At 38.7% G+C, this 1,153,433-nt stretch overlaps 11 protein-coding genes and 2 pseudogenes across 23 annotated transcripts; 6 read left to right on the top strand and 7 right to left on the bottom strand.

Moving 5' to 3' along the window:
* The first annotated feature begins 12,032 nt into the window (after positions 1–12,032).
* On the top strand, positions 12,033–37,301 carry EDNRB (endothelin receptor type B). Of its 3 annotated transcripts, none has more exons than XM_045978320.1 (8): positions 12,033–12,346; positions 13,183–13,718; positions 30,093–30,205; positions 30,348–30,552; positions 32,148–32,297; positions 32,700–32,833; positions 33,375–33,483; positions 34,918–37,301. In XM_045978320.1, the coding sequence occupies exons 2-8, from the start codon at positions 13,233–13,235 to the stop codon at positions 35,050–35,052; spliced, it is 1,332 nt and encodes a 443-aa protein (XP_045834276.1). In that variant the 5' UTR covers positions 12,033–12,346; positions 13,183–13,232; the 3' UTR covers positions 35,053–37,301. The 3 variants fall into 3 exon arrangements, with proteins under 3 accessions (XP_045834276.1, XP_045834275.1, XP_045834277.1); XM_045978319.1 differs by having other exon boundaries at positions 12,034–12,346; positions 13,172–13,718; XM_045978321.1 differs by lacking the exon at positions 12,033–12,346 and having other exon boundaries at positions 13,013–13,718.
* Positions 37,302–223,311: 186,010 nt separating this feature from the next.
* On the bottom strand, positions 223,312–224,019 carry LOC123925278 (annotated as a pseudogene).
* Positions 224,020–236,345: 12,326 nt separating this feature from the next.
* Positions 236,346–298,223, bottom strand: SLAIN1 (SLAIN motif family member 1). Of its 2 annotated transcripts, XM_045978487.1 has the most exons (8): positions 297,414–298,223; positions 282,207–282,346; positions 253,739–253,888; positions 252,479–252,628; positions 250,061–250,402; positions 243,788–243,943; positions 239,074–239,359; positions 236,346–237,428 (listed from the first exon to the last, which is right to left on the bottom strand). In XM_045978487.1, exons 1-8 carry the CDS (start codon positions 298,013–298,015, stop codon positions 237,353–237,355), a joined length of 1,902 nt encoding a protein of 633 aa, XP_045834443.1. In that variant the 5' UTR covers positions 298,016–298,223; the 3' UTR covers positions 236,346–237,352. The 2 variants fall into 2 exon arrangements, with proteins under 2 accessions (XP_045834443.1, XP_045834444.1); XM_045978488.1 differs by lacking the exon at positions 253,739–253,888.
* Positions 298,224–326,966: 28,743 nt separating this feature from the next.
* On the bottom strand, positions 326,967–650,056 carry SCEL (sciellin). The gene is made up of 31 exons (XM_045978345.1): positions 649,922–650,056; positions 494,003–494,091; positions 484,410–484,689; positions 418,820–418,881; positions 417,716–417,833; positions 414,928–414,987; positions 411,453–411,521; positions 406,229–406,297; positions 405,398–405,436; positions 403,251–403,331; positions 400,960–401,025; positions 383,845–383,925; positions 381,627–381,692; positions 378,585–378,644; positions 371,037–371,081; positions 370,012–370,071; positions 369,653–369,712; positions 362,942–363,001; positions 358,864–358,923; positions 358,167–358,226; positions 356,866–356,925; positions 354,359–354,421; positions 350,725–350,784; positions 350,525–350,584; positions 342,404–342,466; positions 336,810–336,902; positions 336,033–336,104; positions 334,137–334,211; positions 331,512–331,620; positions 329,358–329,460; positions 326,967–327,897 (listed from the first exon to the last, which is right to left on the bottom strand). Exons 3-31 carry the CDS (start codon positions 484,520–484,522, stop codon positions 327,881–327,883), a joined length of 2,004 nt encoding a protein of 667 aa, XP_045834301.1. The 5' UTR covers positions 484,523–484,689; positions 494,003–494,091; positions 649,922–650,056; the 3' UTR covers positions 326,967–327,880.
* LOC123925158 (V-type proton ATPase catalytic subunit A-like) lies at positions 538,006–541,358 on the top strand. Its single transcript, XM_045978346.1, is given in 1 exon segment — positions 538,006–541,358. A coding segment is annotated over 1 exon segment (1,857 nt). The 5' UTR covers positions 538,006–538,049; the 3' UTR covers positions 539,907–541,358.
* Positions 589,521–623,086, bottom strand: LOC123956077 (annotated as a pseudogene).
* A 122-nt stretch (positions 650,057–650,178) lies between the features above and the next one.
* On the top strand, positions 650,179–925,237 carry MYCBP2 (MYC binding protein 2). Of its 6 annotated transcripts, XM_046028196.1 has the most exons (86): positions 650,179–650,752; positions 680,866–680,941; positions 689,007–689,222; positions 697,223–697,376; positions 701,351–701,547; positions 707,408–707,650; positions 707,877–707,948; positions 709,366–709,462; positions 713,440–713,513; positions 713,650–713,788; positions 715,588–715,664; positions 716,542–716,746; positions 718,179–718,343; positions 720,735–720,893; positions 723,049–723,253; positions 725,272–725,417; positions 725,742–725,843; positions 734,143–734,250; positions 740,576–740,695; positions 742,267–742,348; positions 749,891–750,008; positions 755,544–755,748; positions 756,354–756,507; positions 763,995–764,167; positions 765,228–765,353; positions 765,447–765,574; positions 771,065–771,156; positions 773,749–773,883; positions 775,715–775,798; positions 777,121–777,217; positions 779,685–779,877; positions 780,394–780,668; positions 784,206–784,427; positions 788,705–788,896; positions 790,949–791,155; positions 791,962–792,093; positions 795,180–795,358; positions 797,448–797,590; positions 799,075–799,175; positions 799,865–800,083; positions 812,685–812,910; positions 813,963–814,081; positions 814,749–814,836; positions 817,196–817,245; positions 818,952–819,124; positions 820,553–820,697; positions 823,973–824,188; positions 827,662–827,717; positions 830,699–830,814; positions 833,842–833,939; positions 834,638–834,754; positions 835,691–835,831; positions 845,861–845,935; positions 848,782–849,006; positions 849,872–850,004; positions 852,597–852,719; positions 855,415–855,570; positions 864,806–864,907; positions 869,012–870,655; positions 871,733–871,902; positions 872,642–872,886; positions 875,048–875,215; positions 880,304–880,461; positions 881,798–881,997; positions 882,830–882,979; positions 886,646–886,806; positions 888,362–888,518; positions 888,701–888,925; positions 892,209–892,274; positions 893,908–894,147; positions 894,457–894,555; positions 901,264–901,344; positions 902,356–902,622; positions 903,108–903,391; positions 904,777–904,873; positions 906,812–906,931; positions 908,444–908,545; positions 909,257–909,385; positions 909,760–909,892; positions 911,122–911,225; positions 913,065–913,253; positions 914,072–914,179; positions 915,412–915,621; positions 918,584–918,691; positions 919,345–919,510; positions 924,410–925,237. In XM_046028196.1, exons 1-86 carry the CDS (start codon positions 650,451–650,453, stop codon positions 924,523–924,525), a joined length of 14,370 nt encoding a protein of 4,789 aa, XP_045884152.1. In that variant the 5' UTR covers positions 650,179–650,450; the 3' UTR covers positions 924,526–925,237. The 6 variants fall into 6 exon arrangements, with proteins under 6 accessions (XP_045884152.1, XP_045884157.1, XP_045884154.1 ...); XM_046028201.1 differs by lacking the exon at positions 864,806–864,907 and having other exon boundaries at positions 894,457–894,546; XM_046028198.1 differs by lacking the exon at positions 864,806–864,907.
* Positions 925,238–937,188: 11,951 nt separating this feature from the next.
* Positions 937,189–938,252, bottom strand: LOC123956076 (proline-rich protein 2-like). The gene is made up of 2 exons (XM_046028323.1): positions 938,170–938,252; positions 937,189–937,978 (listed from the first exon to the last, which is right to left on the bottom strand). Exons 1-2 carry the CDS (start codon positions 938,250–938,252, stop codon positions 937,189–937,191), a joined length of 873 nt encoding a protein of 290 aa, XP_045884279.1.
* Positions 937,277–958,071, top strand: FBXL3 (F-box and leucine rich repeat protein 3). Of its 3 annotated transcripts, XM_045978105.1 has the most exons (6): positions 937,648–937,786; positions 938,974–939,175; positions 942,109–942,457; positions 945,041–945,163; positions 948,478–948,649; positions 955,569–958,071. In XM_045978105.1, exons 3-6 carry the CDS (start codon positions 942,110–942,112, stop codon positions 956,210–956,212), a joined length of 1,287 nt encoding a protein of 428 aa, XP_045834061.1. In that variant the 5' UTR covers positions 937,648–937,786; positions 938,974–939,175; position 942,109; the 3' UTR covers positions 956,213–958,071. The 3 variants fall into 3 exon arrangements, with proteins under 3 accessions (XP_045834062.1, XP_045834061.1, XP_045834060.1); XM_045978106.1 differs by lacking the exon at positions 938,974–939,175 and having other exon boundaries at positions 937,277–937,786; XM_045978104.1 differs by lacking the exons at positions 937,648–937,786; positions 938,974–939,175 and adding an exon at positions 937,801–938,391.
* Positions 958,072–961,492: 3,421 nt separating this feature from the next.
* CLN5 (CLN5 intracellular trafficking protein) lies at positions 961,493–971,600 on the bottom strand. The gene is made up of 4 exons (XM_045978378.1): positions 971,380–971,600; positions 968,459–968,624; positions 967,050–967,275; positions 961,493–963,487 (listed from the first exon to the last, which is right to left on the bottom strand). The coding sequence occupies exons 1-4, from the start codon at positions 971,532–971,534 to the stop codon at positions 962,976–962,978; spliced, it is 1,059 nt and encodes a 352-aa protein (XP_045834334.1). The 5' UTR covers positions 971,535–971,600; the 3' UTR covers positions 961,493–962,975.
* On the top strand, positions 971,533–977,039 carry LOC123956075. The gene is made up of 3 exons (XM_046028321.1): positions 971,533–971,601; positions 971,712–972,290; positions 976,591–977,039. The coding sequence occupies exons 1-3, from the start codon at positions 971,533–971,535 to the stop codon at positions 976,762–976,764; spliced, it is 822 nt and encodes a 273-aa protein (XP_045884277.1). The 3' UTR covers positions 976,765–977,039.
* Positions 977,040–981,463: 4,424 nt separating this feature from the next.
* On the bottom strand, positions 981,464–990,551 carry ACOD1 (aconitate decarboxylase 1). 3 transcript variants are annotated; one of them, XM_045978164.1, is made up of 5 exons: positions 990,525–990,551; positions 987,078–987,239; positions 986,104–986,193; positions 984,087–984,292; positions 981,464–983,179 (listed from the first exon to the last, which is right to left on the bottom strand). In XM_045978164.1, the coding sequence occupies exons 1-5, from the start codon at positions 990,534–990,536 to the stop codon at positions 982,234–982,236; spliced, it is 1,416 nt and encodes a 471-aa protein (XP_045834120.1). In that variant the 5' UTR covers positions 990,537–990,551; the 3' UTR covers positions 981,464–982,233. The 3 variants fall into 3 exon arrangements, with proteins under 3 accessions (XP_045834120.1, XP_045834121.1, XP_045834122.1); XM_045978165.1 differs by lacking the exon at positions 986,104–986,193; XM_045978166.1 differs by lacking the exons at positions 987,078–987,239; positions 990,525–990,551 and having other exon boundaries at positions 986,112–986,133.
* A 46,791-nt stretch (positions 990,552–1,037,342) lies between these two features.
* Positions 1,037,343–1,043,912, top strand: KCTD12 (potassium channel tetramerization domain containing 12). Its single transcript, XM_045978126.1, has one exon. The coding sequence runs from the start codon at positions 1,038,359–1,038,361 to the stop codon at positions 1,039,340–1,039,342; it is 984 nt and encodes a 327-aa protein (XP_045834082.1). The 5' UTR covers positions 1,037,343–1,038,358; the 3' UTR covers positions 1,039,343–1,043,912.
* Positions 1,043,913–1,153,433: the final 109,521 nt, after the last annotated feature.

Below are 1,153,433 nucleotides of genomic sequence, written 5' to 3'. Positions count from 1 at the left end.
ATGGGTTTTCCATTGGTTATTGTGGAGTTGGTCATAAAGACCTCGACCAGTGGAATAATCACTGAAGTGGTCAGTCTTGATTTCATGATTATCATATAGTTGCTCATTAAAAGAAGGCAAGCCAGCACAATAGCCAATACCAATGATTGCACAGATTTAGCTATCAATCAGTTCATAAATATATCAAGCATATATAAGCAAGCTCTTGCTAGAGACTCCTTTATACAGTTTGACAAGTATTAGAAATTGTATAAATAAGAGTGATCTCTGGAATTTCCTAGACAGTCATTTGATTCCAGGCACCATACTGAAAGTTTTACAAACATCATAGAATTTAAACTTTTCAACTGAGGCACTAGTCTTTTTTGTCTTTTTTAGAGAGAGAGAAAGAGCAGTGGCAGGAAGTGGAGGAGGACAGAGGGAGAGGGAGAGAATCTTAAGCAGGCTGCATGCTCTGTATCCCTCCATGCCACCGGCCAGGTCACCCGCCATGCGACCTACTATGCATGGGGCTTGAGTTCATGAGCCTGAGATATGACCTAAGCCAAACTCAAGGGTTAGACATTTAATCGACTGAGCCACCCAGGTGCCCTAGTGGAAGCACTGGTCTTATTCCTCCTTTTACTTGAGAGATATATAGAGGTAAAACGGTTCACATGAGGCTTCTCAGCCAAGTGAATGACCAGGATTCAGAGTTGCCACAGTTCATACTCTTTTCCCTTTTCCAGGCCACGTACCTTGAAAAGGGGCATACATCTCTCCTGTTTCTAGTCCAGAGGTTAAAAAGGAGGGTTTTTATCAGAAAGGCATTGGAAAATTGGCCTGCCATATACAAATCAGTTTTAAGGGCCTTAACAAATATCTAGCCCACATCTCTTGGAACATTGATGTCTCATTGCTCCAAGATAGATAGATTAGTCCAACAACTTAATGGCAAATACTAGCCACAGAAAGGAAAGTCCCATAATATGTCTTTAAAAAAATAAAGGTCGCTTAAGAGAACAGAAGGTATATCATAAGACCAAGCAGAAGCCAATCTAATGCTAAATATCAAAGAATATTCATACATATATACGTATGGAAAGGTACATCCTACCACGACCAGACTTTATGTGTTTATCTTACCTTCTTCCCTGACATCATATTTGTTACCGGGAAGATAGAGTCCTATATATTTTGGTCCTCTCACTCACATGCTATAAGAATTTCTAATAATCAAAACACTTTGTGGTATTGGGCCCCACATTATATTTGCTCGTGCCACAGACAAGACTTTTGCTTGATTATTTCCCTTGTCTGCCACTTCCAGAAATCTGCTATTAAGAAGCAGCATAATGACAAGGACAGGAAATGAATCACTAACCTTTTGACCTTTGTCATTGTTTGCACCTAAAATTTAAAGCTGTTGCATGTTGAAATATAACTGATTTTTTCAACTAAAAATGCTTGTTGCTGGATGGATCATTATTGCCTTGGATCTTATTTCATCATTGCTAATGGACAACCTCTAAGTAAATTGACACAGAAACTAATTTAAAAGTTGAGGGCTCAAAAATGGTTGTCATTGTTCAATTAAGCATTAGAAATATTTTAAGGAATCCTTAGGACATTATACTTACATAATTTGGTGAAAATGTTACTAAGGCAATGACATTTTTGCCGTTGCTTGTTATCCCTACAACAAATTCAGCTTTTCCCTGGAGTAAAGGTAAGGACAGCATTGTTCTCAGACTTTATTTTCTCTTGATTTCCCCAGAAGCTGTGCTATGTCTGGAATTCCAAAGGAAAAAGGGCATTTTTGTTTTTCAAGCAAATTCATTTGCATTTATATACTTCAGATTAAACAATTTAAATATGTGTTTTTAGAGCTAATTTTAAGCCAAAACACACTGTTGATGCCTCCAGTGGTAAACATTTTCAGGAAAAGACATTCCCCTTGAAAACAAAGCTGCTTAAAATATCATGTGCTCTAGCTAATTTTACACCAAAAAACAAAACAAAACAAAACCCTGTCATGAAAAAATACATATAAAATATTTGGTAACAATACTGAAGCCACTCTGTGGTAACAAAAGAGATGAAATATTTCCTTAGAATATTTCTTGTTGGTAAATGAGGACCACCAAAGATCAGGTCACTTAGTTCTTGACGCAAGATAGTGGTTAACATTAAAGCTTTGAAAATATGACACACTACAGCAATATACAGTATCAAATCCACACATATATGTATATATAAGTGATAACTTATTTATCACCCAAATTTTTATGAAAGATTAACTTAATTGCTTGTTTACTTGCTTGCATATAAAAATTAAATATACCTAAATAACACTATTGGTTTTTTTTAAATAAATACTTGACTCCCTCACAACATATGGATTACTCATCATGAATATTTACATGGATGGAGGGATAAAAGAAGAAAAGAAATTATGACAGTCTTAGAATATTATAGCTTTTACTCAGGATAAACTTTATCCAAAGCATCCCAGTGATGATAATCATCACCTAGTTTTTCAACTACCTTGAAATTGGAAAAATATTATGAAAACTTTTCTATGAAGTTCCTGATTGTCAAATTTACTAAATGCCAAGTCTCTTATCAAATTGTCCAAAAGGGGGAATTTGTCCTAAATTTGCCTTGAGGACCCTCTGTGCCACCCCAGCCCTTCTGTGGCCCTTGACCTAGTTCATAGACACAGACTTCCCCATTCCTCACCCCTCCCCCCAGATGGGTCAGCTAACACCCTTCCTGTGCAATTTCAGGTCCATTCAGTTCCTACATGAATCCAGAACAAGGCAAGATATAGTTTAGGAGTCTAATCCTCAATCTAAACCTGCCTCAATTTAGAAATCTCTGAAGTCACTCCAGCTCCCAGATCAAGGACACTTGATCACTGCCCCCACAGTGATCCTTGACTCTCAGACTTCTACCACCAGGAATGGAGAACTAGTTAATGAAGAATAACCTTTCTTTTGAAGATGAGAGACAGATAGATGATAAATAGATATTTATCTTACATGTGCGTGAATATATTTAAATTAGCCTGAAGCTGTCAAAGTGTTACTAATGCAATGAATTTCCCAGTTCTCAGAGAACTGGGAAATTCAGAGAACTGAGCCTGTCATTTTGAGATTGCTTTTGTTGTCCCAGGCATTCAGTCCTAAAAAGAGGCAGGGCCAGGAGGACAAAAGTTGGAGTCCAGGACACATTGTGGGTGGGAGCCCTGGTAAAATGGCACCATTTGGGGTTGTAACTCCGAGGTGTTCTTTCTTAAGAGTCAGAAGTAAATAAGCTCTCACAAGGGCTGAAACTCAACTTTAAATCATGTGTCAGCAGCATGCACGTAGAACACCAGGGTCTCCACCTGCCCCCCACCCACGGCCCCCAACCAACCCCAGGGAAAGTTTTGTTGAAACCCTAGCAAATAATTCCTGCTCATAAGTTTTGGTCCAAGGCTTTTGCTCCCCAGTCTCTACCTGTGTTTTCCTTCTTGCCAACCTCAACCCATCTTCTCCCCAGCAGGATGATGCTTCCTGCTCACCAAACTTGGCCAGAGGTTGTGGGTCATCTATGGCCCAGGATGATGCAGTGAAATTCTCCACCACCCAGTGAGCCACAGCGACACTCTGCACCTTGGGGAGGAGCCCTCCTTTCTTAATGTTGACCTATGTTTGGTGCTATTTCTCAGCCATAGAGCATTCTTCAGAGTTATCTTAGTAGTTGTCATAGCAGCCTTGAAAAAGGCTCTAAATCATCCCTACCTCTTTGTCCATACCCTTGTGCAATCCCTTCCCCAAGAGTGTGAGCTGGACCTAGTGCCTTGCTTTAATAAATAGAATACGGAATAGGTGATGAGATGTCACTTGCAATATTAGCTTACAGAAAGACCGTGAGTTTCATATTGGGCACTGTCTCTCACCCTCTGGCTTGCTTGCTCTGAGGAAAACGAGGTGCCAGGCTGTGAGCTATGCTATGGAGGAGTCCACATGGCAAGAAACTGATGTTTCTGACCAGTGTTGGCTGTGGCCTGCCAACAGCCCCATGGGTGCCCTTGGAAGTATATCGGGGGTGGGGGGGAGACACTGAGTGAGCTGGAATTGCATCCCCCTCCAGTCAAAACTGGAGATGACTACAGTTCCAGACAGCCCTTTTGTGGGCCTGGTGAGAGACTTGGAGCCACAAATGAGCCATCCCCCAGTTCACCTCTACTGTATCCTCCCAGCCTGCCTGGTCTATGGCACCTAGCATCTCGAGTATTCTTCTCCAACTCCATTCTCACATCATTCGACCACTGTCTAGCTGTAGAGTGGAATTAATTTTCTACCCAGGCCCCCATCCAGCAGTTCTCTTTACTTTCTCAATAGGAAAAATCTGGTCTCAAGAAAGGTTCATAAGTGTCTTAGTTCATGAATGTGGAATTCCAGACATCAGGAAGTCAGAAGGAAAGGTATGCATTTGGATGGCTGTGAGGAGAAGTGGTAAATCTTCTCAGAAGTCTTGATATTATCAAATCCATCACAGGCCACACTGCCCAAGGGTAAATCCCTTCCCATTGCAATAGCCAAAAGATTTTCTTTTCTCATGAAAACTCTGGAAGATCCTTCAGGACTGTTGCTACAATTTACATTGGAAATTAACTTACTGATTTGTTCATTTGTTTGGCATCAATCTTTCCCACTGTATCAGAGTAGGAAATAAGAGGGGGGGAAAGAAAATCACAGTTTCAATCCTGATACGTTCAGAGATAGATTTATTATGTCATTTTATATCTTAACCATTCACATTTTTCTATTTGATGATATTATAAGCTATTTTCTGAAAGGATGTTTACTTTAAAATATAAATATTACAAATTTTTTTTGCAATTGGTAAAATTGCAAAATGGTACACTGCTATGGAAAACAGTATAGCAGTTCCTTAAAAAATTAAAACTTCTGTATTATCAAGCAATGCCACTTCTGGGTGTGTCCAAAAGAATTAAAAGCAGGTACTCAAAGAGATGTTTGCACACTCATGTTGGAGGTATTATAACAAAAATACCATAGACTAGGTAGCTTTTAAATAATAAGACATTTATTTTTTACAGTTCTAGAGGCTGTGAAGTCCAAGATCAAAGTTTACAGATTCAATGTCTTGTAAGAACCTGCTTCTTGCTTCATAGACCACTGTCTTGTTGTATCCTTAGTTGGCGGAAAGCACAAGGGAGCTCTCTGGGATCTCTTTTATAAGGACACTAATCCCATTCATAAGGGCTCTACCTCCCAAGGGTCCCATCTACAAATACCATCACATTGGGGATTCAGTTTCAACATGTAAATTTCAGGGGCACACAAATATCCAGTCTATAACATATATTGATTCTAACTCTATTCACAATAGCCAAGTGGTGGAAGCAACCCAAATAGCCATAGACAGATGAATGGATACACAAAAGGTAGGAAACACGCAGATGATGGCATATACGGAATATTATTCAGCCTTAAAAAACGAGGAAGTCCTATCGCATTCTACAATATGGGTGAAACTTGAGGACACGATGCTAAGTGAAATAAGCCAGTCACAAAAAGACAAATACTGATAGCTCCACTTACAGAAGCTATCTAAAGTATCCAAATTCATAGAAACAAAGTAGAATGGTGATTACCAAGGCCCACAAGGAGGGGCAAAAAGGGAATTGTTAATTTATAAGTACAGAGTTTCAGCTCTGCAAGATGAAAAAGCTATGGAGGTCTATTACCCAACAATATGAACATACTTACCACTACTGATCAGTATACTTATAAGTGATTAAGGTGGCAATTTTTTTACCACAATAAAACAAGCAAACAATACCAATGCAGGTATTCAAAAGATGAACCACGCATCTGGATTCGCTATTGCTATCCCTGCCTGCTACGTGGTACCCAGTATCTCTGCAGTACCCAGTATCTCTGCAGTGGCCCCTCAAATACCAGCCTCACACCCCCTGGTTACCTTTGGCGGAAGCATATCTCCTGTGCATTTCCTGTAAGATCATGTGAACAATTTCATTTGGATAATCCACACGCTGCTGAAGCCTTTTCAGAATCTGTATCTCCACGGGTAGCAAAAAACATTCTTCCTAGAAGGCCTGAAAGAGAAGAGGCATTTTCCTGTATATGCATCTCTAAGAGACATCCCTAGACAGTCTGATAAAAGCTTGGCACAGCTTTGAAAGCCCCTGATGATCCCTCACCTTGATAAAAAGACACCATAACTCTGAGTTACTTGTTATGAAGCTGGACATCAAAGTACTTGTCTAATGTACAGTAGAGAAACTTTCAGGAATATCACTGGTTCCCTTGACATTTTGCTTCAAGTAGATCTATCATCCTACAACTAGATCTTAAAAAATAAGGAACTTTCTAAAGATGTCAGCAGATTTTGACTAAAAAGATTCCATTAAATTCCAAAACTTAACTATTGGAGTTATTAAAAGTAACTCACTGATGGGGCGCCTGGGTGGTTGAGCTGGTTAAGCATCTGCCTTCGGCTCAGGTCATGATCCCAGGGTCTTGGGAGCCAGCCCCAGGTTGGGTTCCCTGCTCAGTGGGGAGTCCGCTTCTCCCTCTCACTCCATCCCTCCCCCCATGCTCACTCACTCACTCAGTCTCTCTCAAATAAATAAGTAAAATCTTTTTTAAAAAACCTCATTGATAAAATAAAATTTTTTTATTATTTTTAATTTAAATTCAATTAGCCAAGGTATACTACATCCTTAGTTTTTGATATAACGTTCAATGATTCATTAGTTGAATGAAATGCAATGTTTTTTTTTTAAAGAAACCCATAGTGACAATTCTCCCTTTTTGTGCCTTCTAGCATATTCTATGTTGTACTACAAAGAAATTTTCCTTTCTTTAAAGAAGTAGCAACTCTCCTTGATTCAATAGCAGATTGTTAAATCTCCAAGTTTCTCCTTCTCCTCCATTTCTAACTTCCTCTGACTATTTCACACCCTTTTGGACACTCCCTTAGGATATTAAAAGAGTGGCAGTAAGAAAGATGAAATTAAAGAAAATAGTTAGGATGACCCACAGATTCATCATAAATCATTTCCGATATAAAACCACAACCCCTAGAAGGACAGCCTTACATATGATAGAACTGTTCTAATAAAAAAAATACTGCTGTGTTTGGTCCTTGATTGAATGGCCTGAGAGTAATTTACTTAAGTGTCAAGGGTGCGCTGATGGAGCAAGAAAGCCAGGTCAGACTGCCTGCTTAGACTGGAATTCCTAATTCATTTTCAAAGTTGTGCCAGAGAGCTCTTGTGACAGGTTGAAGGAGTTTGCAGGCCACGTTATGCTCTTTTTTTTTTCTTTTGTTGATGCTGATATTAAAAAATACATCAAAGGAGGAAGTCTAAAAATTATTTAAGCTATAAGCAGGAGAGCAAATTCTTTAATTAAATCCTTAATTAAAATAGACCATGGCATGAAGTAGCTGAACTACGTTTCCTTTCTCAGACAGAAAAAAAGAAAGTGTGACCTTCCCATTTCTCATATTCTCTATAAGCAGAAAATAACCAATTACATCTTATTTCTAATTACTATAAGTCTATCAAATTTTCATGACTATGGGGGCGGGCATGGACTAGAACTAGGCACTATCAAGCAGTCATTGATAAAGTTTCAAGTCTTAGATTCTTTCTTTTATAAGCACACCTCTAATTTATGAACTTTGTTTCAGTTACAGAACCTGATAATATGTATAAACCAGGTTGAAAAAGTGGAAAGAATGTCTTAATAAAAATTTTAATAGGAACGGTGACCAAATCCAAACATTCAAATTTTGCTGCGTTAGAAGAGTAAATACATTTTCAAAAAGCCACACTAAGTACGGGTCCCAAGGGTGTACACTTTTGTCAAAACCCTTCAAGCTGTGCACTTACGCCCTGTCCATTTAACCATACCTAAAGTACACCTTAATTTAAAAAGAATTGAAAAAGCATCCTCCACCCTAAGCCCCAAAGAGCTCCAGTCACATAATATAAGAGAAAAATCCAAGAAAAAGAAATGCTCAGGCTGTTTGCCATTGATTGGTACAGTCACTTTAAATCTTCTTTATGCCCTTACTTCAACCACTATTTGATCACTGGATCTGTTCCTAAGGGAATGTGTGGAGAAGCAATTGAACCAACTCTTTCTGTGTTTTTCACACACCTTGTCCCTCAGCATTCATGATTTAAAGAATGCAAGGTAGATTTCGAGGGGTACATTCATATCAAGGGGATTACATGAAAGTAGTCACTTTTTTGTGGCTAAAAGGGCTTTTCTTTGTTCTCTTACCAGGGGAAAAGATTTGCTTTAGGCAAGCTCCCCATGGCAAACCACTTTGAGGAATGAATTCTGAAGTGCATTCAACCATGTCTTCATGACCTTGTAGTTAAAGCATTTAAAGGGGATAGTGGAACATTGTCCTTCGCCACCCTTTCTGTCTTTGATGGGTGATTTTAGCCAATCTGGGATTTTTATATACTTCCTAGGACACTTGAAAAAGTATCTTTGTAAAAGCAACTTTGTAAAAGATTCCACATTTACTAAGTAAACAACAAAGACAGAAGTCCCTAATAAATACTAAATTCAAAATTAATTCAGACGCAAAAATTTTCAGGAAAAGCTTCTTAAATTTGATACATTTTTTGCTCATATTTACAAATTAAGTTCACACAGTGCTATACTGGTAAACTTACAGTTTATCAATAAGCGATTTTAAGACATAAAGTAAAAAAACCTCGTATATGTAGTAGTATGGCCCAAGGCATGAGTAGAAGTAAAAAGAAAAAGGAAAAAAAAAAAAGTTGAGTTGAGCACAAGATCTCACTCTGCTGCTTGTCAGGCTGCTCTCCCATCAGACTGACCTATGAGAGGAAGAAGTATCTTAAGACATCACCTGATCCTTTCCCTCCATTTTACAAAAGGGGAAACAGACTCAATTTCTGTTATTTGATTAAGGTACTTCATGAGGATCAAATAATAAATTGTTGAAAAGGTCACCTTTACATTTTCACTCAACTTAAGGTTAAACTTCAACTGAGTATTAGGATATCTAAAAAAAAAAAAAAAACTTTATCAAAATAAGGAAAAAACTCTTCAGACTGAATGCAATTACTTTAATCAAAGGTACAGTCTGTGTAACCTGATAGTCTTGGGTCCAAATCCTAGTTCCACAACTAACTAGCCATGTGACTTTCAGTGAATTTCTGAAACTCTGTTTTATTTCCCATAAAATCATGAAAAATATGTATCTCAAAGACTGCTAGTGGGGAGGGTGGCAAGTGAGATCCTATGAAATGAGGTTTCTAGTCCAGGTAGTGGGACCCACACATAATATGTAAACAATATTGTATTTTATTTTATTTATTTATTTATTTATTTTTAAAGATTTTATTTTATTTATTTGACAGATAGAGATCACAAGTAGGGAGAGAGGCAGGCAAAGAGAGAGAGAGAGAGGAGGAAGCAGGCTCTCTGCCAAGCAGAGAGCCTGATGCGGGGCTCGATCCCAGGACCCTGGGATCATGACCTGAGCCGAAGGCAGAGGCTTTAAGCCACTGAGCCACCCAGGCGCCCCAACAATATTGTATTTTAAATTCCAGATAAGGAACGTGTATGTTTACTTTAAAATTATTTGGCTCTGCTCCTGACACTTATGACTACAATACCAAAATATAACTGAATAACTTGAAATGTAATTATCAAACCTATAAAAATTATTTCTTGAGCACAATGGTGGCAGGTACTGCGATGGTACCAAAAGAACCTGTCATTCTGTTCCTGTTCTGAAAAAGAAATCAATTCACATGAAACCAGTAGTGACCCATCAAAGTCTCATGGGATCAAGTGCTCTGTTGTTTTTAACAGTCTTAAAAGAAAAGAGAAAGATCCCAATGAGGCTCAGATCACCAGCATACCTCGTTTTACTGCACTTCCCTTTAGTGCCCTTCCCAGATGCTATGTTGAAGGCAACCATACATCGAGTCAGTCTATTGGCGCCATTTTTCAAACTGTGTTTCCTAAATTCCTGTCTCCCTGTCACATTTTGGCCATTCTCACAATATTTCAAGCTTTGTCATTACTATTACATTTACACTGTTGCCATCACATGATAGAATTTTATCAGGTGAAGAGTTTTTTCTTATAGATGAGCAAAGAAAGTGCTTCTTGAGAAGGAATTGACTCCTGGTAAAGATGTGGAAATGACAATAAAGGATTTAGAATATTCCATGAACTTAGTTGACAAAGTACCAGCAGGATTTGAGAGGATTGACTCCAATTTTGAAAGAAGTTCTACTGTGGCTAAACTGCTGTCTAACAGCATCTTACACTATCGAGAAATCATTCATGAAACAAAGACTCAAGTGATGTGGCAAACTTTATTGTTATCTTATTTTTAAAAATTGCCTCGGCTGCCCCAGCAGTCATCAGCTGCCATCCTGATCCGTCCACAGCCACCGACACCTCCACCAGCAAAAAGACGACTATTCGCTAAAAGCTCCAGGGTTGACTAATATTTTTAGCAATAAGGTATTTTTAAGTTAAGATAGATACACTTTTTATATATAACACTATTGCACACTTCATAGACTACAGTATGCTATAAACGTAACTTCTATATGCACCGGAAAACTAAAAATTTCATTTGGCTCACTTTATTGGAATATTTGCTTTATTGAGGCAGTGGGGGGGTCGAACCTGCAATATCTCTGAGGTGTGCCTAGGCATCCAGGATGGAGTGCATGGAACGTGAGTGAAGGTGCTGGTGAAGATGGGAGAATGAAAGGGACTTCATCTGCGGGAGCTCCATGCGTAATGTACGAGGAGAAGGCTTGTGCAAGAAGGACAAATCCCAAGCAGCAGAACAGTCATACTCCAAATGCACCCATATGATTCTTCATTCACATAACACTTTATATTTTTACTTAGCTATGAAGCAATTGAATGCTGACCTTTTTTTCCCAGACAGGGAGGATAAGTACTATGCCCAAAATAGCCAGATTTGGAATTAGCACTCACACCCCTAGACCACATTTCTCATTCCTTTAGCCTTACGCTTTCATTATGTTCTTTAGACCATATTTCACACTTAAAGTTCACCTTTTTAAATAGAAATTGACATTCCGCGTCTGCTTTCTCAGAAAGCATTGCATAGAAGGCAAAAATCTAAAATTCTTATCCCGTCTATAGTATTAATTGGCTATGGAGCCAAGAATGAACCCCCCAGTCTCTGGGTGAATTACTACATGGAATGGTTCCTCCTGAGCATGAAATTTTACAATCAGAATAGGGATTTAGCCAAGTAGAGGACAGCAGAGTAATATTCAACGTTCATTGCACAACCTGAATCTGACCCACTTTACACAACCTTTGGGTAAAACTGCCAGTCCCCATTGTTTCTCTCTACCCCATAAAAACTGAGTTCAAAAATGGATAGGAAGAATGGATTTTATTGCCCTACCTGATAAAGAAAAACCACCAAGAATGTGAACGGCAGCTTTCTGATTATTTATATGTCCCCTATAGGTATCCAATCCCTCAACAGTATACAAATTCCTGAGAGGGCCTGACAAAACACTTGAGGACAGAGCAGGAAGAAAGGAGAATGGCAGCTGCTAGAAGAAATGAAGGAGGGATTTTAGTCCTCTCCTAGGGCAGTGACAGGGCTTGAGAAGGAAGAATCTTGCCCTCCTGTGTTTGGTGTGATGTGGACTTGAAATCTGCGGGCAAATCAAAAACAGCAAAGAGCAGAGTCCTCAAATCTACCAGGTCTATATACCAGCCCCGGGGTACTTAATGGAAAGTGAACTCACACTTCTCATTAAGAGTCCAGGTTAACTTAAATGCAGAACCCTGCTCCGGTCTGGAGCCCCAGCGCGTCTCCGGGTGCGTGAAAACTTGCCCTTGGTTTAGGCGGGTCGTTTGAAGAACTCAGAACTCCGACAACCAACAGGCTCTCGGGACGCGTCCCTGGCCAGGGACTGCCCTCTCCAGCCGGCAGCTCCTGCTGATGCTGTCCAGGCATCGCCCAGGGGAAAGGTTGCAAAGCGGTCGGAAGGCGCGGGAGGAGTCTGGCGGTGATTGATGGGGAAGGGACGCATGAATAAAAGTACTTGTCTAGGGACAGCAAGGACCCCGACCGAGCGAGCTGTGGAGGCTACTTGGTCTGGCATTCGCTCCGCGTTTCGTCAGAGGCAGACCCGCCCGCGGCTGGAGGGAGGCGTGCTCGCCCGCGGAGCGGGCTGCCGGCAAGCTGCGAGCAGAGCTTCCCGGGAAGGAGGTCACCGCTGGTCGCTCTGAATCTGGTGCTCCCGATTCGAGAGGTAAACACTCTGGCTTGGTGTGGAATTAAATCAGTGATTGAACCTTGGGTTAGTAGTTTTCAGTAGATTCAGCTTGGGTTAGTAGTTGTGGATATATATTTTTTATCTAATTTTTTTAAAAAAGATGTATAGAATACAATGAATTGTATTGTTGGAGTAAAGGAGGTTGGAAGAGGAGAGCACATGAGAGTCAGAAGTCATTTTGAGGGGACAGACGCTTGCGAGTTAATGCTGATACTCCCCCAAGCCGGTCGACTGAAGTATCTGAGTCATTCGGTGCACTCCGGGGGGCGCGGGGGCACTCCAGGCGCCGGCAGCTGGGAAGTAGCGGCTTTCACTCTCCTGGGGAGTCTTGTGGTTTAGACACCTGGTATCCGCGTTCCCTGGGGAGCAAAATGCAGATTGGCGTATGCGCTTGGCCTCTAAATGCCTTGATCCCCCAGTTCCCACGCGTCTGTAGCCAGAACGTACGTGCTTCCTCTGGGCACATCAGGGAGCTCAGAGCTCTGCCTCGGACACCCATCCTTCTCCTCCTGGCACACCCCTTCCAGAATGCCCCCGCGCCACTGCGAGTCACTTATCCCGCAGGGGAACGCCAGGGAGGAAACACACACATACACACACACACACACACACACAGGAATAACTGGAGCTGGAAGGACAATCGACGGGCGCAGGAGGGTCACGCGCACCAGCTCAGCACTGGCGCGCAAACTTAAGTTACATTTGCGCGCGGGTAGTGGCCGCGCGGCTGCGCTCTGCGGGAGCGGTTTGCAGGGGCGTGGCTGGGGTAGCTGACCCAAGCGTCCTGTCTTTCTTCCCTAGCTGGTCTCCAGACTCAAAGCTGCAGAGCAGCCACCGGACGCCCACTGGAGCAGGCAGCAACATGCAGCCTCTGCTACGCTGGAGCAGACGCGCCCTGGTGGCGTTGATCCTCGCCTTCGGCGTGGCGGGGGTCCAGGGAGAAGAACCGGGATTCCCGCCGGCCGGGGCTACTCTGCCACTTCTGGGGCATGGAGAGATAACGACGCCCCCCACTGAGGTTTCCTGGCCGAGGGGTTCCAACGCCAGCGTGCCGTGGTCCTCTGCACCTCCGCAGATGCCTAAAGCAGGGAGAACACCTGGAGCCCCTCCACGCGCCTTCTCCCCTCCCCCCTGCGAAAAATCCTTCGAGATCAAGGAGACTTTCAAGTATATCAACACGGTGGTGTCCTGTCTAGTGTTTGTGCTAGGCATCATCGGAAACTCCACACTGCTGAGAATCATTTACAAGAACAAGTGCATGCGAAACGGCCCTAATATCTTGATAGCCAGCTTGGCTCTGGGAGACCTGCTGCACATCATCATTGACATCCCCATCACTGTCTACAAGGTAAAGGGTTAATATCTTTGGGAGGGTGCCTAGTTAGGAGGAGGGAGATGGGACAGCCTTTGGGAGCCACTTACTCAAGAAGATCCATCACCTCCTAAAGTTAGTGTCCCTGGAAATAAATTCCCTGCTGGTCTTCAGTAAACTTAGGCTAAGCTTAGATCAAGTGTAGTCCCCAACCCAGCAAGATCAGCCTCACTTGGGAACTTGTTAGAAATGACATTTTAGGGCTGGACCTCCAGCCTGCTGATTCAGAAACTCTAGGATGGAGTGCAGTAGTCTGTATTTTAACAAGTCCTTCATGTGATGATGATGAACTGTAAAGCTTGAGAACCACTGGTCCTGAGGTATCTAGTCCCTAAGCACAGCTCACTGGGTCCATTCTCTCTGCAAAGATGTGGTCCGTGGACTGGCAGAACTGATATCACTAGAGAGCCTGTTAGAACTGCAAGTGCAGGCCAGGCTTAGAAAAGCAGAATCTGTGTCTTAAGGTACCTAGGTGATTCATATGCACACTAGCCTTGGGAAGCACTTTTGTAGAGGGCCCTGAAAGAAGAGGGGCTGGAATGGGTTTTTGGGAAACAAATGGGTTAGAAAAGACCCAAACTAGTGAGTACACTAACACAGTTCACCTGCTGTGAATGACTGTATTGTACCGACTCTTTATCGCATGCCTACAGGGGGCCAAGCACTGAAATGGACTTTTGACAACCCACAAGTAGGTATTTCTCCGTTTTTACAGATAACTGATAAGATCCTCAAGGTCTCATAGTTAGTAAGAGGTGGAGGTGGGAAACAGACCTAAATCTATCAGGTCCAGAGTACAAGTTGTACCCTCCTTCAATTACCTTGTGAACAAACCGAAGGGGGGGTGCTTTCCATGTGAAGTCTCTAAGGCTTTCAGTAGCTAACATTACTGTGATTACTATGGGCATCAGAGGAAACAGGCAGGGAGAGCTAGGGCAGGACGTACACCCCCACATTATTTGACACCAGGTTGCTTTGGAACTCTAGACACATCCCAACGTCTCTGGGCCTCAATTCTCTCGAACCTACAATGAGACTGTTAGAGCCAACTTACTGGGGTTTTGTGGTACTAAGAAAAATAGCCTAAGTGAAAGATCTGAAAGATTCTAAAGACCCATGCAAGTATGTGAAACTCTCCTTACCCATTATGATCAGCAATAGAAAGCCATAAAGAAGAACAGAAGCAAAGTAAAGGAATGGGAAGGTGCTTTGGGAATTTTTTCCTGAAGGTAGTCCAGGGCTCAGTACAAGGGGAAAAGATGGCATGGAGGGCTAGAAAAGCATGGGGAGGGAGTTTCAATTTTTGTTGAGGAGTCATCACCATAAGCCGTGCCTTTAAGTCCTAATCCAAATAGCCATTCTTTAAGAGAATTTTAGCAATTTCTGAAGTTTAGAAATAGGATTCAAATTAAGATCCAGGCTCTAGAAGGAAACACTCCCACAAATGGGGGATAAATAGAAGAAATCCTAAAATCCTGCGTGGCAACTTGTTCTTCTGAAGTCTGAAGTTTCCTGGGAGAAACACCATCTGAAATGGGTCCCTTGAATGCAGTGACAGTTCTGTTAGAGCCAGAGGTGACACCTTTACTTCGTTAGGGAGTCCCACAGACCAAGTGTTAGCATTCCAATTTGGCAAAGGATTCCAATTCAATTCACCAAAATGAACTTGAGAAACTGTAGAGTACAAGGTGTTGAGAAATATTTAAACAAGTGTTGAATGAGAGCCTTCTGAAAAGGGAGATTGCAGTCTAGGTTTGCTAGGCTTGCATTTTGTGAAGGGTCTCTCTGGGGAGGTCTCAGAAAACCCCACATGTCCAGTTCAGTCTCTGAGTCAGAGACCTTCCTAAGTCAGCCAGCAGCTCCAGTGCTGTGTGGAAGATGGGGTTGAGGACATTTTCTTCTAGATGGGTTGCTTCTAGGCCAGATTAAATGAGCTCTTCCAGGACCATCTTACTTTGTCTGTGTGGTCAAATGCTTATGCTCGATCAACCGGAGGATATCTGATTCCCAAGGGGGCACACAGCTTTTACTTCCATTTCAGTTTTCTTTATGATTTCCCTAGGAAATTACCTCATTTTGCCTGAAACCATTTTGTCCGTTAAAGCTGTGTTTTTACTTCTGAAGTAAACAGACTAATGAGTCATTACAAATCTGGCCATCTAGTCATTTATGTTGGTCATAAACAAATCCATCACAGAGAGTAAGGTCCCATTGCCATGTTTGCCAACATGGAATCCTATGTGGGAGCCTTTGGTTTATTTTTATGGCATTCATAAATATGTGTCACTTGAAGCATAATATAATAATAATGGATGCCAACTATTTTTTTTTAAAGATTTATTTATTTGACAGAGAGAGATCACGAGTAAGCAGAGAGGCAGGCAGAGAGAGAAGAGGAAGCAGGCTCCCCGCTGAGCAGAGAGCCCAATGCGGGGCTCGATCCCAAGACCCTGAGATCATGACCTGAGCTGAAGGCAGAGGCTTAACCCACTGAGCCACCCAGGTGCCCCTGGATGCCAACTATTATGCACAGGTTCTTGGTTTATCTCACGAAATCACTGCAAGAAACCCTCTGGAGGGGGGCGCCTGGGTGGCTCAGTGGGTTAAGCCTCTGCCATCAGCTCAGGTCATGATCTCAGGGTCCTGGGATCGAGCCCTGCATGGGGCTCTCTGCTCAGCAGGGAGCCTACTTCCTCCTGTCTCTCAACCTGTCTCTCTGCTTATTCGTGATCTCTCTCTCTCTGTCAAATAAATAAATAAAATCTTAAAAAAAAAAAAAAAAGAAAGAAACCCTCTGGAGGATATATTGTTGTCATCCCTGTTTTATGGGAAAACTACACATTGGAGTGAAGAAATAACTTGCCCAGTGTCACACCACTGGATAGTGATGAAACTAGGGCTCCAATGCATCCATCTGGTCCTAGAAACTGTGGTCTTCCCTGACCCTCTGCGCTGAGTGAGCTCAGACCCAGCATGCCGTTCTCCCGCATGGAGTATTGCTAGAACCTCATTTGAGTACACTGGCGGGATTATACAATACACTAACACACAATAGGATACTTGGCATAAGTTTTCAGTTCTCATCTGAGTCATTTGAAGATTTCTCTTTTTTAAAGATTTTATTTATTTATTTGAGAGAGAACACTAGTAGAGAGAGGGGCAGTGTAGAGGAGCAGAGAAGCAGAGAGAAGCAGACTCTAACTGGGCAGGAAGCCCAATGCAGGACTCTATTCCAGGACCCCGGGATCATCACCTGAGCTGAAGGCAGATGCCTAAGCAACTGAGCTACCCAGGCACCACCACCCCCCCATTTAAAGATTTCTATCTCCTGAAATCCTCTTCAAATGTTCTTCAGTATATAATATGGTTAATATCACTGTTTGTTATTCTGGAGCCTTTATTTACCAAAACACCCAATTCAGACTAGTTAAAAGCCATTTATTCCCCTAAATAACTGTGAAAACATTTAAGTAAGTTTTTAAAAATGCATTTAGAATTTCAGCATGCTAAGGTATGATACTTAGCGCAAAGTAACTTAAGTGAAATCAGTGAGTTCTAATTTTGTTTTTGTGGGGTATTACAATTCTCTTTCAGAATTCAATTCACTGTATATATTATATAAAATATATATTATAATTAATATGGAATATTAATTTTATATATCTATATATAAAACATAAACAAATTTTCATTCTTATTCATACACATACACACACACACACACACACACACAACCAACATTCACAAAATTCTGGGGTGTTCATAGAACCCACCCAACCCATCTGTTGGCACACCCAAGGGACCATAAACATCAGTGTGAATCTATTACATTAATCTGGGGTTCAGTAAATCCAGTGCGCAAAAAAGTTGGCAAACCCCAAACTCTCATAGTCATGAGAGGCTATAGGTTATAGGCTATAGATCTGTTCTTGACTCCTTCAAGATACTGGGTCTGGAAACTTCCAGGTAGAGTCAGTCTTCTTATCAGGTCTCTTGTGTCAGAGAGGAAATTCTGACAAAGGCCAGAGAAGTGTTGGAGGACACCCAGCAGAGAGAAGCTGTTGAAGTGCCTCACATATTTACCTGAATACGCTGAAAAGAAGAGCCTGGTTTACCCTTCTCAGCAGTATATGCTAGGCTCTGACATGGACATTACATCAGGCTATCCAGGTGAAAATGAAAACTGCAGTCATCCGAAGAGGATATTCAAAGGTCTCTAGGTCTATTTATATATGTATGTATGTGAACACATACATACATATATAAGTGGATAGGTGAATATCATTTGGCACACTGCCTGACACTAGTAAGCAAAGAATAAATGTGTGTGTGTGTGTGTGTGTGTGTGTGTATGAATAAGAATGTAAATTTTGGGGTTTTTTTCCAGCTTTTGCCATTATAAACCTAACTATGAAGAATATATTTATACAAATGGCTTTGCATATATGTGTGACCATATCTGAAGGGCAAATTTCTAAACTAGAATTCCTGAATCAAAGGATATGTGCATTTGTGATTTCGATAGCTATCTCTACATTGCGCCCCAGAGGCATGATAGTCCTCTTAGTCTGAATCACCATTTTATGTAACATCTCCATACAGATATGCATGTATTAATGTCTATCTCTAATATATACATGGATCGCCATGCCAGCATGTACATGGTCTATATCTATACCTGAACCAAAAGCCAGGATTTATAAATATCTGATGTGAGGATGAATCTCTTCTTATTCACAAACTAATTGTGCCCTTCGGGTGTAGACTACAATGAATGCGGTAACCTAAATGTCTGTTACTGATGAGAGCCTAACTAACTACTAAGTTGTAGTAACACTGATGTCAAAGTTGCTAAAGCTGTGCAAAAAGCAAAAAAGCTGGCTGTACTTGCAGATGCTGTGAAGGTTTTATGTTGTGGTTGGTTGGTTGGTTGGTTGGTTGATTGGTTTGGCTTGGTTTGATTTAGTAGTGATATTTAACAAAGCTTGGTGGCAAGTTGAAGCTAAAATTTATTTAACTTTTTTTTAACTTCTCAAGCAATTAAAAATTCTTGAGCAAATAATGGGTTTTTAACTTATCTCTGGATTTTACTTAACACTTTCACTCTGTGTTATATTGGCATGGATAATTAAGTTAATACAGTTAATTCTCAAATAGAACTTCCTTTATGTGTAAGCAAACTGCATTTGCAAACAAATTGGCTTGTGAACTGTAAAGACAGTAACCGATAGGAACATTAGTTTGATAAAGATCCATATTTAATTATGTCCAGTGATGGTGGAGAGCCATTGGATGGCTTTGCTATTAAGATTTTATAGGTGGGGCACCTGGGTGGCTCTGTCGTTAAGCACCTACCCTAGGCTCTGGTCATGATCCCAGAGTCCTGGGATCAAGCCAGGCATCGGGCTCCCTGCTCAGTGGCAAGCCTGCGTCTCCCTCTCCCATTCCCCCTGCTTGTGTTCCTTCTCTCACTGTTTTTCTCTCTCTGTCAAATACATAAAAATATTAAAAAAAAAAAAGATTTTATAGGCTCTATTAGAAGCAAAGAGCCTGCCTTCATACCTCTGAGAGGCAAAATTGCTGATCTTTAATGTTTAACTAGTTAAAGTAGGGTACACCTCACATTTAAATGCTGGCATGTAAAAAGGTGGAATTGCTTCACTGAATCCACCAATGAGTTTTGAGTGAAGTGACCTTGTCAGGTAATCAGACATTTCCTGCTTGCAACACTATCTTTCTGAAAAAGCTTACCTTTCTCACTTCTAGTCTTATACCACTTCTAGTACTTAACAAGTTTGTGTGTGTGATTACTAGTTTCATAGCTAGAAGTCAAAGTCAATCGAACACCATCAAATTTAACTTTTGAAATTATAATTTTCTGGTCAGTAAATGAGGATTTATGCATATAGAACAATACATGAAGTACAAGTATCACTGGTTAGGAGAGTCTGATTCCTTCCAAGATAGTAACACCAATTAAGTTACTGAGATATTTTACTGAAATTTTTGTAATATTTAGAGATGTTCTAGGAGAAGTTCTTGAACCCAAATAGAACCTAGACACCTTGAGATTCATTTACTTAATGTGGAAAAAAAATGTTAAGGAGCACCAATTAAACACATTTAAAGTATTAGCTTTCTAAAAGTACTAATAAAGAGTTAGACTCTTAGCTCTGAATGACCTAGAATCAACTAACAAATAAAACTAACACCCCAATATCCACCTAGCTTAATGTCCTCAACAGTCAATACAGGACAGATGCTTTTTTTTTTTTAATTTATTTACTTAACAGACAGAGAACACAAGTAGGCAGAGAGGCAGGCAGAGAGAGAGGGGGAAGCATGCTCCCTGCTGACCATAGAGCCTGATGCGGGGGCTCAATCCCAAGACCCCGAGATCATGACCTGAGCCAAAGGCTTTAACCCACTGAGTCACCCAGGCGCCCCATGACAGATGTTTCTTGACAAAAGATGTTATGCATAAATGTAAGGACAGTGGACTTTTTTTTTCTTTTTTTTTTCAGATTTTATTTATTTATCTGATGCAGAGAGAGAGATCGCAAGTAGGAAGGCAGAGTAGGGGGGAAGCAGGCTCCCCATTGAGCAGAAAGCCTGATGCGGGGCTTGATCACAGGACCCTGAGATCATGACCTGAGCTGAAGGTAGAGGCTTAACGGACTGAGCCACCCAGGTGCCCCAGGACAGTGGACTTTTCTAATCATATTTTTTATAACTGCTTAGATGGAAAAAGGAGGGTATTTGCTCCTTCTCTTATATGAGGATATAAGTCATAGTCTTATATGAGGATAATTAGTCATATTAGGGGTGCCTGGGTGGCTCAGTGGGTTAAAGCCTCTGCCTCCGGCTCAGGTCATGATCCCAGGGTCCTGGGATCTAGCCCCACATAGGGTTCTCTGCTCAGCAGGGAGCCTGTTTCCCTTCCTTCTCTCTCTCTCTGCCTGCCTCTCTGCCTATTTGTGATCTCTGTCAAATAAATAAAAATAAAATCTTTTTAAAAAAAAAAGAGGATATTAGTCATAATTAAATAATAAGTCAATAGCATAATTCAAATAACCCAGAAACTTGAGATTTCATATTCCCAATTCATTGTTCCATACGTGGACTCCTATAACAAAATGATTGGCAAACTCTCGGCCTTGGGCAATGAAAGTTCCCTAGGTTAACCCTATGGTACTTCTTGCATTTGCCTTTGATCTGCCATTTGGTCACTCCATAAATCCAAGCCTCTTAAAATATCAGGGCAATGTTCCTTTCAGTAAGGGAAGGCTTATCTATCAAAGGCTTTACATCTTTTCTTTGCTCACTTTAAATGAGTCGGTCAAGATTGAAGACATTTCCATAGCTATACAAGAGGATGACAGAGCCAAGACACTGTTGTTTCAAGGCCAGGGAGCCACGTTCTTCATTTCTCAAAGAAAAACCATATAAGGTTATCTCCGTGTGGCTAATATGCTATAGTTGATTATTTTTAGAGAAACATGCCAAATGCTAATAAGTGACTAAGTGCTTTAAAGGGTGTTGACAGATAAAGCCCAAGTTGAAATAAGATTCAAGATGTAATTTATGATGTGAAACATTCTCTTTCAGGACTTCGCAGAGTTAAGACGAGGTTGGTTATGTTTGGGAAATAGCCGAGTGCGGTGTATTGGATATTGGATATACCTTAGCCAACAAGTCCTCTCTTCTTAGACTTCTGTTCTTCCCAGTGTTCTTATTTTAGGGATTGATTATTTCTCTTCTCCTATAGACCCTCTGGTGAAAATGTAAACGAAAAAGAAAACAGCCAAAGTGTGGTGGTAAGAGAGAAAGAGGGTCATGCTTGAGTCAGAAATGTATTAGCAAAGTGGATTGACGCATTTCTTGCCCCTTCTCTGACCCTAAGACTCTCAGCCATACCCAGGCCCTCTGACTTGTGTCCTCTCTCTACTTCTTTCCTCTTTAACTCCTTTCCTCTTTAACTCCATTGTAGGTTCCAGAAAGGAGGAAAACTATTCTCTGGATGTTTACATTGTACAAATCTTCTCTCCCCCCGACACTCAGTATTTCCAAATTATTTTAAAGAGCTTTTAGATTCCATAGTAATCAAGTCTTCCCATCATAGCTTACCAGTGTTCCATAAGATAGTGTCTGGATAGAATTCAGTTTAAGACATGAAATGATTTAATAAAGTTTGTGGACTTCACAAAGTTTGCAAATCTCTTTCTAAGCCATGAGATCATTGAGTTGTAATTCTTGCTTCTTCAGGTGTCCTAGGGATCCTAGAAGATATAGTTCAGATAAGTGAATCTGTTAATAAGCTAGGTGTGGGAAAGAGCATTTCTTATGCTCTTTGTTGAATTCTTCAGAATGTGTAATGTGTCTGAGTTTTTAGGCACAAACTATGGATATGTTAAGTTCAGATAATAGGAGAGTAGCAGTCTATATATTGACCTGTCACAGACTTGGAAATAGATTTCACTGTAACACTAGTAGGAAAATGTGTTTAAAGTGAACTTAAATTTCTCCTAAGACATTTATTTTTTATCTTTTTTTTTTCTATCTCTTTGCTTCTCCTGGAGATTTTGTTTCAAGAAACTTAATTCATCTTCATGGACTCATCATTCTATTTCGGCAAGCCATAGGAATGTTTCCAGAATGGGGAAAACCCTCTGTTTTGTTGGTGGGCATGCAAGATTCCCAGAAACAGAGCCTCCATCTTACACAATGCCAGGAGGCACTGCTCACATTGTGGTCTGTTTAAGTGTCATCCCTGGGGGATAAGCCAGCATCATTTCTGACCCACATATTTCTAATCCACATGACTTAATTTTTAAGTGTATAGTACATTTTAATGAGTGGAGGATGGAATTTGCAATTGATATTTGTCCCTAAGGGCACAGGTACACTATAAGTCAAAAAAGTATTTTCTACATATTTGACCATCAGCTTACTTTAAATTCTATCCCTATGTGTGATTTTAAAAAGAAATGGAAATCCTTGAATGAGGCTGCTCTCTCTTTAAAAAGCCAGTTCAAATCCAGAAAAACTCTTACCAGCTCTACAAAACATAGAAAAAAACGAAGAATACACCCTTCCCCAAAGTTGTGAAACACAACCGCTCCATTCTTTACCTCTTTTGACTCTTGTTGTAAAAACATTTCTGTTATCCAGCCATTTGAAGGCAATGTTCACAGCTTATCACAGCAATCAGGCCAAATAACCCCGGTGTTTGCTAATATGCTGCTCACCCAGCCTCTGAAACAATCATCTCCTACAGCATCTCCACGCTTAAGTCACTCATCTCCATCAAATTTACAACTAACGCTCCTTGTAGGATCCCATGAGATAGTGAGAAACGGTAGGTTCTGTTTTATGTCATTCATTTCCCTGGCAGCTTTGAGGAAGAGAGGACAGCAAGGAGTTTTTGCTTTTCACATTTTCTAGCCTTCTTGGAAGGCAGAACTCTGAAAAGAGAAGAGCCACCCATCATCCTCAATCCCTTAACGACCCTAGCTTCATGTGTCGACCGTACCTGATCTGGAAGGAGGAAGGAAGGGCAGGGACTGGACGATACAAAAAAATAAATGCATAGCCCTCTCCGTTCTCTAAAGAATTTGTTTCAAATATGGGAACTGAAAGTTCATGACAAAAATGTTAATCATGAGATTTCTGCCTTACGATCACATTCATTCTTTTAATCTTTCCACGTGCTCATTCACTGCTAACCAACAAGCTTTTAATGACTCGCTACTGTGTGCCAGGCACTATGCTGGACATTATAAATGTTACAGAATATCTGAAACAAATAAACAGTTAAAGCTCAGTATATCCTCTTAAGTAAAAAAAAAAAAAAAAAGAAAATGAGAAGATAAGAAAATAGTATATACATGGTTAATGAGGCGATTGAACATTTATTAGTGTAAGACGGTTAACTTTCAAATTTCCTGACTTTATGGGGCTTGATTCCTTCAGGCATTAACAATGGTATGTATTAACAGGTTTTTTCTTTTTCCATTTGATTTCTCAAGAATGTAATTTTTAATTAAAAAGAGAAATGAAAAATGCAAATCCCTCAGTTGGAGACTTTATAGGACTTACTTAACAATACTTATAAAGAAAATGTATTTATTTCCTGTTCATGCTGTTTACCCTTTTAGAAATTAAGAAAAAAACTCCATAATATAAAAATAACTTTTAAATATAATATAAAAATAATGTATTGGATGCCATGGACTTTTTCCTTTCTTAAACCGCTATTGCAACATAAAGTTATAAAGTCATGGTCATCTTTGAGTAGAAACCTTATAATCAGTATGATCACGTCTTTTTTCAATCTAGTGTTGATTCATTTATTTGTTTTTATTCATACAAAAGAAATGTTCTAGGGGAGCAGTATATGCCGTAGGGGAAAGGGATCAGCACAAGCGTGGACTCTCATTTGTCAAATGGACACCACTTTTCTCTAGGACCTAACGGTAAAAAAAATCTCTTCGTTGGATGAGCCATCACAATGTGAAAACCAGTAACAGTTAATGGGAATATTTTCTAACTGGCTCACATTTAATAAATAGTAGGTAATATGTATTCAAATTTACTTTTAAGCAGGACCTAAAAATTTAACTCATGTCACAGGGACCTAGAAACAATACAGAACTCTAACATTGACTTTGCAATTAAGGAGACTTGTTTGATTGCATGCTTGATTTGTGTTCAGTATTCAGGTCTTGCCCTTAGGTTTTGTCATTAAACCGGGTAAAGTCTCAAGAAAAAAACAAAACATAAGGAATAAGAGTGTGTTATTGCTGGATTTAGAGTTAGATTTGTTTCCACTTGCAATAAAGGGAACCGGTTTCCCCTACAAAGAGGAAAGCTATATTGTTGGGCTTCACATTAGGTATTGGATGTTGATTTTTGTCAAAAAATAGTGAAATAATTAATTTTCAGTTATAAAAATCTCTAAGAACATTTTTTTTAAGATTTCATTTGTTTATTTATTTGTCTGAGAGAGAGAGTATGCACAAGCAGGCAGAGTGCCAGGCAGAGGCGGAGAGAGAAGCAGGCTCCCTGCTAAGCAAGGAGCCCAGTGTGGGACTTGATCCCAGGACGCTGGGATCATGACCTGAGCCGAAGCAGCGGCTTAAGGGACTGAGCCACCCAGGTGTCCCCTGTAAGAACATTCTTTCACCAAATGTAAAGATGCTATCTTGGTTGAGAGTGATTTTTGTTTTTAAACTTAAGTAGCTTTCCCTCACCTTCATTCAGGGTTTTGTTTACCTCTGAACAAAAGGTTGGTGTCTTTGCATTTTAAATAAGCTGCAGCACTAAATTGTCCAAGACTTATTGGAAGCCATTAAGACTAAGATGAGCGTCAGTAGTGGGCCTGGTTCTGCGACTGGGTGTCTGGCCTCTCAGTGTCTCCAGAAGGTCTTCTGATTGGAGAGAGGCCGGGGTTGCAATGTCACCTTTCTCATTATGAAATAATAGAAGTGATATCTGGCGCTTTGCTGCTCATCTTTTGTGGCTCTCAGGAGCCACAAAAAGTGATGAAAAGCCAAAAGCTGATGAAGGTTAATACTCCCTAGTTTACAGTTCCTTTCTTTTTGGAGGGGTAGATTAAAAAATTGTAATCCCTCAGTTATGATTAGGTTTCTGACTATCTCCGTGCTGAACCTGAAGAGAATGGTTACAATTTTCAGTTTGTGTTTCCCTGTGTCCTATGATAACTTGGGTCAGAGGTTGGGCTGCAGGCCTCCCAGTGGTATGAAGAGCAATCACCCAATTTCTAGGCTAAGCCAAAAACAACAGTAACCTCAAAACAGGACCTAGATTCAGTGCAGAGCCCATTTCCATTGGCCAGACTTTTTCCCTTCAGTGGCCTGGACACGCATTCATCTTGATTCATTTGATGGTTGTACCTATGGGAGACCAATATTTGCATATTTGCATATAGTTTAAGAAAACAGGATATTTGAAAATTTCCTAAGTTTTAGATATTATATGAATAAAATAGCTAAGTGAGGGCACCTCGGTGGCTCAGCTGGTTAAGCACCAGCCTTTGGCTCAGGTCATGATCCCAGTGTCCTGGGATCAGGCTCAATCCCTGTGTTGACTCCCTGCACAGTGAGGAGCCTGCTTCCCCTCTCCCTTTGCTGCTCCCCCTGCTTATGCTCTGTGTGTGTGTGTGTGTGTGTGTGTATGTGTGTGTGTGTGTGTCAAATAAATAAAATCTTTAAAACATTGTTTTTAAATTCAAAAAATAAAAATATCTTAAAATTAAAATAAAATCGCGAGGTAATTAGGAGAAATTTGCTTCTGCATCTAGATATTTTACCATTGTTTGACACATAGCTGTGGGTTAACAAATACGAAAATTGATTTGATTCTAAACCATACTTTTTCTGTGGTCAGTTTCAGCAAAACTCTGTATAGACTCTAGAATCAGACCATGTGGGTTCAAATGTGGATCTGTTACTTATGTGAGTAATAAACCAAGTAAACCAAAGCCAGCTGTATTACTTGTCTAATGAGGAAAAGCAAATAACCACAAAATTTAGTGGCTTGAAACAATAGACATTTATTATCTCACACTTTGTGTGTGGGTCTTGAATTCCAGAACCAGAGTGAATGGTTCTGACTCAGAGTCCCTCTCTCATGAGAGTGCAGTCAAGATACTTCCCAAGGGCTGCAATTTTCTGAAGATTTGCCTAAAGCTGGAGGATTCTGTCATTCCTACACCTGGCACATTGGTGAGTCATTTTCAGGAGACCTCAGTTCCACACCTTGGCAGTCTGTCCATAAAGGGGTTTCAGTGCCCTCCTGATACGGCAGCTGGTCTCCCCAAGAATGAGTGATTCACCAGACTGCAAAGAACAAGCCACAGGCCTTTTGTGAACTAGTCTCAGATGCCACACCTCATCCCTTTTGCCACATTCTGTTCACTGAAAGCAGGTGATTAAAGCCAACCCACATCTCCAAGGGAAGGGAAATAAATGAGCCTTCACCTTTTGACGGGAGGGGTAGCGAAGAGCTTGTGGACACACTGACAACCAACAGAGCGTATTAATAAACTTCTAAGTGCCTCAGTTTTCTTATCTATGAAATACACATCGGTAGTACTATCTCATAGGATTTCTTTGCAGATTTCAGGCATATGATATGTGTAAAGTGCTTAGAATCCTATCATTATAAGTGCCATATAAGCATCAGGTTTGTTTTATTTATTTATCTTTTTCCCAATCGGTCTAAGGACAACCAGAATTAGCAGAAGGAATATCATCTAGGGATGCCTGAGTGGCTCAGTTGGTTAAGCGTTTGCCTTCGGCTCAGGTCATGATCCCGGAGTCCTGGAATCAAGTCTCTCATCGGCCTCCCTGCTCGGTGGGGAATCTGCTTCTCCCTCTGCCTTCTCTGCCTGCTGCTCCCCCTATCTCTCTCTGACAAATAAATAAATTTTTTAAAAATCTTTAAAAAAAAAGAAAGAATATTGTCTGGATAATTTCTAACAAACTAGTCTGATAGAGTCCTTGGAACTGTTTGGAACCTTTTTATTCTTATGTTTCCAAGTTCTTTTAAAGTATCTGGAGTTCATAGTTGGTTCAGACCTGAGGTAGCCTGAGTCTCCCCTCATTTCAGTAAATGCCTCCACCATTCATATGCCAAACCTCTTAAAGTTTCCTGACTCCACATATCCACCCCATAATAAGTCCTGCTGGCTCTGCCTTTCATCTACAACCCATTCTGTTCAGCCCCAGGTCACCACAGGCTCCAGCTTACCACAACGTCGTATCAAAATTTCCTTTCTAGACCCCACATTCTATTCCACATTGAGCAGCTACAGAGATCTTTTTAAAAACATAAATAAGAGTGTGCCATTTCCCTGTTGAAAAACTTGCAATATATTTCTTTAAAAAATTATTCCAACTCCTTTCTCTACCATTTCATCTCCTAGACACTTGGCCTGGATCACCCCACTATAGCCTTGATAGCCTTCTTCCTGTCCTTTCAGCTCACGAGGCTTATTTACTTATTTTTACCCCAGGACTTTTGCACTTGCTCTTTCCTCTGACCAGAATGTTCTTTGCATGGCTTACTGTCTTATTTTAGTCTTGTCCCTTACTCACACATTGCCTCTTCAGAAAGACCTCGTTGAGAATCCTATCAAAAAATTACTCCAAATCCCACCATATTCTCTTCATATGACAATACCTATGTGACACCATATAAAATATTTATGTTTCTTTTAATCTACCTCCCTCACTAGATTATAAACTTTATGAGAGTAGGAAGTTTGCCTTGTTCATTGATTGCACCCTATACTCAGAATGGGGTCTGGCACATATTGAATGAATGAATGAATGTGCAGAATTCTGAGTTAATTGATTAATCCAGAAGTCACGAGTGGGTACTAGTTGGACCACAGATATAGTTTTGTTAATACAATGTTATATGACAGTGATTTTTTTGAAGATTTTATTTATTTATTTGACAGACAGAGGTCACAAGTAGGCAGAGAGGCAGGCAGAGAGAGAGGGGGAAGGGGGCTCCCCGCTGAGCAGAGAGTCCAATGCGGGGCTCAGTCCCAAGACCCTGGGATCATGACCCGATCCAAAGGCAGAGGTTTTAACCCACTGAGCCACCCAGGCGCCCCTATGACAGTGTTTTTTTTAAAATGTGAGTTAATTGACAACTTTTATAATTATGAGGTTTTTATATAAACTCCAACTTTTTTGACTAAAATCAAGAGGATTTTTTTGTTTTGGTTTGGTTTTGGTTTTTTGTTTTTGTTTTTGTTTTTTTATTTCTTGGCAAAAATTGCATCTTGCTTTTTAGCAGCTTCTCCTTTTAGATGTGATTTGCCCCACACCCCGCCACTCTCTATTACTGACTGACACCACTAACCTTCCTACACCTGGCTCCCTCTTCCCCTCCTGCCTGGCCGTATAGATTTCCAGGATCCTAGATTAAGCATATCTGTGTAAGTTTGCCAACATCTGTCCTCCATGACAGTGTAACTTTTCATATCTAATTTAGAAATTAAATGGGTCTCGTGTTGGAGCTCCAAGGCATATTCATACTAGACTCATTTTAGCCTTTGGTGCCATAGTATAATAATCACCCAACTTGACACACTCCACAAAGAACCCTCTCACTAGTGAAAGGATGGAAAGACCCATTGTGTTTCAAAATAATTTTCACTTTGGGAAGATTATTCTTTAAAACATTTTTTTAAAAACATCAGTTTGAAAAACTTTTCTTTATTTTCAAAACCTCATGAACACTCAATCCAGATGTTTACCTAAAGTGATTCATTAACCAGTGTGAGGCACACCCAGTTGTACTAGGAAACAAAATAACTGAGTTTAACAATAGACGATTGCAGAAATATATGTATAATAGCAAGAACTCTTGTCTTTTGCTCCTTGTAGAGCTCGTGCTTCTGTATTTGGGGGGCTTGAATATTAAGCATCTGCTACACGGCAGGAAGTGTGTTAGGTGGTTGCACAGACCTTATTCTGCCTTATACTGTAGGGATGCTGGAGTGCAGAAATGAAACAAAACAAACAAGTAAATGTTATAATCCATGCAATAATTGTTGATAAGTGCTGTAGATAAAAAGAAAAGTAGAGTAGGGCAAGAGAGATGGGTACCGGACACTTTGCCATACTATCAATGTGGCTACCATAGGTCATGTTGAAAATACTAGCCTTGAGCAAAACCTGAAGAAGGCAGGGGAGTTCGCCGAGTAGATCTGTGGAGAAAGAGCCTTTCAGAATAAGGAGACACCGAGAGTAAAGCCCTAAGACAGGAGTGTGTCTGGGGCGTTCACGGAGCAGGGAGTAACTATTACTGCTGAGCTACTGGGTGGTCAAGTTGACTACAGTAAATAGAAGTATACAGATGCCTGCACTGTTCCCTGTAGGAGTGGTCTAGTCTCCCCAGCTGAGAAACGTTTACCATCTGTTTTTAACATTTATAGTCTCTATTTTGGTTTGGCCATGACCTGAGCACGTGAGACTCCATGGCAGTATAAGAGATGTTTGCGGGCAGCAGGGTCTGTCTTCTAAGGGGAACTTACAAGACTCACCCCGGTTGGCCCCATGGTCAAGATCCTGATCCTGTGTATGCATAACAAATTCTCATGAACTGGCTGCGTTTTCATTATTCCCAACCACTGTCCTAATCCATATATCGAACACTGGTGCTTTTCAAAGGAGCAGTCCATGAGTAAAGGAGTAAGAGCTGGAATTGCTTATCTTACTCCCGCATGCTAATTACGGTCCACTAAGTAATGCGGTTCAGAGGGCACTGTGTGAGTATCTCCCTCACAGAACTTCATGTCTTCTCATGCAGCTGCTTGCGGAGGACTGGCCCTTTGGAGTTGAGATGTGTAAGCTGGTGCCTTTCATACAGAAGGCCTCCGTGGGCATCACTGTGTTGAGTCTGTGTGCCCTAAGTATTGACAGGTAAGAGTGGATATTTAAGGCAGCTATATCCTGAACACGAGCTCAGGATACGAGCGATTGCTTTGTTACTTAGAAAATAAACTATGTAATTCAATGAAACAGGCTCTGTCAGCTTTACAGATAATTCTATTTTGTGCTTCAGATATCGAGCCGTTGCCTCTTGGAGTCGAATTAAAGGAATCGGGGTTCCAAAATGGACAGCAGTAGAAATTGTTTTAATTTGGGTGGTCTCTGTGGTTCTGGCTGTCCCTGAAGCCGTGGCTTTTGATATTATAACCTTCGACTACAGAGGACGTTACCTGCGAACCTGCTTGCTTCTTCCTACTCAGAAAACAGCCTTCATGCAGGTGAATTTTGCCTTTTCCTTTCCTTTCTGTTCTTGCCTTATAAATATTTAGCTACTTTCCCCCAACCCTCCCTTCTTGGGAAGCTATTGATTTATGACTGTTCTTGGCATAAATTAAGAGCGTAAGCCCCAGGACTGTGGGGGGAATGGTGACTAATGACCCATGCTGCAGGAAGCTAGGTCACTACTTATGCAAGAACCCCTGGTGCCCAGGGATACAGATAAACCAAGTTCACCTGAGAGAATCGATCTGCATTTATAGCTTCTCTACTCAGCTCGCCCAGAAGGACTGACAGCTACTGCATATTCTGCGTAAGACAGCACAGCGGTCATCAGAGGGAGTGGATGGTTCAGTGAACGATCGAGTGGAAGATGGCCTGATGTGGGTGGATTCTGCACGGCAAGGCTGTCCTCTCTCTAAAAGGAGAGCTGCTGTTGCAAAGAATTTTTCATCTTGGCCATTTATTCAAGAATGTTTATTCAGGAAATAGGGGGAAATGGCAATGCTGGTATTTGTCAGCATATTGTCATTTAAGTGTAAAATGCTATTCCCACCAGAATGGGTCAGGAAAAGTTAATGCACTTGGTCCAGGTATCACAAGGATTATTTTCTATTTTATGTATAAGACCACATACAGGGTGCCTAGGTGGCTCAGTGGGTTAAAACCTCTGCCTTTGGCTCAGGTCATGATCCCAGGGTCCTGGGATCGAGTCGCACATTGGGCTCGCTACTTAGCAGGGAGCCCGCTTCCTCCTCTCTCTCCCTCTCTCTCTCTGCCTGCCTCTCTGCCTACTTATCTCTGTCTGTCAAATAAATAAATAAAATCTTAAAAAAAAAAAGAAGACCACATGCAAGTTTAGGGATTGCATATATCATGGTAATGAAAAGAAATGTGAGACATTAATGTGAAATTGAGAATGAGATTGCTGACTTCTTGTTTATCAGTTAAAAGGGAAAAGTACTGCACAGATGACATAAATTCTACTCCAACACGGATATATTTGGAGCAAGAGTTTAAAAACAAAGCAAAAAGATAGAGCAGAAATAGAATAAAATAGAATAAAAGGCATAAGTCATAAGCTTTGATTTTCCAATTATAAATTAGATTTATACATTTCTTAGCAAAATGATTTGTACAGACTTTCCACATCAAGTTTTTTCCAGAAAACAGACTTGTTAAAAAGTGAAACCTTCTCTTAAACATTAGGACATCTTTACATATTCAGATATGGTATTTCACATGAATATATTATGGATTATTTTGCTTATGTGAAGGCAAAAATATTTGGAATACCATATATTTTTAATTTTACCCAACTGCTTAAATTTTTGTGCATAATTACAGCACACTGCCTTAGAGAATTAAAATGCTCTTTAGGGAAAGTTTGTTTCATTTAGTGTGAGTATTTAATTATTTGTTCAGTAGACGTGGCCTCAAAGATTCTATACAGCCTCTATGAAATGGATCTACTTTAGAAGATAATTATTCCTTGATGAGTATGTTGACTTTTTTTTTTTATTTAGCCCTTGACATATAAGATTTTTTTTTTACAGAGGAATGATAATCATGCAATTCTCCTTTTTTTTCGCCATAGTTTTACAAGACAGCTAAAGATTGGTGGCTGTTTAGTTTCTATTTCTGCTTGCCATTGGCCATCACTGCTTTTTTTTATACCCTGATGACCTGTGAAATGTTGAGAAAGAAGAGTGGCATGCAGATTGCTCTAAATGACCACTTAAAGCAGGTAAGAGAACAGAAATTTGTGCTGACTCATGATTACAATGATGATTATGAATTAGAAAAATATTATGGTGATAAAAATTATGATATAGTAAAGTATATTTCCTTTTTCTTGCTTCTGGCATTTTTTGAATAGACAAAAGAATATCTTTTCTATTCTCTATCTAGAGATATTCTATTCTATCTAATCTAAAAGGATCTAGAAAGAGCCATTACTCTTTGAAGATGAATCTGAGGTCAATTTAGTTCTAATTCACAGTGACTATTCAACTTAAAACTCTGTGTTCAGGATTTTTACAAATACCACTGACTTTCTGTAAACAATATTAAAGGTTCTGTTTGGTAAGAGAGACCGCTGTAATTATCTGAACCATCTATTTAGTCTCTGGCTCTGGTTTTATTTCAGAGACGGGAAGTGGCCAAAACAGTCTTCTGCCTGGTCCTTGTCTTCGCCCTATGCTGGCTTCCCCTTCATCTCAGCAGAATTTTGAAGCTCACTCTTTATGACCCGAATGATCCTAATAGATGTGAGCTTTTGAGGTAAGAAACATAAAGTAGACAAAGTTTTTGTAGATAAATGCCATTCAGAAGTTTTGGGGTTTTTTTTTCCCCATTGATCCCTTTCATAGGCAGAGAGAGTGCCATTTTGCTAGTCTTTAGGGAGCAATTAAGATTCCCATTTTTGGTCTTCACCCGTTGTAGGGGAAGGAATCAAGGGGACTTGTGAGAACACTGGAAATGAAGAGGCAGAGCTGTCAAAATGATGAGTGGGCGCCACAATTGGAAATTCCACCTCGGATTGTCCTTTGCACACTTTGAGAAGCCTTCTTAGCAGCTGGCCTCCACACTTCAAATGAGATTTTATTGTTAGAGAGAGAACTGGGCACGGGCGGAGGGGTGTGCTAGCAGAGACCGAGGGAGAGAGACAGAGAGAGAGAGGTCATCCTTAGCAAAGACCAATGATAAAGCCAAAATTAGGGATATGAATAACTTTTTCCTTCACGAAAACTCCAGAGTTTGCCAAGAATACATGCATAAAGCAGCGTATTATTCACAGACATATTTGGATTGTTTTTTGCAGCTTTTTGTTGGTATTGGACTACATCGGCATCAACATGGCTTCCCTGAATTCCTGCATTAATCCTATAGCTCTGTATTTGGTGAGCAAAAGATTCAAAAACTGCTTTAAGGTAGGAGTATTTCAAAATAAAAAGCTCTTTTTGACCTAGCATCAAATATAGCCTTCCCAAACTATTCATACTTCTATCTAAAGAGATTTAGTAAATTGGTTTACTGTTTTCCCTTGCATTACATCACAAATGATTTTTTTTAATATGGGTTCTGCTCATAAATCCTCTATTTGATTTCCACCTGTAAATCCTCATCAGCTAGTCCTTACTGCCTGAACCAATCAGTGGTACTCCTAGAAATGCTCAGAAAATTAGCAAAAAGTACATATAGTGATGTCTGACAGATATCATCTGATAAAATAAGAGCTAAACATGAATTAAATGCACTGTTCCCATTTTTTAGGGGTTTGGGACTGCACAGCATGGTTTGGATTTTAACTCATTTAGTTATAGTATTCATTTGGATGTGAGAATAGCAAGCCAAATGAAGACATTTCATTGAGATTTTACCTCTTTCCACCTTGTTTGTATAGTAGAGATGTGCTACTTGATGTGGAATATGTGTCATTATTCTTGATTTGGCCACTTGCACTGTAACATCCATCCATCCATTCATTCACTCCTTTAACAATCTAACATGAATGAAATAGTCCCCTTCCCTGATATGGACATGATCCATTTGTCCCTGGGAGTTCATTCCTGGAAAGAACTTAGCTTCCTTGTAAAACTAAGTCAGTCTCATAGACTCATGGATCTCAGAGTGAGAACATTCATCAAGATCAGCTCCCTCATTTTATAGCACAGAAAACAATGGACCTCCCACTTTCTTAGACATGAAAATGGTACAAACAAAGTTTTGGATTTAAAAAAAATCCAAGAAAAGAAACTGGACAAACAAAACTGAGACACTTGTATACTTTGTAAGTTTATTGTGTGATAATGTTGAAAAGGCACATGAGCATAACATGTGCCTAACACAAACTGGCAATCCAATACTAAGTTCAATGACATGGGAAGATGTTTGTGACACCATCAGGTGAGAAAAAGCAGGTTATGGACTAGTACATACAGCACAGTTATATTCAGATAAATTGTACACACACTTCTACAAACACACATATACAGTCATGTGTATGAATGTGTGTAGTATTTCCATATGCGTTGGAAAATGTCTTGAGTTATGTACTTATCAGATATTATGAGAATTTTTCAAGTAATCAAGGGTAAGTATCAAGCTTTAAGTGGCTTTTCCCTTTAAATTTAATGAAAAGATGAGTTTTCCTGATAGACATTTTTCCTGTATTTTGTGGTTTAAAAAATTATCATATATGACTTACGTAATTATATATTGTTAAAGGGAAGAATAAGAGAGAATGGAAAGAAAGGGGCCAAGAACTCCTGACCATGCCAAGAAAGTCAGAACCCCAGAAAGTAGGAGGAGTCAGCCCAGTGTCACTGGTGTGAACGTATAACGAGTTCTTTTGCTTTATACAGTCATGCTTATGCTGCTGGTGCCAGTCATTTGAAGAAAAACAGTCCTTGGAGGAAAAGCAGTCGTGCTTGAAGTTCAAAGCTAATGATCACGGATATGACAACTTCCGTTCCAGTAATAAATACAGCTCATCTTAAAAAGAAGACATATCCACTTAATGCCACATTCTCTATTGTGGACAGAAGTCATTAAATCAAGGAGGACTTTGCCAAAACAAAACAACTGTGTGCTTGCACAAAACAATGTAAGAATGTAAGAGTGATTCTTCTCTTAACACTCACAGTGACACATGACATTCCGTGAGCTGTTTACAGCAGGAGAAGAAAAGCAGTGAGAATTGGGAAAGCCTCATCATGGAAGCACTTAACTTTTTACAATCAGCACTCAGAGTAGCTCTTGATAGCTTCCAGTATATTTTGCCCCACTTACCTTTAAGCTGAGCTCACTCTGCATTCCTATTAAAGAGGTTTATTTTTTAAATTAATGTGAGTCTGATATAAAGGAAGAGGTGTCACTGTAAAATGGCATTTTTAAATAAAGTTTAAATGACTCAACTTAAATTTAAAAAAAATCCTTCAAAAGAGCTTTTTTATTCATGGTGTCACACCATTGGTTGGGTTATAAAATGTGAAAGCAGGTTAGCTGGTGTATTTTTGTGACATGAGAAACATATTTGAAGGGTCAGGAGGTAGTATCAGAAGGAGAGATTGAGGTTTTCAAAAATCATTAGCCTTTCTACGTCCAGATAAGATCAAATGTCACAAAGGGAAAGAGAGAGGAGCTATGGAATGCGATCTCAAAAGACTGCTTTGAAATCTCCCATTCATGTACTCTGCAAAGAAAACGTTACCCACAATTTTGGGGGGATTATTAAAACATTCTTCTTCTTTCATTATTGTAGTTCAAACACTATTTGTTTAGTTTTGTCATCTGTCAATACTTAGCTACGATATAGGACATGCAGATGATGACACAAAGGGCTGGCCCCAGCGTTCACACCTTTACGATGGAAAATGCCAGCAACGCCATCGTGGACAGCATGCGTGGTGCCCGGAGCCGTGTCCACACAGCCAGGAGAAAGCAGCATTCTCTCCCACAGACAGTAGTTAAAAGTCTCTGGCATAGGTCTCATACGGTAATGATAATACTGTCTTTTTAAATCACGCAGATTAATCAATTTAACAGCTAACTGTAAAGCTTATTACTAATTTTTGTATTATTTTTGTAAATAACTACTAGAAAACAGTTCTCAACGTGGTGCTTTTTTGTCACATACAGGCAAAACTGCCTTTTGGGACTGTAAGAACTCCTTGTGCCTTCTTGCCTCATTCTTTCATCTCCCCAGCAAAGTGCCTTAGGTTAACTTGGGATGATATGTGTGTGAAAATATGTCCAAGAGAGAACGGAAGGGAGAGGAAATGAGGTGGGGTGGGAGGAAACCCGTGGGGACAGATTCCCATTCTTAGCCTGAAGTTCGTCATTGCCCCGTCACATCAATGTAAAAGGTCCTGATTCTGTTCCAGCAAAACACAGCTCAGTGTTCTCAGAGTGGCTTCAGGAATAAATTGGGCCCAAGAGCTTTAGCTCCATCTTAAAATATAACAGTTTCTACTTTTTTGGTTTTTTTTTCCTTTCAGTAACCCTGGGCCACATGTTGGAAATGAGCTAGCAGCGTGGTTCTCTGCCAGCATTTACTGTGATAATACAGTAAGCCAAAACCCAACAGTGTGGCCAAAAAAAAATTCACATGCCACATGGATTCTATTTACAAATCACTCATGATCTTGTTTATTAGCTTCTTCCTAATCACTTTTTCAGACGCTTGTCAACACAAAAGACATGTCAAACTTTGGATTTTAAATTCACTTTGGGTGACTAATATCTTCACGGTTCATTAATATATTTTTTTTATCCTACTTAAGTTTTAGCTCCTTTTTATTACATTACCATGGACTGGGTTTTGGTTCTTCCTCCTCATTTACATCCCAGTACGCTTTTCTTCTCCAAATCAGACTGTGGTCTGTAATCATCTTGCCAAATTTTGGAAACTGCACACGAAGGGTACATACATGTACTATTTATCATGAAGTTGCATCCAGTAGCTTTTCTAAAAATGTCTGATTTCAAAATTTTAGCATACTGATAAAAGTTGGTAAGAAACAAACATGATCTCTTTGACATGATTAAAACCAGTATGGCCAAAGGAATACAGTTTATAGCAAAACATGGAAATGCTGTAATGAACTTTATAAAATTGTAATATAAGCATGTAAAATAATTATATATTTTGTTTTTCTGTGGCCACTTAAAGTGGCAACTACTGTAGTTGCTGATTCATTATTGTGTAAACAAAATCAATAAAAATTTAAATTGTTAAACAAAAAAAGACCTGCTTATTTTTTTTACTGCACAGGAATGATTTCTTAAATACTAATTGATTAAGTATTGGAAGGTAATACAAATGTTACAAGTAGACATTATTTATGTTAAACATACAATAATCAAGGAAATATAAAAGTTGTTAAATTAAAATGCCAGGTTTCTGGTCTCTGGACTGCATTGGCATTATTGTCATTGTTGTTTTATTGTTGTGAGTAACCAGATATGCATACAGACATTCAGTGTTCCATAGCTGAGTATCTGGATGATAGTTTTCAATGGCCTCTCCTGTCTTCCTATCTCTGGTTGCCTGACTTTGGAGCATTTCACCAGTTAATCATTATTGTACCAAAGATGGAAAGTGAAAGGTTGAAATGAGATTTGGGGATTACTCACTTCATTTCACAAGCTTCTTTTGAGTGTTTACTATGTGTAAGGTAGGATGAGATTAATAAAATGCAAGTTTTCTAGGAGACAAAGTAATAACAAAATTTTAATATAATCCAAAAGGAAACAAGCATTAAATAACCATCTACTGAATGCTCTCGAGGTTCACGTGCTATGTCTCTTAGCACATAGTCCCTTTCTTTGTCTGACAAAATCCAGCCTAGTGTTCCAGAGGTTTCTATGAGTGACCCCTGACCTTTGCTGGATTTCAGCTGAGGGTTAGAGATAGAGGAATTCGGAATTCCTGTGCTCTGTGAGATGGAAAGGAATGGTAAGCACAGACAGTATCCTATGGGTCACCAACAGGAGCCTCACTTCTCTTGAACAGTTAGTTGTGAAGTTACATTAATAATGATAATGCATGCACATTTTGTTACAGTAAAAGTAGGCTGAATAAATATAGTTTAGATCTTGGAAGAAAACCAAAAGATGTGGCAGACCTGTGAAGGAAATATCCAGAAACCATAGAGGCCAAGCTTGTGAAAAGCAGTAATTCTGGATGACTTGCTTCCAGTCATTGGCCTCAGAAGTGACTACATGAAATAATCAAGTTGAATGAGTATATACAAATTGGAAAATCCCAATAGATACTTCCAGGATTCAAGGTTCATGTGAGCACGAGGAATAATTCCACCATGTTAGGAGGGCAGCAAGTGTAATGGAAAAATCACCAAAAGAAAAGGTGAGAGAGGGCGCCTGGGTGGCTCAGTGGGTTGGGCCGCTGCCTTCGGCTCAGGTCATGATCTCAGGGTCCTGGGATCGAGTCCCGCATCGGGCTCTCTGCTCAGCGGGGAGCCTGCTTCCCTCTCTCTCTCTGCCTGCCTCTCTGTCTACTTGTGATCTCTCTCTGTCAAATAAATAAATAAAATCTTTAAAAAAAAAAAAAAAAAAGAAAAGGTGAGAGAGAGAAAGAGAGAGGGAGAAAGAAGAAAGGAAGGAAGGAAGGATGGAAGGAAGGAGAGAGAGAAAGAAAAGAAAGAAAGAAAGTAAAAGAGAAAGAAAGAAAGAAAGTGAAAGAGAAAGAAAGAAGGAAGGAAGGAAGGAAGGAAGGAAAAGGAAGAGAAGGAGGGAGGGAGGAAGGAAGAAAAGGAAAGGAAAAAAGTATATCTTTGGGCAATATAATTGACCTCAAACGTGTCTGTGAACACCTCAGAGCCTCAATTTAATTATGTCAGGTTAATATTATAGCTATAATATTATAAAATATAGATATTAATATCTCCAGCCTAATTCTTAAATCAACAAATCTCTAGTGTACTTACCAGTGTACCCTCTAAAATATATAGGCATATGCAAATGATGAAGACATAATCCCCACCTTCTAGAAATTTACAATCTGACGGGAGAGACAGACAAATAAATCAAGCAACTAATATGTTATAGGTCCTGGTATATAAATACATACATAGTGAGAATTAGGGAGTTTAAGGAAACTCACCACAGGAATTGGTACTTAGGTTGAGCCTTAAAGGAAATTTGCCAAGCAAAAAGTCCATGGCACAGCTGGCCAAATGATGACCGTGGGGGAGAACTGAAAGGGGTGGACCAGCATGGCCAGTTCAGGGAGAGGGCTTGACCCCAGCATGCTGAGGGAGGGCTGTGAGAGGTGGGGCTGGAGAGACAGGCAAGCCAGAGGGGGCCTGTGTTCCATGTAGTTGGGTTCGCCCTTCCCCATGGCCAGTGTTCCTCAAATATCTGAGGCCTGCACACCGCAGGCTTATCCAGAATGTCTGTTTACAACACAGACTCCTGGCCTCCAGCTCTGATTCGTATCATCTACACCTCTGGGGTGGGGCCCAGGAGTATTTAATTTAACATCGATTTCAAGTAGCTCTTATGCATCTAAAACTGGGGAAGATTTGCAGTGTGGATATTTGTGAAGCGCTGGGTATTTTAGACAAGGAGTAACAAGATGAGTTCTGTTTTCATAAGACTACCTTGGAAGCAGTGTAGAGCATAGATCAGAGGACCCGGAGGCAGAAAGCAGGGAAACAAGATAAATAGCTCCTGCGTTTGATGGGTCAGAGCTGAGGGTCTGAGAGAGGAAATGTGTGGGGATATTGGAAATTGGGCCTGTCAGCTGAAAAGATAGTCCTCCTGACATCCTGACGGGATTGATGTTGGAACAAAGCTCAATTTAAAGGTTTCTGTCTAGAACCCATTAACTTAGATCAGAGTTTAGCAAACTATAGCCCAAGGGCCAAATCTAGCCTGCTGGCCTGTTTTTGTAAATAAAGTTTTATTGGAAGACAGTCACACCCATTTGTTTACATATTGGACTAGAGTTGCCTTTCACAACAGCTGAGTAGTTGTAGCAAAAACCCTGTAGCCCACAGAGGCTAAAATATTTACTATCTGGTCTTTACAGAAAAAAATGTGCTGACCCTTGACCGATAAATAATAATAAGGAAAAAGAGAGGCAGCAATCGAACTGGAGAGAAGGAAAGAGTTCTGAGGATGAAATGAATTCTGTTTGGGATATAATGAGCTTAAAGGTATCATGGAGCTTCCACAGAGACACTTAGGGGATCTATCTGGGTTAAAGAGAAAAATGTGCTTAAAGTGATTTCTAGATACTAATTAAACAACAGGATGAATGAAATGTTGAAGGAGAATCAGAAAAAGGGAGGGCTAAAGGAAAAAAGAGATGGAGAATAAAGCAACAGGGGTCACAAAGGCAAGAGGAACGGGCAGAGATGAGAAATTCAGAAGAGGCTGCAGGAAGCAAGGGTGACCAGGGCCACAGAAGTCAGGGGGAAGCCAAGCACAAACACGAGTGGGATATGACTCAGAGCAACAGGAGAATGAAAAGCAACTTTTGAAATGGGCAATTCCAGACACATGGGAGCCCTCCTCCCAAACAGCTAGTGCACATGTGCGTGATGTACAGGGACGATGTACCTTTGGCTCCTCAGCTCCCATTCACTTGGCACAATTTTCTAGATAGGTCATGTCACTGTAGCAGTAGAGAAGGCTAAAGCCTTGGTTAAAGATAGTATTTTAAACATGTAAGCTTTTTACCTCATCCTCCTTCCCAAACTCCATTAGAATACAAAAAACAAAAATGGAAAGGTATAAACGCACAAAGAGATGAAAGGGCCGACACCAGCTGACTAGAAATATCAACAAATTGTGTAAGATAAACACCAGATGATAAAGGACAACTTACTCAGATTTCGGTTTTCTTTACTAAATGTCTGCCTGGGAGGCAGAAGTGACAGGATTATAGCTCAGAAGCGACACAGGAATTCGAGGTGGCAGGTACCCTTGAAAGCTAGGGACTGAAGTTAGGGCAAAAACAAAAGAACTGATTAAAAGTCTAAAAGATCAGACTCTAGCATCCATCTCCAGCCTGTACAGTGGATGATTGTTCCCTAGTCAGCTAAAAGACATCCAGCTAATTCTCTGGAGAGCTGTGCCAGATTTTCCAGGGACTTGGTCACAACAAAGACAGGCTGAAGGTGGAAATGAGGCCCCTTAGTGGAATCAAAAGGATTAAGCAAAGATCTGCCTGACAGACAGTGAGAGCTTAACCCTCATCCCGTGCCAGGCCAGGCGCTCAGAAGGGCAACAAGCAGCCTTAGACATCCCTGGCAAAAGATTGAAGATTCTGTTCTAAGGAAATAATCAGGTCAAGGTATTGATATAGAAATCAATATTAGGATGAGGAAGGTTCTCAGCCACATGGGTTGTACGCCTGCTCCATTCCACCCAAATAAATAGAATTTCCAGTTTACCTCTTAGTGCTACACTTTTAAATATGAATGAGCAAGCTAAAGACAACAGACAATTTAGGAAAACTTCTGAAGTGAAAGACAAACCTGGAACAAACAAAAAGGTGGGGGAACTGAGGAAACAGAAAAAGTGCAGGGAGCCCAAATAAAATTCAAGAAAACAAAAATTAATTTTCCCAGAGCAATAAGAAATGAAGCAAAAATGAAATGTTATATGAACAAAAGAAGCATTCAAAGATGAAGAAAGTGCTCTGGGAATTGGAAATACGTTCGCAGAAATAAAATACAATAAAAGAAATTCAAAGTGAAGTTGAGGAAAGTAGAATGCAAAGCTACTCTACCAAAGTAGGCTTATGCAAACTAAGGAAGGAAATTAAGAAATCCAGGAAACAGGTGAATCCAGGACAGGAAAAACTCAAACACAATTCCCAAGGTGATGGGGGGGAGGGGTGGATTATGTTCAACCTGCCCGTCTACAAGGCACTAAATCTAGTTAGGAGTTGAAGAGCAAAGAAGGCATATCTCCAAGAAAACAGTAGAGCAGAGAGATTGACCATTATATTTCACCATATGTATGGGAGTTTATAGTTCCATGAAAGCATCTAAGGATAAATGAATGATAGTTCCATAGAAGGGAAACTAACAAAAAGTAATTAGGCCATTATTAATATCCCCCAATTATTATTTTCTTGTAGAGGAAAAATATATAAAATCATAGATACATGACTTGGATGTAAGAAAAATTTTCTTTGCCAAAATAAACACGCAAGTTTGTTTTAACCAAGATTGTGATATAAATAAATTGGAAGAAAAAGGGGAAGGATGGGGCACCTGGGTGGCTCAGTGGGTTAAAGCCTCTGCCTTCGGCTCAGGTCATGATCTCAGGGTCCTGGGATCGAGCCCCGCATCAGGACCCACATCAGGCTACTTCCCCCTCTCTCTCTCACTGCCTGCCTCTCTGCCTACTTGTGTTCTCTATCTGTCAAATAAATAAATAAAATCTTTTGAAGAAAAAGAAAAGAAAAGGGTGAAGGAGAATAGTACCTTATGTCAATGATACAAGAAAGCTAAATCTTAGTTTTCTATGATAAAAATCTAATCCCCACTTTGGAAAACAATCAGGAACCATCTAGGAAAGCTGAAGATATGCTAGCCTAGGGCCAAATTTCTGCCTACAGAGAAACTGCTATATGACCAGTAAATGATACCAGAATATTCATAGAAGTATTGTTTGTTTCCACAAAAAATAGAAAAACCCCAATTCCACCGTGATCATTTAAAGAGCCAAATTTGGGAATGTGCCCATACAATGGTGTGCTCTACAACAGGCTTCTCAACCACAATGCTATTGATATTTCAGGCCAGAAATTTCTTTATTATAATTATTTCTTTAAGTTTACATATCTCATGACCTTTTCTGTATATGTGTTACATTTCACAACTTAAAAAGCAAAGAGAAACAGGAAGCTTATAGAAACCATCCAATGGAAGAATAAAGAAACAACTGGTTATTTATCACAAAGATACAAATGTAGTGAACCGAAGGGGCATCTGTACCCCAACGTTTATAGCAGCGATGTCCACAGTAGCCAAACCACGGAAGAGCCCAGATGTTCATCAACAGATGAATGCATAAAGGAGACGTGGTATATATACCTGGTAGACTATCACTCAGCCATAATAAAATAATGAAATCTTGCCACTTGCAGCAGTGTGGGTGGAACTAGAGGTTATTATGCTAAGTGAAATAAATCAATCAGAGAAAGAAAATTATCATATGATCTCACTGATATGTGGGACGTAAGAAACAAAACAGAGGATCACAGGGAAGGAGAGGGAAAAAATAAAAGAAGACAAAACCAGAGAGTGAGACAAATCACAAGACTCTTAATCATAGGAAACAAACTGAGGGCTGCTGGAGGGGAGAAGGTTAGGAGAGGAGGATGGGGGGATAACTGGGTGATGGACATTAAGGAGGGCATGTGATGTAATGAGCACTGGGTATTATATAAGACTATTGAATCACAAACCTGTGCCTCTGAAATCAATAATATTAATTAAGTAAGTAAGTTTAATAAAAGAAATCAAGAAATAGTAGTAAAGGGGCACCTGGGTGGCTCCGTGGATTAATAGGCCTCTGCCTTCGGCTCAAGTCATGAACTCGGGGTCCTGGGATTGAGCCCTGCATCGGGGGTCTCTGCTCAGCAGGGAACCTGCTTCCCCCTCTCTGCTTGCCTCTCTGCCTACTTGTGATCTCTGTCTGTCAAATAAATAAATAAAATCTTTTTAAAAAGAAAAAAAAAGAATCATTCTTTAACCTGCTTCCCCCTCTCTGCTTGCCTCTCTGCCTACTTGTGATCTCTGTCTGTCAAATAAATAAATAAAATCTTTTAAAAAAGAAAAAAAAAGAATCATTCTTTTAAAAAAAGAAATAGCAATAAAAATATGTTCTTTAGAAATGGAAAGGGAAAACTATAAAAATATATGAAAAATATAAAAAACTAAGAATAAAATGAGAAAGAAGTTATTATTTTAGGGGTGTGGGATTCATGAGAACAAAGGAGTTGGGTTAGGATCAGGAGGTTATTATTATTCTTTATAAGCATCTTTACAGTAAACCAGGTATATGTATCGGTTTAATAAATATAAAAATTAATTTAAGAATCTGGAATAGTAGCACAGTGAAGCAGGTGGGCACATTTCTGGATCATAAGCTTGGTGGACCTGCTGGCTAGATTTTTTCATGCTTCTTATTAATCACAATGGTGTTTTTTTTTTCCATTTTATTTATTTTTTCAGCATAACAGTATTCATTCTTTTTGCACAACACCCAGTGCTCCATGCAAAACGTGCTCTCCCCATTACCCACCACCTGTTCCCCCAACCTCCCACCCCTGACCCTTCAAAACCCTCAGGTTGTTTTTCAGAGTCCATAGTCTCTTATGGTTCGCCTCCCCTCCCCAATGTCTATAGCCCGCTCCCCCTCTCCCAATCCCACCTCCCCCCAGCAACCCCCAGTTTGTTTTGTGAGATTAAGAGTCATTTATGGTTTGTCTCCCTCCCAATCCCATCTTGTTTCATTTATTCTTCTCCTATCCCCCTACCCCCCCATGTTGCTTCTCCATGTCCTCAATGGTGTTTATTATATGCTGAATATCTGGATTCCTTGGGGTTAGCAGAAGTACAAACAGGTTATTTAACTAAACAGGCAATATAGTGCCATTTATGTTGACTAGAGAGCTACTAAACAAATAAATTCCAAAGCAGATTTTAAAGCTACAATACCTTCAATATAATAAGCAGGCAAATTCAAATGCCTTCCTAAATTAATTCTTGCAAGTTTAAACTTGTTAGCAAACCTAAAGGAAACAAGGTAGAAGGAAACAATGGTGGGTAGTTGAAAGTGAATTTCACCTCCATGCATTCTAGGTGGTACCACGAAAACTATTTTTTTCAAGAGGTTGAAACAGTATAACTAGCAATCCATGGATAAGCATAATCCTGGGGCATTTCCAGACCAGGGAAGCTTGAATTCAATTGCTTAAATTGACACTGTAGTCCAGTTTGGAAATTCATTGTCTCAGTACTTCTTTAAAAGGTTGTGGAGAAAGCCAAGTGATAAATCTGAAATAAGCATCACTGTTCATTTATTTCTGTCAACAGGCCAAAAATCTAACACAACATGGAGTCTGGTTAGGAACTCTGATAGCAAAGCACAGAGGAACCCAGAATCTATGGTACTTAGGGACGGCTTCCTAGGGTGAGTGATATGTAAGTAAGCTGAAGTCTGAGAGTGAGTAGGCGCTTGCCAGAAGAGGGCAAGAACAGGGAAATTTCTTCCAGGAGAGAAGACAGAATGCACATAGCCTACAGATGAAAGAGGACATGACCTCCGAAGATGTGTATGTCTGTGTGCGTGTGTGTGTGTGTGTGTGTGTGTGTGTGGTATCAGAGAGGCAAGGAGAAAATGACAGGTAAGAAAAAAAACAGTTCAGATAGGGGTTTCCACAGTGCAGTAAGAGCTTTAGACATGGATAGCGCTGGGGAGACACTAGGGGCTTTTAATCCAGGGACGTGCATTTGGAAAGATCACCCTGGATGCGCTGTGGACAATGGAGCAGAGCATAGCTGAAGTTCCAAAACCAGTTAAAAGGCCATAGGTGATTTAAGTAAAAGATATTCTGCCCTAGACTGGGGTAATTGTCCTGGAAAGATGTAGCTGGACTACAGAGATGTATAGAAGATAAATAAACTGGACCTAGTAATGTACCAAAGGGAGAGGAGAGAGTCAGTGATACATCCCAAGTTTTCAGCATGGATGATGCCATTCATGAAGAAAAGCCGGCCTACAATTATTTAATTATTTTTTTCTTCAAATTTTTATTTAAATTCCAGCTAGTTGACATATGGTGTAGTATTAGTTCAGGTGTAGAATTTACTGGTTCATCACTTAAATACAACTCCCAGTGTTCACAAGTGCCCTCCTTGATACGCATCACCCATTTAACCCATCCCCTGCCCACATCCCCTCCAGACGCTTAATTATAGAGAATAAATTAAGGGTTCCTGGAGGGCAGCCTGTAATTACTTTAAAGGATGTGCATGTGTGTGTGTGTGCATGTGTGCCAGGAATGAAGAGAGAAGTATTTACATGAATTTGACTTGGCACTTCTTAAAATGAGAAGCTTGTAAAACATTCATCTTTTTTTTTTTTTTTTTTTTGGATACATGGGATCTTAAGAGAGTTCACACTAATGATGGAAGCAAACTGGAGAGGCTAGAGAGGGAGAAGTCGGAGATACAGAAGAAAGGAGATATTTGAGAGAAGAAAATTCTGAGAAAGTGTGACGAGATGGAATCATAGAAGGAGAGCTTGGGTTTAGACAAGAGGGGAAAGACAGATGATGAGGAGGAAAGAGACAACTCTCGATTAATTTTGGTTCGAGTTGCTGTTTTCTCATCTTATTGCTTCTAAAAATTCGTTATTAAGACATATATAATCACATATTTACAAAATATACTTTGGAGTGCTGAAATACATTATATTTAATTTGTTAGTTATGCAGGATCATTTCCTCATACATAAAAAACCATTTATCATAAGAAAAAATGACTTAATTGCTTTCTATAAATATTGGGTAGCAGCTTGAGTTTAAATTGTAAATTCCTTGCAAGTTTGTGATAATGCCTCTGCCTCTTTTGTAACCTCACCAGTCACTTAAATGTAGATTTGAATTTTTGTATGAGATGATTGGATAAGCAGGCAAACTCAACAATTAGCGACTGGTGACAAATTTTAAATTCTAGGTCACATAACATAATAAATATTAGTAACTTGGTTTTCCATTAAGCATTCCAGATATATCAAGAGTTCAGTAGCTTAAAAATTCTTTGGAAGAGGGAGAGTCTATATTTCTTTTAAAGAGGAAATTACTTTTGACTATCCTAAAATTATTCCATGTATCAAACATGTCGAGTCTTAAGAAAGTAGGACAGAAGGTTATCTTCCATGACCTTCCTTCCCATTTAATTCTTCAACTTAATGCAGATGGTCTTCCAGCTCTACCATTCCAATGAAACACTTGTGTGATGATCACCCAGAACTCAGTGATGTTAAACTCAATAGGCATTACTCTGTCCTTGAGACCTCTAACAAGCAATCAACATGACTGACCATCTCCCCCTCCTTTAAACACTCTTCCAGTGACTCCTGTGCCCCATGTCCCTGTTTTCATCCTGCTTCATTGACCATCCCTTCTTCAGTTCCTCCGGCTCCTGACCCAGGCTCTATCATGCAGAAACCTCGGTCCCTGACATGTTCTTTTCTCTCCCTCTTTCTCTTTGTAGCGGATTGAATCCATTCCCACAGCACTGAAGCAGCTGCTGACTTCCACGTTTATATCATTAACCTAGCCCCCCACTCACTCACATTTCTCTTTACCACAGCCTCTTTGACATCTCTGTGTGGTATGTGGGTATCCCATGAACATAGGAAGCCTGACATACCTAAAATAAAACTTTTCATTTTCTCACTATACCTGCTTTTCCCCCACCACTCTCAGTATGCTCCGTTATGCAAAGAGTACAAGCTACCCAGTAATTCAAAGAACATTGATTCCTTCCTTTTCGTCAGTTCTCACATCCAATGCATTAGGAGCTCTATGCCTAGGTTCTACCCCAACATGTCTCTCAAATCCTTGTACTTTTCTCGTTCCCTTGCTTCTGCCTGGGTTGGGGGAGGAAATGTCATCATCTGGAAATCGGATCTATCTATTGATTGGTCTCCCCACTCCCATATTTGTAAAACTTTAGTATTTTAGATGTATATTGAATTCATGTCACTACCCTTCAATAAATTTTCATTATATTTGAAATGAAATCCAAAGTCTTTAACATGAGCTATGATGTCTGCATGATATAGATTTCTCCTGTCTTTCTAACCACATCTTGAGTCACTCTTCCTTTTGCTCATCTAAGCATAGTAGTCTTTTTAGGCATTCTCAAAGCCAACCACTTTTCTGCCTCAGGGCTTTTGCACATACAAAATGGTTAGAACACTTCCTCCTCAACACCCCTTGCCACTTTCTGCATGGCTAGCTCCTTCTTTTGCTTTCAGGTCTCAGTTTAAATGCTACCTTCTCTAAAGATGATGTCCGGTCTAAAGGGACGTTTATATTGAGACTAGGAAGAAAGGACTCTCCTATTAGATTCATTCTCTCATTTTCTACCTGAACACTTTGCATGCTTCCTTCACAGCCCTCATCACAATCTGTGATTACTTTATTGTTTGCTTACTTGATTTGAGGGTGGGAGGCTCTCCCAGGCAAATTTTTCTCAGGGCGGAGTCCTTGCCGACATTATTTCCCAGTTCATGGCCCAGTAATATATATTGAGTGGGTAAAATATCTGTAAGAAATACTCTCTAAAATAATTTTAAGGCAATTATTTATTCAACCTTGAATTTTCTCTTGTTCTGGACAAAGGTTTTCTGAAACCTTTAAAAAATTTTTTTTCTTCTAACAAATTTCTTGATCTTATAATTCTTTCCTGAACTGATTTCTTTTCTTTTATCCATAGACTATAGTCGGTGAGAGCAATGAGAAGAGACATTCCAGTAGTGAATTTTTTCACCTTTCCTCAAGCCTGGAGGCGCTTCTGAATTCAGTGGCATAGGGAAACACCACATTTTATTTGTGATAAATAGAGCAACATGACCTGAACTCAGATCCCCTCTGTGAATAAATGGTCTTCTTTTATGGAAAGGCAAAGTGATTGATATTATAATGAAATAAGATATTTCTATTTTCTTCTGTAGAACACTGTTTGCTTACTACCCAGACAGATATCTTGTGTAACAGGCATGTACCCTAACAGAACATTTTAAGTTTGTCTTTACCGAGAAAATTGTGAGCCAAGAGATCATTTTAGAGAAAAGCATTAAACGGTTTGTTTCCAAGACTATTGCTTAAGAAATCATTGTTTGAATGTCAACTTTAAATTTTCAATCTGATGTAAACCAGTATCAATAGGTCAAGGCATCACAAAGAGAATAATAAATTCAGATAAACCCCAATACATCCAAAACAAATTAGAGGCTATTCAGCTCACAAGCAGCAGTTGGGAACAAATAAATCAGTTTTGTGTCAATCCAAAGAACCCATCACTGTGTGTTATAATAACTTCCCTCTAACGCAATGACCACTTAAGGACAACAAATGAAATAGCCTGCTTTTCTTACCCCCAATGTTTACCCCAAACTGCAGAATATCTTCAAAAACACTTCCATGAAATTATCTAGTCACAATCTTCAACTCTATTGCTGAGAAGAGTTATGAATTAGTCAAACGGATTTCAAGTTTATCTTTTTCCAAATAAATTCCCAAGAAACCATCTGTGCCAGAAATAGGGGTGAGCATTAAGATCACATGTAGTATCAAAACAAAATCAGGTTACTGAATGTTTTGTTTCTCTTTAGATATTGGTAATAAATATGTGGTGTGCAAAGGGAGCTAATAAAAAGTGAGTGTGAAGAGGGGAGCCTGGGTGGCTCAGTTAGTTAAGCGTCTGCCTTCGGCTCAGGTCATGATCCTGAGGTCCTGGGATGGAGTCCAGGATCAGACTCCCTGCTCAGCGGGGAGTCCGCTTGTCCCTCTTCCTCTTCCCTCTCCCCTCTAGCTTGTGCTTGCTCTCTCTCTCTCTCTCACTCTCAAATATGTAAATAAAATCTTAAAAATAAAAAGTTAATACAAAGAAATACGTCCCTTCCATCCGATCTGCAAATCTTAATAAGTTAGTCTCATAAAGCTATTAACCACCTCCAGCCAGGGTCTGCACATAATCATGCCTTTTAAACTGTGGTGCTTATAAACTGAGCAGTGAGAGGAACATTTTTAACGACCTATCCTGTCCTGCTTCTGCCTCACTATATACACACTCACACACATGCACACACATTCACATACTGTCACTCCAACCTCCAACTCCTTAAACAATTTTAAAACCCAGTCCTGGATGAGAAAACATTGCTCCCCTCAGTAGCTGCCTCCTTTATCCCGCAGGCTGCAACATGTTCATAAGTCTGATTTTTCTGAGGAAGAAAAACCCGTGCAAATCCTGTAAAGCCCTCAGCGTTTGATAAGCAGCAAATTTTCCGTTCTTTCCATTCATTCAAAGTAAGGCCTTTCCTTCTGATATAATCCATGAATTTCAGAATTAAACTGGCATAAGAACTTACTTAGCTCCAAATGCTATCAACAACCCCACACTAACCTGGATTGTGTCATTTAAAATTCTCATTGGACCCCCTCAACGGGTATCTCATTTGACATGCCCCACAGTGCTGTGTATCCCAGAGTCCTCAAATCACCTAAGCCCCACAGTGATCTGTAGAAAGAAGGCCCTTTAAGCTTCACTTTGGAACTTGAATACCTTGTCCCCTAATGTCAATGTCATTGGAAAACATGATTTTGGGGTGAAAGAACAGATAAAAATATTAAAGCAAAAAATTAAGTAGAAACTCTGCAATCCTATATTGAATTCACAATATCCTTATGAACCCACAATGTATTTTCTCTTAAAAATATGTATTTTCTATTTTTTTCTACTAAAAAGGTCTAGAAAAAATGACCAAACATGGTAGCAAAATGTACCTCAAGTGCCCAGATAATAATTTCTAAATATTAGCCACTGGGAAGAATGAGGGATCCCTGGAGAAATGGATGACTCCCCGCTCTGAAGCAGGTTATGTAAAGGTGGGTCTGGTACTTCTTGTAATACCAGAGGGCAAGAAAATTATCAAAGAATTAGGAGGCAGCTTGAAACGTTCCCCTTAACTAAAGAAGTAACTACCTGAACAATAAAGAAAGTAATGACTACAATGGGTCACAGCACATCAAATATATTAAAAACCAATATATTCAAAATAATACCATAAAAACAAAAACATCAATGGTTCTGTTCCACTTTGCATTTGTATTATATCACCACATAATTGCCTGTTTGCGGTTCCTGATTAAATGATGAGCTCCTGACGTGGAAATATCATGTTGCATTCATTACTGTGTCACTGAAAGAAGGTAAAGAACCACTGTCCTGTAGAGGATGACATTTTTACAGTGTCCAGCAGTTAGCTAGAATTTTTCACCCCAGAACTTCACTAGATCTACTCTTATCAAGGTCGCCTGTGGATATAATGTTGTTAAATCTCATGGTCAATGTTCTGCCCTTTCTAAATCTATCAGCAGTATTTGACACAGATGATCAATCTTTCCTTCCCAAACACTCTAAACATTGGAGTACTCCAGGGCTCAGTGCTCAGACTTCTTCTCCCTATATTCACTTCTTCCCCCTGGCTTTACATTTTCTTGTTACATTGCTTGTCTCAACTTCCTGTATGAATTTTAGATTTGTATAGCCAACTGCTTACTTGATAAATCCACTTAGATGTTTAGTGGGTGCCTTCATATCAGCATGAACAAAACTAAAGTCCTGATATTGCCAACTCCCTTCTAAAACCTGCCTTTCCCATAGTTTCCCCATTTCAGTTGATGACAACTCCATTCTTTTAGTTGCTAACAACAAAAATCTTGAAGTCATTGTTGAATTCTCTCTCTCTCTTTCTCTCTCTCTTTCTCTTACATAAGCAACTTATAGCCTATTAGCAAACCTACTGAAATTACCTTCAAGATACATCTAGAATCTGACCACTTCCCTTCATACCCAATGCTAGTGTCATGGTCTAAATCATTATCATCTCCCCCCACTGCATCACTACAATAGCCTCTCTGCTTCATCCTTACTTCCCTAGAACCATTTCCTGGGATAAATCAGATCATCCTTCTCTGCTTAGGTCTTTGCCCCTAACCCCAAAAGCTTTCTATATAGTTCATAATAAAGCCAAACTATAATTTTTACTCTCCAGGACCTCACTAAAACCACTTTTATTAAGGTTGCCCATGACTACCACCTTGTAAAATCTGAAGGTCAGTTTTCTGTCCTACAGGCACTACATCTTGCTACTGACGCATTCTCAACACCTTCCCTGTCCTTTCACTCATTGTACAGTAGCTACACTGTCTTCCTTCCTTTCTTTGAACATGTCCTTAAGACTTCTGCCCAGGGCCTGTGTACCTGTTCTCTCTGACTCAGTATTCTCTCTCACATCCTTGAGCCATCTACTCAAACGTCAACTTTTCCACACCACTCTATATGATATAGTAACAGCCCTTCACCTGGTATTTTTGATCCCCTTATTTTAGTTTGGGCTGCTCTAATAGAATACTGTAGGCTGTGTAATTTATAGAAAGCAGAAATTTGTTTCTCAGAGTCTGGTGACAGCCCTCTTCCTGGTTTATAGATGGCTACTTTCTTCCTGTCTCCTCACATGGCAAAAGGGGTAAGAGAGCTCTCTGGGACCTCTTTGAAAAAGGTACTAATCCCCGGCATCAGGGTGACACCATTATTACCTATCATTTCCTAAACACCTCACCTCCAAATCCCATCACTTTGGAAATTGTTTCAATGTACGACTTTGCAGGGAACACAGTAACCCTAAAACCTACAACAGAGTCTGGAATATGGTGGACATGAATAAATATTGGCTGAGTTAATCCATTTGCTCATCAAGTGTTGTTGTCTAGGATCATGCAACTGCTTGGCCATAGAGCTAAAATGAGAGCTCAGGACTCTCAAGCCCTTATCCTATACTCTCTCCAGTAGATATACGGTCTCCTGCTTTGGGACTGCTGTTTCTGGAAATTATTTAGATGAATGAACATATTCTCTACAACCTGTGTACCTTAAAAGACCTGAGGTAACATCTGCACCATATGTCATATTCTTTTAGATTCTTTGAATTAAAAATCAAGAAGGCAACAACTATATAGTGAAAACAATTCTACATTTTGAAGTGCATCAAAGAGCAAAATGATGACAGTGACATTCATTGTTTGCATTTTAGACATGGATTATGGAATATTGACTAGATCCCTTTGAAAGGTGTAAGACAGCAACAACTCAGAGATAGGAAACAAGGTATTTTTTTTTCCTGGTAATGTTTTTCAGTTGAACAAGTAAACATGTGTATGAGTACCTCCTTAACATTCCATATTTTCAGCTTTCAAACTGCCTGCTGAAAAAAAAACATAGATATCCTTTTATGGCTAGTCTAAGCCATGGGATAACTTCAGTTCCAAGAGGTTAGTTACCTTAGTAATAAGCAACATAACTTAAAGGTAATAATAATAGTAGACTCTACCCTAATCATTTTTTTCTGTGAGTAATTAAAAAAAAAAACCAACCTCATGACATCTTTATGAGGTATATCAGGTAAGAAAAGTTTATTATTCCATATTTATAAGGAAAGAAACAGGGACACACATTTTATGTATATTTTATGGATAAAATATACATTTTATTGAACCCTCAAAATGCTATTGTACTTGACAAAGTTTGAGGCACAAGAGATAAGGGTGAGAATACAGAAGACAGTAAAGAGAATTCAGATCCCTTCTCTAGAATTTAGCCCCTTTCTCTTATAAAGAAAATATAAATGTAAGCTTGTATAAAAATACCATTCTATGGGGCGCCTGGGTGGCTCAGTGGGTTAAAGCCTCTGCCTTCAGCTCAGGTCATGATCTTGGGGTCCTGGGATTGAGCCCCGCATCGGGCTCTCCGCTCAACGGGGACCCTGCTTCCTCCTCTCTCTCTGCCTGCCTCTCTGCCTACTTGTGATCTCTGTCTGTCAAATAAATAAATAAATAAAATCTTTTAAAAAAATGCCATTCTAACCTTTTTTGGACTTTAGTACACCATAGATGATCAAACTGCACTAATGGAAAGGACAGTTACATTTGCTCATGAAATTTAAAAATGTGCTTAAGATAATTTCTCAGCACATGTAAAATCGTGTTTAATCATATTTTCAGTTTGCTTACTTTTTTTTCTGTTCTCAACATCTTTCCATTTAGTCATACCCATTTGCCCATAAGGGAGTGCAAATCACCTCTTATTCTTACTTTAGCTGTGATATTATCAGGTGTTCTGGGTTCCCAAAGAAATGTTCCCAGGGTAGCTGAGTGTCAATGTCACATAAATAAAGGATAATTATCATAACTCTAAAAATCTGAATTTATTGTTAAACAAGGCTAGATCTTTTCCAATAAATCCCACTACAGTATTCCTCTAGGATAATTTTCCTTACATAAAAGAAATCACAAATCAATTAAGTAGACTCCCCAGTACCTGGCTCAGTAATGGGTGTGTACTAGCTTTCAAAATTTGTTTGGTGAATTTATGAAAGTCTACTCCTTATGAGAATGATGTGTTAAGAGTGGATTTTCCTAGGGCGCCTGGGTGGCTCAGTGGGTTAAGCTGCTGCCTTTGGTTCAGGTCATGAGCTCAGCCCCACATTGGGCTATTTGCTCAGCAGGGAGCCTGCTTTCTCTCTCTCTCTCTCTCTCTCTCTCTCTCTCTCTCTCTCTCTCTTCCTGCCTCTCTGCCTACTTGTGATCTTTCTCTGTCAAATAAATAAATAAAATATTAAAAAAAAAAAAAAAAGAGTGGATCTTCCTAAGAGATTTTATTACAAAAACTGTAAGCACTTGTTTTAACACTTTGAGTTAAGTTGGATAAAAATCTCTCAGCCTTTTATGGAACAATTTGTGCCTTACAAAATAATCCAGATTATCAGTAGCATTATATACTTCGAATTTTATGCAAAATCTTATTAAGTTATTTTGAGCTTATCAATTTGTGTTTAATTTGAACCAGTTGTTTGAGCTTCCCTAATACCAACTGTTTGCTTACAGTGATAAAGTCTACACAACATAGCAAAAGAAAACTTTTCCTAAAATTGAAAAGCTGTGTATTGATAGATTCCTAGCTGCTAAGTGGAGATTTAACAGATGATACAGTTGATGGTTTCATTACTGCTGATTTCTAGAGATCTCTAATGGCACTGTACCAAGAGAAAGCAAAAGTTTAGTTAGAGTTGAGCTTCTCACCTCATTTCTAACAGAACAAGTGTTCTTATTTCTAACATATTGGGCTTCTAGGTAAGAAAGTTCTTCAACAACACAAGTATGAAATCCTCTGATTATTTTACCATTCACATTGTACAAATAAGGCAACTAAATCTGAGAACCTGCTCAAGGGTCCAATAAATAGTGATCCAAAATGAATAGAGATCCACATTCTGACTCCTAGTTTCAACTTCATTACACCAACTTCTTTCCCCATTAACAAATCCATTTTGAAACACAAATAAACTCGTCTAACTCTACCATCTATACCTCCCAAGTACTTCTGCTACATGCTCCAATTAACTAAGGACAACAAGGCAAAAGTAATTAATTCTGATATATTTACCCATCGCATCATTTGCCAAAGATGAAGCTTGAAATAAGCACTTACTTTCTCTCTATCATACGACCTTTTCATGACCTTCTGGTTAGATGCAGGGAATCAATAGGGAAATGCCCCTCACAAGTTCTGGGACACTGCCAGGATAGTGAGCAGGTACAACCCCATTTCCCAGAACAAAATGGCTTTCCTGTAAGCTGGAGAACAAGATCCAAGACAGAAGGTAATATTCTTATCTCAGGGAAGAGAACTGACTTCTAGTCAATAAAGTAGATGTTGATGTTGAGTAAAAAAGATGTTGAGTAAAGATATATTACAAACACACTGTCAAATCAATACTAAGAAGTAAATGTTCACACATAGCACTAAAGTGGATATAATCCAAAAGATAAACAATAACAAAAGGTAAAGATGTAGAAAAATTAGAACTCTCATATACTGCTGGTAGGAATATAAAATGATGCAGCCACTTCGGAAAATACTTCAACAATTTATTAAAAGTTGTACATAAATGTATTATATTTGTATTTCCCTGATGACAAGTGATTTTTCATCAGGGAAATATAAATCAAAACCACAATGAGAGACCACCTTATACCAGTTAGAATGGCTAAAATTAACAAGACAAGAAACAACTAATGTTGGCAAGGATGTGGAGGAAGGGGAACTCTCTTACACTGTTGGTGGGAATGCAAGCTGGTACAGCCACTCTGGAAAACAGTATGGAGTTTCCCCAAGAAGTTAAAAATAGAGCTACCTTACAACCCAGCAATTGTACTGCTGGGTATTTACCCCAAAGATGCAGATGTAGTGAAATGAAGGGGGAACCTGCACCCCATTGTCCATAGCAGCAATGTACACAATAGCCTGACTATGAAAGGAGCTGACATGTCCTTTGACAGATGAATGGATAAAGAAGATGTGGTTTATATATACAATGGAGTATTACTCAGCCATCAGAATGGATGATTACCTACCAATTACATCGAGGTGGATGGAACTGGAGGGTATTATGTTAAGTGAAGTAAGTCAAGCACAGAAAGACAATTATCATATGGTTTCACTCATATGTGGAATATAAGAAAGAGTGCAGAGGATCACAGGGGAAGGGAGGGAAAATTAAATGGGAAGAAATCAGAGAGGGAGACAAACCACAAAAGACTCTCGATTCTGGGAAACAAACTAAGGGTTGTGGAAGGGGAGGTGGGTTGGAGGATGGTAACTGAGTGATGGACATTAAGGAGGACACAGGATGTGATGGGTGTTGCATGCAACTGATGAATTATTGAACACTACATCTGAAACTAATGATGTACTATATGTTGGCTAATTGAATTTAAATTTAAAAAATTATGCTATAAAATTGCATTTCCTGTGTGATTCCAATTGGTATATAAATATTGCTGTGTATAACACATGTGAAAAGTCTAAAATGATATATTCTCCAAAATGCAAGTAGAATTATCTCAAGGTATAGGGATTATGTAACATTTTTATTTTCTTTACACATTTCTGTATTTTGCACTTATTTAATCATATTTTAATTTTAAAAATTTGCTTGTTATTAAAAAAAAATTTGCTTGTTATTAAAAAATGTATAATATGACTAAGTAATTCCCCTCCTAGATACGTATCTAAAAAAAATGAACACATATGATGGCATAAAGATTTCTATACAAATGTGCATAGCTGCCTTGCTCATAATATCCTCCCCTGGAAGTGACCCAAAAGTCCCCCAACTGATGAATGAATAAACAAAGTGTGATATATCCATACAATGGAATTCTACTCATCAATGAAAAGAGAACAAAGTACTGATATATGCTACACCATGGATGAACCTCAAAAACATTATGTTAAACCAAAGCGAGACACAAAATCCAGATGTAAAGACCACTTATTGTATCATTTCACTTATATGAAATGTCCAGAAAAAGAAAATCTATACAGACAAAAAGTAGATTAATGGTTGTCTAGGACTGGGGTTGGAGAAGAAAGCTGATGACAAGTGGCCTCAGCAATCTCTTTGGGACCATGGAAATGTTCTAAAAATGGATTTTGGTAACAACTGCAAAATTCTGTAAGTTTATTTAAAAAAATCATTAAATTGTATACTTAAATCAGATAAAAATTATGTTATGTAAGTATGTCTCAATGCAGTTGTTTTTAAAGAAAGAAGTAGACATTCACAGGGAATCTGTAGAGAGATACAGCCTGCAGAAACGCATGCAGACTTTTTGAACCAGAATCTGAAGTAATTTTGATACCTTATTTTCTCTTTATTGTGCACCTTGCAGAACACTTGTGTATAATGGGAATTTGGTCTTGCCAGAAACCAGTTTTTCTATTCCAGAGTTTCTTTAATACTAGCAAATCCTCTCATACACCTGCTATACCTGGTATACAATGCTGGACACAGATGTCACATAGTTTCTTTATCTTTTAAATGCTGTCTTGACCTAGTTTTGAGGTTCTGAGTAGTTAGAGGCCAATCATTTCCCCTTCTTGAACAGCTGATTAAGCTCATACCTTAACTAACCCCCTTGCTGGGCTCTCAGATTCTAGGCTCCTTATAAGAGACCTGATTACCTCAGGGCCAGGTAGGTACTCACCAACTAGGAACAATCCTTATAATCCTGGACCTGAAACTGTTCCAATTAGCCAATCCATAGGGAGCCAAGAAACCTAGATAATCCTACCCCATTGCCACAGTAAGCTCTCCTCTACAGCTCCAGCTAGCTGGTATCCCATCCCCGGGGGGAACCCCTTGTACAGCTCTGCTTAGCAGCCTGCTCTCCTTTGGAGCTGTAAGCAGTGGAATTCTGCCTTTCATCTAAGCATCAGTATGTTGTGTCCTGCCATCAAAAGGGTCTTCAAATCCTGAAACAGAGTAAATGCTTGATGGTTTATTGGGGAAGGAGATAACCACATGGAATCATGTGATATCCTTTCCCTAAAACTTCCTATTTGCTAAACACTTCATGAGGTCAAACTAACTAGCCTAAAAATATCTACCATTGATTTTCCCTGGAAATCTTGAAGGTTAATGTGACTAACAGTTCTCTCAAAAGTATTTTTGACTGTTTTCTTATTCTATTTTCTTATTGTTTTCTTACTCTAAAACAGAAAGATAATCACTAAATTGATTTTGAAAAAAAAGCCTAATAATGCATTGATTTTTTTTTAATATAGTCCCCACTTTCTCCAGGTTTTTATTATATCCTAGAAGACTTTGCTAAAATAAGGTATCACTGATGTCAAGGCAGTCCAGTTTAACTCTTCTCTCCTACAACTCAAAAAAACAGCATTATCATGCTTATGAAGTTTAAAGCTGAGTTATAGACAAGGACTGACAAACATCATTGACTTCAATTCCTTCATGACTGGTGCATCTGCTATTCAGAGGTTCTTGGGATAATTTAAAATATTTCACATCTTGCTTCTTTCTTTCTTTCAAGAAGCTGAATGTTATGGTTACAGGATACTGGTTGAGCAAGTAGCATTTAGTGGTTCCAGATTTTCTTTAGTAAACTCCTACATGCAAGAAATCAGCAGTGTGACGTACTTGAACAGAGAGGAATGCATTGTTTATTCTCTTTTCAAGTTTGCCTGGGAGATAACATCACTCTCCTTTTTCAGAAGCCAGCTCTTTGGAGTGCTCCCCGTCACAGGAGATTGAACAGATGCAGTATATGGCAATAAGGTGTGTCTTAGAAGTTTGTCTCTTCCTCCATGATCATGCACTCCAATCTCCCCCAGTGGATTTGAAACTGTTCTTAACCACTTTTCAGTCTAGCTATCCAAACATTTGCAATGATTCCAGGAGCTGTGGGTTGAGACTGGATAGACAGACTTTCAAATAGAAAAGGGGAAGCAGTCAAAGTTAAAGACAATAAAACCCATTCAGATTAGAAATTAGACTTACAGAGATTTATTTCCTCTGCCACACAAAATTCATTTGTCTTGCCACAAACAAGAATCATACACATTGTTATAGACTTCTGAAGACCCATTTAATTAAGCCATTAAATAAAGGATCAAAGAGAAAACTACCTATGGAGATAACTTGAGAAGTAATACAAAGTCCCTGAATCCTAAAATGCCTCATTTCTTAATCTGCAAAATGCTAGAGAATTTTTTGCTGGCATCATAATTTGGATGTAGTATTGTCTCCACAAATTCCTTGCAATAAGTCACCACAGTAGGATGTAAAGAATAGAATGATTAGTGCAGATGGGTTAACTGAATCTCCTTGTGACAGAGAACAAGTCTTGAAAGACCATGGCCCCGCCAGGCCTGGTTATCCTAAAAACTTCTTTGAGAACAGCAAACATTAAAAGGCCTTGTCCATGCTTATATTCATTTCTTGGTATAAACACTAGAACTTTACTATGACTTGGCCAACTAGAGTAAAAAATTTGGTGTGACCCAGCTATGCCTTGACATAGATCCTGAAAAACTCATGGATACTCTACTTACATCAATTTCATTTCTACCTGAGATTTAAGTCAGTCCACAACAAAGAAAGTAAGTTTTAAAAGGTGATAATTTAGAAGTAAGAATATATGAAAGGAAAAAAATCTATAAAATATGAACAAAAGATAAATCTAGATCCTTATCTTTTCAATGAATGGGTATAATTGGTTATAAAGTAGTTAAAATGCTGATTTATCATTTTTCAATATCAGGGAGCAAAAAAGATCCTAAATTATAGGAAATTTTTCATATGGAGCATATTCAGGAGACATTCTAATGGGACAAACAATCTAAAAGTAAGTGCATAATGGGGGCTCATATAAGTTTCATGTATGGATCCTTAAGATTATGACTCCAATATTTGTAAAAGAACAATTTCCACAAAGAACTATCACTATTCTGAATAACAAGACAAAACAGGCTAACTATCCACATATAGCCACCATAAAAAAAGAGAAGTATGCACAGTCACATGGAAATGTCTTCAAATCTATTTGCAAAAAAATGTTTAAGTATTTAGACTAGCTACAAATTTTACATGAGTTACATTTCCAACATCATGACTTTAAGTCCATCAATCAGCCAGTAATTAATGGAAATTTGTCATATGCAATGAGAAATACCAGTGTCATTGGTTTAAACGTTCATACTGTATTACTTAGTGCAATTATGCTGTCCTAGCAGCCTCATTCAAAGAAATAAAATTGTAATCTGCTTGACTCATCTCTATCAAAATAAAATATAAAAAGAAGAATGATATAAGAAAAACACATCAACAATCTGCTCACAGCAGTGACTCAGTGAGCAACATTGTTGAAAATGAGGTAAAACACAAGATTCCTTGTGACATCCCCTTCACTATAAAATGATTTTTATCTTTTTCCTATCAACTTTCACCATATTCTGATTTTGGATGAAATTAATAGAGTTATATGTTTAGTATTAAGAGGACTATGCTTTCAGCTTGAGGCTATAGAAGTTCATATTTTGTCTAACCACCATAAGTATACTTGAGCCAAAATGATTCACCTGGTTCATTTCAGACATTCATTTCAATCCCCTCTTATAACAGGATATTATTCACATTCTTTTGAGCCAAAACAGAAAAGCTCAATGAAAATCAGAATTCGCCTCCACAGTATTTTGTAGACTTTAACTTCCTTCCTGTTCAATTTGAGAAAAATTATAAAACTTCAATCCAGTTTATTTTCATTTAAGAAAAACATGCTTTTAACGTCTTTATTACTAGACTCCTTACTGCAAATATAAGTAGGAGAATATAACTTGAATACTTATAAATATATGTGTATTCAATGTATATCCAATATGTGTTCTTATACATATATATGTATTATATATGTACATTATGTGCTTTTCACAGGGTATTTGTGTAATTCATATATCGATGGCCACTAAAACCTAGATTGGTTAGAACCACAGGGCTCAAAAGAAGTGCTCAAATCCTGAGGGCAAGCTCCTGCCATGTGGATATTCTTAGTAGAATTCTTAGTAGAATTCTTAGTAGAATTCTTAGTAGAACCCATCTCCTATGGGTTACAACTGCAGGAGTACATTTGACACCGATTCAATGTGGCGCTCCTTTAAGTCCACACAGAACACCTGCTCTAAAAATCAAAAAGAGAATTCAATTTTATCAAGTGTCTGAAAAAGGTTCCATTTTTCTGAGAGTTGAGCAAGAACTGACATCACTTAGCTCCTTCAAGTTCTTGCTCAAGCTCTCTTGTTTTGTACACCAATGCTCTGGTTGCCTACTATTGGCTTGCTTTCATTTGATTCAACGGTCCCCTCTGAATTTCCAGGCAGCCAGTCCCATCGGGATGCACCACAGATACTGTTAGTTCCTCTCCTCAATGATGATTAAGAAAAAACATTAGCTCCCACAAATCCTAATCTAATTTTAACTTTTCCCCATTCCTCTCCCTTGCACGTGTGCATGTGTGTGTGTGCACATGCACACACATGCACACACTTTTCCCTTCGAGTGATCCATACTGAGGTAATGGAGAGTGGGGAGGAATCTTGGAAAGACCATCTCTCAGGATTAACCCCATCTACTGCTTCCCCTGGCAGTTCTGATCAACAGGTCAACAGCTGCTGCCCTCGCAGTTAGCACCAGGGCTTGGTGCTTTCTCCCTCCTTTCATCTTAGGAAGACAGTTTCAGAAGCTATCTCCTTGCAGCAGTTCTCCCCAACACACAGGTTTTGTGTGTGTGCCTCATTTGTTCAGCTGTTTTCTTGAGCTGATTCCTCAAGTACCATGTCAACAACACCATTGCGAGGAACTCACAGTGCAGTATCCATTCCAGTGGGAATTCCAGTGGTGCACATCTCTTCTAGAGAAAGGAACTATTGCAGATGCAACTAACCCGAGAGTTCTCTTAGCCATCATTTCCCAAAGTTTCCAGGAAAATTCCACTGATGGCAAAAGAGAGAGGGTGCATGACCTCTGAGGTTTTAAGGCTTAACATGAAGTTGCACAGATTTATGAAATTTTCCAACTATAATTTTCTTTAATGTATCATATTCTAGCATAAAAATCCATGGGATTTTTGGAACTTATTTCATAATACAATTATGTTTGTTTTAAGGAAAAATGTTTCTCACCCCATCCTAACTCATTCTTCGAGTAAAAGTGATACTCCAGAAATAAGCACAATATTTTATTGTCTTGCCTACCTGAGAAAACTTTGCATTCCACTCCAGGGATATTGCAGATGATGATGATGATGACATCTACGATGACCACGTAGGTAGTTTTTCCTGAGAAATAGCTAGTTTTTACTGAGCGATCACTGTGTGTCAGGAATTGCGGAATGCCTTGGCAAGCATTATCTTATTTAATTCTTAAAAAAAACTTTACTAGTTAATACAATTATTTTTTTAAAGATGTTATTTATTTATGAGACAGACACAGCAAGAGAGGGAACACAAGCAGAGGAAGTGGGAGAGGGAGAAGTAGGCTTCCTGCCGAGCAAGGAGTCTGATGTGGAGCTCGATCCCAGGACCCTGGGATCATGACCTGAGCCAAAGGCAGACAACAACTGAGCCACCCCGGCACCCCAGTTAATACAATTATTATCCTCATTTTAAATAAGTCAGATGAGGCACAAAAGATTTAAATAACTAGCCATTTAACAAACTTTTTCCTAGAAAATTGAGGTTTTTACAATATGAGCTCTCACAGTGGTGGAAATTATTTTTCTTATTCACTAAGAGGAACTAACAATTGACTGCCATGAATCCCAGCAACCAACATTACCAAGAGGACTACTGCGGGACAGAACTCAAGAACGAAATAATGCCAAAATAAACTTGTCTGTTAGATTCTTTTTCAACTCTCACATATTTTGAACCCTTAAGTGCTGATTGGAAGTGATTTCATGAATGGATTCTCTTGGCTGTAGCTATAAAGGGAATACTCTATATTGGCTACAATAAGAGCTAGGTGCTCTGAGGCACATGTCATGGTAAGGTTTAGTGTCACACTTCTGCATGGCCACTCAGCCTCAGTTCTCTTTTACTTATGTCCTAAGGCAGGACTCCTGTCCCTACAGATCCCACCTCTCTCATGTCCCAGAGGTAGCATTTCCCTTAAGTACTCGACCTATTTTCATCAGCCCACTCTTCCTACCTCCCAAAGGCAATGGATGAACTTCAAATTACTAGGCAACTTGGCCAAAGTTCAGATATACCCTTATATTATCTCTTCATGGAACACTGAAGTACTTGTGCAAGTCAAGTCTCAGGAATATTCGTGGGCAGTCGATGATTCCCCAAGCTAGTTAAGCAACTTAATTCTAATGGAATAGCTGGACAAAATCTAAATCAAGTTAATAATAAAAGACTTTCTCTCAGGTCTCCTTGCTTCTTTAGCTAACCAAAACTTTCTTCCCAGACCCATTTTAAGGATATTTCCTCTATACCATAATAGCTCTCTACAAGAAATATTTATTTAAGCAATAAGCCAGTGTCTTTTGTGAGGATTTGGTTGAAGCCCTAAGTCACTACTCAAGACCTTACATGAAGATCAATCCAGGAGAATTCTATTTTAAATTCTATTTTAAATTCCAAAAATATGCCATCTCTGAAGAAGAACTTTGTACAGTTCATCCAGAAAATGGAAACTCGGTAACATGTCTCCCCTTTGAATCAGTTGCCAGGAACTTTGAACTCAACTTAATGATTTATTGAGGTAATGCGTTTATTTCAGGTGCTTGGTAGCATCTATTTGAATTGCAGTTTGCTGGAGCAGTTCTGAAGCCTAGCTGCACATTAGAATCTTCTGTTTCAAAAATACTATATGTGCAGAGTACAGCCCAGATCTAAGGGTGGGGGTCAGGTACTAGAATGTGCTCTGAGATGATTCACATGTAGAAGGGAGAGTTCAGGAACATTTCTATAGATGTTCTAAATTTGTTGGGGCTATTGTTGTTTTAAGTCCAATTGTCTTGGTTGTAACTCACTTATTCACCCTAACTCAAGTTCTTTTGAAAGAAAAGAATCATCATACACAAATACTTAAGCCATCAATTTTACCATACTGAACAGGTCTACAAGTAACCACTCTCTCCACCTTGGCTGTTCATTGGTATCACTTAGGAAGCTGCTAAAAATCCTGGTGCTCAGACCATACCCAAACCAATAAAACCATAATCTCTGACCATGGTACTGAGTCATGGGTCATTTTTAAAATACCTCAGGTAATTTCACTGTGCATCAAGTTTGAAAATAACAGATCTATACTCTCTTCATCCTTATCTGTGACTTAAAACATGCTTTGTTCGTGAACAAAATTATTAAACAAATCAGGTGTATGTTTTGTTCCCAAGGCTTTTTTGGCCTTCCTCTTTCCCAATCATCTAGTATCTGCATCGTGTTTCCTGACACACCTGAAGCCTGCTCCTCATGGGCACTTGCCTACCTCACCCTGGATCTTCTTCCTTCTCATTGAGTGTGTTCCAAACAGAAACTGTGCCTTGAGTCTCTCAAGATCCAACTAGATCAGTTCAGTGATGTCCACATACAGAGAAACCCTACTTATGCTAATAAAAAATGACAGAACATTCCATCTTCCCTTTCTTTTCAATTTCCTTCCTTTCCTTTCTTTTCAGTTTTATTTTTTCTGCACTAACCCCTCCTGAAACCTTCTGGGAGAGGGTTTTGGATATGTCTTCTAGTTAACTGAGCTTTCACTGGCTGATAAGTTTTGCTCTTTAATTCATTTGTTGACTTCTTTACTCAAAATTCTTTACTCAGAATTTCTAATTTACTTGTAACAATATAAAAATCATATTAAGATTACCAATATTGTTTGATATTCTAAAACTAGTATTGACTAGTATTGACTCAACTGCATAAGATTTCTTTGAAATTTTTAATCACTGCAAAACATCTATCTTGAACAATTAATTGTTCTTCAAACCCTGTCATTTCCCTAAACAGTTATTTGTCATGGCTGTTATAGAAATGGAGCACATTTCTATAAATGGAGCACAGATTATTCCCAGGGAAATGAGAAGGTGGTAGAAGCAAGAAAAAAGTGGATAGGTCTATTAAAGAGCTTCGGAGGACATCTCTTTGTTGATGGAAATCTTCTATACCTTGATTTTATCAATGTCAACATCTGGTTACAATGTTGTACTGCAGTTTTGCAAGATGTTATCATTGGGGGAAACTGGGTAAAGGGTACACAAGTTCTCTCCATATTATTTCTCACAAATGCATGTAAGTTTACAATTATCAGTTATCAATTTACAATTATCAATTACAAGTCAAATTGTACAATTACCAATTGTACAATTTGTAATTATCTCACGTTGAAAATTTTAAGAAGTCATTTGCCTGCCTTACAAATCTCACTGACTAATACCAGCTTACTCCCAGCCTCACCTGGGTTACTACTATTTTCCTTCACAATGAACACAATGTCTTTGAAGACACCATTCTGTTTCAAAGACATTGTACACATTCCCTCTGTCCCCAGTGGGAGCACAGATGCCCTACTCTCCCTGACTCTCATGTTATCATGTTATCATTTAGATCTCCCTTCCAATGCCAATTACCCATAGAAGGGAGGGATTCATTTCCCCATATCATGGGTAACATTTCCCCATACCATAGGTAAGTCAGAAGATCTGCCAGCATTCACTACACAAGGCCTACAGCTAGCCTTCTCAAAACAACAGAGAGCCTGGTGTGGGGTGCAGATTGTCAATGGAGACCTATGATTCCCTCAAAATAAATTCTAGTCTTCATATCTCAGACATTACTTTATACATGCATATACATTTATAAAGTATACATGTATACATATACATACATGTATAAAGTAATGGCTAAGATAGATATAGATACATAAATATATATAGAGATAGAGATAGAAATAGATGATATATAAATAGATAGATATAGATATAGATAGATATAATATTCCCCCCTGCTTCTTTTTCCCTCTCCTCTCCTTTTGGTACTCCCATTACATGTATGCTGGTATGCTTAACAGTGTCTCACATTTCTCTGAGACCCCATTCATCTTTCTTCATTTTTAAAATCCGTGTTCTTCAGATTGAATAATCTCTATTGATTTTTCTTAAAATTAGTTTATTCTTTCTGCCAATTTATTCAATCTACTGTTGAGCTACTATAATGAAGTTTTCATTTCAGTTATTATACTTTTCAACTCCAAAATTTCCATTTGGTCCTTCTTTTAAGTAATAATTTCTAACTCTTTCTATGTGTTCTCTGAATACGAGCCATAATCATCATATCTTTTTTTCTATCTTAAGCATGGTTTCCATTGTTCTTGGGCCATTTATATAATGGCAGTCTTGAAGTTTTTGACTCTTAAGTCTAACATCCAAGCTTCTCACTGGCAATGTCTTTCGCCTTCCTTTTTCCCTGTGTATGGACATTTTAGATAATATACTATGGGCATTTTAGATAACAATAATTGCATAATAATGATAATTATAACAAATGTAGGCACTGATCTCCCCTAGGGAGTAGATTTGTTGTTGTCTGCTTATTTATTTGTTTAATGATGTGGCTGTACTACTTTAGCAAAGTCTCTTTCTCCCATAGCTGATGTTGTCCCTCAGAGGGCAAGGCCCTAGGCATGGCTTAGCCACCCTGGGATGACAATAGTTCTAGCTGGGCTCTTTTTGACTGTCTCCCCTCCCTCACCCCTACCCAATTTCTTTGTTTACTGTCTGCCTCTGTGATATCACAACAATCTGTCTGGGCTCCCCTAATTGCTGACTGATTGTGCTGTTGCTTAGACTATGCCTTGGGGCATAAATTGCTCTATAGACTGATCCAATTAAATTTAAGCCCCTTTGCAAAGGTAGTTTTTGAGAGCAGTCTTTGAGGTTTGTTCTGGCCTCAAGAGAGCTCTTTTTATCTTTCTCTGATTCTCTTGGATGAGGTAGATACACTCCCCATATTCTGTTACAAATAGGTCAGTTTTTCTAGGGAGATTGTCAGTGCCGTGTTTGCCATCCTATATCTTCATCCCAGGTGAACTCTTTGAGCCACTGACCCAGATCTGGGAGTCAGACAGTCCTGTGACTCTCAGAATGACACCTCTGTTTTATGGTCAGCACAGCATGCAGACAACTGTAGCCTCTGGTCTTCTCAGCTTCTCATTCCTGGTGTGAGTCCTCCACACTCTGAGCAAGCCATGACAAGGGTGATGAGAGTGCCTGTGTTCTCAGTTTGTCATGCCTAGTGTAGAGCCTCCACCCCCAGAGGAGGCTGGGTGGGCAGAAGGTGAGCCTCCCACCTCTCAGCCACACCCACATAGAATTTCTCCCTCTGTAGCACAAAGATGGGGGGAATGAAAAAGCCTAATGACCTCCCTGTCTTGGGGGACATACTTTAGCCCTTGACTGGAAGTTATAGGGAGCAAGGAAGAACTGTCTTTTTGGTCATACCCATCCAGAGTGGAGCTCCTGTCATCATGAGCTAAAGGGGAAGGGAGAGAGGGAACAAGTCATAACTTAAGTGCCACAGACTTTTACTGTTTTTACTGAGATAGTAGAGTTTCTTCAATAAACCATTCTTCATTTTCTGTATAACTTTAAGGTGATGTACAGACTTCCTTTCTTTTTTTCTTTAATTTTTTTTTTCTAATAAGTTTCTCCAGTTTCACCAGTAGTAGCAGGAACAGGCCTGTGAAGCTCTGCATACTGCCTTTCTGGAAGCAATTCCCTCTAAAACCACCTGGATTCATTAGAGAGGTTCTGAAGTGATTCTTAGAAGAGAAAGGCTGAAGTTCTTGATCCTTTTTCTTCCATGAGGTTTCTTAGACCTGCCTGAAAAATTCCCAATGCTTTTATACTATAATACTAAGAATATGAAGAGAAATAGCCTTTGTGAAGCCAAAAGTAAGTAAATTTTCTATTCTTCCCACAAGAGAATTAGTATCTGTTCTCATTATAGCTAGATGTCCAAAAATTTATATTTTCCTTTAAACAGAAAAACTTAAGAAGTAACTTGAGATTTTCACAAGTCATAAAACTGATAGTCAATAATTCAACTACAATATTACTAGTTTAATTTTTTCCATCTTCTGCATTATTAGTCATGCAATTATATCAGCCTTACTACATCAGTTTCATAGGCCTTCCCACTAGAGTATCAGTTCTATAATGGTAGGAACCACTTTGTCTCTAGCACCTGTCACAGAATATTATAAATAGCATATACCCAATATTAGTTGAATGAATAGTCACAGATAGTACAAATTAGTATTAGGACACTGACAAACTTGAATATTGGGGAGAAATTGACAATCCTCTTAACATTCAATTTGAAAGTATCTTAATGATTAGGCCATCCCTAGGAATGCATGCAATCTACAATATCTTCAAGGAGTCTGGCTTATTATGGCCCTATTTTTACACTTTCTTTCCCCTCCATCCCTCTTCTCTCCTTCAGGTGAAATTAGGCTACAATTAATATCAAAGTTTCTTTTGAAAATGAAAACAATACCCCATAACAGAAGCCTAAGAAGACAACAAAAACACTTATCTATTGCCTTGATAATATAGACCTTATAGATTAATTGTATATTTAACAAATAATGTTTTTCAAACTATTGGCTGATTGAATCAATTTTTTTTCCATCATAAGCTCCTTTCTTTTTTAAATAAAAATTTTCAACTGAATAAATTTACATGTAACATTGTATAAGCTTAAGGTGTACAGCATATTATTTTAATATATGATAGCTCATGTAGAATATGTATCACATTACATAATTACAGTTTAATATTATTGTCTGTATTCATTAAACAGTGCATTAGAATTCTCTTCCTTCTTTACTACTCATTTCAAGTTTGTGCTCTTAAATATCATCACTCTTATCCCCCCACCCCCAGCCTCTGGTAATCACCATTTTATGGTTTTTTTACAAGTTTAACTTTTTTAGATTCAGCATGTAAGTTATATAGTGCTTGTCTTTCTCTGACTTATTTCATTAGCATACATTGCTCCATCCATGTTGTGGTAAATAGGACTGAAGAATATTCTCCTGGCTGAATAATATTCCACTGTGTATATGTACCACATCTTTTCTAGCCATTCATCCACTGAAGAGCATTTTGGTTGTTTTCATATCTTGGCTTCTTTCATATCTTGGCTTTCATATTATACATGGGAATGCACATATCTCATTGAGATCTTGTTTTCATTTTCCTTGTTCCTTCATTTTCATCTTGTTTTCATTTTCCTTGGGTATATAACTAGAAGTGGAATTGCCAGATCATATGGTAAATATATTTTTAATTTTTTGAGGTGTTTCCATTTCATTTTCCATAGTGGTTACACCAATTTACATTCCCACTGACAATGTATAAAGTTCCCCTTAACACTACATCCTCTCAAGCACCTGCTGTTTCATCTTCCTGATGATAGCCATTTTAACAGGTGTGAGATGATATCTTATTGTGGTTTTCATATGCATTTTCCTGATCATCAGTAATGTTGAGTGTCTTTTCATGTGTCTATTGTTCAGTTTGATGTCCTCTTTGGAGAAGTATTTATTTAGTTCCTCTGCCCATTTTTAATCAGATTGTTTGGTTTTGTTGTTGTTATTCAGTTGACTGAGTTCTTTATATATTTGGATATTAATCCCTTATCTGACATATGGTTTGCAAAAATTTTCTCCCATTTTATAGGCTGTTTTTCATTTTGTTGTTTCTTTTTATTGTGCAGAAACTTTTGAGTTTGACATAGTGCCATTTGATTTTATTTCAGTTTTCTGTGCTTTTAGCATGACACCCCAAAAAATATTGTCAGAACTAATATTGATTTTATTCCCTACATTTTCTTCCAGAAGTTTCATGGTATCGGATCTTTATATTTAAGTCTTTGATACATTTTGAGTTAATTTTAATGAGTGATGTGAGATAGAGGTCCAAATTCATTGTTCTGCATTTTTCTTTAGTTCTCCAATTTTCCCAGCATCATTTCTTGAAGAGACTATCCTTTCCGCATTGGGTATTCATGGCTCCCTTGTCAAGTACTAGTTGGCTATATATACCAAGGTTTAATTCTGGGTTCTCTATTTTGTTCCATTGGTTGATGTATGTATTTTTGTACCAATTCCATACTGTTTTTTATTACTATGGCTTTTTAAAAATTACTTTTATACTAATTCTAGTATGCTAGTACAGTTTGAAATCCAGAAGCTTGATGTTTCTACCCATGTTCTTTTTCTCAGGATTACCTTAGCTACTAAATTTGTTCACCTCTAAAAATTTCCTCTAAAAAAGAAAGAAATTGAAGATCTAGGCTCCAATACTAGCTACTTAATAAAATGAAAAGGAAAAGAATGAAAACTTTCAAGATAAATTGTAAAAAGGGGAAGAAGAGACAGAGATCAAAAACTAGATATGTCAACTCTGGACTTCCTAGTGTCATGCTTCAAAATAACAGCTAAAGTATTCCAATGGAATCTCTTTCCAAAGGACCATGAATCCTGTTTCACTTCTCTGAGATATATATTGTTTTGATTTCTACTCTGATACCAAAGCTAGCTAGCTGATACTGAAATAGTCAGTTATTATAGTTTCAGTCAAACTCATGGATGGGGATGACAGAACTAAATTACGCATCGCCACAACTGACTTGTCGAAAAACCGATTCAGAACAGATACAGAAGCATTCATAATATCACAAGTTAATATTAATGTTTAATAAGAAAACATGAATTTTAAAAATACATTGGGGGGCGCCTGGGTGGCTCAGGGGTTAAGCCTCTGCCTTCAGCTCAGGTCATGATCTCAGGGACCTGGGATCGAGCCCCGCATCGGACTCTCTGCTCAGCAGGGAGCCTGCTTTCCCCCCTTTCTCTCTGCCTACCTCTCTGCCTACTTGTGATAGCTCTCTGTCAAATAAATAAATAAAATCTTTAAAAAAAAAAATACATTGGGCACTTGGGTGGCTCAGTTGGTTAAGCATCTGACTCTTGATCTCAGCTCAGGTCTTGATCTCAGCATTGTGAGTTCAAGCCCAGTATGGAGCCTCTTAAGAAATAATAATAATAAAATAAAATATAAAAATATATAAAGAAGCTTATTGTCTATAAAGACTTTTGGTGTGAGCAAGGTACAAGGAAAGTCACATATCTATTTTGGAAGCAACACAAATTACAGACAGACTATAAATTACTTCTAAGGAAAATAACTTGCAAAACAATTCTGTCTTTAAGAAAGTCTCCATTTCAGGGATGCCTGGGTGTCTCAGTGGGTTAGGCCGCTGCCTTTGGCTCGGGTCATGATCTCAGGGTCCTGGGATCGAGCCTCGCATCGGGCTCTCTGCTTAGCAGGGAGCCTGCTTCCCTTCCTCTCTCTCTGCCTGCCTCTCTGCCTGCTTGTGATTTCTGTCTGTCAAATAAATAAATAAAATCTTAAAAAAAAAAAAAGAAATGAAAAAAAAAAAAAAAAGAAAGTCTCCATTTCATCTTTCAGGATTATCCCAGCATTAACAAGTCCAAATTTTTTACTGCTTCCATTTCTTTCAGCTCTAAAATACTAAACAATATTTTCTAAATTGCTCCTTCCAATAAATGTTGTTTATTTATATTCTGAGATAATCAACAAATGGCCAAAAACTGTTATGAAAATAACATTATAAAAACTTGTTGTAGAGAACCTAAATTATCTGTCACCACATAGAATACTGTTTACATCAAAATGACTTTATAATTAAACTGCCTGTTCTAATGAGACTTTACTATTCCAGTAAATTCTTGACCAGGAAGATGAAGTTGCAAATAATTTAATTGCTTTTTGGAGGAACTTTCCAAAAATCCATTTTTTCCAGTAACAGTCTACTCAAATAGCCCTTTGTAGAGTAAATACCCTTTCTCAGAACATAGGATTGCTCCACTCAGCTCTTCAAACAACTGTTCACGCCTCAAAACTTATTTTCAGATCTTCACTTCACTGTGTCTGCTGATTCTAAACTATTTTGTTACAAACTTCGCTCAGTTTCAGTCAGCCCCCTAGCCCACATTGAAAGATATGCCTTAAACAAGAATCCTCAAAATCTTATAAATATTCCACCTTTCGTTGTTCTCCTGAGAGAATATCAAGGTAGGAGTCTTTCTTACTGAGGTAATAACTTGGCTTTGCTTTATGAACAAGTTGTTTTTGTTGTTGTTTCTGGGATTCATGGAATCAGTCATTGGCACTATAAACTTTAAATAACCCTCCTTTACATTATATAACCAATGATATTAATTATATCTCTTACTTTCTTTTTTTTTTTTTAAGATTCCATTTATTTATTTGACAGAGAGAGATCACATGTAGGCAGAGAGGCAGGCAGAGAGAGTGAGAGGGAAGCAGGCTCCCCGCCGAGCAGAGAGCCCGATGCGGGACTCGATCTCAGGACCCTGAGATCATGACCTGAGCCGAAAGCAGCAGCTTAAACCACTGAGCCGCCCAGGCACCCCATATCTCTTACTTTCATTTAAGTACTACATTTATAACAACTCCTTAGTAAATAGTTTATTGGACTAAGTGGATAAATTTAACTTAGAAGCTTAAAAAATGCTGCATGAAATCTTCATCTAACTACTTTGTACAGGATATAAAGTAAAACATCATAAAACCATTGGAGGCTTTTCATGGTTTTAGCATTGGGCTGTTCTGTCTAATATTCTTCTACCCTCTATTCCCACTATATTAAGCAATCTGCAACATCTCTAACTTGATTAACATCATAGTGAGCAAAATCCCTGTGCTTTCAGAAAGTATACAGGGCATTGGACTCACCCCATAACATAAGTCACAGCCTAGAAAAAATTTTAAACATTTTCTGACATAATATAAATAGAGCAAGTCTTTTGTCTTCTAAAACTGAATGTCAAAGTCAACTGGATATTTCTATTCTGCAAGTTTGCTTTGTCATGTAACTTTATTCTGTAATCAACTTGATTTCTAGTAAGGCATTCCTAGAACATATCTTACTAATTGGTGTTAAAGTATGCCAACATCATTTAATGTATTTACATATGGAAGACTAATACAACAGTTCTTTTTTTGGATCTAGAGTCTGAGAGACTAATAAGTAATTCCTCTTTTTCTCACCCATGCTCTAAACCATTTGAGAGATAGATGAAAGCAATGGAACTCAAAATATCAGCTTTATTACTAATAAAGCTCCTGGAAAATGGAGCTTTAGGTCTGTTAGTCCAGTGGACTTCACTGACAAAGCAGATAAATGAGATAAATGGTAGCCTTCTCATTTGTAGTTCTTTTTTTTTTTTCTAAGATTATTTATTTATTTATTTATTTGATAGACAGAGATTACAAGTAGTCAGAGAGGCAGGTGGAGAGAGGGGAGGAAGCAGGCTCCCCGCTGAGCAGAGAGCCTGATGCGGGGCTCGATCCCAGGACCATGAGATCATGACCTGAGCCAAAGGCAGAGGCTTTAACCCACTGAGCCACCCAGGCGTCCCTCATTTGTAGTTCTTATCCCTACGAAATCTCTAAAGTGAAAATAACCAATCCTAAAGCATACCAGGAAAAGGGGATTGAGCAACGTTCCTTCTGAATGTTGTCCAATTTTTTTCTTCCAGTCTTTCTAATCAGAAAAGTACATCATCTCCCTTAGTGAGTACTGAGTAAAGGGGTGGGGAAGACAGGAGGGTTTATTCCCAGTGGAAACCTTCCTATGCAAACACAAAGCCTTGCCAAAGGGAAAGGAGTTTGTCCCTAAGCACACAATAGCTAGATATTATGATTAGAGAGGTGACAGATAAGTAACTACTACTTATTGTCCTACAAATTATTTCCCCTGCTGTTTGGGGGAGATGTCTGAGATCTCTATCATCACTCATAACAGTAAATAAAATAAGTTAATATGTCTCCAGAAATGTTCTGTTCACTGAAATGTATTTTTAAATATTTTTAAAAGGGTAAGATCATGACTCATACACAAATAAGACAAAAATGTGTCAAAGAATTTGTTTAATTCAGCAGTAAATGAGAGAACCAGTAAGATGTTACAACCAATTCAAAAAAGAATTCAAAAAGCATGTACATATATATAGGCAATCAGAAATGCTGAAATGAATGTATAAATAGATTCAAAATTAGTTAATATCCACAGGAAAATAACAAATTGCATTTCCATTGATAAAATGCATTTGCATTTCTATGGAAAAAAGTTATTTCAATCTGTATACAATTTATATTGCAAATTAGCTTAAAGACAACAAAAGGCGTACATAATCCAGGAGAGGGCACTAGACAGGGTACCCAACAGCTTTTTTGTACATTTCAAAGCCTTCCACAATGTTCTTTGACATATCCTATTAATGGAAAAAAACTAGTAAACTCCTCTCTCTTAATCTACATTATCACATTAGCATATACTATTTCACAGGAAAATACAAGATGTGCAAAAAATACATATGAACTTTTGGGTTTTTTAATAAATCACCATGATCTCCACATTTCCTTTGGAATCAGGTTGTCAGTGTCCGTCCCTACCAATGTGAGCTAAAGTGTGTTTTCTAGCCGGAGGGAAGAAGTGGGGCTAAATGTGGGATTCCTCCCTATCTCTTATCTTCCCCAAAACAATTCTAGAACCAATTAACTGGCTCCTCATCTCTTCTCTTCCTGAACCCATTAACTTTATTTCCTAATTCCTCCAGGACTTGACTCTGGATACCCAAAATCAGGCTTCCACTGCTCAAAAATCTTGGGTCTAGCAAAAGCCAGTTATGGCAAATCAAAAGCCTTGGCATTCAAAATTGTTTTCTTTGCTTTTAGTTCAAATCACTATTTTAAAACTGAAGTGATGAATCTCAACTATTATTTTCCTCTTGTCACCTCTGTTGCAATGTTTGCAATACACCCCACGATAATGGATGCCTCTGTGAGAAAAGGAAGACGTTTATGCACATGGGATGTAGTTTTAGAATATAAATGAGGTTCAGTGGGGTGAAGCCCAGAGACGACAACCAAGAAAGAAATCTTGAGACATCTTTGGTGCAAAATGGTGGTTTATTAAAGCACAGAGACAGGACCTGTGGGCAGAAAGAGCAGCTGCACCAGGGTTGTGAAGGGTGGCTGATTATATACTACAGGGTTGGGGGAGGTAAGGAAAAAGGAGGCTTTAAAAGAACTTTCATATGCTAAAGAGGACCTATAAGATAACCAAGGCCTTGAGGCCTTGCCCTTGCCAGATTAAGGTTGTTTTTCCCCCCCCTCTAGCAAGGCCTTAACATTATAGGGAAGAATGTCACACCTGTCCCACCCAAGAGTGCTGGTGGTGGGAGGTTGCCTGGTGTCAGCTTGTGCTGTCCTCAGGTTGCCTTCTGTTCCCTCATCACATTAAAATGTAAGACCTGATCTCAATTGCAAGGTTGCATCTAAATGATATATTGCACTTGAAAGTCTGCAGCAAATTATTACTTTATGGATGACATAAAATCTAAGCCAAAAGAATTTAGGACATGACCAATAGATGTATAAGATACTAAGACAGTTACAAAAGGAACAAACATGTTCATATCTTTTTTAAAAAGCTTGAAATAAAATCTCTGCGCTTGTTAATTCTTGTGATGTGTTTGATGTAGACAAAAAAGGTCTGCTAACGTGAAAGGGAAATTTTTATAGATTCAAGTAGATGTCAGTGATAGTAGTCTGCTACATTGTCCTCAGATGAGAAAATCATGTTCAATTCCTCTCTGAAAAACATTATTTCCAGCCTGGGCTTGGGAAGCCATAGGGGGGTGGTGTTGTTTTTTGTCGTTCCCCATCCCCACCCTTTCCCTTTTAAATGGTTTACAGTTGGAAACGCTACCTGAATTAACTGTATTGATGTTAGTGATGAGGGAACAGAAGCAAGGCTGGCTGAGGACAAAGCAGAAGCTTCCCCCATTCCCACTCCTTCTTTAGGAATCTCCCAACTATCTTAATGTTAATTCCTTGCTAGAGGGGGAAAAACCTTGACAATGACAAGGCCTCAAGGCACCCAGTATCTTATAGGTCCTCTATAGCATATGAAAGTTCTATTGAAACCTCCCTTTTTCCTTACCTCCCCCAACCCCACCATACAGAACCTACCACCCCTCACAACCCCCGGGCAGGAGCTCTCCTCTCTGCCCATGGGTCCTGTCCCCATGCTTTAGTAAACCACCATTTTGCACCACAGATATCTCAAGAATTCTTTCTTGGTCATCAGCTCCAGACTCCACCCCACTTAGAACCTCGCCTGATTCTAAAACGTCATCTTTAGACTTTGATCCATAGTATCACCTAGCAACTGATAATCACAATGTCATTGCTGTGATTTACAAAAACTGTTCAGATTTTAAATTGCCATCATATCTAAGGCACTTTGGGCAAAACAGTTAAGGTAAAACAGGAAGATGGAGTTTATGGTTTCAAAGAAGCAACAGCTGTTGACTATCAAGGAAGAGACTTAAGGACAAAACAAACTTCTTTGGTCATGAATGCAAGCAAGAGAGATAAATGGCTCAGTGTAATGACTCACTTTATTTTCAAGTAAACTTTGTAACTGTTTTTCTTCTACTACTGTGTTAAATATTTAAATTTACCTGTAATTACAGCTGAAGACTAGACATCAAAACGTAAATTCTTTCAATCCACTGCAGAAAAGACATTTAATGCTTACTTCCAAAAATAACTGTTAAGTGCTTTAGTAAGACATAGATCTGGCAGAAAATCCCTTGAAAATAAATACTGCTTGAGTCAAATCATCTAATTATTTTAGACAAGCTATAAATGTGTTTTAATGGGCCCAAACTAAAATTGTTAGAGGTGCTGCATAGTTTGTGTGTGTGTGTGTGTGTTGGGGAGGGTCGATGGGGTTACATTGTTGCAGAACCTGGACTGGATCCTGGCAGAAGAACCCAGTGGTACTTGGAGACTTTGGACATTGGTGGGCTCAGATGAGGTTGTTCTCCAAAGGTCTGAGCCCCAAACACAATCAGGGACGGGATTTATACCCTTCTACTTACGCATATTTGGTGCTTTTGGCACACATGGGAAATGGGGTAGGAAATAACTTGGAAGGGCTTTGAGACAAGGACTGGAATTCCTTTGCTGGTTTGGTCGGCCATCTTAGAGTACAGTTTTTCCTTATCATTCGCCCCCTTTGATGCCCCTTTAAACACCTAGTTTAGAGGCATCATTATCATCTATTACCATGGCCCTGCAAGGCTACTATTTGGGCAGTGGCTTACCTGGTAACAGTGTTTTCTGTGAACTTAGTAATCCATCATAAATTTCCTAAGGCTGCCCAATAAGCAATAACAATAACGAGTTTCTGGGAGAAAGTCCAGTCAGAAGGGAGAGAAATGTAAAGTCCAACTCCTGAGGTGAGGGTGTTGTGTTGATGTCATGCTGACAATAACCAGGGACCATGGTGAACAGATGTCCATCAGTCAGTGGGATCTCATTGAAGGTGGAGACGGAGCAGTTCTGTAGGATCTGGTTGGGCTTTCCACTGGTGTGATTCATCCAACGGGTGAGAGTCTTCTTTACTTCAGAGCAGTGGACCCATTCGGTGACACCTAAGACACTGAGGGCAGTAGGGGGGTTAGAACAACAGTGTGGGGCCCTGGCCACCATGGTTTGAAGGGGTCCTTTCTAAAGCTTCTCGGGAGATGTGCCTTTGAGTTTTTCCCAGGTTTGGAGGTGTTGGGACACTTCTAAGTTTCCAATCTGTTTGAGGTCTCCTCTAAGCCTATTTACTACAGGGGGTGGCCTGCCATAGAGCCTTTGAGGTGATTATAGCTGTGGCAATCTTTTAAATCCAGTTGACTAGAATAAACAATATCAATGACCTCCAACAGTTATGCTCTACAGAAGTATGATATTCAGGTCCAGGCATAAGGGTAGTTGGATTTTAAAGTATGACAGGTTTTAGGTATTATTTCAGGCATATCTATCAGTGTATCCTGGTATTTAATAAGTGTGCCTCCATCATCCATCAGCAGCCTTTGGTTTCTAAGACAAATCTGGACCTGATGTGAAGTCATTACAGTTGGGAACATTATGAAGCCCCATAGTGAGCTTTGAGGCTCCTTTTATGAGGAGGGCTGTTCTATTCTTAGCTAAAGTCTTTGTTTGTAATTGTACCTCAATAGAGGTGACTTCTAGGATAAACGTAACTAAGGGATGAAACCATTAAGAAGCTCTTTTCTTGAGTGATCCAGCCTTAACAATATCCTAATTACAAAGGATCACTGGCAAGTGGGAGAAAGCTTGTCAAGAGATAAGGGGAATCCACATGCATCATCTAATCCAATCATAAAGAAAGTGGGGTAAGCTATTATCTCCACAAGTCCATAGTTAATCCTATGGGATGGGGTATGCTTCTGGCTTTTAGGCAATTTCATTATCCTAGCCCCACAGAATTGGTTAAGGTGATAGTTAAGTTATACAATTGTTGGGGGAATCAATCCCATTTTCCAGTTGTTTAAATAATTATGTGCCCATGGGGTTCTGTTATTATCCCCACAGAATAATCAGCAGAAGATTGTCTATATATGAGTTACTGTGGTAATTTCTCTTAAGTTTACCTCTAATTGTCTAGCTTCGGTAAACAACAAACATTTAAAGACAATCAAATCTAGAACTTAACGTCCACAAAGGTGTGTTACTGAAACATAATTTCTCGCTCTAAAATAACCCTCATTTCCAGAGGTAGCCAAATTAGGTCTAATTTATTTGAAAAGCAAGTCCAGTTTAAACAGATTTACATAAGAACAGCAAAAACAGTGAGTGATCATACAGACCTTTTATAATCTGCTTTGCCGGAACTTCTCATAAGGAATCTCTAGGTTGAAATTTTAGTAGCCTCTCCAGGCTAGAAGCCAAGCCAAGTACTTGCCATCAGACATGTCAGCAATTTGGGTGAATTCCTCTTCCTGAGGACCCCAAGGTATCCTGAGGTTCCTGCACCTGCCAGGAAGTGACATTCTTTACTCACCTGGTGAGGCTGCTGGGAACTCTGTAAGCAAGGTACCAGGCCAACAGTTCCAAGGGGCTTAATGGCTCCAGGTTTCATAAAGTCAACCTGAGTTCCTTAAAGCTGGTCATATCTGAGTCTATGCATGTCTTTCTCAAATATGACATTCCAGTCAAAGCCTTGGTGAAATAACCAATGTTTCCAATGGTGTCCTGTAACAAGGAGAACAGATGTTTATTGAACTTATGCAAATCAGTGATTGCCATGGAAGAATACTTACTGAGACTATTTGGGTTTTAGAGGATTCAGATAGAGAGAAAAGTTGAATGCTTTGATTTGTTTACAAATGAATATTTTTACATTTCTGTAAGCCACCAATAACTTAAGTAAAATTTTTCTTAGTCTGGAAGAAAAAACATTAGAGAACGAGCAATGTCTAGAATAAGAGACATAACATTATAATCTTTTAGTCCCACGTTACTAATTTTGGTTTAGTTTGAATGCAGCTTAATTAGTTCTGGAAATTCTTACTCATTTCAGTTCTGATCTTAAAGATATTGAATACCTGTGTTGTCCTGAAAGTCCTTTTTATGAATCTCCCTTAAGGTGAAACCCATTTTACAATAGAATCAAAACAATTATAAATGACAAAAACTCAGAATAGATATGGTTAAAGAGCTGCTGAGATGAGAGTTTACAATTTAGCTGGCAAGGAAATCAAGTTATTTCTGTGACACATAACACTTCAATAATTAAATATCAAGTGATGACCTTATCAAAACATTAAAACTTTAGGAAATGTAATGAACCTCTAGAATCATTATAGCGTTTACCCAAGTGTAACCCAAAGTTTATTATTCGTTTAGCAGTACTTCCTGATTAACTTAGCATACCAAGGAAAAGCCTAATGAGTTAAAGAGATTTCATTACAATTTAAGTCTTGTCAACATTTGCTAAAGTCTTAGAAAGTTTTAAAGAACATGCCTAAGTATAATTAGGGATGTTAAACACCTGATACAGGTAAAATGTGGAAGATGGTTTTTCTGGACAGGCAAAGAAGAAACAACTGTTTGTATTTTCTTCTTAACAGCAGATCAATTAACCTAAGAAAACTTTGTGCTTTTAAACAGAGAGAAAACCAGCTTTGTATACCAGTGTCTTTTTTTTTTCTTTTTCATTTCAATCTTAATCCTTCATGACTACACTTAAAATTCTTTTTCTGAAGATTTCTCTTCACAAATCTTCTACAACTTTCCTTTGCATTTAGGTTTTGTCCCAAGCTAGTTCCTTCCAAACAACCATCTCATTTGGGACAAAATTACTTTCTTTTCCTTTAACAAAATGCATTCCCATTCCTTATCTTTCTTACATATCTCCTAGTTTTCCACGGAGTTGTTTCCCTTATTTCCATCAGTCATAGTTACAGTCAGCAAAATTTTGTACTCTTAGAAACACCTAACATCTAATGATGGCTAAGTATTAACCATTTGTGAACTGTTACAACAGAATTCTTTAGATAGCAAATTTATGAATCAGTTAAGCACAAGACATGTTTACCAACAGATTTAAATATTCTTAGTTTCTTTGCAGTAGGAAGTCAAAGGCACAAACCTATGTCCAGTAATCAATGCTTTAGCATTTTATTCCATTTGGAAGAGACCTAGATGTTCACAATTTAATTCCATTTGTCATCCGACCAAAACTTTAAAGTTTCAAGTTACCAAAGACTTTGAACGCTACTTTAACATTACCCATGAAAACTTTGAGACAATTAACCATCAGTTTAGTCATCACTTTGCTAACAAATTTCAACAGAGATAACGAGCTTATTTGGCCTTCAGTAAACCTTGATAGAATAAAAGTTTCATGTTTACCACTGATAACTTAAGACACATCTGTCTGAACTAAACCAAAAAACTTAATTTAAATGCTGAAATAGTTTCCACCAGGATCTTCCCCAAGGTCAGTTTTCACCTGAGACACATGGGGAAATCTGGAGTGGGTGGTTCCTGTGAGTGCTCTTCTTGCTCCTTGACAGTGGTGCCTGGGGCACTGAGGATGGTCTAGAAGCCGGTAATGCAGGCTGCACCCAAGATGGTGCAGAAACAGGAAAAATGGGGATGGTGAGGCAGAAGAGACAAAGTGCTGCCAGAGGGCAGAGAAAGGGTTCCCAGGTTCAGATGATCATCAGCTCCAGAGGAGCAGGCACCATGTTTTCCCACCAACAAGGGCAGGGATAGACAATCCATACTGGGCCAGACAAGACAGGGAATTTCCCCGAAACAAAGGAGGTTTGGCAGCTGCTTGGGAATATTTCTAAAGTCCCCATCCTGAAGGATACCTAGGATCCTGACCGGAGAGGAAGGCAGATGCTTTGACCTATTGAGCCACCCAGGCGCCCCTCCCACTTTCTCTTAAAGGTAAATATGAGAGCTCCTGTTATTTTATAGCCTGTTTCTGTCTGGATTAAGTTTCCTGTGGCTGTCAGAACAGCTAAGTTGGGTATCTCCCCATACATGCCACTTATAAGAAGCAGGAACACTGTCTTCCTGCAGCTCAGTTTTAGACCCCAGGTTAGAGGAGGACTCTGGCCCCCATACTTTCTGACGGGGTCATCCTTGTCCAGAGCTCATCCACGTTGCTGCTCCTGATGTCCCCTGGCCAGGACCTCCCTAATAGTCTTTGCTTCCTTACAGACTTTGGGCTCTTTTATTTGGGTTACAAATGCCCATGCCCTACTTTGGTCCTTCCTATTAGCACAGAATCAGACTCAGGGTGGGGGCAGAGTTTGTTCTATCTGAAGCTGAGAATCAATATATAGGAATTGGTCAGTGTGTCTGGGAGTCCCGACCATAATTTTGTAAATGATCTGGATAGTGGGTAGGTCTTAAGGACCCGTTGGAGGGCCAGTCAACCCCAAAGGTGGCCCATTTCAATTTATATAATGTGCCTAATTTTCCAGATGTTTTGATCCCATAGTCTCCGAGAATTTGCTTCTCAAAATTTTGAGCATACAATCTAAGACCATAGGTTTTGAAGAGCCTCCACCATGATGAGCAAGGAGGCTCCCTTGGCCACCCTGTGTGTTCCCTTCCTATGTCATTGGAATGAAGACAAATGAAGGGTGGGTGTCCCTCCAAAGGAAAGATGCCCTCCTGTTTGCCATCCCAGAGGACACCTGGGTGCCTCTTGGCCTTAGCGAATCCATATGAGCCCCAGAGTGGCATCCCAAAGGGGCTTACCTTAGACCCTATGAGGTCACCACAGAAGCAAGTTAGGGCCACTCAGACTCTGGTAGGCTTCTGGGGACCCTAAGGGTGCCTACCTGTGGAGCCACAGAATCAGTCTGCCCCACGGGCCAGGTCAGACTGCACATTCACTCACGCATTCACACCGAAGTTATTACAGTTGTTCCCCTCCAGGAAGCCCTGACCTGTGGAATTCCTTTTGGAAATTCCTTCCTGTCTCCCCTTATGGGTGAGGGTTCCTGACCTGAAGGACTTCCCCCCACCCCCCTGGGAAGCCCTAGACCTCTAAGAGGTCTCTGGGAGGTGATCAGTCTCCCCAACCACCCTCAAGGGTGTGCTTGACTGGGTCCTGGGGCCCCAGGTCTTTCTAGAATTCAAAGTCAAGACCAGGTCCTCACCTGCCAAGTCTCCTTTGAGTCCGGGTGGGAACAGTGGGGTGGGCGGGCCTGAAGCAACCAGGCAGGAGACTGCTGAAAATCAGGCAGGGCACGCCTTCTCCCTGACGATCCCTCATTCTGCCATTGCTCCACCATTGCCCCAAACCGGTGGCAACAATGGGCCAGCGCCATTGAGTTTCCTGATCAGGGAACCAAATGTTGCAGAACCTGGACTGGATCCTGGTGAAAGAACCCAGCGGTGCTCAGAGACTTTAGAGGATTGGAAGTTTATTTAATACCAATGGGCTCAGAAGAGGTTGTTCTCCAAAGGTCTGAGCCCCAAGCACAAGCAGGGAGGGGAATTTATACCCTTCTACTTCCGCATACTTGGTACTTTTGGCACACATGGGAAACGGGGTAGGAAAGAAGAACCCGGAAGGGCTTTGAGGCAGGGACTAGAATTCCCTTGCTGATTTGGTCAGCCATCTTAGAGTATAGTTTTTCCCTATCATTATGAATCCAACTGTGTCATTGTATCAGGTGAGAGGTCTTGTACTAGGCCTCCAAACATCCCAAGGTTTGAAAGTTGGGGCCATTATTTAGTTATTTTATGTTTACTTGTCTACTTTGTATTGGCCACGTAAAATGCTTTCAGATTGGAATGAGGGTCAATAATTTAGAGCAGGTAAACTGTGCTATTTTACTTTGCTTCTATATTTGAGTGTAAGGACAAACATGATAGGACAAGTAAGTAATTTCCATGGGGGAGGGTTTTGGGGGATGATGATGAGTGATGGAGGTTTCTTCGTGCCATCAGTGGTTTTTGGAAAGTGAGGTGGAGAATGAAATAGAATGACGAGATCTGAGAGCATGATCAAATGATAATAGGGACGATAGGGTTAATTTTTTTTGTTTGTTTTCTTTTGTTCCTTTGGGGTTTTTTTTTGTTTTGTTTTTTTTGTTTGTTTATTTGTTTGGTGGTTGGGCTTTTTTTGACCATTACATACTAGGGCTAATTTTTAATTAGAAGCAAGACTCCATGAAAGCAAATTGAAAACCTAAATGAAAGAGTCAGTCTACCCGATGGTAGTAAATTCTCAGTGGAAAGGAGAGTTGGTCTAAGAATTCATTCTTGTGTCATTGCCCTATTATGTAGTGGAATATTCACTGGAGCCAAGGCCCTATTTTCTATGGCTTTGCATATTTCTTTTCAGGCAGCAACTTGGCCAAAGCCTTTTTGTTAGGTGTACACACACTTGAGAAAAAGACCATTTTGTTAGATGACTTCTTCCATTTAATTAGGAATCAAGTCATCAGTCTTATTGACGACTGTCTAAATATGATAAAGATAGGAAATACTTATTTTTTAAAAAAGACAAATTGCTGGCGACAAGGAAAGACTCCCTTTGCTTCAGTTAAACCTCCATTAATAATGTGTGAAGAAGCAACAACAAAGCCCCCAGTGTTCCCTTTAGAGGCTCCTTAAGAGCAAGTCTGTCAGTAAGAAGCTTTCTTTTGCTAATGTGGGCTGAGTCACTGACAAAGGCCAGTGTTAATGGTGGGCTTCAAAATCTAATCTCTGGAAGGGAAGCATTTCCTTGGCTAGATTTGTAATGTGCTTGTCAAACATTTTAAACCATTTAACAGAAAGAAGGATTGTGATGACAAGACACAATGTGGCCAGTTTTTTGGATGTATCTGCCAACAGGGTAATGCAATGATCCTTTCCCGCTCCAGTGGCTCAAGCACAAAGGCAAACTCCTGTGTGGGGTTCATCTTGTGTGACTGGGTTTTGATGTTTTGCTTGCAAATAATTAGTTTTGACGATGCTGCTGGGCTTCTCTTGCATCCATTTCCTCAAAGAATGTATTATTTATGTTTTTTTCTGAAGAATATCACTTCTGGTTAATCTTGAACTTCTTATAGAAGGCTAGTAAAGTCACTATTATAACAAGCTTGTCTTTTTGCAATCTCAAAACAACATTGGGACTTTGAAAAATAAAACCGTCTGGAATTACCCTTTCTCCTTTTGCCCATTGAAGTACTGTACAAACGGTGTTAGTTCGTTTCCAGCTAGAATACTGAATCTAATGCTAATTTATTCGGGGTGTAAATGGACCTTTCGTTGTGACTTCGCAATGCATTTGCTTTCTGACTGCCAAGGACTGACCTATAAATCGCACTAACCACACTATCCATGATGATTTCTGGGCTCCAAGATGCAACTTGCAGTATCAAATGGCACTCATTCTCAAGAACCAAAGATGATAAACACTTTCATTAATCTCTTAAATAAACTGAAGGAGAAGGGTGGTAGAAAAAAAAGACTTTAGGTTTATCTCAGACCAGCAATGATGTTCATTAACATATTCATTAACTTGTTTATCCTCCCACCATCTGCAAGAACTTGGAGGAGGAAGGTAGTATCTATGACTTCTTGCTGATGGTTACAAAACACTGTTTACAGTGGAGGGAAGGAGTCGGGGCTGTGGGAAGAGCCACCCGTTCTCAGAAATGCTCCAACATCTGCCTTTCTTTTCTCTTTCCATTTTCTTTTTCCTTCTTTTTCTCTCCCTTTCTGTTAGGTCCCCCAATAATGGGTCCATGATTAAAGGAGCGAGACTGATATAAAGCGAAGGTCAAGCAAAGCTTTATTTCGCACCAAGCATCAAGAATCAAACCGACCGTCAAACAGACTGGTCAGGGCCCCCCTTACAGAAAGGACAACCTCTCTCTGCCTCACAGACTAGCTTTTAAGGGCAAAGGCCATGTGGTTGGGCCTGGCCATGCACAGGTAGCAATGAAATTGTAACACACAGAGAAAGCTGCACAGTCATGTTAGGTCACACATAAGTGACCAATTGAATTACAATTTACTCTAATAGATATTTGAACCAGCCTATCACCTTGGTCAGAATTGGCACCCAAAAGGCACCCAGAGAGCAGGGCCCATACTCTTTGGTAGCTAGGGAGACAGTATGCATCCCCGCCCTGATCGGGTGTCTCCACCTGGCCTGACCCACCCTTGTACTTGGGCTTTGTTACCTGGGACCAATTTCTGGGACTTGTTTTTAAGTAAGTCCCCTGAGGGAAGGGGGCAGGGACAGTTTAAGTGTTAAGCAACAAGGTAATTATTTAACCTGGATGGAAGCGCGCTGACTAAATAGGTCCCTACACTTCCCCTATTTTTTTCTTGCTTTCTTCTCTGACTTTCTTGTGTTCTCAATGAAATGTTCCTTCCCCTCCATGTTCCTTATGGGTGGTGAGTATTGCTTGGGCCTTGGGAGCACTTAAGACTCAACTGGCTACCAGCCTCCCTTGTCTTAGTCTCATAACCTGTCAAAATTCCTCCCTGCCCTAACAGTTATCATTCTTGGAATTGAGAGCTGAAGGAAAAAAAATTGTTCTAGTGTCTGGTATTGCTAATACGAACTTAATACAGATGTTTGGAAATTATTAACAATTCAGAATTATTAATGTGGCATCAGTCACTAGCTTTCTCTTGTTTTTCTGAATGGGGAGAAAGAACTAGAGCTTGACCACAATTCACAGCTGATCTTATCTACACTTGCAATCTTTAGAGAGGAAGTTACCAATCCATGGCTTTTGGATATCATATTTAAAAGAGAAGTCTGCAGATCTATTAGATTTATTCTCCAAATTTCATAGGAATATTTTCAAAACCATAGGAGAGTGTCAAGTAGGTATTCCCAGTAGCTGGAATAAGCTTGCTTCAAGTTGTAGGTACTCAGTACACAGTGTTGAAGCAACACAAGGGGGTCATTGTTCATGTGTTTTGGGTGAGAAATAAGCATGGGGAACTGCTCTCTGTCCTGCATCCTAATCACACTTGACTTACATTCATATCAACTTAATATTCCCACACTACACTGAAATTGCAGTTTTTCAAAATTCAGTTGATAGCTCAGTATAGGTGTCACTTGAGGATAATGTCCCCATCACCCACCAGTGTGTGTGTGTATCTGTGTGTATATGCACACATGTGTGTTTGTGTATGTTTGCAGGCTTGGTTCTTATGCACAGACATGGGAACTGTATTTATCTCTTCCATGAATCCTTTAATGTGTCTTTGTTGGTTTCTTTTGTGAGACTTGGCAGCAGCGTGGGGGGCTGGAGATATGTTATTCTAGTCTTCCCAAAGCTTACAAGACTGGACAAGCTGACCTCAGTGGTTCATAAGCATTTTACTTTTGGAGTCACTTTGCCATGTCATTTCAAATGCATTTCAGTGCACTCATATCCTACATCAAGACGGGTTCTTTGTTGTTGTTGTTATAAACATTTTTATAGAATTTAAAATTACTTGACGATAAACACTTTTAATTTATGATTGGCTGATAATTCTCAGCAATCACTGTAAACTGTCAGTGAGCTCTGCGAAGTAGTGAGGTATGAAAACCTAACCTGCAATTCTTGCAACTACCATGTCCTCAGGCATATAAATTTTATTGAACAGTTAATGCTATTGAATCACAATAGAGATTTGATAGGAATAGGCATTAACTTAAACATTTACTACTTCATCTTTGGTTTTTCTTTTTGTATTTTGGAGCTCATGAGCTTTTTTCAGCTCTCACACATTTCTGTAGGCCCATGACAAGCTAACTTGGCATTAGACACTGAGCCCAGGGTGCTTATGGGATACAGTGGTCCAACGGAGCAGGGCCCAACCAACAGCTGATATCCAGGTAGTCAAATGGCTATCCTCCGAGGCGGAGCACCTCTGTATGCTTACTGCTTTTGAGGCACGCCTTTGGTGTGAGGGCTTCTGTCTTCAGTGCCTTCAAAGCCAGAAGGAAGAGGTAACAATTAGAAATGAGGATAGAGACAGACCTCACCATCCAAGGAGACTGGCACAATTGCTGAACAAGGATAGAATGAATAGGAAGGGGGTGTGGGTGGGCTTTTGGATGATTGAATGGAAATAGTCATGTTACACATGGAAAGGCCTGTCACAGCTATTGCTGTTTATTTTAGCAGCATCTGCTAGGTTCAAGGTTGGGAGAACTGGATAGGACGTTTACACAGACGTCTTGGTGTGCTTAGGCTTTATTTTATATAAACTCAATGACAAATATTAACTGACTCATTAGAAGAAATGCAGTTCCGTGGTTGAAAGCTCTTTGCTTCATATCTATCTAGAGTGATGTCAGTTTTCCATTCTTTTTGTTTGGACTATAGATCTTTATGTACATGGTACAAAACGAGTCATTTTAATAACTATCCAATACTTACTAGGGGCTAGTCATCCTAACATGCATTTCACATGTACTTATTTCAACATCACAGCAAACCTACGAGGTAAGTAATATTATTCCCATTTTACTGGTGAGTAAAATAAGGCTCAGGGAGATTAGGTGATTCGATAAAGTAAAAAAGAACTAGCAGTAGGTTAATATTGCATCTGCAATTCCAGTTCCTTTAGCCTGGCTGTACTAATACCAAGACACCCTTTGTGGAAGAGTGTTTTTATTTTTTTTTTAATTTTTAATTTTTTTCATTAACATATAATGTATTATTAGCCCCATGGGTACAGGTCTGTGAATCACCAGGTTTACACTTCACAGCACTTACCATAACACAAACCTTCCCCAATGTCCATAACCCAACCACCCTCTCCATACCCTCCTCCCCCTGGCAACCATCAGTTTGTTTTGTGAGATTAAGAGTCTCTTATGGTTGATCTCCCTCCCAATCCCATCTTGTTTCATTTATTCCTTTCCTACACCCCAAACACCCCACGTTGCCTCTCAACTTCTTTATATCAGGGAGATCATATGATAATTGTCTTTCTCTGATTGACTTATTTCGCTCAGCATAATACCCTTTAGTTCCATTCACGTCCTCACAAATGGCAAGATTTCATTTCTTTTGATGATTGCATAGTATTCAATAATATATACATATATATATATATATATATATATATACCATCTCTTCTTTATCCATTCATCTGTTGATGGACATCTAGGTTCTTTCCACAGTTTGGCTATTGTGGACATTGCTGCTGTAAACATACGGATGCACATGCCCCTTCAGATCACCACGTTTGTTAGGGTAAATACCCAGTAGTGCATTTGCTGGGTCATAGGGTAGCTCTATTTTCAACTTTTTGAGGAACTTTCATGCTGTTTTCCACAGTAACTGCACGAGCTTGCATTCCCACCAACAGTGTAGGAGGGTTCCCCTTTCTCCGCATCCTTGCCAGTATCTGTCATTTCCTGGCTTGTTAATTTTAGCCATTCTGACTGGTGTAAGGTGGTATCTCATTGTGGTTTTGATTTGTATTTCCCTGATGCCAAGTGATGTGGAGCACTTTCTCATGTGTCTGTTGGCCATCTGGATGTCTTCTTTGCAGAAATGTCTGTTCATATTCTCTGCCCATTTCTTGATTGGATTATTTGTTCTTTGGGTGTTGAGTTTAATAAGTTCTTTATAGATATTGGATACTAGCCCTTTATCTGATATATTCAATGCAAATATCTTCTCCCATTATGTCAGTTGTCTTTTGGTTCTGTTAACTGTTTCCTTTGCTGTGCAAAAGCTTTTGATCTTGATGAAGTCCCAATAGTTCATTTTTGCCCTTGCTTCCCTTGCCTTTGGCGATTTTCCTAGGAAGAAGTTGCTGCAGCTGAGTTCGAAGAGGTTGCTAACTGTGTTCTTCTCAAGGATTTTGATGGATCCCTTTCTCACATTGAGGTCCTTCATCCATTTTGAGTCTATTTTCATGTAAGGAAATGATCCAGGTTCATTCTTCTGCATGTGGCTGTCCAATTTTCCAAACACCATTTGTTGAAGAGACTGTCTTTTTTCCATTGGACATTCTTTCATGCTTTGTCAAAGATTAGTTGATCATAGAGTTGAGGGTCTATTTCTGGGCTTTCTATTCTGTTCCATTGATCTATGTGTCTGTTTTTGTGCCAATACCCTACTATCTTGATCATGACAGCTTTGTAATAGAACTTGAATTCTGGAATTGTGATGCCCCAACTTTGGCTTTCTTTTTCAATATTCCTCTGGCTATTTAAGGACTTTTCTGGTTCCATATAAATTTTAGGACTCTTTGTTCCATTTCTTTGAAAAAATGGGTGGGATTTTGATAGGAATTGCATTAAACATATAGATTGCTTTAGGTAGCATAGACATTTTCACAATATTCATTCTTCCAATTCTTGAGCATGGAACATTTTTCCATTTTTTTGTGTCATCCTCAATTTCTTTCATGAGTACCTTATAGTTTTCTGAGTACAGATTCCTTGCCTCTTTGGTTAGATTTATTCCTAGGTATCTTATGGTTTGGGGAGCAATTGTAAATGGGATTGACTCTTTAATTTGTGTTTCTTCTGTCTTGTTGTTGGTGTATAGAAATGCAACTGACTTCTGTGCATTGATTTTATATCCTGACACTTTACTGAATTCCTGTACAATTTCTAGCAGATTTGGAGTAGGGTCTTTTGGGTTTTCACAGAAAGTGTCCTATCATCTGCAAACAGTGATAGTTTGACTTCTTTGCCAATTTGGACGCCTTTAATTTCTTTTTGTTGTCTGATTGCTGAGGCTAGGACTTTTAGTACTATGTTGAATAACAATGGTGTTAATGGACATCCCTGCCATGTTCCTGACCTTAGTGGAAAAGCTCTCAGTTTTTCTTCATTGAGAATGATATTTGCGGTGGGTTTCTCACAGATGGCTTTGATGATATTGAAGTATGTACCCTCTAACCCTACACTTTGAAGAGTTGTGATCCAGAAAGGATGCTGTACTTTGTCAAATGCTTTTTCAGCATCTATTGAGAGTGTTATGTGGTTCTTGTTCTTTCTTTTATTAATGAATTGTATCACATCGATTGATTTGTGGATGTTGAACCAACCTTGCAGCCCTGGAATAAATCCCACTTGGTTGTGGTGAATAATTCTTTTAATGTACTATTGGATCCTATTGGCTAGTATTTTGGTGAGAATTTTTGCATCTGTGTTCATCAAGGATATTGGTCTATAATTCTCCTTGTTGATGGGGTCTTTGTCTGGTTTTGGGATCAAGGTAATGCTGGCCTCATAAAATGGGTTTGGAAGTTTTCCTTCCATTTCTATTTTTTGGAACAGTTTCAAGAGAATAGGAAATAATTCTTCTTTAAATATTTGGTAGCATTCCCCTGGGAAGCTGTCTCACCCTGGGCTTTTGTTTGTTGGGAGAATTTTGATGACTGTTTCAATCTCCTTACTGGTTATGGGTCTTTCTGCTCTGGTCTTTATGATTTCTCTTCTTCTGCTGGTTTTAGGTTTCTTTGCTGTTCTTTCTCCAGTTGCTTTAGGTGTAGGGTTAGGTTGTGTATTTGAGACCTTCCTTGTTTCTTGAAAAAGTCTTGTATCACATATATTTTCCTCTCAAGACTGCCTTTGCTGTGTCCCACAGATTTTGAACCATTTTTCTAAGATTTTTTTTATTTATTTGACAGACAGAGATGACAAGTAGGCAGAGAGGCAGGCAGGCGAAGGGAGGGGAAGCAGGCTCCCTGCTGAGCAGAGAGCCCAATGAGGGGGCTTGATCCCAGGACAATGGGGATCATGACATGAGCTGAAGGCAGAGGCTTTAACCAACTCAGCCAACCAAGCACACTGAACAGTTGTGTTTTCATTATCATTTGTTTCCATGAATTTTTTCAATTCTTCTTTAATTTCCTGGTTGACCCATTCATTCTTTAGAAGGATGCTCTTTAACCTCCATGTATTTGGGTTTTTTCCAAATTTTCTCTTGTGATTGAGTTCTAGCTTCAGAGCATTGTGGTCTGAAAATATGCACGGATTGATCCCAGTATTTTGGTACCAGTTGAGACCTGATTTGTGACCCAGGATATGATCTATTCTGGAGAAGGTTGCATGTGCACTAGAAAAGAATGTGTATTCTGTTGCTTTGGCATAGAATGTTCTGAATATATCTGTGATGTCCATCTTGTCCAATATGTCATTTAAGGCCTTTATTTCCTTGTTGATCCTTTGCTTGGATATCTGTCCATTTCAGTGAGGGAAGGTGTTAAAGTCCCCTATTATTATTGTATTATTGTCAATGTGTTTCTTTGATTTTGCTATTAATTGGTTTATATAGTTGACTACTCCCACATTAGGGGCATAGATATTTAAAAGTGTTAGATCTTCTTGTTGGATAGAACCTTTGGGTATGATATAGTGTCCTTCCTCATCTCTTATTATAGTCTTTGGCTTAAAATCTAATTGATCTGATATAAGGATTGCCACCCAAGCTTTCTTTTGATGTCCATTAGCATGGTAAGTTATTTTACACCCCCTCACTTTAGATCTGGAGGTGTCTTTGGGTCTTAAATGAGTTTTTTGTAGACAGCATATTGATGGGTTTTGTTTTTTATCCATCTGATACCCTGTGTCTTTTGACTGGGGCAGTTAACCCATTTGCATTCAGGGTAACTATTGAGAGATAAGAATTTAGTGCCATTGTATTGCCTGTAAGGTGACTGTTACTGTATATTATCTCTATTCCTTTCTGGTCTACTACTTTTAGGATCTCTTTTTGCTTAGAGGACCCCTTTCAATATATTCTGTAGAGGACATTCTCTGTCATTTGATCTTCTAATCACTAATTCTCTCTTCTTTCTCATTTATCCCAGCAGTAAGAGCCTCCATTTTTTTTTATTGCACCTCATTAATAGCTTTTTAAATTTCAGCTTGGTTAGCTTTTAGTTCTTTTATTTCTCCAGAAAGGGCTTTTATTTCTCCATACAGGGTTTCTCTAATATTTTCCATGCCTTTTTGACCCCAGCTAGCACTTTGAGAATTGTCATTCTGAACTCTAGATCTGACACATTACCAATGTCCATATTGATTAGGTCCCTAGGCTTCTGTATTGCCCCTTGGTTTTTGTTTTGTTTTGTTTTGTTTTTTGTGGTGGGTTTTTCCACCTTGCCATTTTATCCAGATAAGAATATATGAAGGAGAAAATAAAACACTAATATGGTGGCAAAGATCCCAGAAAAATGTGAGTTAACTAAATCAGAAGAGACCCCAAATCATGGGGGGAAGAAAGGTGGTATAAAGAAGTTTAAAAAAATTTTTTAAAGAAAATATTGATATTAGACTGGTGACTAGAACAGAACCACCCACTTAATTTGGGGAATACTTTGGTCTCTTAGAAGAAACTATCTCCCAATATTTTAAAGAAAGAATATATATATATATATATATATATATATATATATATACACACATACACACACACACAAATAAGGGTAAACACAATGAAGGGATGGAATATGACTGTAAAGATGAAAACTTTTTAAAAGTTCTAAAAAAGTGAGTTGATAAGTTAGTTGGGAAAAGAAAGAAAAAGAAAGTTGAGAGATTTTGCTCAGGCTGGAGACTAGAACAAAGCCCTGTGCTAGATTTAGGGTATGTTTTGATCTATTAGAAGAAGTTTTATCCCAGAATTTTTTAGAAGAAAAAACTTTATGTGTATACAAAAAATAAAGTGAGATACAATGAAGGATAAAATATGACTATAATAATGAAGTTTCAAAAAGTTTTTTTTTTAAATGAAAGGTATTGTTAAGATAAACTAGTTAAAAAACGTTAAAAGAGGAAAGAGTAAAAGTTAAAAAAATTAGAATAATAAAAAAATAAAATTAAAAAAATTAATTAACTTTGCAAGACTAAAGAATTGTGGAGAAAGCCATGAATTCCATGCTTTGCTTTCTCCTCCTCTGGAATTCCGCAGTTCTCCTTGGTAAGTGAACTCAGTCTTGGCTGGATTTCTTGCTGATCTTCTGGGGGAGGGGCCTGTTGTAATGATTCTCAAGTGTCTTTGCCTGAGGCAGAATTGTACCACCCTTGCTAGGGGCCGGGCTAAGTATCCTGTTCAGGTTCGCTTTGGAGAGCTTTTGTTCCTGGAACACTTTCCACAGAGTTCCAGAGGATGGGAATGAACATGGTGGCCTCCCAGTCTCTGGCCCAGAGGAGCGTAGAGCTCGGGGCCCCACTCCTCAGTGCACCCTCAGAGAAAAGCGCTCAATCACTTCCGTCTCCCTGGCTTCCAGCTGCGCTCCAAGCTCACCCAGCCTGTGACTGAGTGTCTCTGTCTCTGGGACTTTGCCCCGCTTGGAGTCTACAAGCAGACTTTTAAAAGTTCTGATTTTGTGCTCCGATGCTCTGCCACTTGCTGGGAGCCGGACCCTCCCGCCACAGTCTATCTTCCCGTAGCTTCAGATTCACTTCCCCGCAGGTGCTACCTTTCAGAAAGTGGTCAATTTTCTGTTTCTAGAATTGCTGCTCTTCTCTTTGATCTCCTGTTGGATTTGTAGGTGTTTGGAGTGGTTTGCTAAGCTATCTAGCTGATCTCCTGCTACCTGATGTCGTCTCAGCCTGCTACTCTTCCACCCTGGAAGAGTGTTTTTAAGTTAAACGGTGTTACTTAAGAGATCTCCTACAAAATAACTTTCCTTTTCATTTCATGGTTTATTATTAGCCTAGTCTTTTGTTCATGAAACTTTCTATGATTCAAATATTTGAAGCTAAATTTTTGAAAAGACACACTACATGCAGTTGCTTCTAAAATATTTAAAATGTATGTAAAAACAAAGGTTTTAATTTAATTTCAGTATAATTTTTAATGTATTAAGATAACAGAACACCTTTTAAATTTGGAGCCCATTAATTTTAATTGCATGGATATTTCATCCAGGTTGAGTTGGAGTTTCTCTTTGCATGATCCTTAATAAATAAATAAATAAATTTAATAAATAGTGCAATAGAAAATGCTGCTAGAATCTTTTTAAGAGCATTAAGTATTTTAAGTACACTCAGTATAATATATTTTTATATTATTAAATGAACAATAATATAATTATTCCATGCAGAGTTGTAGAAACCCCAAATTTGTGGGCATTTAGTTTAATTGTTTGCATGAACAAAACAGAAGTGTGTTTCTTTAAAACACAATTTATAATTTAGATTAATGTTACAAATTACTCTGTTAGTCATCACATAGAAATCCTTTTAAGACAAGTTTTCAATGAGAAGGCATATCATTTACTCATATTCCTATTTAGAAATTATCCTGAAGGAACACTTGGGTGCTCAGTTTGGCTCAGGTCATGATCCCAGTGTCCTGGTGATGAGGGAACAGAAGGCTGTCTGAGGACAAAGCAAAATCTGACACCCTGAAACCCTCCCCCACCCCCACTCCTGGATGGAACATATGTGACATTTGTTAGGAATCTCCCACCTATCTTAATGTTAATAACTTGTTAGGAAGGGAAAAATGACCTTGACAATGTCAAGGCCTCTGGTATCAGGTATCTTGTAGGTCCTCTTTAGCATATGAAAGTTGTATTGAAACCTCCCTTTTCCTACCTCCCCCAACCCCATCATACAGAACCTACCACCCCTCACAACCCTGGGGCAGCAGCTCTTTCTGCCCACCTGTCCTGTCCCTGTGCTTTCATAAACCACTATTTTGCACCAAAGATGTCTCAAGAATTCTTTCTTGGTTATCGGCTCCGGAATCCACCCCCACTGAACTTCACTTAATATTCTAAAACTTCATCACTGGGATGGAGTACTGTATAGGACTCCTGGCTCAGCAGAGAGCTTGCTTCTCCTCTGCCTGCTGCTCCCCCTGCTTGTGCTCCCTCTCTTGATCTCTCTTTTTTGACAAATAAACAAATAAAATCTTTAAAAAAAATTATCCTGAAAAAATGTGGTTTACTGATCTGTTTCCTGAGAAATAACATCCTCTACCTCATCTTAGATCATCCTCATTTACCCCTCCCTATCCTCATCCTGCCAAAAGAAACATGTATAAGTCTCCAAAAGGAGGAGCTTTAATTTAATGGGTGGACAACAATTCATTATTGGGCACCTGGGTGGTTCAGTCAGTGAAGCATCTGCTTTTGGCTCAGATCATGATCTCAGGGTCCTGGGATGGAGCACCCTATCGAGCTCCCTGCTCAGGGGGAAGCCTGCTTCTCCCTCTATCTCCTTGTGCTCTCTCCTCCTGCCTCTCTCTCTGTCAAATAAATAAATAAAATCTTTTTTAAAAAGATCATTGTTGTTTCTGGTCATTATTGTTTTCTGGTCAGGGTTATTCTTATTCATTTCTTTCTCACTTCTTGTGGCATTTTACTCTCCTTTCTCCATTCTTTCAGTGGTGCCATCTTGGTGAGTGACAGTCTTCCTGCATCCCTTTTAGCCAAGTGATATGCACTGATTTGAAATAGGTGGGTCAGACTCTCCAGCTCTGGTGTCTCTACCCAGGGCACAGTGATGGAAGGACATCATTGGAACTGATTTTTCCCACCTAAAAGAATGTGGCCATTTGTTTCTGCTCTTGTTCCTGTCCCTTGTCTTAGATTCTAAGCTTTATCACCATTCTGTGAATTACTATACTTCCAGTAAGTTGTCTTTCTGCTTAGTTAGCTGAAGTCAGTTACTGTTGCTGACAACCCATAACCCCCAACTCATCCACCACTCATGGACTGCCTGTTTTGCTTCCCTTCCTATTTCTTCCCCTTTCAGCCTTCCTCTTCCATTCTTCCTATTCTCAGTTTTTCTTTCTCTTACTTGGAGGCTTTCAAACATGAATGAAAAATGAAAAAAGCTAATTCAAAGTAGAAAAACGAAAATGTCTTGAAAATATTTAGTTTGGACTGCTTTATTTTTCTTTTCAATTTACAACCGAGTGTTCCTTGACCATATATTGTAGATAATTCCAGGTCTTATCTGAATATATACAAATACAATCATCAATAACAAAAAAATAATACACAAAGCAATGTTGATAGGGAAAAACCTGTACTCTAAGATGGTCGACCCAATCAGCAAGGGAACTCCAGTCCCTGTCTCAAAGCCCTTCCAGGTTCTTCTTTCCTACCCCGTTTCCCCACGTGGGCCAAAAGTACCAAGTATGCAGAAGCGCCACCCCTTGTGCTCAGGCCTTAGAACTTTGGAGAACAACCTCCTCTGAGCCCGCCAATGTTAAATAAACCTCTGATCCTCCAAAGACTCTGAGTGCCACTTGGTTCTTCCACCAGGATCCAGTCCATGTTCTGCAACAGTAGATCATTATTTGTTGAAAAAGTCATTTAATGTAAGAAATACACGTGCACATACACATTGTATTTTAGCTTAATATTGTTGTACTCTCATTTTCTAGTCTTCTTTTCTTTAAAAATATTTTATTTATTTGACTGAGAGAAATCACAACTAGGCAGAGAGGCAGGCAAAGAGAGAGGAGGAAGCAGGCTCCCTGCAGAGCAGAGAGCCCCTTGAGGGGCTCAATCCGGGGACCCCGGGATCATGACCTGAGCCGAAGGCAGAGGCTTTAACCCACTGAGCCACCCTGGCACCCCTTTCTAGTCTTCTTATAAAGAACAAAGGTCTTGTGAATTTTGAATTTGGATGTGCTATTTGGACCTATTTCCTGAAAAATTACCATAAAACCTTAACTATGAATTTCAAGGTCCTTTTTTAAAATTTTTCAAGTGAAACTAGAACTTACCAGTGATTAGAAAGAGCAAACTTAATACAGAATTATACTTTGTCATTTTCTCCCAATAGGTTACAAATACCCCATCCACCCATTTCAATATAATCTTGAAAATCCCTCTCCCCTGTGATATCTTTCCAATATGCTAAATTTATTTTCCACAGAAAACTTTTCTTTTCACATTTCATCAAGTTAAATGTTTAATTGAATTCTCTAACAATAACAAATACTTCTGGAATAAACAGTTTGGAGAATTTGCACAACTGACTCTTGCTAGCATACAATTCAAGTGGTGAGAACAGAAGTGGGTATGGCAGAGAATGTCCTGTTTCCTGTGGTTATTTCACATGTGGTGAGCAATGGTCAGCCTACTTACAGAGGTAACAGAGAGTCAGCTGAACCACAAGCTCATATAGTGGAAGTCAGTTAAGCAGTTATGGCCTTTTTAATGTATTATAGAAGTTAAAAGGGCACTGGCAAAAAATGACTATTTGCAGTTAAGACTGCTAACAGAGTCATTCTTTTCCAAGAAGAATGCTTAAAATGCCCTTCTGCTCCCACAGCATGCAGAAGAATTCTCCCTGAGATGTAGGTAAGAAAGGACACAGTCATAAGACAAAGACATTCGGGCTTGAGGGGAGGGGAAGTCATCACAGCAGTGGGCAGCCACTCCTGGTACCCAAAATCTTCCAACTAAATTGATTTAGAATATACCAGAGACAAGAGATCAAGGGTCCTTGGAAATCAACTGTTACATGACTTACTTTAAGGAGGTATTACACAATTGTGATGACACCTGTGATACCAAAGAATGGAAAGAAGCAGCAGCATATAAAAAGAACTGTACAACACAACCAAATGAGATTTATCTCAAGTACGTGAGGTTGGTTTAAAATCTGAAAGTCAATTAATGTAATATACCATATTAATAGAATAAAGAATAAAACTGTATTTGACAAAGACCAACACTTACTCATGATATAAGCTCTTAACAAGGTGCACCGGGGGTTGGGGTGGGGGGAGGGTGCTGAGTCAGTTGAGCCCCTGACACTTGGTTTTGGTTCAGGTCCTGGGATGGAACCCTGTGTCCCACCCTGCACTCAATGGGGAGTCAGCTTTTGGATTCTCTCTCTCCCTCTGCCCCTCCCCTTGCTTACCCTCTCACTCAAAAATAAATAATCTTTTAAAAAATTCTTAACAAATGAAGAGAGAGCAGAAAGTATCTTCCTCCACCTAATAAAGGGCATCAAACTAATAAAACTGTTATCAGACTTAGTGGTAGAAGACAAATGCTCCATCTAAGACTGGAAACAAGGCAAAATGTCACCATTCCCATTTAACATTGAACTGGGTTCCAGCCATGACAATCACATTGATAGGGGAAAACTGTACTCTAAGATGGCTGACCAAACCAACAAGGAAATTCCAATAGCTGCCTCAAAGCCCTTCCAGGTTCTTCTTTCCTACGCTGTTTCCCGTGCACACCAAAAGTACCAAGTATGTGGAAGTAGAAGGGTACAAATTCCCCTCCCTGCTTGTGCTCAGGCCTCAGACCTTTGGAGAACAACCTCCTCTGAGTCCACCACTGTTAAATAAACCTCCGATCCTCCGAAGTCTCCGATCTGCCAGGACCCAGTCCAGGTTCCGCAACATTTGGTTCCCTGACCAGGAAACCCAGTGGTGCTGGCCCATTGTTGCCACTGGTTTGGGGCAATGATGGGGCAGTGACAGAAGAGGGAACATGAGGGAGAGGGTGCACCCTGCCTAATTTTCGGTCTCCCACCTGGTCTCCTCAGCACAGCTCACCCTATTATTCTCACTTGGACTCAAAGGAGACTTAGCAGGTGAGAACCTGGTCCTGACACCAAATTCTGGTAAGGTCTGGAGCCCCAGGACCCAGTCAGGCCACCCCCTGGGGGCAGAAGAGGTCACCTCCCAGAAACCTCTTATTAGAGGTCTCACAGGTAGGGCCTCCTGGGGGTGAGGTCCTTCAGGTAAGGGACCCCCCATAAGGGGAGACCGGAAGGAATTTCCAAAAGGAATTCCACAGGTCAGGGCTTCCTGGGGAAGCAACTGGGGAGCAACTGTAATAACTTCAGTGTGAATACGTGAGTGAATGTGCAGTTTGACCTGCCTTGTCAGGCGGACTGATTCTGTGGCTCCACGGGTGGGCACCCTTATGGTCCCCAGAAGCTTATGGAGTCTGAGTGGCCTGAACCTGCTTCTATGGTGACTTCATAGGGTCTAAGGCAAACCCCTTCAGGGTGCCAGTCTGGGGTTCATACGGACTCACTAAGGCTAAGAGGCACCCAGATGTCCTCTGGGATGGCAGACAGGCAGACATTTGACTGGTCTCCCCTTTGGAGGGAAACCCACCCTTAGCTTATCTTTATGCCAATGACACAGGGAGGGAACACACAGGGTGGCCAAGAGAGCCCCCCTGCTCATCATAGGTGGAAGCTCTTCAAAACCTACGGTCTTAGATTATATGCTCAAAATTTTAAGAAGGGATTCTCAGGAGATGATGGGATCAAAACATCTGGAAAATTAGGCACATTATGTGAATTGGAATGGGCCACCTTTGGTGTCAACTGGCCCTCCAAGGGGCTCTAAGACCTACTCATTATCCAGGTCATTTACAAAATTATGGCAGGGACTCCCAGACACCCTGAAAATTTCCATACATTGATTCTTGGCTTCAGATAGCCCAAACTCTGCCCCCACCCTGAGTCTGATTCTGTGCTAATAGGAAGGACCAAAGTAGGACATTTGTAACACAAGTAAAAGAGCCCAAAAGCTGTTAAGGAAGCAAAGTCTATCAGGGAGGTCCTTCCCAGGGGACATCAGGGGCAACAAGGTGGATGAGCTCTGGACAAGGATAAACCCATCAGAAAGTGTGGGAACCACAGTCTTCTGACCCAGGGCCTAAAGCTGAGCTTCAGGAAGACAGTGCTCCTTCTTCTTATAAGTGGCATGTGTGGGGAGATACCTGATTTAGCATCTCTGACAGCCCACAGGAAACTTGATCCAGATAGAAACAGGCTATAAAATAACAGGAGCTCTCATATTTGCCTTTAAGAGAAAGTGGGGGAGGCGCCTGGGTGACTTGTTATGGAACCTGGACTGGATCCTGGAAGAAGAACCAAGTGGCACTCGGCGACTTTGGAGGATCAGAGGTTCATGTAACACTGGCAGGCTCAGAGGAGACCATTCTCTAAGGGTCTGAGCCCCAAGCACAAGCAGGGAGAATTTATACCCTTCTACTTCCGCATACTTGGTACTTTTGGCACTAGTGGGCAACAGGGTAAGGAAAGAAGAACCCAGAAGGGCTTTGAGACAGGGACTGGAATTCCCTTGATTTGGTCGGCCATCTTAGAATACAGTTTCTCCTGTATCATTTCCCCCTTTGATGCCCCTTTAAACACCTGGTTTAGAGGGCATCACCATCATCATCTACTATAAATTGGTAGTTTTGCAAGGCCAATATCTGGGCAATGGTGCACCTAGCAGCAGTATTCTCTATAAACCTAGTGAGGGTGTTTATTATACAGGGACAACTGAGATGAGAAGGAGGATGGAGATCAGAGGTCCAGTCAAAGGGAGCAACCAGGTAGTCCATTGGCTGAGCCCATTGATTCCCCATGTTTCTGATTCCTTTTTTCTGGTTAATATTCTTTCTTTTAATTGTTTGATTTTTGTGGTCACCACACCTGACTCATTTACATAATAGCAACATTCTTCTCCTAGGAATACACATGTCCCCCCTCTTTCAGCTGTGAGTAGGTCAAGGGCCCATCAGTTTTGTAGGGCCACTGCAGCTAGGGAAGTTATTTGGCTCTGTAATGAGAGGAGAGATTCTGCAACCCTGTCCATATCCTCATTTAGTTCCTGGGAAAGTTTGTAATAGAACTGGAATGGTGTACCTATGTCTGCAGTCCTGCTACCAAGCCTGAAAGTACCCCTGCACCTAACGGTGTCATAGCTAGTGCTGCCCTTTTTGGTCTGCCTGGGTAGGGGCTGAGAGCTCACTTGACTCTTGATCAGATTGGACAGAGATGTCAGGGGTAAAGAGGACAGGCATACATAGACCTATCCAATTTTCCTGGAGGCACATGTAAGCTGAAATCACACATAAGAGAAAAACTCTGGATGGGGTATAATAAGTCTCTGAATGGTTTATAGTGTAATTACTGGCACATAGCTGAGCTGGGACTGAACCATAGGTAGTATTTCCTGTTCTGAGAGTGGTGAAACAGGTAATGTTGTCTCTACTTGGCTGGAGCTAGACATTGAAAGCCACTGGACCAATTAATATTGTGGAGTTCTGGGTCTTGTTATAGAGGTCCAGCTCCCAATAGATAGAGGCAAGTACAGGGGTTCCTATATAGGCTCTGCGTACTAGAGGTAGACATAACCAGAGTGCTTGCATGTTTATGCTCGAGTTTCGCATTAGTGCATAGGCTCCTGTAAGGACCTGGCCAACCTCGTGGATGGGGGCAGGACCTGGGTTAACTGTCAGAGCCCAGTGAGGTCGATCCCGCAATAATCATGTTTTAGGATTACCAATGCCTTTAAGGCCTCCTTGGCCCTTTTGTTTTTTTCTTTAGTGCCTGATCCTGGGCCCCTCCTCCATCTGACATTCCAAAGTGGGTGAGATATGCCCAGTAGACAGTGGCGCCCTTGTTACCCCTGGTTTAGCAATCCCATTAGGTATTAGTTATTTGCCCAGCCTAACATTTTTTCCCGTCATATGTACATAAGGTGGACCTTTGGTAACATTTGGCTGGCATGTAAGTATAGGCACTGAACCCGGTGCCCCATTGCTTATTTTTACATAGGGACATTGGGCTCTCTGGAACTATCAGGGAGGGAGACAAGTGTGTGGAAACCCATAATTAGGTAAATGTAGCAATCCATGCTAAGATTCCGAAGGTGGCCCAGTAAGCAATAACAATAGCAAGTCTCCAGGGGAAAGTCCAGTCAGAAGGGGCAACAGTGTAGAGTCCAACTCCTAGGATGAGGGATATTATGCTGACAAGAGCTAGGGACCACGGCGAGCAGATGTCTATTAGTTGGTGGGGTCCTGTTGAAGGCGAACCCGGAACTGGTCTGTGGGATCTGGCTGGACTTTACACTGGTGTGTCTCCTCATCTGAATGATGAGCTTTCTTCACTCTGGAGTGATGGACCCACAGAGTGACACCTGTGACTCTGAGGGCAGTAGGGAAGATTAGAACAACCATGTGAGGCCCTGTCCACTGTGGTTTGGGGGGGTCCTTTTTCCAATCCTTGACCCAAATGGAGTCCCCTTGGAATGCGTGTACCTGCAATCCTAGAGATATCGGAGCTCTCTGGATGGTAAATCTCTTCAGCTTAGGTAGGACAGCCCCCAGTGCCTGAAACTGTTCCCTTATGTCTTTATCTCCAATCTGATGTAGTTTCCCTGGAAGGCTCCCTAAGCTTGGGGGAGGCCATCTGTATACCAGTTCAAAAGGGGAGAAGCCTAGTGCTCCAGGCTTGCAACAAGCACGTAGGAGGGCTAGGGGTAATAGATCTGGCCATGGAAGTTTAGTTTCCTGGCAAAACTTTGCTAAGGTTCACTTGAGGGTGCAATTCATTCGTTCTACCTTCCTTGAGCTTTGAGGCCAGTAGGCAGTGTGAAGCTTCAAGGTGATGTTGAGAGATTTGGTTGAGGCCTATACAGTATCTGCTACAAATGTGGGTCCATTGTCACTATGGATTGTTAATGGCAGACCGAACTGGGGCACAATCTCTCACAGGAGGACTCTAGTTACTTCCTGGTTCCTTTCCGTTCTGGTCAGGAAGGCCTCAACCCAACCAGAGTATGTACACACCATCATTAGGACATATTTGTACCCTCTACTTGGCTGTACATCTCAAGTCTATTTCTAGGTCTTCAAAGGGAGTTGCTCCTATGCTCTGGACACCTGGTGGGGGCTGTGGTGCAGATCGAGTGTTATTCTTAGCACACGTTATGCACCATTCACTGGTTGCTTGGCATAGTGCTGGCAGCTGGCTGATGTAGTTGTGTTTCTTGAGGAGGGCCTCTAATGCAGTTTTTCCTAGATGAGTGAGTTGGTGGTACTCCTTAACTAGATGCCCTCCTGTTGCTTTTGGAACTAAGACGTGTCCATTTGGCATCACCCACCATCCCTTTTTAGTCAGGGTGGTCCCCTCAGTCATAGCCCATTTTCTTTCTTTTCCAGTGTAAGTGGTAGGAGGGGCTTCTTCGAGAGGCTTCAGGGCCATGTTGAGGGAAAAGACTTTGTTCATGTCCTTACTGGCTTCAGTCTTAGCTGCCTCATCTGCTAGGCTATTTCTCCACATCATGGGGTCATCTTTCTGGTGTCCTTTACAGTGCAGGATTGCTACTTCCTTTGGAAGCCAGACAGCTTCGAGCAATTTTAGTATCACCTCCTTGTTTTTGATAGCTTTCCCTGCAGCATTAATGAGGACCCTTTCCTTACAGATGGCCCCTTGTACATGCACAGTAGCAAAGGCATACCAAGAGTCAATGTAAATGTTGACTCACTTGCCTTCACTGAGGGAGAGGGCTCGAACTAAGGCATATAGTTCAGCCCGTTGTGCTGAACATCCCAGCTGGGAATGCCTTAGCCTCTAGGACTTCGCTGGTTGTGGTCACTGCATAACCTGTTTTCCAGGTACCTTCTTGTAGATAACTGCTGCCGTTGCTGAACAGCGTGAGCTCTGGATTCTTTATGGCTTGATTCCATAGATCTGGACGACTTTCATAAACTTCATCAGTTACCTCGGAGCAGTCATGGTCTGGTTCCCCTTCTTCCGTGGGGAGAAATGTCACTGGGTTTAATGTCCTTACTGTCTCAAGGGTGACCCGTGGGTTTTCAGAGGAGCTCTTGGTATTTTACTAACCAGGAGTTGGAAAGAAAGTGGTGCCCCTGTGTGTTCATGAGGGACACAACCACATGAGGGACTTGGACATTAAGTTCTTATCCTAGGGTGAGCTTGTCTGCCTCCTTGATGAGTTGGACTGTGGCTGCTAGCACCCTGAGACACGGTGGCCATCCTGCTGGCACAGAGTCAGTTTCTTTGACAGATATGCAACTGGCCATTGCCAGGGCCCAAAAGTCTGGATGAGTACCCTGAGCGCTATCTTTTCTTTCTCATGTACAAAGAGATTGAAGGGTTTTTCTATATCTGGCAGGTCCAAAGCTGGAGCCTGCCCCAAAGCAATCTTTATCTCTGTGAAGGCAGCTTCTGTTTCCTCAGTCCAGTCGGGGGGGGGGGGGGTCGGGGGGGGGGGGTCGGGGGGGGGCGTGGTTCCCGATCTGGATGTCTTAAGTGATCATAGAGGGGTTTTGCTATTCCTGAGAACCCACAGATCCAGATGCAGCAGAATCCTGCAGCCCCCAGGAATCCTATAGGCATTTTTTTGTTGTTGTTCGAGGCTGAGGCAATGAGACGATGACTCTCTTTCTTTCCAGCCCTAATTCTCTCTTCCCTTGGGTGAGAAGGAAACTGAGGTATCAAACTTGTTGTTGGCAGATCTGTGCTTTCTTCATGAGACCCTGTATCCTGAGTCAGTCAGAAGCTGTAGGAGGGCCTTGGTGCCTTTAGCACAGTCTTCTTGTGTGTCACTGGCAAGGAGGAGGTCATCCACATATTGGAGCAGGGTACACTGTGTAGCCTCTTTTGGGAACCTGGTGAGGTCTGTGGCCAGTGCTTCCCCAAAGAGGGTTGGTGCGTTCTTGTGCAGGAGGCACATCCATGTTAGTTGCATCTGATGCCCTGTGTTGGGTTCAGTCCATTCGAAGGCAAACAGTGGCTGGCTCTGGGGAACTAAGTGGAGACAGAAGAAGGCATCCTTTAGGTCCAGGCAAGTGAACCATCTGGTTGATCCTGGGATTTGGCTGAGGAGGGTGTATGGATTTGGGACTGTGGAGTGCAGAAAGATGGTCACCTTACTGATGGCCTGCAGGTCCTGAAATGGTTGGTATCCCCCTCCTGGCTTCTTGCCTGGCAGGATTGGGATATTCCAGGCCGACTGACACTCAACCAGAATGCCTGTTTCTTTGAGCTTGATCAGGTGTTCTTGGGTGCCGATCTTAGCTTCTTGCAGAAGGGGATATTGCCTTTGTCTTTGGGGTTGAGCTCCCAGGATCAGTTCAACAATGACAGGAGCCCAGTTCTGGGCTAGTCCAGGCAGGTTGTCTTCAGCCCATACTGTAGGGAAGGCAAGTCTGAATTCCAGTGGGCTGTTTGGTTGGGCTTAAGTACAAAATAGCCTACATTCATCTTCTCTCTGCATGGTGATTGCTAGTACCAAAGACCCTGCTTCTTCTTGTCTTGGGTTTAATCGGAGGCTGGTATGCCTGGTGGATTCAAAAGTTATTTGAGCCTGAGCTTGGAGAGTATGTCTTGGCCCAGGCGGGGGATGGGGCAATCAGGCAAATAAAGGAACTCATGCTGGACCTTGTGACCCCCAAGTTCACGTTGTTGTGCCTGGCAGAAGGGCTGCTGTATTGCTTTCATCCTGATGGCCCCAAGGATGGTCACAGTTCCTGTGCTGAAGGGGGCCACCGGGGAGGTGACAACAGAGTGCTCAGCCCCAACACCAACTATAAAATTCATTGATTGGCCCCCTACATTCATTCTGATCATGGGCTCATGGGGGCCGAGGAGGAGTGAGTCTGGTCCCCCTCAGTCAGAATCTACTTCTGCCAGGCCTATGAGGTCCCTTCCTTGTGGTTCTTCCTTGTAGCGACTGGGCTTTGGAGCCTTTTCCCAGTTGGGACATTCATTTTTCCAGTGTCCTTTTTCCTTATGGTAGGCACATTGGTCTCTTGTCAAGGGAATTCTGGGCTTCTCCCCTTTCGGGTTTTCCTGCCTTTGCATCATCATTTTCCCTCAGGGCAGCAGCAAGGAGACTGACCTTTTTCTTCATCTTCCTTTCATCTTCCTTCTTGGCTGTGATCTCCTTATTCATGTAGAACTTATTAGCAACCTCTATTAGCTGAGTGATGGTCATCCCTGCAAACACCTCCAGTTGCTGGAGTTTCTTCCTGATGTCTGGGGTGGCTTGAGCCATGAAGGAGGTATTTAGCATTTGTTGGCTCTCCTGTGCCTCAGGGTCAAACGGAGTATACACCCAATAGGCTTCACACACTCTTTCGTAGTAGTCTCTGGGGGATTCCTCTGGCTGTTGAGTGACTGTGAACACTTTGGTCATGTTCATGGGTTTCTTCGCTCCTGCTCAGATTCCCTGGAGGAGGGTCCCTTGTTATCAGTGGATGTGAGCCTGTCCCATGTAGGACACTCCTCAGGTGCTGGAACACTAGCCCACGCAACAGGATCGATAATTCCCACTGGCGCATGTTTTTCTAGATACTGTCTTGCCCCTCTTATTCTTCTTCTTCCCTCCGTGTTGAACAGGATGCAGATTAGTTGCTGGCAGTCCTTCCAGGTTGGTTGATGGGTTTGGAAAAGGGACTCCATTATGGCTACCATAACTTGTGGCTTTTCTGAGTAAGATGGAGTATCGTGCTTCCAGTTGAGGAGGTCAGTGGTGGAGAAAGGCTGACAATACATCATAGAGCAGCCAGGTTAGACCATTCCATCTTCATTGTGCCTTTTGGGTTCCCGTGTTTCCCATACTGGCATCTGGAAGGTGCTTATGCCTGCAGTCTGACTGTGGGTCCCGGGAAAAGTGGATCCCTTGGGCTTGGGGGCATCAGTGGATTCTCTGGACCTGAGAGCTTTGGAGAGACTGATGGTGGTGGAGTGTCTGAAACTGGAGGGCCAGGTGTGGATGGTCTTGGGGATACACAAGGGGGGGAGGTGGTGTGGGCAGGATCAGATCATCCTCAGGATCTCCAGCCAGGACCTTTGGAGGCTGGGACTTCTGTCAGTTCCGTTTGGGCCCTTTAGATGAGGCTACTAAGACTCTAGCCTGTCCCTGCCTATTGTGAATGAACCACACCCTTGGGGGAAAGTTCTGGGCAATTTGAGCCAGGAATCAATGTATGGGAACTGGTCGCAATGTCCTGGATCCCCTGTGATGACTTGCCATACAAGACGGATAGTAGGGACGTCCAATGTCCCTTCTGATGGCCATCCAACCTCAAAAGTCGGCCACTCTAACTCACACAGGGTTCTCAACTTACTGGAAGGTATCTTAACTCCATAATCTCCTGAGAAACCTTTTTTGAAATACTTGATCATGATCTCCAGGGCTGTAGGTTTGCTCTGTCCTGATACCATGGTGGTGTTTCCCGTGTTCGGTGGCACAGAGACAGACAAAGGACAGGTGTCCCTCCCAAGGAGAGACCAATCAGATGCCTGCCTGTCTGCTCTCCTGTAGGAGACCAGGGTGCCTCTTAGCCTTAGCAAGTCCATGTATACCCCAGACTGGCACCACAAAGGGACTCACCTAGACCTTATGAGGTCATCATGGAAACAGGTTTGGGCTCACTCAGACTCCATAGGCTTCTGGGGACCCTATGGGTACCCACCCGTGGAGCCACAGAATCAGTCCACCTGACAAGCCAGGTCAAACTGCACATTCACTCACACATTCACGCCAAAGTTATTACAGTTCCTCCCCCTTTGGAGGCCCTGACCTGTGTAATTCCTTTCAGAAATTCTTTCCTGTCCTCCCTTTCCAGGGTTCCTGACCTGAGGGACCTCCTCACTGGGAGCCCCTACCTGTGAGACCTCTGAGAGGTCTCTGGGAGGTGATCAGTTTCCCCTTCCACCTTCAGGGGTGGGCCTGACCTGGTCCTGGGTCCCCAGGCCTTACCAGAATCTGACATCAGGACCAGGTCCTCATGCTAAATCTTCTTTGAGTCTGGGTGAGAACAGTGGAACAGAGCCAGTCCAAAAGGCGATCCGGTGGGAGACTGCCGAAAATTTGGCAGGGCGCACCTTCCCTGTTATGATCCCTCATTCCGTAATCACCCTACCGTTGGCCCAAACCTGTGGCAACAATGGGCCAGCGCTGTTGGGTTTCCCAGTCAGGGAACCAAATGTTACCGAACCTGGACTGGATCCTGGAAGAAGAGCCAAGCGGCACTGAGTGACTTTGGAGGATCAGAGGTTCCTGTAACACTGGCAGGCTCAGAGGAGACCATTCTCCAAGGGTCTGAGCCCCAAGCACAAGCAGGGAGGGGAATTTATACCCTTCTTTTCCTGCATACTTTTGGTATTTTTGGCACAAGCGGGCAACAGGGTAAGGAAAGAAGAACCCAGAAGGGCTTTGAGACAGGGACTGGAATTCCCTTGATTTGGTTGGCCATCTTAGAGTACAGTTTCTCCCATGTCAGCTCAGTCAGTTAAGCATCTGCCTTCTGCTCAGGTCACAATCCCAAGTGTCCTTCAGGATGGGGACTTTAAGAATATTCCCAAGCAGCTGGCAAAACCCCTTTGTTTTGAGGAAATTCCCTGTCTCCTCTGGCCCAATATGGATTGTCTATTCTCCTCCTTGTTGGCGGGAAAACATGGCATCTGCTCCTCTGGAGCTGATAATCTCCTGAACCGGGAATCCTTTCTCTGCCCTCTGGCAGCACTCTGTCTCTTTGGCCTCCCCATCCCCCTTTTCCTGTTTCTGCACCACCCTGGGTACAGCCTGCATTACTGGCTTTTTGACCATCCTCAGTGCCTCAGGCACCATGGCTCCTCCTTTCACTCTCAAGGAGCAAGATGAGCACCCCCAGGACCTAACACCACCCACTACAGATTTCTCCATGTGTCTCAGGTGAAAATTGACCAGAGGAGATCCTGGTGGAACATAATTCAGCATTTAATGGTTTAGTTCAGACAAATGTGTCTTTTAAGTTATCATTAGTAAATGTGAAACTTTTATTCTATCAAGGTTTACTGAAGGTCAAATAACCTCGTGTTATCTCTGTCGGGTTGTTAGTAAAAAGATGGCTAAAATGGTTAATTGTTTCATCAAAGTTTTCATGGGTAATTGTTAAAGTAGCTTTCAAAGTCTTTGGTAACCTGAAACAAAGTTTTGGTTGGATGGCAAATGGAATTAAAATTGTTGGACATCTAGGTCTTCTCTAAATTGGATAAAGTGCTAAGACATTGATTACTGCACGTAGGTTTGTGTTTTTGACTTACTGTAAAGAACTAAGGATATTTAAATCTGTTGGTAAACATGGTTTGTGCTTAACCGATTCCCAGATTTGCCATTTAAGAATTCTAGTGTAACAGTTCACAATTGGTTACTCCTTAGTCTTCACTGGAGATCAAGGTTTCTAAAGAGTGCAAAATTCTGCCAACTATAACTAAGACTGATGGAAATAAGGGAACCAACTCTGTATGTAGAAAAATAGGAGATATGTAAGAAAGATAAGGAATGGGAATATGTTTTGTTGACTGTAAGAGAAGGTAGTTTTGTCCTAAATGAGATGGTTCTTTAGAAAGAAATGGCTTGGGACAAAACCTGAATGCAAAGGAAAGTTGTAGAATATTTTTGACAGGAAATCTTTGGAAATGAATTTTAGGTGTGGTCAGGATGGACTAAGATTGAAATGAATTTTAAAAAGACACTGGTAGAGAAAGTTGGTTTTTTTCTCTGTTCAAAAAGAGAAAATATTCTCAATTGTTGGTCTCCTCTTGATAAGAAATTGCAAATAGGGGGCACCTGGGTGGCTCAGTGGGTTAAAGCCTCTGCCTTCGGCTCAGGTCATGATCTCAGGGTCCTGGGATCGAGCCCCACATCAGGCTCTCTGCTCAGCGGGGAGCCTGCTTCCCCCTCTTTCTCTCTGCCTGCCTCTCTGCCTCTGCCTACTTGTAATCTCTTAAAAAAAAAAAAAAAAAAAAAGAAATTGCAAATAGTAGTTTTCCATCTGCCTGCTTAGAAAAACTAGTTTCTATGTCTTCAGTTTATCAGGGCTTTAACATCCCTAATGCTAGGTGGCATATGCTCTAAAACTTCCTAAGGTTTTAACAAACTTCCCCAAGATTTAAATCATGAACAAAGTCTTGTTGACTAATTAGTCTTGCTTGTTTGGTGTGTAACATTCTGGTTCTGGCTGTTGAAGTGTTATGTATCACAGAATAACTGAGTTTCTTTGTCAATCGTATCAGAGTGAACTTTCCTATCAGATCATTAACCATGTCTATTCTGAGTTTGTCATTTAAAATTGGTCTAATTCTCTTGTAAAATGAGTTATATCTTCAAAGAGATTCATAGAAAGGACTTTTAGGACAGATATATATGTTCAGTATATTAAAATCCTTAAACTGAAATGAGTAAGAATTTCCAGAACCAAGAAGCTGCATTCAGACTGAACAAGAATCAGTAACATGGGACTAAATGAACTAAAAATATGATTATAGTTTTGTGATCCTTGTTTGAAAAACATTGCTGGTTCCTTAATGTTCACTCTTCCTGATTAAGGAAATGTAAGATTTCTATGAACTACAGAAACATGGTAAAATAATCATTGGTAAGCAAATTAAAGCATTCAACTTTTCTTTCTATCTCTACCCTCTGAAAGGTCTCAGTAAGTATACTTTCTTCTATGGCAATCCTAGTCATTTGCATAAGTTCAGTAAGAATCTGTTCTCCTTGTAACAGGACACCATTGGAAACATTGGTTATTTCACCAAGGCTTTGACTGGAGTGTCATATTTGAAAAAGACATGCATAGACTCAGATATAACCAGACAGCTTTAAGGAGCTAAGGTTGAATTTATGAAACCTGGAGCCATAAAGCCCCTTGGAACTGTTGGCCAGATACCTTGCTTACAGAGGTGCCAGGAACCTCACCAGGTGAGTAAAGAATGTCATTTCCTGGAAGGTACAGGAACTCAGGATATTTTGGGGACCTCATGAAGAGGAATCTGCCAAAATCTTAGAGGTATTTCAAGCATGTCTGATGGCAAGTGCATGGCTTAGGACATGGCTTGGCTTCTGTCTTGGAGAGGCTACTAAAAGTTCAACCTAGAGATTCCTTATAAAGTTCCAGCAAAGCAGATTCTAAAAGATCTATATGATCACTCACTGTTCTTGCTGATCTTATGTACATAATTAGGCCAGGTTGGTTAGAACTGGACTTGATTCTCAAGTAAATTGGTCCTGATTTGACTATCTCTGGAGAGAAAAATTTCTTACATAATACCTACCTTTGTGGATGTTAAATTCCAGATATGATTGTCTTTAAATGTTTGTTGTTTACCTAAGCTAAACAACTTGAGGTAAACTTAAGAGAAATTACCACAGTAACTCATATATAGACAATCATCTTGCTTATTATTCTGTGGGGATAATAATAACAGGACCCCATGGCACATGATTAAACAACTGGAATATGGGACTGATTCTCCAACAATTGTGGAAGTTATCACCTTGATCAGTTCTGTGTGGCTGGGATAATGAAATCGTTCCCTAAAATCCAGAGCATACACCATTCCATAGCGTTAACTATGGACTTGTGGAGTTAATGGATAATACCACTTTCCTTATGTTTGGTTGGGTAATGCACTTGGAGATAGCTTTATCTCCTAAGACAATTTTCTCCCACTTGCCAGTGATCCTTTGTAATTAGAATGTTAATACCTCAAACAAAGAGCTTAATGGTACTTTTCAGTTATATTTATCCTAGAAGCCACTTCTATTGAGGTATAATTGTAAACAAAGGCTTTAGCTAAGCATACAATGCTCCTGGTTAAAGAGCCTCAAAGCTCGCTATGGGATAGCTCCTCACTGTAATGACTTCATATCAGGTCCAGAGTGTCTTAGAAGCTAAGATGGATGATGGGGGCCAACTTATTAAATACCAGGCTACATTGATAGAGATGTCTGACATAAAACCTAAAACCTGTCAAACTTTAAATCCAGCTACCCTTATGCCTGGACCTGAATGTCATACTTCTGTAAAGCATAACTGTTGGAGGTCATTGATATTGTTTATTCTAGTCAACTGGATTTAAAATATTGCCACAGCTATAATTCACCTCAAAGGCTCTATGGCAGGCCACCCCCTGTAGTAAGTAGGCTTAGAGGAGACCTCAAACAGATTGGAAACTTAGAAGTGTACCAACACCTCCAAACCTGAGAAAAACTCAAAGGCGCATCTCCCAAGAAGCTTTAGAAAGGACCCCCTCAAACCATGGTGGCCAGGGCCCCACACTGTTGTTCTAACCACCCCTACTTCCCTTAGGGTCTTAGGTGTCACTGAACGGGTCCACCACTCTAGAGTGAAGAAGGCTTTCACCCATTGGATGAACCACACCAGTGGAAAGCCCAACCAGATCCTACAGAACTGCTCCATCACCACCTTCAATGAGACCAGACTGACTGATGGACATCTGTTCACCGTGGTCTCTGGTTATTGTCAGCATGACACCAACACTCTCACCTCAGGAGTTGGACTTTACATTGCTCTCCCTTCTGACTGGACTTTCTCCCAGAAACGTGTTATTGTTATTGCTTATTGGGGAGCTTTAGGAACCTCAAGATGGACTACTAAGTTCACAGAAAACACTGTTACCAGGTGAGCCACTGCCCAAATAGTAGCCTTTCACGGCCATAGTAATAGATGATAATGATGCCCTCTAAACTAGGTGTTTAAAGGAGCATCAAAGGGGGGGAATAATAGGGAAAAACTGTACTCTAAGATGGCCAACCAAACCAGCAAGGGAATTCCAGTCCCTGTCTCAAAACCCTTCCGGGTTCTTTCCTACCCTGTTTCCCATGCACACCAAAAGTACCAAGTATGCGGAACCAGAAGGGTATAAATTTTCTGCCTGTGCTTAGGGCTCAGAACTTTGGAGAACAACCTCCTCTGAGCCTATCAGTGTTAAATAAACTTCTGATCCTCCAAAGTCTCCGAGTGCCACTTGGTTCTTTCACCAGGATCCAGTCCAGTTTCCGTAACAGCATAGAAAACAAATTAAAAGTATTCATATTTGAAATGAATAAACAAAACTTTTTTTTGAGGATGATACCATCTTGAATGTAATATATACATTACATTGAATTCTACTTGTTTGGTATGTATATATATACCTTGAATTCTACTTGTTTGGTAATTTTAAAGATTTTTTTTAAAGATTTTATTTATTTATTTGACAGAGAGAGATCACAAGGAGACAGAAAGGCAGGCAGAGAGAGAGAGGGAAGCAGGCTCCCTGCCGAGCAGAAAGCCCGATGCAGGACTCGATCCCAGGACCCTGAGATCATGACCTGAGCCGAAGGCAGTGACTTAACCCACTGAGCCACCCAGGGGTCCTGTTTGGTAATTTTAAATACAAATATAAGAAATTCACAAGTTAAAAGGTCAACTTACATAAATTGTGTTTTTATGTACTGGTAGCAAACAATCAAAAGTAAAATTAAGAAAACTACTTTGAGTCAAACTCTCTCTCTTCGCAGATGACATGATTCTTTATATGGAAAACCCCAAAGACTCCACCCCCAAACTACTAGAACTCAAACAGCAATTCAGTAACGTGGCAGGATACAAAGACAATGTACAGAAAGCAGTGGCTTTCTTATACACTAACAATGAAAATACAGAAAGGGAAATTAGAGAATCGATTCCATTTACTATAGCACCAAGAATAATAAGATACCTAGGAATAAACCTAACCAAAGAGGTAAAGGACCTGTACTCGAGGAACTACAGAACACTGATGAAAGAAATTGAAGAAGACACAAAAAGATGGAAGACTGTTCCATGCTCTTGGATTGGAAGAATCAACATTGTTAAAATGTCTATACTGCCTAGAGCAATCTATACTTTTAATGCCATTCTGATCAAAATTCCACCGGTATTTTTCAAAGAGCTGGAGCAAATAATCCTAAAATTTGTATGGAATCAGAAGAGACCCCGAATTGCTAAGGAAATGTTGAAAAACAAAAACAAAACTGGCGGCATCATGTTACCCAATTTCAAGCTTTACTACAAAGCTGTGATCACCAAGACAGCATGGTACTGGCATAAAAACAGACACATAGACCAGTGGAACAGAGTGGAGAGCCCAGATATGGACCCTCAACTCTATGGTCAAATAATCTTCAACAAAACAGGAAAAAAGACAGTTTTCAATGGAAAAAAGACAGTCTCTTCAATAAATGGTGCTGGGAAAACTGGACAGCGATATGTAGAAGAATAAAACTCTACCATTCTCTTACACCGTACACAAAGATAAACTCAAAATGGATAAAAGACCTCAACGTGAGACAGGAATCTATCAGAATCCTAGAGGAGAACATAGGCAGTAACCTCTTCGATATCAGCCACAGCAACTTCTTTCAAGATGTCTCCAAAGGCCAAGGAAACAAAAGCAAAAATGAACTTTTGGGACTTCATCAAGATCAAAAGCTTCTGCACAGCAAAGGAAACACTCAACAAAACAAAAAGGCAACCCACGGAATGGGAGAAGATATTTGCAAATGACAGTACAGACAAAAGGTTGATATCCAGGATCTATAAAGAATTTCTCAAACTCAACACACACAAAACAGATAATCATATCAAAAAATGGGCAGAAGATATGAACAGACACTTCTCCAATGAAGACATACAAATGGCTATCAGACACATGAAGAAATGTTCATCATCACTAGCCATCAGGGAGATTCAAATTAAAACCACATTGAGATACCACCTGACACCAGTTAGAATGGCCAAAATTAGCAAGACAGGAAACAACGTGTGTTGGAGAAGATGTGGAGAAAGGGGAACCCTCTTACACTGTTGGTGGGAATGCAAGTTAGTGCAGCCACTTTGGAGAACAGTGTGGAGATTCCTGAAGAAATTAAGAATAGAGCTTTCCTATGACCCTGCAATTGCACTGCTGGGTATTTCCCCCAAAGATACAGATGTAGTGAAAAGAAGGGCCATCTGTACCCCAATGTTTATTGCAGCAATGGCTATGGTTGCCAAACTGTGGAAAGAACCAAGATGCCCTTCAACGGATGAATGGATAAGGAAGATGTGGTACATATACACAATGGAGTGCTATGCCTCCTTCAGAAAGGATGAATACACAACTTTTGTAGCAACATGGACGGGACTGGAAGAGATTATGCTGAGCGAAATAAGTCAAGCAGAGAGAGTCAAGTATCATATGGTCTCACTTATTTGTGGAGCATAACAAATAACATGGAGGACATGGGGAGATGGAGAGGAGAGGGAGTTGAGGGAAACTGGAAGGGGAGATGAACCATGAGAGACTATAGACTCTGAAAAACAACCAGAGGGTTTTGAAGGGGTGGGGGGGTGGGAGGTTGAGGAACCAGGTGGTGGGTAATAGGGAGGGCACATACTGCATGGAGCACTGGGTGTGATGCCAAAACAATGAACACTATTATGCTGTAAATAAACAAATAAAAAAATATTTTTATGCAGTAAAAAAAAAAAAGAAAAGACAACGACTTTGACAGGAGAATCAAAAATAATAAAATACTTAAAAATAAATCTAATAAGAGAGAAAACATGTCACCCGAGAGGAGTCAAGATGGTGGAGCAGTAGCAGGCTGAGACTACATCAGGTAGCAGGAGATCAGCTCGATAGCTTATCTAAACATTGCAAACACCTACAAATCCAATGGGATATCGAAGAGAAGAAGAACAGCAATTCTAGAAACAGAAAATCAACCACTTTCTGAAAGGTAGGACAGGCAGAGAAGTGAATCCAAAATGACGGGAAGATAGACCGCGGGCAGAGGGGCCGGCTCCTGGCAAGTGGCGGAGCAATGGAGCACAAAATCAGGACTTTTAAAAGTCTGTTCCACTGAGGGACATTGCTCCAGAGGCTAAACCGGGGTGAAGCCCACGCGGGGTCAGTGTGGCCCCGGGTCCCGCAGGGTCACAGAAGGATCAGGGGTGTCGGAGTGTTGCAGAGCTCACTGGTATTAGAACAGTGAAGCCAGCTACAGAGACATAGCCAAGGACTGAGCTCTCAGCTCGGGGTTACCTTGGGCCAGTAGTGAACTGGGTGAGATCGGAGCAGGGGGAGTGATTGGGCACTGTTCTCTGGGGGCACACTGGAGAGTGGGGCCCCAGTCTCTCGGCTCCTCCGGGCCAGAGACTGGGAGGCTGCCATTTTCATTCCCGTCCTCCAGAACTCTACAGAAAGTGTTCAGGGAACAAAAGCTCCCAAAAGCGAACCGGAGCGGATTACTTAGTCAGGACCCCAGTAAGGGCAGTGCAATTCCGCCTCAGGCAAAGACACTTGAGAGTCACTACAACAGGCCCCTCCCCCAGAAGATCACCAAAAATCCAGCCAGGGCAAAGTTCAACTACCAAGGAAAGCAGGTTCAATACCAAGGACAGCAGCGGAATTCCAGAGGAGGAGAAAGCAAAGCACAGAACTCATGGCTTTCTCCCCATGATTGTTTAGTCTTGCAGTTAATTTAATTCTTTTTTAATTTTTTTTGTCTTCTGTTAAATTTTTTTAAACTTTTACCCTTTTCTTTTTTAGCGTTTTTAACTAGTTTATCTAATATATATTTTTTTCTTTCTTTTTTATATTTTTTCTTTCTTTTTTTTTTTTTTTAAGATTTATTTTTTTGACAGATAGAGATTAGAAGTAGGCAGAGAGGCAGGCAGAGAGAGAGAGAGAGAGGAGTAAGCAGGCTCCCAGCCAAGCAGAGAGCCCAATGCGGGGCCCGATCCCAGGACCCTGGGATCATGACCTGAGCGGAAGGCAGAGGCTTTAACCCGCTGAGCCACCCAGGCGCCCCTCTTTTTTATATTTTTTCTATATTTGTTTTCTTTTTTTAATTTTTTTCTTTTTTTTTTTGTGAACCTCTTTTTATCCCCTTTCTCCCCCCCCCATGACTTGGGGTCTCTTGTGATTTGGTTAAAGCACATTTTTCTGGGGTCTTTGCCACCCTTTTAGTATTTTACTTGCTCCTTCATATACTCTTATCTGGACAAAATGACAAGGCAAGAAAATTCACCACAAAAAAAGAACAAGAGGCTGTACCAAAGGCTAGGGACCTAATCAATACAGACATTGGTAATATGTAAGATCTAGAGTTCATAATGACGATTCCGAAGGTTCTAGCCAGGCTCGAAAAAGGCATGGAAGATATTAGAGAAACCCTCTCTGGAGATATAAAAGCCCTATCTGGAGAAATAAAAGAACTAAAATCTAACCAAGTTGAAATTTAAAAAGCCATTAATGAGGTACAATCAAAAATGGAGTCTCTCACTGCAAGGATAAATGAGGCAGAAGAAAGAATGAGTGATATAGAAGACCAAATGACAGAGAATAAAGAAGCTGAGCAAAAGAGGGACAAATAGCTACTGGACCACAGGGGAGAATTCGAGAGATAAGTGACACCATAAGATGAAACAACATTAGAATAATTGGGATTCCAGAAGAAGAAGAAAGAGAGAGGGGAGCAGAAGGTATGTTGGAGAGAGTTATTGGAGAGAATTTCGCTAATATGGCAAAGGGAACAAGCATTAAAATCCAGGAGGTGCAGAGAACCCCCCTCAAAATCAACAAGAATAGGTCCACACCCCATCACCTAATAGTAAAATTTACAAGTCTTAGTGACAAAGAGAAAATCCTGAAAGCAGCCTGAGAAAAGAAGTCTGTAAAATACAATGGTAAAAATATTAGATTGGCAGCAGACTTATCTACAGAGACCTGGCAGGCCAGAAAGAGCTGGCATGATATATTCAGAGCACTAAACGAGAAAAACATGCAGCCAAGAATACTATATCCAGCTAGGCTATCACTGAAAATAGAAGGAGAGATAAAAAGCTTCCAGGACAAAGAAAAACAAAGAATTTGCAAACACCAAACCAGCTCTACAGGAAATATTGAAAAGGGTCCTCTAAGCAAAGAGAGAGCCGAAAAATAGTAGATCAGAAAGGAACAGAGACAATATACAGTAACAGTCACCTTACAGGTGATACAATGGCACTAAATTCATATCTCTCAATAGTTACCTTGAATGTAAATGGGCTAAATGCCCCAATCAAAAGACACAGGGTATCAGAGTGGATAAAAAAACAAAACCCATCTATATGTTGCCTACAAGAAACTCATTTTAGAAGTGAAGACACCTCCAGATTTAAAGTGAGGGGGTGGAAAACAATTTACCATGCTAATGGGCATCAGAAGAAAGCTGGGGTGGCAATCCTTATATCAGATCAATTAGATTTCAAGCCAAAGACTATGAAAGAGATGAGGAAGGACACGATAGCATACTCAAAGGGTCTATCCAACAAGAAGATCTAACAATATTAAATATCTATGCCCCTAACGTGAGAGCAGCCAACTATATAAACTAATTAATAACAAAATCAAAGAAACACATTGACAATAATACAATAATAGTAGGGGACTTTAACTCTCCCCTCACTGAAATGGACAGATCATCCAAGCAAAAGATCAACAAGGAAATAAAGGCCTTAAATGACACACTGGACCAGATGGACATCACAGATATATTCAGAACATTCCATGCCAAAGCAACAGAATGCACATTCTTCTCTAGTGCACATGGAACATTCTCCAGAATAGATCATATCCTGGGTCACAAATCAGGTCTCAACTGGTATCAAAAGATTAGGATCATTCCCTGCATATTTTCAGACCACAATGCTCTGAAGCTAGAACTCAATCACAAGAGGAAAGCTGGAAAGAACCCAAATACATGGAGACTAAACAGCATCCTTCTAAAGAATGAATGGGGGTCAACCAGGAAATTAAAGAAGAATTGAAAAAATTCATGGAAACAAATGATAATGAAAACACAATGGTTCAAAATCTGTGGGACATAGCAAAGGCAGTCCTGAGAGGAAAATATATAGCGGTGCAAGCCTTTCTCAAGAAACAAGAAAGGTCCCAAGTACACAACCTAACCCAAACCTAAAGGAGCTGGAGAAAGAACAAGAAAGAAACCCTAAACCCAGCAGGAGAAGAGAAATCATAAAGATCAGAGCAGAAATCAATGAAATAGAAACCAAAAAACAATAGAACAAATCAACGAAACTAGGAGCTGGTTCTTTGAAAGAATTAATAAGATTAATAAACCCGTGGCCAGACTTTGCAAAAAGAAAAGAGAAAGTACCCAAATAAATAAAATCATGAATGAAAGAAGAGAGATCACAACTAACATCAAAGAAATACAGACAATTATAAGAACATACTATAAGCAACTCTACGCCAACAAATTTGACAATCTGGAAGAAATTGATGCATTCCTAGAGACATATAAACTACCACAACTGAACCAGGAAGAAATAGAAAACCTGAACAGGCCCATAACCAGTAAGGAGATTGAAACAGTCATCAAAAATCTCCAAACAAACAAAAGCCCAGGGCCAGACGGCTTCCCAGGGTAATTCTACTGAACATTTAAAGAATTAATTCCTATTCTCCTGAAACTGTTCCAAAAAATAGAAATGGAAGGAAAACTTCCAAACTCATTTTATGAGGCAAGCATCACCTTGATCCCAAAACCAGACAAGGATCCCACCAAAAAAGAGAACTACAGACCAATATCCTTGATGAACACAGATGCAAAAATTCTCAACCAAAATATTAGCCAACAGGATTCAACAGTACATTAAAAGGATTATTCACCACGACCAAGTGGGATTTATTCCAGGGCTGCAAGGTTGGTTCAACATCCACAAAATCTGCAAATTAATAAAAGAAAGAACAAGAACCATATGGTACTCTCAATAGATGCTGAAAAAGCATTTGACAAAGTACAGCATCCCTTTCTGATCAAAACTCTTCAAAATGTAGGGGTACAGGGCACATACCTCAATATTATCAAAGCCATCTATGAAAAACCCACCATGAATATCATTCTTAATGGAGAAAAACTGAAAGCTTTTCCGTTAAGATCAGGAATACGGCAGGAATGTCCATTATCACCACTGCTATTCAACATAGTACTAGAAGTCCTAGCCTCAGCAATCAGACAACAAAAGGAAATTAAAGGCATCCAAATCGGCAAAGAAGAAGTCAAACTATCACTCTTCACAGATGATATGATACTATATGTGGAAAACCCAAAAGACTCCACTCCACAACTGCTAGAACTTGTACAGGAATTCAGTAAAGTGTCAGGATATAAAATCAATGCACAGAAATCAGTTGCATTTCTCTACACCAACAACAAGACAGAAGAAAGAGAAATTAAGGAGTCAATCCCATTTACAATTGCACCCAAAACTGTAAGATATGTAGAAATAAACCTAACCAAAGAAGCTAAGAATCTATACGCAGAAAACTATAAAGTACTCATGAAAGAATTGAGGAAGACACAAAGAAATGGAAAAATGTTCCATGCTCCTGGATTGGAAGAATAAATATTGTGAAAATGTCTATGCTACCTAAAGCAATCTACACATTTAATGCAATCCCTATCAAAATCCCATCCATTTTTTTCAAAGAAATGGAACAAATAATCCTAAAATTTATATGGAAGCAGAAAAGACCTCGAATAGCCAAAGGAATATTGAAAAAGAAAGCCAAAGTTGGTGGCATCACAATTCCAGATTCAAGCTCTATTACAAAGCTGTCATGATCAAGACAGCATGGTACTGGCACAAAAACAGACACATAGATCAATGGAACAAAATAGAGAGCCCAGAAATAGACCTTCAACTCTATGGTCAACTAATCTTCGACAAAGCAGGAAAGAATGTCCAATGGAAATGGTACTGGCACAAAAACAGACACATAGATCAATGGAACAGAATAGAGAGCCCAGAAATAGACCTTCAACTCTATGGTCAACTAATCTTCAACAAAGCAGGAAAGAATGTCCAATGGAAAAAAGACAACCTCTTCAATAAATGGTGCTGGGAAAACTGGACAGTCACATGCAGAAAAATGAAACTGGACCATATCCTTACACCACACACGAAAATAGACTCAAAATGGATGAAGGACCTCAATGTGAGAAAGGAATCCATCAAAATCCTTGAGGAGAACACAGGCAGCAACCTCTTCGATCTCAGCCGCAGCAACATCTTCCTAGGAACATCACCAAAGACAAGGGAAGCAAGGGCAAAAATGAACTATTGGGATTTCATCAAGATCAAAAGTTTTTGCACAGCAAAGGAAACAGTTAACAAAACCAAAAGACAACTGGCAGAATGGGAGAAGATATTTGCAAACGACATATCAGATAAAGGACTAGTGTCCAAAATCTATAAGGAACTTAGCAAACTCAACACCCAAAGAACAAATGATCAAATCAAGAAATGGGCAGAGGACATGAACAGACATTTCTGCAAAGAAGACATCCAGATGGTCAACAGACACATGAAAAAGTGTTACACATCACTCGGCATCAGAGAAATACAAATCAAGATCACAATGAGATACCACCTCACGCCAGTCAGAATGGCTAAAATTAACAAGTCAGGAAATGACAGATGGTGGCGAGGATGCAGAGAAAGGGGAACCATCCTACACTGTTGGTGGGAATGCAAGCTGGTGCAACCACCGTGGAAAACAGCATGGAGGTTCTTCAAAAAGTTGAAAATACAGCTACCCTATAACCCAGCAATCACAATACTGGGTATTTACCCTAAAGATACAAATGTAGGGATCCGAAGGGGCACATGTACCCGAATGTTTATAGCAGCAAAGTCTACAATAGCCAAACTATGGAAAGAACCTAGATGTCCATCAACAGATGAATGGATAAAGAAGATGTGGTGTATATACACAATGGAATACTATGCAGCCATCAAAAGAAATGAACTCTTGCCATTTGCGATGACGTGGATGGAACTAGAGGGTATCATGCTTAGTGAAATAAGTCGATCGGAGAAAGACAACTATCATGTGATCTCCCTGATATGAGGAAGTGGAGATGCAACATGGGGGGTTAGGGGGATAGGAGAAGAATAAATGAATTAAGATGGGATTGGGAGGGAGACAAACCATAAGTGACTCTTAATCTCACAAAACAAACTGAGGGTGCTGGGGGGAGGGGGGTAGGAGAGGGGGAGTAGGGTTATGGACATTGGGGAGGGTATGTGCTATGGTGAGTGCTGTGAAGTGTGTAAACCTGGCGATTCACAGACTTGTACCCCTGGGGATAAAAACACATTATATGTTTATAAAAAAATAAGAAATAAATAAAAATTTTTTAAAAATCTTATAAGAAAGTATAACAGGTATGCACTGAACTACAAAACATTATTGAAAGAATTTTTAAAGATCTAAATTTAAAAATATTTCATGTTCACAGACTGAATGATTTAATATTGTTAAAATTATAATTCTTCCCAAATTAACCTATAGATTTGATGTAATCCTGAACAAAATCCCAACAGGACTTTTTTGTATAAATTGAGAAACTGATCCTAAAATATATATGGTAATGTAAAGGTCCAAAAATAGAACTATTTTGTAAAAGAGGAAAATTTGGAAAGAATTGGGATTATGCTATTTCAAAACTCATTATAAGGCTAAAGTTATAAGACAGTGTTTTTAGGCATAAGAATAGATCAGTGGAACAGAATTGAAAGTCCAGAAATAAATCCAATATTTATAATTAATTTACTTTTGATAAAGATGCCAACACAATTCAATGAGGGAAAGGATATTGTTTTTAACAATGCTGTTGAGACAAGATATAAATATGTAAAAAAAGAAAGAAAAAAGCATTTAGAATCTTACTTCACACAAATGAAAATTAACTCAAAAGGGAGCATAAATGTAAATGTAAAAACTGAAGCTATATAACTGCTAGAAAAAATGAGACTTTCTATAAAAGAAAAACCTAGGCTTATTGTGGTGATCATTTTGCAATATATATAACTATCAAATCATGTTGTATACCTGAAACTCATATGTTCTATATCAATTATATCTCAATAAAAGAACAAAGAATAGTCTTTATGTTATGAAGATTAGTAAAAATTTCTTAGATATGACATAAAAATGTATTTAAAAGTTGAAAAACTCAACTTTATCTAAATTAAAATCTTTTGCTATCCAAAAGACATTATTAAGAAGCTGCTAAGCTATAGAAAATATCTAAAAATCATCTATCTCATAGAACTTGCATACAGAATATTCAAAGAACACTTAACAACTCAATAATTACAAGATGAACAACCCAATTTAAAATGGACATCTTGTGAATGAATATTTCATACACAAAAAAGACATACCTAAAACTAAAAATATATTTAAAAAATTCAACATTATTAGTTTTTAGGGAAATGTAACTTAAAACCATAATGAGACACAATTTTACACAGACCAGCTCTAATATGAAAAGACAATAATGTGGTAGCAAGAATGTGGAGAAACTGTAATCTTCAGACTTTACTGGTGAGTACATAAAATGGTGTAGGCACTTTGGAAAACAATTTGACAGTCTCTTAAAAAGTTAAACACAAACTTACCTATCATTCAACCTAGCAGTTCTCAAGAGAAATGAACATACATATCAAAGTAAATAACATGTATGTTCACAGCAGCCCTATTCATATTATCCCCATATTGGAAACAACCATCAAATGATGAATAGCTTTTTTTAAAAGACAGCACATGGTATAATAGAATAAAAAGAAACAACCTGCTGATGACTGCTATGACACAGTTGAACTTCAAAAATATTAAATGAAGTTAAAGAGGCCAGACACAAAAGACTACTTATTGCATGATTCAATTTATACACATTGTTTAGGAAAATAGAACTCTAGAGAGAGACAGGAAGCACATAGTATTTATCTGGGCTTGAAACGGGAGTGAATGTCCTAAAACTACCTTGGGATGATTATTATGCAACTCTCTAAATTTCTGAAAAATTACTGAATTATATACTTAAAAGGATTTTATGGTGTAAATTATACCTCGGTGGTGCTGTTTAAAAAATAATATTTATTGAGCACTTACTAAGTGCTAAGCACTGTGTTGATTACTTTGCATCAATTATCTTATTTAATCTTCTCCAAAACATTATCAAGGTGTAATGTTTATACATTATCAATGTATAAATTAAACATTCATAGTACCTTGGAGAAGATTAAATAAATAAGATAATTTATTAACATCCCAATTTTATGGATAAATCAGATAGGACTTACATTATTTGCCCGACAGTATATGGTAAGTAGGAGTGGAGCTAGGACCCAGTGGCCTGACTTCGGATTCCTATCTGTAAACCAGTGCACATAGGCTGTCTCTCAGTTAAACAGCCAGCCTGATTACTTAGATTAATGTGATGCAGAGCATTTTTTAAACTTTCCCATATTCCTGATAATATAAGTTTTCTAACACCTTGTATATTTAATTGTATGAAATGGCTGATAGCATGATCTCAAAAATAGCTATTTCATATAGTTCAATCTAAGCTAATTTTATTTCTTTTTTAAGCTTCTGAAATAAGAGTCTATGGCTAGGTACGAGTTATTTTACTTATTTATTTTTTAAAGATTTTATTTATTTATTTGACAGAGAGAGCACAAGCGGAGGAGTGGCAGGCAGAGGGAGAGAGAGGGAGAAGCAGACTCCCTGATGAGAAAGGAGCCTGATGCAGGGCTCATCCCAGCACCCCGAGATCATGAACTGAGCCAAAAGCAGGCGCCCAACCAACTGAGCCACCCAGGCCCCCTGGTATGTGCTATTTTAAGATTCTAAAACTTTCCCATAAACAGATTTGTGCATTATCTTCCTATTAGCACCAACTGCTTAGAGCCTTTAAGCTTTTAACACAATGACTGCAAAGGATTCAGTCTATTGAAATCCGTTAGCCCCAACATCACCGCCCATATAACCTGCTATTTTTAATCTCTTGACTATTTTTTCTTTTCCAATTTCTTCACTAGTATGTCTGTAGTATTTCTGAAGACACCTGCTTTGCCTCTTTTCATTCCTTTCAACAAAGTGGATGGGCAATTGCTAACTAGAACCCATAAAGACTACAGCATTGAGAGTCTTCAGTTTTGATGACATATTATTTGGCCACCATTGTTTCATTGAAAACATTGGATGTTAACCTTATATAAATACAAAGCTATACATGAATTCTCTTAGTTCTGGATCTGTTTTTTGTGAACTTATAGATGCACAGTAAGTAAACAAACCTTCTATTTTGTTATGCTTCTCCACGGATACATAGAGAAGTACTGTGCTATGTTCTATTATTGATAAACAGTTCAAAATCCTTTCGTAAATAACCAAAAGAGGGTCCGTTTTTCTCTCAAATGCCTTCACATTTTTGGAACAAGCCTTTCAAGCTTCATTTCACATTCCCATGAGACTTCCCCAAACACCTAAGTATATACAATTTTTTTTAAAAATCCACTTCAGAAATACATGAAATTTTTTTCTGTTTGTTTACACCAAAATGACACAATGGTCAAGATTCAGTATCTGTCCTATCAGGATGGGCACCCTCTTTGCAACACCCCTCCCTCCTAGCTCAAGATGGAGACTCCTTAATGAGATAGCCTAGGTTTGGTTTTCTCTCTTCAGGAAGTCTCTCTAAATTCACCCCATTTTCCCTACAGAATAGCTTAGCTTCACCTTGAAGATGTGTTTCTAGACTACCTTTTCTTCTCTGTCATCCTCTCAAGGTTGGAGGTTTACTCTAGACCTGTGTCTTCCAATGCTGTGGCCATGAGCCATGTGTGATAACTGAGTACTTGTTATGTGTTTGGTCAAGATTGATACGTGCTTTCAGCATAAAATATTCACACAATCTGAACTGTTAGCCTGAAAAAAGAATGTAAAATGTTTCATTCATAGTGTTTATGCTGGTAACTTGCTGAAATGGCAATATTGGGCACCTGGGTGGCTCAGTCAGTTAAGTGTCTGCCTTCAGCTCAGGTCATGATCCCAGCATCCTGGGATTGAGTTCCATATTGGGCTGCCTGCTCAACAGGGTGTCTGTTTCTCCATCTCCCTCTGCCCCTCCCCCTGCTCATGTTCTCTCTCTCCCTCTTGCTCTCTCTCTTAAATAAATAAAATCTTTTTTAAAAAAGAAAGAAAGAAAGAAAGAAAGAAAGAAAGAAAGAAAGAAAGAAAGAAAGAAAGAAGAAAGAAAGAAAGGCCATTGGAAGGTATCTAATAGTCTCTCTCTCAAAAGATTGCAGTAGAACAAGCTAAGCCAAATGCATTTACTTATTAAATAGTTATTGAGGGTTGATGAAGTACTTGTCACTGGCCAGTAAGATTTCAAAGAAAAGTAAGACATGATCCCTGCCTTCTTAAGATCTCAGAATATGGCAGTCAAGCAGAAAATACAGTAGTATGGGCTGAGTGTAACACAAGCAGGTATGTATAGTGCAAGGTAGCTCAGGGAAAGCTCTTAAGAGGAGGACAGAGATAAGCTGAGTCCTCCAAGGACAAAAACATCACAACTGGGTAGAAATGAACTGCCATATTGTTGGGGGACTGTAATCATTTGGAACGGTGTGATCATGGTGTGTGAGGAGGAGAATGACAGAGAGAATTGGATTGGACTGGAGGCCTTTCATTCTTTGCAAAAAAAAAAAAAAAAAGGAATTTTAAAAAAGGATTTTTACATGTATTCTGACAGTGACTTAATTTTAAGCAGATTTATATAAACATTCAGATTGATATTGAGGTTTCATATATGCCCTGAAAAACTTGACAGTGAGAAAATTTCATAGAGTAAATTTTCTCCTTAAACTTGGGGAAGAAATTTGTCAGAACTGGACCTCATAGGCAGGCATTCCTTTGACTTTGGTGTCTGAGTTTATGTACACACTGAGGGCTACCATACTTAATCTTATACACAGATGTGAGTAACAACTGATGAGTTGATTATTGTCCTTCAGTTATTTATTAAGGATCATATCTTACTGGGCATCTTCTTTCTCATTTGTCCACACTTGGGGTACTTACACAACCTTGTGCCTTAATTGAAGGAAAGACGCCAGCTCTATAGATCAGTCTGAATGGCTTCAAGGATTTTCGATTTTTAACCCAGTGTGTACAAAATGAAACCAAAGAAAGTCTTGGTATTGTAATTGAGTTATTACTATTATATTTTTATTGTTGTGGATATTATTGTAATGATTTGGTTTTCTCTCCATTTCACCAATCTTGTGCATTACATTTTATCACCATCCCTTCATTAGCTGATGGGTCTTAGGAGAAAAAGAAAGGCCAGGCAGATGGTATCTGATTTTCCTCTTGGTTGTATCTTCACATAGTAGGTGCTCACTGAATATTTATTGAATAAGTAGATAAAACTCAATTCTGATCTTCTCAAACATGTATTGAGAATTTTCAGGATGTTTGTTTGTGTGCTGGTAGTACAAACATGCATAAGAGGTAGTCCCTGGCCCACATTTTAAATTATTATCAGGCACAAATATTTATTGTAATACTAACCTGGTAAATGCAATAAGAGCACCAGGGGAACATGGTTTGACCAAGCCCTGTGCATAAAAAGATCAGAAAAGATTCCTGACAAGGTGAAGCATTAGCTAAGTCTTAAAAAAAGGATCAGAGTTAGAAAAGCAATAGGAAGATGAGGGCAGCATTGGGGGTGTACCTGACTGGTAGTCATCTCTCTCAACTTTCCAGAGACAAAGATTTAGTACAAATTCACTCGGGTGATGGTGCATATCTCACCTGCCAGCCCCTGGAGACCATCCCATTCACTGCTCAGTCATCCTCACCCACCTGGACATGTCCAGGGAGTTTTAAGTAATCATAAAGAAACTGCTCACATTGATGAGATTTGGTATGAAAGTTAGACTCCTACAAAACAAGCTAGGCCACTGGCCTGAAAAAAGCCTTTCTTCTGTGTGTCCTCTTCCTCCACATCTCCTATGTAAGACAGAACTTCTTTGGATCAAAGAATCAAAGAATCCTGGAACATCCGAGAAAAGAGTTCCTTTTGTTTTTGTTCAAAGCAGTTCCGGTAAACCAGCCTCAGGCTGCAAATCTCCAGGTCATAAATAATTGCTACGGTGTGCAGTGAAGTGTTGGTGCCCGGGGCAGTCGCTAATGTCAGAGCAAGGGGAAGACCAAAGTCTGCAAAAGTATGATGATAAACTTGTCTAAGGATTCAAAAAGTTTGTTGTGGATACTTCACTGTGAGCAGAGGATTTGCCCAGAGAAAAGGGCTAGGGCTGTGGGGTCAGATACAAGTGGACTGAATCTTGCCTCTCCCACTAATAATTATGTGGCCTTGAGCACATCACTCAACCTCCTTCAGGGTCCACATCTACAAAATGGGAATAAAGAAACCTTTCCTGTAGGGTTGTTCTGAAAATTAGTGAAAGTATATTTTAATCTTCCAGCACAGTACCTAGCACAAAGTAAGTGCTTAATATTTGATAACTCTTAGTAACATTCCATCTCCATCCATTGCCTGTAGCTTTGGAGGAAGGTAGTACCCCCAGAGTCTTCCCCGATTGCCTCAACAAACTAAGCTTCACCATCCTCGGCCAGAATCCCGCCCCCCTTAGAATATTCTCTCACACTCCAACATAACCCATCTTCATCCCTCAAATCCTGACACAGCATTCGCCTGGCTTGTTTGATTAGACGTGACGTCAGTCTGTCCTTGAGAAAGTCTCTTCTCCCTGCCCAAACTGACCACATCATGGCTTGAGGTCTCACCATAAGATTACTAAGACAATTGATGGAAATTTAGTTTATTAGAGCAAAACTTGTTTTTAAAAACCAATTAATTAAGTTAAGCTAAATAGAAAAAGACAATTTCAATCAAAAGTTGGTTTTAAAATATTTTGTTTAGTTTCGTGTTTGCTTTCCGTTTCACTGAATATAGAATTTAATAGTCAAAGCACCTGCAAGGGAAAAAATGCATTTGAGAAGACTGGGCACACTCTAGATTATATATTAAAACAGAGCTCAAGTCCTTTTATGGAAAAGTAACTTCAATATTTACTTTGGTCTATCTTTTGCCCATTAAATATTTCTGTGTTTCTGAAGCACCCTGTGCTGAAGAATATATATATTTATCTTTGGGTGAAATTTTCTGTAACTTGACACATCACACAGAATTTCTTCCTACACTGTTAGATATTTCTATGAACGAACCCTAAAACAACTGTAAAATAAATGGCTTGAGGTATTTTCTGCTCTATTACACATCTGGAAAATTTTAAGCTTGTTTTCTTTTAATCAATTGGAGTCACTTTTGGAAAGAAGATTAAGTGCATTCATATTATATTTATGTAATATAACAAAGGAGGAATTTATTTTATTTATCTATAATGTAGTAAACCAAGTTAGACAATTCAGATTAAAAGTCATGTTAGGTTTATCTGAGTCAGTTGTCTATACTGATGAAATTCAACAGTTAGTTGTCAGATTGGGACATTACCTTGTATTTTAAAAGCAGTCTAAACACTGTTTTGTAATTTAAATGTTCACCATTGGTGTAAGATACATGCCCTGTTCTTGAGCAAAAAACACAGCATCAGAGGTTTTCTTTGCAAAATGAGGGATTTTTTAATGATTGCATTTCTTGTCTTTTGGACATTCCACCATGCCATGGATTGTGGTAAAGCAGGCTAGCTGTTCTGCAAGATTTCATGCTGTCTTTCCTTAGTGAGGAACAGTTGCTGGGAAGTGGGTGCACCACTTGAGACCACACTCCCTACTCCCCTCCTCCTTTCATCTATACCTGGGCTTGATGAGACTGACTTGCCCCAGTGATGTACATCACTGCTCTGCTCAGGTGCGTAAGAAATGTGTGTCACTTTGCCACCTACTCTCTTTCCCCAGCAGATGTCAACATGTAAGGAGATCTGGGAACCCATGTGTTGAAGATGGCAGATCCCCCATCCACTTGAACATTGTATAATTGAATGGAATAAGACATCCCACCTTCCCACCAGAAATATCTGCACTGGAATGTTATGAAAGAAATGTATTCTAATACATTCTAATACATACATAGAATTTTGAGATTTGTACCTGATAGCAACTAGCATTATCATAACTAATAGTGTTGGGTCCCCCAAAAACTGGGTACCCCAATAATGGGTCCGTGATTAAAGGAGTGAGACTGATATAAGGCGAAAGTCAAGCAAAGCTTTATTTCGCGCCAAGCATCAAGAATCTAACTGAACGTTCGGGGCCGCACCCGTTACAAGAGAGGGCGACCCTTCTCTGTTTCACAGACTAGCTTTTAAAGGGCAAAGGCCATGCGGTTGGGCCTGGCCATGCACAGGTGGCCAATGAAAATGTAACAGACACAGGAAACTCCACAGCAATGCTAGGTGACCAATTGAATTACAGTTTATCTTAGTAGACATTTGAACCAGCCTATTACACCTTGATTAGGATTGGCGCCAAAAAGGCTCCCAGAGGGTGGGGGTCCCTACTCCTTGGTAGCTAAGGAGACAGTATGCAACCCCCCACTGATCGGATGTCTCCACCTGGCCAGACCCACCCTTTATCTGGGCTTTGTTACCTGGAGCTGGTTTCTGGGGCTTGTTTCCAAGTAAATCCCCTGGGGGAAGGGGGGGCAGGGACAGTTTCTAAATAGGTCCTTACAACAGCAGCTAGCATTATCATAAATAATACATAACTAATACATGAAAGACAGGTTATAATTATTCAAAGAGAGAAATTGATCTATGAAACAAATTAATTATACAATGTACTTACAATAGAAGTCAAAGCAGATAGATAAATGGGATTACTACCAACATAAGAGAACAATGTCAAAGAGGTCAACTGGGACCTCAGGCAGAGCTTCTCATTGTGTGGTGTTTTAGTAGATTCGTCATGATACAGGTTCTGGCCCTTTGTATTGTGGGTCCAAAATTAACTTTTCTCAGATAACCAAATTCACATTAGTCAAACTCATAGGAGATGAATTTATAAGCCCAAATGCCACTATATTCATTTACTAAGACACCTGTAACTAATATCATCTTGAGGACGAAAGATAAGTACTCCTAGAGACTAACTACTTCTAGAAACATACTCATCAATCTTAGCTTTTCCAGTTCGAGTTCCAGTTTCCACCCTGCAATTCAATGGATACCACATTTCTCTTAACACAATTACTTTAAATAGTCAACTTACAGCACAAAAGAGTAGATAAATGTTAAATCACTATCTCCCTACAAATAGATCTGAGTCACTTGGTTGACACCTGGAAGGAATTTGTGTGGAAACCATTTCTTAAAGTAGATTGTTCCAAGTGACTACGTGAATCTGTTTTGTATGAGTATTTTCTAGTTTTACTCTAAATGATTGCCCTTATCCTCCTTTTTGGGTACCACATTGTGCTAAAAAGAGATACATGTGACTTAACATCATAGAAGACTAGAAGTGGGAATGAAGAAAGAGAATTGAGCAATTAGGTAGTGAAAGATGAAGAGCCCCTGAAGAGAGATGTACACATTAAGGTACTAACTTGAGAGGATTGTATTGTTTACAGAATCATTGTATTTATTCTTGTGATCTGTAAATATATTACTACACCATTCTGCCTGCTTCAAGAAAATGGACCTCCAGGATGTAATTTATAGAACACCTCTGAGTCAAAATTCAAGCAAAAAGTATCCATCAAAAAGTAAAATTTACTGAGCCAGGGGATTCAAAGGCCAAGTTTAAGTAAACAAATTTTTCAGAATAGAAGAAAAAGAGAAAATTTAACATGATAAAAATAATATTTAATATTAAATTTAATATTAATTTAATATTTAATATTAAATGAGGGTGGCTCAGTGGGTTGAAGCCTCTGCCTTCCCCTCACATCATAATCCCAGGGTCCTGGGATGGAGCCCCACATCTGGCTCTCTGCTCAGCAGGGAGCCTGTTTCCCTTCCTCTCTCTCTGCCTGCCTCTCTGCCTACTTGTGATCTCTGTCTGTCAAATAAATAAATAAAATCTTGAAAAAAATATTAAATAAGGGTGATTCTAAGAGAACAGAGTGTATGTACTGCAAAGACCTAAGTGTGATTGAACTCATTTGAGCATAAGAAATATTCTACTACAAATCAAAGGTTGTAGAGATTGTATTATGTTTTAAATTTTGTGTTTTCAGGAAAATTTTGTTCAGGATTCTCTTCTAGTGCACCTTGCCATAAAAATACCTTCTCTAGGGGCGCCTGGGTGGCTCAGCGGGTTAAAGCCTCTGCCTTCAGCTCAGGTCATGATCCCAGGGTCCTGGGATCGAGCCCCGCATCGGGCTCTCTGCTTGGCTGGGAGCCTGCTTCCTCCTCTCTCTCTCTCTGCCTGCCTCTCTGCCTACTTGTAATCTCTATCTGTCAAATAAATAAATCTTAAAAAAAAAAAATACCTTCTCTATTACTGTACTTTTTCATCTGGTCTACCAAATTAGATATAAGCTCCCCAAAGCAGGGACATTTTATTCTTCTTTTACCCCTTGTAGCCTAGTCTCCAGAAAGGAGACAAGAGAGGTGAGCAAGATAATCTATTAGAATACAGGAATAAAAATATTAGAACTTCTATTAACTTACTTAATCTCCTTCTTCTACTTATTAAGTATGTTTTATAACATAACATAATGTTTTATTTATAAAATAGCTATTTGGGGAGTGTATGCACAAAACTTCCTCATTAATAGTGATGTAGGACTAAAAATTTTATAGAACACTGCCTATGGAAACTAGCATAAGAAGAAAAAAAGAAAAAAATTATTAAAATAATGTGCTGACTGGGCTGTTGCCATGCCGATGGTGTAGCTGCAGAGAAAATGAAATGGATGCCCTTGAGATTGAATTCATTCTTTCATTCAGCAATTATGCATTGGGTATCTACCATATGCCAGAGGCTGTGTGGGTCAGCAGCCACCAGAGAAGTGATTGGGTTGTTAAAAATAGAGTGAAGTGACAGTAAATCCATGACCATTTCCCCCACCTGGGATTGTCCTTCCCTTTCCGAAAAATGCTCTGATCCTTATCTTCAGGTAAGGACATCCCTGGAGGAACAGCACTATCCCTCTATGGCTGAGAAACTGTGATCTACACTGTGGTCACTTAGTGAATACTTATCCACCTTGACAGTGGGATTGCCAACACAGAGGGAGGAAAAAACACATAAATTAATTCAACAATTCTGGTGTTGCTCAGGATTGTCAATGCATGCACTTTTCCATTACATAGGCCCAGGGTCCCAAGGGAGTAAATATGATCTATATACTGTTGTTGTGAGTGGTAAAGAATAATTTCTCACTATATCCTCACAACTTTCCTAACAGATACCTAGGGAGCTCTTTGCTGCATTCACATGTAGCCACATAATTAAATAGATATAAATAAATAGAAAAAGACTCTGATGCAAGACTAAAATTACAGTGATCCCTGAGTTCAGTACACAAGGAGAAAGTCATAATTGACAAATTACAAACATAAGGCATCCATATGATTTGAAATAATGTCAGCAAAAAAGGAAAATCTGACACATGTTTGTTTTTCCTTTTCTATTTTTTCTCTCCTTCAAGAATATTCACATGGCTTGCTTAGTCATGTGATTTTCTGTCTTGCATACATCTGGCCAAACCTATCATAATGTTGTAATGTGTGTTGTTTCTCTCAAAGTAATAAATCTCCAAAATTCAACCCCTATTTAAATGAAAGTGACTTTCTTTCTCTATATTAAAATTGAGACCCAAAGAAATAGTTTGGAGTATTACAATGGCCACCAGCATTTCCCATGTCTATAAGGAAACTTAACAAGATTTGCTTCTTCTTCAAAAGACCCCCAATACTCAAGTGAAGCCTACTTATATAGTGATCACAATGTTAAAACATGCACTTGATTTGATTACTTCAGTGATGGAAAAGTAAGAACCAGCCAACCAGTGGGGTCTGCTCTACTCCCTCCAGACATCTGAAGGATGAGGTCTCACAGCAGGTTATTGCCCTTCTCGGCTCACAAAATCTGTCACTAACAGGTTCAGCTTCTGCCATTTTAAATGTCACTGTCTTTCCTCATTGTCCTTTATTCAGCACGTCTGACAGAAATTTTCAATAAATTCTTCTTTACCCAATAGTGTTATTTTATTTGATCCCTAGAAATAGGATCTGATCTGATTTTAATTTCTGTATTAATATTCAGAGATACTGAAATAATATCGTTAGTAAAGTAATTAAGAATTGAGCTCTTAAATGTAAAAGAAGACATTTATAAAAACATAAACCTTTTTTTCAAAAGTATGAGCATAAATTTCAACACACCCTGATGTACGTGTGTTGTATGTGTATAAAACAGTGATTGTGTGTGATGAAAATAACATATAGACAGTATACCCAAAGTTATTTCATCTTAAACTCGCAGCCACGAATAAAAAAGCAGCATAGTCTTGAAGAAAGGAAAAGTGGAAGCAAGCCAACTTAGGAACTGATTGAGTATTCAGCAGAGAATTTTCTGTGGCTCTGTCAAAAGACTATGTGAGAGCATTTAACTATCTGGACAAAAGGTTGTTGAAATCACACAAAGGATTTTCCCAATTCAAATGCTGCAGATGAAATGATATTCACATAGAAGGACATCAGATCCTCAAAGGCCATGTCTATTCATTTTATGACTTTAACTTACAAGTGGAGTAAAAAAGTGATATAAAACAAGTATAAAGAAATCTCTTTAGGAATGGAATTCCTATTTTTAATTTACACATTTACTTCAAGGCCCACATTCAGGAAGAGGGCAAGTGCTAGGTCAGACACAAAGAAGAAATATGAGCAGGTTATTTTGCCCCAATGTAAGAATAGCATCATTTGTATCAGGCCTAAAAAGCTTCATTATGTGGAAAGTGGGCAAACACTTTTGTGTTAGAACGGTTGTAAAGAGACGGGCAGAGTTTAGCAGAGCAATCTGAATACTTACACCCACAGCAACCACAAATCAAGATCTGGATAAGGCCTGAGAAGTAGAAAAAATGACTTCACATATTTAATGGCTCTCTGATAAAAAAAAAAAAAAAAACAAGCAAGCAAACAAACAAACAAAAAAACTCCTTTCTCGGGTCACTGGGGACAATAGCTCATTCAGTATTAACTCAACAATAAGAGAGAGAAAAAACAACAATCCTGATTGCCTCCACGAGTTAAGTGTGAATTCTGTGATCTTCCTGCTAAGAATCTGTGCTCAGCCTTTCTTGGAATCATCTAGAGTTCCAATCAGAAGGAACTTGATAACATTTAAGAGTGAATTTCTCTCTGTCTTCAGACTTGTCGGTTGCATAGGGGCTGAAAGAAGGTTGAAGAGACAGGCAAGTTACAGGAACCCCAGGCTGGACATTGGATCCAGGACCAGAGCAGCTCTTTTTTTTTTTTTAAAACCACTTTACTGAGATATTATTAAATCAAAAAGTTGATACTTAATGTATACAGCTTGATGAGTTTAGGGATACATATATGCTGTGCAACCATCACCATAACCAAAGCCATAAAGAGCCACCACCTCGGAAAATTTCCTCCCATTCCCTTTATTTATTTGTTTGTTTGTTTGATTTTTTTTTAATTGTGTGGTAAGAGTACTGAACATAAGATTTACCCTCTAGCAAATTTTCAGATGTGTAGTACAGTATTACTAACTGTAGGCCCTGTGTTGTACAATGAATCTCTGGAACTTACTCATCTTCTGTAACTGAAATTTAGTACCCTTTGACACCTTTGCATTTTCTCCTCCCATCCGTCTCTGGCAATCACCATTCTACTTCTGGTTCTATGAGACTGACTATCTTAGGTCTGTCATTAAAGTGGGATCATGTTATTTACCTTTCTGTGTCTGGCTTATTTCACTTAACATAATCATACCCAGTCCCTCATGATACCATAAATGGTAAAAATTTATTTTTTTAAAAGCCTGTATAGTATTCTACAATATAAATATACCATATTTTCTTTATGTTTTCACCTACTGATGGGCATTTGGATAGTTTCCATATCTTGGCAATTGTAAATAGCATGTCAGTGAACACAGGAGTACAATTTCACTTTGAGATCCTGATTTTAATTCTTTTGAATATATAACTAAAATAAGATTGCCAGATCAAATGGCAATCTTATTCTTCATTTTTTGAGGAAACTCTGTACTGTTCTCCACAGTGGCTGCACCAATTTTACATCCCCACCAACATGCCCAAGGGTTCCCTTTTCTGCACAACCTGGCCAATAACTCATTTTTGTTTTTTTTGTTTGTTTTTGTAATAGACATTCTGACAAGTGTGAGGTGATATTTCGTTGGTTTTGATTTGCATTTCCCTGATGATTAGTGATGTTAAACACCATTTCACATTCCTGTTGGCCATTTGTGTGTCTTCTTGGGAAACATATCTAATCAGTTCCTCTCCCCATGTTTTAATTACATTGGGTTTGTTTGTTTGTTTTGCTATTGAGTTGTATGAGTTATTTATATATTTTGGATATTAACCCTTTATCAGATATATGATTTGCAAATATTGTCTCCCATTCCATAGGTTGCCTTTCCATTTTAATTTTTTTTCTGTGCACAAGCTTTTTATTTTTATTCTTTTTTAAGATTTTATTTATTTTTTGACAGACAGAGATCACAAGTAGGCAGAGAGGCAGGCAGAGAGAGAGCAGGAAGCAGGCTCCCTGCAGAGCAGAGAGCCCAATGTGGGGCTCGATCCCAGGACCCTGGGACCATGACCCGAGCTGAAGGCAGAGGCCTAATCCACTGAGCCATCTAGGCGCCCCTGTGCACAAGCTTTTTAGTCTGATTTTATTTTTGCTTTTTTGCTTTTGTTTTCAGAATCAAATCCAAAAAATCATTGCCAAGACCAATGACAAATTATGTCCCCTTCACTGTTTCTTCCAGGAGTTTTACGGTTTCATGTCTTCCTTTCAGGTCTTTAATTCAATTAGCATTAATTTTTGTGTATGGTGTAAGAATAGAGGCCCAGTTTTGCTCCTTTGCATCTGGCTGTCCAGCTTTCCCAACACCATTTGTTGAGGAGACTGTCCTTTTTCTCATTGTATATTCTTGGCTCCTTTGTTGTAAATTCATAGACCATATAGGCATGGATTTATTTCTGGGCTCATTTATGCTCCGTTATCTCTGTGTCTCTTTTTATGCCAATACCATGCTATTTTGATTACTATAGCTTTGTAATATAGTTTCAGATCAGGAGGTGCGATGTCTCTACTTTGTTAATCTTCCTAAAACTTTGGCTACTTGTGGTCTTTTGTGGTGTCATACAAATTTTGTTTTTTCTATTTCTGTGGAAAATGCCTTTAGAATTTTTATTGGGATTACATTGAATCTGTACATGGCTCTGGATATTATGAACATTTTAACAGTCTGGTACTTCTAATCCATAAATATTTTCTACTTATTCATGTCTTCTTCGATTTGTTTTATTAATGTCTCATAGTGTTCAGCGTATAGATCTTTCAAACTCCTTGGTTGAATTTATTCCTAGGTATTTTGTTTTTCTTGATGCTCTTGTAAATGGTGGCATTTTCTTAATTTCTCTTTCTGATAGTGCATTTTTAGCATGTAGAAACTCAACAGATTATTGTATATTGATTTTGTATATTGCAACTTTATTGATCCTTTATTAGTTCAGACAGTCTTTTGGAAAAGGCTTTAGGTTTTCCATACATAATATCAAGTCATCTCAAATAGGGACAATTTTACTTCCCCTTTTACAATTTGGATGCCAATTTTCTTTCTTTCTTCCTTTCTTTCTTTCTTTCTTTCTTTCTTTTTCCTTCTTTCTTTTTCTTTCTACCTAACATTCTATGTTGAATAAAAGGGACTAGGGTGGGCATCTTTGTCTTGTTCCTGATCTTAGAGGAAAACTCACTGAATGTGGTAGCTGTGAGCTTGTCATATATCATGTTAAGGTATACTCCTTCTATACCCATCCTACCATGGTTAACATACGTTCCCTCTATAACCATTGCTGAATTTTGTCAAATGCTTTTTCTGAATCCATTGAAATAGTGATATGATTCTTAACTTTCAATCTATTAATGTGGGTTCACATTGATTAATTTGTAGGTATTAAACCATCCTTGTATCTCTGCAATAAATCTTACTTGATCATGGTGAATGACCCTATTTATGTATTATTGAATTTAATTTGCTACTATTTTCCTAAGGATATTTGCATCTGTGTTCATCAGACACATTGACCTATATTTTTATTTTCTTATAGTGTCCTTGTCTGGTTTTGGTGTTGTGGAAATGCTAGTCTTGTAAAATTGGTTTGGAAGACTTTCAATCATTTTTTATTTCTTAGAAGACTTTGAGAAGGATCTGTGTTGATTTTTCTTTAAATATTTGGTGGAGGGGTGCCTGGTTACCTCAGCCAGTAGAACATGTGACTCTTGGTCTTGGGGTTGTAAGTTTGAGCCACATGTTGTGTATAGATGTTATTTAAAAATAAAAACTTCAGGGGCGCCTGGGTGGCTCAGTGGATTAAGCCGCTGCCTTCGGCTCAGGTCATGATCTCAGAGTCCTGGGATTGAGCCCCGCATCGGGCTCTCTGCTCTGCAGGGAGCCTGCTTCCTCCTCTCTCTCTGCCTGCCTCTCTGCCTACTTGTGATCTCTCTCTCTCTGTCAAATAAATAAATAAAATCTTTAAAAAAATAAAATAAAAAAATAAAAACTTCAAAAAAAATAAAATAAAAATAAATACTTGGTATAATTCGCTAATGAAGACATCTGGTCTTGGGCTTTTTGTTTGCTGGGAATTTTTTGTTTATTGTTTGATTTCCTTATTTGTTATTTATTTGTTTAGGCTTCCTATTTCTTCTTGATTCAGTATTGTTAAGTTGTAGGTTTCTAGGAATTTATCCATTTCTTCCAGGTTGTCCAATTTATTGGTGTATAATTATTCATAATAGCCCCTTATTGTCATTTTTATATCTCTGGCATCAGTTTAATATCTTTCTTATTTGAGTCTTTTCTCCCTCTTTTTTTAGTCTGAGGATTTTTTGATTTTATCTTAAAAAATAACAACTCTTAGTTTTGTAGAAACAACTCTTGTTTTTTTTTTTTTTTCTATTCTCTATTTCATGTATTGCTACTCTAATCTTTATTATATCCTTCCTCCTATGAAAGCTGGGTTTAGTTTGCTCTTCTTTTCCTAATTTTTTGAGGTATAAAGTTATGTTGTTTATTTGAGATCTCTTCTTTTTTAATGTAGGTGTTGTTGCTAGAAAATTGGTCTTAGTTTCGCTTTTGCTTCCTCCCCAAGTCTTGACATGCTGTGTCTTTCCTTTTAGTTTGTCTCAAAATAGAAAAATTTCCTTTTGACCCAATTATTGCTTAAGAGTATTATTTAAATTTCACATATTTATGAATTTTTCCATTCTCCTTATATTATTGATTTCTAAATTTAGTCTAGTGATCAGAATAGACCCTTGGATTGATTTATTGTCTTAGTAACCTAGCATATGATCTATTTATTCTAGAGGCTGTTCCATGTGCACTTGAGAAGAATAAGCATTCTGCTGCTCTTGGATGGAATGTTCTATGTCTCTTTGTTGGGAACATTTGGTCTATGATGTTGTTTGATTGTGCTGCTGCTATTTCCTTACTGATTTTCTGTCTGGGTGATCTATCCAGTGATACTTACAGTGAGCTATTCAAGTTTCCTCCTACATTATTATTATTATTATTGCCTATTTTCCCCTTCAGATCTGCCAATCTTTCCACAGCAGCTCAGCTTTTTATGGGTCTAAGTTTGAGAGTTCCATGTAATAAGCTATTTAAAAAAAAGAAGGGAGAGCTCTGACAATTTCTTTTAAAACAAAAATTTTCTCATCCTATTGAGGAGAAAACAGTAACTTTAAGAAACTACTTTCTCAAAGACCCAAAGCTAAATAGCAGCAGAACCAAAGCCTAGATATTCTTTCCAGAACATGCATGACAGATAGTTAATCAACCTCCACTTGGGTATCTCTGGACACAGAAGATCACTTTCTCAGGTAATAATACTTTCTAAAGTAGGGAACACCTCTAATCAAAAGTGTTTCCAGATATTAGAAAAAAATATAATTGGATTTTTTAATTTCAATTTTTTAAAGTTCTAACACTAATTGGAACTTTCTCCTGTAGTCTAACTGGATTTTATGAGCCAACCAAAAGGATAAACTATCACAGAGATGATTATTTTAGTGTTTGTATCTAACACATTCAGGCAAAGCATATATCTTCTGCACATTCATGAAGTTCAATGTGTTAGGAAAACTTTGAGCCACAAACCATAGAAAATTCAATTAACAGTGCCCCACCCCAAAATCAATAACAGCAACAAACCAAAAAACCTCAATTAACAGTGGCATAAAATATAAATATAATTTTTTAAAATATTTTATTTATTTGACAGAGAAAAATCTCAACTAGGCAAAGAGGCAGGCAGAGAGAGAGGAGGAAGTAGGCTCCCCGCAGAGAAGAGAGCCCGATGTGGGGCTCGATCCCAGGACCCTGGGATCATGACCTGAGCTGAAGGCAGAGGCTTTAACCCACTGAGCCCCCCAGGCTCCCCCATAAATATAATTTTTTAATTTTCTTTTTAAGTGGTTTGGAAATAAATGGTCCCTAGATGGATGCAGTGGTTCAGTGATATTACTGGGGACTCGGGCTCCTTTGCTCTGCCATTTTCAGGACCTCAGAAACATCTCTCCTTACCTAGTCTGAAGGACTATTGGTTTAACAAAAACGTGGAGCCTGAAGAGGAAAAATCTCAAAATATTTCAAATTCTATGGAGGTAAAAGAGTTCTCTGACTTATGAAACTAAACACTGGATTTCCTTAGTAGATATATTTCTTTAGACAAAGTAATATTATTCATCTAAGCTGCTCAGTTTCAGTAGCCCTGTATTGGATCATTCAAGGTATCTCTCACTCTGATTTTTTCTATTTTTTATTAACATATAGTGTATTATTTGCCCCAGGGGTACAATCGTCAGGCTTACACACTTCACAGCACTCACCATAGCACATATCCCCCCAATGTCCATAACCCAATTACCCTCTCCTCCTCCCCCCCACAACCCTCAGTTTGTTTTGTGAGATTAAGAGTCTCTTATGGTAAAAAAAAAAAAAAAAAAAAGAAAGAAAGAAGAAGAAAAGAAAAGAAAGAAAGAAGTCTCTTATGGTTTGTCTCCCTCCCAATCCATATTGTTTCATTTTTTTCTTCCCTACCCCCGGAACCCTCCACGTTGCCTCTCAAATCTTTCATATCAGGGAGATCATATGATAATTGTCTTTCTCTGATTGACATATTTCTCTCAGCATAATACCCTCTAGTTCCATCCATGTCATTGCAAGTGGCAAGATTTTATTTCTTTTGATGGCTGCATAGTATTCCATCATATATATATACTATCTCTTCTTTATCCATTCATCTGTTGATGGACATCTAGGTTCTTTCCATAGTTTGGCTATTGTGGATATTGCTGCTATAAACATTCAAGTACTTGTGCCCCTTCAGATCCCTACATTTGTATCTTTAGGGTAAATACCCAGTAGTGTGATTGCTTGGTTGTAGGGTAGCTCTATTTACAACTTTTTGAGGAACCTCCATGCTGTTTTCCAGAGTGGCTGCACCAGTTTATATTCCCAGCAACAGTGTAGAAGGTTTTCACTTTCTCCAAATCCTCACCAGCATCTGTCATTTCCTGACTTGTTAATTTTAGCCATTCTGACTGGTGTGAGGTGGTATCTCATTGTGGTTTTGATTTGTATTTCCCTGATGCTGAGTGATTTGTAACACTTTTTCTTGTGTCTGTTGGTCATCTGGATGTCTTCTTTGCAGAAATGTCTGTTCATGTCCTCTGCCCATTTCTTGATTTGATCAAATTTTCTCTGGGTGTTGAGTCTGCTAAGTTCCTTATAGATTTTGGATACTAGCCCTTTATCTGATATGTCATTTGCAAATATCTTCTCCCATTCTGCCAGTTGTCTTTCGGTTTTATTAACTATTTCCTTTGCTGTGCAAAAGCTTTTGATCTTGATGAAGTTCCAATAGTTCATTTTTGCCCTTGTTTCCCTTGCCTTTGGTGATGTTTCTAGGAAGAGGTTGCTGCAGCTGAGGTCGAAGAGATTGCTACTTGTGTTCTTCTCAAGGATTTTGATGGATTCCTTTCTCACATTGAGGTCCTTCATCCATTTTGAGTCTATTTTTGTGTGTGGTGTAAGGAGATGGTCCAATTTCATTTTTCTGCATGTTACTGTCCAATTTCCCAACACCATTTTTTAAAGAGACTGTCTTTTTTCCATTGGACATTCTTTCCTGCTTTGTCAAAGATTAGTTGACCATAGAGTTGAGGGTCTATTTTTGAGCTCTCTATTCTGTTCCATTGATCTATGTGTCTGTTTTTGTGCTAGTACCATACTGTCTTGATCATGACAGCTTTGTAATAGAGCTTGAATTCTGGAATTGTGATGCCACAACTTTGGCTTTCTTTTTCAATATTCCTCTGGCTATTTGAGGACTTTTCTGGTTCCATATAAATTTTAGGACTCTTTGTTCCATTTCTTTGAAAAAATGGATGGGATTTTGATAGGAATTGCATTAAACATATAGATTGCTTTAGGTAGCATAAACATTTTCACAATATTCGTTCTTCCAATTCTTGAGCATGGAACATTTTCCATTTCTTTGTGTCATCCTCAATTTCTTTCATGAGTACTTTATAGTTTTCTGAGTACAGATTCTTTGCCTCTTTGGTTAGATTTATTCCTAGGTATCTTATGGTTTGGGGAGCAATTGTAAACAGGATTGACTCCTTAATTTGTGTTTCTTCTGTCTTGTTTTTGGTGTATAGAAATGCAACTGACTTCTGTGCATTGATTTTATATCCTGACACTTTACTGAATTCCTGTACAATTTCTAGCAGATTTGGAGTAGGGTCTTTTGGGTTTTCACAGAAAGTGTCCTATCATCTGCAAACAGTGATAGTTTGACTTCTTTGCCAATTTGGATGCCTTTAATTTCTTTTTGTTGTCTGATTGCTGAGGCAGGACTTTTAGTACTATGTTGAATAACAATGGTGTTAATGGACATCCCCGCCATGTTCCTGACCTTAGTGGAAAAGCTCTCAGTTTTTCTTCATTGAGAATGATATTCGCTGTGGGTTTCTCACAGATGGCTTTGATGATATTGAAGTATGTACCCTCTAACCCTACACTTTGAAGAGTTGTGATCCAGAAAGGATGCTGTACTTTGTCAAATGCTTTTTCAGCATCTATTGAGAGTGTTATGTGGTTCTTGTTCTTTCTTTTATTAATGAATTGTATCACATTGATTGATTTGTGGATGTTGAACCAACCTTGCAGCCCTGGAATAAATCCCACTTGGTTGTGGTGAATAATCCTTTTAATGTACTATCAGATCCTATTGGCTAGTATTTTGGTGAGAATTTTTGCATCTATGTTCATCAAGGATATTGGTCTGTAATTCTCCTCGTGGATGGGGTCTTTGTCTGGTTTTGGGATCAAGGTAATGCTGGCCTCATAAAATGGGTTTGGAAGTTTTCCTTCCATTTCTATTTTTTGGAACAGTTTCAGGAGAATAGGAATTAATTCTTCTTTAAATATTTGGTAGAATTCCCCTGGGAAGCCATCTTGCCCTGGGATTTTGTTTGTTGGGGGATTTTTGATGACTGCCTCAATCTCCTTATTGGTTATGGGTCTGTTCAGGTTTTCTATTTCATCCTGGTTCAGTTGTGGTAGTTTATATGTCTCTAGGAATGCATCCATTTCTTCCAGATTGTCAAATTTGTTGGTGTGTAGTTGCTCATAATATGTTCTTATAATTCTTTGGTGTTGGTTGTGATCTCTCCTCTTTCATTCATGAATTTATTTACTTGGGTCCTTTCTCATTTCTTTTGGAGAAGTCTGGCCAGGGGTTTATGAATCTTATTAATTCTTTCAAAGAATCAGCTTCTAGTTTCATTGATTTGTTCTACTGATTTTTTGTTTTGATTTGGTTTGGTTTTTGGTTTCTATTTCATTGATTTCTGCTTGATTTTTATTATTTCTCTTCTTCTGGGTTTGGGCTTTCTTTGCTGTTCTTTCTCCAGCTCCTTTAGATGTATGGTTAGGTTGTGTACTTGAGACATTTCTTGTTTCTTGAGAAAGTCTTGTATCAGTATATACTTTCCTCTCAGGACTGCCTTTGCTTTGCCCCACAGATTTTGAACTGTTGTGTTTTTATTATCATTTTCTCCATGAATTTTTTCATTTCTTCTTTAATTTCCAGGTTGACCCATTCATTCTTTAGTAGGATGCTCTTTAGCCTCCATGTATTTGAGTTCCTTCCAACTTTCCTCTTGTGATTGAGCTCTAGCTTTAGAGCATTGTGGTCTGAAAATATACAGGGAATGATCCCAGTGTTTTGGTACCAGTTGAGACCTGATTTGTGATGCAGGATATGATCTATTCTGGAGAATGTTCCATGTGCACTAGAGAAGAATGTGCATTCTGTTGCTTTGGCATGGAATGTTCTGAATATATCTGTGATGTCCATCTGGTCCAGTGTGTCATTTAAGGCCTTTATTTCCTTGTTGATCTTTTGCTTGGATGATCTGTCCATTTCAGTGAGGGGAGAGTTAAAGTCCCCTACTATTATTGTATTATTGTCAATGTGTTTCTTTGATTTTGTTATTAATTGGTTTATATAGTTGGCTGCTCTCACGTTTGGGCATAGATATTTAAAATTGTTAGATCTTCTTGTTGGATAGACCCTTTGAGTATGCTATCGTGTCCTTCCTCATCTCTTTCATAGTCTTTGGCTTGAAATCTAATTGATCTGATATAAGGATTGCCACCCCAGCTTTCTTTTGATGTCCATTAGCATGGTAAGTTGTTTTCCACCCCCTCACTTTAAATCTGGAGGTGTCTTTGGGTCTAAATGAGTTTCTTATGACAGCTTATTGATGGATTTTGTTTTGTTGTTGTTGTTGTTGTTGTTGTTGTTTCCATTCTGATACTCTGTGTCTTTAGTTTGGGGCATTTAGCCCATTTACATTCAGGGTAACTATTGAGAGATATGAATTTAGTGCCATTGTATCACCTGTAAGGTGACTGTTACTGTATATTGTCTCTGTTCCTTTCTAGTCTACTACTTTTAGGCTCTCTCTTTGCTTAGAGGACCCCCTTTCAATATTTCCTGTAGGGCTGGTTTGGTGTTTACAAATTCTTTTAGCTTTTGTTCATTCTGGAAGCTTTTTAACCTCCTCCTATTTTCAATGATGGCCTAGCTGGTTATAGTATTCTTGGCTGCATGTTTTTCTCATTTAGTGCTCTGAATATATCATGCCAGTTCTTTCTGGCTGACCAGGTCTCTGTGGATTAGTCTGCTGCCAATCTAATAATTTTACTATTGTATGTTACAGACTTCTTGTCCTGAGCTACTTTGAGGATTTTCTCTTTGTCCTTAAGGCTGTAAGTTTTACTGTTAGATGACAGAGTGTGGAGCTATCCTTATTGATTTGAGGGGTGTTCTCTGCACCTCCTGGATTTTGATGCTTGTTCCTTTTGCCATATTACAGAAATTCTCTACAGTAATTTGCTCCAATATACCTTCTGCCCCTTTCTCTCTTTCTTCTTCTTCTGGAATCTCAATTATTCTAATGTTGTTTCGTCTCATGGTGTCACTTATCTCTCGATTTCTGCCCTCATGATCCAGTATTTGTTTGTCTCTTTTTTGCTCAGCTTCTTTATTCTCCATCATTTGGTCTTCTATATCACTAATTCTCTCTTCTGCCTCATTTATCCTAGCAGTGAGACCCTCCATTTTTTATTGCACCTCACTAATACCTTTTTTAATTTCAGCTTGATTAGATTTTTGTTCTTTTATTTCTCCAGAAAGGGCTTTTATTTCCCCATACAGGGTTTCTCTACTATCTTCCATGTCTTTTTGGAACACAGCTAGGACCTTGAGGATCATCATTCTGAACTCTAGACCTGACATATTACCAATGTCCATATTGATTAGGTCCCTAGCCTTCTGTACTGCCTCTTGTTGTTTTTGTGTGTGTGTGTGTGTGTGTGTGTGTGTGTGTGTGTGGTGAGTTTTTCCACCTTATCATTTTATCCAGATAAGAATATATGAAGGAGCAAATAAAATACTAAAAGGATGGCAAAGACCCCAGAAAAATGTATGATAACCAAATCAGAGAGACCCCAAATTGGGGGGAGATGAAAGGGGGTAAAAATAAATCTAAAAATTTTTAAAAATAAATAAAAAAATACCCCCCCACACACATAAATATATATATATATAAATATATAAATATATACACACACACACACACACACACACACACACACACATATATATATATATATATATTAGACTGATGAATAGAACCACGCCACCCACTTGATTTTGGGTGTATTTTCGTCTCTTAGAAGAAACTACCTCCCAAAATTTTAAAGAAAAAAAACTTATATATATACAAAAATAAGGGTAAACACAAGGATCGGATGAACTATGACTATAAAGATGAAAATTTTAAAAAATTCTAAAAATGGAATTGATAAGTTGGTTGGGAAAAGGAAAAAAAAAAAAAAGAAAGTGGAGAGAATTTGCTCAGGCTGGAGACTAGAACAAAGCCCTGTGCTAGATTTACAGTATATTTTGATCTATTAGAAGAAATTGTATCCCAAAATTTTTAGAAGTAAAAGCCCTCTATGAATACAAAAAATAAAGTTAGATACAATGAAGGATAAAATGTGACTATAATAATGAAGGTTTAAAAATATTTTTTAAAGAAGGGTATTGTTAAGATAAACTGGTTTTAAAATGTTAAAAAAGGAAAGAGGAAAAGTTAAAAAAATTAGAATAAGAAAAAAATAAAATATTTAATTAACTTTGCAAGACTAAAGAATCATGAGAAGAAAGCCATGAATTCCATCCTTTGCTTTCCCCTCCTCTGGAGTTCCACTGTTCTTGATCAGTGAACTTGGTCTTGGCTGGATGTTTTTGCTGATCTTCTGGGGGAGGGGCCTGTTGCAGTGATTCTCAAATGTCTTTGCCCAAAGTGGAATTGTGCCCCTCTTGCCAGGGGCCAGGCTAAGTAATCTGCTCGGGTTCAGTATTGGGAGCTTTTGTTCCCTGAACACTTTCCATAGAGCTCTGGAGGATGGGAATGAAAATGGTGGAGGAGGCAGAGCTTGCAGCCTCAGTCCTCAGTACACCCTCAGAGAAAAGTGGTCAATCACTCCCATCTCCCTGGTTTCTGGCTGCGCTCCAAGCTCACCCAGCCTGTGACTTAGCATTTCTGTCTCTGGGGCACAGCCCCATTTAGATGTTCCAAACCCAGCAGATTTTTGCTGCGCTGCTCTTCCAGGGGAGGAAGGTGGGTCTCCCCAGATCGGCCACTTGTGGTGTCCCTGCTCAAAGAGCAGTGGCCCAACTGTGCTGTGGATCACAGTTTAAGGTAACCCCAAGCTGAGAGCTCACTGCTTGGCTCCATCTCTGTAGTTGGCTTCCCCGCTCTGGTCCCTGCAAGCTCTACTATACTCAGATACCCCCGATTCTTCTGTGACCCCACAGGACCTGAGACCACATTGTCCCCATGAGGGCTCCACTCCGTTTAGCTTCTACAGCAACATCCCTAGTAGAGTAGACTTCTAAAAGTTTGGATTTTGTGCTGTGTTGCTCCACCACTTGCCAGGAGCCAGCCCCTCTCCCCATGGCCTATCTTCCCGTCGCTTCAGATTCACTTCACTGCACATCCTACCTTTCAGAAAGTGGTCAATTTTCTGTTTCTAGAATTGCTGCTCTTCTTCTCCTCAATCTCCTGTTGGGTTTGTAGGTGTTCAGAATGGTTTGATAACTCTCTAGCTGAACTCCTATGACCAGATGTCATCTCAGTCTGCTATTCCTCTGCCATCTTGAATTTCCCCCCAATTTGAGCATTTTTAGAGGCTTCTCATCAGCAGTTGAAGGATAAAGCAGATCTCTATGCCTGTCCATCAGAATCTTAAAAGTTTACATGAAGGTCTTATCAGGTTCAGTCAGGGATGGAGACGTTCCAAAACCATATTGCTTTTTCAAAGCTGAGTCATCGAAAATGGTCTCTCACTCTGTTTTTAAATACTTCCGGTTATAATACAGTTCTCTATAAAGATAATCTTATAGGGAAAGAAGGCAGTTAATGGACTGAAAATAATGTTTTTCAATGTGATAAATATAAGTAAATAAACCAGCATTAGTAAATTTGAAGCTACACAGACTTCAGTTCATGGCTTGGACTATGCTATATAAATGACCTGTGTGTGTGTTCATTCAATATTTTTTAACTTCAATTTCTTCATCAATAAAATGGGGATATCATATACAAAAAAGATTATGTAAAGTTTCAAATAATAGCAATTTACTAGATGGATTAGGAAGGAAAGTCTAAATATATATTTTTTCCATTATTTAGTTGTTATTCTGACTTACATATGAGCATCATATGAGGTTGGTAAGGGTAAGTCAGTTAAAAATTACCTCTGAGGGGATTAAGGAGGACACTTGTGATGAGCACTGGGTGTTGTTTGGAAATGTGAATCACTATATTGTACACCTGAAACTAATATTACACTTATGTTACCTAATTGGAATTTAAATTAAAAAATTTTAAAAACTTATCTCTAAAACCAGGCAAATGTTTATTTGGGACTTAGGGGCTACCCTTCAGCTCTTGTGCCCCAATGAATAAGCTACCCCAAGATTCTCTTTTCAAGCAGCCACAAGCATCTCAAATGAGAGCTCTGGACTGAAAATTCTAGACATCACATCCACTAGCTTTAACAAGTGCTTCATTATTCTTGCACAAAGAGTGACATCAACCAGGTCCCTGCCTTCCAGTTCTCCTCTGAGTTAGTCAACAAAGACAGGCCCATAAGAGGCATGGAGACAGCAAAATAAAACCGAGATGCAAGTAGCTCTAACATGATTTAAATTTAAATAGCATATTCTTCCACCCCAGCATTTGAAATCTTATTTTGCCTTCATGGTAGAATACAGATTAGGAGTCCAGTTCTCTTCCTTCATTTTGTCACTGACTATAGTCACAGGCAAACAAATTCTTTTTTAGAAATCCCTGAATGTGATCAACATGACTCGAGCATATGGAAACTATTTTTAAGTGTGATAGAACACAAAATATTTTTCCTTAAGCTAAAGAACTTTACCAAACATCATTTCCAGGTTAAAACAACATACATTTTGATTGAAGCTGCAAAGAGCATATTTTGTTTGCAATCTGGCTGGCAGGAGGTGGGTAAAAACTGCCCATCATTGGGAAGAAAAGGAGGGCAAACTCTTCATTCAGCCCACAGCACTTCTGCAAATAGCTATCAACCAGGAGCTGGGACAGTACGTTCACAGTTTACTAGAGAAATGGAATTTATTGGCCCTAACTCAGTCCCTAAATAAAATGCACCTTTAAAAAAAAGGAAATGATAATTAGTAGGAATCAAAATTATTTACACAAAGGAGTGTTTCATTCCAAAATGAAAATGACTTTAGCATGAATTCAATATTTTACTAGTTAAAACAATTATCAAAGTTGCATTTTTCTTCAAATGCTTTTCACTCCATTACGTGAAAAGTAACAGATGGCATTACAAAGAGATAGTAGAAAGATCCTTGTGGGATATAAGCTTTAAGAAACAGCATGTATTGTTGCACACAACAGTAGTTTATTATATCTAAAAAAGTATCCTTTGTAAATTATGACCAGGACTAAAGCATCATGATTTCACCACCGACTCCGCTATTTAACATGCCATGTCCATGAAACTACACTTGGCCTGTGGCTGTCCATTTCCTCTTAAGAGTTAACATTTAGCAAATATCAATAGATCTATCAGTCTGTGTTGGGTTTCACCTTCTTAATATACTCATAGAAAATATCAGTGCAAGTTCATCCCCAGAATTCAAACTTCTTAGAATGAAAAGGAAGCTGAATAAACTCTCAAATAAAATGGGGAGGTTTCATGTAATTCTGCAACAAGAGTTTTTCATGACAAACATCAGAAACCATTGTTCTCTATTTCTAAAAATAGTATTCCTGTCTTTAGGCACATTTAACTGGAATGTTGAGGAATTTGAATATAGCTAGAGCAAGACACTCCTCTGATTTAGAAAACTGCTACTTGATTATGTGTGTTCATTTGTCCATCCTCTCCTGACACATTTAAATATTCAATCTATCACCACCCACCTCCCTGAAGCAATGCAAGCTGGTGAGGTGATTTTTTAAATTTGGATAAAAAGAGAGTGGTCTAGCCACACATCTCCTCTTGTCTTCATTTATGAAATATGCTTGCTTAATAAAGTAGAAAGGCTAGGAGAGATGACAAGTTCAAGCTGCATGGCAATTTGGCCAAATCTCAACTTCAAGGGGAAGGTGTGAAAAGGTGGTGAATGAATAAACTGGATGGGTGATTTGGGGAGAGTGCTTTGGGAGCACCACTTGCTAAACACAGAAATCTATAGAAACATTGCTCGTGTGGAGAAAGAAGGAGGGTAACCGTAGAGAAGAATTAAGAATTGTAGATGAGTCCACTGGTTGGAGACAGTTAACAGAGGGAATACACTGAAGTTACCAAAGTGAGGACAACTGTCTTGTTAGCACTTAATTAGGATGATAGGTATATCCCTGGTACCCCATCAGGCCTCTTTCTTACTTTTAAATTGTAAGAGTTGGGTTATTAGGCATGGTCTCTTTAATTACCTTTATATTCACTTGTCCAATAAAACTGATAACAGTCATAGTGTCCTTCAGAATCAAAACATTAACTCTACCAGCAGTGCAAATGAGTAAGAGAGAGAGGACCCTGTTCACCTCTAATGGGGCTTTCCCACCAGCTTGCTCATCAACACTACAGCCTGCCTGCCTTTTACTGTGAGTCCTGAATGTCGGTAACAATCACATGAATTCTGGAAAGAAGACTACTTTTTGTCTCTTTTGCCCATTTGGAAACCCAAGCTCACCCAATACCACATGTGTAACCTATTCAAGAGACTTCTAGAAAAAGAATGGCTTCTAGACCTGGATTCAGTATCCAGCATCAGTCTACCCCATATACATACCTTAAATCAAAGTCATCAGTTCTTTTCACAGTCAGCATGATAGGGCTACACTAAAAGTGCCTCGTAGCTCTGGAATCCTAGAACCAGAGAGATCTTAAATAATCTAACTTAAACCTCACCCCACAAGTACTGTCCTCCTCAATTACATAAAATGGAAAATGTTTTGTGCTCAAAAAGAGAAAAATTGATTCCATTTATTTCTGCCAGCGTTAATGTCTACAGTGTAACCTTGACTAATTATGAGTCATTTATAAAAAATACATACATCAAGCCCCTCATGAGATGCTATGGCAAATTAAAATAAAGATCTAATTCCTGACCTCAAGAAATATACTGTGGAGCCAGAGAGGCAGAGAAAACACAGAAAGCTGGACACACCAGTCATAAAAAGAACTTGCTACCCTCAGTACTGAGCTACTGATCTCATTAGTTACCCCACTGTTATCCTGTGGCCAGGTGGCTAGACACTTCACCTCTGCCCAGTCCCTATTAACTGATATTGGGTTATTGGTCATGTTTGTCTCTCAGGATGAGCCCCATTGAAGCCCGCAGCCATGCCTGGCCCAGAAAATGTATTGAGATAGAGAAACGAAGTGCTTGGGTATGAGAAATTCCAACCAAGGGATCAGAGAGGAGTTGAAACAGCAGAGTTTTAATTCATGTTATTCCCACAGTGGAAATGAACAAACTGTACTTGTCATCCCATCAAGCATTTATTTATTGACCCCTCAATCTGCTATTTTCCTTTTATACTATCCTAATTCTTTTCAAGACTCCAGGAAGTTTTCCTACTTCCAGGCATTTTTTTAATATATTACCATTAGGCTTTTTTTAAGGGATTGATTCTTAATCATTTTCAGATGTTTACTGAATGTTTGCTAAACTGAGCTAGCCAGTACATGCACAGTCTGAATGTGTAATTGAGTACATGGCTTTTAATCCTTATTAAAAAAATACTCTTTAAATCTTCTATACAACTCTAACTGTATAATAACATATTTTTATAGCAGAAAAATAAAGGTCTCACTCTGCCTGACATACTTCTTGATTGATTAATGCATTGAGTTACATCATGTTTTGAGAAAATCCAAATGAATAGAAATCTAGAAATTCATTCAATTAGGCCTCTGTCTTTAATTCTATGGGTGAAACACATAATGAGATTAAATAAGATGAATATTTTTTTACAATAACCATTATGGAAAAATATTGAGTAAGCCTGTGCCTAGTTGAAAATCTAAGACTTCAGTTCAAACAAAGAGTACATCATTAAAAGTAAATATGTTAATGAATGTCTGGGTCACTAAACATATGTCACTGGAAAGATCTTTCAGATTTTTAACTATCCTATGTGATGTTTGTTGAGTGATTATATTGTCAAATAAGGTAATTAACTTTTATCTCAGACACAATGTAGTTCTCAAGTATACTCTCACCTTCCTACAAGTAGAAAATATAATAGTAAATCTGGGTACTGTGTTAGATGACCTATACCTATATTATCAAATTTTAGAGCCCCTTATACCAGGGAGTAGCTTCTGTTCAAAACTTGGGCTCCTATGGATGTGAAATCTTCTTTGGAGATAAGGGTATACTGGGGGCAGAATCCACCTGTCCTTGGGACAACTGTGTCAGTCAAGGTCCCAACAAGAAATAGAAGTCACTCTCCAGATTGTTCAAATGAAGATACTTAATAACAGAAATAATTACAGGGGTGAGGGCAGAGTTAAAGGAACCAACAGGGGATACTGAGGCATTGAGATATTAGCAACAAAAGGAAGTTTTCATTATCATTTTGGTAAAAGAAGCAAAGAGAGGAAATAGTGTTATCAAAGCACAATAAAGGCTGGAGCAACAGAGGAGGACACGCAGGGCAAGAGCTGTATTTCAACTACTGCCAGACATGCTACCAAAGAATGGAGGGAGTGGAGATGAAATGCCCTGATTATAGCTCCTTCAACCCTTTCATCTCTTGCCAGTGTTTTCCACTGGCTGAACCCAACCAGAATCCAGAAAAGGAGCAGTCCTTAGGCATTAGCCTTCTGTGGCACAAAGCAGGGCAGAGAAGAGAATAGGTAGCAGGAAGGACAGAGGACTGGCATAATCACCAAGAACCAACAAAAGGTAAAAAGCAGTGTAGAACCTCCCAGTCTGTTTCCTCCAAATTCTTAGAAACTTCAGAGTAAGTTCCTAAGGAAGCTATAAATGGCTCCAGTTCTCAATAGAAAATTCATCAGGCCAAACCAAATGGCTCTGGTTTGTACAGGCTGGGAAAAAAACAGCCGCATGTTGTAGACAGAGTGTTTGGAGGTGTCAGCCAGGACTGACAAACAGAAACAAGCAACAAATCTAGTCTACTCGTGGCTGAACATGGAGCTCAGACTCTTAGGAACCCTTACCAATTGTTAGGGTCCGTGATCAAAGGAGCGAGACCAACACAAAGCGAAAGTCAAGCAAAGCTTTATTTCGTGACAAGCATCGAAAATCAAACTGACCAGTTGGGGTCATCTCTTACAAAGAGGCAACGACGACCAGGACACCGACCCCTACAATGCCACTCTCAACTCCCCTACCCGATGACTCTGCTACCGACCACAACCCTTCCCCACGACCATTGCTCCAGATGACGATGACTACGCTCCCTGCGAGGCCGCTCCTGACAACTACTCTGCTCCCGGTGAGGCCACTCCCAGTGGCGCCGCTCCCAACAACTATGCTTTCCAGCCTCACAGACTAACTTTTATAGAGGTGGGGTTGAGCCCGGCCCACACACAGGTGGCCAATGAGATTGCAATACACAGGGAAAACTGCATAGTTATGCTAGGTCGGCAATAAAGGTGACCAATTGAATTTCAACTTACCATAGTAAATATATGCGTGCCCCACTGATTGGATGTCTCCATCTGGCCTGGCACGCCCCTGTATCCGGGGTTTGCAAGTAAGTTCCTCGGGCTAACCAGGACCTTACACCAATAAGGACTAGATGAAGATACAGGTGAGGTGAGGTGAACCATCAGCATTTCAAACTCAACACGTACCTAAACAAACTTAAACTATTTTCCTCTACCTAAATGCTCTCATATCATGCCTGACCTAAGCTGACCACCAAATCTACACACACATACTATCAACCAAACACCTGGTCTTCTTTCTGTCCTCCTCATTCCTAATAATGGACTTCATAATACTATTATCTGAGGAATGTATTGTCACATCATCATCCTGCATTCCTCCCTGTGTACTACCTTTGAGCCAAATACTTGTCAGAGACAACCTGACCCTGCACGAGCACCCAACAAGAGTTAGCACCACACACTGTTTGCTCACTCCTTTATCCTGATGAGGTTTTGTTCTTCTCACCTAAAATTTTCCCTCATGATCCCTCTGGATCCCATAGCCAGTGCTGCATCCATTAAGGTAAGACCCTACTTCTTTGGCAATGACTTTGGCTCAACTGAAGGCATCATTTACACCTGCCATCTGACTACTCTTTGTTTCCAGCATCTTCATAGAAATAAACACCTTGTCTGATACTGCTTAATCCAGCAACCTACTCAACTGCTCCTTGCACCAGTTTTGCTCTAAGCTCAAATAAGCAAAACTGAACAATTGCACTCCACATCCACTAACTCCTAAATTCCACAAAGTCTGCAAGTATTCTATCCATTTTTTCTGTATTCTCACTAATTATTCTTCTTCAAGACTATGTTGCTGTATTTCTAGATTAAAGCAATAGTCTGTTCTCTGCTACTTTTTCTGACTGCATCCAATCATCTAACATCATAATGCTTGTGTATAAATCTCAAATGAAGCCCAGCTATGAACACTGAATCCTCTGTTCAAATATCTCTGAAGTCTTCTCAGCTCCTAAAAACTGTAAACAAAGTTACTTAACATGGTGGTCAAAGCCTGGCATCTACTTTCCTCTCCAACCTTATTCTTTATTGCTTTTCTTTCATCCACATAATATTCCAACCAAATTCATTTTCCATTTATTTCTGAAATACACCCTGTACTTTAAGACTTTTGCTTTTAAGACTTTCTTAATACTAACTTCTTTCTTATAATAAATATCTATTATCATATGTCCCAGTAACTCTATTTCCTTTTCCCAAGGCATCATTCTGGCCTTGCTTCAATGCCACTTCCTTTTCAAAACATTCTTCACTATCCTTAGATTTTATAAAGTTGTAAGGTATCTGGCATATGGTAGACCATAAATGTAAGTGTCCCCTATCCTCTACCACTTTCTTCTATCTGAACAAAGGATGTTATATGTTCCTTTTGTGGAATTCATTACTTTCTAGATTACATGATAGTAACTACATATTTCATATTTCTCACAAGCCGATGTTCATAAGAGCTAAAAAATAGATGTTATTCAATTGTATATATTTCATAAAATCTAGAAGGGAAAATGTTTAATAAGTGAACTTTATACTTTACAAACATCAACAACAGCAACTGGTATTCATACCCCCCATTTTATATACCAGAAAACTGATCTCAGAATGGTTAATTGGCTTGCACAATTTAGAACCAGGATGACAATCAATATCAGACTGCGTAAAGCTCTCATTCTTTTTTTAAAAACTCCACAGCATTATGTGGAAGGCCTCTTCATGGTACTGTGATGACTTCTTTTTTTTTTTTTTAAGATTTTATTTATTTATTTGAGAGAGAGACGGTGAGAGGAGCATGAGCGAGGAGAAGGTCAGAGGGAGAAGCAGACTCCCCGTGGAGCTGGGAGCCGGATGTGGGACTCGATCCCGGGGCTCCGGGATCATGACCTGAGTCGAAAGCAGTCGTCCAACCAACTGAGCCACCCAGGTGTCCCACTGTGATGAGTTCTAAGGAAGCTTAAGGCCATCTGGTCTGAAGGGTATTTCAACTTACTAATTATCTTCAGATACACTTCATCATCAAAGAGTTTAACACTGGGGCGCCTGGGTGGCTCAGTGGGTTAAAGCCTCTGTCTTCAGTTCAGATCATGGTCCCGGAGTCTTGGGATCTAGCCCCACATTGGGCTCTCTGCTTGGCAGGGAGCCTGCTTCCCTTCCTCTCTCTTCTGCCTGCCTCTCTGCCTACTTGTGATCTCTGTCTGTCAGATAAATAAATGAAAATTTAAAAAAAAAGAGTTTAACCCTTTTATCAATCCTAATGGAAGCAACATCAAGATATATACTCAGAACCAAAACCTGAGTGAAAACATTATAGACTTCAAAAGATATGCTTTTTTAAAAATCATCCTTATTCAAGAATAACATACACACAGAAAAAAGCACAGATCATAAGTGTCCGGCTTGGTGATTTTTCACAAAGTGAACTCACCTATTTGTCAGCACCCAGATCAAGAAACAGAACATAATGAGCATCCCTGAGTCGCCCTTGGGACCACTTCCTGTCCCTACTGTCATCCTCCAGGATAACCGCTATCATGACTGCTATCACCATACATTAGCTTTAACTACTTCAAACTTTATTCAAGTTAAAAAAGAGGATTCACTCTTTTGTGTCTGTTTTCTTTCCTTGAATACTGTGTTTCTGAAATTCATGTGTGTTGTTACATATAGATGTACTATATTCTCATTGCTGCATACTACTATATTACATTGATATACTTCAACTTATTATTGATTATACTATTGAGGAATAATTGGGGAAATTTCTAGTTCAGAGCTAATATAAATAATTCCACTAGGAACAATTTTGTACCTGTCATTTTATGAATATATATTTGCATTTCTTTGGAAGACTATAAGTAGGAGTGGAATTGTTGCATCATAGGATATGCATATTGATATGCCAAATATTTTTTTTCCAAAATACTCCAGTGGTTACTCCTATTGAAATTCTAACCAACAGTGTACAAACATTCTGATTGCTTTATTTCCTCACCAGTACTTTATATTTCTGGCATTTTTTCTTCTCTCTGCTTTCATTTTAGTCATTCTGGTAGGCATATAGTGTGTTATCACATTATGGTTTTAATTTGCATTTTTAATGACTAATAAAATTAAGCACTGTTTCACATGCATATTGACCATTTGGATATCTCTTTTGTGACATGCTTGTTCTACTGTTTTGTCCATTTTTCTATTGGTTTTCATGCTTATTTCTTATTCATTTGTAGGCTTTCTTAATGTATGATTGCAAATATTTCCTCCCACTCTGTAGGTTGCTTTTTTTCTTCCTTAGTGGTGTCTTCTGATGAACAGAAGTTAATTTCAATATAATCTAACATCAATTTCCCCTTTATGTCTTAGAGTTCTGTTTTTGTTTTTTGTTGTTGTTTTTTGTCCCTGTTTTAGACATTTGCTTGGACCTCTGCTCCAAGGACATAAGGAGATAGGCCTATATTTTCTTCTAAAAGTTGTATTATTTTTCCTTTCATATTTAGACCTTGGTGTGGACATTGATTTTTGTGTAGGTGTGAGGTAAGGTCAAGGTTCACTTTTTCCCATGTGGATACCACGCTCATCTTGAAATGTTTATTCAGAAAATCATTCTTTGCCCATTATATGGCAACGTCACCTTTGTCATAAACCAGGTGACCATATGTAAGTAGGTCTATTTCTGAACTCTATATCCAGTTCCATTAGTCCTTTTCTTTTCATCCTTATGCCAGTAACACATTCTATTAATTAATTTTGGTAAGCATGAATGTTTAAAACTGAAAATGCTTTTTCTTTTAAACAGAACAAATAAGGCAAACCTCTGTGTCTTTTTTCCCATGTCTGTGAAATCTACATTCACCAATGAGTTAGTGAAATCTACGTTTGGGTATTTATTATTATTAAAGGTTAGCATAGAAGGACCACCATTGGAAATTGTAGCTCAAAAGCCAGTCTTGTTCCTCCTTGTCAGAATGATATTGATATGCTAAGTCAGCTTTTTCTTTGTCTTTTAATGACTATTGATATAGATCAAAGCAGACAGACTGATAAAAAAGGAGTTTTTACATAAATATTAGAATCATTTCCAAGATAAAAGAACACTGTATGAAGATTCAGATTTCTGCTATCTTTCTAAAATATTCCCACAGTAAAATTTTCCAAGAGAAGACATACATAGAACTTCAAAAAAAAATTTTTTTTAATGAAAGAGAGAAAAATAAAATCATTAGCTCTGCAAAGCAACAAAAACAGGATTGGATCTGTCTGTTGTCATTATTGTAGCCTTAATGCCTTCAAAAATGCCTGGTACGTAAGAAGAACTGCATTAGTTTCCTAGGACTGCTGGAACAAATTATCCCAAGCTTAGAGGCTCAAAAAACACAGGCATTTCTACTCTCACACTTTTGTAGGCCAGAAACCCAAAATCAAGGTCTCAGCAGTGTTAGTTTCTTCTAGAGGCTCTGAGGGAGAATCCATTGCACTCCTCTCTCCTAGCTTTCTGGTGGCTGCCAGCAATCTTGGTGTTCTTTGACTTGGGGGCACATCCCTTTAGCCCCTGCCTCCGCCTTCACATCACCTTGTCCTCTACATCTTCTCCCTCTCTTCCCACATGAGAAACTTTTCACTGCATTTAGGGCTCACTATAATTCAAGATGACCTCATATTGAGATCGTTCACTTAACTACATCTGAACATACTCCCCCTCCACACACACCAAATAAGATCAAATTCACACGTTCTGAGGGAACATTTTTTTTTTTTTTGTAAGACGGTTGGGGATGAGTCACCATTCAACCCACCACAGGTGTCTTCAAATATCTGTGAATCATCAGGTAGACATCCTTGTATGTTTCATTATTATTAAAACATCCTTGTATGTTTTACCTAACATGTTAAATATTTCAATAAAATTTGATTTGCCTGTTTTTTAGTCTGAGTATAGGGATATAAAAATTATGTGGAGATGAGCTGTGCTAACACTAGATGGCAAGTTTTTGTTTTGTTTCGTTTTTCCATGAGTTGTTTTTCTTTTCTTTTTTAATGAGTGAAGACTGGCAAAAGTGGTATTTAAAAGCTGCAGAGAAAATTAATTTGATAACATTCGACACCCATAATGATAAAAACTTTCAGCAAACTAGGAATAAAAAAAATTCTTCAACACAATAAAGGTCATTTATGAAAATCTTATAGCTACTGTTATATTTAAAGAAGACTGGATTTTTTCTCCTTAAAATCAGGAACAAGGCAAAAATTTTGCTCTCTTTATGGCTATTCTACAATGTTGTAGCCAAAGAAGTGAGACAAGAAAATAAAAGCAATAAAAATGTTTATTTTTCGGGGCACCTGGGTGGCTCAGTGGGTTAAAGCCTCTGCCTTCGGCTCAGGTCATGATCCCAGTGTCCTGGGATCGAGCCCCACATCGGGCTCTCTGCTCCACGGGGAGCCTGCTTCCTCCTCTCTCTCTGCCTGCCTCTCTGACTAGTTGTGATTTCTCTCTGTCAAATAAATAAAAAATATTTTTAAAAAAATGTTCATTTTTCATAAACGTGACTTTTTCATATAACAAAAACCAGACAGAATCTACAACAACAAAAAAGAATACACAAGAGTTACAAAAACAAATAAATGGAATTAAGAAAGCTGCAAGGTGAAGATCAACATAAAAAAAATTGATTGTACATCTACATATGCAGAATATGACATTATATAGCCACTTTGGAAAACAATAAACATTTGGAAAATTATTTTTAAAATACCACTTACAGGAGTGCCTGGGTGGCTCAGTGGGTTAAGCCCCTGCCTTTGGCTTAGGTCATGATCTCAGGGTCCTGAGAACAAGCCCCACATCAGGTTCTCTGCTCAGCAAGGAGCCTGCTTTCCTGTCTCCCTCTGCCTGCCTCTCTGCCTACTTGTGATCTCTCTCTGTGTGTCAAATAAATAAACAAACTCTTTAAAAAAAAAAAGTACATAAAATACCATTTACAATGGCTTCCCTAAACATAAACAGCTTAGGGACAAATTTTTAAAATATGTGTAAAATCTGTTCAATGTTACAAAGTATTGCTGAAAGAAATTAAGGAAGACCTAAATAGATGGAAAGGCTACCATGCACATGGATCAGAACATTCAGTATTGTTAGATGTCAATCCTTCCCCAAAATAAGCTATAGATTTGGGGCAATAAAAATATCACCAGTTTATTTTTTAGGAATCGACAAGGTGATTCTAATGTCTATTCTTACAGATAGCCCAAACGACTGTGACAAAAAGAAGAACCAACTTGGACTGCTTACAGTGCCTGATTTCAAAATGAACTCTGAAGTTATAGTGGTCACAACAAGTTTGATATTAGTATAAGTATAGAAATTTATATCAATCAAACCAAAAAGAAAGTTCACACCCATATAAAGTCAATAATTTTTAAAAGAGACAGATAGTGTGGGACGCCTGGGTGGCTCAGTCAATTGGGCACCTGCCTTCAGCTCTGGATATGATCCCAGGGTCCTGGAATTGAGTCCTGCATCAGGCTCCCCGCTCTCCCCCTGCTTGTGCGTGCTCTCTCTCTCCCTCTCACAAATAAATAAATAAAATCTTAAAAAAAAAAAAAGAAGAAGAAGAAGAGATAGCTAAGTAACTCAATGGGGAAAGACATACTATTTAAACAAATGGTATTGAAATGACTGGGTATTCACATGGAATAAAAACACATGAGCCTTGGATCTTAAACTCAAAGCAATCAATAAACCTCTGTGTAAAGCTAAAATTATAAAATTCCTAGAAGAAAATACAAGCAAAAGTATTTTTAAATTTGAGGTAGGTAATATTTTTAAGAAATGACAAAAAAACCATAAGCCATTAAAAATGATAAATTAGGCCTCATCAAAATTCAAAATACCTCTCTAAAAGAGACCAAGAAAAAAATGAAAAGACAAGACACCAACTAGGAGAAAATATTATGCATTATGTAAATGTGAAAATGAGTTTTAACACAGTTTCTCATCTGAAACACAAAGGACAGAAATTTATTTGTGTGACTATTTTCTCTATTCTCCCAAGATGTTCTCCCAAGAATTGTATATCTCTTGCACCATTATAGAAGTACTGGAGTGCAGTTAATGTGTTACATATAATACATGTCTTTGGGCATAAATGTTTCATTCTTTCAGGAAATCCTACTGAAAAAGAATGCCAACTCAGTATTAAAGACAATGAACCCAACTTAAAAATAGTTAAAAGACATTTTATAGTTTAAAGACAATATTAGTATGAAAAGTTCCTCAACATCATTAATCATCAGAGAAAAGTGAGTTGAAATCACAATGAGATAGCACTGAATAGCCATTAGGATGGGTAATATTAAGGGCCTTGATTATACCAAGTATTTAAAAGGATGTGGAGTGACTGGAACTCTCATACATTGCTGGTGGGAATGCAACATTGTACAGCCACTTTGGAAAAGTGTTTCTTATAAAGTTAAACATATTCCTGCTATATTACAGTGCTATTCTATTGCTAGGTACTTACCCAAGATAAATGAAACCATATGTCTACAGGAAGACATGTATACAAATGTTCTCTTCAGCTTTATTCATAGAACCAAAAAAATTGGAAACAATCCAAATGTCCAATAACAGGTTCATCCTCACCACATATGTATCTATTTTGACAGGAACCTAGCAATTCATCTGCACAAAACTCTGAAACACAACCCTTCTAAAATTTCTGAGTCAATAATTTTATGAATTCCTTTTCTTTCATATTAAAATATGAAGTCTAGAGTTTATAAAAAGTACCATTTATATCAGACAGATGAGTTTGCTCTCACACTTCCCTTGTAAAGCAGGTATAGCAAGGATATGAGATCTACATTTAGATCAGTGGTTCTCAACCTGGCTGCACATTGGCCCCACCTGTGGAGCATTTAGAATAAACCAATACCTGCCCCACCACCACCAGGCTGCAATTCCATTGTGTCAAGAGTAGCAGGGGAAAGGGATTTTAAAAGTTCCCTCCACCCCCAGGAAATTCTCATGTGCAGCCAAGGTTAAGAACCACTGTTGTAGGGGTGCCTGGGTGGCTCAGTGGGCTAAAGCCGCTGCCTTCGGCTCAGGTCATGATCTCAGGGTCCTGGGATCAAGCCCCGCATTGGGCTCTCTGCTCAGTGGGGAGCCTGCTTCCCCCTCTCTCTGTGTCTGCCTCTCTGCCTACTTGTGATCTCTGTCAAGTAAATAAATAAAATCTTAAAAAACAAAAAAAACCACTGCTGTAGGCTCAGCAAGCATCTCTATCTCTTCACAGTGAGAAGGATAAACTAGAGGAGTTCATGGAATTATTGCAATAATCAAATCAGTTCACAAATATAAAACTGATTTGCACAAAGCATGGCACATGGTAGGTGCTCAATAAATGTCTTTTTTCTAAGCTTCTGCTTCCCTTCCAGTTACCCCTCTAAAATTGTCAGTCTTTCTGGAGGAGGTCACATTCTTTCTAAGCAACAGCTTCATTATCAAATAATACTCAGGCAAGAACCAACCACTAGAAACAAAAATCCTTTAGGAGTCAGAGGAAGAGCAACAGCAAAAATGAAAAGAGGGTTGTTCAGAGGGATGGTGGATAGATACCAAGAAGGTTTTGCCTAATTCAGACTCCCTATCTCCTCAAGGAAGCCAACACTGTGATGCACAGAGATCCTTCCTTAGTAGTCGTTTTGTTCCTCAGAGAGTCTAGCATCGTGGACTTAACATTGACCATTGATGGAAACATTTTTAAACTGTCATTAAGGAGTATCAGAAGATCCTTCTTTCTATATCTTTCCCATCTGCCTGCTAAAGTCCCCTTTCACCTATCAGGGCCAAGTCAAACCTCAGGTCTTCCAAGAAAATCTTATAGATCCTCTGCGGTGGAATTACTCTGGGAATTACAATTCCAATTGTAATTACAATTGTAATTACAATTACAATGGGAATTACTCTTCCCATTGTAACTGTTCACTGAGGAACACAATGTGACTTATCATTAAATTTGTTCATGTGTGTAACCGTCTCTGACAGATCACCTAATCCTAGAAGGCAGGGACCGAAATGGCCACCATTGTATCCTTCACCATGTATGCAGCATTGCCTGACATAATAAGTGTTAGTTAACTATGGAGCTTAAGAGTGTGATAATCTGCATGCCATGTAGGGTTCTTTTGTAATGGCCTATATGCCTTCCTAGAAATCTGTACTATGTAATATCTTGCAACATGAACCACAGACTGTATGGAAAACCTTGGGGTTAGGTGTACAACATTTATCAGAGACACTTAAAAACAAGATAAGAAACTTGGTACAAACAGCAGCACACATTTAAGAATTGAACAGTTTACTCATGTTAAATAGTTATGGAATATGTAAATACTACAGTAAATATGGCATTTTACTTGAAAAAGACTTAAAGTTGGCTTGCAGGAGTTGTGTCTGGAAGGACTGCAGCTTTTGAGTCATTGTGGAGTGGTGGAAGAGGATTTTTCTAAAATTGGTGGGGACGTCACCATAGCAGATGTAGATAGAAGTGTCATAATGCACTCAGTGACCACACAGTTGGTAGATGTTTGAGGTGTATGGGGTGAGTTCTGTGTATTTCTATGCTGCCAGGGCCTGCTGAGTGCAGTTTTCTCTGTTTACCTAATGCTTCTGAGGGCAGAATTATACCTACAGGAGTATGAAATTCATTCATGTTCAAACTGTTCTCTAATATACTAATTATGTTGGAAGCAAATTCACATTTGCAGAGTAAGCGTTACAGCAGAATTGACTTCTATATTATATATACAGTGTGAAATATCGTTAATTTATATTTGCAAATAGGCAGAAAACTCTACATGAAGACACATTCTTTAATGTTTCCAAAGAAGGTGAGAGTAGAATGACAGTGTGAGATTGTGAGCCATAAATACAGGTTATGATCTCCTTGCTGGATGTAATGTAGGCAAGTCACTTACGTTCACACAGCCCTTCTCTTACATTCTCCGGAATGGGGATGATATTTTGTCTCCTTACCAGACCGTACAGAGTAAAGGTTGCATGATATTCCACAGACCACTCATGATGAATTTCATTCTGACAAACTGAGGAATGAGCTCTTATAAACTTCAAAACAAAGTTATATTCCTCACATATCAAAGACTGACCTTAGTCCAGAGATAAATTTTGTAATCTCTAGAATAAGCCTAGTAGTTGAGTGAAAGTCAACATTTTCATATAAAGTGTACCAGTCTTGTGGTGCGATGTTGAAAGACAAATTGTTGGTCATATAGGAGTCAGTGTCGCTTATGTCTTCACAGTGACCCCGAAGTGACTTAAAGGCATTTGCTTCTCTAGCAGTAAAAAACTTAGAGATTTGGACTATCATTTATATATTAAATTTGCCTTTTAAGACAAATGTCAGAAAGGCAACTTCATTTTCTCTTACTATACTGAGGAGATGACCTGATGTTCCTCAAAAATGACTCAAGGCAAAAGACATTAATGGCTCTTCTATTTTCAGATTAGAAGACAGTAGACCACATGAATCCCACATGAAATCAGCTGGTCATTTCCTGAGATGCTGGCTTAGATTCATGAATGATAAAATGGGAAATAACTATTTTTTTTCATTTATTGACTATGATGAACCCATTTGTATATATTTTATATAATTTACCATATATCTACCAGGAGGTTATTTCCTACTGAAAGATGTGACATTTATAATTTTCCTACAATTTACTGTTTGAAAACTGAGCCCTTCTTTTGCTGTATATTCATTCCATATTTCTGAGACACACATCTGTACTTACTAAACAAAGCTAGAAATTTTATAGTGGTTCTTAAAATCTTTAATTGATATATGTTTCAGAAGTTATTAATTTTGATACTTTGAATTGCTACATACAGTCAATATGTTTACATTCAAATTTTCATATGACTCCTCACCAATTTTGCAGAGAGCTATAGTAGCAATAGTAAATAATGAGATAGTGCTTACTAAGTATTTAACTTTTCTTGCCATTGTATTATTATTTATTTATTTATAAAATCTTTTTATTTCAGTGTAGTCAACGCACATTGTTGTATTAGTGTCAGGTATGCAGTGTAGTGATACGGCTTCCCTACTTAATGAAACTGAGGTTCAAAGAAGTTAAGTTAGCTCAAGGTCCAAAAGTTAGAAGTTGCAGAAACTGGCATTTAAAATTAGAAGGTCTGTCTCCAGAGTTCATGCATTTAACCACTATGCTATGCTGCCCTCGTATACAGTGTAAAATAGTGTATCTGATTAACCTTATGAGAAGAAAGAAATTTATAAACTTCTCTGCTGCCAATTCAGGATCTCCATCATGTTCCAAATCAGCTTCAACTGCTCTTGCGTCAAAACCTACCTACCCTCACCCCTTCTTGCACATGCTCTAATTTTATAGCTCTTGTTTCGCCTGCACTTTAGTTGATTTTGATGATTAAAGAGAACTGCTCATCTGCAACGAAAGCAGACATTTCTGCCGATAGCAATAAATGACAGCTGAAACAGCATTTAAAGTACATCTTGAATAAATGTTCAAAAGCATGGCCTTAGGGCAATTTCCTGTTTTACTGGAAAATCTACTTTGCTAGTGTCTGATAAAATTGAATGAACAGTGGAAGCTTAATTCTCCAAGGCATGTTCTATGAAGCATTTGACAGTTTATCTGATGAAATCCACTCTACCACCGGTTCAGAGACCATGTGCCCCTCACCAAGGAAGCCCAGTCTGAATGGCTCTTGTAGCCTTGGGGCTGATGTTATTAGTTCCTAAATGAACTGATTAGTGTTTCCTTGACTTATTTCCCAGCAACTGTATGGATGCTTGACACACCAAAGGTTTTCCTTCTTGTATAATCAATCCACTGTTGAAAGTGACTTGCTTGGATGTGGAAATCTCATTAGAGCTATTTAATATTTTGAGCCATCCAGGTGATTCGATTAACTTAGCCAAAATTAAATCACTGTTTACATGAGATTAGATGAAGTGTCAGTTCAGGCTCACAGTTAAAGGTTCCACTTTCCCTAAACTAGGGCAGGAATAAGCAACCATTTGTAAGTGGAATACCAAGTGGTTGCCCCCGATGGCTCAATCTGCCAAGAGGTGGTAGAAAAGAGTGTAACACAGAAATTTGTTATAATATAGTCTCTATTGCACAAGCAAATAATGCATTAACATTAATAACTCTTCAAATTAAAATACAATTCCCAAGATTCCAGGGCTACTAGCCTCTTCTGAGTTTCATAAACTGTCAAATTTTATGATTACACACAAAACCAGTATCAGAGTTAGAGTCTTTGGGCTCCAGATAGTTGCCAGAAGTTGTGTGTGTGTGTGTGACCCATCCTCCTCCCATCAAATGCTGATCAGCCTGGTTAGAAAACAGTATTAATGACTCGACATAAACCTGATACTTCCAACATGGCCCAAAGCGTATCCTTTGTGTTAAGCCATCCAGCACTGAGCTAGACACCCCAACAGCATTATTTTAGGGGTCCCTATAGAATTGTTTTTAGGGTCCTGAAAGGATTATTTTCTTTCCTCAGTTAAGCTTTGAAAATTTTAGTTATATCTACCACATAGATTCTTACAAGAATATCATTCCTTACATAACACAATGTCTTCATTATGAGAAAAACCAGGGACACTTCTCTGGGGTCTCAAAATTCTTCTGCTTTTGAATCACCCATTAATTTTTGCTTACAAGAACACTGAAGAATGTAGTTGTTCTTTCTCCTCTGGAAAATGTAAAGCCAAAGTTGTGAATGACCCTTTCAACATGCACCCAATTCTGATGAGCATTTTAGGTACTGATCTCATTCCTGGCTTCATCCTACATTTTTAATCTCCTCTACTTTGGGGATGTTTTTCCTCTTTTACTTATTTGACCATGGATAGTATCTTACTTCAGGGCATGTGTTTCTGAGCCACCTGAAATTTTACTAGAGCATGTCAGGGCATAAATGAATAAATGAATAAATATACTAGGGGTAAGCACTTCAGTCTTCACTCTCTAAGGTGATTCTTGTGATGCTATGACAAGGGCAAAGAGGAGAAGGAGGATACCTTTATTGATGCTGATGAAAATCTGAAAAATTCAGTGACATAGAAAATTCCATTTGTTGGCTCTGCATCATCAAGGAAATTACTTAACTTCTCTGACTCCCATTTCTTTATTTGTTTAATGAGATAATATTTCATATAATTGTTATAAATATTTGATGAGATCATTCATTTATTCAACCAACAGAGCAGCTGCTATACCATATTCGGTATACAGAAACAGTACCACAGAGACTACAAACTGTTCTGCATGTTGAGGATGGAGGGGAAAACAAGTTAGGCAAGGTTCCTTCTCTTTGGAAGTGTATAGTTTCAGGGGAAGCAGAAAATCAGCATGTAAGCCAACAAATGAGATCATTTCAGATGATGGTGCATGCTATAAATGTCACAGAGAAGTTCATCATCCAAGTCTTCTTGAGAAGGTAACATTGAACTGAAACCTGAGTGATGGATAGCATCAAGTACATGAAGCAGAGGGAAGAGCATCTCAAAAGTGTCCAGGAAAAGTCATGGACAAATTCAAATGCTGTGAGATGGAAACCCACCTGTTGCCATCAAAGAACAGAAAGGTCACAAGGCTGAGCACAGTTCATGAGGACAGAAGGGTCAATAAGGAAGAGGATACATATGGCCCTTGCTCTGTGCTTGGTATATAGTCAGCTTTCTTCCAAGGCAGCTATTACTTACTATGCTACAATATTTGTAAGCAAATGCCGGAACACAGTGATTCCTTCAGGTTATTTTTGCCACTCTTGAAAGAAAAAAAAAAGAAGTCCTCCACTTATTCCCACTGTGAGCCAAGACATAAAACAGAAAGAAAGAAAGGTGACAAAGTGTGGCAATGTGAGCTTCCTAAAGAGACAGCCAGGGTTGGTTCTCTGAGTACAAATGTAAAACAGGAGCTGTGCTAAAAAAGGCCTAAAAGCATCACCAATGGACCCCCAGAGTCCACACAAAGTCCTGGATCTTGATGAGGGTACAGAACTAGGAGTGAGAGCTGAGGAGGGTCGTCCTCAGCCCCACACCCTCAGTAGTAACCAAATCCCCAGTGTGGAGCCAACTGAGCTCCGTTTCCCCTTCTGAAAGAGGTAATGAAAAAGAACCATAATACAGCCTCTGCTTTTCCTGTTAACTACTGAGACAAGATAAAGGCACAGAAAAAATGAGAAATTACTACAGTGCAATAGCACAGTTACTATTCTGCAAAAGCTGAATAATATGCAGCACATGCCATGTTTTACTAAAACTCTAATTTGGGGGGATATACAGGAAAAATGTCTGGAAAATTCTATGTAAAATAATCCTTTAGGAAAGCAATAGCTATTTATTCCATCAATTAACAATTATAAAGGAGCTTTGGGAGAACAGGAAGCCTTTTGATCATTTTAAACTATTTAAACTATAGCCAGCATCCTGAATAGCCACAAATTTTCCAGAGGCTTTTTATTTTTAAGTGAGAGAAGTCCAGCATCCAAACCTGTGTGACTAAACTATCAGAGGCATTTAGGATTATGTTGGATTCTTTCTTTCTGCCATCAACATGGTGGGCTTACCCAATGATGAATATGCTCTGTGTCAGAACATTTCCGATCTCAACCCAGAAAAATGAAGCAACAAATAAAATGTCGCTCCTCACATATGGTTCTACTTCAGGTTCCAGAAGCTTGTATCTCCCTGAGAGCCCAGAGAAGTTCATCATAGAGAACACTTCGAACACTCTTTCCTCAACAGTGTCTCAGGGGCCAAAATCAGCACTTGCTGCTGGAGTTTAGTAGAATCTGATGCCCGGGAATGGAGTGCTTTCATCAGCCTTCACATTTCATAGTGGCAGGGGGAAAAAATGGCAGGATTCCCCTCAATTCCTTGAGTAGATACAAATGTGGAAGGAAGGATCCTATTTATTTCCCACTCTACAGAAAATTTATAGTTAAGATAACAAGTGATAGAAACAGGACAAAGAACAAAAACCAACAGGCCTGTCTACTGATGTGACTTCTTGAGATCCATGTGAGTTTTTATGAGATAAGAAGCATCTGGCAGTTGTTGGACAGTTGGGTTTGAGATTTTGGTCTTATTTCTCTATTGTTGTTTACTGAAGTTCATTTTATGTAGAAAATTAGCAGCCAAAGTGACCCTTAAAATCTTGCTTTTAACATTCTCCTTTAAAATTTTAGCACTTTTGTATGGACGACATGAATTTGATTTATCATGGAGTTCTGAAAACAGGCAAGCCTTTGTTGATTAGCGTACTGTAAAGACTTGGGTAGATTTGCTTTGGATCCTTAAAACTATTGGTATTACCTTAAAAACACCAAACCTAGTTTTCACATACTTCATGTGACCCCACAATCCACCTAGAAAAATAAATACATTTGTTTGTCTGTGCTACAAAATATTAAGAGGCTGATACCATCAGGGTCATGTTTGTCAAAGGATGTAACTTTTTAAAAAATTCAAAATATTTCCTAATTTGTTGTAGTAATAAAAAAATAATTTCCTCCAAAAAATATAACTCATCTTGCAAAAATGGGCCTTTGTGATAAAACTTGGTGGAAATCATGAAGTCAAGCATTTGCCACTTGAATTTCCCTCACCATTCAATCTGATGAGAGCTCCAGGATCTAGTAATGTGGATGGGCTTCCGTGGCTGATACCACAGATACTTCATTTTGAAGCTTAAATGAATAATGACATGAAGATTTTTCAGAGTTCACAAGTTTCTCCCAGCCAAATCTGCTCCATAGCCAAGATTTTCAATACCGAGTATCTGTTTCTAGAACTTCATATTTCCTTCATTTAAAAACAACTCAGAGCAATTGCACATCAACCTACACCATGTGGTTTTCAAGTGGTCTTCTCATAGTAAACTCACAATTTCTCCAATAGACGGAACCAAAAGTGTGCTGCACAAACTTGGGCAAGATTCAAAATATAAATCACAGGTGCCTGTCAAGTTTATATAAGCGCTGAAAAGCTCCCTGGGAACACATGCACGGAAAACCTGTTTGGCTCCAAGAAGCAGTCCAGCTCTAGTCAATGTGTGGGTCCCTTTTCCTCCTGTCCCTCTGAATCAGTCCTAAGCAAAGCCAGTCTCCTTCCTCTTTTCAGAGCGGCAGCTGAGTGTGACAAACACAATTTCAGCAAAAACAGAGGCTTGCAAACTTGTTCAAGGGACATCTTGTAACACATTTTGTCTCTCAGATTCATTTACCTCCATGAAACAATAAACAAAAGAGGCAGGCCAACCCACAACTCTCTTAGGAGAGGAATTGCTTCCCCAAGTGCTCCAGGGCTCAGCTTCCTGAAAGCTGAGTCATTTGTCATCATTCTCCACCAGGCACAGAAGTCTTCTTTCTGTCTCCTGGGCAATGACTGTGAAGGAGCCATACTGGGCAGAATGGCTCCTGGGAAGCGTCTGGGAGCTGGGTATGGAGGACTAACACAGCTGAATGACCCCCCTGGTCAATCAGGCAAGAAGGGTAGGACTCCCCAAGTAGTTGATGACTCCAATTCCCCAATTACATAGATACCATGCAAAAAGAAAAATGTGCCGGGGGAAAGGGATGTGTCTGAAGTATATCATGAAGTTAAGATCCATAGAAGTTTCCATGGGCGTCTTTTATCATGCTTAGTCACTCTCTGCCACATGAGAGCAAGAATGAGTTCCCCTTGCCCTCAACATCATGAAAGCAGGAGCAACCAGAGGAGAGTCAAGAAATCACCCGTTGGGAAATTCCTAGGGAAAGATTACCTGGCACTGCCATCACTGGTTAAAACCATCTCCTTAAGACTTAAAAAGTATCTCCTTCCCCCCAAATAAATGTTATTTGTAAAATCAGAAAATAAAACGAAATAGAATACAGGAAGAAGAAAATAGAGATGTACAGAAGGACCAAGAAAAGGATGAAAGAAAGAGAGAGGAAGGGAGGGAGAGAGGCAGAGGTTGCTTCTCTTCAAAAAGGAAACAGTAGAATAGCTCCCTCCAGGAAAGAGTTTGAGCACAGCCATGATCAACTTCACCCATACTTGGATGAAGCTGGAGCTGCCTTCTTTTAAATTGAACAATTTTTATTTCTCTTTTTTTAAATTGAACTATTTTTATTTCTCTAAGATAAAAGAAATCCAAGTAAATAGAGGCCCTTTGGTGTGAATTTCAGCATTCAATGACATAGAATGTTCATGAGACTTTTCAATAAGTCCTTAGAGAAGGAAACTATGTAACTGTGCTACTAATCCCTTTGTATATGTTATTCCAGTTAGTTCTTGCAGCCATTTCTTGATGTAGTTAATATTATTCCTACTTCGTATAAAGAACCCAAAATTCAAGAGGTCGATTGAGGGAAGGTTGTGCAGCTGTGAGAGCTAGGATTTGAATTCAGATCATGAGGTTCTGCGAACTGCATACAATCTTTATCCCGCCCTGTCTGTGCACCTGAGCACCCATATCTCAAGAACCCTTCCCGTGTGTTCATTAACTTTATGAATTCAAGTTTCACTCACCTTAACAAAGACCTTGAACTCTGACAACCTTGGCTATTCAAGTGTTTACATTAGAATATTGCTAAATGTAAGAAGACTATTGGGTTTTGTGGAGGCTTTTTCACTCAATGTATTTCTTAGTCAGCTGCTAACTTGCTAAATAATATCAACTGGCTCAATTTAACCCCAACACTACACCTAGGTTACTCTTGTCAAGGTAAACACTTGGTGGTTCCATCTTGCCAACTCCAGTTGTCAGGGCAGTCTTCTCGCTTGATATGGTTGACAGCATTTGACACTACTGATTATTTCTTCTATTTTGGAAGTCTTTATTCAGTTGATTTCTAGAACATTACACAGTCCAGTTTCCTTCTGCCTCAGCTGATGGTCTTCTACAGTCACCCATGCAGACTGTTCCTCTTCTTCTGCCCTCTTCTTTCACCACATCAGTTCTCTAATTGATTTTATCCCCTGCCTCAGCTCAAATACCATCCAGATACCCCACTTGAAAAGTTTCCCATAAGCTCCAGATTTACATTTTGAATTGCCAAGACATTTCCAATGGACATCTTTATATAAAAGGCAGCTCAAGCCCCACATATCCAAAACACAACTCTGCCATCTCTTCAAATCATGACCCTCCCTCAGTTTTCCCAATTTTAGTAAATGGAACTTTCATTTACACAGTCGTTCTGGCTAAAATTTCCAAAGTCATCCTTAAGTTCTTGTTCCTTTTACACTATCAAATCCAATAGTAATACTTTTCACTCAACCTTTAAAATTTATTTCCAGAATTCAAATAATTTTCCAGAATCTATAGGTTTTTTTTTTTCTAATCCAAGATCCTATTATCCCTCACCTATACAACTGCAACAATCCCCACATGTATCTCCTCCCATTGGCTTCCTTTCTTACAATTTTAGAGTCTATTCCAAATCAAGACTACAAGTTCTTACATGATCTTGCCCTACCTGTCTTTATGATCTCATCCCCTGTGATCCCCTCCCTCAGTCCCCTCCACTAACATTCCTCTTCCTGCTGTCCATCAAACTCACACACTAATTTCTACCTCAGGACATTTGCATTTGCTATTCCCTCTGCCCAGAATGCTTTCTACATCATTTCATTGATGTTGTTTCCAAGACGTTATCTCCTTAAAGAGGTCTCCCTTAACCACCAAGACAAAGATATCTTCTTCCATCTTTGCCCTGTATACCTGTTGTATTTGGTTTCACTGGATATATCTCCGATATATTACATATTATTTTGTGTATTATCTCTCCTCCACTGTAGTACTGATCCCATATGGGCAATACCCTTTCTCAGTGGTATTTACAATGTTTATAACAATGCCTAACACAGATTATGTCCTCCAAAAATAATTGCCCAAGTGAATAAATAAATCAATGAGTCAGTGTAAAAGAATGTAGTAAGCAAAGAGAAATCGGTGAAAGATAATATTGCAGAGGTGAGCTAGAGTCAGATGATACTGGGTTTTAAAGGCCACAAGAAGCAGTTTAGATTCTCTTCTAAATACAATAGAAAACATACATAAGATCTTAAAGGGAGACAAGAATCATCTAATGTTTTAAAAGATGACCACTTTGTGGAGAATGATATGCATGATTTCACACCATTTCTTAAAAATCTGTGTACAAATCATATTTTGGTAAATCAAGTAATATTCTTAAGGCATTATAGTAATCATTAGTTGTATAAAAAGTCTTGAGGGCAGTGGAACTGTTGCCTGATTTATGAGCGTAGATTTTCCCCTTGAAGTGGAATAAGAGCAGAAACAATTCCAGCTGTGAACTAAGTAGATTTGAAAAAAAAAAAAAATTCTTGGGCACCTGGGTGGCTCAGTAAGTGAAGTGTCTGCCTTCAGCTCAGAATGTGATCCCAGAGTCCCAGGATCTAGCCCTGCGTTAAGCCCTGCATCGAGCTCCCTGCTCAGCGATGAGCCTGCTTCTCCCTCTGCCCCTCACCCTGCTTGTGCTCTCTCTCTCTTTCAAATCAATAAATAAAATCTTTAAAAATAATAAATAAATGAAAAAATCTTAATATAGAAGAGTTACTCCTCATTTTTATCCCTTGAAATTAGGGATCTAAGTATTTTTTATTATTTTTTAGAACAAGGAGAAAAACGTCACTGTCAACTTTGGAAAGTTACTTTCCCCATGAGCAGGTAGAAGGAATATTTATCTCTCTCTCTCTCTCTCTCTCTCTATATATATATATATATATATGGATACAGAAGCAAAGCCCTGATGTGAAAGGAACAAGAGAAGAAATCACTAGGCATCGGGAGTTATCTCCACAAGTTGGACTTGTTTAAGTTTATTTTATCTCATCAGAGCAATATAACCTCCCTTCAGAATGAGAATGGAGGCACACAGCTGATAAATGAATTCAAAACAAACACTGAACTACACCGAGTATGAAACATTGCATCGTCCTGCTCTGTAACATGGCAGCAGGGAACCATATTTCATGACATTGCACAGCCTCAAAAGCAGATGAAACCTGGATGGCAACTTTGCATGCCTAGATGTGTAGTCTTTTCTTCTCTCCAATGTCCATGAAATGAACAGAGCCATTACTTGACCCAATTTGGGAAACTGAGGCAAAAGCATACCTGAGTACCTGGGATACCCAGCCAATTAAAAGTAAAATGAGAGGGGCGCCTGGGTGGCTCAGTAAGACTCTCTTCAGCTCAGGTCACGGTCTCAGGGTCCTGGGATCGAGCCCCACATCGGGCTCTCTGCTTGGCAGGGAGCCTGCTTCCCCCTCTCTTTCTGACTGCCTCTCTGCCTACTTGTGATCTCTGTCTGTCAAATAAATAAATAAAATCTTTTTTAAAAAAATTTTTTTAAATAAATAAAAGTAAAATGAGGCCTGGGGTGCCTGAGTGGATCAGTCAGTTAAGAATTAGATCTCCATCTTTGGCTCAGGTGGTGATCTTGGGGTCATGGGATCCAGCTCCCCCTTGGGAATCCATGCCCAGTGGGGAACCTGTTTAAGATTCTTTCTCCCTCTCCCTCTTCTTCTGCCCCTCCCACCCTCAAATAATATATATATATATATATATATATATCTTTTAAAAATAATAAAATAAACAGTCTTCACACTCAAAGTTCTTACCTTCCCTTGCACAATTCACATTTCCCTTCAAAACGTTTACATGCAGAAGATGGATTCAATGAAGATAATGGAAGAAACCAACTCTAACCCTTGGAGTGGTGCACACAGAAATATAAAACAGATGAGAAGCTCACTTGTAGTCAGCTGTATTCCAGGCGAAAGGAAAAGGAATGTTCTCCACAAAAAAAGAATGGGCGGGTTTGAAGCAGACTTCCAAATTAAGGACGAAGAAACTCAACCCAAGAATGACACATCCCTCTGTGAATAATTAAAGGGGGATTGGACAAATGTGGGTGGCATGTGAGTTGTAAAAAATAAATTTGGAGGGCTTGTGTATGATGACGACAATGGTTTTTTTTTAAGATTTTTAAAATTTATTTGTTTGAGAGAGAAAGCACGTCAGGGGAAGGGATAGAGGGAGAGAGAGAAAGGGAGAGGCGAGCTCCCTGCTGAGCAAGGGAGCTGGATGTGGGGCTTGATCCCATGACCCTGGGATCATGACCTGAGCCAAAGGTAGACACATAACCTTAACCATCTGAGCCACCCAGCTGCCCCGATGACAATATTTTTGCACAGAGACAACGTGGAAAAGAGCACAGAGGGTACAATTCTAAATGCAGAGGAAGGTGAAAGGTGAAAATCTGGGCCTTTTTGAAACATTTTCTCCTCTCACCTAAATAATAGCCTCTGAGTAAATGTTATTGTATTGACTGTAAGCTCCTTGGAGACAGGAGCTATGTCTTATCACTTTTTTTTTTTAAATATCAAATATCAAGGACTCAATGTATGAACGTTAATAGTTGAAGAGGATGGGGAGCCTGGGTAGCTCAGTGTGTTAAAGCCTCTGCCTTCAGCTCGGGTCATGAGCTCAGGGTCCTGGAATTGACCCCCGCATCGGGCTCCCTGCTCATCAGGAACCTGCTTCCTCCTCTCTCTCTGCCTACTTGTGATCTCTGTCTGTCAAATAAAGAAGTAAAATCTTTTTTAAAAAATTAGTTGAAGAGAAGGAGGAAGAAACAAAAAAAAGTGAAGGAAGAGAGTGAAGTGTTATCATCATAAGTTTATCCCTATCTTGCAATAAGAAGTAAACCCACAAAGACAGGAATCCACAGAATTTGGGGGATTTCTTCATTTAAGTATTTTGCTTGAATTGCTAAATCTAAACCACTCTCTTTATAGTGAAGACAACAACCTAAACCAAAGCAGAGATTTTAAAGTGTATATTCAAAGAGCAGCTCTGCAAATTGGCACAGGATCACAATTCCTTTCAGATGTCAACAGAATTGGGATTGGGTTTGCAGCTTGCAGACCTAAGCAAAGGGAGGAGACAGGAGACTTGCTCTGCTCTCCTGGGCCCTGTAAGCCTTCCCAGGGTCCTTACTGGTGCCCTGGATGCATATTTTCCTGGCCTTCCCTCTCCACCAAACCCCTGCAAGGTGATAGAGGGGAGCTGTCATCTTCACCTCTGATGACTGTCTTCACATCTTCACCGTCTTCGCCAAAGATGCTTTACACACTACTAAGAAAACAACCAGAAGGAATGTTTGATCCCTGTGAGCCAAAGACAGTCCCCTTTCACCGAACTGCAAACATACACGAGAGCAAACAGTGTAGCTGACTGTCTTGTTTAAGAAAGATTTGGCAGTGGGGTCACCTGGGTGGCTCAGTGGGTTAAGCCGCTGCCTTCGGCTCAGGTCATGATCTCAGGGTCCTGGGATCGAGTCCCACATCGGGCTCTCTGCTCAGCAGGGAGCCTGCTTCCCTCTCTCTCTCTCTGCCTGCCTCTCTATCTACTTGTGATCTCTCTCTGTCGAATAAATAAATAAAATTAAAAAAAAAAAAAAAAAAGAAAGAAAGATTTGGCAGTGTAACCTTCCAGAAGGTCGAGTTAGTCTGGCTTCTGTGTTTAAACACAGATAAGTGTAGTCTTCTATAGTGCTTGGGGATGCTTTGACGGTAATAATCACTCAGAGGGTTTGGTTAGGCTAGAATAATAATTCTATCCAATGAAGCATTACTCGTGTCAGGAGAGACAGGACTGATCAAAAGATTCTGAAAGTAGGAATCCGGTTCAACAGGTGAGACTGGCAGATACCACAAGTCCGCCATGGCTCACGATACGCAGCCAGCTAATATGTGAGGGAGGAAGGCTGATGGGTGTAAAATGGCTGAAATGAGTTCTGTGAAAACAAGGAATATGGTGATCTGGGCTAACATCCTCAAGCAGAGATTTCCAGCTGAAGGGACAGGGTTAAACAAGTGTATTTATCTCTAGCACCCACTAAGCCCTCAAATTTAGAATGAAGGATAAAAATGTTATCAATTAATTACAACAAAAAGAATCGTGGATGAAATGATAGGAAACAACATATGTTAATAACATTTTGGAAGGTGGCAATCCCAAGGCCTAATTACAACAGACCCCTCAGAGCGCAGATAACACTCCTCTCTGAATGAAAACAATCCCCACCAGACTGGCGGGGATACCGGAGGGGTCTGGTCAAACAGGATCCATTTAAATCCTGGTAAGAAAAGGTCAGACTTCCAAATCTACTTCCCTGCTCTTACAGCTGGCTGAGGTTTCCCTCCAACACAACCTGAAACAGGCTTATTCTCTGGTAGTGTTGGACCAGAAAGGCTCTGCCAGGGGCAAAGGTGAAGCACCTCACTGAAAACAAGTGGATTGTATTCATTTTGTGTATTGAATGTTTTCATCTTCTTCCCTGTAAGTGAACGAAAGTTCCCAGGCCTGAGCTTGCAACCTGGGAGCTGGGAGAAGAATAATTTATAGAGACCAGTAGATATAAATTATCATATGGGCAGAGGGCTCTGTTCTCCTGGAGATCATACAATGAAGCAATTATACCTCTTTTTTCGTAGTCGATTATAAAATAAAATAAGGAAAACCAAAATGTAACATCCAAAACTGTTTAGCAGGAAATTTTGCAATAAACATTTTATTGTGGAGAATTTCAAACATGTACAAAAGTAGGGAAAATAATATAATAAACCCACTACCCACATTTAAGAATAACAAACTTCATCATTTATTAACTTATGATCTATTGTTTGATGTTTTCTCCCTTCCTTTCCTGGAGCTTCCTTCTCTTCCTCATTATTTTGAAGCAAATCCCACATATCATGGCATTTGATCCTCAAAGAGTTCAGTGCATGTCTCTAAAAAGTAAGACATATTTTAAAACTTCACAGATTAAGAGCCAGCCTATAAATAGTCACACTTATCAAAGACAATGTTTGGTTGCATTTTCTATACTCTCCTCTTTTAAATTAAAAAAAAAAAATAAGAAAAAGGTAAATCTTAGAGTCAGGACATCATGGTGTTGGAAAGCCATTTAGAGATACGAGCTGAATGCCCTTAATTAGCCAATGTAGTATCTTAAGGTCAAGGTGTTTGGGTGACCTCCAAAAGAGAAAGTGCTGGTCAGAGGTGAAGCCTTGACTAGTACCCAGCTCTTATCTGGAATCAATGAGCTTCAAAGAAATACATATTTTTGACTGTGTGGATTATATATAGAGTTTAGTAAAATCTACCACCTAGAGTGGTGACTTAGTATTGCGTAAAATCAGCTAAGCCAGAACTGTTTTCCAGCATGGTTTGAGTTAGGACTGGCCAAAAGAAATTTACTCAAGACTTAGAAGGTGGAAGAGAGGCACCAGCCATGTTTACAAGAAGGGCCGGTTGAGAATAAGGCATTGTCTCGGCTCACGTCATACACATTGTCACGGGTCTGCTGGATCACCTCCTTGGCAAGGGGCAATATCTAGGCCTTAATTCTTCCAGCTCCTTCTAGATTTCTCCATGGCCAAGCACACCAGCTCTTTTCCAGTCACCTACAGCATCAAAGTCGGAAGTTTGGAAGCAGTCAGGGACCACCCTGAGTTCCAGTGAGAGATGACACAAGTTCCAGCTCATCCACCTGGTTTCCCTCTGTCTGTGGCCTTCCGTGTCCCTTTCTCTTCTTCCCATTCTGACTTCCCAGCTGACGTGGGCTCAGCACTCAGCCACAAGGACAGCATCCTCATGGAGCAGCTTCCCCAGCTCCCGTTGCTACATAAACTTAAATCCCTACAAGAAATCCTTTTTATCATTCAGTGGGGTTCTCCACTGATCGCTCCCTTCCTGACACACCTGCACAACTAATGACACTGAAATCAATTAAAAATGTATGATTTAGATACATTTGAAAAATTGTTATTGACTACCATTTTGTATCTCCCTAACCTATTTTAAAGTAGCACAATTCTCAAAATCAATAAAAGAAGATGTCTCTGAAACCCACATGTGATCTTAACTTGCACAGCACCATAAACTTTTCATGGACTGCTGCTTCCATTTTTCAATTAGATGCATCTGTAAGGATTTGCAAGCATTTAGCAAAGAAAATTTTGGAGGCTTCTCATTAGTAATTGTGGAAACCTTAATGGTATGGAAGTTTCTGTTAGCACTTTAGAATAGTAGGACTATCGAGTTGAGTTTTCTGTTTGTAGAGATGTGGTTGATCTTGACATCAAAGTCAATTTGGGGGGTTTTCTGGAACGTATAATGTGGAATCTGAGGCTGGACTGCAAGGATGAATGCAAGAGCACATGGAGATGAAAAAATGGTGGAAGAAGTAGTGGAGAAAACTAGCCATTGCCTCATTACTCAATCAATACTTTACCCAGAAGAATTTATTGAAAACATATCTCTATTGTCTGAACGTGAAGCAGTGAAGACGAATGAAGTTCGCTTCCATGGAATTTCTCTCATTGGAAAATGGGTGTGAATAAATACATGAGTGGATTATAAGTAAATAAATAAAATGGCATAAATGGTATAAATCACACACATTCAAAGAGTAGTAAGTGCTATGGAGACAATAAAGTAGGGAAATTGGGGGAAGAGAGCGAGCAGTCCTTGGGGATATCTATTTCAGCTAGAGTGGTCAAGGAAGACTTCTCTGAGGAGGCCTCAATTGTGCTAAGACATGGCTGATGAAATCGAGGCAGCCGCACAACTATCTTGGGGAAGAGCATTCCAAGGATGAGCAACTGCCAAGATCCCGAGGTAGAAATGAACATGGAAGTCCAACGGGGCCAAAGCACGGGGAGCGCAGAGTGTGGAGAAGCAGGCAGAAGTTAGATTTCACAGGGGTTCATGAGCTCCAGTTACTACTATAGGGAACCAGGAGAGATTTTAATGAGGGAGGAAATACAATCTGACTTATGCATTGAAGGACCTGTCTGGCCGGAGCGACAAGAGTGGAAGAAGTGAGACCAAGGACAAAATCCAGCATCTTCTGGGAGGCATTCTTCATGGTGTGGTGAATCTTTACAAGAATGAAAGGGAGAGGCACCTGGGTGGCTCAGGTCATGATCCAGGGGTCCTGGGATCGAGCCCCGCATCGGGCTCTCTGCTCAGTGGGGAGCCTGCTTCCCGCTCTCTCTCTCTCTGCCTGCCTCTCTTCCCTACTTGTGATTTCTCTCTCTGTCAAATAAATAAAAATCTTAAAAAAAAAAAAAAAAGAATGAAAGGGAATGAGGGTAGTTCCTCCTCAAGGCTGTTCAAACCAAAAGCACGATAACCATCCGCGGGTGTCCTTAACATTTTAGGAGGGGCTGCTGGGTCAGCCCCACCTCCATGTAACACTGTAGAAGAATCGGGCAGCACCGCTGTGTTTCACGGAACTGATTGTACAGCGCAAGCGGGCATTCCCCTATTTGAAGATCTTGACAAGATCCTGTCAGGTCTGGGGTTTCGACGCAAGCCATGGTCTCCACCGAGTAGAGGAGTCACTGTTGTGGGAAATGATTAATCTCTGATGACTGTACACTAAGAGCATCCACAGCTCTTCGCGACTCCTCCGTCCTGTTAGGAACTCCAGGAGGAACTGGAATGACAGCGGCAAGATGCTTCATTATTTGAGAAATGTCATATCTGTGACTGATGTATCCCATAAAGTGGTTTGTTCTGTTACCCTGCTTATTTCAAATATTTGAAGCTCATATTCTACTGCTCAGGAAGACTGCAGGCAAAAACCTTCTGCTTTTGAGGTGCCTGGGTGGCTCTGTGGGTTAAGGCCTCTGCCTTCAGCTCAGGTCATGATCTCAGGGTCCTGGAATCGAGCCCCGCATTGGACTCTCTGCTCAGCAGGGAACCCACTTCCCTTCCTCCCTCTCTCTCTCTCTGCCTGCCTCTCTGCCGACTTGTGGTCTCTGTCTGTTAAATAAATTAAAAAAAACAAACAAACAAAACAAAAACAAAAAAACAAACAAAAAACCCTTCTGCTCTTACTTGCAAGGCAAGCTAGGGACCCAAAATGGACCGTCAGAGGAACAGAATTGAGTGTGGATCTGAAAAGAATGTGCTAGAGGCTAAACTAGCTACGAGGTTAAGTCTTGCTGGAATGTTTGTGTGTGCAGAACGGGTGGGGGAGAGACACCATACAATTGGAACAGGATATTTGTATGTATAAGGTCATGCCTCCCAGTTACAAAGTATCCTCAACCCTAGCTTAGTAGATGGTGGTTGAAGCTTTATCCCAAAGGGGCAGCAGAGAACAAATCTGGACCCCAGGCAGACCAGATCCTAGAATTACTCCAGAAACTTCCTGTTGGCGGGGTTGAGGCCACGTTGGTCAGGACTGACTCAGGGCAACTAGCAAGCCTGAGCTCACAGCTGAAATTCTGAACGTCCTGCTGCTCAGTATATTGGAGGGGGTGTGCAAGAGAGCCCCATCTCCGGCAGGTAGAAGCACGCTGGCTTTTATAGAAAGTATCCTTTTTTGTTCATTATTGTACATTTCCCTTTAGTTTCTCCGAGCTGATTCTTCAGCCAGTTCAACACGACCTATTTTACAAAAATAGGTTGCTAAGGTGCAGGATTTCAGGCAACGTCATATCAAGCACTAACTTAAAAGTTGATTCATGATCATTGAGATGAGACAGTAGGTTCTATCCGCTTCTAGGCAGGGCAGTGATCGAATACCAATTTATATTTAAGGTCAAAGTTTTGTTTCAAAACTTAATCATCTACTTCTACTTCATAGTAAATCTGAGGTTGGCAAACTTTTTCTGTACAAACCACATGGGAAACATTTTAGGTTTCGTGTGCCAAATGGCCTGTAATGCAACTACTCAGCTCTGTTATAGGCAATGTGAAAGCAAATGAGCATGGCTGGGTTTCATTAAAATTTACAAAATCACGTGATGGGTCAGATTTGATCCACAGGCTGTAACTCCCAAACTCTGGCTTGTATCAGCACTCTCCAAACATTTTAAGCATGTATCTCATACATGCACAAACACACAAACACACACATCATATATCTATACATGTATTATATATGATATAAATAATGTATGTAATATAGTATATGTACTACAATATATATCCAAAGTGGTAATTTTAAAAAACTGAGATAAAAGTACAAATGGAGGTTCTCACGTTTTCTTCCCATGCTCTCAACTGATCAGCCTGTGTACCCCTTAGGGGACATGCAGCCCAGTTGGGAAATCTCTTGTGTAAACACAATGAAAACACGTAAGTGAATGTTGTTTGTGCACGTGGATGCTCTCATCTGTGTTATAATCCACTTTATGGTCCAAACGTTCCATAGTAGAATAAACATAGCTTGGAACTCAAGTACAAACCTAGATTTAAATTCTATTTCCCCCATTCACTAAACATATGACCTTAGAGAAGGAAATCTCTCCGAGTCTGGTTTTCTCCTCTAAAAAAATTACCATAATAATGTACAATCATATGTCTGACAAGTACATTTAAAATTTATTTTTTTTAAGGATTTGTTTACTTTAGAGAGAGAAAGAGAGCCAGGGGTGGGGTAGGGGCAGAAGGAGAAGGAGTCAAAGAAGCTCAAGCAGACTCCACGTTGAGCACAGAGACATGTGGCTCAATCCCACAACCTGAGGTCAGGACCCCTGACGAAATCAAGAGTAGGATTCTCGGGGCGCCTGGTTGGCTCAGTGGGTTAACGCATCTGCCTTTGGCTCAGGTCATGATGCCAGGTTCCTGGGATCGAGCGCTGAGTCAGGCTCTCTGCTCAGCAGGGAGCCTGCTTCCCTCTCTCTCTCTGCCTGTCTCTCCGTCTACTTAAGATCTCTGTCTGTCAAATAAATAAAAATCTTAAAAAAAAAAAAAAGTAGGATTCTCAGCTGACTGAGCTGCTCGGGCACCCCTAAAACTTGTTGCTTTTTTTTTTAAAGATTTTATTTATTTGACAGAGATCACAAGTAGGCAGAGAGTCAGGCAGAGAGAGAGGAGGAAGTAGGCTCATCATTGAGCAGAAGAGACCAGACCCAAGCAGGGCTCGATCCCAGAACCCTGGGATCATGACCCGAGCCGAAGGCAGAGGCTTTAACCCACTGAGCCACCCAGGTGCCCCAGCCCTAAAACTTATTTTTAAATAGTCAAGTGCCAAGAGATCATGAGAGCTCACGAACGAAGTCACTTTCTCTTTCCTCTCAACGAATATCAGAAGTCAAGTCTGACGAATGTCACATCTGGAGGCATGAGTGACAGTGGACATCTCCCATTTTCTTCCCTCCCAGTCCCTGTCCACCAGGCCACCTGGCCCCATCCTTTAGCTCAGAAGCCTCACATGGTCCTGCCACCACAAGGGCTCCAGGGTTCCACTCTTCATTTCTTCCTCCTTTGCCCCCACTCTGTCCCCACAGAGAGAATTTCCCGCCACCCACAAAGAGATGAATAAGTTTAATTTCTCTGCGTTCTTTAGAATCATTATTTTCTTAGTGAGGTGGCAGAGCGTACCGTGTGACCCACATCCGCCTGCCCACCATCACCAGCCTCAACAAGCCTGACAACTTGCATTATAATATCCAGGGTATTTTTCTTTATCCTTTGGGGAAAAAAATCAAGCCATGCACTAAGAATCAAGAGATAGTTATCAGAAATGAGGCAGAGAATGACAGAACTGTCTCTGCAGAGTAAACTGCACGCGGGTCCTCCCTGGCTCTCTCATTTAATAGCTAATCTGGGATATAAGTACTTAACTCTAAGGAGACAGTGTGGAACCTGAATGCTGAAAACCCTCAGAAACTTGATGCCAGGCCCTGAGAGAAAACCTGCCCTGTCACAGTCAGAAGTAGCCAATGCAAGGTTGTGTTGTTGTTGTTGTTGTTGTTGTTGTTGTTGTTGTTGTTGTTGTTTTCCGGTAAAATCAAACCGAGAAACACACAGTCATTGTTCCCGACTTTCATCCGTCCAGGACGGAGATGAGCCCAAAGCAATCCAGAGTAACAGATCTCAGAAGGACTTCCCAGGTCATCTTTCTTAGTCCAAAACACTTCTGCTTCCACACTGAACAGGACAAGACCACGGTGACTCCGCAGAGTGGTGCGGGTCCTAGGATCGGAATCCGACTCCTAGGATCGGAATCCGACTCCCAGGACCCCAGGGAAGCGACATGAGGAAGTGCGTCCAGTGGTATGAACGTGCTTCAGAGTCCCGCGGAAGAACCACATTACTGATTTTTTAGTGGCTTTTGTGTCCCTGGGGCTCGGTTGGATGTGCCCCGATTGGTACAGGAAGATGGAAGGCTATCCTTGCGTTGGAAGAGTTCCCATCTGGGAGGACATAGAACACCTGCTGGTGGCCAGATTCGCATTGCCCTGGTCCTGCAACCTCTCCTTTGCTCTGATTCTCCCCCAAGCAGAGGAGGCGCGGCCTCAGTCAGGCACAATTTAACACAGTTTCTACCTGAAAGAGCTAAGAACTGGCAAACTGAGTATCTGGACAACAGTTATTATCCGAGACTGTTTTTGGATCTTTACTTTTGCATGTGTCCTTAATGTTATTTTTATATTTCAAAACCTCCCGAAAGAACAAAATACACTACAATAAATCTTTATGTGCCTGTCATAAAACTTTAAGGAATTTTAACGTTTTGCTGGATTAGCTTCAGAATTCTATTTTTTAAAATATGACATTAGAGTTCCAGCTACACTACCTTCCCCTCTCACCCCCCAGAAAATTCATATCCTGATTTGGGGTTTATCCTTCCTTGTAAGTATTTTCAAGTTGTGTGATTGAATATATATAATTTATAATTTTTTTAATATTACCCTTTACATAAATGTTCTCATTTTGTATATGTCCTTTGCCACTTGCTTTCTTCATTAATATTATTTTCACTTTATGTTAATTATTCCTCGATAAACCTGAAGAGATATTATGTTTTCCAGACTTTTCCATGTTATCTCATATAATTTAGCTTATTCAGTTTAACCCCCATATAGTCTTCCACCGTGTCCCATGGTTTTTTCACCCAAATTCCACATGATGCTCATCTAGGTTATTTCCTGATTCTTACTATTATAAAAATACTTCAGTGAATGTTCTTATATTTGGATCTTTTCGCCCATCATACATATTCCTTGCTTTTTAGGTATTTATTTTATCACTCTCCTCCTTCCAGGTATAGGAAAATAAAATATAAAAGAAACTCACAGGAGAGATGTTCTGGGCTTCTGGATGGCTCAGTGGGTTGGGCGGCCCACTCTTGATGCCCCTCAGGTCATGACCTCAGGGTCCTAGGGTGGAGTCCTGCATCAGTGGGCGTCTGCTTCTCTCCCTCTCCCTCCCCTTCTCCCATTCCCTCCTCCACCTATGCATTCAGACTCCCCCCCTCTCTCTCAAATAAATAAATCTTTAAAAAATAAACAAGAAGAAATGTTCAACTCATCCTTCATCCTGATGCTCACATATGCATCTGTAAAAATCTGTCCCTTCCCACTTATTCTGAATTAAGAAAACCTCCGTTGGTTTACGTCAGCTGAAGTACCAAGTGTGATAGCAGCGTCTGTTCATTAACTTTAGGATGGTTGATATTTTCTAGGGCTCTGCTATCCCATGACCAAAGGAATAGAGAATATCTGTATTCGAGATATTTTATCCAATTTCCAGAAGATGGCTGGATTTCTGGGTTTTAGTAATGAGAGGGTTTGTTCCAAGCCATCTTTAAATGGCCCAGTTTAAAATGGTTGATTCTGGGATTCGAACTGCGGTTCCAACAGTACAGTGGTTGAATCTAACTCTAGAAATATGTGCTGTTTTCTGTTCCTGTAGCAGTCCTGAACCACTCTCCTCCAAAGGTCAGCTACTTCCATTTCAAACACTCAAGTAACAGTCTTGACGCACGGGTTGCTCAGACATTCCGGCTCAACAACCCTTGTCGCCAGGTCACCTCTGAGAAAGACTGAGGGATGGGCTGGGTCTGACTGGGCTGTTAATGGAAACCAGCCTCTGCGTGACTGGGTGGAATGAGAGTCTGGGGTTGCCTTTTCACGTTCCGGGACCCGGGAGAGAGTGCGTAAAGGGAGGAATGTGAGGCTGAAGAGTTACAATAACTTTGTTATTTATGTGTTTTTTGAAGAATGTGGAGTTTTATAATGATATTTTTTTTAAAGAAGAGAAAGGAAAAGGGAGCATGCATTTCGGAGTACAATTGAAACCAGGAACACAGAACTCTATCATAACTGGTAGTTTTGGGTTTTTTCCACCAGGCAGAGTTTTACTCCCCATCTCTTTCAAAATATGAGGCTCCCCCCTCCAGATTCTGCTCAGCGTCCAGGCCATGCGCCGACGGTGCAGTGTGAGTCCTCTGTGTTCTTCCAGTGCTCATACCACCACGCTGTAAATAATTCACTTAGAATTCGCACTCAGCTAGAGAACAGCTAAGTCTAAAATATACCTAGAACACATGCTGCCCTCCTGTGGACTGTACTGGTATTGCCATTTGTCTCGGGATAATCAGCAAACTTGAAGATTATTGCTTACCCATCCGCATGTATTAATTTATTCAGAAATAATTATTTTGCATAAATATACTTGAGCGTTTCTTACTACAAAGAAGACTTTGAAGATTACTGATTAAAATAAAATATGTCGATTAAGATCTTGTTTTTCAAATCATGGATCGTGAAATCTATTTTGTGAAATCCATTTTTTGAGTTATGATCAGCTTTTGCTAAAAAAGTTATAAAATAGAACAAAAAGAATAAGAAATATTAGAAAGGACTGCACGGATCCTTAGCAAGACCCGTGCACACTAAGAAATGGTCAATTGTGAGGTGCAAGTGATGTAAGTTTCAACGGACAGAATAATGTGGTAAAGCCATGTCTTAGCCAGGGAAGGTCATTTGATCTTTTCTTCACTAGTTTCTCACTGGATTTTCCGGGCATGTAATAGTTAATTTGAGCATCAACATAATAAACCAAGGTGGTAAGCAGCATTCCACGGTGGCCCTCCAGAACTCGGCTGCCCCCTAATGTACAGGCTTGGACTAATTCCCTCTTGCTTGCATTCCAAACGCTTGAGAATCACTCCGGTAATTTGACTGCTAACCTGTTGACTTCTGAGCTAATCAACAGGGAGATTATTCATGTGGCCCAAATCTAATCAAGTTCGCCCTTAAAAGAACCTGAGCTTATCCAGAAAGATCTGAGGCCAGGTAGGACCAGGTCCTACCACTAGGTAGGACCTTCTAGCTAACCCTAGGCTGACAGCCCACACGCAGAACAGGGGCCTCAGTCCTATCAGTGTAAGAAAGTGAATTCAGCCAACAACGTGAATGAAGGTGCGAGACACCCTGAGCTTCAGAAAGGAAAACAAACCACCAAACACCGTGATTTCAGCCTGGAGAAGCTCTGAGCGGAAAACCCACTTCTTCCAACCTGGACTTTTGCCCGGGACAAGCGGTAAGGTAATAAATTTGTGTTGTTCTAAGGCCTTAAGTTTATGGCAATTTGTCATGCCTGCAGCAGTAGAAAACTACTGCAGTTAATGTCCACGACTTAATTATATATTTTATAACTAATTGTGAAGGAAAATGCAGCATAACTTTATCTTGCCTGCAAAAATGTCTGGACTTGCCGCTGAGTTAGGGTTATGTCAGTATTACTTTGGGCTACTCACCACATGTTCTAAGTTCTTGACAGTTGTATCTTTGTCGTGAACTAGTCTAATTGTCCTTTAAGATGATCATTTGTTTTTAGAAGGTAAAAAGAAACATGGCATGTAATATACAGAGGTCTGATCAAGGTCAAACATCACTGCTGGATCTGAAAGTATAAACAAGGTATGAGAAAAATGTTGACTCTACTCAGCAAATTATTTCATGTGCGTCTCCTAAAAAAGATAAAAAGTGGAATATTTTATAACATTATCCTGTTTTTTTTACTGAAGTATAATTAACATACAACATTATATTAGTTTCAGGTGTACAACATAGTAATTCACCAATTCTATACATTGTTCAGCACTCAACACAAGGGCAGTCGCCATCTGTCACCATTTAACGTTATTACAATATTACTGACTACATTCCCTGTGCTGTGCTTTTCACCTTTGTGATTTATTTTATAACGGGAAGTTTTACCTCTTAATCTTCTTTATGTCCCCCATCCTCCTACCACCTCTGGCAACCGCCAGCTTGTTCTCTGTTTTTAGGAGTCTGTTTCTTTCTTTCTTTGTTCATATCTCCGATTGCTTCACTGTGCAACGAAAATAACAAATCGAGGTGTGTAAGCTTTAAAACAGTCTTAAAACTGAAAGCTTACCCACTTCAAAACTAACGAGACACCTGGAAACACAAAACGTGAATTTATTAAGTCTCTGAAATATTGCTTAAGAAAATAAAAATAATGAAGCTCCTGGAACTATTTCCTAGTTACAGATATCAGAAAGCCTCCGATTTACCCCGTAGCAAAGGAAGACTTAGCAGCTAGCAAGATAAAATTATTTTGACACATATGGATGTGTTTTCTATGACTTTCCATGCTAATATGTGAAAATCTGTACCTCCTGCGAGTAACAAATACAGTTGGTTTGTACTATTGAGTAATAATCAAAACCTATTATGCTGTTATAGTCTGCTCTAGATTTTTGGGATCCAATTTGACGCTTTCACTGAAAACTGCAAAACTTTGAGTTTATGTCAGATAAGTGCGGCAAAATTATTTTGTTAAGAATTTGTTGTGTTATTTAAATTTTACAGTTCACAGAATTTTAATGTATTTATAGAGTTGGAAGCAAGCCCTGTTGGTCAATTTAAACAAATTTTAAAGGAATTGCAACTGATTGAGTAGTAGCTACTTCTGTACTAATTTATGGTTTCGGTAAAATTGCTCTAATAAGGGTACCATTTGGAATCACTGTCTTATACAGAGTTACCATTCCTTCAGCATCTAAAGGAATTCTGATTGTCAAGGTCTTTTGAAAGCCAGCGGAATTTGCTGATTTTATTAAGAGATCCACTGAATAGCTCTCCTCCCCTTTTTCTTCAGAGATTGGCACTAACCATAACCATTTGCTGGTTATGGATCTATCAGGTTTTGGTCATCATAAGGGACAGTAGAGCATATGAACTCAATTTATGATGCATTTTTTTATGGGAAAACAAAATATTTGGGTGACAAAGTGGACATATTTGATGTCCTTAATGAATAAGGAATGTCCTTGATGACATCAATGACATCAAGGATGTCCTTGATGAATTTGATGTTCTTAACGAATAAAATTTGAAACTGTAAGAGAGAAACGTCTAACATGTTCAGTGGTTCCAAAAAAGTTTGTGGTTATGTCAGCCAAGACTTAGAAAGTCATTTCCTTACATACTCCCATTTCTCAACACTATTGCAACATATCATGAGAACATTAGTAATGAGGAGAAGGTAACCAAAATGACACAGTGTCCAATCTCACTTCTCAGTCTCAAACTTTTAATCCTTACTTTTCAGGACAGAAATCTAATACTAAGCTAAAAATCCATTTTCCTTTTCAAAATCTAAAATCAATTATTGACTTAAATTTAAGTTTTTTCAAGGAAGAAAATAAACCATGGCAGCTTATTTATTCACTTTCGTGGCATCACTAGGTTATTCATTTATATTGAATAAATGTACCTCCTAATTATTATAACAGTAAGTTTATCATAATTTTAGGTTAAGAGTAAGGAAAGTTCTGCTAAATTCAAAAGACTACAGTTACCTGATTAATAAAGAAATCAGTATGAATGGATTGGAATAAATTTTTGAACAGTCCTATTTCCCTATTACATCAAATATCTCCTAATTTTTATTCTTATATTGGATATTTTATATTCATTATTGAAGTATAATTGACATAAAACATATTAGCTGCAGGTGTGCAATATGATTTAATATTTTATATATTGTGAAATAATCACCACAAGAAATCCAGTTAGCATTCCTCACCACACAGTCACATTTTCTTTTGTTGTGATGAGAACTTTTTTTTTTTTGAGATTTTATTTATTTATTTGACAGAGATCACAAGTAGGCAGAGAGAGAGAGGGAAGTAGGCTCGCTGCTGAGCAGAGAGCCCAATGCGGGACTCGATCCCAGGACCCTGAGATCATGATCTGAGCCGAAGGCAGCGACTTAACCCACTGAGCCACCCAGGGGCCCCCAATTTTTTTTTAAGTATTTTATTTATCTGACAGAGAGAAATCACAACTAGGCAGAGAAGCAGGCAGAGAGAGAGGAGGAAGCAGGCTCCCTGCGGAGCAGAGAGCCCGATGCAGGACTCGATCCCAGGACCCTGGGATCATGACCTGAGCCAAAAGCAGAGGCTTTAACCCACTGAGCCACCCAGGCGCCCCTGATGAGAACTTTTAAAGTCACTCAGCAACTTTCCTTTAAAAACAAACAAACAAAAAAAGATTTATTTGTTTGAGAGAGAAAGAGAGAGAGCATGCATGTAAGCAAGCACCAGGCAGGGAGGGAGAGAGAAGAGAGAGACTCTTGAGCAGACCCCTGCTGAGTGTGGAGCCCAAGGCAGGATTCAGTCCCACCACCCTGAGAAGAAAACGCAAGCAACTGTATTTATAATCTGGAGTTGGGAGGAACTTTTTAAAAATTCAGGTCATGTTGTTGTAGAACAGTATACTAGTTTCAGTTATGCCGCACAATAATCTGATACATATACTACAAAGTGATCGCCACAATAAGTCTAGTTACCATCCGTCACCATGCAATTGATCCCTTTCACTCTTCTCATAACCCAGCCTTCCCCTCTGATAAACACCAGTCTGTTGTCTATATCTACGGGTTTGATTTTATTGTTGTTATTTGTTTTTTCACATTGCACATTTAAGTAGGATTGTGCCTTTCTCTGGTTGACTTATTTAACTTAGCTTAATACCCTCAAGGTTCCTCCATGTTGTTGCAAGCTTTCCTTTTTTATGGCTAAATAGTATTCCATTGTGTATATCTACCACATCTTCCTTATCCATTCACCCATCCATCAGTGGACAGTTAGGTTGTTTCCATATTTGGGCTATTGTAAGTAATGCCACAATGACTATAGGGATGCATGTATCTTTTCAAATTAGTGTTCTCATTTTCTTTGAGTAAATACCCAAAATGGAAGGGCTGAATCATACAGTAGTTCTATTTTTAATTTTTTGAGAAACCTCCATACTGCTTTCCATAGTGATTGTACTAATTTGCATTCCCACCAACAGTGCATGAGGCTTCCCTTTTCTCCACATTCTCACCAACACTTGTTTCCTGTCTTTTAAGAACAGCCATTCTAACAGGTATGACGTATCTCATTTTGGTTTTCATTTGCATTTCCCTGATGGCTAGTAATGGCAAGCATCTTTTCTTGTACCTGTGGCCATCTGCATATCTCCTTTAGAAAAAAGTCTGTTCAGATCCTCTGCCACTTTATTTTTTTTTTAAGATTTTATTTATTTGACAGACAGAGATCACAAGTAGGCAGAGAGGCAGGCAGAGAGAGAGAAGAGGAAGCAGGCTCCCTGCTGAGCAGAGAGCCCGATGTAATGCGATGGGGAGCTTGATCCCAGGACCCTGGGATCATTACCTGAGCTGAAGGCAGAGGCTTTAACCCACTGAGCCACCCAAGCACCCCCTTCTGCCACTTTCTAATCAGATTGTTTTTTTGCTATTTATTGTATGATTTCTCTCTATATTTTGGATAGCAATCTCTTCTCAAATACATGACTGTAAACATTTTCTCCCATTCTCTATGTTGCTTGTAATTTTGTTGATGGTTTCTTTTGCTGTGCAGAACATTTTAAGTTTGCCATACTTCCAATTTTTTTATTTTTTGTTTTTGTTACCTTTGTTTTTGGTGTCTAATCCAAAGAAAAAAATCAAGAATGATGTCAAGCAGTTTAGTGCCTAGGTTTTCTTCTAGGAGTTTTATGGTTTCTGGTCTTATATTCAAATCTTTGTTTTTGTGGATAGTGTAAGATAATGATCCCAGTTACATTCTTTTGCATGTGACCACTCAGTCACATGTATTTCTGGGCTCTCTTCTGTTACACTGTTATCCCTGTTTTTATACCAATACCATATATTTTTGATTGCCATAGTTTTTTAATGTAGTTTGAAATCAAGGAGCATGATGCCTCTAGCTTTGTTTTTTCTCAATATTGCTTTGGCTATTTGGGGTGTTTTGTGGTTCCATATAAATTTATAATTATTTGTTCTAGTACTATTGGTATTTTGGTAAGTACTATTGGTATTTTGATGGAAAATGCATTGAATCTGTAGATTGCTTTGGGTAATATAGACATTTTAACAATATTAATTCTTCTAATTCATGAGCGTGGAATATCTTTCCATTTATTTGTGTCTTTTTCTTTATTGTTTTTCACATACAATCCTTTCACTTCCTAGGTTCAACTTATTCCTAGATATTTTATTCTTTTTTATGCCATTGTAAATGAGATTGTTTTCTTAATTTCTCTTTCTAGTAGTTTGTTATTAGTGTGTAAAAATGCAACAGATTTTTATGTATTGATTTTATATCCTGCAACTTTATTTTTTCTGACCATTTTTTGGGGTAGTCTTCAGAGTTTTCTATATATAATGTCATCTGCAATTAGTTTCACTTCTTTCCAATTTGAATGCCCCTATTTCTTTTTCTTGCCTAATTGTTCTAGCTAGAATATGCATTATTATACTGAAATCAAAGTTGTAGGAGTAGGCATCTTGCCTTTTTCCTAATCTTAGAGGAAACACACTCAGCTTTTCACTACTGAGTAAGATCTTGGCTGGGCTTATCATATATGGCCTTTATTACTTTGAGATATGTTCCCACTATACCCACTTTTGAGAGTTTTTATCATTAACAAATGTTGAATTTTATTACATGCTTTTTCTACATCTATTGTAATGATCATAGGATTTCATCATTTTATGAATGTGGTGTATCACATTGATTTATGAAGGTTGACCATTTTTGCATCTCCAGAATAAATCCCACTTGACAATATTACATGATCCTTTAAAGTATTGTTGAATTCAATTTAGTAAGATTTTATTGAGAATTTTTGCATCTTTGTTCATCAGGGATATTGACCTATAATATTCTTTCTTGTATCTTATGGCTATTTTTGACGCCAATGTAATGCTGAAATCAAAAGAATGAATTTAAGTCTTTCCTCCACTGCTATTTTTTGGAAAATTTGAGAAGGATTGGTATTAATTCTTTAATTTTTTGGTAGAATTCACAGTGAGGCCAGCTCTGGACTTTTTTTGGCGGGGGGAAGGTTTTTAATTGCAGATTCAATCTCCTTTCTAGTATTTGATCTATTCAAATTTTCTTTTATGTTTTAGTCTTGGTAGGTTTATATAGCTAGGAATTTATCCATTTCTTCCAAGTTGTCCAGTTTGCAGTGATAATTATTCATAATAGTCTCTCTCTCTTTTCAAGATTTTATTTTTTTTATTTATTTGACAGAGATCACAAGTAGGCAGAGAGGCAGGCAGAGAGGCAGGCAGAGAGAGAAAGAGAAGGAAGCAGGTTCCCCGCTGAGCAGAGAGCCCGAAGCGGGGCTGTATCCCAGGACCCCTAAGATCATGACCTGAGCTAAAGGCAGAGGTTTTAACCCACTGAGCCACCCAGGCACCCCTCATAATAGTCTCTTATGATCCTTTGCATGTCTGAGTTATCAGCTGTAATGCATCCTCTTTTATTAATGATTTTATTTTAATCCTCTCTTTTTTTCCTGGTGAGTATAACTAAGGCTTTCTCAATATTTTTTTTATTTTTTCAGTGGACCCAGCTTTTAGCTGCACTGACTTGTTTCATTGTCTTTTTGGTCTCTATTTATTTCTGCTTTGATGTTTATTTCCTTCCTTTTACTAACTGGGATTCATTTGTTCTTTTTCTTTTCTAGTCCTTGAGATATAATGTTAGATTGTTTATTTGAGATTTTTCTTTCTTTTTTTTTTTAAGAGTTTAATAAGCTTTGGTTTAGTTTGTTTTTTTAATCATTGAAGAATAGGTGACATACAATGTTGTATTACTTTTAGTTGTACAACATAGTGATTTAACAATTCCACACGACTCAGTGCTCACACGGAAAGTATAGTCAACCTCTGTAACCACACAGTATTATATTATTGATTATACTGCCTATCCAATATGAAAATTTGCATGATTTATTTTAGAAATGGATATTTGTACCCTTTAATGCCTTCACCATTTTTGCTGATTTTCCCACCCACCTCCCCTCTGTTAACCACTCATTTTTCTCTGTATTTATGAGACTTTGTTTTCTGTTTACTGTGTTTTTTTATTCTACATCTAAGCAAAATCATATCATATTTGTTTTTCTCTGATTTATTTCATTTAGCATAATATCTTCTAAGTCTATCCATATTGTCATAAATCACAAGATTTCATTCTTTTTCATGGCTGAGTAATATTCCATTGTGTGTTCATACTACATCTTGTTTATCCATTCATCTATTGATGGATGTGGGTTGCTTCCATATTTTGGTTAGCATAAACAATGCTTCAATAAACATAGGGTGCATGTATCTCTTTGAAATAGTGCTCTTGTTTTCTTTGCATAAATACCAATAGTAGAATTATCGAATCATATGATAGTTCTATTTTTAATTTTTTGAGGAAACTCCAACCTGTTTTTCACAGTGGTTGTGAAATTTATATAACCACCAACAGTTTGCATGACGGTTCCTTTTTCTCTCAAACCTTGCCAACACTTGTTATTTCTTACCTTTTCAATACTAGCCATTCTCACTGGTGTGAAGTAGTCTTGATCTGAAAATCCCTGATGAGTAGTGATGTTAACTCTTCTCATGTGGCTATTGGCCATCTGTACATCTTCTTTTTTTTTTTTAAACTATAACTAGAAAGTCATTCCTGATTGATTATGCTAATTAGGTATACCCAAAGCATTTACAAGTTCTTTTTTTTTTTTAAGATTTTATTTATTTATTTGACAGAGAGAGATCACAAGTAGGCAGAGAAACAGGCAGAGAGAGGAGGAAGCAGGCTCCTGATGCGGGGCTCGATCCCAGGGTCCTGAGATCATGACCCGAGCCAAAGGCAGAGGCTTTAACCCACTGAGCCACCCAGGCACCCCCATCTGTACATCTTCTTTGGAGAAATGTCCCTTTAGGTTCTCTGCCCGTTTTTAAGTCAGATTGTTGGTTCTTATGTGTGTGGGTTGAGTTGTATACATTCTTTATGTATTTTCGATATTAACCCCTTATCAGATATATCATTTATCTGATTATCAAATATCTTTTCCCATTCAGTAGATTGCCTTTTCATTTTGCCAATGGTTTCCTTTGCTGTGCAAAACTGTTTTTGGTTTTTTGTGTGTGATTCCATTTTGTTTGTTTGTTTGTTTTCTCTGCCTAAGGAGACATATCCAAAAATATGCTGCTAAGATTGATGTCCAAGTAATTACTGCCCATGTTTTTCTTGTAGGAGTTTTATGGTTTCAGGTTCCAGGCCTCACATTTAAGTCTTCAATCCATTTTGAGTTTAATTTTGTGTGTGGTGTAAAAGTGATCCAGTTTCATTCTTTTGCATGTAGCAGTCCAGTGTTCCCAACACCATTTATTGAAAAGATGGTTTCTCCCCATGGTATATTCTTACCTCCTTTGTTGAAGACTCATTGACCATGTAAGTGTGGGTTTATTTCTGGACTTTTTATTCTGTTCCACATTGATTATATGTCTGTTTTTGTGCCTGTACCTTAGTGTTTTGATTACTACAGCTTTGTGGTATATCTTGAGATCTGGAATTGTGAGACCTCCAGCTTTGTTTTTCTCTTTCAAGATTGCTTTGGCTATTCAGGGTCTTTGTGGTTCCATGACAATTTTAGGATTGTTTTTTCCAGTTCTATGAAAACTACTAGTGGTGTTTTGACAAGGGATGCATCAAAGCTATAGATTGCTTTGGGTTATATGGTCATTTTAACAATATTAATTTTTCCAATTCATCAGCATGATGATCAGCTTTCTGTTTGTTCCTGTTTTCAAATTCTTTCACTAATGTTTTAATTTCCAGGGTTATAGGTATTTCACCTCTTTATTCCTAGGTATTTTATTATTTTGGGGACAATTGTAAATGGAATTATGTTCTTAATTTCTCTTCTGTTACTTCATTATTAATATATAGAATTACTATATAGAAATGCAATCAACCTCTGTATATTTTGTATCCTGCAACTTTACTGAATTTATTTATTCTAATATTTTTTGGGTGGAGTCTTTAGGGTTTCCTATATGTGCTATTGTGTCATCTGCAAATAGTAACTGTTCTACATCTTCCTTACCAATTTGAATGCCTTTTATTTTTTTCTGTTTGATTGCTATGGCTGGGACTTCAGTACTAAGTTGACTGTAAGTGGCAAGAGTAGACATCCTTGCCTTATTCCTCTCTTACAGAAAAGCTTTCAGGATTAACCCAATGAGTATGATGTTACTATAGATTTATCATATATAGCCTTTTTATGTTGAGATATATTGTAATCCCACTTCACAGAGAGTTGTTTTTTATTCTCTGTGTTTTTTAATCATGGACCAATGTTGAATTTTGTCAAATGCTTTTTCTGCATCTATTATGGTTTGTATTTTTCATTTTGTTAATGTGATATATCATGTTGTTTGATTTGCGTTTTGAGCTATCCTTACATCCATGGAATAAATTAAATCCCACCTGATCATGGTGAACAATTCTTTTACTATATGGTTGAATTGGATTTGCTAATATTTTCTTGAGGATCCTTGCATCTATGTTCATTAGGAATATTCGCTTTTATTTTCTCTCTTTTGTAGTTTTTGTTTTTGTTATCCAGGTACTTTTGGCCTCATAGAATGAATTTGGAAGTTTTTCTTCTTCTCCTATTACTGGAATAGCTTCATACAAATAGGTATTTTTATTTAAATCTTTTGTAGAATTCACTTGTAAGCCATCAGGTGTTAGATTTTGTTTGTATATTTTTTGACTACTCTTTCATTTTTGTTACTATTAACCAGTCTGTTCAAATTTTCTGTTTTTTCCTGATTCAGTTTTGGAAGATAGTATGTTTCTAGAAATTTTTCCATTTTTTTTCCTAAGTTGTCTGATTTGTTGGCATATAATTTTTAATAATATTCTCATAATCTTTTGCATTTCTGTCATGTCAGTTGTTAATTCCCCTCTTTAATTCTTTAATTTCTAATTTTGTTTGAGACCCCTCTCTTGTTTTTGTTGTTGTTGTTGTTGTTGTTATTTGAATGAGTCTGGGTAAATGTTTATGAATTTTATTGATCTTCTCAGAGAACCAGTTCCTTGTTTCATTGATCTGTTCTATTGGTTTTTTTGTTTTTGTTTTTGTTTCTATTTCACTTATTTCTGCTCTAATATTTTTTTTCCCATTTTATTTATTTTTTCAGCGTAACAGTATTCATTCTTTTTGCACAACACCCAGTGCTCCATGCAAAACGTGCCCTCCCCATACCCACCACCTGTTCCCCCAACCTCCCACCCCTGACCCTTCAAAACCCTCAGGTTGTTTTTCAGAGTCCATAGTCTCTTATGGTTCGCCTCCCTTTCCAAATAATATTTATTTCCTTCCTTCTGCAGGTTTGTTTTGCTTATTCTTCTAGCTCCTTTAAGTGTAAGTTCAGGTTGTTTATTTGAGATTTTTCTTTCTTCTTGTGATGGGCCTATATTACTATAAACTTTCCTCTTAGAATAGCGTTTGCTGCATCCTAAAGATTTTGGACCATTGTGTTTTCATTTTCATTTGTCTCCATGTATTTTTTTATTTCCTCTTTGATTTCTTGGTTAACCTGTTTATTGTTCAGTAACATAGTATTTGACCTCTGTGTATTTGTGCTGTTTCCAGAAATTTTTCTTGTGGTTGATTTCTAGTTTCATAGCATTGTTGTCAGAAAAGATACATGGTATAACTTTGATCTTTTTTAATTTGTTGAGCCTTGTTTTGTGGCCGAATATGTGATGTATTCTAGGGAATGTTCCATGTGCACTTGAATAGAATGCATCTTCTGCTTTGGGATGGAATGTCCCCAATGTATGTGTTAGATCCATCTGGCCTATTGTGTCATTCAAAGCCATTATTTCCTTGTTTATTTTCTGTTTGGATAATCTGTCCATTGATTTAAGTGTGGCATTGAGTCCCCTACTATTATCACAATACTGTTAATTATTTTCTCTTTTTTTGTTAGTAGTTTCTTGGGTATTTGGGTACTCCCACATTGGATGCATATATATTTATAATTGTCATATCTTCTTGGTGATTGTTCCCTTTATGATTATATAGTATCCTTCTTTGTCTCTTCTTACAGTCTTTGTCTCAAAGTCTGTTTTTTCCCTTACAAGTATTGCTATCCTAGCTTTTTTTCAACTCCATTTATATGATAAATGCTTTCACAGCCCTTCACTAATAATCTATGTGTGCCTTTAGGTCTGAAGTGAGTCTCTTGAAGGCATCATATTAGATAGGTCTTGCTTTTTTATCCATTTCATCAACCTTTGTCTTTTAATTGGAGCACTTGATCTATTGACATTCAAGATAGCTTGTGATAGATATATACTTATTGCCTTTTTGTTACTTATTTTATGGTTCTTTTTTCTTCTTCTGTTTCTCCCTCAATTAGTTGGCTTTCTTTAGTGATATACATGGGTTCCTTTCTCTTTATTTTTAGAATATCTATTACTGCTTTTTTTTAATCTGTGACTATCATTAGGTTTGTGTATAACATCTTCTGCACACAGCAATCTATATTAAGTTGATGGTCACTTTAATTTTGAACCCATTCTTTCCTCCTCTCCCACCTATGTTTTAAGTCTATCGTGTCATACTTTACATCCTTGTATTTTGTGAGTCCCTTGACTGATTTTTACAGATATACTTATTTTTAGTGCTTTTGTGCTTCCTACTTTTCTTACTCTTATGGTTTTTCCACTCAAAGAGCCCCACTTAACTTTTCTAGTAGGGCTGGTTTAGTGGTCATGAATTCCTTTATCTTCCATCTTTTCTGGGACACTCTTTATCTCTTCTGTTCTGAATGATAACTAAGGATAGAGTATTCTTGGTTGCAGGTTTTTTTTCCTTTCAGCCCCTTGAATATATTATGCCACATTCTTCTGACCTGCAAAGTTTCTGCTGGAATTTTCCTCTTATGTAACTGTTGCCTCTCATTGCTTTTCAAATTCTCTATCATTACATTTGGCATTTTAATTATTACATATCTTTGCGTGGACCTAAGGTTTAGGTTCTGTGCTTCTATTTAGGGTTCTGTGCTTCTTAGACCTAGATATTTGTTTCCTTACCCAGATTAGGTAAATTTTCAGTTATTCTTTCAAATAAATTTTCTGCCCCTTCCCTCTCTTCTTCAATCCCTATAATGCAATTATACACGTAATGTTTTGTTTGATGATGTTACAGTTTCCTTAACATATTCTTATTTTTTAGTGTTCTTTTTCTCTTTTTGATGTTCAGTTTAGTTGCTTTCCATTACTGCCTTCCAGATTCCTGGTTCGTTCTTCTGCATCCTCTAATCTGCTGTTGATTCCCTCTAGTATATATATTTCTTTAAATTTCAGTTACTGAATTTTTTTATCTCACTGTTTTTTTATATTTTCTATTTTTGTTGAAGTTCTCACTGAGTTCATCCACTCCTTTCTCGAGTTCAGTACCATTTATGACCAATAATTTGAGTTCTTTATTAGAAATATTGCTTATCTCCATTTCATTTAACTCTCCTGCTATGATTTTTATCTTCTTCTTTCATTTGGAACATATTCCTCTGTCTCCTCATTTTGTCTAACTTTGTGTTAAGGATGTTAGCTCTTTCCTGGTCTTGAAAATAGTGCTATTGGGTAGAAAACATTCTTGGTGCCCTCTAGTTCAATCCTCCCTGGTCACCAGAACCAGGCATTTCACAGGTGTCTCTTATGGGCCTACATGTGACCTGTTGTAGCTGAGCCATGATTGCTATGGGCATGCTGGTAAGTTGGGCTACTTGAAATGACCTGCCTTGCTTATGCTGGGGCACTAGGCAAGGTTTTCTCCCCCTGGTGTTGAAAGGTCTGGCTGCAGAGGATTTTGGTTTGCTTGTGGGTGGGGCTGGCATTCAGCCTGTCTCTTCGCAATTAGCCTCTGTCACAGCTGCATACACACCACAGGGCAGGGCTTGCTCTCTGTGCAAACAGCTAAGAGGCCTGGTTGCAAGAACTGCATGTGTCAGTTATCTCCCCCATTCCATAAGGTAGGAGTACTTTGGAGTGACACTGGTCCAGCCTGTGCTGCTTTACTTGTGTGGCAGGGCAGGAGATGCTTTGGAAGGATGCCTGATATAATGGGCATGTTTGTTGGGACAGGTCCACAGGGGAATGCTGGGGTAGGGCAGAGAGAACTAACAAGGTAGACGTAGAGTGTTGGAAATGGCTCTGCAAGCATCTGGCTATCTAGGCAAAGGAAGGGCACCCACAAGCACTTTTGTGCTTAGAGAAATCTGCAGATCCCTTGCCCCTCTAGTGCATGTTCAAAGATTAGTTAATAAATCTCCTTCACATATACCCCAGGCATTTTTCAAACTGCCGCTTCTGGGCTGTGTCAGGCCATTATTTGGAGTGCTGGCTTTTTAAAGGCTGGCTACTCAGTTTCCTATATCCCTCCAGCTCTCCCAGAGTTAAGCCCTACTTATTTAAAGCCCCAGGGCCAGGGGTACCTACTGTAGGGTCTGATCTCCCTTGCTCATTCATGCTTATGATGTCCTCCTCTCTGTGGTTAGTCACGCCAGGGACCTGTTTCCTAACTGCATTTCTGCCACTCTTATCCTTTAAGATGTGACCTTCTTTCTATAGGTAGCTGTGGAAGATGTGTTCTGTTGATCTTTAGGTCATTTTCAGAGTTACTTGCATAGATGTAGTTGTTGCCTTGGTGTATCCATGGGTCAAGGTGCACTCAAGATCCTCCTACCCTGCCATCATATCTATTTGAGATTTTTCTTGAATCTTGATAAAGAATTTTATTGCTATGAACTTTCCTCTTAAACTTGCTTTTGTTTTATCCCATAAATTTTTGTATGTTGTTTCCATTTTCATTTGTATCAAAGTTTTATTTCTTTTTTATTTCTTCTTTGACCTATTTGTTGTTGGTAGCATGTTCTTTGATGCCCATATATTTGTAAATTTACCAAGTTTCTTCTTGTATAACTGATTTCTATTTTTACACCATTGAGGTTCAGAAATATAGTTGATATAATTTTACTTTTTTAAAATTTATTGAGATTTGTCTTGTGTCCTAACATAATCTAAACTGAAAAATGTTCCACATGCACTTGAAGAATGTGTATCCTGTTCCTTTGGATTGAGTGTCTCTATGTAATTGTTAAACCCATCTGGTCTAATGTGTCATTTAAGGTTGGATGTTTCCTTACTGATTTTTTTCTGTCTGGATAATCTGGTCTATCCTTTGATGTCAATGGAGTATTAAAGTCCTCTACTATTATTATGATATTATATTATTATTTTATTATATAATTATATGTAATATAATTATATAAATTATATATATATAATTAAATAACCATAGAGATAAAATGCATAGAATAACAAGCAATCAAACTTTCTTAGAAACTAAAACTTGATTATCTCAACCACTAAAAGAAATGGATAATTATGTAATATGATAGAAGGGCTAAATATTGTTACAGTAGCAATCATATTGCAATATGTAACTGTATCAAATTAACATGTCATATGCCTTAAATTTACATAACAGTATATGTCAAATATATTCAATAAAAATAAGTTTAAAAAAAGGACAGTAAAAAGAGAGAAAAACAGCATTATATAATAAGGACATCTATTTGTAAATATTTATATGCATTTGTAAATATTTATACACCCAATATAGAAATACCTAAATACTGGCATTAACAAATGTAAAGGAGGAGAAAGAGAGCAATCGAATCATGCATCCCAGGGATAATTCCCACTTGGTCATGATGTATAATCTCTTTAATGTGTTCTTGCAGTGGCTTGCTAATATTTTGCTGAGAATTCTTACATCTATATTTATTGTGGATATTGGTTTATAACTTTGGGGGGATCTACTTATCTTGTTTGGGTATCAGAGTAATACCAGCCTTTCAAAATGAGGTTGGAAGTGTTCCCTTTTCTTCAATATTTTGAAAGCATTTTAAAAGGTTTGGTATTAATTCTTCTATAAATATTTGGTATGATTTACCAATAAAGACATCTGGTCTTGGGGTTTTCTGTGTTGGGAGATTTTTGATTACTGATTCAATCATTTTGGTTTTACTGATTTGTTCATATTTTCCATTTCTTCCTGATTCAGTTTGGTAGGTTGTGTGTTCCTAGAATTGTATTCATTTCTGCTAGATTTTATTTGTTGGCATATAATTATTTAAAGTAGTCTCTCATGATCTTATGCATTTCCACAGTCTTCATTGTCATTTCTCTTCTTTCATTTCTAATTTTATTAATTTAAATCCTCTCTTTCTCTCTTTTTAGCCTAAAGGCCCCTTTGTCAATTTTATCTTTTTGAGGAATAAGGTCTTAGCTTCTTTGATTCCTTCTATATTTTTCTGATCTTTTTAATTTATTTCTACTCTGATCTTTATTATTTCTCATCTGTTAACTTTGGACTTAACTTGTTTTTTTCCTAGTTCCTTTAGGTATATAGAGTTAGAGTGTTTACTTAAAATTTTTTGATATCTGAATATATATGTTTAATAGTATATACTTTCCTCTAGAACAGCTATAGCTGCATCCCATAAGATTTGATATGCCATATTTCCATTTTTATTTGTTTTGAAATTTTTAGTTTCTAAATATTCGTAAATCTCACTTTTTTTTTAGATTTTATTTATTTATTTGACAGAGAGAGATCACAAGTAGACAGAGAGGCAGGGAGAGGAGGAGGGGATAGCAGGCTCCCTGCTGAACAGAGAGCCTGATGAGGGGCTCGATCCCAGGACCCTGAGATCATGACCTAAGCCAAAGGCCAAAGCTCAACCCGCTGAGCCACCTAAGCACCCCGTAAATCTTCTCACTTCTCACTTCTCACAAACAGGGTGAGGGGCAGAGGGAGAGGGAGGAGCAGACTCCCTGCCGAGCAGAGAGCCCAACATGGGGCTCAATCCTGGGACGCCAGGATTATGACCTGAGCAGAATACCAATGAAACCATACAAGTGCCCCCAGAAAAGATTATTTACTTTTATTCTAAAAAGTTCAACAGGTTAGTAATTAGAAAAATTTTGTTTGTTTTCCAGAAGGTGATACTTTAGAACAAGTTTTGGTTTGTCTTACCAGACTTGACTTACTGCTAAAGTTGGGAGCATGTGTGTTGGTGTATTTAAAAAAAAAAAAAAAAAAAAGACAACACACAGACACAGAAATTGGTTGCATTTCTATATGATAATAAAGAAGTAGCAAAAAAAGAAATTAAGAAAACAAACCCATTTACAATTGTACTAAATAGAATAAAATACCTAGGAATAAACTTAGCCAGCAAGGTGATGCACTCTGAATACAATAAAATATTGTGTCTTCTTCACTTTTTAAAAATCAAACAAATGGGAAACTATACCATGCTCCAGGATTGAAAGAATTAATATTGTTAAAATGTCTACACTACCCAAAACAAACTGTGAACTCAATGCAATCTTTATCAAAATACCAATAGTATTTTTCACTGAACTAGTACAAATAATAATAACATTGTATGGAACTACAGTAGACTCCAAATAGCCAAGGCAGTCTTCAGAAAGAACAAAGATTGAGGTCTCACGATCCCAGATTTCACGATATACTACAAAACTGTAGTAATCAAAATCCATGGTAGTGATACAAAATTAGACCTATAGATCAGTGTAACATAATAGAGTACCCAGAAATAAACCTATGCTTATATGGTCCATTAATCTACTGTAAAGGAAGCAAGAATATACAGTAGGGAAAAGACCATCTCTTCAATAAATGGTGGTCGGAAAACTAGACATCTACATGCAAAAGAATGGCACTAGACCACGTTCTTATACCATGCACAAAAATAAACTCAACGTGGATTGAAAACCTAAATGTGAGGGGCACCTGGGTGGCTCAGTGGGTTAAGCCTCTGCCTTCGGCTCAGGTCATGATCTCAGGGTCCTGGGATTGAGCCCCGCATCGGGTTCTCTGCTCAGCAGGGAGCCTGCTTCTCCTTCTCCCTCTGCCTGCCTCTCTGCCTACTTGTGATCTCTGTCAAATAAATAAATAAAATATTTAAAAAAAAACTAAATGTGAGATCTGAAACCATAAATCTTCTAAAAGAAAACATAATAAAAAAATCTCTTTAAGTTTGGCCCTTAAAACATTTTGATAGATAGGTCTCCTTATGCAGGGGAAACAAAAGAAAAAATAAACTGTTGGGACTACACTGAAATAAAAAGATTTTGCACAGCAAAGAAGATCATTAACCAAATGAGAAGGCAACCTACTGAATGAGAGAAGATATTTTCAAATGATAAATCCAATAAGGGGTCAATATCAAATACATATAAGTAACATAAACCTCAACACCAAAAAAAAAACCACAAAAAATCTGATTTTAAAATTGGCAGAGAACATAAATAGACATTTTGCCAAAGAAGACATGTAGATAACCAAAAGACACATGAAAAGATGATTAACATTACTAATCATGAGGCAAATGCAAATCAAAACCATAAGGAGATATCACTGTACACCTGTCAGAATAGTTAGAATCAAGACAAGAAATAAACATTGGTGAAGATGTGGGAAGAAAGCAACCCTTGTGCACTTTTGTGTGGGGGTAAATTGGTGCAGCTACTGGGGAAAACAGTATGGAGGTTCCTTAAAAAATAAAAATAGGAATGCCATATGATCCAGTACTTCCACTGCTGGGTATTTAACCAAAGGAAATTAAAACACTAATCCAAAAATATAAATGCATCCCTATGTTTATTGCAGCATTATGAACAGTAACCGAGGTATGGAAGTGACCTAAGTGCCCATCAACTGATGAACTGATAATGTAGAATATGTACTAATATACATACACAGAGGAACATTACTTGGCCATGGAAAAGAATGGGCTCTTGCTCATTTATGACAATGAGATGGGCCTAGAAGGAATTATGCTAAGTGAAACAAATCGGACAGAGAAAAATTAATACCATATGATATCACTTATATTTGAAATTAGAAAAACAAATGAATAAACAAAAAGCAAAAACAGTTCCATAAATACAGAGAACAACCTGATGATCGCCATGGGAAAAGGGGCAATATGAGTAGAGGGGAATGGAAAATACAAGCTTGCAGTTATGAAATGAATGTCACAGGGTACAGCATAGAAAATATAGTCGAAGGCATTGCAATAGCATATGGTGAAGATGGTAGCTACACCTGCAATGAGTGTAGTTTACTGTATAGACCTGTCAAATTGCTCTGTTGTACAGTTGAAATTAATGTAGTATTGTGTGTCAATTATACTTCTATTAAAAGAAATCTGGATTTAAAAAAAAATCCTTCTGGCTCAGTAGCTCTCCGTAGATAGCGGTGTTTCAACATCTGAACTATAAACAGAAGTGAGAAATAAAAGAACTTTCCATAAGGGAGAAAATTCTGTCACACAGTGAAAGGGAGGCATGGGCGTGGCACCTGGGGCTTTGAGTGTGCCCACGGCCTGATAGGAGGATCTTTGAATTGGCACTAGAGGTTAGTTGGCAGAACTTCCTGTTGAAATCCTGGGGCAGATGGCAGAAGACCCATTTCTTCAGTTCCCTTGTTTGCCTTTTTCTCTCTCTTCCTTTCCCCCAAAACCTAGAGGTTTCTCTTCAGAAAGAGCAGTGGGTCCCCTTAAATTACAGCCCCTGTGCCCCAGTAGACTTCCACTCCCCACTGTCACTCTCCACTTCCTTGTTAAAGCTGTTGCCACCACTCTGGTTTCTTTGGTTCTGTAACCTCTTCTGAGGTCCAATCCATGTGGTTTCTGCACACGGACAGATGGTCTGGGGTCCTGATGTGTCAGGCAGAAGCAGTTCTGCTCAATTATGGAGGTCCACTTCATTGTAGATCAAAAGGAAAGAAATAAGGAACCTCTTGGGCTACCATGAGGCAGATATTACCAACAGTCTTTGTTTTAAAGTATATTTTTCTGAAGTCTAGCAACCCTAGCTTTCTCTTGGTTTCCATTTACAGGGAATGTGTTTTTCTAGCTCTTCACTTTCTGTGTGCAACCTTAAATCTGAAGAGTCTCTAGTAAGCAGCATATAGATGTTTTAAAAATTCCTTCAGCCACACTGTCTCTTTTGATTGGAGAATGTAGGTCCTTTCCATTTATTTTTTCCTATTCAAGCATAGTAGACATGCTAATATTTCAGTTGTACAACATACTGTTTCAGCATTTTTATATGTTAGAGTTACAAATCTAGCTACCATCTCTCACCATACAAAGTTGTTATACCTTGTCATCCCTATACTGCATTATATTCCTGAGTCTTGCTGGAAGTTTGTACCTTTTAATCTATTTTACACTTTCCCTCCACCTTCCCTCTGGTAACCACCCGATTATTCTCTGAGTCTCTAAGTCTGTTTCTACTGTGTTTCATTTTTTAATTTCTACATATGAGTGAAATTATGTGGTATTTGTCTTTTTGTGATTTATTTCACTTAACATAATACCCTCTAGTTCCATCCATGGTGTTAAAAACGGCAAGATCTCAGGTCATGATCCCAGGGTCCGGGATCGAGCCCCGCATCGGGCTCCTTGGCGGGGAGCCTGCTTCCTCCTCTCTCTCTCTCTGCCTGCCTCTCTACTTGTGATCTCTATCTGTCAAATAAATAAATAAAATCTTTAAAAAAAAAAAAAAGGCAAGATCTCATCTTTTATATGACTGAGTAATATTCCATTGTATATGTGTCTGCTACCTTTTTTTTTTAAAGATTTTATTTATTTGACAGAGGTCACAAGTAGGCAGAGAGGCAGGCAGAGAGAGAGGGGGAAGCAGGCTCCCCACTGAGCAGAGAGCCTTATGAAGGGCTTGATACCAGGACCCTGAGATCATGACCTGAGCTGAAAGCAGAGGCCCAACCTACTCAGCCACGCAGGCACCCCATGCTACCTTTTTTTATCCATTCATCTATTGATGGGCACATAGGTTGCTCACATATCTTGGCTTTGTAAATAATGCTTCAGTGAATATAAGTGTATATACATATTTTTTGTGTTTTTGTTTTGCATATGTATTTTTGAGTTAGTGATTTTATTTTCTTTGGATAGATACCAAGAAGTGGATTTGCTGGATTGTATGATAGTTCTGTTTTTTAATTTTTTTTCAATGTGGAGCTTGAACTCATGATGCGGAGATGAAGATCTGAGCTGAGACCAAGAGTTGGATGTTTAACTGACTATTTTTAATTTTTGAGGAATCTCTGTAGTGTTTTCCATAGTGATTGCACCAGTTTACATTTTCACCAGGAGTGCATGAGGGTTCCCTTTTCTCCCCATCTTCACCAATACTTGTTACTTCTTGTATTTATAACTAGTCGTTCTAAAAATGTGAGGTGGTATCTCGTTTTGGTTTTCATTTGCATTGCCCTAATGGTTAGCGATGTTAGCCTCTTTTCACATATGTGTCGGCCATCCATAGGTCTTCTTTGGATAAATGTCTATTCAGGATCACTGCTCATTTTTTAAATCAGTTATTTGTTTTTTGATATTAAATTGTGTGAGTTCTAGATATATTTTAGCCAATAATCCCTTATTGGTTATATAATTTGCAAATATTTTCTCCCATTCAGTACGCTAATTCTTTATTCTGTTTTCTTCACTGCGCAAAAGGTTTTCAGTTTGATGTAGCCTCATTTATTTATTTTTGCCTTTGTTACCCTTACCTGAGGAAACAGATCCAAGAAAAAATTGCTCAGACCAATGTCTGGGAGCTTACAGTCTGTTACTTTTCAGAGTTTTATGGTTTCTGTCCTTACATTTAAATCTTTAGCCCATTTTGAGCTTATTTTTGTGTATGATGTAAGAACATGGTCTTTCATTATTTTGCATGTGGCTGTACAGTTTTCCCAACACCATATATTGAAAAGACTGTCTTTTTCCCCATTGTGTATTTTTTGTTACATTGTTGTAAATTAATTGAATATATATGCAGCTTTATTTCTGGACTGTATTCTGTTCCATTATCATGTGCCTGTTTTTATGCCAATAATATTTGATTTTGATTACTAATGCCTCCAATTTTGTTCTTCCTCAAGATTGCTTTAGCTATTCAGTGCTTTGTGTTGCCATACACATTTTAGAATTATTCTAATTCTGTAAAAAAAAATCCATTGGAATTTGATAGAGACTATGCTGAATCTGTAGACTGATTTGGGTAGTATGGATATTTTAATAATTTTCTTTTACTCCATGAACATGGTATTATCTTTCCATTTGTGTTGTCTTGAATTTCTTTTATCAATGTCATAGTTTTCAGAGCACAGATCTTTTCATGTATTAGGTATTCTTAGGTATTTTCTTCTTTTTGATGCAATTGTAAGTGTGATGATTTCCTTAATTTCTTTCTCTGATACTTCATTAATAGTGTATATCAATGCAATAGATTTATTTATGTTGATCTTGTATCCTGCAAATTTGCTGAATGCATTATATAGAGAGAGTTTTACTAATGTTTTGGTTTGGTTTGGTTTTTGCTGTTGTTGTTATTTTTTTATTTTTTATTTTTTCCATTTTTTTATTTGTTTATTTACAGCATAACAGTGTTCATTGTTTTGGCATCACACCCAGTGCTCCATGCAGTACGTGCCCTCCATATTACCCACCACCTGGTTCCTCAACCTCCCACCCCGCCACCCCTTCAAAACCCTCTGGTTGTTTTTCAGAGTCTATAGTCTCTCATGGTTCATCTCCCCTTCCAGTTTCCCTCAACTCCCTCTCCTCTCCATCTCCCCATGTCCTCCATGTTCTTTGTTATGCTCCACAAATAAGTGAGACCATATGATACTTGACTCTCTCTGCTTGACTTATTTCGCTCAGCATAATCTCTTCCAGTCCTGTCCATGTTGCTACAAAAGTTGGGTATTCATCCTTTCTGAAGGAGGCATAACACTCCATTGTGTATATGTACCACATCTTCCTTATCCATTCATCCGTTGAAGGGCATCTTGGTTCTTTCCACAGTTTGGCGACCGTAGCCATTGCTGCAATAAACATTGGGGTACAGATGGCCCTTCTTTTCACTACATCTGTATCTTTGCAGGAAATACCCAGCAGTGCAATTGCAGGGTCATAGGAAAGCTCTATTCTTAATTTCTTCAGGAATCTCCACACTGTTCTCCAAAGTGGCTGCACTAACTTGCATTCCCACCAACAGTGTAAGAGGGTTCCCCTTTCTCCACATCTTCTCCAACACACGTTGTTTCCTGTCTTGCTAATTTTGGCCATTCTAACTGGTGTCAGGTGGTATCTCAATGTGGTTTTAATTTGAATCTCCCTGATGGCTAGTGATGATGAACATTTCTTCATGTGTCTGATAGCCATTTGTATGTCTTCATTGGAGAAGTGTCTGTTCATATCTTCTGCCCATTTTTTGATATGATTATCTGTTTTGTGTGTGTTGAGTTTGAGAAATTCTTTATAGATCCTGGATATCAACCTTTTGTCTGTATTGTCATTTGCAAATATCTTCTCCCATTCCGTGGGTTGCCTTTTTGTTTTGTTGAGTGTTTCCTTTGCTGTGCAGAAGCTTTTGATCTTGATGAAGTCCCAAAAGTTCATTTTCGCTTTTGTTTCCTTGGCCTTTGGAGACATATCTTGAAAGAAGTTGCTGTGGCTGATATCGAAGAAGTTACTGCCTATGTTCTCCTCTAGGATTCTGATGGATTCCTGTCTCACATTGAGGTCTTTTATCCATTTCGAGTTTATCTTTGTGTACGGTGTAAGAGAATGGTCGAGTTTCATTCTTCTACATATCACTGTCCAGTTTTCCCAGCACCATTTATTGAAGAGACTGTCTTTTTTCCATTGTATATTTTTTCCTGTTTTGTCGAAGATTATTTGACCATAGAGTTGAGGGTCCATATCTGGGCTCTCCACTCTGTTCCACTGGTCTATGTGTCTGTTTTTATGCCAGTACCATGCTGTCTTGGTGATCACAGCTTTGTTGTTATTTTTAATTTAAATCTTAGTTAGTGAACATACAGCATATTGGTTTCCAGAGTAGAATTCAGTGATTCATCACTTACATACAACAACCAGTGCTCATCACAACAAGTGGCCTCTTTAATACCCATCACCCACTTAGCCCATCTCCCATGCTCCTCCCTCCATCAACCCTCAGTTTGTTCTCTATTATTAAAAGCCTCTCATGGCTTGTTACCCTCTCTCCATTTTTCTTTCCCCCTTCCCACATGTTCATCTGTTTTCTTTCTTAAATTCCTCATATGAGTAAGATCATATTATATTTGTCTTTCTCTGACTTATTTCACTTAGCATATTACACTAATTCTTTTCAAAATTAGATGCCTTTTATTTCTTTTTCTTTTCTGATTACTGTGGTTAGGACTTCCAATACTATATTTGGAAAAAAGTGGTGAGAATGGGCCTCCTTGTTGTGTTCCTGACAATAAAAGAAAAACTTTCAGCTTTCTTGTTTATTTGTTTTTAAAGGCGTCCCAACTTTAAGCTTTTTACCCTTCAGTATTATGTTACCTGTGTGTGTGTCATATATAGCCTTTATTATATATTAAATTTATTATATTAAAATATGTCCCCTCCACATCCATTTTTAAGAGTTTTTATAATAGATGTTGAATTTTATCAAACGCTTTTCTACATTTATTGAGATAACCATATGATTTTTGTCCTCTTAATGTGGTGTATCAGGCATTGATTTGTAGATACTGAACTATCCTTGCATCTCTGGATTAAATCCCACTTGAGGGGCGCCTGGGTGGCTCAGTGGGTTAAAGCCTCTGCCTTCGTCTCAGATCATGATCCCAGGGTCCTGGGGTTGAGCCCCGCATGGGGCTCTCTGTTCAGCAGGGAGCCTGCTTCCCTCTCTCTCGCCTCTCTGCCTACTTGTCTGTCAAATAAATAAATAAAATCTTTTAAAAAATTATAAATCACACTTGATCATGGCATAAGAACCTTTTAATGTATTTTTCAATTTGGTTTGCTAATATTTTGTTGAGGATTTTTGCATCAGTGTTTAACAAGTATATTGGCCTGTAATTCTCCTTTTTGTAGTGTTATGGTCTGGTTTTTAGTAATTAGAGTACTTCTGGTCTCCATGTAACTTGGAAGTTTTCCTCCTCTTCAATTCTTTGGAATAGTTTGATAAGGATAAGCTAACTCTTCTCTAAATATTTTATAGAAGTCATCTATGAAGTCATTTGGAGCTGGACTTTTGGGGAGAGTTGGTTGATTACTGATTCAATTTCATTACTAGTAATTGGTCTGTTCAGATTTTCTATTTCTTCTTGACTCAGTCTTGGGAGAGTCTGTGTTTTAGGAATTTATCCATTTCTTCTAAGTTGTCCCATTTGTTGGCACTTAATTGTTCAGACTAGTCTCTTACTGTACTTTGATTTCTGCAATGTCAATTGTTACTTCTTCTCCTTCATTTCTGATTTTATTATTTGAATCCTGTCTCGTTTTTCTGATGAATCTGGCTAAAGGTTTATCAGTTTTGTCTTTTCAAAGAAGCAGTTGATAGTTTCATGGATTTTTTTTTTCTTTTTGTGTTTTAGTCTTTAGTCTTTACTTATCCATGCTACTATTTATTATTTCCCTTCTGGTAACTTCAGGTTGTATGTGTTCTTCTTTTTCTAGTTCCCTGATGTTTTTCCCTGGTTTCTTCAGGTGGACCTCTGTCACTATAGACATCCTTCTTAGAATTGTTTTTGCTACATTCCTTAGATTTTGGAATCTAAGGTTGTGTTTCCATTTTCATTTGTCTCCAGGTATTTTCTTTATAGCATTTTTAATTTTTTAATTTTAAATTTATTTATTTATTCAGCGTTAACAATATTCATTGTTTTTTGCACAATACCCAGTGCTCCATGCAATATGTGCCCTCCCTATTACCCACCACCTGGTTCCCCCAACCTCCCACCCCCGCCCCTTCAAAACCCTCAGGCTGCTTTTCATTTGGCTGTTCTGATTAGATGATTTCCACTATGCTGTCTTCCTAACCACTGATTAAGTATTTTGCATCATCTAATCTGCTGTTGATCTCTTCTAGTGTATTTTTCATTTCAGTTATCATATGCTTCAGCTATTTGTTGAAGTTCTTACTGTGTTTACCCATTCTTCTCCTGAGTTTGGTAAACATAATTATGACTATTACTTTGAATTCTTTATCAGGTAGCTTGCTTATCTCCATTTCATTTAGTTTTATTTCTTTTTTTTAAGATTATATTTATTTATTTATCTGAACGCAGAGAGAGAGAGAGAGATCACAAGCAGACAGAGAGGCAGACAGAAGTTGGGTTGGGGGGAAGCAGGCTCCCTGCTGAGCAGAGAGCCTGATGCAGGGCTTGATCCCAGGACCCTGAGGTCATGACCTGAGCCAAAGGTAGAGGCCTAACCCACTGAGCCACCCAGGCACACCTCATTTAGTTTTATTTCTGAGATTTTTGTCTTGTTCTTTTGTTTGGAACATATTATTCTGTCTTCTCTTTTTCCTTAATGCCTTTTTTTCTCCTATGTATTAGGTAGATCATTTACATTTCCTAGTCTTAAAGAGTAGCTTTATGCCAAAGATATTTCATGAGGCCCAGTAGTACAAACATCTTTGGTCATCTGAGCTCAGTGACTCCTATGTTGGCTGTGTGCACCCTCCTCTTGGCTCACGATTACTGCAGAGTAACTAGTGTGTGGGTTTGTCTGAGTTCTGGCTGTGACTTATATGACTGTTCTGGTGAACATATGTGGCCCCTGACCTGCCTCATTAAGAGGCCCAGCCATGACTTTGTAGGCATGCTAGCATATCAAATTAGTTCCACGTTTAGCTGGCTGTGAGGCCCAGCTGTGAAAGCTGCAGTTATGCTCGTGGGCAGGACAGCTGTGGTGTGGCTTGCTGCAAGTTCCTGTTGTGACTATTGTAGGTATTCTAAAGTTACAGGGCTGGTCCCTCAAGACAGGAGAGCCTGGGAGGAGCTCTAGTTCCAGCTGAGGCTGCCTGCCAGGAGTGGTGGGGTGGAGGGCTAGTTGGGGTGGGCACCAGCACCAGCAGGGCAGGGGCCCACTTGGGATGGTCTTTGGGCTGGGTGGACCATTTGTCAGGATGAGTTTGCAAGAGAATGCCAAATGGGGTGAGTGGTGCTAGCATACAGATGGAAAGTGTCTGAAATGGCTTCCACCAACATCAGTGCAGCTAGGTAGAAATGGTAGAAATGGGAAAAAATAAAACAGGTATTCACCAATGCTTCCATCCCCAGAGAATATTCCAACAGATATCTCCCCCACAGACACACACCCAAAAATTGGTCAGTGATCTTCATGTGTAACCAAGAGTCTTTTCAAACTGTTGCCTCTGCTAGGACTTGCAGCCAGTGAGGTAGTGTGTGCACTCTGTAAGAACAGAGTCTTGTTTTGCCATGGCCCTCCAGCTCTCCTAAACATAAGCCCTATTTGTTTTCAAAACCAGAGGTTATGAGTGCTCCTCTTCCTGGTGCAGGTCTCCCGAGCCTTGGAGCCCAGTGCGGGGCTTGAACCCTTGTTCCTCATGGAAGTAACAGATACTCCTTCCACTTGTGTTTTGTTGTTCCAGAATATGGGTCCTAACTAACCCATGTCTCTGTCCCTCATGCCCACTTCAATATGCATTTTTCTCTATATTCTTAGTTGTGTATGATCTGTTAGGATACCTTTTGATTAATCATCAGAGAGAGTTGTTGTTAGGTGTAATTGTGTCCATGATAGATAGTTCCTCTTTTCTTGCCTTCTTACTTCGTGATTTAATTATTCTTTCTGGTGGCATATTTAGATTCTGATGTTTTTATCTTCTGTACATCTACTATATGTTTTTGTTTTGTGGCTACCATGAGGATTACATATAAAACACATAAAACAATCTTTTTAAAATTGATAACAGTTTAGGTTTGAATGCATTCTAAAACTCTACATTTTTATTCTCTCATGTTTATCTTATAATTATAAGTTTTAAAGTTATAAATTTTAAAAAATTACTTCTTTAATAATTATTTTATTTTGTGTTTTAACCTTCATATTAGCTTTGTAATGATTAATTCACCACCTTTACAACATTATTCTAAATTTTACTATGTATTTGCCTTTACCACTGTGATTTATATTTTCATACATTTTCCTGTTACTAATTGGCACCTTTCTTTTATTTTCTACCTAAAGAAATCTCTAAAACAAGTCTTATAAGGCTTTAGTGTTTAGTGTTTAGTGTTGATGAATTCTTTTACCTTCTGATTGTCCAAAAACATTTTTGACCTCTCTTTCAATTTTGAATGATAGTCTTGCTGGGTAGAATATTCTTTTTTTTTTTTTTTTTTTTTTTTTTCAGAATTTTGATTAAGGACTACTTTTTAAAATTTGTTTTAATCTTTTTATTAACATATATTATTAGCCCCAGGGGTACAAGTCTGTGAATCTCCAGGTTTACATACTTCACAGCACATACCTTCCTCAATGTCCATAACCCAACCACCCTCCCCGCCCCACCCCCAGCAACCCTCTGTTTTGTGAGATTAAGAGTGTCTTATGGTTTGTCTCCCTCCTGACCCCATATTGTTTCATTTATTCCTTTCCTACCCTCTAAACCCCCCACCTTGGTTCCTCATATCAAGGAGATCATATGATAATTGTTGTTCTCTGATTGACTTATTTTGCTAAACATAATACCCTCTAGTTCCATCCACGTCATCACAAATGGCAAGATTTCATTTCTTTTGATGGCTACATAGTATTCCATTGTGTATATATACACGACTTCTTCTTTATCCATTCATCTGTTGATGGACATCTAGGTTCTTTCCATAGTTTGGCTATTGTGGACATTGCTGCTAAACATTTGTGTGCACACACGCCTACGGATCACTACATTTGTATCTTTAGGGTAAATACCCAGTAGTGTAACTGCTGGGTCATAGGGTAGTTCTATTTTCAACTTTTTGAGGAACCTCCATGCTCTTTTCCAGAGTGGTTGCACCAGCTTGCATTCCCACCAACAGTGTAGGAGGGTTCCTCTTTCTCCGCATCCTTGCCACCATCTGTCATTTCCTGACTTGTTAATTTTAACCATTCTGACTGGTGTGAGGTGGTATCTCATCATGCTTTTTTGATTTGTATTTCTCTGATGCCGAGTGATGTGGAGCACTTTTTCATGTGTCTGTTGGCCATGTGGATATCTACTTTGCAGAAATGTCTGTTCATGTCCTCTGCCCATTTCTTGATTTGATCAAATTTTCTCTGGGTGTTGAGTTTGATAAGTTCTTTATAGATTTTGGATACTAGCCCTTTATCTGATATGTCGTTTGCAAATATCTTCTCCCATTCTGTCAGTTGTCTTTTGGTTCTGTTAACTGTTTCCTTTGCTGTGCGAAAGCTTTTGATCTTGATGAAGTCCCAATAGTTCATTTTTGGCCTTGCTTCCATTGCCTTTGGCGATGTTCCTAAGAAGAAGTTGCTGTGGCTGAGGTCGAAGAGGTGGCTGCCTGTGTTCCCCTCTAGGATTTTGATGGATTCCTTTCTCACATTGAGGTCCTTCATCCATTTAGAGTCTATTTTCATGTATGGTGTAAGAAAATGGTCCGGTTTCATATGGCTGCCCAATTTTCCCAACACCATTTGTTGAAGAGACTGTCTTTCTTCCATTGGACATTCTTTCCTGCTTTGTCAAAGATGAGTTGACCATAGAGTTGAGGGTCTATTTCTGGGCTCTCTATTCTGTTCCATTGATCTATTTGTCTGTTTTTGTGCCAGTACCATACTGTCTTGATGATGACAGCTTTGTAATAGAACTTGAAGTCCGGAATTGTGATGCCACCAACTTTAACTTTCTTTTTCAACATTCCTCTGGCTACTCGAGGTCTTTACTGGTTCCATATAAATGTTAGGACTACTTGTTCCATTTCTTTGGGAAAAAAAAATGGATGGTATTTTGATAGGGATTGCATTAAATGTGTAGATTGCTTTAGGTAGCATAGACATTTTCACAATATTTGTTCTTCCAATCCATAAGCATGGAACATTTTTTCATTTCTTTGTGTTGTCCTCAATTTCTTTCATGAGTACTTTATAGTTTTCTGAGTACAGATTCTTTGCCTCTTTGGTTAGGTGTATTCCTAGGTATCTTATGGTTTGGGGTGCAATTATAAATGGGATCGACTCCTTAATTTCTCTTTCTTCTGTCTTGTTGTTGGTGTATAGAAATGCAACTGATTTCTGTGCATTGATTTTATATCCTAAACTTTACTAAACTTTACTTTACTAACACTTTACGAAATTCCTGTACAAGTTCTAGCAGATTTGGAGTGGAGTCTTTTGGCTTTTCCACAGAAAGGATCACATCATCTGCAAAGAGTGATAGTTTGACTTCTATGTCGATTTGGATGCCTTTAATTTCTTTTTGTTGGCTGATTGCTGAGGCTGGGACTTCTAGTACTATGTTGATTAGCAGTGGTGATAGTGGACATCTGTGCCGTGTTCCTGACCTTAGCAGAAAAACTCTGGTTTTCTCCATTGAGAATGATATTCATGGTGGGTTTTTCATAGATGGCTTTGATTATACTGAGATATGTACCCTCTATCCCTACACTTTGAAGAGTTTTTATCAAGAAAGGATGCTGTACTTTGTCAAATGCTTTTTCAACATCTATTGAGAGTACCATGTGGTTCTTGTTTTCTTTTATTAATGTGTTGTATCACATTGATTGATTTGCGGATGTTGAACCAACCTTGCAGCCCTGGAATAAATCCCACTTGGTTTTGGTGAATAATCCTTTTAATGTACTGTTGGATCCTATTGGCTAGTATTTTGGTGAGAATTTTTGCATCTGTGTTCATCATGGATATTGGTCTGTAATTCTCTTTTTTGATGGGATCATTGTTTGGTTTTGGGATCAAGGTAATGCTGGCCTCATAAAATGAGTTTGGAATTTTTCTTTCCATTTCTATTTTTTTGGAACAGTTTCAGGAGAAACTATTTGGTAGAATTCCCTCTGAGAAGCCTTCTGGCCCTGGGCTCTTGTTTGTTGGGAGATTTTGGATGACTGCTTCAATCTCCTTATTGGTTATGGGTCTGTTCAGGTTTTCTATTTCTTCCTGGTTCAGCTGTGGTAGTCTATATGTCTCTAGTAATGCCTCCATTTCTTGGAGATTGTCACATTTGCTTGTGTATAGTTGCTCATAGTATGTTCTTATAATTGTTTGTATTTCTTTGGTGTTGGTTGTGTTCTCTCCTCTTTCATTCATGATTTTATTTATTTGGGTCCTTTCTCTTTTCTTTTGGATAAGTCTGGACAGAGGTTTATCAATCTTATTAATTCTTTCAAAGAACTAGCTCCTAATTTCGTTGATTTCGTTCTACTGTTTTTTTTGTTTCTATTTCATTGGTTTCTGCTCTGGTCTTCATTATTTCTCTTCTCCTGCTGGGTTTAGGCATTCCTTGTTGTTCTTTCTCCAGCTCCTTTAGGTGTACGGTTAGGTTGTGTATTTGAGACCTTTCTTGAGAAAGGCTTGTATTGCTATATATTTTCCTCTCAGAACTGCCTTTGCTGTGTCCCACAGATTTTGAACCATTGTGTGTTCATTATCATTTGCTTCCATGAATTTTTTCAATTCTTCTTTAATTTCCTGGTTGATCCATTCATTCTTTAGAAGGATTCTCTTTAGTCTCTATGTATTTAGGTTTCTTCCAAATTTCCTCTTGTGACTGAGTTCTAGCTTCAGTGCACTGTGGTCTGAAAATAGGCTTTTGGTACCAGTTGAGAACTGATTTGTGACCCAGGATTTGATCTATTCTGGAGAATGTTCCATGTGCACTAGAGAAGAATGTGTATTCTGTTGCTTTGGGATGGAATGTTCTGATATATTTGTGATGTCCATCTGATCCAGTATGTCATTTAAGCCCTTTATTTCTTTGTTGATCTGTTGCTTGGATGATCTGTCTATTTCTGTGAGAGGGGTGTTAAAGTCCCCTGCTATTATTGTATTACTGCCAATGTGTTTCTTTGATTTTGTTATTAATTGGTTTATATAGTTGACTGCTCCCACATTAGGGGCATAGATATTTATAATCTTTGGCTTGAAATCTAGTTGATCTGATATAAGGATTGCCACCCCAGCTTTCTTTTGATGTTCATTAGCATGCTAAGTTGTTTTGCACCCCCTCACTTTAAATCTGGAAGTGTCTTTGGATCTAAAATGAGTTTCTTGTAGACAGCATATCAATGGGTCTTGTTTTTTTTAATCCATTCTGATATGCTGTGTCTTTTGATTGGGGCATGTAGCCCATTTACATTCAGGGTAACTATTGAGAGATATGAATTTATTGCCATTATATTGCCCGTAAGGTGACTGTTACTATATAATGTCTTTGTTCTTTTCTGGTCTACTATTTTTATGCTCTCTCTTTGCTTAGAGGACCCCTTTCAGTATGTCCTGTAGGGCTGGTTTGGTGTTTACAAGTCCTTTTAGTTTTTGTTTGTCCTGGAAGCTTCTTATCTCTCCTTCTATTTTCAATGATAGCCTAGCTGGATATAGTATTCTTGGCTGCATGTTTTTCTCATTTAGTGCTCTGGATATATCACGCCAGTTCTTTCTGGCCTATCAGGTCTCTGTGGATAAGTCTGCTCCCAATCTAATAATTTTACTATTGTATGTTACAGACTTCTTGCGCTGGGCTGCTTTCAGGATTTTCTCTTTGTCACTAAGACTTTTAAGTTTTACTATTAGATGACGGGGTGTGGACCTATTCTTAATGATTTTGAGGGGGATTCTCTGTGCCTCTGGGATTTTGATGGTTGTTCCCTTTGCCATATTAGAGAAATTCTCTCCAATATACCTTCTGCTCCCCTGTCTCTTTCATCTTCTTTTGGAATCCCAATTATTCTAATGTTGTTTCATCTTATGGTATCACTTATCTCTAGAATTCTCCCCTCATGGTCCCATAGTTGTTTTGCTCAGCAGCTTTATTCTCCATCATTTGGTCTTCTATATCACTAATTCTCTCTTCTGCCTCATTTATCCTAGCATTAAGAGCCTCCATTTTTTATTGTACCTCATTAATAGCTTTTTTGATTTCAGCTTGGTTACATTTTAGTTCTTTTATTTCTGCAGAAAGGGTTTTTATTTATCCAAACAGGGTTTGCCTAATATCTTCCATGCCTTTTTTGAGCCCAGCTAGCACCTTGAGAATCATCATTTTGAACTCTAAATATGACATATTACCAATGTCCATATTGATTAGGTCCCTAGCCTTCTGTACTGCCTCTTGTTCTTTGTGTGTGTGTGTGTGTGGTGAGTTTTTCTGTCTTGTCATTTTATCCAGATAAGAATATATGAAGGAGCAAATAAAATAATAAAAGGGTGGCAAAGACCCCAGAAAAATGTGCAGTAATCAATTCAGAAGAGACCCCAAATCATGGGGTGAAGAAAGGGGGTAAAAAGAAGTTCAAAAATAATTTTTAAAAAGAAAATATATATATTAGATTGGTGAATAGAACAGAGCCACTCACTTAATTTGGGGAGTATTTGGTCTCTTAGAAGAAACTACCTCCCAAAATTTTAAAGAAAGAAAAACATATATATATATATATATATATATATATATATATACATATATATATATATATATATATGTATATATATATATATATATACTTACATATATATAAATAAGGGTAAACATGATGAAGGGATGGAATATGACTGTAAAGATGAGAATTTTAAAAACATTTTTTTAAATTCTAAAAAAAGTAGTTGATAAGTTGGTTGGGAAAACAAAGAAAAAGAAAGTGGAAAGAATTTGCTCAGGCTGGAGCTAGAACAAAGCCCTGTGCTAGTTTTAGGGTATATTTTGATCTATTAGAAGTTGTATCCCAAAATTTTTAAGAAGAAAAAACCCTTTGTGTATACAAAATAAATAAATAAATAAATAAATAAATAAATTTAGATACAATGAAGGATAAAATATGACTGTAATAATGAAGATTCAAAAAGATCTTTTTAAGGAAAGGTATTGTTAAGATAAACTAGTTAAAAAAACATTAAAAGAGGAAAGAGTAAAAGTTTTAAAAAATTAGAATAAGAAAAAAAATTTTTTAAATTAACTTTGCAAGACTAAAGAATAATGGAGAGAAAGCCATGAATTCTGTGCTTTCCTTTCTCCTCCTCTGGAATTCCGCTGTTCTCCTTTATAAGTGTGCTTGGTCTGGGCAGGATGTCTTGCTGATCTTCTGGGACAGGGGCCTGTTGTAGTGATTCTCAAGTGTCTTGGTCTGAGGCAGAATTGCATCGCCCTTCCCAGGAGCCGGGCTGAGTAATGTGCTCCAGTTTGCTCTCGTGAGCTTTTGTTCCCTGAACACTTTCCCTTTCCGTAGAGTTCCAGCTGATAGGAATGAAAATGGTTACCTCCCAATGTCTGGCCCAGAGGAACCGAGAGCTCGGGGCCCCACTCCTCAGTGCATCCTTGGAGAAAAGCGCTCAATCGCGCCCATCTCCCTGGTCTCTGGCCACACGCCAAGCTCATCCAGCCTGTGACAGAGCATCTCTGTCTCTGGCACACAGCCCTGCCTGGAGTCTCCAAATCCAGCGGATCCCGCTGCTCTTCCAGCAGGGGTATCCCTGGATCTGCCACTTTTGGGGTCCCTGCTCAAAGAGCAGTTGTCTGACTGTGCCACGGATCACAGTTTAAGGTAACCCCGAGTTGAGAGCTCACTCCTCAGCTCTGACTCTGTAGCCAGCTTCCCCACTCTAACACCTGCGAACTCTGTGACACTCAGACACCCCTGATCCTTCTGTGACCCTGCAGGACCTGAGACCGCACTGTCCCTGCGAAGGCTCCACACCCAGTTAGTCTCTGGAGCAATGTCCCTCAGTGGAGCACACTTTTAAAAGTTCTAATTTTGTGCTCCATTGCTCCACAACTTGCAGGGAGCCGGCCCATTCCCTCGCACTCTATCTTCCCATCACTTTGGATTCCCTTCTCCGCAGGTTCTACCTTTCAGAAAGTGGCTGATTTTGTTTCTAGAATTGCTGCTCCTCTTCTCTTCAATCTCCTGTTGGATTTGGAGGTGTTCAAAATGCTTTGATAAACTATCTAGCTGATCTCCTGCTACCTGATGTCGTCTCAGCTTACTACTCCTCTGCCATCTTGACTCCTCCCCCTGGGTAGAATATTCTTGGTTGTAAGGTTGCTTTTTTTTTTTCTTTCAGCACTTTGAATATGTCATGCAACTTTCTCCTACCTGAAAATTTTCTGCTGAAAAATCTGATGGTTTTATGGAGATTCTCTTATATGTAGTAAGTTGTTTTTCCCTTGCTTGTTTTATGATTCTCTCCTCATTTTTTATTTTAGACATGTTAATTATAATGTGTCTTGGTGTGGGTCTCTTTGGGTTTATCTTATTTGAAACTCTCTAAGCCTCCTGGACATGGATATCTATTTCCTTCCCCAGTTTAGGGAATTTTTCAGAAATTACTGCTTCAAGTAAGATTTCTGCCTCTTTCTCTCTCCTCCTTTTGAGATCCCCATAATGTAAACGTTATTCTGTTTTATGTTTGTCTTAGAAATCTTTTAAGCTAGTTTCACTTGGGGCGCCTGGGTGGCTCAGTGGGCTAAGCCTCTGCCTTTGGCTCAGGTCATGATCCCAGGGTCCTGGGATCGAGCCTCGCATCAGGCTCTCTGCTCAGTGGGGAGCCTGCTTCCCCCTCTCTCTAGCTCTGCCTGCCTCTCTGCCTACTTCTGATCCCTCTCTGTCAAATAAATAAAATCTTAAAACAAACAAACAATGGTTGCATTCTGGCAGCAACATGCTACTTCTATTACATAATAAAGTGAATACTGGAACTACAAAGGCAGGAGGTGTAAGTGAAATTTATTGGGAAAAGACACTGTCAACCTAAATAGCAGCAAATGAAGAATGAATAAGGAAACTTCTTGTTGTCACAAATACACAAGACCATATATGATATGGGGAGGCATTTCAGTTTGGGAGCCCCAGTGCAGAAACGCCAAATGCTTTGCCATTCAATCTAATATGTCTGGATTCCTACGTGAAAGAAATACATTAAGAGCATGGAAAAGTTCCACACTGAAAGGAAATTCCCAAAGAAGTGTGAAGGAATTTAGAAATTAAGAAGTTACATAGAACACTTTAAATTATAATGAACTAAATTTCCTAATTTCACAGTAATCCAAAACAGTCCCTTGCAGAACTGGTTCAAATTACTTAAATACAAGATACATTTTTAGTCCTCTATATAAGTGTTTGGAAGTTACTTATGTTTATAGGAAATGAAGCTATTAATACTTTTCTACAGCAGTAACTGCACACCAGGAAGGCCAAAACAAACACAAATCAAGGAATGGAGTTTTCCCAAAGCTGCAGTGTAAAAAGACTATAAACAGTTGATTCCATACACATGAATAGGTTTCTTTGCTATAGGAAATCCAAATGGAATAAGTAATGGAGATGAGTAAAAAGGTTTCTTGAAGGGGCACCTGGGTGGCTCAGTGGGTTAAGCCTCTGCTTTCGGCTCAGGTCATGAGCTCAGGGTCCTGGGATCGAGCCCCGCATCGGGGTCTGCTCAGCAGGAAGCCTGCTCCCCCTCCCCCCCCCCCCGCCCCGTCTGCCTCTCTCTGCCTGCTTGTGATCTCTGTCAAATAAATAAACAAAATCTTTAAAAAAAAAATTCTTGAAGGGAAGAAGAATGACACCCTGTACGCATTTAGTTTTCAGTCCCTTCTGACACATCACGTTCTTCTCCTGAGTTATCCGAGGTCCATGAGTTAGGTTGTCTCTAAGCAAATGCGTGATGAGGGTGCTGTCTTTGTAGGAGTCTTCATTCAGTGTATCATGTTCTGCAGTATATCAGGTGTGCAGCAAGCTCTGGGTTAGTAAGGCTCTCATAGTTAAATACAGAAGACTTAAGAGCTAGCCCCAGGCTAGTTGGGTATGTGGGTTGCATCTCTTTCTTGCTTATATCAAAAGCTTCTTGGTAAGCTCCCTGGGAACTATCATTTGTTTTCGATCATCACCACATTCACCTTCAGCAAGGTACCAGAAGTAATTTCCCTTCAATTTCATATAGAAGACCTTACTCTCTGGATTAGTTGCATTGGCTCTTAAACACTTATCCAACAATTCCAACACCGTGGTACAAATGGACCTCAGCTCAGACCCCACTTTTTCCCAATAGTCCTTAATCAGCTGCAACTTCTTGTTGAAAGTGTTGGTTTTCTGCTCCGTGCTCAAGATGACCCTCCAGGCTAAACTGTGGCCCCGACCATGTTCTTGTAGGCCACTGAGCAGGTTGTGCTCCTCATTGGACAGTTTAATGCCTGCTCAGTCATAGCCTTCATGCAGGTGGCCATGTCTCATAGCGCTTGGCCTGATCTGCCAGCTTCACCTTCCGGACCAGCTCCATCTTCTCCATGGGGTTGGGAAGAGGAGAGTGAGCGTGAGCAATGACCTGGATAGGGAGGAGGCATGAGGAGGACCACACATCCATGGCCACAGTGCAAGTCCCACCACTTTGATCTGCTTTTCAGATTAGCTTTATACTCTTCAAGTCTGTGACCTCTATTAGGTACTTTCTTATATTTTCTTTGTTGAAGTTTTCACTGTGTTCATCCATTCTCCTGAGTTCGATGAGTATCTTTATGACCATTACTTTGAAGTCTACGAGGTAAATGGCTTATCTCCATTTCACTAAGGACCTTTTCTGAGGTTTTATCTTGTCATTGATTTAAAACATACTGTTTCTTCATTTTGCTTGATTGCTTCTGTTGGGTTGTGTGCATTAGATAAAAGAGTCACCTCTCCCAGTCTTGAAGTAGTGGCCTTGTGCAGGAGATGGAACTTATTGTATATCCCTGCCCTAGCTCTTTGTTGTCTCTCAAACCTCTGTGATTGCCCAAGCAGAGTGTTGTTTTTAGTGGTTCCCCATGTTTGAGGCTTTGCCAAGACCTGATCCTTAGGAAGCAGTTTTTAAAGTATGCACATATAAACAGCCTGTGGGATCACAGGCATAAATCTCCCTGGCCACCAAATCCAGGTGGTATACAGATGTTCCCTAGATGGCAGCCAGCAAATCAGGATGACAGAAAGTGTACAAATTCCTTTTTGGGACATACTGGTAACCTGGAGTAAGGCAGAGGGAGAGCACAAAGATGGCACCCACCACCCTTTGTCACCAGGGAACTCCTCGGTATGTTCCTAGATGTGTACAAAACCAGATCTGCCCCTCATGCCCAGTCTAGAAAGACTGGGGTGCTTCAGTCTGAGGTGTGTGCAGTGCCCCGTGGGTGGTAACGTGCCAAAGTACTATTTCTCTACTTGTTATAGTCCCATTGGATCCAGGAATCCATGGCCCCTGGCCAGCAGAGCTAGGCAGTCAGGGGTTTCCCCTGGGCAAAAGCCATAAAATCTGTGGTTTCAGACATAAAAACCAGAGCACAGATGTATGTAAAAGCTCCCCCCTGGGAAAAACTGGCACTCAGGATCATGGCAGAGGGAGAATGGGAAGATGACCCTCCCCACAGGGTACCCCAGCAGACTCCTACATGGGCAGCAAATTAGAGGCCTTGTCCTCAGATCAAAGCTTTAAGGTACGAAAACAAGACTGGGTGCCTTTCAATCAGCTGCTTCTGCACTGATCCCTGGGGTGAGTGAGGCCAAGGGTGAAAGTCCTATATCAGCCATTTCTCAGAGTTGGTCCCATGGGTATAAACACTGTTGATTTCCAAAACCAAGATGTTTTGGTGGCTTGTCTCTGTGATGCACGTCTTTGGGGGTACCCAATGTGGTGCTCAACCCCTTTACTCCCCTAGTGAAAAGCTCTCTAGCCACTGGCAACCACTTTATATTTGACTAATCTAGGTACCTCATTTAAGTAGAATCATACATTTGTCTTTCCATGACTGGTTTATTTCACTTAGCATAATGTACTCATCGTATCCATGTTGAAGCATGTGTCAGAATTTTTGTTCTTTCTAAGGCTGAGTAGAATTCCATTATATGTATATACCACATTTAATTTACCCCATTCACCTGCAGATGAACACTTGGGTTACTTCGATTTTTGGCTCCTATGACTAATGATGCCACAAACCTGGGTGTACAACCATCTGGTTGATCTGATTTCAGTCTTCTCTCTCAGTATGTTATTGGCTTAGCAGTCAGCAGTGAGATAAGGAAAATGGCATCTGAGCTAGAAAAATGGAGATACCTGTTATGCCGTAGCAAAAGATCTGGTCCAGCCGTAGCCTCCAATAATTTTTCTTGCTGGATACTGGAGAAGAGCACCTCACAGCCCTCACTCCCCTCCAGTCAGTCAGTGGACGTGGTGTTCACTAAATGAATTTTTCCAGCCCAACCTGATAAATTGGCTTAGCTCTGTTTAATCCAAAGCCTACGTAAGTCACTAAATCCTATCTATTTTACTTTCTCTGTGTCTCTCCAATTGTTTTCTTCCAGTCATTCTACTATCCACTAGATGAATACAGTCATCTCCATGGTCATCATGGGGCTCCTTTGGGTATTTCTCCCTACAGTGTAGAGAAATAAAGCTAAAAACCTCATCTTTTAGACTTCCTTGCTGAATGGATTCTGGAAGCAACTGAGAGTCCATGAATCAGATGTACTTGTAGTGAAAGGTGAGCATTCAGGGAAGTCTTGTGTTTTTGTTAACAAGTACAGCCAGAGAGGCACTGGCTTTATTCGTGGCAGCATGAGCAGCCCCCATCTGGTCACTGTTTTCACAGGTGAGACACACGAGACCCATGGCCAATCTATTTTTTGTTAGTGCGGATCTGGAAGGCGTGATGACAGCCTGCATGCAGCCTGATCCACAGACCAAACTAAAGAGTGTGTTAGTGAAGCCAGTGGTTCCAGTTCCCTATATCCCAGTCCCTTACCACCTCCCTGTCTCCTGGTTGGCAGTGCTAGGAAAGCCTTTCTGAGAGGCCCAGCCTGGCCCAGCCAAACCATTCTCCCAATAATTTTGTAGGTGCTAATTTCTACCATCAAAGACTTTTGCTTCAAAACAACTAGAATAGTTTGTGCGATCTGAATTAAACCCTGGCTAACAGAGTATTAGATGATATTCTCCATTTATGCATTGGATAGGATAAAAGGACATCCCAAAACTACATCCTGCCCATTCCTGAGCTTCTTTCTTCTAACACTCTCTGGCACCCTGCAGTGTAGTTAATGAGACAATCCTGGATTTGCCAAGCACTGCCACTTCTATAATTTGTACATACTGTTTCTATGTACATACAGCTCCTTTTACAAGATACGAACCTGTGCTCGCTTCCAATATTGCACTCTTTAACCCAATATAAAATGACTTTTTAAATGGAATTATTGACATGTTCTATTGGTGTCAAGTGTACACATAAAGATGTAAAAATTGTGAACATTAGTAACCGCTGATCATAAGTGTAGTTGCCAGCTGTTACAAAACATTGTTATTACTAGATGATTGCCTATATTCCCTGTGCAATAATTTCCACATACCTAGTGTTTGTTTCTTCACTGGAAGCTTGCAACCCTTGATAACATTTATGCATTTTACCCCGAACCATGCCCACCATCTCACTAGCGACCACCACTTTGTTCTCTGTATTTAGTAGTCTGCTTTCGTTTGCTTCTTTGATTCTTCTTGGCAGGTTGATTTGTTTTGTTTTTGAAGTTCCAAACATGAAGATAAGCCTATGGTACCTGGCTGTGGAAATAATGGATCACGTTATTTCTCTGCAATTTTGAAAGACTATTCAGACTCTTTTCCCCATAGGGTGCCCCAAATTATGTTCTGCCCAGCAGTGCATGAGGGTTCCTGTTTTCTTTATACCCTTGGCAACTTTTGATATTTCTATCCTTTGGGTTATACCATTCAGACAGTTGTCAGCTGATACCACACTGTGGATTTGATTTGCTTTTCCCAGATGACTAGTGATATTGAGCACTTTTCCGTGTGTCTGTTGGCCATCTGTATGTCTTCTCTAAAGATGTCTATTGAGGGCATCTGCCCATGTTTTCATCCGATGATTTGGTGGTGGTGTGTTGACTTGTAAAAATTCTTCCAATACTTTTGATATTAAACCCTTATGGAATGTAGCATTTGCATAAGTTTTCTCCCATTCAGTAAGTTGTCTCTGCATTCAGTTGAGGGTCTCCTTTGCTGTATGAGAGCATTGCATTTTGGTGTGGTCCCAGTATTTGATTTCTGCCCTTGGTTCCCTTGCCTAAGGAGACCTACCCAGAAAAAGAGTTGCAAAGGCCCATGTCCAAGTAGTTACTGCCAAATGTCCCCTTGCAGTTTTATAGTTTCAGGTCTCACATGTGGGTCTCTAATGCATTTTATTTTTGTGTAAGGGGTCAGAAAGTGGTCCAGTTTTCCAAACACCATGTGTTGAAGAGACCGTCTTTCCCCATAGCCTATCCTTGCCCCCTATGTTGTAGATTCATTGACCATGTAAGCTTAAGTTTGTTCTGTGGCTATTTACCTCCATTCATCTGTGTTTATTTTTGGTGCCAGTAACATTATACACACACACACACACACACACACACACACACAGAGGAAAATTATAGCTTTGGAGTATTTCTTGAAATCTGGGACTATGATACCTCCAGCTTTACTCTTTATTCTCAAGATTTCTTTGACTGTGTGAGGATTTTTGTGGTTTGGTACCAGATTTAGGATTATTCTTTTAGTTCTCTGAAAAAATGCTATATTTTAATAGGGATTGCTTCATATATGTAGCTTGCTTTGGGTAGTATGACCATTTTCACAGTATTCATTCTTGCAATTCTTTAACATGTTTTATCATTCCATCAATATGTGTAGTCCTCAAATCCCTTCCTCCATGTTTTTTCATTTTTAGAGCATGAGTCTTCCCCTGCTGGTTTGTGTAATTGATAATGGGATATTTTCAAAAATTCTGTCTGTTTCTCTGTTATTAGTGTATAAAAATTACATGTTTCTATATATTTTATATCCTCTGGCTTTCCTGAATTTATCTATCAGTTCTAATAGTTGGTTTGTTTGTTGTTTGTTTAAGATTTTATTTGACAGACACAGCAAGAGAGGGAACATAAGCAGGGGGAGTGGGAGAGGGAGAAGCAGTCTTACCTCTGAGCAGGGAGCCCAGTGTGGGGCTGGATTCCAGGATCCTGGGATCATGACCTGAGCCGAAGGCAGCCGCTTAATCACTGAGCCAGCCAGGTGCCCCAGTTCTAATAGTTTGAATTTTGTTTATAAAACATGTACTATGTCATCTGCTTAATGAGTTTTACCTTTTTTTTCCCCCCAATTTTGATGACTTTTTTTTTCATCTGACTGGTACATTTAGGACTTTTGGTACTGTGTTGAATTAAACTGGTGATAATGGATTTTCTTGTCTTGTTCTTGGTCTTTGAGGGAAAAGCTTGGTTTTTCTCCATTAAATATGTTTTAGCTTTCTGTTCATCCTATATGGTCTTTATTATGTGGAGGTATGTCTCCTCTCAACCTACTTAATGGAAGTTCTTGTCATGAATGCATGTATTATTGTGTTAAGTGCTTTTTCTGCATCAGTTCAGATGGTTTTCACCCTTTGTCATGTTAATGTGATATGTATGTATCACATTGATTGACTTGCAAATAGCAAACCACACTTGCATCCCTGTAATAAATTCTACTTGATTGTGGTAAATGAATTTTTAAGTTTTTTAATTGTTTTTGCCAACATGTTGATAATTTTTGCATCTGTGTTACTCTGATTTATTAATATTGAACCATTCTTGCATTCCTAGAATTGATCTTACTTGATCATGGTAAGTGCTTTTTATTTTTTAATATTTTACTTATTTGACAGAGCTCAAAATTAGGCAGAGAGGCAGGCAGAGTGGGAGAGAGAGGGGGAAGCAGGCTCCCCGCTGAGCAGAGAGCCGGATGTGGGTCTTGATCCCAGGACCCCAGGATCATGACCTGAGCTGAAGGCAGAGGCGTTAACCCACTGAGCCACCCAGGTGCCCCTGGTAAGTACTTTTTTTTTTTTTTTTTTTTTTTTGACAGAGAGAAATCACAATCACACTAGGCAGAGAGGCAGGCAGAGAGAGGAGGAAGTGGGCTCCCTGCGGAGCAGAGAGCCCAATGTGGGGCTCGATCCCAGGACCCTGGGATCATGACCTGAGCCGAAGGCAGAGGCTTTAACCCACTGAGCCACCCAGGCGCCCCTGGTAAGTACTTTTTAAATATATCTTTGGATTCTGTTTGGTAAGGTTTTGTTAAGAAGTTCTGCAACTCTGGGCATCTGGGTGGCTCAGTGGTTTTCGGCTCAGGTCATGATCTCTGGGTCGGGAGATGGAGCCCTGCATCACACTCCATGCCCAGTGCAGAGACTGCAGCAATATTTACAATTGTTACACCTTTTATCATTGCGTAGTGCACTTAACTTTGTCTGTTGTTGTGGCTTTTGTTTTAAAGTACATTTTTTTTCCAACATAAATATTGCTACCCCAATTTGCTTTTTGTTATTACTTTCATTTGTATGGTAGATGTTTTTCCAGCCCTTCACATTCAGTCTACATGGATCTTTAGATCTGAGTTGTGAGTCTCTTGGGGGCAATATATAGACGGGTAGTGGGTTTTTTTATCCACTCTGTCATCCTGTGTCTTTTGATTGGAGCATGTAGTCCATTTACATTTAAAGCAATTATTGATAGGTATGTATTTGTTGCAATTTTGTTAATTGTTCTGATTATTTTTGTAGTTCTTCTCAGTTCATTTCTTTTCCTGTGGTTTGATAGAGGTTTTTTGATTTGAGGATACCATTAAGTTCATGTACAGTGTCTTATGTGTATAGCAGTCTTGTGTTCAAGTTCAGTAACTATTAAATTGATGGTTAAAGTTTGAACACATTCTAACAGCACTAAACTTTTACTCCCTTCTCCATATTTTATGCATATATTTTACATTTTTTTGTGTACTCGACTAATTTTATAGATATAATTGATTTTACTATTTGTGTCTTAATCTCCATACTGGCTTTATGACTGATTAATCTACTACTTTTATTAATGTCTGCTTTTACCTGTGAAATTTTTTCCTTTCATACTCTAGTTATGTTCTTCCCTTTCCAAAGAATTTTAATATTTTGTGTAAGGCTAAGTCTGTGGTGAAGAACTCCTTTAACTTTTGTCTGGGAAACTACTTTCCTTTTATTATTTATTTATTTTTTTTAAGATTTTATTTCTTTGACAGAGAGAGAGAGATCACAAGTAAGCAGAGAGGGGAGAAGCAGGCTCCCTGCTGAGCAGAGAGCCAAGTGCAGGGCTTGAGCCCAGGACCCTGAGATCATGACCTGAGCTGAAGGCAGAGGCTTAACCCACTGAGCCACCCAGGCGCCCCCTCTCCTTTTATTCTTAATGATGGCCTTGCTGGATAGAGTACTCATCCTAGTGGCTGCAGGTTTTTTTCCTCAGCACTTCAAATTTATCTATCTTGCCACAGCCTTCTGGGGTTTCCCTTGTATGAAACTTTCTTCTTTTCTCTTTCTGCTTTAAAATTCTCTTTATCACTCCTTTTTGCTATTTTAATTATGTGTCTTGATGTGGACCTTCTTGGGTCAATGTTTTAGAGGTTCTCTGTGCTTCTGAGGCCTAGATGTGTTTTTTCTTCCCTAGAGTAGGGAACATTTTAGTTATTATGCCTTCAAACAAGTTTTCTGTCCCCTCTTCTCCTTCTAAGATCCCTAAATTGCAAATGTTGTGATACCTGCTGACGTCACTGAGTCCCCTTAACCTATTCACATATTTTATATTATTTATTGAGCTCATCTTTGTTGCTTTCTATTACTTTTTCTGATTACTGATCCTTTCTTCTGCATCTAACCCACTGCTGATTCCATCTAATGTAATTTTTATTTAGTTATTGAACTCTTCACTTTTTATAATGTTTTCTGTCTCTTTGCTAAAGTTTTCAGTGAGGTTATGCACTCTTTCTTCAAGTTCAGTGAGTATCTTTATGTCCATTATTGAAGTCCTTTATCAGACACCGTGCTTATATCTGTTTCAGGTAGCTCTTCTGCTATGATTTTTGTCTTGTTCTTTCATTTAGAACATTTTCCTTTGTCTCTTTATTTTATCTGACTCTGTTTCCATGTAATAGGGAGGTCAGCTACACCTGGTCTTGACAGTAGTGGCCTTGTGTAGAAGAGGTCCTGGGGTGCCCTGTAGTAAATTCCCCAAGTCACCAGGATGACACACTCCACAAGCATCTCCTATTTTGGTTGCATTGTTTACATGGCTAACTCTGTTTTCTCAGTTTCAGAGAGCCCCCAAATCTACATATGATCTTTCTTTCCCAGTCTCTGGCTGAGACTTGAATTGCCTATACAGAGATTAGGAGTCAGGAGGCTAATGTGTAAGATGATACCAGATTATATGTAACAATGTCCTTGTGTTGCCTACGAGGATGGTAAAAGTTAATATTTGATAGGTGAAGGATGGAAATTTTAATTCCTAATAGACAACAAAATAGCATTAGGGTATAATTTTCAAACCACTAGGAGAGAAAGCTAACAGATGTAACAAACGCTCATAAATTTATTTTTAAATATGTCAGTCATTTTATATACTATTGGCTTAAATGCTCAAGGAGAGGGGCAAAGATTTTCATACCAGGTTAAGAAGTGAGCTATATGCTGTTTTAATATAAATGATAAATGTCTGACAGCAAAGGTTTAAAAAATATATATCCTACAAATATTAAAAAATCTATTGTAGCTACTTAATATCAGAAAAATAGATTCCTAGTCATTAAAAAAAAAAGTATTTCCAATAACAGGTTCACTCTGTGAGAAAGATAAAACATATCTACATATATATATATATATATATATATACACCAAATCCTACATCCTCAAAAGACATGAAGCAAAATTTGGCAGTGGTGTAGATGTCCATCACTGAGGTAGGTTTTCTTATAATGCTTGTGGAAGTACAATAAGTAGACACAACACCAGATTTTTAAAACATGACCTGGGTTCTAGGCCTCAATGGCTTCACCAATGAGATTTATCACCTGTTTTTAAAGGAGAAATAATTCCAATATCATACAAGTTTGTCCAGATAGAACACAAAGTACTTCTCAAGTCATCTTATGAGTCTAACATTATCTTAAATTATCTCTATCAGGTTTTAGAATTAAGAAAAATTACATCAGGGCTCCTGGGTGGCTCAGTTTGTTAAGCAATTCCCTTCGGCTCAGGGCATGATCCTGGAGTCCCAGGACTGAGTCCCGCATCGGGCTCCCTGCTCAGTGCAGATTCTGCTTCTCCCTCTCCCCTCTCATGCTCTCTGTCAAATAAATAAAATCTTAAAAAAAAAAAAAATTACAGATCAATTTTATTCAAAAAATTGGACAAAAATTCTAAACATTAATAAATCAAATCCATCTATCTTTAAAAGGGAATAAAATATCCAGGCCAATTTGGATTCATATCTAAATCATGGTTGATTCAATATTAAAAAAAAATCATCAAGTTGGCATATTAAGACTAGAAGAGATATTTTAATAGATCCAGAAAATGGCTAAAATTCACTTTTGTAATTAAAAATGCTCTTAGCAAATTTGAAAGTTTAATGGTAAAAAAAGCTTTCTTTTTGAAATTAGCAAAAAGAAAAATATCATTTGTATTTAATATTGCATTGACGACTACAGTCAAGATAAAGCAAAGATAGGACAGGAAAGGAAGAAATAAAACTCACTCTCATACATTTGACTATGTAAGTAAAGACTAACAATAAATTATATATAACTGATATAAATTTTAGGTTGAATAAAACTTTCAAGAAAATGCTAGAAGTAAAATCTTTAAAAATATCCCTCACAATAGCATAAAAATATCAAATACCTAGAAATTAATCTGGCAGAGTACAAAAGCGCTCCATGAAGCACTCGGCACAATTAAGGGATGAAAGAATTCTTCAATCAATGAAAGATTTAGATCAAGTTCATGGATTATAAGACTCAATATTGTAAATCCATTTCCCCCAAACTGATTAAGTTCCATGCAATTCCAATCAAAATTCCAACAGGATGTTTTTCTGGAATGTCACTGACTGCAAGTCCATGTGTATTTTTGAACAAGCTAAAGGGACAGGAATAACCAAGACACTCCTAAGGGAAAACACGATAGCAAGATGGCCTTGCTGTTTGGCAAAACTTACTATAAGGCTACAGTGTTTAAAAAAAATACGGTTCTGGGATTCTGCGAGAACAGACCATTGCAATTGACACATACACACAAAGGCATTTGCTCTATGACAGAAAAACTGGGGTAAGGATGGAGTTTTCAGTGTTATTAAAACAACTAAATCACCACATGAATAATAAAAATATAGGTGGAAAGCAAAATAATAAAAACCCCTCACCCTGAAGGAGGACTGGACCTAGTGACTTGCTTCCCACGAACAGAATATGGCCAAGTGATGGGATATTGCTTCCAAGATTAAGCTGGGCGAGACTACCTTCCGCATTTCTGGTTCACTCTCCTGCAACTTCTCACTTGGGCATCCTGATGAAGCCAGCCCCAGTGCTGGGAGCTGCCCCAGGACAGGGCCCTGTGGAAGAAAGAGAGGGCGGCCTCTGCTCAGCCGCACACACAAGGAGATGAATCCTGCCCACGGCCCTGTGAGTAAACGTGGAAGTGGATTCTTTCCCAGGCCAGTCTGGGGCACGACCCTACGCATGAGGACTTGGCTGGGCTGTGGCCAGACTCCAGCCCCATGGCAACTGTGAGAGCTTGTGTGAGGCTGCCAGGCTTTGTGATAACTGGTTACACTGTGACAACTAGTACAGATTAAGTTCCGCTCAAATCTATTAACCAGACACCATCTCTGATTCCCCTCCCACCTGCGGAAAACGAAGCTCTCGGAGGTCTTTCCCTGCCTAAAACCAAACCAAACCACCGGGATGAAGAACTCCCGTAAGCTAGGAGGCCCACATGCCCGGCTCCCAGTCCTTAGTCCTCTTCTCCATCTAGACTCGCTTTGCTGATCTCAGCCATAGTCCCGGCCCTCCTTGTCTCCACCCTTCTACTTGCCAGCCAGAAGGGCTTGTTTCCACTTGTGAACAGAGTAGATCCAGTCCATTAAGAAATCCTGATGGCTCCACTTTCAGCATATACCCCAAAGCTGGCCACTTTGACTACCCCCCGTGCAATCCTTCTGGTCCAATTCCACCTCTCTTGCCTGGATTACTCAAACAGTTTAATCTACATTTGCCACCTTCTAGTCTAGTCTCCCCCAAGTGCCAGGGTGATGTATTTAAACCTAAGTCAAATCATGAGCTCTGATGCTCAGAACGGCACACGGCTCCCCTTGCAGAGTACCGTGAAACTCCGCACTACGGACCACAGCACCCTTACCTCTTTGCTACTGTCCTCCTTGTCCGTCTGCATGCAGCCACGCTGGCCTTTCTGTTCCTCCAGCTCAGCAGGCCTGCTCCATCCTAAGCCTTTTCAGGGGTGGTTCTGGAGGAAGTTCTTCAGATCAGGAGGGCACTTCCAGTAAGCCTGGGGGGTGGGAAACCTCCATTTCTAGTAAGTTCCCACGAGATGCTATGCGAGAGGCTGCTGGTGTTCTGGAGAACTCCAGGGGAAAAGTCTGAAGTAACTTTAGGACTAACTCTCCATCTCCCAAGTCTGCAAGGGTCAAGTTCTTAATGAGATCTAGGCAGGTGACATTTAATAGTGTGAGCTCTCCGGGACTCGAGTTTTCTCTTGCTTTAACGACCTCCCCCGCCTTACTCTGAGCACCTTTTGTTGCCTTCGGGAGCAGTAGGGATCTACACTGCAATTCACTCACTTGATCGTGTACTGTGTCTCCCGCCAACTGGAATGTGAGATCCAAAGCACAGAGCTCTTTATCATCCCAAGAGCTAAACAGACTTTTTTGGATAGAAGTAATTGAAAATGAAAATGAAAATGAAATTTAGTCCTTTAATTTCCTTAGCAGAATAGAAACCCGTTTTTTAAAAAAATCTACTAATTACATGCGCTCATAGGAGAGCACAGCAGTGGGGAAAACAGATTTTTGAGATCCGCTAAACCTGGATTCCTAAGTCAGCTTCACAACTAGTGAAACGTTTGCATAAGGTTAACATGCTACCTTGGACTCTGTGTGTTTATTTTATAAATGGTGAGAGCAGCAGGTGGTTTGGAATAGACAAATGTACGTGAAATCTCTAGGACAGTTCTCACTAAAGAAGTGCTCAAAAAATATTCCTTCCTCTTCAGTACCGCACACCTCCTCTAGCTCACATTTCATTTCCTCGGCGAGTTAACTAAAGCCGTTCTGGATGGGATTATATGTAAGTTTCTATTAAAACCTTTGCCTAACCTTTCCATAGTACCTTCAGGTGAAAAGTTTTCCTGTAACATACATCAGACCTAACAGAGAATAATAGTTTGCTGATACTTCAACTCAAACCCCCACGAAATGTTCATCACGGACAGTGTTCATCCACAAGTATTTCTGGGCAAGAGGCTACCTGAGTTGACGGCCGTTCTAAAAGGGACCTACACCTCACTGCAAAACCGAAACCTCCCATTCTTACCAGGGGTATTCTAGAGAAACAGTTTTCAAACGTGAGTGTCAGCTATAGATGGCCCACCTAAGAACAAAGCGACAACACCTGCTTTCACAATGACAGTGAAACAGAGATGGTGTTTTTACTGCTCATGCTGCACAGCCATGCGTGACCTGATATTGCTGAAATAGTCTTTATTTCTGAACATTCCAAAAGAGCAGTGTACACAGTAACAAATATTAAGTCATATACCATAAGAAAGCATTCATTAGTGCAAATGGGTTTTGTAAAAGGTCTATCAAAAAGATTTATTTGCTTTAAAATGCATCCATTTGCAGAAGCATTGTTAATAAAACATTACAGTTTCTCATCCTCTGTAATAAAGTAGTGAAAATCAATCGTGGCACAGTAGCAAACACTGCAGGTATTAAGTGCAATGAGCCCGTGATGCCTTTGTAAATCGGAAACCCATGTATAACAATAAATTAACAAAGAAAACGACAAGAGCCTCTAACTGCTGTGTGGCTACCTCCTTGCGATGCTTCAGCTCAGGTTGTGCTCATTCAAAATAAAATTAGGTCTTTCAAATTGTATGGTGGATTTTTGCTGATCTATCCCTAGAGCTAAAAAAATAGTACCTTACCACAAAAATATTTTTATGGCACAAAATTTAAGTTGTTCCATAGTGGTTCACATAGGTGTAAAAAGAAATAGGCACAAAAAATAAAATTCCTGTAAACTATAAAAAAGTAAACTTCGAAGCATAAATTATAGAACCTAGTTGTAAATATGCAATGTATTAAAACACCAAACATGTAATGGGAAGATGTTTAGAACACGTAAGTAAACTGAACAAGGTACTTTAACAAACTCATGACAAAGCATTATCGATACATCTCAATCCTCTCGAAAAGTGTTCAGGTACATAGCAGTTCTACAAAAACCCCCTAGATCTAAGTGTCACAATACCACGACCACGGCTCCAAGACCGGTGCGGTATTCTCTCAGGCAAATATTTAAGTGCAATCATTAGTCTCTGGCGCTTGGTCCGTTGAAAAACAATGTAGTCAATATGTTAAAATGCAGAAGGGAAAGAATATCCCAACGTTCACGGTTACCTAGCCAGCTAGGTAACTCGACCCTCATTTCCACTCCTTTCCCGTGCTCCAGGGCACGTCGAACCGCATCAGTAGCAACCGTCTCTCCAGCTCCCATCCCTCAGAGCGCTGAGCGAAGACAGAGGCTTTGGAGGCTGAAGGAAACTGTGGGGATGGAAAGGGACCCATGAATACACTCCCAGGAGTCCTGACACTTGGTTAGCAGCTACTAGCATGTTCCAGAGCACGCCAGGCGCCGTGCACTGGACCCTCGCCACGCACTCGGCGGCTGGAAACGCCAGTCTCAGCATATTCGCTGCCACAGGTGTTGTTACGCGTGAACTGCAACATATCCTTCGTGGACAAAGGGTATTTTCAAACCAGAAAGAGAAAGATAAACTCTGTCTAAAGACAAATGGGTACTTCCTTGAATGCAAACAGCAAATTCACATGAAGAAATCTGCAGCCTTACAAATAAAGATGTGCCTAGCATATTGGCAAAGAATAATACCCAGTGTTGGCCTAAATCTGGGAGGACATCCTCGCCTACAGCCTGGCAGTGTCCACCATGAGACGAGCTTAGCTTGGAGACCGATTCAAGGACCAATGGAGGGTCATGGTAACCTACACCCATCAAATAATGTGATTCTATTCTGCCATGAACGTAACACCATCTGCATTTACAGGGGGAGAATAAGCTGGAACTTATTAAACACGCAACAAAATGCTTTCTATGTGAATAATGGGATTAGGCGTTCACTCACTTTTGTTTACTTTTAATAGTTTCTGAATTTTTTTACCTGAGCACCTATTCTAATCGGAAAATAATTACACATATTAACACAAAAGAAGGGAAAACTGCTTGCTCGTACAACACCCCTTTTCATACCGTCACTGTGACCCATCCAGCCCCCCGTGTCCACAGCCTCATTCCTGGTCGGGAGCGGTCTGCGGTTACTGCCTCCAGTCTGCTCTTCCAAAACCATCCCTGATGTGCCATTCTCATTGAGTTAAAACACTTCAAGATCTCCAGTTCAAGAAGGGCACATCGTGACCATGAGCTTGTCTGATATGTGCCTTGCAACTAATCTGAAATTTTAAAGAAGAAAAGTTCCAGCTGGACCACACTCACCTTACCAGCATAAGCGAACAAAGGCCCAGCTCCGGATCACCAAGGCACCGTCCCCCAGCCAGGCTGGGGACGGGGTGTGCATGCACATGCCTGCCTAACGCGTTTGCCTATTTTGACAAAAGATTACTATTTTGACAAATATTTACAATTCTATCCTGTGTTAGGCACAGTCCTTAGCCTTGGGGTTTTATATTCATTACCACCCTCCCCCGTCCCCATGAAGCTTACATTTCTAGAGAGGACAGTCAGACCGTGAACTAGGAAGTCAGGAGACTCTGTAATCCCTCAGACAGTGATCAATGCTATGGGGGAAAAGGGGAAGGAGGAGGGGGTAGAAAAGGAGCTACAACCGCCCCTGGACTTGCACTTATGGACAGAGAGGTCATCTGAGCAAGGTCCTGAAGGAGGGGAAAGGCCCTGCGAATTACTGGGGGGAAGGAAAATACACAGAAGCCCCAGAGACGGAGCTTACCTGGAGAATTAAAGCGAAGGTGGCACAGCAGGAGTGAAGTGAGAAGGGAGGAAGGGACACCCCCCGCCCCAGCACTTTCCAGAGGAAGGGGGTCAGCGGTCAGGTCATGAAGGGCAGCGTGCAGGAGACCCCAAAAGGGAGGATGGTTGCTGCGGTTTCCAATTTCAAACTGCAAAAGTGGCTGTGGAGCAGACAAAGGTTCCTACCTTCTAACAGGCTGTGCAATTTTGCTTCGAGGCAGGTTGCTCCCGTTTATTGCCAGTGAAGGTCTGGGCAGGGCGCTGCGGCCCACGCTCCCGGCCGGGGCGGCTTTGTTTGGTGTGGGGATGCCGGAGCTGGAGTACAGCTGGAGGCCGTTGGACAGAGGCGTGCTGCCGCCGCCACCCTGCACGGTGGGGCTCACGTAGGCCGTGGCTTTCAGCGGCTGCCGCACAGACACTGGGAAATGCCCCACGCTGTGGATTCTGTGCTGGAGCTGTCCTGGGGAGGGAACTAGAAAGGAAGAGGACAGGGGCGAGAGAGAAAACTTACGCGGCTACCCAACTCGGGAAAGGTACCTCCCATTCAAGGCCACTAGAGTCTGAAAGGGAACACACAGAAATGAAATGTGGGTTCCAGACAGTAGTGAGTACTAGAACATTCTAATTCTTGACACATCACCTGTCCTGTCCATTAGCAACATTTCTGAGTACCTAACTCTATCTCGAAGCCCCATCTAACAAGTTTCCTTCCTTTTAATGAATGGAACCAGCCCTGAGTTCTCACAGGACAGTTTCTTCCATGCTTGCTGGGAAGACATTAGGATGTTGATGGTCGCTCTGGGGAGGATTTCATGAAAATAAAATGAGGGACAATTAATACTGTGATGACAGGAAGACAGAGGTGACATCAATAGGTTACGAACAGCTTATTACAGGTTAAATATTTTCGTCATGGCATTGACCAATGTCCTAGAGTTGGTGGGAAGAGTAAATGAGTTAATCCACATGAAGCCTTTGAGTGGTGCCTGTCACTTAGTAACCACCCAACCAGCACTATTAGTACCTTGAGAACAACAGCTCTCCGTGTAAGAATACGTAAAAACTACATCAATATACTTACACACCCAACATTTTCTAAAGTAGTTTAACCGATTTTGAACTTAACCATAAAATAGGAAGGGAGAAAGACAAAATATGTCCCTTGTTTTATTTAATGTCTCTTGAATTATTTCCTTAAAAAAATAGTTTTGCTTAAGTGTCTGTCAGGTGAAGTCCATACACAGGAATGCTGACGCTCATGTACGCAGGCAGTCAAAACTCAACGCAGACTAAGGTCCACACAAGATTCTGGGATAGTTTTGATCCCAGCAAGTTTTCGTGACACTGTAAAACTTCTGTCAGTGGACAAATAATCTCTAAATTCTTTTCCAACCAATTCTACAATTCCTTAATTAGGTAGCTTTTAACCATGAATATTTCGATACGTTGGCTAGTCAGGTGTAACAAATGCACCAAGTAACAAAAGCAACATAACTAACGCGAGAGGTTCACAGGGGAATCCAGGAAAGGAAAGGATAGAGATGGATATATAGGCACTCCATACTTCTTAACTGCTCAGTAAGCCTAAACTGCTCAGGATGAAAACAAAGCCTAGATTTTAAAATCCAATGTGAATTTGGCTCAGTCGCTTTTAAAAAACCTAGTATACATAAAGTACATAAATCTTACGTCTAGCACTCCATTTTCAAAGCGAACACGTTGTGGAACCACCAGTCACACCAAGACGGAGCCTTACCTGCAGCCCAGAAGGCTCTTACCCCCCTCCCACTCACTGTTCCCATAATGGTGACAGTTATTCTCACTCTGTCACCACAGATTGGTTACTCCTACTCTGAACTTCATAGAAATGGAATTACACAGTACGTTCTCTGGCTTCTTTCACTCAGCATCATGTTTCTGAGATTCAGCCATGTTGTCCGCACTGCTCCGCAGTGTTTGGTTATAGGAATGTCACAGTCTGCTCGGCTGATGATGAAAGGCTGGGTTATTTCAGTGTGGGGTTTGGGGAACATTCTTGAACAGGTTTCAGTGTTCATATCCACTCATTAGGTAAGGTATATTCCAAATTCTATAACCATCAGGATAAATGAAGTTATTAGCGAAGTCACTGAATACAGTATCAAAATACAAAAAGAAAAAAAAAACTATTTCTAAATACCAGCAAAGCAGAAACTAAACTTTAAAAGAACACTGCCTATAAAAATATTTAAAAAAATCAGATACCTAGGAATAAATTTAACTATGAGGCAGAAAACTTCCACCAAGAAGCTACAAACACTTTGGTGGGAGACATGGAAGATCAAAATGAAAAGGGGTTCCAGGGTAATGAGTTAGAAGAATATTATGAAGATTCCAATTCTAAAATTTATCTACAGTTTCAGTGACCCCCAATCCATATCATTTGAAATGAAATTACACAAGTTACTCAGGAAAACATCTTATAAATTCTCCTATATACAAAACCAAAAACTATTGAAGATAACTACTGGAGTATTTTAAAAGAAGTGGAAAAAATGATGTGAGTTAAGACAAAATCCCAGTTGTACAAATAAAAAAACAAGAATCAGAAGGACATATAATTTATTCAAGAACTTATGATTAAGACCCAAACTCAGATTTTTTTTTTTTTTTTTACTGCAAATCCAATGGCCTTCCTTCTGTATCACATTGCCTTTTCAACATTATCTTACCTTTGTGTTTCCCAGAAAGTAAAATGGCCCAGAACTAGGGATCGTCAAGATATAAACCCAGAACGTATACATAATAATCACTTGGAACACTTACTAATAAAAGTAAATGGGAAGAGAATCCTGAGATTTGAGAAGTGTATGACTGACCTTCTCTTACATAGCAGTGCTCTGAAGGGTTTTTCTTCTCTCGTTATCCTGCTTGATTTTCAAACATTGATTTTTCTATTTTTTTTTTACATTGATGAATTGGAAGTCTCCTATAAAGAAAAATTTCCCCTTCTCCATTCATAAATTTTATCCGTTAAATATGGACCTGTAATTGTTTGCTCTACCGGTTAGAATCTTTTTGAATTATTTTTTTCGGTGGCCTCAAACTGTCACAGATTTGGTCACTGGGCACTTCGAGGCGTTTTCTACGTCCTGACAGATCCCTATCAGCTTCTGAGCACTTCAGTCAAAACTGGCCACTTGTTGTTGTGGACATCCTCAAATCATGCTGTTAACCCACACGGAGTCAGAGTTAACAAAAATTCCTAATTATTACATTTGCTACTGTCAGGACTGTTTTCCCATTCTACGCTAATACTATCGACTGCAGCCCTCAACTAGAGAGCTGTCTGCTCACCTCAGTTAAACTTCATCATGCTCTCTGGCCAGCTTCCCCGGCTGCCTCACAGTAAAGTCGCAGCTCTCCCTCCACCCCGCCACCCTCAGCAGATTCCGTAGGTTGTCTTCTGTGTTTTGACACAAGTCGTTAATTCCAGTATTAACCGATCAAGGCCTAAAATAGCCCTAGGGCATTCACTTACTCATACATTGAAACCTTCCCAGCAAACTCTTCAAATACCAGGCAGGGTGCCAGGGACAGGGAGCAGAAAATCAGCTAAGCTAGGGCCCAAGCTCAGAGGGAGCCGATGAGCCAGTGTGGACGATAAATACAAAGACTGAAATATGACACACTGAAAAAGGGAAGCACCAAAAATCGAATCCATCCTAGATCTGTTTTGGAACTTTATGGGGAAATCTATTGAGGTCATCAATGGAGCCTTTTCAAAGGATGTGTGGTGTTTGCACCGCAGGATAAAAGTAAACAGCAAAGACTGCATAAAGAAAGGGAAAGAACAGCACACGGGAGTCAGAATATGTTTGCAGTTTAAGGCATAAACTCCGGGCTAATCAGAACAGTTTCTAGCTCTAGTCCTTCACCTGCACAGCTTTTACTGTTACTTTTTCTTCATCTGCAAAATGGGAGCAAGGACAGAAACCACCTCATAGGGTTTACTGGCAGAACTAAGACAACAGATAAAAACCGGTTAGCACCGTTCCTCGCGCTCAGTAAATGTTCCCATTTTGAAATGAAAAAACAGTCACAAGGGGCAAAATACCACTTGAGCCCCAAAACTGCACTCAGGGAGGAGGGCTTCAAGTCATTCTGGGTACAGATTTAGACATCTGGCTGATGACTCTTGGTCAGCCCACTCTGAACACACTTTGTGCCTCCTGTGTTTGGGGCGAATCATTATTGGAACTGTGACCCTCAGTCCACCTGCCAGGGGTATTCTCAGACTTAATCCCAACTACCCACATAAACAGCATGAGTCGGAATGGGAGGGGGACACCTGAACCACCACATCCGCACAGAAAATAAAAACACGTGCAGATGAGATTTCACGCTCACTGCACTGCTCACTGCTGGGTAAAGCATACAGAGAATGAACGACAAACTGTAGGGAGCTGAAGGGGAGCAGATAAATACTACTCTACATGCTAAAACAGAGCTTCATTTTGGGAGGAACAAAGCTCTGGACTGGTGAACAACAAGACCAAAGTAACAGCGAGACTGAACAAGTGTGCTTTCTTCAGAAGAAAGGCATCGAGCAGATAGAGCTAGAAAGAGGCAGCCCTGCGAGGAAAACAGAGGTTATCTTTGTTTAGACAATGAGTGAACAAATGAATCATCCTGTAGTACTTCTACTGCTATCCTTGGATAGTGAAGATTAAATATAATTTACTAATTATTAATTTATTAACATATGCACTAATGAAAATGCTAAATTGTATGAAGTGAAAAAATGAGAAAAATTTCCTGCTATGTTCTCAAAAGAAAAAAATGGAATAGTAAGATATTTTTCTAATTGTGTTACAAATGAAACTTACCAAAAAAAAAAATTACAAATCTCCATACTTACTGCAAGACTGTATTCTCGAAATCCCGTTTCCGGCTCCATGCAAGCTCGAGTCAAAACTCTGACTACTTCTCACGGTGACTGGAGAGATGGCATTGCTGGTGGCGGCAGCTGTACTTGGCATCCGAGCTAGATTAGGCATACTTCTCCGGAGCTTGTCTAGAAAAGAAGTTTAGTTAAAAATCATAAGGCTTATGCCAATTAAAATAGCAGCTTTCAAAAGTAAGCATAAATGATATATGCTCATAAACGGATTAAAAATTGTCACGTGTGTTATGAACTGTAACAAGCTACCATGGAATTAATCATCTGTATGAACATACTCAGTAACTCCAGGAAGGTTCTACCAAATATACGGTTTAAAAAAAAAAAAAGTGTTCCATAAAAAGAAGTAGGGATTAGCTAATCAATTAGCTATTTGTTTCTATACAGTAAGTGGATAAAATAGTATCAAAGTGAGGTTAGAGAATCCTCTTACAGCCACTTAGTTAGAAATTGTTAATATTAATTAACCAAAAAAAAAAAAAACCTGGAAGAGTCAAAACCAGCACTTACTTTATCTTGTTAGCCTATCAAAATGTGAAGAATGATTACAATTCTACCCTGATGTGTTTTGAGATACCCACTCATCACATCTCTATGACCCCATTAAGTTCTGTAAAGTTTTAACTAGGAGTCTGCCTCTAAACCTCCTGAGACCTGAACCAGAGACAGCTTCCAGTCTCCTTGCTGAGTCCGCGTTCTGCCACAAAGGGGCAGCAGAGAGCCGCCTGCAGACCTCAGTGCCGCTGAGCCTGAATTCAATGCAGGACTGCAACCTGGAAAGACAGAGGGACCCCAAACTAAAGTACGGGTACCAGGTCACTCACCCAAGCTCAGAAAACAAAGCATCTATTTGAACACCAAGCCAAACCACCCCCCGCCCCATTCAAGTACGAAACTGGATTCATTCTTCCTCCCCTTCACCCACAGCTCCTTCCACACTTCCTCGGACCTGCTGGCTGCCCTGACCAGCAAGCAAGCAAGTCAGTCCTCTAATCCTGAAATTGAGGCCATCTCCTCCAAATCGCCCCCCCTTCTATACCCTCACCCCCAAGTCCTGTCAATTCTGCACAACAGTTAATGAATGTTCCACTACATCTGGTTCGGACCTATTTACCAGCCACATTATCACAAAACCCTCTTGCTTGGTCTCCAAGCACTCTGTCCTGTACCTCCAACCCATCTTCCACACAGCCTGCTTTCTTCCTAGAGCACAAGCACACACCCAGACACCCACCTAAAACCTTCTGATTACTCTCCCACCTTCATATGAAAGCCCCTGGGCATGGCCAACGTGAGACCCTTCGAGGTATGGGCTCCTGTCCTCCTTCCCCAGCCTTATCTCCTGCTACTCCCACCCCTCAGCCTACTTGCCTCCCACAGTGGATGAGCCAAGTTCCCAAATGTTCCACACTCTCCAGCACCTGTGACGTGCTGGTCCCTTCACTTGGCCACGTTTCCCCACTTCGTGGAGGGAGCGAATGAATACGGGCACCAGAATTCACTGTGTACATACTCTGTGCCAGGCACGGTAGCTGTTGGAGGAACGGACAGTGTATGACACGCACAGTCCCTGACTCTGAGTTTTATAGTCTACACCAGGGTTTCATCATCTTTTTTTTCCATTATTGATCCCAAGAAGAAAACCTATAAATTTAACGTTAACTCTTTTTTCTCCCAAATGGAATAAATATTGAAAATAATATTCTGAAACTCCGAAACATTTTAAACTTCGGAGGACCACCAACCATTATAGTATCTCATGCTTTTCACACATGCCCCACCCGCCTCCATAGTTTCATTTTTATTGGTATAGGCCCTGAAGCACAAAGAGACACTTGTCAGGACATTCAGGTTTGTGGTCACTTTCTTTCAAGCTAAATCAGAAAACAGATGATGTACTTGAACACTCATCCAAAACGTGTCCGAACCAAACCCATTTGCACTGCTCATTCTACATCACTTATACCCAGCCTCTGTAGCCCTATCCAGCAACTTTTGCCTCCTTGGGACAGTCTAGGGAAAAAACAGAAAATTAAACAAATATAGTAAGTATATTTACATCACACATGTGAAAAAGTATAATAAGAAACTGTGAAGAGGACTAAGATAGGAGACCAGAAAGAATTATATTGACCTCACTAACTTCTATACAGCCCCGAGCTGAGGGATCTACCACCCCACACCATGTCCTTACTCCCTGTGCATACTTCTAGAGTAATTATGCTCAGACACTGCCAGTGACTGTTAGATTTCTCGACCATTTTCCTCATTATCTCCTTGAGGCCTGTTTTTAACAACCATAGGCCTCGTATTCCCAAATTCTTGTTGAAGTTGCTAACCCCGGGCAGGAGGCATTTAATACAACATTCTACAAATGTTATTTATGTGTATGCTGGCCAAGGATGTGTGGTAGGAGAAAGGAGAGAGAATGGATAAATCTTAGAGTCAACGCTTAGATCTTCTGAATATCACGATAACTGGCATGAAAGGTGGGCCTCTCTCAGTGCAAGACTACATTACTTTGACTATATATATTTAAGCTGAAGGGAGGCACCAAGAAAGAATTATATGCCATTATTTAGAATATGAATTGTGTTTCTGTAGTTCTAAGTTTCCAAACTATTTACTATAAAAGTTTCCATATATCTAGCTGAAAGGTAGATAAACATCTACCTTGTATCATAAACATCTGTTTTCCACCTAGATATACCAGTTGTTTTCATTCTGCCATAATTAATTCATCTCCATATATAAACACACACTTGTTTGTAGTGGTTAAACCATACAAGAGCTGCAGACATCTTGACATGTGACCCTCTCCCTCAATTTTAATATGATGCCATGACTTCCATGAAGCACACAGGATACATTTTCTTCCCGATATTCTGAACTTTAATAAATTAGTCCCTAACTATGACATTCCTTAACTGCCACTCTTTTCTTTGAAATTTTAAATCTGAAAGTACTCAGGTACTTTGAAATCTTAGGATCGCCTAAGAAAATTCTGTAGAATCACAATACTGTCATGAATGTAAACAAATTAACAACAGTTTTTAATAATCCATACACAAAATTTTCCAAACATCAAGAAAGTCTTTCTTAAGCTTCTCCCCCTAAACCATGATCAATCAAGGTTCACGCATTCGATGTGGTAGTTAGGTTTCTAATCTGTTCATCCAGACGCATCTGGCTTTCAAAACCAATCTTTATTCATGTGAGCATCAAGTCAGTTTCACAAAGCTTTAAACGTGAAATACGCTCTTAAAAATAAAGGCTTCCAAGTGTGAATATTTAGAACATGACTCCTCCGGGAGCTTAGCTGTGACCTCCAAGCTGTGTCAGGGACCATCTGGAAATGAAGTACCCTTTCCTGTCCAATTTGGAACATATTAATGATCATATAATCTTTAATATTCAAGGAATCAAAAATAACACTCTATTTCTATCTTCACAAGAAATCAGCAATTTACCCTCAAGTACTGAGATGCAGCAGGAAGCTGGAGGAATAGACCAAGGCAAGAATTGAATGAGTTTTCTCATATTAAAGTGGCGCCAGGACTTACCGCTCTAGGAAAACAGAGACTAAAGAATCTTTGGGAAGGGAGATACTCAGTTGCCCACCAATCCGATCTGGCCTCCCAATCAATACGGGGTGCAAGGGAGGGCCTCGAGCCAAGAGTGCTTACATCACGCCACTGACAATCCCTGCCCAGTAGACTCCCTTTACGCTGAGCAAATATCCTACAAGAGTTCGTCATTTTTCACATCTAGCAAATGATTCCAAATATGCTCCTTTTAATTCTTTACCCCTATAAATACTCTAGTAACTTTTAATAGCCCTCCCTTCTGAATCTAGGCAGTGTAGGAGCTATGGAAGGAATAAACATAAACATGCATTTCTGGTTTCTTTTTAATTACTTTAAAATGAATCAATGATTAAACAATCATTCTCTGCTATCCATATTATTTTAATTTAGAAAAATATTTGATAGTTTCCAAGTTATCATTCTTATTTCACAATTTTGTTCAATGATACTCTGTGGTAAGAGATGAAGGCTCAGCTGAGTCACACACATACCCACACACATATATATGTGCAGGGAGCAGGGGCAGAGGGAGAGGGAGAGAATTCCAAGCTGGCTCCACACCCAGCACAGAGCACAACGCGGGGCTTAGTCTCATGACCTAACAACCTGAGCTGAAATCAAAAGTTGGACCCTTAACTGACTGAGCCACCCAGGCACTCCAGTGAGTCCTATTTTTTTTTGAAAAGTGGGTGGGAGGGAAGAGAGACAACCTTTATTCCTTTTCTTCAGTACTTCTACTCCAAAATAACAGTAATTATTTCGTTTCTTCCTTAGGTTGGGAGAATATGCACCAGGTGGTTTGATGCGAAATTATACCTAAGTTTTCTAAGAAGACGTATTATTTGGCCACATTAATAGCCAAAGAAATCAAAGTTCACAGACCTGAGAAACCTTTAAAAGGTGTCAGTGGTAGGATGGGACTGGACTCCTGAGCCTGTGCTCTCACTGCTAAGTGGCACAAGTCCAGTCCAGATGACTGCCACTGTAGTCCATTTTCCTTTGTATGTGGAGACCAGAGCTTTAAGGAAAAATAAAACTACCACAGTCGGGACACTAAGCGGTGATATGTCTCTGCTTTCCTAACAGGAACCATCATAGCACAGTTCCAAGGAAACCTAATCCTTGTCACCGTGGTGTTTGGTGTAAGGTAAAACCACTTTTCTAAGGTAAGACAACAATCCACTGACCACACTGATCAAGACGCGGAGCTGGCATCTGTGGGACGGCTGGGCTGGGCTGTTCGAGGATACCTGACAAATAACCTTTAGGGCAACAATTCTTAGGGTGCTTTTCCTCAATTTTATAATGAGGCTGACTTTTGGGGTGCCTGGGTGGCTCTGTGGGTTAAAGCCTCTGCCTTCAGCTCAGGTTGTGATCTCAGGGTCCTGGGATCGAGCCCCGCATCGGGCTCTCTGCTCAGTAGGGAGCCTGCTTCCCCACCCTCTCTCTCTGCTTGCCTCTCTGCCTACCTGTGATCTCTGTCTGTCAAATAAATAAATAAAATCTTCAAAAAAAAATGAGGCTGACTTTCATTGAGCACATGAAACACATTGCTTTTTCTGATATTATGAGCTTTAGTAAGTTAAGACTCAACTCGAATCTATGACATGACTTAGCTGCCAATTTTTCTTTAAATCTGGAATCTAAAGGTCCTCAAAGGGAAATTATGACTAAATGTTCAATATTTTCAAACGATCTTTCAGTTAGCATGAAAGGTATATGTACAGAAGAAAAGGTGAAAACTAAAAAAAATGGTAATGGGTGATCACAAATACGATCTGTATTTGGCCTTGCAGTACTTTGAAGTAAGCTGTTTAATCACTCCTGAGCCCAGAAATGGTGCTATATAATAATTAGAAGCTGTAATTATAATTATATCTGGTTTATTTCTCCATGCTGTACGGGATCTGTGGATGAAGTCTGGCTGGTCGTTACCGTAAAAGCATACCAGGCTTAGAAGAGTTCGGGACTGTTCTCCCGAAGTTTGTTGGAGGTCAAGGACTGTAAGTCCTGGAAGACAAATGACGAAGTGGGAGAAAGGAGAAAGTACAGAAGAGAGGACATGTGCTCTGACCCGCCATTTGGCACTGGGGCCGACCAACTTCCAGTTAGCAAACCAAGTATCAGCCTCCTTTTCCCTCCTGCTCCACAGACCCCACTTCTAGATGTCAGAAGGAGAGACACATCCTTGTCCTTAATATGGATGTGCATGAGCATCACTGTGCACCTTTCCCATTCCACACTCCATGCCGGGAACAGGCTGGGAGACTCAGCTGGTGGGACAGGTAAGGAGCCACGGCTCGGCGTGGAGGTCTCCACGGGACTCCCCTGTGAACTCCACCAGCAGCCCCTGCCTGTCCTGCCCTGAAAGAGCCACCGCACAAAGATGCCCCCCACGCATGACCCATTCTGTGGTGGCCACATCGCAGTGTTTTTTTGAAGCCCTAAGTCTGTAAATCTGGGACACGTCATCAGACACTCGTCAGTTTTAGATTTTAACTTAGACCAAACTGATAAGGTCCTAAAGACTTACTTCGTAAGTTTGGGAAACATTTTCTAATTATTTACATTGACCCTAAAGCCATTTCCTACTACACATGAAAGCTCAAAGCCCATTAAAGTCCAAAGGGCACATATAACCTACCTCCACTGGTCCGATTTGGTTGCTGATCTGGAGCTTGGGCTTGAGGTGAGTAATACTGTTGCTGCTGGTAATTATTTGAAGGAAAATACTGGGAACTGGGGCTCCTCCTACAGTCCCGAATGCTGGAGAAAGTCTGTGAGTGGGGAATGCCTCTTTGGAAAGGTGAACATCTTGGAAGACGAGGCTGCGGTGGTGGCAAATGATCAAATTCTTCCTCGTCCTCCAGACTGAAGCGGTCATACTCTTGATCGCTACACGTCCCTTTTTTTCCTGAACTCAGTGACACACTGGAGCTATGTCTGGACACAGATGCTGAGGTGGAAGCGTAATCTTGCCTGAGACCTGGGACAACAAGAAACAGTATTACCTACGGAGATAATTCAACCTAGCAAAAATTAAGTGGCAACGAAGTACCAGAAGAAAACATGGGCCAGGTAAACAATTCAAATGAAGAGCCATTATCCTGCTCATGGTTTATTAAATCCCAAGAAAACAAACACATTTACCTACCTACCAAACAGGTGTCCAATATTATACTGTTCTGTTCTGCAAAAAGACCGCCCCAATTCCAGAGAAGACTAGATACACTGCCACAGTTCATCAGTCAGTGTCTGTCAATTTCCCCAAATGATCCCTTCTGAAATCTGGAGATACTTAGGAAAAGCTATGCATCATCATTATGAATAGTATGTTATGGGTTAGACAATAAAAATAATCACATCTCCTACCAGGGAGGAACTCCTCCTGTCCCTACCCCCAGCTTTCCAAAGTCAAAGCAAAGTTCAAAACCCAGGCTACACAATATTTTCTTACAAGGTCCCTTCTCTGTCCTACTTATTACTATCTTTTTCAAAGCATACTGACACTTCAATAGCTTTGGGTCATCCCAAATGACAACGATCTAAAAATAGTCAAACTGGAAGTTTCTAGTTATTCACCTCATTACCAATACCACAATTTCTTAAAAGCAGGAAGTGACATTAATCATTTAGTCATATGTCTTCAGAATAAGTTGCTGTTATCTTACTACTACTGAATAGTAACATAAAACCATCTCTTTGCCCCTCAAAATGTATCTTCTGAAACTCTCCATAATCATTACACTGTATCTCATAATAGCCTTGACTAATTCTGAAAGCAGGAAATGGTCATGCTTCAATGAACGGATTGTTGGCTGTTTCTACTTTATGCTGACCTGAAAAGATAACTCCAGAACACGCCTCGCCCCGTCCAATGCTCGACAGCTCACTGTGCCTCTAGATGCCTTTATAATAAATACCCTTGCCGTAGATCACTCCTAGATGACGGGTTACCTTTACTGCAGAACCAGTGATAAACTGTCCCATTTCTAATTATCTTCTCTTCAATCATTATTTATCCTGAGAAGTTTATTAATGCATTTCAATTGAGCTTCTATTAAGATAACTATACGCTTACATGCAGTTCAAAGAACTGACACCGAGACTGCTTGTGCACTCTGCCCAGCTTCCCCCAACAGTCGCATTCTGAAAAATTACAGAATAATACGATACCTGGGATATGGTGATATAAACCCAACTTTTTTTTTTATATTCCCAGTTTTATTCAGTTCATGGAAGTATTAAGTCCTCTACATTTTGTCACCTGTAGGATCAAATATCTACCACCAGTGCCAAAATATCGAACAGTTCCAAAAACTCACAAAACACAAATATCCCTCGTGCTGCCCTTTCATCATATCCACCTCCCCAGAGATCCCACATCCTGTCTGTAAACGCGCTCAACCACTAATCTGTCCTCCATTTCTAAAATTTTCTCATTCTAAAATGTTATAGAAATGCAATTATGCAGTCTGAAATCATCCTTTTTCGCTCAGCATCATTCCTCAGAGCGTCATCCAAGATGCCGCTGGCACCAGCAGTCTGCCCCTTCCTGCTGCGGAGTGCACGGTGCCACTCCGGGGTACGGGGCGCCGCAGCCTCATGAATCATGCACCACCCGGAGGGCATCTGGGGTCACGCCAGTTCGGGGCTATTACAAATGAAGCACCACAAACATGTACAGCTATTTGTGCGAACACAAATTTCTGCTGTTCTGGGATACGTGCCCAAGCCTACAATTTGCTGGGGCCTATAGAAATTGCGTGTTTGGTTTTTTAAGAAACAGACAGTTTCCATAGTAGCTACACCACAATGTCTTTATATTAATGCATTCTGATCCATTTCTTTATATATAATATATTTGTACATCCTAACACCTTCCAATGCCCATGAGAGCCTGAGAAGCACTAACTGGCCCATGTCCAAGGTGGGGTGGTATGAGAAAAAGCATCGAATGTTTACCCATTGCCTGGGGAGAAATGCCTGAGCCTCCCTGCCTCCTTACTTTCCAAGCAGAAGCCTCTAGTTCAAGAAGTTTTCTAATTTAAAAAGAACGTACTTTCTTCTTGGAGACGAGCCATGATCTGAACGTCCGTGAGATCCTGTAACTTATATCCCATGGAGATAGAATCATCTTCCAATTCCGAAGTGCTCAGCTCACTGTCTATAGAGGACTGGGGGCTGAGAGGGGAGCCCCTGGAGCTCTGACCTAAAACCCAAAGCAAACAGGTTTATTATTTAGCCTGGAGAACAGGTGTCTACATCATGCTTGACATTCCTGTATCAAGTCAGCCATTTTTTTCTCTAGTTTCATGTCACCCAAAAATGACCAACATATCACTATTTAACAGGGAGACAATATGCATATCTTTCACATGTCCATAATTCACATAAATAAAACAATTTGTTTTTTCAAATACAATTTTCAGTTAAAAAAAAAATCACTCTGTACTATACACCAAGAAAAAACTGTTAAGAGGGTAGAAGGAGTTAAAATTAGAAAATATACATCTATCACCAATGCTGAAATCTGCATCCCATTAGATAAGTATAGATCTAAAGGCATTATATACGAATACATATCCATGTTCGCTTTCAATTAATAATCAGATATACTTATCTCTAGTAGTAACTGATTTTTTAATTATAATCAAATAAATTTTTCTCAAACAGGTACAAGCCGTGCTCTGAATACAAGTACCACACAGAAAAGACCCGCATCGATACACAGAGGCATACACAAAACCTTAATAAAAGAGGGAGCACAGCAGTCACAGGAGACTTGTAGTCACCCACAAAAGTAAAAAAAGCAACAACTTGGGTAAGAGAACAAAGGAAGAAAGGACCCAAAGGGAGAAAAGCTATAGGAATGGCATCATACCAGTGCGGACACAAATAAGGAAAGGAAGAGAACATCATCTCACAAAAAGGTACTGTGGCTATTTTTTCTGTGTAGCCCTGGCTTCATTAAAAAAAAAAAAAAAAAAAAAAAATTATCAGAAAAATAAAATTAAAAAAACCAAAGACACAAAAGCCTTATCTTCCTGAATCCTAACAAAATACCTGACTTGTGTTCAACATTGAATGTTAAAAGCACGTTAGGCATTCAGAAACATCACCAGACATATATGCCTTTGCTAACGAGGGAAAACTGCCTTACGACACACAATGGAGAGCACGTTACTGATGCTAAAACACGGATTGCTGGGCTCCTCTCTGTACCCGAAGTGTGCAGCACGCACTGTCCAGGGAAGAGGATATTTATGCTGTTCTTATGGACTGACAAGGCAAGCAGCTAGTCAAGAAGTTGAAAGATTACCTGTTCTTTCAGGTGTTAGTATTGCTTTATTTGAGGTTTTAGAGAAGCTGGGAGTATTAATGCCATTGCTATAAGGGCTGAGTCTTGCAACAGGACTGTAAGGAAAAGCCAGTGAGACCTTTGAAGAGAAGGGATTCCGCCATCGGCTCGCTGTCACAGAAGCAGAAAATAAACAGCAGCAGTTAGCTATCCGGAAGCAGATGTTGATTTGTCAGAGGGAGAAAGGGAAGAGGTTAAAAAAAATGAAAAGACAAAGCAACTTTTCATAAAGATATCTTAAATGACTTCCATTTATTATGGCAGAAATATATAAGTATAGGCCATTTGTGAATTCCTATGGATACCTTCATTTAAGAATTAGTAATCAGCAGGCGCCTGGGTGGCTCAGTGGGTTAAGCCGCTGCCTTCGGCTCAGGTCATGATCTCAGGGTCCTGGGATCGATCGAGTCCCGCATAGGGCTCTCTGCTGAGCAGCGAGCCTGCTTCCCTCTCTCTCTCTCTCTGCCTGCCTCTCTGTCTACTTGTGATCTCTCTCTGTCAAATAAATAAATAAAATCTTAAAAAAAAAAAAAAAAGAATTAGTAATCAGCTTGATTAAAGCCAATATGCCTGTGTAATAATGAAAACGTGTTTTGAATTTCTACATTAGAAATGCTTTTTTCTACTCTGTATTTCTGCACAAGGATTTAAGCGTTTTGTAGTATATATAAAAGGTCAATGTCTTAAAAAGGTCAAAATTAGAAATTGTGGGGAATGTTAATATTAACTATATATGCCCTGAATTTTTTTGTTCCTAAGATTAATTCCCAACCCATTTAGTATCAGAAAATGTTGGTCAAAAAATTCTTATGGAAACCTGCTCTTGGCTTACAGGACAAACCTAACAGGACGACTGCCTTTCTGAATGGCTGCCATGAGTCCAAAACAAGACTTATGGAAAAACAATACCAAAATCACAGAAGGATATAAAATTTAATGACAGCTATTTCTGATGGCAGGTGAAAAGATCAGCTGGTGACTTGCTGTTTATTTTTTTATAAAAAATATTTTCCCAGTTATCTGCATGGAACATGTGTTACTTGTATAACATTAAAGATAGGATGATACATACTATTACAACAATACTTTAAAATAAGGAACAAAAAGGAATAATACCTATAGTGGGCAAATGATTTAATTCTTACATTATTTCACCTGGCCTATTTAATTTACTTCCCTTCTCCCAGACTGCCAGCCCCTGCTATTTCTAAGGCCTAGTGATCATGAAAAAGACCTCAAATTGTAAAAACCTAAGTCACAACAAATGTCACATACTCTCCCTTCAAGGGATGCAAATTACGGTGCTAGGAACATCTGTTTTTCTGAAAAGCAATCATTTCAACACGTACTAATAAGCAAGACAGGAGGGAACACCTAAGAAATACAGATGAAGTTAAACTTCACTTAAAGCAATAACAGGGTTTGTATCTGCTGGAAATGGGACAAAACCTGGAGAAGCAAGTGTACAGAGGACTGCTGTGACAGGCATGCCCCAGACCACTTTTAGCCAGCACTGCTAATGCACAGACAGCTGGAAAGTGTTCACAGATGGGCAGTGGGGTGAAGAGAGAGAGACTGTGCGATGTGGGGATCGAGAAAATAATCGTCTTCCAAACTGGGATTCTTAACATCCTTGCAAACTATCACCAAGGTGGTCTAAAAGAGCACAACGTTTCCTCTTATTTCAGCAAGAGTTTTTGAGATAAGTACCATCCTATTCCAACAACTATGTAAAACAAAATCATTTTCTTCTGTAGGTGAACGAGCTAAGTGAAGAAACTGCATTCACAGTGACCCCACTTAAGACTCGCGAGTGTCTGGAAGGGGCCACTGCAGAGAAGACTCACACCAGTCACCTCACTTTCCCGATATGTTACTACACCAGAGCGCAGACCCGTGGAGCCAGCATTCCCAGTCCCTTAACTTCTAGATACGTGAACCTCATCCCCAAATACCCTGAAAGATGGTGGTTAACACGAGAGGTAGCCGCTCTCACACCTTCAATCTCTAGGACTCCAAGTTTCTCATTAAAATTCTATATTTAAAGAGGAAATCAATAGCTCTTTGTGATGGCTACCTTGCTTAACAGATGATGTTTGATCACTTGCCAGGCAAATTACAGTAACTGCGTGTTCTCACCCACAGATGCAGGCAACAACGCATCCCAAGTAAACAGCATTCACTGCTCGGCACAGTAACTACTGTGGCCCAGCCTCCCAGCACAATGGCACAGTGATTGTGGCTCTGACAGCAAGATCCCCACTAAGAACACAATTAGCATCTATTGCAAGAAAGAATGCTCTACATTGTCCTTGGCAGGGAGGGTTAAGAAGAGGGAGGAGAATTACCATGGGGGCAAGCTAACAAAACAACAAACGTTAGAACAGTGCCCAAGGCTGTGGCGGAGTCGGTGAGGGGGAAAGGAGCGGAAGCCATCACATCCTAGTTATTCTTCACCGTGCAGCCGAAGGATTACACGAATTATAACAGGACGCGTTTTTATGTTTGCTTGTTTGTTTTTTGAGGAAAACTCTACACCCCAATGTGGCGCTTGAACTCATAGAGTCACATGCTCTACTGAGGGAGCCAGCCAGGTGCCCCCAGGAAGCATGAGAGCATAAAACAAAAGAACCTTCTAAAGGGGCGCCTGGGTGGCTCAGTAGGTTAAAGCTTCTGCCTTCGGCTCAGGTCATGATCCCAGGGTCCTGGGATCAAGCCCCACATCGGGCTCTCTGCTCAGCAGGGAGCCTGCTTCCTCCTCTCTCTCTGCCTGCCTCTCTGCCTAGTTGTGATTTCTGTCAAATAAATAAATGAAAAAGAACCTTCTACAGGGCTATTTTATCTTTTTCAATTAATTTAATGGACTTTTCATATGAGGATGGTGTTATTTGAGAGGCTCAGTGATGGTTGCAATGACCCTAAAAATGGAATAAGACAATGCTGTTATAGGAGAAAATTGCTAATAACGTTCTGAACAGCAGTTATGTTTCCTTATGCTCCAAGTCCAAAGTGCTACCTGTAACTCAAATGCTTTTCAAACTTGGAGGTGGCATGGACTCCTAACTTTTGGTTCTATTCCAACCCTCGAAGAGCAGAGCTGGGCCCAAACACCAGGACACACTGAAGGTTTTCATTCCCAAACACCTTAAGTTGGACTACCTCCCGGGATGCTCTCTTCCGCATGCTCTCCCGTCCTACTGCAGCTTCTGGATCGAGATGCTCGCCACCCTGCACCAGATAAACGACCATCTATTCCTCAGCCAGCCTGTGGCTGCCACCACTGCCCCCGCCAGCCTGCCCCTCGCCAGCCTGTCCCCCACCACCATTAACCCCCACCAGCCTGCCCCCCCGCCAGCCTGCTCTGAGCTCACAACCACAGCTGCGTCTGTCAGATACTACTGAAACTGTATTTCTTTCCTCCATTAAAGTACCGCGGTGGCTCTTCACAGCACACAGGACCTGGAAGGCACACAGGATCATCTCGCCAGGACCCTTCCCCGCCACCGGGCCCTGCTGCCCACCTCCAGCATTTCCGGCTTCCTTGCTAACACCCTCAGACAGCAAAACCTTCTACGGTGCCTCCCTCCTCTAAAAAGCATCTTCTACTGAAATAAATCCGATAAAGTACTAATGTACGGACTGGTCCCTCATCGTTCTGCCAAAATAGTGTCTAACGGTCAATTATTTTTGGTACATCTCTAAAGTTGCCAGACTTAAAAAATAAATTACAAATCTGTGAAGCTATTTTTGTACATCATTCAGTATAATACACCCCCCAAGAAAAAGTTTAATTTGATAAATGGTCCAGTGATGACAAAGAGCAAATTCACAAAGGACAGGATAGATTTAAGAAAGAATCTAAATTTAAGTCTCTACACTGAAAACTATTCATAAAAAAAGTGGCCAGCAACAATGACATTCCTTCCATTCTTACCTAGATTCATAGCAAACACAGTAAATATTCAAATTTTCATTGAATATATAGGTCTCTGCATAGAATCAAAATCAAATTTAAGAAAGAATATGACTTCATTTATATAAAAGGAAAAAGAGTAACTGATCTAATGAGCTCAGTGACAACCCTCAAAAGACTGGTGCTTCATGAAGCTATGAGCTCAACAATAAGGCAGGGCTAGAATACTTTCCAGAAGATTCCTTCTCACACTTTCTTCTCCCTACAGAGAGAGCCATTCGGTACCTAACACACCGTCTGGCATATAGTAAACAGTCGAAGCCGAGTTTCCTAAGATTTCCTTACTTCAAACCACTCTACCATTCCTACCTTAACGTCTAAATGATTCTGCTCAACTTTTTAAACTTGTTAACTATAATTCAATATACACAGTATCTTTGAAGACAGAAGTTAGTTTTGACCTATCAGCCTAGCTAGATAGAGACTCCATGAAGAAAGACACCTATAGGAGCACAATTTTTTAATACTTTCTAATAACTACTAAGTTGTTGAACTTTGTGTTCATGTTTGTGTGAACTTTTGGTTTCCAGCTAAGTGATTTTATATCACTGATGGCCAGGCGCTATGACTGGGGTCACTGACACATCAAGATAAACGGGTCGCGGTCTCACAATGAGCTCATTCCTGCAACGCCGCGTGGCACAGCTAAGGTGAAGGGTTGTGCCGAGAACACGAGGTGGCAGGAAACCATGCAAGAAGGCAACACAGCTTCCTCAAATTCTTGAAATGCTACCACTTCTTACAGTCAAAGAAACTGTTCATCAACAGCTAAGAGAGCGTTTCGTGGAATTTCTATCAATCCTACTTCCAACGGTGTAGCCTCTGAGTTAGGTGAAGCAGTCGGTCCTGGAGGGCAGCGCTCTTACTTCTTCTGCAGGCTTCTAACGGTGCAGCAGCATTCCTAATCAGGCCCTGTGGTCTGAACGTCTATGTCCCCCAAAATGTGTGGTGACATGCTAACCCCAAAGAGGAAGATATTACAGGTGGGGCCTCTGGGATAAGCTTACGTCCGGAGGATTGAACCCTCGTGAATTGGACAAGTGCCTTACAGAAGCTGCCCCACAGAGCTCCCAACCCCTTTCCACATGTGAGGGCACAAGGAGAAGTGTGCAGCCCTGCAGAGGGCCCTCTGAGCCCGAGCCCGGACCCCACCAGCTCCCAGAACTGTGAGCCATAAAACCACTGCCATTTATAAGCCGCCTCCTCTGTGGCTTTTTGTTACAGCAGTGGGAACACACTAGGATACGGGAGGAGGTTTCTCTTGGAAACAAGCCCTCATCTTTCCTACTTCTACCCTTTCACCCCTCAGAGGAAGACTGTAAAAGGCAGAACCGCAGTTCGTAGGACGGTGGCTCAGTCTTACCCGCCACATCCTCTTCTCCCTCATGCGAAGCAGAAGACCCAGGGTCATTGCCTAGAAGGCCAGAAAGATCCCAGAAAGTGTGAAGAAATCAGTCTAGAGCAGCCCTATATGACATGTTTTACTTCTTCAGTTCTTAGTAAGTCTGATGAAAACTCATTAAAAACACATTTCTGATCTGTTGTATTAAAATTCACAGAACTGCTGTCTAAATAAGTCATAAGTTTGTATCTCCTTGCTCATGGCTCCTCACAGCTACCCTAATTTATATTCTCCTCCCTCATTCCCTAACCCAGGATCTTCCCTGAGAGACTGGCCAACTCTTACTGGAATCTTCACAGGCAAGACCCTGTGTACTTACCCTTGAGCCAAAAATTTTAAAAAACATGAAGTTCTCCAGAATGCCGCAGACACCCGATATTTACAGAGCACCTCCAGAGTCATTCCTTCATTCAAATTTATCCACAAATATTAAAAGAACCAAAACCCAAAAACATGAAAGGTCAGTCTCCAGCAATGATGCAAATATCTTTCAAAGACACACACAGCACATAGTTATCTCCCTGCTCCACAGTTGTTCTGAGAAATCTGGCCCCAATGCTCCAACCTGCTTTTTAAAATTCATTTCTCGGGGCACCTGGGTGGCTCAATGGGCTAAGGCCTCTGCCTTCGGCTTGGGTCGTGATCCCAGGGTCCTGGGAACGAGCCCCACATCGGGTGCTCTGCTCAGCGGGGAGCCTGCTTCCTCCTCTCTCTCTGCCTACTTGTGATCTCTGTCAAATAAATAAAATCTTTAAAAATAAAATAAAATTCATTTCTCTATTCATTCGAGCAGGCCCACACCATGGGGCCCTAACGTACCAGATGCTGCCGATACGGTGATGGATAAAATATGATTGTTCACCTCCCCTCTACTCCAATTTCTGAAGACCAGCTAGTGCGGAAGGCAGGCCAGTCAGATATGCACGTGACGTGACAGAGTAAGTGGAACGAAGGCACCGTGAGGTACGCTCACACAGCAAAGATGGGACTCACTTTCTGAGGGAGCCCAAAGAGTTCACCAGAAGACTTTATGTTCAACATGGCTCAACAAGGTTGAGGGGTTTATCCTGCAGGGTACAATGCCATTCCAGGCAGAAATAACTTATGTGAAGCCAGGGAAGCAAGACAAAACTGTGCACGGCCAAGGAATGGCGAATGTGGTTCTAACTGAGGCACGGCTCAGGGGAGGAGAGCTGGGGCTGGAGGGCGGGGGCCAGCAGCTTCTTACTGCCCTTAGGAGGATGCACTTTAATATTAAATTCGTGTTCTGACTGAGAAGCGGAGAGGCCTGGTCAGATACGCGCTTTATAAAGAGGACATAAATCGTCATTTAGAAGATGGACGATACGGGCAGAGAGTGATGACGGGAAGACCAGTTAGAAGGCTTCACAGCAGAGCTGGTGAGACATCACAAGATAGCAAACCAAAAGATCAGCAAAACGTTCGATGAGAACTATGTTAACTAAGCCACAGCTGAGCTGAAGAGGAGTCACCAGTACCCTAAATACAGGGAGTGGAGGAAAGGAAGCGGCCAAAGCTAACGCCACAGTTTTGAAGACACTGATGCCATTGGCTAAGACGGGCAATGTGAGACACGCATGCTTCATGAGGAGAGATGAGCTGTCTGAGACAGTTACAGGACATGTCTACATGCCGGTGATGTAGGAGTTGAGAGGCCGGGAAAGACACTAGAGAGGAAGAATTTGGGACACATGAACAAGCAGGTGTTAGATGAAGCCACAGGCAGGGATGAAATCACCCACGGGGAACGTACATAAGGAAGGGACTTAGGAACATTTACGAGTGGATGAAGGGAGACTCAGTAACAGAGACCAAGAAAGGTCACTGAGAGAATTCAGGAGTTTAAGAAGAGCCCCCAAACACTAAAGGTAATGAGGGAATGCAACCTGGAAAAAGCAGTTAATGTGGGAATTACTGCAGAGAGGTCCCACAGGATAAAGACTAAGAAACAGCAATTCACTGGACAACTGGGCCACTGAGGGGAGCAGATTCAACAGAGGAGCTAAAGCCGAAATCTGTGTTACAAGGTCAAGCAGATGTAAGATGAGGAAGAAAAAAAATCACTCTTTCTAGAGAGATCCAGCTATAAAAGTAGGAAGAAACAGGGTTGTATTTTGCAGAGCATGAAATTCAAGGGAGGAGAGTTTTAGGATAAGGAAAAGACCAGCATATTAATAGAATGAGAACAGAACAGAAACAGTGGAGAAAACAAGAGTCTGCAGAAAAGGAGATGCACTGATGTGAGGTCCTGGACATCAGGAGGAATGGGACAGAGAGCGAAGGTGGACCAAATGGCCTTGGGAAAAAGGAGGGTTAATTCCTCCCCCGCAACTGGGAGGCGGAGCTAGTGAGAATACAGAGAATGCAATAATGGCCTCCTGGATCTGTAAATTAGAAGGCAATAACCGTGCTCACAGGCAGAGGCTAGAATACAGAACCAGCGTAGTAGTAATGGCCTGGTCCCCAATGGGAGAAGTCCAAGAGATGGCCAGGGGGTCTGTAACAAGGGGTGAGCCTAAAATGTCACTTGAAGGTGTTTCTGTTTAGATGGTTGACTACTGTACCCTACTGACTGCAAGGTCATCTGCCACTGGGAAATTTTAGAGGTCTTTGGTAAGATCTTGGTAAAGGGGGTTAAATGAAGGGCTAGATGGCTGTATTCAACGCCGGTGAAAATCAGAGATCACAGCAACAGGCTAACACAAGGGTGGGCCAACGTTTCCTGTAAAGGGCCAGCTAGTCCTCATTTTAGGCTTTGCTGGCCATTCAGTCTCCGTTGCAACTACTTCATTCTGCAGCACAGCAATATGGCAGCCAAAGGCTACACATAAAGGAATGTAACCATGCTCCAATATAAATTTATATACACTGAGAGTTGAATTTCATAAAAATTATGGGTCATAAATTTTTATTTTTTTCCAACTATTTGAAAACATGAGCAGCATTCTTATCTCACAGGCCATACAAGAACAGGCTAAAGGCCAGATATGGCCACAGTTGGCCAACCCCTGGGCTAACACACAAACCAGTTCTATAATATTCACTCTGGAGAACACACAGGATTAGAACTGCATTGTAAGGGTATTTCAGGTGTTGGGATATAGCAATGACAGACAACAGTTACTTCTTTATTATAATTTTTCATAACTTATTAAAGACCAACAAAAGATTATAAGGAGATTGGCCTAAGAATCCAGATACCAGAATTCCAGTCTTACCCTGCCACATGCTGGCTCTCCTATGGAGCAAGTCATGTAACATCTTGGTGCTTGCAGGATTCCCATGTGACAAGGCATGTTTGTGGGACAACAGTAAGTAGGGCTGTGGCAGGCACAGGAAAAAAGTTTGCAGTCTGTGGCATGCATTCACAAACTATAAAGCTTTTTTTTTTTTTTAAGAAGCCTATGGAAAAGTTACAGCTAGCTGGAGGAAAACCATACTCTAAATCCAGAGGGGGAATGTTCTAGAAGCTAACTAGGAGAAAGGAGAGTTTTTAAAATATTCTGCTCCTTAACTCTGAATTCTCAGGCATTTTAACCTGTCTTCTCAAAACACAAGGGCATGCTTTCTACATCATACCTTCTTATCTAGACAATTTCACAGACTGTCTTTCCCCAGCTCATCAGAGGCAAAGTACTAAACCTTGAACATTCCACAGTTTGATCAGGGTAGGTCAACAGTGCTCACTTATGTATCCAAAGTCTCATCTCAGAGGAAACATATGTCCCAAATGCCACATTTTAAGAAGTACGGTTTCTTCAAAACCACAGCCTCCTAAAGTCATGTCTCTGACACTTAAATAGTGGTGTTCTTTACCACTGAGTCCTGGAAAATAAGGCCCGAGGAGGAAAGGGGAGATAAACGTTCAATCCTCGGCTTGCATTCCTTCTTCACACAACAGGTGGGCAGGCCTCAGTACTAAGCCAAACAACCGGAGGAATTCCATACATGGTCTTCCACTCACACCAGCAACAGAGTGGTCTCAGATCAGGGAAAGGGTGGGGGACACCACATCTTTTAGTACCTGTTATTCTCTTACGTTGGCAGGAGGTTTTATCTAGACCACACCGTTTTGACCTAAACCCACACAACACCAGGGCAAGAAGACTGTATTTTCACGAACCAGCCTCTCGGTTATAAACTTCCCAGATGATCACATTATGTTTGTCCATACCCAGAGGCCAGAGCCTACAGAAATGCTTGCATATTGATGTGCTCAAATATTTGCGCTAAAGGAATTAGGAAGGAATTCCTTAAAGGAATTAGGGAACGTAGGTAAAGATAGCATTTTACTGGTTCACTCTTATAAACTGACTGCCCAGACTGAAATACAAGTCTTCTTAAGGGGCTCTACGTTCACATTAAGTAACCACCGCGGACTTGGCCCTAGCTTGAGCAAACCCCCCGGGGCAGGAACATATGGCTTGCAGCTTATCTGATCCCTTACTTTTACTGGGTAAACTTGAGCAGCATTAATTTCTCCGCCATTCTCCATGACCTAATGAATATGCACATGGGGGCTGGGAAGGCCTACTACTTCTCCAAACCAGGTGTTCTCAGCACTCTCTCCCAGACAGTCACAAAGTAAAGGAGATTCAACTGTTACGCATGTGCCAGTATATTCACATAAGGAGAAAGGCTATGGAACTAGTAAACCTCCCTCCCTAATTGCTATCCTTAGTGAACATTTGTTCAGGATAAGTTAGTTGCATCCATTAGTATACTTGTCACATGTCCATATATGTACCTGTGTTTGTTACATGTTAACACATACTTATGCTCATAAATGTGTTTGTGTTACATGCTAATATATATTTTATGTGTTTCAATATATATTTATATAAACACATTGCCCCAGAACACTGTAATACTCAATATTTAAACTTGCAGTTGTATTCAAAATGTAACAAGTTACAAAAACATGACTTACACACCATCTTTAAGAAACATCAATAAAAGAGGTCATTTACCCCTATAAATAATACCTAGAGTTAATTAATTAGGATTAAGTTTCAAAATGTATGAGGTTTAAAAGAAACTAAGGGACTGTATACATGCAATGGCTGGCAGATAAACATTTATAAATGTTTACTACTTGAATGAGTTATAAAATTTCACCATGAAGGAATATTATTTAACCGCATTTATTCCATAGGGATTCGACTTTTATAATTATTCTTATCTTGAATTTAATGGGTCAAACGTTTTCTAGGTCTTAGTAGTAAAGTAAGACATGCTGGTTCAAGTGTCCAGTCGTCACCATGTAACCACTGGACTTTTTCTACTTCTCAGACCTTAACCAGTCCCAAGACCACATGCCAAACGCTCTTCCCATTGCTCTGCTCTGTGGGTCTTTTCTAACCAGGACAATGGTCTAAGAACTGAAAAATGAGGGTTGGAAAGGGGATATTCTCTGAACTGTCGGCTAACATGTTTTTACTTCATCACTGGTCAAAACGAAAGAAAAGCTGCCAGTTCCAAGCACACATGGACCAAATTCAGTGTTGCCCATCCCCGGAGTGAGCTCTATCTGCAACCGCACAAATGATCAGACTTCCCATCTCCAATTAACGGGGGAGATTAAAAAACACATCTGACTTCAGCAGTAATTAGTCTTCCAAGGCAAGTTTACAAATGCCCTTTTAGAGACCCCATTTTTCCTTAGACTGGATGACTATGGCTTTAATCAAATGTAAGGACAGTGAAAATAGTCACAAAATGTGAGAAGTCAGCCTTTGTGAAAGTCCTAATTTAATCTGAAAAGAACAAGGGAAAAGAGTGACCTAATCATCTGCCAATGATGCGATGTTGTCATGCAGATTCTAGACAGCTGCTCCCAATTTGGACAACAGCCACCGTCAAGCCATGACTGCCAGCCAGAGTGACTTCCAAGTTCCACACGGCTATAACGAGGTAAGTCGAGGAAGACGCTACAGTTCAGTTCTACAAGAAACAGCCTTGATTATCTCATGTCTGAAAACACTGGGCTTCCTCTTCTGAAAGGACAGACTAGATCACCAGTTAGAACCTCCCTGCCCTTGACCATGTCCAGTATGTTAGGAAATGCGAGCCCCACAAGCTACTAGAAAGCCCTGTGCGCTCCTGAATATGAAGAGTAATGGAAACAGAATTTGGATATTCCTTCCTCTTCAGCATCTCCTGGGCTAAAATACTCTTCTTTCAGTAAGGGACACAACACATGTGCTTATAGTCCCATGGGAGAAAAGGCCTCTGACCCCATTAGTCTTGACAAGCAGTAGAAAGTAAGCATATATAATTAAGAACTTAGATGAGGAAAAAACTATTTTCTTGGCCCTAAAAGTAATGGCTGCATGATTTTATTAAAATGCCTGCATATCGGGGTGCCTGGATGGCTCAGTCAGTTAAGCACCCAACTCTTAATTTCGGCTCAGGTCATGATCCCAGGGTCATGAGATCGAGCCCTGTGTCGGGCTCTACATGGAGCTTGCCTAAGATTCTCTCCCTCTCCCTCACCACCAACCCCCCAAATTTAATTAATTTAATTTAATGCCTGCACATGGAAGAATATTAAAATATATACAAAGGTCTAAAACAGGAATCTTTTTCCCTTTCCCACCCAGATCCACTTTCCCGAAGTTTTTGTTTGGGAACTTGAGGACAATTCTGTATTGTATAGTAGTACTATGTGACTTTCAGCAGATAAACCAATATCACCTTGTTGCCCCCTGATTCGTGACTGTGAGAAAGTCACGAATTGAGCCCATGCTAAATCCCTCTTCTCTTTCACTCCTAACTCCAGATCTCACGGTTCTGTTGTTACACTGTCAAGGACTACTAGTTGCCCATTCTGTTGGACAGCTGTGAACAGGACTTTTTTTTTTTTTTTAAAGATTTTACTTACTTATTTGACAGAGATCACAAGTAGGCAGAGAGGCAGGCAGAGAGAGAGAGGAGGAAGCAGGCTCCCTGCCGAGCAGAGAGCCCGATGCGGGGCTCGATCCCAGGACTCTAGGATCATGACCTGAGCCGAAGGCAGAGGCTTAACCCACTGAGCCACCCAGGTGCCCCTGAACAGGACAACTTTAAGGTGATCATTAAGCAACACAGAGGTGGCATTTCAGTGTTCTGATGGAAGATTCGCTCACTTGAGAGCTGAGTATGGTCAGAGGGGCCAGGGAAAGGAAAGGACTTGTCTGGCACCAGACCCCAACCACTGAGCGAAGAACGTCACAAGCTTGAGAGCCTACCCATTTCCTCATCTCCTTGCTCCTGGCCTCTCCTGGGGCACCTCCACAGCCACTCTGTTCCAGACTCATGGATCTCGTGTCCCTGTACTTCCTCTGCCACTGAAACAGGGTACAGATGGTACATTTTCTAAATCTTTGCAGAACCCAAATCCCCTTCCATTTGTCTCCACAATCTATGATATGCCTGGGCACAACATCATAGTTTAAAAATACCTTTCCTCAAAACTACAGACACTGTATTCATTTCCCAGCTAAGCAGTTAGCATTCCTCATGAAATGCCTGAGGTCTATTACACTGCAGATAATGTCTCTTCTTTTTGAACATCTATAGGGTTTTAACCCTGGAAATTCAACCAGGATGTCTGGATTTAGGTCTTTTCTCATATACCTTAGTTCATACCAGGGAGCTGTCTTTGAGCTCAAAGAAATTTTCTTCTATTATTTATTCTTCCTTCCTCTTCACTGTCTGCTGTTCCTGCTTATAGAACTGTTGAAGATTAAAGGTTTGGAATCTGCCCTCCATGTCCCCTAATTTCTCTCATATTTTCTCTTTTTGAGGGGGATCTCTTTTGACAAATATGGATAAGCAGCTTGGTTCCTAGCCCTGTCCAATTTCATACTGCCAAGAAGTTAAAAATGACTACAAATAATGATTTGCTGTTTTTTTCCAGTAATCTCTTCTTACTTAAAGGTGTAGTATTCATTTAAATTGAAGCACGCGGAGCTATTCCCTTAGCTTCTTGTTTCCTACGAAGTCAGCTGATCTGTTTATTTTGTTCATGCTATTAACTTCCCCAAAAAACAAATGAGACTCGGTCCACTGGTCTCTATTTTTGAATACAGACTATGCTTATCTGTATATATAAGTAACCGGCACGAACTACTTCTGCACCAGTATATAGGTATTACCCCGATAGGCCTCCAGCTTAAAAGATGGACAACAGACACTACCTAAACACCTGGATTATTCCATAAGCAAACTTCCCATGAGAGGCCTCAACATGCAGCAGCAGAATGGCTGAGGGTTCCAACGGTGCAAAGGAGGGTGGTCTTTATGCAGGAGTGGAATGCTTTATGAGTTCATCTACAGTCCCCCAGCTCAGTCTACCGTTGGACATCAAAATTTAAGTTCTCTCAAGCTCTGCTTCTCATCAGGGGTAGGGATCCCACGATTAGATCTCTCGGTCTTCTTGAAGAATAGGTATCTGGTTTCTCCGGAAGACTAAACATCCAACTACTTGCAATCACCATCTTTTAGCACACGCCAGCGACTCCTACAGTTGAGTATCCTTTTACTGATCTAACTGAGCTTATTTAAAACTGCCATAAAAATGAACGCTCAGACTGAGCATGCACAGGCACGCGCACACAAACGCACATGCATATATGAATACAGACACGTGTATAATGAGGACGTATCTGAATTTCACTCACACACACACACACCCACACATACCCTGTTCCTCGAAATAAAATTTTACAGCTACAAAATAAAGAAAAAAATTAAATTCACAAATAAAAGCTGACAAGAACTCCAAAACTCCAATGTATGAAACCTGTTACTATATAAGTTTAAAGCGCCATGTATTTTAAGTAATCAAGAAGACCAAAGTTTTATATATATATATATATTTTTTTTTTTTAAGACTTTATATATTTATTTGACAGAGAGAAACAGCAAGAGAGGGAACACAAGCAAGGGGAGTGGGAAAGGGGGAAGCAGGTTCCCCACTGTGCAGGGAGCCCAACTGGGGATTGAGTTTGATCCCAGGAACCTGGGATCATGACCTGAGCCAAAAGCAGAGGCTTAACCACAGAGCCACCCAGGCGCCCTCAAAGTTTTGTATTTTCAAAGTAAATTAAATATCATGAAGAGTGTGGCCATATTTTAAATGACCACTTCTCACAAGAAGTCACACAAGAAATACAGGGTATTAATGGAAGAAAACATTTCTTTTTTTTTTTTTTTTTTTTAAGGATTTTATTTATTTATTTGACAGAGAGAGAGATCACAAGCAGGCAGAGAGGCAGGCAGAGAGAGAGGAGGAAGCAGGCTCCCTGCGGAGCAGAGAGCCCGATGCGGGGCTCGATCCCAGGACCCTGAGATCATGACCTGAGCCGAAGGCAGCGGCTTAATTAATCCACTGGGCCACCCAGGCGCCCCGGAAGAAAACATTTCAAAGTGTATCTAAGTTAAAGAATTCCCTCAACACACACACACACACACACACACACACACACACACACACACACCCCAACAACAACCACCACCACCACCAAAAAAAACCCAACCATGCTCAAAAGCCCAACTTCACTCACATGGCTAATTTCTAAAATTGCCATTTCATTCTCCACATCTTGCCAGACTTAAGAAAGGCTAGTAAAATCAACAGTTCACTTAACAGTGACACTTTCCGTTCAGGGTCATGTCACTCTGCTGAAAACTACGCAAAGGCCTCTGAGCCATCTTAAAGCCCGAAATCCTTAAGCGCCCTGCACATGCCGCATACCTCCCCCGTTACACGCAGAATCCCTGGGCTCCCTTCTTCTCCCTTCACCTCCCTCTACTACACTCCCACCACTTCGGCCTGCCATCTCCTCCCGGGTCAGGAGTCCCACCCCTGCGCCAGACCTTTGCGCTGCCAGCCTGCCATGCTGCGGTCTGGGTCGCCCTCCCGCACCCCCACCACCCATATTAACTCTCTGTACAGCCTAACCCCTGCTGACGTCGCATGCATCCCTGGGAATGCAACTCCTGGCCATCATACCCCTCAGACTCAGGTCCGCCAGCACCATCACGCCTGTTTGAAAGGAACGGAAGAAAAAAAAGAACAAGAGCAGCTACCTGCGCAGTCGGTGATACTAGATTGTTCCTTCTGAAGGAAAAGTCCTGAGCTCGCCTTGCGGCGGAGCCCTCGTCCCTAGCACTGCGCCGGCGTGCAGCAAGGGCCCCGCACCTTTACTGCACGACAAAGCATCTGAATCGTCTCTCCGATCGAGGCCCAGTGTTGCAGAAAATGAGAGGCTACGAATTCTTGCCTAAATGGACAATTTATGGAAAGGTCCCAAGACACAGGCATGAACATCCACCAGAATAAAATTTCACTGCTGTAGAAACAAATTCAGTCAATCGCTAGAACACTATGAAAGCAGCAAACGACTACCGTGGGACTGTCTATTGCTTTATCTGTTCTTCACTGCGGGAAGAAAACAGCGTGTCAATGACAGAGAGTCACTGTAACAAACATTATATGCACGGTCATAAGCTACTGCTTATTTGAATAACTTCCTTGTGCTAGAAATGCAAAATAAAAACAGAACAACAAAAAACACAGAGAAACACATGTAATCGGCAAAAGAAAGGAAAGGAAGAGGGCTGTTCAGGAGTGTCTGGCAAACACATGCCCATGTTGCTGGATATAATGGAACAGAAACCGCAGATTTCATAGGACCACAATCCTTATTGATTTGCTACTTATTGTACCAAGCATCATTCCTAAGACTGAAGCCCACGCTTTGCAACTATTCTGAACATATGAGAAAGCAAAGATGCCATCAAAGGACACAGCCATGACAATGTGTCTTCCATTTCTAGCACACAAGAATAATAAATAGTGGGGCACCTGGGTGGCTCAGGTGGTTAAGCATCTGCCTTCAGCTCAGGTCATGATCCCAGAGTCCTGGAATCGAGCCACACATCGGGCTGCCTGCTCAAGTGGAGAGTCTGCTTCTCCCTTTCCCTCTCTGCCTGCTGCTTTGCCTACTTGTGCTCCTCTCTGTCCAATAAATAAATAAAATCTTTAAAAAATAATAAAAAAAATATCGAATGTCAAGAGACCCCGTCTCTGCAGATGTTGGTATGATTCCAGATTATTCTTCTGATTAGAAAGGGACTCCCTTACAAAGTTTACCTAACATGAACTGCACAGAGTAAGTTTTAATTTTGCGTTCCCAATTTGACAGAACACCTCGAGATTGGAAACATGAGCTGACGAAGATAGCATCTCAGGCCAGGCAAGGAGAGGCTGGATGGGGTCCAGGAGACAGACACTCAATAACTTCCTAATGTTTCAGTTCAATCTGTGCGGCTTTTAACAAATGAAAAGACCACCTTGAGAGCACTGGATTAGTCGACAACTTTCTTTTCCATTGGCTGAATTTAGAGAGGAATGCTACATCATAACAACCAAGGCAAGCACAGGAACTGGTATCATAGGAAGATAAAAGAAAAACTCAGTTAAGAAGCAATATCTAGGGGCGCCTGGGTGGCTCAGTGGTTTAAGCCGCTGCCTTCGGCTCAGGTCATGATCTCGGGGTCCTGGGATCGAGTCCCGCATCGGGCTCTCTGCTCGGCAGGGAGCCTGCTTCCCTCTCACTCTCTCTGCCTGCCTCTCTGCCTACTTGTATCTCTCTCTGTCAAATAAATAAATAAAATCTTTAAAAAAAAAAAAAAAAAAAAAAAAAAGAAGCAATATCTATTTCCATGTGCTTAGCATATAATCCCGGAGGAAATGAAAGATGCTCATAAGGAAACATGACCCAAGGCAGTAACTGTGTAGGGCTACACTCTTTGTGAAAACTATACCCACACTCCTCAAATGTGACCTGTCCTGATTCAATAGTTATGGATATTCAAGGATCTTCAGGCCAGATAAGCTTTTATTAACTGGCCCCAAATTAACTAAGCCACATACTGGGTGCTTCAAATTACTCAGATAAGTTTTGTTTTTTTTTTTTTTTTTTTTTTTATCATTATTTGGCTATTTAACATCCCAGCCTCATGACATGGACTCACCAAAGGCTCTCAATTAGCCTTATTTCAATTTAGGGTGTCACGTGAGTTAAGGCTCATGAAATTTCTATGGGTGTTTGTTATATACAGTCTACAGGGTGGGGGAAAGGGCGCCTGGATGGCTCAGTCAGTTAAGCATCTGCTTCCCGCTCAGGTTGTGATCCTGAAGTCCTGGGATCGAGCCCCCAAACAGGCCCCCTGGCTCGGTGAAGAGTCTGGAGTCTGCTTCTCTCTATGCTGTCCAATCCCCCCCACACCTACGCCGTGTTCTCTCTCGCTCTCTAATAAATCTTAAAAAAATAAAAAAGTGGGGGAAGTGATGAAGAACAGAGAAAAGCATGTCAGAGATGGAATACATATCAAAGAAGAAGCAGAAGAAAAAGGAATAGTTAATGAAGTTGCTTTACACTTTCTACTGTTCTTAAATGATACTCAAAACTTTCCAATCTGGGATCCCAACTCTTAACAGATATGTTGATTTATAGGTAGAGAAAACAACCCCCCCCACCCTCCCAAAGAAAATAATGCTATTAGTTTCCTATAAAGTATAAACAGCCAAACTAAGATGATTCCTTTATGTTCTGGTTCACATTCTGAATAAACAACTGCACAGTAGGATTGTGTCCACATAATCACATAGCATTTCACACTTATTGAAGTAATGTTACTTTCAACACTGCCTGAAATCTTTCTAATAGCCCTGTGAAATCTGTTAAATGTCCCCACTTACTAGGCAACAGGCTAGAAACAAGTGATGTGCTTTCTTTCTTTCCTTAACTAAAATGTAACAACGAGCTAATACTTCACACCTGTCAGATTGGCTGGCGTAGAAAAAACAAGAAAAAACAAGTGTTGGCGAGGATGTGGAGAAAAGGGAACTCTTGTGCACTACTGGTGGGAATGAAATTGGTGTAGCCGCTGTGGAAAATATCACGGAGATTCCTCAAAAACTTAAAAATAGAAGCATTATACAATCCAGCAATTCCACTTCTACATTGCCCAAAGGAAAAAACACTAATTCAACAAGATATATGTACTCCTATGTTCCCTGCAGCATGATCTGCAAAGGGCAGGACATGGAAGCGATCTAAGCATCCACGGACAGATGAATGGATACAGGAGACATGGTGTGTGTACACACATACACACACACACACACAGATACTACTCAGCAATAAAAAAGAATTAAATCCTGTCATCTGAAACAACATGGGAGGGAGGGTATTATGTTAAATGAAATAAGACAAAGACAGACAAATACTGTATGATTTCACTTATTATGTGGAATCTAAAAAGCAAAACAAATGAACAAAGAAACAGACTCAAATACAGAGAACAAACTGCTGGTTGCCAGGAGGAAAGTGGGGGGAGGGGTGGTTTGAAACAGGTAAGGGGATTAAAGAGGCACAAACATTCAGTTATAAAATAAGTCGGGGGACCACGACCTGCTCTTAATCAGAGTTAAGGAACCGGAGGCCTAGTGAGCCCGATGTCTAACTACTAAATCAAAATGCCTCCCACCATATTCATTCACTCAACAATTATCACTCAATACGGACCACGGGGCAGGAACTGTTCTAGGCACAGGGTGGGTCAATAGCAGCGAACAAAACAGACTCAAATATCCACCCCCAACACTAACTTTTTTTTTTTAAGATTCTATTTATTTATTTGACAGAGATCACAAGTAGCCAGAGAGGCAGGCAGAGAAAAGAGGGAGGAGGCTCTGTCGAGCAGAGCCAGATGCGGGGCTCGATCCCAGGACCCTGGGATCATGACCTGAGCTGAAGACAGAGGCTTTAACTCACTGAGCCACCCAGGTGCCAACACTAACATTTTAATGAGCACCATCAGGTAATTCTTTCTAGCTGGGCTAGTTGGATGTCATTTACAACAACGATGTTCAATTAGATTCTTTGCTCACATAAGAAATTTAAAAGTATTCAAATTAATAAATCATAAAAAAAAATTCAGAACTTAAATCATGTTTGAGAATGTATTAAGCTTTGGTAATCCAAAAGGAAACTGAAGGGCGGGCCCCTATCATCAGATGCTTCTTCATCAAGTTGGAAAGAAGGCATAGATACATTAAAAATTAAGTAAAAAGATGCTCACAAAACAAGACACTTCCAAATGGAAAGTAACATTGTTAGGACCATTTTCAAAGAGCAAAACCAACCAAGATACTGAATATGTCTAAGACTGTATATTCTAATCAGGGTCCAATGCAGATTAAAAAGTACTGAAAGATGGCACCTGGGTGGCTCAGTGGGTTAAGCATCCCCGTTCGGCTCAGGTCATGATCCCAGGGTCCAGGGATTACATCTCCCAACCAGCTTCTTCCTCTGACCCTCCCCCCTCTCTTGCTTTCTCTCTCTCTCTCAAGTAAATAAAATCTTGGGGAAAAAAATACTGAAAGATTTAACTTTCAATGATGAATTATTTTAACATTACTTTCTGTACATTATCCAAAAAAGCTATTTACATTTTCAAATGTATTAGGAAACAGATCTGATATTTAAGCCTTTCTTATGTCTGCTATATAAACATCCTTAATTATTGCCTGACAACAACCATAGAAAACAAACATAAAAGTAGAAGAGGGTGAGAAAGCTTAAGTAACTGGACAGTGTCGACCACTTGATATAGAGGACCTTATAAATTATGAAATTTGGTAAGAAAAGACCACTCTGGAACAGCAGAAAATAAGTTTTGGATCTCATTCTTCTAATAAACTTCCAGTTTAATTAAGTTTCAATTAAAATATTAATTGACCTAGTCAACTGAGAATTTGGGGGCATCAGATACATATTAGTCGTGTGTGTGTGTGTATACACCTTATACAGAAAGTAATCTTTCAGCAATATCTTTAAAAAGCTCTTAAATGCAGGTGCTGTCTTCCAATAAAATTAAATAATGAAACATTCCTTTCTGTGCCTCGTTTTCTCCAGAAAAACAAACTTTCTTCAGAAGGGTAGGATTTTAATAAGCCTGTTCTCACAACCTCAACAAAACATGAACACTTCCCATACATACTCCCATAATTTTACCAAGTTTTGTTACCTTCCCTAGATCCAGGGTCACGAGGCTGTCAGAGCGTGAAGGCTATGTGAAGACCCTCCCGGAGAAGGCTGACAGCAAGAAGAGAGACAGGGGCCCTTCCCAAAGTCACAATGCACGTGAACTCATTAGCAGCTGCACAATTAGTGACAACCTTGGAAGAAACGCTATCCAACGTACCCACAGAAACCGAGGTTGACAAGCCCGACCTCATATGTGTTCCCAGGGAAATTTACTTCTTAAGCAGGGAGACCGCTAACTTGCTCTCTAATTAAGGCACCATCTATTTTTGAATGCCCAGTGGAGAAACTCTCCCTACCCCTTGGTTAAGAAGTGCTAGAGACAGGAAAAGAAAGACAAAGGGGAGAAAACTATCCTTTCAAAAAAATCTCATCTCTCATCTGTCCTGGTAACAGCAGTGGAGGTCTTACCAAAGGTCTTTAAATTCCAGGAGGGGGAAGGGGGCAGGGAGCATATAGGCACTTATCATTTTGCAACAAAATACAGTAAGATAAGTAAAAACTATTTCAAGGTAAACAAGCTTGTGAAGGGTAAAACACGGCCGCAAACTCATGCTTCACAGGATGCTGATAAGCGAGAGATGGCTGGCGACGAAAGAGTGCAAAGACTCCACCTCACCTTAAAATGTTCAAAACCAAAACTGAAAATGTAACAGCAGTAACTGTAATGTTTAACTCAAAAAGAATTAAACAAAAATTTATTTATTTTAGCAACAGCATCCGTTAAGGTGTCCGGTTCCCTTCTGGCCAGTGTGACAAAACAAAGTCACTGTCCTGGGGCAATTTATATTAAAATGAAGGGCAACAACTTGATCTCAAAGAAAATGCTCAATATTTGTTACTTGGAAATGCTGATTAAGAGAGACATGAGATCTAAACAAGTGTTTTATTAGAATTATTTGAAAGTTCTAAAATACGGAATGCTCACATTATCCCAATTAAATATTTATGCTATAATAGGAATAAAGTTTAAACCACAATTTCTAGTATCAGTTAATTAGCTGTCAGGGACGAAGGACTCCCTTAACTGGAAGCCAGTAAGAATTGGTATTGAAGACTAAATATTAAGTCCTCCCTATTCTCCTACAAAACCACACAAGACTTTTTTGAGGACTCTATACTCTTCCCCCCAGTGGCTGCACCAGTTTCATTCCCACTAACAGCACACAAGGGTTCCTTTTCCTCCACTTCCTTGCCAACACTTGTTTCTTGTGTTTTTGATTTTAGCCATTCTGATGGGTGTGAGGAGTTTAAGGTTTAATTTGCATTTCCCTGACTATGAAGGATGCTGAGCACCTTTCCACGTGTCTGCAGGCCAGCCATCTGTCCATCTTCGGCAAAACGTTTATTGGGGTCAGTCCTCTGCCCGTTTTTAATTGCATTATTTCGTTTCCTTGGTGTTGAGTTGCAAAAGTTCTCTATATTTTGGATATTCACCCCTTACTGGATAGATCATTTCCAAGTATCTGCTCTCATTCAGTAGGCTGCCTGTTTGGTTGATGGTTTCCTTCACTGTGTGAAAGGTTTTCATTTTAGTGTAGTCCACTTTGGTTTTTGTTTCTCTTGCCTGAGGAGACATATCTAGAAAAATGTTTCTACAGCTGATGTCAAAGAGACTACTGCCTATGTTTTCTTCTAGGAATTTTATGGCTTCGGGTCTCACAGTTAGGTCTTTAATCATTTTGAGTTTATGTCCATGTTGGTTTAAGGAAGTGGCCAGTTTCATTCTTTTGCATGTAGCTGTCCAGTTTTCCCTGCACCATTTGTTGAAGAGACTGTCTTTCCCTCATTGTATATTTTTGCCTCTTTGTCATAGATTAATTGACCATGAAGCATGGCTTTATTTCTGGGTTCTCTATTCTGTTCCATTGACCTACACACCTATTTTTATGCCACTACCATACTGTTTTAATTCATACAGCTTTGTAGTGTATCTTGAATCTAGTATTGTGATACCACAAGCTTTGTTCCTCTTTTTCAAGATTGCTTTGGCTATTCAGGGCCCTCTGCGGTTCCACACAAATTTCAGAATTTTTTGTTCTAGTTCTGTGAAAATACTGTTAGTATTTTGATGGAGATTGCAGTACATCTGCAGATTGCCTTGGGTGATATGGATAGTTTAAAAACACTGGTTCTGTATCCATGAGCATGGACTATCTTTCCACTTCTTTGTCTCATCTTCAATTTCTTTCATCAGTGTTCTATGTTTTCAGAGTATACAGATCTTTCACTTCCTTGATTAAGTGTAGTCCTAGGTATTTTATTATTTTTGGTGTCAATTAAAACTGGGATTGTTTTCTTCTCTTTCTGCTACTTCATTATTAGTGTATAGAAATGCAACAGATTTCTGCATATTAATTTTGTGTCCTCCGACTTTACTGAATTAATTTATCAGTTCTAGTGGTTTTTGGTGGAGTCTTCAGGGTTTTCTATATATACTATCATGTCATCTGGAAATAGTAAAAGTTTTCCTTCTTCCTTACAAACTTGGATGCCTTTTATTTCTTTTTCTTATCTGACTGCTGTAGCTAGGACTTTAAAAATAGAATTACCCGATGATCCAATAATTCCAGTAAATACTGGCTATTTACCCAAAGAATATGAAACCACTAATTTGAAAACATATACACACTCCTATGTTTAATGCAGCATTATTTACAAAAGTCAACATATGAAAGCAACCCAAGTGTCCACTGATAGATGAAGGGATAAAGAAGATATGGTATATATACAATGTAATATTACTCAGCCATAAAGAATGAAATCTTACCATTTGCAACAACATGGATAGAGCTAGAGAGTATTATGCTAAGTGAAGAAACTCAGAGAAAGACACATACCAAATGCTTTCACTCACATAGAATTTAAGAAACAAAACAAAAGAATACGGAAGAGACCACGAAACAGACTCTTAAATACAGAGAACTGGTGATGATCAGAAGGGTGGGGGTATGTGTGAAACAGAAAAAGGGAATCTACGAATACACATATCTTGATGAATCTTGAGAAATTACAGAATGGCTAAATCACTATATTGTACACCTGAAACTGTCAGTTATACTTAAACAAACAATACAATTAATCATAAAAACACACTAGAATGACATCTAAACTCCAAGTCTTCTAAACCTGCAAATGAGATGGAACAGGAGAGGAGTCACTATCAGTCTGAGAAGTTCACTTCATTTCGAAATGGAAAATGGATAAACATTAGGTAACGGACTTGGGTTCTGACATTCTCTGCTCTAGGGGCCCACAGTGGGGACAAGCCAACAAGAGCTGGAATGTTCTGGAATTGGATGTACAGCCTACCGCTGAGGGCAGAGAGCTTTATAGTGAGGCAAAAACAGGATGACTGTTTAGGAAAATACTTGGACCCTCAGCTTCCTCCCCCCTCCTCTCCAAGCAGCTGCTCCTCTCTCGCTTATATTGCTTAAATAAGACAAAATGAAAACCTACTACATTTAAAATACCTTACACAAATAAGGGTCCCTTACAAACATGGGAGGATTAAGTGAAGGTCTGGGTACGAGAAGGCTAACTCAATGAGGGCATGGACTTCTCATCTGTTTGGCCACTGCTGCATCCCCATTCCCTACAAAGTGTCTAGCACACAGTGTGTACTTAATAGACATGCAGCAGAGGAGTTCAAAGAGGAGTTGTTGGTTTTTTTTTTTTTTAAGGTTTTATTTATTTATTTGAGAAAGAGAGAATGAGAGAGAGAAAGAGCATCAGAGAGGAGAGGGTCAGAGGGAGAAGCAGAGTCTCTGCTGGGCAGGGGGCCCAATGCGCGACTCAATCTCAGGACTCCAGGATCATGACCTGAGCTGGAGGCAGTTACTTAACCAACTGAGCCACCCAGGTATCCCTCAAAGAAGAGTTTTTAAAATCTCCAAGAAAAGAGAACATCAGTAGCATGGATAGGAAACAGGACAGAATATAAAAATCTGAACATCAATCCAGGAGATTCAACATCTGACTAAAAGGAGTATCTAGAATGAAAGAAAGGGGAAAACTGGAGGACAGGAGGGATTTACAGAGAAAGAAATCAGGACATTTTGCAGAACTCAAGCTTTCTGCTTAAAATGCCCACCAGCACAAAAAAATTAAAATGTCATGTACTAGAAATTAAAAGATTCTGAGATTCTATCTAAAAGGTATTTTATTCTTGAATAAATCCTTTAAAAAATCTATTAATCAATTTATTGATTTATTTTGAGAGAGAAAGAGATAGAAAGAGAGCACAAGTAAGGAGAAGAGGGAGAGGCAGGTTCTACACAAACAGGGAGCCTGATGCAGGGCTCAATCCCAGAACCCGATGATCATGACCTGACCTGAAAGCAGATTCTTAACCGAATGAGCCACCCAGGAACCCCTAAAAGTTATTTTAAAGAAAGCTCACAGGAATCAGAAATGAGAATGGTTCAGGACCTTCCACAGCAATCCCAAAGCTGAAATATAATGAAATAACATCTTCTATACTCTGTTGGACATGGTTTCCAACCTAGAATTCTACACCCAGCTCAAAGAACAATCAAAACTGAAGATATAATGAAGACATTTTCAGACACGTGAGGTTCTCAAATTTTCCCTCCCCCATTTCCTCTTTCCTCTCCTGTTCCCTGAAAAGGCAACAGGATTATGCATTCTACACAGAGAGGAAACATAAGGAAAAGGGAGCCCTGGCATCTGAGACACAGGCAGGCTACACTGAGGAGTGGAGAGAATTCCCAGGAAGAGGACAGCAGCTCTGGGGGCGGGGAAGGGGCAGGTGGGCATCCTGCAGAGAAGCAGTTCAGAGCCAGGCAGGGGATCAGAGGGAGACACCAGCAGGAACAGTTAAAAAAAAAAAAAAAAAAAAAAAAAAGGGAAATAAAACAATAACACCCTTGGTGGATTTGTTTGCCCTCACTGTACCAGTGGTCAGTTCATTTGGAGAATCTGGGGGTAAATTAATGACAAAAACCAAAAACAGTAAGTAAGTGTCTTTCCACGATTAACTCTAGGAAAAATAAAAGGTTAGACCAAAAAAGAGAAACATAACAATAAAAATACAGCATGGCTGAGATATGATTATTTGTATTGTGATCAATATTAATGTATCCCCAAATTGGTAAAAAGCTACATGGGAAGGAAGATAGTGCAGAGAGAAAGTATAAGGGGAAAAGAGTGTTTGAAGAATTAAACCTTCAACATCCAAAGTAATAAGCTGACAACTCAAGCCACAGCCACATGGGCATGGGAATCATGAGAGATAAATAGCAAAACCACAACAAATAGCTCTTGTTAAGTAACCACATCTGGGTAATCACATGGGCATGAGAGCCGGGGTAGCAATCTGCTATTTTCCTTACAATATCCGTAAGATTAATACTTTCTAAACTATAGACAAATTGCCCTATAAAAGTTAAATTTCAAAAAAAATTTCATCCAAAGAACAATCTATTGTAGACTCTGACTTCTTATCTCATGAATGGATTAGTGATTTTCAGAACAAAAGCATTTAGTCTCACGGCAGGAGAGGATTTAGATGTAGATACAAATTTTGGAAAACACTAAGGTAGGTTTTGAAAAGCTAGTTTTCTACTTAAACTCTTACATGAAATTGAAATACATTACATTATGAATAAAACTACAGCACATTAATGCACGTCCTCATGACCTCACCATTCTGCTTTAGGCCCTCGTCAATGAAGGGAAAATTAGCTAATCAAGCACTTAGTCTCAAATCTCAAAAGCAGCCACCAATAAAAATTAATTACATTAAATTGAACAAAGCCTCTATTTTTTAAATCAACTTTGTATATAACTCTTCCTGTGTGCAAATGAAACAGAGGTCACAAACTGTGGCCTGGGAGGCCCCAATCCAACCTCCCCCCAGCTCTGTAACACCTACCAGCTAAAAATGGTTTTTATGGGTTTGTTATTTTTTTAATGGTTAAAAATATTTTGTGACACATGGGGAAAAAAAATCATGAGAACTCAAATCTCAGTATCCACAGATAAAGGTTTATTGGAACACAGCCTTGTTTGTTAATGTTTGCCTCTATGGCTGCTTTTTACTGATGGTAGAGAATGCGTGGCCTGCAAAGCCTAAGATACTTGCTATCAGGTCCCTTTCAGAAAAAATATGTTGACCCCTGAACTAAAGGATTCTAGTTCTGAATTTCATTTGAATTTTATATATTCAAATAAAATTGAGCAAATTCATATATTAAAATGTCCATATAAACAGTCCTTGAATCAAGAGATGTTAGAGACAGTTTATACAGCTATTAAATCCAGAGGGATTTAATGGTTCTCTCAGGGTCAGTCGGGTAAAGGGGAACAGAGTGAAGGTTGGAGTTTGCTGCCTCACAGGGCTGCTCTCTTAGATAAGCACGTGTTGCCAACATTTTTACTCTAATGCTACTCCTTTGTTCCTACTCCACCCTTCAACTTCTTACTAAATCACTCATTTTGCTTTAGTTAAAATGTCAATAAAATGTGCCTTTTGGGGTGCCTGGGTGGCTCAGTGGGTTAAAGCCTCTGCCTTCGGCTCGGGTCATGATCCCAGGGTCCTGGGATCGAGCCCAGCATCGGCCTCTCTGCTCCGCGGGGAGCCTGCTTCCTCCTCTCTCTCTGCCTGCCTCTCTGCCTACTTGAGATCTCTGTCTGTCAAATAAATAAATAAAATCTTAAAAAAAAAAAAATCATACAATTCTAAAATGTGCCTTTTAATTCGACGTTTCCCAAATATTTAAAACTAATTTCTGCTGATACTTAATTATGACTGTGCCAAAAAAGCAGCAGAGACCACTGATGAAGGATAGTCTTGAGGGTCGGGGAGACCCAGCTTCCGGTTCAGTCCCTGGGATATCACTCTGGCCCCAATAATCTTCCGACCTTCTCTCAACTTCACCTGTCCCTTCCCTAAAAGTGAGTGTGTCCCTGGCTCAGAGGCGTGTGGTTAGACTGAATAAAAGGAAGAAGGCAAGAATCGAACGCACTGATGGTCACAGAATTCAGAGCTCAAGAAGTGTTACCTATTACCCTCTGTCTCATGTCCAGATTTTGATACCCATCATTATCCCTGAAGGGCTTCACAGGTAGTGTTCGCAAACTTTACTGTGTGCCACAATCACGGTGGTGAACTTGTCAGTGCAGCTTCCCTCAGCCCTATCCCCAGGGACTCTGATTATTTAATCTGGAAAAGGCAGGAATCTGCATTTCCAAGCTCAAGTGTGATTTGGATACAGGGAGTCCGTGGAATGGAAACAGTGCCCCTAGGTAATGAAAAAGATACCAAGAGGTTAAGAGATGAGCAAAAGCCTCAGTGATCATAGTCTTAATTAAATACAAAATAACGAAAAGCTAAGGACTATAATTCCTTTGTTATTTTTCCTTCCACAACAGTACTCTCTTTTTTTCTTTTTTGGCCTTAAACTTATGTTCAGCCCTGTAAGTTAACTAATGTTATATACAGTATGAAGATCATTCCCCAGTATATAAAGATTAGGACTTCCAGTTATGCAACCAATTAAATACGTATGGAACTCAAAAAGGTCAATACTCAGGTCTCAGTGAAACTTCCCTTTTTCTATCTTGGATTTCAGCCACACCACCTGTTGCTGTCCCCAGAAAATTTAAGGCTAAACCATTTTACTTATTGGTATATTTGCATATAGAAAGAAAAAAAAAACACAGAAAAATAATATGCATTCCTACCTTTCACTACAAACTGAAACAAGCTAAGAATGTAGCTAAAAACAAGCATGAAACTATATTCTACCTTGAGAATGTCTGATGTGGGATGAGTGTGGAGCAAATCGCATGCAACAGCTGCCCCTCTGGGTAAGGCTTTTCCTTTGAAGTGTCAATTCCAAAACCAGCAACTAACAGAGCTGACAGTGGCAAGAATCTGAGAACATAGATATACAGGCTCGAAATTACCTTGCTCCAGTCTAAAGCACAGGGAACGCCTTGCTGCTTCCATCTCCGGAGTCGGGTTATCTAGGACGTGTCTACACCACTGCAAAGGGCTCAGGGATTTCTCTGATGATGTGAATGTCTTTGAAGAGCCAACGTATAACCTTAAAAAAAGAAATCTACATTATAGGTATTATATAGGTATATGGACATGACCTCCCTTCTAGGGAAAACAACATGTATTTCACAGTTTCTACGGACACAAAACTCACATTGGATTACTTCAAATACCAAAATTATTTTTTAACAGGCAAATACCCCCAAATAAAATGTAATGCTTTCTGTAGCTAGGTGGGAAGGAGGACTTCAAAACCCTATGAGAAACTATGTCTCAGAGTCTGAGATCGGAGGCTTTTGCTACTGAACTAGCCTGGAACGGACACCATGATGACCTGACTACCTCACTTGTGTTTGTAGAAATGAACACTTTCATCTCTTTCTTTGGTAGCAGAGTGTTACGTGAACTGGGCTAATATATGTAAACATGACATGACGAACTAGACAAATTTTATGTACTTTTAAAAAAAAGTCTAAAAATTAGTGAAAGTCCATTGATTCTCTCAACCCTTAAATAATCAGGTATCTACCCCCACCCCATCTCAAATCTGTACTAAACTTGGGATGTGCTTCTTTCTCACAAAAGCCAAACAGCTTTCAAAGATGTTTTAGGAAAAATTCGCTTTCATCATCTATAACATTACACAGAATTCAAAATAACCACCATGAGGCACTTTAAGTTAAAGATTTTCTCTCTGACATATGGTGCTGAGGTAAACTATAGCATATTTTCAGTCACAGGGTTATACAAAAAAAGTTCATCTTTTTAGCTGACTTAAAAAAGGAAGAGAAATAATTATAATCACTGCTTCTAGTAATTAACTTATTTATGAAGCTGGATTGTAATTATAAATCACACTAAAGTAACACTCCTTTGAACAAAGTTACCATAATTCTAACGAGTACATGTTCTTAAAATACCATACTTCACTATTCACGCTCATGCCAATGTAGTCAGGATCCCCACCTGTCAAAATAATTTCTCAGTTACCCAAGACAGTTGGGGAATGGTACTGTTCAGTAATTATCCTCACAGATCAGAGGCTGGCAAACTTTTTCTGTAAAGGGAGAGCTAGTACACACTTGGCCTTCATGGGACACAGGCTCTGTCACAACCACTCAATTCCACTAGGGCAGCCCCAAAGCACCACAGAGGGTACGCAAGGTGAATAGTAGGCTGTGTTCCTATAAACCATTTATAGACACTGAAACTTGAACTTCCCATAATTTTCAATGTCATAAAATAGTAGTCTTTCGCCTTTTTTTCCCCAGTCATTTAAAAATGTCTAGCTGCCAACCATACAAAACACGCAGCAGGGCCAACTTGCCCCAAGACACAGTCTGCTAACTCCTGTTACAGGTGCAGATTCTAAAACACCGTTTCATCCATTCAGGAGTTCCTCGGTGGACCACAGTGGTCCTCCTTTCATCAGGAGTATATGGATTAGTTGAAAATTCTTATTCTTGGGCACACCTCAGTCTACTATGACAAGATTAATATCCACCTATGTAAATCCATCCTTTCCACCACCACCACCACCCCCCCCTTGCTAAAAGACCCCTGAAGAGTCCAGTGTTGCGTAGCTCACGCTAATTCCCCAAATTCAGGCTAGCCTAAGTCAGCTGTTCTCAACCTCTGGTGCATCGAAGTCTCTTATTGGGTTGTTAAAACACAAATTGCTAACACTCAACTGCAGACAGGTCTAATCTACCTGATTCAGAAGGCTTGGGCTGTGGTCAAAGAACGTGACTGTCTGACAAGTTTCCAGGTGATGCTCATACTGCTGTCTGGAGACCTCACCTGGAGATGGATGCACCGGGCTAAGCCAATCTGAGTCATTGCGGCATTCCTGTTTGCCCCATCACTAGCTTAGGCACAAGTTCTGGATACAATTCTAGCCGCTAAAAACTAATGGGAAATATTCTGATGGGCACATGGGCAAGTTTCTCACGTGTAAGGTTGGCACAAAAGACCCATTTATATGCTTGCCTACAGCACACGCACGTATGTTGTAATACCCACAGTGAAAAGTCTAGGCCCATAAGGTTTCACTGCTGAATTCTACCAAATACCACAGAGAAAAGAAATTGAAGACCAATATCCCTCATAAGCACAGAAGCAAAAATCTGGATATTTTAGCAAATTGAGTCCAACCACATATAAAAGGGATACTTCATTGTTACGAAGTGGGGTTTATCCCAGGAATGAAAGGTTGGTTTAACAGTCAGTGGAGCTTACCATAGAAAAGGCATGATAATCTCAACAACAAAAAAGCATCTGACATTCACCCCTGATTAAAACAAACAACAACAACAAAAAAAAACAAAAAAACTCTCAGCAAATTAAGAAGGAAACACTTTCTGATGAAAGGTATGTCCAAAAACAGCATTCTTAACAGTGAAAGGCTGAATGCTCTTCCCCTAACATCAGGAACAAAACAAGGACTAGAGGTTCTAGCTAGTGCAATCACACAATAAATTAAAACATTTAGACTGGAAATTAGTCAATCTATCTTTATTCAGAGATGACATGATCATCTCTGTAAAAAATCTGAGGAACCTACAAAAAAGATACTCAAACTAATGATGGAGTTTAGGAAAAAAGACTCTAGCATACCAGATTAACACACTACAGTTAACTGTATGTCTATGCTAGTGACAATCAGTATTTTTGAAATTCCACTTCCCATTTACACCAAAACCACAAGATGCCTAAGGATAAAACTGACAAAGGATGTCAAGCCCCATATGCTAAAAACTACAAAACACTCTGAGAGAAATTAAAGACCTAAATGGGAAGACAGACCATGTTCACAGATCAGAAGACTAAATATTGTTAAGATGTCAATTATCCTTAAATGTATCCATTTAATAAAATCCCAAAAGTTCAATAAGCTTCTTGAAGAAATTTGAAAGCTGATTCTGAGATTCATATGGAAACGCAAAGATCCTAGAACAGTCGAAACAACCTTGAAAAAAACAATGAAGTTGTAGAGCTACCGCTGAGTGGGACACATTACAAACTCACAGCGGTGAAGACAGTTGAGGAAGACATGCAGACAGACAGATCAATGGGGAAACAAGATGGTCCAGAACTGCACACGTATGGAAAACTGATTCTTGGCGAAGTATAAAGACAATTCAATGAAGAAAAGATAGTCTTTTGAGCAAATCATGCCGAAACAAATGTCACAACCACTCAATTCCACTATGGCACCCCCAAAACACCACATGGGAGTGCTCAATGACTTGACCTCCCATGCTAACACTGGGAGGACAGGAATTAGTATACAGAATTAAATGACTGCGTTTAATTCTATATACAAAAAATAAATTTTGAGCCATACATTACACAATACCCAAAGTTAACTCAAAACAGAGATATAAAAACGTCAAACCTGGAGCTATAAAATTTTTAAAAGAAACCATAAGAAAAGACTTTGTGTCCTTGGATTGGCAAATATTTCTTACATAGAATTTCTTTTATGGAAAAATATGATCCATAAAAGAAAAAAATTTTTTATCAATTGGACTTCACTAAAACTAAAATTACAACTTTGCTCATGGAAAGACACTAATAGGAGAACAAATGATAAACCACAGAGTGGGTAAAAATTTTGCAAATCACATATCTGATAAAAAAAAAAAAACTTGTATGTAGACAGATGTAAATACTCTGCATACTCGGGATGCCTGGGTGGCTCAGGTGGTTAAGCGGTCACCTTCGGCTCAGGTCATGATCCCAGTGTCCTTGGACTGAGTCCCACATCGGGCTCTCTGCTCAGCGGGGAGCCTGCTTCTGCCTCTGCCTGCCTCTCTGTCTGCCTGTGCTCACTCTCTCTCTCTCTCTCTCTAACCAATAAATAAAGTCTTTAAATAAATAAATTACCTCTGCATACTCAATATACATACTCAATATACTCGATAAACAACCCAATTTTTAAAAATGGACAAAAGATTGAAATAGACATTTCACCAAAGAAAATCTATGAATGAACAACATATAGAAAATATGCTCATCATGTGTCATGAGGTAAATGCAAATAGAACCACTCTGAAGTACTACCACACACCTAGTAGAATGGCTAAAATTAAAAAGCCTGACCGTGGCAAGCATGATGAGTGCAAGTGAAACTCTCATACGGTGCTGGCAGAAATAGGAAACAGCCTAACTACTTTGGGAAAGATTTTGGCAGCTTCCTTAAAAGTTAACATACACCTATTGCTGTTCCAGCCTCTCAAGAGCCATTAAGTATTTATCCAAAAGATATGAATGCATGTGTCCACACAAAGACTTATTTGTAATAGTCAAAACTTGAAAACAGCCCAAACGTTCATTAAAAGATGAATGGATAAAAAAAAAACATAGTTACGTGCATACAATCTAATAGTTCTCCCAATAAAAATGAACTATTGTTTCATGTAACACGGAAGAATTTTAAAATAACTCTTGATCCTAAGCAGCCAGACCAAAAACAAATGAAAAAAAAACGGTACATACTATACAGTTTCGTAGATATGAAAGCATAGAAAGCAAAAACTAATCTAGACTGACGGGGAGAGCAGACCAGTGGTTGGTGCCTTGATGGAAAGTAAGCAGGAGCAGGAGGGAGGAAATGCAAAGGGCCACAAGAAAACTTGGAGCATTAAGATAGGGTTCACTCTCCTGACTCTAGTGAAGGTTTTATCATATATTTCACATATATATATGTCAAAGCCTATCAAATAGCACATTTTAATATATGCAGCTTATACTTCACTTATACCTCAATAAAGCTTTAAAAAAAGATTTCACGAGAGCAATTATTTTGTCCTTCAGTGTCCTTGAGACTTGAGTAGCCTTTCCAGGTGAATGGAATTCAGGTGGAACCATAAGCAGGTGCCACAGCCCTGACATAAATGGGCCACTAAACTAGTCAACTATGGAACTTTATTTTATTTTTTTTTTTTTAAGAGGTTGGGGAGAGAGAGATTGCAGGGAGAGAGAATCCTAAGCAGGCTCCATGCCCAGTGCGGAGCCCAACACAGGGCTCGATCTCAGATCCTGGGATCACGACCTGAGCCACAATCAAGAGTCGGATGCTTAACTGACTGAGCCCTCAGGTGCCCCTTTTTTCTTATTTATTTAGCGCCTTTTTTTAAAAAAAAGAGAGAATGGAACTTATCTTTAGACTTCTTTAATAAGTTATCCTTACTGTTTTATACACACACAAATTCATGCCACTGCCAGTCTCTGCTTGTTCTCAAACCCTCTCACTGCCCCAAGAAGCCACTGTGTGAAGCACTGTTCTGCTCATTACCTCTAGCAACCTAAGAACTGCTCTTATCTTCTATTACAAAGCTTCCACCAATCAGGCTGCCTCAGGATTTTAGGTACACCCACGAGCTGGATTTTTTTCTAGTAGTTTTTTGTGGGGTTTAATTTTGTTTTGTTTTGCTTACAGGGGAATTCTGAAGATTTCCTTTATCCGTTAGGGTCTATGTACTATAGTTTTTTCACTGGACCACACAGACTCATAGCATATTCAAAAGCAGCACTTGCCCCCACCACCTCTTCCCAACCACAACCCAAGACCAGAGGCTGGCCCAGAAGCTCTGACTTCAGGCACAAATTCAACTGAAGGAGGGATGAAGTACTTTACTGAACCAGAGAGGTGAAATGAACGCCTCCATGTTCACTGGCTCAAACTTTAGTCCCATTTTCCCTTTACTATTCCTAGAACTGATTGCATTACTCTTATTTCCCAGGAGTATAAAAGCTTGTGTCCAGAGACAGAGGAGCCCAAGAGAAGACCGAGGAATCCTGAAACTTGAACTGGCCGCGCACCCAGTCACTTGGTGAAGAGCTCCACCCACGGAGAGCTTTAGATCAACTTCAATGCCCCCCTCTTTGGATGCAAACAGATAATGAGTGACACCAGAAACTTAGAATATTCCTTTTAAATTGAAAGCTCAAACTAAAAGTAGAGGGAAAGGAGAACTGAGAAAACAACACAGAGAACTGATGAAAAATCTAAGACAATCATAACTGGTATCATCTGAGAGAAAAAGTTACATTCACAAAAATAATAATAATAATAAGATATTAAAAAAGAAATATTCTTCATTCTTGGAAAATGAAACTTTTAGCATATACAAAAAATTCAGTGAGTTTGAAAGATCAAGTTGAAGCAGTCTCCCAGATGCAAAACAAAGACAGACTTGCAATGAAAGAAAACCAACAAAATTAAATGACTGCGTCAGGTGGGCCTACATCTGATTATTACAAGTTCCAAAATACAAACATACTTATGCACATATGCGCACACATGGAGAGAAGGTTATTTGGGGGGGGGCAGAAAATTTTGAGAATTGAAGGCAGGCCATTGAATTCTAAAGTGAGAACACCATAAATGTCCAGTACAACAAATAGAGAAGCCCACGCCAAGATACAACATGGCATTTTAGAAAACTAGGGATAAAGAACACTAAAAAAGAAGTCAAGGTTAAATATCCGAACCATAGTGCACTTCAATATCTAAAACCTAATAAAAATTAGAACAAAATGAAACAATGCCTTCAAACATAAGAGAAAGTGACTTAGACTTATTATACCCAGCCCAACTATGAATCTTTCATGAGGCTAGAAAAAGACAGTTTTAAATAAGCAGAATTTCACACTGTACTTCTCATAATAATGCCCTTTCTCAGGAAACTACTGGAGGCTATGCCTCCTCCCACTAGATTAAGTAAAATATATGAAGACAAAGAATTTAAGAAATGGGAGGTCCTACATAAGCAAGAAACCTAAGAAATTCCCATTAACGCAGCACTGTGCATGCAGCCTAGAAGCAAACAGTAAAGACTGGAGCAATGGGCTTAAAAGTTCCAGAAGGGATGGCATTACAAAGTAAATTGTTAAAAACATATTTAAAAGACTGTCAAGTATGTATGACCTTATCAAGGAATTTATGGTTCCAGGAGAGTATTTGAAAAAGTAATTAGTAATAGGGATTAAAGAAATTGAAGGGGGAAGAGAGGTCATTAGTAACTCTTAGAGGAACAAAGGGATGAGAGAAAAATAACATACAATTAACAGGGTTCAGTTAATAACCATTATAGGCATAATACAAGTGTTACTAGCGTTTAACACAAAAATTATGAAAACCATTATGAGAAGGGAAAGATGACATGGTGGTGTGGGGGTGAGGAGAGCTTAGTCTTCACCTCCCAAAACAAGTCTACAGACGTCTAAGATCATATAGTACAAATGACTGCTCAGAAATAAAGAGCAAAAGAAACAACCATATAAGAATCAAGTGATGCCTGTGCAGAGGGCTCAGAGGTCCAAGTGATAGAGGGTTCCTGCTTTCTGTAAAAAGCCTCGCGATTTACATCCTGTTTATTGCATTACTTTGATACAACTTTAGAAGCACTGGGCAAAGCATGGTGTGAAGACAATGGATCATTTTCAGAGTCAGTCTCCAAACAACATACCCAGGATAGCTCTGAGCCTACTATTTCTATGGGGAGGCCTAGAGCTGGACCTCAAGAAACAGCAAGATGGAGATCACAGAGCTACAAACTCCTTGAGTGCGACATAACACCAAAATTAGATAAGCAGGGTAAAACTTGTATTCACCCCAAATGGTTCCAATCTTCCAAAAAGTCATAAAAATCACCTTATTTGTTGTCATTACAATATTCCATTTTGCCATCATTAATGCCACATACCTCCTAGTGAGTATAAACTGCTCTTTCAACTTCTCTAGTTCCACTGATAAAACTATATTAGAATCTAGCAAGATACAAGAAAAACCTTCACCTAAAACTTGAGAATTCTTCAAATATTAGGAAAGCTATCTTTGAAAATGTCACACTCTAATTTTCTTTAACTTGGCATCAAGACCTTCCAAAGGCACATGACTAGAAACAATCTGCTTTCTCGAAGAATCTCTTCTCCATATATTTCACATTCTGGATGCCCTCACTAAACTCCCATGCTAACACTGGGAGGACAGGAACAACATCAAACCTGCCATCAGAATAATCACCTGATGCTGGGAAAACTGGACAGAGATATGTAGAAGAATGAAACTCGACCATTCTCTTACACCGTACACAAAGATAAACTCGAAATGGATAAAAGACCTCAACGTGAGACAGGAATCTATCAGAATCCTAGAGGAGAACTTAGGCAGTAACCTCTTCGATATCAGCCACAGCAACTTCTTTCAAGATATGTCTCCAAAGGCCAAGGAAACAAAAGCAAAAATGAACTTTTGGGACTTCATCAAGATCAAAAGTTTCTGCACAGCAAAGGAAACAGTCAACAAAACAAAAAGGCAACCCACGGAATGGGAGAAGATATTTACAAATGACAGTACAGACAAAAGGTTGATATCCAGGATCTATAAAGAACTTCTCAAACTCAACACACACAAAACAGATAATCATATCGAAAAATGGGCAGAAGATATGAACAGACACTTCTCCAACGAAGACATACAAATGGCTATCAGACACATGAAAAAATGTTCATCATCACTAGCCATCAGGGAGATTCAAATTAAAACCACATTGAGATACCACCTGACACCAGTTAGAATGGCCAAAATTAGCAAGACAGGAAACAACGTGTGTTGGAGAGGATGTGGAGAAAGGGGAACCCTCTTCCACTGTTGGTGGAAATGCAAGTTAGTGCAGCTACTTTGGAGAACAGTGTGGAGACTCCTGAAGAAATTAAGAATAGAGCTTCCCTATGACCCTGCAATTGCACTGCTGGGCATTTCCCCCAAAGATACAGATGTAGTGAAAAGAAGGGCCATCTCTACCCCAATGTTTATAGCAGCAATGGCTATGGTTGCCAAACTGTAGAAAGAGCCAAGATGCCCTTCAACGGATGAATGGATAAGGAAGATGTGGTACGTATACACAATGGAGTATTATGCCTCCATCAGAAAGGATGAATACCCAACTTTTGTAGCAACATGGACAGGACTGGAAGAAATTATGCTGAGCGAAATAAGTCAAGCAGAGAGAGTCAAGTATCATATGGTCTCACTTATTTGTGGAGCATAACAAAGAACATGGAGGACATGGGGAGATGGAGAGGAGAGGGAGTTGAGGGAAACTGGAAGGGGAGATGAACCATGAGAGACTATGGACTCTGAAAAACAACCAGAGGGTTTTGAAGGGACGGGGGGGGGGGGGGGTAGGTTGAGGAACCAGGTGGTGGGTAATAGGGAGGGCACGTACTGCATGGAGCACTGGGTGTGATGCCAAAACAATGAACACTGTTATGCTGTAAATAAACAAATAAACGAATAAAAAAAAAAAAGAATAATCACCTGAGTGCTTCAAAGGACTATTACAACTATCTAGGAAAAAAAAACAAAAAACAGTTATTCTCAAGTAAATGTTTGATTCTAAAGTCATCCTTCTGATAACACAAAAACAAATGATACGGCAAAACATGCATATGTTTTACATGCCTGTCACTGAGAAGGAATATGTGGCAATTTTCAGATGTGTAATTTAAGAGCTTTCAAGCATCACAAGTTCTATTTTAAGTAAAGCTGAAGCTGAAGCACTGATAAGCAATCAATCAGTCTTCGGGGAACTGAAGCGTCTGATTCACCAGCGCCCACTAGAGTCACACTCGGCAGCCACCGCAAAGCAAATTCACCACCACTAAGCTATTAAAAGGACACTGGAAGCCCAAGTTGGAGTTACGGAATTGTCCTACAGCAGACTCTCCCCCCGTCCCTCCACAGTTAGAGCTGGATTCTATTTTGGTGTCTCACTACAGTGTTTCAAAGACCTCAGCACATACTTCACTCGACTCCGTTTGCCTCTAGAAAACACTGCGGTTTTCAATTAGCATTGTCAGAAAGTGAAGCACCCTCTGGTCTTTTCACTGAAAATCAATTACGGGGGAAAAAAAAAGACCAGTTCAGGTGGTCTAATTTCGCTGTGCCATATGTACAGTACAAGGTGTTCAGCAGCTTTGATGGAAAATTGGCAAGGATTTTAGCCAGCTGTCTAGGGTCGTGGTGTTACACTCGAAAGATGAATAGCTCATTCATTAACTTTTCCTTAATTTGTACGTAGCACTCTTTCCCCCTTTTGTAATTATGACTTTTCTCTTGTCCTTTCCATTGGGTAAGTTTAAAATCTCTGCCACATCCCTTTTACATAAGTTTCAATATTCTTCTAATTCCCACTCCACTAAAATAAAGGCCCTACAGGACTGTATTTTCTGTTAGCTGGCATATCATCTTGACATTTTCTGAATATAGACTTTTCTCCCTGACTGAGGTGAGCAAACCTGACTTTCCCCGGTGCTACCCTATTTTCAGAGAGCTGGGCTTTTCCACCTGGTTTCTTCAACACTTTTTGCTTTTGCTTTCAAATGGTGTAAAATGGAGTTTTTCTAACTGTGACCTTAACGCACAAATATATTTACTATTTCAGCCCAGGGCACACACCTGTAAAAATGAAATAAGCTCAGTCGATACCAATTTGTATCAAAAGATATGCTGCCTTCTGATTTTATATTCTACTGCTCTTCTTTTTTTTAATATTTTATTTATTTGACAGAGAGAAATCACAACTAGGCAGAGAGGCAGGCAGAGAGAGAGAGGAGGAAGCAGGCTCCCTGCGGAGCAGAGAGCCCGATGTGGGGCTCGATCCCGGGACCCTGCGATCATGACCTGAGCTGAAGGCAGAGGCTTTAACCCACTGAGCCACCCAGGTGCCCCTACTGCTCTTCATTTTTAAAGAAGAAATGCCGGTCAGGCCACTAAGCTGACCTTATGACACGCTGACGGTCATAACCAAGCTCGGGAAGAACAGTCGTGCTGTACACACTTGGGAATCGGTCTCAACCATCTGAACTGTGGTTTTAACCTTTCCGTAAATAACTGGAGGAGCTTTTTAAGTCGTTTCACCGCACACTTCAGTCCCTCAGTCAGGAAACAGGGGAGCTGAAATAGGTCATGGGCAGGTCTAGAGTGAAGTGAACAACTTACTGCTCCTCTGGCCACTTCACACCAATCTGCTCTCTCTTCCTGATACCCTGCGGCTTCTCAGCTTGGTGACACGGGACAGTGATTTTGAAAACGTCCTTCCATACCCACTGGCAAATCATCCAGGCACATGTTCCAAGTACACATCAAAGTCACCATCCTTGGAGCTTATTTGCTCCTGAAATTCAGAGACAGCCCCCCTCCCCCTTCTAGCCTATGGTTTTCTGGACAGCTAAGACCGTCAAATTAGCAGCGATCCCTGAAGAACCCATGTAGCAGGATGTGAAGTTTACTATGGGATTATAACAATTGGACTTAAGAATTAAGGTTCTAGGGGGCGCCTGGGTGGCTCAGTCAGTTAAGTGTCTGACTCTTGATTTTGGCTCAGATCATGACCTTAGGGTTGTGGGATCAAGCCCAGCGTGGGGCTCTGTGCTCAGTAAGGAGTCTACTTGAGATTCTCCCTCTGCCCTTCTCCCGGCTCATGTCCTTTCACTCTCTCAAAAATAAATAAGTCTTTAAAAAAAAAAAAAAAAAAATTAAGGTCCTGGAACCACAATCTAATTTTCTGAGACATTTACTTCTAGCAGCCCTATGCTAAGATTAAAGAAAAAATAATTTAAATTCAACTGAGATAGATATTTGAAGAAATGAGACAACTGTTTTATTTCAAAGATTTTCATCAAAATGAAAAGGAGAACACACTATCCTTCTCACAAAGTTTTGCTGTTTTATAAACAGAAGATACTTATAGGTTAATATAAACAGAAGGTACTTATAGGTTAAATAATTGTTTGGAAAAAAGACCTAAGAGACCTGATTGACCATTCATTAACTAATGAACTATCATCAAGCAAATACTGATTCTACAATTAACGGTTTTCCTTCTACACATAATTCTTGAGCCAAGCATTGTCGGGGTTGTTAATAAAAAGTGAAGAGTTACAGTACAAGGTTTTATTAGAAAAAAAAGGGACTTACATGAAAGAACTTCTAGAATATTCAAAGATTAATCTATATCTGTGAACTTTCTTTCCTGAAGATAAGACACCTTGCAGGAAATACTGTTCTAACTAATCAAATATCAATTTTAAGTCACTAGGATGAAATCATGAAAAAAATGCATGAAAAAGTATAGGGCAGACAGTCAACAGTACACTGGTCCTTCATAAATATGGTTACTTTAACAATGATGCAACTATTACAGGGAGACAAAGATGCCCGAGATAGGTTCAGTGAAAGGCAGGTTAAAAAAAACTGAGGGGCACCTGGGTGGCTCAGTGGGTTAAGGCTCTGCCTTCAGCTCAGGTCATGATCTCAGGGACCTGGGATCGAGCCCCGCATCGGGCTCTCTGCTCAGCAGGGAGCCTCTTCCTCCTCTCTCTCTCTGCCTGCCTCTCTGCTTACTCGTAATCTCTCTCTGTCAAATAAATAAATCTTTAAAAATAAATAAATAAATAAAATAAAACTGATGTGCATTTAAGGATCTGGATAATTATGTTTGTATCTTGAAGGATCTGCAGAATGTTAACAGTTAAACTCTGAATCATGGTAATGAATTCAGAACAAGAGGAAAGACTCCTGTGACTTCATACTCACATCTGTGAGGGCTTTTTTCTTCCACAGTGAAAATGTAAAACTATTTTTAAGTATTTTTAGAATAATCAGGTACTTATTATCCACTACAGTTGTTTCCCAAAGGGGAAATAAAGGTAAGTTGTCTCCCTGCAAACATACGAGGCAATCAAAATGAAAAACACCCTGTCTGTGTGACTACAGGACAGGGACGTACACAGTTTACCGCAATGAAGGAACATCATCAGAGCTTTGCAAGCGTTAACAAGTAGGTTCAACTTGGAGAATGAGGCCTGCTATTTGTTCATCAATAGGCCAAGATAATGTAATGCAAAAATATTTTAATGTATAAGGTGTCAGGATAGAAAGTTTTCTGTAAATCAGGTGACCTTAAAAATGTTTTAATTACATTCCACCAAAGAGTAATTATCCCTCCATTTTTCCACATGGGATTCTAGTCCTAAATTTCTTCTGAGAAAGACATGCTGTAAAACAGTGTGCCACTTGTCTGTGGAAACATCCATAAAGTGTCGGGGCATTGATTTATGTACTCCCCTAAATATTTGATGAGTGAAATTAGTAGAACCTGCTATACTTTACATTCACGTCAAACCATATCAAGTGCTAACAGAATAATTCCATTAAGCAGGTCATTTTTCCCCAAAGTTATTCCAATACTATTTTGACAAAAATTAAACTATGAAAAGCCTGCATATCAAAATTCTAGCAGTAGCTGGATGATAACTAAATGGGTAGAAGCCCATTCAATGGAAGAAAATATTACAATTCTATTAGCTATGTATATACCACCCCAATTGAATACACTTATAAAATCATAAGCATATCACAGGTTTAAAAATGCTAACATTTTTAATGGATAGGATTGATGCCCATCAAAAATACAAATAAGTTGCCTTCTACCATCCACGTGCCTCCAGAAAAGGCCAAGTGGGCCCTAAATCAAGGTAACATATTTTGAAAGTAGCATAAGGGCTTATAGTGACTATAACCTAAGAACCGCCATGAGAGCACTTTCTAGTACCATGCTCAGGCTGAAACTCAGTTTACAACACAGTTTGGGCTCCACAAACACAAAGGTGTCATTTCTAAAGAATAGCTCAAAGCTAGGCAGAGTGGTGAGTTGTTCTGAGCTTTACAACTTGAGCAACCAGCACAGTTGCCCACAGGTGGAGCACTACGGAGGAGGAAGAGAAGGATGCTTTACTGTAGCTCCATCCATTTTGATTCTCCAAATCAGGCCAACTAGTTAATGCACGTTACATCGAGAGTTCTGAGAGTATAAGGGAACACCACAGGTCTCAACCGAAAACCAGTAGGGTTCTCCATGTGTCATTCCCTCTGTGGGATCATGCAACAGGACCACAGAGAAAGTAAGGAAAACCCAGCTTGCAAAAAACGGGAAGGGTCAGAAGTAGAAGGACCCAAGGTAAAAGGACAACTGTCCTTCATGCCGCAGCTACAGAAAGGTGAAGGCTGTTCATTTTTCCTGCAGGAACTTAAGTCTGACCTCCTCTGAGGCTTCAACTCATCTTACCATGTCCCACTACCTCTCCTGATGGAGGAAAGCAAACGAACCAACCAGAAGTCAGTCATGAAAGGACTTACTCCACGAGAAAGCAGCATGAAAAATAAGGGAATCAGACAACCCCCCCCCAAAGTTACTCATTGGTGGAAAATAGAGCTAGCCAGATTTCAAATGAAAAGATGCTGCCAACCACAAGTCTTCTGATAACCAACTCACGGTTTCTAAAAAAATAAAATAAAAAGTTGCTTCTCACTTTTCTTCAATCAACGGTTCAGTTTTAAAAATTAAAGAAAGATCCTTGATTTCTAAGTAACAATACTTTCATGCTGCCCACTCCATTTCCTGAAAAAGCCCTCGTTCTTGACACCATTACTGACAGGAAAGCCAGAGAGGGCAGCATGTTTCAAAAAGCAAGTCAGTCTTTGAAACGAGAAGCTATCAACGAAAACGCAGCGCATGAGGACACGCGACTGCACAACTCCAACTGCAAGCACGAATCTCTAAGGAGAGATCCATCACTGGGCGGCTTGGGACGCCGCGGGACGAGACCGCAGAGCACGCAAATCCTGCCCAGCGTTCCTCTGGGAGGAAAGACGAGGAACAGTCGCAGACTGAGGCCAACACCTACCCATCCCCCGCTACTCCCAAAAATGACGGGGGGAAGGCCGGACTGAGTAACAAAAAGATGGCACGGATTTTTCAGTTAGTGCTAACAGGGAGCTGGGGACCGAGTCATCAGCGCAGAGCAGAAGACAGGGAGATGGAGGGGACCCATTCATCCCCAGCTGGTTCAGCCTGAGCTATGAGAAACAGGTTTCCGCCCCCGTGAAAAGCCTCCGCTCCTCGCCCAGTTGGGCACCTGCCAGGCCTCCACGTCCGGGGGCAAGGACGAGGTCCCCCTCTCCTTCCTTGCCCACGCCCTCCCCGCCGTCCCAGGGCCTCCGAGGCCGGGGTTCCCGGGGAGGGAGCGGAGCCCGGCAGTACCAGGTGTAGTCGTCCTCGTCCCGCCAGGCGGCTACGCTCTCCAGGTCCAGCGGCTCCACCTCGTCCAGCAGCGTGGGGGGCGGCGAGGGCGGCGCGGCGGCTCCCCCCGGCGGCGTCCCCGCGCCCCCCGGCTCCGGCCCCCCGCCGCCGCCCGCGCCGAAGAAGCCAGCCGCCGGCTTGAAGTAGACGAAGGGCGCCTCGGGGGGCTGCGCCAGGCTGCAGAGCAGGGAGGGCGCCGGGCTGGGCAGGCAGTAGGTCCCCGAGAACGCGGGGCTGGAGCCGCCGCTGCCGCCGCCACCGGCGCCCAGCGCCAGCCCGAGCCCCAGGCCCCCCGAGGCGGCAGCAGCCGGGGGGCTCCGCGGACCCAACGGGCTGCAGGCCCCGGCGGGGGGCGGCGCGGCGGGCGGCGGCGGCGGCAGGAGCAGCAGGTGCGGGGCGGCGGCCGCGCTGGCCGCCCGGCTCCGCAGCTGCTCGTTCTGCTTCTCCAGCTTGCGCACTAGCTCCTGCAGCTTCTTCACCTCCAGCTCCGCGTTCACCACCGGCCCGGAGCCCGCTCCGGAGCCGCCCCCTGCCGAAGCGCATTTCACCTGCTCCGCCATCATCTTGGGCCCCGAAGGCGCCGCGGCCGCCGAGGAGGTGCGCGCCGCCGCGCCCGCTCCTCGGGCCGCAGAGAGACTATGGCTCCTTCCCTGCCACCCGGGCCCGGGGCGCCGACCACGCTGGGACAGAGGCCGAGCCGGCTGTTCGCATCAGCACCCGGGCCCAGCCTCCGGCCGAGGCAGCCGCCGCCAAACAGCTCTGCACATGCTCAGAGCGTCCCTCCAGTCCCCTGGGCGCCGCGGCGGCTCCGGGTTTTAGCCGCGGCCCCGGGGCGGGGCGGGGCGATGCCGGGTGGGCGGGGCCGGTGGAGGACCTGCCGCTGGGAAAGAGGAACTCGGGAGGGCGGGGCAGGCCGCGGAGGCTGGGGTCCAGGGGCAGCCGCTGGCGCTACCTAGCCCTAGGTGCCTGATTGGACCCCGCCTGAACTTTCCCGCCACTGGCGCTTCCGCAGCTGTGCGGAGAGCTAACTGCGCGGATCTCTGAGCCGGTTCCAAAAAAGCCGCTGCAGGTGTCTGCCCTGGAGGAGTGCACGCCGCGCCTTCTGGTTTGCTACGGTCCAGGAGCTTGTGCTCAATGGCCTTAGCCACTAGCCACTGGCTGAGGAAACCTGTAGAGAACCAGAGGGCCAGGGAACGTTATCCTAAGGGCTGGAAAATGAGAAAGTGGAACAGAAAGACTTGGAGACCATGCAATTAATCCACTAATTGGTAACACAGAGACAAAATGGTGGGAGAGGAGGGCGAGGAGAAAGAAGAAATCTGAGAGTGGCCTGCTGCTGAAGAGCCAAAAGAGTCGAATTCAAATTAGTCTGTTACCACTGATGTTTGTCATAATAATGCAAAAGCATTTTCCATACTATGTATATTCTTACATTTATCAGACAAAAGATATTTGAGCACTTAACCGTTTCGGACACGAGTCTAAGAGCTGGCCATCGAGCATTGAACAAAACAAGCAAAAATCATTATAGGCGAAACTTGAGTAAAATGGTGTAGTGCTCCATCTCTTCAATAATTGACAAGCTGTTAGGTCAGACTTACTGGGTGGAAGGGGACAGAGAAAAAGAAAACCTTAGAACTCTATCCCAATATCCCTAAACTCACCTGCAAGCCTGCTCTTTTTATACTTTTTGGGAACTACTGGCAAATCTGCCTTGGAGAGGGGAGCGGGGGAAGCTTTTCGGCAGAAGAATGGAATTCAGTTTCAATCAGTCAGTATTGACCTAGCATTGCAAGTATTTAACACAATCGGAAAAAAAGTCTGAGATTTTATTATGAGAAAAGTCCACACAACGGTTCTCATCCTCAGATGATAGGCTATCTAGTGAGAGTTCCTGCTCCAGGACTTTACATACTGGTCGTTGTGACAATGTTCCACATCCCTCTGGAACTGCATGCACATTGTATCATTGGTTTTAGATTTGGCTCTGTGCCCTCCTGCTCTGAAACACTTGTGTGTCAGTCATTTTACTGAACTTTAAGAGAAAAAATAACTTTTTTTGATTTGTATGTTATCAGTTATCAATATCTGTGGCTTCTGTCTGGAGGGTGGATGATCTGCATTTAACTTGCGTGGTGAGGGCTTCCATAAATTGGAGAAGTATGTATGACAACTACCCAGACCCTTCCTATCTGGAGTTCCTGCTTGCTAGACCACCTCTGAACCACCTGTATCACCTTTCCAAGTTTCGGTCTATCTTCTGGATATCCTGGTGACTACTAAAACCTGGAGAAGTGGAATAATACTCCTGAAAGTCCTAAGTAAAGAATCTATTGAAGGATTTTTCCGCATGCTCAGTGGCAGATGCGGGTAGCAGGAACCCTGCAACACAAAGAAAGGGAGACAACAGACACAATGAGAACAAAGAGCTGCTGGCTTCCCCATTAGCAAAAGAAATTGGGAAGAGACACATAATAGTGAAGACAGCAAGAATTCAGACATAAAGAAAAGCAGTCATTTCACTACAAAATTTATATACTCTAGAGAAGCAGTGAAATAAACAGCCCGCTCCTCCCCCATTTACTCACTACGGTCTCCAAATACAGCCAAGCAACCAGTAGTCAAGTCTTAAAATTGTGTCTTCTAAGTCACAATTATTAAATAAAACATCAGTGTTTAAAAAGTAAGTGTTCTTTGAAATTTAGACGTAGAATAGAGATGACATATTCTGCCCTAAATTTCTTTTCTTCATTCTTCTGAAAAGACAAATTTGCCCTCTTCACAACTGTTTTAAAAAGTATGAAATGACTCATGTCCAGAGAAATTTTAAACAATTTCTTTTCCTTTCTATTAAAGCATCTCTTTTTTTTCTCCCCTTCTGTGAGCTACTCATGTACACACATCAGAGAGGACCAGAATGTACACAGATTTTAACTTGGTATCCCCAGGATGCCTGTCTCTTTAACACGTAATTAAAGAGGTTGATGGTGTCAAGGTTTTAATTAAGCAGTCTTGATTTTTTATTTTGATGCAAATTTGCAAAGCTTTATGCTTTGAAAGAAATTGCATGCATAGTTGCTCCACTTTAAATTATTTTTATTTTAAATAAAATAAATGATTTCAGAGGCTTATGAAATATGAAAGTGCACCTCATTAAGAACTTTGCTTTAACAATGCTTTTGAAATACCGTAAAGCGATGAGAAACATCCATGTATCACACAATCAAACCAGATAAATAAATGCATATTTCTCTATTGCTTCCCATTGCTTACGCTTCAGAACTATGGTCACTAAGTCATTTTACTGAACTTTAAGAGAAAAAATAACTTTTTTTGATTTGTATGTTTGCATATATCTTTAACAGTGTCTATGGACATCAAATTGACCTCGCCACAGAACTGAAAAGGCAGCAGTTTCTTCTTGAGTTTGTAAATCTAATTCTCTGAGGGAATCTAGGAACAGCTTGTTATTATCCTAGTTTTACAGATGGGACCTAACAAGGTTAGGCAACTCGCCCAAATTCAGGCATGAAAACAATGACGGCTCTCAGCATAGTTTTTAGTGGTGCAACCACTCTTTTCCTTACATCCTTGTCTTAGGGTAAAAGTCCTCTAAGAGGGAGCCCCATACATTTTAAATGTAGATTTTCCATCAGTGCAATGGACATACCCTAAGATGGGCACCACATTTATCATGCTCATAGATCCAATTACTCTAAGAAGAGGAAATCACTTCAAGTGTTGAAACTAAGATCAAAGATCCCCAACTGTGTTTTCAAGTTCAATCAGACTATGGTGTTTGATTTTGTTTGCCTCTTAATGAAGATTCCTGTTTGTCCATACAGAATAGACTCGAATACTGTGGGTCCCCGCTGCCCTGATACAGTTCCCCGCAGAGTGTCTAGCACATAGCAAAGACACATAGAATTTTTTTAAGAATAAATGAATAAATAAATAAATCCCCAAGTTTTAGCTGGAATTTAGACAAAAACATAAGTAGATATTTCCATAAGCCTCATTTATTATGTGGTAACAACATGGAAGGATTAGAAGGCTTTTTGCAACCGCATAATAATTGATTATTTCACATCTGGCCCAATTAAAAGCTAGAATCATACTTGCTGCATCTAATGGGTTCATTTTAACATGCAGGGATAATGCAGAGAGAAAACAAAAATACACAAGCCACATATTATATAAATAATCCCAGTGTGGGTTGCTCCGTTCAAACCCCACCCAACTCTACCTCTCGAATTCAGGCCAATAACCCATTTAATTATACCCTGTAAAGTTACATATAGTAGTAGTTATAATAGTAATAATGATAGTAATTCTGTTTATATGGCAAGCTATATTTGTCAGAGACCTCTTTAATAAACACTTATTATACATCTCTTATGTTCAAGTCACAATGCTAGATGATTTTTAGATGTGAGTAAGACGGTGTCTACACCACCAAGACCTTTATCTGGCTGGAGAAAGAAGCACATCCATAATTAACTATAGTACAAGACTTAGTGTGTTAAGTGTCATGGCAAAAATACAAGTCAACCGCATAGGAAGTGTCCAAGAAGGGGCAATTAATTTCAGCTAAAAAATTTAGGAAGAAGCTATGGGGCATTGGGACAAGTGTTGTGACATTCATTTTTCAGACAGGATATCAAAGCAATAATAGAACTAGGGTTCGGGCGCCCATCTCTAATTTCTGGTCAGTATTATTTCCTTTGTGGTCACTTTGTTTTGTTTTTGTAAATAGCTCACATATCTACCACTCCCCTTAAAATAAAACTTTTTACAATTTACCTTAATAGTAGCAATTGGTGTTCACTAACTGCTAGTACATGTTCCAAACCCTTTACTGGCCTTAGTGCATTTAATCACCCAACAGCCCTTTGAGGTAGTTTCTGTTATTATCCCTGTTTTATAAATGAGGAAACTGAGGCCCAGAGAAGTCCAACACTCTTAGCTAGCCAGTAAGCAGGAGAACCAGGATTTGAAGCTAGCAGTCTGGCTGCAAGGTCGGGGCTTATAAAATGGAGTATTTCCCTTTCAGTCTTAGGCAGCACCGACCAGAATACCTGCTCGGGACCAGAATACCTGCTCGGGTCTCCGTGGCTTATCAATAAAAACTACTGACTAGTGCAAAATCAATAGCAAGGAACGTCTTGAACAAAGTCTGATACATTAATAAGCAAATATTACTGGAATTTACAAAGCTACCCAGCACAGATTAGAAAACAGTAAGTTTCCAAGATCAACAAAGTTGCCAGTACTGGTACAACCTTTCCAACAATACATGGGTACTCATTCTATGCTTCTTTTTTTTTTTTTTTTCCCTTTTTATTTATTTTTTCAGCGTAACAGTATTCATTCTTTTTGCACAACACCCAGTGCTCCATGCAAAACGTGCCCTCCCCATCACCCACCACCTGTTCCCCCAACCTCCCACCCCTGACCCTTCAAAACCCTCAGGTTGTTTTTCAGAGTCCATAGTCTCTTATGGTTCGCCTCCCCTCCCCAATGTCCATAGCCCGCTCCCCCTCTCCCAATCCCACCTCCCCCCAGCAACCCCCAGTTTGTTTTGTGAGATTAAGAGTCATTTATGGTTTGTCTCCCTCCCAATCCCATCTGGTTTCATTTATTCTTCTCCTATCCCCCTACCCCCCCATGTTGCTTCTCCATGTCCTCATATCAGGGAGATCATATGATAGTTGTCTTTCTCCGATTGACTTATTTCACTAAGCATGATACGCTCTAGTTCCATCCACGTCGTCGCAAATGGCAAGATTTCATTTCTTTTGATGGCTGCATAGTATTCCATTGTGTATATATACCACATCTTCTTGATCCATTCATCTGTTGATGGACATCTAGGTTCTTTCCATAGTCTGGCTATTGTAGACATTGCTGCTATAAACATTCGGGTACACGTGCCCCTTCGGATCATTCTATGCTTCTTTCTGCACAAATGACATAATAGCGTTCATTGTCACTGCATTGTCCTGCGTTTCTAGCCATATAGCTTCTTCTGTCAATTCCACTCTGAAGAATACTCAAAAACGAACAATGTTGGACTATGTCCACCTGAACAGATCCCATCATGATTGTTGAAAAACAAAAACAAAAACAAAAATTCAGAAACTTTTTTCAAATTTAGAAACTTTTTTTGAACCACAAGATGGTTTGCATTTCTTGAAAACTATTGTGTGAGATAACTTCAACCTTGAAGGATAACATCAGGCTGAAAAGCATCTTGAAATTTTTTTTCAAAATGTGTTAACTTCATAAGAGAAAAACGAATCTATAGGGCTTGAATCTCACTGGCAAAAATCAGTCCGTACACTACCCACCGTCACACCGGTATCTGCCCTAGAGGTTTTGAAAGTATTTTGATATAGAACAATCTGTTTTCTTGTTTCCCTCAAATGTTCCTGTCATCATAAAAGTCAACGTGGTAGAGAGTTTTCTTTCTTTAATTCAGAAGAGTTATTCTTCTTTGATAATTTCCAGGGTGTTTGTAAAACTCCCTTGCAAAAAGTTGCAGTCATACCAGAGTGTTGCAAACCAAAGTCAGAAATTATTTAAAAGACTGTGTGACATTCAGGGCAACAAGCCCTCCTACGATAGTGGATTCTTCCATCCTCCTTCAAGGGACTAGCCTGGTTTCAAGGACATGACTATCCAAATCTAAGTAAATGGCAGTGAAAGGCAGCATACAGAAAATACCGTAGCTTTCTCTCCAGCAGATATCTGTTCACATTCTAGAGGTCGGAAACCAGTCTGAAAAAAAGTAGTTACAAGTTTATCCAAAATAAATAATCAGCGAGTGTCTAATGATGGTCTGTGCACAATTAATTTTCAGAAAAGAATAGTATTTATACCAGAAAGGGCTGGTCTGTGTTTCAACTATAAAATCTCATCCTAAATGTTTCCCAGCGACAGTGGTTCTAATCGTGCCCCAGAGGATTGTGCCATTATGATTATAGATATGTTCTTATTTCTGATCTCTAGAAATATGATCTGTTTGTTTTCAGAAAGGAAGATGTGTCAATTAGCAGAAAATACTTTATTAAAGGTATGATTGCCTTCACCAAAACAGAATGCAAAAAAGCTTAAAGATGAACATATTCTTGGCAACTGAAGAAAAGCCAAATGGGTGGGACAGGGACGAATTAGCCACCGAGCAGTTTTGCAAGATCTATAACCAGCTTAAAGCCTCTGTTTTCAGACTCTGGGCTTTATTTGGCGATATTTTAAGCACTTTTTTTTAAGGGGATTGGGGTTTGGGGAGGGCTGAGAGAGTGGGAGACTCTTAGGCAGGCTCCACACTGGGCTTCCAGCATGGAGCCCAATACAGGCTGATCTCAGATCTCATGACCCTGAAATCATGACCTGAGCCAAAATCAGGAGTCCGAAGCTTAGTGGACTGAGCCACCCAGGCGCCCCAGCACTTTTTCTCAGTTTGTGAAATACAGTCTCTGAAAGCTCCCAGATGCTACTAAAAAACTGGATACAGAGCAAACAAGAAATAATAAAACAGGCTGATGAGGCGATTAGGCCAATAGATTGCAAATGCAGTGCCAAAGAAGAAAATCGAAAATAATTCACCTTGTAGAAGACAGAAACCCAGAGAGTAACTGGAACCCTAACTTGGAAATCATATGGTGGCAGTCCGTCCCTTTGATGCCTTACACATGTGGACAGACAGGAAGAGAGTCAGAGGAGGCCTCAGAAGAGTGTCAACCTCACTCAGGTACCTGGGCTCAGGGAGGCTCCATCTCCATGCTTTCTCACAGCCAGCGTTTAAGAACAAAGGGTCTGGCCAACTGTACCCTAATTCAAAAACGTGGCAAAAACGCCTTCTACTTACGTTTTATTGACCTAGGCAAGTCAGGTGGCTACACATAATTTCACAGCACCACGGGGATGCAATCATACCACATGACTAGAAGAACTGGAAATATTTAGTGTACCACACCAAATTATAATTCACTCTTATAAACGTAAATGTTTCCTGCTACTAAAAAAAACTTAAGGTTAAGATTTACCTCAAATATTTTGGCAGATTCCCATAAATCTTGCAATCTCCTGTTTTTGTGGTTGTTTGCCTGTAAATTTATTGCAATCATGTCAGGTTCATTTGTAATGTTAAAGAAAATTTTTGTTTGTATATATATATGATTTTTAAATCACCTTTTACAATATCGAGTCCTAATTTAATGGCATGGTGACTAGAGGTTATGATCTGTATTAATCTGATTCTCTGAAAAAAAAATTCTTGAGGTATAATTGACATACAGCATTATATTAGTTTCAGGTGTAAAACATAATGATTTGATATTTGTATATATTGCAAAATGGTTTGTATATATTGAAAAATAAGTCAGGTTGACACCCATCACCACACACAGTTACAAATATTTTTTTCTTGTGATGAGGACTTTGAAGCACTACTTTCTTAGAAGTTTTCAAATATATGATACAGTATTATCGATCATGTACCTCCTGCTGCCTGTTATACCCCCATGACTTATTGGGCCTATTATACCCTCATGATTTATTGGTTTTATAACTAGAAATTTGTACCACATTCATTCATTTTGACCTCCTTCATCCATTTTGCCTCCTCTCATGTCCCTTCTTAGCAACCACCAATCTGTTCTATCTACGGGTTCATTTTTTAATTTTATTTTGTTTTTAGATTCCATGTATCAAGGAAATCCTATGGTATTTGTTTTTCTATGTCTGATTTATTTCACTCTGGTTCATTGAAATTTGATGAGACTTCCTTTGCACCCTGCACACTGTCAATATTTGGAAATATTCTATGAGTATTTGAATAGTATGTATATGTTTAATTTGTTGGATACATACCCACATAAATAATTTATATACCTATAAATATTAAATTTATTTAAACTTATATTTATAAAAATATATAATTTATGTGTATTTCTTTGAAATCATGTTGCTTATATTATTCAGATCTTCTATGGTCTGACTTATCTATCAATTACTGACGGAAAAGTGTTTAAATGTCCTATTGTAATAATATACATATAAATACATATATATTTGTTGTATTATATATTTTATGTATTCACAGTCATCATTTATATATTTGTGGATAACTCCATTTATTATTATGTGATGTCTCCTTCATCCTTTAATGTTTTTTAATGTTTTTTTGTTTTAATGTTTTTTTGCCCTAAAATATAATTTACTTAACATTGATAATATTAATATTGCTATACCAGCTTTCTTTCAGTTAGTATTTTTAATCTTCTCATCTTACTATGTTGCTTTGTTTTAGAAGAGATTTGCATGAGGTACATATAGTTAAATTTTGTTTTATCATCCAATCTGATGGTCTCTGTTATTTATTAAGTGAATTCATTTATTGTGATTATTGGTATTTCTGGACTTATTTCTATCATAATATTTTGTGGCTTCTGTTTACCATATTTTTTTTCCTTTCTGCCTTTTCTTGGATTTATACATTTTTTTATAGTTCATTTTTTTACCTTCTGTTGATTTAGAAATTATGCATTTTACCAATTTAAAAATTGGCAGAAAGGTGCCTCAGTGACTCAATTGTGTTGTTTTATGTTAGTTAAACACCCAACTCTTGATCTCAGTTCAGGTATTGATGTGAGGGTCGTGAGTTCAAGCCCCATGCTGGGCTCCATGCTGTGTGTGGAGCCTACTTAAAAAAAATATGGGCAAAACACATGAACAGACATGTCTCCAAAGAAGACATCTAGATGGCCATAAGACACATGAAAAGGTGGGATATGCAAATCAAAACCACAGTGAGATATCTCCTCACACCTGTCAGAATGGCTAAAATAAAAACACAAGAAACAACAAGTGTTGGTGAGGACATGGAGAGAAAGCAACCCTCATGCACTGTGTTGGGATGCAAACTGGTGTAACCACTGTGGAAAACACTATGGAGTTTCCTCAAAAAATTAAAAATAGAACTACCTTGTGATCCAGCAAAGACCCTACTGGGTATTTACTCAAAAATATAAAAACACTATCTCAAAAAGATATATGTACCCCTATGTTTATTGCAGCATCATTTACATTTGCCAAATTATGGAAGTAACCCTTGTGTCCATCAACAGATGAATGGATAGGGATAGCCTGGATGGCTCAGTTAAGTATCTGCCTTCCACTCAGGTCATGATCCAGGGTCCTGGAATCGAGTGTCACGTTGGGCTCCTTGCTCAGTGGAGAGCCTGTTTCTCCCTCTCCTTCTTCTTGCCTCTCTCCCTGCTTGTACTCTCTCTCTCTGTGTCAAATAAATAAAATATTTTTAAAAAGAGATGAATGGATAAAAAAGAGATATTTTATATATGTGTGTGTGTATATATCTATAAATGGAATGTTTCTCAGCCATGAAAAAGAATGAAACTCGCCATTTGCAATAACAGAGATGGAACTAGAGTGTAACACTAAGCAAACTAAGTCAGTCAGAGAAAGACAAATGCCATATGATCTCATTCATATGTGGAATATAAGAAACAAAACAAATGAACAAAGGAAAAGAGAGAGAGACAAACCAAGAAACAGACTCTTTTTTTTAATTTCATTTCTTTATTTTAGAGACAGAGCTGGAACAGCGGTAGGGACAGAGGGAGAGAGGGAGAGAAGCAGACTCCCTGATGAGCACAGAGCGCGACTTGGGGCTTGATCCCACAACACTGAGATCTTAACCTGAGCTGACATCAAGTCAGATGCTTAACCAACTGAGCCACCCAGGTGCCCCAAGAAACAGTGTCTTAACTATAGAGAGCAAACTGATGGTTACCATAAGGGAGGTGGGTGGGGGATGGGTGAAACAGGTGATGGGGATTAAGCGTACACTGATCACGATGAGCACTGAGCAATGTACAGAACTGCTGAGTCACTAAATTGTACACCTGAAAGTAATATAACACTGTATGTTAACTACTGGAATGAAAATTCTGAGTAGATAGATATTTTCCTACGAACTTCAAAGATAAAATTTTATCTCTTCTGTCATCTCCTGCTAATGTGAAGTCCAGGTGTAGCTACTCTGTCTTTTCTTCCTGGTACATTTTAAGAATATATTTGCATTTTATTGCTTTATGTTAATGTGTCTAAAGGTGCATTTACTTTTAGTCTTCTGAAGTATTCTTTCCATCTGACAGCCCATATTTTACATAAGCTTTGAAAATTCCCAGTTTTTATCTCTCCTCTTGTTACTTCTGCACCCATTCTCTTCTGGGATTCCGTGGGGGGGGTGTGAGTGTGAGTGCACATGTGTGTGCATGTGCACGCATGTGTGTATGTGTGTTTGTATGCTCCTGTGCATGTGTTCACTCATTCATTCATTCATAACTATCTCCATATCACTCTATCTCCATATCTCTTAACTGATCTTTCATACTTTTTTTTCTCTTTGCTTCTCTGCCATATTCTTGGTGAAGTCCTGTGAATTTCTTCCCAATTCATTTGTATTATTTTGATTATCCCAGTTTAGTGTTTATCCACTCAACTAAGTTTTAAAGACCATCCTTTTTTTGCATCATTTCTCACTTCTTTTTGGAAAGATGCTAGCGTTTTTTATATCTCTTTGATAACTGTGGATATCGTGAAGTCTCCTTAAGATGGCATGTTTATTTTTATTTCATGCAGAATGATTTTATTTCTCAATATTTGGTTTTACTTGGTGTCATTCTTGGTTCTAATATTCTTCGTATGTTTTGAAATTTTGGTTTTTTGATCCACCTGGATTTGGTGCTACTTTTCTTTTTCTTTCTCTTACTTTTCCTTATTTAAAAGGTTTTGTGGTTGCCTCAGCTCAGCCCCTACGACCCAGAGTCCAACACCAGATCTCCTCTTGATGTCCAGGTTCTTATTCCACCATGACACTGGGAATAGTATAAAGTCAGATATCTTGGCTACGTTTGGTCGTGAAAGTTGAGTCCATCCTGATGTCTGTCTTGGCACTCAAACTTTTATCAGCTGTTGCTCTGGGAAGCAAATGGCAGCACCTTTTTGCAGCCTCTCTTCCCCGGATGGAGACCAAGGATGGAGGAAGGAGAATGACTTGCCACTCCACCCCACTGCTCCACAGGCCTAGGCACTTGTATCTGCGCTGTCTCGGCCACACGGGGTGCTGAGAATGGCAGTCCTGTGGCTTCTGTCCCACATTTCTCTTCTGTTCCTGGTCCATACAGAGAACTTTTTTCTCCCAGTTTTATTCCCTGGGATATGGAATTGGTGGGTGGTTCAAAATACGAACTTTGCCACTTTGATAAGAGGTCTACACTCTTTCATTATCTGATTAAAAAACAAAAAACAAACCCTAGTGCATTCATCCTAGCCCCACTCCACAGCAGATGTCTGGCTGTGCGCTAGCTCTCTCTGCAGGTCACAACCCCACTTGGTCTCTAGTGTGCCATGGACGGTATGCCATCTCAATGGTATGTTGTCCCCGATCACAGAATGAGAGGAAGCTACGGTGATTTTAAATTTCTCTCTCTGATGTAAAAACCAGGAGGTAAATTGCATAAAGCATCTTCTCACAAAAAAAAAAAAAAAAAAAATCACATGCATTTAGGTATAGTGATATGTTCTCTTGTGTCAATCTAGAAGAGTCACCTGGGCTGTGGGGGCAGCTTTCTCTCTGTCGGTGCCTCCTAGAAACTGTAGTCTCATAACTCTTGTGCTCCTACCTCTTGGTCACGAGTGAGGGAAAGCCGATAAAAAGCAAGCACTGGCTCGCCAAAGAAACCACAAACAGCCCACTGTTTAAGATGAGTTGTAATGGATTTTGAAAGCTAGGATAAATGATACATTTAAAATAAACATCTTAGAATCATACTTGTGATGTTTTTCTCCCCTTTCTTGGCAAAGAGTGGGATGGAGAAGAGGAGGGAGGTTTACATTTGGATTTGTTTTAAAATTTCAAAAGCTGTTCTTTTAAATTTACCATCTGTTCCTTCAGTGCTTCTAAGTGGCTACGGTTAAGGTAACTGTTCGGGGAGACCAGACAGAAGCGTGGTGTAATCGGGTATGGCTTGACCCCTACTGTGCCTTTCTAATGGAGGGAGACCAACTCATTGTGAGTCCCGTCACATTACAAGAGAGTTACTCTGCAAATATGTTAGCACTGGCATCACACACAGCAGAGATAAGAATTAGTTATAGACATGCTTGTGAATCATCTGAATATGAGGTGCTAATTCTCTCTCTCTTTTTTAAAGATCTTATTTATTATTTGACAGATCACAAGTAGGCAGAGAGGCAGGCAGAGAAAGAGGGGGAAGCAGGCTCCCCGCTGAGCAGAGAGCCCGATGCCGGGCTCTGGGATCATGACCTGAGCTGAAGGCAGAGGCCTTAATCCACAGAGTCACCCAGACACCCCTGAGGTGCTAATTCTGAGAAGAAGATTCTACCATCCTCCGAGCCAGACTTCACACATACACAGTACCTCAACTGATCTTACATAACACCAAGTAAACTGCACTTAAACAATGTGATTTGTCTTTGCTTAAGAGTCATCCATAGTGTCAGTTTTCAGAGTCCATCCTTTTTCTAGAGATACTTTTATTTGAACTGAAGAAATTGCGAGAAATATATTGTTGATCGTGGCGTCGATATGGTTCTTTAGAGATTGATGTGTGCACTCTGGCATAAAGCAAATGAGCGTTGCATTTGTGTCCCTGAGAACTGGTGTTAATAGCATGAGAGAAAAGAGGTCTCCACTAAGGTCATGACTTTAACTTCTTATCCTAAATTGAATTGAATTGGAATACCAGTTCAAACTCATTTGCAGTACAAAATGTTTATTTTTAGCACTAGTCACTGAAATTACTTAGAGATACTGACCAACACAATAGCAATGAGTTACCCTAGTGCCTAGATTTTGGTCTTAAAATACCTTTTTTTTTTTTCACAAAAGGAGATCAGGGTTCTTGAAAAAAAGGGGCTGGTTGGAAGTCTGAGGTAGGAAATGTGCTAGATGATCTTGAAACTTTTTATCAAGAGCTAGTAGGATTGTGTCAAAAAGACCCAGGAGCCAACTTCAATAAGTTCCCACTGTCTGAAGATTACACAACGCAAGCGACAGTAAGGACAGTGACTGCCATAATTAAAGCACATCAAATATACTTACTGACACTGACCCACATAGATCATCTTTGGAGCATAGGAAGGGCTTTGGGGTATCATTTCGAAAACTAGTAAATAAAGGAGAAAGACTTTATTCTATCTTTTTATACAAATTATGGGTAACCAAATTAGTGATGAGAGAAGGTATCTTTCAATGGCTGTGTTCTGGCTAACAAATGAACAAGGAACAATAGAAGGAGAATATCGCTTTTTATAATCTCAGACAAATTGCTAATATCACAAAATGAGAGAGATTTTGCACCTCTCGTGAAAGGACCCAATACCACTTCCTAGGTAGTCTTCGTATACTCACACCACACCACTACCAAACCTGGTATCTCAAGACATGGGAATAAGGCCAGGAAACACGTATAAAATACAACAAAAATATAAACTGCAGGAAACTATAAGACAAGTGATCCAGCTTCTTTTCTTTCTCCCCCTTCTCCCCCTTCTCCTTCTTCTACAAAAAGTACAAAATTCCTAAGGTGGGGGAGAGAGAGTTGGAGACAACATGTACAGATTAAAGGAGACAAGAGCATGTTAACCAAATGCAGTGTACAGAGTTTTCTGAACCATGATTCAAAAAAACTAATAGAGAACATTTATGGCATAATTTGGGAAATGGGAGCACTGATTGGATATTTGAGGGGATTAAGGAATTGTAGCTGATTTTGGAAATATATTGGTGATATGGTGCCATGTTTTAAAAGTGTAAGGATAGTAAATGTCATACAGAAAGCATTTTATTTTAACCACCATTGAATCAGTCTCCTGAGGCCAGAAGTAAGGAGGAGGTGGGTCACGGGAGGTAGGAAGGAAGGGTTGCTGCCTCCTTTTTCCAGAAAAATAAACAATAAAATGTATTTCAAGCTTGGTTTTAGTTCACCCTGAAGCATGAACATAAGTCGTTTAACAAATGAACCCATTTGTTATATCTATGTTATAACTGTTATGCTGTTAAAACACATAGATGGTGGGAAAAGTTTTCTCTCTGGCTCATTTTTCTCTAGTAAAGAAAGTGTATTGAAACTTTGTCACAGACTCAAACATCTCCATGTATACTAGAGAATAGAAGTCAACATTTCATGAGAGAGTTAAATATACAACATATGCCTGCATTTTAGAATTTTGTGTTTGTTAGAGGCTGGTAGAATCCTAAGATTTTCCCCCTGTTCTCCCTAAATTAACCATCCAATACGGAGTAGAAGATAACCATTTAAGAGTATGGAATAATAAAGAAAAAGGAGTCTTTGAGGCTGAATATTTTGATACTTACATATTTTCTTCCCATGATACATATTTCCTTTTCCATATTAAAGTATCATGAAATCAAGCCCTTGCTGTATACACCTGTAGCATTCCTTAAATGGTTTTGCCTTCACTTTCCCCAAGCTGCGACATCTCTGAAACAGTGAGATATTAGACCCAGAAACATATGCATGGAAAATGAAACAGTTGGTATGCAGTGACTGGAAGTTACTATTATTGTATCAGAAAAAAAAATAGTATTTCCCCCATTTTCCTGACTGTCAAAGAAAATTTGCATTGGGGAACCCAATTTTCCACCTCTTCCAAGTTCCTAAAGGGATGGATAGTTTTGTGCTGAATTTAAGACTAAATACTAAATAATGTTAGGAGAAAGAGGAGAGAGAAAAGGAGGAGGGCAATATTAAGATACTCTGGGAGTATAAGAGGCTTTTGAGGGGCAGGAAAGGTTGGGAATGAGGGGAGCAGATTTTAATAAAAGTGGATGTGGAGTATGTATTTGGATCCCCTTGAATGTCCTTTGAGAGTCACTAGTTAAAGACAGAATTCTTTTTAATTACATTTTAAGAATTGAACTATATTTCTTAAGTGTAGCATTGTTATGGGAATGAATCCCAAGTGTCTCTGAATTTACAAGCTTATATTATTATATACTTGAAACTTATATACAGTAAAAGATTGACCTTGCCTAAGGAGAATAAGCCTTTGCCCCTGCTTCTTGGAGGGCGGGGGGTGGGGAGTGTCTTTAGAATGTTCTGCCTGCTATGTGTATCTCTGTTTAGTTGGAGGTCTTGGGCCACTGCAGATATTCTCAGCTAACAATGGTGGGGCTTTGGGTCTCATGGTATCAGCTCCACCTCTAGTGGGGCTGGAGATTAAGGTCAACGACATAAGCAGTCAACCAAGTCTACATGACTGAACCCCACTAAAAACTCTGGACACCACGCGGGGATGGGGTTCCCTGGCTGTCACAACTCATTGCCTATCATCACCTATCACTGCTGGTAGAAGCAAGAGCAGTCCCCACAAATCCACTGGAAGAGGACACCTGAAGATCTGTGTTTGCTGTTTCCTGGACACTGTGCTATGTGCCTCTTGCCCTGGCTGATATTAACCTGTATGTTTTCACCATAATAAACTATAAGTATGAGTATAATAGTTGTTCTGAGTTCTAGGAGTCTTTCTTGTGAATTATGGACATGAACAGTGGTCTAGGAGAATACTTGAACTTGTGGTAGAAGCCAGAAATGAGGATGGTCTTGGAAACCCACACTTTGCAGAAGCACGTGGCAAAATATATCTCTGCAGAAAATGTAAAGTGAAGTGTTTATGGAAAAGCCTTAAAGTGAAATAGAAAATCAGACTTCAAAGGGACTAAGTCTAGAATTGGAGACTAATCAGCTATATTTCTAGAAGAAATATGGGAATACATATACAAAACAGGAAACTGTGGAAAATAATGTGGCCTTTAAAGTAGTAAATCCTAATCTAATTTCTTTTTTTTTAGTAACAGGAATAAATATAGTAAATTGGGGGGTATATAATGGATATAACACATAAGAATTTTAGTAAACTTTTTATTTGGTCCCAGGGTTTGACTCTAAAGCATCCATATTAAATGGGAGCCAAAGGACTATAAATTTAACTAATTCAATAATGACACATGGAGAGCACAGAAAGCAACTCATGGAAGAAGAAATCTACACAAATGCAAGCTGAGACAGAACTTATTTTTCAAATGTATGGCATAAATTGATTTAGAATCATAAAAACCACAAGATCAGTAGGAGTCAGCAGTGTGTCACTGTAATTCTAAAAGCTAATAAACACTGAATTCTCTAAATAGGAGAATGGCAAGGGAGGCTCAGTCTGCCACTGTGTTCTATTCTGGTGAGATCAATTTTAGATTATTGTATTCACTTTAAAACCCCACAGTTAGTGAAAAACACTTCAGCGCACTGGTCTCCAATCCCAGTTTTGCCACTGACAAATTCAAGCCCCCAATTTTCCTCATCCATAAATCCTATAAATTGAGGGCATCAGGCCAGAATTATTCTCAAAATGCCACACAAATCTAAAATCCTCTGTTCATCAGGAAAAGACAATATTAGCTGAGATGCCCTTCAGCAGATGAATGGATAAAGAAGTTGTTGTCCACATATATAATGGAATACTACTCAGCCATCAGAAAGGATGAATACCCAACATTTTCATCAACATGGATGGGACTGGAGGAGATTATGCTGAGTGAAATAAGTCAAGCAGAGACAGTCAATTATCACATGGTTTCACTTATTTGTGGAGCATAAGGAATAACACAGAGGACACTGGGAGAAGGGAAAATTGAAGAGGGGAGAAACTGGAGTGGGAGACGAACCATGAAAGACTATGGACTCTGGGAAACAAACTGAGGGTTTTAAAGGGGAGGGGTGGGAGGATGGTCGAGCCCAGTGATGGGTATTAAGGAGGGCAGGGATTGCATAGAGCACTGGGTGTTATACGCAAACGATGAATCATGGAACACTACATCAAAAACTAATGATGTATTGTATGGTGACATAACATAATAAAAAATAACAATAGTTAAAACAAACAAACAAAGAAAAACAATGGCATGGAGAATCTGATTACAATGCCTTTGTATACAAAGCAATGTTTATAGGAGAATCTGTGCTCAGATCCACTGATAAGATGTCACAGGGGCTGGAGGAAGAAGCCCTAGTTCATGGGTGACTGTGCAGAGACGACCACCTGCTCCCACAACCCATGGGTCCATCCTCCTTTAGGAACAGAAATCTCAAATTGTCTTAGCAGGCACATGGCTAGGGCCAACTTGTCACCTGGCAGTGAGGTGTGGCTGATGAGACATGAGTGGTCAGTTGGGTGTGACCCACAGGAAAAGGGTGACTTTTCATTGCTTTCTTTTCCTCTCCCCTCAGATAGGGCCATGGTTCTGCGGCCGGTGAGCCGGCTTTGATGGGGAGATGCTGGGGGACGGCAGCGCAACGATACGCTCTAGTCAACATCACGACTCGGCATATTCCTGTTTTACTATGAGAAAGGGAACAAAGCATCTTGCCTGAGCCACTGGACTTTGTTATAGCCATTTAGCTATCCCCTCACTTGTTTAGAAACTGGGGCTAGAAGGAGTATGCTCTCAAACAAAAGCCTAAAACGTGTGGTGTTAGCTAATCGCTCGTGCAGGAGGGAAGGAGGAATGACATCCTGCAGGCCCAGAATCCGGGAACCCTCGTTACACCAGGGTCCAACATCTGGCAAAGTTCTCACTTACCTTAGCTACGGAGTCTGTGATTCTTGGCGAAGGGATAAAAAAAAATTCAGAAGATAGAAACTAAAACTAAACCCTAGATTTTATTCAGAACTCTTCAGTTTTAACCTGTTTTGTTGTTGTTGTTTGTTTTTTGGGGGGTTTTTGGGGATTTTTTTGGTTCCAGGGTCTCATCCATAAACCACACTACATTTAGACATCAGTTCTCCCAGGCCTCTTCTTGGCTGTGAGGGTTCCTCAGACTTTATCGTATTTGATGACTGACCATTTTTTTTAAAGATTTTATTTATTTATTTGACAGACAGAGATCACAAGTAGGCAGAGAGGCAGGCAGAGAGAGGGGGAAGCTGGCTCCCTGCTGAGCAGAGAGCCCAATGTGGGGCTCGATCCCAGGACCCTGGGATCATGACCTGAGCCAAAGGCAGAGGCTTTAACCCACTGAGTCACCCAGGTGGAATAACTCAAAACTGACTGTTTCGAGGCATGTTGGCTCTTCAATTAAGATTGTCTCATGTGGGACACCTGGGTGGCTCAGCGGGTTAAAGCCTCTGCCTTCGGCTCAGGTCATGATCCCAGGGTCCTGGGATCGAGCCCCACATCCGGCTCTCTGCTCCGCAGGGAGCCTACTTCCTCCTCTCTCTCTGCCTGCCTCTCTGCCTACTTGTGATTTCTCTCTGTCAAATAAATAAAATATTTAAAAAAAAAAAAAAAAGATTGTCTCATGTGTTCCTCATGATTAGATTGGGGTTACAGGTTTTTAGGGAAGAAAATCAGAGAGCAACTGTGTCATGCTTATCACACTCTATCACGGATGCCTGTTAGCAGGATGATTTCTTGTCATTGACGTTAATCTTGGTAACCTGAGGAAGCACTTATCAGGTCTCTCCACTGTCAAGTCACTCTTTTCTCTCATCCCACACTGTACTGTGGAAGGCAGTCACTGCGTGCAGCCCACACGCAAGAAGGGGACAAGTATGCTCTACCTCCTTGAAGACAGAGCAGTTACAGAAATTATTTGAAACTCTTCTGCATGGGAGGTTTGTGTCTCCTGCTTTATTGAATTTATTTACTCAATCATTCATTTAAACCAGCATCGACTTGCAAATGTTCACCTTATACATTGGGTCATAATTCAGTACTACATTATTTATTTAGTTACTCAAATTGTTCCAGCCTTGGGCATTGGAAACTCTTTCAGTTGAATCCTATATGGCTTTACATGTCCACATTGAGGGGGGTGTGTGTGTGTGTGTATGTATTTATACGTGTATATTTGAACACTTCCTTATTTTCTAGCACTATGCTCCAGATTCATCTTACATACATCCCGCTCCAGTCCTAGAATCAGCCATATTTCCAAGAAGCCTTAGTCCCTTATACTGGAGAATGGCATTAGAAGTCAAATCTAGATACCAGCTATACTCATTGCTATGGGAGTTTCATTGCTTGTAGGTGCTCTCAGTTGACAGAACAATACATGCAGGTACAGCAATCCGTGTATATGTACATATCTGGAAATACTTCTATATTCGATTATTTGTATCCATGTTAAACTAAACCTGAATCCAAATGGATGTACTATCACACAGATCATTCTAGCCTCCTCCCTTTGCTTATCTGTAATCTCCCACTCCAACCATGAGATATCTGACCCCCTCTATCCATTATTTACTTAATTGTTCAACTCCAGCATACAGTTATAGTCGTTAAAAAATTGTTAACCTGGACCCCTCAAAAAGCAACTTTATCAGCTAGAGTACAGTGTTCATATACAGATATTTTTATCATTAATCTTGTAGAGGCCACTCATTTCCAAAGTTACTTAGGTCAGCATTTTTCCATTCAGCCCCTTCAGAGAGATGGTGTTATACATTTTTAATACAGTTAGATTCTTTTGCTACATTCTGAATTCTATCCTGAGATCTCCTGTCCCTGGCCACATAAATGGGATTCTAAATCTGCTTATAATAAGGTTCCTTCTTTGTACTGTGAAGTTCCATGGGTTTGGACAAAAGCATAGTGTCATTTATTCACCAGTACAGTGTCACATAGACTAGTCTGCTCTAAAAAATTCCCTGTGCTTCACTTACTCAACTCTCCAGCTTCCCAGACCCAGTTTCCCTTAACCTCCAGCATTCACTGATTTGCTTACAGTTTCTATGGTTTTGTCTTTTCCAGAATGTTGTATAGGTGGAATCATATGGCATGGAGCCTCTGTCAGACTGACTTTGTTCATTTACCAATATAAGAACATTTAAGAAGGATCCATGTTTCTGCAAATTTGATAGTTTCTTGTTTTATGAGCCTAAAGGGCCTTTGAAGCTCATGAATCCCTTTTCTCTTGAGAAAGGAGGTAAAATTAACAAACTGTGATTGCCAAGAAAGTTATACCAAGATATGAATGTTTCTTTCCACCAGATATATTATTCATATCGCAAGAAGGGAAGAGAACATGTAATGTTTATAAAATTCCTAGGAGAAGTCTCTCCCAGATCAGAAATGATGCTGGCTGTTTCATGTTTCCACTTGGAAAACCAAAAGTGACTTAATCCTTAGTGCCTTGAATGAAGTGAGGAAAGGTCAAACCCAGCCCATGGTTTCCAATCCATCTGAGGGCTTGTTCAGACCTCCCTCTCGCCCATCATCACCTTCGGCAGAGTCACCAGAACATGCCCTTTGGCTCCTTTATCTGAGTGAGCACTTCAGCCTGAAGACTAGGATTTCCAGAGCCATTTGGTGTAATCCACCCCTTTTTGAAAACTATTTGAGTAATATTTGAATATTGTTTTGGATGAAGACCAGAGGAAGCTCAAAAAGTTTTGGTTGATCTCTGCCTCCTGGCATCTTTGAACTTCTACCTTATTATGTTTTAAGGGGAAAATGCTCTGACTTTGGCCAATTCTAAGATCTGGTCACTGTGTTTTATTTCCTTCATGGGTCTTACTCAGAGATTACTGTGTTTATTTTCCGTCTTTCGAACTGCTCCTTTAGCGTATAAATCTCATGAAGCCAGGAACCTTGGCGGTATTGGTCATCTCTAAGATCTGGAATATAGGATTAAAACGAAGATTTTTAAGTTTATTTAATAACAGAACAAATGACTGACTGAATGAATAATAGTAGATTATAAGTCATGTGTTTTTTTATATAGCACCCAGAACAGTTCAGCAATTCAATTTTATAAGAAGAATGTATTAAAGAAACTACAGAGGCAATGATGTTAAAACATCCTTCTTATTGTATCATTCATAAGGCAATCAAAATGTTTAGTTTCCTCTCTTCTAGTGAAAAACTGAAACTGTTATCTGACTCATGTCTTTGAACATTTCCGTAATGTCTCTGAGAGCCATACTTTTCAAATGACAGGACAAAGATCCAGTAAATAAAGTTCAGATGGAGACGTGTCTTGAAAGAAGTTGCTGTGGCTGATGCTGTGGCTGAAGAGGTTACTGCCTATGTTCTCCTCTAGGATTTTGATGGATTCCTTTCTCACATTAAGGTTCTTCTTCCATTCTGAGTTTATCTTTGTGGATGGTGTAAGAGAATGGTCAAGTTTCCTTCTTCAGCACATAGCTGTCCAATTTTCCCAACACCATTTATTAAAATTATCTTTTTTCCACTGGGTATTTTTTCCTGCTTTGTCGAAGATTATTTGACCATAGAGTTGAGGGTCCATATCTGGGCTCTCCACTTTGTTCCATTGGTCTATGTATCTGTTTTTGTGCCTGTACCATGCTGTCTTGGTGATCACAGCTTTGTAATAAAGCTTGAAATCAGGCAACGTGATGCTCCCAGCTTTTTCTTTTTCAACATTTCCTTGGTGATTTTTTTGGTTTTTACTGGTTCCATACAAATTTTAGGATTGTTTGTTCCAACACTTTGAAAAATGCTAATGGTATTTTAACCAGGATGGCATTGAAAGTATAGATTGCTTTCGGCAACACAGACATTCTAACAATGTTTATTCTTCCAATCCATGAGCGTGGAATGTTCTTCCATCTTTTTGTGTCTTCTTCAATTTTTAAAAAATATTTATTTATTTATTTGACAGAGAGCGATATGAGAGAGGGAACACAAGCAGGAGCAGCAGAGGAAGAGGGAGAAGCAGGCTTCCTGCTGAGCAGAGAGCCAGACGTGGGGTTCAATTCCAGGACCCTGGGATCATGACCCAAGCTGAAGACAGACGCTTAACAACTGAGCCACCCAGGCACTCCTACAGTTTCATTGTTAGCGCAAGGGAAACAAAAGTGAAAATGAACTTTTGGGACTTCATCAAGATAAAAACTTCTGCACAGCAAAGGAAACAATCAAAATCAAAGAAGTAGCCCACAGAATGGGAGAAGGTATTCACAAATGACATTACAAAGGGCTGATATCCAAGATCTATAAAGAACTCCTCAAACTCAACACACAAAAAACAGATAATTAAGTCAAAAAATGGGCAGAAGACATGAATAGACACTTCCCCAATAAAGACATACAAATGGCTAACAGACACATGAAAATATGTTCATCATCATTAGCCATCAGGGAGATTCAAATCAAAACTACAAGGAGATACCACCTTATACCAGTTAGAATGGCCAAAATTAACAAGGCAAGAAACAACAAATGTTGGATAGGATGCGGAGAAAGGGGAACCCTCTTACACTGTTGGTGGGAATGCAAGTTGGTGCAGCCACTTTGGAAAACAGTGTGGAGGTTCCTTAAGAAATTAAAAATAGAGCGTCCCTATGACCCTGCAATTGCACTACTGGGTATTTACCCCAAAGACACAGATGTAGTGAAAAGAAGGGGCACAAGCACCTCAATGTTCAGAACAGAAATGTCCACAATACCCAAACTGTGGAAAGAGCCAGGATGCCCTTCAACAGACAAATGTATAAAGAAGATGTGGACCATATATACAGTGGAATATTACTCATCCATCAGAAAGGATGAATACCCAACATTTGCATCAACATGGATGGGACTAGAGGAGATTATGCTGAGTGAAATAAGTCAAGCAGAGAAAGTCAATTATCATGTGGCTTCACTTATTGTGGAACCTAAGGAATAGCACGGAGGACCTCAGGAGAAGGAAGGGAAAAGTGAAGGGAGGGAAATTGCAGAGGAAGATGGAGTATGAGAGACTGTGGACTCCAAGAAACAAACTGAGGGTTTTAAAGGGGAGGGAGAATGGGGGGATGGGTGAACCCAGTGATGGGTATTAAGGAGGGCACGTATCACATGGAGCACTGGGTGTTATACATAAACAATGAATCTCGGAGTATTACATCAAAAACTAATGATATACTGTATGGTGACTAACATAACATTAAAAAAATAAAGTAAAAAAAAAAAAAAAGTTCAGATGGTGCCAAACATTTGTATGGTGATAAAGCTAACACACAATTCTAAAGTACAAGAAGATATAACATGTAAATATTCATGCAACCAACATAGGAGCACCAGAATATATAAAGCAAATATGAACAGACCTACAGTGAGAAATAGACAGCAATTCAATAACAGCAGGGGACTATAATAGCCCACTTACATCAATGGATAGATCATCCAGACAGAAAATCAATAAGGAAACATCTGCCTTAAATGGTATCTTAGACCAGAAGGACTTAACAGAAATATACAGAACATTTCATTCAAAAGCAATAGAATACCCATTCTTGGGGTGCCTGGGTGGCTCAATTGTGTTAAGCCTCTGCCTTTAGCTCAGGTCATGGTCCCAGGGTCCTGGGATCGAGCCCTGCATCAGGCTTACTGCTCAGAGAGGAGTCTATTTCACCCTCAGCCTCTCCCCATGGCTTGTGTGCTTGCTCTCTCTCAAATAAATAAATAAATAAATAAAATATTTTTTTTTAAAAAAGAATACCCATTCTTTTTAAGTGTACATGGAACATATTCAAGTAGAGATTGTATATTAGGCAACAAAACAAGCCTTAATAAGTTTGAGAGGATGAAAATTATATCAATCATCTTTTTCAAGCACAATGCTATGAAACTAAAAACTAATTACACAAAGAAAAATTCACAAATATGTGGAGATGAAGCAACATGCTATGAACTACTAATGGGTCAAAGAGAAATAAAAAGAAATTAAAAAACACTTTGAGACAAACAAAAATAGAAATGTAGTATACCAAAGTTTGTGGGATGCAACAAAAAAGTTCTAAAAGGGAGGTCCATAGTGACAAATGCCTACGTTAAGAAATAAGAAAAGTCTCAAATAAACAATCTAACATTACAGCTTAAGGAACTAGAAAAAAGAACAAAGTCCAAAATTAGTAGGAGAAAAGAAGTAACAAAGATTAGAGTGGAAGTAAATGAAATGGGACTAAAAAGACAATCGAAAAAAAATTCAATAAATTGAAGAGCTGATTCTTTGTGGAGAATAAAGAAAAATTGTTTGAAAAAATTGACAAGCCTTTAGCTAGACTCACCAAGAAAGAGGACTCAAATAAATTAAATCAGAAAAGAAAGAGGAGATGTTGCACTGATACCACAGGAATACAAAGAATCTTAAGAGACTACTAAGAAAAATAACACAGCAACAAATTGCACAACCTAGAAGAAATGGATAAATCCTAGAAACATACAACCTAATAAGACTGACTTCAGTAGGGAGCCCCCTCTCTCTGCTGTTCGCTCTGCTTGTGCTCTCTCACTCTCGCTGTCAAATAAATAAATAAAATCTTTATTAAAAAAAGACTGAATCATAATGAAATAAAAAATCTGAACAGACTGATTAGTAGTAAGATTGAATCAGTAATCAAAAACCCTCTAAAAAACAAAAGTCCAGGACCAGATGACTTCACTAGTGAATTCTACCAAACATTTGAAGAAAAATTAATACCAATCCTTCTAGAACTCTTTCAAACTCGTTTATGAGGCCATTATTATCCAAATACTGAACCAGACAAGGATCCAAAACTTATATGCTGATATCTCTGCTGAACGATAGATGCAAAAATCCTCAACAAAATAGTAGCAAACTGAATTCAACAATAGATTAAAAGGATTGTACATGATCATGTGGGATTTATTCCAGGGACACAAGGATGGTTCAACATCCACAAATTTATGTGATACATTGTCTTAACAAAATTAAAGATAAAAATCATATGATCATTTCAATAGATGGAGGAAAGCATTTGACACATTCAACACCCATTTATGATTAAAAACTGTCCACAAAGTGGCTGTAGAGAGAATGTAATAAAGACCGTATATGGTAAGTGCACAGCTAATATCATACTCAACGGTAAAAGCTGAGAGTTTTTCCTCTAAGATAAGGAAGAGGAAAAGGATGCCCAGCTCACCAATTTCATTCAACATAGTAATGGAAGTCCTAGCCAGAGCAATTGGACAACAGAAAGAAATAACAGGAATCCAAACTGGAAAGAAGAATGTGTCACTATTTGCAGATGACATATTATACACAGAAAACCCTAAAGATTCCATCAAAAAACTGTGAGAACTAAAAACAAAAAACAAAAAAATACCCACCAAAATCCTGTTAGAACTAATAAACTCATTCAGTAAAGTTGCAGGACACAGAATTGATATAGAAAAATCTTTTGCATTCCTAGATACCAGATAACCACGATGAGATATCACCTTACACCTGGTAGAATGACTATCATCAGGAAGAAAAGAAATAGCAACTATGGATGAGACTGCAGAGGAAAGGAAATCCCTGTTGGTGGAAACGTAAACTGGGGAAGTCACTGTGGAACACAGTATGGAGTTTCCTCAAAAAACTAAAAAATAGGAGCACCTGGATGGTGCAGTTGGTTAAGTGTCCTGCTCTTGTTTCGGCTCAGGTTATGATCTCAGCAATGAGATCAAGTCCTGTGGCAGGCTCTACGCTCAGCACGGAGTCTGCTTGAGTTTCTCTCTCCCTCTCCCTCTGTCTGTCCCCCACCACCTTCTTTCTCTCTCTCTCAAATAAATAAAATATAAAAAATAAAAAGAGACTACCTTGTAGGGGCCCTTGGGTGGCTCAGTCAGTTAAACATCCAACTCTTGGTTTCAGTTTAGGTCATGTTCTCAGGGTCATGAGATTGAGCTCTGCATCAGTCTCTGTGCTCAGAGGGGGAGTCTGCCTGAGAGTCTATCTCTCTCTCCCTCCCTCTCCCTTTACTCCTCCCCTACTTACTCTGTCTCTCAAATAATACATAAATACATAAATCAAACTGCCCCATAATCCAGCAATTCCACTTTCTGGTGTTTATTCAAAGAAAAAATTGCAATTTGCAACAACACAGATGGATCTTAAGGTCAGTACTAGGTGAAGTAAGTCAGAGAACAACAAACACAAAATGATCTCTCTTATATGTGGCATCTTAAGAAACAAAAACAAGGGGTACCTGGGTAGCTCGGTTGGTTAAGCATCCAATTCTTGGTTTTGACTCAGGTCATGATCTTGCAGTTGCAGGATCAAGCTCCACATTGGCTCTGTGCTCAGTGCAAAGTCTGCTTCAGATTCTCTCTCCCTCTTCCTCTCACCTGCAATCTCTCTCTAATAAATAAATAAAATCTAAAAAAAACAACAACAACAAACAAAAAAGCAAAAAAGGAAAACCACCACCACAACCACCACCGAGCCCACAGACATAAAGAAAAAATAAAAATATAAAACATTCAACAACCCCTAGGCATCTAATGAAAGAGATCATCTCAGAGTGAGATAAGCAGCAGGTTCACAGATCCATGCAGTGTTGGAGCTGGTAGGGTACATGTTCTAAGCATTCTAAGTCTCACATTTTATTTTTATTTAAAGCTTTTTTTTTAAATTAAGCGAACTCTATCCCCAATGTCGGGCTTGAACCTGCAACCCCAAGATCAAGAATCACATGATCTACTAACTGGGCCAGCCAGACTCCCCTGAATCTCACATTTTAAGTAGTGATTAGGCCCACAGGGGAAAGGGCATGCTCCAAGTAAACAGAGACATTTAGGGGTTCCCATGGGAAATGCTGAGTACTGAAGAATAGGTAGAACTCTAAAACTAACTTATTTACATTGTTACAAAATAACCAGTAAATTCAGTAGGACACACACATACAAATAAAAATCAACATCGGCATTGTCAGTTTGCCATAACATAGACCAAACAGTCACTTGTTTTGTTAGAACTCTGAATCAAGCTGCGGAGGAAAATGTTCCAAACACTCATGATTTTCTATGGTAGTAAACAAGTCAGAGACCACACTGACAGTGAGCACTGGACCATAACTCATCACTCATATTTAAGGACAGGAGTGGTTGCAATCAAACAATTAGGGTGTACAAATTACTTCCTGACTATGTTTTTATTTCTTAGCCTTTTAAAAGAAAGAATACTATCTTAACAAACCCTATTTCTGAGATTATTATATTTCTTCCATTTTGCTTTTTTAGAAGGATATTGTCATGTTGCAGCCATTCTTTTCAGAAGTATCTCTTAATTAGCAATAGAATTCGGAACCTGGTATTTGAGATTTAGGCAATTGTGTCCAGGAAAAGAATGGAGTAATAACACAATTAATTGGCTGCAAAAAAACCCCCAAAAAACAAAAAAACTATAACCTTCCAAATCGTCTTAGAAATCTGTATTCTGAAGGTGCAAATAAACCCAGACATAATGAAGTGGTCTTAGTGAATTGGAAGCCTTTCTCTCTCCACTCTGCATTCTTTCCATTTTTACAACAGATTTTGGTTTAATTTAATACATTATTATAGAAGGAAGGGTCCATTAAACAGCTACAGAAAAGTGAGAAATATGTTTCTTTTAAGTTTTTTTAAATGAAGCATTAAAAATTAGAATACTTCTAAAATGATATTCAAATGATTTTTAATTACTACAAAGGCATTGAGATGTTAATAGACTTTATATAAAAGGGAGGGATATTCTTCCATCCGTCCTTTTCTGCCACAAATTCCTACCCTAAGAAAATTATTTCTTTTGATCCACTCTGATAACATGTAATAAAAGAACAATAAAACATATGGCCCAATTACCACTGCTTCTCATCAAGCATGAATTAATGAATATCAAATTATTATTAATTGTTTTTTCTGGCTTCCTCTCCATAGGACAATTATACATTGCTGTGTTTTGATAAGGGTTTTGTATTTAACACTTTGCAGACCAGTCTCTAAGAGGAACAGATGCTGATATCATTACACAGAAGAAGAATTCTTTAAATTTATCAACATTTGGAAAATACATGATGATCATTTAATCTCCCTAGTTGATGTCAGTTTTTCACAACTACCTTAAGCTTCCCTAAAATTCCACCCTCTCTTCAATGTTCTGTATGCCTTCCTTTGAGAAAGCAGTTCTATGTGCATATAAAATAGTTTATAAGAACAATTTCTCACAAATATACTAGTTCCTCATATAGGATTATTGAATTTTCAATTCCTCAAGAAAAAGTTCTTGAAAAATAAATGTTATAGGGTGCCTGGGTGTCTCAGTCAGTTAAGCAACCCCACTCTTGATTTCAGCTCAGATCATTATCTCAGGGTCTTGAGATGGAGCTCTGTGTCAGGATCTGCACAGGTCATGGAGTCTACTTGGGATTTTCTCTCTTCCTCTGCCCCTCCCTCACTGCACTTCTCTCTCTCTCTCAAAAAAAAATAATTATAATAAAATAAAAACTATAGTTCAAGTAGTTAAAGAATTAAGTTAACCAGTATGGCACAGAATATAATAAATTGTGATCTCTGTAACTGATGACATCAATGTCCGTGAATATAGACATTCCACAAAAAGATTCTGTGTAACTGGTAGTTCATTTTATTTTTATTTATATGCTGTCTGTAACTGTAAAGTGCTATGTAGTATGAATAGATATGCAACAAGCAGAAGAACATGTCTTTGTAATCCACAACCATTATTTCTCGGAGATTATTCATATACCTGGTTTTTGAAATACATGCAAAGAAAATTGAACAATTTATAATATGTAAACTATCCACATCATGTGATTTTTCCTATTACCCATAAATCCATGTCTATTTTTAAAACATTCTACAAAAATTGTATCTGTGGCAAATTAAAGGATAACATCAAATTGTTTAGAATGTACTATTTAGTTCAATATGCTTAACAAACACATATTCAAATGTAGTTTTGAGAAGAAAACAACACTTGCTTTAGAATCAGATAATTTGGGGAGCAGAAAGGGACCTTAGAAATCATTTTGTCTGGAGGTCAAGTGATTCTCTGAGATTCATACAAATTTATATGAAACATCTTTCTGCCAAACTTCATAAAAAATTTCTATCAACATTTCTTTTGAGTGTAAAAGAAACATATCTTGCTTTTTTGACAGTTTATCAGGATGTCAATAATGTCTGTAAATCCAAATCCTTAGAGAAACAAAGATGAGAAAAAGGAAACTTTTCTATAACGGCAACCACAATGTCCACACATATATGGGACAGACATGGACCTAGTTAGGGTTGACACAGCTCACTGCCCTCAAAATGATCATTCCTTGGACATTGGTAGCTGGAACCTCTTGAATTTTTCATGGCTAAATCTAGCCAGACACCAGATGGTTTCCTTTTTGTATATGACCTTATTGAGGGCAATTAGATTATTTGTGCAATAGCAGAATTGTTAGATACAAGAGTCAATCTTCAGTGTAAATGCTTTTCTAGATGACATATTCTTAAAATAAAAGTGTAACTTCTTAATGTACGCTTTTCTCTTGATTTCCATGTGCCAGAATTATTGAATCCACTTTGCTGAAAATTTGAAAGAAAATAACAGTTAGAAATACAACTTCAGTACAAACATAAGCCTATAATTTAAAAAATTTAAATAACTATCATTGACGGGGTAGTGGTGGATTAAGCATTTAATGTTTTCTTTCTACTGCATTCATTACTATGGCTTTTGGTCAGACACCATAAACACAAAGTTACCAATGCCTGGTACTTGTACTTATGAGATGTCTTGAGAGTTGTGTCTTGACAACTGATACGTACTATAAAAAAGGCAATGCCTGTGGAGTGCACCTAGACAGGGAGGAAGACACAAAGACTTCTGAGTATTCTGGTAATCATATCTCCCAATCCCTGTCATGGATTTCTAGAAGACTGAAAGTTTCAGATTGTCACCATGCACACCAAGGCCTTTGATACAATACTGGATCATAATAAGTCTGCTAAATTAGGAAGAAAACAGAATATGGGAACTGGCTGGCGAAAGCAGAAAATAGAAAGCAAAGTGTGAATATAATTAGGTTTGTTCTTATAATTGATACTGCAGCCTGATGGAACGTGGGTTTCTGAGTATTTCTCAGAACACTTTCCAGATGCAGTCTCCCAATACCTCATTAATGTCACACATTTGTCATTAAATTCTATATTTTGGATCCCATGGAAGAATTCCACATGCTCCTCTTTTATTCACCACACCAGTAAGACGTCAGGGAACTTGCCCTCATGTAGGGCTGTTGACCTGGTATTCAATATCACCTTGGTTATTCTATGTATCATTGAATTAAAAAATAAAATGCCAACACTGGTTATTAAAAATTACTCAAGTTTCATAGGATTTTATTTTACTATCTTAGTGCACATTGTGCATAACTTTAAGATCAACTTTTAAAGTTTTCACACTGTTTAAAGAAAATGAGTTAAAAATGCAAGTCCTTAGTGTTTTCTTCTCATATCATTTGTCAATTAAGAGCGCATTAAAAAATACTTAGATGCTATATTAATATAAAATTATATAGAACTAGCTCTAAACCTTGCATTTAAAAATAACATTAAAGGATTTGTGTAATAACCAAATTAGGTACAAAATTATATTTCAGTGCAAAAATAATAGGTCATTCACAGAAATGGACTTCAAGTCAAGCAATTATTTGAACAAAGAAGATCTTTATTTTTGTTTGGAAAAAATAAAAAAAACTTCCCGAATTAAGTGGCTTCATTATTTAGTTGTATTATGCCTGGTCTGATAACAGGTGACAATAATACATGTTGACTGATTTTATACATTAAAACACTATGATAGTATAACTACCTTCAGCTGAATTCTTAACTAAATATAATTAATAAAATATTTTTTACTTTATTTAAATATTTTTTACTTTATTTACTTTACATTTATTGAAATGAAAATCTTCATTTCAACAACATCAAGTGCTCATTATTATTTGTAAAAGTGATCATTTCTTAAAGTGCTTGACACTTACCCATAACTTTAGAGTAGCAAGGTTCACAGTGTATTGTCCGTCTATAAATCCAAATACTGTCACCTGCTTGTAGGTTTTCCAAAGGCTGTTGGCATATTTCACACTAAAAAAAAAAATATATATATATATATATGAAGTTAACATGTATTATGCATGACGTCTAGATTCTTAGTGCAACAGGATAGAAAAGCCCTTTCACTTCATTCAGTACCGCCCTACACAGTAACGCTCAGATGAAAGAGAACCCACAGGGATTGTGAGAATGTACTTGTCCAGGATCCAAACATTGAACCTTTCAAACAAACTGTCACAACATCTCACTATTCCAAAAATGTACATTTCAGGGCATATTAGCACCGGAACTTCAATTTAACTCACAGCAGAGTAGATATAATTTTTCAAAAATGGGTTAATTCCAACAACAAGATCACCACTCAATATCTCAAACAAAAGCACAAAGCTTATTTGCTTGCTTACTAAGGGACGAGTTATGCTGTCTACTTAGAGTCTCACTGGACAAAACAGACCTGTGATCTTAAATAGGCTTTAGGGAACAGTTTGTTTTGCATTGTGTTGGTTATGGAGGCAGAAAAGTGTTGACCTGTGTTCTTTGGAAACAAGTTCACTGCTGAATGGCTGACTTTCAGGCATGAGGCTGTTACTGATTGGATGGCTTTCAGAGGTGAGTTCACTGCAGCAAATTGTCACTGATCAATTCAACATGCTTAAACAAGTCCAGGTGGTTCTCTATTATCATGGCTATAAGAGTAATACCTCTTTTCTGAGGAGTGTGGTGACATTTTTATTCTCAGTAGTATTTTATAATTAAACCAAAAATGGAAATAAATCATCCAAAATATAACAAATGGAAATTATTGTTTTTTACTAAAAGAAATAAATGGGAGAATTATTTTATTTTAAAAAGTTTTCTGCATAATAACTTTCAATAAAGAGCTGCGGACTAACTTTTGTTTTATTGAGTAAATCTTCATAACTAAAAGGAAATTTCATTTTCCCATAATTAATTGTGCAAATTTCACATTTTATTTTATATGGAATTCTATAAATTGTGGCCTAAAATTTGACTTTTCTTCTCAAAATGAGGCATCATAAATCTTATTGCTATGTGTCACTGTCTAAAAGCAAATTGAAGGAGAAGCCATCAGTTGTCAAAGTATTACAGGTGCTTGACCATGTTAGGTCATTTATATCAACCACAAAATGTCAGCACAGAAAGGACACTTGGAGTTAGGCAAATGATTCTTAAATTGGTTGCACTGGGATCTATCCAAGGAGCTTTTAAAAATACCAATGCCCAGGAATCTTTGAGAGCTTTTTATTAAACTGGGGCTGGTCCTAAGCAGTCTATTTTTCTCCTAACTGCCCCCAGGTGATTATAATGTACAACCAAGTTGAGAACCACTGGTTTAGTCAGCTACCTCATTTAACAGAAAAGGAATCTGAAGCCAAGCTAAATAGGGACTGGTCCAAAATGAGAGCCACAGCTTGCGGAAGCGAGAACTTGTACTCAGGCCTTCAGACTCCCAATCCAGTGCTCATCCAGTTATACCAACAACTGTCATGTTGACCTACCCAGTATTATTGTGAGAAGCAAAAGAAATGGCATATGAGCACAAACTGAAGCATTCTTCTACATAAGCTTTATTTTTATTACACTAAGCCACAATTAGTTATAACTAACCATGTTCTCAAAAGCAGACTGAGTTTCAACTATTAAGCCTATCAGTCCTAACCGCATGCCTCAGGTAAAAAGTTGCTAGGTTTCTTCTCAACACTTTCTTTTTCTTTTTGGATTTCGTGACTTTTTAATGCAATGCATGATTCATTAAAATGTTGCAAAAAGCTTTTATAAAGAGAACAAGTGTTTATATTTTTACAGATTTAAATCTCTAGGGTAAGAGTAATAAATGTGTCAGTAATCAACTCTAAGCCTAAAGCCAAGATAGTAATTATAAACCTTTGAGGTTCAGGCTGCAGAACTCAGAGAAATATTTAAGTAGTGCATTATTAATGTGGAGAGAGTGTTTCTGAAAGCCTTAACTTCATCTCATGTATTTCATTAAATAATTATTTTTGTTCCAGTCATCATTATGCAGTTTTATATTTCGTTAACTACAATAAACATGTCCTTACCTTGAAGCAAGTGGAATGGCAGCAAATTTGTAATTCATCTAAAATCATTTTTGTTTCTGTGCCCAAAGGTTTCCGGCAATAAGTACACATATCTCTTTCAATGACAGACCTATAGGGATGTAAGGAATTACAAATAAATTTGTCATCATGCAAGAGATGGATATATCCCCCATAAAGTCATGTAGAAATGATATGTTAATTTTGTTGATACTTTAGGAAATTGTGTGAAAATCAAGGAAAGTTTGGGACTTACTTATTCTATTGATAGAATTGATTCTTCTAGTTACCTCAAAATGATATCAAAGAATTAACATGAAGGAAAGTCTCAAATTATTAATTCATTAGCAATCAAGGGTGCATCTGGGCAGGGCAAAGATGTTCACAGTTTACTAATTGAACTAGGTCATGAGTACCCCTTGAAGCTAGAAGAGGTTTTGAATTATTAACTTGCATGTATCATAGAAAAAATTATATGGTAGATTAATATAAAATTTTAGCTCTCAAAACATTCAATAGGACAAAAATACAAATCCACTCAAAAATATTTTGGTAAATTCACAAATGATGGGTCCGTGTTACCCCAGACTCCAGGGTCTAGAGTCCCCAAAATGCTCCCCTACAATTGCCTATAATCTCTTGGTGTCTTTTAAGACTCAGATTTCCCCTGTAAGACTGCAAGCTCTTGAAGAGTAGAAAACTGGCACTCTCTATTCTACTTCCATTCCAGAGGCACTGAGGGAGGAGCTGGGAATATAAAGAAGAGTGAGACGGTCTCCTTCTTTTCATGAGGGCAGCCAAGTGTATGATTCGATGATCACAGCAGGGAGAGAATTAGGAGACCGTGGCCCACGAAGCAACTATTCCCCAGGGTGGAGTCAGGGAGGTCTTGCTGGAAAAAGTGTCACATGAGTTAAAGCTTGAACACAGTGGGGCCTTCAATGTGAGTTCAGCGAGGTGTAGAGGGGCAGGAGAGAGGAATTCAACAGAGTGAACAGGATATACCCAAGAGGGTATCTGGAGTCATTAAACATCAGTCAATATTCAGAATGAGCAAGTTCTAAAGGCCCTTAAATAATTGTGCAAAGGAATTAGTCTTTATCCTGTAAAGGGGGAAGCCACTTTAAATGGGATTGAAATGCTTAGATAAGAACTCTGGGGATTCAGCTAATTTCACACAATAATCAACAAAAAAAAGTTGCTTGGCTGTTCTTACAGAGAATTGACTTTTGCTCTGAGGATTAAGAAAAATTTCAAGGACCACTTGAGTAACAGAACTCTAATTCTTCACATTAAGAGCAATGCTTTTGTGAAGAATGTTTTCCTTCCTTAAGTTAATAATAATATGAACCAAAGGAAAGCCCTGATGTTGGTATTGTCCTTATTAAGATCATACTGTTAGTCAAAGACCTTTTTCAGAGCATTATGAAAAAAAAAACAAAAACCCAAACCTCGTTTTTTTAAATTTGTTTGTTTTTAGTTATCTAGACAGTATTTGTAGTTCTAATGCCTGCAGGGATGACTTTATTCCTCAAGGCAGTGTGACTTAAAGGCAAGACGCTAGAAAGATCACTTGTACTACAAGATCTTATAACAGAGACAAAAAGGATATAATTTTGATGGCTGGCCTATCTGTGTTTTTTGTAGCAAATAGAGCATTAGCGTTGTTGTTGTTGTTTTTCTGAAAACATTTACTGAGTACCTGCTAGGTGCCAAACACTGCATTACAGGCTGAGGCTGTGCATAAAAATAAGATAAGCCCTTACCCTCGTAAGTCATATGTCCAGCCTCTGCTATAAAGAAGTATCATGTTTACATTTGCACTATATGTTGTACATTTGCACTATAGCTGGTTTCCAGTGGTTGGGCTGCAATGCTAATTATTTTCATTTTGTCCACTGGAAATCTGCAGGCCATATTCTCATGAGCATCACCTATGTGCCCCGCTGAACATTAAACAGCAAAAGCCTGGCATCTCTTTCCCAGAACTAACTTGATATGCACTGTAACCCCTGCCTTGAGAACTGAGAGTAGGCCCAGAGTGGGCCATAACAGCATACCCACGCAGCGGTGGGTAAGTGAGCTGGCTTTTGAAAACCAGAAGGAGGGAGGGTTGAGGGCATAGTCAAGTGATGCAATGAAGCCTAGACACTAGAAATGTGGCATTAACAGGGATTCCTGGGAATCAGCAACAGCCTAGGGGCTGGTCTGTGAAGAAGCTGGAAGGTGTGCAAAGCTCTGCTGGAATCAAGTACATCAAAATCAAAGAGCAGCAACAGCCAGGAAGTCAAAGAATTAATTCCTGGCTGCAGAGGTTGTCGTACATTGTCCATTCGCACACGTATGTAACAGTCACTGTCAGGAGTGCCCTCTCTAAGTACAACGGACAACAAGAATCACATATTTCAATAGTATATATATAATAAAAATGCATCAAATGTGAATATAAAATATCTATGAACGTATATGTATGCATACATACACATATACATATACAGTAAGATACATAAAATATATATTATCTCTAAAAGTGTATATACACACATATATGTGTATTTAAGTGCACATATGTCCATGTAAGTATGTGTGTATACATACTTTTAGGTGTGGAAATACAGACAAACTCACCTGTCTGAAGTCGAATAAACAGTTTGTATGTATTTTCCGGAGATATTCTCCTGATACCCATCCTTCAGTGATTTACTAGAAACGAACACACATGGACATGTGAGAATTGGGCTATTTCCATAGTCTTGTTGTACACACCCATATGTCACACCCAGGTGACAAAGCACACACACCTCCTCATGCAGCCTTATTATTCTTCTCTGTGATGTTACCAACATTATGTACTAATGTCTTTTTTTTTAATACAGAGAAGATCTAATACACAAGCCACCTCCAAGATGACATAAGTTGACATACCTACGGAAGTAAACAGAGAATAGAGCAAGAGCACAGGGACAAGGGTGAATGGGATAAGAAGTTACTGCTTCTCATGGAATTTATACTTGCCCCTCCCTTATTCATTTACGAAAAGAAAGCCACATGTAATCTAACAGAGATAAGGAAATACACAAAGTGTGAACCAGTGTAAGCACCTACAAACATCACCATTCAGATAGGGAAGCAAAGAATCTTAGGTAGATATGTTGTTTTTACTTGAAAACACCCAAAAAAGAATGGTCCAGAATGAAAGCAAAAAAAAAAAAAAAAGTAATTTTAAGTCCTCTTTGTTCCATTTCTCAGACTGCCCCAATTTGTAAATGTCAGTCTTTCCAGGAGACAAACAGAATCTGGCAATGCACTAACCAGCTGGCTGCTCATAATTGCTTCCCAGTACTTACGCTACCGGGAGTATATTACCGCTGGAAGCAATACATTCCTATTACTTCATAGAGTGAGTGGTAATTCCACAACCTTCCCTTGGGATTTGTAAATAGGAACTCTCTCTCCCTTCAAACTGCCCACAGGCAGACTGTTGTCAGAATACATAACCCACAATGCTAAGTAAGAGTTTGCACACATTTGTGCAAGATACATACATATATTATTACTCCCATTTTACTGATGAGGAAACTGAGATGTGAAGAAATTAAGAATCTTTTGCCAAGACTACATGGTTAGTAAATGATAGAGATTCAATCCCAAATCTGATGCCAGGATCTCCACACTATACTGCAACATCAGTGTACAATTTAGGGAGAATTAGATTCAACAGAAAAATCAAACTCGAAGCTACATTTTACAAGGTAACTTATGTGTGGTTTGAAAAACCTTTTTTGGAAAATTGTCCACTTTCTGACTATAATGAAGTTCCTTGAGTCCTTTCAGGGACCCCTCTCCACAGATGCTCTCCCTTCTTTGAAATGGGCTCTGGTTAACACACATGTCACGTAGATTATATTTGTAGTCCCCATCAGTATATTACCCCAGAGTTAGGCTAATTCTTATTTTTGAACTCCCTGAAATGGAATGCGTTATGAATTAATGATCTTGTTTGATGTTTTCCTCAACATTCATCACCCTAAGCAGCAGATTTTTGGAGATATCAATTCTCTGAAATTTGAGCCAGAGTATATCTACTAAAAGTAATACCCCCTATTTCAGATTGGAAGTAAACAAGAGGAGATAGAACTAGAGTTATTTAATTAAAGTGGGACTTAAAATTACCATAGATATAATGGAGTAATTTTGTATTGCACGATTTTATAAAGCTTGTTATAGACAAATAGTTACATACAATTATGTGAGAACTGACAAATGGTTATCCTAATTTGTATACAGTTGTTATATTCAAGTATTTGGTTCAACCAATGACTATTTATGATTATTTGCCAAAAACTTAACATTGGGCTATTATAAAGAATTATATGCCTAGAACTTAATATACTCTTAAATGGTCTTCTATTTGAAAAAAAAAAAAAAAAAGCTTACTCCAAAAGAATAGCATCTATTCTTACACACAGATTATTTCAAAATTGAAATAAACGGAGCAAAATATTTTAAATAAATTTCCAGTACCTGTTCTCCACATATGTCCTTGTATACACAAAGGTATCCTTTGGTCCTGCATGCCTGGTTTCAGCATTGAAGCTGCAATATGAACCATTTATTTAATGTTTAAAGTTTAGTTACAAGGATAATGAAAATAATTAGGCTGTTATCCAATTCAGTGCGAACAAATAGTGCTTATATATTCCTTTTAAATTATAACTTTTGAAATGTAATTGTTAAAAGGGTATTAACCCACTTCTGCAAAATGTCTGCATATCTCCTATTTTATTCTTAGCTTCCACTGTCTTGGCCTACTTCTAGAATGCTATGAAAATTGGTCACTCAGAATATCTGCTGTAGAGCATGAAGATTATTCCGAGTATCTGTATCATACATTTTGGTGTTTGTTTCCCTAGTGTCTCATTCATATTTCCAAATCATCTCTTTCCCCACAAACCTCCAAAAGTTGACCTTAATGAACTAACATGATAACATCCAATTTAATGAAAACTTTCAATCTACCTAGAGAATCTCAACACCACTGTCACAAAGAGGCTCTTCAAAAAAAGAAAAAAAAAGTAAAAATTTCAGGGAAAAATCACATTTACATTTTCTTATCCAGATATCAAAACTTCCCAATGACTACGTTTCTGACTTAATGCCTCTGTGAGAAGCGGTTTACATACAGCCATTGATAAAATTAGAAACTTATGCATTTCAAAGGAGAGGTCAGGTTATATATTAAGATGATTTTTAAAAACAGGAGAGTAGTCCTGTCATTTGTTTTATAATTGGCTACAGTACCTGAGATTCTTCCTGGCTTCATAAGAATGGGCAGGAGTTCCAGAGAGCTGGTCGTTCAAAGCAGCCGTGGATCCATTGACTTGGCCATCTAGCCTGGGGAAGCAAACACAAATATTAGGCATTTTGAAGGCCACTTAGAAGTTTTTTGTTTTTTTTTTTTAATTTGTTCAATTAACATTCTTTACATACAGTGAACCTCATTATATTTGTCTGGTTTCTGTGCAGATACACGAATAGAATTACTCTCCACAGCAACCACTAGACAGAATAAAATTTAAGAATAATCCTCAGGCATGTGACATATTTTCTAACACTAGGACAGAATACCTTTTCACCAAGGGCAAAAACCATCTGAAATTGGTTCCAATAATATTGTCACACCAAATGTGCCACTGTAGAAATCTTCTCTTGTATATCTTGAGCTTATCAACTTGATGAAAATTATCCAGGGATTGCTTTTGGAAATTACAGTTTCCATCTTGTTTTTAATGGAAAGCAATATTTTGAGGATTACAGAACCCTGACCTAGATTTCTGTTAACTAAAACATGTCACTACGCTTAACAAAGTATAGGCATATTTTCTTTTTCCTCTGGAACAGAGGAAAATTTTAAAGCAGGAAAAGCTTCAGAATTTTAGCCACTTTTCTCCCTGCAATTTAGTAAACTCTGATATAGAAGAGATGTGAAAACCAAGAGAATAGTTTTGATCTTAATCAAGCCTTATCATTTTTAAACATGCTGTTTCTTCCATTCCCAGATAGCTCTTAAAGAAGAGGAAAACATTTGTTCACATATTATCTCTGGCATACAGAAGATCATCTTCTAGTTTTAGGATGGATGTTTCACAAAACATATAACTACATTAAAATGATACTAAGTAATGAGAAAGTAGAATTTACATTAGAAGATTTTCTAACCTGATTATTAGAATATGTCATTCCAGGAATTATTAATCTAACTCGCAGTTGTTTAGAAATATTCAAATCATATCATATACAATACAAAACCCAATTTTAACAGATAAACTGCTTCAAAGAATGAAGGTTGTCAGTAAGTTTGAAATGTGTTTGTACCATCCTCCGCAGGATAAAATCAAGTATCACCAGTTAGCAAAATCAGCAAATAAGAAAGGGAAGTAATTTGCAAACAGTATTGCTATGGGAATTGTCTCCCCCCAAATTTCATATGTTGGAACCCTAACGCTCAATATGATTTGCTGACAGAGCCTATAAGAAGGTAAAAAAGGTTAAGTGAGGTCATGGGTGGGGCCATAGGACTTGTGTCCTTTTAAGCAGAGGAAGTGACAGGAGAGATCTGCGTATGTTTGTACAAATACAGAGGAGAGGCCATGCAAGGCTGTGAGAATGTGGCCATCTGCATGCCAAGGAGAAAGGCCTCAGGAGAAGCCAAACCTGACACTTGGACTTCTAGCCTCCAGAGTTGTGAGAAAATAAATTTCTGTTGTTTAAGCCACTTGGTTTGTGGTATTTTTGTTATGGCAGCCCTGACAGAGTGATAATATGAGTAGCATTTCCTAGTTCTGTTTATGAGATTAATAACAATGCCTTCGTGAAGATTTAATTTTTATAATTGTGAAGAAAACCCAAACACTAGTAAACAAATTTGAAATGTGGAACAACAAACTCTGATGGATTTTGCTCTGCCAGTAGGTTTGGAAGATGACAGATTAATAAAAAAAAGAGAGAGATCTTTTATTCTCGAGTAACTTTGAATGTATGGAAAAAGTGCAAAGACGATGTGGCCAAGCCGTGTCACCCCTTCACCTAGCTTCTCCTAATACTAATATCATACATAACCGTGGTACATTTGTCAAAACTAAGGAATCAACATCAGTACAATACTGTTAATTAAACTGTAGACTTCATTTGTATTTCATCCATTTTTCCACTGATGTCCTTTCTCAGTTCCAGAATCAGAACCAGGATATATCTTTCACAAAATCATCATGTCTCTCTAGTGTTCTAGGGTCTGTGATTGTTGCCAAGTCTTTCTTTGCTCTTCGTGAGATGGTGATAGATGTTACACAGGAAATTCTATCTTGATGCCAATAAGTGGTGATCTTTTTTTTTTTGTATTATTATTTAGAACCATAGAAATAGTTATAAAATACTTTGGCAACCAGTGAAATCACCTGTAGTGCTTTTATTAATTCTACTGGGTCTTACCACCAGATATTCTGGTTTAATTAGCTTGAATTGCATCTTAGGTACTGGGATTAAGTCTCTCTGGTGAGTCTCATACGCAAGTGAAGGTTAAAAACCAACACCTTAGAGGTTGGGCAGCCCAACATCTTACCCAAAAGAGCACTGGTTCTCAAAGTGTGATCCCTGGGTCAGCAGGTGGTTGTGACATGCACTAAAGTTTAGGAACTGGTACAAATCAAGTATTTGTCTCAGATGCCTTGAATAATCCTCATAAAGGAGAACTCATGACTCACAATGTTTGTTGTTAAAAAACAGTTTTATGATTAAGAATCTATTCTTCATTGAAACAAATTGTTGAATTATAACTTACAATTAATGGTCATAATTTTGTCTCAATTAAATAACAACTCTACAAAATAGAAACTCAAAACATTGCGTAGGATCTTACAGAATTCCTAAAGAAATTGCTCTTGAGAAAAATGTTTCCTGCAGTGGAAATTCACCCTCAGAATTTACCTATCTGGAACCCTCATGCATTGCCAGTAAGAGTATAAAATTTTACAGCTGATCTGAAAAGCAGTCTGGCGGTTCCTAAGATAGTTAAACATAGATTTACTATACAATCTAGCAATTCCACTCCTAAATATATACCCAAGAGAAATGAAAAGATACCCCCCCAAAAAAGCTATGTATATACAGCATTGTTCACAATAGTTCAATACAACCCCAAAGTCAAAAACAATTCAAATGCCCATCAATTGATGAAGGGACAAAATGCTGTTTAGCCATACAATGGAATAAGTACCATTTGGGAATAAAAAGACAAGACGAATCTTGAAAACATTACAAAGAGTGAAAGAAGCCAGTCATAAAGGACCACATTCTGTATGACTCCAGCAGTCACCTAGGATGAAAGGGTGGGGAGAAAATGATGTGTGACTGCTAACGATATGGGGTTTCTTTTTGAGGTAACAAATATGTTCTAAAATGGATGTGGTGATGGTTGCACACCTGCATGCATATCCTGATTAGGAACATATTTTACTCGGACATCCAGTTGCTATACAAAGTGAACGCATTCCTAAAGTGAATCAAGTCTGTTTAGCACATTGGCCCAAGACTCTTATTTAGATTTCCATCGTCTTACTAGATTAAACTTGGCAGCCTGACGTTAAATACCATAAAGCAATTTCAACGGATAAACATCTATGCCCCTACAAACTTTATAAATCCCTTTTGCATAAAGAATAAAATTCTTACTAAAAGCCCACTACTTTGTATCATATGTGTTGGGGTTTACTTCTACAAAATGTCAAGGTCTTAAGCGCTTGTAAAAATTTCAAATTTTAAATATTTTCTTAAAAAGTACTCTATTATAAAAATTGTAAGAGAGGATTTGCTGCCATAACACTTGGATTCATCCTACCTCTCTGATTTAGTAACCTTCCGCACTTAGTCAAGTCTCTTACTCTCTGTGAATTTTCTCAAATTTTTTTCTATTCGAGATTTACCCATTCACCCATTTTGACAGTCCTTTTTGCAGCCAGAATCCATTCCATGGGCATAAAAGTTGGGCCTAGAGATTTCTTCTTTCCACTCTTTTCTGGGTGAAAATTTTTATTATGATGGTTGTGTCAGGGCCAGGGTGGGGGTGAAATTTTCCACTTCATTTTTAGAGAGCAGAACCATGAGAAATTGTATATACACAGGATAGTAATAGAACTGAAGGAGAATAAACACCACCTGAAAACAGAATTCAGGGATCAACAAAGTCTTGTAATGGTGGTGTTAAGGCATCTGGATGTAGACACGGATTGTGCTGATTCCCATCTCCCTGGGGAAAGAGTGGGTGTGTTTGCAAATGTTTCTGTCATCATTGGATTATGGAAGGCAGGAGACACAGATGAAATTGCAGGAAAGGAAAGGAGACTGTGTGCACCTTATTGTCAACCATGGTGTTTTCCATCTACAAACCATCTTTAATGCAGATGGCCAAACCCATACTGCCTTGCTTTAGGAGGCCAGACAGACCACAGAAAGCTAAAGTAAGCTCCAGGTATGAGGAGGCAGAGACTGAGGGGGGGGGGGGGGGGAGGCCAGCAAAGAATCTTGGTTATCAAACAGATACAGAGTAGAGAATAAGGAAGCCAACAGGCAGAAGGAAGAGTGGGGGAAAAACTGGGATGAGCCAAAATTCAGGGAGTAGCTGAGTTACAGTAATGATAAGGAACTAGGGTTAGTGTTCAGTGATTCCTGATGGAATGTTCCCTGGGCAAGAAGGAACAACCTTCCAGTTCAGGCCTCTATGAGACCTGGGCATGCTGCTACCATTCCTGCTCTTGAAGTTCCATACAATTTCATTTCTTCATTAATCCTTCCAATAAAACCCATTTTGTGAAAAAGGCACACTGAAATTGGACCATCTTTCAAATCATATTAAATGAGACATTCCTTAAGCATACATGATCATTTACTTGTAATTTTTTTTTTACCTTGATCACTTCCATATAATACTCAAATTATCTGGAAGACTGGTTAATTGTAAGCCCATCCTATTCTCAAACTAAGAGATGTTTTTCTAAGATAAACAGGTCCTCCCTCATTTTATCCAAGGCTTTTGTGTGATCACAAGAAGAGAAGGCAGAAGATGATGTAGGGAATTAAGGGACAGAAGGAAACTACCCATTAGATGCAGTCTTTTGTAGACATTATGGGGAAAAAGTGACCCAGATCTTTTTTGCTTTTCCACTCTCCACACACAATATTGACAATATCATTTCTTTGCATAAAAAATTTTTACTAGAAAAGACAACTGTAACTTAAAAAGGTAAAAAATAAGAACCTATGGGTTTTGGGTCTCCTATATGTGTGTGGGAGGATTATAAAACATGGAAAAAAATTTTAATTCTTTCTTAAACAGTCTGTAACAACAATGAAGTATAACTTCTATAAGCTATACTTTCCCTTTTAAAAAATGTACAACAGTTTTAATGTCATTACACTCTGTGGTATAAAGAAATTTCAAAACTAGGTCCTGTCTTGTAGCTGTGATGAATTTGTGCATTCTTTTAGCACTAGGTATCTAAGGAAGAGAGTCCCAGAGTGCTTTCTGCACCACTGAAAAACTACCAAGCAACAAAAAGTAAAAATAAATCTTCACAGCCCAAGTGCAGAGCTTTGAATTTCCATGATGCCTTTTACATGAAGGAATTGAATAGAAGGCTCTTTGACAGAAATTCCAACAGAATTTGAATTTTGTTAACTTTTTTCCATATCAACTATTAAGTACCCTGTATATTAATTTTTATATTTCAGTAGCATTTATAACTAAATATCATAACTCCTCAGCAAATCTAAGATTTAAGATTATATAATTTATATAGACATATGGGATTGATAACAAAAAAGTAAATTATAATAACTCTTACCTTCCATTTTTATTTTTAGGCACATTAGAATTTACTTCAGTTACATTTTTCAGGTCTTGGTCTCTATAGGAGAAAAATATATATAATTAACATGTATTATATATATATAAATATAACATGTATATTATATGGGACATTGGAAATCTGATATTGAGTTAATTGATCTATACAACTCATTTATAAAAGCATTGATTATGTGTGGTAGAGAAATAAAGAACTAATGTTTTAGTAGTTTTAAGAAATCTGGTATGAAAATAGACAACCAGTTTATAGTCCCATTCAGTTAACATTTAATGATTACTAACTTTGTATCACAAAGTACTAACTATGTATTTTCACATGGATGATTTCATTCAGCTCTCACAAAATCCTGCAGGACAGCATCTGGGGCTCAGGAAGGCTAAGTGAATTTTCCAAGGTCAATTAACTAATTTGTAAAAGAGTCAAGATTTGAAGCCAAGCCACCTGCCCATCTGAAATCAATTCTTGGATATTTAATTAGAGACTTCATTCCAGCTTTGTAGATTGCAGAAACATGAAACCCAAATTTTAGTAAACAATTTATAATGCGGAGGATAAATGGGACAATTAGATTCTTGAATTTTGAGCTGCAGTAATGATCTGATATACTTTCATGATATACAATATCCTCTAGTATGTTATTTATACATTAGTTATTCATATATTTGGTTACAACACTGGTGGTTCTTGATTTTTTTTTCCCCCATGAGTTTGGAAAAGCCTTTGTCCTGAACCTGATTGATTAGGGGGCTTTTAGGAGTCAAAACAATGAAGTCATCTCTTTCCCTATTTCCTTGTTAATCAACCTTCCTAATCTTCTTTTTGTAAACTAGACTAATCATACCTAATTTCATCAGGTTGTGGTGAGAATGAATGAGCTAATGTAAATAAGAGTCATGGCACAATGCCCCCAGTCGTGAGTGAACTGAATAAGCCTAAGTAAATAATTACTAGAAGTTCGGTGACACAGCCGTAGGCACCATTGAGTCCGATATTTTGATGGACAACCTCTTCATTTTTACCTCTGCTCTAATTTTTTCAGCTTTTTAATTAGCATTAGTTTTCATAAATCTCCCTTCTCATGATTATGAATAGTAGATTTAAATAAGATTATTATACATGGGATCAGAGTACGGATTCTCACTCCCGAAATTAATATTGATAAGGATGAAAAATACTATAAAAAGTTCTTACAGTGTAACATGATAAAATGTTCTTTTTACATAACATCCAAACCATCAATAATTGATCAATCTGCAAATTATACAGCATTCCATAGCTCCACTTAAAGTTCACATTAAAAATACTAGCTGCATAATTTTGAAAATGTAGAGATTAGTTAGATTATTTTTTCATGCAAATTATAGTCAGGAAAATATGCTAATTAATACATGTCAAAAGCACAAGATTTCAGAAGTAGCTCAGAAGTGTCGCAATCCTTTGATGCTGCAGTCTGAATGATGTAAAATTCAGAATTTACTCCCTCAATATAACTGCTAGAACCATGTAAGGAAACCTCCCAGATCACATTATTCAAATTTGGAAATGGAGACAGAAGGCTTTTGTTGACACCCTGATGGTCCTTGGCCCCAAATTATTAGAGCTACCTCCTTGGCCCCAGGGACCACTGATTATTTTAATAACCTGGCATTAAGTGGTCCTCCTTTTATCATTTTAAAATAATACTTTACTAAATACTTGGGGGATAATGAAATAAAATGAAAAAATGAACCATAATGTTATATAATCCACTCCCTTAGGAGTGCCAACTGGGATGGTTGGCAGTAGTAAATAGTGAGATCACCAGAACTGTGAATCTTGGAGGAATTAGAATGTTGTCCCAGCAAATGACTCTCCTTCCACTGCTAACATAGGATGAACTGAGTGCCATTTTTTAAGGACACTGGTGGTTTTCACTACAACTTGGGAGTAGAGTCTCATTACCATGGCCTTACATGGCCTTGTACATGGAAGCTTCTCCAAACATACTGAAATAGGAAATTGAGCTTAAATTCTCTTTTTCTACTTCCCCAGGAGAAATCTTTAACTACCTTACCTAGCTCTGGGAAAAGATATTTAAGGGGCCCGAAGGGGAAGACATTAGACTCTGAATCTTTAAGGCAGTCAGCTCTACCCACATCTAGACACAGTGTTCACCCTGACCTTGTAGAAAAAGATCAGTAAAGGCAGTGATGGATATTTTATCTCCATTGGTGTCAGTCACCCAGAACCTGCCTTACTTCACCCCTGAATTACATATATTTCTTTTTTATACACAGCTTTCAACTCTGGCTTTGTTTCCTTGTTTTGGGATGTTGTTATGGGTCAAATTGTGTTCTCCCACCAAATTCATATGTTGAAGTCCTAATGCTAGTATGGTCAGAAAGTGACCTTCTTTAGAGATAGGGTCTTCACACAGGTCATCAAGTTCCAAAGAGGTCATTGGAGTGGGCATTAATCCAGTTGGACTGATGTCTTTACAAGAAGAGGAAATTTGGTTTAAGACACACACAGATGAAAGACAATGTGAAGATACAGGATAAAGGCAATCCTCAAGAAGCCAAGGAGAAAAACATAGAATCTTCTTTCTCAATCTTCAGAAGGACCCAGTCCTACAGACATCTTATTCTTGGACTTTCAGCCTCTAGCACTGTGAGAAAATTTCTATTTTAAGCCATTCTGTTTGTGGTATGTGTTATGACAACCCTAGAAAACCAACAGAGATCTGCTTCTGCCCTCAAAACACAATTACATTTAGTTTGTTAGTCTGATCCTGGACATCCTCACTTTTGCTGGTACTTTCCATTTGTTCCTGGCTGCTGCAGATACTGGATCTTTGTGTATCCTCCCACCCTTGCCTCAGGACCCAAGCCTTTTTGGATCCCAGCTATCATGAGGGAGAGCAGGAATGAGTTTGGACCTGAGGAAGAATAAGAAGTTAGCTTCTAATAACTACAAGTAGGTAACTCAATAACTCTAATAACTACAAGTAGGTAACTCAAAATTGGAACCTGTGCACATCTTCAAAGAAGCATGCTCCCAACTACAAGTAGGTAACTCAAAATTGGAACCTGTGCACATCTTCAAAGAAGCATGCTCCCAAAGTGATGTAACTACGAACCATCGAGTAAGCCATATTATTAGTGGTTTCATAGAATTTTTGGTGTTTTTATTAAACAGCATCACATATCAAGTTTGGTAGAGTAAATTATAAGATTTTATTCTGAATAATCTATACCAATATTTAAAGCAAGATGAAAAGTTCCAGATTATGAAAAGCACAGAATGTGTATTTGCTGTTTGTTCACCCTGATTGATGTCATCAGCTAGATCTGAAGATCCAATAAAAGAAGTTCAGATTGCCCATAAACTTCTCAAGTTGAAGGATATAGAAATAAATTTGCACTCTTTAATTAAGAACATATCTACTGCATCCTGTCTTTTACACTATGGTGGAAAATGAAACACTGTGAGTCAAAGTGTGACAAGAGGATTTTTATAGAAGCCCGGAGCCATGCAGCAGGGTGGAGCAAAAGCTTGATTGTGAACCTTTCCATGGCAGTTGCAGTGGAAGGAAGACCTGTGTACATTTATGAGCAGTTGGAATTAGCTCCAAGGAAAGTTCTCTGTGGACACAGTGAGAAATGCTAAAAAGAAATTTTAACCTTTGCAACTAAAAAGATTTTTTTAAAATGTAGATTTGAAAATTTGGGGGAGGGGGAATGAGTCATCTGTTACGTTGTGTCATTGCACAACTTTTGAATATAAGCCATTTATCCTTGCTATAGTAATGTAATTTGTTTTCCACTCTCTCATTAAGGAAGATGACACGTCCCTTACAGATCAGATTAAGAAAAAAATAGGTATTACTATGTCTGGTGTTATACAACTTCTCTTGAGATAAGCTCTGCCTGAAAGTTAACAGCTCACTCACCACTGCTCTTCCTCTCTCATGAGGGTGTGGGAGGTATTTATTAAAAGCTGCAATATGTTTCTCTCTCTACAGCTTACTTAAATTGCTTTTGTAGAGTACCAAACACATTTGCAAAATTAAGAGCCTCCATATAAAAAATTTACTATGGCAGTTCTTTTGTGCCAAGAACTAAATCTTAGGCATTAAGCTTTAGTTCAAAGGGAATATTTGGCTCTCTGAAAGGAGTATAGAATACAGTGAGATAACTGGTATAATTCTTCAGTTCTGTTGACACAGCAAAATGGACTCAATTTATAGATAGTTCTTTTCAATGAGAGAAGCGTTAATATTTTATATTTAAGAAATTAACATGTCCATAGAGAAATTGGACAACATAGGTATTTTAAATATAAGATGTAACCAAGAATTTTAGTGACTCAAATTCACCACGGTTGATTGAGATTATGTCATGAGCAAGAGATAGTCATTGGCTTAAGCAAGCAGACCAATCATAAGGTATCAGATTCCTTCAACCTGATTTCACTCCTGGGGGCTCAGAATGTTAGACCTGGAAAGCAATAAGCTTTAGTAGCTGGATGATCAGAGGTCCTCTATTAGTTTGAGATTTTGGCCTTTGAGTCACAAAGTATTTGTTAAGCACCTAATTGGGAGCAAGCATTATATTCTGCATTGCAAATAAAGAAGGGAGTAAGACAGACCCAATCCTTGGAGATGATTAAATAATAATTCCCTCTATGAGACAAAAGCCATGGGACAGGAAGTTCAGAGAGCTTGAGAATTTCTAGAGGAAGCACCTGAGACAGGTGTGGTGGGTCCAGGGGACTTCCCAGAGCTAAGTAAGAGACACCTATTTTGAGACCTAAGGGATAAGTAGAAGTTAGTGCAATACAGATGAAGGATGGGTGGGGTTTGCTGGTGGGGGGAGTATGATGGAGGTAGGAGTGGGAAAACCTGTGGAGGCAGGATAAGGTAGACTTTGGAAACCATGTTAAGGAGTATGGTCATTGTCCAATGGCAATGGAAAGCCCCTGGATTTGATCAGAATGACATGATCAGATTTGTGTTTTAGGAAGGTCACTCTATACTGCTGCCAATGGACTGAAGATCAGGAGGCAAAACTGACAGCAGAGGGACCAATTAGGAGACAGATTTATAATCCGGTTATGGTAGTATTAGGGAAGATCAAGTGTCTTAGTTCCTGAGATAGAAACATCCAAAATAGCCTACTGATTTCGTGGGGAATGAAACACTGGAAAGAGTCGAGATTATCCCTCCCCCCCCCACCCCCCAGCTTTCTTTCTTGAGCAGATATATGAGAAATCTGCATCAGGAAGATAGCAAGAACATCTTCTCTTGTTGGAATACTAAAACTTGGAGGTGTATATGTTTTAGCCAATAGGAAGCCCTTAAAATATGGAAGTGCAATAATACAAATACTTCAGAATATTCTTTTCACTTCAGATGAAGGATGCCTTTCCTAACTGTACAGGCCTAAGTGGCACTAGCTGCTTTTCAATCCTCACTTGGGAGCAGCAGTTTATAGGCTACAGATGATTGAATGTCTTCCTTTTATGTTGGTCCCATGAAAATGTGAAACTGTCCCTGCTAAAAGCCACGCAGTTTTTCCCTGAATAAAGGAAATTCTGTGCACATCTGCATTTGTTCAAGTTGTTGTGTTCCTAGAAGGAGCTCAGAGATACCTGCTTACATTCAGATCGATGACCAAAGTTTATTCTGCCGCTAACTGTGAATTAAATATGCAGCTGCTGGAAATGTCAGCAAAGTCACATAAAAAGGACTCTGATTCACGCTGTTCTACTATTAAATAATCGGTGCTCTTGTCACATTGAATTGGATGTAAAAGTGCCTGTGGCTGTTATTCCTCTGGGAGACGCTTTAAAATGCTCCTTTCCCCCGCCCTCACCCTATCCTCCCCCAGCCCTGCTAAAATCAAGTGGGTATGATAGATACATTATAGTTGCAGGTGGCTGTGCCAATTGAATGAAGTCACTTTTTTCAAATATGTAGCTTTCCTGTTCGTCTGTTCTGCTCTAATGCTTGGACAGCCTGGCTGGTCATAATTAAATCTGGTGTCACCCCTACAGAACAGTGAGACATTGCTTAGGTTACATTCATGGAGCAAGCTGCCTTCTGAAAGCAACATGATGGCCAATATTTCAAAATTTCCTTTTCTTAGGAATCTCATCCATATAAGGAAAATGTCTTCTTTCTACAAAAATTGTTCTAGAAGTGCTGAAATACAAACTACCTTTTTATAAAATTAGAGTCTTCTAATAGACAATAGGCAAAGAAATGCTTATGAGAAAGTTGCCATTGTCTGTCAACAAAGCACATTTGCCAGAAGGAGGGAAGGAAGGGAAAGTGAGATAAAGGGGAAAGCTTGTGTGTGCATGTGCGTGTGCGTGTGTGTGTGTGTGAGAGAGAGAGAGAGAGAGAGAAACAGTAGTACATTTTGTGGAATCTGAGGGAAGAGTTGGCTACACTAATCACTGTTAGTGATTCTGCATGTGGTTAGTAAAGTTAACCACTTCCAACATGGTGGGGAACCTCCTCATACTGTTACTAATGAAAAGAAAAATCTGTCCCAACCAAAACCACTATGAAGAAATGGTTTTACTTAACAAAGATATTTCCATACAATTCTCAGTAGCAGGGTCAGCAGAAGTCTGCTATCATTTCAGCTATCAGGAAACCTCTAGGAGACTACTTTCTCTCCTTCCTGTCACTTTCATGATAACTTTCTAGAATAAATGTTTCTAATTGTAGTCCTTTGGCTGCAGAGTGGGAAGTGGGGACTTAGAAGGGAAGAGGCTGTGGGGAATATGAAGGGTGGACAGAAAAAGGGGGTCTGAACTGTTTTGGCCACAGATTTTTTGTTCTTCTTCTAGACAGTGACATCAGAAAGGTGTAAGTTTAGATGTTTAGATCTGGGATGTGTTTTCTTTCTTAATAGGTCATTTAATGTCTTTGAGCTACAGTTTCCTCTTCTATAAAACAGGGTTTGTGAATAAATTTCTCTTGGGTAGTTGTAAGAATAAAATGTATAGAAATTGCCAGTCACACAAGAGGTGCTCGATAAATGCTACTCTCAGTAGGGATGGCTCTTCAAACCTCTTTATGCCCGCCTACTCCAAAGACCCCAGCAGCACAGTGATAAAAACATACAAACAGAAATGGCAAAATAATGCACGAATGTAGACAACAAACTAGGAGATAGAAGAGCTGGGCCAGTGAGTGTGTATTACAGGTCTTCTTTCTCCCAGCGGGTCCGCAGCACTTTTCCCTAGGTTAACTTGCTTTCTTGATCTTAAAATATTGAGACTACAGTTCTCAGCTCTGTGTTTATCATGATAACATTGCAGACAATTTGAATTTGAATTTCCAATATAAGGTACTCTGGGGCATTAGCTCATATTATCTTATTAGCTTATATTATCTTATTGTTTATAAATAAAGGACTTTAGGTGAAAGACGTCACATAGAGATAGTAAATTGTAAGATATTTGTAGAACTCAAACTGGAAGTTCACAGACAAAATCTGCTGTAATATTTTGTGAGCCCACACAGACTGTGAACCTGTGATTTTGAGGACCCTAAATATCCTTTCTGATGCTCTACAGTCATCCATATGAGCCACCAGTTTGGTTCAATTCCTCAAAATACTTTTTCTCCTGATATAACACTCTATTTGCTACAGAGAAGGAACACTAAGCTGTCTTACTGCAAATTAAGTTAGAACTGAGTCAAGAGTGGTTTGATTGTTGATTCCAGAAGAATGCAACATGTTTCCTTGCTGACAGGAGAAACATGAGTTATAATTGTGTCTTCACTTGAACACTAAAGAAAAAGAAAAGAAAAACTCTCTTTTTTGGGAGAGAAGGAAACAAAATTCCTCACTAGAAGGTTTGGATCTATCAAGATACTTAGGCAAAGTCATTTACTGCTCAGGGTTTCTGAGAACTGAAGATTTCACTTTAATGAGATTGTCCAAGCCTTCACTGTTTGAAAGAGGGGAAAAAAAAAAAAAGTTCAGATTAGGGATAGGTTTTTGGTTGGGCTAGATCAATAAAGCAACATTATAAATCCACTCCACCCAGGGGCAACAGACAGATGAAAACATGAAACAACTGCTTTTATCTGATTACCTCTGATTGCTTCTGGTCACTGCAGGATTCACTTTGATGAGGTTATCCAGATCCTGGTTTCTTTAAATAGAAAAATAAAAGGAGAGCAGGTTAATGATAAAGTTTTGGCAGGAGCATTCGGGTTACAAGTCTGTTTGAAATAACAATAAAACAAAACATTCTTCCTGACCAAAGCACAAAAACGAATATAGTTCCGTTACCTCTGGTTGTTGGTGAGAGTTTCAGGAGTCACTCTGATAAGCTTATCAAGATCTTGATTTCTTTAAGTGGAAAAAAAAATTAAAGAAGTTTGTGTTAGAGAAAATGCAGGTTCAAGTTGGCTGGAATTAGAGGAAAAGATTAGCTCTCTTATCGTTTAGTATTATACATACTGGTTTGGCATAGAACAGCCTTGAAATAAGATTTCCAGCTAATTTAGGGGGACAAATTATGCTGGCTTAGAAGAGAAGCTGCTCTGACTTTACATACTTCATAGCCAGAGCACATCCACAGGGGCACGCTGGCAGGCATTCACAGCAAACATCTGGTGATTAACAACTTTGCACTCTGTAGTGTTTTAGCATTATGAAGATACATGCTGATTTTCATGTCCTTTTCTTTGTTATTTTTAAGATCACATTCAACTGAAGATATTTTTTAATAAGCTCTAAAATTGGGATTATACTTAGCCTAAGGCTTGGCATGGAAAATCCCAGCAATCCACTAAATTGGTGACTTTTTTTTCCTTTACAATAACTAAAAAGCTGAATTAAACGCAGCTGTTCATGGTCAAATGACTTACGACTCTGAAGACTGTCCACTTCCTACTGTAAGCCCCACCAGTTCCTTTTCTCAGTCATGAACAGTATTTCTTCCTACATAGTTTGCTGCCATTCACTGCCTCAGTATAATACCTTGTTTTAAGTGATGATTTTTCAAAGTGTTCCCTTAAACCCCTTTTTAATATTTATTCCGGGAAATAAGATAGCCTGTCATGGCAAGAAATTGCAGGACTGAGAACACTGGCTTTTCCATACCCTCTTGGACAGCAACCTGTCTGTCTCCCTTTTCCCACTCCCTCAGCAGCCCTTTTTCCTTATAGAAAAATAAGAGACATTTTACCCATCAAAAAGATTGAAACAAAGTTAAGAACTGAAGGGAAGGCATTTAGAGCTTCATCACCAAAAAGTTCTAAAGAAAGTTCTGCATTTCCCTCCCTCAGCCCTAATGTTTCCATGAATGTGCTTCCCAGCTCCTGGCTTCACTCAGTTTCTTCTCAGATTTTCATGGTAGACAGAAAGCCACTAATTGAATTTTTACTGTTTTGAATTATCTCCAATAATAGTACTTGCAATTAAAGATAATCAATTGGTATCTACAAATACTATTAAAGGAATGATAACATATGACAGCTATCCAAAATACAATTTCCTTGCATGAACTGACTGCAAATCTTATAAAGCTCAACTGTGCCTAAAAGACAATAACCTCTGAAGTGAGGTTATTGTATACCTCTAACTACACTGGAATTAAAATAAAATAAAGTGAGGTTAATTTCACATATTAGAAGAAAAAGAATTCAAAGGCCATAGTCTTTTAACATATAAATTAATCACCATGTTTCTCAGTATAACTGCATGTAATATTCGTGTACCAGCAAAATTAGAATAAGCTACACACACAACCATGAGAACTTCCATTTTCACTGTTCTGATAAGCACAGAAAAGCTGATTTATCTAACAGCCTGGACAGTGATATTCAAATTACTGTTTCATAAAGCCCATGAAGAAATACGTTTTGCATCACATCCCAATACTCTCTTTTCAGACAGACAGACATACAGAAGCAAACACAAATTTCATTAAATAACACCTTTACTACATAGGAACACTCATATTCTCCCTTCTATTTAATTAGTTTAGTTAATTGAAAAAAAAGCTGATTGCCACTTACTACATTAATTACAAGACCTTTTAACGGGTTTTGACCTACAGTTTGAGAAATCCTAGCTTAGAAAATATAGAAATAGATGCTATGTTTTACCACTACTCCTAAAAAGACAGCATGGTGTTTTTAACAAAATAAAGATCTTGGTGTCAGTTCTGAATTGCCTTGATTGATAGCATCATGCAGTTTATCTCAATGAACTAAAAATAACAAATGTATAGACCTTTTTTTTTTTTTTAAGGCCCTGGATCCCTGCACACAAAAGAATCTTGTATCTAAAGTTTATCCAGGAAATGTAACATTCTTCCTACTCAAGTGACTGCTTTCATTTGTTTGGCTTCAAGGATGTAGCAAAGAGATAATATCCGAATATTTGGCCATTATTGCCACCATGTAGTTAAAGAGCTGTAAAGTTTTGCAGTCATTTGCACATTTGTGCCATTGTCATGTATGAAGGCATATTTCAAGAGACTCTGAAGAGCAGTACAAGACATTTCTGGGCCATCCCATGGCAAGAGCAACAATCCTCGCTTTATATTTCCATAGGTGCTTAATTAACTTTGATTTATTTTAAGATCAAAGTTTGTGTCTGTGATTTTGAGACCAGGAGTTGGCCTGGGAGTCACAGGAGACTATGAGATTTTTGTTCCTGGCCTCACTATTCTCATCTGTTAAAATAAGGAGATTGGACCATTTCTAAGAATCTGCCCATCCCTAACATCTACTCCTAGGAATCTATGAATATGAAGTTGACTGCCTGTCATGTTTACTAAATTAGCTAGTCAATGTCACCTTTTCTTTTTAAATGCAATGTCCTGACAATGCATTCTATATTCAGCAAGCAGAATATGAGTGTTCCAAAATGTAATATATTAAATTGACAACCTATTATTGTCTTGGAGTAACATCTCTGTGCCCCCAGTACATAATTAGCTTTAATCCATGATAATTGCCTGCTGTTAATAAGATTGAGTATGTCTACTGAATTCTCTTTTTGGCGTCCATGGCCTATAATTATACCTAATGTGCAACTAATGATACCTAGTTGTAAGCTTCAAACCCAGTAGGTGCTCAGTAATTATTCTCTGCTTAGCATATCACAGAACTACTACCAGTCTCCCACCAGTTTTCTCTGTGTTCCTGGTTAGCTCACTTAGCCTTTGTGAGTCTGTTTCCTCTCCTGGAAATGGAATAGATTTGCCTGGAACAGCAGGTTTCAAACTATTCAGACTAACAGGGCTGGGAGTTCTCTTTCCTTCATCTCTAAAATTTCGCAATTTTATATGTACCAGCTAAACTCAATAAGGGAAATCATGAGAACATTCTTAAGTGGCATGTGTGTATATATGTATATATATATTATATATAACATGTAATCTTATATATATTATCTATATACTCCTTTAGTGTGAAACAGTATTAAAAGTCCTCACGTAACCAGAGAAAACATGATTTTTAATCATCTTATATATACCACCTAAAGAAATAACAGATTTTAGGTCCATCACTTGGCTGGAAGCATCAAACAATCTAAGAAACAATATGGCTCATAATATTTCTGCTGACTAGCAGAGAACACTCCTTAAAAATGAAGTGCATGGTATTGTTGATGATGAATCTAATAAAATGTTCTAGGTCTTTTTAAACATTAACTATTATTAATACATTTTCATCAGTTCCAGAAACAAAGAAGGGAAGTCACTACCATATTATTTTCTCCAGCTATCACTCTTTCTTGCTAGTAACAAATAGATTTTTTTTTCTGGAACATATCAAAATTGTGATGGCTTTTTAATACCTACATGCAGTTTGCCCACAGAATGTCTATAAACCACTTATGTTCGTACTGTACTAAAAGAGGGGGAAAAAAAGCCAAAACAAACAAGCAAATAACATCTCTCTCTTACCCAGCCATGTTTTTGACAGCTTTGGGGCTTACACTGATAAGTTCATCAAGACTTTCTTTCCTGCTAAAAACAAAATAAAAGTTTAAATTCAGCTAGAAATCTGCAAATTTTATGACTGACATTTTTTTCTTTTGATACATGTGGATCATACAATGGGATCCTGGATAAAAAGTAATGCTTGCCAAGTTTCTACTTTACGAAGTTTTAAAAAAATCCCCAAAAACCTACTGAGGTAGATACTACCACGCTCCCCTTACAAATAAGAAATTGAGCTTCATGGAGTTTAAGGCTCTTTGGGGGCAAGTAGGAAGAAGTAACAGATGATGAACCAGGTTTTGAAACATAGCAACTGGACCCCAATCCTCACACTCCTTTCCACTATCATCTTCCCTCTATGCTCAGCGTAATTCCTTTTATCTGCACCATGTTTTGCACTGTCATCATAGTAATCCTGAGAGAGGTACCTTGGAGTTACTCTGTCATGATTTTCTTGACCTTTGACCCCAGATACAATGAGTTTTAACTCCTCAAGAAGACAGAAATACAGTCAATGTCACACGAAGATATCATGGTCAAGTGTAAGAATGCTATGTCACCAATTTTCTTGAGTCATTTAAAAACTAATCCTTGGGTTTATGAAGGGGAGAAAGTCAATATTCTTTGGTTTACTCAGTTTTATGAACGAATGATTTATTAACTATAAATTTACAGTAATGCTATGACTGTGTCAAAGTGGATTTCTTAAGTAGTGATTGTACAGCATTCACATTAATATTGTAATGAAATAAATTGAAACAATGAAAAAAGAAAAGTCCATCCAGCATCACTACACATCAACAAATCAATTTGTTCTCAGTTTTTTCACGTCCCCTTTCAGAATGCCCTTAGCCAAATGATTGATCTTATTTTTTGGCAGAAATTGGAGACTTGCTCAGGAGTCTTCAATAATCTTGATATATCTACCTTGTGTTTGCTGAGGTAACATGTTTGGATCTTAAAAAAAATGATGCAAGTTGCAACAGCTGGTAAAATAATTCAAAATCAATAATTATCTATGCATTCTTTTCAACTTTAATATTACATTAAGAGAAATTATTGCTAACTTAAAACTTTATCAGGGGTGTCTCGGTGGCTCAGTTGGTTAAGCACCTGCCTTTGGCTTAGATCCTGATCCCACAATCCTGGCATTGAATCCTGCATTGTGCTCCTTGCTCAGTGTGGAGTCTGCTTCTCCCACTGCCTGCCGCTCCCCCTGCTTGTGCTCTCTCTCTCTCTCTGACAAATAAATAAACAAAATCTTAAAAAAAGAAAACTTCTTCATTACTTGAATTCCTTTTAGCCTTATGTAAAAGCAGGTGGCTATGAATTCATATCTTATACCATTATGTATATATGAAAATTTAATTTAGTTTTATTCTTGTTTCTTTCAAGACAACCCCAAATTTAAATTGCTCTTAAGCTTCTTATTTTCCATATCATATTTTGTTTTTAGGATATTTTTGGAGGTTATAATGAACAAGAGAAAAATATAAAATTGTTTATCACTTACATGTACTCCTCTCTTCCCTCTCTAAAAAATAACAAAAACAGGGGCACCTGGGTGGCTCAGTGGGTTAAGCCTCTGCCTTCAGCTCAGGTCATGATCTCAGGGTCTTGGGATCAAGCCCCATATCGGGCTCTCTGCTCAGCAGGGAGCCTGCTGCCCCCGCCCCCACCTGCCTCTCTGTCTACTTGTGATCTCTCTGTCAAATAAATAAATAAAATATTTTTTAAAAATAACAAAAACAAAAACAAGCAAACAAAACAACAAAACTTGGGACTTCTAAAAAACAGTTATTTCCTAATTCCGAAGTGTGCAGGTAATATATATGATATGAATGTGTAACACTGAGGCTACTCTACGATAATAATTAAATCACTTCAGAAATGCACTACATGCAAGGCTAAATCAGAACAAGAAGACTTTTGGATTACATAAATTACTTTTATTCTAAGCACCCAAACGGGCAATCATACCTTTAAAAAGAGACTTTCCTATTATCACAATGGGCTTTCATACCAACGCTAACCCCAAAGGCCTAAACAAGTTGCCTAATTGGATATGCATTATTATTGGACACTATGTCATACATTCTGAAGAGTAAAAAGGCCAGAAAGGTTTGTATCACTTAAGGAATCTTTAGAATTAACTTGTAAACTAATTTTATCATGTGTATATCCTTTCATGTAAATTATTACGTTGACCTATTATGCTGAAATAGAATGATGTTGAAATCCCAAGCATGGAACACAAATCGCATACTGACAAGAGATATTTTAAGAAATTCTTCATCCTCCATTGAAGCCCACAGTCCGGGAGGCCTGAGCAAGGACTTGAATACTAGGTTTATGACACAAAGCTATTGATTCTGGGTCCCATCACTGGTTGTCTCAATGGTAGAACAGTAAATTACATTTTTTTAAGGTTAAATAGAAAAAAACAGACGGAAGAATTCCATGAACCTCACCTTTGGTTAATTCTGTTTGTTTCAGGAGACACTCTGATGAGGCTGTCAAGACTTTGGCCCCTTTAAAATGTGGAAGAAATGATTAGGTCAGTGGTTGATTTCCATCATGTGGTTGCAAATATTAAAACCAAGAAATATTTTTTGTTATAAAAATATTTTGTTATATAATATTTATGAATACAGAGATCATCTCAAAGGATTGGAGATTTCCAGTACTATGTATATATATATATATATATTTTGGACCTAATTACTGTGCATAGAAATAATAAACAATAACCAATGGCTTTAGAAAATTCATGATGTGTCAGGCAGTGTTCAAGTGATTTATATGATATATATAAGTGAATCCTCACATTTATTCTTGTTTCTTTCAAGACAACCTCAAATTTAAATTGCTCTTTTTTTTTTTTTAAAGATTTATTTATTTGACAGATAGAGATTACAAGTAAGCAGAGAGGCAGGCAGAGAGAGAGGAGGAAGCAGGCTCCCAGCTAAGCAAAGAGCCCGATGCGGGGCTCGATCCCAGCACCCCGGGACCACGACCCGAGCCGAAGGCAGAGGCCCTAACCCGCTGAGCCACCCAGGCGCCCCTCAAATTTAAATTGCTCTTAAGCTTTTTCTTTTCCATATCATATTTTGCATTTAGGATATTTTGGGAGGTTGTGATGAACAAGATATCATAACAATCATTCAACATAGGAAGTATTATCACCCCATTTTTTCCAAGGGAAAAACTGAGACACAGAAAGATTAAGTGAAAACAAAGTAATCTAACTCAAGAGCACTTGGCTCTGTCCATGATACCAACCATCGTACTGGTACTGAGTAATTGTGTTAGCATTGAAGTGACTAGACAGCACCTGGTCCAACTTCCTTACTGTGAGGACAAGGAAAGTGAAGTCCAAATAGGGGAAGTGGCCAATCTCATTTGCACAGTTAGTGAGGCCAGAACCAAGACCTAGACCCACATCTATGGTCTCCCATCTCCCATCCCATTTCTGTGCCATCCTCTGTGTAAGAAGAATAAACAAATCAATGCACATAAGCGTCTTGTCCATTCTTGGAAATCAATTGTTCATCTAATTAATCCAAGGTCATCTCCATTATATTAAGAATTAGTTGGCCAAAATGTCCAACATTTCAGATATGAGGTCATGAAGGTCAGCATGACTTTTCTTGAACTTTCTTGAACTATTAATTGAGTTCAGTGTCAGTCTGCTACAATCGTTAATTTAGTTATGCTTTTAAGCATTAGTATGTGTGAAACAAAAAAAAATCAGAAGCATATTAAATCTTACCCTTGCATACTTTTTCCTGTTCTTGGAACCACTTTGATGAGGTTATCCAGATTTTTGGAACTTAAAAACAAAAAGCAAAAATGATAAGTAAAACTGGAACTAAATCAATTAAGTATTTACTTAAAAGATATATGTGCTCAAGATGAATTTTACTATTAGGTTTTGAGAAAAGTCAATAAAGGTACAATAATAAAGGTACAAATTTTGATGTCCATACAAATCATCAACATATAGCTCAATTCCTATTTACCCTCAAAATAAAACCATAACATTCAGACAGTATTGAGTTTTTAAAAAATCAATCAGCAACTATGAAATGATTTGCCAAAAACTTTCACCTGACCCCCAACAAGTATTCCATCTAACACTGTAGCTGTTACTAAACTAGATTTTATTAATAATTTCCATTTACAGTGCCTTCTTGCTTTAAAGGGATTTTATATCCATTACTTTGCTTGATCCTTGCAACAACCAAGTGACAGAGGTAGACCAGACAGTTATAAATGATCCTCATTTTATAACTAAAGAAGCCTCAGCTCAGGGTGTTCAAGGGACTTGCTTAAAGGCATCCCACTGAGAAGTAATGGATTTCAGACTTTCTGATTCCAACCCAAAGATTTTTTCCACACAGTTTCTCTGATGAGTGCCACAAATTGATGCAGGCGGGGATAGAAGAAAGATAATATGTAATCTTCACCCTGTGTTACTGCTGTTTACTTCAGGAGTCACTTTGATGAGATTGTCAAGGCTCTGGCCCCTTTAAAACATTGAAGAAAAATGATGAGGTTAATGAGAGATTAACACCAAATGAATAAAGCCATTTATTAAAACTCAGAAACAGGATAAATACTGAGATCATGCCAAAGAATAGAAGATTGTTAAAAGTAACTATGTAGAAGAATGTAGGGATTTGTACATCTCTGAGACTCAATGAGACAATAATTTAATCTTAGAGGCTTTAGGCCAGTCACAAACACTGTACTGGGATTCTGTCTCAAATATGAATTATTTAATGCTATGCTCTTAACGTTTGCTAGGTGCACTGAACATTTTGTAATAGTCTATAGATGCATCTCATGGAACATTCCAGAAAGTACATCCTCTTAATATCAACCTCCAACATGCTGTGGGAATTTAAAATAAACTTTGGAGAATCTATATTTTGTAAGATTGACATTCATGAGCAGGTTTTCTACTCATAACACCGGATTAGGATTAATATACCAATTTGTTGAGGTCCATGTTATACAACCTGGTATCTGCATCTGGTGCTTACAACTATGTGTTTGAACTACAAATTTTGACTAGTTCTGTTGGCAACAAATAGTAGTAAAATCTATAGAGCTCTGAAATGTAAGCTATGTTTACTATAATAAAAACTCCATGTAGTCACTAAAAACTGTCAGTATCTTGTTGTTATCCTTTAATGTTTCTGTTTATGATCTTAATGGAAGTTTACTTTTCTTATTGTTTCTTTGTGTTTTCTTCATACATAGCACAAGCAAATGCCCCTCTGATCTACAGAGGATGCCACATAGGTAAAGAACCTCCACAGAAGATAATCCCTGTTTCTCCATGTCCTGTGGCCCTACTAAGATGGTATCACAAAGTCTCTGAGGTTGCATCTATACAACATCAAAGATAGGGATATTTGGAAGCAATCAGATGTTGACCCAAGTTTTGACTTGTATTCAGATATCTGAGACTGTATATAACCAGGCTAAAAGCAGCAAGAAAAAAATGCAGACATTTTCTATGCAAAATGAAACAATTAACCCAACAGAAGCAACTATTCTATCCCAGACTACTCCTCGTTGATGTTTTTTACCTCTCGTTAATTTTTGCCTAAATGCAGTATATGAGATTTGAATGCAAGAGTCTGAGAAAAAAAATTCCCAGAATTCTATTTCTAGATTTGAATACTTAAACACACACACACACACACACACAATAAGCATTGTAACCCCTCATTACAATTACATTACAATAAGCATTGTAACCCCTCCCTTGTAATGTTTGTGTTGATTCTGGCCTTTGCTTTGATTATATTGTCAAGAACTTAATCTCTTTATACATATTAAATAAAGCACATAACTAAGAGGAAGATTATTTAAATCTCAAAGTAAATAAAATCAATAAAGCAGAGTGTGCTAATTAATGTAGTCATTTAAAATAATATTTTGAGCTAAACTGTGAATCAATGCCTCATAATGCATATATCCTCATATTCGATCATTCTTTTAATCCACAAATAGTTATGGAAACCTATGAATAATACAGACTTAGGCTTAGCCCCCATTCTAACTTGGTTAGAGGCAGGGAGCATATAATCAAACAAACAAATGTCACAATTCCAGATAACAATATAAACTCTGAAGAAAAGAAGAAGGAATGCCTGGTGCCTGTGGTGCTGGGATTGGAGGAAGGGGTGGTGACAATTATAGTCAATGGTCAGAAATGACAAGTTGGGGGTAAAGCAGTCCCAAAGTGTGAAAAGCATATAGAGAACATAAAGCAGGAACGAAATCAGGAATAGAAAAAAAGATTAATTTGGCCATACTGTATGGAACAAGTACGAGACCAATACTGAGGGTTAGAATTGTATTCTACCTGAAATGGAAAAGCCCTGTAATTTTTTAATAAGAGAGGGAGCGTGATTTAGTTTTGTTTTAAAAGATCGACAGGACTTAATTACCTGTAGTGAAAGAAAAAGACAACTACTGTCCCCAAAAGTTCTCACAAGGCACATGCACACACACACGCACACTGTGCATACTCTGAAATACATGGACATGGATGCACACACATAGACATCCATGTACATATAAACTCATATACACACAAAAGCCTACAGATATATGTGTATCCATGTACATGCAAGCATGTGAGCACTTTCATGCAATCACACACAGGACCTCTGCGAAGACATGCACACACCTGTATGCATGTGCACTGACACACACAAAGGCACATATACACACACTCACACAAACACAAGTACACACATTAAAAAACATTTATTTTCATGCATACACAGGGGCACACATAGACATGCACACACACCCCCAATGTATGAAAAACAATGAGATGATTTAAACTATTCACAAATAAAAATTAAGAAAACAAGAATTTTTCTTGGAGAATCAAAGTAAATTAAGTATTTGAACAGTATCTAAATCATTAACAGAACATAATTCACCTAAATCTTCATTATTGCTAACAATTACTTGTAGTTATTCTGTGCCAGGCACGACAGTGTGATGATCTCTATTTTTGTGGATGAGTCAACTGAAGCATGAGGACACAGCTAGCACGTGACCAAGCCAAAATTTGAACCCAGAATTTATACTTCCTGCTCCGGTAACCATCCCAGACCACCCAGGTAGCCAAGGAAATCAATGCTTTCTTCTCAGTCTATTGGGGCAGACACGAGTGTCTAACTTGCTGGATTGCTGGGCCTTCGACCATGTCATGCTGCTAGAACAGGACAGCCTGACAGTGTGCACGCCAGCTTCTCAGCTAGCTGAGCCCCTGCTCTGCTGACTGGGCCTGCAGGCATAAGTGACGCATTTTAGAATCAACTAATAATATCATGTATGGAGTTAACTGAATGGAAAGAAGTTCAAAGGAAACCACATGGAATTATTTGGTGTACTGTTTTCAGCAACGTACCAACAAGCTCAGTTTTTAAATATATTCCATCTGCTTTTTAAAAAATAAAAAGCAGGAGGACATAAGCTTTCCAGATTTACTTGACAGTTCATGGGTAGCGGAACTCTTTTAATGAAGTACACTCTGTTAAGCTCTTCATCTTTAAATATATACCATGTATACATACATATGCTACACACAAATACACTAGACATGCACACATCATTCACACATGAACACATCCACATATATCCACATACACTACTTACCCACCCACATACATACACTTATATATTTATACTGTGTATACATCCACATACATAGTGTATATATATGTGTATACATATGTATATACATTATTCTGCATATGTCCGGGAGGGTGTTTGGGGTGAGATTAACATTTACATGTATAGACAGAGTAAAGTAGATGGTCCTCCTGAACATAATGGGCCACAACCAATCAGTTGAGGATGGGATAGAGCAGAAAGACTAAGTCAGAAGGGAGGTTGCCTGATTGCTTGATTTAAGACATCTCCATCTTATACTACCTCTCCAGATCCTTAGGCATTTGAATTTGAATAGAAATTTTATTACTGGCTCTCCTAGGTGTCCAGTTTGCAAACTACAAATCTTGGGACTTCTCACTTTCTATAAGATCATGAGCCAATTCCTTAGAATAAATCTCTTTTTCTCCCTATATATATACATATCCTATTGTTTCAGTTTCTCTGGAAAACCTTGATCAGAACATGTACATACTCTTATACCCAAACCCTTATACATACACACTATTTATATATACAGAAATACATTTATACAAACACACACTATTTACACACACACACATACACACACACACACGAGATATCATTTAACTCAGTAGAGAAACTGAAATTCCCATTTAATTTCTCAAAATCTACCTGATAGTAAATGTCACTCAAAAAATAAAAATGCAAAAGATCACTTCTAAGCATCATTTGTATAAAACTGCTTAATATGATATGTTTGGGGGAAAAGAGAACTAGCTTTGAATTTCAATTTACTCTCCTGAATACAACAAACACTCAGGGTTCCAATGTGCTTGTGAATGCCAAAGGGAAGGGGGAAAGTTTTAAATGTCTTACCTCTTGATATTTTTATTTGTTTCAGGATTCACTTTAATAAATCCATCAAGGTCTTGTTTCCTTTGAATAAAGAAATGAGTTTTAATGAATGCTATTAATTAAAACACGAATCAAGTGAATGATGATTGGAGAAGTAATGTAAGTCAAAGTTCTGTACTGGATCCAGACAGAATATAAATTTCTACTCAAGAAATCAGATATAATTGCCTATTCCATTTTTAAATAATAAGAACAATGTCAATAAAAATAATAATGATAATAATATTTTTTAAATAAGAATATATGTTTTCATATAAAGTCAACAATTTCCCTAACCCATGCTTTTAAAAAATATAATTAGATTATGACAAATTACAAAGAGCAAGAAAAAAACACCTTGTATAAGAAAATTGACTCATTTCTTGGGAAGACACATGTCACCCTCATTAAAACGCACTAAGTAGTATCAAAAGGAGATCATCTGAACCCAGTAAAGAGAATACTATAGGGGTTGGCAGAAGTATTGTGACTTCTTGCTGCTATGGTGTTGACAGAGCCAAGAAGAGGAGGAAAAGTGGTGGAATTTCCTTCCTCCCAGAGGGTATACCTGCCCAGCCTCTCTCTTGGGCTGCCTTCTGAGACCATCATCCTTAGAGAAGCTGACTTACAAGAGTTTTAGTCAAGCCTTGCTTTTGGCTATCTTTGTTAATTTAGAGATCCACCTTGAAAATGTAGTCAAGACCATGCATTCTTTAGATACAAAGAAACTCATTTCAGTAACTCATGGGTAAAACAAATCCAAGCCTAAAATCTAGGATAAAAGGCAACTTACTATCAAACGCTAGGACAGTTCTTCAAAAAATAAGTGATTTTATTAGGAACAAGAAGGGAAAGTCATGTGGCCCACTATTATTGTCTATTTCTATGCTAATAAAATACGGTTATGAACTTAAAATGCTGAGTCATTTTATCTTATTGTTACCTACAGAGATCAGACTTAAAGACACTAATAATTCTTTTTTTTTTTTTTTGACACTAATAATTCTTAACCCAATGGCATTTTCACTTCCTTTGGGCTTTGCTTTGATAAGATTATCAAGGTCTTTACCTCTTTAAAAAAAAGTTTTTTCACTAAGTATTCTCACAGTATTATATCTAAATAGATATTCCATATTATTGATGATTAACTGAAAGCTTTTGGAGAAAATTATTATATAGGAATTATATTAATTTTATTATAAAAATTGCCTATCAGGGGCGCCTGGGTGGCTCAGTGGGTTAAAGCCTCTGCCTTCGGCTCAGGTCATGATCCCAGAGTCCTGGGTCAAGCCCCGCATCGGGCTCTCTGCTCAGCAGGGAGCCTGCTTCCTCCTCTCTCTCTCTGCCTACTTGTGATTTCTGTCTTTCAAATAAATGAATAAAATCTTTAAAAAAAAAAATTTGCCTATCAATAACACAGTCAAATTAATCTCTGGGATTTTATATTAGCCAAGGGTAAATTTAGATAGAATTCTCCAAAGAGATAGAGCCTCCAAAGTGAAAATCAGGGTGGTAGGGAACAAACACAGAAGACAGAAAGGAAACTCAAAGATGTGACCCTCTCAATGTCACTAAGAAGATCACACAGTGAAATCTGGGAGAATACAACCAAGATTCAGAAACATCAAAACAGTTCTCACCCTCTCCTAGTTTTATCTGTCCTGTCATTCACTTTGATAATCGTTTCAAGATCTTGGCTTCTTTGGAAAAAAACAGAAACGAAAACTTTGTGTTACTTAGGTTACATTCAGTTTTCTCTGAAATCTGTATAAACAAGAATGTTCTGGAATAGATATCATATGTTTCCAGGCCAAATGGCCAGAAAAACAGAGTTGTTAATTTCCCCAGGAGTACTTGGTTTAAATCAGTTGAGAACTTCCCAGCGTACCTCTCACTTTGCAATTTTGTCCTTTATATTTCTTAATTAAATGTGAGACTTGGCTCATGTTTAAATTGTTTAAGAAAATACAGAATAAGAGATTATGTAGCCGATTTCCTACACTTACTTCAGTGTAACTCAAACATGTGATTCTATGGAACCAGCATGCATCATATTCTTTTGCTTACTCTCTCTGATAGGCCTATAAAGTGCAACAGTTCATCTGTGATCAAGGAAAGCATAACACTCCCATTTCTAACAAGGTGTGAAAAACTAACTAGAAAAAAGAGAGCCCCAGCAAGGTAGGACCTTACCCTTTCTCATTTTTGTCCATCCTTTGATTATCTTTAATAAGACTTCCAAGGCCTTGGTTTCTTCATAACATGGGAGCAAGGAGGATAGAAGAGCCACAAAAGAGAGGAAAGAGAGTAATTCAATCTCTTATGACAACAGCAGTCTCATGCCAGGAGTAATATGTTAGCAGTACCTAAAGCCTCAGAAGTCTTTAGAAATGTTTAATACAAGTGGCTCTTCTCTGTGCAAAATGCTGAATAGATGCCAACTATTCTAATGATAAAGTCTCAGTCATTACTCAGTTATGATTAAAGCATTTTTTAAAATTTTATTTATTTATTTGTCAGAGAGCGAGAGAGCGAGAGTGAGCACAGGCAGACAGAGTGGCAGGCAGAGACAGTGAGAGAAGCAGGCTCCCCGCCAAGCATGGAGCCCAATGTGGGACTCGATCCCAGGACGCTGGGATCATGACCTGAGCCGAAGGCAGCCGCTTAACCAACTGAGCCACCCAGGCATCCCTGATTAAAGCATTTTAATGGAATAATTCTTAATAAAATAATAAACATTCCTGCTATTTAGAACTGAGTTGTTGTACTGACAGTTTATACAATGTTATAATCTTCAGGTTACTTTTATTACCATGCATCATAGCGCCAGAGCTCGATATCAGTATAAGGAAAACTGGATTCAAATCTTTGTTCTGATTTTAACATGGTTTGTGACCATGTTCTTTCACATCATGCACTGTTTTCCTCACTATAAGGGGATTAGACTATCTATCTTAGGGTCATTTATTACTCTGATATTTTATCCTTCATATTCTCAGAAGACCTAATGGTCAATGAGATTGAGGACAAATTATTGCAAACTCTTTATTTTTTTTATTTTTAAAGTAAGTTTAATGGTTTTATTTTAAGAACTATTAATTTATTTGAGGAGGGTGAGAGAGTGTGTGCACGCATAAGTTGGGGGAAGGGCAGAGTGAAAGGGAGAGAATCTCAAGCAGACTCCTTGCTGAGCGTGGGATCCAATGTGGGGCTCCATCTAATGAACCTGAGATCATGACATGAGCTAAAACCAAGAGTCCCACAGTCAACCAACTGAGACACCCAGGTCCCCTAGTAAATTTAATGTTTTTAATTAAAATAGAGTCAAGGGACACATGGGTGGCTCAGCTGGTTAAGCATCTATCTGCCTTTGGCTCAGGTCATGATCCCAGGGTTCTGGAATGAGCCCCACATTGGGCTCCCCACTCAGCAGTGAGTCTGTCTTTCCCTCTCCTTATGCCAGCCACTCCCCTTTCTTTTGTTTTCTCTGTCAAATAAATAAAATCTTTGAAATAGAGTTGACACACAATAGTCACATTAGTTGTAAGTATACAACATAGTGCTTCGACAACTCTATATGTGTACAATGTTCACTACAAGTGTAGCTACCATCTATCACCATATAATGCTATTTTAATTTTTTTCACTTTTTTAAAATTTCTTTTCAGCGTAACAGTATTCATTGTTTTTGCACCACACCCAATGCTCCCTGCAATACGTGCCCTCCCTATTACCCACCACCTGGTTCCCCAACCTCCCAACCCCCACCCCTTCAAAACCCTCAGGTTGTTTTTCAGAGTCCATAGTCTCTCATGGTTCATCTCCCCTTCCAATTTCCTTCAACTCCCTTCAATTTTAATTCCATTGACTATATTCCCTACAGTGTATCTTTTATCCTCCTGACTTACTTATTCCATAACTAGAAGCCTGTTTTCCACTGCCCTATACACATTTTGTCCATCCCTATACCATCCTCCCCTCTGGCAACCATCAGTTGGTTCTCTGTATTTGTGTGCCTATTTCTGCTTTTTCTTTGTGTGTGTGTGGAGGGGGGGGGTTGTTTGTTTTTTGGTTTTTTTTAGGTTTTATATATAAGTGAAATCATAGGGTATTTGTCTTTCTCTGTCTGACTTATTTCACTTATCATAACTCCCTCTAGGTCCATCCATGTTGTCACAAATAGCAACATCTCATTCTTTTTTATGGCTAAGTAATATTCCATTGTGTGGGTATGAGTGTGTGGATATAAATACACATCACATTTTCTTTATCATTAAACCATTTTAAAAGTAAAAGTTCCCTTTAGGTATCAGTCTGTGCCTTCTTTGTCCTTTCAGGGACAATTGGTGGGAAGCTAACTTTAATACATTTGTTGATAGACTGCCTTCTTTAAACATGAAAATCATTCATATCAGGGGTGGAAATCAGATGGTCAATATTTTAAATCTAAATGCTTTGGAGATTTTTTTTTAAAGGATTTTATTTACTTACTTGAGAGAGAGTGAGGAGAGAGTGAGAGCACGAGAGAGGAGAATAGAGGGAGAGGAAGAAAGACTCCCCGCTGAGCAGGGAGCCCAACTCTGGGCTCTATTCCAGGACACTGAGATCATGACCCAAGCTGAAGGCAGATGCTCAACCAACTGAGCAGGTGTCCCAACCTTTTGGAGATTTAGACATGTCATTTTTAGCAAAAAGTTCAAGGTTCTGAAGTACCCTTGGAAAGGTAGAAAGAACTCTAAGATGGCTCCAGTGCTTTATATAAACTGACTACAGACAATAAACCTTTTCCATGCAAATGGTTTAAAGCTATTAGGGAACATTGAAGTTAATCCCTCTAAGTCACCCAGTTGCCCTGGTGTAGCTTTGTCATTTTCATCTGTCTCTGATTTCACTGTGATAAGACTATTGACATCTTAGTTTCTTGCAATATAAAAAAGAAGACAAAGAGGGAAGGCTAAAAGAAGGATCAGGGACTACAGACTGACCCTACCATGTCAGTGAGTTCAATCATTCCTGCAACACAAAGTCCGTTTATTACACATTATAAACCACATCTCTTTTCTCCTTGCCAGTCCAGAAATGATTTGCTTCAGATGCTCATCCTAATTTTTCCGTTTTCTACCACTTTGATGGACCTTTCCCAATTTCATTTTTTAAATATCTGAAATCTCATCTTCTCCTATAAAGCTCATATAACCACTCAGACAGAATTGCCTGTTTTCCCACTTCATCAGTTCTCCACAAGAAGGAAAATTTTTACCTGTAATAATACTTGCACATTGACATTGTAATAATACATTCTTAATAAGGATTCAGTATCTGTGAAATTATGATTGCCAATTATTTCCACATTATGATCACATAGACTTTAAGTGTTCTGTATCAGAGACAGTTGAGAATGCATCTGCCAAGATTGACTTGGAAAGCTAGAATCCCATTTTGGGCACAGACTGGCACAGATAAATGGTTTTAAAAGATAATCAAGACAATAGAAATAATTACCACGTTAGGAAGGCAAATCTAATGACTAACCAAGTACAAGGTAAACAGCCAATCTGGGGGAAAAACAGTAGTGATTTCCTAGATCCTTACACTTTGTCATTCTTTACCATTCTGGAATTTTCTTTTTCTTTTTTTTAAGACTTTATTTATTTATTTGTCAGAGAGTGAAAGAGAGAGAGAGCACAAGCAAGGCGATCAACAAGCAGAGGGAGAAGCAGGCTTCCCGCTGCATAAGGAGTCCAACCAGGGCATGACCCTAAGAGCACGACCTGAGTCAAGGGCAGATGCTTAATCGACTGAGCCACCCAGATGTTCCTTTTCTGAGATTTTCTTTAACAAAACTGTCAGGAATTTGATTTCTTTCCATGTAAAAAATAAAATCAGTCATGTAAGTCAAGTTTCTAGGACTTCAGTATGTCTAGAACTATAAGTCAACCTCTTAAGTGCTATCAGTTTAGTTACAAATCATTCACTAACTCTTTTTATGATATAGAATAAGTAAAGGCATGACTCTTGACCCTGAGATATTTAAAAATATATGTAAGATATACATATGAAGTGACTCAGCTGAGATTCTAACTGAGAAGTACCTTAGAGCATTATAAAGACTTCAGTGAAGGGGCACCTGGGTGGCTCAGTGGGTTAAAGCCTCTGCCTTCGGCTCAGGTCATGATCTCAGGGTCCTGGGATAGAGCCTTGCATCGGGCTCTGTGCTCGGCAGGGATCCTGCTTCCTCCTCCTTCTCTCTCTGCCTGCCTCTCTGCCTACTTGTGATCTCTGTCTGTCAAATAAATAAATAAAATCTTAAGAAAAAAAGACTTCAGTGAAGAAAGACTAGCTTCCAGCATCAAAATGTCTTAGAGTAAATATAATTAGTCCATAAATCAGCCTATTGTTCACTACTTGTAACAGCCAACTAGAGTTACTTCATTTTTAAATACAAAAGGGAACTTGGAGATCATCTGGGTCATGCTCTTCATTTTATGGGATGAGAGCAGAGGTCTGCAGAGGTTAAGTGACTTGCCCAGGGTCATCCAGATAGATGTGGGAGGCAGAGCCTATTACCAAGATTTCTACCCATCTCCTGAGCACCCCCTACCCAAGGCCTGTTCTACCAGCAGGAGGTCAAACCTAGGAAATGGCATATAGTCTAGGATTCAATCAATGGGGCCTGTAAGAGCCACAGCTTACCCTTTGCTGTCTTTCTCTGTTCGAGTATTCATAAAAATGAGATTTTCAAGGCTTTTGGCTCTGTAAACACAAAGAAATTCAAATAAAAGACTACATATTGAAATAAAATTGGGTGGTATCTTGAGAGGTTAGATACAATAAACATTCTTCATGAATTGCTCATTTACTCTTATTGAATGGAAGAGCAGAAATCCTTTGGGGCAATTATGTCTGAACTAAATGTATAATTCTGAGAGCACACTCCATCTGCTCGTACATTTCCATGCCAGAGGATACAACTCCCTTCCAGCAACTGTCTGAAAGTATAAAGCAAGCAATCTGGGAGATCATATTTTCAGGTTAGGGACAGATGCACTTACCTTTTCTCTGTTTGCTCTGCCTTTGGATTTGCTCTGAAGAGACCATCAAGACCTTGATTTCTTTAAATGCATTGAACAAAAAAAAAAAACCTCATCAGTGGTAATAGCAGATATGTAACTCTAGAAATATAGACCAGTTTATATTTCTATAGATAGACAGGAAATAGAAGCTGGGTAGGAAAGATGAGCAATAATTCTTAAAATTACTTTTTTTCAAATAGGTATTTTCATAGACACTACATTGCAGTAGACCTTCGAAAAAATAAGATAGAAAATACAAACTGGGGATCCATACACAGCCAATAGGTCCGTGATGCACTGTATGGATTTCACAGAGTGTTTTGTTTTTAATGTGAGCCAATGTTGACTTTCTGTCTTTATAGATGAAGAAACTGAAAAGCAGCACATTTAAATGAGTTGTTGACAGTAAGTCACAGTAAGATCACTGTTGTCGGACAGGGTATAAACACCACATCTTTGGATGCTCCACACAATGATCTCGTTTGACACTTACCTTATTTCTCTGTCTCTCTAGTCCTTACCCATTTAGTACGTTAGGCAGAGTAACAGAGAGATAACAAAACTGCATACACTTCCAACACAGACCTCAACTAGTATAATCTTTAAAGTGTGCAATTCTAAATGATTCAAAACTAAGGAGGTAAGTTTAACTAAGACTGTACGTGGCTTTTGTAAAGTATAAACCTGAGAACATTCACTGACCAAACTAAACTCTGCCCACATAATATATATTAATATTTCAGGAAGAGAACTGTGGCTTTCTATGTGACTGCCTTACTAAATAGTGTGAACATCAAAGATACTTTAATATTAGTATCTTTAGATTGTAATAACCATTTATAGCAGTGACGAAATGATGATAATTCCTGCAAGCTTTTTATTCAAGACTTGTAGGCTATTTTTTAACTTATGTGGGTCCTCATACTCAAATACTAAAAAGACATAAGAAGCCATAATATGCAACTCAGTAATAAAGGAAAAAAATGGATGTTTTCAAATCTTACCTATTCAAGCTTTTGTTCATTTTGATGAGATTATCCAATTCTTCACTTTTGGAATAAACAAACAAACAAAATCTCATATCAGTAAAAGCCAGCCCTGAGTCAAAGAGCAGGTCCACCTTAAACCACTGTTTCTGAGTTCCTGGAATACAATACATGCCACCAAAATCCTTTTTTTTTTTTTAAATTTTTTAAAAGATTTTATTTATTTATTTATTTATTTATTTATTTATTTATTTATTTATTTAATTTTTTTCCATTTTATTTATTTTTTCAGCATAACAGTATTCATTGTTTTTGCACAACACCCAGTGCTCCATGCAATACGTGCCCTCCCTATTACCCACCACCTGTTCCCCCAACCTCCCACCCCTGACCCTTCAAAACCCTCAGGTTGTTTTTCAGAGTCCATAGTCTCTTATGGTTCGCCTCCCCTTCCAAAATTTTTTTTTTAATACACATATAATGTATTTTTATCCCCAGGGGTACAGGTCTGTGAATCGCCAGGTTTACACACTTCACAGCACTCACGATAGCACATACCCTCCCCAATGTCCATAGCCCCCTCCCCCTCTCCCAATCCCACCTCCCCCCAGCAACCCCCAGTTTGTTTTGTGAGATTAAGAGTCATTTATGGTTTGTCTCCCTCCCAATCCCATCTTGTTCCATTTATTCTTCTCCTATCCCCCTAACCCCCCATGTTGCTTCTCCATGTCCTCATATCAGGGAGATCATATGATAGTTGTCTTTCTCCGATTGACTTATTTCACTAAGCATGATACGCTCTAGTTCCATCCACATCGTCGCAAATGGCAAGATTTCACTTCTTTTGATGGCTGCATAGTATTCCATTGTGTATATATACCACCTCTTCTTGATCCATTCATCTGTTGATGGACATCTAGGTTCTTTCCATAGTTTGGCTATTGTAGACATTGCTGCTATAAACATTTGGGTACACGTGCCCCTTCGGATCACTACGTTTGTATCTTTAGGGTAAATACCCAGTAGTGCAATTGCTGGGGCATAGGGTAGTTCTATTTTCAACATTTTGAGGAACTTCCATGCTGTTTTCCAGAGTGGTTGCACCAGCTTGCATTCCCACCAACAGTGGAGGAGGGTTCCCCTTTCTCCACATCCTCTCCAGCATCTGTCATTTCCTGACTTGTTAATTTTAGCCATTCTGACTGGTGTGAGGTGATATCTCATTGTGGTTTTGATTTGTATTTCCCTGATGCCGAGTGACGTGGAGCACTTTTTCATGTGTCTGTTGGCCATCTGGATGTCTTCTTTGCAGAAATGTCTGTTCATGTCCTCTGCCCATTTCTTGATTGGATTGTTTGTTCTTTGGGTGTTGAGTTTGCTAAGTTCCTTATAGATTTTGGATACTAGCCCTTTATCTGATATGTCGTTTGCAAATATCTTCTCCCATTCTGTCAGTTGTCCTTTGGTTTTGTTAACTGTTTCCTTTGCTGTGCAAAAACTTTTGATCTTGATGAAATCCCAATAGTTCATTTTTGCCCTTGCTTCCCTTGCCTTTGCTGTTGTTCCTAGGAAGATGTTGCTACGGCTGAGGTCGAAGAGGTTGCTGCCTGCATTCTCCTCAAGGATTTTGATGGATTCCTTTCTCACATTGAGGTCCTTCATCCATTTGGAGTCTATTTTCGTGTGTGGTGTAAGGAAGTGGTCCAATTTCATTTTTCTGCATGTGGCTGTCCAATTTTCCCAGCACCATTTATTGAAGAGGCTGTCTTTTTTCCATTGGACATTCTTTCCTGCTTTGTTGAAGATTAGTTGACCATAGAGTTGAGGGTCAATTTCTGGGCTCTCTATTCTGTTCCACTGATCTATGTGTCTGTTTTTGTGCCAGTACCGTGCTGTCTTGATGATGACGGCTTTGTAATAGAGCTTGAAGTCCGGAATTGTGATGCCACCAACTTTGGCTTTCTTTTTCAATATTCCTTTGGCTATTCGAGGTCTTTTCTGGTTCCATATAAATTTTAGGATTATTTGTTCCATTTCTTTGAAAAAAATGGAGGGTATTTTGATAGGGATTGCATTAAATGTGTAGATTGCTTTAGGTAGCATGGACATTTTCACAATATTTATTCTTCCAATCCAGGAGCATGGAACATTTTTCCATTTCTTTGTGTCTTCCTCAATTTCTTTCATGAGTACTTTATAATTTTCTGTGTATAGATTCTTAGCCTCTTTGGTTAGGTTTATTCCTAGGTATCTTATAGTTTTGGGTACAATTGTAAATGGGATTGATTCCTTAATTTCTCTTTCTTCTGTCTTGTTGTTGGTGTACAGAAATGCAACTGATTTCTGTGCATTGATTTTATATCCTGACACTTCACTGAATTCCTGTACAAGTTCTAGCAGTTTTGGAGTGGAGTCTTTTGGGTTTTCCACATATAGTATCATATCATCTGCGAAGAGTGATAGTTTGACTTCTTCTTTACCAATTTGGATGCCTTTAATTTCTTTTTGTTGTCTGATTGCTGAGGCTAGGACTTCTAGTACTATGTTGAATAGCAGTGGTGATAATGGACATCCCTGCCGTGTTCCTGACCTTAGCGGAAAAGCTTTCAGTTTTTCTCCATTGAGAATGATATTTGCGGTGGGTTTTTCATAGATGGCTTTGATAATATTGAGGTATGTGCCCTCTATCCCTACACTTTGAAGAGTTTTGATCAGGAAGGGATGCTGTACTTTGTCAAATGCTTTTTCAGCATCTATTGAGAGTATCATATGGTTCTTGTTCTTTCTTTTATTAATGTGTTGTATCACATTGATTGATTTGCGGATGTTGAACCAACCCTGCAGCCCAGGAACAAATCCCACTTGATTGTGGTGAATAATCCTTTTAATGTACTGTTGAATCCTATTGGCTAGTATTTTGGTGAGAATTTTTGCGTCTGTGTTCATCAAGGATATTGGTCTGTAGTTCTCTTTTTTGGTGGGATCCTTGTCTGGTTTTGGGATCAGGGTGATGCTGGCCTCATAAAATGAGTTTGGAAGTTTTCCTTCCATTTCTATGTTTTGGAACAGTTTCAGGAGAATAGGAATTAGTTCCTCTTTAAATGTTTGGTAGAATTCTCCTGGAAAGCCATCTGGCCCTGGGCTTTTGTTTGTTTGGAGATTTTTGATGACTGTTTCAATCTCCTTACTGGTTATGGGCCTGTTCAGGTTTTCTATTTCTTCCTGGTTCAGTTGTAGTAGTTTTTATGTCTCTAGGAATGCATCCATTTCTTCCAGATTGTCCAATTTGTTGGCGTAGAGTTGCTCATAGTATGTTCTTATAATTGTCTGTATTTCTTTGGTGTTAGTTGTGATCTCTCCTCTTTCATTCATGATTTTATTTATTTGGGTCCTTTCTCTTTTCTTTTTGATGAGTCTGGCCAGGGGTTTATCAATCTTATTGATTCTTTCAAAGAACCAGCTCCTAGTTTCATTGATTTTTTCTTTTTTTTTTTTTTTTTTTTTTGGTTTCTATTTCATTGATTTCTGCTCTGATCTTTATGATTTCTCTTCTCCTGCTGGGTTTAGGCTTTCTTTCTTGTTCTTTCTCCATCTCCTTTACGTGTAGGGTTAGGTTGTGTACTTGAGACCTTTCTTGTTTCTTGAGAAAGGCTCGTACCGCTATGTATTTTCCTCTCACGACTGCCTTTGCTGTGTCCCACAGATTTTGAACCGTTGTGTTTTCATTATCATTTGTTTCCATGAATTTTTTCAATTCTTCTTATTCCTGGTTGACCCATTCATTCTTTAGAAGGATGCTGTTTAGTCTCCATGTATTTGGGTTCTTTCCGGCTTTCCTCTTGTGATTGAGTTCTAGCTTCAGAGCATTGTGGTCTGAAAATATGCAGGGAATGATCCTAATCTTTTGATACCGGTTGAGACCTGATTTGTGACCCAGAATGTGATCTATTCTGGAGAAGGTTCCATGTGCACTAGAGAAGAATGTGTATTCTGTTGCTTTGGGATGAAATGTTCTGAAGTGTGTCATTTAAGGCCTTTATTTCCTTGTTGATCTTTTGCTTGGATGATCTGTCCATTTCAGTGAGGGGAGTGTTAAAGTCCCCTACTATTATTGTATTATCATTGATGTGTTTCTTTGATTTTGTTATTAATTGGTTGATATAGTTGGCTGCTCCCACGTTAGGGGCATAGATATTTAAAATTGTTAGATCTTCTTGTTGGACAGACCCTTTGAGTAGGATATAGTGTCCTTCCTCATCTCTTATTATAGTCTTTGCATGCCACCAAAATCTTGTTTAGACTTCAAGGCTCTCTTCAGATGCCTCTTCTCTAACACATAGTCCCCAGTCCTTCAACGGAATACAGTCCTCTAAATATTTAGAAACCTTGCTACATTTTGTTTTGTTTTTGTTGTTGTTGTTGTTGGGTTTTTTGGCATCTCCTTTATGGCACTAACACTACTGTACTTTGTGATGTAGCAGCTGCATACTTCTCTCATGTTAGTGTCCCTGCTCCTACCTCTTTCTTTCACACACACACACACACACACACACACACACATGCCACTTAAAATTTACAACTGTGTTTTACATTGGATCTTCTTCAGTTTTTTAATACCATATATTTTAAACAGTAAATATTTAATACAGGTTTTTATTTGAATCAACATATATAGGCACATTGACTAATTATAGATTCTATCTTTATACAATGTACCTACACAAAGTAGCTATAGGAAAATACCTGTTCATCAGTATGTCTGGCTGTTTTTTTAAACTGTGATACTACTTCATTCCAAGTCCGCTAAATTTGTGATCTTTTGCCTGTATTTGAGAACAGCAACCTTCTGGTTGCTTCCTGGGGAGCAATCTATTTAGGCTAAACCCCTGTGTTCTAGAATATCCTTTAGCATCACCTGAGCATAGGTCTCTCTCCCAAGAAGGCAGTTTCGGTGGGTTTCTGGTTCCTGTTTGCCCCTGATAGCATTGTTTCTCTTTAACATTTGTCATCCCTTTGCCCCCATTTCTCTTGCCTTCCTAGTCCAGTTTGTAGATCTCACATCATGGTTTTCCCTTCTTCCTGCTCCAAATAGCACATTTTCCACACTTTCTCAATGTTCCTTCCTCTTTGTTCTGAGCCATCCCTGGTACTTACCGGGAGGCTATGAGTAGTTACATTCAGGGTCTCAGGTCAGGGATACATAGATCCCAACCCAGGATCCACCACTTATTAGCTGGTGACTCTGGGTGAGTAACCTATCCCCTTGCCCTCTCAGTTTCTCCATCTGTCCAAAAAGAATGCTAATTGTACCCACCTGAGAAGAGAATCAATACGCTAATGAGTATAAAGTGTGTAGCATGATGTCTGGCAAGTCATAAAGTCTCAATTAATTTTGACCATTATAGAAAACAGTTCCCAGTCTACTAAAATTTTCATCTAATAAATGCTTGCTATATTTATTTTTTAAACTGCTTTTAGAGACATCAAGACCTTGGCTTTGGCTAGACAGGTATAGTTGCTGAGTCATTTATGGGCTTTGAAGATGTCTGGCACAATGTACTGCCATATAGCTTAGAGACCCTAAAAACATGTTAAATTCACATAGGTGAATTCTTTCAAGAAATGTTACATATTCGGTGGTAGGATCAAAGGCTGAGGAAAAAAATACTGAAATACAAATGCTGCTGACCCTGACAAAAAATAGATTAACATACTATCTAGTCCCTTGACACAATGCCTCATCATTGTTTCTTGCTTGAAATTCCTCTGTCCAGCTCTGAGAGTATGAATCTGTCCACGTCTCCAAAGAAAAGAGCAAACCTAAGAATCCGCTAAAATGATAGTCTCAGACCTTTCTGACTAGTATGAGTCACAGTGAAGTGATGATCAGAATTTGGGGTTGCTCATGTTTATCACAAATGAATGGGCATAAATTATGAGAAGACACTCTGCGGTAAATTAAATAAAATGGAGACAATATTCTCACTAAGAAGTTGGACTTTTAAAATGACCATGTATTGAGGAAAGCTTTGGATATTAAATTTCACCATCTCATGTGCAGTAAATTAAATGTTCTTAATCAGATAGAGTCCACTTCACACAGGAATATCACCAAGAGCAGCTCAGGGGATTAAAAGTTATTTCTAGTCCCCACAGATGGCCCACAGTGATGGCGGTCGGGTGTGTCAATCCAACGGACACTTCCCCCGGCCGTCAGAGCAGTAACCTTTCCCAGTGAGGAATGCATCTTGCTGTGGAATTAGTTTATTGTGCCTACACAGAAGGGACAGAACTAACTGTAGTTCTTGGTTTTGTTAGCTTTGTGCCAAACCGTAATTTTTCTTCAACATCACTCATGTCTCTCTTTCAAACACCCCCATCACTCACCAAAAAACTGTTCAATCCCTCTTAAAAACAAAATATTACCTCAATAAATGTAAATAGATAAAATAAGAGATCCAGGCTCTTAGACAAGAAAAATGGAAATGAAACATTTAGGATACTTTCTGGAGTCCCCTCCTGGATTCAGAGCTCCATTTAGTTTCATTTAAACAGAAGAACTACCTGTCGCTTCTGTTTCTTCTCTCGGGTCTTTTGGCTGAGACTGCACTACCTAATCACACTTAGCATTGCTGAATTCCACTGAGCGAGGAGGATTTTTGTAGGAATGTGATTTAAATTATGGAATGTTTATACTCCAGGTTTCCTGCTGTTCATCATTCTTTACCGTAATCTATTATATAAGCACCTACTTTGCCTAAAGCATTGTGCCAGACTTTGCAAATGACTTATGGTCAATAGGACAAAATATTTGCCCAAAGAGATTAAAGAGATGATAGAGAATATGAAGTATTTACATAGATACCATGAAATAACAACAAATATGATTAGTTGTTTTAACACATAAATAGTGGGGCTCTAATAACTTAGAGAAACAGAAGTCACATCTCCCTGAATCATTCTGAGAAGACTCAACAGAGGAAGTGAGATCTGATCCAGATCTTGAAAAATAGCTAGGGCTTGAATGGATTTGAACTGGGGTGAGGCCATGTGGGCAGGAGGAGAATTTTAGACGTTTTACGCATATATACCTGATACTACATTGAGGGGAAAGACATGGAAGAATCAAGAATGATTCCAGAAAGGTGAACTTGGCTGAAGGAGAAAACAGAAAGAAGTTAAGAAAGAGCACACTTGGGAAGGAAGGTAAATACGGCCTAGGACATTCTAGTGAGGGTTCTGGGAAGACAGAGTTGAAATCTGAGCCAGCAACACAAATACAGGACAAGGACTTGGAACAAGGTCAAAACCACAAACAGCTGAGGTGAAGGAGATGAGTATAATCACCAAAAAACAAAGCAGAGGAAGAAGAGTATTGGTAAATGTCCATCTGACCCACTTTTCAGGAACACTTATCTAAAGAGACTGATTCTTTCTTCTTTTAAATTATGTATAGTAAACAGCATGGGGAACTTGTTTATATCTGGAACTTCTAAAGGTACTGGTTAAGCTTTTTTGAAACACGAAGAAAAGAAAAACATAAGCTCAAAAGCTCTGAGCCCTTACCCCTTGTTAGTTTTCTGAAGTGAAGTGGCCACTTTGACGATGTTCTCGAGATCCTGACCCCTTCAAAGGATGAAAAGGAAACACAAGTCAATGATAGTAGAGCTATCTTTGAGGTTGTCTGAAATTTATGTTTTCAGTAAAGAAAACACAGTCCCTGTGTTCAGGAATTATTGAGTTTAGCTGCATACTGAAATACTTCTATCATATCAGCTCATGGGGTTTGTAGGTGTGGGTGTGCGTACAGGTGCACACTCCCCCCCATCTCCCCAAACCCCCGCCCCACAGCAGTGATTTCACTGGGCATTTGTTCTGCCATCTAGTGCTCACTGAAATAACTACAGTTTCTCCTGAACACATTGGCTTCTCTCTAGTTCTATACTTAGAGGATATGGAAAAGAAAGCAGAGTTAATTACTCAAGTAAACACAGAAGTGTGTTCAGAGATTTTTTGACCAGAGCCAAAGAGCATTAAGCAACATGTCCAGATGATTAATTCATCCCTCACATGTGGTGAAAGTATCTGTCTTCTTAAGCTTTCAAAGGGAAAGTACATTTTAAACTACAGAGTATTTGGAAGCACCTGACACAGAGGGGTTGAATCCACATGAATCTCCCTAGTGATCATGGAAAGGAATAATTGGGAACATTCTCATTGATGTTCCTGTAATTAGGAACTCTGTTTCACAGCAAGGGAAACAGTCAACAAAACAAAGAGGCAACCCACGGAATGGGAGAAGATATTCACAAATGACACTACAAAGGGCTGATATCTAGGATCTATAAAGAACTCCTCAAACTCAATACACATTGTCAAAAAACGGGCAGAAGACATGAACAGACACTTCTTCAATGAAGACATACAAATGGCTAACAGACACATGAAAAAAATGTTTATCATCACTAGCCATGAGGGGGATTCAAATCAAAACCACATTGAGATACCACCTTACAACAGTTAGAATGGCCAAAATCAACAAGACAGTAAACAATGTGTGTTGGAGAGGATGTGGAGAAAGGGGAACCCTCTTACACTCTTGGTGGGAATGCAAGTTGGTGCAGCCACTTTGGAAAACAGTGTGGAGGTTCCTTAAGAAATTAAAAATAGAGCTTCCCTATGACCCTGCAATTGCACTACTGGGTATTTATCCCAAAGATACAGATATAGTGAAAAGAAGGGCCATCTGTACCCCAATGTTCATAGCAGCAATGGCCACAGTTGCCAAACTGTGGAAAGAATCAAGATGCCCTTCAATGGACGAATGGAAAAGGAAGATGTGGTCCGTATACACTATGGAGTATTGTGCCTCCATCAGAAAGGATGAATACCTAACTTTTGTATCAACATGGATGGGACTGGAAGAGATTATGCTGAGTGAGATAAGTCAAGCAGAGAGAATCAATTATCATATAGTTTCACTTATTTGTGGAGCATAAGGAATAACACTGAGGACATGAGGAGATGGAGAGGAGAAGGCAGCTGGGGGAAATTGGAGGAGGAGATGAACTATGAGAGACCGTGGACTCTGAGAAACAAAATGAGGGTTTTGGAGGGGAGAGGGGTGAGAGGTTGGGTGAGCCTGGTGGTGGGTATTATGGAGGGCACGTATTGCATGGAGCAGTGGGTGTGGTGCATAAACAATGAATTCTGGAACACTGAAAAGAAATTTAAAAAATAAATAAAAATTTTAAAAGAAGAACTGTTTTACAATGTCTCATAGAAGGTTAATAGGGTTCCATGAAGAAAGAATTTTGCAGTCAAGTAAATTTGGGAAATATAACCAACTTTTGGAGATTCCGAATGTATATAAGCACATTGAAGGTTCTGAAGAAGTCCTGTGGTAGAGAACTCTACTTTTTTGTGTCTCCTAAATGGGTCGGCCATGAAATCCTTCTTTCACAGAACATGCATTGACATCTTGGACACAGCTTGGGAAATGCTGAGATGTGGTTGTACTTGAAGTTACTAAGTACAAGGTAAACATGATTCTCCCCAAAGGTAAGGTATCCATGTGATGTATGTTTCAAACTCAGACTTTTCTGAGAATCAGGGGAGATAATAAAAAAAAAATCCAAAAGTATAAAAGTTTTGAACTTTGAAAAATCATTGGTCAAAATGGATAAGATGGTAAATTTAATGTTATATTTTTACCATAATAATTAAAAACTGGTTTATCATACTGATAAACCTATAGAATAGCATCATTTAAAACCAATTTTAAAAATAGGGGGTTTTGGGGGGTACCTGGGTGGTTCAGTCGGTTAAGCAGCTGCCTTTGGCTCAGGTCATGATCCCAGGGTCCTGGGATCAAGCCCCACATAGGGCTCCTTGCTCAGCAGAGAGCCTGCTTGTTCCTCTACCTTTGCCTGTGGCTCTGTCTACTTGTGTTCTCTCACTATCTCTCTGTCAAATAAATAAATAAAATATTTTAAAAAATAAAACATAAAAATAGGGGTTTTTTTTCTAAAAAATTTTTAAAAAAATGATAAAAGCAGGATATAACCAAATTCTATACTGAACTAGATGGGATGAGTAAGACAATATGCATAAATCAGGACTGTTATGGGGAAAGCTTTCCCAAAGATCAATACTATTTGTGAGCCTTTTTCTGATGATATGGGTAGAGCTGGATATGGCCTTATTATACAGCCAATTCTAGCAAAGCTTTTGTAGAACAAGTTCAGTAAAATGATTATATTTACACCTATTCATTTAAACATCAGCACAACTGTATCACAGACCTTAGGACCTGATTCCCAAGTGCTGGGAATAAAGAGGTATTTTCCCTTCTTAAGGGGTTTATTTTATTCTGTTATCATGTTCAGACAATTTTGGTTGCTTTCTTAATGTAAAGCTAAGAATAGAAATAAAAGGAACAAAATTCTGTAGGTACATATAAAAATATTAATTACCCACTATATTGAAGCCAGCTGAAGGACTCATTTTGTCTATTTTATTATTAATTGTCTTGCATTTTTAAGTATTCTAATAAGACAAACATTATCATTTTAACAATTACATAGATATAAATAGAGATCATTTTACCTTATATTTCTTTCAGCAGATCTGTTGGTTTCTGTATTTACACCTGGTTTAGGTGGACATATTTGCCTGTATTTTCAAAGTTAAAGATAATATCTGTTACATAATAAAAACACTTCTCTGCTAAATATAAATTTTTAAGGAAACATTCATGTTCAAAAAGATCACAGAGTGTTGGATCAATAGCACTACTTGAGATAACAAACTTCACTTTAGCTCTTTTGGTTGGCTAGAACTCAGCCATTTCTTATTTGAAATTCTGAGGTCTATTGTAATTTGTAATTTAGCTTATCTCTTTTAATATATTTTCAACCACTAGATATATCTAGAAATATCTGTCCTAAATATGTTTATGTTCATTTTATTTTAGTCTCCAATCATCAATAAAGCATTTTCATACTTCTCTCTTAAGGCTCTTTTTTGTTATTAGGCATCAAATGAAAGATTTTTTTCTTAAAGACTTATCCTATTTGAATACAACCCCAAAATACATTTGCTCAGATAAGATGGGAAATATCTTCAGTTTCTAATACACAAAGTTAATAAAACAAGTTTCTGATATTAGGTTCTGTCACAGTTTATGATATGAGGTTTTTCTCTGTTATTTTCCTAAGTATCTGATTGACCTACTTATATATTCTTGCTTGTTCTCAAAAACCTATATTCAACTATTTTTTGTCCTCCTGAGGACATGTGTTAATTACATAGGAAACACTTCCCTTTCATATTCTTTCATTAAAATCATCTTGCTGTGATTAAAGTAATCAGAGTTTAAAACATGCAAGTTGTCCTAATTTTATTTTTAAGATCACTGGTAGAAGAAAGAAATTAAAGTAATAAAAATGGATTAGACCAATTCCCGTGAAATTTAGCCTTTTTAAAAATTTACACAAGATTACACAAGATTAGAATTTAGATAGTACTAAAGCCAATGTATTTAAGGCCCTCTAAAAATTCCTATTCAACTTAAAATTTAATTGCTCAATACTACAAAAGGAAAAATAACATAAGATAAAAAACTCAAGTTATTTTAAGAGTATAATTATAATCATTACACAAATAAAAAGTTATAAATTTGGTCTATATTTTTCACTAATTCAATGAAGAAATATTTTCTTGGCTCATTAAAAGGAAAAGTAATATCTTCTCACCCTAAGGACAAAATTTCAAAGATTCTGCAAGTTTCATTGAATAGAATATATACATAGTTATATATTCTATGTATATTCTAATATACATCGTTCTGCTGACCAGTCAGCATTTCCTAGCTGAAGTTACCTTCTTCCCGAAGAATAGTTCTAGAATTTTCCTTCATGTTGTCAATAAAAAACACCATCAAAATGTAAAAATACAAAAGAATCAAAGGCAGGCAATCAAGTGGATCTAATGTATTCAGTCTTCAATGAGATATTTTTTAAATCTCACAATGATAATGGAAATGTGTGACATACGTCTCGAAAAACAGCTCAAGATTATTAAACAGTTTAACAGAAACACGTGGGAAAATTTTCAGATCTTTGAATTTGTTTCTAAGTATTAATTATAGAGTATCAGGATTCAAAATGAAAAAAAAAATTCTGTCTTTTTTCCCTTGATTCAGAGAACATTTTTTCATTGTAATAGTTTTGAAATAAATTGCAAATTCCTTAGCTAAAACAAGACTAAAAACCTACCTAAAAGTATTTCTAAAATAAGGAGTGTTTGAGCAGTAATACAAAGTTTTAAGAACATCTTTCATCAGAAAATATAGCTTTTTTTTTTTTTTAGAAAATATAGCCTTTAATGGGAAACTTAAGTGTGTACACACACACACACACACACACACACAGTTTCTATCTAGATTACTACGTCAAATACTATATGTGTATACATAAATATCTATGTGTGTATATACACAGGGACAAAAGGAAAGAGATTCCTTATATAATGCTTCCTCATACATAAATTAGAAGAAACCAGAGGATGAACATTTCCTGGACATGAATAAAGCTCAGCTTCTATCTTGAAGGTGTATCCCTAAGACAGGACGTGGCTATAAGTATTCAAAGGCAAACATAAATACGCACTTGTGCTGGCAATTAGAAAAGCTTTACAAGTGCTTCTTCTGTGAATGTGTGCACAAAACATACCCACGCTTTGCACAAAACAGGTCACAATTCATTTGCTTTCATTTCTTTAACTTATTCATTTGAGCAAGAGATTCTGGAAGGCCAGGTCTCACCTATTCTCCTGTCTCAGCTGGTTAGGAGATGAAGCAGGAGAACTGGGCTTTGGAGGTATTGGAGGGTGAACAGTTGGTTCCCTTCAAAACAGAAAACAGCAGTTCATTTCACCATGGAGACACGGCAAATTTTAGCATCTATTAACCGAATGTACTTATGGCCTATATGGAAATAACTCATGCATCTTCCCCACCCCACCCCCCCACCTTGCACGAGGTAGCTGAAAGGCTAGAGTCCTACAGCACTAAACTGAAGAGGAGTCAAATATTTAAATTACGGGTATTTTCAAAGTTCATTTAATCAGATTTTTGGAAACCCCATCCCCTCTCACTATAGTTTGAAATATAATGTGTCCTTTTAAAAGCTTAATATTTTGCTAGACTATCTAGCTCAAGCTGTGGCATTTTGGGTCAGCAGCGCGTGAGCGTAGTAAATGGTTCTTGGGCATTAACATATAATCTTCTTTAAGAATTATGTCAACCTTCAGGCTGCTATGGAAACAGCAAGAAAGGTTTTCAGTTTTACAGACCTCAAGATAAAGTTGATTTGAAGCTCTTAACTAAATCTGACTTAAATATTGGCAGCACAGGCCAGTTTGCTGCTAGCAAAGCAAGTATACACTGTCAGCCTAAACTTTCCAACTAAGAGCCAAGGCAGACGCTGAGCCAGTGTGATTTGATAACTTAGGAACTGCAGACAGGCAATTATGTCCATCATTTGGATGGAGTCAGTACCTTATCCAGGTCATGTCACCCCCCCACCCCCACCACTACCACCCTAGTAGCTCCCTATTAAATTCCATACCTATTAAAGTACATTTGTGATCTCGACTCCAGGTACCCCTCTGGCTTCTGCCACATGCTAAATGAGCACATAGGCTCTGGAGTCCAGCTGTCTGAACTGTCAGAGCTATGTGATAATGGGTCAACCTGATTCCATCTCTTCATCTGTAATGACCTTCCTCATAGGGACTGCTGAATGTTGTCAGGACTAAATTAGACCATGCTCTTATTTAACAAACATTTATTGGCAGTTTTCTACATACAGGTACTCTACAAAGTGGATAATCTGGCTCCATAAGCACTCCATAAGCACCACTTCCCCCTAACCCCACCAACTTTTGCTACGAATCCTTGGGCAGTATCAGTAGCTTAGCTACTGGTTTGTGGTCATGGTTCACGGTCATGGAATTGAAGCTTCCTGCCATTGTTTTTCTATTGACATATTCAGCAACTTAGGGGGCAGAAACAGAGGAAACTGAGAGTTGGATTTAACTAAGTTTATAATTCAGCCAAGTGAGGGCAACAAAGAGAATGATGGTGAAGGAGGGGAAGAGGGATGTGAGGAAGTGATGATAAGGAAGGACCATGGGATCTGAGATGGACATGGAGGGAACAGAGGATATGAGGGGAGAGGGAATGTGAAGAGTCAGTGGATTGGTGGTTGGTGGGGATAAGGCTGAGAAACTTCTGGAATCAGAGGACTGGAGAGAATGAGCTGAATGGAGTAGATAGAAAGTGGAAGCAGAATGGGAAGATTTTGAAATGTGTATGGTTATTCAGAAAAGCAAGATCTATGGGTGGCTAAGGTAGGGCAAAGGACAAAATTATTGAGAGAAGATCAAGAAAGTGAGAGGTCAAGGTGAGGAAGGATCCTCCACATGGATTTGGAAATCACCAAGCATTATGACAGGAGACACATGGGAGATAGACAATGAGCCTGGTGCCAGCATCTTCAAAGAGTGCAGGTGAGTGACTCTGAGACCTACAGATGACTGCAATGAAGAAGCGAAGTTCCTGATGCCACGATTTCAAGAAGATGGAGCAGTTCTAGGGAGGAGAAAGCTAAAACTGGTAAGTAGTAGCAAAGAGGAGCAAACAAGACCTCTCCTCTTCCTCTGGATCCTGTGGAAGCAGAGTCCTCTGGGAGAGCCCAACAGAGCAGAGTGCCACTGAGCCAAAGATGAGACTGCAGAGCAGCCAGTTGTGATGAGAACAGCGGACACATCCAGGGTGGTACTATGGAAGGTTTGAGAGGTTAGGCTACTGTTAGGTCGGGTCAGGCTCCGTGACGGACAAAGCTCTGTGGGGCTAGTCCTGGTGACAAGCAATGATCAGACTGGGCTTCTCCTGGGGGATCTGTAGCCATAGGGATGGAGGACATGATGCAATTAGTTCTAAATGTTTCTTGGCAAAGTGTGGGAATGATTGTCTGGGTGATGGGCAGTGGAGCAGCAGAGCTCAGAGCATGGTGGGTCTCCTGGCTCTTGTGTGGACGGCAGCACTGAAGCCTGGAGAAGGGCCCACAGAGCATTCAAGCTCTTCCTGGCTCACAGTAAGTGCTCACTCTATGTCTCTTCCTGTAGTTGTTGTTACCCCATGTGAACCCAATACTTAACTGCCAAAACTCTTGCACTCCTAACCACCCCACCACCATATGTTCTCTGCTCTTTGGCCTACATACTTCTCCCTTTCCCCTGGATACTTCCTCCTTGCCCTTTAGACTTGGCTTGGGCATTACTGTGTCTGGTGGTACCAAAGCTGTGCTGGATATATCCTTTTGTCTCCCCATAGCACACCCTCTTTATGGCCTATATCTCACTGCTTTGGATTACAAATAATTTTCTGTCTCTATACTGGGCTGAAAGATCCTAGAAGGATAGTTATATCCCAAGTACTAGGATTGTGTATGATTTTGGTGCCCAATAAAGATGATGTTGGAGGGGGAGATGAACTATGAGAGACTGCGGACTCTGGGAAACAATCTGAGGGTTTTGGAGGGGAGGGGGATGGAGGGGTTGGGTGAGCATGGTGGTGGGTATTATGGAGGGCATGTATTGCATGGAGCACTGGGTGTGGTGTATAAACAATGAATTCTGGAACACTGAAAAGAAATTTAAAAAGACAAATAAAAATTAAAATAAAGATGGTGTTGAAAGAGGGAGTGATTGACTGGATTTCTATTTGGTGAGGAAGGAAATGAGTAGTGAAGAGGGGTTTGAAACTTCTAAAATCTGTTCAAATTTAGCAAAAACAATTTATATAAAAACAGTTCCCTGTTCTAGTTTAGCGCTAGATTTTACAATTAGATATTATTTTATTTGAATTACCATTATCTCCTCTTCTCAAAAAATATCCTGTGTTGCGAATAGTGGGATATCACAAGTGATAATGTGTCTTTTGTGTATCTGGATGGATTAGCTGATTATATGCTTTTCTTCCAGGGGTAGAGGAAAGGGGTAAGAAGGTGGTCAGTCCTGGCTAGTAAATCTGCACAGGACACTGGATATCTGTGAACAGGCAGGAGAGAGGTAAAATGATGGGAAGGAGGATTGCAAAAAGAAGAAAGAGGATGGTGGGGTGCCTGGGTGGCTCAGTGGGTTAAAGCCTCTGCCTTCAGCTCAGGTCATGGTCCCAGGGTGCTGGGATCGAGCCCCGCATCGGGCTCTCTGCTCCGCAGGGAGCCTGCTTCCTCCTCTCTCTCTCTCTCTCTCTGCCTGCCTCTCTGCCTACTTGTGATCTCTGTCAAATAAATTAAAAAGAAGAAGAAGAAGAAAGAGGATGGTGCCAAACTTCACTTATGCCAGAATCACATTGATAAAAAGCTACATTTCTTCCATGTTACATCTTTCATGAGGGCTAAGCCCTCAGAGAAGTGGATAAATATTAACCGCGTGTTTCTAGGAAACAGATACAGGTAGAGAAATAGATCTGGGGACATGGTGCGGATATGGTTTGGGGGTGACCCAGAAAGAAAAGGTGGGCAAGCAGTTGTGAAGGCCAAGGGAAGCAGAGGAACACATTTATTTCCGAGGGTGCTGCATTCAGACCCTCGCTGGGCCAGGGCTAGGCAATGCCACATTGACTTCCGTTCACCTCAAAGGAGCTTTCATTTGCATCTCTGCAATGACAGCCACAGATGACAGAACCCAAACCCTTAGGGGCAATGAGAGAAGTCATTCATGCCATGCCAGGAGCTTGATGGGATGCCAAGCAGGGGGATTAAAATGCAAGAGCGAGGCAGGAAGCTGTGGCCTGGAATGTTTTGAAGAGAAGCAAACAAGAGACATGGATGTGGAATGATCCTGTTTGAATACTGCTTTGAGATGCAATGTTTAAGCTTGGATAAGTTGACCCTTGGCTCTATCCTCTGTCTTTCCCTCAAGCCCCCAAGACCCTTTGCAGGGTTGACACCACCACATTAGTGGCTATTATTGTTAAGAATAACTTCCAGGAATAAAAAGGCAGCATTCACAAGAAATGGGAAAATTTGTAGATAATAGCCCAAAGGCCAGAACTAATAGAAATAACCCTGTGAAGCAGTTTATGTTACTTCATTTGCACATGCTGCTACAAAGATCACTTCTTTCCATTATGGCTTTTTTGCACAACATGCCTGGCTCTGTGACTTCTGTTTGACTGTCTATGTGAAGAGCATTTCATTACTGCAGCACACACCCAGGTTTGAAACAAGAATAAATAACTGTAATATTTAACTCTGAGTTTTGTTTTTACTTCCCATTACGCTTAGTCTTTGTTACCCACACACAGAATTTTTAACAAGGACAAAGGAGATGGAACTTATATTTTTTGAGTTTTAGTGCCATGCTAACTTTTCCAAGCTTTCACAAACATTATTTTAGTCCAATCATACATCTATCCCCTGGAGTATGTTTTTTTCCTAATGAGTCAAAAAGGTTGAGTAATTTCTTTGCATCATGGTGCTCGTAAGTAACTCAGCCAGGGTTTCAACTTAGTTTTTCTAATGTTGAATCTCATGTGCTTCTCTATAAAGTACTGCATTAAACCAATAATCTTTTCGATATTCCCAGTGAAAAATCTAATAATGATAGATTGTCCTGCATTGCTTCCTTGCCCAAGGACGGCATTGTTAATGAGCGTGTATACCACAGATGCCCCAGGTATAATGTTAGGACACATAGCAACATAGAACAAAATTTAAAAACTAGAAAAGGGGCAGTCCCTGCTCCCAAGGGCTTATTGAATGTGTGGCATATGTTCAAAAGAATGATTACTGCAATGAAGTCTCATTTCCTGGTGGCCATAGGCCATTTCAATAAACCATAACCCAGCAATAGAGCATGTACTGGACTTAAATTTCAGAGATCTAGCTTGTAGACTAGCTTTGCCACTAACTCAGTTTGACCCTAGTAAGACAGCTGATTCTCTCAACATCTGCTTCTTTATTAAAGGAGAAGATTGGTCCTGATCTGTCCCACGTAACTGTGGGAAAGCAGAGTTATTGCAAGGTGTCTTCAGCTCACAGAGCCGCGAGCACTTGCTGTAGACTAAGCACCTTCATATTTATATACTGCACTTCTCAAATGTACGTAGATGTAATTGTGATTAATACAATTTCAATTAGCATAATTCATCTCAGCTTTATAACAAAATATGTCAATATTTTCTGGTAAATAGACATAAAGTGTCACAAAATTTTAAGTATTGTTGAATTCATAGAAGCTTTTGGTCCTTAGATATTTTCTCAAAGACATAAAAAAAAAGAACAGCCCAATTATTATCAGGTGAAGTAAAAAATCATAAACATACATAAAACATACAAGTATAAGACTTTTAGAAGAAGTCTAACATTGTAACATGGGTTAGGGAGAGGGTTCTCAGATATGACACCAGCAGTACAATTCATTAAAAAAAAATAATTTGATAAGTTAGACCTCATTAAATTAAAAACATTTGCTCTGGAAAATATATTATTAAGAGAATGAAAATACAAGCCATATTGGGAGAAAAATATGTGCAAATCACATACCTGACAAAGGACTTGAAAGCAGTATATAATCTTTTAAAAACTCAAAAGTCAACAGTAAGTAAACAAACCACCAAGTGAATAAAATAGGCCAATGATTTGAACAGATACTTCACCAGAGAAGATGTATGTGAGAAGATGTAGCATGTGAGAAGATGCTTGACATTGTTAGTCTCTAGGGAAATCCAATTTAAAACTAGGATGAGCTACACTACACACCTATTAGAATGGCTAAAATAATTCTTTTAAAAGCTGACAATACTTATGCAGCCATCAAAAAACCTGAAATCTTGCCATTTGCAGTGACGTGAATGGACCTAGAGGGTATTATGCTAAGCAAAATAAGTCAATCTGAGAAAGACAGTTATCATATGATCTCTCTGATGTGAAGAATTTGAGAGGCAGGGTTGGGGGTGGTCATGGGAGGAAGGAACGGAAAAAATGAAACAGGATGGGATCAGGAGGGAGACAAACCATAAGAGACTTAATCTTGGGAAACAAAATGAGGGTTGCTGGTAGGAGGTAGAGGGGTAGGGTGGTTGGGTTATGGACATTGGGGAGGGTATGTGCTATGGTGAGTGCTGTGAATTGTGTAAGACTGATGGTTCACAGGCTGTACCCCTGAAGCAAATAATACATTATATGTTAATTTAAAAAAAGCTGACAATACTAAGTGATGTTAAAGAAGTGAGACAACTTAAAATCTCATGCATGCTGGTGGGGTGCAAAATGGTACAGCCACTTTTCAAGCTGGCAGTTTCCTATAAAGTTAAACATATGCTTACCATATGACTGAGCAATCCCACTTGTAGGCATTTATTCAAGAGAAATGATCATGCCAGGAAACATCTATGCACTAAAACCTGTATGAGAACATCTGAAGCCCCCCCCCCCAACAACCCAAATGTCCTTTACCAGGTGAATGGATAAATAACTGTGTAGCTCCATATAATACTCAGCAATGAAAAGCAGCTGATGCATACAACAGCATGGATGAATTTCAAATGCGTTATGCCAAGTGAGAGAAACAAGATCGAAAAGGCTACACATACGGTGGGACTCCATGTATTTAATATTCTGTATATTCCTTACAGAGGAAGAGGAAAGATCAGAAGACAAAGAAGTGCCACCACGTGTGCAGACAGTCCTAAGTAAAATGGGGTCCTTGCACCCCCCCACTCACTTTTCCCACTGCCCTCCGCCTAGGCTCTTGGAAGCCCAGTTCCTACATCACAGTATGCTCCTGTCACGCACACTGCGCCATACCAGGATGCCCTGTCTTCTTGCTCCAAAGCCATGCCCTGTTCATGAAATTCAAGCCACCATACTTCAGCGTGTCCCAATTCTGCCCAGTTCTAACAAGAAAGAAACATGATTTAGGTCATTAACACTAAGGTTTGGATGACCAGAGACAGCCCCTTTAACCTCTTAGAATTTTCATGCTTTTCTCTGAGGTGAGATTTATAATCTCTAGTTGATAGACCTTCAAACAATACTACTAAAGGGTGAATTTTTTTTTTAATCAAACTGTTTGCTTTTTATGGTTGGGGCAAAGGGAGCTGTAACTTGGCAGGGCGCTTGTCCCTAGGTATCCTGATTCTCACAGCTTCTTCCTTGCCCCTGCTTCTGAACCTGAATATCCCCCCACTTCATCATACTTTGTACTTCTAGGGGCTCCCCCAGCAGCAGGAGAAGCAACAGGGGATCCAAGGGATTAGGGGTGCTGGAATCTGGACTGTGGGAAAGCAAGGATGACTTTGTTGGTTGTTGTTTGAATGTATGAGTCACTTAAAGCCAGTGTTATGAAACCAGAAACTGTTGACCTCACAGGACTGAAAAAAGTAACTAACTCAATGCTAAAGTTTAAGCCCTTCACTGACACATTTTGAATTAGCTTTCTCCTCATTCTGTTCAAATAACACTATTCAAAAATAAAGCTTTTCAAAACCTTATTTCAGGTTAATGTTTTAATTATTTTGAATGTCTAGAATGGGTATTTCTTTTCTTTCTTTCCTGTTTTCTTTCTTTCTTTTTTCTTTCTTTCTTTCAGAAAGAGAGAGTACTTGAGTGTACGTGCGAGCAGCAGGGGGAGGGAGACAGAGAATCCTAAGAAGCCTTCACATCCAGCCTGGAAACAAAGAGGGGCTGGATCTCATGATCCTGAGATCATGACCTGAACCAAAATCAAGAGTCAGGACGCTTAACTGAGAGCCATCTAGGTGTCCCTACAATGGGTATTTCTAGGCATTCAGATAAAATTTTAAACTCACTGTACTTAGACATTTTATTAATGGTCTTAGAATCTTAATTTCTATGAAACAGATTCCAGTTAATATAAGAATTTGGTTGAGATAAAAATAAAATATATTGATTTAATACCGTGACAGAGTGTTTGGTACCAATAGAGTTAAAAATGTAGCAGTATAATTAGAAAGGTTACATTTTACCATTTATAGTTACAGACAGAAAAATATAACTAGTGCAAAGTTGCCATGGCAACTCACATCTCAATCAGGATTTTCTTTCCTCCTTCAACTCCACCAACCAGCTAACTGAAAGTGAAAACCACTGAAGAAGAAGAGATTGAAACAAATATGGATGAGAATTTATAAAAGTACATAGCAAGACTTTAAATATATGGTAATTTCCTAGACAAATTTGTTAGGTGAGTTTCCGCTATTTTAACTTTATCAGAAGCTATGTGTTTTATTCTCTATCTTTGGAAATGATTCCAGAAAAAAAACACATTGGTGTTTTGGTAGTGATGGTGCTGGCAGTGGCTTAACTGCTGGTCTTGAATCACCATAATGGGTAACACCATAAACATTCATATTGTCTGGTAAGCAACTACCTTAAGTCAGCTTCAGTGAGTTTCTTAAATGAGCTCCACATGCCATATAACCACTAAATCTCTAAGTCACTTTAACACATAGAAGCCCTTAAATGTATCATAAAGAGAATACATTTAATGGTCGGTACTGGAATCAGAAGCAACTTCAACATCAACTTCCTAGAAGTTCTGTGTCCACATTTCATTGTGATGTGATTGAATATTTCTCATGAAGGGCAACTATTATCCACATCCCAGCTCAAGCTTGGCAAATGCAATCACTCTTGAGGAACTCAAAAATGAGGAAAAGTTTAAGGACTTGAAAACTAAAGACATATCCAAATGATTGGTGACAATTAGTTTTGCGTCAAGCTTTCTGACACATCCTAAAGCAAAGGAAGTGGGAAAGGCAGACTTCACTGGCTCTTACCAAACAATTACCCATAGTGATGACATTTGCATTTTCTATTACATATTTTATAATCACTAGCATATACTCAGAGCTCAAGTCACCTAACAGCAAAGCACCAACTCTTAAAAAAGAAATATGATATTCTGAAAAGGTATTTAAACTTATCACAGATTATCTACAAATGGGTATCTAGACATTTTTCCATATGATATTGAATTTGCAATTACTAGATTTCCTGCTACCACTAAACATAACTGATAGAGGATGAATGCAGATGATACCTCTTGGATAGAAGTCCCATAGTTTCGCACACATGAACAGATACATGGGTGTGTGTGCACACATGCATGCACGTGCACACATACACACACACACCACACTCTCTGGCATTAGAACCTTTGTCCTGCTATCCTTTCTTCTTGGAAAGGGGCTCCATCCCCCCCTTATCTCTGTACTTGGTTTACTGTTGCCTATCCTACTGTACCTCAGACATGACCCCTATTGGCTCCCCCTCTATGTCTTCACATATTTTGTGGCTATTGCAATCTTTGTGTTTATTATATCCTCAAGGACTTACTCTACGATTCACTGATAAATTGATATTAACATATACTTATTAACAAATTACTATGGATAAAACTGTATGGATGATTCAAAGAATTATAAGATGATGTCATCTAGTTAATGAGTATACCATGAAAATAAGTAATGTTCTAAGGTAATGGGCAATTAATTGCCAAGTGAGGATTGTACACAATAAACTCTTTTATTTCAGATGACAGAAACAACCCCTTGGACTGAGAAAGCTGTGGTGGAAGTGAGATTCATACTAGACTTTGAAAGTTGGGCTGGTTTGGGATGTAGACAGCATCCACTCACTCTGCCTCCCTGCTACCGATCTCATATTATACTTCACCTTTACCATGCAATTGTAAGAGAGTCTCATTTTCTGGTTCCTCCTTCACCACCTGATGTGTAAGACCCACATCAAGCTTCAACTTTCATTCTCTTCTCATTTAATATTTTCTCCATTTCTGAAGTATTTAAATCTCTGGTATCATTTCCAAACCTGGGTCTGTGGCACAAACGTCTTGCCTGGGCACCTCCCCCATCTCCCACTGTTTGGTAGTTACCTCTAAAAATAGATACTACCTGTTAAAATCAAAGCTCAGCCTCTTAAAACCAACCGTGTATTCCCCATTCTACTCCTGTTTATTCCTATGCTGATTGGTGGCATCACTGGGCTTAAAATCACCCTGTATTTTAAAACTTAGTATTATGTAATTCCTCTCTTCCCCCCAAATGCCACACCTCTTTCAGGACTTCTTCCCTGAATCCTGTTAGGAACTTTCTTTACAACATCAGAATTCCCAGAGAATGCTGATGCTTTTCTCATGATCCCACAGCTGATCTTGTGTTGTGATTTCTTCTGCGTCTGTACTATACAACTTTGGGAGCCATAAAAAATCCCAAACTACTGCTTTCATATCACATAGATATGAAAGCCTCCTCTATGAATCTTCCTTTCACTCATGAGTTCCCTTGCCCTCTTCTCCTTCTCAGTGGTGGGCCTTGTGCAGTAGCTTTAGGAAAGTCTTATGTGGGAGTGACTCCCTCCCCAGACTAACCTATCAAAGTGCCATTCAAATAGGGCTCAGAGTATGCAACTACACCCGCTGTGGTTATATCCTTTTTCTTGAATGGCACCCAAGTCCCTCACCTTCATTACAGTGACTACTGAAAAAGAAAAAGGAGATAGGTCAATGACAGTTTTGATGTTTAAGTGTGGTGACTGGATGTTTATATTATGGTGACACAGGAAAATAATTTTAGTTTTAAAAGTAGCATAGAATATTTCTCAAAAAGAGAATATATCATCATGTTTGGTTATGGGGATGAGATTCTTTAAGAAGAGCCTGGCACAGCAAAGAGAGAACTGAACTGCCCACATAAATAATTAATAGAAATTTGAAGGGTGGAGGGAAGAGGGGAGAGGAGAAGGAAGGGGTAAGCGGGGAGAAAAAGAAAGATGGAAGAAAGAAGGAGTGAGGGGCTGTTGAGCAAAATAGCAACAAGATCAGGCCTGCAGAGAAATCTCAGCCAAGAAGAAATAACCCCTAACAGGTGTGGCCAAAGAACTACCAAACAGGAATTTCTAACATTACATTTGACCTTGTTTGGGCTGGGCTTCTACAATGTATTGTTGGCACTTTTGCCATACCATGTCTTTACTGAAATCTTATGCAGGTGGTATGTGGACAAATCAAGGGGGGAAAGCTGCCATCTTCTATACCTGAGTGAGTATGAAGCAGAGAGGATAGAACAGACAGAGTGATATTTTGAAGAGAAGACAGATGAAAAACGTGGCCTCAAGAATGTAAGTGCCTCCAAATGGGGGGAAAGATAGGATTCTGAACAGAAAGGAACTTATATGCTAAGAGTGGGATATGGTGCATTTAGAACAGATTATGTGACCAGAACAGAGAGCAAAGGGGAATTATGAGGGATGGAAGCCAGGTAAGGGCAGTAATCAGTGCTAAAGATTTGGGTCTTTATTCTAAGAAAAATAAAAAGTCATATTTTTATTTAGGAGGGTGATATGTTCCAATTATCCTTTCATAAATATCGCTCGAGCAGCTGTGTAGAGAAGAGAGTAGGGGAGTGGGTCTCAGGATGGATGAGGGGAGAACACCTACGTAACTACTACTGTAGTCCAGAAAAGATATGATAGTAGAAATGGATGGAGGCATATGGATTCAAGAGGTATCATGCAGATAAACTGATAGGATTTACTAAATGGATTGGATATTGGTGATTAAAAGAAAAAAATGTAAAAAATAACTTTAAGTTTTCAAGGGTCAATGTGCTGAAAGATGGTATTATTAGTTGAGACAGAGCACCAGGTTAGTGTGGAAAATTAGGAATTTCATTCTGAACATGTGAGGTTTACAAGACTTTTGAGAAATATAAGGGAAGATGTTGAGCAAATAGTTAGCTGTCCAAAGTCACTCAGAAAAGAGGTGTGGAGTGGCTATAAGTGGAGTCAAGAGGTCAAACGTGGTCACTGAGGTCCTGGGCATGGATAACCTGTGGAGGGGCAGAATACAGAATGAGAAGAGGGGAGGAACTTTGGAGCTTTAGGAGCATGAACAATTAATGGCTGGTGTAGGATAATGAGGTGGCAAAAAGAATGGTTAGAGGAAAGAAACCCAGGAATATGTTTGGGGGGTGGAGTAGGGGGGTTTCTCAAAAGACAAGAAGAGAGATTTCCGAAAGGCATGATAGCCAATAATGCCCTTTGAAGGGTCAAGTAATCACAGGGACTGAAGTGTCAACAAGAATTTATCAGCAAGGTCATTTGTGACGTTGAGGAGAGCTGCTTCTATGAATTTATGGTGGTGGGAACCAGAGAATAAAGATGGCAAGTATCATCAACTTTTCTGAAAACTTTGGTTGCAGTGGAGAGATAAGGTGCCAGTTGAACTGAATTGTGTAATTTGGCTATTATTATTATTATAATTATTTTTAAGTAGGCTCCATGAGCAGCCGGTAACCCAAGGTGGGGCTTGAACTCAGGACTTGAACTCAGGATCAAGAGTCAGATGCTTAAACAGTTGAGCCACCCAGGAGCCCTTAGGCTATTCTTTTTTTTTTTTCTGAGAGAGAGAGAGAGAGTACTTGTGCATAGGGAGGAGGGAGGCAGAGGGAGAGCAAGAGTGAGAATGTTACGCAGGCTTCAAACTCAGTGCAGAGCTTACCCAAGGCTGGATCTCACAACTCTGAGATCATGACCCCAGCCAAAATCAAGAGTCTGACACCGTCAACTGAACCACCCAGACCCCCCAGGATATCAATTTCTAAGAAGCTGTTTTTTAAGATGAAAGGGGTTTGAATATAGAAGGGAGGGAAACCAGTGAAGCAAGGATTTGATCACAGAGGTAGGAGGAAAGACCGATGACAGTAACAAGGAACAGCAATTATAAAAGTTAAATCTTATGGATTCCTTTCTATGTCAAAGAGACCAATTTGGAGTGACATATTCTAGTTTCCTTCATGACAAATTACTATATGGCCTAGGGCCTAAAATATTTACTTTCCAACCTTTTATAAGAAAAGTTTGTCAATTCCTCCCCATACCCCCTGAAAGAATCTCCAGTGTTGGGGGCTCGGACCCATGTGCAGAGCCATAGGTGACCCTGTATGAAGACATCCACTAAAGACAATACGAGCACTTAGGACTTTGGATTTTATGAAATGGGTATTAGTTAGTGTCTTTTAAATCTTTAAGCTTTTAAGATTCACAGTACTCGTTCAGTTCCATATAGATTTACGTCGTCTGGCTGTGCCATCCCTAGGTTTGAATAGCTTTCATTTTATTACTGATAACTGTTTTCTCTTAGTGTCTCTTTCTTTGTTCCTGTATATTACGTATATCAAAGGTTGGTAAACTATTGTTCGAGGGTGAAAAAAAAAAAAGTTAAATCTTGATTCAGTCTTAATTAAAATGAAAAGAAATTTTAAGTTCTGGGGCATTTGATAAGAATATTTCAGAAGAAATAACCTTGTTGATGTAGGGGGTCATTCAAACATGATGCTAGATTTTTCCCTTCTCAGCAAGAAAAGGAAGAGGAGGTCAGAAAATATTTCCATCCCAATGACCAAGGAGCTGCCTTAGAAACCAAGAAAAGGTTTTATTTAAGTTTCAAACTTTAAATGCTATATGTCTTGTTATCATGAATCACAGCTTCTCTCCTTAACCTTGTTTTATTAAAAAAAAAAAAAAAGGCAAGAGGCTTTCAAAGATGTTTAACTCTTAACTCCAAAATTCTGTTTGATCACCCAGATCTCAACCTCCCATCATAAGACTAATGTATATCATACATAAAAGGATACCTGTTTTAAGAAATTGCTTTTTTTCTTTAGCTATAATATATGGTTATTTTAGAATTCTCATTTAATCTCTAGTTGAACTCACCAGCCTTGTGTTAATTGTACCCAGAATTAGATGTAGATATAGTTATAGGTATATATACAGAAAGATACAGAGTTGTAAACACAGTCCTATGTAGTCATAGGTATAAGTCTACATATACATGTAAATACAGATAAAGTTATGATAGCATGAGTTCCTCTGCTGGTAAAAGAGCCTGAGACACTTTGTAAAGCCACTTACATCATGCCTATAACAGATTTTAATCCAAACATGACGTCCACACAAGTTTTCAACCCAAACACAACTAAGTTTGACTTTCCCATATTCTCTAAGAAAGGAACAAGTGAGGGATGACGTGATCCGTGATGTCGAAGGCCATGGAGAGGTCAAGGGGGAGAAAAGTTGAAGAAAAGGACTCACTCCAACAATGGCTGGGAAGTCTCATGGTCATTTCGATTGTGCAGCACAGACAGGGGTGTATGAGAGAAAATGAAATCTCTGGGAATGCTCCGGTGATGGGAGAAAGGAAGGTTCACAAAATGAAGAAAGGAAGGAGAGCAAGAGTACCAGTAAGTAAGGGGAGATTCTCTTGCAGGAGACATGAGAATGGGAAAAGAGAGAAGGAGACCAATGTGTAAGTGAAAGATGAGGGAAATATGCTTAGCATCGAGCTATTAGCTAATATTAAAAAATCATAGTCCTCCATTTCGTTTTTTTGACCTATTTCATTTTCTTTGTGTTCTTCTGGGGACAAAGATATCTTTTTCAAGTCTTTGGTTCTTTTTATCATTTAATAATTGCTTCTATTTTTTTCAGCTTTCACTAAAAAGGCTCTTTTTCAGCCCTAGGAATGCACTGGCATTAAAGGTGAGAAACAGAAGCTGTACTCTGAGCTCTTCCAAAGAAAAGCACTTTAGAAATCAAAGGCATTGCTATATTGTTATTATTCGCTCCTTTCCCTGAAAGCCTGGTATGACATTAGCTTGGATCCTCAAAGAGGAGTCTTTCAGTTTAGCCATTATATTAATAATCTGTGCCTCTAAAAAAGGAAAGGATATCTAAACTGATCAACCTTCTCCAATAATCTTCTCTTTCCTTTAGTTTTGGTGCTATGGATCTGATCCAGGAACCAGAAATAGGAGCACTGTGACTCGTTTTATCTTCCATGTAAATTACATCCAGCAATGCTTAAATTGTAAGGGCATATAGCCAAGCACTACCAGTTCTGTGCAAACAGAGATCCACAACCTCAATGGGCATTGAAAGCATGAGCTATTAACTCATGAATAATCCTTCTGTATTCTTACACAGTTACACAACCAGTTGCTTATTATAATGACAATTTACATTAATATCGAAAAAATAAATAGAAGATGAACATAAGATTTTAGAAACAAGGAATAAATATTCCCAAGTACCTGTTATCATCTATCAAGGCAAAATTGGATGGATCTTAAAATACTCAGGAAACAACAGTAACTAGCAAAACTCCTAGTTATTATTTTCCCCACTCAGGTAGCTCCATGAAAGGTGTCACTCATAGAGACATACCTAAACACTGCCTGGGGGGAATGAAGGTTTTAAAATAGAAACATAATCCATACTTGGCAGTTCATATCATTGGAAGTCACCAATAGATGAAGAGGTTTAAAAAGAAAATATTTTAATAGAAGGGAGATACAATTCTAAGTTGTGATTATTCAACAAGTTTAATAATTATACATGTAAAATATATATATATATATATATATATATATGCAACACGTGTGAAAAAGTTTATTGACATCCTTATAGAACCAACCTAAATTGTAATAAAGGACACTGGTTTCCAAATATATCTATTATTTGGAAATAAAAGAGACATCAAAAGCCTACACAACAGATGACAATTTTAGGAAATAAAACAATCTACTGCTAAACAAGCATACTGTTTAATAACTCTTTTCCCAATGGTTGCATTGGGAAAATAAGTCCCACTGGAACTTGTTCACTAAATATATTCTGGGGGTTGAAGGCATAAAAACAATGTTGGATACTCTAAAGCAAAACCAAATCAGAGACTTATTTTTCTTTGTGTGTTAGAGATGGCATAGAATATAGGAGTTCTGCACATATGTCTGCTTCTCTGAAGATCAGAGGGTAGGCTCCATGTTTTGCTCTCTGATACATCCCAAGATATTAGAAAAATATCTGGCATACAATAATCACATATAAAATCAAATGCTTGTTGACATTCCCAGCATGGATTTTGTAGAACAAAGTACCCTCCATGTAGTCTATCATTTTAGTTATAATTATTGATCTCAACAACAAAAAAATAAAAGTAGAAAACACTCATTTATCTCTTAAAGTTTACAAAGAGCTTGCAACTCACATCCCCATCTAGTTGTCTGGGTTCATGGCTGCCTGGAAGCGGTTGATGTACCAGGAGCCCATAGTGGCACCCTGCCTGGCTGATTCATTCCATTCTCTCTTCTGCCACTTGTGGGTTGAACTGTGCACCCCAAAAATTCATATGTTGAAGCCTTAACCTACACGGCCTCAGATGTGACCCTACTTGGAAAGAGGGTCATTACAGATGTAATTAGATATGTTAGAGGATGATAGGCTGCATATCCAATATGACTGGTGTCTTCTTAAGAAGAGCAAATGTGGAAACAGACACACACTCAGGGAGAACATCATGTCAAGATGAAGGGAGAGATCTGGATGATGCTTATACAGACTGAGGGATGCCAAAGGGTGACTGGAAACCACGAGAAATCAGCAGAAAGTATGAAACAGATTCTCCTTCCCAGCCCTCAGACGGAACAAACCCTGCCAACACCTTGATCTTGGACTTCTAGCCTTTGAAACTGTGAGAAACATTTTTGTTAACCAACCCCCCCCCCTTCCCAGTTTACAGGATTTTGTTATGGCAGCCCTTAGTAAACTCATACAACCACTGACTCCTCACACCTCGTCAGATTTCCTACCAGATTTCAGGCACTGGAAGCCTGACCTCACGCCCACCCAGCACTGTCTTATTCAGTGGTCAGAATTTACAAGATCTCTTCCAATTTATTCCAAGCTCCCACAATTATACACTGTCAATACCCAAGGCATTCTTCCATTAAGTTGCATAGCAATTACATCTGACACCTTTCCCTTACCTTCTGGTTGTTCCCGTGCTTGGGGTGGAACTGTAACCTGGAGGAGGAGGCGGAAACCAGGACTGTCTGTTAGGAAACAACATCAGTTATAAATGTGGTGCTTGAAGACCAGATCTCATCCACATGTCCACCAGGAAAAGCTGAAAATAATTTGACACTTAAAAGGCACTGAGATGACTTTTCTAGAGGTCTTGGAAAGAAAATGAAAACTTTTTCATAAACTTAAAAGGAAATGACTATACTACAATATAGGCTCTCCACTCCCCAAGTAAGCTCCTTTCCCCATTCTCTTGACACCAAAACGCGGAGGTTTCCTTAAAGAGAAATATGAAGAGAATCTGGGAAATAATATTTGTTAAATGAGCTAGTGGGTTCATGGGTGTTTATCATCAATATACCTCTTTTTCAATTTTCTCATATCTGAAATATTTTATAATCAAGACCAGTCATATGCTCTATTCTACAGAGTTTTTAAAAAGCTGTGTGATTAAAAAAAAACCCTAAAAGTAAGAGTATTGAAAACATAAGTGAACACCCCACTAATGCTAACCTCAATTATGTATACATATGTATGTACCTATATGCATATATACAATCACATATATATCCAATTAGAAAGATGTCTTCACATTACTGGGACTTAATTTTAATTGATAGAGATAGCTTAGGGCTCTGTCAGAAAGATTTAGATATGGATCAAAAATGAAGATATGGGGGCGCCTGGGTGGCTCAGTGGGTTAAAGCCTCTGCCTTCAGCTCAAGTAATGATCCCACGGTCCTGGGATCGAGCCCCACATTGGGCTCTCTGCTCCACAGGAGCCTGCTTTCTCCTCTCTCTCTCTCTCTCTCTGCCTGCCTCTCTGCCTACTTGTGATCTCTGTCAAATAAATAAATAAAATCTTTAAAAAAAATAAAAATAAAAATAAAAAATGAAGATATCTAGAAGAGAGTGACATGTCAGAGGAAAGCCCAGAGAGGGAAAGGCTAGGATAAGGAGGACAGGAGATCTGGCTTTAAATTCTTGAAGCAGGTCTGTTCTCTGCGGCACCATAGGTGCCTAAGAAGAGATGGGCATAAATCAAAGTAGATTTCAACTCAATGTAAGTTGTCAGTGCTACTCACAAGAGCTAGTCCAATATATATCACAAAAGTAGAGTCTTGTTGCTGGCTTCAGTGATCCTGATTTATGCCTAATCTGTCAGAGGAAAGATTCTTGCAGTGGATAGGAGATGTGAAATCTGGGCCCAAGTGAGAAAGGTGATCACATTTCCTGAGATGTCACAGACACAGCCGGAATTCTGACTGCGGGAGTGTTTTGGCAATCAGCCAGTCATTCAACAAACATTGGCACCTACCCAAACTAGGCACAGTTCTAGGTGCAGGCAAAGAAAACATAAAAACATTTTAAAAACACTGAGGTTTGTGAATGCTTGTTTCCCTTCTAATCATGATTCACGAGCACTGTGTTCTCTCCAACAAGCAAAAATTGCTTTGAACATCACATTCTGTCTCATGAAGAATATTCTGCCACCACTGGTCTAGCTGCTTCTCTGTGCCTACTGCATAAATAGAAGTCTCAAGTCGGGGCTTTTGACTCTGTACTTGGAAGTAGGGTCAACCTAATCTACAGAGCAGAGGAGACCCCAGTGATGCAGGCAGATTTCAGGAGCATGGCAATATTTGGCCATCCCACAGTCATAATTATTTCAGGGTAAAGCATTCCCCACAGTAGGACTCTACTGAAGGTGTTACCTGAAGTAGCTTATCCTTTGCTGAACTCTGTTGTCAAAAGCATTACCTAGATATTCAAGACCCCAAGGGACCTGGAGAAAAGACTGCATATTTGTTTGTTTGTTTAAGATCATATTTATTCTTTTATTTAGAGTGTGAGCAGGGGGAGGGGCAGAAGGAGAGGGAGAGAGAATCCATAAACAGACTCTACAATGAGCGAGCCCAGAGCTCCCACCTGGGTTGGATCTCACAACCCTGAGACCATGACCTGAGCCAAAATCAAGAGTCAGACACTTAACTGTCAGACACTTAGCCCACTGAGCCACCCAGGTACCCCAAGACTGCGTGTTTGAAACAGAAAAGAGGAGGAAAAGGAACAAAGTTCGAGGACAGCAGAATCCAGTGGAACTGGATCCCTGGAAAGGGAGGAGGGAACAGGGACGAGAGACCAACTTCTGAATGCCGCAGGGCATCTGGATGGATGGTTTGGTTCAGAAATTAGTAAAGGACAATCCTGTCCAGAACATCAGCAAGAAACAGATGCAACCAGCCCATCGTACCTCTTTTTCTTTACAAGAGCTGTCACAGCGGTGGGAGCCGGGGTGCTGGTAGAGGTGGCACAGAACGAAACTCTGGGTTGCCTGTTCAGTCACAGCCACACATCACACGCTTGAAACTTGGATGCTGTCCCACCTTTGAAAGGTCTTATCATCTACTCATATTCCCACCTTCTCTTTACCCACCATAAAATGTTTCAAAGGACAAAAGAAGAACATAAAACAAGTCCGTCCTTAGTTTAGCCATTTTATAAATCGTCCGGCCTTCCTCTAGGTAACCAGAACTGAAGAAACTGAATGAAACCGTTCACTATATGACATTGTGTGTCTGAAATCCAGAACAATGAATTCTGATATGCTCCAGATTCATATTATATATAAATAAAATCCTGTATATACTGTGATTAACAGAATTATATTGCATCTCTTTTGCAATTAATAGCATTAAATGGTTTAAAACAACATTTAAAAATCACACCATTTTGGACGCCTGGGTGGCTCAGTTGGTTAAGCCGCTGTCTTCGGCTCAGGTCATGATCCCAGAGTCCTGGGATCGAGTTCCGCATCGGGCTCCTTGCTCGGCAGGGAGCCTGCTTCTCTCACGGCCTCTGCCTGCCTCTCTGCCTGCTTGTGTGTACTCTCTCTATCTATCTCTGGCAAATAAATAAAATCTTTAAAAAAATAAAATAAAATAAATAAAAATCACACCATTTTAAATCTCTATTTAGCATTTATTAATACACATAGACTTTAAAAAAAAAAAAAAAGGAAGTAACCCAGGTCTGTTTCAATGACTGAGAGGTGTGATCCAAGGTGAAAATTACTTTATTTGTAAATAAAAATTTAAAAGCCAATTCTGTTTTCAAAAATCCACCTAATTTGGCTGTTTATAATCACCAGCAGTACATTTCTGAGAAAATGTACTTCACTTAAATCGATTGCTAACAAACATATGATTTCATGACTCACTTGAATTGTAATGTGATGGGTGTTTTGAAAGACAAGGGAAATGTAGGGGAAGAAAGTTAATGGCCATAAGAACAGGGAAAAATAAAGATCTGTGGGAGAAAAATATTAAAGAACAAATGAGTGATGGGCATTAAGGAGAGCATTTGTTACAATGAGCACTGGGTGTTGTATGTAAGTGACAAATCACTAAATTCTACTCCTGAAACCAATATTACACTGTATCCTAACTAACTAGAAGTTAAATAAAAATTTGGAGCAAGAAAAAAATAAATAAAAAGAAAAAAGGGGAAAAATAAGACAAGAAAAAAAGAAAAGAAGAAAAGAATGACTTAGGATGAGAGGTTTGGTTAAAACAGAGGTTGGGGGGCGCCTGGGTGGCTCAGTGGTTTAAGCCGCTGCCTTCAGCTCAGGTCATGATCTCAGGGTCCTGGGATCGAGTCCCACATCGGGCTCTCTGCTCGGCAGGGAGCCTGCTTCCCTCTCACTCTCTCTGCCTGCCTCTCCGCCTACTTATGATCTCTCTCTGTCAAATAAATAAATAAAATCTTAAAAAAAAAAAAATTAAAAAAAAAAAAACAGAGGTTGGTACGGGGGAGATAGGTAGGGAGAGGGTGGTGGGGTTATGGACATTGGGGAGGGTATGTGCTATGGTAAGTGCTGTGAAGTGTGTAAACCTGGCAATTCATAGACCTGAACCCCTGGGGCTAATAATACATTATATGTTTGTAAAAAAATTTTTTAATTATATATTAAAAAGAAACAGAGGTTGGTAAACTTTTTCTGTTAAAATCCAGATGGTATGGGGCACCTGGGTGGCTCAGTGAGTTAAAGCCTCTGCTTTTGGCTCGGGTCATGGTCCCAGGTCCTGGGATCGAGCCCTGCATTGGGCTCTCTGCTCGGTGGGGAATCTGCTTCCTCCTCTCTGCCTGCCTCTCTGACTACTTGTGATCTCTGTCTGTCAAATAAATAAATAAAATCTTTGAAAAAAAACCCAGATGGTAAATATTTAAAGGTTCATGAACCATTTTCTTATTTCTACTAAACTCTGCTTAAGCAACAGGAATGTGGCTTTATTATAATGAAACTTTGACCTGAGGGACATATACCCTGGTTTGTCTTCAATGCATACAAAGAAATACACTTTATTCTTAAAATGTAACTTCCATCAGAAAAATACATACGTCTTTGCTGCTTCTGGCGATCTAAACGTGGACAAGTTTCTGGGGAAAAATACAAGAAAGGCAAAAGTTTGAGCAGCAATGAAGAATGAATACTTGCATCAATTTGCAATTGTCCATGAATTTAGAGTTTCTATTTAAAGGGAGACATTATTTGAGAGAAAGAGAAAGAAAAGCATCACTATTTGAATAAATTTGTAAGGTGATTTCATGATCTTTTTGTCTTGTACTAGATTCTAAAGGAAATCATTTTATTTCAGAAAATCCAGTATCATTTAAGCCCAATGTTTTTATTTATTGAGTTCAGTAGTTTTCTTTAGCAAAAAGAACATAAAATTGGCATTTACATTATTTCATACTCTTGCCACCAGGTTCATTTAAAACAAAAACATGAATGCGGTAAGAATGATGATCTGAAGCAATGAACTCTCTCAATATTTAAGCAAGGCAACAGGGGCGTCTGGGTGGCTCAGTTGGTTAAACATCTTTCTTCAGCTCAGGTCATGATTCCAGAGCCCTGGGATAGAGTCCTGCATTGGGCTAGTTGCTCAGCAGGGAACCTGCTTTCTATCTACCTGCTGCTCCCCCTGATTGAGCACTCTCTGACAAATAAGTGAATAAAATCTTTAAAAAAATTAAGCAAGGCAACAAACATTTTTTTCTCTAACCATGAAGAAGAATAAAGTTATATACTCCAGAATTTATATATTTAAAACTAGAGGATAATAATTTACAGAAAGATAATCAAGTAGGACAGAAGAATTGTAAGTAAATAAGTAATGCTTAGAAAATTATTGTATTTGGGTCTTTCCCAAAGTCAATAGATACCGGTACCTATTGGTTAGTCGGTTATCCAAGGTATTGGCCTTATATGTTTTAGTGGCATCATTTCTGTCTGAGATCCTTTATAAAGAAACAAGACACAAGTTTGGATGAACATTTAGATCATTAAAGTCCTTTCATATCTATGTCATGAATGAATAACTCCACAATAAAACCTTTTGTTGGTAAAGAGATTTGTTTTCGGGTGTTATATTTTGGAATATTTTTCCATTTAAAAAAAATCTACTTAAGACAAAATCTATTTACGAGGCTATTTTGATACACTTTGGAATTTTTAAGGTTTATGCTTTCTACTAGACTGTCTGATTCACGGAGCATTTAACCCACCATTCTATTTTCATTATTTAATAATACAGTTAACCCTTGAACCAAATGGATTTGAACTGCACAGGTTCACATACATGCAGATTTTTTCAACAAATACAGTATGATATTGTAAATGTATTTTCTCTTCTTTATGATTTTCTTAATAACATTTACTTTACTATAAGAATCCATTTATGTATAACATACACAATATGTATTAATCATCTGTTTATGTTATCAATAAGGCTTCCAGTCAATAGTGGGTTATAGTAGTTAAGTTTTGGGGAGTCAAAAATTATATGTCAATTTTCGATTGCATAAGGGTCAGAACCCCTAAACCCTGTATTGTCAACTGTATATCCAATCAATGATGGTACTTCCCAAGTCTGGAAAAGGTATCAATGAAAGACAAGTATTTTTTTTTTTTAGATATTTTGTGGCATAGACAATGCTATATGTCTGCCAAACTAATTTTCTTTTCCTTCTGAGCACACAGTAAGACCACATTTCCCACTGTTCATTGAAATTAACTTGGGACCATGTGGTTGAATTCTAGACTAAAGAATGTGGGCAGAAATGTTGTTTGCTGCTTCTAGATCCATCATAAAACCTCTTATGTAATCCTCCTTGTTCTTTCTTTCTCTTCCTACTCTGGTTTTGTTGTACATGGATTGAAGATGGCTGCATCAAAACATGAACTTGGGTCCCTGAGTCACTTCAGGGAGTTGATACATCCCCTATCTTCCAGCCTGGACCCTGAAGAGAGTGAACAGTAATCTTCTATTGTGCTAAACCACAATAGATTTGGGGGTAAGAGAAGGAACTTGTTAAAAGAGTTACTCTACCCTGGTGAATTAGTTTACTTTGACTAACACACTTAGCGAATAGCCTCTACTGGCCATCAAAGTTTTAATCCCTCAGATCTCAGGTCTCCTCAAGGAGGTCATATATGGAAAAGGTGATTTGTCCCTTGTGTCAGAAAAGACAAGTCAGGAATCCTGTGGTCTCCCTGCCAGTGGTGGGCTCTCATGACTGCAGAGCCTCCTTCTCTTCCGCCCCCCCACATCAGATAGGAAGGTTCTTCCTAAGACATAGGACTATCCCCTGGAGCATTCTGCAGGCTTGCACAACATGAGGATGTAGCAAAATTAGGCTCAGGAAAACAAAATGTCAGCAAAACTTTTCTGTTGATCCAATACTATGTGTCTACTATAACTTTCTCTAAACTGTCAATTTTATACTTTAGTACATGGCTTCACATAAACTATTCCTGGAAAGATGGGAACTAACTTTTCCTCACTCTAAAAATAATAATAATAATAATGTGGGAAAAAATGTGACTTAACTGTCATAAGTTTAAAATGATTTCAATTCCTGGGGCGCCTGGGTGGCTCAGTGGGTTGGGCCGCTGCCTTCGGCTCAGGTCATGGTCTCGGGGTCCTGGGATCGAGTCCCGCATCGGGCTCTCTGCTCAGCCGGGAGCCTGCTTCCCTCTCTCTCTCTCTCTGCCTGCCTCTCTATCTACTTGGGATCTGTCTCTGTCAAATAAATAAATAAAATATTAAAATAAAATAAAATAAAATGATTTCAATTCCTAATGTCATCTTGATATGTGTGACTAAAATATTGGGTAAATAACTCCAATATATTAAACTGTTATACATCAACTCCTAACAAGTTTTGTTTATAGCACATAATGCCACAAACTGATTAACTCTTGAATGCAAAAAGGGAGAGTTAAATCTTCCAGAACTTCATATTCTCAACAAACCATTCACAATCCAGGCATTAACTTGTACATGGTCCTAGAATTCATGTATAAAAAAACTCATGTCTAAAGTGATCATCAGGCCAAGGACTGTAACTGTATTCCTGGCACTAACTGCTACTGAGCCTCTGGGATGTTTATATTTAAAGGGCTCTGCAGTAAACCACTGTGAGTACTTTAAGAGGTCAGATGACCTTAAATTTTAAATCTTAAATGTTCCTTAGAAACTCTACTCATACTTTATAGCTGTCTATGAGACCCTAACATGAGTTAAAAATAATCCTAGGAAATTGCTACTCTGGTTCACTGAAAACAACAATCTGTCTAAAACAAACAGGACCTTAATATCAAACATTCCCAAGGTGTGTATCAAGGCAAGTTCTGATGTTAAAATTAAAGGAAGTTAATAAAAATTCTACAGTGTAAGCCTATGTGGGCAATACTGGATATAATAATAAAAACAGCCACCTACTCTTTGCTGTTTCTTGTATACATTTTCCTCTACTCTTTAAAATATCCTTACAAGGGAGGTGTAATTATTTTCATTTTATAGATGAGAAAATCGAGTCTCAGAGAAGGTGAGTGACTTTCTCTTGACCACGCGACTAAGAAGTAGGGTATCTCTGGAATAAAAGTCTTTCCAGGAGGGCCCAGTGTCATATATCTGATTCTGTAGTGGGATTGTTTTAACATTCCTGTATTAGGTCAAAATGTCCTCCTGCGCTATTCTTCAACCTGCACTATCTCTTCTATGCCACTAGGGGGATCAGTCTATGAGTAACAATGGAGAGAGCTCAAACACACCATTCCAATACATACGTGAATTTCTTATTACTTAGGGAGATTCTTTGTATTTCTCTTGAAAGTTAAGTTTCTGCCAACTTGTGATATGAAATAGGTTGTTTTGATAAGTGTCAATCTTGGAGACAGGAAATACTCAAATATAGCCATTTAGCAGTGTGATCAAAAGTACCAAAAGGAGGGGTGCCTGGGTGGCTCAGTGGGTTAAAGCCTCTGCCTTCGGCTCAGGTCATGATCCCAGGGTCTTGGAATCGAGCCCCGCGTTGGGCTCTCTACTCCACAGGGAGCCTGCTTCCTCCTCTCTCTCTGCCTGCCTCTCTGCCTAGTTGTGAGTTCTCTCTGTCAAATAAATAAATTAAAAAAAAAAAAAAAAAAGTACCAAAGGAAAAGTTACACTTCCATGACTGAACACTAGAGGGCACCACAACCTAGGTTATCCCAATAGTCACTAGCCCACCTTGAGGATTTGGACCCTATTGCATGCTGCATACATAAGTATTTACTCATATTCCTCTAGAACATCTCATGCTTTTACCTACATATATATATTTTTAAAGAGAATTCCAAATATAAAGTCAGTACTTATCTCAAATTCATTTAAAAATAAATGCATTATTATGGGCCACCATAGTGGATCATGCCACTCTTGATCTCGGGGTTGTGGGTTCAAGCCCCACATTGGGCAGAGATTACTTAAAAATAAAATCTTAAAAAAATAAAAATAAAATAAATGCATTACTGAAATACATACACACGTGTATACCAAATATATTTGGTCATCTTCCTCCTAAAATTACTTCCTATCTCGCATTTGGTGTGGCCAGCATTCATGAAAAGTGTGACTCCTGATAGGGCTTGGCTTTCTTTACTGATTCCTGAGTTCCTTCCCTCACATCTATTTCCACCCTTAGAAAGACATAGCATACTGCTGGGACTCAGGACTGCCTTGGAAATGAACTGACAAACATGTCACTAAACCTCTGTGTAAATACAGCAAGTCATCTCTGGCCTCATTTTCTAGGGTATAAAATGAAGGATTTGGGCCAGATTGGTGATTCTGAATTCTGGCTACACGATGGAATCACTTCATAAGCTTTAAAAATGCCCAAGTTCCACCTCAGATTAATTAAATCAGAATTTTGAGGGCAAGAGGTGATGGGGCCAAGTTATCGGCAAAGTTTAAATGCTCTCTTAGTAATTCTAATTTGCAGCTGAGGCTGAGAATGACTCATCTTGTTAGCCTGTGAGGTCTGGTCTAGTTCATTGTTAACGTTCCAGGGCTCTGTCTTGACTGGCCCAATGTAGACCTTCAGATACACAACTTACAAAGGCTTAGATCTCCCACATATTTACCTTTCTTGAGGCATAATTATCTCACTTTCAGATTCATTTCTAGAAAAAGCGTTTCTGTCTCCAATTAATGGTGCAACAGGACAGACCACAAGGCCAAGGTGAATGGACAGTTATTTTGACTCCTCTCTCCACTCAGTTCTGTAGAGATGAGATCTTTACAGATACTTCTATAAACTCGGGGGGTTTTTTTGTTGTTTTGTTTGTTTGTTTGTTTGTTTTGAGGCTATTACAAGAGAGAAATTAACTCCTTAGGAATACCAGTGTGGATTATCCTCTATTAAGGGAGACTGGCTTGAAAACCTATGAATGGTATAGAAGTATGTACATTTCCTACATGAATTAATGCCAGTAAATGCTGAATATAGAATATATTAGAGAAATTAGATAAATTTCAGCTTGTGTGCTTCAAATACAGCAGGTGGTATTTTTGTCTAGAATAGCAGCATATCTTTAGCTATGGGGAGTGACCTAAACTGTCAATAGCCTCAGGTGACCGTTGTCTAGACTTCAACTAAAAATTCTAATTTTGCACTTTATATATGCTTACTGAGTATCTCTACCAAATATAAGATAAAAATGTGATTTGTAGCATTTACACTCCTTCAGTCTAAATAGATATTTCTCAGGGAACCTGGGTGGCTCAGTCAATTAAGTGTCTAACTCTAGATTTTGGCTCAGGTCTTGATCTCAGTGTTGAGTTCAAGCCCTGCACCGGGTTTCTCAATTTTCTCCATAAAGATGAGCCTTTTTCCTCCGTGTAGGAAGGAACTAACAATAGGCACAGCAGGATTTTAAGAAAATAGCATGTTGAGTCAAGATTTTGTGAATTTTGATGATAATTCAATCCAAATAGCCCTTCTATCCTAGGGATAAGATATCATGGTTCAAAACTTACTTTGGGAAACATTTAAATACCTCATAGGTGATAAAAAATGGGATTTCATAGACATTTTGCATTCTGCTTTACATGGTTCAACAACACCTTACCTGTCTAAAGTATCATCAGATCTGTAGCGACTAATCGTAGCTTTTGGCTCATCTCTCTCATTTGCTTTCCTGTAGCAAAAAGCAATCACAGAAAGATCAAATAAATTACAAAAAAATTTTTAAAATCTATCATGCTTTTGGTAAAATTTTGGCCTATTTAGGTAGAAGATGTACATGTTGCAAAGGAAAGACAGATTCAGAGTATCTAAATCTTCCAAGGTTTTGACCTGGATAGAATAAATTACAAACCCAACTCCCCATGCTAATAAAGGAATTCTTCTCTAGGTCCAATTATTTCTAACTACAATGTAACATATTCAAAGTAGGGATAAGGAAAGGCAAAACAACACGACATGCAAAATGATTAATAACTAATATGTACTGTTAGCAATACTGTTGGCTTTTACATCATAAGAACTCAATCCCTTAAAAATCAGCTATGTTTTGTTTGCAGAATTCTAGTAGTACCTTAAGCCAGCTTAACAGGCTGAATACAAATACCTTTATTTAAAGTTCAGCACCGTGGACAGGGTTGGGGGGAAAAAACTTGCTGACTGAAGGAAGAAAGAAAGGAAAAGAAGGGAACAGGAAAAGCTAGAAAGACATGAAGAGAAGAGAGTGCAAGAAGAGAGAAAGGAGAGATGTAGAGGGAGGAGAGGAGAAGAAAGGGGGAGATGAGGAGAAGTAGGGAGAAGAGAGACAGTAGGCAAGGAGAAGTTGAGGAAGACAGGTAAGCAGAACAAAGGGGAGAGGAAAGAAGACAAGAAAAGAAGGGAAGAGAGGATAGGAAGTTCAATAGCAGGAATCAAGATCATCAAAGCAAATGGGAATATCTTGATCAGACTGATCAATCAACAAAAACAGGTTGTTTAATGCCTTATATAACTCTGTAATACAAGAAAAGCAAGCTCTTTGATGAATTATGCCATGATTTACTCTGTTTGCATTTCAAAGCATCATTTGAAGCAGACAGATCAAAGATACAGAATCTAGAAAAGCACTAAAACAGTACATGCACTTAGAATTTAATTTTTAACTTGATATAGTATATTTTTATTGAGCAAATATTTGAAGGTAAACAAATTACAATTTACTGTAGCTGATGACTACGAGGAAGCCAAGAGTAAAAAATTATGGACTTGACTGACACAGAACTAGAGAGACAAATTAGATATGTACACCCAAGGGCAGACAGTGGCCAGTGTCATAAAAGAAGTTCAGGGAAAGTGCAAGGAAGTTCTATGGCAAGAACATTTATTTCTAGGTAAGAGAAGCAAAGAGAGCTTCAGGGGTAAAGTGCAGTTTGAGCTGGGCCTTGGAGGATAAATAGCTGTGAACATTTTCAAACAGGAGCAGAGGGAACAGTGTCTGTTGATGCAAGAAAAAAGGAAAGAAAATTGCCTAATGAGATTCCCTAAGTTTTAAAGGAACCTCAGAGTGAAATCCTGGTCTAGCCCATCATTGTGTTGAAGGCGTGAATGCAAACAGGCACTGCGGGGCCATCTGACTCCCTTCGGTCAAACAGCCCCTTCTCAGACAGCATCACTTTATGTCTCATCAGCTGCCTTTATTCTTCCTCACGCTTATGGCCACACAGCACATTATATTGTTTATTTATTTTCAGTCTCTCCCTCCTCCACCTTCAGCTGGGATGCAGGTTCTATGGAAGCAGGGACTTTGTTTTATTCCCAGTCCTCAGGCCAGTGTCTGCTCACAGGAGGCCTCTCTCCGGGTATTTGTGCTGCCAGTCTTGTCTGACAGATTTCAACAATCAGGCAGAAGGACACAGCGGAAGTTCTTCATTCATGCCTACTGTAAAGCTGTTACCTAAGGTGAGGAGGATATATTGTTTATCTTTCCTTCCCTTTGGTCTTTTCAGTCTCTGCTCACGTGGAGCTTTTTGCACACATTGCTACTTCTGCTGGAAGCTCTTCTCTCTTGCTTCATGCCCACCAGCAGCACTTACCGACTCAGAAACCCCCCCTCATCCTTCAAACAGCAGTGCCAACACCAAAGACCACTTTCTGGGTGCCATCTCTGATTAATTCAGGCAGAGTTAGGCTCTCTCGTCTCTTCTCCCACGGCCCTGTCACACACTTCTACAATAGCACCTCCGTGGTAAATTCTAGTCTTGTAGTCTATGGATCCGTATTTTTCCAGCATATAAGGGCTCTCTAAGGTCAAGCGTGGTATTTTATGCATCTTTGTATTCCCAGTACCTACTGCTATGGCAGTACATAACAGATGCTCCAAAATGGGGTGACATGTCCACCAAAGTGGGTGGACCAAAGTGGCTATGTGAAAGGGCAGAAAAGGGCTAAGGGGGCATCCATTTGACCAAGTACAAGGAGAAAAGTCACCTTCACTACCCTTCTAGGAAACTGTGTTTTGAGACTCTATCTATGGGTTATGGGGAAAACATTCTGAGTTCACACACTTTTGTTACTAAAGATAGAAGTTCAATGTACTGTGTTAGCCAGTATATCTAGAGGGGAGTTGGCCAGTAAAACGGAGGGAGCAATTTTCACTGGTAGCTGGACTGAAATGATCAGACTCCCTTTGGTGAGATGAGACTATCTGAGAACAAGGCTGTAATCTTCAAAATCATGAAGACCAAGGAGAGGGCAAAGGTAGTCACAGAACAATGAGTCAGATGAACTAAGCCTGAGAACCAGAAAACCAAACAGATACTTTGTGTAGAGGGCTCTAAGCTTGGTACCCTTAGAACAGGTCAAAATTATGAAGAAGTTTAAACGGGTTTAGAAAAATACATAAATAAAAGTTTCTAAAATACTCGAGGTATCTACTTATAAAGTCCATGCCATGAAAGACAATCACACTCCTTTACTAAATACAGTTTGGTGACAGACAGACACAGGCTACTAGACTGAGTAAAACTTGTGTCTGAAAAATACTCAGGTTCTTCTGGTAGGTGTGGTTGCTTGCATGTGTGTGAGCATAAATGTGTTTTAACAAGAGTATTATCTATTTATTTTATCAATCTTAGATTATTCCCATTATTATGATTATGAGTCTTGTCTAAATTTTTCTACTAATTTTTCCACTCAGTATCATTTAATGATTTTCCACAAACCTGGGAGTTTCTCAAAAGAAGTATAAAGTTTACTTGCCCATAAAGCAAGTAAACTCTGGGACTGTTACTTCTGTATTTTAAAGTTCCTTTTCCTAAGATTCTGAGATAGCTTATCTGGTCCCATTTCTGTGGAAGCCCTTTCTTTTTCCCATCCAGAGGGCTAGCTCCATGGATTGGTTATTCTATACCTCCAAGCTGTGGTTCTGGAAGCATAGAGTTGGAGAAGCACAGACTTTGCTCTAATGATATCACAGAGGCTTCCAGAATGCCAGGGAAAGCCTGAGACTAGCCACAAATATTCAGCTTGTCTTGAACAAGTCTTCTCTCAAAACTATTGTCTTTGTGTTTCTGCGAATGATGTAACTTGTCTGAAACACCCACCTGTCCAAGGCATCATGAGAGTTATGTCGGTTGAGCACCACCCTACCATAATTTTCATCTCTGTAAAGAAAGAACAAAACTAAGTCACGTGGAGAGTTACCACAGTATTTGGTACGCATTAAATAAGGGAGACAGCAAAGAACTCACTATTTAGAGCAAGGTTAATTCATTTTATTTCAGGCATTAGAACACAACCATACATTTATTTTTATCAGTCTCCCCTTGAAAGAGCATGGTGAAAAGAAACAAGTTTGTCAGTATAAGTGATCATTATTCTCATATATCCCATGAGATTTCCATATGATTCAACAATGGAATGAGTGGGGGTTTTTTTCTATCAGAGTGTGGGAACATGTATGTGGATATCAACTTTGTGTACATTATAAGTCAGTTTCTGCAGGAAGGCAAAAGCTTTCACAAACATGTCTTAAATTTAATTAAGTCCTTTATACCTATACATTTTCATCTGAGGGACCTCATGGTTTCCCTTGACAAAAAGCAGGAAAATAAGTACCAATATTTATGGTTATGAAGGCCGATCATTCACAGGAGATTTGGCCCATTTTTGAACCATGAGAACTGTTTGGTCCTTAAAATACTACGAATTAGGCAAAGAAGACCCTGTCATACCCAATTCACAGAAGAAAAAACTGATCCGAGATTTTGTGGTTTTCTTAAGACCAAAATGTTCGTAAGTGAAGGCATGGATGTAGGACCCAGATCTTTCTATTTCAAACTTGCTTTTTCTCCTAGTTAACCCTTACTACATACATAGAGCTCCATACATAAAATCCCAAACCCTTTCTTTCTTTGTACAGCAGACCTGAAAGTACAGGCAACTTTAGGAAATGTCAAAACATGTAGTAGAGCTTTTGGCCTTGAACCAAGTACCTGAACCTTTTTCGTGTTAACCCAACCAAACCTGAAATACCACATTGCTCCTGGTTCTGCTCCCCTAATGTTACTCAACACTCTGGAACTATTTGTAATAAAGCTATGCAAGAAACTGTGGTAGATAATTAAAAAGAAAGATGAACAGTGAAACTGAAACAATTCCAGCAAATTTACACCCTCAAAAATCCCAAGAGAACGTTTCCGTCTCTCTTGGTATCCATTCCCTAAACTTGTGAGAGAGTAGCAGACACCAGACACATTCTGACCTGAAGAAGAATCAGAACACACAGCCCAGACCTGGGCCAGTAGGAGTGGGGAAAACATCAGAGCCCATTTTCCCTTCATTCAGCAGCTGCCATATCATCCAACTTGGCTTCCCTGGGCCTTTATAAATGAGGCATCCTTGGCATAAAACCATCATTCCTACCAATTATAATTTGTCTTGGACATCTCTATCTTCACACATCTGTGCAAATATTCGCAACACAGAATTTATGATTCACATTTGACATCACTCCACCACTATGGAAAAATAGAAGTGCCGTATTAGGCTTTGACAAAAGTAGTAAATGTGTGTTACTAAAGGAAATGGTTGTTGTCCAAGAATGTCAACTCCAAAAGTCAATGTGAGTCTCTAAATACCCCTATATTCCCTTAAAATAATAAGATTTAGTAACAGGAATTAATAGACATCTTCATTTAACAGTTATAAGTATGTTCCTCAGATAACCATATATGGGCAGGTTCGTAGAAAGTTTAGAGTAAGTATCTTGAAATGTCGAGCTTCTCAACTTTAGTGCTAGGACACTATGGGCTTGACAATTTTGTGTTTTGGGGAGTGCCCTGTGCATTGGGGGATGTTTAATGGCATCCATGGCCTCTACCCACTAGATGTCAGGAGTACTCCCTAATTTTGATAACTGGAAATGTCTCCAGCTCTTACCAAACATCCCCTGGGGATAAAACTGCCCTTCAGTGAGAACCACTGGTGTAACAAAAAGACAATGGGTCATGTTAAAAATCTCAACTCCATCGAGATTGAGATTGGACAAGTTACTTAACTCTTCTGAGCCTCAGATCCCTCTTCTATAAAATAGAGGACGTAATAATACCTACCTTGTGTGATTTGTGAGATTTAAAGATGCTTTTTATGTAAAGTATGTACCTATATGTAAGAGGGCATCTTAAAACATATGCATATGTATATGTGTGATTTATAATAAATACATCTGGGCTGGACAAATGTTTATTGTAAATCTATGCTGACAATGAGACAATACGCCTGTAATTGTTTTCAGATCTATAACACCGAGTTAGTAGAAGCAATGCTCAAAACAGACAAAACATTCTTGATGGTAAATGTTTTCCCTTGCAAAGTAATACCACATTTAGGACCCACTTGATATCTAGAGATACATGACCATGGGGACTAAAATGAGTTGAGAATGTATTGATTTCACTTGCACATATAGGAATTTTACATAAATTATTATTAAATTTGTAAATTAGGAATCATACTATTGTTTGTTTATTTCAACTGACATGATGAATATACATGAGGAGACTCCCTGCCATGGATTAAATAGTACCTGTTGGGAAACTGGAAAGTCATGTTCTTTTCAATTTGTCAAATAGACACAAACACCCATGCTAGTTGTAACAATGAAACTCTGCTTTTTCTTCCTAATGACTCACATGCTCTTTGTTATGTAAATCATAAAAGTGGTAGAAATATTCTTGAAAATCTGAAAGCCAATGTATGCCTATTACACCAAACATTAGGCTATGCAACAAAGTGTTTTAAGGAAAGCACCTGCTTTCCAGATGGCCACTAGCTTCCCAGCTAGAGAACAGCTCTACTTGTCCACCCACCCCCCTCTCCACACTCTCTTACTTCTCTTCTTCCGGACGTTTCTTTATCCAACTGTTGTCCTGTAAGAAAGTCCTTCTTTTGTTCACGTCATGAAAACCCTGTTGCCTCAGTGTTGTCCCCTGAGAGGTACTCTTCATATCTATCAACAGAAAAATGAAAAAAAAAAACTGAGAGATGCAATTGTATGGGGTCAAGTGTGAGTTTGTTAACTTGGGTGTCTTGAGAGGCACATCTGATTGGCCATCATTCACCTCCTAGGCTAACAAGTTCAGCACTGTTTCAAAATATGATGCTCTGGTAGGAGACAACAAATCTCACACCCCAGCATCAGAGATAACATATAAAACTGCTCAGGTGCCAAGCGAAACTGCCAGGGCAGCTCATGATGTCCTGAGCTGCACCCAGGAATATAGAACCATGGGTGTGGGATAAACAAAGCCATGGTTTGGTAGGTTGGCCATTTCATTCAAAAAAAAAATTATATATATATATATATATATGTATATATATATATATACATATATATATATATATGCTACAGAAGTACATACAAGGAAAAAATGTACACACAAGACTTTTTTACAATGTACCTAGTAAATGATAGTCAAGAAGTCCTGGTGCTTTTGATTATAAGTAACTGAATTCTTTTTCTTTTTTTTTTTAAGATTTTATTTATTCACTTGACAGGGTGAGAAAGATCACAAGTAGGCAGAGAGGCAGGCAGAGGAAGAGAGGGAAGAAGGCTCCCTGCCAAGATGAGAGCCCGATTCTGGGCTCAATCCCAGGACCCCGAGACCATGGCTTGAGCCAAAGGCAGAGGCTCAACCCACTGAGCCATCCAGGTGCCCCGTAACTGAATTCTTTAACCTCAGGAGAGTCAGAAGCACAGAATGTCCCACACACAAAAGAACATTTTTATTGATTAAAAAAAATCTTTGCATTGCAATTACCTGAGTAAAAGTTATAGCACTCCTACTTTTCCTCTAAGCCTTACATTGACCAATGCTAATTAAGTTAGACTGTTGCTTCTAAGCATACCATATCTGTATAAAAGAATTAAGAGCTGTGCGTTGTTTTTCTCAGATTTTTAAGTTTTCTGAGTAAGGAAAATATTATCTACATTACCATTTCCTGTGGAAGAAATTTTTCGCGAGGTAAAGTTGGACATGCTGGCTTCCAGTAAGGATCTACAAGAAGAATAAGGAGGGGGAAAAAATACAACAATGACTCCAAGAATCTACAAGTGATTCTTTCATTGGTAATGACATTTTCCAATGACATTAAGAAAGTCCCATGACCTGGTATCAGGAATACATGACATCAGGTGTCCCCTAAGAACCTGAGAGTTCTTCTATTCCAATGTGTTTATTTTAAAGATGTAGAAATTGAGGCCAGGAGCAGCTGATATCCCCTATGTCACTGTAACAGGCAATCGGCTGAATGAGGCCATCAATGAACTCATTTATTCAATCAATAAATAGGCATTGGGTGCTTAGAGTGTGGTTGACCCTAAGCCAGGAGCTGGAGACAAAAAAGATGAATAAAAGAAATGTCTGGTCAAGTCTATAGGGAGATAGAGACATGGAATTCACAGAAAAATACGCAGAGTACCTCTGGGGAAGCCAAAGTGAACTCAGGGCTGCATTGCGACTTTGTGAGTCCTAGGCACTTTTGCTTCCATAGGCTTCTTCTTTCACAAATACAGACACACACAGACACACACAGGCACACACACAGACACACACACACACATGCCCACACAGTTAAAAAATTATATTTTATGATTGTTAGTATAAAGACGAAACGTAATTCAGTCTGGCTTACTTAGCAGACTTTCATTATTATAATAATCATTTTTTTCTTCTCGTGTTAAAAGGAATTAAAATTAGAACATTTTTGTAGGCCCCCAAAAGTATCATAGGCCCTAGGCACTGCTTTTTCTATTTAATGGTTAAGTTGGTCCTGGGTTTCCCTGAATGTGAGATTTTCAGTTTTAAAACTGAAAAAGTCCTGAGTAAATGGGGATGGCCGGTCCCCTAGGTGGGGTAGTATGTTTTTTGCAGAATCCGTCCAACTGTACAATGGATGAAATCACAGAGGGACATTAGATCTCAAGTCAGAGGCAAGTCATAGGCTGAGCTTTATCACATCAAAGTTCTATAATGGGGGGGGGGGTGCCTCGTGACTCAGAAGGTTAACCACCTGCCGTTGTCTCAAGGGCTCAAGTCATGATCCTGGAGTTGGCCTCCCTATTCATCCAGGAATCTGCTTCTCCCTTTCCTCCTACCCTTCCCCCATGCTTGTACACATGCAGTCTCTCTCTCTGTCTCAAAAAAATAAATAAAATCTTTTTTAAAAAGTTCTATAATTGAACCACATAATCTCCCTGTAAAATGGGTTAATGAAACCTGCCATTATAGGTTTGTGATGATTAAATGAATAATGTACACAAACATCAATCATTAAACTTTAAGTGCTTGTCCAGTTTAAGACCATACTCTCAGGAAGCTGTTCATAGGTATAACTCAGGGGTTCTAAAAGCCCCTCTCACATTCTGATGCAAAAGTATCTCCTACAATAACTTGCCATAGGACCTGAAGTGGTGAAGACACATTCCTTTGGATCATATCATCGTTTTTCTTGGGACCTTCTCTTAGAATGTCCATACCTCTACCCTGGAGTAGGTGAGAAGTGGAATGTATTGGTGCCCAGACCAGGTCCCGTATACCTATCTCATGTTTGGCATTATGGACTCATGATTACTGGTGGGGTCACCTGGTTACACACCCTCCCCACACACTACAACTTAAAGCCAATGGTTGAATGACCTAGGTTAAATGTGAATCTGGTGCTCCAAGGTAGAGCCAATTTCTGCAGGTGATTTGTGCTTCAGAGCTCACTATGGGATCAGACTGAAGCTAGACTAACAGAGAACATATCTTTGCTCACACCCTTCCTCTGCCTCTACTTCCTGTTCCCTTTCTCCTCTCTCCTGAGAGCTTACCCTCAGTAAGTTACAGGCACCCACATTCCTCTCAGGCACTCCTTTTAGGAACCCAGCCTAAGACTAACCACCAGTGTAATCAATCATGGCATTATCTCCTCAGAGATCAACCACTGTTCACATTACTAATAGCTAAGAGTCTGAATGTCTTAGAGAAGTTAGAAAGATCTTCATTTAAAGGATGCTATTTACTGATTATTACCTTGAGTGTGCCATAGTTCAGCTCCCTCATCTATCAAATGAGGTGAAAAAGCTGTTTTGAAGATCAAATTAGAAGACATTTGTAAAGTGTTTAATTATCGCCCAACACACTGAAACAACACACTCAATTTTTTAGAAGATTTATTTATCTGAGAAAGAGCATGAGCAGGGGATTGGGCAGAGGGAGAGGAAGAAGCAGACATCCTGTGGAGCAGGGAGCCTCCCAATATGGAACTTGATCGCAGGACCCCTGGGATCATGACCTGAGCCAAAGGCAGACACTTGACCAACTGAACCACCCAGGCACCCCAACAAAATGCTCAGTTTTTAACCTCATGCCTCTATCATCTTGGAAGCAAAGAACAAAGACATAAGGCAGGTGTATTTGGGTGTAGGGAAGGGAAGGAATAGCCTTAAACTTGGGACACTGGGCATGCAGGGAGTGTGGGCAGCCTCTGGCTGGCTGTGTTTGAAGGTCACTAAAATTTGGCAGAAGGGGGTGGGAAAGAGGCATGTGAAAGCAAACTTCAATCTCAACTATTTGTTCATTTCCCCCTCGGTCTGGCCCAGCTTATCGGGGATCTTGGCTAAACTTCTTCTTCTCAGTGGACTCCAATGGAGTCCTGAGCTTATAAAGACCTAGAGAGCTCATAGCTGATTAAACTGAGATTCTGCAGTGGAAGAAATGCTGAATGTGTATTTGATGATACATTTGCAAAGACTGAAAATTACATGTAAGACACAGAGCAAGGTAAATGGAGAAAAGGCATTTTCATAATTGTCTATTTGCCTATCTCTACCAAAAGATTGAGTGTCCCAGGGGTAAAACATCTTTCCCTTCTGTATATCCTGGGTCTGGGACAGAGTAGATGCTCCTCAGGTGCTTGTTATGGGCTGAATATGTCTCCCCCAAAGTTGATATGTCGAAGCCCATTACCCAGTACCCCAAGTTATGACTGTGTTTGGAGACGAGCCTTTAAAGAGATGATTAAGTTATAATGAGGCCATTAAGTAGGTCCTCATCCAACCTGTCTCGTGACCGTATAAGAGAGGAATTTTGGACACACACAGAGAGACACCAGGGATGTATGTGCACAGAGAAAAGGCCGTGTGAGGACATGGAAAGTGGCCATCTGCAAGCCATGGAGAGAGACCACAAGAGAAAGCAAACCAGGCGGCACCCTGATCTTGGACTTCTAGCCTCTAGTTCTCCTCTAGAACGGTGAAACTATACATTTCTGTTGTTTAAGTCAACAGTCTATGGTCTTTTGTCATGGAAGACCTAGCAAAAAAATAGAGGGCTTATGGGAAAAGTGATTTAAATATTCTTAAAACAGATCATTCAAAGAGATCTGTGTCACACTGCCTCTGACCTGTGCCCTTTGTGTCGTCAACTGTCCTACTGCCGGGGCCATAATAGCACCTGTTCTGAATGCGGCACTCCCCAGGCATTGCCTCATCCTCGTCCTACACTCTGTGAGGGAGCTATTATTATCTCCATCTCCCAGACAGGACATCTGAAGCTCAGGGAGAGGATGTAACACACCTAAGCTGGGAAGAGGCAGAATCTGCCTTCTAAACCAAAGCCACCTCTTTCTACAGAAACTGGCAATAAGGCTCATACTGAGTCACTGCAAGACTGGACCAGTGCCCCATGAGGGTGAGAGGAAAGGGAGACCCCAGAGGCCCCCACCTGACTCCTGACACAGGCTTCAGGAGTGCTATGAGCTCTGCCCGCAGTGCCCAGTAGGAGAACCTGGACAGCGTCTGCAGCAGACAAGGCCTCACAGAGCAGGTTTCTCTGGGTGCTCTCTGATATTCTCTTGGTTATGGACAGACGTCTATGCAAAACTTGTATAGGAATGATCATAACAGCATGCAAAACAGCCAAAAAGTGGAAACAGCACAAACATCCACAGATGGATGAATGGACAAAGAGCACGTGCTATACAACAGGAACATGCTGCACTCATACATTTTACTCAGCAATTTTTCCAAAAAATGACATTTTGATACATACTACAACATGAATGAAGCTTGACACAGGCGAATGAGGGAAGCCAGACATAACGGACCACATGCGTATGGTTCTACATGGATGTTATCTTTTAGATTTTCTTTGCGGTTCTATCATATCTCACCTCAATTCTCTCCCAAGCAAGTCTTCTGCTGCCCCTTTAAGTTCTGCTGGGTAAGGAGGAGCACTCAGACAAGAATAATACTTTAGATGCTTTTATATTAATATATAATTTATCCCATTTGATTTCCACAACATTTAAGAGTGATATAATTCCACGACAACACGGATGGACTTAGAGGGCATTATGTTAAATGAAATAAGTCAGAGAAGAAAGACAAATACGATATGATTTCACTTATACGTGGAATCTAATACAAACAGACAAAGAAACAAAGAAACAGAGACAGACTAATAAGTACAGAGAACACACTGGTGATTGCCAGAAGAGAGAGGGATAGAGGGATGGACAAAATAGGTGAAGGCCATTAAGAAGTACAAACTTCCAGCTGTAAAATAAATAATAAGTCACTAAGGTAAAAGGTAGAGCATAGGGAATATAGCCCATAATACAGAATAACACTGTATGATGACAGATGGACTGCACTTATGGTGGTGAGCACGAATACAAAGAATTGTCAAAATCACTACGTTCTATACCTGAAACACATTGTAGGACAACTATACCTCAGTTAAAAAAAAAAAAATTAGAGGGACGCCTGGGTGGCTCAGTGGGTTAAAGCCTCTACCTTCGGCTCAGGTCATGATCCCAGGGTCCGGGATCGAGCCCCACATCGGGCTCTCTGCTCCGCAGGGAGCCTGCTTCCTCCTCTCTCTCTGCCTGCCTCTCTGCCTAGTTCTGATTTCTCTCTGTCAAATAAATAAAATATTAAAAAAAATTAGAGTGATACAATCCCTACCTCGCAGAGACAGAAGCAAAGACTCAGATCGAGTAACTAATGAGTGGCAAAGCTAAGACTCAACCTGAGGCTTTCTAGCTGGAGGCTCATCATTTCTTCCTCTATGCCAGGGACTCCCACATCATCAGTACTTTCTGCAAAGTTGTATAGAGAAAAGCAGGTATCTCCTCTTTACCTTGTATTTAGAGAATGGCTCTAATCAGATCCAACATTCTGCTAGAGGGACTGACATTTTCATGCCTCCCATAGCTAAGTATTCTCCAGAAGTTCTGGTTAAAGTGGAATCAAGTAAGATAAGACACGCATGAATCTCATGGCCTTTTACCTCATTCTCCCTGACAATGAGTGGCCTCAGCTGTCCTGTAAACACCTCTCTGGCCCCAGAGCCTCTGTAATACTTTCTAGGGAAGTTTCCTACAAACCCACTTGCTTCCTCTAGAACACCTGGTTCTATCTCATTGCCTCTTCCATGAAAGTCCCCAGAAGAACTTAGCCTTTTGTTCTTCATGCTTCCTCTTTTCTCAAACTAGAATGCATGCAGAAGTTAGGAGCAGCCATCATGGGACCATGAACCAACCGTGAGGACTAAAGTTACATACTAAGCATAGCAGAGCGGGAAGCTGAAGGAGCCTGGGCCTTGATAGAATCACAAAGCTGCCACAATAGCCCTAGATGATCTAGCTCTTGACTTCTTGCAAGAAAAAAATAAACCTCCTAGTTTGTTCAGAAGATTGCTTTTCCATATTTTTATTATACAAGATTAATGCTCTTCCTATCTGTTAGAAGGTCCTTATGGAGCAAATAGAAGGTGTAAGATGTAAAAAGCCCATGGTGGGGGCACCTGGGTGGCTCAGCGGTTAAAGCCTCTGCCTTTGGCTCAGGTCGTGATCCCAGGGTCCTGGGATCGAGCCCCGCATTGGGCTCTCTGCTCCACAGGGAGCCTGCTTCCTCCTCTCTCTCTCTCTCTCTGCCTGCCTCTCTGCCTACTTATGATCTCTGTATGTCAAATAAATAAATAAAATCTTAAAAAAAAAAAAAGCCCACGGTGGTCTACAAAATATAAGATATCCGTAACTCTTGGGGTATCTGGGTGGCTCAATCATTATGCGTCTGCCTTTGGCTCAGGTCATGATCTCGGGGTCCCTGCTCATTAAGGAGTCTGCTTCTCCCTCTCTCCCCCCTCCCCGCCCACTGCTTGTGCTCTCTCTCAAAGAAATAAAAAAGAAAAATCTTTAAAAAAAAAAGAGAGAGAGAGATCAGTGACTCTTTTATTGGTAAAACACTCTTAATTGCAATATGTCTATGTGTTCAGTGTTCCTAGCAGAAAGGATCACTTGTTGAGTCCCCACTATTGCTTCAGATTGTGCCACGTACCTTATGAGTGTTATTTTATTTAGTCCTTCCAAATGAGTACTATCAGCTCTAATTATAGGAATCCCAAACTCAGAGAGGTTAAATAACCTGCCCAAGGTCACACAGCAAGTGGCAGAACCAGGAAGTGTAATTAGGTCCCTATGACCACAACACCAAGGCTCTTTTGAGTACATGACACTACCTGTCACCCTAAGTACCATGTGATATGACCCACACCAGACACAAGGAAATGCCCTGGAGTTCTGAAAAATGGAAGATAATGGAAGAGGAGCTGGGAGGAGCAGCAGCAATGAAGGGCTGCCCCAACATCTCTGGACAGCTCAGCCTCGAGCCTCACTCTGGCCTCTACACTGAAGCCATGAGTGGTCTGGCAGGATTCCTGACCGGACTCCTTGCCTGGATCTATCTCCCTGTTAGATGACTTAATGATGCTTCATATTCTTTCTTAGCCCCGGGCCGTCCGTTGACACAAAGTAAATGAGAAAGGAAAGTGTAATATATTCCATTTTCAGGTGATGGTAGTTTAATAAATATGCAAGAGTTTTTTTTTCTTATGAAAGTGACTAATATTGTGAGAAAATAAATTTTTCTCATTAAATCTACATGTGTTCCTCTTTTTGTAAGATTTTATTTATTTATTCATTCAACCATTTATTTATTTGAAAGAGTGCTTGACAGCAGGGGAAGGAGCAGAGGGAGACGGACAAGCAGACCCCATGCTGAGTGCAGCTTGATGCCATGACCCTAAAATCACAACCCGAAAAGAAACCAAGAGTTGGCTGCTCAACTGACTGAGTCATACAGCGCCCTGCTTGTTTCTCTTATACCTCCCACATAATCTCCCTACGCCCACCTTCTCCTTTTCCTCCTTAGGACCTAGTGGGCATGTTGCCCTAACCATTTCCCCATGTCAGCTCCTTTGGTGGCCCAGAACCATTCCTAGAATCTCCAATCCAAAACCTCTGAGGTGTAAGACCCTGTTTCATCCCACCTTTCATGCCTTGGAAAGTTTACTGCAGTGGAACTCTTTCCATCTTACCCAGAATATAAAGCAGTATTTTGTATATATGAATATTTCTTGTACTGTTATTAAAATAGATCAACAACACATGTCTTTGTGAATAAACTTTATTAATAATTAATATTAATTAAATATCCTCTTGTCAAGTGAACTAGAGATAATAAACCTCTTAAATTGATAGTGTCAAGAATATCTACAGCCAAATTTTATTTTTACGGCATTTTTAAAAGAAATTACTTATTTCAGGGACTGAAGTTATCCTGAGTTTCAAACCTACTCAGATACCTTTGTGTCTGTATGTCTATAAAGTGTCTAATAACGACATCTTAGTAGCCTCGGTTTGGCCAATTAGACTTATTTCTAAGTGCTGCTCTTCAGTTTCATTCCAATTAAGTTTGTAACTTTTCAGGAGAAAGATAGACTCTAACGTCAGCTTCTCAAAAAGCCATTACCAGTACATATGCCTAACAATGGCAGATAACCAACAACTGTTCTTTAAATGTGGAAATTTTATGGGAAAAGATGTGGGAAAGCTGTCTGTCTCTATTACACTGGACACTACAAAAGCTTTTCTCTTTAAAGCATCGAATGCGTAAGTTGAAAATTCTGATGTGAAATCATGACATCAAATCAATAAAGATAGAGGAAAAAACTTCTCAACCTCTGGTCCATCTTTCATTTCCTCTTTGTGGCCAAACACCAGAAAGAGCTGATTTTTACCCCATGCCTACAGCTTACACACAAAGACATCTATCTGTCTTTAGGTTTTAGGTGCGCTCTTCTTAAGCCCTGAATCACAAAAGCAATCACGTTTCTTCATTCTCTTTGGGTGTATCTGAAACTATCAAACATCTCCTATTTCCTAAATTATCCTCTTTTCAGTTTCTCTTTATTTCCTTATGGTCATTCTCAATTCCCTTCACTGTTTTTTTCTATTTGTAATAATAGCACTTTCCCAAGAGCCTTTAGGTCCATTAGGTTAAGCCCAATCTCTGTTCCAGCTCCTCCTGTCCCAACTCTAAAATAATTTTCTGGACCACTTCCTAACTGAGCTATAGTCTTTTCCTTCATCATCTGGGTCTTCTTGTCAAAAAGATTGTGTATCTCACTCTTCCCTTCCACACAAGGACAAAATGTCTCTTGGCTTATGTAACAAGGTCTTTACTACTCTCTGCTAATGTTCTCTCAGAAAGATTGGGTGAGCAAAGAAACTGGAATGGGGTGTTGCATAGAGGAAAGACAATAGGAAAAGTGAGATAGAAAAGGGGAAATAGGGGCTCCTGGGTGGCTCAGTGGGTTAAAGCCTCTGCCTTCAGCTCAGGTCATGATCCCAGGGTCCTGGGATCGAGCCCCACTTCGGGCTCTCCGCTCAGCAGGGAGCCTGCTTCCTCCTCTCTCTCTCTCTCTCTCTGCCTGCCTCTCTGCCTACTTGTGATCTCTATCTGTCAAATAAATAAATAAAATCTAAAAAAAAACAAAAAAGAAAAGGGGGAAATAAGCTGACAAAATAGACAAGAGAAGAAAGGAGTTAAAAAAAAAAGGAAAAATCAATGTGACTGCTGGTATTTGGGTCATGTGATAGTGTCAGCTGCATGGAGCTCTGTTTTTATATTTATATATAATCCATATATATATATATATACATATATATATATAAATATTTTATCTCATTTAAAACCCACACACTCAAGGCTTTAAGGTTGATGTTATCATCATCTTCATTCGACACCTAAGTGAAACTGTGTGATGAATGATTTCAATGGAGTCAGAGTCTTTTTTCAGAAGGTAGGGCAGGAGTTGGAAATGTGGGCAGTGGGTGAAATTACTTGTTTCTGGAAAGAGGTTTTAGGATGAAAAGTTTGCCTGAGGCTCCATAGCCGGTGCACAAGTTGGGATTTGACCTGGCAACAAAGTTCCTGTCCCTAGAAACCCAGGAAACAAAAAGAGGCTGGCAGGTGGAAAGTAACAGGCTAAAAGAAAGGGTGAGAAGAATGACATTTCCTCCACTATGGATCCCTGATGGACCTCAACTGAGAAAGAGATCAGACTAGGCTTTCTTGGATCATTTTACCAAAGTATAATAAGATCAGCACTGAGTCATAATTGATTATTTTAATTGCTCCAAAATCTTCCAATTTACCAAGCTTCTAATATACTTAGGCAAACTGATATCTTTACGAAAAAGAACAAACGTGAACACTCACCTAGGGCACATCACTATGGTGATGGAAAGTATTTAAAAGCTAACGTAGGGGCGCCTGGGTGGCTCAGTGGGTTAAGCCTCTGCCTTCGGCTCAGGTCATGATCAAGGTCCTGGGATCAAGCCCCGCATCGGGCTCTCTGCTTGGCGAGGAGCCTGCTTCCCCCTCTCTCTCTCTGCCTGCCTCTCTGTCCAATTCTGATCTCTCTCTGTCAAATAAATAAATAAAATCTTTAAAAAAAAAAAAAAAAGCTAATGTAAAATAAAGAAATAAAAACAGCAGAAAAATGGGTAAAGACTGGCAGAGGTCCACACCCTGGTGGCATTTACCTTTGTGTATGAAAGTCTGGGTGGCTCCACAGCCCAATGATTGTGCCATACTCACTAGTCCCTGTTTCCCAGAGATCACTGGTAAGCAGGAAAAAAACCCTAGAAACTGGCAAAGAACAAATGCCATCAAACAGTTCTCTGTAGAAGAGTAAGAGGAGGCTGGTAATTACAAACCAATAAACACAAGCCTTAGCTTCTGGAAGACAAATAAAAACAAACAACCCATTACCATCCAAAAGATCATGAAATATTATGTAAGAAGAAAACAAACAGGTCTTCGTGAAGTGCAAACATTAACAGGTCCATTTAAATTAATGGATTGTGTTTAGCCTTCACATGCAGTGTAGAAGCAAATCCAGTAATTACCAGGCTGGTAAGGACTCATTTAGCCTGCTGCGATGGTTGGAAATTTGCTATTTCTTTAGTCATGCAATCTCACAGTCTGAGCTTAGCACTGAGAAACTTGCTCACTGGCGGTGAAACAGTTCTGAACGTATGCGAGTGAAATCTTTCAGCCAGCCAGAGGTCTATAGGCCACTGGTTTTCCGGTACCCACCATAACATTTTCTGTTTGTTCTATTTTTAGTGTGAGCCCGTCATTACCTCTTTTCCACAGAATGACAGCATCGAGTTCTAGCATGAAGAGTTCTACTCTCTGGGACAATGATCTGTTTCAGTCTATAGAAGACACTGATTTAGGGCTGCCTGGGTGGCTCAGTCATTAAGCATCTGCCTTTGGCTCAGGTCATGATACCAGAGTCCTGGGATCAAGCCCCATATCGGGCTCCCTGCTCAGTGGAGACCCTGCTTCTCCCTCTCCCACTCCCCCTGCTTGTGACCCTGTTCTCACTATCTCTGTCTCTGTCAAATAAATACATGAAATCTTAAAAAAAAAAAAAAAGACACTGATTTAATACTCATTAATAAAAATGCTATGGAACAAAAGTTATCTATCACCTGAGCCCTTCATGAGCTATTTTCAGTTTTAGCTGAAAACATTTGTTAAATGAGTGAAGACCCAAATTCTTAACCATGGACTATGAGCCAAAACCCCATTCGTTACATAGGACTTTACCATGTTTCATATTCACAACGGCTCTGTCATGAGGTCATTCTTTATTACAATCTTACACTGTACCATCTTTTTTATTATACCAGTAATACATGCTCAAAAGAAAATGTGAAAAGTCAAGGAAAGCACAAAGAAAAAAAATGAGACACCTTTTGTCTATATCATTATTTTCTTCCAGGGTTTCCTTTGCCTATTAGATCCTACTGATCGACATTTTTTCAGTGTCATTAAAAACAATTAAATGATCATTTCTTCTGCAACTAAAATATATTTCATCTTATGTGTCTATGAATATAACGTAACTCCTCTGGTGTTTCCAACAAAACCATACAAAAATCTTTGACCACACCTCTCATTATTTTCTTTGGATGAATCCCTAGAAGTGAAATTGCTTGCCAAGAGGTATAACTTCTAAAACCTTTCTGATTCCTATTGTCAAATCTCCTTCCTTAAAACCCGTACCAGCTTATAATGCACCAGCAGTATACAAATGTCCACACATTCACCAGCATTTAGAATTGTCACTTATTAATCCTTTAACAATTTAATAATTGAAAGTGGAATCAGTTTACCTCAATTGCATATTTTCATAATTGTATCTGTTATTTTATTTTGTGAATTCTCCATTGATTTATATTATGTGCTTCTTACTGTTCTCTTATTCTCATCATATATCAGTAATGGGAATTTTTACTTTTCCAATTTTCACTTGCCTCCTAATTCTGATTGTTTTTATCAGCAGCTTTCACTTTTCTAATTATCTTTCCCCTTATGAATTCTGTCAGTCTTTAAAAATTCCTGTAGACCATGCATGAAACTTGTTTCTGACTTCAAAATCCAAGCAATCACTCTGCTCCTTCCTATATATCCCTTACAGGATTTCTTTCCCTATTCACACTACCAACTCAAGCTACCGCAATCTGCTCACTATTTTAACAGCTTCCTCGATATATTCCTGGTCTCTAGACTTCATCTTTTCTAACCCATTCTCTGCCAGAGAGTCACCATCTTGCTTAAAACTTTTCAGTGGTGTTCCATTTCCATCAGGCTAAAAGCCAAGTTGTTAACAAGGCTTACAAGTCCACACACCCTCCTATCTCATCTCTCCCCACTCCCCATTCCTCATCAAGGTCTAGTTTCAGTAAATCTTGCTAAATCACGCTAATTCCCTGAAGGCTTCATCCATTTTATCACCCTTAGGCTGTTGCTTATGCTATGCATTAGGCCCCAAACAGTCTTTGTTCTGAACCCTTCCTCACTCCTTAATTCTCTTTTCAGGAAAGGCTTCTATTCATTCTTTAGGTCACATAACCTCCCAGAAGTATTCAGTGACAGCATTGCAACCTGGCCCCCACCTCCCCAGGATGACTTAAGGGCCCTACTAAGTGTTCAAATAGCAAACAGTATCTCTCGGTAAAAACATTTACCAAACAGACTGCCTGTTTGTGTGACTGACTATTCTTCTATCCCTAGAGCAAATATACGTGGGCACACATGTGCACACATGCTCACACACACACACACACACACGTACACACACAGACTAAATCTTGAAAACTGTAAATAAGACCATCTTCTCTACAGTTGTGTTTCTAGAAACTTATTAGAGTATCTGGCACATAATCAGTTCTAGAGGAATATTTATTAGACAGACAAATGGGATTAATTAAATGTGTATGCATGCTTTCTTAAAATTTTTTAAAAAGTATTTTATTGTTACATGGAAACTGTATTACATATGGATTGACTCTGGTAATGGTGGATCCCTTTCCTACTGACATATGACTCTTCCTTTGTCACATATAAAATTCTTACATATTCTAGAATGTTTCATGACTGTCTGTCTTGTTCCAGAAAGTTGTTTTTAGTTTCTTGCAACAGAAATAACATTTTAATTACTGTCTTTTTTATAATACATTTTAATGCCAATGCAAGCACCTCTCATTAATTTCCGTTGTATAAATTTTATCAACTATTCTAACCCACTTATTTCTTTCAGATAAAGTTTAAAATTATTCCCTCTAGTTCCAAAATAAATATTTTATTGGAACTTTTGATCAGAATTGCATGAGTCCTATAAAATGAATTCAAAAGAGCTGACATTTATGATATTCAATCTGTCCATCTAGGGACAGTACTCAAAGAAGCATTTACTCAAGAAATTCTTCATGTCTTACAATAAATTTCTGTGGTTTTTTAAAATTGGGTCCCACATTTTTCTCATGGAGATTTTTTCTTGATTTTTTTTAAAAGATTTTATTTATTTATTTGACAGAGAGAGAGAGGAGGAAGCAGGCTCCCCGCGGAGCAGAGAGCCCGATGCGGGGCTCTATCCCAGGACCCTGAGATCATGACCTGAGCCCAAGGCAGCGGCTTAATCCACTGAGCCACCCAGGCGCCCCTTTTTCTTGATGTTTTATATATCTTGTGCTATTGTGAAAGAAATACTTTACTACTTCTGTATATATTTATACAAAATATATTTATATATTTATTTATATTTATTTCTTTATATATATAAATTTCAATAAAAATTCTAAATTTGGGGGGCACCTAGGTGGCTCAGTCAGTTAAGGGTCTGCCTTCAGCTCAGATCATGATTTCAGGGTCCTGGGATCGAACCCCACATCGGACTCCCTGCTCAGCAGGGAAATCTGCTTCTCCCTCTGCCCGCCGCCCTCCCCCGCCCCCCCCGCTTGTGCACGCACACTACTCTCTCTCTCTCTCTCTCTCTCTCTCTCTCTCTTTCTCTCTCTCGCAAACAAATAAAATATTTTTTAAAAGATTTTTAAAATTTTTTTAAAAGAATTCTAAATTTTCTTTGTATCTCCTGGTGCTGTGAGACATGCATGATCAAACAAATTACCCTTGGTTCAAAGTAGGATCACAATTCAGCCCAAGTCTCTCTGGATTCCAGCCTCCCACAGGTTTTTCTATACAAATTCCTTTCAAACTTTTACCTAATGACAAAAGCAAGAACACTGGGAAGGAATGGGGGAAAGGGCAGAGTTATAGGAGGACATTTTTCTGCAAAACCTTTTAAGTAAAATTAGCTCTTAGTGCATTTGTACCACATGGCATCTGTGCGTTTTCTCAAATACCACCAGTCTCTGGGATGTGTATGTTCCAGTTTGAAAAGTATGGTCTACAGTTCACTACCTCCCCCCAGGGGTTCCATAAAAGGAGACTTAGATACATTTTAGGCCAGGGGAACTTAGGTCTAGAAATGCAGAATAAATTATTTAGATGCTTGGAGTTCTCAAGTATACAATTACGATGAGGATTCAGCACTGTTGGTTCTCATGTCTAGAAGTAAGCTAGTTGTCATTTAATGGGGAGCCATAAAAGGCACTCTTCCAATTAATAATCACAATAAAAGGATGACTTGTATCCTTAATAAGTTTAGCAACTGACATAAAATGCAATCTAATAAATATAGCTGTCATTTGAGAAAGTGTCCATTTGAAGAAGGGCCTCTCCCAAATTCTAAAATCACACAGATTTTTACAGCGATAAATGAGAAACACTTAAACATATCTGATGAAGACTCGTGATTAAAAAGTAAACTCTGAGAAACTAATGACAGTACACAGAAATTTTACATAAAACCCTTATTCCAAGGTTCTCCGCAAGAGAAAAGGAAATTTGATCAACCAATGGCCTGGAAGCAGATAATATCAGAAGATACGCTGTGTGGGACAACAAAGATTTCCCTTGGCCTCTTGGCCAAGGATCACAGGGATACCCTCAGTTAAATCATGTTTCCTTAAGTTGACTGCTTAGTGAATTAGATACCGCAGTCTGAGTTTAGTCATTCAAAACATACTCTCTCTGTTTTGTTTACAGAAAAAATAGTTTTTTAGGTATTTCAGTCAAAACTCCAGTGGTTAGGGAAGATATTGCAACTACAGAATGGTAGCTGAGGTAGGGAGCACCACAACTTCCAAACACATACCACATTGCCTTCCTGCAGAGGGGCTGACTGCTCCTTGGATTAAAACCCTGAGAATACAATGCTTAACAGGATGGATCCCATAAACCACAAATAAAAATGTATCTAATTATGTAGTAGTCATACCATACGCACAAGTATTACTGGATAAGGAAATTCTTGTTTCCATATCATTTTAGCTTTTTTATAAAGCCAGAGGAAAGCTCATTTATTGCTCCTACATATTTTATGTGAAAGAAATTTGAAAAATCATCAAAAAGTTCAGTAAGACGAAAGTCAGGATTCTCGTTCCGATTCTGGTAACCATGTCTTGACAAGTTGCTCGACACTGATATGTTTTGTTGTCCTCATCTAAAAAATTAGACTAGATAAGGCTATGCTCCATTCTTATCAGAAATTTCTGTTGCTGGAATCAAAGATTTACATGAAGCTAAAATTTAAATAAAAACCCTGACCTGTTTATCTGCCTTCTGTCTAACCTGACATTTAAAATCAACCCAATGCTTTTCTAAAATTTTTACTGATAACATCTCTCAGTTTTCTCAAACTGATTGTTCCAATAAACCCTAGAGTATGACAGAGATCAGGAAGACCACATCTGCTTTATAAACTGTGGAAGCGATAGCCAGTTTTAAATTTGATCCCCTTTACTGAAAAGTAAACTTACAACCCACAAATGCTGTACTTGAGCTCTCTGATTACTATAAATGTTTGAAAGCCAGGTTATAAAATTCCTCAGTAAACCTTTGGGAATTGAGCTCTAAACCCCTCTGAGACACACATGGCCTGGTCAGCAATGGGAAGCAATGAGAAGGCTAGAACTTAAGGCAGAGCCTTAAGGCTCTTGGGAGGGAGACACTCCTCTAGTGGGCAAAGAGCTACTACTTGCAAACTGCATGTATCCCCAAGTTTGAGTCCCAAGGCTCTATGTCATAAATGGAAACAGTGGAGAAAAAAAACATGAGTCAGACAAGTCAGCTTTGTTATCAATTATAAAGAAAAGCCTGGTTAGAATAATTTTTCTAATCCTAACAAAGAATCCGTTTCTAAAGCCAATTTTCAGGACTAGAATATGAATAGAGGTTGAAAATTGCCCCCCATCTACATTAACCAATTCTTAGGTTAGAACTCAGGATATAACATAGACAAGTTGGCCAAATATCATGAATCCCTGGAGGACATTATGTGCCCCCCCACCTGCGGCCAGTTCATGCCATCCTGCTTTATTCCTTGGTACACTTGTGCAAGAAATGTGGTTTTTCTTATTTGGGGAAGATGGGGTAGAGGGGGTATGGGCTTGTCATCTCCCCCTCACAGCTCAGTGCTTGCAATATTTTTAGCAGTCAAGAAAAACAAATCCGTAAAATAATGGAGTACACCATAAAAGCATCATCTGTGAAAACAGGGAGGTCCTCTTAAAAAATGTTTTTATAGTCACTTGCTAAATAGAATTGCCTTGAAGAAGTTACTATCCTTATGGGTGATCGGATTCACCAGCTGACAGCTCCCACACAGAAACTCAAAGAGGCTTTCATTTCTCTGCTGCCCGTAATTGTGATAAGTTGCAGAGAAGTTAAAAGGCAATGCCATCTCAAATCACAAGAAGCAGCAGAGCTGTTGACAAGCGAACAGCCCCTTGGGAGCTGTCGAAATTTAACTGGAGAAACGACAAAGTTAATACAGTAAGTTTTCATTGCAGTCATTTGCAAAAAACACAGGGAAAGTAATACAAGAAAAGTAGATACATTTCTGTTTGCAAATATCATTCAACTTACCTCTCTTGAGGCAAAAACCAGGACTTTTTGTCAGAACTGTCTACAGCGATTCCCCAGGTGGATCCTGCTGAAACTAATGTGTACCCGGAGTTAAACGAGTGTCCTTTCCACCTCTACTTGACTGTGTTAGTGAATAGTTCGGCGGCTTCTCCCTCAGTGGCTGAGTCACCCAGGGAGGAGGTGGGTGGTGTGAAAGAGGGTGTCACCTTATATAAATACCAATTCAATTAAAGCAGGCTCACTCATGGACCTACTGTCTCTGTTTGGCGAATTCTTGTTCTAAGTTATGGCCTCGTTATGCCAAAAAGAATGTACTCCTGTTATCACCCTTTTAATTGATATCAACAATACACAGAACTGTATCACTAACAAGGAGGCATAGTAACCAACCCATTTTGGATTCTCCTAAAAAGCAAAACAAAAACTTAAGGTAGGGAGAGTTTTACTCTATTTACCCATAGTGGCTAGAAGGCTGGGGCACTGAGGCACAACACAAGAAGCACACTGCTCACGGGAACCATATCCTTTAGCAGAGAAAAGGCCTTTAAAAAAATTCTGAAATCAGAAACTAAGAAAGGACACAAATTCTACACATGAGATATTTTATAAAACCATCCGAGGAAACAAGCATTATGAAATGTAAGAATCCTGATCCTTTTATTATTTCAACGTAGATAACAACGTGAAAAAGACGCTTGGCACGTCTTTCACATCTAAGGGCAGAAGTAGACTCTCGTGTCAACACCTGCTCTGGGGAGAAAGCAACAACATAGAAAAGCCATGCTTGGTGGGGGTACCCATTACAGGGTCTGAAATGTACCTTCCATCGTAGCCAGGGAGATTTTACAAGAAGCATACAGGGGTGCCTGGGTGGCTCAGTGGGTTAAGCACCCACCTGTGACTCAGGTCATGATCCCAGGGTCCTGGGATAGAGCCCCACATCGGGCTCCCTGCTAAGCAGAGAGTCTGCTTCTCTCTCTCTCCTACTTCCCCTGCTCATATTCCCTCTTTCTCTGCTGCTCCCCCTGCCTGTGCTCTCTCTCTTTCTCTGTCTCTCTGTCAAATAAAATCTTTTAAAAATTAAAAAAAAAAATAAAAGTAACATATATATACATGTCTATTCCATCCTTCCACAGAATTTTATAAATGTAAAAAATTTTAGAAATATGTTCTGAACTTCTGTGATGCCTGTAAGTGTTGGTTAGATTGAGGCTGGATATTAATACTATAGATGAGAAAGTTGAAAAAACATGTTTGGCTCAATTCAAAAAATAAAAAAATAAATTAGAAGTTATATTCAGCATTATAAAGAAGTTACATTCAGTAAAATAAATTAGAAGTTATATTCAGCATGATTCAGCATTCATTTAGCCAAATGAAGGGCTAAAACAGTTTCAGAGCCAGCTTGTAGGGACAGGCAATAACTTACATTACAGAATGTTTAAATGTATGTTTTTGTCCTCATAAAATATAGAACCAGAAAAATAAGTTTTTAAATTTTAATGAAGTAAAATATACTGCCCAAGATACATCTTGGGCTTATGAGCTTCCAAGCAATTATTTCTGCCTGTAATTGACGGTTCCTCTCATGCAACAGGAATCCATACCACTAAGCCACACTAGTGTCTTTTCATTTAGAACCAAATCTTTGACTCAAGAAGGGGTTCATTCTAAACACTTGGGGAAAATTCACACCTCCTCCTGGCTGAGCAGACATTCAGCGAAAAGACTGCTAAGAATTAAGAATCTCAAAGTTTAAAGAGGTCAGTCAAGAATGTGTTAGGGTCTCATTTATTCTTCTCCTATCCCCCTCCCCCCCCATGTTGCTTCTCCATGTCCTCATATCAGGGAGATCATATGATAGTTGTCTTTCTCCGATTGACTTATTTCACTAAGCATGATACGCTCTAGTTCCATCCACGTCGTCGCAAATGGCAAGATTTCATTTCTTAAGATGGGATTGGGAGGGAGACAAACCATAAATGACTCTTAATCTCACAAAACAAACTGGGGGTTGCTGGGGGGAGGTGGGATTGGGAGAGGGGGAGCGGGCTATGGACATTGGGGAGGGGAGGCGAACCATAAGAGACTATGGACTCTGAAAAACAACCTGAGGGTTTTGAAGGGTCAGGGGTGGGAGGTTGGGGGAACAGGTGGTGGGTGATGGGGAGGGCACGTTTTGCATGGAGCACTGGGTGTTGTGCAAAAAGAATGAATACTGTTACGCTGAAAAAATTAATAAAAGGGGGAAAAAAAAAAAAAAAAAAAAAAAAAGAATGTGTTAGGGTGTGGAGGTGGCCAGATAGGTTTGGTCTTGGTTTCACTCAGGCCTTGAGCATGCCTGGAATTGGTCCACCGGGCTATTTCGCTGTGAGTGTCTGAGTCCTCGAGGTCTCTTTAGAACATGAGCTCCGAGGCTGGAATGTTTTATTGCAGGTGCCCAATGCCAATTGCTTCGTAGTGGCTGCCTGGAGGGATATGATGAGATCTGTAAAGCAACTTTTGACTTACTCAGAAGTGCCATAATTTTAATTAACATTATCTGCCACGCATCTCGGGGGGGGGGGGTTGCTGAATATAGCTCCTAAAATAGAAGAGTGGTTTTTCTGTTTTTCCCTTTTTCTAAAATAAAGCAGTGATTTTTCTATGTATTATATCCAATGAAACAATCAGCCAAAATGAGACCTTACTACTACATAATAATGAAAATAGCAAATACATAGCACTGTTAATGTGTTAGGCATTGTTCTAAGCATTTTTCATACATTAATTTAATAATTGTTTTTAAATGATTGTCACCTTCTGCAATGATTTGAATGTTTGTGTCCCCCTGAAATTCATATGTGGGAATCCTAACCCCCAAAGAGGGTAATGTTGGGATGTTGGGGCCTTTGGGAGGTGCTAGGTTATGAGGGTGGAACCCTCCTGAATGGGGTTGTATTCTTATAAAAAAGACCTCTCGGAATTTTCTAGCTTCTTCCTTCAGGTGAGGCCAGAGTGATAAGGCACAGGCTTTGAACCAGGGAGAGAAGCTGCCCCCCCAACCATGCTGGCATCTTCATCTCAGGCCCCCCAGCCTCCAGAACAGTGAAAATTAAATTTCTGTTGTTTATAAACTGCTTAGTCTGTGGTATTTTGTTATAGCAGCCTGAACGGACTAAGATATCTCCTCACCCCAGATAGATTGCAAAAATGATGTGGAAAATGAAAAAAAAATGCAAATGGGACAAATAAGCATCTCAAACTTCTCTAATCTATTACACAGGACATGCTGGGGTTGAAAAAGAGTCTCCCTTTTTCCTCCCAGATGGAAAAAATGTTATGTGCATGTTAAAACAAAGATACAAAGATATATCATTAGGATGATGATAAGTTCAGAGCCAATTTCTCTTTGGCTGCGAGTAGACAGATGTCAGAATTCCTACGTTACCGCCAGTGCAGCAAGACCTGGTACATTGCTTCATACACTCTGATGGGGCCAGGGTAATATGGGCCAATGGAGAGCTCAGCGGAGGGCACATGGGAGCCCAAGTGCCATTTTCTGTACAGCCCCTTTCTTCACTATGGGCAAATCACTTAACCCTCATGCCCGTGTCTTTCTTGGTGCAGCAAGACTGATGAGACCTCTTTACCAACTGCATAAAGGTCACCATGAAGATGTCAGGTTTTTTTAAACAAGGACTCCAAACCTTTGGTCTACAAAAAAACATCAGGAAGAACCAGAAGGACTCTGCTCTGAGTCCTTTCTGACTCTTCATGCTACAAATAGGAATTCCCCTGCCCAAAGAAAACAGCGGAGATTACGCGTGGTTGATGGTGATTATAATGATGATGATGAAAATAACAACAATAGCAACATTAACCATTTAAATATGTGCCAATCACTGCTAACTGCTTTACCTGTATTATTTCATTTGATATTCACAAATACCCTACACAATAGGAACTGCTGTTATGTCCATGATAGAGACAAGAAAACAAAAGCCTAAGACAAACACAGCTAGGAATTAGATATGTCCCGAATTCCAGTTTAGGTACACTGACTGCAGAGCCCACATTCTTGGATATGAAGCTCCACTATGTCTCCAAAATTCCAAAAAGGAGCATGGGTGCTACTTGATCCAAGAGACCGTGGCTAGACCACACGATGACCTAAATGTATAGCAGGCCTGAGCCCTGACTAGTAAGTGACAGAAAAGTACAACGGCTTTTAGCAGGAAACGTATGTAAATCTTAAACCATCATAGCCCACATGTTTTGCAATGTTAGATGAGAGAATGGCCTTGACTGGCGTCAGAATCCAGGGTCCCTTAATGACAGTGTAAATCTAACTTATCAATAAGTTATTTCTCTTTATTTAAAGAATATTTATTTACTTGTTTAAGACTATTTTTAGAGCAGTTTTAGGTTCATAGCAAAATAGAGAGTCATGTACAGTGAAATCTCATATAACCCCTCCCCCACACGTAGAGCTTCCTCTATTATAAAAAACCCCCACCAGGCGCATACATTTGTAAAATGGATGAATCTACACTCACATGTCATTGTCACTCAAAAGTCCATAATTCACATTAGAACATCACTCTTGGTGCTGTACATTCTATGGATTCAGATGAATGTATAATGACATGTATCTGCCATTATAGTATCATATAGATCCTCTCACTGCCCTAACGATCCGCTGTGCTCTGTCTAGTCATCCTACCCTCCCCACAACTCCTGGCAATGACTGACTTTATTATTGTCTACATAGTTTTGTCTTTGCAAAATGTCATCCTGTTAGAACCATACAGTATGCAGACTTTTCAGATTGGCTTCTTTCTTTTAAGGTTCTTCCGTGTCTTTTCACTGCTTGATAGTTCATTGCTTTTCAGCTATTTCACTGTCTATACCACAGTTTATTTATCCATTCGTCCAATGAAAAACATCTTATTTGTTTCCAACTTTTGGCACTTATGTACAAACTTGCTATGACCATCCACAGGCAGTTTTCATTTTAAAAAAAATATTTACACAATATATTTTGAACCAGCCATATACTTACATTTTCAGAAATTAAAAGTATAGAAAGGTGTATAATGAACAGTCTTTCACTCCCCCCAAACTTTGATCTCCAAAAAAGGGCAGTTATTTAGTTTCTTCTGGGTCCTTCCATAGATATTTATACATATATGAGCAAATGGAATATACGGATATTTCCTCCATTTTTTTCTGAAATGTTTGCATATTATATTATTCTGAATCCTTTTTTTTTGCTTTAACGTCATATCCTGACGATCTTTCTACATTGTGTTTTTTTGTGGCTGCTTGGCCTTTCATCCTATGGATATGCCATAATTTACTTCATCAATTCACTATTCATGGACGTTTCCATCATTTTGAAGCTTCTGCTAACGAGCAATGCTGCAGTCAGTAACACTGTACATAAATATTTGGCATATGTGTGTATATACCTATAGGATAAATGCTTATATATGTGCTAGATCCAAGAATTCATACATTTTAACACTGGTAGATAAATATTAGCAAATCGTCCTCTGTAATGGGTTTACCAATTTATCCCTCTTACTCTCATTTGTCTTCTTCAATCATTTGCTCACTTAATAAATATTAAGTACTACTTATCGGCACTTAATTAAGTGCTTCTAGTACCGTTTCAATTCAAAGGACAGGAAAATTAATGAGACCCAGTACTGGCTCTCCAAGAATTCATCATGTTTGGAGAGATGGACATTGAATTAAAGAACTGTAATACACAGGATAAAGTAATACACAGAAATATTATGGTCATAGTTACATGGTAGAGAGACTGAAGAGTTCTACCTGGGCCTGGGGGCTAATGTTGATATTGAGTTTCGAAGTTTGTATGAACATTGATTAGATGGTCGAAGGGGAGAAGAGCCATCCATCCACTTTGCCTTCCTAGATTTGCTCCTTAAGGTCTTCCAGATTCCTGCTTACCAATATAGTTCAGGATTTGGCAGTCTGAGGCAATGTGAGGCATGACTGGTCCAATTAATGAGGGAAGTAGGAGCAGAGATCTAGTTGGGTAAACAGGACTTACAGCCAGATTCTCCTCAATAGTGCCAAAGTCAAGAAAGCCTGCTTGGAAGTTTTGCTACTTTCCTGCTCATTCCTGTACCTACCCAAAGCAGCATTTCTGCAGTGACAATAACAGTTCCTCAGAGTGGTATATGTCTGTCCACACTTTGCCAGTCATATCATCTCTTATAGAAAATGTAAGCTACACCACAAACAAAGTGCAAGCCTCCTGCTCCAGAATGAAATAACCAATTCTGCAGGGATTAGAAGGAAGAGTTGCTCTTCCTTCCACTGAAAAACCTAGAATGGCAAATCAGCTTTTTAAAAAAAAATTTTTTTTTTTGGCAAATCAACTTTTATAATTAAAGTCGTTACTTTTAGATTGTTATTTCATAATTTCATGATCATCAGGTCTGGGATTTTTTCTTTTTTCTTTCTTTTTTTTTTTTTAGCTCTGTTTTTTTTCAATTCACAGTCAGTGCTTTCCACTTTATATCAGTCTCTCCATTGCCAGCTACCTCATGGTATTTTATCACAAGCCCCTTGAGATCAGAGAGCAGGGCTTAAATGCGTCTTATTCTAAACGTGTAGCACAGTTCCTGACTCATAAGAGCCCTCACTAATTGTTGACTGAATGAAGGAGTAATGATCATAAGCAATAAGTGGGCATACACAAGGGATATTCACCATTTGCCAAAAATCTGGTTTATCTGTCTTGTAAGTCTGATCTTCTTATGATATTTTTCTATCCCTGCCTGAACTATATAAATTATAATAGGTTGAACTACAGACTAGCCTCAGTTCTTCAACTCACCAGTAATACTCACTGCTCTCTTAAAGCAGGAAAAGATTTCTCTGCATTTTATAGAGATTGCTCAAACAGTAATTATCATAACTGAACTTATTACCTGAGGTTGGAGCCTCCACAAGCATTGTGTCTCCTCCCTTGCTCTCTCCACATCCACATCTAATGAAATGGTCCCTGACCCATCACTGTCAAATCTACCACCTGCTTCACTCTAACCTTTCCCTTCTACTTGACTCCCACCACCTGTGCATGAGTTGGGAACTTCAACATCCTGAGGGAACACCATTTCCACCACCTGCTAACTGGCCTCTTTCCTGTTCGGACCTGTCCCCTACTGAGTCACTCAGGTTCTTTCAGGATGTAAGGATCAGAGATAAACTCCAGAAATCTCAGTCAACGGAAACACACTACCCGTGGCAATTAAACAGGAAAGAGCCACAGTACCCTCAAATAATGATGCTCAGAAATCTACAACTTAATACAGGAAAAAGACTCAATGTAGCAACTGCATTGAAGTAAAGATAGGCATTACAGGAAAAGCTTCATAGTAAAGGGTCAGAGAAGCCTCTTGCAAGCTCTAGTTGTTCTCCCTCTGAAAAGGGTCTTTGCAAAATCTGCTTTCTCCCAGAGAACCACTGACTTGTGAGTGGATTACCCAAATGGAGTGTCAGCTGGAATTTCTTTATACCTTCCTAGTCATGTAAGGCATATTCCTGCCATGTGACCAGGCCTTCTGGGGTCTCACCAGGCACAATTCATCAGTTTTACTGTTAACAAGAAACAATGCTGACCAGCTGGTACAAACCATCCTGAAACTTTTAGGGCACATGGTTACAAAGTAATGCTATTAATACATTTCAGATGAATGCTGTGCATGCTTATTTTTTAGTGTAGTAGAGTAACTCAGGCTAATCCCAGGCTTGTTGCAATTAACCCTCACAGCACAGGAGGTTTAGTACAAAGATTCGGGATGCTGACAGACATTGTCAGCAGCCTTTTTATTCTCTTCTTGCTTCTTCTTTCTACTATGTTACCATTTTATCACAGTTCCTGTAAGCATCAGTTTGAATCCTCTGAGAGAGAACTGCTTTGAGTTGGGCGGGGCCAGGGGTTGGTAGTCGCCTGGGTTTCTACAGAGAGAGCCTCTACACCAGTTTATCTCCTGGGCTTCTGGTGAGCCACAGAGGATGGTTTTGCTCAGACACCTACCCCATCTCAATCACCTGTGACCAACACCAGCGCAGCATGGTTCAAAGCACAGTTCCTCTCAACTGCTCAGAAGTGGGCTGAGTCCATAGCACACACCAAGTTATTACTTTCTCCCCAGTAAAGACACATCCCCCTTTAATATTATTTTTCCAAAAGAGAGGCAATCATATCATTCTCCAGCCTCAAACATATCATAAATTCCTGTGTCCCATAAAATTCAAACACCTTACATTCATATAGGAATATGTTATCCAATATGGCAGCTACTAGCCATCTGTGGCTATTCAAGTTTAAATTAACCAAAATTAAATAAATTTAAAAATTCAGCTCTTCCGGGGCACCTGGGTGACTAAGTTGTTAAGCCTCTGTCTTCGGCTCAGGTCATGATCCTGGGATCCTGGAATCAAGCCAGTATGGGGCTCCCTGCTCCAGGGGAAGCCTGCTTCTCCCTTTCCCACTCCCCCAGCTTGTGTTTCATCTCTCGCTGTCTCTCTCTCTCTCTCTCTGTCAAATAAATAAATAAAATCTTTAAAAAAATTCAGATCTTTAGTTGCACTAGCCACTTTTCGAATACCATATTGGACAGGGCAGATAAGAGAATCAGGAAGGTGGTCTGCCTTATTGAAGCCACTTTCGGCTATTCCAGGCTCATCCCCCACCACTTACCCTGTGCACCCTAAGCTCTAACAACATCAAAATCCTTGCTGTTGCCCAAACTACAGTGCAGTTTATGCCTTTACTATTTGTTCTTATGGCACACCTGTGACCTGAAATATCCTCACCTCTTGTGCACCTGGCTATGTCTTATTCACCTTTAAAGGCCCAGCAAACACATAGCTTGTTCTGTGAAGATAGTCCTACCATTCCACTCTCCAAACATGGGCAGGAACCCCCCTATCTCTTTGCTCCAAGAACTCTGTATGTGCTTCTACTGTAGTACTCAACTATGTTATCTGGTAACCTAGCTGTACTCAGCGTACCACATGCATTCTGGACTTTAATAGTGGAGACAATATAGCTAGTACTTAAGAGGCCAAATGGCCTCAGCCAGTGACGAATTGTGTAATCTTGCAAAACTCTTGTCTCAGTTTCCTCATCTGTGAAATGAGGATAATAAAATAATACTTCCCACATAGGGTCATAATGGTGATCAATTATGTTCCTATCAACAAGCCCTTAGAATGGGGCCTGGAACTTAGGGTGCTACCTAAAAGTAAGCTATCAGTGAAATATTAATCCATTTTGTTTATTTACATATAAAATATATCTGAAAAGAACAAGAGTGTAAGTGCAATTAACGACCCCACTAATCTAGACATATTTGCTGTGTCCAATGGTCAAACTCTAATGAGCAAGTTTAAGTAGTTGTCTACCACTAAACATGGGTTTTGGAAGGTGAATGATGATCTTCTCAAGAGTCAGTCCCTGGGATTTATTGAGAAACTATTGATAGATTTATAAAAGGCTTGTCATCCAGGAAACTTTGGTCTTTTGAGCCAGAAAGGATTATTTATGAACAACAGAATGAGAGGTGCCCGTGTGTGTTCAGTATTCAGCGTCGTGCTCCACAATTCCTTCTCTCCAATTGCAGTTTGTTATTATGCACACTCTCTTCATGACTGGCTGGATGTTTCTCTCTTCTCAATCCCCATCTCTCTCTTCTGCTGCAGTATTCCCAAATCCAACCACCATGGTGGAGTTTCATTTCTCTCTTAAAATCTATTTTCTCATTAAAGAAAAAAATCTACTTTCTCGGGGGATCTGGGTGGCTCAGTGGGTTGGGGCCTCTGCCTTCAGCTCGGGTCGTGGTCCTGGGGTCCTGGGATCGAGCCCTGCGTCTGGCTCTCTGCTCAGCGGGGAGCCTGCTTCCTCCTCTCTCTCTGCCTGCCTCTCTGCCTACTTGTGATCTCTGCCTGTCAAATAAATAAATAAAATCTTTTAAAAAATCTATTTTCTCTCTCCTCTAATAATTCACTATCGTATATGTTTCCTATTGTTGCTGTAACTGATTACCCCCAATTTGGTGGCTTAAAGCAATACACTCCATTATCTTACAATTCTGGAAATCAGCAGCCTGAGTCAGTTTCACTGTGGTGGCAAAGTTGGCTCCTTTTGGAGGTTCCAAGGGAAAAAAAAAATGTATTTCTGCCTTTCTTAGATTATAGACAATGCTGCCTGTTTCCCTTGGTTCCTGACTCCTTCCTTGCCTCATTCCAACCTCTTGCTCTGTCATTATTTTCCCTCCTTCTGACCGATCCTTTGTCTCTGTGTCAGAAGGACACTTGTGATTACATGGGAGCCACCCAGATAATCCAGAATAATTTCCTTATCTCAAAACCCTTAATTTGATCATATCTGCCAACTCCCTTTTGCCATGCAAGGTAACATGTCCCCAGGTTCTGGAGATTAGGATGCGGACATCTTTGGGGAAACATTATTCAGTCTACTGCACCTAACACATGTTTACAATTTCTCGGCATTCTCTCTCGTTTCCTCTATTTTTACAATTTAAAAAACTAAATATTTCATTAAGTTCAAAATGCATGAAGTCCTTTGATTTAGTAAATAAATTGAAAAAATCTATACTCTTAAAATAGTTGACATCCTTAGGATTGCATCTAAAGTTTTATACTTAAAATCTTGTGAACAAATGTTAGAAACACATGCAATTTTTAAAACATTCTCTCCATTCCACTCATGAGTTATATAAACAATATTAACCTAACAGGCATGTTTCCAGATGGTCACTGGATGTTCAAATATGGCTTGCAGTGATCATGTGAAATCTATTCCCAGCTGAACTTGGGGAGAAACTTACCGACCTAGTCTATACTATCTATGCCATGCACACACATGTATATACCTCCATATATATCTCTATGTGTTCATATTTACACATTATAATGGATATGTATTTTTAATGTTATTTATTTATTTCAGAAAGAGAGAGCACAGGCGATGGGGAGCAGCAAGGGAGAGGGAGAAGCAGGCTCCTTGCTGAGCAGAGAGTGGGGGCATGGGGCTCAATCTCAGGACCCCAGGATCATGACCTGAGCTGAAGGCAGACATTTAACTGACTGAGCCATCCAAGAGCCCCTGCATATATTATATTTATACACATATCTTATATATTAGATTTATACATATATAGCACATATATATTAGATTTAAACATCTAAACACACACACACACACACACACACACACACACACACACACACGTCAATAGCTCTGTGTTTGTCTTCCCTATCAGGAAGTAAGCATTTCCAGGGCATAGCTCAAGCTTACATTCCCTCAAATCTGTAATGTCTACAATAGGCCTGACTTAGCCAGTTCTCAGTGATTATTTCTTAATGGAATACATTTGTATTACCATGTGGCACAGGGGAAAACCGAACAGAAGTCACCTGACAAGAAAATGAAATCATCAGACCCTTCCTTCTGTGTCTTCCTTCTCAACATCTCAGCCTTCAAAAGGTTAGACCAAAGAACCGGGTTCAAGCAGTCCCTCACCTTCATGCTTGGTTTTTTGCTGCTATTTTCGCGTGCTATATTTTGCTGCTACCTCCTACACATTCTGAGTGAATCTCTCAAGCCACTTGGTTTTCCCACATTGTGTCCTTGCTCCCGCCCCCCACATAATATCTGAAAAGCCCCCACTTCCTACACCTTCAGCCCCTCCCACTCACCTTCCCCACCTGGGACTTTATTCCTTCCACCCACTTGTGTTTCTCCTCACAGCTCATCTTTGGATTGTCTCCCATGTCCTTTACTTCAAAAAATCAAAGGATACATTCTCAGAAGAGAGCAAAGAATTCTAGAAAATTTTTGATTTCCAAACATTATCATAAATTAATGGATAATCCTCTGCCGAGACAAAAATCTATAAAATTTTTAATAATGTCTCTAGAAAAGAGGGAGCTGCAAGTATTTTGGAATTGGTATGTCTTATTATTTGCTTTGATTTTACAACAGTTCCTCTTCTCATCAAGTCATTTAAAATTATCAAAAAGTAGTTGGTCTCAATAATTTAGGAGTGGGGTGTGTGTGATAGAAGTGGGGTGGAGAGAAAGAAAAGCCTTGAGATCATTGAGAATACTATGAGGTAATTTGCTTTTTATGTAATGCATCTCATGCTCTTTCTAAATTTTTGATGTTTTTCATTTTCTTTTTTTTCCTGCGGTTGGTTTACTTTTTATTTTCCATTCTCTCTACTGAATATTCAGTTATTTCAGGAAGAAAAAAATTTTATATTTTATACATTCAAATGTCTTCTATTAAAATAAATCTTGACTGGGGAACCTGGGTGGCTCAGTGGGTTAAGCCTCTGCCTTCAGCTCAGGTCATGATCTCAGGATCCTAGGATCTAGCCCCCCATCAGACTCTCTGCTCAGTGGGGAGCCTGCTTCCTCCTCTCTCTCTGCCTGCCTCTCTGCTTACTCGTGATCTCTCTCTGTCAAATAAATAAATAAAATTTAAAAAAATAAAAAAATAAAATAAATCTTGACTTTTACCATTTCTACTATTAATACCTAAAGAAGAAGAGTAAAGAGGTATGGAAATTTAATGCTACCTAACAATCAAATTCCCAAGGCAGGCTAAAAAGTAACCTAAAGACTTGATTAAATTCATATTTATATATTAAGTATGATACTGACCCATAATTCCAAAGTCAATTGTTTAAAACACAGCAGTTACAAAAATGCATCTTTCAGAATATTCCTTCCCTATCATGGAAAATTTCCAAGAAACCATCGAAATCAATTTTCACGAATTTTTCATTAGCGAATAAAATGTGACATCTCTTGGCTCTGAGTACAGATAGAGGCGAAGGTCATTATGAAAGTATCAAGCAGAATACAAATGTTGTAACAGCTTTCACTATTAACATAATTGATGCAACTTAAAATCAATCCTCTTTTTTGTTCTTTGTTCTATGGCCAGAAGTCGGCAATCTTTTTCTTAAAGGGCCAGATAGTAAATATTTCATTTCAGGCCTTGTGGGTCATACCTCAAAACTCAACTCTGCCGTTGTACCAGAAAGCAGCTGGAGACAATCTGGTCAAGGACAAAGCATGGGCAGAAGGGTCTGCAGGAACGAGAGCTCACAATGCTGGGCCAACCTCTGGTCCATGCTAACTGAATCCTACTGAGAAAAACATGCCTCCTTCTTTTCCTCCTCCCCATGGAGGGGGAACACTAGTAAGAAAAAGATCATAAACATCTTCTACAAACCTCATTTTCCGGACAAGAATACAAGAATACCGAAGTTCTGAATGGTTGGGTGACTTGCCAAACCTTCAACAACTCCATTTGTGTGCAAGTGAGACCAGAGCCCATTCAAAATTATGGAACATTCCTTGACAACTTATTCTCTTATTCTCAGAGCACTTAAACCTTCTCTGACTTCATCCTCACAACCTCTTTCTAAAGTACTGTTATCATCTTCATTTCACAGATGAAAAAACCAAGATTCAGAGAGGTTAAGCAATATGCCTAGGGTTTCACAGCAGGGAAATGGTCCAGAGAAGAGCCAGGGCTTTTCACCCTCCACTACTTCCTGTGGCTGCTTCTGCTGCTGCTGCAACACACCCACCCCTCCACTTTCCATTGTGTACTATTCTGTGTCCTCTGGAAAGCCAACACTAGATTTCCCACTGTCACATCGGATCCAAGATGCCATGGTTAGGGTTTTCTCCCCCTCAAAAGCACTCCTGTAACCTGACTCGCTGATCCAGTCTAACTGTAATTCTGCAACACAGAAACGGGGAGTGGACCCTGACTTCACACACCCATGGCCAACCCCACGTAGAAAGGCTGGGAAATGTAAAGTGTTTGATCTTTGCTTGCGCAACAACCAACCCAAGGAGACTTGATGAGGAAGTTAACTTCAGGCTCCCTCCCTCTCTTAGACTCCTGGAGCAGTTCCAGTGTCCACTGCCACTGGGAGTCCAGAGAAGGGCCCCAGGAAAACTGGACCGGAGTTCACTTTCATTTCACAGCTGAAGTGTGTGACTCTTCTAGAAAGTTGGGCCTTCCCAGCACCTAACACTGCCGGCATTAGCATCCACCCACTTCCCCTGCTTTGTTTCTCCTAATCCCTGTAAAACAAGTAGGTATAGAAAATGTAGGAAGGGGGAAGACAAGTTCAGTGCCCACTTCTTTTCTGAATAAATGTATTTCCTTATAAAGTTTTGGTGTGTCATACCTAAAGCCTCCACTGTTCAAAGATAAAGCCATCGCAGGCTAAATGACAAGCTATGAGCAGAAGAGAAAAGTTTTCTAAGTTGATGTGTTCATGTTACAGAATCAAATATTCTTCACACAGCCAATGCATGGATGTAAGCCACTGCTATTTGTCATTTACTTCAGAAGTTTTGTGGTCTACACACTTATTTTTATCTCAGACTCTAGAAAAAAACATATATAAACTGTACTATCCTCAGATTCCTGACACCTGTATACACATATTCCCTCTCTGGCTCTCCTTTCCCAACCAAGTCCCATTTTACCTCTGTAAAAAGAGATAGGTTGAAATGAAAAAATTACAAGGGAGCAAACTCTGTCTTGCAGCAAGAATAATTCCTAGTGGGTTTCTAATGAAGCTACTTAATAAGGTCTATGGTCCTTTACTTTTTCACCCAGATCTTTATCTCTCCAACAGTAAGAAAAAAGAATCTGGATCAAATTGGATAAGGCAGTAAGAGAGTAAGACAAGACTGGGATAGGAAAGCAATGGGTTACATCATAAAGCAGAAGCATTAAACACCTTCCTCTCTCTTTTCACTCACTCAGTAAAGTCCACAGCAGAGAAAAGGAGCGGGGCTCCTTTCAAGGCTTCCTGAGTAGCCTGCACAGATTAGAAGGAAGGAAAGCCAACATAACTCACATAACTGTGATTTACCCCAACGGCAACAAAAAATCGAGAAATGTTAAAAATTATGTCATTGAAGTCATTTACTGAAAGTAAACAAAGTCATTAAAAAATAACAAGGAAAAAAAAGATAATCAAGAGGACCTCACAGAAGTATTTCAGATACCTCTGGGCAAATGCCTAACCACAGATAACCTTCTACTGAGGCACCCGAGGATCCCACTGCCCTATGTATGAGTGGCTGGGTAGCCTCCTGGGTCTCCCGGGAAGGTATGCAGCCTGCCCTGTGGGCTCACCCGCCCTTCAAGCCCAATCTGACAAGGCCCGAGCAAACACACTCTCAAAAGCAGAGACATTCTTTAGGGATTGTGCAAGGAATTTGGCCGCTGCACCTTCCTCATGAGGTGTGGCATAAAGAGCAAGTTCCTCAGCCAGGGGCAGAAGCTTATTTACAGCTTCTTTAGAGGAAATCAATACTACATTGTCTTATCTAAAAATTCACATTCACATTAAAATTCCTGTAGACTTCTTCTGCTACTGATCTCTTTAACATTTTAGCACAGAAATCATAACAAAACAAAACTTAGCCTAGCTAATATTTCTTGTAATGAACCAAGGAAAGAGTGGAACTCATACAGGACATTTTGCATAAATATGATTTCTACTTCTGTCTTTTCTTCCCTCCTTCCCTCCATGAGCTCTGGTGAAACAGCTTCTGACGTTCTTGGTGCATTCTGACAGCCCAGGAAGGAGGAGAACTCTAGTACCTTCCCAGGAGGGAAGAGGCCTCTGACCCAAAACAGGCCCTCCAGAGGGCTCTTTTTGAATGCTAAAGAACACTATGTGTGCAGAGCAATATTAATGTCTTTTAACCATAACTGTGTTTCCACAGGCCACATCAATCATGGGAAAAGTCAAAGGCTTGAGAGCAATTTGGTTCCTGCCCCCATGGTTTTATCTCAAGAGTTCCTACCAGACACAAACTGACCTCACTATCTCTCTATTTGGATGTATGGTTCTGGCTTACTTTGGACAGAATACAATATCAGGTGAGAAAGGTGCTTTTACTCTGCTGGCCTGCAACACATAAAACTACTCCACTGGAGGGGACTGAGAGAATGAGGGAGACTGCTTCCATGAGCTGAGCTGTCACCCTGGGTAAGGGCTGAGTCTCTTGTTGATTCTCGGTGGGAGTCCATTGTCATGGCCCTGTGAATCATCTGTGAACTAGGCATGACCCTCGTGAATGCCAGCATTGAGTGGGTGGGGCACTGAAGGATACTTGTTGTTATTATTTTGGTTTTTGCACTAAGGAAGACTCTCTGACTTGTTCATGGGTAGGGCTAGATGAAATAATAGGCCAGTTTCCTGGAGGCCAGGAAGACAAAAACTGAAAGACAAGAGGATGCTGGGAAGGGAGAAGTCATACAAATGTGTGGGATGTTATCAAGACCCTTTGGGACTAGACCAGAGGTGCCTCACGGACAGAAGGCTGTACTGTCTGTGATCATTTCTGCTGGTGTGTCCTGAAGCAAAAATTACTTGCAAATGGCAGTTTATAGACTGCCCCTCTCCCCAACCACTATTAGAGCATTTGAGAATTGCCCACTCAGCATTACCCTCTAAAGCCTGTATTTCCTATGTCCGTCTTCAGGAGGAAACTCCTCGGAGCCAAAGAACATCTGCATGCCAGAGGACCTGCCCAAGACAGAGGAGAAGGAAATTGATGTGTCTTAAACGTTTATTGCACAGTAAAGAAGAAAGTGATCAAAAATCAAGACATCAGGGAGAAGGGTTGTGAATTCGAGAGTCGGTAATTGGGGTTAAGAGAGTGAGGCACTCCTTAGGGTCAATGGGCACGAGGGAAGTACCATCTCAAAAAATTGATTACATCTCCTTACCAGCATAAAAGCACTTTGAGCACATTCCACTATCTAATATTTGATGTCCTTTTTGCACTTTTGTATATTTTGTGTTGTGCAGATTATGCATGGATAACCCAGCACTATCGACCTTCCAGGATGTCTTATTCACGAAGGCTAGAAGACTAGGAAATAGATTTCTCAGAATTCCCTGCCAGCAGGGTTTTGCATTACATTCTGCCTCCAAGAGAGACTCACACAAGCTTTGGACAGTGGGAGAGAAGCAGAACCCATAATATTTTCCTTGCCACTGACCAGCATGTCATGTGCTCTGGCAAATTAGATTTAAGATGCTTCCAGAAGCTTCTGGTATTCCTCCTGTGAATTATTTCATTTCAGTGGTGAATATGTAGCTGAATCATGGTCAGCCATTTCCTGCAACTCCTGCAAATCCTGATTCCCTGAAAGCCATCAGCAACTTTGTTTAACCTTCATTCTCAAGGCCTTTCTGTTTCCTTAGCAGAAATTTGATTGACACATATTCCTTATAAGGCATAAAACCCATAGGAGAAACTTAAAAAGAATAACATAAATACTAATTTAATTATTTTAGTTAATAAGTAAAATTTTTCTTAATAAAAATATTTGTAATTAATTCTTTTCAATTAATTAGGATATAACTTAAATATCTGGTACTAAATAATTTTCTTTCAATATTTAGCTTTAATTGCTATAAGGACTAAAAAAAAGACACCTCACAAAAATTGTAGATAAAAATAGAAGATATGGGCACCTGGGTGGCTCAGTGGGTTAAGCCTCTACCTTCAGCTCAGGTCATGATCTCGGGGTCCTGGGATCGAGCCCCACGTCGGGCTCTCTGCTCTGCAGGGAGCCTGCCTCCCCTTCTCTCTCTGCCTGCTTGTGATCTTTCTCTCTCTGTCATATAAATAAATAAAATTTAAAAAAATAGAAGATGTACCTCATGAACTATGCTTACTAAATAACATTATGCAAGAAAATTATGATATGCAGAAAATTATGAAACTTTCTAGAAGGACATTAAATAATACCTAAATAAAATGGAAACAGATCTTGTGTTCTTGGATAGAAAGGTTTAATATTATAACGACTGTAATTTTCCCCAAAATAATCTATAGATGTAATGAGGTTCCAATCAAAACATCAATAGAACTTTTCATGGAAATTGATGCATTGATTCTAAAACTTATATCAATGAGAGAGAATACCCAAGAACTTTCTGAATTAGAAGGCAGTGGTAGGGTGCAGGACTAGTCTCACCAGATAGAAAAACTTGTTATAAAGCTGTAGTAATTAATATAGTGGTGTATAGGGACAGATACATTGATTAATTGATTAATTGGACAAATATCACAGAAGGTTCACACAAATATTTAACTTTGATAGGTAACAGAGCTGTGGGTATTAAGCCACCCAATCTTTGGTACTTTGTTATGGCCACCCTAGTTAACTAACACAGTCTCTAAGCCAGAATTCCTAATAGTCACTCCTTCTTGTTTCCAATTTTACAAGAGAGTACAGCAAAGCCTAGAACACACTAACACCTTCTGCAGAATCACTTTTGTGTAGCTACCCTGGCATCAGTGCAGAAGAAGGAAACTGATAAAGATTATTAGAGTCCAGACTCACCAGATTTTCTTTTGACCTCATGACTATAAAATCAAATTTCACATGATGGTACAAATGTATGCACCAAGCCTGCATTTTGCTTCTTTTTGGTGATTATCACATGTAATTATTTATTATACTGACAACAGCCAACACACTTGTTGTTATTAATAGCTAAATAAAATTCCTTTATGTCTATGAAATTTATCCAATGGCTGACATGAAAATGTTATGGTGCTGTTATTCAAAATGAATACCAGGGAGATGACATGAATCACAAGACTGGGAGAGACACTGGAATCCATCTGAAAACCACATGTCCTATCAAAGCCAGCCTGCTCCAGACTGCTCCTCTCCCTTCCATTCAAAGCCAATAGAAACCAATGGAGCAGAACATCAAGGCAGCTAATCAACAAGGACACAGAGTCCCAGGTAGCTGAGACTACCTAGAATGAGAGAAGCCATTTTCCAAGTAATAAGTAACTGGCACAAAGATTTTGCTGAGGATCTTAGAGCAAATGGACTTTGATTTAATGCAGGTGATCAAAGGTTACTATCCTGAAGATGCAAAGAAAGAGAATCCTTTGCCCTGACTAATACAGGCCCTGATACAAAGCATGACCCATCTGTCAGTGCTCTCTGAGTTGTGTTTCCTATGCCTGCAGAAAGGTAATAAGACTGCATATCTTCCCAGAAGTCAGGCCCAGGGGCATGGCTGCTCCCCCACAGTAAGAGGACCAGGAGGCTCAAGAAAGAGTAGGCATCACCATGAAAGAGCAATTTAGGAGTCCGCTAATCTGAACTCAGATTCAGGGGGTTGGCCACTGAGAACAGTCCAGAAAGTCTTCATAGCGTTGTAATTGTAGGGGGTGGGGTGGGGGGCACAATGTAGAAGGAAGCTGAGTAATTCCAATAGGATTTGCCGTAGTAGATCTCTGAGAGTTTATTTTAATGATGGCTTAAAGATCACTGAAAGCCAAATAAAATACAATTATTTTCAACCTTTAAATTTTTCCAAATGTATTATAAATCCTAAAAGGCAGAAAAAAACCTGATCAAAACCAAAAATAACAAAAAGTCTTTGCCAATATTTAGGTCAGCTTCTTAGATGATAATTAATGACTGTGCTGGTTGTGTTCTAGAAGCTCACAGTAACATATAAGCTCTCTGTTTCTCTAGTTAAGTTTTTTCTAGATTTAAAATTTGTTATTTTTTAAATTAATATACTATTTATTGGAGAGGTTTTAGGTTTACAGAAAAATTGGGTGAAAGTTTAGAGATCCTAAATAATCCTTGAACATCCCACCTTTCTAGTTTCCTCTATTATTATATCTCTTGCATTAGTATGGTCTAATGGTCTGTTCCTGGAATAGGTGCCATTAACAACACATGACAATGATACATGGGTGTCCTTTGAAAGCTCCAGGCAGTATATACATATTTTACTCTGTAATGAGCCAATACTGATAGATTATTATTAACTTTATTATCAAAGTCCCTAGTAAGATTCCCTGTGCTTCACCTATTTCCTCTCCAAATCCCTGGCAACCACTAATCTGTTCCTTATCTCTAGAGATTTGCCTCTTCCAAATGACATATAGTTGGAATCATAATACATAGTTTTTTCCAAACAGGTTTCTTTCATTTAGCAGAATGAATTTAAGGTGCAACTTGCTATTTTTCTGTAGGGAGTGATGAAAATAGAAAAGGATAAAGCAAACAGAAGCAATTTTAAAAGAAATACTCATAGTGCTCTACCAATATTTAGTGTGCACAGGACACACACACACACACACACCCCACTCATTTCAGATTTACATTCGACAATATGAATGTGCCAAGGAAGGAACCACAGAACTTTAGAGTAAAGACTATTTCCACATACACTGTATAGTCTCGGGTCGATAGTAGATGGAAGTCTCACATTGGTGAACATTAAAATTTGTTCTCCTATTAAAATACTATTTATGGGGGCGCCTGGGTGGCTCAGCGGGTTAAAGCCTCTGCCTTCGGCTCAGGTCATGATCCCAGGGTCCTGGGATCGAGCCCCGCATCAGGCTCTCTGCTTAGCGCAGAACCTGCTTCCTCCTCTCTCTCTCTCTGCCTGCCTCTCTGCCTACTTGTAATCTCTATCTGTCAAATAAATAAATCTTTAAAAAAAAAAAATACTATTTATGGGGCGGAAAGTGGGGATAGAGAATTTGCAAACAAGTTCTGAAGTCTTTTTTGTAGATGCACTTGTTGTAGTGGCATGAAGGAAGTGATTCTGAAAAAAATGAGATATTTTATAGGATTAAGCAATGAGTAAATATGTTTATGCTATTGAGAGGCAGAGTTCCCACTCAGGAAGAAGGGACATAGAAATACACAATGATGAATGACAAGAAAGAACCTCATAGGAATGGACTGGAATTGGAAGTATTGATGTGGACTCTTAATTTCTAAAATACATGGGAGTGTGTATATGCATGTGTTTGTGCAAGTTTATATGCCTATGCATCTATATGTTTGTGTGTATACATGCATATGTATACATACATACTTCCTAACTTTGCATACCAAAAGGGTGAAGAAGCAAAGACCACACCAAAGTAACCATAAGCAGCAAACCTAATCCCAAAATTTGGTCTATAATACTATTCTAACTAAAGGAAAGGAAAAAAGGGAGATATGTTGAGCTAAATACTGAAAACAAAATACCTGAGCCAAATTTATCTGCACAGATGCTTGCCATATCAATTGGGCTGAGGGTTCAAAGATATAAGTGCTCTTCACTAATCACCCACAAACTAGATTCTTTATAGTACAAGATGAATCAGGAATATATTGTTATGCCAGAAAGTGAAGAAGTGCTTCAGAAAAAACAACAACAACAAACAATGGGGGTTTAAAACAAGAACAAGGAACCCACTTGAAAAGGGCCTTCAATTGTCAAGTCAAACTAGGGATAATATGAGCACCAAAATATTAAGGACAGGAATGACTTACAAACCACTGAAAAATATGAGCTAATATGTTTGCTACTGATGTAAGTAAATAAATAAATGAGACAGGGAGGAGGTCTCATGCTTTTAAGGCAGAATGCTGAATGATGGCTGGTTAATGTGGAGGGGGTGTTGGAGTTGAATCATTTGCAGCATTAGAATAAAGACTAGATCAGGCAAGAATCATCAATGAATGATAACTAAATCCAGAGAAAATTTTGCTGAAAACCAGAAACTCGCACTGGACTTAAAGTGCCTTGTCACAAACGGTCAATTAATTTCAAGTGAAAAAAAAAGTTAATTGTACAGGGAGAAACTGGATATCACCTTCACTGGTGATTAATATTAATGTCACCAGTGAGGAGCAGATGGCCATTGTGTGCCTCCAGATGGGATACCTTGATAAAGACACACATCACCTATGAAGTATGTGGGTGAGAATGTGTAACCTGACTCTAATTATGAGGAAACATCAAACCAATGAGGAATTCTATTAAAAAGAGGGGAAGATTATAGTCTTCAAAAATATTATTGGCATAAAACATAAGAAACAGTTGTGAAACTGTTCCAGATTAAGGACACAAGACTTTTATTAATATGTTCCAGGCTGAAGATGCAAGACAACTAAATGCAATATCTGACCCTGGATTGGATTCTAAATTGGAGGGGGAAATGCTATAAAAAACATTATTGGGGCAATTAAATAAAGACAATTGCTTAGATAAAACTATTGCACTAATGTTAAATTTATTAAAGTTGATGACTGAACTATGCTTATGAAAGAGAATATTCTAAGGAAGTATACAGTGAAATACTTAGAAAAGTGGCACTGGGTTAAAGGGTCATGATGTATACATTTTAATACTGGTAATACAATGCAAAAAAGAGGGAGGCTGCAAATGAAAGAAAATGAAGTAAAATGTTAACCACAGATAAATCTGAGTAAAGAGTATACAGGTATTCTTTGTATTATTCTTGTTCTTGCAACTTTTTTGTAAGCTTGAAATTATTTTCAAATCCAACAACCACAATGTTAAGGAAAACGGTATCTAATGAAATAAATAGTGATAATGAATACTCTTCTACTGAAATCCTCATCAGCTATCACCTGTAAACTCCTATCCATCCTTTAAAATAACCTGCCATGGCATTTCTTTCTCTATGTTACCTTCCCCAATACCTTTGTCTCAAAATGAAACACAACAAAACACTACACATTCCATATCAGCCCAAATTGCATTCAGATTCTACTAACACAGTGAAAATAAAAGTAGCGTAAATAAGACAGAAATGCATTTCCACCCCAAAACAGGAGAGGCAATCCGCGTTTCACTCTGCTGTGTCATTAGTGATCAGACTCTTTCCCTCTTCCTTCCTTGTCATCCTTTTTTTTTTTTTTTTAAGAGAGAGAGTTGGCGGGGGTGGGGGGTGGTAGAGAGAGAGGGATAAAGAGAGAATCTCAAGCTGACTCCATGTTGAGCACAGAGCCTAATATGGGGCTCAATCTCCCCACTCCCTGAGATGATGAACTGACCTGAAATCAAGTCAGACACTTAATTGACTGAGCCACCCAGATGCCCCACTTGTCATCCTTTAAATTGCTTCAATCGTTAAGGTCACATTACCCTCCAGCATTGTTCCTGGAGCTCCAGCTGTCACATCCACAATCCAGCCTGCAAGCCCCAGCCATTTGTCCCCACTCTAAGAAGAACTCAGAAGTTCAATCCCAAACTTCTTCTTGCAAAACATTAACAGAAATTTAGTCCTATGGCTACATCTCCTGCAAGGGAGGATAGAAAATAGAGGCTTTAGCTGGACCTCTTGCCACCTGGAATAAAATTGGAGTGGTTTTATAAGAAATAATGAGCAAATTAATATTGGGTAAGTAATTATCAGTCTCTGAATACATCCTATTGTGAAATCTGCCATTATTTTGTCCATGTTCTATTATTACTTGTATCAGACCATATTTTGTTTGTATTTATGTCACTATCCTAAACTATAGCATATAATTTTTGGATAGGAAATATCTATGTTGGCTTTTAAATGTACCACTGCCCGGCTCAGAGGGTCCCACAGTCATTGTTCATGTAAGGTTCGTGAAATTAAATGAGTTGATAGGCAGCCATCTGAGATATTGAAGATACACATATTTGATATTCCACAGGATTACCCTGCCATTGTGGAGAGAATTTAAGGACCCAGTTCTTTAAGTTTTATGTGGTTATAAGACTTAAGTGCGGACAAAATTTGCTGGTGATTACTGGCCATAGAATACAGAAGATGGTAATCATCTGAAGGTTTTAATAGTAAAGTGCAATCCTTTTTCCTTAAGTTTTGATGACTTGTGCCTTTATAAGCTCCAAAGACTGGGTAGTTCTTCATTTATTAAATACTTTTAAACATAAATGTTATGAAACATTTATTATTAGATATGTTTCTGATCTCATTTAACCAATCAATAAGGAAGTAGGTTTAGAAACAATTTTGTTAGCATGCTCAACAATGAGCAACAGAATAGGAAACAGGAAGCAAGAAATGTCAGATTGCTGAGTGATGTTTCATCTTCTCAAGCATATAAGACCCTGCAGAACCCAAATGGTCTTAGGAAAGAGGAAAAGAGGAGTCTTTTTATATAAAAACAGTTACTGAAAAAGAATTATCATGCATAGAAAAACAAAAAGCCCTTGTCACTCATGGAGTCACCAAATATATTTGAACTTTCACTATATGTCAGGCAATTAGCTACACATGAAATGTTTAGAATAGCATAAAAGAAAGAAAAAGTTCGTAATTTTGTGGAGTCTTTTCCCTCAGAGTTCTCCCAGCTAGTAAGTGGTAGAATACATTTTCAACCTCAAGGTTTTGTGTTGTTGTTGGTTTGTTTTTTTTTTCCAAAATCCACACATTTGGCCACTATATTTTCACATTAAGAATTAAATCTTCTTGGGGCGCCTGGGTGGCTCAGAGGGTTAAGCGTCTGCCTTTGACTCAGGTCAGGATCCCAGTGTCCTGGGATCAAAGAGTCAGGCTCCTTGCTCAATGGGGAGTCTGCTTCTCCCTCTCCCTCTGCCCACCCCCCACCTCTGTATATGCTCTCTTGCTCTCTCTCTCCCTCTCTCTCAAATAAATTTAAAAACCCAAAAACCAAAAAAAAAAAAAAGAAGAAGAAAAGAAAAGAAAGAAAGAAAAGAACTCTTCTTGAAAACCTCTATCTTAAATTTGGGGTCTACAGTCAAGTGATAGTTGAAGATCCTAAAATGTTGCCTTTATTACTTATTTCCATTAAAAAAATGAAGCTGCTGATAATGGGTAAGAGAACTAAAACAATTTTTTTTGAGTGAAGTAAAATGTTCATTGATATTTTATTTTGATAGTCTCACGTTCTGTATAAATGAGTTGCCAAAATTTTGCATTGTTCAGATTGATTTACGGCTGTCTTCACATAACAACCAACACTCCAAACTGCAAAGCAATAGTTTGGATAATATTTTTCTAATTGATGCATAAATGTAAATTACTGGAGTTTTTCCCTAAATTGACCAGATAATTTGAAACTGTGAGCAGCCTCAGCACAGCTGCCAAAGATATCAGATAAAACATTACCCGAAATAAAAGGTGGGGCTCCAGAATGAGTAAAACAGAAGACATGCCAAAAAAGATAAACACACACCCTCCTTTGAAGACTACTGCCAAGTATCTTTAAAATCATGCCAAAGAAAAGTTCTCATCCAGGTTTACTTTATCTCCACCTTCCCTTTTCTAATTCGAAGTACCCAGGATATTGCTTACAACTCAACACTTCTATCTTGAGCTTTAAAAACATGTCAGGGAACAGACTGAAATCCAAGTAATGCTTTTATTATGTCACCTGATCATCATCTGAGGGAGAACAGGCAAGGAGTGTGAAGTTGAGGCGCCTAGCCACATATTTGAGATCACAAAAGGGCAGGGTTGGACAAGCTCATGGGGCATCCAAGTGGCTCCCTGCTGGTCTGTCCAGTACCTTCTTTTTTGAGAAGAGGACAAAGGCATCTCTGACTGGTTGTCACACCTAGATTCTCTGATTAATAAACCTGTCATTGTGGGAAATTGTCCAGCCTGAACTGTGAGATCATCAAATCCTAGAAAAGCCTTAAAAATATCATCTGACCATATATACTCTGCCTCCTGCCAAAAGGAATTTTAAGGGCTCTGAATCACCCTTCCAGAGCACTGGCCCAGAATGACCACAGAGCCTTTTCTTCCTCGTTTAGAGTATCAACATGAATTCTCTTTCAAAGTAGTAACTCTTACTATGGTAGCAAGCTTTGATTATTGTTCTCTTTTTTAAGACACTTACTGCCTCAGGTGCTCAAGGATGACCACAAATATGATCACGATGATGTCTCCGGTTCAAACGGAGCACTTGACACCTGAAATCCAAATATTAATTCAATTCCTCCTTGTAAAAAATTACTGTTATAGCACAATAAAGTCAAAATCTGGTTGTATTAAGCCTATAAGCTGATTTGATTATTAACCTACCAGCTAAAAATGGTTCCAGCTTAAGCCTAAAACCTGCACATCACCACATTTGTAGAATTATTAAATTTAGGAAAATATCAGGTCCAGCAGAAGACAGAAACAAACACAAACATGTGCTTGACTCCTTGAAATCTGAGTATTATCTAAAAGAGAGGTGTTCAGTGGAGCTGGTGAGTTCATGAGGAAGAGGGAAATCAGATTTATGGGCCACACATGGCTTCAAAAGGGGCGAATAGTGGGGGCACCTGGGTGACTCAGTCAGTTAAAGTGGCTGCATTTGGCTCAGGTCATGATCCCAGGGTCCTAGGATCAAGCCCCACGTTGGGCACCCTGCTCAGTTCTCTCTCCATGTGCCTGCTGCTCTGCTCACTTGTGCTCTTTGTCTATCTCTCTGTCAAATAAATAAATAAAATCTTAAAAAATAAAATAAAAGGGGCAATAGTGTCCAGGTTCTAAAAGAGACTATAATAGTGAAATCCCAAGTTTGTTTGTTTTTTAATGAACAAAGTCCTTTGAGTTGGACATGTCTCCATATAAAATACCCAGGCATATTTCATTTGGGGGCATTAGAGGGAAACAAAGCAAGAAAGTTTAAAAAAAATGATGAACACTATTCTTTTCATTTCATTATTGTATTCTTCTATAATTTATGGGGGAAAGGCTTTCCAATAGTAGCTGGTTTCAAATAATCCAGTTTGGATTTTTTTTCACAACACTTCAAAATCTATAGCTGGACAAATCTATAGTTGGAAATCTTTAGCTGGAAACTCAGAGAATCATCATCTCGCATGGAGTCAGAAAGCAACGGTGAAGCAGTGAGTTTTTGGGCTACACTTGCCTATTATTCAAGGCCTATTTAAATTCTTTTTAGGAAATTACTTTCCCAGTTACATGTAGGAGCACATTTTTTACTGTCATTTTTAACAGGAAAACTACAACCCATTTCTGACTTCTGCTTCCTTTTTAAGGACACCAGTAGGAAGGCCATGGCTTTCAGAAACAAAACAAAACAAAAAGGAGAAATATTGCAACTGAGTGCACACATTTTATCACCATCTTTCCATAAAGAAAATATGTTGGGGATATTTGTTATTGGTAATAAGTGTCATTAAACCCTTCTGGAGTTCCTAGTCTTTAACCCTTTATCTGCTGTTCATTTCCACTTTCATATGGAGCAAAATTTCAGGTGAAGGAAACCTCATCTTCCAAGTGCTACCCCAAAATTGTTTTTAATCATATTTTACATATGGATTAGCTTGATATTGAGATGATAATGTTTGAACTTGAACTTGTAACTGGTTTCAACAACTATACTTCAAACTTAGGGGTTATTCTTACTGAGAGGAGAAAAAAACACAAAAAAAACAAAAATCGTGTGTCCTGGTACATTTACTCAAAGTATTTGGTAAGGTAATACCTGATTTTAAAATATATACATGTAATGTGTATATGTGTGTGTTACAGTTTATCAAGAACCAGCCTTTGTTAGACTAGCAAAGTGACAAATGCTAATTTGGCTTATTTGAATTATCTTTGTAAAATCAAAATATATGTATTTTGAGTGCTGGTTTATATTTGGTCTTTATTTGCAAGGAAGAATGAGTATAAATTTAGTCCTTACTATCTTCTTGGTCCTTAAAATCTGAGGGTTTATAAGTAAGTGCTGTTTGGTGCCTCTAAGTTTTTCACATAATAATGAGCCTGAAAAAGTGACATTACACCTGTCTTTCACTTATTCCTAAGTTCCAAAACTTAACAGCTCTCATAAATCCTATACGTTATTAGAATTAAAATAATGATGATAATGAAGATGATGATTATAATGGCAGCATTTTTTTGACTTTCATAATCTTTAGGTTTTATATTTGCAATACTCAAATAATAGTTCTAGAAATGCAGTAAGCCATGCCCTAAAAAAATTTTGTCTGAAACAGAAAGGGAAAGTAAATGTTGTAATAAGGTATTGTAAACACATTTAAAATTTGTACAGTTATTACTAGAATGTAAGCCTGATGAGAGAAGCAGCTTTCTTTGCCTTGCTCAGTATGATGTCCCCATCACTGGATAGTGCTGAACACAGGGAGGAAGTTCAGTCTTACCTGGATGCACGTAAGTCAGCCTTGGGGAATGGGGATGAAAACTGTGTCTTCACCTTGAGACTGAAATCACCACTAATAACTAAATAAAGTCAAAAGGAGAGTTTAAATTGCAAAAATTCTAAATATTCTAACTCATGTACTGGCTAATCTGAGCTAACCAATCAAAGTTCCCAAGAAAATGGACACAGATACATAGATACATAGATACATTTTCCATACATGTCCAAGGAAACGGACATGGATACAAAGCCTCTTCTCTGACCCTATAAGCTGTGGGAACCACTAAGAAATTAAGTGGGGGAAAGAACCATCACTCTTATGCCCATTTTATACATGAGAAAAATGATTTACTCCAGTTTTCATAGAGGTAACTGGCAGATATGAAATAGTCTCTGTCTCTCTGAACTCAGAGTTTGCGGGCTTTACCACTATTCTAGCTCAAGAACATTTACACCAAGGTGAGGAACAAAATATGGAGTATAGAAATTTAAATAGTGATCGCCCATGTTACTTTCTTATGCCAAGACCAAAGGTCATGACTAATGGATAGAAGAAAAGACAGGGAATATGGAATTTTTAACAAATTGATTGAAACAGAGTAAGATCCATCATTCCAGTATAACTATGTCTAAATAGTAAATGAAATACATGCTGTCAAATATTCTTCACCTCAATACTTCTCTGGGCACATTGTCATAGAGCAGATTCTGTTCAGCTGATTTGAGGTGGGGTTCAAGATTCTGCCATTTCTAACAGGTTACTGAATGATGCCCATCTACTGATCCACAGACAACTCAATAAGTAGGGAAGCTTTTTACCTGATATTTATTTGAAATATGAGGTGAGGCCTGCATCTCTCTGCCTTGTCAAATGAAGCAAGACCTTTTCAGGTTCCACCAGCTTGAAACAGGTATGGTAATAGCCAGTTGTACCAGAAATCATAGCAATCACAACAGGCTTAGAGTGAGATTTTGGAGATTAAAATTGGGGTTTAGGTGGAGTAATAATTATGCAAAGATTCTAGAACACCACCCTTTTGGTTTCCTTATTAAACCTGCTGTATTCCCTGAACTTCTCATCACTCAAAGAACTAGAATATAAACACCAGAGTAACAGAGTTCAGTACAGCATAATGGTACAACATGTTAAGAATCATGATTTTTTCCAAGAGATCAGATTTGTGGTTCTCAGAAGCAGAAAGTGGGGAGAACAGGGATTGGAGGAAGGTGGTCAAAATGTACAAACTTCTAGTTATAAGAGAAATAAGTACTAGAGATGTAATGTACCACATGTTGACCACAGTTAACTTTGATATTATACAAAAAGCATTGTTTTTTGTTATACAAAAGTTAAAAAAGAAGATCCTAAAAGTTCTCATCACCAGAAAAATTTTTTTCTTTTTTGTATCTATATAAGATGATAGATATTAATTAAATTTTCTGTGGTAATCATTTCATGGTGTGTTTAAATCCAATCATTATGTTCTGTATCTTTCACAGTGCTGTATGCCAATTATATTTCAATGAAACTGGGGAAGAAAAGTAATCATGAGTTTTCCATGAAGTTTAAAGTACTATGGAGGATCACACTACGTTATTTCTTTTTAATCTGATGTGTGGTTCCTCACCTGATTTTAAAGGTAGCAAAGAAGATATAGCTACATTAATATCTTTCTAGCTTTTATGATGATATTTATTAAGGACATACAATGTGTAGATAGTATACCAAGTATTTAAATGAATTATTTCCTTCCTCTGCACAATATTCTTAAATATTTTAAATATGAAAAAACTGTGGTTTAAGGAGATGGTGCAGTTTACGTAGCTGATGGAAGATTACATAGCTGAGAAGTGGGAGTTGGGGTTTCCTGATATCTGCCAGAATCCAAAGCCAAAGCTTTTATCCACTATCCTGATGGTTCCTTCTCTGAAAGAAAGGAGTAATTTTCTTTTGAGTATTTGCAAAAGGCAAGTTTGAGGATCCTTTCTACAGATCCTGTCTACAAGTCATTTTCAAGCCAAGAAGACATTTTCAGCTTGCTGTGGGAAGTCCTGCTACTCATTTTAGACGGGATTACCAATAATCTTAAGTGCACCTGATTTTGATTTACATCATGATACATTCTGACAGTGGGCATGGTTGTTCTTTGGGGGTACTTGTTCTTTTACATCATGCATCATCAGCTCCAAGTTTAATTTGTAACTGCAGCTACCATAAGCAATGTCCTCCCACTGCCAACTATCCCCTTCTGGACTGTGTCTCTACAATGGTAAGTGAATACATATATAGGGGTTTATTTTTGTTTTTGTTTGTTTGTTTGTTTGTTTGTTTTTCATCATGCAAATCCAGACTTCTCATCTGGATCATCAGGCATATGAGGTCATAGGCTTCCAGAATGGGCTGGATAGAGAAGTAGAAACCCAGAGAATAAAGACATCTCAGTAGAATAAGCATTTCAGAAAGACCCAGGCTGTGTCCAGAAGCCCAGAGTGGCATAAGGGTTCAGCAAAGGGTAGCAAATGGCTGTTTCAACATCATTACTCCTGTGAATGTAAGATTGGATGTGGTTGACATCAGAGGTAGATGCTGCATGACCTCAGAGGAAGGATTAGACACTTGTCCTTCAGAGGAATGAAAAGAATTTGGCATCCTGTAGGACCTATTAATGAAGTTCAAGACAAGGGCTTGTTTTAAAAACAACAACAACAAATTTTAGAATCAAGTAAAGTGTCTGAGAGGAAAATCGTGGCATGTGAGCCTTTAAGCCATCGATATAAATTTTCTGAAATTTCTTCCAGCTCAGAATGGAATTACTCCTTTAGTAAAGTATGCACCTGACCCTGTGGGGAATCTGCTATGGGAATTTAGGAAATATGGGTTTAGGAAGCCAAGCAGATGACTAAATTTATACCTTATTTTTTCAAACTTCTAATTCACTACTTGAAATAAATGAGCTCCTTTGTGATAATTAAGTACTATATTTTGAGAAACTGAGCAAATGGAGATGGTTTTGAAATACCTACATAAACATTTAAGTGCATTTTGCAGTGTATCTCATTTTACAGGTTGATTAACAGTTACCCTGGACCCAAGAAGGTAAAGGCTGCTATTTGTTGTGAAAGAGCTCATCTCCCTTCTTCCTGGACCCATGACTGTATAGAATAAAGAGAACAATTCTCAGTTTCCTTTACAGCTAGGCATAGCCTTGCGACTAAGTTCTGGCCAATGGAACGTGACTAGAGTGTTGGGTGAAGCACCATGATGGGTCCCGAAATGATGGGAACATGCCCTTCTCCCTTTCTTCATTCCCAATGTCTGGATGGAGATATGCTGGCTTGACTTGAGAAAGGGGGCCAGGGGATGGAGGACCACCAAGATAGAAGCTTCAATCCTTGAGACTTCAAGAAGCAGAGCTGCCTCCCATTACAGCCATAGAATGCCCACATCCAGGCATTTATGGGAGAGAAATGAATTTTGTTGATTCAAGTGTTGTCATTAAGTTTTACTGAAAGTCACAAACAAATGCAATTCTAAGTTATTCACAGAGCCATCTTCTTTGCAAAAGTCACATCAAGACTAAGTGGTCATAGAGGCTATCAATGTCCAAAGTAGCAAGATGAAGATTATCAGTTCTTAGCTTATTTAACGTTCCACTCAATGAAACATACAATAGAGCAGTGATATTAACAGTCCCAGAATAAATATGTTTACTTCCATCACTATTCCTTGAGAAATTTTCACAGTCACCAAATTTTTTTTTAAAGATTTTAATTATTAATTTGACAGACAGAGATCACAGGTAGGCAGAGAGGCAGTCAGAGAGAGAGGAAGGGAAGCAGACTCCCTGCCGAGCAGAGAGCCTGATACAGGGCTCGATCCCAGGACCCTGGGATCATGACTCGAGCCAAAGGCAGAGGCTTTAACCCACTGAGCCACCCAGGTGCCCCCACCAAATTTTCTTACATAAATATAAGATTTACCTTGAACAACCTTTATACTCTTATTGTTTACTGCAAAAAAAAATTGTTAAAATAAATGGAACTGAAGGGGAAAAAATAACTAGAGAATGATGAACAAAGGAGTTAGTGGCCTATAAGATGAGAGAGAAGAATTATACTAATCTTTCTCTGACAGCCACCATCATAATGGTGTTTTTATTAGTAGCTGGATGGATGATTCTCTGCAAAACTGTGAAAAAAGGAAAATTAATAATTGATGTCCACTGCCCTTCTGGGTGGGCTCTTCACATTATTTTCTAGTACTTCTGTTTTTGGTTGTCTGGTTTTTTAAAAAAAATTATTTATTTGAGAGAGAGAGAGGGGGGAAGGACAGAGGGAGAGAAAGAGAATCTCAAGCAGACGCCACACTGAGCACGCAGCCTGACACTGGGCTAGATCTCACAACCCTGAGATCATGGTCCAAGCTGAAACCAAGAGTTAAAGATTTAACTGACTGAACCACCCACGGTGTTCCTAACATTCTTTATGATGTTCTTTGGCTGCCCCCTACACGTACATACATACATACATACATACACACACACACACACACACACACACACACACACACCCTTCCCATTAAGGCATAATTCTATTTTCCAGACTTTTCCTCTCACCTACATTAACATAATAGGACTTGATACTTATACAGTCTTTAAATATAGTTCATTCAACCTTATGAAGTACATAACCGTGAGGTACCCTTATTATCCCATTTTAAAGATGAGAGTGTGAGTCATTAATGTAATAAATTGTGGAGTTAGAATCCAAACACAGGCAGTCTGGCTCGAGGTGAGTCTGTCCTACAAACACATTCTATTCCCTCAGGAATATTTGTGAAATAAATATGATTGGTATTACTTATCAGATAGCCATATCTTTCACAAAACACAGCTCTTTAGCCTAGCTAAAATGTGTCTTCTCAGGGCACCTGGTTAGCTCAGTCAGTTAAGTGTCCAACTTTTGATTTCAGTTCAGGTTATGATCTCAGGTTCCTGAGATTGAGCCCCATGTCAGGCATCATGCACAGTGGGGAGTCTGCTTCTCTCCCTCTCTCTCTCCCTCTCCCCCTGCTGCTACACTGGCTTGTGTGTGTGTGCTCTCTTTCTCTGAAATAAATAAATAAATCTTTTAAATAAATAAGTAAATAAATAAGTAAGAAGAATCAACAATCTATTGGAAGATTATTTTGGGAAGGGGGCCTTGCATATCCCTCAAATCACACTGTAGACATTCAACCAGCTGGTATAAGCTGGTTATCCATCAGAATCCTATGTGTAATCATGATTGAACTACTAACAACATGAACACTAGAAAGTAAGTTAATTTTGCAATTTTTTTAAAAGATTTTATTTATTTATTTGACAGAGAGAGATCACAAGTAGGCAGAGAGGCAGGCAGAGAGAGTGAGAGGGAAGCAGGCTCCCTTCAGAGCAGAGAGCCGGACGTGGGACTCGATCCCAGGACCCTGAGATCATGACCTGAGCCGAAGGCAGCGGCTTAAACCACTGAGCCACCCAGGCGCCCAATTTTGCAATTTTTAAAATGAGGTTAGTAAGATTGAACTCTGATATACCTGAGCACAATATATTCAAATTTTCCAAATTGTTCTCTTTTCTCTTTGATGATGCTCAAGTCCTTCATCTAAAGAAACTGCTGGAATTATGTTATTTTCAGCTTAGTATTGAGCTGCTGTTCTTCAATATTACTTATGCTTTATTGTTATCTTCCCTCTACCATTGATTTTTTTTTCTCTTTGCTGCTAGCCTTTTGAATCTGGCAAATACAGACATTAAAAAGACTTTTTATCTATTGTGACCATGCTGTACTCTTTATTTCTGAGCTCTGATGCTGAGTTTTTCAGTAAGGCAGTATCTAGGGAGGCTACTCCCTATAAAGTAGTATATTTATAACAATAACTGATATTTTACATTCTGTGAAACGGATTTTTCATTCCAGATGACAGAAGAAGAAAGTGATGTTCAGAGAGATACCATGCATTGCCCAGGATTATCCAGTGGGTAAGAGCAGAAATCAGAACTCATCCTGATTACCTGACTCCAAACTTTGTTCTCCTTCCATAACACTATTATGTCTTTACCAGATTTAAAGGGTCCACCTTAATAATAGTAAAAAGTTTGAATTATATCTTTGAGGTTATAAAATCAATGAAAATTATGAAACAATTTATAAAAACTCACTAAAATCCAATTGATATTTGCAAAAACATATTCACTTACATCTCTGGCCAGTATCTGTTGCCTACCCTCTCTTCCACTGGAAACTGGGAAAATGACTGGCCATACCTGCTGAGAGACAGCACCCATACCATGGAACAAGGGATTGCACCCTCAACCCCTTACACAGGATTGGACCAAAGCAAAGCACTGGCCTAAAAGGCAGACAATCTATTGGCCTGCCAGGAACCAATACCAATGTGGCCTAGTTTAAAAAGATGAACTGAGCCAAACAGATTCCTTTCTTGGCAGTGTTGGACTGAGTTACTAGAAGGATCAGAGCTCTTATAGAAAGTATCATGACAACAACGATAGTACAAGTCAACTGGAGTTTTAAGGAAATGAAAATAAAATGTATAAATAACAAGAGCTACCATTTCTATGGTGCTTACTATGTGTTTCACTTTGTTAATGTATTTACCCTACAAAATAATTACTGTTATTAAAAACTCCCACCATCACCTTTTACTGATGAAAATATTGAGGCACAAAGGAATTAAGAAACTTGTCACAAGCTATAAGTGGTAGAGCAAGATTGAAATCCAGGCCATGTGGCTTTGCTGTCAAATGTGATTTCCCATAAAGGCAGCCTAGTGTACAGAAACAGGGAAGACAAGAAACAACAACACACATGGTAAGAGAATCCAAAAATCGCAAGAGAGAAAGACTCAGCGACAAGCGGAGAGACACAAGAGGCATCCAGTTCCCAACTATCTGCATTAGCTCCTCTTCTCAGATTCCCATGAAATCCTGATTATGTCCTCACACAGCACAGTTTGTGCATCTGTTCCTTGCAAATGACAGATCCCTAAGTAAAATAACACGACTCCTTTGGGTACTTCATAAATACGGCACTCGAACACACTGAAGTGATAGCGCTTTGTCCTTCTTGTTGGAGGTAAAGATCGGTTCTCTTGAAGATTTATGGTCTGATGTACAAGAGAAGATAGAAATATATACATGCAAAAGAAATATGTATAATTTCAAGAGTACAATGAAAGTAGGATGCAGCCTGGAGTTAAAGTAAGCTGAATAAACTCAAAACTGTCGGTAATAAATCATTAAAACTCTCCTGAAGAAATAAAGCACAAGCAGGGATATGTTTGTTTAATACACAGCTTGAACTAAGGTAGGTAGAGTACTTTTTGCCTCAATGGAGAGTAGGAAAAGGCATTGTGGAGTTGGATAGTAAAATCTGTGTGTATGTGTGTTGCGGCAGGGAGGGGGGTTGGACACATGAGAGCATGCTTTTGGAATGTAGAGGGAAGACAAAGATAAAGCAGAAAACTTAAATGGAGGCAGGTGTTGAACAATTATACAAAAGCCCAAACCAAGGTAATTAATTTCTCTGGTCTTATCACAATCTGGTATAGTTTTGACTGATGCCTTATTTAAAGCACTTAAAGCAAACACATTTTATGATCATAAAACCATCACTGAACTATTGTTTAATGACATTGAATCAAATAATCAAGCATCCTGAAATCAAATGTCTCCTTGCTAAGGTGACTTCTGGCCATACTGTGCCTTTCTTGCTGTCTTACGTGTTGGAATACCAGGCACTAAATAAATATATACAGTCTAAATAAGTTAATGTTAGTGTTATCTTTCCATTAGAAATGAGATCATATCTATAAAATTAAAAGTCCCATACAAGGTTTTTAGAGGAATTGTTTATACTCCTGTCTTATGAAACCAAAATATTATTTGCTCACGCCTCCCTGCTTTCTGCACCCCCACCAGACTATCTACTCATGTTGTATCATGAGGTTTTTGTGACTGCAAACAGATCAATGAAATATATATTTTAAGTTAATTTGGGGGACCTGGGTGGCTCAGTGGGTTAAAGCCTCTGGCTTCGGCTCAGGTCATGATCCCAGGGTCCTGGAATCGAGCCCCACATCGGGCTCTCTGCTCAGCAGGGAGCCTGCTTCCCTTCCTCTCTCTGCCTGCCTCTCTGCCTGCCTGTGCTCTCTGTCTGTCAGATAAATAAATGAAATCTTAAAAAAAAAAAAAGTTAATTTAAGCGGATTGATTTTGCCCTAAAATGGAATGTTGGCAACGCTGAGTCTGCACAAGTAACATCCCGGGCCTATCTAACCCAGAAATGCTGCCTGGGGTGAATTCAAGGAACCACGATGCTAAAAAACACAAACTAAAAGCAGTAGCAACACAAAAAGAAAGGAAAAGAAAAGGGAAAAAAAGAAAAGAAGGCAATTCATAAACATATTCTGTGAGAGCAACTGTCCTATAAAATACAGCTGAAAACCTTCTTTGGGCCTCTCAGGGACCTGGTCAGAAAAATTGCAGAATAAAGCATCTCCTTTGTTTTTTGTCAGAACCTACATACTCTCCTGATGTTTGTTAATCCTTTCCAAGTATGAAAGAAAACATTCAGTCTGAAGGGTTACATGGACAAATGAATATTTATAAAATTACAGATGAGCATTCGTATGTACAATGTTTATATAGCCTAAGTGAACCGGCAGATAACTCAGGAAGTTAATACATTTCCTTTCCACTTTCCTGAATTTTCCAGATTTTCTGCAAGAAATAGGTGTATTTTATGACAAAAGAAGAAACTTTCCAGAAAAAGAATTTTAAAAAATTAATGTAGATAAGTCAGGCCTACTAAAGCCATATTTTGAAGAATGGTGAACCTCCATCATTTTCTTAACGTTGTTAACAAAGAACTACATTCAATAGAAGGAGATCTTCCCTTTGTAATTTAAGGCTTGGCAGCAAATCCAAAGTTGCTCAGCTCAAGGACAAAAGCTAATTCACTTTATATAATCAAACTGGGTGGGTTCTGAAAACAAATGTGCTGAAAGATAAACCTTTGCATAAATCATTCTTCTCTTGTTATACTAAGCTTCCATGAAACCCTCCTGAACAAACAGATTTTAATTTCAGTTTAGACATCAACATCCAGGCAGGCTATCCCACTGATTAATGATGATAAAACTGAGTGGAAAGGGAAGCCGTTTATGAAACAAACCCTATAACAATCAATCAAGCCTAGAGCAGGGAAGATTCCAACACTGTCTAGTACCTGACTCTCTAGCCCCACTCCGTGGAGGCCAGCTGAGCTGCTAAATACTTTAAAATTAATGCCCAAATGATCAGTGCTAAGGTTCAGTGTCAGTTAGAATGAGGACTCACAAGTATAACGTTGCATCTACTGATCAACCCCAATGAGCTGGATTCTCCATGCTGCACACTTAGCTTAAATTCTAATATCAAAACACTAACCCGTCTTTCTCCAGCACTCATCTGCCCCCTGCATCTGCCACACTGGCAAACTAATGGAGATCAGATAGGGAGTCAACACCCTTGCACCTTTTAGGTGACTTTTTGATTCCTTCTATCGTGTGAAATTGGGGTTTTGTTTATAATTTTACCCATTTGGTGTTACCTTCAAACTGTGTTCATATTGGTCACTGCAATAAGTCCAAGAACCCCACATCAGTCCTCATCCCTTTGAAATCCCAACTGGTTCTGTGAGAAATGAAGCAATCCCTCCACCTTACACTACCTCTAATTTGGGGGTTTTTTTTCAGTGGCACTAATCACTATCTGACATACCATATACTTCACTTATTAGTCTTCTTCCTGTAAGAATTTTACCCCGCTAAGGCAGAAATTTCTATTTGTCCTGCTTTCTTTACTAACAATTACCAGTGCTAGGCTCTGACATACAGCTGGCAATCTATAAAAATTGTTTGAATAGGGTGCCTCTGTGGTTCAGTCTGGTTAAGCAACCAACTTTAGGTTTCAGCTCAGGTCATGATCTCACGGGTCATGAGATCAAGCCCCGTGTGTCAGCCCCCGCCTCAGGCTCAGCAGGGGGTCTGCTTGGGGATTCTCTCACTCTGCCCCTTCTCCCACTCGTGTGCATGTTCCCTCCTTCTCTGTCTAATAAGTAAATAGATAAATCTTTAAACAATTGTTTGAATAAATGAAAGAATGCATGGCATTTTAAAAACCACTAGGAATCCTAGGGGTTTCCACTAGGCAATTCTTAAATAATAACCCTTACTCTATGTGGTGTAAAGTTGACAAAAGGATTTTGTGGTTGCTGAGAGTTTTCATTCCCATCACAAACCCAGGATCTGAGTAAAGTAACAGAGATGAGCTCGGGTTCCTTTGAGGTAGATTCCTTTCAAAATCCCACTTTTACTTGACCGCCATAAACCCTCATCCTGATTGGTCACAAAGGGGTTCTGGATCCCCAGGAACAAGTGTGAGCTCAGAGCAACTGTTGTGCTATACGTGAAAGACCCAAGCATTTCCTTTTCCCACTGTAGAGCCATTCCCATAGCTGAAGGTCCCTTGGCTAAAGGCTAGGAGAAATGCACATTTGTAGTATCATTACAGAATTCTTTTTTCAAGAGTACCTAAGCTTCCTTTTCATATTTAAAATTTAAGTTTGGATATTGAATAAAAGGCCAAGACTTTTAAAAAAATTTTTATTTATTTATTTATTTATTTTCAGCATAACAGTGTTCATTGTTTTTGTGCCACACCCAGTGCTCCATGCAACACGCGCCCTCACTAATACCCACCACCTTGTTCCCCCAACCTCTCACCCCCCGCCCCTTCAAGACCCTCAGTTTGTTTTTCAGAGTCCATAGTCTCTCATGGTTCACCTCCCCTTCCAATTTCCCTCAACTCCCTTCTCCTCTCCATCTCCCCATGTCCTCCAGGTTATTTGTTATACTCCACAAATAAGTGAAACCATATGATACTTGACTCTCTCTGCTTGACTTATTTCACTCAGCATAATCTCTTCCAGTCCCGTCCATGTTGCTACAAAAGTTGGGTATTCATCTTTTCTGATAGAGGCATAATTCTCCATCGTGTATATGGACCACATCTTCCTTATCCATTCGTCCGTTGAAGGGCATCTTGGTTCTTTCCACAGTTTGGCGACCGTGGCCATTGCTGCTATGAACATTGGGGTACAGATGGCCCTTCTTTTTACTACATCTGTATCTTTGGGATAAATACCCAGTGTAGGCTGGTACAGCCGCTTTGGAGGACAGTGTGGAGATTCCTCAAGAAATTGAAAATAGAGCTTCCCTATGACCCTGCAATTGCACTACTGGGTATTTACCAACACTTTTTTTTTTTTTTAAGTCATGGTTCAAATTGGGCCTTTGGTTGACATACCTAGAATTTGGGGGTTTTGGTTGATGTTGGTGTTGTTTTACAAATCAAATGTTTTCTTGGTGGGCTGTATATATAGGTCATTTCTAGAGTACTCATGACTGATTAGCAAATACCAAAGATCTCTGGGGGTCAGACCATTGTGATTACCCATTAAATCATCTCTTCTTCCTCCCTACCCACCTAAACCCTAACTGTCTCCAGTGTTAACATCCTGATATGTGACTTCTGCCTCTCTGGGATTCTAATACCCCAGTGAAATCAGAGTTCACTTCAACTGTGTCTCTTACTGAATTTTAGGTCCACAAAGAAGAGACTCTACAGACATTTCCTAAAAGACTGGGATTCTCCTCACCAATGAATTTCTCAATGCACAACTCAGGGAGGCCTTGTGGCCACAATCAGGAGTTAAGGGAATGGATTGAACACAAAAAAATTCCCTCTCATTTCCCTACACCTCTAAATCTTTTAATTTCTTCCTCATTGTTATATAAGAAATATCTAGGCCACCGTTGAGTCCAAGTTCATCAGCAGACTACAAAAAATAAATAAAATCCAACCCCAGTTGAATACAGAATTACATATAGGTGCATGTACACATGTTGACATATTCTCCTTGATCTAAGTCACATTCTTCCATCCTTGGTCAACAATCCTCAGAATTCGATCCCTCATGTATCATCCAGAGTTTTGCAAATATAAGTTAATAAAATCTTGCAGTTCCATTGGGTTGACTTTATAATGGGCCCTAGAGCATGCTTACACTGGGAGTGGGTGGATATAGGGCACAGTGTAGTGGCCTTTGATGATTTGAACACTAAGCAACCCAATACTTCTCACACATCTCCAACCCATGTTAAGACCTCTACTTAGCACCCTGTTAGTTAATACTGAAATTTCCATATAAGAGACTAGAGAAGGGTATAAACTGATATAAGCCACCTGGCATATAAATCTTTGAGTGTAGGTTCCAATCATCTCAGCCCTATGGCTGAAAGAGATTACACATTTCTATCTCATGAAGTGACTGGTTTTCAGTTGGTGCCCTGAGCTGAGAGCTAAAGAGTTGGAGTGTTCTTTTCTTCTATTAAACTGCCCAGTCCTAGATCTGCCAGTCCTTGAATTCCTCACACCCCTCAGCTGCCCTCTTGGAACAATTACCTTATCTCACACACCAGCCTTCAATGGGGCTATCACTCAAGGGGACAACAGGCGATAATTTGAGTAGCCATTCTTCCCCCCCCCCCCCACTAATTTCAGTTTCTTCTCAGGTCCATTTCTTTTTTTTTTTTTTTAAGATTTTATTTATTTATTTGACAGAGAGAGATCACAAGTAGGCAGAGAGGCAGGCAGAGAGAGTGAGAGGGAAGCAGGCTCCCTGTCAAGCAGAGAGTCCGATGCGGGACTCGATCCCAGGACCTTGAGATCATGACCTGAGCCGAAGGCAGCAGCTTAAACCACTGAGCCACCCAGGCGCCCCTCAGGTCCATTTCTTAATATCAGCTTTTGCTTTCCCCTCCAAGAACAGGTAATAAACTCTAGGTTTGCCCGATTTTTCTGAAGGTCTATGTGGTGCAGTCTCTCCTGGTACAATTTTCAGCAACAGGGTTTTTGGATACAAATAAAAGAACCCAACCCCAGCTAATTAAAGGAAAAATGGGAATTATTTAAAAGATACTAGCTCATATACTCTCCACAAGGGCTAAAGAAACAAAGTTATGGATTTTAGAAACAATTCCCAAAAGCAAACCATGGGACTTGTCAAATAAAGACTTCCTGAAGCTCCTGTCAGGCAAGACACCACAGCGCATTTGAGCAGCCTCAGTGACCAGACCCTGGAAACCGCCTAGGGAGCAGCTCCCACCACTCCGCTCGGGAACCAAATGTGGTTGCGTATGCTGTCCCTAACCCCATATGTTGTCCAAATATATTCTGGATGGTCTTTGCTTCTTGGAGTCACTAGTTACTGATTCACAATCTGGAGAGCAGATGGATCTGATTAACAGAGCCTAGATCCATGCCCTAACTGCAAGGAGCCTAGAAAGAAAGGTGAGTGTTAGAAGGAAAGGGAGGAACAGTAAAGTACCCCACAAACTAATAAGACACTTTGAGCCTGGAAAACGAAGTAGGTGACTCCATACAATTCACAAAGAGTTTCACTCAAGATAACTTACTGATCAGGGATCAGGCAGGCAATGATCCAGCTGCTCCACAGCTATTCTCCGCAAAGTCCAGACCTTAGGCTACAGATTTTATAGAGCAAGGGATGGGGTTGAGGAGAGTGGGCTGCAGAAAGATCAAAAGGTTTGCATGCAGCTAATTGAAAACTAACCTTTAATTAAATCTTGTGGTGTCACCTGTGCATCAGGAAAGGGAAGGACTATGTTATCTCTAACAGATTCATGAGAGACCAAAGCAAGCCTCCCCCCTCATCCGAGCCTTGGCGCATTAATCTCTAAGTGAAGAACATGCATTCCCGAGAGAGGTCATCGAGCTAGCATGAGCAAGGTGGACAGCCAAAGATGGAGTCACTATTGTCAGCATTTCGACAGCGAGTTGGGAGATAACTTCAGATTAGTGACTATGTTTTATACTGTTTTTATTCCCCCCCCCACACACAAACACACACCTATGCATGTATCCACATAGATACACACACACATGAACTAATAAATAATAATAAATGAACTAATGTCCTAGATCTTATAAGTCAAAGTGAAAGATAGCAATGCTGCATCCTATAGCAGTGAATCAAAGAATACATGAGTACAGGGTACATCACATTGACTTGGAAGTGGATCTCCACTGATCATTGCATGGTCACAAGTGTCTTATTCTGCATTATACCTGGCTCTAAGGGCCCACTGAGCATAAAAGAAAACAAATAGATAATCACTATTATAAGCAACTCAACTAAAAGTTTCATCTGAACCAAGCCAATTCAAGGAGAAACACACGGTAGTATCTAGAAATAATACAATAAAAGCAAAATGATAATATATTTCCTTGTATAAGCCTGATGATTCACAGACCTGTACCCCTGGGCAAATAATACATTATATGTTAATAAAAATAATTTTAAAAAGTAATATATTTCTTGTACAAGTCAAAAAAGAGCACAACAATAAAACTAATTTCAGTTAATAAAAGTGTGGTGAGAATTGTTTTTTAAATACATATACTTTTTAAAAAATTTCTTTGCAGTACAGAGGAGTACTCTTGCTAGATCAACTTCTGAAGTATAAATCTGGCCATTTTGCTATCTTCCTCAAATTCCTCACAGATTCTCAACATAGACCTATACCTGTGGAATGGAGATTATACATGAAGAATAGGTCAATAAAACCCGATTTAATTTTTTAAAATTCTATCTCCACTTATCCAGTGCTTAGAAAATAAAGTTTTTCAACTGTCTCTACCAAATATTAGTGATCCCACAATGATTCAAGTAAGGGGAGGACATATGGGCTCCTATTTTTATTCCCCTAGGACAGCCTTGGCAAGTCACTTGGACTTACTAAGTTCAGTTTCCACACTTGCAAAATGAAGAAACTGGACAAGAGTTTTTCCAGCCCTGAAAGACTGTCAGCTCTACTTGGCCAAAGTCTACTTGCCTATGCCTCACCCCCACCTAAAGCAGGTTTTATTTCCATTTGGCTTGATTGATCAAGGTAATCATCCAAAGGAGATAAAACACAAATTGTCAAGTTGCCAATTCTGAGTCATGAAGGCAAAAAATAATCCAGTTGCTCAGAATTTCCATAATGATTTATTGTATTTTCAAACAGTGTTTAGCCATTAATCAACACAAATCATAGTTGCAAACATGAACACCCAGAATTGAAGAAAACCGTCATTGACAAAATTTACCTAACAAGTCAAAAGCAGAGAAAATGGTATTTAAAAATTGTGGGTCAGTGATCCCATGGGTGACTGGGTGAGCTACATGCATTATGGGTACTGGGTTGTATAACGTAATGCTCAAATGGGAGAGAGACACCACAATCTGGATTGAGCCCTACTTCTTGGGTCCTGATCCTCTCCCTGTCCTGTTCACCTGGCTCAACTGGAGCCAGGATGATGACAGTAACTCTTCCACCTGACACCAAGGACCACTATTCTAACACTACCATACATCTCTCTTTGTTACAATTAGATAACTCATTCAACCCTCCCTAAGCATTTGTTATGCATGTTAGTGTTTCATGTAACCCCCAAGCAAATGAATAATTAGAATCTTCCCCCTTCATCCTTATCACCTCTCTGGCCTTTTCTCTCTCCCTTGTTCTGCTCCTGTCCCACTGACCTCTCTGCCCCCCAGCGTTCTCCACTCCCTCTGAGCAGGCGCTCAGGTCATGATCTCAGGGGCCTGGAATTGAGCCCAGTGTTGGCCTCAGGCTCCCTATTCAGCAGGGAGTCTGCTTCTCCCACTTCCTTTGCCCCTCCCCCTACTTGTGCTCTCCTTTTCTCTTGCTCACTCTCTCTCAAATAAATAAATAAAATCTTAAAAAAATAGAATAGAATTTGTAAAGTTATGGGAGATAGGAAATAATAATAGTAATAATAATAGTTAACATATAATATACCAAGAACTATGATAAGAACTTATATGTATTGTCATTTTGCTGCTACATCAACCATATAATGTAAATATGACTTTTCCAGATTAGGAAAGTGAGGATGTAGTGTTAAAAATATGTTCAAGATCACCCAGTGGGTGAGTATTAGGGTGGGTATGAATCTCAGGGTCCTCCATCAGTTTCTGACTCCAAAGCCTATGAACTAGGTTAACACTATCTACTCTTCCAGAATTGAGCTGGCTCATGTCCCAAGCAACTCAGCACCTGTGGTCACCATTTGTCTCCCCACCCCCAAGAGTGGACATCAATCCATCCTCTACTCTTATGACTTACCATTATCATGACACAACTTCTGTCCATCCCAACTGCTCCGAGTCTCTCATTTTTGCTTCTCTCTGCTATTGCTCCTCTATTTCTACTGCTTTCTACTTCTCCTTTCTTTTCTCTCTCTCACATTCATGTTCTCTACAAAAGCCTTTCATTGTGTTGGAGAACTGTCTATAATCATCATTTGTTGGTTTGGACTGTCTAGTATCCAACTCCTATTAACACTCCAATCTTCCCTCAGGGAATTTTCTACCATGTAGATCCAGGCATGGAACCCACATCCTACACAGTAGCCAATGGGCCAGACCTCTCTCTCTCCCTGCCTAGCCTGGCTGTGGAGCAAGCCTGTCACTTGGCCTCAGCGAGTCAGACAAGTATAGGGACAGCTGAAGACCACTCCCATCAAAGAAGCAGCAATGGAGGCAGCAGGCTAAACCTGCTGTGCCTCCTGCGTAACTTTTGCTGTGCTCCCCACTGTAGACCTCTTCAGAGCACCTTGGTTTCTACCTCTTCTCTAAGCCAGGTCTTCCAGGTCCCTATAGATATCTGAGCCACAGATATCCTTCCAGCAAAGATTCTGGTGTGGTTAAATTAGCCGGAATCATTTCCTATTGCTTGCAAACAGGAATCCAACCAGGACTCAGACACCATGTCATTTTGGCTCTCACATCTGAGCTGCCTTTGGCTACGGCCCTTACATCTGCTGCCTTTGGCTGCAGCCCCTCTCCATAATGCAATCCCTTGAAGCCAGGGTGGCAGGGCCACATAACTGAAAACATGGCAGCTTCTGTCAAAGGAGCCACCTGTGGCCTCTGTGTTCAGGAAGGAGCTGGAAGCTGTCATTTGGACTCTGATGGACCCTAAATTATAGAGACAAGGGTGGAGCAAGAGCTCTGAGGAAACAAGAGTGAGGTGGAGGGACTGGTCCTGGAAAATCAGAAGAGTGTCCGCGCCCCCAACCCCAACCCCAACCCCGCCCCCAAGATCACAAATGTAGGTACGGTTATAGAGTGAAAGGAACTCGAAGGAGTTCTTGTAAATAGTCTACTTCCTCTGTGAGGTAGGAGCCAAGGTAATCTGGTGATGGTGACTATGGGGAGTTGCAGGGTCGATTTGAAGAAAGGGATGAAAATTTGTAAAAACCACAATGAGAAACTGGCGAGGGGCCCATTGGGAACTGACAAAAGGACTACTGAGCTGCTTTGAGGCAACTGTTTGTATTTGCATTCGCTAATAGCAATTAACTACTCCATAGACAGTTTCTGAACAAGGACCCAGACAAAGGATAACAACAAACTTTCCCTGAAACTTTTTTGGTGCAAAAACAGGGGCTTGGCAAAATCTAGCAAATTTCACAAAACAGAAAAAACCTTTAACCTAGCTTCTCAATTTTGCAATTTTGCAACTCTGGGACTTTTCAGAGAGACATCCTTTGCCAGCCCAGAAGGCTGTAACTACTGGACAAAAAAAAAAAAAGTATTAAACAATAAAAATTTTTTCTTAAGGAATCTGGTCAGATTCAGTTCTTATTGAGAATTTTATATATAAAAGTATAAAAGAATATTTAGAACAAAGACATTAAGGGCCTTTACAGAAATACTAAGTAGTGATAGTCGTATTGATAAATTTATTCGAACTGGCCATTATTATTAGAGGAAAAAATAACAGTCAAAATGATCCCTTGCTGAAATTCAGACAGACAGTGAAAGGTTCATCTCTAAAATCTGAAGAATAACACAGCCTGGGTGTGGTTGTTTGATGATTCAGCAGACTGAATTAAATCTTGGAATGCCCTGCCTGCTGGTTCTGGTAAGCAACTGAACTGATCCATAAATTGCAGACTGTGTTTTAGATTGCTGGTTAGATTCATGAAGTAAAGATGTGCTTCTGACATGTTAGAAGAAAATGAACAATAGCTCTGCATCCGTTGGCATGTCCTAAAAGAAGACAGCATCTGGATAAAATTCAACATGTAATTTTAGCTTTTGTCACATTTTGAATAAAAATAGTTGGCTGAACAACTACCTATTTAAATTATTGAAAGCGGGTGATTACAAATAAGCATCCTGGCTGATAATTAGAGTAGCAGTAGAAATTATTCAGAGTATGAAGAGCTTGGATAGAATTCCAGAAGTAGTTTTCCCTTAAATTGAGTGGTGCAGACATAAGCAGTTTGTTCTTCAAAAAAATGTGTATTCTTACACTATGGCATTCATTGACAGAGGCTACACAGAGGTGGGTTAATTTACTTAACATTTCAGAGGCTTGGGGTTTTCAAACTGCAAAGATGAAACAAAATAGAGATTAAAATTCATCGTTATTTTCTCGTTCTTTTCAAACACGAAAGCTTCACATTCGTAAGGGACAACTCCCAGCACACAGGTTTTTATTTGAGACATGGTAAAGAAACAAAAAGATAAACTCTTTTGGAAACATGATTCAAAACAGCCACTAGAGGGCAGTCAAAACACTGGGGATGCAGCGAGGCAAGTCCTTAGATCAGTGCTTCCAATGAAAGGATTTTTAAAAGGATTTGATTGTTTAGAGAAAAAGAGATTGTAAGAGAGACAGAGAGACAGACTTAGAGACGGAGGGACAGAGAGAGACAGAGAACAAAGTATCTTCTTCATCACATGAATGTAACAATGGGAAAAAGCAGTAAAAATGTCCCACAAGCCTTGCCAGGATTTTTACTGGCACACATTTCCAGGACAGTGCATTGACAATGTGATGTCTGCCTTGTGCCTTGGGTACAAGAGTTGTAGGACAGTGATTCAGCACATATGATGTAATGAGGTCAGTTCCCCAACACACTCTGATTTCAAACATTGCTTCCAAAACAGCCGAAGATCAAGGGTAACAACCAAAACACAAATCACTGGCATCAGCCTTATGGAACATTCACAGGCACATGCAATGGTAGGTCGTTCACTGTGTGTGTGTGTGTGTGTGTGTGTGTGTGCTTTTAATGTAAGCGATGTCTTTTTAGATTCCAGAGTCAGAATTACTACTTTTTAAAAAAATTCCCATGGCTCTATTTAACCCACACTATTTGTGGGAGGTGAGGAAGAGATGACTCACATGATTGCTGAAACGCTTGTGAAAATGCAGATAAAATGGTGACAGACATTGAAACACTCAGCTTTTAGTCTTTAAAAATCTCTCCAAAAAGAGAATTGGGCTAGGAGTGAGGAAGGCATGAAGAAAAACTAATCCTATGCATTATAAAGATTCCCAGACCTTAAAGTTAAAAAGTATTTTAAGGTCCTAGGCATCTGATTTTTTCCATTATTGCCAGTCTATAATTTTTCTGTTAGCCATTCTAAATTAGAAAAATCTGTATAATGTGATGTCACATTTAAGAAGCTTTCCAAATCAGCTACTGCTAAATTAACCATGGAAATGTGGCTATAGATCTAGTTTGCAAATGTCAAAGGGAACTAAGAACCTTCTAGGCTTAAGTGAGATGAATAAAAACTGAAGTCAGGGCCAACACATTTTGATTTCCTGAAGCAGAGCTTGGCCAGCCAGTACTAGGACTTCCGTGAATAGCACCCTGGCTCCTTGGAGGAAAAGGCTCTAAGCACTTTGAGCTGACTCAGTGGGAAATAACTATGTCCTTGCTCCTTCCGAGTAAGAGACTAATCTAACTTGTTGAGAGTAAAAGGGAGCAAGGGTGATACTTAGGTCTCAGATACTTAAATCTCCAACTATTTGCCTGAAATAGAGCAAAGATTAATTTATTGAGCATATTTATTTACATTTTTGTAAGCAAATACTTATTTTTTCATATGAATGCACAGGAAAACAAATCATTTAGCCTAACATAAGACATCTTAAAATGAGTCTTCTGACCATGTTTTTATTCAAATCTCCTCTAACCATTTGTGACTCTGGGTTTGCCTTTCCTTTTCCTTTCATAAAGCAGATTTGCACAGGGACAGTAGAATCAGATATGCCTTAAATATTTGACCCTTTGGGTTCACGGAAGTCATTCTACTTACTGTAAGAGACAGGGGAATTTGATTTAGTGATTTCCAAGATTCCTTAAGAGGCCTTCATACTTGGTAGTGCTTCTGAGTACCAAAAGGTTTTTGTAGATCTGGTTCTACTACAGGCAAATATGCTATAACTATGTAACTTACAGAACAGGTTGTCAAATAAATTAATCATGTACAAAGGTAAAAGGTCAGATCCTAATGTGCCTGCAAGTTTGAGACTTTTAAGCCCAGTTCAAATATGCAGATCCCTCCCTGAAACTTCTGTAGTCTCACCGGGAGACACATGCACAACTGCAGTTCCTGGTTGTACCTTTCAGATGGCCCTGTTCATCTTATATTATAGTTACTGTATATTCCTTAAAAAGCAGGGTTGTGTCTCACACATCACTCAGTTGCCTTGATTGTCTTGCATATTTGTAACTCAATAAATTTTGACCAGATGAATGAGATTGCAAGGTAGAAGGTAAGCAAGAGATGGGACTCACCCAACATATCTCCCTGGGCACTTACTTTCCTTGTAAGGCAATTTAATCTTCCATCCAGACACATGGCTCAGAGCTTCCATGGATGGTTCTCTACTTTGTTCCCAGGTGTCCATGCTGCCTCAGGCCATGACCTCCAGACACAGGAGCTGTTTGGTCTCCTTTGAGAAGGTTAGTCAGCCTTGAGGTTCTTGAACTGCTGGGCAATGTTAATTGATGTTCCTCCAAAGATGTATTGACTGGATGGTGTCTTTGCATAGTGTCTCTCATATTGGAAGGTGCTCTGTATAAGAGGAAAAGAAGGAAGAATGACTACACAGAACGATATTAAGCTCCAGTTTCTTAAATATAAACAGAATTTTCAGAATAAAATCTGCTAGACTACTGGTGTAGGCCACTTGTTGTTCTGCTCCAAAGCCTTCCTGTCCCTTCTATCCTCACACTCAACAATGCCATTTGAGGGGCGCCTGGGTGGCTCAGTGGGTTAAAGCCTCTGCCTTTGGCTCAGGTCATGATCCTAGGGTCCTGGGATCGAGCCCCGCATCGGGCTCTCTGCTCAGCAGGGAGCCTGCTTCCCCCTCTCTCTCTGCCTGCTTCTCTGTGATCTCTGTCTGTCAAATAAATAAATAAAATCTTTAAAAAAAAAAAAAAACAATGCCATTTGAATGAGTAATAGAACCCCCATGATGATGGTATTTTATAATGTTGAATGTTTTAGGAAGAAGTTGGTTTCTTTGATCTTTAATCTGGTTGATAGCTCTACTTTCTACTTAGTCTCTCCAAGCTGTGCTCTTCTTCCCAAACTTCCTTCAGGTTTTGTTGTTTGTAAATTGCTTGTTCTTTCATTATTTTTAATATGTGCTCCACCAGAAGCCCATAGTACTCCTGTATGAGGGAGAACTAATGCTGATAGACAGAGGGATAAGCTGGTATAACCAAAAGAAAAGAAAAATAATTAAACCTGATGACAAAACAAACACTGAAATAAAATTCTGCTTGTTTATATTTTTCATAGTTGAGAGGAAAATCTCAAAATTTAATAGGCTCCATTGTTTAAAAAAACAGCACTAAAATAATCATAAAAAATAAGTGTGAACATGTTTATATACTAAGTATGATTTGTCTTCCCTGCCTCCCTCCTTTCTTTCTCACCCTTTTATAAGTTCATACATTCTTTTGTGATAACACACATAAGCAGATCAAACAAAGGGACTTTTCTTTTTTTGAAAATATTAAAATAAATATTAAAATGAGAGAAATGGGAAAGGGTCTGATATCCTGCAAAAACAGCAAAGGTGTGACTGAATTGCCTTCAGTGGACACTATAATATTCCTAATGGTTTTGCATGAGAAACATTTAATATATTGGCAGGGTCACAATTCTGGTATATCAACCATGTATATTTTAACCTTCAGTATAATTTCATGTGTTTGACTTCATTTCCTTAACCCTGTATGTCAAAATGTAATGGTTTCCCAAAGGTAAGATTCTTTGAAGATTTTGTACATACGCTTTATGGCAGCCATACTTGATGTTAACATTTTAGTTAGAGTCATTTGATTAATAGAAATAGAATGGGGCACCTGGGTGGCTCACTGGGTTAAAGTCTCTGCCTTTGGCTCTGGTCATGATCCCAGGGTCCTCGGATCAAGCCCCACATAGGGTTCTCTGCTCAGCAGGGAGCCTGCTTCCCTCCCTCTCTCTCTGCCTGCCTCTCTGCCTACTTGTGATCTCTGTCAAATAAATAAATAAGATCTTAAAAAAAAAAAAAGAAATAGAAGCTCACCCATGGCAACTGTGCCAACAGTGAGTTAGTTGTTCACTAAATGATTTTTCCTTTCTTTCCAAGTACACTGCTGGGTGACATGTCATAGCCACTTTTCCAGTTGGATCCAGCCTGTGACTGGGTGTTGATCAATGAACTACGAATAGAGTGAACTGTATATGAATACTTCTATACTGCTTCCGGGCCTCACATACACAGTTCTCTCTTTTTTCCCCCTTGTACCCACTGAATGGAGAAGTCTAAGGATCAAGAAGAGGATCTAAAGCCTGCATTGCTATTTGGAGGGCAGCAGCCCCGTAAAACCAGCCAGCCAGCCAGCCTAATACGAGTGACAAATGTTTATTTTGGATTTCCAATCGAAATTTTGAACTTTACAGGTTTGATATTCTGTGTCGTAGTAGTTGGCCTGTCCCAACCAATATACCAGTCTGAGAAAACTGATGTTATTCTAAAGATCTTCATGGGTGGGAGCTGGAATGGGAAAACCAAGCAGCTGGGAATTGCTGTGAATATACAGACCTGCTATTTTCTCTGTGTGTGTGTCACTCATTCACAAAGCACCAGACTCATAAGATAGCTGTGGCAAAGATATTGTTATAAATATTCGATTCAAAAAACAATTAGTAAGCAAGACTATGTGCCAGAAACCAACGTGAAGGGTCATCTTTAGTTAACCACTAGACGAAAATGGCAAATGGTTCTTACGAAAAGGGCAGAGAGCAAACAATAGTTTCGTAAGACAACTAACTAAAGGTGTTGGTAGGAGGAAATAAACCAGGCATGAAGAAATGGAAGAGAAAGTGAGGAGGACACCAGAAGAAGGAGGAATAGAATAGAGGTAGGAAGAAGAGCTTACAGAGATTCCTTGAGGTCCTCCAGAGGATTTTCAGGTGACTCTGAGGTCCAGCCCAGGAATGGGGAAGAAATAGTAACAAGCATCAGTCTGACATCTGATAAATTCAGGTTTCTATTCATTCTCCCATCTTCTTTAATTCTTCCTCATAAATCTTATTTTCTAGCCATGTAATGATCTTTCATTCCCTTTGCTCTTTTAAAATAGGTAGGCTACTTCTTGGCTTTATATACTATCCATTATAGTCCCCTAAACTGTTTGCAAGATAAAAGATGAATCAGAAGAAGCACCTTCCTATACTTTACAAAGTCATGCTCTGTAGTTACAACTTCCAGTACACCCCGGGTATCTGGTGGGTATCTTGGAGGGATGTCAAACCAATCAAGCAATAGCAACTTCTAGATCCTTTTCTGTAATTGTGAAGCACAGACCACCATGTGAAGTCTTGGATTTCTATTAAATAATTTTGGTAGGGTATAAAAGAGAAAGAAAAATCCTGCCTTAATTATTGTGATCTTTCTGTAGTTGGCTGTCACTGAGCAAGGTTGAGCAATCTATTTCTCTGAAGGGAACACCCATCTTTCTGGGAAAATTTAGGCACATTCTTTCCTAGAAGAGAAGGGAAAGACCAAGTGGCCTTTGGCAGAATTTTAAGACCTGTCTAAAAAAATGATATTTCACAATGATAACATGCTGTGGCAGTGAAAGTCTTGATTTGACATTGCCCACTGTCTCCAAAAGATTCACAGTACCTTTGCACATAAATCATTTCATCCAAAGATGCTTATTTTGGTAATAGCCTCACTTACAGAGCCCAGTAAATTAGTCTGTTCAAGGCTTCCTTGGATATACTGTAAGCTTAGAACAGGTGCTTTTATTCAGGAAATAATTAGTCAGAGCCTGGAATCATAATGTTATCCCTTTTGAGTCAAAGAGCCTTGAACAGACTAGGTAACTGCCCTCTGGATCTTTGACTGTGAAATGGGAGTAGGTTGCTAGACCACATTCCCTTCCCCTTCACTTCTTTGATTTTTATCATTTCTCCCTAGTGGGTCAAGGTGGGTTCTCTTTGTTTCCATCTTGATCCCCTGTGGAGAGGGGTCTTTTTGCATGGTATTGAGAACTATCCTGACCTCCCAATCTAAAGGAAACACTCAATTCCCCATCACATTACTCTGGATTATTTTGTCCATAGAATTCATCATAACCTGAAATTATCTTTTTAAAATAATTTATTGGTTCACTCACCAAGCATTTGCACTTCTTCATACATACAAACACATTAGAATATACGCCCCATATCTGTTTGTTCACCACTATAAAGTATAGTACTTAGCACCCAATAGTCATTTAATTAAGTGAATAAATCCAAGATGTGCTATATGAAGTGATCAGTATTAGCTTTTGTTGAACTTTATGGATGCTTCCCATGAATGGGGGATACAATTCAAAGAGAACTTACTAAAATAAGTAAAAGTAGTACAGTGACACAAAGTCAGGACTGAGGGAGAGGGCAGAGGAAATTCATGAATTGAATTCTCATGGAAATGAGAATGAGACGGAAAGAGACCAAGGGAGGAAGGAATCTGTGAGCCACTGCTGAGAGCAAAGTTGGCAGGGACTGGAGGCAACCAAGGGGAGCAAGATGGAAACATGGGCACTTTCCTTTGAACTTCGAAGATATTCCTAGTAGACATGAGTAAGCCTGGAGCTATTCTCACTGGACTTCCTAGCTATTTGAAATGGAACGAGGTGTTAAAACTATGATACTTATTTCTAGTGGTGTTGTAAGGATTAAAGTGGGTTCATGTACGTAATACCATAGTACCCTGATACAGAGTAAGCAGTGGCCTCAACTCCTTGGATCCCTTCTTTCCTGAGCATCTCAGCATCTTCTCTCCCCTCATTATTCCACATCTGCATTCAGACTTTCTTTTGAATAATCTCTTTGCCCTTGTATCTATCTCTATTTATCTCTGTTTCTCTGTTCCCCTTCAAAACTAAGCTTCTGGGAAAACAAACAAACAAACAAACGGAAAAACCCACCCCACCCCATCACTGATTGACCTACCATAATCCAGTTATAGAAACTGCTTTTGCTAAGGCCACAAGTTAACCCCTTGTTGTCAAAAACAAGGAGCCATTCAGACCCCTTCTCTCCTACTTTTTTGCAGCATTCAACATTTTTGAGCACTTGCTTCTTAAAACCCTTTTCTCCTGGATTTTTTGATACCACACTCACCAGGTTCCTCTCCTACCAGTCTAGTCACTCCTTCTCATGCCACATTGTTGATTTTTCCACTTCTGCCTGATTTTTAAATGTTAAAATTCCCCAACAAGGCTGAAGGTTAGCCTCTGACCTTCTTCTCTGTCTTCATTCTTTAAGTATCCTCATCCATTCTTATACTTTAAGTCCATCTGTATTATAACTCCTAAGTTAACAGCCCCCAAATTTTTATCTCAGCTCCAGATCTGTGTATCCAAATGTCTACTTGACATGCCCACTTGGACGTCCACTTGGGCATCACAAACTTCATGTGTCTAAAATGGAACTCTTCTCTCCCCTCATCCCAGCCCCCAAAATATACCCACCTCTTCCAGTCTTCTTTGTCTTGGCAAGTGACACCTCCACTCACTCAGAAAACAGCAAGACAGACTCTCCCTTAACTTTTGTGGCCAATCCATTACTAAGCCTTGCCTATCTTCTCTCCAAATTAAATTTTGACTCCATCTCTTTCTCTTCATCTCCACTTCCTTCACTCTGATCTTTCCTCCATCATCTCTCATCTGAAATACTTTTTATTTTTTTTCAATTTTGTACAACTCCAATTCATTCTTAGAATTCCTATGATATCCTAGAATGATAACTTAAAAACTAAATTTGATTATATCACTCCCCACCAAGTAGAATAACATTTGTCTTTTCCATGGTCCATTCAAAATAATCTAGATTCTGCTGCTTAAAGTGCATCTTATCTTATTCTCTTAACCCTTGCCATGCTAAGCACATGCCCTTCACATTTGCCTATACCTATGTACAACCTGTTTCCTCTACATCCCCTTCACCTGTCTACTCCAGTAACTCTTCAGGTTTCCATTCAAATATGCTCTGATTCATTAACCTTTATTAGACCCTCCCCATTTTTTCCTGAACTCTGTTCTTTTCTTTCATACAATCTAACACAATTTGAAATTATATACCTATACATATGGTTATCTATATCATTCTAAAATTATATACATAGCATATATTTAATATGTATATATATACTGTATACAATATTACATATAATTCTGTATCTGGTATATTTAAATATATATGACATAAAGATATACAGATAGAAATGCAATCTCAATCAAAATACCATCCATTTTTTTCAAAGAAATGGAACAAATAATCCTAAAATCTATATGGAACCAGAAAAGACCTCGAATAGCCAAAGGAATATTGAAAAAGAAAGCCAAAGTTGGTGGCATCACAATTCCGGACTTCAAGCTCTATTACAAAGCTGTCACCATCAAGACAGCATGGTACTGGCATAAAAATAGACACACAGATCAATGGAACAGAATAGAGAGCCCAGAAATAGACCCTCAACTCTATGGTCAACTAATCTTCAATAAAGCAGGAAAGAATGTCCAATGGAAAAAAGACAGCCTCTTCAATAAATGGTGCTGGGAAAATTGGACAGCCACATGCAGAAAAATGAAATTGGACCACTTCCTTACACCACACACGAAAATAGACTCCAAATGGATGAAGGACCTCAATGTGAGATAGGAATCCATCAAAATCCTTGAGGAGAACACAGGCAGCAACCTCTTCGACCTCAGCCGCAGGAACTTCTTCCTAGGAACATCGGCAAAGGCAAGGGAAGCAAGGGCAAAAATGAACTATTGGGACTTCACCAAGATCAAAAGCTTTTGCACAGCAAAGGAAACAGTTAACAAAACCAAAAGACAACTGACAGAATGGGAGAAGATATTTGCAAATGGCATATCAGATAAAGGGCTAGTATCCAAAATCTATAAAGAACTTATCAAACTCAACACCCAAAGAACAAATAATCCAATCAAGAAATAGGCAGAAGACATGAACAGACATTTCTGCAAAGAAGACATCCAGATGGCCAACAGACACATGAAAAAGTGCTCCATGTCACTCGGCATCAGGGAAATACAAATCAAAACCACAATGAGAGGCGAACCATAAGAGACTATGGACTCTGAAAAACAACCTGAGGGTTTTGAAGGGTCAGGGGTGGGAGGTTGGGGCAACCTGAGGGTTTTGAAGGGTCAGGGGTGGAAGGTTGGGGGAACAGGTGGTAGGTAACGGGGAGGGCACGTTTTGCATGGAGCACTGGGTGTTGTGCAAAAAGAATGAATACTGTTACGTGGAAAAAATAAATAAAATGGAAAAAAAAAAACCACAATGAGATATCACCTCACACCAGTCAGAATGGCTAAAATTAACAAGTCAGGAAATGACAGATGCTGGCGAGGATGCGAAGAAAGGGGAACCCTCCTACACTGTTGGTGGGAATGCAAGCTGGTGCAACCACTCTGGAAAACAGCATGGAAGTTCCTCAAAATGTTGAAAATAGAACTACCCTATGCCCCAGCAATTGCACTACTGGGTATTTACCCTAAAGATACAAACGTAGTGATCCGAAGGGGCACGTGCACCCGAATGTTTATAGCAGCAATGTCTACAATAGCCAGACTATGGAAAGAACCTAGATGTCCATCAACAGACGAATGGATAAAGAAGATGTGGTATATATACACAATGGAATACTATGCAGCCATCAAAAGAAATGAAATCTTGCCATTTGCGATGACGTGGATGGAACTAGAGGGTATCATGCTTGGTGAAATAAGTCAATCGGAGAAAGACAACTATCATATGATCTCCCTGATATGAGGACAGGGAGATGCAACATGGGGGGTTATGGGGATAGGAGAAGAATAAATGAAACAAGATGGGATTGGGAGGGAAACAAACCATAAGTGACTTTTAATCTCACAAAACAAACTGGGGGTTGCTGGGGGGAGGTAGGGTTGGGAGAGGGGGAGGGGGGTTATGGACATTGGGGAGGGTATGCGCTATGGTGAGTGCTGTGAAGTGTGTAAACCTGGCGATTCACAGACCTGTACCCCTGGGGATAAAAATACATTATATGTTTATAAAAAAAAAAAATTGGAAGGGGAGGCGAACCATAAGACTATGGACTCTGAAAAACAACCTGAGGGTTTTGAAGGGTCAGGGGTGGGAGGCTGGGGGAACAGGTGGTGGGTAATAGGGAGGGCACGTTTTGCATGGAGAACTGGGTATTGTGCAAAAAACAATGAATACTGTTACGCTGAAAAAATAAATAAATAAATAAATAAAACCAAAAAAAAAAAAAAGGTATTTATGAGAGTTATAGCAGAAAACAGATAGAAAAATAAACAACTTTTCAGGGCATTATTAGTTTACTTTAAACACCATTAAAAGGTAAAAGAACAGAAGAATTTGGTCAAATATTCATAGGGAAACAAGAAACATATAATAAGTGGGGTTCCCTTTAATAAATAAGAAAATATTTTATAAGCATCTTTAACTTGATGCAAAAATGTGCATTTTAAAATATATTCAATAAGAGGACAGGGTATAACACATCTTTAATATAAACTGCCATGTTGTACTCTCCCAAAAGGCAATATACCAAAATGGTAACATTATTTTTCTTTATTTACCTTCCATGTTTATAATTGTAAAACAAATGCAAGATACAACTTAGAGGTAACTCTATTTTATCTGAATTCAAAGCCACAAAGATTTTTCTCAAAGCTGATGGCCTACCAAATGAGACATTTTAAAAGAGCCAAAAGGCACTGGTGATATTTTATTTAGACTTAAAGCAGCCGGGACACAGAATTTTGGAGATACACGACTTATTTCCCTCTTAAATTAGGAAAAAGGATAAATGTGAGGCCGTTGAAGTCATTTTAAACTTTCCTTTTAGGGGCGCCTGAGTGGCTCAGTGGGTTAAGCTGCTGCCTTCAGCTCAGGTCATGATCTCGGGGTCCTGGGATCGAGTCCCGCATCGGGATCTCTGCTCAGCAGAGAGCCTGCTTCCCTCTCTCTCTCTCTCTCTCTCTGCCTGCCTCTCTATCTACTTTTGATCACTCTCTGTCAAATAAATAAATAAAATCTTAAAAAAAAAAAACCTTTCTTTTTAAATTTATTTTTTTAATTGGGGTAAAACAGACATAACATAAAATTTGCCATTTTAACCATTGTTAAGTTTACAGTGCTATAGATTTCAGAATATTCACACTGTCATCCAGCCTTCACCACTATCCATCTCCAGAACTTTTTCATCTTCCCCAACTGATGCTCTGTACCCATTAAACACTAACTCCCCCGTCCCTCTCCTTCAGCCCTTGACAGTCATCATTCTATATTCTGTTCCTATGAATGGGACTATTCCAGCTACTTTATATAAGTGAAATCATACAATATTTGTCCTTTTGTGCCTGGCTTCTTTCACTTAGCATACTGTCCTCAAGTTTCGCTCACATTGTACCACGGGTCAGAATTTCCTTTCTAAGGCTGAATAATAGTCCACTCATGTATATATCACATTTGTTCCTTCATTCATCTGTTGATGGACATTTCAGTTACTTCTACATTTTGGTTATTGTGAATTATATTGCTTAAACTCTTTTTTTTAAACACATAAAATATTGGCTAGAAAAATTTCCCAACAGGATAAAACTGACACCCTTTTCTTCAAAAGGAAGTCTATTTTGTCAACAAAGAAACTCCTAACTTTCTAGGGAATTAAGTTTACAACAACACTGTACATGTAAGCTTCAGAATCACGACATTCCAAATATTGGGTAGATTCTAGAATGAAGTTAGATCTATCTTAAACACCACATAAGGAGGCTTATTATTAAGACTTTACCTTATGGTCCCTTGTAATGAAGTTCTGAAGGACAGACTCTCCAGATTTTCTCATAAAGGGTGTAGTATGGAAGACACCTTGGGCAATTCCTCATTTTACATCAGACCAACCAAGAAGCATTATTTTCGTATCATAGCCAGTTGCTTAAAATCATTTTAGGGATAAAGAGAGAGATAAAATCATTAGTAACATTCTATGTTCTATGTATGTCTTCCTTTAATGTCTAAAAGTAGGATTTTATTATAATTTGATGGTTTTCAAGGCAGCACACTAGAATTTTCATTTCATATTTTCAGGCTGCAGAGATTGAGTGCCATGAATTTGTGATTCCTTGAAAGCATCCAAACCTTTTCATCTCAGGGACTGCTATTAAAGTGGGTGTGTTTATCCAAGGCCAGATGTAGTTGATAGCTTGCCTGATGGAATCCTTCTTGGAGATGAACTTTTCGAAGGGGAGGATCATCACATTGCTTAGTAATACCTACAATTACCTTCCCACAAGTCTAGCACTCTTTCCTTAGATGAAAATTATACTGCCTTCCTCACACTTGCCTTTCTCCCAATCACTGTCTTAAATGTTGCCACTCTATGAAATTTCATCATGAAGACATAGAGGAATAACTTTAGGGTTTCATACTTTAAGGAAATCATAATAAAAACTCTATTATTGCTACTAAATTTGTGCCACTCAAAGGTGACAGCCTTGTCATCTGTTTAAAAATTTTGTGCTTAGTCTCTCAAAAAATGTCACATTAAAAGTCAGCCAAAAGGAAAAAAATGCATTCCCCTTTTTTTTTTTTCAAATAAAGGATTCAATCATTGCAGTGAAAGCTGAACATCTATTTCTTGCTTTAAAGGGGGAAAGTTCTCGAATCAGAATTCCAAATTTACAGGGGTATAGCTCAGTGGTAGAGCATTTGACTGCAGAATTCCAAACTTTCAAAACCAATAAATTAGAAAAGTTATTATTTGTAATTGCAAAGGAATTCTTATTTTTTTCATACATGGTTTCATTGAGCCTATATTTTACCTTCAGGATCTTACATGAGATGATTTCATTGACAGAATATAAATTATAGCCAGAAACAAAAGCAAAGGTGTCTGGAAAACAGAGTTCTCAAGTTTCTAGCCTGCAATGCAGGGGAGAGTGTAGAGCATGAAAATAAATGTTGATGACAGATAGATAGACAAAAATCAACATTTATTTTCACATTTTTCTTTATTTTCTTTTCCTTTTCGTCTTGTTTTTTAATTTGAGTCTAGCTGACACACAATGTTCAGGTGTACAACACAGTGATTAACTTCTCTGTATGTTACACTGTGCTCACAAGTGTAGCCACCATGTCTGCCCATAACAGTGCTACCACAATATCATTGACTATATTCTCTATGTTGTGCCTTTTATTCTCATGACTTAATTATTTCATAACTGGAGGCCCACTTCTCTTCACCCATTTTTGCCCATCCCTCTATCTTCCCCCCAGCAGAAAGACAAATACCATGTGACTTCACTCATGTGGAAAACAAAACACATGAATAAGCAAACAAACGAAGAGCAGAAGCAGGTCCTATAAACAAAAAGAACAAACTGATGGTTGCCTACTTCCACATTGTTTCATGCTCTCCCCTGTATATATGGAGAGAGCCATAATACAGAATATATTCATGTGAGACAGACACACACACACACATACACACCAGCCAGGTTGGTACACACACACATACTTGCCAATTATCAACTGCTTGCCAGAGGCTACACCACCCAGAGTGTTTCCTGCATGGAATCATCTCTAGACTCTTCCATATATAGAGATGGTTACAACACTGCTTCGTGAAAGGTCACCCCTCGCTTTCCTAGTGCACCCTCTTCTTAATGTGGTCATAGTTATTCACAAATACATTGTTTGAAGAAACCAAAAATAAAGAAACAAGCCAGTTAGGCCTGGCAATCCCATTTCCCATTTATGAATGAGATGAAGAAGGCTTTCTTCCTAAGCGTTTGTCTAGAGCAGCCAGCTGGCTTGCATTTTCAAAGGCAGTTTCAGCATGTAATCTTGTGTTTGTATCTGAGCAGCCTCTTATTTGGCAACAGTTCTTGAATATCCACACTAAAGGGAAACAAAGAAAAACCACAGATATTTCCCTGGATGAACATATATTCTAGTTAGTTTCCTGAGCACTTTACATATGTTTATGATCATTATTAACATAAATTTGCAAGGTAAATATTATCCTTATTTCTCTGATGCAATAAAATTAAAAGGAGAAATTGTATCTTACAAAACCCAAACTCCAATCTAATTGCTGTTTACATGGAAACCCAGATCAAGGACTGCACCCATAGGTTCACTCTAGTACAGAAGTGCTGAAAGGATGCAGAGCCCAGCAACCAGGAGAGTTGGGTAAAGGGGGGGACAATTATCCCATGATTTCACTCATATGTGGAATGTAAGAAACAAACCAGGGGAACGTAGGGGAAAGGAGGGGAAAATAAGACGAAATCAGAGGGAGACAAACCTGAGAGACTCTTATATCATGGGAAACAAACTGAGAGTTGCTGGAGGGGAGGGGAAAGGGGGATGGGGTCATTGCGTGATGGACATTAAGGAGGGCAAATGATGTCAAGACTGATGAATCACTGAACTCTACCTCTGAAACTAATAATACACTACACATTAATTGATTTTTAAAAGAAAATTATAAAAAATAAAATTCCAAAAAAAGGAAGGATATGTAAAATCAAAGGTTGCTGAAGCAGGTCAATTGCTTCCAAGTGTTTTAAGCAAAAACAACATTTCTACAAAACGCTTGAATCAATGTCTTACAATACTTAAAGCAATATGCCTAAATTAACATCAATTTGTGCTTCTAACATGCCCGTCTTCCCTTAACAATGGATACTATTGTGCACTAAATTTTTGACACCACACACATAAAAGCTCCACACAATTTTGACTCTATCATCACTTCCAAGGAAAGTTCAGTGTCTAAGGGTAGCTCTGTATTATGAAGGATAATGTGATAGGGCCAGAGTTCACAGAACCCAGTTATGGCAAAACATAGAGCTCACCATACATGGGAAAGGACCCAACATTCCCACGCTCCTGTCGCTCATCAAGTTTATGGACTGGTCACAATAAATCACTGGTCAGATTTACAGTTATTCTAGTTCTGCCATACAGATAGAGGACCCAGTCAGAAGGAGGAGCAAACTGAATACTCTAGTAAATAGACAACCAATCTTGACAGTTGAGGCCCAAACCACTGTCTTACAAGTGGGAATTTCGAATGGTCTCAGGTCCCTCTTTGAGCCATATGCTCTTGGCCCTAGGGTCCTTCAAGCCTTTAATTCTCTGAGGAACAAAAAATGTCAAATACAGTACCTTGCCTCGGAGATCAGTTTCTGAAATGAAAAAGATCAGCTTAATAAACAATTGAGGCTATTCTTTAAGCCTTTTAAAAAAATTTTTATTTATTTATTTAGTGAGAGAGAGAGAACGAGTGCATACCCACAAGCTGGGGGAGGGGTAAAGGGAAAGGGAGAGAGAGAATCCTGAGCAGAACACGGAGCCCCATGCAGAGCTCCATCTCAGGACCCTGGATCATGACCTCAGCCAAAATCAAGAGTTGGATGCTTTATTGACTGAGTCACCCAGGTGCCCTAAGCCTATTTTTAAAAGCAAAAATTGTTTCTTAACTTGGAAATGACAGTGTGTTTTAAGGATACAAAATCTTTTTGGATTTTTTTTTTTAATTTGAAAAAAATCTTTAAAATCTTTAAAAATCTTTCGGAATCTCTGACTCAGCTTATCTGTTACCCAAACTGCAAAGACTTAGCCCACCTCTCTCCCTAAGGAATGGTATCTGATATTACTGGGTTCATGTCGTTCAAAAATTCATGTCTTAAAATAGTCAAAGACCTAGTTATGCTGGTCCATTATTCTCCCTGCTTCTATATGTCACTACAGGGCTCCAGCAGACCTCCGAGCCACAGGATAGTAGTATCCCATGGTCCCTTCAGTTCATCTCAATAGCCTTTATTTCCAAATGAAAGGTCACCTAAAATTTCCTTACAGTTCTATTCGGCATGTATTGTTGGCTAATTTTCAACATGACTTTCACTCTGAAGATCTTATGTAGCCAAAAATAACAAATTCAAGCAATTAAAGCAGCAATAGGGTTAGTTATTTTGGTGTCATATAGACATGAAGGCTGATTTGCCATCTACCAACAAGATTAGAATTACTGTTATTGAATTTTATTGTTTACCCCAAATCACCAAGCACGATTCCAAGGGGGATAAAGCATTATTTGACAAAGGGTGGCAGGTGGATACAGATATCATGACACAAGATAATGATTCTCAGTCATCCTCATTTGTGCCAGCCAACTGGCCCCTAGCCATTATAACCATATTTAATGTGACCTCAACCCAATTCCAGCCACATACATGCAGAGTAAATTTTTAACCCTTGAGATAGGAAATGCAACTCTACATTGATCAAATAAGATTATTCCAAAGCTACAACTCAAGATAGGTACAGAAAAGCAAGAGAAGATAATCACTCCTGTTACAAATATAGTCGTATCCTCTACTGAATGAATATACTAAATCTACATCAAAAGAGTTCATGAGTACCACATATGTTTAAAGAATATTTTTTTCTTAAAAATGGGCATTTTGGCAGTCACTCAAGAATAACTCTTTGTCTCTTAATCTTTCATCTTTCCTAACAACTAGTTTTTTTTTTTAAAGCTTTTATTTATTTATTTGGATTATAGAGAGAAAGAGACAGTGAGAGAGGGAACATAAGCAAGGGGAGTGGGAGAGGGAGAAGCAGGTTTCCCCCTGAGCAAGAAACTCGATGCAAGGCTTGATCCCAGGACCATGGGATCATGACCTGAGCTGAAGGCAGATGCTTAATGACTAAGCCATCCAGGTGTCCCCCTAACAACTAATTCTTAATGTAATTATCCCCACAGTACCATAGGTAATTGTGTATGTGTCTCTAAGATTTAATCATTTATATTATTTTTGTATTAAATTAATGTTATAGATCTGCCTGTCATCCCCATTCATCAGGAGCAAGAACTATCATTTTCTTACTCTTCCTCCACAAACCTATGTTCTCCATACTCCTTTGAGGGATAGACACTCAATGATATTTTAGAAAAAAAAATCCAAACAATCAATATACATATTTTAATTGCTTTTCTTTTCTAAGCCCTGAAATACCCATTTTAATGTTCTGTACACTGTTTCCTATTCACTAGTATCACCAAATCTTTTAGTATGATATCAAAAAGAAATATGTAAAACAAATATAAAAATATTTCAAATTAGAAATTTTATTTCAACATGTATTGTAATTGCTAACCTCCTTTGTTCCAAATACAAATTTTGGAAAGTGACATTTATCTTCAGTTTCCAAGGAAATACCTTTGCTTGCATGTTTAAAGTCTGAGTGTCCTCTACTAACAAAATTTGTATCACCTTATTTAATTTTCCAGTATGAGTCTTGCTACTACAGTTTGCTAATTCTCTATTCTGTGCATGATCTCTTTCTCCTAGTAAACTATGAATTCTTCAAGGACAGGAGTGACATTTTATTCCTATGAACACACAGGGACTGAAAGACTAATTGATGTTTATTGATGTTTTACTATATCTTATAAATCATCCTCGTCTAAAATTCACTTCAACAGAATAATGGTAATTACATCATCGCAGTCACTACAGGCTATACATTTTTATTTCCAAGAAAATATTACAGAGTTTTCATCTAATTTTCTTGGAAAAAGAAGAAAATGGAGTACAAAAAAATGAGGACAAAAGTTGGGAAATATTATGGTACACAAAATAGTACTGATGTGTCATTACTAAAATATTTGAGTGTTTGAAACTAGTTGTAAAAGTACCAAAATATAAAATGACATTTTGCAGAGTCAAGCTCATTTTCAGCTCACTGAAATGTGTATTACCTGCACCCATAAAGAATTTGCTCTGGTCTATAATGGAATATACTCTTTTATGAAAGTATTACATCAGCTACTGTTCTACTGGACTTAAGACAGAGAAGATGAGCAAGCATTTGGGCCAAGATTTGGAGATTCGGAATCTAGGTTAGATGCAGCTAACATTTCAACCAGAAAAGAATAAATAACCTTTTTTTTTTCACTTTATTTCTTTTCAGTGTTCCAAAATTCATTGTTTATGCACCATACCCTGTGCTCCATGCAATACATGCCCTCCATAATACCCACCACCAGGCTCACCCAACCCTCCATCCCCTTCCCCTCCAAACCCCTCAGTTTGTTTCTCAGAGTCCACAGTCTTTCATGGTTTTCTCCCCCTCCAATTTCCCCTAACTCACTTCTCCACTCCATCTCCCAATGTACTCCGTGTTATTCCTAATGCTCCACAAGTAAGTGAAACCATATGATAATTGACTCTCTTTGCTTGACTTATTTCACTCAGCATAATCTCTTCCAGTCCCATCCATGTTGATACAAAAGTTGGGTATTCATCCTTTCTGATGGAGGCATAATACTCCATTGTATATATGGACCGTATCTTCTTCATCCATTTGTCCGTTGAAGGTCATTTTGGTTCTTTCCACAGTTTGGTGACTGCGGCCATTGCTGCTATAAACATTGAAGTACAGATGGCCCTTCTTTTCACTACATCTGTATCTTTGGGGTAAATACCCAGTAGTGCAACTGCAGGGTCATAGAGAAGCTCTATTTTTAATTTCTTAAGGTGCCTCCACACTGTTTTCCAAAGTGGCTGCACCAACCTGCATTCCCACCAAGAGTGTAAGAGGGTTCCCCTTTCTCCACATCCTCTCCAACATACGTTGTTTACTGTCTTGTTAATTTCAGCCAGTCTAACTGGTGTAGGTGGTATCTCAATATGGTTTTGATTTGAATCTCCCTGATGGCTAGTGATAATGAACATTTTTTTCATGTGTCTGTTGCCATTTGTATGTCTTCATAGGAGAAGTGTCTGTTCATGTCTTCTGTCCATCTTTTGACGTGATTATCTGTTTTTTGTGTGTTGAGTTTGAGGAGTTCTTTATAGATCTTGGATATCAGCCCTTTGTCTGTAGTGTCATTTGCGAATATCTTCTCCCATTCCGTGGGTTGCCTCTTTGTTTTGTTGACTGTTTCCTTTGCTATGCAGAAGGTTTTGATCTTGATGAAGTTCTAAAAGTTCATTTTCACTTTTGTTTCCTTTGCCTTTGGAGACATATCTTGAAAGAAGTTGCTGTGGCTGATGTCAAAGAGGTTACTGCCTATGCTCTCCTCTAGGATTTTGACAGATTCCTGCCTCACGTTGAGGTCTTTTATCTATTTCGAGTTTATCTTTGTGTATGGTGAAAAGGGAATAGCCAAGTTCCATTCTTCTACACATCATTTATTGAAGAGACTATCTTTTTTCCACTGTATATTTTTTCCTGCTTTGTCGAAGATTACTTGACCATAAAGTTGACGATCCTTATCTGGGCACTCTACTCTGTTCCACTCTTCTATGTGTCCATTTTTGTGCCAGTACCATGCTGTCTTGGTGATCACAGCTTTGTAGTAAAGCTTGAAATCAGCCAGCGTAATGCCCCAGTTTTGTTTTTCTTTTTCAACATTTCATTAGTAATTCAGAGTCTCTTCTGGTTCCATACAAATTTTAGGATTGTTTGTTTCAGCTCTTTGAAAATATCGGTGGAATTTTGATTAGGATGGCATTGAAAGTATAGATTGCTTCAGGAAGTATAGACATTTTAACAACGTTTATTCTTCTGATCCATGAGCATGGAATGATCTTCCATCTTTTTTGTCTTCTTCAATTTCTTTCACAAATGTTCTGTAGTTCCTTGAATACAGATCCTTTACCTCTTTGGTTAGGTTTATTCCCAGGTGTCTTATGGTTCTTGGTGCTATAGTAAATGGAATTGATTCTCTAATTTCCCTTTCTATATTTTCATTGTTAGTGTATAAGAAAACAATGATTTCTGTATATTGATTTTGTATCCTGCCACATTACTGAATTGCTGTATGAGTTTTACTAGTTTGGGGGTGTTTAAGCCAACCCCACATCAAAGAAGGGAAATAATCAAGATTAGAGCAGAGATCAATGAGATAGACTCTAGAGATACAGTAGAACACATCAATGAAACTAGAAGGTGGTTTTTTGAAAGAATCAATAAGATCGATAAACCATTGGCCAAACCAATCCAGAAGAAAAGAGAGAGGACTCAAATTAGTAAAATTATGAATGAGAAGGGAGAAATAACAAGTAACACCAAGAAGATAGAAACAATCATCAGAAATTATTATCAACAGTTATATGCCAAAAAGTTAAGCAATGTAGATGAAATGGATGCATTCCTGGAAACCTATAAACTTCCAAAACTGAATCAGGAAGAAATTGACAACCTGAATGAGATTGAAGCAGTGATCAAAATGGATAAAGAAGATGTGGTATATATACACAATGGAATACTATGCAGCCATCAAAAGAAATGAAATCTTGCCATTTGCAACAACGTGGATGGAACTAGAGGGTATCATGCTTAGTGAAATAAGTCAATCGGAGAAAGACAACTATCATATGATCTCCCTGATATGAGGACGTGGAGATGCAACATGGGGGGTTAGGGGGATAGGAGAAGAATAAATGAAACAAGATGGGATTGGGAGGGAGACAAATCATAAGTGACTCAATCTCACAAAACAAACTGGGGCTTGCTGGGGGGAGGTGGAGTCGGGAGAGGGGGAGGGGAGAGGCTATGGACATTGGGGAGGGTATGTGCTATGGTGAGTGCTGTGAAGTGTGTAAACCTGGCGATTCACAGACCTGTACCCCTGGGGATAAAAATACATTATATGTTTATAAAAAAATAAAAAATAATAAAATTAGAACATATGTTAAAAAAAAAAAAAAACTCCCAAAAAACAAGAGCCCAGGACCTGATGGATTCTCTGGAGAATTCTACCAAACATTCAAAGAAAAATAATACCTATTCTCCTGAAGCTGTTTCAAAAAATAGAAACAGAAGGAAAACTTCCAGACTTTTTTTTAACAAAGCCAGCATTACCTTGATCCCCAAACCAGGCAAATATCCCACCAAAAAGGAGAATTTCAGACCAATATCCCTGATGAATATGGATGCTAAGATTCTCAAAAAGATCCTAGCTAGTAGGATCCAAGAGTACATTAAAAAGATTATCCACCGTGACCAGGTGGGATTTATCCATGGGATGCAAGGGTGGTTCGACATTTGCAAATCAATCAATGTGATAGAACAAATCAACAAGAGAAGAGAGAAAAAACATATGGTCCTCTCAATTGGTGCGGGAAAAGCATTTGACAAGATACAGCATCCATTCCTAATTAGAATGCTTCAAAGTACAGGAATGGGGGGACATCCTCAACTTCATAAAATCTATCTACGATAAACCCACAGCGAATATCATCCTCAATGGGGAAAAGCCAACAGCCTTCCCTTTCAGATCAGGAACACGACAAGGATGCCTACTCTCACCGCTCTTGTTCAACATAGTACTAGAAGTCCCAGTAATAGCAGTCAGACAACAAAAAGAAATAAAAGGTATTCAAATTGGCAATGAAGAAGGCAAACTCTCTCTCTTTGCAGATGACATGATACTTTATATAAATAACCCATTAGGGTTAAGAGCCCATTTAAGAGCCCATTAGGTCTATAATAAGCAGAATAATAACCTTTCCCCACCTTCCTCCCAATATATTCACATCTTAATCCCTGGAATCTATGAATACATTGTTTTACATGGCAAAAGAGATTCTGAAGATGTTATTAAATCAAGGATCTTGAGATGGGGAGATTATCCTGGATTATCAGGGTGAGCCCAATGTGAAGGACCCTTGTAACAAGGGTTCTTATAAGTGAAAAGAGGGAGTCAAGAGTGTAAGAATCAGAGAAGGAGCTATGAGGAGGGAACTAAAGCCAGAGTCATGAGCGTGAAAGATTTGATTGGCCACTGCTGTCTTTGACCAGGGAAGAGACCCCCACAGAAGGAATGTGGGCACACTGTAGAAGGCAGAAATGGCAAGTAACAGCCCTTTCCTGGAGTTTCTAAAAGGAACACAACCCTGATGACACATTGATTTTAACCCAATGAGGCCATTCCAGCCTTCTGACCTCCAGAAATGTAGATAATAAAATTATATTGTTTTAAGTCACTAAATTTGTGGTTATAGCACCAACAAGAACTCTGATCAAAATATTGCAATTTTCACATTGAAAGAATTACTACACAATTTATATTACTGCACAATTTATACGTACAGGAAGATAATGTGGGAAGGAGGGAGGGGGAAGGAACAAAGGGAGGGAGGGAGGAAGGAAAAGGGATTCTAATACAGCAAGTTCACAAAAACACTAGGGTTTCTCAAAAATTCAAAATTGGGGGGATTTTGTAGAAATGAACTACTGAGAGGAGAAATGTCAGAAGCAGACAAGTTGAGAAAATTCAGGCAAAAGAGTGAGTGTGGGGTCTCCCAAGCACAAAAAGAAAATAGAAAGAGCTTCAAATTAATGAACACAAATGTGACTGAATGGGATTGAACATCACAGATGGGAATAACCAAGCCAGAGAGCATATGCCCATGTGCCTTCCATGGAATAGGACTTGGGTGTGTGCACAGGACACCACCAGTGCCACGGGGAATGCCCCAGAAGTGCTCATACTCAGTGAGAGGATGAAGGCCTGATGATCAGGACTGAAGCCAGATTATTCTTCCCAGAGACAAAGCTGTTTTCTAATTCAATAAATGGTTTCCCCCTGGTGAGCCCTAGAAACCAGGAGGGCTCCAATCCATTCCAGTTTGAGTGAGCATGGAGAAGGGAAGCAGAGTTAAAATTAATGGCTTACTCATCACGTCTTTATTACTCCACCATTCGCCCTGGCAACACTCACTCGCAGCCAGCTCCAGCTCAGAGCCAGGAAGGTCAGATCTTCATTGCCTGCAGCAAATTTGGGCAAGAAGATAAGCAGTGTTGCATCACTGTACAGATTTAGAAAAAGGCAAATGAGGAACTGTCACTTGTATCTTGTGACTTTGGCTAGATCAAACTTACTTTAAGAGTACTTTTTTAAATTAGAAATGATCTTGAGTGCCAGGGTTAGGACATTTTTTGAAGTAGACCAAATGTTTTCGATCCTCTCACACCACTTCTTGGCTTCCTCCCTTGCCCTCTTGACCTGCTCAGCTCAGAGAGGCTCGCCCTGCATTATATTTTCTGCGATGTGTCTTCCTGCCAAGGGTCACCCCTGATCAGGAGTAAGGGCTCCATTAATTCCCAGCTGATTAGAAAATGCTCTGCTCCCTGACTTTATCCCCTACTGTGCTGTAACTTTTAGCAGGCTAAAGTGTTCCTCCTCAGGGGTCCTGCCTATTAACATGCAGTGGATGGGGGACCTTTCCGTGGTCTCAAGAAACACAACTTAGTATACAAGATTTTCAACAAAAAAGGCTTCTCATCCAGCAGAAGCCTTATTGTAAGTTTGATAATGGCCACTCCTCTGGAAGTCCTGTTCATGTGAACGTGACACTCCAAGAATCAGACAGGTAGGATCATAGCAAGCAGAGATCAAATCACATGCTTGAACAAGATGATTGGAGGAAGAGTGAAAGTATGTTATGTCACAAACTGCTCTAGTGTTTTCTTCCTGTATGTGAGGTTCAATTTTGGAAGATTCAACAAACATCCCAAAGGTGTGTCATGCTTTTATAAAATTAATACTATTTTCCTGCTCACAAAGATCTTTTGTCCTTGGAAAGGAGTCTAATAGAATTTTACTGGATTATGAACAGATCTCCCAAGGGTATATTTTTAGTTGCCTTTGGAGACTTCAGTATATTTTATATCAGGATCACCAAATTCTAAATAGATTGCATGCAATTGTTTTGTTTTGTTTTTAAGAAGTGATACCATTTTCAAAATGATACAAATTGTGTAAATGCTGCTGCAGCACATAATGTTATGCTGATCCAAAACATACCAGTTAATGGAAATGTACTTTGGAAAATAATTTCTGTAATGTAAATAGTATCACCTTCCTTATAGCCATTACTGTAGCAATGACACATGTGGCCTGAGTCTGACTCTCTAAGCCCTGGCAAGAGGTTCATTAGTGAAATAGGGTTGTTTGGGTAGGTGGTTTGTCAATATATCTAAGGTGGCATATATAGTAATAATTTTTATGACTACAAGCACTAGAAAAGATACTTTAAAATCACAATTGGGTAACGATAAAAATATAGACTGTAATCATTGTGGCTGTTACCTATCATTTTAGATCTATTCTTTTGTTGGTTGCCACTAGCAACAAGAAAATCAAGCTGAAGAAATTTTAATCAAATAAATATTCCTCTTTACCTCCCTGATCATATACTCTGTTGCACTGAAAAGTAGGCAAGTTCAACAAAAATCAATAATCTGAGATATGAATCCTTCAGATGGGACTTTTTTTTAATCTTAAAACAACAGTCATCAATCATAAAGATTAGGTTCTTAGAGCTATGAAAAATAACCTCCAATGAGCTCAGGAGCATCTTTTTGCTCTGCAGCCTGTGGAACAGTGAGACTGGCTTTTCTAGCCCTCATAAACAGATGCAGAGATAAAATTAAATATTCAGTATTTGAATGAGAAATTATCTGAGTTCTAATATTGCTGACTGCAACCCTGAGGGCTTTTTTCTTTTTCTTTTTCCTTTTTTTTTTTTTAAAGTGGGCTCTACACTCAACTTGGGGCTTGAACTCACGACCCTATGATCAGGCGTCACATACTCTATGGACTGAGCCAGCCAGGCACCCCCTGAGGGTTTTGATCATTAGGACACAGTGAAAATCAAAGTTGGCTTGAAAGAAAACCTTAATAAAAAAAAAATTGTAATAGCACAAAAATGATAGAACTGAAGCTCCTCTTTTTTTTTTTTTGGAAGCTATTCTTAATTGATCATTACTTATGCCAGGCACTGTGCTAAATATTTACATAACTCATTTAATCATCACATGTCTGTAGATACAATCTTCTTTTTCTTTTCTCATACAAGGGGAAACAGAAACTCAAAGAGGTTAAGTAATCACTCTCAAGTCAGATGGCCAATGAATGGCAAAGGAGAGTAAGGCTTGTTCTGTACTTGTATAGCCTTCTCCCTCCAGTCTGCCACATTGGCTCTCTGAAAATGCAAGCACTACCCGTCGCTCACAGTTTATTGTATTACAGGTCAAGGAGGGAAGAACACAGAGGACCTCTATGTGCCAGCACTTTACATGCATTATTTCTTCTAAAGCACACTGTAACCTTGTGAAGTAGGTACTAAAAATATTGACATTCAAAACCCTCAAGGGACACAATCAAGATTAGAGAAATACTAGGTGGCACAGCTAGTATTTGAAACCACGTCTGTTTGACTCAAAGACATCCTCTTTCGACCCTCTCCACGCACCTCTACAAAGCAGAGCCCTTAGATAATGCTGGTATTTGTGGACTGAACAAAAAATCATCTTAGATGAGGCTTTTTTATTGACTGTAGTTAGCTTCAGAGGATAATATTAGTCCTATGGCACAGCTAAATCCATATATATCACAAATTTTCAGGTAACAAAGTTCTGTATTTTCTACTTTTCAGCAGAGGTCACAAATCTCCTTTAAATACTTTGGGGGAGGAGTGTTTGTTTCTTATTTGACTTGTAAAGAGAAAGAAAGAAAGAAAGAAAGAAAAGAAAAGAAAAGAAAGAAAGAAAAGAGGAGAGAGAGAGAGAGAGAGGAGGGAGGGAGGGAGGGAGGAAGAAAAGACACAATGAAGCAAAAGTATTTTACGGTCAAATTACATAATTAAATGCAATTGCTTATGCATAAGCTATTCAAAGCTTTTTTTTTTTTTTTGAGAGAGGGGCACAAGCTACCACGAGTAAGGGGTGGGGGGAGGGGTACCAAGGGAGAGAGAGAGAGAATCTTAAGCAGGCTCTACACCCAGCACAGAGACCAACGCAGGGTTTGATCTCAGGATCCTGAGATCATAACCTGAGCAGAAATCAAGAGTCGGATGCTTAACCTGAGCCAACCAAGTGCCCCAACCTATACAAACTTTTACTGAGTTTTATGACTATCACTTAAGAAACTAAAGTATCCAAATTCTAACAGAAACTAACACTAAATATTCATTAATCAAATCGTCATTTTCCATAGTCCAAATTGTAACTTATATTCTTACAAAAGTACACAGCATTTGCAAATTTCAACAGCATGTTAAATGGAAGCAAGAACATGTAGCCCCTCTCTTCTAGACAATATTTTCCTGCAGATGCTATACTAAGACAAAATCCAGCTCTGCTGGCACTACATCTTTTTTTTTTTTTTTAAGATTTTATTTATTTGCAAGAGAGCAAGCATGTGTCTAGGAGAAGTGGGAGGGGCAGAGAGAGAGGGAAAGGGAGAAGAAGAATCCTGGCTGAATACAGAGCTTGAACCCAGGACCCTGAGATCATGACCTAAGCTGAAGTCAGATGCGGACACTTAACAGACTGAGCCACTCAGGTACCCCGGGCACTACATCTTGAATGGAATCTACATGCATTTGTATACTGATGTGAACCAGCAAAGATAATGGCAGTGAGAAATCAGGAAGACGTTCTTGTCAACAGTGCTAAACGGCAAAGAGAGAAAATGGGAGACATAGAAAAGTGGCAGGCATTTACTTTATTTTGAGCAAGAGAAGTTTATACTCAAATTTTAAATTTCAAAATGCTGTTAAAAAAAAAAAAACATGTCTCAAAACACTACAATAAAATAGTAGTGGCGACAAAACCCTTCACATGACCACATGACCTAACCCCTCAGCTCAGTCATCCTCATATTGGCATCTCCAGGCCACTTAACTTCTTCCCCTCTGAGTCTTGGCTTTGTTAAATTTCTCTGTTGTTTTTCTTTAATTTCACTGATTTCTATTATAATTTCTTTCCCTCTATTTATTTTCACCTTACTTTGCATTTCATTTTCAACCTTCTTAAGATGGAACCTTAGAACATTGATTTTTGAACATTCTTTCCTAAAATAAATATCTAAAGATTAAATTTCTAAGAGCTGCTTTTGCTGCATCCCACAAATTGTGATCTGTTGTCATTTTGTTATCAGTTTAAAATGTTTTCTAATATATCTTATTACTTCTCTGATCTGCAACTTATTTAAAAGTTGTTTAATTTCCAAAATTTGAGGTTTTCAATTTCCTGTTTAATTGTTGTGGTTAGGAAAAGATACTTTATACAGTTTTAATCCTTTCAGATTTATCATGGTTTGTTTTATAGCCTACCATTATTATCATGTACATTTTTAAAGAATACATAGTTGGTAGCTGCTGGGTATAGCATTCTATAAATATCAGCTATGTTCTGATGGTTGGTGGTGGTGTTCACATCATCTATGTCTTTACTGACTCCTTTGTCTAGTTGCTTCTCAATTAGTGAAAGAGATGTACTGAAATCTCTAGATATGATTGTGGAATTGTCTATTTCTCCCTTTAATTCTGTTGATTTTGCTTCACATGTTTGGAGGTCTTATGATGAGTCATGGTGGTATAGTAGATTAGGAATATATATATTTTTTATTTCTTTTCAGCGTAACAGAATTCATTGTTTTTGCACCACACCCAGTGCTCCATGCAATGCGTGCCCTCCATAATACCCACCACCTGGCTCCCCCAACCTCCCACCCCCCGCCCCTTCAAAACAGCAATGGCCACGGTCACCAAACTGTGGAAAGAACCAAGATACCCTTTAATGGAAGAATGAATAAGGAAGATGTGGTCCATATGCACTATGGAGTATTATGCCTCTATCAGAAAGGATGAAGACGCAACTTTTGTATCAACATGGATGGGACTAGAAGAGATTATGCTGAGTAGAACAAGAATATTTGATGTTTTTTTTTAATGATTTTTATTTATTTATTTGACAGACAGAGATCACAAGTAGGCAGAGAGGCAGGCAGAGAGAGAGAGGAAGGGAAGCAGGCTCCCCGCTGAGCAGAGAGCCCGATGCGGGGCTCGATCCCAGGACCCTGGGATCATGACCCGAGCCAAAGGCAGAGGCTTTAACCCACTGAGCCACCCAGGCGCCCCAGAATATTTGATCTTTAACTCTGGTTCCTGCACAGAACTCCTAAAACATCTGGAATTCACCATCTTTCGTATGCTTATGAGAGACATGTGGGAGGGACCTAGATAGCTTCAGGATTGGGGCTGACCACCAGAAAAGCCAACCAAGTGATTAGACAGAGAGAGGAGCTGGAGATCAGATCAATCACCAATGGCAAATAATCTAATCAACTGTGCTTACATAATGAATTTTTTTAAGATTTAATTTATTCATTTGAAAGAGAGAGAGAGAGGGAGAACATGAGGGAGAGGGAGAGGGAGAGGAGAAGCAGGTTCCCCAGAGAAGGGAGCCCAATGTGGGGCTCGATCCCAGGATCCTGAAATCATGACCTGAGCTAAAGGCAGAAGCTTAACTGCCCAAGCTATCCAGGCACACCCATAATAAAATTTTCATTAAAAAACTCTAAAAAAAAAAATTGGGTTTAGGGAACATCCAGATTCACATCAGAACACATCAAGGTGCTGGGAGGGTAGCATGCCCAGAGAGGGCACTTAAGCTTTGCACAACTTCCCCCTATATCTTGTCCTAGACATTGCTTCCACTTGTCTTTCCTGAGTGGTAGCCTGTGTAATAAACCATAACTGTGAAGTGCTTTCTTGAGTACCATGATTCATTTTAGTGAATTATTGAATCTGAGTGAAGGTTGTGCAAACCCCATACCTGTAGTCAGTATGGCAGGAGTGTAGATCTCCTGGGGACCCCATTTGTGACAGGTATCTGAACTGAGTACAGGATTGTGGGATTCAGCCCTTAACTCTGTCCAGGTAGTATCAGAATTCAGTTGAACTAAATTGTAGGACACTGACTTGGTGTCAGAACATTGGAAAATTAGTCAGTGTCAAGGAAAAAATTACACAGGGGTATAAATATCTATAATTGCTAGGGTTTCCTGTTGAAGTGATTCTTTTCTAATTATGAAATATTCCTATTTATCTCTAATAATACTCTTTGTCTTGAAGTCTGTTTTACATGACATTTGTATGGTATATATTTCTATATCCTTATATTTAAAATGTATCCCTTGCAGACAACATATAATTGCATCTGGCTTCTTTTTTTAAGTCCATTTGACCTTTCCTGTGTCCACAATTGTCTAGTAGAACTTTCTGCAATGAAGGAAATATCCCACATCTGCACCATCCAATATGAAAGCCACTATTCACACGTAGCTATTAAGCCCTTGAAATGTGGCCAGTGTAACTGAGAAACTGAATTTTTAATTATGTTTCATTTTAATTAATTTAAATTTAAATAGCTACATATGGTAGTGGCGGTCATATTAGGCAAGGCGGGTTTAGTTCATTAACTTTTGAGGTAATTGCTGATATGTTTGGATTTATTTTCTGTTCTGTATTCCTCTTGGATCATTTCTATTGATCTATCACAAAATTGCCTGACACTTTGCCATATGAGCTTTAACTTCCCTTCACAATCCATTCCTCTCCTTTATCATTTGAAAGCACATAGCCAACATTAACCACTCAGTTAAATGATTTTCAGTTCTTTGACGAAGTTCCTGGATTCCCATATAAGAACCAGCTCATTTCTCCCCTTGGTTCCTCTAATATATTGCACACATTTTTCCCCCCTGGTACCTTTAACTTTATTATTAGGTTATAGCCCTGTTTCTTCCTCCTAGCTATCTATGTCATTCATCTTTGTTCTTTGTAACACTGATTTGTTCTCCTAATACAGTAAAAAAATCATTTTGTAAATCTCATGAAAAGATCCACTAGAAGGAAAACCATTAGAACTTCTCTTTGCCCTGGACTGGACAGATGTTAATAATGCTATTCTCAGCTTCATCTGACTGAAAAGTTATGAAAGAATTGCCTCTCAGAAAAAACCCTAACAACAGCACATCCTTTGTCAAGACAGTGCCTTGTTGCTATTAGATTGAACTGAAATCCACATCAATGGAAATAATTTAATCAGCTAAAGAGATTCTGGATTCTAGCAAAGAAGAGAATGTAGGATTCTCTCAAAGGCTGTGAAATTGGCAGCAGAATATTTGATATTCACTAAGGAAACAAAACCACCTACTGACTTTCACTGCATACATGGAAGGATAAATTTCGTAGACCACTCAGCATAGTCTCTGAACATCAACAGGTGTATCAGAAAGAACAAAGGCTCTGAAGTAAAACAAACCTAGTTTTGAATCCCAGAGCTTCTGTTTACTAGCTGTGCCATCTTTGAGAAGTTTTTTTATCTCTCTAAGACTCTTTATCTATAAAGAGATACTGAGACTTGCTTTATCTATAAAATACAAAAATTGATTCTTAATTTGTGCCATTGTTATAAGCACTTAAGATTAGATACTTTTTATTTTTATTGAGGTATAATTAATATTCAATATTATGTTAGTTTCAGGTGTACAATACAATGATTCATCAATTCTATATGTTACTCCATGCTCATCGTAAGTATACTCTTAATCTCTTCATCTATTCACCCATCTCCCCAAGGACCTCCCCTTTGTCAACCACCAGTTTGTTCCGTATGTAGGAGTATATTTTTTCACTTACCTCTTTTGTCTTTGTTTATTTCATTTCTTAAATTCCATATATAAGTGAAATCATATGGTATTTGTCCTTCTCTGACTTATTTCACTTAGTATTATATCCTCTAGGGCCATCCATATTGTTGCAAATGGCAAGATTTTATTTTTTATGGATGAGTAATATTTCATTGTGAATATACACCATATCTTCCTTATCCATTCATCTACTGATGGACATTTGGATTGTTTCCATATCTTGGCTATTGTAAATAATGCTGCAATGAATATAGGGGTGCATATATTTTTTAATTTGTACTTTTGTTTACTTTGGGTAAATACCCAGTAGTGGAATTACCAGATCATACAGTAATTCCATTTTTAATTTTTGAGGAAACTCCATACTGTTTTCTACAGTGGCTGCAACAATCTGCATTCCCAGCAACAGTACAGAAGGGTTCCTTTTTCCTTGAGATCCTCATCAACATTTATTTTTTCTTGTCTTTTTGATTCCAGCCATTTTGACAGGTGTAAGGTGATACCTCATTGTGGGTTTGATTTGCAATTTGTGCCATTGTTAAAAGTACTTAAAATTATACATAAAGTGCCTAGTTAATAAAGTTCACATTGAACAAACAGAAAACATTAATATCATTTTTATAAGCATTCTCATTATTATTCTTTTTTATAATATACATCTAGTCCAGTTCACTGGAAATAATTTAGGGCATATTAAGGGTGATTTGATAATTTCTCTTGGCAATATGTTCTGCTTTCCACAAATTAAAAAATCTCCAGAGTTTTATTTTATTGTAGCTATTGCTAGGATTTATAAATCAACGTATATGAAGGGAATTTCAGACCAAAAATTATTCTTCAGGATCACATGTCAACAATAGAGAATACTGTCACTTACCAAGAACTGAACATGTACCAGGCACTATGCTAAATACTTTACATGAATTATCTAATTTAATCCTTAAAATAACCATTGGAGGCAGGGGCTATTGCAAAAGAAGAAAACAAAGACTTTGAGAAGTTTAACAACTTGCCCAATCTCATACAGTTAGAGGCAAAGCTGTGATTCAAAGTCATGTTTCTAAAGTCTTTAATCCTTTCATTACCACTCAATACTGTTTCCAGATGACACAAATTCTCTATTATCTATCCTAGCGACACCTGGAAGCCAATCCAGGGTTTCATCTTCTTAACAGTAAAGGCAATAGTAAAACCAATGTGAACCAGAAAAGCCTTAGGAAACCACATCATTTTAAAAGTGCTACAAGGGGTGCCTGGGTGGCTCAGTGGGTTAAAGCCACTGATTTCGGCTCAGGTCATGATCCCAGCATCCTGGGATGGAGCCCCGCATCAGACTCTCTGCTTCCTCTTCTCTTCTTCCTCAGACTTCCCTTCCTCTCTGTCTGCCTCTCTGCCTACTTGTGATCTCTCTCTGTCCAATAAACAAATAAAATCTCTTAAAAAGAAAAGTGCTACAAATTAATGTTTCCGATAAGGCAGGGGTCAACTAGTACTGGTAGGCATTAGCAGTCCTAATGCTAGGATTAGCATTCTTCCAAACACATTGCTTTGTATTTCACAAATGCTTACAAAGGTTCTTCTGACAGACCTGTCCTTGCACCTTTTTTACCAATGGAGAGAACAGAACCTGCCCATATTCATACACACTGCTCACACAAAGAGTGAATCACCCTCAGAGCTAGCGAAAGTGCAAGTTCTCTTTTCCACCATAAGAATTCTTTCTGCTTAGTTGCTTTAGCTTAATGAATGACAAACTTCAGAACAAAAGAAAAGATGAAGGAGGCGCCCGGCTGGCTCAGTCAGTAGAGCATGCGATACTTGATCTCAGGGTCTTGAGTTTAGCCCCAACTAAGTCATGGAGTTTACTTATTAAAAAAAAAAAAAAATGAAGATTAAAAGGAGCTACAACAGATATTGAGATCTGTCCATATTTGTAAATGCATTAGAGTTGTACATTTTGTTCACTGTTTAAACATGTCTGACTAAGGAAACCCATGTTCTAACCTAGGACTTTCAAGCTGAACTGAAACATTCTCTTTTCCCCCATATGTCTGAAACTGAAAATAGTTTCATGATCCTTATTAAAATTAATACAAATACCAGTCTTAAAAGGCACACTATAGCAGAGTTATAATCAAGGCAAAAAGGGCTTTTAATTGGCCTTTTCATTGGTCAAGAAAGGAATGTGGGTTTTAATACCTTAATTTTTGGAGTGCATGTGTCTAAATGATATGAATTGAAGTTTTACGATTTAAGTTTTTATAAACTCTTCTTAAAAAACTTTCACTACAATATTAATTTACAGTTAATCAGAGAAGTTCAGAGAGCTGTTAATTTCAACAGAAATCCTGTGTCTCTTGCTATGAATCAGGCTGCCCCTAAGTTCCCAGTTAACACAGAAAGGCTGTGTGTGTACATGTGTGTGTGTACATGCATATCTGAAAGAGAATCTCACGTTCTTTAAAGTCTGGATTTAGCTATTTGTTTTTCTAGTGGCTCACCTAATCCAAACTAAGAAAAATGGCACCAGAAAATTCAAAGAGTGTTCCAGTATTAAAATATATGGTTTCAGGGCCCAATATTTTTGGTTTCCAAAATCTGAAAAGATCCTTTAAAAATTATCTATAGATTACAGTATAAGGAGAGAAGGAACTAATCTACCTAATGTACTTTCTTTGAATAATAAAGACTGACATGGTTGTTTAATAAGGTATAAATCAATAGAATGCAATCATTTTACATCTTTTCAAACGAGGCAGACTAGTTTCTTGATTAAGAAAGACAAAAGGACACTTGCCCTACCCACTATTCTACGCTGCCCCCCCCCAAAAAAAAAAATCAAGGGAAAGTTGAGATAAACCAGAACACCTAATAGAGCGGTACATTTTGTTCACTGGTTAAACATGCCTGACTAAGGGGGCAAGTAGGTTTAGAAATCTGTGTTCTATCTACATAGCTGGACTCCATGAATCTCTTCACAGAGCTAGGCCAAGTCAGGGAGAGCACATCTACCAATGGGTTGCTTGTCCTAATTTATCCACCCTGAGAGTGCACTTTTTCTAATTTATGAAAGGCCCTGGAGAGGCTGGCTGTGATCCAATGAAAAGACCACATTCTTCATGCTATGCCTTTCCTTGTTTAAATCTAAAACTGTTTGTGCTCAATTTCTCCCATGTTTCATTCATTCAACAAGTATTTATTGAACCCCTTGGCTGTACCTGCCACCAATACAACCAGGACGAAAACATAAACACCTGACCACAAGTTGCTGTAAGTCTAGGTACATGGAGACCAAGTCTAGGTACACGGAGACCAAGTAATCAAGATTCTACATAGGTAGTAAGTCTAGGTACATGGAGACCAAGTAATCAAGATTACAGTGCAATTATATGTAGCCTCTTATGTGGACATGTTCCTAAAACTGCCATAACCATCAAACCTAAAACTGACAAAATTAAGATCCGGTAGAAAATAGATGTAAAAATCAAACCTGGAACTGACAAAATTAAGATCTGGTAGAAAATAGATGTAAAATGATCATTTCTACAACAAACCAGACACTCCCATGTTAAAAACTTGCTCTAACACCAGGATGCCTGGATGGCTCAGTCAGTTGAGCAGCTGCCTTCAGCTCAGGTCATGATCCCAGAGTCCTGGGATCAAGTCCTGCATTGGGTTCCTTGCTCAGTGGGGAGCCTGCTTCTCTCTCTCTGCCTCTGCCTGCCCCTCTGCCTGCTTGTGCTCGCTCTCTCTGAAAAATAGATAAATAAATAAAATCTTTTAAAAAAAACTTGTCCCAACACCAAATATTTCTCTTCACTAATCTTATTCAATTATTCAGAAAACATTGCTGCATCCCTGTGATCCAGGAAATTGTAAAATTTCCTACCAATTTCACTATTTCTGAGCTAACTCTAATACAAACTCTGCTCTTTGTTAGTATATAAACTGGGGCAGGTTCTATGCCAAAGTTTCTGACTCATTAAATATGGATCATAGTTAATGTGTTTATTCTACAATTGTTATGAGCATTAAATAAGATAAAATTATGAAGTGATTAGTACCTATAAACATTCTCTATTTTCTGCATTTATTTTAAAGTTTGTAAATCTAATATTGTTGGCAAGTTTGAATTTAATCAGTGGTTTTTTTTGTTTTGTTTTGTTTGCACTTGTATTTCCTATTGGCCTATTTTCACAATTTCCAATAAAATTTTATTTGCCTCATGAGCCTTTCATAAGCATTGTGGTAGTTGAGAGCTGATTTTCTGAACCTGAAGATATAATGAGAAAATACTGGTTCTAAAACCATACAGTCCTCAGTTCAAACCAACTTTTATAGTCCTCAATCCAAATGTATCTGACAAGGTGATCATCTCAGAAACAATATGTGTATGTAAGGTTTATTTCCTTCTCTCCCTGAAAAGCTACTGTTAAATCAATAGTGTTTTGACTGTAGTGTTTTAAGCATTTGGTGTTCTTTGTTTTTGTTTTTCCCTTTTTTATTTTTACAACGTATAGTATCTTGATATGTAGGAAACACAGTATTCTGTGTAAAGGTAAGAAATTTATTTTAACTCCTTAATTTGCCATTTCTTCATTTGTAAACCTATTTTACTCATAAATGTATTGCTTAAAGTTGATAAAAGTAAATGAAATAATACATATGTGGTACCTGGCATAGTGACTGGCATGTAATGAATGATTTCTACATGTTAGCCATTAATAATTTTATCCACACTTTGCATTGAGAGGATGAAATATAAATAGACCCCCATTCTCTGCAGTAAACCAAACACCTATCCCCAGAAGGCTCTATAGAAGAAGAAGTCATTAACATGGCCTTTTTAAAGGGAAACACATTAGAAGATTCGAGATCCCTAACTTTGTCATTTACATATAAGTGGGTGGTGGCTCTTTTGAAAGGATGAGTAGAGTCCAAAGAGAATTGGCAGATCAGCCCCCTGGAAATCATCTGTGGAATTTATTCTTGGGAAAAATGACTTCTGGAATGAGACCTGGAAGACAAGCAGGAATTACCCAGTTAAGCACAGGAGAAAGAGATTGTGAAGCAAGAGGAACAGGATGCACCAAGAACTGAAGGTGAGAAAGAACCAGGGTGTGTTTGAGATTCATCGATGCTACTCATAAAGTTGTACTATGTTTACAAAATCCTGCATATTTGACCATAAGTAATGAATGCACTTCTTTCAAGATCAGGGGATCTTCCCTAAATCAAAGAATTTAGATTCTTAGAGATTTCAGAGATCAGAGTCTTTCCTTTTTGAGATAAGGAAACCAAAGTTTGAATGAATGAAAGAGAAGAGGGCAGCAATAAAGAGAAGGAAGCTAACATGATGGTACCTATTATGTGTCAGAAAAGCAACATTCTGTACATATAATAGATGAAGAGGCTGAGATATAGAGATGTTAAATAACTCACTCAATAACTTTAATAAGAGTAGAGCCAGAATTCAAGTCCAGATTTACAGTTCTCCAGATTCTAGGATTGTTTTCACTATACTCCCTGGAATTTGTGTGCACTCATCCACCTGTGAATTTATCTCCACAGTGGCATTATATTGTTTATTTGTGTGTTTATTTTTGCACTAGTCTATAAGCTTCTTGGGAGTCTTTCTATTTCCAAGCACATTTTCAGGCAGAAGAATGAATCCAAAAAGATATCAGATGACTGGCTGGCTGACCGGATGGAAGGGAGATTTGAGAGATTTGAGATCTGAGAGATTACTTGGATGGATTTTTCAGAGAGTCTACCCAATTGGGTAGCTTTCAAGCTTAGTGTAATACTTTCAAATAAACTTTCAAATAAACTTCTAAATTGAATTAATCACCTACATTTCAAAAAGTCAATAAGAAATCTAACATAATTTTAAAGTGAACAAATTTAAAGCTGAATGATTCTGAATAGAGTAATAACAGGCAGATACAGAATAGAAGCCCTACACAGTGAGTTTCTTGCAGACAGAGTAACTGGCCAATTTATCTTTTTGTACCTAATACCTGGCCTCAGAGCATATTTTGCATGCATGTACTGAAAGGCTAATCCATCAACAGTTCTGACTAGAGTCATGCAAGGCTAGCCATTTAAATAATAGAAGGAGGCCAATTCTGAAAATAATATTTTCTGGTGGACAAATAATTCCAGCCTGATTATTATTATTAAAGGAAGAAGAGAAGTAATCTTTCACCACCCAAAAGACCTACATTTATTGTCTTCATACTGAGATTCCAATGATGCTATTAGGCATCAAATTAAATGTTGATTATGGGCAGGAATAACATGGAACATATCTAACCACTGACAGATACAGGTACCAACAAGTCAGAACAGATGTCATGGCCCAACAAAAGGATACCTCAATACATCAGAACAGATACCTGTGCAAATAAACAGTTCAGTGCCCAGGGTAGGGTCTGAATGTCAGCCCTCCTCAGAGGCCTTTGGAAATGAGAAGCAAAGACATGGTTGATGAGGAACAGAGACATAGATAACAGGAAAGAAGACTTAGAGGCTAAAGTGTGAGGACATGTTTTTAGTAAAGATGGAAAACAGTTTCCAGAGTTCAACCATATAATGCTTACCAGTCTTGTAGCAAGGCAAGGGTTGCTAGGAAGAGAGCACAGATCAGAAGTTGCATATTTGGTGCTGGATAACCTGAGTATTGACCAAGAGGTGACAAAGGATGGAATTGGTTCAGTGATCTCTGGACTTAAACTGATTCTCCAGGTGGAGTTGTGGGGAAGGAAGAAAACTACTCTGACTTTGAAAAGAATATCATTTTGTTAGCAGGGCCAGCTTCCTTTCTTCTTTCCTCTTCTGTATCTTTTCTGTCTGAATCAGCTAGAATCAGTTTCTGTTGCCTGCAAAGAATAACTATTACATAAGATACTCCTGCCTTATTATTGACACAATATCCTTATTAATTCTATCTAAGCTTACTACTCTTTGAACAACCAACTCCTTCCTCATTAGGTATTTCTGCAGGTGTTCATGTAATTTAGTTGGTTTAGCTGTAAAATACTTCAATTCAAGATAATGGACAAAAACTACTTGAGTAACATTTAACCATGTAAATAATGGACTTTCCCCCTCCCATGATTTTATATTGAAGAAGCCATAGTCAGTTATTGACTACTGCCAAGTTCCAACATTCTCTCTCCACAGCCTCATCCTTTAGTTCATGCTAATTTTTCCTCTCAGAAATGCCCTTCCTACCACCTCTACCTGTAGAAAGCATATTTATCCTCATAAGACTGATTTAAATATCAACGCTGCAAAGTCTTCCCTCTTTCTCAGGTTAGAACTAATCACTCCACATCTGTGATTCCTGGCAACCAAACCTCTGCTGGAACAGTGCCCAGGTGTGCCTTGAAACAACAGATAACTGGGCTCCTCAGAGAATTCATCTTAGATTACAAGAGCTAGGAGAAATACAAAAGTTGTATGACTCATTGGCATAAAGATGAATTTATTAATATTATACACTAAAACATTTACTTTGACCTAAAAGTTCATTTCTTTTTTGTAATTTCAAAAGAAAGTAAACCATTTCTGTTTGGTAGAGTGGAAACTTGGCACCATGACCACTGTCTCATGAGGAAGTTTTCCCTGCGTGCATGTGCTCTCACTTACACATTTTTCTCACTTATACAACCCACAGCTTAAAGAGGCTTCTCTGAAAAAAGGGTTTGGTTTCAGAATTGGAGGATAGGATCAAAAATAAATGATTCAGCATTAAGAGGGTTCTCTTAAAGGAGGCTTATATTTTTTCCTAATCGAATGACTCAAATGTATAATGATTCTTTTTTAAAGGATTCCAAACTCATTGACAGTTTGCTAATTAAAAGTCTAGTTTTGTAAAGAACATTTTTCTAGATAGAACCAGGGCTACTATGGGCATTAACAATCATTTGTTTTATTTGCAGCTTACCAATTTATTTTTTTAATATTTTATTTATTTATCTGACAGATGGAGATCACAAGTAGGCAGAGAGGCAGGCAGAGAGAGAGAGAGAAGCAGGCTCCCTGCTGAGCAGAGAGCCCGATGAGGGGCTTGATCCCAGGACCCTGGGATCATGACCCAGCCAAAGGCAGAGGCTTTAACCCACTGAGCCACCCAGGTGACCCAGCAGCTTACCAATTTAAAGCAATATTTGAGTTAATCTGAAATAAAATAACTATCATTTGCATGATGCTTTACAATTTACGAAGCACTTTCATATATATTACTCATTTAATATACATAATTACCTTGAAAGGTTGGTGTCTTTTATTTTTGACAGCAAGAAAAACAAGTCTCAGAAAGATGAAGTGACTTCCCCAAGGTCACACAGCTGGTAGTGCAGAGTCTGGGACTAATGCCCTAGAGGTTCTTCTAATCCCAGAATCTCATATTCTTTCTAGTACATCATGTTGCCCGTGGGGTGGTAGCGAGGGGAGCATCTATGTAAACACACGCATTAAATGAGTTGAACTCATACTTCTAAGTAGATTGATGTTCTTTTAGAAAACCTAATGGCATTTTTGTAGATATAATTGTTACAGGTTTAGTTTTAAAACATTTAACAAAAGATGGCTCACAAAATTTATTTTCAGTGGAAGTCAAAATTAACTGAATAATATTTTGAATTTCTATGAAATTCTATGGATCATTAACTTTGATAGAAATTATGATAAATGTGTCAGGAATGGATCGACAAGATACATATTTTAATTCAAATTTTGTCTTTTTTCCATAGCTTGTTAGATCTCATTTTCCTCTCTTTCTCTTCGGCCTCTTAAGCCTCACCTTAGATGTAGACCCCTTTCATACCCTCTTCTGGTAAACAACCTAAAACTAACCTTTCTGTGAGTCATCTTTTATCAACCTCTTTGGTCCTGAAAGAGGTAATTTCCTCACAAATAAAACAAATGGGGGCACCTAGGTGGATCAGTCAGTAAAGCATCTGCCTTCAGTTTAGGTTCCTGGGATTGAACGAGGCTCTGTACTCAGTGGGGAACCTGCCTCTCTCTCTCCCTCTGCCTGCCACTCTGCCTGCTTGTGCTCTCTCTCTCTCTGTCAAATAAATAAGTAAAATCTTAAAAATAAAAATAAATAAAACCAGGCAAAGGAAGGAAGAGCATTGAGCAAGTATGACCTTGAGTTCTGCAAACCATGAAGACTAAATCACACATTATCTAGAAAAACAAATGAGGGTTGTTAAAGTCAGCATGAACGCTCACTCTTCACAAGAAAGTTGGGCAAAACAAAGAATGAGATTTTAGAGATTTCAGGACTGTAACCCAATGCCATGCCATACACAAATCGACTCTTTCAAGTAAAAACTTGATAGTAGTTTCATAGTTCTGGGAACTAGTGTGACTGAAAAGAAATTATATTAAGCCAAGTTTCCAAGGTCAGGAAATGAATAACTGAATGTGAACATGTCATCTCAGTTCAATTTCATTTTGATTACTCATAGAAGAAGGGTCAGGAAATACTTACAAGATTTTTCTGGAATACATTTCTGCAGTTTAAAAATAATATATTTTGCACGAAAATAAAAATCAAATTTTAATTTAATTTCACAAATGTCTTGATATTATATACCTTGCCACATGGTATTCCCCTCCATTGTGATGTGAATATAAATAATTTTTCTTTTTTTTTACATTCTGTTTTTCTCAACCTTTGGTCTCTGGGTCACAAAACAAAAGGTGTGTTTCTGGTATAGCCTCGCAAAGCTAGTGCTACACAAATCGCTTTACTCACAACAGACATCCTATCCAGAAAGTCAGCAATTCAACCAAATGCTGCATTAAAACCCAGCTTAATATAGCAATGAAGTACTTGAAGCAATTTTTGCACAGTGTGTGTTCCCTGTCCTCAGGCAGTTTGCTGCCGCAGTAGTCAATTTCATTTGAAAATCTAAGAACAATATTTACTCCCCCATATTTTACTGACTGGTACATGGAACAGCCCCCAAATTTTGAACAAATGTTATTGGAACTAAGAGGAAACAGTCAATGCAAATGGTACGTTTCTTAGGCAGATGGGCTTTTGTATATTCCTTTAAAAAACGGTTTTATGAAAGGTCAGCTATGAATCAGGTATGTGTCAAGCACGAAGTATACCAGGATGAACAAGACATAACCCCTAATCTCAAAGAGCTCAAAGAGATTATCATTATCTTATCTCCAAAATCTAGCACACTAGTTGGCACAGAGCAAGTGCTCACTAAATCTTTGATGAATCAGTGGAAGTCCTGCTTAATATTATGGAAAGACTGCTATGAACACAAAAACACACATGAGCTCTAAGTCAGAGGGTCGGAGTTAGTAAAAGAAGGAGGCATGAATGGAATGGAAAGGATAATATTAGGTGTGGCTGGTATTAGACAACATGACTGAGAAATGTGGACTGGAAAAACATTCCTAAAGTGAAAGATACAAGTGAATTTTATCAGAGAGTTAAAAAGGAAGTTAATGAAGACAACAGAACCCCCCCATCCTGAAAAAATGTACAATAAAAATTTACACTAGAAAAACAGAATTTAGATTGAAACTGAAAACTTCATTGATAAATGTATATTTTGTGTTACTCAAAGTATAAATTTTAAAACAAATTTTAGAGACTTAAATCCAATAACAAAATCATCATTGGTCTCAAATTTCCATTTTTTTTTTAACCATTGGCATCCCTATGCTGAATCATGATAGATTGTTAAACACTGTTTTCCCATCCTATAACTTAAATAGCTTTTTTTATTTGTTTTGAAACTTGGGGAAAGGATGTGATACTAGAGGTATGATGATGAAAGTTGTCCAAACTAAAATTTAAGAGCACATTTTCAAAAAACCAGAACCCACATAATTTATAACTACCCCAGAAAATACTTAGTTCAAATTTCTGTTGAATTTTACTTTTAATAAAATTACACAAAGCAATAACTCATAATGATTTGCATAAGTCTACTAAAAATAATTTTTTCATCTTCATGATGAACTTTTCATCCACTTAAATTAACAGGACCAAAATCAAAAATACAAGCAATTCATCAACTTGACTTAATTGTTGAAATCTGCCAAGGTTCAGAGAGTAATTGGCAAATCAGACAAAGACAGTGCAAGAATTCTATATTTCAGTTCTCCATGACATTTTGGATATGGGAGTTCTTAAGGTGAAAAGCATGATAAACCTTAAAAGGACAATTTCCACCTACTCTTTATGAAAAATAGATGTTGTTGACAAATAAATTAATATGTGATTCTGACAAAGATTTATTCATTCTAGTGGCTAAAATGTAGCCAACTCTCAAAAAGTTACCTACTGCTAAGTCAGCTTTTAGTACTTTGCTACTGCCAAACAGAGACTTTTCTATTCTAAAAACCTAACCAAATTTCAAAGTCCTTTCAAAGAGGTCCTGCTTCCCAATAATATATATATATATGTATATATATATATATATATATGCTTTCTTTACAGTCATGACATACTTTTTTTCCCAAAGACCTGAACAATAATAAATGCATTATTTAATTTTAAACTTTTTTCTTTCTTTTTTTTTTTAATTTATTTGACAGAGAGAGCACAAGTAGGCAGAGGCAGGCAGAGAGAGAGGAGGAAACAGGCTCCCCACAGAGCAGAGAGCCCGACGCGGGGCTCAATCCCAGGACCCTGGGATCATGACCTGAGCTGAAGGCAGAGGCTTTAACCCACTGAACCACCCAGGCGCCCCTTAAACTTTTTTCTTAGCAAAAAAAATTCTGAATTACAAAAGACAAATTTGATGTGCTCAGTGATATGGTTTAGAGGTGAATATTTATATTTTATTTCATATTTTATAATATGGTCTTACAACTGCTTAGCCACTTAGACATTAGGTGAGACTTAACGTGTCTCAAGCATCTCACAGAATAATATAGTAATTTTTTCAAAATTATTGGAATAAAATAAAGATTTGCCTTAAATCTATATCTACTCTATTTTTGTAAAAACTGGTGAAAAGTAAAACACATATGCTAGTAGCTTAATATTGCAGCCAAACTGAGAAAATCTGGACAAATCTGATTCTATTCAAGAACAAACTTACATTTTCAAAAGATATAATGACAACTATCAAAATTAGTAAAATGTTCTGTACACATAGGCCCTTTATAACCTGTGGAGTCCACTGTACCATATGGCTGCATGTTTTATGCTTTCAAAAAATAATAATAAAAATAGATTTGGAGCTATCAATTCATCTTGGAAATAAAGGATTAATCCTATTAGAAACAATAAGGGTAATACCTGGAACAAAGGCCCTCCCACTGGAAGCAGGACAAGTATTTTCCACAATACTAGGAAGAGGGTGCTGAGAAGATGCCAATGTTCTGAAGATACAAAGAAATCTAATCAAGAAAAAATGACCTTCAGAGGGTCAAGAAAGGCAAGATGTTGTAGTTCCAGAGAGCAATGAGGTTCAGGAAATTTAAAAAGATAGGAATAGAACATAGGTGGGTTTGCCTCAGAAAACGAGAAAGATAGAGAAATAGAGTTATTAAAACTAAGACGAGTAATTACAAAATGTCTAAGTAAAATGTTCTCTGTTTAGATTGATATTGAGCCCAATGCTTATGCTTTGCCTGAACCTACTGGTAGAAAGTAACTGAAGGTAGCAGCTGGTAGAGTAAAAAATCTGGGGCAGAAGCCAAACAAGCAGTGTACTATTGGCAAATTGTCCTGGAAAAAGAAATATGCTTTTATATAAATATGCACTATGGTAGATTGCTTTTAAAGATGGCCACTAACAATTCCTCTTATCTCTGTACATGCATACCCCCTTCCCTTTAAGAACAGCAATCTATTTCCCCTCATCTTGGTTCTGGCCTGTGAATTATTTTGACCTAGAGGATGAGGCAGAAGAAACAGTTCTGGGCAGAGGATTTGAGAAAGATGGCGGCATCCATTCATCTTCCTGGAAAGCCAGTTGTCATGCTTTAGGAAAGACAATCTAAACTGCTGGAGAAAGGGATGCACATGGAGGAGAATCAAGGTACTCTAGCCACTAATCCATCCCAGATGAGGCAAGAGATATGTAAGATGATTTCTAATGTTCCAGACCCAGTCCAGCCACCAACTAAGCAGCCATATGACCCCAGCTGACAGGCACCACACAGAGCAGAAGTAATTGCCAACCAATCCATAAAAGAAATAATAAATCATTGCTTTAATCTACTATTTTTAAAGTGATTACTTATACAGCAATTGATGTTAAGACTTGCAGCAAATCAAAAGGAAAAATAAACAGTAGCTGGAGAGTAGTAGACGAATTTAAACCAAACTTTTTTATTAATGCAATAAGAAGTAATCGATGCTAGGACAGAAGCAAATGATGCAATAGAACGTAATAGAAGCAAAATGATAGCAATAGAAAGTGGCAAAGAAAACCAAGTAATGAAACTGGGAGGCCTGATGGTTGAATGGCTAAATTTGCTTTATTTAAAAGGCAACCTAAAAAGTTTCATGAACACAAGGAGAAAAATTAAGTGTTCTGATTAAAGAAAATTAGGTCAGTCTCAACAAGAGTAAGTGAACTTATTACTGCATTCCAATTAGAATATGACTATAATTCTAAATTTGGACAAAATTTATATAGACAATCTCTTTGGAGAAATCAAGAAGCTACCAAGGCAGTCAATATTTAGAGTGCCAGATCTCAGAGAGAAGGGAAATTCACTGATATCAAGTCAACATTCTGCCACACTTTCCCCCTGGAGGAATTTGATGATTCCTGAGATAAGGAAAGGGAGACTAAGAAACCGAGAAGAAAACTGTCTAAAGGGCTGCATACCTAAATTGGGATTTCAGTAGTCTTACTACTGAAAAATTGGGGCCCTTCAAGTAGAGGGATCTTTAGACAGTCTCTTATATTTCCAGTTAAGAATCCAGGGCTATATTATAAGAAAAAAATATGAAACAAAAATAGACAAAACCTTACCAAGACTGAAACTCATCTTTGAATCAGACAAAACCCCAGACAGGAGTCAATAATCTTCCCTTAATCTAACTGCCAATCAGGAAAGGAAAAGAAAATTCTTCCTTGGAAGAAAATAGCTTCTGTGAAAGTCTCAAATTATCTCTACAATTTTTCAACCACAGTGCCTTGTGCTCAGTAAAAAACACTCAGACATACCTGAAAAGGACCAGATATCAGGCAAATAAAAGAAACAGACAATGGAAGCAGAGATACAAGTGATCCACATTTTAGAGTTATATAGCCTTTGGAATTATCATAAATATATCCAACGAAACACACGATGAGATGAATAATTTCACTAGAGAACTGGAATCTTCAAGAAATAGTTAAATAGAAGTAAACGTTCTATAAATGGGTAGTACAATAATACAAATTTAAAATTCAGTGATGGGATTAACACCAGTTAGATGCAGCAGACAAAAGGATTGAAAATTGGAAGAAAGTTCAGTAAAATGAATCCACTGAAGCATGGAGAAAAAGATTATTTTTAAAAAACAGTATAGAATATAAATATATAGGACATGATGAAAAAATCTAACATATTTATAAGTATCCCAGAAAAAAATTACAAGATACAGAAAGAGAGACAGAGAAGAGAGAGGGAGAAGGAGGGGTAATGATACAGAGATAATAATGAAGAGAAACTGGCTCATAAATGTTCAAAACTGATAAGACAATGTCACATATTTAAGAAATTCTATGCATCTCAAGCAGAATAAGAACAACAAAGTACTCAAGTACATTATAGTAAAACTATTTAAAACCTATATCCATAACAAAAAACACCTTTTAACAAAAAACACCTTTAAAGTAAATACTGCAAAATATTTAAAAATGTGAATGGAGTTGCTTTCCTTGAAGCTCCTCTGCAATTATATGAACACACGTGGTCAGTGTTGTCTTATATACTCTTCTATTGGCCTGGGACAGAGCAGAGCATATCCACAAACATTTGTTGGGTGTCTTTATGTGATTTATTGAGACATATGGGTAAGAGAAAAGAAACTTTGCCCCTCCGGCTTCTCCTTACTTCTTTTCATATCTCTTGACTTCCTTAAAGATCCCTTTAGAAAGCCTCTCCATCACACACACACACACACACACACACACACACACACTTGAGCCTTCAAACTTAAGGTGGCATCTCCATCTCTAAAATCTCTCTCTAACCAAGTTTAGACATCAGTGAAGTCAAAAAATTCATTTAAGTTGTGATAAAAATTGCTTTGAATTTACTTCCTTCCTGCAAGTGTCTTCTCAGTACCTCAAGGATAGCTTTCAATTATCCACTTCATCTCTTCCTCTAACTGTGTGACAATGTTTCCTTGACTACAGGAAGTGTGTTGCTAAGCAGCACATCGTTGTGCTGGATCTAAGACAAAAACCAACACCAGCAATGAAAATAGTCATGTGATATAATTATTTCCTACCTGTAATTAGCTATGGGGTTTTTGTTAGAACCCAACAGACTCCATCTGAAAAACAATGTGATTTGAAAGGAATCAACATTCTTAGAAAACTTCTGGTAAGCCCTACTAAAAATTGTACACTATCATTAAATAAATTCATATGTTGTTAACAAGTAAACACTCCTAGATAATTTAATTCAATGGCTTTACAATTGAAACAGTACTATGTTAGAAAAAAAACAGCATTTTAACTGTCATCACTGAGCATCCTCCCACTCTCCCATTTTACTACTTTTCATGAAAACATTCATTTTGCCTCACTAGTGCTATTATTTGGGATTTGAGAACTAAATTATTTTCTAAATTCTCTAGTAGCACATTTGTCTGAAATGGTAAAGGATAGAGAAAAACATATAAGGTATAAAATTAGCAAATACTTATGTCAACAGATGAATAAGCTAAAAGTGGAATTTCTTATTTTTCTACGCCTGGAAAATCAAAGGATCTTCTATCTATTTTTCCTTCAGACTCTATGTGATGTTTCATTACATTGCCTTCTAGGGAGTGAGTCATCTTGTCTGCACATCTTATCTTCCTTCCTAGGGATTTTTCCCTGTCCAGGTCCATTTATTTCCACATGTAGCACGAGGATAATGATGGGCCAAATTATGTTGGTTAAACTACCAGTCCAAGTAAGTTCCTACCAACTTAAGCAGTTTCATCTCTGTTGATAATGCAATGAAAGGACTGCTGTGAACACTGCTTTCACAAAAGGATTACATTTTGGCTCCAGTTGATTAGAATTCTAATTTGGGATGAGCCTTTCTTCTAGAATATAGCAACTAGGACCCTATGGAATATAGCACATTTTGTTTACTTCACATGAAAAACACATCAAATCTATGGGAACAGATTCTTTTATGAAAAAAATAAGCTTTTCAAAATATTGTATTGTGTTTTTTGGTTTTTGGTTTTTTTTTTTGTTTGCTTGCTTTTATCTCAAAGAAGATGAACTAATATCTGCATGCTACATATGACAGCTGCTAAGAGCACAGCAAAAAATGTGGTTCTTTTACATGGGCAGACCCATCAGAAGACTCATTAGCTGCTGGCTTTGTCTCCCAGGAATGGAACTGAAGAATCACATCAAAGGACCTCTTTACTCTTCTAAGTGTTTCTCATGAAAGGACACAAATGTCTCCCATCATTTTATTGACTTTTTCCTTATAACTTCAGTGGGATTGCTTCATTTTATCTCTGTGCTCTGGGAAGGTTGTCTCTGTCTTAAAGTAATCATATATGTCAGAGAGTTCCTTGTTAATCAATTGAATTTTTTATGTGAATTTTACCCTCTGCAATATCTGGAGTATCTCACTCTTCTCTATATCTTCCCAAAGCAATTTATTTGCGTTTTGATATGACCCTTACTATGTATGATGGGCTAAATTATGTTTACTACAAATTCATATACTGAAGTCCAAACACCTAGTACTTCAGAATGTGGCCATATTTAAAGGCAGGGTATTTAAAGAGGTAATTAGGGTAAAATGAAGTCATTAGGGTAGGCCCTAATCCAATATGACTGGTGTTCTTATTAGAAAAGGATATTAAAGAAACTTCAGGGGAAGATGGCAGAGAAGGAGTATCCTGGACTCACCTTGTTCCACAGATACAACTGGATAACAGCCACATCAGTGTAAATAACCCAGAAAATGACTCGATGACTGGCAAAACAGATCCTCTACAGCTAAATATAGAGAAGAAGCCATACTGAAAAGGGTAGGAAGGGCAGACACAGTCAGGAAACAACTGACCCTCAAGACTGTCCAAGGGAAAGAAGGACACCACAAGCACTGAGAAGGGATTAGAGCAGCCCCCTACCAGGCATTGCAGGCATGGGGTGCCTACACTAGAAGATGAATCTCCCTAACACTTGGCTTTGAAAACCAGTGGTACTTAACATCATGAGTTCTTACTTAAGTTCTTACTCTAAGACTTAACTCTTAGAACCTTAAAAATCAGTGGCCAAAGGAAACAAAATCCCCATCCTTAAAGAGATAGCATAACAAACAGCCCCTCTGAGATAGTATTGAAGCAGTAGTTTGAAAAAACATGGGGTATACAGGAAGAAGATTTATTTACTAATCTCAGAACATGTGCTAGAGGGGCAGAGATCTTTAGGAAGACTTCCAGAAGAACATAAAAGCTAGCAGGTGCTTAGTTACACAGAGAGCAGCAGAAACCAGCTCAGCATGGACACTCTCCAACTTGCTTGGTAATAGTGTCCCCACTTTGGCATTCTTCTGCAAATGTGTTCTCTTCTGCAAATGTGTTCTCTCTGACTTGGCCTCTGAGTTTCCCAAAGCAGCACCACAAACATGGCAGTGTTCAAGCAGTCTCAACAGGAGCCAGCACCAACCCAAAGTGATTCCTGTCCCAGGAAGAGATAACCCACACACTAGTTTAACTACAGCCCAGAATTCAGCTGGTGGCAGACAGCCAGTCTGACTGCAGGCTCCATCTACCAACAAAAACTTCTCAGGGACCAACCCAGGAAGAGCACTTTGCAGTTCAGTGAGACTGCAGCCCTGGCAAAAGTGTGGTCTAAACCAACTCAAACCCAAGATGGCCTCAGACTGGCCTATGAACAGCACAGGGACCAAACCCTACACACAACAGGCAAACAAGGCATTGCACATAACTGGGCTGAACATAAATATGGTTCAACCACAACAGTAGGATGCATGCGACACACAGAGGAGACGCTCTTGAAGTGCAAGATACTGGCAAACAGAAAATTGCACAGTAGGCTACTATAGGATCTCTTCTTCATAAGACCAATACTTTTAAGATCAGGAGATGTAGGGGTGCCTGGGCGGCTCAGTGGATTAAGCCGCTGCCTTCGGCTCAGGTCATGATCTCAGGGTCCTGGGATCGAGCCCCGCATCAGGCTCTCTGCTCTGCGGGGAGCCTGCTTCCTCCTCTCTCTCTGCCTGCCTCTCTGCCTACTTGTGATCTCTGTCTGTCAAATAAATAAATAAAATCTTTAAAAAAAAAAAAAAAGATCAGGAGATGTAGCTGACTTTCCTAACACATAGAAATAGATATAGAGGTTTAGGCAAAATGTATGACATGAAAGAACAGGACAAAATCACAGCAAGACAGCTAAACAAAACAGAGATAAGTAATATGCCTGAAACAGAACTTAAAATAATGGTCATAAGAATACTCACATGACTTGAGAAAAGAGTAGAAGTCCTCAGTGAGATATCCAACAAAGAGATAGAAAGCACATTGTTAAAAATCAGAGATGAAAAACTCAATAACTAAAATTACAAAAACAATAGGGGAAATAAATAGTAAACCAGATGAAGGAGAACAGATCAGTGACCTGGAGGACAGAGAAGAAGAAAGCAATCAAGATGAACAGGAGAGAGAAAAAATAATAATAATAAATAAAAATAGATTAAGGGAACTCAAGAATACCATCAAGTGTACTAATATTCACATTGTGGGGAACCTGGAAGGAGAAGAGTGAAAAAATGTACTTGAAGAAATAATAGCTGAAAACTTCCCAACTCTGAGGAAGAAAATAGAAATCCAAGTCCAAGAGGCACAGAGAGTCACCAACAAAATCAACCCAAGGAGGTCTACACCAAAACACGTAGTAATTAAAATAGCAAAAAATACTGATAAAGAGGGAATTTTAAATGCAGCAAGGGAAAAGAAAATAGTTACATACAAGGTAAACACCATTAGGCTATCAGCTGATTTTTCAGCAGAAACTTAGCAGGCTAGAATAAAGTGGCATGATATATTCAAAGTGCTAGAAGAAAAAAATGTGCAAATAAGACTATTCTATCCAGCAAGGCTATCATTCAGAATAGAAGGAAAGATAAAGAGTTTCCAAGGCAAACAAAAGTGAGAGGAATTCATCACCAATAAACTAGTTTTACAAGAAATGTTAAAGGGGACCCTGTGAGGGAAAGAAAGACCATAAGCAGCAGTAAGAAGAGTAGGAAGCACAAAAGTAGTAAATAAGTATACCTATAAAAATCAGTCAATGGAATCCCAAAATAAAAGGATGTAAACTATGATGCCATATACACAGAAAATGAGAAAGAGAAAAGAGTAAAAGTTTAGTGCTTTGGGAATGGGTTCAAATTTAAGTGACCATCAACTTACTATCAACTGCTATATTAATGTTATATTAAAACCAATACAAGCACAAATCAAAAACTGATAATAAATATGCAAAAAATAAAGAGAAATAAATTCAAGTAGAAGCATTAAAGAAAGCCAGCAAACAATGAAAGAAGAAAGCAATAGAAAGGTACAGAAAAGAACTACAAAAACAAATACAAAACATGTAACAAGATGGCAATAACTATACACCTAACAATATTTACTGTGAATGTAAATGGACTAAATGCTCCAATCAAAAACATAGGGTGATAGAATAGACAAAAAAGCAAGACCCATTTATGTGCTGCCTACAAGAGACTAATTTCAGACCTAAAGACATATGCAACTTGAAAGTGAAGGAATGGAAAAGTATTTATCATGCAAAAGGTAGTGAAAAGAAAGCAAGGGTAGCAATATTTATTTTGGACAAAATATACTATAAAACAGAGGCTATAACAAGAGACAAAGAAGGACAATACACAATCATAAGGGAAAAAAATTAACAAGAAGATATAATAACTATGTATGCATCCAACATAGGAGCACCCAATACACAAAGCAGGTAATAACAAACATAAAAGAAGTAACTAACACTAGTTAAAAAAAATAGTAGGGGATTTTAGCACTCGTATCAATGAATAGATCATCCAAACAGAAAATCCATAAGGAAATAGTGGCTTTGGATGATGCATTTGACGAGATGGAACTAGCAGATATATTCAGAACATCCCGTCCTAAAACAACAAAATACACTTTATTTTCAAGAGCACATGGATCATTCTCCAGAAGAGCTCACACATAGGTCACAAAATAAGTCTCAACACATTTAAGAAGATCAAAATCATACTGTGCATTTTTTCTTACTATAACACTATGAAACTAAATATCAACCACAAGAAAAAATCTGGAAAGAACACAAATACGTGGAGGCTGAATAACATGCTACTAAACAATGAATGAGTCAACCAAGAAATCAAAGAGGAAATTAAAAAATGCATGGAGACAAATGAAAATGAAAACACAATGGTCCAAAATCTTTGGGATGCAGCAAATCTAGTCCAGGTAGAAGTTTATAGTAATACAGGCCCATCTCAAGAAGCAAGAAAAATCTCAAGTAAACAACTAACTTTACACCTAAAGTAACTAGAAAAAGAACAAAGAAAACTGAAAATGTGCAAAGGGAAGGAAATAATAAAGATTAGAACAGAAATAAATGTAATAGAAACTAAAAATACAATAGAACAGATCAATGAAACCAGGAACTGGTTCTTTGAAAAGATCAATAAAATGACAAACTTTTAGCCAGACTAACTAAAACCAACCAACCAACCAACAACAACAAAACAAAACAAAACCCACAAAAACAACTCAAATAAACAAAATCAGAAATGAAAGAAGAGAAATAATAACTGACACCACAGAAATACAAAGAATTTTAAGAGAACATTATGAAAAATTATATGCCAACAAACTGGAGAAACTAGAAGAAACTGATAATTTTCTAGAAACATATAATCTCCCAAAACTGAATATTAAGAAATAGAAAATTTTGAACAGACCAATTACCAGCAATGAAATTGAATCAGTAATCAAAAAACTTCCAACAAATGAAAGTCCAGGTCCAGGCGGCTTCACAAGTGAATTCTATCAAATATTTAAAGAAAAGTTGATACTTATTCTCTCAAACTATTCAAAAAAATGGAAGAGGAAGGAAAGCTTCCAACTAATATTATTAAAATGTCCATACTTCCCAAAGCAATCTACAGACTTATGCAATCCCAATCAAATTACCAAAAGCATTTTTCACAGAACTAGAACAAGTAATCCTAAAATTTAGATGGAACCACAAAAGACCCTGGATAGCCAAAGCAATCTTGAAAAAGAAGAATGAAACTGGAGGTATCAAAATCCCAGGTTTCAAGCTATACTATAAAGCTATAGTAATCAACATTATGGTACTGGCTCAAAAATAGACACACAGAAAAAGGGAACACAATATAAAGCCCAGAAATAAGCCCACAATTATATGATCAATTAATCTTTGGCAAAGCAAGCAAGAATATATAATGGAAAAAAAGACAGTCTCTTCAACAAATGGTGTTGGGAAAACTGGACAGCTACATTCAGAAGAATGAAAGTGGACCACTTTCTTACACCAGACACAATAAACTCAAAAGGATTAAAGACCCTTTCTCTGACATTGGCCATAACAACATTTTCTAGATATGTCTCCTGAGGCAGGGGGAATGAAAGCAAAAATAAACTATTGGGACTACATCAAAAAAAAAAAAAAAAAAAAAAAAAAAAAAAAAAAAAAAAACTTCTGCACAGCAAAGGAAACAATCAACAAAACTAAATGACAACCTACTGAATAGGAGAAAATATTTGCAAATGACATATCTGATAAAGGGTTAGTATCCAAAGTATATGAAGAACTGAGACAGCTCAACACACACACACAAATCCAATTAAAAATGAGCAGAAAACATTCAGATAGCTGACCTATACAGCAAAGGATGTTCAGCATTATTAATCATCAGGGAAACGAAAATCAAAACCACAATGGGCTATCACTTCACAACTGTCAGAATGGCTAAAATAAAAAAATACAAGAAACAACAAGTGTCGGCAAAAATATGGAGAAAAGAGAACACTTGTACATTGTTGGTGGGAAGGTAAACTGAAGCAGCTACTGTAAAAACAGTATGGAGGTTCCTCAAATAATGAAAAACAGAATTATCATATGATCCAATAATCCCATTACTGAGTACTTACTCAAACAAAAACACTAATTTGAAAGGATATATGCACCCCTATGTTTATCACAGTATTATCTACAATAGCCAAGATATGGAAGCAGCCCAAGTGCCCACTGACAGATGAATGGATGAAGAAGGTGTGTGATGTGTGATATCTATAGATAGATATAGATAGATGTGTGATATATATATATTCCATGTGTGATATATATATATATATATATGGAATATTACCCATAAAAAAGAATGAAATCTTTGCCATTTGCAACAACATAGATGGATCTAGAGGATATAACACTAAGCAAAATAAGTCAGTCAAGAAACATAAATATCATATGATTTCACTTATCTGTGGTAAGAAACAAAACAAATGAACAAAGAAAAAAGAGGCAAACTAAAAAAAATCAAAAAGAAAAACAAAGAACCCAGCCTCTTAACTCTATAAAACAAACTGATGGTTACCAGGGGGTGGTGGGTGGGGGGATGGGTGAAAAGAGTGAAGAGGATTAAGAATAGACTTATCATGATGAGCACTGAGTAATGCATAGAATTGTTCAATCATTACTGTACATTAACTATACTAGATTTTTTTAATTAAAAAAAAAAAAGAAGTGGAGGAGATTAGATCATAGACATGCACACAGGGAAAGTCATGGGAAGACACAAGGAGATGGTAGCCATCTGCAAGCCAAGATGATAGGCCTCAGAAGAAACCAAATTTGTCAACACCTTGACCTCAGACGTGCAGCCTCCAGAATTGTGAGAAAAATAAATTTCTGTTGTTTAAGATCCCCAGTCTATGGTACTTTGTTATGGCGGCCCCAGCAAACTAATGAGCGTTCAATCTTGAAGCAAGCTTCTAGAAGCTAATCTTATATATTTATGACTCAGAGAATATTAAACCTATTAAAAATTATGCTGTGTTTCATACACACACACACACTCACACACATTTTTGTCATGCCTTAAAAATATTCACAACTTACAAAGTCATCTGAATAATTCTGAAACCCTTAAACTATAACATTTACACTGAAAGTTACCAGAACTTCTTTTTTTAAAATAGTCACTACCATTTATATGAGTAAACAGACAAATTCAATATTCTATATAATTGGATAGAATAGCTAATAGGAGTGTTTTTCCCAATTTCAACTCTTTACCGTAATCTGTGTAACCACAGGCAAATCATATACAGTTAAAGGGGAAAATGAGGAACATGGGGAATTTTCCTTTTTTGATACCTGTGCCTGGTTGTAAGTAGCCCACTGATCAGCTAGGGCTTATGGATATTTTGAGGTGGGTCACCTAGTGGGCCTGTTTGCAGTCAGCCCAGTGGTCACTTCTTACCTTACTAAGATTTCCATTGCTTACTAAGTGGGTCTTCTTACCTTACTAAGATTTCCATTGCTCAAGTCTGCTTCCTAAAAGCCTCTACATTACCCACACAGTATAACTCCCTCACAGTGAATTTCACACAAGCTCTACAATTTTTAGTAAAAATAAAATGCTAGAAATGTCATGGATGGAACTAGAGGGTATTATGCTGAGCAAAATAAGACAATCAGAGAAAGACAATTATCACATAATCTCTCTGATATGAGGAATTTGAGAGGCAGGGCAGGGGTTTGTGGGGGGTAGGGAAGGAAAAAATGAAACAAGATGGGATCGGGATGGAGATAAACCATAAAAGACTCTTACTCTCACAAAACAAGCTGAGGGTTGCTGGGGGGTGGGGAGGGTAGAGATAGGGTGGCTGGGTTATTGAGGACCTATGGTAAGTGCTGTGCTTGCACTTACCTATGGTAAGTGCACAGCTATGGTAAGTGCTGTGAAATGTGTAAGCCGGATGATTCATAGACCTGTATCCCTAGGGAAAATAATACATTATAGGTTAATAGAAATAATTTTTAAAAAAGAAAAAAAAAGAAAATGCTAGAAAGGAATTCAATATTAACGTTCATATATTGCTCTCATAGAACCTAGAGATGAAGCATCCAAAAGAAATATGTTAAGAGATAAGAAAATGGAAATTCAATTAAAAAGGAAAGCATTTCCCTTCCATCCCAGCCCAATATGCTACAAATTATGTGTAGGTGCTCTGTGAATTCAGGTGTCTTTCCTACTATGAGTTGTTGAAATGTAAGTGAGGCAAGAAAGCAAAAATGGAGGAATGTTGTTAGTTGATTTGTTAGTCGATGAAAGTATTCCAGAACTACATAGGGGTGTGATCTTACATCTATGGTACAAATAGCACACAAGTTACTCTGACAATGTGTAACAAAGACCAAGAAAAGGCATTTATAAAGGAGCATTCAGAGTACAGAGCCCACAGAAGACTGTGTGGCCCATTAGCAAGGGCAGATAAATAACTTTGTTATGACAAACAAACATTGCAAAACATTTTTTGTAATGGTTTTCTTATAATTATACATTTAATAATAAACACTTCCTTACCTGACTAAGGCTGCCTGGCCTGTCTGCTAGCACCCACTGGTTGTGTGTGGAAAAGACCAAGCATGTATGTAGAAAAGAACAGATGAGTGCATACGGCTGTAAGGCAGTTCTTTATTCCCAGAAGAACCAGCTTGTTATCACAGAAGGGTTTAGAAAAGGAGCTGAAGGAACCACTCTGTTCAGACAAAGCAAAAAATCACCATTTCCCTTCGGCAGGCGTAACTGGAAACAACATATTTTAGTCCTCTTGATTATAAAAAGCCAGTAAATGAATAGAATATCTATAGTTTTCTGCTATCAACTTCGAATGATTTTCATTAGATTTCATAGTTAATTAACCAAGTTACTGGGGATTAGGGAAGGGGAAGACATCTTTGTTTCACTTAAAAAAAAAAAGTGTCTTAGCCCACCCGCAGTGACAGAGCCTCTGGTCGGTGATCGGTACTGTTTTTGCACCTCGCGTCCCGGCAGGTAAATTAACATGATGGATTTCTCCAAGCTACCCAAAATACTTGATAAAGATAAAGAGAGCACGTTTGGTTATGTGCATGGGGTCTCAGGACCTGTGGTCACAGCCTGTGACATGGCAGGTGCAGCCATGTATGAGCTGGTGAGAGTGGGCCACAGTGAGCTGGTTGGAGAGATTATCCGATTGGAGGGTGACATGGCTACTATCCAGGTGTATGAAGAAACTTCTGGTGTATCTGTTGGAGATCCTGTACTCCGCACTGGTAAACCCCTCTCAGTAGAGCTTGGGCCTGGCATCATGGGAGCTATTTTTGATGGTATTCAGAGACCTTTGTCAGATATCAGCAGTCAGACTCAAAGTATCTACATTCCCAGAGGAGTAAATGTGTCCGCTCTCAGCAGAGATGTCAAATGGGATTTTACACCTTGCAAAAACCTGCGGGTTGGTAGTCACATCACTGTTGGAGATATTTATGGAATTGTCAATGAGAACTCACTCATCAAACACAAAATCATGTTACTCCCATGAAACAGAGGAACTGTAACTTACATTGCTCCACCCGGAAATTACGATACCTCAGATGTTGTCTTGGAGCTTGAATTTGAAGGCGTAGAGGAAAAGTTTAGCATGGTACAAGTATGGCCTGTACATCAAGTTCGGCCAGTCACTGAGAAGCTGCCAGCTAATCATCCCTTGTTGACTGGCCAGAGGGTTCTTGATGCCCTTTTTCCGTGTGTACAGGGAGGAACTACTGCAATCCCCCGGGGCTTTTGGCTGTGGAAGACAGTGATATCACAGTCCCTATCCAAGTATTCCAACAGTGATGTGATCATCTATGTAGGATGTGGTGAACGAGGAAATGAGATGTCTGAAGTCCTCCAAGACTTCCCAGAGCTCACAATGGAAATTGATGGTAAGGTGGAATCAATTAGGAAGAGGACAGCTTTGGTAGCCAATACCTCCAATATGCCTGTTGCTGCTAGAGAAGCTTCTATTTATACTGGAATAACACTGTCAGAATATTTCCGTGACATGGGTTATCATGTCAGTATGATGGCTGACTCTACCTCTAGATGGGCAGAGGCCCTTAGAGAAATCTCCGGCCGCTTAGCTGAAATGCCTGCAGATAGTGGATATCCTGCATATCTTGGTGCCCGTCTGGCCTCTTTCTACGAGCGAGCTGGCAGGGTGAAATGTCTGGGAAATCCTGAAAGGGAAGGAAGTGTCAGCATTGTAGGAGCGGTTTCTCCACCTGGTGGTGATTTTTCAGATCCAGTTACATCTGCTACTCTTGGTATGGTTCAGGTATTCTGGGGTTTAGATAAGAAGCTAGCTCAACGTAAGCATTTCCCCTCTGTCAACTGGTTAATCAGCTACAGCAAGTACATGCGTGCCTTGGACGAGTACTATGACAAACACTTCACAGAATTTGTTCCTCTGAGGACCAAAGCTAAGGAGATTGTGCAGGAGGAAGAAGACCTGGCAGAAATTGTACAGCTTGTGGGAAAGGCTTCTCTAGCCGAAACAGATAAAATCACTCTGGAGGTAGCAAAACTTATCAAAGATGATTTCTTACAACAAAATGGATATACTCCTTATGACAGGTCCTGCCCATTCTACAAGACAGTCGGGATGCTGTCCAACATGATCGCATTTTATGATATGGCCCGTAGAGCTGTTGAGACCACTGCACAGAGTGACAATAAAATCAGGTGATCCATTATCCGTGAGCACATGGGAGAGATCCTCTATAAACTTTCCTCCATGAAATTCAAGGATCCAGTGAAAGACGGTGAGGCAAAGATCAAGGCCGACCACGCACAACTTCTTGAAGATATGCAGAACGCATTTCGTAGTCTTGAAGATTAGAACTGTGATTTCTTTCCTTCCTTTCCTGAGCAAGCTCCTCTCACATGTGTATATTTTCCTAAATTTCTCATCGCCAAACCCTTTGCTTCTTTATTGTGCAGCTTCGAGACTAGTGCCTATGTGTGTTACCATTTGTTTCCCTGTTTATCTGGTAGGTCTTATATAAAACAAACATTCCTTTCTTCCAGTGTTTGAAAGGTCTCTGTGATCCTTTCTCTGAAGTGGTGAATGTAGTAAATATGATATATAATGGCTACACTACTGTAAACTTGTCTGTAGGGTGACATCCCTCCTTGTCCTAGGTTTGCCCTTTCCTCATTGACATTAAATTGTAAACAGGACTACTGCATGTACTCTCTTTGCAACAGATTGGGAATGGAAGGCCAGATTTCTATACATTTTGACAGGTACTTTGTGAAATGACTCAATGTCTATGTGGTAAGGTTATTCGCAGTTTAGCGTTTTGGTAAGTAACTGCTTTGCAGGATATAATTGCTTTTTTAAAGACATGAATGATTAATGTTCCAATTATGCATTGCTTCCCCCAGTATAAATCAGGAATGTTTATAGGAAACTGTTGGAAACTCTACTGTTTTTGAAACAAGCGTTTGTGGGACTCAGTACAGTTTATGAATCAGTACCCTCCAAAAAAGTGGAAAAGGAGCCAGGTGGTCAAACTTAAACATCCTCTTGTTAAAGCATATTGTATTTCAGTGTGAAAAGTTCAGTATCAAGGACTATACTACTGCATTACCAGGAAATTCTTTTTTAAATCACATTTAAAACAATCACCGGGAACTTGATCCACATCACACCCTTTTCTTTTTCTCAAATGTCTTAGAAGCCTGAGCTTCTAAGAATCATATTGGGGGGGGGACAGGCAGTAAAATGCCACCGAGAAGGGGTTCAGTGTGGTAAAGGCTCTTCACACCATTAAGGACCAGCTGGGCTGTAGAGATGCTTGGGGCCAGAGTGGCATTACGTTTTTACAAGGTAGTGATATGTGTCATGTTTGTTTCGTGAACTTTTGGACAACCAGTTTACCAGTTTACTGGCTCAAAAGTTTTCCCAGAATATCTGTAGCAATAGCAGCATAACAGTTTCCATTCTGTTTAATAGGGATGAAATTACTTCTTACATCTGCTGATGACAGAATCTGGGTCACATGAAAAAAAGATAATTTCATCCTGTCTTTTCAGTATATGTTTTCAAGTAATAATTTCTGTGTCTGTGTAAGGCACACTGCAGAGCAGCTCTGAGAACAACAGTTTCTCAGTAACTCTTTCTGGCCAATAGTGCTGGCACCATTGTTTTCCTCTTTGGGGAGAGGAAAGGATATGTGAACATGTCTAACAATCTCAAATACCCAAACGTAATAGCATAAATAAAGTATTTATTTTATGCCTCAGCATATTATTATTTAATTTTTAGGTAACGTGTTTCTTTTGGTCCGTTAAGGAAAGATGCTGTGAGTAGAGAATGCAGCGATAGTTTGTTGAAACACTTGCGGATTGCGTGTTTTGACAGTGGCTTGCTCTTCAGGATAGATATTCTTCCATGCAGCTCTCTTTTTTTTAACCTTTCCAAATACTGGAAGATAAAAATTATGCGGTGATTTGTTGAGATGCGGACTTAATGGTGCTGCTTTATCAGTTTGCTTCCAATGTGGCCTCCTACCCAGAGGCCCGAAGACCAGTGGAAATGAAACGGATTTCAGAAATGTTCTATTGCTACCTTAAACCTACCAGCAAACTAGGATTGTGATAGTAATGAATGGTATGATGAAGAAAGTTTGACCAAGTTTGTTTTTGTCGTTCTGAATTTATGATGTAATTCCTACTCCCTTCTAAGAATGTTGATGTATGGGAGTGAAGATGCTGGAGAAGATGCTCTGATATTCTTTGTAAGTGTCCCTCCACCTGTGTGTTGTAGAATTTCAAATTGGTCACTGATCATATTTCTTTGGTAAGAATGTGTTAAAATTACAACAATCTTTTAAAAAGATGATGCAGGGGCACCTGGGTGGCTCAGTGGGTTAGGGCCTCTGCTTTCGGCTCAGGTCATGATCCTAGGGTCCTGGGATCAAGCCCCACATCGGGCTCTCTGCCCTGCAGGGAGCCTGCTTCCTCTTCTCTCTCTGCCTAGTTGTGATTTCTCTCTGTCAAATAAATAAAATATTTAAAAAAAATAAAATAAAAAAAATAAAAAGATGATGCAGTTCTATATTTATTGTGCTATGCCTGATCCTGAGTGGAGCCAGTTAAACAAGTTTCATATGTATTTTTCCAGTGTTAAACCTCACACATTGTACCCTTTGGAAATTTCCTTCCATCCTTAAGAACGAATAGAAGAGGCCATATATATTGCCTCCTTTTCCTCGAGATTTCACTATCTTTATGTTAAAAGTTGTGTATAATTGTTAAAATCTATGAAAGAATAAAAAGTGGATTTAAATTAAAAAAAAGTGTCTAAAATAAAACTAATTTGGTCATGGATGCTACTAAAAAGTTTTCAAAAACAAAAAGCTCCCCGACCGCAGAACAGAGCAGAAGACAATAACTTAATAGATAAAACAAAAGGAAAATTTAAGCAATTACCAGATTATTTTTATCAAAGACACAATCTGAGCTGCTTGGACCACAATATTTGCTTTTTTTTTTTTTTGCCCCATCTCCAAATCAGATACGTAATTTCCCTTAAGGCGTATTAGGAAGTATGCAGTTTTTCAGGAAAAACCACATTCTCTACTAAGCTCAAAATGTCCTTCCTGATTCCTTTATTTATTTATTTTTTCTGACTTGTTACACATCATCTCATCACTGACCTCAGGGACAAATCTTGCATAGTTACTAATGGGCAGGTGTCATTCATTAGACCTGGCATGCCAGTTACAAGAGATACTAGAGAACATAACAGCAAAAGAACACAGGCAGTCAGTCCCAAACACAGTTCCTTAGAATCTGCTTCAGACAAGCTACTGGATATAGGCAGAATTCTAAGCTGCTAAAACACCAAGTTTTGTAGCATCACAGAACATGAGGTCTCAAAGGGTAGCTGAAGTAGTCAAAACTGAATGGTATAGCTCTCTAATGGTCTGGCTTGCCCCAGTGGTGAGATTTACAGTATCAGAGAGATAAATGGTATCTCCTACAGGTAGTCATATACCCATGAATATTAGATACTCACATATATGTGAATATTTTTTCTTTCCACTGGGTTTTAAATATTAGATATTCACATTTACTAATTTTGTTCATCTAAACAAAGTTTTTGAAAATTATTGAGTAGCAGAGGGTCGAAGGTTAAAATTTTGGTAAGCAACTTGAATATGGCTAGCCTATGTTTCTAACCAAGGGCAGATAAATAGGCTTCTAAATTAACTGAAACTACTGATTATCCTCAATGAGTCTTGAAGAGCTGACCTAGGACCCATGGTCACCAGACACCTACATAGAGGAGCACTAAAACATTGTCATTGTGGAGGTCACCTCAAAAGGTAAGAGTTAAGCATCACTCTCAAAATAACACATTACTTAAATAAAAAACAAGAAGTCTAATAAAACTCTATGATTGCTTTTTATTTTTCTCTAAAATGGGTTAAAATGCCTCTATTATATTATTTCAGTGTGTGCGAGTGCGTGTAGTAACTGGAGAAAATTGAGCCTAGCAAGGTAAATGAAAGATTTAATTAGAAGTAATTTCTTCATTTCCAACCTACCCTACATGATGTCTAAGCAACTAGACACTGCTATTAAAACCAGTGATTGAGATCAGGGAGGACAAACAACAATCTGAATTTTCTACTTCCAACCAGTCACAGGATTTTGCTTGAAAAAGCTACCAGTAAATCGTATCAATTATCTCATATGCAAAATGGTGGGGGTCTCAAGGTGCAATTTCAAAATTCCTTCTAAAGACAAGCCATTGAGTAACAAAATCTATAAATTATCTGCTGCTAAAAGACAAGCAAAATTATATTTTCTTCTTTGTGACATCAGACAGAAATCACTCAAATTCAAAATAAAACATTAGGTCTGTGAGGTAACCAGATTATCTTAATTGTATAAGCCTCATGTTCTTCTATTGCACTACAGAAGGAAAACAGCAGGACTATTTTTTTTTAAAGATTTTATCTATTTATTTGACAGAGAGAGAGAGATCACAAGTAGGCAAAGAGGCAGGCAGAGAGAGGTGGGGGTCAGGGAAGCAGGCTCCCTGCTGAGCCCGATTCGGGGCTTGATCCCAGGACCCTGTGATCATGACCTGAGCCGAAGGCAGAGGCTTAACCCACTGAGCCACCCAGGTGCCCCCAGCAGGACTATTTTTAGGCCAACACGTAGCTCCTTAGAGATGTTATGCGAACAGGCAATAATTTTAAAATCAAAAAAGTTTACAATCTTTTAGAAGAGAAAGGGACGTTTTCCATGTATCTTCTCTACCATACCAGTTCACCTCTCAGATACATTCTAAATTTCTTCAAAAATGTTTTCCATAAAATTTCTATGAGTCGCAATTCTATATAATCTATCCATAAAATGAAAAAAAGATGCAAGGTAATAATATGCTAGTGAGACTTAATGCTCAGAACAACCAAAGATATTTCCAATTAAACACACGAAAGCATTTTTGAACATTACACTTGCTCTCATTGAAATGCTATATGAGTTATTCTACCAAATTCCCCTTTTCATCATACAATGTGCCTCTAGTTTGGTAAACGTGATCTTTCCCAGTTATGCTGCAGGAACTAAATGTCCAATCTGTGAAAAGATTTCACAATATTCAAACAGATGTTTAAACATCTGTTTCTGAGTAAACAAGCAAAAAGTGAGCAGGCTCTTCAAAGAGGTGCCCCATGTGAATTCGTTTCCATCATGTGAAATTGCTTACTCTCTGTTGAGCACCGAATTGTGCATGTCGGGTGCACTGCAGGCATGTGTGTGCTCTGTAGGCATGAAGGAGCTCAAAGGTGAGATGTGGGATAATCACAATGACAGTTGGGGGCACTGACAATGCTGTATTCAGAGCAGACTGTGGGTGACTCAGGTCTCATGTTTCTGAGCATGACTTGGTAAACAGGAAGCAAAAGATTTTAGTAGAGTCTAAGCAGACTACATGCAACGGTCTGGTTCAAGCACAGTAGGGGAAGGAAAGCAATCTTCCATGGAGACAGCCTGAGAGCTGCTTGCCCATCCCCAAGGAGGCTGATGTCATGGTGCTATAACCTTTGGGCTGCAGAGCTGCAGAGAATAGCCCAAGGGACTGTTGGCAAAGGTGATTGTTGCTTTCATCTGGTCTCATGTGGAAGCACGTTAAGTGCAGAATCAAAACTGGAATAGTTGCCTGCATAGGAACTGGACAACCTGGGTTTTGTTGTCTGCTGGGGCCTGTGTGATGGCATCATGGTGCCTTTGAGAAGACTCTGGGAAAGTGCTGTGGACTGGGATTTGGGAATAGAGCCTCATATTAGTTGTCACCACTTCCCAGGGGCTCCCTTGGCCTCTCCTCAATCGCTTTGTCCCTACCCTAAGCCAGGTCCTCACTGTCCTTCCCATGGTCAGTTAAAGCCTCTGAAATTAGCTTCTTGCCTCCAGTCTCTCATCGTTTCAACCCATGCTTCAGAAATAGCTTTTCAAGGCTACATCTATTAATTTAAAACAAAAGCAATACATGTCTATAATAGAAAAGATGTTCAATATAAAAAAGTGAAAATTAAAACACTCATAATTTCACTTTTTTTTTTTTTTAAATGGATATGAAATGACAAGCAGAACTCCTCCTTTCCTTCTCTTCTGCGTCTGCAGTCTGGACCTTGGTAGCCACCATCAAGAGATCATTTTATGTTCTTCCAGGCTTTATTTTAGGACTGTAGGAACATATATTCTTGTTGGGTTTTCTCCCCACATGAAAATAGAATCAGGCTATGAATATGGTTTTGCAATGTGCTTTTTGCTTTACTTGCAATAAACACTTTCCAAAGTCAGTACATGTGAATCTTCTACTCTTTTTAATGGGTATATGAATTTTTTTAATAAATATTCTCTAATTGGTTCAACCATTCCTATTGATTGATAGTTCTCCCCCCAGTGTTTGGCTAATAAAAAACACTGCAGTGAGCATTCTTTGATATGTATTTATATATATAATTAAGCTAGTATTTATGTAGACTAGACCCCTACAAGTGGAATTTCTCATGAAATTGCTGAGTCAAAGGTCATGCATATTTTTATTTTGAGAGATAATTCCAGTTTGCCTTACAAAAAGCTATACCCATATTCACCACCATCAATCCAAGAGTACCTGTTTTTCCTCACCAAGGATGGATGTTATGAATCTTTTGAAATGCTGTCCATCAAGTGGGCTAATAATATATCTAGTTATTATTTACTTTTCATGTTTAATAATTGCTGAAATGGATAATGAAAGAGGGACACATATATTCCCTCTTTCATTAATTTCCTGTTTGTGTTCTTTATCAATTTTCTATTTGGCTGATTGTCTTTTTCTATTCATTAGCATAATATTAGTAAAATTTTCTGGAAATTATCTTTTGCCTTTACGTATGTTGCATGTATTTTTCTTCCAATTGCTCACTTGTCTTTTAACTTTTGGTCTTTTCAAATAAAAGTTATTTTACTTTTTTTAAAGATTTTATTTATTTATTTGAGAGAGTAAGTGAGAGAACACAGGTAGGGGGGAGCAGCAGTGGGAAAGAACAGGGAGAAGCAGGCTCCCCACTGAGCAGGGAACCCAATGCAGAACTCCATCCCAGGACCCAGGATTACAGCTTGAGCTGAAGACAGACACTTAACCAACTGAGCCACCCAGGCACCCCAAGTTGTTTTATTTTTTTTTTTTTTTAAGATTTTATTTATTTATTTGACAGAGAGAGATCACAAGTAGGCAGAGAGGCAGGCAGAGAGAGAGAGAGGAGGAAGCAGGCTCCCGGCTGAGCAGAGAGCCTGATGTGGGACTCGATCCCAGGACCCTGGGATCATGACCTGAGCCGAAGGCAGCGGCTTAAACCACTGAGCCACCCAGGCGCCCAGTTGTTTTATTTTTAATGCGTTGATTTTTTTTTTTCTGTGGTTTCTAGGTTTTATCTTGTGCTAAGAAAGTTCTTTCTCATGCTACAATTATAAATCTGTTTCAATCCCTTTTCTTCTAGCATTTAGTCTTGAGTTTCTTTTCCAATGTCTAGGTCTTTAATCTATTTGGAATTTACTTGTGTGAAAGGTGTGATGTAGAGATCTAACAAGATTGCCAAATATTTTAAGATCATTTGAAATAATCCTTTTGCCTATCATTTCTTAAATTTCATAATTATTATACTAAATTCTCAGATATTTTATTACTATAATTTGTTATAATTTAGTTATACTAAATTCATGGATGTTTTTAATATTGACATAGCGTGGGTTTGTGTGTAGTTATCACCTGTATACACGTCTTAATGTTTGTAGTCAAGTTTCCTGTATTATAGACATCCTGAAAGGTAGCAAATGTCTATCTGTAGGACAGGAAATGGTAAAGGAAATTATGCTCAAGAAACTCTGAGTTACTTATAAAAAATGGGATACTATTCAAAATCATACATATCCATAATGCTTCTTAATTAGTTCTTTCAGAATATTCCAAAATATGTAGTTTAAACTAATGTGTAAAATAATTTTCCAGAAAGTATTCCTTTTTTCAATATTATCTTACAGTCCAGTTTTAAAAAATGCTTCTTTAAAGAGCAGACAATTTTATGTCATTTCTTTAAGCTGAAAGAAAATTATTGCAACCACATTTTACAGTTCATGTCATGACATAGCTTCAATTAGGAAACCATTTATTCTGTCCAGTGAGACAGAATAAGTGGCCCACAGTGGCAGTCCATTTTGCCATTGCCAGGTCTTGAGTCCAACAGAAATAGAATTTTTTCACAGATGGTTAGTTCTCAAGAGACCAAATCTCTGGAATCTTCCTTCAGAGTCTGTATTTTTAAAAATCTTTGTTTCAACAGAGGAGAAAGGATTTTTATGGATAAGACTTATTCTTTTTTTTTAAGATTTTATTTATTTTTTTGACAGAGATCACAAGTAGGCAGAGAGGCAGGCAGAGAGAGAAAGGAGGGGAAGCAGGTTCCCTGCTGAGCAGAGAGCCCAATGCGGGGCTCGATCCCAGGACCCTGGCATCATGACCTGAGCCGAAGGCAGAGGCTTTAACCCACTGAGCCACCCAGGCGCCCCTGGATAAGCCTTATTCTTACTAGTACCAAATTATAGAAAAGAAATTTTTAAAAATTATAGTATTTAATAACCTAGACAAAGTTAGCATGAAGGATATCACCAATGAGGAGTGGGCAAAGGCATAAAGTACTAACAAACACTAGCACTTCTTCAGCTCTACTGAATGTCCTTCCACTGTTGCTGAAGCCAGATATTCTAGAAGGAAAGAAATCATGGGAACAGGGTGGCAAAGAGATTTGCCCAACTCCTTCATCCCTGTACAGTTGTTACACAGCATAAACATCTCCACAAGGAGAATGAGTGGGAATGTATACAAACCACTGAATTATTAATGTTCTCCACACTGTGAATCTAAGTGATAAAATGTTCCTTAAATTAGCTTGACACAAAGATATGGATTTTGTCATCGACTAGGCTGTCTTTTTAGCTCCTGAAGAACATACAGGCAAAGGTTATCCATAGTAGAATACAGTTTGAGAAAAGGTCTGCCATATTGTTCTTAAAGAATGTAACATCAGGGGCGCCTGGGTGACTCTGTCAGTTAAGCGGCTGCCTGCAGCTCAGGTCATGATCTCAGGGTTCTGAGATCAAGCCCCACATCAGGCTCCCTGCTCAGTGGGAAGTTTGCTTCTCCCTCTCCCTCTGATTCTCCCCTGTTTGTGCTCTCTTGTTCATGCTCTCTCTCTCAAGTAAAGAAATAAAATCTTAAAAAACAAAATATAACATCAGTTGAAATCAGTGAACATCTCTCCCACACCCAAAAAAAGATACAGATTAATGCTCCCAAGTGAGTTATTTGTATCTGTCTGCACATCTGAGCATCTGCTTCTTCAAATTGATAGATATAATTAAGCCAGGCATAATTTGCATCTGAGTATATAATTATTCTTTATCTTAGCCAAGATCTAAGAGCATACCATTATTATTAAAATTGTTTTCTTGTCCTTTAAGGACTGTATTGGCTATCCTGCTCTGGGCCCATGTCTACATGTAATTGTCTTAATCCCTCCACACAAAGGCCAGGACCATGTATTACTCATTTGTATATCCCTTACATATCCTGTACTCCTTTTGATATCCCTTATAGCGTATGGTCTTGTAAATAGTAGACATTCAGTAAACATAGTAGGTGAATTATATGAAGCATCAAATATTTTCTAAAATAGTATGATCTAGGTGTTCTCTTTGTCCAATATGATTCATATAAAAAGTTAGTATTCATTTGAAAATGAATATTCATGGTAAGGTTTAAAGATACAGTCATCAGGGGCGCCTGGATGGCTCAGTGGGTTAAAGCTTCTGCCTTCAGCTCATGTCATGATCCCAGGATCCTGGAATCGAGTCCTGCATTGGGCTCTCTGCTCTGCAGGGAGCCTGCTTCCTCCTCTCTCTCTGCCTGCTTCTCTGTCTACCTGTGATCTCTATCAAATAAATAAATAAAATCTTAAAAAAAAAAAGATACAGTCATCAGAGGCATCTGGGTGACTCAGTCAGTTAAGCATCTGCCAGAGTTCTAGGATAAAGTCCTACATTGGGCTCCCTACTCAGCGGGGAGCCAGCTCTCCCCTTCCCTCTGTCTGCCACTCCCACAGCTTGTGCTCAAGTGTTCTTTTTCTCTCTCTGCTTTATTCTTCCAAACTGAAATGATTTCTCATTCCTCTGAACTCTACCATCAGTCGTTGGACCCTTCACATAGATTGTCTTGCAATTTTAATTTTATTTTCCTGTTCCTGTAATTAACTGGATTGCTAGTTCTTTGAGGAGGCAATGACTACTACATCTTATCACCTCTGGATCTCTACTATATATTAAAATACTCAAGTAATAAAAAATCTTTTAAAAAATATATAGTCATCTGATACTTAAACACCACTGTATATAAAAACAGAGTGTGTAGATAAACACTGTGAATCAGTTAAGTCTCAGATTCTTTTCGATGGGTAACAACTACTGCATGACACACCAAAAGAAGGAAATTGTATATAAGTCCTTAAATATTTACGTTACTAATTCTGCTACACATTAAGGATTTAATGGTTATGATACTCAATATGTTCTTAAGCATATTCTTTAAATGCCCCCTCAGAACAACACGTCAAACACCTCAGAGACAATTGAAAAATTAATCAGGTCAATTAATCTGTTTTAGATCCTCAGGTGGCCCATCTCAGAACCAGTTTCGTGATTCTAAGTCATCCTTTCATCTTTAGCAGTGTCCTGGAAAGAATTCCCAGGAAAGGGGTTGACAAGTTAAAAAAAAAAAAAATGGGGTAGTAGACAAAAGTGCTGATTAGAAGCATAATATCCATTTTGTAGGTGAAACTAGAGTACAGAAAAGGAAATCATGGCAAGAATTTGCCCTAAGCCATGGGCAAGGGGGGGAGATCAAGATGGTGGAGGAGTAGCAGATTGAGAAGGCATCAGGTCACAGGAGTTCAGCTAGATAGTTATCGAACCATTCCGAACACCTACAAACCCAATAGGAGATGGAAGAGAGGAAGAGCAGCAATTCTAGAAACAGAAAATCGACCACTTTCTGAAAGGTAGGATGAGTGGAGAAGTGAATCTGAAGCGACAGGAAGGTAGACAGTGGGGAGAGGGGACAGCTCCCGGCAAGTGGTGGAGCAACAGAACACAAAATCCAAACTTTTAGAAGTCTGCTCCACTGAGGGACATCACTCCAGAGGCTAAGCGGGGATGGAGCTCTTGTGGGGACAGTGTGGTCTCAAGTCTCGTGGGGTTACAGAAGGATTGGGGGTGTCTGAGTGTAGCAGTGCTCGTAGGAATCAGAGTAGGGAAGCCAGCTACAGAGACGGACCCGAGGAGTGAGCGCTCAGCTTGGAGATACCTTAAATTGTGATCTGTGGCACTGTTGGACCACTGTTCTTTGAGCAGGGCCCCCACATGTGGCAAATCTGGGGAGACCCACCTTCCTCCACTGGAAGAGCAGTGCAGCAAAAATCTGCTGGGTTTGGAGACTCCAAACAGGGCTGTGTGCCAGAGACAGAAATGGTCAGTCACAGGCTGGGTGAGCTAGGAGTGCAGCCAGAGACCAAAGAGAAGGGAGGGATTGACCACTTTTCTCTGAAGGTGCAGGGAGGAGAGGGGCCACAAGCTCTCGGCTCCTCTGGGCTAGAGATTGGGAGGCTACCATTTTCATTCCCATCCTCCAGACCTCTACAGAAAGTGTTCAGGAAGCAAAAGCTTCTGAGAGTGAACTGGAGCAAATTACTTAGCCCAGCCCCTGGCAAGGGCACACAATTCTCCCTTTGGCAAAGACATTTGAGAATCACAGCAACAAGCTCCTCCCCCAGAAGATCAGGAAGAACATCCAGCCAAGACCAAGATCACTGATCAAGACCAGCAGAATTCCAGAGGAGGGGAAAGCAAAGCATGGAATTCATGGCTTTCTCCCCATGATTCTTTAGTCTTGCAAAGTTAATTAAATTGTTTTAACTTTATTTTTTTTATTCTAATTTTTTTTAACTTTTCCTCTTTCCTCTTTTAACGTTTTTTTAAACTAGTTTATCTTAACAATACCTTTCTAAAAAAATCTTTTTAAACCTTCATTATTATAGTCATATCCTTCAATGTATCTAACTTTATTTTTTGTATACATATAGAGTTTTTTCTTCTAAAAATTTGGGATACAATTTTTTCTAATAGATCAAAATATACCCTAAATCTAGCACAGGGCTTCTAGTCTCCAGCCTGAGTAAATTCTCTACACTTTCTTTTTCTTTATTTTTCTAGTCAACTTATCTTATCAATTCCTTTTTTAGAATTTTTTTTTAAATTTTCATCTTTACAGTCATATTCTATCCCTTCATCATGTTTACCCATTATATGTGTATACCCATATATATTTTTTTTCTTTCTTTCTTTAAAATTTTAGGAGGTAGTTTCTTCTAAGAGACCAAAATACACCCAAAATCAAGTGGGTGGCTCTGTTCTATTCACCAGTCTAATATATATATATATATATATATATATATATATATATATATATATATATTTTTTTTTTTTTTTTTTTAAATTTCTTTCTACCCCCTTTTTTCTCCCCCCATTTTAGGGTCTCTTCTGATTTGGTTAGAGTACATTTTTCTGGGGTCTTTGCCACCCTTTTAGAATTTTATTCTCTCATTCATATATTCTTATCTGGATAAAATGACAAGGAGGAAAAATTCACCACACACACACACACAAAGAACAAGAGTCAGTGCCAAAGGCTAGGGATCTAATCAATATGGACATTCATAATATGTAGGATCTAGAGTTCAGAATGATGATTCTCAAGGTGCTAACTAGGCTCAAAAAAAGCATGGAAGATAGTAGAGAAACCCTGTCTGGAGAAATAAAAGCCCTTTCTGGAGAAATAAAAGGACTAAAATCTAACCAAGCTGGAAAAAAAAAGCTATTAATTAGGTGCAATCAAAAATGGAGGCTCTTACTGCTAGGATAAATGAGGAAGAAGAGAGAATTAGTGATATAGAAGACCAAATGACGGAGAATATAGAAGCTGAGCAAAATAGAGACATATAACTATGGGACTATGAGGGGAGAATTCGAGAATAAGTGATACCATAAGATGAAACAATATTAGAATTGTTGGGATTCCTGAAGAAGAAGAAAGAGAGATATGGGCAGAAGGTATATTGGAGTGAATTATTGTAGAGAATTTCCCTAATATGGCAAAGGGAGCAAGCATCAAAATCCAGGAGGCACAGAGAACTGCCCTCAAAATCAATAAAAACAGGTCCACACCCATCATCTAATAGTAAAATTTGCAAGTCTTAGTGACAGAGAAAATCCTGAAAGCAGCTTGGGACAAAAAGTCTGTAACATACAATGGTAAAAATATTAGATTGGCAGCAGACTTATCCACAGAAACCTGACAAGCCAGAAAGAACTGGCATTATATAGTCAGAGCAGTAAATGAGAAAAACATGCAGCTAAGAATACTATATCCAGCTAGGATGTCACTGAAAATAGGAGAGACAAAATCTTCCAGGATAAACAAAAACCAAAAGAATTTGCAAACACCAAACCAGCCCTACAGGAAATATTGAAAGGGACTCTCAAGCAAAGAGAGAGCCTAAAAGTAACAGTCTAGAAAGGAACAGAGACAATATACACTAACAGCCACCTTACAGGCAATACAATGGCACTAAATTCATATCTCTCAATAGTTACCCTGAATGTAAATGAGCTAAATGCCCCAATCAAAAGACACAGGGTATCAAATGGATAAAAAAACAAAACCCATCAATATGCTGTCTACAAGAAACTCATTTTAGACCCAAAGATACCTCCAGATTTAAAGTGAGGGGGTGGAGGGAGTGCCTGGGTGGCTCAGTGGGTTAAAGCCTCTGCCTTCAGCTCAGGTCATGATCCAGGATCCTGGGATCAAGCCCTGCATCGGGCTCTCTGCTTGGCAGGGAGCCTGTTTCCCCCTCTCTCTCTGCCTGCCTCTTTGCCTACTTGTGATCTCTGTCTGTCAAATAAATAAATAAAATCTTTAAAAAAAAGTGAGGGGGTGGAAAACAATTTACCATGCTAATGGACAGCAAAAGAAAGCTGGGGTAGCAACCTTTATATCAGATAAATTAGATTTTGAGACAAAGACTATAATAAGAGATGAGGAGGGACACTATATCATACTCAAAGGGTCTGTCCAACAAGAAAATCTAACAATTTTAAGTATCTATGCCCCTAACATGGGAACAGCCAACTATATAAACCAATTAATAATATCAAAGAAACACATCAACAATAGTACAATAATAGTAGGAGACTTCAGCACCCCCCTCACTGAAGTGAACAGATCATCTAAACAAAAGATCAACAAGGAAATAAAAGCTCTAAATGACAAACTGGACCAGATGGACAGCACAGATATATTCAGAACATTCCATCCCAAAGCAACAGAATACACATTCTTCTCTAGTGCACATGGAACATTCTCCAGAATAGATCACATTGTAAGTCACAAATCAGGTCTCAGCTGGTACCAAAAGATTGGGATCATTCCCTGCATATTTTCAGACCACAATGTTCTAAAGCTAGAACTCAATCACAAGAGGAAAGTTGGAAAGAACTCAAATACATGGAGGCTAAAGAGCATCCTACTAAGGAACAAAGGGGTCAACCAGGAAATTAAAGAAGAATTGAAAAAAATTCATGGAAATAAATGATAATGAAAACACAACTGTTCAAAATATGTGGGATACAGCAAAGGCAGTACTGAGGGGAAAGTATATAGCGATATAAGCCTTTCTCAAGAAACAAGAAAGGTCTCAAGTACACAACCTAACCCTACACCTAAAGGAGCTAGAGAACGAACAACAAAGAAAGACTAAACCCAGCAGAAGAAGAGAAATAATAAAGATCAGAGCAGGAATCAATGAAATAGAAACAAACAAACAAATAAAAAAAAAAACAGTAGAACAAATCAACGAAACTAGAAGCTGGTTCTTTGAAAGAATTAATAAGAGCAATAAACCCCTGGCCAGAGTTAACAAAAAGAAAAGAGAAAGGACCTAAATAAATAAAATCATGAATGAAAGAGGAGAGATCACAACCAACACCAAAGAAATACAAACAATTATAAGAACATATTATGAGCAACTATACACCAGCAAATTTGACAATCTGGAAGAAATGGATGCATTCCTAGAGATGTATAAACTACCAAAACTGTACCAGGAAGAAATAGAAACCTGAACAGACCCATAACCAGTAAGGAGATTGAAGCAGTCATCAAAAATCTCCCAACAAACAAGAGCTCAGGTCTGGACAGCTTCCCAGGGGAATTCTACAAACATTTAAAGAAGAATTAATAGGTATTAATTTAATTAGTTTAATTCTGAAGCTCTTCTAAAAAAATAGATATGGAAGGAAAACTTCAAACTCACTTTATGAGGCCAGCATTACCCTGGTCCCAAAACCAGACAAAGACCCCATCAAAAAAAGAATTACAGACCAATATCCTTGATGAACACAGATGCGAAAATTCTCACCAAAATACTAGCCAATAGGATCCAACAGTACATTAAAATGATTATTCACCACGACCAAGTGGGATTTATTCCAGGGCTACAAGTTTGGTTCAACATCTGCAAATCAATCAATGTGATACAATACGTTAATAAAAGAAAGAGCAAGACTTGGATTGGAAGAATAAACATTGTTAAAATGTCTATACTGCCTGGAGCAATCTATACTTTTAATGCCATTCCGATCAAAATTCCACCAGTATTTTTCAAAGAGCTGGAGCAAATAATCCTAAAATTTGTATGGAATCAGAAGAGACCCCGAATTGCTAAGGAAATGTTGAAAAACAAAAACAAAACTGGCGGCATCACATTACCCAATTTCAAGCTTTACTACAAAGCTGTGATTACCAAGACAGCATGGTACTGGCATAAAAACAGACACATAGACCAGTGGAACAGAGTGGAGAGCCCAGATATGGACCCTCAACTCTATGGTGAAATAATCTTCGACAGAACAGGAAAAAATATTCAATGGAAAAAAGACAGTCTCTTCAATAAATGGTGCTGGGAAAACTGGACAGCGATATGTAGAAGAATGAAACTCGACCATTCTCTTACACCGTATACAAAGATAAACTCGAAATGGATAAAAGACCTCAACGTGAGACAGGAATCTATCAGAATCCTAGAGGAGAACATAGGCAGTAACCTCTTCGATATCAGCCACAGCAACTTCTTTCAAGATATGTCTCCAAAGGCCAAGGAAACAAAAGCGAAAATGAACTTTTGGGACTTCATCAAGATCAAAAGCTTCTGCACAGCAAAGGAAACAGTCAACAAAACAAAAAGGCAACCCACGGAATGGGAGAAGATATTTGCAAATGACAGTACAGACAAAAGGTTGATATCCAGGATCTATAAAGAACTTCTCAAACTCAACACACACAAAACAGATAATCATATCAAAAAATGGGCAGAAGATATGAACAGACACTTCTCCAACGAAGACATACAAATGGCTATCAGACACATGAAAAAATGTTCACCATCACTAGCCATCAGGAAGATTCAAATCAAAACCACATTGAGATACCACCTGACACCAGTTAGAATGGCCAAAATTAGCAAGACAGGAAACAACGTGTGTTGGAGAGGATGTGGAGAAAGGGGAACCCTCTTACACTGTTGGTGGGAATGCAAGTTAGTGCAGCCACTTTGGAGAACAGTGTGGAGATTCCTGAAGAAATTAAGAATAGAGCTTCCCTATGACCCTGCAATTGCATTGCTGGGTATTTCCCCCAAAGATACAGATGTAGTGAAAAGAAGGGCCATCTGTACCCCAATGTTTATTGCAGCAATGGCTACGGTCGCCAAACTGTGGAAAGAACCAAGATGCCCTTCAACGGATGAATGGATAAGGAAGATGTGGTACGTATACACAATGGAGTATTATGCCTCCATCAGAAAGGATGAATACCCAACTTTTGTAGCAACATGGACAGGACTGGAAGAAATTATGCTGAGCGAAATAAGTCAAGCAGAGAGAGTCAAGTATCATATGGTCTCACTTATTTGTGGAGCATAACAAAGAACATGGAGGACATGGGGAGATGGAGAGGAGAGGGAGTTGAGGGAAACTGGAAGGGGAGATGAACCATGAGAGACTATGGACTCTGAAAAACAACCAGAGGGTTTTGAAGGGGCGGGGGGGTGGGAGGTTGAGGAACCAGGTGGTGGGTAATAGGGAGGGCACGTACTGCATGGAGCACTGGGTGTGATGCCAAAACAATGAACACTGTTATGCTGTAAATAAACAAACAAAAAAATAAAATAAAAACCATGTAACAATAAAATTGGAATTACTCATTAAAAAAAAAAAGAGCAAGAACCATATGATACTCTCAATAGATGCTGAAAAAGCATTTGACAAAGTACAGCATCCTTTCCTGATCAAAACTGTTCAGAGTATAGGGATAGAGAGCACATACCTCAATATCATTAAAGCCATCTATGAAAAACCCACAGCGAATATCATTCTCAATGGAAAAAAACTGAGAGCTTTTCTGCTAAGGTCAGGAACATGGCAGGGATGTCCATTATCACCACTGCTATTCAACATAGTACTAGAAGTCCTAGCCTCAGCAATCAGACAACAAAAAGAAACTAGAGGCATCCAATCAGCAAAGAAGAAGTCAAACCATCACACTTTGCAGATGATATGATGTGGAAAACCCAAAAGACTCCACTCCAAATCTGCTAGAACTTGTACAGGAATTCAGTAATGCATCAGAATATAAAATCAGTGCACAGAAATCAGTTGCATTTCTCTACACCAGCAACAAGACAGAAAAAAGAGAAATTAAGGAGTTGATCCCATTTATAATTGCACTCAAAACCATGAGATACCTAGGAATAAACCTAACGAAAGAGGCTAAGAATCTGTCTCAGAAAACTATAAAGTACTCATGAAAGAAACTGAGGAAGACACAAAGAAATGGAAAAATACTCCATGCTCATGGCTTGGAAGAACAAATATTGTGAAAATGTCTAGACTACCTAAAGCAGTCTACATGTTTAATGCAATCCCTATCAAAATACCATCCATTTTTTTTCGAAGAAATGAGACAAATAACCCTAAGATTTATATGGAACCAGAAAAGATCCCAAATAGCCAGAGTAATGTTGACTGGCACAAAAACAGACACATAGATCAATGGAACAGAATAGAGAGCCCAGAAATAGACCCTCAACTCTATGGTCAACTAATCTTTGACAAAGCAGGAGAGAATGTCCAATGGAAAAAAGATGGTCTATTCAACAAATATTGTTGGGAAAATTGGACAGCCACATGCAGAAAAATGATACTGGACCATTTCCTTATACCACACACAAAAATAGACTCCCAATGGATGAAAGACCTCAATGTGAGATAGGAATCCAACAAAATCCTTGAGGAGAACACAGGTAGCAACCTCTTCAACCTCAGCTGCAGCAACTTCTTGCTAAAAACATCACCAAAGGCAAGGGAAGCAAGGGCAAAAATGTACTGGGACTTCATCAAGATCAAAAAGCTTTTGCACAGCAAAGGAAAGAGTCAACAAAACCAAAAGACAACCGAAAAAATAAGAGAAGATATTTGCAAATGACATATCAGATAAAGGGCTAGTATCCAAAATCTATAAAGAACTTATCAGACTCAACACCCAAAGATGGAATACTATGCAGCCATCAAAAGAAATGAAATCTTGGCATTTGCAACGATGTAGATAGAACTAGAGGGTATTATGTTGAACGAAATAAGTCAATCAGAGAAAGACAATTATCATATGATCTCCATGATATGAGGATGTTGAGAGGCAAAGTGGGGGGGTTGGTGGGTAGGGAAGGAAAAAAATGAAACAAGATGGGACTGGGGAGGAAGACAAACCATAAGAGAATCTTAATTTCACAAAACAAACTGAGGGTTGCCGGGTGGAGGACAGTATGTAGAGGGTGATTGCGTTATGGACATTGGGGAGGGTATGTACTATGGCGAGTGCTGTGAAGTGTGTAAGCCTGATGATTCACAAACCTGTGCCCCTGGGGCAAATAATACATTATATGTTAATTTTAAAAATTAAAAATTTTAAAAAAAATTTTTTAAGCCATGGACAAACACAATAAGGGGGCAGTAGGTCAGGATGATGGTTGAGGGGGTGCCTCAGAGGGATGTGCTACTCAATTTAGACTCATTCCAGACCATACTATCAGCTACACTTGAGCCCAGTGATATACTGTTGCCTTGGACAGGATGCATTCAGAGACTGCGAGGGAGAGAAGCCTGCTACAGAAAAGGTCCTCTGTGCCTGCAGCTGAATGGAGCTGGGATAGTTGGAAATGGACCAAGACATTACATTCATTAATGGACTAGTGTTCTCTCCCTACTATCACACTCATACCCACTGACCGTCTCAGAATAATTACATGTTGTGTAAACACAATTCTAATAAGTTGTTTTAAAAATACTTATTTTGAATAATGATAATCATTATCAACATCATCTTTTGAAGATGGTAGGAGTTGATGAGGAAAAACATGGAGAATATGTAGAAGTAGAAAAATGCTTAAAAATGCTTGTAAAACTGATTTTTATTGTTTTTAATGTCTATCAAATTTATTAAACAAGTATATGGAGTGGATATCAATATAACACTGCCCTTGGGACCTATTTTATGAAATTACTTTTCTGTGAGCTACTTTATTGGAACATATATACACCACTTTTTACACTTCATTCAAGAAGTTATCTGAGATAGGATAGAGAGGATTCCATTTTACACCAAATTTCTCTCCATCAGGTGTCAAAACTGAGCACCACAAACTAGGATTTGGAACAAAAACCTTGGAATTGGGTATCAAAAATTAATATCATGGTAAAATTTCCTAAGTCAAGGCCAGAAACAAGAATCAGGATGTCCAGCAGAATGAAGAGTGTAAATAGAGAGGAAAATAGTCAGGAAAGGCAACAGTAGATTCAGAGCCTAAAATAGAGTAAAAGTCCAAGCAAGCATTCATAATTACATGACTTCTAGATCAGAATACCAGAACAACATATAAATGCCAGTATTTTATTAAGAAGGTCTTTGGACTCTCATTTGTTACACAGGATTCTAAGACTAAGGATTCTAGATGAGAGATGGTTGTGAGGCAGGTCTAGGACAATAGACTACCATCCCCTTTTCAGACACAGGCTAGCTAGTCAGCTCTGAAATAGTCTAGTTAATGAAATCAAAATTTAAAAAAAACACTTCTAAGCATTTTATGAAAGCATACTTAAAAAGTATTTAGTAAAATCTTGTTTCTGCTTGACCTAATCTAATCTGCCACCACTCTGCAACATGAGTCCACTACACTTACATCGCCCAAACATGCCTTGTACCCCTCCTACCTGTATCCTTTTTGCTAGCTCTTCCCACAATCTGATAATGTCTTTTACCATACCCCCATTTACATAAGCATTCCCCATCCAATAAGACCAACTCAAATCCCACATCTCTCATGAGGTCTTTTTATTTCATCCCAACTTAAAATGATTTTTCATGCCTCTGAATACTCATATCAGTTGTTGGACCCTTCACATAAATTGTCTTGCAATATTAATTTTATTTTCCTGTTCCTATCTAGCTCTTTGAGGAGGCAGTGACTCTATCTTATCACCTCTGGATCCCTATTGTACATTAAAGTACTAAATTAATATTTACTGAATGGAACTTGAAGACAGAGGCCTTGTTTTAGAATATGTATCTCTGTATTTCTCCAGCCCCAGCACATGCCTTGCTATAAAGTCAAAGAATTCAAAATGGTACTGGCTTTTTTTTTTTCCCTCAAAGTAGCAATATATTTATTTACAAAATATACAGTTTCACAGAAACAGCTTCGCTTTATACACATAAATTTTATAATTACACAGAACCATGTAAACGATGTTAAGTGTCTGGCCTGGCCAATGCCAATGAGAGGGGCTTACTCTTGGGGTGACAGCTTTCCCTCCCCTCACTTTATTAGCCACCAACCAGGAGCCCCTAGATGGGCCACGCCTAATTTGCATAAAGCTGATTGCAGCTGCCCAGCTCAAGCTTCAAAATTGAGTACTGGCTCTGATTGCTTAAACACAAACACATATTTAATTTTCTTTCTTTTTTTTTTCTTTTTCATTTCTCTTTGTTCTTCCTTTCTTTTTCTTTTTCTTTTCTTTTTTTTTTTTTTTTGCCAGACATTTCATCTTTTCTAAAGCAACATTTTATTGCTAGAATCTGGAAATACTCTAACAAATGGAATTAGACCAAAACTACAGTACTACAGAGGAAAAAGTCCAAATCACATTCTAGTGATATTATTTCTTTATCTTCTAAGTCAGACATAATCATTATTTAAAAATTAGAAACTGGAGAAATACAAAGAGAAAAATACATACATATATATATACACATATTTCAAATCACTTATAATCCTACTAGCCAGAGATAGCCACTACTAATTTTTTTTTTTTTTTTATTTATTTTTTTTCAGCATAACAGTATTCATTCTTTTTGCACAACACCCAGTGCTCCATGCAAAACGTGCCCTCCCCATCACCCACCACCTGTTCCCCCAACCTCCCACCCCTGACCCTTCAAAACCCTCAGGTTGTTTTTCAGAGTCCATAGTCTCTTATGGTTCGCCTCCCCTCCCCAATGTCCATAGCCCCCTCCCCCTCTCCCAATCCCACCTCCCCCCAGCAACCCCCAGTTTGTTTTGTGAGATTAAGAGTCATTTATGGTTTGTCTCACTACTAATTTTTTGATGCCTAATCCCACCTCATTAGAATTACTTTACACTGCTTATATCCCTACGTCATTCTGAATAAAATTACCCTACCTATACCCTTCTACCATATGAAACTTACAACCCCAGGCCATCACCCCAGCTGTAGATAGATGTCTTTCTAATGGAAATAATCAACAGTTGTCCAGAAACAAATCTAGTCCAATTAGCCAACCAATAGGCTCTATCCTGAGAATTTAAACTAAAAACAGTTAACAGTAGGGTCTGAAACCAAAAGGTTGTGAATTAAAGACACCATACTGTACCATGGGCAAATTAAATTTACAAGAAGCAGATTTAATGAATATACCAGTTAAAGTGGAACAGAAAGAAGCTGGGAGGCACACATATTAACCTTGAAGTCAATATTAATTAGTATAATTAATAACAGTTGTGCACACCAGATATTCAGTTACCTTCTATGGTTTTCTAACTACTATCCCCAGATGACAATCATCAACTATATATCCACTAAAATGGTGGATATGAAATGGACACGAAATAAATCCACTGAAATGGTGATTTTTATATACCCACAAATTAAGCGAAACTTGCTGATCTTTGCCTAGACTCATGCAACTGTCAACATTCTTATTACTTGAGAAAAGAAAAAATTTATTTTCTGTTTGATAAGGTAGGTGATAGGACAGCAAACCAAATGATGTGAACAGCACTGATTTTCCCATCTATTTGAGGTTTATCAAATAAAGCTGTCAGTGTATTATTTTCTTTAGAACTCACTGCAGCTCTACTTAACCTAAAGTCTTTATTAGTTTGCTTATAGTCTTTCCCTTTCTCTTAAAAGAGAATATATGTCACCAAGATAAAATAATCACCTGTAAAAATTTTGATTTTTTTAATACAGTATGAGCTTAAATCACCTGAATATATTCACCTGTTTATGTATATAGCTTCACATGACATTTTTAATGATATTGATAATGAGCTGAGTTAGTTTCTGTTTGATGAACATAATATTTGATCACTTCATTTTTAAATGTTCTCATATATCTTATAGTGTATGGCCTACAATTTCATTCTGGATTACTGTGAAAGTCACCAGAATGAAGATTTGTGAAAGTTAGCCTCTGTATCACCGAAGCAATGCCTGATCCCAGTGGCGCATGCTTGGAGCATTGCCAGCACTGTTTATAACAAATTGTACCTATTCATAAAGAAATGGATTTACAGGCTATCACCCTAATAGTATATTCTAATATAAAATCCCTCTTAGTTTATCATTTTTGAGTGAGTGGCCATGTCTTATTTCTCAAAAACAAATAACAAATTCATAGCAATAGAAACATAATCCATTATACTCCAACATAAACATAAAGTAGACATTATTTTTCTAAATCACACCTTTTGCACTTTTTACCATTACCAATCTGTGAACTTTAGAATTAATTAGCACTTAGAAATCACAGCAAATTTTTCTTCATCTAAAAATAGTCAAGACTAGCAGGAAAATAATTGTGTCAAACAAGAGGACTTTTTTTTATATAAAGATATGTTGATTGGTAGTTGATTTTATCATTTTTTTCTTTCTTATGTCTCATTAAATTGGACTCAAAGTACAGTATTTCAAATAAAACTAACCAGAATGGGTTGCCCATATTTCACCATATAACATCCACCTATAGGATAAAATTAAGGTACATTAATAGTAACAACCTATATTTCTACTGACTTTGTCCCCCAAGCCACAACTTTGGGATCCCCAGATTCTCTCAAAATCCCTTCAGTTTTACCTGGGAGTCTCCAGGAGCAAATCTATTGTCTCCACTATCTGCAAAGGAGAAGCCACAGACACTACTATATCTGTAGGATCCAGTCTTAGTGATGCCAAATGTGTAGAGCTTTCTGGAAACTTCTAAGTGCCAAAGCCATGTGTTCCCTCCAAAAAAGGGAGAATGCATCTCTTCCTTTTTGACTTTGTGCCCAGAGACCAAAGTAGAGTTGCTTGGTGTCCTCGTGCCTCAGAGACTGTGGACACTACAATTCTCAACTCCTATTTCTGCAAGACTTATGTGGCCCTGGACCAGAGCTGAGAGGCTGACAAGGTGAGACCCATAAAATTGGGTCCCTTTTGATCCCTGAGGTTAGGCCAAATCTTCCCTTCTTGACCTTTCCTTCTTAGGCATGAATTCTTTCCCAGGAGGCTTCATTTAGTCATATAAATAGATGACTGGAAGGCCTGTGCCCCACTCCACCCACTGCACACCCCAACCTAGCAAGCCACACATATTTGAACCCTAGAAGAAAATACAGCTTAGACTATCACGAGGTTCCCCCAGTATTCTCAGAAAAGAAAAAAAAAAAAAAAACTAATGTAAATTTGGCAGCCATCCTTACTTATTATTATATACCCTGTGTAAGATAAAAGACTAAAAATGGTCTCGCAAATTGAGATCACAGAAGACAAAATGAGCTTTTCACAATTATTTGGAGAAATTCCTTTGTTATATTATTTAGCGCATCAGGGCAAGGTATATTTACCTATTTATAGATGTTCTCTTAAAAGATGGACCTCAAGAGCGGGAGGATTGCTACATATAATGCAAAAATCCAAGTCACCTAAGTTAGTATTAGAGGACAAAATAACACATAATTGTGCAGTATTCAAACAGAAATAGAGTGAACTGCTTTGAACGGCACAAATATTTACTGTTCCTTTTCCCTCTTTCTTTGTAACACCAAAAATTAAGAGTTGTCTTTTCTCTAAAACTGGATGCCTTTATACTGACATTATCTTTTTTTTCTATAGTATACTCTATATGTCTCTTTATTTGCAGAAATTTATTATTTTTATGCTAGAAAAATTCATGTTGAATCTGTGTAATTTAGGATTTTTGACACATGTTTTGCCCCCACTGACACTGGGAAAACCTACAAAGATATACTCTACATTAACAAACTAAAAAAAATTTATAATCTTATAAATAGATGCATGTCAGAAAATCCATTCTTGATACAAGTTTCAGCAACATAAGGAGAGAACTTTCTCAAACTGCTAAGAAACATCGATGAGAAACCTACTGCTAATATCATACTTAATGAAAGAATACTTTCTCCTTAAGGTCATGACCAAGGGAAGGGTCCCATTTTCAGCTCTTCAATCCAACATTATATTGAGGATACTAACCCATGAAAAGGGCAAGAAAAAGATATTTTAAATCCTCTATACTGGAAAAAAAAAACTATCTTTATTCAGAGATGTCAATCATTTATGTAGAAAATCCTATGCAACAAAAAAAGGCTATTAAAACTAATGAGTGAGTTTGGCAAGGTTGTGGATATAAGATTGACATAGAAAAAAATCACTTTTAGGGGCATCTGGGTGGCCATTATTTTTCCCCTGTTTTAAAAGTTCTCTGTCATTCTCTTTCTTTTAATAATTAAACATATCTGTGAAGTAGGTATTCATATCATTTCATGGATGGGGAACTGAGATTAATTTTGAGTTCTTTATTCATGTTTTGAAAAGGAAATGTAATTATGTGCCTCTGCCCTCATCATGATCAGTATATAGTCATTAAGTAAACATTTCCATAGCATTTCTTAGTAGGGAAACTTGACAAGTAAATAAGACTGTCCCTTGGAGCTCACAGATGGAAATTTCACTTTCTCTGTGAATTGGTTGTACAGTTTTGGTTGTAACAGTTCTCTATAACTAAGAATCTGTTTTTTGAATGAACTATTGGGACTTCATCAAGATCAAAGCTTTTGCACAGCAAAGAAAACAGTTAACAAACCAAAAGACAACTGACAGAATGGGAGAAGATAATTGCAAACGACATATCAGATAAAGAGCTAGTATCCAAAATCTATGAAGAACTTATCAAACTCAACACCCAAAGAACAAATAATCCAATCAAGAATGGGCAGAGGAGGGCGCCTGGGTGGCTCAGTGGGTTAAGCCGCTGCCTTCGGCTCAGGTCATGATCTCAGGGTCCTGGGATCGAGGCCCGCATTGGGCTCTCTGCTCAGCAGCGAGCCTGCTTCCCTCTCTCTCTCTCTCTGCCTGCCTGTCTACTTGTGATCTCTCTCTGTCAAATAAATAAATAAAATCTTTAAAAAAAAAAATAGAATGGGCAGAGGACATGAACAAACATTCTGCAAAGAAGACATCCAGATGGCCAACAGACACATGAAAAAGTGCTCCACATCATTCGGCATCAGGGAAATACAAATCAAAACCACAATGAGATACCACCTCATACCAGTCAGAATGGCTAAAATTAACAAGTCAGGAAATGACAGATGCTGGTGAGGATGCAGAGAAAGGGGAACCCTCCTACACCGTTAGTGGGAATGCAAGCTGGTACAACCACTCTGGAAAACAGCATGGAGTTTCCTTAAAAAGTTGAAAATAGAGCTACCCTAAGACCCAGCAATCACATTACCGGGTACTTACTCTAAAGATACAAATGTAGTGATCCAAAGGGGTACATGCACCTGAATGTTTATAGCAGCAATGTCCACAATAACCAAACTATGCAAAGAACCTAGATGTCCATCAACAGATGAATGGATAATGAAGATGTGGTATATATACACAATGGAATACTATGCAGCCATCAAAAGAAATGAAATCTTGCCATTTGAGATGACATGGATGTAACTAGAGGGTATTATGCTGAACGAAATAAGTCAATCAAAGAAAGACAATTATCATATGATCTCCCTGATATGAGGAAGTTGAGATGCAACGTGGGGTTGTTGGGGGTTAGGAAAAGAATAAATGAAACAAAATGGGATCAGGAGGGAGACAAACCATAAGAGACTCTTAATTTCACAAAACAAACTGAGGGTGGCCGGGGAGAGGGGAGTAGGGAGAGGGTGGTGGGGTTATGGACATTGGGGAGGGTATGTGCTATGGTGAGTGCTGTGAAGTGTGTAAACCTGGCGATTCACAGACCTGTACCCCTGGGGCTAATAATACATTATATGTTAATTAAAAAATAAAAAAGAATCTGGTTTTTTTTTTTGGGTTTTCTCCTTTTTCCCTCTTTGTTTGCTGTTTTATTTCTTAAATTCCACATATGAGTGAAATCACATGGTATTTGGCTTTCTCTGACTGGCTTATTTCACTTAGCATTATACTCTCTAGATCCATCCATGTTGTTGCAAATGACAACATTTTTATGGCTTAATAATATTCCATTGTATATATCTTTGTTATTCATCTTTTTCATTCATTTCTTGATAGACACTCAGGCTGCTTCCATAGTTTGGCTTTTGTAAATATTGCTGCAATAAACATAGTAAGATATCTCTTCACTCTTGTCAGAAGGGCTAAAATTAAAAAAAAAAACTCAAGAAACAACAAGTGTTGGTGAGGAAATGGAGAAAAAGGAACCCTCATGCACTGTTGGTGGGAATGCAGACTGGTGCAGTCACTGTGGAAAACAGTATGGAGATTCTTCAAAAAGTTAAAAATAGAATTACCATATGATTCAGTAATGCCACTACTGGATTTTTACTCAAAGAAGACAAAAAACACTAATTTGAAGGCATATATGCAGCACTGTTTTTTTTTTTTTAAGATTTTATTTTATTTATTTGACAGACAGAGATCACAAGTAGGCAGAGAGGCAGGCAGAGAGAGAAGAGGAAGCAGGCTCCCGGCTGAGCAGAGGGCTCGATCCCAGGACCCTGAGATCATGACCTGAGCTGAAGGCAGAGGCTTAACCCACTAAGCCACTCAGGCGCCCCTGCACCACTGTTTTTTGAAACAAATTATTTTTAAATGCACCAAAGACCTAAATGTAAAATCTATACCTATGAAACATCTAGACAAAAGCATAGGAGAAAATACTTGGTTCATTGGCTTAGGCAAAGTTTCTTAGCTACACCACCAAAAATACAATTAATAAAAGAAAAATAATAAATTGGCTTTGTCAATTTTTTTTAACTTCTGATATTAGGCACAGCTAAGAGAAAAAAGTCTCATATTTGGAGAAAACATGAAGAGTGCATTTTTTAAGGCCTCAAAATTCAATAGTAAAAAACAAATATAATCATCTTAAATTGATCAGAATATTTGAGCTGATACTTCACTAAAGAAGATACATGAAAAAATGCTCAACATTTAGTCATTAGAGAAGTGCAAATTAACACCACAATGAGATGCCACTACACAGCTATTAGGATGGCTAAAATTAAGAAGGCTGACTATACCACTAATGTAACATTGTGTGTCAAATATGCTCAAATATTGCGAGGATGTGGATGGAGTTAGAACAATATAAGTCAGGCAGAGAAAAACAAATACCATATGATTTCACTCACATTTAATTTAAGAAATGAAACAGATGGACATAGGGTGGGGGAAGCGAGAGGCAAACCATAAAACAGACTCTAACTATAGAGAATAAACTGAGGGTCGATGGAGGGAGGCAGATGGGGATGGGCTAAATGGGTGAGGGGTATTAAGGAGGGTGCTTATTGTGATGAGCATTGGGTGTTGTATGTAAGTGATGAATCATTAAATTCTCCTGAAACACACATTACACTATACGTTAACTAACTGGAATTTAAATTAAAAACCTGAAACAAACAATTTTTCAAAATTTTAAGTGATGAAAAAACCTTAAAAAAGTACTAACTATACAAAATACTGGCAAGAACACGGAGCCCGATGCGGGGCTCGATCCCAGGACCCTGAGATCATGACCTGAGCCGAAGGCAGAGGCTTAAACCACTGAGCCACCCAGACGCCCCTGTGAACGTTTTTTTATAATCCCTCATTTCTCTCTGTCTTCCCTACCCCATGTCTCCAAGAAATCTTTGATCTATTTTCTGTCACTAATGGGAATGTAAAATAATAGACTTACCTAGGAAAAGAGTTGGCAGTTTTGAAAAGTATAGACCTAACATATGGTCTCATCATTTATACCTATATATTTGCCTACAGGAATGAAAGTACATGTCCATACAAAGATTTATATAGGAATGTTCACAGTGGCTTTATTATAATGACCTAAACTTGAAATAACCCAAGTTATTATAAATAACACTATATATATAAATATGTAAATAACCCAAGTCCATTAATAGGTAAATGGATAAACAAATTGTAGCATATACATACAATGGAATATTACTCAGCATAAAAATGAATGAGCTATTGATTGATACACAGAGTAACATAGATGAATCCAAGATAATTATTCTAAGTGAAAGAAGATAGACAAAAAAGAGTAAGCACTACACAATTCCTTTTATATTACATTTGAAACATAAAAACTAACCTATAGTGACAGAAAATAGATCAGGGTCCTGGGATCGAGCCCCGCATCGGGCTCTCTGCTCAGTGGGGAGCCTGTTTCTCCCTCTCTCTCTGCCTGCCTCTCTGCCTACTTGTGACCTCTCTCTCTGTCAAATAAATAAATAAAATAAAATAAAATAAAAACTTTCGGGTGTAATGGATGTGTTCACTATCATGATTATGATGATAGTTTCACATGTAAATAAATAAGTTAAAATGTCATTTTATACTTTAAATATATGCAGCTTATTGTATGTCAATTATGCTTCCATAATGCTATTAAAAACAAAACATAATATAAAACGTACTTTCCACAGCCTGTAGAATGGGAAATATCACTTGAGGTTTCCAACCTGGTATCAACATTAAGAATTACTAACATTCAGGGTGCCTGAGTGGCTCAGTTGGTTAAGCAACTGCCTTCGGCTCAGATCATGATCCTGGAGTCCTGTGATCGAGTCCCACATCAGGCTCTCTGCTCAGCAAGGAGTCTGTTTCTCCTTCTGACCTGTTCTCACTCTCTCTCAAAAAAATAAATAAATAAATCTTTAAAAAAAAAAAAGAATTACTAACATTCATAACAACTTCCTAACTTCTAAAAAGTCTGCAAAGCCTGAAATAAATGGAGATTTGGAATTAAAATACTTTATCACTAATAGTCTTACTTTGAACCTTAGTGAAACAGAAAAATGTTAAATTACTACTCTTCTTGAAGCAGTGAAATCCTAAATTACCACCCCTTACCTTGAAAGCTTTCAATCAATTCGAGAAGGACTAGATATAGGAATCCTGGAGTAAGAGTCCAGTCTCCCTGAAGTTTTAACTTAAACACATAGAACACAGTGCATTTCAGTGAGCTATATTAATAACCTCAACTTCTGAAGATGGTACCTAGCATTCTAGCCAGTCAGTGGGGATAGATCCATTGCCTTAAAAATAGGATACAAACACTTTTAACTCATCTATATTAGAGGTCATTCACTGTACTTTTTGCCATGTTTACCATGTATACTAGACATATAAGAGTGATTAATAAGGTCTCTGCCTTAAGAAGATTTATAGTTTAGTATTATCTTGATATCAACAAGCAATGCCATCGTGTCATGAATATAGTAGACATATTGCTAAAGAATAAGATGCAACCATATAATTACAGAAATAATTGCTGAGACTTTATAGGGAATATGGCTTTATGACTGTGGAAGAATAAAGATTACTGGATTATGGTTTCGATTTGTGAACACCCTGTGAATCAGATACTCTGACACAAAAGAGATCATCAAGCACCATGTATAGCTCGTACAAAGAAAGAGGGAAAATATAACACCATGTAGCAAATTATCTATTCACTAGGCTCAATTACCTTTCATTTGAATTTATTTTTCCCAAATATGAAGACTGCTGTTTCCATATAGACTTTCCTTTGATATCTGTAGAATGTTTTCAGGTTGATTCTTTACCTTAGTGATAGACTTCAAATTCTATTTCCAGGCTTCTTTTTTTTTTTCTTTTCTTCAAGTTCCAGGATCAAGATTAACTGCCTGTCTGATCATTTCTCGTCATTAACATAGACATGTCCTAGTTTATGGTCAGCAAGTTTAAATAAACAAATACATCTAATGGGTGTAGTGCAATTATAATGAGTGTAATTAGATAGGCACTTCCTTATAACTAGTTTGAAAACTTTCACAATAACCCTTATTCCTATCCACGAACCATTATATTCTTTTGTACTTAGCCCTGCTCCTGAAATTTGCTTTAAATTCTAAATACTCTGGCCATATCCAAATGTTCTTAGCCACAACACAGAGCAAATAATAGATAAGTTAGATACAGTAAATTTCAGTGACTTATATCCTGGTATATTGCTAAATGAGAGCTAAAATCACTATTCAGTCCTACATTGGTCTCTTTCACTAGAAGTAAAAAAAAAAATTGATTCAACAAATACATGGTAACTCTGTTTAATATGCCCACACTTAATTCAAACGGCTTTGGTGAAATTCTTGAGATGTTTTAGGTCATTCTATAATTTCAAATTTTCCACCAAATAATGTTAAAAGAACATACAATAGAAAAATTATATTCTGAGTTTTGTAATACAAAATAACCTATTGTTTTGAAGATAGATTAGTTGGGCTAGCAATTTGATTATCACACTTGTGATGCGAAGCTTCCAAAATGTGTGTCTCACTTCTCTCCTTCTTGGTCGGCATCCATCACAGCAAACACAGTAATGCTGTTGTATCATTAAATATTGTAATTAAGCAAATTTTATGATATTGAAGTGAGTGAGTGAGACTGAAATGTGAGCCTCCTTTGGGAATTTCTAGAATGCACACTTGAAAATCAGCAAGAGGAATGAAAACAAAACATAGTTATATGCATTCTGTTCTCTTTCTAGATACATTTTCACTAAGAATACAACAATGCTATCTTTCATCTTTTTCCAAAATAAAGACAAAATGTTCTAAACAGGAATTGATCTGTGCAGGGTTGCTTGGAGAATTACAAACAGCACACTTATTTCTCCTCCAGTGTTCTCTGTCCTCTTAATTACATATTTCAATGGCCTTAACATTGTTTCTCTTGGGATTTTTCCATTAACTGATCAATCTGTCCATTAGGATATTTTCCCTGATATAATATTGCACTTCTGCTCTCATTTGCTATTTTCCCCCCATTAGTGCTAATTAGCTCTCATTGGATCAGAGAGAATAATTCTGTGCTATCTTGGCATTCTCTCTCAAATGCTGTACACAATGATGCAAAGCTTTATTTATCATGCACTGAATACTTTTAAACTCTCCTGAATATCCCATCTGAGATTGTAATTATGTTGACTCGCCCGTCTTTGAAAGTTCTTTAAGTTTCTGAGTTTTTCAGAGCTAAGGTATTTAAAATTTACTATAATTTTTAGGGGAAAAAAAGTTGATTTCCAGGTTTCCACACCAATAACTCCTGACCGTAGCAAGAAAAGAAAGAAAGAAAGACAGAGAGAAAGAGAGAGGGGAAGGTTGGAAGGAAGAAAGGAAGGAAGGGAGGAAAGAGAAAGGAAGAAAGTGAGGGAGGAAGGAAGAGAGGGAGGGAGAAAGGAAAAATGGAAAGAAGGGAAGGAGAAAGGAAGGAAGAAAGGAGAGAAGAAAGGTGGGAGAAGGAAGGGGGAAAAGGAGAAATGTCTTTTGTCCTTTGACTTTCAATAAATACTGACTATTGATGGATGATGGAGGGAAGAAATACATATGTGTCTTACTTCTATAAGATTTAACGTGTGACACGGGTTGCATACAAGTAGTTATGAGAATACATGTTTGAATTCTTCTAATAATTGCTAAATTACAAGTCAGTGCCTTAAAAAGAACAAGTGAGGGGACTATCTTAGGTTAAAATAGGCCAAAAAAAAATCTAACAATTAAATACAATGTAAGAACCTAGTTTGAATCCTGTTCTAAACAAATCAACTGTAAAGAGACATTTTTGAGACAATTGTGGCAATTTCATTACAGACTGGGTGTTACATGATACCAAGGAGTTATTGTCAATTTGTGAGGTATGATAATGGCACTGTGATTATGTAATAAAATTTCTATGATTCTATTGACACATACTGAGTTAGTTAGGAATGAAAGGATGGGCTGAGATTTGCTGTAAGGCATTTTAGCAAAGAAAAAAAATGGATGTGGGAAAATGAAGTCAACAAAGTAAAACTAAAAAATGTTGACTGTTCTAGATGTACATAAGTGGAGTTTCATTATTGCATTTTCTGCTTTTGTGTATGCTAAAAACCTTCTTAACAGAAAAATGTTATAGATAATACAAAATTAATATGTATTCAGTATATAAAATACAAGTAATACAAGACATGTATAAGTCAAAAATGCAAAAGTCCTCCCTCACCACTACCCACAGGAGGAAACCACTATTAATTTGGTATGTATATCAACATGAATATTTCTATTCACACATACACCTATATAGAGATATTTAATTTTATCACAGAAACACCTTTTTACATTTCCTTTATTAAAACAAGATCTTGGATATGTTTCCATGTTGTTAAATTGACATCTATCTTTTTCTTAGTAACTGATGCAGAATATTCCATTGTTTGGATATTTTGCATGGAGACTATTTTTACAATTCCACATGGATGAATATTTAGTCTGCTTGCAGTTTTTAACTATTAGCAAATATACAGGGAACTTCTTTGTGCATGCTTCTTTGTACCTTTGTGTGGCAACGTCTATAGGAAGAAGTTTTAGAATTAGAATTGAGAGGCAGTCTAAATTAGTGTAGAAGGGTATGGAACACTCCAGACAGATTCTCTGGGTCTTAATGTCAGAGCTGTCAATAATGATCTGAGTGAATGTGGACATCTGTTTAATTCTTTTTGTGTCAGGTTTTCCTTCTAGTAATAGGATTCATGATAATTTTATTCATTTCATACATTGTAAGAATAAATAATACATATAAAGTATTTAGAAGAGCTGTGAACTTTTCCTGATTCCTGCTAATATTTGGTCCTTAACCCTTTTTCCTGACACAGAGATCCTAAAATCTTTGTAATTTTCTGAGGTAGGAGTGCCTGACCCAGAACTCTTAAATCCTTGAGGATGTCCTAGGTAACAGAAGCATCTTTTGTTCTAATGAGGTGATTCTTGGTGGGCTCCTGAATGGAGGCTGGCCACTGCAAAGATCAAGACATGATGAAAAGCTTGTAACTTTCAGTCCCACTCCCCTCTCACCACCCATTCTCTGAGAGGAGAGAGACACTGGAATATGAGTTAAGAATCAATTCTCCCTCCATGGTGAAGCCTCCATAAAAATCCCTGAAGTACACAGTTTGGAGAGCTTCTGGATTGGTGAACATATCCCATGCCATGAGACTGGCACACCCCAACTCCAAGGGAGAAGAGGACACTGTACCTAGGACCTTTCCAGACCCACCCTTGTACATCTTCATCTGGTTATTAATCTGTATCCTTTATTACTACTTTACAATAAACTGGTAAATGTAAGTAAGTGAAGTTAAGTGTTTCCCCAAGTTCTGTTGGTCAGACCAGCAAATTACTGAACCCAAGGAGGAAGTCATGGGAAATTTCAATTTATATCTGGTCAGTCAGAAGTAGAGGTTATGCCTACACTGTTGGTGAGAATGCAAATTGGTGTCAGTCATTTTGGAAAACACTGTGGAAATTACTCAAAAAATTAAAAATAGAGCTACCTATGACCCAGCAATTGCACTACTGGGTATTTACCCCAAAGATACAGAAGTAGTGAAAGAAGGGCCATATGCACCCCAGTGTTCATAGCAGCAATGTCCACAATAGCCAAAATGTGGAAAGAGCCAAGATGTCCTTCAACAGATCAATGGATAAAAAAAATATGGTCTATAAACACAGTGGAATATTACTTAGCCATCAGAAAGGATGAATACTTAACTTTTGCATCAACATGGATGGGACTGGAGAAGATTATGCTAAGTGAAGTAAGTCAAACAGAGAAACTCAATTAACTTATGGTTTCACTTATTTGTGGAACATAAGGAATAGCATGGAGGACATTAAGAGAAGGAAGGGAAAAATGAAGGAGAGAAATCTAAGTGGGAGACAAACCATGAGAGACTACAGACTCTAAGAAACAAACTAAGGGTTTTAGAAGACAGGGGGTGGGGGGATGGGTGAGGCTGGTGATGGGTACTAAGAAGGGCATAGATTGCATGGAGCACTGGGTATTATATACAAACAATGAATCATGGAGCACTACTTCAAAAACTAATGATGTATTGTATGGTGACTAACATAACACAATAAAAAATATAAATAAATAATATTTTTTTAAAAAAAAAGGAGTAGAAACTTCAACAAGACAGTAAATGACAAGTGTTGGAGAGGATGTGGAGAAGGGGGAACCCTCTTACACTGTTGGTGGGAATGCAAGTTGGTACAGTCACTTTGGAAAACACTGTGGAAATTCCTTAAGAAATTAAAAATGGAGCTACCCTATAATCCCACAATTGCCCTACTGGGTATTTACCCCAAAGATATAGATGTAGTGAAAAGAAGGGCCATTTGTACCCCAATGTTCATAGCAGCAATGGCCACAGTCGCCAAACTGTGGAAAAAGCCAAGATGCCCTTCAACAGATGAATAGATGAAGAAGATATGGTCCATACATACAATGGAGTATTGTGCCTCCATCAGAAAGGATGAATACCCAACTTTTGTATCGAAATGGATGGGGCTGGAGGAGATTATGCTGAGTGAAATAAGTCAGGCAGAGATAGTCAATTATCATATGGTTTCACGTACTTGTAGAGCATAAGGAATAACACGGAGGACATTGAGAGATGGGGAGAAGTGAGTTGGGGGAAATCAGAGGGGGAGATGAACCATAAAAGACTGTGGACTCTGAGAAATAAACTGAGGGTTTTAGAGGGGAGGTGAGTGGGGATTGGGTGAGCCTGGTGGTGGGTATTAAGGAGGGCACGTATTGCATGGAGCACTGGTGTGGTGCATAAACAATGAATCTTGGAACACTGAAAAAATAAATAAATAAAATGAAATTACCAAAAAAAAAAAAAAGGAGTAGAAGTTAACATTTTGGGATTTGCTATTGATATCTGAAGTAGGGGAGGTATTGTAGGACTGAGTCCTTAATTTGTGGGATCTGACACTAATTCCAAGTAGTTTAAACTGTACCTACTCTAGGTAGAACTGAATTAGACAACACTCAATTGGTATCAGAGAATTGATTGGTATGAAAATAAACCCAAACGCCTGGTCACAAAAGTGTTCTGTGTGAATGTAATGAGTAGGAAAAACAGAGTTTTCCTTTAGTTAGTAGAGTATTTTTTCCTTCTTATTAAACAGTTCATGACATATACAGGAAGTGCTCAATAAATGTCAGTTATCATTATTGCTAATGTAGATTTGGTGGATTGACATTCCCACAAATAGTAAGAAAATTAATTTTTTAATCTGATGGAGGAAAATCATCTCCTTGTTTCAATTTCCATTTTCTTAATACTAATTGAGATTGAACATTTGTTTATAGATTTCCTTGCCACATTTATATTATTCCTGTGAAATATTAATTAATATTCTTAGCCCATTTTCCCACTGAGATAAAACTTGGTGATGGCACATCCCAGAGAGATGAACAGCCACATACAAGTTCTAGTCAGACCTGACTATCTAGCTAAGAGAATCTGCATATTTTAGCTTCACCCTGATCTGAAGAAATTCCAGAGGATATCCATTTCCAGCTATATATCAGACTGATACTTCCACCAAGAAGCTGGACAAAATCTTATTTTTTTTGAAAAATCAGTTATCTGAAGGCACTACGAAGCAATGTATACAGCCAACACTTAAAAGAACCAACATCACAGGGGGAAGAGAAGTGCATAAAGGAAAGTATATAGATGAGAAGCTCAACATTCTCCTAAATTTGCTCCTTGAGAAACTTGCCAATACTTAAGCACCATAGGGCTTAGGGGGCAACTAGAGCATTAGCTTTCAAGCTCAGAGCATTCAGCATGTTCACAGGGATGAAAAGATAAAAACTGTTGCTCAATAACCATCAAGGTGAACACCTCAGCTTTGCATTAAACCCCAGAAAGGCTATATCCCAGGATTGAGATAAACAAAAATACAATGAACATTACATGGACTGAAATTTCACCACAAATCATCTTAATGGTTGATTAAATCAAGGAAATCTACCCTTACATAAACAGCCTATTAACAGAAAAGTAAATCCTCTCTGGAAGGAGTATAAAATCATCCAAATATCTATAATTTTTTATGCCTCTTATCCAGTATTCAACAGTTACTAGTCATCTCAGAAGATAAGATCAAATTACCAACAACTAAAAGCCAAAACAACAACAACAAAGTGGACAACAGAAATGGAGCCAAATAATAGAACCAAAAAATAGAATTATCATCCATGTCAAAGAAACAAAAACCATTTCCTTCAAATAAATAACCATAATGCTGACACTAAATTTTGAAAGAAAATAATTGTCAAGCTATATTCCTGTACCCCCATAAAAGTGAAGAAGTTTTGCAAGATAAAAAAGTTCTAGAGATTTGTTGTATGATAATGTGAATATACTTAACACTACTGAACTATACACTTAAAAATTATTTATGTGGTAAATTTTATATTGTGATTTACTCCAGTTTTTTAAATGAAAGAGACAGGAAAAAAAGTAAAAGAAAAAGGTGACTTTTCTGGTATATAAATTGTACCTTAATAAAACTGTTTTTTAAGAACTTGAAGAAGAAATGCACTTTAAAGCAAACAAAAACTGAGAGAAGACATCATTAGCAGACCAGTAATAAAAGGAATATTAAACACATTTTGTTGAACATGAGAAAAACAATCCCAGGCAAAAACACAGAAATGCAAGACAAAGTGAAAAGCAACACAAAGAAACTATAAATAATTGTAATGGCAGAAAACAATAATAATATTCCAAGAGGGAGCTAAAATATACATATATATGGAAAGAGAGGAAAAAAGGCAGAAGTGTATTATATGGAGTGAAAGTCCTGACATTATTAGGCAGTGATAAAAGTACTAAGTTTTGTAAACTCTACTAAGTCAAGAATGCACGTTGTCATATTGACAGAAACATAATATACGCATAATCGACAATTCATAGAGAAGAAAATAGATTGATAAAATATTTCATCAGTTCAAAAGAGGCAAGAAAAAGAAAGAAAAAAACCAGAGGGACAAACAGGAAACAAATAATAAAATGATAGATTTAAAACCAAAATTATCAGCAATTTGGATGAAATTCTCCAATTGAAAAGATCATCAGATTGGATTAAAAAATAAAACTCAGCTATATATTTCTTACAAGAGACACCTCTTAAACACAATGACACAGGTTAAAAACAAAAGTTGGGAAAATGTAAACAACAAAAACAAAACAAAACAAAATTTGCTAGAGCTAACTAATATCAGGGGGAAAAAAAGAACCAGTACTAGAGGGAGCAAATGTTTTATAAAGGTGAAAGTGTCAATCCACCAGTCTGACTTAACTGTTATAAATGTGTGTGTGCTTCTAATAACACAGCCTCAAAAGAAGCAAAAATTGGCAGAAAAAAATGGATGCATTACAATTAGATTTGAAGATTTGAATGCATCTCTCTCAGTAAAAGAAAGAACAAGCAAGAAAAAAAATCAGATTTAGAAGATTTTATGAACATGATTAATGAGCCTCATTTAACTGCTATATACAATACAATAGCATACAGACTTTTTCCAAGTGCACACGAGCCATTTGCCAAAATTAACCAAGCATTGGACCATAAATCAAGTCTCAACAAATTTCAAAGCACTTAAATCATTAATCTTGTGAAATAAGACTGGAAATCAATAATTTAAAAAAACACCTAGAAGAGGCCCAAATGTTTGATAAAAAGCAGTTTGCCTCTAAATAACCCATAAAATTTTGAACTGAATTGTGACAGAAAATACAACATATCAAAATCTGTGAGATGCAATTAAAACTGCTCAGAGTGAAATTTTGAGCCTTAAATGCTATACTAGGGAAACAAGTGGCTACAATTTAATGATCATTAAATGAACATACACTTAATTTGTGCACTTTTCAATATGTATGTTCTACTTCAATTTTTTTAAGTTTACTTAACTTTTTTTTAAGAAAAAGAAAATCCATAAGGTCCAGTTTCTGGTTCTACAGGTACTGAAAGGATCTCCCCATCTGTCAATGTGCTTGATAAACCAGTCAGTCCTAGCTCCACCTTAGCATGTATTTGAAATCCTATGTGTGTCCTTAATCACCCAGGGTTTGGGGGTGGGGTGGGGCGGTCCATTTTACATACAAGCTAAGATCAGATTAGCCTCTATAGAACCACTCTGCCATAGAAAAGAACACCCAACAATTCAGGCTCAACACTTCCAACACAGGCAGACACAGGTCTCTGAGCCAACAGAAAAAACCAGTTACTCTGCAGATATTCACCTCACCACACCCATCCTGCAAGAAATATCTGTTCAGCATAATATGCGCTACCACACTAGCCTCAAAACAAGATTTGCCCAGTATGAAATTACATAGGCACTATCTTCAAAAGGTTTCTGACCTCTTTTCATAATACAATAAAATACAAAGTTAAAACTCATTACTTGCATGTTCAAAATTATTAAGCAGCCTTTCATTAACTATAATCTCCCACTATTGACAGGACTACTATACTTTATTCTTTAAACTAAATACTGTTTTTAGAAAACAATGAGTTTAGTATTTTGGTTTAGTATTTTGGTTCTAGAATTTAATAACTAATACACTGAAAGAATTTTCATAATGTACTTACAAATTTTCATTTAAAAAATGTGTGGGTGTATATTATAAAGGCATTCAAATTTATATTATATATATATTATATATATTATATATATATATTATAAAGGCATTCAAATTTATTCCCCCATGAATAGAATTAAGTTATCTGTGAGCACTAATTAGAAAGACTTCATTGAAAACATTGGATTAACATTATCAATATGATATAATTCCCAGCCATACTAAATATTCAAGAGCTTTAACTTTTTTTTTTTGCTTTTTTTTTAAACACTCATGTGATACTGGTCCATTTATGCAGTTTTGTTACATAAAATGCAGGAAACTACTTCTTCATTGAAATTAATAAGTTCATTTTGAATAGTCTTCCACTTGTAGAAATATTAGAAATAATACTTTTGATAACTCTGAAGTCAATGCTCCCTATTGAGTGTAAGCCATGTATTTCCTTGAACAAGGAGAGACAAAAGAACCTCAGTCTGTCCTGCACCTATGTTCCTATAGAAGCAGGTTGCCTCTGCAGTTATTAACATGACTCCTTCTCTAGTTGAGAAAATCAGAAAAAAAGGGGGGGCTCTGCTCTAGACATTTGTCTTTAGGAGGTTTGCAAGGTGCAAGTCAATGTCTGCTGCCTTATGGGGGGCTGTCAGGGAAAAATACTCCTCCTGTCCACAAAACCCACAAAAATTCCCTTTTGGAAGTTTTCATAGTCTGGCAAGCAGGGCAGACAACTGATAGGAGGAGCTTGGGGCAGATACTTAATCCCTGATAGTTATGATTGCCCAAGTGAAGATTTGTGCTCTTTTTGCAATACTTTTACATCAAGCATCACCCTTGGTTGAGAACAAATCTTTCCCCACCTCCATATATTTCCTGATCTCTCATATCCATTGCACATCTAAACTTTTAGAACAGGCAGTGTGTTCACTCCTACTGCCTCCTGTCTGAATTCTTTACCCATTTTTTTTTAAATTTTATTTATTTATTTGACAGACAGAGATCACAAGCAGGCAGAGAGGCAGGCAGAGAGAGAGGAGGAAGCAGGCTCCCTGCGGAGCAGAGAGCCCGATTCGGGGCTCGATCCCAGGATACTGGGGTCATGACCTGAGCCAAAGGCAGAGGCTTTAACCCACTGAGCCACCCAGGTGCCCCTCTTTACCCATTTTTTAACGTATCTTTGGAAATTATCAATACCTTTCTCTCTGTCAAAGCTAAAGCTCTTTTTTAAAGCAATTATCTTTCAAAAAAGTGCTGCATATTTCAGTGCTCCTTCATCAAAATACATTGAATTATGGAATCAAATATCTGTCAGTTTGCAGGGAGAGCCCAAAATACAGATAAAAAGCCCTAAATAGGGGTGCCTGGGTGGCTCAGTTGGTTAAAGCCTCTGCCTTTGGCTCGGGTCATGACCTCAGGGTCCTGGGATCGAGCCCCGCATCAGGCTGTCTGCTCAGCGGGGAGCCTGCTTCCCCCTCTCTCTCTGCCTGCCTCTCTGCCTACTTGTGATCTCTCTTCCTCTGTCAAAAAAATAAATAAAATCTTTTTTAAAAAAGCACTAAATATTATTCAATGCTTTAAGAAACTATTTAAAAAAACAGTTGTAGAGTAGATAAAAAAGCAAGACCCACCTATATGCTACCTACAAGAGACTCATTTCAGACCTAAAAACACCTGCAGATTCAAAGTAAGGGGATGGAGAAACAGTATCATGCAAATTGGTGTCAAGCCTGAGTAGCAATACTTACATTGGATAAGAAAGACTTTAAAACAAAGACTGGAAAAAGAGACAAAGGACCCTATATTACAATAATACAAGGGACAATCCAACAAGAAGATAAAAACAATTGTAAATATTTATGCACCTAACAAGGGAATACCCAAACACATAAAATAGTTAGTAACAAACATAAAGGAACTAATCGGTAGTTATACAATAATAGTATGGGACTTTAACACTCCACTTACATCTTTAGACAGATCATCTAAACAGAAAACCAACTAAGGAAACAATAGCTTTGAAGGACACACTGGACTAGATGGATCTAACAGATATATTCATCAGAACATTCCATCCTAAACAGCAGAATACACATTCTTTTCAAGTGCACATGGAACATTCTCTAGAACAGATAACATATTAGGCCACAAAACAAGTTTCAACAAATTCAAAATGATTGCAGTCATACCATGAATCTTTTCTGACCAAAATAATATGAAACTAGAAATCTCCCACCAAAGAAAAAAAAAAAGTCTGGAAAGACCACAAATACACAAATGTTAAATAACAATCTACTAAATAATGACTGGCTTAACCAAGAAATTAAAGAAAAAAATTAAAAGTATAGGAATTTGAATGAATATTAAAATACAATGGTCCAAAACATTTGGGATGCAGAAAATGCAGTTCTAGGAGAAAAATTTATAATAAATACAAGCCTACCTCAAGGAACGAGAAAAATCTCAAATAAAGTAACCTTACACTTAAAGGAGATAGAAAAAGAAAAACAAACAAAACCCAAAACCAGTAGAAGGAAAGAAATAATAAAGAGCAGAAGTAAATGATATAGAAACTAAGAAAACAATATAACAGATCAATGAAACCAAAAACTGGTTCTTTGAAAAGATCCACAAAATTGATAGCCTTTAGCCAGACTCATCAAAAACAAGAGTTGACTCAAACAAAATCAGAAATGAAAGAGGAGAAATAACAAACAATACCACAGAAATACAAACAATTATAAAAGAATATTATGAAATACTATATGCCAACAAATTAGATGAGCTAGAAGAAATGGATAAATTCCTAGAAATGTATAATCTACCAAAACTGAAGCAGAAAGAAATAGAAAATTTGAACAGACTACTTACCAGCAATAAAATTGACTCAGTTATCAAAAACCTCCTAATCAGCAAAAGTCCAGAACCAAACAATTTCATGAGCAAATTCTACCAAACATTTAAAGAAGGATTAATACTATTCTTCCCAAACTATTCCAAAAAATAGGAGAAAAGGGGAAACTTCCAAATTCATTCTATGAGACCAATCTCACCCTAATACTAAAACCAGATAAAGACACCACAAAAAAAGAGAACTATAGGTCAATATCTCTAATGAACATAGATGCAAAAATCCTCAACAAAATACTAGCAAACTGAATCCAACAGTACATCAAAAAAGATCATTCACCATAATCAAGTGGGATTTATTTCTGTGAAGCAAGAGTAATCCAATATTCATAAATCAATCAACATGATACATCAACAAGAGTGGATAAAAACCATATGACTCTTTCAATAGAGGCATAAAAAGCATTTGATGAAGTACAACATTCATTCATGATTTTTAAAAAAATCCCCCAACAAAATAGGTTTAGTGGGATCATGCCTCCACATAGTAAAGGCCATGTAAGAAAAACCCACAGTGAACATCATACGCAATGATGAAAAACTGAGAGCTTTTCCCCTAAGGTCACTACTTTTATCCAACATAGTACTGGAAGTCCTAGCTGTAGCAATCAGGCAACAAGGAAACAAAAGGCATCCAAATTAGTAAGAAAGAAGTAAATCTCACTATCTGCAATGACATGATACTATATATAGAAAACCCTAAAGACTCCACCAAAAAACTACTAGATCTGAAAAATGAATTCAGGATACAAATTTTGTCACAGGATGCAAAATCAATGTGCAGAAATCTTTTATATTTTTTACCTTAATAATAAAGCAGCAGAAAGACAAATTAAGAAAACAAATCCATTTATAATTGTACCAAAAATAATCAAATATCTAGGAATATAACTAATGAAAGAGGTGAAAGGCCTGTACCCTGAAAACTATAAAACATCAAGGAAAGAAATTGAAGATGATACAAAGAAATGAAAAGACATCCTATGCTCATTGGATTGGAAAAACAAATATTGTTAAAATGCCTATACTACTCAAAGCAATCCTTATAAAAAATACCAAAAGCAGGGGCACCTGGGTGGCTCAGTGGGTTAAGCCTCTGCTCTTTGGCTCAGATCATGACATCGAGGTCCTGGGATGAAGCAGGGAGGCTGCTTCCCTCCCCACCGCCTGCCTCTCTACCTACTTGTGATCTCTCTCTCTGTCAAATAAATAAATAAAATCTTAAAAAAAAATCATTTCCACAGAACTAAAATAAACAATTCCAAAATTTGCAAGGAACCACAAAGACCCCAAATAACCAAAGCAATTTTGAAAAAGAAAAGCAAAGTTGGAGGTATCACAATCCCAGACATCAAGTTATACTATAAAGCTGTAGTCATTAGAACAGCATGGTACTGGAAGAAAAATAGACACATAGATCAATTAAACAGAATAGAAAACCCAGAAATAAACCCACAATTATATGGTCAATTAATCTTCAACACAGGAAGCAAAATATGCAATAGGAAAAAAGTCTCTTCAACAAATGGTGTTGGGAAAACTAGACAGCTACACAAAGAATAAAACTGCACCACTTTCCTATACCATACACAAAAATAAACTCAAAATGGATTAAAGACCTAAATGTGAGACATGAAACATAAAAATCCTTGAAGAGAACACAGGCAGTAATATCTCTGACAACATCCATAGTAGCATTTTTCTAGATATGTCTCCTGAGCTAAAGGAAATCAAAGCAAAACTAAACTATTGGGACTACATCAGAATAAAAAGCTTCTGCATAGGTAAGGAAACAATCAGCAAAACTAAAAGGCAACCTATAGCATGGGAGAAGATACTTGCAAATGACATACCCAATAAAGGGTTAGAACCCAAAATCTAAAAAGAACTGATACAACTCAACACCCAAAAAACAATCCAATTCAAAAATAGGCAGAATACATGAACGGACATTTCTCCAAAGAAGACATCCAGATGGCCAACAGACACAAGAAAAGATACTCAATATCACTCATCATCAGGGAAATGCAAATCAATGCTATCACTTCACACCAGTCATAATGGCTAAAATTAATAACACAGGAAACAACAGATGTTGGCAAGGGTGTGGAGGAAAAGGAATCCACCTGCACTGTTGGTGGGAGTGAAAATTGGTGCAGCCACTATGGAAATGGTATGGATATTCCTCAAAAAGTTAAAAATAAAAAAAAATTTAAAAAAAAGTTAAAAATAGAACTACCCTATGACCCAGCAATTGCACTACTAGGTATTTACCCAAAGTATACAAAAATACTGATTCAAAGGGGCACGTGCACCCTGATGTTTACAGCAACATTATCAGCAATAGCCAAATTATGGGAAGAGCCATCTCTATGAACTGATAAAGAAGATGTGAGATATATATACATTTATATGTGTGTGTATGTGTACACATATGTGATGTGAGATATACATATACATATGTGTATATATGTGTATGTGTGTACACATATACACACACATACACATACAATGGGAATACTATTCATCCATAAAAAGAATGAAATCCTGCCATTTATAATGATGTGGATGGAGCTAGAGTATTATGCTAGGTGAAATAAGTCAGTCAGAGAAACAGGCCATATGATTTCACTCGCACGTGGAATTTAAGGAACAAAACAAACAAGCAAAGGAAAAGAGAGAGAGAGAAACCAAGAAACAGACTCTTAACCATAGAGAACAAATGGATGGTTACAAGAGGGGAGGTGTGTGGGTGAATGGGTGGAATAGGTGATGGGGATTAAGGAAGTACTTGCTGTGATGAACACTGCATACTATACGGAAGTGTTGAATCACTATATTGTACACGTGAAACTCATTTACACTGTATGTTAACTATATTGGAGGTTTTTTTAAACTCATGAACAACCACATTTTATTGTTTTTTTTCATTTATTTGTCAATGTTTCAAGAAAGTATCTCTAATACCATGGTAACTCATTCTTAGCTAAAAGATACACTTCAGAAGAAAAAAAATGCTCTTTTTTTTAGCAAGGTAGTTAAGGAACAAGTCAAATAATAATGTCTTATGTTTATATAGTATCCTAGGGACACCTCCTTTTCATATACCTTTTGTGATTTAATCTTACAAATAGCCCCATGAGGTGGGCAACGCAAGCTGCATAACTTGCCTTCTAGCACCAGAACCATCAGAATCTTGTGGTTAATACAGTGTTCTTGTACTTTCACTTTAGCCCACACTCTGCCTTTTCGAGCATTCATAACAAATACTCATAGCAACAATCCCCCACCATAGATAATATCTAAGCAGTACTAAACAAACATGACATTTTCATTTTCTGCAACATCTTTAAACCAGAAAGGAAGATGGTAAATATTAATTCAGCCCAAGGACGATAAGACCTAAAGGACATAATAGACCTATTCTCCTCAGGGGGAAAGGCCCCAGAATTGTCTGTCATTAGCACATGCCCCAGAGTTTGCTATTTATTGACATGTGTCTGTCCATATCCCTCTGTTAGGGGGAGAATTCACAGAAAAAGTCACCATGGGTTTACCTGGGTATGCTGGTTTGTAACCTCATTCCAAAGTCAAAGAGGGAGAGAGCTGGCATCTCAGCAGGTGAGTATATATGAAATAAAGAGGCCATTTCTACTCCCTCTGCACCCTTTAGCCCCTGAAGAGAGAGCTTGGACTCTGTGAGGAATTGTGAGGAAACCCTCACACGATAGCTTGCCTAGAGAGGGCACAAAGGTAATTAAGACAGCCACTATTGTTCATGAGTGGAGCTGCTCTGAGAAACCAAAAACTAAGTGGTTGAGTCTCTCTACCACTGTGGAGAATATGTGATGCTCTTTATGGCTCTCCGGCCTCATTTACCCTAACCTTGAAGGTTACAGGATGAATCATGCCTTCTCTCAATTCACAGGATTTACGCAAACCTCAATTTAGAATATCTTCATTGTTACTTGCCTCCCCTCTACTCATCCTTCTTGACATAACTTGATGATCACCTCTTCCAGGAGGCCATCTTTTATAATCTCTGCCTTCACCCCCACCTTGTGTACTCCTGGAGAGTCCTATAGTAATCTTTATACCAAGTGTATATACCAATCTATATACACTGGATTGCAATCAGCTTGTCTAATTTAGCAATGGCACTCTAAATTATTAGAGGTTTTGTCTTCTCAGTTTTGTAATCCCAAAGCCTAGCATAGAACCAGGCACATAATATACACTGAATAAAAAGGAATGCTAAAAAAAAAAAAAAAAAAGGAATGCTTACCCCAACTCCTTCCCAGAACTTCTGATACTTTCTTGTCCCTCAGTTTGATAGTGTATATAAATCTCCTCTCTGAATTACTGCATTTAGCTTTAGCTCTACTCTTGCTTATACTAATTCCAGACTTAGCCGAGAGGCTCTTAACCAACCCAGCCTGGAGAGAACCCTCCCCATCAGAGAAATTTTGTTCTCTAGTCAAAGGAGGGAGAGACAAACTACCCCAGTCTTGCCCCCAGGGGCTCCTAACAACACAGCTATGACCAGGCACAGAACAGACTGGGTTATAGTTTGCAGGTTCTTTGTAGCTCCCTAATTTGCCCTGTTAAAGCAGTCTGGTCAGACACTCGTCTGGTGTTTTGTTTTGCTTATAATGGTCCTAATTACCCTGAGCCACAGATAAGCATGAATAGTCTTTCTACCTGTATTTGTTTTTCCATTCTCTGCCACCAAGCTAAAGATTTCTTTTGCTTTCCTGTACTTGTAATCTTTCCCCTTAACTAGCTGTCCTAAAATCCAATGGGATCTACGGGGCGCCTGGGTGGCTCAATGGATTAAAGCCAATGCCTTCGGCTCAGGTCGTGATCTCAGGGTCCTGGGATCGAGCCCCACATCGGGCTCTCTGCACAGCAGGGAGCCTGCTTCCCTCTCTCTCTCTCTCTCTGCCTGCTTCTCTGCCTACTTGTGATCTCTCTCTTTCTCTGTTGAATAAATAAATAAATAAATAAAAAACAATCCAATGGGATCTAGAATTCCTAATGCCTTCTCATCCTACCTGCTTCTCCTGGGTTTCTCTTAAACTTGGTTTATGATAGCCAGTCCTGCTTCAAGACCAAGGCCTATACTTTGGGATTTTTTTCACTCATGTTGCCTTTTTTATTCCAAATTCAACTTCCAGAAGCATGTTCCCCACTGCTTATATATAAGATTATATAAGCATATAAGAAAAATCAAACTGAAAGGCAACCTATGACTATACATTTCTAAGATAAACTGCTTCTAAATGTAATGAAAATTTGTGGGGTGCTTGGATGACTCAAGTCGGCTATGTGTCTGACTCCTGATTTCAGTTTAAGGTTATGATCTCAGGGTCTTGAGATGGAGCCCCATGCCAGGCTCTGCGCTGGGCATTGAGGCTGCTCAGGATTCTCTCTCTCCCTCTGTCCCTCTCCTCTCTATCTCTCTCTCTCTCTCTCAAAAAAAAAAAAAATAATAATAATAATAATAATGATAATAATTTGAATTTTTGTTGATTCTGCCAATAACACTGATAGAATAACTGATAAGCTATTCAGAGGGGCACAATAATTGGGGCCAAAATTAAGTGTCTGAAATATCTGGGGAATTTTCTTTACACACTTTCACATGATCATGCAGTGACTATTGCATTTCATGGCATATCCATTTTTATAAGACTATTTATGAGTACAAAGAGGCTTAGCCACCACTGCTTTGGCCTGCCAGCTTGGATTGACTGCTGTTATTTTAACCACATTCCACTTTAGAAAGAGCACAACCAACAGTTCCAAATTCTTGAGGGAACTGTTTATACAGAGAAAACTGAATGACACATCGTTTGGAAATTTGTTACTATTGAAGCCACTATTAACTTGTTTTGTTTGTTTGGTTGGTTGTTTTTATTTGTCCTGAGTGATCTCTTAAGGCTCAAAGTGTCATACTTTCACCCCAATAGTTAAGGGTTACTTGTCCCAAGAGCAGAAGCCTATCCTGGAGAAGAGCCTAGGCAACCGGACACCAGGAACCCACACACCCTAAAAAAGGAAAATATCACAGTTCAGCCAATGTTCCTGATCAGGCAAAGAACATCATTTTCTTTAAACAATAATAGTGACAATGACTAGGGTCTGCCAGACTGGGCCTAGAACAGCCCAAGGACCTACCAATTTAAGGACTCGAAGTCTTACACAAGGATCACTTTTGAAGGAGGAAAAGCACATTCGGTATGAAAAGTCATGCTCTAGAATAGAAAGGAATCAAGTGGTTACTTTTTGCCATCCAGCTTCTGACCACTTTTGTCTGGGATATGTGCTTACATGCGCCATCCTACCTCTTGAGGGCTGCCTACTTCCTAGTCTGTTCACTCATTCAAGTCTACTTCAAATACAGCTTAGATGGCTCTTCTTAGATAAGACCAATCAACCGTGTTCACTTGATATTTGCCTCAGGCCAGCAATGCTTTTCAATCCAGATTCAAATCTGCCCCACCCTGATCATTCAGTAATGATCCATACCAGGGATCCTGATTCAAGTCAAGCCTTGATGACATCCAGGAAAAAACCTTTCCAACCCATATCCCTGAAGATGATGCTTCCTATAAGTATCAAAAATTGTTACAACAACAACAAGAATATTGTTACAGCTGAGATTTTGCCATGTTTTGCAAGCTGACAAGTTAGTCTGCCACAGGTTTTTTGGATAGTGGCAAAAGACACATTGACTCTTGGGTTGCAGACTCATGGCATAGTCAACACCTTAAAACTTATGTTTGTTTTGGTTCCTCCTATCCCTCAAGTTCCATAGGTTACACAGAGCAGCCTAGGCAAGTGCTGCTCACCCAAAAGGTTTGCATCATAGCTGAGATACCCTAAGCTTGAAAAAGCCAACTTTTTCTTATAAGAGATTGGACTACAAGAAAACCCGTCCAAAGCTGCTCAAGACGATGATAATGAAAATAATCATACTGGACCCCAAACAGGCTGGCCCTCTGCTCCAGAGGGAGATATTATCTCTATCTTCTGTTCAGTCCCAGACATCTTTGAAAAGATCATCCAGAACAAAAGGCTATCACTAACTCTGTTCACAAGAGGTGCAGAAACATGGAAAAACCCATGAAAATTACCTCTTAGCAGTAAGTTGAAAAAATTAGTGAATAAATGACACAATTTATGAGCATCTCAGAGAAACTGACAAAGTAGTGAGTTTCAATACAAATAGTTCATCCATTCTCTATTTGTCTAAATAAGCACACAAGCATATGTCAATAAATGTCATTTCTGTTCGCCAAGAAAGATTCTCATTTTATTTTATTTATTTAAATGTATGTCATTCTTTTTTTTTTTTTTTCTTTTTCACACTGGTGGTTTTATTGAGTTAGGGGGATTTCTTCCCATGATTAGTGAAGGCAGGCTTTACAGTGAAGAGTCCAGAGGGAGGAAAGGCTGGTGAGGGGACAGGAGGGCCTCAAGGCAAGGCCTGGTCACTTGGTGACCAGAGAGAGACCAGAGAGCAGAGCTCTCTCTAGGGGCCTATGGCTCATCTTGGGGACAACTAAATTCAGACATCCCCATATTTGAAGAGATAGTGTTCACATCTCATTCTCCCAGTTCTTTGGCAGTATTCCTGAAGAGCTTTCTCTGCCACAGTCTCCATAAACTTAACAATTATACCTGGAGACTTCTGGGACCATCGCAGTGATGAAGTCAGAGTCAAAGAGCTCTGAAATCACCTTAGTCAGTGAGGCCAGAGGGAACATTAGAGTCAGAAGTCTGGGAACTCATCATAGTGACCTGGAGATAGAACGGCTCTTAACTTTGAGTGAGAGTAGCCAGCCAGGACACCCAGATACTTGCTCATTCAGCTGCTTCAGCAGAGAAGATGTGTTGACCTTTTCCTGGGAGGACTGCAGAAGCTCAGGGTACAGTTTGGTGAACTTCTCCATGAGCTGGAGGGAACTGTTAAGCTCCTGTCACAGCTGGACTTGAGAAGGGTTGTCAGACGAACAGTCCACTGACAAGATCTCCTGGCATTTGTCACACTGGTATTTCATCCTCAGTCAAACTGTGGGGTTGTTATGGATCTCCTTGAACATGGCATGGTCTTGGTTGTCTTCTGTGAATTCCCCTGGGAAGTAGTAGGGAATTCTATGAAGGTGACATCCAGGGCCTGTTGAGCCTGGAATGTCATATCAAAGAGGACCCGAAACATGTAGTGGAAGTTCAAGGATTAATATGCAGGGAAATATATTCTATTCCGGGCAATGCAGGACTTGGGATTGAAGAAGAGAGGCCTCTCCTAGAATGAGCTGAAGGGTGAGTAGCAGAAGTATCCTGTGGCACACAGGTGAAAAGTCTGTCCTGGAAAATCTTGTCTATGATGCTAGATGCCCAGTTGAAGCTGTCCTGCAAGAGCCCAGGGCATGGGTCTGCTGCAAGTTTTCTCCAGCAGGGAGTCCATGAGGCCACCATTAATCCAAAAGTAGATGGGAGAACCAGTTCAGGAACAACTTGAGCTGATAGCCAACCAGGTGGGAGCTGGTTTTACAGACATGTGTGTAGAACTTCATGAAGGTCTATGTCAGGCAGGATTTACACTTCTTTCAGAGGGTCACCATGGTGTCATCGTACAACTCCTGGGATGCCTACTGCTTCATATATATATATATATATATATATATATATATATATATATATTTTCTGATATGATACTTTATGTGGAAAACCCAAAAGACTCCACTCCAAAACTGCTAGAACTTAAACAGGAATTCAGTAAAGTGTCAGGATATAAAATCAATGCACAGAAATCAGTTGCATTTCTCTACACCAATAGCAAGACAGAAGAAAGAGAATTAAGGAGTCGATCCCATTTATAATTGCACACAAAACCATGATACCTAGGAATAAACCAACCAAAGAGGGTAAGAATCTGTCTCAGAAAAATATAAAGTACTCCTGAAAGACATTGAGGAAGACAAAAGAAAAGAAAATTGAGGAATACAGAAAAACATTTAATGCTCATGGATTAGAAGAGCAAATATTGTGAAAATGTCTAGGCTACCTAAAGCAATCTACACATTTAATGCAATCCCTATCAAAATACCATCCATTTTTCTCAAAGAAATGGAACAAATAATCCTAAAATTTATATGAAACCAAAAAAGACCCTGAATAGCCAGAGGAATGTTGAAAAAGAAACCAAAGTTGGCAGCATCACAATTCCAGACTTCAAGCTCTATTACAAAGTGTAATCATCAAGACAGTATGGTACTGGCACAAAAACAGACACATGGATCAGTGGAACAGAATAGAGAACCCAGAAATGGACCCTCAACTCTACAGTCAACTAATCTTTGACAAAGCAGGAAAGAATGTCCAATGGAAAAAAGACTATCTTTTCAACAAATGTTGGGAAAATTGGATAGCCACATGCAGAAAAATGAAACTGGACCATTTTCTTACACCACACATGAAAATAGACTGAAATGGGTGAAAGACCTCAGTGTGAGATAGGAATCCAACAAAATCCTTGAAGAGAACACAGGCAACAACCTCTTTGACCTCAGCTGCAGCAACTTCTTGCTAGACACATCGCCAAAGGCAAGGGAAGCAAGGGCAAAAATGAACTATTGGGACTTCATCAAGATCAAAAGCTTTTGCACAGCAAAGGAAACAGTCAACAAAACCAAAATACAACTGACAGAATGGGAGAAGATATTTGCAAATGACATATCAGCTAAAGGGCTAATCCAAAATATATGAAGAACTTATCAAATTCAACACCCAAAGAACAAATAATCCAATCAAGAAATGGGCAGAAGACATGAACAGACATTTCTACAAAGAAGACATCAAAATGGCCAATAAACGCATAAAAAAGTGCTCAACGTCACTCAGCATCAGGGAAGTACAAATCAAAACCACAGTGAGATATCACTTCACATCAGTCATAATGGCTAAAATTCGTAAGTCAGGAAATGACAGATGTTGGTGACAATGTAGAGAAAGGGGAACCCTCCTACACTGTTGGTGGGAATGCAAGCTGGTGCAGCCACTCTGGAAAACAGAATGGAGATTCCTCAAAAAGTTGAAAATAGAGCTACCCTACGACCCAGCAATCACAGTACTGGGTACTTACCCTAAAGATACAAATGTAGTGATCTGAAGGGGTACATGCACCTGAATGTTTATAGCAGCAATGTCCACCTTAGCCAAACTATAGAAAGAACCTAGATGTCCATGAATAGATAAATGGATAAAGAAGATGTGGTATACATATATACAATGGAATACTATGCAGCCATCAGAAGAAATGAAATCTTGCCATTTGCAACAACATGGATAGAACTAGAGGGTATTATGTTGAGCAAAATAAATCAATCAGAGAAAGACAATTATCATATGATCTCTCTGATATAAGGAATTTGAGAGGCAGGTTGGGGGCTCATGGGGGGAAGGGAAGGAAGAAATGAAACAAGATGGGACCTTGGAGGGAGACAAACCATAAGAGACTCTTAATCTCATGAAACAAACTGAGGGTTACTGGGGAGTGTGAGGGAAGGGATAGGGTGGCTGGGTTCATGGACACTGGGGCTATGGTGAGTGCTGTGAATTGTGTAAGACTGATGATTCACAGACCTGTATCCCTGAAGCCAATAATACAGTATATGTTAATTAAAAAAAAAACGAAATAAATGGCAGAATACATTAAAGAAAACGAATAAACGTCAGAAATTTTTTTAAAAATTAGAGTCAAATTTCTTTTCCAATCTAATACTTTCTTGTTTAGTTGGAACATCTTAGTGTTCTAGGACTTCTGAGTCGATTGTTTCCATATTAGAGGCCCAAAGGAAGAAGCCAAAGCATTACTACATGAATAAAAGCAAAGATTTGGATTGCATTTCCCCTACTATACAACATCCTGCTGCAAGTGAACACTATGGCTCTTAAGTTTGCCTAGAATTTTTGTTAAATATTTTATAAAATAGATCAGCACACCTGATCTATGTCTAAGGAGATGAGGAGAATTACAATGTCCAGACATTATTTGCTGCCCTTCCTTTGGTATTTCTTCTTTTTTTTTTTTTTAACGTTTTAAATGTTTATTTACAAACTATACAAGTAACCAATCTATATAAAAATTATTTTCAAAGAGTACAGAAATACATAAAGTAAAATGGAAAAGTTACTCAGCTCTACAACCATGCTTTCTAGGAATAATCACTGTAAACAGTTTGGAATTTGTTAGACCCTTTTCTTGCTCCTGTCCATACAAACTACAAACACTCCTGGCTAAGAAATTATAACGAAATTCCAAGCATTAAGTTTTTAAAAGTTTGGGGCGCTTGGGTGGCTCAGTCAGTGGAGTGTCTAACTCTTGATTTCGGCTCAGGTCATGATCTCAGGGTTGTGGGATAGAGCCTCCTGTAAGTCTCCGTACTCAGCGGGAGAGTCTGCTTGAGATTCTTTCTCTCCCTCTGCCTCTGTTCTCTCCCACTTCTCTCTCTAATGGTTATACAACAACTTTCTTCTCCCTATCTCCTTTACTGTGGCTTCTGTTGTTTAAGAAATCATAGCAGCTTGCATGGAGCACTGGGTGTGGTGCATAAACAATGAATTCTGGAACACCGCGGGCTGCGCGGTCTCAGACCCGGCGGAAGCTGCGGCGGCGATCCCCGCCTGGGTCATGATCCCAGGCGGGTATGGCAGGGGTATCCGACCGGCGGAGCGAATCTCTCTGTCCGCGGCCGCCGACTGCTCCTCTGGGGCTGGGGGAGCGCGGGCCCAGGCCCTCCTCTCCCCCCGCCCCCGCCGCCTCTTCTTGCGGCCACCGCCGCCGCTGCGAGCCCCGAGCCCTCAAGGCCGGACACCTGGCGGCAGCCCTTCCTTTGGTATTTCTTAAGCCATTCTCTAAAACAAGTATATATGCTTCAGTGCTTATAATAACCTACGACAAACAACTAACTCAATGTAGAATTTTGGTTAGTGCTAAATACTACAAAGAAGCAAAATACAGTAATATACTAGTGGCTGGTCAGGGTATCACAACTTTAGATAAAGGGACTAGGGAGATTCACTGAGCCCTAAATGATGTCAATGAGACTGCCCTATGCATACCCAATGGAAAAGTGTTCCAAGAAGAGGGAAACAGAAAGTACAAAGATCACAAAACTAAAATGAGTTTGACATCGGGGAAAAAAGACAGACAGACAATTTGGCTGGAACAGAATAAGCAAGGGAAGAATAATACTTGGTATGTTTAGAGAGGTAAACAAAGATCAGATTATGTAGGGATCTGTAGTCTCCTGTAAGGAGTCTGAATTTTATTCAAAGTACACGGACACTTCCTTCTATCCTAACACTGATCCCATGGATCTATTTATATAGTTTTAGAACAATCACCTTACTGTACTAACAATCAGTCTAGTTTAAATCAAGAATCAAGACATCATAGAAATTATTCATGGGGATACAATGAAATATTCTCTGCCACACAAGATTTTAATCTGTCTGAGAAACCTGTTCAATACTTTACATGTTGGGGTTCTGCAAAAGCAATCAGAAGAGAGTTTACACAAGCTCCCTACCCTATCTACACATCTACTGCATCTGGGCCCATGGCCTCCTATCACTGAAGATGAATTATCTTCCTCCTGAGACCAATCCCCCATGTGTGCATTCATACCTACCAACTCTCTCTTAATCAACATCATTTCCTCTCTTCTTTATCTCAACTTTTGCCTTTCTATAGATTCATACCCATTAACATTAAACATGCAGTAATTTCTCTCCAATCTTAGATACAAATCTCTCTTGGTCCCTACATCACTGTCCATCTACCACTTCATTTCTCTTCTAGCTTTTACAGCAAAAGTTCTCAAAAGAGTTGTCTATACTTACTGCTGTAATTATTTTCTTTTCACTCTCACTCAAACCCTCTCCAATCAAACTTCCCTTCATACAACTCCTATAGAACAGCTCCTGCCCAGGTCATTGACTTGTCTCCCTCACATACTGTTGGTTGTCCAAATAATAGCCATTTCTTTTTGTTAACTGTCTTGCTCATATAATACCCATGTGCTTTAGGGAATGCGAGATTTTCTCTAACCTGAGGGTCAGAAATCAAGATTATTCTCTAAGCCATTCACTACCATTGCCCTTACTGTTACCTAGCTTAGAAAGTATAGATGTGTCACAGTTCTGGCCAATAAAACTTCAGGGAGATTTTGATCTTATAATAAAGTGAAAGTACTAGTTTAACTATTATCCTAATGGTGAACATTAAACAGATTCCAATGTAGTCTTAATTATTAATCAGACAGTGACAAACATCTTTTTGCATGTAGGAGTTCTGTTTCCATCCATTTTGTTGATTGGACAGAATTCTGGAAGTCAGCTTTTCAAGAATGACTTTTCAATCCCATCTCCATTTCACTGTCCTCTCATATAATTATAAATTGCTTATCTTTTATCCCTCAAATCAAGTTGACACCCTACTCCCCATCCATTCTTAATCAGGTTCTCTGGTTCTTTACATTCTTTGAAATATATTCCTTTCCTTTTGGATACTCATCTCTCTAATAACACAATGGTGAATATCATTAGTTGATAATATCTATCTCCCCCATAAAATTGTAAGCTCCATGAGGACAAGAACTTTCTCTGTTTTTCTCATCATAATTAGCCCTTGTCACAGTGTAGGCATAGTAGGTACTCAATAATTATTGCAGAAGGTAGGAAAGTAAGCAGACAGGAAGGAAATCCTCTGCACAATAACATATAAAAATGTTTCATATGCAGAAATGTGCTGAATTCAGACATTCTGTTTCTTATTATGTGAATGAGTTCATTTCATTCAGATGACACATCAAATAAGTTTTCTTTATAATTCTAGGTAACAGAAACAAATTCTGGATGACTTCAACAAAAAACAGTAGGGAGAGGGATTTACTGGGCAAATACTGAGGCATTGGAAGTAATGGAAGAAGTGAACATGAAAATCACAGGAAGATAGGGAAAAAGGCAACTAGAAAGCCTCACAGTGAGAGTTCATCGGCCTTATCTCTGGGCATTGCCATTAACACACAGGCTTCCAATCTGACCAGTTTGTGTGGTTCTCTCTTACAAGTTTGTCTGAAGAAAGAGTGTGACTGGCTCAACCATGTGTCCATCTACATCTGGATCAATGAACTTCGGTGGAGCATAGCAGTGCCATGTAGCATAGGTATGGCTACTAGAGGCCTGCTCCTGTATATCAGTCCATTCCCAGAAAAGAGGAAACTCTTGTGAGAACAAGTGGCCACCCCAGATGACATCCCCTTTAGATAAGAATAAGGAAGATGTTTATGATATCCAGCAATCATTCCAGACCAGAAGAAGGGGCAATTTCAGGAGTCAATTCTGTGAACAAATATTTTAATATAGTCTTCTATTTATATGTATTATTATTTTTATTTATATTTATAGTTATGTGTAACTTGTATTTATATATAATTTAGCCTTTATTATGGAAATTTTCAAACATATAAGTAGAGAAAAAGTACAGTGACCCTCAATGTACCCATAATTCAATTTTACTAACTGCCAATATTTTATTTTCCTTATTTGATCTTCTCTGTAGCCCCAGACTTGTTTCCTAGGATATTTTTAAATAAATGCCAGAAACATATTTCACCTTACAAGTATTTAGGTATATATTTCTTTTAGGTAAGGAATTTTAAAACCATAACTATAATAGCACTGAACAAGGTAAAAATAATTGCTTAATATCTGATGCTATTAATGTATATCCAGTTCTATTAGACTTGCTCTCATGGCACCTGGGTGGCACAGTCAGTTAAGCATATGACTCTTGATTTTGGCTCAGGTCATGGCTCAGGTCATGAGATCAAGCCCCACATCAGGCTCTGTACTGAGAGCAGATTGCTTCAGATTCTCTCTCCCCCTCCCTTTGCTCTTCCACTAATGCTCTTGCTCTTTCTCTAAAACAAACAAAATAAAAATCTTAAAAAATACATATAAGAATTGCTCTCTGCTGTCAAAAGTTCATAATCTAGAAGGATTAATAAGACCTTTACTTAATTAACCAAGAGAAACAAACACCATAAGAAAAATAGAGACGAAGTATCATGTGATGGTCAGAGAAGGGATGGTAACTAACGGAGACTAAAGAAGTGAAATATATATTGCAATATGACCAGGAGACCAGAAACAAGTAGGTGACTAAAAAGTCAAGAGGATAACCAGAGGCTGAGGAAGTAGAAGATCCAAAATTCAAATCAGCCCCTGGGACTGAAGGACTGAAGTACTTAAAGGAACAATGGAAAGTCAAAGCACCTGGCACAGTCTAGAATCAGAAACAAAGGACACAAAGACAAAGAAGGAAGACCCAGCTAGCCTGATCTCAAATAAGGGACAAGTACAAATCTTCAGTCAATGGCCTGGAGGCTTCAGGTGATAAAACCAAGAACTAAGTCTCGGGGACACTCAAGTAGGATATAGGGGTCCAGCTAAATCTGTTGTTTACTGCTGGCTTCACTTCTGATTGTATAAGACTGTGATATATGAATTTTTAAATATTGGAACATCATCCCTGACACATGTAATATTTCCATGACATTGAGTTTTAATGAAAGATATCAGTCCAGGACTAGAAACAGAAAAGGAACTCAAATATAGTGTGACAGAACATATGAGTACAAAATTGTTATATTGCTGTTCAGATACTTTATTAGGCTATTTCTAAAGCTCTATAGAAAAAACTCAGTCATTCATATATTTTATGTCTTTAGAGCTCTCTCTATGATAGTCTTCAGTTACATTGAGAGATTTCCTCATTAATTCAAGTACAAATTGGCTCCAAAAGAATCATGAAGAAAGAATATTCTAGAGAAATATTTTTTCTAGAGAAATATGCTTCAAAAAGTACACATTTCCTAGTACTAATTAGAGGACAACATTAAAAAAGAATCTTAAGATTATAGCATTGCTGTCAACTAGATACTTCTCATGTTTACAGAAATATAAGTGTAAAAATCATACATCATAACATAAAATATCTGATGACTATATGCCCTTAACTAAAAGGGAACATTCCTTTTTTACCAAAAAAAAAAAAAAAAAAAAAAAAAAAAACACAACAGCAATAATATTTAAGGATTACCTTATTCTTCCATATATCAAGAATTACTTAAAGGTCCTGTATCTCAATCATTTCTAATAATATTTTGATCTTTCTTATTGCTATGTCAAAAAATTTTTTTAAAAAGTGGAACCACTGTGACTTATCATTGTTATTCACCCAAACATTTAATTCACATTCTTATCTACGTAATTACTCTACTAGTCAGAGGGGTTCCTAAGGAAGTTTTGTCTTATATGAGAGGGCTGAGTCAATTAAGCTCCTAAAACAATGTGTTAGAATGAACAAGGTTGGTTAATAATGGACCATTGAATTTCTGGACAGGAAACACCTCTGTTACATAAACAAGCTTTTAAAAAATGGAGTGCAGAGTAAGAAATTTGGTTTTCTCCACAAGTTGTTGAAGGTCATAATTTAAAATTATAGTAGTCTCCTCAAACATCCATCTCAGGATGTCTGTCTTTCCTCCCACCCCCGGGAAAGTAAATACTCACATTAACTAAGAAAAAAAATCTTGCTCTACAATAACAACAATAAAATGCAAATTGTGATTTCCAGAGTTACTCAGAAAGTTACAGCCACCACCTGTATCAGTTAGAATCCCAGCAAGATACGAATAGATGAATAATGAGAGAGCTGAATGAAAAGATCTTCAGAAGGGTGTGGGCAGGGTTAAGGAAATCAACAAATGATAGTGAAGCACCCCAAGGCTAAAATAATTGGGAGTCATTATCATCACTAGATCTGAAGGGGCAAGAGGAGCAAGCAATTACTGGAAACTGAAGAGGGTTATAGTGATACGTGTGGGAGGAGGATACTGACAAGCAGCTGTGGACTCAGGTAGAGGAAAGCAGCCATGAATTCCTGCAGAGTGGGAACGGTGTAGACTACATAACCTAACCTTGCTCCTTCTGTCCTTCAGATTTCCTTCCACTTCCTCCTATTTGCTAAACCCAAATGGATGCCAAAGGGCAAGGGAACAAATTGATACCATCCATAAAGATCAGTCAGAGTAGGATGGAGAGTAGATGTGGAAAGGCAATGGCAAACATCCAAAATACATTCCCCTCTACCATTATATCTGCTTGAATATTATATCTGTTTGAATAGCCTTATATATTTTTTCAGCAGTTTCTCTCTTTCCCATGATGGCCAAATCAAAAAGCAATCTAAGAGGTATTTAAGAAGATCTATCTAGATTCTAGCACTATATTAAACTCAGAGAAAAATATTAAAAAGTACAGATATGGATTCTGTCCCCCAAGATAAAGCCTGTAAAATAAATGGGAACAGTATAATATATATAACAAGTCACAGATTATGAAAAGACTGGCTTTGGTAAAGAACAGGAATCTCCTCTAAGGCAGTTTTCACAAGGTAGTATGAATGAGTTTCAGGATTGTAATTTTTATAGATAATGCAGGAAAAGGACTTTGTCAAACAAAGATGTTTTTTGGGAATGACACTAACCTAGCATCCTTGAAACACTCTAGTAGCAACCTGGAACATTGCTCAGCCTATTTTCCTTGGTACTCGTTCCAGAAGAGAAGAGGAGGCTAAAGAAGGAGAAATTACCTATTCTTTTCACCTTCCTAATATGTACATTTACCTAAAGAGTAAAGACTGACATAATACCTATTTTGAACATTTGTAGGGGTAGCACATAAAAGCTAACCCCAACATCAACTAGTAAAGGTTATTCCCTTCATTTGAAATGCTTTATTCACTTCCTCATTGAGAAATTGCTATTATTCAAGACTTCACTCAAACATGAACTATACATGGCTTTTCCTGAGTATTCCTGGCAAAGCCAAAGCCTCCTCTGAACTTTCACTTCTAAAATGATTAAAAAGAGTTAATTTTCAACAGTATCCTGGTTTGTATAATTTTTGAAAAAGCTACCTGGTATTTTTTAACTATTTTATTCCAATATAAAAATTTCATAAAAGATGCATATGAATTACTTTCAGGATCAAAAGCATTGCCCAGAGAGAACTTTCCATGGTAATAAAATTTTCTAAAAGAGAAAAGGAAGAACTTGCAGTAACGATTGTACCTTCTAAGACAATAACTCTAAATTTGAACATATAAAAGCTTTTAATATAGCATTGAAAGAAAAACCATCTCTGATTAAATATCTCATCCTTTGTTGAATAAAAAGCCATTACTCAACCACCATTCATTTATCTTTTATAGATTTTTCATAGAAACAAGTATGGTTGTCATTTTTTGTTCTCTAAGCATATATATGAGATCTAATGACTTTATAACTTAACAAGCCATTACTGAGCCTGGTTAATTTTAAGAAAGAAAACAGAAGTATTTATAGATGCTCAAAAAAACCTTATTATTTGAAAACCAACCATGAGGTTGAGGAATGCATCCTAGAACTACATAGAGCAAAATAATCCAAACAGAATGAAAAACTAACTAAAATAGGTACAAATAGGAAGAAACAATATTTTTCATCTCAAATTTCCATTTAGGATTCTAGAAAGTATGACCATTTGGAATCTAAAACAACTTGAAGATGAGGGAGAAGATGAAAAACCTGCAATCTCATTCAATTTCCCAACTGAACTGAGTGTATGTCTAATGTGAACACAGAACTATTCACTTAAAGCAGGTAAAAAAACCACAACTTTCAAAGAAATTTGGAAAGAAAACTCAGAGCTATTCATTCATTCGTCAAGGTGTCTAGGCCAGATATTGCTCCATCTCCCTCCCTGCTGGTATAATCTAGTGGGAGAGATACTAACCACATTGTCAAAATTATACATGTTATAAAATGAGAAGGAGAAGCAAGAAGTTATCATTTTTGCATAGACTAGGCTCATTGTATTACAGAATCCTACTCAACCTTCACAATGACCCTATAACCTAGGTATTACTCATCCAATTTTACAAATGGGAAACTAAAGGTTAGAAAATCAATGAGTTATCAAGTTTACCTCGGTCTTGAGTGGTGGGGTTAAAATGCCAACTAAGATTTGACTTTAGAGTACATTCTCTTCTCTCTATCCAGGAGAGGTGAATCTTGAGATACATGAGAACCTTGAGGCACCTTTGCATAAGTACCTGAGAGTGTATGTAGTGTAAAAGAAAGATCACCATGAGTGCTGTGAATTGTGTAAGATTGATGATTTATAGACCTGTACCCCTGAAACAAATAATACATTATATGTTAATTAAAAACAAAAACAAACAAACAAAAATCGCTGTGCCTGGAGAGGTAAAGTGTGGTGGGAATGCAGAGCTAGGAGTAATTGATTCCGTGTGGTGCCACTGAAGACCATGGATTATTTGGGGAATGTGGAAAAGACTAATCTGTTGGCTAGAGCACAGGAGGAAGTGGTACAAATGGAAAGTGAGATTGGGTCAAGCTATAAAAGTTTAAGAGGTGTTTTCAGGTATGCCAACAAAGAGCATGAAGATACATTATGTACTGAAATTTAGATTTCAGGAAATAATGGAAAGATTACAAAATATTAAGATAAAAATATTGTTGTGGCCTGCAGAGAACAAACCCTTCATTTAGAGAAAACCAAATGCCAAGCTTCTCTAATGCCAAGAAGTTATTGTTATGCAAATCACCGTTGTATTTGCTTGTTCTCAATGAAAGAGGAGGAGAAAAGTTTTATCCTTAAAAATGGAAATTAAACCAATTTTAAAGTATACAATGAAACTCAACAAAATTGCAAAGAATGTTTTTCTATAATTAATACTTTTCAATGACCCCATTTTCTTCGTTGTCAGTATACTGTGTTCCCAACAATTTGTATTGTATTTTTTTGTCATTCAGTAATATTCAGTAATTCAGTAATTTTGTCTTTCAGTAATAGTAAATTCTCATCATTGGTTAAAACTTGCACAAAAAAAAGCAAACAAAAGTCCACATGCAAGATGAGTAAGCATTTAACACCATCAGACATTTCTCCCAAGCCAAAATGTAAGCCTAGGACCCTTAATCCCTTTCTGCCAGGACTGGGGTTCTGAGATTGTTGCTGGTCTGGCCACCAGGGGAATGGATCTGTTAATAGAGTTCTGCCCCATAATGGGTAAGCCTTTGCAGTGATGCCACTTCTAGCCAGGTAGTTTGTGTATCACCACGGCCAGGACAGTCCTGCTGCTATACCTACAAAGACTACCACTTCCCCACTCCACCCCTACTCCAACTGCCAATATCCTTCCAACTAGCTTCCTTTTCTTCCTGATGGCAGGTACCCTGAGATGTCAGCAAGTCTCATGAAATCCAATGGCTTCAGTTACTGTCACTGAACTCACTCACCATTGCTAAAAGTGAAAAATGTAGGGATTTTGTGTTATGGTGGTGATCATTAGCATCTAAATGAAGCAAAACACTAAGGCTAGCCAGCCTCAAGCAAATTATAGAAAGGTTGAATAATTCTAAAATCACCAACATTTGTATCTTTGTATGATTTATACCAAATATTCAACCCCTCAAACCCTGCTACTCAAAACATTTTTGTAACAGGAATAATTTCAGTATTAGCTGTTAACCTCTAACATAGTTTTTTTTTTTTTTCCAGCATATGATTTTTTTTTTATTGAGATTCAATTCACATACCATAAAATGGACCATTTAAAAATGTATAACTCGAGGCACTTTGTGTGGCTCAGTAGGTTAAGTATCTGACTCTTGACTCTGGCTCAGGTCATCTTCTCAGGGTCATGAGACTGAGCCCCACATTGGGCTCCATATTCAGAGGGGAGTCTGCTTCTCTCTATCTCCCTCTGTCTCTCCCCCCTCTTTCTTTCTCAAATAATAAATAAATCTTTTTTAAAAAGTACATAATTCATTAATTTTTAGTATATTTACAAGGTTTTACAACCATCATTGCTATCACGTCAAGAGCATTTTCTCTACCCTCCTCTACCCCTCAAAAATTCTATATCCATTAGCAGTCTCTCTCCATTCCCTCCTTTTCTGAGCCTCTGGCAAGCACTGCTGCTCTCTCTCAAATAAATAAGTAAAATCTAAAAAAATAAAAAATAATTTATATATTAACATCAATAATGTATTTTCCAAAACTGAAAAATTAGAAGAGTGGTATTTATATTTTGGCAAATCTCTAAAATATGGCTTAAATAGATAAGAGTTGGATTCCTATATCTGCTTCTATATTTAATCTGTTGTAATATGTTGTTATTGTTGAAATATAAATCCCGTCTCACATAGATATACAGTTAGAGAAGGGAAGAGAACTACAGATATTCTTCAATGGTAACAACATCAAAACTGGGCAATGATTAGTTTCTGGAAGTAAGTTGCAATATAGAATCTAAAACCATACCAGTGAATTTTTCCTTCTCTGTTATAAAATCTATTGGCTTGTTTTGGTCTTTGAATGGATTTTTTTCCCCATGACTCTGTAACATCCTGCACTGGTCATTTTTCAAATATTTGCTCACTGAGTTATATAGATCTTTCAAATGTTGACACAGTTCACTATATAATTTTTAAATCGCATCCATTAATTTCATCAATAAGCTCATTAGAAAAATCCTTAAATGTTAGGATGTTGGTTAGCTGACAGATACAGGTTTTTTGAAATTTTAATTTTATCATTGGCAACAAAAACGATTTTTTCCAAAAGACAGATTCCCTTCATTCACTTTCAAGATAGTGTGTCTATCAACAAGCTAAAGCTCAAAAATCGTCATTGTCAGTTGTTGTTTAAAGTAAAAATGATGTGTAGGGAGGGGAGGCAGGGATAGCTAGTTTAGCTTCCAATTCAAACAATTATGCTTGTGTTTAGCACATTTTGATGTGCAGTAGATTTTACTTGTACTTCCCAGTTCCTCACACTGATTCTTAAAAGCCATGTATTTAGAGATCAAGATTTAATAAACTTAGTATTTTTACTGCATCATTAAAGTATTCTTAGGTGAAGCAGCTTTCTTTCATTTTTTTTTTTTTTACAAGTATGTGGGTAAAGAATACAATGATTACTGTGTACTACTGATATAGTTCAGTGCCACTGCCTTGGTTTGTGCTGAGGAGCAGTGTTAGCCACTATGGCTTTTGTATCATCAGTGTAACTGTCACCATGGTGAGAAAGGCACCTAACATCTCAGTATTACTGTAAAAATAGTTTTAATCTTGCAGATTTGGCTGCAAGGATCTCAAGAGCCCACCTGCCCACACTCTAAGGAGTGCTGCCCTTGGCAGCCATTGGGTTCTCTTTGCAATAGAAGAATACTTATTAATGAGTTATTGATATTTATGCTATCAAGAATGTTGAATATGTGGGCGCCTGGGTGGCTCAGTGGGTTAAAGCCTCTGCCTTCGGCTCAGGTCATGATCTCAGGGTCTTGGGATCGAGCCCATATTGGGCTCTCTGCTCTGCAGGGAGCCTGCTTCCCCCTCTCTCTGCCTGCCTCTCTGCCTACTTGCGATCTGTCAAATAAATTTAAAAAATTAAAAAAAAAAAGAATGTTGAATATGAGAATACTTGGATGGACGTGGACTCTTTAAGTAAGCTCTAGAATTTAACCTCCCAATTTTCTCCCCTATTCTTTCCACCTCCTTTGCTACAGACACTATCCAAGTTCAGACACCCATCACTTTATGTGTAGATAACTCCCTGGACTGCTCACTGGTTTCTCTGCCTCCAAAATCTCCTTTCTCCAAGTGTTCTTCTACACAAACTGCTGCAGATCATTATTGCTAAAGCCCATTTTGATCTCTTCGTGCAGAAATTTCTAGTGACTTTTTCTGTCTACCAAATAAAGTCTAAATGCCTTCATTTGGCTGTCAGGGTTCCCCTTGTTCTGGGTCCAACTTCCAGAGTGTTTTCTCCACTTTTTCTCCATGTTTTCTAACCTCAGAACATACATTACACTTTCCAACTTGCAGTGCATTTGTCTGAGTCTCCGCAACTTCTGTGTCTTGGGTACTTCCCCACCTTTTAAAACTTCACAGATGGCAGTCTACCTCCCCCTAAAGAAGCTGAAACGGATGGATACTTGCTTTCCCAAGAAGTGTGCTAGTTAGGAAATGGGTGTACAAACAAGGTTCAGCCAATCATCAGGATCAAACTCTAGGATTGTGAATGTGGAGCTAGTGACATAAAGAACCAGCAAAGAGGGTGAGGTAGAGATTCATTTAGCAGTATCAGGACAGGACAATGAAGCACACTGGAAGCTATAATAGCATCCAGGTGCCACAGTGGTAGCAGTGCCGGCACCAGGAGCATCTGGTAATGTATCAGGGGCATCTGAGCTACAAACTATAGAGCCCAGCTCTTCATAGCCCCTGGGTGAACCTGGCTGGAGTGATTGGTCCTAAAAGGAAATCGGGTTTCCTGCTGCAAAGTAAAGTCAAGTGGCAAAATCAACAGTCCCAAAATAAATTTCTATTCATTTTTTCCATGTAAGAAAGAAAGCATTGGAAGTTCAAGTAATAGATTTCTCTTTAGTCGTTATTTTTGTGTAGTCATACCATATGACTGTGGCACTAATGAGGCCACAGTTACTATAGCCAAGGCCAAACAGTTAAATCAGCTATATTGTTTGGTCACACACCACTGGCTAGGGCAGAGAGGTGGCAAGTGATCATACCATAGTCCCAGTAAAAGAGAGTATTTGGGTCAGTGTGATCACACTCTAAATACATAGTTCAGTGAATCAGATCCAGTATCCTCATATAATTAACAAGTCCATTGGCCAAGTCTGTCCCTCAACCATAATCTGGCAGAAAATTCCATTTATTTTATGAAATTTCATTCATTTCCTTGCTATTTATATCAGTATATTATGGGAACAGAAACATTTCCTTCTATTAGGCTAACAGGATAGCTAACAACAACCAAAAAAAAAACCCACACAAAAACCCACCATATTAAATAAACCATCTGCCACTTGGTTATTAGGCCTTTACTAATTTTTTGCATGTCCTAAATTTGCACTTGTTTTCATGGTTCCATTGACCTCCTGGATCCCACAAGTATATATATGACTTACCACTGTTCAAACAACAATGCATTAGTCAGAACTTGTGTGATGTTCTGCATGGCAATTTTGAGAAAGTCCATTACAAAGAGACAGATATCATTTTGGTAGTAAAAATTGTGAGAAAAGAGTTTAATTTATGTGACCTGAAGTAAAGAAGTTTTAAGAGAGACTGACTCTTGTTTTTGAGTATGAAAACACTTCCTACTTAAAAGAAAATAATAATTCTTAGTCCCATGTAGCAGATGGAACTTACAGCAGACAATTTAAGCTAGACATTAGAACTCTAATGATTATAAAATGTATGTATATATTATCACAGGATTATAGAGGTTTTTAAAATATATATGCCAATTTTAATTGAAGAAATAGTCTTTCCTAATAAATAATTACAAAACTTTTGCCCTTGATGTAACTTCAATAACACAACTGAGGGAAAGATGCTTGTTCCCTCTGAGAAAACAATAAGCTATATAATTATATATATATATATATATTTTAAGATTTTATTTATTTATTTGACAGGAATAGACACAGCAAGAGAGGGAACATAAGCAGGGGGAGTGGGAGAGGAAGAATCAGGCTTCCCATGGATCAGGCAGCCCTCTATGGGGCTTGATCCCAGAACACTGGGATCATGACCTGAGCCAAAGGCAGATGCTTTAACGAATGAACTACACAGCCACCCCTACAATTGTATTTTTAAAACAGGACCAAATTGATGGTTGCTTTCAAATAATCTGCTCTTGCTTCTGACTCAGGACCAACCAGAGAAAGTTATATATGCTTCCCAAGCAAATCATATAGAATGTGGAATTCAATTCCAAAAACAAGATGACTCAACTCAACTTCCTTCATCAAGAATCTTTGCAGGGATGGAGTGATAAGTTAAGATACAGCTATACCCTCTGAGAGATAATATTGGATGGAAGGCAAGCAGAATTAATAAAATATAAAGATAATTACAAAATAAGACAAAGTATAACTGATAAATACTAAAAAACAAAGTCCTATATTTTTGCAGATCATGTCAGTGTAAGGACAACTTACTGGGTCATAATGCCGGTGACAAAAACTGAGATTCACACATTTCACCACATAGGACCATGTTTGTTCCTCAAAGTAGAGCTAAGCATTGATTGAAAGGCCATAAATGAACACACTGCAGAAGATAAAAAGAAGCTGCCACCTGGCTATACTATGTAGCAGTATCACTTAACACAATCTGGGGACAAGGTTGAACATTATTGACTTTCTCGTCTTATCTTTGAGGAAGCATATAAGGAAGGGAGAGGTTTCCATTTAACAGTCATACAGAAAGAAGAAATGTGCTCAAAGAAGAATCTACATTTCAAAAATTCCAACTTCAAAATAGGCCTAGAAGAATTACAATTTTTAAATCGCCATAGTACGCCCATGTAGAGGTGACCTTGATCATTGAAACATGACCATATCAAAACGCCATACAGAGGAGTCAAGTAGCAGTAGAAGCAGAGTTTCGAAACTTGCTCCATGTTCAGTGCTATGCTTTTGACATTTAGCAAATATATCTAGGTTCATTGTTGAAATAGTTACAAAAATCAAATATCCACTTAGAAATGGCATCAATTTTTAAATCACTTAGCCTGACTGATTTTTATATGTGTGCGTGCTAGAAATAAGCTTTCTGGGAACAAGATACAGAGAAACACTTTTTTCTACATTTCTTAGTGTCCCTCTAATGCTGGTAGGATCATGGCATCTTTAATACAATAGCTTTCTTCAAAAGTCAAACTGTAAAAAATGATTTGCAGTAAAATATAACCTCCTACATGGTTATTCAACTTTCATTATTTAGAAAATGCTGAAACTACAATAGAAAAGTTGGCAATGACATAAGAAAAATAATTTATAGAAAAAACACAAATGTCCAATTAAAATGAAAATGTAATCAAAATTACAGATAAAACGTTTTTCTATTATATTCAGAAAATATTTTTAATTGTACTGATCAATGTTAGCAAATGTCACATTTAGGGAAACACTCACAAACATGGTTTGTATCAGTGGAATTTGGTACAATCTTTATGAAAAGCCAACCACCAATCCAGATCATAAGCCTAAAGAAGGTTTAAAACTTTGACCAAATTTTTCAACTTTCAAGAATTTGGGGGCACCTGGGTGGCTCAATTGTTAATTGTCTGCCTTCAGCTCAGGTCATGATCCCAGGGTCCCGAGATCGAGTCCTGCATAGGGCTGCCGGCTTGGCAGGAGGCCTGCTTCTCCCTCTCCCACTCCCCCTGCTTGTGTTCCCTCTCTTGCTATCTCTCTCTCTGTCAAATAAAATTAAAAAAAAAAAAAAAAGAATTTGCCCTGGTAGTTCAGCCATTACAGAAAATGATATGGAAGTTCCTTGGAAAATTAAAAAATAGAACTACCGTATGACCTGGCAATCTCACTTCTGAGTATAGATGCAAAGGAAATTCAAATAAGACCTTAAAGACGTATCTGCCCTCCCATGTTCATTGCAGCATTATTGATAATGGCCAAGATATGAAAACAACCAAGTATCTATCAAAGAATTAATATCTAAAGAAGATGTGTGTTTTATATATATATATACATATATATATATATATATATATATGCATATGTGTGTGTTTTATACATGTGTCTCTCTCTGTGTGTGTACACACACAGTAGAATATTATTCAGCTATTAAGGACATCTTGTTTGCTTCAACATGGATGAACCCTGAGGGCACCATGCTAAAGGGAAATAAGTCAGATTGTGAAAAACAAACACTGTGTGATTATCACTTATATTTGGAACTATAAAAGCCAAACTCTCAGAAACAGAGCCTACATGGTGGTTACCAGAGGCTGGCGGATGAGGGAAAGAGGAATGTTGGTCAAGAGTACAAACTTCCAGTAATAAGATGAATAAGTTCCAGGGATCTAATGTATAGCACAGTGATTTTAGTTAATAATACTGTACTACATATTTGAAAGTTGCTGAGAGACGAGATCTTAAATATTCTTAGCACAAAAAAGAAATAATACTTCTGTAATGTGTTACAGGTATTAGCGAACACTATGATAAAAATGATTTTGCAATATATAAGTGTATCAAATTAACATGTACATCTTAAACTTACAAATGTCATATGTCAATTATATCTCAGTAAAGGTACATATATGGGGGGATAGAATGTACTTTAATGAGAAAAACCTAGATTCAGCAATATTCACTATTTATAGTACTGAAAAGTCAGCACCATTGTTCTTCCATGGGGAAGGCAACCATGAGAACCCTCTGCTTAGGATCACCTTTGTCTGCACTGTAATGCCTATGCAGAAACAGCAATAAATACGCTCCTCAATGTTTCTCAGTTTGTATAATTCAGAGCAAAGCATTATATTTCCGATGAAAATGTGTAGCAATATGTGAAAAATTTGGTAGGAGTACAGGTGAGACAAGAGGTTCTATAAGACTTTAAAAACTACGTATTAGTCTGCTCGGGCTGCCACAACAAAACGCTGTAGACTGGGTCGCTTCGACAATGTAAATTAATTTTCTCACTACCTGGAGGCGGGACATCCAAGATCAGGGTACCAGCATGGTAAGGTTCTGGTGAGAATTCTCTTTGTAGCTTACAGACAGCCACTCTCTCTGTGTCTCCTCAAGTGGTGGGGGAACAAAGGAAGAATGGGTTTTCTGGTGTCACCCTCATGACCTCATCAAAATCTAATAACCTCCCAAAGTCATCATCTCCAAATAGTGTCACAGTGGGGAGTTATGACTTCAACATGAATTTTGAGTTGACACAATTCAGTCCATAGATACAATATTAAAAAACGTTTCCAGGTCAATCTAACTATACAAGAATAATAATAATAAATGATAATTATGTTAAATTTAACTCATTCATATAAGCTAAAGCTCTAGGATCCTGATGTAATTCATTAAAAAACATTAAAATACTGGGAAAAATTCCATTTAGTATGACAGAGTTAGAAAATCAAGATTTTGCAATACCTAGGAAATGGCTTCTAATATTACAAAATCAAAGGCTGTTTAGAGAACAGAATATTCCCCAGTGCCCAAGTATAACCTCTCAGATTATTAATTCCAAAGGGTACCTTGTACCTTTACAATATGAAGATCGGAAAGTTGCCATTGAATTTAACAATCACACTAAGTATCATTAGTAGTGGGACAATCTGGTATTACATAGTTCCTGATTAGATGTGAAGTCACATTACATGTGTTGTGAAAGAAGGATTCTTGACAAATAGGTTTAATCTGAATTTAATCGAGTCTAGACCTATATTTCAGCCCACATGAAATACAGAGAATAAAGGAACAGGTTAAATTACATCATGAAAAACAATTAGGATATAGAATATACTATATAAGACAAATGTTCTGGACTCTTCAAAAAGTCATGAAAAAAATGGATTGCAAATTGTTTCAATTAAAAGAAATGACCATCAAATTCAATATGTCAAATTTAATACTTTAAAATATGCATCTATAAAGGGAATTTGGAGACAATTGGGAGACTTAAAATATGCAGTGGGTATTAAATAATGCAAAATTATTATTAAGTTTCTTGGGTTTAATAATGGCACTGGGATTAAGTAGAACACTCTTATTCTTAAAGGTTGTATGATGAAATATTAGGGGTGAAGTTTCATATGTCTGCAAATGACTTTTAAACATTTCAGCAAGAAAGTTAATGTATGCATGTATATTGACAGAAATATTTTAAAATTTGGCAACATGTTAATAGTTGTTGAATTAAGGGGCACCTGGGTGGCTTAGTGGGTTAAAGCCTGTCTTCAGCTCAGATCGTGATCCCAGGGTCCTGGGATCGAGCCCCGCATCGGGCTCTCTGCTCGGCAGGGAGCCTGCTTCCTTCTCTCTCTCTGCCTGCCTCTCTGCCTACTTGTGATCTTTGTCTGTCAAATAAATAAATAAATAAAATCTTTAAAAAAAATAGTTGTTGAATTAAGAGGAGTACATGAATTTTTTGTATTATCCATTTTGGATTACCTATTGTATTTTATTTTCTCTATATTTGAAATTTTAAAATAAAAAGTGTCAGGAAGGTAAATTAATTTTTTTCATTTAAAAATAAATAATGTTGGGGCACCTGGGTGGCTCAGTGGGTTAAAACCTCTGCCTTTGGCTCAGGTCATGATCCTGGGGTCCTGGGATCAAGCCCCAAACTGGGCTCTCTGCTCAGCAGGGAGCCTGCTTCCCTTCCTCTCTCTCTGCCTGCCTCTTTGCCTAATTGTGATCTCTGGCTGTCAAGTAAATAAATAAAATCTTTAATAAATAAATGAGCAGATAATGTTAAGTAAACAATATATGTACTAAAGATGTAATAAACAAATCATAATAATCAATACTCATAAATATACCTCCCAACCCAAGATCTAAAACACTAACAGTACCATTAAATCAAAATAGGTGGACTTCTAGGAAGATGGCAAAGTAGGAGGATCCTGGGCTCACCTGTCCCACAGATACTAGATAACAACCGGAACAGTATAAATAAACCAGAAAATGACTTGAACAGCAACAGAACAACTAAATGTAGAGAAGAGGACACAATGACAATTGTAGGGAAGGTGGAAACATGGTCAGGAGCCAAAGGGACCCACAGGACTGTTCACAGAAGGGAGAGACTTTATAGGTATAGAGAGGGGAGAAAAGAGGACCCCATACTAGGTAATTCAGGCACAAGAGGCCCACACTGGGAAGACAAATATCCATAACATTTGGTTTTGAAGTCCAGAGGGGCTTGGCTTTGTGAGTTTTGACACAGTAGTGCTTGACATCTGGACCTTTAAAATTCAGTGGGCTGAGTCCTTACCTTAAAGAGACAGCACAACAAACAGCCCTGCAGAGACACAGCATAGAAGCAGCAGTTTGAAAAATGCCTGGGGTATAATAGGAGGTAGATTTATTTCCTAATCTCAGAGCATGTGCTGAGTTGGAGGGATTGTTTGTAGGTTTCAAGAACAAAAGAGCTGGTGGGTGCCATTTCCCTCCCCTCTTCCCAGCCTAGATACACAGACACCTGCAGGGAACCAGTGCAGTGCCAAAACTTTCCACCTAGCCAGCTAATAGTAAGCCCCACCCCTGCTTGCTTCTGTGGATCTGCCCCCTCCATTCAGCGTCAGGAATTTCCTAAAGTGGCTACAGGTCCTCTCCCATAACAGACCTGCCCAAACCTTGCTAGCACTATGTCCCCAACCCCAGCGTTCTCCTGCAGACCTGCCCCCTCTAATATGCACTTGGCCAGAGCTCCAAAGTGGTGCCACAAGACTGGCAGTGTGCAAGCAGCCACACAACAGGGGCTGGCACCACTCCAAAGTGGCTCCTGCACAGGGAGAGGGGAAGAAAACCATACATATCTGTCCAACCGAGGTCCCAGCAGTGGGCTTAAGGCAGACATCTGGTCTGACTGCAGGCCTACCCATCAACAAAATCTTTGTAGGGGACAACATAGGGAAAGTGCCCTGCAGTTTGGCGGCATTTCAACTAAGGAAAATACCTCCTCTGACTCAACTCAAGCCAAAGTGGTCCCAGACTGGCTAACAACACAGGGACCAAACCCTGCCCCCAACAGGCAAAGTCTGCAGTCATTGCAGACGATTGGACTGGAGGCAAAAAATGGCTTAGCCACAGCAGCAGAGTGCACAAGACACACATAGGAGATACCCCTGAATTACAGGTTCTGGTGAACAGGGGACACTGCACAGTGGGCACTACAGGACCTCTTCTTCATAAGGCCACTACTTTCAAGATCAGGAAACGTGGCTGATCTTCCTAAAACATGAAGAAATGCAGAGAATTAGACAAAATGAGGAGACAGAGGAATATGTCCCCAAAGGAAAGAAGAGTACAAAATCATAGCAAAAGAGCTAAAAGAAATGGAAATAAGTAATTTGCCTATTATCAGAAAGATCCTGACTGGACTTGAGAAAAGACTGGAAGGCCTCAGTGAGACCCTCAACAAAGAGAAAAAAACATAAAAAAGACCCAATCAGAGATGAAGAACTCAATAACTGAAATTAAAAATACACTAGAGGGAATAAATAGTATCTGAGAGGGGGAAGAAATAGTAGACCAGAGGAAACAGAAGAATGGAAACAGAAGAATGAAGGACAGAGTGATGGAAAGCAATTAAGCTGAACATGAGAGAGAAAAACAAATAATAAAAGTTAAAATAGATTAAGGGAACTCATATCATATCATATCATATGTAATAATATTCACATTATATCTCAGAAGGAGAAGAGAGAAAAAAAAATGGGAGAGAAAATGTATTTGAAGAAATAATAGCTGAAATCTTCCCAAATCTGGGGAAGAAAATAGAAATCCAGATCCAGGATGCACAGAGAGCTGACAGCAAAATCAACACAGTAGAGTCCACACCAAGACACACAGAAATTTAAATGGCAGGATGTAGTGATAAAGACAGAATTTTAAAAGTTGCAAGAGGAAAAAAAAATAGTTAAATACAAAAGGAACCCCATAAGGTTATCAGCTATTTTTCAGTGAAAACTTAGCAGGCCAGAGGGAGCAGAATGATATATTTGAAGTGCTGAAAGAAAAAACCTACCAGTAAGACTAACCTACCCAGCAGGGCTATCATTCAAAATAGAAGGAGAGATAGTTTTCCAGAAAAAAAAGTTTTGAAGGAATTCATCACCACTAAATCAGCCTTCTAAGAAATGTTAAAGGCAACTTTGTGAGTAGAAAGGAAAGACCATAATCAGGAATAAGAAAAGTAAGAAGCATAAAAGTAGTAAAATAAAGTATATCTATAAAAATCAGTCAAGAGATTCACAAAATAAAAGATGTAAAGTATGACACCATACACCTGAAACATGGGAGGGATAGTGTAACAATTTAGTGTTTTTTGAATGAGTTGAAACTTAGGTGACCATCAACCTAATATAGATTACTACATGCATAAGATGTTATATATTAACCTAATGGTCAACAAAAATCAAAAACTGGTAATAGCTATGCAAAAAATAAAGAGAAAGGAATCCAAGTAGAGCACTAAAGAAAGCCAGCAAACAATGAGAGAAGAAAATAAAAGAAAGGGACAGGAACTCCAAACAAAGGGAAAGGAACTCCAAAACAAACATAAAACAAGTAACAGAATGGGAATAAGCACATACCTAGCAATAAGTACTTTGAATGTAAATGAACTAAACATTCCAATCAAAAACATAGCAGGACAGAATAGATAAAAAAGCAAGACCTATTTTTATGCTGCCTACAAGACTCATTTCAGATCCAAAGGCACATGCAGATTGAAAGCGAAGGAATGAAAAAGCATTTATCATGCAAAAGGAAGTGAAAAGAAAGCTCGGTAGCAATAGTTATTTCAGATAAAATAGACTTTAAACAAAGATTGTAACAAGAGACAAAGATGGACTATATAATAATGAAAGGGATAATCCAACAAGGAGATATAACAATTGTAAATATTTTTGCACCCAACATAGGAGTACTCCAATACATAAAGCAATTAATAACAAACATAAAGGAAGTAATCAATAATAATACAACAATAGTAGAGGACTTAAACACCCTACATACATCAATGGATAGATTATCCAAGCAGGAAATCAACAAGGAAGGAGTGGTTTCGAATGACACATTGGATCAGATAGATCTAATAGATATATTCAGAACTCTCTATCCTGAAACAGTGGAATACACATTCTTTTCAAGTATATATGGATCATTCTCCAGAACAAATCACATGTGAGGTTATAAAACAAGTCTCAACAGACTAAAAAGGCTGAAGTCTTACCGTGCATGTTTTTTGACCATAACACTATGAAACTAGAAATCAACCACAAGAAAAAATCTGGTAAGATCATAAATCCATGGAAGTGAAATAATGTGCTACCAAAAGATGAATGGGTCAACTAACAAATCAAAGAGAAAATCAAAAAACACATGAAGAAAAATAAAAATCAAAACACAATGGTCCAAAAGCTATGGGATGCAGCAAAAGCAATTCTAGGATGAAAGTTTATAGCAATATAGGCCTAGCTCAAGAAGCAAGAAAAATCTCAAATAAACAACCGAAGCTTACTTAAAGAAGCTAGAAAAAGAACAACAAATAAAACCAGTAGAAGGAAGGAAATAATAAAAATTAGAGCAGAAATAAATGAGATAGAAACTAAAAAAGAAAACAAAACAAACAAACAGAAAAACAACAGAACAGATCAATGAAACTAAGAGCTGGTTTTTTGAAAAGATCAACAAGTTGATAAAACTTTAGCCAGACTCATCAAAAACAAGAGAGAGATGATTCAAATAAACAAAATCAGAAATGAAAGAGAAGTAACAACCAACACCACAGAAATACAAAGGATTATAAGAGAATATTATGAAAAAATTTTATGCCCCAAAACTGGACCACCTAAAAGAAATAGATAATTACTAGACACATATAGACTCCCAAAACTGAATAAGAAAGAAATAGAAAAAGTGAACAGACTAATTGCCAACACTGAAATTATATCAGTATCAAAACACTCCCAACAACCAAAAGTCCAAGACCATGCCTTCACAGGTGAGTTCTACCAAATATTTAAAGAAGAGTTGATATCTATTCTTCTCAAACTGTTCCAAAAAGTAGAAGATGGAGGAAAGTTTCCAAATTCATTCTATGATGCCAGCATTATCCTGATACCAAAACCAGATAAAGTTACTACGGTAAAAGAGAACTATAGGCCAATATCTCTGATGAATATAGATGCAAAAATCCTCAACAAATATTAGCACACCAAATTCAACAACACATTAAAAAAAATCATTCAGCGCAATCAAGTGTATTAATTCCTGGGGTACAAGGGTGGTTCCATATTTGCACATCAATGTGATATACCATATCAATAAGAGAAAGGATAAAAATCATATGATCATTTCAATAGACACAGAAAAAGCATTTAATGAAGTACAAGATTCACTCATGATGAAAATCCTCAACAAAGTAGGTTTAAAGAGAACAAACCTCAATTTAATATAGGCCATATATAAAATACCCACAGCAAACATCATACTGAAAAACTGAGAGCTTGGCCCCTAAGGTCAGGAACAAGACAAGGATGTCCATTCTCACCACTTTTGTTCAACGTAGTACCGGAAGTTCTAGTCACAGCAATCGGACAACAAAATAAAAAAAGCCAACCAAACTGGTAAGGAGGAGGTAAAACTTTAATTATTTGCAGATAACATGATACTACATGTATGAAGCCATAAAGACTCTACCAAAAAACTACTATAACTGATCAATTAATTCAGTGAAGTCACAGGATACAAAATCAATATACAGAAATCTGTTACATTTCTATACACTAATTATAAAGCAGCAGAAATAGAAATTAAAACATTCTAACTTACACTTGTACCAAAAATAATCAAATACCTAGAAATAAAGTTAACCAAAGAGATTAAAGACTTGCACTCTGAAAACTATGAAATATTGATGAAATATAAAATATATTTATAATATATTTTATAATATTTATTTTCATAAAATATTGATTAAATATAAAAAGATATTTCATATATATATTTCATATAAAATATTGATGAAAGAAATTAAAGATGACACAAACAAATAGAAAGATATTCCATACTCATGGATTGGAGACTCAATATTGTTAGAATTCCCAGAATACCCAAAGCAATCTACAGATTTAATGTAATCCCAATCAAAATACAACAGCATTGGGGCACCTGGCTGGCTCAGTGGGTTAAAGCCTCTGCCTTCGGCTCAGGTCATGATCCCAGGGTCCTGGGATGGACCCCCGCATCGGGCTTTCTGCTAGGCAGAGAGCATTCTTCCCTTCCTCTCTCTCTGCCTGTCTCTCTGCCTACTTGTGATCTCTGTCTGCCAAATAAATAAATAAATAATCTTTAAAAAAAAAACAGCATTTTTCACAATTAGAACAAATAATACTACAATTTTTATGGAACCACAAGAGACCTTGAATAGCTAAAGCAATCTCACAAAAGAGCAAAATTGGAAGTATCACAATCCCAGGTATCAAGCTATATTACAAAGCTACAAAGCTATAGTAATCAAAGAAGTATGGTACTGGCACAAAAATAGACACATAGATCAACATAATATAATAGAGATCCCAGAAATAAACCCACAATTACATGGTCAATTAATCTTTAATGAAGGAAGCAAGTATATGCAATGGAAAAAAGACAGTCTCTTCAACAAATGGTGTTGGGAAAGCTGGACAGCTCCATTCAGAAGAATGAAAGAGGACGACTTTCTTACACCAGAAACAAAAATAAATTCAAAATGGATTAAAGACCTAAATTTGAGACCTGAAACCATAAGAATCCTAGAAGAAAGCACAGATAGTAATTTCTCTGACATCTGCCATAGCAACATTTTCCTAGATATGTCTCCTGAGACAAAAGAAACAAAAGCAAAAATAAACTTGGACTACATCAAAACAAAAAACTTTTGCACAACAAAGAAAACAATCAATAAAACTAGAAGGCAACCTCCTGAATGGGAAAAGATTTGCAAATGACATACTTGGCAAAGCGTTAGTATCTAAATTATATAAAGGACTTACACAACTCAACACACATACACACAGACACCAAATAATTCCATTAAAAATGGGCAGGAGGCGGCGCCTGGGTGGCTCAGTGGGTTAAAGTCTCTGCCTTCGGCTCTGGTCATGGTCCCAGAGTCCTGAGATCAAGCCCCACATCGGGTTCTCTGCTCAGCGGGGAGCCTGCTTCCCCCCCTCTCTCTCTGCCTGCCTCACTGCCTATTTGTGATCTCTGTCTGTCAAATAAATAAAGAAAATCTTCAAAAAAAAAAAAAAATGGGGGCGCCTGGGTGGCTCAGTGGGTTAAAGCCTCTGCCTTCGGCTCAGGTCGTGATCCCGGGGTCCTGGAATCGAGCCCCGCATCGGGCTCTCTGCTCCGCGGGGAGCCTGCCTCCCCCTCTCTCTGTGCCTGCCTCTCTGCCTACTTGTGATTTCTGTCTGTCAAATAAATAAAATCTTTAAAAAAAAAAAAAATGGGCTGAAGACCTGCACAAACATTTCTCCAAAGAAGACATCCAGATGGACAACAGACATTTGAAAATATGCTCAATATCACTCATCAACAGGGAAATGCAAATCAAAACCACAATGAAATATCATCTCGGGGCGCCTGGGTGGCTCAGTGGATTAAGCCGCTGCCTTCGGCTCGGGTCATGATCTCAGGGTCCTGGGATCGAGCCCCGCGTTGGGCTCTCTGCTCCGCAGGGAGCCTGCTTCCTCCTCTCTCTCTGCCTGCCTCTCTGCCTATTTGTGATCTCTCTCTCTGTCAAATAAATAAATAAAATCTTAAAAAAAAAAAAAAGAAGTGTCTATCACGAGAGGTACATTTAAAAAAAATATATCATCTCACATCTTTCAGAATGGCTAAAATCAACAACACAAGAAACAAGTGTTAGAGAGGATATGTGGAAAAAGGAGTAGTCACGCACTTTTGGTGGGAATACAAACTGAGGCAGCCATTGTAGAAAACAGTATAGCAGTTCCTCAAAAATTTAAAATGGAATTACCATATCATCCAGTAATTCCACTACTGGGTATTTACCCCAAGAATATGAAAACAATAATTTGAAAAGATATATGGACCCTCATATTTATTGTAATATTATTTATAATAGCCAAATTATGGAAGCCCATGTGCTCATGGATAGAAAAATGAATAAAGAAGAGGCAATATATATATATACAATGGAATATTATTCACCCGCTGAAAAGAATGAAATATTTCCATTTGCAACAATATGGATGGATCTAAAGGTATTATAATGCTAAATGAAATAAGTCTGCCAGAGAAAGACAACATATGATTTTAGCCATACGTGGAATTTAAAAAAAAACAAAGAACATAATTATAAAAAATTTCTTAAAAAGTAAGAGGCAACTCAATAAACAGACTCTTTTTTTTTTTCCATTTTATTTATTTTTTCAGCGTAACCATAAATGACTCTTAATCTCACAAAACAAACTGGGGGTTGCTGGGGGGAGGTGGGATTGGGAGAGGGGGAGCGGGCAATAAACAGACTCTTAACAGTAAAGAACAAATTGGTGCTTATTAGAGGGGAGGAGAGTGGGAAGATGGGCACACTTATCTTGCTGAACACGAGTAATGTACAGACTTATTGAATCACTGTGCTATATAGCCAAAACCAATATAACACCTATGTTAATTATGCTGGGATTAATATAAATAATGTCTACACGGGTGCCTGGGTGGCTCAGTCGTTAAGCATCTGCTTCAGCTCAGGTCATGATCCCAGGGTCCTGGGATCAAGCTGCTTCATGCTCAGTGGGGAACCTGCTTCTCCCTCTCCATTTGCCTGCCACTCCCCCTGCTTGTGCTCTCCCTCTCTGTGTCAAATAAATAAATAAAAACCTTTAAAAAAATAAAATAAACTTCAAAAAAAGTCCACATATATGCTCCTTCCCAGTCTATCCCTCATATTCCCCAACTATCTTAATGTTTGTAAATTTTAGTACAGAAATTTTTAAGTGCATATAAAACATCCAACCCCAGCATTACAATTTTGGTTTTGCATTTTAGGTATTATCCTTAGAGAACTGTCATTCCATGTGCAAAACCAGTAATCCCTCCAAGGTGTATACTCTCCAGAAGTTAAATATTCTGTAAAAGATGATACCCTCAGAGATATTTAGACCAATAATATCAAAAGCAGAAATCCTTAATGCAATTTTCAACCTTTTTGTGAATGAAACTAGGGGATCCCAGTTGGGATCGGTTCCAAAAAGCACCATTATTTTGGATGCAATATTTCCTACTACACAAAATGAAATAAATGCTTAATATGAAATACAGAGTAAATCTTATAACCAAAAGAAATTGTTCTTGTACTTTAGTCAGTTTAATTGTTATTGTGAAATGAGCTTGCAGAACAGATCTGAAATTAGTTCTCTGTCCTGATAACCAGTTTAGTGGAAAGCAAGAAGGCCAATCAGAAGACTGATATTCTTCTCATTTGATAATTAAGTTGCTAGCACTTAACAAGGATGAAGAATTCTAGTTATGAATAAAATCTAGTTACTCACAGAAGACTGAATAATTAAGAAGAAGAAGAAGCATTTAAAAAATAATAAAAGGAAAGAAAGACTTGAGTAAACTTAAGAGTACTGTTAGAGAGAAAATAAGAAAAGGAAATGGGTTATAGACTGTGGGTTTTTATATATTAAATTGAGGATTTTACCCTTATTGAAGGGAACGTAAGAGTTACCAATTTTTTTTAAAAAAAAGACTACATTATGGGAAGAAACTATTAAAGCATAAAGTAATTATACTTTCCCATTAATCAGTTTTCTACTGGGTCTCCAGATGATCTCTGATGGTTTGACTTTGAAGGATTACAGAATGTTATACACTAATTATGTGTTGGATTCTTTTATATATCTCCTAATTTTCACAACCCCAGAAGATAAGGATCATCCTCTCCTTTTTATAACTGAATTAGTTGAAGCTCAGAGAAGTATGGATACAGATCACAGTACTAGTAGGAGGTAAAAATAAATTTTGTGCTCAGGTTTCTCCTGTTCCAACTTGATTCTTCTTATTTTTGCTGGACTAAACTACCACAATAGCCTAGGTATGTGTTCATAAGTTCTTAATAAGATATGGGATTTCTGGGGCGCCTGGGTGGCTCAGTGGATTAAGCCTCTGCCTTTGGCTCAGGTCATGATCTCAGGGTCCTAGGATCGAGCCCCGCATCGGGCTCTCCGCTCAGCGGAGAACCTGCTTCCCCTTCTCTCTCAGCCTGCCTCTCTGCCTACTTGTGATTTCTATCTGTCAAATAAATAAATAAAATCTTAAAAAAAAAGATATGGGATTTCTGATCTGTTAACAAATGCAAAATTAAACTAATCTGATTATTATCTAATTTATCAAATCTGAAAAAGTAGAACTTATTAGAATGAGCTTTTTAAAATTGCCAGTTATGGTTAGAAAAGGAAAGAACAAACAATTCCCAGAAGACAGAATATAAAACACATGCACACACATAAATATTTTAAATCTGTATGTATATATACAATACAGGCATAAAACGCCACTCTAGTAAACAAAACATGACAAAAACAATCATTGTAGTACTTTCATACACATGTATGTACTATATATATAATATATATAGTACTATATTTAATATAGTACTTTCATATGTTCTTTATCATATAGCCATTAAAATTAATTTCTCAATCTTTAATGTTATAAAAATGATGATAATATAATTTTGAGTAAAAAAGCAAAACAGAATGTTGGATATACAGTATAATCATAAATATCTTTTATTTTATTTTTTTAAGATTTTATTTATCCATTTGAGAGAGAGAGACAGAGAGAGTACAAGCAGGGGAAGAGGCAGAAGGAGAGGGAGAAGCAGACTCCTGGAGAAACTGGGAACTGGACATGGGGCTCAATTTCAGTACGTGGAGATCATGACCTGAGCTAAAGGCAGACACACAACCATCTGAGCCACCTGTACGCCCCCATAAATATCTTTTAAAATATATACACACACAGATAAGAAATATTAAATAAAAAATGCACCAAAATATTTACATGTTATTTCTGAGCTGTGTGATTATGGCTGAATATTTATACTGCATTTCCAAAGTTTTCTATAAATGAGCACATATCCATAATAGTAAAAATATAAACCTGATTTTTTAATTAATTATTTTTATTAACATATAATGTATTATTTGCCTCAGGGTACAGGTCTGTGAATCATCAGGCTTACACATTTCATAGCACTCACCAATCACATACCTCCCCAATGTCCATAACCCAACCACCCTATCCCTACCCCCTCACCCTCCAGCAACCCTCAGTTTGTCTTGTGAGATTAAGAGTCTCTTATGTAAACCTGATGTTTTAAATGCAAGTATTACTCATCTTTTAGTGATGTAATGGCAATGATGTTTCGTGTGAAAGAATACAATATCAATTCTTGGATTCATTTACTTTTAAAATTTATTTGCCCCTGAGAGACTGTGGACTCTGAGGAACTAACTGAAGGAGTTGGAGGGGAGGGAGGTGGGACGTTGGGTGAGCCTGGTGGTGGGTATAGTGGAGGGCACGTATTGCATGGAGCACTGGGTATGGTGCATAAACAATGAATTCTGTAACACTGAAGAGAAATTTAAAAAATAAATAAAAATTTAAAAAAATTATTTGCCCTAATGGCATCTTGTATTTCTTTTGGGTCTAAATTTTGGAGACAGGCATATTTTTAAAATGCTAGTTGTTCAACTAAAATGAACAGGGTATTTTTTCATTATCTGGTTTATTGAGGAGTAATATTTCAGGAGAGGTATAAATATAAGATGGATTTATCTTCTTTAATCAATAGTGTTCTGTTAATGTCATTTTAAGCAAATTCCACAAGATTCAGTCACTTCTTTCTCCATCTGTCTGTCACCCTTCCCCTTTCCCTCCTCCCCAACCCCCAGCACAATTGGTTCTCTACAGCTATTAATTTAATCTACAGGTTTGCTAAAGGGCCTAAAATGTGTAAAGAGATATTGTCTGCTCAATTATATCTCTTTTCTATTCTTCTTCAAGGTACAGGTTTGATGGGACTGGGGCAGGAGAGGGGGATGGATCAGGTAAGAAGGCAGTCCTTCCTACACTGGTTGTCATTAATTGACAGATCACAGATAGCCTCAGTCCCAGGCACCCAAAACACTGGTTCTCTCATAGAATGCTTATGTGAATTCTTTGGCAACCTGTGAAGGACTTCACCACTACACAGGTCCCCAAACTGCGGGTGGAAGACCGATTCCAGTACAATCACTTTGACGTACCCTCGACCCACAGCTCCCAGCACCTGTGGGACGTCCATAGTCTCCAGCTATTGGAGGCTCTTTCCCACAGGAAATGATGCTAAATAGCATTCTGAGTAGATGGCTGAAGTCCAGCTCTATTCCATCCTGCTTACTTAGCCCATGGAAACGCATATATACTCTCTCATGTGAAAGACAGATTGCATTAAGAGCCCCAATTATTTTGAGGGTATTTTTTCCAGTTTAATTGAGAAATAATTGACATATAGCACTGTATAAGTTTAAAGCATACAGGATGATGGTTTAATTTACATATATTGTTAAATGATTATTACATTAACTTTCATTAACATTCATCATCTCATATATACAATAAAAGAAAAGAAAGTTTCTGATTGTGATGAGAACTCTTCCAATCTAATCTCTTAACAACTTTCCTATATATCATACATCAGTGGTAACTGCAGTCATAATGTTGTACATGAAATCCTTAGCAGTATAACTGGAAGTTTGTACATTTAACCACCTTCTTCCAGTCCCTCTTACCCCCAACCCCCACCCCTAGTAACCACAAATCTATCTCTTTTCCTATGAATCTGGTGTGAGTTTTTGTTTGGGTTTTTTGTTTTGTTTTGTTTTGTTTTGTTTTTAAAGATTCCATGTACGGGGCACCTGGCTGGCTCAGTGGGTTAAGCCTCTACCTTTGTTTGGCTCAGGTCATGATCTCAGGGTCCTGGGATCGAGTTCCACATCGGGCTTTCTGCTTAGCCTGTTTCCCCCTCTCTCTCTGCCTGACTCTCTGCCTACTTGTGATCTCTCTCTCTGTCAAATAAATAAATAAAAATCTTTAAAGATCCCATGTATAAGTGATATCATACAGTATTTGTCTTTCTCTAACTTATTTCACTTAGCATAACGCCTTCAAGGTCCATTGATGTTGTCACAAATGATAGGATCCCCTTGTTTTTTATGGCTGAATAATCCATAATATTCCATTTTTTAAATATATATATAATATTCCATATTATATTCAATATTAGATATCAAACATCTTTTCATGCCTATTGGCCATTTATACACTTTTTTGGGGAAAATGTTTATTTAGGTCTTTTGTCGATTTTTTAATTGGATTATTTGTTTTCTTTGCCATGAATTCTTTATATATTTTGAATATTAACACTTTATCACATATATAGTTTACAAATTTTATTTCTCATTCTTTGTCTTCTCACTTTGTTGATAGTTTCTTTTGCTCTACAGAGCTATTTTTTTGTTTAATGTAGTCCCACTTTTATTCTTTTGCTTGTGCTTTAGGTGTGATTTCCAAAAAATAATTACTGAGACCCATGTCAAGGGATTTGTTTCCCATGTTTTCTTCTAGGAATTTCATAGTCTCAGAGCTTACATTTAAGTATTTAATCCATTTCAAGTTAATTTTTTTGAGTGGTATAAGATAGAGATCATGTGAATATCTAATTTTCCAAACACCAATTATTGAAGAGACTATCTATTTCCCATTGAGTATTCTTGGCTCCCTTGCCAAATACTAGTTAACCATATATTCTTGGGTTCATTTGGGGGCTCTTAATTTTGTTCCATTGGTCTATTTGATTTTATGCTAGTACCACACTATTTTAATTACTACAGCTTTATAGTATAGCTTAAAATTAGGAAGTGCGATGCCTCCTGTTTTGTTCTTTTTCAGGATTTCTTTAGCTATTTGGGGGTTTTGTAGTTCCATATAAATTGTAGAAGTATTCTTTCTATTTCTGTAAAAAATGTCATTGGAATCTTGATAGGGATTACCATGAATCTACAAATGGCTTTTGGTAGTATTGACATTTTATTATTATTGCTTAATCCTTTATTAATTAACTCATTATTATTAACACTTGAACCCATGAACCCATGAACAAGACACACATACCTTTCCACTTACATGTGGCTTCTTCAGTTTTTTTCAGAGTAGAGATTTTTCACCTTGCCATTTAAATTTAAATTAAACTTAAATTTCTTTTTCAGAACTGTTGTTGGTATATAAAAATGCTACTGATTTTTATGTTACTTTTGTATCCTGTAACTTTACTAAATGCATTGATTAGTTCTAAAAGTTTTTTAGTTTACTCTTTAGGATTTTCTATTTTTGAGATCATGTCATTTACAAATAAGACAATTTTACTTCTCACTCTCCAATTCTGTTGACTTTTATTTCTTTTTCTTGCCAGTTGCTCTAGCTAGGACTTCCAGTACTACATTGAACAGAAAGAGTGAGAGTGGGCAGCCTTGTCTTTTTCCTGATTTCAGAGAAAAAGCTTTCAACTTTTTACTATTGAGTATAATGTTAACTTGTCATATAGGGCCTTTACTGTGTTGAGATAAATTCCTTCTATGCTTAATTTATGAAATATTTTTTATCATTAATGACTTGAATTTTTTTTAAAGATTTTATTTATTTATTTGACAGAGAGAGATCACAAGCAGACAGAGAGGCAGGCAGAGAGAGAGAGAGGGAAGCAGGCTCGCTGCTGAGCAGAGAGCCCCATGCGGGACTCGATCCCAGGACCCTGAGATCATAATCTGAGCCGAAGGCAGCGGCTTAACCCACTGAGCCACCCAGGCGCCCAATGACTTGAATTTTGTCAAATGCCTTTTCTTTGTCGATTGATATGATCATATAATTCTTCACTTTCATTGTATTAATATGATGTATCACATTGATGTGCATAGATTGAACCCTCCTTGCATCCCAGAGATACCAGCTGATCATGGTAAACAATCTTGACGTGCTGTGGAATTTGGTTTGCTAGTATTTTGTTGAGAATTTTTGCATCTATATTCATCAAGGATATCAGCATGCAGTTTTCTTTTCTATCTAGGTAGTGCCCTTGTTTGGTTTTGGTATCAGGATAATGCTGGCCTTGTAAAATGAGTTTGGGAGTATTCCCTTCTCTTTGTTTGTTTGTTTTTAAAGATTTATTTATTTATTTTTAGAGAGATTGGCAGCACAGGGAGGGGCAGAGAGAGAGAGTTGAGAGAGAGAGAGAATCCCAAGCTGACTCCCTTCTGGATCATGGAGCTGGATCTGGGGCTTGATCTCATGAACCTGAGATCATGACCTGAGCCAAACCAAGAGTCAGACAGTCAACTGACTGAGCCACCCAGGTGACCCTCCTCTTTGATTTTTTTGGAAGAGTTTGAGAAAGATTGATATTTATTCTTCTTTAAATGTTTAGTAAAATTCACCAGTGAAGTCATTTGGTCTTGGGCTTTTCTTTTTTTTCTTTTTTTTTTTTTTTTAAAGATTTATTTTTTTGACAGATAGAGATTACAAGTAGGCAGAGAGGCAGGCAGAGAGAGAGAGAGGAGGAAGCAGGCTCCCAGCCAAGCAGAGAGCCCGATGCGGGGCTTGATCCCAGAACCCTGGGATCATGACCTGAGCCGAATGCAGAGGCTTTAACCCGCTGAGCCACCCAGGTGCCCCGGTCTTGGGCTTTTCTTCATTGAGAGATTTTTTTTATTATTATTACTGATTCATTCTCCTTAGTAGTAATTGGCTGTTCAGATATTCTATTTCTTCTTGATTGAGTCTTGGTAGGTTGTATGTGTCTAATAATTTTCCCATCGCTTTCAGGCATTCCAGTTTGTTGGCATATAGTTGTCCATAGTAGCTTCATATGATCTTTTGTATTTCTGTGGTTTCAGTTGTAATATCTATTTTTCACTTACAATTTTATTTTCTTGGCTCCTCTTTTTTTCTTGGTTAGTCTACATAAGGGTTTGTCAATTTTGTTTTATCTTTTCAAAGAACTAAATCTTAATTAATCTTTTTTATTGTTTTTCTGTTTCCTTTTTTATTTATTTCTGTTCTAATCTTTATTATTTCCTTCCTTCTGCAAACTTGGAGCCCAGTTTGTTCTTTTTCTTATTCCGTAAGGTGTAGAGTTAGGTTTTTTTATTGGGGATCTTCCTTACTTTTTAACATAAGCATTTGCTGCTATGAACTTTCTCCTCTTAGAACTGTTTTGCAGCATCTCATAAATTCTGATATGTTATTTTCCATTTCTTTTTTTTTTTAATATTTATTTATTTGACAGAGAGAGGTCACAGTAGGCAGAGACACAGGCAGAGAGAGAGGGAGAGAGAGAGAGAGAAACAGGCTCCCCACTGAGCAGAGAGCCCGGCGCGGGGCTCGATCCCAGGACCCCGAGATCATGACCTGAGCCGAAGGCAGAGGCTTAAACCACTGAGCCACCCAGGCGCCCCTGTTATTTTCCATTTCTTAGTGTCTCAAGAAACTCTTTCATTTCTCTTTTAATTTCATCTTTAATCCATTGGCTGTTTAGAGCCCCAGTTCTTTACCTTCCTTGTATCCATGCCTTTTATTATGACTTTGTAGATTCTTTCACTAAGACATTGAGGCTATTTCCTTTTTACTTGAACCTGGACTTGTGTTGGGATATTTTTGTCCCCAAATAGTTTTATTTTCTTTAGTCAATGTTATCTCTGAATCGTTCTTTGGCAATGGGTTATTAGCAAACATGATATGGGAACTTGGAAAATGTTGGCCTAACTGGGTTTGCCATGTTCTTTCTCACTCCCATCACTAGGAGAAGGCCATGTTTGTGTTGACCAAGTAACTGATTCCAGGATCAAAAATGCCTAAGCCATCCTAGCTGAAGTCATCCTAACTCATTAAGGAGCCCTCCACTCCCACCAAAAAAAAAAAATTTGATCTCAATTCATATCAGCTGAATCTCTCAGACTTTTGAGTGAAATAAATGTTTGCTGTCATAGTCATTAAAATTTCATTGTTGTTTGTTGTGTGGCATTACTGTGGCAATAGATAACTTGTGTACTCCATTCAATGGTGATTATGTAAAAACTGGTCTATTCGATTTCTTTCTGTCTTGCCATCTTTTTCCACTTCCCTTTTCTTATGTTCAGATAAACACAGAGGAAAAGCAACACAAACCCACTGTCTAAGCAGAATATTAAGAATTGTGAAAAGTCTGAGAATATATTATTTGCAAGCTAACAAGTTAATCTGTCATAGTTTCAGGAATGCTGCTGGAAAACACAAGACTCCTGCATCAGACTAGAAGAGTAATTTGTTACAGCAAGAGTATAGCCACAACATTACCAGTTTTGTGTTGTTTTCCCAAGCCCCAATTCCCACAGGGAGTCATAAGGAGGGACAGCTGTCACCTGCACATGAAATGGGTTGCATTTCAGGAGAACTTCAAATATAGGGAATCCAGGTGTTTTAAGACAGACACTTGGTAAGCCTGACCTTTGTTCCAAAAGAAGATGTCTTTATTACACAGACAGCAAGGGTTCTTGCCCTTTGCTGTAGAGGGAGACACTATCCTTAAGTTCAAAGACTGTTTGCTATACAAATGTTCTTGAAAAATAAACCAGAACAAAATGTAGTCCATACTTAATTCATAAGACATATAGATACGTGAAAGACTCCTGAAGAATGGGAAGGATTTTCTCCCAATGAAGACATCTATCAGGAAACAGAATGGCATCTCTTCTTCTAGCTGGTTATTCCCAATTTTTGGAAGAAATTCTCTTAGCACCCTCTCCTCCCTACCACTTCCACTGACAACCCCCAACTGTCTTTCATAGTCCTACTCTCAGATTTCTTATATAGACTGAGAAAGGATGGCAGACACCAGTTATTTCAGAGCCAGATCTGTAGCCCCTAAACAATCCCAAGCCCAATTCTCAGGCAACAGAGAATTTGCTCTATTACAAATGGACTGTATTGTTTAATAGGTGGGTGGATGGTAGACTTGCCAAGGAAATAATGAAAGCTGGTAGCAGACATTTGATTTAAAAAAACAAACAAACTCACAACCTTGTAAATTTCTATGTGTAGCATATATGTATAGCAATGGAATTTGGCAACAGATATCATATGAACAAGGCTTTTAATAATCTTTGATGAAGAAGTTCTTTTAGGAATATTTCAGATGCTACATAATATTATGCAACTTCAGAAGCAAAGAAGATGTAGAACTGGATTCCACAAATGGTAAATATCCATTTTGTGACTGACATCTCGAAGTTAACAGACAAGTCATTGCAACCAATTAGGGTTTTATTGCAACCAACAAAGGATTAATTTTTAAAATGTGCAAGGGATTCCGTAGTATCTGTAAGAAAACACTGAGCAATTGTGGGGACCTTGAAGATGTGTTACTCAGATCTCCCTTCAAGAGAAACTGTGGCAAGAAGGGTAATTGGTGAAATAAGTGATGGGAATTAAGGAATCCTCTTATCATGAAGAATGGGAAAAATGCATAGAACTGCTGAATGACTATATTATATACCTGAAACTAATATAACATGTATATTAACTATGCTAGAATTAAAATTGAAAACTTATAAATGGATGGATGGATGAATGAATAAATAAATAAATAAACAAATAAATAAGAAGGTAGTTGGTAAATGGCTGAAACATTTTTGGATCCACCACAGTATTCACACCAAGACCAGGTTCTCCAGGTCAGCTCTCAGCCAATAACTGAGCAAGGCAGGGTACTAGGGCCTACTCATTCCCATCCACCATAGGACTTCTCTGACAGGCATTTGTTGCTCTGGGACTCCCCACTGGCCTGACTGATGCTTTCTCAGAGCTGCACTGCAATGAGAGACTCTTCACGGTCAACTTTCCTTCCTTCTCTCCTTTCGCACATGTCAAATCAGCACTAAGGTCAGAGACTTTCACTATTTATTCTAAGACACTTTTATCCTTCTTTTTCTCTAAAAAAAAAAATTGTTCATTTTTTAATTTCAAAATTTGAAGGTAATCAATTATTGTTTCCCTCTCATAAAATTAGAAACAGGAAAATCTAAAGGCGGTAGCTTACTTCTCAACATTAACATTTAAATTATTGAAACAGATGCTACTTTTTTTTAATTAACATATAATGTATTATTAGCCCCAGGGGTACAGGTCTGTGAATCGCCAGGTTTACACACTTCATAGCACTCACCATAGCACATACCTTCCCCAATGTCCATAACCCAACCACACTCTCCCTACAACCCTTAGTTTGTTTTGTGAGATTAAGAGTCTCTTATGGTTTGTCTCCTTCCCAATCCCATCTTGTTTCATTTATTCCTTTCCTACCCCCCAAATCCCCCATGTTGCTTCTCAACCTCCTCATATCAGGGAGATCATATTTAATTATCTTTCTCTGATTGACTTATTTCGCTAAGCATAATACCCTCTAGTTCCATCCACGTCACCGCAAATGGCAAGATTTTGCTGCTTCTGATGGCTGCATAGTATTCCATTTTATGTATATATATAGATATAGATATATACACCATATCTTCGTTATCCACTCATCTGTTGATGGACATCTAGATTCTTTCCATAATTTGGCTATTGTGGACATTGTTGCTATAAACACTCGAGTGCATGTGCCCCTTTGGATCACTACATTTGTATCTTTAGGGTAAATATCCAGTAGTGCAATTGCTGGGTCATAGGGTAGCTCTATTTTCAACTTTTTGAGGAACCTCCATGCTGTTTTCCAGAAAATGGATGCTACTCTTAAAAGATAATGTAACAAATGATCTCATAAAGTAATGGCAGATCTATCAGTATATTTCCCATCTCAGACTGACAACTACACTACAGCAGAGCCAGTCAAACCAATAGCAAGTCAATGTTTCACTGCAAAAAGAAGGGAAAAAAACCAAACAGAAAAGAATCCTTCCTTCCCCATTACATTCTACTAGCAGGTCACCCTTGTTTCTAAAAAGTTTGAAATGCAATTACAATTAGTAATAAATGTCTCTGTATATGTTTAGCTTGGCATCTGCTTTCAAGGGGATCCAAACTGACAACCCAATAAAAAACAGCAAAAGATTTGAATAGGCAACTCATTAAAAAAGAAATTCTAAGTAGGTAGGCAAACAGACACATACAGCACACACACATAAATAAAAGTATGGAAGGCAGAATGAAAGAAATCTACCTAAAATATATGAAACTGAAGATCTACTAAAGGAAAGGAAATGGAATTAGAATTCAAAAAATTAAGGGCATCCCCTCCGAAAAGCAGGATTATTTACGGATGAAAGAAAAGACTATAAAGATCAGAGGTCTCAGTAATCACTATGGTTAACATTTTTACTAAGCACTTAATATGTACTGAGCACTGTTGTATGAGTTCCCATGAATTAGCTCACAACAATCCTGTAGACAGGTACTACTATTATCTCCATATTAGAGATGAGGATGTTGAGGGTCAGAGAGATAAGTAATGTGTCCAAGTTGTTTAAAAAAATTCTTTCAAGCTCAGTTTAAAAGGTCATATACATACCTGGTTTAGAGATTATACTAAATGCCATTTTAAAATATAATGGGAAATAATATTAGGATAAAATATAGCACTAAGCCACATCTTATTTTTATGACCTTGGACACATTTTTTAACCATTCTGGACATAGTTGCCTCACCCAGAATAGAGCAGTGTTACTTCATTATTTGCAACTATATTTTGAAAATAATATTTTAAACTATAGCATGTAATACAAATATGAGATATTGACTATAGCTAATCTGCTACAGAAATGGAATTTTTACAAAAAGAATAGCCATAAAGTACAATTTAGAAAATCCTAAATATAAAAACATGTAATAGATAGAGCCAAAAATCAACTGAAAATTTATGTAAGCCAATTATTTTCATTATTCCTTAGCTATATATCCACCCATGCACTTCTGCATGTGTATATACCTGAAGATTTATAAGTAAATATGCATTTTATGAGAGCTGGTAATAAATAACAAACTTTAAATGTCACTATTTTCCATGTTCACCCTCTTGGGAAGAAATAGGAACAATTAATCAGCTTATTGAGGTTCTTTTTAACAAATAATTTATCATAGTCATAAAGCAGAAGATGTCATAGTGATGATTTCCGTGTGTGGAATAAAAGGGAAAGGACAAGAATGGAATGTTCTCGTCAATTCTGCAAAATTCTGCTAAACCTTTAGTTATCTTTATGACTTACCCTCTCACATTTTAGCTCTCCAATTCAATGATTTCACTTTCTGAACTAGGGCTGTCTTCTTGTTGAATGTTAGCCATATTAAAGTAGTACAATGGCCCAGAAGAATTTTGGCTTTTTAAATTTATTAATATGGCTACACCACAAACCCACATGACAACAAATTCACTTCATATAAGACAAACTGTTATTGTAGTACTCTAAAACTGTATTGTTCTATCACCAATTACATAAAGTATGGAATCATAGCCGTGGGATTTATATAGTTTAGAATAGTTTATTTAATAGTTATCAGATCTGTGCAATTACGAAAAGTATAATTCTAATAAGTGAAAATCCATTAAATCACTCTAATATTTTGACTAGTGAAGTTGCAATACTACTACAACTAATGTGTTTACAATTGTTAAGTGAGTTTCATACTACATTTTGAACCAGGGGATGCATTTTTCTTGGATAAGACAATAAGCTGATTTTCTCCTTTGTACTATTTTGTGTTTTTATGTCACCGTAAAGAAAGAAATTTTTATGTGCTCAGTTCTGTGCTTGTAAAATGGATTCATTGGGCAAGGTGTTGTACGCACACATACTTTAAGGCACTATTTTTGTCTGTCAACAGAATTAATTTTCTCTCACATTCAGTAAACACTCTTAGGATAGGCCAATATTCATTTTTAGATTGAACTTATATTACTTTGAAATAAGTATAAATTTTTAAATGTCAGAGATGTGATATTAACTCAAATAGACTAGCACCTATATTATAAGCAATACTAGCGGGTTGATTCTAAAATTGACTATTATTTGTCTTTTTCTTATAGTTTCTTTGGTACAAAGATTAAGTAAACTTTTCTAATACATTGAAAAAATACTTTATGGTTTGTGTGGGGAAAATGGGGGAGCAACAAAAGAGTATGTCAAAAATATTTGTCATAGCTTTCAATGTTATATGTTGGCAGTGTTTTTTAAAAATTAACAATTAAATTAGTCACTATTTGTACTTACAAGGAACCAGTCCAATATTTCTCTTGCCACAGTATAATTGACGCTGACCTAGTTCCGCAAACTAAAACTGATATAGACACAGAGGTTGGCTTAGGGTGGGGATTTTCTCTCTGTGGTCAAATATTCATGGGGTTTCCACACCAGTATTCAGTTTTATAAAGCATGAAGATAAAGCTTGATGTGAAACTGGATTTCTCTTGCCCCTCCTTAAAATAGTTTAAGAAGGAAAATGACAGTGTTTACCGGAGCCTATTGTAGCAACAGTAGTTAAGTAATTATATCTCTTATATCCTGTCCACAGTACAATTTTCAGGGGCCATTTGTGCCTTACACCAGTGGTAACTAACAGAATCATTTGCTCTGTTTCCTGAGCAGAAGCTAAGTGATGATTTATAGGACTATTTTAGTTTGAGAGCTTGGTTCTCTATTGCCTTACCAGACCAGAAGGGCCACATCTGTCTACTAAATCAGGAAATTAGCATCTATCAAACAAAGAAGTAGCATGTGTCTACCAGCCAGGAGAGGAGAATCAGCCAAGCAGACCGAGATCAGGAGGGTATTACCTGTCTACCAGATCAACAAGGATGCATATGTCTACCAGAACCAATTAACATCTATCCAAAAACTGGGAGGGTATCCTCTGCTTACCAGACCAGGAGGGCAGCATTTTTCAGATCCCAGAGCAAAGGACATTAAATGAGTTTATTTGATTTTTTTATATGTCTACTTGTTTAAAAAATCATATTATGGGAAATACTAGTGATTTAATAATCAAAGACCCACTTATGTATTTTGGTATGAAAATAAAAGCATTAGAAAACAAACCCTTGATTATATAGTAATGCATTATATAAGCAGTAGGAGATCACAAGAAGAGATTATTAGAAGTTATAGCTCTACAGAATTTAGTTTCAGATAATAAGTATATTCTAAGTACAACAGTTATTCAACTTAATCATTTAAGGAAAGGTATGGGATAAATACAGTTATACACAGGTTGGCTTCACTAAAAAGTCTAATGATATTTTTTTTCTTAAGAGATCGTAATATGAGGTGAAGCAATTTGCAATGTCAGGAATCTAAAATCATTATGTATAATTTCCATCTTATTCCAAAAATAAGATTATGTAGTAGATAAATCAAGAAGTTGTTCTTATTAAGGTACACCAATAAAATATAACAGTGTTGTTATGACACATTATCTAGACATTCGTATTAATCTGGTTCAAACTAGAAAATAACAAAAAACTATTTCTGTGGGAGAAAAAATCAGCTTTGAAGATAAATGCCATATATTCCATGAGAATTATGCATTTTAACAATTGGAAAAAACACAGAATAAGATATTAATTTTACATTTATTCATATTCCCCATATTTTTAGAGATTTGAGTTGATTTGTGTCCAGAGAAGACAAATACAGAAACTAAAAGGGAATGCCAGATTATCCATTCAGTTCACACAAAACAGTAAAATTTCAAATCTATTACCCTATCTCCTCCTTAGAGCAAATATTGTGTAACAACTTCTTTACTACCCTGATATTAAATTAATAAATAATATAACTTATATCTACACATAATAAAAAATCCACAATGCTCTAATTTAAGGGAAAACTAAAATGAAAGTTTGGTTCTATCTACCCTTCTATCTATCTACAAATATTTTGGTGTTATGTATAATTATACTTACTTCACATATTTAATAATAAAATATATAAATATCTATTATTTTATAAATATTTTATAAATGTAAACCCAGCGAAGCTTAAGCCACAAGGAAAGACTACATGAAGGAGATATGAAGTGCTCCAAATGACACCCCTAGATCAACTCCCAGTGATGAGAGAGAGCCATCTTGGATGTTCAAGCCCCACTAAGCCCATCTGAGTGCAGCAATGCTCAGCATCACATGAAACACAAGAACTTACCAAGTGGACAGTTATCCTACAGAAACATAGGAGATAATAAACTTCTACTGTTTTATGTCTCCATATTCTAGGTTGTTCGATTATATAACAATAGACAACCAAAACAGCATTTCTATGTAAAGCTGAGTTGGGTTCTAGATTCAAGTCAATATAAACAGGTTTCTCATCTATTTGAAGATCCAACTGTGGTACAACTGAAAGTCTCTCAGAACAGAGAAGTGTTCTTCATTGTGAGGGACTGCCGCATATAATGCAGGATGTTTATTACCTCTAGCCCATACCCTAAAAGTCAGTAGGGTTTCCTTGTTATTATGACAATGAAAAATGTCCACAAATTTCCAAAATGTTCTCTTGAGGGAATAGTACTACCTTTGCTAAGAACCACTAACTAAAATTATTATCTGTATAGTGACTACAGTGATAGGTACTGGCAAAGGTAAAAATGAAATATAATCCATGCCTTCAAGAAATTCATAGCTCAATTGCCAAGATGATGAAGAAATAAATGAAATTATAACAGAACCATTAATGTTATAATGGAGATGTTTTCCCGGCACTATGGTTGTCCCATGGAGGACCAATAGTTAAATCAGCCCTGGGAAGAGTCAGAATAAGTTTCCTGGACAAGTTAATTATTGGGCTGATTTCTGAAGTGATCCAAGTGGAGAAGAGAGAGGATGAAAACTCTGGCAGAGGGAATAGCTTGTGCAAAGACACAGCATGGGGCACTAGCAGCCTCAAAGTTAACAAGGTAGGTTGGGGCCAGATGGTGACATATCTTTTATGCTCTACTAGAGAACACATTTAAATATGAAGGTAATTTTGTAGTACTAGTCAGAGATAGTGCCGTATGTTCACCATGCCACAATGGTAGCAGTTAGCTTGGGACCCTATGACTTGTTTTGGGCATTGGATGTGGGTGGGATAGATGTAAGTCTGGCCTTTGAGAGCATCCCCTACAATCTTCTAATTCACCATTTTCCTGCCATGTGTTGGAGGCCATGAGTCCAGATGGCAGAAGAGGGTTATCTGACTTGTATCAAATGTGTGAGAAGTCAACTTTTACTGTGTTAAGCCACTGAGGTGTGGGGGTATCAATCAGAATTCTACCAGAAAACAAATCATCCCAAGTGGTTTAAGTGAAGAAATTAAAAAAAAAATATTTTATTCATTTATTTATTTTAGAGAGACAAAGAGAGCGAAGTGGGGGCAGGAGAGAGGCAGAGGGAAAGGGAGAGAGAGAATATTACAGGCTCAACACCCAGCACAGAGCCAGCTATGGGTCTTGATCCCACGACCCTGAGATCATGACCTGAGCTGAAACCAAAAACTGGACACTCAGCTGACTAGCCACCCAGGAGCCCCCAAATGAATAGACTTTAAGGAAGGAAATCCTTTCAGAGATATGGACATGGTAAGGGAAGAAACATGGGAATCAGGAAGATGTTCCCACTCCTGCAACTGAAAAGGCAGGGAGGAAATAGAATTATCAGAGCCCTGAGAGCTGGTGCCACAGAGGAGGAATGCCCCAGCAGGAACTCCAGTAACGAAGGGATATTGCTGTTGCCAGAAGAAGGGGACAGAGCCAGAAAAAAACCTTGACCTGCCTTTTCTCCTGTCTTTCTGTCTCCTGAGAGGATATCCCTGTTGGGAAAACCCAATCAGAATGCAGCCTTGGGAGAGTCCAGGTTTGCAGTGCACTGGAGATCTAGCCTCCTAGGGCACAAAGCTGCTCAGTGAAGGGAGAAGAATGGCTCTGAAGGGTAAAGAGAATAAGCAGTTCATGGAGATTGTTGTGGAAGCTAGCTTTAATTACTCTAATACAAAATCACTGAAGGATCTGAAGCAAATCTTGAAAATAAGTTCTATTGAAATACAATTCATATGCCATAAAATTCATCCTCTTAAAGTGTACAATTCAGTGGTTTTTAATATATTTGCACAGTTGTGCAATCATCCACACTATCTATTTTTTGAACAATTTCATCTCATTCCCCCTCCCCCTCCAAAATATCATACCTGTTAAGGAGTCCCTCCCCATCGCCCCTCCTCCCCAAGCCGCTGGCAACCAAATCTACTTTGTTTCCATGGTTTTGTCTATATTGCATGTTTCATATAAATGGAATCATAGAATGTGTGGCTTCTGTGTCTGGCTTCTTCATTTAGTATAACATCTACAAGGTTGTGGCATGTGTTTATTTTTACTGCTGGATAATATTTCATTGCATATAGTTTTCAAAATGACCATTGTGTAGAGAATAGGATGGGCCAAATCAAAAATCAATGCCAGAGGAATGTGTGTAAGTTGGGGAGTGATCACATCCTCTAAAAGCATTCTCTTAACAGACCAAGAAATATGTTTAGAGAAGATAAACATTACTCTTAATCTCCTGTCCCAAAACAGCCTCTTTTCCTGGCTTCCCATCTCAGTGAATGACACCATTATCCACCCAGAATCTGGGAGTCAGATTAGGATCCTCCATTTCTCTCATCCTCCACATTAGATCACTTGTTTCTGTGCATCTTACCTCTTGAAGTCTCCTCTGTGCTCACTTCCTTAGCTGAGGCCCTCAACGAGTCATGCTGAACCTACAAGGACCTAACTGATGTCTTTTGTTCATGGTGCCTGATACGTTCTAACCATCAGGAGAATATAATGATAGATGCATAGGGGAGAAGCAGTACCTTATCTCATTGTTGAGTTAGGAAGCAGAAACTGGGCATGTATAGCCCAACCCCTTCCTCCTTTCATCCTTCAGAGAGTACACAATCTCTTCCCTGTCATGTAAGGAGAACTACCCTGACAGTATTAAAGTGAGAGGATGGCTGAAAGTGTTAATATCTGGGGTTCAGAAAAGAGAGGTTTTTTGACTTTACATTAAGCTCTGTCCCCTTACCTAGCCATTTGTTTAATAAAGATAAGTTTTTGCTTTCATTTGCTACAAACTTAATGATTTTTTAAATCGTAACTTGAAAAAGGACTGTAGCACATACCCAATTTACTGTTTCTCAGTAGCCAAGTGCAAAAGGAATCATGATCAATTACGAAATTTTTATTAATAAAAAGAAAAAGAATAGGTTTTAGGGAAAGAAATTTTTTGAATACTTAGTTATAAGATAAAACTTAGAACATGGCATGACATGAATAATGTCATCAATATTTCAAGCAAATGCAATGACAAATTTTGTATATCTTAATCACAGTAACTGTCCTAGTTTAAACTCCCCCAGGAAATCAGATCTGAAACAAGAACTTGCATGCAGGAAGTTTATTGACATTACACTTAGGAATAAAACTTGTAAAGAAGTGATGAAACAAATCTAGGTAGAGAGAGGTTGAACTGAGATCAGCAGAGAAGCATCAGCCAACCCACAGAGAACTAAGGAATTGGGATGACCTGTAGAGTTGTCACCAAATTAAGGATAAGGCTAGGCTCCTGTACCACTGCAGTGTTAAGACAGTGAAACAAAATGCACTCAGGGTGTGTGGTGACACAACCATGGTCTAGGCAACAACCTTTTGCTGAGGACAACGCTCAGAGGAGGAAGGGCTCAGCTATGAACTGTCAGCAGCCAACACTTCTGACCTCAGGGAAGTGACTCAATCGCTAACGGCAGTTAATCAGGGCAACAGCCTATAATGCCCATTTCAGTTCACTCCTAACATTGCTTAATTTTATTCGCTTCTCTAGAGAGTTCAGCCTATATACAGGATTCTGGGTTGTCTTTTTTTTTTTTTTCCCTGCAGAAACCTAAAAGAGGAAAATAAGTGGGATAAACCACAGTCCTTGTTGCTACAAAGTTTCACTGCTACAAGGGAAATTCATAACGACCCTCTTCCCCAGCTGCTCTAGATTTCCTTACCTTCAGCTAGAACCTCTGCTAGTCTAGGTGGCCTATCTTGTAGGGTCACCCACACTCATTCTTGAGAGTCCTTGCGCCCCTAGTCACCATGCCCTTCTCAGGCTATGTGGACTCTACTTATTCATTTAAGATAAAAATTGTGTAAGGGGTATCAAGAGACACATCCGTAGCTCACCTAAGTGTTATATATATTCTCCCTGCTCGCATATGGAACAGCAAGCAGCCCTATCTACTTCTGATGACTTGGGTCAATTACTCCTGCCAGTACAGAGACTCTTTTCTTAGAGCTGGTCTCTTGGACTGAGGAGCCTGAAGTGACTGAGAGCAACCATGATTCTAGGTCCAATGGGGCATTTGACGTTTGGGAACTAGGGGTTCTAGAACTACAGAGTCTAAGCAGGAGAAAAGCACATATTCTCTAAGCGTTCATTGGGAGTAGACCACTACTACTTTCACTCTGGGTTCTTGAATTCATATATTCTACCCAGTAGGGACACAGTGCCATGTAACAGCCGTTAATTTAAGGTGTATTATGTGTAACTTGTGCCCCAATTGCACCTTCAATTCTATCAACAGCAAGTTCCGGGTGGCAATTTATATGATAGGGTAAGTGGATCCAATTGGCACTGTATTTGTTTCGTCTTATTTCTGCGACAAATTTACTAAGTTAAAAAAAACCAAATGTACTATCTTATATTTCTGATGGTCAGAAGTCCTAAAATCAAGATGCTAGCAGGGCTATATTTCTTGTAGAGGCTCTAGGGAAACCTTCATTTCCTTGTCTTTTCCAGCTTCTAGAGGCCACCTGTATTCCTTGGCCCTTCCTCCACAGTCAAAGCCAGCCGCAGAGTATCTTTAAGTCTGTCTCTTTTTCTCTTTCTCCTCTCCTTATCATCACATCTTCTCTGTTTCCATTGTCACACTGCCTTCTCTCACTCTGACCAACCTGCCTCCTTCTTATAAGAATCTTGTTGGGGCACCTGGGTGGCTGACTCTCGATTTTGGCTCAGATCATGAACTCAGGGTTGTGAGATCAAGTCCCACATAGGCCTCTGTGCTCAGCAGGGAGTCTGCTGGAAAATCCCTCTCTCTGCAACCTCCCCTCCTTCTCTAAAATAAACAAATAAATCTTAAAACAACAACAACCTCTTGTGATTCCACTGGATCCACCTGGATAATCCAGGATAATCTGCATCTAAAGATCTTAAACTTGATCACATCTGCCAAGTCCCTTTTTCCATGTAAGGTATTCACAGTTTCTAAGGATTATAATGTGGACAATTTTGGTGGTGGGGGGGGTGTCATAATTTGATCTACCACAAATATACATCAACTGTCACACATCATTTACTATTAAGTGAATCCCCTGGTCTGAGACAATGGTTTTCAGAATCCCTTATTTGTGAAACAGAATTCTGTAAGCCTTCAGATAACTGTTCTGGCCAATGTGGGTAGGGAAAGCAAATTCACAGCAGAGTATGCATCACTCCCACCCAAGCTGAATCACTGGCCTTTCCAGGGTGGAATATAATTAATTTTCTTGCAAGTGACTGGTTGGTCTTCAGAGATCACGCTGTATTAAGGACTTAGTGTTGGTATATTTTGCTGGCAGGTTGCATATTTGGCTGTTGCAGTAGCTAGATCAGCATTGTTAAGGCAGAGAACTACCTGTAAGTTCCATAGCTACCCTGTGCATGTGCACCATAGCTATTCTGCACCATAGCTACCCTGTGCATGTGTTCTCCATGTCCCCTGTGGGTGGACAAAAGCAGAGTTTAGCAAATATCAACTGTCTATGTGGTCATTTATCGTCTCTACCTTGATGGAATATTCTCTGATGCACATCACCATGTGATTTGATTCAAAGACTGCCACACTTCATGCCCACTCTCATACGTCCATTCATATGTCTCTTCCACAGCCCTTCTTCTCCCCAATCTTTCAGTTTTTCTATTTCCAAGCCAATTGCCAAAGCCATCTGCCACTACCTATGTGTCTTACTTCAGGTCACTTGCTATTTATATGCAAAATGCTTGAACAAAGCTTAGCCTTTTTTCTCCTCCACCAGCCAGTTTTAAGGGACTTCATAATCCCATGCAGCAACATTAATTGAGCTTAGAGGCAGATACCAGTGCAATAATGGTTGATGGACACAGGAGTCTGGCCACATATCCATACAGCTTACTTGTGTTCTGGCCCTGCTCATGCGCAATCATGGATATACTACTTACTCTGACCATAGGTTTTGCTGGGCCCACTGGACCTTAGGAATTAGTGGGTCTGACAAAACTCAGCTCCTTACAGGCAGTTCAACAACTTGACATCTCATGGTGAGGTGCTCTGTCTCTATCAGGGCCCAAATAGCCTGCCAGACTTTTTTTGCTGAAAGGTTTTTTGTTGTTGTTGTTGTTTTTGTTTTTGTTGTTGTTGTTGATTTGTTTTGTTTTGCCTTGCTTCAGAACCCTTGCACTTTTCTTTATGATTTATTTCCCATTCATTCTCCAGCATCTTTCCCCACTACTGATACATCTAATATCATAGGTGCTGTCATGTTGTATGGTCCAAGAAGCAAAACTGCTCTCTCTACAGTTAAGAGATGATGCAGAGCCCTTTACTGTTCTGGGCAGTACTTAGAGCTGGCAGCCATCTGTGTCATTCAGGAAATGTGTCAGAGCAATATTCTCAAGTAAATATTATACCTATAGACTCAGAGAAGCCTAGCAAGTGTTGTCCCTCCTTCTTTGTGGTAGGAAGTGTGAAATGTGATAACTTACCCTTTACTTTGTAGGAGATTTTTGACATGTTTCGGACCACTGGAACCCTAACTTTCGCATTTCATTTCTCTTCCCAGTACATCTATGGTGCTCAGCAAGAGTAATCTAGTAATCTAGTTCCAATATCTTTATAATGAACACCTTCCTTAGCCTCTCAAAAGCTTAGGCTATTGCACCTACAAGTGCTTTCCATCTGCAGTTACCCCATCCTAGTTCACCTCCAGTGAAAGTTTCAGCAACTGCACAGTTCTACCCATCTCAGGGCTATCCATCCAGACTACCACCATTGATGGTCTGTTAGGTTTTTGTTGATGCATAATAGTATTGTCACAAACTCAGTGGTTGACTTTATCACACACTTACTATTTGACAGTTGCCATACTTTAGAAGACTAGGCATAGGGAAGCCTGGGTGGTTCAGTGGGTTAAGCCTCTGCCTTCAGCTCAGGTCATGATCTAGGGTCCTGGGATCGAGCCCCACATTGGGCTCTCTGCTCAGCCGGGAGCCTGCTTCCCTCTCTCTCTCTCTTGGCCTGCCTCTCTGCCTACTTGTGATTTCTGTCTGTCAAATAAATAAAGTCTTTAAAAAAAAGAAGAAGAAGAAGACTAGGCATAGCTTAGCTCTGTCCACTGCAAGGCTGCAACAAAGGTATTACTTGTGGCTACAGTCTCATCCAAGACTCAACTGAGAAAGGAACCACTTCCAAAGCCAGATGTTTCATTGGCAGAATTTAGTTCCTCACAGGCTGCCAGACAGCTGGACTCAGTCGTTATTGGTTATTGGCCAGAGGCTACCATTGGCTCCTTGCTATATGTACCTCCCCATGTGGTGGCTCACACATGGCAGCTTGTTCCTTCCACATCAACAAGGAAGTGGAGGCCCCAGCAAGATGAGAGTGATAATATAATACTAATCAGTGAAATATGTGTAAAGGTGTACATCCTGTTATTTTTGCATTATTCTATTGGTTAGAAGAAAATTTGAGGTCCTACCCCACAAAGGAGAAAGGCTTATACAAGATCAGGTTTATTAGGAGATGGAGATCATGGGGTCACCCTAGAAACTGTCCACCACAGATGAGATTCCCATTGTCAACCAACCAGTGGATGATCAAGATCTAACATCCATCCCGTTTTAGAATTCACTTTTTCAGACCACTCCCCATACCAACTGACTTAAGTCAGGTTCCTTGTGAAACAGACTTAGAAACGGAGACTTGCATGCAGGAGGTTTATTGTTGAGTCCTTTCAACAACAGCCTGTGAATAAGTGAGGAAAGGAGGATGGCTCAAGAGAGAGAAAGAAATGGAACTGCAATGCAATTGCAACAAAGGCCTTAGCTAATTTCGTGCAGAATTCTGGAGCAGGGATGGCTCTTCAGAATCATCCTGAATTAAAGTCAGAGGTCCAGATCTTTGTACGCCACATCTACCTGTTATTTGATGCGGACTCCCTCTGAGGATGGAGTGGAACCTTGAGTGAGACAGCTCCCTAAAGCAAAGAGTAACTTTTGAAAGGGACTTAGCTGTGAGCAGTCAACACTCCCAGAAGCTAGGAGAATAAGTGCCTCAGATCTGGAAGATTATGTGGGAGGCATATCACTGCAGAAATCTTTAATAAATCCAATAACATGATATAAAATATAGTTTAGTGAACTATCTGATGTTGTGACTTGAATAAAGCAAAGAAATTTAGGACCCATGGGAATGAGTGGATTTTTATGCTTTTGACTATTTTTTCATAAATATTTCTTCTTTCAGGCAGACTACTCAAAGAAACTAGATAGAAAGCACATTTTTTTGGACAAGATGTTCGAGCTGGTATATCAAATAGGAACATTTTTATTTACAAGTAACAGAATACCTCATTAACAGTAACTGAGATAATTTAGTTATTTTTCTTGCATAAAAACAAGTTTGAAATTTTGTTCAATGACTCTATAATGTCAAGGTCAATGTCAGTGATGCTCTCAGCCTTTATCTCGTACCGCTTGTTTCATGGCTACCAAATGTCAGCCATCCTGTTCATTTTTAAAGTGGAAAGAGAGACAGAAGCAATAAGAAGAGATTTTCCTTCATCTTGCTGGCCTAAATTGTGTCCTAAAGCCAACCCTAAATGCAGGAGAGGCTCACAGGGAGAATATTTCACTTTTTCCAGTCTTTCAAGTAGAGGCAAGCAAGGAAGGTGGGGGGACAGTGAATTTGGACTGGGTGTGGTGAATCAATCAATTTTGTTTTCAAACCAGGTTTCTGTTTTGCTGACTGAGCTCAGATGCACAAGCTTTAAAGACCAGATATGAGATGATAAAATGCCATCATTTTGCTGAGAAGCCAAATCAAGTCTATTATTTGGATGGAAGACTATTCGTATCACTCAGGTCCAAACAGGAAAACAGAAAGACATGTGAGAGGTCATTAAGAGAGAGAATTGAATATGAGGAACTAATTGCAACCGTAGTGAAGGAACTGAAAAGCCCAATGAAGGACAGAGGCATCTAAGGATTGATATCTGCAGGAAGGCACTCTAATGCCTAAGGCTGAGGAGACCAAAGGAGGAGATGCTATTACCAGATCCTGGGAGCCAGGGCTGCCCAATGAGAACTGGTTCCACAACAGAGGTAACCTGGCTAGAATTGGATCATGGAAGGAGAAGGTGCCCAGCCGGAGTGGAACCACAGAGGAGATGAGGGGAGATGTTGCCCAAAGCAAAAGGGGGCGAGGTGGGGTAAGAGGTTTGGAGGCATGGTGTCTCCCCTCTTCCCACTTTCCAACCATCTATCTCACTCCATTGGCTGAATCTTACTTGAAGCTAGCTGTCAAGGGAGCCTGGAAAATGTAGTTTGCAGGGTTCACTCCCTTGCTGTACAGAGCAGAGCAGGGAAGTGGAGAGAAATGGATTCAGGAACAAATGAGCAAATGACCACCCCTCCATCTCACCTTCATGTAGAGGCAGACTTTAGGAATTTGTGTGGAAGCCATAGTTTTTCTCTAGAAGCAATGTTGTCTTTGCTCTACCACATAAATAATTTAGTTCCCAACATGTGACATCATACAGATAAGATTATCCTGTCTATACTAAGAGAAAATACTGTCACCAAAAATTAATTTAGGGAAGTATGAACTATTTTTCATGTATTGTATGTCTTAAAAACTTTTAAACAGCTCTGGCCCAGTATGAAAGCAAACCTGATATTAAAGAAAGGGGGCAAAATCTTCTTAAGATAATTAATTATGAAGAACTAATATATCAACTTATTTTTACTTTACCTTCAAAATAAAAAGTAAAAATACTGATCAAAACAGGAACTTGAACTAGGTGGGGCTAAGACTTTCATGTTAATTACAGGTAAATTAACAGAGAATGTGAGCCATGGATGGTATATAATTTCTGACCCCAGGAGTATACCATAGCCACCAGCCATTTGAGAAGAAACTATGATCTGTTTTAACTATTGTGTCAAAATGCAACTATCAGTTAGAATTCCCAAAACCCACTGAACTTAATGAAAGTAAGCAATATGTATTGTGACTTAACAAATCATATAAGAGCAGAGTATTTTAGGGAAACAAATAATTTTTGGATTCTATTCTTCTTGTCAGGTCAAGATATAGTTAATCTGTGTTTGTGAAAAGGACTCTATTAAAAAACATACTTCCAAATCCAAGTGTATAACTCAAAGTTTATAACTGTTTGTTTCCTCCTCTGGCACAAGATTAGGATACACCTCAAATAAGGGAGACCACACATACTATTAATAATAATAGTTATGCCTGACAGGTAGTATGCTAAGCAAATCCCTCATATATATTATTTAATTTAATCCTCAAGGAATCTAATGAAATAAGTGCTCTTATTACCCTCATTTTATTGATGAGAAAACATAGCCTGGCAGAGGGTATATGTCTTTAAAATAAGATCATGCTTAGTATAATCATTTTAGAACCATGTAGATAGATCCTGATATCTGGATTAGGAAGAAATATCTTAACAGCAACGTATTTCAAGGAAATTTTGATATGATAAAATTACTATTATGTAAGAATTTCAATAGTGCTTCAGGTTTAGGAAGATATGATTTTATTATTAAACTATTTAACCTTAGTTAATGACCAACCTAATAATTTATAAACTACAGTGAAGTTTTCAAGGTTAAAATGCAAGGTTCTTACATTTCTCTTTCACAGAATTATACTTTGTACGCCTTTCTCATTTGTGAAAGCTTCTTTTGGTTTAAAATGCATCACAACAATAATATTTTCAAAATATGATTTATATTCAAATATATACTAATGAATTTCACACACTTCAAAGAATATCTTCACATTTAGAATAATTTTTCAGGGCTGAAAACATCCATATTTACCTCAAGCCCCCTAGAATCTAAATTTTTTACTTATAGGAAGACATAAAATCTGTATCTTTAAAAACTAATATGAATAAAAAGAAAAAAGCATTAATTCTTCATGCCTACAAATTACAGAATCTTCCAAAGCTCTAAAAATAACATTTGTTTACAGCAAGAGGTCATGATATCTAGGGGAGCCAATATGTAATTTTTGTGTGAAAGAATTTAAGTCACCATGTTGAATTTCTTTTTCTGTTCATTTTGGAGTATTAAATATAGTACAAAAAGTAATTTTCATTTTAAGTGTATATGGTCATTTTGTCAAGAATGTAGAATCATGGTCCTTAAGGGAAGGTTACTAAAGAGTGAAATACTTCCTCACTCTTCAAGCTTGAGCATTTTTTTCCTTCTAAATTGTTCTCAGCTACTGAGTTTGTTTTAAAATGGTCTCAGCTACCAATTTTGTTTTTAAATGTCCCAACACTGTTGTACAAATTTGGGAAACAACCCTGACTCTTGACTTGACCACAGCATTTTCAGCAGTCTTGATGTTCCTCATAACATTCGTGCTTCCTGTGTTTGTAATCTTATAGCTTTAGTACAATGTTAGCCTTTTAAATGAAACTAACAACATCAATCATTGTCCTCTTACATACACTTTACGGTTTCTGCCTGTTATTTACTACATCAGTGTTGAAGGCTTCCTTAAAAAAAAACCAACAATAACAACACACACACCCAAAAACATATCCTTAAAGATATAGAATACATAAAATACAAATCTGAAGAGTTTAGAAAATTGTACTTCCAGGTTTGCAATTTCAAGTGGAAAAGAGAGACCAAATCTGTGATTATACGTATGAAAGATGAAGCCATAGTCTTACACAACCATTGAGGAGAGATGCTTTTGAGAAATGAACATGATTATCAACCACAGACTAAAAAATACTACGCATGTGTTTTATTTTAAAATTTCATTATAAAATGGGCAAAGTCAAGATTTGCCTTAGTTCAATGTTATTCTTTACGGGCGATTGTGTCCTTAAGTCTCATCTAGCCAATTCTGGCACCCAACCCGCCCAGTGCTCCCTCCACCCTCCCTCGGAACCAAAGGCACACACACGCCCAGCCTGGCCAGAAGATAAAGCTAAGATGGCAGCGCCGAAAGTGCTGGGCCCGCGCTCAGTGGGGCTGGAAAAACAGAAGCAAATCTCTTTATATTCTTGCATTCTGCATTTTCTTGACTAACAAGAGCCCCCCATTCCCACGCCCACCACATAGGCAGTGTGAGGTATTCAGTAGTAGCACGCACAGGACTGACAGGAGGGGACTCTTGCTTTGCACGCGGACAGAAACCCACATCCCCCGTCTGCAGCGACGGCTCAGGTGGCTCTCGCGCATTGCCTTGGGGACCACCCTCCCCTCAAATCCCTTTGGCAATGGAATTAAGGGTGACTTTCATTCCCGGCATGCGCCAGATTCCCAGCCAACCCAAGGGAACCTTCCCAATGCCCAGCTGCCATGGCAGTAGCTGTAGCAGTGCCCAGGGAGCGCGCAGCGCCCGGGCAGGAAAGAGAGACGGCGGAGGAGAAAAAACTGCATTGGCTATCAATTTAGGGTAGGGCAGCCCTTGCTGCTGCCGTGGAAGGAAATGCGGCCAACCGCTACAGAAACACCACTCTCCGCCACCTAAGTGAGCATGTGTGCGACTCCGCGCACGCCTAGTTGCACCGCTCAATGACAACGGTTTCGCAGGAAATTATCCAGTTACCGGGTTTTGCCTGTACCCAGAAGGCCCAGGAAGGGGCTAATTCACTCAATACTTGGTTCCCTCCTGCTTAAGGCTAGAGCCTGTGCTAGGAGCTGAGTATGTAGTGGGGGAACAGACAGAGCCACCGTTCCGTCCTCACGGAAAAGTCTAGCATTCTGTTCTGTGTATTACAATTCGAGAAAAGCCATGCGCCAAGGTGGACATCCTAGATGTTTGAAGTTCTTCTGCAATCCCATGCAATATCCTTTGACCATTATTCAGAGGATGAAGTTTACCCAAAGACATACAAATAGCAGAGTCAGGATCTAAATTCTGGATTGTCAGAGCCTGTTGGCTGCCTGGCTAGTTGATCAACAGTAACGAGCCCTTGCAGCTCCTACTTATTCAGGCCATTAACTGTCCTAGCATTTCACTGCCTCAATATCTTGTCTTTGGTTGCGGGGGGGGGGGGGGGGGGGGGGGGGGGGGGTAGAGGGAGGTAGGGGGGTGAGGGTGCTTCCTGTCCAACGCTGAGGTTTTTAACTGTAATGAAGCATCAGGACAGGAATTTAGTTTAACAAATACTTACTGGTGACCTACTTGTGCCAGTTTCTAGACTGGGGGTTGAGGACGACACAAAGATAAATAAGACGCTCTTGCTTATGAGCTCATAGTTGAGGAAACAAATACAAAACCTGTTTAACAGGGCTACTCACAGTGCTAAAATATCATGACTTCCCATGCCAGTCCTTTGTCCCTATGGTCTTTTTTTTTTTTTTTTTTTAAGATTTTATTCACGTGACACAGAGAGAGAGAGAGAGAGAGATCACAAGTAGGCAGGGGGGTGGGGGGAAGCAGGCTCAGAGAGCCTGATGTGGGGGCTCCATCCCAGGATCCTGAGATCATGACCTGAACAGAAGGCAGAGGTTCAACCCAGAAACACCCAGGCACCCTTGTCCCTATGTTTTTATTATCCCACTTGTAGCTATCATTTTTTTTTTTTAATGAAAATGACATCCATATGTTAAAGCCCCAGGTAAAATGCACTGCTTTAGCACTCTCTTCTGGCAAAAGCTAGAATCAATTTATTTCTCTACTCCTTGTTTATAATTTTCAAAACACTAAACAAGGTTTTGGTTGGTTTTTTGTTTGTTTTGTTTTGTTTTTTTGAAAAGTATACTTGTGGAAAGGACTAGTAAATAGAGGGGTGCTTGGGTGAACCACTTGGGTGGTTCAGTGGGTGGAACAGTGGACTCATGATTTCCACTCAGGCCAAGGTCTCAGGGGTTCTGGGTTTCTAGGAGCATCCGCCCTTCCCCATGCATACAAGCAAGCAAGCCCCCCCAATAAATAAATAAATCCACCCCCCTCCCTTTTTTAAGAGCCAGTAAGTAGATAAAGAAAATAGTCCTGGGAATGATAGGATTAGGAAATTATTTTGTCAAGAGTATAAATTGGGTGGACTCTTCAAATTGAGAGTCAAATAGGAAAAACTTGGGAATCAGGGTTCATTGGCACATGCATTTCTAGAGCAGTTATTTATACGGGGTTAGTAGAATAGCTTGGCACAAGAGACTCAGCAAATGTTACATTTTAAGAGATAAAATGTTAAGATCTTTGGTAGATATGACGTTTTCAGATGTCACACATAGTCACAATTAACAGCTTCAGGTCAGATTCAAGAATTATCTCTAGTAATGTAAGTCTGGGCAGAAAAAGATAAGCCATTGAGTGACCACTGTTAGGAGATAAGAGCGCATTCTAAGGAAGAGTGTGGGGTCAACATAGTATGTAAGAAAAGTACTACTGCATTAAGGTTTGGCTCTGTGGTAAATGTTGAGAAAAGAATTTAGGAATGTGAATTATATGCAAATTCTACTTTTTTAATCTGTGAATTGTATTTTCACAGAAAAAAATGCATTAGCTTACTAGCTGTTTTTCGAAATTAAAGGGATTTTAATCCTAATGATAAAAAATCTAAAATAAGATCACCACTGATACTTCTAATTTGGCTGGTCTTCTCTGCCTTTGATTCTGAATTAACCAGCACTCTTCTCAGAAAATCTTCATGTTGGGAGTGCACACTTTGAGAAAAAGTATCAGGAGGGGGCGTAACACTCATTCTCCAGCGGGGAGGACATTCTCTCTTTCAGGTCCAAGTTCTCCCACCTGAAGGGAACCCCATTACCTGAAGCCAAGAGTCTGTAGCTGACGGCCTTCCCAGCACTTTCCTTAAGCTTCCTCAAGCTGCTAGTAAAACCCGGAGAAGTGGATTTCTTTCAGATTCCGCACAACTCAAAAGCCCCACGCCCAAAGCCCTGAGGCTGAGGGAGTGGTGGCGAGAGGGGGGTGGGGAGGGAAAAGGGCTGGAGTTATTGAGCATGTGCAAGGAGTGGCGCATGCCCAGTGCGGACGGCAGCTTCCCATTGCGGGTAACCCCGGCGGTGGCAGCGGTGGCGGCGGCGGCAGCGGCGGCACCGCCTCCTCCTCACACTCCCGAGGTGGCGGGGTTAGATGAGCGGTCCCAGTAGCGGCGAGGGCGGCGCAGGGGGAAGAAGGAGAAGACGGAGGAGGAGGAGGACGCTGTCTTTGTAGTCCCCTGCTGCGGGAACGAGAGGCCGCTGCCAGAGCCGTCGTCGTTGGAAAAGGGCTGTGTGTGCGCGCGCGTGTCTGCTTGCCCGGCCCGCAGGGACGAGGCGGCGGTGGCGGCGGCGAGGATGATGATGTGCTCAGCGAATGCCTCCCCCGCCGCCGCCTCCTCGGGGCCCGGCGGGGACGGATTCTTCCCAGCCGCCACCATCTCTTCCTCCTCGGCGCCGGGGGCGCTGTTCATGCCGGTTCCCGAGGGCTCCGTGGCTGCCGCGGGGCTGGGGCTGGGGCTGCCGGCCGCGGACTCCCGGGGTCACTACCAGCTGCTGCTGTCAGGCCGGGCCCTGGCCGACCGCTACCGGAGGATTTACACAGCTGCGCTCAGTGACAGGGACCAGGGAGGCAGCAACACTGGACACCCAGCCTCCAGGTGCGTCTCCAGTGCCCTTGCTTGGGCCACATGCCGCATGTGTGTGCGTTCGAATGTATGTGTGTGTGTGTGCGCGCGCGCGCGCGTGTGTATGTGTGTGTGTCTGCCTACCTGTTTACTGAGTTGTTTTTCTACAAGCGCTTAATGCTGGGTGGTGGAAGCACTTACTGAGATAGGGTGCGGTGCTGCCGTGTGTGTGTGACTGTCTTTGTGGGGGCTTAGTGAGAGTGGGAGGTAGCATGTGATGTTAGAAAAGGTGATGGTGCCGGTCGGTTATGACACGTGTGTGTGTGTGTATTGTTGAGGAAGGAGGAGGGATTGGTAGAGGCTAAGAGGTCATTGCACGGAGAGAATTTGCAAGAGTGGTGAAGGAAGTGGCGTTCCAGTATCTCTGCCGCAATGGTATTTGCACGTATTCTATCCACTACCTACCCCCCACCCCCGCCCCGTGATATTCCATCCTCCACTTTCCACCTCAAAAAATCTGCCTTTCACTAAAGGGGAGCAGTGGTGTAGGTTAAGGATAGTGTCATATATAGGATGAGTTTTAGATAATCGTGCTGTTGGATAAGGCACGGAGTTGAAGAGATTTATGCAAAGGGGATGCAGAAGGAGATTTATGTGGATGTGAAAGGTGTCTAGTAGAGATTTTTAGAGCTGTACTTTGGTAACTGGACCTTTTGGTATTCTAGAGATGTGATTGCAGCTGCACTTGTGTTCTGATGTTCCATCAGCCATTTCCTTTCATCTTATGTTCTGTTTCCCCTATTATTTATAGGCTTTAGAATAGAAGAGGGTGAGGCGGTTTTGTGGGGAAAGCTGTAGAATTTCTAAATATGACTGCTTATAGTGTTTAGCTTCCACCAACTAGAAAATTTGAGTATCTCCTACATCTCTTCCTAGGCTCACTGTATCTTAAGCTTCCTTGATAGAAGAGGCGTTAAATCACTTTCATTTTCTTTTTGCTGAGGGTTCTCCTATTGTTTTCTTATCCTTGTCCTTACATGCCACCTACCCTGAAGGATGATGACTGACTTGTTTCACCAGCTTGGCTCTGACAGTGGTAATTGGGAGTTGGCTTCATCTTTTTTTCTCACAGCTTCTTGCAACACATGGGGAAAGCATAGTAGTATTTTGTCAGTAAGTTCCAGAGTTTACTGTATTTATTGAATGTGCAGTGTATTAGGCAATAATAAGATGTCCTTTAATTATGAAAGGGCCTATGCTGTTAAGTCAGGTATTTGTAGTTTACCATTTTGTACTGGGGCTCTTACCCATTGCAGAGGTGTTAAGATGGAGCTTTGTTCACACTTTTTATGGGTAAACCAGTCTTCTCATGTCTGTAATTGTTTACAGGATTGGGCAGTTTATCATTTGGGTACAAATATATATAACGACCTTTTTCTGTCTAAACTGAAGGCCGTAGTGGCACAAACTGATTTCTTGCTCATGTTTTTGAAAATAGCACAAAACCTCATTAGACAGTTTGCTCTGATAGTTATAATTTTGAGCTGTGAGTTTCTGAATTATGGTACTTTAGGTACATCTTTACAAACCCCTCTCGAACTTTAATTTATTTTGTATGTTGTTCCAGGCTCATAATTTGTGACTGGCATTCCTATTTTAACTTCCTACTAGTATACTTGTGTAGTAATACATTTTTGTGTATCTAGAGCTATATTAACAGTTTTAGACAAAATTCATATGGATTAATCATGTATATAACATTTAGTACTTAGTACTGATTTTTGGTCATTGATTCATTTTTGTACAACCTATCAATTACAATTAATGAAAAATTTGTTCAAATATTTTAAGAAGCAGTCATGGAAACCAGCTTAAGGTGTGTATTACTGCCTTCTAGTGCTCATTCAGAACATTATTGCTTATTTTAGTTCACATTATTTTATCTAAGTGAGCCTGCAACTATCTTTTATTGGGAATTTGCATAAGAATTCAATCACATTTTTGTTAAATATGACCTGGCTAGTAGAGCTAGGATTTAGGTTGTGAATTAATAGTACAATTATTTGAATGGGGGCACTAGTTGGGTTAGAAGAGAAGATGAGATCTTTAAAGGCAGAGAATGGAGCCAGAATAGAAGATGAAGCTCTAGTGAACTCCAATTTAAAAGGTGTGAGAGAGAGGAGATAGTGAAGGAAGCTGAAAAAAAGAGAAAAAAGAATTAAGACAACTGTGAGACAGTGTCACCTCTGGTCTTAGGAAAGTGGATTGAAAGTCCTCAGCAGTGTTAAATACTTAAAAAGTGAGAACACTTTCCCCGTCACTGGATAACTTTTGAGGAAGTGGTCATAGAGAGATGTGAGGAGTCATTGAGAGATGTTGGGGTAACAGGGAGTTGCAGGGTTGAGGGAAGGATATTCAAATATGGGAGAGTGGGTGGGAAATGTTCAGTAAGTGGAGAAGGAGAAATTAAATAAGTGGGAGAGGGGATAATTAATGGAGAGAGGTCAAAGAGATCTCAGAGACAGGTTTAAGATACTGGGTGGAGAGGTTAGCCATTGAAAAAAATTAAGGGCTAGTCTTCATTTAATATAGAAAGGGAGGAGTTAACTATTTATAAAGACTAGAGTTTATTGAGGTTAAGAACTCTATCCTATTCATTTTAGTAATCCCAACGTATAGCACAGTTTTTGACATCCATTCTGTAAATACCAACAGTCTGGTGTGTGACAGGCTCTGTTTTATGTGCTGAAGATGTACCAGTGAGAAAAACAGACAAGATCTCTCCTCTCTTGGAATTTCTGCTCTAGTAGGGAGAAATAGACAACTGATAGTTTCAGGTAGTGATAAGTAACTATGAAAGAAATAAAACCAATTATATGTGATAGATGATTTATAGTAGGGGAGCTATTTTAGGTAGGGTGGTCAGGACAGGTCTCGAGATTTAAGTTGAATCATAATGATGGGAAGGCAGATCTGGAGGAAGAGTGTTTTAGGAAATTATAAGGGCTCTGAGGTGGGAACAAGCTTGTGTTCAAGGAACAAAAAATAAGGCAAATGGGTTATGTCAGTGTTGAATAAATTAATTACTGTGGATTATATTTTATATGTCCTGTAGAGTAGTTGAGGAATTCAAGCCTAATGGAGTCAGTGATTTTGATGGCATTTTGGTGAGGTGGTTAAGAGCTTAGACTCTGAAACTAGACTGGTTTTCAGTCCTGGCTCTACCACTTTTTAGCTGTGTGACTTTGGATATATTATATATTTTACTTGCTTCAAGTTTTTGAAAAAAATTTTTATTGTGATATAATTGGCATATAACATTATATTAGTTTCATGTTTATCACATAATAATTATGTTTTTGTATATTTTGTGAAATCACTATAATAAGTGTAAACATCCATCACCACAGTTACAACTATTGTTTTCTTGTGATGAGAACTCTTAGATTTACTCTCAGCAACTTTCAGATAAACAATACAGTATTACTGACAGTCACCATGTTGTACATTACATCCCATGACTTTTATTTTATAACCTTATCTTTTGATCACCTATACCCATTTTATCCACCCCACCTCCCACCTCTAGCAGCTACGAGTCTGTTCTCTGTGTCATGAGTTCAGGTTTTTTGTTTTGTTTCAGATTTCATGTACAGGTAAGATTTTATGGTATTTGGTTTTGTCTACTTATTTCAATGAGGGTAATGTCTTCAAGATTCATCTGTGGTTTTATAAATGGCAAGATTTCCTTTTTTATGGCTGAATAATATTCTGTCTCTGTGTGTGTATGTATGTATGTATACATATGTGTATATATATATGTACATACGTGCATACCTCATTTTCCTTATCCATTCATCTATTGATGGACACTTAGTTTGCTTCTGTGTCTTGGCTGTTGTAAATAATGCTGCAGTGAACATGGAATGCAGATATCTTTTTGAGTGAGTGTTTTCATATCCTCTGGATAAATACCCTGAAGTGGAATTGCTGGATCATATGGTAGTTCTATTTTTCAATTTTCGAGGAACCTCTATACTGTTTTCCATAGCAGCTCTACCCATTTGCATTTCCATCAACAGTGCAGAGCGTTCCCTTTTCTCTACATTTTTGCCAATACTTGTTATTTCTTGTCTTTTTGATCACAGTCATTCCAGCAGGTGTGAGTTAGTCATCTCATTGTGGTCTTGATTTGCATTTCCCTAACTATTAGTGATATTGAATATCTTTTAATGTGCCTATTGGCCATCTGTATGCCTTCTTTGGAAAAATGTCGTTTCAGGTCCTCTGTCCATTTTTAATTGAATGATTATTAGTATTTGTTTTTGCTCTTGTAATGTATGAGTTCCTTATGTATTTTGGGTATTAACCTCTTACCAGATATATGGTTTGCAAACCATATTTTCTCACATTTTGTAGTTTGCCTTTTCATTTTATTGATAGTTTCCTTTGCTGTGCAGAAGCTTTTTATTTTGGTGTAGACCCACTTTTTATTTCACTTTTGTTTATGCCTCACTTATATGTAGAAAGGGGATAATGATAGTGAGGAATGCTGTGTAGATTAAATGACTTCATATATCTAAAATGCTTGGCACAGTAAGTGCTACTAAATATTACTGATTTCTGCTGAGAGTGAGGGGGCAGATAGCATTTGAGGACTTAAAAGGCAAAGATCACGTCTTACTCTTATTTTTGGTCTCAGTGACTGCGATGAATGTGAGAATAATGATTTTGTTTATTCAGTGACTCAGTAAGTATATTTTTGTATGAATGAACTGATCAAAATTAGAACATTAACTTGGGGAAGGGGTTTGGACTAGAAATCAGTAAAGGAATGTCTGATCAATTCTGAGTATGGATGGTAATATAGTATTGCATTTGGGAAAGGATTATAGGTCAGTCGTTAAATCTGCCTTAAAGGCAGACTGCCTTAGTTCAAATCCCAGTTCTACCTTTTTCTAAGTTGGGCAAGTTAATTAGCATTTCTTTGTCCGTTTCTTTACCTGTAACCTTATAGGGTTATTAGAAGAATATTGTGCCTGTACAGAGCACGTACTCACTCAATGTTGCTGCTGCTATTGTTATTATTAAAATTATATATTTAAAATTCTAGTTAGCGTGATATTGTAAGTTTTTTCACTCAACAAAGAAATGGGAAAAACTGTTGGTTGAGTTTGCTCAAGGTTAGTGTGATTGGAGGTCAAAAGAAAAAAGAAAGTGAAAGTTTTGGTGACATTGACCATTTGGTAAAAAGGAAAGTAATGGCAAGGAGGGAACTGTTAGACTGGGAGATAAAGAGGAGTCAGGGGATGTGGGTTGAAGTGGTAGAAGAACAAAGTGGAAACAATAGAGAAGATTATGTTTAAAATAGGGAATTGCTTTTCTTCTCTAAGCTAAACCCACTTAGTTCCTTCAGCTACTTTATCTCAGATGCTTGGGATTTTGGTTTTAAGAGGTTAAGTAGTCAATCTAACAAAGGTTCACGGATTACTACTTGGTGCTAACCATTGGCCCTATGAAGATTTATAAGACATAGTTTCTATACTTGAGTTTATTATCTGGGTAATGGTGAAAAATACAAAGGCAGGTACTTATAAAAGTGTTAAAGGAAATGGCATTCTGGTCTGGCATGAAAGCATGAGCAAAAAGTGAGAAAGCACAGTTTATGTGCAGGTAATGTTAAGAATTCTGTTAATGGGATCATGTAGGTGCTAGGAGGGAGAGTAGTGGTAATTCATAATGGGAATGGAGACTTTGGTCAGGGTAAGGCAGCTTGAACAGCAAGGTAAAAATTAGATTTTATTCAGTAGACACTGATAGTTTTGAACTATAAAGAGACATTATTGTAGGAGTACTTTAGTAAGTGATGTAAGATTGAATTAGAGTTTATGTATCTATATTTGTGATTAGATAATAATGTGTTTGATATAGCTCTAATTATGGAATCCTGTATAAACACATTTTAAGGCAAAAACTGCTCTGTTGGCATATTGGTAGGTAGACATGAGATAAATTAGTCCTAGCTTAAGATAAAAGAAAATCTTGTGATCAGCCTTAAAAATAAAATGAAAATTTTAATTTAAAAATACTTTTGTATTTTAAGATCTTTGTTTTAAAAATCAACAGAATAGTCAGAATGCTCTTCTTAATTAAAAAATTTTCAGGTTTTCTGAAGAGGATTCAGGTTATTGAGGGTTTAATTTACATAAAATAAAATTCACCGTTTTAAAATGTTCATTTGAAGGGTCTTAGAACCATCACCACAGTCAAGTATAGAACATTTCCATCACTCCAAAAAGTTTCTTCAGTTAATTCCCTCCTATTCCTAGCCCCTGGCCACCATAGATCAGTTTTCTGTCACTCTTATTTTACGTTTTCTAGAATGTCTTATAAATCTACCTCTTTAAGGGCAGGACCCCAGATACAGTTAGTCTCCATGTCTTCTATCCCTTTATTTCCTGTAAATGAAAGTTAGGATTTAAAGCTTCATTAGGTTTGGGTTAAACATTTTTTAGCTAGAATATTTTGCGTATAGTGCTGAATACTCCATATTGCAGCCCATCCAGATGTTTTCAGGTTGTGCCACTGTTTACTAATGCTCAGTCTAATTACTTGGGTAAGATGGTACCCATTAGATCTCTCCTCTCTAAATGTATCCTTTTTTCTTGTGCAATAAGCAGGTAATGATGGTTCATAACTCCAGTACACTGAATATCTTTCACCTAATGGTTTTAGCATTCTTTGTTAATGTTTGTCTGAGTCAGTTATTTCATTAGGGGTTTCAAAATGATGATTTTAATAGTTCTGTTATTTTTTCTGTATTTATTAGGTGGTACTCTTTTTTTTTTTTTAAATTTTATTTATTTATTTGACACAGAGAGAGATCACAAGCAGACAGAGAGGCAGAGCAGAGAGAGAGGGGAAGCAGGCTTCCTGCTGAGCAGAGAGCCCGATGCGGGACTCGATCCCAGGATCCTGGGATCATGACCTGAGCCGAAGGCAGAGGCTTAACCCACTGAGCCACCCAGGCGCCCCTAGCTGGTACTCTTCTGCAAAGAAGAGTTTTCTCTCATCAGCTAGCGATGGACTGTGGTTCCTCCTAAGAAGGCAGGGCAAATGGCTTAATTCTCCCCCCTCATTAGCCAAGTTAGTGTAATACTCCATTAGTGGCTGCTTGGTTCACCACCCAGATCCCTCCGTTTAGGTACAAGTTCCCCTAGCTGTTGGGAATACTGGCAGCTAAAACCAATTGCAGCCGAATCCCATTTCAGGCATTCCCTGGGCCAACAGAACTGCTTCTCTCAGAGTCATGCCTCCTCTTCAGCGTCAGCCTGCATCCAATGCCTGTTGTCTTTACGGATATAAACGTCTGGCTCTTTTACGCTAGGGTGGGACAGCCTCGAAGATCCACTCCCAATGCCAGAGCTCCACATAGGATTGGCTCAGATCTTTGTGTGACTTCATTACAATTCAGTCTTACTTTCTTCATTCTCCCACAGTTGTTGGTTCAGAGTTCACACTGGTAAACTTCTGGCACACAAATCACCATTTCAGAGTCTGTTTCCTGTGGAGCTTTACCCAAAACAGTTGTGGTGCTAGGAGTGGTCTGAGGAAGTAGACTTTAAAATGGGATTTTGGGGCGCCTGGGTGGCTCAGTGGGTTAAAGCCTCTGCCTTCGGCCCGGGTCATGATCTCGGGGTCCTGGGATCGAGTCCCGCGTCGGGCTCTCTGCTCAGCGGGGAGCCTGCTTCCTCCTCTCTCTCTGCCTGCCTCTCTGCCTGCTTGTGATTTCTCTCTGTCAAATAAATAAAATATTAAAAAATAAATAAATAAATAAAATGGGATTTTGGAGCTGGATTATCTGCTGTCTGGTTGGCAGTGAGAACCCCACTGTGGGTTGTAGATGGAGCAGTGATGCTAATAATCCTTGACATACACCGTGGCTGTGCAGTTGTTAATACTTTGAGTAGTGGTGGCTTGGAATGAAATTCCTGTAGAAGGGAATGCACTGGAGAGTACAAATATTTTATGCTTTTGAGAGGTTCAGGAAGTTATTAATTGTAAGGCCAGTGTAATCAGATGGTTGTTGATAAGTGATGTTGATAGATTGGAGAAAGACAATGAAAGGATGAAAGTAACTGGGGGCAAAATGAAAAAGTTAGGTGATTTCTTTAGCATTGTGTAAAGAAACTCATCCTTAGTAGGAGGAAAGAAAAGGCTAAAGGTTAGGCTCAAGACTTAATTTTAAGAGTAGCAGAACTCTAAGATATGTTGAATTCTCAGAAGTTTTCTATGCCAGTTGTCTGCTTTGATTAGAAGTAAATGGGACCCCAACTCTTTGGATGGGACATCTGAGTCGATGCACTTGAAAATCTTGAAATCCCAAGTTCCTCTAAGCTCTTTGGGGCTGTAAGAGTGGCCTTTTTCTCCTAGCTAGAGGGTAGTTACATGAAATCTATGCTGCCCTTACTATACAATCTCTTCTTCCCCCTACTGGCTATCATCAAACCAGTAACTACAGTTAGGTCACAGCAAAACCTACTAGGAGGTGCTAGGCCCACTAAGAGAAGAAAGGGAGTGCATGTGTATGGGTACACACACGTGTGTGCTGATTCCCAGATGCACTGAGACACCCTGAAACACCATAGCAGACACACAGGAATACCATGGGATATTTCAGAATTTCAAAGGAAGCACATCAGCATCTGTCACAAAGAACTAGCTAGAGGTAGTTCACAGTTTTGACATTAGATCATGCCATGTTCCTTTTGATGCTGTCGTATCTTTTTTTTTTTTTAAACATTTAATTTTTTTTTTTTTTAAAGATTTTATTTATTGATTTGACAGAGAGAGATCACAAGCAGACAGAGAGGCAGGCAGAGAGAGAGAGAGGGAAGCAGGCTCGCCGCTGAGCAGAGAGCCCGATGCGGGACTCGATCCCAGGACCCTGAGATCATGACCTGAGCCGAAGGCAGCGGCTTAACCCACTGAGCCACCCAGGCACCCTGTTGTATCTTTTTGAAGTTGGATTTTTGGTAGTTGCTGTGATATAAATCAAGCACTGCACAAAAATTAGTGTGAAACAGGAAGGGAGGGTGGCATGTTCAGTCTGATTCCAATTTTGAGAAGTTGTACAGTGTCTAGCATTATACATGTCCAAGTATTAAGCAGTTGTGGTCATAAATATTTTTCAGTTTATGTGTATCATTTTTTCAAATGGTTGAGTTGTTAGGATATAGATTCTTATTGATTATTTGGATCTAAGTAGTTAATAAAGTACTGTTGGGTATTTCTTTTGGCCTACAGGTGTTGTGGAAAATTACTGGTGGTGGCTATTGCAAGGGCCCAATAACAGATTTCTACTTACCAGTACTCATCTGGCAACTGAATTGCTGAATGTCCTGCCTGAGTAGTGGAAACTAACTATCCTTCACAGAGACCATAATTCATTTTGATTGGATTTGACACATATTTTTATTTTTTAAAGATTTTATTTATATGAGAGAGAAAGAGAAAGAGAGAGTGCACAAGTGGGGAGAGAGGCAGAGGGAGAAGTAGACTTCCTGCTGGGCAAGGACCCTGTTGTGAGGCTAGATCCCAGGTACGTGAGATCATGACCTGAGCCAAACACAGACGCTTTAGCAACTTAGCCACCTAGGCGCTTCTTGACACATATTTATAAGTATGAGTTTGCTTTTATAGCTTGCAGAGGCTCAGCCATTGCCACTACTTGAGGGCTTACAGAGCTTAGAGATCCATCATCACAAGGTCCCACATAACATTGTTTCAGAGTAAGGGACCCACTTTTTTTTTTTTTTTTTTTTTAATGGTATGTTAGACAGAAATCACAAGTAGGCAGAGAGGCGGCGGGGGGGGGGGGGGCGGGGGGGAAGCAAGCTCCCCACTGAGCGGAGAGCCCGATGCAGGGCTCTGATCCCAGGACCCTGGGATCATGACCTGAGCTGAAGGCAGAGGCTTTAACCCACTGAGCCACCCAGGTGCCCCAAGGGACCCACTTTTTAGCACAGGAGGATTCATGGGATCCATTTGTCCTATCCTGCATCACATCACCCAGAAGTTTCTGACCTGATAGAGCCGCAAAACAGTCTTTTGATGACACAACTGATGATGATACCCAGCAATTTGGACATTATATGCTGCAGGATGAGGGCCCGTCCTCCAGGGTTCCCAGTAGGAAGGACACATGGAAATAGTAATGGTTCCACTTAGCACCCCTGGCAAATTTATACTCCCATCTCTGTAGCTGAGCACTGGGAATTAAAAGGGCCTAGTTTTCAGAAGGGAAACATTTCCAACAGAAGACACTTTAGGAGTCCTGTTACATTTAGAGGCACAGCTATCTCTGGGACTTGACACCCCTTTCAAGGGAAAGGAGTTACCATTTTGACAGGACTAAAGTACCAGATTATTAAGGAGGTAAGGCTGCTGTTACGTGATGGAGCATGGCGATTTGGGACACACATGATCTACTACGTGTCTCTTGGTACTTCTTTCCAGTTATGATGTTAAATGGACACGAGAAGGTCTGATGCCTGCTTCACAAGATCAACCACCTGGACCAGCAGAAATGCTAGCCAAAGATGAGGGGAATCTAGAATGATTAGCAGGAAACAGGTTATAACAAAGTTTTCTTCTTGAAGCCATCTGAAACCAGTGGTGGGGGTTGTAATTTGTTCTACTTTACTTTCCCTGGAACGTTTCTCCGGGAAATAAGGATGAACCAGAATGGAGGAGCTTTTTCCAGAATACATATGAATCAAGTGAATCCTAGTAGTGTAATAAGTGGACTGTAGTGAATGCCATAGATTAATTTTAATAGTTGTTTTGTAGATTCTCTGGGATGTTCTAAAATCAGTCATCATTCTTTCTGACTTCCAGAAAGAATAACTCTGGAAGTCATTCCTGACTCTGCCCCCCCAACTTTTATTCCAGTGACAAGAACCACCATAACTAGGCTGAATAGAAGTGGTGAGAGTTGCATTTTCCTTGTTCCCTAATCTAAGGAGGAAACAATTACAAATTAGTCTTTTAGTCTTTCAATATTACGATATTAGCTGTGGGTCTCTTAATGGCCTTTCCAATTTGAGGAAGTTCTTTAATATTTCTACATTGCTCTTAGTTTTTATCATAAGTGGGTATTGAATTTTGGCAAGTATCTTTTCTGCATTTGTTGAAATGATTATATATTAAGAGAAAAAAAAAGGAAAAATTAAATTAATTTTTGAATGTTAAGTCAGCCTTGCATCCCTGGGATAAAACCTTCTTATATGTGATATATTATTGAATTTGATTTGCTAATATTTGTTAAGAATTTCGGATGTACATTTGTGAAGGATATTGGTCTGTTAGTCTGTTAGGTTATAGTATTACAGGTATCCTTGTGTCATAAAATCATTTAGACAATAATCTCGTTCTGTATTTTTTTTTTTTTTAAGATTTTATTTATTTATTTGACAGAGAGAAATCACAAGAGAGGCAGGCAGAGAGAGAGGAAGGGAAGCAGGCTCTCCGCTGAGCTGAGAGCCCGATGCGGGACTCGATCCCAGGACCCTGAGATCATGACCTGAGCCGAAGGCAGCGGCTCAACCCACTGAGCCACCCAGGCGCCCTCGTTCTGTATTTTTAAAAAAGTTTCCATGAAACTTTGGGGCTATAAGGTATATATACATATATAATTATTAAAACTTCTTAAGAAATTATTCTTAAATATTTGATAGAATTCATTAGAGACACCATCTGATCCTGGAGTTATCTTTTGGGAATGCTTTTGACAAATTTAGTTTCTTTAATAGATATAGGGATATTCAGATTTTTTATTTCTCATGTCAGTTTTTGGAGAAGTTTGTCCATTTCATCTAAGTTGTTGAGCATTTTGGCAGAAAGTTACTTAGCATTCATTTTTTCTTTAATATCTGGGATCTGCGGTGATAATTCATTTTTCATCCTCATGTTGGAGTCTTCTCTTTTTTCTTTGATCAGTTTAGCCAGAAGTTTGTCAATTTTGTTCATAAGTTCAAAGAAACAACTTTTGGCTTTGTTGATTTTCTCTGTTGATCTGTTTTCTCCTTTGTTGACTTTCCTGTCATCAGAATAATTTACTTCTACTTTGAGTTTACTTTGCTCTTTTTTTCTAGTTTCTTAACGTGGAATCTTAGATAATTGATTTTAGACTTTTCTTCTAACATAAGTATTTAAAACTATAAATTTTCATGTAAATGCTACTTTGGTTGTGTCCCACAGCTTTGATATTCTGAATGTTCTCTGTCATTTAGTTTAAAATATTTTTTTTTTTTATCACTTATTTATTTGAGAAAGAGAGAGAGAGAAAGCATGGGGCAGGGTGGGTCAGAGAGAGAAGCAGACTTCCCATTGTGTAGGGAGCCCAATGTGGGGACTCAGATCCTGGGACTCTGGGATCATGACCTGAGCCAAAGGTAGATGCTTAATTGACTGAGCCACCCAGGCGCCCAAGCTTAAAATATTTTCTAATTTTTTTGGTAATTTTATCTTTGATCCATACGTTATAATAGGAGGGGTGCCTGGGTGGCTCAGTGGATTAAGCCTCTGCCTTCGGCTCAGGTCATGATCTCAGGGTCATGGGATCAAGCCCCACATCGGGCTCTCTGCTCAGCAGAGGCCTGCTTCCCCCCTCTCTCTGCTTACCTCTCTGCCTACTTGTGAGTTCTCTCTCTGTCAAATAAATAAATAAAATCTTAAAAAAAAAATACTTTATTAATCTTCAGATATTTGGTATTTTCTTACTATACTATTGCTATTACAATCTATTGCATATGTTTGTATGATTTCAGTCCTTTAAAATTGATTGAGATAAGTCATATCTCCCAGGATATGGTATACCTTGAAGATTATACCATGTACACTTGAAAAGGATGTGTGTTCTGCCATTTTTGCATGTAGAGTTCTATGTCAGTTCAAATTGGTTAATGGTGTTACTTGGATGTTTTATGTTTATACTCACTTTTCTCTAGTTCTGTAAGTTGCTCAGAGACTGCTTTTGAAAATACCCTACTTGGATTTGGATTTGCCCTTTTAATTTTCTCAGTGTTTGCTTCATATACTTTGGGACTCTGCTATTAGGTATATATACATATATAATTATTAAAACTTCTTGATAAATCATTTTTATTTCCTTTTGACACATCTCTCTTCATCCCTAGTAATACTCTTTGAACTTATTTTATCTGATATTAAAATAGCCTCTTCAGCCTTGTTTTGCTCACTGTTTGGATGGTAACATTTTTCCCACCCATTTACTTTTGAATTATCTGTATTTTTATATTTAAAGTTTCTCTCTCTTATGTAGCATGTGTAGGGTCTTGCTTTTTTTTTTTTTTTAATCTGCTCTTTTTTTTTTAATCTGTCAATCTTTGCCTGTTGTTTGGAGAATTAAGATTATTGATATCTAATATAATTTATTTATGTGTTGGTTTTAGATCTATTATTGTCTTATGTTTTCTTCTTTAGTTTTTATTCCTCTCTTCCTTTTTCTGCTTTCTTTCGGATTATCGTTTAGTATACCATTTTAATATAGCTATTGGCCTTTTTGGCTTTATCTTTTTATATTTTAATGCCCTAGGAATTACAATATACATGTATAACCTTTCACAGCCTACTTAGAGTTACTGTTGTACTGCTTCACTTAAAATAGAGAAACCTGAGAGTATGTGCTATGGTGAGTGCTGTGAAGTGTGTAGACCTGGCGATTCACAGACCTATACCCCTGGGGCTAATAATACATTATATGTTTATAAAAATTTTAAAAAATTATTAAAAATCTATTTTAAATTAATTAATTAATTAAATTTAATTTAATAGAAAAACCTGGCAACCATACAGATCCTTTTTTCCCCCTCTATTTAGTTACCTAGCTTCCTTATGCTGTAGTTGCCATATATGTTTATGGCTGCATGCTTTGAAAACCTCACCATACAGTATTATATTTTTTGCTTTTAGTAGGTGTATTTTTAAAAACCTTAAAGGAAAAAAGTGGTATTTTGTGTTTACTTGTATATTTATTATTTCTGTTCTTCCTTCATTCCTGAAGATGCCACATTTCCTTTCAGCTTTTCAGTACTTACTTTAGCATTTCTTATACATCAGTCTGCTGGGGATAAACTTGTCTTTGTTTTTCTTCATCTGAGAATCTCTTCATTTTGCTTTCATTCCTAAAGAATATTTTAGGTGGATATAGAATTCTGAGTAGTCCTGTTTTCTTTCAACATTTTAATGATGTTGTTCGACTGGCATTTCACTGTTACGATTTCTGATGACAAACTTGCTAGTTTTGAATCTTACTCCCCTCTATGTAGTATGTCATGTTTCACTGCTTTTAAGAATGTTCTGGGGTGTGGGTTTTTTGGTTTTGGTTTTCAGAAGTTTGGTTTGATGTGTCTGGTTATTATTTTCTCTGAGTTTAACCTCTTCGACAAATGCTCAGCTTCTTGAATCTATAAATTTGTCTTTTACCAAATTTGTGATGCCATTGTTTCTTAAAATATTCAGCCCTAATTTCTTTCTTCCTTCCAAGATTCCAGTGGCAATTACAGTAAAACTTTTGAGGCTGTCCCAGAAGGCTCTAACTCTTCGTTTTTCCTTTTGCCAGTGTTTTTTCCTCTTAGTTCTTCAGATTTCCTACTTTTTTCAAGTTCACGGAGTTTTCTATGTCATTTCCCTTCTCTTAGTGAGCTCATCCTTTGAGGTTGTTGTTTTTTTTTAATTTTACACATTATATTGTCCAGTTTTAAATTTTACATTTAGTTCATTTTTTTTTTTTGGACTTTATTTATTTTAGATTTTATTTATTTATTTATTTTTTTCCCATTTTATTTATTTCTTCAGCGTAACAGTATTCATTCTTTTTGCACAACACCCAGTGCTCCATGCAAAACGTGCCCTCCCCATTACCCACCACCTGTTCCCCCAACCTCCCACCCCTGACCCTTCAAAACCCTCAGGTTGTTTTCCAGAGTCCATAGTCTCTTATGGTTCGCCTCCCCTTCCAAAATTTTTTTTTTAATAAACATATAATGTATTTTTATCCCCAGGGGTACAGGTCTGTGAATCGCCAGGTTTACACACTTCACAGCACTCACGATAGCACTTACCCTCCCCAATGTCCATAGCCCCCTCCCCCTCTCCCAATCCCACCTCCCCCCAGCAACCCCCAGTTTGTTTTGTGAGATTAAGAGTCATTTATGGTTTGTCTCCCTCCCAATCCCATCTTGTTTCATTTATTCTTCTCATTTAGTTCATTTTTAAAATAATTTCTCTTCTAAGGAATTTTTTTTTTTCCTCAAGTGTGTTTGCCTTTACTTGATGGAGCATATTTATAGTAGTTGCTTTAATAGTATTGTTGGGGACATTAGGAGAAGGAAAGGAAAACCGAAGGGGGTAAAATTGGAGGGGGAGATGAACCATGATAAACTGTGGACTCCAAGAGACAAACTGAGGGTTTTAGAGGGGAGGGGGGTGGTGGGATGGGTGAGCCTGGTGATGGGTATTAAGGAGGGCTTGTATTGCATGGAGCACTGGATGTTACACATAAACAATGAATCTTGGAATACTACATTAAAAACTGATGATGTATGGTAACTAACATAACACAATAAAAAAAACTATTGTTGGATTATTGGAACATCTGGGTCACCTCAGAGTTGGTACCCATTAATTATTTCTTCCTTTGCAATTGGTCACATTTTTCTTGCTTTCTTGCATTGCGAGAATTTTGGATTGCATCTTGGACATTGTTAATGTTATGTTTTGTAAACTCTGAGGCTTATAATGGGGGGGTGATTTTGATTTTTATTGTTCCTTTCAGCAGACTGTCAACCCATTTAGGTTCAGATGGCAAATTTGGTGTTGCCTTCTATGGGTGGTACTTTAAATCTCAGTTCAATTCTGAGTCATTGCTGTACTGGTAGGGTCTGATCTGTACGTTCGTAGGTCTGGTGTAAGCCCAAGACCTGTGTGGGTTTGTAGATAGAATTAGGGACGCCCTTTCTCTCATCATTATCCTTTTCAGGACTTTTTTCCACATTCTCCAGCACTCAGGAACCCTTTTCCTTAATTCTGCTGGCTAGAAAGATAGGGTTTGTTTTAGAGGTTTAACTTATGGATTATTGCTCTGATCAGTGATTGTTTCCTGACCTTTGGGCAAAGCTGTTAGAGAGAAAGAAAAAATAATTGAAGTGGGAAGTTCACTCTCCTGTGGGTCATTTTTCCAAGTTGAACTCCGCTCTACAAATGCTTTTGTTTGCTTTTCAGAGTCCTCAATTCTTTTTTCTTTCTTTTCTTTTTACTTGTATTTTGTCCACAGTTCTTAGTAGTAAACAGTGGGAAAGATAGGATGTATTTTAGTTTGTGCCACCATAATGGAACCATAATTCTTTCTCTGACTGCTCTTACGGTTTTTCTCTTTTCCTTTGATTTTTTAGTAATCTGACTATGCTGTGCCTAAATAAAGTTTATGTGTGTGTATGTGTGCTTAGCTTGTGCTTGGTATTCATTGAATTTCTGAGATCTGTGTGATAATTTTTGTTTAATTTGGCACATTTTGGCCTTTATCTCCTCAAATATTTCAAACTCAGGTCTATCTTGTTTCCTTCTGGGAACCCAGTTATATACATATGAGGTTGCTTGGTATTTATTGTCTCATGGGTGAAGGGTCAGCAAACATAATTCTGTATAGGACCAAATACCCTCAAGTATTTAGGCTTTAGGATACTACAATCTAGCAACTCTTTAACTCCTGTTGCAGTTTGAAAGTGCCCATAAGCAATAAATACGTAAACAGATGAGCATGGCTGTGTTCCAGTATACATATATTTACAACAGAATGGGTTCGAGAATATTTTGGTGTTAGAAGAATGAAGAAAGAACGATAGATATAATAGGTGACTAGATTACAAATATAGAAATAACAATGCCTTTTCTTTAGATAAAATGGAAAAAAAGAGCTAGTTTCTCAAGAGTCCATTCTTGGTACCCTTCTCTCTAAATTTTCTTCCTTGGTTATTTCAGTGAGTCCTGTGATTTTAGTTACTACCTAATTGTTTTTTTACTTCCTGGTGTGTGATTTGTAGTTAAAACCTTTCCCTTGATCTCTAGACCTGAATTTGAAAAGTCTGCTGCTGGGACTCTCTCAGTCTTGTCTCAAATACATTATGCTCAGTATATTCAAAGGTTCCTCATGAATATACTATCACTTACAAACTGCCTCTTTTCCTGTAGGTTAGCTAAATAGAAGTCTAAAGACCTCATCTTCAAGTTTGCATTAAGAGATAATGACCTACACCCACTCACTCCCACCTCATTTTTCCAGAAGGCAAGGAGAAGTCACATTTCAGGGGGAAAGTAAATTGAGGTTAGGGGAAGAAAGGAGAGTATTTAGAAGTCAGCGTTTAGGGACACCTGAGTGGCTTAGTCGGTTAATCATCTTCCTTTGGCTCAAGTTATGATATCAGATTCTGGGATCAAGCCCTGCTTTTGGCTCCCCACTCAGCAGGGAGTCTGCTTCTCCCTCTCCCTCTTTCCCTGCCCCGCCCTCACTTGTTCTCTCTCTCTCAAATAAATAAAATCTTTAAAAAAAAAAATCAGTGTTTAAAGGGAAATAAGGAAGATAGTAGCTTGAAGAAGGAGACAAAGAATTATCTTTTGGATAAGAGATGCTATAGTAGATGTTATTAGTGTCCTAGCCCTATCTCTTTGGCATTTATCTCCATGCTCTCTACTTGTGTCTATGACTTTCTGCCTGAGAGCTTTCTTATTGGCCATAGAGACATTCTTGGCTTATGGGCAGGACAAGCCAGAAATGCCAACATTAATGCCTTTAGAAAGGCTTTCAACCAGTGATGGATGAGGAGTTTGGTGGGTAAATACCTCATTTTTCTCGTTTTTAGTTGGGGTAACTGAACCATGTTCTATACTATCTACCAGAGTTTTCCAGTAGAATCATGCTCTAGTTGCCCATCAGGGTAATTGGCTAATGCATTCTTTACTGACTGCCTTCCCTTCCCTATCGTACTTTTGATTTCCTCCTCCAGTGTTTTTCCTGGCTCACTTTTCAAAACAGCTCCTTTTACATGAATCCTTGAATCAAGTGGGCTTCTGAGGAAACCCAAATCAAGGCAGACACTTTAGCATGATAATAATAAGAAATAAAATTTGTTTAGTACTTATTAAATACCAGGTGTAACTCTAAGTGCTTTATAATCCTGTAGGAGAGGTACTGTTTTCACCCAATTTTATAGATGAGACAACTGACATAGAGAGGTTAAGTAACTTTCCCAGAGCATGGCTAATAAATGACACAGTCTGCATTTGAACCTTGGCCATTTGTCTCTAAATTCTGTACTCTCAACCTACTAGACTGAAGGAGAAGAATGGGAATAAGGAATAAAAAAGAAAGAATGAGGATGATTCATGAAGTAAGGCCCATTTAAGGAGCAAAGAAGAGGGTTAGGAGATCTAATCTGAACTGAATGAGTTGGGGTAGGATTTTGAAGTAGCAAGAAAGGTTGTCAGTTTTTTGGTAGATGTACCTTTATTGTCGGAGAACACAAGTGGCTCTTGACCAGTATTCCGATGATGTTCCTGAACTCTCAATAATTATTATTTGGATTGTTATGGATTATTAAAAACAGTTTATAAGACACAAATATAGAATATGAACAGATAACTCTGAGGAGAAGTAATATATATAATAAACATTTCAAGGACAGGAAAAAGACCTATTAAAGTAGACTGAGAAAGAATCATCATCAAAGATAGAAGGAACACTAAAATAAGGGTTGAAGTCAGGGGGTAGGAGGAAGGTATTTAAAGGAGTAGACTGACAGTGGAATGTAAAGGATAAAGACTGAAGCTAGGGAATTGAATAAGCAATGAGGAAGTTTATGACATTGAGAAATCATACATAGGAATTTGATAGTAAGGGATTGAAAAAGTTCAAGACAACTTTTCCCTAAGAAATTTCATGATGAGGAGAAATAGAGAATTATTTAACTTTTTTTCCTCCTTCATTTGGAGGAGGCCAGTAGGCTTTTCTAGGTTTACAAATCCTCGGTTAAAGAGATTCACTAGTGAACAAAAAGAGGACTTAAGTGGTTGAGTGAAATCCTGAGGATGGCTAATGAGATAGGGTCTGCTGTATGAGAAGTATACTTGGATGGAGTATAAAGTCTATCGCTTTCGGGATGATGGGAGTTGAAGGAGGTTTCAGAACAGGAGGTTTCAAGAACACATTTTCAACCTTTTTATCTTTCTGTGCTGATACTTTTTTCTAATCTCTTCAAATTCTCTCTTCATCTGTGTCTGAGATGCTGCAAACTTACCTAGTGGGTCTTTCATTTCAGTTACTGTATTTTTCTTTTTCATAAAAGTTTGATTTGGTTATTTTCCATATATGCTGTATTCCGCATATGCTGCAGATACTTTAAAGCTGTCTCTTATTTTCTTTAAATTTGGTAAGCATGGTTGGGTCTGAAAATTCCACCTGCACTCTGTTTTGGTATCTGTTGTCTATTTCTGCTAGTTCTCAGGGTTCCTTGTATCTTTTTGTGTGCCCGCTTATTTGACTGGTATCTGTCGTGACCCTTGTGGTAGCTTTCTGAGGCCTGGGGTGAACAGATTGTCCTTAGAAAGTTTTACAGTGTCTTCATGGCTTGAGTTTTTCTCACGCACTTTGGCTACGGGTATCAGCAGTATAAATCTGAATGAGGCATGGTCTAAAGTTTTAACTTTTCAGAGACTTCTTTCCTCACTTTCTATTCCCTCATTTTTTTAGGCTGCTGTGCCCACTGCCAAGATGGTTTTATATAGCATTATTATCCCCCATCCCCACTGCCATATGAAGACTTCTAAATAGATCAAGAGATTGAAACTATATATAGGAAATCTGTTTGCATCTCTCCCCTAGATCAGTTTGAACTGCTAAAATCTCTTTTCTTGTTACTAATTATCAGCCTAGGAAAGTAAATAAAAGTTTTCTACTTAGTAATCAGACTACTTTTCCTCCCTAATTTATTTAGTAATGCTTGAACACAGTGATGAGAGTATCATTACATTAATTACATAGGAGAAATAATTGGTTTATTTAGAAAAGCTTTAAGTACATAGAGTGTTTTATAAATTAGTTGATTTTTAAAAAAAAATTGGTGTTGTATCTAGTGACCTGGATAATTCACTTATTATTTGTGGATTACTTTGCACTTTCTGTAAATACAGTTAGGTTATGTACGAGTAAAAATGCTTTACTGTTTTCTTATCCACCATTATGATTTTTATTTCTTTTGTTTAATTTACTGGCTTCCAGATGAAGTAATTACCAGATTTAGTAATTATCAGATTAATTTTTTTCCCGCCTTATGGAAGTCTTTCATCCCAAGTAGTTGTTGAGTTTTATAAAATACTTTTTCTATTGAAAGGATCATATTTTTTTCCCTTATTTTACTATCCTGTTGAGTTACATTGATTGGATTTTGCAATTTATCTATCTTTTTTATAGGTTGCTGAACATTGAAATTACATTTAGATCAGTGGCTTTTTTTATCTTATTTTTTAGTTGAGATATAATTCACATACCATGAAACACACCATGTGAAAGTATGCAAATCAGTAGTTTTTAGTGTATTAACAAAGTTGTGCAAACAGAACATTTTTCTTCACCCAAAAAGGAAATCATATACCCATTGGCACTCACTTTGCTTCTCTTTTCCATCAGTCCCTGGCAACCACTAATCAGCTTCCTGTTTCTATGGATTTGTGTAATCTGGACATTTGAAATGAATGGAATCATACAGTTTGTGACTTTGTTTCTTTCACTTAGTATAATGTTTTTAAGGTTCATCCATAAAGTAGCATGTGTCTATTCCATTCATGGCTGAATAGTATCCTGTTATATGGATATACCACATTTTGTTTACCATTTGTCACTTGATGAACATTTGGGTTGTTTCCACTTTTTGGCTATGGTAGTATTTCTGCTTCTTTGTTCGTGGGAGATGTTGGCTTGAGATTTTCTTAGTTTGAAATATTCTTTTCAGATTTTGGTATCAGAATTATTCTAGTCTCATAAAGTGAGTTGTGAAGTTTCTTCTTTTTATATTCATAGGAAGATTTGGTTTAAGATTGAAATTGAAAAAAAATGTACCAGTGAATTAAGTATTAGAGGAATTCTCTGGTGAAGCCACTGAGTCTACAGTTTTCTTTGTGGAAGGGTTTTGGTTAGGGATTCAGTTTCTTTAACAGAATATAAGACCATTCAGATACTGTATTTTTTCCTTAATATTGAGAAGTTACATTTTTCAATGGAATTTGTCCTTGTATTTAAATTGTAAAATTTATGGGCAGTGTCTATGATGATGTCCCCTTTCTTATTTCTCGTATGGGTAATTGTGTTTTTTTGTTTTTTGTTTTCTATTTTTGTTTTTTTCCTGACCAGTCTTGCTAGAGCAGTCTTTCCTTATCAGTCTTTTCAGAGAACTAGTTTTGGTTCCTTGATTTTCCCTACTCAATCTCTGTTTTCTGTTTTATTGATTATCTGTTCTTTTGTTTCCCTCTTCTTACATTGTTTACTTGTTATTGTTTTTCTAGCTTCTAAAGATGTAAGTCTAGATCATTTATTTTCAGAATTTCTTTTTTCATTATATGCATTTTTGTCTTTGCAAAAAGCTATACATTTTCCTTAAACACTACTTCAGCTACATTTCACAAGTTTTGATATGTCATATGTCATTCTTATTTAATTGAAAATATTTTCTGAATTCTATTTTAATTTTCTGTTATAGGTCTTTGAGTCATAGGTTATTTAAAATCTGTTTTTTGGGTTTTTGTTTTGTTATAGGTCTTTGAGTCAGAGGTTATTTAAAATCTGTTTTTTGGGTTTTTGTTTTGTTTTCTTTTTTAGATTTCCAAACATTTGGGAATATCTTAGTTTTTTTTCTTTTGGTCTCTAGTTTAATTTTTCTGTGATCACAATTGCAGCCTTTGGAAATTTGTTGAGACTTAGTCTGTGGTCCAGCATTCTGTTTTCTATTTTAGTAAATATTCTATTCGTATTAGAAAAGAATGTGTATTCTGCAGTTGTTAGGTATGATCTTCTAGGTGTGTCATTTAGGTCAAGTTGATAAATCATGTTTTTTTTTTTTTCTTAAGATTTTATTTATTTATTTGACAGACAGAGATCACAAGTAGGCAGAGTGGCAGGCAGAGAGAGAGGAGGAAACAGGCTCCCCGCAGAGCAGAGAGCCCGACGCGGGGCTTGATCCCAGGACCCTGGGATCATGACCGGAGCCAAAGGCAGAGGCTTTAACCCATTGAGCCACCCAGGTGCCCCGATAAATCATGTTTTAAAGTTTTCTATATCCATGCTGTTTTATCCTATATTTGTTCTGTCAATTAAAGAGAGGTATGTTAAAATCTGCCCTTACGATTGTGAATTTGTCTTTCTCCTTTTATGTAGCTCAATTTTACTCCATATGTTTTGAAGTTATGTTATCATTTGATGCATCAGATTTGGGATTGCTGGGTCTTCCTATTGAATTGACCCTGTTAGCACTATGAAGTGCTCAGTTCATCTCTAATAATACTTCTAACCTTAAAAATTAATTTTGTCAAATACTAATATAGCCATGTCAACATTTTTTACAAGGCCAGTAATCGCATTCAGGATATATTTTCTCCATTTCTTCTACTTTAGCTCTATGTCCTTGTATTTAAAAATTTGACATAACGGTTATTAAAGATCTTCCTTTTGTATTTCTTGTACTATTGGTATATTGACAATGAATTATGTCGGCTTTTGTGGGTCTAAAATATATTTTTGTCTTCATTTTTAAAGGATATTTTTGATAGGTACGTAATTCTAGGTCTACACCTCTCCTTCTCCAGCCCTGTTCAACACAGAGAATGGAAGCTGTCAATCTTATTGTTGTTCTTTTGAGTGTATCTTTTTTCTCTTGTTGCTTTTAAGATTTTTCTCTTTATTCTTTGTTTCAGCAGTTTGACTGTGCCTAGCATTTGGTGTGCCTGTGGTTTTCTTTGCATTTTCCTGCTTGCATTTCCCTGAATTTCTTGAATCTCCGGGTTGATTTCTTTCTTCATGTTTGTAAACTTTTCATTAATTACCTGTTCACATATTGCATTTGCTCCATTCTTTTTTCTGTCTTGGATTTCATTTACATGAATATGAGATCATTTAACTATGTCCTACTTGTTTCATACTCTGTTTTATTCATCTCATTCTTTTCTCTGTGTTTGAGTTTGGATATTTTCCTTTGGCCTCTCTGTAAGTCCATGAATCCTATTTTCCTCTGGTCTAGTCTGCTCTTAATATCATCTGACAAGTTCTTGATTTCAGTTATTTATTTTTTAGAAAAGCTACTTGGCTTTTTAAAAATTAGGTTCTGTTGAAAATTGCATTTCATCCTCTTTTTCCATCTTTGCATCTATTAAATCCTTGCCTCCTAAATTCAGTAACAGTTATCTTGAGTCTGCCTGATTATTTTGCTTCTTGTATATCTCTTAATATATTTATTATGTACCTACCAGTTATTTTCTTTTAGAGAGTTTTGCTCTTTGCTGTGTTAGACAAGTGGGATGAGGTGTTGACAATTTCCATCCTTTCATGGATTAAGGAGACTCCTCCTCTGACTGGGATTCTGTCTTCTAGACATTGGGAGACTGGGAAATTGACTCTATTGGTACAGCCTCCCTATCCTCCGGCATCCCATTACTAAGCTTTGTATCACTGGAATGGATGGAAACTACCCATCTATTTGAGGCTTTTCTAGATTTCCGGTCTCATTCCAGCTAAAGCTCTGATAGTTTCTGGTTTTCTTTAGTAGAGTTCCTCTGTTTAAACTAGGCTCAATTTGACCTCACATGTATCCAAACTTTGCAAATACCCCCATGGAGGAAAATGCCAGTGGTCTGAGCTCACCATGGAAGTGCTCTTTCATCTCTGGAGTTTTGGTTTATCTAGTTCTTAATTACTTCCACAGCGTTCTTAGGCAAGTCAAGTTTTTGAAGAAAGAGCAATGGCTTGCTTCTCTCTAGTATCTTACTTTAAGGAAGCGGAAGTCCAGAGTTTATCTTTGCAAAAAGAAAAGACATAATTTTAAGAATGCTTATTTGTTCCACTGTATATTTTTTCCTGCTTTGTCGAAGATTATTTGACCATAGGTCCATATCTGGGCTCTCTGCTCTGTTCCACTGGTCTATGTGTCTGTTTTTGTGCCAGTACCATGCTGTCTTGGTGATCACAGCTTTGTAACAAAGGCAGCGTGATGCTCCCAGTTTTCTTTTTCAGCATTTCCTTAGCAATTTGGGGTCTCTTCTGGTTCCATGCAAATTTTAGGATTGTTTGTTCCAGCTCTTTGAAAAATACCAGTGGAATTTTGATTGGGATGGTATTGAAAGTATAGATTGCTCTAGGCAGTATAGACATCTTAACAATGTTTATTCTTCCAATCGATGAGCATGGAACGGTCTTCCATCTTTTTGTGTCTTCTTCAATTTCTTTCATGAGTGTTCTGTAGTTCCTTGAGTAGGATGAATACCCAACTTTTGTATCAACATGTAGGGACAGGAGGAGATTATCAACATGTACGGGACTGGAGGAGATTATACTGAGTGAAATGAGCCAAGCAGAGAGTCAGTTATATGGTTTCACTTACTTGTGGAGCAGAAGGAATAACACGGAGGACATGGGGAGATGGGGAGGAGAAGTGAGTTGGAAATTGGAAGAGAAATCTGTGGAGAGACTTTGGACTCTGAGAAAAAAACTGAGGGTTTTGGAGGGGGGAGCTTGGGGAAGCCTGGTGGTGGGTATTGAGGGCACGTATTGCATGGAGCACTGGATGTGGTGCATAAACAATGAATTTTGGAACACGTACACAAAAAAAATTAAACTAAATTTTAAAAAAAGAATGCTTATTTGTATAAGCATAGTGATATTTTGAACAGTTTTTATCTGTGTTGCATACTAGTAGTTACTTTTTTTTCTTTCTCTTTGAGCCTGTTTATCAAAGTACACTCGACCAGAAGTCAACAAACTGTGGCACAAAGACCAAATTGGCTCAGAGCCTGTTTTGTATTGCCTGTGAGCTAAGAATGGTTTTGATGTTTTTAAAGGTTTAAAAAAAAAGTGTTTTGCGGCATATAAAAACTATGAAATTCAAACTTCAGTGTTCATAAATAGTTTGTCTATGTCTGCTCTCTTGCTGTAATGGTTGAGTAGTTGCAACTGAGATCCCATAACCTACAAAGTGGAAGGTATTTACAATCTGCCCTTTACAGAAAAAAATTTGCCTATTCTTGCCTTAGACCATAGACTTAGGAATTTTTCATTTCTCATTACTAAGGGAAATTAAACAAAAGATTGAAATCTTCTTATTCTAGAAGTTCTTTGAATTTGGACTTATTAAAACTCCAGTATTTTTGAGTTAAAAAGAATCTCAGAAATAATCTCCTTCATCTTATTATTTTACAAATGAAGAAATGGATTCAGGATGAGAGACATTTTTAAATTAAATTTTGACTGATTTTTGTTTTTTTTAGAAAACTCAGCAATAAGCTCATAGAGAAACTAATGATCTATATCATGGAACAATGTGCAAATATTCATTTGTTCTTACATTGCAGGAAAAAAATTGTTTTTCCTTAAACCGTGGTAGCTATTAAAATTTCTTCCTTGGAATTTTTAAAGTAAATATTTTTAAAATAAATATTTAAAGAATGTTAATAGCCTTTGCCTTTTATTAACACTCATAATTCTTTCAAATCTCATAGGTATGAGGTTCTTTTTGTGAAATGACTAAAAATCCTATGAGATCAATTCCAGATATTTTTTCATTTTAAGTTCCTATTTGACTTAGGATTTGGAGTCCTAAATCATCATAAATTTCAGGGTGAATTGTTATTGTCTAAGACTGGTTTCTAGAGTTTTTCTTTTATCTGTCCATCCTCTGATATCTAGAAAACTTTATTTAAATTTAGTTTTCAGGGGCACCTGGGTGGCTCAGTGGGTTAAAGCCTTTGCCTTTGGCTCAGGTCATGATCCCAGGGTCCTGGGATCGAGCCCCACATCGGGCTCTCTGCTCCACAGGGAGCCTGCTTCCTCCTCTCTCTCTGCCTGCCTCTCTGCCTAGTTGTGATTTCTCTCTGTCAAATAAATAAAATAAGAAAAAATAAATAAATAAATAAATTTAGTTTTCAACTAAGCTTTTCCATTAATTATATAAGGGGATGTTAGCTTACTGACAAATTGCATTTTTATTTTCTAATGTTGACTATAGATTTTCTTCATAATAACTTTTAACTTATTACTGGCTTTCTTTTGACAGCCATCTACTTCTTACAAGCCAAGCCAAATTAACAACAAAAACAATGATAACAACAAAACACAGTAAAATCAATTTGTGGGAATTTGGGAGAAGCTGATTCTTTATAGTCAGGAATTGGTGGGCTTAGGTTCATTAAAATTGTTTTAACTAATTAAATGCCAAACTAACTAAATGCATAGGAAGAAGTATTTTAGGAATATATGTTAAAGCCATTTGAACTTCAAAGATGTTCATTAAACAAAAACAAGTATTGATGTATATTTGTGAAAATTTTTAGTCTGTGATGACTAGGCTTCAGGAATGTCATTTTATTTGGGTTTATATATTCTGCTTCTCTAAAGATTGGTTTTGAGTGAACCTTGAAGTTTTTCTAAGTTGTACAAAAGGGGCTAATCTTTTAGCAGTTACATGTTCCTGTTGCTCAAATAACTGATTTCATTTAATATAAAAGAGAAGTTGTTTTTCTAAACCATAATGAGAAATATCCATTAATTTTCATTAACTTTTTGTTCATTTTTGATAATTCTTGAACAACCATGATATGTCAGGCACTGATGCAGGTCTTGAAAGTACAGAGTTGAAATAGACATTTTTCATGTCTAGTAATGCTCATAGTTGGATAGACTGTATAAGCTGGTATATCTGTTCATGTGTCCCACATGACACTATTGATCAGTCTTTCTCTTTACTTTCGTAGCATGCTCTCTGGGGGAAATCTTATCCATGTACCTGGTTTTCCATTACCTCCGTTGCACCAAAATCTGCATAAAATCATTTTATGGATAGCTCCTAAATGGATATGTCTGGCTTACATATCCTTTAAATGTATCTTGTGTATCTACAAATCTAACCTTGGTCCTCTGAGTAATGCTTAAAGCTCTGAACTTCATTCTTTTCTCTCTTTCCTGTCTCCTTCCTCCAACTTTTTCTTTCTCTCAAAATAGTATTGAGTACTTTGTTCTAAGTACTTTTTAGACTAAGAAGCTAGAGCACAGCACAAGAAACACATGGCATCTGTACTCTTGGCACTTACAGCTTGGTGAAGGAGTAATGCATTGAACACATAATCCCATACATAATTACAGTTGTAGATAACACAGTGAAACAAGTGTAAAGTAATGTGAGAGTGAATATTAGGGAAATTAACCCAGTCTGGACATTACAAGAGTAAGTGACGCTTATATTGGGGCCTCAGAGATGAATGGTGGTTAGCAAAAAATGGGGGAGAGAATACCAGGAAGAGGGAGAACCTTTGTGAAAGCCCCTAAGTAGCTTAGCAGGTCCACATAACTAGAAGGATACTAGAAGGATGTCTTTCTGTCTGGAGTATGATGAACAAGTTGGAGAGGGATACAAAATGAGGCAGGGAGGCTGGCAGAGATCAGATCTTGGTAGAAGATCTTTGAAGCCATGCCAATGCTTTTGGACTCTAAGCCAAGAGAATTGAGAAGATACTAGTAGGGTTTTGGGTGGGGTAGTTACCTCCCAGATTTGTGTTTCTATTTTTTTTTTTTTTTTTTTAGGATTTTTATTTATTTATTTGAGAGAGCACACATGCTGATGAGGACATGTGAGCTGGGGGAGGGCCAGGGAGAATCCCAAGCAGACCTGAGGCTTAGCTCATAACCCCACGTGGGGCTGTATCTCACAACTGCAAGATCATGACCTGAGCCAAAATCAAGAGTCAGATGCTCAACCAACTGAGCCACCCAGGCACCCCTTCAGATTTGTGTTTTTAAAAGTTGATTTAGGTTCCTGGGTGAAGAATGGATTGAAGTAGGGCAAACATGGTTGTACAGAAATGAATTAAAAACCTTTTGCAGTAGACCAACCAAGAAGTGGTGGTAACAGGTTATTAGAATTGCAGCCGTAGAGATGTAGACAGATTCAAGAACTATTTATAAGACATAATTGACAAGAATTTGTGATTATTTTGGTTTAGGGAGTAAAGCTGAAGGAACGTCAAAGATAAATTTTCATATGTTTTTCATGTCTGTTTTGCTGACATTTTAGTATCTTGAACTCAAACATCTTTAAAAATGAACTGGGGGCACCTGGGTAGGTCAGTTGGTTAAGCAGCTGACTCTTAGTTTCCCCTCAGGTCATGATCTCAGGGTTGTGAGTTGGAGCTCTGCATTGGGATCCATGCTGGGCATGGAACCTGCTTAAGATGCTCTGTCTCCCTTTGTCCTTTACCCTTCTAAAAAAATTAAAAATAGGGGCACCTGGGTGGCTCCAGGCTCCATCAGTTAAGCATCTGCCTTTGGCTCAGGTCATTCAGGGTCCTGGGATCCGCCCCACACTGGGCTTCCTGCTCAGCGGGGAGTCTGTTTCTCCCTCTTTATCTGCCTTTCCCGTAGCTCATGCTCTCTCTCTCTCTCTCACACCCACTCTCAAATAAATACATAAAGTCTTGAAAAAAAAAAAATAGAACCAGTGTTTTCCTTTTGGAAACTAAATTCTTCCCCTTGACTTCCCTATTTTTGTCAATGACATCCCTACCTCCAGGTGGCCTAGGCATGCAACTTTTGTTTTGGTCACAACTTCCACTAAATTAGTTACCACGTGTCAAGGACTCTAGCATCTAGTGTCTCTTACTTCCCCTCTTCCTCTTCCTCTTTTCTTTTCTTCCCCTCCCCTTCCTCTTCCTCCTCTCTTCAGTAGCATCCTTTTGCTGATCATTAAATTATATTTTTCATTCAAGTCTTTGAGCTCCTTGAGGGCAAAAACTGTCTTTTTCATCTTGTATTTTTTTTAAGGGTAGAAGCTTTTTAATAAAGAAATGGTATTTATAAATGATCTGTATTAGAATACAATAAATCTCCAGTTATAGTCGATTATACCCATGTATCATCTTGTATTTTTTTAGTACCTAACAGTGTGTACCTCAGTATTAGACACATACTAAAATAAAAATAATAAAATTGTTTTCCCTGATTCTTCTTTCTTCCACTATAATTCTTATTTTTTTGCCACATTTTTTCTGTCTCTTTCTCAAAGTCATTTGGGGGCATCCTTCTGCTTAAAGAATAATTTGGTCTTAGGCCTATGAGCTTATGAAAAAACTGGCTACAGGATATAAGAAGAGTATGAGTTGGGGTCTTTTCTATAGCAATTTAGTAAAAATTGCTTCTTGTCCCTTTTTATACTGTAGCCCTTGCAATTACAAAGAGTAGATTTTTCTGGGAAAGGAATATACCTGATATTTATTAGCCTCCCCACTATGAATAACATTTTAAAAACTTCATTTGATGCCATTTCCCTTTTTTTTTTTTTTAAGAAATGGACTCTTTTTTTTTTTAAGATTTATTTATTTATTTGACAGAGAGAGAGAGAGAGATCACAAGTAAGCAGAGAGGCAGGCAGAGAGAGAGGAGGAAGCAGGCTCCCCGCTGAGCAGAGAGCCTGATGTGGGGCTCGATCCCAGGACCCTGAGATCATGACCTGAGCTGAAGGCAGAGGCTTAACCCACTAAGCCACCCAGCTGCCCTGCCATTTCCCTTTTTTGATTTTATAAAAATATTTGCAAAATTCAATTTTTTGATCATTTAATGTATATTTCTTAGCATTTCGGTGCTGTGTTATTATCTCAATAGCTACATTGTATGTTAGTATCTTATGTGTGCGTGGAGAGTATATTTGTCATAGAAAGTTTGTAGAAGAAGCATTCAGATATCTACTTTGGAAGTACATTTTTCATAGCTTTGTATATCCTAATAATAATAATCCTAAACTTTCATAATTCTTTTTTTCCACTTTTAGGAATAAGAAAATTTTAAATAAGAAGAAGTTAAAAAGAAAACAGAAGAGCAAATCAAAAGTGAAGACAAGAAGCAAGGTAAAACTGCTGACAATTTATAGGGAGTAAGAACTTTTTCATACAGTAATTGGAATAAAAATGCCAAGATTAAAAAGGTATAACTAGCAAACCTTTTCATGTCTATTTTTTTAATTTTAAATTTTTAAAAAGCCCCTTGTTACATAGTTATGCTATTTAGTTTCATTTTTGGGGGCATTTCATGGCCAGTGCCTGGAAGTTAATATCTGGGTGATGAAAATTATTTACTGTTTATTCATGTTATCTTTGATCAGTTTTTTGGGGGGAACATAGCCATTTCTCTTCTCTTTTTTTCCCGATTCCTAACTATGTGTTCTAGAAACTGAGTAAAATTGGCTTGGACATTGGGACTTGGATTTGGCCTATGCATATATTATGAGTTAGAGAGAATCTTGATATATCTATATTGTTTTGAGCTTTTTTTGGTGGCGGGTGGCTGTGCAAAAGAAAACGCAATATGGAATATTTGAATTAGATGAGATCATAGAGAGTAAAGATCTTTTTTTTTCTATCTAAAGCGGAAGTCTTCTCTATTAAATCTTAGACATTTTCACTTTCTACCAAAGAGTCTTTTTTTTTTGAACAGTACTAAGAAGTATAGACAGAAGAAAGAGGGAAGTCATAACTATGATTTCTGAACAGCTCTACTTTTAGTTAAAGAAACAATAGCTTAGCGTAGCCTGTGTATCATATTTAAGTTCTAAAGACAATTGTTTCCTGCCCTTTAGTTCTTGCCATTTTGTAACTGAGAGAAATGTACTTTAAAGTAGTAGGCCAAAAAATAAAATAAAACTATAGGGGTTGAAATTTATTTCATGGCTCTATCTTGACACAGCTGGATCCATCAGTAGTGTCGGCAAATCTGTGTCTTCCATCTCTTGCTTCTGCTTTCTTCTGTGTGTGGGCTTATTACCTCTGGCTGAGGATGAAGGCTGCTGGGGCCTCCAACTTCATCAGTTCTATCAGAAAGTCTTGAGTATGATTTTTGATTGACCTTCGTCATTCACTCTGGCCTTGGAGATGGGGTACTTTAATTGGTTAGGCTGAGTTATGTTTCATCTTTCTTCTTTTGTCCTCAGGTTTTTTATCTGCTTTTTAGGAGCACCTTGTGATAAGAGTGATTAAAAAAAAGTTACTCATTTATTCCTAAAACATTAATTGCATACTGACCTTGTGAAGGCCTTATGCTGGGTATTTGGAAGAGAAAAATGAGTGAGAAATGTTTTCTGCTTATGATGGGCATATAAAATAGTAAGAGTGTCATTAGTCTTCCTGCTCTCTATTACTGTTTCTGGACTATTTTTCATTCACCTTTTTTAAAAAGGTTATTGGGGTGCCTGGGTGGCTCAGTGGGTTAAGCCGCTGCCTTCGGCTCAGGTCATGATCCCAGGGTCCTGAGATCGAGTTCCGTGTCAGGCTCTCTGCCCGGCGGGGAGCCTGCTTCTACTCTGCTCCCTCTCTCTCTGCCTGCCTCTCTGCCTACTTGTGATCTCTGTCTGTCAAATAAATAAATAAAATCTTTTAAAAAAAAAAAAGTTTATTTAAAAAATTCCAGTGAGCTTCCCCCCCACCCCCCAGTATATTTTAAGAATGAACATTTCTTTTCAGGAAATGAAATAAGATACGATTTAACTATACCACTTTATTTCCTTGTTTATTGCTGTCATTGGCTCTTCTATTTCCCCTCATCCATTAGCCAACTCCTTCATTCAGTTTCTTTCTTATTCCGCTTAGATAGCACAGTCTTTAAAAAAAAAAGGGTACTTAATCTTTAATCTCTATTAGTTCCCTATGGCTGCTGTAACAAATTGCACAAACTGATAGCTTAAAACAATACAAATAATTCTACAGTTTTAGAAGTCTGAAGGCCAAAATGGATCTGTGCTAAAATCAAGGTGTTAGTAAAGCAGCGTTCCTTCTGGAGACTCTAGGAGAGAATTCATTTCCTTGCCTTCCAGCTTCTAGAGGCTGCCTGCATGCCTTGGGTTGTGCTCCTTTACACCTTCAAAGCCAGCAATGGTTGGTTGACCCCTCTCATGTTGCATTACCCTGACATGTTTTTATTGTTACCGCTCCTTCTTTGATTGTCCTACCAACCTCTCTCATTCATAAGGACCCTTGTGATTACATTGGGCCCACCCAGATAATTCAGAATAAACTCTTCATCTCAAAATCTGTAATTTATTCACATATGCAGGGTACCTTTTGTCATGTAAGGTGACACATTCCCAGGTTGCAGGGACTAAGGGAGGGTATCTTTGGAGGCCAGTATTCTGCTTACCGCATCTTCCTTTCTCCTGTTTGTTGCACTCATCTGACGAAATTTAATCCTGTAGGAATCCAGCTGTTTTCTCTTTCCCTGCAGGTGAGTATTGTGTGCTGCTAAAGGGAGTTAAGATACAGTACACATTCATGATTACCCGTCTCAAATGGACCTTACATAGCTAGACTGTCTTCTTATTTTTTCTGATAAAATAGTTCTGTGACTATTTCAAACCTTTTCACGCTCCTCAAAGTTGGTAAGTCCTACCCTCTAACAAATGACTTTACTTTCTTACAGAAGAAATCAAATCCATTACACAGGAAACGTCTTCAGCATTCTGTTACCAAACATGCTTGGGTCTTAGGTTAGGATATTTAAAGCAGAATTTTGAAAGATACTATCAAGGTTTAGAAAATTTCCATCATTCCCAAACATGTCCTCATCCTTTGCTGCATTCTGTCTCTTCCTACAGCTGTTGGCTCTAGGCAACCACAGATGTACTTTCTGTCATTGTAAATCAGTTTTTATTTTCTAGAATTTCATATAAATGTGATCATGCAGCATGTACTCTTTTGTATCTGGCTTCTTTTCCCTCAGCATAATGATTTTGAGTTGTATCATGTATATATTAACAGTTCATTCTGTGTTTTGTTTTGTTTTGTTTTGTTTGCTGATGAGTATCCAGTTAGCGGATATATCTCAATTTGTTAACCCATTTACCTGTTGATATTTCTAGTTTTTGGCTATCACAAATGAAGCTGCTATGAATATTTGTGTATTAGTCTTTGTGGATAGATGTTTTTGGTTTTTGGAAGGATAAATGCCTGAAAGTGGAATGAGTAGGTGCTGTTTCCTTCCATTATTTGCCAAAAAATTGATAAGTCTCAAAAGCAGCTTACACTGATGGCTAAGATTTATTACAGCCAAAGGTACAGAATAGGCAGCAGGAAAGAGGCATCAATAGTATTGGTGGTGTCGAGGGAGTTAAGGCATAGACTTTCTAGTTCCTCCTTGTCTGAGCACACAGGACATACATTGTCTCTGATAGTGAACTACAAGAATATGTATGGAATGTTTCTGTTCAGGAAAGCCCACTTGAGTCTTAGAATATGAGACTTTTGTGGGGGGTTTGGTCACATGTAGACATATCCTGCTTTGCCGTCAACCATGGTACACAAACTCATCAGTCTTAATGTTTGTACAAAGCAGTGGAACAAGCCAATAGGCCTGGTCCGTTGCTCTGGGTGCATTTTACAAAACCATCAGTAACTAACATAAAGAAAAGTCTAAAGACCACATTCCTAAGGATTGGCCCACAGTCAGCCCTGATTCCCTGGGGGAAATAACAAGGAATAAACAGTACCTGCATTGTTAACCCTTTTCTCATGGATGGCATGGTAGATGAATGTTTAACTTGTCAAAAAACCATTCATACTATTTTCCAGAGTAATTGTTGCATTTTACTGTTACGCCAATAGCGTATGAGAGATCCAATTGCCTTATATCTTTGCCAGTGGTGGTATTGTTAGCGTTTAAAATTTTAGTCATTCTAAATACATGGGGGGTATTTATTTCACTGTGGTTTTAGCTTACTTTTCTCTAATAACTTATGATGTGAACATCTTTTCATGTGCTGTTGACAATTCATATCTTCTTATTGTGAAATATCTTTCCTGTCTTACCTCTCCTTTTTATAATTGTCTTATTATTAAATTGTCAGGAGTTCTTTATGTACTCTAGATAGAAGTCCTTTGTCAGATATCTATATTACAAATAATTTTTCCTGTTCTGTGGATTGGTTTTTTATGTTTTTATATAGTGCTTTAGAAGAACAAAAGCTTTTTAAGTTTCACAAATGTAATTGATTATTTTCTTATACATATGGATTCATGTAATTTGTGTTCTAGGAAATCTTTGTCTCCCCAAGGTCACATAGATTTTTTTTTCTATATTTTCTTCTAGAAATTTTATAATTTAAGCTGCTATATTTAGGCCCATGATACGTTTATAGTTAATTTTTCCGTGTGGTATAAAATAAGGGTTCATGTTCATTTTTTTTCATATTGGTATTCAGTTAGTTGGCATCATTTTTACAAAGACTTCTCTTTTTCTATTGAATTGTCTTAACACCTTTACAAAAAATAAGTTGACCATACTCTTTTGAACCTATTTCTGGAATTAATTTTTGTTTAATTGATCTATGTATCTGTCTTCACACCAATTTACAGTAGTTTTGAATTCAGGTCATATGTCTTCCAACTTTGGTCTTTTAAAAAAAATTGCTTTAGGGCACCTGGGTGGCTCAGTTAAGTGACCCCCTTCAGCTCAGGTCATGATTCCGGAATACCAGGATCTAGTCACACATCGGGCTTACTGCTCAACAGGGAGTCTGCTTCTCCCTCTGACCCTCCCCCTTCTCATGCTCTTGTGCGCGCCCTCTCTCTCTCTCGTTCTTAAAAGAAATTTAAAAAAACATTGCTTTAGTTACTTTAGGTCCTTTATGTTTCTTTATAAATTTTAGAGTCAGCCTCTCAATTCTATTTTCAAACGTCTCTAGAATTTTTATTGGGACTTCATTGAACTTGTAGATTTGAGGAAGAGTTGTCATTTTAATAATATTAAATCTTCTAATCAATGAACATGGTTTATCTCTATTCTGTTTAGGTTTTCCTTAATTTCTTTCAGCAGTGTTACTTTGGTTTTCAGTGTGTAGAGCTTGAACATAATTTTACTAAATACTAATTTGTGGTTTTGATGTTATTATAAATGCTATTTTTAAAAAATTTTTGAGATGATCATAGTAATGCAGTTGTAAGAAATAATACAGAGATTCTGTATACCATTCACTTGTTTTTCCCAATTGCTAAAGTATTGCATCACTGTGGTAAATATCACAACCAGGAAATCCATATTGATCCAACCTACTGAACTTATTCTGATTTCACCAGTTTTACACATACTCATTTGTGTTTGTATGTGGTTGTGTATTTAGTTCTATGCAATTTTATCACATATGTGGATCTGTGGACAATTACTGCAGTCAGTGTGTACAAGAGTTCCATCACAAGGATCCTTTTTGCTACGTTATATAACCATAGACATTCCCCCACACTCACCCTCTCCCTAGACTCTGGCAATCATCAATCTATTGCCCATTTTCTTTTCTTTTTTTTTTTTTTTCAAAGATTTTATTTATTTAACAGGCAGAGATCACAAGTAGGCAGAGAAGCAGGCAGAGAGGAGGAAGCAGGCTCCCTGCGGAGCAGAGAGCCCGATGCGGGGCTCGATCCCAGGACCCTGAGATCATGACCTGAGCCGAAGGCAGCGGCCTAATCCACTGAGCCACCCAGGTGCCCCTATTGCCCATTTTCTTAATTTTTTTCATTTCAAGAAGGTTATATAAATGTAATCATGGGGACTGGCCTTTGCCACACAGCTTAATTCTCTTGAAATTTATCTCAGTTGGTGCATATATCATTAGTTTCTACCCTATTGCTGAGTAAGCATTCCATGTAGTAAGTATTCCATGCAGTAAGCTGTATCATGGTTTGTTTAACCGTTCACCCATTAAAGTACATCTGAGTTTTTTCTTGCTTATTTTGAATAAAACTTATGAATATCCATGTGCTGATTTTTGAATGAACATGTGTTTTTATTTCTTTGGTAAAAATGTCCAACAGCGCAGTTGCTGGGTTGTACTGTAAGGTGCATATTTAATTTTGTAAGAAACTGCTATACTTTTTTCCAGAGTGGCTGGACCATTTTATATTACCATTAACAATGTATAAGAGATCCAGTTTCTCTACATCTTCACCAGCATTTGGCGTTGTCATTATTTTTTATTCTAGCCAGTCTGGTAGGTTTGTATTATGTCTCATTTTGTTTTAATTTGCATTTTTGTAATGGCTCACCATAGTGAACTTATTATTTGCCTTCTGTATATCTTCTTCGGTGACATGCCTATTCATCATGTCTTTTGCCCATTTTCTAAATTGAATTGCTATTTATTTGTTTTTTACTGTTGAGTTTTGAAAATTCTTCATATATTCTGCATGCTAGTCTTTTGTGAAATATGCAGATAGTTTCTCCCAGTCTGTAACTTAAATGCTATTATTTTTTAAGTTATATTTTCCAATTGTTCATTCTTATTATATAAATACATTAACTTTTTTTTAAAATATGATCTGGTATCCCATGACTTTGCTAAATCCACACATTATTTTTAGTGACTTTTTTGCAGACACTTTAAGATTCTCTGCATGTCTTCTACAAATAAATTTGTCTAGTAGGTACTTCTTCCTTTCTCACTATATCTTGTATTCCTTTTTCTTGGCTTATGACACTAGTATATCTAGTACAATGTGGAATCATATTGTTGAGAATAGGTATCTTTGCCTTGTTTGCATCTTAGGTTGCAAGTGTTCAGTCTTTTACTGTATTTAGCTATGGATATCTCATAGATGCCCTTTACTCAGTTTTGGAAATTGTCTTTTATTCCTAGTTTACTTGTACTTTTTATCATGAATAGGTGTTTTATTTGTGTCAAATGCTTTTTCCATATTTATTTAGAGTATCATATGTTTTTTCTATTGTTTTTGTTGGTATGGGGAATTATGCTGATCCCTTTTCCAGTGCTACCAGAAGTTTTTTTGGTAGATCATGATGTATTCTCTTTTTCGTATGTTCTTAGATTTGGATTGCTAATAATTGCTTGTTTTTAATATTTCTGGAAGTCATACTTACATGTTATTTGTCAATTCTCTATATATTTTTTCTAACAAGAATTAGTCCACTTTTTCCTCAGTTATTTATGGAAGAAGGGTAGAATTTTGAGACCAAGGGTACTTGAGGTATACTTCCTGGACATACTCTGATTTTTGTAACTTGCATTAACAGACTATCTTAAACCAGTTCTGTATATTTCTAATGTAAATGTTGATCTCAAAAGTATGATCTTGGTCTGATGAATAAAATGCTGGGCCAAAACAGAAATGAACTCTTTAGTTTTAACAATTAAATTACCAAGCATGTGATTTTTAGTATTTACTAAGACTGATAGCTGGGAGAGAGCTTCAGGAAAGCATATGTCCAAAATCTGCCAAAATCTAATTTCCTAAAGTACCATAAAAAGTTGACCAAAATTAAAAATTCTGTTTTGTTTTGTTTTTTAGTTTTGATTTCTGTTTAAGCCCCTAAATCTACTTTTTAAAGAAATCAAAATGTAATTTAACATTTATAGTAGGTCACTGAGACTCTGTGATACATCTCATGTCCCCTAGAAAAGCAATAAATTAATATCCTGTGATACTACAACAGTTAAGTTTGTTGGCTCTATTCCTGTTATGGGCTAAAAGGGCACTCCTGTTAGATTCTCTGCCACTCTCCATCCCTTGCCAGTTTGGTTATTGCTGTTACTTAGAAAGTAAGTGTAGAAGAAAGGGTACATATGTAAATTGTTAGACTATCTTTGCTGTGTCACATATTTTTTTTTAAACAGATTTTTTTTTTTTAATATTTTATTTATTTGACAGAGAGAAATCACAACTAGGCAGAGAGGCAGGCAGAGAGAGAGGAGGAAGCAGGCTCCCTGCTACGCGGGGCTCGATCCCAGGACCCTGGGATCATGACCTGAGCTGAAGGCAGAGGCTTTAACCCACTGAGCCACCCAGGCGCCCCTGCTGTGTCACATATTTGACTTCTGCAACTCATCTAGCATGTCTAATCTTTAATTTTTTATTTAAAATGAGAATTGGTGATTATGGAAATGAATATGAAATTGAAATATTCTGTCTTATATTTCAGTCTGAAAACTTGGAGAATACAGTAATTGTACCAGATATCAAACTACATAGCAATCCTTCTGCTTTCAATATTTATTGCAATGTACGCCATTGTGTTCTGGAATGGCAGAAAAAGGAAACATCGTTGGCAGCTGCATCCAAGAACTCTGTGCAGAGTGGAGAATCAGATAGTGATGAAGAGGAGGAATCCAAAGAGCCCCCTATCAAGCTTCCAAAGGTAAATCACTAAGTTCCACTTGGATGGATAACCTACAAGTATTCCAGCTATAGTACAAATATTTGCATTGCTAAAATACCTTTTTATAAAATTGTGCGCTAAAAATTCACAGGGCTTATGGGGAAAAAGAGGTTTGGGGCAGAGCAGGAAAACTGCAGTTTTATAACTGGAGTGCTAACAACGTCAGTAATTTGTAACTCAGTGGTGAGTACTTGGACAGCCCAGGAAGAAAGATCAGGCGCTTTTAAAAATGTACAAAAGCAGTAAAGTGGAATTGGTGGCTTGTAAACCTTGAGCCATTGCAGATAGAAGTGGAGCTCTGAGCCTGTCGGCTGCTGTTAAAGTAGGCATAAGCAGAACTGCAAACTACCACAAGCCAAGGGCCATAGAAAGCTGGGGGTGCTCCCTTCTAGGGAGGGAATCTGGGGTACAGGTATGCATTTTTATTTTTCTTTAATTAGAACTAGAAGGGCTCCTGGCTGTGCAACTGCTGAGCTGAGAGCTTTTGCCTTTTCTGCCTAAGGATATGATTGTACTCTTGCTACTTTGGCTCCCTTTGCCTAGGAAGAAAATTTCATATGAAGCAATAAGACTTCTACATTGTTCTGATATCATTCCTTATTTACCAGAGACTTGCAAGCTAATTGGTGTTATAAAAACATGTATGGTAGTAGAATAGGCTATTCTTAAGGTACTCCCTTCTATTTAAGTATTAATATATTTTAAGACTGTAATGTTATTTTATATATAATATTTTGTCTATATTGTGGGTATAGTTTGTATTTTCTAACAAAAGACATATAGACATTTTTTAAAAAGGTACTTTTATCATAAATGATTTATGCATATTGCTTTTTTCTATATATAGGCATTTTAAAATGATTTCCTTTATCATAAATGATTCAGGTCTGTTGCCTTTTTACTAAACTGATACCTTAAAGCCATGCCTTGAAAACTTTTTTTTTAGGTTTTATTTATTTATTTGACAGAGAGACAGATCACAAGTAGACAGAGAGGCAGGCAGAGAGAGAGGGGGGAGAACAGGCTCCTTGCTGAGCAGAGAGCCCAATGAGGGACTCGATCCCAGGACCCTGGGATCATGACCTGAGCCGAAGGCAGAGGCTTTAACCCACTGAGCCACCCAGGTGCCTGAAAACTTTTTTATACACACCCAGAGGAGCTATCGTGCAGATATTTTGGTATTTGAAAATAGCAGCCAAGATAGAAAGTATGTTCCTCATCTGATTTTTTTTTTTTTTTTTTTTTTTTTTTTTTTTTTTTTCACATCGCATGGTAGCTATTTCTAAATGCACCACTGTCCTTAATCATTACTGTTAGGTTCTTCTCATTTTATGCTCAGCGGATGACTTGCTTCCTGTTTCATAGAGTAAGAGGTTTTGTGAACTTCCTCTGACTTTTAGTCAGTCATCTTCAAATATCCTTCTCTTGGGACTCTTCTTCCTTTAGTCCCTTTCTCTCCAGCGTCCTTAAGTGTACCTTCTTCACTACCTCCTTTCTTCTACTTAAAACAAGCAAGCTCATCTTTTCCATGTAAGTTCCTCTAGGTAGAGAGTTTTCCATCAGGTACTGACACATCAGGAAATAGAGTACAGTGACTAAGAACATGGGCAGTGGAGTCAAACTGTCAGGCTCAAACACTCACCATTAAAAATACTAGCTCTGTGGTGCTGGCAAAGTTACTTGACTTATCTGTGCCTCAGTTTTGTCAACTGTGAAATGGAGATAACATCTACCTCGCAGGACTGTAGTGAGGATTCAGTGAGTTAATAAATGTCATCGTTGTAAATAAGTAGTTAGAAGTATCAGCTTAGGTGCAAACAAGAAGTTGTATAGGTGCAAATGAATTTGAGTTTCTTTTCAAGGAACCCTTCAATCTATTAATAAATACATCAAAGGAAATCAAACTTCTGGACAATCTGTGAGATCATGTGACAAGCAAGAGGAGAAGAAGTGCTGAGATGTCTTTATGCAGAGGCATTCAGAATGCTGTGGGGTTTCGGCGTGGGTGGGGACTGAAACTCCCAGGTGATGAGTTTGGTAGCCATTTGCGTGACATGAAGGACTGACACAGAAGAAGAAATGAGGCTTTCAGGGCTTGAGGTGATGGGAATTTGAGGGCAAGTGAGAAATGTTGGCATTTTTTTTTCCTTTTGACCATTTCTGCTCCAGATGCTACTCTTTTCCATCAGTTCCTTTTCTTTGCAGTTGTTCCTCTCTTGTTCCTCCTGCATGTGTGGCCGTCGCTTTCCTTTTTTTCACTGAGGTTTTTTTCTTCTCCTACTCCTTTTCTCTGGCATAATTCAGATAGTTTTTATTTGTTGTTGAAGTATCACTTCGATGCAGTTTTATTTTAAAAGCTAAGTGGAATTTATTATATCGCCCTTGCTTGTCAGTTCCTTTGCCTTTTGTTTTATTGGGTCAACAGCTATTGATATTTTAAAAAGAACTGTCTTACCCCCACCTAAGTACTTCATATTAAGTTTTTTGCCTAAAACAAATTTTAGGGTCTCCTGGGTGGCTCAGTTGGTTAAGCGTCTGCCTTCAGCTCTGGTCATGATTCTGGGACTCTGGAATTGAGTCCCACATTGTGCTCCCTGCTTGGCATGGAGCCTGCTTCACTCTGCCTCTGCCTCTCCCCTCCACTCATGCTCTCTCTCTTTCTCAAATAAATAAATAAAACTTAAAAAAAAGAACAAAAAACAAAACACAGTTTTTACCCAGCTCACACCATCTTTCATTGTCTGATTTCCAGATCCTCCAAAGTGTTCCAGGCTTTTTAACTGCTTTATAACTGCATTATTTTTAACAGATATTTTTAGGATTCATACTTTGCTTTCACTCTCATTTGATGCTAGTCATTCCACATATTTTGTTAAAAGATATAGACATAGATAGACTTATTTGTTTACTTCTTAAGTTTATTTACTTCTAAATTCTTTTTTGAGTTATAGCAAGCTTTATATTAGGCTCTGAAAACGAAATGATGAGACACAGCCCCCACCCTCAAGAAAGTTATGTCTGGTGGGGCGCCTGGGTGGCTCAGTGGGTTAAAGCCTCTGCCATCAGCTCAGGTCATGATCTCAGGGTCCTGGGGTCAAGCCCCACATTGGGCTCTTCGCTCATTGGGGAGCCTGCTTCTCCCTCTCTCTCTCTCTGCCTGCCTCTCTGCCTACTTGTGATCTCTCTCTCTGTGTCAAATAAATAAAATCTTAATAAAAAAATTTTTAAAAAAATTTAAAAAGTTATGTCTGGTAAGGATAGCTGGCATGTCTAGTGACTTAAGGCTTACTAGGGGTGTGATAGGTGTAGCGCAACAGAGTGGGGTAAAGCTGCAGCACTGACTGCAGATGCACATGCAAGCAGAGGAAACAGCATCATCGTAAAAGTACAAGTGGTCTCTTCTTGGCAAGAGTGGAGTAGCTGAGTTGGGTGAGTCAGAGAGCAGCAGCTAGACTGTAGGGCCTTCTGTGTTCTGTAGCCACTTTCAGATTTTGTCTTATGATTTGGAAATATTGAAGATTTAAGCAAGAGAGTTTAATCAGACTTGTATTTTAGTAAACTTATGTAGGTGCTAGTAAGAAAGATCACTGGAGGGTGGAGAGATTAGAGCAGAGGGACTAGTTAGGCAGCTACTGCAGTTGTCCACGAAGGGTGACTGATGGTTGAATGAAGTAGTGGTTGTGTTCAGCCTACAGGAAGTGTATGACAACAATTAGTAGTTGGTTGAGTATGAAGGCTGACAGAGAATGTGTAATCTAAAATATTTCTGAAGTTTCTGGGGCAGTGCCATTTACTGCAAAAGGGAGAACTGGAAGAGAAACACTGCTTTGCTGGAATGATGATGATGTTTAGTTCTGGCCGTATTGAGTGAGGTGTCCCATGTACACTAGATAGGGCTGAAGTTCCAAAGAAAAGCCCCAGCTAAAAATAGAGATTTGGCGCTATTACAGTGTGGGGGAAGAAGGTGAGATGAAATCTGTTAGAGATAGGGTGGGAGTGGGATCAAGAATATTGCTTAAAAATTGTTAGCTTTGAAAAGTTGTAAGAACACTTCTTTTGGACATGAAGAGAAAAGAAGAAAATGGTAGTAGTCATTGATAAATCTGTATGTCACAGGATAGGAACTTAGACATTTCACACCCAGATCTTCTGAGAGGCAGAATTCTTCTTCCTCCTCTTTTACCCTCCTCCTCCTCTGCTGCCTCTGCTGCTGCTTTTCCCCCACCCTTTCTTTCGCTGCCTTCTAGATTTTTTTCTTTATTGTTTGTAAATGTCATCACTACCAAATATTTGTTTATATAAAATATTCTGAAAGTCAATATACTTTCCTCTGTGGTAATATATAAGTCTACTTTTGGTTTCCTCTTCAGTTTTTTCAAATGTATTCTGGAAGTATTGGAATGGATTCTAGGACTTTAAAAACAATTTTAAACTTTAAACCAGAATATTATACTGGTTTCAGGTATAGAGCATATAGACAATTCTGTATAATTCAAAATGCTCACCATGTTAAGTGTGGTCATCATCTGTCACCACACAATATTATTACAATATTATTGACTATATTCTCTATGCTGTACTTTTCATCTCCAGGACTTATTTACTTTTTAACTGGAAGTTTGTACCTCCTAATCCCCTTCATCTATTTTGCCCATCCCCTGCCCTCTCCCTCTAGGACTTTTTAATAGAACAAGATATAATTTCTAACAGCAAGGAATTTATTATTACATCTAAATGTAACTCAATTTTTATGTTCATACTTGTTAGTGAACTAATAAAATCACTTTTAGAAATACTATGATTTTGGGGCGCCTGGGTGGCTCAGTAGGTTAATGCCTCTGCCTTCAGCTCAGGTCATAATCTCAGGGTCCTGAGATCGAGCCCCGCATCCGGCTCTCTGCTCAGCAGGGAGCCTGCTTCCCCCTCTCTCTGCCTCCTTGTGATTTGTCTGTCAAATAAATAAATAAAATCTTAAAAAAAAAAAAAGAAATAAATACTATGATTTTGAGGAGAGCAAAAATAAAACCTTTTTGAAAGACTCATTGTATCATTTTTCTTTGGCCAAGCATATTTTTATCTTATTTTTCCCAGCAGTGACATTGGACTGGCTGTATCAGATAGTTATTTGGGTTTGTGTTCCTTCAAATATATAGGATTTACTTATTTGAAAGCAACTGTAAAGAAAAAATTCAGTAAATTTACAAAACACTATTTTTGAAGAGAAGTGGAAGACTATGTGTTGGGTAGTTATGGTTTATCATTGAAAGTATAGAAGCTTAGGGGCACTTGGTTGGCTCAGTCATTTAAGTGTCTGCTTTCAGCTTGGGTCATGATCCCGGGGTCCTGGGATTGAGTCTTGCGTCAGGCTTCTTGCTCAGAGGGGGTCTGCTTCTCTCTTTCCCTCTCCCTCTGTGTGTGCTTTCTTTCTAGCTCTCACTCTTTCAGTGTTAAAAGTACAATATCAAAGTTTATACATACGGTAAAATACTCTCAGCCAAACCTCAAGGGGAAACACTTCACAACATCTTTTGTTTCTCAACTCAATAATTCAAAGCTAGATATGTTGGAAAACTTGAAGTTGATTTTTACTTTGTTCTATATTGAAAATATATCATTACTCTGGAAAGGAAGTAGTTTTCCCCTTTATTAAAATTTTTTTTTGTGAAGTAAGATATAAATGAGTAGCGAGAATCTACAGTGGTTAGCCTAGACAGATGGGTCTTTTCTCTTTCATGATCATTTGACTAACATTTTATGGGTATGTCTCATCAAAAACAGCCTGTGTTCTATTCCTAAGTAGCATACCTGAGTTCCTTATTGTCATACATTTGTTCTTACACTCTAAACTTACCAGAGAGACAACTCAGGAACTTGTTCAGTAAGTAGCCTTACTCCTTCTGGTAAGGTTCAATACTTTCTCTGTTACTGTAGGAATTTTGTATAAATAAACCCTAGCTAAGAATGTATCTGTGACACTTCACCTTTGGATTTTGAAAAGTCACGATTGGTAGCAGTAGAGTAAGCATTCTTGAAGACTGAAAGGATATAGTAGTCTCTCATTGGCCTGAGGTCAGAGCCCCACATTTTGTGTTTAGGAGATCTTTGAGTTCAGATTCATTTCCTGTAAAGTATATAAGCAGATAGAAATCTTGAACAGCGCGTTTTTATTTTTTAGTCTATTCCAGGAAAAGAAACTATATCAACTGGAAATTTTCACTGCTTAGTGCATTTAATCAATTGAAACTTTATACAAGCAACTTCTGTAATCTTAGCTATAACTAAGTCTACTAGGATGTTAGATAACTTCTCTAAAAAGACAGTCCTGCTGGTGATTTTGACTTCTCAGTCATATCTGTATTCTTCAGAAACCTTGCAAATGATAATCAAAACTGCAACTGACTTGCCTGCAACTGATTTGACCATTGTCAGGAAAATTTTTTTCTGAGTTGCAGTGGTTTTTAGCACACAACTGAGAGAACAATTAAACAAATATTTATTATATGCCTGTCATATATCAGGCACTGGGCTAGCTGTGAGAGATACTAATCTAGTTCAGACGTGCTCCTTGTCTGTGAGGAGACCACAGTTTAGTTAGGAAAAAGGAAACAAAAATAGTCAGCTGCACTATAACATAATAAATGCTACAACAGAGTCATGTGCAAGGCTTATTTTTCCAGTTAGAGTACAAATTCTTAGAAGACGGGGACGAGTGTAATGTGTATCTTAATATCTCCTTTAGTGAGTTTCCCAAAATAAGTGCTTAAGAAATACTTAGGTAATATGTGATTAATGCACAGATCTCAGCCTGGAGAATATTCTCCTGCTGTTATGTCTAACAGAATTAATGCTTTGATGCATTTCTACTAATTAGTCTTGTTTTAATTTTTCTGTTACTTCTCCAAATAATTTAACACCTTCTGAAAAGATCTTATATACCTCTTTCTCAAAATATTGTCACTGACTGAAAAATAGGATTTCATTGTCTGTTGTTCTGTCAGTCCACTAAAGTTATCTCCCAATACCAGGTTGTCATATTTCTCTCTCAGACTTTAGTTGCAGATTTCTCTATCTTTTGCTGGATACTGAGTCAGATTTTTCCTTGGTCCTGATGAGGAATGATAAGATAATTAAAGTAAAAATAGTAGTGAGTTTTTAAATAGGCAGTTTTTAATTCTTTTTGTGACAAACCCAACAAGAAGAGGGGACAGCATCAATAAATAATAATGTGATTGTACTATTATAGGAAGGGCTAAGATGAAAAACTCCTTTTTAAATGATTTTTTTTTCTGGTCATAAATAACAATTGACATGACTTTTTTTTTTTTTTTTAAAGATTTTATTTATTTATTTGAAAGACAGAAATTACAAGTAGGCAGAGAGGCAGGCAGAGAGAGAGGAGGAAACAGGCTCCCTGCCGAGCAGAGAGCCCGATATGGGGCTTGATGCGGGGCTCGATCCCAGGACCCTGGGATCATGACCCGAGCCGAAGGCAGAGGCTTTAACCCACTGAGCCACCCAGGCGCCCCTTGACATGACTTTTAATGAAAGATTGCTGATTTGTAGTTGAGTATGGCCAAATGAACTTTTAAATTCATAGAGTATTTTTTCTGAGTGAATGTAACCTAGTATCTAGTGCACTCCTACAATTTTCATGTTATTTTCTTATGGATTCCTTATGCTATAACTGCTTTTAAAATAGTGCCATTATTTTTTTAGCCTTCCATATAACTAAATGGTTTTCTGAATCTTGAAATTAAACATCATGGGTAGTTGTGGGTTTTTTTGTTTGTTTTTGGGGGGGGTGGGTAATGTATTTCTTTTTGTTTTTGCCTTTTAAATATGGAAGCATTAATCATTTGTTGTGGGAATAAGCTGTACTGATTCAACAGCCAGGAAAGTGTTATTAGCTTACCTTTTACAAGGTACGTGTGTGTGTGTGTATATATATATATATTTTTTTTTTTTTTCATCTTAAACAGATCATTGAGGTTGGACTTTGTGAAGTTTTTGAATTGATCAAGGAAACACGATTTTCTCACCCATCCCTATGCCTCAGGAGTCTCCAGGCCCTGCTTAACGTACTTCAGGGTCAGCAGCCAGAAGGCCTTCAGTCAGAGCCACCTGAGGTCCTAGGTAAGAGCTCAGGGTCATTAAATGATTACATTTACATTACATCATTACATTTACATTAAATGTAAATAGCTTCTCTTATGAAGCATATACTGCCCCTAATGCAGTGTTTGTTTGTTTTTTTTGTTAAATTATGGTATTAAAACAGCAGGGGTGTAAATTTTAAGATATTTTGCTCTGTTCTACTAGAGTTATAGTTTAATACTTAACAGTTCATGCACAGACATTTCTTGATTACTGTGATGATGGGGAAAAAGCAAAACATAAATCCTTGGAACCCAGAAATAATCCCAAGCCTTATAATCACCATTAACTTAATTTGTTCTCATTAAACCTTAGGCCAAAATATTGAACATTGGCTTTCTCTAACTTAATGTGTTATTCTGGGTAGTTAAAAAAGTGGGAAGAGAGGAAACAAATGCCGCCAACCCAAAACAGCACATCTAGTTTCCCAACAGAGAGCATTTCTTTTGTATCCATTGTAAACAGAAATCCATTTTTGTTATAGATAATGCTTTTGAATTAGTGACAACTTCCAATAAATAAATATGTTTTCTTTTTGTAAAATGTATTTGGATTTTATAAATGCATGCCTTTCGTGTTACTGATACAGGTTCAACACATAATCCGGTAAGCAAGTTGATCGCTCTTGAGGAAGAGAAATAGAGATGGGGCATAAGTTTGAAATTGGCTGTTGCTTTTCTCTGATGCTAACTATGGGCCTAAAGTCTAGATTTCTCTAAATCTCAAGCATTAGTTCATATCAGAGTCATGTGGGTCCTATCTGTGGAGTTTCTAATTCAGTAGATTCAGCAATGGCCCAAGAATTTGCATTTAGAATACATTTCTGGGTGGTGTGCCAGTGCAGCTCACCTGGGGACAACACTGTTGGTCAGGACTAGAGTTTGATCTTTCTTTTCTACTTGGTTATTTGGTGTTTATTAGACATGTGAGAACCTAATTACATGTCATACTGGTTTTGTTTTGGTGGTGGTTTTTTCAGGGGAGGGTGGGGAATCACATGGTGATTAGTTTTTTGTGTTTAATTTTTTTATTTGGTTTAGTGGGGAAGGGGAGTGTTGCCAGGGAGACAAGCTGAATATTTAAAAAAAAAAAGAATACCCTCCCCTACCCCGTGTTATTAAATACTACTACTAAATAAAAGCTGTCATATGGTGAGAAGCAGACACCTTGTTTGATTATTGTTATGGTAACACCAGTGATCATATTACTATTGTGATGCATTACTTGGCATCACAGCATCTTATTAAAGCTTTATTTATTTAACTGATTTTTTTTAAAGAATTTTTTGCTGATCTCTGGCTTGTCAATTAACAAATAATTGAATATTCAAAATATCCACTAAAACCTGTATATCCTTTTTATTACTTTGAATTACATGCTAATCATTTCTATTTCCTAGATCTTCTGGCATACCGTTGTCTTTTATCCGTTGTTAAACATCTTGTTTTATATATTTATTTGGCCAGGGTTTTTTTTGTTTTGTTTTTTTTTGTTTTGTTTTTTCTTGTTAACAGTTGCAGATGCTGCTGTACTTCTTTGGTCTCTCTTTTATCCTTTCAGTGTTTGCTTCTGGTCTCTTCAGTGCTTTGACTTATTTTTTCTATTGAGGGATTTACCATCACTATATTTCTTATTTTGTTTAATTAGCTCAAAGGTATAATTTGACTTTTGTAAAACTAAATTTTTATTGAAATCTGTCTCTGTTTTTTTCCTTTGATCTAATAGCATAATCACATGAATACACTTTTGTTTTTTTCATGTCATTCATAAAAATATAGGTATATATGAATCACTTACTGTTGGGGTAGCTTGATTGATTATTATACACCAAGCTTCTTCTCCTAGGAAATGGATTTTGATTTAGAAATTGTCTAGATAAAAAAAAATCATTCTTCTTACATCTATTTTTCTGTTCATTTTAAGGTTGGAATGTATATTCTTAAGTATTCATGTAAATGTAAAAGTATCTTCTATGTTCTATGCAAAGAGCATGTAATTCAGGAGTGATCAGTACAGACATTGTTGCTGTTATTATGGGACTTAGCATCAGACATTCGAACACGTGTGATTGCAGATGTGGGTAAATAGTGTGGGGGATATAGAGGGAGTTCTGGGAGTCTATAATATGCTTCCTTAAAGATGTGACATTGGAGACTTGAAAGACAAGTAGGAAGAAGTTAACTGCATTTCTAGGCAGAAAGGAGAGCGTGCAGTAAGTCTCTGAGAAAGGAAGGAGAATGACTGAACAAAGATTGTCTGGCTAGAATGTGGAGAGTGAAGGGAAGGAGGGCTTTGCCATAGGTGAGGAGAGAGGCAGGGACTAGACCATATGGAGCTTCATAGGCCATGTTAAAGGAGCCCGGTGGCTTTTGTTCTAGGAGAAATGGAAAGTCACTCACTGTCTCCTTATGCTTAAAAAAAGTTCTTTATTTTATAACACTCATACTGTTCTTTTCCACTTGAATCTAACTTTTTTGATGACAGGCATTCTTTGTCTTGTTTGCCAAAGTACTATCATAACCAAGAACAGTTTCTCATGTACAGAAAGAATTTAATAAATATTTTCTGAGTAATTAAAAGATGAAGGGGCAGAAGGATAATGATGGAAGGAAGGATGGACAAACGGAGATAGGAGAGATGAAAGGATGAGGGGAAAGAAAGATAGTTGGGAGCAAAGGGTGAAGGGAAGGAAAGACTAAAGGATATATGGGCAAGTGAAGAAAGGGAGGGAGAATGAAAAGAAGGGAGAGGAGCAGGAACCAACTAAACAAAGGAGTGAACAGATTTTAAATAAAAAAGCAGATGTTTGGTTTAAAACTTCTCTTTGGCTAGAAAGGGGCAAAGTAAAGGTAGGAGCTAATTTAGGAACACTTTGTAGTATTCTGATTCTGAGGTGGTTGGGAGGATGGATTGGGAGGATGGTCGTGAGATGGACCAAGTGAAAGCTTTAGGAAGCAAAAGTGACAGGTGTAACTGGGATGAGAGAGAGGAGATGAGGGAGACAGAGGAAGGCTAGCTTTGTGAGTCAACAATAAACCACACATGACCTTTTAGTTTTCAGAGAGTTGCAGTACACGAATTCTTTCTCTTGCTCTTTGTCCCTCTCCCTTTCTTCATTTTCCTCAGTTTTGCAGTCTTTTTCTGACTGTTTCTTTTTCTTTCTGTCTTGAGTGCTCATTCTATAAGGATTTTCAAATTCCCCTTCCCTTCTGCAGAAGAAATACCTGGAAGTCTTTGATTCACTTTTGGGCAGAGTTGTTCAGGGGATTTTGTGTGGAAACTTCTTGTGACGTTCAGGTGTTACTTTACCATCTTTACCACTAAATGGCTTTATCATTTAGGGATAATCTCTTTATCTCCCTGTCTCAATTTCATTGACTGTTAAAGGGGGATGGTATATGTCCTATTGACTAGAAAGAAGGTTTTTCCTAGGGTATAAAATGAATTATATACTCACTTTATAAATACAAATGTGAATTGTTATTATGTTAGCAATAAAGCAAGTTTACATTAAAACGAATTATAGCATGTGTTTATGTATTCTGTTGTTTTGCAAATACGTAATTTTCTGGATACTTATCAACATTTTAAGAAGCTCGTATTCTTCCCACTCTAAAAGGTAAAATAAGTGCAGTGAGTAGTCTGTTACTTGAGAGGATACTTCTTGAATGTGTGAATGCCTCAAGACAAGTTTCTTTTGAACAACCTGGGATAGATTCCATTTTTTTATTTACAAAAATAAAGTGTTGAACTAAATGTTCTCTAAGGTCCTTTTTATATAAATATTCTAACTTTGGGGGGGAAAGGGTAACTAGAAAGGAACTAATGCAAAGTAAGTGTTCTCGGTGCCTTAAATTTTTTTTTTATAATGAAGCAAGGTATAAGTAAATAAACAGATGCATGAAGTGTTCTGTATGTCGAATGAATGTAATTGAGTTTTATTTTATCCACAGAGTCTCTCTTCCAGCTCCTTTTGGAAATCACTGTTCGAAGTACGGGAATGAATGACAGCACAGGCCAGTCTCTGACAGCACTTTCCTGTGCTTGCCTCTTTAGTCTTGTGGCTTCTTGGGGAGAAACAGGAAGGACACTTCAGGCCATCTCTGCTATCCTCACCAACAATGGCAGCCACGCTTGCCAAACAATACAGGTATTTCATTTATAGCTGCTTAGAAAGTTATAAGATGCCAAGTTAGAATTTCACCTTAATTGTCAATAGGAGTCCCCTGCTTTTTCTCACTCATTATAGTTATTTGAGCTATCCAAGGTTGATATATAAGTAATCCACAGCATATATAAAAATAATAAAATGAAATTTGGCAAAAACTGAGCACTTTGAACTGGTTTATGTGTCGGCACCCCAGCCATCTCCTCTCTTGCATTGTCTTGTTCTCTGTCCTCCCCACTCCCATCTTGCCCAGAATTTTTGAGTATTTTAACTAACCCCTGCACTGTTCAAGGATCAAATGTAGTTTTTTGTTTTGTTTTGTTTTGTTTTAAGATTTTGTTCATATATTTGACAGAGACATAGCACAAGTACTCAGCGCATCAAGGAGAGGGAGAAGCAGGCTCCCTGCTGAGCAGGGAGCCTGATGTGGAGCTTGATCCCAGGACCCTGGAATTATGACCTGAGCCAAAGGCAGCCGCTTAACCCACTGAGCTACCCAGGCACCCCTCAAATGTAGTATTTTAATGCATTCATTTGTTTCTGAGCTGCTTCAGCTTTACATAGAACATTTTAAGTTTTTAATATCTGACTGTGGAATAAGCTCTTTGTTGTTGTTAGTAGTGGAAAATACAATTCTCCTTAAAGCAGACTTGATTTAATTCTTTTGGATTGTTCTGGAAATTGAGTAAGAAGTTACAGTTTTAAGTCTCTGTTAAATGCTCTTTACTGGCCCCTTGGTCAACTTCCAGAACAGATGGAAGGGCTGCTTTAATCCTGTTATTCGCAGCCAAAGATAGCAGAAGGGGAGTATGGGTCATTTTCTTAGGCTTAATTCAGCAGTATTGAACTCTCCTTGCCAAACATGAGCAATCTCCTTACTCTAGATTTCTGGTCTTATTCTTTTCCCTCTTTCTGCCCTGCCTGAAATCTTCTTTTCCCTTTTTATGATCCTGAATTATTTTGAAGTTCCTCTAATGCAGTAATGTTCAAAACTGTTCTGCAGCTGTGCTTTGAGGTTTGGCAAAATTTTAGATATGTGCTTAAAATACACAAGTAATTCTTAAATTTTAATGAAATAACACAAACATTTACATATACCAGATTTTTAAAATACAGTGACCATAAACACATGAGCCTGTTAGGCATTGTGTGATTTATTTTTGTGCATAGACTCATCTCAGAGGATATGAGTTGAATTGGCCAGTCCAGAGAGAGGAGGTGTTACTGTTGGGAATGTTGGGGAAGTCTGTTCTTGGTATCCATGAGCTAAGGCAGGGAGATAAGAGTAAAATTGGAATACTGAAGGCTGAAGGTAGTTTAGTGTAGTTATAGTATTGAGAGCTTTCAGCTAACAGAGATAGGACTTGCATGTATATCTGTCTGACTCTAGTATTATGCTTAATATGCACTCGTCTATGCACAATACTAGATCTCCTGAATCAAAAGCTGAGGTTCTCTATAGACCTGCCCCATCCCTGCATCCATGTCTCCAGCCCAGATACCATACTACAGCCCGTTATCTTAACGTGGCTTACAGGGTTCCTCATGATTTGGCCTCATTCCACCAACCACTTCATTTCACAGAACTGTCTTGGCCAGGCTATGGGTGGGGAGAGAAAAGTCTTCCCTCAGAGTATATAACTCTAACATCTCCAATTCTTTGGGGATTCAAATGCACATTACTTATCTTGTTCTAAAAAGCTTAAACTGAGAGTTTAAAGTAGGGCAAGGATGAGAGTACCATGAGGTACCTTATTGAAGGATACTAAAATCCTTTTTGGAGGAATGAACTCCAAGCTTCATAGACTTCCCATTGACAAAACACATCTGAGCTCACAAACAAAAAGCACATGGAAAAAAAGGCACTATCATTTAGAGTTAGTAGAAACAAATATAGCAGAGTCAGTTCTGCCTAGTCTATATATATTGAAATAGAATATAAAACATACATATTTAATATAGTTAAATTAATAAAAGAAAGTATCACCAAGTATGATTAAGGAATAAGAGTATAAAAAGAATCAGAAGGATCAGAAAACCAAACTGAACTCATAGAAATTAAAAAAAATAATAATTACAATATGAAATTTAAAGGATGAGTTAACCATTGGATATTGAAGAGGAAGAAATTATTCAGAATGCAGCACAGAGAGACAAAGAGAGAAGATATGGAAGACCAAATAAGAAACATGAATAGAGAATGAGAAAGCCTAATGTATTAATACAATTTGAGTTTCACAAGGCAGTAATGCATTTGTGGAGAGCAGTACTTGAAATAATTGGTAAGGTTTTCCAAAATTGGTAATGACATGGAATCCTCAGATTAAGGAAGTCTAATTTATCAGAATAAATTCTCTAGGTCCTGCCACAATGTTGGTGGAAATCTGAGACTTCTATTTGTAGTACTGGGTTATCTTAGAATTAAGTACCCTTTTAGAAAGCATGAAAGAAATGGAGTCATGTTGAAGAAACCTGTTAATTTCTGTCCCTCCCTGTCTCCAGGGAGGTTATAATAAAGGTTTTAATAAGGTTATAATAAATGTTTGTAAAAGTATAAACTTTTTTTTAAAGGTTTTATTTATTTATTTGACAAACAAAGATCACAAGTAGGCAGAGGGGCGGGCAGAGAGTGAGAGGAAGAAACAGGCTCCCTGCTGAGCAGAAAGCCCAACGCAGGGCTTGATCCCAGGACCCTGGGATCATGACCTGAGCTGAAGGCAGATGCTTTAACCCACTGAGCCACCCAGGCACCCCAAAAGTATAAACTTTTAAGAATGGGACATATTTTTCAAAAATAGAAATAGGGGAAAGCTTAAATTTAAGTTCCTTAAACGGCTAATGCCCATAGAAAGTAAGTTTATTTTCACCTAAAACTCCAGATGGGATTTAGAATTAGAAGTAGTAGGTGCCTGGAAAGTGGTGGTGAGGTCAGGAACTAAAAATTGATTGGAAATCTGTATAATGAAAAGTAGAGAACCCCAGACATGTTCTTTTGCCCTTCCTAGCAACTGTCCTAGCCAAGCAACTGTCCTTCTCTCATACTCCAGAGAGGTAGGTTTCCTGTCTAAAGAAACTGAGCCAGAGAGACCAGGGGAAACCAGCCACAACTGAGAATGGAATTAGGAGCTAAGCTGAAAATGGAGATTTAATGAAAGTCTTTCTATTGATGATGGAATTTAATAATCCTCACTAAATTTCCAGAACATTGCCCATAAGACTTATTATAGCTTCTAGGAAAAGGACTGGTAGATTCTTCTTTGGAGAAAGAGCAAGAAAAGACCCACAAATGCAGACATTTGGAAGGGGGCCCTCCACTGAAACTCTCAATTTTAGTGTGATCATTTTGAGGTGAGCTCAAATCAGGTGATCTGTCAAATCCTGTCTATTCATAGCAAGCTTCCTACCATTTTTTTTAGTAGCTTACTCTTAAAAGTGTACAATCAGATTATTGTCTTTTGGGTGTTGAGTTTGGTAAGTTCTTTATAGATTTTGGATAGTTACCCTTTATCACATGTCATTTGCGAATATCTTCTCCCATTCTGATGTTTCCTTCCCTGTGCAGAAGTCTTTTATTTTGATGAATCCCAGTAGTCATTTCTGCTTTTGTTCCTCTTGCCTCCAGAGATGTGTCTAGTAAGAAGTTGCTATGGTTGATATCAAAGAGGTTGTTGCCTCTGTTCTCTAGTATTTTGATGGTTTCCTGCCTCACATTTAGGTCTTTCCTCCACTTTGAATTAATTTTTGTGTATGGTCTAAGAAAGTGGTCCAGTGTCATTCTTCTGCATGTGGCTGTCCAATTTTCCCAACACCATTTGTTGAAGAAACTGTCTTTTCTCCATTGGATATTCTTTCTTGCTTCATCAAAGATTAGTTGACCATATAGTTGTGGGTTTATTTCTGGGTTTTCTGTTCTGTTCCACTGATCAGTATGTCTGTTCTGGGCCAGTATTATACTGTTTTCATGACTATAGCTTTGTAATATGGCTTGAAGTCTGGAATTGGGATTTTGCTTTTCTTTTTGAAGATTGCTTTGACTATTTGTAGTCTTTTGGGGTTCCATACAAATTTTAGGATTGTTTTAGTTCTGTGAAAATGGCATAATTTTAACTTCTATTCCTTAGTCTAGGTCAGAGCAGGGTTTCATGAGGGATGTTGCCAAGTGGGAAAAGTAGAAATGATGTGTTTGTGACTTATTGAGAGGAGTGTGGGAAAGGAACACTTAGGGGTAGGTATAGAGAAAACAGCAAATGCAAAAATAGGGCAGTTGTTGACTTAACAAAAAAAAAAAAAGAAAAATTACACAAGAGGGAAATGTAATGTTATACAGTTTGGTTCATGAACCAAGACTACAGAGTCATAGGAAGTGACGTTTGAATACTAGTGTAACCAGAAATTATTATATAGCTCAATTTTGAGGATTTGGGATGGGAGGAAGGGCATCATCATTCATAATAGACACGAACAGAGAAAGCATCTCAACAAAAAAATGGAGGCTTTGGCATATTATATAGGAATGTGAATAGTGATTCTAGGTAAAACAGCTATAAGTTTAATATAGCTGCTTCTAGGGAGAGAATTTGTAATACTCAATTATGTATATGTTACCCTATCATATCTATATATATTTATACTGTCTATACATATAGCATAAATTACTTTGGGTGAGTCAGAGGCCTTAGAACTGGAAGGGGTGGAGAATATATTTGTGAACAGTGGGTCACTTATCTCTGTGAAAGCTCTTCCCTCTACAAAGTGCTGCCCAATAGAAATATTATGTAGTCTACATGTGTAACTAAAATTTTTTATTAGCCACATTAAAAAGGTAAAATGAAACAAGTGTGGTTAATTATGTATTTTAATGGTGTATTTCACTCAACATATCCACAAAATCAGTTCAACATGTAATCAATGTAATATTAAGATGCTGCGTTCTTGTTTTTATACTAAGTCTTCAAAATCCAGTGCGTATTTTGTATTTAGAGCACTATCCACCTTCAGGAGCTCAGTAGTCTCATGTGGCTAATGGCTGCCATATTGGAAAGTGCAGCTGTAGAACTGTGACTGAGTGGTCCCCTGGGGTATGGCTGTGTTGTTGGATATGGTAAAAGAGTGACAAAAGATGAGGAACAGAATTTCCTCTGCTGGCAGAATGCTGGTCCCATGCTGGTGACTGTTGACAACTCAGTTAGTGTTCCAGATATTTAGTAGGTCTTTGATAAACATTGCTATCCAATGATAAATGAAGGCTGGCTGAATGCACAGTTAACACAAATGAGTTTTCATATCATGGAATATTGTTGATGTTAATGGGCATTAGTCATAATGGAAAAGCAAAGTAGAAGAGAAATTTTGTTTCATCTGTAGAAACTGTACCGCGCTGTTCTCTTCTGCTTAAGTCTGTGCTTTGTTATCAGGAAGTTTATTAATAATTATGCATATCCTACAAAAGATATTTTGGCTTATGTGTATTCTAATACAGCATAATTTTATGTATATCTGGTGTTCATACTTTTTACTAATCTAGTATGTTTCTGTCCGCAAAACTTGAAGTCATAGGCAGTACTTGTTATTGGTGTTTGGGAGAAAGATGCATATTTCAGTATTTTCAGTCAAAAATGCAAGTTAGTCTTTGAATTAGATATTTTTCCTTGGGCTCTTGAGATTTGCTTCTTATAGGTAAACTTCTAGTTAGGAGTTTTTACTGATGTGCCAAACCATGATCATTCTGAACAATTTATTTTCTCATAAATGGTGATGTATTACTGAAGTATCTTTATTTTGTCTATTTTGTGTTTGCAATACTTAAAAATACCTATTTATTTGTTTCTTGTCTTTTAAATAGGTGCCAACGATACTAAATTCCCTACAGAGAAGTGTACAGGCAGTGTTGGTGGGAAAAATTCAAATTCAGGACTGGTTTAGCAATGGCATTAAGAAAGCAGCTTTAATGCATAAGTGGCCATTAAAAGAAGTATCTGTTGATGAAGATGATCAATGTCTACTTCAGAATGATGGATTTTTTCTTTATCTGTTATGCAAGGATGGACTATACAAAATAGGCTCCGGATACAGTGGAACAGTTAGGGTAATGTGATTCTTTATAGTTTTTAATTATAGCAGAGTTTATGTCCATCCTGAATTGTGTTTTGTTTTCAGCTTCATTTTTAAAGTACTATTTAATTTTGATGTAATAATACTTCTTTGAAAATCATGATAGAAACATAAGTATTAAATATAATGCATTTGTGTTGTTTTTCATTGATTATTAATTATGAAACTGTTGATGGGCTAACTTTTTTGTTACATTGCAGGGCCATATATATAATTCTACATCTCGCATCAGAAACAGAAAAGAAAAGAAGTCTTGGTTAGGGTATGCTCAGGTAAGAGAATATCCACAATAAACCAAGCTTTTCTCTCCTGTCTTTTAGAACATATGGCTTGTACTAGTTTGATCGGTAAATAATGTCACTTCTGTTTAAACAGATACAGTGTATTTTTAATAATATGGCTAATAACAGTGTCACAGTGTAATATAAAGAACATTGGCTTAGAATTCTTAAGAGGTTTACTTTTAGTCCTGGCCCTGATCCTTACTAGCTGTGTGACTTTGGACAACTCAGTTAGCTTATTGGATCCTCTGTTATTTAGCTATAAAATAGGCATAAAAAAGTCTTCTGTTGGAATTCTTATTTAAGTGGATCTCTAGATAAAATCAGAGATCACAATTACCATTAGCAAATATGAGTTGGGACTGTATCTGTGTGACCTGAGTCCAAATTAGAGATTCTTGCCACTAGACCCTTTGTTTTAAGTCTAAATCAGTACCTTCTGGGAAATAGTGTATGGTGTGCCCAGTGAACAGCTACCTGTATGAGGGATCATGCAGGGTATCACCAAAGAGGAAAGAGCAAGGCCTATGTTACTTTCTTACTGCTGTGATCTCATCACCTGACTAACATGGCCAAATGGGTGTCAGCAGTCAAGATACCTTACTGTACCTCCCATGGAGAGAAGCAGGTGAAGGACAAAGGGCCAGATGGTTTATTTCCATTCTGTCCCTTCCTTAGAGTTAAAGTCCAAGGTCCCTTGTGGAAGGATACAGAAAAAAGATATCCCTACATACTTATATTGCCCAGCTCATAGCTTATTGTTATCATCAGATGATAAAAGATATTTGAAAGCATTTTGAAAATTGAAATTATTGTATGAAAAATAATTCTATATTAATTATTGGGGAGATTTTGAAATTAAATTTTAAGTGTCAAATTAATTACTCAGTGATTGTTTCTTAAAATTTAACCTGGTTCAAAACATCTCATCAAATTTTTATTTGCCACTATAATATTTTATGTAAGAAAGAAGGACGTAGAAAAATATTCAGTGACATATCATTCCATCTAAAACCACTATCTTATTCATTTCTAAATATTAACCAAAATATCTTAGCTATTTTTCCTTAAAGTATTTGTTAAAGTAACAGTGATCATTTCTCTTCTTACTTGGCAAGTGATAAAATAATTTGAACAAAATGTCTGTACTGTCCTGGGTGATGTATCTAATGTATGGATCTGAGAATGTAATAGGTTAAATTGATACCCAGTAGTGTACAGTTTCTCCTCTCACTAAAGCATACCCATGTTCTTATATTTTTAATCTTAAATCTGTTTTACACATCAATATTAACATATTCCCATACCTCATAAAATTACACAGACCTGTATGACTACTTTTTCTGATAAGTAGCTAATGAAAAAATATTTTAACACATAACACAGCAAAATTTTTTGTTGTACACAGGGTTATTTATTGTATAGGGATGTGAATAACCACAGCATGACAGCCATAAGAATAAGCCCTGAAACACTGGAACAAGATGGTACAGTAATGTTACCAGGTATGTTATTCAACTAGTCATTTGTTTTCTTCAGGTGATTTTAAGAGATGTACATGTTAGGCCATTTGGACATATAAAAAGTGATTAGCCAGGAATAGTGCTTGCTTACAAGTAGACTGAAAAAAATCTTGACATACGAAACATTTTATAGTCTATATAAAGTTAATGCATGTGAGGAAAAGAGACAAAAGCAATATAGTATAAATTGTTTTAATATTTGTTTTCAAATCACTGACCATCTGCAGCCTTATCCCCTGCTCTCTCCCCATCAAGATAGTTTCAGCTGCCAAATTAGGGGGGTGAGGTTACTTTGTTGCTCCTAATAAAAGGATGACTCTGGCTCTCCTGTAACTTGGTATGAAGGACCCTCTATTAATTTTTATTTTTTGCTTTAACAACGTTGCACTTTAGGTTTTTCTCTTTATGTTAAAGGGTTTCCAGACACATTTTAAATGGATCAGGAATTTTTTTTAATTCCATCATTTATACTTTTAAATACTATTCTGGTAAGGCATTTTGGATACAGTTCATTTTGCTTTAATTTTGAGGTTGCACAAACGTATTTATCACTTAAATGACTGCATTTATCACTTAAATTATTGTCTAAATTCTGGGATAGTGGATCTTAAATTTTGTGGAACACTGGGCAAATGGATAATACATGAGCCATTATAAGGTCTTTGAATTTGCATATACCTTTAATGCATAATGAAAGTTCGCTTGTATTAAAATCTTAAATGTTTAATGTATGTATCAATAATCTCATGGAAAGCGGAAATATTACTCCTAAGCATTTGACCATCTGAAAATGATTGAGAACTACTTCTGGAGAATACATTGGGAAAGATAATTGCACCCAAGCTGCTTGTTAATTTTTCAAAATATTCTTACAACTTCATCAAATATTTATTCAAATGTTGCTATGCATCTATATATCCAAAGTAGTATACATGACACTGTGTTAAGGTAAATGCCACATTTCATGTGTGTTTCACAAAAAAAGCTACTTTAGAAAAGCAGGCCATTTTATTTATTTTTATTTAAGGCCATTTTATAAATAACTGTCTTTTCAGATGTACCTACAGGCTTTTTTTTTGTTTTGTTTCATTTTTTTCTCTTTTAAATCACCACAAGTCCTGGACAAACCGTGTCTCTGCTGATGGTGATGATAGTGATAATTTTAAAAATAATTACATGCATCCCCATATATATGCATGTGTATGTATATACACACATACATATATATACATACTTATATTAAAAATAATCACATTTATTGTATAAGTATCATATAAGAAAAAAAATCAAAACTAATTGTAATCCCACTTCCCATGTATGATCACTGTTAGCATATTGGTAAATGTCCTGTCTTTTTTCTATGTGTGAATGGACAGTGGTGTAAAAAAGAGGTCATGTGCTACCTAATGCTTTTTGAACCTATCCTTTTCACTTAATATTCTGAATATATTTCCAGGCCATTAATTAGTCTTTCACAATATCATTTTAATGTTACAAAATATATTTCACTAATTAATGTATTGGAATGGAAGTTCCTTCCAATTTTTTACCATGTAAATTACACTGTAATGAGCATCCCTGTCACATTTTGTGCATGTTACTTTAGAATAACATCCTGGAAGAAAAATTCTTAAATACACTATCCCCCCCCAAAAGATGAATATTAATATAAAGAATTTACTTCTTTATACACTGATCAATTAATAAAGACTGTGAGTGAGAAGATCATTTAAAAATGGCCTACCTATAGCTGTTTTATTTATTCCAATGTAATAACTTGCTAATGTGTTTGTTCAGTTTAAATCATTCTATGTCATTTAACATATGAAATGAAACTTTTAATAGTACAAGTGTGGCTTTCTGTGTTTCATAATACACACCATATCCAAGATGAAGAATGAACCAAACTTTGGGAGGACAGCCCTGTGCCGTGTATCTTCCTAATTGGCAGATGTTGCTTGATATTTTCCTGAAGATGCTGTCTTATAACGTTACATGCTGGATAAAGAAAGGATAAGGAGAAGATCTTTTTGAAATCATGCAGCAGGAAGACCTGCCCTCAAGCCTGAGGAAGCCTATCATCATTTTTCCATTTCTTTGACCTGGACTGCAGTTTCTTCAATAGCAATTTTTTTCCCCAACCTAGGGGCAACTTGGTAGTTTTCACATCCAGAAGAAACAGAAATAAATTGTCAGGTTCATAGATGATAATGAATATGCCATATTTAAAATTGACGTAATCTGGTAATTCCTTGAGCTTCATGTTCTAACCAGTCTTGGATTCTAACTTATAAATAAGTTATTTTCAACCTAGCATTGATGATCTTAGAACGCTTTTTTCCTGTTGTCATTTTAGCCTTCATATGTTGGCGTATCTTTTATATTGTACCCTTATGTCATTTACTGTCTGTGTCTGGTGACAGATTGCCTCAGATCATGAGAATTTTTGCCAATCTTCTTGCGCCGCTTCACTCCTCACCCCTGCATTTATCTGAATTATAATGAGTTTTTCTTCTTTGCTTTTTAGTTTAAAATCTTACTGCTTAGAGCTTGAGAAGCATCTTTCTTGCGCCTCTTTGTATTCTGTACAGTGGACTAGGAACTCTTTCTTTCGATTTCTCCTCTCTTTGATTACCAAGTCTCTTGGGCTACCAGTGGGCCTTGTCTCCCAGTTTCTATTTCCAGTTTGTGATCACTGAATTCTCTATTTGGTAAGGGTCTGCCTGTGTTTTGCATATTTATTATAAAGAAGTATGCTAGTATGAAGCTCCTGGGCAAAGATATGGAGTAATCCAGCTTATTTGGGTGGGCTCCATTACTGCATTCCAAAACCAGAATGTTATGTTTTGTTGATTCAGGTACAAATAGAAGTGAAATATTTTTTTGTATTGTAATTAATGGAGAGATTCATCCTAGTTCTCTGTAGTTATTTTGGGAGGTGTGTGTGCTCTTATACTTGCTTGCTGAACATTTGTTTTTCCAAAAGGATACAGTTTATACTTAGATGTTGATTTTGCTTGTAGTTTCATGTTATTTAGTAGCAATCACTAACACATGTCCCAGTTGTCCTTCTGTAATACTGGTATCCCTTGTTACAATGGCACTTGTGCATTATTTTGATCAGAGTATATATGCACTGTTCCACAGAGATTCATACAGTATTGACAAAACACATTATTCCAGCCAAAATATGTGAGTGCTTTCAGACAAAGGAACTACATAAGCTTAGATGTGTGTGTTCTATGAAGCAGATGACCATTTAAAAATGTATAGCATGCTATGGGGCTCCTAACTGGCTGGGTCAGTAGAGCATGTGACTGTTGATATCGGGGTCCTGAGTTCAAGCCCCATGTTGGACATTGAGCTTACCTAAAACACACACACATACAGACACACACACAAATGTATAGAATGCCAGTGCTAAAAATGCTGGGAATGAGTATTAAACTTATAAGTAGAAACTGTAAAACCAGTTCTGTTAATAAAGCAAGGGATATCTGTAGTTGGATACCATAGACCTCAAATGCAGAAGCTTTTAGGTCTATCTGTATTTTTCTGTGACACTAATGACTGTGATGTATGTCTGAGGGTAGAGTGTTGCCTATATCGCATGTGATTGTGTTGAAATGATTATAACCAACATTGTAGTTTGTTCATCATGGTGCATGTTTATTATCAGACTATACCTAATACTAATTCATTTTGAAATTAGGTGGGCTTTCAGATCCTTGATTATGGAAGATTTATAAGTGTAAGCATAAAATGTAATAAGTAATAGTTGAATTTTTTAGTTTCTGCTAATTTGTAATTCTTTATTAAAAAGCACAGTATCCCTTTAAGTTTAAGTTTATCCTTGTTGCGTGGAGAACTCTCATTCTGACTTCAGCAGAGGAGTAAAATCATTTTGTGACCTGTTTATTAATATTGTAATATAATTACTTTTTCCTCTTTTTGTACAGATTGCCACACTGAAGGTCAAAATATTTTATTTACTGATGGAGAATATATTAATCAGATAGCTGCCTCGAGAGATGTAAGTTACTCTGAATCATGAATAGTTGGTATAAATGAAATCCCTTTTTCATAAACTATTTGATCTTAATTAGACAATAGAAAGCCTTGAAGGACCAATTTATAAACATATTACTCTGAATTTTTCTTTCTTATAGGATGGCTTTGTTGTCAGAATATTTGCCACAAGCACTGAACCTGTGCTACAACAAGAACTACAACTTAAACTGGCCAGAAAATGTTTACATGCCTGTGGTATCTCACTCTTTGACCTGGAAAAGGACTTGCATATTATAAGTAAGATAGCCAAAAAGCCTTTCTCCCATATTTAAGTTTTCAAATTCTTTATTCTTTTGAGAATTAATATTGTGTTTTGAGCAATAGTATTTTGGTGGTTATTTTGCTGTTACTATAAAGCAATTTATGAATTAATATGTATAAGTGGTTAGAAAATAAGACCTTTAAACAGAGTGTGCTATATGAACACCATTTTAAGGAAGTGACTAATAATTTTCCCTTTTTCATTTTGAATAGAGCAAATGAAAATAAACTTAATCTGATAAGAATTGTAGATGACATTTAGGGACATCATTACTTTTTATGTTCTATCTTTATTCAGTTATTTAAAATTTTGAAAACTTGTGTTAAAAATATTACTACATTGGGGCACCTGGGTGGCTCAGTGGGTAAAGCCCCTGCCTTTGGCTCAGGTCATGATCTCAGGGTCCTGGGATCGAGCCCCACGTTGGGCTCTCTGCTTGGCAGGGAGCCTGCTTCCCCCTCTCTCTCTGCCTGCCTCTCTGCCTACTTGTAATCTGTCAAATAAATAAAATCTTAAAAAAAAATTACTACATTAATAAACATAGTTCTGTCATTGGAACCTTTGTTATTTGAACAGATTTTCAACGTAGCCGTAGAATGATCTCAGATTGTGAAAATGGTAATTGCCATAATAAACTGTGTTCTATGTTATATATATATATATATATAAAATCTTTCATTTAGATACAGAAATAAAGACAACCACACAGTATTTCTGTCTTAGTATATGTACTCTTGCAGTGTCCTAGTAGTAATTAGGATTCTTAGTTCCCTGGAGGCTCTCAATATTGGTTTGCCGTGCTGTTCCAGGTTTACTGGTGCTGTTTTTAAATTGTGGGATTCTTTGTAAGACCCACTTTTTTTACTATTATCTCATTAAATTTAATAAACTTGACATGAATGGTTTACTTTGCGTATTTTATTTATGTTGTGTTTTTGTAATTCTTTATAGAAAAGTACTAAATTGAAATTACAGTTTTAAAATTTTAAAAATCCATAAACTAATTAGTAGATTGTGTAATTAGATAGTTGTAAAATATGTCCTATATAATTATTTACTCATAGTTTTGCAATTTGAAAATGTGTATAGGGTCTTTCTGTACATGCACACATATGTATTCAAATTCATGAAGTAGCTACATGAAATGTTCTTCTGTAGAAAAACATGGAACAAAGAATCTGATATACCTTAATTCAAATATCTGCATGGTATTGTTTAAGTCCAAATGAACCTGTCTGGACTAATTTCACCAAGCTTCATATTTCTTCATTTGTAAACCAGGCAGTATGGTTGTAAGGATCATATAGGGTAAGGTTCATGCACTCTATAATGCCTGACACCTAATAATGCTCAATTAAAATTTCTTCAGTCATTCATTTCTTCATTCAAGGAATATTACTGACATGGATTTAAAATTTTTTTATGTTTGAAAAATTAATTTGGCACTAGTTTGAAACAAATTAAAAAGCTTATTGTAATTTTATTTTTCCTTGGAGTATAGTGTATAGTTAATTTTGTTTTTAAGTCAGGCATACGACATTTTGTCATCCTTGGTTTTTCTTTTTTTTTTTTTTTCTTATTTTTTCTTTTAATTGAAGTATAGTTGACACATTTTTACATTAGTTTCAGGTGTGGAACATAATGATTCAGCAAATATCGTTATCTTGTTTTTGAATGGTATTGAGTTGACTTTTTAATCACTCAAAATAGTGCAAAATTATTTACATTATTCATGTTTAAAATGTAGTAGTATTAATTAGTCTTGTATTATCAGGTACAGGATTTGATGAGGAGTCAGCAATACTTGGTGCAGGACGAGAGTTTGCACTAATGAAAACAGCAAGTGGAAAGGTAAATTACTCTTTAGGATCAAAAATGAACATTCTGTGCTTTATGAGATAGTCAATTGGTATAATCAGTTGATTAGTATGCCTAGTTCACATGTTTAAACATAATATTTAAAATTTTGATTTTAAATTGCTATTATTTTAATATGAAATTTTATTCATGTTGAAATAGTATACAAGAAAATTTTGACTGTAAGAGTGTAAAACTTTATAAAATGTTACATTTTTACAAATGTTTATTTTAATTATGGAGCTCTTTAATTTTTCAAGTTGGAATGAATTCGTATTTTGAGTTCATTTTGATGAGCACATTTATTGCAAATTTCTGTAAATGTGCAGAAATACAGTTGGGGGAAGTAGGAACAAGTTTAATTAAGTCACAGATTGTAGAGGTCAGTCTATAGAGATAGAAGTTTTTTTATCTAATAGATGTATGGTTAAAGTAAGGTAATTAAAAGAATTTTGAAAATTAAAATTACTAGGCAGTTATGGCATATTTGTATGTAGGGTTTTTTACATTGGGAAAAAAAGTTGAGAATTTTATCAGGTTCCTACTGTTGTGAGATTAGAGTATATTTGTGAAGTATATTTATTTCTATCTATTGAGGAGATTTACAATGACAGATTTTAGGCATCCTGAGTAGATATGAAAAAGCTATTAAGAACTGGATCTTCAGGGAAAATATGTATATTTCTCTCTTGCTGATCTCACAGAAGTTGAGTAGTATATAAACAGTTTGGTTTCAGGTTATTTTTTGTTTTTCAATAAGATATGGAAGCTTTTTTTTTTCCCTCATGTGAAATATGGTACACTACTCCAAAAAGCACTGTAATTCTCTCTGTCTCTCTCTTTTATATATATATGTATATATATATACAAGATATATTATACTGGCAAGTACCAGAGTCTTGGAATCAAGCAAGGTGGTCCTTCAGCCGGAAAATGGGTTGAGTTACCAATTACAAAATCTCCAAAGATTGTACACTTTTCGGTAGGACACGATGGCTCTCATGCCCTTTTAGTTGCAGAAGATGGAAGCATATTCTTTACAGGATCTGCTAGTAAAGGAGAAGATGGAGAATCAAGTAAGTTGACTGATCAACTGGACATTCAGTAAAAATATTGTGGAATTTATTAACATGAGGTGTATCAATTTCAATAACACTAACCTCACCAAATTAATAGAGAATTTTACATTGGGGAATAATCAACTAATTATGTGGTGGTGGTATTCATTAAAGAACTGTAAGTGCTGATTTCATTCTAAAATTCATCTTTAATAAAAAAAACTGATGATGCTTTATGGATACACTGCTGTTCATCTGTTTTGTTCATTAGTGTTATTTTTAAAAGCTTATTTATTACAATATATTATTTTAGGAAACCCAAAATGTTATAAGGAATATATATTTCAGAATGCGGTAAACCTAATGTAACCTGTGTAATAGTATTCGTACGGATCACTATTCTTTTTATAATTTTTCTGTAATGAAATCATTCCTAAGCAGTGAAAACAAACAATTTGTCTCTGATCTTTCCTATACTTTTGTTCAGTTTTTCTCAGTGTCATTTTTCTCTTTTTGTAACTTCTCGTTTACTTAGAACAGTGGGGTAGTATCTTATAAGGATTAGGTTTGAAGTCAACATCTAATGTAAAAATCATGTGTAAATGAAAGTTACTTGGAAAAAAATCCTCATAAGGTGTATGGCCATATTTGAGAAACTTCAGCACTACCAGGTTTTCCTTCTAGCATTTGGAGGACATTGTTCTTTCTTTGAGCACCAGGTAGTGTAGTTACCATATACATGTATATGGATCATGTTACATGAAAAAATATAAGGATATTTTTAAGTCCCAGAATTGTGCCCAGCACAGTAAAATATTTTTACTCTGAAGGCATCAAGAACTGGGATTGACTGAAGGAACAGAAGATTGATATTTCCCATCTTTTGCTCAATTCGGGGTTTAGTTTTTGAGAGCAGAGGCTACTTACGTCATCATCCACATTTAAATTTATTTACTCTTTCTCCATATATATATATTTCCCCTTCTTACACAATTTCATTGACTGGGTGTAGCTGCTTAAATATGTGTTGAATGGACAAGGAACTGATTTTGCTCTCTAGGATCCAGCCAGCATAAGAATACATGTGAGGTAGAGTTTGAAAGAAAATCATATATATAATAATGGAATAGTTTTAATGATGTAAATAGCCAGTCTAGAGATTGGACTCCCCAGAAGCCAGAAGTTTGGTAGGAAATTGTAAAATTCTCATTGGAAATTTCAGTGTGTAACAAAAAAAAGGATCTGACAGTGATAGCCTAAGTATTAATTAACCAGGTGAAGCTTGCAGGTTGACTCATTTTAATGGACATATTGGGAAGCCCAGGCCTTTGTGAAAATAAATAAATAAAGTGTATTATAAGTGCGTATATTTTGGGCTTTTTAATACAAACCATTGTTTTTATTTATGCATAGATGCCTTAATTTTTTTTGTTTTGTATTGTTTTTTAAGCTAAGAGCAGACGGCAATCAAAACCCTATAAACCTAAAAAGATAATTAAGATGGAAGGAAAGATTGTGGTGTATACAGCCTGTAATAATGGAAGTAGTTCTGTTATTTCTAAAGATGGAGAGCTGTACATGTTTGGGAAAGATGCCATTTACTCTGACAGTTCAAGTAAGTTCAACTTAAACACATTTCATTTATGCAAAGGAAATCCAATACTAGACATTATATATTGGAAAGATAGGTGTAGAAAATTAACAGTTATAGCATGCTTTCTCTAAATTTTTCATATTTCTTTCCAAACACAATATTTTGTGATTCCTTCCTGTCGTTTCTGGGAACAGTGTCACCGGTTTCATGCAGAGCAAATCCCAGAGTGTGGCTAGTACAACTCTACCTTAGCTATTACTTTCTCTGGAAAACTTTCCCTAGACTCATTCAGATGCTCATGTGACATGCTCTTTGTGTACCCTCGGGAAATGACTTTAATTGATGAATTATCCATGTTCCCCATTAGATAGTTAGGGAGGGACCCTCTGTCTTATTTACTATCGTATCCCCGGTTCCCAACACAGTATCTTATACATGGGTCCTAAGAATTACTTGTTAAGCAACTCAGTGACTGATAAACCAAAAGTGTAGTGAGTGGATGTGTGGGATAAGACTAGCCAAATAAAGCCTTTTACATTTATAAGCTCTACTCTAAAAAACTTGTTATATTTGGTTACTAGATTTTCTTTCTAGCTCTTGAGAAATGAGTGTGATTGTGACAGCCCATTTGGTAGGATTTTATATTTGGTAAATATGTAAAGTCTGTGAATTTCTTTGTGAAATGGAAAACAGAATTAATGAAATTTCTGGTTGGAAGTTTAAGAGATTGTCTCACTGCCGGGCAAATGACATATGTTGCACAGTTCTAGCGATTAAGTTGAACTGTATTCAGGTGATGTGAATTAGCTTAATGTGGTAATATTTAGATCCTTAGTTGGCCTCAGCTGTCAATCAGAATTTGGGAGTGGGCTCATGTATAGTTTAAAAATAATGTTCAGTGTAGCTATTGCTTGCTAAGATCCTGTTAGATAGCACTGAAAAAAAACTTGTGCATTTATTCAGTATATACTTATTGAGAACTGACTGTGTGTCACAGCTGGGTGGACAAGGCAGACGTGGTCCCTCTCTTTTTGAGGATCTGAGAGACAGTTGGGCATATTATAGCTTATGTATTAGAGAGGTGTCGTTTAATGGTCATGGATATAGGCACAGATCCCAGCACTGCCACTTTTTAGTTGGCTAATAACTGGCTTACATTCCTTAACTTTTCAAAGATTACTTTCATTTTTTTCCCATCTTCAAAGGGAGATAAGATATGGTTCATATGGTTGTTATAAGATTATAGGAGATAATGCTTATGAAATGCTTAGCATAGAGCCTGACACATATAAGGGCCTAAGACATGTCAGCTAGTACTGTTAATAATAATAAATAATATTGCTAAATATTTGTATCCTTTTCAAGCATGCTAAGTACTAAAAATGGGAGTTTTTAAGCTAAAAAGACCAAAGTAATCTAAGTGGAAGAGAAGGTCACCTTAGGAAAGTAATATCTGAGAAAATAAGAAAATAATGTGGAATGATTTTCCCAAAGTGTAATATAAGAATTATATTATTTATAATTTAAATAAAATAAATACTTCAGTTTTTTTGAGAAGTCTTTATTTTAGTATATATTGGAAATACTCAACAATCTTTGAATTTTACTGTTGTTGCTGCTTGATGAGGTTAAAAATGTTTGGTCAGTTTAAAATTGATGCAAAAATATTAAGATTGTATGGGTGACACTTGGTTATGGCAGATAGAATGAAAGCAACATGTGAATAGTGAGGAACTGGTGAAACCAGTTAGCTGTTGAATTGTGGAAGAAAGCACCTATAGGTTAAAAATGATTGAAAAATGCTACTTTGGGACACCTCACAGGTTTCTACAGAAACAATGTGATTTCAGTATACTCCAGCAAGTGTTTTATTGTGTTTTCAATCCTTTTTATTTTTTTACATTTTAATTAACATATTATGTATTACTAGTTTCAAAGGTAGAGTTCAGTGATTCATCAGTCTTATATAATACCCAGCGCTGGTTGCATCACATGCCCTCCTTTATTCCTTTGTAAGGCAAATCAAAGCAGATAAAGTACATGATTTATAGGCTCCTTTGTGCTTGGACCAGGAAAGTTTGAGAACTAGTGACCCTTCTGAGAATTGTTGAGAGTTTTGACATTTAAAGCAAACATTCAGGAGAAGCAGGCTTGAGCCAATGGCCACAGTAAAAATTTGTCCCAAGTCTGGATGATAATGTTTTAAGATTTTGGAACTTCATTACAAACTTACAAAATAAATTTACTGATACCCTGCCAGTCTTTTGGCCACTTATTTCTCATTTTGGTGGGTTATTTTATCCCAGAAATAAAAAGTTCTGCGTTGAGGTGGTCCTTATATAATACTGATGATTTACTGGACTCAGAAAGGTTTTATTGTTGTTCCTTACCAAATCTGTATCTTTCCTATAGGTTTGGTAACAGATTTGAAGGGCCATTTTGTAACTCAAGTAGCTATGGGGAAAGCTCATACTTGTGTTTTAATGAAGAATGGAGAAGTTTGGACATTTGGTGTGAATAATAAAGGACAGTGTGGACGAGACACTGGTGCCATGAACCAAGGGGGGAAAGGTAGGTGTTGGACATGTAGATATAAAATTTTGTGTCATCTTTTCATAAGTTTTTTAGAACAGAAATCTTACTCTTTTCAAAACAAGTGGCTCTTTAATATACTTTTCAAACTTTTAAAATAGGAAAACCACTGAATTTCTTATTTATTTGACATTATATCACTGAAACAATTGAATATACTTTAGGCTTTTAATTTTTGAGCAAATGAACTTGAGTGTTTTTCTTACCTTTTTTTCTTTTAAAGTTTATTTATTTAAGTAATCTCTGTACCCAAGATCCAGAGTCACATGCTCTTCCGACTGAGCCAGCCAGGCACCCCAATGTTTTAAAATTTTATATAAAGTATGGTAACACCTTTCTGATTTCGCATTTTGAGTGACCTAAATTATTCTAGAAAAATGCATTTTTCAAGCTCTTTGTTATTAGTTCCTTTTACACCACATATTTTCAGTTTTAACCATTTTTGACAGCAGCCTTTCTGGGAGATATTATCTTCCTGTTTAATAGCACGGGCTACCTGTAATTAGTTCCTGACAACTAAAAATGATTCTTAAGAATACTTGGCCCTTTACCAAGAGCTGCATTATAGATGCATCTTACTCACCATATGCTTTGCCCTAATACTTAGGCTATTGACAGGAAGAAGCATTTATCCTTTGTCATGTTTGTGTGCTTAAAATTTGTCTATGTTAGTATATATAAATCTAAATGATTCCTGTTAACTGCTGTGTAAAAAACCATACCACTAACATGGCGCCATTTATCCATTCTCCTGCTGATTGATGAGTTTATTTCCAACTTTTCACTCTTACCAATAATTTCAAAACCTCCTTTATCCTGGCAAACATGTGTGAGTATAATTTAGTATACTAGTTATACTAGTATAATTTCTGGTGTTGTAGATTTCAGCTTTACTAGATTTTTCTTAGAAGAGGTTATATCTTTGATTTTCCACATCATCCAAGATATAGTGTCAACACTCAGATTTTTGTCAGTTTGATGATTATGACGTTGTATAGTTCATTATAATTTTTTATTTGTCTTATTGAAGTAAGACATACATGTGGTCAAATACACATAGCATAAGTGTAGATCTTGGCGAATTTTCACAAGCTGAACACATTCCCGTAATTGGTACCTACTTCAAGAAATAGTATATGAGCAGCACCCCAGGAAGCCCCCTTTCTGTTCCTCTCCAGTTACTACCTTCCTCTCTAGTTAACACCATAAATTAGTTTTACTTATTTTTGTACTGTATATATATAGAATTATGTCACATGATTATGTCTAGTTTCTTTTCACTCAACTTGACAAGATTCGTTTATATTGTTACAGGTATTTATAGATTATTCTTTCTCATTGTTGTATAGTAATCAATTGTGTGAATATACTACAGTTTTTGAATCTTTTCAAGTATTACAGCATTAGGGTAGTTTCTAGTTTCGGTTATTAGAAAATAGAGTTGCTTTGAAAATTGGGTGAATGTGAATGTGGATGAAAATTTGTATGCTTTACTTTTGGGCATATAACTAGGAGTAGAAAGGCTAGGTCCCTCATTTTTCTTTTAATTTGCATTCCTTGACTATTAGGAGAATGTTAGACCGTCCTTTCAAACTTCTTGGTTTTCTTGCCTTCTTACTGGTTTGTAGGAATTTTTGATATGTTGTATGTGTTACACATATCTTTGACTAACTGGCTTAGCTTTTACATTTACTTATGGTTTCATTTGTGTATGTAATTTCTAAATTTTGGTGACAAGTTTTTCATTCTTTATAAATTTTTGCCAATTGCTAGTAGCGAGAGGATGTTCTAAAGGAGTGGGACTCATGGCTTAGAAAATGGTTGGGAGACACTCTGGTCTGGAGAATGATAGTTTGGCAGTGAGGATGGAAATGAGGGACTAAAATCAGCCAAAGTTAAAAGTGTGATTGGCAGAAAGTAACAGCTTAGAGGTATTCCTGCCTTCCCTCCTTTTGCAGAAAGGAAATGAGAGCACTTATTTGTGGTTCCCATATTAAATTTTGTTTTTGTTGCTCTTATATTTTAAGCATTCCTTTGTATATTCACTTAGATTAGTGTATGTTATATCATTTTATCAGGTTTTTTAGACATGGGAGTAATCTACCTAAAAATTATAAATTGGTCTGTCAAATAGGGTTTGGAGTTGAGAATATGGCAACAGCAATGGATGAAGACCTGGAAGAAGAACTAGATGAAAAAGATGAGAAGTCCATGATGTGCCCTCCAGGCATGCATAAATGGAAGCTGGAACAGTGCATGGTGTGTACTGTCTGTGGAGACTGTACAGGTTATGGAGCCAGTTGTGTCAGTAGTGGGCGTCCAGACAGAGTTCCTGGAGGGTAAGAACATGATTAATACTGAAGAAATAAAATATTAGTGGATAATGTGCACAACACATTTGTTTTCAAAATTATTCCAGAGAGTATTCTACTTTGTTGTTTCTTGAGGGCATATTGGCATTACATGTAATTCTAATAATTGTTTTCTGTTACAATAATTTCTAATTTAGTGTCAGTTTTACTTAAGTTGCTTTTCTCTCATTTGATTCATTTAAACCAATATTTAGAAACAAGTCATGGGGGCGCCTGGGTGGCTCAGTGGGTTAAAGCCTCTGCCTTCGGCTTGGGTCATGATCCCAGGGTCCTGGGATCGAGCCCTGCATTGGGCTCCCTGTTCAGTGGGGAGCCTGCTTCTCCCTCCCACTGGTGATCTCTCTCTAAAATAAATGCCAAATATCTATTCTTTTTGTTGAACATTAATCTTTTCTGAATGGAATTATCAAATATCATATGAAACAATTAAGGATATATAATTTTCTTTTAAATTAAATTTATGTTCACGATTTTAGGTGTTCTAGGAACTGTCACTTATAAAGTTACATTATACGTATTTATATTTATCCTCTTTTGCTTTTGTTGGACTTGTTTTTTCCTGCTCAAGGTCCCATGTTATCATTATTTTAAACTTTGTATGTGAGTTTGGCAGAATCAGAATGCAAGTTTTCTGCTAGAATGTTGGGAAGAATTTTATACTTGGCCTAACATATGAAAATAAATCATACATAACAGGCCCTTTCTTTTAGGCTAATGAAATATGATTTTTTAACAATAAGTTTTCTCTGAACTTAAGCAGTTGGTAAGTATCATAAATTGATTTTGAATTCTCTGATCCTTCCTAAAATTATTATTATTTATGTGCTTTTCCCCCAGAGATCTACTATCAGTTTTCAATAATTATTTATAACTTAAACCTGTAGACCTAAATGGACAGTACCTAACCAAATACAGTGATTTCTTTATTAAAGAGGCAAAAATGAATGAATTAATTAAATTAACATAAGAAAGACTATATGCCAGGACACTCTGCACTATTAAAAATGACTTCAATTATTATAGAATTGTGGCTGTATATCTTAGAATAACTTTAGAATGCCACATTATATTTTAAACTGTGCATCGACAATGTAATAGACCCATTAGTTTATCAGTTTTTACTCCTGTAGTTAATAATCATCCAAATTGTCAATAGTGCTTGCATTTTAAGCCCAGAAGTTTCACAGGACACCTAGCTATGTCTTTCAAAACTGCTGCCAGGGAGATCTTTCTCTGGTACCACCACAAATCTGGATAACCACAGGCTCAGCAATGCTGTCTGAAGGTTTTCAATTCCGATCCAGCAATAACATTAAAGCTGTGACTTCTGTCTACATCTGTGTAATAGATGACTAAAAAGTTAGTTGTTCACTGACCCTGTAGGCAACTTCTGGAGTGTTCTTATTCTCTTTATGTTGTAATCCAGTGTCATACACTTGTTCAGAACTGATAGGAACAGGACAAAGAAGAGGAAAAGGACCATGTAATTAATTGGACACACTGAAAGGAGAGAAAGAGAGATGATGGCATATAAAGGAGGGAGAGAAAAGGAGACATAACATATGAAGCTAGCAAGCTGAGCTCACTTACTGATGGCTGTACACACCTTCCTTAAGTTAGCTGGTGTAGAACAGTGTTTGTTTGGTAACTGACTAACCCACCCAGACCACTTAATAGCTGCTGGTGTTTTACTGTTTTAGCTTTTAAAATATTTGTTGATAGTGGCTTTGAGGATGGCAGAATCCATTTGTATTTTCTGTTGGAATATACCAGTTATCCTATGAGGAACTTAATAAACTCTTGTTTTTAGTTATTCCATTTGTTCATACCTAGTCAGTTCTTTAAAATTGGCACATCCTGATCTGAAGGGGTGATTTCATTGCTGACTTATATAACTTGACTTCAGAAATCCTGAAAAGAAATTATAGAAGAGAGTTTTAAGGAAAGAGTAGAAGGATTTCAGTTAATTATTTTTATTTTTTAAGGATCTGTGGTTGTGGTTCCGGAGAATCTGGATGTGCCGTGTGTGGGTGTTGCAAGGCTTGTGCAAGAGAGTTGGATGGTCAGGAGGCAAGACAAAGAGGAATTCTTGATGCAGTGAAGGAGATGATACCTTTAGATCTTCTCTTAGGTAATGTGATGGATTGTAATACGCATCTTGTCCTCAGTTCAGTAATTTATATTGGTATGTGCTAAAAAATTAATAGTTACCTATGCAACACTGCTTATATGGTAACTGACAGTATGTCAGTAATTAAAGGATAAGGCTCTTTTTCTCTTTTTGCTAAGATTCTTTGAGTAGAAATAATTTGTGTTTTCATCAGTGTTTTGTTAGATTTTACTTTCTTGAATTTTATATGGTTCTTTCATATCTATTATTGTATCTATCTATATATGGTTTTTTTGTGTTTCTTTGTGGTTTTGTTTTTGTTTTTTTTTTTTGTCAATCCTCTAGCTGTCCCAGTACCTGGGGTTAACATTGAAGAACACCTTCAGTTACGACAAGAAGAAAAACGACAACGTGTAATCAGGAGACACAGATTAGAGGAAGGAAGAGGTAAGATGTAGCTCCAGAGGAAAAGTATATGAAAGTCCATTTTCTTACCCTATACTGAGAGCACTGAAAGTTTACACAATAGGCTGACTTGGTAAGGCATTGCAATTAAAATTAGCAAGATTATAGTAACATATGAAAGTCATGTGAAAATATTCAGGGTATTTACATTTGTGCTATTAACATAGATTTAATTCAATATGATGTTTATGGAGTAAGTCAAGCATATTAAGAATTGTGCCATCTGCCAAGCATCAAAAACTGTTAGCAATGGCAACTTTAAAAAATAATATATGAATTCTAAGAACTGGTCTTTCTCCCAGATTTTGGACTCATGGTTGTTATTTAACCATAAATAACAAAAGTTTAATATAGTATTTTAATTTCCGTTTTCTTAGTCATCTATGATCATTTCCATTTGAGCATGGTCCCGGCATTCTTCTTTCAGTTCAGTGCATAATTATGTTTTTATATGTCTTTTTTTTCCCCCCAAAAAAGCTTATTCTGGTTATGTACAAGAAGGGTAAGTTGGAGAGTTTTGCAGGTTTTAATTGCAAAGATAGGCATATTGTTTCTCTTTATCTCATTGTTTATGACCATTTCTGAGCCTGAAAATACATTTCACTGTAGTTATAAGTAGATAGTAAAATATACATATTTTAATATACATCCAGTAACAGACATAAATATAAATATTACTAAAACTGTGGTTGCCCAGTAGAATCTCCTCTTTGTAGGATTAAGACAGATGGTTAGAGATCTGTAATTTTATTCCTCTGCCAGGCAAAATTTTGATTGGAAATACTGATACTGTTTATTTTAAATGCTTGTTAGAAATGACATGAGATTTGGTGCTGAAATAAAATCTATTATCCATTTAGCCACCATTACAAATTTTTTCTAGGCACTTTTTTTTAATGTAGAATTGAGTAAGTCATAAAATATATAGCAGGTATGGTAAATTCTATTTTTATTAAACTTAAGTTGTAGAACATGCTTGGAACTTGAAGATTGTTCTTTCTAGGATCTGAGAAACAATATGATTAATTGATACAAGAATGTTTGCTGTTACCTTGGCTATGTTTACATAAAATTATCACTTTTAAAATTGATTTATTTTAATGAGAATGTAGATACTGTCATTATTTACATTACATAAATATGGGGAAAATTACATATTAAATGTTTTTTAGAAAAAAGAATAAAATTTAAGTTCTAAGTCTTTATGACTTTTGGTAATTGAATGGCAATTTCTTTTATTCAAATAATATGATTTGTTAAAGGATAATTATCAATGCATCTCTTTTACTACTGTTTTTTCTTTTTTGGGAAATACTGGGTTGAATCATATGCATTGACCTACAAAAAACAGCAATTTCTTATGTTGCAACCAAAGTATAACAAATCCTTATGATGATGTGTAATTGCTTGCTCTGTGTGTTGTATTAGTTTTTTTCTCCCTCTGTGAAAAAGCTTTTCTTCTCTAGCTGTAGTATATTTCTGCATATCAGAAGTAAAAGAACATTGATTATGCATTAGTTCAACAAAATTTTGTGACTGCAGAATATTCTTTTGCCATTTATTTTAAAATGTGTCATAGACCTTAAAAACCTAAACTCTAGCCTTTCAGAGGTTTTAAAACTCTATTATTTAAATATTTACAGAGATTTTTTTACTGTATCTGATCTTATAAACACAGACTTATGTTCTAGGCAGTTGGTATATATTTTTTGACAAGTCCATTTCATCCTATGTCCTCAATATATAAAAAGACTTCTTTAGATTATTGGTGCATAGAAATTTTGTCTTTTTATTTTTTGGTTAAGCTCTTTCTCATACATTTTTTTCATTTTTATTAAAATATAGTATATGGTAAACTATGCAGTAAATATCTTTTCTTAATGGCTTAGGATCTTCATTATGGGCCTGAATTATGGCATTCGTTACCTAACATGGTGCTGAAATTTGTGCATATTAGAACCATGCCCTTGCTTTGCACAACCTCCATGGTTACTATGGAATCATACAGTGAGGACATTTTACAGTATGTATGTGTTTCATTTAACACAGTGCAGTGCAAAGAGAACCCTGTTTATACATTTTATTTTGTAAAAATACTTTTAAATAAGAATTTTAACTGTGTACCCATTTTTAAAAGTCAGACTACAGACTCTTATTCAATGACTTTAGGAAATTCTTATACCATATTAAATAATTGAGAACCAGTATGGTGATATGACACTTTTATGATATTATCTTTATATTCTTTCCCAGCACTCCATTACCAGCAGTTTTATAAGAAAACAAAATAAAATGTGCACAAAGATATATCCACACTTGCATAGGGGAAAAATCAGAAAGGTAGATACCAAAATGTTAGTCGTAACTTTTCCTGAAAAGTGAGTTTAGAGGTGATTTTTATTTTGTTCTTTACAGTGTTTTCTAAATAATCTCCAATGTGTATATTACTTTATAAACAAAATAAGAGTTATGTTTTTAAAACTTAAGCCGTTGTTTCTTTAAAAAATAAAGACTAGTTCTAAGATGTTTATACTTTACCTTTGCTTTTTAAAAAATATTTTTATTTTAATCGGATGGAGGATGCCTTTCAAGTACTGTGCTTTTCATTATGTTAAAACGGTGATTCTCAAAGTAGTCTCAAAAGGACTAGCATCAGTGAGCACTTTAGTTAGAGTTGCCTGTTTTCAGGCTCCACCTCAGACCCACTGAGTCAAAAATTCAGGGAGCAGAGACCAGCAGACTGTGTTTGAACAAGTGTGGGTAATTCTGTTGGTGCTAAAGCATAAGAACTGCTGCTCCTGGGCAGTGATGTTCATAGTTGCTTCCATGCATCTTCTACAGCAGAATACCGGGCCTGTGTCCGAATGTCTGCATTCTGCTAAAGAGCTAGAGAGAATTGTTTGTCTTGTTTTGCCTTAATGAGGAAGACAAAACAAGGTAAAATAAATTTTTAGTATTCTAACTGCCACACATACCTATATATTTTTTTTCCTTAGCCTCTTGGTATTTTTTAGTTACTAACAACTTAGTGATAAGTTAATAATTATACTCATTAATAATTGGCTTTTCCCTATGTTGAAATTTCTGAACTTCTAGATTAGATTATATCAAATTATTTAACTTGATTTATCTGTCTCATTCTATTAAGTTTGTGTTATTTCAAAGTTGATCAGGATTTTAGGACCTGGTTCTTGTATTAAAGCTTTGCTCAGCATCAGGACTATTGATGTAATTTAGTTGCTGCTGTTTATAACACAGTCTTACAGAGTGGAATGTGCTATTGAAACCTGAAAGAACAGTGTTATTACTGTACTTTTATTAATTTGGAACTTAGTCTTTAAATTTTTTTTGTTTGTTTGTTTGTTTTGTTTTTTTTGTTTTTTTTTTCCCTTTTTATTTATTTTTTCAGCGTAACAGTATTCATTCTTTTTGCACAACACCCAGTGCTCCATGCAAAACGTGCCCTCCCCATCACCCACCACCTGTTCCCCCAACCTCCCACCCCTGACCCTTCAAAACCCTCAGGTTGTCTTTAAATTTTTTATATTATTCTTTTAGTATAATTTTTTTTTCTTAAGTGTATATTCTTAGTTACCATTGTATTCATTTACATATTTTATTTCAATGACATTTGTGATAAGTTTTAGCCTTTTAGGTTATACAGCGTTGATTGATATTTAAATGCTCTGAGTCTTATATTAACTTTAACGGTGAAATGGTTGTTCAGTGTAATTTTTAAGTAGAACTCTCTTAACTCATCAGAAGAACTACTGGGTAGTTGTATCAATGAATGATCTTATCTTTGTATTCCTTCTCAGTGCTCTCTTGTAAGGAACATTAAGCTCAAATAATGTTGGCTACTTTTCCTTCTTTCTTTTCCCCTGAATGTTATCTAACTTTGATAATTGGGAGCTGTATATGGGGTGAACTTATGTCCTGGCTTGCCTGGAAGTCCTGTTTTACATTGACTGTCCAGGCCCTTTTCGTCTCATAGTTTCACTTGGATATCATGTTCTGTGGTTAGTAAAGCTATGTGGCATGACCGTTCAGAGAGCAGGTTCTGAAATTAGGCTTTGGTTCAGATCCTGGCTTCTTAACTTTTACTGGGGATGTATGATTCTGGAATTTAACCACTCTGAACCTCCCTTTTCTTACCTTTAATGAGCAGTACATACAATGAGGATTACATACAATGTAATAAGATACCCACTGGTAGAATTTTGGTGTACTTTGTTCCAATTTTTTTCTATGTATATTTTTTTGCTGAGTTATCTTACATCATTTCATACTGTGATACATACTGGTGTCCTTTTTTTTTTTTCCCCTTGATAGTCTATTAGAAAAAAATTTCGGTGCTTTTTTGCAGTGCCATTTTAAATTAATACAGGAATTTAGGTCAAAAGTTTTTCACAAATCTATCCTTTAACTTATTTCTTTTATTATTTTCTCTTTATTTTCTAACCAAATTTTATACATTTCCAGTTAAATCACTGACAGTTTTGTTTTACATATTTGGTTAATGTGATAGTATATGCATTTTTATATCTTTTTTATATTTTTTTCCTTACCTTCCCATTCTTTCTGCCAAGCAAATGGAATTTAGTCTAATGGGTATACTTCCATATACCATATATACATTTACTCCATTATAGTATATCTACACACATATCTACTGTGCTGATATCTATGCATGTGTGAAAGTATAGGCAAATGTTTATTTACAAAAGTGGCATTGTATTACAGATACAATTCTTTGCAGCATCTTTTTCTCATTTTACATCATGAACACACACTAAATTAGTAAATATGGATCTACTACATTCTATTTAAGAGCTATATAATAGTTTGTAATATGGCTGTACTGCAGTTTTTTTCAACCATTATTTTGTTGATGAACAGTTAGGTTATTTTCAAGTTTTTATGTGTTTTTTGTTCTTTTACAATAAATATTCTTTATTCTTTTTTATTAAGATTTTATTTATTTATTTGACAGAGAGAGAAAGAGAGATCACAAGTAGGCAGAGAGGCAGGCAGAGGGGGAGGGAGAAGCAGACTCCTTGCTGAGCAGAGAGCCTGATGCAGGGCTCAATCCCAGGACCCTGAGACCATGACCAGAGCCGAAGGCAGAGGCTTAACCCACTGAGCCCCCCAGGCGCCCTTACAATAAATATTCTTAAACTTATATAGCCATATTGGAGTTTTGTTTATATAGTAGAGTTTCCCAGAAATAGAATATGTGGGCGAGAGAGTTTTTATGTTTTAAATTTTAACAGATATTTCAAATTGTTTTTGAAATGTTACAGGAGTTCATCTTCTCAAGACTAATATCTGAAAATGGTGTTTTCTTCTAGCATCAAATGCATTATTCCTCTTAATTAAAAAAATGATAAAATGATATTGCTGATATAAATAGCACAAAAGCATTTTCTGCATAAAAATCCTACACAAAGATTTCTTGGGGCGTCGGGGTGACTCAGTCAATTAAGCATCTGACTTTTGATTTCTACCCAGGTCATGATCTCAGGGTCCTGGGCTTGAGCCCTGCATCAGGCTAGCACTCTTGTGGGGAGCCTGCTTGAGAGTCTCTTTCCCTGTCCCTCTTCTGCCCCTCCCCTGCTCACGTGCTCATGCTCTCTCAAATAAATAAATAGATCTAAAAAAAAAATTTCTCTACAGCCTCATGTTCCCTATGTCCGTTTTTTTCTCATATCTGTGAACCTTTGGAGTACTACTACCTCTTTAAGTCTTAGCTTATGTGGTATTTTCTGTTCTTGTACCTGAAACTTCCTACATTCCCATCCTTAAGGTTTGCTGGCTGCCCCCTCAATGTGCTTAATTTTCTGATAGCACACAGTCAAAATGTCTTATTGAGTTGTGTGTACACTCCCCCTCCCTCCCCTCACCACATTAGACTGCAAACATCTGAAAGCAGAGGCGGTGTCTTGTTTTTCCAAGATTTCCCAGGACCAAGGGTAGTGCCTAAAATTGGTCAGTACTTAATATATTCTTGTTGACTAATTGAGAACATTTTATGGACATCTCATTACCTCTATAGTAATGTTTCATGGTAGAAAAGGAATGTAATTATCTGTTTTTCATATGTATCTGCAAACTCATTTCCCACCACTTTCTGCTTCATAACCCTGCACTCCATCCATTTTGGCGATGTGTGTTTTTAATGACTATACAATATTGTTTACCTCTGCTTGCTTTTATAAATCCTGTTTCTTTTGCCTGGAATGCCCTCTCTTTCCTTCCTTCTCTCTTGGCAGAATTTTTCTCATTCTTTCGCCCAAGTTGATAGATCACTTTTCATCCTTTAGGATGTGTACAGATTTCCTTTATAACATTTATCACAACATATTGCAATTCTTAGTTTTGTTATTTCTGTCTTCCCTAGTGGACTAAATTCTAATGAGATTATAAGATCATAATATACATGATACCTGGTGTCTGTTACAATAAAGATAAAAAATGGCGAATAAGTGAATGACTGAACTATGTTTATAAGAAAAATTATTTTAGTCCTTGGAACACAAACATTTTAGAACCTCATAGCCTGATATTATAAGTGGTGAGTTAAATTGAACTCAGATGTATACTTTCTAGGCATGATTGCCTGTGGGCCTTCTAAATTTTTGTACCAAGAGACTCTAAAGAGATTGAAGTTAGTAAGAAGCTAAGTAACTTAATATTACTAAGTAACTTAATATTACTGTCATTTTGATATTTACAGTTCTTTGCGATAGTTGGAAAGTATCACATGCTTTTTAGACTGGTTTATATTATTTGCTTTAGTAAATTAATTGAAAAATGTTATATTGAAGAAATAAGACATTTTACCTTGAAAATAATTGCTATATTACTAGGAAATAATATTTAACTTTTGTTAACTTTAAATTAGCATATTTCTATCTGTAGTAATCATAGAATATATTATTCTTGGTTTTTCATAGAATTGGGGATACCTGCATTTTTATTTATATCTCAAGACATAATTAAAATATATTTTTCCTACAAATTTTTAATATTTAATGAAGGGTACTTTGTTGAATTTGCATTTGTCAAATTTTATTATAGTAGTTTTATTTTGTTCCATTGTTAGAAAAATTAATTATAGCTGAAGAGGTGTAGAGAATCATGAAAACTGGCTTTAGTTAAAAATATTCAGTGCTTATATACTGTCAGTTTCCTTTTCAAATACTAGTAACCTCAGAGTATTTTGAAATTTGCAGGCATTTTTGATGTTGCTCAAACTTAAGGAAAGTATGGTTCAATTCTATAAGAAAAGAACAGAAATTTTAAGATACAACTTAACAGTTTTCCCTTTTTAAGCTAAAGGATAGTAGGGAAAAGCAAATTGAATTTTTATTGAGATTAATTTTGCTATATAAGTGGAAATAACTATATAAGTGGAAATAACTATAATCTATATGAATGTGCATCTGTATATGTGTGTGTATGTACATAGTGGAGCTTCAGAAAGAAATGATTTTATCAGAGAATTGTTAATATTCCAAAAATGTTACTTGGGTTAGATTACCCTCTTAAGCATCAATACCTTGTTTCTGATTTTGTATATGTTGTTACAGAAATCACATTTGAAGTTAGATTTATTTTTTATAGAAAATTAAATACAACTTCTGTAATCCTGTCTTTATAAAGTAGTGATTTTATATATATATATATATATATGCATGTACGTGAATGTGTATCTATATATGTGTATGTATATATCATATCATAGTAATTTTTGGTTTTATTTTGTTTTTTGCTGTCTTGTTTTCCTACCTATATGGCAGAATGTTAATGTAGTTAAGTCAATAATATTTATCTTGGTTTTGTAGCAAGACTGATGTGGATATTAAAGTTTGAAGACCTTGTTACAATTTAATCATTTAAAAATTTGTTAGTTTTGCTATTTTAATAGGAAAGATATTGTTGTCTATGAATGTTTGGTTTACTAAGCTTGAATATATATGATATTAAAAATATAAGATGATTTTTTAATTGAACTTTCTGATTATGTACTTGAGACTTTTCATACCTATGTGATAATTTTATGAGGTAAAAGAAATTTTACTACATCAACTATAGTTCAGATATTAAAACTTGGGTGTGGAATGGGGTTGGGATTAATGTGGGGAAATTGGGAGAAAAGTATAATGTCTAAAACAGTAAAGAATAAATTTCCATGCTTTTAGTTTGAATTATTTTTTATTCATTGTAGTATTTTCATTTTGTGAGCTTTTCTATGCACATACAAAATGTTTCTCCTCAGGCCCCCTTGTATTTGCTGGTCCTATTTTTATGAATCATCGAGAACAGGCTCTAGCCAGACTCAGATCCCATCCAGCTCAGCTAAAGCATAAACGGGACAAGCACAAAGGTATTTGGTCTTCCTTATCGATTAGGTGGGATACTTCCCCAGTTTCTTCCACTCATTTGAATTTTGTCTCTGGGAAAATGCACAAACCTAATTCTTCTACTTTGCTTCTTTCATTATATAGCCTGAGGAGAAAGAACATGATGAAAGATGTACTGTTTGTCAATGGCTGTCAGTCTCATTCCTTTTTATTTGTTAACTTTAATAAGACATTTTGCAATGTTTCTTTTTCTTTACCTTTTCTTTTCAAATTTCATAAAGTTGAGGGAAGATGGAAAAATAATTATTGCTTTCTGTTTTTATCCTTTATTATTTGCTCTTCAATGACTGCTATCTGACGTTTTATAGTACGTTAAAAAGGTGTTTTAGAGTTAACAAAATTACCAAATTCATTGTATAAAGTGATAATGAGTTGATTGCTATTATACTTTTCCATTGTTTTAATATTAAAGTTTATATACACAACACACACAAATTATTTGGTTTTTGAGGGTTAAATGCTGATAGGTGTAAATAAAGAGTTATTATATAGACCTATTCTAGTCCTAGAAAACTGTCAGAGGTCTAGACAAGTCTGTGAGTTAACTAAGACTCTATTTCTGTGTAATTCTTTGAGATCTTATAGCTCTGGATTAATTAGACATACCCCTAAAGCAAGCTTATTTTCCTTTAAACTACAGCAATGGATCAACTAAGATCAGGAAAGAATTTAATGCAGAATATTTATAAATTTACATATAAATTCTGCCTTGAATCCTGGTATGTGTACCAGGGGCTCTTTGACAAATACAACTTCCAGTTGCTGCTTTTTTAAATGCTCAGAATATATCCCACAAAATAGAATACAAAGTTTTAAAAACATACATTCCGTATAGACAACCTGTTTTGTGTCTTATTTTTCCTTTGCTGCAAAACTATTATAGACTAATTTTATTTTTAAACTTTCATATGCAATATTTAACTTTATTTACATTTGCCTCTCTCAATTTATCAGTTTGCCACTCAAAGCAAAACCACAAAACAAAACAAACATAACCCCATATTAATCAAAGCACTGGTAGAGCACTTTTTAAGATATATTCTACAGAAATAAAAATTGAGGGTATTTTAAATCTGATGTGATTAACTATAGGAAAAGTTGTGATTGCTTCATTTATTGAGTGCTCTAATAATGCCATAAATGTTTAAATCTAAGGAATGATATTTGGGGTATACTATGTGTCAGTTATTTTATTGCCAGAATTTCCGATCTCATATTTTATACTCTGGCACTGTTAGGATGGATTTTTCTCAGTGTCTTTTTTTTTTTTAACCCCCCAATTAAGGAAAAGAGGAATTTTTCTAGTACTTTACCTGAGGTTAAATGTCCACATTTCATGAAGCAGTTTAAAACTTTTTCAGCTCCATTTTAGTTTCAAAGGCCAAACATCATACATTTTTGCAGAATTTGAAAATGAAATGCTAAATGAAGACTAGGGTTACAAATTAAAACCAACTTTTCACAGTGTCTACGTTGAGTAGCTATAGCAGTTACTCAACAATAACTGGCCTTGCTGCCATCTTATCTACCATTGGTTTATTTTATAACAATACTGTGTTTTTGTAGCAACCTCTTTAGAAGGACTTACTTGTAGTATTACAGTATACAGACAGTTGTGTGTATGTATATGTGTTTTTATCAGGTTTGGTAGAGTGAAACAGTTTCATCTCTTTACCACCAAAATGAATTTAAAGTGTAAGTAAGTAATATTTTATCAAATGGTGCTTTATTTTATATAAAGAGTATTTAACTTACCACTCACTAATTCCTGTACACCCACAAATTCTCTCTCCCTATTCTCTTTGCATTCACTGTTCCTGTCATTTAATCATCTCCCACGCACTCTTCTTTTAACTCTTGCTACATGTAATCACGGTCTTTTAATTTTTCCTACATATGATTTTCTCTTTTTTTCTTCTCCCGTTTATCTTCCACGAGAAATTTACTATATTAACTGCTGGGTTCTGTCTTTCATTTAATTATACTGGTGGTACAGATTGTCAGATGGTAATAGTTAAAATTGTCTTGACTATCACTTTTTTGTGGAGGTGTGTGGAGGGTAAGAAATGTGGATTTATTGTTAACCAGGAGTGGGTTCTGAGCTGAAAAGTTGGAGAGCTTCTGGCTGATTGGACAAAATTCAGAGAGGGTCACAGAATCCATCCTGTTATAGGCAAATTTCGACTGGAGGCAAATTAGACTATATAAGGCTCAGTTAATAAGTATAACATATAATCCATAAAACATATAGTAAGTTATTTTTAAAATGTAACCATAGACCATATTTCAAACAGATAACTGGATTAACATTCGTTTCAGCTATTCAGTGCCTTACATAGAAAAAGATTTTGATGTAGTACTCCTAGTTAGGAACATCTGAATTGCTCTGGAGACAGTCTTGAAATCTGGCTTGGAGGGACTAATATGAAATCCGAAGGCTCACTGATAAACATCTGTGTGTATTTTATACCTATTTTCTGTTTAGAAATGGTATGGTGTAATGGAAATATTATAGCCTTTGGAACTAGACGTCAGTTTTTTTTTTTTTTTTAGAACTATGTGGCTGTTCATAAATTTCATAATCTCTTTGGCTTCAGCTTTCCTTTTTTTAAAGATAGGAATGATAATTCCTAGATGATTATGTTGATTTGAAGATTAAATTAAGATATATATGTATGTGTATATGTATGTGTGTGTGTGTATATATATATATATATATATATATATATACACATATATATTCTTGGAATTCTTTGCTTTCTCTTTTAGAATTATCCAAAGGCACAAAATTTGAGATTTGTTAAATATGTAATTAATTTCTTTTTACAAAAGATTTAAGATGTCAGGCATGATGGTTGTAAAATAGATGATCAAACTCCAGAACTGCCCTACTACTTATTACTTTGGGCTGGTTACTTAACCCTTCTAAGCCTCAGTTTTCCCAGCAGCAAAGTAGAGTAACAATACTGATATCATCAGATTATTGTACTGATTTTTAAAAAGCAACAGTAATGAATATTGATTGAGCACTTTTTATACATTATATAGGAGCTTGTGAGGTAATGTACACTATTGCTATTTTATAGATAGAAGGCAAAGGTTTAAAGAAGATCCAGTGTCCAATTGTCATACAAGTAGCAAATGGTAGAGCCAGAATTCCAATTCACGTCTCTTAGTCTTCAGTGCCCAAAAGCACTTCTTCACTGTGATATTTTAATATTCATTGTGTAGTACAAAGTAAGTGCATAGTTAACTGTACTTGATAAGTGCTCTGCTGTTTTCTTCTAGTGATTTTGTTCAAAGTACTCACTGTGTTCTGTGATACGTTTTATGATATGCATGACTGTAAGATTACCCAAGAAAGTATAGATTGAGGTAAAGATTAAAATTAAAAGTTAGAGCCCTTTAGCTATTGAATCTTATCTCTCTGTGTGTACACAAATATGCATAAATAGTGTAGCATATATATAGATACATAATATTTTAATCGTATCTGTCAAACTTTATAGCTATATTATAGTTTCATTATCACATATATATGGACAAACTCATAGTAGGGGAAAATGCAGATATGCTTATACCTACATGGCCAATTAAAAGAATATTCGTATCTAATTATTTTTCCTGCAAATCTGAGATTAACTTTGTTGCTGCTGATTATCACTTTATTGAATAATGAGCAGAATTAATCTTGCTAAATTTCACTTCCTGATTCTTGAATTGACACTGAATTTTTGGCTGCGAATCAGGTACCCTTTTATTCTTTGATAACCTATAAATTTCTAAACTGTTAGATGTATACTTGATTTTTTTAACTGACATCAAATATGAGATACAAATATGTATTTTTAAAAAATTCTTCAAAAACTTAATCTCCTTTTTTTTTTTACTTGTTATGTTTTCACCATTTATAATAATTGAGAGATTATTTAATGTAGTTAGATACAGGTTTGTTTAGATGAACTTGAACAAAATGTTCCTGGTATTATTTTTACCTTTAAACAATAACTATTACTCTTTTAATCACTATGATTTTAACCAGTAAATTACTAGGCTTCTTTTTTTTTTTTTTTGTTCTCCTTCCCTGATGCTGTACCTCTATTGTGGGATTTGTATCTATATTTATTAATCTCTGAATCATAGGAGAGGGCAAAATGCTAAACTCAAAGGTAAAAACTTCTAATTAAGCATCAATACATTTATATAAAGTAAAATGATACTTGTAATATTGAATTTACCTAAGTCTGACAAAATCACGTGAACACAGTATGTTTTCTCTGTTAAATTAGATCTGGTTTTAATAATTAGATATTTTTACCAGTTTAGATCAAGCTGTAAAATTTCTATACATCTGTCATCTTACTTAGTTTTTAGACAATACTTACTCCTTTTTGTCTAGGGCCTTGTTTGTATTGACCGTTCCACTGTCTTTCCAAGATGAGTCTCAGAACGAAGACTGTGTTTCATTTTGGATGGAGTTAACAAAATGTTGTGATTTTTTTCTTTTTAGCCCATTCATTCTTGCAGATTTAGTTTGACAAACCCACATTACATAATTTAGCAAAAGAGGAATCCTATTCTTTATCCTATTATAGTAAAACCTCTCACTAATTCAGAATTTATTATACTTCAGATGCAGTCTTTGTGATCTTTTTTGACTAAAAAATTCAAAGTAATTTCTTCCTCTGAATTTTCAGGGTCATACTTATAAGGGGAAACCTGTCTAAAATCAATAGCTTTTCAAACCAAGGGCTCAAGAAATGAAGGATTCCTTCAACGTGCCTTCAACCTCTGGGTCCAGCAATTAATTCTTGTATGTTAAAGGACTTTTATGTTTATGGTACATTTTTATGTAATATAGGCCTATTTTGAATTATAATGTAGGTAACCACATTTTATTTATTGTAGCACTTAGTTTAATCTGTAAACTGTACTGCTCGAAGATATTAGAACGGAATTTTTACCTAAATGTTTTATGATTAAAAAAGACCTTTTCAGTAAGTCATATGGGCCAACCTATTCTGTTATTCCGAATTAGTGAGGTTTTACTGTCCTAGTGTTATAAAGAGTTTAAAGATTTTTTAAATAGTAGGATGTTATTTAGTTATAAAAAGGGAACTCATGATTTAGGCCAGTCTTATCTTACCTGGATTATTACTAAAGGTTAGAAATACTGTATAAAAGAAGAAAGGGTTACATTGAACATAAAAGGATTTGATGTTATTCTGTCTAGCATTCTAAAATGGGCAATAAAAATTCAGATTTAATTTAAAATGTGTGTAGATCCACATGTGTATCTGCATATTATACACACTAATTTAGAGTTGCTATACCACAAGGAAGTGGCTTAAACTAGTTGACCTTTTGAAATTCCTTCCAGATTTACATTTATTCCATGTGTAAGGAATTTGAATCTTGATAATACAGAGATCATATTTTAGTTGGTATATAGTTTTAGATTAGGAAAAATGAGTTGTCTCCTTTATTCACACTTTCCAGACTAAAGTTTTCGATTCTGGAATGTGGTTTTTGTTTTATGGTCAGAATGCCAGAATATTTAAGTCAAATGTAAAAAATAGGGGGAGAGAAATGTTTGAAGCAAGTTCGAGAGGGGAAGAAAGAAGAACTGAAACAGAAAGGTTTGGTTGAGACTAGTGTTTGGGGGCTCGAAAAAGACCACAAAGGAGAATGGCTGAGGGGCAGGGTGGGATAGGAAAGATGAATAAGAGCCAGCCATTGGATTACAATATATTGGTTAAAGCTCTTTGGTCTTTATACTTTTTTTTAAAGTTCAGTTGATGGAATACTGATGGACAAGGTAGCCTTTCTGAGATGTATATGTGACATCTAAGTCATTTAAAAGTCAACTTATGTTTTAAGTGGCTGGTACTAACACTTACTGAGTTTAAAATAATTGTTAAATGGCTTTGCATGCAATTATTTTTATGCAAACTAAATTTTCCCATGTAAACTATTTAGAATTTTGTTAAATATATAATTTAATGACCCATTTACGTTATATAACTGACTAGCTTAATAGGTTTTATCCATAACCAAATCTTTTCTCTGTTTTTATTGATTTAGTGATACTTGCAAACAGAAATATATAGTATATCTTTCCAGAATTGCTCCTTTACAGGTAGATTCTTGATCTATCACTTCTAACAGCTGCAGATTCTTCTTGCTTATTTCTCTTAACATTTTTCTCTTGTTCTTCCATAGTAAACTGATTGAAAGTTTTATTTTGAAGATGAATAATGGCTTAATCACAAATTATAACACTTACAGATGGAAGTGGAGAACGAGGAGAAAAAGATGCGAGCAAAATCACAACATATCCTCCAGGCTCTGTGCGATTTGACTGTGAGCTCCGAGCAGTACAAGTCAGCTGTGGATTTCACCATTCAGGTAGCAGCTGGAACTTTAGGGTATAACTGCATTTTTACAATTGTGCTAAATAGCTTAGTTGTTTGGTTTTGACAAATGTAGTCTACTAAGTATGTGTTAAAAGCTGTAGTATGACAATTTCTCTCAAATCTGTGAAAGCTTTGTATTTGTTACAGACACTGTGGCATGATAGAATAGGTACTTGTCTAGAGATCTGGTTTTTAATCTGTCTTCTGATGGACTTATTTTATAATTCAATTAATAAAACTGCTGAAGATGAAATAATCCCTAAAATCCCTTTGCTCTCTAGGATTCTGTGATTTTTACCACCTGGTCTCATATTTTGCTGCTGTTCAATGAAAAATGTGTATCAAAGACCTGTACCCCTGGAGATAAAAATACATTATATGTTTATTAAAAAAAAAAAAAACTTGGAAGGGGAGGCGAACCGTAAGAGACTATGGACTCTGAAAAACAACCTGAGGGTTTTGAAGGGTCAGGGGTGGAAGGTTGGGGGAACAGGTAGTGGGTAATAGGGAGGGCACGTTTTGCATGGAGCACTGGGTGTTGTGCAAAAACAATGAATACTGTTACGCTGAAAAAATAAATAAAATGGAAAAAAAAAAAAGAAAAATGTGTATCAACAAATTTCTTAAAATGTAGAAAATAATTAAATTCTTAGTAAATTACTGACATTTGATCTGTATAGCCTAGGTTGTACTATTCAACCTTTATAAAAATTAAAAATGTTAAATTCTTTCTTTGGTACTAAATGTATTTCCTTATTTGACAAGGCATCGGCAGATATTAAAGTTATAACATTTCACTGAAGTTGTGCATAATTGTACAGAGCTCAAACCCATGTGCTGCCTATATAATTATCCTAGATATGACAGAACATTATTTTATATGGAATTTTCTACTCATTAAAAAGGTTTTACAGTTGGCCCAAACTGGTATCTTATAAAATATTGATATTATTAAATGGCATTTATAAGAATTTTAATGTATTATATAAAATATTACACATTTTTATAACCTATAAAAATATTTTACAGAACTAAAATTATACTGTCTTACTAAATATAAATTGCCTATGATTCAATTACCCTTTTCTTTTTTAAGTTTTTGTTTTAAATTGGTCCTCATATGACTGGGGCACTCCTTAATACCCATTACCTATTTCATCCATCCTTCTACCCACCTCCCCTCTGGTAACCATCAGTTGGTTCTCTATAATTAAGATTCTGTTTTTTGCTTTGTCTCTCTCAATCTCTTTTTTTCCCTTATGCTCATTTGTTTTGTTTCTTGAAATCTACATATGAGTGAAATCATATGGTATTTGTCTTTTTCTGACTTTCTCTTACTCTCTAAGTCCATCCATGTCACTGCAGATGGCAAGACTTCATTCTTTTTCATGGCTGAATAATATTACATTGTATATATGTATATTACATATTCTTTATCCATTGATGTCAATTACACATTTTAATGGCTCTGTAAATTTTAAATAGTGTATATTATAATGCTTTCAGTATTGGTATGACAGAAATATAAAATACATATAATAAAGCTGTGTATTTTGTTTTCAGTGGTTTTAATGGAAAATGGAGATGTCTATACATTTGGATATGGGCAACATGGGCAGCTAGGACATGGAGATGTCAATTCCAGGTACTAGGACTTTTTGTTTGAAGATACTTTTTTCTTTTTTTTCTTTCTAAATATGTATTTCTATACTTGAAATCGTATTTATGCCATTGTTTTGCAGAATGTGGCCCATAAATTATTGGTGGATCTTGATTTTGTGATTGAGTGCTTTTGTGGCTTCAGAAGAAATATTGATTCCATTTTATACATTTAAAATAGAAGAGTGGCTATGATTATCACAAAATCCTACCATATTCTTAATAATTACTAGTTTCTTAAAGGTTGTTCATAGCAATAGAAAAGACAGTGGATATCCCCAAATTGCATTTTTAAATTGCATTTTTAATTGCATTTTTAAATTGCATTTTTAATTGCATTTTTAAAAATCAGTGGATTCATTCACATTCCTTAATGTTGTCAGTTTTGAAATTTTGGTCTAATATTAACACGAAATCATAGAAGCAGTTGAATAATCTTTAAACAGAACCTGCGGTCTCTCAGAGGAAACTGACTTATCCGGAATAGTAAAGAACCATTGGTGGTGGAGACTACCAGACATTGCCTTATACTCCTTCTTCCCTGCCTCATTTGGAAGTAGAGTTTTCGTTGGTGACATGACCATGCAGTAAAGACTTCATTTTCCTGCTTCCATTGCTGCAGGATATAGCTGTGTGAATTAAAATGTGCTTTGGAACCATGCTGTTAAAGGGGAGGGAAGTACTCTTCCACTTCCTGTCCTTGCTTCCCAGCTTGTGGCCTGGAATCTATGTGTGGTGGCAGGAACTGGAGAAGTCAATACAGCAATCACAACTTGGAAACCACTCATTGAGACTGGCAGAGCTACAAGACCAAGAGAGTCTGAGTCCCTGACACCGTAGAATTGCCACATTGGCTCCCTACAAGTGGATGCTCAGCTGAGAGAGAAATAAACTTCTATCTTAAGTCCTTGTTACTTTGGCTTTCCTTATACCAGCTGAATCCATTTCCTACTTATAGAAGTGAGAATGCTTTTGGCCAAAAGTATAGAAAATCCATCTTTATTAGTTCAGGACTTCTGGAAGAAGTTACTAAGACAAGATGTCATGTGCATAGGAGTCATTGGAAGAAAGCTCATGTGGAAGATAAAAGGGAAAAGGCAGGAATAAGCAGGGAAAACTGTCAGACACAATGCAGGTGTGACCCCTGTGAGAGGAAAGAAGGAAGGACAGAGTAGGAACTGTCTAGTGTGAAGTGCAGTCCTGAGAGAGTTTCAGGCAGGCAGTGTGGTGTCCTTAAGCTGAGGTTGCCATTGGAGGAGCCCCATATCGGGCAGGATGGTCAAGCATTATACCTTAACCATGCTCAGACATGGCTGATAGCAACCTAGGGAAGAAGAATGGCCTCATGGATCCAAAGGGACAACATCTAAGGCTGTCAGTCAGCTCTGCTCCCTGAAGTAGGTTGTCAGAGGTTTGAGTGATCCACATATATGGCTGCCTCAGCATTGAAACCAGCCGAATTGATCAAGCCTGGAGATATGTACGGCAGCTTCAGGCCAGACTTGACTTACTGATTCATTTTGCCATAAGAACCTTCTTTCTTTTGTGAATCTCTACTCTGCCTCATTCTCCCTTGTATTTATAAGATACCTGCCAGAATCAACGGGGTATATATGGTTTCTCTTTTATGTACAGTGAAATACTCTAGTCCTTAAGTAAAATCCAAAATTTTCACTCTGTTCTGAAACCACCCCACTACTCTGGCAGGGATGCAGTTATTGCCATTTATATGGTAAAGACCAGTGATTCTTAATCCTGGCTGCACACTGGAATTACCTAGGGAACTTCAGAAATCCTATGCCTAGATTCTACCTCTAGAATTTCTAAAAAGAATATGTCGGGAGGTTGAGGTAAGGTGGAGGTGGATGGAGGCAGCAAGGGCAGTGCTGAATAGGATCAAGAGTTTTTTTCCTAAAAACTGTCCAGACTCTAATGTGCATCAGGATTAAGAACCGTTCACTGTTTGTCCCTCGTGGGTAGGGTCAGATCCATTTGCAGTGCACACAAAATGGGTATGAAATGGCATATCCTTAGTTACTTTGATGAATGTTGTTGCTAATTAGAAAAGATGATTAAGGAACCATTAAGTTGAATTTCTCACTAAAAATGTAAGTGTAACATCCGTTTAATATTGTTGTCAAGAGATTTGTAAAGCGGTCACAATCTTTTTCCTTTTATTTAAATGTTTTAATTCTAGTTAACAAAAGCTATTGCAATCTTAATGACCAATATCGTGCTTAGAAAGAGAGAAAAAGGTCTTTGGCAGAATCAGTTTCTCAGATGTCACTGGATATGACATTTGAATATTGGACATTGGACATGGTAAAATATCAGTGGCTTGCAGGGTTGAGCAGTTACTGTCACAGGTGTTAGAGAAGGCAACAGATATTTTATTTTATAGTTGAATGACATCAGTGATATGCAGAGACTGAGTCAGAGTTGTAATTTGTATGGGGAAGAATTTGGCAACTTTTCTGGTTTTCACTGAGGCTCATGACACAGAAGAGGGTTTATCATCATCTTCATTATCATCATCATCATTGTTGTTCATGTTGATAATTTTATAGTCATGGTATAAGCTGAGAAAAGTGCATTACAGTTAGACATGATGGACCATCAATCATGTGCAGCAAGAAGGCAGAAAATAATCGGCAAATAATTATATTTCATGGCCTCTCCTGAGTGGGAAGGAAATAGTGAAAATCATGATTATAATCAAGTCACAGCCCTGAGGTAACTGTGCAATATGAAGAGCAGATAGCATAAGCACAAGATTCTGCTACACCACATTGAGGTGTAATGGCTATTGAAAGAGAAGTACTCTTGTCAGCTTTTAAAATAAAGAGGTTACTTAAAAACATTGTCTCATAGACCTGATTATATCAGTGAGCACCGTCCCTTAATTTGCACTGACTTGCTCAGGTGATGGTATCATAGCAATATGCTGAGTATTTCAAATAGCTGGAATTTATCATCTTCACAAAAATATAATGGGTTTAAATTATTAAAAAGGAAAAAAAATTATTAAAAAGATACCAGGGTTTCTTAAGAAGATTAAACTCTGGTGGGGTTTACTTTAACTGCTCGATGTTGTTCTTTTCCCACAGGTACATTTTGATTCCTGGTTCCATTGATTGAGTTATAACTGGAAGGTTATAGCATATGGTGTGGGGAGAGTAAAAAGTGAAATAATGCTTACACACTATGCCTCGGTGTCCTAAACAGAAATTAGCCGAAACCATTTCTGTTATAACCCCTCTAGTTACCCCGTTTGTCTTGACCCGTGTTGGACTTGGAAGGCAGGACACAAGAACTGTGGTACAAATTGAGAATCGAATTGACCGCATATGTGGAGGAACAGAATCCCTATAGCACACATGTTAACCGCCACAAAGAAGACATTTAGTAGATATTTACTTAAAGTGTGTGGTTGGGGGGCAATTTTAAAAATTTCTGGTAATCAAGTGCTTTTAACTGGAATTTATTGTATAGCACACATTAATAATGTGTGGTTAATGGAAGGTCGGTATTGAAGTGTGCATGGTGGCAAAGATTAACAAAATGTTATTGATGGTCTCCTTACTTAATGTGTTGTGTTGGCAAAATGAGTTCATTCTCTAGTTTGGGTCCTGATTCTATCACTTAGTGCCCATATGACCTTGGCCAAGTTTACTTAACTTGTCTCTGTCTCTTCCTCTGTTTAATTGGAGTAAATATATTTCCCTCAGAAGGTTCTTACGAGAATTCAGGGAGATCATGCCTGTTGTTCACTTAGCTCAGGGCCTAGTCCACGGTAAGTGCTCAATGATGTTAGCTGCTGCTTTTTAAAATAAATAAAATAAAAAAAAGCTTGTGAAGGCTTTTGGACATTTTCATGATAAGTCTACTAGCCCTCTTTTTGGTTTGTTTCTTTTGTTCAGTATGCTTCTGAATGTCCGAATTCCACTTTTTTTAAAATCATTTTCAGTAAACTTTAACATGGATGTTGGCAAAGAGATTATAGAGGCTTTTATTCTCTGTTTTTCAGTAGAATTTTGGTCATTCTTAAAGTGTCTTTGAGTTTCTTCTTTTTCTTGGTAGACTATCTTCATTCTGCATTAATACATTACCCAATCATAGTATCTAGAACCATTTAGACAAGTTTGAAATCTTTGCTTCATCTATTACCAACAACCTAATTGCAATTTACTAGGCCTTACTTTAAATATCCCATAGGATTGTTGAAGAATTAGTGCAGTGTATGTGAAATGCCTAGTGTGTACACATGCATGCAAATATACACATGTTTTCTGTTCTTCCTGTGTATTCAAACTAATTTAATAAATAGGCTCACTAATATTATGGAAGAGTTCAAAGACTGTTTTAGAAAGTCTGCCACCAGCTCTTGGGAAAATGCTCTAAGCTCTTCAGATCTACCCATAGAGTTATTTTAATAATCAGCAGTAGGTTTTATGTAAAAGTGCTTTGCAAACTACAGAGACTTTAACTGTTGTTAGAACGTTCCCTTTATTCTTTGCTACTGGTCATTTAGAGAGCATTAGTTCACTATATAACCCTTGGGGCCATTGTGGGTTTTTGTTTGTTTGGTTGTTTGTTTTTGTTCTGACAAAGCTCCCTATAGCTCAGAGTTGAAAACCATTTACCTTTAACTACTATTATTGGTCATATTACTCCCTCCACAAGTTAAAAAAACTACTGCTCTTTTGAGGCAAGGCCATTCTACTCTCTTCCCCTTTCAGTATATGTGCTGCCGAAGCGAGCACACTCTCTTCCCCTTTCATTACTTACCATTCTCTCAGTAGCCTTTCATTCACTGAAAATTTAGTATCTTTATTTTTTTTTAAAGATTTTATTTATTTATTTGACAGAGAGAGAGAGAGATCACAAGCAGGCAGAGAGGCAGGCAGAGAGAGAGGAGGAAGCAGGCTCCCTGCGGAGCAGAGAGCCTAATGCGGGGCTCAATCCCAGGACCCTGAGATCATGACCTGAGCCGAAGGCAGAGGCTTTAACCCACTGAGCCACCCAGGCGCCGGGAAAATTTAGTATCTTGTTTGATAGTATATTCTCACTCTGAGTCTTGTCACACTCATGAGTGATTTTTGTATCCTTGTCTATGGTCCCATACAATATACTTAATCTTGACACCTTCTATCTAGTGAATTTTACTTCCACATTCGTGGTAGTTATTCCCAGGACTCATCTTGGATCCAGCACAGCTCCAACTCTGAATTCTTAAGTTTAAACACCTCATAATCTGATAATTTCTTCTGTTACTTAGCTTTACTTTACTCGGCCTTTGACTTTATCAGTACTTCATTCCCCACTGCCCTCTACGTTTTTACTCTCTTCTACCTTTTTTACTTTATTTTCTCTCCAAGTTAGAGATTGTTATTTATTTTCTTCACCTAGACTCTTACCAGTATCCTTTGTTTTCTTTCCCTCTTGGTCTCAGTGCTAGGGCATGGCAAAACTTCTAGCATGGATCACTCAGTCCATGTTTTTGATGTCTAACTTAGGCTTCTGGAAAAAAATGAATCACTATATGTGTGCAGATGGTTACCTGACTTCCAGATTGATCCAGGGCTCTACAATGGGCAATCATTGTTCTGCTTTGTGGTTTTGAACTATTTGGCTTAACACCTCTTGAGAATTTGGTGAAAGATGGGGTCTGTCTTCAAAAGAGTAGATATAAGAATATACACATAAAGGTTGACTTATAAATTTAGGAGGTTCACAGAAGCCCTGAAACTCACTCACAGACTTCCTAGAAGTCCTTTGAATCTCAGTTAAAAACTCCTGATCTGCATATATATTTGTTCCGTTCACCACCATGTCTTTTCTGTAATCTTCAAATCCTCTGCTTATCCATTTCCTTCTTCCCTTAACACATGACTTCTGTTCACATCATAGCAAAACCAAAAACCATTAGGTAGGAAGTTCCTCACCCCACCAACTCTATAAACCTATCTACATCTATACTACTTCTTTTGCTTCTTCATATAACTTTGAAAGAGGCACCTGTTCTTGTCCATGCTATGAAGCCTACCTACCTTTTCCTTAGGAATCTCGCTGTTTTGTTTCTTCTCTCTAAACTGTACCTTTAGCCTTTTTATCTCCACTCATGCTTTTAAACTTACATAAATCTCTGTCATCTTAAAAGGAACAAAGCCTCATTGAGCTTCATTTTCCTTTTAGCTGTTGGTTCTCCTTTATCCTTCTTTTTTTGTGTGGAGATTCTCTCTCCCTCTCCCTTTGCTCCTCTTGCCTGCTTGTGCTCTCTCTCTCTAAATAAAAAATTAAATTTTAAAAAAATTTATCAGACTTGTCTCTAAAATAGAGCCTCCTATTATTTGTTGACTGGTTCTACAGTGGTTAATCTAATTACAGAAAATGATTACTAAAAGTGATTAATAAATACTTAACAAAATCATACAAGGATGGATGATACAATAGATATAAGGATGTCATTTATTGTATTAGTTACCATTTACTCAGTGTTAACTGTGTGCTAGACATTGATCCAAACACTTGACATGTATGAGCTTCTCTATTGTTCATAGGAACCCTGCAGGGTAGGCACTGTTTTATATTATCCTCTTATGTTATAGAAGAGAAAACTAAAATACAAGAAGGATGAGTACATTGTTCATAGTCTTGATCCAAGTGCTATTGTGTGGTGGGGCCGGGATTTATAGCCAGGCAGTCTAGCTCTAGAGTCTAGGCGTCCAGTCGAGGCTCTCATGCCTCTTGTCCTACTGTATTCCGATTTCATTAACCACTCTGTTAAAATCTAAAATTGTAGCTCACTTAAAAAGGTAGAAAAAAAGGATAAAGATTGTTTTATATAGCTCCTGGATTGAATTCCTGTTAAAGCAGTGTATGATTTTTATTTCATCCAATAAATATTTATAGAGATTTCTAATGTGCCATTGCTATAAAAGATAATTTTTTTTTCCTTTTAAAACAAAGGTAGCGGGCACTTGGGTGGCTCAGTGGGTTAAAGCCTCTGCCTTCAGTTTAGGTCATGATCCCAGGGCAGGGAGCCTGCTTCCTCCTCCTCTCTCTCTCTCTGCCTGCCTCTCTGCCTACATGTTATCTCTCCCAAATAAATAAATAAAATCTTTAAAAAAAAAAAAAAAAGGTAGCACCAGTCTTTCAGGAAAAAAATTAAAATTATGTGTCCCTGCGTCGCAAGCATTTTTGCAACTCTTCTGTTCTCCAAAAATCTTTCCGGTAAAATATAACTTTCTTCCTTTAAAAAAAAAATTATGTGTCCATAAGTAGGGTAGTAAATTTAGGAAATCTTTTTAATAATCTCTTTAAAGTCAGTGTTAATGTCTTTTTCATCTTTGTATATCTGGCACCTATCTTTGTGTATGAAAGCAGGCATATGGTACTTTAATAAATACTAAGTATACTATTAGTGCCTTTTATTCTATTCCTTATTGCATTGTTTATTTATTGCTTTTTATTTTGGTTGAGTCTTGTAAGAAATTGACTTAATTTTTTTTTTTTTTTTTTAACCTAGGGGATGTCCCACTCTTGTTCAAGCTTTGCCAGGCCCTAGCACACAAGTTACTGCAGGCAGCAACCACACGGCCGTACTTTTAATGGACGGACAGGTCTTCACATTTGGAAGTTTTTCTGTAAGGAATTTTTAAGCATTAATAGTATTGCATTGTACCATTGCCTTACAGTTTGTCTGTGTCAGCTGTTTTTTCTGGTTTCAATGCAATTCTTGTGTTATAATTATTGCATATGCATATTTCCTGCCTCCACATCCACATCCAGCATACACAAGACCTGAGTGACATTACTGTGAAATAATTTTCTTCTCTAGTGTACTATTAGAATTTATTAAATTTAACAACTATGTTTAGAATTTGACATGTTTATTCCAGGTCAAAATCCTTTAAGCATTCAGTAGAGTTATTCTGTCATTTGAGAGCTTATTTCCCAAGTGGCTTGCAAAGATTCATTTTTCTTAACTTATAGAACTTTTTCTAATTTAGAACTTCTTAAAAGCCTGATTTTCTTACTAGATTTCTTTAAAATTATAGTTTCCTTTTTCCTCTGCTTTTCTTTCTCTGTCTCTGTCTATTGCCTGTTTTGTTCTCTTTCTGCCAAAGCTTGAAAAAGAGTGAAAATGCTCTGAGAAGTTTTATATAGTTTGGGCATAGTAGAGATCAAGGAAAAGCCTTGTAAGACTGTGCTAATAAGCCTATACCATCTCTGACGTGGGTAACTATTCATAACTCCATAACCTAAATCTCTGGGATATAATTTACAACTATTGATTTTTTTAAATGTAAATGTGTACTTTAAGAAAAAGTCTTTTATTTGGAAATGCTTTTAAACTACAGAAAGATTGCAAAAAGTAAGAATCGTACATAGAACACCTTTGTACTCTTGAACCAGCTTCACCTATTTGGTAACATTTTGATTTGCATTATCACTTGCACATGCATGCTCTTGTTCTCTCTTAAGCACTGTGTGTGTGTGTGTGTGTGTGTGTAAAACATTTTTTCCTGAATCCTTTAAGAATACACTTTGCATATATTATGATCCTTTATTTCTGAATACTTGTATTTTTTTGATTGATCCAACAGTTATTTTTTGGCATTTTTTGGTCTCCTCCAGTTTAAGATCGGGTATTGCATTGGACTGTGATGTCTTTTTAGTCTCCTTTAATTTGTTTCATTTCCATACCTTTTCTTTTTCTATCATGATGGTATTGACATTTTTTAAGAGTATGGTACTTTGGGTTTTGGTGGGTTTTTTGTTTGTTTGTTTGTTTGTTTTAATAAAATAGTCCTTATTTTTGTTTTTCTGATATTTCCTCATGTTTAGATGTAGGTTGTGTATTCCAGGCCAAAATGCTATGTAAGTGATGTTGTGTTCTCCACAGGTATCACATCTGAAGGCACAAAATGCCCACCTGTAAAATGTCTGATTTTTCTACTGCATAATTAGTATTTTTTCTCTTGAAACTAATAAGCAGTTTATGGGTTGACTCTTTTAGTAAGATAGTTTTAGGATATATGCTTCTCTTACAGTTTCCCCCTAGTTAGATTCCCATTCTTGCCTAAACCAGTCTTTACTATAATGATTGCAAAATGATGATTTTCCAACTCCAGCACCCCCTTACATTTACCAGTTAGCCCTTTGCATTTTATTATAAGCAGGCGCCTTCTTTCCCATTTGGGGTGTTTTTGGTTTTTTTTTTGTTTGTTTGTTTGTTTGTTTGTTTTTGGTCCAGATGTATGTATTTGTATTTTCCTCATTACTGTCCATCATTATTTGGGTGCATAGATTGTCTCAGATTTCATGGATCAGAGTCCCTTCGAGCTGGCTCCTGTGTTCTTGTGACATGCCCCTTCACTTTGGGGCATTTCCTTACTTCCTGGCATAACCAGTTGTTTCTGGCTTCTCTCTATCAGTCCTAGAAGCAGCCATTTCTCCAAAAACGAGGGTTCTTTTTAGTGGGAACTAGTTTTAGACACCAGCTGAGCACTAGGTGTATTCATTGCAGTGGGGTGTCTTTAGATCCCCAGTACGCATGTTTATGCATATATACATACATATGGGTATTTTAGAAATCAGAAACCCATACCAGTACCTCTAATTCCAGCCCATCCCCACAGGGGTCTTTCTTAACCTTCACCCATTCCATGTTTGTTTCCTTTCCTCTGCAGTAAGAATTCTGGCTTCTAATACTATGAGTACATGTATTTCTCATTCACTCAGTCCTAAAATATGGTAATATAGTATTATATTTGCTTTTCCCACACCACTGTAAAAACAAACTCACTAAAAGGAGTTCACGATTTGTCTTTCACTCTCACTCCTGCCCCCTCTCATCTGTGTCCTTCCCAACAGCTAAGGTATAATAAGGTTTGTAAATTACTTGGGTTCTTTCCCCCACCCCATTTCAATGGGACTATGTTACTGCTTTGGAACAGAGTTGGATTCATTTGTTTCAGTTTGCCATTTTTTTTATTTAAAAAAAAAGTTAATACTCATAAGCTTGGGTACAAATAACAGATTCTTTGTGAGGAGCAGCAACAGCCAAGAATAACACTTCTCCTTGTCCCTGAAAATAAGCCCTTTCACAGGTCTATTTGTCTCACCCTATCCTGGGGCAGGGGTTCATCTCTGTAAAGTGAGTAAGATGTCGGGAGTTAGGGGAGAGAGATGCCCTTTCAGCATGGAGATAACTTTGGCCTGGACCAATGAATAATGCTCCCTAGGGATGCCAAAGGGAGGGCAGAAAAGGGGGCAGATTCAGAAGACTGTTAAACAGTGGTGTTCCTCTTCTCCCTGTGATAACAGTCTTCCTCCCCATTCCTAGGAATACAGTGGTAAAAAATGCTGACGCCTGGCATGTCCTGTCCTCAAACTTCTAACGAAAGGGGCTTCTGGTCCAGTGAGATAACTTTGGCCTGGACCAATGAATAATGCTCCCTAGGGATGCCAAAGGGAGGGCAGAAAAGGGGCAGATTCAGAAGACTGTTAAACAGTGGTGTTCCTTTTCTCCCTGTGATAACGGTCTTCCTCCCCATTCCTGAGAATACACTGGTGAAAATGCTGACGCCTGGCATGTCCTGTCCTCAGATTTCTAACGAAAGGGGCTTCTGGTCCAGTGCACTGTTTCAGTTTGCTTTTAGTTTTAGGATCCCTCCTCTCATATCTTTAGATATAATTTTATTTTTTTGAATATGTAGAACATTAACATGTTTCCAGAAGTTGAAGTAACACAAAAATAGTGTACTCGGTCAAGTATCATTTCCTCCCATATCCCCTTTACTCCATGTTTGTAAGTAATGAACTTCATTGTTTTCCAGTCTATCCTTCCTGTGTGTATTGTATAGATGCAGGTGTGTTTATATATATGTACACACATATAATTATTTCCCTTTATTTTTCAAAAGGTAGCATTTTATATATGCTCTTTTGTACTTTGCTCTTATCACTTTACTATATCTCCTAGACATCATTCTGTGATAGTTCGTAGAGATCTTCCTCATTCTTTTTTTAAATATCTGCATAGTACCCTTGTACATATACACTATAGTTTACTCAGTCAGTTTCTTAAGCTTGGACATAACTTCCCAATATTTTGCAAGTACTTTCCAATATTTTGCAGTGAAAGCAATAAATATAATTTGAGGCGTACCTTTGTAAGTTTCTAGAAGTAGCTGTCTGGGTTGAGGGTTAGTGCCTCTGCAGTTTTGTGGGCCATTTTTGCATTCTCACCAGCAGTGATTGAAAATGCCTCGCCAGCAGAATATGCTATTGTATCTTTTAATTTGCGTCAGTCTCGTGGGTGAGAAGTGGTCCTGCACACTTTGAAGCCTTCTTCCTGTAGCTGGTGCTGTGTGCCTTCATTTCATATTTTGATGTCAAGGGTTAGATTTTCTCTTTGGGAGATGATTTTGCAAGTGTTTTCTCTAAGTCCTCAATACTCTACTGTTGTCCCTCAGAAGCCGCTTTTGCACTCTCCACCCCTTCCAGCTTGCAGTGGCAGGTCCAGGGTGAAGACTCTTGGAATTTGGTTTTTTCTTTTGGTTACAGGTGACTGAAAGGTCATCGGATTTGCTGTTTCCTAAACTGCTATAGACTTGAGTCATGTGTGGTTTTCTTTGTCCTGTGTGTTGGTTTTATGTTGTTTGAGGGAGAATGTGAATAGTAACTGAAATCAGCCATTTTTGTCCTCTACCTGCAAAAGTCCTTGTTGTGAACTTTTATGAACTTAACTATGGCTCGTGTGTAACCACCTTCTGAATCCCATGGGCCTGTCCAGGCATCTGTTGTATTTTTACACTGCTTTTCTTTACATTAGTTGGTTGATAGTAGGGAATAGATATATATTTCAGTAGTCAGTGACAAATAGAATTATTTTCCTTCTAAAAGCATAATATATCCTTGAATATTATATACTTTGCTCAGTGTTCACATTTTTGTGCTTTTTGGGGGGTTGGGGGTCAAGAAATAAGGATAGACATTGAAAGAAGCTGAGAATTAACATTGAAATTTTGGGCTTCTTCTCTGTTTGTGTGGTTGCCACATTGTTCCCTCCCCTGGTTCCACCCAGGGCTTAAAGCTGCATCGCTTTTGCAGTCACTTTGTGGCTATATTTTCTTGCTGTGGTATTGAAGGAATGATAGAACGTGCTAGAAATCTGATAGTTGGATGAGAATTAACCAGGTGATTTGCAGTGCTCCAGTGTTCTTCAGGTTTTTTGCTAATGATTTCTCATTCCCAGGACTTGCAGATGACCCTGGATGCCATGAGACAGCATTTTCCACCCTCCGTAGTGCTTTGCAGGGAGGGCAAGCTCCTGAACCAGGGGTGGATATATGTTTACCCATCCACCGTCAGCATTCATTGATAGCTACTACTAGCTTAGTAATGAGAGACTTTGTATTATTTTTAAAATTAAACTCATAGCTAACCAACTACCTATACACAGCCATAGTTTTTAAGTGAGTTAACAATTATTTACTTAAAATATCATACCTTACTATTTGGTTATGCTGTTTATCTTAAAACATAAGTAAAATAACTTAGTAACACATAATCATGTGTAAAAAATGTAGTTTTCTAATTGTATTCACAGTTGTAGTATTCATTACTTTGGCCTTTACCTAAATATTTTCAGACTGTGTGATTTTAGTAGTGACTTTCTATCATCTTAAGTACTATTAACTTAAAATATCAAAGTACATAATAGAAGGTAGTAATGACTTTCTATCATCTTAAGTACTGTCAACCTAAAATATCAAAAATATTTTTTTCAGTGATTTTTTTTAAGTGAACAATTTGTAATGCTAATTTTTTTAACATTGTATACTTATTATACTTTTCATTTAAATGCAGGTGACAGTATTTCAGGGCAATTTCTTGGATGAAAAAATATTTCAGCTTTATAGTTATTTTTTAATAATATACTTTGTGGTCTATTATTAGGGGGAGAGGTCCTAAGAATAACAGAAATTATTTTATTCCTTTACAAATTTTGGTCTAAATTTCACATGAATTTCATTAATAAAAAAGTACTAACAATTGATAAGGAATAATTTCTCATAGAGCTGTTTTTGTCTCCTGTCTTCTTAACTTTATAAAAAATTATAGATTGTTTATCTAGGAATGTTGTTAATATGGTTTATTTAATCTTTTAGAAAGGACAGCTGGGTAGACCAATTTTGGATGTGCCATATTGGAATGCAAAACCAGCTCCCATGCCTAACATTGGATCAAAGTATGGACGAAAGGCTACCTGGATAGGTGCAAGTGGGGACCAGACCTTCTTACGCATTGATGAAGCACTTATTAATTCTCATGTGCTGGCTACATCAGAAATTTTTGCCAGTAAACACATAATAGGTAATACCCCCAAACAAACAAATGCTCTTCCCAAAATATTTGTCATGACTGACAATAAATGGTTCATCTTTACCTATGATGAGAGATATAATCTTAGAGCTTTTTGTTTTCTTTCTATTTGAAGAAATTTAAAAGAAGCTTCTAAATGTCTGTGTTTATGTGAATATTTATAAGCTAGAGAGTGGTGGAAATATGAGCTAAATTGTGATAGGATAAAACCTGTATTGGAAGGAGGAATTTTTCTGTATTGGTTCTTGCTAATAAATAATTGGTAGAAATTAATTTCTGTGAAAGGTTACTTAAGTCAAACCTTGAAGTTCCATCTATAGGTATAAATCTACACTTGTGTCTGTGAGATCATAACTAATTATATAATGGAGTGATACAGTATAGAAATTAAGAGCATAAGTTGTGGGTTTAGACAGTCTGAGGTTTTGGTACTAATTCTATTACCTTAAAGTTTTTAATTTATTTAAGTCTCAGTTTCTTCATCTGTAAAATGGATGTAATAATAATACTTCCCTTATAAATAATACTTACCTTCTAAGCTGAGGCATTATAAAAAGATAATGCATTTTTAAGATGGATAAATATCTTTCCCCAAGGCTTGGTACCTGCTTCTATATCAGAACCTCCTCCATTTAAATGTCTTCTGATAAATAAAGTGGATGGGAGTTGTAAAACTTTTAATGATTCTGAACAAGAGGATCTGCAAGGATTTGGTGTGTGTCTTGATCCTGTATATGATGTCATTTGGAGGTAAGCTCTGTTCATAAAATAGAATATTAAATAAGTTCTGATCAAATTATACTCTTGTGGTGATATAATATGCAGGTATAAGGCAGACCTTTTATACATGAGAATTCTCTTGTTTAACTGTGCTTCCCAGAACCTTTGCAGTGTAGTGCAGTGTTTAAGCGTATGTTCTGAGCCAGGCTGCCTTGGATTGTTCCAGATCCACAGTGTGCTTTCTGTGTCACCTTGGAGTGGTTACTTTGACTCTGTGTGCTTCTCTTCTCTCATTTATAAATTTGGAGTGATAATAGTACCTACCTCATAAATTGTTATGAAGAATAAAGAATTCAGAGCAGAGGCACATAGTAGGTACTATAGAACTGTTTGCTGCTATCACTATATTAAGCAGTTTTACTTTCAAGAATTCTGTTGTTAATTATTTTTGATCTGTCAGCAATCTTCTCTGTGTTTTCCATATACCGAATTATTACCAGCTGTGTAGAAGAAATTGTGCCAAAGACAATATAGAATAATTGAGATAACCCTTTATGAATATTCATATATTGATAGAGAAATGTAGAAATGTATAGGATTACCAAACTCTAGAAACTGTAAAAGTGTAGAGAATGGATACAGGTACACTAAAGATTCAAATTATATTGTATTTGCTTTAAATTTGTTATGGTGCTTTATATATATAATAAGTAAAGAGAATTTCTGTCCTCAGCATTTCTGGCTTTAAATTCTAGTAGGAGATATCCCCTGCATTACCAGATTGACGCATCACAGGACTTACCTTTTTTTTTTTTCTTTCCCCCTCTTTCAATGTTTATTTGGCCTAAGTCAGTGGACAGGAATTAGATAAATTGGAAGGTTTAAGTGGCACCAGTGAGGAAAGGGAAAGACTTCTTTGTCTTCTTCCTCTGCCCATGCCTACTTTCATTTCCGTCAGCCTGCCAGGTCTTAAGAAGCCATGTTTTCTGTCAGTCCTAAGGCTGAATTCAGAGTGAAGGAATTACAGTACTTCCCAGGTTGCTGACCAGCCTACTGTCTTACTGTTCATTTTGTGGAAAGGCCTGGAAGCCAGAATTGATTGAGTAGCACTCTGTAGTTTTTCTAACAGCATTATCAGGATAGATTAGATAAGGAGATACTAGAGGTGAGTAGTCTTACAGTAATCCTTATAAAGACATGAAGTGCTGAGAACCAAAATTATAGTGGTCACAGTGAGATAGTGTAGAGGGGATAGAAAGGCAGATGGTATAAAGATAGACTAGTCATTAGTTAGTTACTGATGACAAGTCTGTATACAAGAGACTGAGTTACCAAAGAGCAAGCCCTGGTTTGGACTTCGGTTTAAACTGATGTTTTGTTTTCTATAATCTTTATATGTTTAATCTTTAAATGAAAGAAATTTACATTAACAAAATAAAGATCAGCAGTAGAGACTTTGTTTATGGATACATTCACTAAATTAGAAATACATTCTTTAAATTAGTTACTAGCAGAACTGGATTCTAACAGTATAACTAGAGCTATTTCCCTGGAGTCTTGACAGAACTACAGAACTCAGAAATGTAGTGTGCATTTAGTTGAGCCTCCCCTTCTTCACATATGGTGATGGTACTGGAGGGAGATCTGAAATGCCTTGCCAGGTCCTTGAATATTTACTCCCTTGTTCCAAAACAGATTGAAAGATGAAGGGTAGTCTCCTCAAATGTTTCATTAAACAGCTGGAAGGTGTTTTCTTATAATCAGGATCAGAGATTTATTCCATTTTCTGGCTGGTTTATGTCCTTTGTGTTTTTCATTCAATACTTAGACTTTAGGTTTAAATACTTGCAGTACTACACATTATAGGTTTAGTAGTAGCTCACTTTGACTTTCCTTCCCGAACAAAGTCTGCTTCCTTTTGTATTCTTAACAGCTAACTTCTCTGGGCGCCTGGGTTGCTCAGTGGGTTAAAGCCTCTGCCTTCAGCTCGGGTCATGATCTCAGGGTCCTGGGATTGAGCCCCACACTGGGCTCTCTGCTCAGCAGGGATCCTGCTTCCCCTCTCTCTCTGCCTGCCTCTCTGCCTACTTGTGATCTCTGCCTGTCAAATAAATAAAATCTTAAAAAAAAAAAAGAATAGCAATTTTATTTCCCACTTCAAAATTTACACAAATAACACATAAATATGTGCTGTTACTTTTTCAAATGCAAAGCAAAACTTGAATTGTGTGGTCCTTCAGATGTTCCCCCCCCGCCCAACAAATCCTACTAACTACTCAAATACCTGTGGGTCACAGGTATTAAGTTTGGTTTATATTGTTTGACACTTTTTAAAAATGCATGTGTTTTTTAATACATATAAGAATATATTCATTTTAAAAGCTAAGTTTTTGGGGTTTTTTGCTAAATGACAGTTTGTAGATCTTTCCAAGTCAGTACAGCAAGAACTGCTTTGTTATTAAAATTGTATAGAATTCTATAGTCTGAATAAACCAAAATATACTTATTAGGATATTTCCCTATCCGTGAACATTGTAGATTACTTTTTAATGTTTCGGTAATACCTATATTGCCAGAGTGAGCACACAAACACAGGTGTGTATATACACACACAGTTTTGTACTCATTGAAGTGTATTCCCATAAGATAGCTTTCAAGAAGTGGAATTGCTAGGCCAAAAGATTGGCTCATAGAATTTTGATATATACTGCTAAATTGTCCTTCAGTACTCAGTCACCAACTGCAGTGAGAATCCATATTTCCCCATACTGTCAGCATCAGTATACAGTACTATTATTTTTAATTTTTGCTATTAATTTTAGTCTGTGAATATTAAATAGATACTGTATAGTAAGCAAAGATTGATACAGTAAGATACAGATAAGATTCCCTTGCTCATATAGAAGTTGTCTTTTTTTTAAATAGAAATATAGACTATATGAAAGTGAGTAAATAATACACTTTATAGATCTTAGCATTGTTAAGCTATGATTGAGGTCAACAGCAATGACCTATAGATTCCATTCAGTGGAGACAATATAAATTAAGACCTTAAAGTATAAGAAAGAACCATGCATTTGAAGAGTTAGGGAAAGTTCTGAGCAGGCAGAGCTTAGTAGACCCAAATACTTTGGTGCAAGAGCCTGGTTGTGTTTTAGGAATTTGTAGAAACCCAGTGTGGTTAAAGCATAGTGAGTGAGCAGCATGAAATAAATTCAGAGGGGTAGGCAGGGCCAGGACATGTAGGACTTTGTAGCCTGGATTAGGGAAATAGAATTTTCTTCAAAATAGGAAGTTGTTGTGAGATTTTGAGTTGGGAAGTAACATAAAGATATTATACTTATTGTGTGAAAAAATAAATGGGAAGGAGGCAAGAGTAGTTGTAGGAGGTTCCTGCAGCAGTGCGTGGGAGAGATGATGGCATGAAACTTAGAGTGGTAGTGGTGGGAGGGTGATGGAGAGGAGCATCAGCAGCATATATTTTGGAACAGAGCCAATAAAACTTGTTTGTATTGGAAAGTGGTTAAGGAAAGAAAGTAGTCAAGGATGATTTCCAAGGTTGATTTTGGCATTTGAATAGACATGGTGGCATTAACCAAGCCAGAAAGGGTAGAGAAAGGGACAGATTTTGTTAAGATTTCTGTTTTTGACATGTTAAGTGAACCAGGTTCAAAGGACTGGTCTGGACTGGGATATATATTTGAGAATTTTTAGTTTACAGGTGTATCTAAAGCTATGGTATTGGACAAGATCATGTAGACAGAGAATGTAGGTTGAGAAGGACTTACAAGATTTAGAGAAGTTAGGTGAGATAGGAGAAACTAGTTGGGAGACTAGAAGGAGCAGCTTACGGACTACAGGAAAAAGCAAGAGGGTGTACAGACATAGAAATTAAAGGGGGAGTGGGTCAAAAAGAAGAGTGTTCAGTGATGTTAGATACTGCTGAGGGCTTACCTGAGTAGATGACAAAAAATTCCATTAGGTTTAGCTACTTAGAAGTTATTTGCAATTTTGAGAATTATTTCATGGAAGTGGTAGATGTGCAAACTCGACTGGTGTTTGCAGAATGAGTGGGGAATTTCAGTTCTGGCAATTTGGTAAACTAAATACTTTGAAGGGGGCCCCATGCTTTAAAAAAAAAAAAAAAGTTTGTATTTTTATACATTGGCTTGACACTCAGCCAAGATGTTGCTGATATACTGCCCCTGTCTTCCACCCCCATCTCAAAGAAAGAAAGCCAGCATAAAAATAAAAGTCATACCTTGTGAGGTGACCCTTGAGAAGTAAGCAGTCAGCACTATAAACACAGGATTTCACTAGGGGCAAATGCTGATAAGCAGTGCTGCAGTTTGGAAAACAAGTGTTGTGGTAGATGGAAACTGATCCTGAAACTCTCTTAAGCTTCTGGCCTTGGAATGATGCTAAACTGGGATTAAATAGGTAATACCCTTGTGTCTCCAGCAGAAGGCAAGTGTAAATCATCTTCAGAGAAAACCCCTCCTCTGTTTAGGCCCACAGGGTTTTAATGTATTAACATTCCATCAAATAGGAGTACAAAGTCTAAGATTGCTTAACATATAAACAATATTACTGTTAGTGAAATTCAGCTAAAGACAAGCAACAAGATCAGTTTCATCTTGGAATTAGCAGAAACAATATAAATTATATATGAAATGTTTAAAATAAAAGATGAAATTGATCAAGCAAAAGAAACTCATAATGAGACTCAAAATGATGAGGCATATTTGAAAAACAACCAAACAAAACTTATAAGTGAAGAATAGTTGTTTGCACAAATGCATGAGTAGACCAGATTTGAAGAATTGAGAGGAAATTACATAAAATGCCATAGAGACAAGAATATAAAAAATATGAAAAAGATTTGAAGAATATAATGAAAAGGTCTAATAGAAGTCCAAGAAGGAAATTTTAGAGATTAGAGAAAAATAGAGGAGAAACAGTATTTGAAGAGATAATGCCTAAGAATTTTCCAGAACCAAAAAAAAAAAGATTTAAATTCACAAATATTAGAAATGATGTGTTCCCATTATTTGTAATCAGAAGAATTACAGTGAAACTATAGGACACTAAAGACCAAGAGAAAAGTTTTAAAAGCAACCAGAGAAAAATAAATAAGCACATACCAAAAAACCCAATTAGATTAAGAGATTAAATTAATAAGCAATAGTACTAATTATAGCAGGTACTTTCATAGAATATTCCACACCAAGTATTATTTTTAAGTTTAAAATAAAAAAAATTTTAAATAACTTTTTAATTGTGCTAAAAAACATAAAATGTTACCATTTTTAAGTGTATAATTCAGCAGTGTTAAGTATATTCACACTGTTGTCTAGTAGATCTCCAGAAGTGTTTTCATCTTGTAAAACTTACACTCTGTCGCCAAAGAACAACTCTCCATTTCTCCTTCCCTCCACCCTGGAGCAGCCACGATCTACTGTCTATGCATTTGACAACTTTTGATAAAGAAGTGGAATCATACAGTACTTATCTTTTTTGTGACTAGCTTATTTAACTTAGCATCATGTCCTTGAGCTTCATTCACATTGCACCCTGTGACAGAATTCTTTCTGAAATTTTTAAGACTGAATAACATTCCATTGTATGTTTCTACTGCATTTTATTTATCCACTCATCCATCCATGGTTGCTTAAGTTGCCTCTACCTCTTGGCTATTGTGGATAATGCTGCTATGATTATGAGTGTGTAAATATCACTTCAGGATTCTCCTTTCAGTTCTTTTGGGTATATGCCAGAAGTGGGATTGCTGGATTTAGTTGCTCTTATATTTAGTACATTTGGATCATCAAGCACCATTGATTGAGAAGTCCATCCTTAATAAACGAATCTGAATGTTAGCTGTATCTGACACAAATCAGGTTTTCAAAAAAAAAATGATTATTTTCTATGTAGGCTTACCAGTTATGAAAAAATGAGTACTTTGTTTTTCCTTTCTGTCTACTCTCATACTTAAGCTTTAGGAGCTATGTTTAAAATTATCCACAGCAGCATTTTTTTTTTTTTTGTATTGGAAAATTGAGTGGCTTTTATTTTTTTTGCTATCAGTAATAGAATGGACAAATAGGGGACACCTGTGTGGCTCAGTCAGTTAAGCGTCTGCCTTAGGCTCAGGTCATGATCCCAGGGTCCTGGGATCGAGTCCCACATTGGCCTCCCTGCTCAGCGGGGAGTCTGCTTCTCCCTCTGACCCTCCCCCTTCTCATGCCTCTGTCTCTCTCTCTTTCTCTCAAATAAATAGATAAAATCTTTAAAAAAAAATAGAATGGACATACAGTTGTAATATAGTCACATGAACTATTAATATTTTACAACAAGATGGGTGCCTGGGTGGCTCAGTTGGTTAAGCAACTGTCTTCAACTCAGGTCATGATCCTGGAGTCCCAGGATTGAGTCCTGCATCAGGCTCCCTGGGAACCTGCTTCTCCCTCTGATCCTCCTCCTTCTCATGTTCTCTCTCTTTCAAATAAATAAATAATAAAATCTTAAATATTTTACAACAAGAATAAATGAACTTACAGTTATGCATCACTGTAAAAATACATTGTAAGAATATTGTTTGAAGAAGGGTAACCACAGACTAGCACAGAGTGTATCCTGTTCATATACAATTCAAAATATGAAACTTAATATACAATTTTGATATAAACATGAAAAAAATCATAGAAGCAAGAGAATGGTAAACTCTTTAAATTCAAGGTAATTGCTACTTTTGAAGGAAAAGGGAAGAAATTGAGAAGGGAAGAAGAGCCAGGGTACTTAAAAGATAGTGGCAATATTCTTTTTACTAGTGCATGTTATACCATTATTCTTCATACCCCATTTTGAAAATATTTTGTTACTATTCTTTTGTGTGTACTATGTAGTTGATAAAAACTTTTCCAAAAAGAATTCATAGCAAAAAAAAAAAAAAAAAAAAAAGTGGTAAAGAAGTAGAAGCAGCTTTTTGAGAATTTTTTTGTGGAAGAGATAAGAGAAATGAGATCATGGTTGGAGGGTATTGTGGGTCCCTTATGGGTTACTGTTTATTAGTGTTTGAACCTCTACATACACTTTATTAGTGCTTCCTTTCTGAAAACCACATTGCAGGTCTTTTGCCTGCTTTTGATACTGGATTGATTGTCTCTTATTGGTTTACAGGATTGTGGATATTGTTTTGTCTCATACGTATGTGTCACCTATTTTCTTTCAACTTGCCCTTTGTCTTTAAATGTTTTTATGGAGTTTTTGTTGTATAGAAGCTTCATATATGTATGCTGTTTCTCTGTTACTTATAAAGTATCATGATCTGTAATACTGTTTCATTCAAATTGTTTCACTTCTAGTGACAGATAATTTTATTTATATATTTAACTCAGAGAAAATAATGAACTACATTTTGTCCTCTTTAAGCTGACTATATTCTCTTTGTATCATCAATTGTACTTTGGAAATTTAGAAACTGTATGTTGAAGTGCTGTGATTATTCTTTCTTGAAGGTTTCGACCAAATACTAGAGAACTGTGGTGTTACAATGCAGTGGTTGCTGATGCCAGACTTCCCTCTGCAACAGACATGCAATCCAGATGCAGTATTCTAAGTCCTGAACTTGCCTTACCAACAGGATCCAGGGCTCTCACCACCCGATCTCATGCAGCTTTGCACATTCTAGGTAGGGTTGCTCTTTTGATGATCAGCTAGTTTTCATTAATATGTGCTGAGGATTTTTTTAAAGAATATTTAGATTTGTGTTTCATTTTCTCATGTGTGTTAAACAACAATATGCTAGTTGCAATATACATAAAACCCTCTAACTTAAAGAAATTTGTCAATCCCATAAACACCAACATATCAGACTTGAACCAACACAATTCATGTATGGCCAAACATAAAGCATTCCTGAATATAATTTCTATCAGGCAGATTTTTTAAAATCTGTTTTTGTTCAGCTTAAATATATAAACTTTAAAGATGCAGATGGAATATTCAAATGTATAATTATAAAATTTAATTTATATACATTATTTTAAAATAACATTCTACAAAATATTTTTATATAATTTCGAATTTTATATATATTACTTCTGTTTTTTCTTATATAACACCATTTTCACAACACACCAACTTCCCTTCTATTTAATTTATAATATATAAATTTAATTTATAATACAGCATTTTTTCAGAATTTATATATATTCTTTTCATAGAAATTATATACCAATCCATTTTTAAGAAGACTCATTTATGGTTATCTAAAATTTGCAATTGTGAAATCATATTTCTAAGTATAATTAAATAGATCATTCATGTAATTCCTTGCTTCTTTTTTCTCAAATTTCATGTGGTAATCAGTGTAAATATCCAAACCTTGCATTGATTAAGGTTCTCTCAGGCTGCTGTGTCTTCCTCATGTAGAACTCTAAGAATCTAAAAGTAATTCAGAGTTTCATAAAAGGAAGAACCTCGTAAAAACTCAAAGATTGAGCGAGTCCAACTTTTCAAGTTTTTGCAACATTGACATATAGAATGTGTTTAAATATAATTACCCAAATAGAAGCGAATTCTTACTGGTTGTAGGTATTCTTTCATGAAACATTGTCTAAAGCTTAGAATACATTTTTGAGCACTCTCAGAGTTGATTATTTTAATTCGTCCCCTACAGCATCTCATACCATCAATATAATGAGAAATTTTAATTTCAAGGAGTTGAATTTTTGTTTGTTTGTTTCTAGGTTGCCTTGATACCTTAGCAGCTATGCAGGATTTAAAAATGGGTGTTGCAAGTACAGAGGAGGAGACTCAAGCAGTAATGAAGGTTTATTCCAAAGAAGATTATAGTGTAGTAAACAGGTTTGAAAGTATGTATATTTATGTTTAAGAAATATTGTTATTTAAGTGAAATATATATACATAGATATTTTATAACATTAATTAATATTTGTATCCTTTAGGTCATGGAGGGGGCTGGGGTTACTCTGCTCATTCAGTAGAAGCTATCCGTTTCAGTGCTGACACTGATATTTTACTTGGTGGCCTTGGTTTGTTTGGAGGGAGAGGAGAATATACTGCTAAAATTAAGGTAAGCAGTTTTTGACACTGTTGCCCTTTTTTGTTTGAAGATGTTGGTTTTGACTTAGTTTATGATTTTATATATATATATATAATATATAATAAAGGAGTTGAGGAAACTTTGCTAAAATGCAATGCAGTAATACTAGGTCATGGACTCATTAGAAAATCAAAAGTCAAGATGGGAGGAAATGAACGGAAAATGATTTTTTAATAATTTTAGGCTGAAAGAGACTAGTCCATCTCAGTCCTTTGTGCTGAACTTCCTAGCAGTCTAGGAATAGCAGGACATTTTGATATGCCTCCTTTCTGTTAGCCACTTTAATGACGGGTACACAGCTGTTTTGACACAGGGACATTTTGATGTAGCTTTAAAAGTTTTTTAGCATTTTTGATGCCAAATCCTTTGTAAACAGACATGATCACCCTGAGACAGGGACCAGGGATGAAGCAAGAGATGGAATATGGGGTATGGATTTCATTGGGTAGACAAAATAAAAATAATCAAAAGTCCTCAGTTTACTGTACCTGTTCATCTCAGAAAGGGTCTACAATTATTCCAAGCAAAGGATGTGCTTATTCTTTGAAAATTCACTAAGAGCTTGAATGTTCTACTTCTCAGATTAATCTGGTTTTTGCCTTTAAAAGAGAGGAGCACGTCTCTGGCTCATTTGGTTAAGAGTCTCTTGGTTTTGGCTCAGGTCATGATCTCAGGTTCCTGAGATGGAGCCCCAAGTTGGGCTCCACACTGGGGATGGAGCCTGCTTAAGATTTTCTCTCCCACTCCCTCTTCTCCAATCCCCGACACCTGCTCACATGTGTAAGCTCTCATGCTCTCTCTCCAAAAAAAATTAAAACTAAAAAAAATAAGAGATAATTTTAAAAAAATAAAGTAAGAGAGAAAACTACAGTGTGTGCCTTAATTTCAGTAGCAGGCTTCATTAAAAATTCTAATTAAATGCTATCTGTTTAGGAGATCTTTTCTTACTCCTCTCAGTAATATCTAAAACTTACATTGCTATATTAAAACTCCCTTACTATGATTGTTTTTGAGGACACTTCCCCTAGAAGCTGAACCAGAACTGACAAACTGTTAAAGATACAGCTTCTTTCTGGCTATAATTGGAATACACATGCTAAAGAAATGCAGATAATATGGAAATTAAGAAAGAATTAAAAGCCCCTTGAGTTGTATAGAGGATAGGAATGAAATAATAATTAAGAACACTTAATTATTAATACAGTGGCATAGGTAAGTAGGTAGGTACATATGAAGGAAGGAAGAAGGAAGGAAGGAAAGGAAAAGGAAAACAGTTTTGGTTTTTGGCTTATTTTAGAGCAACTGTTTCAAAGGGTTATTGAAAATGTCTTGATTTGAAGTCAAGATAGAGAAGCAAACACAATGATACAGTGCTAGTTGGCAATGCCTATTAAGTTTTTGAGAAGATACATTTTTTTCTGTCCCTGAAAGGTTTTTCATTTTGTTTTGATAATATTGAACACCATATGACCCTTATCTCCAGTAGCTGTGGTATAGAAGTATATAGGACTTCCATAATGCTGTTTGTATATTAGGTGTGATTTTTTTTTCCCCCAAGTCTCAAATCCCCCTTTTACTCCTCGCATTCACTGAAAGTGAACTTGCCTTTGGGATTCAGTTATTGGGGCACTTGGGTGGTTCAATCGGTTAAACATCTGCCTTTAGCTTGGGTCATGATCCCAGGGTCCTGGGATGAGCCCCACATCTGACTCCCTGTTCGGCAGGGAGTGTGCTTCTCCCTCTCCATCTGCCTCTCCCCCAGCTCATGCTCTCTCTTTCTCTTCTGCACGCATGTTCAAGCTCTTTCTCTTTCTCGCAAAAATAAATAAAATCTTAAAAAAAAAAGAAAATCGGGTGTGTGGGTGGCTCAGTGGTTTAGCCTCTGCCTTCGGCTCAGGTCATGATCCCAGGATCCTGGGATTGAGCCCCACATTGGGCTCTCTGCTCAGCAGGGAGCCTGCTTCCTTCTCTCTCTGCCTACCTCTCTGCCTACTTGTGATCTCTCTCTGTCAAATAAATAAATAAAGTCTTTTAAAAATAAATAAATAAAATTTTTAAAAATCAGTTATTAATGAGTAGATTAAGGTTTTCCAACAGAAATCTATTTTTTCCCCCTCCATTCACCTCTTTAAGGTATACATATTTTTTCTGGCAGTAAATCTTATTTTTTTATTTTGTTTTCGTATTTCTCGTTCATTCTTCTCTTTTGTAGGTTTGTCCTCTTCTACCTGGACACTAAATTCTTCTAAGCCCAGCCCTAGCCCCTGTTTCCTCTGTATTTTCTCCTAAATATTCTCTTCTAAGCCCGAAGTTTAAATAGCTGTCAGCATACCATAATTCCCAAAGTTAGATCTCCAGCTCAGACTTCTTCTTTGACCCATTTCCATGTGAGTGCTTTAAAGGCAGGACAGTTGTTGGTCTTAATGTTGCAACTGAATTCATGCTCTTTCCCCAGGATGTGGCTCTCTTCCAGTGGTTTGTCTCTTGAATAGTACCATCCACCATATACTTGTTACCATAAGGCAGAAACTAGACATCTGTCTTGATGGGTCCTCTTTTATCTCTTTCCTCCTGCTAGAAGACTCTTCCACCACAAACCACTCTGGGCAAAGATACTTGTGTACTTGTCTTGGACTAGCCACCTGGCTGGACTCTGTACATATTCTTAACTTTCTATACTTTCTATTTACATTCTCTCTCTTCCGGTTCCTTCTTGAACCTACTCTAATTGGGGTTTTGCCCCACCCACTCTATCAAAACTGCCCTGGTCAAGAATGTGAGTGATTTTTTTTTTTTTTTTCCCCCTTTTATTAATTTTTTCAGCGTAACAGTATTCATTCTTTTTGCACAACACCCAGTGCTCCATGCAAGAATGTGAGTGATTTCTGATTGCTGAAGCCAGTGGTCAAGTCTTAGTCCACATCTTCCTTAACCAGTTGACCTAATTTAATCCTATCAACCCCTTCTTTTATATATTATCTTCACTTGTCTCCCACAATACCACACTTGGTTTTCCTTCTGTCTCACTGACTGCTCTTTTAAGTCTCGGGCTGGTTACTTATCATCTTCCAGACCTGTACATATTGGAGGGCCAGAATTCAATCTTGGGCACTTTTTAAATCTATTCATCTCTGGAGTGATCCAGCCTCATGGCTTAAGTATTTTTCTTATTATTAAACCTCAAAAGTCATATATACAGCTGCCTACTTTGCTTCTCCACTTGGATAGCTTATGGGTATTTTGGATATAGCATATTCAACACTAATCTTCTGGTCATCTCTCTAAACCTGCTGTTACTATATTTTTCCCATCCCAGCTAACTGACCTAGAATAAACTTTATTCTTCCAACTGCTTAGGCCAAGAATCTTGGAGTCATTATTGCCTTCCCTCTGTCACACCCCACATCCCCTTCAGCAGCAAATACTATTGGCTACACTTAGGGAATAAATCTAGGATCTAACCACTTGTTAAAAACTATCCCTAGTACCAAGTCATTCTAAACCATAGCCATTTTCACCTGTATTATTATAGTAGCCTCCCAACTTATATCCTGCTTCTGTCCTTGTTCCCTTTTGTCTATTTTCAATACAGCAGAGAGATTTTCTTAAAGGGTACACCAAACTCTGCCACTCCTCTCTGTTCAGATTCCTGCAATGTCTTTTTATATTAGATTAAAAGCCACAGGCCTTAGAGGGGCCCACAAAACACCATAGAATTGAGTGTCGTTATCATTCTGACCTTACGTTATACTAGCTGCCTCACTCTAATCCAGCCACACTGGCCTGCTCTTGTTCCTCAGACAAGCCAGGCATACTGAAACCTCAGGACCTTTGCATTGGCTACTACTTCTCACTACAGCTCTTTACTTCAGTACCTGTGTGATCACTTCCTCTTTATCTTTAGGTCTTGACTCTCTGGTGAACCTACATAAAACTAAATCCTCTCCCTTACCCACAAACTTACTTCCAATAGCCATCATTTTTTTGTTTGCATTGTTCATACCTATATGCCAAGTGTCTAGAATTGTGCCTGGCACACAGTATATGTTGAGAGATATTTTTTGAATATAAGCAGGGGAGCCAGGTTAGGAGGAATTCATTAAGGACCTGTATGTCATGATACAAAGAAGGAAATGAGAAACCATTGAAGAATTTTAGAGAAGTATTCCAATCAAATACTCATTTTAAAAAGAGTACTAGGGGTCATTAAACAAAAAGCAAAACTCCTCAGCTTTGTGGTGTATGGGCCAGAGCAAAGAGAGAACAGAGATAAGACTGATGAGTTCTAACTAATAACAGTGAGCATCCTTGAATTGACAAATTTTGGTACAAGCAATAAAATAGATGTAGTGATGGCAGAAAGATACGGAAAAAAGGATTATTCCAGGTTTTTTATCGGAGTGAGTAGGTGAGTGATAGTGCCATTAATCAGAACAGGGGAAGCAGGAGAAAGGGGAGTGAGTCCCTTTAGAGCTAATGAGATCCAGCTGGTGGCAGGCGGTGTGTGGCAGGTAGATGTAGTGACTGTTGAGAACAAGATCTGAGCTGGAGACAAATTTTCACATCATTAGCATATAATTGAAAAAATGAAACATCTAGCAAGTAATTGTCTAGTAAGTTCCCTTCTCTTTGTCCTTAGTGTTTTGTCTGCCTTTTTTGTAGTTCACTGCTATAATTCTCCAGAGAAATAAGGGGTTTTCAATTTGTATTGGTCTATTTTTAAAGAAAAAAGATCTCTTCCTGATAATTCTCCTTTATTTTCACTTAATTTCCTCACTTTTCCTCTTTGATATCATCTATCTTATCCTTTTCCCAGACTGTTTGGTCCTCCCCTTGTTTTATAACCATTTGTTTCCTACTCTTCATCTCCTTTTCCCGTGCCGTATTACCTTGAACTACTTTTTGTATCTGTGTTTTTAAGGATGCTTATCTTCTGTTATTCATCTGTCTCTCCATAGCTAACACTTTTGTAGCCTTTCTTTCTGGGTATTTTTCTAAGTGCTCCATAAATATTACTTTTTGTAATTCTCAACAATTACTACAAAGTAGACACTGTTAATGTCTACGTTCCTTTTATGGATGAGGAAACTGGATCCCAGATCTCACAGATTCTAAGTGCTGAAGCAAAATTCTTCCCCATTTGAAAGCTCACGTGGATAAAATGCGTTGGTTGAGTTCTCTCATTCTGTCACATGTTTATATTTGGTACAGAACAGCTGAGAACATTTGCTATAAATAGATGAATGTATAAATAAGGAAGACTGAGATTAACATAGACCACAAGTTTCTTAATTTAAATATATAGGGTTGTATATTTAACATTAAAAAAGCAGGCATTCTGATTTTTATATTCTGCAGTGTCCAACACATTATTGGAAACACACAAAATTATAAACATATTATTCAGCAGGTTTGCATGACTGAGCAACTGGACATGATGTGTTTTTCTCCTTTTCCCAGCTGTTCGAGTTGGGTCCTGATGGAGGAGATCATGAAACCGATGGAGACCTTCTTGCAGAGACCGATGTGTTGGCTTACGACTGTGCTGCCAGGTAAAGATTTCCTCATTACTCAGCAGCATCCTCACATACTTAATATAAAAAATTCATTGTGAGTGAAGAAATGTAAGAATGCTGTTTTAAATAATCTGTGGGGACGCCTGGGTGGCTCAGATTGTTAAGCATCTGCCTTCAGCTCAGGTCATGATCCCAGAGTCCTGCGATGGAGTCCCACATCACGCTCTCTGCAAAGCCCTCTCATCCCTCTCTCTCTGCCTGCCACTCTGCCTACTTGTGCTTTCTCTCTCTCTTTCTCTATCAAATAAATAAAATCTTTAATAAATAAATAATTTGTGATCAGATGCTTGAGAAATTAAGCTGTATATTAGGTAAGGTAAGTGTTACATTTAACAGGACTGTACTAAAACTTACAGTGTTTTCCATATTTGAATTTTAAAAGATAAAATATTTCTCCATTGAAGATGAAAATATACATACATTTTGCACACTTTTGTTTTCATGTATCACTTAGAGAGCACCTACTGTGCTAGCTTTCTAGTAATGTCCTAGAATTATTTACTACCTGTAGCAGTATGTCTACAGTACCAAATAGTCATAGAGGGCCATAATTCAGATCACTCTTGTGGCCTGATACCATGCTTGTAGTATGTGCTTGATTATAACACTTGGGGAGGTGGCCATCTTTACTGAAACCTATTAGGATAATAGGTTTCCTGTTACCAGAATCTGGATGTTTATTTATAAAGCTTCATTAAAAGTATGAAGAGAATTAGCTTTTATCAGTCCTCTCTGTGTAATCCCAAGAATTCTCTCCTGTGTTATGACAAGTTAGTGATTTGTTTCAGGGGATATAGTGATGAGGAAAAAATCAATTGAACATCATAATAGTAATAATAAACTGTACTTGCCAGTAATAACTGTGTCAAAACCTTGTGTGTCATATATAAGCTTTTTGCTAGTGAAAATGTGTATTTACTAAAAATGGTAGTTAACAGGGGCACCTGGGTGGCTCAGTGGGTTAAAGCCTCTGCCTTCAGCTCAGGTCATGGTCTCAGTGTCCTTGAATTGAGCCCCGCGTCAGGCTCTCTGCTCAGCGGGGAGCCTGCTTCCACCTCTCTCTCTGCCTGCCTCTCTGCCTACTTGTGATCTCTCTGTGTCAAAGAAATGAACAAAATATTAAAAAAAAAAAAAGTAGTAATACATTAAGTTTGCTTTTAACAGATAACTACTTTTGAGAACAAAATAGTAAACCCACAGAAAATTTTTAGTTTTTTCACTATAAACATTCACCAGTATCAGGAGATATTTTTTAGTTGTTTTTTATGTGATATACAAATGAAGATTAGGAAGATTTTAGGAAATTAGTTGATTGATTTTTAACAGAGCCTTAAGATGCCATTGTCACTTAATATTTATTTTTTTGAGCATATAATTATGAGTCAAAAGTATATTGTTTCAAAAAAATATATATTGTTTCACGTACAGAGAATCACCTAGATTTTAGTCATTTCTCAGCTAACAAAGCTTAGGTTCCTAAGGCTAGAATTAAAGACTTCAGTAATCTTTTACGACATCTTTTTTAACTTTCTACCTAACTATACTTTTTTATCTGACTTAATGCTTTAACCTAACTGGACCCCTTGTCATTTTTAAGCCCTGTTTTGTACTTTCATACCTCTACAGTGCATTAATTTGTTCCCTTCCTCAAATACCCTTCATTCTTTTCTCTATCCCAGTGACAACCACTGTAGTCTGTGACCTAAAACTTTATCAGATCTCCTTATTTATATATAAGCTTTCTCCTTCTATTTTAGTAAATTTTTTTGTGTGGTTACTGTGACAGGCACAGTTCCAAATACTTTTATCTGAATTTCCTCAATCCTCAAAACAGTCCTGTGATCTAGACATCATCTTCATCCCTATTTTCACATGAAGAAACTGAGTCACGGAGAGGGTGTTATATCTTGCCCAAAGTTACACAACTAGCAAATCACGAAGCTGAGCCTTGAATTCAGGCCATCTGACTCCAGAACCATCTTCTTAACATACTTCCTCTCAAAACACTTTAAAAATGAAATTTTCCAATTAAATTGGCATGTGGTTTTTTTTTTTGAACAATTAAAAAATTTTTGTGTTATTTTAATGAGAGTTTTATAACATTTAACCAAGTTTTAGAATTCAAGGTAAGGAGTGCCATCACCATGACAACAAATGACTATTATTTGTATGTTCCTGTCCAGATTTTTTTATTTTTTAATTTGTTTCAGACTTTTTATTTATTTTTTTTAAAGATTTTATTTATTTATTTGACAGAGAGAGGTCATAAGTAGGCAGAGAGGCAGGCAGAGAGAGTGAGAGGGAAGCAGGCTCCCTGCCAAGCAGAGAGCCCGATGCGGGACTCGATCCCAGGACCCTGAGATCATGACCTGAGCCAAAGGCAGCGGCTTAAACCACTGAGCCACCCAGGCGCCCCCTGTTTCAGACTTTTGAAAATAGGTTTTTAATGATGTTCAATAAGAATCTTACACAATGCATTTCATGTTTTGTTTATAAAGGATATATAACAAATATATGTAACAGGGAAGCGCAAAGGCATTGTCTTTGACTCACTAATTTTTCTCTCAGAGAAAAATATGCAATGATGTTTGACGAACCAGTTCTCTTGCAAGCTGGTTGGTGGTATGTAGCATGGGCTCGAGTGTCCGGACCCAGCAGTGACTGTGGATCTCATGGACAAGCTTCTATTACCACAGATGATGGGTAAGCAAAATGTTTAAGTATTACTTAAGCAACTCTCATTTTTGTTAGTGGAATATTGTTTTAGCAGCTCAGTCTTTCAGAAGGATAAAAATGTCAGTAAGACTAGATCATAATGTGACTGCCAAACATTAAATTTATGCAATCTCATGCCAGATTAAGGTCTAGACAGAACAGGCAAAGAACAGGACTGCTATTCTTTGCTCTTGTCATTTGTCATTTGTATGTATTTCTGGGTGTTATATCATTTAAGAATTTATTACCAATTAGAAGTTACATAAAGTGACAAGAAGAGTGAGGAATTTGGAAACCATAAAAAAGAAATAAATACTTGCTATAAAATTTGACAGTCCTTATAAAAACAGTTTATAAATTTCAGAGTTTTAGCAATATGAGATGGTACAGCTTTAATAAGATGTAGGGGGAGATTTACTGTTTAAATTTCATATGTAGAGTGCTTTTTAGTTTATAAAACTCTTTCATATCTGTATTTTCATTTGATGCCCTCAACAGTTTTGTGAAACTGTTATTAGCTCTGTTTTCTGCTTGGGAATAGAGAGACAGGAGGTGAGCTGACTAGCTGCACATCGTATCACTGCTGTGTGGTCCTTTCATCACAGAATGAAAACTAGACCTGGAATCTCTTTTGACTCTAACTCCAGCCTTCTTTATTCTCGGTACTCTGGATTCGTGTGTTTGAAAGGACCATCATTTAGAAGAGAAATTCAGTTTACTCCTTACTGTTCTTGAGCATGAACTATTTGAAATGAGTAGAAGTTATGTAATAGTATATTTCAAATAGTTTTGTTCAGCTTATAACAAAGCTTATCAAAAACAGAACAGGCTAATTAATGAGGGGAATTCTTTGTTCCTGAATGTTCAAGTGGAATGCATTAAATAAATTAAGCCTGCTGTAAAGTATCCCTTTCAGACTTATTCTAAGATTGTGTGCTAGCACTGGGGAGAATGCTTTGATCGTGGACTATGTGATTCCATATGCAGCTCATTGAACTTCGCAGTATCACAGCAGTTTGAAGCTAAAGCTTATCGTGTGCAGTTGAGCAGATTTTAAACTGTTTGGAAGTTGAAATATTTTGTTAAAAGCTTATTGTTCTGGGGTGCCTGCATGGCTCCAGGGGTTAAGCCTCTGGCTTTGGCTCAGGTCATAGGGTCCTAGGATCGAGCCCCACATCAGGCTCTCTGCTCAGCAGGGAGCCTGCTTCCCTCTCTCTCTCTGCCTACTTGTGATCTCTCTCTCTCTCTCTGTCAAATAAATAAATAAAACCTTAAATAAATAAAAAGAAAAAAAGCTTATTGTTCTAGGGGCACCTGGGTGGCTCAGTCCTTAGGCGCCTGCCTTCGGCTTAGGTTATGATCCCAGAGTACTAGGCTCTCTGCTTGGCTGGAGCCTGCTTCTCCCTCTGCTTGCTATTCTCCCTGCATGTGTGTTCTCTCTTGCGTGCGTGCACGCGCTCTCTCTCGCTCTCTCGCGCTCTCTCTCTCGTTCTATCTCAATTAAATAAATAAAATCTTAAAAAAACAAAAAGCTTATTGTTTTGGTTAAAGTTGAGCTGGGGGAGACTAGAAGGAGGCAGGACTACTGCTTACCAAGGAGTTCCTGATCAGGTTTAATTCCTTTATTTTATTCATGAAGCCATTTCAGAGCTTGAACCAAAATAAAAACAACTCCTTTTTACTTGTGTTTTCCCTTAAAGAATGAATCTCTGTTCATTAACATAAGATTTGAAAACACTATTATCAAATTTCTTATTTCCTTTCATGTATCTTGAATCATGTTGTTTTGTGGTATCATTGTTATTTTCTCTCTTCTTAGGGTGGTTTTCCAATTTAAGAGTTCAAAGAAATCAAATAATGGTACAGATGTTAATGCTGGTCAGATACCTCAATTATTATACAGGTATTTAGCATATTTATAGTTAATTAATATGATTTAGTCCTGTTATAATGATCTAGGATACTATAAAATATATGTGACATAATGAAAGAAATTATTTGAAGCATTCAGCAACTTATAATATACCAGTAGAAATATAGCTATTTTTAACAAAAACAGTTAATATTTTGTATATTTTTAAACATCTTCTACATTGAGCTGAATTTTAAACTTTACTTCATGACTCAGATTATCTGTATCATGCCATTAGCAGTATTTTAGTAACTTACTTCTTTTTCTGGATTTTCATACCCATTTCAAAATATTATAAAGTAATAAAAATTTGTCTTAGAGAAATGATACTGGGACATTAGATGGGGACTTCAGATACAGGCTTGATTGATTTCCTGCTGTCTTATGTTTCCTGTTTTTACTGTAAATGGAATGAATAGAAAATCTCTTACTGTTGAGGGCTGCCCTTACTGCTGAAAAATTTCCTCCTTTTATTTGAAATGTCGAATTAATAACTTATCCATGTGATAATATTTATTATATTTATAACGTTGAGAATTTTAATTATTTCCTGGTATTTGAGACATTTATGGAAGCATATGCCTATTATCCATCTATCTCTAGTAGGTTACTGTGATAATATTTAGAATGAAGAATTAAAATATATGTAAACCCCACTAAAAAATGTCATTCTTTGAGTGTAAAGAATCTAAAGAAAAGTCAAGCAGAGAGAGCCAAGTATCATATGGTCTCTCTTATTTGTGGAGCATAACAAAGAACATGGAGGACATGGGGAGATGGAGAGGAGAGGGAGTTGAGGGAAACTAGAAGGGGAGATGAACCATTAGAGACTATGGACTCTGAAAAACAACCAGAGGGTTTTGAAGGGGCGGGGGGGGTGTGGGAGGTTGAGGAACCAGGTGTGGGTAATAGGGAGGGCACATACTGCATGGAGCACTGGGTGTGATGCCAAAACAATGAACACTGTTATGCTGTAAATAAACAAATTTAAAAAAAAAAAAATACCTCTCCAACAGCGACTGTCTCTCATGTCTTTCTTCCACAGTAATCACTTTAAGACTAGGTGGTGTCCCAAGAAGAGATTTTTGTTTGTTTTTATGCAGTTTATTATAGTTAGAATTCGTAAGGTGTAGCATTATGAACATAGCAACTTGCTCACACTACTCCTGGGTACACTGGTCAAATAACTTCTTAATAATATAGCCCTTAAAATTTAACAGCATATTTTGCAATTGCAAAAATGTGTATTTTGAAAAAAAAAAAAAAGTCATTGGACTTTCCAACATAAATTTATGTGTGTTTGCTACCTTCAGACTTCCAACCAGTGATGGCAGTGCCTCAAAGGGCAAACAGCAAACCAGCGAACCTGTACACATTTTAAAGAGATCTTTTGCAAGAACTGTCTCAGTGGTAAGCCATTTTTTTAAAATTTCAGGGTTTTTTGTCCAGTGCTCTATTTCATTTTGATATTTAGCATTTAGCCACTCTTCTAAGAGTTTATCTCAGGAGCGTTTTATGAACTCAGATTTGTTTTTATATTAACACTGAGATCCCAGGCCAAAGAGTAAGCCCTTTAAATAATGGGAAAATAGAGATGACTTTGGGTGACTTTAACATGAACTTCAACATGAACTGATACAACTGGTGGGTTTTCTAGTAAATCATGTATGAATACATATGCGGAAGGAGTTAAAAAGTGAAAGAAAAGTTAAGGCTGATACTGACAAAAAGCGCTATCCTAATGCTTGAGGAGCTAAATACAAGAGTTATATATCTAAGTACTCTGTTGAATTACTTGACTATCCACATTCTACATTTAAAGATATGCCTCATTACAGGGGTTGCCAGTGTAGAATGGAAAGCCAGCATGACTTAATTGTCTGCCCAGAAAGACTGAGTTAAGTTCTTCTTTCATTCATTAGTTGAACATTCTTATACCAGTTATCTAAATAAACTGTGTGATAGCATCATTATGAATTTCTAATGAAATAAGGGATACAGTAATGCTCTTTAAATTGTAAGACACTGTATGAATGCGATTTATTCATGTAGTTGGTAGTCTTTCATGTTCGTGAACTTTGTACGATGAATGCTTTTTTGTCTTCTTTTTTAAATAACAAGATTAACACATGTTCCTGGTTGGGAAGAGGCTGGAGTAGGGATAAACAATATTAAAAGTATGCTAAGTATTCTAAAGTCACTCTGTTACTGTTTACATTTTGATGTATATCCTTCCAAACCATTTTCATACATACACAAACTTTTAAGTCTATATATACAGCATGCTGTACAATCTCCTTGTTTGTAATAGTAAAGTTTTGCATCTTTTTTTAAAATTTCCTAGTATTAAGGACATAATCCATGTTAGTGTATTCAGTTCTATGTTAATCTTTTCTTGTATTTGCACAGCATTCTATAGAATAATTGTACTCTTAATTTATTCAACCCTATACCTATCAATTTCTTGTTTTTTACTATTATGTCCTTCCATATGTATCTTTGATTACTTATGTACTTATGTGAGTGTTTCTACTGGAAGTGTGCTGATTTAAATTGTGATGTATCGTGCCAAATGACCTTCCAAAAGATCTATGGTAGTTTATACAGATAGAGCTTGCAATAAGATTACAAGAACTTTGGCTCCTTGGTATCTTGGCATCCTTTTAGAATTAAGATCAGTTTGATAGCTTTTGATCCAAATAAGTATCTTGACTCTGTATGTCTTTTTCAGTGATCTTTTTTTGTGCTTAGTAATTTTTTGATATTTGTGTCTAAGTGGTTTTGTGGTCATTGGGTAATTGTTATCTTTATATAAGAAATGTATTCAACTCTTTCTTTAAGAATCTAGACTATAAACTCTTATCCTGGTATTACTATACCAGAGGACTGGAATTTGGTGGTGGTCAGGGAATAAGTGCTTTGCTTTTAGATGATCTAGTATTTGTCATCATGTAAGTATGGTAAAGCCTGTAGAACAACTAGAACTGAAAGGGATGCTCACTACCCTAAACCCACATTGGAGAATTTAAAAACCTAGTAAGAATTTTTCAGTATTTTGTAGTCAATTTTTATCTTCTATTAACTTGTTTATCAAGGGTTGGCTATAGCTTGTATGGTAAAATTTAATATGTAGACATAAAGTAAGTTATTTCATACTGTCACTAATACCTAATACTAAATAAAATACTTTATTATATTAAAAATTATTAAAGTGCTTTAAATACTTTTGGCTTATTTATATAATACTACAGTAAAAGTGTAGAGTTTAATTTTGCTTTCAAGTAATCATGTATTTGTGAATGTTTTTAATTTTTTCCCTTACTTATATGGTAAATTAGATAGGTTGGTAGCAGGGAAACAGAGATATATTTTTAAATAGACAAATATGCAGGTGCCTGAGTGCCTCAGTCACTTACGCTTCCGCCTCTTGATTTTGGCTCAGGTCATAGTCTCATAGGTCAAGAGTTCTAGCCCTGAGTTGGGCTCCATGCTCAGTGCAGAGTCTGCTTGGGATTCTAGCCCTCTGCCCATCCCCCCACTTGCTGATACACTTTCTTTTTCTCAAATAAATAAATAAATCTTTTTAAAAATAAAGAAATAGGCAGATATTGAAGAATATTGCTTTTATACATGCCTAACTACTTTATCTTGTTTGTCAAGCTTCAAAGATATTCCTAATGGTAATGTGATAAATGAACTAATAAAATATCCATTATTTGGGCTAATCAAAACTCAGTAAAAAAGTTCAAATAAAGTTTTGTTTTTGTTTTTGTTTTTTTTCAAATAAAGTTTTGAAGTTCAATGTCATCTTCCATTTGATTCAACCTATGGTATCATTTAAACTAATTGTTTTCTGTTTTTTCATATTCTGGATTAGGAATGTTTTGAGTCATTGTTGAGTATTCTTCACTGGAGCTGGACCACCTTAGTCTTAGGAGTTGAAGAACTTAGAGGATTAAAAGGATTCCAGTTCACAGCTACACTTCTAGATCTAGAGAGACTGCGCTTTGTGGGTACCTGTTGTCTGAGGTTATTGCGTGTCTATACCTGTGAAATTTACCCAGTATCAGGTATGAAGCATGTTTTTAAATTACTTTAAGAAGAAAATATTTGACACATTGGGAAGGTCTGTATAGGGATAACCAAGAGTTTAAGATCCCTAGCTGCCTTTAATCTTCTTCTAAAATAAGGGCAGAAAGTCAGCTTTCAAGATCCTTATGTGTTTACTTAGTGTTTAAAAAGAATAAAACAGATTACGTGTTATGTTGATAACAAAAAGTCATGTTAAACTAAAAAAATACTCTAATAATGTATTATTTTAAACAGATTCGGTCAAACAGAAATTTTTTGAGCGACTCATTTGGACTTAAATGCTGAAACCAATGTTTTGGCTTTTTAAAAATTTTTCCCTACTTATATTTTTAAAAGAAATAATTTTGGACTACATTTAATCTCTAAATTGTTTCATTTCTAAGTTTTGAGTACTTGCAATCTTAACTATATAGGAAATTACTTGAATTATATTGACTATCTCCATGCATACTTATTACTCCATTTAATTAGCAATCTGCTTTGTTTCCTCAAAGCTACAGGAAAAGCAGTTGTGGAAGAAACTAGCAAATTAGCAGAATGTATTGGAAAAACCAGAACTTTGTTAAGAAAAATTTTATCAGAAGGAGTTGATCACTGCATGGTGAAGTTGGATAATGATCCTCAAGGATATCTCAGTCAACCCTTGAGTCTCCTAGAAGCTGTCCTTCAGGAGTGTCATAATACCTTCACTGCCTGTTTTCATTCTTTCTACCCAACTCCTGCCTTACAGTGGGCTTGCCTTTGTGATCTGCTGAATTGCTTGGATCAGGTAATTTCAGTTTGAAAAATGTTAGTTGAAAATATGATAGATTGCCTAATACTTTTCAAGGAAATTAAGTGCTATTGCCTCAATATTTCTAACTTCTATAAATGATAAATTAGGACATTGGTTTGGTATGTGTGACTTAAAGTTGAACGTCATTTTTTTTCTGCATGCTTTATCATGTTTAGCTATAAAATTGGTAGGCACAATTGATATGCTCTTTGAATGTGTGAATGATGTACGAGTGTGCACATGTACGAGAGCAAGAACAATCATGAGTGCGTGTGTAAGAGCAAGGATATCGCTAGAAGGGGAGCTTCTGCCACCCCTATAGCTGCAGAACGGTCAAGAGAGAGCTGAGAGAGAGCTTGCTTGCTAAGAACCATTCATTCATGAGGAAACTGTGAGCCTCATAGATGTGTATGCTCCAAATCAGTTTCAAAATACTTGAGGCAAAAAGCTGACAGAATTTAAGGGAGAAATAGACAAATTTACAATGATACTCGGAGACTTCAGTGCTCCTCTTTCAGTAATGAAAAGAACAAGTAGATCAAAAAATCAGTAGAGAAATAGGAGATCTGAACAACACTGTCAACCATGTTGGCTTTATTGATGTTTATAAAACAGAAAGTGCAAGTGCAGAATGCATGTTATGTTCATGTATACATATCATGTTCACAAAGATAGGTTATATGCTAAGCCATAAAACATGTCTTAATAAATTTCAAAAGATTAAAATTAAAGAGTCAGACCACACTAGAACTAAATAAACCAACAGCCAAATATATTGAGAAAGGCACTAAATAGACAATACTTCTAAGTAACCAGTGAATCAAAGTAAAAATCCAAAGGAAATTAGAAATGATTTCATACTAAAAGATAAAAGTATAACATCAAAATTTGTGACATGTAGCTAAAGTATTCCTTGGGAAGAACTTTATACTTTTAAATGATAATACTAGCAAAGAAGAAAGGTTTAAAATCGATCATCAAAGTTTCTACCTAAAGAAGTCAGAAAGAATTAGCAAATGAAAGTAAGAAGTAATAAAGTTGAAGGAAATAATAAAGATAAGAGCAGAAACCAGTAGAGTAAAAACAGAGAAAATTGACAAAGTTCAAAGTTGGTTCTTTGAAATTAAAACCAAATTAATAAACTCCTAGCAAGTCTGATTGAGAGACAAGAGATAAAGAAAAAACACAAATGATCAAGGATGAAACAGGGAATGTCACTATAGATGCAACAGACTGATAAGGGAATATTATGAACAACTTTATATTAGTAAGTTGCAACTTTAGGTAAAGAAGACAAATAGCTTGAAAAATACAAAGTAACCAGAACTGACAAAATAAGTAATAGAAAAATCTGAACTGCCTTATATCCATTTAAAAATGAGTTTATTATCAAAAACTTTCCCACAAAGAAAACTCCAGATACAGATAATTATCATTGGTAAATTCTGTTAAACTTATAAGAAAGAAATGATATCAATCTTTTACAAACTATTTCAGAAAATATTGGAGACATTTCCCAACTAATTTAGTCAAGTTAGCCTTATCCTTTTTTTTTTATCCTGATACCAAAACCTGACTAAGATATTAAAAGAAAAAATTAGTACAGGCAAACATTACTCAAACATAGATACAAAAGCTCTTAACAATATTATCAAATCAAATCCAGCCAATATAAAAGATATATCACACCCACTACGATTTTTCTTAGAAATTCAAGGTTAGTTTAACTTTCAAAAATTACACTTTCAAAAAAGATTACACTTCTAGTGTAATTCACCATATTAACTGAATAAACAGGGAAAATTGTATAATCTTCTCAATAAATAATGAAAAACCATTTGACAAAATTAGCACTTAATCAGTGATGAAAATTTCTCACCAAACCAGGATTTAAGGAAACTTCTTCAACCTAGGATTGTAAAGGATAGAGGATATCTACAGAAGATCTACAGTTAATATCATACTTAATGGTGAAATATTGAATACCCCCCTAATAAGTTCAGGAACAAGGCACAAGGTGACTGTTCTCACCACTTCTATTTAACATTGTAGTGGAAGTTCTAGCGCCTTTTCCTTCCCTGAGAAAGTTCACTGTCATCACCAGGGTATATACCAGCCTATTTGAAAGATAGTCCAGTGATGACATCTGGATAGACAACTTTGTTTTATTTTATTACTACTACTTTTTAAGCTATTTACATACTTAATTTATTCTTAATTTACATACTTAATTTATTAAAAAAATGTATTTCATTGTGGCAAGAACTACTTAACATGAGAGCTACCTCTTAACACATTTCGAGCATATAATATGATATTGTTAACCACAGGTACGATGTTGTACAGGAGATCACTTGCGCTTACTCATCTTTCATAACTGGAACTTTATACCCATTTATCACCAGCTCCCCATTTCCCCCTCCTCCCAACTATTCTATTCTCTGCTTCTGTGAGTTTGACTATTTTAGATACTTCATGTAAGTGGAATCGTGGAGTATTTTGTCTGTCTGTGACTAGCTTATTTCGCTCATTATAATGTCCTCCAGGTTCACCCATGTTCTATAGCACAGTAGTGTATTTTACCAGTCAGTTTCCTGGGACAAGATTATTGCCTGGATTAGTGCACAACTTACTGTCTCAACCTGTCCAGTCTTACATGGTTGTTTTCTTTGCCACTGAACAGGTCACAGACAGGCTAACTTTAACAAATGTTGGTTTAACAGATAGGATATTGCTTTTAGCCTGAATTTGTAACACAAATGTTTGATGAACTAAGTAATGGGTATGTAGTTTTTGTGAATTAGAGTATTCTGTCTTGGTAAGTTTTTAGTATTTTGTTAAAAAATCTGGGGTGCCTGGGTGACTCTCAGTTGGTTAAGCATCTGCCTTCAGTCTTGAGTCATGATTTCAGGGTCTTGGACTCCCTGCTTTGTGGGCAGTCTGCTTCTACCTTTCCCTCTGCTCCTTCTCTCTCTCTCTCTCAAGTAAATAAATAAAATTTTAATAAATTTACAAGTATGGTACTCATTTTTCTGAATAAACCATATAGTATGATGATATAATTTTATGACCTTAGTGCAATGTTTATTATAATAACTATTCATTATGCTCCATTAACATTAGTAGCACCAGTTACAATTTAAATCATTTATTATTGGACGAAAGTGGTTTCAGTGCTTGTTTTACTGGACATGCAGATATATACTGTTTGAGGCCTTTTTAATGTCATTCTTTTAGCGTAGTACTAAAGAGGGCTGTGATTCAGAGGGATTTATAAAGTTGTTGGTTGGAGAATAGGAGGCTGATTTTTCTTGACCATATTTAATAGTTTTTCTCCTTTCATTGGGAAATAACTTGGAACAGTTGTGTTTGAAAGTATTGTTCTATTTAAATCTCATAACAGGACAATTAAAATGAATGCTAGAAAATTTTATAATAATGTAAAGAGTTGTTTACCTTTTATATACAAAAAAATGTGGATTATACTGATGGCATATTTCTTCAATGGGTACATATTTCTGTTTTTAAAAGGATATCCAAGAAGCAAACTTCAAGACCTCGAGTAGCCGATTGCTTGCAGCTGTTATGTCGGCTCTTTGCCACACTTCTGTTAAGCTGACTTCTATCTTCCCTATTGCATACGATGGAGAGGTACTGCTACGATCAATTGTTAAACAAGTTAGCACAGAGAATGATTCAACACTAGTTCACCGGTTTCCCCTTTTGGTATCGCATATGGAGAAACTCAGCCAGGTAGGGCTTTTTCTGAACTGTCTTTTATACTGAAGTACTAAAACCACAAAGGAGGGCATATTTAAGTTGGTGCTTATTTTCTATATTGGTGTTTACCAAACAAATATGTGTTTCACAAGAAGACCTAAAATTCAGGGGGGGGAATTTTTTCACGTTTACCTATAAATTTGTAATATTTTTTCTCTAATTTTTAAATTTTGAATGAAACCTAACCTATTAAAATGTGAGGGTTATGTAATGAATTCCCACATATTTGTTATATGCCAAACCCCTTGAAAGTTGCAGATACTATAAGCATACTTTTATATTATAACATTTTAGATTGCCAAGATAGAATTTGAGGGAAAGAAGTAAATTTTTGGAATATTTTTTCAATAACATTTTGGTGTATTAAAATAAACATTCTAAAACAGTCACAGTAGTAACCCGTTTAGGTTTATTAGAAAACACTATAGAAAAATAACTTAAATACACAAGAAAACCATGTATAATCTTATCAAATCGATGAGAAGTAATCTTTAAAATGAAAGCCAAAAAAAGCAGTAGAATATAGAATAGTTATCCTAATTACTTACTGAAGCAACAGAAAAATTAAGAGAAAATGTTAAGTGACGTACAGAAATGAAGAACAGAAGCAGAATGGGAAGAAAATTTATAGTTAATATAATACCTTTGTAGAATTACTAGAAATAATAAGAGTAAATATAAGAGGAACTTTAGAGAGTAAGCCAGCATAGGAAAAATTTCAGCCTTACTAGAAACTAAATGTGAATGAATTTGAGGTACCGATTTATTTGTAAAAAATTAGGAAAAATAATTTTTTTTTCTCTTACTAAGTCCTGCTCTGGTGAGACGATGAGGAAACCTACTGAATTTATAGATGATTTCTGGCATTATGTAATTAGTCTAAGCAATCTTTTTCTTTCAGTCTTTCAGCAGGTATTTATTGTATACTTACTATTTACTGGGATTATAATTAGGTACTAGTTGAGACAGGAGTAAAAAACATAGTTGTTGAATTGGTAGGGCAGGGGATGTCTATAAACTGGAGGATATTCTTACAGGATAAATCATCAATTCAGTATTAGGTGTGATGAGTATTTGCAAAGGAAATTATCCAAGGAAATAATTGAAAGACTGAAGTTTTATGTGTATTTTATTAAAAGAAAAATGGGAAACCTTAATTAGAGCCTTGTATGTTCATCGCTAAGTGAAATAGTTTAATTTGGATATATCAGTGTGACAGAAAAGAGCTCAGCCTTTAAAAATAGCTATATTTACACTTATTTTTCTTTAAATTTTATTTATTTGACAGAGAGAGAGCATAGCAGGCAGAGTGGCAGGCATAGGGAGAGAGAGAAGCAAGGCTCCCCGCCAAGCAAGGACCCCCCAATGCAGGACTTAATCCCAGGACCCAGGATCATGATCTGAGCCAAAGGCAGCGCTTAACCGACTGAGCCACTGAGACGTCCCTATATTTACATTTAGTATCAAGGGTGATGTTGAGGCTCCAGGGGTGGCTCAGTTGGTTAAGTGTCTGCCTTCAGCTTAGGTCATGATCTCAGGGTCCTGGGATTGAACCCTGCATTAGACTCCCTGCTCAGTGAGGAATCTGCTTCTCCCTCTGCCCCTCTTCCCCTCCCACATCCCTCCTCCTGTACTCTCATGCATGCGCTCGCTTTCTCAAATAAATAAAATCTTTTTAAAAAAGTGATGTTTTTACGTTTTTTAATTAGAAAATCAGAAACCAGAGTATATATCCTTTATGACTATGGTATACTATGATGACTGTGTAAACTATGTATGCCAAAGGCATATGTATTTTGTAATATGTATGTAGTACATATTTTGAAAGAGAATACTGAGAAATGAAAATAATGCTTAGGTGATAAAGTTATAGGTAATTCTCTTATTTTTCCTTTGGAATTCACTTTAGTGTTTACACTGTTTTCCTTAAAGGTGTAATAAAATTTCTAAATATTTAGAGATTTTCAGAACTACAAACATTTGGTAATTATTAATAATTAATAATTCTATATTTGTAGATCTTTGTTAATATTCTATGAAGATAGAGCGTATCTTCTATTAATAGATATTGCAGGATTCTACGATTTGGGTGTAGCATAATTTAGTTAATCTTTTCCCTCTATAATTATTCATATTTAGATTGTTCCCAGTATTTTAGTATTTTAAACATGCTGAAAATGCCATTGACTGCATTTTTATGCATATTCATGATGATTTTTCCAGACTAAAACACCTGGAGTGGAAAAACTCTCAAGTAAAAGGAAAACACCTCAAGACTTTACTACAAATTATCAAAATATCCTCCAGAAAGCTAGTGTCAGCTTGCATTCCCCATCACTGGTGAATGAATTCCTTTTTCTAAAATTTAAGTGGCTAGTGATATGCATATATGTATATGTATATTTTTTTTGATTCTTTAACTAAAACATTGACACCATTAACTCCATTTTAAGATTATATGGGAAGCTTCTTGTATTAATCTTGTTAGTCACTAATTAGAAACTAAGTGGATATAACTAGGTAAATATACTTCACCCATACCCCCTAATAAAGCCCTTCCAAGGTTATTGATTATGGAATATACTGGGGATTGAGTTTCATCCAAAGCTGATTTTCTGAGAAGATCCAGAAAGTAAAGTTCTGGAGAATCAAAGTGATGTAAAGGATAGAAGAATTATGATTTTAACAAAATCAGGAGTTGATTATTGTAAAGCCAGGAAAACTAATTACATAAGAAATTGATGTGTTATGGTAATCTTATTCAAATGATAATAGAAATAATTTAAAGATGGAGGATTATCTCTAAGAGACTTTTTGTTCAGCCTAAGATTGTGCTTTAAGAAAGATATATAATAATGGTTGTGATGATTTTAACTGAATTTTATTAATTTATTAATTAATTAACTTAATTTTCTGTCATGGGTTGAATATACACTCATTTATATTTTTGATTTGTCTTGGGAAGACTGATTTAACTTTAAAGATGCTTTTCTGCCTTGAGATTTTATGACTTTATGAAATCTGTTGAATTTGTTACATTGGCTATCTCTCATAAAACAGTATGGAATGTTTATAGAAAACAGTATGGAAGAACTTGTGTATTCAGGGGGCATTCAGGTGATTTTGATAAACAAATCACAACATATAGTTCCCCTGATTTTACAGAAGAAGTTGAGGCCCTGTGAAGAAGCTGGAACTAAATCCCAGGTTGTTTGATTTGCTAGTCTACAGTAAAATTGAAATGGCCATTGCTCACAATTTGCCCCCTCACAAAATCAGATGCACTTACTCCCTGTCCATAGTGGGCTAAAAGATATGTTATTGGATGGTAAAAAAAGATAAAGAGTGTTCATGCTGGATATCACTTAAATTAATCATCTTTTCCTTTATTTCTGGAAGAAAATATTTTCCCCCTTGGTCTTTAATGGGACTTTATAATTCTTATCTTGAAAGTTTCCCATTGGTAGGGGTTGGAATTTCCTAGGAAATCAAGTATAGTAGGAAAAGTAAAACTGCATAGGAGTATTTGTAGTAAAATTCCATATTTTTATTATATGCATGTATAGAAAGAATTTTATTAGAAAATAGATTTGGGGGCACCTGGGTGGCTCAGTGGGGTAAGCCTCTTCCTTTGGCTCAGGTCATGATCTCAGGGTCACAGGATCCAGCCTTGCATTGGGCTCTGCTTAGCGGGGAGCTTGCCTCCTCCTCTCTCTCTGCCTGCCTCTCTGCCTACTTTTGATCTCTCTCTTTGTGTCAAATAAATAAATAAAATCTTTAAAAAAGAAAATAGATTTGTACATACTATTTCTCAGTTGCCTCACTTCCTTTTCGCTTTGGCAGCTCATATACTCAGTTGCTTTACCTCTAAATATACCAGAAACAATTACCTTCGATTGGAATCTTACCTACTAAAAAAAGCTTTTCAGACAAGAGTGTTTTTCTGTCATATATGATTGTTACTGAGAAATTAAGAGAATAAGTGAAAATGACTCAAAGCTAATTAAAAAAAAATCTCATAAAGATGTGGTACTTTTATGATACACAGAGAGAATAATTGAAAAAAAAAGACTTCTAAGTGAAAAGTAAATTCAGTGGTTCCACAAGCAACTGGATGGATTTACAGACATAGAGTCAGGCCTAAATTTTAAGGGTGTCATCTAGAAAGATAAGATTTGCAGTTGAGTACTCACATGAAGGAAAATAAAGCAGTAATATCCTGGAACTTTTTTCTTTTTCATGTATCATAGAGTGAAGAGAATATCTCAGGTATGACAAGCTTCCGTGAAGTTCTGGAGAAAATGCTGGTTATTGTTGTGCTCCCAGTCAGGAATAGTCTGAGGCGAGAAAACGAACTCTTCTCCTCCCACCTGGTTTCCAACACCTGTGGATTGCTGGCCAGTATTGTCAGTGAACTGACAGCATCAGCCCTGGGATCTGAGGTAGTGTTATATTTTGAGACTGGATAATAAGCACATATTTAAACTTTCCACATAGTTTCTTTTTTCATATATTTTGGCTTTGTAGAAACTAATTTTAATCCCATTTGTGTTGTTTTTCTTTCAAACAACACAGAACCTTCCAAGCTAAATTGTTTCTTTGCTTTTCCCTTCCTTATACTACTTCTCTGTTCTTGCTTGCTCACTCTCATGTTTGCCCAAGATGTCACAGTAATACAAACCGTATGTTTTCCTTACATGTTCCATAGCACAACCTCACTGCAATATCACAACAGAAGCAAAAATCGTTCGCATTCCTAGATAATGCGTAACGGAAATGGGGCTACTAATAGTGAGCACATGGTATGGAGGAGGTAAAGAGGATTAGACCTTAGTTCTGCTCACTTGACTGACACTAGACAAATAACGTATGTAAAATGGGCCTTCAGTACACTCACATTGCTATACAGCCAAAATTTTTTTTTTTTTTTATATATAGCCAAAATTTTAAAAGGAACAAATATTGTGTTTGGGAAAACTACTTTGAAAGGGCTTTACATTTTATAAAGTAACATTTTTAACCATTTCAGTGCCCTGCTAACTCTGCTGTACAATTTATATAAATGTTTTGACTGAATTTAGTGAAGTTTTCTAATTTTATCCCAAAAAAGCAGACAGAAGATTGGTTTTGAAAATCATGTCCTAATGTGAAATACCTTCTATCACTCAAATGAATGTTTAATAGCTGGCATGTATGCCATTGCTTGCAAAATAACATCTTCTTTCTCTTTTACTTTTCTAATTCCTAGCCTTTGCTTTTTCTTACTTACAGATTTATTTTATAATCTATGGTTAATTAATTCATGTAGTCTATACTCGTTACTGATTCATAGTGACAGTTTAGCCTTTAGGATTTCTGAATGATTACCTGTACCTGTGCATATTTTAGTATTTCACCCTGGGAAGTGCTTCCTTCATTTCTTTGTTAGCTTTGACTTAGGTGTAGGAGGACATGAACCCCCTGTCAGAATATTTTAATTTGGTTCTCCCCCCCACACATACTTAGTCATTCAGCCTATAATATGCTTTCCTTCCGCACCAGATCCTGGAAGAGAAAGTCTGTGATACATAGCTCCCCCTCAGAAGCTTACTATCTAGTTTTCCCCTATGAACTTAACTTTTTTTTTTAATGAAAAAGAATGCCCCAAATTGCAGGTGCCTAATATTCAAACTTGGAAGTTTACAAAGGTCCTGGCTTAGACAACCATATTTCTTTCTTTCCCACAGCAGTTTAAAATTTTTGCTAGAATCATAAACTTCAGTTTTTTCCTCTTGTGTGTCTTCCAAATTTCTGCAGCCAATTTAGATCAAAGGCTGGCTCCGTAATTAAAGAGCGGTTTCAAGCCAAAATAAGTTCACTGATCTTCTCTAATGAGTCTGTAATTAGTGAGGCTATACTTGTTTGTGTATATATATTCAAATATTGAAAGCCAAGTTATCATAACATATACTAGTGGTATTCAAACTTAAGACATAGAACATTTCTGCTAATAAAAGTCTTCAGAACTCCCAGATAAGAGGATAGGATAGCCTGACTGACAAAGGGAAACTTAAGTCCACTTCTTTGTTGACTACCCATTTCTGCATAATCCCTAGAGCCCTGTGTCTCATGGTTTGAAAACTGTTGGTCCATAGAATGTTGATGAAATTTTGGTATCTCTTTTCAAAGTGAGTGATATAATTCATTCATATGTTATGACTGTAATTACTTACAGGTTTACAGTTCTGACATTATAAATTAAGTGAAATGTATAGTCTCCTATGACTAAAAGAAGAAAATACTGTCAAGTGATAATGATTTGTAAATTTAAAATCTGGTTTTATTGCTGGGTAATCTGTATAGAATGTATGTTTAGGAAGGCTTACAGCCACTTGTTAAATGTAGTTTATCTTTTTGAACTTCTTAGAAATTTGGGGGTTTTGTTAAAGGCATGTTATTAACGCTCAGGTACAGACTGCTGACTTGTAATTGCTTTTGCTTTTGTTTGTTCCTAGGTTGATGGACTTAATTCTCTCCACTCCGTTAAAGCCAGTGCTAATCGATTCACAAAAACAAGTCAAGGAAGAAGTTGGAATACTGGGAATGGGTCCCCTGATGCAATCTGTTTTTCAGTGGATAAACCAGGAATAGTTGTGGTTGGTTTTTCTGTCTATGGAGGAGGTGGAATTCATGAATATGAATTAGAGGTATTGGTTGATGATGTAAGTACGACTTTTGCTGTGTGGGTTACCATTATCATAGTAAGGCTGCCCAGATCTTTGAGGGGTTAGCTGATTAATCATAGTCCTGGCAGATGTGAAAGAAATTGAAAGAGAGTGATCCTGCATGATTGCTTTGTGTGCCATTCTGGATCACTTCTGCCTCATATTTTTTTGCACTTCCCAGGGAGATGTTAAATGAAAAGACTAGAAATTACATAACTAAGTCCCTGATTACAACTTCTGTGTAATTTTTTTTTTTGCTATTGTAGTTTTTTAAGAAATGAGAATGATAGATCAATACTATTACCTGTATCAGTGATTAAAGCAATTTTGTCATAGAGTGCTAATGGATGATTCTTAGTAAAGATACTAACTGATTGATTAAGCTCTATCTTGCTATATTCTCTAAATTACTTAAAGAACCTGAGTTTTCACAAAGTTTTATTAAAATGGGACAGAAAGTTACCTGTAAATCATTTAATAATAAATGGAAATCTATCCATATCTTGATTCTTTGTAGCAATTAATTTATTTCCCTAATTCATTAAGTTCTGTAGTTAAAGTCACACTCTTCTAATGAAGAAGTGGGAATCACTTTAAGACAGCAGATGAGAAAAGCCCATTTATATGATTTAGGTTCTAGTGTCCTCAGGAAATCAGATAAAAGCGAATAGTTTAGCATACCAAAAATTTTTTTCTTCAGTATGTATGGGGAAATGCTGATGGATAATTGTATATGCAAGAATATAAACTGCTTAAAAACAATAAAATTAAGAATATGGTGGGTTTTGTTTCATTTTAATTAGAGTGAACATGCAGGAGATTCGACTCATTCTCATAGATGGACATCTCTAGAATTAGTCAAAGGAACCTATACAACAGATGATTCACCCAGTGATATAGCTGAAATCAGACTTGACAAAGTTGTTCCTTTGAAGGTAATTTCATTATGTTTCTCTTGTAAATAAAAGGTATTATTATGTAGCTTACTTAAAAAGTAATGAGAAGTATTCCTTTAAGTGGTGCTTTAAATGTTTATAGAGTCACTACTATACTCATAGATATTGTACTGTCTTATATTCTATTTTTGCAAAAGATTTCTTAAAAATCCGATTTGGTACCATACTGTCTTGATGATGACAGCTTTGTAATAGAGCTTGAAGTCGGGAATTGTGATGCCACCAACTTTGGCTTTCTTTTTCTTTTTTTTTTTTTTGAATAAATTTCAAATTTTATTTTATAACATAGTTGTAAGCAAATACTAAAATGTCAACAGTAGTCCATTCTGGGTTGTTGGAACATGAAAACACTGGTAATTTCTTTTTTTTTTTTAATTTTCAAAAGAATTTCAAAAATTTTGCCTTCTGAATTTTATCAGATAATTTTTGAGATCTATTGCAATGACCTTTAGTTGAATTATACTAACAAAAATTTTAATTATTTTTTTTTCAATATTCCTTTGGCTATTTGAGGTCTTTTCTGGTTCCATATAAATTTTAGGATGATTTGTTCCATTTCTTTGAAAAAAATGGATGGTATTTTGGTAGAGATTGCATTAAATGTGTAGATTGCTTTAGGTAGCATAGACATTTTCACAATATTTATTCTTCCAATCCAGGAGCATGGAACATTTTTCCATTTCCTTGTGTCTTCCTCACTTTCTTTCATGAGTACTTTATAGTTTTCTGAGTGCAGATTCTTTGCCTCTTTGGTTAGATTTATTCCTAGGTATCTTATGGTTTTGGGTGCAACTCTGGAAAACAGCATGGAGGTTCCTCAAAAAGTTGAAAATACAGCTACCCTATGACCCAGCAACTGCACTACTGGGTATTTACCCTAAAGATACAAACGTAGTGATCCGAAGGGGCACGTGTACCCGAATGTTTATAGCAGCAATGTCCACAATAGCCAAACTATGGAAAGAACCTAGATGTCCATCAACAAATGAATAGATAAAGAAGATGTGGTATATATACACAATGGAATACTATGCAGCCATCAAAAGAAATGAAATCTTGCTATTTGCGACGACGGGGATGGAACTAGAGGGTATTATGCTTAGCGAAATAAGTCAATCGGAGAAAGAAAATTATCATATGATCTCCCTGATATGAGGAAGTGGAGATGCAACGTGGGGGTTTTGGGGATAGGAAAAGAATAAATGAAACAAGGTGAGATTGGGAGGAAGACAAACCATAAGTGACTCTTAATCTCATAAACAAACTGAGGGTTGCTGGGGGAAGGGGGGCCAGGAGAGGGGGTGGGGTTATGGACATTGGGAAGGGTATATGCTATGGTGAGTGCTGTGAAGTGTGTAAACCTGGCGATTCACAGACCTGTACCCCTGGGGATAAAAATACATTATATGTTTATAAATCTAAAAAAAAAAAAAAATTAAAAATAAATAAATAAAATCTTAAAAAAAAATCTGGTTTAGTAGAAAGTATTGTTAGGTTTTGGAGTTAGATAAAAGTAGCTTCAGATGCCTGCTCTTCCACGTAGTAGCTCTAAGACATTGAACTTCATTATTCAGCTACTCTGGGACTTATCTGTAGATTGGGAAGGATAGTACCTACACTGTAGTGTTGTTTAGGTAAAATTAAATAATGGAATAAAGTACTTGTCTCCATGCCTAGCACAGCATAAAAGCTCAGTAAATACGAGTTCCTGTCTTTCCTTCTCATTGTGACAAAACTCACTTTTTTAAAAAGTGGGCTTGGAGGATTGCCTGGGTGGCTCAGTGGGTTAAGCCTCTGCCTTCAGCTCAGGTCATGGTCTCAGGGTCCTGGGATCTAGTCTGGCATCGGGCTTTCTGCTCCGCAGGGAGTCTGCTTCCCCCTCTCTTGCCTGCCTCTCTGCCTACTTGTGTTCTTTCTGTCAAATAAATAAATAAAAATCTTTAAAAAAAAAAAAAAAAAAAAGGTGGGCTTGGGGCACCTGGGTGGCTCAGTTGGTTAAGCTTCTGCCTTCGGCTCAGGTCATAATCCCAGGGTGCTGGGATCGAGCACCACATTGGGCTCCCTGCTCAGTGGGGAGCCTGCTTCTCCCTCTCCTCCCTCTGCTTATGCTCTCTTGCTCTCTCATGCTTTCTCTATCAAATAAATAAAATCTTTTTAAAAAGTGGGCTTAATAAGCTATTAGTTAATAGTAATTTAGGTTACTATTACTCTGTATAAGTTGTTTATTCATGTAACTTTGTTGTCTAGCAGTACATAACGAATTAGCAAGACAGAAATTGTACTTAACCTTAATTATGAATGGAGTAATTCTGAATTCAGCTGTGTATTGTTATTTTTATTATAGAGCAGAATTTTGGATAAGATAAGTTCATCAGAGACATTATCAAAAAGAATTTAGGTACCAAAAAATCAAAAAATCTTCACTATGAGGTTTATATCGTAGATCATACAGACATACATGTCTGTATCTCATGTTTTCTATGCACAATGCATCTTATTTAGGGCAACTTTTGCTTATGAGTATTTTTTCCCATTTCTGTCCACCTAACTCTTTCCATCTTTGAGTGTCTCCTAAGAAAAAATATAGTATACTCACCACTATTTTTTCCCACATTTGAAATTATTTCAAAAGTTAAACCCATCAAAAAAATTGGATAATGTATTTTAAATCTTTTGTTATGGTTAGTATGCCTTACATTGTGGTTAAGAGCAGGAACTAGCGTCAAACTACGTATGTTCAAATACGAGTTCCATCACTCATTAGCTGTGTGACTTTGGGCGAGTTACTTAACTTCTCTGTGCCTCAGATTCCTCATCAGTAAATAGGCATAGTAATGGTACTTACCTCATGAAGTCATTTTAAGGTATAATTTGATTAAAGCATATGAAATACTTAGTATACTTTCCTTTAAATAGTAAACATCAGTAAGTGTTGCTTATCCTCCTGTTTGATTCATTCAAATGTGTTTAACCAAATCATCTATAAATGACAAATTCAGTTTATTTGCCCAGTTTTTTTATATCCTCTGTACATTATAAACACGTTTTATATCTTGATTGTGAAGGAAAATGTTAAATATGCTGTGCGCTTGAGGAACTACGGAAGCCGTACAGCCAACGGAGATGGAGGAATGACCACCGTTCAGTGCCCTGATGGCGTGACATTCACATTCAGCACGTGCAGCTTGAGTAGTAATGGCACAAATCAAACCAGAGGACAGATTCCACAGATCCTCTACTATAGGTGAGTGTGTGTGTAGAAGTAAAGGGACTATTTTTAAGTGATAGGACACATACAGTTTATTACCAAGGTAAAAAATGCTAAATTCGTAGTTATAATTATGCAGTGTAACTGCCTTGCACATACTTGTACTAATTCATATAAAAAGGTTTCATTTTGATGTGTAAATTCAGTGTTTATTGTAAAGGTGAGTGCTTTAAAATGTAGTTGTCATTATTTCTTTAATATCCTTGAAATATTTGTGTCTTAGACATGTGTGCTATTGTCACTTTTTTTTTTTAAGATTTTATTTATTTATTTGACAGACAGAGATCTCAAGTAGGCAGAGAGGCTGGCAGAGAGGGGGGCAGGGAAGCAGGCTCCCTGCTGAGCAGAGAGCCCTATATGGAGCTCAGTCCCAGGACCCTGAGATCATGACCTGAGTCGAAGGCAGAGGCTTAATCCACTGAGCCACCCAGGCGCCCCTCTGTTGTCACTTTTATAGTTTGAATGTACAGTTTCAAATTTAAGTGGAATTTATTCATTTCTTTTTAAAAATACCAAAAATTAATGATCAAATCAACTCTATCCAAGTACTAGTGTTGCCTTGATCCTATTATCCTGTCTGTAGTATATTTTGATGTCTGTGAATTTAGTTCTTAGAGCCCTAGAGTACATAATGATGTGTTCTTTAACCATTCCTTATGTAACCAGTACATAAAAAGAAGGATAAATATTTGGGGTAAAAAAGAAAAACAACTTCTAAATATACATTTGTCACCACATCTCAGTTTTTCTTTTAGTGAGTTAGCTGGAGTCATACATAGTAAGTATCACTCACCGTATCTACCCTCCGTCTGACTTAGTCTCAGATCACCAAGGTTGTGTATCATTTTCAGAGACTTGCTGATTTCTCTCTTTCCTTCATAAACAATCTGGGAACACTGTCTGGCAGTTTATACAAAGCCATTCTCCTGGATGTAGAATTTTCTCCTGCCTTTCTGCGTCTGAAATAAAATAGAAATGGTAGGTGTTAAATAGCTTCCTGGTGGCGGGTTGCTGCTGAGATACAAGTTTTCTGGTCCTTTTACCAAATTGTGAAAAACTTTTTGTTACATAGCACTATAACAAATAGTATTCTCTTTCTCAAACCATACATTAAAAAGTCATATCATGCACAGAAGTTATATATTTCAAAAAGCTGGGGAGCCCCTTAGAAACATCTGCTATCTAGACTTTATTTCTTACACAAAATACAGTGTTTTAGATATTTATGTTTCCCACCAGCTTTACCAACCCTTAGCTTTAAATTTAAAATTAATTAAATTTAGGGATGCCTGGGTGGGTCAGTTGGGTAAAGGCCCAAATCTTGATTTCAGCTCAGGTCGTAATCTCAGGATTGTCCAATCAAGCCCCACATCAGGCTCCACACCCGGCATGAAGCCTGCTTAAGATTCTCTCTCTCCCTCACCCTCTGCCTTTCTCCCTCCTGCCATGCAGAAGCACACACTCTCTCTGTGCCTCTCTAATTAATTAATTAATTAAACAAAGTAAAATGTTTCAAATCTGACTTTTTCTAATCCCCATTATTAACAGTTCAATCCAAACCATCACTAGTGCTCCCTGGCTAACTATCACAACTTCTAACCCAGTCTCCCTCCTTTTGCTGTGGTCCTGCTGCAGTCAGTTCTGCACAGTGCAGCCAGAAGGATCTTACAGAAATGTGCATCAGGGCAAGTGCTGCCCTTGCTCAGCTTTCCATCCCAGCATGAAATGTATGGTCTCACAGAGGCATACAAAGCTCACATGGTCTGACACCTGTCACCCTCCATTCTCCTTTCATTCCAGGCACACTTGTCACTCTGTTCCTTGAACTTGCTCATCTTGTTCTTGTCTGAACCTTTATCTTACTGTTCCTTTTGCCTGAATACTTTTCCCTCAGCTTTTTTTTTTTTTAAACATAATTCAAGCCTTTTAAAAATATCAGTTCCTAAGATAGACTCTCCTTGGTCTTGTCTTAAAATAAGTGAGGAACTCTGATGTAAATATGATAACTAGAGTTAGATCATGTTTTACCTACCCTGTAAAATCTCATGTGTTACTCTTGTTACAGGAGTGAATTTGATGGAGATTTACAATCCCAGCTTCTAAGTAAAGCCAATGAAGAAGATAAAAACTGTAGCAGAGCTCTCTCTGTGGTAAGCACTGTTGTTCGAGCTGCAAAAGACCTCTTGCACAGAGCTCTTGCTGTGGATGGTAAGACTTTTATTTGCTTAATAGTCGTATTTTAGATTCTTTATTCTCTAACTTATACCCAGAGTTAGGGAGGGAAGAACCATCTTACAGAATCCCAGAGTATTTTATTCATGGTAGATCTGTACATGTGTATACATTCATTTTGTATCAGTTGTATTCTCCATATGCAGGATTTTTTAGGATGTTCAAAAGCAGTTAGCTTATACCTTTTATTTTCTTAGTTAACCTAGTAAGAGAAAAACTCATCAGTAAAGCTGAGTCTTTGCTTTATCCCTCCTTTAGGAGTCGAAAAGCATTTTGTTTTCTCTTTTAGGTGTGTTTTTCTTCCTATGTATCCTATTTCCGTTAATGGTATCACCATTCATCCAAAGATCTGGGTAACCCAAACTCACTTACCTGATTTGAGTTCTGGGAGTTCTTCCACTGGCAACTCTCCAGTTGGTATTCCCCTTGTTCTTCTGTAGTTCAAGCTACAGTGTTGCAGGCATGTGTCCTTCTCATGGAGGGATAGCATCCCAGCAATCTCACTGCTACCTTTCTCCCACTCCTTGTCCATCCTCCACACTGGCAGCAGAGCTCATTTACAAAAGGATTCATTGCTACCCACCCAGTCTTACTGTTATCTAGACCATTTGTTCCTGAGCCTAGTGCATACCTGGGAATCACCTAGTGAATCACCTGGGAAACTTTCTTAAAATAAAGAATATTTGGCTTATCCAAACTAGAGGTTTGGGTTGGGCTAAGGAACTATTATTTTTAAATAAGTGTATCCTATTGTGACACAGCAGCAGATCTAGAAAGAAGTATTTGGGGATAAGTGGCCTTCAATATAAAGGTCCTTTCAATGCAGACTCAACTAGTCTTCCCAGCACCATGTTCATAGATAAAAGATTAAAATGTCCATCAACAAAGTGCTTTCTCTGGTAAAATAGAAGACAATATAGCTTAATAATGATAAGCATTTTGTAGTGTTTAATATGTGCAGGCATTGTTCTAAGCGTTTTACATATATTAACTCAGTTTTCATAACATCCAATGAGGGAAGTACTGTTATTATTCTTTTGTACAGAGGAGTAACTGAGGCACATACCAGTTAAGTAATTGGTGTAATGTCACACATGTAGCCATGTGTGGTATCAGCTCTAGTGGTTTAAAATCATGGCTGTTACTTTAGGTTTTAATCCTGGCTTTATCATTTTACAGGTATATGATTTTGGGTAAGTTACTTAACATTGTGTGTCTTGATTTCCCCATGTAAAAAGTGGAAATTATAAAAGTATCTTATTGTGAGGATTAATTGATACGGCTCATCACCCCAATACTAAGGTATAAATACCTTAGCAGAGGGCCAGGTCCTTCGTAAGCATTCAGTCAATGTCAACTATAATTTTATTTTGCTCAAAAGAATAGAATATAGATTTAGTACAGCATATATACATTACAATGAAATTACCTTCTAACTATAGTTTTAATGCCTTTTTTAGCTGATGACATTCCAGAACTGCTTAGCTCTTCCAGTCTGTTTTCCATGCTGCTTCCCCTTATTATAGCCTACATAGGACCAGTAGCTGCTGCTATTCCCAAGGTATGTATGTAATTTAATTTTGAATATTTTTTTGAAATATCTCTTTTTTTAGACTTTGTATCTATCCTTAATAAACACTTTCATCTTTGAGGTACCTGAGTTACAAGTGACACACAAAGGTAGACAAGTTAAATGGTAGACATTATCATTTAAATCTCACTGTTCTTCGTTTTATTTACTGGATTATTATGCTTATTTACTGGCTTTATATTTAAAGAATTTGGGAATTAGAAATATACTTTAGAATTATGATATGTCAGGAAAGCTTAAGTTAACATACATTTTCCTAATCTATGAAATTGATGCCAAGTCTTTCTTTTTGGATGAGAATAACAATGTAGAAGGATAGGAGTCTTTTACAACTGTGAAATAGTCAAGACATGAAGGTAATCATAAACTATTGATTCTTTGGCATAATTAAATATTGAGTAAAACCCAGTTTACAGCAGATTACAAAATGGCAAAAGTATAAATGTTTAAAAGTATAGACGAGGTTATTTTCATGTAACATTAAAACATCTAAGGTAAATCTTTTTTCCATAGAACAAATTTCTCTGAATAAAAACTTAGCTAGAAGAATTCTCAGTAATGTTCTTGGTAATTAAGGGTAGCCACCAATTATAGTAATTAATAATTTTAAAGCAATTTTTATCTTTATTATCTCTTTTAATCATTTCTTTTTATACTAGGTGGCTGTAGAAGTCTTTGGTCTTGTCCAACAGTTACTTCCCTCAGTTGCCATTTTGAATCAGAAGTATGCACCCCCTGCATTCAATCCCAATCAGTCGACAGATAGCACCACAGGAAACCAGCCCGAGCAAGGCCTCTCTGCTTGTACAACCTCTAATCATTACGCTGTCATAGAGAGTGAGCACCCCTATAAGCCGGCATGTGTGATGCACTACAAGGTAGGTGCTCGTTCCTAGGTGGAGTTTAAACATAAAACTTGGTTTGATGTTTTATAATGCTATCTTAAAGAATACTTTGTTTAGATTCTTTCTGTTTAAAAGAGTTTTTTGTATTTAAATATAGAAATCAGCAGGTGGTTAGGCACGGTCAGATACATGAAGGGGTTTAAAGACAGAATTTTTATTGTTAAAGCATGTAGTTTCGGGGTGTTTATGAGAATTGTTCTCATATGTCTTTATAAGTGTAATGCAGTATATAATGTTAAACATATTATGTATCGTAATATAGTGGATATAAGCATTAAATTTAAAATCATATTTTTGGAACTGATAATATTTATACTACAACCTGAGCTCTGAAAATTTGCCTATCCAATGTAGGATTTAAGGGGCTCTAATACAGATAATGTCAAACAAAAACCATATAAAACATTTATAAATACAGTATTATTGTAGAGTATCCAGAATCCTCCTTCCTTGCTTTTTAAGTTGTGTCATGTAAATTAAGGAGGAAAAAGAGAATTCATCTACTTCATCAGTTTAATTAGGCATTTTATTTACTTGTAAAATATTCAGCTTTTTATGTAGACTATGGTAAATATATAAAATGACAAACTAGTACAGTTACTCCATTTGTCTATCATCCCAGATTCAGTACTTACCAAGTCTTTTTTTTAAAGTTTTAATTTAAATTCCAGTTAGTTAACATACATTGTAACATTAGTTTCAGGTGTACAATATAGTGATTCACTCTCATACATCACCCGGTGCTCACAAGTGCACTCCTTAATTCCCACCACCCATTTAACCCATCCCCATACCCAACTCTTGGCCAGACCTGTTTAATTTATTCCCCACCCATTTTGTCCCTTTCTAGATTATTTTAAAGCACATTTGTGGATATTTCATTATGCATTTCTAAATATAAGGACCCATAAAAAGTAACTATATTATTATTACACCAAAAAAGCTCATTCCTTCATGTCATCATATGCACATTTTTAATTATTTGAATTAGGATCCAAGTAAGAGTTTAATTTTTTTTAATTGCTTGAATTAGAATCTAGATAAGATCCACACATTGTGATTGCTTATTATGTCTCTTAAGTCTCTTGTTATCTACAGGTTCTCCTCCAACTCTTTGTTTCCTTACATTTTATTTAAGAAACTGGATCATATGTCCCTGTTAGATAAGAGCCTCTTCATCTTGCCTTCTGAATCCTTTAGACATACCCCCTGTGGTCATTCATAGCATCCTTCCTCTCTGGTGTAAGGTATCCTAGGCTTATCTTTTATATCTCTTGCCTTAGATCTAAAATCAGCCATTTTTACAAAATGCCCTGGTTCCTTTTAATGGTTATAGGTATTTAAAGGCCAAAATTTGGAAGGAAGAATTTGGCTCATTTCTCTTGGGTTGGTAATTGTTTCTAGATATTTAAAGTACACAGAATTGGTATGTACAGTCACACATAAACATTCATGTATATATACACCAAGGTACATATTATTTTTATATGTGTGTATATATTTCTGTATAGATAAATTAATGTGTTTATTTTTTTTTAATCAAATACCTTGAATTAGTACTGATGATACTAATTCAAACTAAGGTCCAGAGGACCTTATACTTGAATCTTTGTCATACATCCACATTCCTATTCCTAATGACACTAGAGATACTAGAATTAGAAAATCAGTTATTCATTTGCTCTTTGTGTGTGTTTGTGTGTGTCTTTTGTCTGTTGGGTATACCCCAGCTAGGATGTTTAAAGAAGTGACTGTGGTTTGAAGTAAGTGGGTATGGTCAGTTACTGTGTTTTAAAGTAAATTGGAATAATCCTTCTCTGTGTGATTATGCCACTAATTGGACATAAATTTGGCATCATTTTTTTTTTCTTTCTTTCTTTCTTTCTTTCTTTCTTTCTTTCTTTTTTTGAGGATTTTAAGTTCTACTTTTTATAACTCGTTTTATAACAACTTAAAAAATTACACTGTCCTAACCCAAATCTATAAAGCAAAGGGTATTCGGAGAAGTGTAGCTCTTATCTCTGTCCCCTCACTCTGTTCCCTACTTTCCTGTCATAGGTAACATTTCATTTTATTATAATTTTGTAGTTTCTCTTCCATTACTTTTTAATGTAAGCATAGTCACATACACAGATGCAGTTCTTTGTTTAGATTCATTCATCGTGTGTTTCAAGTTTTTTTTTTTAAATGTTATACGTTTTTTTTTATTATTTATTTATTTTTCAGCGTAACAGTATTCATTGTTTTTGCACAACACCCAGTGCTCCATGCAATACATGCCCTCCCTATTACCCACCACCTGGTTCCCCCAACCTCCCACCCCCGCCCCTTTAAAACCCTCAGGTTGTTTTTCAGAGTCCATAGTCTCTTATGGTTCGCCTCCCCTTCCGGTTCGCCTCCCCTTCCAATTTCCCTCAACATTCTTCTCCTCTCCATCTCCCAATGTCCTTCATGTCATTTGTTATGCTCCACAAATAAGTGAAACCATATGATACTCGACTCTCTCTGCTTGACTTATTTCACTCAGCATAATCACTTCCAGTCCCGTCCATATTGCTACAAAAGTTGGGTATTCATCCTTTTTTCTTTTTTTTTTTATCGACATATAATGTATTTTTATCCCCAGGGGTACAGGTCTGTGAATCACCAGGTTTACACACTTCACACCATTCACGATAGCATATACCCTCCACAATGTCCATAACCCCCCCAACCCCACCTCCCCACAGCAACCCCCAGTTTGTTTTGTGAGATTAAGAGTCATTTATGGTTTGTCTCCCTCCCAATCCCATCTTGTTTCATTTATTCTTCTCCTATCCCCCTAACCCCTCATGTTGCATCTCCACGTCCTCATATCAGGGAGATCATATGATAGTTGTCTTTCTCCGATTGACTTATTTCACTAAGCATGATACCCTCTAGTTCCATCTACGTCGTCACAAATGGCAAGATTTCATTTCTTTTGATGGCTGCATAGTATTCCATTGTGTATATATACCACATCTTCTTTATCCATTCGTCTGTTGATGGACATCTAGGTTCTTTCCATAGTCTGGCTATTGTAGACATTGCTGCTATAAACATTCGGGTACACGTGCCCCTTCGGATCACTACGTTTGTATCCTTAGGGTAAATACCCAGTAGTGCAATTGCTGGGTCATAGGGTAGTTCTATTTTCAACATTTTGAGGAACCTCCATGCTGTTTTCCAGAGTGGTTGCACCAGCTTGCATTCCCACCAACACTGTAGGAGGGTTCTCCTTTCTCCGCATCCTCACCACCATCTGTCATTTCCTGACTTGTTGATTTTAGCCATTCTGACTGGTGTGAGGTGATATCTCATTGTGGTTTTGATTTGTATTTCCCTGATGCCGAGTGATGTGGAGCACTCTTTCATGTGTCTGTTGGCCATCTGGATGTCTTCTTTGCAGAAATGTCTGTTGATATCCTCTGCCCATTTCTTGATTGGATTGTTTGTTCTTTGGGTGTTGAGTTTGCTATGTTCCTTATAAATTTTGGACACTAGCCCTTTATCTGATATGTCGTTTGCAGATATCTTCTCCCATTCTGTCAGTTGTCTTTTGGTTTTGTTAACTGTTTCCTTTGCTGTGCAAAAGCTTTTGATCTTGATGAAGTCCCAATAGTTCATTTTTGCCCTTGCTTCCCTTGCCTTTGCCGATGTTCCTAGGAAGATGTTGCTGCAGCTGAGGTCGAAGAGGTTGCTGCCTGCGTTCTCCTCAAGGATTTTGATGGATTCCTATCTCACATTGAGGTCCTTCATCCATTTGGAGTCTATTTTCGTGTGTGGTGTAAGGAAGTGGTCCAATTTCATTTTTCTGCATGTGGCTGTCCAATTTTCCCAGCACCATTTATTGAAGAGGCTGTCTTTTTTCCATTGGACATTCTTTCCTGCTTTGTCGAAGATTAGTTGACCATAGAGTTGAGGGTCTATTTCTGGGCTCTCTATTCTGTTCCACTGATCTATGTGTCTGTTTTTGTGCCAGTACCGTGCTATCTTGATGATGACAGCTTTGTAATAGAGCTTGAAGTCCGGAATTGTGATGCCACCAACTTTGGCTTTCTTTTTCAATATTCCTTTGGCTATTCGAGGTCTTTTCTGCTTCCATATAAATTTTAGGATTATTTATTCCATTTCTTTGAAAAAAAAATGGATGGTATTTTGATAGGGATTACATTAAATGTGTAGATTGCTTTAGGTAGCATGGACATTTTCACAATATTTATTCTTCCAATCCAGGAGCATGGAACATTTTTCCATTTCCTTGTGTCTTCCTCACTTTCTTTCATGAGTACTTTATAGTTTTGTGCATACAGATTCTTAGCCTCTTTGGTTAGGTTTATTCCTAGGTATCTTATAGTTTTGGGTGCAATTGTAAATGGGATTGACTCCTTAATTTCTCTTTCTTCTGTCTTATTGTTGGTGTACAGAAATGCAACTGATTTCTGTGTATTGATTTTATATCCTGACACTTTACTGAATTCCTGTACAAGTTCTAGCAGTTTTGGAGTGGAGTCTTTTGGGTTTTCCACATATAGTATCATATCATCTGCGAAGAGTGATAGTTTGACTTCTTCTTTGCCGATTTGGATGCCTTTAATTTCTTTTTGTTGTCTGATTGCTGAGGCTAGGACTTCTAGTACTGTGTTGAATAGCAGTGGTGATAATGGACATCCCTGCCGTGTTCCTGACCTTAACGGAAAAGCTTTCAGTTTTTCTCCGTTGAGAATGATATTTGCGGTGGGTTTTTCATAGATGGCTTTGATAATATTGAGGTATGTGCCCTCTATCCCTACACTTTGAAGAGTTTTGATCAGGAAGGGATGCTGTACTTTGTCAAATGCTTTTTCAGCATCTATTGAGAGTATCATATGGTTCTTGTTCTTTCTTTTATTAATGTGTTCTATCACATTGATTGATTTGCAGATGTTGAACCAACCCTGCAGCCCTGGAATAAATCCCACTTGATCGTGGTGAATAATCCTTTTAATGTACTGTTGAATCCTATTGGCTAGTATTTTGGTGAGAATTTTTGCATCTGTGTTCATCAAGGATATTGGTCTGTAGTTCTCTTTTTTGGTGGGATCCTTGTCTGGTTTTGGGATCAAGGTGATGCTGGCCTCATAAAATGAGCTTGGAAGTTTTCCTTCCATTTCTATTTTTTGGAACAGTTTCAGGAGAATAGGAATTAGTTCTTCTTTAAATGTTTGGTAGAATTCCCCTGGGAAACCGTCTGGCCCTGGGCTTTTGTTTGTTTGGAGATTTTTGATGACTGTTTCACTCTCCTTACTGGTTATGGGCCTGTTCAGGTTTTCTATTTCTTCCTGGTTCAGTTGTGGTAGTTTATATGTCTCTAGGAATGCATCCATTTCTTCCAGATTGTCCAATTTGTTGGCGTAGTGTTGCTCATAGTATGTTTTTATAATTGTCTGTATTTCTTTGGCGTTAGTTGTGATCTCTCCTCTTTCATTCATGATTTTATTTATTTGGGTCCTTTCTCTTTTCTTTTTGATACGTCTGGCCAGGGGTTTATCAATCTTATTGATTCTTTCAAAGAACCAGCTCCGAGTTTCATTGATTTTTTCTATTGTTTTTTTGGTTTCTATTTCATTGATTTCTGCTCTGATCTTTATGATTTCTCTTCTCTTGCTGGGTTTAGGGTTTCTTTTTTGTTCTTTCTCCAGCTCCTTTAGGTGTAGGGTTAGGTTGTGTACTTGAGACCTTTCTTGTTTCTTGAGAAAGGCTTGTACCGCTATATATTTTCCTCTCAGGACTGCCTTTGCTGTGTCCCACAGATTTTGAACCGTTGTGTTTTCATTATCACTTGTTTCCATGAATTTTTTTAATTCTTCTTTAATTTCCTGGTTGACCCATTCATTCTTTAGAAGAATTCATTCATTAGAGAATTCATTCATTCTCTAGCTTCAGAGCGTTGTGGTCTGAAAATATGCAGGGAATGATCCTAATCTTTTGATACCGGCTGCGACCTGATTTGTGACCCAGGATGTGATCTGTTCTGGAGAATGTTCCATGTGCACTAGAGAAGAATGTATATTCTGTTGCTTTGGGATGAAATGTCTGAATATATCTGTATGTCCATCTGGTCCAATGTGTCATTTAAGGCCTTTATTTCCTTGTTGATCTTTTGCTTGGATGATCTATCCATTTCAGTGAGGGGAGTGTTAAAGTCCCCTACTATTATTGTATTATTATTGATGTGTTTCTTTGATTTTGTTATTAATTGGTTTATATATTTGGCTGCTCCCACATTAGGGGCATAGATATTTAAAATTGTTAGATCTTCTTGTTGGACAGACGCTTTGAGTATGATATAGTGTCCTTCCTCATCTCTTATTATAGTCTTTGGCTTAAAATCTAATTGATCTGATATAAGGATTGCCACCCCAGTTTCTTCTGATGCCCATTAGCATGGTAAATTGTTTTCCACCCCCTCACTTTCAATCTGGAGGTGTCTTCGCATCTAAAATGAGTTTCTTATAGGCAACATATTGATGGGTTTTGTTTTTTTATCCATTCTCATATCCTGTGTCTTTTGATTGGGGCATTTAGCCCATTAACATTCAGGGTAACTACTGAGAGATATGAATTTAGTGCCATTATTAGCCTGTAAGGTGACTGTTCCTGTATATTGTCTCTGTACCTTTCTGATCTACTACTTTTAGGCTCTCTCTTTGCTTAGAGGACCCCTTTCAATATTTCCTGTAGAGCTGGTTTGGTGTTTGCAAATTCTTTCAGTTTTTGTTTGTCCTGGAGGGTTTTTAATCTCTCCTTCTATTTTCAGTGATAGCCTAGCTGGATAGAGTATTCTTGGCTGCATGTTTTTCTCGTTTAGTGCTCTGAATATATCATGCCAGCTCTTCCCGGCCTGCCAGGTCTCTGTGGATAAGTCTGCTGCCAATCTAATATTTTTACCATTGTATGTTACAGACTTCTTTTCCCGGGCTGCTTTCAGGATTTTCTCTTTGTCACTAAGACTTGTCAATTTTACTATTAGGTGACGGGGCGTGGACCTATTCTTGTTGACTTTGAGGGGGGTTCTCTGCACCTCCTGGATTTTGATGCTTGTTCCCTTTGCCATATCAGGAAAATTCTCTTCAATAATTCTCTCCAATAGACCTTCTGCTCCCCTCTCTCTTTCTTCTTCTTCTGGAATCCCAATTATTCTAATGTTGTTTCATCTTATGGTGTCACTTATCTCTCGAATTCTCCCCTCGTGGCCCAGTAGCTGTTTGTCCCTCTTTTGCTCGGCTTCTTTATTCTCTGTCATTTGGTCTTCTATATCACTAATTCTTTCTTCTGCCTCATTTATCCTAGCAGTGAGAGCCTCCATTTTTTATTGTACCTCATTAATAGCTTTTTTGATTTCAACTTGGTTAGATTTTAGTTAATTTCTCCAGAAAGGGCTTTTATATCTCCAGAGAGGGTTTCTCTAATATCTTCCATGCCTTTTTCGAGCCCGGCTAGAACCTTCAGAATCATCATTCTGAACTCTTGATCTGACATATTACCAATGTCTGTGTTGATTAGGTCCCTAGCCTTCAGTACTGCCTCTTGTTCTTTTCTTGTTCCGCCTTGTCATTTTGTCCAGTCAAGTTTTTATTTCAAAAAATTTCAGGGCACCTGGGTGGCTCAGTGGGTTAAAGCCTCTTCCTTTGTCTCAGGTCATGATCCCAGGGTCCTGGATCAAGCCCGGCATCAGGCTTTCTGCTCCGCAGGGAGCCTGCTTCCCCCTCTCTCTGCCTGCCTCTCTACCTACTTGTGATCTCTATCAAATAAATAAAATAAAAAAAAAATTTCAAACCTGTAAGAAAAAGTAAGATTTGTGCAATGATCACCCATATGCCCTTCACCCAGCTTTATCAGTTACAATTTGCCACAATTGTTGTATTTATTTATATGGATTTACTGCTGCTGAACCATTTAAGAGTAAGTCGCAAACAGTATTACCCGTCACCTTGTTCCTAAGAACAGTGATTTTTCTGTATTGCAACAATACACCAATCAAATTTAGGGACTTTAACATTGATGCTATATTATCATAATTAATAGTAGTAGTATATCATATTATAAGCTAAACATTTTTGCCAGTTGCCCCAACAATAGCATTGCAGCATTTTTCTAAACCCAAATCTGGGTTCCAGCCGAACCCATCCACTGCATTTGTTTGTGAGGTCTTTTCTGTCTCGTTTGATCTGTAACAGTGCTTCAGGGTTTCCTTGTCTTTCAGGACATTTGCATTTATGAAGAATACAATTAGTGGTTTTATAAATTTCCTTTTATTTGGACTTGATTGATTGTTTTCTAATGATTAATAAGGTTGAGTGTTTTGGGCAGCAACACTTCATAAGTGATGCTGTATTCTTTTCAGTGCATCCCATCAGGAAGTACTTACCACTTGATTAAGAGGATTTCTGGCAAGTTTCTCCACCAAAAAAGCTTTTTTCCCTTTGAAAGAAAATGTTTATGGTAGGGGCGCCTAGGTGGTTCAGTCAGTTAAGCAGCTGCCTTTGGCTCAGATCATGATCCTAGGAACCTGGGACAGAGCTCCACATGTTCAGCGGGGAGCCTGTTTCTCCCTCTGCCACTCCCCCTGCTTGTGCTCTCTCTCTCTCTCACTGTCAAATAATAAATAAAATCTCTGTAAAAAAAAGAAAGAAAGAAAATGCTTATGGGTAGACAGCTAGAGACTATGTAAAAAATATGATTCCGTAACAAATTTCACCCAGGGTTTTTAGCACCATTGGTGATTCTTAACCCCAGTCACTTGTTCCTATAGAAGTTTCAAAATGGTAGCTTTCTAATTCTTTTATTCCTTTCATGGTGTTCAATTGTAAAAGACAGTTTCCCCATCCCCTCCACTTTTTTTTTTTTTTTTTTTTAATTTATTTGACAGAGAGAAATCACAGCTAGGCACAGAGGCAGGCAGAGAGAGAGGAGGAAACAGGCTCCCCGCAGAGCAGAAAGCCCAATGCGGGGCTCGATCCCAGGACCCTGGGATCATGACCTGAGCCGAAGGCAGAGGCTTTAACCCACTGAGCCATCCAGGCGCCCCTCCCCTCCACTTTTAAACATCCATCCGTTATGTTACTTGTTTATATCAATACAGGTTTAAGAATTTTCTTTTTGTTTAATGTTATAATCCTTTGCTGTCATTATTCATTTTGATGCCCAAATTTTCGTTGATTTGTCCAGTGAAAGTTCATTCAAGCTGGATTCTTTGTCCTTTTCCGATGTTTTTTTCAGTTTTTGAGCACTCCTTTTTAATTCCAGTCAACATCATAGGGGTCTTTTCTTTATACCTATCCCATTTAGATGTCACTGTAAAAAACAATTTCCTAAGCAATTTCCTTTCAAAATGTTTGTCTTTAGAATATATCCCAGTGACATTATATAATGAAATACTATATTCAGAAGTTACTTGGAGTAGTTCTTTTCATCTATATGCGCAGGTTGCTTTATGATCACTTTGCTATAAGGATAGCCCTATTTGGTTTTTTGTGCTTAATTTTTGTGGTTTTCCCCCATCCTACTTGATTTAATTTTATTTTTTATTTTTTTTAAAGATTTTTATTTTATTTTGATAGAGATCACAGGTAGACAGAGAGGCAGGCAGAGAGAGGGGGTAAGGTAAGCAGGCTCCCTGCTGACAGAGAACCCAATGCAGGGCTCAATCTCAGGATCCTGGGATCATGACCCGAGCGGAAGGCAGAGGCTTTAACCCACTGAGGCATCCAAGTGCCCCTAATTTTATTTTTCAAATGTGTAAAATAGTTAACATGACACCAGAAATAAAGTTTTACAAAATAATATGCTCAGAATTATGAGGCCCTTCCTTTTCCCTTCTCTGCTTCTCACTTATTCCACTGAGTATCCTGGTGTTTCTTTGTTTCCTTTTTGAAAAATAGATAGACAGATATAGATGTAGTCTTCTTTTTCTTTTAATGGAAAATGGTAGCACACCATGGCACCTGAGTGGCTCAACCAGTTAAGCATCTGCCTTCAATTTAAGTCATGATCTCAGGGGTCCTGGGTTCAAGCTCCATATTGGGCGCTCTGCTTGGTGGGGAGTCTGCTGCTCCCTCTACCTCTGTGCTCTCTCTCTCACTCTCTCATTTAAAGCAAATAAATAAAATCTAAAAAAGAAAAATGGTAGTACAGCAAATATACTATTTTGTACTTTTTTAGTGTAACACCATGCGTAAAAATCTCCCCATATCCACTTAAAGAAATTATCCTCATTCTTTCTTAAAACTGGTTGGTACTCCACTGTGAAGATATATCATAGCTTTTTCAGTCAGTCTTGTCTATGAGCATTTAGGGTATTTACAGTATTTTGCAAATTTTTTTGCAATGAATAACCTTGTGTATGTGTTTGGGTTTTCTTGTTTGTTTATTCATGTATTTAGAAATATATCTTCAAAGTAAATTCTTAGAAGTGGGATTGCTGGGTCAAACAAATATAGACTGAAGAGCCATATGATTCATAACATTTGGGGTTACTGATTCAGAAAGTGAATGAATATGTATCTTTGCTAGATGTTAAGAAAATCCCTTCTATAGAGGCTATACTATTTTGTGTCCCCACCAATGTTTGAGAGTGCTTGTGTTCTCACAACCTCTCTAACAGAGTACATGCTTAAATTTTGGACCTCTAATAAAATGGAAGAAATGGTATTTTAATTGTGGTTTAATTTGCATTTATGTAATTATGAACAAGGTTGAGCTTTCTATTTAAATGGAGATTTTTTTTTAAGATTTTATTTATTTGACAGATAGATATAACAAGTAGGCAGAGAGGGGGGAGCAGGCTCCCTGCTGAGCAGAGAGCCTGATGCAGTGCTGGATCCCAAGACCCTGAGACCATGACCTGAGCCGACGGCAGAGGCTTAACCCACTGAGCCACCCAGGCACCCCTAAATGGAGATCTTTTTTTTTTTTTTTTAAGATTTTATTTATTGGACAGAGATCACAAGTAGGCAGAGAGGCAGGCAGAGAGAGAGAGGAGGAAGCAGGCTCCCTGCTGAGCAGAGAGCCTGATGCGGGGCTCGATCCCAAGACCCTGGGACCAGGACCTGAGCCGAAAGCAGAGGCTTTAACACACTGAGCCACCCAGGCGCCCTGGAGATTTTTTTTTAATCCTGTACTAAAAATTTTTGCTTTAGTCTAAACTAGGTAATTTTTTTAGACCAATATCATAGGAAATTTCTTTTTTTTTTTTTTTTAAGATTTTATTTATTTGACAGAAATCACAAGAGAGGCAGGGAGAGAGAGAGGAAGGGAAGCAGGCTCTCCGCTGAGCAGAGAGCCCAATGCGGGACTCGATCCCAGGACCCTGAGATCATGACCTGAGCCAAAGGCAGCGGCTTAACCCACTGAGCCACCCAGGCACCCCTCATAGGAAATTTCTTAAGGCTCATATATCCTATAACTATTTCATAGTTTACTATTTGACATGGTCCTGTTTAATTGTAATTTGACTTTTAAGACAGGATTTTTCCTGCCATGATGGTAACAAAAGCTTAAAAGTGGCCTTAAAAATAATGTAATTAGGGGCGCCTGGGTGGCTCAGTGGGTATTGAGCCCCGCGACCACTGGGCTCTCTGCTCAGCAGGGAGCCTACTTCCTCCTCTCTTTCTCTGCCTGCCTCTCTGCCTACTTGTGATCTCTGTGTGTCAAATAAATAAATAAAATCTTTAAAAAAAAATTTAATTATATGTCATGAAAAACTCACATTACAATAAAACTTCAGGTTAAGAAAACATAAAAATCTAAGTTTTCATCATGTGTTTATTTTTTTTTTTTAAGATTTATTTATTTATTAGAGAGAGCACATGTTGTGGGCGCACATGGTGGGGAGCAGAGGTAGAGAAGCAGACTCCCATATGGCTTAATCTCACAACCGTGAGATCATGATGTGAGCTGAAACCAAGAGTCAGACGCTTAACCAACTGAGCCACCCAGACACCGCTCATCGTGTGTTAATATTTATTTATTTTCATAATATATGAAGTTCTGAAGTATTTTGTTACTGAAAAGTATCATTTATAGCACATACTATGAATAGTAGATAACCTGAACGTGACTAAAACCTTAGATTTTAATGATTTATTCACTTTCTATCAATATATCTTTACATTTTACCCATCAAATTATCTTTTCATTTACCTACTTATATTCCTTAAATGCATTCTGACTGAAATGGAAAATTTATTATATAATTAAACTTCCACAAGAAGATTAGCTCAATGTTTATAGAAATTAAACAACCTCATAATATTATTTAAGTATTATCAGTATGCACATACAAATATTATTAATGTATCAACCAAGTATTAGATATTGCAAGTAGGGAGTTGGGACAATTGATACTGAACATTAATATGATTTTTGATCATATTGAAACTACTCTTAATTTCTTACTTAAAATTTAGTTTGCCATATGTTGAAAGCATCATTTTTACAATATGTCCTTTTCTAAAATAGGAAAAAAAACGAAAATCAAATTCTTCTTTACAAAGTGTCCTCTTGATCTCAGGTGACATTCCCAGAATGTGTACGGTGGATAACGATTGAGTTTGACCCCCAATGTGGCACTGCACAGTCAGAAGATGTCCTTCGTTTGTTGATTCCTGTTAGAACTGTTCAGAATTCAGGATATGGACCAAAATTGACATCTGTTCATGAAAATCTGAATTCCTGGATAGAATTAAAGAAATTTTCAGGGTCCTCTGGGTGGCCTACTATGGTTTTAGTGTTGCCAGGTAAGTTATTTTTTCTCTTCGTGTTTAATATGGTAAAATCTATGCATTTATAATAATTATGTTTAGTAAGGCTATGTCACTGAAAATGTTTAGAACTTTTGGAAGGATTTCTTCAAGACCTACTACGCATCTGATTGCACTTGAGTACTAAAAAAGACTCTGGGTGTGGGGTATAGCATGACTGAGTTTTAGAAGAGAGAATGTTGTGAGGATCTTCTGAAAAAAGATTAGCTTGACCAAAGCAGAGTTAATACTGAGGAGTGGCTGCCTGCACAGTTGGGAACAAACTCTAGAAAATGTGGATTTGATCTTTTATTTTCCCAGTAAGTAAAAGATATTGAGAACTTAACAGGACTCTTTTCCATTCAGGAGAATTGGTCAACCACCTAACCCACTGAGTTATGTTAAAGCTATTGTTTTCAGTTCTTCGGGCTTGGAGGGATGTGTGTGCGTATTTGTGGTTGTGTGTGTCAGAGACGGACAGGCAGCACTTCTGTTATTGCTATTACTGGTATTCTCCTTTCAAAGAAAATTTGCAAGTTATTAAAACTGTATGCAGTCTGTTGTGTTTTTCACCAATTAACCATAAATATTCTTGTGATTCCTCAAATTCACAGCCTGTTTGAATTCAGAAGCTTCTGTCTTCTGGTCTGACCTGCCTTGTTTGTTTGTGAGGGGCCAGGTTAGAGGATTGCTCATTCTGAAACAGAAAAGGCTAACTAACCTAGGTCACCCTGGTAATTGACAGGTAATTGAAAATGGTCATGTAACAAAGGTAGAACATTTGATGTGGAGAGGTTGGTCCTAAAGAAAAATAATAACAATTCACTTGGGATGTTTCTGTTGTTGGCCGGCGTGGTTTTTTAGCAGTCTTTTTCTGCACATACAGGAACACCCCCAACGCCCCAAAAAGACTGGGCTTTTTAGTATCTGATTTGTATTGCCCCTTATCTTGAGATAGATGAAAGATATTTTATATCTTTTATTTTATATTTATATATTTTAATAAAATTGTTTCAGATTTTGAACTCAGTGTTAGCTTTTTTTCTTAGGAAATGAGGCCCTTTTTTCATTGGAAACTGCATCAGATTATGTGAAAGATGACAAAGCTTCTTTCTATGGTTTTAAATGTTTTGCAATTGGATACGAGTTTAGCCCTGGACCTGATGAGGTAAGAAGGAATTATCTTCTCATTCTATTAAGAGTGTGTTTCTGAGGGCTGCTGTTAACTAAAGTTGTATTTGCTACCTGTATTCAAGAACTCTGAAATTTGTTTTAAGTTAGGGTGCATAATTTAGAATTCCTTCTGGTTTAATTTTGTGTAGTGGTTTTTTTGGGTTTTGTTGTTTTGTTTTCTTTTCTTTTTTGCTACTTTTAATACATGAAGAGAATGGAGTCTGTGTAACATGACGTAGCCTTTAAAGAAAGTATAATTAATTGTGCCTGCTTCAAATCCCCTCAGGTGGCTGTACCTTTCTGAGTAAATAATAGAACCTGATTTCACAATGGGACTAACTGAATATCTCTTCTAAATGTTTCAATGTTTCAAATACAATAAAAGTTGAAAAAAAATTATCATGCTACTTTAAAGTAGTGAATGACAAGTTCTTTGGATGATGAGCCTATAGGCTTGGACCTTATAACATGCAGGAGATGTATTATTGACCCTCTTCCACTCTTAATTTAACCACTAGCTGACCTGTTCTTCCTTCTGGTCTCAAAAGTTAGGCTTGGATGCAAATCACATTATATTAATAATCCACCTTATCTTCCAGACACTTTGTCCTCCAAACATTTTTTTAAAGCAGCTAATTTTTTTTTTTTTAATGATTATCCAGGGAGTTATTCAGTTGGAAAAAGAATTAGCCAATCTTGGTGGAGTTTGTGCCGCAGCTTTGATGAAAAAGGATCTAGCACTTCCTATTGGTAAGTCTGGTCGAGTACTAGGTGTTTATGATTTTTTTTTAAAGATTTTATTTGTTTATTTGACAGACAGAAATCACAAGTAGGCAGGGAGGTAGGCAGAGAGAGTGGGAAGCAGGCTCCCCGCTGAGCAGAGACCGATGCGGGGCTCCATCCCAGGACCCTGGGATCATGGCCTGAGCCAAAGGCAGAGGCTTAACCCACTGAGCCACCCAGGCGCCCCGTGTTTTTTATTTTTTTTAAAAAATTCAAGAGTAGAATATGCTTATTTAAGACATTCTGAAACAAATTATCAAAATGAATTCAGTAGTCACATACATTCATGAATAGTAACTGTTTAATACACTAGTAGTTTGGGTTTTCTTTACTGATGTGTCCTCTGGTATTTTTTATTCACACACAGACATGCACACAAACCCTCCTTAGGTAAGTACATGCTATGTGCCAGGCACTGGGTTAAGCACTGTATATATGATATTAAACCAAAAGTTTGAAATATTTCTTAAATATCTTAGTGGACATATCAAGCAGGCAGGTGAATATTCACTGGCACTCAGGGGACAAGTCAGTGGAAATGTAATTCCAACACAGTTGATTTTAAAGACATGGACCATGTGAAAGATGGGCTAGGAAGAGAATACAAATAAGAATTAGAAGATCCCCCAGGATCAAAGGTGGGACTTGCCAGAGTGTCAAAAATGGACAGACAGGATGAAAGAGCTATAAAAAACACTCTGGTATAGCAGCTGAGGAGGTAGGAATAAAACCAGGAGAGAGAACATTCTTTTGAATGCAATTGAGAAGTCAGTTAAAATCTACCATCGAGTGGAGAAACCAGTTGGTTACTACATACTCAACAAGAAATATAAGAGAGAAACAGAAGGCCTTTAGACTAGAGTGAGAGAATGGGTAGTCAGAAGAGGGGTGCAGGTTGAATAGATAGCTCTTTAGAAGAGTTTTCATGGGAAGCACAGCAGAGAAATGAGGCACTGGCAGGAGTAGTACCTCTTTATATGATACAAATTTGTGTATGTAAGTTGATTTATAATCAGGATGGTAAAGGTGAAACTAAAGTTAAAAATGTTTACTGATTCTGTGATGCTTGGACATGAACATTTATTTTCACAGTGTTTGGGAATAAAGGCTTTGTATTTCCCCATTTCTAGTCCCTAGAAGTCCATCTATAGCCCCTCCTTCTGAGACTACACTTCCCAGTTCATCCTCCTTCTTCCCTTCTCTTCATCTTCTCATTTCTTCCTTCTCTGTTCCCTTCCCTGCTTCTCAGTTCCCCTGCCCCTACTGAATGTTGTTACATGTACGAGCAAATGAGACATCTTGTGTTCTATTTATATGAAGAAAATGTATACAACCTTTAGAGAAAATTTGTTAATACCTGTTCAAATTTTCTATGCCTTCTACTTTCTGATATAGCAATTGTTGTACTTACTTGCACAAATGCTCAAAAAATATGTGTTGTGAGATAGATTAATGTAATAGTGCTTATGGTTGTAAAACCTGGAAGCAACCAAAATATCAGTTGGAAACTGGTTGAATAACTCAAGATACATCTGTCAGTGGAAATGTGTCCAGTTGTTAAAAACCAACAACAAAAGGAGTTTTCTGTGTCCTGACCAGGAAAGATTCCAAACTATTTTAACTGAGAAAAGCAAGTTGAAGAAGCTGGTCCCATTTTTGTGAACATTATGTTATATATATATGAATATAGGTGTATGTGTGGACAAATATGTATGTTGACACACATAAACTTATTTGCATACAGTTTCTTGAACAATACTTAAACTGTTGACCTATTTATCTTCAGAAGGGAGATGATGGGAGAATTTTTCATTCTATAACTCCTGGATAATGTGAATATTTCGTTTTGAAGATGTATAACCTTAGTAATGTTTTATATTAAACAATAAAGGAGAAAAGGGATAGAGGATACAATTATTACCTTATTTTTTCCTGTGACTCTTTTTACTAAAGGTATAGCTCTTCTATAACATACCAAAATAAAAAGACTCAGATTCCAAATAATCAGTTCCCTTATTTGGGGGAGGAAGGGATTATAAAAAGGCTAAATAAATGCAAAAGTACACCTTTATATGCCTAAATACAGTCTATATATTTTGCAAATCACTCAATGGATAATTTTTGAGTATTGCCTTGAGAATTATAGCTTATATTCACACTGAAAATTACATTTTAAAAGGTAAAGCACTGAGACTGATCCAAAAACAATAATAGTTCTTTTCAGTCTGGAATATCAGAATTATGTAAAAGGTATAATAAATGCAAAGGACTAAAAAGTTAAACTAAATATTGATATATGTTGGTAAAACTTTCATTCACACAACAGGTAATGAATTAGAGGAAGACCTTGAAATTCTTGAAGAGGCTGCATTGCAGGTATTGTCCCAAACATCATAAGGATAAGATTGTGCATTAATTTAAAAGGAATATTTTCATTCAGATCAACCTTATTTTTCTTGAATGTAAGACTTTCATTAAATACTTGATTCTGTTCATCGGCAGATAAAGATACTTCTCGGTGGGAGAAATCCAAGTGAGCTCTTGCTGAGCTGCACAGTGGTTGTTAAATCTGAAAGGAGACATAAATCCTGTGGGCGGGGTGGGGGGGAAGAGGGGGGTTGGAAGAAGAGTTAGCCAGTGCCTGGGGAATAGGGGAGGGCTTTGCAGAACTGTTGACATTGAAATTAGATCTTGAAAGTTTTATTTACCAGTTAGAAAAAGAGAAAAAGGGTATTAGTAGTAGTAATTTAAATAATATCTATGGAGCACTTTATAGTTTATCGTATCTTTAATATTATCTATTTTGGAATTTACATTTTGAGGTCAATATTCTCTTTTGCACCTTACAGTTACAATAACTGCAGTTTAGAGAAATCCTATGATTTGTCTAAGAATTCAACTAATTGGGAGATAGAGTCAGGTACCTACAGCTAATGGTTTAAATCTTATTTATTTCCCAAGATGAATTGATCACAGCAGTAATAATAAAAACAAACATTTATTTGATCTTGACCTCATCAAATACTATTCCAAACACTTCGCATTTTTAAAAAAAATTTTTATTAACATATAATGTATTATTAGCCCCAGGGGTACAGGTCTGTGAATCGCCAGGTTTACACACTTAACAGCACTCACCATAGCACATACCCTCCCCAATGTCCATAACCCAAACACCCTCTCCCTACCCCCCTCCCCCCAAGAACCCTCAATTTGTTTTGTGAGATTAAGAGTCTTTTACGATTTGTCTCCCTCCCCATCCCATCTTATTCCATTTTTTCCTTCCCAAGCCCCCCACATTGCCTCTTAAATTCTTCATATGATCTCCCTCATATGAAAATTGTCTTTCTCTGACTTATTTTGTTCAACATAATACCCTCTAGTTCCATCCACATCATTGCAAATGGCAGGATTTCATTTCTTTTGATGGCTGCATAGTATTCCATCATATATATACCACCTCTTCTTTATCCATTCATCTGTTGATGGACATCTAGGTTCTTTCCATAGTTTGGCTATTGTGGACATTGCTGCTGTAAACATTCGGTTGCATGTACCCCTTCGGATCACTACATTTGTATCTTTAGGGTAAATACCCAGTAATGCAATTGCTGACAGGCTACTAGAGTTTATGTGCAGCCATAGTCAGGCTTCTGTCCACTTTTAGCCCAAGGCAGGACCTTGGTCCCCACCCACCTAAGAGAGACGATATAGTCCAACCATGAAAGATACCAATAATGGGAACACAGAAAGTGGGAGACTCCACAGCTGCAGAGGGAGACCTGGCCCAGACAGATGGGGATGCAACACAGGGAGGGCTAGACTGGGCAGAGATGCACTCTCAGCTAGCATGCATGTCTCTGAGATGTCACTTGTTTTTGTGGAAGGAAGGAGGCTGGAAGTATCATCCCATCTTTTTCCCACCTGGGGAAGTTTTCTTTTTTGTAGGCTAAAGAAGTCATAAGGCATGGAGAGAAAATACGTTCCCCCAAAAGGACTCCCTAAAATTCTGCAAGTTCAAGAAACTCGTGTAATTGAAATTTTACATTTTAAATACATAACTGTTCTCTTTTACCCATCAGGTGTGCAAAACCCATTCTGGTATTCTTGGAAAGGGTTTAGCTCTTTCTCATTCACCAACTATATTAGAGGCACTTGAAGGAAATTTACCACTTCAAATCCAAAGCAATGAACAGTCCTTTCTGGATGATTTTATTGCCTGTGTTCCAGGATCAAGTGGTGGCAGGCTTGCAAGGTAATATGCTTTAAGCACTACAATTCCTGACTTTCAGGGCTTGCCTCTCTCTTCATTTCTGAAGATAAACAAAAGGAAAGTCATGAAGATGTTAAAATGCAGCCTAAAATAATCTATATGTTTTGAACTTGCTGAAGTATAAAATGATAAATATTTTTAAATATTTTTTTAAAGATTTTATTTATTTATTTGACAGAGATCACAAGCAGGCAGAGAGGCAGGCAGAGAGAGAGGAGGAAGCAGGCTCCCCGCAGAGCAGAGAGCCCGATGCGGGGCTCGATCCCAGGACCCCGGGATCACGACCTGAGCCGAAGGCAGAGGCCTCAACCCATTGAGCCACCCAGGCGCCCCTAAATATTTTTTAAAATATATGGTGGTTGTTAGTTGATTAAAGTTTCCTGGTGAACTTTTATTTAAAAAAAATAGATGGAGCACGTGATATAATTGGGAAGTATATGTATTTGATAGTAACATGTAATATCTAGACTAAACTTAACATTTATCACTATATTTTATTTTAATCAGATTTCTCTTAAAAGCTACCAATAATATAACTATAAATTAAGAATTTAAATGAAATTGAGGTTGTAGAGTTCTCATTTTTTTTTTTGCTATTTGCTTTTCTTTTTTTTATGAAAAGAAAAAATATCCTAGCTTGTTTGATTTTACTAGTAAATACAGAAGTCCAACTTCTTCCCAGTTTTAGTTTTAAAAGAGATTCCTCTGTGGTTTTTAAAAACCAAAATGGTGACTGGAAAATAGAAAATCATTTAAATCAGCCTCACTGCTAACTTTATGGACAATCTTATGTAACACAACAGAATTACTTATCACTCATCTCCCAGGTCAACTTGAATGTAGATCATGCAATGAATTCAAGAATGGATATCCCAGAGTATAGAAATTTGACAAAATTTTCATGGAAGGTAATGAGGGAAGATAGTTGAAAAATTGTGTGAAGAGAATAGTGTATCTTTAACCTAGCTGTCCTCAAGCAAGTACAATGCCATTTCTGTCACTGCTTTTACAGAGAAGCAGTTCTTTCCCAGGTTTTCAGGCTGGCAAATTAAGGCAGATGTCCTTCAGTAATATGAGTATACTTAGGACTTAAAATATATATAACCTAAATTCATTTTCTTGGTTATTTTATGTCATCCATGTTAAAATGTCAAGTTTTCTGATTTTAAAATTATTTCTATTTTATTTATAAAAACATCAGAAATCTCATGTACTTTGACATATTTTTTAACAAATTTGTCATTAACAATTTGCAAGGGAGACACTTGTGATTTTCGCTGCATTGGAAATGAAGATATTATTTTAGCATTTTGTTTGATACAAGTTTTATTCATTTGGCTTAATTTCATGTTAATCATTAAAGATACTGATGAATATTTAGTTTTTTGCTTGCTTTTTCATCACTGCCAGGTGGCTTCAACCAGACTCTTATGCTGATCCTCAGAAAACATCTCTGATCCTGAACAAGGACGATATTCGTTGTGGTTGGCCTACCACCATAACTGTTCAAACAAAAGACCAATATGGGGATGTGGTACATGTTCCTAATATGAAGGTAATTATATCAGAATTAAAGTAATAGTCATCAAAGCACTGACTATTTTAACTAATAAAATTTTAGAAAAAACAAGTGGCTAGGGTCCATTTGCAGTACTGTCTTCATATTTATAGAGGAAGCCAATAAATTATTTAAATGATTTATTTATATTCATTAGTACACACTTTTCCAAGTTATGTATTTTATTGTTTGTGTCTTACATTTTGCTAGGAGGTATGGTGATCAAGGGAAGTATAAGAAAGTGTCCATATATGCACGTAGAGGGAAGGCCCTTAATATGTAGTGATTGAATAAATCAGTGAAAGAACACATTTTAAAACTTTGTATTTTTCAAAAGACTCAAACACACTGAGTGATGGACATTAAGGAGGGTACCTGATGTAATGAGCACTGGGCATTATATAATACTGATGAATCACTGAACTCTACTCTGAAACTAATAATACACTATATGTTAATTAGTTGAATTTAAATTTTAAAAGACTAGGTACATTCTGCATTTGGTACTGTTGAAACAACATTTAAAATATAATATTGATACATATTAAATCAGAAGTTTGTGGTAGAGGCTCCTCAGAAGGTTAAAAATAGAATTGTCTTGTGATCCAGTAATCATACTCTACTGGTTATTTACCCCAGAATACAAAAACACTAATTCAAAGGGGCATACACCTCCGTGTTTATTGCAGCATTATTTGCAGTAGTGAAATTATGGAAGCAGCACAAGTGTCCATCAACAGACAAATGGATAAAGAAAAGGTGATGTAGATGCGCACACACACACACACAATGGAATTTTGTTCAGCCACAAAAAAGAATGAAATCTTGCCATTTGCAACACCATGCATGGAGCCAGAGAGTATAATGCTAAGAGAAATAAGTCAGACACAGACAAATATTAAATAATTTCACTTATATGTGATATGTAAAAAACAAAACAAAGGGAAGAAAAGAGAAACCAAGAAACAAATTCTTAACTGTAGAGAACAAACTAATGGTTACCAGAGGGGAGGGGAGTTGGGGATGATGGCTGAAATAGGTGATGGGAGTAGACTTTTAGTGTGATAAGCACTGAGTAAGGTATAGAATTGTTGAATCACTATATTGTATACCTGAAACACTGTATCTTAGCTATACTGGAATTAGAATAAAAAAATTAGAAATACATGAATTTGGATGATAAAAGAATGGGAAACGGAAATAGTCACGTGCTACGTTAATGGATATAGTTATTTGGATATGTCTTTCCTGAGACATTAATTAATAATAACATTTTAGAGCATATTGTAATGCATTAAATGAATCCATTATGATATTATTAATGTAACTATCTCATTTAAAATTTTTATTATATTTCTAAAAAAAAATGTATTGAGTGAAAATTTGTTATAGGCAGTTCCCCAGCTACTCCCAACCCCTCAAAGATTTGTTGTTGCGAAGTGATTTGGTTGTTTGAAGCTTAGAATTTATTAAGAAGCCACAAAATCCTGTTCACTCACAGAGTAGGTTATAAAAAAAAGAAAAAAAAAAGTAGTGTAACTATCATTCTGCAATATCTCAGTATTCTTAAAGTATAAAATTGTTCAGTGATTTGCTTCAAGGTTCATAGTACATAGGCAAATGTACTTTTTTTTTTAATTTATTTATTTTTTCAGCGTAACAGTATTCATTGTTTTTGCACAACACCCAGTGCTCCATGCAAAACGTGCCCTCCCTATTACCCACCACCTGTTCCCCCAACCTCCCACCCCTGACCCTTCAAAACCCTCAGGTTGTTTTTCAGAGTCCATAGTCTCTTATGGTTCGCCTCCCCCTCCAATTTTTTTTTTTTTTATAAACATATCATGTATTTTTATCCCCAGGGGTACAGGTCTGTGAATCGCCAGGTTTACACATTTCACAGCACTCACGATAGCACATACCCTCCCCAATGTCCATAACCCCCTCCCCCTCTCCCAACCCCACCTCCCCCCAGCAACCCCCAGTTTTTTGTGTGAGATTAAGAGTCATTTATGGTTTGTCTCCCTCCCAATCCCATCTTGTTTCATTTATTCTTCTCCTATCCCCCTAACCCCCCATGTTGCTTCTCCATGTCCTCATATCAGGGAGATCATATGATAGTTGTCTTTCTCCGATTGACTTATTTCACTAAGCATGATACCCTCTAGTTCCTGGTGCAACCACTCTGGAAAACAGCATGGAGGTTCCTCAAAATGTTGAAAATAGAACTACCCTATGACCCAGCAATTGCACTACTGGGTATTTACCCTAAAGATACAAACATAGTGATCCGAAGGGGCACGTGCACCCGAATGTTTATAGCAGCAATGTCTACAATAGCCAAACTATGGAAAGAACCTAGATGTCCATCAACAGATGAATGGATAAAGAAGATGTGGTATATATACACAATGGAATACTATGCAGCCATCAAAAGAAATGCAATCTTGCCATTTGCGACGATGTGGATGCAAATGTACTTTTGATGCTGATTTACTTATTGTAAATGTAGTTGTTTAAAGAAAGATTTAATCAAAATATATGTGGCTGTATATTTGTGTATATATGTGGCTGTATACAGCCAAAAAATATAATGACTGTAATTTTAAAAATCAGGTGTCTTTAAATTTGGAAGTACTTTCTTTTTATCTTTTCCCCTTTTTTCTTTTTAATTACATTTAAAGTTTAAACCTTTTAATGATGGCAATGCATTTAAGCTAAAGAATTTTACTTTATACCTTTAAACTTCTATGTTTTTTAAATATAAGATGGATTTGTAATATTCCCAAGGCATAGTACCAGTCCAAATTCTTCTATTATGTGTTATTTTTTAAGTCTTATCAATAGAGTACATTTTCTTCTGCAGAATAGTACAGCTAAAATGGAGATTAGTGCTTTAAAATACGTGGAGATTGTGAGAAAGTATATTTAAATTACCTAATAAAGTAATTTAATGTTATTCCCTGCAAGAATTCAAGAATTCACTGTAGGTTCGTTCTGCTCTCCTATGCTTTATGAATAGTGGCATTTATTTTTATTTTATGTTTTGATGTCTATGAGTATTTGTTCCAGAAATCAAGGCCTCTTTTACACAGATTCACATTGTGGAATTATCTTGGGGTCATTTTGCACACCTTTGAAAGGAATGCCCAAGACGGACCAGTGGTCGCATAAAATTTATGGAGATGTGGGTCCACGCTTGTTAATTATTTCTTTAAATGTATCATAGACGATTATATAGTAATAGTATTTGGTTTTTATAATGTGGTTAGGTGGAGGTGAAAGCCGTTCCTGTTTCTCAGAAAAAAACATCTTTACAACAAGAGCAAGTGAAAAAACCTCAAAGGATCCCTGGCAGCCCTGCAGTAGCAACTGTGCCTTCCAATACTGATATGACCTTTGGCGGGCTGGCATCTCCGAAGCTGGATGTTTCCTATGAACCCATGATAGTGAAGGAAGCTCGGTATATTGCCATAACAATGATGAAGGTAATTTATTTCACTCATCAGAAAAGTTTTATTTTCCACCATTTATTCACTTAACAGACATTTCAGTGATCCTAACACAGACACAAAATTATAGGTCAAGAGCTATTGATAGGTACAAACTTGGAATATTTTTTTTAGGATGATTTATTTTCCTCCAAAGAGGATTTTCATTTATTTTTTTGGCGGATGCCTAAGGCGGATTCCAGTAATAGATCAAGTTAATCCAGTCAGAGATTGAGATGGTTGAAAACTCAGTTTCATTTCCTACAAAAGTATTTGTCTATTTTCAATTTACCACTTCTCCTACCTAAGATATAGAACCCTTCAAGAATTCAGTTTACCTAGCCCCCCTTCACTTTAGGGTTCTCTTACATGCCAGCCTCATGTCTTTGGGTTCTCTACTTCTTTGGGGGTGTTTTGCTCTCCACTGCCTTTAGACAGATTTTTAAAAATATTTTGTGCAGCATTTTCAGTTCTCTGCAGAGGCAATAGTAGATTAAATTAGCAAATTGCACATTAGTTAAAGCAGGAGTTAGGATTTGTGCCAGTAACAGAGAACAGTGGTGAGCCATCAAAGGCTTTCAGTTAGAGAAACAGCACAGTTAGATTTGTGTTTTGTAACGATCATAATGGAATATGGAGAATTATTGGATGGATGATCAAGAGACATGATTGGGTTTAAGTCCCTTTAGGAGACTGAGTTTTGACTTAATGTGGTAAAATGTGTTAATCCCTTGAACTGATGAGAATAGTTCAAGATACTTGGTATCAGTAGTACTTGGTAGCTGAAGGGGATAAAGGGAAAGAGGTAAGAAATAAAAGGTGAAATTCACAGTTTGACCTTAAGTAGTAAGATTGATATTGGAGGAGGAGCAGGTTTTGGTTGAGGAAGGTAATATTTTTGGGTGTGATGAATTTTAGATATCTCTGAAATATCCGTGGAAGATATATAAAAGGAAGTTGGTTATACAAACCTGAAGTGATCACAGATCTTACCTCAAGAAAAGAATTCGGGAATAATTAACACTTGGATTACTCATAATATCATGGAAGCAGATAATATCTATCTTCCATTTTGAGTGAAGGGAGAAGTTCTAGGGCAGGATGCTGAGAAACACCAATATCGGTGATTCTCAAACTTCTATCTGCATCAAAATCATCTGCAGCACTTATTTAAAAAGGATATTTTCCAATAATATGAAGATTTAGATTCAGTAGGTCTGGAGAGAGTTTCAAGAATTTGCAAATATGCAGAGTGATTCAAATTCAAAACCTACACATTGAGAAACATTGATTTCCAAAATAGGTAAGAGAAAAAAAAGGAAAGAAAGAAAAAAAAGAAACAGTGATGAGAATATTAGCCAAAGGGGTACGACATTAAGCTAGGACCAGCATTTAATTTTTGCCACTTTCCCCCACTTAACCTACAGTAACTCACATAATCCTCACAACAGCCCTATAAATTACTGTTTTTATTCCCATTTTACATACATGGAAACTAAAGCATGGAGAGAGGTTAAGTAACTTGTTCAAGGTCACACAAGTGGCAGGAAGTCTGACTCCATGTTTGATTTTCCTGATGACTTCCTTATGGCATGTCTTGAAAGGAAAGAACAGTTTGGGAGTTATGGGAGTTATGCTGCAGAAGCAAAGTTTTGAGAAGGATTTAGCAACAATGAATTCATCAATGATCTTGGCAGGAGCAGTTTTAAAGACATTGTAGGTTGGAAGAATTTATAGTTGGAGCAGAAGTAAAAATAACTGAGACAAAATGAGTAGATTAAGCCTTTCAAGATATTCGGTTCTAAGAAGAAACAGCAGAAATGGCATTGAGTGAAGGTTTTAAAGTTTGGGATGAATAGAGCAGGACTTAGAAGTTTTAATACTGATGAGGAGATAGTCCAGAGGAAGGAAAGCAGGAAGATAGCTGAGAGATGGAAATAGAGTCTAGAGTTCCAAACTCTTTATGAGGGAGGGGTGGGCCTTAAAAAGGAGTGTCACCTCTTTCACCCTGCAGGAGAGGGAAAAGAAAGTAACTAATGCAGATGCTTGTTAATTTTTACGTTGTACAGCCAAAAGAATTACTTATAGTAGTAATCACACATTTTAAGTTGGATTAGGAGTGATGAATGTCAGGGTCAGGATTTTAAAACAAAGGGGGAAAATGAAATATTCATTATGGAGAATGAAAGAACTGATGAGAAAAGTTATCACCCATCCTTGAAGAATCCGATGAAATTGGGAGATCCTGTATTAACATTGCAGTGTGTGTCATGAACATGGGGAAAGTAATCATTTGGATTGATCAGAACTGGATGCACTTTTTCAAGACTATCCTGAGTAGTCAGAGCATTTACAGAATACCATTCCCACACTGTCTCTGAGATATCAGTGCATGTTCCAGGAAAGGGATTTTCTCTTATCAGCCATTCACACCTACTCAGCAGTTAGCCAAATATTGTGGAGGATAGGGAAAATGAGATATTATCTGTTCTTTCATTAGTAAATGCAGTATGTATTCTGAGGGAAAATGGTGGAGTGGAAAGCACATTGTGCTAGGAATCTGGAACCCTGGGTGTTCCTGTTAGACCTACCCTTAAGTGGTATATTTCTCATTTGTGACATTTTAGTAGGTGAAGGCAGCTTGGTCTTTTCTAAATCACATTCATGAAAATAGAAAAGTGGGAGAAAGGAGGGAAGCTTCTGCGGGGTGTGGATGTGCCTCTCTTTTTTTTTTTTGCATTTTTTTTTCCCCTTTTATTTATTTTTTCAGCGTAACAGTATTCATTCTTTTTGCACAACACCCAGTGCTCCATGTAAAACGTGCCCTCCCCATTACCCACCACCTGTTCCCCCGGATGTGCCTCTCTTTAAGTAGAGTAGAAGTTAGAAGTGAGTGAGCAGTTGGAGAAATTTACCTGAACTTTGAATGTTAATGATCAGTTTGGCAGTATTGCAGGAATACAAAAATATTGGGAATAGTATAACTAGTTTCAGGTAACTACAGTCCATTTTTGTCTTTACATTTCACCATAATTTTTTCCAGACTTTTTTTGTTCCTTTTATTGAGAAACAGATTGTTCTCCAGGTCCAGTTGCAGCAATCTTTATATTATGGATGTATACCCTGTTTTGGTTATGTGAATTGCAAATCCTGTTCTCCCAGGTGAAGGCTTATCCTTGCCCTTTATTTATAGCATCTTTTGGGGGGAGAAATCTAAAATTTTAATGTACTCAAAAAAAAACTTTTTTTCTCTAAGTTTGTTGATGGTTTGTTTGTTAACATTTGGGTCTTTAGCACACCTAGAATTTATTTTTGTAAAGGGTATGTTGTAGGTAATTGAGTTTTTCTTTTACTCCTATATGGAGAACCAGTTGTGTTATTGATGTCTTATTACTGCCTTAGGAATGTTTCTAATGAGTTACTGGTCTTGGAATTTATTTTACTGGATTCTTACTGGTCTCTTCTTAAAGGTTTATGAAAATTACTCATTTGAAGAACTGCGTTTTGCATCACCAACTCCTAAAAGGTAAGAATCATTTTTGTAAATGTAGCCAAGACAAGTATTGTCAGCTGCTTACAATTAACATCAACCTACATTCCGACTTTATTTTCCATAAGCAGATGTTTTATAGCATTTTTTACGTTCCAGTAGAGATTTACCACAGATTTTATAATGTGTAGATTTACCGATAGAATATATCATATTCAGTTGAAATACTGCCAATATGTTACATAATGCTAAGGTACTAGAGGAAGAATAATTAGTATCTGAAAAGATACATATTGGCTTGTTTAGAGTTGTTAGTTTTCTTTTCCAGGGTTTTTATTCCTTCTCTCCTTCACCTTCTACGTTTTAGAGCGATTTCAGTACATGTTGTACTTTTACTTTTACCTCTGAAGTCTTAGTTTTTCAGTCTTTGAGTATTCTTAACTCCAGATTTGAGCTGATTTTTTGACTTACTATTTTATTTGCTTGTTAGAAGTACTTTTGGAAGCCTTGAAAAAATTATTAGATAGATTGTACCTTGGAGAGACTACTACCTCCATAAAATTTAGAAAAAGCTCCAAAGTGGACCTGAAAAGATTTTTATACATTTCATTATATCACATATCACATAACTTACTAGAAATTAACAGGTTACTGTGACTTTATTCTCACATGTATTCCAACTAGAGTTTTAATGCATAATCTAGAAAGTTTTCTGTAAAAATAGTGAAGTTTTGGGGCACCTGGGTGGCTCAGTGGGTTAGGCCTCTGCCTTTGGCTCGGGTCATGATCCCAGGGTCATGGGATCGAGCCCCGCATCGGGCTCTCTGCTCAGTGGGGAGTCTGCTTTTCCCCCTTTCTCTCTGCCTCCCTCTCTGTCTACTTGTGAGCTCTCTCTGTCAAATAAATAAATAAAATCTTTAAAATAAATAAATAAATAAATAAAAATAGCGAAGTTTTGAGAATGTATCTTTGTCTAGAAATAAGGCATTAACATTCTATGTCAGGCTTAATTTTAGTTACAAAATGTCCATACAATGGAAGTATATGATTTTTATAAAATAAATACAAACTCTATAAATTTATAACATGTTAAATAAGAAAACAATGGCCATTTGCCTATAAATATTTTTTCATATATATTAGGTATTTTAAACCTAATTAAGATAGTCTCATCTAAGTAAATGCATTATTTATTCATCAGTATTATTAATTAAGCATCTACTATGTGAGAGGCATTGATATAGGCTTTTATGAATAAAATAGACTAGGTACGGGTACTTATGACATTTACATTCCTGTGGAGAAACAAACTATAAATAAGTAAACAAAATAGGAATAGTAAGTAAGGGCTTTTTTGATAGAGAGTGATGAGGATAGGACAGTCCACCAAAGTATTAGGTGATGGGAGAGGCCTGTGTGAGGAGGTGTTTTCTCATTGGAGAGCTAGATGGTAGTTGGTCTTATTAAGGTTTGGAGAAGTTCGTTCTAGGCAGAGGAAAAAAGTTCATTCTTGGGTGGACAAAGCTTGATGTCTTCAAGGAACCAAAAGAGAGGGGTGCAGGAGAGTAGTGAGCAAGAAGGAAAGTGGTTGAGGATGAGATCAGAGAGCAGTATAATAGTATGGGGTTTACCCATCTTTGGCCTGCAGATCATATCAGGCCCATTTTTGTAAAGAAAATTATGTTAGAACATAGCCTTACTCATTAGCTACGTATTGTCTGTGGCTGCTTTTTGTCCCACAGTGGTAGAGTAGTTAAGTAGTGTTTGGCACGGTAGACTAAAATATCATTACCAAAAATGTTACTGACCTCTAATGTAGAGTATCATGATTTCTGTGAGGGTCAAAAGTCTGAGAAATGAGCTGGCGTTTTGTTTGTTTGTGTGTGTGTGTGTTTGTTTGTTTTGGTCAAGTACTGGGGTGAGTGAGAAGAGTTCTTTGGATATGTTAGAAATTGAGATGCCAAGATGCCTCCTGGTTATCTAAGTGGGGATGTTTCAGTTTGAAATTCAGGGGAGAAATGAAATTTGAGTCCTCTACATAGAGATGGTATTTAAAACAGAGGAATGGGTGAATGATCAACTAGAGAGATGCTATTCAAAGAAAAAATAACTAGAATCAAACCCTGTGGAACGTCCGTAAATTAAGGGGCAGTCAGAAGGAGAGCCAACAAAACACTAAGAAACAGTGGCCAGCAAGATAAGTACCGGGAGAATGTTGCAGAAGCAAAAAGAAGATATTTCAAGAAAGTAGGAGTTGTCAACTATCAGATGCTACTGAGAGATTTCTGAGGATGAAGGAATGACCATTGAATTTGGGGTCATTGGTGACCAACAGAAGCAGTTACAGTGAAGTGCTGGGAACAAAGGCCTATCTAGGACAAGTTGTGGAAGAGAACTAGGAATGAAGAAATGGAGAGGGTGATTATAGACCATTCTTTAGATAAGTTTTAATGTAATGGGAAAAAGGACATGAGACCTTACTAGAGTCTTGATGGTTATAATATCAAGGAATGTTTAAGTTAAGAGATTCTAAAGTTTGTTTGTATAGAAATGAGATGGAAATAGAAATGATTCAGTAAATGCGAGAAGTTGATGATGAGTGAGAATGAGCAAGGCAGTTATAGCATGGAAATGTTGAGGGAATGAGATTCACAGGACAAATGAGGGGGCTGGCTTTAAATAAGCACCAAGGCACTTCTTGCATTTTATCAGCACAGAAGGTAGAGATATGGAAAGTTGGTTTATTAATTTGATTACAACTTTGGGGATGTATCTATTGCTTCCGTTTCTCACTGAAAACGTGGTAAGGTCGTGATCTTCTGAGAGTGAGGAAGAAGGGTGATAAAGGTTTGAGGAGAGGAAACATAAAATGAAATTCAGTCATTTGGGAGGGTAGGAATACATACTATGGCAGGACAATAGGATTGCTACCCGTTGTAATAATACAGTTAGAAATTATCTTAATGACGTTGTCAGCTGTTTAACCAAAAGTAAAAGTACATCTTATTTCTTTTCAGACCCAGTGAGAATATGCTGATCCGTGTCAATAACGATGGCACTTACTGTGCAAATTGGACTCCAGGGGCTATTGGACTCTACACTATTCATGTGACCATTGATGGCATTGAAATAGGTATTCTTTTTTAAAGTTATGAGTTACTTAGTGCAAACAACCGGAATCAGAATTGTCTTTCTGTTCTAGTTTTCTCCTTAACTTATATCATAGACACATGGACAGGTTCCATTACTTACTTGGGTCTTCATTTCCTCCTTTACAGTGAGTACTTAATTAGTGCATTCATAACATCTCAAAATTTTGTATTAATTTATGGTATCATTATAGCACTAATGACTCCTTTCCTCCATTCTCTAATGTGACTGGTCAGCTATGTTCTCCTCTCTGCTGCTCACGATGTGCATACCTCATCCCCCTCTTATGGTCTTTCTTTCCTGGCATAGAGCAGAGCCCATCTTACGCATCTTTGTATTTCCTGGTCTAGATTAGTGCCTGGCACATAATGGCTGCTCAATAAATAATTATCGAATGAATGAAGTTTCTTTATCCACCACTAACTCTGAAAAGTATATTGCTTTTCCTTTGGTCATTAATCTCTTCCTTTACTATTCATATAATAGACAACAGTAGAGCAAGAAAGCTCTAATAAGTGTTTATCAGTATGAATTCCTTGTAACACTAATTCCTGATGCTTTTCAAGAGAAAGGGCTTCTGTGATTAGGTAGATTTAGAAAACCTAAAACTCTCATCTTAGACATTTATACAATTCACATTAACATAGAAGGGATTCTAAAAGCTTTGAAATTAAGAATCTTGTCTAACTTTGTTTAACCCTTATCCTAAGACCCTTTGCTGTAGGGTAGAGGGAGTGAAGGTAGAGATAAAAGCAATACTGATTAACATTCCACCATGGCGCCTGGGTGGCTCAGTGGGTTGGGCCTCTGCCTTTGGCTTGGGTCATGGTCTCAGGGTCCTGGATTGAGCTCCACGAGTCAGCCTCTCTGCTCAGTGGGGAGTCTGCTTCCTCCTCTCTCTCTGTCAGCCTCTCTGCCTACTTGTGATCTCTCTCTCTGTCAAATAAATAAGTAAAATCTTTCAAAAAAAATTTTCCACCAAAATACCCTTTGAGGAACTCTGGTTTAAGTAGTTTGTTTCTACAGTGAAGGTAGAGAGGCACTTTATGTTGATTGTAACTGTATAGACTATGCATTAATGTAACTGTACAGAATCAAATATGTCAGATGCCCCTATTCCAGGGACCTTTATCCTCAGTATTTACTGCACTCTCCTTTATTTCAACATATCCATAAAGCCTTTAGTCAGCAAACTTCAGTTGGTTCTAAGCCAAACATTGTTCTAGGTAAAACAGTTCCTGTCAAGTGTTAACAGTTATTGATGATTGCAAGACAAAATGAGCAAAAAAATCACATGAAGTAGAATATAAGTATTGATACATGAGAAGTACAAATGATAAGAATTCAAAAGTGGAGGTAGTCAAGACTGGCTTAATTTTCACTAATAGTGGGCTGAAGAAAACTAATACAAGGTAGATAAGAAAAATCCACTTATATTTGTTTTCTGAAATGAAACTGAAGAAAATAATTCATATTTACTTAGCATCATTTTCTTTCCTACCTTTCTTTTTTTTTTTTTCAATTAATTAATTAATTTACTTGAGAGGGACCATGAGAGGGGAGAGGTCAGAGGGAGAAGCAGATTCCCCACGGAGCTGGGAGCCCGATGCGGGACTTGATCCTGGGACTCTGGGATCATGACCCCAGCCGAAGGCAGTTGCCTAACCAACTGAGCCACCCAGGCGCCCTCTATCCTACCTTTCAAATTTAACTTTTTTCCAATGTGACCAAACTGTCAGTAGGCTGGGACCTTGCTTGACCCTAGGCAAGGACAGATAATCATTCATTAGAATAACAATGCTAGGGGCACTGGGTGGCTCAGTGGGTTAAAGCCTCTGCCTTCCGCTCAGGTCATGATCTCAGGGTCCTGGGATTGAGCCCCCGCATAGGGCTCTCTGCTCAGGGGGGAGCCTGCTTCCTCCCTCTCTCTCTGCCTGCTTGTGATCTCTGTCTGTCAAATAAATAAATAAAATTAAAAAAAAAAAGAATAACAATGCTATCAATAGCTAATATTTATTGAACACTAAATTATGTCTATATTGTCTTATGCACATCTTATATTTTAAATCGTCTCATTCTCACAATAGCTCAGTCAGATAGGTGCTGTTCTCATTCTCATGTTATAGATAAAAACACTGAGGTACTAACAGACAATCAGCAGCACATGTGCAAACAACCAAGACAGTCCAACATGAGACCCCCAGCTTTCAGCCACCGTGCTGCACTGCCTGCTGGCTAGAACACTGACTGGTGTAGCTGATGTCACCATCTGACACAGTGACCTGGAGCAGCGATCTGATGCTAACATTTAACCGCACTAGGGTTTCTTGTTTTTACTTTTTTCAGTATTATTTTATAGATAGAGAATAAGGACCCCTTCTCTTCCTTGAACCTCTGAGACACTCATTTGGAATCCTAAAGCCATTTTTCAAATATTTCTCTCTTTTGTTTTAAAGTTTTTATTTAGATTCCAGTTAGTTAACACAGTATTGTATTAGTTTCAGGTATACAATACAGTGATTCAGCACTTCCATACACCACTCAGTGCTCGTCACAGCAAGTGCCCTCCTTACTCCCCATCACATATTTCACCCATTCCCCACTCATCTCCCCTCTGGTAGCCATCAGTGTGTTCTCTGTAATTAAAAGTCTATTTTTTAGCTTTTAAATATTAATCACCTTAAAAAGACAATTTAGACATTTGTTTTATTTGTTTAAAATAGTCTGTGAGGGGCGCCTGGGTTGCTCAGTGGGTTAAGCCTCTGCCTTTGGCTCAGGTCATGATCTCAGGGTCCTGGAATCAAACCCCACATCAGGCTCTCTGCTCAGTAGGGATCCTGCTTCCTGCCTCTCTGCCTACTTGTGATCTCTCTCTCCCTCTCTCTCTGTCAAATAAATAAATAAAATCTTTAAAATAAATAAATAAATAGTCTGTGAATACATAAGGTTAGGTTTAAGGATCTTCCCCTTTGTAGTCTCAAATGTTACAGTTCCCTATCTTTTCCTCCAGATGCTGGCCTAGAAGTTAAAGTAAAGGACCCACCAAAAGGGATGATACCACCAGGAACTCAGTTGGTCAAACCAAAGACTGAACCTCAACCAAATAAGGTTAGGATAGAATGAAATAAGAATCTAAATTGGTCAGAGATTTATTATTTTTATTCATTGATGTTCTAAGGTGGCCATCAATATCTCATATTTTAGTTGATTGATTTCAGTATTTGAATTCTATATATCCCAAAATCAATTTGAAGGGTGTTTTGTGGTAATTCTAATCGTTTGTCAATTATAAAACATGTACTTTTAGTCTTCTTTGTATAATGCTATGGTAATTTATAGGTCTTGTGTACTTCTGTTATTTGAAAATTTACAGTTAACAAAAATTTTACTGAAATTCAGTGCATAAGGTTTCCAAGGAAAGTATCCTATATTGTCAAAAGAAAAAATAATTTCCTAACATCTAGAAAGTATAGGGATTTTGGTAAACTGTTTATTAAAAAGGAAATATTGGTAATAGAACTTGTATCATATCTTTCTAAAAAGAAAAAATGGGTCTTTTCTCCTTTTTATCATATGTCTTTAAAGTTCAGAAAGGAAATTATATATGTATATTTAATACATACACATACAACAAATTCTGTTGTTATAAATAAACCAGTGTTACTTGCACAGGGAAACCAGCTGCAAATGATTTTGGAAACTTTTTCAGAATTATAATACTTTCAAATCTGTTTAATTTTCTTACCATTAATAAGATGTCTGTTCTATGATTTTGTGTCTCAACTGTCTGTCTTTGCCTTTCCCAGGTTCGAAAATTTGTGGCCAAGGATAGTGCAGGACTCCGTATCCGTAGCCATCCTTCCCTTCAAAGTGAGCAGATAGGCATAGTAAAAGTCAATGGAACTATCACTTTCATTGATGAGGTAATTTGCAAAGAAACACTTGGTAATAAATTTTGGTCGGAAATTTTTTGCATTATTTGTATAATAATAAGGTTACTAAATTTTCTGTTATTATGTTTTAATTGGTTTGGATAGTGTTTGGAAAATTGAGTTCATTGAGTTTCAAACATTTTATTTTTCTTTATCAATAAAATAACTAAAATTATATTTAAAAACAAATAAAATTATATTTTTAATCTGAAAGAAACTTAATTTTAACAAGTAGAACCTGGGGGCGCCTGAGTGGCCCAGTCCGTTGAGGGGTTGAGTGTCTACCTTCGGCTCAGGTCATGACCTCGGGGTGCTGGGATCAAGCCCCATGTCAGGTGCCCTGCTTAGTGGAAAGTTTGTATGTCTCTCCCTCTGCCACTCCCCGCCATTCGTGCTCTAGCTCTCTCTCAAACCAATGAATGAAATCTTTTAAAAAAAAACAAAAAACAAAACGGAACCTGTACAAGTACTCATTGAAAATGGATACAGTTTTTCTTAAGTATTTTAAGTATTGTTTGTTTTTAAATGTGTTTAAAACACACACATATTGCTTTGACTTTGGACAGCATATTTTTCTATTAACACAACCAAGTAACTTCTGATTATTAAAATCCAAATTGAAGTGAGGTAAGAATTTATGTTCTTTTGAGAAACAAACATTTTATGTTTAAACTCTTAATTTGTGATTTCTTTGTGCTTTTACTCCTAAGCGACATTGTTTTTATTGTCTTACTATGTGAATTACCACCTTGCTGTCATTCTTTGCTGCTTTTTCCTTAAAGTTTCTCTTTTATGTACCTCCTGCAAAAACTAGATGCTTACTCTTCATGTCCACCATTGTTTGCCTACTCTACAGCCTTTTAGCCCTTGCTTGCCTCATAGGACTTAAAGGTGGGCATGGCTTGTTTTTGTTGCTTATTTCCATAGATCCACAATGATGATGGTGTATGGCTGAGACTGAACGATGAGACAATAAAGAAGTATGTTCCTAATATGAATGGTTACACTGAAGCCTGGTGCCTGTCCTTCAATCAACATCTTGGCAAGAGTCTTCTGGTCCCAGTTGACGTAAGTAAAAGGTGGTTTTAAAAAGCGTAATAGGTACACTCTATCCTCATTACAGAGCTTTCTTTAATTAAGGCTTTTCAGTTCTGAGGTAAACCACAACTAAATAACTTTTACTTTATAAGTGCTTGAATTCTGAAGAGCTTCTGTGTAATGAAGGTGGAGTTTGGCAAGGCTAAGGTCTTTAGTACTTGTTACGATCCATCACAAGCAGGAGGTAGTAAAATAAAACTAGGTCTATGGAATTCCTTTCAAAGAAGTAGAGAATGAAAGTATACTTTTTTCCCTTTCTTATTCACACAACTGTTGGGGAATGAATTCCAAACTAAAAATTGTGAATTCAGTATTATTATACATTCAAAAACATGTATAACATATTTCTTCTGTGTGTTGGCATTTTGTAATTAGTTCTCTGTGTTTTGTCTAAGTTTGCCTCTTTTCTTTCTTGGCTTAAAACACTACTATGTTACAATACTATGGTGTAAAAATGAGAAGGATTCTTTAGTCTTTTTAGTGGTGTTAGAGTATTCTAGTTGAAATTAAATTCTGGTGTCAGAGAACTCATTGAACCTCTTTTACAAATGTAGTAGAGTACTTAGAGCCAGTGTCCATAAATTGCTGTAAATATAATAGTAACTTATGGATTTATAATTTAAACAGAAATATGTGATTTTTTTTTCCTTTTCCTTACCATCAAATGTATGTAGTCCTTATGACACTGTTCATAAATAGCACTGGCAAAATTTTATTTTAAAAAAAACTTAGTATTTTAACCCACTGAGTTTTTTGTGTTTTTTTTTTTTAAAGATTTTATTTATTTATTTGACAGAGAGAGATCACAAGTAGGCAGAGAGACAGGCAGAGAGAGAGGAGGAAGCAGGCTTGCTGCTGGGCAGAAAGCCCGATGTGGGGCTCGATCCCAGGACTCTGGGATCATGACCTGGGCCGAAGGCAGAGGCTTTAACCCACTGAGCCACCCAGGTGCCCCAAAAAAACCTTAGTATTTTAAATAGTTGAATTTCTTAAAAATCCATGTATAAGGTTAGCTTATTATGTTAAATCATGCAATATATTATTTGTTTTCCTCTTTGGTGGTCCAGTGTATGTGCTCCAAAGGGACAGATGTGAATGATGATTCTTTGGGGAAAGAAATAATTGAACCTCTATTCATATTTATTGATCTCATTCTTCTTTATATTCTTTTATATATGTTTTATAATACTACAGTAGGGAGAGATATATATGTTTTTTACTATTAGATGTGTGATGAAGTTTGGAGAGTGTTGGCATACTGTTTTACTGAGGTTAAGCCAAATAATGCTAAATGTATAATTAAAATATAAAATTTTGAATAAATAAACCATATCTTCTTTAATTTTCCTCATATTTGATCTGCATTTAAAAATGAAAGGGAGGGACACCTGGGTGGCTCATTCAGTTAAACGTCTGCCTTCGCTCAGTCGTGATACCAGGGCCCTGGGATTGAGTCCTGCATCGGGCTCCTTGCTCAGCGGGAGCCTGCTTCTCCCTCTGCCTCTCCTCCGCTTGTGTGCTCTCTCTCTCTGACAAATAAATAAAATCTTTAGTAAATAAATAAATAAAAATGAAAAGGATTTTGAGCCTCTAGAAAGAGGGACTAGTCTGGAAACGGAATAATAATTATCATCTGTATCTAAAAAGTTAGCCTTAAATGGTTTGAAAGCATTTTCCATTACCTCTGATAAGGCATTAATTAAATTTTATTATCTTTACCATCTCCCCCACTCCAAAATTTTCTTCTTAATTCCTTTGTTTGCTAATTTGAGGAGATGCTTTTGGAAGAGGAAGATATTCACGCAGATAGAATGAGAATAAGCAAAGGCAGAAAGGAAGAGCAAGAAATGTTGTGTGTTGAAGTTTTAAATCCCCTGGTTTCATTTTGGAACAGTGTATTCCATTATTTGATGCTCTTAAACCCCATTCAAGAAACAGTTTGTATTTCAGAGTACATAGTCTCTTATGGTTCACCTCCCCTCCCCAATGTCCATAGGTTTTGAAGGGTCAGGGGTGGGAGGTTGGGGCAACCTGAGGGTTTTGAAGGGTCAGGGGTGGGAGGTTGGGGGAACAGGTGGTGGGTAATGGGGAGGGCACGTTTTGCATGGAGCACTGGGTGTTGTGCAAAAAGAATGAATACTGTTACACTGAAAAAATAAATAAAATGAAAAGAAAAAAAATAAATAAAAAAAAAAAAGAAAGAAAGAAACAGTTTGTAGTAGACGGTCTTCTTGAGACCAGAGAGAGAAGGGCAGTAACGGAAGTAAGAAAAAAAGCTCAGTGGGTGAACCATACAAATACTTCATGATGCATTTTTGCTGAAATGTGAAAGAGGTAGTCAGTGATTTATTTGAAGAAATATAGAGGCAGAATATTGAAGATATGAAGTGACTTGTGTTATTTTTTTAGCCTTTCTTTATGTTGAAGAATGACATGAGTTCTATTTTAATGTAGGTAACTCAGAATGCCCAGGATTATTGATAAGGCTGAGGTTTTCCCCTTCCTTTATTTTAGTAATGACTTGAGATCCTTATAAATTAAAAAAAGAAAGATGTCAATAAAAAGGCAGAAGTACAGCTATAGATAAGAAATTTGAAGACTGAAAAAGGAGGAGAAAATGGAATACAGGGCACATTTGGAGAGTTGTTTTGTGAGAGAGGGGAGGGGATATGTAAGGCAGTAGGTAGTTTTTAGGGATGGTGAAAGAAAGGGAAGAGGCTAAAGGAGACCGTGAGTTTTATAAGATAGAAAAGACAAAAGACATCAGTTAAGATGGAAACAAATGAGTTAAGTTAGAGGGTTTAGACATCCAATAAAGGCTTGGAATAATGTTTGAGAGAAACAGGAGAGGGATCTGAAGAAAAACTACTTGTTTTTGAATTAGTGGGCCACTAAGGACGCAATGAGACCAATGGATGGATCCATTCTGGATGCCCTTCCTCCCTTCCTCACCCCTAGTCCTAAGTGTCTAGAATCAAAAGTGCCAAGAGAGTCAATTATAGAAAGCCGGAATTTGGGGCTGCTGTGACAGAAAAATAGGGACAGAATTTCAGACGCTGATGAAAGAAGACTTGAGTTTACCAACTGTGGAATTCAGCCTGAGTTAGAAATATGAAAGGACAAGTGGAGGATCCAAGGGATTTGGAGGCATAATAAATCCTAGAACAATATATATAAGTACACTGTAGTTGAAGAGACAGAAGGATAGACGGTTTGTGATAAAATAGAATATTTGAGGGTTTTTTTTCTGTAGTTAGAGCATTTTACTGAATGATATGGCCTGTTAATGTGACCATGAGCAGGTAGCTGAAGTATAGTGGAGGGGAAAGTCATTTTAACTACCTCAGTCTGAGAACTAAAAGGTTCAGCACTTAGGTGATCATCTGCATCAGCACAAAGACACCCAGATGGTGGATGGCAGCACTGTGACCCACAGGGTTAAAGATGTTTACCATTGAAGGAAGGGTCCCCTTACATACAATATGAAGTAATGGGACAGATGGCAATAGTTTGATGCTGAATCAGGGAGAAGCATACAGCAGTTTTATTATAAAAATATGAAAACAGGTATACAATAGAAGGGTTTATATTTTATGTGGCAACCAAAGATGACAGAGGGGATAAAACTAACTGGCCTATGGCTCCAAACAGATCTGGTATAAAGTTGTTTCAATGCAGTTGTTAGATGAGGACTCACAACCTGGTGTAGGCAAAGACAGACTAGTTTTTTAAGGTTTTGTCTATAGGGACGGGGGCAGGCCCCTTACACAGTCAGTGTTTTTAATGAGTAGGTTACTCTGTAGGGCTAAACTTGATAGGGGCAGAGAGAATATTGATTCCATTTCATCCTTTCGGGGAATTAATACAGCTAAATAAATGTATCTTTCTACTTCTTTATTTATATCTCTTACTACATTTATTGCTAGAAAAACACTCTCACTTTCTACTACTCTCCCTTTATACTTCAGTCCATTTATAAATAAATCAAGTATAATTATGGCTAATACTTGTTAAACACTACTCAACCAAAAAGAGAGAGGGAGAGAATCTGGAGATTTAAAAATAATACAGAAATAACCAAGGACAGATTCCACTAACTTAAAAAGATGCAAAAATACCAAAAAGTTGCCTTTAGCAAACTTTACATCTACCTCTTAAACCTTTTCTTGTTAAAATAATTTTGCATTCACATCAGTGTGTGTACTCTATGCGGATCCTGACCCAAACTGTTGGGAAGAGTGGGAGCGAGGATTAGAAATTTGAACACTGACTAAACATTTCATGAACTATCTTTAAAAATCACCATAAATAATCCTGTTTAGAGTAAACTTTAAAGTGATTTTTGTTACACTGTCTTCTGTATTTAGCCATGTTATAGAACTCCTGTTGTCATTGCAAATAGGTACTGTAACTAACCATTGGCCTGCCTCACAATACTTAATTACTTCGCCAAGAATTGATGGCATCCTCAGTGCAAATGTGACTTTCACTCTATTTTAGCACTTTAGTAATGCTTTAGTTCAGAGAGTAAATAGCATTAGACTTTCCTATTATATATAACTGTATTTTTAAAAATATATGTTAATTAGTGGTAAGAACAAGGAATAATATGAAGAATACAGACCCTTTTATGTGAGGTGCTTATGTGCTTATAGACATTGTACCCTTTAAAAGAAAACCAGTGCCCGTTTTAGAACACACTGTTCAATTTTACATCTTAGAATCTTTGTTTAATGTTGTTTCATTTGTCTAAAATGCTTTCCTTTTTTTTTTGCATTTTTACTGTTTTCCTAGTTGACCAGGCTCAAAAATTTCTGTTGTCACCTTTTCTTACCTGTACTTCTCAGTAATGCTGTAGTTAGTAATTTATTAGTTGTTCACTCAAGGACTATTGAGTCCTTATTAATATACCTAAATACCAAGATAGGAAGTAGGCACCGAGTAGAGAGGAAAGGGGAGGGATACAAAATAAATAAGCAATACAGTTCTTCCTCTTGGGGTCCTCACTATATAATTTGACAGACGTGCCATACTCAAATAATTAGGTTGCATTGTGATAAGTTACAGAATGACTTCACTTAGGAAGGGATACTTGAAGAGACGAAAAGTCTTAAAGAAAAGTTGCTAAGAAAAATGAAGGAATTTCTAGACAGAGAATCAACTCTCCAAAGTTATGGAGGCCTGCTATGTTTGGAAACTGGAAACTAGTTAACATGGTGAAGTAAAGGAATGGGGGAAGAAAGCATGGAAGTACTGGGGAAATTAGATTTCCCTCTTTTTCCTTAGTACTTTGTCTGTAAAAGTAGGAAAGCCTTACTTCTTACCCACAATGTTCAGTTTATTTTCTTGCCTGTGGCCCACTTGTACTTGTATACCTCTTATTTCTGTTAAGCTTCTTAAGGGTAAGGACTCATTAAGAATTCCTTCTTATTCATCCACATTTCTTCCAAAGTATTAAATATTACATTTTGCTCATGGTAGGCTTTCAGCATGTGTTGAATACTAAATTTTAAATCTTGGCATTTGATATGATTGTGCTTCTCAAAATAATTCCTATCACATATATGCTGCTTCTCATTTAATATTCTCTCCTTTAATTTCATTGTGACCTGTGATGTTAATGTATTTTATTCTTCTTTTCTTCATGTCACCAGATAGCTACTCTCCCAGGATCACAAGTAGAAAGTAGTGGAGAGAAAAAGATATACATAATTACAAAAGGATGTAGTAAATATATAGCTCTGAAAATCATATTCCTTTGGGTTGAACTCCCAAATTAAATAAATGTGAATATTCATGACCTTAATGGTTGAATTGAGGATGAATACTGTGATACATGTTGAAGGTGGCATAGGTCATGGTCCCATCATGAAATGATTTGCACTCTGGACTCTGAAGTTGATGTACATCAGTCTGAGAAGGCATAGGGCATAAAATGTTGATCTTAAAATCCTGAAGATTGGAAACTATGAAATATAAGCAGGGTAATAGGATGTTTCATTCATTGAGGAAAATGTAAGTAGAAAAAGAGAGAGAATAAATTATGTATTTGACATGGGAGATATTTGACTACCTAGAGTAGAGCTTAAATTTTTTTGGAAAACAAGTTTACTTCTAGGATAGGGCTAGGAGATAAAGTGATTTGAAACTTGTAGGCCCAGTTCTTTGAATACTTGCCAAAAATGAGACTTCCAACTTTGTGAAGGTTGAGTGTCAGAGTTTATATCCAGAAACTAAGTAATACCTCATTGGAAGTATTCTAAAATATCTTTATAATGCCTATATTATCTGAATTTTTGCAGAAGCAACTTGTGTCTCCAAACATCTCCATGCATTTGTACAAACCTGCATAGGCTGATTGGTGTTCACATATAGAAAGTAGGTTGATTTTTCCAAATTTTAGGGCCCTGAAGATGTGGAAGAGAGATGAAGGGAAAATATCTTGTGGTAATCTCTCTAACAGCATTACCCAGGGCAGTTGGTCAAATTAGCAAATGTTTTTCACATTTTATTTATGTCCATTTTCATTCTTCTGGGTTACCTGATGATGCCTGATAGCCACAGCTTTTTTTTTTTTTTATTTATTTATTTTTTTCAGCTAACAGTATTCATTGTTTTTGCACAACACCCAGTGCTCCATGCAATACGTGCCCTCCCTATTACCCACCACCTGTTCCCCCAACCTCCCACCCCCGACCCTTCAAAACCCTCAGGTTGTTTTTCAGAGTCCATAGTCTCTTATGGTTAGCCTCCCCTTCCAATTTTTTATTTTTTAATAAACATATAATGTATTTTTATCCCGAGGGGTACAGGTCTGTGAATCGCCAGGTTTACACACTTCACAGCACTCACAATAGCACATACCCTCCCCAATGTCCATAGCCCCCTCCCCCTCTCCCAACCCCACCTCCCCCCAGCAACCCCCAGTTTTTTTTGTGAGATTAAGAGTCATTTATGGTTTGTCTCCCTCCCAATCCCATCTTGTTTCATTTATTCTTCTCCTATCCCCCTAACCCCCCATGTTGCTTCTCCATGTCCTCATATCAGGGAGATCATATGATAGTTGTCTTTCTCCGATTGACTTATTTCACTAAGCATGATACCCTCTAGTTCCATCCATGTCATCGCAAATGGCAAGATTTCATTTCTTTTGATGGCTGCATAGTATTCCATTGTGTATATATACCATATCTTCTGTATCCATTCATCTGTTGATGGACATCTAGGTTCTTTCCATAGTTTGGCTATTGTAGACATTGCTGCTATAAACATTCAGGTACAGCTTTAACACACCCTGAATTGCTTGGTTTTGTTATGTTCATAGACTTGTGTATGTATATACATAATCTGTTTTTTAATCTTAGTAAATACTAAATATTTACTTAATATACCATTAACAAAATGAAATTAAGGCAATTAAAATAACACTAATTGTTATACATATGCTGTTTTTTATTTTCCTGTGAAATTTTATCTTTTTCGCTTTAAAAATGGCAATTCTTAACTCTGCTCATCAGGCAGCACCATGAAAGAATTATCATATTTTTGCATGAACATTTGGCATGTTTGGTCATGTATTTTCACAGTGAAAATTATTCACTTACTTGATCTTCTGTGCCTTGAAAGATTATCAGCTTAGAGTTGCAGTTTAGTGCTCATTAGTTTAGTTAGGGTTTTAGTATGCTTTAAGTTTTAATTTTCTTAAGAGACCATCTTTGTCTTTAGTCTTTGAGAATAAAAGGATTTAGATTATTATAGGTATATGTGTATTTGTGTATATGTATATACACACATACATAGTGGTACTCTTTTTAATCTATGAATCCTAATTTATGTATTTTAAAGTAAGAAATTGAGACTTCAGAGAAATTAATATTTTCATGCATGTTCATATCTTTAAACAACTTTCCTAAATTTTCTTAAGAAAACCATGCAAGTATATATTATTTTTAAACTCGAGCTTTCTATCAGGTGTATTATTGATATTTGATAAACTGAATTTTATTTAGACATCATATTCTTAAAATAATAATAATAAACCAGTGTGGCTAAGAATTTTCCACAAATTCAGAACAAAGGCAAACAAGTGTCAAATTTGACTCCATATATGATTAACACGTACAAAATTGATTTGATTGACAATTTATTATAATGGTTAGCAGTCATGTAGCTTTAAAATATCATTATACATGTTAACTCATGTTCTCAGACTCAGGAAAGACTTAAGTTTGCACATTGAAATAAAAGTACAAGCTTTAGGGGCGCTTGGGTGGCTCAGTGGGTTAAAGCCTCTGCCTTCGGCTCAGGTCATGGTCCCAGGGTCCTGGGATCGAGCCTCTCTCTCTGCCTGCCTCTCTGCCTACCTGTAATCTCTGTCTGTCAAATAAATAAATAAAATCTTTAAAAAAAAAAATAAAAGTACAAGCTTTAAATATTGTTAATCACCACATTGCTTCTTATCACTAACTTCTGCCTTGCTTTTCACAATGCTTTTTACATTGCTTTTAACACTACAGAAATTTATGCTAGAAAAAAATAGAAAATGCTAAAAAAAAAATCTTGATATTGTTTTATGTCAAAAGGTCTGCACCACTATTTCTGTGAAGGAGAAAAACCATTGAGCACATAGCCCAAAAATTCTATATACATGAATGAACCAGTAAGGACATCTTTTTCCCCAAAGAATAATATTTTAAAATGTTTTGCATCTTGTTTCTACTTCACCTGAAGAGAAAGGGCCCTATTTGCTGTACATTTTTAAATGTGGAGGGGAGTTTGGTTGTTGGTTTTTATTTTGTTTTAGATTTATTTGTAGGCATATTACTAGAAATTCATTTTTCTGACTTTCATATGCCTTATATTTCTGAATTAACATGCATATGTATGTATATGGGTGTGTATCTACATCTGTCCATACATATATACATGAGGAAAATACAGAACTAGAGAATATTAAGTAAATTTTCATTATCAAAAGTGACATAATTGGTTGGGAATTACATTTCTTTTGTGTTGAAGTTTTAGATGACGACAGCTTTTATTAACATTTTGAGTGTCCTCTTTTTTTTCCCCAAAAATAACCATTTATCACTGTATTTACATAAGCAGTAAAATTGTAATTGCTATTCACTGGAGAGATTTTAATTTCAGATCATACAAATATATTCAGTTGCATGATATTTTTATGTAAAATGTATCCCATTTACATTTTCATTAAGACATTTTGTGAAGATGTTGATTTTTCTGGGACCATGCTGCTGCAAGTTGGTTGTTTAACAAAATATTTTTAGATTCTAACATAGAGATGAAAATGCTCTCTGCATTTCCTAAGCTTTAAAATGAAGAAAACTAGGTCTGTCTTTTGAGAAAAGATTCAGGTTGTATGTTTTTCTGTATGCTTTTCTTAACGTATTTCCTAACAGCTTTCAGTAACATTTCCAAATGATTTTTTCTCATTCAGAGAGGAAAGGGAAATTGAAAAAAATGACTTGAGTTTTTTTTTAGCTTTTTTATTTTTTCTTTTTTGTACTTTAAAAAGTAAAAATGTCCACAGATTCTACATGCCATTATTATTCATAATGATAATTGCATTATCAATACAATCTATATTATTTACACTTTCTTTATAAAATAGCAGACTGTTTTCTGTCATAAAACAAATCTAGCTTGTATTGAAACATATGTCGTGTATTAAAAGAGTTTGAAGGTTTCCTACTTGCATTGACTGTCTTAAGCTTTAAATCAATGTCTGGCTCTTAATGTTAGTAAATGGCATGACACACTATATCCATGGAGAGCTTTTGACAAAAACTTAAATTTATCAGTCTTTCTTTGCTGTGTGGTTTACTCAGGTGGCTTCAGTTTCCCTTTAGTAAAATAATATCACAGTGCTGGTGCTAGAGTACAGAGCAATGTTGTTACTGTAAACGCATCTTCTGCAGATAATATCCTGTTCCCTTTCTTTGTTGATATTTTTCTTTCTTAAACTTTGTCGCTCAGAGTATCTTTAATGCTAGCCAAGGAGTCAGGGATTTGGACGTATTTTCATGGACTTCCAAAGCTTTTTTTCCCCAGGTGAGTTAACTATAAGGAACAGTCATACATTATTCAGGTATTTCAGCATGTATAATAAATTTTACCTTCTACCTTTTGAAGCCTTTGCTTATGGTTAATAAAAGAATTTTTGCCAAAAAAGTGCTACAGTTGAGTCTCCATGGTAATCCTTTTCCCTCTACTTTTGCCAAAGAATGTATTATTAGTTTAAGTTAAGCTTTTATATGACTTGAGATTTGCATATGTAATTTATGACTAGCTTTTCCCACAATGACATCCACATCTGGCTTTCTCAGAGCTTGCTTATTTCAATGGGCAAGTCCCCACTCTATGGCTCTTCTCTTCTTCCCTAGCCTTTCACTGTGCCCTTTTGGATGTTCATCTGAGAATGGGGTGGGAATGCAGGGAGAAAAAAGAGCACTGCACTTCGTCAGTTTCACAGGCTGGCCCCCAAGTCTTCCATTTCTATACTTAATGAAGTGTGTATTGCTAGGTTTGCTTGAGGATGACAGCTATAGTTCTATGACCTTTTTTGTGTATCAGTTCTTCTTATGCTGCTTAGTATTAAAAAAATGTGTAGACTTTGTTTTGTATTTATTAATTTGTATAGTTCAATAACAAATATTTTAATAGAAGTTCTCATATATTACCTTTCACTGAATAACTTGAAATTGTTACTAGTTTTTACCAAGACTTACCTCTTAATGTTACACTAAATGATCAAAAGTTAGAAATATTGTTATAACTCAGTTAAAAACTGTAGATATATCATTGAATACCAGTGAAATTGATTTTTCACTAAATCTATTCATATTTGCTTGTTTTTGACATCATACCATGTAATTTTTTTTAAAAATGAGTTGTAAATAGGACTAACGTGCCTCTTCCAACTATGAAATAGTATGATGTATTTACTAAAATTGATTATTCACAACTAGACATTTTTAAATGTTTACTGAAAACTTTGTTAGTGTAGTAGCACAGTTTAAAGTTTAGACCCTTACTCTCCCATTTTTGTTTTGAGCACTGTCTTTGTACTCTTATGTAAGTTTATATAAATACAAATGCATGGGTAAGGACAATGCATATTTTAAGTTTACTTTAGATTATTCTTATCTAAATTTTTCAGGTATTTAAAATTCTCATTTCCATCAAATTGTCAATTTATGACTAAAGAATGTTAGATAAATACAGCATGACAATTATATTAAATGTAAATAAATACTATCTCTAGTACATATTTGTATATGTAAAAATGGGTGATTATTTATCACCATAATGAAATTTATGGAATATTATGTGAAGGTTAATAGTGGGTTTAAAAATTTTCCCTGATTGGGGGTGCCTGGGTGGCTCAGTGGGTTAAGCCTCTGACTTCAGCTCAGGTTATGATCTCAGGGTCCTGGGATCCAGCTCCACATCAGGCTCTCTGCTCAGCAGGGAGCCTGCTTCTCCACCCCCATCCCCACCTGCCTCTCTCTGCCTACTTGTGATCTCTCTCTGTCAAATAAATAAATAAAATCTTTAAAAAAAATTTTTCCCCGATCATATATTGAATTAAAGTCACAGGTACACAGAATTCTTCAATCCACATTTTTTTCTTAACCTCGGGATTTTATATTTAATTTTTTACCATAGGAAAGACCATTTAGTATGAGACTACTTGTAGTGATAGAGGGATAGAACTATTCAGGATTATTTTATCTTGTATAAATATTAGTGGGTTTTTTTCATTTTTTATTCCATTTATATGACATTACTAAATATTAATTTAATTTTAACCTAATGTTTGAATAAGTGCCCCATTATGGTCATCTTTTGTTGTATTTAAACATAAAGCAATTTTTAGAGTCTCCTAGTATTTAGTATTGAAAAGTACAGTTTAAATCTGTCTTAAAGGAGTAGTAATGACAACGGAAGAACCCCCGGTATAGAACTTTCCTTTACATATGGTTGGGAAGAAGACAAATGAGAGGAGGCTATTATTTCTCTTTATTACATTCACATAGGAAACAATTTCATTCAGATTTCAGATTCAACAAAAAATTTAGAGCATATCCTTTTCTTTCATTGTAGAAGCAACCCTTTTACATCTAAATGCATTATGTTTCTGTAAAAATGCATCTTTGATATTAATCTCTGTACTGGATGTATAATCATCTTTTTCTGTTAATGGCATTAATATGTTTAATAATGGCCTAGCAAATCTAGCAAGACATTTTTATTTTATTATATTAAGAACGTATGAGTTGTTAAAATCTTATAAGCACTCTTACTTCATTCATAACTAGTAAATATTAAGATGCAGTTATATTTTATACCCTTTTTTTCCATCATTGCTATCACTATTTATAGATTCGTCTCCAGAGTCTTCACACCTGTTTTCTCTATAAATAAATATTACAAAGTGGAAAGAAATGAAGATTTAGACTTTTTAATCCATACCAACATGCAGCAATGCAGTAATAATGATTCAAAATTATTCAGTTGTGGTTCACAGAGTGTATTTTTTTGTTTAATATTTTATTTTATATTTATTTAATATATTAATATATTTATTTAATATTTTATATTAATATTTCATTAAAAGATAAAAATAAAACCAAGTACTACCATATTTCTTAAACTGTGGTGGGCAAAAACCAGAGGTTCATTTGCTCTCCCACTAACTTTTCTTCACGTCTATTTTAAGTATTACTCAGCATTGAGAAACTGAAAGATTCTTTAGTAGTGTTATTAATGTATATATTCTGTTATTGTACTCGTTTGATAGTATTATGGACTTGCTGTAAAAGCTATTAATAAGAGGATGACAAAGTGATAATAGATTGTATTTTGTTTATTTTTTTTCCTATTCAAATTTTCAGGAACCTAAAACTAATACTGATGACTTTTTCAAAGAAATAAACTCCTGCTGCCCACAGGAAGCCACAATGCAAGAACAAGATATGCCGTTCTTGCGAGGAGGGCCAGGCATGTACAAGGTAGTGAAGACGGGACCTTCCGGTCACAACATCAGAAGCTGCCCTAACCTTAGAGGTATCCCAATTGGAATGTTAGTTCTGGGAAACAAAGTCAAAGCAGTGGGAGAGGTATGGATTCTTGTAGTTCATGACTTCTAAATTATTCCTTTTTAATATAATACAACCAGAGATTGTCTTTCTTCCAAAGGTTGCCATTTCCATCCCAGGTTCTTAAATGTTAATGTTCTTTATCTTTACTTGTATTACAAATACTACTAACATAAGTTTTTTGTTTCTTTTTTAAGTAATTTTTTTCTTATAATTATCCTTGTGAAAACAATATTTATATTAACAAAATGATTTGTATTGTACATGTGAATGTTTGGTATGTGCATATATCTTTTCATAATTACAAATGTACTATAACGTCATTGATTAACAGCACTTTAAAATATATGCTATGAATTGGTGTGGAGATATAATACATACAAAGGGTTTCATTTCTTTGTTCCTATTTATGTGTCTCACTGAAGTCCTGAGCAAATAAAATTACTTTTTAGTCACCTGTGGCATTTGCCTCACTGATGAGCTTGAAGATGTAGTGTGTCATGCTATTTCTCAGTGTCAGGGTCATTTTCAGGTTGTATTATAGACACGACCAATCTAAATAATAGTTTGCCATGTTAGGACATTTTAGGTGCCAAAAAGAAAAAGAGAGTGCCACCTGTTTTGGGGTAATATTTCAAGTTACTTAGAGGTTATCCTGTGCCTTAAAAATTATTATTTTTACCAAAGTCATAAATAAGCAGTATTTTACAGAACTTTTATTGATTTCTGTCTTACCTCAGGCTGTGGTCTTAATTTCAGAAACTAATTTCTGGTAAAAACTTTCTGAATGATTACCCTATTCAAACACTTAAATTTGTTGCTGGTTTTCAGCCTGAGTGCCCTAAAAGAGTCAAGCCAATCAATCATGCTTTTTGTTATGTACTAGGTAACCAATTCTGAAGGTGCGTGGGTGCAGCTGGATAAGAACAGCATGGTAGAGTTCTGTGAGAGTGATGAAGGAGAGGCATGGTCCTTAGCTAGAGACAGAGGCGGAAACCAGTACCTCCGACATGAAGATGGCAAGTTGGCTTAAATTTGTGATTTAATCTGATTAACCTTTGGAATGCAGAAGTAAACAGCATGTGTGTGTGTGTGTGTGTGTGTGTGTTTTAGGTAAAAAAGCAAAACTAAAGGTTAAAATCTTAAAATTGTTAACATTTGTTTGTAAAATAATGAATGCATATGTAAGAAGAGAATTAAAAGAAAATATGAAATATATGATTCCATCCTTGAAAACAATGCTTTTTATTTCATTGATGTGGATTCATGTGAATTCATTATTCTGTGCCAGTCCAGGGCTGAATGTTTTACCCTTTCTGCCACTAAATGGAGATTCACTTTTCAAACCATTAATCACAGTACTTCTCCCAGGCAATTTCATTTGATTGAATTTTGTCTCATTGAGCATTGGATAAATGCATAGCATCTTTTGGAGCATTACTAAGTTATTGGTAGAGTTTCAGCTTTCAACTTTATCTTTTTTAGTAACGGTCTTATTTAATAAAAGACTTTCCTTATTGTCCCCCTCTATTCATTCTCCTGTGGGCAGAAACATTCAGACCATGTCATCACTTTGGTGAAGCTTTAACTGAAACTGACTGAGTCAAGAATTCTGTGTTCCCAAAGAACTATATTCACCACTAGACAAAACTGTTTCTATATTGAAGTTAATTTTCATATCTTTAAACGTAGATTGTGAGTCCCTTGTGGACAGGCACAGGTTTTTAATCTTTGTGTTCCTTGTTCTAAAACATACTAATTGCATATTAAGTTTTGTAAATACAAGTTGAGTCACAAAAATATTAGTTAGGGCATCAAAATAAATGGGTAAGTCAAGCATAGATTTTATTCCAAATCAAATCCCAAAACTTACAGGAAAAGGTCAGATAAATAAAAGAACATGTGTATTTATCCAAAAGAGAGTAAGTTCACAGTATTTATTGTCCAAGGGTAATATGGCCATAAGTATAAATAGATTTTTTAAAACGTTAAAGCTTCATGAATGACAGAGTACATTTAGATATATTAATATTGTACATTAAAGTCCTCCTTTTTTTATTCCTCACAACAACCCTGTGTGATAAGTTATATAATCTTCATTTTACAGATAAGGAAACTAGAGGTCACAGAATTTAAAATGACTTGCCTGTGGTTATACAGCTGGCTATATGGCAGATGTAAGACCTGAGCCAGAATCTTCATTCGTGTTTGAAATGCTGTGCTCATTACACCATACCACCCTGTGTCAGTAGTCAATGAATAGAATTTGATAACCTGCTCCCTTCCTTGTCTTTATAGACAAACTTTTCACAGTCAGAGATGATGCGGTTATGAAATAATGTTGAGAAATGGCATAACTGTCCTTCCATTTGTTGTGAGAATGAAAAAGGGTTCACTTGATGTAAATCAGACATTTTACAGAATAACCTTCTCATTTATAATATACTTACTACGTATTCAGAAATTTGAAACATTTCCACTATATAGGAATATTTAGATATAGATGAAAATACCTAAAGTGGGATCAACTTTATAGAAGACATAGTTCAATAGTATGAGAATAGTGTAGGTAACTATCAAAGGACCTTCCTAGCGTAATAATTATTTTAATTGGCAATATAGCCTAATACAGCCTCATGTGTAAAAGTGGACTCTGGAGCTCGACTGCTGGAATACAAACACGAGCTCTGCAGCTTTTCAGTAGTGTGACCTTGGCCAAGTTACCTAACATCTCTGTCATTCAGTTTTCTCATTTACAAAATGAAAATACTTTATAAGTTTGATATGAAAACTACATGAACAAATAATAATATAAATGTGCCAGATGGGAAGGTTAGCTGTTATTAAAATGTAAAATGCTGTCTATTCTAAAGACTGACTTTTAAAGAGAGAATTTTACTTACTTATTTTACTTTACTTACTTACTTAGAAGGTAGAAGATTCTTCTTAGATAAAATGCTTCTTAAATTAAATTAGGATATTATTTCTGCTAAGAAAGATATTCAGCCCTAAAAGCAGAAGTTTAAATTTCTCTCTGCCATCACTTAAAATCCTTTCCCTCTTTGATACAAATATCTTTGATCATAATATGATTCTTAAATTAACATAAGACCTGGGGTGATCAGGAAAAAAGTGATGAGTTAGTGCCTTAACATCACTAAGATTAGTTGATAATTGTATCCAAATCGTCTGCTCATTGGTATTAGTAAGTAACTGTATCTAATATGGAAATAAGAGGATTTGGCACTATAGCAATTTATATGAGGTGATGTAAGTGAAACAAAATTTTCCTCTTGTTAAAATTCTTTACAGACAGGTCTCTGATATCTTTAAGTAAAACTAGTAGGCAAAGTTACTGCTTGGTTAGAAACAGACTTCATGCTTGGTGCTGAGACTATTCTGAGGTTTTAAGAGTGATGTCGTCTTTCCCACTGAGATTAATGTTCATGGATATTTTCCAGAAGAGCTCTTCCACTGCTGAAATCTCCCATACTGAAGAATATTGCCTAAGGGAAGTGCTGGGATTGATTTTTTGAAAAGAGTCTAGAAATGTAAGTGAATAGGGAATAGCACATAAGAAACTAATGTTATAGCTGTGCCTTTTATTATAGAACAAGTTCTTCTGGATCAAAATTCTCAGACTCCTCCTCCAAGCCCTTTCTCAGTGCAAGCTTTCAATAAAGGGGCAAGTTGCAGCGCCCAAGGATTTGATTATGGACTTGGAAATAATAAAGGTAGGTGTTTAAAAGTGAGTCTTTTACCTACCCAACTTTAATATTTTTTATTACCTTCTCTTTTACCCATTTTTCTTACTGTTCACCCGTGAAACTTTATTAAAGTTTCCTAGAAAACTAACAATCAAAATGTTTGCAAAAGTGTTTTTATGTTACCATTTTTACCAGTTATAGTTTACGTTTTGTAGGAGTTCTTGCTTATATGCTCTTATTTTAAAGATACTCGCTTGGAATTCACATCATAAAGATTCTGTGAAATCTAGTAAAAGAACTATTGTTTTTATCATCCACTTATTATTAAGAGTAGTGTTAATGACCAAAAAAAAAAAAAAAAACCTTCCACAATGATCCATTTAAAATCAAAACATTTTGAGTAATATTACACATCAGCCTTATTACATATGTGCAGTTTTGAATGTCTAACCAAGTTATCTTAGTTAATTTAGAATCACATGAAATGAATGATATCTTTGGGTTTGGTATGTATAATGAAATCAGAAAGTTGTGAAAAGAAAAACAAAAGCCCTAAGCCAAAAAATATAAAGTATGTGTAGCTGTTTTGGACTGCATTATTAGAAGAGACCAGTGTCAGGGACAATGCAAACAATAATTACTTCAGAACAATTTATACCTGAATTTCATCTAAAATTGTATCTGTATCTAAATTCAGACACATTCCTGTTCTTTTCCATGTACCTGATCCTGACTTCTTTTCTAAATCAGCATTTCATCAGCAAGTAGCATACTTGCTACTTGCTACTTGCTGGATGATGGTAGGAGGGAGAAGATAGCCTATCTGGAAATAATTTTACTTTAAAATGTTGTTTACACTAATTCATAGGATTTGATGTCAAGGAATAAAAACAGTGTCATTAGACCTGACTTGCAGAGCAAGTGAAATAATGCAATAGTCAACAAGATGCAAAATGACATCACTATAAAGGAAATATTCAATTTAAAGCAAAACTACATTTTGTTTGATACCTTTATTTCTTTCCACAAAGTATTCATATGAAGGAAGCCTAGTGACAAGATTTCTTTTTGGCTTTTCCTATTCTGTTATGTTGGTCTATCCTGCAGGCTTGGGGATACCTGCTTGCTTATTTTTGGTAGGTCAGATTTCAACTAACTGAGCTAGATCTTCATATTTAAGTAGGGTAAATGCTTGGTGGTGTTTTCTTCATGTCCCTTTCTCTCTCCCTTATCGATTCTTAAATTAAAATCTCAGCATTTACTTAGCGCTACTATGCTTTGTTAATAATCTGTTTTAAAGCCATATTTATTTCAAATAGTATGCTGTAATGTCTAATTGTACTGGTGGCTATCACTTTAAATCAGTCTTTAAAATATTATAAAACATCATAGATATATAAATCAACTTTTAAGAGACAGACATTGCTGAGAAAATTTGTTCTTAAATAGAAATAATAAAGTATTACTTTTTAAAAGTGTGATTCTGCTAATACTGTTCAGAAATAGCATGTACTTGTTTATGGACTTTTTAAATATTTAGATGGTGCAAAGGAGTATTAAGAAACTTAAATCTAATTAAATACATCTAACCTTTGTTTATGAACTTACCTTTAACAGTAGTTCCCATTTTCTTTAAATTTTCATACTGTCGAATCTCAAGAAATTGTTTTTTGCAAAAATCTGTATTCTTAATTGTAAAAAATTCTTCATAATCTCTAAAATCCTTTCTGTAATTTACAGTGTAAGTTTTTGAAAAGTAGACATGTAGCTGTGTACACAGTTCTTTCCATATAACTCTTTTGCTTTTTCCTGCTTCATTTAAAGTTTTCACTTTAAAAACTTTATTATATTTAGGGATTGGAAAGATACTGTTTTCCAATTTCTGCATCAACTGGTCTAAATGTTTTTTTCTTCTTCTCTTTTTCAGCATCATATAAACTATTTAATATGTGTAATCTTACAAAGAAGGAGCTAAGGATCATCCATCTAATTATATTGTTTCATATTTTTAAAAATATCTGTTAAAGTCCTTTGTATTTAATTTTAAGGAAAAATGTCAGAATTCACATTTGAGCTACTATTCAAATTAGATAGCTCATACTCCTTTTTATCTTGTAGGTCTTACAGATTTTTATATTATTCATCCAAGCAAAGGAGTTCATGCTTTAAGAAGTGTAATTTCTTTGGCAGGAACAACTTAAAATATTAATATATTAACTAAATTTAAATATATTAAGTTAATAATAACATAGGCTTTGCCTCCCTTCAATTCTACATTTACTTAAAAACCTTTTCATATTTGCTTATCTTCTGCATGAAGTGTAATGCATATAAGGCGGGGTTATTTAGTTATTTCTTAGGTATTATGTAGAAGACTTTGTTTACTTAGATCTTCATTTACACTGGTATGATAGATACTGAGTCAACTTATCTATCATAGATTCTTCATGGACTCTGAATTCTTCCATGCTGCTGCTCAACGTTGTATATGAATTTACATAAATTTTTTTGTAGGTGGGCTATTACATAAGAGTATTAAAACAACATGGAACATTTTGTCCCTAACTTGAGGATAATCAACACCAGTTTCCATTCATTTCTGAATTGGCATAGTTTTATTTAGTGTTTAACTTTATCTGAATGTCATAAAGCACCATATTCTTTGCCATTTTGGATGTTAATTAATAACAAGTTGTAGTTTTGACTGTTTTGCCCACTGCAGGTGACCAACTGAGTGCCATATTGAATTCCATTCAGTCACGGCCCAATCTCCCAGCTCCTTCCATCTTTGATCAAGCTGCAAAACCTCCCTCTTCCCTAGTCCACAGCCCATTTGTGTTCGGACAGCCCCTTTCCTTCCAGCAGCCTCAGCTTCAGAGTAAGTCTGTCAGCCTTACCTGCCTCATCAAGCCATTTCTGAAGCTTTGTTCCGAGTTGTTTATCAGTTAACTGATTATTTATCAACTCACTTGACTGGTTTTATTTTATGAGGATGTTATCCCTTCCCGCATTTTTGAAGCATTTAAGCTATTTTCAGCTAAGACATTCTGCAGCTAAGACATTTTTTTTTAATCACTCATTTTTTTATTAAGTATAGTTACTGAAGTCTGACTATTATGCTCTCTATTCTAATTCCAGCATAAGCAAATACATATGTTAAAGTATGTTAAGAAAAACCTATTTTATTTAAGTTTTTCTTTTACAATATGCACGACTATGCTAAGCATCAGTTATAGAGATAACTTTCATTGTTTTACGCTGGATCTTTATTACTTAGAGATGCCCCAAAAGAATAAACCTATTTCACTGTACAAGTGGGTGGAGGAGAGGTGGTATTGGGCAGGTTTGTTTGTTTCTTTTAAGTGAATTTGGTATCTGTGAAATGTGTAGCAACTTTAGGTTTCCAGATTTTCTCAAATTGTTGTTTCTTCTCTTGCTTTTTATTTTTTTGTTGTTTTTCTTTTTCCTACTATGTTAAAGTGGTCATTTGATTTTAGCTCTGCCTTCTCGGATTGCTTTTGCCCTTCATCCAGGACAGTAACTCACATTGATCTGTAAAATAGACCCAAACAAATTACTCTTAATGGAGTGTTCGTTTTTCTTAATGACCTCGTGAGGCTTCCACATAAACTTTTCAAAGCTTCTTGCAGTATGACAACAATATGTTCTTTTTGGCCTTCAGTTCATATATCAGCTATACAATATATAGGCATGCTCACTGAATGAGATATTTATGAAAGTCCTACCTCATGCAAATGATGTTACTCATTATGATATTATTATCTATGTTAGCCTATATAGGAGTATAAACTTTTCTAGAATTGTACTATATATTAGACAAGTTTAATGAAATTAAGTAGTTTAGAAATAGACGTAATATCAATTTCTAGCCAGTCATTTTCTTTATATATGTAAATATTCACTCGATTATCTCTTAAAAGAATTTCAAGGAAATATAATAGTGTCATGAGTATAGAGTAGTTTTTTTCCTTCCTTGGTAAGCATTACAGAAGAAGGAAAGAGAAGTGACAGCTTAGCTTACTCATTTTATGGAGCAACATTTTTTTTTTTACATTTATATGTGCCCAGATTACAGGAAGGTTGAAAGGTAAAGACAAAGGACAAAACAAAAACGGGAAAATCACGATCAGTTAGGCAGAAAATCCATATTAGGTATAATATTTTAAACAAGAAATTACCCTGATAATGTCATAGCAGCAGCAGACAAAGAGAAAAAGTAAGGATATTTTCAGTCTACTGAAGGATCATTGCAAGTCTTCTCAAAAAAAGTGTAATTATTGCTTTACCAAATTATTTAATAAATATTTCAAAATATAACAACCATAATAAAATCAGATTTGTCTCTCCCAAAGGATAATAGGTTTCCAACTGACATTGTATCAAGATAATTTTATGCCTGTTGTGTCTAGGTGTTATCAGTACCACTTCTTCCTTCACCATCTTGGAGCAAATTTGAAATCGTGGCCTAGACATATCTCGGTTATCAATGTTCTGAATCATTGCTTGCCTGTACTCCAACAATGAGGATTACTTAAATCTTTCTTCTAAACTTCTTAGTCTCATCAGAATATCATTGAAGTTTGATTTCCAAATTCTAGAAACCAGAATTCTTCATTTTTAGATGACTAAAAACAATGCAGAATGTAAAAATAGTTTTAATGTTTTGGAAACAAATTACAATGACCTTAATCACTTCATGTTAAGAAAACTAAATGTAGCAGAGTGCTTATTGTTAAGACTACCTAAGCAGGGTATTCTTTCCTGAACATCATTGCTGTCCGTCATACCAGCAGTTCACCTTGCTTTAGAAGATGGCTACATACTGAATTTCCCATTACTAATTAGTAATATGAGACTCATTTTTGTCTTACACTTTTATGATACGAAAATAAAACATAGGGGCGCCTGGGTGGCTCAGTGGTTTAGGCCGCTGCCTTCGGCTCAGGTCATGATCTCAGGGTTCTGGGATCGAGTCCCGCATCAGGCTCTCTGCTCGGCAGGGAGCCTGCTTCCCTCTCACTCTCTCTGCCTGCCTCTCTGCCTACTTGTATCTCTCTCTGTCAAATAAATAAATAAAATCTTTAAAAAAAAAAAAAAAAAAGAAAACATATATTTACTAATTTTTGCTTATACTGATAATCACCACTATGTACTAAACACTATGTTTAAGCACTTTAATACATCCTCATTTAAGGTAATATCACCATCAAAGAAACAGAGGCTTAGAATGAATGATTTTCCCTAGAAACACGTACAGTAAAATGGTAGAGCCAGAATGTGAGGCCAGTCCTACTGACTACAAATGCCATGTTTTAAATATTCACCTTTGGCTGCTGATAAGTAATACTGCCCAAACTGGCCTTTAATATGTGTGGGGTGTTTTTTTAAGATTTATTTATGTGAGAAAGAGCAAGCTGGGGCAGGGTGGTGGGTATGGGGGAGATGCAGAGGGAGAGAGAAACTCAGACTCCTTTCTGAGCTCACTGCCTGACACAGGGCTCAATCTTACTACCTGAGATCATGACCTGAGCTGAAACCAGGAGTCAGACACTTTAACCAACTGTGTCACCCAGGTGCCCCAATATGTGTTTTTAAAATTTCTGATTACATTTGTTTTATCATCTAGAGTATTTTGTTTGTTTTGTTTTATTAGTTTGTTTTATAGTTTAATTTTAAGAATGTAGAATAGTTGGAAAGGAAAAAAAGATTTCCTAAATGTCAGAACTCAGGTTCCCAGTTAAGTAGACAAGCTCTACGTAGACATGTATTAAACTGACCCACATGTTAATTTTACCTAGAATTTCTGTGAGTGTTATTATCGGTAATTCTTTAGGTTGTTTTGTTCCTGAGGCGTAGTTTTTCACTAATCTTCGGAATTGGTATTTATCCTAGTACATTAAATTAATTCGGTAATATTTTTTGAAATTAACAAAATTATATATACACACATTTTTTCAACTGTTATTGTAGTAAAATAGAATGATTACAGAAAAAATTACAAATTTCCCTTATGTGTAGATAGGCATGAGAGAAGTGTGCATGTAAGCTTTTTCATTACTGTACTGTAATTTACTTTTTTATTTCAGATTATTTATGGAGTTTTTAGAATTTTGCAATGAGGGTCTAGTGAACTGAGGTGGAAAATGATATCTCTGCCTGCTTTCTATAAGAATATCACACCGCTTACTTTCACTGTCTTTACTCATTCATTTTGAAAGCATCATTTTCTGTTCCATAGCCCCTGCCCAGGTCTCATACATCATAGGCATTGAAGGAATATTTATTGAGTGTAAATGCCTAAGATGATCACTTTCTTCACTGTAAAACATGAATTTAAGATCATGTAGTTCTTATTATTTCATGCTAGATATTCCAGTTTTTACTCAGAGTATATCTTCAAAGAAGAGGAATAATATTTCAGTACTAATTAAAACCACTATAAATAAATAAATAAATAAACTGCTATAATGCCTATATGATGCCTAATATACAAAGTTATGATAATTCTGAGTTTATACTTAAGCACGATCCTCCAACTGAGAAACTATCCCAAATGACTGTGTTTAATATGGGCATTTATATCTACTGTACAGGATGCTAAGTAGTTTGTATTTATTTTTCTTGTAGAAAAAAATTATACTGAAGACAATTTAGTATTCTCCCAGACATTTTAAACATGTAACATGTTATTTCGTTATTATTTGTTATGTTATCTGTTATTTTGACAGGACTTTCAAGCCCAGATAGGAAACCTCAAGGTTACCTTGCAACAAGAGGTTTTCTGTTATACCTGTATGTCACATTCTTAAATGAAACCAAAATTTGCTAAATGTGACTAAAAAGGTCCACTTGAGTATCTGCATCCATATTTATTTACATTTGAGAATATAAATATATACTAAAGCACTGTGTTTATTTAGCTTATAGAGATGAAGTGATGGAAAGACTTAAAACTCAAATTTCCCCTCCAGCCACTTACTAGCTTTATATAGTTAGGTAACTGACACTTCTGAGCCCTTTTTACCCCGCCATAAAGTGGGGTGCCCCGTACGTGTTATCTGCGGATATCACTGTTGCCTTTTGATGCAAGCACTTAACATCGAAGAAAGAATTTGGAAAGAAACAATTAAGGTTTCCTAGCTAGTTCAGTGTACATTTTACAGCATAACTTTTATTTTTCTTGTGATTGATTCTTCATGTAGTAACACTATTTTCAGGTATTACTATGAATGTTAGTGTATAAATGCCAGCTTTGTTTCCAAGACTGAGAGGTCCTTTCTATCCTGGATTGTAATCATACTGCAAAATTTGTCCCATTTGCTTACCTGCCTACCGTGAAGCCATGGCACAGATGGAACCTTGAATTTATGTGCCTTCTCTTTTCTTCTTTCTTCAAACATAAGTATCTTCTCTAAAAGCCTTTTTGTCTTGATTTCAGTTTTAGCTGTCTTTGTGCTACATTAGTTGTATCCTGCTGAAGACAAGACGGTTATGAACCTGAACAAAGTGTCTGATTTCTCTGATGGATAGTTACCATTTTTCGTCTTGCAACTAGTAAGAAGTTTGTGGAGAGCCAGATTTTTATTTTTGAGAGCATCCCCAGCCCTCTTGTGCCTCACATTATTGCTTAAGGAGTAAAACTTAACCTTTTCACGGAGTTTTTTGAAGTTATTCTTTCTAAGGCCCAGGATACATACACATCAAATTTTCTCAGAATTTTCCTATCTCAGGCATCAAAAACTCTGAAATGATACACTTTTCCCTAATATTATATCCCTTAACCATAGTTACTTGGAATTTACTATTTATTCAGTAATGTGCTATGAGTATGTTTTATGCAGGTGCAGTTATGTCTAGAAGTTACTTAGAGACACATTGTGTTTTAGGGGTTATCCACCTTACAGATTTTCATCCATCTTTCTTACAACTTTCTTATCATTTAGGTTAGTGTTAAATTTTAATGAAAAGCTTATTTCTATTTTATCCTTCAGTTGGAAATTTTGTTCTAGATTTCATTATTTTATAATTCATTTAATGAATAGATTTTATTTCCCATTCCTTTAGCATTCACGTAATTCAGCGTTTTTCCTGATACATTTACCAGTATTCGAGATTTACTGATCATGCAGTGATATTGCATCTAAAACTCTCAGTCCAGACAGCTACTAGCTAAGAGTATATGATTATTACTATCACCTTCTTTTAAATCCTCCAAACTATTAATAGACAGAAGTGAGAATAATTGTTATACTTAATTACACTAATTTTTATCTGCATATTGTTCAATTACTCACATCTTTTGACCATTTTGAATGTTTAATTTATATAGCGTCTCAAGAACCAATAAACTAGTTTTTTTTTTGTATTTTTAAAAATAGATAATTTTAAAATAGTTTCCAGAATATCAAGTTCAACTTAAGCATTTTCTGCCTGTGGAAGGCATCCATACTGTCAAAAATATCTAAAGTTCTATTCAGAGCAGAATACAAATGTACAGTACTGGGATTTAAATCAGGTGAAGAAAGTCAGGAGCACTGTCCCTGTCGTTCTACCATAATAAGCTCAGTGAAATTTTATGATCATTGCTTATGAAGGATCTATAGAATTAGATTTCTTTCTTATATTTTAAAACATATATATACACACACGTCAATGTAGGTATGCATAAGCATGGACCAGAATACAGTGAAATTTGAGCATTGTCATAGACTTACTTATAAAATGTCCTCAAATACTTTCAAATATCTATGTTAGTATTACATTTAGTAATTTTATTGAGACTATCAAATCCAATCCAAATCTTTTTAAGATTGAGAACTAGAAAAGAAGGAGAAATAGGTGCTGAAGATTATTTCTGCCAGTTATTCGTAGCCTTCTATAGGATGGATGTTAAGTAGAAAAAATTCCATCAATATTATTTCCCCTATCAGAGTGTCAGGGATAGTGACATAGGTGATGTGATTAGACACCTGACCTCTTAGATATAATGTATTTCCAGAATAGTGCTTATAATATTCCATTTAACATTTACAATACAATACAACATTGTTAATACAATTAACAATAATCATTGCTTAATTGTTGACTTAACAATGAAAATAAGTATATGCTACTTTTTAAATCCCAGAACTGCAGTTTTGTGTGCTGCCACTAGATGGTGACATATTCTTTGATTCTTTCAGTTTATGTTCCCAGTGACAAAGGTCAGGGTTCTAAAATTCACAGCAGAACCACAATTTGTCCTTGTTAAACTGAAACAAGAATGCTTTCCTATTAAAAATGAAAGTTATACTGTTTTTTTTTCTTATCAGTACCTAGGGAGTAATTTTTTTAAGTACAGTTTACAGTGAACTCAGAGTTGCTGTGATGTGAAAATGAACTAAGTTCCCCAGGGAACTTAATCATTGGGATCCAAAACAAAGAAAACTAAGAATAAATGACACATTAAGAACCATATTGTTAATAAAGGGATATTTTATACCAAACACACAATATAGACTTCATATGAGTACTGGAGAAAAATCCTGTTTTTTATATTGCCTTTAATACTCTCTTTAGTGAACTGTATGTTACACCCAAAATAATCAGAATTCCACAGAGGCAAATTTAATAATTGGGTGTTTTGCCTAAAAAGTGAGATTTTAAAAAGAACATGATTATTTAGTTTCCAACAAATTGCCTGAAAGTTGATTAACTTCTTTTGTGTAAAGATATCAGTGTATGTCTTAAGGATTATTTCTCTTTTTAAATTGAAAAATATAAATCTTTTAAAAAATTGTAACAAACTGTTTTCAAATATGAGCTAATTTTGTAAAAATTAGATGCATAGAACAGGTGTGTAGTCACAGCTTAATTTCTTTAGACATTTAAGACTTTCAAAAAATGTTCCTTCTTATTCTCTTGAATCATACTTAGGAATTCAATCTCTCTCAGCTTTGTAACATTGAAAAGACTTCAAAGCAATTTTTGGCTTCAAAACCTTTTCCAGGAGTTTGTCCTTAAACCTCTAACATCTTACCCTACAAATTGCCTTATTTTTCACATTTATGTTTATGGGTGCTTCCAATTAAGATAGTATTCTGATTTCTTTTCTGGTGTCCTCCTGCTAAAACCTGTCTTCATAGATTTTAGCAAGCAAGCCACGAGACTATATCCTTAGGGATGCCTGGGTGGCTCAGTGGGTTAAACCACTGCCTTCGGCTCAGGTCATGATTCCAGGATTCTGGGATCGAGTCCCGTATTGGGCTCCTTGCTCGGTGGGAGCCTGCCTCTCTCTCCACCTCCGCCTGCCTCTTTGCCTGCTCGTGTGCTTTCTCTCTCTCTCTTTCTGACAAATAAATAAATAAATAAAATCTTTTTTAAAAAGACTGTATCCTTAAATTTGTAGTTTGAATTCCCCTTGAATTAACTCTTCTAGCCAAAACCTGGTACCCTCTTAAGGGATATTTTCAGCGACAGATTCAGACTTTGTATTATATGAGATTTAAATAGCAGAAAAACTCCTTTTGCAGTGCTTGGTACCTTTGAGGTTTTATAGATTTCAAAAAGAAGGTGCTCAAAAACATTAAAAATTACTATTTTTTTTAACTTAAATGAAAATGATTTGAGGGCATGTATGCCCCATCTCTCCATGCATTCCTGCCTTTCTTTCTTGAACAACTGCAAGAGGTCCTTGCAGTCATCCATATTCACAGAAATTATCTAGTCACTTTTGTTCATCAGTGCTAAGATCTCATGGTACTTGATCTGTCCAGCAATGTGTGACAGAGTTGATCCCTCTTTTTTTCCCTGAAACATCTTCTGCTGGATGTTTCCTACCTCATTGACTGTTCATTTCTCTTTACTGCATCCTCCTCTGTTGTGTCTTCCTAGGGATGTCCCAGGGTTTCGTCTCTTCTGGACCCCATCCCTAACTGGTCCTCTCCAGGCATGGAATGTCACTCAGCATCTGCATGCTTGTGGCTCCCAAATTCATCACCACTTGATCTAGTATATATTTGCTTGTTGCCTCTCCTTTTACCTGATGATAGATAAACTCCCTAAGAGCATGGACTTTATTTCTGCTCATTGTTTTATCTTCAGATCCTAGAACAGTGTCTGACATGTAATTTATAGTCCGTACCTTGCATGGAAGGACTTCTTGGCGTATAAGTAGTTCGTCTTTAATCTTGGTCATGCTAATAAGTCAGTCAACTATTACTTTTTCTGTTTTGAGAAAAGTGTATATTGTATCCAATTTTTGTTTTAATAATAAAGTTATCTCCTTACTGCCTGAATTTATTTTAGCTCAACTGATTACACTTATTTTCATTGCTGTGAGTTGAAATTTTAAATAAAATACTTTTTTTTCAGATTTTGATACGTTTTTTAAGATTACAATTTAGAAGTTCTATTATTTGGAAAAAAGATAATTTTGAGAACTTTGTTTTCTGCATGGTAAATCATTAATGTGTCTAACATTTTTCAGTGACTTATAAATTTGCTTTGCTTTGTTTGTGTTGCAAAACTTTTTATAAACAAAATTTGGTATCTCAGTAATAGGCTCTACAGAACAAATACTAAATATTGGGAGTAGCACTAACATTTCCCACCGAAGGTGGATTCAGAAAAGTAGTCAACCCTAAATGTTTCCATACATACTGGAAAAGTCATAGTCATGTGTCCATACAGAAAACTAGGCAACAGTAGTATGCTAAACTGTAAGTAATATTTCTGTATCTCCCACTATTTACCAAAGAAAAAAATTTACTTATAAACTTTTATTTATAAGTAAGTGAGCACCAAAGAAAAGAAAACTGAGTTAAAGAAATATTAGTCTAAAAAGGAATGTTCAAATTTGGTTTATGAGAGAAATGAGCCTTAACTTTTAATACATTTGGAGCTATCTTAATTAATTTAAATCAATTTGGTCTTTGTTTTCCATTTTAATTTTAGAGAAATATAAACCTGTTGGAAAATTTAGCAAAATACAAACTTTTTACTAAGGTGATTGTGCATACCATTTGAAATGCTTTGTTTCTGCTTGTGTTCTCTGCTGAATTTTTTTTTCCATTGAATCTGTGCTGCTTCTTTGACAATGTTTTCCACTATAGAATCTCCATCTCACAACCTTGCTTCTCGCGAGCGCATTTACAAAACTTATGGTGTAGCTGGGCCTGCCTCTGCTCTCTCATCTCTGTCTCACAAACTCAAGGGTGGGTATGCGTGCATTCACGGATGGGCCATTCGTAGTGAACATAGGAGGTTTCAATAAAGTTTTATTAGTTCACCTCAATCATTTCCATTCCATTCCATTTTTAAAGATTAAAGTTTATCATTTTATTTAAAATTTGATATTTTGGTGCAACTTGTGTTGTACCTATTCAATATTATATTGTTAATTATCCTGTTGATATGCATGTTAATTGTATTTATAGGTTAAGTATTACTTTACTTAATATCAGGCCTCTGTAAGGTCTTAAAAAAACAAAATAGGAAAAACAAACAAACAAAAACAAAATAGGGATATTGAAAGAAGTCCCTGATTTGGGAAATTGTTAAGCCAGTATCATTTGAACAGATGGTATAGATGTATAAGGCATAAAGGACGTTGTGATCTGTAAGAACGTAGTATCTCATGTGGCAGGTTTAGTCTTAAACTTATTTTTCTGCTACAGAATGTTAAATCATTTTCCTGTTTTAGTTTCTTCTTTGAAAATTAAGTTAAAGTTTTTTAGTTTAACTTAGTTATCAGGATAGATATACATACATAGATACATACATAGATACATACAGATACATGTCCCATCTGTCATTGAGTCTCCTTTGTAGCATTTTCTTAGTTACTTAGTTTTAAAATTTTAAATTTAGAAATATTCAAACTACTATGACAACTGATAAAATTTCAGACAGTTTAAAAATATGCTTTTGGTCTTTTACAGGACTATAGATGCCTACCCGTTTTTTTGTCTTAAAGTAATATTTAATTGAACTTAAAATCCTGTGTTTTAAGAAAATTTTATCAAATTATTTTTGTACCAGTGGTTAACATATTACATGTCTTTCAAGTAATTTTCCTTTCTCTTAGAAATCGATAAAATGTTTTTACATTTCTCCTTTTTACAGCTCACAGTGATACTATATATTCCTATAGGATAGTAAATAGTATTGTAGAACCTGATCTGTACATAGAGTTGTATAACTTATACACAGTATGGCATAGCACAATAGAGTATTATATTATGGTATGTTAATTATAGTGTAGTATCACATAACCTGATCATTTATAATTTTGGCATGAAAAAATTATACAGGTCATTGGTGAATGAATATATAGCATTTAACATGTTTACTAATTTGTTTGAAGGTACTAAATTTCCATCCTGCCCTGTGTTATTTTTTCTTCAGAAATCCATTGAGGCTAGACAGTTTTTGCCTACTGTCACTTAAACTTACGTACGATAAATACAATCATTAAATTAATTAAGTGATGAATGTGAAAGTATTATGTATGTTCTAAATACTTTATATTTATTGATCTTTTTTATATTTACTGATATTTCAAGCAGCTACAAATGACAGTTTTTCCTAATACTTACTACATGCTCCAAAACTTTTTAAACCCAAATGAAGAAGATAAACATCAATTAGTTAGCACATGGGCCTATCATACTTAGCAAACATGACATTCTTTTTTAAAAATATATGAAATATGTTTTGGAAAAGTAAATTTGTCAAAAGGATTTATTTATAATTTGGCAATTAACAGTTCAGGAAGAAATAATTCTGCATTATTTATAAACTCAGACTCCCAAAAGGTATTCAGCTTTGGCCACTTACAGATCTTGAGAAAATACTCACCACTGCTAGAGGCAAAGAGATGAAGTATACAGACACCTGTACTCTCTGACCTTCTCTATATAGCAAACATTTTTTGCTAGCATTTGACAAGTGGTGTTCCTGATATTTGTAAGATTCCATTATTCAGCCAACCACAGAGATCTCCCTTTATGAGGAATTGCATACCATTGATTTAGAAAGCATACCTGTTTCGATCCATGAATTGATCTCTTAGAGAAGGGACTGGCAAACATAGAAGATTTACTATTTACTTAATTGTCTAGTTTTACTGTTACATATAGTTCAGCTTCTGAAGTAAATGTGATGATGATAGCACTTCCGGCTATCAAATTAGTAACAAAAATTAGAACTCCAAACATCACACATGGAAAATTAGTGGAAAGAACTAGGCTGATATTTAATTCTACCAAATAGAGTTTATTTATAAAATTTGCTCTATGGACCCATTACTAGATCAATAATTTGAGCAGCAGTTTGCTAAACTACCTTTGTACAGTTTTAGAGCACTTACTTGTCAGATTTTACATCTTTTTTTATCTGTGTTCTACCAAGGTAGCATCAGTGTCTAGAATTTTTTTATAATGTGATTTTTTTCACGACTTTTCCCTCAATTTAGCCTTGTCTCTTATACTATCTTTATGCAAATAACACATACTACATATAATAAATGAAATTCATGATAGAATGATAAAGAACTGTAGAAACTGAAGAGCATTATGTTTAGTGTATTTTTCTCATTCAAAGAATGAGAATAATTATTCTCAACACTGGTGTTTCACAGTTAAAATAACTGTTCCATTCATTAATATGTTCTAGAGAGGCTATTTGCCATACTTCATTATTTTTCTACAGAATTACAAGACTTGTAAGCATCTGACCCTTACTCCATAGTGGCTATAATTACCTCTGCCCTGTGGCCTTGGGAGTCATCATTATAAAAAGTGGATTTTCAGGGAAGTGAAATTTGGGAATAACAGAAGAAAAAAGTGTTTATTGAGCACATACTATATTCCGTGACCCATTGTTGACATTATATCACTAAAAAATAGCAGACAAAGATACCAGTCTTTCTGGACCTTCCAGAGGGAGGGCAAATTCTATGGCAATACTGTCTTGATATTTAGACAACTAGAGTATTGACTACAAATACCTGTGTGCACTTGCATATGCCCACGTGCACGCACACACATACAAACACACACACACACACACACAGACAGCCAAAAAACATTTTCTGCATTATCCAAATATGTTTGCATCCCTTTTTCCAAAAAAGAGAGAGAGAGAAATACCTGCAATATAACCAGTTAAGAGATCCATCTCAATTTACCACATACCCTTTTTCAATAAATATAAATACTTCTAGCTAGATTTATGTGTTTTTAGTCTTTAATACCACTTGAATCACTTTAATCAGATTGTTTTTCTCCTGACAACTAATTTTATGTGCATTAAAGGTAGAAGTTTTTATTTTATGGAAGAAAGGTAATGTTCTAGATTGACCCCTTACCTGTGACAAAGACAGCCTGGCTCTAAGGCCTCAAAGGAGAACATGAGGAAGGAGAGGCACTGCCTGAGAGCCAGGACGCCAAGAACAGTGGTGTCCCTATAGAAACAACTAGTGCTCTGCAAGTCAAAGAGAGACTTTTTTTTTTTTTTAATCCCCTTTTTTCTGTCATTTTCTTGACTCCTTATTTCAGGCCGCCTGATTCAGACTTGTACTACTAACTCTCAGGATCCCACCATTTTATTTCCAGGAAGACACAAGCTCTAAGTTCTAACCAGCTAAACTTAATGAACTTAATAAACTTAGAATACAATCTGTTTATAAACAATAGACTGCCTGAATTACATGTAATTAAATAATAACTTTCAGGCATTCATATATTAGTTATAAATTCTAATCCAATCACTAGTGTTTCCTAGGCAGCTCTTTATAGGCCCAATTGCTTGTATTTGTGTACTTGAGAATAAGTATATCTATATATAGATCCAGTTTCCTAATTCAGTATGATCTTTACCATTACCCTAATAATGATGTGAGGTATGACTCTACTGGAAATTTAGCTCAACTACTTTATACTTTAAAATACATAGGTTTTAATTTATTATTCAGAAAATAGTTACGGTTTTTCTTTCTAATCTGCCCCTGCATTCAAATTCTAATGAATAATTGTACTAGGGCTGAGATTGAGGTATCGTGTAATTCATACTGTTGCATAGGTGGTATTTGTTCAGTCTGTTATGCATCCATGGAAATAGTTTTTGGTGGAAATGGTTGTGTAATGATGTAATAGAAATTTTACAAGAAATATTTCCCTTTTTTCCTTATTCTTTAAGTATTTTTATTTATGACAATATACATTTTTTAGCTGTGTTTTTATTCAATTATTTAGTGATTATATTTTCAGTAAGTTATAGTTTTATTAACAAGTTTCACTATGAAATGGACCATACAGGTGACCGGGGAACTATCTCAACATCTTCTAGACCAGTCTCTACACCAGGAAAATCAGAACTGCCCTCTAAACACAGCAGATCACTTAAACCTGATGGACGTATGAGCCGGACTACTGCTGATCAGAAGAAGCCAAGGGGTACAGAAGGCTTATCAGCTAGTGAATCCCTTATGTTGAAATCCGATGCTGCAAAGTTGAGGTCAGACTCTCATAGTAGGTCCTTGTCCCCCAACCATAACACCTTGCAGACACTAAAATCTGATGGGAGGATGTCTTCTAGCTTTAGAGCTGAATCCCCAGGACCAGGTTCTCGGTCATCATCTCCTAAGCCAAAGACTCTCCCAACCAATAGGTCTAGCCCTTCTGGTGCTAGTTCTCCACGCTCCTCCTCACCACATGATAAAAATCTACCTCAAAAAAGCACTGCTCCTGTTAAAACTAAACTTGATCCTCCTCGGGAACGTTCTAAATCAGACTCTTACACACTTGACCCAGACACCCTACGCAAGAAGAAAATGCCCCTCACAGAACCATTAAGGGGACGATCAACATCACCAAAACCAAAACCAGTACCAAAGGATTCTAAAGATTCCCCTGGATCCGAAAATAGAGCTCCTTCTCCCCATGTGGTACAAGAAAACCTTCACAGTGAAGTGGTTGAGGTCTGCACTTCAAGTACTTTGAAAACAAATAGTCTAACAGATAGTACCTGTGATGAAAGCAGTGAATTTAAGAGTATCGATGAAAGTTCCAATAAAGTTCATTTCAGCATAGGAAAAGCGCCACTGAAAGATGAACAAGAAATGAGAGCATCCCCCAAAATAAGTAGAAAATGTGCTAATAGGCACACCAGGCCCAAAAAGGAAAAATCTAGCTTTCTCTTTAAAGGAGACGGATCCAAACCTTTAGAGCCAGCCAAGCAAGCCATGTCTCCTTCCGTAGCTGAGTGTGCCAGAGCAGTCTTTGCCTCTTTCCTGTGGCATGAAGGCATAGTCCACGATGCAATGGCCTGTTCTTCTTTCTTAAAGTTTAATCCTGAACTTTCCAAAGAACATGCTCCTATAAGAAATAGTTTAAACAGCCAACAGCCTACAGAAGAAAAGGAAACCAAATTAAAAAATAGACATTCATTGGAGATATCATCTGCACTGAATATGTTTAATATTGCACCTCATGGACCAGATATATCTAAAATGGGTAGTATCAACAAAAATAAGGTGTTGTCTATGCTTAAAGAACCACCTCTGCATGAAAAATGTGAGGATGGGAAAACCGAAGCCACTTTTGAAATGTCTATGCACCATCCGATGAAGTCCAAATCTCCTCTTCCCTTAACTTTACAACATTTAGTGGCATTTTGGGAAGACATCTCTTTGGCTACTATCAAAGCAGCTTCCCAGAATATGATTTTTCCAAGTCCTGGTTCTTGTGCAGTCCTTAAAAAGAAAGAGTGTGAAAAAGAAAATAAGAAGGCCAAAAAAGACAAAAAGAAAAAGGAAAAGACAGAAGTTCGACCCAGGGGTAATTTGTTTGGTGAGATGGCCCAGCTGGCAGTGGGAGGACCAGAGAAAGATACCATCTGTGAGCTGTGTGGAGAATCCCATCCGTACCCAGTGACATATCACATGCGACAGGCTCACCCAGGTAAAAATATTATTGAATTACCCAGTGTAAGTACTTTATGTAAAAAAAAAAAAAAGAAAAAGAAAAGAAACTAAGTCACTTCTAAGTTGAGCTGCTCTGTAAATTATGTTACAGTAAGGGGAAACTGTTTAAAGTGTATCAGCATCAGTTTTGTGGAAAATAGGTAAAGAAATTCTGATAGTATAGTAGTAAGGCAATCTAGTACAATGGGACTTTAATGTATCATATTCTGAAATAGTTTATTTTTTAAATGTTTTATGTGTTACCCAAAGGGTGTTCTTAAAGTGTCTAACACAACAGAAATAATGACCTGTCCATACACATAGGAGAGATCCCAGTATTAGGTTTCCTTCAATTTTAGTGTTTTCCTATTAAAAATTGCACATTAAATTAGACTATACTGATTTCCCTGGTCATTTTCCTATGAAAGACATGTCAACTATTTAATCAGAAGACTGTATTTTATATTTTTTATTTTTTTTAAGATTTTATTTATTTGAGAGAAAGAGAGCATGAGAGAGGGGAAGGGTCAGAGGGAGAAGCAGACTCCCTGCTGAGCAGGGAGCCCAATGCTGACTCAATCCTGGGACTCCAGGATCATGACCTGAGCCAAAGGTAGTCGCTTAACCAACTGAGCCTCCCAGGTGCCCAGAAGACTATATTTTAGATAAATGTAAGGATTTCTGTAATAACTGATAAGTATTCCAAAATTCACCTATTATGAATTTGGTTACTTTTTTTTCTTTCTACATATTATACATGAAATGTTCTGTAAAATACATGATTTCTTAAAATAAACCATTCTTACAGAATATTTTGTCCAATTTTATTGGCATATGTCAGTAGACCTAAATGTACCCCTATCTTAAATTACTTTTTTCCTAACTGTATAGAGTATCTCCAGTATTTTAGGCATTACTTAATTGATTATTTTTTAGCCAAGCATGCTGTTTTCTGATACAGTTAATAGCCTGGGGAAAAAAGTCAGACTTGCTTCAGTATTTTGCTTATTTTGCAAAGGTAAATTCATGTACAAGTATCAAGCATTTTAAAGTGTATTTTTGTGCTTGTTTCAAGGTTGTGGCCGATATGCTGGTGGACAAGGTTACAATAGCATTGGACATTTTTGTGGAGGATGGGCTGGTAACTGTGGTGATGGCGGCATAGGAGGAAGCACTTGGTATCTGGTGTGTGATCGCTGTAGAGAAAAATACCTCCGTGAAAAACAGGCTGCTGCGAGGGAGAAGGTATTTTTTTATTCTGTTATGGCTATACTGTTAATGATAAGAGTCAATCTTATAAAAATCCCTTTTTATCATCATGCAATATTAGATAACCCCACAAAATGATATTAAAGATCAGCTTCTCTTATAATAGGAACAATATACAAGTTTAATATTGTACTAGGTTAGTTATTTTATTTTTAATTACAAAAATAAATTGTATCTTTAAATAATACAAGACAACTAACCTGTGGCACATATGCCTGACTGACAAACATTTACTATGTAATTCTTTATTATTAATGGTATACTACTCCATACATGTACATAGTTTTCCCTCTTCACCTTTATCTCTCTGAACTCCCCCTCTTTTCCCTTCTCCTTTTCCTTTTCCACTCTCTCCTCTCTTTGTCTTAAACCCTTAATTATGTTGTAGGTCTATGGGAACTAGAGGCACACCTAACTAAAATTTTGCCAAACATATAACACACATACACACGCACACACTATTTACCCTTTAAAAAATAATTACATTTAAATTTTCCCAAAGGAAGGAAAGAAATAGTTTGTGTCCAAAATAAAATAATTTCAGACAGTTCAGGAAAAGCATGAAGTAAATGTTATTTTTGGTAATCACTATTATTATTTTAAAATCATTCTGTAAGTATTCAGTAATTTTTATTAGAACTCGCAGTAGTCGGGCTAAGAAATTTAACATTCGAATCCAAGTAGGAAGAGATCACTGCAGAGTTTTCTTTGCCAGGTCAAGCAGTCCAGGAGGAAGCCAGTGCAGGTCAAGACTCCTCGTGCCTTGCCCACCATGGAAGCTCACCAGGTGATTAAAGCAAACGCGCTCTTTCTGCTGTCCTTGAGCAGTGCAGCGGAGCCAAGCATCCTGTGTTACCATCCTGCAAAGCCATTTCAGTCTCATCTTCCCAGCGTGAAAGAGGGCATTTCTGAGGATCTTCCTGTTAAAATGCCTTGTCTCTACCTGCAGACATTAGCTAGGTAATATAACTCGGTGGTTGTTTGTTTTTAATCACTTGGGATTAATAGCCATTGCTGATTAATATCATGCTCTGAATACCCACACTACATTACCTATTGTGTACAATAAAAGACCTTCAGGAATGTATTTTGTGAGTTGCCTTGACCAATATATGACTGGTAGGGTACACACTTTGTGGTAGTAGGTATTTTTAAAAAACATGTAAACGCTATATCAATTTGTATTATTAGTACAAAAATGTTTTAGAAGAAACTAAGACAATAGCTGTCTTTTACTTTTTGGAAATCTGACTTCAGTCTGTTAATAGTTGGAAGTGCTATAGTGGAAAAAAAAATTGCTATTGAAATCTTTCATTTTTTAAAGTATTCATTCTGTTAGTATTTAAATGTTAGTTAGCTGGGAACCAGCTTTGTTCTAGACCTTGAAGACACCAGGATAAATATAATACATATATGTACATATACATTATATGTACGTATATGTTATATGCACGTGTACATTATATGTACATGTATGTTATGTGTACATATACATTATATGTACCTATACATAATATAATATGTATATGTGTATGTGTGTGTGTGTTTATGTACATAATACATAAATATAAAACAATCCAGGTGCTCCACACTCTGGTGGGAAGACAGACCCATAAAGGAAACATTTAAAATGTTTTTGTGAGGAGTTCTGTGATAGAAGGATGCATGGAATGCTGTTACAGCCTGAAGGATGGAGAGTGCCTATCTTTCCAAGGAATCAGGAAAGGTTTCCCAAAGGATCTGACACTGTAGCAGTCTTGAGAGATAAATAGGAATCAATCAAGTAGGTGGTAGAGGAAAGCAGTTCCTCACAGAGTAAAGCACAGGCGTGAAGACACACATGAAATAGCATTACACATTTAAGGAATCAGGCTGGTGAAAGCATTGGCCTTTGGGAGAAACATAGGAAATGCCCCAGAAGTTGTTACCTGAGGCCAGGTAATAATGTAGGGCTCTGCAGTCAATGCTAAGTTTGGATTTTATCCCACAGGGAAAACAGTTAAGGAATATTAACAGGGAAATACATAAACTGATTTGCAATTATAAGATCACTCTGCTCCAAACATAGAAACTTCATAAAGGGTATAACTGAAGGTGGGGGAAACCTGTTAATAGTATACTATTTTCCTGTATTAGACTTGAGTTGTACAGCCTATACTTCCATACATTATACACTGGCATTGTAAACAGACTTTTATATACCAAATTCAGACTGCTTTTCAGCAGTTGTCAAATGAAGATTTCTGGAAATTGCCTACAGGAATGGCTCAACCAACAGTTCCATTTTGGTGATGTTGTCCTCTCTGCAGAATTATATAGTTTGGTTTTTTTTTTTTAGTTTTGTACGTAAATTTTAATAAAACAAACAGGAAACAAAATGGAATGTGATACTAAATGCATTTGAGACTGAGGTGGAGATCATTAGGTATGCCAAATGCAATAAATCTTTAGTATAAGTCAGACCACTTAGTAGACTTAGGTTAACAACTCTCTGTTCCAGTTCGAAAAGTAAAGAATCAAATTGTAAAACATGTTTTTAAAAATGCTACTATACCATAATATGGATTTTATATTTTTAGTCTTCTGGGGAATGGATACCTACACACACGCAACCCCATGGAACATTTCATGGATCTAATCTTTCTCAAATTTGATTCTTACATATGTTCCTGCCAAAAATGGTGACTGTGTTTCAATAGCCCATGCAAGAAACATGAGCCTGAACCAAGGCAATGATGACAGGGAGTCAGAAGAGAGGAAACCTAGTATTCATAGAGCTGAGTGGTCATAACTGGTCATAGTTGAAGACTATGCCTACCACAACACCAAGATATTTTGGGCCAGGCACCTGGATAGTTGGTGGGATCATTCATCAAAACACTAGAGGATAGAGAAGTTCTCAAAATAAAAGAAAAGGAGTTCAATTTTGGATTTGAAATATTTGTAGTACCTGGAATAATTATGTATGAAATTGTCACTTTTATTTCCTCCTACTTATATCTATGATTGTTTTAATATTTCACCCTTACAGTTACATGTGCCACTTTTATGAAAGAGATTAAAAATGAAAAGTATCTATGGTGCTGTCATACTTGAAGTTACTGGCTTTGATTTAATGCAGGCATCATCATGAAAATTTTGTGGGCTATCAAGATGACAACCTATTCCAGGATGAAATGAGATACCTACGTTCAACGTCTGTACCTGCCCCATACATATCCGTAACACCAGATGCAAGTCCTAATGTATTTGAAGAGCCAGAGAGCAATATGAAGTCTATGCCACCAAGGTATTTCACTTCTCTCCTCTCTGTTGAATAGCCAGTGTTTGGTGGGAGAAGGACTTTGAACTAGAAAAGATTGCTTTAGAAGTGCTTTTGTTATGTCCTTCCATCTCAAGAAGGACATTGAGTCTCTGCTAACTATTAGAGCTGTAAGAAAAAGCATACATACATGAATAAGACAAAGTCCTTGATAGCAGAGGCAGACTAGTTGGAGAGAAAAGATCAACTAATGGAAGTAATAATGAAGAATTCCATTGTATGATACTGTATCATTGAGTGCTGTAGTAAACCAGACTAGAGAAAGGTCAGTTTGAGGCAGTCCTTAAAGAAAGTTCATTGGAGAATTAGTACCAAAAATGAATCTTGAATTCACTGGAATATTGTATACAATCTTCTCCCACTCACTTAGGTATGGTAGTGACGTCAGTGTAAAGACCTTCTTGAAAACTGAATAAAAGCATGTAAATATAATGCAGAAGGAATTAGGGTATCACCATGACTTTTTGGAGGAGAAACCGCATGATAAAAATGCAAAGATTGTCTCAACAGTGTCAGTTTGAGAAGCTTATAAATTTAGTCAAAGATTTTCACTAAGTGTGTGGAGTTGGATTATGTTGGCAATGATTATGAAAAAAAAAGATGGATAATAGAAATGTTTTCTAGTAAAAGTCAGTGTGGCTTGTTGGCTAACTGGCTAATGAAAAGGATAAGTTTAGGATCATGTCAAGATATCAGGCATGAGTAACTGCAAACATTATCATTGAAAAGGAAGACATTTGCTGAAGGAAGAAAAAATGCACTTCTTCAGGTATGCCACTGTGTTAATACGATGCTATTATTATTATAAACTACTATAACAGAGTTGAATACAGACAGTAGAACTCATACATCCAAATGAGTGTTTTACCACTGAAAATACTTGCGACTTCCCCCCCACACCCGGCTGTGTGGATTATTCATCAGAGTTTTTTTGAGCTGCTTTTAAAATTTTCTCTAAAGAAGAAAAAGATTTTAAAAAGTTTCTCTGAAGAGTACAGTGTAGCCTTTTATATCTTTGAAGGTAATAAAGTATCTCTATAGATTTTCTTAAAGAGTTAGAAACCATTTTGAGACTAGTTGATAAATGTGGTTCATTGAATTGTTACTACCCTTTAGGATCAAAATCAAGTGGCATAAACTTCTACGTAAAGACAATGAAAAGAAGTTTCCATATATCTTGGAATATCTTAGAATATTCTGTGTATCATAGACTGGTATAGTCAAGGTGAAACCCTCTAACATAGAAGCCCCAAACATCATCACTAGTGTCAGAAGAAAGTGAAAGTCTGGGGAATCCTATTTCCCACAGTTACATGCTGAGGCAAAGCAGGAAGCCAAGGTGCCAGGGAATGCTGCCACAGGAATAGGATACACACCCAACTCAGTGGAATGGTTTCTGATATAGAATATTCAGTAAAATCTCAAGTTTCTCTGGAAGGGGGGGGGGACAAAAGAAGGTGTCAAATAGTGTGGAAAAGGAAGTTGAGGGAAATCCACTGATACTTTATCAGAACAAACACAAGACCTAGACAGAGCTGCCCACTTTAAAATATTATCAAAAGGAAAATAAATAGTATGTCATGAAAGTCAGATGAAGAACCCAAACTGAAAGAAAACTCTCTCAAGGAAAAAAAGAACATTCTATAAGTACTCTCTTATACTGAAAAACTTGATAATGATCTATTATCAATGAAACAATGTGAGAATGAATTAAAAACAGAATGAATTAAAAGGATGTATCACAGAGCTAAGAGGACAGACTAAAGACCAAATCGATACCATTAAAAGACTAATAAATTAAGAGTGCATGGGTTGCTCAGTGGCTTAAAGCCTCTGCCTTCGGCTCAGGTCATGAAACTAGGGTCCTGGGATGGAGCCCCACATCTGGCTTTCTGCTCAGCAGGGAGCCTGCTTCCCCCTCTCTCTCTGCCTGCCTCTCTACCTACTTGTGATCTCGCTCTCTGTCAAATAAATAAAATCTTTAAAAAAAAAAAAAGACTAATTAGCTAGAAACATTTAGGATAGTAAATTGAATGACTGACATAAAGGTAAAATTTGAGATAATCGTAGTAAGTAAAGAGTAAAAGGACAAATAATTATAAAAGAATGAAAAAAACAGGCATGGAAACAGGACAGTCTAACCTAAGAATAACTGATATTAGGGCACCTGGGTGGCTCAGCGGGTTAAGGGGCTGCCTTCAGCTCAGGTCATGATCTTAGGGTCCTGGGATCAAGCTCCACATTGGACTCCCTGCTCAGTGAAGAGCCTGCTTCTTCCTCTCCCTCTACCTCTCCCTCCTGCTCATGCTCTCTCTCAGATAAATAAATAAAGTCTTTTTAAAAAAATAATAACTACGGGGCACCTGGGTGGCTCAGACCCAGGGTCCTAGGATGGAGCCCCACCTTGGGCTCTCTGCTCAGCGAAAAGTCTGCTTCTTTCCCTCTCCCACTCCCCCTGCTTGTGTTCCCTCTCTTGATGTCTCTCTCCATCAAATAAATAAATGAAATCTTAATAAAGGAGGAATGACTAGTATTTTTAAAGAAGAAAAATCAACCAATATAATTAAAAATATATCTAAAGCTATATGAAAAAATTCCCCAAATGAATAAGTATTGAATTTCCAGATGAAAAGGAAATTTTTATAGCAGGTGACTATGAGAGAGAACAGAACTTAAAAAAAAAAAAAATTGGTTAAGTTACTGAAATTCCAAGTAAAAAACCGTAAGAATTTCTCAAGTATCTGAGCAGCGAAAAAGAAGTCATTTTGCAAAAGGAAAAGTTGAGATTGAATTCAGACTTCTGTTGAACAACTTTGAATGAAAGAAAAAAAATGAAACAATGTCTCCAGTGCTTCAAAAGAAAGAAAATACTACCTTGAAAGTTTTACCCAATCGATCAAACATACTGAAATATAAATGGTCTTGGGAATCTTAGAACTAAATTATGGATTAATCAAATAAATCAAATGCCTGAAAAGCACATTTAAAAGATTATATACTTTACCAGCTTGCATTCCCGCCAACAGTGTAGGAGGGTTCCCCTTTCCACATAAGAGTAATTTTCATAAAATCTTAAATAAAGGGGCACCTGGGTGGCTCAGTGGGTTAAAGCCTCTGCCTTCAGCTCAGGCATCGGGCTCTCTGCTTGGCAGGGAGCCTGCTTCCTCCTCTCTCTCTGCCTGCCTCCTCCTCCTCTCTCTCTGCCTGCCTCTCTGCCTAGTTGTGATTTCTCTCTGTCAAATAAATAAAAATAAATTTTTAAAAATCTTAAATAAAAGAAACTATGACTCAAGAGTTTTATATTCAGCCAGGTTGAGACATGCCAAGCATATAGTAATTCAGGGAATATAGCATCTTTGAGCTATTCTTTAAAAAAGTCTTGATAAACTCAAGCTATTATAAAAGATAATGAATAATGATTCCATTAAATTAGTCACGGCGTAAAAGGGTGGTTTTACCTTGCAGGTGACACCTGGCAGTGTTTGAAAACATCCTTGTTTGCCATAACTAGGCTAGTTCAGTAGGCATCCCAGTGTAGAGAGGTGAGGAATGTTACTAATCAACCTATAGTACACAAGACAACCCCCCACAACAGGGAGTTATCTGATGCAAAGTAGCTGAGCTTGTGGTGGTTATCTTTGAATTTTTTTTTACAAGCATAACCATTTTTATAAGAACAAGTCATTTTCTTTTTAGGTTGTATAATAGTTTGGGTTTTTTGGGTTTTTTTTTCAAGTTGATAAACTTCCTCTGAAAGCACAACAAAGGTTTGAGTTTTGTAGTAACACCATTTATAGAGTGAATTAAATTAGTTCTGTTAAATTAGACCCTCTTCTCTGGTCATTCTGGAACCTGTTGGCCCAAGCTGACATCCAGGCACTTTTACCACCCTGGGTTATCTGTTCAAATGAGAATGTCTATACCCTTAGAGAGGTGGTAAGTACAGAAAACACCAGGGAGGTAACTGGTTTCTAGAAAATGTATAAGCTTGACTGACAGATGTAAGAGCTCAAACCTGGCTTGAATGATGGAAAAGAAATCCAGAACTCACAGTGAGCAAAATTGTCCCTATTTGGAATGAGGTAACAGGGGGAAAAAAAAAAAAAAAAAAAGGAATAATCTGTCTTAGAGAGAAAGTAAGGGAAGGTATTTCTCTTTTTTATAAAAAGCCTCAGTATTATATAGTATATTACTATATTAGTAACTTTTCAAGTATTTTTTAATGTTGCTATAGTAAATAGAAAAATTGTTAGTTTACTTAAACCGAGTTCTTCTAGAATGTCAGTATACTATAACTCTATACCGAAAATCAGTTTGTTACCTTTCATTGCACTTAGTGTGGCCATGTTCTAAAAGGGGTTGTGGGCAGCACTTCCCAAGAATGAGAAATGTGATAGAAAACTCGGGCACAGAAAGAACATTGAATTGTTTCACTTTCCAATTTGTTATGTGTGTACATACCTATTTTCTTTCTTTTCTGTGCTCTTATGAATATATCTGTCTAGGTTTCTTGAATATCGTAACATAACTTCTGCCAGAATGCTTTTGATTCTGAAAGGAGTTCAGAACATTTAATACCTTTTCTTCTTTTTCATTTAAAAATGCAAAGTAGAGGGGCGCCTGGGTGGCTCAGTGGGTTAAGCCACTGCCTTCAGCTCAGGTCATGATCTCAGGGTCCTGTGATCGAGTGCCGCATCGGGCTCTCTGCTCGGCAGCGAGCCTGCTTCCCTCTCTCTCTCTCTCTGCCTGCCTCTCTGTCTACTTGTGATCTCTCTCTGTCAAATAAATAAATAAAATCTTTAAAAAAAAAAAATGCAAAGTAGATTTAAGAAAACCGGAAGTTTTAGGACACAGGTTCTAAAATCAATCAAAATTTAGTGCATTTGGAAAGATCAAATTGTGACTTAAAGAGTGCTTGTCAAGTTGGCTTTGAATTTGTGTTTTTCCACAAGATATAAGTTCATATATTTGACAATACTACTATACATTAAATATAGTTTCACTTTATTCACTTCTTCTCCTAAGTTTTTATCGGTCATTCTGTTCTTTCTGCAGTTTGGAAACTAGTCCCATAACCGATACTGATCTTGCAAAGAGAACTGTCTTCCAAAGATCATACTCAGTTGTTGCTTCTGAATATGATAAACAACACTCCATTTTACCTGCACGAGTGAAAGCCATTCCTAGAAGAAGAGTTAACAGTGGAGACACTGGTGAGTATAAAGATAAAAAGGAAGATTGTGTGGTCCAAATGGTTTTATTTGCAGATATTTTTTAAAATCTGGTTTTTGAAAGGAAATGGATTAATTTTAAATTGTGGTTGACATTCCTTTTATGAGACACACCCAACGGTATGCATGTCTAAATTTTGCATCTCAGTTGGAAGAGACCTAGAGACCATCCAGTGATAATTCAAGAATAAACTGACCTTTAAAATCTTACCTTTTAGGGGTGCCTGGGTGGCTTAGTGGGTTAAAGCCTCTGCCTTAGGCTCAGGTCATGATCCCTGGGATAGAGCCCCACATCAGGCTTTCTGCTCAGTGGGGAGCCTGTTTCCCTTCCTCTCTCTCTCTGTTTGCCTCTCTGCCTATTGTAATCTCTCTGTGTCAAATAAATAAATAAATAATCTTTAAAATAAAATGAAATGAAATAAAATCTTACCTGTTAGGTTCTAAGCCACATGTTGCCACCATTATTCCTTCTACTAAGTTTCAGTGAACTAGTGGTTCCCATGATTTGCTTTCACAATTATATTCTCATTCCCAGTAGAAGCTTCTAACTCTATAGAGCTTCTATAGTGGAGCTACTTCCACTCTGTAGATAATGTGGGGATACAAGTAGCTCTTAGTCATCGAAAAAGTTAAATAATCTGTACTAGTTAGTATCAGTAGCCTCAAATTAGAGTGCTTGATTCTGTGTCAGGAATAAAGAAAGAAATCCAAGAGAAAAGGATAATGTGGTGATTTATCAGGTAGCCCACTTAAATGAAGATTTAATCTAGTATTTATACATAGGTAATTATGTGTTTTATATGGATTCCATTTAGGGGAAAAAAATACAACATTTAGCTTTTAAGAGTGTTTTAGAAACCATGAACTTAAGATTCAGCCCTGGATTCAAACTCAGTTTGATGACTCAATAGCTACATGATTTTAGGAAAGTAAGGTATTTAATCTTTCCGGACACCTGGGTGGTTCAGCCAATTAAACATCTGCCTTCAGGGTGGAGTCCCTCATCCAGCTCCTTGCTCAGCGGGGAGCCTGCTTCTCCCTCTCCCTCTGCCCCTCCTCTCAGGCTTGCTCGCTCGCTCTCTGACAAATAAATAAAATCTTAAAAAAATGTATATTTAATCTTTCTCAGCCTCAGTTAAAATTGAAGTTGTTAGTTTGTATCACATGCAAAACAAACCAAGAAAAAAGAAAAAAAATACTATAGTGAATAAGTTAGATACTGTTTATTTTAATATCATCTTAAATATATTGTTTGTATAGTCAATGAAAGTTAATTTCTTTTTTTTCCTTTTTTTCTTTTTTTTTTTTTAATAAATAGAAGTTGGTTCTTCCCTCTTGAGGCATCCATCTCCTGAGCTTTCCCGGCTAATCTCAGCCCACAGTTCTCTTTCCAAAGGAGAACGAAATTTTCAATGGCCAGTTTTAGCTTTTGTTATACAACATCATGATCTAGAAGGTCTTGAAATAGCAATGAAACAGGCCTTAAGGAAATCTGCTTGCCGAGTTTTTGCCATGGAGGTATGAATACATTAATGGGATTATTGATTCATTTATCTTACAAATCATTTGATGATTTTCTTTAATGTTAGTTCCTTTTCTACCCAACAGAAATTTCAAAAAATTAAGAGACACTAGCCAATCAAAAATATCAAATATTCACATCAAAATTAAATTCTTCATTTATGAATATAAACGAATATAGAGATCCATATTTAAGCACTCCAAAGAAATTTATTTCTGTAGTGCTTTATTGTTTTAATCCTGTTAGCATCTTTTTAAAAAAAGCTTTTTGTAAGAATGACATCATTTCAGTTAGAAGAATCATGACAAAGAGAGGACAAGTAGGCCTTTGAGTTATAAATTTAACTATAACTTTTCTGAGCCTATTCTCTGGAAATGATGGAATTGCTATCTGTCATATTTTTATATGTATTTTATATATTTTTTAATCTTTTATGTCATGAGTATAATAAATAACCTGCCACTTCAATGATGATGGGAACAATATAAATACATTGAGTATAGAACTTGAAAAACATTTTGTGTTATCCTAAATACAAGTTGGGAAAAAATGTGCTTCAGCAAATTAATATGAAGATGAAGCTTTGAAGTAAAAAGTGGTTTGAAAAAATACTTCTGTGTTGCATTTCATAAGTATTATTTTCCCTATCATGTTTTTTAATTGGGAACCAAAATTATTTACTATTTCAAGTTCGGTGTGTTTTTGGTAAAATGAAGGTCAGATGTTTTTAGTATCTTTACTTAAAATACTTGATCCATGGAATACTTGGTAATGTTTACTCACATATTTTCTTTTTATCTTTGACTCATTTAACCATCATTTATTCAGGCTTTCAACTGGCTTCTGTGTAATGTCATCCAAACAACTTCCCTACATGATATTCTGTGGCATTTTGTGGCATCATTAACTCCTGCTCCAGTGGAACCAGAAGAAGAAGAGGATGAGGAAAATAAAACAAACAAAGAAAATGCAGAACAAGTAAGTGAGATTTTTGGGGGGAAGGGGGTTGTCCATGTTTTTATAGAAGAGTAGAACCATCTTCAGATAATACAATAATATGCGTGAGCTCATTCACAGGTTATATAACCTAAAGGCAAGAGTAAAATTTCAGTGCTATGAGCAACATGTTTTCCTCTCTGGCAAAGATGTGGTCATTCAGTTCTGATTTCTCACTAAACATTATTGTCCTGAAACAATGAATTGAAAGGTATATACTGTTACAGTACTACATAAGACAGATAAACAGGGCAACATTATTCTATGGAAGATATATCTACTTCACAATATTACTGTAAGTTGGTAATAAAAATGTACTATGTAAGGACATGAAATTTAAAAATGTTTGCTTGGCTAGAAAGGACTTGGATTTTATAGAAAGCAACCTACATAATGAAAGGACATTGACTAGGACCCTAGAAACCTGGGTGCTAGACCCATTTCCACATCTGTAACGATGTGACTGGCCTCATCTGTAAATGGAAAACTAGACCACATTTAATTCACCTGCAGGCATTCTAAAATTATATGCTTAATAGTTTATGATTAACTTGCAAGGATATTAGACAACATTATCATAGCCAAATTCTTAAAACTCATAAGGAAACAAAGTACCCTGAGTGAGAACTAGCAGAAAAAGCTGGCAGCAGAAATAGACCTTCAACAATTTCAGTGGTGGTAATTTATTATCTGTCTATCTATGTAGTATAACTATGTTTAATGTGCTTTAAAAAATAAAAGACAAACTTTAATTATGTAAGAAGAAATGTAAGAATGACAGATTTGAAAAAGAACTAAGTAAATTAACATGTAAGAATTATATATTAGTATAATAATTAATGTTAGAAAAAAGCAGTGAACCAAAAAAAAAAAAAATCAGTTCTGAGATTTACAGATTAGTCAAGAAATTGGTGAACTGTTAAGAGAGACCTAAAGAAATCATCCAGAATAAAACAGAAAAAAAATGAGTTGCTTTAAAAAGTGAAAAATATGAGAAGGTGTAACATTTATCTAATTGGAGTTGCAGAAAGAGAGGATAGACAGAATGGAAAATGGTACTATTTGAGGAATTGATACCTGAAGATTGTCCAGAATTGATTACAGATGATAGTGCATTGAATCAGGAAGCCCACTGAACCCCAGGCAGAATAAAGAAAAGTCGTGGTGGGCAAATCATAGTGAATTATCTGAACAACCAAAACAAAGAACAGGTCTTTAAAGCAGCCATGGAGGGAAAAATTATACTTAAGGTAGGGACAGTAAGAATAACAACTGAATTTTCAGTAACAGTATTGTAAGTATTGTAACTTTTTTTAAAAGGGAATCAGTTGATACTTTCAGTGTGCTGAGAGAAAATAACTGTCAATCCAGTGAGTCGATCTTTGTAGAAGAAAGGAAAAATAAAGATATTTTCAGAAAATAAACAGAGGGATTGACACAAACAGACCATTACAAACGAAAATTGTAATGCGCTTCAGTTACAATAGGAGATCTTCCATGGAAGATCTGAGAATGAAAAGAAAAGAAAGTGTTAAATCTTAACATGAGACTATATAGAAAGTGATTATATGTAATGGGAGTGATTTTTTATAAAACTTAGTGCCAAAATACACACAGCAGTACCATATACATGAGGAGGCAGGTGATTGGTGTTGGTGTTCAGTGGGCTGATAATGATTTTGGTTAGCTTTAGATTAAGTTGAGTGTGTGTCATTACACAAAGTGTAGTGTGTATCATTACACAAATAACAGAAACAGAGTGTATAGGGGGCACCTGGCTGGCTCAGTCAGTGGAGCGTGTGACTCTTAATCTTGGGGTTGTGAGTTCTAGCCTCACATTAGTTGTAGAGATGACTTAAAAATAAAACCTTAGGGGCGCCTGGGTGGCTCAGTGAGTTAAAGCCTCTGCCTTTGGCTCAGGTCATGATCCCAGGATCCTGCAATCGAGCCCTGCATCAGGCTCTCTGCTCTGCAGGGAGCCTGCTTCCTCCTCTCTCTCTGCCTGCCTCTCTGCCTACTTGTGATTTCTCTCTGTCATGTAAATAAATAAAATCTTTAAAAAAAAATAAAATAAAACCTTAAAAAAAAAAGAAATAGAGTGTATAATTTCCAAACTCATAGAAAAATGAGAAAAGTCAACTCAACCCCTCCCCAAGAGGGAAAACAAAATAGAAAGAAGTGGTGCAAATAGAAAGTAACATATTAGAAATAAGTACAAAGAGAACTAAATCTTTAAAAGACAAAAATTTAAAAGACAAAAATTGGGATGCCTGGTGGCTCAGTTGGTTAAGCATCCAACTTTTGATTTCGCCTCAGGTCAGAGCCCTGTGTGGGGCTCTGCGTTCAGCGGGGAGTCTGCTTCTCTATCTTTGGCACTCCCCCTACACACACACACACACACACTCACACACTCTCTCTCTCTCACTCACTCTCTCTCTCAGATAAATGAGTCGAGTCTTTTTTAAAAATAAATAAATAGGGACGCCTGGGTGGCTCAGTGGGTTAAAGCCTTTGCCTTTCGCTCAGGTCATGATCCCAGGGTCCTGGGATCGAGCCCCACATCGGGCTCTCTGCTTGGCAGGGAGCCTGCTTCCTCCTCCTCTCTCTCTCTGCCTGCCTCTCTCCCTACTTGTGATCTCTATCTGTCAAATAAATAAATAAAATCTTTAAAAAAATAAAAAAATAAAATAAATAAAAATAAATAAATAAACAATGGTTTTCTGGGTGGCTCAGTCAGTTGGGTGTCTGCCTCTGGCTCAGGTAATGATCTCAGAGTCCTGAGATCAAGTCATGTACCAGGCTCCCTGCTCATCAGGGATCTGCTTCTGCCTCTCCCTTTGCACCTCACCACTACTCATGCCCTCTCTGTCTCTCAAATGAATAAATAAAATCTTTTAAAAAATTAAATAAAAGATAAAAATTGTCAGAATAGATGAAAAAAACAAGAGGTAGATGCTGTTCATAAGCATCACATCTAAAACATAAGGATACAGAAAGACTGAAAGTGGAAATTTAGAAAAAGATAATAGTAGACAAACACCAAACAAAATAAAGTTGGTGTGAACATCAGAAGAAAAGAAAGTTTTAGATGAAATTAATAATAGGGATAAAAAAGCTTTCTACAAAATGATGAACAATTCTAAACATGTATGCATCAATAATATGGTCTTAAAAATAATAGGTAAAAATTGACAGAACTGCAAGGAGAAATAGAAAAAAAAATACACAATTACAGTGTAAGATTGTTTCACACCTTTAACAACTAACCTCAAACTCATTGGATGAAAATAGTTGCCTATTGGCTGACTACTCTGTGGGTCAGTGGTTTGGGTGAGGCTCCAAACATACAAGTCACCCTGTTGGTATATTTGTGAGCTCACCAGAATCAATACAGATACAGTATCTATTTGTTTGGTGATTTTATTTATGAGTGACCTCATCACTTTTTCCCTAAAAGATAGTACAAAACATAATTAGTGAAAGCATGTTTTGGGTATGATTTGGTTTTAGTTTTCTTGCTTGCATTTCTGTTACATAACTGTCTTTACTGTATACATAACACTTCTAAGTGTACATAATTTTTGTGTGTGGGGGGAAAGTCCTTTCCAGTATACAGACTGATCAACTCGCTTCCCATTTCTGTGTTAGGAGAAAGACACAAGAGTATGTGAACATCCCCTCTCAGATATAGTGATTGCCGGGGAAGCTGCTCATCCTTTACCACATACATTTCACCGCTTACTTCAGACAATCTCCGATCTTATGATGTCTCTCCCCAGTGGCAGTTCATTACAGCAAATGGCCCTAAGGTAATTTTACATCTAAGTGTTCTAGGTACAGTGGAGAAGAGATTTTATGTAGTATTCAAACTCAAAATGCTCGAAAGACCTTTTTAAATAGTAAGATACAAAGACTTCTCCTTCTTAGCTCACACCTGTTTGCCCCTCTATAAAATGAGGTTAATACACTCTTGATGCTCTGAATTATCAGTCTGTAACAGTTTTCCTCACATCCCACCCCGCTTCTACCCCAAGTCACTTGTCTCAGTGCTACCCAGGAGATTTTTTTTGTTTTTTTCCCAAATATATTTAAATTACTTATTTTTTTAAAACCCACCTCTCTGAACTCCCCCTGCCACCTCCATCCCACTCCCCAGTGACTGATGCTTACTCCAAAGGGGATGTTCAGTTATTCGCTATAGAATGAGTGATATAAACCTGGTCCTCCCCACCCCCGTGGAGGATTAGCTCACTGCTATGTTCTAGAATGAACTCTTGTGGAAACAAGAAGAGCTTGGGCCTGTGTCCCTAGGAGTGCACCTGGGAGGCCCCTCGAGCCAGGAAGATGGGGTGTGCTGTTCCCATTTTACAGAGGTGGAGACTAAGGATGTGAGAGGTCACTTGGCTAATAAGGCCATGAAGCTACTAAGTACCTGATTCCCCCCATCTACTCCTTCAGGCCCTGTGTAACCCACTTGGTCTTCTGTGACCCTACAGCTCCCACTCAGAGCAGCAAATATCTTTGCTGCAAGTAGGGGGTGAGCTCTTCAGTGAAGAATTGTGTCCTTCATCTTGTCCCCTACATTTTATGCCATCATGTAAAATTTTCCATTAATTAAAAGGAGACTTTTAAATGTTATAAAAGGGAGAGGGAGATCGAAGTCTCAGAAACAGAAATTAAAATACTGATTTTGAATTGAAAAGAATTTTGAGAAAAATGGAAACTTAGTTATATACAAGGTAGGGGAGCATCACTTACTTTTAAGTCTAAGCCTGCTAAGATTTTAACATTACTTCTACATTGTGAACCTTGTTATCAGATCTACATATGGAGCCACACATATAAATGAATGCTCCATTGACTTTTGTAAGCTGTAAGGTGATGGAGTGATTTTTGGCTACCCACAGCCCTAATGATAAGACCAGCAGAGGGGAGATTGTGTTTCCTCCTCACAAGATTTTTGAAGTGCAGGATGTGTTACATACACTCTGATGAATTAGTATAGAATTCTAAAACTAATAAATTTGAGAGGCTGTTTCAGTTGGGCTAATACTTGTCTAACTGCAAAAATGATCTATTACTTTTTTTGTTTCTATACCCTTTATCTTCATGGCTCCAGAAGCAAATTTCTTTATATGTAAATGTATTTTTCTATATGTAAAATGAGCAAACTTTATTTAGGTCTTATCTTGTTCCAAAGAAATTACCTTTATTTCTCAGAAAAAGGCAGTGATATTATTTCCTAATTTTTTTTCCTATTTCTGTTTTTCACCTGGAACATTAAGATCTTTGGAATACTAGCTATGGAGTGCTTTTCTAGGAATTCCTTAGGAATTATTTAATGTATTGCTTATACCTTTTTAGGTGCTGGAGTCTGAAATTCAAGCAGTCTGATCACCAGTTCCTCCATCAGAGTAATGTCTTTCATCACATTAACAATATTTTGTCAAAATCAGATGATGGAGATAGTGAAGAAAGTTTTAGCATCAGTATTCAGTCTGGCTTTGAAGCAATGAGTCAGGTCAGTCATTGACCAGCTGTCCTGTGTTATCCCGCTAACATTCAACAGTGTGTAGAAGGAGAAACTGCAAGTTACTCCTAAACAATTTAGTTCATTTGTTCCTTATCTCATGTCTTGTTTGTCTTATTATCAGGAAAGATTTCCATTTCAGTGTTGTAATAACGTGCATTTGTTTCTGGTAGGAATTGTGTATAGTAATGTGCCTAAAGGACTTAACCAGCATTGTTGACATAAAAACTTCAAGCCGACCTGCCATGATTGGCAGCTTGACAGATGGTTCTACAGAAACCTTTTGGGAATCAGGAGATGAGGATAAAAACAAAACTAAGAACATCACCATCAACTGCGTAAAAGGAATCAATGCCCGCTACGTATCTGTCCATGTGGACAATTCCCGAGATCTCGGGGTAAGAAAGGAAACTTAATTTGTGGCTCATTAGTTCTTTTCAGACTGTCAGTGACTATGCCCTGTCATTTCTGAGTTTAGCAAAAAGATTTCCATGAAAACAAACTGAGGGTTGCTGGGGGAAGGGAGGGTTGGGAGAGGGGGAGTGGGGTTATGGACATTGGGGAGGGTATGTGCTATGGTGAGTGCTATGAAGTGTATAAACCTGGCGATTCACAGATCTGTACCCCTGGGGATAAAAATACATTACATGTTTATAAAAAAATAAGAAATAAATAAAAAATTTTTTTAAAAAAAGATTTCCATGTAGAACTTCACCAAACAACATTTTTATGTTTCCCAAATGAATCTTAAGTCTAAAAACAGATTAAGAGGACTGGGGCACTATGGAATACCAATTCTAAAAAGAGATGTGATACAAATAACACCCTGGCTCCCAGCTAAGCAGAATAAATGAATGCACTGTAACTGTCTACCCACGTGCCCTTGTTTCAGCTCTTCTCTTGGCCTGGAAGTCCTCCCCCTTAAACTCTATCAGATTATTCTAATATCTTGAAAGACCAGGAAAAATTTCCTCTCCCAGGACCTCTTCTATAAAATTACTCTTTCTGGAGTTCCTGCGTGACTCAGTCAGTTAAGTGTCTGCCTGAAGCTCAGGTCATGATCCCAGGGTCCTGCTCAGAAGGGAGCCTGCTTCTCCCTCTCCTCCCCACTCATGTTCTATCTCTGTTGCTATCTCTGTCTCTCTGAAATAAATAAAATCTTTTTTTAACAATTTACTCTTTCCCTTCTCTAGGTTCTTTTTTTATATTACTCTGATGGCACTTAATACACTTTGACCTATCATGTAATTAGCTCTCAGTTTCAAACCCTCACTCTTAGCTTTCACGGCAGTAATGGTGGGGTATCTAGACTACCGTGAATAATCATAATTTATATTCTTCCTAACACTAGCCTGTTCACATGTTTCACCTGAATTTAGCACTCCTTGACAAAAAGCAGTAAACAAAGGAAAAAGAGTCTTATTTACTGGACTGTTGAGAACCAAGAAGGAGGCACCAGCTGCCCCGCATACTTCTACCCCCATTCCTGGGGAAGGAACTCCTTAGAATTTTTCCCTCAGAAGGGTTGGGCTTGCTAGCAGAAACAGTATTAATAAATCCCCTTTGAGGGGCACCTGGGTGGTTCAGTGGGTTAAAGCCTCTGCCTTCGGCTCAGGTCATGATCTCAGGGTCCTGGGATCGCGTCCCGCATCGGGCTCTCTGCTCAGCAGGGAGCCTGCTTCCCTTCCTCTCTCTGCCTGCCTTTCTGCCTACTTGTGATCTCTGTCTGTCAAATGAATAAATAAAATCTTTAAAAATAAATAACTAAATAAATAAATCCCCTTTGACCATTGCCAGCCTTCTCCCATCCCATTCATGTATTTCCTTTCCCAGAAGGAGCCAGAGTGGTGGGGTTGGGTCTTGGATAACCCATGTAGGATGCCAACGTCAGAAGTCCAGTCTTCCATCAACATTCCTTGCCATCCACAGTCATCCCTAACTCCTGTTCCCTGGCAGTGAATAAGAAAAGGGGGTTTAGCTAATATATCATAAGGCGTATCTCCTTTTTGGAGCCAAGAGTTTCATTTGGCACAACTAAAAAGTCAAGTGTAAGAAATCAAAACATTTTTCTAGCTAGAATTTACTTTTTGGGGGCGCCTGGGTGGCTCAGTGGGTTAAATCCTCTGCCTTCGGCTCAGGTCATGATCCCAGGGTGCTGGGATCGAGCCCCACATTGGGCTCTCTACTCCGTGGGGAGCCTGCTTCCTCCTCTCTCTCTGCCTGCCTCTCTGCCTAGTTGTGATTTCTCTCTGTCAAATAAAATATTAAAAAAAAAATTTACTTTTTGGTACAAAGTTATGTATAGTTCATGGTATATTTTAAGCTAGGACATACTCTCCGTCAGAACAATGATGGCAGTCAATTTGACATTTTTCCCTTTTAGGGAAAGAATCGTAGCAATACTTGTTTTTAAAAGCCCTAGTAGGGGGGCGCCTGGGTGGCTCAGTAGGTTAAGTCCTCTCTGCCTTTGGCTCAGGTCATGATCCCTGGATCTGGGGATCAAGCCCCACATGGGTTTCTGCTCAGCAGGGAGCCTGCTTCCCTTCCTCTCCCTCTCTGCTTGCCTCTCTGCCTACTTGTGATCAGTGTCTGTCAAATAAATAAAATCTTAAAATAAAAAATTTAAAAAATAAAAATAAAAGCCCCAGTAGGTAAGCCAATATCTGCTTTCCTTTTAAGAAACCTCCTCTGAGTTATAAGCATCCTTGAGGCTGATGTACCTCTGTGTCCCCACCTGCCCACCACCAGTGCCTCATACACAGCAATTGTTGGAATTGCATTAGCCTAGACCTGATATATAGCTAAGTATGCAGTTCTCTCAGGAATTAATGTGCTAATCTGTTCCTTGATGTGCCTTGCATAAAAGTTACTCAACTTTAGGGTCTCTGGCTCTAGTACTAGAATGATTCTTTTCAGTACTTAAAGATTCTGAACTTCCGTTTGATATTTATTTCATGTGTTAATTAATGTTCCTTCCCTAGTGTGGCAAGGATCTTGAGAGGATAGAACCCGTCATTTTCATACATCCTTCTCCAAGTCTGTAAGGCAGTCTGTGTACATTGTGACACTCACAAGTATTTGTTGGTTAAGTCACCTACCTTCCTTGCTTTTACCTCCAGAAGCAATGAAAGTATAGCAGAGAGAGTGGGACAGGAGTGACAAAGAGAGTTATGAAAGGTCTCATGATAGAGATAGAATTTAAATCATTAGACTTTGGGGGCGCCTGAGTGGCTCAGCTGGTTAAGCATCTGCCTTTGGCTCAGGTCATGATTCTGGGTCCTGGGATCGAGTCCCGTGTCAGGCTCTGCATCAGGCTCCCTGCTCAGTGGGTAGTCTACCTATCCCTCTGCCCCCTTTCCCCTCTCATGCTCTTTCTTTTTACTCACTCACTCTCAATAAATCTTTAAAAAAGAATCAATCAATTAGTCTTTTTTAGACTTTGGATAAAAAGAGGGAATGCCAAGCTCCTCTTTCAGAGCCCATGGAGACTGAAGGTAGAATTTGTGAGAATAAGGCAAGACTGGAGTTGTAAGAATGTGTTTGGTCGGGCAGAGGGAGTGAGGTCAGTTGGGAAGAAAAATAACAGTTGCTGTTAACGTGATATTGATAGGCCATAAGAAATCATTGTAAATTCAGAACCAGGAATATAGGATAATAATTGTTGTGAATTGTCTATTTTAGAATAAAGTTACCTCAATGACCTTCTTAACTGGCAAAGCAGTAGAAGATTTGTGCAGAATAAAGCAGGTAATTAAAATTTTGTCATTAAATTTTTCGCTACCTAAGGAGGAATTCTTCTCAGCCTCCACTGTTAAATTCTAATTTTGGCATGCTACTAAAGTATTACAGAAAATCATCTGTTTATAAAACACTAACCTGACAAATATTCCAGATATAGGAACATTTATAACCATCCCTGTGCTAAACATCTTATCCATTAGTGTCCTAAATGTTCTCCTGACATGAACGCTTATACTGTACGTACAGTCCTCCAATCTACCTCCACCTCCCTTACAAAGATTCAGGGTGCCTTAAATGCATCATAGATCCAATTCACAATGAACACCTACACTTTAGGTTAAAATGTAGATTATTGTCCTCCAGCCTGAATCTATTATTTAGAACACTGAAACTGTATCCAGACTGCAAGTTGATCTTCAAAACCATCTCTAGAAACAAGTTGGATTTTATTTGGGTGTGTATCTGAGATTCTGTATAAACTGACTTGTGTTAGTGAAACTTTATCAGAGTTCTTCTATAGCAACTCTGTCCCATAAATGTTGACCACTTGTTTGCTGTGTTTTTCAAATCATGGAAAGAATGAATTGAGATTTTGGATTAAATAATTTTGTTTAAAAAGCTAAAAAATTTAGGGAAATAATCCTATTCAGTGAGGTACTATTTATTTATACTTAATGTTCTTTCTAGAAAATTGGCATTATCAATTAAAATAATACCAATTTAGATGTCTACATAAATAATGTAGAAGTCCCAGCTCATTTCTCTTTGACATCAAATAACATAAGAACGGTTTTCATGTTATCAAGTGAATAATGTCAAAACCATTTCACAGTGCATTGAACTTTAATCCTTGAAAAAAAAGTTTCACTCTTGGTAAAATACAGTGAAATAAGAAATCATAAAAGTGCAGTTACATACAATTTTTCTTCAAAAGTAAAACATATTGGGCGCCTGGGTGGCTCAGTGGTTTAAGCCTCTGCCTTCAGCTCAGGTCATGATCTCAGGGTCCTGGGATTGAGTCCCACATCGGGCTCTCTGCTTGGCAGGGAGCCTGCTTCCTCCCTCTTTCTCTGCCTGCCTCTCTGCCTACTTGTGATCTCTCTCTGTCAAATAAATAAATAAAATCTTTAAAAAAAAAAAAGTAAAACATATTAAGTAACTGCACATCAAAAATCCTCATCTTTTTAAAAAAAAATTTATCTTTAAATGGTGCTTTAATGTGAAGATGCACCCAAAAAAAAAAAAAAAAGCACAAAACAGGGCCCCATGTTGATCTTGTGAGTGCTCCTACTCATAGTCAGTATACGGAAAGGACAGTCACATATAAAGTGATTAGTGATGTTGCTTATATAACTTGTCCCTGGAAAGTGCTCAGACCTGCATTTTAATTCTCAGCTCCATCTCGTACTAAGAATCCTTTAACCTGTGTTAACCTCACTTCATCTGTGTAATAACTACTATAGTACTACTTACCCTCACAAGGTTTAAGTAAGATAATCAGTGTGAAGTAACACAGTAAACTTTGGTCTCTGCACAAGTCTTTGTGATTTGAGCTTGCTGTTATTAGCGCTAAGTCTAGGACAGTGATAAGAGAGTGAGACAGCTGTATCAGGTTTCTATCCCTCTTCTGTTATGCTAGGTTGATCTGGATTCCAGGCACATTGGTTGGGTAACAAGTGAACTCCCAGGAGGGGATAATCACATCATCAAGATTGAATTAAAGGGCCCAGAAAATACACTGAGAGTTCGACAAGTAAAAGTCCTGGGCTGGAAGGATGGCGAAAGCACCAAAATTGCTGGCCAGATCTCAGCCAGCGTGGCCCAGCAAAGGAACTGCGAAGCCGAGACTCTGCGAGTATTCAGACTTATTACATCTCAAGTGAGTGTCCTTACTACATAATCTAGCACAGGATGCCCTGAAATAAAATATCACTCAATAATAATACCAAAACAGTAACAAAATACTTTGTAAAACTTGTTAGAGATGACTGGCAACAGATGTGACCCATTTTCTCTTCTTCTCGTAGCCCCAGATTCCTGTGTTTCATTTTGCACTCGTAATTCTTAAAAGTATGGCAAGGATAGCATAGTAATATTATAAAACCTGCAGAATTAGCTCATGCATCCTTTAGCTTCCACACTAGTAATTACTGCCATTGATCTCATGTCATGCTCCTGTCTTCATCAGGTATTTGGAAAGCTCATCTCTGGAGATGCTGAACCTACACCAGAACAAGAGGAAAAAGCACTACTGTCCTCACCTGAAGGAGAGGAAAAAGTATACAATGTATTTATTTGTATTCTAAAGATATTTATTTCCCTTTTTCATTTTCTTTTGTTCAGTGAAATTACCTATTGCCATGTATTTTAATGGATAGGTGATAGTTTATATGCAGTTAATATTTTTTACTTTAATTAGAAGATGAAGAAACTATCAAAAGAAATTATTTGTTTATATATGATCTAGCTAGCATTATAAGTAACAACAAAATTTCCTCTGTATCTTGGGCTGTTGTGTTCAAGTGTTGGGATTTGTAAAATCAGCTTAGTCATTTACTGTAATGTGCGCCGTCAGTGATCTCCTTCCTCCATTTAATCTGCCTTTCACAGTCTCGTTCACAAATACTGTCTCCTCGAGGAATCTTCTTTAAGATTTCCCCCCCAAAATATGCAGTTTTCCTTCTGCTAAACTTCATCATAGTTTCTATGAGTCTCTTCTCGATTTCTTCCATATGTTTATTTGTACACAGGTTGTCTCTTCTACTGAATCATAGCTCCTTAAAAACCAGGTACATATCTGATTAGTCTTTATATCCATGGCATAAACACACATACATTCAGTCTATTTTTATTGGAATAACCTGTTCTTTATCTTGTTTTTGAAATTTCTTTTAAAATGTGGTTGCCTTTACTTATTTGGCCTATTCTAAAGCACTATACCCAAGAGGAAAATCTCACCTATTTCCAAAAAGAGGTCAAGCCTGACCGGTCTCAATATTCTTATGTTGTTAGATGTTACAGATAATCACCTTGGCAGCTCTTTGAAAGATAATTTCAAGGATTTACGTAGTCTAGCTCTGTGCCTTCTGATGTAGTAATGTCTAAGTCATCCGCATCTTTCTATTTGGGCTCCATAGAAAATAAGATTTTATAAAGTCTGGTTGTTTCTTTTAGCATCCTGTGGCGATATCGTTTGAATGACTACAAAACTATGTGTTCATTAAATCAACTGAATTTTAGCAAATGGTGATTTTGTGCTAAGTAACTATGGTAATTGGTACCAAGCCCTCAGAAAACTGTGTGTTTTCTTAGATAAGAACCTTTCACACAACCCCAAAAAAGAAATCAGTAGGGATACTGTATAACATATAATCTATTTTTTATGTATGTGAAACATTGCACATGTCACAGGGTTTCAGAGTACATTGAAAGTACTATGCCCTGCAGCAGTCAGAGGAGGCTTTTGGGTAGGTATTGGGTATGACATGGACTGGAAAGGGAATGAGTCAGAGTTAGCATGACAGAAGGGATTTGAGTAGAGCTCTTTGAAGAGGCTGGACTAACAGTAGGAGAGTGCAGGTTGAGATGTTAAGGTTGACTGGGAAAGTTTATGTTAGTGGTAAGATGCCCATGAAATAGCATAATTATTAAGAGAATCATTTTTTACATGAGGTTTTTGAAGTAGAATTTAGATAAGGAAAAAATTCATCCTTTTAAACTGTATTGTTTGATGAATTTTGACCAATATATACAGTAGTAAAATCATCACTCCTAAAATGTCCCTCTGGGTGCTTTGCAGTCAGTCCTCTCACCTCATGCCTAGAGCCTGGCAACCACTGAACTATTTTCTACTCCTAGAGTGTTGCCTTTCCCCAGATGTCATATAAATGGAACCAGATAGAATGTAACCTTTTCTTATGGTTTCTTTCTTTTGGTATAATAATGTTGAGATTCATCCATGTAGGAACACCTATCAGTAGTTGTTTCTTTTGGTTGCTGAGAAGTGTTCCATTATATGGATTTACCATAATTTGTTTATTCTTTGACCTTTTGATGGGTATTTATGTTGTTTCTTTGTTGGCTATTAATAAATAAAGCTGGTTTTTGTATGGGTATGTTTTCATTTTTCTTGGATAAATACCTGTGAGTAGAAGTGCTGGGTTGTATGGTAAGTGTATGTCTAACTTTATAAGAAACTGCTGAACTCTTTCCAAAGTGATTGAACCAATTTGCATTTTTACCAGCAGTGTATGAGATTTCCAGTTGCTCCACATTCTCTCAACAGCACTTAGGATTGTCACTCTTTTTAATGTTGGCCATTGTAGTAGGTATGTAGCAGTATCTCATTGTGGTTTTAATATGGATTTCTCTGATGATTAGTAATGTTGAGAAAATTTTCATGTGCTTATTTGCCATCACTTTATTTAGTGAGGTATCTGTTCAAATTTTTACCCCTATTTTTTTTTTAATATTAGGTTGTAAGATTTTTTTTTATATATGTATTGAAGATAAAGACTCCTTAGCCAATATGTGTTTTCAGATATTTTCTCCTACTCTGTGGTTTATCTTTCAGGGACAGAAGTTTTTTGGGGTTTTTGTTTGTTTTTTGGGAATAGAGTTTTTGATCTTGATGAAGTATAATTCAGTCTGTTTTTTTCCAAATGACTTGTGATTTTTTTATCTTACCTAAAATTTAATGTCACAACGATTTTATTTCTTCTAAAAGCAATAGAGTTTTAATTCTTTTGTTTATAGCCATATACATTTTAAGTTAATTTTTCTTTATAGTGTGAGGTCCGAGTTGAGTTTCATTTATTCATTTTTTTTAATCTTTTTATTCTATTGGGATGGTGGATTTTTTTTTAGATTTTATTTATTAAAGAGAGAAAGCACGAGTAGGATGAAGGGCAGAGGGAGAAGCAGACCCCCTGCTGAGCAGGTAGCCCAGTGCAGGGCTCTGTCTCAGAACCCTTGAGATCATGACCTGAGCCAAAGGCAGATGTTTAACCTACTGAGCCACCCAAGTGCCCCAAAATTTCATTTATTTTTGCGTGTAGATGGCCAGTTGTTCCACCACCATTTGTTGAAAAAAAGCTGTCCTTTATCAATAATAAATTCACCATAAATATGTAGGTTTGTTTCTTATTCTGCACTCTTTCCATTGATCTGTATGTATATTCTTACACCAACATCAGAGTGTCTTGATTACTGCAGCTTACGGAAATCATGAGATCAGATTCCAACCTGGTTCTTTTTTAAGTTATTTTGACTATTCTAGGCCCTTTATATTTTCATATAAAGCTTAGAACCAGTTTGTCTTTTCCTCTTCTTAAAAAAAAAAAAAAAACCTGAAATATTGATTGTAACTGTACCAAATTGCTAAGTGATTTGGGGAGAATTGACATCTTAGTAATATTGAGTGTTCCTATCTGTGAACATGATATATTTCTCCATTTATCTAAATCTTCTTGAATTTTTGTCAGCAGTGTTTTGTAGTTCATTGTACAGGTCTTGTACCCATCTTGATCCCTAAATATATTAATAATAACAATAATCTGTAAATAATAATTGTTTTTGATGCTATGCAAATGGTATTTTTTATTTCACTTTTCAGTTCATTTCTAGTATGTAAAAATATAATTGTGATCTTCTTAAATTCACTTATTAGTTCTAGAAGGGTTTTTTTGTAGATTTTTTAGGATTTTCTTCATAGATAATCATGTTGTCTACAAAGAAAGTTGGTTTTACTTCCTTCCCAGCCCATATGCCTTAAATTTTTTTTCTTGTGTTAGTGTAATAGCTAAGACCTTCAATACCAAGTGGTGACATCAGACATCTTTGCCTTTTCTGGATCTTAATAAGAAACGTTCAGTCTTTCACCATAAGTGTGATGATCGCTGTAGATTTGTAAATGCGCTAGTCAGATTGAAGATGTTTCTTTCTATTCCTAGTTTTCTGAGAGCTTTTATCAAATAGGTATTCTTTTGAATACCTGTTGACAGAGAGAGGGAACACAAGCAGAGGGAGTGGGAGAGGGAGAAGCAGGCTTCCTGTGGAGCAGAGAGCCCAATATGGGGCTCAATCCCAGGACCCTGGGATCACGACCTGAGCCGAAGGCAGACACTTAATGACTGAGCCACCCTGGTGCCCCTCAAATGGATATTCTTAAATATTTTTCTTTTTATGCATTAAGATAATCCATATATTGCTATATGTTAGTAGATATGTCAGTGTATTTTTCTTTAATAAAGGGAAGCTAATGAACTAGCGGAGTGATAACTAAAAGGTATAGTGTTTCTTTTTTGGAGTAATGAAAATGCTCTAAAATTAACTGTGGTGGTAGTTGCACATATATTTGAATATACTGTAAACCATTGAATTGTATATTTTAAATGAGTGAATAGTATGTTAACTATATCTCAAAGCTATTTTTTTAATTATGTTGGTCACCATATGGTACATCATTAGTTTATTGTTTTGTTTTGTTTTTTTAAGATTTTATTTATTTGACAGGGAGAGCAAGTGAGAGAGGGAATACAAGCTGGGGGACTGGGAGAGGGAGAAGCAGGCTTCCCGCTGAGCAGGGAGCCTGATGGGGGGCTTGATCCCAGGACCCTGGGATCATGACCGAGCCAAAGGCAGACACTCAACTACTGCCCACAGGCACCCCACATCATTCGTTTTTGATGCAGCGTTCCATGATTCATTGTTTGCATATAACTCCCAGTTCTCCATGTAAACGTGCCCTCCTTAATACCCATGAGGGGACTAACCCGTCCCTCCACCCCTCTCTGCTCTGAAACCTTCAGTTTGTTTCCTGGAGTCCATAGTCTCTCCTGGTTCGTCTCCCCCCTCTGATTTCCCCCTCTTCATTTTTCCCTTCCTTCTAATGTTCTCCGTGCTATTCCTTACGTTCCACATGTAAGTGAAACCATATGATGATTGTCTTTCTCTGCCTAACTTATTTCACTTAGCATAATCCCCTCGAGTTCCATCTATGTCAGTGCAAATGGTGGGTATTCATCCTTTCTGATGGCTGAGTAATACTCCATTGTATATCTCAAAGCTATTTAAGAAAATTCTGAAAGAACTTTTAAAATAAGAAGATAAAGTAACTGTGTAAAAAGAATTCATTTGTTAATGTATAATCTAGCTAGCATTTCAAATAGCAAGAGAATTATTCTACCAGTGTGCTTTCTTTAACAGATACAAGGCTAATGCAGTTATCTGTTCTTCTTGACTGAACTTGGATAGTTTTGTGCTTCAAGTATTTTCTCATTTCATCTAAGTTGCTAAATTGTTTGATGTAAGTTGTTAATAATATACCCTTATTATCCTTTTAATATCAATAGAATCTGTAGTGGTGTATCTTCTTTTATTACTTCTTCCCATCTGCTTTGTGTTTGATTTGTTCTTTTTCTAGTTTCAAAGACTTGAGATCTTTTTATATAAGTACTGGTATGGTTTTCTTTTTAGCACTGCTTTAGGCAAGTGTTACAAATTTTGGTGTGTTGGTTATATGTTCTTTCTCTTTTCATTAGTTCAGAATATTTTTTTATTTCCATTTTGATTTCTTCTTTGACCCCTGGATAATTTAGAAGTTTCTTGTTTAGTTTCTAAATATTTGGGGATTTTTCTATTTTAGCTTTCTATTACTAATTTCTAGTATAATTCACTGAAGTCAAAGAATATACTTTGTATAATTTCAGGTCTTTTAAAATTGTTAAGATTTGAATTCTGACTCACTTACTTTAGCGAATATCCACATGCCCTTGAAAAGAACTCTAACTCTGTTTTTGTTTTATGAGGAGGCTCTATAATTATCAGTTCAGTTTGGTTGATAGTTTTGTTCAAGTCTTCAGGAGCTTTACTGATTATCGTTTTTTCATTTACTTATTCTTTCAAGTGCAAAGAAAGTTTCGAAGTGTCCACCTGTGTATGTACTTATCTATTTGGGTTTTAGTTTACCTCATTGCAAACTTCATCTGTCTGATAGGCACCAAAATTATATGGTTTTGTAGATGATCAGCTCTTTTTCATTAAGGTTGCCATTGCATGCTCTTGTAGCTTTCTCTAGCCTAAGGAAAGTGAAACTGAGAGTCATTTTTTATTCTTAGAAGAGAAGCTTTTCGTTACTTTCCTTACCTGTAAAAACAAACATCATATTTACCTTATGGGCTTGTTGTGAAGATTAAATAAGAGGATGTGTGTGTGTGATAACTATATGGCTGGGTATCTGAACCTTAGGAGAGTACCATTCACATAATAAGCACTATAAAATGTCAGTCTTTATTTCTCTTCTTATGATATGTTTCTTTGACTCCTGTTAGCAGTAGATTAGCCTACTCTAAGAATACCATTATCATAGAGTTCTGTTAGGATATTTCCCTTTTAATCAAATATCATTTTCTGAGTTGTTCTAAAAACTAAATGTAGGATCCTTACAATTTAGAAATAGATGTAATTAAAGTGAATCAAATTGACAGATTAAAGAAGTTCATGAAAAGGTGGTATGCTTCTCTGGATTTCTTAAATTCAGAAATTTTTCTTTTTTTTTTTTTATAGTCAACATTAGCCAATAGTGGTTTCTTCAAACCTTATCCTTTGTCTTAGTGTTACAGACCTCAATTTAAAATAAATTCATCTTAGGGGCGCCTGGGTGGCTCAGTGGATTAAAGCCTCTGCCTTTCGCTCAGGTCATGATCTCAGGGTCCTGGGATCGAGCCCCATATCGGGCTCTCTACTTGGCGGGGAGCCTGCTTCCTCCTCTCTCTCTCTCTCTCTCTCTCTCTCTCTCTCTCTCTCTCTGCCTGTCTCTCTCCCTACTTGTGATCTCTGTCTGTCAAATAAATAAAATCTTTAAAAAATAATAAAATAAATTCATCTTATAAAAAAATACCTGCATAGTTAATTCTCAAGATACTTTAAGATCAAATATACAAATTTTATTCAAAGAGCCTGGTGGGTTTTTTTTCTTCTCTTTTTGTGTGTAAAGGCAACATCAGATGCTGACCTGAAAGAACATATGGTTGGAATCATATTCAGCAGGAGTAAGCTGACTAATTTACAAAAACAGGTTGGTAAATAGTCATTTCATTATCTTCATCAGTTTTTGTTTCTAAGGTCTAAAGTATTGTCCAAAATTTATGGAGGCATTTTTATGCTGACTCTTTTATAGGTCCTGTAGACTGTATCTGCCTTTTTCTAGAGACGAAGGAGTATATAGGCATACCTGCATCACTTTAAAGATTTTGTTATTAATGTTAACTTTCTTACCTTACTACTATTTGTAATTTCTCATTTTCAGGTAGATTGTTTCATCTAGCTATATCAAAGTTCATTTGCATTTTCTGTGTTCCTTTTCCCACTGTTTTTTGTGTCAGTTGACTTTTTTTTCCTGAGCGATTATAGTGTTAACTAAATCAGTGCTAATATTTTTAATTATAAAGAGGTGGAGTAGTGCTAGATTGTTCATATAATGGAGTACCTACATTACATAATAATCAGCCCTTCAGAAGTCAAATAAAACACTGGTTTTAAATTAGCCCATTATTTTAACTTTCATCATGTTAAATCTTATTTAAATAAATAAATTTATTTGTGCTTTGTCTTTTTAACAATGTATCATTGAATCTTAGATTCTACCAGTTATAAAATGCACTGTATTTCATGTATCACTAAAAAAAGAAAATTTGCTTCCAGTTATGTTATGAATGCCATCAATTATAAAACACATTATGAATAGAAATGCTAATGATATATGGAAGGAAAATATGGCTTGAAGTGATAAATTATGGTAATTTGCTTTTGTTTGATGTCTTAAACCACAGGCAAGGGTATCGGCAACTTGTATGTAAATAGTTTCTACATAGTAGTTGTTTCAAATATTAAGATTTTTATTATGGTTCTGCTAGATTTTCTTAATTGTTTATAAGATGAATTAAAATGGTATGATGGAGAACTTATGGGGAGAAAGAATTAAATTGACCATCAACTAATATTCTTGTCTTTCTTTTTTTTTTACTAGAAGTAATACATCAGATTTGTAAGTATGTTTTTACATATCCTTTATGTTGTCTTTAAATAGGTGTGTGCTCACATCGTCCAGGCTATTCGCATGGAAGCCACCAGAGTTCGCGAAGAATGGGAACATGCTATATCAAGCAAAGAAAATGCCAATTCTCAGCCCAATGATGAAGATGCCTCCTCTGATGCTTACTGCTTTGAGCTGCTTTCTATGGTCTTAGCCCTGAGTGGCTCTAACGTGGGCCGCCAATATCTGGCTCAGCAGCTAACTCTGCTCCAGGATCTCTTTTCACTGCTCCATACGGCCTCTCCTCGAGTCCAGAGACAGGTGACTGGTCATTCCACCTACCTTTTTTCTTACTTGTTCCTCAAAACACTTAAAAATTACATTATCAAAGAGAATCACCTTAGGATCTTAACTGTTGATCTTTATTTTTTGTTACTTTGTTTTTGGATTACATTTTAACTCCATGCTTTTTGTTTTTGACTCATTGTAATGAGAATACGGAAGAACAAAATCTGTTCTATTTTACTACTATGCTGTTGCGATAAAGAATATCCTGTCTACTAATTGTCTTGTGACCATGGGATGTGTAATGTTTCTTTATTCCTGACCAAATAAAGACATGTTTTTTTCTTGCTGCCCTGGAGGGGTAATTACCACTTCAGAAATTAAAATAGTGTTTAAATCACATTTTTGTCCTTCTGAAAGCCTTTGGAGTCCTGGAACAACCGCTAGGCTCATTTAAAAAAATGAGAACTTTAGAACAACAATCTTTAAGACGAATTCTTTCCTTTTATTTTTCTTATCAGGTAACCTCCTTACTAAGACGAGTGTTGCCTGAGGTGACCCCTAATCGTCTGGCCAGCATCATAGGAGTAAAATCCCTTCCCCCAGCAGATATCAGTGATATCATTCACTCAACAGAAAAAGGAGATTGGAATAAACTAGGTATCTTGGACATGTTTCTGGGATGCATTGCCAAAGCACTCACAGTACAGCTAAAAGCCAAAGGAACTACCATCACAGGAACAGCTGGTACCTCTGTGGGCAAAGGTGTTACCACAGTTACTCTTCCAATGATTTTCAATTCCAGGTTGGTCATTGCATCTGTTTTAGTAGTAAAATAGTAAATCCTATTTGGAGAATTAAAACAGGATTTCAAATTCCACCTTGTTTGCTTGTTTACCAAATAGAAGCATAAACAACTAATGCATGTATAAAAGAGAATGCTGTATATAACCAAGGTGTAGTTTCAAATTAATGGGGAAAGTATATTGGTATGTTGAATGTAATGTTGGAATACTTCTCATGTAGAAAAATATTGTAGGCCTCTATCTCACACCATATACAAAAGTAAACTTGAGATCAATTAAAGCTTTATGTATATTTCCTTTAAAAATCTACTAGGACAAATTAAAGAAGAATATTTTTGTAATCTTCAATCCAGGAAGACCTCCTTAAAACACAGAATACAAATGTCACAGAGGAAAAATTCTCAGATTTGGCTACATAAAATTGAAGGATAATTATATGAAAATGTTTTTAAAATATAAACTGACCTGAAAATATTTAACACCTACATAGTAGAGAATAAATTATTAGTCATAATATTTTTAAAATGACTACAAATTAATGAGAAAGACAAACAACTGATAGAAAAATATATGACAAGAGAGTTAGTTCCAAGAAGAAAAATTGCAAATGCCAGTAGACAAAGGAAAAGACACTTAACTGGGAATCAGAGATATGTAGATTAAAACAGTAGGACAATATCTTTGTCTTGGCAGCATTATGAAGAGATAGGCATTTTTTTATGGCATCTAATGTAGATTACTACAGCCTTTTTGGATGTCAGTTTAATAACATATCACTGTATTTAAAATATGCCTATCCTTTGACCTACCAGTTCTATTCCTAGATATTTATACATGTGCACAAAAATATATGCAAGGAAGTTTGATACAGAATTGTGTATAACAGCAGAAGATTAGACATCCGGAACAGTCTAGTCAAAGAGCCAGTCCATGATATTAAGTAATACCAAAATATAAATCAGTGTGTTGTTTTCTTCATCTAGATAGTCTTACAAAAGAAAAAAAAGTCAGCTGAAATAAAGAGTACTATACTCAGTGATGTAGTTGACATATTCTGGTGCAAGCTCTTAATATCTCTGTCTGTGTGGATTGGTAACAAATAGTTTGTGGTCTGTGAATATGCTTTGAACAGCTCTGTTCTAGAAGATGCAGACTACAAAAATAATATACAAACAAATACGTGAAAGGGAACATGTATCAGAATAGCTACTCTCAGGGTTGAAGTTGAATATCTTACGGGTGATATTTTGATTAATTTTTTTTTAATTCTTTAGTTGTCTGGATCGTTTAAAAAATTAAAATGCATGCTGAAATATAGCAGTTTTCATCGTATTTATCTGTAACTGTCACTGCGTAGTTTGCAAATGCTGACTTTTCTTTCTAGTTATGTCCGTCGAGGTGAAAGTCATTGGTGGATGAAGGGCTCAACTCCTACCCAAATCTCAGAGATCATCATTAAACTTATCAAGGATATGGCAGCAGTGAGTTCCCATCCTCCTGATCATTATGTCACTGAAGTGCAGTCAAAATCTGATTAAAAGGAGCTTATTCTGCTACCTTAATAGCAGAAGTACATTGGTGTTATTTTGCTTTACTTAAAGCCTCTGTTCAGTAGGTTAACTATCATGCTGTCTGTCTTTTCAGTCAGTGATTAATTTGTCCTTTGTGAAAACTGTTCGTTTCAAGCTTTCCAGTTAATTTACTTGCGAATTGTTATATTAGTCTTCTAAGACTTAACTTAAAAAATGAAATACACTTTTTTTGAGCCTGACAAATCAAAACCCTAAAGGAAAAACAAAAGTTTCTCATTTTCTTTAGTTCTCCTGGTTTAAAAACCTTTTACTCTTCTTTATTAATATTCTCTGTCATTGTTGTTAGATGTTCTTTTCGGCGAGATCTGGGAGTGTGGATAAAAGGGAATTACTTCTCAAAGTAGTACTGGGTTCTTATTGGTTGCTCCACAATGCTAGTTTCCTCAAACTCCATTATATTTTCAGGCTCATGAGGGCAAGATGCTGTGGAATGTGGGCTTCTGAGAGAGAGATCAGACATAACATCTTGGAGGAGGAGGAAGTGGAACTGCCTCTTAAGAGATCAATAGCAAATGGATGGGAGACAAGAGAGGATATTCTGGGAATATAGGAAGTTCTGTCACTTTTCCCAACAGCAAAGACATTTCCTCAATTGGAAAAATGGAGAACTTTCTCACTTTTCAATAAGTCTTTCTCAGCATGTTCACTGGATGAAAATACCAAGGAAAAATATTTAGGAACTCCTAAATTCTATGATAGTCAGGTGTTTATGTTCAGCAAAAACCAAGTTATTAGTTGTAGGGTCACCTGGGTGGCTCAGTCAGTTAAGTGTCTGTCTTCGGTTCCGGTCATGATCTCAAGGTCCTGGGATCAAGCCCTGTGTCAGGCTCTCTGCTCAGTGGAGAGCCTGCTTCTCCCTCTCCTTATGCTCCCCCTGCTTGTTCTCTCTTGCTCTCTCTCTCAAATAAATAAATAAATAAAGTTTTTTAAATAAATAAAAGAGGTTTTTTTCTTTTTATTTGAACCCACTTATGCTCTCCAGTTCTAGTAGTCATCTAAAAGCAATTCACTTACCTATATTAAATTTTGTGTTCAATAACAAATCTTCATAATCAGAATTTCTGGAGCATAGATACTTTAGTACTATTTTTTTTTAAGATTTTATTTATTTATTTTGGGAGAGAAAGTGAAAGAGAGCATGAGAGGGGAGAAGGTCAGAGGGAGAAGCAGACTCCCCGCAGAGCTTGGAGCCCAGTATAGGACTCGATGCAGGACTCGATCCCCGGACTCTGGGATCATGACCTGAGCCCAAGGCAGTGGCTTAACTAACTGAGCCACCCAGGCCCCTGATACTTCAATACTTCTGTTAATGTTTTTATCTAAACGTAAGAGAAAATACTCTTGAGCTCTATAGAAAAAGAGTACTGAGAACCTGATTTTTTATTTACTTTCCAATCATTAAAATAGTGATTAGAAGTTGAATTTTTCATAGAGTTGTGAAGGATTTTTATTTCAGAAGTATGCCCTTGAATCTAAAGCTGCACTCACAGGGGTACGTGGTAGCTCAGTCGGTTGATCGTCCAACTCTTGATTTCCAGCTCAAGTCATGATCTCAGGGTCATGAGATTGAGCCCCACAGCGGGCTCCTCACTCAACAGGGAGTCTTCTTTCTTCTTCTCCCTCTCCCTCTGCTCTTCCCCCGACTCATGCACTCTCTCTCTGGCTCTCCCTCTTTTTCCCTCTCTCTCAAATAAATACATAAGTAAAATCTTTTTTTAAAAGTTGAACTAACAAATCTTTCCTTTTGATGAGTTTTATCTAAGAGAAGAGAATTTACTATTACTGTTATACATGTCTGGTTACTTATTATTCTCTCTTTCTCAATAGGGTCATCTGTCTGAAGCATGGTCCCGAGTGACAAAAAATGCCATTGCAGAAACCATCATTGCCCTGACCAAGATGGAGGAAGAATTTAGATCTCCAGTGAGATGTATTGCAACAACTAGGGTAGGAGTTCCTTTTTATGTGGTCTTTATCATTGCAGTAATTAGTTTGAACAAACTTAAATAAATAAATCAGCTTAATCCAATTTTTTACCAAATACTGTATTTACTGAAAAAGTGTGAAAGGCTTTTTTGAATTATGAATTAAGTATAGTGGTTATAAACACTCACTGTTATGTGTTCTTTATTTCATTTTTGTTATTTTGGGGGAGGCTAAGGATCAACTTAGAAAAGGCTAAGTTCCATTATGTTGTCTTTCTAGTAATGTCTTTACTGTAGCTCACACAATAAACTTAGTGTCACCCTTATGCTCAGATAGACTGAAGCTCCTTCAAAGACAAGGCCCTCCCTTACTCGTTTGGTGTGGCCTAATTATTCTAAAGCAGAGCCTACCTATGGGATTTACAGACCTTACTTTTTAAAAAGCAAAAAGCCCTGGACAAGGTGGGGCAGACTCTCTTAGCTAGAAAGTAGGATTGCATTCTTCAGGTGAGACATCTATAGTCACTTTTGACTTACCAAATTTCATGTCCTGTATACATCCAAAAGAGATTAGGGGTTTCCTTGAAGCAGGGCAGTGTGGCAGCATTAGGAAGAAGTAAACACTGACAGAAATTGCTTGATTTAATCTTCTGAAGTCTGGAAAGGAAGACAGATTGTCTTTCTCTGGGGCAGGAAAAGCTGCTTGATGCTGTGCTGCTGGTGAGTGGACTTGTGAAGCAATTCCTAAAACAGCAGAGTTCTAGCACCACGCACATGCATGCTTTCCTTCTGCACCCCCATTTCTCCTTGCACAGTTCATGTTTCTGTTTCTCCTTTTTCTATTTTTCTTTGTCTTCCTCTTCATGTCCGGTGACACTCATATGCAGTTCTTAAATAACTGTTTTTCAGTAATGAAAAAACATATCCTTCCATGAAAAACTGAAGCTCACCCTTTAAGCCCCAGAAAGTTTTGAACTGTTTCTGAGGGCTATTTTCTAAAGTTTGCTAGACATTTACTTACTTCTGACAAAGTATACCAAGGATAGGGCTAGCCATTTAGGGATATACAGAGACTTCTGAGGAGCTGTTATTATCCAGAAGGATTTAATATGTACCCACCCACTCAGGGGACTGTGTAAACTTAAAGTCATTGTGCCACCTTGCTTGGAACATAGTGCCTCGGGCAGATGACACTAGATGGGAAAATTTGCAAGAAGCATTGGTACAGTGAATATTAAATATGTTAATTCATTTACTGATATATTGCTTCCTTAGTAGACCAGTAAAGGATAATGTTATATGTCAGGTAAAAACCAGAATGGCTCATCTAGCAACAGTCAGTAAATATTGAGTGCCTACTGTGCCTATGGCCTATACATCAGTGAGCACATGTGCCTGGTACCTGAGTGCCAGTGGGTATCCATGTATTTTCAAATTCAGCTAGCATTTATTGAGCTATTACAAGGTGTCAAGCAGTCAGTACTTTACAAGTCTTCTGAAAATTCAGTATTGTAACAACCTTTCCTTTTAACAGCTCTGGCTTGCTCTAGCTTCACTGTGCGTGCTGGATCAGGACCATGTAGATCGTCTCTCTTCGGGGAGATGGATGGGAAAGGATGGACAGCAAAAACAAATGGTAAGACCAGAATTGTTTTATAAAAATGTATCTTGTTTTTCTTTATAAAGAATTTTTAAAAATTCTTTTAGCATTTTAAAAAAATTAAAAATTTAAAAAAAGAACCTGCAAGTCAAATCCCACAATTAGCAGAAAATTGTGGCACATTGCCCATGGTCATCTCACAAGTCTGTTTCACTTAGGGTCCCCTCTTCATAGCGTGTTAGAGGCTTTAATTATATAAAAGAGCTATCAGTCTTATGTTAAGAAGGAAATAAGAGCAGTAAGTGAGGCACCGTGACATATCATTTATTCACAAATACACAGTACTTAAAGTAGTTTGATAGGTATTCCTAGGCGCACTGGGAGGGAAGACTTTATAGAGGCCTTTCAACATTTTCTCATTAATGTTCAAGTTTCAAAATGAATCATTTATTCATTTAGCATACAGAATGTTTGAACATAGGGGAAAGAAAGTTGCTTAAGTCATTAATCAAAGTATACCTGCTTATTTTATTAATCATTGAAACTGTTCAGCACGTTAATTATTGAATTAGGGGCTTTTGTACTTGAGTACACTTGCCACAATTCTGTTTAATGTTCAGATTCTAAATTCCTAATAGACTTGCAAAACAGTAACGTTATTGTTGTGAATAAATTACATTCCATTTGTATGAGCATCTGGGACATTCTTGCAAATGTAATATGACATGTGGAAATGCCTTGTTTCAGCCTATGTGTGACAACCATGATGATGGAGAAACTGCAGCCATCATCTTGTGCAACGTATGTGGAAATCTGTGCACTGACTGTGACAGATTCCTTCATCTTCATCGGCGAACCAAGACTCATCAAAGACAGGTGCTGGCTTCCGTCTGTATGCGCAGAGCACTATCTGTAGCATAGGATACATTCAGTAAATTTTAAAATAAATGTGGGAGGGCGGCTTGCTGTGGTGTGAAGAAAGGGACTTTGCAGTCAGAGCCTCAGTGGAGTTCCTAGCCGCCTCATTTATCACAGTGTACATGAAGACAGTCGGCTAACCTGAGACTTAGTTTCCACATTTATAAAAATGGGGCCATTGTCAAGATTCAGGACAAGACTGGAAATATCCAAAACTTCTTAGAGTGCTTAGTAAATAAAAACTATTACTGTTATTGAGTAATTAAATTTTATACTTCCTTCTTCAGAGTGAAAAATAAAATATTTTTCCCTTTTGTTTAATGAAACAATAGGTCTTCAAAGAAGAAGAAGAAGCTATCAAGGTTGACCTTCATGAAGGTTGTGGTAGAACCAAATTGTTCTGGTTGATGGCACTAGCAGATTCTAAAACAATGAAGGCAATGGTGGAATTCCGAGAGCACACAGGTAGCGGAGGATTTAGGATTGAACCATGCCTGCTGCTTAGGATTTAACTAGATGTTCTTTACTTACTGTGAATTACTTAATTGAATTACTTAATGTTCTTTACTTACTGTGAATTACTTAATGTGGATTATTTTGAATGTATTCTGATAACTATGGTATCATTAATCACTGTCTCTTGTTACATGTGCTGGACAATGTTCTATAGCAGAGAGGCATTAGATTTCAAGTAAGGAGCTCTGCTTTGTCACTGACTAGATATGTGCCCTCGAGCAAGTCATTTTATCTCCAAAACACATGGTTTTCTAAAGTAAATCTGGTTGAGATTCTCAGCTTAAAGTTACATTGACTCTTACAGATTCTTAATTTTCAGCACCTCTGTAGTCTGACAGACACAAATTTGTGATGTTGGAGTTAGTAAAAATCTGAACAAATATAACTCTACTCATATTAATTTTTCATGCTACGAGAGCATGGCCTTTTTTCCTCCTGGCTGATTTTTTTTTCTTCTATAGTCTATCAGGGTTATATATTACATTAATAAATGTTCTAATGTTGAACCATGCTTGTATTCATGAGTTAAGCTATCCTTTTTAAAAATCTATTTTTCCTGTAAATATTGCTGAATTCCATTTATTACTGTTATATTTAGAATTTTGGTATCTGTGTTTTAAAATGAGTTTGATCTGCATTCGTATCTTCCTGTCTTTTTTCCTGTTGTTCTGTTCTTGTTTTATGGCTTGTGTTCCTTCTTTGACTGTTTCACACATTGAATTTCCTTGTCATATTGCTCTGTCAGTGCTAGTTCCTTGGATGGGAATTCTTTTTTTCAAGTTTTCATATTCTCTAACAATAGGTTTTCTTCTATGCCTTGTAATTTTGTTATTATAGAAATTCTTAAAGGTTTATCTTTCTTCTGTATATTCTTACATAACTTTTATTATTCTGTTTTGTCTAGAACTATGCTTTTGGAGCTGAGATTTGCCTTATCTGCTCAACCTGCTATGTGTTTGACTTCTAATAGGTCTTTAGTTTCTTCTCCCTTTTTTTGTGTTTAGTTACCTTATAATTAGGACAGCTTACAACCCTTCCACTGTAAAACTGCCAGGCTGGTTTCCTAGTGATAGCAAACTGATACAAACCTGATTTTCCTGTAGGTTTTTTCTACTAGTTGTGTTAGAACATGTAGAAAACCTATTCTTGAGGATTTTTCTTTTTCTTCTTGAACCTAGGCAAGCCAACCACAAGTAGCTCAGAAGCATGCCGCTTCTGTGGTTCTAGGAGTGGAACAGAGTTATCCGCTGTTGGCAGTGTGTGTTCTGATGCAGACTGCCAGGTGAGTATGTGCTTAGATTGTCAAGCTGTCCCAGTAAGGAATAGCATGTATTCCCTTGTGATGTATTTACTTCATGTTAAATAAGAGTTAGAGCTCAGCTCAGCATCACTTCAGTTTTCTAAATTAATATAATCCTGAGGTCAAGACCTAAATGCTTTATCAGAGCTAGAGAATGGATCAGATAAATTTCTCAAACCCCAATAAACATTGTGTGTTTATCAGCTGTCACCATAATAAATATTTAATGTTTGCTCTTGTGCTAGAAAAAGGTAAAAATCTATGGACTGCATTTCCTTGACCTCTTTATTCACTTATTTCCCTATAATCACCTTCCAATATTTGAGAGTTCTCTAGTCCTGAATATCCATACACATATTTCATGCCTTCCAGATATTTTCATTTCCTCAGGTCAGTTAGCAAGAACTTGGATAGGGCCCAGCTAATGAAAGATACCTGTATGTTTTTTGTTTGTTTGTTTGTTTGTTTTAATTTTTTATTTATTATTTTTTTCATAAACATATAATGTATTTTTATCCCCAGGGGTACAGGTCTGTGAATCGCCAGGTTTACACACTTCACAGCACTCACCATAGCACATACCCTCCCCAATGTCCATAACCCCCCTCCCCCTCTCCCAACCCCACCTCCCCCTAGCAACCCCCAGTTTTTTTGTGAGATTAAGAGTCACTTATGGTTTGTCTCCCTCCCAATCCCATCTTGTTTCATTATTCTTCTCCTATCCCCGGAACCCCTCATGTTGCCTCTCCATGTCCTCATATCAGGGAGATCATATGATGGTTGTCTTTCTCCGATTGACTTATTTAACTAAGCATGATACCCTCTAGTTCCATCCACGTCGTCACAAATGGCAAAATTTCATTTCTTTTGATGGCTGCATAGTATTCCATTGTGTATATATACCACATCTTCTTTATTCATTCATCTGTTGATGGACATCTAGGTTCTTTCCATAGTTTGGCTATTGTAGACATTGCTGCTATAAACATTCAGGTGCACGTGCCCCTTCGGATCACTACGTTTGTATCTTTAGGGTAAATACCTGTATGTTTTTATACCCATTTTAGTGAGGGGATAGGTGGTGATTGGGAGATTATATATCCAGAAATATAGGTAGATTAAAATTGTATTTCCCTTTTTATCAACATTCCCTTTATGTGAGTGAAATTTTTTAAATCACATTAAAAGAAAAATTCCACACTGAAAAATTTTAAATTAAAATTTAGAAACTACACACTAAAAAAATTTGCTAATAATCCTTAAGTTATATTCAGTTAAAGAAGAAAAATAAGGGTACTTGGGTGGCTCAGTGCCCTTGGCTCAGTGGGATAGAGCCTCTCATCCGGCTCCTTGCTCAGCAGGGAGCCTGCTTCTTCCTCTCCCTTTGCCCCCCCCCCCCCCCCCGCTGCTTGCTTTCTCTCTCTCTCTCAAATAAATAAATAAAATCTTAAAAACAAAAAAGTGAGGGATGCCTGGGTGGCTCAGTCAGTTAAGCATCTGCCTTCAGCTCAGGTCATGATCCCAGGGTCCTGGGATCCGAGCACCAAGTTGGGCTCCTTGTTCAGCAGGGAGTCTGCTTCCCCTCTGCCTTCTCTGCCTGCTGCTCCCCATGCTTCTGGGAGCTCTCTCGTGCTCGTTCACTCTCTTTTATAGAAATAAAATCTTTTTTGGAAAAAAAAGAATAAAAATGACTTTATTGTTATATAGCCTTTATATGTATTTCCTGTGGGAAATATCTTAGAACATTAATATAGTGGATATAATTATCAAGGTGTGTGCCTTTTTGATATTTTCTATGACATTATAATTTATCTCTAATAGGAATATGCTAAGATAGCCTGTAGTAAGACGCATCCCTGTGGCCATCCATGTGGAGGTGTCAAGAATGAAGAGCACTGTCTGCCCTGTCTACACGGCTGTGACAAAAGCGCCACCACGCTGAAGCAGGACGCCGATGACATGTGCATGATCTGCTTCACCGAGGCGCTCTCGGCAGCACCAGCTATTCAGGTTGTCTCAGCTTGTAAAGCGTTCGTTGTGCCTGGAATCTAACATGGGAAATAGAAATATATCTGTGAGATAAACAGATCCCTGGACTGTTTACATCCTTGGGGGAAAATGTGCCCCTAGTACCTCCCAGTGTATTGAAGAGCAGATTCCGTCCCTATATGTTCTATTTCCATTTTATGTGCTCAGCTTTACTTTGTCATTTGTGCGAGCCTATATAATCAGTAGAATGTATACAATGTTCATAGGGAGGAAAAAAACAATTAGATCATCTAGTAACTATTCTTAATTTCCAAAACCCAGAATGGTAGCACTGTGTGATTGGTGTATACATAGTGGTACACACCTCTCCATACATAATGTGTATGCCTACATCTATAATATTAGTGATATTATTGACGTAACTGTTTGCTAAATATGTCTTTTTAAATTTGACCACTTGTTTATATTTTCAGTTCTTATGATTCCAAGGTAAATGAATATTCTCCAAAAATAAATCTTAACTCTTTAAATCAGTAGTTCCTTCCTTCTATGAGATACAGAAGGGAATAATGTTAAATTGCTCCCTAACCTGACTTACTCTTTATAAGGTGGCATTAATATGCAAGTGGTAATAAATTGGAAGAAGCTAAAGACCTAGTTAATGATCTAGTTAATGATATTTCATGAGTAACAGAAATAGGCTGAAATTTCATTGTCCTAAACTTAATTTTTCTCTTATCTGCTTTAACTAGCACCTTCATTGAATAATCTTCCAGTTATTCAGTAGTATATCATTATCACATTTGCTTATATCCCCCTCTCTTTTTTTTTAATTTAAGCTGGACTGCAGTCATGTATTCCACTTACAGTGCTGCCGACGAGTTTTGGAAAACAGATGGCTTGGTCCAAGGATAACATTTGGATTTATATCTTGTCCCATTTGCAAGGTATGGAGAGAATCAGAAATTATCTACTTTCTATCTATTTTTATCTTTATCTTCATCTTTCAGAATAAATGCTTCCGCATCTCTTGGTGTCCTTCCCAGTTTACTTTTTGCTCCCAGCCCCCATCAGTTTCTACTCTTTTCATCCAGGTGATGCCAGAGAATATTATAAGATCCCTCTATCTGTTATAATGTATTTCAAAATGGTGAGTGTCAATTAAAAGCTGGTTAAATGGAATTAAACATAGTATATCGGAAAATTCATTTAGACATCACGCAGTAAAGGGTGTTTGTCACCACTTTTAGACCTTCAGAGTTCAGATTGTGTAACATGACAACGGATGACTACCAAAATGAATGAGCCTGTGGTGCTTGTAGACTCTGACACCTGCCATTAAAGATGAAGTCTGGGTTTTCATCATCATTTAAGATAAAGCCTGAAAAAACAAGTTTCTTTTAGAATCTTAGGTAAAATAAGGAGAAAATTATTGACATTTTGCCACATCTCTTTAAAGATAGTAAGCAAAGTAACCACTTGTTTTGGCAAGCCAGTGATGATTAATTTTTAAAAAAAAAACACAAAACTTTTGTTTAAGATTGTGATTGACCATGCCTTCTCAATTCATTCTTCATTACTTTTTGTTCTGTTGCACTCTCCCTATTTCCAACAGATGTGCAGACTGGTATAAAAGGGTTTAACGTAGAAAGACAGCACAGTTAGTTAGTTGCTTAGTTAGATGGAGGAACAATCAATAAGATTGTAGTAATTTGCCCTCTCTTCTCATGTGGTACCACAAAGAAAGGTCACATTTAGGAAATGATACATGAACATGATATAGAAAATACTACCTCCTCATTGCTGTCACCTGGCGTCTACCCAGCCCCAAGGAACCATACAGAGGGAGTATGTCTTATCTGTGGCAGCAAGGCAACCTTTTATTCCCAGAAGAGCTAAGGCAACCAGAGGTAATTTCAGACTCAGGAAATGTGAAGCTAATGAAACAGAATTTTTGTGCTTTATGTCCCATTTTCCCCTGTTGTCCCTGATCTTAGAAAAGTACAGGCTCATGAGGATTTTACAGGTTTATTTCTAAATGGCATTTTATTGAGAAAACGTTCACTCTCTGGTGATCTCCTGGCATAGTGCTTATTAGTTCTTAGGTACCCACTTAAATATTTGTTGGGTTCATAGATAAATAATTCTGCTAAGGAATGTTCATTTTTTTTAATTTCAGAACAAAATAAATCATATAGTATTAAAAGACCTGCTTGATCCAATAAAAGAACTCTATGAGGATGTCAGAAGAAAAGCCTTAATGAGATTGGAATATGAAGGTCTGCATAAGAGTGAAGCTATCACAACTCCTGGTGTGAGATTTTATAATGACCCAGCTGGCTATGCCATGAACAGATATGCATATTATGTCTGCTACAAATGCAGAAAGGTATGCTATAAATTATACTAGGAATTTTTAAGAACTGGAGGTTACTTATGTGATTCAGATTCTGACTTGAATTGTATAATGATATCTGATTCTTATATCTTAAGTCTGAAGTTAAAAATCAGAAAGCTTGATATTACATTTGAAGTTGAATTTTTATTTACTTAATTTGTTTTGGGATTTTTTTTTTTTTTTTACCTTTACAGACTATTTCCAAAGCATGCTCTATTGCTCTACCCGAGCTGCTTGACTTCAGTAATCCCCTGCTAGGCAAATCCAGTTGGTTCTTAAATAAACGCCTCCTACCTGACTCTTTTCACCATTTTCTCATTAGAATTCCTTGGCTTCCAGGATAGTACTCATGATATCCTTCCCTTCTGGTTGTTTGTTTTTAACTCCTTTGTAGGGTTCCTTTTCATTCACCTCCTCATTACATATTTAGTTTCTTAGCACTGTATTCATGCCTAATAATACCTCCTTACCTTTGCTGAGCTCCTGTATATCCACGTCTTTGCCAAACATCTGTACCATTCTGACCTTCCAAAATTTTTGAGATTTAGTTCAAAATATTTAACTGCTTTCCAGACATTTGAATTTCTCACACATAACTTGGGAGTCCACATGAGGAGTATTATGGTCACCAACTTTCACTCTCTCGTTCTCCAATCTTTATTTACATAGTCTTGTCAATTCTGTCTCTGAGTTCTTTTTTTCTGTTACATCTTCCATAACCCTAATCATTTTCTTTGGTAATTATAGTAGCCTTCTTACTCAGCCCGTTGTGTGGAGCCCGTACCCCTTCCATTCCATCCTTTACACCTATCGCTGCTAGTAAATGAATATCTCACAACCTCAGATCTGATGTGTCATTCTTCTGCTTCTGATCGTCTATAGCACCTGTCCACATCTACAGTCTCATTTCCCAAAATGCTACCATTTGTGCCCCGTACTACAAAATACCAAGCAACCTATAATTCCCCAAACTCGTGCCATTGCATAAGCTATTCCTCTTCATGGAATGCTCTTCCCTACTCCTCCCCTGCATTTTACTCTGACCTGACACCCACCCAAAGTGACATGCTTGTATGCAGAGCCAACTCTGTCTAATCACACTTCCGTTTCACCTCCTCTGTAATGTGCCCACACTTCCACTCTGCTATCACGATGTTGATCTCTTGCATACCTTCTTTGTAGGACTCCGTATTTTGCATTATGATTACTAATTCACTTGTCTCTGCATCACTTGATAAGTTCTGTGAGAACAAAGACAGTGTTTTTCATTTCTCTTTCTCCAGTACTTGACTTTAGGTTAATCAGAGAATGAATAAATGACTGAAGGAATCTGTAAATGAAACGTGCATAGTCTCCCAATGTAACAAAAAGAAAATACAACTAATGAATGGAAGGCTGAATAGGTGGAAAGGCAGATAAATATACATACATTCAAGGCAAGACTAATAGTTAATTCATTACCACAGGGATGACAGTCCAATGTCTAGGAAGCTAAGCAGGGAATCTGGAATAGAGAAACAGCTGGAATAAACAGTAGACCTCAGTACAAATGAAATACTTCTGAGGCCAGATTTAGCTGGTGGATAACCATTTATAACCTCTTTATCAATGGAGCCTTTCTTTTCACCTGTTTTTCTGGTGCAGATAATAGAGTTATATTGACTCATCTTGTTTATCCTCAAGTATGGACATGGCTGTGGGACATGTCCATGCAGATTGCCCCAATTATAATTGGCCTCATTTATTTTGTGTCCAGAGCAAATACAGATAAACCATCCACCGACATCATTTCATTTATCAAGTATGTATATTGGATACTGCTGAGTTCTTTATCCAGTGTAGCTTTATAAGTATGAGCAGTCTTCTAAGGAATCACCAAATTTCTCTTCCCTTTTTTTTTTTTTAAGTAATCTCTATGTCCAACATGGGGCTTGAACTCAAAACCCCAAGATTAAGAGTCCTGTGCTATACTGACTAAGCCAGCCAGACACCCCTTTGTTTTCCTTTTTAAAAATTTTTGTATGATCAAAATTGATTTTTTTTCTGTCCCATTAGCCCCAGGATTCTAATTGTGTACTAATATTTATTTTAGGCATTTTTTTGTACTACAGTATTAAAATTTGGAAATTTCTTTTTTTTTTTTTAAGATTTTATTTATTTATTTAACAGACAGAGATCACAAGTAGACAGAGAGGCAGGCAGAGGTGGGAATGGGAGAAGCAGGCTCCCTGCTGAGCAGAGAGCCCTATGCGGGGCTCCATCCCAGGATCATGAGATCATGACCTGAGCTAAAGGCAGAGGCTCAACCCAGTGAGCCACCCAGGCACCCCAAAATTCAGAAATTTCTTAAGCATATTTATCAAACCAGTAGAAGGAAACATTTAATACTTCAAAATGAGAAAAATTACTCAAACTTTGCTCTGAAAAAGCAGTTTCTCATCATTACTTAATATCTTATTCTTGGTATTTATTTGGGATATTATACATTCTCTCTTTATTTTGGTTTGACAGTACAGTGTTTGAACTTCCTACTGTAAGCATGAGTTTATTCCAAAATTAAAGCAGTTTTTTTTTTTAAGATTTTATTTATTTATTTGACAGGATCGCAAGTAGGCAGAGAGGCAGGCTGAGAGAGAGGAGGAAACAGGCTCCCTGCTGAGCAGAGGGCCCCTATGCAGGGCTCCATCCCAGGACCTTGGGATCATGACCTGAGCTGAAGGCAGAGGCTTTAACCCACTGAGCCACCCAGGCACCCCCAAAATTAAAGCAGATTTATTTCATACACCATCCAAGTAGATGCCAAATAGGCATCTACTTGGCATTGCAAGGGAGTGTTTAATAGATAATAGTATTTTATAAGACTTTTGATCTTACTTTCACTATGCTCATACTGTATGTCCCATAGCAAGGTTGTCTTTTTTCCTGCTGTAATCTATTTGTGTTCTCTCCGTAGGCATATTTTGGTGGCGAAGCTCGTTGTGATGCTGAGGCTGGACAAGGGGATGATTATGATCCCAGAGAGCTCATTTGTGGTGCCTGTTCTGATGTGTCCAGGGCTCAGGTGGGCAGAACATTTTATTAGAAAGGATAGTTTAGAAATGTTAAACCTCTATTTTTTCCAAAAATAATAATACAACTAATATTGTGAGAATAGGATAGCAGGTTTTTTGCCCAGTGTTTTCTGATGTTTATACAGCAGTGTATAATTTTCCAAATTAATTCATAGATATTATTGTCTTGGATGGTATTTGTATTTTATAATTTTGTCCTCCATGCAATAGTCACCATATTTCAACAAGTAATAAATTTCCTTAGTTCATTTTCTTAAACCTGCAGCCACAGTTTTAGGTTTACCTCACTCCAGTCTTCGAAATCTTCACAGTACAGCTGTGAGACTGAGAGATAAATGAAATATCAACTATTCAGTTTGGCTGACCAGGAACAAGTCACCAGGAAATTAAGTGTCTTATTTATTGAATCAGATTGGTTCTGATAGATCTGAAATGAGAATTTGGGGCTTTCTCCAGACCCTTTGGACAAAGCCACACATTTATTCATTAATATTTTTCATGTATCTATCACCAGTTTTTTAGTCAGTTTTGAGAGTTATGTGTATTCACAAAATATGAAGTACTGAGCTATATATACATGACTATCTTAAGTATAATTGAAATAGACTTGCTATAATCTTGTGTCTATTTTCTTTTGCTATAGATGTGTCCAAAACATGGCACAGACTTTTTGGAATATAAATGTCGCTACTGCTGTTCAGTGGCTGTTTTCTTCTGTTTTGGAACAACACATTTTTGTAATGCTTGTCATGATGATTTTCAGAGAATGACTAGCATTCCCAAGGAAGAACTACCACACTGTCCTGCAGGTATGCTTTTAATATTTTTAAGCGATTGTGATGTATATACTTTCTAGTTTAATGATCACATGAATACTGTTCCAAGTGGCAGAAACCCAGTTCAGACTAGCCTGAAGAATCAGAGGGAGTTTCTTGGCCCTTGTAAGCTTCTGACATTCTGAGTGAAGTAGAAAGAACACTGTGGTGATGAGGGGTCAGAAGTTGTAATGGAGACAGTTGCATGCAGAAGGAGAAGGAAAGTCAGCTAAAGATTAGTAAAGAATCACTCTTTGGCACTAAAGGGCCATGAAAAGTTTGAAGTTACGAATTGATAATGTAACCATTTTAAAGGATTTCTGTGTTTTTTGTTTTTGTTTTTGTTTTTTTTTTTTGAGAAGCCTGGAACCAGTGCCATGAAATGAACAAGTGATTTGATCTTGATTTGATCTAGAATGGCTGGGAATTGGCAGTGTAGTGAGCATCAGAAAGCCAAGGAGTTAAGCCACTGAAAATATAGGAGAAATGATTGTGTATGGAGGTCAGGCTGAGAAAAATAAGAATATGAAACCAAAAGAAACTGAAAACATTGGAAGAGATCAGGAGTCTGATGGTTCCAATGAGGTGGGAAGGGAGAGAAGTGGAAGGTGAGGTAAGCGTGACTGTAGAGGAGAATTTTACATGAGGTATATCTGAAATTGGTGAAAATACAAACAAAAGTACTTACAGCACGGTACACAATTTTGTTAAAGCTGGGAAACACACTCTCATCCACTGCTTATCAGAGTGCAGATGCTAGAACCCTATAGAAAAAGCCATTTGATTGTGCCTCTCAAAATTGCAAACACATCTACCCTTCAACGGTCCCATTTCTGGGGATATACGTACATATGTGAAGTAAATAAAAAAGGCAAATGTGCAAGGCTATTGCTTATAATAACAAAAATTTGTAAACAGTTCAAGTATCCAGGAGGTGGGTGGTTAAATACTATGTACTGTGCACCATCAAAAAGTGAAAATAAGGATGAAAATGGAGTTTCTCTGTACTGATCTGGAAAGATGTAGAGGAGACTGGTACATGAAAAATAAAGTTACAGAACAGGGTATATAGTATACAGTCTTGTAAGGAAAGGGGAAATGAAAATATATACTTATATTTGTTTATATGTGCATTAAATACTGGAACAATACACTAGAAGTTAATAAAATTAATTAGCTATGGGAAAAAAACCAGGAAGATGGGTAGAAATGGGGGAAAAGTGACTTACTATATACCATTTTGTAACATTTTGATTTTTAAACCATGAGAAATATATTATCCAGAAAGAATAAGTAGGGTTGTTTTGTTTTGTTCTGTTTTAGTATGGCTACTTCTATTTGTTCATGTCAAAAATAAATTGGTACACTGTTCCCCTTCTAAAAAAATTTTTTTTATTTAAGGAAATGTAATGGACTTTGAAAGAAGCAAGATCAGAATAATGTGAGGCTAGGTCTTTACAACAATGGCCTGAATAAAGATGTGAAACCTAATAGCAGGAGAAGGGTGATAAGCAGATGAAGGGAGTGAGATGGGTGCAGCATTTAGATTGGGTTAGCTTGGGTGGGGGTGGGGGGGATGTTGTTACTGAATGGAAGTTTAAGTTAGTGGTCTGGAAGTAAAGGGGATCCAGGGGAGTCAGTCTTCCTCCCCCCGCCTTTATGACACAGAGGAGCTCAAGAGGTCAACAGCTTGTAGCTGAGGAAGTTTAGAGGCCAGCAATATCATCAGGGAAAGTCTACATTTTACTTAATGAAAGAAAATTTCTTCTATGTTCAGAAACAAAGACAAAACAACAACCAAACACTGAAAGTGATCAGATTAGCTAGAGCTAAGATGGATATTGTGGAGAACACAGTGGTGGGGTCGTCACTGAGAGGTTCCAGACAAGGCAAGGCCTCCCCTCACAATTCACATGATCATGCAGGTCAGCCAACACAGGGACCTCACCCTGGCAACAGCCATGAACCAGAGGAATGAGGCAAGAAAGGATTTAGAGAGATGGCAGAAGGAAAGAACGGACATCTATCTTGGGCATTTTCACATGTATTTTCTTTCTTCATTTCTTTTTTAATTTTAAGATTTTATTTATTTATTTATTTGTCAGAGCGCGCACAAGCTGGGGGAAGCTGCAGGCAGAGAGAAAAGCCGGCTTTCCGCCAAGCAAGGAGCCCAGTTAACCAACTGAGCCACCCACGTGCCCCTCACATGTATTTTCTTACATAGTTTTTACGACCTATAAGGTAGATGCTGTTATCCCCACCCTCACAGATGGAAGGTTCAGGGCTCGAGAGGAGGTTCGGTAGCTGGCCTAACGTTCAGACTGAGGCATGCTGTCCAGCCTCTTGCATTCCTCTAATTCATCCATTCCTTCAGAGAACTAGAATAGAATTAATGCAGACCACGCAGTGAAATCAGCAGGGAAGACGGCCATGCATTTTACCTAGAAGGACAGAGGATTGATTCTCTAAGCACGGTCAACCCACTAATTCCAATTTTTAATATATGGACAAGGACAAGAGTCCAAATTAAGAAAAAGTAGATAATTCCTCTATTAGTTTCTAAAATATTTACTAATTACCTTTTTTGTGCCAGGATACTTAACCTTCACAGCTTCCTTTGAGTTAAATATTGCTATGCCTATTTTAAAGATGAGGGACCTAAGAATCAAGAAAGATTAAGTTAAGTTTGCCTCAGTTTTCTTATCTGCAAAGTTGGGACAATAGTTCCTGCCTCTGACTAGTAGAAGATTGAGGTGATACACTAAATCAGAGCCTCAGTAGTAAGCATGCAGATGTCTGCAGGTATGTTTTCTTTTGTTTTTACTTTTACTACCATAATTTTTCACCATCATGATTAGACTATGAACTCCTTGAAGATAAGGGCCATGTACTGTTAGTTTTTACATCCCAAGCACCTGACATAACACCATTCAAACATTAGGCACCAAGTAAATGCTGTTGAATAAATGACCCTTTGTTTTGCCCCAGAAAAAACAAGAGCTGCAGTTTGCAGGAACCATCGTTGATGCTGTCATGCACTTATACACTTTTTATTCTTATTTTTTATTTTTTCTGTTTATTTAAGTTCAGTTAATTAACATAATGTATTATTAGTTTCAGAGGTAAAGTTTAATGATTCATCAGTCTTATTACATCATTACATCGCATGCCCTCCTTACGTCCATTTTTAAGCTTCACCTATTTGATTACTATTAAGTTTATATCTTCCCCAAAATGCTTCTTCCAGATTGTTAAATTTTATATTATTTTACCATTCATATATTTACACTGATTTTCATTTTTCTACTAATCTCCCTTCAGATAGTTTTAAAAATAACAGTCTTTAATAATCAGTCTTCCCATTCATCAGTGTGTGCTTTTTTTTCAGAGAGGTAGAAGGGTAACATGGCTTATTCACACTTACATTTGTTCTTACTTGGAGAAAATCATTTTATACAAAGTTTCCATATTCTCTCATCCAGAATAATTTTCTGTTTAACTGAACTAATGGGTTTTCATGACCATTTTTGTTCATCACTCTTTGCTGTAAAATGATGTATCTAATGCTCAACATCAGGCATCATCAGGGAAACACCGATCAGAACCACAGTGAGGTATCACCTCATACCCGTCAGGATGGCTGGAACCAAAAAGACAAGAAATAACAAGTGCACTAAAAAGAACACTCGTATACTGTTGGTGGGAATGCAAACTGATGTAGCCACTGTGGAAAACAATACGGAGGTTCCTCAAAAAATTAAAAAGAGAAATACCAGGACCCCCCGAGTGGCTCAGTCAGTTAAACCTCTTAGTCTTGATCTCAGCTCAGGTCTTATCTCAGGTTCATGAGTTCAAGCCCCATTTTGGCCCCCATGCTGGACATGGAACCTATTTATTTAAAAAATAAATAAAAATAGAAATATGATATGATCTAGTAATACCACTACTGGGTATTTACCCAAAGAAAATGAAAACACTAATTCAAAAAGATATATGCACCCATATGTTTACTGTAGCATTATTTACAATAGCCAAGATACGGAAGCAACCCTAGTGTCCATCGGTAGATAAATGGATAAAGAAGATGTGGTGTGTGTACACACACACACACACACCCACCCCGGAATGTTACCCAGCCATAAGAAGAATTAGGTCTTGCTATCTGTGAGAACATGGATGGACCTAGAAGGTATTATGCTAAGTGGAGTAAGTCAGAGAAAGACAAATACTGTATGATTTCACTTACCTATGGAATCTAAAAAACAAAACAAAAAAGCAGAAACAGACCCATAAAAACAGAGAACAAACTGATAGTTCCAGAATGGAGGCAGCACGAAATGGGTAAAGCAGGAGTGGGAGATGCAGGCTTTTAGTTATGGAATGAATAAGTCATGGGGGTGAAAGGTACAGCATAGAAAATATGGTCAGTGGTATTAGAACAGCTTTGTAGGTGACAGAGGATAGTTAATCTTGTGGTAAGCATAGCATAGTGTATAGATTCTGTGGAATCATTATGTTATACACCTGAAGCTGATGTAGCATTGTGTGTCAACTGTACTTCAATTTAAAAAATAAAAAATTTTTAAGATGATGTATCTCACTCATTCATGAATAGAATAAGATCTATGGCTCATAAGGGTTATTTCTAAGGAGGATGTTGTGGATAAGGGATTCTGCCCCTTCTCTGTTGTATATACCTGGTATGTTGAATTTTTTATGGCAAATGTTTTTACTTTTGTAGTTAGAAAAATAATTTTTAAATTTTATATTTGTGTAACCATAGCCATATTATTTCGTTGAATAAGTTATTGGTGATTTATATTTACATTAGGTTTCTGTGTATGTGGATTTTTTTTAAATTATATTCTTTTGCCTCCTTCAAAATTTATACAGGTCCCAAAGGCAAACAATTAGAAGGAACTGAATGTCCACTCCATGTTGTTCATCCACCCACTGGGGAAGAATTTGCTCTGGGTTGTGGAGTGTGCAGAAATGCTCACACTTTTTAGAACACTCAGATTCCTTTGTCTACAGAGAAAAAGTTGCCTTCATCCCCCAAGTGGATGTGGTAAAGTTTAAACTCTGCTCAGGATAAGGACGGGACCATTTTTACATCCATGAAAATGAACCATTCACAGTGCAAGAAGGATGCCAAATACCATGTACATAATTCTTGCTATGAAAATTTCCCCATTCTTTTGGTTTATCTTCTTTTGAACCAAGACATCAAACTTGTGAGGTGTTTGCATGTGGCATTACCGTCATTGGCCTGTGAAGCATTGAACATTTACAGATAATTGATACAAAAGAATCACCATGCCCATGGACTAAGAATGATGCTGGCTTTCAAGCAAAAAAGAAAAATAATCATTGTTTATTGTATACTGCCTTTTTGTAATCCTGTATAATTGCATCATGGGTGGGGATGAAAAGAGGAATATTCTGGTTTATTTCCTAGACTGTTATTTAAAAAAAAAATTGTGTTAGGACTGGCATATAATTGTAATAAGTATCACACTGTATATAAAGATATCAATGTTTGTCCTGTATAAGAATTACTAAATTACAAATGCAGTTTCATTTAAACTTCTAGGTTACATTGAGCCTGAAATTTTAATGAAGTGCAATACGGAGTGTGCCTCATTATCTTGCAGCTGTAAACATATTGGAATGTACATGTCAATAAACCACTGTACATTTTTATACAGTGATAAAGTCTGACAACTGTGTGAGCTATTGCTTCAGAACAAAATGTAAATACCTTTAAAATCTAAAAATCCATCCAAATTCACTAACAGAGCACAAAGATGACTTTCATAACTCATGGGGAAAAGAAGAATAGTATTGAAGTACATTTTGGAATCTTAAACACTGGGAAGAACATATAAATATGTATGTTAATAAACAGACATATGCCAAAGACAGGAAAAGAAAACATTTAGGAAATTGGCCAACCCCCATCATACTAACCAGGCCCTTATTAAACTTTTATAAAGTAATCAACAAAATCACTAGGCTTTTTTTTAATAGACTACAGTGTGGTTTCTATAGATCTTTTTTACAGTTAATTCATGAAATTGACAAACTACTGATTTATGAGTCATCATAAGTCAGGTTGTGTTTATTTCATGAGAATGCCAAAAGTTTTGATAGTTCTGTTCTACATTCCCACTGTTAAAAATCTATAATCGATTTGTCAAAATAATGTTTGCTTTGAAGAAACTTGAAAAGATCAAATCTGAACACAGATAACTATTCAGAGAATCTTCTAATAAATTTCATAAGCATGTCCAAGTCCTATGCTTCAGGATTTAGGAAAAACGGTTGTTAGTATTGGTTGTTTTGTTGTTGTTGTTGTTGTTGTTGTTGTTGGAAGAGGAGTAAATACGAGGCCATTTGAGCTCCATCTTGAAGAATAAGTAGTATTTCAAGGGGCAGAGAAAGGCATTAGGAAAAATATGTAAATAGGAAATTCTAAAATGTAATAGAACAGTGTGAGTAGGGGCACCTGGGTGGCTCAGTCATTAAGTGTCTGCCTTCTGCTCAGGTCATGATCCCGGGGTCCTGGTATTGAGCCCCACCACATTAGGCTCCCTGCTGAGCAGGGAGCCTGCTTCTCCCACTCCTGAACCTGTTTGGGTGCCCTCTCTCTCCCACTCTTTCTCTCTATAAAATAAATTTTAAAAGAATTTTTTTTTTTAAAGTGTGATTAGTCTTAACTCCTGATGTTGGAGATTTTACTGCCAAAAAACACAAAAACCTGAAGATCACAAAGACTGATCTCTTCACGATGCAGTTTGTGGATCTGCTGTTTGTGCAAGCTCATAGGCTTCCTGAGCAAGGAAGGACGCTGAAGTAGTACAGAAGGTCCCTTCATCTAAAAAAGATACATCTGGGGCACCTGTGTGGCTCAGTGGGTTAAAGCCTCTGCCTTCGGCTCAGGTCATGATCCCAGAGTCCTGGAATCAAGCCCCGCATCAGGCTGTCAGCTCAGCCAGGAGCCTGCTTCCCCCCCCCCCCCCCGCCTGCCTCTGCCTGCTAGTGATCTCTGTCAAATAAGTCAATAAACTCTTTTAAAAAAGTAAAAAATAAAAAAGATACATCTGATCCACCCGAGATCACACAAACTGCGTAATAGTGCCCCCAGAGTCACAAGCAATTTGTAATTGCCCCAATGTGTTTGAAACCAGGAGCAATCTGTTGTCCTTGAGGGCACTACTGGTGGTCCCAACCAAAAGTGAAAGGGTTGCAGGCAGAACTAATCCAATTTCAACCTCCAAAATACCTTGAATTAATATTTCATGAAGAAATCTTGATGCCTTAAGCAGAAAAGTTTTCTGAAGACATTTACATGTTTATATCCACAAAGGGCCATTTGGGACTTGCTTCCTGTGTTCAAAAAAGATTCCAGAACCTTCAGGGCAGCACAGTCTTTTTCTTCAGAACATGTCATTCTGCCTTCAGGACGTGGGGCAACAGGCATCAGGAAGGGATGACCACTCAGCCCTAGGGTCTACCTCTCAGGACCTGTTTAGGAAGCTCTATGTCTCCTTTTCCAACTCTTAGCTATGACGGTAACCTAGTTCCTGGCTTAAGCCTGTGGGAAAAGCCTGAGGGCACAGGCTCAGGACTGGCTTTAAATTTTTCCAGAAAAGCCGAAATAGGGGCGACTCAGGTCATGATCCCAGAGCCCTGGGATCAGGATGGAGCCCCACATCCAGCGTGCTCTGCTCAGCGGGGAGCCTGATTCTCCCTCTGACCCTCCCACTGCTTGTGCGCTCCCTCTCTTTCTCTCTCTCAAATAAAATCTTAAAAAGGAAAACCCAAAATAAGTGCAGAGACGAGACAGAAGCTGTTCCTAGGTATATCCAGGAGACTGGAGGGGAGAATACGAAGAGGCCCATTGTAATTAGAGTGGATTTAAACTCATAGGCCACAGGAATGAGACCAGCCTTCAGAATGCCACACAGGAGACATCATGGACACTTGAGAACTGGAAAGAATACCATTTTGTATCCATCAACTTTGCTGGCAAATTGATCAGTTCCCCGTGCGAACTGTGATGGAAATAAAAGAAGACGGGAAACTAAGGCGATGCATGAGTAGAATGAGCCATCTCAAGTTAATATTCGAGAAATCAAAAGAATAAAACTTACCATAATTTATGAGGAAGGTATTTTTAATCATATTCGAAGCATTTCAAAACCAGAGAACATAACTTTAGGAATAAATTATGGCAAAGCACAGAAGGAAAATGGCTTTGCATTAGTCTGTCTCAAAGCATACTGTGCACAAAGAAAAAGGCAAGAAACAGCAGAATCACAATAGCAGGCGTTAGGGAATCTGGAAAGAAGCTTGCTTTCCTCTTATATTTTCAGGCCTAGGAAAAGCCATTTTTAAGCAGTTTTCTGGCCAGACTGTTTAGGTCTAAAACCTCCTTATCTCATCAATAAGCTTATTTGATAAATACATGCAGTGTTCTCTGTTCACTTTTCATTAACAACAGGTGTTGGTTTGCCTTCTTTTTCAGATTTTGAGCTCCAACGTCTCTCCCCACTTGGTCACTGAATTCCACCTGTAGGCAGTCACATGTGTTTCCGACAGTGACTGTCTGATGGGACATGGCGGCTCATTTTCCTGAAAACCGCCAACAGTACCTAAAGACCGCTGACACTGAAGTCAGCAGGCTTCAGTTCAAGTGCTGCCTCTGCCGTGGCTTTGGCTGTGGGAACTGAGTAAACGACTTACCGTTCTGCAGTCACAATGTCTGAGAAACAATGACACCTATCTAAGTCATATGAGAAAGTATTTACACAAGCACCTCATCCTACACTGAAGTAGCATTTAAAAGTGAAGAGTAAAGGAGAAAAGAACATTTATTCAACACTTTCTAAATGGGAGACTCCAAACTGTAAGCCTTTCGTTTAATCCAGCAATTCTGAAGGATACAACATTATTAATCTCATTTTACGACTTTAAAGGCTTAGAGAAGTTAAAAGACTTGCACTGCATTCCAGCTACTCTCATCTAGATTTGGCTGAAAAAAGCCTGAAATGTGGGGCACCTGGGTGGGTGTCTCAGTCTGTTAAGCGGCCCAGTCTTGGTTTCGGCTCAGGTCATGATCTCGGGTGTGGAATCGAGCCCTACATCGGGCTCCAGGCTCAGCGCATGGAGTCCCCCTCTGCTACTCTCCCTTCCATTCTTGTGCACACGCTCTCCCTCTCTCTCTCTCTCTCTTTCTCTAAAATAAAATCTTAAAAACAAAACCAAACCTGAGGTGTGAATCCAGTTCTTTTTGTCTCTAAAACCCAAGCTCTTTCTACCACATCATGCTATTGTTATTATATCACCCACAGGTTCAATGAAGAGAAGTACGTGGACACTTGCAGTATGGACCAGCTTACAAAGGGACCGTGACAGTATTTGCCTAAGAAGCAGGCTAGGTCTGGAGGTGCGCAGCTCAGGTCTCCTTGCTGGGAGCACCCCCTTGGTCGAGGAGGCAGTTAGCTGACAGCCTCTGGCTGCAGTACCTGTGAGATCTGCCAAGGCACTTGGTCCAAAGCCACACTCTCCCCAGGGAAGCCCCACCCAGTGGTGGGGGGAAGGGGTGCTAGGACCTGGCCATTTCTGCCCAAGGAAACACTCCTTTCCAGGCACTCTGCACCAGGACTCCAGGGTCAGCCAAGACCTCCCCAGGGCAGCGCTGCAGTCGGCAGCTTTTCCCACCTGATCTTCCTCTCTCTACCCTCTTACAGATGCCAAACCCGCATCACAGTCTGATGCCCTCCCTCCCTACTACCCCCTCACCCCTTCATCCTTCATAGGCACTACCCCACACTGCCCTTCTAACTTTGTCTTGGCATCTGTTTCCCAGAGGACCCAACTGACCAACACAGGAGGATAATACATTTTAAATGACTTACATATGGTGTCTTCATTTCACAAATGGTGCAAGGTAGCTTAGAAGAAATTCAGAGACTATAAAAGATAAATGCTGAAGGGAGTTACAGTGCAGAAAAATTATGAAATCCCAGGGGGCACCTGGTTGGCTCAGTGGGTTAAAGCCTCTGCCTTCAGTTCAGGTCATGATTCCAGGGTCCCGGGATCGAGGCCTGAATTGGGCTCTCTGCTCAGCAGGGAGCCTGCTTCCCCTTCTCTCTCTCTCTGCCTGCCTCTCTGCCTGATTGTGATCTCTGTCAAATAAATAAAATCTTCAAAAACAAACAAACAAACAAAAAAAAACAAAAGGAGCGCCTGGGTGGCTCAGTGGGTTAAAGCCTCTGCCTTCAGCTCAGGTCATGATCCCAGGGTCCTGGGATCGAGCCCCACATCGGGCTCTCTGCTCTGTGGAGAGCCTGCTTCCTCCTCTCTCTCTGCCTGCCTCTCTGCCTACTTGTGATCTCTGTCTGTCAAATAAATAAATAAAATCTTAAAAACAAAAACAAAACAAACAAACAAAAAAAAACAAAAGAAAAGAAATCAAATCCCAGGTTAGAGATGAGTGTGCAGTAAGTTGCACACCAACTTGCATAGTTGGTGGAGAACAGGCAGCCCATCAGCTTGAGATAAGTTTCTTAGCTAAAAAAGCAAGACAGGGAACATGTTCACATGCAACTTACAATGGCCATTTTCCCACAAAAAAGTGAAAAGTGCAGGTGTTGAACCTAGTCTTGAAGGATGGATAAATTTTGACAAGCAAAAGTAGGAAAGAGCATCCCAGGGAGAGAGTGTGGTAAGAACTTGCATATCCAGTAAAGGCAGAACCAGAATCTTTAGAAATCTACCTGCCCCTCAGGGAAGAACCGCACGCATCTTTCTCATAGTAAGATCTGTGGATAATCTGTCAGCTTGTATGGCAGGAAGAAGAGGAAATCACTCATGTTCCTGTGACTCCATCCAAGCCAAGCCCAACCCCAGCCTCCACTGTCCCTGCATAACTAGGCAGGATCACCCTTGGTTCATGGTAACTATGGAGTCTCTGAATTATAGTCTCTGATGCCACATCCCACTCCCACTCCCAGACATCAGACACGGTGAGACCAAATTCCACCATCACATTTCAGTTGAAAAGAAACATCACTTGAGACCCAAGGAAGAACCTTTCCAGGTCAGGGTAAGGAGTTTGGGTTATGAGCAAAAGAAGGCAAATTCAAAATAACTTCAGTAAACAAAAAACAAGCAAAACAGATGCAGTCATTGGGATACCTCCAGGCTTTGGGAATAGAGTAGAACCAGGTAGGGCTGGGGGCTCTGGCTGTGTCTCTCCTCTAGGTGCCCTCTCTGCCTCTATTTTCCTCTTCATTCTCACTGTAGAGCACCTGTTACTGCTTTCCAGACCATGTGATAGGAAGTGACTACCTACTGCTCCTGAGTCTAGATGTTACAAGTCCAAGCACTCAAGGGAGCAACTTTTTTTCCTTCAGAATTAATTCAAAATTCCCTGGGGACAGACTGTCTTAGACTGAATGGAAAGGGGCAAGGTTTGTGAGCTCCAGGAAGCTAAGACTAAAACCAAGTAGATGGGGAAGTGCTCCCCACCACCCCCGCCAAAGAGATGCTAGGTAGACAATTGAACAGGTGTCCACTACAGATGCCCTAACAGACTTCAGTCCTGGATGGGAGTTGAACACGATGACTTTCTAATTATGATTCTGGATCTTACTAACTCCTGGAATTGTGCTTTTCTTGACACTTGGATAGTTTGCCTGCCTCTCTTCTGCCAAACTCCATTACTTTCTTCAAGCTTTGATTCAAAACTGACCTTGCTCAATGAATGAGCTCTCTCTGTCCGTTACTATTCTCTCTCGTGCCCTCTGCACCTTTGTATACAGTGTTAATCTTATTATTAGGAACTTTTTTTTTAAAGATTTATTTATTTGACAGATAGAGATTACAAGTAGGCAGAGAGGCAGGCAGAGAGAGAGAGAGAGAGAGGAGGAAGCAGGCTCCCCGCTAAGCAGAGAGCCCGATGCGGGGCTCGATCCCAGGACCCTGGGATCATAACCTGAGCTGAAGGCAGAGGCTTTAACCCGCTGAGCCACCCAGGCGCCCCAGGAACTTTTTCATAAGTGTTTTGTATGAAATAAGTGTTGTACAAGCGTTTTCTAATCTTGCTGGTGGATGTTATACCTCTAGACAGCTGTGGAAGGACAGAAACCTTGTTCTTTTTCTTCTTTGCAACCACCAAGCTTCTTGTAGACAGTGGAGGAGAAAAAGGAGAAGAGGAAGAAGGAAGAGGAAGAGAGAAGGAAGAAGAAGAGGATGAGGAGGAAGAAGAAGAAGATATGGAGGAGGAGGAGGAGAAGAAGGAAGAGGAGGACCACAGTGGCTACACTAGTTTCTCCTGGGTTCTACTAACAGATTTCCTGTTTTCTGTGAGGTTTCCCTTTCCTTATGGGGCTTGTGAAATTGGTGAGTCATAAACGCACAGAGTTCTTCGTATAATTTGCGTCCTCTGGCCCATAAGCAAACGTACTTATGACTGTCTTCTCGTCACCATCCTACTCACGTGTTAAGATTCTCCCCTCTCCTGCAACATCTAACTGCACATCTATTCCCCAAGACAGATTTATTTTAACCACAACATGGCTCAAGTCCAGGCACTGATCTGTGTAATGTGAACGTAAGCCCTGTCCTGTCCTGTTCTTTCATTCTTCAGAGAAACATTTACTGAGCCAGGAACTGTTGTAGGGGCCTAGGATCTGTGAACAAAACAGACTGAGATTCTCGTTTTCCTGGCTCTTATATTCTAGTCAGGGAGACAGACATTAAACAATAGACATACAGGGAGCCTGGGTGGCTCAGTGGGTTAAACTTCTTCCTTCAGCTCAGGTCGTGCTCCCAGGGTTCTGGGATCGAGCTCTGCATCAGGCTTCCTGTTCAGTGAAGAGCCTGCTTCTCCCTCTACCTCTCCTCCCTGCTCAAACTCTCTCAAATAAATAAATAAAATCTTAAAAACAAACAAAAACAAAAAACCAAAAAAAAAACATGGCCTGAGCCAAAGGCAGACACTTACCTGGCTGAGCGACCCAGGAACCCTGAGGGAGAGAGAGAGAGAGAGAGAGAGAGAGAGAATCTTAAGCAGGCTTCATGTTCAGCACAGAACCTGACAGAGGGCTCAATGTCATGACCCTGAGATTATGACTTGAGCTGAAATCAAGAGTCAGATGCTTAACTGACTGAGCCACCCAGGCCCCCAAGGAATAATTATTTTAAAATTAGATGAATATGAAAAGCAAATGAGAAATTTGGGGAATGGGATTTTCAATTTCAGTTTATAGTTGGTATAAACTCTAGATTGGAGCCAAAGAGAAAATCAGTAAGTTAGAAGATAATGTGTAATGTGGCAAAGAGAAACAAAGAGAGAAAATATAAAAGGACAGTTAAAAGACATAGAAAATGAATTGAGAGAAGTGAACATGCAGTCCATGAGACCAAAGGGAAGGCTTGAAGGGAAAGAACTGTCTGAAGAGAGTGTCTTATAGGGGATGGGAGATGAGTTTGCAAGAGAACTTGTAACCTATGGTGCACCTGGGTGGCTCAGTCAGTTAAGCGTCTGTCTTTGACTCAGATCATGATCCCAGAATCCCTGGATCAAGCCCCACTTTGGTCTCTCTGCTCAGTGGGAACTTGGTTCTCCCTCTCCCTGCCGCACCCCCCCCCCACCCCCGCTTGTAGTCTCTCTCTGTCAGATAAACAAACAAAATATTTTTTAAAAATAATAAAATAATTTTTAAAAAGAGAGAGAGAAGAAAGAAGTTTGTAACCAGATCCCTGCATAAGGTAGGAGTTTTGAAGATCTTTATCCTTTTCAAGGAATAGCTGTCCCATGCCACAGGGAGATAAACAGTTAAGTGACATATTTTAGCTTGAGATCCAGGTTAGGAAAAAGAAAAAAAGAAAAATTCTCTTTCTGACAATTCATAGCCATGGGCCTGCCCTCACACAGGTTGGAGCCTGAATTTATCCCGTCATGACCCAAGAACCCAGGAGTCAAGAAATTATGATAAAAAGTTCTTCCAGGGGGGCGCCTGGGTGGCTCAGTGGTTTAAGCCTCTGCCTTCGGCTCAGGTCATGATCTCAGTCGGGCTCTCTGCTCAGCAGGGAGCCTGCTTCCTCCCTCTCTCTCTGCCTGCCTCTCTGCCTGCTTGTGATCTCTGTCTGTCAAATAAATAAATAAAAAAAATAATAAAAAAAATATTAAAAAAAAAAAAAAGTTCTTCCAGGGTGGGCCTGGGTGGCTCAGTGGGTTAAAGCCTTTGCCTTGGGCTCAGGTCATAATCCCAGGGTCCTGGGATTGAGCCCCGCATCGGGCTCTCTGCTCAGCAGGGAGGTCCCTACCTCTCTCTGCCAGCCTCTCTGCCTACTTGTGATCTCCGTCTGTCAAATAAATAAATAAATCTTTAAAAAAAAAAAAGTTCTTCTAGGCTAGTAACACCCAGCACCACTTAGCAGAAGCAAACACAAAAAGCCTCTCTAGAGTGACACCCCCTCAACCAGGCTGCACAGGATTCCTACACCTAAAGCTTCACAGAAGATGAATTCACCACCCTAAATCATAAAATACATAAATAACAATCCACCATGAACAAACATTTACAAAAATCAAGATCAGACCCCCAATCATTTCATGCAATTAAAATGATTAAAGAAAAAAGAAAGAAAGAATTAAAAACAATAGAAAAGAACACTAAGAAAGATCAAGCAGATGTGAAAAAGAACCAAGTGTAAGTTTTAGAAACAAAAAACACCGGGAGAGATTGGCTTAACAGAAGCTATACTGATCTGAAGAAAAAATTAGTGACTTGAAAGACATATCTGAGGAGATCACAAAGATTTCAATACAGAGCAATAAAGATATAAAAATATGAAATTAAGGGGCACCTGGGTGGCTCAGTGGGTTAAGCCTCTGCCTTCAGCTCAGGTCATGATCTCAGTGTCCTGGGATCGAGTCCCACATCGGGCTCTCTGCTCAGCAGGGAGCCTTGCTTCCTCCCTCTCTCTGCCTGCCTCTCTGCCTACTTCTGATCTCTCTCTGTCAGATAAATTAAAAATTAGAAAAAAAATTTTTTTAAAAATATGAAATTAAGAGATAAGGAGGCAATCCTCTCATGCAGAATAATTCCCAGCAATTTCTGTAGACATTCCTCTCCTTCACAGAGATGGAGTATAACTCCCCAACCCTTTAGAATGATCTGTGCTTTGTGATTTCCTTCCAAACAGTACAGTATGGAAACAGAGGGGAGAAAAGTAATTTTGTAGCGGAGCAACTTGACCTCACCCTAATGAATGTCAACTCCAAGAGGGATTAAGTCCTTTTGACAATATGATGTGATGAGGTTGGTACTTTATACATTTGTGATCTTTCTTCCAAATAATCCTACCCTCAGTCTAATCATGAGAAAAACAAGAGAAAAACCCTGATTGCAGAACACTATACAAAACACTGAATCCTAGAGCAAAACTCCTAACTGTGAAAGTCATTAAAACAAGGAATGATTACAGTGGTGTCTTGGTAGGGACTCAACATAACCTAATCTATCTTAACCAGTGAGGGTCAAGGTGGGTGTGGAGATGGGAAGAGCCTGTCCCTGGCAGATGGGGGACATTGTAGAGAATTTTAAAACAGTAGTAATGCTGATAAGTGTTGGTTTGCTTTTTATTATCACATGTATTGGCAATTCTAAACAGGGTTGGCAATAAAAGATTCTGTGCTCGACGGAACTACTCCATAGCCACCCTCTTCCTTCCCTGTCAGTGGCACTGATCTTAACTAATACAACTGACAAATATAAGTAAGTGTTGACTGGTTTAAAAATAAACACAAGTTGTGGCGCCTGGGTGGCTCAGTGGGTTAAAGTCTCTGCCTTCAGCTCAGGTCATGATCCTGGGGTCCTGGGATCAAGCCCCGCATTGGGCTCTCTGCTCAGCGGGGAGCCTGCCTCCTCCTCTCTCTCTCTGCCTGCCTCCTGCCTACTTGTGATCTCTGTCAGTCAAATAAATAAATTAAAAACAAAACAAAACACAAGTTCCAAAACACAAGTTACAAAAAGGTAAAATAAAATAATGAAAAAAAAAAACAGTAACAGGGAAGGAGAGGGAACATTCAACAGATGAAATGTGTCTAGATCCTTATCTTCTTTAGGGGCAGGACAGACGGTGATGAGGATTTTTTTTTTTTTTTAAGATTTTTATTTATTTATTTGACAGAGAGAGATCACAAGTAGGCAGAGAGGCAGGCAGAGAGAGTGAGAGGGAAGCAGGCTCCCTGCCGAGCAGAGAGCCCGATGCGGGACTCGATCCCAGGACCCTGAGATCATGACCTGAGCCGAAGGCAGCGGCTTAAACCACTGAGCCACCCAGGCGCCCCGGTGATGAGGATTTTAAAACAGACTACGACTGGAGTATGAGAGTTTGAACGTAATACAATATATCCTGGTTATATTTGGTGAATTGGTTTAGTGTGTTTTGTCAATTATTGATACTGTTAAACTCGCTTTAAATATATGGGCCTGATTTGATTTACCTGTTTTTCTTTCATTAATAATTATCATTGCCTGTCTTAAACTTCCTGTTGTCCTTCATCATTCATCACTGAGCAACCTAGAAAAATGCTGCCATTCAGGTACATCCACATTATTATGTTGCTAGAGACTGTTCCATTTGACCTGAAGATCAGATAGCCAGGCCCTCAAAGAAGAACCGCTGGCATTTTCCCACTCTGAATCTTAGTGTAATTTTACACCTGACTTCCAAGAGTGAATTCTGGGGACCCATAGAAGAGTAGAGCCCTGGTTGGGGACCACTGCTTCCAGGCTCTGACACATGGGTACGATCACGGAGAAGACCTCTTGGGGTGAAAAATCACTTTCCTTTTATTTTGGGGGGAGGCGAGAGGGACGGTACATGACTCAAGTTATGATTTTGTACCCAAGGACATTTCTAACTTTAAGAAAACACAGTATCTAAAAACCTACACTTTTAAAACAAGTTAAGCAGGTAGCACTTAGACCCAAAGACTCCATGACTGACTCAAGGCTTCACCTGTAGGTTATCTTTTAAATAACCATCTTCTCCTTTATACTTTCTCATTGTGTTTCAGAAAGCTGTTTACAAATTTCAGTAGTCTATCCTACTTTATAAAGGTGGTTTTTAACAAGTAGTAACTCTGACGACCAAAAGCGTTTTTTAGAGAAATTGGAAAATACAAAATTTTAAGTATAAAAATCGTTTGTAATCCCAACGTTATCACTGCCAACCATTCTTCCCTGATCCCCCGCAGCTTTTTGGGTGATGGACACTGGGGAGGGCATGTGCTATAGTGAGTGCTGTGAACTGGGTAAGACTGACCATTCACAGACTTGTACCCCTCAAGCAAATGAAACATTACGAGTCAAACAAACAAACAAACAACCCCTTCTGGACTTAGGCCGTGTGTCAGTTTTCAGAGACTGTATTTAACCTCTCGGACTCCGCGGGGCAGGCGTGGCCTTCCCAAGCCCAGCTCCGCAGCACGCAGGTGTGTCCGCTGTAATCAGCTACAGGTTATCGTTTTGCGGAGACACCGCTGTGGAGTGGTCCGCAGCTGCGGAGACACTCCCTCCTTTCTCCCTTCCTGCTCCACCTCCCTAAACTTTCCAGTTTCAACCGCAGATAGTTTTTTAGCCATCTAGCTAGCTCCAGCCCTCCCACACTGGCTTCAAAACGAAGAACCCCCTAAAAGTAGCAGTAGCGACTGGGGGAGGAAGACAACAGACTCTCCCGGAACCTGGAGGCGGAGGCCCCCAGCAGTACCGAGGGTGCGCGCTCCCGGCGGGCGCAGCCCACTGCCGCCTTCCCCCGCCCTCCGCGGGCGCGCCCCAGCGGACACGCGCCCGCCCCCTCGGGCGGAGACGCGCCGGGGAAAGCGCGCGGCCGCGAGCCCCGGACGCCATTTTGGAGTCGCTGTCTGGGCCGAGGCGGTGGGGACCTACGCGGTGGCCGCGGCTCGCTGAAGGAGTCTCGCGGCGACAAGGGGTCCCAGAAGGAGGACGCGGGCAGCGCGGGACTGAGAAAGGAGGCTTCTCCTGGGGCAGCCAGAGCCGCAAAGGTGGAGCCGGGTTGGCGCTCGCCTCGGGACCAGAGTCTCGGATGCGGGCGGATCGCGGCGGGCCGCGGCGGCGGGAGCGCAAAGCGGGGCTCCCGGGGGGCTTCATGTGAGAGCCGCGGGACCAGCCGCCGCCGTCCCCGGAGTCCGGGGTGGTGTGTGGGGGAAGTCGCCCCCGGCAGCAGGTAACGGCGGGAGGGGCAGGGCCAGAGCCCCCCTGTGACGGCGGGGCTGGGGTGCGTCCGCCGACCTTCGTGGGCAGCGGGGCGGGTAGGGGGCGGCGGGTCCCAGGCGCGTGCTCGCTGCCCCTCGGGAGCGTCGGGTGGGGCGCGGCGCCCAGACCTTGGAGCCTGCTTGGGGGCGTTTCCCCGCGATGCCTGCTTCAAAACATGTCAACAAGGCGTGGTGCGTGTGCGGGCTCGGGGCCGCTGTCGCTCGCTTCTGTTACCCTTGGCAGGGATTGGTGACAGGCACCGTAGAGCTTGCGCTGTGCCGGGCTCTTCCCGGCGTGGGCTGTGCCGGTGCGTGTAGTGTGAAAAGCGAGGGGCGTTAAGATGTCAAAACAGACTGCCCTGGGTGGAGCGCGTGAGAAATGTCAGGGAGAGCCAATCCTTGGAGGTGGCGCAGGAGGAGAGGACGCTGCGGCCCCATAGCCAAGTGGAAAACTTGGTCAACTTGTGATGAGCAGCTTCGCGCCAGCCTTAGGCGTGGGCAGCGTTTCAGGTGAAGTTGCAGACGCAGAACAGGAAGCAGCCTATTAAATGATTGACATGCATCTCCAAGCTAAGAGGTTAGATTACTATTATTTTGTTGCTGATGATACTCAATCCAGTGCCCCAAATCTTTTAATTAGTTTCCTTTTTTCGCCTTCTTTTGAAATATTTATAAAAATGCCGCCCATTCGGAGTTTCCTGCAAATGACTGCTGCACACATTTTCACCACCGCACTCTTCTACCATTTAGTTCCAAGAATTAATCTCTTCCCACTGTTTTTTTCTTGCATTCCAGCCGAAGAATGCAAATTAATTTTGATATTCTGCAAATTAATTTTGATATTCGTCAAAGCAGAACAGAAACGGAAAGGAATGTGATGCCGCAACAGGCTTTTTAGAGCTTAGTACAAATGGAAATGGGTTTTTTAAATTACTACATGCACAGTTTACTGAAAGTGCTTAATACAAATCGTGGACACAGCGGAGTGTTTTCCTCAACTCTTCTTTCATGAACCAATTTACTGCTTCTTTCAGAGTGTATGGAAATGTTAAGAATTAGTTCAGTAACTCCGTGCTGTGCTCAACTGGTCTGTAGTTTTACCTCATTAGTGTTTTTGTTTTTGTTTTGTTTTTCCTTTGGTGCATCATGGTATTATCAGTCCCAACAAATGTTCTTGGGGCCTAAGTTGCATGAATTATTTGGGGCTTGGAGAAGTTGCAATTGGAAATGGAACTGCTGGAGCCCTGAAGAAGCCTGATTTTGGTGCTCTGCAAAGTGTCATTGACATTTATTGTCCAGCTTCTTCCTCTGCACTCCTCCTGTTCAAATGTAGGAGGTGTTTTCACTTTGACTAAAAGGAGGTAAATTATCGATGTAAATTTTTTGCAGACTGGTGGATGCTTTGAATTGTTTAACTTCCTATACAGCAGAGCTTCATGTGTACATAGGTTTAATTAAATACTTTTAGAAGCAATATAAACTTTTGCATGAATAAATGAGATCATCTTGGAAAAGATTGACATTTAAAAATTGTATTAGGTGTCTACAGTGTTCTTTTATTTTCATGCATGAATGAAAATACAGAGAACCATTTTTATCAGCATTGGGCCTTGCATTTTTTTCTGTTGCTGTATACTATAGTTCTGACATATTAGACTTTTGTTCAGGTATTCATAAACTAGTAAGTGCTTAAAATATACTTTGGCGGGGCGCCTGGGTGGCTCAGTGGGTTAAGCCACTGCCTTCAGCCCAGGTCATGATCTCAGGTCCTGGGATCGAGTCCCGCATTGGGCTCTCTGCTCAGCCGGGAGCCTGCTTCCCTCTCTCTCTCTCTGCCTGCCTCTCTATCTACCTGTGATCGCTCTCTGTCAAATAAGTAAATAAAATCTTTAAAAAAAAAAATACTTTGGCAATTATACAGTCTTATATCTAGACCAAGAGATACTATTCCTCAGTGTTGCATATGTCTTTTTTATATGTCACCTTTTTTTCTCCACTCAACTTGGAAAGGTATTGAAACATACTTAAAATGGCTGTAGTGACAAAAGAAAGTAACTATTGTTAGCATCAGCAAAGTGTTATCAAAAATAATTGTGTAAATAAGGCTGTCATTTTATTTTTGTTTATATGTCCCTATATTCTAAAGTAAAATGAATTATTCCATCTGTAAGATGAATAATTATGGTTTTAGAAGATTTTCTCCAGAAGCAGGCAATCAGCATTGTATAATAAGGAGTAGAAGTTATAAAGACAGCTTCATTCTTTTTTGAAACTCTGCATCTCAAAATTATGACTAGTTTTAGGCAGTCAGAAGAGAAATTATAAGCAAAATTATGAATGTGCTGGGTAGCAGACTCTTTGTTCTTTGACCCAAATTTTCTATGCTAAAATTAAAGTAAGCCTCCAGGATAAGGTAGAGCTGAAAAATGGGTCATAATGAGTGTTACCTCAGCCTCTAGTGGGACGTTATTACTAGAAGAGGTTTTTTTTTTATATATTAAAGATTATGTTGTAGATTATACCAACCTTTTCTGTAAACACATTAAAAAATATATTCTTACATTAACACGCAAGTTTTAATCTTCCATAAAACTACCCTCTTGCCATCACCTCTGTCATTCTGTTTTCTCCTTTCCCCTCCCCTTGCTGGTTGTTTACTTTAACTCACATATTTGGAAGTAGGATCAGTGAGGAATGTAGTTCATTTATTGCACATGGGCTAAGACCTGGGTAGATTTTTAATGGCATGAAGGGGCCTTTGCCATTCTTCCTTTCAACTCCCAGTCCTCTTTCACAAGTTTTGCTGGCTGCTGGATAGAGAGTCTACAGAGACATACTTGGTTAAGAGTCATGCATATGTACATCCTTCATCCCACACAAAAATCAGAAATTCTTACACACTCATATGCCAGAAGAAGGGAGTTGGAGCCACAAGCCATTCTTTGCAAAAGCTGTGACTCCAAACCACTACCCTGCCAGAACTATTCTCTAGAGATAAAAGTCTTGCAGGCCTAAACTAATAGGGGTACTAGTGATTGGTCTGCACTTACCCCTTTAGTTTGGATCATGCGGTACTTATTTTTTAATTTGGTGTACTTATTTTTTAGTTTGGTAGTTATTTTTCTGAATAACAAATCAAAACAAGACCTCAAAAAAAAAAGACCTCTTTATCTGATTACACCTGTAATGCCACCACTATTATAATCCCATTACTATATTATTAATGTAATATAATACAGTATAATCCCACTTATTATAGTTACATTAATACGGTAAATCTACTTCCAGCATGTGTTTCTCATACATAAGCATGTGTTCTTGCACTTTCTCACACATACTTCATTTCTATGTCACACACTAATGTCTTTAATGCTGGATTGCTTTCCTGTACCTGAGTTCAGCATTCTCTATCTCTTTTGAAGCCCTCATGCTGTGTAATTTCTCACAAGAACTCTGTGTGTTATTATCCCCACTTTACAAACTGAAGTGCACAGGAAGGTCAATCAAGTAATTTGTTCGAGGCAGTATAACCATGAGAGGTAGAGCTACAGTTCAAACCCAGGGAGCTTCATTCCAGAGCCCATTCTCTTAATCATGCTAGTGTTTTGCAACAATCACTATTTCAAAGAAACAAATGGAATGAAGGTAGTACATATACACAGAATAAATACATACCTGGTTCAGAAATACAATTTAGGGTAAATATTGCAATAGTAAGTGATATGTTGGAAGAAGAAACCACATTTTGGACCAAACAATGCATAGTAGGGGGGTGGATTTGCTTATTTTAAGCAAAGATTGGGTCTGGTAGTAATGCATATCACAGACTATTCATTGTGGCTACCTAATTCAAGTCCTTTCTAGAGGTTCTTGGGACTGTTGTCTCTTTAAATTTAAGAACTCAAATATAGCAGGTATCCTTAGATGACTTTTAAGAAACCTTTGGGAAGTGTCACTGTAGATTCTTTTTTATATTCCTTTTAGTTGACTGTAGTTTTTGAAATACAATTCTTGGTTTAGTTTCAAAATCAAGATACTTCCCCTCCCCCAAGTAGTATAGTATAAACACAGATTTAAAAACACCTGTATAGAATATTTAAATAACGGTTGGTCTCCACTGGCATTTTTCATTATATTTTGTTTTGATATTCTCCTTGAATCACTGGTCCAGTTCTTTCTACACGTTTGTGTTTCTATTTATGAACATAAATATGCATCTCAGTGACAGTGAGTATTGGATTTATTTGTATTCAAAAGTTAAATGTGGGAAAAAATGATGCATTTTTCTGAATAGGATGAAACGAGGAGGAAGAGATAATGACCGTAATTCATCAGAAGAAGGTACTGCAGAGAAATCTAAGAAACTGAGGACTACAAATGAGCATTCTCAGACTTGTGATTGGGGTAATCTCCTTCAGGACATTATTCTCCAGGTGTTTAAGTATTTGCCTCTTCTTGACCGGGCTCATGCTTCACAAGTTTGCCGCAACTGGAACCAGGTTTTTCACATGCCTGACTTGTGGAGATGTTTTGAATTTGAACTGAATCAGCCAGCTACATCTTACTTGAAAGCTACACATCCAGAGCTGATCAAACAGATTATTAAAAGACATTCAAACCATCTGCAATATGTCAGCTTCAAGGTAATAATTTAAATCTTTCTTTTAAAGAAAGAAAAACATATTTTGTTTTGGCTTTTTTGTCCTAAACCAATATGTCTTCCCCTGTCTTTAGAATATTGCCTTTTTAGAGAAAGTTCTTAAAAGATTGAGAATTTTAGCATACATTGGAAGCTGTCAGAAATAATTATATTTGAGCTAACTTACTCCACTGAGTCATAATTAGTGTTGATTTTTTTTAAAAGAACAGAAGTAACTACTGAATAAGTATAAATCATTTACCAAAGCTGACAGTCACATTGCAGTATTGTTAATTTGAGGAAAAATAAATGTACAATAAAATAAAAAATGTGGAGATTATGATTGACCAAAACTTAATTGCTATTACTATTTAATGGGGACTGAATTCTGATTTTTGATAGCTTTGTGATATGGGATCTTCAAAAAGAAAAGAGATACAGAAATATTATGTAAAAGATTCAGAAGAATATGTTTTAGAGAGAAATAGGCAAAGGTGTGTGGAAGAATGCCGAAGAGAACTGTTGATTTCTTTTTCATTGCCGGAAGGGACATACTGGAATTCATGCAGTGAGGAGAGAAATGAAGTTGGGTGGCTTTTTGAGATGTCTGGAATAGTTTAAGGAATCACAGTGGTTTATAGGAGTACAGAGGCTTATAATGTTTTGTTCTGAGGATAAATAATGGAATGTAGACATGTTTACTAAACCTTTACTATACCTAACAGTTGTTGAAAAGTAACACATGGCATACCTGATGACCCATAGATAGCAGTTGTTAAATAGGTCAGATTAAACCTAGATAAAGCATGGTTCTCAACCCAGAGTTCTTTGCCAAAACTAGTCTTGACTGCTCTCAAAGGTGTCATTCCTTCTTAGATCAAGATTACCTGCTTGTTCTTCCATATGTATCTGAAGAGGAGGAGAGAGGTGGTGATAGGAATGGTTGGGTGCGTTTGGCTGTCTTCCCAGAAAAATGCGCAAATGCTCTTAGTCTGCTGGGGGTATGACTGCTAGCTTTAGCAAGTAAAAATAGAAGATGCCTATTGAGTTTTGATTTTAGATAATCAACAAATAATATTTAGTGTAAATATATTCCATTCATTATTTGGGACATAATACTTATTTAAATGGATGTCCTGTATGTTATCTGGCAATCCTAACTGAGGGTAAGGGTGAGGGAATGGTGAGAGAATCAGACAAATCCTGGAACTCAAGTGTTGTCCCCTCCCCGCCATGAAGAAACTTCAAGAGACTTCCTTTGGTTTCAGTCATCTTTGAGTTGTCTGAAAGTATTCTATCAGAAATTTGAGAAAAGATGAGCATAATACATTAATCTCATAGGTCTAAAAACCACTTTCATCCAGGGGTTGGCTGGGTCAGTGTTACTCCTTTACAGCCATATGACACAATTCAGCTGTATCCAACTTGCATAACCCTTACAAAACCATCTTTCCTGTAAGTTTAAACATTTTTATTAGGGATTATTTATTTTTCTGAGAAAATAATTTCTGATTTACCGAAAGAGCCATACCGTAAGAGTCTCCTGAGCTCTCCTAATTATATTAGTGTTCAGTTTATCACTAACTAGGCCAGACAGGCGTGTAGTAATTATGAGTATAAAACTGTGGTTCTCAAACTTTATGTATATCATAAACACCTAGAGTGCTGGTTGAGACAAAGATTGCTGAGTCCCACCCCGAGAGTTTCTGATTGAGATGATCTGGGACAGGCCTGGGAATTTGCATTTCTAACTGGTTCCCAGGTGATGATGATGCTGCCGGTCTAGGGACTACACATTAGAACCACTTCTCTAGAAATACTTAGTCAAAGAAAAGTATTATAAACAGCTCTGAAACAGCTCGTCAATTTTACAACCAGCTCTTCAGAACCTTTTTGGGTTAAGGTAATGTACATCATTCTAGAAATGAAAGTAATATTACTTTCAACTGTTCTCTTTTAAGATGTTTTTTAGCCCATGGAACAACTAGAGCTCCTCCTCATATCCTACAGGAGTTTTTGTCCATATTACTCTTCCCCTAGGAAATGTTTCTGTGTGGGAGCAGCTGCTTCTCATTTGGTTCAGATTTTCATGCTTGACTGGTCAGATGTCCTCATTTTACTTCACATTCATCTTTCCGTTAATGTCGTTAGTGATGAATCCCAGGTTGTGATTAATTTGAACCTTTTGAGTAAATATTCATTCACTTTCTGGTGCCTTGAAACCTGTGTACCATAGATACTGTATTTGCATGTAGAATTAGATCCACTCCTAAATATATAATTATTTTTCAAAGGCTATAAATTCATGTGTTCCATTAGATTATATATTATGTAGTCAGTTTGGAATAAATAAACTTAAAAACCAAGTCCTTTATTGTATTATAACAAAATTTAAGTCTTGACAGTTGCACTTAAAATTTTTCAAGAAGACTCAGAAAAAGCTGACATTGTACATGAGGGTATATGATTGAAAGAATAAATATTAATTCTTTGTAATGTAATAAACTAATAACCTGCTTTTGAAAAATTAAGATTATACAGAGAAATGTAAATATAGGCATGGCTAAATGATCTGTTCTTTTTTAAGGTGGACAGCAGCAAAGAATCTGCTGAAGCAGCTTGTGATATATTATCACAACTGGTAAACTGCTCTTTAAAAACACTTGGACTTATTTCAACTGCTCGACCAAGCTTTATGGATTTACCAAAGGTATTTGCTGGTTATGTTATTGGTAGTTAATGAGAAACTGAATGAAGCCCTGCCCATTTCTTGTAGTGACAATGGGAGTGTAAGAAAAATAGTATACTCATTGGAAAACTGGTTACTGTTTAGATTGTTAGGCAATAGGATTTTTTAAAAAGCTTTTCCTTTTTCTGATCACCTTGTGCTTCTTGGTGGGAAAAGTTAGAGTGAATAATTTGCAGAGGGTGGGGCGCATGGGTGGCTCAGTGGGTCGAGCCTCTGCCTTTGGCCCAGGTCATGATCCCAGGGTCCTGGGCTGGAGCCCCCCGTAGGACTCTCTGCTCAACAGGGAGCCTGCTTCCCCCCCCCCTCCCCTGCCACCTGCCTCTCTGCCTACTTGTGATCTCTGTCAAATAAATAAATAAAATCTTTAAAAAAAAATTTGCAGAGGGTTCAACAAGACATCCTACAAGAGACTAAGTAAAACTGAGAAACAAGCATATTAGAAAAAGACATATAGCAGCTCCTTTTTGGACTTTCAGAGCAGATGATGAAATTATAATCAAAGAAAAGTAGACAGTGCCAGTAGTGAGAACAGGTATAGCTTACTTATAAAATCTTCTGGTAAATGTGTAAAGATTTATTCTTGAGCAAAAGTTGGTGCAGCTTGGATTAATGCATAGATTTTATTTAAAGAAAAGTTTTGTTTTGGTAAGGAGTTAACTATTTATATATATGTTCCAACATAATCCTACATATGATTAGATGGTATCTCTAATAACTAGTCTCTTAAAATAGAAAAATAAATATACATTTTAAAGATTTATTTAGTTTATTTTTATTTTTATTTTTTAAAGATTTTATTTGACAGAAGGAGAGCATAAGCAGGGGAAGCAGAAGGCAGGGAAGGGGAGAAGCCGGCTCCCTGCTGAGCAGGAAACCCGATGGTGGGGCTCAATCCCAGGACTCTGGGATCATGACCTGAGCCAAAGGCAGACACCTAACTGCCTGAGCTATGTAGGCACCCCTATTTATTTAGTTTAGAGAGAAAGCACATTCTAGTGGGAAGGAGGGGCAAAAGGAGGTGGAGAGGGGGAGAATCCCAAGCAGACTCCTCCCCCAGCGTGGAGCCCAATGTGCAGCCGGATCCCGTGACTTCGAGAGCTGAAATCAAGAATCAGATGCCCAACTGACTGAGCCACTTAGGTGCCCCAAGTGTGCATTTTTAGAAAGGCAATTGATAAAGGTCCCCTGAGTATGTTAGTTAATGTTGGGTAGATTAGCATCTAACAATAATTTGAAAGTTTTTTTTATCAGAGTACACTGCAAACTAAAATATAGATATCCATTTAACACACCTAACAGTTTAATTTACAAGGATGATTCAGGAAGAAATAGTATTCAGTTGAGTGTGTTACAACCCAGGTGGTAATAGAATGGAATATCAGTGACAAATGTATCACCAGTTGATTACAAAGTATTATTTGATGTTATTTTTTGAGAGAGCAAGCAGGAGCAGCTGGGGTCAGGGGCAGAGTGAGAGGGGGAGAGAGAATCCCAAGAAGGTTCCACGCCTCATGTGGAGCCCAGTATGGAGCTTGATCTCATGACTGTAAGATGATGACCCAGCCCCTACACACCCCTACCTACTTTATTTTTTAAATGGTTCTTTACATACGTTGGAGATAAAATGTTTTCCTCATTTAAGGTAAGGGGATGGGTAAGATATTCTGTTCAACATTTTAAGAATGTAAGTATGTGAGTCAGAGCACTGTGGTTCTCAAACTTAATGTGCATGAAAATCACCTGAGAAGCTTTTGAGATTTTTAGATTACTTTCCCTATCCTGAATTTCCCCCTCCTTTGAGCAGTACAGGAGATTCTGATTAAGTCAGAGTACTGACTTATATATAGGAAATTATATGTTCTGAATTGATTTTCTATGTACCTAATTAAAAAATATATAGTATAAAACATACCATATTAAAAGGTATTCTGAACAAATTTTATTTCCTTTTTTCTTGTTACTCAGGATTATCATACATGTCTAGTACTAGTACTTTACATTAGTAGTTTTTCTTTGGGTACTGTGATGCATCTGGTAGGATGGCTTCCTTAATTAAATGGGTCTAAGATGCTTATTATTAAGTTCTCCCTGCCTCCACCTTGACCCCCATTTTGGCTCTTGTAGAAGATTGAAATAGGGTGTTTCTATATCTTGGAAATCCTGGGAGAACAGAAGAGAACATAAAAGAAGTTGTATTTGACCAGAGATAAATCTGAGGGAAATGGGGAAAGGGCAGTGATACCATTATGAGTATACTAATGACATGTGACTGTACAAGGTATAATTGAGTTTGATGTCAAAGTATTAGGAGAAGATAGGTCAAAATTTAATTAGTTAACTAGTTACTTAATTGTAGGTGAAAAGAAAGGGAATGTGACCATGAAAATGGTGTTTCATTGTACTTCCTTGGCTGTTAGCCTGCCCTCATTCCTTTTAACTGCTGTAGTAAATTTATAAAGCTAAGTGGAGGGTGAGATTGGTTATGTAGAAGATGATATTGGAGCATATGTCTACCTCTCTTTCCTACTCCTGGATTCCATTGGTTTAGGGGATTCCAAGTTACATACTCTGACATGCTTTAATTCCTGCTATTCTGCAGTGGTTCCTTTAGGTCAGATTCCAACGTAATTACATGTATATAATAAGTGCAGTAATAATAATTGGTACATTTGTGGGGAAATACATTGGAATAAAATAGCTTGAAAATATTGTAGATAATTTAACATATTTAAAGGAGTTTTAAACTTGGAATTTTGTTTATGATTTTTCCTTATTTTAGAATCAAATTTTCTATAAGCTTTTATATTCCAAGTGAGTCTTTCATAGATTCTGAGTTGATTTTTATTATAATTTTAATGATGCTAATAATTGTTAATGTTTTAACGGTCATTATCAGACCAAAAAGAATGCAGTTCAGTGTAATAAAGCAATGGAGTAGGGTTTCCAGATAAGGTGATAGGAAGTATCTGAGAGGTATTCTTATCCTGGATTCTGTAATTTGTCTTTTACTCACCAGTGACTGTTGTGATTTAGAGACACTCACCCTGAGGCTTAAAATCTCTTTGTTCTCCTACAACCAAAAAGCTTTTCCTCAAAGATAACAAATAGTCACCTCTTTTTTGCCATATCTCCAACAACAGAGTGGAGGGATGCTACCCCTAAAATAGTTATGGAATATATCATTGGGGTTCAGATGGATCCTTATGTGAATTATATGAACACCCCTCTATTCTCTTTTATGAAAATTGCAACTTTTTTTTTTTTTTGCTTTTCAGTCTCACTTTATTTCTGCACTGACGGTAGTGTTTGTAAACTCCAAATCCTTGTCCTCGCTTAAAATAGATGATACCCCAGTAGATGATCCATCCCTCAAAGTACTAGTGGCCAACAACAGTGATACACTCAAGCTTCTGAAAATGAGCAGCTGTCCTCACGTCTCTCCAGCAGGTGTGTTGTTTTTTTGCCAGATAACATGTTAGTAAAATGTATTGATGGATTTATCAAATTAAAAACTGTGATCATTAACCTCACAGATCGGTCAATATTATTTCATCTTTTTTGTATAAACATTTAATATTAATGTCATAATATAATAACATAAAGTCTGTAGCATTCCTAATCTAAACACTTAACTTTCAATTTATTTTCTACTCTTTATTTGGCAACTTGTGTCCAACCTGTTCAAGAAAATGGACATATTAAAAAAAAAAAAAGTATTAGATCTGCCTGAGGTTGCCCATTCAGGTAAGATAGAATTTACTCTAATTGTAGTTGAGCCAGCAGGGTGTAGGTTTTGAATCAGAGCAATTTCGAAATTGCTTTTCTTCTCACTGTGTAGAAGGAGGAGAACTATGCTAAAGTTGCCGCCTTAGATTTTGCAAGATAACCCTTTTCTTAAGTTGAGTTTTGGAGCTGAGAGCCCACTGAATGGGGAAGAGTATTAGGAAAGCTCTTTCCAACTTTTATATAATTTTCTAAGCATTACTACATTATTCAGTTTGAGATCCTTTAAATTCCAAATGGTTCATATTGTAAAGTAAGTATAAACTTGAACTTGGTATTACTACTCCCTGAAGCTTCACTTGTGATACATCCTCCCACTGTTGACATCCCTCCCAGTCTTTTGGCTGTGTTCTTTGGGAAACCTGTTTTTAAGGCTGTTAAATCCTTGATGTCATTATAGGATACTCCCACCTTCTTGCCATGACTAAAGCCTGGCCTTCCCCCAAGAAAATGATTTCCTTTTGGATGGAGACTACTTACTTGTTGTCCATGTGTCCTACATGGAGGGTCTTGGTGATTGGAATGGCTAGGTGTATTGCAGTATTTCCCTAGTTGATTCTGCCACTTCCAGATTACTGCCAGATTACTACTGAAAGTGATAATCTAATAAAAGAGAATTTAAGAAGAATGGACCTTTGGCACTTACTTCTAATGTGACCTTGATCACATTTTCTATCTACTATATAGGTTTGCTGTGAGAGCATGGTCCACATTTCATAGCTTCATAATGTACAAGGTCCTTTGTATCCTGACCTCCTCCTGTCTCTTTAATCTTGTTTGCTATTCATTTACCTTCCACTTTTACTTGAGTCCTATATAACTATGGTTCTTAGTCCCTGTGTATGCGTTAATACACTATACTTTGTGGAATTCAGTTTTTCTCCCACTTCTTCCTCTAGCTACCTCGAGGCCTGCCTTCAGAATTTGGTTTTGTTCTTATTTCCTCCTCTCTGGTTTAATTCCCCCATGTGTTGTTTCCATAGTACTCTGAACATAACTTACAGTACTTCGCATACTATACTATACTAAGAGAGCCATTAGGTCTCTAATTTCTCTGTGAGACTGTGAGTTCATTATTCTCTTTATCCTGGTCCATCTCCTGTTCATTTATTTTTATTAAATATATACACATCAATTCTGATAGTATGTATAAACTTGTGTGGTCTTACCTGATGGCTTTGGGCAAGTTGTTTGTTCAGAAAGGGAAATTTAAGAGTACTTGTAATGCTTTTTAATTTAAGAGTATAACCATAGAGAATTTCAGTTTAAAATTTAACATATTTGCATATTTTCTTTCTATCCATATTTTGCATATTGGGACGATTCTTTCTCTAAATTGAAATTAAGGGCTATTTTCTATTCTTTCTTCACTGAATATTTTATCAGACTTTTTTCCCATTTCATATAGTCCTTATAATTGTCTACTTGCTTGATTTCTAGGCACCATTTGATACTAGTGACTTGACTGATACTGTACTCTTGATTTTCCTCCTTCTTCTCTGATTTTTCCTATCATTTCTTTTGCTAATTTTTCTTTTCTTTCCTTAAATTTTGGTGTTTCACTGTGTTCTGTGCTGGGTCTTTTTTTGTTTTACTCTGCACTGTGGGCTGTGTCATGGTCATCTATGGCTTCAGTTTCATTCTGTCTGTTAACACTTGCCAGTTACAGTTACTCTGGAACTCCAGAGCAATGTGTGGAGCTGCCAGTGGCCCAGTTGCTCTGGAGTGTCTCACTGGTACTTCAGACTAATAATGAACTTTCTTTTCCCTCTATCCAAATCTCTCGCTTTGTCCTGTGTGCTATCTCGGTAAATGGTACCATCCATCCTAGTTGTCAGAGACCTGACTGACAACATTGATTCTTTCCTGCCCTTTCTGTATCCCTTCAGTCACCAAGGTCTGGTGACTCCCATCACTAAAGTATGGGAGTCTTGAATCTCTAGGCTAGGGACTGAAGATTTGTGTCGATCCCTTCTCTGGCCCCTCATTCATGTTGCTGAAGCCCTAAGCTGCAGTGTGGTGGTATTTGGCATTGGGTTAGGAGAGTAGTTAGGTCATGAGGGTAGAGCTCTCATAAATGGGATTAGTGCCCTTGCAAAAAGAGACAGGAGAGGGGCACCTGGGTGGCTCAGTGGGTTAAGCCACTGCCTTCGGCTCAGGTTATGATCCCATATGTGGGATCAAGCCCCACATTGGGCTCTCTGCTCAGCGGGGAGCCTGCTTCCCGCCCCCCCTCCCCGACTGCCTCTCTGCCTACTTGTGATCTCTGTCAAATAAATAAATAAAATATTTAAAAAAAGAGAGAGACAGGAGAGAGAGGATCTCTTTTTCACCATGTGAAGACTAGCAAGAAGGTGGCCATCCACAAGTCAGCAAGAATTGCGGTCCTCACCAGAACCCAACCATGCTATTAACATATTGATATTGAACTTCCAGGCTCCAGAACTATGAGGAATAAATGCTTATTACATAAGCCACCCTGTGTGTGGTATTCTGTTAAGCAACCTGAACTAAGACACTCTACTTTTCTTCATCTCCACTCTTACTACTCTAGTACAGGCCCCCATCTTTGTGTCTTTGTATGCAGTGCCCTCTGTTTTTGTTGTTGTTGTTGTTGTTGTTGTTGTTGTTTTTGAGATTTACTTATTTTAGAGCAAGAAAGTGACAATGTGAGCATGATTGGGGTGGGGGGGGGGAGGAGCAGAGGGAGAGGGATAAGCAGACTCTGTGCTCATTGAGGAACCCAATGTGGAGCTCAGTCTCATGACCCTGAGATCGTGACCTGAGCTGAAGTCAGGAGTATGTCTGATGCTTAACCGACTGAGCCACTCAGGTGCCCTGGTGCAGTACCCTCTTAAACTGATAACCTAACTTGCAGCCTGCTCTTCTTTAGTGTGATTTCCATGTTACAGACAGAATAATCTTTCTAAAATACAAATCTGATCTTTTTCTCCAGTTTTCTTCACTACTTGTCACTATGCTTTATGTAAGATCCCAACTCTTTACTGAAGCTGAAAAGGTTCCCATATAATCTAGCCCTTGCTTGTCTATTGGGTTTCATCCGTAAAGTGTTTTACTTGCATCACTGTATGTTGAGCTCTTAGAAGGCTGTTTTCTTCCATGTCTGGGTGTTCACACAGGAAATACTATTCACTTTCCTTCTCCCTCACTTTTTGCCCTCACTTGATCCTTCTAATTCTTTATGTCTCATTGTGTTAGTTCTGGAAAATTTCCTGGATTCCCTTGTTACCACTCCCAGAATATTCCTTTTTTTTTTTAAAGGAATTTTTTTTTAAGATTTTATTTATTTATTTGACACAGAGATCATAAGTAAGCAGAGAGGCAGGCAGAGAGAGCAGGGAAAGCCGGCTCCCTGTTGAGCAGAGAGCCCGATGGCGGGACTTGATCCCAGGATCCTGAGATCATGACCTGAGCTGAAGGTAGAGGCTCAAGCCACTGAGCCACCCAGGCACCCCCAGAACATTCTTGTTTCATTATCTGCTGCCTTCTCTCAGGATAAAGATGTTTTGTTCATGTTGTATTTTATTGTCCTAAGTCCAGTGCTTAACATGTAGACACTAATTAAGTATCAGCTGAATCAACATTTAGTTAGTCAGTATTCTGTGTTGTTGATAAGCCAATGTTAGTCTTATAATTCTTTTAAGGTTGGGTACTTGTTTCTACATTTTTACTGTGCACCTAGCAGTTTGCTTCTACCAATTACTTCCATAGGACAGAGGATTAAGTAGAACTAGGTCAGAGGGTCTGAATCTTTATGCTTTTTACCATTTTTTTTCTTCTAATTGAGTTATGTGAATTTATATAATACCACCAATAATGAATTTCTGTACAAGTTATAGCATGTATCAGTGTTTCATTTCTTTTTATTGGCAAGTGATACTCCTTTGTATGGCTATATACCATGTTTATCTGTTCATTTGATGGATATTTGGGTTTCCACCTTTTGACTGTTAACAAACAATGCTGCTGTGAAAACTCATGTAAGAGTTTGTGTGGACATAAGGCTTAATTTCTTTTGGGTATATACCTATGAGTGGAATTGCTGAGTCATATAGTAATTGTTTGAGTTTTCTATTGCTGTGTAACTAATAACTGCAAATTTAGTAGATTAAACCAACACTGATTTAGAAGGATCACAGTTCTATAATGCAGAACTATAGGCCTTGCTCAGTTAGCTTGTCTGCTTAGCCAGAGAAGTTCTGAGTCTGACTCCTTTTCTGCAACTGGCCAGAGCAAACTCAGCTTTTAAAGGACTCATGTGATTAGAGCGAACCACCTAGACAATTTTACTGAAGCCAGCTCTACAGTATAACATAACGTAATCATAGGGGTGGTATCTTACCACATTTACAGGTTCCAGGTGGTAACGTTGTGGAATCTTGGGGATCACTTTTAGAATTATGCCTGCCACAGCTGCTTTAATAGTTATCAGATGGTGTCTCAGTTTCTTTTATTTACATCTTTGGTTGCCATTCCCCAAGTATTTGTTTTCTTTTTATATTAGGCTTTATGAGATTGTAAAGAACAGATATCAGGTTATCTTGGATAATGATTTATTTCAAAGTATATACACACCTTATGGAGAGTGGAAACTTTGCTGTGGCTAAAAGCACAGATGTCATTATGTTACATTTTGTGTTATGTGTTATGTGTTGTGTTATGTTATGTTACACTATGTTATGGAAGCCTGGGTAGCTCAGTTGGTTAAGCATCTGCCTTTGGCTCAGGTCATGATCCTAGCTAGAGTCCCAGGATGGAGTCCCGAACTAGGCTCCTTGCTCAGTGGGGAGCCTGCTTCTCCCTCTGCCTCCTGCTCCCTCTGCCTGTGTTCTAAAATAAATGAAGTCTTTTTAAAAAATTTAGGATTTTATTTTAGAGAGAGTATAGTGGGGAGGGGCAGAGAGAGAGGGACAAACAGACTCTGAACTGAGCATGGAGTCTGATGTAGGACTCCATCCCACAACCCTGAGATCATGACCTGAGCTGAAACCAAGAAGCAGACACTTAACTGACTGAGCCACCAAGGTGCTTCAGCACAGATATCTTTTATCCCCTCTTTTGTGACTCTTACACTGGTGATTCAGTTTATCTCTTCACTGATTGTATTGCCTATATTCTCCTTCCACTGCTATTAAACTTTGTCTTATTGGTCCCTCTCTGTCTTGTCACTTCTCAAGCAGTAGTTAAACACATGAACTTAAGAGTCACTCAGTCTGTGTTTGAATTCCAGCTTTGCTGTCTTTAGCTGCATCAGCTTCAAAATAGAAATAATACTTATTTTTCTAGGTTTTTTTTTTTGAGTATTCATGGGATAACATATCAAGTATCTGACATATCATAATTACACAATAAATAGATAATGTGATGTGTGTTTTGTTTCTATCCTTGTTTCTAAATACAAGAAATAAATGGTTTGAATGGATCATTTATCAAGTAGTACAGGCTCTCTGTTTGGGGTAGAATTTTTATACTAGGCCACTTCAGAGATCAGGTACTCACCTTTGGTAAGATCTGCTGATAGGGGTTTGGGGCAGTTCTGAAGCACAGTGCTCTGAGTTTAGGGAAACATTTATAGAAGTGCTTTCTGGATATGTTAGAATATGTTAGTTATATTTAATATTTCTGTTCATGTGAATTAGTAACCTTGGACTCATTTATCTAGTGGTATCTTGCACTATTAGCAGTTAAAACTCTTTGTTGCTCACCTATTAGAAATATTTTTTAAAAATTTGTCAAATTTTTTATTTAAATTACATTGATTCTTTTATATGGCTTTGCCTTTTTTTTTCTTTTTAATTAGGATTAAGTTTTCAGTTTAAAAAAATGTCCTTTGGCCTCTATAGCAATGATCACTTTTCTTGGCTTAACTTACAAGTTGGGTGTTAATAATAAGTTTTTTAAAGAATATGGCATTGTCCATGCATAATGGGTATACTTTACTAAGTAAGTTATGGAATATTAACATATAGCTAACACTTGAGCAACATGGGTTTGAACTTTGTGGGTCCACATGTGGTTGTTTTTTTTTTCCCCAATAAATACAGACATATACTATAAATATATTTCCTGTTACGATTTTCTTAGTATTTTCTTTTTTCTAACTTTATTGTAAGAGTGTAGCACAAAATATATTTAACATACAAAATATGTATTAATTGACTATGTTATCACTAAGGCATCTGGTCAACATTAGGCTATTAGTGAATAAGTGTTGGAGGAGTCAAAAGTTATGCACAGATTTTTAACTGTACAAGGGTCAGTGTCCCTAACCTTGGTGTTCAAGGGTCAACTCTATTAATAATTTATGATATAAGTTGTTAAGTGAGCTTCACGTTCTTTTTAAGGTGTCAGATTTAGAATCTGTCTCATTTTGTTAATAGAATTAGTAATAGGTTTTTAAATGTTTGTGACTTTCTGCTAATCCAACCATATAACTAAATTGTAGTTTTGAGATCAGAAAATATGTAAGCCTTTATTGTGAGACATGTACTTGATTAACTTTTTTGAACAGATATGAACTTGTACAAAAATTTGTAAATAATTAGCTCTTTTTTCTTTCAAGGTATCCTTTGTGTGGCTGACCAATGTCATGGCTTACGTGAACTGGCCCTGAATTATCACTTGTTAAGTGATGAATTGCTGCTTGCTTTATCTTCTGAAAAACATGTCCGATTAGAACATTTGCGCATTGATGTAGTCAGTGAGAATCCTGGACAGACACACTTCCATACTATTCAGAAAAGCAGCTGGGATGCTTTCATCAGACATTCACCAAAAGTGAACTTAGTGATGTATTTTTTTTTATATGAAGAGGAATTTGACCCATTCTTTCGGTATGAAATACCTGCCACCCATCTTTACTTTGGGAGATCAGTAAGCAAAGATGTGCTTGGCCGTGTGGGAATGACATGCCCTAGACTAGTTGAACTAGTAGTATGTGCTAATGGATTACGGCCACTTGATGAAGAGTTAATTCGCATTGCAGAACGTTGTAAAAATTTGTCAGCTATTGGACTAGGGGAATGTGAAGTCTCATGTAGTGCCTTTGTTGAGTTTGTGAAGATGTGTGGTGGCCGCCTGTCCCAGTTATCCATTATGGAAGAAGTATTAATTCCTGACCAAAAATACAGTTTGGAGCAGATCCATTGGGAGGTGTCCAAGCATCTTGGTAGGGTATGGTTTCCAGACATGATGCCCACTTGGTAGACTGAATGATGTAGGACATATGAATAACACCTTAATATTAAGCATATTGTATTATAATAAGAGTTTATATCCTGTAGTTCTGATGTAACTCCATTTTGTGGCATGGAAATTTGATACCTGCATTGAATATGTAAGGATTGTTATTGGAAGACCCATGGACCAGTTTTGGTCAGAAAACTTCATCTCTTTCTTTAGCCTAATAGCAATCAAAACTCAGAAGAAGTTTTTAAATGTGGTTCAGATCTGAAAGTAATAACCAGTTATGAAGATTAATAGTCTGAAAAAAACAAAACCTGTATCTTACAGTATCTGAGAAGTGGGTACTAATAGGTTTTCCAAAGTTATGTTCTCTATGCATTTTTTAAAAATGTAAACTTGACATTTCAGGGTCTTCAGTTATACATACACCTGTTATAAGGTGTTTAATATAGCTCAGGACAGAGCATTTTGTGAGAAAAATGTAGGATATGTCATATCGAATGAAAGAGATTGGTTGAATGTTCTGAAATATGTTACAGAGCTGTTTAAAGAGGTATGTATAGGTAATTGGATCTCATAGACAACTGGAAGTGTCACAGTGGTTATAGAAGGATAATAAACAGAGCCAAGATCAAATTAAAAGAAAAAAAAAAAACAGGAAGGGAGGCAGTGTTTAACTTTATATAAACTTTCAGGTTTGCTCTGTAATCTGCTAAACCATATAAATTCTCTTCTTTGATGTTACTATGTATGTGACACTTTGAGGCATCCTATGTAAAGTAAGGAATGCTTTACCAGTTCTCCTTGGTTTTGTTTATCTTTGTTTAAGCTAGTTTTGAAATATACAGTAATTGAAATGAAAAGCTTATCTATATAAAAAAGCCAAATTGAAGTAATTAAAGGTAGAACTTTAAAATGTTATAAATTATTTCCATGAAAGAATATTATTCTCCAGTGAATTTTAGTGATGGCTCATTTTTCCATTTTGGAATTAAATAGTTACATAAGTAGGGCTTTCAAAAACCACAAAAGGAGCACCAGTGTACAGTTTAGCATAAACAAGTAAACTTAAAAGAGGATATATTTAAGTTCATAATCATATTTTTGAGTAAATGTTGCTCAGTGGACTGGAAAATTTTAATAGAAAAATGTCTTAAGTTTTGTGATTGTTAATTTGTTTAAAACGCTGTTTTATATTATTTAAGTTAGGTAGCATTTTTATTACTTTCATATGAATAAAAGGTAATCCACACATTGCTGTAAAAATATTAAGTTTGGGGCTATATTTAGTTTTTTTAGGTATTATATAAGCTTTGATTCTGAGCACTAGTGCTAGTAGATACCACCTTTCCTAAGGGAAATTAGAATGATTTACCCCAATGGACTAATACAATAATGCTTGAAACATTTAGAAAGCATCTTGGTAATTATGGAAACTAACAGTCTTACAGATCTAATCTATTTTTTAAATAGATTACCTTCCTAAGAATAAAGTAAAAGGTGATTTTTCAAAGTCTTGGTATTCTGGCCACATATAAATGAGAAGAAAAAAGGCTGATCCAGACTTGGAAATTAAAAGCAATTATTGTAATATTTTCCCCTCTTACTAAATAGTAAATAGCTTTGTACAAGAAATACCTGTGTTAGTGGATGAAGCTTTTTTCCTTGAACAACTTTGGACAATGGATTTGACAGTACATAATGAGTTCTACTAACCAAAGCTTTATTTGGAAATGTACTTTTTTTGTACAAGTTGAAATAAATAATGCTTGAAATAACTTAAGTCACTTTATAAGCAAAATGCGTAGCACTTACTTTGTTTATACTGTAAAGTATATGTTAAATGCTTTTATCAATTTGAGAATAAAGATAGTTATTAACACTGTTGTATTATAATTTTTAAAAACTACCCTAACATATGTACTTGATTTTCCAACAAGTTAAGCGTACAAACTTATGGTTTTAGTTTCAGATTTGTATTTGATAAATACAGTGTTTAATATTAAGTTTATGGTAGAATGACTTTTTTTTTTTTAAGATTTTATTTATTTATTTATTTGACAGCGAGAGAGAGAGAGAGATCGAGAGATCACAAGTAGGCAGAGAGGCAGGCAGAGGGAGAGAGAGAGGGAAGCAGGCTCCCTGCCGAGCAGAGTCCAATGTGGGACTGATCCCAGGACCCTGAGATCATGACCTGAGCCAAAGGCAGCGGCTTAACCCACTGAGCCACCCAGGCGCCCTAGAATGACTCTTTTGAAGATGTAGTAAGTTTAGGCAAATGAAATCTTTTCTTGAGATAAACTCTGATGACCAAAGTGATAGGAAATAAAAATTGACCATGAAATGTAAATTTATTTTTCAAATTGTATAAAGAAAATGGTTAAATTAAAAAGAATAGACTCTGCTTTTAGAAGAATTATAAAAAGATGATTTGAAATAGAGGTTTTTTTAAAAGATTTTATTTATTTGACAGAGAGATACAGTGAGAGGGAACACAAGCAGGGGGAAGTGGGAGAGAGAGAAGTAGGCTTCCTGCTGAGCAAGTAGCCCAAAGAGGGGCTCTATCTGAGGACTCCTGGATCACCATCCAAGCTGAAGGCAGACGCCTAAGGACTGAGCTACCCAGGTACCCTTAAAACAATTCTTAAAAGTCTTTAAACCCAGGTAGTCTTTTCATAGAGAAATGTCTTCTATAAATCCATACAATCACAGTAGTTTTTTGTGTTTTTTAAGTTTTATTTATTTAGAGAGAGAGCTGGGGGGAGGGGCACAGGAAGAAAGAGTCCTAAACAGAGTCTGCTGTGCACAGAGCTTCACTGGGCTCTACCTGGGACTCAGTCTCATGACTGAGAGATCACAACTCTGAGTATGATGCTTAATGGTCTGCGCCATGCCACCCCAGGTGTCCCAACCAGAATAGTTGCTAAACTATTGAGATTATTTCATTTCCTGTCTTCACAGCTTCCAGAAAATAACTTTCCCTTGGTAATCTGGGCTATTTTAACAATACTATCAGAAAAAAACAAAAAACCAGGCACGACTAAAGATAGGTCAATTTACACATTTAAAGAAATTTTTATATTTACAGAAAAGGTTAGAATAGATAAATGGGAGGGGAGGGGTTGGTGTGAAGAAGGCTCCAGGCCTGAACTAGGTCCTACAAGAAGCTGTAAGCTGTACCCCATGCAAAATGGAACAGTCTTTGCAGACTCCAGCTTCAGTTTATCTGAGATTTTACTGTTATGAAGCAGCTAGAAAAATTTTACCTGCTTCGTGACACCCAACTATCCTTTAAACACAAGGACATATAGGACATAATAGATACAAAACCATTTATTCCAAAAGTGAACCAAGAGCATATCATTAATCAGTCCAGTAAAATGCTTTATTAAGAGAGAAATCACAAGAGAGGCAGGCAGAGAGAGAGGAAGGGAAGCAGGCTCCCTGCCGAGCAGAGAGCCCGATGTGGGACTCAATCCCAGGACCCTGAGATCACGACCTGAGCCGAAGGCAGCGGCCTAACCTCTCTTGTGATTTCTCTCTGTCAAATAAATAAATCTTTAAAAAAAAAATTTAAAATTTAAAAAAGGCTTTATTAAGTAGTGGGGAGAAAATGTAGATAGGCAAATCTGAGAGCACAGGAAGTCACCTGGACAGTGAAGGGTAAGTAGGAAGATGCTGTAAACAAACTTCGGCCAGCCCGTTTGCCTTGGCTGTGAACAGGGAAAAAATGTGTGTGTGCTTTTGGAACACTGTTCTTTGTATAACATACCAATAATTCCTTCAAAAAAAAGGCGGTGGGGGGGGGGGCACCTGGGTGGCTCAGCCCTTAAGCATCTGCCTTCGGCTCGGGTTGTGATCCCAGTGTTCTGGGATCTAGCATCCAGCTCCTTGCTCAGCTGGATGTCTCCTTCTCCCGCTCCCACTCCCCCTGCTTGTGTTCCCTCTCTTCACTGTCTCTGTCAAATAAATTAAAAAATAATAAATGATCTTAAAGGAAATGAAGTCCCCCCAAAATTCATTAAGTACCACCAGACCAGATTATAAAACTAGATGCAATTTCCGAAGACTTTATATTTCCCCCCCTGATTTCAGAGGAGCCAGTATCAAGGGTTCCAAATAGTATTTTAACCTTTCAACTGTTCCCCTGTATGTAACTATTAAAATATATTTGATGACACTTTGTAGGATACTTTCTTAATACTGAGCCAGAATTAATAAGTGGGGATATATTTATTCCAAAGCCTTAAATCAGTCTTACAGGAAATTTTACACATTCGTAACAAACTAACAAAAAAATAGAAATCTCATTTAAGGTATATAGTAGGTTAAAGGGCAGCAAAATTTAATCGGCAAATTCCTGCCTAGCCATTTTGAAAGCATGTTCATTCTATCTCTACTCCAGAAGCCCTATTTCATCTTATAAGTACAGTTGACAAGTTTGATTAATTCTTAAGTACTAATGTGATTTTTTTTAAATTTTTTTTTCAAGATTATTTATTTATTTATTTGACAGAGAGAGATCACAAGCAGACAGAGAGGCAGGCAGAGAGAGAGAGGGCAGCAGGCTCTCTGCTGAGCAGAGAGCCCGATGCGGGACTCGATCCCAGGACCCTGAGATCATGACCTGAGCCAAAGGCAGCGGCTTAACCCACTGAGCCACCCAGGCGCCCCACTAATGTGATTTTTATGCTCTGTGCTCTAGTCACCTGAGTCTACCTGTTATTTTTAGAGAATCCCTTCATTTGTTAATATTCTTAGGAACTGAAAAATACTGATTTTTTTTAAACTAGAATCTTGCTTTAAAATTCAAGTTCCACATCCAGATGTCCTCATTTGTCTTTGCTACAGAACCAAGTTCTGTGCTTTAGAGTTAACACAAATGTGGCACAGGAGTTTTTGCTTGTTTGCCCAATGCAGTTCTAGAAAATCCAAAATTCTGTTTTCCTGAATCAATTTTCCTAAAAATCCAGCAAAAGTTGGCATTGCCTGAATTCAGCCACTAGGTGGTGATAATGCAAAGATCCACATCTGTGACATTTTGAAGACAACTAAACTAGCTAGCAGGTTGAAGGGACAAAATTAGGGATGTTTAGGCACTGTTAATATGAGTTCATAGGCCAAATGGTAAGCAGTGAAACAAAGTTCTTCCCATGTATTTGAGCAAGACTGCCTTTGTGCTTCAGTAAGCAGAGTAATGCAGTGCTTCTCAAGCTGTCTGTAGTGAAGGGCTGGGTTTTTTGTCATGCTTAAAAAGATAAAAATGAATTCCTAGACAAATGAAATAAAAGACATACAAAATACAAGCCATTTTTTTTTTATTAGATTCAACAGAAACAAAATTACTCCAACAAGTTGCTTTAAAGTAATGTTTCAGTATCTGTAGTTGACTAGTAACCTAAGTGTTGGTAACCTGTGGTACAGGCACTGGTCTGAGGAAAACAACTAAACCTCACTTCATAATGTTTGCCATGCAGTCAACAGAACTGGTTCAAATGTGGCTCCGTTACCATTAGCTGAGTAGCCAGGGAAGGGTCATTTAAATTTCCCAGCCCCAATTTAATCATCTGGATTAAGAGAACCCAGTGATAATGTATCTAACTTCTCAACAGGCACTCAACTGTTAGTAGAAACTAAATAACATAATTTATGTATTACACAGATTGTCTGTCTCTGCTTCACCATCTTATTGACTGGCGTTTTTTCTATGAACAGACAGTGTTCAGTTGATCATCTAACTTAGGGTGTGAAACCTTGTTTGATGGCCCTAAATGGAAGCACAACTACTTGGAGATCTTGACAAAAACCTGTCCCCTGACTGAGAAGTGTACCCTCTTCTACTGAGCTGGCATCTCTACTGGGTGGAAGGACGACCAGAGGAGAAGGGGAGTCAGGGGGTGCCTGCTCACCCAGATGCATCTGCAGTCAGACACTTCTGTGTCCCCTGTGTTTGAAGAACTGTAGACGCATTCAACTGCCAGCTCAAAGTCGAGGGTATCACCATAAAACCCACGAAGGGTTGGCATGTAAACTGTATTAGGCCAAGTCAAAGATGGCACTTTTTTCTTTGACTCATCATTATAGCGACCATTTACTTTAATTTTCCTATGACAAACATACATGGCTTCAACCTTTACAATCCTGACAAGACGACTCATCTCAGAGATAAAGACACTAAGGTTCAGAAATGCTCATCTGCCTAAATTACAAAATGCCAGTTACTGGGTAATTCTAAAATGCTAGCTGGAAACTTGCGCTCTTTAACACTGTTTGTAACTCATCCAGAAGCACAAATGCTGCAATGAGGGTGTCCAAATTGGTCTTTAAGTGAATAGAACAAAACCAAACTACTAGACCTGGTCCCCAAAGTTATAAAAGCTGTCAAGTCAGTCTAAACCACCAACAAATACTGAAAAAATGTTAACTACCATACCAGAAAAAAGTACCTCCCATCATGAATATGTCACAGGGTATTTAAAAAATCTTGGCACACCATATCCACTATTTATAAAAAAATACAGGGCCCAAAGATCCTATATATCTGATATGAACTATAATTCTTATTAATAGAGGCTTGGAGTTTGAAATCAAGGTCACCTAACGTGCTCACTTTGGCCAATGCAGTGTTTCAGCTTCTAAGAAAAGTTCTGAGATGATAGGTGGCAATTCTGCCCAGGTGCATTTCTGCTCCAAGACAGAAAGGCCTAAGAAATCCACAAATGTAATCACCCCTTGAAAAACACATATGCTGGTGATAGAAAAAAAGAGCAGTAGAATTAAAATTTTATAAACCAGAGTGTGTTTTGTTTCTGTTAGGTAAAGGGATTTCTTCATAAGTTATTTTAATAAAAGGAAATTTCATAGGTAAAAGCCAATATTCAAAATTATAAAACAAATAGAACTCTCTGTGTACAATCACTGCATCAAAAATTTGCAAGATGCTGAACAGAAATTCCTTAGTTGATGAATGTGGTTTGAAGGGGTAATAAAATTTTTTTATGGCTACAGCAAGAGTCTTATTTCCTGTTGGCCCAAAAACAGATGTTTCATTTCCCAGATAGGCAGGTTCACCACTGTAAAGGAATATTCTTGTATAGTTGGTTTCTATCTTCTTGAATTCTGCTCCAAGTTCAGCCAACTTCTTATATGTCCTTAACACAAATTTAGAACAGTCGTAGGATTCAAACCATGTCTCTGCCCCTCTTTCTGGGCTGGCTTGCACAGTCCATGTCTCATAATAAATCCCTGTTTCATTGTCTCGCTTTACCCACTTCGCCATTTCGTTAAATGTGTTTCCTAGTTTAAAAAAGAAAAAATTACCTATGTGAGCATCAAAGCTAATCAAATAGTTTTATGAAAATATTCTAACCTGATGATTAAGGGCATGAATAATAGTTTTTATTATTCCTTATTTACCTAATTATTATTTATTTATTTATTTATTTTTTTTTTAAAGATTTTATTTATTTATTTGACAGAGAGAGAGGTCACAAGTAGGCAGAGAGGCAGGCAGAGAGAGAGGAGGAAGCAGGCTCCCTGCAGAGCAGAGAGCCCGATGCGGGGCTCGATCCCAGGACCCTGAGATCATGACCTGAGCCGAAGGCAGCAGCTCAATCCACTGAGCCACCCAGGCGCCCCTTTTATTCCATTTTTCAAGGCACCAGGTATTTCTGAATCGTTAACATTAGCTATCATAGGTGTATAAAGCCTTGCATACCAGTTCTATAAACATTTAAGGTACAGTCAAAAGCAAAATTAGATACATGCAGGAGCCCTCTCTTTACCCCACTCAACAAATCTTGGATTCAGAGGCAAAAGGAAAAAAAACAAGGAAAAAACTAAGGAAGAGGTAAAAGTGAATGGGACAAAGGCAGTGTTAAGAATGGAGGAGGGGGCAATGCAGAATTTTTCTGTCACATGCACAGTGTGCATATAGGATGAACAGCAGCGGGGGAACTGGCTACTCTAGAAGGCTGGCCTACTAATGTTACAAGAGAAAGTAATTACTATACCCTATCCACCTTGAATATTTGTTATTTCCCTTTTCTCTGTATGGGGTTCTGCTTACAACCATCCACTAACCATTCTTACAATAAAGAACTAAAGTGGAAATGTTTTTAGCCACGTTTGTGGATGTGATTGATTCCAGAATGTCTCACACTCTCCTACCATCTTGTACCAGACTAATCTCTCCAGAATTTAACAAAACACCATACTTTGCATGGTTACAACCTCCTCTGGGCATTTATAATGCCTAAGAGAGCCTGGCCCCAACATTTCACCTTGTTACCTTGTGTGAACCTTTCTTAAGTGCTCCAACTTGAGTCTATAAAATCAATATTTCGTGTCCTATAAAATGAAGAGTGGCTGCTTTGATCAATTTATGGAATTAAAATTGTGGAATAATATAAAGCCTGTTTTCTTAGAACTGGCGATACTGTTCTTAGTGTTCTTCAACTTTATTTATTTTTTTAAAAGATTTTATTTATTTATTTGACACAGAGAGAGATCACAGGCAGGCAGAGAGAGAAGAGTAAGAAGGCTCCCCGCGGAGCAGAGAGCCTGATGCAGGGCTGGATCCCAGGACCCTGAGATCATGACCTGAGCCGAAGGCAGCGGCTTAATCCACTGAGCCACCCAGGCGCCCCGTGTTCTTCAACTTTAAAAAGTCACTGCTAGGGGTGCCTGGGTGGCTCAGTGGATTGGGCCGCTGCCTTCGGCTCAGGTCGTGGTCCCGGGGTCCTGGGATCGAGCCCCGCATCGGGCAGGGAGCCTGCTTCCTCCTCTCTCTCTGCCTGCCTCTCTGCCTACTTGTGATCTCTCTCTCCCACTGTCAAATGAATAAAATAAAATCTTAAAAAAAAAAAAAAAGTCACTGCTATGATTAAGAGATAAGAATACTTCAAAACACTTATGTAACATGAGAAAACATCAATGAACAGGATTAATCACAAAGCAGAAGGATAACTTGAAAGATTTAAGTACTAGCATATTACAAACTATTTTACATGAAATAATGATCACTTGTTCATACCATACACTGTTGTCAGGATTTTCTGATAGTAAGATAGGTGGACAGAGAAAGAAGAAATGTAACTGGCTTGGAATGAAAAGAAGAGTATGAACACCAAGCACAGTTAAAAGAGAAATGGACTTTGAGGGGCGCCTGGGTGGCTCAGTGGGTTAAGCCTCTGCCTTCAGCTCAGGTCATTATCTCAGGGTCCTGGGATCCAGCCCCACATCAGGCTCTCTGCTCAGCAGGGAGCCTGCTTCCCCCGCCCCCTCTCTCGGCCTGCCTTCCTCTCTACTTGTGATCTTTGTCAAATAAATAAATAAAAATCTTTAAAAGAAAAAAAAAAAAGAGAAATGGACTTTGATATTGTTGGGATGGTTTGGGGCACATCAATCAGATAACACAGCAGGTCATGTAGTTAGAAGATCCCTGGGGTGCCTGGGTGGCTCAGTGGGTTAAAGCCTCTGCCTTTGGCTCGGGTCATGATCCCAGGGTTCTGGGATCGAGCCCCACATTGGGCTCTCTGCTCCGCGGGGAGCCTGCTTCCTCCTCTCTCTCTGCCTGCCTCTCTGCCTAGTTGTGATTTCTGTCAAGTAAATAAAATATTTAAAAAAAAAAAAAAAAAGATCCTTTTTTTATCATTTTATCCTTGGTTCTACAACCAGACCTGTGATTGGAAGAGACTGGTAAGTCATGCTATCTGGTTAACCCTCAGTTCATTACATATTAAAGAGTGTTTTCTTTTCCTCACTGAACTGTGAGATAACGTAATCCAAAATGCTGTGCAAAGAGCTATCAAAGTAGAAAGCATGTTAACATCCTCAAGTCTTGTGGTTCACGGCAAAATTCACATCACAAACGGGGCTTTCCTTCCAGATTATTTCCACTTTCTCAGAGAGCAACAATTATAATGCAGAGCTCTAGGAATCATATGGGCAAACTCCCTATCTCTAGGATCCAACGGCAGTCTCATCCCCACTCTACATGAGGTAATGAGTCAAGAAAGTAAAAGGTCACCCAAGGTCACACACCAGTTTCTGATGACAGCTCTGAACTTTTTTCATAACTACCCAACAAACACAACACATGAAGCAAAATTCTAAGTGTTTCAGCAACTTTCCAATACATTCAAGAGTAAAAAAATTCTAAGAAAATCTTAGAGATAAAATATTTCAATTGCTCGAGGAACCTCAAGTCTGTAAGATCACGTATATTTTGGGAAGCAATGGCGAAAAGTCGTTAAGAAAATGGTCAATAGGGCTTCACTGCCAGGGCTGGATTCCCACTTATCAGCTGTGTGACTTTAACCACTTCGTGCTTTAGTTTCCCCATCTGTAAAATGAGGGGATAGGCAGAATAACAATATCTATTTCGGGGGGGTGGTGGTTAGGATAATAAATGATGTGATATATAGATAGATAAAGCACTTGGAACCACTGTTGAGCCCAGAGTAAGGCCCCATGAGAGACAGCTATTAATACTTCTTGATGTAAAAATATGGTATCATCACTAAAAGTCTTTTTCCAGATACACTGAACAGGACCTTTAATCAGTTATTTTGTCAAGCATTTTGTGGATTTTCTTCCACTATTTCATTTAGAAAGTCCAATTTAATTCCAGATTTTTTTTTTTTTAAACCATGGAATAGAGGAGAGACACAATCCATCACCTAAAGGTGAACTTGGCATGGGCAACAGTTTGGGTCAAAAGTTATTGTTTCCAGAAGTACATTTTGTAAACTGACATCTAGAGTAGAACATGACTGAAATGTCTCAATGGAAATAGTTTTTTTTAATTTGGATATTGATGTAATCATCAGATACTGCCATATTTTTGGAAACTTACCTGATATGGTTGCTACTAGAACTAATGTCCCATTTTCCTTCCAGTGAATATCATCAATTCCTTCAAAAAAGCAGGCAGCTCCTTGATTACACCAGAAAGGGGCATTCATTTCAGGTCGGAGATGGGGAAATGTACAGTTTCCAAGTTGGAAAAGTTCATACCACTCCATTGTGAAGTTCTTGCCAGTTAAAGTGCTTCTGAATCCAATGGCATCATGCATAATTTTCTGTGTAAAAACCATACATGTATAAAAGCATTTGTGAAGGACCCACTGGTCCAGGAACCAAATGGGAGAAAATGTTAATATATCATAACTGCGTTCAGGTAGAACAACTGCTCAGCCATTCCTCTTCCATGTTGCTATTCTTGTGTCCACTCTGTGGCTCCTCAAATCCAGGCTCTCCTCCACTTTTTTTTTTTTTAATTATTTTTATTAACATATAATGTATTAGTTACCCCAGGGGTACAAGTCTGTGAATCATCAGGCTTACACATTTCACAGCACTCACCATTCCACTCTGGTTTTTTTTTTGTTTGTTTTTTAAAGATTTTATTTATTTGACAAACAGAGATCACAAGTAGAGAGGCAGGCAGAGAGAGAGGAGGAAGCAGGCTCCCCGCTGAGCAGAGAGCCCAACGCGGGGCTCGATCCCAGAACCCCAGGACCACAACCCGAGCCGAAGGCAGAGGCTTTAACCCACTGAGCCACCCAGGTGCCCCTCCACTCTGGTTTTGACCACTGCTGCCTATCTCAGATAGTAAGGATGTCTGCTATAGAGACATGCTCTTAATTTCCTTAGAGTTGGTTTGAGAAGCTCTGTGCCATGTCTCAGGCAGTCTATATACTTTGCAGGGGAATTAGCCGTCAAGCGGTGAGCGATCCTAGCCCCACATGCCTTGCCCTTTCCTCTGGGTTTCCTTTCTTACTTTCCAAGAGCTGGGTACAGGAGGTGGGTATGGATACGGAACATCAGAAAGGATTAGAGCAACTGCATTTGTTATTACCAGGATCACAAAATACGGTAATATTTTTTGACTACACATTTTAAAGATTTTATTTATTTGAGAAAGAGAGCAAGCACATGTGCACAAGCTTGTGAATGCGTGCATGCCCTTGAGAGAGAGGGGCGGGGCAGAGGGAGAGGGATTCTCAAGCCGAGTCAGCCCCAAGCGCAGAGCCAGGCAGGGCTGGATCTCATGACCCCAAGATCATGACCTGAGCCCAAACCAAGAGTCACATGTTTAAGCAACTGAGTCACCCAGGCACCCCACTGACTATTCATTTTAAACATGAAGAACACCAATTAAACATTATCTCCAATTAGCCCTTTGAACGGCAATTATTCCCTCAAATCCACTTAATAAATCATCTAAGTAACCAAAGTTGTAAGATCCAGATGCAGCCTTACCAAGTGTCCCAGGAGGTTCCCGTATTTAAATTCCCATACTGGGGCTTGTAACCGAAAGACTTCAATGATATCATCGCCTTTCATAACTGGGATAGGTGAGCCAGTTGGACAGAACGTGTATTTAGCTTGACAATAAGGATCTGGTTCTGGACGGAAGGAAAAGCGTCTAATAGAGAAAAAGAAACCACTAACTTAGACTCTAATAGGAATTTGGTTCTTCTTGCACATTTTCGAATCCAGAAAATGTCAATAACATTTTCAGAGAAAACACTCAAAACTTTAGCCCATACTGTTTAAACATTTTCTGTTATCTTGTGAACAAATGCCAATGATGTCTTTATTTATTTTTATTTATTCACTTAGAGAGCACAAGCAAGGGAAACAGCAGGCAGAGGGAGAGGGAGAAGCAGGTTCCCCACTCAGCAGGGAGCCTGATCTGGGGCTTGATCCTAGCACCCCCGGCTCATGACCCGAGCTGAAGGCAGACACTGAGAGCCACCCAGGTGCCCAATAATGATGGCTTTGATGATACATTAAAAGCACTTTGATAAATGCATGCTTCTTAGTTTCCTCCTCCCATTGTGAAAATCTTGAAAATGGGGGCTATATCTTAAAATGTTGACAGATCAGGTCTTATTTAGTAGACAAACAAATATTTACTGAATAAAGTAATTTTTCAAGTGACATTTAATTTTCTAAACACTCCGTGTTATGATGATTCCAAAATAATTATGATTAAATAGAATATATTTTCTATTTTCTTAAGAATTAACCAACAGGAGTGCCCCTCCATTTGCTAGGTGGGATGTGGCCCCAATTCATGAATTGTTTAATAATGCCAATGAAATCTTTATAAACAATTTTAAATAAGGAAATTAACCAATGATCCTTCGACCAATTTTATTCAAGCTCTACTATGAGTCAAATGCTATACTAGGAAGGAGGAAAACAAAATTAAAATGATATTCCCTTCAGAGTCCTATGGGTCCAAAAAAGAAATCACTTCTACCTGATGTGGGGATGAGGAGGGCAAAGAAAGATGAAGACCTGGCTTAGGTTTTAAAATACTTCCGAAGGTCAGGACACAAAAACAGAGAAAACATTAAGTATTATAAGACAGGAAGTAAATGAGACTATGAATGAGGAATTCAGCCTTCCCGGCAGGAAAGGGAAGCAGGCACTGTCATTTTGCACTGACGCAGCAAGATCCGCAACCCCTGGAAGCTATGACTGGCGAGGAGTGCTCGAGCCCCTGAGTGAGGTTCAAGGATTTTAAGTAGTAGACCTGGTCTGACTGGATTTGCCACAAAACAAACCTTATTCTATGAGTTAGAAGACAGCAGTGAGAGAGGGGAAGTTAAGGCAGAGGTCAGGTAGGAGGTTACTGTATAACTAGAATACCCCCGAGAAGGCCGTGGCAGTAGGGCTAGGGTGTGGATGGTAGTAGTAGATACCCCTGGTCACCTTCCCTATGCGGCACTGGAAAATACCCATGAAAGAGGCTGCCTCCCATCTACCCCCGAGGAATCTTTTTGAAAGATCTGTTCTCTTATAACCCTAAAACAGCAACAAAAATGCCTATTTTAAGAAGTTAGAATACTGATGTTAGCCAAAAATATTATCCCCCACCCCACACAACGTTTATGAGACTTAGGGATACTTCTTACCTGTTTTACAGGTGCTCATCTGGTTTAAACAAATACATAACTATATACAGTTTTCACTTGGCCACAGCTAAACCTCTTGTAGGTCAAGGATAATTTCAAAGGCATAATTTTTATGAGCTTAATAAAGTTAAATTTTATTATATTCAGTTGAGATTAGAAACTTTTATAGAAACATGAAGTTATAGTCCATACCTTGCCCTAATTTCAAATCAAGTAGTTTTGGATTTACAATCCCTTATTTTATTGAACATTTAATTTTCTACTCCTTACGAACCTTTTATTGAATTTTTTTTTTCCCAAGAAACCCCAAACTTCTCTTTTTAGATATATCAAGCAAAACAAGGAAGTGGTGCAAACCTTTCAGTGAGCAGAATACACTAATATCCGGGCTTGACAACAGCTGACATTTACTAGATGGTAATCCTCCTAATAAACCTGGGGTAAATGCTGCTACTATTTCTGCTAACTCAGGACCCGTGGTCACAGAGATCCGGAGTATGGAACAGCTAGTGATGGTGGTGCCCAACCTGGAACCCAGAGTTCTCTCCTGACCACTACGTTCACCTGACACCCCACTCACTGTTCTGTCCTCCGAAATAGTTGTGCGTTTTCAAAAGCCCTGATTGTTAACAGCACGTTTTCTTTCTGTGTGTTAAACCACCTGGTCGTCTTAGGCCGTGTAAATACTCTTCTAGGTCAGAGGCTCCAATCAGCTTCACAGGTTTGCAGTCTGTGTCCTGGTCTTACGACCACATCCTACAGACTTGAAACGGGGGACAAAGGAGGTCACCAACCTTCCCGGGGTGCCTGGGTCCAAGGACGCGTGACTTTTGGGGATAAAAACGTAAAGTCCCAGAGAACCCAGGCCAGTAGGTCATGCTGTAAATTGTGCCAATGGGTACGCGCTCACGATAACTAACGACGTGCAGGGCGTTAAGTAATAAAGGTGATATTCAAAGTCTCCCCAAACTACTCAAACTGTCGGTTACTTGCATCTAAAAGTCACTCAATAAAATGACATTACTACCCGTTTCTTCCATGATAAGGGACTGTCCTAAGCCTACATCACCTAGAGACTCGCTCAAGTGTTAGGAGACGAAGAAAGGCCCCAGGGCGGCGAGCGGCAGGCAGCGGCGACTCAGACCGGCTGAACTCGGTCTCCCACCGCGCTTGGAGCCCTCGGCTCCCCTCCCCGCCACCCCCGGCTGTGCGCACGCCCGCCCCGCCCGCGCGCCGCGCACCGCGCTCACTCACTTGTAGGGCACGGGCCACTGACGCCGGGAGGGGCCGGCCGCGGCTGTCACCAGCCACAGCAGCGCCAGGGCCCAGCGCCAAAGCGCGCACCCCGGCGTCGCGCCCGCGGCCCGCTGCCCCGCGACCCCCGGGTCGGCCTTCCCCGCCTGCGCCATGTGGCGGCTCGCGGGGCTTCCGGCGCCTCCCGAGCCCCGCGACTCGGACGGCCCGCGAGCTGAGCATGCGCGGAGCCACGCCCCCGCGCCGCGCCAACCCGGGACTCGGCCCCTAGAGCCCGGCCGACCCCGCCTTCTCCCGGGCGCGAGACTGTCTCCCGCGATGCCTGACGCCAGCCTGAGTGGGAGGGAGCGGAGCCCCTCGGTCCGCTTCTTTTTCTTGTCCGCTGCGGGCTGCACGGTGGCGACTTTCCAACTTCGCCGACCGGGAAGGCGTTTGGGTTCCGCTCCATCCGGGCCTACGGAGCCTCCTTTTTAAGAAACGGACCCAGAAATGCCCGTGCTTCTGGCCCCGCGTCTCCGTTTAAAGTTAACCCCTTCTTTGGAGCTACGACCACCCAAACCAAACCAACAACAACAAAAAATCCAGCTTTGGGTCCATCCTTTGGAGTCTCTAGCACGGAACTCTCACCCCGCTCCCCAGGGTCCAGACTAGGTGACCGCAAACATTTGAGTGAAGGAATCCGCCCTTGGCGGTGGTGGTGCGGTGAGGACGACAGTAATGGAGGAATGCCTGGTCCTACCCGACCTGAGCCCATGGCCAGCACAATATACAGCCCGCGATACCCCTCCAAACGCCGTTTAATCCACTTCGCCTCTATCCCCAGATGTTCTTCCTTGTTGGGATCTACCACTTCCGTGAGGGAGGAGATTCTACCGTCCCCTTCTTTGACCCTCGGGAAAGCCCTGCTTCTGGTGAGATATCCGTGGCCGGCCATACTTTTATACAAAGATACTGACTTATGTCCATAAATAGTACATTGAAAGCGTTATAACGTATTGTCACTTGTTTCCCAAGAGAGCATCTTGCCTTCACTTCACCCACAGTATCTGGAAGCGTGTGGGAATAAGTGAGGGGGCTGCCGCGACCATAGGCGACCGCACGAACCATGCTGGGGTGAAGGGAGCGGTACTGGCTTCCTCAGGCCTACTAGGCCTTCTGAGGGCTAATGGGAATTCGTTAACCGCCCCCCCCCCCGCCCCCTTTGCCCGCTTGCTGCCGCAGGTTGGAGAATTCTGTGGAAATTCAGGCAGGGCACCACTTATCTAAGCGTTTAGGTGGTTGCCATCCTAGCTTTCCTGCATACCGCGGCTCAGTGCAGCACCACCAAGGCTGAAATGACCTCTTCAAAGACCTGAACAAGTTGGGCCAGGGGTGGGGGTGGGGGTGGGGGTCGGGAGGGGTGGGAAGGGGTGGGTGTGTGAAGGAGGGTGGGCAACCCATCCTAGCTATGGCAGCTGAAATGTAATGTTCAGTTTAATGGGGCACCCGCAGGATTCCCGGAGCTTGGCTTAATACAGCTCTCCGAAGTAACAATTTACAAATAATGGGATGTGCTAGAGGACCACAGGGGACCTTCTCATCCTACTCAGGACCTCCTGGAGCTATAGAAACAAGCTTCCATTTGACCGTGGTCAGTGATGAGGATCTTCTTTCTTGGGAGTGCAGTCTCTTCATTCTGGGTGTAGGGAGCTTTAATGGTGAGAAAGCAGTCCCTCATATTAGACCTAACTCAGCCTCTCCGTAGCTGCCATCTGCTCTGGTCTGGTTCTGCCTTCTGTTCCTTTTGACTGTGACCCCGGTATCCCAGGCTAAAGTTGCCTATAGACTATTGTTGCCTGATCCCTCATTATACTGACTTCTCTCTAGTTCATGTTTTTTATTTTTTTATTTTAAAAAATATTTTACTTATTTATTTGGACAGACTGAGATCACAAGTAGGCAGAGAGAGCGGGGGGAAGCAGGCTCCCCGATGAGCAGAGAGCCCGAAGCGGGGCTCCATCCTAGGACCCTGAAATCATGACCTGAGCACAAGGCAGAAGCTTAACCCACTGAGCCACCCAGGCATCCCTAGTTCATGGTTTTCAAATCTTGAAGATCCATCAAAAAAAACCAGATTGAATTATAATCCAGTTGGTTTCCCTTGGGTCCTTGCTCAGTTTAAGAGTACTCAGAACATTAGTGTAGTCTGATAAAATCATGTTTATCAACCACTGAACTCTTACCCACCAGTGGAACTGTATGGCATCTCCTCAAAGGGAAAAATAGAGTTATAGGATTCTCTGGAGAAGGGTAGAGTTTAGGTGAAATTTAAATTTTTATCTTCACCTGCACATTGGGCAGGTAGATCCGGTTAATTTCTCAAAGCAACTGCAAGTCAATCTGTTTCCAGAATTATTGGTTTAAAAACCAGTCCAGGGGCGCCTGGGTGGCTCAGTGGGTTAGGCCGCTGCCTTCAGCTCGGGTCATGATCTCAGGGGTCCTGGGAAGGAGTCCCACATCGGGCTCTCTGCTCGGCAGGGAGCCTGCTTCCCAATCTCTCTCTCTCTCTCTTTCTCTCTGCCTGCCTCTCTGCCTACTTGTGATCTCTCTCTCGCGCTGTCAAATAAATAAATAAAATCTTAAAAAAATAAATAAAAATAAAAACCAGTCCACATTTTTTTTCCATCTTTCTGGCCCATCAGAATGTTCTAAGCTTTTTTTCCTTTTTACTAATAATGGACTATATATGTGCTTAGAATCTCTTCCATAGATCCATCCCATGGATTGGAGATATTACTCAGTTTGGTAAAAACCAAAAATAACAGGGAAGAAAGAAGTTTATAGACGATTAATATATATTTTAATCAAACACAAAGGTTAATAACAGGAGGCTAAAACCTTCCCAGCAAGTCAAGGGACGTTTGACTCAGACCAGCCTTATCCAGTTCCTGGAGAAGTGGACCTGCAAGTTTTGGGGTAAGGTGGATGTCAGTGGAGAAAGTATGACACTAAGGGCTCCAGTATATAAGTGCCTACCTGAGCCTCCTTCCTTGTCTCCTAATCTTCATGACTCTGCCCCTGCAGGGTCCAGCGGTTGGAGAAAGAGGAATTATTTCTGATAGCAGACTGGGGGCGATAATCCAGAGCTTGGTTGGGTTGGTTGTATGGAAGTGGGTCAACTGAGACCAAATGGTCTGCTTTGGGTTTTTTACATTAAAACCCCTTAGATTTTAGCGGTACTTGGGTGGGGGTGGCTCAGTTAAGTGTCTGCCTTTAGCTTGGGCCCTGATCCCAGGGTTCTGGGATTGAACCCTGTGTCAGGCTCCCCGCTGAGTGGGATGTCTGCTTCTCCCTTTTCCCCTCTCTTGTTCGCTTGTGCGCTGTCAAATAAATAAATAAAATCTTAAAAATAAATAAATAAAACCCCTAAAATTTTAACTCAGAGCCCTGAATTTGTGAGTTTTATTTCCTACTTGACTTAGATCAGTGGTTGCCAACTCTGACAATTGATGGAATCACCTCAGGAGATTTTTTTTTTTTTTTTTTTTTAATTTTTTTTTTCTTTTTTTTTTTACAGATAGAGAGAGAGAGAGAGAGAGAGAGATTACAAGTAGGCAGAGCAGCAGCCAGAGAGGGGAGGAAGCAGGCTCCCTGCCAAGCAGAGAGCCCGATACGGGGCTCGATCCCAGAGACCCTGAGATCATGACCTGAGCTGAAGGCAGAGGCTTAACCCACTGAGCCACCCAGGCGCCCCTACCTCAGGAGATTTTAAGACATACCAGTAACCAAGCTAGTGCTTCAGTCCCAGAGAGTCCATGTGACGGGGCCTCAGCCTTTCCAGGTGATTCTAATATGCAGCAGGCTTGAGAATCCCAGCTTTGGAAAGACTTTAAAGATAGATTTAATCAATTCTCCATGGTTTTGAGCCCTCTGTGTTTCTATCTATAAAACCAAATCCTCTCAGAACACCTGGGTAGCTCAGTTGGTTAAGTGTCTGCCTTTGGCTCAGGTCATGATCCCAGGGTCCTGAGATAGAGTCCAGCACAGGCTCCCTGCTCAGTGGGGAGCCTGCTTCTCCCTCTGCCTGCTGCTCCTCCTAAGTGTGCTCTTCCTCTCTCTCTCTGACAAATAGATAAATAAAATATTAAAATAAAATCGAGTCCTCTCTTCCATCTCTTTAAAAAGCATGTACAGGGGGCGCCTGGGTGGCTCAGTGGGTTAAAGCCTCTGTCTTCCGCTCAGGTCATGATCCCAGTGTTTTGGGATCGAGTCCCGCATCCGGATCTTTGTTGGCATGGAGCCTACTTCCCCCTCTCTCTGCCTACCTGTGATCTCTGTCTGTCAAATAAATAAAATCTTAAAAAAAAAAGCATGTACAGTTGACTCTTGAACAACATGAGTTTGAGCTGTGTAGGTCCACTTATACATAGAATTTTTAAATATAAATATGATTTAGTACTATAAATATATTTTCTTTTATGGTTTTCTTTTTCTTTCTTTTTTTAAAGATTCTATTTATTTTTTTGAGAGAGAAAGACATAGCGAGAGAGGGAGCACAAGCAGGGGAAGTGGGAGAGGGAGAAGCAGGCTTCTTGCTGAGCAGGCAGCTCAATGCAGGGCTCAATCCCAGGACCCAGGGATCATGACCTGAGCTGGAGGAAGACACTTAACTGACTGAGCCATCCAGATGCCCCTCTTGTATGACTTTCTTAACATTCTCTTTTCCAGCTCACTTCCTTGTAAGGCTGCAGTATATAATATATATAGCATACAAAATATGTGTTAACAGTTTATGTTATCAGTAAGGCTTTGTGTCAACAGGCTAATTGGTAGTTAAGTTTTTGGGTAGTCAAAGTTATAGACGAATTTTCGGCTGCATAGGAGTTGTATTATTCAAGGTCTATGTATGTGTATATACATATACATATATGTGTATATACATACGTATGTATACACACATACACATATATTACTCTGTGTGTGTGTGTGTATTTGGAAACCAACCTCTTTCTGTTCTACTTTCTTTCTAGAAGGTAATTTAGAACTCACCACCCCCTCGAGAAGTCCCCTGCAGCTTCTTCCTTGTGGCTGCTATTTGTAGTTGGTGTTGGCCCTGAAGGCATATGGAATTACTTAGTGGTTTTCTGACTTTCCTTCCTGGTTTGAGATTGATTTGCTTGATTATTTTCATGGAGGCAATGACATCATTTGTTTTTATTTCTATTTTTGAAGGTGAAGCTATTTGCTCCTAATGCTGAGCAGATGTACATTGTTAATCACTTGAAAGAGAGCCCAGCAGAAGAGAAATGTGCTGGAGGAAGTGCCAGGAGAGCCTGTGGGGACATGCAAGATTTGGCAGACCTGAACTCCAGCAAGCTTGAAGCTGTCATTATACCAGTGAGTTAGCTGAAAGCTGTGAGACCAACTGTTCGTTTTAATTAATGTTCACTGACTTTAAACCCCTTTCCAGAAGAAGCAGTGCAGACTTAGCTACCATTTTGAAGCCTCTGTGCCAGGCTCTAGGTCACGGTTCTCAAACTTTGCTGCACTTGGAAGTCACTTGGGAAGACTTTAAGAAGTCTCAGCTCCTGGGTCACACCTGAGACCAGTCATATTAGACTTTCTGGGGGTGGAAACAGGTGGTAGTGCTTTTTGATGTTCCACCGGTTCTCCCACTGTGCAGCCAAATTTGAGAACCAGTACTCTATCAAGAGTGGCCAGTGTTTCGCAGACTTGGCTGTTCCTGGACTCACCTGGAGGGCTTTAAAACCATCAATGCCTGTGTACCTATGGCCTGGATTTTGGAATTTTTAAGAAGAATTTGAATCATATAGCATCTAACCTAGCCAGATAGAAAGGAGCTCCAAGGAGCTTATAAGATGAAAAACTTTTATAGGTAGAAGGGAATAAGAACAAGGAAGTTACATTAGACAAAATAGATTGATTATTTCAAGGTTACTTTCCTTTAGGGGATGGCAGGGGTCTCTCAGGCATATTACTTAACTAGTGTTGTTCTGGCAATTCCTGAATGATTGGTTTAAGATTCCATTTCTGCGAGTGCTGAAACTGTAAATAAATCTCATTTTAGTGGTGTGGTGCTTAGCATAATACTCCATTTTGGGTCTGTTGTCTTATTTTTTTGTTTGTTTTTTAAAGATTTATTTATTTGACAGAGAGAGAGAGAGAGAGAAAGAGAGAAATCACAAGTAGGCAGAGAGGCAGGCAGAGAGAGAGGAGGAAGCAGGCTCCCCGCTGAGCAGAGAGCCTGATGTGGGGCTCGATCCCAAGACCCCGGGATCGTGACCGGAGCCCAAGACCCCGGGATCGTGACCGGAGCGGAAGACAGAGGCTTTAACCTACTGAGCCACCCAGGCCCCCCTGTTACCTTCTTTTTAGCAGGAGTTATTACTGGCCCGAAGGGATATTATTACTGGGGGTATTATTACTAGCCCTTAGATCTTAGGGATATTATTACTAATCCTTAGATCTTACCACTAGAAATTTCTGAAGTATATAAGACAGGATAATTAAATTGTATCTGAAGGCCATAATAGAAACCACCACTTTGATGTCCTGTTTTATTTAGTCTTTATTTACTGTTCAAACATATTAATCACAGTTACATGACATGTCTTATCAAACAGCATAATCCAAGTGATAGAGAGCCAGCTATAGAAATTCTACACATTTCTTTTTTTTTTTTTTTTTTAAGATTTATTTATTTATTTGACAGAGAGAGAGATCACAAGTAGGCAGAGAGGCAGGCAGAGAGGAGGAAGCAGTCTCCCTGCAGAGCAGAGAGCCCGATGCGGGGCTCGATCCCAGGACCCTGAGATCATGACCTGAGCCGAAGGCAGCGGCTTAATCCACTGAGCCACCCAGGCGCCCCCAGAAATTCTACACATTTCTAAGTACTGTTTTAGCTATATCCTACAAATTTTGATATATGCTATTTTTGTTATTGGTTGGTTCTAAATGTTTTGTAATTTTTAATGACAATTTGTTCTGTGATCCAAAAGTTACTTAAAGGAATTTTTATTTCCAAACATTTCAAGCTTTTCCAATTATCTTTTTTATGTTGAATTTAAACTTAATTGCATTATGATTAGGGAAAATGATCTATATCGTCGAATCCTTTGTAAAGTTGTTAAGACTCACTTTATGGCTCAGTAGATGGTCCTTTTTTGGTAAATGTTCTGTGAGATTTTTAAAAGATTGTGAAATCTCTAGTTTCGTGCAGAATTCTCTATATGTCCTTTACATAAAACATGTATATTGTGTTTAAATCTTGATGTAGTTTACTTACTTTTGGTTTCCTTGAGAGATCAGTTACTAAGAGATTAGTGTTAAAATTCTCTCTGTGTGGTATTGGATTCATTTATTTCTCCTTGTAGTTCAGTGTTATTTAGAATTATTTTAATTACCTACTGATTTGAAATTTTTATCATTATATAGTCACCTTTTTTGTTTCCAGTAATGCTTTCTGCTTGAGATCTGTTTTGTCTAACATTAACATTTATTTTCTCCAGCTTGCTTTGGTTAGTATCCCATACATATTTCTCCCATCTTTTTACTTTAAACTTTTTTGTATCCTTATGAGTCTTATTTAACTGGATTTTTTAAAAAAAACCTTCTGATGACACCAAAAGCAGGGACAATAACATTTTTTATTTTTGTTTTCTATATTTTTTAATAAAAATTTTTAAATGGTAAAATTGAGTTGATCAAAACTTAAAAATTTTGATCTGTAAAAGAGACCACTAAACACATGAAAAGACAAACCACAGACTGGGGAAAATATTTGTAAAACATATATATGATAAATAACTTAAACCCAGGATATATAAAGAATTCCTACAACTGGATAAGAAGACAAACTAATTAAAATAATTCTCAAAAATAAGCAAGAATTAGTCATTTGGAAAATGCAAACTGAAACAAGATACCATTACATACTCACTAGATAGGATAAAATAAAAAAGACTGACAATTCCAAGGGTTGGTGAGGGTGTGGAGAAACTGGAACCCTCATATATTACTGGTAGAAATGTAACGTGTTAGAGCTACTTTGGAAAGTTTTTCGTATCTTATTTATTTATTTTTATTTATTTATTTGACTGAAAGAGAGAGCACAAGTAGGCAGAGTGTCAGGCAGAGGGAAAGGGAGTAGCAGGCTCCCCACTGAGCAGGAAGCCTGATGTGGGACTTGATCCTGGGACCCTGGGATCATGACCTGAGCCAAAGGCAGACACTTAATGGACAGAGTCACCCAGGTTCCCCTGGAGAAGTTTTTTATAAAGTTAAACATGTACTAACTAAATGACCCAGCATGCCAACTCCCAGGTATCTACCTATGAGCAATGGAGGTGCTACCACACCAAGCCATGCAGGTGAATGATCATAGAAGCATCATTTGTACTAGACCCACTGGAAGCAATCCACTGTCCATCAGCTACTAAATGGGTAAATAAATGTATATTCATACAACAGAACACTACTCAGCAATGAAAGGGAATAAAGTACTGATACATATGTGGGGGGGAAAACCCATTACGCTAAGTGAAAGATGCCAGACATATAAGACTACATACTATATGCTTCCATTTTTTAAAAAGATTTTATTTATTTTAGAGCAGAGAAGGAGAGTGAGAGGGAGAAGCAGATTTCCTCACTGAGCAGAGAGCCTGACGCTGGGCTTGATCCCAGGACCCTGGGATCATGAATGAGCTGAAGGCAGACCCTTAACCGACTGAACCACCCAGGTGCCCCTATATGATTCCATTTATATGAAATGTCTGGATAACTTTAGAGATAGAAAATGGATCATTGGTTGCTGAGAGCTGGAGGTGGGATTGGGGATTAATTCCAGGCCCTCAGGAAGAATTTCGGTTTTTGGGTTTTTTGGTGTGACAGAAGTACTCTAGGTATTTTGATGGCTCAGTTGGTAGAGCATGCAATTCTTGATCTCGGACTGTGAGTTTGGGCCCCACATTGGGTGGAGAGATTACTAAAAATAAAATCTTAAAAAGAAGTACTCCAAAACTGGATTGTGGCAATGATTGCATAACTCTGTAAATTTACTAAAACTCATTGAACTGTACACACAAAATAGATGAATTAATGATATGTAAATTAGATGCTAATAAACTTATTAAACATTGTATTTAATGTATACATAGTCTTTATTTTTTTTTTAAGATTTTGTTTATTTATTTGACAGAGAGAGAGACAGTGAGAGAGGGAACACAGGAACACAACAGGGGGAGTGGGAGAGGGAGAAGCAGGCTTCCAGGTGACCAGGGAGCCCGATATGGGGCTCCATCCCAGGACTCCAGGATCATGACCTGAGCCGAAGGCAGACAGTTAACAACTGAACCACCCCGGCGCCCCTTTTTTTTTTAAGATTTTGTTTATTTAAGTCTTTGTATTTTTTAACTGGGTTATTTAGTCTATTTATTCTTTTTGTAGTTATAGATATATTTGGATTTTTTCAGTTCATGACCTGAACTGAAGGCAGACGCTCAATGACTGAGCCACCCACCCAGGCGCCCCTTTCCTGTTGTTTTATATTGTGTTGTCGGTATGTTCTACCTTTTACATATTTCTTTTCCTCCTCCTTTCTTGCCTTCATTTGGATTATTTTTTATCCTAATTCCATATTTCTCCTTCTATTAACTTGGAAGCAATACATTTTACTACTGTCTTATAATGGTTACCCTGGAAATGTCAACATGCATACTTGCAAATCAAAGTCTAGAGTTAATAGCTTTGCCCTCTTAAATAACACAAGGAATTTAGGATACATTCACTATAATAACTCCCTGCTTATATCTGTCGCTAAAGTTGCAATTTTTTTTTTTTAAGATTTTATTTATTTGAGAGAAAGAGAGTGAGAGAGAGCAGGAGAAGGGTGAAGGTCAGAGGGAGAAGCAGACTCCCTGTGGAGCTGGGAGCCCGATGTGGGCCTGGATCCTGGGACTCCGGGATCATGACCTAAGCTGAAGGCAGTCGCTTAACCAACTGAGCCACCCAGGCGCCCTAAAGTTGCAATTTTTAACCCCATAAAACATTTTTATTATTTTACAAAATCAGTATTTTTAATTACTCACATATATACTTTTTTCCCTCTCATCCTGTATTATATCTCAGACTCTTCATCCATAGTATTTTTCCTAAGAAATTTTTGTAACAAAAGGCAATATACTGCAGTGGTTAACAGCATGGCTTCCAGAGCCAAACTCTTTTTACTTTTTACACTGCTTTTTATTTCTGCTTTATCAATAAGGAAACTGTGGCAGACGGTTACCCAGCAACATGCCTAGGGTCACATTTAGTAAGTTGTAGGGGCAGGATTTGGGTCCACCAACTCCTTATATTTAAACCCGGTAGTACCCCCCTCCCCCCACCGTGGAGGGTTTGTAAAAACCCATGGTCTAAGAAATCTGTTGGTGGCACAGTAGGCCAGAGGCCTTCTCCACTGTCAGCAAATTTACATGTAGGTTCAAATTCCCCCTACACCTTGAGGTTTGTGAAGTTCATAAAGAACTCCTCTGTGAAGATGAACTTTGTAAGCAAATTAGAGGCGACTTGAATTTCAGCCTTATGAATGCTTATAAAATCAATTTCTCTGTGTTTCTTTCATGTTTATTATTTTGCTTTAGGTAATTGGAACTGTCTGGCAAAATTTATAGGACAAGACTCCTTCCATAAAAATCCAATTCTGTTTCTGGACTCTCTCCAACTTGCTTCCCTTATTCCGGGGCAGACGGAATGTAGGCCCTGTCTTTAAAAGCTAATCGCCGAATTCTCCCCAATATAAAGTCACTTAGATGTTGATAAGCCTCAGGAGAGATTGTATGTTTGAATTGTTAAATGCTAGATAGATTTCGAAACCATCTCTGGTGGAGAGGGTCCTTTCAGCAGAGTGGTCAGCACAGAACAATCTTCTAAGTCTTCTAGATTCTCAATGATCTCTATAAGCCTTTCTACAGTGTCACAGGACAGCATGCTGGAGGCGTTGGCTCTGAACTTCTCTCGCAGGTCCTCCTGGCTCAGTGGTTTTCTCCAGTGGCCGTAGAAGGTGTCCGAGCACTCTGTAAAGGTGGCTCCATCCCTGAGAGTGACACTTATCTCACAGTACAGTGTGTCGAAGCTGGGCCGGTTGTCCCGAGGGTGCTCCAGTTCCACCTTCCTGAGCAACTCTCTCACCTGTGGCCTGTCGATCTGGCATTTGTGGAATGAGGGGACAGTGATGCCACCATCAAGCAGTGTGGTGCAGGCCACATACTGGAACGAATGACGAGCTGCATGCTCCGAGTCTGGGAAGGGCCTGTTGACATACTGGACATCTGGAATTCTGAGCACAATTCTCTCAACATGGTCAGTGGGAAGCAGGGCTCCGTCTGTTATGAGGTGCTTCCGGACGGATGCAGCTGCGTCTGCCACCCAGTGCGTGGCCAGATGTGCAGGGAACCGCTTGAATGCCACGTCCTGCTGGCCCAGCAGCCAAGTGTGGGAATCTAGGTCTGGAAGAACTTGTGGGGAATAGTTGGCATAGAAAGCCCCAAAGCCCATCTGCATATCCAAGACCTGCTTGTTTCCTTGGAGACCCAGCATTGCTAGAAAAGCCGATTCCATGCCATGCCTGGCAGCATTGCCCATATGAAGAGGCTTGGTCTGAGTGGCAGCATTTGCCATGGGTGCCCCGGCATGAGAGACAGCAATAGCCAGGGCCTCTTGGCACTTCGTCATGCTGAGCCGTAAAAACTTGGATGCTGCGGCCGCACTACCCAAAGTTCCTACCACTGAGGGGGGGTGGAATCTGAAACATGAAAAAAAAAAAAAAAGCAAAGAGTAGGAGATTACAGACCTCAGTCACCAGGAGGCAGTAGTATAGTAAGTTGGGAGTGTAGATCCTGCAGGCCTGCTGCCTGGGTTCAAATCTTCACTCTGCCACTTACTAGCTGTGTGATCCTAGGAAAGTCACTCAACTTCTCTGCACCTGTTTCCTCTCTCATAAAATGGTGCTAATAATGATATCTACCCCATAGGGTTTTGTGAGTTTTGAATGAATCCACATACTTATAATAGTGCCTGATGCAGTAAATTTTTAATAATTATTGCCAGAAAGGCAAAAGTTGTTTGGTGAAATCACACGTAGCCGTAAAAATATGGCAAGTAGCCATAAAAATGGAGAGCCTGGTAGAAACTGAAAATTCACTGAGAATTCCAACCTACTCCTCTCCTAGCAGGTGGGATCAAGTGGAAAGGAAATACAAGATTGAACTATATGATAGTCAACATGTGACCATTTTTGATCAATGAATTGAACAGTCAGTTTCATGACCTTCTGAATATTCTTAGTCTGAAGGACCTTAGCAAATGTCAAAGTAGATTCTGCTTTGAGATGGGATTAGGAAGATTCAGAGTACCCGTGGATACCAGAATGACTGGAATCGTCCTTGAGCACGAGGCCCCGATTAATTTTATGCTCACGGTTGCTTGGCTCTCTAAACCCAAAGGAGACTTTTCATTAGTACTTTTGAAGTCATACCTTTGTTTACGGATATATGGTTCGATATGTGATGGGAAAATTGACTCAGCAGTCAGCGCTAATGTTAATATCTTCAACTGAGCTAACCTCTATGTCACAAGGCTCTACAGAGATAACGATTGACAGGTGAAGGGGGAACTTGTCTGCCTCTGGATGGGACAGATTCTCTCCATACCTCTTTGGTATGTCATTGGCTTCCTTGGAGAAATGCATTAATTGGCCTTGTACTTCAATCCCAACATTGAAAGCGAGCAGCAGATCAAGGCCAGAAAACTTTTGACTTGAGGGGAGAGCTTCTGTTAAAGCCATGAGGACAGGAAGGACAGCTCCGGAAGGGTGGGTGGCGGGATGCCATGTGTCATCAAAATCCATTGAGTGAATCTGTGTAAATAGACACACAAAAACCAAGAAAGTATTTCCCTGAATGCAATGACCAGTAAGAGTTTAGTTTAGTAATAACTTTATTTGATAAGAGATTTTTAGACCTGATTATCTGAAAATAAAACCTATAAGCTGGCTGTAATTCTTGATCACATGGCTGGGCACAGGACATGCTGTCCTGTGCCCAGAGGAGACAGGACTTTGGGGAGCAACTAGAAAGCCTACCAATTAGCTTGGATCTTGCCCAGGGGGCCAGAGCTCTCTGCCACAGCACCTGGAAAGAGCTATATCCCCCTTAAAAATAAGGCTGTGAAAGTAGGTGGTTGTTCCTCTCAACCTCCTCCACCCTTCAAACAAGTTGCACTAAAAGTTTAATACCATTTATTCCATATCAGGTCATGAATTTTTGTACCTTTTTATTATGAAATAATTTCAAACTCATGGGGAAGTTGCAATAACTCTTGAACTCAGATTAACTATTTTTAGCATGAGCAGGGGAGAGAGGCAGAAGGAAAAGAGGTAGCCTTCCCACTGAACCGGGAGCCCAACTCAGGGCTTGCTCTGTGCACCCAGAGATCATGACCTGAGCTGAAGGCAGATACTTAACCAATCTAAGCCACCCAGGTGCCCCAACTACTAAGCTATATTTTAAAGTCATTATTTGCTGCTCCAAGGTTTTATTTCTCTTCATCCTAGCCATTTGCTTATCTCTTATATGAAATAGTAATAACCAGAAGTTCCTTAAAGATAGAATTCCAGGGGCACCTGGGTGACTCAGTCATTAAGAGTCTGCTTTCAGCTCAGGTCCTGATCCCAGGGTCCTGGGATAGAGCCCCACATCGGACTCCTGGCTCAGCAGAGAGAAGCCTGCTTCTCCCACTCCCCCTGCTGGTGTTCCCTCTCTCACTATGTTTCTCTCTGTCAAATAAATAAATAAGATCTTTAAAAAATAATAAAATTCCATATTGGAGCACCTGGGTGGCTCGGTCAGTTAAGTGTCTGCCTTTGGCTCAGGTCATGATCTCGGGGTCCTGGGATGGAGCCCCATGTCAGACTCTCTGCTCAGCAGGGAGTCTGCTTCTCCCTCTCTCTCTGCCCCTCCCCCTGGCTCATGCTCTTTCTCTCTCTTTCACTCAAATAAATAAATAAGATCTTTTAAAAAATAGAATTCCGTATCTATGGGATATGGTTGGTCTGGACACTGGACATTTACTCCTGGATGCGCTATTGGGTTTGACTTTTACTATTCCGAGTTACTGTCCCACAAACCATAAGAATATCTCAGAAATCCCAACACATTCATATCTAAGTTATATCTTGTATATAGATATGGACTGCCACTGACACACAAAGCGAAAAAATTGTTAGATGAAAAGAGCTGATTTTTGCTTCAGAAAACATCGACTGCATGTGGTCATTGTTTCTTTCTCAATAATTATCTGGTGAGTGAGAGGATGGATGAAAAGCTGGTTATTGAAGAGAAACTGGTACTGGTCACAACACAAGGAACTGAGTCTGGATATCAGGCTTTATATTTTTTGCTATCTACATTCCAGGTTTAGATAGCTTTCACTGTTCTTATCTAAATCCTCCATCTTATTTCCCATGCTTCACAATTTGTTTGAAAAGCATCAATTCACTGTCAAACACGAAAAGTGAAGTAAGTACATAGAAAAGAGGACAGACTACTTCATCTCTCTGAACTTCAGTGGCTCATCCGTGAAATATGGAAACTGAAAGATTTCTGAGATCCTTCCTGGCTCTGAAATTGTTATTGCTTAACAGTTGAAAAGATTTGTAAACCTCCTTACAGCCACACCGTTCACAAAAGCAGCATACGGCAGTGGGAGCCTTAACTCTGGTCGACCCCAAACACTGCTGGACACATCGGAACTGTAGATCTGGAACGAAAGAATATCAGTGAGCCATACAGAGTGGAAACACAGCATGCCAAGTCACCACTTCGAGAGCCGTTCCTCATCTTTGGAGGCATTATTTGAACAGTCCTTATATGAACACTTTGTTGTGGATCACAGCCTTAACCACTGGATTCCTCTCTTCCTTGTAGAAGAACACAAGTTTCTCCATGGAAAGGAGAGGAGATGTTGTTGCTCTGTCCCAGACTGAGATCCACAGATGCACCCAGGGATGCAGTCTGAATTTATTCTTATTTATGCCTTGAGGGTAAACAGGAGGGAAGGTGGACCAGTTGTCCATACCAAGCACATCCTTTGGAGAGATGGTTGTTCCGTCTCCCGCATACACACCCACTCCGCTCAGAGCGCTGAACCAGCTTTTTCTCCAGAGACTTTTAAAGCCTTTGCCTGAATAAATGGTAGATGCTATTGGGGAAGACACTCTTCCTAAGATTGGTCTTTAGACAGTAACTTAGTGAAGAATATGTATGAATATTAAAACTCAGATAAATAGAGCATAAAATCAAATACAATAATCCTACACACACCAAGTACTATCTCCAAAACAGAGTAGAATAATAGGCCATAAACACTTATCCCCGGGCACATTGGTAGGTATACCTCATGAGCAGGCATTTTTTTTTAAAGATTTTATTTATTTATTTGACAGATCACAAGTAGGCAGAGAGGTAGGGCGGGGGGGGTGGTGGGGAGCAGGCTCCCCGCTGAGCAGAGAGCCCGATGTGGGGCTCGATCCCTCGACCCTGGGATCATGACCTGAGCCGAAGGCAGAAGTTTTAACCCACTGAGCCACCCAGCCACCCCCAGGCATTTGATTTTATATCTAAAGTAGACACCAAAGTTCTTACCTTACTATATTCACTGGCTTTGTGAAACACTTCTGTACTGGTTCCCAGGAAGCCAACACCCAGAGTATCCAGAATCATTCTCTTGCTTCTTTGAATAACATGATCGGTCAGGTGCCCCACGGCCAAGCCATGGATCACTCTGGCAAAGCTTTCTGTGACAGACTTTTAAAAAAGAGTGTTAGAACAGTGCTATACTCAATCGTTATTTGCTTATTCCTTGCTATACAAGAGCTTGAGGTACTTTTATATGAAGAGTTTTGCTCCACTAGGGGAAACCTAGTTAATCAACTTAAGTTCAGTTCCTGAGAAATGTGCTATGTGTGCTATGTGTGTGGTGAAGGGATGTGGAGCCCCTGCTATGTGTGCGGCGAAGGGATGTGGAAATATGCAATAGCCAGGTTCTGTCCTCGAGTTGAGGACACAGACCACATGCAGATGTTGGCCACAGAGTGCGTGGGCTATGGCAGAGCAAAGCACAGAGTGAGGAGACGATAGGGGGATATCTTGCCCGTAAGGTGGGCATGCTGGGGCCGGTGGATCATCTAGGAGCTGCCATTATTAGCTACATGCCAGGTGTCATGCTGACTCTTGTAAATACAGTATCCACTGAACGCCACAAGTTTCTGGGTAGGTGTTATGAGCGTCATCTTGCTTTGCAGGTGAGGAGACCCAGACTTGATGTCACTGAGTTACACAACTCTTAAATGGTGGAGTTTGGACACAAATTCCTGTGGGTCTAACTCCAGAGTGCTGCATGTAATTATTAAGCCATGTTTCCTGAAGAGGAAAACAAACATTGAAACACACAGGGTTCTTGTTGAAAATGAACATTTCTGGTCCGTACTCCAGATCTCCAGAATGAGACTACCCCCCACCCTCAAATGAACTAGAAGCTTTGGAAGCATAGGACTGGATTCTGTGTTTTCATTAAGATCTTTAGGTGATTCTTAAATGTTCTAGTGCTATTGTGGCCAACGTGGTAGCTACTCTCCACATTGGCTATTGAGCATTTGGAAATGTGGCTAGTCCAAACTAGAATGTGTCATAAGAGTAAAATAAACACTGAATTTTGAAGACTTAGTAGGAAAAAAAGTATATAGAGGATCTCAATAATAATTGTAAAATATTGATTACATGCGAAGATGACAGTATTTAAGATATATTGGCAAGTGAAATATACTATTATAATTCATTTTATCAGCTTCTTCTTACTTTTTAAAACATGGCCACCAGAAAATTTAAAATACACTTGAGAACCACTTCCTGTTCGTTCTTGTTGGTGGAGATCACCTGGAGGCGTCGATACCTGGACTGGTTATGAAGACTTAGGGGAGTCAGCAGGTGAAGGTGCCCGGGACAAGGATGGATATTAAGGCAGAGGTGGCAGCACAGACTGGGGCTTGGAGGTGCGAGAGATGCAGTGATTTAGGCAAAGCCCAGCTGCAGAGCTGTACACAGCAGGCAGAGGTGAGAGGGGTTTGCAGGCTAGGACTGAGTGGCGGAAGTTCCACCAGGCTGGAGACTGTGACTTAAAGGAGAGCCATAGTTCTAGCTTTAAAAAGGTTGATATGATCAGACTGTGTTTTGCAGATATTCGGAGGCCCTTGTGTAGCAAATGGATTGAGAGGGTAGACAAGGGCAGGCAAAATACTGCTGCAATAGCCCAGGGTCTGGGCGGGGATATGGCGGTGCCCCTGCCAAGAGAGGGAGCACAGGCAGAGGGGCCGCTGTCCAGACAGTGATGATGGTCTTGCTGTGAACTTGCTGAATGTGAAATGCTCATGCCCATCCTAGCGGAGAAGACCATTCCGCTGCCCCCCACAAACCAGATCATAAAAACCTGCAGTATTATTTGCAGCAGACTGTTTTACAGTTCCTTTAAATATCAAGTTCTTCGATGTGTAGGCAATTATTTTGTTTTCTACACGTCTTCCCAAGAGAACATCTATTATGTACAGCTAAGAACACCCACTCTTCAATTGTGTCTCACGACATGCCTAGCACTTAGCACCACTTAGTAAATGTCAGCTTGTTTCCCTTTTCTGCTCTGATTATTGCATCATTGTACAACTTCCTTTGCCTCTTTGAGCATCAAAGATGCTCATTTTAAAACATTAGCTATAGGGCCAGGGGTTTTTGAATCAGAGGATCTGGGGTGTCTGGGGTTCCCTGATTGATCAGTGTTGGGCAGAGGTACAGAGATGGAACCAGTGCCCAGCTGAAAGTCCTCAACCTGGCCACCAACTAGTCCCCTATTTTCAGTCTTCAGATGACCAAGTCTCAGAACCAGTGCCATTTTCAAAAGGATGGGCTGCATGGTATGTCTCTGAAGCTCTGATAGGTGAAGGGAGCCTGCGGTGGGAGAGAGCAAGAGAGAAGGTGGATGGGAGAGAGAGGGTGTTGGTGTAGATATTTCTAATTAGGATGGAGAATAACAATAACTTTGATTGTCCTGCTGCTAGGAATGTGGGTAAACATATTTAGGGACAGAGGCAGGGAAGGAAGAAAAAGCATTGGTTTCATGATCCACCAAGTAAAACTTAGAGTTTTGAGAACTGGTTGGATCCCTTGTTCTAAGCAAAATGACTTCTTTTCAAGCTCTCTTTCCTTCCCCACAGCTCCCACAGTTGAGGGCATTTAGTGATTAGTCATTCATCTCTCCAGGGTTTGATCTGGCTTGGGAGAGGCTTATGGGGAGCATATGTCATCGGCCCACCAAGGTGGAGCCTGGAAGGGGATTGTGGTGTCTGTTTGCATGATCCCGGATCGCTAGTGACCTACAAAGGTAGGGCCCCCTGGGGATCTCCTGACAAGTCCTGCATAGCACCAGTGTCCCAAAGAAATGCTCCCAAGGAAGAAGGGAACATGAGACCGTAAAACATGCAATTGCTCAGGGGTCTGCAGGATCGAACCTGTCTATTTCTAAAATGTTTTTTGGTCTTCCTGATTTTCTCATGGCATTTACAACTCTTTTTAGTAAAATACTGCGATGAGTGTATAAATTAAGGCAAAACATGCAGCCATTTGATAAATATTTTACAAGGCCTTGCCACATGTCTGGAACTGTGCTAAGCTTTCTAGAATACCAAACCAAGATGTTAAGATTCCTGCCACAAAAGGATCATCTTCTCCACGGAACTAAAGACAGTAAACAGATCATCAGGAGGCAATCTGGCCATTCCGGGATAGACACAGACAAAACCAAGAGATTAAAATTCAGTGAACTTGTAATGATTCATTTTCTTCCTAATTCTATGCAACAGAATCACATCTCTTACTGGGAAAACACCAATGAAAAAAAAGTTGCAGGTAATTAGATAGCCAGAGGCTGTGAGAAATGCTAAAATCCCATTTTTGATGAAGAAGCAGGAAGCTATAAAGACATTGAGAAAAGGAGAGGTAGGCTAGAACACCAATTTAAATAAGCCATGTAAGATGTGACAATACCTTGAGCATCATGTCGAAAGCAGAGGCTCTCTCAGGCACGAACCAGAGGAGGACTTGGCTAGCTAGATGACTCCCTTTATACCTTTCGCTCCAGCCCATTCCCTTTCTCTGTGTTGTGACGCTAAAGTTTCCACTATTTCAACACCTCCCATATACGTACGCTCACTTCAAGTTCCTGGTGGTGAGTTGTCTAACCTACCAGGGGATGAGGAAAGAAACAAGGAAGGAACAGAGAGATGGTCAAATGATTTCTCACAGACCTTGGGGAAGTGCACTGACAGCGAAGCTAGGATTGCATCTTGGGCTTAGATGCCCTGCATCAAACACAGACAATATGCACTTCTTTATCCAGTACTCCCATTTCGAAAAATTTATGCTAAGGAAATCGGCACAGATGTATGGAAGAATCTAGTGGAAAAAAGTGCACAGATTTGCTAGAAGATTGAAAATTAGAAACAATCAATTCTAAGAAAATTAGAAACAATTTTACCCTATGGAGTAAAATAGGGCATGGGTAGTGTTTAAAACACACTCATTTCTCCCTTCCATGTCACCCTTTTGGTCACCATTGTCTGGCGACAAGTGTGCCAGCCTGAGTTACTGGTAGCTTGAGATGAAGAATCTAGAAAGACAGTGGGAGTTAATCACACTTTTCCCCAGCTCGATCCTTATTTGGTCCTGCCCTGCATTTTTGCAGATTCAGATCTCTGGTTCCTGGTCCCCTACCCAGCTGCTGGGATATACTGCCTGCCTCCCTGCTCTTGCCCAGGGCATTTGCCCCACAGCCTCTTTGCTTATAATTAATCACTGTGTCTTGGCTACTCTGGATCTCACTCTGCTTCTCTGGGTAATTACCGTTTCCCTTGGGCTGTCTAGTCTTAGTTGGTTTATACTCATAGTGGCCCAAAAAACAGGTTATTTAACATCTGAGCAATTCCTAAGACTACTTTTACATGAAATGAAAAATAGGCTATGATAACTTTAAGCATCTCACTGTGGAAAAGCTTTATAACGGAATGATGAGCCACCTGGGTGGCTTGGTCAGTTGAGTGTGTGCCTTTGCTCTGGGGTCATGATCCCAGGGTCCTGGGATGGAGCCTGCTTCTCCCTCTCCCTCTGCCTGCTCCTCCCCGTGCTTGTGTGCTCTCTCTCTCCCCCTCCTGTCTGTCAAATAAATAAAATCTTTTAAAAACATAAAAATAAATAAAGGTATGATGGGTTTAGTAAGTCTGATGAGCTTTAACAAGTTTTGCCCATTGTTTGTTTGTTTTTTTTTTGTTTTTTTTTTTTTTTTATTAGGGAAGCAGGCTCCCTGCTCAGCAGAGAGCCCGATGCGGGACTCGATCCCAGGACCCTGAGATCATGACCTGAGCCGAAGGCAGCGGCTTAACCCACTGAGCCACCCAGGCGCCCCTGTTTGTTTTTTTTTTATGTCTCAGCTTGGCTAGGCTATGGTATCTGTGTGTTGGGTCAAATACCAGTCTAGATATTGCTTTGAAGGTATTTTAACATTTAAGTCAATAGACTTTGAGTAAAGCAGATTATTTTCTATAATGGGCCTCATCCAGTAGAAGGCCTTCAAAGAAAATACTGAGATCCCCCAAGAGGGAAGGAATTCTGCCTCCAGACCACGGTTCAGACTGAAGTCTCCTGTGTCCACTCTTCCCTGGGTCTTTAGCCTGCTGGCCTCCCCTGCAGATTTCATCCTAGCCAGCCTTCGTGATCACGTGAACTGATTCTCTGAAATCTCTCTCTATCTCATTTGAATGCATTCTAGTCAAACACACACACACACACACACACACACACACTCTATTGGTTTTGTTTCTCTGGAGAACCCTAATACAAAACGCCCTCAGGACCAGCAGCTTCCATATCATTTGTCTTTGTATCTCCAGTACCTTTAATAGTCTCTGCCCCATTCTGGGTGCTGTGTGAATGAATGTGTGAGGGAGGGCATGACTGTGTACCCTATGTGGGTATGGTAGCTCCAAGTCCCTCCCGTATTCTAGTTTTTAGACAGTTGAGAAATTGCATTTCAGTCCCAGGAGGAACATTCTACCTACATGTCATAAGATGGATGGCAAGAGGTTTTCCTGAAAGGCTCTGGAGCTGCTCTGTGTGCATGGACTTTTGGAAGGCTGGGACCAGTTTCAGCTCAGGAGCTCATCCTGGGGAGGGATGAAAGCTAATCTTGGGACCAGTTGGTGTCGTGGAGTAATGAGAAGAGTTTAAATAGACCAGCTGGCCGACCACCTGGCCAACCCAGCAGGGCTTTGCTAGGAATGTGCCTTCATGAGGTCACGTGTGCGACCCCACTGGATCCAGCCCTGAGTGCTGAGCTGTACTGGGGAGGGATGCCTCACCCTCTTAAAAGGTGGAGGCATAGATCAGAATGTCAGTCTGTCATTTTATACCTTTGCGTTGCAAGGCTGGGTACTTTGACCATGGAGGGTCCTTCCCAGGGCTGGGAAGCCAGGTGGGGAATGACAGGCTGCTTGAGGAGTCTAGGACTGGAACACAACAGCAGCAACAGCTTCAGGGACATTCACCAGGACATTCACACGTCCCTGCCCCCACACAATGGCTACTTCTCTGTTGGTCTTCACCAGATGCAGTCCTTTTAGGTTACGCTAGATGGTCTCTGTTTACTTCTTTTTCTTTATTCCCCTTCAAGAATCCATATTGATCATCTTCCTCTTCTTGTTGCAACACTCCCATACATGACAGCACATTCTTGTTTGGTCATGTTTTCAGTGTAGTTCTCAGAAATTACACTTGAGTTCTTGTAACTGGGAAGGTGCCTGCTTACTTGTGGCATATCATTCTTCCTGAAGTATCTTCATGGTCCTGAGACCTTGTCGTTGCTCTTAGAAATCTGTGGTTTCATCTCATCTTTAGTATGGGCCATTTGTACAGAACCCAGTTGTCATGTGTGGATTTTGCTAGTTTAATTTGGAGAGGTATTCTGTGTACCCCTGCCCTGGGGGTCCCTCATGTTGCTCCAGTGCATGAATAACAAGGAATAAGCCCAAAAATGAATAGGACTGATCATGTTTCAAAGTATTAAAATTTTAAAATAAATAAGTAGTGGAAAGTTGGGGTGGAAGAAGGAAAATGATTAGGAATGACATGATTAAAAAATAAAATAAGTCCAAAAGCAAGGTTCAATACGGCCCAACAAGGATAGAGTAGGTGAGTAAGTTAAAAATATGAAATGCCACACAGTACACTCACATAGGTTGTGAACTGCTCATATGTAGGAGGGCTCCACATACATTGCAGGCATTGTAGCTTTGTAGAACTACTATGATAATTGTGTAGCAGAAGACATGAAGTTTTTCATTCCAATGAGATCATTATAACAATTTTTCAGATGAGGAAAGTAAAGTGTGCGGGAAGACCATTCTGCATGGGTCTCACACATATCTCCACATTTTGCCAGCAGACGCACTGACTGTTTATTCCAGATTATCTTTTGAAGAATGTGCATAGTAAACAGCCTTGGAAAGTAGAAGTATTATTTCTTTGAGAGGAAAGGGCAGGCAAGCTTACTGCCCACTCTAAAAGACTTAGGTTCCTGAATTCAGGGTTCCTCTCTCGTAATAAAGTTCGCTGCATGTGCAGATGTCTCCTCTTTCTGTTGTTGTGGGGAAAGGGGCTTTTCTTCCTGCAAGAAAAACTGATACTCTTTCTGTGAGTAATAAAGTTCTTTGTCTCTGGCCCAGTTGTCTCATGTGTCCCGCCACCATCCATGAAACTGTGGTAGGCTACATCGTTAGCTTGCTTGTACGATAATGTCTCAGTCCTTGACAAGGTGTCTGGAAGAAGGGGAGCATTTTTCTGAAGAGCACAAAGGTACTCTGGACTACCAGGAACCAGAAAGGAGCGAGCAAAGTTCAGAGCATAACATAAAGAGGAGACAAGGTGGGGATAATCAGCAGGGACTGTTTTTCTAGCCATTTCATTGATCGTTTATGTACAGTTAAGCCCCTCACAACTTCTAAGATCAGTGCTGACCTGAGTGTAAGATGCTTGACCTTTGCTACCTAAAAAACTCAAGTAGGGGAGATTTTAGAAATCTGTTCCTCAGGTAAGGTCCCAGACCACAGAAACAGACTCTCTAGGGGTGACATGCAGGCATCAGTATTTTTTTTAATCCTCCCCATATGATTCCATTTGTAGACAAGGTGAGAGCCGAAGATCCTGAGATTTACTGATGATGTTACTATTCTCCTGTGGAGTCAGGCCTTACTGGTCTCCTGGCTTCCACTCTGGGATTTAAGGCTTACTGCTTCTCCAGATGTGTGCCTAGCTTTGTGAAGAGCCCTAGGATTGCTCTAGCTCTAGCCTGCTCTTTCTCTGTCTTTTCCTTTTACCACAGATCTCTCCAGATGCTGTCTCTTCTCTCCATGCAGTTCTGACTTTTGTCTGATTTCTCCTAAGCTGTGTCAGGCTCCACTGGGCAACAAATTATTTCTTTAATGACCCTTAGCACTGGAAAAAAAAATGTTAGGCTCTTCTGCCCTTTATGCCTACTTGTAATAAAAATTAATATTTATGAGCCACTGAATGTTAGGCACTATTTTAAGAGCTTTATATATATTAATGTACTGTTCAATTCTCACAAAACGTGAGATGCAGGTGAGGAAGCTGCGGTGGTGAGAACTGAGTGACTTGCCTGAGGTCACCCCATGACTTGGGAGAGCCAGGACTTAGAGATGGGCAGTCTAGCTCCAGAGAGAATACTCAGCCATGCTAAATGGTAAAAGGAGTGTAAAGAAGTTGAATGATATGTTTCTCCAAGGTACCTACTTTGATGCTTTTTTGGGAGGAAATGTCAAATTCTTTCAAAAATTTAGTCTTACATTTTTGGTGTCCCTGTTTAGCAGATGCTCTAAGCCCTTGCCCATTTCCTCCATTGGGCAACTGAGCGCTGCTGTGTTACTTCATGTCACCCTTCTCTGATGCTGGGTGGGGGCATCAGTGCTGCCTGCACATTGGATGCAGAGGACATAACTGCTTGACAAAGTTTCAGCTGGCACTTGGCAGCGTCTGTTACCCCAAAGCCGACTCACCAGTGTGGATGGATCTGTTAAATGCTCATTTCTGTAACTGTCTGGCATGGTTGTCTGAGCCCCAAGACAGCCTTGGGTCTCTTCGTCATGGGAAATAACCCAACACTTAGTTCATCTAGGCAAGCAGATTTACTTGTTTAGAAGAGTGGTTCTCAAACTGTGTGTATCAGAGTCACCTGGAGGGCTTGTCCCTAGAGTTTCTTTTACAAAGTCTGGGAGGAAGTCCAAAAATGAGCATTTCTGACAAGTTCCCAGGTGGCGTCCCTGCTTCTGGTGCCATAACCATGTTCTGGGAACCGTAGCCTTACACCAGTGCTGCTGCAGTGGGTCTAGACACCAGTGTCTGCCAGTTGCTGGAAATGCAGAATTCCAGGCCCAGCCTGGACCTATCAAATCAGAATCTGTGTTCAGTGTTTCTCAGCATGTGATTTGGGTGCACCTGTAATCATGAGAAGTATTAGTTTAGATCATGTATTTTTATTCCATTTAGGACTTTTAATGTCAAACAAAAATAAATCTTATTGAATACCAATATCCAAAGTACATTATACTATATTCTGGCCACAAAGGAGACCAAATAAGAATTTATGGGTGACTTAGGGCAAATCTATTACAATTCACTCCAGATGACTCAGCACTGTGTCCTTCTAACAGAAAGAAGGTAATGTCTTCAAATTGATAGCAATTTAAAAGATTGTTAATAGTCATATGCTCAATGCAGCCTAATGCCAGAGGGGGAAAAATGAGCTTTTTTAGCTCCTTCTCTTTCAGTAAAACAATGGATGGTAGAACATACACACTCAGCTTAAATGTTACTTAGAGTTTGAATACTTTGAAAATCAGTCAGTTAGAAATACAAACTGTTAGTTCTGGGTCACTGATGGTAGGAGATAGAAAAAAAGTGCTATTTTTATAGTTATTCTTACATTTTGGAAAAAAATAAAGATAGAAAAGATAAAGTATGTCAGCTTTGCTTTCTAAAAAGTGGGAAGAAAAAGATTATCGAGATTCTTGTTATGTTTCCTAAGTTTCAATGAATAGTTTTGGATATCGAAAGTCAAAGATGAACGACCAGATGAGCATCCAAACACAGTAAGAGAAAACAATTTGCACACGTCAGTAAATTCTGACAAGCTGCACGAGAGTAATCAAGCAATACCAACAAAACTGCTACTTTGAGCCCAAAATGTGCAAAATGGAATAATTTAGTAAATGTTTCTGAAATATAAAATCTTAATGATACAAAAGCCCAAAACTTAATAATCCAAATAGCCATCTTTCTTGAGTGTGTATGATATGCCAGGAACTGAGCTAAGAGCTTTATCTACTTTCAGCACAATCTCATTGCCCATCCTGGTCCCATGGCTGCTGGTATTTTGCAGATGAGGAGACCAAAGCTCAAAGAGCCAAGAGTCTGTTTGCTTCTTTACTTCACCCTGCTGTCAGTATGGACACTGTCTGTGAGAACCTTTTGAAATACGTATTAGCTTATTTTGCCTGAATGTTGCTGGTAGGAGGAAAACACTCACATATTTACTTACTTTGCCTTTTATTAAGATGAATACTGGGGCGCCTGGGTGGCTCAGTGGGTTAAAGCCTCTGCCTTCAGCTCAGGTCATGATCTCAGGGTCCTGGGATCAAGCCCTACGTCGGGCTCTCTGCTCAGCGGGGAGACTGTTTCCCCCTCTCTCTCTGCCTGCCTCTCTTCCTACTTGTGATCTCTGTCTGTCACAAAAAAAAAAAAAAAAAAGATGAAGAATACTTTTGGTGACCAATTGTCTTGATGTGCCTGGGACTGAGGCGGTTCATTGCCAAAGCCCGGGAAAGTCCCAGGTACACTGTGATGTTGATTAGTCTTTGGGAAATTCAGGGAAGTGCAGTCGCGGAGTTTAGGTTTTGTAAGCGGCGGACTCTGGGCTTTTCTCTAGTTTTAGTTAACAAGTACTTCTTAGAAAAGGGGACTAAAAGCACTGAAATGCCTTAAGATCTATTCTTAATGCATTAATGAATGCTGAGCCTGCTGTCACTAGAATTGGCTTTTTTTTTTTTTTCTTTTAAGCAGGGCTCCATCCCAGGACCCCAGGATCATGACCTGAGTCTAGGACAGACACTTAACCTACTGAGCCACCCAGATGCCCCTAGAATTTTTTTTTTTTTTTCCCTCAGCCATGGTGATGGATTTGTGGGAGATAGTGGGCCTGAGGAGAATCACAGTCTGACTTCTGGAAACCGGATACTGTGATTTGCCCCACTTAAAGGAACATGGTGAAGTAATCAGCTTTGAATGGTCCTGGATGTATTTCAAAGGCTTTGTGCACTTTGACTTTTAATTTTTTTTTAAGATTTTATTTATTTATTATTTGACAGAGCGCAAGCAGGGGGAGCAGCAGACAGAGGGTAAGGGAGAAGCAGGTTTCCTGAGGGAGAAGCAGAGAGCCTGATGTGGGACTCATCCCAGGACTCTGAGTGGAAGGCAGATGCTTAACCGACTGAAGCCACCCAGGCGCCCCTCCTTTGACTTTTTCAACTGGTAAGTGAAAAGGCCAGCCTTCTTGCTGTACACAAGCAACCCCCCCCCCCCCCCCCCCGTGTTTTTAATTTCAGCTTGTGAATGCATCTTTAGTGAAGTTGATGTGGTTTGAAGTGGTGGGGTTTGGAGCCAATGGGCAAGAAAGAATTCTTGAGATGTCTTTGGTCCAAAAGGTGATTAAAACCCTGGGAAAGGACCCAAGGGCAGAAAGAACTAACCTGGGGTTGTTAAGGAACGGCTGATTATATACTTTGGAGCTGGGGTAGGTAAAGACACTGGCAAGTTTCCAAAAGGACTTTGATATGCTAAAGAAGACTCTCGGGACCCTGGAGGCCTAGCTATTGTCAAGCTAAGGTTGTTTTCCCTCTAAGGAAGCACTAGCAGTGAGATAGTTTGGGTTCCCTGGAGGAATGTTACACTCTGCCTGCCTCAAGTATTTGTCAATGGGCAGCAGGTTATATAGACATTCAGTTTTTTCTACATTGCCTCTGCCTTTGTTCTCCACATCAGAGTTTTGTCTGTGGATCTCCATAGGAGCCCGAGTTGAGGGCACTGCCCTTCCTTACTCAGTGCGGGTTTTACTTCCTTCTGCTGGGAGTCCCAGCATTTCATGATCTTGGGGTGGGGAGGGCAGGGAGCAGTTCTCATGCTAATTTCTGCCTTGGTAGATGGGGATCATGCAGGTAGTATAAAGTCAAATCATAAGACCATGGAAGGGCAGACCTATGATTGTTCATTCTTGTGGGGAGGTACTTTCCTGCCCCTACTCCGAGCCCACATGGAGATAGGCAGGCATTCTTGTTGACTCTATACTGGTGGGTGGTTTTTCTGGTGTATCTAGGGCTGCCAGATGAAATACACAGCTCCTGGTTAAATCTGAATTTCAGGGGATCCTGGGTGACTCAGTGGGTTAAAGCCTCTGCCTTAGGCTCAGGTCATGATCCCAGGGTCCTGGAATCGAGCCCTCCATAGGGGCCCTCTGCCCAGCAGGGAGCCTGCTTCCTCCTCTCTCTCTGCCTGCCTCTCTGCCTACTTGTGATCTCTATCTGTCAAATAAAATCTTAAAAAAAAAATTTGCTGTTCATTTGCATTACTGATTTAACTAGAGTGCTGTTGAAGGATAATTGGAAGGCAGGCAAGCAGGGACAAGGCTATCCCCCCTCCCCCAAGGAGGAGACTGTAAGGACCTATTCAGAAATTGTCCCTGCTCCCCTTCCCCCAGGGGATTTACTGGGAAACCAGTTCCAGGTAACAAAGCCCAGATACAAGGGTGGGTCAGGCCAGGTGGAGACATGCGATTAGTGGGGGTTTGCATACTGTCTCCCTGGTTACCAAGGAGTAGGGACCCCTGCCCTCTGGGAGCCTTTTTGGCGCCAATCCTAATCAAGGTGTAATAGGCTGGTTCTAATGTCTACGAGGGTAAGTTGTAATTCAGTTGGTCACCTAGCATCACTGTGGAGTTTCCTGTGTGTGTTACATTTTCATTGGCCACCTGTGCGTAGCCAGGACCAACCACATGGCCTTTGCTCTTAAAAGCCAGTCTGTGAAACAGAAGGGTCGCCCTCTCTTGTAAGAGGTGCGGCCCCGAACGTTCGGTTAGATTCTTGATGCTTGGCGCGAAATAAAGCTTTGCTTGACCTTCGCCTTGTATCAGTCCCGCTCCTTTAATCGCGGACCCATTATTTGGGCATAACAGAGACCACTTTCAAAAGTATTTTACACCACCCCGGAAAGGAGCCCTCCACCCTTTCCCATGGGATAGATAGGTGACAAATTCTGATTGGATGACAGGCAGAAGGAGGGTTAATCAGATTGAAACTGTCTGCCGACAAGTCCATTAAAACTCAGACTTAGAAACTGGTAGCAATCTCTTTGGGTGCCCTCCCTCCTTGGGAGCTTTGTACTGTTACTTTGACCCTTACTCTGCTGCCCACAACACTGTTTGGTCTACGTTTTCATTCTTCGAAGTGGCGTGACCGAGAACCGTGGGCACTGATGGAGGAAAAAGTCCTCTAATACTGTTGGGTCCATGGTCAAAGGAGCAAGACTGATACAAAGCGAAGGTCAAGCAAAGCTTTATTTCGCGCCAAGCATCGAGAATCAAACTGGCTGGGGCCGCCTCTTGCAAAGAGGCAACTTCTCTCTGCCTTATAGACTAGCTTTTAAGGTCAAAGGCCATGTGGTTGGGCCTGGCCACACACAGGTGGCAATGAGATTGTAACACACAGAGAAAGCTACAGTCATGCTAGCTCACACAAGAGTGGCCAATTGAATTACAATTTACCCTAGTAGCCATTTGAACTAGCCTATCACCTTGGTCACAATTGGCGCCCAAAAGGCGGGGCCCACACTCCTTGGTAGCTAAGGAGACAGTATGCACGCCCCACTGATTGGGTGTCTCCACCTGGCCTGACCCGCCCTTGTATTTGGGCTTTGTTACCTGGGACTCGTTTCCTGGACTTGCTTTTAAGTAAGTTCCCTGAGTGGGGGCAGGGTCAGTTTTAAGTTTTACTGCATAAACAACAAAATCACTGTTTAACCCAAGATGGAATCCCTCTGGCTAAATAGGCCCGTACAATACTAATGTTATTATTTGCTAAATATGGCAATTCTAGGTGTAACTTTTACTTAGGCTGAGGCCTTTTGAGAGTCAAGCTTTATATGGAATCTCAGTTGTAACTTCTCAACTTGACTGAGGTCTCCTGCTTCATGAAGACTTTAAAAATCTCAATTCTGAGAGGTGCCTGGGTCAGTCGGTTAAGCGTTTGACTCTCGATTTCACTCAGGTCACGATCTCAGGGTCCTGAGATGGAGCCCTGTGTCACAATAGGCTCTATGTCTAGTATGGAAGCTATTTAAGATTCTCTCTCTCTCTCTCTCTCCCTCTGTGCTACACCCCCGCATTGTGCCCATGTGAGCGCACGCACGGGCTCGCTTTCTCAACCATAAGGTTGTGAGGCTAGCATCAGACTGGAAAGCCCCACCAACCCCATGATTGACACACTCTTGGCTCCCTGGCTTCCTATTGTAGTTTTAACTTTCATTCTCGTTTTTGGCCCTTGGAGTTCCCTCTAAGCTCAGGCATGCTTTAAGAGGATGTTGTTATATTTTGTCCAGGGTTTTCAGGTGTTTTGAAGTGAAAGGGTTTCAGGTTATCTGGGCTATCCTATTATAGAACAGGGAAACTGCCACCAGCTCTGTAAAAGTCAACTAATAATGAAGGGTAGTTGGAAAAAAGGCTGATAGGCAGGGACAAGGGGAGCTGCCCTAAGAGGAAACCATCCTTCAAAGGATTTTACACCAACTTGGAAGGAACCCCCCCCCCAACAAAGTGATAGGTAGATGACAAAAACCTAATTGAATGACAGGCACACCAGGGTTAATCAGATTAAAACAGCCCACCACTGGAGCCTGTTAAAACCCCTTTATCTAAATGCCCAAAGGCAATCCTCTCGGGTTTATTGCTGGGTAACTATCAACTTTGCTTTGCTGCCCACCATTCTTCGTCTGGTCTCCCTCTCTTCATTCCTCAAGGTGGCTGACCAAGAACCTGTGGCACTAGGGGCGCGTGGGTGGCTCAGTGGGTTAAAGCCTCTGCTTTCGGCTCAGGTCATGATCCCAGGGTTTTGGGATCGAGCCCCGCATCAGGCTCTCTGCTCTGTGGAGAGCCTGCTTCCTCCTCTCTCTCTGACTGTCTCCCTGCCTACTTGTGATTTCTGTCTGTCAGATAAATAAATAAAATCTTTAAAAAAAAAAACAAAACCTGCGGCACTAAAGGAAAAGAAATCCAGTAACACAAAGGCCTCCGGTACTATATTGGTCTCAGGAGAAATTAGTATGCAGGTCTCTAGACTTCCTGAGATATTCGTAGGAGGGAGATATGGTGAAATATATTTGACCTAAATATAACCAAGTAAAAGTAGAGTGAGATACTTTGAAAATCAGGATGTTAAAAAACAAGTAAGTTTCGTCTCTGCCTACTTGTGATCTCTGTCTGTCAAATAAATAAATAAAATCTTAAAAAAAAAAAAGTAAGTTCCGAGTGTACCAAACACTAAAGATACATGGGAAGGAATAATGAAAGAGCACCTAGTAACTGAAGAAAATGTAATTTGTAAGCCTAGATGACTTAATTCCTACGGTAGTGTTACAGATGGGCTTACCAATCACTCAGTTCCCTTAGTGCAGGAACCCTTCCTGGGAGGGGGACACTTCTACTTCCTGCCTCTGTGACTGGGGTTTGGCTCTTGAAAGGGAAGTGCTCACAAGTGATTTGTGGCTTCTCCACTCTCTTTTCTGTTTCATGGTACTCTTCCAGTGGTTAAGAAGCAGGGGACACCCACAGCTGATTTCTATGATGTGTAGAGTGAGGAAGGGAAAAAAAAAACAACAACAACCCTTTGTTCTTTTAACTCCTGGGGGTTTTCAGGCTGTTTGTTGGTAAAGCACAGTTGGTTTGTCTGGACCGTTATAGGTACCACAGACCCTCAGGCGTAATGCTAGGTACTGAGGCTACACAGTGAGTAGGCTAAATGGAGTCTTTCTCCTCATGGAATTTAGGTTCTGATACAGGGTATGGAGATTAACTAAATAGAAAAATTCACACACAAAAAACCTGTGAGGCACCTTGGGCTCCGGTCATGAACTCAGGGTCCTGGGTCTATGGCTCTCTGCTCAACAGGATCCTGCTTCTCTCTCTCTCAAATAAATAAATAAAATCTTTAAAAAAATAAATAAAACTGAGATAAAAGTTTTGAAGGAAACCAATTTTTGGTAAAATAAAAATGCATTTCCTTAAATTGATAGCGCACCTATTTCTAGAAAAGCTGGAGGCAATTTACAAAATCAAACACAGTGCACAATTTAGACCAGAGATACATTAATTAGTATAGCAGAGGAATCAATGTTCCAGGGCCCTTGAGATAAATCAGTTAATGCAGGAAGGCACAATAATTTCTGCTTGTCTGGAGCTGAGGCGAATAGGGGAAATAGTTGAGTAATAGGATTCTTATTGCTTGACAGCAAGATGCAGGGCCAGCTTTGTGAGGAACTAACGTTTTTCTTGCCCTGAATCAAGAAGCAATTTATCATCTGGCTCTTCCATGAGGGATCTTGTACAACTTGATGGGCAGTAACTCTAATTTTGCAAAAGTCACAGGGACATTGTTTTAAGTGGATGTTCCGTGTATATATCATCTATAAAAACTGAAGAGAAGAAAACTCTTGAGTAAGGGAAGCCATCTGTGCAGGGATCTTCGGTAACAGGAGCCTTCTTGGTTACTTGGTGTGGTCTAGCCCCCTGGCAGCTGGGGAGAGCTCCAAGAGGTGGGCAAGAGAGAGACCCTTGGTGCTCTCAGTATCAGAGGCCTTGCCAGATCCTTTGGAAAGGGCTGGTTTTAAACCAGTTTGTGGTTGGGTTTTCCAAGCTGGACCTTAAATTATGTTTGATGGGTCCGTAATCAAAGGAATGAGACTGATACAAAGCGAAAAGTCAAGCAAAGCTTTATTTTGCGCCAAGCATCGAGAATCAAACCGACTGTTCGGGGCCGCCTCTTACAGAGAGGGCAACTCTTCCCAGCCTCAAAAACTAACTTTTATAGAGCAAAGGCCCTGTGGTTGAGCCTGGCCACACACACGTGGCCAATGAGATTGTAACACATAGAGAAAGCTGCTCAGTCATGCGAGGTCACACACGGGTGGCCAATGGAATTCACCCCATAGTAGCTATTTGAACTAGCCTATCACCTTGGTCAGAATTGGCACCCAAAAGGCAGGGCCCACAGTCCTTGGTAGCTAGGGAGACAGTATGTGGGCTTTACTGATTGGATGTCTCCACATGGCCCGACTCATCCCTGCATTCGGGCTCTGTTACCTCCACCTGACCCGACCCGTCCTTGTATTTGGGCTCCTTGTTATCAGGGACTAGTTGACCATATTCTACTGGTTTCTGGGACTTGCTTTTAAGTAAGTTCCTCTGGGGGGTAGGGGTGGGGCAGGGTCAGTTTAAGTTTTACTGCATAAAGAACAAAATCACTGTTTAACTGGATGGAATCGCTCTAGCTAAATAGGCCCTTACAATGTTCTGTGTTGCTGGTGGAAGAATCCATCTCTTAAGAGAGGCTGGATGGAAGGAGACAGCATTGCCAACATGTTGAAATTCAAGAGCCCGATTTCTGTCTTCTGCCATATGTGAGTCACACAGAGTTCTGTGGGAAGGATCAGTATTTTCCTCAAAAAGAGCATTAAATGGGGCACCTGGGTGGTGTTGGGGGAATTTCGTTGTACCCTAAACTATTGCTCTGCTTGGAGCCCTTAGCATTTCTTACTTTGGCCAGAAAAGGCCACCTACGAGTACAGTCTGCTTCCACTCTCATCCTCTTAATTGCATCCTCTTTTAGACCACAAGACTATTTTCTCTACAACTCAAGTCTTTGTTACGTGTTTGTGAAGTCCCTCAAGGGCTTCCCGTCATTTACAGAAGTTTCTTTTTTTTTTTTTTTTTTTTAATATTTTATTTATTTATTTGACAGGGAGAGATCATAAGTAGATAGAGAGGCAGGCAGAGAGAGAGAGAGGGAGGCAGGCTCCCTGCTGAGCAGAGAGCCCGATGCGGGACTCGATCCCAGGACCCTGAGATCATGACCTGAGCCGAAGGCAGCGGCTTAACCCACTGAGCCACCCAGGCGCCCCTACAGAAGTTTCTTGAAAGTGCAGTTCTTGGGCGCCTGGGTGGCTCAGTGGATTGGGCCTCTGCCTTCGGCTCGGGTCATGGTCTTGGGGTCCTGGGATCGAGCCCCATGTTGGGCTCCTTGCTCTCCCTCTCCCTCTGTCTGCTTACTTGTAATCTCTATCTCTCTGTCAAATAAATAAATAAGATCTTAAAAAAGAAAAAAATGCAGTTCTTGGGCAAATGCATCAGAGTCACCTGAGTGGTTGTTAAATGGAAGATTTCTGGCCCTTGCCCAGATCTGTGAAATCAGTAACTCTGGGGTGTGCAATATATTTATATATATATATAAAACATATATTTATATATATATAACATATATATATGTATATATATTATATATATACATATAAAAATAAATTTTTTTGGAGAGAGAGAGAGGGGGACTGCGGTGAGGGGAGGGGCAGAGGGAGAGAGAGAATCCCAAGCAGATTCCAGGCTCAGCATGAGCCTCATGGTGGGCTCAATCTCATAACCCCCAAATCGTGACCTCAGCCACAGTCAAGAGTCCACCACTCAACTGAATGCCCCACCCAGACACCCGGAGGGTGAGGGTGGGGGCCTGGGGAGCCTGTACTCTTATGCCGCTACCAGGGTGATTCTAATATGCTGCCTGAATGAGATCTAAGCCTCCTAAAAGGAGGGGAATGTTCTGATCTCTACTGTTTCTAGCCTTTTCTCTTGTCAATCTCTCTGAGTTCCCCCAAACACCCAGCTGCTTGTAGGTTCTCCCCAGCTCTGGCACTGGTACCTGACGGGCCTTTCCACTCTCCCCACTGCCGAGAGGGCCTTCTCCTTCCTTAGCAATGTTGACTGCTCCTTGCATTGCCATCCCAGGTATCCCCCCACTCCACCCTCGTTAGGCATCACCACCTACTCTGCTCACTCAGTCCTTTACGGCTCACGCTGGCACGTCGTCACCCATCCTTAGTGCACCATCCTGGAATCAGGTCCCTGTCTCCCCCTGGAGCTCACCACCTGCGTGAGAGCAGACCCCACGCACCAGGCATCTTTCTGTTTTCAGGGCCGGACACAGGGTCTGATTAATAGCAGATGATCAATAAATATTTGATGAAGGAATACACAAGTGGCTATAAAGCATTACTGCCGTGCAACAGCGGGCATTGATGGAGAGCTGAGGTTATCCCTCAAGTGGGGGTTACACGTTTTGGAGGCCTCAAGTAGGTGTCACGGGGGAGGGGACATTTCATTAAGGCCTGATGAGAAAAGGATGAGTAGAAATTTTCCCGGTAGTAGCAGAGGGGCAAGGGCATTGCTGGAGGAGGGCAACCTCAGAGAGAGGTGGGCAGCTAGGCAGGGCAGCACACGTTGGGGTGACCGGGAGGCGGATGCAGCGAGACAAGGGGACGATGTCAACAGCGCCTGCCTCAGGAAGGTTCTGCTCGGCGGCAGGACCGGACTGAGAAACCCAGGGACACAGTGCCACCTACTGTGCCAAATCGGTTTCCCAGGCCCTTGCATGGAAGAAGCTAGTAGGCTGGTCATTATCTAGTCCACACGATGGGAGTTTCAAATTGAAATCTTTCATAGAATTAGAAGATCTCCTCATGTGACATACTGAACACATTCAATAAATAATGAGCATTTCTCTGACTTGTGATATTTTCTTGCCATCAAGCCTTTGAGAAAAGGTCCTGTCTTTTATTATTTTATGGAATGTCTCTTACTGGCTTCCATGATTTTCCCTTTATCTTTCATGATATTTTCATCCTAAAGTTATGTAAATATCTGAGACTTAATTGCTGTTGCTCCTTTTAATAACCTCCATTCACCATTGGGATTTTTACTTCCTTATAATAGCAACATATCAAAAATTTTACCGCAATTATCGGTAAAGTTCATTGGAACCCAGCTCTTTCAGTGTTTCTTGTTGTATCAGTGATTGCCACGGTTCAAACCATTCTAATCTGTACAGTATCTGGCATGGTCCCGAGCGCCGGGCGGGTGCTCAGTGAACTAGTGTGGGGAACGAGAGCAGGGCTTTCAATGACTCGATCTTGGGATCTGAGGATGTTTGAACAGCGCTATTTCCATTAAAGGATACCTCTTCCGCCACAATTTCAGAGTTAAGTCCTTAAGACTATTCCAGATGGAATAACTGTGCAACTGTGCAACTTAATTCACCGTCCAAGCCTTTCCACAGACTGAAAAGCCACAGTGACTCAGAGAAACTTCAGAGGGAGGCACTCGCTCCTCTATGCTCAGAGCCCCACACTTATGGGAGGCCTCCACCCCTCCATCACCTTCCCTTACAGAGATAAGGATGTGGGACTGGGTATAGCAAATGTGCTTCCAGTGGCTTTTTTTTTTTTTTAATTCTCTACAGGGAATTGCAGAAAAAACCCAGATTGTTCCTAGTGTCCACTCCCAAATCGTTCTGTCTCACACCGAGACAGGTTGAAATTGCTCTAAAGCCAAACCCTTGATCGTGTTATTCTTGGATTCCTCCTGCTTTTCCACACAGAAGTGGGTCCCATGATTAAATCAAATTCAGGAAAACTCACATCAGTTAACAGTTCAGGAGCATCCCACACTTGGGGGAAGTGTTGTCATGTCAGGCAGATGAAGTCACGCATGGATGTGAGATAGAGCAGTGCTCCTTAAACTTTCGGGAACGTAGAATCACCTGGAGAGCTTATTAAAACATTATGGGCCCCATCTCCAGAATTTCAGTAGGACTGTGGCAGGAACTATAAATGTACACTTAGGATTGTAAGATTTAGCAAATTAAAAAAAAAATGCAAGATGCCCAATTAAGTTCGAACTGCAGATAAACAATTTTTTTTTTAAGGATAAGTATGTCCCCAAAGTACATGACACATACTCATCCTACATTTAAAAAAATTTTTTAAAAATTAAAAAAAAATATTTTATTTATTTATTTGACAGAGAGATCACAAGTAGGCAGAGAGGTAGGCAGAGAAAGAGAGGGACGCAGGCTCCCTGCCAATTAGAGAGCCCGATGCTCTGGATCCCAGGACCCCGAGACCACGACCTGAGCCGAAGGCAAAGGCCCAACCCACTGAGCCACCCAGGCGCCCCATCCTACATATTTTTTATCATAAAATTTATTCACTGCTTATCTGAAATTACAATTGAACTGGGTGTCCTGAATTCTGGCAACGTAATTTGCATTTCTAACACAGGGCCATGGGGATGAGGATGGTCCTGGTCTGGAGGCCACAACTGGAGCCACAGGTAATGACTAGTCTGAGTGCAGATCCCTAGGGAACACCAACCTTTAAACAACAAAAGTCTGTGAGCGAGGCAGCAGAATTAGGAGTGTTTTCTCGAAACACAAAAGAGAAAAAAGTTTTAAAGACACAGAGTGATCAACAGCGTCACTTGACAGAATCTGGGGGACTCTGAGAATTGAATAAAAGATGGAAAGGAGAAGTGAGTGGCGGAGGGGGCAATCGGAGGGGGGAGACAAACCATGAGAGACTGTGGACTCTCAGAAACAAATTGAGGGTTTTGGAGGGAAGGGGAATGGGGGGTTGGGTGAGCCTGGTGGGTATTAAGGAGGGCACGTATTGCATGGAGCACTGGGTGTCGTGCATAAACAATGAATTTTGGAACACTGAAACAAAGTTAAAAAAAAAAAAGATTGCATTGGCCAACGGGAGGCCTTCAGGAATCTTCATCAAAGCATTTTCAGGGCAGTGACGGGGGGCAGGAGCCCGCTGGCAGTGGTAAACAGCAGGAGTGTCATGGTGGACATGACCGTCTGCATATGACTTTTTGGAGGGGCTTCTTTGTGAAACAGAAAAAAGGGGGATACAGGGACATTTGAAGGTATTTTTTATTAAAGGGGATGGTGGCTATATTTTATGGCCATAGAGGAAGTCAATATAAGAAATACCTGAGATTACAGAAACTGGAGAAGAGCGAATGGGGCACAGGTCCGAGAGATGGCCGCCTTCTGATGTTCAAGCAGGGAAGGCTCTCAGTTCTGTTCAGAGATCATCCCACAGAGCCCTCGGCGCCACTTGCCTTTTTTAAGTGGTCTGGCACAGAGGGGTCAGGTCTGAAGAGTCTGACAGTTTGCTGCCAATGTCCGTCCCTTTTTAAAGGGATTTAATAGGTTATGGGTCCCCGCAGACCTTGATATTAGTTCTGGGGTGTCAGCTAATGTTGGTCCCGCCATGTCTCCTAGCTGCGGTACCATAACTGCTTGCGTCATTGCTTGACACAGGCCCCTTGTTGACATGACTCTCTCCACTCAGTAATAGAAAAAATTGGTGTAATACATTCAATAACACAAACCCCAACATTAAAGCATTGTTTTACTCTTTCGTATTAAGACCATCTCAGGTTCAGTTTGTTTAAAAGGTCAGAGCGTCTGGAAGTGCAGTCTCGGGAACCTCTGCCACCGTGTTAGTTGTCAGAATGCGTCCGGAAGCCGGGAATCTCTTCTGAGCCAGAGAGAACCGTTTTGAGAAATCCTAGAAGGAACGGGGATCCTCTGAGGCAGAAGTACCACACCTCTTCTCCTCGGCTTTGGTTGGCTCACTACTTCTCTGCTGGCTCAGCATGGGCTATGTATCTCTTGGCCCAGAAGACTTGGAGGTAGGTCAGTGACAAAAAGAATCAGAACACTGCAAAGGGGAGGAGGTGTTCTTGTGAGGTTTCCAGGCAGATTCTCTGATACCCTCTCCCCCGCCCCGACCCACTGCCGTGGGGAAAGTTTAGGAGGTTTGGAGTGAACATGAGTATCTTATCCTCACTGTTATGGGGTACATATCCTCACTGTGTTAACTCTGGAATGTACCCTGCTTTATTCTTTTTCCATTTGCATTTGACTTAACTATTTGTATTTAGCACATTGGAGATTTGATGCTTACTTTAAAATTGAATGTATTATCATTTAATAACATTTACTCAGTGTAAATTATTTATATTATTAAGCATTATTTAACACATGACATCATTATTTAGTAAATAAAAATATTACTGAGAATAACATTTATTAAAAGTTACTTAAACAAATAGAATTCAATTTCTATTAATATGAATTTAAAATATAGAAATGACTTAGCTTTGAAATGCAAAATCCATGTTTTATTGCACAATGAAATAACCAAGTGTTGCATTTGAGAATGTCCACATATTGACCCTGTCCTTGTCATGGCCAGTGCCTCTGGATCTTTCTTTATTGTGAAAGTCTGAACAAAGGCTTGCACCCCCTGGGGCCAGCTACAGTCTAGAGGGCACAAGCAATTTCTGCTCCAGCTCCCTCCCCAGATTAATGGAGGAGGCATTTGAAGAAACCAAATGTTAGAATTACAGGAATTTGAGAGCTCCCTATCTCAAAACTGGGTTCAGCAAAGCATGCTACCTTAGTTCTATAGTTACTTATTATACTTATTTATTTCCTGAAAGATAGGTTAAGGTCATCGAGCTCCATAATTATGTCAGGAGTAATAAAATAAAAAGAAAATAACCTATTATATTGCATAATTGTTTGTCATAGTCATAGTCATGGATGACATTATAGTAACTAATAAAGTTAGTAAAAGTTAAAATTTAATAAAACCAAAACATCTGCAAAAATAGGCACCTATTAAATTGACCACTGACGTGATGTTTCATTTTCTGAAATTGTTCTCTAGTTTAGAAATAACTAACAATTAAAAAAGAAGAAAGGGGCACATGGCTGTATCAGTGGGTGAAGTGTGCCACTCTTTATCTTGGGCCTGTAAGTTCAAGCCCCACACTGGGCGCAGAGATTACTTGAAAAAAAAATTTTTTTTTAAATTTCAAATCATCACCATGAAGTGAAATATTTCATACATTTCATACATAAGTTAAAATTTGCAGTCCCCAAACAAAAACAATACACCTCACAGTTTGCACGCACTCTCTTCCTCTGTCTTAAATTTAAATACAAAGTAACAACTCAGAATGAAAGAATTGAAGTAATTCCATTTCTGTTTCTTTCCTGTGCTATCATTGTTTACTTGGAATCTGCTGTTTCAATGCAGGGATGTGTCCTTCCACTGGAGCTGGGGCACAAACTGTGTCTGGAGGGAAGTTAGAAGATTTTTTTTTTTTTTAAGATTTTATTATTTATTTGAGAGAGAGAGACAGAGTGACAGAGAGCACAGGTGGACGCCCACTCAGTGGGGAGCCTGACTCAGGACTCTATCCCAGGACCCTGGGACCATGACCTGAGCCAAAGACAGTTGTTCAACCGACTGAGCCATCCAGGCACTCCAGGTGTTGGAAGATTTTCTAAAGCGTATGAATGTACTCTGAGATACACAAGTTTTCATGTGAGGGGAGGAAAACGGGGAGTTCTTTGGATTAATTTCCAAATAGAATACTATGTTAATAGAGGATAAGTAATAAAACTATGTTAATTTGAAACTTGCACATATATTATTATTTTTAAAAGATTTTATTTATTAGAGAGTGCGTGAGCACGATGGGGGAGGGGGCAGAAGCAGACTCCCCGCTGAGCAGGGAGCCACCTGAAGGTGAGGCTTGATCCAGGATCCTGAGATCATGACCTGAGCTGAAGGCAGACACTTAACTGACTAAGCCACCCAGGCATCCCTATATAGTATATTATTAAAACTCAACTGTAATCACACCAGTTGTTTACAATTTAGACCACTAGTGAAGTGGTTTTTTTTTTGGGAAGGAGTATTCTATCACTGGATTGTTTAGAATTGCTGGTGGATGGTGACAACAAAAAGCAGGCTGACTTTAATGCTTTATTGCTTCTTAGTAACTCCTTTACAGATAATGCACTTCTTCTTCTTCTTTTTTTTTAAAAGATTTTATTTATTTATTTGATAGAGAGAGAGAGATCACAAGTAGGCAGAGAGGCAGGCAGACAGAGGGGAAGCAGGCTCCCTGCTAAGCAGAGAGCCCGATGCGGGGCTCGATCCTAGGACCCTGAGATCATGACCTGGGCCGAAGGCAGAGGCTTAACCCACTGAGCCACCCAGGTGCCCACAGATAATGCACTTCTTATTGCCAGCAGCTGAGCCTGGAGAGGTTTAAGTGAACATGTGGGACTTCTGCTTACAGGTGACTGACTCAGGTGGGAGGAATACTCTTTCTTGTGCTATTTCTTTCCTCATCTCTGCAGTGTTTTAGGAGGACATGATGGGTAGAGCTCTAGCACCTTCTTCCATCATGAGGGGAACTTGAGGATGGAGGCTAGTGATAGGGTAGAGCAGAAAAATTGAGGACCTGGGTCCCTGCTTATGTGGACAATACTGAGTAGCCCCCGATGAGTCATGCCCTTATAGAATCCCCTCTCATTGGGTTAGGATGAAACCTATGACTTGCTGCTTCTAATCAATGGGACATGGCAAAGGAGGTGGGATATCACTCCCACAGTCACACTTCCTTCTAGGGCAAGGGCGAAAGAATTTTGTAGATGTAATTAAGGTCCCTGATCAGTTGACCTTGAGTTCATCAGAAGGGAGGTTATTTTGGGTAGACTTGCCCTAATCAGGGGAGAGAGCCTCTGCCTTCCCTGAATTCAGAGATTCCAAGCAGCAGAGACTCTTTTCTCTCCATTGCTGTCCTTGAAAAAGTAATGCTTGACGAATGTTATAGCTACAAAGAAATGAATTCTGCCAAACATTCAGTTCTGAGGGAGCTGGGAAGTGGATTCTGCCCCCCATTCGCCAGGCTCCTGATGACATTACCACCCAGCCAACACCTTGGTTTAAGCCTTAAGAGGCCTCGTAGCTAAGCCAAACCCTGACTCCTCACTCACAGACACTGGGAGATAATAAAAGTGCATTGTTTGGAGCTGTTAAGTTAGTGCTAATTTGTTAGTGTAGCACAGACACTAATATATTGGTGTCTGTGTTGCTGCTGTTAACAGCCCAGGAATCCCTACCTCCAGGCTCCTTTTACGTGAGCAAGAATTAAATTTCTCACTTCTTTAAATGATTATAATTTTACATTTTCATTTATAGGCAGCTGACACTCACCCTAGCTGATTCGTGGGTTAATGAGGAAGGGTTTCTAGAAGGTGAGTCATTGGTGGTTGATATTAAAAGTGGATACAATTTCAGAAGGTGGAAACGGGGGTGTCTGGAGGTAGAAAATAATTTTCATGGGGCAGAGTGAATGAGAATAAATCATAGGTGTTTTGAAGAAATAAGGAACGGCTCAGTTTCACTAGATTGAATGAGATGAGGCTGTAAAGGTAGATTAGAGCCGAATCACAAAGTCAGAGGCACTTGGAGATTATTTTTCAAGCAATGGAAAGCAATGGAGATTTTCTGACCAGGGTGGTGGCATGAGCAGGGCTACGTCTTATTTTAGAAACATGGTACGAGTCAGTTCTCTTCAGGTTGTGAAACATATCTTGAAGTAGATTTTGTCTCAGAGAGATTTATGGGAAGAGAAACTGGGAGGAGAAACAGGAACTTAAAACAGGAGCCAGAGAATGAGAGACTCATGTGTTAAGGCCTATATGTCTTGTTATTTGCCTTCATTTTCTGCTGTGAGAAACTGCTCGTGGCTGGAGCATTGCCCCTTACAGCTGCCCACCTATGGGGAAAGAAGGGACTTCCCTTCCAGCTCTGGTTGAAGGTGTCTCTGCTGGAAGCTGCACTTTGAATGGACAACCTTGGAATAATCGCAAAGACCAATGGGCAGGATATGATGATTGGCCCGAATGTGGTGTGTGTGTATGTGTGTGTGTGGTGTCTGCTACTAGAAAAAGAGCCTGGGGAATCAAAACAAAATGTTTAGTGCAATTCAGATTCCACGGTTCTGTCTTTTCCTATCAGGGTCTCACGGACAAATGACGTACTCTTATGATAATACCCCACTAGGGGAATAAAATTTGAGTTGGATTTATATTTAGTATAGGAATAAGGGTATACACAAATGATTATTCATACTTTTACCAATGATTTCTCCTTACCTTTGTCAATGTCATCCAAACTCTAAATTATGTAATTAAAATTAGTTTCCATTATACAAGTTTTAACCCTCAATTATTAATTTATTTTATGTCCAAAGGGTGTAAAATACTGTGTTGTGCTTATCCATCACTGAAAGAAAAGAGAAGTTCAGAATAGCTATTTAAATGTACTTTTCGGAGTGCCTGGGTGGCTCAGTCTGTTAAATGTCCAACTCTTGATTTTGGCTCAGGTCATGATCTCAGGGTCCTGGGATGGAGCTCAGTGGGGAGTCTGCTTGAGGATTTTCTCCTCCTGCCCCTCTCCCTGCCCTCTTTCTCTCTCAAATAAAGAAATAAATCTTAAAAAAGAAGAAATGGAGCACAAGATGGCGGGGAAGTAGGAGGAGGCGCCGTTTCAACCTGTACCCTAAAGTGAGCTGATTACCTACCAAAGAACTCCCATCACCCATGAAATCAGCCTGAGATCAGAATTATACACGTCGGGGGGCACCTGGGTGGCTCAGTGGGTTAAGCCTCTGCCTTCGGCTCAGGTCATGATCTCAGGATCCTGGGATCCAGTCCCGCATCGGGCTCCCTGCTGACCAGGGAGCCTGCTTCTCCCTCTCCCTCTGCTGCTCCCTCACTTGTGCTCTCTCTCCTTCTCTCACTCTCTGTCAAATAAATAAATTCTTAAAAAAAAAAAAGAATTATACACGTCTGGATCTCTACAGGAGCAGAAGACACCAGTGAGCAGGTAAAGCAGAGTGGGAATGTTGCACTGATAGCGGAAGGTAAACAAAAGGGGGAGGGAGCCACCAGAGGTGACCGATTGGAAAGTAATACCCCAATATGAGAGTGCCCTGCGTCTGGGACCAGCATTAGCTTGGAGTCTGGTTGAAAGCACTCAAAAAGATCAAAGGATCGCGTGGGAAATTGTGGGAATCGAGGCAGTTAGGGACGGGGCTTAAGTCCCCCGACCCAGAACAGCCTCCCCGGGCGCTGAGCCAGAGAGAGACTGTGGCGGAGAAACCGGGTCTTGGTCCCTGGGCCGCCAGGGCACCTGAGAACGTGTGGGGTCCGGCTCCTGTGAGGGGCTGGGAGCCTCGCCAGACGGCAGAACGCCGCGCCATGCTATCAGAGCCTGAGATGTGCGCGCCCCACACCCTCCCCTGGGAGAGATGCGCGTAGGTGCGAGCTCAGTACTCTCGAATGCGGAAAGACCAGGCACTCCCAGCCTGGGCCAGCGGGAAAATCTCAGTGTGCGATTGCTGCTTGGAACCTCTCTGGGGTCTGGAGCTGCCCAGACAGCCGCTGCTACGGTAGTTTTGAGGACAAGCAAGAGATCCTGCACCCCCAGGGACCACGACTCGGAAACTGCTCTGCCAGCAGCTCTGCAGCACCCACAGGGGAGTAGACTGAGGCTTCTCTCTGAGGGGGAGGTCGGGGTGCAGTTTGCTTTCCTCTAAACCTCCAAAAACCATCAAAAGCTGTCAAGGCGAGAGAAAAAAGCAAAACAAAACAAATGAACAAGCAAACATAAAAACCTCCAGAGAACAAAAGCCTGAAAAACCGGTTTCCTCAGAGCCCACCCCCTTGAGGGGGGCGGGAGGACTTAACTCAGGGAACATCATGGACTGAAAACCCACGTGGCAGGCCCCTCCCTGAGAAAACCAGCCAGGAAAGGAAAAAAAAAAAAAAAGATGACAGATCAACCACCACTACTTCATAAATACAACTTTTATTTTTAACTCGTTCCCACTATTCTGGTTCATTTTTTTTAATATAGATAATTTTTTAACCTATTTACCATCACAGTGAGATGTCCAGTACATCAAATTCCATAATAACCTTCTAACCTGAACTTTTTGATACATACACCCATGTTTTTCTTTTGCTTTTCTATTTTTTAAAATTTTAGTTTAGTCTAGTTTATTCTTTTTTTGTTTTTATTTTCTAATATTCATATAGAGTTAAACGTCAAGGTAACCCCCTTTCCCCAATCAATGCTACCCCTATAGGTAAACCAATTTTTTTTTTTTAAAGATTTTATTTATTTATTTGACAGATAGAGATCACAAGTAGGGAGAGAGGCAGGCATAGAGAGAGAGAGAGAGGAGGAAACAGGCTCCCCGCCACGCAGAGAGCCTGATGCGGGGCTCGATCCCAGGACGCTGGGATCATGACCTGAGCAAAAGGCAGAGGCTTAACCCACTGAACCACCCAGGTGCCCCGGTAAACCAATTTTTAATCCCCCTTTATCTTAGGAAAGTTGAGTCCTTTAACAAAGATATCAAGATACATCCAGGAAGAATCAAAATAAACTTCCTCGTCCACACTGAGAATTTATAACCACTCTCCCATCTTTTTCTTCTGCCAGTGTTTCTGTGTATTTGTGTTTTTCCTGATATTATATAAATCTTATACTTGGGGTTCTTTTTGATGAGGTTCTTCCTTTTTTTGCTTTTATTTATATATATATATATTTTTTTTTTTTCCTCTTGTTATATACTTTTATCAGTCTTTTTCTTTGTCTGTTTTTGTTTGTATACTTCATAAATCTTACCTTGGGGCCCATTTGGGCTGAGCCTTTTATCTTCCCTTTTTTTCCTGTCTCTCTCTTTTTTTTCTTTTTCTTTTCTTTTTTCTCTTGTTTGGGTGGGGAATCCTGATTGCTCAGAAGCGTTCCAGGGTGCACCTTGACTGCACCACAGTCGATACATCCAGCTACATCCGCTCAGTCATCTCTCACCAAAATGACTAGGAGGAAAAATGCCCAACAGAAGAAAAATACAGAGGATGGGCCTTCTGCAACAGAGCTAATAGCTATCGACATAGACAATATGTTGGAAAGGGAATTCAGGCTAACAATTATCCAGGCAATAGCTAGGTTGGAGAAAGCCATGGATGACCAAACGGAATTGATTAGGGCAGAACTGAAAGCCACCAGGGATGATGTTCACAATGCTCTCAACGAGTTCCAATCTAGTCTAAATTCTCTAAAAGCTAGGGTAACTGAGACAGAAGATAGTATTAGTGATCTGGAGGACAAACAGATAGAGAGAAAGGATCAGGAGGAAGCCTGGAACAAACAGCTCAGAAGCCACGAAAACAGAATCAGGGAAATACATGATATCATGAAATGTTCCAACGTCAGAATTATTGGAATCCCTGAAGGGGAGGAGAAAGAAAGAAGTCTAGAAGATATAGTGGAACAAGTTGTCCATGAAAATTTTCCCAATCTCACGAATGGAAACAGCATTCATGTACTAGAGGCAGAACGGTTTTCCCCCAAGATTATAGATTCTCAAAAGTCCTAAAGACACCTAATAGTAAGAATGAAGAATTATAATTGTAGGCAGACCCTCTTGAAAGCAGCCAGGACAAAGAATCTCCTTACAAACAGGAAAGCCCATCAGAATAACGTCAGACCTGTCTGCAGAGACCTGGCAAGCCAGAAAGGGCTGGCAAGATATATTCAGGGCACTAAATGAGAAGAACATGCAGCCAAGAATACTTTATCCAGCAAGACTGACATTCAAAATGGATGGAGAGATAAAGAGTTTCCAAGACTGGCAAGGCTTAAAAGACTATGCAACCACCAAGCCGACACTGCAGGAAATATTAAGGGGGTTCTATAAAAAAGAAAAAATCCTAAAAATATCATTGAACAGAAATATAGAGATAATTTACAGAAAGAAAGACTTCAAAGGTAAAACGATGTCAATAAAAACGTATCTATCAATAATCACTCTCAATGTGAATGGCCTAAATGCGTCCATAAAGTGACACAGGGTTGCAGATTGGATAAAACGACAGGATCCATCCATATGTTATCTACAAGAAACCCATTTTGAACCTAAAGATACACCCAGACTGAAAGTGAAGGGATGGAGAAGCATCTTTCATGCCAATGGGTCTCAAAAGAAGGCCGGGGTAGTGATTCTCATATCAGATAAATTAGATTTTAAACTAAAGACTGTAGTCAGAGATACAGAAGGACACTACATAATTCTTAAAGGGACTATCCACCAAGATGATCTAACAATTGTAAATATCTACGCCCCCAATATGGGAGCAGTCAATTACATAAGAAAACTATTAATCTAGATAAAGAGTCATATTGATATGAATACACTAATAGTAGGAGATCTTAACATGCCTCTCTCAGTAATAGACAGATCATTGAAGCAGAAAATCAATAAAGAAACAAGAGAATTGAATGACACATTGGACCAGATGGACCTCATAGACATATACAGAACATTCCACCCTAAAACAACAGAATACTCATTCTTCTCAAGTGCACATGGAACATTCTCCAGAATAGACCACATACTGGGTCACAAATCAGGACTCAACCGATACCAAAAGACTGACATTATTCCCTGCATATTCTCAGATCACAATGCTTTGAAACTGGAGCTCAATCACAAGGAAAAGTTCAGAAGGAACTCAAACACCTGGAAGCTAAAGACCACCTTGCTTAAGAATGCTTGGATCAACCAGGAGATCAAAGAATAACTTAAACAGTTCATGGAAACCAACGAGAATGAAGACACTTCAGTCCAAACCTATGGGATACAGCAAGGGTGGTCCTACGGGGTAAATACATAGCCATCCAAGCCTCCCTCAAAAAATTGAAAAATCCAGAATACACCAGCTGTCTCTACACCTTAAAGAGCTGGAGAACCAACAACAAATCAAACCAACTCCACACATAAGAAGGGAAATAATCAAGATTAGAGCAGAGATCAATGAGGTAGAAACCAGAGATACAGTAGAATGTATCAATGAAACTAGAAGCTTGTTTTTTGAAAGAATCAATAAGATCAATAAACCATTGGCCACATTAATCCAAAAGAAAAGAGAGAAAACCCAAATTAATAAAATTATGAATGAAAAGGGAGAGATCACAACTAACACCAAGGAAGTAGAAACAATCATCAGAAGTTATTATCAACAGTTATATGCCAATAAGCTAAGCAACCTAGATGAAATGGATGCATTCCTGGAAAACTATAAACTCCCAAAATTGAACCAGGAAGAAATTGACAACCTGAATAGACTGATATCTAGTAACGAGATTGAAGCAGTGATCAAAAACCTCCCAAAAAACAAGAGCCCAGGACCCAACGGATTCCCTGGGGAATTCTAATCAAACTTTCAAAGAAGAAATAATACCTATTCTCCTGAAGCTGTTTCAAAAAATTGAAGCAGAAGGAAAACTTCCAGACTCTTTTTATGAAGCCAGCATTACCCTGATCCCCAAACCAGGAAAAAACCCTACCAAAAAGGAGAATTTCAGACCAATATCACTGATGAATATGGATGCTAAGATTCTCAACAAGATCCTAGCAAACAGGATCCAACAGTACCTTAAAAAGATTATCCACCATGACCAGGTGGGATTCATCCCTAGGTTAAAAGGATGGTTCAACATTCGCAAATCAATCAATGTGATAGAACAAATCAATAAGAGAAGAGAGAAGAACCACATGGTCCTCTCAATTGATGCAGAAAAAGCATTTGACAAAATCCAGCATCTGTTCCTGATTAAAACGCTTCAAATTATAGGGATAGAGGGAACATTCCTGAACTTCATAAAATCTATCTATGAAAGACCCACAACAAATATCATCTTCAATGGGAAAAAGCTTGCAGCCTTCCCGTTGAGATCAGGAACACGACAAGGATGCTCACTCTCACCACTCTTGTTCAACATAGTATTAGAAGTCCTAGCAACGGCAATCAGACAACAAAGAGAAATAAAAGGTATCCAAATTGGCAATGAAGAAGTCAAACGCTCTCTCTTCGCAGATGACATGATTCTTTATATGGAAAACCCCAAAGACTCCACCCCCAAACTACTAAAACTCATACAGCAATTCAGTAACGTGGCAGGATACAAAGTCAATGTACAGAAATCAGTGGCTTTCTTATACACTAGCAATGAAAATACAGAAAGGGAAATTAGAGAATCGATTCCATATACTATAGCACCAAGAACCATAAGACACCTGGGAATAAACCTAACCAAAGAGGTAAAGGATCTGTACTTGAGGAACTACAGAACACTCATGAAAGAAATTGAAGAAGACAGAAAAAGATGGAAGACCGTTCCATGCTCTTGGATCGGAAGAATAAACATTGTTAAAATGTCTATACTGCCTAGAGCAATCTATACTTTTAATGCCATTCTGATCAAAATTCCACCGGTATTTTTCAAAGAGCTGGAGCAAATAATCCTAAAATTTGTATGGAATCAGAAGAGACCCCGAATTGCTAAGGAAATGTTGAAAAACAAAAATAAAACTGGCGGCATCACGTTACCCGATTTCAAACTTTACTACAAAACTCTGATCACCAAGACAGCATGGTACTGGCATAAAAACAGACACATAGACCAGTGGAACAGAGTAGAGAGCCCAGATATGGACCCTAAACTCTATGGTCAAATAATCTTCAACAAAGCAGGAAAAAATATACAGCGGAAAAAAGACAGTCTCTTCAATAAATGGTGCTGGGAAAACTGGACAGCTATATGTAGAAGAATGGAACTCGACCATTCTCTTACACCGTACACAAAGATAAACTCGAAATGGATAAAAGACTTCAACGTGAGATAGGAATCCATCAGAATCCTAGAGGAGAACATAGGCAGTAACCTCTTCGATATCAGCCACAGCAACTTCTTTCAAGATATGTCTTCAGGGGCACCTGGGTGGCTCAGTGGGTTAAGCCTCTGCCTTCGGTTTGGGTCATGGTCTCAGGGTCCTGGGATCGAGCCCCGCATCGGGCTTTCTGCTCCGCAGGGAGCCTGCTTCCCCTCTCTCTCTGCCTGCCTCTCTGCTACTTGTGACCTCTCTGCGTGTCTAATAAATGAATAAAATCTTAAAAAAAAAAAAAAAGATATGTCTCCAAAGGCAAAGGAAACAAAAGCAAAAATGAACTTTTGGGACTTCATCAAGATCAAAAGCTTCTGCACAGCAAAGGAAACAGTCAGCAAAACAAAAAGGCAACCCACAGAATGGGAGAAGATATTTGCAAATGACAGTACAGACAAAAGGTTGATATCCAGGATCTATAAAGAACTCCTCAAACTCAACACACACAAAACAGATAATCATATCAAAAAAGGGCAGAAGATATGAACGACACTTCTCCAATGAAGACATACAAATGGCTATCAGACACATGAAAAAATGTTCATCATCACTAGCCATCAGGGAGATTCAAATTAAAACCACATTGAGATACCACCTTACAGCAGTTAGAATGGCCAAAATTAGCAAGACAGGAAACAACATGTGTTGGAGAGGATGTGGAGAAAGGGGAACCCTCTTACACTGTTGGTGGGAATGCAAGTTGGTGCAGCCACTTTGGAGAACAGTGTGGGGATTCCTCAAGAAATTAAAAATAGAGCTTCCCTATGACCCTACAATTGCACTGCTGGGTATTTGCCCCAAAGATACAGATGTAGTGAAAAGAAGGGCCACCTATACCCCAATGTTTATAGCAATAATGGCCACGGTCGCCAAACTGTGGAAAGAACCAAGATGACCTTCAACGGACAAAGGGATAAGGAAGATGTGGTCCATATACACGATGGAGTATTATGCCTCCATCAGAAAGGATGAATACCCAACTTTTGTAGCAACATGGACGAGACTGGAAGAGATTATGCTGAGTGAAATAATTGAACAGACAGAGTCAGTTATCATATGGTTTTACTTATTTGTGGAGCATAACAAATAACATGGAGGACATGGGGAGATGGAGAGGAGAAGGGAGTTGAGGGAAATTGGAAGGGGAGGTGAACCATGAGAGACTATGGACTCTGAAAAACAACCTGAGGGTCTTGAAGGGGTGTGGGGGTGGGAAGTTGGGGGAACCAGGTGATGGGTATTAGGGAGGGCACGTATTGCATGCAGCACTGGGTGTGGTGCAAAAACAATGAATACTGTTACGCTGAAAAGAAATTAAAAAAAAAAAAAGAAGAAGAAATGTACTTTAAGTTCTTTGAATAATTTCAGTGAAATACTAACTCTTTGCTTAAGAAAGCAATATTCATTTCAAAACAAGATAATTATTAAATAATATCTGAGGTCATCTAAGAAATGTATTATTTTAACCCATACCTTTTACCATATATATATTTAGGTACCTGTTAAAAGTTTGGGAAGTTTAGGGTTTGTTTGTTTGTTTGTTTATTTAAAGTAAGCCCCATGCCCAGCGTGGGACCTGAACTCACAATCCTGAGCTTAAGACCTGAGCCAAGTTCAAGAGTCTGACCCCTCACTGACCGAGCCATGCAGGCACCGCTAGAGTCTTTTTCTAAATCCTTGGCTATATTGATTATCTCTACATTTTATCTGGAAATATTCAAGCATATAAAGTTGACTCAGATTCTGTGATTGACATGATAAACACCCATCTGAGGAATCGAAAATGCCAGCATTTAAAAATGCCTGAAACACAAATTTCATTTTTCAAAATGTGGCGGAACTGCTTTCTGGAACACTTCCATCAGCTACTTGGTGGGTGCAGCTGATACTTCTTACCACTAGGTGCTACTCTTCCTCCATCACATACGTATCTCCAGTCTCAAAAGCAAGACAGATGCAAAACCAACTGAGTTCTTTATTTCCTGAAGGCTTATTTAAACACAAGCTAAAACTTTGCCTTGCCTATTTACTCATCATTATAACAATACAGTATTTTGAACGTGGTTGGCCAAGCATTCAACATTTTGTGGAAAGTGAAACTTATCCCTGCTTTGTGCAGTATCGTCCACAGCATGTTTCAGAAAACTAAAGACGAGCAATACCCCTAGTTGCTATTAATTCATATTAATGAAAGGAAGCTATAGGGCTATAATGTCATGAAAAAGACAGCTGACATGCCCATGACTTCTCGCTGAAAAGGTGGCATATTATAGTATCTACACAATTTTACATGTGAGACAGTAAAAAGCAATAGAACTTTAAGTTATTATAAATTATATAATTATAATTATAATTATATAATTATAAATTATAAATTAATTTGTTATTACAAATCACCCAAAGTCATTATTATTGATATATATCTGCAAAGGAGGAAAATGTATGGGAGCTGTTTATAGTCTCATGCTAAATCTCTTAAGCTAGATGGTAAGTGGCTGATAGGAATCCCTGTTTGTTCAGCTTTTCTGGTAGGATTTCTCCCACTCAGTGCTTGGGGATAAGCGCATCATAAACATTTTTGAAGATAGGGAGGACATAAACCACCCTCATATTTATGTTCACTGGGCCTTTAGAGAAAAGTTTTTTTTTTCAGGGCATCAGATTGAAAATTTAGCAATTCTAAATATTAAATTTTAAAAAATTCTCTTCCCACTGGATAAAACAATTAGAGTTGGGAAAAAATGAAAAGCTAAATAAATTGTGATTTTCCAAAAAAAACCAAAATAAGCCAATTGGGCAAATTAGATCCTTGGAACATATGTCTTCTTCACGTCTTCCCTCAGATTCCCCTGCCCAGTTTAGCTGTTCACGCACTGACTCATTCATGCACTGGCCACACTTTTACTGAGCAAGCTCATGTTTTTCAGATACAAGAATAAAATGGAATGGCCTCTGTGCTGTGAAGGCTTGAAGTTGAGGGTGAAGTGGGGCTGGCAAGAAAGAGAGTCAGATTCGTAAGCAGAGAGTTGGCACAGTGACAGCTTCCGGGATACTCTCCTTTGAGCAGGATGATATGAACAGAAGGCTCCTTTGGGGACTTTCACATGCCTTGAGACTAAGGGGACGGAAACTTTCCACTGTCTGGACAGATGTGTTCTCAAACCTGCTGGTGGCTGTGCTGCCCCCCACCTGGTAGTCCCGCAGGGCGGATGTGGCCCCATGACTGAGTTTGGGCCAAAGAGATTGATGTGGAAGTGTTGGGCGGGACACCTGGGACAGGTGCCTGCCTTCCTCCGGGTTAGCAGCACAGGTCACTGTCAGGGGCGGTGATACGACTCCTTCTCATTGTAATTGGGTCATTGGAAATATAATCAACACTGGTTTTTGTCTTACTTGTATCTCTTGAGTCTCGTTTCCCTGTTGAGGAACTATTTTGGTTAGAGGAATAAGGATCTGCTTTTTGTTCTGACTTTGGAGATAGGATTTTAGTGTTTCGCCAGACAGAAATAGAAATAACATGATGATCAAATCCAGCAATCCAACCCCTTTCACACCAGCAAGAGTACAAGTCACCCACAAAGGTTACTTTTGAAGGTCGAAAGAGAATTGAAGTGAAAGGAATATTGATTAATCCAGGGGAAGCCGAAAAGGCTCTGTTCTTCCGGTAGCCCCGAAGCAGCGGGCTCCAGGCGCGTCATGTTAATAAAGGAGGCGAGAGACACACTGAGAGACAGCAAAGGCGAGAGGTGGGAAATGATCTTTCTATTATTCCCTCTTGGTTAGAAACCCTGTTATGCGCTCTATTGGCTCCCTGAACTCCTCCTTTGAGGAGAAAAGAATAGTGAAGCATAATCCTATGTCTTCAAGTGCTATTTTGAGAAGGCCCCACTCATGCCCTCATTTCCCTCCTTGCACCACTTGGATGCATTCCATCGTTTTAATCACTCCCTTGCCTACACCTGCCGCTCCCTCCCTGGGTATGTCCAACTCTGAGCCTCACCTGAGTAGCTGGAAAGAGCTGGCAGAAAACCAAACAAATATACGCCTTTTGATGTTCTTGGACAGGGTGCTCAGTTATTGCCTTATCCCCCTGACAGAACAGAGAGTTCCCTCGCTACTCCTCTGAACCGAACATCAGAAGTTTGGTCAGAACATTTAAATACTTAACACGCATAGTCAGCCTTCCTGAGGTGCTCTCACAAAACACGCAGGATAGTCATCTGGTCATCTGAAGCTGCTAACTAGGGAAAAATACTCTTAAATTAAAAAAAAAAAATAGGGCTTATTTGAAACTTAGGACATCAACTAAGTGATTATATCAATATTTTAAACATATTCAGTTTAAGCACTTTGGATATGCACACGTTATTCTGTCTATGCTATTTTTTTTTCTTAGCACACATTTTCTAGGTAGTAGGTAGAAGGGAAAAGTGGAACTGAATCCATGTTCTTAATCAGTTGAATTCATTCATTCAATCAGTATTTTTTTGTGTGAACACTGTGAGTGTGATAAACATAGGGTTGTTTATTTATTGTAAAATTTGTGTGATGTTTTCCTTCTCTGCCGAGGAGAGGAAGGCTGCCTGCCTTAGACACAGCAGTGTCCCCAGAACCTGGCTCAGGGCCTTGCATGTGATAGGCACTCCAGGCCTGGAGACAGCTACTTTCATTGTGCAGATAACACGAGTCCTTGTAGCCAGTGGGGATGGGTTGATATAATGTCTAGTTAGAGGGCTAGAAGAATTGGAAGGATGATGGAGATTCTATCAGAAAAAGGGATCGGATAGTCCAAATATGTATAAAATTCATGGAACAACCCTCCCACTCTCCTTGGGATATATTAAAAACACCCGGTCCTGTGTTAAATTGGGTAGGGGAAAGCTAAGCTTCCAGATTGTGATGATGTCATACATTGGGACAATTATAAATGAGAGCTGCTTCTTTCTATCTTTAGTATCTCTATATTTCTATGACTGAGATATTTGCAAACAGTGATAAATGCAGGGTGATAGACACTTTTGGGGGCATGGCTTGATTTTTTTTTTATTTTTTTATTTTATTTTTATTTTATATTTTATATTTATATTTTATTTTATATTTTATATTTTATTTTATATTATATTTTTATTTTATTTTTAATTTATCAAAGAGCTGATGAAAGTTTGACTGCTTCAATTTTTTTTTAATTTTTAAAAATATTTTGTTTATTAGAAAGTGTATGAGAGAGACAGCATGAAGGGAGAGGGTCTGAGGGAAAAGCAAACTCCCCGCTGAGTGGGTAGCCTGCCCTAGGGCTTGACTCTGGGACTCCAGGATCATGACCTGAGCTGAAGGCAGAGACTCAACCAACTGAGCCACCCAGGTGCCCCTGACTGCTTCAATCTTTTTTTTAAAATTTTTTTAAATTACCAGACTTCATTTCTTAGAGCAGTTTTAGGTTTACAGAAAAATTGAAAAAAAAAAGTACAAAAAAGTCCAAAGAGTTCCCATAAACCCCCCACCTCTGAAGTTTCTTCTGTGTTTCCATTGGTGTAATGTATTCGTTAGAACTGATGGGACGATGGATACATTAGTTTAAACTGAAGTCCATGTTTTACATTAGGATTTACTCTGCATTATAAAATTCTATGGATTTTGCTAAATACTTAATGATTGCTTCCGTTTTTTTTTTTTTGCCTCAGTTTTTATCTAGCATAAGGACTCAATAATATAAGATTTTATTAGAATGAACAGGAGAGAAACCAATATAATTAAAAAATCAATTTGTGCAATAAAATGATTTAAATTATGTGGATTGGCACTGTATTTTTAATAGGCTTTTAATTCCACTGTAATGTACTTATAAAACTAGATTTATTAGTAAATGTTCACTTGTTATACTTGTATGGTTGGATTTATTTAAGTAAATGAATAAAAATGATTATAAAACACTTTGGAAATATTTGATCATAACGAGAGCATGGCCCTCACATTTAGTCATATTTTTAACAACAAGAAGAAAACCGTGCCTTTTTTTTTTTCCCCCCAAATCTGGTAATCACTAGGTATGTGAACATTTAAGGCATCATTGGTCTACTGTTTGCCATGTATCCTGGCACATGGGGAATGTATAAGGCATATTAGCTATTGATTATGATTGTAAGTTCTCTAAAATTAGAGGTGTTAAATCAGTTTTGATCTCTGAAAATGGGAGAGGAAATTAGAAAAAAAATCCTGTTTATTTTTGCATAGGAAGTTGGTGAGGCAGTTGTCTGAAATTATAGAATCTTAGAAATAGAAAGGAAGGGGGGCCTGGGTGGTTCAGTTGGTTAAGCGCCTGCCTTCGGCTCAGGTTGTGATCTCAGGGTCCCGGGATCCGAGCCCTGCATCAGGATCCATGCTCAGTGGGAGCCTGCTTCTCCTTCTCCCCTCTACCTGCCGCTCTTGCCTACTTGTGCTCTCTCTCTGTGTCAAAAAAATATATCTTAAAAAAAAAAAGAAATAGAAAGGAAGTAGATCATCTACTGTACCTTCTTCACCCAAATTCTGAATGCCTTTTATGTTAGTTGTTTTCAGTGGGCCTACAGCTTAGATCAATCATAGGAATGGGAATACAATTCTTGTTGAAGTGGTGTTTCCCATCAATGGGTGGCTTCAGTTGTTCAAAAGGTTTTCATAAGCTACACCCGAATTTTCCTTTTTAACTTCTACTTGTAGATCCTAGTTTTGCTATTTGGTATTCGGAAGAATATAGCTGCCGTGCTACCTCAAATAGTCCCCCCTTCTAGGCGATTTTACTATATGCTAGGCTAAACTAAAAATCTCTTGCCATTATATTGTTTTTGTATTCCTCAAAATCTTGCTTATGCTCTTTGAAATAACTGTTGCCTGTTGAAATAACTTTTTCTTTATTTGTTGTTATTATTTGTGTTAACACTGAACATAAGACCTACACTCTTAGCAAAACTTTGAGTGTATGATATGGTATTGTTAACTATAGGCACTGTACTGTACTGTAGATCTCTAAGGATTTATTCATTTTGTGTAATTGAACTTTGTGCCCTTTGACTAACCTCTCTCTATTTCTCCCTACTTCCAGCCCCTAGGAACCACTATTCTGCTCCGTTTCTGGGAGTTTGACAAGTAAGTGATATCATGTAGTGTTTGTCCTTTCGTGTCTAGCTTATTTCACCTGGCGTAATGTCCTCCAGGTTCATCCATGTCCCAATGGCATGATTTCCTTCTTTTCTAAGGCTAAATAATATTTCATTTAATGTATATACCACATTTTGTTTATTCATCCATCAATGGATATTTAGATAATACAAGCAAAAATAGACAAGCGGGACTATATTGAACTAAAATATCTTCTGCACAGAAAAAGAAACAATCTACAAAATGAAAAGGCAACCTATGGAATGGGTGAAAATATTTGCAGATCTTATATCTGATAAGGGGTTAATATCCAAAACACATAAGAAACTTCTATACCCTAATAGCAAAAAACCAAATAACCTACTAAAAAGTAGGCAAAAGAATTGAAGAGATATTTTTCCAAAGAAGACATCCAGATGGCCATTGAAAAGGTGTATGGAAAGGTGCTCAACATCACTAGTCATCAGGGAAATGCAAATCAAGACCACAATAAAAACAACTCAAAGTTTTGATGTCTACAATAAGACATAAATACCGGTTTTACTATCAGTTATTGTGTTTCTATGATTGCATGCTCAGCTTTTCTCTGTAAAATGAGGGATTTGATTTGAATAATTTCTAGGGTTCTTTCCAGCTTTTAAAAGCGATTGTATTTGGTGTGTCTCTGTGTGTGTGTGTGTGTTAGATATTCCATCTCATTTGCTTCTTGAACTTGCAAATGCTGCAGAGTTCCAGATGATTTTTCACATGAATTTCTGCTAAGCTGCATCTTAAGCAATTGTATGATATACATTTATCCCTGTTACTTGCTCTCTTTGTTTCTTTTTGTTACTGAAGCCTGTATGGATGATTCTGAATGTTAATTCCATGTTTGTTGGATTAGTGAGCCCAGCAAGATGTGTGTCATCTATAAATTTTGTTAACATGATTGTCGCATATTCATTTAATTTGCTGATAAAAGTTTAGTAGAAAAGAGCTTAAACAGAACCTTGTTCCTACCCCTTTCTCTTCACTTTGACATTGTTCCATTCATCAACAATCTTGAATAGACCTATCTTACCAACAATGTGCCCATGTAATTGATATTTAAATCCAGCCTCTCTCCCTAAATTGTCCAAAAAGATACTATGATCGTGCTCTCAAAGAACTTGTAAAAATATAATATACTATGATGCAGTATTACTACATTGCATGAGATTAGCAATGCAGCCCAAGAAGGAAAAGTGTTTTGTTAGAGATGACTTGGTAGAATTCATCTGATATTGTTTCCAGTGGTCAGTTCTCGCTCTAAAAAGCCCACAAACAATCTATTTAATAATCCATTCTGGAATTTCTTGGAGGAGGAGGTCAATTTTCTAGTCTTTACTTTATGGTAACCATCTTTTCTCTCTCCTTGGAAAGCTGAGCAACATTGGTTTGTGTCTCATTCATGGGTAGAAAAGGTCAATCCTTTAACACTCTCTTCATATACAGCCTAGAGACTGAAGGCATAGAGAGGTACATAGGTGGATATGAAAAGTGATTTTTGGAGGGGGCTGGGCATTGTCAGATTAGTTATGAAATGCTTTCCTCCCCTGTGATCTCATTCAACCTCCTTAACAGAGTCATACATAAATACATAAAAGATGAATTTATAATAAAGAACATCTTCATTAATAAAGGAGCATTTAGATACAGTGCAGTGTGTCCACACACCTACTGTACCTGGGTTTTTGGCCTGTAAATGCAGGAGAGGGCTTCCTCCCGTCCCTAAGCTACACAGCCGAGAGAGAGACCGCCAGAGCTCATCTATTCACAGCTTGGACTCCACAAGTCCATCTGAAGAACAAGTGACTAGAGGGGCTGAACCTGCAGTGGCAGACGCTCTTATGCTACATGCATGTAGTTTCAGTTCTTTACAGCTTACGAAGCTGTGGCTTTTTGTTGATCGACAGCCATCTTTCCTCAAAAGAAGCTCAGTTTCACGAAATAGGACACTGTTTGGAAGGTGTGGTGGTTAATTTTCCATGTCAACTTGGCTAGCCTCTGGTGCCCCATTGTTTAGACAAACGCTGGTCCAGAAGTGGCTGTGAAGGTATTTTGAAGATGTGATTAACATTTACAATTATTTGGTTTTAGTAAAGGAGATGATCTTCCACAATGCAGCTGGGCCTCATGCAGTCAACAGGAGGTCAAAAGAACAGAAGACTGAGGTTTCCCAAAGAGGAAGAATTCCATCCCAAGGCTCGAGTTTCCAGCCTGCCAGCTCTACAAAAATTTTGGACTTACCCGCCCCCTAATCATGTGAGCTAATTTAAAATCAATCTTTACTCTCAAATGACAGATATTTAGATACAGATATCCATCCTGTTGGTTCTTTTCCTTGGAGGACGATGACTGACACAGGAAGGTATCTTCCTGCCCTATGATGTTCCTGTGTGACATGTGAAACTCTCGACCGCCCCGCGGATGGCCATTCACTCTGATACCGTGCAGATTCTCATGGGCCATAGACCTCTGGAGCCATGGTGACTTCCAACAAGATCAGGCACATAGCCGGCGCTTTATAAATATTTAAAGGGATGTTGAATGCAATGTAAAGAGGTGCTAAACTTTCATATGGTTGCTCTCTCTTCCAGTAATGTCTGCTACAATCGATGTAAAACTTCTGTTTCCCTTGCAGGGCACACACGTGTTCTTCCTCTTGGGGACCCGCTGGACCCCGGGAGCTGCGGGGAAACACCGCAGTTGCTATCTGAGTTTGTGCTCTTGCTGCTCTGCCCTGGTTAGGCCCGATTCTTCAACACTGCCTGGCTTAGGCTCCTGGGCTGGGCACAGCAAGGAAGTCACTGTCTTCGGATTTTCAGGACACCTGGAGTTTTCTTAGACTCGCTTTGTGCCGCCTAATCTCTGCCCGCTGCCACCTAGACTCCCCCTCCCAGGTGTTGCTGGTGGCTGAACTTTTAGTTCGGAATAAAACCAAGCCATTTTGTTAATTGTCAACTGAGTTGCAAGGTCTAGGATGACAGATGAGCCCCGAGACTGAAACCTCTGAGCTGTTTAGATTTTGACTAAATCTTTGAACCCGAGAGCGAATTTATTTTGGAAATGGCTGACTTCTGAGAAGAAGAGGGAATAGCAGATAAAATGCTATAGACCTTAAGACACTACCGATACTACTAGAGAGTATCGGTTAAGATACTCTTAAGACACTACAATACTCTTAAGATACACTTAAGACACGACTGATACTACTAGAGATGTCATCCAAGAGAAAAGGTAATGAAACTCTCAAGATAAGCATATTCAGCAAGGAACTGTTTGGATTATAGAAGTATGATGGAGACAGGAACCAGAAGGTGGCACCATGTTTATGATGTGCCCATTATCTGCCAGACACTGTGAAATGCAGCGCTCTCCATCATCTTATTTAATCTCACAAGAGTCCAGCGTTTTTGCTGTATTTTAAGATAAAGAGCTGAAATTCACAATATTTAAATAATTTTGCCCAACTCTTAGATTTTAAATAACAAAGCCAGCAGAAGCATATTGGGGTCACCCAACTCCAAAGTGTATGATTTTCTCATACACTTGAGGAAAAGAAACTTATTTTTTTTAATTTATTTTTTATTTTTTTTAATTTTTTTTTACCATTTTATTTATTTTTTTCAGCGTAACAGTATTCATTGTTTTTGCACAACACCCAGTGCTCCATGCAAAACGTGCCCTCCCTATTACCCACCACCTGTTCCCCCAACCTCCCACCCCTGACCCTTCAAAACCCTCAGGTTGTTTTTCAGAGTCCATAGTCTCTTATGGTTCGCCTCCAATTCCAAATTTTTTTTTTTATAAACATATAATGTATTTTTATCTCCAGGGGTACAGGTCTGTGAATCGCCAGGTTTACACACTTCACAGCACTCACGATAGCACATACCCTCCCCAATGTCCATAACCCCCTCCCCCTCTCCCAATCCCACCTCCCCCCAGCAACCCCCAGTTTGTTTTGTGAGATTAAGAGTCATTTATGGTTTGTCAGAAACTTATTTTCTAAACATAAGTCATAACAGGCAGTATCAATTTAAAGTTTAGCAGAGTTTGAGGCCATTTCCTTACTGTGAAATATCATGCATATTTCCGCAGTAACTGGAAAGCAAATTAGGGAAAGTTCCCTCCCCCCACTTAATTTTATCAAACAAATGATCTTACAATTATATAAGAAGTCGCCCGTTATAGTCTAGCCAGTGGCTTGGCTTCTTGTCCAAACCTCACAGTGAAATATGCAGACTTTCTGGAACCACATATTAAAATCTCTGCGGTTGAATCAGCCCTTCTTTTTCCTGCAAAACCTAACCTCAGTACTATTCAGCATATAGAGAACTCCAGGGATGAGATCCTTAAAGCCCAGTGTCAAAAGGTGAGTGCCTGATTATCATCACCTTAATGTCACGTTTGTGAAAACTGGCTTTGTCCTAATTTATTCTCAGACACGTGGGTCTGTCCTGTGGAGAGGTGCCTTGTTTTATAGCCTTGTAAAGAGATCGACCCCAAATCTGGCATACGTATAAAGTAACGCAACGATGTACTTCTGTAAACAGGCTCAGAAGAAAATTCCTCAACAGATAAATCGGTGAGTGATTCTGACATTTCCCAAATAAGCATATAGTCTCCAAGGTGATTATTTTGAATGACAATCCTCCTGTGGGGCATGAAATGATGTAGATTTGACAGGGCTGCTGACGAGCCAGAAGAGCACTGAATGTTGAGTCACGAAGCATCTGTTGGCATCCCTGCCAGGCATCCATCCCCCTGAGAGGCACCTTTGCTTTCTGCTGCTCCCTGAGGGGTGGTGAAAGTCACCTAACCTTTCTGAGCTCCTGCCCGCATTTGGGACACTGTTGAATGACACCTGCTGACACGGTTGTGATAATCAGGTGAAGCCGACAATAGGAAACCCCTCAAAACAGCAGGGTGCAGGAACAGAATGTGGTAACTCATTCATGCTTAACTTCTGGGTGAAGTCCCACAGTCCGAAACCAAGGCCGTCAAGTTCTTAGGAAACATCAGTGATGTTAATAATTAGTCTTGATGAGAAATTCCAGAATCGCCCATGTGTGTGAGGGCGAGTTATTTCTGTGCTCAACCTGATATGGAAAGCCACCAGTAGATTTCATTTGTTCAATTTCACAAGCCCCAGAAGACCAGCGGATGCTGCTTGCTTTGGAATATTGGAACCAGGTCTCAGCAGTTTTCACTGACTCACTTTATCCTTGTCTAGAGTTAATGTGATCAGAATAAATAAACATACTAAGAACGTAGTGCTTTGCAAACTTTTATGGTATTTTAGGAGGCCAGGAATGAAGTCATATTTATCTTGTGTAGGACTGAGTTGGGCAAAGAGTAGAATAGTGAGTCCATTCTGTCTGTGGGCTCAAATACATTCTTGGAGATTTCTCCTGGAGGCAAGATTGTGCTACAGCTAGAAGGCAGAAGAGAGCCAAGACTTCACTCCTTCCTAGTCCTAGTCCTTCCAGGGCAGCTCCTTTGAGTTTTCGGTCACCACCGCTATAGCTCACAAGCACAGGGAGCTCAAGGGCCATTTCTGCTCCTATCAGGGATAAACAGCTGCGTTATGTTGGTCAAGTTACCAAACCTCTCTTTGCCTTGGATACCTCATTGGTAAAGTGGGGAAAATAATCGAACCAATTTCCTTCGTGCATGTAAAGCATTTGAAGAAGTGAGAAGCTGGAAAAACGGCATTTAAAAGCATCAATTCTGAAGATAGATTGCCTGGGTTCAAATCCCAGCTCCACCACTCATTTGCTCATATGCTCTTCTAAGAATTGGGTAGTTACAGGACTAGCCTCATAGGTGAAATGTGCCAGTGCCTGGGTGGATCTAACAGGGTCAGCACATAGGAAGTGCTCTACGGATGCCTGCTGTTATATTATTACTTGTGTCTGGAAAAAGTCTCGGACACTGTTTGTAAGGCTATGGAAATAAAAAGTTAAAAATTTCCAACATTATTAATGTTTTTTCCTGTGTTTGGTTCTATTAAATATAAAAGTCACATTGTAGTGATGTTGGGGTTTCTTTCATTTTCTAGGCCATATCCTAGGCGTTGGCCATGTCCCTCATTTAACAGTTTCTCTTTTTAAAGGATTAGATGGTGGTGTATATTTTGCTGAGTCTCCATTAAGACTCTTCTATACCCTGCTTTACTTTAAGTTCAGTATCCAGTTCTTTCCTTTTTCGGAAAGCAACAAGTCATTGAATTTTAAAGGCTGCATACGGAAGGGACTCACACATTGGGGGGATGATAAATGAACAAAACATCTGTTTGGAATAATTTCCGATTCTCTCTCTTCTCCCCTCTCCTCTCAGCGTTCATTTCAGTGTTTTTTGCCATTCACTTATTCCTTCACTATTTATTGCAAAGGCTTGTCAGGCACTCTGACAGGCAGTGGAAAATCGTGGTTTTGACATTTGAATGGTGTTTTATAGCTTATTGATCGTTTATGTTAAATTCATTCAATCCTCCGAGGCACTCACTTCATTTCACTCAGCTCTTCTTTGCCTTTTAACTTCATACTTCTCATAACTGTCCTTATTTCCTTGCTCACATCTTTAGTGTGCAGAATATTTTCCAAGTTCGTGGGGGGCGCAGTAGGGAGGAAGCTGACTGGAAGAGAAGGTGGTACGTGAAGGGGAGATAGAAATCAGATGAGAATGCCGATCAGAGATGTCTCCAGTACCTTACACTGTAGGGTGAAAGGACAAAGCACCCTTATTTAGGAAAGTCCAAAGAATCACTTGCAGAGGAACAGTGAGCATCCATCTCCCATCACCAGAAACTGGACTGAGACCAGACCCAGGGCTGGCGATTTCCCAACTCCTCCCTTAACTTAAGCATATTTAACACAGGCAAGAAACCAGAGTTAAGGCCCTCCCTTCCCTCATAAACACGCAGGCCCTTAAGTCCTAGCTTTTAAGTTCCCCAATCACACTTCTTCTTGAATTTCATGATACTAACCAACAGACAAGAAACAGAACATACTAAATTGACCAGAAAATATTCCTTCAGTCTCCCATCACCTCTGCCATTCATTATCATGCCTCTCATGCCCAACCTAGACTTCTGTACGGAAATCCCAGTGGCTTTCTGCAGTAGGACTTGCTTGTGGTGGATGAATGGGTTATGTACGCCGTAGAGACTAAAGGTAGTACGCTGCTGGTGTGCAGGCAAGCAGTATCTCTCACGTTTGAGCTCATACTCATCTCTTCAAGGGTACTTTGAAGAGTCACAAGATACAAGCAGATGATAACCATAGATAAACTTCTACTGTGAACTGTACCAAACTCATTCCTTACCTAGATGCCTTTAACTAGCTTTGCCCTCTGCCTTGAATGCTCTGCCTCCAGAACTTCCCATGGTTCTCTCTCTCTCCTTTCATGTCACTTTCATGGAGAGGCCCTCCCGGGCAGTCTATACACAGTAGAGGGGCTGACAGTGAAGATACTATCTCTTTTCACAATTGTATTCATGACATTTATCTCTACCTAAAGTGAACTTACCTATCCATATACTTATTATCTCTCATCCTCACAATACTGTAAGCTCTGAGAAGGCAGAGATTGTTTTTTAACAAGCTACCTGGAACACAATAGAGGGCCCTTAATGTATATTGGTCAAATGAGCGAGTGAACAGCAGATACTCTTTGAATGACTATTATATACCACTCCTGTTCTAGGCACTGGGGATGTGGTTATGAATCAAGCAAACTCCCTGAACTCTGTTTGCATTCTAATTCAGGGAAACAAAACAGAGAAGGGGAAGCTGCTTGGGCGGGGCTGTCCTATATTAAATAAACTGATCAAGGGAAGGTCTGGCTGCAGAGTTTTGAAGAAGGTGAGGAGGTAGGGCCAGGAATAAGGTGAGGAAGATAAGGTGGAGGAGAGTAAGTCTTTTAGCAAAGGGGATAGGAAGTGCAAAGGTCCTCAGCAAATGGGGGTGGGGGGGGCGGGGGTGGGGCTAAGGTGGCTAAAGCCAGCAAGCTCCTGGGCAAGTGGCAGCAGATGGGTGGAGAGGTACTTGGGGGCAGCTCCAATCCTGTAGAGTCTTTTTTTTTTTTTTTTTAAGATTTTATTTATTTATTTGACAGAGGGAGATCACAAGTAGGCAGAGAGTGAGGAAGGGAAGCAGGCTCCCCACTGAGCAGGGAGCCCAATGCGGGGCTTGATCCCAGGACCCTGAGATCATGATCTGAGCCAAAGGCAGAAGCTTTAACCCACTGAGCCACCCAGGTGCGACGAATCCTGTAGAGTCTTGTAGGCCAATGAAAGGAATTTGGTTTTTATTCTTTTGTCAACTGGGAAGCCACTGGGAGGCTTTGGGCACAGAGACATGATCTGATTTAGGTCATAATAGGATCCCTCCTTTTTTTCTGGTGACAAAATATCAAATATAAATATAAATATTTTAGGGGGCCAACGGGGGTGCAGTTAGCAGACCAATGCAATAATCCAGGTAAGAGGTGATGGGTGGCTTGGTCCAGGGTGGTGATTGTGGGCAGGGGAGGACTTGTTGGTAGTCTGGGCGTATTTTAAGGTGGAACTGAAAGGATCTGCTGGTACAATGAACAAAGTAATGATACAAAAATATATACAGAAAGAAGGCCTTTCTGGAGTTTACAGAAAAGAGACTAGTTTTGTCAGTCTTGTGACACTGATAGACCAAATAGTAGCACAACCATCTAGAAATTCAGCTTCGGAACTTGGAACTTTTTGTGTCTTCTATTATTTATCCGAAAGAACAAACAAAAAAGAGCAGTCAAATATATTCAGTATCAAAATCTGTACTTGCAATTAAGTGTGCTAGTCTGGGGCTGGATCGTATTTCAGCACTCTGACATGAATGAGATAATTGTTCAACAGACATAAACATTTCAAAGTAAAAAATGACACTTATCCGTGAGAAGACTGTAAAGTTCATTGGGTAGTTACAAGGGGAAACATTATTATGGAGAACAAAGATCTGCCCTGATTTATCATGACTGACGGTATGTACTTCAGACTGATCTGACAACCGCTCAGACTTCTGACCCTTAGCCTGCTGGGCTGCGCAGAAAGTACTTCAGATCATATTTCAACCTTGCATTCTTCACTATCGGGCCTTGGCAAAGAGCGGTGCAGAACTATTCATTGACACGGGATTTCTTAACATCCTCCCTCCGCCTCCCTTCTATCCCCGTTCTTTAGTGCTCAGTAGCGCTCTTATTTTCCGAAGTCAGGATCAAATCATCACCAATATGAAATTTCTAAATGTGTTGGGCCTGGCTGGGCTGGCACGTGGAAGGAGCAATCCAGCGGGTTCCTCCGCCTGCGAAGTCAGGGAAGGGTTGGCGAGGCGCGGGAGAAGGAGTCCTCTGGGCTGCAGCGCGCCAGGTGAATGCGACCGTGGAGGGAGGACTCAGGGAACCAGGTGGGATCCAGAGGGGCCTCCACAAGTACGGAGGCCCTGAGACTAGAGGCAACCTCCGGAGGACCGCCTGGAATGCCCGCGGTGCACCTGGACCTTTGAGAGAAGAAACACGCAGGGGCGGAAAGGTGGTTTTTCCAAATTACTTTAGATCCTCAAAACCTGCTTATTTTACCGCGAGATTCAGGGAACGTTGAATGGGACGGGGAGGCTCAGCGGTTCCTTCGGCCTCACCACACGCCGCCAGCCTGTGTAAACAAAGTAATGATACAAAAATATCATTTTTGGCCTGGCCTCGAAGGCGCCACGGGAGAAGGCCGCATCCTCCACCCTCGGCAACGCGCCACGAAATCACTCTTCGAGCGCACCCGACTTATCCGGGAGCCACAGCCGCTCATTTCCTCCCACCTTGAGGTCTCTCAACCGAAGAGTTTGCCTCCTCACCCATGCAAGAAACTGTCGGAGCCAGTTCTACGGCTGGAGAGCGAGGTTAGTTTTCTGTTTCTCGGCTTTTCCGAGGCTACTCGTTAACGTCAGTAGTATCTGGCTGCCTCGGGCCTGGGGCGGCCCCTTCGTCCCTCCAGCTTTCTGGCCTCTCTGGAGAACTTTCGGGAACACAATATTCGACTAGGGCAGCGCCACAGCTCCGAGGTTTAAAGTGGCCAGTTCCGGAGGCGGCCGGGCCGGGGCGGCCACGCACTTGCACTGCCCGGGCGGGGGCGGAAAGTTCACGTCCTCCTCCCAGGCGGGGTTAGGAGGGGAGAGGGCGCCGCGACTGCCCCTCCGAAGCAAGCTGGTCCTCCGAAGCGGCCAGTCCCAAGCTCTATCCGTTTTGCAGGGGAACAAAGTTGGGCGGGAGCGCGAAAGGCTGGAGCGCGGGCCCGGCGAGGTGGAGGTGGGGCGGCGGGGGAGTCGGGTCGTCCCCGACGCGCGAGAGCCGGGGTGGAGCCAGCAGCCGGGCGCGGCGTCAGCGTTTAGGATGCAAATCGATTCTTGGCTCCGCCGGCGCCCCCTCCCGCCCGGGGGAGCAAGGCTCCGCCGCTCCACCGCCGCCCACGCCTCCTGCGCGCCGCGGCGCCCAAGCGGGCGGCTCTACTTAAGCCGCGCGCCGGCCGAGACCCGGCACTCGCCTGGAGCGCGCGGGTAAGGCGGGCCGAGCGCACCGCGGTCCTCGGGGGCGCACAGCAGCGCGCTCGCACCGCTGGGCTCTTCGCGGCTCCCGGCGGCTGCGGCGGCGGCAGCGGGAGCGCAGGGCTGAGCCAGAGTCCGGCAAAGGCGGCGGCGGCTTCGGTGCGCGGCCCCGCTCCCTGCCACCACCCCAGACCGGCCCCTTCTTTGCCATGGCTCTAGCGGACAGCACACGTGGATTACCCAACGGGGGCGGCGGCGGGGGTGGCAGCGGCTCCTCGTCCTCCTCGGCGGAGCCGCCGCTCTTCCCCGATATCGTGGAGCTGAACGTTGGGGGCCAGGTGTATGTGACCCGGCGCTGCACCGTGGTGTCGGTGCCCGACTCGCTGCTCTGGCGCATGTTCACGCAGCAGCAGCCTCAGGAGCTGGCCCGGGACAGCAAAGGCCGCTTCTTTCTGGACCGAGACGGCTTCCTCTTCCGCTACATCCTGGATTACCTGCGGGACTTGCAGCTAGTGCTGCCCGACTATTTCCCCGAGCGCAGCCGGCTGCAGCGCGAGGCCGAGTACTTCGAGCTGCCCGAGCTCGTGCGCCGCCTCGGGGCGCCCCAGCAGCCCGGCCCCGGGCCGCCGCCTCCGCACTCGCGGCGCGGGGTGCAGAAGGAGGGCTCGCTGGGCGACGAGCTGCTCCCGCTCGGCTGCGCGGAGCCCGAGCAGCAGGAGGGCTCGTCTGCCGGGGCGCCGTCGCCCACGCTGGAGCTGGCTAGCCGCAGCCCGTCCGGGGGTGCCGCGGGCCCGCTGCTCACGCCGTCCCAGTCGCTGGACGGCAGCCGGCGCTCGGGCTACATCACCATCGGCTACCGCGGCTCCTACACTATCGGGCGGGACGCGCAGGCAGACGCCAAGTTCCGGCGAGTGGCACGCATCACGGTGTGCGGCAAGACGTCGCTGGCCAAGGAGGTGTTCGGCGACACCCTGAATGAGAGCCGGGACCCGGACCGGCCTCCCGAGCGCTACACTTCGCGCTATTACCTCAAGTTCAACTTCCTGGAGCAGGCTTTCGACAAGCTGTCCGAGTCGGGCTTCCACATGGTGGCGTGCAGTTCCACGGGCACCTGCGCCTTCGCCAGCAGCACCGACCAGAGCGAGGACAAGATCTGGACCAGCTACACGGAGTACGTCTTCTGCAGGGAGTGAGCTCCCCAGACCCCCTCGCTACTCCAGCGTTCTCATCCCCCACCTTCCTGCTCCTACCCCACGCCTTTCCATTCCCCTGTCTCCCACCTTTAGTAGCTGGGCCAGGCCCACTCACGCCCCACTTGAGAACCTGCAGCTGCAAATCCTCTCGGCTTCTTCGTCTTCTTTGGACCCCGCTAACCGAGAGAGCCCAGATGTACTCCCTCCAGTGCTTCCTCTGCCCCCCCTGACTCAAACCACCCCTCCCCTGGATTGTCCTTCAGTGTGGATCTAATGAGGCAGTGTGGCCACAAAGTCACCGAGTACCTGGGAATGGCAGAATTGTTCAGAAGCTGATGGGACTCTGTCCAGTGTGTAGAAGATTCCTTGAAATCCCAAGCCCTTTTGACTCTTTCGCGGCTTGAGAGATCAGAGTTGATAACACTGGGACTAGTTAGTATTTTCAAAGGTCATTAGGTAGCCTTTATGACCCTCTTTAAAACTAGAGTTTTAGAGAGCTGGATGGAAGACTCTGAACCTGGAATTAGGATCCCGTGGAGACAGTTCAGAGACTACAAAAATGAATAAAGTTTTGACAAGTTAATAGGTAGAAGTAGGAAAAGAATCTAGTGCTGGCACAATGAAGGATCATATCTTTAGCGTGCACAATGAAAAGTCTTCGCCTGTGGCTTAAACTTGCAGAAAGTTACCCTCCTGCGTGAGGAGGCATCCTTTCTCCTGGCTCCAGCGCCCGCTTCCCTTAGTTCCACAGGTCGACATGACCGCCTTTACTGGCGAGAGGGAGCAAGAGTGCTGACGCCGGCAAGGGCGAGATAGGCCAGGTCACCCAGCACTGCGGGAAGTCACCTGGCTGTGACCATAAACGGAGCTGGGTAGCCATAATGCACGCCGTGGGTATTAGGAAAACCCGTATTCTTGCAGTGAATGGTAGTAGGACCTTAGCTTGTAAGACTTGGGGGGTGGGATGGGGAGGGAGGAAGGAGGGGTGAAGGGGTGGGAAGGGAGGAGCAGACACATTCATTTATTGTTTGAAACTTGGAAGTTTGTGCCATCCGTTTGAGTACACGCACATTTAAAAAAAAAAGTACACACAAACATGCAAAGCATTTTGTAAAGATTAGTAACAGATCTCTTATCTGGCAGTTTATTGAACTGTTTTGAGTCCTAAACTTAGAAGTTGCTGATACTTACATAACCTAACCAAAGAGTTACCCAGTAGTTTTTGAACTTTAGTTTTTTCTGAACTTTATTTTCTTGTTGATTATAAATCCTGATTTTAAGATCTATTAACGAGCAAAATCTGTTTTGTCTTGGTTATTTAAACTTAAGATCTCTTCTTAAAAATCCTTATTTTCTTCAAGCCCAGCCAATGTTGACTTCTGGGCAAACCCCGAAAACCTGAAAATGCCACTTCTTTCCTGCAGATGTTTGAAATTAAGGTGGAATCTTTTTGGGTGACAGAGCTGCAGAGAGCCAGAAGCACCCAGGCCCGCCCATCTGTACATAGCTATACAATGAAACGTTTGTAAACAAAGGCAAGAAAGTGCTTACAAGTGGGCTCAGCAATAAAATCGTGTTTTTAGGTAAATGCAAGAGAAACAGAAGGAGACCTGGTTGCCTTATATCTTTTCTCTAACATGGAATAAATCCCCACTGCATATTCTATCTACACCTTAGATGAAGGGAAGTGAATCCTTGTCTTTTCATGCTGTGAGGCTCCTTTGCATATTCTGTGATGACGGAGAAGCCTTTCTTTTTTCATGAGTTACAGCAGTTTCTCTGAAGTATGTTTTAAAAGATTTTGTAAGAGTCGTTTTCAGTGTTCAAATTAGTGCTATTTTTTCTTCTTTTTAAAAATGAGTCTTGTACTGTTTCTTACTATGTCCATAACAGATACTAAGAATTGGAACAGTTTTATTCTTACAACTCATGTGATCCAATCTGTATATACCAGATATAAACATTTTACATGAATCACTTAGTTTTTTAATTCATTTACTAATGCTAAATAATTTCCTATATTTACCCCGAGTAATGTGCATCAGATGGTGTATATACTAAAGCAACATGTTTTCATGAGTTTCTTAGATCCTTGTCTCCAGGGACACTGGGTTAGGAAAAAAATACATGATTATAAAACTGAGTTTGCTCCATACTTTTTTCCTTGGCTCTTAATTATGTACTAATAATATGTCAGTTAACTGTCCACTTAAAAAGGTACCTGTATTTTTAACCCACTAATTCTTTTTTTTTTTTAAATTGGTAAACAGATTTGAGGTCTTTTCATTGGACTTACATTTTTAGAAAGGTAAAGTTAGGTTGGTATGTAAAGACTGTAATTGTAAGGGAAATGGAAGTAGAAATCCAGGAAGTTGTGTTTGCGTATATGTTGGGTGTATTCGCAGAGTAGGTAGTGCAACAGAGCTTATCTCTGTTTCAAGTCTGAAATGATTTAGCAAAGTTGATTTCTGGACAAAAGAGGTCACAGATTTCTCCACCCTATGTGCTGTTCTGTTAGATTGTTTAACAAACAGCATGTATGTGAGAACATCTTAGGACAGTTCAAAGCCACTGAGAGGTGGAAAGACTCCAGGATGCCGATTTTCTCTGTTAAATCTGCACAACTCCAGGAGTCATGGGACAGTGCTAAAGTTTTGTTTGTGCCACTCAGGTCTTAATGAATTTTATGTTGTAAAACTTTCAGTTGAACTATTCTGCTTCTTTGGGCACATGGATTTTACTTTCCCACACATTCTGGCTGCCCAGCAATGCTCCCCTCCCTTTGCATTATGTCAAAGACTGGGAATTTAAATGGTCAGAGATTGTAAACTGACTTCTTTTCCTAGGGATGACTGTTCCCCTGAAGGTTGGCAGTCAAAAATGAAAATATTCTACTTTTAGCTCATAGTGAACGCTGGGTAGGAAACTCATTCTGTTCTGGGTGGCTTAGAAATCTGTGGCTAGGTGACTTAGCATGCGTGCTTTTGGGTCCCTTCTCTTCCCTGTACCGTGGGCCACAAAAGAACCCTTTGTGATCTACAAAGTGGGCTGGAGTGTCCCTTGTCATCTCTGATCTTGGATGGGACATCGAGGGTCCATACCAGTAAGCCCTCCAAAGATCCCATTCAGATAACCTGGGAGAATGTCATAAATTCTTCACATAATTATGACTGCATGAAACTGACTCAGTATAGCGTGCATTTACCTATGTTATGGCTTTAATGACCGTTTGGTTCATAAGTGCAAGTGAGTGACATGAGATTTAACAAATTTCATTTAAAAAAAAAAAAGGATCGTTGGCAGTGGTGGTTAGAGACACATGTACCTCGTCCAGTGCTTTTGCACCAGGAGTTGGATAAGTTGCCTATTTCTTAAGTACATGTAGATCATGAACCATATTCAGTCTCATTTTTCAGATTGTATGTTGTGGAAAATACTCCTTTGAGGTGTGAGACTTGGAAATTTTTGGAAAATTTTTTCCCCTTTCTGTACTGTTTTTATTCTTGTGCTGCTACTGCTGCTGCTTTTTTCTTTTCTTTCTTTTTTTTTTTTTTTTTGTGGTGGTAGTGGTGGCATTTTTTTTGTTTGTTTGTTTTTGCTTTTTTTTTTTTTTTGGCATTGATAGCAAAGTGAAAATTTGTGAAACTAGCCAAAATTGTCTTCTCTTTCAAACCAGATCCGTATATGGGGCCTGTTGCTTCTCTGAGGAAATGCACAATCTGAATTCTCAGACAAAAATGGGCAACTGGCAATTCTCTAACTTATCCCAATTTTTATTGGAATTTTCCATGGAATGTCATTACATTGAAGCCATGTAAGGTGAAGCTTTGGTAGTTTTTTACTTTTTAAATTACGGTAAATTCTAATGTTCAAAACATTTTGTACTCCACATGAAAAATGCTAAATTTTAGTGCACGTATTTAGAAAAGTATTGACTGGAGGGGTTGAATTCTGTAAGAATTTCTTTTATAGTCTCAGTCATAAGTACTTTATTCAATTGACTTAAATTTCTAAAATAGTAAGCTGAATATTTTTTATTGTAAACTTAGCAGAGTAAATCCTTCAGAATTTCTTTTGTTTTTTCCTTATGATAACTCATTTAAAAAACTGAATTAGTTTTCTTAGATGACCTAAGTCTGTCTCTTGAGAATAAATAAAATACTCTTGGGTTTTCAGTGGCTATAGTACCTGGTACAGGGTTTCCTAGAGCCAGAAACAAGTTATGTTGAAGTTAATTTTTCTTTGTCACAATGTTGGACAATAAAATCTTAAAGATCTTTGAATTTGAAGATTTAGATTCTCTACTGGGGCCTTTGAAACTTAGATGGAAGAAATCCAAGCAGACTAATTTACATTAGAGTTTAATCTTGTGTGGTAGGAAGATGAATAGTTGACCAAGAATTTTTGTCACCTTATACATTTTGTGGGGCCCCCCTGCCAAGTTTTTTTGTATTTTAAATGTATTTTGAGGTATGTGAACATTAATTGTAATGTAAAGTATTTTACAGCTGTGTTTGTGACTTTATAGGCAGGTGAATTTTGCCATTACTATTGAACACAAATGATGATAATTTGTGATCACTTACACATCATTAGTGAATTTAATGACAAAAGTTTAAGACGTCCATTGTGGATGTTAATTTTGAAGACCTAAATTATATGTTATTTAAATTTTTCCCTACATCTGAAAAACTCTTAACTGCCAAACAATGTAAGATTCCCACAGAGCTCTCTGGGATTATGCAATTGTTGAAAACATTACATGCTAAGTGATACGTATCACTGAGCCATTTTCTCAAAATAGAAGGGGAAAAGAAAAAAAAATCATAATGATTATCAGACTTTCCTCATGAAACAGAAAGCCAAGAAAAAAAAATCCCTCTGTATTTTAAAAAAGACAATTGAGACATGCCCAAACTTTAAGTGAGAATTTCTTCAACCGTCTAAATGCTCTAGAGATTTTTGTTTTCCCTGTTCACAACCAGTTGTATAAGAGACCTACTCGATACTGTTTTCCTCCCTGTGTGTGAAGTACTGAATCATTGATTATGTGACTTGTTATGTATTCTATTAAACACTAAAGAATAAAACATTCACTCCTTTAATTATTCCTTTTGGCTCCTGGGTATGGATTGGCTTGAACAGTGGTCTGATTTCACTTAAGGGGTTAAGTAGTGGGAATGAATGCTTCCCAGGTTGTTGTGGGGCTGTGGATGAACATTGGGCCCTCAGAACTCCTCACTGTGTCTGGCCAGCTTGGCCAGAAGTGAACAGGCTTCTCCCCCAGTTTATTGTCTGTTGAATGCCTGTTAAGGTGGATTGTTACTCAGGGTGGAGGAAGAGTCCTTCCCATTTTCTTTGACTTCAGTCTTACTTAGCAGCACATGCCAATTATTTCGAACATGGGGAATGAAGGGAAAGATGCCTTTTAAAGTTTGTAGGGGTGGCTCAGTTAAGTGTCTCACTCCTGATTTTAGCTCAGGTCATGATCTCTGGGTCTTGATATCAAGCCCTGTGTTGGGATCCATGTTGGGCATGGAGCCTGCTTAAAGTTCTCTCTCTTTCTGTCTATCCCTCCCTGGCTCATACTTGCACTCTCTCTCTCTAAAAAAAAAAAAAAAAAAAAAAAAAAAAGGAAAAGAAAAGTAGGGAAAAAGAAATAGAAACTTGGAGACATGCCTTAATTAAAAGTACAATTTGTGAAGATAAATTTCCAAAGAATGTTGGGAGAGGATCTGCATTTTTATGATAGGGTCTCTCCCCTGCATCCCCTCCATCAGTGGTGACCCTCCTCTTGAAAGAGAGCACAGCGCCTTCCAGACTGAGAAATCAGCCAAGCCGAAGGCGGAGGCAGCAGCCTGGTCTGCTGGGCTGTGGCACCAGAAGCCAGGAGTGACTCGTGGAGAGGGAGCCAGGCTTCACCCTTCCTCTTTGCTTTTGCCTGTACTTCCTCTAGATAGCTTTTGTTCTGAAAATGTGTCTGTTTATGTACGAATACACACATAAACAGTTTTGTTTTTGGAAAGTTTATGTGGAAACTTTGAGCAATGTAATTTCTGTATATCATAACAAGTGAGTCTCCCTCCTCCAGTGACCCCTGGAGGGGTTTTTCTCCCCAGGCGGAACCATTGGTGTGTTGTTACAGGGACATTCTATATATAATCAATATATATATTCCTCCTTTTTTTCTGTTCAGCAGGAATTATATCTGCCCCGTGCCCTGCGTTCTTCTTTGAACACATTCTTCTTCCACACATTCTGGAGCTCTTGCCATGCGTGCCTGAATGTGTAGCAATGGTGCACCTCCTTTGACTTGATAGCTACATTGTATTTTGTGTAGTGGGTCATTGTCTGGATATGCTACCATTTATTTCACCAATCCCTGATGGGCGTTTAAGTTTTCAGGTGTTTTGTTTCTACTCCAAAGAGTGCTGTATTGAGTATCTTTTCACGTAGATGCAAATATGAGTCTTTTTTGTATGAAGTTATGCCAAGACAGAAATCACCTGTAGGTACTATTTTCTGTAGTGGCTATGGAAATGGTAAGATTCACTGGGAATTCTCAAGGGAATGGGGATATGGTACATGGAGTAACTCTAGATTCATTAGATATACAAGTATGAAGTTTTATTTTTGTTTTTGTTTTTTAAAGATTCTATTTATTTATTTGACAGAGTTCACAAGTAAGCAGAGCAGCAGGCAGAGAGGGAAGCAGGCTCCCCACTGAGCAGAGAGCCTGATGCGGGGCTTGATTCCAGGACCCCGAGATCATGACCTGAGCTAAAGGCAGAGGTTTAACCCACTGAGCCACCCAGGCACTCCACAAATATAAAGTTTTATGTGGCCTTTCTACTGAGGACAAGTCCACCCTCCCATGTCCTCCATTTTTTCTATTTCTGAAGGTCACCTTTATCCATTTTTATTCTAGGCCTTTTTGCCCCCCATGAATTAAAGATGACATTTGGTTTTTAGGAATATAGTGTAGAAAGAGGAGCCATAATGTCAATGTATTCTCTAGGGGGAGTTGAAAAAGGATAGGAAACTATAGAATAAATATGGGGCCCTTTTCTGGAATATCAGTCGGACTAACCGAGATGCGTATATTTGAATTGGGAAATTAAGTCATTTAAATGTCAGGTAATTTACAAAAAATCAGTTTTGTTTTATGGAGAAAATGATAAATTTACAAGAACTTCCAAGAGAGAACCCTAAACTTAATTCAAGATATTCTGACCTTGTACAATCTTCAGGACAGTTCACCTTCCTTTGTCATTAACAATTTGGTGGTAGGGTTGAGAACTTCTGCTGGTATGTGCTGGGCTTGTTTCTTAATAAATAGGAAAAATAGGACCTCTTTTTTTTTTTTAAGATTTTATTTATTCATTTGAGAGAGAGACGGGGGAGAGAGAGCAAGAGAGAGTGTGAGAGAGTACAAGCAGGGGAGGGGCAGAGGGAGAAGCCAGCTCCCCAGTGAGCGGGGATCCCAGTGTGGGGCTTGATCTCAGTACCTGGAGATCACGACCTGAACCGAAGGCAGACGTTTAACCATCTGAGCCACCCAGGTGTCCCAAATGTTAACCTTCTAAGTTCTCAGCTCTATTCTGCTCATATAAGAAGTTTCAAGGTCCGTGTCTCTTTGTGGCCAAAATACACCTCTCTCTCCAATCACAGATACCCCTAAAAGTGGCCTATGGGGCGAGGTAGAAAGGAGGAACTCAGGGGCCACTTTAGGCCATTAATTCTTAACTTGGCTGCTGCAACTTTTCCCCATGTACAGCCATCCAGCATTCATTCATTTATTCAAAATCTCTTGAGTACCCACTATGTGCTGGACTGTGCCAATTCTGTGCCAGAATGAATAAGTAGTGAACATGAGAAGGGAGACAAATAATAAGAAACTTGGAGGTGCAGTGCTGGGATAGTCTGAGTAATTGTTGCAGAAAGGAAGGGGGATACCTGACTCAGCCTTATGCTTCCTGGAGGAGGAGGTGCCAGAAACGAGGCCTATAGGTAAAGAAGAGAAAGGGCAGGGGCCTTCTAAGCATAGGCCAGCTTCCTGAGGAAAGACCTGAACACCGTGAACACCAGAACCTCATGGGGGAGAATAAAGCCCTCCTCCCACAAAAACAAAAACAAAACAAAACAAAACCCAGCCAACCAACAAAAAAGCTGGAGTGGAAGTGAGAGCCAGAGCACGGTGAACCTCATATACCGTGTTCAAAGATAGAGGTGTTAGTTAATTCTTAGTGTTTACTGAATAATTTTAAGCAAGGTGTGAAATAATAAAAAATAATGCCACTTTTTCAGAGATCCTGGGAGCTTCGTGGGGGATGGTTTGATGGACCTTGGGAACTGGAAGCCAGTGAGGCAACTGTGTGCGGGGTCAGGTTTATGTACCCTGAGCCCCATGCGGAGCACCTGGCTGCAAAGGGGGTGAAGGTTTTGTTCACCTTTCTCCTCCCGTTAAACCACTCAGGCCACTCGGTTTTCTGTGAGATTTGCTTGCAATGTATTGGGAACACCATGTTTGAATGAGGAATTCTGTTAATCCCTAGATCTGAGGAGCAAGGACATTTTATGGAGCCTTTGCAAGACCTAATTATTTCGTAGGCACTTTATTGAGCACCTGTTAGAGTACATCAAGAGCTCTGAAACACCAACTCAACTTTCAGCTGCAACAGGCATTCCCTGAGTCCCTAATATATTTGAGACACAACAGTCTCCTTTCAGGTATGTTTTCTTCACCTTCAACAGTGGAGAGCGAAACCGTAGACTGGCCAGGTGGAGGGCCTTTACTTCTGACACTACCAGAAATCATGGAAAACTTAGCACTGTTGGGCCGTCTATACTTTGCATGTCTGGAGTTTTATGAACATGACCTTTCCCCCACAATTGTTTTGAATACACTTAATAGCTACTAAGAATGATTCACACCCCCCTCCCCTGGTTTTTCAAAGGGAAAAAGTTTCAAAGGGAAAAAGAAGTACAGGATTGCTGAGCTGGTGGTGGTGTGTGTGTGTTGGGGGCGGGGGGGCGAAGGGCTTTGGATTGAGGAGGCGTCCCGTTCCTCTGCACTTGCCTTGACATGGATGGAGGAGGAGAGGATGAAGGAGAAGAGGACTGTTGCTCTTGGTCGTCATGGAGAAACGATGACCACTCCAACCTGACTGAAGACGTGTTGTCTTTTTACTCATCGATGTGCAAAACTGTAGTGCAAGTAAAATTAAAGCAGAAGAGCAAGAAGGAAAAAAGATGAAGCACAGTAATGACAAGTCCAAAATTAGTTATGTGGACTTCCCCTTCGTTTCAGTAACAGACATTTCCCAAGTGATTTACAAATTGTTCCTCATTAATTCATTCCCTCTCTCCCTTCTACTACTTTCTAAGTGGGTGAGGGAGAGAATCTAAGGTTAGAACAAGCCCTTGTTTCTGTATATAGAAGGGAAGGGGAGTAGAAGTATCTTCTTGTTCAGCCTTTATCTGTCTTTGAAAAACACTGAATGAAACCACATGGTTTCAAGTGAGAGGAATGTGAAGGACATTGGGCGTTCAGGCTGCCTGCTGACTGGGCTGCTTGCTTCTCCTTTATGGTGTAGTTTTATAATCTTCACTCAGCCTTGACATTGACTTGCCCATTTATGAGGGGTGTTGGTGGTGGTGGGGAACATTTATTTCTTTGTATTTGCCTCAGGGCTCAACACAGTACCTAGCCCATAATAGGTCATCAGTAAAAGTTTGTTGAATAAATGAACGGATGCTCCTGTTCGTTCATCCTTTTTCAGGTGTTAGGGAGAAGAAGAACGAACTTAAAATTTGCCTTTTTTTTTTTTTTTTGGTAGCACTTCTAAGAATCAATAATCCCTCTTTATACATATATATTTTTTGAGCAATTAGAACTGCAGTTTCATAAATAAATAGAAATGACTATGCCTCTATCTGACTTGAAAGTTACAAAGGTTACAAAAAGACCTAAATTAATGTGGGCATTTTTATTAGGTGGCAGCTGCTCTGAAACCCCAAATCTTGACAATGTTTCCATTTTATGGTGGAAGTCAAGTTCACTGAGAGCCATGTTACAGGCTTTCATCCAGGGCTATTATTTATTACAAAGTTTTGAAAACCTTAACTGGAAAGTTTCAAGGATGCCTTTTAAGAGCTGTAGAAAAGAATTTTGACCTCCCTGGAACTCTGGAGTATATGGTTGCAAATGTTCTGCTGGTGAGGGTTGTGAGTTTTTAACATGACAGTTGCAAGGACTTAAAAAAAATAAATGGTCTGTGCCATGATGCTCTGACCTTACAATTCTGCTCGGAACCACATGTGTTCCGAGTATGAAGTACTTCCCATGAGCTAATGTCAGAGCCACTGCTAGTAGGTCACAGTGTTGCCTGCTCCATCTGGAAGTGGCACTTGTAAAATGTAAGTAAGAGCAACAGTGCTGTGCACTGGATGTTTGTGTCTCCCCCCAAAATTCATATGTTGAAATCCTAACCCTCAGTGTGATGGTGTCCGGAGCTGGGGCCTTTGGGAGGTGACGGGTTCATGAGGGTGAGGCCCTCAAGAGTGGGATCCGTGCCCTCAGACAAGAGACCCCAGGGAGCAACCTTGTCTTTTCCACCATATGAGGACACAACTGGAAGCTGGATGTCTGGGAACCAGAAAGTGTCCTCTCCTCAGACACCAAATCTGCCAGCGCCTTGACTGTAGACTTCCCTGCCTCTGGAACTGAGAAGTAAATGTTTGTTATTTAAGCTCCCCCAGTCTGTGGTACTTTTGTTACAGCGGCCCAAACTATGACAAATAACAGTGAAATTTGATTATATTGTTGTATCTCTCCTCTGGAATGTAGAGTCTCCTTCTGGTATCTTAGAAGAATTCTCAAAACAAGTTTCATGTTGTTATCATCGTACAGTTTTTTTTTTTTACTTTTTAAAGATTTTATTTATTTGACAGAGACCGTGAGAGAGGGAACACAAGCAGGGAGAGTGGGAGAGGGAAAAGCAGGCTTTCCGCTGAGCAGGGAGGCTGATGCAGGGCTTGATCCCAAGATCCTGGGATCATAAGCTGAGCTGAAGGCAGATGCTTAATGACTGAGCCACCCAGGCACCCTCATCAAAGAGTTTAATTCTAGGTTTGAGTCAATTTGGGGATAAGTAAGAAAATCAGTGCTTTGTTTTAGTTTCGGGATCTAACAGATGAAGAGAGTCTTTAGGGCTTGAATCCTTTGACATTTGTCTTTGATGCACTCTACTATATGACATAACTAATAAACCTGCCAGCAACTTCTGGTTAAGAGGATGATATTAATTCTCACTTAGTTACAGCAAATTAAACAAGAATAATCATTAAGAAAGAGCGGAGAGAAGGAAGTCATTTTTTAAAAAATGTTGAAGTTAAAATTGTCACACGCTATCGTTAGAAACTATGGGGAACTCACCTTTTTATTGCGATATACAGCTTCCTTATCAAGAAGTTTAAAAATAAGAGCTAGAGTGCGGTGAGGATGATTGTTCGTGTTTCTGTGAAAGACATGGATCTTGGAGACATGCTTTAGTGATTATCAATGCCGTCCACTTCAGTCTTTGTCTCTCAGAAAATGAGAGCCTGCAGTTCGGGTATAAAAATCAATGTAGAAATGTTTTCCTCAATCCAAAGTTTGGATTTTTGTGATAGTTGGGTAGTATGTTATGTTCCAGAGAAGTTGCCGTAGCCTTTAAAAGAGATGTGTAGCTAAAACAAACTTTATTAATAAAGCTAGGGCTGTGGGAGGCTAATGTAAACTTTATTAATAAAGCTTTATGAAGGGGCACCTGGGTGGCTCAGAGGGTTAAATCCTCTGCCTTCGGTTCAGGTCGTGATCCCAGGGTCCTGGGATCGAGCCCCGCATCAGGCTCTCTCCTTGGTGGGGAGCCTGCTTCCTCCTCTCTCTCTCTCTCTCTGCCTGCCTCTCTGCCTACTTGTGATCTCTCTCTGTCGAATAAATAGATAAAATCTTTAAAAAAAAAAAAAAGCTTTATGAAACTTTTGTCTTCCTTAAATTAACACTTTGTACCTGTTGGAACCAAAAGTGGTTTAGTCTAAAAGCCAAAGGGTTAAAACACACACACACACACACACACACCCTAAAAAGAAAAACAAAACCTCCAAATGAGCATGCTTTTGTTTTAGTATCCTATAAGCAATGTCCATAATTTTTTTAAAGCAAAATGAATTATATTTGTTAAAAATAGCTTTCTAATTTTGCAGATACAAAACCATAGTTGTCTAGTCAGCCACCTGTACTCTATGTACTGGAGGCAACCAGAAGGTCTTGCGCATGTTAATTTCCCCTGGAGTGCTGAAAGGAAAATGGTCAGGGGACAGGGCTAATCAGGCATCGGGTAGCAGGAATGTATGAAGCATAACTACGAAAAGACAAGAATTCTCTTTTTATATAGGAACATCAATAAACCCATATAAATCCTGTAGGTGGATTTAACTTTATTGCAATAAGAGCTACCACAAATTAACTTGAAATGATATTTAGCAGGTTATTAGTAGACGGAAGGGAGGGGCTATCTGTTAAGAAATGTGTGATGTTGGAGAAGATAAAAAAATTCTGGAGACGGGTGGTAGCAATGGCAGTACAATGAGGTGAATGAAGTTAATGTCACAGGACTGGATATTTAGCAGTGGTGAAATGGGGGTGGCTGGGTTGGTTGAGCCTTGGACTCTTGGTTTCTACTCAGGTCTTGATCTCATGGGTTGTGGGATTGAGCTCCTGGGGCTCCACAGTCAGTGGGGAGTCAGCTTGGGGATTCTCTCCTTCTGCCGCTCTGTCCATTGCATCTGTGCACATTCCCCCCCAAATAAATGAATAAATCTTTCAAAAATATGGTTAAATGGTACATTTTCTGTATGCATATTTTATCACAATAAAAATATGTGTTTAATGAAGATAACACACGCAAAAATTATGACGAGAATAAAAATTCTTATATAAAGCTACTGAAACAGCATTGACATTGAAATCACCTCTAATTACAGTGAGGAACTCTGGAAAGTTGCTCTTCTGGTTGTCTTATGCCAGTAATAATGCTCATACGTATTTGCAGTTCTTCGGTTGGAAGAGTTCTGAATCACGCAATAAAATCAGCCTAATAACTTTAAGTCACCTTTTAATTTCTGAAAAATTGAGAATACATGTTTGTGTCAGTATGAGCTTAAATTTGTATAATATGAATATTCTATTTTTGGTGCTTTGTCCCTCTCCATTAGCTCAAATAATTAAGAGTTGGTACTTGAATTGAAATGAAATTCTACCCCATTTGGAATTTCAGAGGTCTTTGCAAGGACATTACAGTTCCCATTCCACAAGTCAGAGGCAGGAATAAATAATTGTTCAGGAGGGTAAGAGTGTTCAGAGTCAGGAATCAACTTGCATTTCTAATGTTAAGAAAGGTCCTGGTCTGGGGTACCTGGCTGGCTCAGTAGGTAGAGCATAGCATGCAACTCTTGATCTCGGGATTGTAAATTTGACCCTCATATTGGATGTAGAGATTACTTAAAAATAAGATCTAAAAAAAAAAAGAAAGAAAGAAAAGTCCTGGTCTATGTTCTGTTAACATTCGCATTGTTACGTAAATTCATTTAGTGTTTGCGGGATTTATAGCTTACAGCCAATTTTTTAAAATAGATTATTCATTTATTTATTTTAGAGAGAAAGAAAGAGAACAAGTTGGGGGGAGGGGCAGGGGTAGAAACAGACTCCCCGCTGAGCTTGGGATCCCCGACACAGCTGGACCCTGGGACCCTGGGTTCATGACCTGAGCTGAAGTCAGATGCCAAACTGACTGAGCCACCCAGGTGCCTCAGCATAAGGCCATCTTTATGCAATGAAGCTATATAATGGAAAGATCTCAGTAGTGATTTTAAGGAGATTTCAGAATAACTGTATGGATTGGAACTCTAAGCTGGGATATGTTCCACAGAATTTTTCCAGTGGTCATCTGCAGCAAGAGAGTTAAGGATGACCAGAGGATGTAAGAATCTGTTTTAACTGCTTTGGGGTTGGCATCATTTGGGAACTGAATCAAAGCTGAAGGTTATCGACTCAGGACGAAGAAGGTGCTTCAGAATAATGGATTGTAAACTTGGGTGAGAATTAGTACTGGGAAGACTGTATATACCAGATGGCAGACGGACCAACTTGATTGAAGTAGTTTGGGAGATTAGACATACAGATGGAGCAGTGGTTCTGAATGGGGTGGGGACTGGGTAATTCTTCCCTCCTCCCCTAGAATCACTGGGCCATGTCTGGAGACATTTTTGGTTGTCACAAGTTGGGCTGCTCTCCTGCATCTGGTGAGCAGAGACCAGGGACGCCGTCCAACATCTTCTGAACATAGAGGACAGCCTCCCACAACAAAGGGTTATTTGGCACTACATGGTGATAATTCTGAATGCATAGGTATAGCCACGGTAAGGCGTTCGGTTCAAATGTGTACTAAGGCATAGAATGTTACGGGAGTCCCAAGGAGGAAAGGGTTATGTGACTTGTCAGATTTGGGATGTGCTAAAGTGAAGGAGGGAGATGGCTGGTGGGTAGGCGACTCTTGCTAAGGTATTTTTATGATCTTGGTGGATGTCCCAATTGGAGCAAGGCAGGAGAAGCCAGGATCTGGAAAAGAATTGAACAGAAAGTCTTGCCAGGCAATGTATCGAGTCTGGAGAAGGGCAGGACAGTGCCACCGCTTCAGGCAGCAAAATGAAGTTTAAAGGGCTCTAGAACAAGAAGTGGATCCATACGGTGGGCCTGCGGAGGTGAATGTGGAAGAGAGTCTGGGAAGACAGGACTGGGCAAAAGTAACGGAGGCCAGCAAGCCGAGCAAGGCTTCTCAAACCTGCTTGCATATTAGAGTCACTTGGGGAATTAAGAAAATACTGATGCCGGGGCCCCACGTCAGACCAACTCAATCCGTGTTTGGGGGAAGGTATGAGACTTCAGTTATGTCCATACGTTTCTCATGTGCAGCTGGGGTTGAAAACCGCCGTCCTCATAGGTCAATAAAGTCAAGGAGGAATAAACAGTGTGGTAAGAACAAGGCTGAAGTAAGCTGCCCTGTGAGCTTAGGGTCTGCCTGTCCTCTGCCCGCAGTTTTGCTACCCACCCTTTGCAGGGACGTGAGCGGCTTGCTGCTGGCCGGAGTCGGTACCGGAGCTGCAGGCTGGGTTTCTCTTGTGATTTGCTGATAAGGGAGGCGGAGCCGGGTAGGCAGCGGGTCACTTCTTACCAGTGACAGAGCTTTACATTTAAACTTCCAGAAAGACCTCAAATTGTCTTCTGATGAAAAGGAATCACTTAGGAGGAAAAAAGAATCTTAGTTTTATGGGCAATTAACAATTAGTTCATATTTTATATAGATAAGAGAAGAATGATATTCTAAGAGAAGAAATGAAAAGCCATCTAACTATTGGTATCTTGGGGAAAGTGCACAATTTTCTTTACAGGTAGTTTATAAAAGCAGCCCGTTATCTCACCTCCGTGCCCAAGGAAGTGCGATGGACTGGCCAGAAGGAGGCCTCCTTTTCAGAGGGCATCCCCTATCTGCCCTTTCCTGTGTGGAAACATTCCTGAGAAAACAGTGCTTTCTAGCAGAAAAGGAATATGGGTGAAAGCATTCTTTGTCTCCAGATTCCTGGGACATTTTCAAAGGGATTGAATAAGTGACTGGTGGTTAGAATCCGCTCCGTTTTCATTTGTCTCTGGCAGGGCCTGGTGGCAATTTAATATTCTTTATTATTATTTTACATGCAGCTTCCTTCCTAGCTTATGATTCCTGTCAGGACTGTGTCCCATTACCCATTAGTCATTTTTCTTGGGTTGGTCTAGAATGCTTCAGAAGAGGGCTGGCTGTTTCAGTAATTTAGCCTACAATTTGATTTGCATTCTCTAGAATCCCAATTTAGTTTCATCAGCGCATTTCCACATCCAACAGCTGGGCCCCTGGATGGGCTCATTTACATACATTAGCAGCTGAAAGGTGAGCACGGGCGACCAAAGCCGGCCTGACATTTTCCAAGTACCTCACCTGACATTTTGAGAAGGAAACTCTGCCTCCCTATTTGTAACCCTGTCAGTGACAATATTCTGTGGCCAAGAAAACTGGTGGTCTCCAAGGCAACTTTTAAGCTAAAACACTTTGTTGGAAGGCACTGAAGGATAATCAGAGAACATGTTCTGTCCTACTTCAGGGTCAGGTACGAGGATCGCTCCCTCCCATTACATGTATCTTTATTATTAGATAAATGGCAGAGAAATCGGCTTCTCCATTGGTTGATGACTGCCTGAGGGCAGATAATCTATTAATCCATAAACATCATTGTGACTGAGACCCGTGAACGACTCTCCAGAATGCTGACTTTCAACAGGGACTTGAGAAAGACGTTGTGTGAGGCTTGGAAAACTCACATTTTTTTTTCTTCGTCATTTTCTTTACTCACAATTAAATTCTTGAACTTGTCTTGGTCTGTATAGTAAATTGAAATTGCCTCCCCACCTTCCCTCAGAGATCTCTCCAACCGAATTTCTGGAACTTGTACTTGTGAAGAAGATGTCTTTGCAGATACTGGCTGAGTTAAGCATTTGACATGAGATTGTCTTGGGTTATGACAGAGGTCCCTAAATGCCATGGTGAATGTCCTTAAAAGAGAGAGGCAGAGGGAGATTGGAAGGCAGAGAGAAGATGAGTAAACTGTGCAACCACTGAGGCTGAAGTTGGAGTGGTGTGGCCACAAGCCAAGGGACAGCACAGCCACTGGAAGCGGAAGAGGCAAGGATAGGATTTTCTCCTAGAGCTTCTGGAGGGAACGCGGTCCTGCCAACACCTTAATTTCAGCCCAGGGAAGCTAATTTTGGACATCTGGCTGTCAGACTGTGAGAGACTCAATTGCTGTTGTTTTAAGCCACCACGTATGTGGTAATTTGTTAGAGCAATTTTAGGGAACTAATATGGTCTGTAGGAATCTATCCCATGGATCTTGGACAGGTTGCTTATTTATTCTAGTATATAAAAGTCAGTGAGGGGGCGTCTGGGTGGCTCAGTGGGTTAAAGCCTCTGCCTTCCGTTCAGGTCATGGTCCCAGGGTCCTGGGATCGAACCCCGAATTGGGCTCTCTGCTCAGTGGGGAGCCTGCTTCCCTATCTCTTCTCTGTCTGCCTCTCTGCCTACTTGTGATCTCTCTCTGTCAAATAAATAAATAAAATCTTAAAAAAGTGAGTGTCATTTCTGGAAATAAATTACTAATTTACTTGATATTTTTCATTCGATATCTCACTTACAACCCATTTATTCTACTAAGTCCTTTCTGTTTAGGCAAATGATCTCCTGAAGAGATCCCCAGACATGGGGATCAAAAAAACATTTGTGAGCAAGTAACCTAGAAGACTCAGTGTTCCAGGAGAGAAAGAGAACATTCTCTGCTGTATACATTTCTCATTCCACTGTTTTACTTCTGTTCCAGTTTCTATGAGATAGATAGATCCACTATATTTTATCAGTGCTGAATAGTGTTGTATATGATACCGTAGGATTGGAATTACACTCAACTATTCTCAGACTGCACCTTTACTTCCTCTGCTGTTATTTGGCCGTGATTCACTGGGCTGGCTCAGGACTTATGGGACACTGTGGTATAGGTGTCACTGAGGATAATGTGGGCCCTTAGGGGACCTATTTCTATACAAGTTGTAGTGCCCAGTGAAATGTTTCAAGAAACGGTAATGGATTTTTGATTTTAGCTAAAGGTCCTAGAAATGGATGAAATAAACTGCTAGAGATTTAAAAAATGCTCTTCATAAAAGCACTTCATGAATTTTTCTATTAAAAACCAGGGAAACATAATTCTTTTTTTTTTTAATTTTTAATTTATTTATTTGACAGAGAGATCACAAGTAGGCAGAGAGGCAGGCAGAGAGAGAGGAGGAAGCAGGCTCCCCGCTGAGCAGAGAGCCCAATGCGAGGCTTGATTCCAGGACCCTGAGACCATGACCTGAGCCGAAGGCAGAGGCTTCAACCCACTGAGCCACCCAGGTGCCCCAAACATAATTCTTTTTATAATCATTGACCCTCTCATATGACAATAACTGCTTCTTGAAGGGGATAGGACATAATCAAGTTGGAAAACTGAATGGTTTCTTTTTTGCAAAGAATTTCAGAATATGCTATATGTGTGCGTGTTTGTGAGAGTGTATCAATAAGCAAGTTTTTTTTTGAAAACTTATAATTTTATAGCAAAATTATAAAGTAAATTTTCAGTTAAATGTAAATGACTCTGTTTTCCCAAGTACCTTCCCGATGGAAATAGGAGAACTCTTCAAAATAGGTTTGAGTCATTTGTACAGGAAATCTATATTTAAAGCTTAATTTTGTTTGTGGGTGTAAAGGAGCAAATTTTGCCACCCCAAGAGATGCCTCTTTGGCATATTGACTGTTCTGAGCTGGTTATTTTAAGAAACTGCAGAGGCAAGAGAAACTCTGAAAACTGAGTAGAAGTTAGCTGGTAGTAAGAGACATTTACATGCGTGAGAGAAATCCCCATTCTTAAGTTTCTTCCTCAGTATCAGGAAAAAAGGGACACTCTTAAGTCATTAGAAATTTATCAACAGAGAAGATGGGGGCTTAAATTTGCATAACAACCTTTCTCTTCTTTACTGTGCTTTTCCCGATAAGCTTCCGTAGCTCACTCCCCAACTCCAATACCTGCTTTTGCCTTTAGCTGGAGGTGATATTTAAGATGATGGCTTCAGCCATTTCAGTGAGTTACTCAGTTTTCCTTGATCTCTCTCATGTGTACAGGAGGTATACATATTATTAGACTTTGATTTTTTCCCCGTTTTTCTGTCTCCTGTCGGTTTGATTCTTAGACCAGCAGGAAGAATGTTGAAAGGTAGAATTAAGTTCTTTTCTCCCCTACATAGGCAAGTACCTACTTGTTTACGGTTTTCGTATGCTCTCTGTTCCTTCTACAGTTCATTCCATGGAACTGTGGTAGATACTGATTGAGGTAAATAAGACACTGTCTTTACTACTAAATGTTTTGTTACAGCCTTTGTGAATTTTCAGAGATACACAGCAATTGTGAACAAGGTGAGCCTGAGATCAGTTTGGGGAGAAGCTATTCACTTCAGAATGAATCCCTAAAATCTCTAATAAAGCCCAAGAATAAGTTAAATTTTACAGTGTTGGGAAATGGGTTATACATGTATCATTTTTATTTGTAAAAGAAACCTTTGATAATGAAAATGTTGAAGAACAATTGTAGGCTTTGCTCTGACGGGCCAGTCTGAGAATTAACCAGAGAGATGGCATATGAATTATGCATTTTCTTTCTAGTGAAATGTCTTTTATCCCAATTCCCTGAGAAAATTTATATTGTGCATATTGAAGAGGATGAGAACTAATTTAATTATCCACTCTCTTGTTTATTTATTTTCTGTCTAAAAGAAAACACCTCATTTTCTTGTATGATGAATTCAATACAGTTACCATATGACCTGTCAAAAATTGTGTTAGAATACCATGTTACAGATATGTACTTTATATGATCAGTATTTCTAAACAAGTATAAATACAATTCCGTTCAGAGACACTGGATTAAAGCAGAAGGAGTTTTTTGTTATTCAACACGTTGTAATCTTTTTTTTTTTTTTAAGAGTTTATTTATTTATTTGACAGAAACAGCCAGAGAGGGAACACAAGCAGGGGGAGTGGGAGAGAGAGAAGCAGGCTTCCCACCAAGCAGGGAGCCCGATGTGGGGCCCAATCCCAGGACCCTGGGATCATGACCCGAGCCGAAGGCAGACACCCAACGACTGAGCCACCCAGGTGCCCCAACATGTTCTAATCTATATAGAGAGTGTGTTCTCTTTACCTGAGGCAATACATACTGACTTACCTATCTTAATATACTAAAAATATAAGAAGGTGGATAGTGAAATGATTTTGTGTCAAGTTGGAGTTTGCTAAGCTCAAGTAATTAAATAGTTGATTGGGTTGTGGAAAGAGACTGTAAAAAGGGAAACAGAAAAATCATTTCTTTGAATTTGAGGTAAAATGGCTTTCATATTCAGAGAAGTAACGTGGGTGCGAGGTCTGTATGTGGAGGAGAGGGGAAGGAGATTTGGTGGTAGGGAAGGTGGGAGATCACAGGGTTTTAAAAATCAGACTTAAGTGTTTCCTTGTTACTATCCAACAGCCTTTGCTACATGCTGAGTCCTGCTATTCATTTCTGATTTCAGCCAGTTTTGAATTCTTGACATTGGCACCTCCCAGCTCCCACACTTTGTCAGAAGTCAAGGCTATCTAAGAAACAGGTTGCTGGAACTGAGATTCTCATCTGATTGTCAGTCAGAGAAGGTGTGATAGAGAAAAAACCCCAGGATTTCCATACAAGAGACCACTTTTGAATCCTGGCAACTAATACTTATTAAATCTGTGATCTTGGTAAGTCCTTTATCTTCTTTGTGCTTCAGTTTTCTCATTATAAAATGGAAGTACTTCACAGTTTTCTTAGGACACTGCATAAATAAGCGTACATAAAAGCAGCTAAAATTGATCTGTAAGTATTAGGGGCTCAATCTTCTCCTTCTTTTTCTTCTTCTTTTTGGCAAAGAACACTCTGTTCATCCAGTCATCAGAGCACCTCCTCTTGGTGGTGGGATAGATTCTAAAGATTTTCTGGAGATACATTAGTGATATTTTATGATTTGGAAATAATAACAAATGAGCAGAAGTATAAAGATTTTGTATGTGCACATGCCTGCTTTTATATCTATATCTATGTCTATATATATATATTTGGGGGGTACATCTTAACATTTCCTTCTCTCTTTTTTCCACATTTTTTCTCAGACTGGACTAACCTGGGCTGAGGTTAGTGAGATTAGTTGGCATAGGGCTGCCAACATGGGCCTTCGACGACATTTCAAATTTTATTTTGGTAGCAATTTTTGGGTACATCTTCATGCATGAGCACCACTCTTGCTTCTTACCATTTCCCATTTATATCTCTAGGGATGACCAGCATATCGTGCTGCTTGTGGTAGCTGACCAGGCCAAAAATCTCAAAATTCATTTGTCAAGAGCTAGGACGTGAATTAGGTTTACATTCCTTAAGAGGAATTTCTCTGCATAAAGAGGAGTGGCTAGCCCAGTTAGGAGGATAAGCAGGGATGGGAAAAAGCCTTCTCCAGTTGTTCTATTCCTCCTAACTGCAATCTCTTCCAGGATTTGCAGGTGGAGCCAAGCATTTGCAAATGTAAGTAACAGATGTGATTTATTTGACTAGCATAGTATTCCCACCCAAATCTAAGATTCAGGTGCTCTGAAAATGATCAGGCAACATTCCAACAGAGTAAGGATTGATAGACAATAAATAGCTGCCTTTTGAGGGGCAAGTGATCCTCAGTCTGGACAGTTCCCTCCTGCCTTGTGTAATTGCCTAAATTGGCTGTTTGGCCCTTGTAGGCCTTTGGACTTGCCACATCCACCCTACACGTAGCATTGTCTCTCTGCTACCACCTTTGGCTGGCCACATCTTCCCTCTTCCTGCCCTGGCATCCCCCTCAACATATGTTATTCCAGCAGAGCCCATGAGCGCCATAAAAACAAGAACTGGTCTTCAGAGAAAGACAGGGTTTACCATAGCAAGCCAGTGATATTCAAAACCACAACCCATGATTCCAGAAATACCAGTTCTGTTTCTTGTTTCTTTTGAGAAGTGAATAATCTTATTTTGGAAGCCAAAACTGTAATTAGAACACAACAGTGATAGTAGTTTTATAGAATCATGTAAAAGGTAATGGATATAATATAGATTGGATTAAAGGATTGAAAAAGATAAATCAGGCAAATTCTCACCAAAAGAAAGCTTATAGACTTATATTAATTTATTAAAAAAATAGGCTTTAAGGCCGAAAAGCATTACTAGAGATAAAGGTAACATGTTTAATTCCCTTGAATGTTACAACAAATTTGGTTGCTCCAAATAACAGTTTCAAAATATATAAAGCAAAATCCACAGAACTGTGAAGGGAAATAAACAATTCTATAGTCATAGTGGGATATTTAAATACATCTTTCTGGGAAGTGATAGAATTAGTTAACAAGAAAGTCAACAAGGATAGGGTGCCTGGCTGGCTGAGTTGGTTGAGCATCTTGGGGTCCTGAGTTTAAGCCCCACATTGAGTGTAGAGCTTACTTTAAAAAAAAAAAGGACATTAATAAATAATAATTAATAAATATTTTTATTAATTAATTAAGAAAAATAATAAAAAGGACATTTTATTTTTAATAAAAGGACATTAATTTATAAATTAATAAATAATAGAGAAAATTTGAGCAATAGATTAACCGATTTGATCTAACGGTCACAGTCACATATAGGACATCTAAGGACTAAAAAATGCATTTCTTTTTAAGAACAGATGGGTTTATAAAAAATTGATGGATCCCGTATCATAATAGAAGTCTAAACAAATTTAAGATCATAAACTCATACAGAGTATGTCTTCTAACCACAAATGCAATTCAGAGAGAAATCACTATCAAAAAGTTGTCTAGAAAAAAAAAATCAGTATATGTGAAAACTAAAAATGTTCTAAGTAACCCATGGGTCAAAGAAGAAATTGTAATATAATTAGAAGGTATTTAGAATCACAGGTAAATAAAGATACTGTATGTAAAAACTTATTGGGAGCAACCAAAGCTGAAAAGAAGGCAATTTTTAGCTAATACATTTGAAGATATAGATGAATTCCTAGAAAAATATAACTCCTCAAAACTGACTCAAGTAGAAATAAAAAGCCCTTTTCCAGTGAACATTTCAGGTCCAGATAAATTTACCGGAAGTTTTATAAAATCTTTAAGAAACAACTATCTTAGACTTAGAGAATAGAAAAAGTCGTGTCTAGAGTAAAACACTTCTTTTTTTTTTTTTTTTTTTTAAGATTTTATTTATTCATTTGACAGAGAGAGAGAGAGAGAGAGAGACAGATCACAGGTAGGCAGGGAGGCAGACAGAGAGAGGAGGAAGCAGGCTCTCCGAGGAGCAGAGAGCCAGACGTGGGGCTCGATCCCAGGACCCTGGGATCATGACCTGAGCCGAAGGCAGAGGCTTTAACGCACTGAGCCACCCAGGCGCCCCTAGAGTAAAACACTTCTTAGAAGAAATATGAAAAAGATAATCCCATAGAAAAAGAGGCAAAAGACTTGAACATTTTCGTAAAAGAACTTTCTTTTGTATTTTTGTTTTAAAAATAGCTTTATTGAGGTATAGTTGGTATCAAAACAAAACAAACAAACAAACAAAAAAACCCCCAAAATCCCTGAACATATTTAACGTATATAATTTGGTGTGTTTGGAGATAAGCAGAAACTTGTGACACCATTACCACAATTAAAGCAATAAAATATTTACTACCTCCAAAAGTTTTCTTCCTTCTGCTCAGCCCTCCATTTGTGTGTGTGTGTGTGTGTGTGTGTGTGTGTGTGTGAACACTTAGCATGAGACCTATCCTCTTCACAAATTTTTAAATGTATAATACTGATTTGTTAACTGTAGATACCATGTTGTACCATAAATCTCATAAAAAGACTCATGAAAAGATCCCCAATCCTCTCTCCTCCCTTGTCTTCCCTCTCTCTTGTCCCTCAGTGGTCTTATTCATCAGCATATTCCCAGAGCATTAGAAAACGGAACAGGATCTGGCTCATAGTAGAATTTCAGTAAATATTTTTGTGAACTATAAATAAATATGCATAGTTGAAATCATCCAAGTGGAAGAGGAAAGCACAAAGAGAAAGTGAATGGAATAATAAGGAGGCCAAAGGTGACACTCTCCAGAACACTGTCATGCACAGTGTGGTAGAATTCAGGAGAGGGCCTGGAGAGTAGATGGGGTATAGAAGGGAGGCCACAAAGGAGAGTATATCAGGGTTGACTCAAATATCTTTGGCAGCAAGGAACTGAACACTTTACTAAGAGTCACTTAAATAATAGGCTTTTATAATCTTACGTAATCGTTTAGGGGAAGGTAGTTCCATGTCAAAGCTGTATATTAGCTTCTGTTAATTCTCCTGGCTTTCCTCTCACAATCACAAAAAGGCTGTCACAGTATCAAATACTAAAAACTGTGTTCAAAAGACAGGAATCGCGCATTGTATACCTGCTACCATCTCTGGCTGGTCACATCTTCCCTCTTCCTGCCCTGGCATCCCCCCCGCACATATGTTATTCCAGCAGAGCCCACGAGCTCCATAAAAACAAGAACTGGTCTTCAGAGAAAGAGCAGGGTTTACCAGGTCTCATTGGCCACTACCAACTCCTAAACCAATTAGAAGCAAAGGAGAGTGAGATTACCTTGACTGGTTTAAGCCAACGCAGTTTATCTCGGGGGTTGGGGGAGAGGCCTACTCCCCTTGAGTATCCTGCTGTCCTCTGCCTGAACACAGCTGGCACTGTGTAGCAAGAAAGTAAGTGTGTGGGCACCTAAGCGTTGGAGAATGAGTGCTGGGGGGCCAAGCAACAGTGTATCTGCTATGGGATTCTAAGAAACAGATGCTCAAGGAAGGAGTCAGTTGACAGCTGAGACGTCATTCATAAAAGACAAGAATGGGATGTGACTGTTGGATTTGACAATAAAGAGAATGTTGATGGCAGTGATAACAGTAATTTCCATGGTGTGGGGGAGGAAGATGGGGACAGGCCAGGTTATGGTGAGTTGAAGAGTCAATGGGGATGAGGGAGTTGAGGTAGGGAGGGAAGGCAAGTTGTTCAAGGGTCTTGGCTATAAGGGAGCTGAGAGATCCCAGGGCTGGCCTGGCCTCTGTCCTGTTCCTGACTAGGGATGTTAGTATGGAACTAGCAATATGCTAGTTCAGTCCAGTATGCTTCCCAACAGGGACTGACTCAACTGCGACATTTCCTGCCTGTGTATTTCAGAACATTTTGAACAATTCCTAGAGCTGATAATATTAGTTTATTACCCCTTCCTCTGACCATTCTAGTTACTTTATTTGACCCTTTTTAGTTCCAACATTTCCTTCATGAGATGTGGGACTGAGAACTCTATATAGGCTTCTGTTGAATTTAAAGATGATTCTTTCTTATTATAAAAATATTTTTCACCACAAAAAATAGACGAAGAAAGTAAAAACAAAAAAAATCCTAATCCAAGAGATAATCAGAGATATTGCTGTGTTTTTCTTTTAGCTTTCCCCATCCCCCCACATTTATATATATGTAAATATTATAATATATATTATTATAGATATATGTAAATATTATAATATTTATATATTATATATTATTTATAAATTATAATTATAAATATTATATAAATAAATATATATTGATTTGTATTTGTATATAATCAATATATATTTATTATATATTATTGTATATAATCAATATATATTTATTTATATTTGTATATATATAAATACATATTTATATATATGTAGATAAATATATATATAGTATTTATTTATTTGAGAAAAGAGAGCACGGGCACAAGCAGAGGGAGGGCCAGAAGGAGAGGAGGAGACTCTCAAGCAGGCTCCCCACTGAGCATGGAGCTAGATGCGGGTGCAGGGCTCCATCTGAGCCCTGAGATCATGATCCCAGCCCAAATCAAGAGTCAGCCACCCAACCGACTGAGCCACCCTGGAGCCCCCATCCACATATATGTCTATTTCACACAGTGAAATACTGCATATTTGGTTTTATGATCTGCTTTTTTGGGGATATTATATCGTGAGTTTCTCATCTCATTAATCTTGATGAATACAAACTTTTGACTGAAAAATACTCTATCCTATGAATAGGTCATTTAAGGTTGTCAAACATCTACATTGTTTCAGTTCTTTTGTTACATTTGTGGCTGCCTAGGACATAGTATCTTGGGGTAGCTTTGTAGCAGTTGGATGAGTGGTCAGAGAGTCTAAACTGATTTTAAGGTTTTTGAAGGGTGGCCTTTGGTTAAATGTAGGTGCTTTGTGGGTCATGCTTATGCTCCAGCTCAGATCCTGCCATTTTCTAGCTGTGTAACTGTGGGTAAGTCACTGATCCAGACTCAGTTTCCTGGCGTGTAAAGTGTAGATCATACTCTTTATCTCTGAGAGTTCTTAATAGGTTAAAAAAAAAAATCATTTGTGCAGAACTTTTATCATAGTGTCTAACAACAAATGAGCTATTTCTAGAAAGGATGCCTCAATTTATGACTGTAAGTAGAGTCTATTTTATTTTTAATCTGTTATCTGTGGAGTTTGGCATATGGATTTTAAAAATTCTACAATAATATATATGGCTGATGTGTTCAAAGACAAGTATCTTAATACATTTGGGGTCTGTAAATCTTCAGCCTTTAGTTCTTCCCCCTCAGGCCACATATTTTAGGTTCAGAGGTAGTGTTGTGTTGGCCACAGGCTGTTTCCTAGAAAATATTCATTTCACTCTCACTGTGTGTCTCTGGTTAGTGCATTCTGTTAGAACTCTTATGTTTGATTAAATCATTAGAATGGATGGGAGTGGTTCTTAAACTATTTATTTCTCGGGGGACCTCTAAGCTACTTTAGTTTCTATTATATATGAAGCCAAAGGACTAAACAAAGCTATAAATTGGCTTTAAATAAAAATAATGCTTAGATCTGTGAAAAACCACTGATTCCAAATGTAACCTTTAGGTCTTCTGGAATCTCTTAGAACAGAAAAAGGCAATCTTTTAAATTTGCTGAATACCAAAGGATTTTTTAATAGCTAGTAAAGTGATCTATAGCTATGATAGCGTCTGACTTTTTCACTTTCTGCCCTGAGGCTCAGACCTAGAGCTTGGAAGTTTCCCGGCCCATGGATTTGTTTTACTGTGGCAGTCATGGAGCCTGGAGTCCTAACCTTGCATAATAATGTTCTCGGGATTTGAGAATGATCTTTGGGGGAAAAGAGTCAAGTTAGTACCAGAAATAACCCCTACCGAAACTTCTAGTTACCAAACAGAATCTTCGATGTTATTTTCATATAGAAGCTTATTTTCAATATCTACTTATTATTTAATAAGCTTCACATAAAAGTTTTCTTTCCATATATGTTTACAATATAAGCTTATTTTCCTTTTATGATAATATATAAAATTTAAATAATTAGAATATTATTATGTGATTTGTCTTTCAGAAATTTTAGTTTTGTATCTCAGCAACGGGTTTTGCTATGCTCTGCTGAAGCTAGCTCCTGTTGGCTCATCAGGACTATTGTTAAATTTTCAAAAATCGGTTGAAGTCATATTGGTAGCTTGAAGTCATCCATGGTGAGAGTATTATATCACAGAAATAAGCAAACACTACAAATCAGGGTTCCCTTATTTCCAAAGCCAGTTGGTAAATATTTACCAGCAACCTGAAGCTTTTCAGATATATATATATATATATATATATTTTTTTTTTTTTTTTTAAAGAATTTATTTATTTATTTGACAGAGAGAGCAGGGGGGAGTGGGAGAGGGAAAGCAGGCTTCCCACTGAGCAGGGAGCCCGATGCAGGGCTCGATCTCAGGATCCCGGGATCATGACCTGAGCTGAGGCAGATGCTTAATGACTGAGCCACCCAGGCACCCCAGCTTTTCAGATATTTTTAAAGGCACTAAAAATTTTAACCTATCAGACTAAGTTCAGTATATTTGAGGTGGAATAAAAAGGTTAGTTATCAGGTGGTACACATTCTACCAGTGGTTGTGAAATGCTATCATTTACTCAAAAACAGTCATTTAGAACATGACAGACAAATTGAATGTGGGAAGAAAAGGAACCATAAATAGGAGACACGTATTACAGTAAATGTAGAAAAACAGACAACAGAGGTAAGAAAATAGAAAGCCAAAGGGAAAAAATCTTGAAGAGTGAAGGACAAGAAGAAGACTGTGCTAAGCAAAATTGACACTAAAATTGAATTTAAAAAGTACAGAGAGGTTAAAAAAAGGCGTCGGAATGAAATAGTTTTGAAAATGGTCAACAATGCCAACTTGGTGAAGTGATGTCTTTCATCCAAGGTGACATTTGCTGAGATGGAAAGTGGCCCTGAAACCACCAGACTTTGAAAACAACACATTTGCCCTTGGCATTTTGGAACACATTTAGAGAATAGCATTATGGGTAGGTAGCCATATATCTATTGTCCAAATTAAGATTTCTGTGAGTGGAAGGGGGCTCTATTAATAATTACGCCTGAACAGCAACATAAACCAGAGCCGCTGAGGCAAACCAGGTTACATGTACACAGGAATTCAAGGCTACACTCAGGCCGCCTGCTTTCCAATCCAACAGGTTAAAAGACCTTGACTGATAAATTTGACCATGAGAAAGATTAAAATATGTATTCCTAGAGGCTACAATTGTATGTAAATAGTGTTAGGCCATTGTAAGAAGGTTAAAAGAGTAAAAGGAGGTGATTCATCACACCGTTGAATAATCAAGAACTCTGTGAGGACCGGGTCTTCACAGAGCAGTCCTCTTGTCTTGCTCCACCTTTGTGGGATCCTACGTTAGCTGCCCTCTAACTGTCAACGCTGGAAGCTGTAGGCTCAGAAGCTGTGCAACTTCCGGTTGATTATCCAGTCCCCCACTTTATACTGTTTCCTGTCTCTTTCTGGACTTTTTCCTTCGTTCTGCTAAAGCTGTTAGATTTCTCACAGCCCCCAACACCAGGCTAGGAATCCTCGGTACCAGGTGAGAACATGGCTGCCTTAAGGAGAAGGGCTTGTAGACTCTCTAACTGATTTCCAGGGTTTTCCTCCCTCGGACTTGCCATTCCCCATCTTAGCTGTAAGTGTTAGACAGCTTTCAGATGGCTTTCTCAAAGGCTCATGCAGGATTTCTCTGGAGAAACACTGATTTTCTGATTTTAATTGCTGCAGTAAGGGCCTAGCTGAGCTAGGCACCTCCTTTATGCCCCAGTATCCGGGCATACGTTTCTTATGAAATCCTGGGGCTTGGGACTGCAGGGGCGGTTCATACTTTGGTGTTTGGCCACATTTTAACAGTGTATTCATTTTACTTTCTAGGAAATGGGTCAACTTCTTAAAAAATTCGAGTATCTAAGGCAAGGTACCAACAATTCTTTTTCCTGGAAATCTCTTCAGAAGTACCTTCCTAGAAATGTTAAGATCATCCTCCTGTAAGCAAAGGTCTAGTAGCCGGTGTTCTCGTTCCTTTCACTTCGAGTATCACAGCAAGCGTGCCATTCAGGCACTGTCAGTAGACCTTTCTGTGATGACAGAGGTGGCCTACTTCTCTAGCCGTTTGCCACTTGAAAACGGTCTATTATGACCAAGAAGTGCATTTTTAATTTAATTCAACTTAAATTTATTTAAACGTGCACAGTCATGTATAACCAGAGGCTGCTGGGTTGGAAGGTATAGCTCCGTACCCACCTGCTGGCTTTTCAGGGAAGCCCTCATCACCATGCAGTTAGCAGAGTTTCCCAAGCTAGGGGTGACCTATAAGGGCCCACATCAATACCATGGAGGTCATTTAAAGGTCTCACTGCAATTTTCCACAACATCGAGAAGCCAAACTCAAGGGGTGCCTGAGTAGCTCAGTCTGTGAATATCTGACTCTTGGTTTTGGCTCAGGTCATGATCTCGGGGTCATGGAATTGAGCCCCGCCATTGGCTCTGCAGTCAGTGGGGAATCTGTTTGAGATTCTCTCTCTCTCCCTCTCCCTGTGCCCCTCCCGCTGCTTGTGCTCTCTCTTTTGCTCTCTAAAATAAATAAATAAATCTGAAAAAAAAAAAAAAAAAAAAAAAAAGACTGAATTTAAGAGGGGGCAGCGAATCTATGGTGCAGATAAACATTATGCCAGAATTTGGCCTGGTCCTGGTCAAACTCCTTCTCCCCCAAAGATAATAAAAATTTCTGAAGGTTCTCTAATCTAATGCAAGAATAAAAGCATAGAGCTCATGACAGTGCTGTGAACACTATGTTTATATTTTTCAGAACAACACTGAATACTATCATTATCTTACAGTCCCTCTCATTATTATAACCAGTGGAACTCCCAAGGCTTCTCTGTTCCCAGTAGTGACAGAGCCCAGGTCAGAAGTGGTCTGTACTGTAGACGTGGATGGGCTGGTTGTTCCCTCCACAGGGGTGGGAGAGAGACCCTGCTCTCATCAGCCTGTGGCTGCTCTTCTCTGCCAATGCCTTGTCCCCTTTTGTAGACATGTCATCGTATACTCACAGCTCTTCCAAGGGAAACTTTGTCATGGTTCTCTATGAAGAAACGGTCTCAGATGGCCGTGCGTGGCATCATAAGACTCATCCCCAGCTGTAGTTCACTGTTGCCAAGTCAGCCAATTCACAGGCTGTCCAGAAGCCTACACTGCGATCTGGCCCCAAAAGATGAGTTGTGCCAACTCAAGTCTCTCCGTCAGGAATGGGCTCTGTGAATCGTAATGATAGGGAAGAGGCCAGCCATGGGAGCTGAAACATAGGTCGCTTAGGAGAAAACCAGGGAGTCATGTTGGTGCTATGAAGTCATGACAGATCAAGGTCAGGAAGAGGCAGAAATGACAGGGGAGATGGAAAGGCAGAAACTGTGAGTCAGCAGAAGATACGAGCCAGGGAACAGATGAGCAGATCAGCATGTGAGGAGTCTGTCCCCAGCTACTGGGGAATGGGAGCGGCAAGGGAGTAGTAGCAGAGCCGCACTGGCAAAGTCCTAGGATGAGAAGTACTAGTGCCTGCTGCTGAGGCTCTCGGTGACTGGGCATCCACGGTCTCCATGAGTCCGAGTCTATCTTTTCTTTTCTGTGTGAAGGAGGACTGTTGACTTCTCCTGGGTTCCGTAATATGGATCTGTGTTAGGAAGGGTTGTCCAGAGAAACAGAACCAATATTATACACATGCACACACATCAGCACATATGTGCATGTATATATGTATATATGTGTATATAGTATAGAGAAGTATGTATATATACCATGGTGGAGATATTAATTGATTTTTGAAGAACTGTTTCACACGATTGTGGGGACTGGGAAATCTGAAATTTGTGGGGCTTGAAATTCAGGTAAGACTTGAGGTTGTTGTCTTGAGTCTGAATTCCATATACAGCAGCAGGTTGGAAACTTGGACATAGTTTCTATATTTTAGTTTTGAAGAGAATTTCTTCCTCTTTTGGAAATCTCTGTCTTTTCTCTTAAGGTCTTCAACCGATTAGATGAGGCCCACTCACATTAGGGAGGGGAATCAGCTTTACTCAGAGTCTACTGATTTAAATGTTACTGACATCTAAAAAATACCTTCACTTGGGGTGCCTGGGTGGCTCAGTGGGTTAAAGCCTATGCCTTTGGCTCAGGTCATGATCCCAGAGTCCTGGGATCGAGCCCCGAGTTGGGCTCTCTGCTCAACAGGGAGCCTGCTTCCTCCTTTCTCTCTCTGCCTACTTGTGATCTCTGTCTGTCAAATAAATAAATAAAAATCTTTATGAAAAAATAAAAAAAAAAATAAAATATACCTTCACAGACACATCTCATTTGGGTTTGACCTACTAGTTGGGTACCATAGCTGAACCAAGCTGACTCGTAAAATTAACCATCACGGAATCCTTACTAAAAATCTCTTATTGGGATGCCTGAGTGGCTCAGTTGGCTGGTGACAGCTTTAGGCTCAGGTCATGTTCCTGGAGTCCTGGGATCAAGGCCTGCATTAGTCTCCCTGCTCAGCAGGAAGTCTGCTTCTTCTCCCTCTGACCCTCCTACTTCTGATGTTCTCTCTCTCTCATATAAATAAATAAAATCTTTAAAAAACAATAAATAAAAATCTCCTGTTACTTGAGACAACTTTAACCTCTGTACTTTTCTCAAGTTTCTTTCAACTAGTAAATATTAAAGAAGGATCAAAGCCCAGCAATCTGACTCAAAACTTGCATTTTTAATCACTAAGAGCTTACATCATTTTGTCTTACATCTATCATTTACCAACTCATTTCTTTTTTTTAATAAGAAAGTTTCAAATGAAGGGGTCTCGTTACATTTTTTTTTAAAGATTTTATTTATTTATTTGAGAGACTGAGATCACAAGTAAGCAGAGAAGCAGGCAGAGAGACAGGAGGAAGCAGGCTCCCTGCTGAGCAGAGAGTCTGATGCAGGGCTCGATCCCAGGACTCCAGGATCATGACCTGAGCGGAAGGCAGAGGCTTTAACCCACTGAGCCACCCAGGCACCCCTACCAACTCATTTCTTTATTCAAGAACATTAGTTGGGGACATCCTAGATCATTGGCATGCTTTTAGGTTCTGGAGAGACAGAGAGTAAATCATTAAAATATGTAATACTATATATTAAATAAAATAAATATGATTAAAACAATTTCTTACATAATGTAATATATTAAATATATTTAAATATAACTAAAATAAAAAATTTGTTATTTATCTTTTTAAGATTTTATTTACTTATTAAATAAATAAATTTTAAAATGTTTTATTTATTATTTTTTTAAAAAGATTTTGTCTGTTTATTAGAGAAAGAGAGCACGAGTGTGGGGAGGGGCAGAGAGAGAGGGAACAGACCCCTCACCGAGGAGGAAGCCTGATGCAGGGCTCCATCTGGGACTTCGGGATCATGACGTGAGCTGAAGGCAGATGCTTACTGACTGAGCCACCCAGGTGCCCCCAAAATAAAATATTTTAAATGTAAAGGTAGAGCTAACGTGATGGTAGATGAGAGTGGAAGGCATGAGGAGGGACAGCTACTGTGGTTGGGAGGCGGGTTTAGGGAAGGTTGCCACTGGCGACACTGGATGTCAGATCTGAAGGATGGAGCAGCGTTAGCTAGTGCGGAGGAGAGCGCGGAGAGTGGCATAAGAAGGATATGGGGTGGAGGGTTCCTGCGGGCTGAGGACCAGCAGGTGCAGAAGCACATGGCCCAAAGACAGCAGAGCACGTCATGGGGATGTTAGCTGGGAATCTTGATTTCAGTTCCTTGAAATAGTAACTTGCATTTCTTTCTTTCTCCCTTCATTCCATTTAGCCCCCACCTACTTAACTGAGGTCTCCTACATCCTACACTCTTTGTTAAAATTATTGAATGAATGAACAAATAGCTAATAAAGAATATACTTTATCTTGATAACCAAATTCTTCTACAAGCCTGTTTGCTGCCTTCAGAGACCAGGACACTGAGATCGACAGGTCTCACCTGGTCTAATAATTCTTGTTCTTTCAACATGACCTTTTGTGATGATATTTACATTTTTGCATAGACAGTCGAGGACTGGTTATGACCATGAAGTTGGCAGGCAGAGGAAGAGCCTGAAGACTGTGTTGAGGCTAGGCCCGAGTCGGTCATAGCTGCAGGTGACCACAGGGGACAGCTGCCACAGACAGCTTCAGCTGGCAGCCAGCAGTTAGGAAAGAGGAATCTTGGAGTTCATTGTGAACAGAACCAGCGGACCATCTGGAGGGCCGAAGAGCAGGGTGATGAATGGTGATGAAAATGGCAAGAAACAGTGTGTATGCACCAAACATGTGAACATACATGCGATATGTGATGTGTGAGGAATGTTTGTGGTCATGTGTGAGGTCATGGATGTTTTTTACTTAAAGGAGTGTTAATACCGAACAGTGAGATAGGGACTGCTGTCGTGGCTTTAATATTAGAAAGCTGTGATCTTTTCATTATGGGTTTTAAAATTTAAAAGGAACTGACTAATTGTGTTTAATTCAATGCACTGCTTAGAGGCAATCGGCTAGTAAAAAAAATGTAAAATTTTTTCCCCTCATATCCCAAAAGGCTTGCACTGGAACATACACAGATACATATACAGTATTAGAACGATACAGAATGATGAAAATAATTAGCCATAACTCATTTCACCTAACTGCGGCCTTACAGTAAAGAGTAGCCCGCAGGTTCATACAGGATTCCAAATTCTCTCAACTTGATATTTTTTAGGCTCTAAGCTTGGAACCGCTATTGACTATTATTTCTGAATAAATTCTTCAGTTTTTCTGAGCCACAGTTTCTTTATCAGTAGCGCTAGGGCCAAAGTTGACCTTACCAATTCATAAAATGGGTTTATCCAGGGAGTTCATATTTAAAGATTTTTTTTTTTTTTTTGACAGACAGAGATCACAAGTAGGCAGAGAGGCAGGCAGAGAGAGAGAGGAGGAAGCAGGCTCCCTGCTGAGCAGAGAGCCCGATGTGGGGCTCAATCCCAGGACCCTGAGATCATGACCTGAGCCAAAGGCAGAGGCTTTAAACCACTGAACCACCCATGCACCCCAGGGGAGTTCATATTTTAAAAAGTACTTTGAAAAGTGTGTGATCTTGTACATGTGTAAGAGGTAGAGCTAGCTTTCACTCATTTATTTATTCAATATATTGAATATAATATATAGGGGTTCCTGGGTGGCTCAGTCGGCTTAGCTGTGCCTTCAGCTCAGGACATGATCTCAGGGTCCCAAGATCCAGCCCCACATCGGGCTCCCTGCTCAGCCGGAAGTCTCCTTCCCCCTCTCCCTCTGTCCTTACCCACCTCCCCCACTCCCGCTCATATTCTCTCTTCCCCTTTATCTCTCTCAAATTAATAAATAAATAAAATCTTATATTGAGCATATTACAATGATCATTTATGTATAATTATGTATGTATAACATAAGCTATGCTAATTGCTGAGGTCACATTGATGAAAAAGAGAGATGTTCCTGCTTGCGTGGTCTCCTTAGAGGGGGTGAAGGCAATTGGAAGAATCTCTCAGGTGTCTGTATTACCACTTAATAGGTGTGTGATTTCAGGTAGATAGAGAATGGAAGTTTAGAATGGAGGGGAGTGGTACCTTTTAGGACTATATCATAGGATGGTTATAAGAATCAAATGTGCGAACTGTTGCAAAATATATGAAGTGATATACAGATGTGTTCTACTATGAACTACCAAGTGGAGAGAGAGAAGAAATTGAAAGAAGTTTGAACCATGGAAAACTTCCCCAAACAAAGGATAGGGATTAAGAGGAAAAAAGGAGAAAAGTAGAAAACTGACAAGGAGGGAGGAAATAATACCTGGGAAATATAAACTAGTTGTATTAAAAGTACTTTTCAGGGGTGCCTGGGTGGCTGAGTCAGTTAAGCCACTAACTCTTGATTTTGGTTCAGGTTGTGATTTCAGGTTCATGGGCTCGATCCCCCTGTCCTCTCCCCCTCCAGTCAAGCCCTCCGTAGAGCTCCACGTTCAGTGGGAATCTGCTTGAGATTCTCTCTCTCCCTCTGCCCCTCCCCCACCAAAATAAATAAATAAATCTTAAAAAATTTTTTTTTTCAGATTTTATCTTGTTAAATGTGGTAAATTCACAGGGCTTATTCTAGCACTATTTCCTTCAAAATTTGGGTAAAGAGTACATTAAAAAAACACCTTGAATTTTTGTTTTCCAATTCTAATTTGGTTTATTTCTAGTTTAAAGAAAGAAGAGTCAGTTCTACAGAAATAGTCTGCACTTGCAGTGTATCCTGAGTCTGTCTTTTTGGCGACTTGGTTCACAGAGATCTTTTTGCTGGGAACTTGGGGAAAGGGCAAGCAATGTTGCAGTAGAATGATTCTACCCTGTTGACCACAGATTGGCAGCCGGGCCCAGGAGCACACGTTCTGGCTAGGATTTGACAACCAAAGCTTCACGTTTAGAAAGAAAAAGTCTTGCTGTTTAAGATAACAGTTTCACTGGTTTTGTTGAAGGAAGTTAGGCAAGAACAAAAATAAGCTAGGAATCTGGCAAATCTCGAACTGCCTATTTTCAAAGTGAACATGATACCTTGCTTTTCAAGTTTTATGATTCTGTTAGTCACATTTTGGTTGAAAAACTAATCTTGTTCCGAGGCCAAAAGGTTAAATTGATAACCCTCTTGGCAACAAGGAAAATGTGTAAAGGCAAAACTATTTGATTATTTCTACTCCAACAGGTAGAGAAACTGTCATTTTAATCAATAAAATTAATTAGCATGACATTGTCTTCAAAGCTTTCCTACAAGCAAAGAACATGTTTGCGAGTAGTTTTGCTGACAGTTTTCTAGTCCCCTCTCTTTCTCACCATCAGCATTTTGGTTAATGCTTTGTGGTCCTCTTGATTTAAACTCTAATCATTATCTGCTTTGATTCAGTCAGAATCTCAAAATATGTTGTGGAAAGAAAACCTTTCATATTTAGGGCAATTTTTAATGGTTTTCTTCCTCTGGAATGACCAATTATAAAGGAAAAAGTACTGACTCATAGTCACACTTGCCATGCGTACGTTATTTTATGACACATTTTCTCTGGGCATGAAGAATTTCTTCTCAGAGCCCAAACTTGCAGGAACGCAGGTGTCAGGGCTCAAGAACCTACAAGTGGATTGTCTGCAAGGGGGCAGGTTATCTTAAATTTATGCTGCAATCAAGAATAAAGGTAGATAAACCCTTTTCATATTGTCACCACAGGGAGGAAATGGACAAATGAATACTTATGGCTTTGCATCTTTTCTTACATATCTCACCAGAAAAAAGATGTTCCCAGCCATAGCTTCTTTGCTAAATTAATCCCCAGAGGGACACTGCTGTTCCATTGAATCTTTGCAAGATTTTACCCTGGTGTTCTAAAAAGAAAAATGACTCAGTGAGATATGTTTTATTATTTTTTTGAATAATATGAGGAGTAGTTCATGAAATATTTTGGTCAGCAAGTGTTCCAGAGCCAGTCTTGGAGATTAAGTTGTCAAATTAAGACAGAGAGGTTATAGAATATTTGTCTGAGATGGTTTCACTGTTCCTGTGTCATGCTGAAAATTATGTTAATGTATTTATTTCAGAGAGAAACATGGAATAACTACAGTTTTGCTTATGTCAGTGTTCTCATTTTAAAGTGAGAGGATGATCTTTTATGGAAAAGATTTAAAAACATTGAATTAATATATGAAACCTGACGTAAAGAGGTATGATTTTTTTCCCTATAGCACACACATGTTAACTTTTTCTTTAGTGTATTTTGTTCTGTGAAAAAGATATATTTACACTTGATCTGTTTTTTTTTTTTTGCTCCAGTTTTGAAGCTAATCGAAAGGAAACCCATTCTCCCCCCTACCCAAATTTCAGTGTGAGAAAAATATTGGCATACTTTTGTGTTACCCCCAAATAAACTGACCACTAGCATCTGAGTCACTTTGGGATTTAAGAGAACTCTGAGACAAAAAGTGGTGTGTGTGTCAATGTGTGTTTTCCCTCTGTTTTTCATTATTTTGCACAATTTTTGCTTATAATTTTAAAACTGAAACTCATTTCAAACATCAATATCAAAAGCTGACTTTCTCGTTAAGGTCTCCGAGCCCTCAACAGTTACACTGTTTCTATTTTTTTAAGGGATTTTTGTAGTTTCAATTCAAGGTCTCAATTCCTATGTACAAGGATGAATAAAAATTGATTATCAAAAGAACGATAAACCCAAACCACAGCTTTAAAAGAGGGACCCGCAGGACACCTGGGTGGCTCAGTTGGTTAAGCGGCTGCCTTCGCTCAGGTCATGATCTCAGCGTCCTGGGATCGAGTCCCACATCTGGCTCCTTGCTCGGCGGGGAGCCTGCTTCTCTCTCTGCCTCTGCCTGCCACTTTGTCTGCCTGTGCTTGCTCTCCTCTCTCTCTCTCTGACAAATACATAAATAAATAAAAATCTTAAAAAAAATAATAAAAGAGGGACCCGCATAGGAAGACAAATATTGAAAAATGGTTAAGAATTAATTTCCTGCCAAGAATCCTGGTTCTCCCAGGATTGTCGACAAAGGTTTGTGCTCTCCGTGGTAAACTATGGTTGGTGACATGGATATTAGGGGAGGAAATTAGTGAGTGCAGACCCTGATTCTCTGTCTTAGCATAGGAGGTGGGTTACCAGTTACTCCTCCGTGTTCTCAGTTGGATGTCATATATGGTATAGAACCTCATGATGTTAAAGAGTTTGACAGATCAACGAGCAAGACGAGTGAAATTTTACTTTGTGGAAGAAATTAAATGCCAGCAAGTCAAGCATAGTTTGCGCCATCTCTTTTCCCCCAACCTAAGAGTTCATCTCTGGGTTTTATAAACTTGGTGGATGAGTACTGATCAGAAAAATGCTTGTGGGCTCTTTGTCGAGAAGCTTTTACTTTAACCAGAACTGTGAAGGGTCCTTCTTTGGATCTAGTGATGGAGCCTCAAAGCAATGCCATTTAGCTCATCATTTTTAGGTAATGGACTTTCATGGGAGCAAGTTGGAACTTTTAACATGAAACTGGCCTTTCCAATGTCACTATTATTTATTTATCAAAGGAAGTAGGACCAACAGAACCTTACTTCTGCTTTTCCATGTGTGAGTTTTTAATGTTCCATTTGATATTAGAACTTCCATGCTAAGTGCAAATGATATATGGAAATGGAATGCTGTGCCAAGGAAAGCAGTGGGTGGTATTGGGGAGGCTACAGTAACTGGCATTTCTCTATGGCATGAACTTAACATTTTATAATTTTGTTGTCGTACCAACTTACTATCCCAGCTAGAACCAGTGTCATTTTTTTTTCTTCTGCCATTTTCTTTTTTGTTACAGGTGTCATGGCTTTTAATGATTTGCAAATAGCTTTCTAAACTAATGAAATAAATATGTGCCAAGTATGTATTTTTTTTCTACTTTAAGTTTTAATGGTTATCCCCTGAGTTCATTTTCTTGCCATGCTTTTTTTTTTTTTTAATATTTTTATTTATTTGACAGAGAGAAATCACAACTAGGCAGAGAGGCAGGCAGAGAGAGAGGAGGTAGCAGGCTCCCTGCGGAGCAGAGAGCCCGATGTGGGGCTCAATCCCAGGACCCTGGGATCATGACCTGTGCCGAAGGCAGAGGCTTTAACCCACTGAGCCACCCAGGTGCCCCTCTTGCCATGCTTAAAGGTAACTTTAGGGTGGGTTCTATTTCATTGATGTTGAAATAGAAACCTCTGGAAACTCACGCTGTGCTGCTGTACCACCTGAGCTGCACTGTTCCTACCAGGGAGCATGCTTTCTTAACTGTTCTTGGTGAAGTTAAATTTGTATTTGTAGAGTTAACCAGAGCATGTAAACTGAGAATTCCTTTTATCTCCCTGTACTTAATCTTAGACATGGAAGGATTCAAGACAGTTCAGGTTTCTTTTTCCTGTTCTGCATCTGAGTGGTTGTTCTTTTTTTTTTTTTTTTAAAGATTTTATTTATTTATTTGAGAGAGAGAGAGAGAGATAAAGCACGAGTGGAGGGAGGGGCAGAGGGAGAGAGAGAAGCTGACTCCCCTGTGAGCCGGGAGCTTGCCAAGGGGATCGATCCCAGGATCCTGGGATCATGACCTGAGCCAAAGGCAGATGCTTAACCTACTGAGCCACCCAGGCGCCCTTCTAAGTGATTATCCTAAATGAGCTAATCTCTCACCCATTCTAAGAGAGGTTCCATTTTGCTGTGTGACTTTGGTCCTTCAGTGAACCCTTAGGCTGTGCCACATCCTGGGTGACTCCAGATTGACTTGAATGACAACAGCCGCTCTGAGTTCTGACTTACTTCTCTCTGACAGCTTCCCCTAGCTCCCTTTTCATCAAGTCCTTAAAAAGCTGTAATTTGCACTGTCACCCTCCATACCTCTTCACTGAAATCTCGTATCCAGATGTCCTCTCTCTGGACATAGCCTCCAACAAATAGCTTCAGGCTCTTTGTTTCATTAGACTTTCCAGACTCTTGATTCCTCTACATTTTCTTTCTCCGTCACCCATATTATAATATACTTAAGTCATTTCCCAGCCCATTTAGATGCTATGTTCCATCACTTCAGACTCTCTCTGGAAACGATCAACTCTTTTGTTTCCACGTCCTTCTCTCATATCTGCTTGGCAAAATATCAAGCATCCAAATCAAACCATCAATCTTCTATACCTGAGTAGTCTTCTGATTGGAAAATCTCCCTTGAGCAGATTGGTCCTGCCGAAGGTTTATTGGGTTCAACTGGGTTTTTAGTACTTCTTGGCTTTGACTCTTTGTTACTTCCAGGAACAGGGTCTGAATCTTCATTTCTGTGAGACTCCTTTTATGCCACGGAAAAAGAAATTGAGGTTTGCTTTACCCACGAGTTTGCCTATTTCTTCTTCAAGCTTCCATTTAACATTGGCAACCCTAATATTGATGTTGAAAGACCCAGGGTAGATTTGGGCCAACTTTGCAATGTGGTGGGAGGTCCTGGAAACTGATACTGAAACTCTAGTGGGAGGGGGCATGATGGCGCTTGGAGGTCTTTCTGGTTTATGACAGGATCTCAGGTGGTAACTCATCTGGAAGTGGGCTGGGGAAGTTGTCAGGCCTCAATTTAGTGTCTGGGCGCAGGCAAGAGCTTCAGCCTTAGCAGTGGGCCAGGAAGGCCTCGTCAGAAACTGAGTTAGAAAGCCATGCATAGTGGGGCGCCTGGGTGGCTCAGTGGGCTAAGCCTCACCTTCAGCTCAGTTCATGGTCCCAGGGTCCTGGGATCAAGCCCTGCACCAGGCTCTCTGGTTGGCGGGGAGCCTGCTTTCCGCTCTCTCTCTGCCTGCCTCTCTGCCTACTTGTGATCTCTGTCAAATAAATAAATAAAATCTTAAAAAAAAAAAAAAAAGAAATTCATGCAAAGTGTGTTCCAGTGGTGGGGGAAAATAAGCATCAGAGAAGGGCACATCCCAGCTGTGGCTCCCAGAGCTCACCCAGGCACACCAGAAACTGGTTGTCTTACCACAGGATTGATTTGAGATCTTACTTACGGCCTCCTTTGTCAAGAGTGGTTTGGAGAAATGGGTTGAACTGAGGGTACAGGGGGGTGGGGCTGGTGAAACTCTAGGGGTGACAGATGGAGTGTCATCAGACATGAAGCAGAAGAGCTGAATTAGGGCCGGCCCGTAGAAGGCTTTGCCTAAGGACAAAGAATCATATGAAATGGAAACAGAACAAATAGGAAAGAGTCATGTTTCTTTTTTTTTCTTAATTATTTAATTCATATAAAAGGGATGAAGGGAAACATTTAAGCCAAAGAATCAACTCTTGGTTTGCCATGTGAGGATAGTATACCTTCTGGACATTTTATTTATTATTTATTTATTTATAATTTTTTTTTTTCACCTTATGGACATTTCAGACATAGCTTTCTGGTCTGTGGGTTCCTGGCCTTGTCTTCTGCATGCTAATCTTCCGGTTTCAGTATATTCAGGGAAAATTAACTGATTTGAGTATTAGCCTAATCAAAGTACAGGAGGGCAGATCTGCTCTAATAACATAATATGCTATAATCCAAAGCGTAATATATTTGTATCCTGCTTTAGGCAACTATAATATGTTAGTAGATATTTACATAAAAAATCAATCAGAGGATAGCTATCTGCTTTACAAAATTTTCATTATAAGATTTCTGTTAAAAAAAAACAACAACCCAATTTCCTCTAGGCATTTAAAATCTGATTTGGCGTACTAAGATTTCCATTTGCACACACGTTTATCCCGATTAATAATAAAGTAGGATTTATTAATAAGGATAAATAGACATTTTTGAGTTCAGGCTTAAAAATGTTAATGTAAGGGTAGAGCTCAGTGCTCTGGCTTTTTCAGGAGACCAAGAGGCTAGTTTCCTTAACTGAAAGCTAGGTGACATGGGTATCAAAAGCTGGGCATGTGACCCAAACCTCAGTTTACTAGAAATCAAGATCCAGAAGAGTGTCAAAGATACCACACAGACCACAGCGGGGGACATCCTGCCCCATTTTTCTTTTTTTTTTTTTTTTAATTTTATTTATTTATTTGACAGACAGAGATCACAAGTAGGTAGAGAGGCAGGCAGAGAGAGAGGAGGAAGCAGGCTCCCCGCGGAGCAGAGAGCCCAATGTGGGGCTTGATCCCAAGACCGTGGGATCATGACCTGAGCTGAAGGCAGAGGCTTTAACCCACTGAGCCACCCAGGCGTCCCCTGCCCCATTTTTCTGAGGGACCTGACAGGCTGAGTGCCTGTAAAGTCAGGCGTTGTGGACAGTGGAGAGGCTGGGGCCACATCGAAGTCATAAAAGATGAAGGATGAAGGCATAAAGGTGCTCAGCTTGAAGAAAAGGAGGAGGGAAGGGTGGTGACGGCTCCTTAAAGAGGTGTGAGGTCTTGCCATATGGAGTGGGGTTGGATTTCTCTCCTGTGTTTGAGACTGAGGATTCCGGGTGGGCGTTTCAGACTGGCAGTCTTTTCTTCCTCGCAGTGTATCAAAGGTTGTTGCATTTTAGAGGATTTTTGTAATGAGATTAAGAGGTTGGTCTGGAGGGTTCCATGGCTCCTTCCATTGAGTGCTTAGTTTAAATTTATCCCATCAAGTAAGCTACTCAGTTGTTCTTATTTGTTATTTATCCTTTGCATATCACTTATGATGTGTCTGGAACTGTTCTAAACATTGTACAAATATCAACCACTTCACTTATTTTAACAACCCTACAGTTTAGTTATTACCCACATTTTATAGATCTGGATACTGAGGCCCAGAGGTGTTAAGTTACTTGTGCAGAGTAACACAGCAAGAGCCAGATCCCCATATAGGCTGTCTGCCTCTTTATTTTAGGAATATGTGTCTTGAGGATGATATTATACTTGAATTATATACATGGTGACTCTATTCTTGGTATATTATTGAGCTATTGCCTGAAAGTGACTTTTATCTTTACTGTTATGATGATTTAAAGTTTTGTTTTTTTTTTTAAAGATTTTATTTGTTTATTTGTCAAAGTGAGACAGTGAGAGAGGGACTACAAGCAGTGGGATTGGCAGAGGGAGAAGCCGGCTTCCCACTGAGCAGGGAGCCGGATACAGGGCTCTGTCACAGGACCTTGAGATCATGACCTGAGCTGAAGGCAGATGCTTAATGATGGAGCCACTCAGGCACCTGATGATTTAACGTTTTTCTTATCTGGGAAGAGTTTCTTTCTTTTGTTTTTTTTTTTATTTGATAGACAAGTAGGCAGAGAGGCAGGCAGAGACAGAGAGGAGGAAGCAGGCTCCCTGCTGAGCAGAGAGCCCGATACGGGGCTTGATCCCAAGACCCTAGGATCATGACCTGAGCTGAAGGCAGAGGCTTTAACCCACTGAGCCACCCAGGCGCCCCTCTGGGAAGAGTTTCTGATCACCTCAATTCACATATACATGTTTTGCTCGAAAACAAATATATTGTTTTGAGTCCCCTGTTGCCTAAATCATTTTCAAATAGTAGTTTGGATAATTCAAATACTTCATCAGCTCAGCCTCTCCCCGCTTTGTAAGTTCTAGTGAATTTTAGAGAAACATGACATTTCTCCTAGTTTCTCCTTTCACAATCCATGTAATTTCTTTACAATCACAGGATCTTACGTCATACCTCCATGACTTGGAAGAACTAGTTATTTCCAAATCTTAACTCCCTGTCAGGGGTAATCTCAGTACTGGAGGGTATATGGCTTATTAAACACAGAATGGTGTTTGCTATTCCTTGGGCTCACAACCTCAAAAGCCTCATCTGTTGGCAGACAGCTGTAACACACTCATAACAGCCTTCCCAGTGTTTATGTTTAGTTCATGGAGCAGAAAATATGACAGGTTCTGTATCTTTCAAAGCATCTCCACCCAAACGCTAGTTAATCCCCTGGCTTTCAAAGGCCAACAAAATTTATCTCTCTGCTGGCAGCAAGAATATAATTTCTTTTTCCCCCAGTCTTATCTAGATGCTATTTACTGACACTGATGTTTAGCCAAGGTGACTATAATTTTTCATACGGTATTAAACAGACAAACCTTTGTTTCCGGAATGTGAACTAATCTTGTGAAGAAAAATTTATCAATTACATAGTCTGGGTTCCAGTGTCTTCATTTTTTTTTTAATTGAATTGGTGGGATAATTTTGGAACTGAAGAAGTACCCTCTTAAATAAGTCCATAGCCAATTTAAAACTAGTTTAATAATGTATTAATTTCAATGAGCAGCTTGATTGTTCAAATAACAATAACACAAAAAGATGATTGGAAACCTACTCCGCTGTTCACAAACTGCATAGCTTTTACCAATTTGATTGTGTCTACAACTGTAACAGACGTAGCAGAGAGCAGGAAGGGGTCAGGGACTGGCTGGCTAGGAGCACCTTTTTGAAAACCACCGGAGCCTGGAAACACTGGCCACCAGAATAAAACTGATGTGGTAGAGAGAGACAAGTAACGGGAGATGTGTGCCTCCCTCCTGGGTAACACCGAAGAGAAACCTTGTGATGCCTGCGTCAAGGGTTATGAGTGCACCAGTGACAGGTACACCGGTTATCCAGGCCGGGCTTCCTGGCGGCAGGAAGTGGACAGCCTGCCGCGTGAGCAGCCAGGAGTGGGGGCTGTACCCAAGAGCCGGAGGATGGAATGGAGGAGACCTGGAAGGAAGGGCTTTCTGGATATTTCTGGGATTCAGCATATGCTGGCTAAGGCGGAAGGCGGAACATGTGGAAGCACCAGCGCCAAGGACCTAGTTTTACTCTAGAAAGGAATTTGCCACCCTTCCATGGCGATGGCTGAATCTGGTGCAGATTGGCACCTCTCCGTCTGTCTCAAGAGCGATGTGGAGTCTTTACAGGTATCCGTCAGGGACACTTTGGGCCGCGTGTATTGGAAAACCTGAATACGATGTCTCACTTGAGAAGGAGTTTGTTTTTCATGCCCTGGAGAGAAATCTCTAGGGGGGTTGTTGTTGGCCTTGGTTCAGGGGCTCGGTGGTGTTAGTCCTGACATTTCTGATTCTTTCGGCATTTCCTTTCCTGGCCAAGGAAGGTTCCTGCAGCCCAGTCATCATTTCAGTAGGAAGAAGAGAGAAGGCTTTTCCTGCTGAGCTGTGTCATGTGGGCATTTCAAGCTGGGAGAGGACCCAGGGAAGAGGCTGGAAGTGGGGTTGATCATTTAACCAACCATGTCTGCCTCATCAGACTTTCCTGCTAACTAACTTTGTAATACAACCTCTTGAGATGAGTCTCCCCACCTCCCCGACCCCAGGAAAGGAGGGGATGTGTGAATATAAAATAGAAAATATCCTGTGATATTCTATGGCACTGTCTTCTGAGAATTATCGAGATTAATCGATTATGGTGCCTTATAATGATTATGATGATGATGGTAGTGATAATAGCTAATATTTACAGCTTCCTATGTGCTAAGCTCTGATTTAAATGCTGTATATAAATTACTTTTTTTTTTTAAAAAGATTTTATTTATTTATTTGACAGAGATCACAAGTAGGCAGAGGCAGGCAGAGAGAGAGAGGAGGAAGCAGGCTCCCTGCTGAGCAGAGAGCCCAATGCGGGCTTAATCCCAGGACCCTGGGATCATGACCTGAGCTGAAGGCAGAGACCTTAACCCACTGAGCCACCCAGGCACCCCTATAAATTACTTTTTTTAAAAAATTTATTTATTTATTTTTATTTGCTTATTTACAGCATAACAGTGTTCATTGTTTTGGCATCACACCCAGTGCTCCATGCAGTACGTGCCCTCCCTATTACCCACCACCTGGTTCCTCAACCTCCCACCCCCACCCCCCTCCTGCCGCCCCTTCATAACCCTCTGGTTGTTTTTCAGAGTCCATAGTCTCTCATGGTTCATCTCCCCTTCCAGTTTCCCTCAACTCCCTCTCCTCTCCATCTCCCCATGTCCTCCATGTTCTTTGTTATGCTCCACAAATAAGTGAGACCATATGATACTTGACTCTCTCTGCTTGACTTATTTCGCTCAGCATAATTTCTTCCAGTCCCGTCCATGTTGCTACAAAAGTTGGGTACCCATCCTTTCTGATGGAGGCATAATACTCCATTGTGTATATGGACCGCATCTTCCTTATCCATTCATCCGTTGAAGGGCATCTTGGTTCTTTCCACAGTTTGGCTTTTTAAAAATTTGTCAACAACACTAAGAGATGGAAACTAGTATTATTATTCCCATTTTATACATTGGGTAACTGGGGCCTTTGAGTGACTAAATGACCTTTTCACAGTCACCTAGCTGGCAAGTAGGGAAGCCAGCAGTCACACTGTGCAGTCTGGCCCCAGGGCTCATGCTCTTTATAAGGTGCTTTTTAAATTTTTAGGTTTTTTTGTTAAAATATTGTATTTATTTATTTGAGATAGAGATAGAGCATGATGAGCAGGGGGAGACGCAGAGGGAGAGGCAGGTTTCCTGCCAAGCAGGGAGCCTGATGCGGGGCTCCATCCCAGGGCCTTGAGATCATGACCTGAGCCCGAAGGCAGACGCTTAACCAACTGAGCCACCCAGGTGCCCCTAAATTTTTATGTTTTTAAGGATCACACTTGACTCTTTAACATTATTCTAAGTTTTATCATCATTATTTTTCCTAAAGATTACTTAATTCTGTGGTCCTGAAAAGATTACAAACAATGTAAATATGTGCATTTGCCGCATCCCCCAGAAGTAGAGTCCCTGCTAGAAGAGCAGGAGGGGCACAGGTGACATGGAAGGATGGGATGTTGCATCCAGATACCATGAGGTTGGGGGAAGGAAGCCGTGTTACTCCAGTTTCACCCATTTTGAAAGTCTGGACCCAATTCGGAGCCATCAGGGAAATCAGAATGTAAGTTTCAGGCTGGAGACAGGACATGTTTTAAAGGCAGGCAGCTGAATGATTCCAGCTTATGTGTAACTTTGGGTATAATTCATTTTGTCACCTGCCTGAGCCAAACAGAATTACTTCCTGCTGGTGTTTTTCATCTGTGTTAATGGTTTTGAACATGTAGACCAAACAATTTCCTTTTTATACAGAGGCAAACGTTCACAAAATGCCAATATTCAAATCAAGCAGCTTCTCACCTCTCAAAATGGGGTAAAAGTCTGAGTGTGTATGTGAGTGTGTATGTGTGTGTGTAAGTATAAAGCAAATAACTGAACTGGTTGGTTGCAAAGGAAAAAACCCTACTAAGTATTTTCAATTAAAACACTAGAGGTAAAGAAATAATAAACATATACCATATGCCTGACGTGATGAGCTGTAATTGGAGGGAAAGTGTGGATTGCTGAAGAGAGCTCTTAGCTAGGACTGAGAGAGGAAATAGGCTCTTGGTCCTCAGTTGTCCTTTAATTCTGTGGTTCTTATTTTATTACCACACCTTGGTAACACTGTGTATTGTTCTATGGTATACGTTAGTGCCTTCAGGAGAACGGGCCTACCTCATAGGTCCATAGTTTTGTCAGCCATTGGGCATCAGAAAGTAGAACCGGGCTGGAAGGGATTTATCTCGGATCATTTTCCCCAATATCCACTTGCAGAGATGATCCAAGAAAGTCTGGAATCAGTATCTCAGTAGCCATGCTACTGACAAGGACTCCATGGCCCTTAATGTGTGTGGTTTGTGTAGAATCTAAGCTGTTCTTACTTTTCGTATTAGATCTTGGAAGCTGCAGGGAGGCCTTCAAGCCAGGCTAGTCTCCACTTGCCTTCAGGACAAAGTTCAAGGTGTTTTGAAAAGGAGCTTATCAGCTGGCAAGTTGTCACTGGCTCTGTGAAGGGAACTTCCTCACTTCCTGCTTCTTATTCCGCAGAACAATCTGAGCTCCTTCCACACACCATGGTGTCAGTTACCTCTTCCCTCCCCTTGTGTGTCCCCCTTAAATGGAATATTCTTCTTCTTCTTTCCTTTGACTAATACCTTTTCCAACGCTAAGATTCAGCTCAGGCATCACCACCTCCAAAGTGCCCTCCTTGATTGATTCAGGTTGAGTCAGGCAACCCTTCCTAGTGTTCCAATAACACCCTGTGTCTGCTGTACGCTCCACGTTGTGTTAAAATGATCTCTTTATGTCTCCTCCCACTAAGACTGAACAATGGAAGGACACGTCTTGTCATCTTTGTGTCTCTATGGCTGGATACATTGTTAATTCTTAATAATATTTATGGACTTTGTGAAAAAAATAGAAAAAAACCTACCCCTGAATTTTCCTGCCACCATGTATGGGGTCATTCAGTGGAGGAGGGGAATGAAATGAGTTTTGGGACTGTCTGTACCCTGGTAGAAATCCTATATGTGGGAACCTGAGATGCTTTTATTTGTACATTGTGGGTCTGGGATTCTTTGCCAGTGCATTTTGGTCAATGGCAGCTGTTGGTGGCTGCGGGATTTTATTGGATTAGATGTCCTTAAAAGCAATAATATGAAGTATTTCTGTGTGCATTGTTAGCCGGTACATGCTCTTATGTTGTCTTGATTATTTATTTATTTATTTATTTACCAGAGGGAGAGAGAGAAAGAGAACACAAGCAGTTGTCTTGATTATTTATTTATTTATTTATTTATTTACCAGAGAGAGAGAGAGAAAGAGAACACAAGCAGGCAGGGTGAAAGGCAGAGGCAGAGAGAGAAGCAGGCTCCCTCCTGAGCAAGGCGCCCGATACGGGACTGGATCCTGGGACCCTGGAATCATAACCTGAGCCAAAGGCAGTGGGTTAACCAACTGAGCCACCCAGGCATCCCTTGAATTCATTTTTGATAATTATGTTCTCTAGTTATTTAAAATAGCTCAGAATCTATTTATATACTGGTCATTCTCAACTCCTATGTTGAGCATATTGGAAATTTGAATGCCAGCAAAGCTTAGAGGTTGTAAATTTTTTACTAGTTTCCAGACTCAGATTTGTAGGTTTTATGTATCATGTAGTTTTCCCTGAGAAATCTAAGTCAAAGCCCAACACCAAATATTTGTTGACTCTGTTAGTGCAAAACCCCACGGCAGGTACAAAGCCAAATAAGTGATGGACTAGTGGGACGGACAAGACAGAAATACTGGAAAGGCAAGGGCAAAATAAAGGCTGAATAGTAAAACAAGGACAGCCACGCCGTTGGCTAAATGGGTAGCTAGACAAATGCTATCAAATGAGAGGCAGGCAAGAACGCTAGGCGGGAGATCCGCACACATTCTGGAGAGGAGAGACTCGATGAGGTCTTTGAGAAATGGGAATGCCGCTTTCAGGCAGAAAGGGGAGAAGAGGGCTTAGCAGATGGTGGAGAAGGGGGTTGGGAGAGCAACATTCTGGAAGCTGGAGGTGGTCCGGTGTGGGGGGAACAGAGGATTTATGGAGGGCCAAGGCCACAGAGGCAGGGCCTTGAAAGCAGTATTCTACCACCGAAGGATCAAGGCAGTTTGCTGGGTAGTGCTGCTCACACTTGAATGCCGCTGCAGGTTCTCCCGGGGCTCTGGTTAAAACGCGGATTCAGGGGCGCCTGGGTGGCTCAGTGGTTTAAGCCTCTGCCTTCGGCTCAGGTCATGATCTCAGGGTCCTGGGATCGAGCCCCGCATTGGGCTCTCGGTTCAGTGGGGAGCCTGTTTCTCCCTCTCTCTCTGCCTGCCTCTCTGACTACTTGTGACTTCTCTCTCTCTGTCAAATAAATAAAATATTAAAAAACAAAACAAAACAAAACAAAAAAAACGCGGATTCAGATCCAGTTGGTTTGGGCTGGGGCCATGGATTCTGCTTTTCTCTGTGTTGCTAATCCATGGACCTCACAGGAAATAGCAAGGGATTGGAGGACGGGGTGAAAAACTGCGAAGATTTAATTGAGAAAATGGTTAATGACATTCTTATTATGTAACTGACTGTTTCAGGGTTTCGCATGTGAAGGACTTCCAGTTTCCCAAGATCAGCCAGGGAGTCACGCGATGAAGTCTGTGGCCAGAATGGCGTGATGTAGTTCCACGAAGGCTAAAAAATTGGGTTAGTCTTTACAAAATATCATCATAAAATATGTATTTTACTGAATGTTAGGCATATTAAAATATCTGGAGGTATTATTTGTTTAATTTAAACTGTGATAACTTCTTTAGTATTTGTCCAAATCATCATTTTTTTTTTTTAAGATTTTATTTGACAGAGAGAAATCACAGGTAGGCAGAGAGGCAGACAGAGAGAGAGGAGGAAACAGCCTCCTGCTGAGCAGAGAGCCTGATGTGGGACTCGATACCCCAGGACTCTGGGATCATGACCTGAGCCGAAGGCAGAGGCTTTAACCCACTGAGCCACCCAGGCGCCCCATCATTTTTTTTTTTAAAGATTCAATATATTCATTTATTTGAGAGAGATTGAGAGAGAGAAGGGGGAGTGGCAGGGGGAGGGGGAAGAGAGAGAATCTCAAGCAGACTTCCCGCCAAGCGCAGAGCACAACGTGGGGCTCAGTCTCTTGACCCTGAGATCATGACCTCAGCTGAAATCAAGAGTCAGGTGCTTAACCAACTGAACCCCCCAGGCACTCTAGTCATTGTTAGCCAGTTATTTTTTGCATGTGAAAGGGAGCTCAGGACATGTATTTCTTGGGTTAGATCATGACCAGGCTCCCCTTTGAATTAGTACAGGGCTTAAAAAAACACAGCTTTACCCCAGACCGATGAAATCAACATCTCGGGGGGGGGGGGGGGGCTGTGTATTAACCTGGGGCCTTAGTAATTTTTACAGATTTCCGGGCGATTCAAACGAGCTTAAGGATTGCGATCCACTGGGATAACGGATCAGACTATCTAATGCTGAATTAAAACTCTAGAACTGGGGGTTTTGACTAACATACTGTGGGCTTGGCAGGATGAAAACCAGAGTTGGTGCTGAGAGTCAGTCTGGGCTCGGGAGGCAGAATCCCTGGGATCCACCCCCAGGGGGGTTCACCAGGGAAGCTGCAAGCGGAGGTGGGTGGTGGCAGGGGTGTGCAGGAGGTGGGGAGCATTGGTAACTAGGGAAGCAGGCAAGGTAACCAGAGCCATGGGCATGGGAGTGGGAGCAGTTGCTAGGGAGAGGCAGAAGCATCTTGCCAGATGGTGCCTGATGACTCCATGAAGCTGTTTAACAGGCCAGACTTGCTCTTGCAACAGTCTTACAACTGCTATCCCGGGGAGGTACTTTTTTTTTTTTTTTTTTAATTGAGAGCCAGAGAGACAATGAGCAGGGGCGGGTGGGGGCGGGGGGGGGGCAGTAGAGGAAGGGAGAGAGAATCTTAAGCATTTTCTGCACAGTCCAGAGCTGATGCGGGGCTCAGTCTCATGACTCTGAGGTCATGCCCTGAGCTGACATTGAGAGTCGGATGCTTCACTGACTGAGCCTCCCAGGTCCGCCTGCCCCCCCACCCATGCTGACTTTAAAGCCTAGAGCCCTTTGACACGGAGAAGCAGTATGAAGATGAAGTCTGAGGATGGAGAACAAAGAGAAGCTTCCAAGGGGTTCTGTGAAGTGTAAGAGGGTGTGAAAACAGAGAGGAGGAGAACCCAATACAGACTTCCTACTTTCTGGCTCTCCTTAGCGGCACTGAGGGGAAGTCCACGCTCGCTGCCCAAGGCTGTGCCCCTGTGTGGTCATTCATAAAACACAGATCCTCGTCTCCAGATGCTTGCCCTGTGAGCTGATGGTGTCAGGCCTTGACTCACAATATTTCTCAGGTTTTAATGAGCTTCCTGTTGGATGATATCAAGCTGAGTGATTCTGGTGCTGAAACAAGCCTTTCAAAATAAAGTGAAGCTAGATGCCTTCGTGAAATTTGCTTGCTATTTATGCATTTATTTGACAGAGAGACAGCGAGGAGGTAATACAAGCAGGGGGAGTGGGAGAGGGAGAAGCAGGCTTCCTGTTGAGCAGGGAGCCCCATGTGGGGCTCGATCCCAGCACCCTGGGATCATGACCAGAGCTGAAGGCAGGCGCTTCATGTCTGAGCCACCCAGGTGCCCCATGAAATTTGCTTTTTAGATGTAAACGTCTTATTTCATATAAGAGTAAGTTCTTATTTTTCAAGGATTTATGGTGGCAATGTTGAAAAATATTCACGTTTCCTGGCACCAGTACCCCTGAAGTGAGGTCGAGGACTCAGCGCCAGTCGCAGACATCTTCGGCAAGTGTGGTGGCGAGGACCAGGGCCCAGCTGAAAGGAGAGGGACAGCATTGCTAGGGAGCTGATGTGACACGCACCTTCCACTCAGGGGTCTCAGGTAACACACACAGGCAGAAGGATAAAGAAAAGCACTTTCTGAGCTGTGGAGGAGTGAGGCAAACATAAATTATTATCTGCTCTTGGTTTGAGACTGAAATAAGCACAGGGGAGACCATTCTTATTCTTGGCAAAAAGCTCCCCCTCATAAAATGTGCTTTTCACAGAGTCGCCTGAGCCCTCCTGACATGCGACCCTCCACCTGACATCCTTTATGGCAGGAGAAAAATACCCGTGACTTTGGTTTGGTGGGAGGGTCCTGGCCAGGAGAGGAGCTGTGGCGGTGCGCTGGCCTTGGCTGCCTTCTGCTCGGGGTTGCTGGGGGTGGGCTGGGAGGCTGCAGTGGGGGAGACCACTTCTGATAAAAAAATTTAAGGATGGGAAGAAAAGTGAGGGAGGATTTGTCACACCATCAGCGTCTGACTTTACTACTAAATGTCAGGCCAGCTATAAACTCAGTAGTTCCTCAGTTATGAGGCTTAGCCTTTTTTTTTTAAGAAAACCTCCAACAGTTGGAAAGAACATAGCCATTTAACACAATTATTGAGGAAGATGTTCCAAAGTTTGGGATCAGTTGCTGTTTGCAGAGAGTAGCACTTCTGCAGAATGGGCACCGACAAAGGCTGACAGCCGAAGAGCCGCGTTCTCAGACCTCTCCCCTCCGCATGCACCGACTACCTGTTCTCGTACGGAAATGTGTTCCTGGGATGAGGTATGAATGATGGATAGGAGTTGGAAGGTCCTCTCTCCAGAGGTCCCTTTTCACAGGAGTCCAGACTTGACCTCAGGTCAATTCCAAACCTGACCCTGGGGACTCTGGCCCTGGTGGCTTTCCTTTGCTCTAAGGTGGAAAGTCCTCAAAGGGCAGGGGGGAGCCTGTGGGACCGATTCACGCTGTTTGTTCCAATGCCAGAGTCTTTGTGGATTATTGGATTATTTTGGCTCTCTCGTTTCCCTTCTTGTGTCCTCAGAGACTTCAGTTTTTACTCCCTTCCCAGCCCTAGCCCTCTGAGAGGCTGCCATCTTCGACAAGCTCCGCAATTTCTCCATACCTGAAGTGAGACCCTTGAAGAAGAGAGGCTCTTTGGGGTTTCAGGGAGTGTAAAACCCCTGTGATCGCAGGCAAATATTTTTGTATATTTTTTGAAGAAGAGGATTGATTAAATTAATTAGATTCTCAAAAGTTTCTGTGACATCCTCACACCTCCCCCTACGCTGCCTCTCCACCGTGACGGCATTGCAGGAAGCAGGGAGCAGGGGGAGAGATTATTTGGAATCTCTGGGGTCTTGTTGGTATACAGCTCTCATGGGACACAGGACCTCCTAGTGCACTGTCATCCATTACTGTCCTTGCACAGCGGCTCTCCGCTGAGTGTGGACTCAGCAGTGACACTGTGAGACTCTTAATGGAGCCTCACAGCAGTCCTGGGACTCCCAGGATTGCTGTCTGAATTATTCAGCACTCTTTCAGTTGCAAGTTGGTTTAAACAGAAGAAATATTTATTGTCTCACATAAATGGGATATTTGGGGGGAGATGAAGTAGATTTCAGAGGTGATTTACTAATATAACCAGGAATGTCTTTCCCTCTTAAAGATAAATATGGTTACCAAGACTGCAGGCTTTCATTCTGCTCATTGAGTACCCACATTGTGGACACCTTCCTCCCTCTCTCGCTTCCTCATCTGATAGCTCCAGCTTGCGTCCTCAAGAATTCTCTTAACATCACGCCATCCATGTAGTTCCTTGTGGCCATGGGAACGGGGTATGCTGACTGGTTAGCGGGCTTGGATGATGTACCAGCTTCTGGAGCTGGGAAGGGGCATTGGTCCACTTTTGTTTAAATATATGGAAGGAGAATGGGAAAGAGGTAGTTTCACTCGTGCTGTTCCCAAAATGAAAGGGAAGGGATGCAGGGTAAAAGCAATGGCTATCTATCATGATAGCGCTCCCGCTTTATAAAGATATTATTTATTTATTAGAGAGAGAGACCTCACTGGTGTGAGGAGAGGCAGAGGGAGAAGCAGACTTTGTGCTGAGCAGAGAGCCCAATGTGGGGCTCCATCCCAGGACCCTGGGATCATGACCTGAGCTGAAGGCAGACACTTAACCGATTGAGCCACCCAGGTTCCCCTATCATGATATCCTTCTAATTCAAGGGATGGAAGGGGTCTCAGAACATTTTAGAGGTGAAAGGGGTCTTAGAACATCGGAGAGTTGAGAGACTTACGATTTCCTGAAACTGTATGGGGAAAAAGTCTGGCACGTTTGTAATAGGCACCCAGTCATGGGAAGGACATCCACAGCTTTTACCAGCTGCTCAGCCAAGAACTGCCAATTGAGGCCTTTCATTTCTCAGATGAGGAAACAGAGGGCTCAGAAACCCTGGGTGACTTGCCCTCTGAGACACTTTGTCTAGCATTCACCAACGGCCCCAGCGTTTCCTGACAGGACACCAGTCACTGAATACTTTTAAAAACAGGCTTTTCTTCTCCAGCATATGAGGGGAGGACCCACCTGTGTGTGTGCGTGTGTGTGTGTGGGGGGTCACAACACATTGAGGCATATCAGAAGCTCTGAAAACCTCATTCTGAAGAAATATGTTAAACTCCATTTAACCCAGAAACCTATTTGAATACTTCTTATTTTCTTGAGCCACCTGGAACACACTTTGGGAACCTGTGTTCAGGCACTTTGCCTTCCCTTTAGGCCCCGTGGGATCCTGTGGGTACTCACTGGCTATCGAGGACACTCATTTCCAGTGCCCCAGGGCTCCCTATTTCTTTGGTTTAGTGTCAGAGATTCTGGGACACAGGCCCTCTCTAGTTTATGGAGGCCTCTCCCCGCGGCAGTCGGCTGCATTTTATCACACCTCCTTGACTACCGCAGAGCAGTTAGATAAATGCTTCTGGCTCAGTCCAGGAGGGAAAAGATGGTCATGGTTCAGTGGCAGGCTCTCCGTGAGCCTCTGTGAGTGCCATGTGCCCGGGACATAGGCATTGTTCATGGGGCTGTTGTCTGCACGCTTGTGTGATGGGAGCCGCTGGTTCTGCCCTCCTTCCCTTCTGGCCCAGCACCCACGTCCTCTCAGACCCCTCCTCCATCCCGCATCACCCCCTGGGGGCCTTCTGGTGTCCGTTCTCTAGCCCTTTCTCCTTTACTTGTGTGTTTTCTCAGTCATTAACAATAATGATGATGATGATGATGATGATGATGATGATGATGATGATAGTCAATATTTACCAGGATCTCTCTCTTGGCCAGGAATTGTTTTAAGCATTTTAGCTGTGTTAATCATTAACTCTTCACAGCAACATGATGTTCTGGGTGATATTTGGTCTCACTTTGTAGAGGCAGATGGATATCCCATTTTATACCCAGGGCTTTGTACAGCTCTGAGGACAGGGCAGAGAACAAAACCAATGCACGTCCATGGTTGGATTTCTTCCCCTTGGGGACGGCTGACTGAGGCCACCACCAAGGAATACAGTCTCCCAGTGCCCGTGAAATATTCACGGGCACTAAGGACTGTGTGTTCCTCCCCAGAAATGTTCTGCTTTTATCAAATGTTGTGGGAGGATAGGACGTCTTTGACCTTAGAGTGATCCTAGTGATGGGAGTTTTAGATCCTGATGCGGGGGGAGTTGGGGAGGTGACCTTAGACAAGGGAATTTGGTACCTCCGAATGTGACCTTATTTAGAAATAAGAGTCTTCAGAGAGTTGGGTTAAAATGAGGTCTAATGACCCTCATCTAAAGATGGGCCCTAATGCAATATGATGGGAAATTTGGCCACAGAGACAGACACGCGCAGGGAAGACTAGATGGACAGACACAGGGAGAGAGCATGGAAGGATGGAGACAGAGGTGGGAATTGTATTGCCACAGGCCAGGGAATGTCTGCAGTTACCAGAGGCTCGAAGAGGCAGGAAGAATCCTTCCCCTGTAGATTTCCAAAGGAAGCGGGGTCAAGCCGCCATCTTGATTTTAGGGCTTCTTGCCTACAGAACTGGGAGACAATACTTTTCTGTTGCCACAAACCCAGTTAGTGGTTCTTTTTTTTTTTTTTTTTAAGATTTTATTTGTTTGACAGAGATAGAGAGCACAAGTAAGCAGAGCAGCAGGCAGAGGGAGAGAGAGAAGCAGGTTCTCTGCCGAGCAGGGAACCCAAAGTGGGGCTCGATCCCAGGACCCTGGAATCATGACCTGAGCCAAAAGCAGCTGTTTAACCAACTGAGCCACCCAAGCGCTCTTGGTTCTTTGCTACAGCAGGCCTAGGAAATGAAAAGAAGGGAGCAGGCAATCACATTTGGTAAGATTTGGGATGCGCCAGGCACCGTGATGAGGGTGCTCATATTGGTGCTTCTTTTTATTCTCCCCGCAGCCCTGGGAGGTGGGTATTGTTACTCTAGAGGTTAAGGAATTTCTCAAGGGCATATAACGGGGCCTGGCAGTTCACAAAAGCCAGCTCCTCTGCCACGGCCCTCCGTCCCTGGGGCAGTGGTGAGGGAACAGTTGGTTAACCTGGGAGGTTTGCAGTTTGGGGCCACCCTAGGAATTTGGTCCGAGACTTTACTCCTTACTGTCATAGTGCTCACTGGTCTCTCTTATGTTTCTGTGAAGTTGCTATCCTCTGCTTTGTCACACTAGTCTAAAAAATCTCTGTTCCATCTCATAAAATTTTCCATATCCATCTCCCCCCATCTCTCTGTGTTTAGAATCTCTTGAATCAGCTGCTAGCCTGGGGCAGGTCATGTGAACTTCAGGAACCATGTAGGAAAAGAAAATTTTGATTTGAGAAGCACAGTGATGAACTATTATTATCACGGGTCTATCGGTTGGTTATTTTTGGTACGAACCTCTAAACTTCTAAGGGTCCTATTTCAGCTGTTAGAAAAGTCTAACGTGGGATGGAAGTACCTAGGATCATTAGTCTCATTATCTTCGTCAAAAATAATTGGTTTACTGCATGGAGACAGATTCCTGTCTGGAAAAGTGCACAGCAAGTTAAATAGGCATGACCCTCATTTGCATAGACATTTCAATTAATTATTGCCTTGACATTCCACAGATAGTTTTAGAGTAAAGAAAGCATATACACAATTAAGTAGTGAACTCTGAATTTTAAAAATAATAGAACCAAGGAGTAAAATATGTTTGAGCAGATGTCAGGATAGGAAGAAAATATAAAATGCACTTATGCTGAGTGTATCAGTGTGGGTCTAATCAGAAGAGAAAAACCATAGTCATTTGAATGCAGAAAATTTAATATAAGGAATTACTGACTATAACAGGGAAGTGGAGCAATAAGGAGTTGCTGGGGAAGAAGTAAAGAGAATTCTATAGAATAACAGAACGTGGGAGAGGGAATAGCCACTATCCCTTAGGCTGAGATAGGGTGGGGGGAGAGCGCCCCTGGAGCCAAGAGACCCAGATCTCCTTCGGACGGTGCAGCTGTGGCTGACAATAGCAGAGAAGTCAGTGTGGTGTGGTGCTGTTGGAATTTTCTAGAAAGTCACCCTTAGGCATTTGCTGGCAACCTGCGATCTAGGGTGCTGGAGAAAGCTGCTCACAGGGAGCTGTCTCGCCACAGAAACCCTGCTACAAATCTGCCCAAAGGGGTGTTGGGAGAGCTGCGGGCTGCTCTGGGATGTAGGCTACTGTGCCTTGCAGGAGTCTGGCAAGGGAAAAGCTGCTTCTGCTGCAGGTGCTGGGCCTTGGAGAAGCCACACAAGCTGGGAGAGACCCCTCAAGACACTGTGAGCCCTGCAGGAGCCTGGAGATTAAACACCAGAACCAGGAAAGAAAATCTTTTCCTCCTGAAATGTCTCTCCAAAGGTTAACGCAGCTCCAGCTGGCAGAGTGAAAACATTTAAAGGGACCATACCCATTTTTACGGAGCAGACAAAAAGAATGAATTTGGAGCCGAGAGGCTGTTAGTGAGTAAGTGTCCTACTGAGCCATAATATTCTAAATAGTTTCAATTCTAGTTGCAATTAATGGATCCAAACATAACTGGCCTGCAAATTGGCACCGAGTTTCCTGGTGGCCAAAGTGAGATGAGCAACATGACTAGTTTTCATTTTTGGGAAGACAAATAACTTTAGCTCTTCAGGAGAGACAGAATATTTTCTAGAACACAATTTAGAAACAATTTCTCATGTGATACCTGCTTTTGGAAAAGCACTGGAAGATGGAGGGCACAAAATTCCCAAAGGAACATTCCATCCAAGATGAATTTCCTATAGTTTTATATTATCCTCAGTGAGAACTGAAAACATTACATTTATACTGAAATCTGACTATCAGACATGGATGTTTAGGAGGTTACCCTATTAAGGAAATGTTGAGGTAGATAAAAATATAGTCAATTACATTTCTGATGGGAGAAGAAAGTTGAGCACCTAGCAATAGAGTACTGAAAATACCTCCCCTGTGTTGAACACAGCATAATAATATGAAAGCAAAAGAGCTTTTTGACTGGGGCCACTGGAAAATTTTAACCTTGCCATATAGCTTCATAAATATTCAAATAAGAGATTGATTTCTAGGATGTAGATACCCATCTATATTAGACTCTTGGTATCTTCTTGAAAACTGTGGCTTTCAGAGTTTATTCTCAGACATGCCTCCGATAGTATGATTAGCATACCATTAAACTGAAGAGGCGAGGGAAAGTTTGGTTTCTTCACAGAAGCTTTTGCACTTATGAGACGTTCCTGTGTGAATTTCTGTGCCACAAAGAGGCGGATGTTTCTCTAACCTGCCTTATCTGACTTGACTCTTTCGGGAGGCGAGAGAAACCGTAATGTGTGTGATCTGAAATCCCCTCAAATAAAGTTAGGGATAGAGAAATATTGGTAAGCTTCTTCTGTTAAACATTCTCCACATTAAAATTAAAGAGTTTGTGAAAATTTACTAAAAGTTCTTAGCATATACTCCTTCTGTGGAGACCATGATGAAGTTTGCCATATAAATAGAGTATCTCTGTCCCTCACTGGGGGGCAAGAGCACTGCTGTGGAGCCGGCTTCCTGGGGTCAGTCCTGGGCTGGTGCCCAGGATCCGAGACTCCCCCAACTGAGAGAGCTACCGGTTCCCCCTGACTCTTACCCAGCAGCCCTCCAGTTAGGGTATAGACATGTGACTTAGGTCCCACCAGTCAGACTTTATTCTGGAAGCCAGTGAAGCTGGGGCTGGTGTGGGGCCATCTTGGCTAGCACAAGGGGAAGAGCGTCTGGTTTCTGGAGACCGTTGTGGCAGAGGGTCCGGAGTGGGATGGTGTGCCCATGTTGGCAGTACTGGCTGTGTGGGCCTAACTCTCCCGAACTGCAGGGCTGGATGAATGCAATTTGGACATTTTACTTGTTGCTTAGTCCCTAAGCCTAGTGGTGGGGTTTTCTCAAGGTCCCGGGAAGGAACTCATCTCCATTAATTAATTAATTGATTAAAACTATTTAGAATTGGTTTCGGGTCACCTAAAACTAAACTACTCAGGGGAAGAGAGGGACAGACTCTTTATTTTGCCATCACTGTAAGGGAATAGTCACACTATTTTTTTTTTTTTAATTAAAGATTTTGTTTATCTTAGAGAGAGAGAGCATGAAGTGGGGAGGGTCAGAGGGAGAAGCAGACTTTCCACTCAGGAGGGAGTCTGATGCAGGACTCGATCCTGGGACTCCAGGATCATAACCTGAGCCAAAGGAAGTTGCTTAACCAACTGAACCACTCAGGCACCCAGGAATAGCTATACTCTTTGCATCCTTTATTCAAACATCCTATGCCCTCTTGGTCCCTCTTCCCCTGACCTTCTGAACAATGTGTAGATCTAGGCCCTGTGGTGGCTTGGGTCAGCCGTGTTGGTGGTCAGTTCTCCCACAGCTCCTACTGATTGCGTGTTATCGTGTTTGACACACTGACTTGAACACAAAGTATGTGGAGCCCAAACTTTGAATTTAGGGCTCCTGATGATTGGAACTTCTTGGATCATAGAAGTTATAGAGTAGACAGATATGCAGGAAGGAAGATGGAGAGAATGACAGGGTATCTGAAGTCATTTAGTGCCTGAAGCAGAGTGGAAAGTGAGAAGGGTCAGAAGCATGAGAAAAGCAGAAGGGAAGGAAGCAGGCAGTGAAGACAGGCCAGTTTGCCTCTTGCCCTGGTTCTCCTTTGATCCTCTTTATTGTTAACTCAGGAAGCATGGCCCAGTGGGGGGCTGTGGGGCCAGCCCACCATGGTGCTCTCTTGCCAAAGATTCAGTTAGTGTCTCACTAGGGTTTTCTTTCTCATGCCATCATCCTGGCAGAAGTCCAGGGAAAGAAATATCATCTTGCTACTTTTACCAAAACAAGTCTTCTTTTATTTTTAAACAGAGAAATCTCAGTTAAGGGGACCAAAGGACAGGGCCAGCACCTAGGATTTAACGAGCTACCAAGACCTGGGCTCTCTGACCTTTTGTAGGAATGGCTGCTCTAAGAGGAGGCTCCTGGGAGAAATTGCCCTAAGCGGACTTTGGGAGGAAGACAATTAGAGAAAGCCCTGGAACCAGCCCACCAGCCAAATGGCTGGGCCTGGAGAAGTCATAGCTGTAGTGACTTCACTGGGGATCTGGAGGCAGAGACTTAGAGCCTGAAGCCTAAGAGCACATGGTAGCAGAAAGTATCCCATTGTAGTTTTCTTCCTTACCAGATATAATCTCTAAATAATATATATGTTTGCTGTGGTAAAATATGCACAAGACGCAGTTTACTATTTTTACCGTTTTTCGATATATACATTAGCCGTGCTAAGCTGTACAACCGTCCCCACCATTCATGGCCAGAATGTCTTCTTCTCCCCAAACCAAAACTCTACCCGTTAAAGCCGGTCTCCCTATTCTCCCTGCCACCCAGTAGGGTAACCACCATTCTTCTTTCTGTCTCTTGGAATTTGAAACAACTGTGGTTGCCTCACATAACTGGAATCATGCAGTATTTGTCTTTTTGTGACTGGCTTATTTTATTTAGCATAACGATCCTCAAGGTTCAGCTGTGTTGTAGCATGGGGTAGCTTGTCCTTGCCCTTTAAGGCTGAATAATAATCTCTTGCATGTGTATACCATGTTTTGTTTATCTGTTCTTCTGTTGATGGACGTTTTGATTGTTCCCACTTCTTAGCGATTATGAATAGTGCTGCTGTGAACATGAGAACGTAGATATGTCTGTGGGTCCCTACCTTCAGTTCTTTTGGGGTATATACCCAGGAGTAGAATTGCTGGGTCATGTAAGAATTCTGTATTTAATTTTTTTTATATTTAATTTTTTGAGGAACCACCACAGGGTTCCTAAATTATATATTTTCAAAAGATTTTATTTATTTCTTTGAGAGAGAAAGCATGGGGGAGGAGAGTGAGAGGAAGAGGGAGAAACAGACTCCCCACTGAGCAGGAAGCTCAAAGTAGGGCTCGATCCCAGGACTGTGGGATCATGATCTGAGCCAAAGGCAGACACTTAACCAACTGAGCCAGCCAGGCACCTCTCTAAATATATATGTATGTATTTTTTTTTAAAGATTGTATTTATTTATTTGACAGAGAGATCACAGTAGGCAGAGGCAGGCAGAGAGGAGGAAGCAGGCTCCCTGCTGAGCAGAGAGCCCAATGCAGGGCTCGATCCCAGGACCCTGAGATCATGACCTGAGTTGAAGGCAGAGGCTTAACCCACTGAGCCACCCAGGTGCCCCCTAAATAATATTTTAAATAAACCTTGTTAAGGGAAATTTAAATACAATAAAAGAGAAGGCAGAGTACAATAATTCTCTCGTGTAGCACATTTGGTTTCAGTGGTTGTTTACTCACTAACTGGTGAATCAGACATGATTCCCGTCAGCTGAGGTGACCCCGGGTGGTGGCAAGGGCAGGTGTGCCGCTCTAGGACCCTCCTCTGGGAGCATGGCTGGCTGATAGCCCCGGCTGTTGCTCTGCAGTGAGTGGGCTGCCGTTAGTGTGGTGTGGGTGCTGTTGCTGACTGTGATGTGCAGGACTCCTCCAACAGTGACTTTCACTCCAGGACTTTCCATCAGCCTCATCAGATCTTTCTTAGAACTCTCTGTGGTTTACCCTGGTAAGTCTCTTACACATCCAATCCTGTCTGTTTCTTGGAGGACCTGAGCCAACCTATTTAAGGCTTTACTTAAGTTTTGGGTCTTTTTCCTATCTCAGAAATGCAAACAATTTAAACTTCAAGAGGACTCATTCCTTCTTAAATATCCTTCAGCCCCTGCTGGCAGGCATCTCTCTCTGGCCATCTTTTTCTGTACTTGGAAATCATTTTGGCCTTTCTCCATTCACTGAACTTATTTTCCACCATTCACCCAGTGTATGTGTCCTTCTCGTGTGGAGGAGTTCGTCCCTCCTTACAGTAAGAATCTTGGGACTCATCTTTCTTGCCAAAGTTTGCTTATTAAGGTATATCCCAAATGAAGATGATTTCCTATCTAAGTGGGCTTCTGAAATCAGCCTTTAAAACACATGTATTTCAGGGGTGCCTGGGTGGCTCAGTGGGTTAAAGCGTCTGCCTTCGGCCCAGGTCATGATCCCAGGGTCCTGGGAATCTCTGCTCAGCAGGGAGCCTGCTTCCCTCTCTCTTTCTGCCTGCCTCTGCCTACTTGTGATCTCTGTCAAATAAATAAATAAAATATTTAAAAACAAAACAAAACAAAACAAAACATGTGTATTTCAGCCTCACTACACATGAATGTAGATGGATAAGGAAAATGGTAAGTGTAGTGGTTGCTGGGATGGCTCTGTCTCCTGGGCAGTGTGAGTCCCAGGGGCGGATATCAGACTTGAACTGAGGCTGGAAGGGGGGAATGGTGGTGTTGGTGCCGGGTGAGCAGAAAGCAGAAAGCCCAGCTAGGATCCTACTTGCTGCACGTGCCCGGAGGCAGTGAGGTGGGGTAGGGGTTGGGAAGTAGGTGTGGAGAGGAGTGGAAGTAGCCATGCTCAAGAAGGCCTCAATATGAAAAAGAATCATTGCCCTCAAAAGACCTGATGCTTAGGTGTCAGCCGCTGTTCTAAGTGTTTTCCATGCAGCTCCATGAATCCACACAACAGGCAGAGTTTCTTGTCCCATTTTCCAGAGGAGGAGAGTGAGGCACAGAGTGAGAGACGGGGCAGCTGGTCAAGGTCTTAGCGCTAGTGAGGGGTAGGGTCAGGACGCTGGCTGGCTCCCGACTGTGTGTTCGTCCCCCCTTCTCTCCCACTCCTACTGCTGTGGCTTGGGCCTGCGAACTGGATGTGGGTGCTAGAGAGAAAGATGGTCAGAGTTCATCACTCTAGGACCTGGCACACTAATCTTTCCATTTGACCTCAAATGCAGAGATAGTGGTATCATTACTAATGCTTACTCTAATAGAAAAGACAATATTCAATATTTATAGCAAGCCGATGCCATTTATTTAAGCAGATGCAATCACGGACGTGCGGGTTATCTATCTGTTGCAATACCACATGCAGAGAAATGATGGGTGTTCCTGCACCGAACCTTCATGAATCTTTCTGTGCTCCCATCCCATACCGCTCATAACTCACTCAACCTTTTTCTTTCTGAATCGTAATAAAATGTCTTCACTATAACGTGTCATCTTTACCTGCAATTAAAACAGAATAAGGATATATGAGTCAAACGGTACATTTTTATTCTTTTCCAGTCCTCATCTCTGTGAGCTCTGGAATAAAATAACAAAAATGACAAGAGAGAGTTGAAATATGTCTGTGGATTGATTTTTGTGTCCTATTTCTAAAGCAAGCAAGCAAGTGTTCATATTAAAGTAGATTTCCTTTCCAAAAATGTACAGCTTCTTAAAAGACTGTAAGTTATTGACATACAATTGCTTATAAGTGTAAAATTATTTTAAAAGTAAAAAAAGACTTCCAATTTAGAAATTTCCTCGGCTATTCCTTCAAAGTCTTATTTATTCTTCCTGAAAGCACTCAGCAAACCACGAATGCAATAAGGAGCAAATGTCCTAAATGCAAGACGGAATCAGGGCGACAGCTATTAGTCTGGGATATGTGATATATTGACTCGATGTATAATGTAAGCTATTTGTTTTCTTTATTTACAATCACTTAAGTCTAATTGCTTTAGAAGATAAAAGGTAATTTTTGATTTATGCAGAAAACCTGGGGGAAAAGATTCTGAGCATTTTAACCTGGCAAAGGGAGAGTAAAAGAGAAATTTTTTTTCAAAAGATTTTATGTATTTATTTATTTGTCAGAAGAGAGAGAGAGAAAACACAAGCAGGCAGAGGCAGAGAGAGAAGCAGGCTCCCCGCTGAGCAAGGAGCCCCACATGGGACTTGATCCCAGGATCCTGGGATCCTGACCTGAAGGCAGTGGCTTAACCGACTAAGCCACCCAGGCGTCCTGAGGGAGAGAGAATCTTAAGCAGGCTCCACACCTAACCCGGAGCCAGTGTGGGGCTGGATCTCAGGACCCTGATATCACAACCTGGGCTGAAATCAAGAGTTGGGTGCTTAACAGGCTGAGCCACCCGGGGGGCCCGGGACATTTTAAAAGATATTCACAGCTAGGCTCTGAGGGCCTCCTGGAAGAAGTTGCACCCGTGTGACAGTGTCTCTCCAGTTTTCACATTGTCATCGCTGCCCTGTTCCATATGGGACCACAGCTATCGCTGTTGCTTTCCAGGGGGTGAGACCCTGTGCTATGGCACTGACCCCACTCAGCGGGCCGGGCGGTCGGACGCAGAGCCTTCTCTGGGAGGGTGGGGAAATGCAGCCGGCTCACTGGAGGGCCTGGGCTCTCTGTTCCAGCTTCTCCCACTTAGAGCCATGCTCAGCCTATCATGACGGAAACCAGTAGTCCTTGGGCCCCATGTGAAGGTGTGTTAACTTCTTCCTCCCGCCTGTCAGCTTGGCTCTGAGCTTGGTAATGATGACTCAGAGGCATTTGGTTCCCTGTCGTGGAGAGCAGGTGATGCTTCTGGTTACTCACAGGTGCTCTTCCTGGAGCAGTGGCCTCCTGCTGCCCCTGAGACTCTTGGGCCCTCCCCCCGCCGGGGGTTCAGTGCCCTGGGTGGGGGGAGACGCCAAGCCCTTAGCTGGTACTACTGGGGAAAACCTGCTCACAGAGACTCTGATGCCCGTGTCTACTGAGTCCTCTGCGTCGGCTTGCTGGGAAATCTTTATGGATCATTTTAGAGATGCTTTATGGGGACAGAGCGGCCCCCCAGGACCTTCTCCTCCTCTTCACCATCATCATCTTCATTAAATGCCCAGTCCTGGGTGATTTTTTGTTTGATACTGAATCAGAAATTAAACAGCCTAGATTTCCTCTGTGTAGGATTATTATAACTTAGGGTAAACACCATCGCCAAAGGGACGGGCACAAATTTATAAATATGACAGAGAGAGGAAACAAACTTGGTAGCAGCCAGCATGGGTGGACCCCGACTGGCATATCAGAAGGAAATCTGTAGGTGACACGGGGCTCTCAAGAAAAAGGAAGTAGTTTGCCTTTCTCGGGTTAGTATTTCATGGGGATAGGGGCAGCAGAGCTTCCTTTCGCTGAGTCTAGGTGGTCAAAGAGAATGTGGGGGTGGTGGGTGTTCCAGGGTTCTCTGTGCTCAGCTTTATGGAGTTCACTGAGTTCTGGCCGCTGGTACCGGAGGTGGGTGGAGGGAGCTGTGCCTGGCAAAAAAACCAGCTTCAGACTCAGACCTGGGTTGGAATCACAGCCCTGGGACCAGCTGTAAGATCTGGGGCAAATCATGCAACCGATAATTCTCAGCCTCATTTTATTTGCCTGTAAAATGGGAATAATAACATCTACTTTGCCTGATGTATCTGAGAGCAGTTTCTTCTATCTTGGTACATTCTGTGTACGAAGGCAATAACGACGTCTCGAGGACCCACAAGAAAAATTCTGGAGTGTTGAATTTCACCATGAATCTGCACTTCCTATAATGTGGCATGGCCCTGAGTTAAAATTCTAGGTTTTTGTGCTATAAGAAGATCCACAGGGACCCCTGGGTGGCTCAGTGGGTTAAGCCTCTGCCTTTGGCTCAGGTCATGATCTCAGGGTCCTGGGATCAAGCCCCACATCAGGCTCTCTGCTCAGCAGGGAGCCTGCTTCCCTCCCCCTTTCTCTGCCTCCCTCTCTGCCTACTTGTGATCTCTGTCTGTCAAAAAAATAAATAAAATCTTAAAAAGAAAAAAAAGATTCACAATCTAAAGAAGATGAAACTTTTTTTTTTTCTTTTAAAATCTCTCGAAACCCTGTAAGGAGAGGCAAAGAAATTGACATTATTTCACACTAGCTTCTCTGGACAGTGACTTTGGAGATGGTGGGTGAGATAGGGATCTAAGCTGTGGGTAAGCTTCAGCCCTCAACCCCGTGTCTCTGTACACTGCCTGCTAATGCTAAGCCACAGCTTCCTTTTTTATAAGTTTCCACATGTTTCCTCTGTAACTGCAAGGCTGCCCAGGCTGCAAGAAGGAGGCCCTGGGGTCCAGACATGGGCTGAGCTCTGTCCTGGCCCCACTCCATTCCAACTTGGCACGAGGAGATGAGGACATGTCGTTGGAGCAGCCCACCAGAAGCCTCGTGAGGAGTGTGGGCAGAACAGATGAAAAACGCAGTTTCTGATTCAGAAAAGCCTGGAGTTAGAGGTTCTCAGATGTTACTGCTCCGTGATCCTCTTTCTTTCTCTTCTTACACGGCACACAAGAAAACCATGAGGAGTAGTGGGCAGAGAGTGCCCAGGAGACCTGGATTTGAGTTCTGTGTAATTTTGCGTTCCCACGACTCACTCTGGGCTAGTTCTTCTATCAGTAAATGACCAAAATGGACAGAGGTCCTTCCAAGTTGCAATTCCTGGGCCTTAAACTTTAAGGGCTTGCAGAACCTTCTCTGCAACACCACCTTCTCTCCTGCCCTCTCCACGGTGGCCCACATGCCCAAGGCTCTGTTTCTCTGCTAACTCTGTCTGCGCCAGAGCCTGGCTCTTTGCCACCTACCTTCTGGGCGGAGTGGAGGGCGCTGAGGGCTTGTGTTTAGAAGGGAAGTGAGAGAAGTCTGAGCCTGCTGCAAGCCTGGGTCGCTTGGGGAGGGTCGGGAGGGTGGGGCGGCTGAAACTATGTGTTCATTTCTATTTGCCTGGTGGAAATGGAGACTGGGGTGCTGGGAGCCAGAGACGATCCAATAAACACGATTTGTGGGGATCTATTCCCTGAACATTTCACTTCTCTGCCTCAGGATTTTTGCATGAAACCTTTCAACACCGAGCGCTTAGCTAAAGCTTGGCACTGTTCTTCAGCCGCTGGCCTTCCTGTCCAACCAGCCGGGCTGCCAAAAGCAGCTCATTGTGTTTTGGGGCAGTGGGGTTTAGTGAGACCTATGATCTCATTCTTACATTTTTCTCCTCACAGTCCACACTGGAACTACAAATCTCAAGCCCGACATGGAGCTGGAGAAGCTGAAATGACAGCGGGGTCCACACTGGGGAAAGGAAGGAGGGGTATTAAGAGAGATGTTATAAGAAACATCAATGTGGTCCCTCCATTATCTGGATATTCCAGAGGAAACCTCCAGAATGGCCCACTTCCCGAACGTAGAAACATCTAAAGCTAGTGAGATTTCGTGACCCATAGTATTCTCTGCTTGGTGCCCAGTGATATGCTCAATGGAGGTAAAAATGCAAAGTATGGCCTGGAAAGATTTTTTTTTTTTTTTTTTATGGTGTTTCAGAAGTGACTGCCATCCGTAGCACTCCGCACGTGAAGCGGCAGATGGAGTTGCACGCGCCCCAGGGGAGGGAGGATGTGTGCAGCAACTTCTTTCTGACTCCAGTGTGTTTCTTACTAAGACACAGGAAGGCTCGTGCAATTTGATGCCTTGGCTCATCGCTGCTCAAGACTCAGTTCAGCCCAAATTACTCTTGTTGGAGAAGTGAACTTGGATGGTTCCTTTAATGAGGCAGGAAGGGGAAATTCCATTTTCTGCCTGAGCTCCGTGCAGCCTGCCCGAAGGCTGAGGGGTCCGGATGCCGAGCCGGTGACCGACTTGGATCCAGGAGCAGCAGAGTCAGCAGATCTGAAGGCTCCGGCTCGCGTGGAAACAGATGCCGTTAAAGCAGAACAGAATCTCCTCCAAACAGGCTGCCACCCCAGCTCACATGGCCACCATCTGCTGCAACAGGGTCCCCACTGTGCTGTGCTCCCGGCTTCTTCTGGTTTCCTTCCCAGGCAAGGGGTGCTGCCTGGTTGGGGAGGCTGTAAGCTAGAAATAATGGCTTTAGCACCCCGACTCGAGCCAGGAGCAGACCTCTCTACTGTGCAATCGGGCCAGCGCCGGCAGAAGTCGGTGGTGGCCCCATCTGCTTCCTCCCTCTCACCAGTTCTCTCCCTCCGGTCCCCACCCTTTCTTTCTGCAGGCCGCTGGGGCTCCCTCTTGCTTGGCAGCTACATCTGGTGGGCCGGCTTGGAGCGATGAGCTTCTGCCTCCCAGCTTGGTGGGATTTGCAGTTTGACAGAGAGCCTCGGGAAGAAAGCAGAGCTGATTCCAGAGGAATGGGCTTGTGAATGGTGGCTGGGCAGGTGCCCAGCTTGTTGGCTCCCAGGCCAGGGAGATACTATTGCCCAAGGTGGCCTTTGGAGTGTCCGTCCTCTGAATTAGACCATCTAGGTCATTTGCTATGTTTTTGGGAGTAGGGCTGGCATTGACACAAATTAATTTCTAATTCTGCCCTCCGAGTAGCGGCACCCAAGATCTGGGACTGTTGGCATTTAGTAGGCCGCCCTGGGGGCGATTTCTTCAGACGTTTGTGCCATTTCTTTTAGCAAAGGGTTTGGACCTGGCCGTAACTGTAGGGCTTTGGCTGTCTTACAGAGCTAAAACAAAATATCATAGACTATGTGGCTTAAACAACAAATGTTTATCTCTCATAGTTTTGGAGGCCAGGAATCCGAGATGATGCCGGCTGATCTGGTTCCTGGTGGGGGCTTGCGGATGCTGGCCTCCTTCTGGCCATCAGAGGGCATGGGGGAGGTTGAGAACCCAGGTGCTCCAAATTCTAGTCGATTGCTATTTCAACAACGTTCTTGTGTTCCAGGTACCAGTTGTTCTTTTAGTTACAATATCTCCTCCTCCAGACTTCCTTTGGCAAGAAATCTGTGCTTCTGAAGTCAATTTAATAATAAGAATATCTGTCCTCCGTTGGAACTCGAAACCTAAGGATTTGCAGATGACACCATCAAACAAGTAACATCTGCCTCAAAAACCAGGCCTAACATATTCTGCCCTGGGGAAAAGCAACAGGACCTCTTATAAGGAGAGCTGACAACTTGAATAATAGTATCGCCTGGTCGTGGAGATCAAACGGTGGCAAGAGTCACCTGAGACAGAAAGCATTTCGCATGCTGTCAACAGGAAGCTTGAGACCCTTGCTTGACCCGATCAATATGATGAAGAATGAGAAAGATTGTGCCATCCAGTTGGGGGGGCGGTTAGTAGGGGCAAGCACATGTGGGAGGCAGGAGACCAAGGGACAGAGAGGCCAGGGGTGGCACAGTAGGAAGGCAGAAGGTGCCCATTTCCCTCAGCTTGACGCACTGACTCCTAGAGGCAGGTGTGTTCTGTGCTGGACAGGAACGGACCAAAAGGCCTGTCATGGGAATCCTACAGCCCGCTCTGAGGCCGGGCGCACCAAGCGAACCACCAAGCGAACCGCCTTCAGGCTGTACTTCCGGGCTGGCCAGGTGAGACACGCATGAGGGTCCTGAAAGCCGCAAGGCTCAGTGTAAGTGGATACGTTGGCTTTCTTGTTTCTCCCTCAATCTCCCATGAACTTCCGTCCTCAAGAGCTGAATTCTTTGCGTGTGCTGACAAGATGGAATAGCAGAGCCTTAAAGGGGACGACTGGCCTTGCCCGAGGGAGGGAGCCCCAAAGTAAATGTCACTTTGAGGGTCCTTTGGTCTTCAGCCGGGCAGGCCCTCCTGGTGACACTTCTAACATGACCTGCACCTCCTTTCAAACTTCTTTAGGTGTGTAACCAGGGCAATTATTTATATACAGTGTCATTGAACTACATTTCCTCCAGCTACGTCCAAGTTTAATTTCAACCTATTTTTCTCATTTAAGCTCTTGCCCCGCTTCTCCTCCCAATTCCTGTTTTTCATTTCAAAAGCAGTTTCTGAGTCTCCTCATGGTTGAAACACTGTTAAGAAAGTGAAATGTGACTTATCACTGGGTAGCCAGCCTGGCGTGCGATTCAAGCCGTGTCTTGGACAAAATGGAGTGCTTCATGACCTTTTCGAAGAAATGAGTCATTTCTGGGGGTGTTTCCAAGAAATGGACAATTTAATATAAAAATATTTGTCTTTAGGTAAGATATTTGTCTTTATGTAACATACAGTAGAAGAGTATTTGTCTTAATAATAATGTTTTAAAGTAAGACATGGCCGTACCTTACACGGGGGAAGAATGGGACACATCATCTCCCACCAGATGAAGGGAAAGGACGAACCCAAGGTACTGACGACAAAGAAGACTGGAGGGGAATTTTGTAAGAACAACCGTAACAGTAACAGCATCTCTCCATATGCGTATGTCATTTCACATCGACTTTTTTTTAGTACTGTTTTCACTTTTTAAATGACAACATCAAAATTCGAGGCACTGTTTCTGTTTACGACTCTGGAAATTAGGGAAAAAATTAATAATAATTTTGTCCCATAAAGTAAACTGGTGGTATAGCAGTACCAGTCAATTTCCCAGAAAAACTTGTATTCTGTAAACTTTTTTGCACTAGATGAATTTCATGACAACTTTTTGAGGTAAGCTGGTTAGGCTATATTGTGTACTTTTAGCGACACAGTGGGAACCGGAGAATGCTCCATCTCAAAAGAATGTTCTGGTGGTTGTGGGGAGCAATGCCCCATATGTGGTGTAGGGGGTCTGGGAACTCCAGGCAGCTATTGATTTGGAATCCAGATTCCCTCACAGAACCACCTGCTCTCTAGTGAACCCTGCCTCCCACCAATCCCCATGACCAGAATCACATCAACTACCTACCAGAGAGAAACTGGTTTATTGACTTAATTTATTTATATATTTTTGGAGAAATTAGTTTACTAATTACTATTGTTGAGGGACTAGTATATGTAGGCCGCCCTTCTAGATTCCAGAGAAAGATTTAATAGACACAGTCCTTGCTTTGGAGGTGACAGTTAGTGAGTAAAAATATTAATACTAAGGATAGTTTCCCTTCATGAAGTAACCATCACAGTTCTGGATGAGGGATGCAAAGATAAATTAGACATAGTCCATGTCTTTTGGGAACTTACGTTTAATGCTGAAGTTAAAAGGATGAATCAGATACTGTTCCTGTACTTAAAGGGCACAATCGAGTAAATACAAGTAAATAGAAATAATAATGACATTAATAGCTTCTGCATACCAGGCACTTAATACAGTGATTCTACTTGATTCTACTCCTTAAACCTTACTCTTTGCAACTGTATCTTAATAATTGATGGGGCTAATTAGTTGTCCCAGTTACAGAGAAGGGTTTAGGCTCAGAAAGATAAAGGGAGTGATATTAATCACCTGGGCAGAATACTGTGGAAAGGAGATCAAACCCAGTCTGACTCTATAGCTTGCCCTGTTTCCTTTGCATAATATCAGAGGCCAGTTGCTTAGCAAAGTTTTACCATCAGTAGGGAAGACTCTCTTACATCATCTGCAGTGTTTTCAAAAGCATAATTGCCCAATGAAATGCTCTAGTGAAAACCAGCGTGGGAAAGCACACAGCGTCCATGATGGGCACCTCAGAAAGAAGGTGTATATTAATTAAGATGGATTCATGGCAGTAAGAAACAAACCGGAGACAAGAATGTGCAATGGCTCAAACACAATAGTTTATTTCTTGCTTATATAATACTCTGAAAGGTGTTCTTTGATTGGAGCTTCCTGGTGGTGATTCTGGGACCCAAGCTCTGTCTATCCTGTGGTCCTGGCACGTGGCTCTGCTGTCCTCTCCGCGTGGCTTCCAACGCGGTTGTGTTGGTTGCATCAGGCCAGTGGGTGGGCCCAGAGCAAAGATTCCTGTGCACGGAAGTTCCATGTGCCAGATGGATGAGTGCCTTGTGTCCCTTACCGTCCCCTTGTTAGGGTTCCATGTTGTGGCTATAGCCAACTCCGAGGGAACTGGGGATGAGATCCAGCTCTATGCCCAGGAAAGACAAGGACCTTTGCAGCACTAGGCTGTCCTGTGAAAGGGGACGTGTTCCTTTGGTTATAGCCCCAGTTATAACCTGAAGTTCTGGTTAAAGTGGTAACCTGAAAGTTCTGGTTAGAGTGGTTTGTGGAGCAGAGCAGAGCAGAGCAGGCTTCTTTTTTTTTTTTTTTTAAGATTTTATTTATTTATTTGACAGAGAGAGATCACAAGTAGGCAGAGAGGCAGGCAGACAGAGAATGAGAGGGAAGCAGGCTCCTCGTGGAGCAGAGAGCCCGATGTGGGACTCGATCCCAGGACCCTGAGATCATGACCTGAGCCGAAGGCAGCGGCTTAAACCACTGAGCCACCCAGGCGCCCCAGAGCAGGCTTCTGAAGGACAGAGAATTCAAGGTGTGGTCAGGAGAGAGAGCTTCAGCACCGGTCACGTTTCTAGAGTCCTTTTCCCATGTGTAAACTGATGAGACTCTTAGATTGGCTTTTAGTGGGTGCAGTCTCTGCATCTGACCCAGCGTCTCTGCAGGGGGAGCATCTCCTTCACAGCTTTGCCCGGAACCAGGGGGAGTGATGGAAGACCAGTGCGCCTTGGGCTCTCATTTTTTCCATCCAATGTTCGCTTGGCCTTCGGGATACACATAGAGGACTCAGTAGTCAGCAGGTTAGAGAAGAAGAGGGTTGCTGGGGGATGAGGAAGCCGACCATGGGAACAAAAGCAGAACACATTTTTTCTTTTCTCTAGATCTCTGTTCTCTCCCTCATTTCCCTTCACTGAATGGGACTTTCTTCTCTGTGAGAATATTTGTGCAGCTCTCCTGCCTCACGGGCCCTCTCCATCATCCACGTTATGTAAGATGTCCTCGGGAGACATGCTATGCAGAGCTCCATGGGAAGAAGAGTCCCAGGGCCGGCCCCCAGGACAACTATGAAGGAGGTGACATGATTAGGCACCTTTGCTTTTCATTTGGTGTCTTTTTAGCAGGTGACTTTCCTGGGTTTACTTCTAGCTCTCTTGGTTGGAAACCTACCCGATAAAGAGTTCTCTATAAAATCTTCACTTTTTGTGTTGGGGGGTATTTCCACGGTGTCAGGCTGCTCTTTTGTCATCTTCAGAACAAATCCCTGCTGATGGGATTTCTGACTCCCCAACAGTTTCTGGGGGTTGTAGCCTGGGCAAATCCTCCTGGGTGCTCTCAGAAGCTATAGGTGGTGTCTTGAGATTCATATTCCTGAATCCAAGTTTTTTCTGGTGAAGTTGGGTGATTTTATTCAAGCCCTGAGCAGGATCCATTTTCCTATACCCGTGGAACGAATCACTGGATAAATTAGAAAAAGCACTCAGCTACCACAAATCATTTCCTTTATAGGTCAGAGGTTTTCATCTTTAGACAATGCACGGAGTGAGGAAATTGGTAAAGTACAAAGGTATTATTTAGCGGGAGAGGTGCTGGAGTTGGAACATTTGATCTACACTTAAAATTGAGAATAGAGTTTCTTAATATGTATGCGTTCTAGGCATGAACAGATTTGAAGGCATACTGGAAGAGACTGAGCGTCTCAGAACAGCGTAACAAGTAAGTGATGGTGACAGTCTGGCTGCTACACGGTGTAGTCACACCTCCCAGCGTGTGGGACATTCTTCCTCACTCCCACAGTGCTCACAAGTGTCAGTGGTACCCATCTTGGCAGACCTATGGATTGCCCTGAACTCCTTCTCTGATGCACCAACAAGGCGAAATTCTTGTGGGCTATGGTGAACAAAGGATCCAGATGAATTCTGTTCCTTACCTCTTTTTTTTTTTAATATTTTATTTATTTATTTGACAGAGAGAGAGGTCACAAGTAGGCAGAGAGGCAGGCAGAGAGAGAGAGGGAGAAACAGGCTCCCTGCTGAGCAGAGAGCCCGATGCGGGGCTCGATCCCAGGACCCTGAGATCGTGACCTGAGCCGAAGGCAGAGGCTTAAACCACTGAGCCACCCAGGTGTCCCTCCTTACCTCTTATTCACAACACATTGTCCTCTACCCTGTAACATTTCAGTGAAATTATGGCAACACACCCACACAGGGGTACACCATGAGTAGTTGAGTAGTTGCCACTGACTGTGGACCACTGTGAGTTCTAGGAAGTGTTGAACATACAAAGATGAAACACTGAATAGCTTGGGAATAGCACAAGGCTACTTTATTTATGGAGGGCACCATGGGTTGAATTGTGTTTCCCAAAAAGATATGTTGAAATCCTAACTCTCCTTACTGTGAATGTGACTTTATTTGGAAATAAAGCTTTTGCTTATGTAATCAAATTAAGTTGAGGTCATCCGAGATAATGGTGGGTCCTAATTCGCTGCTGTCATAAGAAGAGGCAAATTTGTGCCCAGGGATACATAGGGAGAATGCCACGTGATGACAGAAGCACAGATTGGAGTGAATCAGCTGTAAGCCAAGGAATGCCAAGGATTGTTGGCAAGCACCACCAGCCAGGAGAAAGGCATGGAATGGATTCTCCCTCAGAATCCTCTCTCCCTCCAGAAGGAACCAGCCCTGCCGACACCTTGATTTCAGACTCCCAGCCTCCAGAGCTGTGAGAGAAAAAATTTCTGTTGTTTTAAGCTCCCCAGTTTATGGTGCTTTGTTATGGCGGCCCCACAGGAAACCAGCCCTGAGGGTAATGTTGAAATCGGTCATTTCCTCCACCACCGTTTTTATGTTACAGTTACACCTTGTTTTGTGGCGACCCTGGAGGTGCCTACTGGTGGGAAAATGACTTTGATGCAATATTGCTTCCACTTAGAGCAGAGAGAAATTCTTTCTCCCCCTGGCCCAACTTTCTCCCCCTCCCCCCACTTGAAAATTCCCTCATCTGTAAAAGTGTTTCCATGATACCCATACTTTCTTAAAAAATATGTGTTGATAGGGGCCTGTGTTCTTCTCTTTCCTTTTCAGATGCTGAGATTTTTAGTGAGCCCTTTCTGGTCAATACTGCAGGGTTTCTGTCAGATAGCATTTGGATTCTTTTCAAAGACCTGCAAGACTGAAAAGATTCTAGCCTGTTGAACGGGGAGAAATTGGTGTCACACTCCCTCCTCCTTCTTACAAATGTCACCACTTCCCTTATGTGCAGGAACAGGAAGCGGAAGAGGTGCAGGGGGCGTGGCAGTGCAGGGTGGGGCCCCTGAGGAGAGGAACTGGCATTTTGTGCATTACTCCCATCTGCTGGTTGGCCATGAGCCCTCTGTGGAGTCCAAGGGACCTGTGAAACCACCCGAGCAGTCCCAAGGCTGCCTTCCATATTTGGAAGGGAAGAGGTTGAGGTAAATGCAACCCAATTAAGCATGTGATAGTTTAATCAAATAAGGATTAAGGGCAAGCAAAGACGAAAATAGTACCTTTACTGATTTCTGGGAGATAATTTTTGCACAGGGAGAGAAAGGATATGGTAAGTTTATAAAAGAGAAGACCTTAAGTTCTGCAACATTAAGTTAATGCTCTGCATCAACAAAGCGAAGAAATCCCCTCCTGGCGGGGTGATATGGGCACATCAGGACAGTTAGTAGCTATTAGAAAAGTTCGCAAAGAGTGAACAATAAAATATCCATAACTATTTGAGCATAATAAAGTCATATTGAATAGTTGGATGAGATGTTCTCTTAATTGGCTGCACAAAATATAAAATTTTCCAACACAGAAAGGCAACTCACTGTTTTGCTGTTGGGAGTTCTCACTGAATATCCCGGCTGCCAATTTTAATTGATATTCCATTGAAGGTATTAATAAAATTTCAGAACATACCACTAGTTTTATATATATATATATATATAGTATCTGAAACACACACACACATACACACAGTGTCTGAAAAAGATGTTTTCTCAGTTCTTACTTTCCTGGAGAGAGCTCATGTCAACCTTCCTGCCTGAAAATGCAACTTCCTTTATCCTCTCTAGTCATTGATCAACAAAATGCTTTGACACATATATACTAATCACCCAGAATGTAAATAATATACTTAATGTGTATTCTTTCTTAGTGTTTATTTCAAAAGTAACAGTCATGATCAGGGTCCTTGGGTTGCAGGCAACAGAAGATGACTTTGGACAATTGAAGAAGGGAATCTCCTGGAAATTTACCAGGAACTCAGCAAATCACTTGGAAAGCTAAGAATCAGACTTGGTAATAGTCATTACTTAAGGCTGCTCTGGGGGCTGAGAGTGTTTTCAGACCAGGAATGATCATGTTTGAGCACCACAGGTGGGAAGTATGGAATTCCGACAGCTTCTTCCACCCCAGTATCTCTCACATAACTTGCAGATCCTGGGAGACAGCAGCTGATTCCCCAGGCTTCTGGCTTTTCCGAGGAAGTGTGGAGAAAGCTCATTAATTTGACATTCTTAGTAGGATGCAGGCACTGGATTTACTTTTCCATCAAAGCAATAAAATGGGAAAGAAGTAATTCACCAAAAGGAGATTTGTGTCCTATAGGAAGGAGAAGTGAATATTGACCTGTCAAAAATATTAAACACACATGCACATAAATCTCTACTGCAATAGTTTATATTTATGTCTTCACATTTGATTTAAGTCATTGTGCATGCATACTCAAATGCATATCATATTACATGGACCTATGCTACTTTTAAATAGTATCTTGCCATGATGTGCCTAGCCAATACTTCACTATCACAGTTTTACAGATCTGATGTAGATTTTTTTTTAAAATATTTATTTATTTATTTGACAGGCAGAGATCACAAGTAGGCAGAGAGGCAGGCAGAGAGAGAGGAAGGGAAGCAGGCTCCTTGCTAAACAGAGAGCCCGATGTGGGGCTCGATCCCAGGACCCTGAGATCATGACCTGAGCCAAAGGCAGAGGCTTTAACCCACTGAGCCACTCAGGCGCCCCAATCTGATGTAGATTTTGAAGGCCATGAAACACTTAAAAAAAAGATTTATTTATTTATTTGAGAGCGAGCAAGTGAGCCTGGTAGGGAGGGGCAGAGGGAGAAGGAGAGAGAAGCTCAAGCAGACCCCATGCTAAGCGCAGAACCCAACTCGGGGCTGGATCTCACGACAGTGAAGTGAGATCATGACCTGAGCCGAAAACAAGAGTGGGATGCTTAACCCACTGAGCCACTCAGGCGCCCCTTTGCAACATTTTTTTGATGATTCTTTTCTGGAAATAATTTCCCCTGATCTGAATGATTTCTTTTTTAGGGTCTAGCAGAGAAGGAATGAGGGTAATGTGTTGAATCAGAAGCACATCTCTTGATTTATGGGGTGCCTCAGTAGTGACTTGGAGACGAACAGCTCATTAATTTGATACTTGTTGAGAAGGTGGATGTAAATGCATAGAGAGAGAGGTGTTGAAATGACAGAAGGGCCACTGGCCTTTTGACATACTCAGGAAAAGGATCACAAGTATAGAGTCGTCTGGTTTATGATGCAAAACAGGTAGTTGGAAAGGAAGAAGGGAATGAACATGTAACCATCCAATCTAGGTCATTTTTGAGACTTGTGAAGCTAAACTAAAAATTTATCAGATTTTATACTTGACAAGTATGTCTTTTGTCTTGACTTTGTTTCTAGAGTTAGTTGTTATCTAGCTGTATTTATGGATAAACATCTTGACCAAATTCAGTATAGATACTAAATTTTATTTAATTAAAAAGTGGGTCAGTGGGGCGCCTGAGTGGCTCAGTGGGTTAAGCCGCTGCCTTCGGCTCGGGTCATGATCTCGGGGTCCTGGGATTGAGTCCCGCATCGGGCTCTCTGCTCGGCAGGGAGCCTGCTTCCCTCTCTCTCTCTCTCTCTCTCTGCCTGCCTCTCTGTCTATTGTGATCTCTCTCTGTCAAATAAATAAATAAAATCTTTAAAAAAAAAAAAGTGGGTCAGTCACATTCATCTACAAATACAATTGATTGTATTATTTATACAAGTACAAAAAGCCTAACTTTTTAAAGAGAATCATGACCCCAAGATCAAAAGGCGAATGCTGTAATGACTGAGCCATCCAGCTGCCCCAGAATTACATTATTTTTTTAAGTTAACATATAATCTATTATTTACTTCAGGGGTACAGGTCTGTGATTCATCAGTCTGACACAGTTTACAGTGCTCGCCATAGCACATACCCTCCCCAGTGACCATCACCCAGCCACCCCATTCCTCCATCCCCCTCCACTCCAGCAACCCTCGGTTTGCTTTCTGAGATTAAGAGTCTCTTATGATTCGAATCCTGAGTTTTTGTTAGTGGCTTGACCTATAATTACTGATACACATTCTCGGCAAATAGTGCTTTCAGTAAAGTTAAGTGTTATGCATTTGGGTTGACCAAGAGAAATGTTCTTTTTGTTCTGTGTAATTTCCTTTTAAATCCAATCAAGCAAGGGCTTCATTTTTTTTTTTCATAATTCTGCCACGGTGGTGTTCAGCTGAGGTTTCTTTTGTATTCCTTAGTTCTCCAGCAAAAGGTGATATTTTATTACCTGTGAGGCTGACTGGGTATGTAAGCGTCACAGGAGGGTTGGCCTGTAGACCGGCTTTGCCTTTCCTGATATGGGGCTCTGTGAACTTGTCAACCTTTGTTAAGCTAGAGCTGGAAGTAGATGGTGATGTAATGGGGCTCTAAGGTGAAAAGTCAACAGATTCAACATTACTATAATTTTCTTACTGCAAGAATCTTTAGCCATGGCATTAGTGTATTTTGGGTAGTCTGGAAAGCAGCAAGGCATATATAAAAATGTGAGATTCTTAAACGGAATCTTAAGCAAGGGGCCTTAATGTGGAAATAATAGTTCCCTGGGACCTGGAGGAGGTCTGATGGAGAACCTGCTGGGTGAGAAGAAGAGCCAGATCATAGAAGAGTGCTTGTATTAGGAGAAGAGAGGCTAGAATGTTACAGCTTGGGGAGAGGTGGGCTGGGCTTCTTTCTCTGAGTTTCCTCCTATCATCCTACTCCCTCTGTGCTCCTTCCCACTCCTCCCAAATCCTTTAGAAACCTTTGTCTATGGGGGTGGTTGCTATAACTGGGTTTAAAGGCTTTTCTCTATTATTCTTACAAGATTTCCCCGGAGTAGGGTAATATTATCACCATTTTGCAGATGAAGGAACATATGTCACTAGCCTACAATTATAAAGCAAATGGCAAAGTAGAGTTTGTTCTGTGCTTAGTTACCCAAAAAAGGTTCACGATGTTCACATGCTTAATAGTGGAGTAAGTGGTGTGAAGGTTCAGAAATACCCGGAAAAATTTCAGAAGGAAAACCGCATCCCCACCCCAAGGATTTCCACCCCCCCCACAAACATCTCAGAGGGAAACTTCCCAATTCTCTCAGAAAGTGAGAAAGAAAAAAATGGTCTCCCCCTCTCCCTGGAGCATTTTTAAAAAACGGGTTTTCAGATCTTGCCTCAGAGACAGGAAAATTGGGTACTGTCTCGGGGCTGCCATGGTTTGGAGGGTCCTGTATTCACAGTGAGGCTGGGTTTGGAGTCAGGCTTCCGCAGCAAGCAGCTGAAGGAGGGGTGGCCAGCAGCAGATACCAAGGCAACCTGGTGGTGTTCCTGCCTGATTAGCACCCTAGGATGGCTGCTTTCTCACCCTCGAGTCACTGAGGCCAAGATCAGCGTTGGTGGCAGCCTGGTGACATATCCTTCAAGACATATGTTGGCAGCCTTCTTGGGATCCTTACTCCCCTCTGATTGTCTCTTTTGTCTGTATTACTAATCAAAACCTAGGGCAAGCAAAAGCAGAGATTAATTTTGTCGTATTAGGTCTCGGAGAGGAGGAAAGATGAGAAACACTTGTACTATACTGACTCAGTGATTGACGTGCTTTGTACCTTAACTCCGTTTGACACGTGAGCTTTGATAAGTCGCAAGTGTCCACAGTGAACTCATCTGCAAAATGGAGCCCATCTTCCAGGTGTGGACAGGATGTTGTGAAGGGTAGGTGAGTTAAATGGGTGAAGTGGATACACACAGTAGAAGCTGGGTCTTTCAGATGAAGTCTGAATTCTGCCATTTGGAGTTACACATTACCATTATCTGTGTAAATATCAACGTAGAAATGCGCAGACAGAGCACCTCAGTGTTCGGAACTCAGGTCTGTGGCGTTCGTCGATGGGTCATTACTCCAGTCTTTCGCAGTTGGTGTGATTGCCACAAAATGACGTAAGCGTGGTATCTCGGGTTCTCCCTTTGATAAATCATTCCTTACCCACCTAGGGCTTAATAAATTGGAAGTTTTACTGCTTAGAAAATAATCAGGTGTTAAGAGAAGCACCGAATGTACTATCATTTTCTGAAGGTTAATGGGCTTTTTCTATTTCCGTGTTTCCCTCCACAGCAATACCATCGAACATGAGGCTGCTTCTCCCGATGCAGCAGAGATTGAAATGTCACAGCAGTGTGATCAATTAGATGATGGAGAAGAGAGGCATTTGCTACCTGACCTTAATCCACCGGGCAAGAGCGACTGCATGGAGAAGACTGAATGTGGAGAGACTCCCAGGCAGAGGAAAGCGGCAGAGGAGAGTTTAAGCGGGCACCGAGCAACATAAATGTTGACTCATGATGAAAAGGATATACTCAGGATAAAGGCTTATGATGACACGTATTGGTTCACTCATTCAATTCTGAGTGAGGACAAAATAAACATAAGCACCTTTTAACTGCAGCAAAAAAATGTGGTAGAAAAGGAAGCAGGTAAGTTTTTGCAAAAAGTCTAGATTTTGGATCATGTAATCTGCTGAACCGGAGTGACAGGGAGAAAGACGCAAATGATACGCGGCTGTCAGATGCTCTATGAAGAAGACAGTGGGAGATGTGACTAAGGCACCAGGAGAGCTGTCTTCCTCTCTTTAAAGCCCTGTCCTGGGAAGGAGGGTTAGACACCTTGGGGTGGGAATGACAGACAGGAGGGGTGTGACTTACTCTAAGAAATGGCTTCCCAGTATTTGGAACTTGACAGTGGTCGCTGGAGCCGCCCTGCCTGGCTCCCCTGGGGCTGCCTCAGAGGATAACCATGGTGGTAGAGGGATTCTTGCATTAAACGAGATGACTTCAGGGGCGCCTGGGTGGCTCAGTGGGTTGGGGCCTCTGCCTTCAGCTCAGGTCATGATCCCGTGGTCCTGGGATCGAGTCCTGCATCGGGCTCTCTGCTCGACAGGGAGCCTGCTTCCTCCTCTCTCTCTGCCTGCCTCTCTGCCTACTTGTGATCTCTGTCTGTCAAATAAATAAATAAAATCTTTAAAAAAAAAAACAAACAAACAAACAAAAAAACCCGAGATGACTTCAATCACTCCGTAATATGCCTGCTCTGGAGCTTCATACCCCACTTGGAGAGGTCTTAAAATGGTTCTGACGCTTGTTGAGGAGCAGAACTAAACGAACTTGGAGCTGCTTAGGCTTTGATAGAATCAGTCCTTCTCAGCAGCATGTGAGCGCATCACCGTGGGCCTGGGAATGGTTGCGAGTCTATTTTGATTATGGACAGCTGGTGTTAGCTAAGGGCTTTATCCGATTAGTCATCCGCAGTAACAATGATATGAAGCCTTTCTCCTGGATGATTAGTCGAGATCTGTTTTGTTTACTCTTTCAGTTTTATACTTATTTTTCTTTTCCGTTTAAGCACAACTCCATGTAAAAGGGTGTTGTGGTTGGGAATCTGTTTTCCAAAAAAAAGCCACTATTTTTTCCTAGGATCCATTTGGTTGTTTCTATTTGTGGAGTTCCATCGCGAGACAGCAGTTTATCATAGCTTTGGAAAACCAGCAGGAGGTTCAGAGGAAAGCCATGGAAACGACGAGGACCAGGAAAATGAAATGCAAACATGTATCCTGGGGAGGTGAGGTTGAGGATAATGTTTATGCGTGTTTGCATGTCACTTTCCCTAGCACAGCGACTCAAATACGTATCTGTTGATTAACTTGTGTGGGGCTGTGCACGACAGTGGTCTTCTAGTTTATGAAGGCTAACGGGGACGATGTTTTCTGTTGAGACCTGTCTCTGAGCTTCAGGAGGAGCACGTAGTGGGCCCTCCACACTTCACAAATATTCACGGATTAAATGGAATTCAGTGTTAGTTTCAATACAGGCATCCTGCTGATAGTAAAGATCATTAAACTTTAAAATGTGTTCCCAAGGAACACTGTGGCATCTTCATTTGAGAACATCTTTTAAATTGGATAGCTAATTATCTGTTTAGAATAAAAGCAGAGAAATAGTTCTGAGTACTTCTTAAGGACTCATACAGTTCTTGATTTCACTTGTGTGCTTTGCTTGTGTGTAAGAAGAGCACTAACTCCGTAACTCAAGGGTAAAATCACACACGCACAAAAGATGAGTAGGTAGACAGAGTCGCCTTATTTAAAATCATTACTTTTCTCTCATCAAAAAGTATATGATTGTCCTAGTTCTGCACTATCAAATTTCCTCGTATGTTCCTCAGAGTGTCCAACATGTATTACAAACCTACTGTTGTCCCCAGGAGAAATCGATTTTGGAGAAGAGAGGTTAGAATAAAACTTGGACTTTTCTTGAAAAAGTAACTGCAGTGAGGACATATTGTTTCAAAACAGATAATGCTAATAAGACTTAATAGTGTCAAGCTGGGGACGCCTGGGTGGCTCAGTGGGTTAAGCCTCTGCCTTCGGCTCAGGTCATGATCCCAGGGTCCTGGGATCAAGCCCCGCATCGGGCTCTCTGCTCCGCAGGGAGCCTGCTTCCTCCTCTCTCTCTGCCTGCCTCTCTGCCTACTTGTGATTTCTATCTGTCAAATAAATAAAATATTTAAAGAAAATAGTGTCAAGCTGAAAGATGATTGTAATTGTACCATTGGAGAAACTTTTTGTTCTTCTTTTTCAGGTGGATGGATACTATGGTAGACATTTCAGGGAAGGCCACCTTTCTAGGATCCATTATTTCCCTTCTGCTACTATCTCCATTCTCAGCCAGGGGGTTTAGGTAACATTGACCCTCCCTCCAGGTACATAATTAGTTGGCTCTGATTGGTTTAGTCTAATTGGTATATCCCAGTCTCCCTGTCCCCGTAGTAAGAGTGTATGACACAACAGGCCAATGAGTGTGTGAATTCCAGAAGAGACCTTCTCTTCCTCTGGATGGGGTAGGAAGGAGAAGTGAGGGCTGGCACTGCTGCAGCCATTTGCTACAAGGAGGGAGAGCCCAGATCCGGTCAGATGAAACTTACTAGCTCTTTGTTCTTTAGTTTCCTCATCTTTAAAATGAAGATGATAATATTATTTTCTGGTAGGTTTATTGTTGAAATTAAGTTGTTTAACTTGTATAAGATGCTTAGGATAGTAAGCACCAATAAATGATACTTATTGGTAGATATAGTATATTTCCTCTATTTTATTTTTATTTTTTTAAAGATTCTACCTATTTTGACAGACAGAGATCACAGGTAGGCAGAGAGGCAGGCAGAGAGAGAGGAAAGGAAGCAGGCTCCCTGCTGAGCAGAGAGCCCAATGCAGGGCTCGATCCCAGGATCCTGGGACCATGACCTGAGCCGAAGGCAGAGGCCTTAACCCACTGAGCCACCCAGGTGCCCCTATTTCCTCTATTTTAAGGAAAAAAAAAACCCCATCATTTCCCCTCCCTGAGCTCAATGTTTTGGACCTAAGCTGTTTGGCTAATTGTATTTAATTTCATAAATTATTTTCTTTTCTATTACCTCCATACTTAAGCAATCTCTGCAAAACCTTCATTGAATTTTAGACTTCCCAGAAAATTGGGTTTTCCAGTAATACATTGTCCACATCAGCACATCAGCACTTAAATAATGAAAGGTTTGGGACTGATCTCTAATCTGAGAGCCATCTCTGGACTTCTTGTACCTCAAAATGCCAGATTCTTCTTGAACTGTAGTTTTGGGAATAGTTTTGCAGAGAAGGAAGAGGTGAGAGAGGAAAGAAGATCAAGAAAGAAGAGCTGGGATGCTGTTTGCTAGCAGCTCCCACAGACTGGACGGGTTTTCACATGGTAACTGATCCGGGGCATCTGTTGAGCTCTCAGAGTCTGAGCTAATAAGGTCTGCACAGGCCTGTGTCTGGGAAGTCAAAAGCTGCACACACCCACGGAGGCTTCTCTGCTGTTCTTGCTGTCCCAGTAGCATTTCTGCCTTTACGATTCATGTTGATCTGCTTATTATTTCAAAAATAAGATTAGCAGAGATAGAGAATAATGCTTGGAATCCATTCAGAAGAGATTAAGTAATGGATTTTTCTTTGGAAGGGAGCTATTCTATTTTCGTAAGAAATTTGTCCAGTTTTTGGTTAAATTTGACAAAACAAATACATCTGATATTTGTAGATGTTTTTGTAGTGCGTTGGGAGGTATAGGTAGGACCTATGCAAAGATAAGCACATTTAAAACAAAAAGGGTCAGGGGTGTCTGGGTGACTCTGTTGAGTGTCTTTCTTCAGCTCAGGTCATGATTTTGGGGTCTAGTCCCACGTCGGGCTCCTTGGTCAATGCTTCTCCCTCTCCCTCCATCCTCCCCCTCCCACCAACTCATGCTCATTTTTCTCTAGTGCTCTATGTCTCTCTCTCTCAAATAAAATCTTAAGAAAATAAAAAGGGTCTACAACATAGGTCACCTGTGGGCAGAGCTGTGGGCAGGGGGAAGACTTGAAGGGAAACTTCCATGTTTTTACTTTATATGTAGAGTACATCTGTATGGTTTGAATTTTATTTGATGGCAAATGTATGACTTGCATAATTTTAAGAAATTAGTAACATGTCAGTAATCTCGTCCAAGTTGAAGGTTATATTTTCTATGACTAATTGTTCAGATTCAGATTATTGTAATCATACCAGGGGTTTATACTTGAGTCACCTAATGATTCAGGTGAATTCAGACTCTCTTAAACTTAAATGTTGGGTACACAGTAAACTCCTTATTTATGTTTGGGACAGTATATAATTTAATGTTTCTTTTCCTTTTTTTTAAATGATTTTATTTCGACAGAGAGAGACATAGCGAAAAAGGCAATACAAGCAGGGGGAGTGGGAGAAGCGGGCTTCTCACTGAGCAGAGAACCTGATGTGGGGCTCGAACCCAGGACCCTGGGATTATGACCTGAGCTGAAAGCAGACGCTTAGCGACTGAGCCACCCCGGTGCCTCTCTTCTTTTCTTTTTTTATTTTATTTACTTATTTGACAGAGAGAGAGATCACAAGTAGCAAAGCAGCAGGCAGAGAGAGAGGGGGAAGCAGGCTCCCCGCCAAGCAGAGATCCTGATGCAGGGCTCGATCCCAGGACCCTGCGATCATGACCTGAGCCAAAGGCAGAGGCTTAACCCACTGAGCCACCCAGGTGCTCCTAATTTAATGTTTCTGAAAACCCATCTCACTGATCTCTTCTCTGAGCTCCCTTACACCCCCCCTCCCAATTTTTAATACTGTAGAGTTTTAGGCTGTATTTATATTCATAATGACTGTTTTGCCTGAGAGATTTGTTCTGAGATAAAACAACACATATTTATGGGTATTTATGACTCTTGGCTTTCACCATTTCCTGTTGAATGAAAATCATTTGCCTTGTGAACGGAACTTTGCAGTAACCGCACACTCATGGTGACTGGAACTTTCTGGTGCAGTTAGATCCAGCAGCTCATGAAAAGAAGTTTCGGGGGAGATGGGCCCTTGGGTTGTCCAGCCCAACCTTTCAGCTCATATATGGGGAGGAGTTGGCCCAGGGTGCTCAGAAGAATTTCCAAGGTTCCTGCATTACTATTAGGAGCAGGATGGGGACCAGCAGTCAGTTCTCCTGGCTCGTTCTGCTTCCTGACTCCTGACCTGTGGAGGAAACACCCAGAAATCAGCTTGCTCATGTCATTTGTGTTCTGGATGCTAGAACCGGAGTTGAGCCATGTGGGTGGGACTTGGAGAATCTGAATGGTAGGGCGTGATGTTAGTGTAGCAGACTGTAGTATAAATAAACAACAGGATGCAGGTTTAAACAGAGGAATATTTTATATCCGTGTATTTCTTTCTATGTATAAAAATAATACATGCTCAATTTAGCAAATTTTTGAAAGACTAAAGAAGAAAATTAGGATTACTCTTAACTGCATTGTCAAGAAATGATCAAGATTAGTATTTTGGAATGACACACACATACATTCACATACAATCCAATCAGATCATGTCGCATCCATAATTTTGTATCCTGGTTTTTTTCACTTGCTATTATATGATGAGCCTTTTCCCATGTCACTCAGTGTTCCGCAAGGAACTCGGTTTTTAAATCTTTAACCAGCTAATATTCTCAGGTCGTTCTTTTTGGTTTTTATTGTTTTAAATGATGAGCCCTGAGGACTGGATGGAGTGGAATAAATCCTGCTACAGAATGGAAAGAAGGGCGCTAAGGTTTGGTTCTGCGGTCTGAGATGTCAGCCTGGAACGTTCGGGGACAATGGCAGTGGAGAGCTGACAGTCTTCTGCCAGCAGCAGCACAGGTCCTCGAGAGGCAGGTGACAGAAAGTCAATTCAAGGACACACACTAAAGACAATGTAATAGTCCCCCCCTCCCCATCAGCACAAATTGATAATGCAAAGCACTGTTCAGACCATAGACTGGTCTCTCAAACTGCCGCAAGACAGAGCCCTCCTCTCCCCGGTGGACACAGATACGTAAGCCACGTTTCTGCATCAGACGCTGATTACCTAGCCTGTCCCTCCTTTGACACATGGCTTTTCGATTGTCCCTGTTTATTACTGTTCTGCCAGAAGCAGGGCCATTAAAGGAGGAACAGGTAAAATTGCAAACTGTCCACCCTATTCCTCACTAATCGGTTCTGCATAAAAGGTGTGATGAAAAATGGGGTCAAGTATTTGGAGGGCTTGCCTTCTTCTACTTCATGAGTTCTGTGTTGCCATAGATAACTGAGAAATTTGCAGGGTTAGAAGCACCCACGTAACCTCAAAGGTGTAAGTCAAACTCAGCATCGCGGCCAGTTGATCCCTTGGGGCTAGGCGGCTGCTTCGCCTGGTGGTCAGAGAGGACCCCACTTCTGAAAAGGGCAGAGTGGATGGGGCTGAGACGCAGGTGACCCCCAGCCTCCGTCCGGTGCTCAGAGTGCAATGAGGCCGTTCCTCCTCTCTTCCCACACTTCCTCAGATGCCTCCGATGATGCTGCTCATTAGAGAAACTGATTATACCTCTGTTCCAATGAATTAAACAGAATTCAGGTAGGGAGCATGGAACTTCGGGAGAGCAGAGAGTTTATGTAATGATTCCAGGAAATGTTCCTGAGTCTGATAAATACAAGGTACTGAATGCAATAAACATGCAGCGGTGTTTTGCTTTCTTTGTGTTTTCATTGTGAGTTGGGTTGATGATGAGTCTGCTGCCAGCAGGGATGGTTTCCTCCCATGCAGGGATGGTTTCCTCCCGTGCAGGAATGCCAGATTTGCAGTGCTTGGTGGAATGAGCTAGGAATGTGATTTCTTCCTTTCTCTAGCAATTTTCTGCCTGCCTGCATGAAATGCTAATGAACGTCTCACACATGACAGAGCAATGAGATATATCCTTCCTTTGCTATTTTTGGCAGATTCTGACTTTATGAAGTTTAGGACTTCATGTAATGGTGACGAGACACTTAGAGCAGACCCTTCCCCCTCCTCCCCCAAACTTGTGTGCGCCAAGCAGATGTGCTGCGTCTCTGATTTGAAATGGGCTCTGTATCACTGTGGTGCCCAGGCATCCCGTCTTCCTCCACCATGCCTTTGTGTCCAAGAACTGGGAAAAGTCTAGCTCCAGCCAAGAAAGCCTTGAACTTTAATCTCAGAGCAATTCAGGCATTGATCATTAGTTGTAAATGAGGAGCATTAAAGCCTGATTCTATTTATTTATTATTTTAACTAGTCCGTGGTGGGATAGGGTGAAAATAGGGAGTTGAACATGCTTATGGGCTGCAGGTTAGATGCTTACATGAGTTGGTAATTATACCAGGAAATGAATGTGCTTGTGGGAGGGACTAAATGGAAACGACTTCTGGTAATCAACTTTGGATTTAGGGACTTGGTTGACTGATGGGGCCAGTGGGAGAGTGTAGTGTGGGGCATGGTGGCCTTTGCTGGTGGCATTGATGGGTGGTCCTCTGATACTCTTGCCACCTCTGCAGCAGGTCCACGTCAGCTTTGGGAAGTGACTGAAGAGTGTATGAGGCCTGAGAATGGAAGCTTGTGAACTTCAGAGACAAATGGAGATGCTGCTTTGGGGGAGGTCTTCTGTTAGTGTTGAAGATCAAGAGCCCAAGTGTGGGAGGTTGGGTTCATCCTGCTTCTTGGTTGCAACCCAAGACTGCCTGTGGCAATGGGTCACGATTTGTTTGGGCTGCAAAAGCATGAGAGAGATAAAAGAAGAAAGAGATGGATTTTGCAAATGCAATAACACTTAGAAAGATGCAGGGCAGAGAGGAAGAGGGGTCTGGGAGTACATTTCCCAGCGTGAATCCAACTTGTTCAGAGTCGCCTGGTTCTGAGGTTCAGTTGGACTTCTGTATCTCCTTGTTTCCGTTCTTTCTTCACCTTCTGCTCTACTCATTCATCTTCTCAGTGACCTCAGAAATTCTCATGTTTGGTATTAAAGTTGCTATCCAAAATCCCATGGTTGCAGAAAATGCTGGTTAAACAGCCCTTTCTTTGATCACTCAGATGCCCTGAAGATGTGTATCCTCTTTTGTTCTTTTAGTTTCTGTCACATAGGAAAGAAGTGGAAAATGTCAGGATTGGATAAATGAATTGGGGATATACTTGGTCTGCTATAGACCTGATCTCAGGATGGCCTCGGGTGGTGAGCTCAGAATAATTATTAAGTACCGAGAAAGAGGAGTTGGAAAGGTCCTTAGGTTTTCTGAAAGAGCTTCAATATTTGGAGAAAGAAAACCTAATAAACTAGCATTTGTGGCTGGAATAGCAAGGCTGTGGAAGTTTTATTGAAGATTATGGAAGTGTGAAGAATGTGGATTGTGTTGACCTGCACTGGCCAAGCCAGCAACACCAGAAAGGAGGTAATACTTGAAACTTATGAATCTATAGGATGTGCTTCTCACAGAAGAAGAAAGATATGAAATATAAATGGATTCAAAAAATATTTAGATGGATAACAATAATGACTATAAAGGAAGTTATCAGGATCAGGAGGATACATTCCCATTTCTGTTTTTAATATTTGAAGTATTTTTTAGCTAATTAAAAAAATACATTCTTTTAGCAATTTAGAGAACATGAAAAGGAACAAGAAAATAGAGATTAATCTCATTTTACTTTTAACATTTTGATATATTTGCTTTCACTTTTCCACACTATTTTAAAACCATCTTAACATGGCTGTGACTGAAATTTTGTATGCTGCTTTTATATTTTTATGGAAGCCCAAAGTTTTCTCAAGTCTCCAGGGAATCTTTCTTTTAAATGTGATTTTAAGATGCCATTGACTTTAGGACACATTATTATTTTACATACTGATATGAAAGGACAAGATTGTTTTTAATTAAGCTAGACACAAAGCCTTAATGATCACCTTCCATGAAAAATTTGTCGGTAGTACCGGCCTTTCAATGCTTTGACTTTTCTTTCTAGTTCAGGGATTTGACAGTTCTTTTCCCTCTATTTGCATTATGTGGCATGTAGAAGAAACACACACACACACACACACACACATGCGCGGGCGCACATATGCAAATCTCTATTTGCATATGACTTAGAAAACAAAATGCAACATCTCTTCGTCTACTTATGTCCCATAAAGTACTCACATGATTTATCGCTTTGGAACGAAATGTGAACTAGTGATCATTTCTCCTGTGACGAATATTTGCCTCACCAATACAAAATTTACCCACCGCTGTTCTATTTACATGCCTCTCTGTGTACACAGAACTTTTTGTCGCAGTGCTGAATCATAGCGTTACTTCGAATACATTTTAAGTAGCGGTGAAATCAACATGTGTAGTACCAACAATGTACATAATTCAACTGAGGAAATGACAAGATGAACATCTGTGACCATGTTCATGCGTGCCTGGCGATGACAGCTACTTCTTGTCTACTGCGTGTCTGACGGGGATAATAAGATGCTGGCTGACTACTTATAAGACATAGTTCAAGTTCAGAGAGGTTAAAGTGTGGAAAAAGGTGAATCTTACCATCAACGGATGCACCTGAATTTTAATTAATCATTTTGTTACACTGGGTCTTTTATTTATAAAAGTTACGTGCTTATTAAATCAAACTTTTTTCTCTCATCATACAAATGTTTCTTTGCATTTGTGACTATTTCTTTGGGATAGGTTCTGAGAAGCGGAATGATTCAGTCAAAGGATATAAACATTTTTAAGGTCTTTGACATATATTTTCAAAAAGCTTTACAGAAATTATATAGCCTTATGCATGATGTTATTTTGGTTTCCTAAACTTGTCTTTCTGGAGGAGAGCTGTGGTGGGCAGCTGGCAAGACAGCATCAAAGATCCAAAGCGATAGCATGTGGTTGGGGGCTCGGTCATACAAGATCACAGAGCCACCTTGCTCTTTGGACCACATATTCTAGGGGAAGCCAGGAGTCTTGTTAAGGGAACACTGCAGCCTCTAGAGACGCCTGTTTAGGGAGGAACTGAGCCTTAAAATAAGAACCGACTTGTGAATAAATCACCTTGAAAATGGATTCTTTTGTCCCAGTCAGGTCTTCAGATGACTATAATGTCTTGCAAAGAAAAAACCACTGACAGACTGCTTCTGGATTTCATGAAGGAGAAAAGTCTGTGTTAAATCCGGATTAACATCATGTAATATTACATCCCTCTATCAAATTGCATTATCTTATATTAAACAGGGCCATTTAGAATAATGTGCATTCCTTTTGATCTGGAATGTTTCCATTTTCCTTGAGTTGATTGATCTGTGTGGCTTTGGGCCTTTGCCTTGCAGATGCTTAATATGGATGGGATCCAAACGTATGTCAAATTGAATATTGCTAGATATTGAGAGTTCAAGACAAAACAAGAGGGTCAAATATCTGTGTGCTATGGGAGAAGATCACAGTAGCAATTTGACTCAATTAAGTTCAAGAGTACTTACTGAGTGTTAACACAGCATGGGCTAACTAATACGAATACAGTGGTCACACACACACACACACACACACACACACACACACACACACACACATAATGATCATCCTACCTTGGTGGAGCTTACAAACAAGAGGCACCATAACTCATCCCAAATTTCCTGAATTGTACCCTCATCTTCTGTCCCAAAATATAGGTATCAAGGTGTTTGAGGGGTGCTGAAGTTGGAAAGGGAGTTTAAAATGTTTCACTGGGAGGAGAAATTTTTCTCTTTCCTATATAGAATCTCTTAGAATTCAGTAGTTGGCTCATTCTTTACCCTCAATCCTGTGTGTGTGTGTGTGTGTGTGTGTGTGTGTGTTCTATTGTGTGTCGGGCACTGTTGGTCAGAAACTATATATGCCCCTATGATGTCCAGCCGAACAACAGGTCACCAATATGATTTCCTAAAATTCTGAGTGTCCAACAGGATCTGCCTGCTTTAGGTTATCCTGAGACCTCAAAGGTCTGGATTTCCTCCCAGGAACAGAAACACTGTGTGTGTTGGTGGCTTGCTCCTCTGTGGCACCTGCATGTCATCCTTGTCACCCTCCCAGAGGTGGTGTGGCACAGTGGACAGTTGTGGGAACTCAGACATTTGGCCTTATAAGAACTAAGTTTGAATCTGGTTCTTCCATCTCTTTAGCTGACTATGATCTTAGGAAAAATGCCTAATTTTTCAATCATCGTCTCATCGTTTCTATAGGAACCTTATGATATAGATACAATCAAGTCCATTTTACACTTGAGAAAGCAGGAGTTTAGCAAGGTTAGGTAGTTTTCCCAAGAGCCAGGGTTCAAATACATGGAGTCTGACTTTAGTGTCCATACTTTAGGAGTCCTTTGTCCATTCTTCAGGGTGCGACACAGTGCTTGGTGCCGGGAAATTGGCAGTGAAGTACGGCTGTGCTTGTGGCTATTATGACTGAGGACCGAGATAGTAGAAGAATCTACTAGTGGTGGAAACAAAACCTTAATGACAGACCTGTGCTGGAGTTATGTGGGAGTACAGAATCATTCTCCTTCGACCTCTGACCTCAACCACATGTAAGGCTAACCTTGATTGGAGTGGTAAATGTCAGTCGTAATCGAAAGATCTGATTTTTATAATTCTATTTCCTCTGTGATGAAGAATTACACTTTTGACATTTTCAGTTAATGCTCTAGATAGCCGTGGATTGACATACGTGGTACTAGGGGTTTTAAACCCAGAGCTGAACTACAGAGATGAATCCATAATGAGTTATGGATCTGTTAAAAGTCTCAAGTTAAAGAAAATATCTGTAATCAGTGCCATTTTGAGGTTTTAAAAATGCTCATATTCTACATGCACAAAAATAGGGTGAAATGTATGGAGATCCCCATAGATGGCAACACATAAACAAATTCTTGGCAGTGAGGTACTGTTATCTCTCGCTCAGCAGGGAGAAAGGTCGAAATTCCTTATCATTTCCTTCCCTATTTTATTAGCATTTCAGAGGTTAATCATCACTTTAACGCATCTTCTCTGAGTGCTTTCCTTTTTCACTTCCAAGTTTTATTTATTTATTTTTATCCACCATAGAGAGATATTTGTCCTCCTCTTTTGGGTTGCATTTAGGTAGGGAATTGATGTTGTACAAATATCATATTTAAGAATGGCTTTCCCATTCCTTTTTTTTTTTTCCCCAAGTTTTCTATTGCATCTGAGATAACCTCTAAGTTCCTAGAGAGGATTAAAAAAATCATTTTATGGCCATAAAAAAACAAACAAACTATTACATTTATTTTTCCTTCTTTGAAAGAGAACCAAACCTCTTTTTTTTTATTTTTCTGTATGATTTTGATCGAAATCATCTTGTTTGGGTTGCCGGACAGGACAGTGACTTGGTCATAAACATATCCATGCTTATAGGTCTCTGGGGAGGTTGAAGAGCTTGAGCTATGGCCACCAAAAGATGTGCTCCGGTTACCAGCTGGACTATGAAAAGTGAATTCAAATAGTATCTGTTAATGGACCCATTTGAAAAATGATTCTTTCAAATTAAGCTAAGTCAAGATCAACTTCTCCAGGGGCTGCTGGCGTCACCTAACTGTGTGGCTTTGCATCTTTTGTCAGATTCCAAAGGGACAATGAAAAATAAAAATTTCAATCAAAATATTTCTGTTTTTAAAGGAAGAGGAGAAGAGAACTCATTGTGTTATACTTACGTAAACACAAATGTGCAAGAAAACCTGTTTTGTTTCTCAAGTATATGTTTGTTCTTTCGAAATGAGACAAGTCAGACTTTTGGCCTAGGACCTAATTGAAATCATTTACTGTTCATGATTTAGTGTTTTTGTTTCTGTTTGTTTTTAGAGTTTGTTAGTCTTCAGGATCAAATAAATCAAATAAAAAAGAACTTTTCCTTTACTTTTACACTACTTAAATGAGAATGTGCTGTGGATTTTGTCAAAAAAGTGAATTTGAAAATTTAGGACATCCTGCTCATCTGAAATGTGGCTAGGTCCAGTCCATCATCACCCTTTAAATATTTTTTCTAAATAGATTTAGAGAAGTGAATGAGTCTAAAATATTTTGTTGGAGAATTGTCAAGAAGCTACAGAATTGTGACTCTTAGTGTGCATTTATTGAAAACTGTAAGGGCAAAGAATGGGAGAGCCGATTTTAGGAGCCTAAGAATGTATAATTAAATCACTCTGCTTTGTTCATAAAAGTGACTGAGGACTAACAGAATCTGCTTTCATCTCTCATGGGATGCTGTTTGTGAAAGAGACAATTCATAGGATATAGAAGTTAACCTGCCTCATGAAAAAAGTATAATGCAGTTTTCTGTTTCTGTTGCTGAATCACAGTCCTTTCAAACTCTTCAGCCCAGTGCATTTATCCCTCCTGGAGAACTCTCTCAGATGCCCCCTGTCATCTGTGTGGGTAGACAGGCATAAAAGTACCACGGAGTTATGAATGATGGGACAAATGGAAGATTAACTTCCTTCTTAAAAACTGAAAGGCATCACAGAATGTGGTCTTTGATTTTACCCAGGTATGAGGGTCTGGAAAATGTCTTACTGAAATCCCAGGTACTTTTTATGGGGCTCTTAAATCTGTCTTATATTGTTGTTTCCTCCCATATGTTTATTGTCAACCAACAGCTTAGAACTGATGAGCTGTGTGGGATGTTTTGTAAAGCTGCAGCCCTTCCTTTCTGACAACTGTTACTTTTGTTTAGCTCAAACCTCTTCTTAAAAAGAATACAGTTTGGTGACAGCATTGATGGACATAGAGGCTATTACGCCAAGTGAACTAAGTCGGAGAAAGACAAACATTGTATGGTGTTTATAGGTGGAATCTGAAAAACAAAACAAGCGAACAAACTAAACACAACCAAACCAAACTCACAAAGACAGAGAACAAACTGATGACTGCCAGAAGGGAGAGGCAGGGTGGGGGGGGGGGGGGATGGATAAATGAATAGATGGAGGGAATTAAGAAGTACAGACATCCTGTTAATGAAATACGTAAGTCATAGACATGTAAAGTACAGCGTAAGGAATATAGTCACTAAAGTAATAATTTTGCAGGAGACAGATGGTAACTAGACTTATCGAGGTGATCATTTTGTATTGTATATAAATGTCAAATTACTATGTTGTACACCTGAAACTAATATAACATTTTATGTCAACCATGCTTCATTTAAAGAAAGAATACCATTTATGTGCATATCTCTTGTCTACAGAGTATGGCCGGTAAGTGTACTTTCACATGATGTGAAAGGGGGTTTAGTGAGATATAGTTTCTTTCCTTGTGATTAAAATGAGGTGACATGCTTGTGTTTGAGGAGGATCACTCAGGCCATAGAGAGGGAAATGGATGAGGAATAGCAATGACCTGAGTGAAGGTGGCAGGAGGAGGATGGATAAGAGGGAACAGAATTCAAGGATGTTCTAGGAAATGGATTTATTGAAAGGATGTATTGAGAGGGGAAAGAGGATTTTCTTATGGCTCAAAAGCGCCTCCCTTGAATGATGGTAGATTCCATTCACTGAGCTCGGGGATGTGGTGCAAAGAGGTCACTCTGGCTCTTCGAGACTGGGATGCCTCTGATCCATGCATGTGGTTCAGCTAGGACTTGAGCTTGAAACAGAAACCTGCACTGAAGATTGAGCATGGGTAGTGTTCATCTACAAGACAGGCATGAGTGTGTGGTGTAGGAAGGGAAGGAAGGAAAATGAGAAAACCCAAACACAAAAGGTTGGGTCCAGGAGGAGGAGGTCGGGAGATGACAGTGTCAAAGAAGGGTGACAAGGAGGTTTAGTCTCCGAACCCATCACATGAGGCATGGTTGAGTGAATGGGCCAACTTCGGCTCTAGGGAGAGCGGATCCTTTCGGGGGTGGATTAGTACGCCATTCAGTCTTTTAATTTATTATTATTTTTATTTTTTAAAGATTGTATTTATTTATTTGAGAGAGAAAAAGAGAGCATGAGTGGGGGTGGGTAGTGGTGGGGTAAGCAGAAGGAGAAGCAGGCTTCCCACTGAGCAGGGAGCCTGACATCGGGCTCAACGCCAGGACCCTGGGATCATGACCTGACTGAAGGCAGATGCATAACCAACTGAGCCACCCAGGCGTCCTCCTTTCAGTCTTTTAAAAGGACTAGATTCAGTTTGTGTTGCTCCCAAGGAACTTTGTAGAGGTCAATTCTGCTTTTGTTTATGGAAGTATTTTCAGAGTAGAAACACACAACACGGGAGGTAATTACCTCAGCTGCCTCTCTGTTAGAGGCGCTCCAGCTAAGATGTCAGTCCTGACTGGTAGGCGCTGGATGGTGACGCTAGGTGACATCTAACTTTCTCTGAAGCCTGAGAGTTGATAAAGAGACTATAAATTCATACTTTTTATGAAATTATTTTTGAAAAATTTAAGCTCAGCTTTAAGGGGGCAGTACCACACTGTGGCGAGGGAACAGACATGCGCAGTGAAAGAAAGTGGTTTCCCCTTCATGCTCCTCCCCGACAGGGATGCCTTAGTCTCCTTTCCCCACATTGTAATATTCAGGCTTAGAAATTACATGGGTTAACCATTCTGAGGAAAGATCAATTTTTCTTGCATTATTATCCTATTTGTGTTTGAAAATAAGGAGGTATTTTTACAGTTGTTTGTACTCTAATAATGTATAATTGATGAATATTGGTTTTTTTCCCAGCAAAGATACGATCTTTTATAATACAGACTTGTTCCTATGCTAATTCCACATCAGAACCTGAATGTATCTTCGAGAGGTTCACTCTTAATTATGGCACCATCATGCCTTAGCTATTGTACCGAAGAAGACTCAGACAGAAACGTCCATTGTTCATGGGGAATCTTTAAGAATATATTCAGAAGTGGAAATAGCTCCATGCGTACACCACATTTGATCCTATCAGTGACAGGCAAGTGTGGGCGTGTTAGGAAGGATATGACTTATTTTGCAGAAAAGCATCTCTGATGGGACATGTTGGCCGAAGGTTGTGGTGAGGACTAGGAGTAGACTTGACTGGAAGTGGAGTTGTTCATATAATTTCTCCCTCTCAGTTCCAGACTTTATTATACTAAATTATAATTTGCATCATTCAAATGCAAATGAATTCTCAAAAGCCCTGTGTGGGTTTCATGTAATTCTTTTTGGGCAAGAGATGCTCAGTGTTTCACTTATTTGAAAGAATTCCGTGATGCAACCGATTCCAAGAAAAAAAAAAGTGAATTTGAGAGTGTTTGTCCCATTGGAAGGGCTGGTATAATCATATCAAATTCACATCTGGTTTTATTTTGCTGACTGTCTCTTCTCTTGGTTTCCCTAAAGTGTATGTGACTTACGGGCTATAATGCTCTTTACCTGACTTTCCCTTGTTCCCCTTCCACTATAAAAGTGAGGAACACAGCGGAAAGTCTTGAAAAGCATAACAAGCTAACAATATTATGAAAATGTGGAACACAGCGGAAAGTTTTGAAAAGCATAACAAGCTAACAATATTATGAAAATGTGGAAATTCATTCAATAGTAACACTTCATTTTTGGCCTTTATGAACTACTCTTGCAGCCGACCAAACTGCTCGTGATGCGGGACACTTCATAAGTCACCAAACCTCCCTTGGCAGTTTAACATCTTTTGTTCTAGAAGGTAAGAAAATGTTCCCACAGCTTTTAATGCTCTCCAGCTGTTCGTTGGTAAAGACCTCAACAGGAGGCTCTCAGGGAGAAAACGGTGCTTGCTTTAAATTCTAAAGGAGACTCTACAAAAAACCCGACTCCCTTTGGCCTCTGCTTTTGGGAAATGATCTTCTCTCATCTGCCCCGTGACACTTGTACTGCTTCACAAAGCTTTTCTGTGGTGGTCCTGTGGTCACTGGCTCAGGTCACTTAGTGCACAACTAACTGGTGCGAGCTTCCCTTCAGATTTTTTTCTGACCAGGCTCTTCGCGGTAGAGAACACGGTGTAGTTCTCAACAGGTTCTGTGGGGAATTGGTCATGCTGGATGCTTCGTGGTGAAAAAGGTGGCATGGGACAAATCGGGCTGGGAAACACATTTAGAGCTCGTGGGTTTTGTTTTTTTTTTTAATTTTTTTAATTTTTTATAAACATATAATGTATTTTTATCCCCAGGGGTACAGGTCTGTGAATCGCCAGGTTTACACATTTCACAGCACTCACGATAGCACATACCCTCCCCAATGTCCATAAACCCCCTCCCCTCTCCCAACCCCCCTCCCCCCAGCAACCCTCAGTTTGTTTTGTGAGATTAAGAGTCACTTATGGTTTGTCTCCCTCCCAATCCCATCTTGTTTCATTTATTCTTCTCCTAGCCCCCCATGTTGCATCTCTGTGTCCTCATATCAGGGAGATCATATGATAGTTGTCTTTCTCCGATTGACTTATTTCACTAAGCATGATTCATGTTTATTTTTTTATTTTTATTTTTTATTTATTTTAAACAAGATTTATTTATTTATTTATTTGACAGAGAGAGAGAGAGAGAGAGACAGTGAGAGAAGGAACACAAGCAAGGGGTGTGTAAGAGGGAGAAGCAGGCTTCCCACTGAGCAGGGAGCCTAATGCGGGGTTCGATCGCAGGACCCTGGGATCATGACCTGAGCCAAATGCAGCCGCTTAATGACTGAGCCACCGAAGTGGCCCTAGACTCATGTTTAGAGATGACATATTTAAGGGTCTGAGAAATCCTGCAGTAAAGAATTCTTCTTTAAACTCTGTTTAACCCACTAGTAGGATGTAGTTATTAAGAGCACTGACTTTGAACACAGACTTGAACTGAAATCCCAGGCTCACTATTAGCCATGAAACCTGGGCAAGTAACTTCCCTATACAATGGGAATCTTTTTTTTTTTTTAAAGATTTTATTTATTTATTTTTGAGAGAGAGAGAGAGAGAGAGACTGTGGGTGGGGGGCAGAGGGAGAAGGAGAGAGGGAATCTCAAGTTGACTCCCTGCTGGGCACAGAGCCTGATATGGAGCTCTATCTCATGACCCGGAGATCATGACCTGAGCTGAAATCACGAGTTGGACCCTCAACTGACTGAGCCACCCAGGCTCCCCCGATGGGAATCTTTCAGCTCCATTTTAGCAGTTGGAATAATGAGTTTCAGCTCATAGGGCTTATTGTGGACGGCAAATAATATAACATTATGTAGAACATTTGGCAGAGTGCCAGGATCAGAGTCCACACACAAGTTTCTTGTTTCTAGTATAATATCATTATCTTATTTGAATGCATGACTCTGAGGGCAGCACACGAGAGACTACTCTGCCAGGGAAACCAGATGGGGAATGCTGATATGATAGATTGAGACGTGTATCAATATTTTTAAAGAACTGAGGGAGCCGGTACCTGTGATGTGATGAGAATTCTTGAAGTTGGCTGATATCTCTTTCCCAGTGCTGTTTCCTAGAGAAAATATATAGAATTTTGGATGCCTAATGTGAAATTGACTTTGAAATATAATACTCAAAGGTTGGTATAAACAAGGCCTATTTTCTGTCTTGAATATCAAAAGCTAAATGCTAAGATGTAAACGTCCAGAAGGAAGCCCCAAGAGAGTGAGGATGAAGGGAAATTTGTTTCCTCATGTAAAGAAGAAGTTAGTGGAATTTGAACACTTGTGCAGACAGGCCTGAAACTGACTTATCTCTTGAAACAGGGACGAGGTAACAAGGCCGATTATGACAAAGTTTCCAGTAGGTAATTAGTTTTTAAGCTCAAGTGAAATGAAGGGAAGTTTTGTGTTCAGTTCAGTAACTGCCCTTTTTAGTTTTCTGCTCGCCCTCTGAGCTACCTCCTGGCCTTTTCTTAATTCCTTCTCACCCTAGGCACCTTGTTCAGATGAGATAAAATCTTAGGGAAACCTGCTTTTAGCTTAACATTTGAAAGTATCTGGCGGTTAATTTGTGTGGAAGTATAAATGGTGTTTCTCAACCTTTGCGCTAGTGACATTATGGACTGGATAATTCTGGACTGTGCTGGGCTGTCCTGTGCTTTGTAGGATGTTTAACCAAATCTCTGGCCTCTTCCCACTAGATGCCAGTGGCACCCTTCACCCTAGTTGTAACAACCAACAGTGTCTCTGGACATTGTTGAATGATCTCTGGTGGGCAATATTCCTCTCTCACCTCACAGAAAACCACTGAGTACAAAAGTTTTACAGCAGTGAAAAAAAAAAAAAAAAAAAAAAGGGACACCTGGGTAGCTCAGTAGGTTAAGCTGCTGCCTTCAGCTCAGGTCATGATCCCAGGGTCCTGGGATTGAGTCCCGCATCTGGCTCCTTGGTCAGCGGGGAGCCTGCTTCTCTCTCTGCCTCTGCCTGCCACTCTGCCTGGTTGTGTGCACGTGTGCCTTCTCTCTGATAAATGGAAAAAATCTTAAAAAAAAAAAGTTTTATAGCAGTTAAATCTGTACCATTCTTGGAGTTAGATTCCTTTTTTATCATATGTCATTTCTTAATTACCCAAGGTGGAACTGTGAACAGAAAATTCATTTATAAGATGCTGGTCAGGGAAGAATGATTTTATGCCATCCAGTCCAGAAGGTAGATGTCTCCTTTACTTAACCCCATGGGCTAACCCTGTGAGAGTGAATCAGCTTTCCTCTTCAGTGGATGGCTTGACACAGGTTTGAGGCTCCATCCTCATCTGTATTAAAATCTGAAGTCTAGGGCACCTGGGTGGCTCAGTCAGCTAAGTGTCCTAGTCTTGGTCTCAGGGTCATGAGTTCAAGCCCCAGCTAGGCTCCACGCTGGGCTTAGCGCCTACTTGAGGAAAAAAAAAATTGAAATCTATTTCCCGCCCTTCACTCCATATATTTTTAATGGTTGAGCATTAAACAATGAATAGGGTCTCTGATCGTCCACCTGACTTAGTCATTAACAAAGCAAACTAGATGGACAGCTAGTTTTTTGCCCTCTGGTAATCAAATTAGGCTTATTGTTCAACAAACCCTATGGCAGAGAAGCATTTCAACAAAGGCAAGAAATGCATTCTAAATTGGTGATATTTCAGGGTGTCTTTAAATACCCATTTGGCATTGAATCCCAAAGAACAAGGGCTGAAGTCCAAAGACTGCTGTTTTTTCTCTAATTTGCATTTGGCTTTTTGCATGTGGGATCTTTCTGCCTGCCCGCCTCCCCTTCCCCGCCTCAGTTGGGGCCTGCTCTGGGAACTTTTGTTTTAACAAAGAGGAACACGTACTGTGCAATGAAAACATTGGCTCTAAATCATTTCAGCTATAAAATGTAGCTGTTTGGGGCCCCGTAATTGGGCCCGTGGTTCTGAAAATAAGAAGGACTGCCAACATCTGAATGTGCTGGTTAATTGGTCCACGGGGAGAGACCCAGGGAGTGTCCAAGAGACCGGTTTTTGACTTTTTTATTGTTCTAGTTTTTCTGTGGGACCTGCAGTAGTCCCTTGCTAATCGTTTGCCACCACTAACTGTTTGTTTTGTGTGGTAGAATACCATCGGTACCGCAGAATTCATAATTCTGACACGGGGCGGGGGGAGCCTCAAATGCTTGGCAGGCAAAAATACGTGTGCTTTGTAGATTTAGCGCAAAGTAAGCAGGAGCGTTTCTTTATGGCGACAGCATGGCTTGGGACACCAGCTACAATGTTATCTGTGAAAAGCAGGTTGGTAGCCATGCAAAATCCTCGTGTTGGTCTCAGAGCAAATACTTAACTCATTTATTTTAGATATTTAAAATGTGCTCAGAATTCGCATTGCTTCCTGAAATTCATAGTTTAAGAATGTATATAAATGTGCAGACTTGTAAAAAACAGTCAAAGCTTTAGTGACCTGATATTTGTTTCAATGATTTGTTCTCTGAAAGTCAGATATTAAGGAGATAGTCTGTTCTGTGAAGTTTGAGAGTATGAACTCCTTGCAAGGAGATGAAAAGAGGATTTAGTCCTCTTTCCATTTTGCCACACCTGAGAGAATGTGTTACAATCTATATAACCTTGCATTTTTCTTTTTTAATTAAACGTTAATCCTGAAACCAAGAAATGTGAGAAATGTGGCTCCAGGGATGTTGCGGGTGTCCGTTCCGGAAACAAAGGGAGATTCTGGGGGAGGTCAGAGTTGAAGTGAGCTTAGCCAGTGGTTGAATGCCAACTTCTTGGGAGTATGGAGGGTAGTCAGAGGGCATTCCAGGGGGCGAGAGTCTGATATATAGCACCCAGCATCACAGAGTACTCAGTAAATGCTGACTGAACTAGTTAATAGCCATCGCCTCCTTTATTATAATATTCTTTCTTGGCTAAAAGGCTAAGACGGCTCAGGAAAGTAGACAATGAGGGGCAGGTACGATGCGTCAACCTCATGGAGAATGGATCATAAAGATCGATTCCTTGGATGAAATTGGTAGAAAGTTTATTTAAAGTAGCTGACCTAAAAGAGGGGAATTGCTAAACCCAGGGACAGGAATTCAGTCAAGACTCTGGAATTAACTAGAAGCAGAGGCTTAACAACCACCCAAACATTCCCTCCAGTCCTTGATTCTGCTTGTTTCTGTTCAGCTGCTCCTTCCTCTACTTGATCATTAGATTTTTCTGCTTCTCTTTTACCCATAGTAAGAAACATGACTGATATTGAGATGTTAGCATCCAAACTTTTCTTTTTAAGGCCCCAAATCTCTGGGCACCAGGTCTAAAAATCCTACAGAAGGATCTCATTAGCCTTGTTTGGATTAGAGTCAGGCTTGCTCCATTGAATAGGTCAGTGGTGAGATGTCTTGCTATCAACAGGGTGACTCAGGCATTAGCCTGGGACAAAGTAAGAAGGACAGTGTGTAGATGGGAGCATTGGATTGATGGAATCCTAAGTGTCCACAAGTTTCAACATAATCCAAATCATAAGTGACGTAGAAGAAAAAATAACTTTTAGTCCTGAAAGGTCTACTCTCTGTACAGAGAGAAATTAGGGAATACGTCAGTCACTTCATAGGAATTTCTTCGGGGCTACCATGTGCTGTTGAAAAAGTGAGAAGAAATTAGAAATGGCTTAGATGGAAGGAAAGGTTTGAATCTGGCCTGGAAGGATCTGGATGTGGATGTTGATCTGGAGAGGTGGAAGAGAGAGAAGAAGGCTTTCCAGACAAGGACTGCACCGAAAGGTCAGAGGTACCATTAAGCTCCACATTGGTGGTGGGTGGACTGGCCTGGTTGTATTTAGATTTGCCTGTGGTGAATGTGCAAGATACATTCTTTTTAGGAAAAGGGCACGTTGAGCCAATGGATTTCCTGTTTCTCAACCAGAGTGTCTCAGAGAGAGCAATAGCTTCTTCCTTTGCACACCTTCAATCAGCTATAATCCATGCCTGCCATAATACTAAGGAGAAGGGCCAGACAAGTGAGTATGCATTACGTTTAATGTACAAATTGGTGAAGTCACCAGAGGCCAAGAAACAACTATACGTTTAGGGTTTAGGCTACTTTTCTCACATATAATATACATTTATAATATCTTACCTTTATGTAATATACTGCTTTATACAGTATGGCATATTGTTATGGGCTAAATTGAGTCCCCCCACCCCAATTCATGTGTTGGGAGTCCTAATCCTCAGTGCCTCAGTGTGCAACTGTATTTGGAGATAGGGTCTTAAAGAGGTGATTAAGTTTAAATGAGGTCCTTGTTGTGGACCTTAATCCAGTATGACTAGTTTTAAAAAAGAGAATAGACACAGACACACACAGAGGCAAGACCATGTGAAGATGCAGGAAGGCAGCCATCTGTAAGGCAAGGAGAGAGACCTCAGAAGAAACCTCCCTTGCTGACACCGTGATCTCAGACTTCCAGGCTTCAGAATTGAGAGCAAATAAACTCCTGTTGCTTTAGCGACCCAATCTCTGGTATTTTGGTCTGATAGCCCTAGCAAACTAATAATACACATATAATTTCTATTATGACTAGTGTTATCATGACAATTAAAATAATAATTCTATGACTAGATTTCATGGTTCAAATTCTGGCCTCACCATTTAGAGTTTATAATACCCTGGAATGTTCCAGTTCCACCAAGAAGGGGTAGTCTCATTTCTATAAGGTTTCTCCCCCTCCCTATCCCTTCCCTTATAACGAAACGTCTCTGGACATAATACAATGAACAAGCCTAGGGAGTCGCTGAAAGGTAAATGGAGGGCCTCCTGAGGCCACAGGACTTGAGGAATGACACATGGTGGTTTTCTGGGATACCAGCCATCTCTATATTTTGTATAGGCCCCTCAGAAGCCTCCAAACCAGAACCATCTAGAGGCACAGGCATGAAAATCTCCAAGAAGACCCTGTTTCCCCTAGGTGAAGGACAAGGAAGTATTTTGAAAACATCTACCCTACTCTAGCCAAGCATCAAACACCAGTGGTGAAATGACCGCTCTATCTTCTACCCCCTTGCTGTGTGGAAGCAGGCAGCATGCTCCCATAACCCCACAGGAAGGCATCAGCAGGACTGAGCAGGAAGCTAACCTTCTGTCCTGTGCGTTGAGGAAGTAGGCTGTGCCTCGATTCTCCCACTGGCTGGTGCTGGCGGGACCTAGTGGGCTGTTGATCTCCCATGCCCTGCCCAGAGGAACCAGGCAGTGCAAATCTGTCAGGGGAGGGTCAGTAGGACCCAGTGCTGAACTGAGTCTTCCTCTTCAACAGCAGTGGGACAGACGCAGTGCACCCTTGGGCCATCAGCACTCCACTTTCCCCACTGGGGAGCTGAGCCTCCACTCATTCCAACAGCAACAAGACAGGATTGGATGTTGGGAGGCAGGGTTTGCTGGCACTCTATTTCCCTCCTGCCCCTCCCCTGATGGCAGCTGAGCTCAGGGTGTAGGAGTTAGTACCCCACTTTCAACAAGAAGGTGTCAATCAGGCAGAAGGAGAGCTGAATAGGAATGCCTCTGTCTTCAAGGAGGCAGTGTGAGTTGGTGCTTTTCTCTTGCTCTGATGGCGTGGGCAGGCCCACAGGGCATTCAAACATACACACGCATCCCACCTTGTACTACACCTCCCTGGGGATCCTGCTTGCTAGAAACAGAAGGTAATCTAGGATATGAAGTCTCATAATAAACTATCCAAAATGCCCAGCATACAATAGAAAGTCACATGTCATACCAAGAACTGGAAAGATCAAAACATGAATGAGAAAGGACAATCAACAGATGCCAACACTGAGATGAATCACATTTTAATATGATCACACAACTTACAGCAGCCCTGTAAAAATGCTTCACAACAAACGAATTTTCTTGAAACAAATGAAAAGTTAGAAAATCTGGGCAAAAGCCCAAAGTTATAAAAAGGGAACCAAATGGAAATTATAGAACTGAAAAATATAATAGCCAAGGTAAAAACTCATTGGATGGACTCAGTAGTAGACTAGAGAAGACAGGCTAAAAATCAGTGAATTTGAGGACACTTCAGTAGAATTCCTGAATATGAATAATAGAGAACAAATAGAGAAAGAAAGAGAGAGTAGACTTCAGACAAGTTACTTAAACTGTCTGGATTTCCCTCTCCTACCTTTAAAATGAAAGTCCTGACTATAGCCATGTCAAAGGAATGTGGTGACAATTGAGATGTGGATAAAAGACTTAGTAGAGTGGCTGGCACATACATAGTAGGTACTCAATAAAACTCAACTATTATACTTATTAAAATCACCCTGTGTAGTTAGTCATGTGATTTCATCTCTTTGTACAGTTGATTCCCCTCGATATGTCATTCAAAATGTAAACGTTATTCTTGAGAACTGAGGGAGAGTTTGGAGTCAGGGGAGGTTGGATAGGGAAGGTCTCTTGAATGAACGTGTCAGGGCTTGGAAGACGTTGTGGGCCTGGATGAGCAGGTGGAGGTTGGCACTTTCCTCATTCATACAGACGTAGCAGGGTGCCTAGAAGAGAGAACTGGTCGGGAGCTCATGAGGGATACTCCTGGAGTTCTTTTGCCTCCTTGGGCTAGTAAGGATAAAAAGAGCAGCGAACAGGAAGGCAGGAAGGCAGGCCTCAGCCTCTATGGGACTACTCAGGAAATTACTTTTATAGTGAATGTGGTGCCCGTCTGAGGGATCTCAGAAGAAGGAAGTTGCTCTGCTAATTACCCCTTCGCTACCTGTACTCTTTGTCTCCTTCCAGGCCATGGAAATGCCTTACTCCTTGGGTTTATTAGAAGTGCTCTGCGCTGGGCAACAGCCTCCTACATATCCTCACACGTGCCTGCATGCACGCATATATACACATCCACACTCATGTATCCACTCATACACAATTTCACACATCACATCCCCACTTACAGGCATACTCACACATACACTCACACAGACTTGTGAAGACTCACACATATCCAAAATCACACCCCCACACTCAACAGGTGCAGTCCCATAGACTCACATATTCACAGTCACACACATGCCACACCAAACACATACACTGTGGCACAACCACAGCCATGCACACACTCAAGTTACACAGCAGTGCATGAACACACCGGCTGGTTGTGAGGTTGCTGGGACATAGAGTAGCTCTATTTTCAACTTTTTGAGGAACCTCTATACTGTTTTCCAGAGTGGCTCTACTAGCTTGCATTCCCATCAACAGTGTAGGAGGGTTCCCCTTTTTCCACATCCTTGCCAACATCTGTCATTTCCTGACTTACTAATTTCAGCCATTCTGACTGGTGTGAGATTGTATCTCACTGTGGTTTTGATTTGTATTTCCCTGATGGTGAGTGATGTTGAGCACTTTTTCATGTGTCTGTTGGCCATTTGGATGTCTTCTTTGCAGAAATGTCTGTTCATGTCTTCTGCCCCTTTCTTGATTGGATTATTTGTTCTTTGGGTGTTGAGTTTGATAAGTTCTTCATAGATTTTGGATATTAGTCCTTTATCTGATATGTCATTTGCAAATATCTTCTCCCATTCTGTCAGTTATCTTTTGGTTTTGTTGACTGTTTCCATTGCTGTGCAAAACTTTTGCTCTTGATGAAGTAGTTCATTTTTGCCCTTGCTTCCTTTGCCTTTGGTGATGTTTCTAGGGAGAAGTTGCTGTGGCTGAGGTAAAAGAGGTTGTTACCTGTGTTCTTTTCAAGGATTTTGATGGATTCCTATCTCACATTGAGGTCTTTCATCCATTTTGAGTCTATTCTTGTGTGTGGTGTAAGGAGATGATCCAGTTTCATTTTTCTGCATGTGGCTGTCCAATTTTCCCAACACCATTTGTTGAAGAGACAGTCTTTTTCCCATTGGACCTTCTTTCGTGCTTTGTCGAAGTTTAGTTGACCACAAGAGTTGAGGGTCCATTTCTAGGCTCTCTATTCTGTTCCATTGATCTATGTGTCTGTTTTTGTGCCAGTACCATACTGTGTTGATGATTACAGCTTTGTAATAGAGCTTGAAGTCTGGAATTGTGATGCCACCAATTTGTTTTTCTTTTTCAACATTCTTCTGACTATTTGGGGTCTTTTCTGCTTACATATAAATTTTAGGATTATTTGTTCCATTTCTCTGATAGGGATTGCATTAAATGTGTAGATTGCTTTAGGTAGTGTAGACAGTTTCACAATATTTGTTCTTCCAATCCATGAGCATGGAACATTTTTCCATTTCTTTGTGTCTTCCTCAATTTCTTTCATGAGTACTTTATGGTTTTCTGACTATAGATTCTTTGCCTCTTTGGCTAGGTTTATTCCTAGGTATCTTATGATTTTGGGTGTTATTGTAAATAGGATCAATTCCTTAATTTCTTTCTATTGTCTTGCTGTTAGTGTATAGAAATGCAACTGATTTCTGTGCATTGATTTTATATCCTGACACTTTACTGAATTCCTGTGTGAGTTCAAACAGTTTTGGAATGGAGTCTTTTGGGTTTTCCACATAAAGTATCCTATCATCTGCAAAGAGTGAGAGTTCGACTTCTTCATTGCTGATTCGGATGACTTTTATTCCTTTTTGTTGTCTGATTGCTGAAACTAGGACTTCTAGTACTATGTTGAGTAGCAGCAGTGATAGTGGAGAGCCCTGCTGTGTTCCTGACCTTAGGGAAAAGCTCTCAGTTTTTCCCCATTAAGGATGATATTTGCTGTGGGTTTTTCATAGATGGCTTTTACGATATTGAGGTATATACCCTCTATCCCTACACTGTGAAGAGTTTTAATCAAGAAAAGATGTACTTTGTCAAATGCTTTTTCAACATCTATTGAGAGTATCATATGGTTCTTGTTCTTTCTTTTATTAATGTATTGTATCACATTGATTGATTTGCAGATGTTGAACCAACCTTGCAGCCCTGGAATAAAACCCACTTGGTTGTGGTGAATAATCCTTTTAATGTATGGTTGGATCCTATTGGCTTGTATTTGGTGAGAATTTTCGCATCTGTGTTCATCAAGGATATTGGTCTATAATTCTCCTTTTTGATGGGATCTTTGGTTTTGGGATCAAGGTAATGCTGGCCTCATAAAGTGAGTTTGGAAGTTTCCCTTCCATTTCTATTTTTTTTTATAGAATAGATATTAGTTCTTCTATAAATGTTTGATAGAATTCCCCCAGGAAACTGTCTGTCCCCAAACTCTTGTGTTTTTGGAAGATTTTTGATGACTGCTTCAATCTCCTTACTGGTTATGGGTCTGTTCATGTTTTCTATTTCTTCCTGGTATAGTTTTGGTAGTTGATATGTCTCTAGGAATGCATCCATTTCTTCCTGATTGTCAAATTTACTGGTGTATAGTTGCCATAATATGTTCTTTTAATTGTTTGTACATCTTTGGTGTTGGTTGTGATCGCTCCTCTTTCATTCATGATTTTATTTATTTGGGTCCTTTCTGTTTTCTTTTTGATAAGCCTGTCAAGGGGCTTATTGATCTTATTAATTCTTTCAAAGAACCAGCTCCTAGTTTCCTTGATTTGTTCTCCTGTTCTTTTGGTTTGTATTTCATTGATTTTTGCTCTGATCGTTATTTCTCTTCTCCGGCTGGGTTTATGTTTCCTTTGCTGTTCTTTCTCTAGCTCCTTTAAGTGTAGGGTTAGGTTGTATATTTGAGACCTTTCTTGATCCTTGAGGAAAGCTTGTATTGCTATATACTTTCATCTCAGGACTGCCTTTCCTGTGTCCCAAAGATCTTGTGCTTTCATTTTCACCTTTTCCATGAATTTTTAAAATTCTTCTTTAATTTACTGATTGACCCATTCATTCGTTAGTAGGATGCCTTTTAGCCTGCATGTATTTGAGTTCTTTCCAACTTTTCTCTTGTGGTTGAGTTCTAGTTTCAAAGCATTGTGGTCTAAAAATATGCAGGGAATAATCCTAGTCTTTTGGTACCAGTAGAGACCTGGTTTGTGACCCAGGATGTGATCTATTTTGGAGAATGTTTCTTGTGCACTTGAGATGAATGTGTATTCTGTTGCTTTGGGATGGAATGTTCTAAATATATCTGTGATGTCCATCTGGTCCAGTGTGTCATTTAAAGCCTTTATTTCCTTGTTTATCTTTTGCTTGGATGATCTGTCCATTTCAGTCATGGGGTGTTAAAGTCCCCTACTATTATTGTATTATTGTTGATGTGTTTCTTTGATTGTGTTATTAGTTGGTTCATTTAACTGGCTGCTCCCATGTTAGGGGCATACATATTTAAAATTGTTACACCTTTTTGTAGGACACACCCTCTAATATGTATAGTGTCCTTCCTCCTCTCTTATTATAGTCTTTGGTTTAAAATCTAAATTTATCTGATATAAGGATTGCCATCCCAGCTTTATTTTTATGTCCATTAGCAGGTTAAATTGTTTTCCACTCCCTCCCCCACCTTAAATCTGGAAGTGTCTTTGGGTCTAAAATGAGTTTCTTGCAGACAGCATATCAATGGGTCTTGTTTTTTTAAATCCATTATGATACCCTGTGTGTTTTGTTTGGGAGCATTTAGCCCATTTACATTCAGGATAACTATTAAAAGATATAAATTTAATGCCATTGTATTGCCTGTAAGGTGACTGTTACTATATATTATCCCTCTTCCTTTCTGGTCTGTTACTTTTAGGCTCTTCCTTTGCTTAGAGGACCCCTTTCAGTAGTTCCTGTAGGGCTGGTTTGGTGTTTGCAAATTCTTTTAATTTTTGTTGGTCCTGTAAGCTTTTTAATCTCTCCTATTTTCAATGACAGCCTGGCTGGATATAGTATTCTTGGCTGCATATTTTTCTCATTTAGTGCTCTGAATATATCATGTCAGTTCTTTCTGGCCTGCCAGATCTCTCTGGATAGGTCTGCTGCCAATCTAATATTTCTACTGTTATATGTTACAGACCTCTTGTCCTGAGCTGCTGTCAGGGTTTTCTCTTTGTCACTGAGACTTGTACGTTTTACTAAAATAGATGACAGGATGTGAACCCATGTTTTTGATTTTGGGTTTTGATGATTGTTCCCTTTGCCAAATTAGGGAAATTCTCTGCTATAATTTACTTCAATATACCTTTTGCTCCTCTCTCTTTCTTCTTCTTCTGGGATCCCAAGTATTCTAATATTGTTTCATCTGATGATATCACTTCTCTCTTGAATTCTCCCCTTGTAGTCCAGTAGTTGTTTGTCTCTCTTTTTCTCAGCCTCTTTATTGTCCATCATTCGGTCTTCTATATCACCAATTATCTCTTCTGTGCTTCATTTATCCTAGCAGTTAGAGCCTCCATTTATATATATATATATATATATATATATATATATAATATATTTTTTTATTTGACAGAGAGAGATCACAAGTAGGCAGAGAGGCAGGCAGAGAGGGAGGAGGAAGCAGGCTCCCTGCCAAATAGATAGCCCGATGCGGGGCTCGATCCGAAGACCCTGAGATCATAACCTGAGCCGAAGGCACAGGCTTAACCCACTGAGCCACCCAGGCACCCTGAGCCTCCATTTTTTATTGTACCTCATTAATAGCAGCTCTTTTAATTTCAATTTCGTTAGATTTTAGTTCTTTTGTTTCTCCAGAAAAGGATTTTATTTCTCCAGAAATATTTCTCTACTATCTTCCATGCTTTTTTTTTGAGCCCAGCACCTTGTTAATAATGGTCATTCTGAACTCTACTTCTGATATCTTACTGTTGCCCAATTGATTAGGTCCCTAACAGTCAGTACTGTGTCTTGTTCTTTTTTTGAAGTGAGTTTTTCTGCTTTGTCATTTTATCAAGAATAAAGAATAGATGAATGAGAGAACAAAACACTAAAAGTGTAGCAATGACCGCAGAAAAATATACACTAATCAATGGAAGAGTCCTGAAATGGGGGGAGAAGAAAGGAGAGGGAAAATAAACACACACACACACACACACACACACACACACACACATAACATATATATTAGACCAGTGAATAGAACAGAGCCACACACTTGATTTTGGGTGTATTTTAGTCTGTTAGAAGAAACTGCTTCTCAAATTTTAAAGATACACACACACACACACACACACATATTAGGGTAAACACGATGAAGGGATGGAATATAAGTGTAAAGATGGAAATTTAAAAAGGCTCTAAAAAAGGAATTGATAAGATAAGAAGTTGTTTGAAAAAAGAAAAAAAAAAAGAGAAAAGAATGTGATCAGGCTACAGATTAGAACGAAGCCATGCGCTAGATTTAGGGTGTGTTTTGATCTGTTGGAAGAAACTGTATCCCAAAATTTTAAAGAAAGAAAAACCTATATGTATACAAAAAATAAGGTTAAATATAATGAAGGGATAGAATCTGACTATAACAATGAAAATCAAAAAAGATTTTTTAAAAAATTATTAATAAGATAAAATAGTAAAAAAGGTTATAATAGGAAAGAGGAAAAATAAAAAATAGAATAAAAAATGAAATTTAAAAAATCTAACTTAGAGTCTAAAGAATAATGGGAAAAAAGTGATGAATTCTATGTACTGTATTCCCCTAGCTCTAGAGTTCTGCAATTCTCATTGATCAGTAGACCTAGTCTTGGTTGGATGTTCTTGCTGATCTTCTGGGAGAGGGGCCTGTTGGTGTGATTCTCAAATGTCTTTGCCTGAGGCAGAATTGCACCACCCTTGCCAGGGGCCAGGCCAAATAATCTGCTCGGTTTTGCTCTCGGGAGATTTTGTTCCCTGAACACTTTCCGTAGAGCTTTGGAGGACAGGAATGAAGATGGTGGCCTCCCAGTCTCTGGCCCAGAGGAGCTGAGAGCTCAGGGCCCCACTCCTCAGTGGGTCCTCAGAGAAAAGAACTCAATCCCTCCCATCTCCCTAGTCTCCGGATGCGCTCTGTGCTCACCTGGCCTGTGACCGAGCATTTCTCTTTCTGGCGCATGGCCCCATTTGGGGCCATAAATAAATGTATACCAGCAGATTCCTGCAGCTGCACCCACACCACTCCTCCTGGAGGAGGAAGGAGTAGGGGTCTCCCTGGATCTGCCACTTGTGGGGTCCCTGCTTGAAGGGCAGTGGCTTGACTGTGCCTTGGATCACAGTTTAAGGTAATCCCGAGCTGAGAGTCCCTCCTTGGCTCCGTCTCTGTAGCTGGCTTCCCTGCTCTGATACCTGGGAGCTCTGCCACACTCAGACACCCTCAGTCTTTATGTGACCCTGCGGGTCCTTAGACCACACTCTCCTGCAAGGGCTTCACCCCCTGCTTAGCCTTTGGAGCTGCATCCCTCAATGGAGCAGACTTCTAAAAGTTCCAATTTTGTGCTCTGCTGCTCTACCGCTTGCCGGGAGCTGGCCCCTCTCCCCACAGTCTATCTTCCTTCATATCGCCTTGGATTCACTTCTCTGCACATCCTTCCTTCCAGAAAGTGTTAGCTTTTCTGTTCCTAGAATTGCTGCTCTTCTTCTCTTTGATCTCCTGTTGAGTTTGTAGGTGTTCAGAATGGTGTGGTAACTATCTAGCTGAACTCCTGGGACACCACGATGTTTAGGTCTCCTACTTCTCTGCCATCTTGCTCCTCCTCACTCAGATTTTTTTCTTAGAATCAATTTCTTTCTTTTCATTCTCTTTCACTTCTACTTGTTTTTATAGAAACATTCTTTTTTTTTTTTAATTTTAGTATTCCTTTAATATTATCACATGTTGTTTTTTGCTCTGGCTGTGAATAGCTGCACAGGCAGACAGACAACTAAAACTCTTGATAAAAAGCCTGACATGATTTTCACAAGGTCCAAATATACATTTGTCATGCTGTGCTCCTAATGCTTGTATCCATCACCAACGCAGTAAGTGGAGCATATTAAGCAGATATATTGGTGCTGAGGACAGACGCTTTGGAGAGTCTAAGTAAATACGATATTTCTCAAACAGATAAGCACCCCCTCAGTTTCCATTTTACCAAAGGCAATTGGGAGCCCTAACGAGAACCAGGAATTGCTTCTTTACGGGTTTCTTGGTTTTTAGTTAGGTAAAGAAGAGTCTGTAATTTAAATCAAGGCCATTGGCCTCCATTAATGGTCAGATAGGGAACCATAATGGCAGTTAAACAAGTGATATACCTTATCTCTGACCCAGGGTAATATTCAGGATAAGAAAGTAGTAGATGTATTTAGCTTTCTTTGTAACTGTGTCTATTAGGACAATTCGGCAATTTTAGACTAGCTCACTAGGTAAATGTGCAGGGACCTGGAAGTCAAATTGTGCTTTCTGAGAGGTAGGGGAAGGGCCAGGGTCTGCACTGGTTTGCTCTAGTGCTGTTTCCAGCCCCCTTAAATGTCCCCAGGTGACATGGTTGCAGGGTGCTGCCAGTCCCTAGGTGTCCAGCCAAACAGGGTGGCTTGTTCCATTGGCAGAAACTAGTCCAGGCCCATCATGCTTCCATTCAGTTTGTATGCTTCCCTTTGGTGTTGCTGTCATTGGTGGTTGTGGTAGAAATGGCAACAATAGTCTTTTCTCTGGCTCTTTGCAGAGAATAGGGTCTTCTCCGCAAGTCTTCTTAACTTTGTGAGATAGCTTGAAGGCCCCTTTCCATTTGAGCCATGAGAAAATGGTCTCAAAAAAGTTAGATCACTCATTCAAGAACCAATCTCTTCCCACTCATGGCAGAAATATTTACCGAATATCCATGTTCCCCCACATTTACTACATTCTCGGGGTAAGATGGAACATGCAAGAGCCAGTGCGTGACCCTGCAGTCCCTCGCCCTATGGGCCTTTGTTGCCATCTGATCTATTTTTTTTTTTTTAAAGATTTTATTTATTTAT

Source organism: Meles meles, chromosome 14 (assembly GCF_922984935.1).
Source record: "Meles meles chromosome 14, mMelMel3.1 paternal haplotype, whole genome shotgun sequence".
Lineage (NCBI taxonomy): Eukaryota > Metazoa > Chordata > Mammalia > Carnivora > Mustelidae > Meles > Meles meles.
This window is presented reverse-complemented; position numbering and strand designations above follow the sequence as displayed.

Excerpts from the sequence above, each read along its gene's own strand:
- EDNRB (XM_045978320.1), top strand. The coding sequence starts at position 13,233 with ATGCAGCCTCTGCTACGCTGGAGCAGACGCGCCCTGGTGGCGTTGATC. Across the intron at positions 32,834-33,374 it reads AATAGATGTGAGCTTTTGAG|CTTTTTGTTGGTATTGGACT; the intron begins GTAAGAAACATA and ends TGTTTTTTGCAG. Across the intron at positions 33,484-34,917 it reads GATTCAAAAACTGCTTTAAG|TCATGCTTATGCTGCTGGTG; the intron begins GTAGGAGTATTT and ends TGCTTTATACAG.
- SLAIN1 (XM_045978487.1), bottom strand. The coding sequence starts at position 298,015 with ATGATGGCGGAGCAGGTGAAATGCGCTTCGGCAGGGGGCGGCTCCGGA. Across the intron at positions 282,347-297,413 it reads GACGAGGACGACTACACCTG|GTTATACGTTGGCTCTTCAA; the intron begins GTACTGCCGGGC and ends TCTTTTTTTAAG. Across the intron at positions 237,429-239,073 it reads ATTGCACAGCCTGTTAGAAG|TTTCCTTCAGCCTCCAAAGC; the intron begins GTAGGAACCTTT and ends CCATCCCCACAG.
- SCEL (XM_045978345.1), bottom strand. The coding sequence starts at position 484,522 with ATGGACACCTGGGAACAAAGTAGAGAACCATCCATGGAAGCTCTGAGC. Across the intron at positions 363,002-369,652 it reads ACAGAGAAAGACAGCAAAGG|GAAACAAGACCTTGATGGAT; the intron begins GTAAGCTGTGGC and ends CTTTATTCAAAG. Across the intron at positions 356,926-358,166 it reads ACAGGAAAAAGTATGCAAGG|GGGCCAAAGTCTTGACAGCC; the intron begins GTAAGATTTAAT and ends CACATTTTAAAG.
- MYCBP2 (XM_046028196.1), top strand. The coding sequence starts at position 650,451 with ATGATGATGTGCTCAGCGAATGCCTCCCCCGCCGCCGCCTCCTCGGGG. Across the intron at positions 845,936-848,781 it reads CCAAAGCTTTTTTTCCCCAG|GAACCTAAAACTAATACTGA; the intron begins GTGAGTTAACTA and ends TCAAATTTTCAG. Across the intron at positions 892,275-893,907 it reads ATTTGTGCAGAATAAAGCAG|GTTGATCTGGATTCCAGGCA; the intron begins GTAATTAAAATT and ends CTGTTATGCTAG.
- LOC123956076 (XM_046028323.1), bottom strand. The coding sequence starts at position 938,252 with ATGGGGCCGCAGCGTCCTCTCCTCCTGCGCCACCTCCAAGGATTGGCT. Across the intron at positions 937,979-938,169 it reads CACGCGCTCCACCCAGGGCA|GCATCGCGGGGAAACGCCCC; the intron begins GTCTGTTTTGAC and ends GTTTTGAAGCAG.
- FBXL3 (XM_045978104.1), top strand. The coding sequence starts at position 938,363 with ATGATTGACATGCATCTCCAAGCTAAGAG. Across the intron at positions 938,392-942,108 it reads ATGCATCTCCAAGCTAAGAG|GATGAAACGAGGAGGAAGAG; the intron begins GTTAGATTACTA and ends TTTTCTGAATAG. Across the intron at positions 942,458-945,040 it reads TGCAATATGTCAGCTTCAAG|GTGGACAGCAGCAAAGAATC; the intron begins GTAATAATTTAA and ends TTCTTTTTTAAG.
- LOC123956075 (XM_046028321.1), top strand. The coding sequence starts at position 971,533 with ATGTGGCGGCTCGCGGGGCTTCCGGCGCCTCCCGAGCCCCGCGACTCG. Across the intron at positions 971,602-971,711 it reads ACGGCCCGCGAGCTGAGCAT|CCTGAGTGGGAGGGAGCGGA; the intron begins GCGCGGAGCCAC and ends GCCTGACGCCAG. Across the intron at positions 972,291-976,590 it reads TCGGGAAAGCCCTGCTTCTG|GTGAAGCTATTTGCTCCTAA; the intron begins GTGAGATATCCG and ends CTATTTTTGAAG.
- CLN5 (XM_045978378.1), bottom strand. The coding sequence starts at position 971,534 with ATGGCGCAGGCGGGGAAGGCCGACCCGGGGGTCGCGGGGCAGCGGGCC. Across the intron at positions 968,625-971,379 it reads CAGTGGCCCGTGCCCTACAA|ACGCTTTTCCTTCCGTCCAG; the intron begins GTGAGTGAGCGC and ends TTTCTCTATTAG. Across the intron at positions 967,276-968,458 it reads GGAACCTCCTGGGACACTTG|AAAATTATGCATGATGCCAT; the intron begins GTAAGGCTGCAT and ends GTTTTTACACAG.
- ACOD1 (XM_045978164.1), bottom strand. Across the intron at positions 986,194-987,077 it reads AAGCCAGTGAATATAGTAAG|ATCTACAGTTCCGATGTGTC; the intron begins GTAAGAACTTTG and ends CTTTCGTTCCAG. Across the intron at positions 983,180-984,086 it reads GCCAATGACATACCAAAGAG|ATTCCACCCCCCCTCAGTGG; the intron begins GTATGGAGAGAA and ends TTCATGTTTCAG.
- KCTD12 (XM_045978126.1), top strand. The coding sequence starts at position 1,038,359 with ATGGCTCTAGCGGACAGCACACGTGGATTACCCAACGGGGGCGGCGGC.